The sequence below is a fragment of the Phyllobates terribilis genome, unplaced genomic scaffold, assembly GCF_046119375.1.
Source record: "Phyllobates terribilis strain yellow unplaced genomic scaffold, ASM4611937v1 Scaffold_1__5_contigs__length_1240528914, whole genome shotgun sequence".
NCBI classification, from domain to species: Eukaryota; Metazoa; Chordata; class Amphibia; order Anura; family Dendrobatidae; genus Phyllobates; species Phyllobates terribilis.
Window position 1 is genome coordinate 374,389,179 of NW_027362761.1, and position 1,153,433 is coordinate 375,542,611.

The 1,153,433-nt window shown below is 44.6% G+C and overlaps 2 protein-coding genes and 1 long non-coding RNA gene across 4 annotated transcripts; 1 reads left to right on the plus strand and 2 right to left on the minus strand.

The window, feature by feature from the left end:
- Positions 1-164,702: 164,702 nt before the first annotated feature.
- On the minus strand, positions 164,703-922,058 carry KSR2 (kinase suppressor of ras 2). Of its 2 annotated transcripts, XM_073676379.1 has the most exons (20): positions 921,845-922,058; positions 815,555-815,695; positions 739,357-739,507; positions 641,770-642,277; positions 522,351-522,529; positions 437,839-437,908; positions 432,357-432,440; positions 429,810-429,877; positions 427,079-427,197; positions 417,635-417,803; positions 413,881-413,967; positions 413,329-413,395; positions 405,283-405,331; positions 393,469-393,836; positions 280,870-280,966; positions 270,633-270,766; positions 191,133-191,264; positions 190,629-190,758; positions 168,598-168,731; positions 164,703-167,759 (listed from the first exon to the last, which is right to left on the minus strand). In XM_073676379.1, exons 1-20 carry the CDS (start codon positions 922,019-922,021, stop codon positions 167,753-167,755), a joined length of 2,871 nt encoding a protein of 956 aa, XP_073532480.1. In that variant the 5' UTR covers positions 922,022-922,058; the 3' UTR covers positions 164,703-167,752. The 2 variants fall into 2 exon arrangements, with proteins under 2 accessions (XP_073532480.1, XP_073532481.1); XM_073676380.1 differs by lacking the exon at positions 164,703-167,759 and having other exon boundaries at positions 168,594-168,731.
- Positions 922,059-1,008,163: 86,105 nt separating this feature from the next.
- Positions 1,008,164-1,123,692, minus strand: LOC141263542 (uncharacterized). The gene is made up of 4 exons (XR_012319801.1): positions 1,123,613-1,123,692; positions 1,083,779-1,083,833; positions 1,064,382-1,064,467; positions 1,008,164-1,008,375 (listed from the first exon to the last, which is right to left on the minus strand). It is a non-coding gene; the product is annotated as an uncharacterized lncRNA (long non-coding RNA).
- RFC5 (replication factor C subunit 5) lies at positions 1,085,823-1,129,184 on the plus strand. The gene is made up of 11 exons (XM_073676381.1): positions 1,085,823-1,086,014; positions 1,088,203-1,088,267; positions 1,099,211-1,099,347; positions 1,099,795-1,099,874; positions 1,103,173-1,103,246; positions 1,107,701-1,107,860; positions 1,107,954-1,108,035; positions 1,108,763-1,108,892; positions 1,115,764-1,115,841; positions 1,124,342-1,124,396; positions 1,128,875-1,129,184. The coding sequence occupies exons 1-11, from the start codon at positions 1,085,965-1,085,967 to the stop codon at positions 1,128,969-1,128,971; spliced, it is 1,008 nt and encodes a 335-aa protein (XP_073532482.1). The 5' UTR covers positions 1,085,823-1,085,964; the 3' UTR covers positions 1,128,972-1,129,184.
- Positions 1,129,185-1,153,433: the final 24,249 nt, after the last annotated feature.

The following is a 1,153,433-nucleotide window of genomic DNA, read 5'->3' on the forward strand; positions in this document are numbered from 1 at the left end:
AATTCTCTCTTCTCTAGTCTTCTGCAGCACATCTCAACACAGTGGCCTTAAACAGGAAAGGGCGATTGCCTCGATACACATAACATTGTGGGTTATAGTTAAATTAGACAAAATGTGCAATTGGGGGAGGAAGGTTGAACTTGATGGACCTAGGCCTTTATTTAACCTACGTAACTTAATTTTGTAATATAAAATAAATAACCACCCATGCTAAATAATCCCTACACTGTGCCCCAGAAAAAAATAATTGCCCCTCACTGTGCTTCCTGCACAAAAAATAACCCTTACGTTATCTCTCTTATTTTACATAGTATCCACACTTTCTTATCCTATGAAATATTCCCACCTTACCATCCCCCTTTTACCACTACCATACTGTATGTCCTGGTGAAATACAACTACCACACTGTCCTCCCTTATGAGTTATACCCAGCACACCTTCCTCCTTTCTGAGCTATGACCTCTACATAGTTATTCCCATGCTGACCCCCACTATTCCTCTACTGCATATTGAGTCCTCTTTTCAAACTGTCACCACTGCATATTGAGCTCCCTCTTCACACTGTCCGTCACCATTTTGCCCTTTCTTCATAGACAGCCCTTCATACTGCCCTTCTCCATTTACAGACCCATCTCCATAGAGAGTCCCTCCATACTGCCCCATCTCCACACCGAGTCCCCCCATACTGCCCCATCTGCACACTGAGACCTCAACACTGCCCCATCTCAATATATCCATATAGAGCCCCATCTATGCTGACCCCTCTCCATAAAGAGATCCACTATACTGCCCCATCTCCACAAAGTCCCCCTACATAGCGATCATCTCCATAGAGATCCCCTACTATTGCTTCATCTCCAGTCCCCCTATATAGCCCCCATCTGCACACAGCCCCCTATATTGCCCCTTTCTGCACACAGTCCCCCTATATAGCCCCCTCTGCACACTGTCCATTTATATAGCCCTTATCTGCACACAGTCACCCTATATAACCCCCACCTGCACACAGTCATAATATAGCGATCATCCTTATTTGGAGCCCCCCCATACTGCCACATCTCCATTGAGACCCCCTTATATTGCCCCATCTCAACACAGAGTCCCTCTATATAACCCCCATCTCCACATAGTCCCCCTATACAGTCCAAGGCAGAGCCCCACGCCTTCATTTACTGTCCCCCCTTAATAAAGAGTCTCCCCAAACCCAGCAAAATTGCCCAGCTGTGTACTTGACCACTTCCTCCATGAGGGCCATCTCCATATTAAGAACCTCCGTCTATAATATGCCGATATCTTCAGCTCGCCAACCACCTACCGTCTCCCGACTCCAGTTCCCGTGTCCTCCCATCCTCTGCGGCACTCTGATGACAGCTGTGTTACGCTCACGCCCGGACTGACTGGCGTGAGCGAGGTTAGTGGTCCCACTGGGCCACAAACCGAAGAGTGCCTGGAGGGGCGTGACTAGGGGCCTCGCCAGATCCGACCACGAACACACGGCAGCTTAATCGACTCTGTGGTCCGAGGAGGGATGTGGGAGGTGGCCCAGATGCTACTCCAGGTCAGACCCCGGTCACAGCTGTTGACCCACACCGGGGAATGCAGGAACTGGCAGGTTTGGCTGGTATGCAGACAGGCGGGTACTGGCAGGCATGGCTGGTATGCAGACAGGTGGGTACTGGCAGGCACGGCTGGTATGCAGGCAGGTGGGTACTGGCAGGCACGGCTGGTATGCAGACAGGTGGGTACTGGCAGGCATGGCTGGTATGCAGACAGGCCAATACTGTCAGGTAGGAAAACAGGCTGGATAGGGACCAGTACAGACTGGGATACAGGAACTGAACCGCAGGTGCGGTGGACAAGCAGAGCAGAGCCGCAGGCGCGGAGGACAATCGGAGTAGAGCAGAGCAGTACTGCAGGCGCGGAGGACAAGCAGAGCAGAGCAGGGCAGAACCGCAGGCGCAGAGGACAAGAGGAGCAGAGCAGAACCGCAGGCGCGGAGGACAAGCGGAGCAGAGCGGAACCGCAGGCGCGGAGGGCAAGCGGAGTAAAGCAGAGCAGAACCACAGGCGCGGAGGATAAGCGGAGCAGAGCGGAACCACAGGTGCGGAGGACAAGTGGAGCAGAGCAGAACCGCAGGCGTGGAGGACAAGCGGAGCAGAGCAGAACAGCAGGTGTGTAGGACAAGTGGAGCAGAGCGGAACCGCAGGCGCGGAGGACAAGCGGAGCAGAGCGGAACCGCAGGTGCAGATGACAAGCGGAGCAGAGCGGAACCGCTGGTGCGGAGGACAAGCAGAGCAGAACCGCAGGTGCAGGCAGACAGGACAGGGTTCTGTTCACATGGAACAGACTGGGAAACACAGGAAGATAGCTAGAACATAGGAGGTAGATACGGAGGCAGGGAAACGGGACAAGCAGAACCAGATACACACAAGGTACTTGCAATGAAGTAGCGAGTGGACACAAAACTCACAAACAGAAGTACAGAGACAACGAGTTGGAGTTAGGTACTGGTTCAGACACAGGAGGAAAAGGTAAGGGTCGGACAGAGAGACAAACAGGTAATGGACTAGGACACAGTTCAGACAGGAACTGACACTGGAACGAGATGCAGGAACGAGCCTAGGTACTAGCCCCCAGGGTGGCAGGAATAGACTAGAAGTCACAGATACAGGTAACGGGCCTGGGTACTCAGCCCCCAGGGTGGCGGAAACAGACAAGATACAGGACAGGACCTAGCAACTCAGATGCACAGAACACACTGAAAGAAAGTGTTGCTCAGGCACTTCTTACTGGGTGGAGGGGGTTTAAGTATCCAGTGACTCACAGCAATAGGCTGGGGACGCATTAGGACTGCACACACTGTAACTTTAAGAATCAGGAAGTAACAGCGCCGCCGCCCTAAGCAATCAGACAAGAGACATGCACACAGCAAGTAATGGAGCAAAGTGTGCAGCTTGGACTGATAGGTAAGTTGGCGGTCTTGCATGGTGGGAGATGGTAAGCCATGCCAACACGCCACCAGGGATGTTACAATCTGTAGTGTGATGAGATGACCTCATCACGCTGCACGTCGGGCAGTGAGAAAATCCCAGAAGTGCCAGGGCGCAAGCATCTACATTTGTATTCTCAGACACGAATACAAATGAATACCAGCAGACACTGCGCTGATCTGGTGCCATTAGATGAGATAGTATTATGTTTTGGATCCTGATACCCATCCTTAATCAGCATCCAAAACTTAATACTATCTTAACCTAACAGGCTTTTTTAAGTGCGGAGCCAATAAACGTAAAGCCTGCAATTATGTACAAAAAAACACAAACTTTTCTTCAAACACAAATAAACAAAGTTTTGTAATCCATGATTATATTAACTGCAATAGTACGTGTTATTTATATTGTTGAGAGCACCATTTGTAAAGTCCAGTATGGGGGGTTCACAACAGGACCTCTAAAAATACATATATGAAGGCACCTTTCTGATGCAGTTAGTCCTTTGGCTATTTCACCATCAGCAGTCTCCAGACATTTTGTCCAGGTACACAAAGGCAAGAAAGTATATACTGTTGACCACTGCGAGGGGGAGACCACAGACGCAAACTATTAAATAGGGAATCAAAGTGGATCTTTACCTTGGAAACCCTTGTGCCTTGTGGCCTTAATACTAGACAAGATCTCATCTTACAATATTCTTGTTTTTTATTTTGCTTTGATTCCAGATTGATGTGTAGCCTTTGCTATGTCACATTTTTGGTTGTTCATCGTGTATATCGTGATTGTGTTATTTTAATTGTCTTTTTAATTTAAGGTATCAGTCGATACCTTGATTAGCTCCCCCTCCACATATTAAATAGTAATGGGGAACGGTCTACTACGGGACAACTTTAGTATTTAATATGGGGATGCTAGCTACAACTGTTCAGACCATGAGTAAGGCTCTCTAGCCGAAACGCATAGGTCAGACTGGACACCTTTTATTATACTGGCTGTCACTGTGACTTTACCAGTTATTTTCCAGCTTTTAATTGAACCTAATAAAAGTCAAATTTTACTTATACAACCCCTGGCAAAAATTATGGAATCACCGGGCTCGGAGGATGTTCATTCAGTTGTTTAATGTTGTTGAAAAGCAGATCACAGACATGGCACAAAACTAAAGTCATTTCAAATGGCAACTTTATGGCTTTAAGAAACACTAAAAGAAATCAAGATAAAAAATGTGGTACTCAGTAAGGGTCATTTTTTCAGACCAAGCAGAGGAAAAAAATTATGGAATCACTCAATTCTGAGGAAAAAATTATGGAATCATGAAAAACAAACACACAAAAGAACACTCCAATACATCACTAGTATTTTGTTGCACCACCTCTGGCTTTAATAACAGCTTGCAGTCTCTGAGGCATGGACTTAATGAGTGACAAATAGTACTCTTCATTAGTGTTGAGCGAGCATGCTCGACACTGCTCGTTACTTGTCTGAGCATCTCACTACTCGGGAATTCGGCGAGCACCAAGCATTTCCGGGCTACTTGGGCGGGAGCTCAGGTCTCCGCCCTGCATGTTTGGCGCTCTTTACAGAGCCAATGAACATGCAGGGGTTGCCAGCCAGTCACTGTAATGCCGCAGCCATGTTGTTTGTGGGCATTACAGTGATTGGCTGGCCACACAGCGTCACCTTGAGTATTTAAAACCGGGCGCCGCCATCTTGGACACAGTCGCTCCGGATCAGACAGTGTAGGGTCTCTAAAGCCTGCCAAATCAAACAAGCAGTCCTTCTCAGGACTAATATCCATCCCAGATATCAGGCAGGCAGGCTGTATAGGAGACGCAGTGGTTATACCAGCAAAAGCTGCATTACAGTCCAGTGTACTCCTGTTGGTCAAATTGCTAGACTTATCCCCCGGTCTCAGGGGCCAGGAAAAATTCTTTTTTTTCCATCTAAATCCTGTATTTTTTTTTCCCTCAGTCAGACTGTACAAATACGCGTCTTATTAACCTTTTGGTATTTCCCCCCCCCCAACAAAAAAAAAATTGAGTGTGTCTGTGACTGTTCAAACACCAATATATCTGTTTAAAAGAGTCTGTTGTAGGCCAGAGAAATAGAACTGTGGTTTTGCAATTCCACGGGTCAAATCTCTGTATTATCCTGCTTTTGGCATTTTTTGCCGTAAAAAAAAACTGTAATAGTGTCTCCCTGACTGGTCAGACACCAATATATCTGTTTAAAAGAGTCTGGTGTAGGCCAGAGAAATAGAACTGTGGTTTTGCAGTTCCACGGGTCAAATCTCTGTATTATCCTGCTTTTGGCATTTTTTGCCATCAAAAAAAATTGTAATAGTGTCTCCCTGACTGGTCAGACAACGATATATCTGTTTAAAAATGTCTGGTGTAGGCCAGAGAAATAGAACTGTGGTTTTGCAGTTCCACGGGTAAAATCTCTGTATTATCCTGCTTTTTGCATTTTTTGCCATCAAAAAAAATTGTAATAGTGTTTCCCTGACTGGTCAGATACCAATATATCTGTTTAAAAGTGTCTGGTGTAGGCCAGAGAAATAGAACTGTGGTTTTGCAGTTCCACGGGTCAAGTCTCTGTATTATCCTGCTTTTGGCATTTTTGTGTCATAAAAAAACCTGTAATAGTGTCTCCCTGACTGGTCAGACACCAATATATCTGTTTAAAAGAGTCTGGTGTAGGCCAGAGAAATAGAACTGTGGTTTTTTAGTTCCACGGGTCAAATCTCTGTATTATCCTGCTTTTCGCATTTTTTGCTGTAAAAAAAGAACAATAATAGTGTCTCTCTGACTGGTCAGACACCAATATATCTGTTTAAAAGAGACTGGTGTAGGCCAAAGAAATAGAACTGTGGTTTTGCAGTTCCACTGGTCAAATCTCGGTATTGTTCTGCTTTTGGCATTTTTTGCCGTAAAAAAAACCTGTAATAGTGTCTCCCTGACTGGTCAGACACCAATATATCTGTTTAAAAGAGTCTGGTGTAGGCCAGAGAAATAGAACTGTGGTTTTTTAGTTCCACGGGTCAAATCTCTGTATTATCCTGCTTTTGGAATTTTTTGCCATCAAAAAAACCTGTAATAATGTCTCCCTGACTGGTCAGATATCAATATATCTGTTTAAAAGAGTCTGGTGTAGGCCAGAGAAATAGAACTGTGGTTTTGCAGTTCCACTGGTCAAATCTCGGTATTGTTCTGCTTTTGGCATTTTTTGCCGTAAAAAAAAACTGTAATAGTGTCTCCCTGACTGGTCAGACACCAATATATCTGTTTAAAAGAGTCTGGTGTAGGCCAGAGAAATAGAACTGTGGTTTTGCAGTTCCACGGGTCAAATCTCTGTATTATCCTGCTTTTGGCATTTTTTGCCATAAAAAAACCTGTAAGAGTGTCTCCCTGACTGGTCAGACACCAATATATCTGTTTAAAATAGTCTGGTGTAGGCCAGAGAACAAGAACTGTGGTTTTGCAGTTCCACGGGTCAAATCTCTGTATTATCCTGCTTTTGGCATTTTTTACGTAAAAAAACTGTAATAGTGTCTCCCTGACTGGTCAGACACCAATATATCTGTTTAAAAGAGTCTGGTGTAGGCCAGAGAAATAAAACTGTGGTTTTGCAGTTCCACGGGTCAAATCTCTGTATTATCCTGCTTTTGGCATTTTTTGTCTTAAAAAGAAATTGTAATAGTGTCTCCCTGACTGGTCAGACACCAATATATCTGTTTAAAAGAGTCTGGTGTAGGCCAGAGAAATAGAACTGTGGTTTTGAAGTTCCACGGGTCAAATCTCTGTATTATCCTGCTTTTGGCATTTTTTGCCATAAAAAAAAATTGTAATAGTGTTTCCCTGACTGGTCAGATACCAATATATCTGTTTAAAAGAGTCTGGTGTAGGCCAGAGAAATAGAACTGTGGTTTTGCAGTTCCACTGGTCAAGTCTCTGTATTATCCTACTTTTGGCATTTTTTGCCATAAAAAAAACCTGTAATAGTGTCTCCCTGACTGGTCAGACACCAATATATCTGTTTAAAAGAGTCTGGTGTAGGCCAGAGAAATAGAACTGTGTTTTTTTAGTTCCACGGGTCAAATCTCTGTATTATCCTGCTTTTGGCATTTTTTGCCGTAAAAAAAGAACAGTAATAGTGTCTCTCTGACTGGTCAGACACCAATATATCTGTTTAAAAGAGTCTGGTGTAGGCCAGAGAAATAGAGCTGTGGTTTTGCAGTTCCACGGGTCAAATGTCTGTATTATCCTGCTTTTGGCATTTTTTGCCGTAAAAAAAAACTGTAATAGTGTCTCCCTGACTGGTCAGACACCAATATATTTGTTTAAAAGAGACTGGTGTAGGCCAGAGAAATAGTACTGTGGTTTTGCAGTTCCACGGGTCAAATCTCTGTATTATCCTGCTTTTGGCATTTTTTGTCGTAAAAAAACTGTAATAGTGTCTCCCTGACTGGTCAGACAACAAACTGTCTGTTTAAAAGAGTCTGGTGTAGGCCAGAGAAATAGAACTGTGGTTTTGCAGTTCCACGGGTCAAATCTCTGTATTATCCTGCTTTTGGCATTTTTTGCCGTAAAAAAAACCTGTAATAGTGTCTCCCTGACTGGTCAGACACCAACATATCAGTTTAAAAGAGTCTGGTGTAGGCCAGAGAAATAGAACTGTGGTTTTGCAGTTCCACGGGTCAAATCTCTGTATTATCCTGCTTTTGGCATTTTTTGCCGTAAAAAAAACTGTAATAGTGTCTCCCTGACTGGTCAGACACCAATATATCTGTTTAAAAGAGTCTGGTGTAGGCCAGAGAAATAGAACTGTGGTTTTGCAGCTCCACGGGTCAAATCTCTGTATTATCCTGCTTTTGGCATTTTTTGCCGTAAAAAAAGAACAGTAATAGTGTCTCTCTGACTGGTCAGACACCAATATATCTGTTTAAAAGAGTCTGGTGTAGGCCAGAGAAATAGAGCTGTGGTTTTGCAGTTCCACGGGTCAAATGTCTGTATTATCCTGCTTTTGGCATTTTTTGCCATAAAAAAACCTGTAAGAGTGTCTCCCTGACTGGTCAGACACCAATATATCTGTTTAAAATAGTCTGGTGTAGGCCAGAGAACAAGAACTGTGGTTTTGCAGTTCCACGGGTCAAATCTCTGTATTATCCTGCTTTTGGCATTTTTTACGTAAAAAAACTGTAATAGTGTCTCCCTGACTGGTCAGACACCAATATATCTGTTTAAAAGAGTCTGGTGTAGGCCAGAGAAATAAAACTGTGGTTTTGCAGTTCCACGGGTCAAATCTCTGTATTATCCTGCTTTTGGCATTTTTTGTCTTAAAAAGAAATTGTAATAGTGTCTCCCTGACTGGTCAGACACCAATATATCTGTTTAAAAGAGTCTGGTGTAGGCCAGAGAAATAGAACTGTGGTTTTGAAGTTCCACGGGTCAAATCTCTGTATTATCCTGCTTTTGGCATTTTTTGCCATAAAAAAAAATTGTAATAGTGTTTCCCTGACTGGTCAGATACCAATATATCTGTTTAAAAGAGTCTGGTGTAGGCCAGAGAAATAGAACTGTGGTTTTGCAGTTCCACTGGTCAAGTCTCTGTATTATCCTACTTTTGGCATTTTTTGCCATAAAAAAAACCTGTAATAGTGTCTCCCTGACTGGTCAGACACCAATATATCTGTTTAAAAGAGTCTGGTGTAGGCCAGAGAAATAGAACTGTGTTTTTTTAGTTCCATGGGTCAAATCTCTGTATTATCCTGCTTTTGGCATTTTTTGCCGTAAAAAAAGAACAGTAATAGTGTCTCTCTGACTGGTCAGACACCAATATATCTGTTTAAAAGAGTCTGGTGTAGGCCAGAGAAATAGAGCTGTGGTTTTGCAGTTCCACGGGTCAAATGTCTGTATTATCCTGCTTTTGGCATTTTTTGCCGTAAAAAAAAACTGTAATAGTGTCTCCCTGACTGGTCAGACACCAATATATTTGTTTAAAAGAGACTGGTGTAGGCCAGAGAAATAGTACTGTGGTTTTGCAGTTCCACGGGTCAAATCTCTGTATTATCCTGCTTTTGGCATTTTTTGTCGTAAAAAAACTGTAATAGTGTCTCCCTGACTGGTCAGACAACAAACTGTCTGTTTAAAAGAGTCTGGTGTAGGCCAGAGAAATAGAACTGTGGTTTTGCAGTTCCACGGGTCAAATCTCTGTATTATCCTGCTTTTGGCATTTTTTGCCGTAAAAAAAACCTGTAATAGTGTCTCCCTGACTGGTCAGACACCAACATATCAGTTTAAAAGAGTCTGGTGTAGGCCAGAGAAATAGAACTGTGGTTTTGCAGTTCCACGGGTCAAATTTCTGTATTATCCTGCTTTTGGCATTTTTTGCCGTAAAAAAAACTGTAATAGTGTCTCCCTGACTGGTCAGACACCAATATATCTGTTTAAAAGAGTCTGGTGTAGGCCAGAGAAATAGAACTGTGGTTTTGCAGTTCCACGGGTCAAATCTCTGTATTGTTCTGCTTTTGGTATTTTTTGCCGTAAAAAAAAAACTGTAATAGTGTCTCCCTGACTGGTCAGACACAATATATCTGTTTAAAAGAGTCTGGTGTAGGCCAGAGAAATAGAACTGTGGTTTTGCAGCTCCACGGGTCAAATCTCTGTATTACCCTGCTTTTGGCATTTTTAGCCGTCAAAAAAAACTGTAATCGTATTTCCCTGACTGGCCAGATACCAATGTAGCACCCTGAGGATTCGGCTGCTACAGGGGTATTGCACCTCAACCCAGAGGTGTGATATTCCACTCCCGGGTAAGGATGGAGTGTGGAACTGAGCTCGGTAGGCTGCATGCACTACATACATCCCATTTCCGAGGAACAGGCCGACGGTACTCCCACTTAGAAATGTGCAGGTACGACCGAGTCTGTTCCTGGCTGGAGTGGGAGGGGGGTGGTACATCCCAAGTAGTGTAGGGGCAGATAGGGGGAGCAGCCTGGGTAAAGATAGGAGCTCATTGGGTGCTGGTCACCTGAGCTCACACATAGAGGGTGTATATAAGGTGGGCACCAACTAAGAACAGGGTCAGTCTGTCAGAGTAAGAAGCAGAGGAGCAGAGCAGCCCCAGAGAGAGAGAGAGGAGAAAGCAAGAGAGACCCAGAGGGGGAAACAGAAGAGAGGACTCTGAGACCCCAAATCCAATCCACGGGTGAAGAGTCGGCATCAGGGTACCGGAACCCAAGCTGGTGGGGGCAAAAACACACCCCAGCCAGAGACCGGAGGCCGTGGGCAGCGTCTGCCACGGCCACCCACCACATCCACCCCGAAGGCATACCACGTGGAGGGTCAGGGAACCCAAGGCCAAGGGTCTCCCAACAGAAGGCCCGAGGGAGCTGGACCTGGGTGGATCACTAGTGGGGACGGCCAGAGAAAGGACAGAAGGAGAGCTCAGGGTCACGCTCCGGACTCGCTTGGGGGTTGGCTGGATCCAGGACCTGGTGGATGCAGCACGGCTCGGGAGGTCACTTGAAGCTGGAGTGACCGGAACATCAGCAGTGAGTAAATACCCTTAACTGCATAACCCGACTCTGTCTTCCTTTAACATCTATGCTGCACCACCACAACCCCCATTCTCTGCACCTGACCCCCTGAGGCTATACCCCACCCGTTGGGGGTTATACCATCAAAAGCTGCACCTACACCATCAGCCTCAGCGGACCCTGCTGCAGCGGCGGCCATAGTGACCGCAATACAACGGGTGGCGTAGTCGACATTAAGAACTTATTAACATCTGTAGGACTGCCACATACAACTGAGTTTGACACCCTGGGCACGGACCGGGTCACAGCCACTCGGAAGACTACAACTCCCATCTGATCCGGCTCCGGATATTCCCCCTAAAGAATATGGCCCAGGGGGCACGTCAACTTTGGCGTAGTCGGCAGGATTACGTGCCCGCAACAACCGGGTACTGCGTGCCTGAAGAAAAGAATGAGTTTACCTCAAAAAGAAGTCTCCTGCCGGTTCCGGAGGGTCCCCGCCATCGGACCCCATCACCAGTCGATTCCAGCCGGTTGTCCGCCATTAACAGCGTTTTCCCGCCATCTGCAGAGTTTCCCGCCACTGGGAAGCGATTCCCGCCATTTCCAAAGGTTTCCCGCCTTGGAAGAGCGGACGCCATTATGGGCGTGCCAGAGGGTGGCGAGAGGCCACCTCCCATCGTGGGCCAGGACCGAAAATGGCGCCAAAAGTGGAAACCGCCCCCACCAACAGAGACTGTGATGCTAGAGGTGTCTGTCAGCGTGAAAGAACAGCCCCTGGAGCTGACAGTCACCAAGTGGCCCCGGGACCGCCCTCGAGGTGGGAGGAGACGAAAGGAGAGAACAGAGATGGGTGCCACCTGGAAGAGTCTAGAGCGAGCGCACCCGGAGGCAAGAAGCCTGGAGAAGAGTATCGGAGGAGCTTACCCGGAGATGGCGAGAAAGCAGAGCAGCACCGGCCCGCTGGCCAGGAGCCTGCTGGAGACGACTGTAGGAGAGCAGAGCAGCACCGACCCGTTGGTCAGGAGCCTGCTGGAAACAACGACCCCACTAGGCCTAGTGGAGGTCCTAGCACAGCTCCCCCGAGACCGGGAGTGTGCACAGACCGCTCTGGAGGGCCTCGCAAGGAGGATGGCCCGGGTGCAGCGAGAGACGTTGGCGGAGTGGAGCCGTGAGATGGCCCAGCAGACCGAGACCTGTCAGCGGAGCACGCCACCCGAGACGAGGAGACAGACCGCCTCTGAGGATGGCGCGGGAGGACTGAAGGCCGGAGACGGCGCCGAGAAGGGAGCCGAACGAGTGGAGGCAGGTAAAGGGGACGTCTATACCCCAGACCGGGAAACCGCGTACCTGCCCCAGCTCCCCGTCGCAGAGCCCGAAGTCTATCCTGCCGTGCCCGTCGCTGCAACGTCACCGCCGCAGACTAGGCCTCAAACGGGAGCCGCGACCCCTGTGACGTCACACGCCTCGACCCCGAGCGTGACTAAGCAGGAAGTACCACCAGCCTGGTCGCAAGGCCTAGTACCCCCGGGCGCCGCAATACCAACAGCGCCCCCTACCTCCGCGGAGCCCCCGGCCTGGTCGCAGGGCCAAGTAGCCCAGGGCGCCGCCGTCCTTACGGTGCCCTTTACCTTCCAGATACCCCAGGCCTGGCCGCAAGGCCCGGGCAACCCGGGCGCCACCACCACCGCGCCCATAAGACCAAGAGTGCCGCATCTGGGAGAGGACCTGTACGCCCAGCATACGTGCCCGGATGGGCAGCCATTTATATGGCCACCGGAGTTCCACCATCCCCGACTCCGGAGAGAGAGACCCCTGGATGAACCCCTGATCCCGGCTCCAAAGCCCGTAAAGAGGATCTCGCCCCCGCTAGCGGAAGCACAGTTTGAGTGGGACCCCACCGGAGAAGATCTTATGGGGTTCACTCAAGAGACTCGGGCAGCTGCAGCGGAGCGTGCTGAGTGCTGCCGCCAACAGCTCGAGGACTTCGAGAGGGAGCGGAGAGAGAGGCGGGTCCGGGAACAGCTAGCTCAAGTAAAGAGCGCGGAGCAGAAGAGCCGGGCCAGGAGAGACCCCCGTGCAGCGCATAGTCCCCGCACCACCGGGACTGTGATAAAGTTTAACCTGCAGCATGGGTGGGGCTTCATCCGAGACCACCACACCCTAGGCGACGTCTTCGTAACCAGGAGAGACGTTGAGTCCCACCTACCGGAGGGACACAGAGGTCGTGACCTTTACATCGGGGACGAGGTCACCTTCACCCGGCACAAGTGTGCCAAAGGTCCCTACGCCCTCCATGTGCATCGCCTGACGGAGGAAGAGCTGCGGTGTGAGGAGGAAGAGCAAGAGGACCCGGACGGGTCTGAAGCCAAAGGTAGCCATAAAGCAAGAGCAGGAGGACGCCGTCGCTAAGGACAGCGAAGCAGAAGCTGTATATAGTTGCCCGTCGGGGCACCGTGAACTGAAACCGTGAACTGGAACTGAAACTGAAACTGAAACTGTTGCTGTTGCTAATATAGTCCCCGTTGGGACCAGCATGTGTGAACTGTTACCCGTATTTCCCTTAATCCCACTGACCGAGGACTGAGAGCGGTCATTCCTCCCTAATACCTGGCCGAGGACTGAGAGCGGCCATATCCTTGTATATAGTTGCGCGTCCTAAAGCGCCCCCTACCGGTTTTATAGGAAAACCAGTTTTCTAGAGAGACTGTCGCACTTTACCCGGTCACACGTTGCACAGTGACCGGAGGAGGAGCCAGAGGCGACGAGAATGTTTTATATTGATATATATATATATAATGTTTTATATGTTTTATATGTTTATGCAAAAATTTGTATGTTTTTGGTGTTATGTCTTACAGCCCGAGGACGTGCTGTGATTTACCAGGGGGAATGTAGCACCCTGAGGATTCGGCTGCTACAGGGGTATTGCACCTCAACCCAGAGGTGTGATATTCCACTCCCGGGTAAGGATGGAGTGTGGAACTGAGCTCGGTAGGCTGCATGCACTACATACATCCCATTTCCGAGGAACAGGCCGACGGTACTCCCACTTAGAAATGTGCAGGTACGACCGAGTCTGTTCCTGGCTGGAGTGGGAGGGGGGTGGTACATCCCAAGTAGTGTAGGGGCAGATAGGGGGAGCAGCCTGGGTAAAGATAGGAGCTCATTGGGTGCTGGTCACCTGAGCTCACACATAGAGGGTGTATATAAGGTGGGCACCAACTAAGAACAGGGTCAGTCTGTCAGAGTAAGAAGCAGAGGAGCAGAGCAGCCCCAGAGAGAGAGAGAGGAGAAAGCAAGAGAGACCCAGAGGGGGAAACAGAAGAGAGGACTCTGAGACCCCAAATCCAATCCACGGGTGAAGAGTCGGCATCAGGGTACCGGAACCCAAGCTGGTGGGGGCAAAAACACACCCCAGCCAGAGACCGGAGGCCGTGGGCAGCGTCTGCCACGGCCACCCACCACATCCACCCCGAAGGCATACCACGTGGAGGGTCAGGGAACCCAAGGCCAAGGGTCTCCCAACAGAAGGCCCGAGGGAGCTGGACCTGGGTGGATCACTAGTGGGGACGGCCAGAGAAAGGACAGAAGGAGAGCTCAGGGTCACGCTCCGGACTCGCTTGGGGGTTGGCTGGATCCAGGACCTGGTGGATGCAGCACGGCTCGGGAGGTCACTTGAAGCTGGAGTGACCGGAACATCAGCAGTGAGTAAATACCCTTAACTGCATAACCCGACTCTGTCTTCCTTTAACATCTATGCTGCACCACCACAACCCCCATTCTCTGCACCTGACCCCCTGAGGCTATACCCCACCCGTTGGGGGTTATACCATCAAAAGCTGCACCTACACCATCAGCCTCAGCGGACCCTGCTGCAGCGGCGGCCATAGTGACCGCAATACAACGGGTGGCGTAGTCGACATTAAGAACTTATTAACATCTGTAGGACTGCCACATACAACTGAGTTTGACACCCTGGGCACGGACCGGGTCACAGCCACTCGGAAGACTACAACTCCCATCTGATCCGGCTCCGGATATTCCCCCTAAAGAATATGGCCCAGGGGGCGCGTCACCAATATATCTGTTTAAAAGAGTCTGGTGTAGGCCAGAGAAATAGAACTGTGGTTTTTTAGTTCCACGGGTCAAATCTCTGTATTATCCTGCTTTTCGCATTTTTTGCCGTAAAAAAAGAACAGTAATAGTGTCTCTCTGACTGGTCAGACACCAATATATCTGTTTAAAAGAGACTGGTGTAGGCCAAAGAAATAGAACTGTGGTTTTGCAGTTCCACGGGTCAAATCTCTGTATTATCCTCCTTTTGGCATTTTTTGTCATAAAAAAAACCTGTAATAGTGTCTCCCTGACTGGTCAGACACCAATATATCTGTTTAAAAGAGTCTGGTGTAGGCCAGAGAAATAGAACTGTGTTTTTTTACTTCCACGGGTCAAATCTCTGTATTATCCTGCTTTTCGCATTTTTTGCCATAAAAAAAGAACAGTAATAGTGTCTCTCTGACTGGTCAGACACCAATATATCTGTTTAAAAGAGACTGGTGTAGGCCAAAGAAATAGAACTGTGGTTTTGCAGTTCCAAGGGTCAAATCTCTGTATGATCCTGCTTTTGGAATTTTTTGCCGTCAAAAAAACCTGTAATAGTGTCTCCCTGACTGGTCAGATATCAATAAATCTGTTTAAAAGAGTCTGGTGTAGGCCAGAGAAATAGAGCTGTGGTTTTGCAGTTCCACGGGTCAAATCTCTGTATTATCCTGCTTTTGGCATTTTTTGCCGTAAAAAAAAACTGTAATAGTGTCTCCCTGACTGGTCAGACACCAATATATCTGTTTAAAAGAGACTGGTGTAGGCCAGAGAAATAGAACTGTGGTTTTGCAGTTCCACTGGTCAAATCTCGGCATTATCCTGCTTTTGGCATTTTTTGCTGTAAAAAAAAACTGTAATAGTGTTTCCCTGACTGGTCAGACACCAATATATTTGTTTAAAAGAGACTGGTGTAGGCCAGAGAAATAGAACTCTGGTTTTGCAGTTCCACAGGTCAAATCTTTGTATTATCCTGCTTTTGGCATTTTTTGCCGTCAAAAAAACCTGTAATAGTGTCTCCCTGACTGGCCAGACACCAATATATCTGTTTAAAAGAGTCTGGTGTAGGCCAGAGAAATAGAACTGTGGTTTTGCAGTTCCACGGGTCAAATCTCTGTATTATCCTGCTTTTGGCATTTTTTTGCTGTAAAAAAAACCTGTAATAGTGTCTCCCTGACTGGTCAGACACCAATATATCAGTTTAAAAGAGTCTGGTGTAGGCCAGAGAAATAGAACTGTGGTTTTGCAGTTCCACGGGTCAAATCTCTGTATTATCCTGCTTTTGGCATTTTTTGTCTTAAAAAAAAACTGTAATAGTGTCTCCCTGACTGGTCAGACACCAATATATCTGTTTAAAAGAGTCTGGTGTAGGCCAGAGAAATAGAACTGTGGTTTTGCAGTTCCACGGGTCAAATCTCTGTATTATCCTACTTTGACATTTTTTGTCGTAAAAAAAGACTGTAATAGTGTCTCCCTGACTGGTCAGACAACAATATATCTGTTTAAAAGAGTCTGGTGTAGGCCAGAGAAATAGAACTGTGGTTTTACAGTTCCACGTGTAAAATTTCTGTATTATCCTGCTTTTGGAATTTTTTGCCATCAAAAAAAACTTTAATAGTGTCTCCCTGACTGGTCAGACACCAATATATCAGTTTAAAAGAGTCTGGTGTAGACCAGAGAAATAGAACTGTGGTTTTGCAGTTCCACGGGTCAAGTCTCTGTATTATCCTGCTTTTGGCATTTTTTGCCGTAAAAAAGAACCTGTAATAGTGTCTCTCTGACAGGTCAGACACCAATATATCTGTTTAAAAGAGTCTGGTGTAGGCCAGAGAAATAGAACTGTGGTTTTGCAGTTCCACGGGTCAAATCTCTGTATTGTTCTGCTTTTGGCATTTTTTGCCGTACAAAAAACCTGTAATAGTGTCTCCCTGACTGGTCAGACACCAATATATCTGTTTAAAAGAGTCTGGTGTAGGCCAGAGAAATAGAACTGTGGTTTTGCAGTTCCACGGGTCAAATCTCTGTATTATCCTGCTTTTGGCATTTTTTGCCGTAAAAAAAACCTGTAATAGTGTCTCCCTGACTGGTCAGGCACCAATATATCTGTTTAAAATAGTCTGGTGTAGGCCAGAGAAATAGAACTGTGGTTTTGCAGTTCCACGGGTCAAATCTCTGTATTATCCTGCTTTTGGCATTTTTTGCCGTAAAAAAAAAACTGTAATAGTGTCTCCCTGACTGGTCAGACACCAATATATCTGTTTAAAAGAGTCTGGTGTAGGCCAGAGAAATAGAACTGTGGTTTTGCAGTTCCACGGGTCAAATCTCTGTATTATCCTGCTTTTGGCATTTTTTGTCTTAAAAAAAAACTGTAATAGTGTCTCCCTGATTGGTCAGACACCAATATATCTGTTTAAAAGAGTCTGGTGTAGGCCAGAGAAATAGAACTGTGGTTTTGCAGTTCCACGGGTCAAATCTCTGTATTATCCTGCTTTTGGTATTTTTTGCCATCAAAAAAAACTTTAATAGTGTCTCCCTGACTGGTCAGACACCAATATATCTGTTTAAAAGAGTCTGGTGTAGGCCAGAGAAATAGAACTGTGGTTTTGCAGTTCCACGGGTCAAATTTCTGTTTTGTTCTGCTTTTGGCAATTTTTGCCGTAAAAAAAAAACTGTAATAGTGTCTCCCTGACTGGTCAGACACCAATATATCTGTTTAAAAGAGTCTGGTGTAGGCCAGAGAAATAGAACTGTGGTTTTGCAGTTCCACGGGTCAAATTTCTGTTTTGTTCTGCTTTTGGCATTTTTTGCCGTAAAAAAAAAACTGTAATAGTGTCTCCCTGACTGGTCAGACACAATATATCTGTTTAAAAGAGTCTGGTGTAGGCCAGAGAAATAGAACTGTGGTTTTGCAGTTCCACGGGTCAAATCTCTGCATTACCCTGCTTTTGGCATTTTTTGCCGTAAAAAAAAACTGTAATAGTGTCTCCCTGACTGGTCAGACTCCAATATATCTGTTTAAAAGAGTCTGGTGTAGGCCAGAGAAATAGAACTGTGGTTTTGCAGTTCCACGGGTCAAATCTCTGTATTATCCTGCTTTTGGCATTTTTTGCCGTAAGAAAGAACAGTAACAGTGTCTCCCTGACTGGTCAGACACCAATATATCTGTTTAAAAGAGTCTGGTGTAGGCCAGAAAAATAGAACTGTGGTTTTCCTCTTCCACGGTTCTAATCTCCTTTCTATTACCCTTTTTCCATTGATAGTGTGAGTATAAGGTATTTTACTTCATTTACAATGGGCAAGGCGCGTGGCAAGGGACGTGGAACTGGACGTTCTGGTGATGGTGCGTGTAGAGGACTGGGCCGTGGCCAAGGTGAAAATGTGCCACAACCAACAGCAAAATCTTCTCGCTCCCACTTCTTGACCGAATTACTAGGCAAGCACACTGCAACACCAGTATTGCGTACTGATCAGTGTGAACAGGTTATTAATTGGATAGCAGATAACACTTCCACTTACCTGGGCACCACCACCTCCGGTCTGTCTTCCACACGGTCAAGTTTTAGTAGCCGTGAGTCTCGACCGCATACTCCTCCTCACCCTGATGCTCCTTCATCCCACCCTGCCGAGTGTCATCAGACAGCAACTGATCCCACACTTGGACACTCTGAAGAGCTGTTCACTGGTCCATTTCAAGATTTGTGCCCCTCGCCTGCTCCGCTTGAAGTGGTGGAAGAGGAGATCCCATGTAGCGATGCCCAAATATTTGAAAAGCCACGGCCACAGGAAGTTGACGCTGGCAATTTGTCACAAGAGGTGGACGATGATGAGACACAATTGCCACGAAGTGAGGAGGAGGATCGTGGTGCTCAAGTGGAAGAGGAGGAGGTGGTGGATGATCTAGTAACTGACCCAACGTGGCAGGAGAACACGCAGAGCGAAGCCAGCAGCACACAGGGGGAGGGAGGCAGAGTACCCCAACAGGCAGGACGAAGCAGTGTGGTGGCCGCACACAGAAGGTGGGCAACAGTTCCCCGTAACACCAACACGAGGGACGTTGCCAGTACAACCGGTAGGTCTTCCAGAGTCTGGAATTTTTTTAAAGAGTCTGCTGATAACCCCAAAAAGGCCATTTGTACCACCTGCCATGCCAGCATCAGCAGGGGTGACAAAACTACCAGCATGACCACCACCAGCATGATCAGGCACATGTCAGCAAAGCACCCGACTTTGTGGGGCGAACCCCAGGGTCCACGACCAGAGTCAGCGGGTGTCACCACTGCTTCTTCCGCTGTTGTGCGTGTAATAGAACCCCTGTCCATACTGCATGCAAAGATGCCGCCTCCTCTCAGTCTTCACTTGTTATGGCAGTTTCTCAAGAAACAGCATCAACGTCCACGTCCACGTCCCACCGCATATCCCAGAGCTTTGAATGAAAGCGCAAATTCACAGCCAACGCCCCACAGGCCACAGTCCTAAATTCGCACATTTCACGACTGCTTGCGTTGGAAATGCTGCCTTTTAGGCTGGTGGAGACGGAATCCTTCCGCAACCTTATGACGATGGCCGTCCTTCGGTACTCGGTCCCCAGCCGACACCATTTTGCCCGGTGTGCCATCCCCGCACTACACAAGCACGTGTCCCAAAACATCTGCCGTGCCCTGAAAAACGCAGTTACTGGGAGAGCTCACCTGACAATGGACACGTGGACAAGTGCTTGTGGCCAGGGACGGTACATCTCCCTGACGACACTCTGGGTAAACATAGTGGAAGCCGAGACCCAGTCGGACCTTGGGACGGAACACATCCTCCCCACACCGAGGATTGCGGGCCCTATGTCAGTCAGAGTTGCCCTCACAGTGTACAGCTTCTGCACATCATCCTCCTCCTCCTCCTCATGTTCAGCCTCCATCTCAGATATCACCACATCAGTTACAAGCTGGAAGCACTGCAGTACTGCCTCAGCCAAGCGGCAACAGGCTGTGCTGAAACTCATAAGCTTAGGTGATAAACCTCACACTGCTTGTGAGTTGTGGACAGCTGTGAAAGAGCAGGCAGATCTGTGGCAGAGACCGCTGAACCTACATCCAGGCATGGTCGTGTGTGACAATGGGCGTCACCTGGTGGCGGCTCTGAGGCAAGGCAAGATCACACATGTACCATGCCTGGCTCATGTGCTTAACCTCGTGGTTCAGCGGTTTCTTAAATCGTACCCCGAGTTGCCAGATCTGCTCGTCAAAGTTCGCCGCCTGTCAGCTCATTTTCGCAAGTCGGCTACAGCTTCCGCCGCCCTTGCTGTGTTGCAGCAGCGTTTGCAGCTTCCGGCACACCGACTGGTGTGTGATGTCCCCACACGTTGGAACTCTACCCTCCACATGCTGCAAAGGATTTGTGAGCAGAAAGAGCAGTTGTGGAGTACCAGCTGCAACAAGGCCGTCGATATTCAGGTTAGACTCCACACATAAGACCTCAGGAGTGGACCTGAATGTCTGACATATGTACCATCCTGATAAACTTTGAGGAGTCTACCAAGATGGTGAGTGGCGATGACGCCATCATTAGCGTCAGCATCCCACTTATCTGTCTTTTGCAACATTCTCTGCAGAGAACTAAAAAGGAGGCATTGCAGCCAGAGTGTGATGAGATGGATCAAGAAGCCGTAATGGGCGATTACACACAGCCCAGCCTCATCTCATCCCAAAGTGCATTGGGGGACAATGAGGGAGAGGAGGAGGAGGAAGAACAGGAGCTGGTATCATGCGCTGTAGACGGTAGTACCTGTACAACTGTCATACAGTCGGTTCAGCGTGGGTGGCCTGAGGACAGGGGGGAGGAGGAGGAGGAGAGCATGGTCAGTCGTCATCTTGGTGAGGACACGGAAGTCTTGCCCATTACCAGTCTGGCACGCATGGCTGACTTTATGTTATGCTACCTTAACCGTGACCCTCACGTTGTCAAAATGTTGGGTGACAGTCATTACTGGTTGGTGACACTTTTAGACCCCCGCTACAAGGAGATCTTTCACTCTCTTAGTCCTGAGGTGGAGAGGTCTACACAAATGGGGCAGTACCAGAAGGCCCTTGCTGCAGAACTGTTAAAAAAATTCGCATCTGAACACGCTAGCGGCAGAGGTCACAGTTCGTTGACCAACTAAGGCGTACAGGCGAGAGAAATGCATCTCCAATCCAGCAGAGGCAGGGGAACACTGTCAACATTCTGGGACAGTTTTCTGAGACCCGCCCAGCTTACAGGCCCTGAGGCGCGGGGTACTTTCACAAGGAGTGGAAAGTTTCAAAAGATGGTGAGGGAGTACCTTGCTGACCGTACCAGCGTCCTCTGTGATTCCTCTGTGCCTTTTAATTATTGGGTATCCAAGCTGGACACTTGGAATGAACTCGCTCTGTACGCCTTGGAGGTCCTGGCCTGCCCTGCCGCTAGCGTGTTATCGGAGCGTGTTTTTAGTGCCGCTGGGGGAATTATAGCTGATAAGCGCACTCGCCTGTCAACTGACAATGCTGACAAGCTGACCCTTATCAAAATGAACAAGGGCTGGTGTAACATCCCTGGTGGGGTGCTTGCATGGCTTACCATCTCCCACCAAGCAAGACCGCAATCTTACCTTTCAGGCCAGGCTGCACACTTTTGCTCCAGTACCTGCTGTTTGTATGTCTCTTGTCTGCTGGCTTAGGGCGTCAGCGCTGTTGCTTTCTGATTCTTAAAGCTACAGTGTGCGCAGTCCTAATGCGTCCCCAGCCTATTGCTGTGAGTCACTGGATACTTAACCCCCTCCACCCAGTAGCAGGTGCCTGAGCAACACTTTCTTACAGTCTGTTCTGTGCATCTGTGAGTTGCCAGGTCCTGTCCTGACTCTAGTCGGTCCGCCACCCTGGGGGCTGAGTACTCAGGGCCTCTACCTGTACCTGAGACTTCTAGTCTCTTTCCGCCACCTTGGGGGCTGAGTACCCAGGGCCGCTACCTGTATCTCTGACTTCTAGTCTGTTTCCGCCACCCTGGGGGCCGAGTACCTAGGGCCGCTACCTGTATCTCTGACTTCTAGTCTGTTTCCGCCACCCTGGGGGCTGAGTTCCCAGGCTCGTTCCTGTATCTTGTTGCCGGTTCAGTCCCTGTCTGAACAGTGTCCTAGCTCATTACCTGTTTGTCTCCATGTCCAAATCTTCCCTTTTCCTGCAGTGTCTGAACCTGCACCTAACTCCAACTCATTGTCTCTGTACTTCTGTTTGTGAGTTTTGTGTCCACTCGCTACTTCATTGTAAGACCCTTGTGTGTATCTGGTTCTGCTTGTCCCCTTTCCCTTCCTCTGTATCTACCTCCTGTGTTCTAACCATCTTCCTGTATTTTCCAGTCTGCTCCATGTGAACAGAGCCCTGTCCTGTCTGCCTGCACCTTCTGCTCTGTTCTGCTCTGCTTGTTCACCGCACCCACGGTTCCACTCTGCTCATTCACCGCACCTGCGGTTCCGCTCTGCTTGTTCACCGCACCTGCGGTTCCGCTCCGCTCTGCTTGTTCACCGCACCTGCGGTTTTGCTACGCTCTGCTTGTTCACTGCACCTGCGGTTTTGCTCCGCTCTGCTTGTTTACCGCATCTGCGGTTTCGCCCTGCTCTGTTTGCTCACCGCCCCGGCGGTTCTGCTCTGCTTGTTCACCGCATCTGCGGTTTCGCTCTGCTCTGCTGTCCACCGCACCTGCGGCTCCGTTCCTGTGTCCCAGTCAGTACTGGTCCCTATCCTGCCTGCGTTCCTACCTGCCAGTACCTGCCTGTCTGCATGTCAGCCGTGCCTGCCTGTGCCCACCTTGTAAAGAGAGGAGAGAACAAGGCGCAATGGGTGACTCAGTATTGCAATTGTTAGAGGGGTGTGAGGATGGCTACTAACCTTATGAAGTTGTGCACCTCTGCACAACCCCAGTGTAAAGCTCCACAAGCTCCGCTCTGTTGGTGGCTGTCATCTAATTCCAGCGGCGTTCACAGATCCTGATCTCTCGGTGGTGGATCACGTGGTCAGGTTAGCTGCATGTAACGCCGAGATGGACGCCCAGCTTCACCAACACCCCAGGCAGCGCTCCGGAGGGGTTAGGGCAGCGCAGCTTGGAAAACCTGGGTAGTGATTCTAATTAAATTCCTCCCACAGGTGAAAGAACAATAAATTAAAGACAGCTCTACAGCACCCCAACAGGGGGAAAGGGACAATCAGGAATATGAATAGCGGTACCAGAGCGCCAATAACAGGGCAAAAATATTAAAAGGACTGATTTATTAATATACACACAACGCGTTTCAGTGGACACAGCCACCTTCATCAGGTGTGACAAGCAGCAAACAATTGATCCTTATATACATTTGACTAGGTATACAATTACTTAAAAGGGGTGGGGCCAGATACAGAGTAATACCTCTATATTAACCCCTTGAGTTCATATATGCTCAATAAAGTAAAAAGGATTGTTATAAATTAATGCCTAATGAAGCATATAGGGTTCTTATAAAAAGGATTCGCTGTATAAAAACTTGTGAATCCTATAATCATAAATAATAATTTTTACATACAACTTTTTACATATAACTTTCATTCTTGAGAACAATGTATTTTCTTTTGAGGGGGTGATGTATCGGCAGCTGAGGGGCTGCGCGATGGGGACGAGGTTTGCCCCCAGTTATGCAAATCTATATATGGGGGCATTCGAGTCTATCCACATCGCGCAATCCCTCGGCGCCGATAAATCCATCATTATGTACCGCCGCTTTATAGATGATCTGTTTATCATATGGAGGGGAAATACTGTGGAGGCTGCCAAATTTATTGATGAATTAAAGTCTAACGACTGGGGTCTTTACTTTACCTCTACCATATCTGAAAGTAATATTCAATATCTTGACCTTCAGATAAATATAGACAATTCGGGTAAAATATCCACATCTACCCACTTTAAGGAAGTGGATGTAAATAGCTATCTTGAATTTGACAGTGGCCATCTACCCAGCTGGATTAGAAATATTCCATACGGTCAATATTGGCGTGTCAGAAAAAATTGTACACATGATTCGGATTTTTTTCTGGAATCTAAGGTTTTACAAAAACGTTTTAGAGCTAAGGGATACCCCCAGAAATTATTACAGGATGCTTTCTCCAAAACTAGATCCCTATCACAGAACCTGTGTATCAACAAATCCAAGAATACCAGCCAAGAGCCATACAACGATTTCAGTTTAAATCTGATTACTACTTATGGTAAACCTACGCAAGTGTTATCCAGTTTATTAAAAAAATACTGGTTCATTTTAAGTAATGATCCAATATTAACTGGTCATTTACCGGAATTTCCTCATGTCATATATCGGAGGAGTAAAAATCTAGGAAACTATATAGCCCCTAGCAATACAACAATTGGTAGAAGACCGAACCATTTAAATTCAGCTCCTACTAGCAATAATGGATGTTATAAATGCAACGTCCCTAAATGCTTATGCTGTCAATCCATTGATAACGGAGCTAAAACATTAGTCTCTGCGGTCACTGGAGAGATATATCCCATTCGCTTTAGACTTACATGTCAGTCCTCATATGTGATATATCTGCTCCAGTGCACCTGCGGCCTGCAATACATTGGCCGCACTATCCAGGAAATGCACTCCAGATTAAATAAACATCGCCAAAATATTAGAAACGGCTTTCCCCTACATAGTGTTTCTAATCATTTCTTAAAAGAACATCAAAAAAATCCTAATAACCTAAAACTAACTATCATTGATCATATAGTTGATACACACCCTGATAGACTAAATTGTCTCATTACACGTGAAAATTATTGGATTTTCAAAATGGGAACCTTGTCTCCTGAAGGTTTGAACCTTAATATAGAGAAGACAACTTTTTAAATAATTGTTTTTATATTTTAGCAAATTTATTATATATAAATCTTTTATATGGAGGAGCAGGGGGGAGGAGAGAGAGAAGGAGGGAAGAGGGGAAAGGAGAGAGGGAGGGGAGGAGGGAGGAGAGAGAGAAAGGAGAAAAAATAATATAAAAAAAAATAATAATAATAATAATTTTTTTTTTTTTTTTGGATAAATTTTTTTTTATTTTTTTATTATTTTTTAAAAAATTTATTTTTTTTTTTTTTGGGGGAATATTTTTTTTTAATTTTTTTTTTTTGTTTTTGTTTTTGTTTTTTTCTCTTTCCTTTCTTCGTCTACTTTTCCCTAATTATAATGATAGAAACTGATTGTAATTTTATAACTTTATATTTATACATTGTTTTATGTTGTATGTAAAAATTATTATTTATGATTATAGGATTCACAAGTTTTTATACAGCGAATCCTTTTTATAAGAACCCTATATGCTTCATTAGGCATTAATTTATAACAATCCTTTTTACTTTATTGAGCATATATGAACTCAAGGGGTTAATATAGAGGTATTACTCTGTATCTGGCCCCGCCCCTTTTAAGTAATTGTATACCTAGTCAAATGTATATAAGGATCAATTGTTTGCTGCTTGTCACACCTGATGAAGGTGGCTGTGTCCACCGAAACGCGTTGTGTGTATATTAATAAATCAGTCCTTTTAATATTTTTGCCCTGTTATTGGCGCTCTGGTACCGCTATTCATATTCCTGATTGCCTGTGCCCACCTGTGCTAATTTTTGGCAGCTTTTGCTTGGAAGGCATAAGCAAAGACTATGGGAGACCCACTCCCCAATAATGGGAATAATGTTTTTAATATGCTGTACTGCATGGCTCTTGTAAGGGGCATGAAAACCATCTTGTTAAGCTACTGTGACCTTCACCACTTTTCCAAGGGGCATTGATATTGTTTTTTTATTCCACTGCGACCTCCACCATTCTTCCAAGGGGCATTAAAACCGTCTTGTTAAGGTACTGCGACCTCCACCACTTTTCCAAGGGGCATTAAAACCATCTAGTTAAGCTACTGCGACCTCCACCACTTTTCCAAGGGACATTGATATTGTCTTTTTATTCCACTGCGACCTCCACAATTCTTCCAAGGGGCATTAAAACCGTCTTGTTAAGCTACTGCGACCTCCACCACTTTTCCAAGGGGCATTGATATTGTCTTTTTGTTCCACTGCGACCTCCACCATTCTTCCAAGGGGCATTAAAACCGTCTTGTTAAGCTACTGCGACCTCCACGTTTCTTCCAAGGGGCATTAAAACCGTCTTGTTAAGCTACTGCGACCTCCACGTCTCTTCCAAGGGAAATTAAAACCGTCTTGTTAAGCTACTGCGACCTCCACCAATTTTCCAAGGGGCATTGATATTGTCTTTTTGTTCCACTGCAACCTCCACCATTCTTCCAAGGGGCATTAAAACCGTCTTGTTAAGCTACTGCGACCTCCACGTCTCTTCCAAGGGGCATTAAAACCGTCTTGTTAAGCTACTGTGACCTCCACCACTTTTCCAAGGGGCATTGATATTGTCTTTTTATTCAACTGCGACCTCCACCATTCTTCCAAGGGGCATTAAAACCGTCTTGTTAAGCTACTGTGACCTCCACCACTTTTCCCAGGGGCATTGATATTGTCTTTTTATTCAACTGCGACCTCCACCACTTTTCCAAGGGGCATTGATATTGTCTTTTCGTTCCACTGGGACCTCCACCATGCTTCCAAGGGGCATTAAAACCATCTCGTTAAGCTACTGCGACTTCCACGTCTCTTCCAAGGGGCAATAAAACCGTCTTGTTAAGCTACTGTGACCTCAACGTCTCTTTCAAGGGGCATTAAAACCGTCTTGTTAAGCTACTGCGACCTCCACCACTTTTCCAAGGGGCATTGATATTGTCTTTTTGTTCCCTGCGACCTCCACCATTCTTACAAGGGGCATTAAAACCGTCTTGTTAAGCTACTGCGACCTCCACGTCTCTTCCAAGGGGCACTAAAACCGTCTTGTTAAGCTACTGCAACCTCCACGTCTCTTCCAAGGGGCACTAAAACAGTCTTGTTAAGCTACTGCGACCTCCACGTCTCTTCCAAGGGGCATTAAAACTGTCTTGTTAAGCTACTGCGACCTCCACCACTTTTCCAAGGGGCATTTATATTGTTTTTTTTATTTCACGGCAACCTCCACCATTCTTCCAATGGGCATTGCATTTCCTCCTAATTTTAGTCATCTTTTGCTTTTCAATGTATAGGTGAACACTAAGGGAGACCCATCCCCCAATAATGGGTAGAAGGTTTTTATTATGCTGTAATCCACGTCTGTTTCAAGGGGCATTGCAGTTCCTCATAATTTTTGGAAAGCCTTCCATTCACTGCTTAGGTCAACAGTGCACAGGAGACCCAGTTGCTATAAATGGAAAAAATGGTTTAGTTAAGGCCCTCTGACCTCCATGTCACTTCCAAGGGGCATTGGAGTGTCTCAAAATTTTTGGTAGGCATTGCACTCACTGCATGCCCTATAACTGTAATAAACACTTCGGCCAACATGATAGAGATCACGAGTACGGAGAGCGGAAGAACCGCAACTCACACCCCATAGTCGCAAGAAAAACTGCCTACTCGAGATAGGTGTAAAAACACAAAGAGAAACTGAGTGTACGGCATATAAGAAAAAACTTTATTAGTAAAAGTATAAATACATAATACCACATGTATAATAAATAGATGCAGATGGGGAACCAATGCGGATGCAAAAAAGCACCTGAAGAGTATCCACAGTTAACATATGTAGCAGGATAGTATGAAAAAGGGGGAGAAAGGAGCGACCCAGAGTAACATGTGCTAACTGATGACAGAGTAGGAGAGGTAAATATAGGGATATGAATAGTTCAAATATAATAATAGATAAATATCACACTTTTCCCACAATGGGGCAAGAGTGGGTATAGTCCATAGTAAAAAATACACTCACCAATATAATCACCAGGGGACGCTCAAGGGGGGGAAAGGGGACAAGGCAGGAGCAGACCAGTGTGGGACCTGCAGGCCTCTCCTACTCTGTCATCAGTTAGCACATGTTACTCTGGGTCGCTCCTTTCTCCCCCTTTTTCATACTATCCTGCTACATATGTTAGCTGTGGATACTCTTCAGGTGTTTTTTTGCATCCGCATTGGTTCTCCATCTGCATCTATTTATTATACATGTGGTATTATGTATTTATACTTTTACTAATAAAGTTTTTCCTTATATGCCGTACACTCAGTTTCTCTTTGTGTTTTTATGCCCTATAACTGTGCAGCCGAACCGCTACTTTTGGTACAGAAACATATCCTACAAGACATGTGTGGTTGACTGGCCTGATATTGATGTGAATGGTCCCTGTTCCTCCTGCTCTTTCTCCTTTGCCACCACCTCATCCATCATTCATCACCTGAATCTTTGTTTAACGGGAGTCATAGAACTGGGATAGTAACAGGAAAACATCCAGAAATCCTCAGAGAAGGTAGGATATGCGCCAAAACGCTGACCACCTCAGGCCTAGCCGCTACTACATACATGCGCTTGCATTCCAAGAAAACAAAGCAGATGCTAACTTCTATCATCATCATCATCATGCTCCTCACCTTGGCACTCTCAACTCCCCTGATGCAGAAGCCAGGGCCCACCAGAGGAGTCTGGTTCTCTGGTGGGCTCTTCCAATGCTGCCCTAAAGCAGGCCAGGCTAAGAAAAGTGTGGGGGAAGTTCCAAGGAGAAACAGGGGCGGCTGGGGACCGTTAATGGACACACAGACACCCCCAGGCGGCTGGGGACCGTGTGTGGACACCCGGCCGCGGGGCGGCTGGGGACCGAGTATGGACACCTGGCCGCCCGCCTGGTAGCTGGGGACCGAGCGTGGATACCCGGCCGCCGGGCGGCTGGGGACTGAGTATGGATACCTCGCTGCCGAAACAGCCATGAGGTAGTGGCCAGCTTCGGCCTCCTCCAAACTAAAAGACACCATTTCAAGTGCAAGCTAGCAGTATGGTATTGCAGCCTGGGGGTGGGTGGGTGGCAGGTTGCACACTTACGCTTGCATTCCAAGAAAACAAAGCAGATGCTAACTTCTATCATCATCATCATGCTCCTCACCTTGGCACTCTCAACTCCCCTGATGGAGAAGCCAGGGCCCACCGGAAGAGTTTGGTTCTCTGATGGGCTCGTCCAATGCTGCCCTAAAGCAGGCCAGGCTAAGAAAAGTGTGGGGGAAGTTCCAAGGAGAAATAGGGGTGGCTGTGGACCGTTTATGGACACCCGGCCACCCCAAGGCGGCTGGGGACAGTGAGGACACCCGGCCGTGGGGCGGCTGGTAACCGAGTATGGACACCTGGCCGCCCCCTGGTATGGATACCAGGCTGCCGACGCAGCCATTACATGGTGGCCGGCATCTGCCTCCACATGCCTAAAAGGCCCAATTTCAAGTGCAAGCAAGCTAGCAGTATGGTATTGCAGCCTGGGGGTGGGTGGGTGGTAGGTTGCACACTTACGCTTGCATTGCAAGCAATGGGGGAGGTACAATTGAACACTGCTGTGGGACAAGGACTTGCACGGGGATAGTTGCAAGTCTGCATCTTCTGATGTGGCAAGGATCACTTCTGATGGGCACACTTTTAGGCAGTGACCTGGGTGTCAGAGATGCTTTCAGGGGTCTTCCCCATGCTGTTCCCATGTCTTTTCAGCACTGTATGCATGTGTCACACAGCACATGGCCAGATAAGGTTGTAAAATGTTAAAATGACATTTCCCGGTGAATGCATTTGTCACGATTGAAAGCAATACAAAAGTGCAAAAATGCATAAAAAATTCTACTTGTGAACATAGCCCAAGGTGTGGAGGAGTATTTTTGTTTTTGGTTATTTATTTTACCTTATACACAAGTCTTTACCCTGGAAAGGAAGTTCTTTAACATATTTCACAGGAAAACCGTTTCAGTTTCGTTTTTGAACGTTTTATTGTGAGCCCGTAAAAGTGGCTTAATACCTCTGACCACGTTGTTGACAGCAGTGACCTGGGGGTCAGAAATGCTTCCTGGGGCGATGCCCATGCTGTCCCCATGTCTTTTGAGCACGGTCACTATTGTTTTGGGCACTTTTTAGGCTTTCTACAGACTGCCGGGGGTGCCGCCGCAAAAATGCTCGGGTCTCCCATAGAGTAACATTGGGCTCGGAGCTCGGGTCGAGCTCCCGAGTATCACGGTGAGCTCGGCCCGAGCTTCGAGCACCCGAGCATTTTAGTGCTCACTCAACACTACTCTTCATCAATCTGGCTCCAACTTTCTCTGATTGCTGTTGCCAGATCAGCTTTGCAGGTTGGAGCCTAGTCATGGACCATTTTCTTCAACATCCACCTTAGATTTTCAATTGGATTGAGATCCAGACTATTTGCAGTCCATGACATTGACCTTATGTGTCTTCTTTCAAGGAATATTTTCACAGTTTTTGCTCTATGGCAGGATGCATTATCATCTTGAAAAATGATGTCATCATCCCCAAACATCCTTTCAATTGATGGGATAAGAAAACTGTCCAAAATATCAATGTAAACTTGCGCATTTATTGAAGATGTAATGACAGCCATCTCCCCAGTGCCTTTACCTGACATGCAGCCCCATATCATCAATGACAGTGGAAATTTGCATGTTCTCTTCATGCAGTCATCTTTATAAATCTCATTGGAATGGCACCAAACAAAAGTTCCAGCATCATCACCTTACCCAATGCAGATTCGCGATTCATCACTGAATATGACTTTCATCCAGTCATCCACAGTCCACAATTGCTTTTCCTTAGCCCATTGTAACCTTGTTTTTTTCTATTTAGGTGTTAATGATGGCTTATGTTTAGCTTTTCTGTATGTAAATCCCATTTCCTATACGTGGTTTCTTACAGTTCAGTCACAGACATTGACTCCAGTTTCCTCCCATTCGTTCCTCATTTGTTTTGTTGTGCATTTCCTGTTTTGGAGACATATTGCTTTAAGTTTCCGGTCTTGACGCTTTGATGTCTTCCTTGGTCTACCAGTATGTTTGCCTTTAACAACCTTCCCATGTTGTTTGTATTTGGTCCAGATTTTAGACACAGCTGACTGTGAACAGCCAACATCTTTTGCAACATTGCGTGATGATTTAGCTTCTTTTAAGAGTTTGATAATCTTCTCCTTTGTTTCAACTGACATCTCTTGTGTTGGAGCCATGATTCATGTCAGTCCACTTGGTGCAACAGCTCTCCGAGGTGTGATCACTCCTTTTTAGATGCAGACTAATGAGCAGATCTAATTTGATGCAGGTGTTAGTTTTGGAAATGAAAATTTACAGGGTGATTCCATAATTTTATCCTCAGAATTGAGTGATTCCATAATTTTTTCCCTCTGATTGGTCTGAAAAAAATTACCCTTACTGAGTACCACATTTTTTATCTTGATTTCTTTTAGTGTTTCTTAAAGCCCTAAAGTTGCCATTTGAAATGACTTTACTTTTGTGCCATGTCTGTCATCTGCTTTTTTTCAACAACATTAAACAACTGAATGAACATCCTCCGAGCCCGGTGATTCCATAATTTTTGCCAGGGGTTGTATATATCAATCTCCTCAGCTACCTTTACTCTATATCATGATGCCTGCGGATTAGACTGCATTTATTTTTGAAGCGTAACTGCTGTTTTAATTCTTATTTCATAAATCAGTAGTACACATGAAAATAAGCAACTTTGTACTATATAGTATCAAAGAAATCTGTTTTTTTTCTTTTCCTGGATCAGATTTTTACTTTCAATTCAGGGGTAAAATCTGTATTTAGTGAAGACAGACTTTCACATTCCTGAGATAGGAGATGACAGTTGGTGCTTATAAGATCCTGTTGAGAGCTGGGGAGGAAGGAGCTAGGGGCAGACACAGACATTCTATTGCAACTTCTCCAGAAATGACAGTTCTTCATAGAACTTTATTAGCACCAACTGTCATCTCCTATCTTAATAATAAGAAACTCAGTATTCGCTGAAGACAGATTTTACCTGTGAATTGAGAATTTTGAGAATGAATGATCAATCCAGGAGGAGAAAAAAGCAGATTGTCTAATAAGACATATTACAAATCTTATTTTTACATGTACTATTGATTTATGAAAAAATATGAAAATGACAGTTATTCCTTGATGAAAACGTTATTGGCTGTCACCCAGGTTTTTTGGAAACAGATAGAGCTAGCCTTGATGGAGCCAAAAGGCGAAACCAATTTGCCTTTATCTGCTATCCACTTGCTATTTAATATGTTTGCAAGTATATTCAAGACAAATTAATATTCTTTTAAATCAGGTTCCATCTAGTATTTCTTCACCCATTGCTTCCTTAACAAGTGACGTTGAGGTCCGGGGAACTTAAAGGGGTTGTCCACTACTTTTACATTGATGCCCTATCCGTAGGATAGCGCATCAATGTATGATAGGCTGGGGTCCCGCACGCGGCACCCCGCCGATCAGCTGTCATCGATGTCGGCGGCTGCTGCCGGCCGGAAGTGCTCAACTGTGTGGCTCCATCGTCAAGTGGTAGTGGCTGCCGCGGTGTTCTACAGATCCACCTAGCATTCAATTGAATTTCAATTCTGGAGTTCCTGTCCCTGTCAATCATCTCTGCATTGGCACCACACCCTCCGCAGGGTGATTGATAAACCAGACTGTGCAGAGAGAACAGGGAGGAGGAGCAGGAGATCAATTGTTCTCTTTCTCTCTCTCCCTAAAGCTGCAGGTACATAGTGTTTTTACATGTGGATTACAGACAGATTGCATGCTATAGTAATACCCTCCTCCTCACACCTGTTTATCACATGAAAACTGTTTTGTTAAATGTTAAATGTATAAACCATATAAAAAATTTTTTATAACTTCTGATTTTAAAATAACATTCTACAAGGACATGTCCTACCATCTACAAGTTGGCAACTGCAGAAGTATGGCATGACATAGAAAAACATCCCCTGCTTCACTGATGGACGATCAAAAGCGTCACAATAGGAAGCCACTTGTAATTGGTTGGCAGTGAAAGTATGAAGAGCGTTAATAGTGCTCATTGTGAGTCACCAGCCTGTAATAAATCAGTTAATTAGCAATTGACAAGCATTGTAATTGCTCATTAACTTAAACTGCTATACATGATCACAACAGATTATTCCAACGTAGATTATAGATCTGCCATGAAATGCTATGCTTTGCCTATTCTTTATATCCTATATATATTTTTAATTAGTTATTTCATTAGTTTTCCCCTTGATTGCATAAAATGCAGAATTTCTCATCTTGTCTCTTGTAAAGTAATGCACTGCATATATATAATATAGTACTGTATAAATACACATATATTGCTAGAATTAGGTGTTAAAATTAATCCAGTGTATTTTAGGGTGTGATGTGATACAAACGGAGAGCATGATGGACCGAAATCAATGGAAATGATCATTCCTCAACATGTGTTTCCTGTATGTTTTGATTTAAATGTGAATGGCATTGTAGCGCCCCAGAGGGTTCAGTCACCACAGAGGTACTACAATTGGTGGTGCCTCACTCTCTGGTAAGGAAAGGGTATAGCCCGGGACCGCAACACCTGCATCCAACACTACACTGCTCCAGGCCGGCTGGAAGGGCAAGATGCACTGTGTTGTGCTGAGCCCTGTCCCTGGCAGGAGTGGGGGGAACCAGAGTGAGGGGGAACCAAGTAGTGGGTGTGGGTGGAGGAAGGAGTTTAGGGGAGCATTTTGTTAGGAGTATATATAAAGGGAAGCCATCTTAGGGTGGCAGTTCAGTGCAGTACTGTGCAGTGAAGTGAGTGGTGAGGAGTGGAGGGGAGCAGAGTCTCTTCAGGAGCTCTGCTCCACAGTGGTGCTTGGTGAGAGAGGCCCAGGAGGGGAGCAGAGGAGGAAGGCTCCGGTAACTGAAGGGGTCCCAGGGGTACAGAAGGAGCAGGAAGCCACCCGTACGCTCTAATCTGTCAAGTGACGGAGGGACCAGGCCGCAAGAAGGGAACCGGTCCCTGGGCTAGTCGTGTCACTTTAGGTCTCGGCTAGGAAACCGGAGGCTTCTGACCTTTATGGTACAGTTGCTACAGCCTCACCCTAGTCACCGAGGAGGGCCGCAAGTAGGTCCGGGAACTCCAGGTTGCCCAGAGGGACTTCAGAGCAACCTATCGGGACTTTGTGTGGGGAAGCGCATGGCAGGAGGGAGAAGACCCAACGCGGAACGTCGGCTGAGGAAAGGAACATATAGAAAGGGGGTCCCGATAAATACTCTCAAATTGCCGGAAGGACTGCTGAACCCCTGCTTGGTGAACACAGCGCGACGCGGGAAGCGGTAACCTGTACAGTGTACCAAGGAATCTAGAAAGAACTGTGAGTAAAGTCAGATGACTGCACTCCACTGTCTCTGTTGGTTATTGCCGCTGCGCCATCATCCCTCCTATGTTACAATGACCTGCATCCCTTCCATCAACCCTGCCCTGGGGTCCCGCTCCGCCTGTGGGAAGCAGAAATATCCCAGCTGCCATCCCATCACCACCGGAGGCCTGCAGCAGCTCTGGTACCTATTACCAGAAACCACAGGTGGCGTCACGAGACAAACTGTTAACAAACCCCCTTTTAAAGAGTGACCCCAGGGTACGGTCCCGGGAGCCGGCTGCCGTGACATTCCACAGAAGGTCAAGTGAGTTTCCCCCATACCCCCTCCCCCTTCCCCGGGCGAGTCAGCATTATTTTGTAAAAAGTGACATCCATATTCAATTATTGGCCCCAATTCATCAATTCATTTTCTCCCGGATCTAGATGTGCGGGCGTAGTGGAATCAGACGCTCGTGATTCATGAAGAGATGGCTTACCTCCTAAGCCAAAACAGTTGCTGGATTATAAAATTATTTTATGAGATACTCCAGGATAGCATCTACATGGTCTACCCAGGTAACCAAGGCTGCATCTAAAGGGAGTTCCAAGCTGGAGATAGCTACAGTATATCCACTAATGGGGTATACACCGCTTGCAGAATTATTAGGCAAATGAGTATTTTGATCACATGACACTTTTTATACATCTTGTCCTACTCCAAGCTGCATAGCCTTGAGAGCCAACTACCAATTAAGTAAATCTGGTGATGTGCATCTCTGTAATGAGGAGGGGTGTTGACTAATGACATCGACACCCTATATAAGGTGTGCTTAATTATTAGGCAACTTCCTTTCCCTTGGCAAAATGGGTCAGAAGAGAGATTTGACAGGCTCTGAAAAGTCCAAAATTGTGAGATGTCTTGCAGAGGGATGCAGCAGTCTTGAAATTTCCAAACTTTTGAAGCGTGATCACCGAACAATCAAGCGTTTCATGGCAAATAGCCAACAGGGTCGCAAGAAGCATGTTGGCCAAAAAAGGTGCAAAATAACTGCCCATGAATTGAGGAAAATCAAGCGTGAAGCTGCCAAGATGCCATTCGCCGCCAGTTTTGCCATATTTCAGAGCTGCAACGTTACTGGAGTATCAAAAAGCACAAGGTGTGCGATACTCAGGGACATGGCCAAGGTAAGGAAGGCTGAAAAACGACCACCTTTGAACAAGAAACATAAGATAAAACGTCAAGAATGGGTCAAGAAATATCTTAAGACTGATTTTTCAAAGGTTTTATGGACTGATGAAATGAGCGTGACTCTGATGGGCCAGATGGATGGGCCAGAGGCTGGATCAGTAAAGGGCAGAGGGCTCCACTCCGACTCAGATGCCAGCAAGGTGGAGGTGGGGTACGGGTATGGGCTGGTATCATCAAAGATGAACTTGTGGGACCTTTTCGGGTTGAGGATGGAGTGAAGCTCAACTCCCAGACCTACTGCCAGTTTCTGGAAGACAACTTCTTCAAGCAGTGGTACAGGAAGAAGTCTGTATCGTTCAAGAAAAACATGATTTTCATACAGGACAATGCTCCATCACATACATCCAACTACTCCACAGCGTGGCTGGCCAGGAAAGGTCTAAAAGAAGAAAAAATAATGACATGGCCCCCTTGTTCACCTGATCTGAACCCCATAGAGAACCTGTGGTCCATCATAAAATGTGAGATCTATAGGGAGGGAAAACAGTACACCTCTCGGAACAGTGTCTGGGAGGCTGTGGTGGCTGCTGCACGCAATGTTGATCGAAAACAGATCAAGCAACTGACAGAATCTATGGATGGAAGGCTGTTGAGTGTCATCATAAAGAAAGGTGGCTATATTGATCACTAATTTTTTGGGTTTTTGTTTTTGCATGTCAGAAATGTTTATTTTGTGCACTGATATTGGTTTACCTGGTGAAAATAAACAAGTGAGATGGGATTATATTTGGTTTTTATTAAGTTGCCTAATAATTCTGCACAGTAATAGTTACCTGCACAAACAGATATCCTCCTAAGATAGCCAAATCTAAAAAAAAACCACTCCAACTTCCAAAAATATTAAGCATGGATATTTATGAGTCTTTATGGTTGATTGAGAACATAGTTGTTGATCAATAATAAAAATAATCCTCTAAAATACAACTTGCCTAATAATTCTGCACACAGTGTATTAACGAAGCGCATCATAAACAAAGTCAAAGTCATTGATTGTGTCCAAAGATGATCAGCAGTAACTCATACTACTCGTGCCATTTACAAACAATATGCTCCACATAAAACTTTCCCATTTCATATAACAGTATGTTATGTGACATAGACTCATGGTACCTTCATCAATGCATTCTTTTTTTTGTTGTGATCATGTTTTTATCCCACATATTTTCCCGCTATTAGACTACTCATTAATATTATGCAGTTGTGAAATGTCTGGTGTATGTAGCTTATGGATATTTGCATGTAAAGGAAGATGACATCTAGTTTGTATGCACTTAAGTAGAATTATATATGTGCTATGAGACATACAATGACCTAAATTTTTTTTCCTGGTGTCTTAAAAATGTGTCTGTCCTGTCTTCTATATCACCTTCCACTAGAAAGTATCATAATAATCTTTGTGATTATTCTTCTCCTTTTTTTTTTTTAAACACAATCTTTGAAATGGTTCAAAAGTACCCAACATTGCAGGAGGATGCCGGTCTGAGAATCTCACAAATCCCTGTAGATGAGAGAAAAGAAATTGCTGAATTCTCTACTCACAAAAGTCATTTGTACGCAGAACATGTGCAGTTCAAGGACTCTACCAAAATGAAAAATTAACCTGTTTGACCCATACTGTCTATAAAGAACAGAAGAATTGTTTTGATGGGAAAAGCACTAATGAATCTGTACATAATTAATGACAAACACACATACATGGAGTGTCAACTGCAGGGTAATTTCATGTACTTAAAAGAAATTGAATACAATTTGTAAGTGCAACCTCAGTGAATAAAGCCAACAGAGATGAGTTTAGGAAATGTATGGGTTCAGCAAAATGCATTATGATTTAGTCAAACATAATTTGGGATCTGCTTAAACTACTAAGGTGTTAATTGCTATATACAGTAGAGAATCCAGAGTATTTAATAGTTTACACATAGTAATTATACCATTATCATTTCCCAAACAGTGTGATAACGCGCCAGTATGGCAGCCACTACTGCCTGGCCAAAGAGTTCCTTTACAGAAGTCTGCAGCCCTGCCAGAAGCTGAGATGGTGTACAAACCCTGCGGTAGTGCCTTTCCCATTAGCAGTGTCATGCAATGCTGAACTGGGCTTAAAAGGAGACAAAAGTACAGTAATACAATCAGGGATGGACATACCGCCAATGCAGTTGGTGCAAGTGCACTGGGGCAGGAGGTGGGGGGGACCTTGCAGGAAGGGGCGTACCTTAGCAGCAGACCACGCAGCACCGGGCCCCTCTCAAGCTGTGGAGAGAGCGGTGTGCAAGTGCAGGAGTTGAAAAAGGGGGTGTGTCATGCAGGAAGAGAGACCGCTGGCCAATGAACGCTTTCCCCATCAGACTAGTGAGAGCGCTCACTGGCTGCTGTCTCTGTCGTCCTGCATGGCGCATCCCAATGGTGAGTATGTATGTATAGCGTTACAGAGTCTCATAGAGGGCAGCGTGACTCTGCGACTCTTATGAGCGGTGTAGTTACTGACGTCACTGCTCATCACAGCCGCCGGGTCTCGCGGAGCGCAGCTGGAACCAGACTGGCTTCTGCTTCAGCCTATGGAGCCTCGTTCTCTGAATGAGACTCCATAGCACTTGGATGTCGGATTTGTCTTGGGAATGCCATGGACTACATCAAACCTGCATGGGAACTTTTTTCTAATAAATTTCTGAATGGGGGACAGTGTCTTGTCTTTATTTCTCTCTTTTTATGTTTTTCATGTTTTTGTCCATTTGTGGACTATGGCAGATTCAGTGGACTACGACGGATTCCCAGGACTACAACAGACCTGCATGTTTATTTTTGTTTGTTTTTATAAATTAGTGAACCAGAGAAGCAGTAGGGGAGTATTTTTTCATATAAACTTTTTTTTTTCTGCGTGTGTTTTTATTTTTGATTACTGGGTTAGTAATGGGAGTGTCTGTTACTCATTACTAACCCCGGGACTTGATGCCAGCTGTGATTTTTGACAAATTACAGCTGACATCAACCTCAATTACTATTATTCCAATTTCCACCGCACCAGGGCAATCGGGAAGAGCCGAGCAGAGCGCCAGAATTGGTGCATCTCATGAGATGCACCACTTCTGGGGCGGCTGTGAGCTGCTATTTTTAGGCTGGGAAGAGCATAATAACCATGGATTTTCCCAGCCGGATAATATCAGCCCAAAGCTGTCTGCTTTACCTTTGCTGGTTATCAAAAATCAAAAATAGGGGTGACCCTATGTAATTTTTTTTTAATTATTTATTCATTTAGTAGGTTAAACAAGTCTAAACACCCTTTAGTGCCACATGAAAAGCATCAAAGGGTGCAAGTTTATTATACAGTATTTAGGGGGCTTGTGAAATTATATATATACAGTACAGCCCAAAAGTTTGGACACACCTCATTTAAAGATTTTTCTGTATTTTCATGACTATGAAAATTGTACATTCACACTGAAGGCATCAAAACTATGAATTAACACATGTGGAATTATATACTTAACAAAAAAGTGTGAAGCGACTGAAAATATGTCTTATATTCTAGGTTCTTCAAAGTAGCCACCTTTTGCTTTGATGACTGCTTTGCACACGCTTGGCATTCTCTTGATGAGCTTCAAGTGGTAGTCACCAGAAATGGTCTTCCAACAATCTTGAAGGAGTTCCCAGAAATGCTTAGCACTTGTTGGCCCTTTTGCCTTCACTCTGCGGTCCAGCTCACCCCAAACCATCTCGATTGGGTTCAGATCTGGTGACTGTGGAGGCCAGGTCATCTGGCGTAGCACCCCATCACTCTCCTTCTTGGTCAAATAGCCTTTACACAGCCTGGAGGTGTGTTTGGGGTCATTGTCCTGGTGAAAAATAAATGATGATCCAACTAAATGCAAACCGGATGGAATAGCATGCCGCTGCAAGATGCTGTGGAAGCCATGCTGGTTCAGTATGCCTTCAATTTTGAATAAATCCCCAACAGTGTCACCAGCAAAGCACCCCCACACTATCACACCTCCTCCTCCATGCTTCACGGTGGGAACCAGGCATGTAGAGTCCATCCGTTCACCTTTTCTGCGTCGCACAAAGACACGGTGGTTGGAATCAAAGATCTCAAATTTGGACTCATCAGACCAAAGCACAGATTTCCACTGGTCTAATGTCCATTCCTTGTGTTCTTTAGCCCAAACAAGTCTCTTCTGCTTGTTGCCTGTCCTTAGCAGTGGTTTCCTAGCAGCTATTTTACCATGAAGGCCAGCTGCATAAAGTCTTCTCTTAACAGTTGTTGTAGAGATGTGTATGCTGCTAGAACTCTGTGTGGCATTGACCTGGTCTCTAATCTGAGCTGCTGTTAACCTGCGATTTCTGAGGCTGGTGACTCAGATAAACTTATCCTCAGAAGCAGAGGTGACTCTTGGTCTTCCTTTCCTGGGGCGGTCCTCATCTAAGCCAGTTTCTTTGTAGCGCTTGATGGTTTTTGCAACTGCACTTGGGGACACTTTCAAAGTTTTCCCAATTTTTCGGACTGACTGACCTTCATTTCTTAAAGTAATGATGACCTCTCGTTTTTCTTTACTGAGCTGCTTTTTTCTTGCCATAATACAAATTCTAACAGTCTATTCAGTAGGACTATCAGCTGTGCATCCACCTGACTTCTGCACAACCCAACTGATGGTCCCAATTCCATTTATAAGGCAAGAAATCCCACTTATTAAACCTGACAGGGCACACCTGTGAAGTGAAAACCATTTCCGATGACTACCTCTTGAAGCTCATCAAGAGAATGCCAAGAGTGTGCAAAGCAGTCATCAAAGCAAAAGGTGGCTACTTTGAAGAACCTTCAATATAAGACATATTTTCAGTTGTTTCACACTTTTTTGTTAAGTATATAATTCCACATGTGTTAATTCATAGTTTTGATGCCTTCAGTGTGAATGTACAATTTTCATAGACATGAAAATACAGAAAAAAAATTAAATGAGAAGGTGTGTCCAAACTTTTGGTCTGTACTGTACTGTACTGGAGCAAGTTCAGAGAAGAGCGACCAGAATGGTGACTGGTCTGCAAACCATGTCCTATGAGGAACGGTTGCAGGATTTGGGAATGTTTAGCTTGCAAAAAAGAAGACTGAGAGGAGACTTAATAGCTGTCTACAAATATGTCAAGGGCTGTCACATTGTAGAAGGATCATCTTTATTCTCATTTGCACAAGGAAAGACTAGAAGCAATGGGATGAAACTAAATGGGAGGAGACACAGATTAGATATTAGAAAAAACTTTTTGACAGTTAGGGTGATTAATGAGTGGAACAGGCTGCCACGAGAGGTGGTGAGTTCCCCTTCAATAGACGTCTTCAAACAGAGGCTGGACAGACATCTGTCTGAGATGATCTAGTGAATCCTGCTTTGAGCAGGGGGTTGGACCAGATGACCCAGGAGGTCCCTTCCAACTCTACCATTCTATGATTCTATTATATATATATGTATGTATTTATATGTACAGGACATCTATTTATTATCTATCTATTACATATCTAATATCTTTACATCATCTATCTATATCTGTATATAAGATTGTTTTATTAGATTTGTAATACATAGAGTATTACAGTATGTAAAGAATTATTGTTATGCACACGCCCGGGCTAAGCGGCGTGTGCGTGTGATTGGTAGTGATTCCACTGGACCGTGCCGGAGAGTGAATGCCTGGAGGGGCGTGACTAGGTATTCACCCGATCCGACCAGGGTCGCACGACGGCATACGACGCCAGTGCACCAAGGAGGAACCGAGCAGAGGGACCAGGTGCTACTCCAGGACAGACCCCGGACACGGCTGTTGACCCACACAGGGGAATACAGGAACAGGCTGGTAGGCTGGCACACAGACTGGTGGGTATAGGCAGGCACGACTGGTATGCAGGCAGGCGGGTATGCAGGCAGGGGGGTACTAGCAGGTAGGAACACAGGCGGGATAGGACCCAGTACACACCGGGACTCAGGAACAATACAGGCAGAGGGTTACAGGCAAGCACAGCTAGAGTGCAGACAGGGCTGAGCAGGGAGGACAGGGCTCTGTTCACACGGAACAGACAGGAAGGGAAAGACAGAGCCAGATACTCACACAGTACTTGCAGAGACAACAAGCAGGAGTTAGGTACGAGTTCAGACTCTGCAGAAAAAGGAAGGGAACGGACATAGAGGCAAAACAGGTAAAGGACAGGAGAGAGTTCAGACTGGAACTGAGTGTACGGAGGAGACCGACACTGCAGCGGAATACAGGAGCGGGTCTGGGAATACGGCCCCCAGAGAGGCGGAACGAACAGGCAAGGAGCGTGTTCAGACAGGACAGACCAGACACAGGAGCGGGTCTAGGAAATCGGCCACTAAAAGGCGGAACGAACAGGCAAGGAGCGTGTTCAGACAGGACAGACCAGACACAGGAGCGGGTCTAGGAAATCGGCCACTAGAAGGCGAGAACGAACAGGCAAGGAGCGTGTTCAGACAGGACAGACCAGACACAGGAAGGACTCAGTTCAGACACGGGAGCTGATACCGCAAAGCAGGAGACATACAGGACTCAGTTCAGACACGGGAGCTGATACCGCAAAGCTGGAGACATACAGGACACAGTTCAGACACGGGAGCTGATACCGCAAAGCAGGAGACATACAGGACTCAGTTCAGACACGGGAGCTGATACCGCAAAGCAGGAGACATACAGGACTCAGTTCAGACACGGGAACTGATACAAAAAGCAGGAGACAAGAGACGGGACCTGGCACCTTCAGAGTGCAAGCACACACTGAAGGAAACACTATGCTCAGGCAGGGATAGAAGGGAGCTGCTGAGCTATATACCAAGTGACAGACAGCAATAGGCTGAGGACGCACAAGGGGTGTGACCCACAGCAGGTACAAAAGGCAGGAAGTGATCGGGCGCCGCCCTTAAGCAGCAGAAACAGACACAAACAGACAGCATGGAGGGAAGCCAGAGAGACATTCTGGACAGGAGACCAAGTGCGCCCCCTTGCACAGTGGGAGATGGACCACCATGCAAGGACGCCGCCAGGTATGTTACAGTACCTCCCCCCTTACGCCCCCTCTTCTTCAGGCCTGCCAGAATCTTCCGCAGGGAATTCGAGGGCCAGTCGTTCACTGGGTTGGAGGGGGACAGAGACTTAAGGGTAATCTCTGCTTCGAGGTACATCTTGTCAAGCTCACAGGAAGAAATAGACGGGTTATCACGTACATAATGAGGAAAAGTCACTGTCTCTTTGTTATCTGGTGGTATCCCGGAGGATTCAGGAAACAACTGGAAGTCCTCCGCCGGGTCAGAAGAGTGCAGAGGCTCAGAGAAAACAACTGCTTCAGAGTACACTAGGTCGGACTCACTGGAGGAAGCAGGCGAGGTATCGGGTACCGAGTATAGGAAAGTCTCTGTCCATTCACCACCAGGTGGCACCCCGAAGGGTTCTGGAGACAGCTGGCGGTCCTCCGCCTGGTCAGAGGGGTGTAGAGACTCACGGGTAACCTCTGCTTCAGAGTACACTAGGTCGGACTCACTGGAGGAAGCAGGCGAGGTATCGGGTACCGAGTATAGGAGAATCTCTGTCCTTTCGCTACCAGGTAGCACCCCGAAGGGTTCAGGAGACAACTGGAGATCCTCCGCCTGGTCGGAGGGGTGTAGAGACTCGGAGGTAACTACCACTTTGGGGTACCCATTGTCAGGCTCACAGGACGAAGCGGACAAAGTATTGAGTACCGGGTGTAGAGAAGTCTCTCTCCATTTGTCATCGAGTGGTATCCCGGAGGGTTCAGGAGGCAACAGGGGATCCTCCGCCAGGTAGTAGAGGTGCACAGACTCTGAGGTAACCACAGCTTTGGAGCATCCTTGGACATGCACACCGGTTAAAGAGAAAGAAGCATCTGATGCCGGGTGCAGGAAGTTCTCCTGTGTGGAGTCTGGATGGGCAGAAGTCTCTTCGGCCAGGAGAACTGGTGCACTACCCACGCACATTACCCATTGGGGTTTCTCCGGGATACAGGGAGATGAAGCTTCAGTAGGGACTTCAAGGTTGGGGTCAGGAGGTCTCAGAGAGGACAGACCCTGGTGTGACGGCTTGCCTCTAAGTCTAGCACGTCTGGACTGCCTCTTGAGGTTGAGAGAAGTATTCCGGAAAGCGTAGTCACCCTGTGAGGATTCTGGGTGGGCAGTAGTCTCATTGGGCTGGAGGACTATTGCGCTACCCACACACATTACCCGTCGGGGCTGCTCCGGGATATTGGGAAGTGAAGCTTCAGCAGGGGCTTCAGAGTTAGGGTCCTCGAAGACCATACGAAAGGCCACCAGGAAGGCCTGCAGGTCAAGGATGACAGGATCCCATGCTTCCCATAGGGGGGTGACCCATTTCAAGGCATCACCCGCTAGGTAGTCAATCATAAAGGCCACTTTAGCCCAATCGGAAGGAAAATAGAGAGGGTAGGCCTTAAAGTGTAGCATGCATTGCTCCACAAATGCACGACACTGTCTTGGATCCCCATAGTAACGTGGCGGATCCGCAGGAACGAGGGCTGATAGATCCATCTGGACGGGTGCGTAATTCGCCTGGAACTCAGCTAAAGGGGGAAAAAAATTTATTTATTTATTTTAATGCATGTATTCGCTGGAAAAACTTCTCAAAGAGCGAAGGCCGTGGGGCTCAACGGGAACCATGGCCTGAGCATGTTGTTATGCACACGCCCGGGCTAAGCGGCGTGTGCGTGTGATTGGTAGTGATTCCACTGGACCGTGCCGGAGAGTGAATGCCTGGAGGGGCGTGACTAGGTATTCACCCGATCCGACCAGGGTCGCACGACGGCATACGACGCCAGTGCACCAAGGAGGAACCGAGCAGAGGGACCAGGTGCTACTCCAGGACAGACCCCGGACACGGCTGTTGACCCACACAGGGGAATACAGGAACAGGCTGGTAGGCTGGCACACAGACTGGTGGGTATAGGCAGGCACGACTGGTATGCAGGCAGGCGGGTATGCAGGCAGGGGGGTACTAGCAGGTAGGAACACAGGCGGGATAGGACCCAGTACACACCGGGACTCAGGAACAATACAGGCAGAGGGTTACAGGCAAGCACAGCTAGAGTGCAGACAGGGCTGAGCAGGGAGGACAGGGCTCTGTTCACACGGAACAGACAGGAAGGGAAAGACAGAGCCAGATACTCACACAGTACTTGCAGAGACAACAAGCAGGAGTTAGGTACGAGTTCAGACTCTGCAGAAAAAGGAAGGGAACGGACATAGAGGCAAAACAGGTAAAGGACAGGAGAGAGTTCAGACTGGAACTGAGTGTACGGAGGAGACCGACACTGCAGCGGAATACAGGAGCGGGTCTGGGAATACGGCCCCCAGAGAGGCGGAACGAACAGGCAAGGAGCGTGTTCAGACAGGACAGACCAGACACAGCAGCGGGTCTAGGAAATCGGCCACTAAAAGGCGGAACGAACAGGCAAGGAGCGTGTTCAGACAGGACAGACCAGACACAGGAGCGGGTCTAGGAAATCGGCCACTAGAAGGCGAGAACGAACAGGCAAGGAGCGTGTTCAGACAGGACAGACCAGACACAGGAAGGACTCAGTTCAGACACGGGAGCTGATACCGCAAAGCAGGAGACATACAGGACTCAGTTCAGACACGGGAGCTGATACCGCAAAGCTGGAGACATACAGGACACAGTTCAGACACGGGAGCTGATACCGCAAAGCAGGAGACATACAGGACTCAGTTCAGACACGGGAGCTGATACCGCAAAGCAGGAGACATACAGGACTCAGTTCAGACACGGGAACTGATACAAAAAGCAGGAGACAAGAGACGGGACCTGGCACCTTCAGAGTGCAAGCACACACTGAAGGAAACACTATGCTCAGGCAGGGATAGAAGGGAGCTGCTGAGCTATATACCAAGTGACAGACAGCAATAGGCTGAGGACGCACAAGGGGTGTGACCCACAGCAGGTACAAAAGGCAGGAAGTGATCGGGCGCCGCCCTTAAGCAGCAGAAACAGACACAAACAGACAGCATGGAGGGAAGCCAGAGAGACATTCTGGACAGGAGACCAAGTGCGCCTCCTTGCACAGTGGGAGATGGACCACCATGCAAGGACGCCGCCAGGTATGTTACAATTATATTAAAAATGTATTGCATACACATTGCATAAGCATGCCATACGGATGCTAGGCGAGAAAAAAATCACACACTCGCATAGCACTCTCATGACATTCGGAATGACATACTGATGACACCCGCCTGACACTAACCAACTTTTCTGGCTGAGAATATGAGTGATTTTATATATGTAGATGTCAGAAAATGCTAAAAGTTAGGCGGCTGTTCGATTTGTAAAAATGTCTTAGACATGGTAATCAGGATGCCCATATCATTGTTTACTGTAGCTTAAAGTACAAAGGTGCCTGAGACCTGAAGAATACCACCATTATATTACAACCATGAGGAGGTGATACCACATGGCCAACATGTCTTTGGGTAAATTAAATACAGTATGGGAACGAAGAAGAATGCCATTATACTTTGTAAGCATATTTTAGGGAAAGAACAGGTAGATGAAAAGCAGTTTTTTGTTCACAAGGTGAGATTTAGTATCTCCAGGTTGAAGTTGCAGGTGGTCAGCTGAAGTCCCAAAGTTCGATATAAACAACCCAAGTGTGGAACAGGAGATGGAGAGAGATTGAGAGACTGAAGGAACGTTGGTATTCAGTGATGTGTCCTGGCAGAGATTGGCGATTCCAAGGGCCACACCAATGTGGCATAACCAGGAGGCGCTATGTGAAGGGTTCCTTTCTGGGAACTATGACATTATGTGAATGACCGTAAGCTTAACGTATTAATGTTTCTTGCTTGTAATAATTTTGTTGCTATCTGTTTTTGTCAATTGTATACTGCACATTTGGTTCCAAACATAAAATAGTTTCTTTTTTATACATTTTTGTCAGTGCTTTCTTTGTTGACCGTCCCCAAAAATCTACATAGGGATATTGTTGTCATGCAATATTCTTATCATTTGATATTGATATTGTCATTAAGAATATTTCTTGATGTTATTATTGTTCAGTATCTTTGTCATTAGATATTGATATTGTTGGGGATAATGGTATTTCTTACATAAATAGCGAACCAGGGCAGGAGGGGAATAGGTGTGGTTGGAGAGTATATTGATAACTGAGTATATTTTGATATCCAGAACTATTTGTGAGGTGTTGGAGTTGATAAACTTTTAGCGGTGTTGGTTGAAGTTTTGTAGTCTACAATTCCAGTTGTGCAGTTGTGGAGTGCATTTTTGAGACGAACTTTGCTTTTATAGGTTGTGTTATTGTTGGTATTTGTTGTTCTGTAATCTTAAACATGGAATAATTCATGAAAAAGATTGCTAGAGTGAAGGATACTGAGGTGCTTGTAAGTGAAATGGAGGGATCTGGTGATCCATGGTTACAAGCCAAAAATGTTGTGATTTGGGCATTATCAGTGAACAAATTCTCAAAATCTGAAGGAAAATGTGCTTTAGTGTTCGCTGCTTCTTGGATAGCAGAACAGTATTCAAAGCTGTAGGTGCAGAATGAAATTTTACAGAGCAAAGTTGAATGTTTAGATGATTTATATGGAGGTGTGAAGGGACAAAAAGAAAATTCGGAATGTCAGATAAATGTTTTGAATGAGGAAATTCAGACATTAAAGGTATCTGATAAAAATGCAGAGTGAGTAGCTCAGTGACAGGCTGAAAGCAGCAGAAAGCCATATGGGTGTGCTATCTGCTTCCTCTATCACTAATCAGGCTGATCATTCTAAATCAGAAATGCGCATGAGAGCTGAAAAATGGGATAACAGTGATACAGAAAAGTGTGATAGCAGAGCTAATGTATGCTCTTTTAAAGTTGGTAAAGTAAGATGTAGATACATATCTTCAGAACATTTTATAAAGTGTTGACCAGTCAAGTGTTTTTCTTGTGGACGTCTGGGTCATATTGCAAAGTATTGTCCATTTTTAGGCAGTGAGACACAGAAAAGAGACAATAAGGTAAAGTGTTTTGCATGTGGTCATGTGGGTCATATTCCAAGATATTGCCCAGCACAAAAAGAAAGGCATGTCAAGACTTGTTATATGTTTGGTAAAACAGACCACTAGGAGCTGTTACAATAAAAAAAGAGTGGAGGAAGGGGCTTAAACCCCCTGCAAAATGATGGGCCCAAAATGGGAAGAAGAGAGATGGAAAATTCTTCCTCACAGTGGGGATTAGACATTGGCAAAGTGGCGTCTCTCTTTCTGTCTGACATTATTTAAGAGTTATTGCAAACAAACTGAAAAACCTACCCACACTTCTCTCTTGAGTGGTTGATGCTCCATAAAACTATGTGGACCTCCTAACTATCTACACGAAGAAAAAAGAAAAAACAATGATCAGCTCACCCATTCATGTAGAAGATAGGCTTCCTCGCACGGAAACTGGCAGTGCCACAGGAAAAGTATTCAAAAGACAAGGATTATCCAGCGTGGAAAAAATCACCATAAAAATAGAAAATTTATTAATGAAAAGAATTAAAAAAATGTAATTTTTTTTTAATTTTTCAGAGACATAAGATGACATCAAATCAGTACAGAGTACTTGGGCAGACGCGTTTCGGAATGAAACTTCCTTATTCATTGCTATCCATAACCATGTGCTTGTTGGTGTTTTTATGTCATATTCTGACTATGCACGTGGTTGGATATGGCCAATCCCATCTTGTGGGGAAATTTTTTAATACTTTTCATTAATAAATTTTCTATACTTTTCCTAACTATCTATGCTACATTAGCTATAAAATCTTTAACCGTTGGTATAAAACTCTTATTTGGCTACACAATGTTTTCGCTTCTTACTCCGATCTCTGATGGAAATGTTAGGGAGCATGAGGAATGATAGAATATATAGTGGAGATGTCCTCTCATTGAACCCTTATGGAAAGACTTTTATGCTTTGAGGGTTAAGCTTGGAAATGGCCCTATTGTCCATCTTGCCCAGTCCTATTAAAGTAATAAAAAATAATGTTTTAGATGCTTTTTCCAAGCCATGAAAATAACTATCCCAAATCCCTAACAGTTTTCAGTGGGTCATGGGAAGATATGAAAGCAGCTTAAAAAGCAACCCATCCTGACTTTGTTTCTCAATGGACTCCATGGTCACTCCTTGAAGAGTTCCTCCAAATTCCACTCTTGGTTAATTGAGTGCAGCCCCCTAGGCCTAATGGGAAAACTTATTTCATGGCTGGCTGCCCCTCACACCTACCAGCATAATAGATTTGAGATATTTAAAATCAAGAGTGTTAAAATATGTTCATCAAAGTGAACCCTACCCCATTTTCCCTCCTCAATGCCCATCGTTATTGTTTTTGTTATTTTATTTTTTTTAATCCCACAGGAAGGCTCATGTTGCATTCAACCCTTTTTTAGTGTTTATTAGAAATGGAACTTAAACCATTAATGCATGCCTGCTATTCTCTATAGTCCAAAGTTAAAAAAAAAACAGTATCTGCTTCTTCTTAATTGATGCTGAATGCTTCCATGTATGCTTTGAAACATGAACAATTATGCTGTACATCTATTTTTCCATAAGTTTTTAATAAACTTTGATTTGACTGAAAAATACCTTGTGTAACATAGTGAATAGCTCTGGAGCTTTAAGAAAGGGGGACTAAAGTAAGTTGAAGTTGGGCTCTGTGTTGTCTCACTATTTTGACAGCAGTAGCAAATGAAATAGAACGGAGAACACAGCAATCCACACAGCGGATATAAATACAAAAGTTTCTTCTTCATTCCATTAATATAAAACAGCAACGTTTCTCAAGATAATAAAAATAGTGAAATAACACTTATTTAGAGCTTGTTCACACAGTGTTTTGTTTTTTTTCCATCAGATTATTTTTATTGAGTTTTTCAACATTATAAAGTCAAACATTTAAATCAGGGATAATTAAACAAGGGAATTAACTGGGTAAAGGAAAAAGGGGTAGGGTAAATGTGAGGAGGGAAGGAAAGCTAGCAAATAGTGTTGAGCGAGCATGCTCGACACTGCTCGGTACTCGCCCGAGCATCTCACTACTCGGGATGTTCGGCGAGCACCGAGCTTTTCCGGGTTACTCAGGCGGGAGCTCGGGTCTCCGCCCTGCACATTTGGCGCTCTTTACAGTGCCAATGAACATGCAGGGATTGCCAGCCAGTCACTGTAATGCCGCAGCCATGTTGTTTGTGGGCATTACAGTGATTGGCTGGCTGCACAGCATCACCTCGAGTATTTAAAACCGGGCGCCGCCATCTTGGACACAGTCGCTCTGGATCAGACGGTGTGGGGAGAGTGCTGCTGAGTTAGGGAGAGATATATAGTGCGAAATAGGTAGTGTAGGGTCTCTAAAGCCTGCCAAATCAAACAAACAGTCCTTCTCAGGACTAATATCCATCCCAGATATCAGGCAGGCAGGTAGGCTGTATAAGAGACGCAGTGGTTATACCAGCAAACGCTGCATTACAGTCCTGTGTGCTCCTGTTGGTCAAATTGCTAGACTTATCACCCCGGTCTCAGGGGCCAGGAAAAATATTTTTTTTTTTCATCTAAATCCTGTATTTTTTTTTTCCTCAGTCAGACTGTCTAAATACACGTCTTATTAACCTTTTGGTATTCCACCCCCCCCCCCCCAAAAAAAAAATTGAGTGTGTCTGTGACTGTTCAGACACCAATATATCTGTTTAAAAGAGTCTTGTGTAGGCCAGAAAAATATAACTGTGGTTTTGCAGTTCCACGGGTCAAATCTCTGTATTATCCTGTTTTTGGCATTTTTTGCTTTAAAAAAAAACTGTATTAGTGTCTCCCTGACTGGTCAGACACAAATATATCTGTTTAAAAGAGTCTGGTGTAGACCAGAAAAATATTAATGTGGTTTTGCAGTTCCACGGGTCAAATCTCTGTATTATCCTGTTTTTGGCATTTTTTGCCGTAAAAAAAAACTGTAATAGTGTCTCCTTGACTGGTCAGACACCAATATATCTGTTTAAAAGAGTCTGGTGTAGGCCAGAAAAATATTGCTGTGGTTTTGCAGTTCCACGGGTCAAATCTCTGTATTATCCTGCTTTTTGCATTTTTTGCCATAAAAAAAAACTGTAATAGTGTCTCCCTGACTGGTCAGACACCAATATATCTGTTTAAAAGAGTCTGGTGTAGGCCAGAAAAATATTACTGTGGTTTTGCAGTTCCACGGGTCAAATCTCTGTATTATCCTGTTTTTGGCATTTTTTGCCGTAAAAAAAAACTGTAATAGTGTCTCCTTGACTGGTCAGACACCAATATATCTGTTTAAAAGAGTCTGGTGTAGGCCAGAAAAATATTACTGTGGTTTTGCAGTTCCACGGGTCAAATCTCTGTATTATCCTGCTTTTTGCATTTTTTGCCATGAAAAAAAACAGTAATAGTGTCTCCCTGACTGGTCAGACACCAATATATCTGTTTAAAAGAGTCTGGTGTAGGCCAGAAAAATATAACTGTGGTTTTGCAGTTCCACGGGTCAAATCTCTGTATTATCCAGCTTTTGGTATTTTTTCCTTAAAGAAAAACAGTAATAGTGTCTCACTGATTGTTCAGACACAAATATATCTGTTTGAAAGATTCTGGTGTATGCCACATAACTATAACTGTGGTTTTGCATTTCCACAGTTCAAATCTCTGTATTATCCACTTTTGGGCCTTTTTTACATAAAAAAAACAGTTTGAGTGTGTCGCTGACTGTTCAGCCCCAAATATATCTATTTAAAAAAGTCTGGTATACCCCAGTAAATTAGAACTGTGGTTTTGCAGTTCCACGGGTCAAATCTCTGTATTATCCAGCTTTTGGTATTTTTTCCTTAAAGAAAAACAGTAATAGTGTCTCACTGATTGTTCAGACACAAATATATCTGTTTGAAAGATTCTGGTGTATGCCACATAACTATAACTATGGTTTTGCATTTCCACAGTTCAAATCTCTGTATTATCCACTTTTGGGCCTTTTTTACATAAAAAAAACAGTTTGAGTGTGTCGCTGACTGTTCAGCCCCAAATATATCTATTTAAAAAAGTCTGGTATACCCCAGTAAATTAGAACTGTGGTTTTGCAGTTCCACGGGTCAAATCTCTGTATTATCCAGCTTTTGGTATTTTTTCCTTAAAGAAAAACAGTAATAGTGTCTCACTGATTGTTCAGACACAAATATATCTGTTTGAAAGATTCTGGTGTATGCCACATAACTATAACTATGGTTTTGCATTTCCACAGTTCAAATCTCTGTATTATCCACTTTTGGGCCTTTTTTACATAAAAAAAACAGTTTGAGTGTGTCGCTGACTGTTCAGCCCCAAATATATCTATTTAAAAAAGTCTGGTATACCCCAGTAAATTAGAACTGTGGTTTTGCAGTTCCACGGTTCAAATCTCTGTATTATCCAACTTTTGGTATTTTTTCCGTAAAGAAAAACAGTAATAGTGTCTCCCTGATTGTTCAGACACAAATATATCTATTTGAAAGATTCTGGTGTACGCCACATAACTATAACTGTGGTTTTGCAGTTCCACGGTTCATATCTCAGTATTATCCACTTTTGGGCCTTTTTTACATGAAAAAAAACAGTTTGAGTGTGTCGCTGACTGTTCAGCCCCAAATACAGTCATATGAAAAAGTTTGGGCACCCCTATTAATCTTAAGCTTAATGTTTTATAAAAATTGGTGTTTTTGCAACAGCTATTTCAGCTTGATATATGTAATAACTGTTGGACACAGTAATGTTTCTGCCTTGAAATGAGGTTTATTGTGCTAACAGAAAATGTGCAATCTGCATTCAAACAAAATTTGACCGGTGCATAAGTATGGGCACCCTTATCATTTTCTTGTTTTAAATACTCCTGCCTACTTTTTACTGACTTACTAAAGCACTTTTTTTGGTTTTGTAACCTCATTGAGCTTTGAACTTTATAGCCAGGTGTATGCAATCATGAGAAAAGCTACTTAAAGTGGCCACTTGCAAGTTGTTCTCCTGTTTGAATCTCCTCTGAAGAGTGGCATCATGGGCTCCTCAAAACAACTGTCAAATGATCTGAAAACAAAGATTATTCAACATAGTTGTTCAGGGGAAGGATACAAAAAGCTGTCTCAGAGATTTAACCTGTCAGTTTCCACTGTGAGGAACATAGTAAGGAAATGGAAGAACATAGGGACAGTTCTTGTTAAGGCCAGAAGTGTCAGGACAAGAAAAACATCAGAAAGGCAGAGAAGAAGAATGGTGAGTTCAGTCAAGGACAATCCTCAGACCACCTCCAGAGAGCTGCAGCATCAACTTGCTGCAGATGGTGTCACTGTGCATCGGTCAACTATACAACGCACTTTGCACAAGGAGAAGCTGTATGGGAGAGTGATGCGAAAGAAGCCGTTTCTGCAAGTAAGCACAAACAGAGTCGGCTGAGGTATGCAAAAGCACATTTGAAGAAGCCTATTTCTTTTTGGAAGAAGGTCCTGTGGACTGATGAAACCAAGATTGAGTTGTTTGGTCATACAAAAAGGCGTTATGCATGGTGGCAAAAAAACACAGCATTCCAAGAAAAACACTTGCTACCCACAGTAAAATTTGGTGGAGGTTCCATCATGCTTTGGGGCTGTGTGGTCAATGCCGGCACTGGGAATCTTGTTAAAGTTGAGGGACGCATGGATTCCACTCAGTATTAGCAGATTCTTGGCAATAGTGTTCAAGAATCAGTGATAAAGTTGAAGTTACGCAGTGGATGGATCTTTCAGCAAGACAATGATCCAAAACACCGCTCCAAATCTACTCAGGCATTCATGCAGAGGAACAATTACAATGTTCTGGAATGGCCATCCCAGTCCCCAGACCTGAATATCATTGAACATCTGTGGGATCATTTGAAGAGGCTGTCCATGCTCGGCGACCATCAAACTTAACTGAACTGGAATTGTTTTGTAAAGAGGAATGGTCAAAAATACCTCCATCCAGGATCCAGGAACTCATTAAAAGCTACAGGAAGCGACTAGAGGCTGTTATTTTTGCAAAAGGAGGATCTACTAAATATTAATGTCACTTTTCTGGTGAGGTGCCCATACTTATGCACCTGTCAAATTTTGTTTGAATGCAAATTGCACATTTTCTGTTAGTACAATAAACCTCATTTCAAGGCAGAAACATTACTGTATCCAACAGTTATTACATATATCAAACTGAAATAGCTGTTGCAAAAACACCAATTTTTATAAAACATTAAGCTTAAGATTAATAGGGGTGCCCAAACTTTTTCATATGACTGTATATCTATTTAAAAAAGTCTGGTATACACCAGTAAATCAGAACTGTGGTTTTGCAGTTCCACTGTTCAAATCTCTGTATTATCCAGCTTTTGGCCAGTTTTATGTAAAAAAAAAAAACTGTAATAGTGTCTCCCTGTCTGTTCAGTCGCAAATCTATCTGTTTAAAAGATTCTGGTGTAGGCCAGAGAAATAGAACTGTGGTTTTCCTCTTCCACGGTTCTAATCTCCTTTTTATTACCCTTTTTCCATTGATAGTGCGAGTGTAAGCTATTTTACTTCATTTACAATGGACAAGGCACGTGGCAAGGGACGTGGAACTGGACGTTCTGGTGATGGTGCGTGTAGAGGACGGGGTCGTGGCCAAGGTGAAAATGTTCCACAACCAACAGCCACATCTTCTCGCTCCCAGTTCTTGACCGAATTACTAGGCAAGCACACAACAACAATACAACTATTACGAACTGATCAGTGTGAACAGGTTATTAATTGGATAGCAGATAACACTTCCAGTCACCTGGGCACCACCACCTCCGGTCTGTCTTCCACACGGTCAAGTTTTAGTAGCCGTGAGTCTCGACCGCATACTCCTCCTCACCCTGATGCTCTTTCCTCCCACCATGCCGAGTGTCGTCAGACAGCAACTGATCCCACAGTTGGACACTCTGAAGAGCTGTTCACTGGTCCATTTCCATATTTTGGGCCCTCGCCTGCTCCGCTTGAAGTGGTGGAAGAGGAGATCCCATGTAGCGATGCCCAAGTATTTGAACAGCCACGGCCACAGGAAGTCGACGCTGGCAATTTGTCACAAGAGGTGGACGATGATGAGACACAATTGCCACGAAGTGAGGAGGAGGATAGTGGTGCGCAAGTGGAAAAGGAGGAGGTGGTGGATGATCTAGTAACTGACCCAACGTGGCAGGAGGACATGCAGAGCGAGGCCAGCAGCACACAGGGAGAGGAAGGCAGAGTACCCCAACATGCAGGAAGAAGCAGTGTGGTGGCTGCACACATAAGGTGGGCAACAGTTCCCCGTAATACACCAACACGAGGGACGTTGCCAGTACAACCGGTAGGTCTTCCAGAGTCTGGAATTTTTTTAAAGACTCTGCTAACCCCAAAAAGGCCATTTGTACCACCTGCCATGCCAGCATCAGCAGGGGTGACAAAACTACCAGCCTGACCAACACCAGCATGATCAGGCACATGTCAGCAAAGCACCCGACTTTGTGGGGCGAACCCCAGGGTCCACGACCAGTGTCAGCGGGTGTCACCACTGCTTCTTCTGCTGTTGTGTGTGTAATAGAACCCCCTGTTGTGCGTGCAAGGCAATCCCCTGTCCATACTGCATGCAAAGATGCCCCCTCCTCTCAGTCTTCACTTGTTATGGCAGTTTCTCAAGAAACAGCATCAACGTCCACGTCCACGTCCCACCGCAGCGTTCAATTGTCCATATCCCAGAGCTTTGAACGAAAGCGCAAATTCGCAGCCAACGCCTCACAGGCCACAGTCCTAAATTCGCACATTTCACGACTGCTTGCGTTGGAAATGCTGCCTTTTAGGCTGGTGGAGACGGAATCCTTCCGCAACCTTACGGCGGTGGCCGTCCCTCGGTACTCGGTCCCCAGCCGACACTATTTTGCCCGGTGTGTCATCCCCGCACTACACAAGCACGTGTCCCAAAACATCTGCTGTGCCCTCAACTGGGAGAGTGCACCTGACAATGGACACGTGGACAAGTGCTTGTGGTCAGGGACAGTACATCTCCCTGACGGCACACTGGGTAAACATAGTGGAAGCCGGGATCCAGTCGGACCTTGGGACGGAACACATCCTCCCCACAACGAGGATTGCGGGCCCTATGTCAGTCAGAGTTGCCCCCACAGTGTACAGCTCCTGCGCATCATCGTCCTCCTCCTCCTCCTGTTCAGCCTCCATCTCAGATATCACCACATCACTTACAAGCTGGAAGCACTGCAGTACTGCCTCAGCCAAGCGGCAACAGGCTGTGCTGAAACTCATAAGCTTAGGTGATAAACCTCACACTGCTTGTGAGTTGTGGACAGCTGTGAAAGAGCAGGCAGATCTGTGGCTGAGACCACTGAAGCTACATCCAGGCATGGTCGTGTGTGACAATGGCCGTAACCTGGTGGCGGCTCTGAGGCGAGGCGAGATCACACACGTACCATGCCTGGCTCATGTGCTTAACCTCGTGGTTCAGCGGTTTCTTAAATCGTACCCCGAGTTGCCAGATCTGCTCGTCAAAGTACGCCGCCTGTCAGCTCATTTTTGGAAGTCGGCTACAGCTTCCGCCGCCCTTGCTGTGTTGCAGCAGTCTTTGCAGCTTCCGGCACACCGACTGGTGTGTGATGTCCCCACACGTTGGAACTCTACCCTCCACATGTTGCAAAGGATTTGTGAGCAGAAGAGAGCAGTTGTGGAGTGCCAGCTGCAACAAGGCCGTCGATATTCAGGTCAGACTCCACACATAAGACCTCAGGAGTGGACCTGGATGTCTGACATATGTACCATCCTGACAAACTTTGAGGAGTCCACCAAGATGGTGAGTGGCGATGACGCCATCATTAGCGTCAGCATCCCACTTGTCTGTCTTTTGCAACACTCTCTGCAGAGAATTAAAGAGGAGGCATTGCAGCCAGAGTATGATGAGATGGATCAAGAATCCGTAATGGGCGATTACACACAGCCCAGCCTCATCTCATCCCAATGTGCATTGGGGGACAATGAGGGAGAGGAGGAGGAGGAAGAACAGGAGCTGGTATCATGCGCTGTAGACGGTAGTAACTGTACAACTGTCATACAGTCGGTTCAGCGTGGGTGGCCTGAGGACAGGGGGGAGGAGGAGGAGGAGGAGGAGAGCATGGTCAGTCGTCATCTTGGTGAGGACACGGAAGTCTTGACCGTTACCAGTCTTGTACGCATGGCTGACTTTATGTTAGGCTGCCTTAACCGTGACCCTCGCATTGCCAAAATGTTGGGTGACAGTCATTACTGGTTGGTGACACTTTTAGACCCCCGCAACAAAGAGAACTTTCACTCTCTTATTCCTGAGGTGGAGAGGTCTACAAAAATGGGGCAGTACCAGAAGGCCCTTGCTGCAGAACTGTTAAAAAAATTTCCATCTGAACACGCTAGCGGCAGAGGTCACAGTTTGTTGACCAACCAAGGCGTACAGGCGAGAGAGACGCAACTCCAATCCAGCAGAGACAGGGGAACACTGTCAACATTCTGGGACAGTTTTCTGAGACCCGCCCAGCTTACAGGCCCTGAGGCGCGGGGTACTCTCACAAGGAGTGGAAAGTTTCAAAAGATGGTGAGGGAGAACCTTGCCGACCGTACCAGCGTCCTCCGTGATTCCTCTGTGCCTTTTAATTATTGGGTATCCAAGATGGACACTTGGAATGAACTCGCTCTGTATGCCTTGGAGGTCCTGGCCTGCCCTGCCGCTAGCGTGTTATCGGAGCGTGTTTTTAGTGCCTCTGGGGAAATTATAGCTGGTAAGTGCACTCGCCTGTCAACTGACAATGCTGACAAGCTGACCCTTATCAAAATGAACAAGGGCTGAATTGGGCCAGACTTCTCATCACCACCAAATGACAGCAGAGTAACATAAAGTCAAATCCACTGTGTTATTTCGGGAGGTGTATTCCCATGCACCGCTTCACACCCACACATGGGTATACGCTTCCTCAATTCGGCTTTTTTTTGCTCGTCTCCTTATCCTCAGCCTCCACAACCACTATACCACCAGGGTGACCGTGGTCCGTGTTGTCAGCATTGCAAGTTCCTCCGTCCTAATTTTTGGCAGCTTTTGCTTGGAAGGCATAGGCAAAGACTATGGGAGACTCACTCCCCAATAATGGGAATAATGTTTTTAATATGCTGTACTGCATGGCTCTTGTAAAGGGCATTAAAACCGTCTTGTTAAGCTAATGCGACCTCCACCACTTTTCCAAGGAGCATTAAAACCGTCTTGTTAAGCTACTGCGACCTCCACGTCTCTTCCAAGGAGCATTTAAACCCTCTTGTTAAGCTACTGCGACCTGCACCACTTTTCCCAGGGGCATTGATATTGTCTTTTTATTCCACTGCGACCTCCACCACTTTTCCAAGGGGCATTTAAACCATCTTGTTAAGCTACTGCAACTTCCACGTCTCTTCCAAGGGGTCATTAAAACCGTCTTGTTAAGATACTGCGACCTCCACCACTTCTCCAAGGGGCATTAAAACCGTCTTGTTAAGCTACTGCGACCTCCACGTCTCTTTCAAGGGGCATTTAAACCATCTTGTTAAGCTACTGCGACATCCACCACTTTTCCCAGGGGCATTGATATTGTCATTTTATTCCACTGCGACCTCCACCACTTTTCCAAGGGGCATTGAAACCATCTTGTTAAGCTACTGTAACCTCCACATCTCTTCCAAGGGGCATTTAAACCGTCTTGTTAAGCTACTGCAACCTCCACGTCTCTTCCAAGGGGCATTTAAACTTTCTTGCTAAGCTACTGCAACCTCCACGTCTCTTCCAAGGGACATTTAAACAGTCTTGTTAAGTTACTGCGATCTCCACCACTTCTCCAAGTGGCATTAAAACCATCTTGTTAAGCTACTGCGACCTCCACGTCTCTTCCAAGGGACATTTAAACCGTCTTGTTAAGCTACTGCAACCTCCACGTCTCTTCCAAGGGACATTTAAACAGTCTTGTTAAGTTACTGCGATCTCCACCACTTCTCCAAGTGGCATTAAAACCATCTTGTTAAGCTACTGCGACCTCCACGTCTCTTCCAAGGGGCATTTAAACCGTCTTGTTAAGCTACTGCGACCTCCACCACTTTTTCCAGGGGCATTGATATTGTCTTTTTATTCCACTGCGACCTCCACCACTTTTCCAAGGGGCATTAAAACCGTCTTATTAAGCTACTGCGACCTCCACCACTTTTTCAAGGGACGTTTAAACCGTCTTGTTAAGCTACTGCATCCACCACGTCTCTTCCAAGGGGCATTAAAACCGTCTTGTTAAGCTACTGCGACCTCCACATCTCTTCCCAGGGGCATTTAAACCGTCTTGTTAAGCTACTGCAACCTCCATGTCTCTTCCAAGATGCATTTAAACCGTCTTGTTAAGCTACTGCAACCTCCACGTCTCTTCCAAAGGGCATTTAAACCATCTTGTTAAGCTACTGCAACATCCACGTCTCTTCCAAGGGGCATTAAAACCGTCTTGTTAAGCTAATGCGACCTCAACGTCTCTTCCAAGGGGCATTTAAACCGTTTTGTTAAGCTACTGCAAACTCCACGTCTCTTCCAAGGGGCAATTAAACCGTCTTGTTAAGCTACTGCGACCTCCACGTCTCTTCCAAGGGGCATTTAAACCGTCTTGTTATGCTACTGCGACCTCCGCCACTTTTCCCAGGGGTATTGATATTGTCCTTTTTTTCCACTGCAACCTCAACCACTTTTCCAAGGGGCATTAAAACCGTCTTGCTAAGCTACTGCAACCTCTACCACTTTTTCAAGGGGCATTTAAACCGTATTGTTAAGCTACTGCAACCTCCACGTCTCTTCCAGGGGGCATTTAAACCGTCTTGTTAAGCTACTGCAACCTCCACGTCTCTTCCAAGGGGCATTTAAACCGTCTTGTTAAGCTGCTGCAACCTCCACGTCTCTTCCAAGGGGCATTAAAACCGTCTTGTTAAGCTACTGCAACCTCCATGTCTCTTCCAAGGGGCATTTAACTGTCTTGTTTAGCTACTGCAACCTCCACGTCTCTTCCAAGGGGCATTTAAACCATCTTGTTAAGCTACTGCGACCTCCACCACTTCTCCAAGGGGCATTAAAACCGTCTTGTTAAGCTACTGCGACCTCCACGTCTCTTCCAAGGGGCATTTAAACCTTCTTGTTAAGCTACTGCGACCTCCACCACTTTTCCCAGGGGCATTGATATTGTCTTTTTATTCCACTGCGACCTCCACCACTTTTCCAAGGGGCATTAAAACCATCTTGTTAAGCTACTGCGACCTCCACCACTTTTTCAAGAGGCATATAAACCATCTTGTTAAGCTACTGCAACCTCCACGTCTCTTCCAAGGGGCATTAAAACCGTCTTGTTAAGCTACTCCGACCTCCACGTCTCTTCCAAGGGGCATTTAAACCGTCTTCTTAAGCTTCTGCAACCTCCACGTCTCTTCCAAGGGGTAATTAAACCGTCTTGTTAAGCTACTGCAACCTCCACGTCTCTTCCCAGGGGCAATTAAACCGTCTTGTTAAGCTACTGCGACCTCCACGTCTCTTCCAAGGGGCATTTAAACCGTCTTGTTATGCTACTGCGACCTCCACCACTTTTCCCAGGGGCATTGATATTGTCTTTTTATTCCACTGCGACCTCCACCACTTTTCCAAGGGGCATTGAAACCGTCTTGTTAAGGTACTGCGACCTCCACCACTTTTTCAGGGGGCATTAAAACCGTCTTGTTAACCTACTGCAACCTCCACGTCTCTTCCAAGGGGCATTAAAACCGTCTTGTTAAGCTACTGCGACCTCCACGTCTCTTCCAAGGGGCATTTAAACCATCTTGTTAAGCTACTGCAACCTCCACGTCTCTTCCAAGGGGCATTAAAACCGTCTTGTTAAGCTACTGCGACCTCCACGTCTCTTCCAAGGGGCATTTAAACCGTCTTGTTAAGCTACTGCAACCTCTACGTCTCTTCCAAGGGGCATTTAAACCGTCTTGTTAAGCTACTGCAACCTCCACATCTCTTCCAAGGGGCATTTAAACCGTCTTTTTAAGTTTCTGCAACCTCCACGTCTCTTCCAAGGGGCATTTAAATCATCTTGTTAAGCTACTGCAACCTCCACGTCTCTTCCAAGGGGCATTAAAACCGTCTTGTTAAGCTACTGCGACCTCCACGTCTCTTCCAAGGGGCATTTAAATCGTCTTGTTAAGCTACTGCAACCTCCATGTCTCTTCCAAGGGGCATTTAAACCGTCTTGTTAAGCTACTGCGTCCTTCACCACTTTTCCCAGGGGCATTGATATTGTCTTTTTATTCTACTGCGACCTCCACCACTTTTCCAAGGGGCATTAAAACCGTCTTGTTAAGCTATTGCGACCTCCAACACTTTTTCAAGGGCCATTGATATTGTCTTTTTATTGCACTGCGAACTCCACCATTCATCCAACGGGCATTGCATTTCCTCCTAATTTTAGTCAGCTTTTGCTTTTCAATGACAAGGCGAACACTAAGGGAGACCCACTCCCCAATAATGGGTGGAAGGTTTTTAGTATGCTGTAATCCACGTCTGTTTCAAGGGGCATTGCAGTTCCTTCCATTCACTGCTTAGGCCAACAATGCACAGGAGACCCAGTTGCTATAAATGGAAAAAACGGTTTAGTTAAGGCCCTCTGACCTCCATGTCACTTCCAAGGGGCATTGGAGTGCCTCGAAATTTTTGGTAGGCATTGCACTCACTGCATGCCCTATAACTGTGTAGCCGAACCTCTCCTTTTGGTACAGGAACATATCCTACTAGACATGTGTGGTTGACTGGCCTGACATTGATGTGAATGGTCCCTGTTCCTCCTGCTCTTTCTCCTTTGCCACCACGTCATCCATCATTCATCACCTGAAGCTTTGTTTTAACGGCAGTCATAGAACTTGGATAGTAGCAGGAAAACATCCAGCAATACTCGGGAGGAGGTAGGATATGCGCCGAAACGCTGACCACCTCAGGCTTAGCCGCTACTACATACATGCGCTTGCATTCCAAGAAAACAAAGCAGATGCTAACATCATCATTATGCTCCTCACCTTGGCACTCTCAACTCCCCTGATGGAGAAGCCAGGGCCCACCGGAGGAGTCTGGTTCTCTGATGGGCTCGTCCAATGCTGCCCTAAAACAGGCCGGGCTAAGAAAAGTGTGTGGGGGGGATGTTCCAAGGAGAAATAGGGGCGGCTGGGGACCGTTTATGGACACTCAGCCGCCCCCAGGCGGCTGGGGACCGTGTGTGGACACTCGGGCGCGAGACGGCTGGGGACCGAGTATGGACACCCGGCCGCCCCCTGGCGGCTGGGAAATGAGTATGGATACCTTGCTGCCGAAGCAGCCATGAGGTAGTGGCCAGCTTCGGCCTCCTCCAAACTAAAAGGCCCCATTTCAAGGGCAAGCAAGCTAGCAGTATAGTATTGCAGCCTGGGGGTGGGTGGGTGGCAGGCTGCATACTTGCGCTTGCATTGCAAGGAATGGGGGAGGTACAATTGAACACTGCCCTGCTACAAGGACTTGCACGGGGATAGTTGTAAGTCTGCATCTTCTGATGCGGAAAGGATCACTTCTGATAGGCACACTTTTAGGCAGTGACCTGGGTGTCAGAGATGCTTCCAGGGGTCTTCCCCATGCTGTTCCCATGTTTTTTCAGCACTGTATGCATGTGTCACACAGCACATGGCCAGATAAAATTGTAAAATGTTAAAATGACATTTCCCGGTGAATGCATTTGTCACGGTTAAAAGCAATACAAAAGTGCAAAAACGCATAAAAAATGCTACTTGTGAACATAGAACAAGGTGTGTAGGAGTATTTTTGTTTTTGGTTATTTATTTTATCTTATACACAAGTCTTTACCCTGGAAAGGGAGTTCCTTAACATATTTCAGAGGAAAACCGTTTCAGTTTAGTTTTTGAACGTTTTATTGTGAGCCCGTTAAAGTGGCTTAATACCTCTGACCACGTTGTTGACAGCAGTGACTTGGGGGTCAGAAATGCTTCCTGGGGCGATGCCCATGCTGTCCCCATGTCTGTTGAGCACTGTCACTATCGTTTTGGGCACTTTTTAGGCTTTCTACAGACTGCCGGGGGTGCCGCCACAAAAATGCTCGGGTCTCCCATAGACTAACATTGGGCTCGTTGCTCGGGTCGAGCACCCGAGTATCACGGCGAGCTCGGCCCGAGCTTCGAGCACCCGGACATTTTACTGCTCGCTCAACACTACTAACAAACTTTATTGGGCAGGAAAACAGGGATGGGAGATAAAAAGAGGGAAATAAAGAGGGAGGGGGCAGGTCTCCGAGCATTACTACATTATAGAAAAACATGAGTATTTGCTGTGAACTCAAATTATTGTTACAATGAAATAACTGAGAAAATAAAATCAACCAAAGTTTGGTATTCAAGATTCTGATTTTTACATTTTTTTTATATGAAAAATAATGGTTAGCTTTGAGAGATTGGAGCATTTGTCATATTCATCTATTAAAAGGGCTTTGAGTTCTGTTCTTAATTTTAAGATTTTTACGTGTGTCATAACCAAGGGTTTCTTTTTTTGTTTCAGTTCTTCAATAGTAATTATTTGTATAACTGTTTGAATCTCTTCTTTAGTACTTTTGTTATGTTGGGAAATTAACTGTATTAATTTAGCTCTGACAACCGCTTTGTGGTAGATGGAGTTAGTTCTTGTGATGAATTTTCTTTAAAATAAAATTTAATTGCTTCCTCAATATTTTGCTTATAATGTGGATTTTTTAAAAGGAAAGAGTTGCAGCTTCATAATGCTGAATTATTTATGCCATCAAAAGATTTTATCAAAAAGAGAACCGGTGCATAGTCAGACCATGATTTGTTGGCTATTGTTATGCTGCTAAATTTCTGTAGAGAATGTATGGTTGTTAATATCAGATCAATTCTGGTGGAAGTTTGATGCATATTAGAATAAAATGTAAACTCCGTAGAGGAAGAGCTGACGCACCTAAATACGTCATTTAGGTCATTCCTTATGAGCCAGTTCTTCAAAGAAAAGATTTTCTGTCTAGATGTTGATGTGGTGGCATATTCCGGACTGGAATGATATTAAAATCACCAAACATAATAAGATCTCCCTTCTGCACTTTAATTATTTTTAATAACTTATTTAAAAAAAGATATCTGTCCTATGTTTGGTGCTTAAATCTTGTTACCCGCACGCCACTAGGTTCAGATAGGGTGAGCCGGGTTTCATGAATTCTTTGGAATCGAGGGGGAGCCGTTACTCAGGGCGACCATAGGCTGCAGCTTCTCTCAGGCACACGATAGATTCAATTGCTGACCAGACACATCTGACAAGAGTCTTCATAAACAGTTGAACAGTGAAGTTTAATCAAGTACGGCCAGTATCATTTAACACCTTGAAGCAACAGGCTTCACCACAGTACAGTCTATTAAATCAGGCACAGTTATGTCAGTCTCTTCAGTAGCATAATTCAGCACAGATTAGATCTCTTTGCAGCACACTTCTATGCATACACAACCACAGGTTTTTCCTTCACAAGGACTCAATAGTACACAGCATCCTTTATCCTGCATGGAGATGGAGGTGGGGGGAGGGTTTGATGAGGGAGATGATCCCTGTGACACGATTCCTTTCAGTCCTTATCTTTCTGCCCAATAATACTCTGCATTGTTAGTTCAGGGAGTCTATCTGACCTGTGTTTAGCTTCCCTCCTGACTTTAATTCTGTTCACTTGCCTTCTGTGAGATACAGATCACACACACACCACCTTTCTCTTTGGCTCCAGCCAGACTAATAAACAAGATCCCCACAATCCCTCTGGGGATCTGCTAAACACTCCCTGTCTCCTGTGACTGTGTTAACCCCTCTAGTTGCTGGATGGTTCTGAAGCACAACACTTCCTGTCTGTTGTGACTGTGTTAACGGTTATAGTTGCTGGATTCTTTTGAAGCAACAGCACTACTTCTGCATGTCATAATCTTAAAAAGAGTACATTCCCTGTTATTAATTTTGCAGATCGGAATGTGATATCTGCCATTTATATCTTTATTTCTGAAATGAAGTGAAATATTACAGAATCTTTAATTATTGTTATAACTCCGGCTTTCCTTTTTTCGGCTGAGGCTTAAAGATGTGTGGTAAACATTTATGTTGAAATTTGGGTGGATTAGCTATACAAAATTTTAATTCCTGGAATCCTATAATGTCTGCCTTTGAATATTTAACTTCTTATTTGAATTTTGCTCCCGCCGAGCGCTGAAGTCCGTGTGGGGCGCTTGCGCAGTATGAGATTGCCAGGCAGTAAAGCTGCAGCGCTGGGAGCTGCATGCGCTATGACGAGCGGCTCCGGCCGCACACAGTGAAGCTGAGAACTTCACTGCGCATGTACGGGGAGCCGTTCTTCACAGTGCATGCGGCTCCCAGCCCTGCAAGCTTTACTGCCTGGCAATCTCATACTGCGCAAGCGCCCCACACTGACTTCAGTGCTCGCCGGGAGCAAAATTCAATTATGTGGGCGGCGCCAGCCCTGACTGAATGCGAGGATCAAACCCAATGACTGAACAAGTAGGTATGACATAAGTATAGAAAATGTTATGAACTCATTATATTTGCGCCAATTTTAATGAACAAAGTGTGTTAGTGATGCACACTGCATCACTAACAACGCTATCGGAGCAGTTTACATAATAGATAAGACATGAAAGGTACCTTTAATACTAGAGAAGAGAGAGAGAACATTCAAAAAGATATAAACAAACTGGAACTGTGGGCAGCAACTAACATAATGGTTTTTAACAAGGAGAAATGCAAAGTCCTACATCTGGGCAAGAAAAATTAAAAAAGCATATACAGAATGGGAGGAATAGGGCTAAGCAACAGCACATGTGAAAAAGACTTTGGTATACTAAGAGATGACAGATTGAACATGAGTCAACAGTGTGGTGCAGCAGCAAAAAAGGCAAACACAATTCTGGGTTGCACTAACAGAAGCATACAGTTTAGATCACGTGAAGTAATTATCCCCCTCTACTTCTCTTTGGTCAGACCTCACCTGGAATACTGTGTCCAGTTCTGGGTACCACATCTAAAAAAACACATGAAGGAACTGGAGCAAGTTCATAGAACAGCGACCAAAATGGTGACCGGTCTGCAAACAATGTCCTAGGAACGGTTAGAGGATGTGGGAATGTTCAGCTTGCAAAAGAGAAGACAGAGAGTAGACCTAATAGCTGTCTACAAATATCTCAAGGGCTGTCACACTGTAGAGGGATCAGCTTTATTCTCATTTGAACAAAGAAAGACTAGAAGTAATGGGATGAAACTGAATGGGAGAAGATACAGGTTAGATATTAGAAAAAACTTTTTGACAGTGAGGGTGATCAATGAGTGGAACAGGCTGCCACAAGAGGTGGTGAGTTCTTCTTCAATGGACGTCTTCAAACAGAGGCTGGACAGACATCTGTCTGAGATGGTTTAGTGAATCCTGAATTCAGAAGGGGGTTGGACCAGATGACCCTGGAGGTCCCCTCCAACTCTAACACGTCCCTGGGTAGTTCTTTGGCAATGAAGCTCTGCTTTTGGAGTCTGTGATGATCATGTCAATGTCATTCACTGATGGAAGGGTAGCCTTGAGAATTTGCTTTAAATATTGGGGTAGGATGTGTTGCTAGATATTTTCCGGGATCCTTCGTATTTTTAAATTATTTTGTCTGTTTATATCCTCCTGGTCTACTAATTTGGCTTTGAGTATTTCAATTTCCTCTTTAAGCATATTTTAGTTGTCCTTGTCTAATTGTGATGTTTTCGATCTTTGATTAATTTTCCTGAACCTTGCCTTTCACTTCCTGGAGGGAAAGCTGTAGAAAATCGTTTTTGAAGGAATTAAGTTACAGAGTAATATTTCTGAGGGGGAAAGGTTTAGTCCAGAGAAGTGGTGTCAGAGGTGGAGTAGACTTTTGATTGATATGAAAAGTCTAATGGATTGGTTGTCAGACTCATCCTCCAAGTTTTCATAGATAAAGGTGGCTGCTCCTATGATATTACTTGGGGTTTCTTCTATTTCCTTTCTTTTATTTCTACAGAATGACATCGCGATGTTCAGTATGTCTTGAATAAGGGGTTCTCTTGCAGGGGATGTTTCAAAGGTTGTTAGGTTGCTGCTAAAGTTCCCCTTAAAATCCTCATTGTTAGGCTTGGTAGGTGTGTCCATTTCCTGGATATAGGAATTATTTTATTGAATATTATGAGATGAAGGTGTTGTTGTTCACTCTCTGTGTTGAGAAGATATCGTTATTCCCTTATAACTGAACTGATCTTCTTTAGGAATGTTGGTATCAATATTCAAATCAGATGACTCAGACCTGTTCTCTTTTACATATTTAATAAATTCCTGTGGGAAGTTGTTTACTTGACTCGTGGAATGTCCTGGATTAGACAGCTTTGGGGGCCCATGAGTAAACCTAGGCTCCTTGATAAACTTGGCCCCTTCAACTGAAACTACATGCAGGGTCTCTGTTTTGATTGTAATTACCTTAGCCTCTGGCAATAGCTTGGCTCCTTGTCGGGAGTTCAGAGCCTAATTGAGCCTGCAGCATGTCTCCCCTGCACAGAGAATCCCTGTTAGTGCTTTGGAGATTGCTGTTATAATTTGCTACAGAGCCTGTGGGAGAAGCTCAGCTCTGTGCCCGGAGTTCAGTGCTTAGAATAAATTGTGGCACGGCTGTCTTAAGCAGGGACTCTTTCAGTTCATGCTGAGAGTCCCTGACTTGATTGGCATCCGAGCCTGTATCAGTGTTTCCCCTGGAGAGCGGCTGGGATAAGGGAATTGTATGGAGCTGTCCTGTGCTGACAGTGCTGCCGGTGTCTGCTATCATGAGCGCATATGTAATGCGTTCAACCTCGGGGTCTTCACTGTCCAGGTGTGCCTTTTGTGAATGGGTGACACTTCAGAAGAGGTCCGGGTCGCTGCGACCTTCTGGCTCTCGGTAGGTGTTGGCAGCTCTAGTCTTTCTCTGAGGTATGGGAAGCTTGCTGGGATTCGTGGGGTCTTCAGCATCTCTTCTGATCCCCTCTTTCTTAGCTGAGGGGACTTTTCTTCAGACTTCAGCTGGGAAGGGTGCTGTCAAAGGGTCCTGGGTCTGTAGAAGCAAGCTTGCATGAGTTAGCTTGTGCTTTCATTGAGGCTTTGGGAGAGACGGCAGTCTTGGTATGAGTCTCAATGCAGTAGCAGCTTCAGGCCACCCCCACCCCCACATAGTGTTTTTGATGCATTTTCTCTGTTGATTTTTATCCACATTTTTTGCAGGTGTCTGCATCAATAATAATTTTGTCTGATTACACTGTTCTACAGCCAAATTGGTTGAGAGACTAAAACAGTTGAACCTAACTAATTTTGTGGTGCTGAAAATGAATATGATGCTTAAATTTGCTGATTGGCTCTAATTGTCAAGATCCAGAGGAGGTTGTAATTACTTATGACACCTTTCATGCAGCCATATAGAACAATTGTGTCTTTATTATTTCATAATCATTGCATTGTTAGTAGCTAGTCTATATCATCATCTATTTAGTATATTGAGCTTTCAGTATTCTATCATCTTAGGGTGACCAATCAAAAAACGCCAACTCAGTTCCGATAATGTAATCCTTACTACAGTTGCATCACCTACTTTTATAAATGCTCTCTATGTAAGGTATACAGTTTTAGGATTTTTTTCAGCTTAGTTTCTTATCATAGTGACATGTTTCTATATGTTTTTTCAGATATGCCTCGTTCTTGCATTAAAAAGCGGATAGTTTTTGCTACATATGCGGAAAAGTTACTTTAGCTTCACAAAGGCAAAACTTGACTATCATGATAAGGAAAGCCTACAACCTGTATATTGGTGGCAGAATAGGAGATCAGGACAAGATTTGGGCCCAACACATATATTGCAATAGATGTGCATCACATCTTAACCCAGTGGTTGCATGGGAAGAGTCAATCTATGAATTTTGCAGTCCAAATGATCTGGAGAGAGCCAACCGATCACACTACCAATTGCTATTTCTGCATGATGCCCCTCATTAGGAAAGGAGTTTCAAGGAAGAACAAGTGGACTTTACAGTATCCAAACATTCCATCTGCAATACGCATAGTACAACATACAGAAGAACTGCTGGTTCCAAAAGCATCAGAAACATTTTCAGTTTATTCAGGTGAGGAAGAAGAGGGCACTTGGTGTCATGAAGCATCTTTCTCTTACGACCCAGACTTTCTGTCAGCAACCTCAACTGAACCACACCTTAGAACACAAAGTGAATTGAAAGATCTTGTTAGAGATTTGGATCTGCCCAACAGTAAGGCTGAGCTTTTAGGTCCCAGGCTATAGCAGTGGAATCCTAGCGGATGATGGTCTGATTTCTTTGATCTGCAAACGTGATAAAGATCTTACTCCAATACTTCTTCATGGAGGGCGAACTTGTGGCATGCAACAACATCAACAGTTTAATGGAAACTCTGAAAATAAGTCATAATCCAGAGGAATGGAGACTCTTCATCAATTTGTCCAAAACAGCTGCATAATGGCAATGTGCTAAATTCACTTCCAGTTGATTATGCAGTCCACATGAAGAAACTTATGACAACATGAAACAGTTGTTGAGGTGCCTAAACTAAGACCAACACTTGTGCCCCTTCTGTGGTGACCTAAATGTGGTTGCCGTCTTACTTAGTGTCCAAGGTTGATACACGAAGTACTGCTGCTTTCTGTGTGATTAGGATAGTCGTACAAGAGAATATCACTACAATAAAAGAGACTGGCCTCTCCGACATACACTTCAGCCAGGGAGTAAAGTGCATCCAGCACTTGTTAACCAACTTAAGATTTTGTTACCACCATCGCATATCAAGTTGAGCCTAATGAAGAACTTTGTAAAGAAAATGGATAAAAATGCAAAAGCATTCAAGTGTCTCATTGATAAATTTCCAAGGTTTAGTGAAGCAAAGATAAAGGAAGAAGTCTTTGTTGGACGTCAAATTCATAAGCTTCTTCAAGATGAGGAGTTTCTCAGTTGGTTGCTGGACAAGGAAAAGGCAGCATGAGTAGCATTCACATTAGTGGTAAATATTTTTTTGGGAAACTGAAGAGCAAATAACTATGAAGAGTTGGTGGAAAATCTCCTCAAAACATATATGGATCTTGGCTGTAAAATGTCCTTAAAGATTTATTCCTTACATTCCCATCTAAACTTTTTCCACCAGACTGCGGAGTAGTGAGCGACGAGCATGGTGAGAGTTTTCACCAAGATATGGAGAAAAGATATCAAGGAAAATGTAATCCATCAATGCTTGCAGATTAGTGATGGGAAATTGGAAGACATGGTCCGATGCAGGCGCACAAGAGACCAGCAAAGAAGAGTTGTCACTGAATAAGTACCAAATTTTGTGGTGCAATTTCTGTTTATTACTCACAATAGTGTTTAGACATGTTTTAGCTATTTGAATTGTTGCTAAGTTTCCTTTAATTAAATATCAGAAAATTGGCATAACAAAATATTCTGCATCTTTATATTTGCAAAAATAATAATGTTTCAAAGTACTGAAACTTTTATGCATTAATTATTTGTAGCAGTAAAAGGAAAACTCTTTGATATAGAAATAAGAGCCAACTAAACATTTTCATTATCAGATTTGAATTTAAGAGGTCAGAATCATTAAAAAATGGCTCATTTCATAACTGAACCTGACAACTTTTGAAAATATGTAGAACAGTGTTATAGTATTTTTTGCTTCATCTTTTTACATGTTTTTCCCTTTTTTGCGCTTTCGGTGAAGATTTAAACCTTTGTTTTTAATGCATTTTTTTAGTACAGAAAAGCTTTGATTCTTAACTTAAACATGCAACTATGTTTTTATATGCATATTTTCATAAATTTTTTAATGCTTTTTTTAACACTTTCTTTATGGCTCCCCATAGAAGCCTGCAGAGTTTAATAGTATCTTTGGATGTTTAGTGATCATGCATTTCCATTGAATCACATGCACTTTCCAAACATTTTATATGTTGTAAAGAACTGAAAATAGTCATTTGTTGAATTTTCAGTATTTCAGTAGGCCAACATTTCGGATTTTAAAAACATTTTTCAGGCTGGTGTTATAAAGTATTCTAATTTACTGAGATAATGAACATTAACAGAAATAAACACTTGAAATAGATCACTCTGTTTGTAATGACTCTATATAATATACGAGTTTCACTTTTTGGATTGAAGAACTGAAATAAATTAACTTTTTGATCATATTCTAATTTTGTGAGATGCACTAGTATGTTTTTTGCTTGAACATTTATGTATGTATGAGTTTAACTAGTGGAGTATATTCATTAGCATAAAATATGCTTAAAGCATTTGTTACTTCTCTTCCATAGCTGAGGATTCATTTGGCAGGCTCAGATAATGCTCCAACTAATCTCTACCCAGGGTGGGATCATTTCCAACAGTGGTTGAAAAATTAGATTATCATGGGATCTAATTAAAATGTAAAAGTAACATATTTAATTATTTATCCTACATTTTTTTTAGCCTTTACATCATTTTTAGTCATGAAAGATGTGATCAATTTAAAGCTGGACTTTATTGGAATGTTTCTTAGATTGCAAAGATGTGACATGCTTTTATATGCTATAGATTTGTAATATAAACTGTGCAAATGTGATTAAGCAATTAGACAGAATTGATGGGTCTGCGCTAATACTTAATGTGATACTGTAGAGAAAGATAACAAGTAATTGTGTCACCCAGGGGGAATATAGGGGACTCGGTACCCGGGCCTTTTACCTTGTTTAGGAGGTCATGGCAGTCGGCTCCCGGGCCCGTACTCTGGGTCTCTCTTTAAAAAGGGGTTTTAGTGTAAAGTTTGTCTCGTGACGCCACCTGTGGTTTCCGGTAATTGTTACCGGCGCTGCTGCAGACCTCCGGGGGGTGATGGGATGGCAGCAGGGATGTTTCTGCTCCCCACAGGCGGAGCAGGCCCCCGGGGCAGTGTAGGTGCAAATGGTGGTGATGCTGGGGCTTGCAGTGCAGGAGAGATGACGCAGCAGGAGTAACTGACAGAGACAGGGGATTCACTTCAGTACCTTTACTGGTGCGGATGTCAGGTACGGTCCAGGGTACTCGGTAGGAAGGGTGCACTTCAGGACTTCTCCCCAGTGAGCGGGTATAAGGCCTCCTGGTCCATGTCTCCCTCTCTCTAAGCTCCTGGCCAGCCTGCAACTGGGCCCAGCTTCTGTGTCGTGCTGTTCCTTCACCTGTTGCTTGGTAGTAGGACCTTTTTCTGGCAACCACTATCCCTGGATGCCGGGGCCTTCGTGGTTCCTAGTCCTGTCAAGGGTTTAGCTTCAGGTCGACCAGGGACTTGTAGTCCTCCTGGTATGCCGGTGATCCCTACTTGGTATAAAGGACCCTGTAGGCGCGGACCCGGTGTCCGGTTTGTGTCTTGGGGTGAGCCTATGATGCTCCTCTGCCCCCCTCAACTCCTCTCTCCTCTGCTCCTTGCCTCCGGCCACACTCGGGGCCCTCAATTCAGCAGCAGACGTGCTGCGTCTTCACTGCTCTCAGTGGCAGTGACTCGCCCCCTGGGCCGTGGGGCACCCGGAACCGGGCTTCAGTGCAATGTTGGGGGTAGTGGTGGCAACCCGATCCCATGGCTCAGGGTGGTCAGACCAAATGCTGTGGCAGTCTATTTGTATAGTTATGAATGCCCGACTACGCCACCCTTGGATTGCGGTCAGGGTGAACCGCCGCTGCGGGGCAGACCGCTAAGGCTGGTGTTGTGGGTGCAGCAGAGAATAATATAACTCCACACGGGAGGAGTGTAGCCTCAGGGCAGTGAGTCTAAATGGTGGGGGTTGTGGTGCAGGGCGTCCCAGTACCATTAGTGCTGGCACGGTAAGAAACACAGAGTCAACGTGTTGCAGTCCAGTGTCTATTACTCACAGTTGTTATCTGAGTCACTTCTGCCGGCAATGACTGCCCAAGCCGTGCTGCGTCCACCAGGTGCGGGGCTCGGTTAACCCCCAGGCAATTCAGGAGTATAGCCCAGAACTCCCTTCTATCCTTTCTCTGGCCGTGCCCCACCAGTGACCAAACTTCTGTCCAGCTGCCTCGGGCTTTCTCTGGGAGAACTTGGCACCAGCCTCCCTGACCCTATGTGGTGCCTTCCTAGTAGGTTTAGCGGGGGGTCGCACCAATAGATGATCACGACCTTCAGTTCTTGGCTGAGGGATGATTTACCTCCACCAATTTGGGATCCGGTACCCTTCTCTTGCCTGACCCGTCACCCAATATCACGCTGGTCCTTAGGATCCATTCTGCCTTCGTGTCTCTGAGCCTTTCTACTCCTTGGTTCCTTCTCTTTCTGTTCCGTTCCTTCTCCTCTTCTCCCTTCTGGCTCCGGCCTTCACCCTAGGCCTGCCTCGTGGAGCTGAGCTCAGGCTGAGCCACAGCTCCCTGTCAGCTCTCCTCTCAACTTCTCCTTCTTGTTCTCAACCCTGAACTAAGATGGTGCCCGCCTTATATACCTCCCCCTCTGTGTGTGAGCTCAGGTGACCAGCACCCAATGAGCTCCTACCTATGCTCAGAACCCAACCCCTATCTGCTCCTACACCACTGGGTTTTCCTCCCCCCTCCCCACTCCAGCCAGGGACATAGTCAGTTGTGCCCACATATATATATAAATGGGAGCACCGTCGAGCTGTCCCCCTATAAAATGGGGTGTGTGTGGTGTATGCAGCTAACTGAGCCTTGGTCCATACTCCATCCTTACCCGGGAGTGGAATATCACACCTCTGGTTGAGGTGCAATACCCCTGTAGTGACCGAACCCTCGGGGCACTACAGCAGCACACTCTCTGACTAAACAACTAACTTCTTACTGAACTGCCTGGCTCCACCCTCCTTATATAAATCCCTATCCGGGCTCCCTCTGGTGGTATGAGGTGGAAGGGTGGAGGTGTTTGTTTGTAGTGTGGGCCTCTTGTGGAGAAGTCCGTCCATGCACCCTTTTGGGTCCTGTGGTACCTGTGAACAGCAGGGTGCCACTTTCCCTCCTAGTACAGTTCAGTACTCCTGGACTGAAGCATTTTGTAACAGGTCACAACAATGACAATAATTATAATAACTATAACAAAGTTACAGTAAGTCCGGTAACCAGGTGTCCATTTCACCGGTGAAAGTGCTAAATGAGTAACCCTCAACGTAGGCCCTGGGCATGGCTACAGGGCATAAGTGATCCAGGTGTTGGACCACGTCTTCGGCCACGCCAAACGGGTTTTGGTTCAGTGGTCAAATAAGGGGGCACTTTTGATGAGTGCAACTATTTACAAGGACAGTTTTTGGCTGCTCACAGTCCTCAGCCTACAAGTCTCTGTACCCTTTCGGGTAACTACAGGCACACATTAATTTCAGTTTACACAATAAACAATAAGCAATACCCAACTGGGTAACTATTTATACTTTAGGCATTTTGTGTTTTAATCCCTAAACCTGGCAGGGATTTGGCCTTGTGTGCTGCGTGTGGACCTTCGTAGCACTGGGGTGATACTGGTGTCTGTGCATGCACTCTCTGCTAACCTATCAGGTGTACGTGCTGGTAGATTATAAAACTGCCTCAATCTCTCTATGGGACTGGCAAGTGCACTGATTACTGGGCCTTCAGGCTCTGCTTCAACGCGTGATCCTTCTCTGACTGGGGACTCATCCTGTTCCTGAGCAGGTTCCTCTAGGGCGCTCACAGGTTCTTCTTGTGGTTGATAGAAGTGTATTACGGGTATAATAACTGCTCCATCAAGTTGAGGCCAGTCCGCAGGGAAGTCTCCTAGAACTGTGTGAAGCACATCTTCCTTGGATTCTTCTTGTGCTATAGGAGGTACAGTACAGACCAAAAGTTTGGACACACCTTCTCATTTAAAGATTTTTCTGTATTTTCTTGACTATGCAAATTGTACATTCACACTGAAGGCATCAAAACTATGAATTAACACATATGGAATTATATACTTAACAAAAAAGTGTGAAACAACTGAAAATATTTCTTATATTCTAGGTTCTTCAAAGTAGCCACTTGGGGACACTTTCAAAGTTTTTCCAATTTTTCAGACTTACTGACCTTCATTTCTTAAAGTAATGATGGCCACTCGTTTTTCTTTACTTAGCTGCTTTTTTCTTGCCATAATACAAATTCTAACAGTCTTTCAGTAGGACTATCAGCTGTGTATCCACCAGACTTCTGCACAACACAACTGATGGTCCCAACCCCATTTATAAGGCAAGAAATCCCGCTTATTAAACCTGACAGGGCACACCTGTGAAGTGAAAACCATTTCCGGTGACTACCTCTTGAAGCTCATCAAGAGAATGCCAAGAGTGTGCAAAGCAGTCATCAAAGCAAAAGGTGGCTACTTTGAAGAACCTAGAATATAAGACATATTTTCAGTTGTTTCATACTTTTTTGTAAAATATATAATTCCACATGTGTTAATTCATAGTTTTGATGCCTTCAGTGTAAATGTACAATTTTCATAGTCAAGAAAATACAGAAAAATCTTTAAATGAGAAGGTGTGTCCAAACTTTTGGTCTGTACTGTACTTCTTCCTCCGTTGTCTTCAATAGACCTGGGCACACTTTCAAGTGGTCTCTTGAGACTGTTGCGGTTGTCTTACCTCCATCCTTTCTAATCAGGCAGGTTTTACTGTTGTCAAATCTGGAGTTTAGCACAGTGTAGGGCTCTCTATCCCACTGGTCATCGAGCTTGTGACCTCTTCTTTTCCGCTTCAGCACTATCTCTCCAGGTGCCAAGGGTTCTGCTGGTGCATGTTTATTGTACTACTCTTCCTGTCTTATCCTCACCTTGTTTAGACAGTCTTCGACACAGGCCTGTACCTTCCTGTACTGCTCTTGCCGACTTGTGTCCCAATCTTCAGTGGACGTATCTGCAGCAGGTTCTACCACTCCGAGTTCCAGGTCCATGGGCAATTTTCCAGGGCTTGCTCTCATAAGGTACGCTGGGGTACAATTTATAGAACTCACGGGTATGTGGTTATACAGGTCCACTAGGTCAGGTAGCTTTTCTGGCCACTGGTTCCTTTCTTCCAAGGGTAGGGTTTTCAACAGGTCTATAACGATGTTGTTCATTTTCTCGCACATACCGTTGGTCTGCGGATGATATGGCGTAGTCCGGATCTTCTTGCATCCATACAGGTGGCAGAATTCCTTGAAAAGCTCAGCTTCGAAAGCAGGACCTTGATCTGTGCGCACCTTTTCCGGATATCCATGGGGTCTGCAGAAGTAGGCTTGGAATGTTCTTGCCGCAGTTTCCGCTGTCAGGTCCTTGACAGGGGCTACCACCAGGAACCGGGAATAGTGATCCACCATGGTCAGGGCATAGGAGTAACCTGATCTGCTGGGTGACAGTTTGACATGATCCAGAGTGACAATCTCCAGGGGTTGGGTTATTTTGATGGACTGCAAGGGTGCTTTCTTGCTGCCGTAGTCTTTTCTTCTAAGGCTACAGGGACCACAATTCCGGCACCACCTTTCTATGGAGCTCCACATTCCAACTCAATAGAACCGGTCCTTCAGCAGGGTTTCCAGCTTCTACCAGCCAAAGTGACCTGCTTGGTCGTGGTAGGCCTTCAAGAGCATCTGGATATCCGTCCTGGGTACAACAATCTGCCACACCATTTCATGGGTCTTGGGGTTGACATGCCTTCTGCACAGCTTCTCTCTGTAGATGAACAGCCGGCTTCTCTCATTCCACAGGTGTTTGGCTTGTGGAGGAGCATCCTTCTCCAGGTGAGAACCTTCTTGGGTTATCAGTCTTTTGATGAGGCTGACAACCCGGTCACTGTCCTGGGTCTCCTTCCAGCTGTGATGAGGTAGAGGGTTTGGTGTCCTACCATGGCATCTTCTGGAGGCGTGCTGCTCGTGGACCATTCCATTTCTGTGGAAAGCAGGTAGTTCAATTTCTTCGAGATCATCCACTTCATCCTCGATGTCTGACTGGTGGGGCATCCTTGACAGGGCATCTGCATTGGTGTGCTTGTGACCTGCCCGGTACTTGATTGTGAACTGATAATTCGACAGTCTGGCCACCCAACGCTGTTCCATGGCTCCCAACCTGGCTGTCTCCAGGTGTGTCAAGGGATTATTGTCGGTAAAGGCTGTGAATTTAGTTGAGGCTAGGTAATGCTTGAATCTTTCAGTGATAGCCCAGACCAAGGCCAGGAACTCCAGCTTGAAGGAACTGTAATTCTCCGGGTTCCTCTCAGTAGGGCGAAGCTTCCTACTGGCATACGCAATTACCTTTTCTCTGCCATTTTGCTTCTGGGACAACACAGCTCCCACTCCCTCGTTGCTGGCGTCGGTGTACAACAGGAAAGGCTGGCTGTAGTCAGGGTAAGCCAGGATTTCTTCACCAGTTAGGACTTCCTTCATTGATGCAAAGGACTCAGTCTGCTCTTTGCCCCACTGAAATGGGGGACTTTTTCCTCTTTTGGACTGTCCTACCAGGAAATCTTGTAGATTGTGCTGCCTTTTTGGTATAGTCCTTTATGAACCTCCTGTAGTACCCGACCAGTCCCAGGAATTGCCGTACTTCTTTGATGTTTCTCGGTTCAGGCCACTTCTGGATGGCAGTGACCTTCTCCGGGTCTGGTGCTACTCCCTCTGAGCTGACTACGTGTCCCAGGTACTGAACCTTCTGCTTGAGCAAGTGGCATTTAGAAGGTTTTAGTTTCATCCCATACCGGGACAATGCTTCAAATACCTCCGCCAGGTGCTTCAGATGGTCTTCATACGTCTTCAAGTACACAATAACGTCATCCAGGTACAGCAGCACTGTCTCAAAGTTCCGGTGTCCTAAGCAACACTCCATCAGCCTCTGGAACGTTCCGGGGGCGTTGCAGTGCCCAAACGGCATGCTGTTGAACTCGCATAATCCCATCGGGGTGGTGAAGGCTGTCTTCTCCTGGTCTTCTTCAGCAACAGAGACTTGCCAGTACCCACTAGTGAGATCCAATGTGGAGAAGTAATTGGCAGATTTTAGTGCAGCCAGGGATTCCTCTATACGGGCAAAGGGTATGCATCTTTATGTGTTATTCGATTAATTTGTCTATAATCTACACACATCCTCATGCTACCGTCCTTCTTTCTGACCAGGACCAGGGGAGCTGCCCAGGGGCTACAGTTATCCCTTACTACCCCTGCCTTTTTCATGTCATGCAACATTTCCTTGGCTTTTTGCTAATGTGCTGGTGGTATGGGTCGGTAACGCTCCTTAATGGGTGGATGGTTACTGGTGGGTATGTGGTGTTGTACCCCTTTAACCCTTCCAAAATCAAGTGGGTGTTTACTAAACACTTGTTCATATTCCTGAACCACTCTGTAAACACCGTGTTTCTGATGGACAGGGGTGGCGTCAGTTCCAACATGGAGCTGTTGACACCAATCCTCCACCTGAGCTTCGGAGTCATTGTCCTCCACTGTGTGTATGGCATCATTATTCACAGTATACAATCTGGCAACAGTGGCGTATCTTGGCAATTTAACTTCCTCCTCCCCACAATTTAGGAGACGTACAGGTACCCTTCCATTGCGTACATCAACTACCCCTCTAGCAGTTAAAAGTGTAGGTCTGTGTTCTGAACTAATGGACTCCACTACCGCCTGGTAGTTCTGTCCCTTGAGACCTATTGCTACCCTACACCAAATCAGCATTTCACTTATTAGAGGAATCACAATGGGTATCGGGTCTGTCACCCGTACATTACCAATCTCACCACCTGTTAGTTTTACCTGTTGCTGGTACAGGAGGGCTCCAATTTCTTTCTGGAGCACCTTCCTCTGGCAGTGTCAGCCATCTGTTGGAGTAAGTACAACACTTCTCCCAAACAGTTACCAACTACATTTGGACCAAGTATCATATGCAAGTCTGTATCACCAGGGTTAAACTCCACTACAATCAGCCCTTGGTCCTTTAGTTCCGCTCTCCCCACCTTCACTGTCACGTCCTTAACCCCTACTAGGTTAAGAGGAAGGCCATTGGATGCATACACAGAGAGATTTGGGGCTGGCGGATGGAGTTCATCTAGGGACCAGTACCTTTTGTAGAGGATGTCAGGTGTGATGGTTACCTGTGACCCGGTGTCCAGTAGTGCAGGTGTTGCTATTCCGTCCAGCACGATGGACAGGAAAGGCCTTCCTCTTACAAACCGGTGGTACCAGCTTGATGGGCCTGGTTGGTCTACTCCTGGGTGTCGGCCCTCGGCCCCAGGGTTCGCCCGTTTAAAGGACTGTTCCGCGCGGTGTGGCCTGCCTTGTGGCAACGGCAGCAGATGAATTCTCCCGGAGGGCGACGTTGGTCGCTGGTCCTCCCACGGGGTGGCATTGTCCTCCTACAGGGTGGTGTTGTCCTCCTTCTTCTCGTCCTCCAGGGGACATCCTCAGGACTTTCGGCGAGTAGGATCTTTCCCTTCGGCTTGGGCTCCGCCTGTAGCTGCAGGGCGCTCAGGACAGTGGTCAGGCTTTTACTTAGCTGATGCACTTCAGAGTGCAGGCTGTCCAGCTCACTAGGGGGCACTGTTTGCATCTTTGTTTCAGCCGTTAATGAAGGAGCAGTGGGTGCTGCAGGCACTGGGGTGGCCCCACCCTGGTAACGCTGGATAGCAGTATCTGATGGTTCCAGGGGCTGCAGTTCCTTAATAGCCATGTCCTTCAGGGTGTCAAAGGTGGCATTTGGATGATCTAAGGACCACCACCGTACGGTTCTGCTCTCCTCCTGGGACCTCAACCCCTGGATGAACTGTTCTGTCAGCATTTTGTCCTCACCATGTATGCTGGCTGGACTAACCTGTTTCAGGGCCCACAGGGCTTCCTGTAAGCGCCAGGCATAGTCCCGGAAACTGTCCTCAGGTTTCTGGGCACACTGGTAGAACCTCATCCAGAGATCTGTCTCAGTGCAGTTTTCAAAGACAGTTTGCAGTCTCTTAAAGATAATGAATACAGATTCCTGGTCTGCGGCTGGCCAGGTTTCAACTTCCCGCTCTGGGGCACCAGTCAATTGTCCCAGCACAACAGCGGCTCTCTGCTTACCAGTCATTGAGTACATATCCAGTACACCGCATATTTTCCTTTTGAATCCAGACAGGGTGTCCAGTTTGCCATCATACTGGGGAAGCCACTTTGCTCCCTTGATATACGACAGGGCCATGGGTATTAACGGAGTCACGACCCCTGCTGGTGGGGCGGCCGCTTCGGCCTGAGCAGCACTGGGCGCAAGTTGAGCATCAGGTGCGTTAACCGGTGCTCCGGCGTTTTGCTGGTCGTCGGCCATGGTTGCGCCCCCCTAGTAAACCGTAGCCTACCTTCTTTTCCTTTTTCGGGTAGGCCGCAGCTCCGCAGACGACGGTCTCCTTCCAGGACCTGACGCTTCCTGGTGCTGCGTCAGAGCGCGAGGCGGGGCTTGAGGTTCCAACAGTCACGCCTCTCTGATTCCCACGGTTATGCCCCTCTTCTTCCCGCGTGGCGGCGCGGTTATGGCGGCGATGTTGTTCACCACAGTTCAAATACAGTTCAATACGTCACACAGTACCCGGTGGCAACGGGCACGAAATTCTGTTCGTGACGCCAGGAAAGGGAGATGTGTCACCCAGGGGGAATATAGGGGACTCGGTACCCGGGCCTCTTACCTTGTTTAGGAGGTCACGGCAGTCGGCTCCCGGGCCCGTACTCTGGGTCTCTCTTTAAAAAGGGGTTTTAGTGTAAAGTTTGTCCCGTGACGCCACCTGTGGTTTCCGGTAATGGTTACCGGTGCTGCTGCAGACCTCCGGGGGGTGATGGGATGGCAGCAGGGATGTTTCTGCTCCCCACAGGCGGAGCGGGCCCCCGGGGCAGTGTAGGTGCAAATGGTGGTGAATCTGGGGCTGGCAGTGCAGGAGAGATGACGCAGCAGGAGTAACTGACAGAGACAGGGGATTCACTTCAGTATCTTTACTGGTGTGGATGTCAGGTACGGTCCAGGGTACTTGGTAGGAAGGGTGCACTTCAGGACTTCTCCCCAGTGAGCGGGTATAAGGCCTCCTGGTCCGTGTCTCCCTCTCTCTAAGCTCCTGGCCAGCCTGCAACTGGGCCCAGCTTCTGTGTTGTGCTGTTCCTTCACCTGTCGCTTGGTAGTAGGACCTTTTTCTGGCAACCACTATCCCTGGATGCCGGGGCCTTCGTGGTTCCTAGTCCTGTCAAGGGTTTAGCTTCAGGTCGACCAGGGACTTGTAGTCCTCCTGGTATGCCGGTGATCCCTACTTGGTATAAAGGACCCTGAAGGCGCGGACCCGGTGTCCGGTTTGTGTCTTGGGGTGAGCCTATGATGCTCCTCTGCCCCCCTCAACTCCTCTCTCCTCTCCTCCTTGCCTCCGGTCACACTCGGGGCCCTCAATTCAGCAGCAGATGTGCTGCGTCTTCATTGCTCTCAGTGGCAGCACACTCTCTGACTAAACAACTAACTTCTTACTGAACTGCCTGGCTCCACCCTCCTTATATAAATCCCTATCCTGGCTCCCTCTGGTGGTATGAGGTGGAAGGGTGGAGGTGTTTGTTTGTAGTGAGGGCCTCTTGTGGAGAAGTCCGTCCACGCACCCTTTTGGGTCCTGTGGTACCTGTGAACAGCAGGGTGCCACATAATCAGTTGTTGAATACTAGAAGTAAACTAACTATAGTATATTTGTGTTTTATGGATGGCACACAAGTAGCTACAGCATGCATTCTGAAAAAACCAACCCCTGTCCAGCTTCACAGACCTGTGAATATTACCTGGAGAACGAAAAGCGTTCCTTTCCATGACTTGTCTTGTCATGCATCATTAAGCATCACAGTGGTATAATTTTAATATTTCACCTTAATACAAAATACCAGGGATTGTCTGTTTCTAACATCATGTCCTCCCACTATCTGAAACTGAAACTCTCCAAAACCGAATTTCTCATGTTTCCCCGCTCTACTAACCTACCAATACCTGATATTGTAATTGCCTTGGAGGGTTCAACCATGACTCCCAAGCAGCACGCCTGCTGTCTTTGGGTCATATTTGACACAGAACTTTCCTTTACTCCCTTTATCCAATCGCTCATTTGCTTATGTTACCAGCATCTTAAAAACATCTCCAGAATCCGACCTTTTCTCACCTTTGAAACTGCTAAAACTCTTACTGTCGCTCTTATTCACTCTCGTCTGGACTACTGTAACTCTCTTCTGATTGGTCTCCCTCTTATCAAACTATCTCCTCTCCAATCTATTCTGAATGCAATAGCCAGGCTCGTATTTCTGTCCAGCCGTTTCACCAATGTCTCCACCTTGTGCCAGTCATTACACTGGTTGTCCATTCGCTACAGAATACAATGCAAACTTATCTCTCACACACAAATTCACACACAAAGCTCTCCACAGTTCTGCACCACCCTATATCTCCTCCCTCATCTATATAACCCTACCCATGCCCTCCTTCTGCAATTGATCTAAGACTAACATCCTCCATAATCCGAACCTCACACCTCCATCTCCAAAACTTCTCTCGTGCTGCACCAGTTTTCTGGAATGCACTACCCCAGAAGATCTGACTAATGCCTAGCCCTCCCCATTTTAAAGTATGCTTTAAAAACACATCTCTTTATACAGGCCTATCACCTCACTTCACCAATCTAACTTTCCCTGTCCCCTCTTTCTAAATTTTCCTCACAATCTGGTCCCTCAAATTCATCAGTCTACACATCCTCCATGCACCTAACAGCACACAATAACTGCACTTAAACAGACACTGGCTGATGACTGGTGTAGCGTCGACGTCTCTGCCTCATGCTGGCAGAGACGCCATTCCCCGCACCGCCGTGGTCCCGGTTCGGCGTCCTCCAGCTGCCCTGCTGCTGTTGCGCGCACCGCGCTCAGCTTCCCGGGTACTGTGCGCGCTCCCTCCCTCTTAAAAGGGCCACGCAAACCATCATAAAGAGTCCCGAGCTAATGGCCAGAGGACCACTCCTATTTAAAGCACCTCCTCCAAAATGGAGGTGCCTGTGCAAGGTTGTTGTTTGTGTGCTAACACTCTCCTCAGCCCTCAGGTTCCAGTACCCGCCAGTCTGTCTACCTGCCGTGCCAGCTGGCTTGCCTACCCGGATCACCTGTCAGGTTACCTGCTGTGCCTGCCTGCTTTCCTACCCGGATCACCTGTCTGGCTACCTGCTGTGCCCGCCTGTTTGCCTACCTGGATCACCAGTCTGGCTACCTGCCGTGCCCGCCTTCTTGCCTACCCGGATCACCCATCAGGCTACCTGTCGTGCTCATCCGCTGTACCTGTCAGCTTCAGCCATCTGACCCATGGGAGTCGCCTGCTCTCATTCAAGGTCGGTCCCACAGTGTCACCTGGTCCACCTGTCCAGTCCCTCCCCGGTTCACAGAGTCAATTAAGTCGCCGTGTGGCCAGTTGGCACTTAGTTACGCCTCTCTGGTCCCTCCTTGCATCTCAGCACAGAGGTTCCACCACCCGGATCCGTAACAGTTTGCACAGGACATGGAACCCGGTGGCTCCCAGGCTCCTTCGCTCTCAGACCTGTACCAAAAGGTCTTTCGCCAGAGATCCGAACAGGATACTATCCTGTCCTATCTGCAGACAGTCAACTCCCGCTTGGACGCGCTGTCCACCCTAACTGTGTCCGCCTCTAATCAAGCAGCACCCGCTCCGGCGGCACCTCAACCCAGTGGCGCTGTGGCATCAGGCTTTGGACCCCGGCTTTCTGTGCCTCAATGTTTTGGTGGTGACCCTGTCCTATGTCGGGGCTTCATAAATCAGTGCACGCTGCACTTTGAACTCCTGGCACACCAACCTCCAACCGGGCCAAGGTGGCATTCATCATGTCTTACCTCAGCCACGGAGAGGCGTTGGTGTGGCTTAACCCTCTGTGGGAGAAAGGGGATCCTCTGGTGTCCGATCTCCAGACTTTGTTCGCGGCTTTCCGGAAGGTGTTCGATGAGCCCGGACGAAAATCTTCTACTGCCTCCTCTCTTCTCCGACTCCACCAAGGGAGTCTCTCTCTCTGGGCCAGTATGCTGTGCGTTTCCAAACCCTCGCATCTGAACTTGCCTGGAACAATGAGGCCCTGGTGTCCACCTTTTGTAAGAGCCTTTCCGGACGGATCAAGGATGAGCTAGCCGGTCGTGACATACCTCCCTCCCTGGACGACCTGGTGTCATTAGCTACCCGGATTGACATCCGTTTTCAGGAACGCGCTAAGGAGATGACCCGTGAGAGGAAACCTCTGTGCCTCGCTCCCGTCCTCCAAAGTCCTGTCTCGCAACCTGCACTCCCCCGGGTGTCATCCCCAGAGCCCATGCAAATTGACCAAGTTCAGATGGTCAAGTCCCGCCAAGAGACCCCACTTGGAGAAGATCTCCTTCTTAAGTATTGTCCGGTCTCTCTCACTCCCTCTTGTTTGGCCTGCCTTGGTTACAGAGACATGAACCTGTCCTGAACTGGAGCTCGGGTGAGGTGCTCCATTGGGGGCAGGAATGCCATAAGACCTGTCTGGTTCCGGTTCGTCCTGCTCGACCCCCATCTACTCCGGCTAACCTACCTGGCCTGCCAGCACCCTACTGGTCCTATGCGAACGTCTTTGACAAAAAGGAGGCAGAAACACTACCACCTCATAGGCCATATGATTGCCCCATCGACCTAATACCTGGTGCTTCACCTCCTCGCGGGCGAATGAACCCCTTGTCACTGGCCGAGACCCGTGCCATGTCTGAATACATTGAAGAAAATCTTGCTAGGAGATTTATCCAGAAATCCACCTCTCCGGCTGGAGCAGGATTCTTTTTCGTCAAAAAGAAAGACGGCTCTCTTCGTGCTTGTATCGACTATAGATGCCTAAACCAGATCACCATCAAAAATAAGTACCCCCTGCCTCTTATCTCGGAGCTGTTTGACCTCCTAAAAGGCGCTAAGATCTTCACTAAGCTCGATCTTCGTGGGGCATACAATCTGGTCCGGATTCGCCAGGGAGACGAGTGGAAGACGGCATTCAACATTCGGGATGGTCACTACCAATACCGCGTGATGCCCTTCGGTCTCTGTAATGCTCCGGCCGTCTTCCAGGAGTTAGTGAACGACATCATCCGAGATCTCCTGTATTCCTGGACGATATCTTGGTGTTCTCCCCTGATCTGCCTTCTCACCGGAGGGATGTTCGTCAGGTTCTGCTGAGGCTCCAGAGGAATCGCCTGTACGCTAATTATGAGAAATGCCTCTTTGAGCAGACCTCCCTACCATTTCTGGGGTATATAATCTCGGAGACCGGACTGCGGATGGATCCCGAGAAGGTGTCTGCCGTCTTAAAGTGGCCCTGACCTGAGGGGTTGAAGGCTATTCAACGGTTTCTGGGATTCGCTAACTATTACCGCCTCTTCATTCCTCATTTCTCCTTCCGGACAGCTCCCATCTCTGCCCTTACCCGTAAGGGAGCAAATGCCAGGGAGTGGTGTTCTGAGGCAGAGAATGCCTTTATCTCTCTTAAACAAGCCTTCTCCTCCGCTCCTGTGCTACACCGTCCGGACGGCAAACAGTTCTTCCTAGAGGTTGATGCCTTTTCCTCCAGAGCCGGAGCAGTGCTCACCCAGAAATCCTCGTCTGGGCGAATGGTGACCTGCGGCTTCTTCTCCAAACTCTTCTCTCCGGCCGAGCGCAAATCCATAGGAGATCGAGAAATGCTGGCCATCAAATTAGCGCTGAAGGAGTGGCGCTACTTGCTTGAGGGGGCTCTGCACCCAGTGGTCATCTACACTGACCATAAAAACCTTGCGTATTTACAGACTGCCCAAAGACTAAACCCGCGTCAGGCCAGATGGTCTTTGTTCTTTGCTCGATTCTGCTTCAATCTCCATTACCGCCCGACAGACAAGAACATTAAAGCCGACGCTCTATCCCGCTCTTTTCTGTCTTCCGACCTGGAGGAGGAGCCTCTACACATCATTAACCCCTCCAGAATTAATGACTGTTGCTCTGTTTGACCTGTCGCATCTACCTCCTGGTAAGACCTTTGTAGAGGCACAGGATCGGAAGAGGGTCTTACTCTGGGGCCATTCGTCCAAACTGGCTGACCATGCTGGCCAGAGGAAGACACTTCTGCTCATTGCCTGGCACTATTGGTGGCCCACCCTGCGCAAGGATGTTGTGGATTTTGTCGCGGCTTGTTCCTCTTGTGCCTAGGCGCCTTCCAGCCGGTCGTCTCCTTCCTCTTCCCATGCCTTCCGTTCCGTGGCAACATATTGCAATGGATTTCATCACGGATTGTACTGTCATTTGGGTGGTCGCCGACCGCTTCTCCAAGATGGCTCATTTCACTCCGTCTGCACCTGTGCTGGCTAAGGACTTCATCCGTCACATCTTCCGTCTCCACGGCTTACCCCTCCACATTGTCTCGGACCGAGGAGTTCAGTTCACTTCTCGCTTTTGGAAAGCCACATGCAAGATGCTGGATGTCTCTTTGGATTTTTCTTCGGCCTATCATCCTCAGTCCAATGGTCAAGTGGAACGTATCAATCAGATCCTTACCAGTTTTCTTCGGCACTTTGTCAACGCTCACCATAGCGATTGGGTTGAGCTCCTGCCCTGGACCGAATTTTCCTATAGCAACCATGTGAGTGAGTCTTCTGCTAAGTCTCCGTTTTTTGTGGTCTACGGTCAACACCCCCGGATTCTGTTTCCCGTCTCCGCTTCAGTGGACAATCCTGCCGCGGAGTCTCTCGTCAGTGAATTTTATGCGATTTGGGAAGACACTAGATCTGCTCTCCTTCAGTCCTCCGAGCGGATGAAGAAGCATGCTGATAAGAGACGTCTGGATGCACCTCAATTCCATCAGGGAAACAAGGTCTGACTTTCCTCTAAATACGTCCGTCTCAAGATACCATCATACAAGTTGGGTCTTCGGTTCCCTGGTCTGTTCGAGATTCTGAACCAAATAAATCCAGTAGCTTACAAGCTGAAACTCCCGGCCTCCTTACAGATCCCCAACTCCTTTCACGTGTCTCTCCTCAAACCTGTTGTCCTTAATTCTTTCTCTGACGATCCAGGTACCACTCAAGCTCCAGTCTCCGCTGAGGACGTCTTTGAGGTAGAGAACATTTTGGCCATCAAGAGGGTTAGAGGAAAGACTTTCTTTCTTGTGGATTGGAAGGGGTTTAGTCCCGAGGAGAGATCTTTGGAGCCCAGGGAGAACATTCATGCCACTCGTCTTCTTGAAAAATTTCTTGCGGGCCTAAAGAAGAGGGGACGTAAAGGGGGGGTACTGTAGCGTCAGTGTCTCTGCCTCCTGCCAGGCAGAGACGCCGTTCCCCTCACCGCCGCGGTCCCGGTCCGGCATCCTCCAGCTCCCATGATGCTGTTGCGCGCACAGCGCGCAGCTTCCTGGGTACTGTGCTTAGAGCGCGCGCTCCCTCTTAAAGGGGCCGCGCGCCATCCTAAATAGTCCCCGGCCAATGGCCGGAGGACCACTCCTGTTTAAAGCACCTCTTCCTGTGCAAGGTTGTTGTTTGTGTGCTAACACTCTCCTCAGCCCTCAGGTTCCACTACCCACCAGTCTGTCTATCAGCCGTGCCCGCCAGTCTGTCTATCAGCCGTGCCCACCAGCCTGTCTATCAGTCGTGCTCGCCTGCCTATCTATCAGCCGTACCCGCCAGCCTGTCTACCTGCCGTGCCCGCCGGCTTGCCTACTCGGATCACCTTTCAGGTTACCTGCTGTGCACACCTGCTTGCCTATCCAGATCACCTGTCTGGCTACCTGCTGTGCCCGCCTGTTTGCCTACCCGGATCACCTGCTGTGCACACCTGCTTGCCTATCCAGATCACCTGTCTGGCTACCTGCTGTGCCCGCCTGCTTGCCTACCCGGATCACCTGTCTGGCTACCTGCTGTGCCCGCCTGCTTGCCTACCCAGATCACCCGTCAGGCTACCTGTCGTGCTCATCCGCTGTACCTGTCAGTTTCAGCCACCTGATCCGTGGGAGTCGCCTGCTCTCACACAAGGTCGGTCCCAGAGTGTCACCTGGTCCATCTGCCCGGTCCCTCACTGGTTGATTAAGCCGCCGTGTGGCCAGGGTCGGTCGGTCCGAGTTGGCACTTAGTTACACACCTCTGGTCCCTCCTTGCATCTCAGCACAGAGGTCCCCCCACCTGGATCCATAACAACTGGATCAGGCAGCTTTATTTTAAATGCCCTATTTATTATAATGATAGCTGGATCATATCTGACATATCTTCCCTATTTCTTTATAGATGGTAAGCTTGCGAGCAGGGCCCTCACTCCTCCTGTAACTGTTGATCTATGTGTTACTTTGTATTGTTTTTATTGTCTGTATATGTCCCCGCTTAATTGTAAAGAACTGTGGAATATGTTGGCACTATATAAATAAAATTCTTATTGTTATTTATTATTATTATACTCTTTGTGATGTAAAATACACACAGTTGAAATTACATTTATTGCAGCAGTTATAAACACACATCACAGTTTTCTACCCAAGATATAAACATAAATTATATATTTGTTGTCATGAAAATCATAATCATCAAATAGAATGTAATCACACAAGCGCTATGATTTGTATTAAAATTATTATTATACCATTTATTGTATCCAGGCTGTTACTCTTCTACTATTTCTGCTTCATGTACAGTGAAAATTTCTTTTGTATTCTTGTCATTGATGAAATGATCTTACTAATAATCATAAACTACATTACTGAGCAAGTTCCAGTAAAGTGTATTATTCCTGAAGGTTCCCTATCCATAGGATTGTATCAGATTAAGCATCAAACACAACTTTGTCTAAAGTTCAATACATAACATATAATGCTCATGATTATTATAACTAGTGTTGAGCGAGCACTAAAATGCTCGAGTGCTCGAAGCTCGGGCCGAGCTCGCCGTGATACTCGGGTGCTCGACCCAAGCAACGAGCCCAATGTTAGTCTATGAGAGACTCGAGCATTTTTGCGGTGGCACCCCCGGCAGTCTTTTAAAAGCTTAACAAGTGCCCAAAACGATAGTGACAGTGCTCAAATGACATGGGGACAGCATGGGGATCGCCCCAGGAAGCATTTCTGACCCCCAGGTCACTGCTGTCAACAACGTGGTCAGAGGTATTAAGCCACTTTAACAGGCTCACAATAAAACGTTCAAAAGCGAAAGTGAAACTTTTTTCCTGTGAAATATGTTAAGGAACATCCTTTCCAGGGTAAAGACTTGTGTATAAGTTAAAATAAATAACCAAAAACCAAAATACTCCTCCACACCTTCGGCTATGTTCACAAGTAGCATTTTTTATGCGTTTTTGCACTTTTGTATTGCTTTCAACTATGACAAATGCATTCACCGTGAAATGTCATTTTAACATTTTACAACCTTATCTGGCCATGTGCTGTGTGACACATGCATAAAGTGCTGAAAAGACAAGGGAACAGCATGGGGAAGACCCCTGGAAGCATCTCTGACTCCCAGGTCACTGTCTAAAAGTGTGCCCATCATAAGTGATCCTTACCGCATCAGAAGATGCAGACTTGCAACTATCCCCATGCAAGTTCTAGTCCCAGGGCAGTGTTCAATTGTACCTACCCCATTCCTTGCAATACAAGCTCAAGTATGCAGCCTGCCACCCACCTACCCCCAGGCTGCAATACCATACTGCTTGCTTGCTTGAACTTGAAATTGGGCCCTTTAGGCATGTGGAGGCAGAATCTGGCCACCACGTCATGGCTGTGTTGGCGGCCTGGAATCCATACACGGTCCCCAGCCGCCCGGCGGCCGTGTGTCCATACTCGGTCCCCAGCCGCCCCGCGGCCGGGTGTCCACACACGGTCCCCAGCCGCCTGGGGGCAGCCGGGTGTCCATAAACGGTCCCCAGCCGCCCCTATTTCTCCTTGGAACATCCCCCCACACACTTTTCTTAGCCCGGCCTGCTTTAGGCAGCATTGGACGAGCCCACCAGAGAACCAGACTCCTCCGGTGGGCCCTGACTTCTCCATCGGTGGAGTTGAGAGTGCCAAGGTGAGGAGCATGATGATGATGACAGAAGTTAGCATCTGCTATGTTTTCTTTTAATGCAAGTGTAAGTGTGCAGCCTGCCACCCACCCACCCCCAGACTGCAATTCCATACTGCTAGCTTGCACTTGAAATGGGGCCTTTTAGTTTGGAGGAGGCCGAAGCTGGCCACTACCTCATGGCTGCTTCGGCAGCGAGGTATCCATACTCAGTCCCCAGCCGCCCATATTTGTCCTGGTGTGCCTTATACATAAGATTAAGCGCGTATACCAAAACATTACCTGTGCCCTCCCCAGTGCATTTAGTGGGAAGGAGAGCCTATTCCGCTGTAGTGTGTGCATGCCAAACCCCTGTTCATGGTACATGCGAAGATGCCTCCCACCTTGCACCTGTCATTGCAGACTTGCAACTATCCCCATTCAAGTCCTTGTCCCAGGGCAGTGTTCAATTGTACCTCTCCCATTCCTTGCAATGCAAGCGCAAGTATGCAGCCTGCCACCCACCCACCCCCAGGCTGCAATACCATACTGCTTGCTTGCACTTTAAATTGGGCCTTTTAGGCATGTGGAGGCGGAATCTGGCCACCACGCCATGGCTGTGTCGGCGGCCTGGTATCCATACTCAGTCCCCAGCCGCCTGGTGGCCGGGTGTCCCCGCTTGCTCCCCAGCCTCCAGGGGGTGGCCGGGTGTCCATACTCGGTCCCCAGCCACCCCTATTTGTCCCTATTTGCCGAGCTCACCAGACTATCAGACTCCTCCGGTGGGCCCTGGCTTCTCCATCAGGGGAGTTGAGAGTGCCAAGGTGAGGAGCATGATGAGGATGATAGAAGTTAGCATCTGCTTTGTTTTGTTGTAATGCAAGCGCATGTATGTAGTAGCGGCTAGGCCTGAGGTGGTCCAGCGTTCCTCCTCCGAGGATTGCTGGATGTTTTCCTGCTACTATCCAAGTTCAATGACTCCCGTTAAAACAAAGCTTCAGGTGATAAATGATGGATGAGGTAGTGGCAAAGGAGAAAGAGCAGGAGGAACAGGGACCATTCACATCAATATCAGGCCAGTCAACCAGATATGTCTTGTAGGATATGTTTCTGTAACAAAAGGAGCGGTTCGGCTGCACAGTTATAGGGCATACAGTGAGTGCAATGCCTACCAAAAATTTCGAGCCACTCCAATGCCCCTTGGAAATGACATGGAGGTCAGAGGGCGTTAACTAAACCTTTTTTTCCATTTATAGCAACTGGGTCTCCCATGCACTGTTGGCCTAAGCAGTGAATGGAAGGCTTTCCAAAAATTATGAGGAACTGCAATGCCCCTTACAAGAGCCATGTGTGGCACCCCAGGGGTCTGGTCACCACAGTAATAGAGATATTACGTCGGAGAGCAAGTGGGAGGTTTCCTGGTCAGGATCCCTTAAACATGCAACATCCTCCTGCCCCAATCCTGGGAGGGGAGAATTCAGCCCTTATAAACTGGATCTGGGACGGGGTTGAGTGAGTCAGAGAACAGTCAGAGTCAGAGTGAGAGCAAGGGAAAGTAACAGCAAGGAGCTCTGTAGGAGCTAGGAGCTAAAGACCAGGGGCTGGAAGCTGAGCAGAGCTCGCCCTGGCAGAAGACAATAGGAACCGGACACAGGAGTCCGAAGCTGTGAGGACTTATATATCCAGCAGCAGAAACCAGCCGGCAGGGGATTTCAGGTCCTCTGGCCATAGAATCCTGGAGGCTCAGTCACAAGCAAGGGACCAGCACCGCCGTCGTGGAGCGCAGGCTAACAGAAGGCCCCAAGTCACCAGCCATACGGGTGAGCACTACACGGTACACTCAGGGATGTGGGCTACTTCTACCCGCTTACAGCAAGGTAGCCAGGAAGAGTGCAGACAGACGGGGAGGCCTACAACTCCACCTGGCCAGGGGAACTCCTGCTTGCTCACAGACTGACCAGGCCTCTTATGCTAGCCAGTACTCCCGGGAGGGTCTACCTTATAATCATCAGTAAAGACCCTGAACTGCAGTGAAAAGACTCTGAGTCATTCCTGCTGCGCTCGTGCACCATCACCCCCATCATCCACACTCACTGCCCTGAGGCTATACTCCTTCTGAGGGGAGTTATGCCATTCTATGCTGCGCACACAACACCAGCCTCAGCGGTCTGCCTCGCAGCGGTGGTACTCCCTGACCGCAATCCACGGGTGGCGCAGTCGGACAATTAACCTCAAAACCTAAGAAAGACTGCCACTGGTTTGACCAGCCTGAGCCACGGGACCGGGTCACCGCCACGGAGACTACAGACCCCAGAGAGCCGGCACCGGGTATCCCACACACGTGTACACACGGCCCAGGGGGCGCGTCACATGCAGTACAGCATATTACAAACATAAGTCCCATTATTGGGGAGTGGGTGTCCCATGGTATTTGCTTATGCTTTCCAAGCAAAAGCTGCCAAAAATTAGGATGGAGCAACTTGCAATGCCCCTTACAAGAGCGATGCAGTACAGCATATTACAAACATAAGTCCCATTATTGGGGAGTGGGTGTCCCATAGTATTTGCTTATGCTTTCCCAGCAAAAGCTGCCAAAAATTAGGACGGAGCAACTTGCAATGTCCCTTACAAGAGCCATGCAGTACAGCATATTACAAACATAAGTCCCATTATTGGGGAGTGGGTGTCCCATGGTATTTGCTTATGCTTTCCCAGCAAAAGCTGCCAAAAATTAGGACGGAGCAACTTGCAATGCCCCTTACAAGAGCCATGCAGTACAGCATATTACAAACATAAGTCCCATTATTGGGGAGTGGGTGTCCCATAGTATTTGCTTATGCTTTCCCAGCAAAAGCTGCCAAAAATTAGGACGGAGCAACTTGCAATGCCCCTTACAAGAGCCATGCAGTACAGCATATTACAAACATAAGTCCCATTATTGGGGAGTGGGTGTCCCATAGTATTTGCTTATGCTTTCCCAGCAAAAGCTGCCAAAAATTAAGACGGAGCAACTTGCAATGCCCCTTACAAGAGCCATGCAGTACAGCATATTACAAACATAAGTCCCATTATTGGGGAGTGGGTGTCCCATAGTATTTGCTTATGCTTTCCCAGCAAAAGCTGCCAAAAATTAGGATGGAGCAACTTGCAATGCCCCTTACAAGAGCCATGCAGTACAGCATATTACAAACATAAGTCCCATTATTGGGGAGTGGGTGTCCCATAGTATTTGCTTATGCTTTCCCAGCAAAAGCTGCCAAAAATTAGGACAGAGCAACTTGCAATGCCCCTTACAAGAGCCATGCAGTACAGCATATTACAAACATAAGTCCCATTATTGGGGAGTGGGTGTCCCATAGTATTTGCTTATGCTTTCCCAGCAAAAGCTGCCAAAAATTAGGACGGAGCAACTTGCAATGCCCCTTACAAGAGCCATGCAGTACAGCATATTACAAACATAAGTCCCATTATTGGGGAGTGGGTGTCCCATAGTATTTGCTTATGCTTTCCCAGCAAAAGCTGCCAAAAATTAGGACGGAGCAACTTGCAATGCCCCTTACAAGAGCCATGCAGTACAGCATATTACAAACATAAGTCCCATTATTGGGGAGTGGGTGTCCCATAGTATTTGCTTATGCTTTCCCAGCAAAAGCTGCCAAAAATTAGGACGGAGCAACTTGCAATGCCCCTTACAAGAGCCATGCAGTACAGCATATTACAAACATAAGTCCCATTATTGGGGAGTGGGTGTCCCATAGTATTTGCTTATGCCTTGCAAGCAAAAGCTGCCAAAAATAAGGACGGAGGAACTTGCAATGCTGGCACCCTGGTGGTATAGTGGTGGTGGAGGCTGAGGATTAGGAGAAGAAGATTAAACAGCCGAAACGAGGAAGCGTATACCCATGTGTGGGTGTGTAGCGGTGCATGTGAATACACCTCCCGAAATAACACAGTGGATTTGACTTTATGTTACTCTGCTGTCATTTGGTGGTGATGAGAAGTCTGGCCCAATCCAGCCCTTGTTCATTTTGATAAGGGTCAGCTTGTCAGCATTGTCAGTTGACAGGCGAGTGCGCTTATCAGTTATAATTCCCCCAGCGGCACTAAAAACACGCTCCGATAACACGCTAGCGGCAGGGCAGGCCAGGACCTCCAAGGCGTACAGAGCGAGTTCATTCCAAGTGTCCAGCTTGGATACCCAATAATTAAAAGGCACAGAGGAATCACGGAGGACGCTGGTACGATCGGCAAGGTACTCCCTCACCATCTTTTGAAACTTTCCACTCCTTGTGAGAGTACCCCGCGCCTCAGGGCCTGTAAGCTGGGCGGGTGTCAGAAAACTGTCCCAGAACGTTGACAGTGTTCCCCTGCCTCTGCTGGATTGGAGTTGCATCTCTCTCGCCTGTACGCCTTGGTTGGGCAACGAACTGTGACCTCTGCCGCTAGCGTGTTCAGATGGGAATTTTTTTAAGAGTTCTGCAGCAAGGGCCTTCTGGTATTACCCCATTTTTGTAGACCTCTCCACCTCAGGAATAAGAGAGTGAAAGTTCTCCTTGTAGCGGGGGTCTACAAGTGTCACCAACCAGTAATGACTGTCACCCAACATTTTGACAACGCGAGGGTCACGGTTAAGGCAGCGTAACATAAAGTCAGCCATGCGTGCCAGACTGGTAACGGGCAAGATTTCCCTGTCCTCACCAAGATGACGACTGACCATGCTCTCCTCCTCCTCCTCCTCTTCCTCCTCCCCCCTGTCCTCAGGCCACCCATGCTGAACCGACGGTATGACACTTGTACAGGTACTACCGTCTACAACGCATGATAGCAGCTCTTGTTCTTCCTCCTCCTCCTCCTCCTCCTCTCCCTCATTGTCCCCCAATGCACGTTGGGATGAGATGAGGCTGGGCTGTGTGTAATCGCCCGCTACGGCTTCTTGATCCATCTCATCATACTCTGGCTGCAATGCCTCCTCTTTAATTCTCTGCAGAGAGCGTTGCAAAAGACAGACAAGTGGGATGCTGACACTAATGATGGCGTCATCGCCACTCACCATCTTGGTGGCCTCCTCAAAGTTTGTCAGGATGGTACATATGTCAGACATCCAGGTCCACTCCTGAGGTCTTATGTGTGGAGTCTGACCTGAATATCGACGGCCTTGTTGCAGCTGGTACTCCACAACTGCTCTCTTCTGCTCACAAATCCTTTGCAACATGTGGAGGGTAGAGTTCCAACGTGTGGGGACATCACACACCAGTCGGTGTGCCGGAAGCTGCAAACGCTGCTGCAACACAGCAAGGGCGGCGGAAGCTGTAGCCGACTTGCGAAAATGAGCTGACAGGCGGCGTACTTTCACGAGCAGATCTGGCAACTCGGGGTACGATTTAAGAAACCGCTGAACCACGAGGTTAAGCACATGAGCCAGGCATGGTACGTGTGTGATCTCACCTCGCCTCAGAGCCGCCACCAGGTTATGGCCATTGTCACACACGACCATGCCGGGATGTAGGTTCAGCGGTCTCAGCCACAGATCTGCCCGCTCTTTCACAGCTGTCCACAACTCACAAGCAGTGTGAGGTTTATCACCTAAGCTTATGAGTTTCAGCACAGCCTGTTGCCGCTTGGCGGAGGCAGTACTGCAATGCTTCCAGCTTGTAACTGATGTGGTGATATCTGAGATGGAGGCTGAACATGAGGAGGAGGAGGAGGAGGAGGATGCGCTGGAGCTGTACACTGTGGGGGCAACTCTGACTGACATAGGGCCCGCAATCCTCGGTGTGGGGAGGATGTGTTCCGTCCCAAGGTCCGACTGGGTCCTGGCTTCCACTATGTTTACCCAGTGTGCCGTCAGAGAGATGTACCGTCCCTGGCCACAAGCACTTGTCCACGTGTCCGTTGTCAGGTGGACTCTCCCAGTAACTGCGTTGTTGAGGGCACGGCAGATGCTTTGGGACACGTGCTTGTGTAGTGCGGGGATGACACACAGGGCAAAATAGTGTCGGCTGGGGACCGAGTACCGAGGGATGGCCACCGCCATAAGATTGCGGAAGGATTCCATCTCCACCAGCCTAAAAGGCAGCATTTCCAATGCAAGCAGTCGTGAAATGTGCGAATTTAGGACTGTGGCCTGTGGGGCGTTAGCTGCGAATTTCCGCTTTCGTTCAAAGGTCTGGGATATGGACAATTGAACGCTGCGGTGGGACGTGGACGTGGACGTTGATGCTGTTTCTTGGGAAACTGCCATAACAAGTGAAGACTGAGAGGAGGGGGCATCTTTACATGCAGTATGGACAGGAGATTGCCTTGCACACACAACAGGGGGTTCTATTGCATGCACAACAGTGGAAGAAGCAGTGGTGACACCCGCTGACACTGGTCGTGGACCCTGGGTTTCGCCCCACAAAGTCGGGTGCTTTGTTGCCATGTGCCTGATCATGCTGGTGGTGGTCAGGCTTGTACTTTTGTCACCCCTGCTGATGTTGGCATGGCAGGTGGAACATATGGCCTTTTTGGGGTTATCAGCAGAGTCTTTAAAAAAATTTCAGACTCTGGAAGACCTACCGCTTGTACTGGCAACGTCCCTCGTGTTGGTGTTACGGGGAACGGTTGCCTGCCTTCTGTCTGCGGCCACCACACTGCTTCTTCCTGCCTGTTGGGGTAGTCTGCCTCCCTCCCCCTGTGTGCTGCTGGCCTCACTCTGCATGTCCTCCTTCCACGTTGGGTCAGTTACTAGATCATCCACCACCTCCTCCTCTTCCACTTGCGCACCACGATCCTCCTCCTCACTTCCTGGCAATTGTGTCTCGTCATCGTCCACCTCTTGGGACAGATTGCCAACGTCGACTTCCTGTGGCCGTGGCTGTTCAAATATTTGGGCATCGCAACATGGGATCTCCTTTTCCACCACTTCAAGCGTATCAGGCGAGGGGCCCAAATATGGAAATGGACCAGTGAACAGCTCGGCATGGTGGGAGGAAGGAGCATCAGGGTAAGGAGGAGTATGCGGTCGAGACTCACGGCTACTAAGAGTTGACCGTGTGGAAGACAGACCGGAGGTGGTGGTGCCCAGGTAACTGGAAGTATTATCTGCTATCCAATTAATAACCTGTTCACACTGATCAGTTCTCAATACTGGTGTTGTTCTGTGCTTCCCTAGTAATTCGGTCAAGAAGTGGGAGCGAGAAGATGTGGCTGTTGGTTGTGGCACATTTTCACCTTGGCCACCGCCCCGTCCTCTGCACGAACCATCACCAGAACGTTCACTTCCACGTCCCTTGCCACGCGCCTTGCCCATTGTAAATGAAGTAAAATTGCTTACACTTGCACTATCAATGGAAAAAGGGTAATAAAGAGTAGATTAGAACCGTGGAAGAGGAAAACCACAGTTATTGTTTACTGGGGTATACCACACTTTTTTAAATAGAGATATTTGCGGCTGAACAGTGAGCGACACACTCAAACTGCTTTTTTTTTTAGATACCAAAGGCCCAAAACTGGATAGTACAGCGATTTGACCCATGGAACTAAGAAACCACACTGGGATGTCGGGCCTACACAAGACTATTTTCAACAGATATATTTTTGTGTCACAACAGTCAGGAGACACTACTGTTTTTCTTTACGGAAAAAACTACCAAAACCTGAATAATAGAGATTTTTTACCGTGGGATGGCAAAACCACAGTTATTGTTTACTGGGGTATACCACACTTTTTTAAATAGAGATATTTGCGGCTGAACAGTGAGCGACACACTCAAACTGCTTTTTTTTTAGATACCAAAGGCCCAAAACTGGATAGTACAGCGATTTGACCCGTGGAACTGCGAAACCACACTGGGATGCCAGGCCTACACAAGACTATTTTCAACAGATATATTTTTGTGTCACAACAGTCAGGAGACACTACTGTTTTTCTTTATGGAAAATCTACCAAAACCTGAATAATAGAGATTTTTTACCGTGGGATGGCAAAACCACAGTTATTGTTTACTGGGGTATACCACACTTTTTTAAATAGAGATATTTGCGGCTGAACAGTGAGCGACACACTCAAACTGCTTTTTTTTAAGATACCAAAGGCCCAAAACTGGATAGTACAGCGATTTGACCCGTGGAACTGCGAAACCACACTGGGATGCCGGGCCTACACAAGACTATTTTCAACAGATATATTTTTGTGTCACAACAGTCAGGAGACACTACTGTTTTTCTTTATGGAAAAAACTGCCAAAACTTGAATAATAGAGATTTTTTACCGTGGGATGGCAAAACCACAGTTATTGTTTACTGGGGTATACCACCCTTTTTAAATAGAGATATTTGCGGCTGAACAGTGAGCGACACACTCAAACTGCTTTTTTTTTTAGATACCAAAGGCCCAAAACTGGATAGTACAGCGATTTGACCCGTGGAACTGCAAAACCACACTGGGATGTCGGGCCTACACAAGATTATTTTCAACAGATATATTTTTGTGTCACAACAGTCAGGAGACACTACTGTTTTTCTTTACGGAAAAAAATACCAAAAGCTGAATAATAGAGATTTTTACCTTGGGATGGCAAAACCACAGTTATTGTTTACTGGGGTATACTACACTTTTTTAAATAGAGATATTTGCGGCTGAACATTGAGCGACACACTCAAACTGCTTTTTTTTTAGATACCAAAGGCTCAAAACTGGATAGTACAGTGATTTGACCCGTGGAACTGCGAAACCACACTGGGATGTCGGGCCTACACAAGACTATTTTCAACAGATATATTTTTGTGTCACAACAGTCAGGAGACACTACTGTTTTTCTTTACGGAAAAAACTACCAAAACCTGAATAATAGAGATTTTTTACCGTGGGATGGCAAAACCACAGTTATTGTTTACTGGGGTATACCACACTTTTTTAAATAGAGATATTTGCGGCTGAACAGTGAGCGACACACTCAAACTGCTTTTTTTTTAGATACCAAAGGCCCAAAACTGGATAGTACAGCGATTTGACCCGTGGAACTGCGAAACCACACTGGGATGTCGGGCCTACACAAGACTATTTTCAACAGATATATTTTTGTGTCACAACAGTCAGGAGACACTACTGTTTTTCTTTACGGAAAAAACTACCAAAACCTGAATAATAGAGATTTTTTACCGTGGGATGGCAAAACCACACTTATTGTTTACTGGTGTATACCACACTTTTTTAAATAGAGATATTTGCGGCTGAACAGTGAGTGACACACTCAAACTGTTTTTTTTTTTAGATACAAATGGCCCAAAATGGATAATACAGAGGTTTGAACCGTGGAAGTGCAAAACAACCCTTCTGTTTCTCTAGCCTACACCAGACTATTTTCAACAGTTATATTTGTGTCTGAAAAATCAGAGACACGCTTTTTTTTTGGGGTGGGGGGGACACACCAAAAGGTTAATAAGACGGATATTTGTACAGTGTGAAGGAGGAAAAAAAAAGGAGGATTTAGATGAAAAAAAAAGGATTGTTCCTGGCCCCCGACACCTGGTGCTAAGTCCAGCAATTTCAGCAACAGGAGCACACAGGATTGTAATGCAGCGTTTGCTGGTATAACCACTGTGTCTCCTATACAGCCTGCCTGCCTGGTATCTGGGATGGATATTAGTCCTGAAAAGGACTGTTTGTTTGTTCTGGCAGCCTTTACAGACCCTACACTAACTATTTTGCAGTTTATATCTCTCCCTAAATCAGCAGCGCTGTCCCTACACTGTCTAATCCGGAGCGACTGTGTCCAAGATGGCGGCGCCCCGTTTTAAATACTCGAGGTGACGCTGTGCGGCCAGCCAATCACTGTGATGCCCACAACCAACATGGCTGCAGCATTACAGTGACTGGCTGGCAATCCCTGCATGTTCATTGGCTCTGTAAAGAGCGCCAAACATGCAGGGCGGAGACCCGAGCTCCCGACCGAGTAACCCGGAAATGCTCGGTGCTCGCCGAACATCCCGAGTAGCGTGATGCTCGGGCGAGTACCGAGCAGTGTCGAGCATGTTCGCTCAACACTAATTATAACTAAAAAGCAATATTCACAACTTTATCATTGTAAGAGACAATTACAGTATTGGCACAGTACACTGATATTATCTAGCACCCTTACCACGCAGGATATGACTTGCAAATATATTTGTTTTTAGATGAAGCAGGGACAGTTCATTCTCACTATTGTAATCTGTGGTAGGTACAAAATTCTTTTTATTCTTTCTACTTATTTTATTCTTTGCTTTTTTTAGTTGCTAGGAAACCATTTCTTCATACTGAACCTTTAAGCATTGAAACGATGACGGCCTCCATACCACAAGGATAACCCAACTGCACACAACCACTGTGAAAATCATATGTTGCTAGCACATTCAAAGGAAACCTGTCTTGAGCTTTTACTGCACCCTCCTTCAAGGCACTTAGCTACAGGAACTTCATGCTACATGAAGAAGATGAAAAAATATATATAGTCATTGGCAACAGCTTACAAACAATGCACCTTTAAATATTATTTAACAAAACTGCATGTCAGATTCTTCACAGTTTTGGTCATTATGCTAGAGCTGAGGGGGGTATCATACTGTGTGTGAGTGCATCATACAATCATATGTGGGTGGCTGTAAGAGGCCAGTCGTGTATGAGGTGAGTGGTGGGGCAACATACTGTAGGGGAGCGTAATCGGGCATCATACTGTGTGGGGTGTTGTGGTGGTCATCATTAGTGTTGAGCGATACCTTCCGATATCAGGAAATATCGAATCGGATTGGATCGGGCCGATACCCAAAAAGTATCGGATATCGCCGATTCTGATACCGGAAACCAATGCAAGTCAATGGGACACAAATATCGGAATGAAAATAAACCCTTTCTTTCCTTGTAGGTTAATTCTACATGAAGGAAAACAACTAACAATAATGTAGAATGTATTGGGGGAGGTGGTTGCCCAAATCGATGGGAACAGTGCTCACAGTGAAACATGAAAAGCCGGCAATTCATCAGCGGCATATACCGGTACCCGACAATTTAGAACAGAAAGAATAGAGCTTCACACATAGATTAGATAGATAGAAACATGTCAGTCACATATATAATAAGTACAGTGACAGTGTTGCTTACTGTACTTGTCATTTAGTGTAAAGGATTTATTTAAAAAAATAATAGTGTTTTCATGCACCGTCTCTTTAAAAAAGCCGGCCGGCAATTCAGCATCGGTACCCGACCATTTAGAATAGAAAGAATAGAGCATCACACATAGATTAGATAGATAGAAACATGTCAGTCACATATATAAGAAGTACAGTGACAGTGTTGATTACTGTACTTGTCATTTAGTGTTAAAATAAAGGATTTATTTAAAAAAAAATTGGCGTGGGGTTCCCCGTAATTTTAGTCTCTAGCGGAGGTTAAGCAGACGGCTGGGGCAGATGTTTGAAGCCTGGGAAGGAGGTAATACCCACGGAGCTTCCCAGGCTACTAATATCAGCCCCCAGCTGAATACCTAGCCTTTACTAGCTATTAAAATGGGGGACCCCCAAAAAAATTATGTGGGGTCCCCCCTATTTTAATAGTTAGCAAAGGCTAGGCAGACAGCTGGGGGCTGATATTAATAGCCCAGGAAGGGTGTCATGAATATTGGCCCCCTCCCAGGCTAGAAACACCAGCCGTCAGCCGCCCCAGAAATGGCGCATCCATAGGATGTGCCAATTCTGGCACTTAGCCTCGCTCTTCCCACTGCCCTGTAGCGGTGGCAGTGGGGTAATAGGGCTGGGGTTGATGTCAGCTTATAATGCCCAGGTTAGTAATGGAGAGGCGTCTATAAGACATCCCCATTACTAACCCCATAGTGGAAGTTAAAAAAAACACTAACACCCAGAATAAAGTCCTTTAATTGAAATAAACACACAATTCTTTATTGTTCTAAATTAAACCATACTTACCATCACGCCCATTCCAGCTGAAGCCAACGATCTCCTGCAATAAAAGAAAAATAATAAAGCAACATCATCCTTACCTTTCGATGGTTCCCAGGTCAGCTCCAGCTCTGCTACATCGAGATGACAGGCTGGACCGCAGCAGAAAGCTGCCATCCAGCCTGTCATGCCGCAGGCAGACACTGAGAAGCGCAGGCATGCTTGCGCTCCTCAGTGTAAGGCTGTGACGGCATCCAGATGAGCCGACAATGAACTCAGCTCACCTCATGCACGTCACTGACAGCGTGGGAGCGTGAGAGACTCGGCTCATCTGGATGCCGTCACAGCCTGACACTGAGGAGTGCAAGCATGCCTGCGAAGCCCCAGGTCAATTTTTTTAAAATTATTTCATGAAATAATTTAAAAATAAAAGGGCTTCCCTATATTGTTGTGTCCGGCCAGGTACAAATAGGCAGCTGGTGGTTGGGGGCAGCCCGTTCCTGCCTGCTGTACCTGGCTGGACACAAATATAGTGCGAAGCCCCACGTCAATTTTTTTAAAATTATTTCATGAAATAATTTAAAAAAAAAAGGGCTTCCCTATATTGTTGTGTCCGGCCAGGTAAAAATAGGCTGCTGGTGGTTGGGGGCAGCCCGTTCCTGCCTGCTGTACCTGGCTGGACACAAATATAGTGCGAAGCCCCACATCAATTTTTTTTAAATTATTTCATGAAATAATTTTTTAAAAAAGGGCTTCCCTATATTGCTGTGTCCGGCCAGGTACAAATAGGCAGCTGGTGGTTGGGGGCACTATTATTTTTTTAAATAAATCCTTTAACACTAAATGACAAGTACAGTAACCTGTCACTGTACTTCTTATATATGTGACTGACATGTTTCTATCTATCTAATCTATGTGTGAAACTCTATTCTTTCTGTTCTAAATTGTCGGGTACCGGTATATGCCGCTGATGAATTGCCGGCTTTTCATGTTTCACTGTGAGCACTGTTCCCATCGATTTGGGCAACCACTGTAATGCCACAACCACCATGGCTGTGGCATTAACGTCTTAAAAAAATATTCATTCCTGCTATTCCATTTAATTGTAATGTAAGGGAGATAATGGAATGTCAGCGGTTGAGCAGGAGAATTCTCCCACGCTGGGATGGCATTCTGATGACAGGCTGGATCGCAGCTGAGCGCTGCCATCCAGCTTGTCATCCTTCAGAGACACTGCAGAGCGCAGGCATTATGTGAACTTCCGATTCCGGTATTCGATATTGTAAAAGTATCGGAACTCAGTATCGGAACTCCGATACAGCGAATATCGGTCGATACCCGATATTTCAGTTTCGGAATGCTCAACACTAGTCATCATACATTGTGTAAGGAAGCTGTGGGAGAATCATAATGAGTGTGAGGGTCTGTGGGGATATCATACTGTGTATCGGGGCAGTGGGGGTATCATACTGTGTTGGAAGCTGTAGGTACATCATACTGTATATTTTTTTGAGGATTGAAGGAAATGGCAAATCTACAAATTTCATTAAAAATCCATTACTTCTTTATTGATTATACATAAGAAATAAAAAAAGAATAAAATCAACATAGCATGATCTGAAAATTCACTAGTAGTGATTCATTTTTACACCATACCATGTGGATTTTAATCTTTTTTCTATTTCTTATGGATAATCAAAAAAGAAATAAATTATTTTTAATGAAATTTGTGGATGTGCTGCTTTCCTTCAATCCTTAAAAAAATTACCAAGTTAGAAGACTTTAAATAGTCTTTCAAGACTACACATGGTGGTTTTCCTAAATTGTCAAGTGGGCCAGGTACATTGATGACATTTTCATCTTGTGATCAAGCACAAGGGAGGAATTTAATTCATTTGTGGACAACCTAAATGTTAATGATAACAGCCTTTCACCTCAGAGATCAATCATATTGAACTTCCCTTCCTTGACTTAAGGCCCCGTCACACATAACGAGATCGCTAGCGAGATAGTTGATACGTCACGGTTTCTGTGACGCAATAGCGATCTTGCTAGCGATCTCGTTATGTCTGACAGGTAGCAACGATCAGGCCCCTGCTGTGAGATCGCTGATCGTTACAAAGCTTCCTGGACCATTCCTGGGTCGTTGCGCTCCCGCTGGGCAGTGTGCATCGCTGTATTTGACACCTTATCAACGACCTCGTTAGCGATTCAGAACTGAGACACATAGGCATGCATAAATTGGACTTTTCCGCGCCCCTCGTCCCCGATTGGTGGTCGCTACAGCGTTCTCATTTTCCGCCGTGCATAAAGAAGGCAACAGAATAGTGATTTCATCCTTTGTTTCTGACCTCGTGCTGGATTGCCGATCCTAGCAGAATTCTCCGGGCTGTTGATATTCGTTCATTCGACTGAGTCCAGATTTTGCGTAATTTTATGCACGCCTTTGTGACACAGTAGAGTCCCTATCAAGGTGTGGATCGTTGAAATAGCTGCTGTGTGAAAGCGTCCCAACGACCGCCGAGATCGTTAGTTAGATCGCTGGGCGGCCGAAATCGTTGGGAAGTTCTGCATGTTTGACAGCTCCCCAGCGATCACGAAACGACTCTCCAGCGATCCCAAAACCGTGACGTAATAACGATCTCGCTAGCGATCTCGTTATGTGTGACGGGGCCTTTAGTGCTAAAGAAGAAGGAACATGGGAGACTTACTACACGGACTTATCGAATGCTCACGGCCACAAATAATCTCCTTAAATGGGAGAGCCACCATCCTACTCCCTTAAAGAAGGGAATACACAAAGGACAGTACCTACGTTTAAGGAGGAACTGTTCTACTATCAGCGAATTCTGTACACACGCCCTGAATCTGAGAGATATAATTACACAGAGGATACTCTAGAAATGTTCTAGACTCTGCATTTTATCATGCATTAGGCCTGAATCGTCAGTCACTCTTACATCATAGTTGGGACATTTTTGACAATCAAAGAGATGAAGTATATTGTGTAGTTCGGAAACACTGGGGTATTCTGTGAGCAGACTCGGACCTCAATGATGTAGTCTTGCTCAAACCCAGTTTCACATTTAGAAAGGGCCAATCTATTAAAGACTGTTTGGTACATAGCCTATATAAGAAACCATCACAACCTAGCACTTGGCTGGAACGTAAAACCAATGGTACCTTTAGATGTGGCAATTGTAACTTTTGTGACTGGATCAGACCCTGTAAAAGTTTAACTGGTACGTCTCCATGGAAGGTCTTCCATATACATGATTTTGCCAACTGCAAGATTGCAGGGGCTGTATATATGACAAATTACATAGGGAAACTGCAGTAAGAGAGAGCAGAGGAGATGTATCAGTGAACATCTGGGGCCTGGGGGATATAAGAAATGGGAGAGATACCCCCATTGTCAGGCAAGCTAGGGAATATCACCAAGGGAACATCAAATTATTGACTTTTTGTGTTTTAGAGGTGGTTAAACAACATACACGAAAAGGTGATTGGAACAAACTAATACTCCAGATGGACTGTCAGTGGATCTTTCAGTTGAGGTCACTCACTCCTAATGGTCTAAACAAACAAATACCATACAACTGTTTCATTTAGTGTGTGTTTTCTTCCTTTTTCCCTTCTTTTTTTATACCAAATGCCACCCCCACCCCTTTTTGTTTATTTGTTTGCCATGCTATGTCTCCAAGGAAATGGGACATTATGTAATCTCATGGTGACTATTCCGTGACATATCATATATCATCCATATAGCTTTATAATTGAGCAACATTTAGTCCACCATACTTTAAAAACAACTACTTCCAAATCATTAAACCATACCATATCATGTGGAAAATTATAATGTTACAATAAGTGGACTAGCTTTGCTCTCATCATGATGATATTTGAAGTGCATTATAACATGTGGTTTATTATATCCTGGGGACATAGATGTGATGTAATGACAGCTCTGCGCATGCCGCATTGTTCCCTGTCCCGGCACTGCTATATATTCCTTTCCTCGCTCTACGTATGCTCATTCCAAAGCTGTATTCATTTCATGCATGGGACATAGTCCTCTTAGGAATCATGTTGTGCTGAATACTGGCGCATGTGCTACCTCTTTGTTTCCTGTTCAACTTGATATCCTTCTTGCACATGCAGTTTTTACTTGTATTCCAAGACATTGTGACACTCATCTTGTCACGGCGCATGTGTGAATCTAAGTACCCGCAGTTTCAGAGGGAATTATGTATCTACACCTCTAGCGTCTGGTATGGGGCAGATATTTAATCGGATGCATAACCGGTAAACTCCAGGGACACAAAAATTCTGGTAGGCTTCACTCCCTATCAACCCTAAACTATATGATGTCATCACGCTGGGATATATAAAGATGGTGGTTTTCAGCATATACAATTACTTCTATACATAATATCCTTCAATGTGACCTCATGATGAACCAGCACCACAAGGAGAAATGTATCGAAGCTCATCATGTGGACAGATCAGTTTTGTTGACACATGATCTATGTTTTTGGTTTTGAAGTAATGAGGATTGTCTATTTAACATGTGGACCTTAATATACAGTACAGACCAAAAGTTTTCTGCATTTTCATGACTATGAAAATTGTACATTCACACTGAAGGCATCAAAACGATGAATTAACACATGTGAAATTATATATATTAAAAAAAAAAGTGTGAAACAACTGAAAATATGTCTTATATTCTAGGTTCTTCAAAGTAGCCACCTTTTGCTTTGATGACGGCTTTGCACACTCTTGGCATTCTCTTGATGAGCTTCAAGAGGTAGTCACCTGAAATGGTCTTCCAACAATCTTGAAGGAGTTCCCAGAGATGCTTAGCGCTTGTTGGCCCTTTTGCCTTCACTCTGCGGTCCAGGTCACCCCAAACCATCTTGATTGGGTTCAGGTCTGGTGACTGTGGAGGCCAGGTCATCTGGCGTAGCACCCCATCACTCTCCTTTTTGGTCAAACAGCCCTTACACAGCCTGGAGGCGAGTTTGGGGTCATTGTCCTGTTGAAAAAAAAATGATGGTCCAACTAGACGCAAAACGTATGGAATAGCATTCCGCTGCAAGATGCTGTGGTAGCCATGCTGGTTCAGTATGCCTTCAGTTTTGAAAAAATGCCCAACAGTGTCACCAGCAAAGCACCCCCACACCATCACACCTCCTCCTCCATGCTTCACGGTGGGAACCAGGCATGTAGAGTCCATCCGTTCACCTTTTCTGCGTGGAACAAAGACACGGTGGTTGGAACCAAAGATCTCAAATTTGGACTCATCAGACCAAAGCACAGATTTCCACTGGTCTAATGTCCATTCCTTGTGTTCTTTAGCCCAAACAAGTCTCTTCTGCTTGTTGCCTGTCCTTAGCAATGGTTTCCTAGCAGCTATTTTACCATGAAGGCCTGCTGCACAAAGTCTCCTCTTAACAGTTGTTGAAGAGATGTGTCTGCTGCTAGAACTCTGTGTGGCATTGACCTGGTCTCTAATCTGAGCTGCTGTTAACCTGCGATTTCTAAGGCTGGTGACTCGGATAAACTTATCCTCAGAAGCAGAGGTGACTCTTGGTCTTCTTTCCTGGGGCGGTCCTCATGTGAGCCAGTTTCTTTGTAGCGCTTGATGGTTTTTGCAACTGCACTTGGGGACACTTTCAAAGTTTTCCCAAATTTTCGGACTGACTGACCTTCATTTCTTAAAGTAATGATGGCCACTCGTTTTTCTTTACTTAGCTGCTTTTTTCTTGCCATAATACAAATTCTAACAGTCTATTCAGTAGGACTATCAATTGTGTATCCACCAGACTTCTGCACAACACAACTGATGGTCCCAACCCCATTTATAAGGCAAGAAATCCCACTTATTAAACCTGACAAGGGTCACCTGTGAAGTGAAAACCATATCCGGTGACTACCTCTTGAAGCTCATCAAGAGAATGCCAACAGTGTGCAAAGCAGTCATCAAAGCAAAAGGTGGCTACTTTGAAGAACCTAGAATATAAGACATATTTTCAGTTTTTTCACACTTTTTTGTTAAGTATATAATTCCACGTGTGTTAATTCATAGTTTTGATGCCTTCAGTGTGAATGTACAATTTTCATAGTCATGGAAATACAGAAAAATCTTTGAATGAGAAGGTGTGTCCAAACTTTTGGTCTGTACTGTATATCCACATATCCAAGCCCTTTCCACTTCCTGCCGACTCCAACTCAAAAATATTTCCCAGATCCGCATATTCCTCAACCACGAATCTGCAAAAACACTAGTGCATGCCCACATCATATCCCACCTGGACTACTGCAACCTCCTGCTCAGTGGCCTCCATTCCAACACTCTCGCACCCCTCCAATCTATCCTAAACTCTGCTGCCTAACTAATCCATCTGTCCTCCCGCTATTCCTCAGCTTCTCCTCTCTGCCAATCCCTTCACTGGCTCCCCATTGCCCAGAGACTCCAGTTCAAAACCCTAACCACAGCATACAAAGCCATCCACAACCTGTCTCCTCCATATATCTGTGACCTAGTCTCCCTGTACATACCTGCACGCAACCTCTGATCCTCATAAGATCTCCTGCTCTACTCCCCTCTTGTCTCCTCTTCCCACAATCACATACAAGATTTCTCCCGTGCATCCCCCTTACTCTGGGACTCTCTACCCCAACATATCAGACTCTCGCCTACCGTGGAAACCTTCAAAAGGAACCTGAAGACCCACCTCTTCCGACAAGCCTACAACCTCCAGCAACCATCGCGCCACCATACCGCTGCATGACTAGCTCTACCCCCACCTACTGTATCCTCACCCATCCCTTGTAGACTCCGAGCCCTCGAGGGCAGGGTCCTTGCTCCTCCTGTACCAGTAGCTGTCAGGTTTTGTTAAAGATCATTGTAATTGTTTTCGTATGTATACTCCTTTTTCACATGTAAAGTGTCATGGAATAAATGGCGCTATAATAATAAATAATAGTATATATAGGACACAGTTTATGTGCATATTTTGCATTATTATAAGGAGTTATATTTGTTATCTGCCAGATATATCTAGTAAATATGTATAAGCGAATTTGGATACTAAGATTCATTACTCCTATAATATTTATATTCAGAGTCAAAAATGAGGATAACCCATATAGTTCAAATTAATTCTCATCCCTCATTTAAGGTTAAATAAAGAAGTCATATACTAGGTAAATGCACAATATCAAAAATATTTTTATTATAGACACAAAAACACACCCCTTACATAAAACTATTGCAAGCCCCTAGAAATTGAGAAGAAAAAACCCCATTAAAAATAGAGGCAGTGTGGTTTTCAATAGTAACTAGATATGACACCATAATAAATACAGAGTTGTAATACAGAAAAAATACAGGGGCACAAAAAGGTTATAATCAGATATAATTCACATAAGTCATATATAGCATGTAGACAAAATTGTGCAGACCCTCAATAAGATCTAGCAATAGCGAACAGACAGCTAAATAAATGCCATATATGCGAAGGTTCAGTACATATACAGTGAGTTATAGTTGGCATAAGTCCACATATAGTTAGAATTGACTTAGGATCCAAAGCTAGCAGTAAGCTTGTAAAAGGTAACCTCTAAGCGTCGCTTAGCATATGTAAACCACACCAACATGCATTGAGAGTTGATCAGCAATATAATAAATGTAGTACCCCAAGATCAGTAACAAATTTATACAAACCAAGTGCCATATTTGTAAAGAACCACACTGCCTCGTACCCCAACGCGCGATTCGCATACTGCTTCGTCGGGGGGTACAGAGGCAGTGCTATGTCTGGTTATTTATACCTGATTCATGGGTTCATCGCACCTGTATGACCCCGTGCTAGTGGGCGCGCGCGCGCCGCCCATCGCGCGTCGCCCTCTCCCGGTCGGCGTCCAGGAAGTCAGACTGCGCATGCGCGCGAGGTCTGATCCCTGATTGGACGCAGAACGGAGGAGGCGAGGCTGCGATGACGCGGCGCGCACGCGCACCACACGGGGGTGCGCTATCACCATTTTAAGTCAGGCAGAATGTAGCGCTGGCGTCCCTGCCCTCTGCTAGGCAGGGACGCTGCTCCCCTCACTGCTCTGTTCCGTGCCCGGCGTCCTCTCCCCGCTCTGCTGTCAGCGCGCGCTCCTTCCCGGCGTCCTCCTCCCGCTCTGCTCTCAGCGCGCGCTCCTTCCCGGCCCCTGTGCTTAGGGCGCGCGCGCGCACGCTCCCCTCCTCTTAAAGGGGCCGCGCGCGCCGTCCTAAGGAGTCCCCGGCCAATGGCCGGAGGACTTCATCATATATAAGGCACCTCCTCCAAAATGGAGGTGCCCGAGCAATGTTGTTTGCACCTGTGTCTCACCTGTGCTTCAGCCCTCAGGTCCCGTTGCCAGTTACCTGCCAGTTACCTGCCAGTTTCCTGCCAGTTTCCTGCTAGTTACCTGCCTGATACCTGCCTGAATACTTGTTACCTGCCTGCCTGCCTGAGGTCCGACGGTCTGCCTTACAACTCCGGTCAGTCTGTCTAAGGACCAACTTGTCCGCTCACCTGGGAGCGCACACCAGCTACCTGCCTGCTTGCCTGAGGTCCGACGGTCTGCCTTACAACTCCGGTCAGTCTGTCTATGGACCAGCTTGCCCGCTCACCTGGGAGCGCTTCTCCGCTACCTGCCTACTTGCCAGCCTGGAGGCTCCGTTGTCACGTGCTGTGACCACCAGCTATCTCAGAGACTCTTGCCCGCTCACCTGGGAGCGCTTCTCCGTTACCTACCTGCCTGCCAGCCCGGAGGTTCCGCCGTCACGTGCCGTGACCACCTGCTATTCCAGAGACTCTCGCTTGCTCACCTGGGAGCACACGTCTACCATCTGCCTGCTAGCCTACCCGGAGGTTCTGCCATCACAGGTCGTACCTACCCCTTACCCAGAGACTGCCCTGATCACTTGCCGTAACTCCCTGTCCGTTCACCCAGAGACTGCCACCCGCTCCCTTACAAGGGCCGCCCCCTTGTATAGTAGCTCAGAGGTTCCGCCTCCCGGACCCGTTACAGTTTGCTCGGGCCATGGAACCCGGTGGCACCCAAGCTCCCTCGCTCTCGGACCTCTGTCTTGAACTGTCCCGTCAGAGGTCCCAACAGGAGGCCATCCTGGGTCACCTGCGGAATGTTAATACTCGCCTGAACACTCTGTCTGATCCACCAACAACCTCCGCCAGTGCCATATCTTGCAAACCGGCAGCTCCGCTGCCCACTAATACTATGGTATCCTACCCCGGACCCCGGCTCTCTGCACCTCCTCGCTTCGGAGGCGACCCCGTCCAGGCTCGGGGCTTCATAAATCAGTGCACCCTGCACTTTGAACTTTTGTCCCATCAGTTTAATTCCGACCGGGCCAAAATTGCCTTTATCATGTCCCATCTCACCGGGGAGGCCCTGGCCTGGCTAAATCCTCTATGGGAGAGAGGAGACCCCCTGGTGTCCAACTTGCCTGCTTTTCTCTCGGCTTTCCGGAAAGTCTTCGACGAACCCGGACGGAAGACCTCATCCGCATCCTCTCTGCTACGCCTCCGTCAGGAGGGTCTCACCGTGGGCCAATATGCCATACGGTTCCGCACCCTTGCCTCGGAGCTGGCCTGGGATAACGACGCTCTGGTATCCGTCTTCTGGGAGGGTCTGTCCGGTCGTATTAAAGATGAACTTGCTGGTCGGGACATTCCTACCTCTCTCGATGATCTAATAACCCTTGCCACCCGGATTGACCTACGGTTCCAGGAGCGTGCCAAAGAGGTCACCCGTGAGAGAAGGATTCCACGTTTAGCTCCTACTCTCCAGAAACCCGTCATTCCCTCCATCTCTCCCCAGGTACACTCTCCTGAGCCTATGCAGGTCGACCAGACCAAGATGGTCAAAACCCGTCAGGACTCACGCCGTGCCGAGGGGAGCTGCTTCTACTGTGGCAGTAAGAAGCACCGGATCCGTGCCTGCCCGGAGAGGTCGGGAAACGCCTGTGTCTAGGTTCGCTCAGAGAGGTCCACCTAGACAAGAATAAATCCTCTCCATCCCTGCTGTTGTCAGTTTCGATCATCTACGGGGAGAACCGTTATTTCGAACTAGCCCAACTTGACTCTGGAGCAGCCGGGAACCTTATTTCACAGTCCCTGGTTGAGAAATACCGCATCCCCACCAAACCTCTGGCTGTACCCTTGTCTGTCGCTGCCGTGGGTGGGGGCCTCTTACCTCGCCCCATTCAACTCATCACCGAATCCATTACCCTGCAGGTGGGAATGCTGCATTCTGAAAGTATCTCCTTTCATGTTCTGCCTGGACTCTCTCACGCCCTCTTGCTAGGTCTGCCCTGGCTCCAGAGACATGCACCCGTGCTAGACTGGCAAACCGGAGAGGTCCTTCGCTGGGGACAAGACTGTCATAAAACCTGCCTGGTTCCCGTCCATCCCGTCCGTCCCTCTCCTACCCCAGCTAATCTACCTGGACTTCCGATTCCTTATTGGTCTTATGCAGATGTCTTTAATAAAAAGGAGGCAGAGACATTACCACCACATAGACCATACGACTGTCCCATCGATCTGCTACCCGGTACTACTCCTCCCCGTGGGCGTATCTATCCTTTATCCGCTGCTGAGACCCGGTCAATGTCCGAATATATTGAGGAGAATCTGGCCAGAGGATTCATCCGGAAATCTACCTCCCCGGCGGGAGCAGGCTTCTTTTTCGTCAAAAAGAAGGACGGCTCTCTCCGTCCCTGTATAGACTATAGAGGCCTAAACCTGATCACGGTGAAGAATAAGTACCCCCTTCCGCTCATTCCAGAATTATTTGATCGCCTGAGGGGGGCTAGGATCTTCACCAAACTGGACCTTCGTGGGGCGTACAACCTGGTTCGTATTCGTCAGGGGGATGAATGGAAGACGGCATTCAACACCCGGGACGGCCACTATGAATACCTGGTAATGCCCTTTGGTCTCTGTAACGCTCCTGCCGTCTTTCAAGAGTTGGTCAATGACATCTTCCGGGACCTTCTCTACTCCTGCGTAGTAGTGTACCTGGACGACATCTTGGTCTTCTCTCCGGATCTCCAGACTCACCGGAGGGACGTTCGTCAGGTCCTGCTCAGGCTAAGGCAGAACCATCTCTACGCTAAATTTGAGAAGTGCCTCTTTGAGCAGACCTCGCTTCCGTTTCTGGGCTACATTATCTCTCAGACCGGCCTACAAATGGATCCTGAGAAACTGTCTGCCATCGAGAAATGGCCCCGACCGGAGGGGTTGAAGGCCATTCAGCGATTCCTGGGCTTCGCCAACTACTACCGCCTCTTCATACCACACTTCTCTTCCCGGACGGCTCCAATTTCTGCGCTCACCCGTAAAGGTACTAATCCCAAAGAGTGGCCACCCGAAGCAGAGGAGGCCTTTCTTTCCCTTAAACAGGCCTTCTCTTCCGCCTCGGTGCTGCATCGCCCAGATGGCAACAAACAGTTCTTCCTGGAGGTTGACGCCTCCTCCTCTGGAGCCGGAGCGGTACTTACTCAAAAATCATCTTCCGGGAGAATGGTAACTTGTGGCTTCTTCTCTAAACTCTTCTCCTCCTCTGAGCGCAACTATTCCATAGGAGACCGAGAGTTATTGGCCATCAAACTGGCATTGGAGGAGTGGCGTTACCTGCTCGAGGGGGCTCTTCACCCGGTAATAATTTACACTGACCACAAGAACTTGGCTTACCTCCAGCATGCCCAGAGACTTAACCCGCGCCAAGCCCGGTGGTCCTTGTTTTTTGCTCGTTTTGATTTTGTCCTTCATTTTCGCCCGGCTGACAAAAACGTCAAGGCGGACGCCTTGTCTCGGTCCTTTCTGGTGTCTGATCTCGAGGAGGATCCGAAACATATCATCGATCCCGCCAGAGTAATGCAGGTGGCTCCCGTGAGTCTAAATCGTCTTCCTCCTGGTAAGACGTTCGTACCTGTACCTGATCGGGAGAAGATCCTACACTGGGGTCATTCGTCTAAACTAGCTGGCCACGCCGGTCAGAAAAAGACCCTCCAGCTTATTACCCGGCACTACTGGTGGCCTAACCTGCACAAGGATGTAATAGACTTTGTTTCTGCCTGTGTGTCCTGCGCCCGCAACAAAGTTCCTAGACACCTGCCGGCCGGCCGCCTCCTACCTCTGCCAGTACCTGCTGCCCCCTGGCAGCATATAGCGATGGACTTCATTACTGATCTACCCGTCTCTGCCGGTTGTACGGTCATTTGGGTGGTCGCTGACCGCTTCTCCAAGATGGCTCACTTCATTCCACTGCCAGGTCTTCCGTCTGCACCCGAGCTGGCTAAAGACTTTATCCGCCACATCTTCCGTCTTCATGGCCTGCCCCGTCACATCGTGTCGGATCGTGGGGTACAGTTCACTTCCCGTTTCTGGAGAGCCACTTGTAAATTGCTGGACGTCACCCTGGACTTCTCCTCCGCTTACCACCCACAGTCTAATGGTCAAGTGGAGCGGATCAATCAGAACCTGACCAGTTACCTTCGGCACTTCGTTAATGCCCACCATTCTGACTGGGTGGATCTCCTACCATGGGCCGAATTCTCGTACAACAATCACGAGAGCGAGTCTTCCTCCAAATCCCCGTTTTTTGTAGTCTACGGTCAGCATCCTCGGATCCCGTTTCCCGTCTCCACCTCGGCGGACAATCCGGCTGCGGAATCTCTTGTTAACAAATTTTCCTCCTTATGGGAGAGTACCCGGTCCGCACTCCTTCTGTCTTCCGAGCGTATGAAAAGACACGCTGACAAAAAACGTCTGGACCCTCCTCAATTCCGCCCTGGGGATAAAGTCTGGCTCTCGTCCAAATATGTCCGGCTCAAGATCCCTTCCTATAAGTTAGGGCCTCGGTTCATCGGCCCACTGGAGGTCATCAGTCAGATCAACCCGGTGGCCTATAAATTGAAACTCCCGGCCAACTTACGGATCCCTAACTCCTTCCATGTGTCTCTCCTCAAACCTGTGGTGCTTAACTCTTTTTCCAAGTCTACAGGTACGCCTCCTGCTCCGGTTTCTGCTGAGGACGAGTTTGAGGTAGAGAACATTCTTGCCACCAAAAGGGTAAGAGGAAAGACCTTTTTTCTAGTAGATTGGAAGGGGTTTGGTCCTGAGGAGAGAACGTGGGAGCCCCGGGAGAACATCCATGCCCCTCTCATCCTAGCTAAATTTCTGTCTGGCCTAAAAAAGGGGGGGCCTAAAGGGGGGGGTACTGTAGCGCTGGCGTCCCTGCCCTCTGCTAGGCAGGGACGCTGCTCCCCTCACCGCTCTGTTCCGTGCCCGGCGTCCTCTCCCCGCTCTGCTGTCAGCGCGCGCTCCTTCCCGGCGTCCTCCTCCCGCTCTGCTCTCAGCGCGCGCTCCTTCCCGGCCCCTGTGCTTAGGGCGCGCGCGCGCACGCTCCCCTCCTCTTAAAGGGGCCGCGCGCGCCGTCCTAAGGAGTCCCCGGCCAATGGCCGGAGGACTTCATCATATATAAGGCACCTCCTCCAAAATGGAGGTGCCCGAGCAATGTTGTTTGCACCTGTGTCTCACCTGTGCTTCAGCCCTCAGGTCCCGTTGCCAGTTACCTGCCAGTTACCTGCCAGTTTCCTGCCAGTTTCCTGCTAGTTACCTGCCTGATACCTGCCTGAATACTTGTTACCTGCCTGCCTGCCTGAGGTCCGACGGTCTGCCTTACAACTCCGGTCAGTCTGTCTAAGGACCAACTTGTCCGCTCACCTGGGAGCGCACACCAGCTACCTGCCTGCTTGCCTGAGGTCCGACGGTCTGCCTTACAACTCCGGTCAGTCTGTCTATGGACCAGCTTGCCCGCTCACCTGGGAGCGCTTCTCCGCTACCTGCCTACTTGCCAGCCTGGAGGCTCCGTTGTCACGTGCTGTGACCACCAGCTATCTCAGAGACTCTTGCCCGCTCACCTGGGAGCGCTTCTCCGTTACCTACCTGCCTGCCAGCCCGGAGGTTCCGCCGTCACGTGCCGTGACCACCTGCTATTCCAGAGACTCTCGCTTGCTCACCTGGGAGCACACGTCTACCATCTGCCTGCTAGCCTACCCGGAGGTTCTGCCATCACAGGTCGTACCTACCCCTTACCCAGAGACTGCCCTGATCACTTGCCGTAACTCCCTGTCCGTTCACCCAGAGACTGCCACCCGCTCCCTTACAAGGGCCGCCCCCTTGTATAGTAGCTCAGAGGTTCCGCCTCCCGGACCCGTTACACAGAATTGCCCATTGAACATAGAAAATCAAACAACATTATACGAGTCCAGTAATAAATACCGTTGCATTCTGCATTGAAGCAAGTGAAAGAGTCTTCTTGTTGAATAGTTCAATGTTCAGACCAAATTCAGATTCAGGATCTTGAAAAGGGAAAAACGCAGGTAATAAATATTCCAATCAGAAGACAATTATATGGATAGAATCTATGGGTCTTTAAAATACACATCAGGATTGCATCATAAATAATGGCATAATAGCCAATATCCAAAAGTGCACCTCCCAGTGCAATACAAATATACCATATGGATACTCACATAGGATCCATAGATCCATCCCATTTATCCCCTTTGCATCTTAACCAGATATGTAAATAAAGTGTACCAGAAATAGCACATAGTAGAATCATGGATATAGCCACAGCAATGTCATGAAGATACAGTCCAAAAATTGTCATACCAAAAATGGTGCAAAGCTCACTGCATCGTTTAGGCCATTTGGTTTAATAGTGTCAAGGATGGTGATCCATTTTGCTTCCGTTTTATATAGCAAATTTATTATATCTGATTATAACCTTTTTGTACCCCTGTTTTTTTTCTGTATTACAACTCTGTATTTATTATGGTGTCATATCTAGTTACTATTGAAAACCACACTGCCTCTATTTTTAATGGGGTTTTTTCTTCTCAATTTTTAGGGGCTTGCAATAGTTTTATGTAAGGGGTGTGTTTTTGTGTCTGTAATAAAAATATTTTTGATATTGTGCATTTACCTAGTATATGATATCTAGTAAATAGTCTGATATAGGATGGTTAGTCCACTATCAATTATCTATCTCACTGATTATATCCAGTAGTTACTCTTATTATCTAAATAGCAGCATTTTCCTGCGCCTAGAGAGATAGCCTGTATTCGAGTTTTTTGAGATGTTCAGAGGTCATATCAATGATTCTCTCGTAATCTCTCTCTCTTTCTCTCTCTATATATACAGTATATGTCATTCTCATCTGTTATAGATAAGCTAAGGTCCTTCTAGGGCCAGCAACCATTGAGCAGGGATGCCATCTTGCATTTATTTAGGGTGCCAACCTCCGCGGCACACGCAGGGATACTGTCTAGGGAAAGAAGTTACCGTATTCTTTGGACCATAAGATGCACTTTTTTCCCCCCAAATTTGGGAGGAAAATGGGTGGTGAGTCTTATGGTCCGAACGTAGCTTTCCGGATAGTTGCGGTGGTGGTGGAGCGGGATTGTAGGGGCCTCCGTTCCCTCCTTCCCTCAGCAGAAGAGGTGAGAAGCTGCGGGGCCGGTGTCTGGCTGTCGGCGGTGAGGCAGAGCGGCGTGCACTGCTTTCTAGTGGCTTCATCTTCCTGAAGCCATGATCTACAGGAAAATGGCCACCAGAGTCGGCGCATGTGCAGACTGGGAGCTTAGTCGGCCATTTTCCTGTAGATCACAGCTTTAGGAAGACAGCCGCAGCCACTTGAAAGCAGCGCTTGCCGCTCGGGCACACCGCCGACAGCCAGACACTGGCCCTGCAGCATCTCACCTCTTCTGCTGCCGCCGCCGAGTTCCTGAGGGAGGGAATGGAGGGCCCTGCGATCCTGCCCCACCACCAATGCAACTCCCTGCTGCTGGAGCACCGCCTTCTCGCATCCAGGGTCCGCAGCATTCCTCCACTTGTCGGCTTCCTGAAGGACCCTGCCTCCTGTGACACACGCTCCACCGCCCCCCAGGTAAGATACCATACCTATTCAGACTATAAGACGGACCCCCATCTTATAAAAAATATTTTTTTCCTATTTTCCACCCAAAAATTTGGGGTGTGTCTTATGATCCGGTGCGTCTTATAGTCCGAAAAATACGGTAATACAAGTTGATATTCACTGTATTTTGCCTATTTTTTATATGTCTATATGTAAGTGGACTTTCCATCATTAACATCCTGGTACATTAATCAGGGATCAAGACTAGGGTGGCATTTTTATCTAGAGTCTGATACACCTTTATGTTTGTTATATTAACATAATTAATAAATAAACATTGGGAAATCTATGTTAGCCCAAGTTGGAGGACCATAGCATGAGTTGCACCCACGGATATGGATAAGACATGTGTGAAAATACACATATGGTATGCTCATGTGACTTTCCAGCACAGTGGTTCAGTGGATATCACTGCAGCCTTGCAGCGCTGGGGTCCTGGGTTCCAATCCCACCAAGGACAACATCTGCAAGGCGTTTGTATGTTCTGCCCATGTTTGCGTGGGTTTCCTCCGGCTTCTCCAGTTTCCTCCCACACTAGAAAGACATACGGATAGGGAATTTAGATTGTGAGCCCCAATGGGGACAGCGATGATAATGTATGTAAAGAGCTGCGGAATATAAGATTATTATTATTATTATGTATACATCATACTATGTATGGGGAAACTGTGGGAGTATCATATTGTGTGAGGGGAGCTGTTGATCAAGGTATATCTACAGTATACTTATACAATTGTGCTCAAACGTTTAAATACACGGCAGAATTTTTACTTTCTTGGCCTTGTTTCAGAGAATATGAATGATAATAAAAAAACTTTTTCTTCACTCATGGTTATTGGTTGGGTGAAGCCATTTATTGTCAAACTTCTGTGTTTTCTCTTTTTAAATCTTAATGACAATCAAAAATATCCAAATGACCATGATCAAAAGTTCACATACCCTGGTGATTTTGGCCTGATAACATGCACAGAATTTGACACAAATGGGTTTGAATGGCTACTAAAGGTAACATCCTCACCTGTGACCTGTTTGATTGTAATCAAAGTGTGTGTGCATAAAAGCTGAGTGAGTTTCTGGCGTCCAGACAGACTATTGCATCTTTCATCCAGCCACTGACGTTTCTGGATTGTGAGTCATGGGGAAAGCAAAAGAATTGTCAACAGATCTACGAGAAAAGGTAGTCAAACTGTATAACACAGGAAAGGGATACAAAAAAATATCCAAGGAATTGATAATGCCAGTCAGCAGCGTTCAGGGGCTCTGTAAAAACCAAACCACAGTCAGGTAGACCAACAAAAATTTTGGCCACAACTGCTAGGAAAATTGTTCGGGATGCAAAGAAAAACCCACAAATAACATCAGCTGAAATTCAGGACTCTCTGAAAACTAGTGGTGTGGCTTTTTCAAGATGCACAATAAGGAGGCACTTAAAGAAAAATGGACTGCATGGTCGAGTCGCCAGAAGAAAGTCATTACTGCGCAAATGCCTGTAACGGGGCCGGGTGGTGAAACCTCTGTGCCCTGGAACAAGGAGGGACCCCGAGGGGCAGGTGTTATACTGAAGACGACCTTGTATTAGAGCAGGTGGCTCCTACGGGTCAGATAGCTGGGACTGACCGGAGTAGCGGGTGGACACAACAGGTAGGTAGCAGTCTCTGGGTGAGCAGGCGGGTGGTCACAGGAAGTGACGGAAGAGCAGGTAAGAGTCTCTTGGCTGGCAGGCAGGTGGTCACGGCAAGTGACGGCTGAGCGGGTAAGAGTCTCTTGGCTGGCAGGCAGGTGGTCACGGCAAGTGACGTCGGAGCCTCCAGGTAGGCTAGCAGGCGGGTAGCAGGTGAGCGCTCCCAGGTGAGCGGGTAAGAGTCTCTTGGCTAGCAGGCAGGTGGTCTCGGCAAGTGACGGCGGAGCCTCCAGGTAGGCTAGTAGGCGGGTAGCAGGTGAGCGCTCCCAGGTGAGCGGGTAAGAGACTCTTGGCTGGCAGGCAGGTGGTCACGGCAAGTGACGGCGGAGCCTCCAGGTAGGCTAGCAGGCGGGTAGCAGGTGAGCGCTCCCAGGTGAGCGGGTAAGAGTCTCTTGGCTGGCAGGCAGGTGGTCACGGCAAGTGACGGCGGAGCCTCCAGGTTGGCTAGCAGGCGGGTAGCAGGTGAGCGCTCCCAGGTGAGCGGGTAAGAGTCTCTTGGCTGGCAGGCAGGTGGTCACAGCAAGTGACGGCGGAGCCTCCAGGTAGGCTAGCAGGCGGGTAGCAGGTGAGCGCTCCCAGGTGAGCGGGTAACTGGCAGGTGCTTCCTGTTCCGCAGGTGGATTTGCCCATAGACAGACTGGCGGATGCAGGAGACAGACTGTCGGGCTGAAGGGAAGACAAGCAGGCAGACAGGACTGGAAGTCAGGCTGGCAACGGGACCTGAGGGCTGAAGCAGAGGTGAGTATGCTTTGCAACAACTTTGCTCGGGCACCTCCAATTTGGAGGAGGTGCCTTATATATGGGAAGTCCTCCGGCTATTGGCCGGGGACTCCTTAGGACGGTGCGTGCGGTCCCTTTAAGAGAGGGGGAGCGCGCGAGCGCCCTAAGCACAGTGCCCGGGAAGGAGCGCGCGCCGGCAGCAGCGAGGGAAGGAGCGCAGGAGGACGCCGCGTGCTGGGCAGGAAGGTGAGAGGGACGGCGTCTCTGCTTCGCAGGAGGCAGAGACGCCGATGCAACAGTACCCCCCCCCCTTTAGGCCCCCCCTTTTTTAGGCCAGAGAGAAATTTCTCAAGAAGAAGCGGAGCGTTGATGTTCTCCCTGGGTTCCCAAGTTCTTTCCTCAGGACCAAACCCCTTCCAATCCACCAGAAAAAAGGTTCTCCCTCTTACCCTCTTGGTGGCCAGGATACTCTCCACTTCAAAGACGTCCTCAGCAGAAACCGGAGTAGGAGGAGTACCTGGATTGTCGGAAAAAGTGTTAAGGACAACGGGTTTGAGGAGGGATACGTGGAAGGAGTTGGGAATGCGTAGGGTGGCCGGTAGTTTTAATTTGTAGGCCACTGGGTTAATTTGCCTGAGGACTTCGAAGGGTCCGATGAACCAAGGGCCCAACTTGTAGGAGGGTACTTTGAGCCGCACATGTTTGGAAGAGAGCCAAACCTTGTCTCCCGGACGGAATTGAGGTGGATCCAGACGTCTCTTATCAGCATATCTCTTCATCCGCTCGGAGGACAGAAGAAGAGCGGACCTGGTACTCTCCCAAATAGTAGAAAATTCGCTGACAAGAGACTCTGCGGCAGGGTTGTCCACGGAAGCGGAGACAGGTACTGGAATCCGGGGATGTTGGCCACCGACTATAAAGAACGGGGATTTGGAAGAGGATTCGCTCTCATGGTTATTATAAGAGAACTCGGCCCATGGTAGGAGATCCACCCAATCCGAATGGTGGGCATTAACAAAGTGCCAGAGGTAGCTGGTCAGGATCTGATTGATCCACTCCACTTGACCATTGGACTGTGGGTGGTAAGCGGAGGAGAAATCCAGGGTGACGTCTAGCAGCTTACATGTGGCTCTCCAGAAGCGTGAGGTGAACTGAACCCCACGATCCGACACGATGTGGAGGGGTAGGCCATGGAGACGGAAGACGTGGCGGATAAAGTCTTTAGCCAGCTCGGGTGCAGATGGGAGACCAGGCAGGGGAATGAAGTGGGCCACTTTAGAAAAGCGGTCAGCGGCCACCCAAATGACTGTACAACCGGCAGAAACAGGAAGATCGGTGATAAAGTCCATAGCAATATGCTGCCATGGAGCAGCAGGTACGGGCAGGGGCAGGAGATGGCCAGCTGGTAGATGTCTGGGAACTTTGTTACGGGCACAGGATGAACAGGCCGCGACGAAGTCTACAACGTCCTTACGCAGGGTAGGCCACCAGTAATGCCGAGAAATGAGCAGGAAGGTCTTCTTTTGGCCAGCATGGCCAGCTAGTTTAGAAGAATGTCCCCAGCGAAGAACCCTCTCCCGATCTGGTACTGCTACAAACGTTTTACCGGGTAGAAGACGAGTCAGATCCAAGGGGGCCACATTCATCACCTTGGAGGAGTCAATGATGTGCGTAGGCTCCTCCTCTTGATCGGAGGACAGGAAGGACCGGGACAATGCATCAGCTTTGACGTTCTTGTCCGCCAGGCGGAAAGGAAGAATGAAGTCGAAGCGGGCAAAAAACAACGACCATCGGGCCTGGCGAGGATTGAGTCTCTGGCCATTTTGGAGATATGCCAGGTTTTTGTGATCTGTGTAGGTGATTACCAGGTAAAGAGCCCCTTCAAGCAGATAGCGCCACTCCCCCAATGCCAATTTGACGGCTAGCAATTCACGGTCTCCTATGGAGTAGTTGCGCTCAGACGAGGAGAAGAGTTTGGAGAAGAAGCCGCAGGTTACCATTCTCCCGGTAGAAGATTTTTGGGTGAGTACTGCTCCGGTTCCGGAGGAGGAGGCATCAACCTCCAGGTAGAATTGCTTATTACAGTCCGGACGGTGCAGGACGGGGGCAGAGGCGAAGGCTCTCTTTAAGGAAAGGAAGGCCTCCTCGGCTTCAGGCGACCATACCTTGGGATTTGCCCCCTTACGGGTAAGCACAGATATGGGAGCAGTCCGGGACGAGAAGAGTGGGATGAAGAGACGATAGTAATTGGCGAAGCCCAGGAATCGCTGTATCGCCTTCAAACCTTCTGGACGGGGCCATTTAAGAACAGAAGAGAGCTTCTCAGGATCCATTTGCAGACCTGTCTGGGAGATAACGTAGCCCAAGAATGGAAGGGAGGTCTGGTCGAAGAGGCGCTTCTCGTATTTGGCATAGAGGTGGTTCTGCCGAAGCCTAAGCAGGACCTGACGAATATCCCTCTGGTGTGTGGGGAGATCCGGAGAGAAGACCAAGATATCGTCGAGGTATACCACTACGCAGGAGTACAGGAGGTCACGGAAGATGTCGTTGACCAGCTCTTGAAAGACAGCGGGGACGTTACAGAGACCAAAGGACATCACAAGGTACTCATAGTGACCATCCCGGGTATTGAATGCTGTCTTCCACTCGTCTCCTTGACGGATACGGACCAGGTTATATGCTCCACGTAAATCCAGCTTGGAGAAGATCCTGGCGCCCTTGAGACGGTCAAACAATTCGGAGATGAGCGGCAGGGGATATTTGTTTTTTACAGTGATTAGATTGAGTCCTCTGTAGTCTATACAGGGACGTAGCGAGCCATCTTTCTTTTTGACAAAGAAGAATCCGGCTCCAGCCGGGGAGGTAGATTTTCGGATAAATCCCCTAGCCAGATTTTCTTCAATGTATTCAGACATAGCCCGGGTTTCGGCCGCAGACAACAGGTAGATACTCCCACGGGGAGGAGTGGCGCCAGGTACCAGGTCGATCGGGCAGTCATATGGCCTATGGGGTTGCAACGTCTCTGCTTCCTTTTTACCGAAGACGTCCGCATAGGGCCAGTATGGAGCCGGGAGACCGGGTAGATTAGCTGGAGTAGGCGAAGGGCGAGCTGGACGGACCGGAACCAGGCAGGTTTTATGGCAGTCTGGACCCCACCGGAGTACTTCACCGGATCGCCAGTTCAATACGGGTTCATGTGTCTGGAGCCAAGGTAGACCTAGCAACAGGGCGTGAGAGAGTCCGGATAGCACATGGAAGGAGATCTTCTCAGAGTGCAGCATTCCCACCTGCAGAGTTAAGGGTTCAGTGACGAGCAGGATGGGCACTGGAAGGAGTTTACCATCCACGGAGGCAACTGACAAAGGTTCCGTGAGAGGCTTGGTGGGAATATGGTATCTCTCTACTAAGGACTGGGAGATGAGGTTCCCAGCAGCTCCAGAGTCCAGGTGGGCGATTTCAAAGTGCCGATCCTCTCCCCAGGAGAGAGAGACAGACAAAGTCAGGGAGGGAGAGGACTTACTTTTGTCTAGGACGACCTCTCCGAGCGATCCTAGACACCGGCGTTTCCCGGCCTCTCCGGGCAGGAACGGATCAGGTGCTCCTTGCTGCCACAATAGAAACAACTCCCCTTGGCCCGGCGTGACTCCTGGCCGGATTTGACCAACTTGGTCTGGTCGATCTGCATGGGCTCGGGTGAGTGTGCCCGGGGAGTGACTGAAGAAGAGACAGGTCTCTGGAAGTTAGGAGCAAGGCGGGGAAACCTTCTATCACGGGTGGTCTCCTTGGTACGTTCCTGGAACCGGATGTCAATCCGGGTAGCAAGTGATACCAGATCGTCTAGGATGGTAGGGATGTCCCGACCGGCAAGTTAATCTTTAATCCGACCGGAAAGGCCCTCCCAGAAGACGGACAGCAGGGCCTCGTTATCCCAGGCAAGCTCAGAAGTGAGGGTACGGAACCGTATGGCATATTGGCCTACGGTGAGGCTCCCTTGGCGGAGACGTAGCAGAGAGGAGGCTGACGAGGTCTTTCGTCCCGGTTCATCGAAGACTTTCCGGAAAGCAGTGAGGAAAGCTGACAAGTTGGATACCAGGGGATCCCCTCTCTCCCACAGGGGATTTAGCCAAGCCAGTGCTTCCCCAGTGAGATGGGACATGATGAAAGCCACTTTGGCCCGGTCGGTGGTAAAGTGATGTGCCAAGAGTTCAAAATGCAGGGTGCACTGGTTAATGAAGCCTTGAGCAAAGGCGGGATCTCCACCCAAACGAGGCGGTGCAGAGAGCCGGGGACCCGGACAGGGTACCATGGCATTGATGGGTAGCGGCGCTGCCGGGGCGCGAGTCGTATGACTGGAGGCAGGTCCAGGTGGAGCAGTCAGTGTGTCCAGGCGGGAGTTGACATTACGCAGGTGGTTCAGAATGGATTCCTGTTGGGATCGCTGACGGGAGACTTCGTGGAACAGGTCAGAGAGCGAGGGAGCTGGGGCGCCACCGGATTCCATGGCCCGAGCAAACTGTAACGGGGCCGGGTGGTGGAACCTCTGTGCCCTGGAACAAGGAGGGACCCCGAGAGGCAGGTGTTATACTGAAGACGACCTTGTATTAGAGCAGGTGGCTCCCACGGGTCAGATAGTTGGGACTGACCGGAATAGCGGGTGGACACAACAGGTAGGTAGCAGTCTCTGGGTGAGCAGGCGGGTGTTCACGGGAAGTGACGGAAGAGCAGGTAAGAGTCTCTTGGCTGGCAGGCAGGTGGTCACGGCAAGTGACGGCTGAGCGGGTAAGAGTCTCTTGGCTGGCAGGCAGGTGGTCACGGCAAGTGACGGCGGAGCCTCCAGGTAGGCTAGCAGGCGGGTAGCAGGTGAGCGCTCCCAGGTGAGCGGGTAACTGGCAGGTGCTTCCTGTTCCGCAGGTGGATTTGCCCATAGACAGACTGGCGGATGCAGGAGACAGACTGTCGGGCTGAAGGGAAGACAAGCAGGCAGACAGGACTGGAAGTCAGGCTGGCAACGGGACCTGAGGGCTGAAGCAGAGGTGAATATGCTTTGCAACAACTTTGCTCGGGCACCTCCAATTTGGAGGAGGTGCCTTATATATGGGAAGTCCTCCGGCTATTGGCCGGGGACTCCTTAGGACGGTGCGCGCGCTCCCCCTCTCTTAAAGGGACCGCGCGCGCCCTAAGCACAGTGCCCGGGAAGGAGCGCGCGCCGGCAGCAGCGAGGGAAGGAGCGCAGGAGGATGCCGCGCGCTGGGCAGGAAGGTGAGAGGGACGGTGTCTCTGCTTCGCAGGAGGCAGAGACGCCAATGCAACAATGCCACAAATTATCTTGCCTACAATACACCAAATAGCACAGAGACAAGCCTCAAAATTTCTGGTACAAGGTAATTTGGAGTGATGAGACAAAAATTGATCTTTTTGGCCACAACCATAAACATTACATTTGGAGAGAGGTCAACAAGGCCTATGATGAAAGGAACACCATTCCTACAGTAAAGCACGGAGGTGGATCGCTGATGTTTTGGGGATGTGTGAGCTACAAAGGCACAGGAAACTTTGTAAAAGTTGAAGGAAAGATGAATGCAGCATGTTATCAGCAAATACTGCAGGCAAATTTGCACTCATCAGTCCGGAAGCTGGGATGTACTTGGACGTTCCAACATGACAACGATCCAAAACAAAAGGACAAGTCGACCTGTCATTGGCTACAGCAGAACAAAGTGAAGGTTCAGGAGTGGCCAAATCAGTTTCCTGACCTAAATATCATTGAGCCACTCTGGGGAGATCTCAAGCGCGCAGTTCATGCTAGACAGCCCAGGAATTGATAGGAACTGGAGGCTTTTTGCCAAGAAGAATGGGCAGCTTTACCATCTGAGAAATTAAAGAACCTCATCCACAACTACCACAAAAGACTTCAAGCTGTCATTGATGTTAGAGGGGGCAATACACGGTATTAAGAACTGGGGAATGTGAACTTTTGATCAGGGTCATCTGGATGTTTTTGGCTATCATTAAGTTTTAAAAAAGAAAACACAGTAGTTTGACAATAAATGGCTTCACCCAACCAATAACTATGAGTGAAAAAAGTTTTTTCTTATCATTCATAATCTCTGAAACAAGGCCAAGAAAGCAAAAATTCTGCCGGGGTATGTAAACTTTTGAGCACAACTGTATATAAGGTGGATCTGCCACCAGATAAAGTAACCAGTTTTTTGTCCTTATTTTATTCCTGCTGCCAATCAAATAATTCTTTTTTTTAATTATTTATTTATTTAGTTTTAATCTGTCATTTGCTTTCAGAGATTTGGGCCTTTTCATTTACTGCTAATTTTTATGGTCTTTACCAAGGGGGCGTGGCTCCGAGGGTAATAATACAAAGCAGCTTAAAGACATGTCCCCAGAGAATTTTGTAAGCAACTCCCCCCATTGTAAACATCATAAAAATTAGCACTAAATAAAAAGGTTCAAATAATTGTAATGGATATGGCCTTTGACAACAGGTTTTTTTTCAGATTACTTTGTTCAGTAACAATACATATTATTCTGCTATGTGGTCAATCCTCAACCCTGTGTAATATCCTCTTTCAATAGTCTCATTTACCAAAAGCAAGTCTCAGGCTCTAGCCTTGCAATGTTTATGTTTTCCTTGGTATATTCTCGAGTTTGATACATTTAACTATTAGCATGAAAATACTTTTACTACAACAAAAATGTTTATCTGATTACAGTAGATCTGTCGCTATATTTCATAATACAAACTGCATACATTATTAAAGAAGAGGATAAAAACCCATCAAAGGTTTTTATCCTCTTAATATATTGCAATCATCATAATATATAGCACCATGTACTTATAATTGCTCATTTTGCCTTTCTACCCAGATAATTCTTCTCTTGTCTCTGCTCTATGTAGAAACAGGAAGTCTCTTGTCCCTGCATTTATCATCCCCCTCTTCAACTCCTGACCCAGATGCTCCCTCCTCCCCCCTGCCAAGGACTTTTACAGTGACTTATGACTCATACAAGGAAAACTGACCTCCTGTTTCTACACAGAGCTTAGAAGGACTCAGCTAGTCAGTTTTTAATCACGTGATGTCATAGACCTAATGGAAAAGAGAAGAGTTAGCTGGGTATATAGGAAAACCTCAGGGTCAGACAATTGGAAGTGCATCTGTACACTGGAAACAAGAATAGGCTTGTTGATTAGGGAAGTACCCTTGACTGGAGGCCAGAACAAGGAGAGAACACAGTGAGATGACCTATAGTTCTGTTGCCACTAGGGATTAGTATAATTTCGAAAGAGGGCACCTTGCAGAACTCTTTCATGACTCCGGCTGGAGCAGTGTGGGCTAAGTGCAGTGTCAGTTCTTGAGGGTCTGATGGGGCTGTGAGAGATGTTAACCTGATAGGGCACCAAGGCAGGTTAAGTGATGTTTGGCTAATATATAGGGAGACTACAGCTGAGTAGATGCTTGTCCTGCCACCCACATATTTTATTAACAGTTGAATTATATAAAGTAAAGTGACTTACAGCTGACATTCTCTCTGATTGAGGTCGTTTACTTTTCTCATCTTTTTCATCTGGCCATGATGAACATGACTACTTCTTCCAGTCACAAGTTGTATCAGCAACGTTTATAACAAAGAAACTGACTTCTCACATTTCCAGCACCGTCCCTACCTATTCCCAGCCAACACAAACTCCCCATCCTGGCTGCACCTGTAGCATAGAACAGTGATCCCAATACATAAAAAAAATTGTATCATTACTATAATTATTACCTCATTACTATAATTACCCCTTTCACCCCAAGAAAATGCTCCACAGTGTGCCAGATAGAGGGTGTCTCTAAAAATAATTGTGTAATTGTGTCCCATAGAAAGTGATAATGCCAACACTGTGCTACCTAGAAAGTGAAAAGGCCTCCTTTTTGCCCTCGGACACTAATAATGTCCCATATGCTTATTTGAAAATTATAATGCCCCATGTGCCGTTTTCAAGTAATATCGACTCTTGAGTGTCACCTTAAAGTAACAATGCTCCCAAAAAAAGTAATAATATCCAAGCTATCCCTTAAAATTTAGAAACTCACCTACTCTTGATTCCCCATCCACAGCAGCCTTCATCACCTCTTCTGACTGGTATAAATGCTTGTGCTGGGAAATTGACATCTTGTAAACTGCTGCCCTACAGGATGGAGACTAATAGGGCAGAGAGCTTGTGGCTCCTTATTCTATCATGGAATTAAACTGTATTGGCATCATGTCGATGCTATAACAGTTCAAAGTTGTGGTCGTTGAAGATCCACCAGCCAAGAGGTTGGGGGCTGGAGCCCTGTATCTTTGATGCTAGTGATGCCATGGAGTCATTGCATTCCGGAGACAATTCAATCAATAGCATCACATAGTATGAATTGTAACCAACAAACTATTGCGGTGAATAAGTCTTTCATATCAAGCGCATTGTGCCACTGTGTGTGAATGAAGACAAAATAAAGTTCTACTGTTTTTAGAAAGTTGGGTCTATGATCATTTCTTTAAAGGGGCCCTATTACATGTTGTCCAGATTCTGTAAAGGTGGTCATACACATAATAGAACTGGTGTCTACTGTTGGAAAGATTTGTCAAATAAAGTGTTTGGGCGTCTCCCAACTCTCCCAGCTCATGAAGATGTCAAGTTGAAAGAAAGATCGGGCATAATAAAATTTAAGATACCCCACCGTGAGTTCCAGCAGGATATAAAGTGCTATCAGTAAATTATTCCTCTCTCCCCACTGAAAAAAATGTGCTTATGGCTTCATGGAGTCATCAGGAATTGCTGTCTGCAGACAGGTATGTTGAGTACATGGCCAACTTAAACTATAATAGTGTTTCTCAAAGTGTAATACACTGGATGTTCATATTCTCAATATTTTTCACTATGACATACATGTAATCCAAGACAATTACACAGAAGTACCAAAGGGGAAGGTGATAAAAAATTAATGTTTTCATATATTGTAAATTGTCTGTTACAAAATGTCACAGCACAACAATGTGCTCCTAGAGACACATGCAGCTCCCTCCGTCTCACCATCCCCCTTCCCGTAACATGATCTTAGGTGCCGATGGGTTATTCATAGCAGGCAGTGAGCCCAATTAAGGCTCCACCAGGTCTTCCATTCTTGTGCACCTATTACATCTGCAATACAGTAGTATTTTCAATGAGAGATCAAACTCAAACATCATCAGGTCCCATAGAGGAGCTAAAATAAAGATGAAAATAGTTAAGTAAAATGTTTAGGAAAAGCAAAGAAAAGCACTCCATCTGTGTACCGATCAACCAAGTGAATTAGAGTAATGTGAGTGGTGCTCACTCAACGAGGTGTGAGCCTGTGAGGTGGAATGAGAGTGAGAGCTCCCCCGGATTGCTGCTGCACCAACCGCCCAAACGCAGGCTTCCACTGCTGAAAGCACAAAGCTGGATGAATGAAGGAAGGAAAAAAGGAAAAGCAGCATCTACTGGGCACTGCAAGGAGGAGACAAGCCTGATTCGGGTAGGATAAAAACCTTTTTTTCACTACACGTTTCAAGGACGGTCCATCTTCTTCATCAGGTGTATACAGGCCATAGATCACTATCAGCCTTAAAGAAAAATGTTTAAGAAGATTACAAAAATAAATATATATAAATATATAAGCAATTAGAGGGGTTGTCTGATGTTAAAAAAAATCATATATGTACAATTAAAGGCAATCAGTCAGGAAGACCAACCTCTTATCTCAAATTGCTTCTATGGTCATGTAACTCTTTGAAAGATAAGACAATTCTGTACCTTTATTTATAAAATTCACTGCTCTATGACCGAAAAATCAAAGTTTTAATCCATATGCAAGTGAGGCTACAGTGCTCTGGATAACGATCTGAGCACTATCCAAGCCTTTGTCTCCCCACCAACTGACAGCTCACTGGTCGGTCATGCAGCAGGAGATGGCACTAGGCTGGAAACAGAGGTTTGGGAACTGCTTTGATCATGCCCAGAAAATTCTAGCCTTATGTGCATGTGGGCAAAAGCATGTGTTTTTCAGTTATAGAGTGGCAGAGTAAATGAATAAAAGATATAGATTGTCTTATCTTTTAAAGGGCTTTATGACCAAATGACCATTTTAACGGTTTTGGGAAGGTTGTGACATGTGGTTAGTCGGCAATTGAAAAATTACCTTAAAAAAAATTAACAGAGGCGTGCTCACATGCTGTCGTCCCTGTGGAATCAACACAGGCTGCTTTAGTGGTCAGAGTTGGCATCGGAAGAGATGACTGCGCCATCCAGATATCATAGGTCTGCTGAAGCCTGTAATTGACGGCAGTGGTCAGGTGACTAGAACTGCTTTCATCGTATGTTTTTCTGATAATTCCATAAACATATTTTTTACTGTGTCACGCGGAGCGCAGATAACCCAGTACACTGGGCATGGGTCGGATCCTTCTTGTTGTCACATGGGGGGGAGGTGGCCATGCCTGGTTACATAGTTACATAGTTACATAGTTTATAAGGCCGAAAAAAGACAAGCATCCATCTAGTTCAGCCTATTTCTTGCGCACTGCAGCTATTCCGCAGCGTTGATCCAGGGGAAGGCAAAAAAAAACCTAGCGGTATAGGCCAATTTACATCATTGAGGAAAAATTCACTTCCAGACTCCAATCTGGCAGTCAGATTAAATCCCTGGATTAATTAACTATCACTAAGCATAAGATGTAATTTTATTGTTCTCAAGAAAGGCGTCCAGGCCTCTCTTGAACTCATTAAGTGAGTTGGACATCACCACTTCCTCTCCCAGAGAGTTCCAGAGTCTCACGGCTCTGACTGTAAAGAATCCCCTTCTATACTGGTGCAGGAACCTCCTTTCCTCCAGAAGCATAGTGTGCCCCCTCGTCTTTGTCACCATCCTTGGTATAAACAGGTCATGGGAGAGATCGCTGTACTGCCCCCTGATGTATTTATACATGTTTATGAGGTCTCCCCTAAGCCTTCTCTTTTCCAACGTAAATAGGCCTAATTTTGACAACCTCTCTGGGTATTCTAGTCCCTCCATTCCCTTTATTACCTTAGTCGCCCTCCTTTGTACCCTCTCTAGCTCCAATATGTCTTTCCTGAGCACCGGAGCCCAGAACTGTGCACAATATTCTAAGTGTGGCCTTACCAGCGCTTTATACAGAGGAAGAACAATGTTCTCATCATATGCCCCTATTCCTCTTCTGATGCATGCCATGACTCTATTTGCCTTCGCAGCTGCTGCCTGACACTGGGCACTCCAATTTAATTTGCTGTTAACCAAGACGCCCAGGTCCTTCTCCATGTCAGATTTCCCCAACGGTTTCCCATTTAATATGTATGGGTGACTGCTGTTTTTCTTTCCCATGTGCATGACCTTACATTTATCGGCATTGAACCCCATTTGCCATTTTTTGGCCCAACTCCCCAATTTATCTAAATCCTCCTGTAGCTGTGCCCTATCCTCATCTGTATTAACTACTTTACAAAGGTTAGTATCATCTGCAAATATTGCTATTTTACTATGCAACCCTTCCACTAGATCATTAATAAATATATTAAATAATATAGGGCCCAAGACAGACCCTTGAGGCACCCCGCTAGTAACCCTAACACACCCTGAGCTTACTCCATTGATAACCACCCTCTGCTTTCTATCACTCAGCCAGCTATTTACCCACTTGCACACATTATCCCCCAGACCAAGCATTCTCATTTTACATACCAACCTTTTGTGTGGCACGGTATCAAACGCTTTGGAGAAGTCAAGGTATACAACATCCACTGACTCTACCCGGTCCAGCTGTGAGCTCACCTCCTCGTAGAAGGCGATCAGGTTTGTTTGGCAGGAGCGATCTCTCATGAATCCATGTTGATATGGAGTTAGACAGTTATTATCATTAAGATATTCTACAATAGCATCTCTAAGAAATCCTTCAAACAATTTACCCACAACAGACGTTAAGCTTACTGGTCTATAGTTCCCAGGGTCACTTTTAGACCCCTTTTTGAATATTGGTGCCACATTTGCTTGGCGCCAGTCTAGTGGGACAGTCCCTGTCCATAAAGAGTGCTTGAATATAAGATACAGCGGTCTGTCTATCACATTACTTAATTCTTTTAGTACCCGGGGGTGTATGTCATCTGGGCCTTGTGACTTGTCTCTTTTGATATTATTTAGGCTTTTCTGAACTTCCTCCTGGGTTACGTGGGTGATATTTAGCGGAGGGTTTACTTTATCACTCTGCATTTCCTCCGATAAATTGTTTTCTTTTGTGAAAACAGTGGAGAAGAAGCTATTGAGTAGGTTTGCTTTACCCTCATCGCCCTCTATGATTTTACCCAGGTTATTTTTCAATGGGCCAACTCCATCAGTTTTAATCCTTTTACTGTTTATATAGTTAAAGAACAGTTTGGGATTCGTTTTACTTTCCTTGCTAATTAGTCTCTCTGTCTCCTCTTTTGCTATCCTTATTTGTTTCTTACAGATTTTGCTTTTTTCCCTATAAGATATTAGCGCTTCCTTGCTGCCTTCTTTTTTAAGTTTAACGAAAGCCCTTTTTTTGTTTTTCATTGCCCTTTTGACTTCCTTATTTAGCCACATTGGCTTCCTCCTATTCCTAGCCCTTTTATTCCCATAAGGTATGTACCTTCTACAGTGACTATGTAGGACTGTTTTGAAAATTTCCCATTTTCTATCCGTGCTCCTATTACTGAAGATACTATTCCAGTCTATAAGGTGAAGGGCATCTCTTAGCTGATCAAACTTTGCCCTCCTGAAGTTCAGTGTTTTTGTGACTCCCTTGCTGGGCACCCTACTGAAGCACATGTGGAATTGTATAATGTTGTGGTCACTATTTCCCAGGTGCCCCCCGACCTGCACCTCAGTTATTCTGTCTGGCCTGTTAGTTAATATTAAGTCTAAAAGGGCCGTCCCTCTAGTTGGTTCCTGCACAAGTTGTGACAAATAATTGTCTTTGATAATTGACAGAAACCTGTTTCCTTTCTGAGATCTACAGCTTTCGGTTTCCCAGTCTATATCGGGGAAGTTGAAGTCCCCCATAATAATCACCTCGTTATTTTTTGCTACTTCGTCTATTTGTCTCATTAATAGACTTTCCGTGGCTTCTGCTATATTTGGTGGTTTATAACAGACTCCTATGATAATTTTATTATTGTTTTTTGCCCCATGTATCTCCACCCATAAGGACTCGACCTCCTCATTTCCCTCCCATACATCCTCCCATATTGTAGGCTTTAGACACGTCTTTACATATAGACAGACTCCACCCCCTTTCCGATTTCTTCGATCCCTTCTAAACAGACTGTAACCCTGTAAGTTAACTGCCCAGTCATAGCTTTCATCTAACCATGTCTCGGTTATTCCCACTATGTCATAGTTTCCTGTAGATATTTCTGCTTCCAGTTCATCCATCTTGTTTGTCAGGCTTCTGGCATTTGCTAGCACGCAGTTTACACGATTTTGTTTTGTTCCAATCTTCTCCCTGTGGATTGTATTAGAAATTTTCTTACCTCCCTTCCAAGTATCTTGTCTTGGACCTTCTTTGTCGCACTTCATATCTTTCATTAGTATGTTCTCTGGTTTCATGTTCGTGTCCGGCGTTTTACTCCGCTGCAGTAAAATAGGCATATGACTGGGGGTGTGAAAGGGTTAATGCTGCCATTGTACTGTCTCCTCGTCTCTTTGGTGCTGTTCCCCGTGTAATTGGTGTGGTGGAGGAGATAGGAGAATCATCAGGCAGTAAAACAGATGAAACTTTACTAAGACAGCAGCCATAGATGGTATTACATGTTTCAGATGGCCAAAGTTCCAAAAGACAGGGACATAGCGTCAGATACAGGAAACGGCACATATGAGGCGTGATAAATAGCTAGTGCAGTCAGAGCCTATCCTGCTGTCCAGCATAGGACCCTAATATCCCAGCTCTCTCTAACCTTCATTGCTTTGTAAGACACCTGTATTCCCATCCACATTATGGGGGACTACCCTGCGGGCCAGTACTCATCCTGCATCCATGGCCTATGGGTTCCATTAAGCTATGTGCTTTCTAGAGGACTAGGGAATTCCTTCAACCCTTCGGGTACCAGTCCTTCATGTTTTCTTCAAGTTAGTCCGTCACAGTACGACGAACTGGAACGGGGGAATAATTCCCTTACATGTTTTTTGGCTGTACTCTGGCTTGGCTCTAGCTAATCTCTACCCTTTTCTAAGGTTGCAGCAGTTTTAGTACACCAAACTCTACCCATCAAACTAGTTTCTTAGTTACCAGCTCAGTGAGGAGTTTTAAAGGAATTGTCCAGTCCAAATCAGTAAGTCTGCAGTCACTCTATGCGACTGCAGACTTATGAATCCCCCTCAGTGCACGCACTGTGCGCTGTGGGGATCCGCCGGTTTCTGACCCGTATGAGTTATATATACTCCCGGCCAGTGGGTGCAGCCTCGCTTCCATACACTTGTATGGAGCGAGGCTGCACCTTCTAGTCAGTCACGCCCACTGAACGGCCACGCCTCTAGATGGGGCGCGGCCTCACTCAAATCAGGTGTATGGAGCGAGACCACACCAACTAAATGGGCTCTGTCCAAGAGTATCTATAACTCATACATACCCTCCAGTCCCGGATCAGAAACCGGTGAATCTCCGCAGCACACAGTGCCTGCGCTGGGGGGATTCATAACTCTGCAGTCACACAAAGTGACTGCAGACGTATCGATTTGAACTGGACAAATCTGTGGGTGTGTGCTGCATTCCACATAAAAATAGTATCAAACTTGAAGTATTTAAACGTACTGTACCTTATAAAAACATTATTGTAATCCCCAACTCTGGGGTATTACATTACTCAACAATAACTTCTAGACCTTTCCATTTCACTTGTTTTGACAAATCTTCTTCCACTATGTATAGTTAAACCTATTCTAAGCCTTCTGTTTCTTGGCATGTGCGCTATTATGATGTATTTTACTATTTCACTTGAGTATTCTGAATTGCTGAATCAGCAGAATATTGTTATGTTTTTATATCATTGACAAATTGGTTGGAAAACATTTGGTGCAGGCAGCAGAGTGTTTTACTTTAACTGTATTAATCATTGTATGTTGTACTCATATGCCAGAATGTTAGTCTGTAGCGGTAATAAACTTGGCATCCAGTTAAGATTTAGTGTAATACGATTTCTTATGACATCCGATTCACCATACACAAGGCAGATCTAGACTCAGTTATTTAAAACCAAGAGAGGTTATCTCAGCTTTCTCTAATCAATTATACCATTATAATTACACCATGGTCCGTTTTTCTTGTATGTATGTAGCACAGGTACTTTAGATGCAGTGACACAGAAACACAGAGCTGCCAGTACAGGGTTAATAAACAGGGGGGATTTATTGTAACAGGCTCAATCTCCACGCAGGGAGTAACAGGAGAAATATGGGGACAACAAAGGGAGTAGCAGGTAACAGACTATAACCGACAATCCACAGTTTGGCTAGATGTAGCAGAGTCAACACGGTTGTAATCGGCAGTTTTATACTTAGCTGACTCTTGTTCCCCACAAGGCAGTTGCCGGTTGATGCCGGTGTTGTTTTCTTCTGGCTTCCCCTCCTAAACAATGCTCCGTCTTCTGGTGGCAGAGGGCGGTCTCCGGTTTGACCCGCTGAGCCCCTAGTCCCTAACACTGCACCTCACTTGCTCAGCTCCACGTCTTCTGGCGGCAGCTTTCGGTCTCCGGTTTGACCCGCTGAGCCCCTAGTCCATAACACTGCACCTCACTTGCTCGGCTCCATGGACCCTGCGTCTCTTCTCCCTCTAGTGGGGCTTGACCCCAACTGTCAACTCTCTCCTTTCCCGCGCAAACCTCCTTTTTCTCCCTCTTCCTAGACACGCCCCCAGTTCCCTGGTCACCTGACCCCTGAGCTCTGGACACGCCCCCAGCTTCCGGGTCACCTGACTCCTGTGCTCGCAGTCTGTCTTCCCCCTGCAACCAGATGCACGGCCCCGGCAGTTCCGGATCCCTTGTTCTGAAAGTACTTACACCCCGGTGTTCCCCCTTACATGTAGAAAAATCGGACGTGTCAATGAGCCCTTTTTCGTGATCATATCTTTCTCGCTGGGGATGGAAAATAAATCAAATTCTAACTTGTTACTTTTATTCTTTGTGTGAGTAGTATTTCAGCTATATAAAATGTTTTATAGCTTTTGAACAATAATAGCACAAATCATGGAAAAAAAAAGTTATGTAGTTTGCTTAATTCAAAGAGCCATAACTTTTTTATTTTTTAGTTGGTGATGATTTCTTTTTTTGTGAGGCAGGCCATATTTCTTAATATAACCATTTTGATGTTGATTGAATTTTGTTTTAATTTAATTTTGCTTTTCATCTTTGCTCTTTTGTTTTTTCCTCCCTTTCATTCAAGAGACATAATTGTTTATTTTTCCATCAACATAACCATATGAGGGTTGTTTTTTTGTAGTTTTGAATTACACCATTCATTTTACCAAATAATGTGCTAAAAACTATAAATTATAAGTGGAATGAAATACAATACCACTACTGTTTTTGGGTTTTAAATTTTGCAGCGTTCATTGTGCTGTAAAAATGACCTAGTAATATGATTTTCCAGGTCAGTACTGTTATGGTGATACCTACCGTCTAAGGGTTTTTTTTGTATTTAAGCAGTTAAAAATAATTCAGAACTTTGTAAAAAAAAAAAAATGTGTCGCCATTTTCTGAAACTTGTAACTTTTTCACTTTTTTGCTGATGGAGCTGTCTGTGGGATTGTGTTCTTGCTCTCAGAGTTGTAGTTTTTATTTATACCATTTTGGGCTGCATACGTTTGATTGCTTTTCATTTGGGGACAGAAATAACAAGCAACTCTGGCATTTCAATTTTCCTTTCTTCTCAGTGTTTAATGTATGGTTAAAATAATTTTATATATTAGTAGATCAGACTTTTTAAGAACTCCAATAATAAATATGTTTATTTTTTCATTTCTTTATTTTTGAACAAGGAAAATGGGGTGATTTGGTAATTTAAAGGGGTAAGTGCAGTAATTAGTTAAACAGCATAAAAATAAGCACGTTTGCAATGGACTTGCTTTTTTTGTCTGCTGTTATTCTCCTGCAATTACAGCTTTTATCTTTTATAGTGTATAGCTCATTTCCATGGAACCAGGCCTCTAATGCCTGAGAGTGTGTAGTAGTTACATTCCAGGAGAGGTGGGAAAAAGTGCGGCCCGCGGGCCACATCCGGCCATCTGGCTGTTCCAATCCGGCCCGTAGATCAAGACAGCAGAAGAGCTAAACAATAGCCAAACTGGCCGCACAGTGCCCCCCTTCATAGGAGGCTATATGGGGCTCATACTGTATATAGGGCGGCTATGTGGGGTTAATGCTGTATATAGGGAGGCTATGTGGGGCTCATAGTGTATATAGGGAGGCTTTTTGGGGCTCACGCTGTGCATGGGAGGCTATATGGGGCTCATGTTGTATATAAGGAGGCGATGTGGGGCTCATGTTGTATATAGGGAGGCGATGTGGGGCTCATGTATATAGGGAGGCGATGTGGGGCTCATGCTGTATATAGGAAGGCTATGTGGGGCTCATGCTGTACATAGGGAGGCTATGTGGGGGATCATACTGTATATAGAAGGCTATGTGGAGCTCATGTATATAGGGAGGCTATGTGGGGGCTCATGCTGTATATAGGCAGCTATGTGGGGGCTAATGCTGTATATAGGGAGTCTATATGGGGCTCATACTGTATATGGGAGGCTCTGTGGGACTCATGCTGTATATAAGAGGCTATGTAGGGGCTCATGCTGTACATAGGAGGCTACGTGGGGGCTCCCCATCTCTACTCTCCCACTCATCTTCTGAAGAGATATAGTTATAAATCACCCGCCCTGCAGCTCTCAGAGCAGGTCTGCTAATCTCTGTTTTCTGCTCCTATTGCCTTGGGCTTGTTAAAATGCCTTGTTATCTCAATTTTAAAAAGCACCGATTGCAGTGTAGGCTCCAGAACAAACCACTGACAGCTGAATGTATTATAGCAGAACTTGTGCTAAGCCTTATAGTTCTATTAATACAACAGTTCTACTATTCACTAGAGCTGATGCTCAAGAATGAAAGCCCACCCTGCCAGAAATCAGAAAGTAAGAAAAACATGCCCCCACCATATCTTGGAGAAAGGTCAGTGTGGAGTAGTGGCAGTGCAGCTGAGTTTAACTGTGTCACATTACAAACCCTTCTATCAGCTCTCCTGGTTACTGAAAGTGTCAGTAATCACACTTATGTCTGCTGTGCTTCAGCAATGTGTACTTGCTCTGCAATGAGATCAGGGCTGTCATTAAATCTCACACAAGAGCAGCCTGCCTGTTCTGGACTACTTCTGTGTGAGATATAAAGACATCCTGCTTTGATCTCACTGCAGAGCGATTACAAGTTAAGCACAACAGACATTTGTGTGAAACTGACACTTTGAGCTCTCAGCTGCGGACAGACAGTGTGGAGGAGAGGCAATACAGCAGAGCTGACAGTGCTATCAGAAGAAGAGAGGTGATAGAAGTGTTTATAATGTGACACAGATAAATTAAGCTGTGCTTCCCCACCCCCTCCTCTAAGTTATGGTGTAGTGCATAAAAAGTTAACTCATTATGTGCCAAATACTTTGATTGCTAATATCTCCACAACAGAGAGAGGCGAAATTAAAAAGAAAAGTTTTACTTCGCTCTACAGCCACTATTTATCGCGTGTCTAGTTCAATATAAAAAATCTGGTGAAAGATCCTCTTTAACATCTCTGTGAATTTGATAAAAAAGCACAATAGTTTTAACTAGTGTTGTACTTCTGAGAACTGAAATAAAAGCTTCTTCTTCATCTCGCTGTGGAGTACTCTTCAGTCTGCTCTTCTGGTGAAGTTGCATCCTAAAATGTCCGTCTACTAGGATTGGTTTAACTAACTCCATTCATATATATAGAATTTATTTCAAGGTCTATTCTGAGCGTGTATTTTGGGCTGCTTTCTTGAGTCTGTTTGAGGGACTATGCTTTTTGGGTTGATTCTGTATTCTGGGGTTTGGCCGGAGATCATTTTGCTTTTTTGTTATTAATTTTGGGCTATGTTATAGCATATACACATTACTTGCAATAGGAATACAGTATCACACTCATTCACTTAAATATATCACCAGGTATTTTTCTGTTAACCTTTACAAATGGCCTAATCACTATAGTTTTCAATTAATTATATGGATTTGGGAGAGAGAGCACAATTTTGATTATACGCCTAAGGCACCAAAATACCTCTTGTCCAAGTCTTTCATAGAGTCCACAAGATCTCTGGAAATGTCCTGCAGTATTTAATTCCAAGGCATTAGCAGCAGGTCCTGTAACTTGCAAAGTAGGGAATCCAGTGATTGGACTTATTTTTCCAGCACATAACACAAATCAATTATATTGAGACTTGGGGAATTTGCATGCCTTGAACTCTTTATTATGTTATTTACTTTTTTCAGTGTTGCAGAGCACATTACCCAGCTAAAAGTGATCACTGTTCTTGGCATACAGTTGCCATGAAGAATTGTACAGTACTTGATCTGCAATAATGCTGATGCAGGTAGTTGTTACCTGGCAAAAGTGCTAGAATATGCACACAAATTCTAGGATCAAAGGTTTCTAAGGTGAACATAGCCCAGAGCACCACATTGCCTCCAGCAACTTGCCTTCCTCCCAGTTCGTGTCCAGGTTTCCATGTAGCATGCAACAGCACTTTAAGCACACTAATGTATATGCAAACATTGAATATAGGAATCGTATTGACGCGCCCCCTGGGCCATGGGGTTCTTGGTAGCGGGGCCAGTCGTTGCTGGGGGATGTCACGGTGGCAGTGACCCGGTCGTGACCTAGGGCGGTCAATTAAAGGGGAAAAGTAAAAGGGGAATAAAGTTTTTATAGAGATAATGTTTGTGACGCCACCTGTGGTATGCGGCTATATGGCGCCGCCGCTGCGGTGCAGATCCTCTGGAGCTGATGGTGACGCAGCAGAGTTGCTTCAGCTCTCCACAGGCAGAGCTTAGCTCCAGGGCAGGATATAGTGATGCTATGAGGTAGATGTTGTTGGTGCTGTGTAGTGCAGGGGTGGTGATGGCGCAGCAATTATTCAAGGACACAGTGGGGTGCAGTCTTCAGGTTTTACTCACAGTTGTTAAGTTCCTCAGGTTACACTTTGCGGATTATAACCACCCACGTCGTCCTGTGTTCACCAAGGAAGGGGTTCAACAGCTCTCAAGTATTTCAGGAGTACTTAAACGGGACCCCGTTCTATGTTCCTTTCTCGGTCGCCTTCCCTGCGCTGGCTCTCACCCTCCTGCCCTGCGCCTCACAATCAGTGTCCCAAGCCGGTAGCCTCGGCTCTTGTCGGGCTACGTGCAGTCCCCTGGACCCTCTGTGGCCACCTTTTCGGCGATGTAAATGTGGTGGTTGGCAGCTGCACCTTGCAAGTACAGTAGACTCTGGTTATCTAGCTGAGCCTGATTATTCTCCACTAGTTTAGGGGCCGGTCCCCTCTGCGGCCTGATCCCTCCACGTCAGTGTAGATTCAGGCGCACGGGTGGCTTCCTGCACTCTCCGTGCCCCTGGGATCCCCTCTGTCTCTGGAGCCTTCCCTCTGCTCCCGTCCTCTCTCCTGGGCCTCTCAGACTAAGCCCGCTCTCCTCTCTCCTGAGCAGAGCTCCTTCTGAGCTCCAACTCCCCACTTTTTCTCCTCTGCACTCATCTGTCTCAAGATGGTTCCCCTTCTTCTTATACTCCTACTGACGGTGCTCCCCTGATCTACTTCCCCTACCCATACCCACTACATGGTTCCCCCTCTCTTGGTTCCCCCCCTTCCAACCAGGGACAGGGCTCAGCAGTGGATTCGTGTATCTTGCCCCTCCTTCTGGTCTGGAGTGGTGTAGTGTTGGATGCAGGTGGGTGGGTCCCGGGTAGTACTCCCTCCTTACCTGAGAGTGGGGTACCACACCTCTGGGTGAGATGCAGTACCTCTGTGGCGACTGAACCCGCAGGAGCGCCACAGTATTATTGCTATAGATTCTATACTTAAATATTAGAGCTACTTAGCGCGCATTTTGATCAAATTGTGTGAACTTATCTGCCAAGTATGTGCTTTAGAACAGCAATGCTGTTAATAATTAATATATTCAATGTTTACAGAAGCCTTAACGCAATCAGAGTGCAGCGGCGTATGTTTGTTTGTATGCTACTCTAAAAGTCACAGCAACTTGCACCTGTACATTTATTTTATTTCACTAGGATGTGCTGATCAATTTATTTTGTTGCTTGGATCCAGAGATGGGCAGAACAATTAGTTTGAGAGTACTTAAAGGGAACCTATCTGCAGGATTTTGCTAAATAAACTACAGGCATTGTCATGTTGGGGCTGCTGCACTGATTAATATGATACCTGAGGTGAAGAAATCCGTCTTGTGGTTCTTGTGTAATCAGTGTTTGCAGTTTTGAGTTAATGATATGCCCGTGCTCCGGGGCGGGACTGTAGGCACAGTCTTATCCTGGTGCTCTAGGCCAGATCAGCAACATAAGACCTGCCCACAGGCCCACCCCGAAGCACAAGTATGTTCTTCATCATAGAGACAGCCAGACAGAGAGAGAGACAGAAAGACAGCCAGAGACAGAGACTCAGACAGCCAGAGACAGAGAGACTCTGGCTGGCTGTCTCTCTCTGGCTGTGTCTTTCTCTCTGGCTGGCTGTCTCTCGCTGTCTAGGAGTCTCTCTGTCTCTCACTGTCTATGAGTCACTCTGTCTGTCTAGGAGTCTCTCTGCCTCTGGCTGTGTCTGAGTCTCTGTCTATCTCTGAGTCTCTGGCTGTCTCTATGTCTCTGGCTGTCTATGAGTCTCTCTGTCTCTGTCTTTATGTCTGTCTGTCTCTGAGTCTCTGGCTGCCGCTCTGTCTCTGGATGTCTCAGGCTGTCTATGAGTCTCTATGTCTCTGGCTGTCTCTCATCTCTAGCTATCTCTTGGGTCAGCCCAAGACAGAGAGACAGTCAGAGACAGAGAGACAGCAAAAAACAGAGAATCTGGCTGTCTATCTCTTTCTGGCTGGCTGTGTCCTCTCTGGATGTCTCTCTCTCTGGCTGTCTCTGTGTCTCTCTGTTTCAGGCTGTCTATGAGTCTCTGTCTCTGAGTCTTTGGCTGTCTCTGAGTGAGTCTCTCCGTCTCTGGCCGTCTATGAGTGAGACTCTGCCTCTGGCTGTCTTTTGGTTTTTGGCTGTCTCTCCCTCTCTGGCTGTCTATGAGTTTGTCTCTGGCTGTCTCTCTCTCTCTGGCTGTCTCTCCCTCTCTGGCTGTCTATGAGTCTCTCTGTCTCTCTTCCTCTCTGGTTGTCTATCTGTCTCTCTCCCTCTCTAGCGGTCTGTCTCTCTCCCTCTCTGTCTCTCTCTCTATCTGGTTGTCTATCTGCTTCTCTCCCTCTCTGGCTGTCTCTTGGTCTCTGGCTGTCTCTTGGTTTTTGGCTGTCTCTCCCTCTCTGGCTGTCTATGAGTCTGTCTCTGGCTGTCTCTCCCTCTCTGGCTGTCTGTCTCTGGCTGTCTATGAGTCTACCTGTCTCTCTTCCTCTCTGGTTGTCTATCTGTCTCTCTACCTCTCTGTCTGCCTCTCTCCCTCTCTAACTGTCTGCCTCTCTCCCTATCTGGAGGTCTATCTGTTTCTCTCCCTCTCTGGTTGTCTATCCGTCTCTGGCTGTCTCTCTATCTGGTTGTCTATCTGTTTCTCTCCCTCTCTGGCTGTCTATCTGTCTCTGTCTGTGTCTATGATGAGAAACATACTTGTGCTTTGGGGCAGCCTGTGGGCAGGTCTTATCTTGCTGATCCAGCCTAGAGCACCAAGGAAAGACCCTGCCTACAGTCCCGCCCCGGAGCACAGGCATATCATGAACTCAAAACTGCAAACACTGATTACAAAGGAACCACAAGACGGATTTCTTCATCTCAGGTATCATATTAATCAGTGTAACAGTGCCAGCCTGACAATGCCACAATGCCTGTAGTTTATAGGCTTCCTTTGACTAGAAGTCACTTCTTTTAGAAGAGTAACCTGAAATGAATCAAAATATAAGAAAAAATGTAAAATAACAGACCTATTACCTATATAGTCAAGGAAGGTAGTAGATAATCTGTTCCCTAAGGCTATGTGCCCACGATGCAGAAATGCTCCGGATTTTTTCCTGAGCGTTTCTGCATCTCCCTGGCAGAAAAAACGCATGCGGATTGTACATGTGGATTGTACATGCGGATTGTACATGCGGATTGTACATGTGTTTTTCCTGCCAGGGACATGCAGATGTGAAGCGTTCTTCACATGCATTTTTGCATGCGGGTTGACAAGCGCTTTCCAAGTAATTTTAGCATTACTTGGAAAGTGCTTGACAACTTGATCACACTATATAAATCCATGCAAACGGCATGGATTTATATAGTGTGACCGAAAGAATGGTAAAAAATAAAAAAATAAATCTATACTTACCTTCTGATGGCCCTTGGAGTCTTGATTCGATCCGTCCTAGCTTGCCGGCAGCTCGCGGTACACTGAAGGACTGGCCGTCACATGACTAAATTACGTCAGCGCAGGTCCTTCAGTCCACCGCGATCTGCCGGCAAGCAAAGACAAGCGCACCGCGGGCCATCAGAAGGTAAATATAATATTTATTTTTTATTTTATTCTTTTTTTTACAGGTTCTATGGTACCCGGTTCCGGAGGAGAGTCTCCTCTCCTCCAGACCCGGTTACCATCCGCACATTGGAACGCTTGGATTCCGTATGTACAGATGCAGTGATGCGTAATCCATGCGATCTAATGCAAGTCAATGACGGCGAAAACGCAGCGCTTCCGCAAAATGATTGGTAGTGCTGCGTTTTTTTCCGCAATGATAACCCGCAGCGGAAATTTCCGCAGCATGTGCACAGCACATGTGGATTATCATTGGGGAACATGGCAGGCCTTCTACCATGCATTTTTTAAGCGTTTCTGCAGCACTTTTGCCGCTGCGGAAACGCTTAAAAAACGCATCGTGGGCACAGAGCCTAAGAGTTAAACAATTCATGACTAATTAGATGACAATACCTCAGTGACATCATAAAATAATATATTATAATTCAGGCTACAATATGTTCAAGGCCGATATTGATGGCTGCAATAAAAATCAAATTGCTCTCTCCCACCCTACAATACAACATATAAAAACAAGTAAATTCATCATTTGTGTAATGTATAAAGCTTAAAAAGCACACTAAAATTTACCAGAATGTGATGGTATAAGAAATGAATATACATAGAAAAAAAAAGGCCAGAGTCAGTCCAAGGTTTGATGCAATCCCTTTCAAATTCTTTATTGGCGTAAGTAATAGAAGACAGCGGCACTTTTTACGAAACACTGCATGAGAAAACACAGGTGGGTAGGAGGAAAAGAAACACATTTTAAGATCAATGCACTGGCGTAGCACAAGGCAGCTCTGTTGCAGGCCAGAGATACATTGAGCTTTGACCATATCTCTATATTTAACTAGCTCCCATCTGTAGAGCGTTTTCTGCAGTTTGACATTCAGCGTAAAATTATAAATACTTTTTGAAAGTGTAGAAAATGTTAGAAATGTTTTCTGTACAAAATTTACAGAACAAGACCCCTTTCCAACCTATCCTGCCCTCCTCCAATAGTTTGAGTTAGTATCACAGTCTATTTCATTGTTCTTTCATGACTGCACGGTTACTAATATTCAGCTTGCACCACAATATTGCAAACCAATTTATCTGGAAACTAAATAAACCACACCAAAATTCATCCAGCAGAAATCTGACACAAAATGGAGCAGCGTCACTCATAATGTAAAAATATGCAAAATGCTATTATACCTGTACATGCTGAAGAGGCAGTCATCCTGTGGATGGAAACCATTTTTTGCAAAACCTTAGTCCATGGATTCATGCACATGGCTGTATTATGACTCCAATTGGTTCGGAGCTGCAGTAAGGCTTCCACAGAGGTGCATGAGGACCCTACTGTACCTCCATATGCCGTCGGCATCAATCATATATTGAAGTTTTTTCTGTACAGGTTTGGTACCATGCCAACATTTGAAGTTTTGCTATGCTTCTTTGAATGCCAAATGTACTTTTAGGGCAGAATATTTCCATAAATATGACACCCGATGAGAACCTGTACACGGCACATGGAGGCCGGTGGAACATCTTACTAGGGAGCTGTATGGACTTTATTTATTGCCATACAGCCTCCATGCATTCTGCATTAGCAATTAGGCTGGGGCTACAAGAACATATTTTGAGCCACAGCTTTCACATTGTAACTGTTTAATGACAGCTGCAGTCCAAGGGGATGTACTAAGCTGCTTAAAGGGACTTTGTCAACACAGAATGACTGTTCAAACCAAGCACAGGTGCTTGGTGCATCATGGCGGGGCCAATCATTATAATACAACTTCACACCTGCTTGTTTTCTCTATGAAGTTAGAGCTGTCAATCAAAGAAGAGGGGGGTGGAGATAGAGGGAAAACAAGCAGGTGGGAAGGTGTATTTAAAGGAACATTCCCATCTCCAAAATCCTATCCCAATATGTAGTAGGTGTAATAATAATAATATTAGCAAATACCTCCAATTAAAAATGTAGTATAGTATTTTTGATTCGCTATGCCACTTACCTCATGTGCAGGCATTATAGGACCTTAGGTATCCATGGTTACGTCCACTGGTAAAGTGACAGCTAGCGGCTAGTGGTCATAACCATGGATACCTAAGGTCCTGTATTGCCTGCACATGAGGTAAGTGGCATAGCGAATCAGAAAAACTATACTACATTTTTAATTGGAGGTATTTGCTACTATTATTATTGTTACACCTACTACATATTAGGATAGGATCTTGGAGATGTGTGGCTCCGCCATGTTGCGCCGAGCGCCTAATTAACTTATGATTTGATCCTATTTGGTGAACCTATAGGCTTCAATCTATTTAAGAATTCTCATAATCTGATAATACGTTTGGATTTGAAGATATATTAGAATATTGGAACATTTAACTAAAAATCAAAATCCAGTTTCAAGACAATTTTAGGGTTTTCTTTAAAAAAATCAAAATCTCAGCTATTCATGGCACCATAAAAAAAGAGGACTGCCTCTGAAGTATAAGTGAGAGATACACATTAATTGGCATTTACAGTTTTCAGCAGAGGAACGAAAAGATTTATTTCATTTGAACAAACACCAATAAGCCACACGATGGGTAGTGTACCACTGTGTGAGAACGCTTCTTAGCTGGAGGAACAAATTAAGTTACTGAACTGATCCCCAGCTGAGATAATTCAAGTGAAAATAACGGTGAAAGTAACACAAGGCATAAAAACTACTGCGGATTGGATGGAGAAATCTGTCTTAATAATGTAGCATTTCGTGACTGCAAACCATCAGTGTTTTGGATTTCTGAAAAAATAAAAATCGAGTTTTATGTTGAGAATTCTAGTTTTATGCCTGGACAGCTGTACATGTCTATGTGTATAAAGAGGCTCCTCTCTATCGATGTACAACGATCACACAAATTAGAAGGGTCACTTCTGGAACTGTATTATTTTAGCTCATGGAAACTAAATATGTCATTTTTTCCAAATAATGTCTCCCTGAAACTGCCTCTAAATAATAAAACTGCAAAATCTTAATAATTTTGTTTTTATTCTCATATTCCCATTTTCAACATTCTTTAGTTTTCTTCAGTCTTTAGCTTCTTGACTTTGAAAACAAAAAAAAGGCTATGTAGCAAGGAGAGGCTGTCTACTGTATGGAGGAAAGTACTGTACTCCCATGAAGTTTTATTTTTTGCTAAAGCTGTGTGTGTGATATACTCACCTACTGCTGCCTTCTCCGGGATCCAACACTGTTCTGCTCCTCTTCATCACTCTTCAAAGTCTCCAGGTCACAGTGTGCTCTGCGTGACCCGGAAGTGTCATGAACGAACGCTACGGAGCGTCAGAGCAAGACTCTGTAGCCTTATATTGTAAAAGAGACTCCTGACTTACACATAGAGCCTAGAGTAAGCCGGAGTGTCTGAAGTCATGTGACGTCACTGAGAAAATGAACAGAACAGCACTGGATACCGGAGAAGATGGCGATAGGTGAGTATAGTAGTGAAAAACTTAATGGGAGTACTTCTATACGTAACAATACACAAAAGGGATAAACCAATTCTAGGTATGTCACCCTGCTAAGGATTTACATTAAACCTGTCAATAGAACGTGCTGTCCAATTTAAATACCAGCATATGGTATATGTATCTCCTCATCTTCTCCTGCTCTATGACAAGCTGCCCACTGATCAGAATGTGACAGATATGCTTCATTGCTGAAAACTATCAAACTATCCAGTTTATAAGTAATTATTCTTATTTCAGTCACGGTCAGTCAGTGTAACCAGTCAGAGCACGATTAAAAGGTATGTTTAATGGCCCTAACAATTGGTTTGGTCAATATCAGGGTTGTAGAATCCTCACTTATAGCATTTATAGATAATTATGCTTAAAACTGTAATGTCTTTCTAGGACTTACACTATTGAATTTTTACTTCTTTTGTGCTGTTGTGACGACCTTTCGTTTTCCATTCTCTCTTTTCTTTTTTTTCTTCAATAAACAGTGTATTAAAGAAATTACTTATAGGACAGAATTAAATAACATAATAATTCCACTTAAAGGGATTCTGTCACCAGGCTTTTGCTACCCCATGTGAGAGCAGCATAATATAAGATGCAATTGAATGAGGAATGTGGTGATTCAGAACCCGAGCTGCCAAAAATCCAAAGTATAATCAAAGACAAAGATGAGATATGAATGGGGTTTATTTTGTCAACACGTTGCAAGGTTTTCAAACCTCTTCATCAGGACAAAACCACAATAATCATAATAATGGTTTTGTCCTGATGAAGAGGTTTTAAAACCTTGAATCGTGTTGACTATATAAACCGCATTCATACTTCATCTTTAAATTGCATCAGATTCTATTGGTAGTCCTGCAGCAGCCTTCACATACTTTCAATAGGAGTTATGACTATCACAACCCTATCAGGTGAGCGCATTTCTTAATCCTTTTGTCACCAGATAAGATCCTATTTTGCACTTATTGTCTCTCCAGTTTCTCTATTTTATTTACAGCATAATGTAGGGGCACAGACCCTGATCCTAGGGATATATGATTTTTTGCTGCAGTTTTGATTAAAAAACGGTTTTATCTCTTGCAGATCTAGCATTTTTCTGAATACTGAGCTTTGTATAACCCCACTCACACCCCTGATTGGCAGCTTTCTGTGTAAGCTGTGCATAGGCAGGAACCTGCCAACCAATGGTGAGGGTGGGGTTGGATTACCTGGCAGCAGCCTAAATAGTCATCTAGTGAAAATCTCCTGTTGATAAAAGAATGAAAATTAAAAAAAAAAAACTACACTAAGCAGACCAGTAATACATTGCTAAAATCAGGATCTCTGTCCCAACATTATGCTACTCTCAGATTAGGTAGCAGAATTCCTGGTAACAGATTCCCTTTAAAGGTGGTTTGCCCTAAATCTACAGCATTTGGTTCTGCTAACTAAGCAGATATATTGCATTCATTTATAGCTGTATCAAACAGATCTGATGTTTTCATTTACAGCTGTTTCCAGTTGCCATAGTCTTGAAGTATGTTGTACTCAACACATACATATACCTATATCTAGTGGTGTTCAGGAAGGGCCATGTCACTGGCTGACTCAGGCAGAAAAATGGCTAGGCACACAACTGAGCTTATTAAGTAAATGCAAAGAAAAGGGCAGCTCATTTTCTTATGCTCTAGGCTACAAAGCGAAGTACATTTGTAACATATTTGCCAGCCTGCTGTCATCAAATCTTTTCGAGCACACCATCAAACACTCTTTCCACAAAGTACAACCTGCTCTGCTCCTATGTTCTCTGTTCAATTTAATATATCAACTACTTCAGGTACATAAACTAAATGATGGTCAAAAGCTTGTAGTCATCAGCTTATTTGTGCAACCTACGTAATTACCAAAGCAAATTAAGTGGGAAATTCAAGAGCAAAACATTTACCACTGGGTCATGTTAGAGAAAATTTATGACAGCCTAAAATGCTAATAAATCATGGGGAAGTAAATGAAGCAGGAACGTCTATAGTGCATTAACAGGCAGTCTAAAAAGTCTGTTATGTGGGTATTCTGAGAGAAGCAGTGTCTTCTCTACACCAGGGTCCCACCCTTCTTTACCTGCACCTCTACATCAACCTTATAGAGTGCCCTCCGGATCATCTCTATCTTCTGTAAACCAAGTGGTCACAGTTATCAGTTGACTGCCACGAACCCAGTTGCTAAAATAGTTGATAGTGTATAGTTGTCTACTCAGATTTTACCCAATTTTGGCCCAAAGTCCATGCCTAGGGTGAACACCGGGCAGGGAGCAGCGGGAGGGGATGGAGTGGTGGCGGAGTGGTTGAGTATAGATATTTTATTCAATTTTTACATTTTACATTTATAATGCTCTCGTGTCTGCAAAGACCTCAGAGCATAATAAGGGACATTAAATTCACGGAGAATGACTTCTTTCTGAATTGAATTTCCTGGGAAAATCCACGCTAACAGAGTAATTAGAATTATGGCATATTGATAGGAGTCAGTGTAGCACCCTGAGGATTCGGCTGCTACAGGGGTATTGCACCTCAACCCAGAGGTGTGATATTCCACTCCCGGGTAAGGATGGAGTGTGGACCTGAGCTCGGTAGGCTGCATGCACTACACACATCCCATTTCCGGGGAACAGACCAACGGTACTCCCACTTAGAAATGTGCAGGTACGACCGAGTCTGTTCCTGGCTGGAGTGGGAGGGGGGTGGTACATCCCAAGTAGTGTAGGGGCAGATAGGGGGAGCAGCCTGGGTAAAGTTAGGAGCTCATTGGGTGCTGGTCACCTGAGCTCACACATAGAGGGAGTATATAAGGTGGGCACCATCAAAGATCAGGGTCAGTCTGTCAGAGTCAGTAAGAAGCAGAGGTCCAGATGAGCCTGCAGAGAGAGAGTGGAGCAGAGAAGGAAAGACCCAGAGAGGGAAAAAGAAAGGACTCTGAGAACCCAAATTCAATCCCCGGGTGAAGAGTCGGCAATAGGGTACCGGATCCCAAACTGGTGGGGGCAAAAGCACACCCTAGCCAGAGACCGGAGGCCGTGGGCAGCGTCTGCCACGGCCACCCACCACATCCACCCCGAAGGCAAACCACGTGGAGGGTCAGGGAACCCAAGGCCAAGGGTCTCCCAACAGAAGGCCCGAGGGAGCTGGACCTAGGTGGATCACTAGTGGGGACGGCCAGAGGAAAGGACAGAAGGAGAGCTCAGGGTCACGCTCCGGACTTGTTTGGGGGTTTGCTGAATCCAGGACCTGGTGGACGCAGCACGGCTCGGGTGGTCACTTGAAGCTGGAGTGACCGGAACATCAGCAGTGAGTAAATACCCTAAACTGCACAACCCGACTCTGTCTTCACTTAACATCTACGCTGCACCACCACAACCCCCATCCTCTGCACCTGACCCCCTGAGGCTATACCCCACCCGTTGGGGGTTATACTACCAAAAGCTGCACCAACACCATCAGCCTCAGCGGACCCTGCTGCAGCGGCGGCCATAGTGACCGCAATACAACGGGTGGCGTAGTCGACAATAAAGAACTTAATAACATCTGTAGGACTGCCACATACAACTGAGCTTGACACCCTGGGCACGGACCGGGTCACAGCCACTCGGCGACTACAACTCCCATCTGATCCGGCTCCGGGTATTCCCCCTAAAGAATATGGCCCAGGGGGTGCGTCAACTTTGGCGTAGTCGGCAGGATTACGTGCCCACAACAACCGGGTACTGCGTGCCTGAAGAAAAGAACAAGTTTACCTCAAAAAGAAGTCTCCTGCCGGTTCCGGAGGGTCCCCGCCATCGGACTCCATCACAGATCGATTCCCGCCGGTTGTCCGCCATTAACAGCTTTTGCCCGCCATCTGCAGAGTTTCCCGCCACTGGGAAGCGGTTCCCGCCATTTCCAAAGGTTTCCCGCCTTGTCAGAGCGGACGCCATTATGGGCGTGCCAGAGGATGGCAAGAGGCCACCTCCCATCGTGGGCCAGGACCGAAAATGGCGCCAAAAGTGGAAACCGCCCCCACCAACAGAGACTGTGATGCTAGAGGTGTCTGTCAGCGTGAAAGAACAGCCCCTGGAGCTGACAGTCACCAAGTTGCCCCGGGACCGCCCTCGAAGTGGGAGGACTGAGAACAAGAGAACAAAGATGGGTGTCGCCTGGAGCAGTCTGGAGAGAGCGCACCCGGAGGCAAGAAGCCTGGAGAAGAGTATCGGAGGAGCTTACCCGGAGATGGCGAGAAAGCAGAGCAGCACCGGCCCGTTGGCCAGGAGCCTGCTAGAAACAGAGGAGGGAGAGCAGAGCAGCACCGGCCCGCTGGCCAGGAGCCTGCTGGAAACAGTGGAAGGAGAGCAGAGCAGCACCGACCCGTTGGTCAGGAGCCTGCTGGAAGCAACGACCCCACTAGGCCTAGTGGAGGTCCTAGCACAGCTCCCCCGAGACCGGGAGTGTGCACAGACCGCTCTGGAGGGCCTCGCAAGGAGGATGGCCCGGGTGCAGCGAGAGACGTTGGCGGCGTGAAGCCGTGAGATGGCCCAGCAGACCGAGACCTGTCAGCGGAGCACGCCACCCGAGACGAGGAGACAGACCGCCTCTGAGGATGGCGCGGGAGGACTGAAGGCCGGAGACGGCGCCGAGAAGGGAGCCGAACGAGTGGAGGCAGGTTAAGGGGACGTCTATACCCCAAACCGGGAAACCGCGTACCTGCCCCAGCTCCCCGTCGCAGAGCCCGAAGTATCCCCTGCCGTGCCCGTCGCTGCAACGTCACCGCCGCAGACTAGGCCTCAAACGGGAGCCGCGACCCCTGTGACATCACACGCCTCGACCCCGAGCGTGACCAAGCAGGAAGTACCATCGGCCTGGTCGCAAGGCCTAGTACCCCCGGGCGCCGCAACACCAACAGCGCCCCCTACCTCCGCGGAGCCACCGGCCTGGTCGCAGGGCCAAGTAGCCCAGGGCCCCGCCGTCCTTACGGTGCCCTTCACTTTCCAGGTGCCCCAGGCCTGGCCGCAAGGCCTGGGCAACCCGGGCGCTAACACCACCGCGCCCATAAGACCAAGAGTGCCGCATCTGGGAGAGGACCTGTTTACCCAACACACGTGCCCGGATGGGCAGCCTTTCATCTGGCCCCAGGAATATCATGAACTGGAACGGCAGAGGAAGGCTGGGGCCATGTGTGCACCCCTGATCCCGGCTCCACAGCCCGTAAAGAGGATCTCGCCCCCGCTAGAAGAGGCCCAATTTGAGTGGGACCCCACCGGAGAAGATCTCATGGGGTTCACTCAGGAGACTCGGGCAGCTGCAGCGGAGCGTGCTGAGTGCTGCCGCCAACAACTCGAGGTCTTTGAGAGGGAGCGGAGAGAGAGGCGGGTCCGGGAACAGCAAGCTCAAATAAGGAGCGCGGAGCAGAAGAGCCGGGCCAGGAGAGACCCCCGTGCAGCGCATAGTCCCCGCACCACCGGGACTGTGATCAAGTTTAACATGCAGCATGGGTGGGGCTTCATCCGAGACCACCGCACCCCAGGCGACGTCTTCGTAACCAGGAGAGACGTTGAATCCCACCTACCGGAGGGACACAGAGGTCGTGACCTTTACATCGGGGACGAGGTCACCTTTACCCGGCACAAGTGTGCCAAAGGACCCTACGCCCTCCATGTGCATCGCCTGACGGAGGAAGAGCTGCGGTGTGAGGAGGAAGAACAAGAGGACCCGGACGGGTCTGAAGCTAAAGGTAACCACAAAGAAAGAGCAGGAGGACGTCGTCGTTAAGTACGGCAGAGTAGAGGCTGTACATAGTTACCTGTCGGGGTACCAAAGAAACTGTTGCTGATAATATAGTCCCCGTTGGGACCAGCATGTGTGAACTGTTTACCCGTTTATCCCTTAAATCCCACTGACCGAGGACTGAGAGCGGTCATTCCTCCCTTATACCTGGCCGAGGACTGAGAGCGGCCATATCCCCTGTATATAGTTGCGCGTCCTAAAGCGCTCCCTACTGGTTTTACAGGAAAGCCACGAGTTTTTCAAGAAAAGACTGTCGCACTTTACCCGGTCACACGTTGCACAGTGACCGGAGGAGGAGCAGAGGCGACGAGAATGTTATTTATATGAAAAGTTTTCTGATATATATATGATATTTTATATGTTTTTACTATGTTGTTTATATGAAAAAAATTTGTATGTTTTGTGGTGTTTTGTTCTTACAGCCCGAGGACGTGCTGTGATTTACCAGGGGGGAATGTAGCACCCTGAGGATTCGGCTGCTACAGGGGTATTGCACCTCAACCCAGAGGTGTGATATTCCACTCCCGGGTAAGGATGGAGTGTGGACCTGAGCTCGGTAGGCTGCATGCACTACACACATCCCATTTCCGGGGAACAGACCAACGGTACTCCCACTTAGAAATGTGCAGGTACGACCGAGTCTGTTCCTGGCTGGAGTGGGAGGGGGGTGGTACATCCCAAGTAGTGTAGGGGCAGATAGGGGGAGCAGCCTGGGTAAAGTTAGGAGCTCATTGGGTGCTGGTCACCTGAGCTCACACATAGAGGGAGTATATAAGGTGGGCACCATCAAAGATCAGGGTCAGTCTGTCAGAGTCAGTAAGAAGCAGAGGTCCAGATGAGCCTGCAGAGAGAGAGTGGAGCAGAGAAGGAAAGACCCAGAGAGGGAAAAAGAAAGGACTCTGAGAACCCAAATTCAATCCCCGGGTGAAGAGTCGGCAATAGGGTACCGGATCCCAAACTGGTGGGGGCAAAAGCACACCCTAGCCAGAGACCGGAGGCCGTGGGCAGCGTCTGCCACGGCCACCCACCACATCCACCCCGAAGGCAAACCACGTGGAGGGTCAGGGAACCCAAGGCCAAGGGTCTCCCAACAGAAGGCCCGAGGGAGCTGGACCTAGGTGGATCACTAGTGGGGACGGCCAGAGGAAAGGACAGAAGGAGAGCTCAGGGTCACGCTCCGGACTTGTTTGGGGGTTTGCTGAATCCAGGACCTGGTGGACGCAGCACGGCTCGGGTGGTCACTTGAAGCTGGAGTGACCGGAACATCAGCAGTGAGTAAATACCCTAAACTGCACAACCCGACTCTGTCTTCACTTAACATCTACGCTGCACCACCACAACCCCCATCCTCTGCACCTGACCCCCTGAGGCTATACCCCACCCGTTGGGGGTTATACTACCAAAAGCTGCACCAACACCATCAGCCTCAGCGGACCCTGCTGCAGCGGCGGCCATAGTGACCGCAATACAACGGGTGGCGTAGTCGACAATAAAGAACTTAATAACATCTGTAGGACTGCCACATACAACTGAGCTTGACACCCTGGGCACGGACCGGGTCACAGCCACTCGGCGACTACAACTCCCATCTGATCCGGCTCCGGGTATTCCCCCTAAAGAATATGGCCCAGGGGGTGCGTCATCAGGACAACCCCTTTAATCAGAATTACCACCTACCAAGGCAACATCTGCATGAGGTTTGTATAATTTTCCATGATTACAGAAGTTGTTTCCCGTATTTTACTTTCCATTTAAAGAGAAGATTGACACTGTACATGGACTCTCTATGGTAGCTCATCAAATGGCTACAGTATTATCCCATGGAAACAAAAAATGCCTTGGCAAAATGCCAAGCAATACCACCAGACATAAAATCAGAGGCTACTACAGGTTAATTATGGACCCATACAAGGATAAAAGTCTCATATTCAAGATTCATGTAATACAGCTTCTATACGCATATGGTTAAATTAGGGCAAGTGTTCAACTCATGGCGTATACATGAGATATGGAATTTACATTGTGAGCCATGTAGGTACAGGGACCAATGAGCTTAAATATAGTTTTTACTATTGTGTCTAACATGTCAGCATTATGTGCATTAAAATCTATTATTAATTAATGGTTAGTTAATCATTCTAAAAAGGTATCTCTTTAGCTGGTCCCTGTTAAATTCACTTGTAAATGGAATCTTTTATCAGAAATTTCTTTTATTTTACCAATAGTTTGTGGCGATTTGAAATATATCAGCATTGGATTTTATGTAAGACTTTTCCAATGAATCAACACAAAATTTTTGAAACGAAGAGCTTTCATAAAGGCAAAAATTGCAGATTTTGAAGTATAAGGAAATAATAATTATTTTTTTATTCACAGGGCTGTGTTTAGTCCATTTGATCAATGAGTCTCCTTAGTCTAAACCTTTGTATATAATTAGCTCAGTTAGTAAAATGCTCTCTGCTCGAGCACGCCCAGGGTTTTTGTTGTACAAGATTAGATGTCAATGAAATTTGTCCTTGTATCAACAAAAATGCATGTATCCATAATATTATGAACAGGATCTATGATGTTGCGCCATTTAGTGCACAGTATCGTTCTAGATATACAGTGGGGAAAATAAGCATTTCATAGACTAACGATTTTGCAAGTTATCCCACCCACAAAGAATGGAGAGGTCTGTAATTTTTATTGTAGGTACACTTCAAATCTTTTATACAGGTAACAAGTTCAATTAATACAGGTAATGAGTGCGGAGTAGGAGGGCTTCTTAAAGAAAAACGCATCGTGGGCACACAGTCTAAAAATAAACTAAGGCTGTGTGCCCACGATGCGCTTTTCAAGCGTTTATGCTGCAGAATTTCCGCAGCGTAAAAGCTTGGGAAACGCTTGGTAAACCTTCCCCCATGGTTTCCAATGCAATTCCGCACTTTCAATGCCCATGCTGCGGATTTTTCCGCAGTGTTTGTGCTGCGCTCAAAAATCCGCAGCATGTCCATTAATTTTGCGGAAGCGCTGCGTTTTCGCCGCCATTGACTTGCATTAGAACGCGCCAATTAAGCAAGACTGCATCTGTGCTTGCGTAATTGCCGCGTTCTAATGTGCGGATGGTACCTGGGTGCGGAGGACAGGAGACTCTCCTCCACACCCAGGTACCATTAAAAGCTGTTAAAAAAAGAATAAAATAAAAAATAAAGATTATATTCACCTTCCGACGGCCCCCGAACTCCTTCTCTTCGCTTGCCGACAGATCGCGCAGGACTGAAGGACCTGCGCTGACGTCACAGTCATGTGCCGGCAGGTCTTTCAGTACAGCGTACCGCGATCTGCCGGCAGCCAGCACAGGAGCGCAGCAAGTCTCGGGGGCCATCGGAAGGTAAGTATAGGTTTATTTTTTTATTTTTAACCATTCTCTCGGGTCACACTATATAAATCCATGCCGTTTGCATGGATTTATATAGTGTGACCTAGTTGTCATAAGCACTTTCCAAGTGATGCTAAAATCGCTTGGAAAGCGCTTGTCAACCCGCATGCGGAAATGCCAGTGAAGAACGCTTCATTTCCGCATGTCCCTGGCAGGAAAAACGCATGTACAATCCGCATGTACAATCCGCATGGGTTTTTTTCTGCCAGGGAGATGCAGAAATGCTCAGGAAAAAATCCTGAGCATTTCTGCATCGTGGGCACATAGCCTAAAACCTCATTCAGAGGACTGTTTTTGTTTTTGTATGCAAAAAAATGGTAGGAGTGTCATCAGTATTTTGGATCAGTCTGTTATGAGTGTTTGGTCTGTGATTTTCATGTACACGTAAATAAATAAATTACAAAGCTTCTCCTCTCCCTTGCAATGTTAATCATGGAGGGCACACAGATTATACACTGAGGTCATCCATGTGCTGTCAGTATTTTTCACGGACCTATAGACTTGTATTGGTACTTTTCATCCGTAATGCTGGAAAAAAGGACATGTCTACATGAGTAAACATGAGAACAGCTCCATTTTTCCACACAAGATGTTTCCAGGTATATTAAATATAAATCTGTATATTTATTTCAGTATTAAATATGGTCCTGGTCTGGCTGTTTTTTTACACCCCTTGGTGTTTTCAATTGCTTTTAAATATGACTTTGCTTTGTGTAACATTATGCTCTTTTATTAATAAGATTTACTCTTCCTATATTCTTTGGATGTTCAGTTTCTTTTTTGCATGTACCCTTTTTTTTTTAAAAGTGAGTACAATGATGTAATTCAGCAATATCACATCTGTGGGGGTCTGACAGCTAGAACGCCCTACCGATCAGTTGTTAGCCTTGGGTGGTGAAAGCAGACAGTGTATGAAGTCAGAACACCACAGCTCCATAGACTGTATTCTTGTGTACAGCTCAGCTCTCTTTGAAATAATAGGTGCAGAAGTGGATTTCTTTGCCTCTTTAATTCTACAAATGGTGATGATCAGATTGTAAATATAAACTTAATATCGTAGCTAGAATGTTTAACATTGTTTTCTCTATATGTTCAGTATATATAGTATATATATAGGGATACACCAAAATTAAATGGGAATGGTTGGTGATATCAACTTCCTGTTTGTGGCACATTAGTATATGGGAGGGGAAAAACTTTTCCAGATGGGTGGTGACCATGGCGGCCATTTTGAAGTTGGCCATTTTGGATCCAACTTTATTTTTTTCAATGGGAAGAGGGTCATGTGACACAACAAACTTGTGACCTTCTTCCCATTGAAAAAAATAAAGTTGTATCCAAAATGGCCAATTTCAAAATGGCCGCCATGGTCACCACCCATCTGGAAAAGTTTTCCCCCTCCCATATACTAATGTGCCACAAACAGGAAGTTCATATCACCAACCATTCCCATTTAATTTAGGTGCATCAATATAAATGGCTCACCCTATATATATATATATATATATATATATATATATATATATATATATATATATATATACACATACACACACCACATATACACACACCACATCCTCAACACCATATTTCACAGCAGCAAACTAAGCGCATGTCTAGGGTGATCAATGCACTTCACTCTGCCATTTCAGTATTACAGTAGAATTCTTTACTAGATATTAAAACAAAGTATGGGAAGCTAATTAAAAGAAATTAAAGGGTATTCGATCCAATTTAAGGGTCTGTTCTACACATAGATACAATAGTAATTGCTCAAGTACACAATCAGTTCAGTATAGCCCCAAACTTTGGCACTACACTATGTTGTACTTGTTCTATGCTTCACTATTCTTCAGCTTCTATTAAATACCTTGTTGTTCACTTTTATGTCCTTTTATAGTTTGCCTATATCCCTTTTCTGTTTTCTTCCCCTAGTATAAGCAGCTGGCTTGATATAAACAGCTTTTTTTAAAGAATTGCAACAGAATGCAACAAAAGAATATTAGCATTTTTATCCCGATGAGAATTTGTCCTATTTCTGTGGTTAGAATTTTTTTTTGAGGAGATTATTTCAAATTTATAAACCTACATAAAGGTTTAACTTTACATTTAATATGATCCAATTTCTTTAATCATCACTTTTTTTCACCCCTAAATATCTCAAGAGACAATATACTTAAAGACGATATCAAACTCTCTATTTCAGCCATTCTCTGTGTTTTTATTTATACAGGTATGCAAAATTGAAGTTTATGAAATTTTTTTAAAATCCAATGACTGATTTTTATGTTTTCTTATGCCCTGATTTAAAAAACACTTCTATTTTTAACCATCGCGTATGGATTTTGCATACGATGCACGTGAAATTATGTACAAGTGAGATGAACAAGAAAAATCTTTATTGTTGCCAAAAATGTACACAATATTACAGTGCCTACAAGTAGTATTCAACCCCCTGCAGATTTAGCTGGTTGACACATGCGGAATTAACTTGGCATTGTGACATTTGTATTGTAGATCAGCCTGGAAGTGGGAAATGCACTGCAGCATATATTGTTGTTTTTTTTGTTGTTTTTTTTTTTTTAAAACGTTAAAAGTTAATTCAGAGTGTCATTTATTATTCAACCCCTCAAACCACAAGAATTCTGTTGGGTCCCCCTAAAGTATTAAGAAGTAGTTCAGGCATCAAGAATAATGAGCTTCACATGTGTGGATTAAAGATCTCTTTTGCCAGCCTTTTCTGACTATTTAAGACCCTCCCCAAACGTGTGAACAGCACTCAGACATGGTCAACATGGGAAAGACAAAGGAGCATTCCAAGGCCATCAGAGACAAGATCGTGGAGGGTCACAAGGCTGGCAAGGGGTACAAAACCCTTTCCAAGGAGTTGGGCCTACCTGTCTCCACTGTTGGGAACATCATCCGTAAGTGGAAGGCTTATGGAACTACTGTTAGCCTTCCACGGCCAGGACAGCCTTTGAAAGTGTCCTCCCGTGCCGAGGCCAGGCTTGTCCGAAGAGTCAAGGCTAACCCAAGGACAACAAGGAAGGAGCTCCGGGAAGATCTCATGGCAGTGGGGACATTGGTTTCAGTCAATACCATAAGTAACGTACTCCACCGCAATGGTCTCCGTTCCAGACGAGCCAGTAAAGTACCTTTACTTTCAAAGCGTCATGTCAAGGCTCGTCTACAGTTTGCTCATGATCACTTGGAGGACTCTGAGACAGACTGGTTCAAGGTTCTATGGTCTGATGAGACCAAGATCGAGATCTTTGGTGCCAACCACACACGTGACGTTTGGAGACTGGATGGCACTGCATACGACCCCAAGAATACCATCCCTACAGTCAAGCATGGTGGTGGCAGCATCATGCTGTGGGGCTGTTTCTCTGCCAAGGGGCCTGGCCATCTGGTCCGCATCCATGGGAAGATGGATAGCACGGCCTACCTGGAGATTTTGGCCAAGAACCTCCGCTCCTCCATCAAGGATCTTAAGATGGGTCGTAATTTCATCTTCCAACAAGACAACGACCCAAAGCACACAGCCAAGAAAACCAAGGCCTGGTTCAAGAGGGAAAAAGTCAAGGTGTTGGAGTGGCCTAGTCAGTCTCCTGACCTTAACCCAATTGAAAACTTGTGGAAGGAGCTCAAGAATAAAGTCCACATGAGACACCCAAAGAACCTAGATAACTTGGAGAAGATCGGCATGGAGGAGTGGGCCAAGATAACTCCACAGACCTGTGCCAGCCTGATCAGGTCAAATAAAAGACGATTATTAGCTGTAATTGCAAACAAGGGTTATTCCACAAAATATTAAACATAGGGGTTGTATAATAATTGACCCACACTTTTATGTTTAAAATTTAATAAAATTCAACTGAGCAACATAACTTTTTGGTTTGTAAGATAGAATCATAGAATCATAGAATGGTAGAGTTGGAAGGGACCTCCTGGGTCATCTGGTCCAACCCCCTGCTCAAAGCAGGATTCACTAGATCAACTCAGACAGATGTCTGTCCAGCCTCTGTTTAAAGACGTCCATTGAAGGGGAACTCACCACCTCTCGTGGCAGCCTGTTCCACTCATTAATCACCCTAACTGTCAAAAAGTTTTTTCTAATATCTAATCTGTGTCTCCTCCCATTTAGTTTCATCCCATTGCTTCTAGTCTTTCCTTGTGCAAATGAGAATAAAGATGATCCTTCTACAATGTGACAGCCCTTGACATATTTGTAGACAGCTATTAAGTCTCCTCTCAGTCTTCTTTTTTGCAAGCTAAACATTCCCAAATCCTGCAACCGTTCCTCATAGGACATGGTTTGCAGACCAGTCACCATTCTGGTCGCTCTTCTCTGAACTTGCTCCAGTTTGTCTATGTCTTTTTTAAAATGTGGTGCCCAAAACTGTACACAGTATTCCAGATGAGGTCTGACCAAAGAGGAGTAAAGACCGATAATGACTTCACGTGATCTAGACTGTATGCTTCTGTTAATACATCCCAGAATTGTATTTGCCTTTTTTGCTGCTGCATCACACTGTTGACTCATGTTCAGTCTATGATCTATTAGTATACCTAAGTCTTTTTCACATGTACTGTTGCTTAGCACTATTCCTCCCATTCTGTATATGCTTTTTTCATTTTTATTGCCCAGATGTAGTACTTTGCATTTTTCCCTGTTAAAAACCATTCTGTTGGTTGCTGCCCACTGCTCCAGTTTATTTAGGTCTTTTTGAATCCTCTCTCTCTCTTCTCTAGTATTAGCTATCCCTCCTAGCTTTGTGTCATCAGCAAATTTAATCAGTTTACCCTCAATTCCTTCATCTAAATCATTGATAAAGATGTTGAACAATACAGGTCCCAGGACGGAGCCCTGTGGTACCCCACTTGAGACATTCATCCAGCTGGATGTGAAGCCATTTACAACCACCCTTTGAGTCCGATCACTAAGCCAGTTATGAATCCACCTAACAGTTGCCTGGTCCATTGCATACTTGGTCATTTTTTCAATAAGGATGGTGTGAGATACTTTGTCAAATGCTTTGCTGAAGTCAAGATATACTATATCTACAGCATTTCCCTGATCCACCCAGTCAGTGATTCTGTCATAGAAGGAAATTAAGTTAGTCTGACATGACTTGTTAGTTACAAACCCATGCTGACTCTGGTTAATCACTTCATTCTTATCCATGTACTTACATACATGTTGTTTAATAATTTGTTCAAAGATCTTTCCTGGTATAGAAGTCAGACTCACCGGCCTATAGTTCCCTGGGTCCACCTTCTTCCCCTTTTTGAAGATAGGAACAACATTTGCTCTTCTCCAGTCTTCTGGGACTTCTCCTGTTCTCCAAGAATTTTCAAAGATTATGGAGAGTGGTTCTAAAATTTCTTCTACGATCTCCTTCAGTACTCTGGGGTGTAATTCATCTGGACCTGGAGACTTGAACTCATTTATGTTAGCTAAATATTCCCTCACAATCTTTCTGTTTACAGATAACTTGGATTCCTCTATTCCTTTAAAAGGACAGTGAAGATCAGTTGATGTTACATTTTGTTTCTGAGAGAAAACAGATGCAAAATAGGAATTAAAAAGTTCGGCCTTCTGCTTCTGTTCATAAATCCTACTCTCGTTTGCAGTTTGAAGGCTCTAACTTATTTGCATCTTATCAAACCAGCTAAATCTGCAGGGGGTTGAATACTACTTGTAGGCACTGTATATATAAAAATGTATTGAACATTCATTCTGCAACTTTATTGGAAATTAATTCTTGCACCTTTTCACTTTCTCTTCAAAGCTTCTCTTGATACCTTTTTTCTTATAGAAGGCCTGCGGATCTTCTTTGTGAAACATCCAGCAGTAGTCCTCCATCATCTTCACGTTCCATCTCTTTGATATCCTAATGAAATCTTTTTCCTCACTCTTCGCTAACAGCACCAAGGCTTTCAGAAGAGTAGTCCGAATGGAAATGTAAAAAATATAACTTCAAATTCATCAGACAACCATGCTTTGAAACATTTCAGCATGCTCTCTATGATGGACTTACATTTTGGATCTTTGTTGTTACCCAGAAATTTCTTCACGACTTTTTTAAAGGATCCCAAGCCCTTTTTTTCAATAGCTTTAATTTTTGTTTCGAACACGTCGTCCTTCATGAGTTTCTGAATATTCGGACCCACAAAAATGTCTTTCTTCAGTTTTGCTTCAGACAGTCCCAGAAACTTGGTACACAGGTACTTAAAAGTCTCTCCTTCTTTTGGTAAAGCTTTCACAAACTACTTCATCTGTCCAAGATTAATGTGGAGTGGTGGCAGGAGAACTTTAGTGGGATCAACTAAACTTTCTGCAATTATGTTCTTGAGTCCAGGTTGCAAAGATGTTGGCCAAATTTTTGGCTTCAGTGATGAGTCCTATCCAGTCTGTCCCATTCACATAATAAGCATGGGTACTTAGTGTATCATCATTGCTGCCCAAGAAGCAAAGAGAGAACTTTCAGATCACCACATATTGACCATCCTTGATCCTCGAAGTTAAGTTTCTTGAGAATAAAGTCTAAATTGTCATAGCTTTCCTTCAAGTGCACAGAATGCCCTACAGGCACTGAAGCATACTTGCTGCCATTGTGCAGTAGCACAGCTGCTGCCATTGTGCAGTAGCACAGCTTTCAGACTTTTTTTTGGATGAATCAATAAAGAGCCTCCACTCGCTTACATTGTACTCAATGTTACATTTTTCCATCAGCCTAGTAACATCACTGCAATACACTAGAGCACTGTCTTGAGAAAAGTATGGAAGGAATTCCTTTTCTCTGCTTCTGTTGCTTCTGTACCATGTATAACAGGTACCAGGAGTTAGCAGGTTCTTTTCCTTTAGTCTAGAGCCTAAAAGTTCAGCAGAATGTTTAGGAAGGTCCAAGTCTCTGACTAAATCATTTAATTTGCGCTGTGAAAAAAGCTGTTGCTTGTTGGGACTAGCGTGAAAGTCTTCGTCAGAATCCTGCTCTTCATGTTCTGAATCTTCTGAATTAGGTGCATCTTCAAGCTTCTCATGAGGTGATAAGACAGGTATTCCTGGACCATGAGGCAAAGGGTGAATCACTGACGGGAGGTCAGGGTATATAATTTCCTTCTTATTTTTAAGGTTGAATCTCTCCACATTGCACGTACAAAAGTAGCAGTCATCACTATGATTTTGCGGCTCCCTCCAGATCATAGGCACGCCAAAACGAAAGCTCTCTTTCTTCACTTTAGACTACTGTCGTAGTTCCTCTACACAAACAGAACAAACATGTGGAGCCCACGACTTGTGCCGATCACCTAGTGTTACACCAAGGTTCGCATAATACACTTTTCTAACAATGTCCATGATGTTCCTTTGTTGTTTCTTCACAACAAAACAACTGCAAATGTAGCAAAAGTTATCTGGTGAATTACGACACCCCATTGTAGCCATTTTGATCACGTTGTTAGAAGCAGAAGCTTAATCCACCACAACCACTAAATACTGAAAGAAATTGTGGTAAGCACACCACCACACTCTTATGAACTCTGTCTAAAAGAAAATCTGCCTTTGCGCCCCATAGCAACCAATCACAGTGCAGCTTTCAGTTTTTATACTGTGGAGGTAAAATGAAAGCTGTGCTCTGGTTGCTATGGACACCACCACACTGTTAGGAACTGTGACTAAAATTAAATCAGCCTTTGCTCCCCATAGCAATCAATCACAGTGCAGCTTTCAGGTCTTATACTGCTGATGTCAAATGAAAGATATGCTATGATTGGATGCTATGGACACCACCATACTCTTTGAATCTGGGTTAAGAAAATCTTCTCCTTTTTGGAGTGCTACACAAGGGTCAGATCAGTATTTCCCAAACTCCAGTCCTCACGGCCTCCAACAGATCATGTTTTAAGGATTTCATTAGCATTGCAGAGAGGAGAGAACCTGTGGCAATTTCTGATGCCTTGATAATAATTCCATCACCTGTACAATACTAAGGAAATCCTGAAATCATGATGTGTTGGAGTTTGGGAAACACTTGAGTAGATGATGTGGAGAGGTGCCATACATAATCAAGCTCTCTTCAATGTAATTTTACTGGATAAATGAAACACATTTTAGTAACTCACAATAACTACAGTAGAGAAAGCTTGTATGATCTCTTCCACTCTACAATGTAAGTAGGGGAGAAGGTGACTCCTTATTTTCGTGATGGATGAGAGTCTTGGAATTGTAGCTTGTACAAATTTGATATTTATGGCATTTAAATATAATATTCATAACATATCCCAGATTATAATACAAAATTAAGGTTTTATTAAAGGGCCTGACAACAACTGGACAACCCTAGCTTAATCATTTCAGGACCCCAATTATAGTAAAAACAGTGCACACTCACTTCCTTTAGCGGCGCTGTTCCAGTGATGTTGGTGCTACTATCCCTGGAGCGTGACGTGACTTGTGTCAGGCGTAGAGTGCAGTCAATGAGCGGACGCTCGTCAGCTGCAGCCTTTACTATTTCATCAGAGTGGGCGTCCGCCTTGACGGAATATTGATGAGCTGCAGCCAAAGAGCATCTGCTCATTGACTGCAGCCGGCACGTGACACAACAAGTCATGTCATATTTGGGGAACAGCAGCACCAACATCACTGCAATGGCACCACTGAAGGAGATGAGTATACACTGCTCTTAATTTAATTGGGGTCCTCAATTGATTAAGCTGTGGTTGTCCAGTAAACGACAACCCCTTAAAGGTCCTTGGAATTGATTCAGTTTGACAAAATGGCCCTCAGACCAGAAAAGGCTGTACTTTTCTTCTCTAGAGTAACAGCCTCAATCATTTAAACAAAAAGACAACTGGATGTATGATTGGTTACATACATATGTTTAAGTAGTTAGATAAAAAGGAGGAACTGTACACCAAACACAGGAAAATGCTTCAAACCCAATTTATTATTACTTCATCACACCGTAATAGGTATAGGGGTGGATAGCAATGTTTTGGGTATGACATCCTTCAACAGGAGTATAGCAATAGATCCTTGGATATGTTGTATAGGATTTCCCATATTCGGGATGTACTTCCCCAGGGGGGCAAACCAGAAAGCACTTCTGTGAATTTCACACACCGTATGTTAGATAAGCAGGTGTGTTTCTGTATTTGCAGTGTGAATACGGGTCATGAGAAATTAATAATAAATCATTTTTGAAATCTTTTCCTTCACCATTTGATGTGCACTTCCTCCCTTCACCTGTTCCATTTTTAGCATCCACCGCATCCCACCAAACAATCTATGGGAAATTATGCCAATCATATTTTTGAACTAAGTAACTAGCCTGATATGGGCAAATATGCTAACAAATTAAGTGCCTTCAAGTGCTGAAGTGGCAAGGATGATGGAGAAAAATCTCCACATGAATAAGTGGCTTCTAAAAGTGCTTCTAGTTCAAGATACTTAAACTAAACTTACCTGTTATAACTACATTTTTTAGCTTATTTTCCTGTTGCTTACATGGTGTCAACATATTCCCAAGTGCTGTACAGAGGTTATTATTACTCACATCAGGTCCTGGGACTTACTAGAGTGCTGTATCCAATTTTCATCCATTTTTGGTCCATATGACCTATGAGGTTGTAATTTCTTGTCAAGACATCCATGGTTAATCTGGACATTAAGGTCTTTATATGGATAGTGAAATATGGCCATCTGAATTGGCTCTCAGTCGGATTGATATCTAGGACCCTGAAACTGCCAGGGAATAGTGCTAACCACAAAGCAACCACACATCTTTAGGTTTTTTATCATCTAGCACTGGGAATATTCAAACCAGATGCATTGTGATTGCATGTAACAGTGTGACAGATATCGCCAACTCCTGATGGATACCAAACGTAGGAAATCAATTAGCTTCTTATGTAACTAAAGGCCACCATACATGTGTTAGCTGAACGATGGATCGGGCAATCGTTGTGCCAGCAGCTCTCTTGGCAGGCTCTCCCATACACAGGAGCTCCTGTGTTCACTATGAGAGAGCCGGCACCAGACATGTCTTATCTCCGAGAGAACAAAAGGATTGACAGTCCAAAATTGGACATGCTAGATTTTTTAACTCCCCTGACAATTATCCTGGGTCCCAATACACAATAGATTGTCGACTGAACCAGTCAATATCGGCGAGTTCTGTCAAAGTTAGTGTAATGTGTATGGAAGGCTTAACACTAGAGTTTAGCTGGGCATAAAATATGAACGTCCACTCAAGAGTAAGGACTGATGTAAATAATCACTTTGGTTTGGACTATCCCAAACAATCTAAAACATAGAAAGGGATTGTCTTCAATGCTATCACTATCCAGGATTATAATGGCTTATGTTTCAACGCAAAAAATATACATTAACAATTTAGCCAGAATATTTTGTGTTCAATCATGCAACACTAGCAAAAAAATGCCTTGTGAACTTTCACAACTTGAATTATGTCACATCTTAGAAGAAGTCAATACAAGGTGTGAACACGGCTCAATCATTAACAATAAGGTGGAGAAAATACAATGAATAACAAGGATCAATCTAAAATGATCAGCTTTTCTCTAAATGGTTTCAATTAGACGATTAAAACTGGTGTCTGTTTGGTTTGTATGGTTGGGTAAAATTGTACACATAAGTGTAATGTCATTAAAATGAACCCTGGGGAGGTCAAACGCAGTGTTCATGGATTCAGAATTGGAAGGTAATTTTCTCTGTAAACGTGCCCCCTATACTGTACGGGAGAAGCAGCATGCTGCCAGTAACCTAACAAAGAGTACAAATTAGACACAAATAAAGGACATCTATCTTTCAACCAATCCAGTCACTAATGTACAATCTCACATCAATCAGCCAGATTGATCAGTGTAAAACTGTAGAGGATCTTCATATTTCCCAATCAGTTTCGATCATCAAAAAACATCTTAAAAAAATAAAATTGGCGCTTCGTTTGCCTTCCTTAGAGTGGATAGGGCAAACGTGAGACAATTTATTCTAGGTAAAGTCAAGACATTTTCCCCAGCGTACATTAACTGCTAGAGAAGGCCACAGGACTGTGAAATCCCAGAGTTCTGCAGCAGTTTCTAGCATATTGGAGGTGCATATTCAGGGTCAGTTTAGAGTTATGTGCACAACTGGCCCCATCAACAATACAGCGCATATAATGACCACCAAGAATCTTAACAGCTCTGGCCAAAAACATATCTTCTAATCTCCTTCTAGCACTCCAGTCTCTGAGGAAGTTGGAACTTCTCATTGAAACAATCCAACCTACAGGCGGGCAAAATCAGTTGGGATAGCTCATGGCTTGTTGTCATGTAAGAGTGCAAGTTCCCACCTATCCTCAGTTTTCACTGTCTTTTCTACAGGTTCTTCCACCTTCAGATTTTCCAAAGCTTGAGGAGAAGAACAGTAGTGCTTGGGACAGGGAGAAGGCAGATGTATAAAAGGGGGAACTAAGATGCCAATGTACCACACAAGATAATTGTCACAGCCTAAAAAGAAAAAAAAGATAATGGAAAAAATATGCATTATACAGTAATAACAGGGGTGTACACCATTATAAAATCCTCCTATGTAATAACTAGTACAATAGTCTAAATATTTGGGACGAAGCATCATATTTAAAGGGGTTGTCCAGAACTTTATATTACCCCCCCCAATGTATCCCCCCGGGGCTCCTAAGACTTTTTGTAATTACCTTACGTAATGCCTGTGAGTGGCGCTATCACTGGCAGCTCACAGGCATCACGTGACCCCCGGCTGCAGCCGGCTCTGACATCCGCTGATGTCACGACAAGTGCTGGCAGCAGCCGGGGGTCTTTGTCTTCCGCGTTCCAGGTGGATGCCAGGCTGCGAGTAGGGTTACCCCCCCTCGTCACACCCGGCATCCACCGCGCGCTCTGCCTCTCCCCATTCATTAGGAAGCGCGTGGTGGATGCTGGGTGTGACGCAGGGCGTAACCCCACCCACAACCCAGCAGCCAACGTGGGGACCCAAGTGCTGAGTTACGCCTCACTTGTCGTGACGTCAACGTGGGGTTACGTGATGCCTGTGAGCGGCCACCAATAGCGCAGCTCACAAGCATTATCAGCAACATTAGGTAATTACAAAAAGTCTTAGGGACCCCGGGAGGATACATTAGGGGTGTAATATAAAGTACTGTACAACTTCTTTAATGAATGACTTTTCCATAACATACACTATTGTATTTAAAATGAATCCCTTATGACTATCACAGGTAAAACATCATACCATTATCTATTCAAATCATTTACATCTTCCTCAAACAAATTATTACACAGAAAGAAGTCACCAATTCGGTGTACTCACTCAGCTGACTTCCAAAAGTGACCTGGATGAGAGAGGCGTCTGTTCCGCTTTGGCAGTTTTTCCAGCATCTCCACCAGTTTGGTGAAACTTGGCCTTTCTTCCTGCTCATAGGCCCAGCAGAAAAGCAAAATGTCCTAAAATTATGAATATTTTTTATGTTTTTATTGAGAATAAGAACAACATGGAGTAATCAGCATTTATTAGTAATTTTGCAGACTTCATCTCTAATTTCCAGTTTTACCTGAACTCAGCTACAGAGGGGGCAGAGACTTGATCTGATTCTCCAACATACTTGTTAGGAATTGTGGTTCTGTGCTCCCACCTGGGAACGGATTGGGTCCGGTGCCACGCTACTCAGATCGCAGGCGCCGCCATTGTCCTGACCCTGGAGGCGGAGCTACTATGCACAATGTTATGGAGCATTGTGTTCTGGAGTAGTAGGATGTGTGGGGACGTGAGACGCCGTATCTCCCACGGATTTCACTGCCCGGGGAACATGAGAAGCTGCAGGATGCTGCTGTGTCTAGAACTAAGCAGTGGTGGAATTGTGTCCTTTCTGCTGTTCAAGTTAGCAGGGAGTGGTTGTCTGGGGATTATTGGGAGGTATTCAGCACCTGATCATTTCCAAGATCACTGCTGAAAACAACATGGACGGGAGAAAAAAGTTCGCCTTGCATTAAAGGTGATGTGCGCATTCCCTTTAAATGCTGGCTCAGACAGCCATGTGCTGTCTGAAAATTAAAATTGCATTGCTCTGAGCAACCGTGTGCTTGTGTTAAAAGTTACTTCATCTTCCACTAAGCTCAAACTCCAGCCTGGTGCCTAATTATCCCCTGCTACTTATGACTTCCATTCAACTACCAACATTTATTTCCTCATTCAGTCCTGTGAATCCTGGTGCTATTGCACTCATCTTTATTGCTACAGGTACCCATGAGTAGACTTAACTAATACCGATGCTGTTCAGACAAATGTCTTTTTAAGCTATGTATCTGATTATTATTTTCCTCTACTATTCCTGTGTGTAATCTCTTCACTGCAAGCAATAAACTGTTTGCCTATTCATCACTTCTTTCCTGTGGTTAACCATCTGTCTGCTGCAAGCATACGACTTTGCCATTAACCATCAGTCTGCTTTAAGCATAAAACTCTGCCATTAACAATCTGTTTACTGCTAGTCTCAGAATCTATATATCTACTGTTCCCTTGGGTAGGGGTGTATCCTCACAACTAGCTCTGTTTCATTCAATGCTTAGTGTTCTGCTTGTCAGTCTGTCAAATTGCATGCCCCCCTGTCCTGGTCCGTACTGATCCATGTACCATCTGGCAAAACCAGCTCTGCTACTCCATCGACCATGGTCCGTGCTGTTCAACTTGATCTATGGCTTAGAGAATACACCTCAACAGGCAAACCTGTAACTGTATCCCACTCACTAACTCATACAGATGCAGCAGCAGCATAGATGACATTGTACAGTAATAATGAGCTATGTTACTGGAACATTTCCTGGGATGAGGAGCCCTCTTGGCTCCACATCAGTTATTTTACTCTTTTTAAGTTGTATTTGATGCATGTAATTATGTATATGTGGCACCCCAGGGGTCTGGTTTCCACAGTAATGTAATGTTATGTCTGAGAGCAGGTGGGAGGTCCTTTGGTCAGGGATCCTGTGCATGCCACACCTCCTGCTCAGTCTTGGGAGGGGAAGAACTTCCCCTATATAAACCCGGGGCTGAGGCAGGGTTAGTCAGTCAAGGAGAGTAGAGACAAGAAACAGCAGAAGCTCAGTGGGAGCAATACTACTACGAGTCAGGGGCTGGCAGCTGCAGAGCTCACCCTGACTGAGAAGCTTTCTTACCGGACCCGGAGTCCGAGGCTGTGGGGACTAACTCTTACCCAGCAGCAGAAGCCGACCGGCAGGGGATTTCAGGTCCTCAGGCCCAGAAACCCGAAGGCACGGTCACACGCATGGGACCAGCACCGCCATCGTGGAGCGGAAGCCATTAGAAGGCCCCGAGTCACCGGCCATACGGGTGAGCACCACACGGTACACTCAGGGACGTGGGCTACTTATATCCGCTTCTAGCAAGGTAGCCAGAAGAGTACAGTCAGTTTGGGAGGCCTACAACTCCGCCTGGCCAGGGGAGATCCCATCTGCTCAAGGACTGACCAGGCCCCGTTCGCTAGCAAGTACTCCGGGAGGGTCTATCGTTGTTACCAGTAAAGACCCTGAACTACACCGTACCGTCTCCGAGTGGTTCCTGCTACCCCCATCATCCACATCTGCTGCCCTGAGGCCATACCCCTCCCGTTGGGGGTTATACCATCTACGCTGCACCATCCATCCACCGGCCTCAGCGGACTGTCCTGCAGCGGCAGCTCTATAGCTGCATTCAACGGATGGCGTAGTCGTACAACATCTACCGCTGATACATCGCCGCTCAGTTTGACTCCCTGGGCACGGACCAGGTCACCGCCACGAGACTACAACCCTCAAGAGATCCGGCTCCGGGTAAGCTCCCGCGTGCGCAACGCAGCGCGACACAGGCCCAGGGGCGCGTCAACTTTGGCGTAGTCGGCAGGATTTCGTGCCCGCAACCACCGGGTACTGCGTGCCTGAAAAAGAGACTTTTCAAACTTACCTGTGGTGAAGATTCCCGCCATCCGGCGCCATCTTCAGCCTTCTTCCCGCCATCGGTGAAGTTTCCCGCCATCCGGCGCCATCTTCTGCCATCTTCCCGCCATCCGTGGAGTTTTCCCGCCATTGGACGCCATCTTGAGGACGCCGCGCGGGAAGAAGAGGGGCGTGGACTCCGAAAGCGCGCGAGAACTGAAGTCCCGCCTCACGTCCGGACGTTGCGTAAGGTCCTGGAAGGAGCCCAGCAGACGCCGACGTCACAGGAGCGCGACGGAAGGTCCTCAACCCTGACGATCCACTGCGGAGCCGCGGCCTACGGAAGAGGATCATCGCAAGGTAGGCCACGGTCCACTAGGGGGGAGGAAGATGTCGGATACGGAGGAGAGCTTCACTGCCTCAACCCCCGCCAGCGCTACCGCTGCTGCAGTTATGCCCTTCACCATGCCCTATATCCCGGGAGCAGCTTGGCTACCCCAGTACTCAGGGAGTCACATACCCTGCATGACTTTAGAGAAAAGCTGGATAGCCTCTTCCAGGTGTACCCCCTCACAGAAGAGCAAAAAGTGAGCATCCTGGTGGCCCAACTAACCGGGGCAGCCAAAAGGGAAGTAAAATCCTGGCCACCTGGGAGGAAGACTGTCGCAGGGATACTAACCCGGCTGAAGGACACCTTTGATACCCGCACCTCAGCCGAGATTAAGCTTAGATTCTACGGGTGCAAGCAGCGAGCGCATGAGAGTATAAGGGACTATGCACTAAACCTACAAGAGGCCCTGAGGGCCATTAAGCAGACCGACCCTGATGGAGTGGGAAACGAGGACAGGCTGTTGACCGAACAGTTTATAGAGGGACTGTATTGTAATACCCACCGAACCCAGTTGCGGGCAATGGCCTTACAGGATCCCCATCTGGGCTTTGCACAGTTCAAGGACAGAGCCATCCGGGTGCTCCGAGAACCGGCACCGGGTGGCGTTGTGACCCACAAGCGCCCTGCTATCACTTACCACCAGGAGGCGGCGCCCTTGTCGGCAGGGCCTGTGGGAGCTGATGCGCAGGCTTTGGACAATGACCCGGCTCCAGACCTACACCATCAGGTCCAAGAGCTAGCTAAGAGCGTTGCTGCGCTAACCCGAACTGTGCAGTCTTTACAGGCTTCCACCCCAGGGAAGATCCAGCTGGCATCCGGACCGGAGGACATCCCGTGGCGTCGACCAAGGAGGACCCCACCGGCCAGAGGAAGACCCAGTGATCGATACAGCGAGGACGGACGACCCATCTGCCGCCGCTGCAATCAACCCGGACATATGGCAAGGTACTGTTCTTTAAACGGGCACAACCTGGGGTAGAGGGCCAACCCCCAGGAAAAAGATCACCAGGCCCATCGAACTGGCGCGACAGATATGTGGGAGGACGTCCAGTCTTGCCTGTGGTACTGGATGGCATTCCCATGAGTGCCCTACTGGACACCGGGTCACAGGTCACCACCATCCCGTACGTGCTCTTTAAGCAGTACTGGAATGACTCGGATATTACCCGCTACCCTGACGACGACTTGAGTATCATCGCCAGCAATGGCCAGCCCGTGCCACAGATCGGATTTAAAGAAGTGACCATCAAAATCGGTAGAGTCGAACTGGCAGCACAGGGACTGATCATTGTAGATATTGACAAACATGAGAGTCACCCAAAAATAACTCTAGGAACTAATGTAATTGAAAATTGTCTTGCAGAGGTGATTTTCCTTTTACAGCAGGTTGCCAAGAACGCCAGCTCCGGCGAGCAGCGGGTGCTCCAGAAAGAGATCCGGGCACTGATGCGACGGCAACAGGTGGAACTCTCCGGCGGTGAGATTGGTAGCGTAAGAATGTGTGACCCTTTTCCTATTGCCATGCCCCCAAAAAGTGAAATGATGATTTGGTGCCGGGCAGCTATTGGTCTGAGAGGTAGAGATTACCAGGCAATGGTAGAACCAGTTTACTCGGACAGTAGGCCCACCATTTTGACAGCACGGGGGGTGGTTGATGTACGCCATGGGAGGGTGCCCGTTCGCATAATAAATATTGGGGAGAGGGAAGTGTACCTGCCCCGGTATGCCACGCTAGCCAAATTATATACCATTAACCAAAATTCTATACAATCTGTGGAACCCTTGCCTCCATCTCACCCGGAGGAAGGTAACGGCTCTAAGAAAAACATGGAGGACTGGTGTCAGCAACTACATCTGGGTACTGACTCCACTCCCGCACACCAGAAACAAGGAGTCTATCGGGTGGTTCAGGAGTACGAGAGAGTGTTCAGTAAACACCCGTTAGACTTCGGGCGAGTCAAGGGGGTAGAACACCACATCCCCACGGGAGACCATCCTCCTATAAAAGAGAGGTATCGACCCGTACCCCCTGCCCACTACCAACACGCCAAGGGGATGCTTAGAGACATGAAGGAGGCTGGGGTGATCAGGGATAGCTGTAGCCCCTGGGCAGCTCCACTAGTCTTAGTCAGAAAAAAAGACAACACCATGAGGATGTGTGTAGATTACCGGAAAATCAACCGTATCACACACAAGGATGCGTACCCCTTACCAAGGATAGAGGAGTCTTTGGCTGCTTTAAGATCTGCTAACTTCTTCTCTACCTTGGATCTCACTAGCGGGTACTGGCAGGTTCCTGTAGCAGAGGCGGACCGGGAGAAGACCGCATTCACCACCCCGATGGGACTTAGTGAGTTTACCTGCATGCCGTTTGGACTTTGTAACGCACCGGGAACCTTCCAACGATTAATGGAGTGCTGTCTGGGACACAAAAACTTCGAGACGGTCCTGTTGTACCTGGACGATGTCATCGTATATTCCAAGACTTATGAGGACCACCTGAAACATCTGGCGGAAGTGTTCGAAGCCCTGGCAAGTTACGGCCTGAAGGTAAAGCCCTCTAAGTGTCACCTCCTGAAGCCAAAGGTGCAGTACCTGTGACACGTGGTGAGCGCTGACGGAGTGGCTCCCGACCCTGACAAGATCACTGCAATTAAGGAATGGCCAAGCCCCTCCAGCGTAAAAGAAGTGCGGCAGTTCCTCGGGTTGGTAGGCTACTACCGAAGGTTTATTCCCGGTTTCACCAAAAAGGCAGCACCTATGCAGGACCTCCTGATAGGCCAGTCCCGGAAGGCCAAGAACCAGAAGCCGCCCTTCAAATGGGAGGAGCTGGAAGAAGAGTCCTTCCGCCAGCTGAAAATGGCCCTCACGGGGGACGAAATCCTGGCGTACCCGGATTATGGCCAGCCCTTTATCCTCTACACCGACGCCAGTAACATCGGGCTAGGAGCCGTACTGTCCCAGATCCAGCAGGGGAAGGAACGAGTAATCGCCTACGCCAGCCGAAAACTGCGACCCACCGAAAGGAACCCCGAGAATTACAGCTCATTTAAGCTAGAGTTCCTGGCCGTAGTATGGGCAGTCACCGAGCGCTTTAAGCATTACCTCGCTTCTTCCCGGTTCACCGTGTACACGGACAACAACCCGTTGACACACCTGGACACGGCAAGACTCGGTGCCCTGGAGCAGAGGTGGATGGCCCGTCTGTCCAACTACGAGTTCACAATCAAATACCGGGCCGGACGCTCCAATACCAACGCGGATGCCCTGTCCAGGATGCCCAACCTGCCGGACGAAGGAGAAGATCCGGAGGGACTGGAAGAAGTTGAACTCCCTGCGTTCCACCGTCATGGGACTATCCAGTATTCCCACCGGGTAAGGAGTAAGCAGGCTGTTACGTTGAACCCCTTACCCCACTACAACTGGGCGGAAACGCAAGACAGCGACCCTGCCGTCCGACTGGTGAAGGAGATGCTGACTCGCCCGGAGGCTTGCCTTGAACCAGACGCTCCGGAGGAAGCCAAACAACTATGGGCAGAGAAGAGTCGACTGTTCCTTTACAAGGGGAAGTTATGCCGCAGAATGGTTAACTCCCGGACGCATGAAATACTCTGGCAAGTAGTGGTGCCACGAAGAGACGCAGCCATGGTGATGGAGGCATACCACGACGGAGCTGGACACTTCGGGTGGAAGAAGCTGGAGTTCCTGTTGCGCGAGCGATTCCACTGGGTAGGCATGAGGGGAACCATTGAGAAGTGGTGCAGAGACTGTGGCCCGTGCAACCTGAGAAGGAAGGACCGCGCCAGTCAGAAGACTCCCCTGCAGTCCATCGTCACCCGGCAACCGTTGGAACTGGTAGCCTTGGATCATGTAAAACTGACCCCAAGCAGAAGTGGCTACGTCTACGCGTTAACCATCGTGGATCATTACTCCCGGTTTCTGGTTGTCGTCCCCGTCAAGGACTTAACGGCTCAAACAGCAGCTAGAGCCTTCCAGCAGCACTTTTGCCGTCCACACGGGTACCCGGACCAAGTGCTGACGGACCAGGGACCTGCCTTTGAAGCGGAGGTCTTCCAGGAATTCTGCAATCTGTATGGCTGCCGGAAGATAAGGACGACACCCTACCATCCGCAAACTAATGGCCTTTGTGAGAAAATGAACCAGGTGGTAATGGATCTTCTAAAAACGTTGCCCCTGGAAGAACGCAGTCTGTGGCCTGAGAAGTTGCCCGATCTGGTGGACCTATACAACCATATCCCGGTAGGTTCCACCAACTGTACCCCGGCTTACCTAATGAGGGCAAGACCTGGTAAGTTACCTGTTGACCTGGAAATGGGAGTCCTGACACCCGAGGACACTTCACCAGAAACAGACTGGGACACAGAGAGGCAGCAGCAGTACCGGAGAGTACAGGAGAGCGTGGAGCGAAGTCTCTGTCAGGCTAGGGAAAGACAAGAGAAAACTTACAACCAGTATGCTCCCGCTGTTCCCCTGGTACCCGGAGAGCAGGTCTTGAAGAGGAAGAGACGGCTCCACAAGTTGGACGACCAGTGGGAGAAGGACCAGTACACCGTACTGCCCTCAAGCCACGAGAACCCGAAGGTTTGTACCATCAGTAAAGACGGAGGGGAAACCACAGCCATTGTATCCCGGGACCACCTGAAGAAGTGTCCCGAACAACTGAGGAACCCTGAAGAGGAACAAGAAGACCATCGACCCGTAGAGGAAAGGGAAGATATGGTTAGTACTGTGCTCGGGGACTTCCCTCGGTCTTGGACTCAAATCAATGGTGCAGTTGTGGTACCCGTACTTACCTTCCTCCAACCAGCATCCCAAGCACCTACGGAGCAACAGGTAGAGCTGGAAGAACAGCCGGTCCAGGAGGCAGAAGACCCCACACCCGCAGACCAGGAGGGTCAACCCTCTGTTTGCAGTGAGCCTGCCATATCCCTAGTGAGCCAGGGAACTCGTAGACAGCTGCCCAGTTTACCCTTGACAGCTCCTACACCCTGTAGTTCGGGGCCAGACAGTCAGCTCCGTAGGTCCACTAGAGCCACTAGAGGCCAGTTACCCGCACGCTGGAGGATTTGAAGTGTATAAATTGTTTTATTTATGTTTATCTGTGTATTGTTGCTTGTGTATAATTTTGTGTTTCCAGTTATTTTTAGGAATCCTTGGTGGATTTACCGGGAATCCTTGTACATAGTTGGAGCGTAACCCAGGATGGACTAGAGACTGTTAAGGACTCGGGGTAGGACAGACCCCTACCTGGTTACGTCTCCCTGTTTTGGTGAAATGGACACCTTGCTTTCTTCAAAGACTGCACCCGGTTACGGACATGCCGTGACCACCTTTATGTGTTTCTTATTGTATTATTATTGTTTATATCTTGTTATGTTTTTCTAAAATATGTTTAGTCCCGGAGTACTAAATTTTACTAGGGGGGAATGTGGCACCCCAGGGGTCTGGTTTCCACAGTAATGTAATGTTATGTCTGAGAGCAGGTGGGAGGTCCTTTGGTCAGGGATCCTGTGCATGCCACACCTCCTGCTCAGTCTTGGGAGGGGAAGAACTTCCCCTATATAAACCCGGGGCTGAAGCAGGGTTAGTCAGTCAAGGAGAGTAGAGACAAGAAACAGCAGAAGCTCAGTGGGAGCAATACTACTACGAGTCAGGGGCTGGCAGCTGCAGAGCTCGCCCTGACTGAGAAGCTTTCTTACCGGACCCGGCGTCCGAGGCTGTGGGGACTAACTCTTACCCAGCAGCAGAAGCCGACCGGCAGGGGATTTCAGGTCCTCAGGCCCAGAAACCCGAAGGCACGGTCACACGCATGGGACCAGCACCGCCATCGTGGAGCGGAAGCCATTAGAAGGCCCCGAGTCACCGGCCATACGGGTGAGCACCACACGGTACACTCAGGGACGTGGGCTACTTATATCCGCTTCTAGCAAGGTAGCCAGAAGAGTACAGTCAGTTTGGGAGGCCTACAACTCCGCCTGGCCAGGGGAGATCCCATCTGCTCAAGGACTGACCAGGCCCCGTTCGCTAGCAAGTACTCCGGGAGGGTCTATCGTTGTTACCAGTAAAGACCCTGAACTACACCGTACCGTCTCCGAGTGGTTCCTGCTACCCCCATCATCCACATCTGCTGCCCTGAGGCCATACCCCTCCCATTGGGGGTTATACCATCTACGCTGCACCATCCATCCACCGGCCTCAGCGGACTGTCCTGCAGCGGCAGCTCTATAGCTGCATTCAACGGGTGGCGTAGTCGTACAACATCTACCGCTGATACATCGCCGCTCAGTTTGACTCCCTGGGCACGGACCGGGTCACCGCCACGAGACTACAACCCTCAAGAGATCCGGCTCCGGGTAAGCTCCCGCGTGCGCAACGCAGCGCGACACAGGCCCAGGGGCGCGTCATATAGAGCTGCCAGAGTGCTACCATAAGTTAATGATAAGCATGTTATTATGAAAAATGCACTATTTATCTAGAGAGTAGGCATGTTTTATTTGTGTACGGTGCATTTTAATGTTGCTGTAATTATTGTGGTTTCATTTGGATGTACCTCAACAGCTGGAGACCACAGACTTGTGAATATTTCCAGTGGTTAGATTGTGGACCTGAACAGCTGGAAATGTGAGACTGTGGAGCTGGGGCTGACATTGTCAGGGAGGAGAGTCGGAATTAGCTCAAACTCAACACAAAGCAGTTTCTAAAGGAAAGGCTCAATTTGAGCGGTTATCATTTAATGTGCCACAGTTACTGTGTAATGCAGGTAACCAGATGCAACGCGAAGGTAGACACGAGGCAGGAGTAGCCAATGAACTATTTATTTCCCTCGCTATGGAGGGAGCTTGCAGTAGTTAAGAATCAGTTAAACAGTATAAACAGAGTAATCACAAGTAGTCTATACAATGCAGGCCCGTAAGTCCTCCTGATAAAGTCTACTAATGCACATTGAGCCTCTTTCGCTCCAACTGACCCCCACCCTGTCAGCTATTTTAGCCCAGGCCGACCTCTGTATCGTATGTCAGTGCTAGAAGCGAGGGCCCGGCTCACTCGTGCCTTCCTTCCACCATAGCAGGCATCCTCTTCCGCGCGGGGTCTCTTCAGGGATTTTCGGTGCTTGACCGACAACGGCTGTCTCCCAGATCTGGGGAAAAGGGGGCTAGGCTCTGGGTCTTGACTGGTGTCATCAGGGTTCGGTATTTTTACCGGCGCCGGTCTGGGATTTGGGTCTTGACCGGCGCAGTCTGGACTTTGAGTCTTGACCGGGGTACATCGGGTCCTCAGATTTTGACCGGCGTAGTCGGGGCTCTGGATCCGATTTGGTGCCGTCTGGGTCCCGTCTGCAAGTGGCTAGCATCCTGCTGTAACACGTTTACTACTGCGGCCTGTCACTCTGGCTGCAGCTTCTTCTCCTGTGCACGTCTGCATCTTTCTCTCGGCGACAAAACCCGCTCCGGTTTGGGGGGCAGACCCTTTCTATCCAGGAACACTGTCATCAGTGGCACCTGACTGGGTGTTGCATATGAACTCGTCCCCTATACAACTCTTCCTGTTCCGGTTAGTTCCGCATGGTCCCATCCGAACAGCAGGTGGCAGCCTTCTCGCACCAATGATACACAGAGTCGGGATTTCTCAGGAGCATTGTCGCCACCTCTTACAACTGCATCATCATGGAGTTTACTAAATGGTACTACTGCAAAACCATCTGATACATTACTGGATTCTGGAGTTAAGTGGTCAAAAGTAAAAAACTTTTGTAGCAACCTGTATTTGTCCCCATATATGTGCCTAAATGTCCAGCCACCTTCTCAAAAGAACTTGGTGTGTCCTATCACAATTAAACACTTGAACACTTTGTAGAATCAGGATGCCTGTGCCTCACACTCTTTCTGTAGCTCCTTCTTCCTCCTTCTCTTCAACTTTTCACAGACTTCTATGGGCAGCAGCTGCTACCTGATTTCTCAGTAAAATTGAAAATCAGTGTAATAGCTCCAATATGTGCACTTTTATGTGTAATGTCTGACTCAACAGAAAGAGGCATATATTACATTGTTTGTTATCAGCCAGTGTACTATTGATTATTATGAGACAAAACTGGAAGAATGGTTAGGCTGTAAGTGCTAGAAAACCCCTTTTAGACAAGTAACTACATAGAGTCATTTCAAGCTCATGTATTCATTTTGAAGATAAATCATATGCAATGTATTAACCATTTTTTATCTTGAAAGTAACTAATCAATTTAGCATGATAATTTGGGTTATTTAAGTCATAATTACTGGATGAGGTATACTTATTCATCTAAATATATTTACTAGATGTTCCTATTTTACAGAGGTTGGCCAGGACCTTTTTGTTTACTATAAACCTACAAATTAACAGGCAGGCAGTTCATAACTACCTGCCTGTTGTACCTGGTGCTGGCTCAGAGCAGTCAGCGACCACTCCTGCCGGCGATTCAGCTGCTACACGTCAAAAGAGCAGCTCTTCTGCTTCTGGCTGCTCTGTCGACAGGGTGTGACTGACGACCTCATGCTGATTGACAGCTGGGTTACTTCAATTAAGCAGAGGGGAGCCTACTGGCAATCAGCATGACAGCGGCAGTCACATAAAAGCGGCAGTCAAGCGCCATCAACAGAGCAGAGTGGAAGAGAAGCCGCTGCTCTGTCTATGTGACATCATCGGCCTGTGACTGCTCTCTGCCAGCAGAGATCAGCGCTGGGCACAACAGGGAGATTGTTAGCAACTACCTGTCTGTAAGTGCTTAGGTACATTGTAAAGAAAACAGTAGTGCTGGATAACGGCTTTAATAATCACCACTATCTATATGTACCTACAATGATGCCTCCTGGACTGTTGCATGAAACACTTAAGATTTTCCATCTTAAGAAAAGAGGGCGCAAACGCTTTTATGTACTGTACGTAGCAGAACAAAAATAGTAAGTACTCACACTCTCTGGTCCTGCAACGGCTCTCCATCGCTGCTCTGGTGAAAGTATTTTGGCTGCAGTGGTGACGTGAAGTCAACAGTTCACATCACTGCTCCAGCCAATCACTAAGCTCAGCGGCTTTGACAATGTGTAGTCAGCATGAGCCACTAAGCCCAGTGATTGGCTACAGTAGTGATGTGAGCTGTTGATGTGACATGTGATAACAGCTGCAGTCAAGTCCCTGAGATCAGAGCAGCATCAGAGAGGCAGTTCTGCACTCCGGGAGGATGAGTATCTATTGTGTTTATGTTACATATATAAAAGTATATAAAAGTATTTGGGGTCCACTATTTTAAAGTCGAAAACCCCTTTAAGAAAACTATGTCATAGGCAAGACATGCACAAGATTTCAGTCCTAAAGCATATTTTTCCATTAGTTCTATATTTTGAAGGTGCTGGATACAGACTCTTGTCCACTAATGAATAATGTTAGTGCAATCCAAGGACAGGAGTAGCATTGTTTGTGGAAGTAAGTAAACGTGTATTCTTTTCTTGATCTCATATAACAACTTAGCAGCTAGTCACACTGCAGATTTTTTACATCTATAATTCAAATACACGTTTTGTTGATATTGTCTTGCATTCTTCCATAGACCTCAGTGAAATCTAAATACTTCTATTATTTTTTGCCACATGTCTAAAATCAGTAATATCTTAATATATTGCAGTCATCATATTGTATAGCACTGTGTACTTACAATTGCTCATTTTGCCTTTCTACCCAGCTAAATCTTCTCTTTTCTCTGCTCTATCTAGAAACAGGAAATCTCTTGTCCCTGCATTTATCATTCCCCTCTTCAACTCCTGACCCAGCTGCTCCCCTTGCCCCTGCCAGGAACTTTTGCAGTGACTTATGAGTCATACAGGGAAAATTGACCTCCAGAAGGGGGCTGGAAGCAAGTGAAACTAGTAGGAAGCCCCACATGACCGGGGTTGGCCAGGAGGGTGTAATTTTTTGAACCCTAGAGATCCGGATTGGGTATAAGTGTGGAGGGGGCGGGCATTTGGGGGGGGGGTATAATAAGGAAAAAGTGCGGGAAATAGTCAGTCCAGCAAGGATATCATAGGGGAAAGTTGTGAGAGCACCCAAAAAAAATAAAAAAAAAATCTTACAACTTACCCATTGTTTTCGGGACACTGACCGGGCATTATGGAGACTGTGGACTCCCTGATCACCAGGCTGAGGGAGGCTGCGAGATCCAGGCGTGGAGGGTGGCTGGAGTCCCAGCTGTCTGGATTGCTGAGGAATGCCGGGTCAGAGGAATCGCCGTCGGGATCAGGAAGAAGAACCAGGAGGATGCGGCCCCCCGAGAGGCTTTCGCCGGAGATTGCCAGCATGTGCAGCAGGCGCAGGCTGCGGAGCCCCTCAGAGGACCCTGTGTCCGGTGAGCATGGCAGCGGAATCCCCCGCCGGTGCGCCCGCCACGGCAGGAATCCGCCCAGCCAGTCTGTGGGCGCCGCCAGCATTGTGTCACGGTCCGCGACTGAAGTTACCCCCCCTGGCTGTAGTGCGGCCTGCTCCGGCGGTACGCAGCAGTAACAGAGCCCGGTCCGCGCCGGAAGCAAGTCCCGCGCTACAGCCACGTCATCATCTGGGGGGCGGGGCCTCCCCGGAAGTGCGGCCTGCATCATCGACGGCGGCATGCGACAGGGCCGCACAGGAAGTGAGCAGTGGGAGCAGATACACGTCACCCGAGCCAGCGGCGATCCACTGCGCTGCATATTTAGAAAAAGGAGTGCTAGATCGGATGAGGGGACCGGAGGGACCACCAGCACGGTAGGCACACCTGGCGATGTACCAGTCGGGGTGCCTGCCAGACAGAGCAGCAGAGGAAGACAGCGTGGCAAATACACGGGCAGGCAGCAGCAATTTGAGGACCTGCTGCCTGGCTCAAGTCATCCTATCCAGTGTAGTGGAGCGGCGGGCAGCAGCACGGGGCTGCCTGGCAGTCACCCACAGACCAGCACGGACCGGACTTTGAAGTCCGGGTCCGGAAGTCGCGCAGTGCCACGGCCGGCAGGGAAGACCGGAGCAGTGATGGGCGGAGGACGATCCACGGGGATATTGGCACATGCTCAGGTCCCCCCTGGTGACGAGGAGGCCAGGGGCGTGGGCCTTGAGCAGCAGCAGGAGTCTGGTGGATCGGAATATGGAGAGGATCAGGGTGACTCAAGGAATCAACAGGACTCGGGACGTACGGCTGGCGGGGACACAGCACCTGCGCAGCTCAGTGAGTATGCGTCTATGTATGGTTTGTCGCCCGTGGGTTCATTAGTGAATGGGGCAGGTGATAGGCAGTTGGCAGGGCCCAGCGGAGTAAATGTTAGGGGGGGGGCGTGGGTCGGACGTCGTGGGGCTTAGGGATATTTTGGCAAGCATGTCGCAAATTTTGGCAAGAATAGACTGTGGTGGAGCCAATGAGGCAGGGTTATCTCCGGTGGGGGCTTGGTTACCTAGTCAACCGGTAGTGTCGCAGGTGGGGAGCGAATCGGCCAGGTCGGCGGTGTGCGCAGCGGGGGCACCTTCTGGGGTATTGGTTTGTGTGCAGACAGAAAAGGAAAAAGCGGATGCCGTGAAACTGGATGATAGGGCAAAAGGGGAGGTATATGTGTGCTTTGAGGGGCCATTGGGGGCACACTTGAAGAAAGAGGTTAAGGAAAAAATCTGGCGGGATGAGTATGTTGAAATTTTTTCCCTTCTTCCGCTGGAAAAGTTTAACTTGGACAAGGGAAAAAAGGACGACATTAAAAGAGAGGAGGAAGAGAAGCGTAGGTGGAGGTTGATTCCTCAGATGTTTGTCAATTGGTTGCAAGCTTTTGCAATAATGGCTAGCGTCATTGGAGAAAAAGCTCCCGATAATTGCTCAGGTTTATTTTGCTACCTTGATGATATTGGGGAGGCTCATCGTACTTATAGGGGTCAGACATGGCTACGATACGACGAGCAATTCCGGCAGTGGAAGGCAGTCCGCCCAGAGATTAGATGGGATCAGAAGGACATAGGTCTATGGCTGAAGGTTATGGCTCCGGTGAGGTATGGGCAGTCCTTTCACGGGAGCAGCAGTAGTGGGAACCAATCAGCAGGACACAGGGGAAGTAGTCAGTGGGCACAAAGCACTAAGAAGGAAGCGGGAACTTGCTGGCAATTTAATGACGGGCAATGCAAGTACGGGAACTCCTGCAAATTCAAACACGTGTGCTCCCATTGTAACGGAAGTTCACACGGAGCATCTAAATGATTTAAGAAGGGTAAGAGAAAACCGCCAGTGGGTACTGGTCAAGGGGGTGACTCCGGTGAGGCTTCACACGATGGCCCCCTTTCTAAGTAGGTATCTGGATCAGTTGAAGGCTAAGGTAATTTCAGATGTTTTTTTGGAGGGTTTTAGAATTCCTCCACCTGATCACGAGGTCCTCTTTTCTGTTATAAATTTGATGTCGGCTTCCCTTCATCTGGAGGTGGTTAGTTTGAAGTTGGCTAAGGAGGTTGAATTGGGTAGGATGGCTGGACCGTTTCAGTAATTACCTAGCAGCAAGGTGATTATTTTGCCATTGGGGGTTGTGCCCAAGAAAGAGATGAATAAGTTTCGTTTGATTCAGCATTTGTCATATCCAAAGGGGTTTTCGGTGAATGATGGCATTGCACAAGAATTGTGTTCGGTTGAGTATACATCATTCGATGCGGCGGTGCAATGGGTACGGAGATATGGGCCAGGATTGTTGCTAGCTAAGACTGGTATCGAGTCGGCTTTTAGGTTGCTGCCAGTTCACTCGGATAGCATCTCATTGTTAGGTTGTTTTTGGAAAGGGAAATACTACGTGGATAGGTGTTTGCCAATGGGTTGTGCAATTTCGTGTTCCTTGTTTGAAACGTTTAGTACCTTTTTGGAATGGGTGGTGAGGGACCTGGCATCAGTTCAGTCGGTCATTCATTATTTGGATGACTTTTTGTTTATAGGTCCTCCGCAATCGTTGTTGTGTAGGAATTTGTTAGGTACTATGGTGTGGGTAGCTGAACATTTTGGCGTACCATTGGCAAAGGAAAAAAGGGAAGGACCTTGCACCATCTTAAGTTTTTTGGGCATTTTAATTGATACAGAAAGGATGGAGTGTTGGCTGCCTGATGATAAATTGAGTTTGCTCAAGCAGGAGGTTGACAGAGTCAGGAGGTTGCATAAGGTGAGGCTGAAGGAGCTACAGTCACTGTTAGGTCGTTTGAATTTTGCATGCAGGATTATGCCAATGGGCAGAATATTTTGTTGCAGATTGTCAGGGGCAACAGTGGGAGCACGTGCGCCGCATCATTTCATCCGTTTAAATAAGGACCATATGAGGATTTGAAGGTTTGGAAGCTGTTTTTGGAAAATTATAACGGCAAGTCGTTAATTCAGCACGAGTTTTTGAGCAGTTTTGATTGTGAGATTTTTACGGATGCTGCGGGAGGTGATGGTTAGAGGGCCTACTGGAAGGGGCGTTGGAGTGTTGGAGAATAGCCGAATATGTGGAAGGAGAGGGGTCTTACGAGGAACCTGGCGTTTTTGGAATTGTTTCCTATTGTTGTTGCGGTTTCAATTTGGGGGGAGTGTTTTGCGAATAGGAGAATACGGTTTCATTGCAATAACATGGGAGTAGTGTCTGTCATCAACAGCTTGTCGGCCTCGTCTCCGCCGGTGATTAGGCTGCTGAGGGAACTGGTTCTTTGCTGTCTTAATTTGAACGCTTGGATTACAGCAGTCCATGTTCCAGGTGTACAAAATTCCATCGCAGATGCCTTGTCTCGTTTCCAGTGGGATCGTTTCCGGGCGCTAGCACCAGAGACAGAGGACATGGGACAGGAATGCCCTTCGCATCTGTGGCAGCTGGTTATGGAGGAGCGGGACGGTTAATACGGTAGTCCATTACAAGGCAGACCTGGTCATCATACGAGGCATCGTGGCGAGTATGTCAAAGTTGGATACTGCAGTGGGGTTTGGTGGAGAGTGACGGAGATAGAGAGATGGCGGTGTTGTTTCTCTTGGGAAGGGCAGCGGAGATTGGATGGTCTGTTTCAATAGTTTAACTTGGACAAGGGAAAAAAGGACGACATTAAAAGAGAGGAGGAAGAGAAGCGTAGGTGGAGGTTGATTCCTCAGATGTTTGTCAATTGGTTGCAAGCTTTTGCAATAATGGCTAGCGTCATTGGAGAAAAAGCTCCCGATAATTGCTCAGGTTTATTTTGCTACCTTGATGATATTGGGGAGGCTCATCGTACTTATAGGGGTCAGACATGGCTACGATACGACGAGCAATTCCGGCAGTGGAAGGCAGTCCGCCCAGAGATTAGATGGGATCAGAAGGACATAGGTCTATGGCTGAAGGTTATGGCTCCGGTGAGGTATGGGCAGTCCTTTCACAGGAGCAGCAGTAGCGGGAACCAATCAGCAGGACACAGGGGAAGTAGTCAGTGGGCACAAAGCACTAAGAAGGAAGCGGGAACTTGCTGGCAATTTAATGACGGGCAATGCAAGTACGGGAACTCCTGCAAATTCAAACACGTGTGCTCCCATTGTAACGGAAGTTCACACGGAGCATCTAAATGCTTTAAGAAGGGTAAGAGAAAACCGCCAGTGGGTACTGGTCAAGGGGGTGACTCCGGTGAGGCTTCACACGATGGCCCCCTTTCTAAGTAGGTATCTGGATCAGTTGAAGGCTAAGGTAATTTCAGATGTTTTTTTGGAGGGTTTTAGAATTCCTCCACCTGATCACGAGGTCCTCTTTTCTGTTATAAATTTGATGTCGGCTTCCCTTCATCTGGAGGTGGTTAGTTTGAAGTTGGCTAAGGAGGTTGAATTGGGTAGGATGGCTGGACCGTTTCAGTAATTACCTAGCAGCAAGGTGATTATTTCGCCATTGGGGGTTGTGCCCAAGAAAGAGATGAATAAGTTTCGTTTGATTCAGCATTTGTCATATCCAAAGGGGTTTTCGGTGAATGATGGCATTGCACAAGAATTGTGTTCGGTTGAGTATACATCATTCGATGCGGCGGTGCAATGGGTACGGAGATATGGGCCAGGATTGTTGCTAGCTAAGACTGGTATCGAGTCGGCTTTTAGGTTGCTGCCAGTTCACTCGGATAGCATCTCATTGTTAGGTTGTTTTTGGAAAGGGAAATACTACGTGGATAGGTGTTTGCCAATGGGTTGTGCAATTTCGTGTTCCTTGTTTGAAACGTTTAGTACCTTTTTGGAATGGGTGGTGAGGGACCTGGCATCAGTTCAGTCGGTCATTCATTATTTGGATGACTTTTTGTTTATAGGTCCTCCGCAATCGTTGTTGTGTAGGAATTTGTTAGGTACTATGGTGTGGGTAGCTGAACATTTTGGCGTACCATTGGCAAAGGAAAAAAGGGAAGGACCTTGCACCATCTTAAGTTTTTTGGGCATTTTAATTGATACAGAAAGGATGGAGTGTTGGCTGCCTGATGATAAATTGAGTTTGCTCAAGCAGGAGGTTGACAGAGTCAGGAGGTTGCATAAGGTGAGGCTGAAGGAGCTACAGTCACTGTTAGGTCGTTTGAATTTTGCATGCAGGATTATGCCAATGGGCAGAATATTTTGTTGCAGATTGTCAGGGGCAACAGTGGGAGCACGTGCGCCGCATCATTTCATCCGTTTAAATAAGGACCATATGAGGATTTGAAGGTTTGGAAGCTGTTTTTGGAAAATTATAACGGCAAGTCGTTAATTCAGCACGAGTTTTTGAGCAGTTTTGATTGTGAGATTTTTACGGATGCTGCGGGAGGTGATGGTTAGAGGGCCTACTGGAAGGGGCGTTGGAGTGTTGGAGAATAGCCGAATATGTGGAAGGAGAGGGGTCTTACGAGGAACCTGGCGTTTTTGGAATTGTTTCCTATTGTTGTTGCGGTTTCAATTTGGGGGGAGTGTTTTGCGAATAGGAGAATACGGTTTCATTGCAATAACATGGGAGTAGTGTCTGTCATCAACAGCTTGTCGGCCTCGTCTCCGCCGGTGATTAGGCTGCTGAGGGAACTGGTTCTTTGCTGTCTTAATTTGAACGCTTGGATTACAGCAGTCCATGTTCCAGGTGTACAAAATTCCATCGCAGATGCCTTGTCTCGTTTCCAGTGGGATCGTTTCCGGGCGCTAGCACCAGAGACAGAGGACATGGGACAGGAATGCCCTTCGCATCTGTGGCAGCTGGTTATGGAGGAGCGGGACGGTTAATACGGTAGTCCATTACAAGGCAGACCTGGTCATCATACGAGGCATCGTGGCGAGTATGGCAAAGTTGGATACTGCAGTGGGGTTTGGTGGAGAGTGACGGAGATAGAGAGATGGCGGTGTTGTTTCTCTTGGGAAGGGCAGCGGAGATTGGATGGTCTGTTTCAAAAGTTGGCAAATTCGTGGCAGGACTAGCGTTTGGTTTTAAATTGCAGGGGAAAAAGATGTTACGAAGTCCTTTTTAGTGAAGCAAGCACTTAGGGGCTTTATGAGAGGAGGTAAGGTGTTCGATAAACGAAGACCGGTGACTTTTAGCATCTTGGAACGGTTGGGTTTAGTGCTGGATAAGATTTGTTGTTCAGTTTTTGAAGCTACACTGTTTAGGTTGGCTTTTTCATTGGTGTTTTTTGGTGCGCTGAGATTAGGTGAATTGGTGGCACCAAGCAGGAATAAGATTGGGGTTTTTTATTTGCCGAGGATGTGAGCTGTTGGGCTAGGGGCATTGAATTTTGGATTAGGCATGGGAAGAAGGATCAATTGGGTAGAGGCAAGCGAGTAGTATTGGGTGAGGTTAATGGATCTTTCTTTTGCCCGAGGAGATGTTTAATGGCATACTGGCAGGTTTGGTTGGGGCGAGGGGGTCCCTTATTGTGTCATGAAAATTTAGAGTTTTTGTCACATTTTCAATTCATAGCGGTATTTAAGAAAGGTTTTCGGGAGTTGGGCCTTAGCCCTGAGGTGTACGGGTCACATTCTTTCAGAATTGGCGCGGCATCAGAAGCGGATGGTTTGGGTTTAGGCAAGGAAGTGATAAAACGTATTGGGAAGTGGAGTTCTGATCGTTATTTGTCCTATGTAAGGCATTAGGTATGCGGGCTTATGTGTTTTTATCTTGTTAAGAATTAAATACCTTGTGGTTGTCTTGTTGCAGGTGGCGTCCCGTTGTTAGCGTGGATTCTGGGACACTCTTTCGTTCACTGGCGGGCGCCGCGGGCGGACGTGAGGCCAGACGGTAGGCAATTGGGTTTTAGTAGAGAGCAAGTGGTGGTTCGGTGGCTCGGCTTTAGAGGGATGGTATGGAGAAGAGTGCTGCCTGAATTTCATAAGGCAGTCCGTTTGGACCGCACGCCGGATATTTTGGTGGTGCATATGGGGGGGGAATGATTTGGGGGCTCGCCCGGTTAGGGAATTGATGAGGGATATTCGATTTGATTTTTTAAGGTTATGGACATCCTTTACTGAGGTGTTGACGGTTTGGTCCGACATTGTGCCAAGGCAAAAATGGAGGGAGGCTAGATCATTGAAGGGAATTAATAGGGTGCGAGTGAAGTTGAACAGAGCCATATCAGCTTTTGTGTCCAGGAACGGGGGAGTAAGCGTTCGACATTTTGAGCTTGAAGTGGGGGTTGGAAATTTTTGGGCAAAGGATGGCGTGCATTTGAACGACATTGGTATCGATTTATGGGCATAAGCTATACAGGAGGGGATTGAGAGGGCTTTGGCGGTGTTGGGGCACTCACGAGCCTGAGGTGGTCAGGGCTGTTCGTTTGTGGCGGGGGGTGGGGTTCTTGGAGTTGGCACAGAAGTGTCGGTGGAAGGAATATTGTAAAATTACAGGCAGTTGGTTGATTAAGCGGGGTGATCTGACATTTGGTTTTGGGCTCTGGACGGGGTTTTACCCTGGGAGCTTTTGGTGCCCTTGAGCTGGTGATGGACGGCTGAGGGTAACATGGTGGTTCGAGTTCTGTTTATGCCAGATCTATTTTTAACTCCAAGAACCCTCCCTTCTTATTTAATTTATAACACTGTTTATATGTTAATGTTGTTTGTTAATAAAATGGCCGCTGTGGCCAAATGTATCCAAAAGAAATACAGGTGCAGTGTTTTTATTTGGTAAGGAAGGTGAGTGCTAGAAGATGGGAGGGGGCATGTTAAACGGTGGAACCCAGGTTGGCCATAAACGGTCATGTTTCTACACAAAGCTTAGTATTCTAATTTACTGAATTCCCCTCTTCAACTCCTGACCCAGCTGCTCCCCTTGCCCCTGCCAGGAACTTTTGCAGTGACTTATGAGTCATACAGGGAAAATTGACCTCCTGTTTCTACATAAAGCTTAGTATTCTAATTTACTGAGATAATGACTTCTGTGTTTTCATGGGCTGTAAGCCATAATCATCAACATTAACATAAATAAACACTTGAAATAAATCACTCTGTTTGTAATGACTTTATATAATATATGAGTTTCACTTTTTTTATTGAAGAACTGAAATAAATTAACTTTTTGATGATATTTTAATTTAGTGAGATGCACCTGTGCTATCCCAATATGTAGTAAGTATAATAATAATAATAATAGCAAATACCTAATTAGAATGCAGTATAGTTTTTCTGATTATAGCTATGCCGCCTACCCCATGTGCAGGACATTGCGGTATCTTAGGTATCTATGGTTACAACCACTCATATAGTGACAGTTAGTTAGTTGTTCATGGTCGTAACTATCGATACCTAAGCTACTGCAATGTCCTGCACATGGCGCAAGTGACATAGTTATAATCAGAAGAACTATACTACATTTCTAATTAGAGGAATTTGCTATTATTATTATTATTACTATTATTATTAAACCCACTACATATTGGGATAGGAGATGGGAATACCTCTCTAAGTAAAATAAGAACAAAACCTGCAAAGAGTGAATATGGCCAAAAAGAGAATTTACTTATAAATAGTAATCGACCTACAGAACAAGTCATAGAAAATATTTACCGGAGGTTGAAAGCTGTCAATAGTTTTACTTACCGATATCTCTTTTCCCATTCCAATTTGGCTAAGATTTGGCTTCATGCCTGTTCCCACTTGCCATATGATGGCCTCTGCAGGTTGGCTTTTGAATGGCCACTCTCGAGCATGCAACTCATACCAAATAGTTCTGTGGATATGTAATATAGTATTAATATACTTTGAGTATAAAGTTTTTGAAAATATTTGTGCGGTTTTTACAAAAAAAAAATCTCATTGAATTTATTTTATAATATTTTTTTTAGAAGGAACAGATCAAAATATTTCAAATTAGGTTCAGAGAGAATAATTTTTTATTATTCTTTAGATTTCCTTTTCACGTTACTAACTATGCCAGGAACTCATCTAATCAAGAGAGCTCCATTATCTTGCTATTCATGATAGAAAAATTATATGCTCAACTAAATGAACTAAGGTCCTATGTAATGTAAAATTCATTGGAATTACTATATTTTCTATAAAGCATTCTCCCACTACACTGAAATATTTCATTAATTTACTTACCCAAGTGCAAATACATCAGAGTGCTTTGAGAATGGAAGTTTATCCTCCTCCGTGTCAGGAGACAGCTGCCGTATTATTTCAGGAGCCAAATGACAAAGCCAACCATTAGGGATCCGCAGCTTGTCTTCTCGTCTGATCAATGGAGAAAAGAGTAGTCTATATAAATATTTGTGCCATGGATTAGATATATTCCATGTATTTAGACATGGCGATAAACCAATGTTATAACAGGAATAATGAAACATCTGCTGTCAAACAGTAGGAATGGAAGAAGCCTCTGCGGAGCTCTATGACCACAGACATGCCCAAGTTTACAGTATAAGAACTATTATCGAGGTTGAAGAACTTTCCTTTGATTCAAAACTTTCTTATGATTCTTATTTTGTTGTTTTTTATGAAGCACCTATCAGACTTGTTTATTGATCGATAGCTAGGATCTCCAGCAATACCAAGAAAAGAGCTCAAGATCCATAAACCAAGCTCTGCTCAACCTCAGCTCCATTTAAAATTATGCTCTGCAGAGCCCAGTTCTGGGAATTCATAGCCCCATTCTTGGGATTTCACAGGATTCCAATGGTCAGAACAACAGAAATCAGTAAGTTATCCCTTTGTCTTATCCCTCGAAAATTCTACTCATTCTTGGCTCAAAATTCTAGTGATGAGCCCTCTCTGTGACTGACAGCCTTCCCTGTATGTGTATGCATACAAAGATAGCCATCACTGGTAGGGCCGCCCCCTTGACTATATCCAAGAATGAGCACGTTTCAGTTATTAAAAGACAAGTTATGCTAGATTTTTCACGCAAACCTATACATTGTATATCAATTTTCTCAGCTCCTCTTGCTCTTTAACAAGCCACCAGTAGATTAGATTTATTGATTAATGTGACAGATTCACTTTAATCAAAAGAAGTGTATAAATAAATACAATGGAAGCTATTGACCAATTAAGGCTATGTAAACACAGCACTTGCTGAATTAGACTGCAGTATACGTCAGGAGCTTGTCCAAGCATGTACTATAATATTGCCATTGGTCCCCATTCACCAGACAGAGGCCAAAAGTATTTTCCTTCCTCCCTGGCTGCTATGCATCTGCGTACTGAACATTCTTATACAGAGGTACATAGGGCCACTGCAAAGAACTGTATACTATGAAATATACGTTTTTTTTCTAGTGCCTATTGTGGATAAGTGCCTTTGCATCCATCCTGACTATGACAACTGTCGGGCAAATACCTGCTGAGCGCATGCGCCTGAAATTGAGCATAGATCACACATGTCAAACTCCGGCCCGTGGGCCAAATCTGGCCTGCAGGGTGGTTTTATTTGGCCCTTGACACCAGAACTAGAACCCCTATGTGGGGCCATTATTCTGTATGGAGGACTATGTGGGGCCCAATATTCTGTATGGAGGACTATGGGGGGCAATTATTCTGTATGGAGGACTATGTGGGGCCATTATTCTGTATGGAGGACCATGTGGGGCCATTATTCTATATGGAGGACTATGAGGGGCCCATTATTCTGTATGGAGGACTATGTGGGGCCATTATACTGTATGGAGGACTATGTGGGGCCATTATACTGTATGGAGCACTATGTGGAGCCCATTATTCTGTATGGAGGACTATGTGGGGCCATTATTCTGTATGGAGGACCATGTGGGGCCATTATTCTGTATGTAGGACTATGAGGGGCCCATTATTCTGTATGGAGGACTATGTGGGGCCATTATTCTGTATGGAGGACCATGTGGGGCCATTATTCTGTATGGAGGACTATGTGGAGCCCATTATTCTGTATGGAGGACTATGTGGGGCCATTATTCTGTATGGATGACTATATTGGACCCATTATTCTGTATAGAGGACTATGTGGAGCCCATTATTCAGTATGGAGGACTACGTGGAGCCCATTATTCTGTACGGAGGACTATGTGGAGCCCATTATTCTGTACGGAGGACTATGTGGAGCCCATTATTCTGTATGGAGGACTATGTGGAGCCCATTATTCTGTATGGAGGACTTTGTGGGGCCCATTATACTAGATACTGGTTGGCCCGCAACTTTGTCCAAGTTTTTCATTTTGGCCCTCTGTGTGTTTGAGTTTGACATCCCTGGCATAGATGGAGTGTGTACCTAGTCTAATCTGAGGTGCAATATAGGCTTGTAGAGGTGTATTTTACTGAGATTACACAATTTTCAGATTTAAGGGAATTGGAAATCCGTCAAATACAAATCATTTCAGGCTCATGGGTGGTCCCTTCCAGAGGTGGTCTTTTGGAGAAGTTCCACTGTATCTCGCATTTATAGATGTAGCCTTTGTTAAAATGATGAAGATATCACAATACAGAAAGATATTCAGCAAATTGTAAATTAACATGTGACTATATAGAATCAACTGCTTTTGTTGTGTTAAAATGTAACTGGCACTTTATGAAATGTTTTTTATATACAGGGAGGTTCAAAAGTAGGTGGCCAGAAAATAATAACATTTATTTTGATTCATATATAAAATTATATTTACTAACACAAGCATAACATTGACAATTAAATTTTATTCTGAACAATACTACAAAAGCCCTTAAATTTTATCAACGCAGGTGCTCAAACTGTTTTCCATTACAATTTGCACAGCTTTGAAGTCTGCCTCTTACGCTTCAACAAACTTTTTTGCACAAGTCTCTTTGGGTATTAATTTCTTGAAATGCATCTGTTATGTAATTTTTCAAATCACTGACACTTTTTGGTTTTTGACTATAAACTTTGTCCTTGAGTACTCCCCAAAAGAAAAAATCCATTAGGGTCAAGTCTGGTAAACGTGCCGGCCAATCAAGTGGGCCTCTACGGCCAATCCATTTATTAGGAAATGTTTCATCAAGATACTCGTGGACTACTCTTGAATAATGTGGAGGGGCCCCATCTTGTTGGAAATAAAGGTCATTTGAATTAGGCTGTTGCTGTAACTGGGGAACAACTTGATTCATTAGAATTTCGAGATACTTATCTCCTGTGACTGTTCCATCAAAAAATATTGTTCCTAAAACACCAAAACTTGAAATACCACCCCAAACATTGACACCAGGCTCATTTAGTTGTTGCTCTAATGTTAAATGCATGTTCTCATTATACCAGTAAATACAATTATGTCTGTTAATATGGCCGGATAATTTGAAAGAAGCTTTATCACTCCACATAATGTTATCTAAAATTACTGGATTTTCTTCAATTTCGTTAAGCATAATCTCACTAAATTGCAGCTGCCTGTCTGGATCATCCTCCAATAAACCATGAATTAGACGTGGACGATAAGCTTTCCACCCAATAGATTTCAGGATTCGCATGATAGAAGCTCGTGAAATTCCCAATTCCAAAGAGGCTCTTCTGGGGGACTTGTGAGAAATGAAAAGTGGATTGGTTGCCAAGGGCAACTGAGCCAGTTTCACTTTACACTATGTTTGTTAAATCTCCCCCTTCATAACCTTATTACACTCTCTGTCCACCTACTTTTGGACCACCCTGTATATTACAGGCTCTGAAATAGCATTACTGATTAGTGGGGGTCTGGGTACAGAGACCCAGGCCGATCAGTTAAAACACTGATCTGAAGTGCACAGCTCCTCATAAATTTATGATTCCGCACATATATAGAGCTGTGTACGGACCCATAGACTTACTATTGAACCCGTACACCACTCATGCAAGAGCCGCACACTTCAGATTCGTATTTTGACCGATTGGTGGGGCTTTCAGAACACAGACCCCATCGACTTGCAACCTTATCCAGAGCCTGTAATATATAAAACGTCTTATAAAGTGAGAGATACACTTTAAGAGATAATTTTCCGCATGGTGAAATCTTAGTTTGAGAAAGGCTACTACATCTGTAGTAGGATGATATCGTTCTGGCTGTACAAGAACATTTAGGTTTTGACCTTTTTGCTTCCAGTTTAATTCAGCGGGTAGAATAGTGGATACGGCTTTGGATGCCATCTCTATGACTTCAGTGGCAGGTCATACTCCTAAACAAACACTACTGCTCAAGAACACAGCATGCCTATTACCCTGCTCTCTGCTTCTTAACTCCTAGCATGGGTTAGGTCACTATGTTCTAATTATTCCTTTATGTATCCAACGTAATAGGCAAAGCATGGCAGCAGCTTGCAGAACAGCTCTCATAAATAAGAAAACATTCTGATGACATTAAAGTGAAATTAGATTATGCATTTGGCAATAAAGACCACAAGACAAGAAATCAAACCACAAATTGGCCACTGAAAAGCAGTAATTACAGCAAGCCTGGCGAGATTAATTTCATCGAGTGAAATACCGATTGAATAGTGTTTTATGAATTAGAATGAAATGGTTTGGAGAATGAGAAAGCACCACTGACACTGCAGAGAAGAAAATAAAGCACACAGATGTCCAGCTACACAGAAGCCGAACAGAGAAAATACAGATCTTAAAAAAGGACTCCTATCAAAGTTTTATCCTTTTAATATAGTGCAACCATCATATTATATAGCACTGTCTACTTGCAATTGCTCATTTTGACCTTTTTTTACCCAGTTAATTCTTCTCTTTTCCATTAGCTCTATGACATCCCATGAATAAAAACTGACTAGCTGAATCCTTCTAAGCTCTATGTAGAAACAGGAGATCAATTTTCCCTGCATGAGTCATCCCCCTCTTCAATGCCTGACCCAGCTGCTCTGCTTCTCCCCCCTGCCAGGTACTTTGCAGTGATGACTCATGCATTGAAAAGAGACTTCCTATTTCTACATAGAGCTTAGCCGGATTCAGCTAGTCTGTTTTTAATCACATGATATCATAGACCTAATGGTAAAGAGTAAGGTAGAAAGGCAAAATGAGCAATTGTAAGTACACATTGCCATTTAATATGATGATTGCAATATATTAAGAGGATAAAATCTTGTGATGGGAGTAGTGTTTCTTTAATATGAATGCACTTAAATATATAAATAATAGTTTGCATCCCATTTCCAGAAATTTGAGCAAAATATTGTGATAGGCACAATGGGGGAAATTGTTAAATATTCAGAGTTCTTTTTATGAAAGTAAAAAGTCTCAAATTATAGCGCATGTCATGTTCGAGCAAGAATTGGAGACTTTTCTTCCCTCTCGTCTCTTTTGAAAAGTATAATGAAAAAAGGGTGTTTGGTTTCATTTAGAGGGCCATGGCTTTAGTAGGGTGCACACCCTTCATCAATTTGGTAAACTGTACTCAAAAAAAATTACGGATTAAGACTAGCATTAAAAAAAAACACAGATTTAATAAATGTGCACCAATAAGTATTTTGTCACTGATTCCAGCTCATGTTTTCCATCTACAGCAGTGTTTTCCCTGGCAAACTTCCATGATAGTCAAGGGTTCCCTGTTGGAAATACTCTTAAGACCCTTGAAAGCTGCTGGGAATGGGGTGGAAAGAAAATTCTACAAGTCTGAGCTGCTAAATGATGATCAGAAGATAAGCGTGATGTGCATTGCACTTCGGCTCTGGCAGACTAAAGGCCATTTCCAAAGAAAGCAGACTGCTTCATTTTTGTCCTCTTTCAAGATGCATACTGGGCTTTCTTTTTATTATTATTTTTATTACTATTATTTTTTAATAGTATAGGCATCAAGGTGCACGCTAACGTAGCAGTATATGCTGTTTGTTTGTTTTTTTGCAGTAGGCAGCAGAACTGTACACTGCAAGCATATGGAAAAAAATAGCACGAAACCAGTTTACTACAGATTTACTCAACAGAAAAGCCAGATTTATGCTATGGTTCTCAGTAGACAGATCAGCAGTTGTTAGATAACCGCTGGGGGAGTATCAGAATATTTATTTCAAAATAAACTCATAACATTTTATTTTACAATTTCTGTGATAACAGGAAGTGGAACCATATTGGATGTCATTCCTTATCGCAATTATTCTGTCAGCATATTCTAATAATGACAAAGTGACAGATGAAGGGGCACAAAAGTTTAACGGTGAAGTGCTAGGTGAAGGAGGACCAATGTAATCCAAATGCACCTTCAAAAATGTAGATAGATTTTTTTCTCTGAAAATCAAAATAGATAAAATTTCATATCAGCAAATCTCTTACAAGTTTCAGTTTTCTGATCTGAGTGGGTTGAGCATGGCATGAAAATTAGTACACAAAAAGGCCACAAGCAGCAGATACACTATATTCTTTAAAGGGAATATGTCAACAGAAAATTGTTTAAATCAGGTTTTTATTAAAGTGAACCTAATAGCTGATGCATGCTGCTAAAGCTACAGACAGCATGTATCCGGCACTGGCTAAATGATCTCAATTGGGTACATTTGGCTGCAGCGTTTCAAAGACAAACATGCTTTAAAAGCCACAGATCACCGAGACGCAAGGAAAATAGTCACTAGTCAGAAAAGGCAGATGCCCGGCAGCTTCTCTCCACCTGCTGCCAGTCACTGACAGATCTCTCCGTATACACGTACGCAAGGAGAGACCTGTCACTCAAGGGGATCAGGTGGGCACCCGCCTCTCCAGCTAGCCACTTATGAGATTGGTTCCAGACAGTTTTTAAAGTATAATAAAGTGTATATCTGTTGCACTTACTCACTAAGCCTATAAGATAGGAGCAGTCCCAATTGAAGTGTAACCCACTAACCTATCTATAACTAAATAATGGGAAAAATAATTAAAACATGGTAAATATAATGTTATAATAATTATATATGCTGTAGGAGTATTTTGTAATAATAAAAAAAAATATTTGTAGGTTTTACTCACTGAGCATGTGAGGTAGGAGCAGTCGTGATTGAAGGGTGGCCAGCTAATTTATCTAAGACCAAACATTGGTTGTCCAATATGCAAAGATTAAACATGCAGGAGTAGATATTGCAAATATATTTATATGACACCAAAAAAGTATATACAGATATATTCAAGGGGTATTTAGTTCATAGAAAAAAAGTTCCAATGATACAAAGGGGGAAACAAGTATTTAGTCAGCTACCAATTGTGCAAGTTCTCCCACTTAAAAAGGTGAGAGAGGCCTGTAATTGACATCAAAGGTAGACCTCAACTATGAGATACAAAATGAGAAAACAAATCCTAAAAATCACATTGTCTGATTTGGAAAGATTTTTTTTCAAATCTTGGTGGAAAATAAGTATTTGGTCAATTACAAACAAGCAAGATTTCTGGCTCTCACAGACCTGTAACTTCTTCTTTAAGAGGCTCCTCTGTCCTCCACTCATTACCTGTAGAACTGGCACCTGTTTGAACTTGTTATCAGTATAAAAGACACTGCAACCTCAAACAGTCACACTTCAAACTCCACTATGGTGAAGACCAAAGAGCTGTCGAAGGACACCAGAAACAAAATTGTAGCTCCGCACCAGGCTGGGAAGACTGAATCTGCAATAGGCAAGCAGCTTGGTGTGAAGAAATCAACTGTGGGTGCAATAATTAGAAATGGAAGACATACAAGACCACTGATAATCTCCCTCGATCCACACAAGATCTCACCCTGTGGGGTCAAAATGATCTCAAGAACGGTGAGCAAAAATCCCAGAACTACACGGGGGGACCTAGTGAATGACCTGCAGAGAGCTGGGACCAACGTTACACAGGCTACCATCAGTAAAACACTACGCCGCCAGGGACTCAGATCCTGCAGTGCCAGATGTGTCCCCCTGCTTAAGCCCCAGGCCCGTCTGAAGTTTGCTAAAGAGCATTTGGATGATCCAGAAGAGTATTGGGAGAATTTCCTATGGTCAGATGAAACCAAAGTAGAACTGTTTGGTAGAAACACAACTCGTTGCGTTTGGAGGAGAAAGAATACGGAGTTGCATCCAAAAAACACCATACCTACTGTGAAGCATGGGGGTGGCAACATCATGCTTTGGGGCTGTTTCTCTGCCAAGGGACCAGGATGACTGATCCATGTACATGAAAGAATGAATGGGGCCATGTATCATGAGAATTTGTGTGCAAACCTCCTTCCATCAGCAAGAGTATTGAAGATGAAACGTGGCTGGGTCTTTCAGCATGACAATGATCCCAAGCACGCCACCAGGGCAACGAAGGAGTGGCTTCGTAAGAAGCATTTCAAGGTCCTGGAGAGGCCTAGCCAGTCTCCAGATCTAAAGCCTATAGAAAACCTTTGGAGGGAGTTGAAAGTCCGTGTTGCCCAGCGACAGCCCCAAAACATCACTGCTGTAGAGGAGATCTGTATGGAGGAATGGGTCAACATACCAGCAACAGTGTGTGCCAACCTTGTGAAGACTTACAGAAAACGTTTGACCTCTGTCATTGCCAACAAAGGATATATAATATATTAAGAAGAACTTTTGTAATTGACCAAATACTTATTTTCCCCCAAAATTTGAAAAAAAATTCTTTCCAAATCAGACAATGTGATTTTCAGGATTTGTTTTCTCATTTTGTCTCTCATAGTTAAGGTCTACCTATGATGTCAATTATAGGCCTCTCTCATCTTTTTAAGTGGTAGAACTTGCACAATTGATGGCTGACTAAATACTTTTTTTCCCCACTGTAGGTTAGTGGGTTACATTTCAATTAGGACTGCTCCTACCTTATAGGCTTAGTGAGTAAGCGCGACAGAAAAACACTTTATTATTTCACCAGATTAGGGCGCTCTATCTAGTGCTCTGCTTACATATTCATCTGTATGCTCTTATGACAGCTCACTGATCCTTCACTGACCTGCCTCCTATTTTACCTAGCTCTGCACTACTAGAGGCATTATGTAAAATAGGAGGCAGGTCAGTGAAGGAACAGTGAGCTGTCATAAGAGCATACAGATGAATATGTAAGCAGAGCACCAGATAGAGCGCCCCCCACAGGCTGCCTCAGAGCACGAGCATATCATTATCTCCAAACTGAAAGTAAAGATTACACAAGAACCACAGGACGTATTTCATCAACCAAGGTATCATATTAATCAGTTTAATGGCGTCCACCTGACAGTGTATGTAGCTTACTGAGCACAATCCTGCTGACAGGTGTGCTTTAAAATAAATAATAAAAAACTATTCATGTTTGGTATCACTGTAATAGTGCAGACCAGCAGAGTCATATTTTCAGGTCATTTTTACAATATAATGAACACAGTAAAAAAATAAAATCCTAAAAACAATTGCAGAATTCTGCTTTTTTTGTAATGTTGTTTTCCCATTTCAGCTATATCACATAATAAAATGGATGGTGTCATTCAACTCATCCCACAAAAAAACCCCTCATATGTGTATGTCAATGAAAAAATAAAAAAGTTATAGGCTTTGGAAAAAGGGGAGGTAAAAACGAAAGTGAAAAAACAAAAGCACCAAAACAAAAAACATGCACAGTCACAGTTAAAAAATGTGTATATTTAACACAAAAACTTGATTTACACAATATAATTTTCTGATGACACATTCCATTTAAGAGCATGTAGGGTTAGAGCATCATTGTTGTCAGGGGGGATAGCTGTCCATTGTATTATGTCCATTGTATTATTAAAGTCTGCTATGCTCCATAGATTATACAAACCTACAAATACCCATGGGTGAGGAGAGAGTCATAAAGCGGAAACTGGAATAAGAGATCACACAGAATGAAGATAACATATTCAAGCTTTCTTATCTTCTGACTTTATTCTGTACATGCCCATATTTCTGGCAGTGAATCACAAAATACAAATGACCAAAAAAAAATTGTTAAGCATTTTCTTGACATCTTTCCTGTCTTAAAGCATCGCGGCAGTCTAAAAACTCATACTTGGGTTTATTCACAAACTGCAGGTATGTTTCGGAATCTTCTGCAACTGTCCCATTCATTTGAACAGAATTTGTAAATATTTTGTTTATTCCCATTTTTTTTCCCTTTTTTGTTTCAAAATACTACTAATAAAAACATAATAAATCCGTTTGACATATCAAGAGTTTAAAAGTTTAATTCATACCCAACCTGCCCCACTCCCCCCCTTTGGTGACACGAGAAAAACAAAAAAACACAAAGAAACTAGTATTATGCTAGAGCTCCAAATTTTATCGAAACATACAATCTTGCCACTTCAATCACAGTAAATCTTTAACTGCAATAGTTGTAAAGCAGATCCCTACATAAACCTTTTGACATAAAAACCAAGATGCCTTATTTACTTCCTGTTAAAATCACCTACGTTCTCAAGAATGGAGGGAATTTTAATTCTATAGTTTACAGCTCTTTGCCAACGTAAATGGCCACCCTGCAGTCTATCAAAGATGGAAGGTTTCCTAGTCATGTAGCTTGTTGCACTTGCAAGTGGTTTGCGATACAACTTCCAAGCGCTGCTCTGAAGCTGGAGGGATCGCTCGATCCAGGCACCTTCACAGTTTGGGCCAGAAGGGCAACCATGTTGTTGCTACGAACTGTCAATTATCAGAAGAGAACCACCCACTAGCAAGCAAGAAGTTGCAATGCATAGGAGTGGGGTGCTCCTGAAGATAGGACCCTGAGATAACCTCTTGAGAAGCTTAAAAGGGTAATTATAGGATTAGAAGAACTTCTACCACTAAGAGTGACACATCTGTTCATGGATTGTGCTGCTCAGCTCAAATTAAGCAAATGGGGCTGCAGGGCAAAACCACACAACCTTTGGACAAGTGTGGGACTGTTTTTTTAAAAAAACAGCTACTATTTTCTGATAATGCAAAACCACATTAAAGAGGGCATGTTACCACTCCTGACTCCATTTTTATTAATACTTGTACTCCCCATGAACTAACAATGCTGGACCTTCCTTTCTTTAAACTCTACATTGTGACATTCCTCTCTTGTTTTTATTGAATATTTAGGAATAAATTGACAACTGGGTGTTACAATAACTTGTCAAAGGGGTGTGCTTCTGCACAGCCCGACACTCTCAAGACAGATTAGACAGCGTCAAGCTGTGTAGGGACACACCTGTAACTGGTAACACCTCGTTATCACTTTATTCATAATGTTCTAGGAGGAATAACAAGGAGATGGCACCAAACATAGTAATACGAGAGGGTGCTCCACAATTGTTATTTAATGAAGGATACAAGTCTTTAATAACTTAGACATGTCTGGAAACTTGTCTGGTCCTCTTTATGTCATCATAAGGGTACGTTCACACGAGTGTAGAAATAAAACGCTTTTAATGTTTCGTCCAGAAAACTCAAGACGGTTTTTCCCTCACTTGTCACCCATGTGCAATCTGTATACAATCTGTTTTTTAACAGCAGCTATTAGTCGTTTACAGGACCATTCACAGTTTCCTATGTTACAGAATTGGAATGCATCAGTAAAAAACATGCAATTTTTTTTGCGCATCCATAGACTTGAATAGGTGAGTCTCATCTGATTTACAGAAGAAGCTAGTTAACCCCTTTAACCTCGAAGGCTGTTTAATAGAAAAAAATCTATTTTGTTTTACTTAAATTATATATATTTTTTAAATCCTTTTTAAATTTAGCCTTATATACAAGTAAATATACAGAAAAAAATGTTTAGCATTTATTTTCCTGTAAACTCCAAGTTAGATTCGATTTTGAGTGTTTTACTGACAGTCCTTAACCCCTTTACTCCCCAAGGCTGTTTGCACGTTAATGACCAGGCCAATTTATCCAATTCCGACCACTGTCACTTTATGAGGTAATACAAGTAATGCTGGAACACTTCCATGGATCCCACTGATTTTGAGATTGTTTTTTCGTGACATATTGTACTTCATGATAGTGGTAAAATTAATTTGATATCACTTGCGTTCATTTGTGAACAAATCGGAAATTTGGCAAAATTTAGAAAATGTCGCAATTTTCAAACTTTGAATTTTCATGCCCTTAAATCAGAGAGATATATCACACAAAATAGTTAATAAATAACATTTCCCATATGTCTACTTTACATCAGCACAATTTTGGAACCAAAATTTTTTTGGTCAATACATTTACAGCGATACTACATTTTTAGTTTTTTTTATGTTTTGGCTAGTGTTGAGCGAGTATGTTCTATTAACCCTTTCGCCGAGTATGCTCGGGCCGAGCTCCGAGTATTTATAGCTGCTCGGTGATATGGTTGAATCGCTCCCGTGTGCATGATTTGCGACTGTTTGACAGTTTTATTACATGGGAGGAATGTCTATTTCTTACACATTCCACCCATGTAATAAAGCTGTCAAACAGTTGCAAATCATGCACACGGGAGCGATTCAACCATATCACCGAGCAGCTGTAAATACTCGGAGCTCGGCCCGAGCATACTCGGACAGAACATACTCGCTCAACACTAGTTTTGGCGCTTTTACACAATAAAAACTATTTGATTCTGAGAGCTATAACTTTTTATTTTTCGGCTGATGGAGCTATATGGCGGTTTGTTTTTTGCAGGACAAGATGTTTTCAGCAGTACTGTTTTTATTTACATTTGTCTTTTTGATCGCATTTTATTCCACTTTTTGTTCAGCAGTATGATGTTAATGCACCGTTTTTTGTTTCATTTTTTTTTTTTACCGTGTTCACTAAAGGGGGTTAACTAGTGCAACAGTTTTATAGGTCTGGATCGTTCCAGACGCGGTGATAATATGTGTTCTTTTATTGTTTATTTTTTTCATAATAATATTTATTTATGGGGGCAATATACTGTATATATATATATATATATATATATATATATATATATATTTATTATTATTTTGTGATTTTTTTTTTAAATATTTTTACAATTTTTTTTTCCACTTTTTTATTTTGTCCCATTATGAGACTTTCACTTTCTGCAGTCTGATCGCAGTTTTAAGGTATAGCAGTGCAACATCAGTGCAGCATAGTGGATGGGATCTCTAGAGATCCCATGTCCACTATGCGTGCATCAGAGGCTGTGGATCACCCGTGGACACTGACATGCGGTGCGTCTTTCAGGACCGCAGCATGTCAAATTCTCTTGCAGAGTGGCTAGTCTCCGCAACAGAAATTTGACCACTAGAATGTATAGAATGCAATAAATCTGCATGTTTCAGTGAACATATGCGGAGTTACCTGCGTTCAATAGAATGCACCATGTTGGAAGCAGGAACATTATGCGCTGCTACATCCGGATCGTGGGCACAGAGCCTAAAATAAAAAAAAATGGCGTGGGCTCCCGTGTCATTTTTATAACCAGCAGAGAGAAAGCCGACCGCTGGGGGCTGATATTAGTAGCTGGGGAAGGGGCCATTAGCCAACAATATTCACTGGCTATTAATATCAGCCCACAGCTGTTTGTTTAGCCTTTACTGGCTAGATTACAGGGGGAACCCAGAAAAAAATTGACGTGGGGTCCCCCTATAAAATCTAACCAGCAAAGGCTAAACAGACAGCTGCGGGCTGATATTAATAGCCAGGGAAGGGGCCATGAATACTAGCCCCCTCAGCAGTCCCAGAAATGAGGCATCCATAAGATGCGCCAAATCTGGTGCTTAGCCTCCGTTCTTCCCACTGCCCTGTAGCGGTGGCGAGTGGGGTAATGGGTTTGGGGTTCATGTCAGCCTTGTATTGGCTTCTGACATGAAGCCCAGGTTAGTAATGGAGGGTGTCTATAAGACGCCCCCATTACTAACTGCGTAGTAAAATGGTCGCCGCTTTTTCAATAAAAGACACGGCCAGAATAAAGTATTTTAATGAAATAAATAAATAAAAAACACACAGTTCTACAATTTTTTTTATTACCCTCTGTCCGCGAAGCCATCGATCTTTTGAAAAAAAAAACGTAAAATAAACAACCATATCCCTCACCTGTCCGCCGTCAACGACGCAGTCCACGTACCGCCAACGATTGTCTCATGGGGATCTGGGTCACTTCTACAGCAGTGACATCAGCAATCACTGATGTCACTGCTGTAGAAGACACAGCAGTGTATATTGACAGGAGTGTAAAATCACTCATACCAGTATACATTGCTGTGCAGGAGGTCATTAGGGTTGATCAGCTGAAGATCAGCTGATCAGCCCTGGTGAACTTACCACCGTAGGAGTATTCTTAAGAATGCTACCACAGGGAGGTCACGTGAGCAACAGCTGATCAGTCACGTGACCGATCAGCTGATCACTGACGTCACCGCAGTGTACCGCTGGCCACTGGGAGCATCGCATCGCCGCTGAGGACCAGGAGGACACCGGGGGCCGCAGGACAGGAGAGTATAAGGTTTTGTTTGTTTTTTTTACTTTTTTTTTTATTATTTTTTTACCGCGGACACACGGGCTGAGCAGAGCAGACTACTGCTCCTCCCAGCCATGCCGCTCTCGCTGTTATCAGCGGGATCGGCGGTCGGATGAAAGGAGTTGTAGTTCTCCTCTCCCGACCCAGGTACCATCCGCACTGTGTTTCTGGCGAATTTGCACCCATTGGCTTTAATTGAAACGCAGCAAATTCGCAAGTATAGATATTATACCTGCGGGTTTGCTGCGGTTCAATGCAAGTCAATGGGCTCAAATTTGTGACGGAAAAGCCCAAACAATGATCATGCTGCGTTTTTTTCCGCAATGGTAATCCTGAGCAGAAATTTCCACATCATGTGCACAGAACATCAGGATTAGTGTTGAGCCACCCCCGTAGTGTTCGAGTTCGGTTCGGTTCGTCGAACACCCGTGTGTTCGCCGAACTGTTCGTCGAACTGTTCGTCGAACACCTTCGAACACCGTTAAAACCAATGGCAGGCAAACAAAAACACATAGAAACACATAGAAAACACCTTCAAAGGTGTCCAAAAGCTGACAAACTGCTCAGAAGACACAACTAACACATGGAAAAGTGACAAGTACATATAGGCATGCGAAAAGAAAAGAGGTGGAGGAGTAAAAGGAGGGGGAGACACAGATATAGGCATGTCATGCCCTTCTAAAATCCAAAAAGTGAGAAGCCGACACGTTCAGTCCGCTCCTGCCCGTGCCACCTCCGTGTCGCCGGGTTTGTGCCAGAGCCGCGGTGAACCCTGACGGCCAGCCCCCCTCTCCCAATACTGGTGCCTGTCCGCTGGTGGGTCGAGAGAGCCCCCCTGTGGTGGAGGCAGCTCTAAGCTTTTTAATTTAAATTGTCCCTCTAATTTGAATGAATACACTTTAAATCCATTTACAAGGATCTATTGGAGGGCAAGTCTCATGCCAGCAGCCGCGTAATTCCAGCTCCAGTAGCGTCCACTAAAGCTGCTGCAGTTAAAAAGCTTTTATAAGGATCGAGCTCGGCTGTCCACCGCAAGGCATCCTAGTGCCAGTCCCAGCCCCTATGCCTTGGGGTGCCTCCTGATGCTCTTCACTAAGTATCCCGTGGTCCCGAAGCATTTCCTTTGAAAAAATTAAGTGTCCAAACTACAGGTGGTGTAGCTTGCTTAACAGCCGGGATAATCCGCTGACTAGCAGACACTGCTACTAGGCACAAAGTATTTCCTGGGCTAGATGCAGTTAAAAATTTGTAAGTAGATACTCTCGTTGGATGCTGAGAAAGCATTCCATAGAGTCTCCTGGCACGCCATATATGATTCTCTTAAAAAGCTTGGGGTAGGGGTCTAGGAGACCCTTTTATAGCCAAAATCACGGCCCTGTATCACAATACGTCACCTAGGCTGAAGATAAATGGAACTGTAGCACCGAGGGCTCGGTTGCTACAGACGTATTGCACCTCACCCAGAGGTGTGATATCTCACTCTCAGATAAGGATGGAGTGTGGATCAGGACCCGACACCTGCATGCATTACACCACATTGCCGTGGGGCAGGGCGACCAATATGCCCCTGAGATGGGCACGACAGTCCCTGTCCCTGGCTGGAGTGGGGGGAGGGAACACTGAGGAAGGGGAACCCTGCAGTGCAGGAGCAGGGAGGAAGCAGTTCCTGGGTGCATTGAGAAGGGAGTATAAAAGGTGGGCACCATCTTAGTTCAGTGCAGAGAAGTCTGAGCAGAAGTGGCAGGGAGCAGGGGCTCTGCATGAGCTCTGCTCCGGAGGCGGGCCTAGTAACAGAGGCCCAGGCCTGCAAGAGGGAGAAGGAAGGAAGAGGAGCGGAGAAGGCTCCAGGAACGAGGAATGAAGGGATCCCAGGGGTGCGGACGGGCGAGTCGCCACCGCACGCCCGAATCCACCTGCGTGGAGGGGTCAGGCCAAAGGGGGAGACCGGTCCCCGAACTAGTGGAGGCAGGAAACGACCCTCAGCTAGAAACCGGAGGCTCTGACATTTTATGTGGCGCAGCCCCTTGCTCCACCCGCTAGGAAGGCACCACATAGGGTCAGGGAAACTGGCGCCAAGTTTACCAAGAGGAGGCCCGAGGCAGCCGGACAGAAGTGTTGGTAAGAAAGGCCAGACAAAGGACACACAAAGGGGGTCCTGTGAAGCGCTCCAAAGTTATCTGGGAGTTGTCTGAGCCCCTCACCTGGTGAGCACAGTACGACGTGGGCAGCCGTTACCTGCAGACGTGGTCTGGATAATAAGAACTGTGAGTAAAGGCCCTGAACTGCATCACTGACTCCGTGTCGTTACTGCTGCTGCCCTGCACCATCACCCCCATCCTCCGCATACACTGCCCTGAGGCTATACTCCTCCCGTGGGGAGTTATGCTACGCTCTGCTGCACCCACAACACCAGCCTTAGCGGTCTGCCCTGTAGCGGCGGTTCACTCTGACCGCAATCCACGGGTGGCGTAGTCGGACATTTAAACATCAAAACCACATAAATAGTTCCGCCACTGGTTTGACCGCCCTGAGCCACGGAACCGGATCGCCGCCACGAAGACTACAACCACCAGCATCCACCAAAAAGGGTCCGGCTCCGGGTGTCCCAAGGCCCAGGGGGTGCGTCAGAACATTTTCATCACCTTTCACAATCACCAATGGGACAAGGCAGGGATGTCCTCTGTCCCCTCTCTTATACATCCTAGTGACGGAGCACCTGCTCTCATCAATTCGCCATAACCCCAATATTAGGTGGATTGAGGTGGGAGGCACCGAGTACAAGTGCTCTCTATTTGCTGATGATGTCCTAGTATATATCACTCAATCACATATATCCATCCCTGCTGTTATGGCTGAAATAGATCACTTTGTTACATGGTAAAATTTTAAAATCAATGCAGCGAAGTCTGAGGCCCTCGATGTCTCCCTCCCTAAATCCATATAGGATTCCATCCAGTCCAACTTTCCCTTTGCCTGGCCCTCACAGGGTATCAAATACTTAGGAATTCCTATTCATAGAGACCTCTCCCATCTATGTTATCTTAATTTTGGGCCCTTTATTGAACAATTCCATACAGACCACGGTTGGCAAGTTAGAACTGTAAGATTCACTACGTGAACCACTGGTGTTTTGTGGAAAAGCACATGTACACCGCGTTCCAAATTATTATGCAAAAAGTGTTTAGGAGTGATAAGGGAAGAATTTGTTTGTTTGTCAGTTAAACTCATTGATGGTGATGTGTGTCAGGGCTCTTTATATCACTGTAAGCAATTGCAGACACCTGTGCTAATTAGTTTGGCAGGTGTGTCCAATGAAAGGCAAGACTACTTAAGAAGGCTCTCTCACATTATTAAGCAGCCTACATTTTCTGCCAAAATGGTAAAGAAAAAGGATGTGTCGGCTGCTGAGAAGCAACAAATTGTGGAGTGTTTAGGTCAAGGCATGACTACAATCAACATTGTGCGATGATCAGGATGAAGTGTCTTGGCAATCAAGAAGTATGTAGCTGATTCACAGTACACACGTGTGCGTGCTGATAAGGGCAAATTGAGGACTCTTTCCTACAGGCAATTACGTCAGGTTGAAAGAGCAGCGGCAAAAAAGCCTTGTCATAGCAGCAGACAAGTTTTTGAAGCTGCTTGTGCCTCCAACGTCCCCCGAACAACAAGATGCAGGGTCCTTCAGAGGTTTGCAGCTGTGCATACGCCATCCTGTCGACCTCCTCTATCCACTTCACACAAGCAGAAACGGCTCCAGTGGGCCAAACATTACATGAAGACTGATTTCAAAACTGTTTTGTTCACGGATGAGTGCCGTGCAGCGCTCGATGGTCCAGATGAATGGAGTGGAGGATGGCTGGTTGATGGACACCCCACGCAAACACGGCTACAGCGCCAACAAGGAGGAGGTGGAGTAATGTTTTGGGCTGGAATCATGGGGAGAGAGATTGTCGGCCCCTTTAGGATCCCTGAAGGCGCTAAAGATGAACTCCATAATGTATGTGGATTTTCTCAAACAGTACTTCCTGCCATGGTTCAAGAAGAAGAACCGTGTATTTCACAGCAAGATCATTTTTCTGCATGATAATGCACCATCTCATGCTGCACATAAAACATCTGCATCTCTGGCTGATATGGGCATAAAAGGGGACAAACTTATGGTGTGACCCCCATGCTCCCCTGACCTCTACCCCATTCAGAACCTTTGGAGCATCATTAAAAGGAGTGTCTATGATGGCGGGAGGCAGTTCACATCTAAGCAACAGCTCTGGGAGGGTATTCTGTCCTCATGCAAAACAATTGAAGCAGAAACCATCCAAAACCTGACAAATTCAATGGACGAGAGAGTTCAGAAGCTCCTTTCGAACAAGGGGTCCTATGTGAAAATGTAACATCACCTAGAATAAAGTTTTGAGTTGAAAACTGTTTGATTTCAGTTTCTAACAACCTGCTAATGCTTATAATTTCAAAAATGACCATTTTTTTGGTCTTTATTAAAATGAAAAGGTTGATCGAAAAGTTTGGGGGATCTAAGAGTGTGGCAACCCAGTAGTCATGATTACTTCGAATTCTGACAATATGAGGGTCATGCTGCAGGTAGTGCAGCAAGAAGGCACTTATGTGTCTTGCGCATCTCGGAGCCCCAAAATTATTTTCCGGGCTAGATGCAGCTAAAAATTATTTTTAATTTTAAATCTGGTGAAGCTTATTATAGATGGCCTAATAGGATCAGTGCTGCACACTGCTACAAAGCCCAAATTATTTTCCAGTCAAGATACAGATAAACATGATTAGTAATTTGAAAGCTTAAAACGGTTGGTAGGGTGATTTTAACCAATCATCAAGCTTTTACTCTCCCCAGGATGACACAGGGGTAGAAAAGTCGTTTCGGATCCATGATTTGTTCATCTTTATGAACGTGAGTCTGTCTACATTATCAGTGGAGAGCCGCGTGCGCTTATCTGTCAACACACCACCAGCAGCGCTGAACACACGTTCAGACAGAACGCTGGCTGCGGGGCATGACAAGATCTCCAAGGCGTAAGTGGCTAGCTCCGGCCATTTATCCAGATTGGAAGCCCAAAAAGAGCAAGGGTCCAGTGACACAGTCGTGGCTTCAATGTTTACTTGGAGATACTCCTGTACCATCGTCTCTAGGCGTTGACTATGTGTCAGACTTCTTGTCTCCTGTGGCCTTGCAAAGGATGGGCTAAAAAAGTGGTGAAATGATTCCGCAAAATTGATGTTACCAGCAGATACTGTGGTTCTGTTACGGTTTGAGTGCTGAACACTTGACGGTCCCACGGTTGGCAAGTTGGAACTGTGAGATTCACTACGTGCACCACTGGTATTTTGTGGAAAAGCACATGTAAGATTCTGCAACAGTCTCTGCTGATACTCCTGCATGCGTGCATCCCTTTCTATGGCAGGAATAATTTCTGCAAATTTACTTTTGTACCGGGGATCTAACAGTGTGGCAACCCAGTAGTCAGGATTATTTCTAATTCTCACAATTCGAGGGTCATGTTGCAGGTAGTGCAGCAAGAAGGCACTCATGTGTGTTGCGCATCCAGGAGCACCAAGTCCCTGTTGTGTTGGTGGCGAGGTAACAATCATGCTTCCTTCCTCTGTCCTCTTCCCCCAACCTCGCACAACAGAAATGTGATCAAGGTCTCCCTCATCTGATGAGTCTTCCATCAGTTCGTCCTCCACTTCTTCCTGGGCTCCTGCACCTTCCTCACTAGTTTGGCTGCTACCATGCGCCCTGGTAAAATCATCTCCCCCACCCTCACATGCCTGCCGCCCTGGTGCTGCCGACCGTCTGGACCTTGCAGATGTTAGCCCTTCCGCATACAACTCCTCCTCCTCTACTTCCTCCACCTCCTCTTGTGCCACCACCTGACTCCGAATTCTGTTTAACATGTGCTCCAGCATGTAAATCACCGGAATAGTCATGCTGATAATGGCATCGTCAGCACTAAACATCTTCGTCGCCATTTCAAAACTGTGCAGAAGGGTGCATAGGTCCCTGATCTGAGACCACTCCTTCAGCGTGATTTGCCCCACCTCTGAATCTCGTTGGCCCAGGCTATACGTCAGAACGTATTGCACCAGGGCTTGTCGGTGCTGCCACAGTCGCTGCAACATGTGCAGAGTTGAATTCCACCGGGTAGGCACATCGCATTTTAGCCGGTGAAGTGGCAGGCCCAACGACTTCTGTAGAGATGTAAGTCGCTGAGCTGCGGGATGCGAACGGCGGAAGTGAGCACACAGCGACCGTGCCCTCTGCAGAAGGCCATCTAGTCTGGGATAGTGGGCTAAAAATTGCTGGACAACCAGGTTCAACACGTGAGCCGTACAAGGCACGTGTGTGACATTGCCCCGGCGAAGGGCCGCACCCAGGTTTGCAGCATTGTCGCACACGGCCTTCCCTGGTTTCAGGTCCAGTGGAGACAACCATTCATGAAATTGGTTCTCCAGAGCTGACCACAACTCCTCAGCTGTGTGACTCACATTTCCCAGACATTTCAATGTAAAAACCGCCTGATGACGTTGAGCCCTACTGCCAGCATAGTAAGGAGGTGTGCAGGATCCCTTCTGCGCAGTTAGAAAGCTTGTGGCATGACCAGACAGGCTTTGGGTGCAGGTGGAAGACCGAGAGGAGGTTGAGGAGGCAGAAGCAGTGGAGGAAAAATGACATAAAGAGGATTGACGCACAACTCGTGGGGACGGCAAGACTTGGACAGCAGCCCCTTGTCCTGCTGTCACCATAGTTACCCAGTGCCCAGTCAGCGACATGTAACGCCCCTGTCCATGCCTACTCGTCCAAGTGTCTGTGGTGAAATGCACCCTGTCACACACAGAGTTTCTCAAAGAAGCGGTGATGTTGTGTGCGACATGCTGGTGGAGCGCAGGCACACCTTTCTTTGAGAAGTAGTGCCGACTGGGCATCTGGTACTGGGGCACTGCGACGGACATAAGGTCTCGAAAATCCTCTGTGTCCACCAGGCGGAAAGGCAGCATTTCTGTAGCCAAGAGCTTGCAGATGGTGAAATTCAACCTCTTAGCTTTCTCATGGCTAGGAGGAAATGGTCTTTTACTTGTCCACATCTGAGGGACCGAGGGCTGGCTATTGTGCTTAGACGGGGTTGATAAGGGTGTCCCCGGCAAACTGCCGGTCTGTGAGGAAGATGCAGGCGGACATGTTAGGTTGCCTTGATCCAAAGGTGGTGCTATCGATGTCGGACAGCGCTCAAGACCAGCTGGTGTTACCACCTCCAAAGAAAATGATGACCTGCCAATCACGCTGGCTGTTGCGGGTAAAGAGGTGGCAGGTCTGCGCCCCAAAACAGGTGTGACTGCTGTCCCCCCAGTCACAGAGGATGAAGAGGCCGCGGATGCACAAGATATGGCAGACGGTGGTTGGCCCGGCCGGCTAGACCGCATTGTAGCACACTGAGCTTCCCACTGCAACTTATGCTTCATGTCCATGTGCCGGTTCATGCATGAAGTACTCAAACTATGTATTTTTTGGCCTCTACTTAGCTTTTGCTGACAAATGTTACAGATAACACGAGTTGGGTCATCTTTATCGATCTGAAAAAATGCCCAGGCTATGCAAGGCTTAGCACCCATGCGACCTGAAGAGCCACCACGACTTGTGGTGAGAGGCAGAGTTGTGTTTGAGGATGCAGTTGTTGACGTGCTTCCAGTACTACGTCTCTGTCCAGGAAGGCGCAACCTGACCTCGTCGTCACTAGCATCTTCCTCCACCTCCTCTGCTGACCTCATCTCTTGGCTGACTGTGGGTTGACAGTAAGTGGGATCTCCGACCTCATCATCATCACCCTGTGCGTTATCACACCCGTCGTCCTCAGAGCCAACCTGTTCCTGCCCTGACAAAAAACTAAAGTTGTCGCTCCAATCAGGTATTTGAGTCTTATCATCGTCTTCCTCATTGTCTCCACCAACAGGAGTTACAGTTTGGGAATGAGGGTCTACATTATGGTCAGAACCTTCTGCGTCTGGTCCTGGATCCGACTCATAAAGATTCTGGGCATCAGTGCAGATCATTTCCTCGTCTGGATTCACAGAAGCGCTGGAGTCGACCTCTGATTCCCAGGCTATAGTATGAGTAAACAGCTCTGCAGACTCAACCATCTGTTCTACCTCATACTCAGACGGGCAGCTGGAGATTTGGGAGCTGTGAGGAAGCAAGTGCGATTTGGGTGACACCTTTGAGGACTGGAGTATTTGTGATGTTGAAGTTGATGTGGAGGAGAGCCCACTTAAAGGAGCACTTGATATCCGTTGAAGCACCTGCTGTTTTTGTGCCTCATCTGGAATTTGTAGCGATTGGCGTGGCCGTAAGAAAGGGATCTTATCACATTGTCCGCTAAAAGAAGTAGACATTTTAGTTTGGCTGGAAGATGGTCTTTCTTCTGCACCTACCCCACGGACACAACCTTTTTTCCCCTTCCCAACACGCCTATTCCCCTTTCCACCAGCAGCAGGCCTTTTTCCACTCATTTTGGTGGTTAACTAATTCACAACTCTGGAGTTGTTTGCACAAAAAAACAATGGATGGTAACCGAGCAGAGCTGAGTGGCCAAACTGTGGTATTAGGCCAAAACTATTGGCTGGGTTAGATGCAGAAAAAAATTATTTTTAATTTGCAACCTGATGGAGGTCAGTATAGATGGACTAATAGACCAAGTCCCACACACTGCTAGAAGCCCAAATATTTTTTCAGAGCTAGATGCAGAAAAAAATTATTTTTAATTTGCAACCTGATGGAGGTCAGTATAGATGGACTAATAGACCAAGTCCCACACACCGCTAGAAGCCCAAATATTTTTTCAGAGCTAGATGCAGAAAAAAATTATATTCAATTTGCAACCTGCTGGACGTCAGTATAGAAGGACTAATAGAACAAGTCCCACACACTGCTAGAAGCCCAAATATTTTTTCAGAGCTAAATGAAGAAAAAAATTATTTTTAATTTGCAACCTGATGGAGGTCAGTATAGATGGACTAATAGACCAAGTCCCACACACTGCTAGAAGCCCAAATATTTTTTCAGAGCTAGATGCAGAAAAAAATTATTTTTAATTTGCAACCTGATGGAGGTCAGTATAGATGGACTAATAGACCAAGTCCCACACACCGCTAGAAGCCCAAATATTTTTTCAGAGCTAGATGCAGAAATTTTTTTTATCCAATTTGCAACCTGATGGAGGTCAGTATAGATGGACTAATAGAACAAGTCCCACACGCTGCTAGAAGCCCAAATATTTTTTCAGAGATAAATGAAGAAAAAAATTATTTTTAATTTGCAACCTGATGGAGGTCAGTATAGATGGACTAATAGACCAAGTCCCACACACTGCTAGAAGCCCAAATATTTTTTCAGAGCTAGATGCAGAAAAAAATTATTTTTAATTTGCAACCTGATGGAGGTCAGTATAGATGGACTAATAGAACAAGTCCCACACACTGCTAGAAGCCCAAATATTTTTTCAGAGCTAGATGCAGAAAAAAATTATTTTTAATTTGCAACCTGATGGAGGTCAGTATAGATGGACTAATAGACCAAGTCCCACACACCGCTAGAAGCCCAAATATTTTTTCAGAGCTAGATGCAGAAAAAAAATATATTCAATTTGCAACCTGCTGGAGGTCAGTATAGAAGGACTAATAGAACAAGTCCCACACACTGCTAGAAGCCCAAATATTTTTTCAGAGCTAAATGAAGAAAAAAATTATTTTTAATTTGCAACCTGATGGAGGTCAGTATAGATGGACTAATAGACCAAGTCCCACACACTGCTAGAAGCCCAAATATTTTTTCAGAGCTAGATGCAGAAAAAAATTATATTCAGTTTGCAACCTGATGGAGGTCAGTATAGATGGACTAATAGAATGATGCTATGCCCAAAAGATTTTACTTCACTAGGTGCAGTAAAAAAATTGGTATTCTATACACAGGTGGTATATCTTGCAACACAGATAGGCTACTCCACTGACTAACACACTCTGCAATAGGCCAAAAAGGATTAGCTTTGCTAGATTCAGCCAAATGCTGTGAAAAAAACTTGCACAGCACTGGCACAGACCTGCCTGGCAAAAACTGATAGGAACTGATGTAACCTAGTCCTGAAAAGGACTCCAATTACAATTAGTCTTTACTCCCACAATCTATCTATTTAAGAGCACAGACCTGCCTGATAAAAGTCGTAGGAAATGCTGTAACCTAGTCCTTAAAAGGACTGAAATCACAACTATTCCCTACTCCCAAGCTATCTGTATATTTGTGCGAAAATTGGCTTGAAATTAACAAGGTATAGCGCACACAGCAACAGCGGTGCCGTCTAACACGCAGCTGCAGCAGTGAGAAAATGGTGGCGATGGGGAAAATGGCTTGGTCTTATAGGGCAAGGACATGTGACATACACTGCCAATCACACATGCCCTTGCTTGTGTGAAAAAAAGCACTTCGCTCCGTGTGTGCGCTGCTGATAGGCTGACAGATTGCACCTCCCCACTGCAAATGCGGGAAAGAGAAAAAAAAATGGAGATCTTCATTGTTCCTGCAGAGATCCATCCCCTGCCCCTCCCCCCGCCCCGCTGTACACTCAAACTGCGTATTAACATTAATTTTCATCATTACTGAGAAAAAATCCAGTTATGATTTTGGTGCACGAACAGTTATCGAACATAACCTCGAACAGCCGAATTTTTCTCAAATTGTTCGTGTTCGCCGACCGGCTCGAACACCGCCCAAAACAGCTCGAATTTGAGATTGGCGAACAGTTCGAGTAGAACAACGCTCATCTCTAATCAGGATTACTATTGCTACAGCTGGCAGACCTATTAACAAGCGAAAATGCATCAAAAACGCTTTGTGTGCACTTAACCTAAAACATTGTGGTCAACAAGAAATATATTACATTGTTAACAATAGCATTACACTGCAATGAAATGTGGGCTAAGAATTTTGCTGAAATGCCATTTGTAAGTTGTCATAGCCACAATATCAGATGGGATAAATTGTGTTTATACATGTCTGGAAGAGGCTATCAACCTCCACAGGACGCCTGCCCTAAGACCAAAGAACAACAAAGCTGGGTGTTTAAAGATAACCTTGAAACATATAATTAGAAGTATTTTTTTTCCGTTGTTGGAACTGATGTTTAATGCATCCCAAGCCTTCAAACCACAGCGAAGCCAACAGTAGACTGCGCCAGGTGTCCTCATTTCCTGACTGTGCAGCTCATCCTGACACATCATAAGAAAAATAATTGCCCAACATCATTTTTTGCTGTTTTAATTGCAAGTTATGTTACAATGAAACGCTCATAATAAAAGCCATAGAAGAAAGGATCTCCCACATAATAATGCAGAAACTTTACAGCTGCTAATAGGAGTTTTAACACGTTTACAGACTGATACACATTAACTAACAGTGAACCTTTGTGAGACACAGAGGGAAGTAAAAAGGCAAAATTCATCAACTAAGGTGATAGTGTCAAGTTGCACTGCAATGTGCATGTTATCTTATATACCATATGTCAAGAACCTAAAACATGTCTCCCTTAGATTTGCTGAATTCTGCATTCTAGACTGAAGATTACAATACACTATTTTGTAAATAGAGTGGCAAAGGAATTGTCTCTTCTTCCATTGCTATTTTTATTCATAGCAATTTACTTCACTGGGAACTTAGTGCTTCCCTCCTGCTGTCACTGTGGAAAGATTTATTTTAAAGAGAGATTTTGCACTTTGTACAAAACATCCAGATATCCCGTGTATTTTCTGTGTCCCAAAAACACACAGAGCTGTTAGCTATCATCATCTACATTATTTTCTAATTATAAACAAATAACAAACATATTTTGTGTGAAACTTTCATATTCCGCACATGGCGACAGCTTGGACCTGAGGTCTGTTACCAGTTTGCATGAAGTTATAAACATAGGCCCTGATTCATCAAGCCCAGCAATCTTCACAGCGATCTTGATGGCAGGGCAGGGTGGAGTGCGAGGCTCCTGATTAATTCAGAGTGCTCCGTGTGAAGCTCACCACAAATCTTATTCCAGTGCCTGCTGGAGTAAGATATGTGGCATAGCGAATGAAGCTGCTCAACATAAATCGGACAGGTAGCGGTCGCCACTCCCCTGTCCTGCCCCGGCTCTTCCTGTTTTGTCGGAGCCGGGTGAAAAGGGTGTGAGAACGCCAAAAGTTACGACATTTTGGTGCAGCCTTAACTTAAAACTAAATTTTATGACTCTTCAAGCCTTTTTTATGACAGAATTCTGGGGTAAAAGCTTTGATGAATCGGGTCCATTGAGTATACAGTACAGACCAAAAGTTTGGACACAACTTCTCATTTAAAGATTTTTCTGTATTGTCATGACTTTGAAAATTGTACATTCACACTGAAGGCATCAAAACTATGAATTAACACATGTGGAATTATATACTTAACAAAAAAGTGTGAAACAACTGAAAATATGTCTTATATTCTAGGTTCTTCAAAGTAGCCACCTTTTGCTTTGATGACTGCTTTGCACACTCTTGGCATTCTCTTGATGAGCTTCAAGAGGTAGTCACCGGAAATGGTTTTCACTTCACAGGTGTGCCCTGTCAGGTTTAATAAGTGGGATTTCTTGCCTTATAAATGGGGTTGGGACCATCAGTTGTGTTGTGCAGAAGTCAGGAGGATACACAGCTGATAGTCCTACTGAATAGACTGTTAGAATTTGTATTATGGCAATAAAAAAGCAATTAAGTAAAGAAAAACGTGTGGCCATCATTACTTTAAGAAATGAAGGTCAGTCAGTCCGAAAAATTGGGCAAACTTTGAAAGTGTCCCCAAGTGCAGTTGCAAAAACCATCAAGCGCTACAAAGAAACTGTCTCACAAGAGGACCGCCCCAAGAAAGGAAGACCAAGAGTCACCTCTGCTTCTGAGGTTAAGTTTATCCGAGTCACCAGCCTCAGAAATCGCAGGTTAACAGCAGCTCAGATTAGAGACCAGGTCAATGCCACACAGAGTTCTAGCAGCAGACACATCTCTACAACAACGTTTAAGAGGAGACTTTGTGCAGCAGGCCTTAATGGTAAAATAGCTGCTAGGAAACCACTGCTAAGGACAGGCAACAAGCAGAAGAGACTTTTTTTGGCCTAAAGAACACAAGGAATGGACATTAGACCAGTGGAAATCTCTGCTTTGGTCTGATGAGTCCAAATTTGAGATCTTTGGTTCCAACCACTGTGTCTTTGTGCGAAGCAGAAAAGGAGAACGGATGGACTCTACATGCCTGGTTCGCACGTGAAGCATGGAGGAGGAGGTGTGATGGTGTAGGGGTGCTTTGCTGGTGACACTGTTGGGGATTTATTCAAAATTGAAGGCATACTGAACCAGCATGGCTACCACAGCATCTTGCAGCGGCATGCTATTCCATCCGGTTTGCGTTCAGTTGGACCATCATTTATTTTTCAACAGGACAATGACCCCAAACACACCTCCAGGCTGTGTAAGGGCTTTTTGACCAAGAAGGAGAGTGATGGGGTGCTAAGCCAGATGACCTGGCCTCCACAGTCACCAGACCTGAACCCAATCGAGATGGTTTGGGGTGAGCTGGACCGCAGAGTGAAGGCAAAAGGGCCAACAAGTGCTAAGCATCTCTGGGAACTCCTTTAACATTGTTGGAAGACCATTTCCGGTGACTACCTCTTGAAGCTCCTCAAGAGTAGAGATGAGCGTTGTTCTACTCGAACTGTTCGCCAATCTCAAATTCGAGCTGTTTTGGGCGGTGTTCGAGCCGGTCGGCGAACACGAACAATTTGAGAAAAATTCGGCTGTTCGAGGTTATGTTCGATAACTGTTCGTGCACCAAAATCATAACTGGATTTTTTCTCAGTAATGATGAAAATTAATGTTAATACGCAGTTTGAGTGTACAGCGGGGCGGGGGGAGGGGCAGGGGATGGATCTCTGCAGGAACAATGAAGATCTCCATTTTTTTTTCTCTTTCCCGCATTTGCAGTGGGGAGGTGCAATCTGTCAGCCTATCAGCAGCGCACACACGGAGCGAAGTGCTTTTTTTCACACAAGCAAGGGCATGTGTGATTGGCAGTGTATGTCACATGTCCTTGCCCTATAAGACCAAGCCATTTTCCCCGTCGCCACCATTTTCTCACTGCTGCAGCTGCGTGTTAGACGGCACCGCTGTTGCTGTGTGCGCTATACCTTGTTAATTTCAAGCCAATTTTCGCACAAATATACAGATAGCTTGGGAGTAGGGAATAGTTGTGATTGCAGTCCTTTTAAGGACTAGGTTACAGCATTTCCTACGACTTTTATCAGGCAGGTCTGTGCTCTTAAATAGATAGATTGTGGGAGTAAAGACTAATTGTAATTGGAGTCCTTTTCAGGACTAGGTTACATCAGTTCCTATCAGTTTTTGCCAGGCAGGTCTGTGCCAGTGCTGTGCAAGTTTTTTTCACAGCATTTGGCTGAATCTAGCAAAGCTAATCCTTTTTGGCCTATTGCAGAGTGTGTTAGTCAGTGGAGTAGCATATCTGTGTTGCAAGATATACCACCTGTGTATAGAATACCAATTTTTTTACTGCACCTAGTGAAGTAAAATCTTTTGGGCATAGCATCATTCTATTAGTCCATCTATACTGACCTCCATCAGGTTGCAAACTGAATATAATTTTTTTCTGCATCTAGCTCTGAAAAAATATTTGGGCTTCTAGCAGTGTGTGGGACTTGGTCAATTAGTCCATCTATACTGACCTCCATCAGGTTGCAAATTAAAAATAATTTTTTTCTTCATTTAGCTCTGAAAAAATATTTGGGCTTCTAGCAGTGTGTGGGACTTGTTCTATTAGTCCTTCTATACTGACCTCCAGCAGGTTGCAAATTGAATATAATTTTTTTCTGCATCTAGCTCTGAAAAAATATTTGGGCTTCTAGCGGTGTGTGGGACTTGGTCTATTAGTCCATCTATACTGACCTCCATCAGGTTGCAAATTAAAAATAATTTTTTTCTGCATCTAGCTCTGAAAAAATATTTGGGCTTCTAGCAGTGTGTGGGACTTGGTCTATTAGTCCATCTATACTGACCTCCATCAGGTTGCAAATTAAAAATAATTTTTTTCTTCATTTATCTCTGAAAAAATATTTGGGCTTCTAGCAGCGTGTGGGACTTGTTCTATTAGTCCATCTATACTGACCTCCATCAGGTTGCAAATTAAAAATAATTTTTTTCTGCATCTAGCTCTGAAAAAATATTTGGGCTTCTAGCAGTGTGTGGGACTTGGTCTATTAGTCCATCTATACTGACCTCCATCAGGTTGCAAATTAAAAATAATTTTTTTCTGCATCTAGCTCTGAAAAAATATTTGGGCTTCTAGCAGTGTGTGGGACTTGGTCTATTAGTCCATCTATACTGACCTCCATCAGGTTGCAAATTGAATAAAAAATTTTCTGCATCTAGCTCTGAAAAAATATTTGGGCTTCTAGCGGTGTGTGGGACTTGGTCTATTAGTCCATCTATACTGACCTCCATCAGGTTGCAAATTAAAAATAATTTTTTTCTGCATCTAGCTCTGAAAAAATATTTGGGCTTCTAGCAGTGTGTGGGACTTGGTCTATTAGTCGATCTATACTGACCTCCATCAGGTTGCAAATTAAAAATAATTTTTTTCTTCATTTAGCTCTGAAAAAATATTTGGGCTTCTAGCAGTGTGTGGGACTTGTTCTATTAGTCCTTCTATACTGACGTCCAGCAGGTTGCAAATTGAATATAATTTTTTTCTGCATCTAGCTCTGAAAAAATATTTGGGCTTCTAGCGGTGTGTGGGACTTGGTCTATTAGTCCATCTATACTGACCTCCATCAGGTTGCAAATTAAAAATAATTTTTTTCTGCATCTAGCTCTGAAAAAATATTTGGGCTTCTAGCAGTGTGTGGGACTTGGTCTATTAGTCCATCTATACTGACCTCCATCAGGTTGCAAATTAAAAATAATTTTTTTCTGCATCTAACCCAGCCAATAGTTTTGGCCTAATACCACAGTTTGGCCACTCAGCTCTGCTCGGTTACCATCCATTGTTTTTTTGTGCAAACAACTCCAGAGTTGTGAATTAGTTAACCACCAAAATGAGTGGAAAAAGGCCTGCTGCTGGTGGAAAGGGGAATAGGCGTGTTGGGAAGGGGAAAAAAGGTTGTGTCCGTGGGGTAGGTGCAGAAGAAAGACCATCTTCCAGCCAAACTAAAATGTCTACTTCTTTTAGCGGACAATGTGATAAGATCCCTTTCTTACGGCCACGCCAATCGCTACAAATTCCAGATGAGGCACAAAAACAGCAGGTGCTTCAACGGATATCAAGTGCTCCTTTAAGTGGGCTCTCCTCCACATCAACTTCAACATCACAAATACTCCAGTCCTCAAAGGTGTCACCCAAATCGCACTTGCTTCCTCACAGCTCCCAAATCTCCAGCTGCCCGTCTGAGTATGAGGTAGAACAGATGGTTGAGTCTGCAGAGCTGTTTACTCATACTATAGCCTGGGAATCAGAGGTCGACTCCAGCGCTTCTGTGAATCCAGACGAGGAAATGATCTGCACTGATGCCCAGAATCTTTATGAGTCGGATCCAGGACCAGACGCAGAAGGTTCTGACCATAATGTAGACCCTCATTCCCAAACTGTAACTCCTGTTGGTGGAGACAATGAGGAAGACGATGATAAGACTCAAATACCTGATTGGAGCGACAACTTTAGTTTTTTGTCAGGGCAGGAACAGGTTGGCTCTGAGGACGACGGGTGTGATAACGCACAGGGTGATGATGATGAGGTCGGAGATCCCACTTACTGTCAACCCACAGTCAGCCAAGAGATGAGGTCAGCAGAGGAGGTGGAGGAAGATGCTAGTGACGACGAGGTCAGGTTGCGCCTTCCTGGACAGAGACGTAGTACTGGAAGCACGTCAACAACTGCATCCTCAAACACAACTCTGCCTCTCACCACAAGTCGTGGTGGCTCTTCAGGTCGCATGGGTGCTAAGCCTTGCATAGCCTGGGCATTTTTTCAGATCGATAAAGATGACCCAACTCGTGTTATCTGTAACATTTGTCAGCAAAAGCTAAGTAGAGGCCAAAAAATACATAGTTTGAGTACTTCATGCATGAACCGGCACATGGACATGAAGCATAAGTTGCAGTGGGAAGCTCAGTGTGCTACAATGCGGTCTAGCCGGCCGGGCCAACCACCGTCTGCCATATCTTGTGCATCCGCGGCCTCTTCATCCTCTGTGACTGGGGGGACAGCAGTCACACCTGTTTTGGGGCGCAGACCTGCCACCTCTTTACCCGCAACAGCCAGCGTGATTGGCAGGTCATCATTTTCTTTGGAGGTGGTAACACCAGCTGGTGTTGAGCGCTGTCCGACATCGATAGCACCACCTTTGGATCAAGGCAACCTAACATGTCCGCCTGCATCTTCCTCACAGACCGGCAGTTTGCCGGGGACACCCTTATCAACCCAGTCTAAGCACAACAGCCATCCCTCGGTCCCTCAGATGTGGACAAGTAAAAGACCATTTCCTCCTAGCCATGAGAAAGCTAAGAGGTTGAATTTCACCATCTGCAAGCTCTTGGCTACAGAAATGCTGCCTTTCCGCCTGGTGGACACAGAGGATTTTCGAGACCTTATGTCCGTCGCAGTGCCCCAGTACCAGATGCCCAGTCGGCACTACTTCTCAAAGAAAGGTGTGCCTGCGCTCCACCAGCATGTCGCACACAACATCACCGCTTCTTTGAGAAACTCTGTGTGTGACAGGGTGCATTTCACCACAGACACTTGGACGAGTAGGCATGGACAGGGGCGTTACATGTCGCTGACTGGGCACTGGGTAACTATGGTGACAGCAGGACAAGGGGCTGCTGTCCAAGTCTTGCCGTCCCCACGAGTTGTGCGTCAATCCTCTTTATGTCATTTTTCCTCCACTGCTTCTGCCTCCTCAACCTCCTCTCGGTCTTCCACCTGCACCCAAAGCCTGTCTGGTCATGCCACAAGCTTTCTAACTGCGCAGAAGGGATCCTGCACACCTCCTTACTATGCTGGCAGTAGGGCTCAACGTCATCAGGCGGTTTTTACATTGAAATGTCTGGGAAATGTGAGTCACACAGCTGAGGAGTTGTGGTCAGCTCTGGAGAACCAATTTCATGAATGGTTGTCTCCACTGGACCTGAAACCAGGGAAGGCCGTGTGCGACAATGCTGCAAACCTGGGTGCGGCCCTTCGCCGGGGCAATGTCACACATGTGCCTTGTACGGCTCACGTGTTGAACCTGGTTGTCCAGCAATTTTTAGCCCACTATCCCAGACTAGATGGCCTTCTGCAGAGGGCACGGTCGCTGTGTGCTCACTTCCGCCGTTCGCATCCCGCAGCTCAGCGACTTACATCTCTACAGAAGTCGTTGGGCCTGCCACTTCACCGGCTAAAATGCGATGTGCCTACCCGGTGGAATTCAACTCTGCACATGTTGCAGCGACTGTGGCAGCACCGACAAGCCCTGGTGCAATACGTTCTGACGTATAGCCTGGGCCAACGAGATTCAGAGGTGGGGCAAATCACGCTGGAGGAGTGGTCTCAGATCAGGGACCTATGCACCCTTCTGCACAGTTTTGAAATGGCGACGAAGATGTTTAGTGCTGACGATGCCATTATCAGCATGACTATTCCGGTGATTTACATGCTGGAGCACATGTTAAACAGAATTCGGAGTCAGGTGGTGGCACAAGAGGAGGTGGAGGAAGTAGAGGAGGAGGAGTTGTATGCGGAAGGGCTAACATCTGCAAGGTCCAGACGGTCGGCAGCACCAGGGCGGCAGGCATGTGAGGGTGGGGGAGATGATTTTACCAGGGCGCATGGTAGCAGCCAAACTAGTGAGGAAGGTGCAGGAGCCCAGGAAGAAGTGGAGGACGAACTGATGGAAGACTCATCAGATGAGGGAGACCTTGATCACATTTCTGTTGTGCGAGGTTGGGGGGAGAGGACAGAGGAAGGAAGCATGATTGTTACCTCGCCACCAACACAACAGGGACTTGGTGCTCCTGGATGCGCAACACACATGAGTGCCTTCTTGCTGCACTACCTGCAACATGACCCTCGAATTGTGAGAATTAGAAATAATCCTGACTACTGGGTTGCCACACTGTTAGATCCCCGGTACAAAAGTAAATTTGCAGAAATTATTCCTGCCATAGAAAGGGATGCACGCATGCAGGAGTATCAGCAGAGACTGTTGCAGAATCTTACATGTGCTTTTCCACAAAATACCAGTGGTGCACGTAGTGAATCTCACAGTTCCAACTTGCCAACCGTGGGACCGTCAAGTGTTCAGCACTCAAACCGTAACAGAACCACAGTATCTGCTGGTAACATCAATTTTGCGGAATCATTTCACCACTTTTTTAGCCCATCCTTTGCAAGGCCACAGGAGACAAGAAGTCTGACACATAGTCAACGCCTAGAGACGATGGTACAGGAGTATCTCCAAGTAAACATTGAAGCCACGACTGTGTCACTGGACCCTTGCTCTTTTTGGGCTTCCAATCTGGATAAATGGCCGGAGCTAGCCACTTACGCCTTGGAGATCTTGTCATGCCCCGCAGCCAGCGTTCTGTCTGAACGTGTGTTCAGCGCTGCTGGTGGTGTGCTGACAGATAAGCGCACGCGGCTCTCCACTGATAATGTAGACAGACTCACGTTCATAAAGATGAACAAATCATGGATCCGAAACGACTTTTCTACCCCTGTGTCATCCTGGGGAGAGTAAAAGCTTGATGATTGGTTAAAATCACCCTACCAACCGTTTTAAGCTTTCAAATTACTAATCATGTTTATCTGTATCTTGACTGGAAAATAATTTGGGCTTTGTAGCAGTGTGCAGCACTGATCCTATTAGGCCATCTATAATAAGCTTCACCAGATTTAAAATTAAAAATAATTTTTAGCTGCATCTAGCCCGGAAAATAATTTTGGGGCTCCGAGATGCGCAAGACACATAAGTGCCTTCTTGCTGCACTACCTGCAGCATGACCCTCATATTGTCAGAATTCGAAGTAATCATGACTACTGGGTTGCCACACTCTTAGATCCCCCAAACTTTTCGATCAACCTTTTCATTTTAATAAATACTAAAAAAATGGTCATTTTTGAAATTATAAGCATTAGCAGGTTGTTAGAAACTGAAATCAAACAGTTTTCAACTCAAAACTTTATTCTAGGTGATGTTACATTTTCACATAGGACCCCTTGTTCGAAAGGAGCTTCTGAACTCTCTCGTCCATTGAATTTGTCAGGTTTTGGATGGTTTCTGCTTCAATTGTTTTGCATGAGGACAGAATACCCTCCCAGAGCTGTTGCTTAGATGTGAACTGCCTCCCGCCATCATAGACACTCCTTTTAATGATGCTCCAAAGGTTCTGAATGGGGTAGAGGTCAGGGGAGCATGGGGGTCACACCATAAGTTTGTCCCCTTTTATGCCCATATCAGCCAGAGATGCAGATGTTTTATGTGCAGCATGAGATGGTGCATTATCATGCAGAAAAATGATCTTGCTGTGAAATACACGGTTCTTCTTCTTGAACCATGGCAGGAAGTGCTGTTTGAGAAAATCCACATACATTATGGAGTTCATCTTTAGCGCCTTCAGGGATCCTAAAGGGGCCGACAATCTCTCTCCCCATGATTCCAGCCCAAAACATTACTCCACCTCCTCCTTGTTGGCGCTGTAGCCGTGTTTGCGTGGGGTGTCCATCAACCAGCCATCCTCCACTCCATTCATCTGGACCATCGAGCGCTGCACGGCACTCATCCGTGAACAAAACAGTTTTGAAATCAGTCTTCATGTAATGTTTGGCCCACTGGAGCCGTTTCTGCTTGTGTGAAGTGGATAGAGGAGGTCGACAGGATGGCGTATGCACAGCTGCAAACCTCTGAAGGACCCTGCATCTTGTTGTTCGGGGGACGTTGGAGGCACAAGCAGCTTCAAAAACTTGTCTGCTGCTATGACAAGGCTTTTTTGCCGCTGCTCTTTCAACCTGACGTAATTGCCTGTAGGAAAGAGTCCTCAATTTGCCCTTATCAGCACGCACACGTGTGTACTGTGAATCAGCTACATACTTCTTGATTGCCAAGACACTTCATCCTGATCATCGCACAATGTTGATTGTAGTCATGCCTTGACCTAAACACTCCACAATTTGTTGCTTCTCAGCAGCCGACACATCCTTTTTCTTTCCCATTTTGGCAGAAAATGTAGGCTGCTTAATAATGTGAGAGAGCCTTCTTAAGTAGTCTTGCCTTTCATTGGACACACCTGCCAAACTAATTAGCACAGGTGTCTGCAATTGCTTACAGTGATATAAAGAGCCCTGACACACATCACCATCAATGAGTTTAACTGACAAACAAACAAATTCTTCCCTTATCACTCCTAAACACTTTTTGCATAATAATTTGGAACGCGGTGTACATGTGCTTTTCCACAAAACACCAGTGGTTCACGTAGTGAATCTTACAGTTCTAACTTGCCAACCGTGGTCTGTATGGAATTGTTCAATAAAGGGCCCAAAATTAAGATAACATAGATGGGAGAGGTCTCTATGAATAGGAATTCCTAAGTATTTGATACCCTGTGAGGGCCAGGCAAAGGGAAAGTTGGACTGGATGGAATCCTATATGGATTTAGGGAGGGAGACATCGAGGGCCTCAGACTTCGCTGCATTGATTTTAAAATTTTACCATGTAACAAAGTGATCTATTTCAGCCATAACAGCAGGGATGGATATATGTGATTGAGTGATATATACTAGGACATCATCAGCAAATAGAGAGCACTTGTACTCGGTGCCTCCCACCTCAATCCACCTAATATTGGGGTTATGGCGAATTGATGAGAGCAGGTGCTCCGTCACTAGGATGTATAAGAGAGGGGACAGAGGACATCCCTGCCTTGTCCCATTGGTGATTGTGAAAGGTGATGAAAATGTTCTGACGCACCCCCTGGGCCTTGGGACACCCGGAGCCGGACCCTTTTTGGTGGATGCTGGTGGTTGTAGTCTTCGTGGCGGCGATCCGGTTCCGTGGCTCAGGGCGGTCAAACCAGTGGCGGAACTATTTATGTGGTTTTGATGTTTAAATGTCCGACTACGCCACCCGTGGATTGCGGTCAGAGTGAACCGCCGCTACAGGGCAGACCGCTAAGGCTGGTGTTGTGGGTGCAGCAGAGCGTAGCATAACTCCCCACGGGAGGAGTATAGCCTCAGGGCAGTGTATGCGGAGGATGGGGGTGATGGTGCAGGGCAGCAGCAGTAACGACACGGAGTCAGTGATGCAGTTCAGGGCCTTTACTCACAGTTCTTATTATCCAGACCACGTCTGCAGGTAACGGCTGCCCACGTCGTACTGTGCTCACCAGGTGAGGGGCTCAGACAACTCCCAGATAACTTTGGAGCGCTTCACAGGACCCCCTTTGTGTGTCCTTTGTCTGGCCTTTCTTACCAACACTTCTGTCCGGCTGCCTCGGGCCTCCTCTTGGTAAACTTGGCGCCAGTTTCCCTGACCCTATGTGGTGCCTTCCTAGCGGGTGGAGCAAGGGGCTGCGCCACATAAAATGTCAGAGCCTCCGGTTTCTAGCTGAGGGTCGTTTCCTGCCTCCACTAGTTCGGGGACCGGTCTCCCCCTTTGGCCTGACCCCTCCACGCAGGTGGATTCGGGCGTGCGGTGGCGACTCGCCCGTCCGCACCCCTGGGATCCCTTCATTCCTCGTTCCTGGAGCCTTCTCCGCTCCTCTTCCTTCCTTCTCCCTCTTGCAGGCCTGGGCCTCTGTTACTAGGCCCGCCTCCGGAGCAGAGCTCATGCAGAGCCCCTGCTCCCTGCCACTTCTGCTCAGACTTCTCTGCACTGAACTAAGATGGTGCCCACCTTTTATACTCCCTTCTCAATGCACCCAGGAACTGCTTCCTCCCTGCTCCTGCACTGCAGGGTTCCCCTTCCTCAGTGTTCCCTCCCCCCACTCCAGCCAGGGACAGGGACTGTCGTGCCCATCTCAGGGGCATATTGGTCGCCCTGCCCCACGGCAATGTGGTGTAATGCATGCAGGTGTCGGGTCCTGATCCACACTCCATCCTTATCTGAGAGTGAGATATCACACCTCTGGGTGAGGTGCAATACGTCTGTAGCAACCGAGCCCTCGGTGCTACTGTTCCATTTATCTTCAGCCTAGGTGACGTATTGTGATACAGGGCCGTGATTTTGGCTATAAAAGGGTCCCCTAGACCCCTACCCCAAGCTTTTTAAGAGAATCATATATGGCGTGCCAGGAGACTCTATGGAATGCTTTCTCAGCATCCAACGAGAGTATCTACTTACAAATTTTTAACTGCATCTAGCCCAGGAAATACTTTGTGCCTAGTAGCAGTGTCTGCTAGTCAGCGGATTATCCCGGCTGTTAAGCAAGCTACACCACCTGTAGTTTGGACACTTAATTTTTTCAAAGGAAATGCTTCGGGACCACGGGATACTTAGTGAAGAGCATCAGGAGGCACCCCAAGGCATAGGGGCTGGGACTGGCACTAGGATGCCTTGCGGTGGACAGCCGAGCTCGATCCTTATAAAAGCTTTTTAACTGCAGCAGCTTTAGTGGACGCTACTGGAGCTGGAATTACGCGGCTGCTGGCATGAGACTTGCCCTCCAATAGATCCTTGTAAATGGATTTAAAGTGTATTCATTCAAATTAGAGGGACAATTTAAATTAAAAAGCTTAGAGCTGCCTCCACCACAGGGGGGCTCTCTCGACCCACCAGCGGACAGGCACCAGTATTGGGAGAGGGGGGCTGGCCGTCAGGGTTCACCGCGGCTCTGGCACAAACCCGGCGACACGGAGGTGGCACGGGCAGGAGCGGACTGAACGTGTCGGCTTCTCACTTTTTGGATTTTAGAAGGGCATGACATGCCTATATCTGTGTCTCCCCCTCCTTTTACTCCTCCACCTCTTTTCTTTTCGCATGCCTATATGTACTTGTCACTTTTCCATGTGTTAGTTGTGTCTTCTGAGCAGTTTGTCAGCTTTTGGACACCTTTGAAGGTGTTTTCTATGTGTTTCTATGTGTTTTTGTTTGCCTGCCATTGGTTTTAACGGTGTTCGAAGGTGTTCGACGAACAGTTCGACGAACAGTTCGGCGAACACACGGGTGTTCGACGAACCGAACCGAACTCGAACACTACGGGGGTGGCTCAACACTACTCAAGAGAATGCCAAGAGTGTGCAAAGCAGTCATCAAAGCAAAAGGTGGCTACTTTGAAGAACCTAGAATATAAGACATATTTTCAGTTGTTTCACACTTTTTTGTTAAGTATATAATTCCACATCTGTTAATTCATAGTTTTGATGCCTTCAGTGTGAATGTACAATTTTCAAAGTCATGAAAATACAGAAAAATCTTTAAATGAGAAGGTGTGTCCAAACTTTTGGTCTGTACTGTATATAAAAAATGGTAGAAAAATAAAAGATAGGGGATTTGCCCATAGCAAAAAAAAAGTTGTACTTACGTTCCATATACAACACTAGACACAAGATTTCTGAGCACATTCATTAAAGAAACTTAAAGGAGTTGCTGAGAACTTAGAAACCGATGACCCATCTTTGGAATAGGTTATCAATATCAGATTGGTGGGGGTCTCCTGCACCCCATAATCAGCTGTTATAAGGACTCATAGCAGCAGGAAGTAAATAGTGTATGTAGTCAGGACACAACAGCTATAAACACTGCAGCATGGCCATTGCCGGGTACAACGTCTCAATTCCAATCCACTTCAACGTAAGCTGAGCTGTAGTACTTGAGAATGGCCAATAAACAGTGGACAGAGCTCTGGTATTCTGGGTCAGTACAGAGATTACTTCCAGCCGCTGTACAATTTACAAACAGCTGATCGGTGAGGAGCTCAGTTGTTGGACCACATCCAATCTGTATATATGACAATTCTAAGTATAGGGCATCAACATACAGTACCACTGCATTAAGTGAAGAGAAATTACAGTCCAACATTACTTTAAGACATGATGGTCAGTCAAAGCAGGAAATTGGTTGAAACTTGAAGGTATTTCTCAAGTACATCAATTACTATGATGAAACTCAAATGAGGACAACCCCAGGAAAGGAAGACCAAGAATTACCTTTGCTGCAGAGGATAAGTTCCTCAGACTTACCAACCTCAGAAAAGGCAAATTGACAGCCCTCATAAATGATGCCCAGACATCAAATATCAGACACATCTCAACCTCAACTGTCCAATTGGGACTTATGAGAAGCAGACCTTTATGATGGAATTTCTGCAAAGAAGCCACTACTAAGGACAGCAAACAAGAAGATGATACTTGTTTGGGCCAAGCAACACAAGTACTTGAAATTAGATCAGTGGAAATATTGTATATACTGTGGTATGCTTAGACAAAATGTGAGATTTTTGGTAAAAACTACCGTGTCTTTGTTAGACGCAGAAAAGAAGAGCGAATGGTTTCTATATGTGTGGTGCCCGCCATGAAGCATGGAGAAGGTAGGTGGGAGCTGATGGTGTGGGGGATGCTTTCCTGGTGACATTATTGGTGATTTTTTCCAAATTTAAGGCACACTTACCCAGAAAGCCTACCACAGCATTCTGCCATCCAATCTGGTTTGCATTTAGTGGAAACATCATTTGTGTTGCAACAGTACAATGACCCAAAACACATCTACAGGCTAAATAAAGGCAATGTGACTGAACAGGAAAAAGTGCTGCATCAGATGACATGGCCCCCACAATCACCTGACTTCAACCCAATTAAGATGGTTTGGGATGAGTTGGACGCAGAGTGAACACAAAGTGCTGCGCGGACTATTACATCTTCTCAGTGAATTGGGTGAGATTGAAATATTTACTACTCTCACGTTTAATATATGCCACTTTATTACCCAGTACCTATGTGATGATGCTGTATACCCATACCATGCTCTGTTTTGTTTTTAGGATGTTTGCACCGGTTCTTCTTAGGGTGTGTTTGAAATTATTCCTAGGATTTTAGATCAACTCATTAAAAGTTATATTTTATTATTAGAGTCTCTCCTTGCTGCTAATCTGATGTTTCCTGAGACATTCATCCCTGATGATACAGGTTGGCTGATTATTGCTATAATCCGTATCAAAAGTATGAAAGTATGTACCGTAAATGTCTGATAAGTACGAATTCTACTTACAGGACTCTTACCTTCAAAGAACAGCATTCTACTGGTATGTTCACACCTAGTTTTTTGACGAGGATTTAGAAATAGATTCTGCTGCAAAATCCACATCAAAAACAGCATCAAATACTCTTTGAATAAGTTCCCGACTGATTTTATTGGGAAAAGCTCCTTTAGTGCACACAGTACTGTTTTTTTCACATTATTTTGAACATTTCACAGTAAAACTAATAGAAGGGCTATTCAAAGAGTATTTGAAGCATTTTTATGTGGATTTGCAGCTTCCAAATCCATTTTAAAAACTGTGTGAATAGGTCCTAAGGAGGAAGAGGTTATGTATGTACATGGTTCTACAATAGATCATGTTTTTTTTTACTAGCTGCCTAATGATTCAGAACTCACAAAACTACAGTAGAGCCGCAAACACAGAAGGCGAATTCTCTAATCCACATACTCCTTTCTGGAGTGCCAATCGGATTAAGAGACTCCATTCTCTTGATGTATGAGGCATCTAGAGATGTCTACACAGGGCACCATTAGGCCCTGCTCCTCAGCTGCTACCACTCCTCTTCTGTGTGTGGCTGCCAACATATACAGGTACTTCTCACAAAATTAGAATATCATCAAAAAGTTAATTTATTTCAGTTCTTCAATACAAAAAGTGAAACTCATCTATATATATAATAGTTTTATCCCGTCTGTCTGTCTGTCTGTCTTTCTGTCTGTCTGTCTGTCCAGGAAATCCCGCGTCGCTGATTGGTCCGGCCGCGGCCAATCAACGACGCGGGATTTCAGAAAAAGATGGCGGCCGTTAGCGGCTCATCTGCGGGACGGAGGTCAGCGGCGATGCAGCGGGGAGATGACCGGCGCGAGGCGCTCATCTCCCCGCTGCTGGCAGCACAAGTACCCCGACAGGCGGCGCCGCTCACCTCCATTCGGCTAACGTCGGGAGATCAGCGGCTTGGCCCGCTGATCTCCGGAGGGCAAATGTGAACGAGGACCGGGGAGCGGCGCCGCCGGTCGGGATGCTTCTGCTGCGAGTAGCCGCTCATCTCCCGGCTTCTCGCAGCGGAAGTAGCCGCACAAGCAGCGCCGCTCCCCGGTCCTCACTAATACGACGCTGATTGGTCGCGGTCGACGCCCGCGACCAATCAGTGATATGGGCGGAAAATTCAAACGCCGCTCTGCTGATTGGTCGCGGTGGCCGGCCCCGACCAATCAGCGATTTTGGTGCCAAATTTAAACACCACTCTGCTGATTGGTCGCGGCTGGCGGCCGTGACCAAACAGCAGTATTGGCGCCAAATTTAAACCCCGCTCTGCTGATTGGTCGCGGCCGCCAGCCGCAACCAATCAGCGAGACTGGCGCAAAATTTAAACAACGCTCTGCTGATTGGTCGCGGCCGCCAGCCGACCGCGACCAATCAGCGAGATTGGTGCCAAATTTAAACAACGCTCTGCTGATTGGTTGCGGCCGCCAGCCGACCGCGACCAATCAGCGAGATTGGCGCCAAATTTAAACAACGCTCTGCTGATTGGTTGTGGACGCCAGCCGACTGCGACCAATCAGCGAGATTGGCGCCAAATTTAAACAACACTCTGCTGATTGGTTGCGACCGCCAGCCGCGACCAATCAGCGAGATTGGCGCCAAATTTAAACAACGCTCTGCTGATTGGTTGCGGCCGCCAGCCGACCGCGACCAATCAGCGAGATTGGCGCCAAATTTAAACAACGCTCTGCTGATTGGTTGCGGACGCCAGCCGACTGCGACCAATCAGCGAGATTGGCGCCAAATTTAAACAACGCTCTGCTGATTGGTCGCGGCCGCCAGCCGACCGCGACCGAGCAGCGAGATTGGCGCCAAATTTAAACAACGCTCTGCTGATTGGTCGCGGCCACCAGCAAACCGCGACCAATCAACGAGATTGGCGCCAAATTTAAACAACGCTCTGCTGATTGGTCGGGGCCGCCAGCCGCGACCAATCAGCGATTTTGGCGCCAAATTTAAACAACGCTCTGCTAATTGGTCGCGGCCGCCAGCCAGCCGCGAGCAATCAGCGAGATTGGCGCCAAGTTTAAACACAGCTCTGCTGATTGGACCAATCAGCGAGATTGGCGCCAAATTTAAACAACGCTCTGCTGATTGGTCGCAGTCGCCGGCCGCGACCAATCAGCATTATTGGCGCCAAATTTAAACACCGCTCTGCTGATTGGTCGCGGTCGCCGGCCGCGAACAATCAGCGATATTGCCGCCAAATTTAAACACCGCTCTGCTGATTGGTGGCGGCCGCCAGCCGCGACCAATCAGCGAGATTGGCGCCAAGTTTAAACTCAGCTCTGCTGATTGGACCAATCAGCGAGATTGGCGCCAAATTTAAACAACGCTCTGCTGATTGGTCGCGGTCGCCGTTACTTTAGAATCGGCCACCATCTAGTATTATATAGAGTCATTACAAAGTGATCTATTCAAAGTGTTTATTTCTGTTAATGTTGATGATTATGGCTTACAGCCAATGAAAACACAAAAGTCATTATCTCATTAAATTACAATAGTTTATAACACCAGCTTGAAAAATGATTTTAAAATCCGAAATGTTGTCCTACTGAAATGTATGTTCAGTAAGTGCACTCAATACTTGGTCAGGGCTCCTTTTGCATCAATTACTGCATCAATGCAGCGTGGCATGGAGGCGATCAGCCTGTGGCACTGATGAGGTATTATGGAAGCCCAGCTTGCTTTGAGCCTTCAGCTCATCTGCATTGTTGGGTCTGGTGTCTCATCTTCCTCTTGACAATACCCCATAGATTCTCTATGGGGTTAAGGTCAGGAGAGTTTGCTGGCCAATCAAGCACAGTGATACTGTTGTTTTTAAACCAGGTATTGGTACTTTTGGCAGTGTGGACAGGTGCCAAGTCCTGCTGGAGAATGAAATTTCCATCTCCAAAAGTGCTCTAAAATTTCCTGATAGACGGCTGCACTGACTTTGGTCTTGATAAAACACAGTGGACCTACACCAGCAGATGACATGACTCCCCAAACCATTAATGATTGTGGAAACTTCACACTAGACCTCAAGCAGCTTGGATTGTGTGCCTCTCCACTCTTCCTCCAGACTCTGGGACATGGATTTCCAAATGAAATGCAATATTTACTTTCATCTGAAAACAACACCTTGGATCACTGAGCAACAGTCCAGGTCTTTTTTTCCTTGGCCCAGATAAGACGCTTCTGGCATTGTCTATTGGTCATGAGTAGCTTGACACAAGGAATGCGACACTTGTAGGCCATGTCCTGGATACGTCTGTGTGTGGTGGCTCTTGAAGCAATGACTCCAGCAGCAGTCCACTCCTTGTGAATGTCCCCCAAATTTTTTAATGGCCTTTTCTTAACAATCCTTTCAAGGCTGCGGTTATCCCGGTTACTTTTGCACCTTTTTCCACCACACTTTTCCCTTCCACTCAACTTTCCATTAATATGCTTGGATACAGCACTCCGTGAACAGCCAGCATCTTTAGCAATGATCTTTTGTGGCTTACCCTCCTTGTGGAGTGTGCCAATGACTGCCTTCTGGACATCTGTCAAGTCAACAGTCTTCCCCATGATTGTGGAGCTTACTGAAACAGAATAAGGGACCTTTTGAAACGCGTAGGAAGCCTTTGCAGGTGTTTTTTGTTAATTATTCTAATTTATAGAGATAATGACTTTTGTGTTTTCATTGGCTGTAAGCCATAATCATCAACATTAACAGAAATAAATACTTGAAATAGATTACTCTGTTTGTAATGACTATATAATATACACTGCTCAAAAAAATAAAGGGAACACTTAAACAATAGAATATAACTCCAAGTGAATCAAACTTCTGTGAAATCAAACTGTCCACTTAGGAAGCAACACTGATTGACAATCAATTTCACATGCTGTTGTGCAAATGGAATAGACAATAGATGGAAATTATTGGCAATTATCAAGACACACTCAATAAAGGAGTGGTTCCGCAGGTGGGGACCACAGTCCACATCTCAGTACCAATGCTTTCTGGCTGATGTTTTGGTCACTGTTGAATGTTGGTTGTGCTTTCACACTCGTGGTAGCATGAGACGGACCCTACAACCCACAGAAGTTGCTCAGGTAGTGCAGCTCATCCAGGATGGCATATCAATGCGAGCTGTGGCAAGAAGGTTTGCTGTGTCTGTCAGAGTAGTGTCCAGAAGCTGGAGGTGCTACCAGGAGACAGGCCAGTACACCAGGAGTCGTGGAGAGGGCCATAGGAGGGCAACAACCCAGCAGCAGGACCGCTACCTCCGCCTTTGTGCAAGGAGGAACAGGAGGAGCACTGCCAGAGCCCTGCAAAATGACCTCCAGCAGGCCACAAATGTGCATGTGTCTGCACAAACAGTTAGAAACCGACTCCATGAGGGTGGTATGAGGGCCCAACGTCCACAGATGGGGGTTGTGCTCACAGCCCAACACCGTGCAGGACGCTTGGCATTTGCCACAGAACACCAGGAGTGGCAAAGTCGCTACTGGCACCCTGTGCTCTTCACAGATGAAAGCAGGTTCACACTGAGCACATGTGACAGATGTGACAGAGTCTGGAGACGCCATGGAGAGCGATCTGCTGCCTGCAACATCCTTCAGCATGAGAGGTTTGGCAGTGGGTCAGTAATGGTGTTGGGTGGCATTTCTTTGGAGGGCAGCACAACCCTCCATGTGCTCGCCAGAGGTAGCCTGATTGCCATTAGGTACAGAGATGAGATCCTTAGACCCCTTGTGAAACCATATGCTGGTGCGGTTGGCCCTGGGTTTCTCCTAATGCAGGACAATGCCAGACCTCATGTGGCTGGAGTGTGTCAGCAGTTCCTGCAAGATGAAGGCATTGAAGCTATGGACTGGACCGCCCGTTCCCCAGACCTGAATCCGATTGAGCACATCACGTCACGTTGCACCACAGACTGTCCAGGAGTTGGCGGATGCTTTAGTCCAGGTCTGGGGGGAGATCCCACAGGAGACCATCTGCAACCTCATCAGGAGCATGCCCAGGCATTGTAGGGAGGTCATACAGGCACGTGGAGGCCACACACAATACTGAGCCTCATTCTGACTTGTTTTAAGCACATCAAAGTTGGATCAGCCTGTAGTGTGTTTTTCCACTTTAATTTTGGGGGTGACTCCAAATCCAGGCCTCCATTGGTTAAGAAATTTGATTTCCATTGATGATTTTTGTGTGATTTTGCTGTCAGCACATTCAACTTTGTACAGAACAAAGTATTCAATGAGAATATTTCATTCATTCAGATCTAGGATGTGTTATTTGAGTGTTCTCTTTATTTTTTTGAGCAGTGTATAAGAGTTTCACTTTTTGTATTGAAGAACTGAAATAAATTAACTCTTTATGATATTCTAATTTTGTGAGAAGTTCCTGTAGTTAACATATCAGACAAGCATTTTTCTTTCCATACGGTTGGGGGCCGCACAGAATGGTATCAGGGGGTGCAGGTTGTGCACCCCTGCTCTAGACAGATGCCTTAGTATTAAGATGTATTAATGTTATTCACTTCACTTGCCATTGGTTTCAATCCTATAGCTGATCTGTGTATTAACACCATTTTTTATTCCTTCTTTCTAGGGACTTTATTCCAATGCTAAAGCCTTTCAGATCCCCCCTCCCCCCTCCACCAATTAAACTCCTTAGTTTACCTACTCAGCTCATTCTAATATATTACTTAGGGAGTTTGGTTTTGTATATAAAGTACAACAGGTTTTTCTTAATAGACCTATGCAAGCCCCTGTAAAAAATAACGCAAGAATTAAAAATAAATCCAGCTGTTTAATTATTATGTGTAATGTTCTCGGTTAAATCTTCCATTTCCCTTACATCATTATTCTTATATAAAGTAATTATCATGAATAATAGCTGGGCTTGTTATGCATTTGGATGTTGTGTTTTTTTTAATGAACATAATATAACACGGTATGTGGTACTAAGAGCAAAAACATCCACTCTGAGAATTCATATATTTTACATAAGAAAATACAATGGCAAATATACATCGATAGGAAATCTCCAACTAAAAGGGTCATTTCAGCTATTTAATATTGTCCTTGTTTATTTATTTAATATTTATTGTATTTCATTTGTTCTTCTATCCTTAGCCTTATATTGTAGGTTTGTAATTAGTGGTTACCCATGAAACAACCATTCATAATAGTCAGAGGCACTATCTGAGGGCATAGTTATCTTCTTGATTTGTGCCCCCTCTTCTATGCTTTGTGAGCCATGGCATCAATATTTTCATTACCCACTGGATTCCACTCTAATAAGAGGAAACATTTCAATGAGACTCTTTAGGATTGTGAATTAGGGGGAGCATACCAAACAATGTTATTAGTACGACTCCAGTAATTCCAGGTCCATATGACACTAGCATCTCTACATTATAGTATAGTATTTTCCAATGTATATTGTAATTGTATCGCCCAAACATAGTGTGAACAGAGTCTATGATTTTTTTTTTTGAACACTGGTAGCAACATCTGGAAAATAGAAACAGCTTATGAATCCATGTTCGGCTACACTTGTCACATAAGGAGCTTTACTCCTTCACTTGCTTATTTTCAGGGCAGAGAACAAGGATTGTCAAAAGCATAAAAACACACAGGGCTTTTTAAGTAACATATTTAACCCTCACCTGGTTAGGTGGGGTTTGCCACACCCCAGGGAATTTTTGTTCAGCTGCCATTCATTGAAAAATGCTGGTATGAGGATACATGTCTCACTACCTTCCATCCATTTGTGGGTGTAAAAAATTTGTTATACTCATGAGTAATCAATCGCCAATAAGAAAACAATTAAAACAAACGTGATCTTTGCATTTTCTGTAAAAATAAGAGATTTCTAAACACTGGGGTATAGGAAACCCCACATCACCAGTTGCGTGACAAAAACCCCACCTCACCAGTTGAGGGTTAATCAGCAGAGACTCAATGATACAAAAAAGGTATATCATGCCCACTTCCCACGTAATTCCTCTACATGAGTGGGGGGCAATTCATTTTCTGGATGGGCCATGTGAGTGACAATGACTTTTTGTGGAGAGCCAAACCAATAGGCTGAACTTAATTCTGCTCAATATTAATTATTCTTATTAATATTGTCAATAATATGTTGTTATTATTATGTTCGATTAATATTAATGTATTAATATTCAGCTGAATGAAGTATGGTGTGTAGCTGGACTAATAATACAGTGAGGTCATGATTTGGGCTCTGCAGGCCACTAGTTTGTATTTAAAATGAAACAACTGAGATGCAAGGGGTGGAACAAAAATATCCTGTGAAATGTTTATGAACCATTTTACTGCAAAGCGTCCCCATTTCAGGGGCTTAAAAATAATTGGGCAAATTAACTTTACCTTAAATGAAATGTTTATTTTTAATACTTTGTAGAGAATCTTTTGCAAACATTGACTAGCTTCTCTATGCTTTCTTCTTCCCATCATTCATCTGTTCATAGAATGCTTTTCAGAACTGGACTGCGTTCTTTAGATTTTTTTTTGGCAAAGTCTAATCTGGCCTTTCTATTTTTAAGGCTGATTAATGGTTTGCACCTTGTGGTGAACCCTCTGTATTTGCTCTCATGAAGTATTCTCTTTATGGCAGACTTAGATACTGAAACACCAACTTCCTGGAGAGTGTTCTTCACTTGGGTGGATGTTGTGAAGGGGTTTTTCTTCACCATGGTAATCATTCTGTGATCATCCACCACTCTTGTATTCCATGTATGTCCAGGCTTTTTTGAGTTCCCAAGCTCACCAGTGTGATCTTTTTTTTTCAAAATGTACAAACTGTTGATTTGGCCACTCCTAACATTTCTGCTATCTCTCTGATAAATCTCTTTTTCTTTCAGCCAGATGGTCTGTTTCTCTTCCATTGAGAGCTCCTTTGTCCTCATTTTTTGGGTTCACAGCAACAGCTTCCAAATGCAAATGCCACTACTGGGTTCAGCTACAGACATTTTACCTGCTTAAAATGATGATGGGTTAACAAGGGCCCATGCAGCCCATTAAAGAACTTTTGAGATAATTGTCCAACTACTTTTGGTCCCTTTAAAAAGAGACAGCTACATATTAAAGAACTGTAATTCCTAAACATTTAGGCTGTGTGCCCACGACGCGTTTTTAAGCGTTTCCGCAGCAGCAAAAACGCTGCAGAAACGCTTAAAAAACGCATGGTAGAAGGCCTGCCATGTTTCCCAATGATAATCCACATGTGCTGTGCACATGCTGCGGAAATTTCCGCTGCGGATTATCATTGCGGAAAAAAACGCAGCACTACCAATTATTTTGCGGAAGTGCTGCGTTTTTGCCGCCATAGACTTGCATTGGAACGCATGGATTCCTCATCACTGCATCTGTAGGTGCGAAATTCATGCGTTCCAATGTGCGTATGGTACCCGGGTGTGCAGGAGAGGAGACTCTCCTCCGGACCCGGGTACCATAGAACCTGTGAAAAAAAGAATAAAATAAAAAATAAATGTTATATTTACCTTCTAACGGCCCCCGCTGCGCTCGTCCTCCCATGCCGGCAGCTCGCGGTGGACTGAAGGACCTGCGCTGACGTCATAGTCATGTGACAGCAGGTCCTTCAGTGTACCGCAAGCTGCCGACAGCAAGGACGGAGCGAAGCAAGACTGTGGGGGCCATCAGGAGGTAAGTATAGATTTTTTTTTTTTTTAACCATTCTTTGGGGTCACACTATATAAATCCATGCCGGTTGCATGGATTTATATAGTGTGACCAAGTTGACAAGCACTTTCCAAGTGATGCTAAAATCGCTTGGAAAGTGCTTGTCAACCCGCATGCGGAAATGCATGTGAAGAACGCTTCACATCCGCATGTCCCTGGCAGGAAAAACGCATGTACAATCCGCATGCGTTTTTTGCTGCCAGGGAGATGCAGAAACGCTCAGGAAAAATCCGGAGCATTTCTGCATCGTGGGCACATAGCCTTAGGCTGTGTGCCCACAATGCGGTTTTTAAGCGTTTCCGCAGCGGCAATTCCGCTGTGCACATGCTGTGGAAATTTCCGCTGCGGATTATCATTGCGGAAAAAAACGCAGCACTACCAATTATTTTGTGGAAGCGCTGCGTTTTCGCCGCCATTGACTTGCATTGGAACGCTTGGATTCTGCATCACTGCATCTGCAGATGCGGAATCCAAGCGTTTCAATGTGCGGATGGTACTCGGGTCTGGAGAGGAGGAGACTCTCCTCCGGACCCGGGTACGATAGAACCTGTAAAAAAAAGAATAAAATAAAAAATAAACATTATACTTACCTTCTGATGGCTCGCGGTGTCTTTGTCCTGGCTTGCCGGCAGATCGTGGTGGACTCAAGGACCTGCCATGACGTCATTTAGTCATGTGACGGGTCACGCAACCGCTGACGTCGGCAGGTTCTTTCAGTGTACCGCGAGCTGCCGGCAAGCAGACACAAGCACACCGCGGGCCATCAGAAGGTAAGTATATATTTATTTTTTATTTTTTAACATTCTTTGGGGTCACACTATATAAATCCATGCTGGTTGCATGGATTTATATAGTGTGACCAAGTTGACAAGCACTTTCCAAGTGACGCTAAAATCGCTTGGAAAGTGCTTGTCAACCCGCATGCGGAAATGCATGTGAAGAACGCTTCACATCCACTTGTCCCTGGCAGGAAAAAAAGCATGTACAATCCACATGCGTTTTTTCTGCCAGGGAGATGCAGAAACGCTCAGGAAAAAATCCGGAGCATTTCTGCATCGTGGGCACATAGCCATACTCCAATTAGGATGTGAATACCCTCGAATTAAAGCTGAGAGTCTACATGTTATTACTGCCAAAGAACATTCACACGGGTAATGTGCAAACAGGGAAGACAAATAACTAAACCTGACAGATCCCTGTTCAGACTACGAAAAACCCTCCTCTGACCATGGTCTGTCCCTGTCTGACCACGGAGGTTGGCACCCTAAGATAACATAATGGTGCCCCCACTTGACGGCGGTTTACCCTGAATGTCCTTAGCAGCTCTTAGGATCGCTAGAGTAGCAGTTTCCTAAGGAATAACACAGAAAACTAATGCAACCAACACAAAGAAAAGCAAAATGAATGCATCCAACAAAGTTGATCACCAGCAGGAAACACCAGCAGGGGAAGGTATTCAAAGCTGCACCCGTAAGGCGATGGGACAGAAAAACAGAGTAAATTACAAAAACCGACAGACACAAAGATAACAGAACTAAAACACCCAAGGAAAAGGTTCATCTGTTGTGGCTCAGCAGAGAGAGATGCCGACCACAGAATACAGAATCAAGGGTTTGAATCCAGAAGCATGAAACTACACTTAAAGCCCATATTGATTATAATACCGTATCTTGAATATGTTTTGGTAAACCGTTAAAATGTCAAAACTTGTGTCATTGTTCAAATATCTCTGGACTTAATTGTACATGTTACGATAGTACTTATTCGAACATGCATTCTTATTAGTAACAGCTAATTAAACCAATTTAATATACTGCTTTTAATAAAGTTTATAAATCCTACTGTTCCTGTTATTTAGCCTTAAAGGAGTTGTCCACTTTTCAGGCAACCCCTTATGAATTTTTATGTTTTCACCCCAGTAAAATAATAGCACTTTTGCTCACCTCCGGCGCTGACGTTGTTCCAGCAGTGTTGGCATTGGCAACCCCAGGGATCGCGTGACATAACAGTCAACAATCACTGTGGCCAATCACCGCTGGCTTCACTCTCCCCTCATTTGGGCAAATCAAGACATCCGCAAAAAGTGAGAGACCAGCAGCAGCTCTCACTTCCATAGGAGAGGATAGTGAAGCCAACACTGATTGGCCACAGGGATCGCGTGACATAGCAATGTCACTTGAGACCCAGGAGAACCAATGCCGACATCGCTGGAACGGCACCAGAGGTGAGTATAGGTGTTATTCTTTTACTGGGGGGAACATAGTGATTAAGAAGGGGTTTCCAAGTAGTGTACAACCACTTTAAGTACATATAATAAGAATAGATGTACCGTGATTGGCTGTGATCCTTACTATGATCTCTCCCATGGTCTCTATATGCCAATCTCTGTCTCTTCCTATCTGTCACAATCCCGCTATCTTACTTTCTCCTTCTCCCACTCTTTGGCCTTCCTGTACTTGATCTCTTCTCTTCTTCACATTCTTTCTTCCTTCCCCCTGATTTTCTAATGCCGCGTGCATACCTAACCTGCGTCTAAGGGTCACCTGCGCACTGCAATGTTGCTATTACTGCACTGCATTTGATTTCCAACCCTCTATCTACCCCGGTCCATGAACCAGACAGGAACAGCCAAAGGGCCGGATGTGGCTTGCAGGCCAGTTTGCCCCCGTCAGCCCTACATGAATCCTGTCCAAGGCATGTTGTGTAAAGTACAATGAATAACGAAGACAGTAAGGAGCCTAAAATAAATCTTATTAAAAATATTGCATTGATATACAGTACAGACCAAAAGTTTGGACACACCTTCTCATTTAAAGATTTTTCTGTATTTTCATGATTATGAAAATTGTACATTCACACTGAAGGCATCAAAACTATGAATTAACACATGTGGAATTATATACTTAACAAAAAAGTGTGAAACAACTGAAAATATGTCTTATATTCTACAGTCATGGCCAAAAGTATTGAGAATGAGACAAATAGTAATTTTTCCAAAGTTTACTGCTTCATTTTTTGTAATGGCAATTTGCATATACTCCTGAATGTCAAAGAGTGATCAGCTTAACAGCAATTACTGTACTTGCAAAGTCAATATTTGCCCAGAAATTGAACTTTAACCCCCAAAACACATTTCAACATCATTGCAGTCCTGCCTTAAAAGGAGCAGCTAACATCGTTTTAGTGATTGATCCATTAACACATGTGTGGGTGTTGATGAGGACAGGGCTGGCGATCAATCACTCATGATTAAGTAAGAATGACATCACTGGACACTTTAAAAGGAGGCTGGTTCTTGGTATCATTGTTTCTCTTCAGTTAACCATGGTTATCTCTAAAGAAACACGTGCAGCCATCATTGCACTGCACAAAAATGGCCTAACAGGGAAGAATATCGCAGCTACAAAGATTGCACCTCAGTCAACAATCTATCGCATCATCAAGAACTTTAAGGAGAGAGCTTCCATTGTTGTCAAAAAGGCTCCAGGGCGCCCAAGAAAGACCAGCAAGCACCAGGACTGTATCTTAAAACTGTTTCAGCTGCGGGAAAGGACTACCAGCAGTGCCGAGCTTGCTCAGGAATGGCAGCAGGCTGGTGTGAGTGCTTCTGCACGCACTGTGAGGCAGAGAGTCTTTGAGCAAGGGCTGGTTTCAAGGAGGGCAGCAAAGAAGCCACTTCTCTCCAGAAAAAACATCAGGGACCGACTGATATTCTGCAAAAGGTACAGGGAGTGGACTGCTGAGGACTGGGGCAAAGTCATTTTCTCTGATGAATCCCCTTTTCGATTGTTTGGGACATCTGGAAAACAGCTTATTCGGAGAAGAAGAGGTGAGCGCTACCACCAGTCTTGTCTCATGCCAACTGTAAAGCATCCTGAAACCATTCATGTGTGGGGTTGCTTCTCAGCCAAGGGAATCGGCTCACTCACAGTCTTGCCTAAAAACACAGCCATGAATAAAGAATGGTACCAGAATGTCCTCCAAGAGCAACTTCTCCCAACCGTCCAAGAGCAGTTTGGCGCCCAAAAATGCCTTTTCCAGCATGATGGAGCACCTTGCCATAAAGCAAAGGTGATAACAAAATGGCTCATTTAACAAAACATAGAGATTTTGGGTCCATGGCCTGGAAACTCCCAAGATCTTAATCCCATTGAGAACTTGTGGTCAATCATCAAGAGACGGGTGGACAAACAAAAACCAACAAATTCTGGCAAAATGCAAGCATTGAATATGCAAGAATGGACTGCTATCAGTCAGGATTTGGTCCAAAAGTTGATTGAGAGCATGCCAGGGAGAATTACAGAGGTCTTGAAGAAGAAGGGGCAACACTGCAAATATTGACTTGCTGCATTAACTCATTCTAACTGCCAATATAACCTATTGGTACTCATAATATGATTGCAATTATATTTCTGTATGTGATATAAACATCAGACAAACACTAATAAAAACCAGAGACCAGCAGATCATGTGAAAATATAATTTTGGTGTCATTCTCAAAACTTTTGGCCATGACTGTAGGTTCTTCAAAGTAGCCACCTTTTCCTTTGATGACTGCTTTGCACACTCTTGGCATTCTCTTGATGAGCTTCAAGAGGTAGTCACCAGAAATGGTCTTCCAACAATCTTGAAGGAGTTCCCAGAGATGCTTAGCACTTGTTGGCCCTTTTGCCTTCACTCTGCGGTCCAGCTCACCCCAAACCATCTCGATTGGGTTCAGGTCTGGAGACTGTGGAGGTCAGGTCATCTGGCGTAGCACCCCATCACTCTCCTTCTTGGTCAAATAGCCCTTAAACAGCCTGGAGGTGTGTTTGGGGTCATTGTCCTATTGAAAAATAAATGATGGTCCAACTAAACGCAAACCGGATGCAATAGCATGCCGCTGCAAGATGCTGTGGTAGCCATGCTGGTTCAGTATGCCTTCAACTTTGAATAAATCCCCAACAGTGTCACCAGCATAGTACCCCCACACCATCACACCTCCTTCTCCATGCTTCACGGTGGGAACCAGGCATGTAGAGTCCATCCATTCACCTTTTCTGGGTCGCACAAAGACACGGTGGGTGGAACCAAATATCTCAAATTTGGACTCATCAGACCAAAGCAGAGATTTCCACTGATCTAATGTCCATTCCTTGTGTTCTTTAGCCCAAACAAGTCTCTTCTGCTTGTTGCCTGTCCTTAGCAGTGGTTTCCTAGCAGCTATTTTACCATGAAGGCCTGCTGCACAAAGTCTCCTCTTAACAGTTGTTGTAGAGATGTGTCTGCTGCTAGAACTCTGTGTGGCATTGACCTGGTCTCTATTCTGAGCTGCTGTTAACCTGCGATTTCTGAGGCTGGTGACTCGGATAAACTTATCCTCAGAAGCAGAGGTGACTCTTGGTCTTCCTTTCCTGGGGCGGTCCTCATGTGAGCCAGTTTCTTTGTAGCGCTTGACGGTTTTTGCAACTGCACTTGGGGACACTTTCAAAGTTTTCCCAATTTTTCGGACTGGCTGACCTTCATTTCTTAAAGTAATGCTGGCCACTCGTTTTTCTTTACTTAGCTGCTTTTTTCTTTCCATAATACAAATTCTAACAGTCTATTCAGTAGGACTATCAGCTGTGTATCCACCACACTTCTGCACAACACAACTGATGGTCCCGACCCCATTTATAAGGCAAGAAATCCCACTTATTAAACCTGACAGGGCACACCTGTGAAGTGAAAACCATTTCCGGTGACTACTTTTTGAAGCTCATCAAGAGAATGCCAAGAGTGTGCAAAGCAGTCATCAAAGCAAAAGGTGGCTACTTTGAAGAACCTAGAATATAAGACATATTTTCAGTTGTTTCACACTTTTTTGTTAAGTATATAATTCCACATATGTTAATTCATAGTTTTGATGCCTTCAGTGTGAATGTACAATTTTCATAGTCATGAAAATACAGAAAAATCTTTAAATGAGAAGGTGTGTCCAAACTTTTGGTCTGTACTGTAGTTATTGACTCTATAATAAATGTATATAGTGTCATTGAACTGTTATATAATTACTGATTTTTCACAATAATGGTTAGATTTATAATAAAGCAGTAGATGGTCTAGCAACTATTTAACTAAAATAACAATGTTGTTGGCTGCCTGGATCATCTATGCTGGCATAAAAAATATTGTTGTCAGCAGCACATTGCCCCATGCAAAAAGGGGATATGCTGCCAACAATATAGATGCTGTATGGTGACTATAGGGTCATAAATTAGTGTTAATAAACTTGTGCAGTTAATCAGTGCTCATTAAAGGGCACATCCTATTGACAAGAGGACTAGGAACACATTGGGAAACATTTTTTTAGGACTATACACAGGATCAATGTGAAAGTGATGCATATAACTTCAAATTAAAGTAAAAGAAAAAACTTTAAATTAAAAACTTTTGAATTAAAAAGCTCAATATATCAGTTAATCAATAATTAATGAATCAATGGTACCACATGTTTAAGGTAAGTGGCTTTCATATACCTTTACAATAATTTAATAACTCATTTATAGGTTAATATTTCAGAAATAAATTTCTTCCAAAGCAATTCCTGCCTGATCAGATTAATTAGTAGACAATAATTTATTTTTTCATTATCTTTTTTCCTACTCACTTACTTTGATGAACCATAATTGCAAAAAGACAAGATCTAAAAAAAATAATCTTTCTTAATGACTGCTTCATAGCTTGGCTTGCTATGTAAAATGTGTAAAAGAGTGCAGCATAATATTCTAGAGACATTACTAATTATGAGGTGTGGGAGATCTGAGGCAGAACAGGGAATTTTGCTGATATTAAGATCATGCTAAAGAAATTCATAACTCTATTCAAGAGATGTATAATATGCCCACACAATATAGGTAGTGCACATATTTTTAGACAGGTTATGCAGAGCATACATATTGATATACAGAGATAATACTCGGTGGAGGGTGGCAGATTTCCATTTTCATGGTGACAGTTCATCAGGAGTGAGGGGAAGAATTTAGATAGCAGTGGGAGGTAAGTAAGTCAGGTCATTAAACTTAATAGCAATAAGTGACAAAGCGTCACACACATAGGAGTGTGTTTCATAGTCAATTCACTTCTAACTATCATTGGTTTATAATGGTGTGTTCTATATCAGCACAAGCACGGAGCGCAGCCAAGTTGGTTGAGATACAAAATGTGACTTTGAAAGTTAATTTTCCAACATCATCTTGGAATCGATTTTTTATTTGTATTAATTTTTTTCCAGTTAAAGGGAACCTGACATCTGGATCAACACCTTTAAACTATTTACATGGCTGCATCTGTCTTTTAAAGGTCCAGGTTTGGCATGAAAGTCTGCATTCACTCTATGCGACTGCTGACGTGAATAGTCACACTGCGCACAGCATGTGCTGTCAGGATTTTCCAGTTCAGGGAGCAGGGAGCAGGCGATCATGTTACAGCAAGTATGCGATATGCACACTAACGGCCACATTCCGACTAGAAGTGTGCTGCCTCACTCAATACATATGAATTGAGCGAGGCCATGCACGTCTAGTTGGAATCAGGACGGAAGTATACCGTTCGCATAGTTGTGGTCACTAGTGATGAGCAAACATGCTCGCCACTGCCCGGTACTTGCCCGAGCATCAATGTGCTCGACAAGCTCGACGAGTATATCCTGGTTGCTTGGGTGGGAACTCGGGTCCCCTCCCTGCATGTTTGGCACTCTTTAGAGAGCTAATGAACATGCAGGGATTGCCTGCCATGCACTGTAATGCCGTAGCCATGTTGGTTGTGGGCATTACAGTGATTGGCTGGCCGCACAGCATCATCAGGTCTATTTAAGACCTGGCGCCGCTATGCTCGCCACAGTCTACCCCGGAACAGGCAGAGTAGGGAGAGGTGATGCTGAATCAGGGAGAGATTTGCTTGCTAATAGTTAGTATAGGTATTCCACAACATATATATATATATATATATCCATCTGAACTAACAGTGCTAGGCTGGCAGGCAGTGTATATGGCAGACTGCAGTGCATATAACGCAAGAGGGTCAATTGAACGTCCTGTCTGCTGCTTCTGTAATAATTACAGATATTTGTAGACATAGCCCCAGATAACAGGGGCCAGGGCAAAATTTTTTTTATCTTAATTCTGGTTATTTTCTTAAAAAGCAATCCACAGTACATCATTTTCTGCTCCATTTGCTTGTTAGCACTGCAGAATACAGCCAGATCTGTTCCATATGTGTCGGTTAAGCTATTCACACTAAGTGTCTGTGAAGAATAGTATTAGTAAATTACAGGCCTGCTATTTAAAACCATGGTTCTCCGTCAGACATATCACCTATAACAGTGTTCCAAAATCAGCCATTTCTTCCATTTTCATTTTGTTGCAGTGTCGGTCAAGCTATTCACAGTAGGTCTCTGTGTAGAATAATATTAGTATATAACAGGCCTGCTATTAAAACCGTGGTTCTCTGTCAGACGTATCACATATAACTGCGTTCCAAAATCAGCCATTTCTCGTGAACATGGAAAATATTGTCCTCCATTTAAAATGGGCAAGGTGCGTGGCAAGAGACGGGGAAGTGGACGTGATGGTGATGGTGCATGCAGAGGCCGAGGAAGTGGCAAAGCTGAAATTGTGCCACAACAAACACCCACATCTTGTTGCTCAGCCTTCCTGTCCCAATTACTAGGAGACCGCAGTAGACCACTATTCAACCCAGAGCAGTGTCAAAAGGTTGTTGGTTGGATAGCAGATAAAGCTTCCAGTCACTTAGCCACCACCACCACCACCCTGTCTTCCACACGGTCAAATCTCAGTAGCCGTGAGGCTGGACCGCATATTCCTCACCCTGATCCTCCTTCCTCCCACCATGCCGAGTGCCCGGAGACAACTGATCCCAAACTTTGACACTTTTCCATTTGTAGATTCGGGCCTTTCGCCCAGCTAGCTTCAAGCGAGTCAAGAGGAGAACGCGTGTAGCGATGCCCAAATATTGTAGCAGCCATGGTCACACAAAGGCGAAGGTGGGAAAGTGCAATTACTGTCGCAAGAGGTGGATGATGATGATGATGATGAGACACAATTGCCAAAAAGTTAGGAGGAGGACCAGGGTGCAGAAGTGGAAGACAAGGTGGTGGATGATATAGTAACTGACCCAACTTGTCAGGGGGACATACAGAGCAAGGACAGCAGCATACAGGGGGAGGGAGGCGTAGCACCTCAACAGGCAGGAAGAAGCAGTGTGGTGGTCACAGACACAAGGCGGGAAAACGTTCCTCGTAACGCCAACATGACAGAAGTTGCCAGTACAACTGTTAGGTCTTCCCGAATCTGGTTGTTTTTTAAAGACTCTGCCGATAACCCCAAAAAGGCCATTTGCACCACCTGCCAGGCCAGCATCAACAGGGGTAGCAAAACTGGCAGCCTGACCACCACCTGTATGATCAGACACATGGCAGCAAAGCACCCGACTAAGTGGGCTGGACCCCAGGGTCCAGAAACAGTGTCTGTGGGTGACACCACTTCTTCTTCCACTGTTGTAAGTGCACGCCAATCCCCTGTCCATGGCGCATGCCAAGATGCCTCCCGCCCTGCACGTGACGGTGCACATTCTCAACTAGCACCATCAGCAAGCATGTCCACTTCCTTGTCCCAGCGCAGCATTCAGTTGTCCCGACCCCAGTCCTTGGAACGCAAGCGCAAATACGTAGCCCACACCCCACAGGCCACATTACTAAATTCACTCATTTCGCAACTGCTTGCGTACTAAATGTTGCCTTTTAGGCTTGTGGAGACGGAAGCTTTCCGCAACCTGATGGCGGTGGCCGTTCCTCGGTACTCGGTCCCCAGCCGCCACTATTTCTCCCAGTGTGCCGTCCCCGCATTACATGAGTATGTGTCCCACAACATTAGCCGTGCCCTCAACAACGCAGTTACTAGGAAAGTCCACCTAACCACGGACACGTGGACAAGTGCTGGTGGGTAGGGATGGTACATCTCACTGACGGCACACTGGGTTAATATAGTGGAAGCCGGGACTCAGTCGGGCCTTGGGACGGAACACGTCCTCCCGACACCGAGGATTGCGAGCCCTGGGTCAATCAGTTTTGCCCCCACATCCTACAGATCCTGCACCTCCTCCTCTTCAGCCTCCATCTCCGAAATTACCACATCAGTCGCAAGCTGGAAGCACTGCATCATTGCCTCAGCCAAGTGGCAACAGGCTGTGCTGAAGCTAATATGCTTAGGTAACAAACCGCACAATGCTGAAGAGTTGTGGACAGCTCTGATAGAGCAGGCAGATCTGTGGCTGACACCGCTGACCCTACAGCCAGGCATGATCGTGTGTGACAATGGCTGGAACCTGGTGGAGGCTCGGAGGCGAGGCGAGCTCACACACGTACCATGCCTGGCCAATGTGCTTAACCTCGTGGTTCAGCGGTTTCTGAAAACCTACCCGGATCCGCCGGATCTGCTTGTCAAAGTACGCCGCGTGTGTGCCCATTTTAGAAAGTCAGCCACAGCCCTTGCTGTGCTTCAGCAGCGTTTGCAGCTTCCAGATCACCGACTGATCTGCAATGTCCCGACACGTTGGAACTCTACATTGCAGATGTTGGGAAGGATTTGTGAGCAGAAGAGAGCAGTTGTTGACTACCAACATCAACAAGGCCGTCGGTATTCAGCTCAGATTCCACACATAAGACCTCAGGAGTGGACATGGATTTCAGACATATGTACCATCCGCCAAAACTTTGAGGACTCCACCAAGATGGTGAGCAGCGATGACGCCATAATTAGCGTCACCATCCCGCTTCTCTGTCTTCTGAAAAGCTCTCTGCTCACAATTAAAGAGGATGCATTGCAGACGGAGCACGATGAGATGGAGCAAGGAACCATACAGCGAGATTCCACTGTTATGATCTGCAACAAGTACTAAGGAAAGAAGGGGAAAGCTTTCCCTACAGTAAGACTAAACTGAATCCCTATGATGTAGCGGGCTGCCTGTTCCTAGTAAACAGACCTGCCTTAGTCCTAGGCTAGTCTGAACGAAGACCTATAGAATAAAGGGAAGGGGTCCCTAAAAGAACAAAGGAATGGAACAAATATGGGACACCTCCTGAACAGAGAGAGTTGTTGCAGAACACAAAAAGACCAAGCAAGGACCAAGCAAACTGACAGAGATAGGCACAGAAGCACCTGGCTAGCAAAACAGTCAAACAACACTGAAGTCCAGCACAGCCAAAAAGGCGGAGCTGGAATATAAAGGCAGATGGTCACATGACCGCAAAACACAAGATGGAAAAAACAAACAGGAGGGTTCTAACAACCACACAGCCCAGCCTCATCTCCTCCCAACGTGGATTGGGTGACAATGAGGAAGAGGATTCAAACGCCTGAGTTCTGCCTCAGCAGATGAGATTCAATCAGGATCGTCATATAACAGACCCACAGCAGAAAAAAACTCTTCTACCGACCTCAAACATGGATCATTAGGTTAAAGAGAAAAGGCCCACCCTTGTGGTTCATTGCGCAAAAGTGACATAATAAAACCAATAAGCTGTGATTCATTCCCAGAGGACCTTGGTCTAAAACGAAAATATAACAAACAAGCATTTTTAAAGGAAAAACAATCTTGCTGTTTACCATAAAAAACATCCAGAAGTCCTACCTTGGGTTCCACAAAATGCGGTCCGAAACAGCTACTCACGCGTTGCTGGAGCTCGGCCACCTCCAGAGTCAACCCCTGCAAGCGTCGAGCCAAATCCTGGACGGAAGCCATACTGATCCCCGTATAAATATTTTTAAGGCTGGACTTACTGTTATGATCTGCAACAAGTACTGAGGAAAGAAGGGGAAAGCTTTCCCTACAGTAAGACTAAGCTGAATGCCTATGATGTAGCGGGCTGCCTGTTCCTAGTAAACAGACCCGCCTTAGTCCTAGGCTAGTCTGAACGAAGACCTATAGAATAAAGGGAAGGGGTCCCTTAAAGAACTAAGGACTGGAACAAAAATGGGACACCTCCTGAACAGAGAGAGTTGTTGCAGAACACAAAAAGATAAACTGACAAAAAAATACTAGAGGTCCCAAAAGGACCAAGCAAACTGACAGAGATAGGCACAGAAGCACCTGGCTAGCAAAACAGTCAAACAACACTGAAGTCCAGCACAGCCAAAAAGGCGGAGCTGGAATATAAAGGCAGATGGTCATGTGACCGCAAAACACAAGATGGAAAAAACAAACAGGAGGGTTCTAACAGTACCCCCTCTTTTAAGAGGATCCTCCAGGCCCAGGCCTATCCGGAAACCTCTTGTGGAAAGCTCTAACAAGCCTAGGAGCAGAGACATCATCCGCCCTTACCAAGGAGTTATCTTCGGGACCGAAACCCTTCCAGGAGACGAGATACTGTAATCTCCCTCTATGCCATCTAGAATTCAAGATACGAGAAATTTCATATTCGCCGTCTTCCACCACAGGAGGAACTGTGACAGTGGCATCCCTATCTGATACATAAGCCTTTTTCAACAAGGAAACATGAAACACAGGATTAATCTTCCAGGAAGTAGGGACATCCAACCTAACCGCAGACCGGTTAACAACCTGAAGCACTTTAAATGGACCCACAAACTTAGGACCCAGTTTTTTAGAGGGAATCCTCAACCGCAGGTTCCTTGAGGACAACCAAACCATGTCATCCACAGTAAACAAAACCTCCTTAAGTTTCCTGTCAAAATACTTCTTGGACTTCTTGTTAGCCTCTTGAAGGTTGCAACGTACATTAGTCCAACCTCTCTCCAAATCACCGTAAAAATCCTCCCCCAATTTGGAGAACAAACCAAAAGATGGATGTCTCCCAGTACAACAAAAAAAAGGAGAACACCCAGCTGAGGAGGATGTATGACTGTTAAGAGCAAATTCTGCGAGAGGCAGAAACTCTGACCACTCCTCTTGATTGTCCGCCACAAAACATCGCAAAAACTGTTCTACATCCTGGTTCTTTCTTTCAGTCTGTCCATTAGACTCAGGATGATACCCAGACAAAAATGACAAATGGACTCCCAACCTGTCACAAAAAGCACACCAAAATTGAGCCACAAACTGAGGTCCTCTATCAGAAACAATATCCGTGGGAAAGCCATGAAGCTTGACAATCTCCTTAACAAACGCCTTAGCGAGTGTCTTGGCGCAGGGCAACTTAATGAATGGAACCAAATGACACATCTTATTAAACCGGCCCACGACCACCCAGATAACAGTAAAACCCTCGGACACAGGCAGATCAGTAATAAAATCCATTGTGAGATGCGTCCAAGGAGCACTAGGAACCTCCAGAGGGCAAAGCAACCCCGCAGCAGGAGTATGTGAAGCCTTTGACCTAGCACACACAGTACATTGACGCACTCACTTGATGACTTCTTTCTGCCAACAAGGCCCCCCAAAACTGCGACTGATAAGTCTCTTAGTCTCAGAAATTCCTGGATGACCTGCCAACTGAGACTCATGACACTCCACAAACAAGTCTCTCCTAAAGGTTCTAGGCATGAACAACCTCCCATGGGGAGTGTTAGATGGAGCATCATCTTGAGCTTTTAGAATTCCATTCTCCAAAACGGAGTCCAATGCAGCCACAACCACTCCTTTCTGTAAAATGCTCTCCTCCTCCTTGGCACCGACCGCAGGAGAGAAGCTGCGAGATAAAGCATCGGCTTTAACATTCTTAGTATCAGGGATATAGGTAACAGAAAAATTAAACCGAGAAAAAAAAGTGCCCACCTAGCTTGACGGGCATTTAAGCGCTGGGCAGCATCCAGATAGATCAAATTCTTATGATCTGTGAAAACCTGAATAGGAAATCTAGCGCCTTCCAAAAAATGACGCCAATGTTCAAACGCGAGTTTAATAGCCAGCAACTCCCGAATTCCAACATCATAATTCAATTCGGTTTCCGAAATTTTTTTCGAAAAGAAGGCAGAAGCATGTACTTCATCCATGTTCTCCTGAGACAAAACTGCTCCGACCCCCACCGATGAAGCATCGACCTCAACCAAAAAAGGCAAGGTCTCATCAGGCTGCATAAGGATAGGGGCTGAACTGAACCGCTCTTTGAGATAAACGCTTCAATGGCCTCAGTAGTCCATTGGACTGTATTCGCACATTTCCTGGTGAGATCGGTTAGAGGCTTAACAATCACAGAAAAATTCTTAATGAATTTCCTGTAATAACTGGCAAAACCCAAAAATCTCTGTATAGATTTCAAACCAATAGGCCTAGGCCATTCCTGCACAGCCTGAACCTTCACCGGGTCCATCTCAAAGCCCTCGCTGGAAACAATGTAGCCCAAAAAACTAATTTTCTGCACAGCGAACTCACATTTCTCTAGCTTAGCAAAGAGTGAATTATCACTCAATAACTGCAAAACTTCACGTACACTCTGCCAATGGGACTCCAGATCTGGCGAATAAATCAAATTGTCATCCAAATACACAACCACATTCTTACCAATCAAAGGTCTCAGGATGTCATTAATAAGGTTCTGAAAAAATGCAGGTGCATTGGTAAGACCAAAAGGCATCACCAGATTCTCAAAATGACCTACTGGAGTGTTAAAAGCAGTTTTCCTATGAGGAGGTAAAACTTGCGACTCCTCCGAAAAAACCCTCCAAAAATCTTGAATAGGTACAGGTAATTCCCCTTTTCCCACAGCTGCAATGCGACCATTACAACATTTATCATAGCATTTCGGACTCCATGACTTTATCATATAAGTAGACCAGTCCAGCAAAGGATTGTGCCGTTTTAACAAAGGCAATCCTAGAACGACCGGAGAGGGTAAATTATCTAATACAACCAAGTCCAAAACTTCTTGGTGAAGTCCATTGATAGTGAGGGGAAATGCAGCAACCTTGTGAGTAATACATTTCAAGGGAGTGTTATCAATAGCAATCACAGAAATAGGGGATGACAAAGGTTTGGATTTCAATTTAAGTTTTTCCAAAAACCATTTATCAATCACATTAAGTGTTGAACCACAATCCACAAATACCTGAAATTCAATCAAATTTTGCTGCAAAGTAGTACTTCCTGAAAGAAATACTCCTGCAGAGCGTAAACAAGCTATACGGGCGTACCTGACCTTTTTTTTCTTTACTTAAACGAAGCTCACAATACTTAATCAAATGGTCTGCTTTACCACAATAAAGACACAATCTCTTGGCAAACCTCCAGTCTCTTTCCTGAGAGGAAAGCGACATTGCCCCAACCTCCATCGGTTCTCCGCTGTCTGAGCAGATTTTCTGGGAACTAGGGCCTGGCATTACAGGAGTCTTTACCTCATTCTGCCTAGATCTCAGCCTCCTATCCACACAAACAGCTAATTGCATGGCAACCTGCAGAGTCTAAGGTGCGAGGAATGCAATTAGCAAATACTTAACCCTTTCAGACCAGCAAGAAATAGACATTTCAGAACAGGCTCATTCCATCTGACTTCAGATGCCCACCTTCTAAAGTGTGTGCAATAAATCTTAGCATCATCTGACCCCTGATTCAAACGCCTGAGTTCTGCCTCAGCAGATGAGATTCAATCAGGATCGTCATATAATAGACCCATAGCAGAAAAAAACTCTTCTACCGACCTCAAACATGGATCATTAGGTTGAAGAGAAAAGGCCCACCCTTGTGGTTCATTGCGCAAAAGTGACATAATAAAACCGATGCGCTGTGATTCATTCCCAGAGGACCTTGGTCTAAAACGAAAATATAACAAACAAGCATTTTTAAAGGAAAAACAATCTTGCTGTTTACCATAAAAAACATCCAGAAGTCCTACCTTGGGTTCCACAAAATGCGCTCAGGAACAGCAACTCACGCGTTGCTGGAGCTCGGCCACCTCCAGAGTCAACCCCTGCAAGCGTCGAGCCAAATCCTGGACGGAAGCCATACTGATCCCCGTATAAATATTTTTAAGGCTGGACTTACTGTTATGATCTGCAACAAGTACAGAGAAAAGAAGGGGAAAGCTTTCCCTACAGTAAGACTAAGCTGAATGCCTATGATGTAGCGGGCTGCCTGTTCCTAGTAAACAGACCCGCCTTAGTCCTAGGCTAGTCTGAACGAAGACCTATAGAATAAAGGGAAGGGGTCCCTAAAAGAACTAAGGACTGGAACAAAAATGGGACACCTCCTGAACAGAGAGAGTTGTTGCAGAACACAAAAAGATAAACTGACAAAAAGATACTAGAGGTCCCAAAAGGACCAAGCAAACTGACAGAGATAGGCACAGAAGCACCTGGCTAGCAAAACAGTCAAACAACACTGAAGTCCAGCACAGCCAAAAAGGCGGAGCTGGAATATAAAGGCAGATGGTCACGTGACCGCAAAAGACAAGATGGAAAAAACAAACAGGAGGGTTCTAACATCCACACAGCCCAGCCTCATCTCATCCCAACGTGGATTGGGTGACAATGAGGAAGAGGAGGAGGAGGAAGAACAGGATCTAGTTTCCTGCACTATAGACAGTACTACCTGCACAACTGTCATACCGTCTGTTCAGCGTGGATGGCCTGAGGACAGGGAGGAGGAGGAGAGCATGGTCATTCGTCCTCTTGGTGAGGACACGGAAGTCTTGCCTGTTAGCAGTCTGGCACACATGGCTGAGTTTATGTTACGCTGCCTTTCCCATGACCCTGACGTTGTCAAAATTTTGGGTGACAGTCATTACTGGTTGGTGACACTTCTAGACCCATGCTACAAGGAGAACTTTCAGTCTCTTATTCCCTTACAGGACAGGCTTAATAAAATGGTGCTGTACGAGAAGGCCCTTGTTGCGGAATTATTAAAAAAATTCCCATCTGAAGACGCTGGCGACAGAGGTCAAAGTTTGTTGGAAAGCCAAGGAGTAGAGGTGAGAGAGACACAAATGCAATCCAGCAGAGGCAGGGGAACGCTGTCAAAGTTCTGGGACAATTTTCTCAGACCCTCCCATCGAACAGGCCCTGAGGTGCGGGGTACTCTCCCAAGGAGGGAAAAGTTTTGGAGATGGAGAGGGAGTACCTTGCCGACCGTACCAACGTCCTTCGTGATTCCTCTGTGCCTTATAATTATTGGGTATCCAAGCTGGACACGTGGCATGAACTGGATCTCTACGCCTTGGAGGTCCTGGCCTGCCCTGCCGCTAGCGTTTTGTCAGAGCGGGTTTTTAGTGCTGCCGGTGGAATTATAACCGATAGGCGCATCCGCCTGTCAACTGAAAATGCTGACAGGCTGACTCTTATAAAAATGAACAAGGGCTGGATTGGGCCAGATTTCTCAACACCACTGAATGATAGCAGCGTAATAAACTCAAATACAGTGTTTTTTTTGGGAGATCTAACTCTATTCCCATGCACCTCTGTCTTCACACCCAGACATGGTATATGCTTCCTGATTTTGTCTATTTGCTCTTGTCCTTCTCCTCATCCTCCACATCCTACTCCATATCACCACCATATCTACCATATCTACGTCTCTTGCAAGGGGCATTGGAGTGCCTCCAAATTTTTGGCAGCCATTGCATTCACTGCATAGGCAAACAGTATGGGAAACCCACTTCCTAATAATGGGAACATTGTTTTCAGGAGGCCCTCCGACCTGTACGTCTCTTGCAAGGCACACTGGAGTTCCTCCACATTTTTGGCAACCGTTGCATTCACTCCATAGGCAAACCATATGGGAGATCCAGCCCTTTTTAATGGGAACATGTCGTTCTCGTTACTATAGCCCAACTCCATGTGTCTTTAAATTGTTAGTAGGGTTTTTCCTAAATTTTGGCAGCCGTTGGACTTACTTCATACCCTATAACTCGATAGCAGACCCTCTCCTTTCTAATGGAAACATGTTGCTACTGTGGCCCAGCTCTATGTGTGTTTAAATTGTTAGTGGGGTTTTTCCCAAATTTTGGCAGCCCTTGCAGTCACAGCATGGGCATTACCACTATAAGAGACCCGCTCCTTTATAATGGGAACTTTTTTTTAACTGAGACCCTCCTCTATGTCTCTTCAAAGGGGTATTGGGTTGCATCCATATTTTTGGCAGCCCTTGCAGTCACTGCATACGCAATAACAGTATAGGAGACCCACTCTTTAATAATGGAACAACAAAGCATAGCCGACTGCTGGCCCTTTAAGAATAGTAAGTCTGTAAAAATAGTGTTTGCGACTTTCACAATCCCTCCTTCATAAATGAAACAGGATGTGTCTGATGATGTTTCACCACATGGCCAGATAAGGTTGTAAAATGTTAAAACGACATTTCCCAGTGAATGCATTTGTAACAGTTGAAAGCAATCCAAAAGTGCAAAAATGCTACGTGTGAACATAGCCCAAGGTGTGGAGGAGCATTTTTGTTTTTGGTTATTTATTTTGCCTTATATACAAGTCATTACCCTGGAAAGGATGTTCCTTAACACATTTCCCAGGAAAATCCATTTTGGCTTTGTTTTTGTATGTTTTATTGTGAGTCCGTAAAAGTGGCGTTAATACCTCTGACAACATTGCTGACAGCATTGACCTGGGAGTCAAAATTGCTTCCAGGGGTCTGCCCCATACTGTTCCCATGTCATTTGAGCACTGTTTTCATCGATTTGGGCAATTTTTAGTCCACTTCAGTCCGCCGGGGGGACCGCCGGAAAAATGCTCGAGTTTCCCATAGACTTACATTGGAGCACTCGAGCATTCCAATTTTCTCGATCCGAGCAATGAGTACCCAAGCACTTTAGTGCTCGCTCATCACTAGTGGTCACATGACCTCCCAGTCTCGCCACTGGCACCAAAGAATCCAGACAGTGTGCGTTGTGCAAAATGTAATAATTTACAAGTTTGAAGTCACATAAAGTGAAATCAGACTTTTGTGCCAAACCTGGACAACTCCTTTAAGGCTGATTAAGGCAAACTCATTATATGGGGAAAATTTACAGTATATAGTCATACTCACCTTTCCAAACTTCTTCCGAATATCCAAAGGAACAGGACTAGTCAAAAGGCATGCATTTGTTACGATACTGACGTAGTACTGCTGGAAACCAGTGGCCAAAGGAGCACGAGCAGAAACAGCAAGTGTAAGTAGAAGTTCTTGGAGTTTAGCAAATGAGTTGTAGGAAACAATCCGTAGGTAGGTGATAACAGTCTGGGTAAGAATGTTCAGGAGCTGGAGACTGGAACTAGGTTAACAGCTAGACACAATACTCAAGCAATAAGTGAGAGATCCGTGCTGCTTTAAATAGACCCAAACAGGAAACAAGATGGATCCCACAGATTCAGAATCTGGCATCTTAGTAAAGGGCAATTGCAGAACACAACAGCAGCCTCCAGTGGTAAGGAGTGGGATTGCAACACTATTATTAAGGTAAACAATAGCAGCCACTATTTAATTATTATTAATAATTATTTCATGTGTGGGCACCCTTACTGAGCAAGTTTCTGGATGGGTAGAGTGTGTTCTTAAACCACTGGTAAAGAGTACACCCAGCTACATTCAGGACATGACAGACCTACTGAATAAACTAGCAACAATAGGTCCTCTACCAGAAGGAACCATCCTGGCCACCATGGATGTGGAATCTTTGTATTCTAATATCCCACACAAGGATGGATTAAATGCCTGCAAAATCTTCATAGAAAATACAGGAATTGTTGCTGATTCTGTGGTCAAACTTACAGAATTCATCCTCACCCACAATTAGTTTGAATTTGATAGCAACATATATCTACAGGAAACTGGTACAGCGATGGGAAGTAAAATGGCTCCAGAGTATGCAAATCTTTTCATGGACAAGCTTGAAAGTGACTTTTTGTCCTCATGTACCATCAGGCCTCTGGCCTACTATCGTTTCATTGACGATATTTTAATCATCTGGACGGGGTCTGAGCAACAGCTGAAGACGTTCCATGAACACTTTAATCGATTTCATCCCACCATCAACCTAACACTCAGCTACTCCTGTACTGAAATTAACTTTTTGGACACCATCATCAAGCTACAGAACAATGAAATAGAGACATCCTTGTACCGGAAACCAATCGACCATCCTACATACCTTAAATGGGACAGTTTCCATCCAAAAAGCATAAAAAACTCTATTGTTTACAGCCAAGCCATCAGATACAATCGGATATGTTCCATCCAGATGGATAGAGACAAACACCTTGATGGCCTCAGAAAGACCTTTTTGAAACAGGGCTACCATCCAAGAACAATTGAGAACCAGATTACAAGAGCCACCAGAATATCACGGAATCATCTCCTACATTACAAAACCAAACAAGAAAACAACCGAGTGCCTCTAGTAGTCATCTACAATCCAAATCTGGAGGCGCTAAGAAGAGCTGCACGGAAACTACAACCCTTACTACAAAAAAATGCCCGATTACAATCCATATTTCCAGACCCCCCACTTCTGTGTTTCAGGCAGCCCCCAAATCTAAGAAGCATCATTGTCAGAAGCTCCCTGTCATCTCCACCAGCTACAGGTACCTTTCCTTGCAACCAGAAAAAATGTAAAACCTGTCCGTTTATAATGACCACAGACAAGAAAAAGATTCCCAATTCACATCAGGACTATAAGATCCCAGGTACGTTCAGCTGTATCACATATAATGTAGTGTACTTAATTATATGTACCAAATGTCCAGCTGGGGGTCTTTATGTAGGGGAGACAGGGCAAAAACTTAGAACACGGATGAATCATCATCACCACACAATAAAAGAAAAAAGAATAGATCTGCCTGTAGCCAAGCATTTTTGTTACCCTGATCACAGCATGAAAGACATGAAATTACTGGTATTAAAAGGTAACTTCAAATCTCAAAGAGAAAGAAGAATCTCAGAATATAAACTGATGGTGACCTTTCACACTTTCAGAGCAGGAATGAATGTGTCGCATGGATTTATGTCATTCTACATCAACTAAGGAATGTGCTCCTCAGACTCTCAGACCTGTGAGGCCATCACAACACTGGACCTAGTCACAGGACAATAAAACCTTGACACTCCTTATCTATTAACTGCTAAAATATTTATAGCCAGAACTGTTTATCTCTTCCATAATGACTCTGCTTTTCATCACCTGTCTTACCTATTGCATTTTTTGTGTGTCTTATTGTGTATAAATATGTGACTCTTCAGATTTTGTGGTATACTATGCCTGATGAAGAGACCTGAGTAGTCTCGAAAGCTTGCAATTTGTTACCATCTTTTCAGTTAGCCATTAAAAGGTATCAACCACTGAGGACTCTCAAATCTAAATGTTTTGGGAAGAGAGAGTGAGGCAAGATCAAGGATCTCAGTCACGCCTCAGTGGGCATGCTATCAGCAGACGGGGCAAGACTATTCCGCCCATAGTGCACACTTTATATGCTGTACATTTTCCTCATACAATGGGGTTGCCTGTAATCAGGCTTAAAATACATATGTAGCCATACAATTATTCGAAGTGTAGATCCAGCTGTCAGGTTCCTTTAACCCCTTCACACCATGGCTATTTTCTGTTTTTTCCTCCCCTTTTTCCAAGAGCCATAACTTTTTTATTTTCAAGTCAAAATAGCCATATGAGGGCTTGTATTTTGTGGGACGATTTGTAATTTTGAATGGCACCAGTGATTTTACCATGTAGTGTACTGGAAACTGGGAAGAAAATTCCAAGTGCAATTAAATTGCAAAAAATGTGAAATTCCACAATTGTTTTTTGGGTTTTTTATTTACCATGTTCACTATTCAGTAAAATTGACCTGCCAATATGATTCCCCAGGTCAGTACGAGTACAGAGATACCAAACATCTATAATTTATTTTTTATTTTAGAAACAAATGGAGAGGTCCAGCGTGGGGTGTGCCATCCCAGGTAAGTATAAATAAAACTTGACTTCTATTAGGTTCAGTTAAAAGCTCCAGAGAAAATAACTGGCAAAGTCACAGGGAAAGGAAATATAATAAATGTGTCCAGTCGGACCTACGCGTTTCGGTTAGAGAGCCTTATTCATGGTCAGATTCACAATGACAGGCACAGGGGTCTTCTGAAGACCTCCGGCTGTCATGACAACCCATCGGCACCCCGCGATCATGTGACAGAGGCGCTGATGGGCAGGATTTATGACAGGCGCTGATGGACTGTCGTGTGCGAGGAAAGATGCTAGCTCAGCGCCGGAGCCTGCATCAAAGTTGGGGACACAACATATGACGTAAATCTTTAAACGGGAGTTCTGGTTTTAGTCACATAAAGCTTCATTATTAGGCCTCGGCCCCATTATCAGTATTTGGTCAGTATTCGGTCACTATTTTTTCTCAGGAGTGGGAGCCAAAACCAGGAGTGGGTGATAAATGCAGAATTGGTGACTTGTTTCTAATATACCTTTTCTCTGATTGTTCCTCACCTGGTTTTGGCTCCCCCTCCTGAGAAAAAATACTGACTGAATACTGACCAAATACTGATAGTGGGGCCGTGGCCTTATACAGATAAAAAAAACTCTACCTGTTTCATATATACTTTGGGCTCGATTCATTATTATACTTGCACCTTTTTTTTCCTAGTCTTTGGCGGTTTCCATTTTTGTTTTTTTCTTTTCTGTGCCATGTTAATGTTTCCATTTGAACCTTTTTAAAACCATTTTTTCATAGGTTTGTCTGTTTATTTTTTATTTTAGTTTGGCTCTATGGGTGGAGTGTAGGGTTTCCATATGTTTTTGCAAGAATAATCATTTGGAAATTTTTAAAAATCACAAAATTTGAAGCTAATATGCTCCAGTCACATGCGCCATTTTGATTCAAATGTTTGCAGCCTTTGTGTATAAACTCATCACCATTCACAAGATTCACAGCAACCAGTATTTACCTAACCCTGCTCTCAGGTTGGACAGTACTTTAGAACCAAATACATCATCAGCAGTTTCACAAAGTTCTCTAGAATTTTGCTACAATGTATCGATCTGGAGTCCAGGCAGTTAAGCTCTTAGAGTATTGCCAGGCCTAGATAGAAATGCATGCAATTGTCAGTTTAGACCAAGACTGGGTATGTGTGGATCTGCTGCTTCCTGAATCTGAAGAACTCTTAGGATATGTGCATATGAATTCTTTGTTAGACAGATTCCGTCTGGAAAACTGCTAAAAATACCAGCTACAAAGAATGAACATAATGCACAGCAATGTAAAAATGAATTGCTAAGCCTTTTGTAACTTGTTCCATCTCTTGTAGCATGATCATACACTTAGAAGCTGCGTTGGGTGTAAAGTTGAAACTATAAAATAAGCCATGACAAGTATGGTGTCTAAGAAGACGAGTCACAAAAAATACCACCATTGCGTTGGAAGTGAGTGCCAGAACAAGGTGCTCCTGTGGCGTGGGAATGGCATCGCATGCGCCACCCTATTAGCCCATATGTGAGCATTACTGGACATATAAAAGACACAGGAGAGGTTAGCAGACACACTCCCCTTGAGAAAGCACCTGTGCGAACAGGGCGTCGGGTGGTCGTGATAGTCCTTATACTACATTATGGATAAGCACTGACACTTTATTATCTCTACTAGTATGGTTTTGCTTGTTTTACTTGGGTCAATATTAGACTACGTGTATGAACGGCAGCCATCTTTTGTATGCTATAGAAGTGAATACTGATCCTATTTACTAGGATTTACCATTCTTTGTTACTTCCTCTTTGAGCCTCATGTTTGATAATTTAATAAAATGTATTTTATAAGTTATGTGTGAGTGGTGTAGTAAATACCTTGGTAATCATATGTAGGTAATTATATTGGAGTACCCCACTCCACTTATTATGTTTTTATATATTAATGGAGAGACTGATATTCATATGCCTCTAGCCAGTAAATATTTATATGTGCTTTTTGCATATTTTTATGGTGGTTCCATCTTTTGTAGCATCTTCATAAACTTAGAAGCTGTGTTTGGTGTAAAATTTAAGCTAAAAAAAAAAGTCAGGACAAGTATAGTGCTGAAGAAGACACCACATAAAACGCCACCATTGTTCTCTGAAGGGTCCTCACCATGGAAAACTCAGCGGCTATGTCTAAAAGACGCTGTGTGTACACAGACTTACTGCTTCAACTAGAGAACATCTGTGAAGTAGGAAACTGAGAACTACCATTCTATATTTCCAGACCTGTATGATAGCCTTACAACGCTACGGGAGTCTTTTCAGCCATTGAGATGCCTAACATTCATCATAAGTTGAAGTAGTTGGCAAGAAAATCATGAGAGTGGTTCTTCTGTTTTTACTTAAAGAACCACTCCAGTGTTTTGTTTTTTTATTTCATTGGTGCTGCTTCTAACCTAAGGTTCCTGACACTATGTTCATACTTAGCAGCTGCCATCTTTCCCTTTTATTGCTGCCACTGCCGTCATTCTATGGCACTTTGTGACCTGACAGCTGCTCCAGTGTTTCATGGAGCGAGCCAGCTGAGTCTTCCCGGTATTTGGTATTGGCTGCAGTGCTGACGCCATGTTGACAGCCAATCAGTGAGCTCAGCAATTCTGCCCATGTGGACTGAACGCCCTGCTCAAAGTCACTGAGTTCACTGATTGGCTGCTGTGCTGTCGAGGTGATGTCAGCATTGCAGTCCATATCAGATACCGGGAGTAGTGGCGGAGACTCTGCGCAGAACCCAGGGCAGTCTATAAATTACAGTTTGTTTTTCTCTAATAAACTATTCTCTGGGACTGGAATTTTCTGAAAAAGCACAATCCCTTTAATTCATGGAACATTTTATAGACCAGAAAACAAGCTTGTGATACAGTAAGAAAAGGTAAAGCAATTCTATCCAGCTGAGGCTTAAGAGGTATTAAGGTTTCAGGAAATACAGCTTATTCTTTGTATAATATAGAGTTTTCAATTTTCCAAAAGACTTGCTATATCAATTTTTGTGGTTTTTGAGTTCTTTGTTTGTAGTCATTCAATACGACCCTTACTTGTTTATTTCCATGGAATAAGAATCTGTCGTGTGATGGACAAACAAGCACGGCTCATTACAAGACATCGCCTTCTGCGTCCATTACAAGACCAAGACAGATTTTCATTTATTTTTTATTAATTACCGTACTTCTATAAGTCTCATGAAAATGTTATGTAAGCCCTGATTCTTTTTGAAGTAATCAGATAATGTAGCTTTTCTATGCACTCATGGTTCTTGGTACTAAAGTGAAGAGGCATTCACTTTTCCTGTGTGTGATATGGGTGATTAATATGTCTGTATAGTAAGGCCACATTCACACTTTCAATATTTGGTCATTATTTTGCATCAATATCTGTAAGCCAAATCCAGGACTGCAACAATCAAAGGAAAAGGATAAAACACGTCACCACTTCCGCATTTTTCATCTACTCGTGATTTTGACTTACATATATTGATGTGAAATACTAACCAAATACTGAACGTGTGAACGTGGTCTTATAGTCATAAATATGGTATGGATCATTTCAATGACCAAAAACGAATCAAAGAAGGTACCATCAAAATCAAGGGACCTCTTGGAAGGTGACATAGTATAGCAATCTTAGGCTTTATTCACACATCAGTATTTTTGATCAGCATTTCATCAGTATTTGTATGCCAAAACCAGGAGTGTCTCCAAAACACAGACAGATGTCAATCTTTCAATTATAGTCTTTCTCTGTATGTTCCACTGCTAGTTTTGGCTTACAAACTCTGATGAAAAATACTGAAAAAATACTGAAGTATGAATAAGCCCTTAGTGAATTACTCTGAATACTATTGTGTATAGGTGTATACAGGAAGGATGGGCCAAACAGCATGGTTTGAAAGTGTTGCTAAGCCACAATCTCTGTGACAACCATTTATAGTAAAAGAATAATAATAATAATGTGACAACATAGAGATGCTATACGGTCAAACTAGGAATCTGCTCTTTTCCCAGTGAGGCTGAGTTTAGGTTGCTACCACATAAATGATTAATAGCAAGTATAATAGTTATCTTATGGAAAGCTTGGGATTACCACATAAACACACACAGTACATTATGAAAGGTTTCCAAAGTATTTAGTACAATAGCTAAAGATATGACTGTACCGAGCGACGACACCGGAAGTCAATAGGAGACTAGCCATGGGCAAATCAACAATGAAGTCACTGAACAAGGTCTTCAGATCGAGGAACAAACATTTCACTAGCGACAAAGACTCAGCTCATACATAGTTTGGTCTTTTCTGTAGTAACATATGAATGCGGAACCTGGACAATAAAGAACCAGACAGAAGAAGAATCGACACCTTTGAAATGTGGTGCTGGAGAAGGATGTTATCAATACCATGGATGGTAAGAAGAACAAGCAAATCAATCTTGGAACAAATCAAGCCAGACATGTCACTCGAAGTGAGGATCAACAGGCTACGACTTGTCTACTTTGGACACGTCATACTTAGAGGGCAATCACTGGAGAAGGACATCATGGTCAGAAGAATAGAAGAAACAAGGTGAAGAGGAAGACCAGCAATCCGATGGCTTGAGATTGAGCCGGAGGCCATTAAATAATAATAATGACCATATTAAGCTCTGGCCACATCTAATAAGTTTGATATACTGCATGCAATACATATATTACAAGCATAAAATCATACACTTCAGAAAATGTTGTCAATTTCACATTTCTTACTATACTGATTTTATATCTACACGTTTTTGTAGTCATTTGCAAATGTGATTTCTGAATTACATGACAGTCATAGGAAAAAAATAAATTTCAAGTAGACCAGACATAACTTGGTGCTATATAAGGAGTACCTACATTTTATATAGTTTTTTTATATATCATATGTAGCTTTTTTATATTGTATGTGTTGACTGAAAGTTAATGTCTAATTGTTATCATCACTAATTTTTAGGTTTTAAAATTCTGTTCATTATAAATCAGAGCTCAATTTTTCTGATACAGGGCCCCCCAAAATATGGATGACCATAATAAATGGCCAAATCAACTCCAGCTAACAAAAGAAAGTCCTAAGTTGGGTACCCCATACCTAAAACAGTAAATGGGAAAGGGATGTTTATATGATACTGTGGCGCCCCTGAGGGTTCGGTCGCCACAGGGGTATTGCATCTCTTTAATGAGGTGTGGTATCTCTCCTTCGAGGTAAGGATGGTGCAGCTGCCAGGACCCCACCTATCCATCCAACACTACACCTCTCCCACCTGTAGGGGGGCTCATATGCACCAGGGTGCTGCCCCAGCCGGGATAAGAGGAGATGGTGGGGAACCAAAGTAAGGGGGAACCATATAGTGGGTGAGGGTGGAGGACGCACTTTTAGGTTACACTTAATAATTCATATTTAATAAATGGCCATCTTGGGCTTATGGTCCTTTCATTGTGATCTTCATCACTGAATGGGGCTTTCTGTGTGAAACTGCAGTTGATGGGGACATGGTCCTCGTACTCAGGCCTTGAGTCGAGGAGCGGGCAAGAGTTAACGGCTGTCTCTACCAGGTCAAGGTCCCTACCTAAGAAGGCCTGGAGGGGAGCAGAGGAGACAAGCTCTACAGGCAAAAGGATCCCAGGGGGATGCAGATGGAGCGGCATACGCCACTATCCTCACTATTCTCGCCTAGCCAGAGGGACTCCTGCTGCAAAAGGGGTACCGGACCCCGTTACCTGACTTTGTTACTTCACGTCCTAGTCAGGAAAGCCCGGAAGGCTCAGTGGATCCCACCGGGTAACGGATGGAGCGGAGTCGCCACCCTTACCCTTGTTCTGTGCATAGACCAGAGGGAGACCCAGCCTTACCACACGTACCACACACGGACAGGAGGGGACTTAGTGAGAAGTCTAGGAACACTCTGGTGCGGGGTCCTGACCAAAGCACCTGAACTACCCGGAGGTCGTTGGACCCCCGGTCCTGGTGGCCGCAGAGCGCCGTGAGGAGCAGGGAGAAGCCTTGGAGCTGCATGCTCTACCGTGAGTAAAACCTGGAAGACTACCCCTATGGCCTCCGGTCCTTTATTCCCGCGCCGCACAGCACTACACCAGAATTCACTACTACTCCCTCCATCCACGTCTCTGCCCTGAGGCCCTGCTCCGCCTGTGGGGAGTAGCACCATCCAAAGCTGCCACTACATCCCGCCTCAGAGGACTGCCGCAGGGCTGGTGGCCATCACCAGGCACCACAGGTGGCGTAGTCTTTCACACCACTCGAATCACTGTCACCGTCCCTCCTAGCCCTTAACTTTTTAATGTGACAACCCTGGGCACGGACCGGGTCTAGGCCGCGACTACATCCACCTTGCACAGTGGCCCGGCTCCGAGTACCCCAACTCTCAGGGTGGGCTAGCGAGCGGGGAAGGAGAGGCGTCCCCTAGTCCAACCAACTCGGACGTATTACTATCCTCCATCTCTCTCCTCCACCCGGGCGTCACAATACCACTCCTTTTACAAACAAAGCCCCCAAAAAAAACATTTTATACAAAATGAATCCATCGAGAATTAGAAATGTTGACCATCGCAAATTTAAACAGTAACCGTTTTAATTTTTATTTCATAAATCAATAGTACACATGAAAATATGCAACTTTGTATAATATATTAATCAGAAAAATATGCTTCTTTCTCTGCCAGAATTGATCAGTCATTATCAAGATTCTCAATTCTGAGGTAAAATCTGTATTCAGTGAAGACCGACTTTTCCATTACTGAGATAGGAGATGGCAGCTGCTATAGATAATATTTTAAGTATATAGGAGGAAAATGAGAAGGGTGGAGCTCGGCCACTAGCCCCTCCCTCTTCCCATCTACATAGAATCTACTATCTCAGTAATGGGAAAGTCAGTCTTCACTCCTCAGAATTGAGAATCTTGATAATGACTGATTAATTCAGAACACCCCCTCTTCCCAGCCCCGGGCCTGCAGCATCGCCCCACTCCTGAAGCTGCCGCCTGCTCTCTCCAGCAGCGACCCTGCTTCCTGGAACACGCTCCACCGCAGCAGTCCCCCCGGTAAACTACATTCAGATTATAAGGCGCGCCCCGATTTTCTCCCCAAATTTGTCCGGAAAAGTGCATCTTATAATCCAAAAAATACGGTATATTACAAAGTTTCTCATTTTCATGTGTACTATTCATTAATGAAATAAAAATTAAAACAAAGTTACTCTTTAAAAACTTAATTACAAGAGAAAAATATCTGGCATTCCTTGTGGTGTTGTGGAGAACAACCTTTAATGGTGCAGTCCTGAAAAATAGCGTTTTGGTCTACTTTAGACCTTCATCAGATGATTGCCATGTAGAAACATGGAGTATAGATCAAGCGCTGAATGAGACTGGCGTGCTCGGACACCCCAGGGAGGAGAGTGTTCTTAGGCAATTTGTCAGACACTAATGAACCCACGGCGCAGTTACTTTTATCCAATGCATGTACAGAACATGGAGCCTCTTATTGAAACAATAATTTTATTGATATCCCATTTAGTTTTCAATTCTTTTATCCATGGCATTTGGTTCATTATCAGTAAAAGCCATCGTTAGTTACATTACCTAACTCCTCTACCTGAGAGAAATCTCTTCTGATCTATCACTTGTCCTATTATCCAGATAATTTGGGAGGAATCTTACATCTACTACAGATTACTATAAATGATGAATCTTGTAGTATGTCCTTACAGATTTTTTGTTGTTGTTGTTATTTCTAATAACATGAAAAAGTAACCACTTAATTATATTACTATAAATCTTATAAAAGTAATGTAATATACATAGGATAATAAGAGGACCCATAAAAAATATCAAAATGGCCAAGCACTAAAGTGTCTGGTTTAGCCATCCAGAATACGTTGACATGGTGTTTGTCCCCTCTTCTTCCTCCAATAACCTATTCAGGACCATTAAGCAAATTCAACACATCCATATTTCCTAGCAATGTAGATGATCTGCAAACTAGAGGCTGGAGTCTGGAGTCTTGCCACCTAATAGCAAAGAGTGTGCAATAATCAGGGCTGGTCATCACTCTATACGTAATTCACTGCAGTCACATGGGGTGCTTCTATTGTACATACAGTATGCCCTTACTTACAATATTATAATACATATATATTTTACGTGTCCCAGTATTTACTGTAGTATCATTCCACATTTCCTCCGGTTAGGATTTACAACATTTAGTATTTTGAAACGTCTGACTCAAGACTAAAACTTTTCAGCATGATTAATGTGTTGAAAATGAAAATATAAAGACATTTGTCATATATAATATTAATGAAAGATATTACATCATACCTGCCAGCCTGCAGCACACCCGATATACTGAAAAGGCCAAAGTCAGTAATCACTACTTTTCCATTGTCATAGAAAACATTTTTTGATTTGAGGTCTTTATGTAGAATGCCCTTGGCATGGAGATATCCCATTCCCTAAAATAAAAGCAAACAAATGTAATTCATTAATTACTCCTGGTGTTTACCAAAGAAAAAAATTACAAATTCGCATTGTTGTTGTTAAATTCAACTTATTCTAAACAAAAATAATTGTAAACTGCGCAATCTGAGGTATAGGTCTTGGGTTGTAGCTAGCAGGTGCAAAGGTAGCTGTCACACCCTAAGAGTCCCAGAAATACCCTTTTCCACATATTTAGACATTGCTATTATAAATGGTACATCATACGTGATGTGATCAGAAGCTTGATATTAATGTATGCATTTGTGCAAATCAACTGCATACCCAAAATATGTTCTACAGTCCATGGAATGTACAGGGTGGGCCATTTATATGGATACACCTAAATTAAATGGGAATGGTTGGTGATATCAACTTCCTGTTTGTGGCACATTAGTATATCGGAGGGGAAAACTTTTCCAGATGGGTGGTGACCATGGCGGCCATTTTGAATTCGGCCATTTTGGATCCAACTTTATTTTTTTCAATGGGAAGAGGGTCATGTGACACATCAAACTTATTGAGAATTTCATAAGAAAAACAATGGTGTGCTTGGTTTTAATGTAACTTTATTCTTTCATGAGTTATTTACAAGTTTATGACCACTTATAAAATGTGTTCAAAGTGCTGCCCATTGTGTTGGATTGTCAATGCAACCCTCTTCTCCCACTCTTCACACTGATAGCAACACTGCAGAAGAAATGCTAGCACAGGCTTCCAGTATCCGTTGCTTCAGATGCTGCACATCTCGTATCTTCACAGCATAGACAATTGCCTTCAGATGACCCCAAAGATAAAAGTCTAACGGGGTCAGATCAGGAGACCTTGGTGGCCATTCAACTGGCCCACGACGACCAATCCACTTTCCAGGAAACTGTTCTTGTAGGAATGCTCGGACCTGACACCCATAATGTGGTCGTGCACCATCTTGTTGGAAAAACTCAGGGAACGTGCCATCTTCAGTGCATAAAGAGGGCAACGCATCATCACGTATCAATTTCAAATATAAAGTGGCATTGAGGTTTCCATTGATGAAGAATGGCCCCACTATCTTTGTACCCCATATACCACACCATACCATCAATTTTTGTGTTCCAACAGTCTTGGAGGGATCTATCCACTGTGGGTTAGTGTCAGACCAATAGCGGTGAATTTGTTTGTTAACTTCACCATTCACAAAAAAGTTTGCCTCATCACTGAACATAATGTTCTGTGTAAACTGGGGGTCCTGTTCAAATTTTTGTTTTGCCCATTCTGCAAATTCAGTGCGCCGATCTGGGTCATCCTCGTTGAGATGCTGCAGCAGCTGGATTTTGTAAGGGTGCCATTTGTGAGTAGCTAATATCTGCCAAAGGGATTTTCGACTGATGCCACTCTCCAGTGACATGCGGCGAGTGCTACGCTGTGGGCTCTTGCTGAATGAAGCTAGGACAGCCACTGATGTTTCTTCATTAGTGACAGTTTTCTTGCGTTCACATTTTGGCAAATCCAACACTGAACCTGTGTCAATTTGGCAAGCAGTTTGCTAACTGTAGCATGGGAGATGGGTGGTCTCGTAGGGTGACTTGCATTGAAATCTGCTGCAATGACCCGGGTACTGCGTTCACCAGACATCAACACAATTTCTATCCGCTCCTCACGTGTTAACCTCTGAGACATGTCAATGGCTGTAAACAAAGAGAAACTTGTAAATAACTCATGAAAGAATAAATTTACTTTAAAACTAAGCACACCATTGTTTTTCTTATGAAATTCTCAATAAGTTTGATGTGTCACATGACCCTCTTCCCATTGAAAAAATTAAAGTTGGATCCAAAATGGCTGACATCAAAGTGGTCGCCATGGTCACCACCCATCTGGAAAAGTTTCCCCCCTCCCATATACTAATGTGTCACAAACAGGAAGTTGATAACACCAACCATTCCCATTTTATTTAGGTGTATCCATATAAATGGCCCACCCCATACTGTAAGTCACACTACTATGATTATTTTCATCACTTAACCTGTGCTTTACACACATTTTTTTGTCACAACTTTATAACATGGCTACCTGTTCCCTTGGTCATGCTCCGACAAGAACTGCTGTCAGTTGCCACCAATCTATCTACTTAAGTGGCATTTACAGCAGGGCAGTCAGTGTTGGCTTCAGTGGTTGGTGGTGCACTTATTCCCAAGCACGCTCTGCTCTCAAGTCTCCTGGGGGAAATATGATTTAGTAATTATCTCTGTATCTCCGGTTCTGAACCAACATGTTGAAACTTGTTCCCTTAGGCCACGGCCTCACTATCAGTATTTGGTCAGTATTTTTTCTCAGGAGTGGGAGCCAAAACCAGGAGTGGGTGATAAATGCAGAATTGGTGACTCGTTTCTATTATACTTTTTCTCTGATTGTTCCTCACCTGGTTTTGGCTCCAACTCCTGAGAAAAAATACTGACCGAATACTGACCAAATACGGATAGTGGGGCCGTAGCCTTAAAAAGCTCAACTGGCCAGCAGCTGTTCTGTGGACACAACCCAATGGCCTCTGCTGCAAAGGATAGGATCCTAAGGGTGAAAATGAACACCAGGGAGCCTTTGGGACCTGCAAAATGGAATGGCTATAAAAGAGAATTAAAGAAGATCTGTGTTCTCTATGGACATGTCTGTTTTTGTAAGGCTATGTTGACAACTGTTTGGGAATTCTGCTTTATCTGTTCTGTTTTACGTTCAGATAAAGCAGAATGCATGTCCAAAATGAACCTGTTGCCTAAATAATTCAAAAGGAAGCAGAGGCGCTCCACTGGCTATTATAGGGTTACTCTAGATTTTGTCCTATGTATTTTTTCTTTCAATTTTATCATTTGGGAAGAATTCTTGCACTTGGTACAAGGCAAATGTCGAATGTACAATGGCCGATTTAGTATACGGGCTCGTCCCTTTATTCCACTTTATTACATACATGGTCAAAATTGTTGGTACCTCTCATTTAATGAAAGAAAAACCCACAATGGTCACAGAAACAACTTGAATCTTACAAAAGTAGTAAATTAAAAATCTCTGAAAATGAACAAATGAAAGTCAGACATTGCTTTTCAACCCTGCTTCCACAGAATTAAAAAAAAAATTAAACTCATGAAATAGGTCTGGACAGAAATGATGGTACTCTTAACTTAATATTTTGTTGAACAACCTTTTGAAGCAATCACTGCAATCAAACGATTCCTGTAACTGTCAATGAGACTTCTACACCTCTTGACAGGTATTTTTGCCCACTCCTCATGAGCAAACTGCTCCAGTTGTCTCGTGTTTGAAGGTTGCCTTTTCCAGACGGCATGTTTCAGCTCTTTGCAAAGATGCTCAATAGGATTTAGGTCAGGGCTCATAGAAGGCCACTTTAGAATAGTCCAATGTTTTCCCCTTAGCCATTCTTGGGTGTTTTTAGCTGTGTGTTTTGGGTCATTATCCTGTTGCAAGACCCATGACCTGCGACTGAGACCAAGTTTTCTGACACTGGGCAGCACGTTTCTCTCTAGCATCCCTTGATAGTCTTGAGATTTCATTGTACCCTGCACAGATTCAAGACACCCAGTGCCAGATGCGGCAAAGCAGCCCCAGAACATAACAGTGTTCTTTTCTTGATATGCTTCATTTTTCCGTCTGTGAACATAGAGCTGATGTGCCTTGCCAAAAACTTCCATTTTTGTCTCATCTGTCCATAGGACATTCTCCCAGAATCTTTGTGGCTTGTCAACATGTAGTTTGGCAAATTCCAGTCTAAATTTTTTATGTTCTTTTTTCAACAATGGTGTTCTCCTTGGTCGTCTCCCATGAAGTCCACTTTGGATCAAACAACGACGGATGGTGCAATATGACACTGATGTTCCTTGAGCTTGAAGTTCACCTTTAATCTCTTTAGAAGTTATCGTGGGCTCTTTCGTTACCATTCGTATTATATGTCTCTTTGATTTGTCATCAATTTTCCTCCAGCGGCCACATCCAGTGAGGTTAGCTACAGTCCCATGGATCTTACATTTCTGAATAATAAGCGCAACGGTAGTCACAGGAACATCAAGCTGCTTGGAGATGGTCTTATAACCTTTACCTTTAACATGCTTGTCTATAATTTTCTTTCTAATCTCCTGAGACAACTCTTTCCTTTGCTTCCTCTGGTCCATGTTGAGTGTGACACACACTATGTCACCAAACAGCACAGTGAGTATCTGTAGCCCTAAATACAGGCCCACTGACTGATTACAAGATTGTAGACACCTGTGATGCTAATTAGTGGACACAACTTGATTTAACATGTCTCTTTTGTCACATTATTTTCAGGGGTACCATCATTTCTGTCCAGGCCTATTTCATGAGTTTAATTTTAAAAATTCTGTGGAAGCAGGGTTAAAAAGCGATGTCTGAATTTCATTTGTTCATTTTCATAGATTTTTAATTTATTATTACTTTTGTCAGATTCAAGTTATTTCTGTGATCATTGTGGGTTTTTCTTTCATTAAACGAGGGGTACCAACAATTTTGACCATGTGTGTACTTCAAAGCATTTCATGAACACTATAAAATACTCATTGCTCCGTGACAGATATGCAAAAACGTAACAGGGCAATGATGGAAAACTTAAATTCCTTTATTCAAGACTGTTCTCAGCCTTAATAATGATGCTGTGTATTGTTGCTTCATTTTCAGGTTTCCTAGAAAGGAAAATCATAATTTGAAACTTCTTTGAAGATGAGAAAAATAGCTATTGTGTTCTTACTAGAAGTGACATGGCATAAATGTGCTGTAAATCATTGTGCAGATGACTGCAGGAAACTGACAGACTGCTTGCCAGTGAAGAGATATTATATAGTACAGAAACCTCAAATACCAGAGCACATTCAATGTAAGAAAAGATATGAATCAATTTCCAGTAATGTTACAACTAAAATATTTAAAACTCAAAATGAAATAAAAACAAACAAGTTATTCTATGTCAAAGGCGGCTACCTTCACATTTCCATAATTGCCCCCTTACAAAGTTATGCTGTTGTATGTTAAAGCACCACTCCAGCGTATTTTTTTTTCCACTGCTGGAGTGGTGTCTCTTAGAACGTAAATGTAACATCAACTGATCTTCACTGTACTATTGAAGGAATAGAAGAATCCACACTACAGGTATCTATAAACAGAGAGATAGTGAGGGAATACTTAGCTAATATAAATTAATTAAATTCTCCAGGTGCAGATGAATTACATCCTAGGGTACTGAAGAAGATAGGAGAGGAAATTATTGAACCACTCTCCATAATCTTTGAATCTATGAAGAGAAAATTTGCATATTTCCCAGAGTAGCATTGCGGCTTAAAATTCTCCTCACCTTAACATGCTTAACATGTCACTCTCTGCAAGGAGAAACGTTACCCCTTGGGTCCCGGTCAGACGCCTCTCACCCAGCCAAACCAGATCTCACACTTTGTACTGATGAGGGGCAGTACCCTGAAACACAGTGTCTGTAAATTGAGATTCTGGTTCTGGCTTTTATCTAAATCATGTGACAAGGCTCATTAGAGAGTCAATATTGACTGTTAGGATTGCTACTTCCTACAGGTGGCACTAGAGTTCTAGTCCTCTTCCTCTCTGAAGAGACGATTTCCATAATCTTTGAAAATTCTTGGAGAACAGGAGAAGTCCCAGACACTGGAGAAGAGCGAATGTTGTCCCTATCTTCAAAAAGGGGAAGAAGGTGGACACAGGGAACTATATTAAACAACATGTATGCAAGTACCTTTATGAGAATGAAGTGATTACCCAGAGCCAGCATGGATAAGTCATGTCAGAATAAACTAATTTCCTTCTATGATGGAATCACTGACTGGATGCATCAGGGAAACATCTGTCCTGGGCTCTGTGTTATTGAACATCTTTATCAATGATTTAGATGAAGGACTTGAGGGTAAACTGATTAAATTTACTGATGACGCAAAGCTAGGAGGGATAGCTAATACTAGAGAAGAGAGAGAGGATTCAAAAAGATCTAAACAAACTGGAACTGTGGGCAGCAACGAACAGATTGGTTTTTAACAGGGAGAAATGCAAAGTCCTACATCTGGGCAAGAAAAATTAAAAAAGCATATACAGAATGGGAGGAATAAGGCTAAGCAAAAGCACATGTGAAAAAGACTTGGGCATACTAATAGATCACAGACTGACCAACATGAGTAAACAGTGTGATGCAGCAGCAAAAAAGACAGACACAATTCTGGGTTGCATTAACAGAAGCATAGAGTCTAGATCACGTGAAGTAATTATCCCTCTCTACTCCTCTTTATTCAGACCTCATCTGGAATACTGTGTCCAGTTCTGGGCACCAGATTTAAAAAAAGACATGGAAAAACTGTAGCAAGTTCAGAGAAGAGCTACCAGGATGGTGAGCAGACTGCAAAGTATGTTCTATGAGGAACGGCTAGAGGATTTGGGAATGTTTGGCTTGAAAAAGAGAAGACTGAGAGGAGACTTTATAGCTGTCTACAAATATCTGAAGGGATTTCACACTGTAGAGGGATCAGCTTTATTCTCATTTGCACAAAGAAACACAAGAAGCAATGGGATGAAACTGAAAGGGAGAAGATACAGATTAGATATTAGAAAAAACATTTTGAAAGTGAGGGTGATCAATGAGTGGAACAGGCTGCCACAAGAGGTGGTGATTTCTCTTTCAATGGAAGTCTTCAAACAAAGGCTGGACAGACATCTGTCTGAGATGGTTTAGTGAATCCTGCATTGAGCAGGGGGTTGGACCAGATGACCCTGGAGGTCCCTTCCAATTCTACCTTTCTATGTTTCTATAGTGTAAGTTCCCTGTCTCTAGCCTTATACTTACAAACCGCCATCTTCATATTTCATCTGTGTTGCTCCGGTCGGCCTCACACAGGTTGTGACCTGCCAGATCGATCCAGTGTTTGCCAGAGAGATTTGGAAGTCATAACTCAATGTAAGTCAATGAGAGCCAGAACGAGGGTCTCATAGACTTACACTTAGAGCTTGTGACCATTACACCTAACTTCCGGTCAGTCAGAAGTTGTGGTCACAGGATGGCACCACAGGACCGGAGCGGTGACGGGAACAGCTGAAGACGGCAGATGTTAAGTATAAGACTAAGGTCAGGGAATTGAGATTAGTGGCACCATTCCAGGGCTGAAATATAAAAAAAGACTGGAGTGATGCTTTAAGCTGTGTAGTTATATGTAACCCTTATAGTCACACCCATGTGAAGGTGATGGAGAGGGATTTTTTTGACACTGTTCTAATCAGCTTCAATCTGCAATGATGTCTTTAAATTGGAGCTCTGAAACATAACTTCATGCTGGAAGATATGAAGTACATTATCTAAATAATTGCTGCCACACATCAGTGGTAGTGCAGGGGGACGGATGTGGGGGCATGAGTGCTGGATTTCACGGTACAGGGGGCAATAATAAACTATTCTGCTCAAGTGAGGCATTAAAATATAGGACGTGGACAGCAAACTAAACTAAATTTCAGGGCGAAAAACAAACTAGCCACGATTTATGACTTTGAGTAAGCTAAAAGTAACCAAAGTTTAGTAATACATAGATGAATGAAGATACAATTCATAAACAAACTGTTAGCACTGTAATATTATAAAAACTAGTTCATTATATCAGATCATCCAATTTTGCTGATGGTGATTAAGAATAATCTTCTATTATACAAAGGACACTAGTGATGAAATTAATTACATGAAAAACACACCTACACATACAATGGATTGTGATCTTTTTCACCTCTACATGCTCAGCGGAGCAGAAAATTAAGTCTTGTAATTTTTCTGGCTTTTGATGTGTGCTGCATAACATTTTGTGGAGAAATGATTTAGATCTATCATTGTCAGTTGTTTCACTGTACAATACTTGGTGGCACAATCTTGCTTACACTGCAAGAGTTCTCCGATCTAAACATTTTTAGCAGCACAGCACAAAGCAATTACTTTCTTGAAAAGCAGAATAAATTATGAACTGTGCATCAAAATGTTTAACTTTCTTGGTGATTTATCTTGTTTCCTTCTTCAGCAACAATATGGGGTTACGTATGGAAAAAATGAGTAATAATCTCTTCTTTGTTTTTTCCAGAACTGCTATTTTTCTGTGTATTACATAACAGCTGCTAATCAACAACTGCGGCAACATTAGTTAGATGAAAGGATATCGGATAAGCTGTTCATATTTACATCGCATGTTATCAGATACATATTTTTATTATAATACAAGTCAGGGTGTTTGGTCTTCACTAATTTATTAATCCTTCACAGTCAGCACTGTTATTGATGGTTATTGTACTGTGAAACTTACATAAAAATATATAACATTAGCTAAGATTACATACCAGTATTACTGCAATCAGTGGCGTAACTAGTGTGTGATGGGCCCCGTCTCAAATGTTGGAACTGGGCCCCCACCTCCGTGTTGGTCAGATGTATGGGCCCTTATATGGTTCTAGATCCTATAAAGACATGTATAGTCGCTCCCCCATCTAATAACATCCCTCCTCCTGACTGCTTCCTGTAATAATTTCCCCCCATCTTGGGGCCGTTCTGTAATAAAGTCACTCATCCTGGGCCCCTTCCAGGAATACTGTCCCCAATCCTGGGCCCCTTCCAGTAATAATGTCCCATATTCTGGGCCCCTTCCTGGTATAATGTTCACCATCATGTAATAATGTACCTCGTCCTGGGCCCTTTATTTAATAATGTCCCCCATCCTGGGCCCCATCCAATAATAATGTTTCATCCTAGCCCCTTTCACTAAAATGCTTAAAGGAGTATTCCCATCTCCAAGATCCTATCCCAATATTTAGCAGGTGTAATATTAATATTAGCAAATACTTTCAATTAGAAAAGTAGTATAGTTCTGATTCGCTATGTCTCTTTCCTCATGTGCAGGCATTGCAGGACCTTAGGTATCCATGGTTACGACCACTGATATAGTGACAGTTAGTTAGCTAGTTGCTAGTGGTCATGAGGAAAGAGACAGAGAATCAGAAAAAATATACTACATTTCTAATTGGAGGTATTTGCTAATATTATTATTATTACACTTACTACATATTGGGATAGGATCTTGGTGATGGGAATACCCCTTTAACTCTCCTCTACTTTTACGCTGCTCCACTTCTCACTCATGGTTTCAGAAAAAAGCGGGCAGGCAGACACCAGTGAGGAATCATCCGGCTGTGCTCACTACTCTATTATTCACTTACAGTAGGATTCCATTTTTTAGAGGTGACAGGATAGTGTAGGAAAGGGTTTCAGACTACAGATATTGCTACTGTCATTGCCACGATTTAGCCCTGATGTCATATGCAAATCAACTGTTTAATCATTTTTTTAATGAAGAGAACCAAATAAATTTACATTTAAGGTTCGATAGTGAAGACCTTCAACTTCAGTTCTCAGTGGTACATCTGCCAAGAACTGGCATGAATCTATACGATTTTGGTGTGCGCAGAATATATACAATATGTTGAAAAGCAATAAAAAACAGTGGTTCCTATGATGGTGTATGGCCCCATCCAGACGTTCATTTTTCATGAAGTTTGAACACATACTCATTAACGTTTATGGGCTGTTCATAAGTCCCGGAGGCATGTCCATTTTTATAGCTCAAAATCACTCATTCAAGTCTGGGTTTGGGAAAACCATGGACTGCACACGGATGCCATCTGTTTGCTATTCATTTTTAACATTGTAATAATGGCTAGGAGACCTCTGAATTTTTTTTCTGCCATATAAGAAAATCACTGATGGTAAAAACAAACATACCAACAACACTGACAAAAATTCTGATCCAGAGCACTGATAAAAATTGTCATCTGAATGAAGCCTAACAACTATTGATCCATGGCATAAGAAGGGGTGTGCGCACTAATGAACACTCTGGATCTGAGGGGCAGTGCCTAATAGCAAAATGACAATCCTGGTGTCATGCACTGCCTGCTTTTACCTGTAGTGCTCTTTTAATATTAATTTTGCTTTAACAATGCCAAAACATAAGGAATTGCCTGACATAGACAATGAAAATTAGTTACTTACTTTCACAATTTCTTGTGCTATCTGCCTGGTTTTGTTGACATCTAAGACAATTTTTGCATCCCGTACCACTGAGTATAGTGTTCGTCCCTTGCACAAGCTGAAACAAAAATAAATGTAGATTAAATCCAAATGCCGCAAATCCCCACAATGTGACATCTTAATAAGTTATAAAAAATAACAAACTGGGTTGACATATTTAAAACCCTTGTATCTGCTCTTTTCTTGCTAAGGAAAATGAAACAAATGAATTACCTGATATTTTTACAGAGATTAAAAAATATGTTTCAAATAGCAATGGTACCTTAAACATATGTAATTATTAGTGAGGAGTGAACACTAAAATGCTCGGGTGCTCGTTGCTCGGGTCGAGCAAATTGGAATGCTCAGGTGCTTGACCTGAGCAACGAGCCCAGTGTAAGTCTATGGGAAACTCAAGCATTTTTCCAGGGCCCTCACCGGAAGTCTGCAGGGGGCCTAAAAATTTCCTAAATCGATGGGAACAGTCCTCAAATGACATGGGAACAGCATAGGAAAGACCCCTAGAAGAATCTCTAACTCCCAGGTCACTGCTGTGAACAATGTTGTCAGAATATTACGCCACTTTTACGGACTCACAATAAAACATACAAAAACGAAACCAAAATGGATTTTCCTGGGAAATATGTTAAGGAACATCCTTTCCAGGGTAATGACTTGTATATAAGGCAAAATAAGTAACCAAAAACAAAAATACTCCTCCACACCTTGGGCTATGTTCACACGTAGCGTTTTTGATGCGTTTTTCCACTTTTGCATTGCTTTCAACCAAGACAAATGCATTCACCAGGAAATGTCATTTTAACATTTTACAACCTTATCGGGCCATATGGTGTGTGACACATCATCAGACACATGCATACAGTGCTGAAAAGACATGGGAACAGCATGGGGAAGACCTCTGGAAGCATCTCTGACTCCCAGGTTACTGCCTAAAAGTGTGCCCATCATAAGTGATCCTTGGCGCATGCGAAGATGCCTCCTGCCATGCACCTGTCGTTGCAGACTTGCAACAATCACTGTCCATGTCCTTGTCCCAGTGCAGCGTTCAGTTGTCCCTACCCCATTCCTTGGAATGCAAGCGCAAGTATGCAGCCAGCCACCCACCAACCCACAGGCTTCAATACTATACTGCCAAATTTGAAATGCGGCCTTTTAGGCTCGTGGAGGCGGAAGCTGTCCACAATCTTATGGTGGCGGCGACCGGGTATCCGTACTCGGTGCCCAGCCGCCACTATTTGTCCAGTGTCGTCTCCGCCTTCCTCAAGCACGGGTCCCACAACATTACCCGTGCCCTCCCAAGTGCACTTACTGGGAAGGACCGCCTAACCACAAACATGTGGATAGGTGAATGTGGCCAGGGATGGTACGGAGCCAGTCCACAGCTTTTTTTGCGGAGTTGTATTTCACCACGGCCATATTCTTTAGCTTGGTGAAAGGACTTGGGAAACCATATCTACCCAGCTGTCATTTCTCCCAGAAAGTCCTCTAAAGCTGCTTTCACTTGAAATGTGGCCTTTTAGGCTCGTGGAGGCGGAAGCTTTTCATAACCTCATGCCAGCTGTGGTCGTGTGGCCATATTCAGTCCCCAGCCGCCACTGTTTCTCCCGGTAACGTCTTCGCCTTCCACAAGCACGGGTCCCACAACATTACAAGTTGCTTTCACTTGAAATGTGGCCTTTTAGGCTCGTGGAGGCGAAAGCTTTTCATAACCTCATGCCGGCAGCGGCCGGGTGTCCATACTCGGTCCCCAGCCGCCACTGTTTCTCCCGGTATCGTCTCCGCCTTCCACAAGCACGGGTCCCAACACATTACCCGTGCCCTCCCCAGTGCACTTACTGGGAAGGAAAGCCTAACCACAAACACGTGGACAGGTGAATGTGGCCAGGGATGGTACGGAGCCAGTCCACAGCTTTTTTTGCTGAGTTGTATTTCACCACAGCCATATTCTTTAGCTTGGTGAAATGACTTGGGAAACCATATCTACCCAGCTGTCATTTCTCCCAGGAAGTCCTCTACAGCTGCTTTCACTTGAAATGTGGCCTTTTAGGCTCGTGGAGGCGGAAGCTTTTCATAACCTCATGCCAGAGGCAGCCGGGTGTCCATACTCGGTCCCCAGCCGCCACTGTTTCTCCCGGTATCGTCTCCGCCTTCCACAAGCACAGGTCCCACAGCATTACCCGTGCCGTCCCCAGTGCACTTACTGGGAAGGCCCTCCTAACCACAAACAAGTGGACAGGTGAATGTGGCCAGGGATGGTACGGAGCCAGTCCACAGCTTTTTTTGCTGAGAGTTGTATTTCACCACAGCCATATTCTTTAGCTCGGTGAAAGGAATGGCATAGAGGGAAGCCGTATCTAGTCTGGGTGTCATTTCTCCCAGGAAGTCCTCTAAAGCAGCTTTTTGCAGAAGCAATGGCAGCCCGTCCAACATCAACTTGCAGTTCTCGGTGGTGCTCTCACACACAAACATCTTTCTTTGCGCATTTCATTTCATGACTACAGAGTTGGGCAATGGTCTGATGTGCAATGCGGTTTGAGAAATAACATGCATAAGCAAATCCGATCCACATTAAAAAAACAGCCATAGAGTGTCCAGGAACCTTCCACCGCACTTCTCTTAGCCAGGGCTGCTTCTGGGCAGGATTGGACGGACCCACCAGAAAACCAGAGACTCCTCCGGTGGGCCCTGACTTCTCCTTCAGGAGAGTTCATAGTGCCGAGGTGAGGCCATGATTATGATAAAGGACACCATCTGCTTAGTTTTCTGTTACTTGGAATGCAAGCGCAAGTATGCAGCCAGCCACCCACCCACAGGCCGCAATACTAAACTGCCAGATTTCTGGGCAGCTGCTTGTACTTGAAATGTGGCCTTTTAGGCTCATGGAGGCAGAAGCTTTTCACAACTTCATGCTTCGTGTCCATACTCAGTCCCCAGCCGTCACTATTTCTCCCGGTGTTGTCTCCGCCTTCTACGGGTCCCTGAACATTACTGCTGGTACTTTTCTGTGGGAATTTGCTTGCCTCCTACCAGTCTGGAATATTTCCAGTAAAGTATGGTACGACGCTATGGTACTAGCACTGCCCCCAGTAACAGTAGCAAAGCCACTCCCAATTTCCTTCTCAGGAATTTTATTTGGTAGACTGAGTGGCTGCCCAAATACATTAGTTTCTCACAAAGGAGCAGAAGATAGAGTGGCAGTAGGTGCAAGTTTCTCCAGCCTGTTAGATATTAGAGGGTGAATGGCAGCACATTGGATCAGTGGTTAGCACTGAAACCTTGCAGTGCTGGGATCCTGGGTTAAATTCCCAGCAAGGACAACATCTGCAAGGACTTTGTATCTTCTCCCCGTTTGCGTGGGTTTCCACCTCAGTAAAAAAGCAGCCATAGAGTGTCCGGGAACGTTCCCACACACTTTTCTTAGCCAGGACTGCTTCTCAGCAGGGTTGGACGGTCCCACCAGAGAATCCTCTGGTGTGCCCTGGCTTCTACATCAGGAGAGTTCATGATAGCGCTAACTTTGCAGCTGCTATGGGGCTCTTGAGCGAGGGAGAAAAGTGAGCCCTCAGAATCAAATCCTCTGGTGGGCACAATGTTTTTCAATCTGAAACAGCTTCTCAGTGGGAGTTGTATTTCACCACAGCCATATTCTTTAGCTCAGTGAAAGGACTGGCATAGAGGGAAACCATATCTATTCCGGCTGTCATTTTTCCGTCAGCAGGTTCCGCCCATTGTCACACACGACCATGCCTGGCTGTATGTTCAGCGGTGAAAGCCACAGATCAAGCTGCTGTGTTACAGCTTTCAACAACTCTGCAGCGCTGGGCGGTTTGTCACCTAAGCATTAAGCATGTTATCTTCAGCACAGCCTGTTGCCGCTTGGCCAAGTGCTTTCAGCTTGTGACTGATGTGGTCATTTCGGAGATGGAGGAGGTGCAGGAGCTGAACAATGTGATTACATTGAGGTCACATTGGCGACTCTGTTTTTATACTAAAGAAAGATCCTACTGTTTTGTTTTTTTTTTTACGTCATTTTTTAAGGCAAATGCATTCACCGGGAAATGTCATTTTAACATTTTACAACCTTATCTGGCAATATGGTGTGTGACACATCATCAGACACATCCTGTTTCATTGATGATCGAGGGACTCTGAAAGACACATAGAGCAGGGCCACAGTAACGAGTACGACATGTTCCCATTAGAAAGGAGTGAGTCTGCTTTACAGTTATAGGGTATGCAGTGAGTCCAACGGCTGACCAAATTTAGAAAAAAAACCACTAAGAAATTAAAGAGACAGAGCAGGGCCACAGTAACGACAAATTCCCATTAGAAAGGAGAGAGTCTCCCATAGTGTTGGCCTATGCAGTGAATACAAGGGCTGCCAAAAATTTAGAGGCACTTCAATGCCCCTTGGAAGAGACATGGAGGTCAGAGGGCCTCCTGAAACAATGTTCCCATTATTAGGAAGTGGGTCCCCCATAGTGTTGGCCTATGCAGTGAATGCAAGGGTTGCCAAAAATTTGGAGGCACTCCAATGCCCCTTGAAAGAGACGTGGAGGAGGGCCTCATAAAAAAATGTTCCCATTAGAAAGGAGCGGGCCTCCTATACTTGTAATGCCCAGTGTATGGGCTGAGAAATATTTACCCCTGGGGGGTATACATGAACATACTGTATAAAAAAAAATTTTTACGGGCATCATAAACACCCTTTAAAAAAAATGATGTGGGTGTTGCATCACGGACCACGGTCACAGTGGTGATATGGTGTTGGAGGGTGAGGATGAGGAGAAGGAGGAGGACAAGAGCAAATAGCCAAAATCAGGAATGGTATGCCCATGCCTGGGTGTGAAAAGGTGTATGGGAATACACCTCCCAAGAAAAGACACTGGATTTGAGTTTATGTTATGCTGCTATCATTCAGTGGTGTTGAGAAGTCTGGCCCAATCCAGCCCTTGTTCATTTTTATAAGAGTCAGCCTGTCAGCATTTTCAGTTGACAGGCGGATGCGCTTATCAGTTATAATTCCACAAGCGACACTAAAACCTGCTCTGATAAAACGCTCGTGGCAGGACAGGCCAGGACCTCCAAGGCATAGAGAGCCAGTTCATTCCCCGTATCCAGCTTGGATACCAAATAATTATAAGGCACAGAGAATCACGGAGGATGTTGGTACGGTCGGAAAGGTACTCCCTCAGCATCTTCCCAAACTTTGCACTCCTTGTGAGAGTACCCCGCGCCTCAGGGCTTGTGCGATAGGAGGGGCTGAGAAAACTTTCCCAGGACTTTGACAGTCTTCCCCTGCCTCTGCTGGATTGAAGTTGTGTCTCTCTCGCCTGTACTCCTTGGTTGTCCAACGAAGTGTGCCCTCTGCAGTCAGCGTTTTCAGATGGGAATTTTTTTAATAGTTCCCGCAACAAGGGCCTTCTGGTACAGCCCCATTTTGTAGACCTGTCCGCCTCAGGAATAAGAGATATAAAGTTATCCTTGTAGCGTGGGTCTAGAAGTGTCACCAACCAGTAATGACTGTCACCCAAAATTTTGAGAACGCGAGGGTCATGGGAAAGGCAGCGTAACATAAACTCAGCCATGCGTGCCAGACTACTAAGAGGCAAGACTTCCGTGTCCTCACCAAGAGGATGACTGACCATGCTCTCCTCCTCCTCCTCTCTGTCCTCCTGCCATCCACGCTGAACAGACAGTATGACAGCTGTGCAGGTAGTACCGTCTATAGCACATGAAACTAGCTCCTGTCCTTCCTCCTCCTCCTCTTCCTCATTGTCACCCAATCCACGTTGGAATGAGATGAGGCTGGGCTGTGTGTAATCACCCTGTATGGTTCCTTGCTCCATCTCATCGTGCTCCACCTGCAATGCTTCCTCTTTGATTGCGAGCAGACAGAGTTTCAGAAGACAGAGAAATGGGATGGTGATGCTAATTATGGCGTTATCACCGCTCACCATCTTGGTGGAGTCCTCAAAGTTTTGGAGGATGTCTGACATCCATGTCAACTCCTGAGGTCTTATGTGTGGAGTCTGAACTGATTACCGACGGCCTTGTTGATGCTGGTACTCAACAACTGCCCTCTTCTGCTCACAAATCCTTCCCAACATCTGCAGTGTAGAGTTCCAACGCTTGGTTCACACCAGTCTGTGAGCCGGAAGCTGCAAACGCTGCTGAAACACGGCAAGGTCAGTGGAAGCTGTAGCTGACTTTCTAAAATGGGCACACAGGGGCGTACTTTAACAAGCAAATCCGGCAGTTCCGGGTAGGATTTGAGAAACCGCTGAACCACAAGGTTAAGCACATGTGCCAGGCATGGCACGTGTGTGAGCTCGCCTCGCCTCAGAGCCGCCACCAGGTTCCGGCCATTGTCACACACGACCATGCCTGGCTGTAGGTTCAGCGGTGTGAGCCACAGATCTGCCTGCTCTTTCAGAGGTGTCCACAACTCTTCAGCATTGTGCGGTTTGTCACCTAAGCATATTAGCTTCAGCACAGCCTGTTGCCGCTTGGCCGAGGCAGTGCTGCAGTGCTTCCAGCTTGTGACTGATGTGGTCATTTCGGAGATGGAGGCTGAAGAGGATGAGGTGCAGGAGCTGTAGACCGTGGGGGCAACCCTGATTGACCTAGGGCCCGCAATCCTTGGCGTCGGGAGGACTTGTTCCGTCCCAAAGTCCGACTGGGTCCCGGCTTCCACTATGTTAACCCAGTGTGCCGTCAGCAAGATGTACCTGTAACATACCTGGCGGCGTCCTTGCATAGTGGTCCATCTCCCACTGTGCAAGAGCGCGCACTTGATCTCCAGTCCTGTCTGCTAGCCTGGCTTCCCTCCTTGCTGTCTGCTTGCCTCTGTGTCTGCTGCTTAAGGGCGGCGCCCGATCACTTCCTGTTTCTTGTACCTGCTGCAGGCACACCCCTTGTGCGTCCTCAGCCTATTGCTGTCTGTCACCTGGTATTTAACCCAGCTGCTCCAATGAATCCCTGCCTGAGCATTGTGTTTCATTCAGTGTGCTCTTTCACTCTGAATGTGCCAGGTCCCTTTCTGTGTTTGCTTGCTTGCCTTTCTTGTAGGCTGTATTTCCAGTCCTGTCTGAACACGCTCCTTGCCTGTTCGTTCCGCCTTCTAGGGGCCGCATACCTAGACCCGCTCCCGTATCTTGTCTGTCCTGTCTGAACACGCTCCTAGCATGTTCCTCCCGCCTTCTAGGGGCTGCATACCTAGACCCACTCCTGTATCTTGCTACTGTGTCTGTTCTTTTCTGTATACTCTTGTAGCCTGTTTCTCTATGTCCGTACCTTTCCTTTTTCTGCAGAGTCTGAACACGTACCTACTCCTGCTCGTTGTCACTGTACTTCCGTTTGTGAGCTTGTGGTCCACTCGCTACTTCACTGTAAGTACCCTGTGGGTATCTGGTTCTGCCTTTCCCTTCCTGCCTGTTCCGTGTGTACAGAGCCCTGTCCCCCCTGCTCTGCCTTGCTCACCGCTCCGGCGGTTCTAGCCTGCTCTGCCTTGCTCACCGCTCCGGCAGTTCTAGCCTGCTCTGCCTTGCTCACCGCTCTGGCAGTTCTAGCCTGCTCTGCCTTGCTCACCGCTCCGGCGGTTCTAGCCTACTCTGCCTTGCTCACCGCTACGGCGGTTCTAGCCTGCTCTGCCTTGCTCACCGCTACGGCGGTTCTAGCCTGCTCTGCCTTGCTCACCGCTCCGGCGGTTCTAGCCTGCTCTGCCTTGCTCACCGCTCCGGCGGTTCTAGCCTGCTCTGCCTTGCTCACCGCTCCGGCGGTTCTAGCCTGCTCAGCCTTGCTCACCGCTCCGGCGGTTCTAGCCTGCTCAGCCTTGCTCACCGCTCCGGCGGTTCTAGCCTGCTCTGCCTTGCTCACCGCTCCGGCGGTTCTAGCCTGCTCTGCCTTTGCTCACCTCTCCGGCGGTTCTGGCCCACTCTTACCCTTTGCTCACTGCTCCGGCAGTCTTGCTCCGCTCTTACCCTTTGCTCACTGCTCCGGCAGTCTTGCTCTGCTCTGACTACTTTTGCTCACCGCTCCAGGCGGCCTCGTCCTGCTCTACTCTTGCTCACCGCTCCAGGCGGCCTCGTCCTGCTCTACTCTTGCTCACCGCTCCAGACGGCCTCGTCCTGCTCTACTCTTGCTCACCGCTCCAGGCGGCCTCGTCCTGCTCTACTCTTGCTCACCGCTCCAGGCGGCCTCGTCTTGCCCTGCTCTCGCTCACCTCTCTGGGCGGCCTCACTCTGCTGTGTTTGTCCGCCACATCTGTGGTTCTGTTCCTGAGTCCCAGTGTGTACTGGGTCCTATCCCGCCTGTGTTCCAACCTGCTAGTGCCTCCCTGTCTGCACTCTAGCCGTGCTTGCCTGTACCCCCCTGCCTGCATACCCGCCTGCCTGCATACCAGTCGTGCCTGCCTATACCCACCAGTCTGTGTGCCAGCCTAACCTGTCTGTTCCTGTATTCCCCTGTGTGGGTCAACAGCCGTGTCCGGGGTCTGTCCTGGAGTAGCACCTGGTCCCTCTGCTCGGTTCCTCCTTGGTGCACTGGCGTCGTATGCCGTCGTGCGACCCTGGTCGGATCGGGTGAATACCTAGTTACGCCCCTACAGGCATTCACTCTCCGACACGGTCCAGTGGAATCACACGCACACGCCGCTCAGCCCGGGCGTGTGCATTACAGCATGCTCAGGCCATGGTTCCCGTTGAGCCCCACGGCCTTCGCTCTCTGAGACATTTTCCAGCGAATACGTGCATTAAAAATAAATAAAAAATATATATATATATTTTTTTCTTTAGCTGAGTTCCAGGCGAATTACGCACCCGTCCAGATGGATCTTTCTGCACTCGTTCCTGCGGATCCGCCACGGTACTATGGGGATCCAAGACAGAGTCGTGCATTTGTGGAGCAATGCTTGCTACACTTCAAGTTCTACCCTCTTTGTTTTCCCACCAATCGGGTTAAGGTGGGATTCATTATGTCTAACCTAGCGGGTGATGCCTTGGAATGGATCAACCCCCTATGGGAAACACAGGATCCTATCCTCCTGGACCTTCAGGCCTTCCTGGTGGCCTTTCCAATGGTCTGCGATGACCCTAACCCGGAGACCCCTGCTGAAGCTTCACTTCCCAAAATCCCGGAGCAGCCCCGATGGGTAATGTGTGTGGGTAGCGCACTAGTCCTCCTGCCCGAAGAGACTACTGCCCATCCAGAATCCACACAGGATGACTACGCACTCCGGAATACTTCTCCCAACCTCAAGAGGCAGTCCAGACGTGCTAGGCGTAGAGGCAAGCCATCACGCCTGGGTCTGTCCTCCCAAAGACCTCCTGATCCCAACCTTGAAGTCCCTGCTGAAGCTTCATTTCCCGGTATCCCGGAGCAGCCCCTACGGGTAATATGCGTGGGTAGCGCACCTGTTCTCCTGCCGGAAGAGACTTCTGCCCACCTAGAATCCTCCGGGATACCACCTGATGACAAATGGAGAGAGACTTCCCTACACCCGGTACCCGATACTTCGGCCGTTCCGTCCTGTGAGCCTGACAATGGGTACCTCAAAGCGGTAGTTAACCCCGAGTCTCTACACCCCTCCGACCAGGCGGAGGACCTCCAGTTGTCTCCAGAACCCTTCGGGGGGCTACCTGGTAGCAAATGGACAGAGACTCTCCTATACTCGGTACCTGATACCTCGCCCGCTTCTTCCAGTGAGTCCAACCTAGTGTACCCCAAAGCAGAGGTTATCCCCAAGTCTCTACACCCCTCCGAGCAGGCGGAGGACCTCCAGTTGTCTCCTGAACCCTTCGGGGTGCTACCTGATAGCGAATGGACAGAGACTCTCCTATACTCGGTACCTGATACCTCGCCCGCTTCTTCCAGTGAGTCCGACCTAGTGTACTCCGAAGCAGAGGTTACCCCCGAGTCTCTGCACTCTTCCGACCCGGCGGAGGACCCCAAGTTGTTTCCTGAATCCTCCGGGGTACCACCTGATAACAAAGAGACAGTGACTTTTCTACACCTTGTACCTGATACCTCGCCCATTTCATCCTGTGAGCTTGACAAGATGTACCCCAAAGCAGAGGTTACCCCCGAGTCTCTGCACCCCTCCAACCCAGCAGAGGGCTTCCAGTTGTCTCCTGAACCCTCTGGGGTGCTACCTGATAATAAGTGGAGAGAGACTTCCTTGTGTGCTGTTCCTGGTACTCCACCCGTTTCGTCTGTTGCTGAGGATGGCTGGATAGGAGGTAGCATCCTAGCTACCCAGAGGAGACCAGTTTTTCCGGTGGACAGTGGAAGTGATCTCCTTGAAGTAAAGGATTGGCCCTCGAATTCCCTGCGGAACATTCTGGCAGGCCTGAAGAAGAGGGGGCGTAAGGGGGGGGGTACTGTAACATACCTGGCGGCGTCCTTGCATAGTGGTCCATCTCCCACTGTGCAAGAGCGCGCACTTGATCTTCAGTCCTGTCTGCTAGCCTGGCTTCCCTCCATGTTGTCTGCTTGCCTCTGTGTCTGCAGCTTAAGGGCGGCGCCCGATCACTTCCTGTTTCTTGTACCTGCTGCGGGCACACCCCTTGTGCGTCCTCAGCCTATTGCTGTCTGTCACCTGGTATTTAACCCAGCTGCTCCAATGAATCCCTGCCTGAGCATTGTGTTTCATTCAGTGTGCTCTTTCACTCTGAATGTGCCAGGTCCCTTTCTGTGTTTGCTTGCTTGCCTTTCTTGTAGGCTGTATTTCCAGTCCTGTTTGAACACGCTCCTTGCCTGTTCGTTCCGCCTTCTAGGGGCCGCATATCTAAATCCGCTCCCGTATCTTGTCTGTCCTGTCTGAAAACGCTCCTAGACTGTTCCTCCCGCCTTCTAGGGGCTGCATACCTAGACCCGCTCCTGTATCTTGCTACTGTGTCTGTTCTTGTCTGTTCTATCCTGTTTCTCTATGTCCGTACCTTTCCTTTTTCTGCAGAGTCTGAACTCGTACCTACTCCTGCTCGTTGTCACTGTACTTCCGTTTGTGAGTTTGTGGTCCACTCGCTACTTCACTGTAAGTACCCTGTGGGTATCTGGTTCTGCCTTTCCCTTCCTGCCTGTTCCGTGTGTACAGAGCCCTGTCCCCCCTGCTCTGCCTTGCTCACCGCTCTGGCGGTTCTAGCCTGCTCTGCCTTGCTCACCGCTCTGGCGGTTCTAGCCTGCTCTGCCTTGCTCACCGCTCCGGCGGTTCTAGCCTGCTCTGCCTTGCTCACCGCTCCGGCGGTTCTAGCCTGCTCTGCCTTGCTCACCGCTCCGGCGGTTCTAGCCTGCTCTGCCTTGCTCACCGCTCCGGCGGTTCTAGCCTGCTCTGCCTTGCTCACCGTTCCGGTGGTTCTAGCCTGCTCTGCCTTGCTCACCGCTCCGGCGGTTCTAGCCTGCTCAACCTTGCTCACCGCTCTGGCGGTTCTAGCCTGCTCTGCCTTTGCTCACCGCTCCGGCGGTTCTGGCCCACTCTTACCCTTTGCTCACTGCTCCGGCAGTCTTGCTCCGCTCTTACCTTTTGCTCACTGCTCCAGCAGTCTTGCTCTGCTCTGACTACTCTTGCTCACCGCTCCAGGCGGCCTCGTCCTGCTCTACTCTTGCTCACTGCTCCAGGCGGCCTCGTCATGCTCTACTCTTGCTCACCGCTCCAGGCGGCCTCGTCCTGCTCTACTCTTGCTCACCGCTCCAGGCGGCCTCGTCCTGCTCTACTCTTGCTCACCGCTACAGGCGGCCTCGTCCTGCTCTACTCTTGCTCACCACTACAGACGGCCTCGTCCTGCTCTACTCTTGCTCACCGCTCCAGGCGGCCTCGTCCTGCTCTACTCTTGCTCATCGCTCCAGGCGGCCTCGTCCTGCTCTACTCTTGCTCACAGCTCCAGGCGGCCTCGTCCTGCTCTACTCTTGCTCACCGCTCCAGGCGGCCTCGTCCTGCTCTACTCTTGCTCACCGCTCCAGGTGGCCTCGTCCTGCTCTACTCTTGCTCATCGCTCCAGGCGGCCTCGTCTCACCCTGCTCTCGCTCACCTCTCTGGGTGCCTCACTGCTGTGTTTGTCCGCCACATCTGTGGTTCTGTTCCCGAGTCCCAGTGTGTACTGGGTCCTATCCCGCCTGTGTTCCAACATGCTAGTGCCTCCCTGTCTGCACTCTAGCCGTGCTTGCCTGTACCCCCCTGCCTGCATACCCGCCTGCCTGCATACCAGTCGTGCCTGCCTATACCCACCAGTCTGTGTGCCAGCCTAACCTGTCTGTTCCTGTATTCCCCTGTGTGGGTCAACAGCCGTGTCCGGGGTCTGTCCTGGAGTAGCACCTGGTCCCTCTGCTCGGTTCCTCCTTGGTGCACTGGCGTCGTATGCCGTCGTCCGACCCTGGTCGGATCGGGTGAATACCTAGTTACGCCCCTCCAGGCATTCACTCTCCGGCACGGTCCAGTGGAATCACACGCACACGCCGCTCAGCCCGGGCGTGTGCATTACAGTACCGTCCCTGCCCACAAGCACTTGTCCACGTGTCCGTGGTTAGGTGGACTTTCCCGGTAACAGCGTTGTTGAGGGCACGGCTAATGTTTTGGGACACGTGCTTGTGTAATGCAGGGACGACACACCGGGAGAAATAGTGGCGGCTGGGGACCGAGTACCGAGGGACGGCCACCGGCATCAGGTTGCGGAATGCTTCCGTCTCCACAAGCCTAAAATGCAACATTTCGAGCGAAAGCAGTCGTGAAATATTAGAATTTAGAAGTGTGGCCTGTGGGGCGTTGTCTGCATATTTGCGCTTGCGTTCCAAGGACTGGGGTATGGACAACTGAACTCTGCGCTGGGACAAGGACACGGACATGCTTCCTGATGCTGCTACTTGAGAGTGTGCAATGACAGGTGCAGGGCAGGAGGCATCTTCGCATGCACCATGGACAGGGGATTGACTTGCATGCACAACAGCGGAAGAAGCAATGGTGCCACCCGCAGACACTGTTCCTGGACCCTGGGGTTTGGCCCACAAAGTCAGGTGCTTTGCTGCCAAGTGCCTGATCATGCTGGTGGTGGTCAAGCTGGTCGTTTTGCCACCCCTGCTGATGCTGGCATGGCAGGTGGTGCAAATGGCCTTTTTGGGGTTATCGGCAGAGTCTTTAAAAAACAACCAGACTCGGGAAGACCTAACAGTTGTACTGGCAACTTCCGTCGTGCTGGCGTTACGAGGACTGCTTTCCCACCTTGTGTTGCCTGCCTTCTGTCTGCGGTCACCTGCCTGTTGGGGTGCTCTGCATCCCTCCCCCTGTTTGCTGCTGTCCTCGCTCTGCATGTCCTCCTGCCAGGTTGGGTCAGTTACTATATCATCCACCACCTCGTCTTCCACTTCCGCACCCTGGTCCTCCTCCTGAATTTCTGGCAATTGTGTCTCATCATCGTCCACCTCTTGTGACACTTTCCCACCGTCGCCTTCGTGTGACCGTGGCTGCTCAAATATTTGGGCATCGCTACATGCGATCTCCTCTTGCCCCGCTTCAAGTGGACTGGGCGAGAGGCCCGAATCTATAAATGGAAAAGTGAACAGCTCTTCAGAGTGTCCAAGTGTGGGATCAGTTGTCTCCGTGCACTCGGCATGGTAGGAGGAAGGAGGATCAGGGTCAGGAATATGCGGTCCAGACTCACGGCTACTGAAACTTGACCGTGTGGAAGACAGGGTGGTGGTGATTGCTAAGTGACTGGAAGTATTATCCGATAACCAACCAACAACCTTTTGACACTGCTCTGGGGTCAATAAAGGTGTGCTGCGGTCTCCTAGGAATTGGGAGAGGAAGGTCGGGCGAGAAGATGTGGGTGTTTGTTGTGCCACAATTTCAGATTGCCCACGGGCTTGTCCTCGGCCTCTGCATGCACCATCACGTCCAGTTCCCCATCCCTTGCCACATGCCTTGCCCATTTTAAATGGAGGACAGTATCTTCCACGCTCACTACAAATGACTGAGTTTGGAGCGAACTTATATGTGATCCGTGTGACGGAGAAAACAGAGTTTTAAATACCTTGCCTGTAGGTAACTAGTTTGAACAGCAAACTGGTGTGAATTGCTTCACTGACACACTGATAGAAATTTTTAATGGAGGCCAGAAATGGCAGTATTTTCTGACAACATATATGTGATCCGTGTGACGGAGAAAACAGAGTTTTAAATATCTGGCCTGTAGGTAACTAGTTTGAACAGCAAACTGGAGTGAATTGCTTCACTGACAAGCTGAAGGAAATTTTTAATGGAGGCCAGAAATGGCAGTATTTTCTGACAACGTATATGTGATCCGTGTGACGGAGAAAACAGAGTTTTAAATCCCAGGCCTGTAGGTAACTGTTTGAACAGCAAACCATTGTCAAAAACTTTGCTGACACAGTGAAAAAAAATTGGAATGGAAGCCAAAAATGGCAGTATTTTCTGAAAACGTATATGTGATCCGTGTGACGGAGAAAACAGAGTTTAAATACCTGGCCTCTAGGTAACTAGTTTGAACAGCAAACAGGTGTCAAAATCTTCGCTGACACAGTGAAAAAAAATTGGAATGGAGGCCAAAAATGGCAGTATTTTCTGAAAACGTGTATGTGATCCGTGTGGCACAGTTTTAAATAGCTGGATTTCTAGCGCTGTAATATGGAAAGGACCTGGCTGTATTCTGCAGTGCCAACAAGCAAATGGCGCAGAAAAACGGTGTTCTCTGGATTGCTTTTTCAGCAAATAATGAGGATTAAGATCCCAAAAAAGTATTCCTGGCCCATGAGACCTTGGCCTTGGTATAGAAATATCTAACAACAGCAGCAGAAGGCAGAATTGGAATGGAGCCTCGTGCTATATGCACTGCAGTCTGCTATATACACTGCCTGCCTATATACCCAGCCTGCCTGGTATCTCTGCAGATGGATTAGTTAGTCCTCAAGAGGACTGTTTGTTAAGATGGATATGTGTAATGTACGGTTTTTCTCCCTACACTACCTAATACACAAGTAAATCTCTCCCTGATGCAGCCGCACCTCTCCCTACTCTGCCTGATTCCGGAGTGACTGTGACGAGGACGGCAGCGCCAGGTCTGATATAGACCTAATGACGCTGTGTGGCCATCCAATCACTGTAAAGTCACAACCACCATGGCTGCAGCATTACAATGAGTGGCAGGCAATCCCTGCATGTTGATTGGCGCTCTAAAGAGCGCCAAACATGCAGGGAGGGGACCCGAGCTCCCGCCGAGCAACCCCGGAAATATTCAGTGAGCGCCGAGCATCTCGAGCAGTGAGATGCTCGGACGAGCACTGAGCAGTAGCGAGCATGCTCGCTCATCACTAGAAGTTACATGTCTCTGCCGAAACCATTACACCGTGAAGTGGAAGAGTATTTACAGGAGCTAATCAACAGAGGTTGGGTCCAAAAGCCGAAGTTGTCTTATTCCTCTCCTATTGTTTGTGTTAGGAAGAAGGATGGTACATTGAGACTCTGCTGTGATTACCGGGAACTAAACCGAAAGTCAGTACCTAATCGGCACCCGATACCAAAGATTCAAGATATGCTGGATAGCCTATCAGGAAGTACCTGGTTCTCTGTCCTCGATCAGGGTAAAGCATACCATCAATATTTCGTTGAAGAATCCAGTAGACCTTTGACAGCATTCATCACACCGTGGGGGATATATGAGTGGATCCGCATACCGTTTGGGTTCACCTCAGCTCCAGCAGAATTCCAGAGGAGCATGGAGACAGGTTTAAAAGGATTGAGGGACGATATCTGCCAGCCGTACTTGGATGACAATGTGGTACACAGCAAAACCTTCCGGGAGCATGTTGAACACGTGAGGACCGTATTGCAGCGGTATCAACAATACGGAGTTAAGTTGACCCCAAAGAAGTGTGAACTGTTCAGAAGGCAAGTCCAATTTCTATGGAAAATTGTGTCCGGAGAAGGATATACCATGGACCCAGCAGAAATCGCTCTGGTACTGGCCTTAAAAGACAAGCGGCCCTCTACTGTCGGGGAGCTGAGGCAGATATTAGGATTCCTCTCCTACTATTGTACTTACGTTCGGAACTTCTCCAGGATTGCCGCCCTACTATACCTCCTCATGGGGGGGACGACAAAGTCAACAACACCCACGGAGAAAAAGAAGAACGCGGGTAGGACAGGGCTTAAAAGAAACAACGCCGTTTCGTCCCAACAGCCCATTCTCTGAACAGCAGACCACCAGGAGGTATTGGAAGAACTAGTAGACTACCTGGTAAAATCACCCATCTTGGGATATCCTAATTTCAACTTACCGTTTGTTCTTCATTGTGACGCTTCTCAAGTTGGACTAGGAGCTGCCCTGTATCAGCATCAAGATGGAAAATTGAGAGTCATCGGTTACTGTTCTAGAACGTTGACAGACGCCGAGAAGAATTACTATCAACATTCTGGAAAATAGGAGGTTTTGGCATTGAAATTGGCTATCTCTACTACAGCAAAGAGTTTCAGGTATACACTGACAACAAACCTTTGACCTATGTCGGCACTACAGTCAAACTGAATGCAACAGGTCAGAGATGGGTCGCTCAACTAGCTGGCTTCAATTTCAGCATCAAGTACAGGCCAGGATAATGCAATGCGGATACTGACGGATTGTCAAGAATGCCACTAGAGCCTGAGGAGTTCAAGCAAGGATGCTCGGAGGAAGTCAGTCTGGAAGCAATTGAGAGCACTACCCAAGCAGTACAAGCTTATCAAGAGGAAGACACACCGTTGTGGTGTCCGTTGGTGGTGGAAACCACCATAAAAGTGAGAGAACAAGATCACCCCCTGTTCATTCAACAACTACCAAAAGGAAAAATCCGTAGAGCACAACGGGAAGATCAGATAATTGGTAGAATACTACTTTATGGACCAAAATCGGTTTCCAAGTAAACGGGAGAGAGATAATGAGTCAGGAGCAGTATCTGTTTTAGTTAAAGAATGGACGAAGCTCTACCTCTGTGAAGACGGTATCCTGTATCGTAAAGGAGGACAAAACCAGCAGTTGGTAGTTCCCAGAGTATTCCGTACATTGGTCTTCAAAGAACTCCATGAAAACATGGGACACCTGGGAGTGGTAAGGACAACAAACTTGATCCGTGAACGTTTCTTCTGGCCGTACATGCAGAGAGATATTGAGAGGTACGTGACCAGGGAGTGTGGGTGTCTGAAAGATAAACGTCACAAAAAATCAACCCAGGCACCTATGGGCAACATCCAAACTACGTATCCGTTTGAGATGGTTTCAATAGACTTTCTACATCTCGAGACGTGCAAGAGTGGTTACGAAAACATCTTGGTGGTGATGGACCATTTTACTCAATTTGCTCAAGCATATGCCACCACCAATAAAGCGGGTCGAACAGCGGCAGAGAAGATCTTCAATGATTTTGCTTTGAGGTTTGGGTTCCCTACGAGGTTACACCATGACCAAGGAAGAGAATTTGAGAACCAGCTCTTTACCAAGCTAGGAAAGATCCCACACAAAGTCCTATAACCCAAAGGGTAATGGACAAGTGGAACGTTTTAACCGGACATTATTGTCGATGTTGCGCACTTTAACAGCTGACGAGAAGAAAGACTGGAAGAGTTCTCTGTCAAAAGTGGTACATGCCTATAACTGTACAAAGAGCGATGCAACGGTTTACTCACCCTTCTTCATATTATATGGACAATCACCAAGACTGCCAATTGACATCATGTTCGATACTCCGGTGTCAGACTTACAAAATGTATCCGGAGTACGTTCGGAAATGGAGGGAACGGATGGCAGAGGCATACAACATAGCGTCCAAAGTGGTTACGCAAGGACAGAGAAGGAGTACAGAGTACTATGATCGAAAATGTTATGTAGCAGAATTGGCACCGGGTGCTAGTCAAGAACGTACGTGAGAAAGGCAGTCCAGGAAAACGTTGTTTGTACTGGGAAGACAAGGTGTATGTGGTCGTAAGGAGGAAGGCCAATGACAGCCCAGTGTATGAAATCCAATTGGAAATGGGACAGAAGAAAACCAGAATAGTCAATCAAAATTTACTACTACCCTGTGATTATCTTCCACCACAACAAGACTTCCCAGAAGTAGACCGACATCGTCCGAGATAGACTAAGGGACCACCACAGACTGAAGCTCTGGAAGTGGATAGTAACCTTGAAAGTTCAGATGAAGAACACACCACTGTATTTCTTGGACCGGCAAGGAGAGGGATGTAACATCCTCAGGAGAGTGAGCTAAGTCCCGAGGCTCTAGAGTTTGCACCAAGGAGTACAAATGAAGTCCAATTCAGATCTGATGATTGAACACCGGTCCCTGAAGAGACTGATCGACACGCAGGAGGAGTGGAATTACCAGACCGTGCGGAAACAGGCGATTCACGAGAAGTACAGGAACTTACAGAGGCAGCTCCAAGAGCATCTGAGGAAGCACGGGAAATGGGTGCGGCGGAAGAAACTCCTGTGACCGAAGAACCCGTGGTATCTGAGGAACAACCCACCAGGAGGATGTCGACTCGACAAGTGCCAAGGACTGTCGACTGGAAACAGGTATCTCTGCTGTAAGATGGCGGTGTTCACACCGTGAGTAACTGAGGCAGTGACCCAAGCAAGTCCAACATAAGCAGCTTTTATTCAGCAACTCAAGGGTAAAACAGAAAAGTCCTCCGGTTCGCAGCCGGGTTAACATAAGTCCATAACAACGGTTGCCGTGGGCAACAGCCCGCCGGGCCACTCAGAGCCTGACAGGTGCACAGCCTCCCAGGGGTTCAGTTACACACAGGCCCGCCGAGCTTTCCTGCTATGCTCCTAGCAGGTCCCAACACTGAACAACACTAATCCTTAATGCAGGGTTTTTAAAGGACCTGTGGCAAGAGCCACTGGAAAACCAGGGTTGGAGGGAGGAGGCCGCCCCACTGCCTTCTTGTAGCCTCCTCCAGGAAATGAAGGCCCTGCTGGGTTTTACTTAATCTGCCTTAGCCAGATAGCCTGACCAGGTCAATGCTCACCTTCATTCCTGCATTGCAGCAGCAGCTGTGTCTGTGACTGCAATGCACACCAATGGGTTTAATAGGTCTCTGTACACATTCTGGGGGATATATAACGTCCCTTGTATACGATCCCAGTCAGTGCCTCACACTGCCTACGGACCAGGTGAGCCCACTGAAGTGGTATTCACCACCGAGAGGCAGTATGGAAGACGTTGCCTGGTGGAAAGACTTGTTTTCATGCTTTGATTTTCCTTAAAAGACTTTGTAGAAACAAAAAACTGTTAAAGCCTAGTGAGAGAGAGCTGGTTGAAGACGTACGAAAAGCTCCAGCTGAAGAGTTGCTGATTGTTTTAACTGTGTTAATTGTTTATTTCTTACAGGCGTCCTACAAGAAAAAGGTCGCAAGAATAGGTTGTTATCAATGTTTATGAATGTTATACCAATTTGACAATGCCAATTTGAATATAAAGTTATTCAACTTTCACCACTGTCTCAGAATTGGTCAGATTGACCAAGTAAGACGAATGTCGAGGACGACATTCAAAAAGGAGACAGGGAGTGTTTACCAGAGCCCCAGGGGGATTGTGGGGATCTTGTTTACGGTCTGGCTGGAGCTGAAGAAAAAGGTGGTGTGAGACCTGTATCTCACAGAAGGCAATGGAACAGAATTCAGGTCAGAAGGGAAGCTAAACAAAGGTCAGATAGACTCCCTGAGCTAACAGTGTGGAGTGTTATCGGGCAGAAATATAAGGACTGGAAGGAATCGTGTCATAGGGATGATCTCCCTCAACAAACCCACCCCGAATCAATCTCCATGCAGGATAAAGAATGCCGTTTATTATTGAGTCCTTGTGAAGGAAAAGCCTGTGGTTGTGTATGCATAGAAGTGTGTTGCTAAAAGATCTAATCTGTGCTGAATTATGCTACTGAAGAGACTGACGTTACTGTGCCTGCTTTAATAGGCTGTACTGTAATGAAGAGTGTTGCGGTAATATCCCTGAAATGCACTGGCCGTGCTTCAGATTAAATCCCACTGTTAATCTGTTGAAAAAGATTCTTGTCAGATATGTCTGGTCAGCAATTGAATTTATCGTGTGCCTGAGAGAAGCAGCAGCCTATGGTCGCCCTGAGTAGCGGTTCCCCCAGGATTCCAACGAATTCATGAAACCCGTCTCACCCTATCTGAACCTAGCAGTGTGCGTGTAACAAATACCCATGCAGTAAGTGCATAGGCTGAAAAAAATTTACCCCTGGGGGGCATACATGAACATACTGTATAACAAACATTTCCTACGGGCATCACAAACACCCTTAAAAAAAATTATGTGGGTGTTGCATCACGGTCACCCTGGTGATATGGTGGTGGAGGACGAGGAGAAGAAGGAGGACAACAGCAAATAGACAAAATCAGGAAGCGTATACCCATGTCTGCATGTGAAGAGGTGAATGGAAATAGACCTGCCAAAAAAAAGACATTTGAGTTTATGTTCCACTGCTATCATTTGGTGGTGTTGAGAAGTCTGGCCCAATCCAGCCCTTGTTCATGTGCCTATCAGTTGTAAGTCCCCCGGCAGCACTAAAAATCCGCTCTGGCAAAATGCTAGCAGCAGGTCAGGCCAGGACCCCCAAGGTGTGAGAGCTCGCCTCGCTTCAGAGCCGCCACCAGGTTCCGGCCATTGTCACACACGACCATGCCCGGCTGTAGGTTCAGCGGTGACAGCCACAGATCTGCCTGGTCTTTCAGAGCTGTCCACAACTCTTCAGCGGTGTGCGGTTTGTCACCTAAGCATATTAGCTTCAGCACAGCCTGTTGCCGCTTGGCCGAGGCAGTGCTGCAGTGCTTCCAGCTTCCGAATGATGTGGTCATTTCGGAGATGGAGGCTGAAGAGGAGGAGGAGGTGCAGGAGCTGTAGAATGTGGGGGCAACCCTGATTGACCCAGGGCCCACAATCCTCTGCTTCGTTCCGTTCCAAAGTCCGACTGGGTCCCGGCTTCCACTATATTAACCCAGTGTGCTGTCAGTGAGATGTACCGTCCCTGCCCACAAGCACTTGTCTACGTGTCCATGGTTAGGTGGACCTTCCCAGTAACTGCGTTGTTGAGGGCACGGCAAATGTTCTAGGACACCTGCTTGTGTAATGCGGGGACGGCACACCAGGAGAAATAGTGGCGGCTGGGGACCGAGTACCGAGGGACGGCCACCGCCATCAGGTTGCGGAAAGCTTCCATGTCCACAAGCCTAAAAGGCAACATTTTGAGCAGAAGCATTTGCGAAATGTGTGAGTTTAGTAGTGTGGCTTGTGGGGCGTTGACTGCGTATTTGCACTTGCGCTCCAAGGACTGGGGTAGGGACAAATGAACGCTGCAATAGGACAAGGACGTGGCCACTGATGGTGGTGGTTGCGAGTGTGCAACGACAGGTGCAGGGTGGGAGGCATCTTCGCATCTGCCATGGACAGGTGAGCAAGCAATTCCTGCATGTTCATTGGTTCTCTAAAGAGCGCCAAACATGCAGGGCGGGGACCCAAGCTCCGGCCCGAACATCCCAGAAATACTCGCCGAGCATCTCGAGCAGTGAGATGCTCGGGCGAGTACTGAGCAGTGCACGCTCGCTCATCACTAGTAATTATGTATTTGTGAATACAATAGGTGTCAATGTATAAATAAAATCTCTTATACTTACTTGAAGGCAATTTGAGAACAGAATGATGTAGGGGCAGGGACCCTGATTCCAGTGACATATGGTGTGGGTGGGGTTATACAGAGCTCAGAATTTAGAGAAACTGATTTTATCAAAATGACAGCATGCAGACCAGTAAGTGATACATTGCTGCAATCAGGGTCCCCTTCCCTGCAGCATGCTGCTTTCAGATTACATAACATAAATCTGCTGACATATTACCTTTAAAAAACTGTATGCGCTAAAGGCAACTCAAAAACCTGATCTAAACACTATGAGCAAATCACAGTATACGAACGAATAAAAAGATGAGTTGATAATCATACATCATTTACTACTAGTGATAACCTGGACTTTCAGTGTGTTTGAAGTTCTCATTAGTTGTACATCATACATAGTTCAATGGGACTTGTGAAATCTGTACTAATTGCTCTGAGAGTTCAGGAGCCTTTTAATCATCAGTTACAAAGAAGTTTTCTAAACAGAAGTTTTTTCCAAAGAGATCCTAATAAACAAAATATTTTTGCCTACTTGCCATGAACATGGGCCCAAGCACAAGCAGATAATGACAGCAAATACAATATCGACAATTAATGACAATCATTATTGATCGAAAAGGAAATGTAACACAGAGATTAATAATGAGAGAAGATACGGCACTCACCAAGCTGCATAAAAAAATAATTTCCAAAATATGTGCATATCACAAGAAAAAGTTCCATGGTATAGGACTGGGTAACAGCCGTTTCGCGTTCACTTACACTCCATCTGATGAAGGGTCAGATGAAGCGTAAGTGAACGCAAAACAGCAGTTACCCAGTCCTACGCCATGTAACTCCCTGTTTTTTATGCAGCTTGGTGAATGCCGTAAGTTCTTCTCTCTTATTATTATACTTTGTCTATTTCTATTTACTGAGCACCGCCTCTGCTTTTTCCTCTTAGCCCTGGCAGATCTTATTTTCTCACTCAGGTTAGTGTTTGGTGCTTAGCGCTTACTTCTATTTTGTGTACTAACATAAAAAGATTGTTCACCTATTTAAAACAAAACACCTAGAATACTATAAAATAATATAATAAATAATTCTTATCTTACCGATCCCCATCAGCTGAGGTTCTAATGCTTCCTCCTATCAGTCTGTTCTTTGTGAACATCTGACCACTGCAACCAATCACTGGCTGCACCGATGATGAATTAACTCGATTGAGGTAACCGCTGTGGCTAGTGATTGGCTGAAGTGCTGACATATCGGTGTTGTGACAAAGCAGGAAGTACAAAGACCGCCAGAAGTATCAGACTGGGTGCAGCGGGGGATTAGTAAGGCGAATATACTTCATTACAAACTGACCTCATTATATGCCATTTTTAAAGAAACATACAGTGCCTTGTGAAAGTATTTGGCCCCCTTGAACTTTTCTACCTTTTGCCACATTTCTGGCTTCAGTGCGACAAGAAGTCCCAAAGGCATATTGCCCTAGAGCACACAATAAAAGCCACTGACTGTGTGCAGCTATGGATATAAAACTCCAAAGACATGCATAACACAAAAAAAGGAATAGGGAGTTTTTATATGAAGATAAAAAAATTGTAGAAATTTTATTAACAGGACGTATAAGGCAAGACACGATACATCATAAAAGAAAGGACATGTGCAAAAGGGCTAGAATAGATAGCAGCAGCGCACAGGCTGTACTGGGAGAGGGTCTCAGGGAGTTATATGTTATAATTATAATCACACATAGATTAGTACAAATAGCACCCATGAATCCCAAAACGACATTGCTGTAGCAAATTAGCCCCACTGAGTTAAACTCTACAGGTTAAGTATTGAGTGTGGCAACGTTATAGTTATTCAGTAACTGACAGATGTATCAGCCATAATAAATTTAGTAATACACCAAGAAACCATTGGGGCATTTAATAGCCACAGCAAAAGGTTGATGGAAATTAACAGCGCTTACCCCAGGCCAATGTGCCAAAAGATTGAAGATGTGAGAAGCTTCCCAACGCGCGTTTCGCGTGTAATCTAATCGGCTTTCTCAAGGGAAGATTCTGGCTTCAAACATAAAGATATAAAATTATAATTTTTTGGGGAAGAATCAACAACAAGTGGGACACAATCGTGAAGTGGAACGAAATTTATTGGATATTTTAAACTTTTAAAAAAAAATAAAAAATGAAAAGTGGGGCGTGCAATATTATTCGGCCCCTTTACTTTCAGTGCAGCAAACTCACTCCAGAAGTTCAGTGAGGATCTCTGAATGATCCAATGTTGTCCTAAATGACTGGTAATGATAAATAGAATCCACCTGTGTGTAATCAAGTCTCGTTTAAATGCACCTGCTCTGTGATAGTCTCAGGGTTCTGTTTCAAGTGCAGAGAGCATCATGAAGACCAAGGAACACACCAGGCAGGTCCGAGATACTGTTGTGGCGAAGGTTAAAGCCGGATTTGGATACAAAAAGATTTCCCAAGTTTTAAACATCTCAAGGAGAACTGTACAAGCGATCATATTGAAATGGAAGGAGTATCAGACCACTGCAAATCTACCAAGACCCGGCTGTCCCTCTAAACTTTCATCTCGAACAAGGAGAAGTCTGATCAGAGATGCAGCCAAAAGGCCCATTATCACTCTGGATGAACTGCAGAGATCTACAGCTGAGGTGGGAGAGTCTGTCCATAGGACAGTCGTACACTGCACAAATCTGGCCTTTATGGAAGAGTGGCAAGAAGAAAGCCATCTCTCAAAGATATCCATAAAAAGTCTCGTTTAAAGTTTGCCACAAGCCACCTGGGAGACACACCAAACATGTGGAATAAGGTGCTCTGGTCAGATGAAACCAAAATCAAACTTTTTGGCCACAATGCAAAATTATATGTTTGGCGTAAAAGCAACACAGCTCATCACACTCAAAACACCATCCCCACTGTCAAACATGGCGGTGGCAGCATCATGGTTTGGGCCTGCTTTTCTTCAGCAGGAACAGGGAAGATGGTTAAAATTAATGGGAAGATGGACGGAGCCAAATACAGGACCATTCTGGAAGAAAACCTGTTGGAGTCTGCAAAAGACCTGAGACTGAGACGGAGATTTATCTTCCAACAAGACAATGATCCCAAACATAAAGCAAAATCTACAATGGAATGGTTCAAAGATAAATGTATCCTGGTGTTAGAATGGCCAAGTCAAAGTCCAGACCTGAATCCAAATCGAGAATCTGTGGAAAGAGCTGAAAACTGCTGTTAACAAACGCCCTCCATCCAACCTCACTGAGCTCGAGCTGTTTTGCAAGGAAGAATGGGCAAGAATATCAGCCTCTCGATGTGCAAAACTGATAGAGACATACCCCAAGCGACTTGCAGCTGTAATCGCAGCAAAAGGTGGCGCTGCAAAGAATTAACTCAAGAGGGCCGAATAATATTGCACGCCCCACCTTTCAGTTTTTAATTTTTTTAAAAAGTTGAAAATATCCAATAAATTTCATTCCGCTTCAAGATTGTGTCCCACTTGTTGTTGATTCTTCCCCCAAAAATTTGAATTTTATATCTTTATGTTTGAAGCCAGAAATGTGGCAAAAGGTAGAAAAGTTCAAGGGGGCCAAATACTTTCACAAGGCACTGTATAAACGGCCAGACAACCCCTTTAATAAGACTATATTACGCAATTGTTCTTGTTTGCTTCATATTCAGATACATTGTACAATAATTCTTTTTATGCTTCAACAAGCAAATATCAAAATGTCAATTATATTATAAATTATTCAACATCTATTATCTAATAAACATGACATGGGATTGTAAGGCTGTTATTACATTTGTACATTTGTATGGCACATCCGAGGCAACTTGATCAAAAACATGCAATGCTGTAACGTAGCTGCAAAATCATATCAGGTTGTGCCTTGCGCTGGCCTGATATAAATGGCTTACAGTATGTCATTGATGAGTGCTTTCTGTTATCAGACATCCTTCTGCACCAGACTAATGAAAAGCAACATGTCTATAAATCTGTCACCATCACATTAAAGTGAGGTAGCACACAATACAGCAGTGCTCTGCTCCAGAAACAGCCCTGCCCGATGATTCATTTACAGAGGAAGTTGTGTTTCCTTATCATACATCTAATTGATTTGTTAATCTTTCCAGTAAAAGTCAACTTCAAATAAAGGACATGGGTGGACTATGTACTGGTTCCTGTTCCCAAATAACTAATGAAATAGCCAGACTGTTATTGTGAAGTAGAGAGGCCAACCACTGACTTCTGTTCGTGATAACAGCTAGGAGGCTTTAGGCGACCATGCACATTGGATGAATGTCAGCCAAAATCGCCAGTTTTGGCAGTACTTTAATGTGTATGGTGGTCAGTTGACTCGATCCCAGTCGGCCCTCTTATACAGTAATACTGGATTTAGCATCGGATTGTATGATTATATCAAGGCACTAAACTACACTAAATTTGAGTAGTCAGAGGACTTTCTGTAATTCCAACCATATAGGATAACCATCACTTTAATTATTTTTTCATTAATCAATAGTACAAGGGAAAATAAAAAATTTTGCTACATCATATTAGAGAAATCAATCCTAGATTGAGGATTCATTCTCAAAAATCTCAATTTATGAGTTAAATCTGTCATCAGTGAAGACAGATGTTCCCATTACTAAGATAGGAGGTGACGAGCTGAGAGCCCTTCTTGCCAGGAGCAAATTAACTTTATTCCTTCCAGCAGCCTCAGGCTTTCAGTCATAGGAGTAGACCGGCGCGGCTTCAGGCACCGCTCAGTGCATATTGAGCAGCAGCTGTAAAAACGCACAGCTCTAATGCACATCTCTAAGACTGAAAGCAAGTAGCTCCCAAAAGGAATAAAGTTAATTTCCTACCGCCAACATGGCTCTCAGTGAGGTCGCCGGACAGCTTCAGAATGTTATTAACTTGCAGATTAACCCGATATGGGGCAGCACAGCGGCTCAGTGGTTAGCACTGCAGCCTTGCAGCGCTGGGGTCTTTGTTTCAAATCCCACCAAGAACAACATCTGCAGGGAGTTTGTATATTCTCCCAGTGTTTGCGTATATGCATGTTAATAGCATTTTTTTACATATGTGGTTCCCTTTAAGGTTGGGGTTCCACTAGCGTATCTCATCAGATGGAAGAGCGAGAGCATCGGATGCAATATGCTAATGACCCTCAGCTCTGCTGCGAGCGGGAGCCGAGTGTCAGTGCTCTGTGCTCCGATCCTCTCGCATTAGAGGATCGCAGCATAGCTGTGGAGGAGATGGAGAAATGAATTACTCTATCTCCTCCTTTGCCGGCGTCTGCGGGAATCGCACTACACTTGGGTGACACCGGATTCAGGGATGCAATCGCAGCATGCTGCGATTGTTTTCGCATGCCGCATTGGCATGAGAAAATAATCGCAGATGTGTACTGGACCACAGGGTAACACTGGGGCGAGTGCAATTGTGACGCCTCTTCTCGAAAAGCCCTTTAGTTTACCCTGGGAGATGGGGGACTCAGAGTCGGGTCCTGTGATGGAGAGATGGGATGCAGCCGTGGCCCGGACCCGACCCGTGCTCAGGGCCATCACATTAAAAAGGATGGTGTGGGCTTATCCGGGTTGAGTGGCTGATTTATGACTACGCCACCTGTGGCACCTGGTGAAGGCCACCAGCGCCGCTGCAGTCCGCTGAGGCATGGTGTTATGGCGGCCAAAGTTATTACTACTCCCCACAGGCGGAGCGAGGCCTCAGGGCAGAGGGACAAGATGGAGGGGGTAGTAGTAGAGGAAGACGGGCGCCGCGACGCGACGTGCAGAATAAACAGTCCGGAGGCCATAGGGGTGAACTTCCAAGGCTTTACTCACTTTAGAGATGGCAGAAGGAAGGCGACTCCCTGCTCCCCGCGGAGTCCTGCGGTCACCAGGGACAGGGGTCCAACAAACTCCGAGTAAGTCCAGCATTCAGTCGGGACCCTACACCAGAGTGTTCCTGAACTACAGACCGAATCCTTTCCTGTCCGTGTGTGCAAATAGGCCGGGTCTCCCTCTGAGCTCCTCTCAGAACAAGGGCACGGGTGGCAGCTCCGCTCCGTCCGATACCCGGTGGGATCCTCTGGGCCTACCGGGCTTTCCCAACCAGGACATGAAGTAGCAAGGTCGGGTGTCGGGGGCCGATACCCCTCTTGCAGCCGGACTCCCTCTGAATATATCAGCATGGCGAGGACAGGTGGCGTACACCGCTCCGTCTGCATCCTGCCTGGGATCCATTTGCTATGAAGCCACACTCTTAAGCTCCGGGCCTTCTTGGTCCTGGTTCTTTACCGGGTCGAGACATTCCTTGTCTACAACCTACCCCTCGTCCCAAGGCCGGGGCACGAGGGCTGTGTCTCCATCCGATGCGGGCCCACACAGGATCCGCGTTGGGGTGGAAAATCACAGTCCACTCAGCAATTGACAGCATAGAGACAGTCAAAGAGCGATTGAATACAGTCAAAAGAACCTGAGCCCAAGATGGCTTTTTATTAAATATGAAATTTAAAGTGTAACTAACTTGTAAGTCCTCCACCCTCACCCACTAACTGGTTCCCCTAACTCTTGGTTCCCCAGTCTCCCTGTAACCAGGGAGCAGCACCTAGTGCATACCAGCTCCCTCTGGTGGAGAAATGTGGTGTTGGATCACGACTATCACACTGTTCTTACCTCAGAGGAGGAACACTACACTCCATTAGAGAAGTGCAGCATCCCTGTGGCGGTCGAACCCTCAGGGGCGCCACACAATCTGATTTTTTATCGGATTACGCTTATCCAATTGCATTGCAAGTGGGAACGAGCCCTGCCCTAAGACTCATTCACTTCAAATGAATAGTTACTGGAAACATGGACAACAAGGTGCTATTAAACAAGGCTACACAATGAAATGTAGTTTAATATAATACTCAATAAACCACCAAAACTGGTAATGCATGTGCGTTTTACTTTCCACTGAATTAAGATAGTGGAATAATAGTTTGACCTGGATGATTGTCTTTTCTTTAACCTTAATCACCATGTTACTATAATTTAAAGTGAAAACAAAAGTTGATTACCCATAAAGTTATCGTAGGTAGTCTATCCTTTTCTGTGATCAGTAATATGGCAGCAAGTCTCCACCATAGGGTTCTACTGTTTAATGTTGCTAGTTCATTAAACCCACCACCAGTCTCGCATACAGGTGTAAAAGTGGACTTTTAGGTAAAAGGCCCCCAAACATATAATATTATTGCTGGCCGAACCTGCTGATATCAACAGGTGAGGTCGATGGTCTAATGTGTATGGAAGAGGAAGGGCTGGCTGACTAATGGTCGGGGAGATGTAAATTGCACATGTCCGATTTCAAACTACTGATCACATTGTTCTCCCATAGATAAGCCACTGACCACAATGTTAGCCAGCAGCTTTCTGATAGCGCACACAGGAGCGCTCGGCCGAATAGGTGCTGCTAGTCTGTATGGAGAGTCGGCTGAGATGGCTGTCGGGTGGCCAACATCCATGTAATGTGTATGGCTGGCTTGAGGCTGCATTTACAATGATCGATTATGGGCTGTTAAACAAACATCAATCTGATACATGTTTAGACAGGCAAACACACTTCCATGCACACACAACAATCATTAATAAGATCATTCAGTGCACATAGAATATGATTGTTTTTGCAGGAAGATTTGATGCTGAGAATGATGATTTTTAAACAAGTTTAAAAATAATTTTTCCTTCCGAACAAGCATTTTGCTTGTTCAACGAGTGATTGTCAGCCTGTATAGTCAGTCAGATAATTGGGAAACAAACATTCCTTGGAGCACTCATTCCCAATTGACGACCAGGGTAAAAACACCCCAAAGCTGCCAAAACATTGGTCGATCGCATCGATCATTTAATTGCCTTTTTAGACAGGTTAACCATATGTCCAAGCACACAGAACTATTGTCTATTGTTATGTGCACATAGAATATCATTGTTCTCAATGGCACATGTGCTGCTTACACAAGATTATGCGCTTCCAAGAGCCAAGATTTCTAAGTTTCAGTTAGTTGTGCCAAAATACTTACAGTATTAGTCGCGCCACCTCATTGTGGCACGTGTAGTTGACGACTCGTCTCACGATGCTCTGAGGAGGAACGGGCATCCGAGGTACAAAGCTACCGTAACGGATGGTTACCTACCTTCCATACTTAAGGAAGTATGACGAAAAAAAACTCGCTTGGGCAATGTAACTGCACCCTAAAAAATGCTGGTTGTTTAACATCCAAGATGGATGGCTGAGAAGCCAAATATAATGCAGCACAGCAGCAAGTTTCACAGATTGGAAGATTTATGAAATATAGTGTAACTAGTTACAAGAGTGCCATTTATGTAACTGTCTTAATTTATTCATAAGAATAGCATGGCTGTAACACTATGTTTAAAAATAATATTTCTATATTAGGCGTTGTAATATTTGTTGCAATTGCTGTTAACTCTTTTTCTGTTTTCCTTTTCAGCAACTACTTCTAGACCATTGTTGAGAATTACATACATTTCAAGACAGCATTTTGTATAACAAATATTGTATGTACCTTGATTATCATCTTACGCTGATTTCAATATACTAATTGTATATTTTAAGCATCTGTCTCATCTTTAGGGTTGTGCTCTGCTCCCTTCCCCCATTACTGTTGCCTCTTGTTGTGCTCCACATTGAGTCTTAAAAGTAGCATGGCATTTCAGTGACATTTCAGTGACATTTTCAGTCCAATTAGACACACCTATTTATCAAGAGTATTGATAAATCAGTCATTGATCATTTCCTATTTGCTACGAGCAAGTGTCTTCTTTAGACATCTCCCCAGACTCCTGTGATTGCCACAATTTGCACCTAATGCTCCACAAGACCTGCTGGCTAACCCATTGTTTGCTGTAGGCATCTCAAATTGCTTCTTAGAGACTGTTTAAATTACACTGCATTCATCTTTGCAAACTCTGTGATTTCTACAAACCCTAAGACACATGATGCACCAACAGCAAAAATCCAGCATGTAGTGTTCTTTGATCCCCCTTTAAAACTCAACCACAGATGTACCAGATAACAGAGAACAATCCCATTTAAATCTATGGCATCTGTTCTGGCACCAATTTCCCTCAAACATTTCTGTGCTATGCTGGATGACTTGATAAATAAAAATGAGAGTAAGTAAAAGAGGTCATAAAGATATTTTTTTCCTCAAAAAGATCCCAACCTAAGGTCTTATTTTTTACACTTGTTTTTTTATATTTTGGCTAATATTCAATTTTATACAAAAATTATGTGTATATAGAGGCTTTAAGGGTGAAGTATTTCACTTTGTAGCATACTGGACATAGTGGATTCTGATACTCTACACTGGGAAATACTTTTTTTTGTTAGTTTGGTCCCCCCAAAAATTAAGCAGTTTTTAACAGTGTTCAGCGGTAATCTGTAGGGCAAGCTACAACAGTGCCACCACAGGAGAGATAAAGTATTACACAGTTCTAATTGAAATTAATGACTGGTCTGTGTAATGTATAAGCATGCCAAGACTTGCAGAAGAATGGCTACTTTTTGTGATCCTCCTCAATTATGGCATAGCAGGCACTACCCACCATTTACAGTATATTGAGACCATACCAGGAAGCAGAGACCAGTGGGAGCTAGGTAATCATCAGAACAGAAGCTGCGGCGGATTAGTGAGAGAGAATATTTATTGTTTCTTACCTTATTGTACCAGTTTGAACCCCTTTAAAAATACTATTTATTGGTTGAACAACCTCTTTAACTCAGGATTTCCTATTTGAAAATTGGTTTTAAACCCAGATAACCCCTTGGGCAAAAAAGTTCAAAATAATGATTTCACTAGACAACTGAATTTTGTTAAATGATTCAAACAGTATCAGATTTTTGCTCCATTTTGAACCAAAGGTTGGAAAAAAAACAAGAAACCTATCCACCCACAGCATGTTAGAGAATTGACGAACATTCTGAATCGCTCTGAATAATGCATTGAGTTAAGACAATTTAAAGGGAACCGGTCATTAACAAAAATGGGATTTACGTGAGGTAAACACTGTTTTAAATATATGTGGCTGTATGACTGGAGTTTCGGCTGCAGGGAGAAAATTATGTTATATTCTCCTTGCAGCTGCTCGTTTTCAGTCATCTAGAAGGACTGAGAGCATTCTGAGTGCGCTCTAATCACTTCCCCTGCTCCTTGACTGACATTGTGCTCCTCAGAGTGTGTGCAAAGCAGAGTGTCAGTCAAGGACCAATGGCCACAATTAAAGTGCTCTCACTGTGAAAAGAGCACTGACTGCTCACTGTCCCCGGCGCAGGCCTGATGAGTGTAAGCCAGTGGCTGCAGGAAGAATATAACTTCATTTTCCTGAAGCTTAAGTCCTAGTTAAACAGCCATGTACACATTTAAAACACAATTTACTTGCATATTAGTACTATGGCTTTAGGTTAATAAAACTTTTTATGACAGCTTTGTTTTAACAGGTGATTACCATGAACAAATAAAAAAAAGTAGTGCAAATCATTCAGAGCAACTGAAGATAGTGGCTAATGTCTATAGCAGATGTGAGTTACCCACTATTCTCCTGTATATGAATAATATACCATATAGTGAATAGATTCACTAAAACAGCGGTGGTGAAGATATATGAAATGAGCAATAAAAATTACGTTGTGTAGGCGTTACACCTATTCGATCTCCTATGTCATCTAAAATGAGCAGGTTATTAGGAAGTAAATGTGTTTGCTGTCTACAGTGTTGCCCAAAACTGAACGGATTAAAGAAGTGTTTCTGATGCAGTATTTCAGATGACAAGGATTGATGGCGAAACCGCTTCAAGCCCGCAGGTTTCTATACCTACACTATGTCCCAAACCAACTCAGACAAGCAAAGAAATATAAACAAATGTAAGGCTCCATGTCAAATTGCCAAGATAACAAGAGGGGAAATGAAACAGAGAAAAAAAGCAGAGCAAGAAAATTGTACAAATTTATCAATGGTGTATTTTAGTGGACTACTAGAGGAGGAGATGAGGAGAGGGAGTAGACAGGTGAATGGGCAAAGGAGCATATGTCTGCCGCGTTATCTAATGTGCTGTCATTCATATAATGAGTTTCTTCTCCATTTCAACTCATCTATTAGTTTTTCTGACATGACAGTCAAGTACACACTGGTGTCATAATAAAGATTAACGACTGCTTTCACCATGCCAAGGTAATGAGAAAAAGAGTACAAGAACAACTAAACTAATGGACAGAAATTTGGAGTCCGTAGAGTCCAGAGTCAGACCTGTGTGCATAGTGCCCACAGGCAGTATAGATTCTAGGGACCCAACCTCCAGCTACATGGAAATATTACATTTTCCTTTTTAGCCTCATGTACATGTGCATTTCGAGAAGTAGTCTTTACAGAACATGTAGCCGTCCCCCTTACCGCCGCAGTCCTGGTCTGGCGTCTTCCGGCCTCTCTGCTGCTTCTGCTGCTGGTGCACACAGCTTCCTGAGTACTGCGCTTAGGGCGCGAGCGCGCTCCCTCCCTCTTAAAGGGGCCGCGCGCGCCGTCCTAAAATTCCCCGGACAATGGCCGGAGGACTTTCCCTATTTAAAGCACCTCCTCCAATATGGAGGTGCCTGTGTTCTTACTGTTGCTTCAGCCCTCAGGTCCCTCTTAAGTCAGTCCTGTCCTCCAGTCTGTTCTTCAGTCCAGCCCGCCAGTCTGACTATTATCCAGCCTGACAGTCTGTCTACAGTCCAGTCTGCCAGTCTGTCTATGGGCTCTGCTCGCCTGCTTACCTGGAAGCACCTGTCTGTTACCTGCCGTGCCCGCCAGCCTGCCTACCCACAGCACCCGTCTGGCTATCTGCCGAATCAGCCTGCTTATCCGCTGTACCGGTCTGTTCCTGCCATCTGACCTGTGGGAGTCACCTGCTCTCATACAAGGTCGGTCCCAGAGTGGCACCTGGTCCCCCTGCTCAGTTCCTCCCTGGTTCGCGGAGTCGACTGAGCCGCCTTACGACCTTGGTCAGGCCGAGTAGGCACTTAGTCATGCCCCTCTGGTCCCTCCTTGCACCGCAGCACAGAGGTTCCACTACCCGGACCCGTAACAGAACATATTTACAGAAATACAAAAGACTCTTAAAATCTAACTTTTAAAATGTCACCTTAAAAGATGGTCACCCTAATATACTCAGTTGTCAAATGCATACAATTAGGCTAGTTTCACACTAGCGTATTTATTCTCATCCGACAAAATCAGGCCGCTTATGCTAATCACACTTTTTTTCATCAGAGTGTGATTATAGCGTGATCCGATTCTCTCGGATGAGGAAAAGATGGATTCTCTATTGTGTCAGTCCGTGAAAATCATGTCATCCAAGTGTAGTCCAATTTTTTTCCACAGACACATTGGCTTGTATGGCCGAGTGTGATCCATTATAGGACATCTCCACAGTCCCAAAGACTAACAGTGGTCCGAGTGTGATCCAATGTTTTGTCGCATCGCACTCGGACCAAAAATACAGTCATGGGCACAAGACCTTACACTGATGAAGGTGATGGAAGGCAAAAATCTATAAGTTAGCAAAACAATACTAACCACTGGTATGAGCCTAATGCTCCAATCAATAACATAAATAATCCCGTCAATTATCTGTGATATTGCATGAAAAATCATATAATGCAAATCATTATAGAATGTAAATCAATACCATTCACACAGGCATATGTAGTAGTGTTGGATTAAGTTACAGATCTCTTCACCAGTCTTCTTTGACATTGGTTATCAGTCACCAATCAATCCAAGTGATAATTACAGTTAGGGTCACTGGGGCCATGCAGCTGACGAGTCATGCAGTCCAGTCTGCAAACCCTACTTCCATTCTTGATTGCAATCCCCCTGGCAGCTTGTCACTTCCAGCCCCCTTCTGCCAGCCTCCTTCCAAACTTACGGGAAAAACATTGTGTACACAGGGATGTGATATGGATATTTTTCACTAGTTCACTTTAACTGGTTATAAAAAATAACTGTAGTTAGAATGCAGGATGCTGCTTCAAGTTGCCTTACTTTCTTGTCAATACAACATCAGCACTGCTGGGAGCAGCGGAGCTCCACTTAGGTCCTGGACCCAGTATATGATACTTTCTCAGTGACACAGCAGCATGAGGATGTCAAAACATCACTTGCAGTGATCCACAGGAATGGAGAGCAGAGGACAAGCATTCCTTATTAGACACCGTGAGGTTACTTTTACCATGTGTGGGGGCAAAGTGACAAAAGAGGGGACAATTGTGTCTGTGTGGCCACCATAGGCGGATTATAATGAGAGCAATCCGGGCTACCGCCCGGGGCCCCGAGCCTGCAGGGGGCCCGCGGCTCCGGGCGGGGTGTCTAATGCCGGATTGCCCTCATTATATGTGCGGGCCGCCGCGGCACATACCGGTAGCAGTGGCGGGAGGGGGGGCCCCGGACCGCTCCCCCAGCAGCGGCGCACGGCCGCTACTTCTTCATCGGCCGGGCCAGCACTGCAGCAGTTAACTTCCCTGTGCTGGCCCGGCCGCGTCACTGCTAGGAGACACGGCCCTGTGCGCGGCCGTGTCTCCTAGCTGTGACGTCACGCAGTGCGCGCCCCGGCCTGCACTGCTGCAACGGAGAATTCAGAGCAGGCAGGAGGAATGGAGCCGGGGGATGGTGAGTCTGTGTGTGTGTGTGTATGTGTATGTATGTGTATGTGTGTATGTGTGCAGGCAGATATCATTGTGTGATGTCTGTTTATATGTATTTTTGTGTTTCAAATATGTTTATGCGTGTATGTATATGTCTGTATATGTTTGTGTGTGTGCGTGACTGCATGCGTGACTGCGTGCGGCCTCCAACTGAGTATAGTTGGCGCCGTGCGGCCTCCTGCTGTCTCTGGGGGGGGCGCCGCGTGCGGCCTCCCACTATGTATAGATGGCGCCGTGCGGCCTCCCGCTGTGTATAGATGGCGCCGTGCGGCCCCCTGCTGTGTATAGATGGCGCCGTGCGGCCCTCTGCTGTGTATAGATGGTGCCGTGCGGCCCCCTGCTGTGTATAGATGGCGCCGTGCGGCCTCCTGCTGTGCATAGATGGCGCCGTGCGGCCCCCTGCTGTGTATAGATGGTGCCGTGCGGCCCCCTGCTGTGTATAGATGGCGCCGTGCGGCCCCCTGCTGTGTATAGATGGCGCCGTGCGGCCCCCTGCTGTGTATAGATGGCGCCGTGCGGCCCCATGCTGTGTATAGATGGTGCTGTGCGGCCTCCTGCTGTGTATAGATGGCGCCGTGCGGCCCCCTGCTGTGTATAGATGGCGCCGTGCGGCCCCCTGCTGTGTATAGATGGTGCCGTGCGACCCCCTGCTGTGTATAGATGGCGCCGTGCGGCCTCCTGCTGTGTATAGATGGTGCCGTGCAACCCCCTGCTGTGTATAGATGGCACCGTGCGGCCTCCTGCTGTGTATAGATGGCGCCGTGCGGCCCCCTGCTGTGTATAGATGGCGCCGTGCGGCCTCCTGCTGTGTATAGATGGCGCCGTGCGGCCTCCTGCTGTGTATAGATGGCGCCATGCGGCCTCCTGCTGTGTATAGATGGCGCCGTGCGGCCTCCTGCTGTGTATAGATGGCTACGTGCGGCCTCCTGCTGTATATAGATGGCGCCGTGCGGCCTCCTGCTGTGTATAGATGGCGCCGTGCGGCCTCCCGCTGTGTATAGATGGCTACGTGCGGCCTCCCGTTGTGTATAGATGGCTACGTGCGGCCTCCTGCTGTGTATAGATGGCTACGTGCGGCCTCCCGCTGTGTATAGATGGCACCGTGCAGCCTCCCACTGTGTATAGATGGCTACGTGTGCTCAATATTGAGTCATACAATTAATGCAAGGCTATGTGCCCACGATACAGAAATGTTCCGGATTTTTTCTGAGCGTTTCTGCATCTCCCTGGCAGGAAAAACGCATGCGGATTTTACATGTGGATTTTACATGTGGATTGTACATGCGTTTTCCTGCCAGGGACATGCGGATGTGAAGTGTTCTTCACTTGAATTTCCACATGCGGGTTCACAAGCGCTTTCCAAGCGATTTTAGCATCACTTGGAAAGGGCTTGACAACTTGGTTACACTATATAAATCCATGCAACCAGCATGGATTTATATAGTGTGACCGTAAAAGAATGGTAAAAAATATATACTTACCTTCTGATGGCCTGCCGTCGTCAGCGGTCGAGTGACCCGTCACATGACTAAATGACGTCACGGCAAGTCCTTTTCAGACCATCGCGAGCTGCCGGCAAGCCAGGACGCATCGGATAAAGACACCGGGGGCCATCAGAAGGTAAGTATAATATTTATTTTTTATTTTATTCATTTTTTACAGGTTCTATGGTACCCAGGTCCGGAGGAGAGTCTCCTGTCCTCCACACCCGGGTACCATCCGCACATTGAAACGCAGGGATTCCGCATCTAATGATGCAGGGATGCGGATTCCATGCATTCTAATGCAAGTCAATGGCGGCGAAAACGCCGCGCTTCCGCAAAATAACTGGTAATGCTGCAGATTTTTCCGCAATGATAATCCGCAGCGGAAATTTCCGCAGCATGTACACAGCACATGCGGATTATCATTGGGGAACATGGCAGGCCTTCTACCAAGCGTTTTTTAAGCGTTTCTGCAGCTTAAAAACGCATAGTGGGCACACAGCCTAAAAAAAAAAATATAATTAATATTGTGCCAAATTAATTTCCCGTGAACTATCACATGATCTATCACAGGGGATCATGTGACATGTCACATGATAAAATCAGGTGTGTGTGTGGGGGTGGGGGGCCCGCGCCTTCTAAACTGCCCGGGGCCCTTGCTACTCTTAATCCACCCCTGGTGGCCACAGAGGGGCACTATTACCAGGAGTGGGCACAGGAAACACCATTACTTTGTGGAGGCACTATTACCATGTCGAGGCAAAGAGGGGCCACTATTTCTGTGTGAAGGGGCAAAGGGGGCACTATGACTGCGTGCAAATGACAGCAGCATTTAAGTGGCTCAGTACAAGTGATGTGTCGATTGAAGCACCCATCGCTACCCACCTCCCCCACTACCTTATTGCGGGAGGCCAACAGGCAGCCATAGCAGGCAGAGGTCAGCTGAAAGCCCCCATCACAGCAATACAGGCACTCCTGTGTATCCTAGCCGCAGGCTGGACTTCATAGGAGATGTCATTTTCACTATATACTGTCACTGCTCAAGTGTTCTATGGAAACTAAAAAAAATAAAGTAAGAAAAAAGTTTTTAAATGTATTATAAAAATATATGAAACATATTCTCATCACCTCACCATTTTTCTATTTAAATAAAAAAATTCAGAAAAAATAAAAATATAAACATATTTGGCATCACTACATTCAATCTACCAAAATATAAAAATATTTAATTCATACAGTAAATGCTGTACAACAAAAAGTAAATCGACACCCCAGATAGAATTTTTTTTGTTTCCACTTCTCCCCAAAACAACTCATTAAAAAGTAATCAACGCATAATATGTACCCCAAAATAAAAGCAATAAAAAGTACATATCATCACACAAAAAAACAAGCACTCGAACAGGTTCATTCACAAAAAAAAAATACAAAAGTTATCGGTCTCAGAAAGAGGCAACACAAACCAAAATTTTATGTACAAGTTTCAGAATTTTTTTCACCACTTAAGAAAAACTGCAAGTTTAGTATCGCCATAATTGTACTGACCTGGAGAATTATGCTGCCAGGTCACTACCGCACAATGAATGCCATACAAACAAAACTCCAAAAAATTCTGAAGTGGTGAAATTACAGTTTTCTTCACCACTGCACCATTTTTTTACTTTTTTCCTGCTTTCCAGTACATGCATTTTAAAATGAATGAAGTCAGACAAACTGCAAATCTTCCCATAGAAAATGTGAATGAAAAATAAAAAAACTTATGATTCTTTGAAGAGAAAGAGAAAAAAAAATCAAAGCTCAAATGTGAAAACTGGCCAGAGCAGGAAGCGGTTAAAGTTTAAAGTTGACAAATCAGCTGTAAGAAACAGGAATCAGGCGAAGGAGAGAGATTCAAAGGGCTGAATTCATATTGTATAGTGTTTAAACTTCTAAATATTTAAGTTTAGGATCTCCAAGTTGTTTTTTTAGTAGAAATACAAGCGCAACAAGACTTATATAAGTAGCCCTACAGGGTATCAAAAAAGACAAGCCCCACCATTAGAGGATTTACCTATCAAGTAACAAATCAAAGCAGATATTTTTTCAAAACAATAAAGTGCAATGTGCATCAAGGCTGCATTCATATAGTAAGAAAAAACGCTGCAAGCATAGTGAAAGTAGGGTTAACAATACCTTAACAGGGGGGCTGTCAGAAAGTGTAAGTGGACTGAGCCGGTTATCCCTCCACCCCTATTTAATCTGGAAGCAGGATGATGTAGGGGCAGAGAGCCTGATTCCAGAGATGTATCGCTTACTGAGCTGTTTGGTGCAGTTTTGATAAAATCCCTGTTATAGATGTAGCAGTGTTCACAATGCTTAGCTATGTATATCCCCTGATCGGCAGGCGTGGGGGAATGGCTATACAAATTAACTGGACTGCCTTGCACAAGAACTAGTCCTTTAAAATAATCTCCTGCTGATAAAACCCTGATTGTATTGAAACTAGAGCATACAGCTCTATAAATGACGCATCCCTGAAATCTGTCTTGCTGCCCCTACATTATACTGCACTCAGATTAAATAGAAAAACCTGCTCGCAGAATACCTTTAATGCAAACATCATTTACGTACAACACTGTGTCTGCCTGCCAATATAAGAAGTGTGTGTGTTAAGAAGAGTAAAAATAAGAAATTCTGGGGAGAATTAGCACCTGGTGGGATTATAACTTGTATAAAACATAGGTTCACTAAACCAGTTGCACCTTAGCATCTGGAAAAAAAGCCATTCTACTAGTAACATATGCGGAGGTCTGTCTTCATTTGAAACATCTGTTAGAATTTTAACTAAAATGTAGTAAGTTTCTTTTAAAAGGTAATTTAATGCTTCATATTTTTCTTTAGGGTTATTAGAAAATCCCTCAAGGAACCGGATTCTTTACAATTTTTTGCTAACTTATTTGGTTGTTTGCAAGTAGGGTCACATGACATTTCCATGTTCACAGATGCATTAGCTGAGATAAACTATTACCAGCTGGTGCTGAACATGCACTTATACTCAAGAGGATCCAGCTAGCAAAGCTGAGCAAATCTAAAGAGCAGTTTGTAAAAGATACATATGGGTTAGGACTCCTGCTATTTACAACCTGCCAGGAGTTAGTAATCTCAGTAGAAAAACAACTTTCTAATTGGCATCTACAATTAAAGTAGTTTTCTCTACCCTGGCAGATTTTATTTTTTCTCTTATAGATATTTGCTAAAGCAACCGAAAAAATACAAAATAGGTGCTTGCATTTCTGATTTAGTGTTTTTTAGTATAGTATTATTTATGACAGGCAGTATATTAAAGGGGTAGTCTCAAGTTATTAAATTGCTTTAATTACACAGTATGATACTAAGAATGTTTGCAACTCTGTTTGCTCTTTTGATCTGCTGTCATTCTTCAGCAATGAGAGCTGTTATCTGTCATAACAGTACAGCTGGTTTCCATAAAGCTCAATCACTAGTGCCTGCCCAGACAATGGCCAAGTGCACAATAGTTACATTCCAGGAGAGGAGTTAACTCCTAACATACCAGTCAGCTCTCTCCAGCCCATTGATTTCTATAGCAGTTAACTGCTCACTTCCCTCTTCCTCCCTCTCAGCTCATGGCTCTTATCAGTCCTGCATAATCACACTTTTTTTTGCTTGTATTGTGAGTGGAGTTTAGCTTTTCTTGATATTTTTGCCTGTTTCATCATTTGTGACCGTTCAAAAAGTAAACAAAAATTGTCGCAAATGTACCCCAGTCGTTTCCCCCAGGGTGATTTTATGTACGTCAGAAATTTTTGAGTACTTTTTACTATATGTTGAAAAAGATGCATCTTTTTGCTCTAAAAGTGGCAAAAAACAGAAAAAAAAGACAATTTCTTGACTTTGCACCAAATTCATGAACCCCTGGGTGAGACAAAACCACTTTTAACAAGTAAATACAAAACTGAACTAGATCAAAATAACATTTCTTAATACTGTAGTGCAGATCTAACAACTAAAAATGCACTAAACAAGGGAAGCATAGTAGAGCTACAAACCCATACTCCTAGTAGTCAAAGTAGCACAAAAATGTTGTGTCATTTATGGTAGCTACTAGAAGACTTAAAGAATACAAATCCTGCCTTGTCCTGGGCTAAATGTTGTGTCCAGTCTATTTTTTCAGCACTATGACTATCCAAAATGAACAACATTAACCCCATAGAGGTGGCCGTGCGCTATCAATAGATGGAGCAGGTTTAGGAGCTGAGCCCACTCCTTGCAGCATGGGTACTGACTGGGTAACATAGCCGGCAACTGACAGTAACTGATACGACCAAAGCTAGCTCCAATCGAATCAATTTAACCTCTTTAATGCCACTGTAAACAACTAAAAGAGATACCAAATGTCAGATACTTCTGAGGAAACCCTGGCAGAATCAGTGCCTTATTTATATTGAGTGAGCATATAATATAGTACTTCCCTACACAAGACCTGGGCAAACTGCAGCTCTCTGGCGACATCCGGCCCTGTGGCTGTTGCTGTCCAACCCATGGACCGGGATAGGCAAAGAACTGGAAAAAGTAGTGTAACACCTGTGAGCTTGGGAACACTGGTACTGAACAGCAACACCCCCAACTCCCAGCATCTCTATTTCAACTTTATTTTATGTTTTTAGGCAGTTACTGCTGTAGGAACGTCATAGTATGAGTAGGGGGAGGGAAGGACTGTGGGGACATCATACTGTGCGTGGGGGCTGGGAAGGGCCATTGGGGTATCATACTGTGTGGTGGATTGTGGGAGTATTATACTGTGTAAGGGGCTGTGGGGGAGTCATATTATGAGGGGGGTGAGACTATGGATCAAGGGCTGAATAACAGGAGCATTTCGATTTAGAAACTTTATAAAAACGTGTTCTCTATGATTCTCAACACAATTTACCAGATCAGAATACATCTCCTAAATTAAAAAGAGTTTTTTCCTAATCAAATAACATCAGGTAAGTAAATCGCATCACGTTAGAGATCAAAATCTGACTACTGACTGACATGTAACGCATATTTAATCGATCACGCGCCAGTTACTAAATACGTAAAGCTCCACACTGATGATATGCTTAACTAAAAGACTCTTATCCGACAATAAGTCAATAATTATTAATGACAGTCAAGCTATAATGCTCAATAATGGAATAAATACAACCTACATATTCAAAATGGTAAAAAGTCTAAAAAATGACATAAGATTTACTTATTTATTTAACTACTATAACAGACAAAAGCAAGGGTTAATATTTTGAAGTTTACGTTACGTGTAGATTTATAGCAGGAAGCAAAAAAAATATTTTGCTGATACACTGCATAGAAGATAGATATAAAGACCTATCATTTGCTTGTTTTGATTCATTACTAGGATTGATTCGGTCTTCTTGCCTTATATTGATGGAACGACAGCTTTTCTACCCCTGATCAATGCATCCTGCTATATCCCTTGACTGGACGCCAATATCTCTTTAACTTTAGATTAATGGCATTCATTACATTAAATACTGCAAAGAAATAGCCCTGGTATGAAGGAAGTGAAGACCTACAGTATGCAAGATCATTCAGTCCATCATGAGTACACCATGCAGTGTGAAGGCTATTATCCGATATAGGCAGAGTTCAACAAAACCCTATTAATTTAGGAAACAACATTTTCAAACATAGATTGGAATTTATTTGTCCTGTCTTCCCAATATACTTTTTTTCCATTTATTTTCCTAGTTTATTATTATTATTTTCTGCACACCAGAACATCATTGATTAAGGACACTTATTCATTAGAGATGCAAATGATTATAGAAGAGGAAAAGGAAGAATCTGGAACAATTGTCAAACGTTAAAATTCCAATTTATTCACAAACCATTAAAAACAGGGATCCAAGGAAACCACATTCAAACCTATGTTTCAACATGGTTTCCTTGGATCCCTGTTTTTAATGGTTTGTGAATAAACTGGAATTTTAACGTTGGATGGTCATGCCGGATTCCTTCCTTTTCCTCTTCTACACGAGTGTGCCTCACCAGGAGAAGCGGCACCCTCGACGTACATTTCAACCATGGACATTGATTACTTTGCAACATGGGGAGCTCCATTCATCCCCCCCCTCTCCTCCTTTCTTATTGTAAATGATTATAGCAAAATTTTGGCCTACACATTCCTTTGTCGATTAATGTCATGCTATAATAATTGTCAACCTCTTCAAGTTAATGAATTAATGCATTGTGGTGGTTGGAAGAACAAGCATCAAATTGTGCCCTTATAAGGAACCTGTCATGTCTCCAATCACTAATTACCTGCAGACATAGGGTTAATCTGCAGATTATTAGCATTACAATGCTGTCAGGCTGCAGATACAGGGAGAAAATTCACATTCAGTCATAGAGACTTCTACTGAGTGGCTTCGGTCACCACTCACAGCACTGCTCACTATTCTGTAAGGGGTGGCTGTAGCCCTTGCATTGTTGCTGTACAAGTCACTTTCCTTTTTTGTCTTGCGGTCTTAGTTGCTATTTTCGGTGCCAAATTCATCAAAATTGTGCACGCGATTAATTTATTAGGTGCAAACTTAAAATCGGGCTTTCTTCCTGTCTGGAACAGTTTTTGTGACTTTTGGTGCCAAAAGTCGCACGTTGGCGCCAAAGGGTCTCAAAAATTGCACAAAGAATTTGGCGTACTCAAAAATGCACCATGAGGGGACTGAAGTGAAGTTGCGCCAAATTTTGCAACTTTTTAAAAAGTTGCAATTGAGGAGTCAGCAAACATCTGGAATTGCAAGACTCTGCCCACAAAGTGAACACATATAAAATAGACTTCAAAAAATGCGCAAATTGAATAATGAATTGGGTGCAAACAAAAAAAGACACAAAACACGCAAAACTAGACAAAAAAACAGGTGCAAAGGCAATGATGAATCAGAACCATCATATGCTCTTTCAGTGTACCAACTTTATATTCTGCAGTTCAAGGTTTTCCCATTTCAAATTACTTTTCAATAAATTATATTAAAGGGTTGTCTGGCCTTAAGGTACAAGTCTGTGGTCACTCTATGTGACTGCAGACTTTAAATCCTAACAGTGCGTGCTGTCAGGATTATCCGGTGCCGGGTGCGGAGGGCGCGTGACCACAAGTATGCAATTTGCATATATGAGGTCATGTGCCAACTAGATGTGGCGGCCTTGCTCAATGTAAGTGAATTGATCAAGTACAGACACGTCTAGTCGGACTATGGCGGGAAGTATGCAAATCGCTTACTTGCAGTGACATAACCGCTTATTCCCAGCTCTGGAGAATCCTCACTGTGCATAGTGTATACGATGTGAGGATTCACACGCCTGCACAGCCACATCGAGTGACTGCAGACTTGCACCCCAAAGTCAGACAACCCCTTTACCTTCATAAAAGTTTATTAGAAACACTTCATAAAGCTCGGATACTAGTAATTATAATAGCACAAAATATCACCGCACTCACTTGGATGTTCGATTAAGATTTAAGTTCTATTGATAAGTCAGCATGTGGAAATACAAAGGACAGACGTTTCTGTCTACCCCAGACCTTGCTCACAGCATATGTTGTATGTGCAATAGTTCAGAGCAGATAAAGACACTAACTGCCTTGTAGCAGTCAGTCTCTGTAACTGCCATGATCCATAGTACATTGGAAACAGGCCATGAACAAGGTCTGCAGTAGCCCCAGACGATGGCTGTCCTTTTTATTTCTAAATGCTGACTTATCACTAAAACGTAAATCTTATTTACATATCCAAGCGAGTGCTGTGGTATTTTGTACTATTGTTTGGTGAGTCGTCCCCTATCGTGGAGCACCACTGTCTCCAAGGTCCAAGTGTCGATCAGAAGGTAAATGATTTCTTAAAAACGATAAAACATCATACAATTCCCCATATAGTAACAAGTTTCATCTATCCTGTGCAATTATTAAAAAGTAAAAAATTAACTATGGCAAAATTATATAATTTCTTTGTAAAGTAGAATATTGCACTGGTAGCATGTTTCATGTTTGTGAAGTTTTATTCTTTTTGCTATTTTGAAATTGGCTTATTTTTATACTTTTCTGGTTATTGCTGTCATCTGTACATTGTATGCTCCATTGGCACTGTACTGTCTTCAATTGCCATTTAGTAAGGCACTGTCTTTCTGATTGTGATATGCCTGCATAATTGATCCTCCCATTCTTGTCCATAGTTTTGCTACCGGTACTGTAATCTGTACCAGTTTTCAATATGACGAGTTAAAAAAATATATATACAGTACAGACCAAAAGTTTGGATACACTTTCTCATTTAAAGATTTTTCAGTATTTTCATGACTTTGAAAATTGTGCATTCACACTGAAGGCATCAAAACTATGAATTAACACATGTGGAATTATATACTTAACAAAAAAGTGTGAAACAACTGAAAATATGTCTTATATTCTAGGTTCTTCAAAGTAGCCACCTTTTGCTTTGATGACCGCTTTGCACACTCTTGGCATTCTCTTGATGAGCTTCAAGAGGTAGTCACCGGAAATGGTTTTCACTTCACAGGTGTGCCCTGTCAGGTTTAATAAGTTGGATTTCTTGCCTTATAAATGGGGTTGGGACTATCAGTTGTGTTGTGCAGAAGTCAGGTGGATACACAGCTGATAGTCCTACTGAATAGACTGTTAGAATTTGTATTATGGCAAGAAAAAAGCAGCTAAGTAAAGAAAAACAAGTGGCCATCATTACTTTAAGAAATTAAGGTCAGTCAGTCCAAAAAATTAAGCAAAACTTTGAAAGTGTCCCCAAGTGCAGTTGCAAAAACCATTAAGCGCTACAAAGAAACTGGCTCACATGAGGACCGCCCCAGGAAAGGAAGACCAAGAGTCACCTCTGCTTCTGAGGATAAGTTTATCCGAGTCGCCAGCCTCAGAAATCGCAGGTTAACAGCAGCTCAGATTAGAGACCAGGTCAATGCCACACAGAGTTCTAGCAGCAGACACATCTCTACAACAACTGTTAAGAGGAGACTTTGTGCAGCAGGCCTTCATGGTAAAATAGCTGCTAGTAAACCACTGCTAAGGACAGGCAACAAGCAGAAGAGACTTGTTTGGGCTAAAGAACACAAGGAATGGATATTAGACTAGTGGAAATCTGTGCTTTGGTTTGATGAGTCCAAATTTGAGATCTTTGGTTCCAACCACCGTGCATTTGTGCGACGCAGAAAAGGTGAACGGATGGACTCTACATGTCTGGTTCCCACCGTGAAGAATGGAGGAGGAGGTGTGATGGTGTGGGGGTGCTTTGCTGGTTACACTGTTGGGGATTTATTCAAAACTGAAGGCATACTGAACCAGCATGGCTACCACAGCATCTTGCAGCGGCATGCTATTCCATCCGGTTTGCGTTTAGTTGGACCATCATTTATTTTTCAACAGGACAATGACCCCAAACACACCTCCAGGCTGTGTAACGGCTATTTGACCAAGAAGGAGAGTGATGGGGTGCTACGCCAGATGACCTGGCCTCCATAGTCACCAGACCTGAACCCAATCGAGATGGTTTGGGGTGAGCTGGACTGCAGTGTGAAGGCAAAAGGGCCAACAAGTGCTAAGCATCTCTAGGAACTCCTTCAAGATTGTTGGAAGGCCATTTCAGGTGACTACCTCTTGAAGCTCATCAAGAGAATGCCAAGAGTGTGCAAAGCAGTCATCAAAGCAAAAGGTCGCTACTTTGAAGAACCTAGAATATAAGACATTTTCAGTTGTTTCACACTTTTTTGTTAAGTATATAATTCCACATGTGTTAATTCATAGTTTTGATGCCTTCAGTGTGAATGTACAATTTTCAAAGTCATGAAAATACAGAAAAATCTTTAAATGAGAAGGGGTGTCCAAACTTTTGGTCTGTACTGTATATACACATATACAGTGGGTACGGAAAGTATTCAGACCCCTTTACATTTTTCACTCTTTGTTTCAATGCAGCCATTTGGTAAATTCTAAAAGGTTCATTTTTTTTCTCATTAAAGTACACTCTGCACCCCATCTTGACTGAAAAAAACAGAAATGTAGAAATTTTTGCAAATTTATTAAAAAAGAAAAACTGAAATATCACATGGTTATAAGTATTCAGACCCTTTGCTCAAACACTCATATTTAAGTCACATGCTGTTCATTTCCTTGTGATCCTCCTTGAGATGGTTCTACTCCTTAATTGGAGTCCAGCTGTGTTTAATTAAACTGATAGCACTTGATTTGGAAAGGCACACCCCTGTCTATATAAGACCTCACAGCTCACAGTGCATGTCAGACCAAATGAGAATCATGAGCTCAAAGGAACTGCCCAAGGAGTTCAGAGACAGAATTGTGGCAAGGCACTGATCTGGCCAAGGTTACAAAAGAATTTCTGCATTACTCAAGGTTCCTAAGAGCACAGTGGCCTCCATAATCCTTAAATGGAAGAAGTTTGGGACCACCAGAAATCTTCCTAGACCTGGCCGTCCATCCAAACTGAGCAATCGTGAAAGAAGAGCCTTGGTGAGAGAGGTAAAGAAGAACCCCAAGAGGACTGTGACTGAGCTCCAGAGACGCATTAGGGAGATGGGAGAAAGTTCTACAAAGTCAACTATCACTGCAGCCCTCCACCAGTCGGGCATTTATGGCAGAGTGGCCCGACGGAAGCCTCTCCTCAGTGCAAAACATATGAAAGCCCGCATAGAGTTTACTCAGAAACACATGAAGGACTCCCAGACTATGAGAAATAAGATTCTCTGGTCTGATGAGACGAAGATAGAACTTTTTGGTGATAATTCTAAGCGGTAAAAACCAGGGGAGGAGTCCTGAGGAGATAATTTGCATATTCCCACTGCATTTTGGGGTAAGTGAAGAGTCTCCGCGAGCTCAAAGAACACTGGATTTTGGCTGTTGGAGCTGAAAAGAGGACATCGGTAAACCGCGCGCCGCATTTTGAAGCATTTTTCACTGTTTTCAGAACATTAACAGTAAGAACATGGAAGAGTCCAGGAGCCATTTGGTGAGCTGCATATCCTGCTACATGTTCACAGACTTGCCAGTGGAAAAGCCAAACTTCACATGCCAGAAATGCAAGCTTGTGTCCCTGTTGGAGGAAAAGTTGCGAAATCTAGAAGAGAGGTTAACTACCTTGAAAATCATTAAGGAAGGTGAAGAGTTCTTAGACAGAGCAGAATTATCTCTTCATGATTCAGAAAGAGAAGAAATTCGAACTGCACCTGAGGAAACAGAGGAATGGAAGCATGTGACCCACAGAAGCAGGAGGATCGAGAGGCAGTCAGCACCCATACTGCTCAGGAACCAGTACCAGGCTCTCACGCAGGAGAACCTTGAAGAAATACAGCAAGATAAGACTTTGCCAGCAATGAATAACCTTGTAAGCCCTCAGAATCCTCCTGGATGGAGAAAGAAGAATGTTGTGAAGAAAAAACGAAGAGTGGTGGTCATGGGGGATTCCCTGTTAAGAGGAACAGAGGCCGCTATCTGCAGACCAGACATAACCTCAAGAGAAATGTGCTGTCTTCCTGGAGCAAAAATTAAAGATGTGTCTGACAGGATATCAAGACTCTTCAGACCTACAGATCACTACCCATTCCTGCTAATACATGTGGGGACAAATGACACCGCAAGAAAGGACCTGGAAACCATCTGCAGTGACTTTGAAGACTTAGGCAAGAAAGTGAAAGAATTGGGAGCGCAGGTGGTCTTCTCATCCATCCTCCCAGTGGATGACCATGGAACAATGAGGTGGAATAAGATTCTACAGGTGAACAACTGGCTACGTCGATGGTGCCGTCAACAAGGATTTGGATTTCTGGATCACGGGATGAATTACCTATACGATGGACTACTTGCTAGAGATGGGGTGCATCTTACGAAGACTGGAAAACATGTATTTGGAAGTCGCCTTGCTACACTCATCAGGAGAGCTTTAAACTAGAACAATGTGGGAAGGGAAGCAAAAGGCCAGAAAAAGCCATACAGCTGACAAATACTATTGAGATCTCTGCTACTGGAAGTGGAAAGAAAGAACAAAGACAAAAAAATCTAAATAAAAATATGGGAGGAAGAGAAACCAATCAAAAACTAAAATGTTTTTATACAAATGCACAAAGCATGGGCAACAAACAAGGAGAATTGGAACTACTAATGCAGGAAAAGAAATATGATGTCATTGGAATCACTGAAACTTGGTGGGACGATACACATGATTGGAATAAAAGGCTAAAAGGATACAACTTATTTGCAAGAAACAGAATTGATAAACGAGGAGGAGGTGTCGCATTGTATGTTAGAAAAGCGTATATCTGCACAGAGATTGAAGCTTCAGAGACTGGGAGTTCTGTGGAAACTGTTTGGGTAAGAATACAAGGAGAGAACAACGGAAAGGACACCATTGTAGGCATTTACTACAGGCCACCTGGGCAAGCTGAAGATATGGATGAACTCTTTATGTATCAAATGACCAAGTTCTCCAAAAAATATGACGTAGTGGTCATGGGAGATTTCAACTATCCAGACATTTGTTGGGAATCTCTCTCAAGTAAAACTAACAGGTCAAGCAAATTCTTATCCTCTCTTGCTGACAACTTTATCTTCCAAAAGGTAGGGGAGAAAACAAGGGGATCTGCTACTTTGGATCTAATCCTTATAAACAGGGAGGAAATGGTTGAGGAGGTAAAGGTGGCTGGGACCCTAGGAGGCAGCGATCATGCTATTATAGAATTTTGGATAACTAGAGGAGGAAGACATGTGAAGACTCAAACTTCAAGGTTAGATTTTAGAAAGGCAGATTTTAAGAGACTCAGAAAGAGAATAGGAGGGATCCAATGGCTGGATGTCCTTAAGGACAAAAATGTCCAGGAAGGATGGGAAATTTTTAAAAATGAGATTCTCAAAGCACAATCGTTAACAATCCCGAAAAGTAGGAAGAATGGGAAGCATTTAAGGAAACCAGGATGGATGAACACAGAACTTAAACACATGCTAAAAAGAAAGAAAGAAATGTTTATTAAATGGAAAGAGGGAGGCATATCTAAAGAAGATTATAATGCAGTCTGCACATCCTGCAGGGCACGTATCAGGTTATCTAAAGCTGACAATGAATTAAGGCTTGCAAGAGATGTCAAAAGCAATAAAAAAGGATTTTGGGGGTATGTCAAAAGTAAAAGAAAAGTCAAAGATGCTATAGGATTTTTACAGGATGAAAATGGAGAAATGGTAAGAGAGGATGTTGAGAAGGCCGAACTTTTTAATTCCTATTTTGCATCTGTTTTCTCTCAGAAAGAAAATGTAACCTCAACTGATTTGCACTGTCCTTTTAAAGGAATAGAAGAATCCAAGTTATCTGTAAACAGAAAGATTGTGAGGGAATATTTAGCTAACATAAATGAGTTCAAGTCTCCAGGTCCAGATGAATTACACCCCAGAGTACTGAAGGAGATCGTAGAAGAAATTTTAGAACCACTCTCCATAATCTTTGAAAATTCTTGGAGAACAGGAGAAGTCCCAGAAGACTGGAGAAGAGCAAATGTTGTTCCTATCTTCAAAAAGGGGAAGAAGGTGGACCCAGGGAACTATAGGCCGGTGAGTCTGACTTCTATACCAGGAAAGATCTTTGAACAAATTATTAAACATCATGTATGTAAGTACCTGGATAAGAATGAAGTGATTAACCAGAGTCAGCATGGGTTTGTAACTAACAAGTCATGTCAGACTAACTTAATTTCCTTCTATGACAGAATCACTGACTGGGTGGATCAGGGAAATGCTGTAGATATAGTATATCTTGACTTCAGCAAAGCATTTGACAAAGTATCTCACACCATCCTTATTGAAAAAATGACCAAGTATGCAATGGACCAGGCAACTGTTAGGTGGATTCATAACTGGCTTAGTGATCGGACTCAAAGGGTGGTTGTAAATGGCTTCACATCCAGCTGGATGAATGTCTCAAGTGGGATACCACAGGGCTCTGTCCTGGGACCTGTATTGTTCAACATCTTCATCAATGATTTAGATGAAGGAATTGAGGGTAAACTGATTAAATTTGCTGATGACACAAAGCTAGGAGGGATAGCTAATACTAGAGAAGAGAGAGAGAGGATTCAAAAAGACCTAAATAAACTGGAGCTGTGGGCAGCAACCAACAGAATGGTTTTTAACAGGGAAAAATGCAAAGTACTACATCTGGGCAATAAAAATGAAAAAAGCATATACAGAATGGGAGGAATAGAGCTAAGCAACAGTACATGTGAAAAAGACTTAGGTATACTAATAGATCATAGACTGAACATGAGTCAACAGTGTGATGCAGCAGCAAAAAAGGCAAATACAATTCTGGGATGTATTAACAGAAGCATACAGTCTAGATCACGTGAAGTCATTATCGGTCTTTACTCCTCTTTGGTCAGACCTCATCTGGAATACTGTGTACAGTTTTGGGCACCACATTTTAAAAAAGATATAGACAAACTGGAACAAGTTCAGAGAAGAGCGACCAGAATGGTGACTGGTCTGCAAACCATGTCCTATGAGGAACGGTTGCAGGATTTGGGAATGTTTAGCTTGCAAAAAAGAAGACTGAGAGGAGACTTAATAGCTGTCTACAAATATGTCAAGGGCTGTCACATTGTAGAAGGATCATCTTTATTCTCATTTGCACAGGGAAAGACTAGAAGCAACGGGATGAAACTAAATGGGAGGAGACACAGATTAGATATTAGAAAAAACTTTTTGACAGTTAGGGTGATTAATGAGTGGAACAGGCTGCCACGAGAGGTGGTGAGTTCCCCTTCAATGGACGTCTTCAAACAGAGGCTGGACAGACATCTGTCTGAGATGATTTAGTGAATCCTGCTTTGAGCAGGGGGTTGGACCAGATGACCCAGGAGGTCCCTTCCAACTCTACCATTCTATGATTCTATGATTCTATGATTCTATGTGTGGAGAAAATCAGGCACTGCTCATCACCTGCCCAATACAATCCCAACAGTGAAACATAGTGGTGGCAGCATCATGCTATGACGGTGTTTTTCAGCTGCAGGGAGAGGACGACTGGTTGCAATTGAAGGAAACATGAATGCGGCCAAGTACAGAGATATCCAGGATGAAAACCTCTTCCAGAGTGCTCTGGACCTCAGACTTGGCTGAAGGTTCACCTTCCAACAAGACAATGACCCTAAGCACACAGCTAAAATAACAAAGGAGTGGCTTCAGAACAACTCCGTGACCATTCTTGACTGGCCCAGCCAGAGCCCTGACCTAAACCCAATTGAGCATCTCTTGAGAGACCTGAAAATGGCTGTCCACCAACATTCACCATCCAACCTGACGGAACAGGAGAGAATCTGCAAGGAAGAATGGCAGAGGATCCCCAAATCCTGGTGTGAAAAACTTGTTACATCATTTCCAAGAAGACTCATGGCTGTATTAGCTCAAAAGGGTGCTTCTACTCAATACTGAGGAAAGGGTCTGAATACTTATTTTTTTTCAGTCAGGATGGGGTGCAGAGTGTACTTTAATGAGAATTTACCAAATGGCTGCAATGAAACAAAGAGTCAAAAATTTAAAGCAGTCTGAATACTTTCCGTACCCACTGTATATAGTTTATTTTATTCCTTTCCAAAAGTGATTGCATTATTCCCTTCCATAATGACTGGGTGTATATTCTTCCAACCTTTAGGTCACTGTTTCCCAGCCTTGAATCACAGATATCCCGGAATTCCTAGTTAAGAATATAGATTTCTAAAATGTTTAACCACAACTACATGAAGTTTTTCTGAAATATAAATGGGAGCACATATTCCCCAAATATGGATACTTTTTAAGACATTCCAACATAATATGCAATATGGTTAGGAATCACTTTTCTAGGTCACCTACAAAAAAAACTTCCATAAAATGGTATCACTCAATGGCCATGCCTTAATCTATCAAGATTTATGGGGGTCTTCAGTGAAGCCAATCTAGTTTCATTAAGAAGCCTTCAATAAATATGAATGGGATTTCAAATTTGCCAAGAGCTGATGACTGAAAGGTGCTGTGATTTACGATACTATTTATAAATATTAGCTTTGGTGGAGCCATCAAATTTTCATATTTGGGATGTAAGTAGTTTACATATGTTAGTATATACCAGCCTATACACTTCGATACTGTAGATACACTGCATCCCATAATAGTTTAGCATCTAATGAGTCCTAGATGGTTTACATTAATCTCAATGAGGAAAAGCAGTGACACAGAAATAGACCCATGGTTTTTGATTAACTATATGTGTGCCTTGGACACCAGACGTAGGAAATTGTGTAATGGAAAATTGAGTGTATAATTCAGAAATTCTATTCAAAAAGTATTAAAAAGTATTTCTATTAGCTGAAATTGAGGCAACATTAAAATGTATGTCTACTGCTATTTTTCACTTAAAGTAAAACCCACACACTCCGTTTGCTTCTTCTTAGCAGTTGCTTTTGTTGCTATAAACCAGAAATAGCTAATAAACTGCAATTTTAAACTTTGTTAAACAGGTATTTCCTGGTTACACCACTCATATAGTAACAGTTAGTTAGCTGTTAGTGGTCATAACCATGGATACCTAAGCTACTGCAATGCCCTGCACATGGGGTAAACAACATAGCGAATCAGAAGAACTGTACTACATTCGTAATTGGAGGTATTTGCTATTATTATTATTATTATTATTATTATTAACACACCTACTACATATTGGGATAGGATCTTGGAGATGAGAATAACCCTTTAAAGATAAAAAAAAATAAATGCTTCGAATTGATGCTTTTTTAAAAGAGTTATTTCATTCTTTACAAATGCTATCAAGTCCCCTCGATCAGAGGGGCTCCACAGTTCAAATCCCCACTAATAATAAAGTGATACATTTCCTAGCAATATGCCATCACTTATATATCACTTTTAACCCTTTATGGCAAGGGTGCACAACCTTTTTAGTTTATATTCTATATAGGATAAAGCACTAGACATTGTCCAGCTCAACACAATTAGTATTGGACAGCTTCATGCTGGAGTTAGCGTGAATGCATCCTATTCCATTGTCCAATATAGTGTTCTGTGGCCGCTGGACTGGAGAGGGAGTACCGCCTTTTAACTGGTAGCATAAGTGGCTTTCCTTTTGATTAGCCAATAGTACCACATCTAATGTGTAACATACCTGGCGGCGTACTTGCATAGTGCACCATCTCCCACTATGCAAGATCGCAAACTTAATCTTCAGTCCAGTCTGCCAGCCTGGCTTCTGTTCTTGCTGTCTGCTTGTCCCTGTCCTGACTGTTTAGGGCGGCGGCCCGGTTACTTCCTGTTTCCTGTAGCTGCTGTGGGCACACCCCTAATGCGCCTATTGCTGTCCGTCACTGGATATTTAAACCAGCTCCACCCTGAAGCTGGTGCCTGAGCAACTCTTTCCTTCAGAGGGCTCCTTGCCTCTGATGTGCCAGGTCCCGTTCTGTTCTTGCCTGTCCGCCAACCTGGGGGCTGTATTCCCAGGCCTGTCTGAACTAACTCCTAGCCTGTTTGTCCGCCTCTCTGGGGGCCATATACCCAGACTCGCTCCTGTATCTTGTTGCAGTGTCAGTTCCTGTCTGAACACTCTCCTAGCCTGTTTGTCCGCCTCTCTGGGGGCCGTATACCCAGACTCGCTCCTGTATCTTGCTGCAGTGTCAGTTCCTGTCTGAACACTCTCCTAGCCTGTTTGTCTCTGTGTCCGTACCTTCCCTTTTCCTGAAGTCTCTGAACCTGCACCTTACTCCTACTCGATGTCTCTGTACTTCTGTTGTGAGTTTAGAGTCCACTCGCTACTTCATTGCAAGTACCTTGTGTGTATCTGGTTCCGCTTGTCCCTTCCAGTCTGTTCAGTGTGCACAGAGCCCTGTCCTCTCTGCTTTGCCTTGTTAAACGCTCCGGCGATTCCTCTCTGCTCTGCCTTGCTCACCGCTCCGGCGGTTCCTTCCTGCTCTGCCTTGCTCACCGCTCCGGCGGTTCCTTCCTGCTCTGCCTTGCTCACCGCTCCGGCGGTTCCTTCCTGCTCTGCCTTGCTCACCGCTCCGGCGGTTCCTCTCTGTTCTGCCTTGCTCACAGCTCCGGCGGTTCCTTCCTGCTCTGCCTTGCTCACCGCTCCGGCGGTTCCTTCCTGATCTGCCTTGCTCACCGCTCCGGCCGTTCCTCTCTACTCTGCCTTGCTCACCGCTCCGGCGGTTCCTGCCTGCTCTGCCTTGCTCACAGCTCCGGCGGTTCCTGCCTGCTCTGCCTTTCTCACCGCTCTGGCGGTTCCTGCCTGCTCTGCCTTGCTCACCGCTCCGGCGGTTCCTGCCTGCTCTGCCTTGCTCACCGCTCCGGCGGTTCCTGCCTGTTCTGCCTTGCTCACCGCTCCGGCGGTTCCTGCCTGCTCTGCCTTGCTCACCGCTCCGGCGGTTTCTCCCTGCTCTGCTTGCTCACCGCTCCGGGGGTACCTCTCTGCTCCGCCTTGCCCACCGCTCCAGCGGTTCCTCTCTGGTCTGCTTGTCTACCGCATCTGCGGTTCTGTTCCTGAATCCCAGTCTGTACTGGACCCTATCCAGCCTGTGCTCCAACCTGCTAGTACCTCCTCGTCTGCACGCCAGCCGTACTTGTCAGTACCCCCCTGTCTGCATACCAGCCGTGCCTGCCAGTATCCTCCTGTCTGCACTCCAGCCGTGCCTGCCAATACCCACCTGTCTGTTTGCCAGCCTAACCTGCCTGTTCCTGTATTCCCCGGTGTGGGTCAACAGCCGTGTCCGGGGTCTGGCCTGGAGTAGCACCTGGTCCCTCTGCTCGGTTCCTCCCTGGTGCACGGCATCGTTAGCCGTCGTGCGACCTTGGTCGGATTGGGTTGATACTTAGTTACGCCCCTCCAGGCACTCTCCGGTTCATGGCACAGTGGAATCACTAAATCACGCACACGCCAGTCGGCCCGGGCGTGTGCATAACATAATGCAATCCTCAGCAATCCTTTATAGCCCCATCTTTGCTCCTTTGATGAATGTGAAACAGGCATTTATCTTTAGCCACATGTAGTTTTTAGAGTGAGTTATTTCTTATTTTTGTCTGTTTGAGGGCATTTAATTTTTGAGTATGGTCTTGCCAGGGTGATGTAGGGGAGCGGGCGCGCGTTACCATGATCTAGTGTGACACTTGAAGAGACATATTAAGCCTAAATATCTTCTTGCTGATGCATAAATAAATATAACCTTTGCTGTCATTACATTAAACAAAATATAAATACATATATACACTGCACAAAAAAATAAAGGGAACACTCAAATAAGACATCCTAGATCTGAATGAATGAAATATTCTCATTGAATACTTTGTTCTGTACAAAGTTGAATGTGCTGACAACAAAATCACACAAAAATCATCAATGGAAATCAAATTTATTAACCAATGGAGGCCGGGATTTGGAGTCACCCTCAAAATTAAAGTGGAAAAACACACTACAGGCTGATCCAACTTTGATGTAATGTGCTTAAAACAAGTCAAAATGAGGCTCAGTAGTGTGTGTGTGGCCTCCACGTGCCTGTATGACCTCCCTACAACGCCTGGGTATGCTCCTGATGAGGTTGCGGATGGTCTCCTGTGGGATCTCCTCCCAGACCTGGACTAAAGCATCCGCCAACTCCTGGACAGTCTGTGGTGCAACGTGACGTCGGTGGATGGAGGGAGACATGATGTTCCAGATGTGCTCAATCGGATTCAGATCTGGGGAAGGGGCGGTCCAGTCCATAGCTTCAATGCCTTCATCTTGCAGGAACTGCTGACACACTCCAGCCGCATGAGGTCTGGCATTGTCCTGCATTAGGAGGAACCCAGGGCCAACCGCACCAGCATAAAGTCTCACAAGGGGTCTGAGGATCTCATCTCAGTACTTAATGGCAGTCAGGCTACCTCTGGCAAGCACATGGAGAAATGCCACCCCACACCATTACTGACCCACTGCCAAACCGCTCATGCTGTAGGATGTTGCAGGCAGCAAATCACTCTCCACGGCATCTCCATCTTCTGTCACGTCTGTCACATGTGCTCAGTGTGAACCTGCTTTTATCTGCTTTTATCTGTGAAGGGCACAGGCGCCAGTGGAGACTTTGCCAATCCTGGTGTTCTGTGGCAAATGCCAAGCGTCCTGCACGGTGTTGGGCTGTGAACACAACCCCCATCTGTGGATGTCGGGCCCTCATACCACCCTCATGGAGTCGGTTTCTAACTGTTTGTGCAGACACATGCACATTTTTGGCCTGCTGGAGGTCATTTTGCAGGGCTCTGACAGTACTCCTCCTGTTCCTCCTTGCACAAAGGCCAAGGTAGCGGTCCAGCTGCTGGGTTGTTGCCCTCCTACGGCCCCCTCCACATCTCCTGGTGTACGGGCCTGTCTCCTGGTAGCGCCTCCAGCCTCTGGACACTAAGCTGACACAGCAAACCTTCTTGCCACAGCTCGCATTGATGCGCCGTCCTGGATGAGCTGCACTACCTGAGCAACTTCTGTGGGTTGTAGAGTCCGTCTCATGCTACCACGAGTGTGAAAGCACAACCAACATTCAAAAGTGACCAAAACATCAGCCAGAAAGCATTGGTACTGAGATGTGGTCTGTGGTTCCCACCTGCAGAACCACTCTTTTATTGAGTGTGTCTTGATAATTGCCAATAATTTCCATCTATTGTCTATTCCATTTGCACAACAGCATGTGAAATTGATTGTCAATCAGTGTTGCTTCCTAAGTGGACAGTTTGATTTCACAGAAGTTTTATTTACTTCGAGTTATATTCTGTTGTTTAAGTGTTCCCTTTATTTTTTTGAGCAGTGTATATATATTGTGGGGTTTCTACTCACTTGAGTGCGACGGGAGGCAAACAGGAAGCATGTTCCTTTAAATGTCCTGGTCAATTTATTACTTCATAAACCAGGCAAAAGCAAAAGGAATACAAACATTCTTTAGTTCAGGCAAAAACAAAGTAAAGGCAAGGTCCTTAAGGCAAAGTCTCTGGTTAGCCATTCCTGTGGGCACACAGGCTGGAAAGCATCCCAGTCACTGACTCAGTCGGGAGACCACAACACACAGGAGGCCTTCTCCTTCCAAACACACAGACCATGTGCCAAACAACGGCCTCCATTTTATATCTTAACCACACCCACAGGTGAGGTATGTGGGTAGCTAGACCCACCCATCTCTCAAACTACCCATAACCCGGCCCCAGGTGCACCAAACAGTCCTCTTAGTGCTTATGTGCGCTAGAGCAGCCTTCCGGGTTACATCACAGAGGACAACCATCACTGTGATACATACCTCCCATCAACTATGTGTCCGTTAGCCACCTTACATACCTCTCCCCACTGCCTAAAGCCGTGGGGCTTGGCACCTTCTACTACTAGACAGGGGATTCTCGAAAGGGCATCTGCATTACCATGTAGGTTCCCTGCTCTATGTTCTACGTGGAAGTTGAAATCCCATAGGGATAAAAGCCAGCGGGTGACTCTAGCATTTTTTACCTTATCCATCTGAGTGGGACATGGTCGGATACCAATCTAGACTTTTGTCCTAACAGATAGTACCGTAATGTTTCCACTTTAGTCAGTTGGGGTTTGATCTCGCCTCTACCCACTACGTATCCAAGGTACTTGGCTTCTTCTCTCCCCGTGGCACATTTTTTCGGATTTATTGAAAACCCCGCCTTCCTTAGAGCATCAAACACCGCCTGGACCTTTTCCAGATGACTTTCCCAGTCTGGGCTGAAGATTACAATATCGCCCATGTATGCCGCGGTGTATTTCTTTGGGGCGCAAGGATTTGATCCATGGCTCTCTGGAAGGTGGCAGGGGCCTCCTGCAGTCCAAACGGCATCCGTCCGGCGTAGAAAACGCAGTCTTCGCCTTGGCTCCCTGTGACATGGGGATCTGCCAATATTTTCATCAAATCCAAGGTGGTTATGTACCTTGCTGGCCCAAGTCTCTTGATCAGCTCATCGACACGCGGCATCGGATATGCGTCGAATTTGGAGACCTCATTCAACTTCCGATAGTCATTACAGAATCTCCATTCGCCATCGGGTTTTTGGGACCAGGACAATCGGGCTCGACCAGCCGCTCTTGGATTCCTCAATGACCCCAAGTTTCATCATACGACTCACTTCCTTGGAGATCAACTCTCGTCGGGCCTCAGGAATTCGATAGGGCTTCAAGTTCACCCGCACATGTGGCTCCATCAGAACCTTGTGTTTTATGACCTTTGTGCACCCCGGCAATTCCAAGAACAGATCCCTGTTCTTCTGCAGCAATTCCTGAGACTGCTGTTTTTGGGCCTTCATCATCGTCTCCACTATTGTGACTCCTCCAACCTCATCTTCTGATTTGTCCAGCAAGCAACAGCCTCTCTATCTTGCCACAACTTGATGAGATTGATGTGGTAGATCTGGTATGGATTAAGTCGTCCTGGTTCATAATTCACTTCACCAACATTTTCCACCACGTCATACGGCTATTGCCACTTGGCTAAGAACTTACTTTCCACGGTAGGAATCAATACAAGAACTCACCAGGATTGAACTGCCGCACTCTGGCGGACCGGTTGTAGACCCTGGCCTGTGCCTGTTGTGCCTGGAGGAGATGTTCTTTCATGATGGGTATCACTTTTGCAATCCTCTCCTGCATCAGAGCGACCAGCTCAATGACGCTCCTGTGGGGCGTGACTTTGGCTTCCCAGGTTTCCATTGCAACATCCAGGAGACCCTGCGGATGTCAGCCATAAAGGAGTTCAAATGGCAAGAACCCAATAGAGGCCTGTGGAACCTCTCGGATAGAGAATAACAGATATGGCAGGAAACAGTTCCAGTCTCTGCCGTCCTTTTATATGTCCATCCTCAGCATATGGTTCAGAGTTTGTTGAAACTCTCCACGAGGCCTTCTGTCTGAGGATAGTATACTGATGTTCTCAGTTGGAAGATTTGCAGGACTCTACACAATTCCCTCATCACCTTACTCATAAAGGGTGTTCCCTGGTCGGTCAGGATCTCCCTTGGTAACCCTGTCTGGGAGAAAACATGGACCAATTCGCCAGGAGTTTCTCAAAGGGATTGTTTCAGGATAGCGGGTGGCATTGTCCAAGATGACCAATATATATTGATGCCTACGAGCAGATTTAACCAGGGGACCGACCAAGTCGATAGCAATTCTCTCGACCGGCACTTCAATGATGGGCAATGGCACGAGGGGACTTCGAAATTGAGAAATTGAGACGTGGGGGCGGTTAACAGGCACGTAGGGCAGGACCTGCAAAACTTTTATATTTCCCGGTGACATCCGAGTCAATAAAACCTCTGCACGATCCACTACTGCATTTTTTCCACTCCCAGATGTCCGCCCAAGACATGTAAATGGGCCATGTCCAACACCCTCCGTCTATAGGGCCCCGGCACCAATAACTGTTCCAGAAGCTCCTACCTCACTTTCATAACACGGTACAATAACTACTGCCTCAACATAAAATAGGGAAAACTTGTGTCAGCCCCCTGTGCAATCCCATATATGATTGTGACATTGTTAAAGGCTTCCCTCAGAATTAGGTTCCTATGTTGGGCAGACCCAAAATTCTCGCTGGTCACCCATAACTCAGGAATGTCAGACTCGGGGGACACTACCCCCTATTCCCCCACAAGAACACAAAAGGGAAACCCGTCTGACTCTGGGTGTGCTGATACTTCTTCAGGGTTAACTGGTTTCTTATCCGAAACAGCGAACCCTGAACCTTTCCCCACAGATTCCAAAATAAACAAAAGTCCCGGCCTTTAACAATAGGGTGCAACAAGTTCTGGACGACGCAGACCTCGTGGAACTCAGTACCGTGGGCCGTTTCAATGTCTACTCTGGCCATAGGGTAGTTTTTAGTATCACCATGAACGCATCGTATGCCAACCTTCTTTCCTGGGATCAGTTGGAGAGGAAGTGTGGCCCTCACAAGGGTCACCAGACAACCGAAGTCTAGCAGTCCCGTTACCTGCCAACCTTTTACCTTCATGGGACATGCTTGTGGCCTCTCGCTGGGTGGACAGTTCACAAAGCAGGCTGGATTTGCATAATATTAACAGCGGCGTCCTAGGCTGCAGTCCATCTGCTCGGGGGTCAGGGGACAAAGGGCTGCTATATGGCCTGGGCCGTGGCACTTCCAGCAAATTATATCACCCGTAGGGATCTTGGGCACTATCTCCCCCGCCCCTTTGGACCTTGGACGCCCCACCCCCTTTTAGGCCTCTGCCCTCTTTTGGGACCCCCAGTATGGAGTGGGCTGCCTTCCCATGGAACCCTGATATCTCTCGACCAGTCTGATCAGTTCATCAGGGAATCACTCTGGGCAACACAAGTCTGTATTGGCCTCGGCAGGGAATGCACAAACCGGTCCATCACCACTCGCTCTACCATCTGCGCAGGCATAGAGGACTCCGGCTGCAGCCATATTTGGACCAGGTGTAAAAGGTCAAACATTTGGGAGCGAGAGGGTTTGTCCCGGTAATATGCCCAGAGGTAGACCCGCTGTGCCCTGACAGTCATCATCACCCCCAAGTGCGCCAGAATTTCTGTTTTGAGTTTGCCATACTCCTTGGCGTCCTGCAAAACTAAGTCATACTAAGTCTTCTGGAGCCCCCCCGTCAAGTATGTCGCCAGCACCATTGCCCACTGCTTTGGCGGAGGTTTCTCCCTCTCAGCGACTCTTTCAAACACCATCAGTAAGGCCTCTATGTCATCCCCCGTAGTCATTTTCTGCAGAGCTCTCTCTCTTACCACCTTCCAGATGGAAAAATCATCCACTGACCTTGTCGGAGCCGTCGCCCTGCCACGGATCGTCTCTGCAAGTAACTCGGTCTGCTGCTGCTGTTGATGATGTTGATCCTCTTGCTGCTGCTTCTGGAGCTGGATCTGCTGCATCAGCAGCTTAGTGGTCTCTTGTTGCGCCATTTGTTGCTGCAGCAATAATTGCTGGTGCTGCTGGTGTTGTGCCTGCTGCGCCTGCACCAAATGTTTCAGCAGGTTCTCCATTTTGTCTGGCGTCACTTGCTGGCCTGTGGCAGACTTCACCCAGGACATGCAACCCAACTTGTAGCAGTCACACGTATCTGCTGGGAACGCTGCCCGCACTACTAACACCAATTGTAGGGTTTCTACTCACTTGAGTGCGACAGTAGGCAAACAGGAAGCATGTTTCTTTAAATGTCCATGTCGGTTTATTACTTCATAAACCAGGTAAAAGCAAAAGGAATACAAACAGCCTTTAGTTCAGAAAAAAACAAGGTAAAGAGTCCTTAAGGCAAAGTCTCTGGTTAGCCATTCCTGTGGGCACACAGACTGGATAGCATCCCTGGCTCAGTCGGAAGACCACAACACACAGGAGGCCTCTGTGATACATACCTCCCATCAACTATGTGTCCGTTAGCCACCTTATGTGTCACCCCAGGCCTGGATGCCACAAATATTAAAGGCTGTGTCTGAGAGCAGGAGGGAGGTTCCCTGGTCAGGGACCATTAGCATGCAGCACCTCCTGTCCCAGGCCAGTAGGGGGAGCAGGCTGCCCCTATAAAAGCTGGAACTGAGGGCAGGGTTAGAGAGACCAGAACCCACTTCTGAAGTGTCCAGAAGGGTTCTCAGAGACGAGGGACAGGTCAGCAGCAGCTGAGGAGTCCGTGAGGCAGAGGAGAAGCTGCGAGCCAGGGACAGAGGCGACGATAGCCAGTCCTGGCTGAGAGAACTACACTACCGGACATTGGGGTCCGAGGCTGTCAGGGTTGCAAGCCCAGCAGCAGAGAACCAACCCGCGAGGGATTTCAGGTCCCTTGGCCTAAGAAGCCTGGAGGCTCCGCCACACAGAGGGACCAGTACAGCACGAGGAAGCAAAAGGTACCTAAGGCCCGAGTCGCAAGCCATACAGGCGAAGTACACGGCCAGCTCAGGGACGTGGGCTATTACACCACAAAAAGGGGGATAGTCAGCAAGGGCAGAGAGAGAACGGTAGGCCTTCACACTCACCCTGACCAGTGGGGCTCGCCCGAGTGCTCTCAGACACCCAGGCCCATTCCTACCCGGAACTACTGTTGGGTCAGTAGTAATACCTACAATAAAGACCCTGGACTGTTTGAAGCGGACTCTGAACTCTTATTACTGCGGCCTGCACTATCACCCCCAGCATTCACATACGCTGCCTTGAGGCTACACTCTTCCCGTGGGGAGTTATCCTATCCCTGTGCTGCACACCAACATCAGCCTCAGCGGTCTGCCTTGCAGCGGCGGTCATCACTGAGCGCAATCCACGGGTGGCGTAGTCGGACATTCATAACTCTACAAATAGACCGCCACAGCATTTGGTCTGACCACCCTGAGCCACGGGATCGGGTTGCCACTACTACCCCCATCATCGCACTGAAGCCCGGTTCCGGGTACCCCACGGCCCAGGGGGCGAGTCAGCTTTGGCGTAGTCGGCAGGATTGTGACCAACCCGCCACAAACGGGTATTGCGTGCCTGAAAAAGACTTTATACTTACCTGATTGAAGTTTCCCGCCATTCGGGGCCATTTCCCGCTAATCGGAGCCGTTTCCCGCCATCTTCAGCCGTTTTCCCGCCATCAGGCGCCATCTTCGGGACGCCGCGCGGGAAGAAGAGGGGCATGGACGTCAAAAACGCGCAAGACTTGAAGCTCCGCCCTACGCTGAGACGCTGCGCAAGGTCCTGGAAGGAGAGAGAGCGACGCTGACGTCACCAGGACGCGACGCAAGGTCCTCACGCAGAGCAGCGCTAGTGGAACCGCGGCCTATGGAAGAGGATCAAGGGAAGGTAGGCCACAGTTAACTAGGGGGGAGGAAGATGACGGAAGCGGAGGGGCCCACTACCACCAGCGTGGCTACAGCAGCGGTGATGCCGTTTTCCATGCCCTATATCCCCGGAGCGGCCTGGCTGCCACAGTATGCTGGCGAGTCGCATACCTTGGCGACTTTAAAGAAAGGCTGTATAGCCTGTTCAAAGTTTATCCCCTGACAGAGGAACAGAAAGTAAGCATATTGATAGGGCAGTTAACTGGTGCGGCCCAGCAGGAGGTAAAGTCTTGGACAGCTGAGGAGAAAAGGACTGTAAAGGGGGTTCTGACCCGTCTGCGGGACACCTTTGACACCCGTACCTCAGCAGAAATCAAAATGCAGTTCTATGGCTGTAAGCAGCGAGCCCAAGATATCAGAGACTATGCCTTGAACCTGCAAGAAGCTCTGGGAGCAATCAAACAAGCTGACCCTGGCGTGATAAGTACGTAGGGGGACGCCCGGTTTTACCCGTAGTGCTGGACGGTATCCCCATGAGTGCACTGCTAGACACCGGGTCCCAAGTGACTACCATCCCCTATGTACTTTTCAAGCAATACTGGAGTGACACTGACATAACCCGCTATCCAGACAGTGACTTGAGCATCATCGCCAGCAATGGTCAGCCCGTGCCGCAGGTGGGGTTCAGAGAGATGACCATTAAGATTGGTAAAGTTGAACTGCCGGCACAGGGAGTGATCATTGTGGACATTGACCGTCAAAAAAGTCACCCTAAAATAACCTTGGGTACTAACGTGATTGAAAATTGTCTTTCAGAAGTGATTGTAATTTTGCAGCAGGTGGCGATGAATGCGAGCTCCAGCCAACAGAGGGTCCTCCAGAAGGAGATAAGAGCCCTGATGAGACGGCAACAGGTAGAACCGTTCCCCATTGCCATGCCTCCCAAAAGTGAAATGATGATCTGGTGTCGGACTGCAATCGGGTTAAGAGGGAGAGACTACTAAGCCATGGTAGAACCCGTGTACTCAGACAGCAGGCCCACCATTTTGACAGCCCAGGGGGTGGTTGATGTCCGCCATGGAAGGTGCCCGTCAGGATCTTAAACATCGGGGAAAGGGAAGTACACTTGGCCCGGTACGCTACACTAGCCAAATTGTTTGCCGTCGAACACAATGCTCTCAGGGTTGTGGAACCCTTGCCTCCATCTCCCCCGGTGGAGGGTAATGGCTCCCAGAAACCTAAGGAGGACTGGTGCCAGAAACTCCACGTGGGTGCTGACTCCACTCCCTTGCACCAAAAACAAGGAGTCTACCGGGTGGTTCAGGAGTATGAGAGAATCTTTAGTAAGCACCAGCTAGACTTCGGCAGGGTGAAAGGGGTAGAACACCACATCCCCACGGGAAGCCACCCACCAATAAAAGAGAGATACAGACCTGTACCCCCCGCACATTATCAGAACGCAAAGGGCATGCTGAGAGAAATGAAAGAAGCCGGGGTCATTAGAGACAGCTGTAGCCCCTGGGCAGCCCCCTTGGTTCTGGTAAAAAAGAAAGACGGTACCATGAGAATGTGCGTGGACTATAGACAAATCAATCGTATCACCCATAAAGACGCGTACCCGTCACCTAAGATAGAGAAGTCTTTAGCCGCACTAAAATCAGCTAATTTCTTCTCTACTTTGAACCTTACTAGCGGGTACTGGCAGGTAGTGTTGAGCCACCCCCGTAGTGTTCGAGTTCGGTTCGGTTCGTCGAACACCCGTGTGTTCGCCGAACTGTTCGTCGAACTGTTCGTCGAACACCTTCGAACACCGTTAAAACCAATGGCAGGCAAACAAAAACACATAGAAAACACCTTCAAAGGTGTCCAAAAGCTGACAAACTGCTCAGAAGACACAACTAACACATGGAAAAGTGACAAGTACATATAGTCATGCGAAAAGAAAAGAGGTGGAGGAGTAAAAGGAGGGGGAGACACAGATATAGGCATGTCATGCCCTTCTAAAATCCAAAAAGTGAGAAGCCGACACGTTCAGTCCGCTCCTGCCCGTGCCACCTCCGTGTCGCCGGGTTTGTGCCAGAGCCGCGGTGAACCCTGACGGCCAGCCCCCCTCTCCCAATACTGGTGCCTGTCCGCTGGTGGGTCGAGCGAGCCCCCCTGTGGTGGAGGCAGCTCTAAGCTTTTTAATTTAAATTGTCTCTCTAATTTGAATGAATACACTTTAAATCCATTTACAAGGATCTATTGGAGGGCAAGTCTCATGCCAGCAGCCGCGTAATTCCAGCTCCAGTAGCGTCCACTAAAGCTGCTGCAGTTAAAAAGCTTTTATAAGGATCGAGCTCGGCTGTCCACCGCAAGGCATCCTACTGCCAGTCCCAGCCCCTATGCCTTGGGGTGCCTCCTGATGCTCTTCACTGAGTATCCCGTGGTCCCGAAGCATTTCCTTTGAAAAAATTAAGTGTCCAAACTACAGGTGGTGTAGCTTGCTTAACAGCCGGGATAATCCGCTGACTAGCAGACACTGCTACTAGGCACAAAGTATTTCCTGGGCTAGATGCAGTTAAAAATTTGTAATTAGATACTCTCGTTGGATGCTGAGAAAGCATTCCATAGAGTCTCCTGGCACGCCATATATGATTCTCTTAAAAAGCTTGGGGTAGGGGTCTAGGGGACCCTTTTATATAAAATCACGGCCCTGTATCACAATACGTCACCTAGGCTAAAGATAAATGGAACTGTAGCACCCTGAGGGCTCGGTTGCTACAGAGGTATTGCACCTCACCCAGAGGTGTGATATCTCACTCTCAGGTAAGGATGGAGTGTGGATCAGGACCCGACACCTGCATGCATTACACCACATTGCCGTGGGGCAGGGCGACCAATATGCCTCTGAGATGGGCACGACAGTCCCTGTCCCTGGCTGGAGTGGGGGGAGGGAACACTGAGGAAGGGGAACCCTGTAGTGCAGGAGCAGGGAGGAAGCAGTTCCTGGGTGCATTGAGAAGGGAGTATAAAAGGTGGGCACCATCTTAGTTCAGTGCAGAGAAGTCTGAGCAGAAGTGGCAGGGAGCAGGGGCTCTGCATGAGCTCTGCTCCGGAGGCGGGCCTAGTAACAGAGGCCTAGGCCTGGAAGAGGGAGAAGGAAGGAAGAGGAGCGGAGAAGGCTCCAGGAACGAGGAATGAAGGGATCCCAGGGGTGCGGACGGGCGAGTCGCCACCGCACGCCCGAATCCACCTGCGTGGAGGGGTCAGGCCAAAGGGGGAGACCGGTCCCCGAAACTAGTGGAGGCAGGAAACGACCCTCAGCTAGAAACCGGAGGCTGTGACATTTTATGTGGCGCAGCACCTCGCTACACCCGCTAGGAAGGCAGCACATAGGGTCAGGGAAACTGGCGCCAAGTTTACCAAGAGGAGGCCCGAGGCAGCCGGACAGAAGGGTTGGTAAGAAAGGCCAGACAAAGGACACACAAAGGGGGTCCTGTGAAGCGCTCCAAAGTTATCTGGGAGTTGTCTGAGCCCCTCACCTGGTGAGCACAGTACGACGTGGGCAGCCGTTACCTGCAGACGTGGTCTGGATAATAAGAACTGTGAGTAAAGGCCCTGGACTGCATCACTGACTCCGTGTCGTTACTGCTGCTGCCCTGCACCATCACCCCCATCCTCCGCATACACTGCCCTGAGGCTATACTCCTCCCGTGGGGAGTTATGCTACGCTCTGCTGCACCCACAACACCAGCCTCAGCGGTCTGCCCTGCAGCGGCGGTTCACTCTGACCGCAATCCACGGGTGGCGTAGTCGGACATTTAAACATCAAAACCACATAAATAGTTCCGCCACTGGTTTGACCACCCTGAGCCACGGAACCGGGTCGCCGCCACGAAGACTACAACCACCAGCATCCACCAAAAAGGGTCCGGCTCCAGGTGTCCCAAGGCCCAGGGGGTGCATCAGAACATTTTCATCACCTTTCACAATCACCAATGGGACAAGGCAGGGATGTCCTCTGTCCCCTCTCTTATACATCCTAGTGACGGAGCACCTGCTCTCATCAATTCGCCATAACCCCAATATTAGGTGGATTGAGGTGGGAGGCACCGAGTACAAGTGCTCTCTATTTGCTGATGATGTCCTAGTATATATCACTCAATCACATATATCCATCCATGCTGTTATGGCTGAAATAGATCACTTTGTTACATGGTCAAATTTTAAAATCAATGCAGCGAAGTCTGAGGCCCTCGATGTCTCCCGCCCCAAATCCATATAGGATTCCATCCAGTCCAACTTTCCCTTTGCCTGGCCCTCACAGGGTATCAAATACTTAGGAATTCCTATTCATAGAGACCTCTCCCATCTATGTTATCTGAATTTTGGCCCTTTATTGAACAACTCCATACAGACCACGGTTGGCAAGTTAGAACTGTAAGATTCACTACGTGAACCACTGGTGTTTTGTGGAAAAGCACATGTACACTGTGTTCCAAATTATTATGCAAAAAGTGTTTAGGAGTGATAAGGGAAGAATTTGTTTGTTTGTCAGTTAAACTCATTGATGGTGATGTGTGTCAGGGCTCTTTATATCACTGTAAGCAATTGCAGACACCTGTGCTAATTAGTTTGGCAGGTGTGTCCAATGAAAGGCAAGACTACTTAAGAAGGCTGTCTCACATTATTAAGCAGCCTACATTTTCTGCCAAAATGGGAAAGAAAAAGGATGTGTCGGCTGCTGAGAAGCAACAAATTGTGGAGTGTTTAGGTCAAGGCATGACTACAATCAACATTGTGCGATGATCAGGATGAAGTGTCTTGGCAATCAAGAAGTATGTAGCTGATTCACAGTACACACGTGTGCGTGCTGATAAGGGCAAATTGAGGACTCTTTCCTACAGGCAATTACGTCAGGTTAAAAGAGCAGCGGCAAAAAAGCCTTGTCATAGCAGCAGACAAGTTTTTGAAGCTGCTGGTGCCTCCAACGTCCCCCGAACAACAAGATGCAGGGTCCTTCAGAGGTTTGCAGCTGTGTATACGCCATCCTGTCGACCTCCTCTATCCACTTCACACAAGCAGAAACGGCTCCAGTGGGCTAAACATTACATGAAGACTGATTTCAAAACTGTTTTGTTCACGGATGAGTGCCGTGCAGCGCTCGATGGTCCAGATGGATGGAGTGGAGGATGGCTGGTTGATGGACACCCCAAGCAAACACGGCTACAGCGCCAACAAGGAGGAGGTGGAGTAATGTTTTGGGCTGGAATAATGGGGAGAGAGATTGTCGGCCCCTTTAGGATCCCTGAAGGCGCCAAAGATGAACTCCATAATGTATGTGGATTTTCTCAAACAGCACTTCAAGAAGAAGAACCGTGTATTTCACAGCAAGATCATTTTTTTGCATTATAATGCACCATCTCATGCTGCACATAAAACATCTGCATCTCTGGCTGATATGGGCATAAAAGGGGACAAACTTATGGTGTGACCCCCATGCTCCCCTGACCTTTACCCCATTCAGAACCTCTGGAGCATCATCAAAAGGAGTGTCTATGATGGCGGGAGGCAGTTCACATCTAAGCAACAGCTCTGGGAGGGTATTCTGTCCTCATGCAAAACAATTGAAGCAGAAACCATCCAAAACCTGACAAATTCAATGGATGAGAGAGTTCAGAAGCTCCTTTCGAACAAGGGGTCCTATGTGAAAATGTAACATCACCTAGAATAAAGTTTTGAGTTGAAAACTGTTTGATTTCAGTTTCTAATAACCTGCTAATGCTTATAATTTCAAAAATGACAATTTTTTTGGTCTTTATTAAAATGAAAAGGTTGATCGAAAAGTTTGGGGGATCTAAGAGTGTGGCAACCCAGTAGTCATGATTACTTCGAATTCTGACAATATGAGGGTCATGTTGCAGGTAGTGCAGCAAGAAGGCACTTATGTGTCTTGCGCATCTCGGAGCCCCAAAATTATTTTCCGGGCTAGATGCAGCTAAAAATTATTATTAATTTTAAATCTGGTGGAGCTTAGTATAGATGGCCTAATAGGATCAGTGCTGCACACTGCTACAAAGCCCAAATTATTTTCCAGCCAAGATACAGATAAACATGATTAGTAATTTTAAATCTGGTGGAGCTTATTATAGATGGCCTAATAGAATCAGTGCTGCACACTGCTACAAAGCCCAAATTATTTTCCAGCCAAGATACAGAAAAACATGATTAGTAATTTGAAAGCTTAAAACGGTTGGTAGGGTGATTTTAACCAATCATCAAGCTTTTACTCTCCCCAGGATGACACAGGGGTAGAAAAGTCGTTTCGGATCCATGATTTGTTCATCTTTATGAACGTGAGTCTGTCTACATTATCAGTGGAGAGCCGCGTGCGCTTATCTGTCAGCACACCACCAGCAGCGCTGAACACACGTTCAGACAGAACGCTGGCTGCGGGGCATCACAAGATCTCCAAGGCGTAAGTGGCTAGCTCCGGGCATTTATCCAGATTGGAAGCCCAAAAAGAGCAAGGGTCCAGTGACACAGTCATGGCTTCAATGTTTACTTGGAGATACTCCTGTACCATCGTCTCTAGGCGTTGACTATGTGTCAGACTTCTTGTCTCCTGTGGCCTTGCAAAGGATGGGCTAAAAAAGTGGTGAAATGATTCCGCAAAATTGATGTTACCAGCAGATACTGTGGTTCTGTTACGGTTTGAGTGCTGAACACTTGACGGTCCCACGGTTGGCAAGTTGGAACTGTGAGATTCACTACGTGCACCACTGGTGTTTTGTGGAAAAGCACATGTAAGATTCTGCAACAGTCTCTGCTGATACTCCTGCAAGCGTGCATCCCTTTCTATGGCAGGAATAATTTCGACAAATTTACTTTTGTACCGGGGATCTAACAGTGTGGCAACCCAGTAGTCAGGATTATTTCTAATTCTCACAATTCGAGGGTCATGTTGCAGGTAGTGCAGCAAGAAGGCACTCATGTGTGTTGCGCATCCAGGAGCACCAAGTCCCTGTTGTGTTGGTGGCGAGGTAACAATCATGCTTCCTTCCTCTGTCCTCTCCCCCCAACCTCGCACAACAGAAATGTGATCAAGGTCTCCCTCATCTGATGAGTCTTCCATCAGTTCGTCCTCCACTTCTTCCTGGGCTCCTGCACCTTCCTCACTAGTTTGGCTGCTACCATGCGCCCTGGTAAAACCATCTCCCCCACCCTCACATGCCTGCCGCCTTGGTGCTGCCGACCGTCTGGACCTTGCAGATGTTAGCCCTTCCGCATACAACTCCTCCTCCTCTACTTCCTCCACCTCCTCTTGTGCCACCACCTGACTCCGAATTCTGTTTAACATGTGCTCCAGCATGTAAATCACCGGAATAGTCATGCTGATAATGGCATCGTCAGCACTAAACATCTTCGTCGCCATTTCAAAACTGTGCAGAAGGGTGCATAGGTCCCTGATCTGAGACCACTCCTCCAGCGTGATTTGCCCCACCTCTGGATCTCGTTGGCCCAGGCTATACGTCAGAACGTATTGCACCAGGGCTTGTCGGTGCTGCCACAGTCGCTGCAACATGTTGAATTCCACCGGGTAGGCACATCGCATTTTAGCCGGTGAAGTGGCAGGCCCAACGACTTCTGTAGAGATGTAAGTCGCTGAGCTGCGGGATGCGAACGGCGGAAGTGAGCACACAGCGACCGTGCCCTCTGCAGAAGGCCATCTAGTCTGGGATAGTGGGCTAAAAATTGCTGGACAACCAGGTTCAACACGTGAGCCATACAAGGCACGTGTGTGACATTGCCCCGGCGAAGGGCCGCACCCAGGTTTGCAGCATTGTCGCACACGGCCTTCCATGGTTTCAGGTCCAGTGGAGACAACCATTCATGAAATTTGTTCTCCAGAGCTGACCACAACTCCTCAGCTGTGTGACTCACATTTCCCAGACATTTCAAAGTAAAAACCGCCTGATGACGTTGAGCCCTACTGCCAGCATAGTAAGGAGGTGTGCAGGATCCCTTCTGCGCAGTTAGAAAGCTTGTGGCATGACCAGACAGGCTTTGGGTGCAGGTGGAAGACCGAGAGGAGGTTGAGGAGACAAAAGCAGTGGAGGAACTTTGACATAAAGAGGATTGACGCACAACTCGTGGGGACGGCAAGACTTGGACAGCAGCCCCTTGTCCTGCTGTCACCATAGTTACCCAGTGCCCAGTCAGCGACATGTAACGCCCCTGTCCATGCCTACTCGTCCAAGTGTCTGTGGTGAAATGCACCCTGTCACACACAGAGTTTCTCAAAGAAGCGGTGATGTTGTGTGCGACATGCTGGTGGAGCGCAGGCACACCTTTCTTTGAGAAGTAGTGCCGACTGGGCATCTGGTACTGGGGCACTGCGACGGACATAAGGTCTCGAAAATCCTCTGTGTCCACCAGGCGGAAAGGCAGCAATTCTGTAGCCAAGAGCTTGCAGATGGTGAAATTCAACCTCTTAGCTTTCTCATGGCTAGGAGGAAATGGTCTTTTACTTGTCCACATCTGAGGGACCGAGGGCTGGCTATTGTGCTTAGACGGGGTTGATAAGGGTGTCCCCGGCAAACTGCCGGTCTGTGAGGAAGATGCAGGCGGACATGTTAGGTTGCCTTGATCCAAAGGTGGTGCTATCGATGTCGGACAGCGCTCAACACCAGCTGGTGTTACCACCTCCAAAGAAAATGATGACCTGCCAATCACGCTGGCTGTTGCGGGTAAAGAGGTGGCAGGTTTGCGCCCCAAAACAGGTGTGACTGCTGTCCCCCCAGTCACAGAGGATGAAGAGGCCGCGGATGCACAAGATATGGCAGACGGTGGTTGGCCCGGCCGGCTAGGCCGCATTGTAGCACACTGAGCTTCCCACTGCAACTTATGCTTCATGTCCATGTGCCGGTTCATGCATGAAGTACTCAAACTATGTATTTTTTGGCCTCTACTTAGCTTTTGCTGACAAATGTTACAGATAACACGAGTTGGGTCATCTTCATCGATCTGAAAAAATGCCCAGGCTATGCAAGGCTTAGAACCCATGCGACCTAAAGAGCCACCACGACTTGTGGTGAGAGGCAGAGTTGTGTTTGAGGATGCAGTTGTTGACGTGCTTCCAGTACTACGTCTCTGTCCAGGAAGGCGCAACCTGACCTCGTCGTCACTAGCATCTTCCTCCACCTCCTCTGCTGACCTCATCTCTTGGCTGACTGTGGGTTGACAGTAAGTGGGATCTCCAACCTCATCATCATCACCCTGTGCGTTATCACACCCATCGTCCTCAGAGCCAACCTGTTCCTGCCCTGACAAAAAACTAAAGTTCGAGTAGAACAACGCTCATCTCTACTGGCAGGTTCCTGTGGCAGAGGCTGACAAGGAGAAGACCACCTTCACCACCCCAATGGGATTGAGTGAATTCAACTGTATGCCATTCGGGCTCTGCAATGCACCCGGGACTAGAGATGAGCGTTGTTCTACTCGAACTGTTCGCCAATCTCAAATTCGAGCTGTTTTGGGCGGTGTTCGAGCCGATCGGCGAACACGAACGATTTGAGAAAAATTCGGCTGTTTGAGGTTATGTTCGATAACTGTTCGTGCACCAAAATCATAACTGGATTTTTTCTCAGTAATGATGAAAATTAATGTTAATACGCAGTTTGAGTGTACAGCGGGGTGGGGGGAGGGGCAGGGGATGGATCTCTGCAGGAATAATGAAGATCTCCATTTTTTTTTCTCTTTCCCGCATTTGCAGTGGGGAGGTGCAGTCTGTCAGCCTATCAGCAGCGCACACACGGAGCGAACTGCTGTTTTTCACACAAGCAAGGGCATGTGTCATTGGCAGTGTATGTCACATGTCCTTGCCCTATAAGACCAAGCCATTTTCCCCGTCGCCACCATTTTCTCACTGCTGCAGCTGCGTGTTAGACGGCACCGCTGTTGCTGTGTGCGCTATACCTTGTTAATTTCAAGCCAATTTTCGCACAAATCTACAGATAGCTTGGGAGTAGGGAATAGTTGTGATTGCAGTCCTTTTAAGGACTAGGTTACAGCATTTCCTACGACTTTTATCAGGCAGGTCTGTGCTCTTAAATAGATAGATTGTGGGAGTAAAGACTAATTGTAATTGTAGTCCTTTTCAGGACTAGGTTACATCAGTTCCTATCAGTTTTTGCCAGGCAGGTCTGTGCCAGTGCTGTGCAAGTTTTTTTCACAGCATTTGGCTGAATCTAGCAAAGCTAATCCTTTTTGGCCTATTGCAGAGTGTGTTAGTCAGTGGAGTAGCCTATCTGTGTTGCAAGATATACCACCTGTGTATAGAATACCAATTTTTTTACTGCACCTAGTGAAGTAAAATCTTTTGGGCATAGCATCATTCTATTAGTCCATCTATACTGACCTCCATCAGGTTGCAAATTAAAAATAATTTTTATCTGCATCTACCTCTGAAAAAATATTTGGGCTTCTAGCAGTGTGTGGGACTTGTTCTATTAGTCCATCTATACTGACCTCCATCAGGTTGCAAACTGAATATAATTTTTTTCTGCATCTAGCTCTGAAAAAATATTTGGCCTTCTAGCAGTGTGTGGGACTTTCTCTATTAGTCCATCTATACTGACCTCCATCAGGTTGCAAATTAAAAATAATTTTTATCTGCATCTAGCTCTGAAAAAATATTGGGCTTCTAGCTGTGTGTGGGACTTGTTCTATTAATCCATCTATACAGACCTCCATCAGGTTGCAAACTGAATATAATTTTTTTCTGCATCTACCTCTGAAAAAATATTTGGGCTTCTAGCAGTGTGTGTGACTTTCTCTATTAGTCCATCTATACTGACCTCCATCAGGTTGCAAATTAAAAATAATTTTTATCTGCATCTAGCTCTGAAAAAATATTTGGCCTTCTAGCAGTGTGTGGGACTTTCTCTATTAGTCCATCTATACTGACCTCCATCAGGTTGCAAATTAAAAATAATTTTTATCTGCATCTACCTCTGAAAAAATATTTGGGCTTCTAGCTGTGTGTGGGACTTGTTCTATTAGTCCATCTATACTGACCTCCATCAGGTTGCAAACTGAATATAATTTTTTTCTGCATCTAGCTCTGAAAAAATATTTGGCCTTCTAGCAGTGTGTGGGACTTTCTCTATTAGTCCATCTATACTGACCTCCATCAGGTTGCAAATTAAAAATAATTTTTATCTGCATCTAGCTCTGAAAAAATATTTGGCCTTCTAGCAGTGTGTGGGACTTTCTCTATTAGTCCATCTATACTGACCTCCATCAGGTTGCAAATTAAAAATAATTTTTATCTGCACCTCTGAAAAAATATTTGGGCTTCTAGCTGTGTGTGGGACTTGTTCTATTAGTCCATCTATACTGACCTCCATCAAGTTGCAAACTGAATATAATTTTTTTCTGCATCTAGCTCTGAAAAAATATTTGGCCTTCTAGCAGTGTGTGGGACTTTCTCTATTAGTCCATCTATACTGACCTCCATCAGGTTGCAAATTAAAAATATTTTTTTTTCTGCATCTACCTCTGAAAAAATATTGGGCTTCTAGCTGTGTGTGGGACTTGTTCTATTAATCCATCTATACAGACCTCCATCAGGTTGCAAACTGAATATAATTTTTTTCTGCATCTAGTTCTGAAAAAATATTTGGCCTTCTAGCAGTGTGTGGGACTTTCTCTATTAGTCCATCTATACTGACCTCCATCAGGTTGCAAATTAAAAATAATTTTTATCTGCATCTACCTCTGAAAAAATATTTGGGCTTCTAGCTGTGTGTGGGACTTGTTCTATTAGTCCATCTATACTGACCCCCATCAGGTTGCAAACTGAATATAATTTTTTTCTGCATCTAGCTCTGAAAAAATATTTGGCCTTCTAGTCGTGTGTGGGACTTGTTCTATTAGTCCACCTATACTGACCTCCATCAGGTTGCAAATTCAAAATAATTTTTTGTCTGCATCTAGGTCTGAAAAAATATTTGGCCTTCTAGCAGTGTGTGGGACTTTCTCTATTAGTCCATCTATACTGACCTCCATCAGGTTGCAAATTGAATATATTTTTTTTCTGCATCTACCTCTGAAAAAATATTTGGGCTTCTAGCTGTGTGTGGGACTTGTTCTATTAGTCCATCTATACTGACCTCCATCAGGTTGCAAATCGAATATAATTTTTTTCTGCATCTAACCCAGCCAATAGTTTTGGCCTAATACCACAGTTTGGCCACTCAGCTCTGCTCGGTTCCCATCCATTGTTTTTTTGTGCAAACAACTCCAGAGTTGTGAATTAGTTAACCACCAAAATGAGTGGAAAAAGGCCTGCTACTGGTGGAAAGGGGAATAGGCGTGTTGGGAAGGGGAAAAAAGGTTGTGTCCGTGTGGTAAGTGTTAAAGCAACAGTAACATCTGCAGAAGAAAGACCATCTTCCAGCCAAACTAAAATGTCTACTTCTTTTAGCGGACAATGTGATAAGATCCCTTTCTTACGGCCACGCCAATCGCTACAAATTCCAGATGAGGCACAAAAAGAGCAGGTGCTTCAACGGATATCAAGTGCTCCTTTAAGTGGGCTCTCCTCCACATCAACTTCAACATCACAAATACTCCAGTCCTCAAAGGTGTCACCCCAATCGCACTTGCTTCCTCACAGCTCCCAAATCTCCAGCTGCCCGTCTGAGTATGAGGTAGAACAGATGGTTGAGTCTGCAGAGCTGTTTACTCATACTATAGCCTGGGAATCAGAGGTCGACTCCAGCGCTTCTGTGAATCCAGACGAGGAAATGATCTGCACTGATGCCCAGAATCTTTATGAGTCGGATCCAGGACCAGACGCAGAAGGTTCTGACCATAATGTAGACCCTCATTCCCAAACTGTAACTCCTGTTGGTGGAGACAATGAGGAAGACGATGATGAGACTCAAATACCTGATTGGAGCGACAACTTTAGTTTTTTGTCAGGGCAGGAACAGGTTGGCTCTGAGGACGACGGGTGTGATAACGCACAGGGTGATGATGATGAGGTTGGAGATCCCACTTACTGTCAACCCACAGTCAGCCAAGAGATGAGGTCAGCAGAGGAGGTGGAGGAAGATGCTAGTGACAACGAGGTCAGGTTGCGCCTTCCTGGACAGAGACGTAGTACTGGAAGCACGTCAACAACTGCATCCTCAAACACAACTCTGCCTCTCACCACAAGTCGTGGTGGCTCTTCAGGTCGCATGGGTGCTAAGCCTTGCATAGCCTGGGCATTTTTTCAGATCGATAAAGATGACCCAACTCGTGTTATCTGTAACATTTGTCAGCAAAAGCAAAGTAGAGGCCAAAAAATACATAGTTTGAGTACTTCATGCATGAACCGGCACATGGACATGAAGCATAAGTTGCAGTGGGAAGCTCAGTGTGCTACAATGCGGCCTAGCCGGCCGGGCCAACCACCGTCTGCCATATCTTGTGCATCCGCGGCCTCTTCATCCTCTGTGACTGGGGGGACAGCAGTCACACCTGTTTTGGGGCGCAGACCTGCCACCTCTTTACCCGCAACAGCCAGCGTGATTGGCAGGTCATCATTTTCTTTGGAGGTGGTAACACCAGCTGGTGTTGAGCGCTGTCCGACATCGATAGCACCACCTTTGGATCAAGGCAACCTAACATGTCCGCCTGCATCTTCCTCACAGACCGGCAGTTTGCCGGGGACACCCTTATCAACCCCGTCTAAGCACAATAGCCAGCCCTCGGTCCCTCAGATGTGGACAAGTAAAAGACCATTTCCTCCTAGCCATGAGAAAGCTAAGAGGTTGAATTTCACCATCTGCAAGCTCTTGGCTACAGAAATGCTGCCTTTCCGCCTGGTGGACACAGAGGATTTTCGAGACCTTATGTCCGTCGCAGTGCCCCAGTACCAGATGCCCAGTCGGCACTACTTCTCAAAGAAAGGTGTGCCTGCGCTCCACCAGCATGTCGCACACAACATCACCGCTTCTTTGAGAAACTCTGTGTGTGACAGGGTGCATTTCACCACAGACACTTGGACGAGTAGGCATGGACAGGGGCGTTACATGTCGCTGACTGGGCACTGGGTAACTATGGTGACAGCAGGACAAGGGGCTGCTGTCCAAGTCTTGCCGTCCCCACGAGTTGTGCGTCAATCCTCTTTATGTCAAAGTTCCTCCACTGCTTCTGCCTCCTCAACCTCCTCTCGGTCTTCCACCTGCACCCAAAGCCTGTCTGGTCATGCCACAAGCTTTCTAACTGCGCAGAAGGGATCCTGCACACCTCCTTACTATGCTGGCAGTAGGGCTCAACATCATCAGGCGGTTTTTACTTTGAAATGTCTGGGAAATGTGAGTCACACAGCTGAGGAGTTGTGGTCAGCTCTGGAGAACCAATTTCATGAATGGTTGTCTCCACTGGACCTGAAACCAGGGAAGGCCGTGTGCGACAATGCTGCAAACCTGGGTGCGGCCCTTCGCTGGGGCAATGTCACACACGTGCCTTGTATGGCTCACGTGTTGAACCTGGTTGTCCAGCAATTTTTAGCCCACTATCCCAGACTAGATGGCCTTCTGCAGAGGGCACGGTCGCTGTGTGCTCATTTCCGCCGTTCGCATCCCGCAGCTCAGCGACTTACATCTCTACAGAAGTCGTTGGGCCTGCCACTTCACCGGCTAAAATGCGATGTGCCTACCCGGTGGAATTCAACTCTGCACATGTTGCAGCGACTGTGGCAGCACCGACAATCCCTGGTGCAATACGTTCTGACATATAGCCTGGGCCAACGAGATCCAGAGGTGGGGCAAATCACGCTGGAGGAGTGGTCTCAGATCAGGGACCTATGCACCCTTCTGCACAGTTTTGAAATGGCGACGAAGATGTTTAGTGCTGACGATGCCATTATCAGCATGACTATTCCGGTGATTTACATGCTGGAGCACATGTTAAACAGAATTCGGAGTCAGGTGGTGGCACAAGAGGAGGTGGAGGAAGTAGAGGAGGAGGAGTTGTATGTGGAAGGGCTAACATCTGCAAGGTCCAGACGGTCGGCAGCACCAAGGCGGCAGGCATGTGAGGGTGGGGGAGATGGTTTTACCAGGGTGCATGGTAGCAGCCAAACTAGTGAGGAAGGTGCAGGAGCCCAGGAAGAAGTGGAGGACGAACTGATGGAAGACTCATCAGATGAGGGAGACCTTGATCACATTTCTGTTGTGCGAGGTTGTGGGGAGAGGACAGAGGAAGGAAGCATGATTGTTACCTCGCCACCAACACAACAGGGACTTGGTGCTCCTGGATGCGCAACACACATGAGTGCCTTCTTGCTGCACTACCTGCAACATGACCCTCGAATTGTGAGAATTAGAAATAATCCTGACTACTGGGTTGCCACACTGTTAGATCCCCGGTACAAAAGTAAATTTGCTGAAATTATTCCTGCCATAGAAAGGGATGCACGCATGCAGGAGTATCAGCAGAGACTGTTGCAGAATCTTACATGTGCTTTTCCACAAAACACCAGTGGTGCACGTAGTGAATCTCACAGTTCCAACTTGCCAACCGTGGGACCGTCAAGTGTTCAGCACTCAAACCGTAACAGAACCACAGTATCTGCTGGTAACATCAATTTTGCGGAATCATTTCACCACTTTTTTAGCCCATCCTTTGCAAGGCCACAGGAGACAAGAAGTCTGACACATAGTCAACGCCTAGAGACGATGGTACAGGAGTATCTCCAAGTAAACATTGAAGCCATGACTGTGTCACTGGACCCTTGCTCTTTTTGGGCTTCCAATCTGGATAAATGGCCGGAGCTAGCCACTTACGCCTTGGAGATCTTGTCATGCCCCGCAGCCAGCGTTCTGTCTGAACGTGTGTTCAGCGCTGCTGGTGGTGTGCTGACAGATAAGCGCACGCGGCTCTCCACTGATAATGTAGACAGACTCACGTTCATAAAGATGAACAAATCATGGATCTGAAACGACTTTTCTACCCCTGTGTCATCCTGGGGAGAGTAAAAGCTTGATGATTGGTTAAAATCACCCTACCAACCGTTTTAAGCTTTCAAATTACTAATCATGTTTATCTGTATCTTGGCTGGAAAATAATTTGGGCTTTGTAGCAGTGTGCAGCACTGATTCTATTAGGCCATCTATAATAAGCTCCACCAGATTTAAAATTACTAATCATGTTTATCTGTATCTTGGCTGGAAAATAATTTGGGCTTTGTAGCAGTGTGCAGCACTGATCCTATTAGGCCATCTATACTAAGCTCCACCAGATTTAAAATTAATAATAATTTTTAGCTGCATCTAGCCCGGAAAATAATTTTGGGGCTCCGAGATGCGCAAGACACATAAGTGCCTTCTTGCTGCACTACCTGCAACATGACCCTCATATTGTCAGAATTCGAAGTAATCATGACTACTGGGTTGCCACACTCTTAGATCCCCCAAACTTTTCGATCAACCTTTTCATTTTAATAAAGACCAAAAAAATTGTCATTTTTGAAATTATAAGCATTAGCAGGTTATTAGAAACTGAAATCAAACAGTTTTCAACTCAAAACTTTATTCTAGGTGATGTTACATTTTCACATAGGACCCCTTGTTCGAAAGGAGCTTCTGAACTCTCTCGTCCATTGAATTTGTCAGGTTTTGGATGGTTTCTGCTTCAATTGTTTTGCATGAGGACAGAATACCCTCCCAGAGCTGTTGGTTAGATGTGAACTGCCTCCTGCCATCATAGACACTCCTTTTGATGATGCTCCAGAGGTTCTGAATGGGGTAGAGGTCAGGGGAGCATGGGGGTCACACCATAAGTTTGTCCCCTTTTATGCCCATATCAGCCAGAGATGCAGATGTTTTATGTGCAGCATGAGATGGTGCATTATCATGCAAAAAAATGATCTTGCTGTGAAATACACGGTTCTTCTTCTTGAACCATGGCAAGAAGTGCTGTTTGAGAAAATCCACATACATTATGGAGTTCATCTTTAGCGCCTTCAGGGATCCTAAAGGGGCCGACAATCTCTCTCCCCATGATTCCAGCCCAAAACATTACTCCACCTCCTCCTTGTTGGCGCTGTAGCCGTGTTTGCGTGGGGTGTCCATCAACCAGCCATCCTCCACTCCATCCATCTGGACAATCGAGCGCTGCACGGCACTCATCCGTGAACAAAACAGTTTTGAAATCAGTCTTCATGTAATGTTTAGCCCACTGGAGCCGTTTCTGCTTGTGTGAAGTGGATAGAGGAGGTCGACAGGATGGCGTATGCACAGCTGCAAACCTCTGAAGGACCCTGCATCTTGTTGTTCGGGGGACGTTGGAGGCACCAGCAGCTTCAAAAACTTGTCTGCTGCTATGACAAGGCTTTTTTGCCGCTGCTCTTTTAACCTGACGTAATTGCCTGTAGGAAAGAGTCCTCAATTTGCCCTTATCAGCACGCACACGTGTGTACTGTGAATCAGCTACATACTTCTTGATTGCCAAGACACTTCATCCTGATCATCGCACAATGTTGATTGTAGTCATGCCTTGACCTAAACACTCCACAATTTGTTGCTTCTCAGCAGCCGACACATCCTTTTTCTTTCCCATTTTGGCAGAAAATGTAGGCTGCTTAATAATGTGAGACAGCCTTCTTAAGTAGTCTTGCCTTTCATTGGACACACCTGCCAAACTAATTAGCACAGGTGTCTGCAATTGCTTACAGTGATATAAAGAGCCCTGACACACATCACCATCAATGAGTTTAACTGACAAACAAACAAATTCTTCCCTTATCACTCCTAAACACTTTTTGCATAATAATTTGGAACACAGTGTACATGTGCTTTTCCACAAAACACCAGTGGTTCACGTAGTGAATCTTACAGTTCTAACTTGCCAACCGTGGTCTGTATGGAGTTGTTCAATAAAGGGCCCAAAATTAAGATAACATAGATGGGAGAGGTCTCTATGAATAGGAATTCCTAAGTATTTGATACCCTGTGAGGGCCAGGCAAAGGGAAAGTTGGACTGGATGGAATCCTATATGGATTTGGGGAGGGAGACATCGAGGGCCTCAGACTTCGCTGCATTGATTTTAAAATTTGACCATGTAACAAAGTGATCTATTTCAGCCATAACAGCATGGATGGATATATGTGATTGAGTGATATATACTAGGACATCATCAGCAAATAGAGAGCACTTGTACTCGTTGCCTCCCACCTCAATCCACCTAATATTGGGGTTATGGCGAATTGATGAGAGCAGGTGCTCCGTCACTAGGATGTATAAGAGAGGGGACAGAGGACATCCCTGCCTTGTCCCATTGGTGATTGTGAAAGGTGATGAAAATGTTCTGATGCACCCCCTGGGCCTTGGGACACCCGGAGCCGGACCCTTTTTGGTGGATGCTGGTGGTTGTAGTCTTCGTGGCGGCGACCCGGTTCCGTGGCTCAGGGTGGTCAAACCAGTGGCGGAACTATTTATGTGGTTTTGATGTTTAAATGTCCGACTACGCCACCCGTGGATTGCGGTCAGAGTGAACCGCCGCTGCAGGGCAGACCGCTGAGGCTGGTGTTGTGGGTGCAGCAGAGCGTAGCATAACTCCCCACGGGAGGAGTATAGCCTCAGGGCAGTGTATGCGGAGGATGGGGGTGATGGTGCAGGGCAGCAGCAGTAACGACACGGAGTCAGTGATGCAGTCCAGGGCCTTTACTCACAGTTCTTATTATCCAGACCACGTCTGCAGGTAACGGCTGCCCACGTCGTACTGTGCTCACCAGGTGAGGGGCTCAGACAACTCCCAGATAACTTTGGAGCGCTTCACAGGACCCCCTTTGTGTGTCCTTTGTCTGGCCTTTCTTACCAACCCTTCTGTCCGGCTGCCTCGGGCCTCCTCTTGGTAAACTTGGCGCCAGTTTCCCTGACCCTATGTGGTGCCTTCCTAGCGGGTGTAGCCAGGGGCTGCGCCACATAAAATGTCACAGCCTCCGGTTTCTAGCTGAGGGTCGTTTCCTGCCTCCACTAGTTTCGGGGACCGGTCTCCCCCTTTGGCCTGACCCCTCCACGCAGGTGGATTTGGGCGTGCGGTGGCGACTCGCCCGTCCGCACCCCTGGGATCCCTTCATTCCTCGTTCCTGGAGCCTTCTCCGCTCCTCTTCCTTCCTTCTCCCTCTTCCAGGCCTGGGCCTCTGTTACTAGGCCCGCCTCCGGAGCAGAGCTCATGCAGAGCCCCTGCTCCCTGCCACTTCTGCTCAGACTTCTCTGCACTGAACTAAGATGGTGCCCACCTTTTATACTCCCTTCTCAATGCACCCAGGAACTGCTTCCTCCCTGCTCCTGCACTACAGGGTTCCCCTTCCTCAGTGTTCCCTCCCCCCACTCCAGCCAGGGACAGGGACTGTCGTGCCCATCTCAGAGGCATATTGGTCGCCCTGCCCCACGGCAATGTGGTGTAATGCATGCAGGTGTCGGGTCCTGATCCACACTCCATCCTTACCTGAGAGTGAGATATCACACCTCTGGGTGAGGTGCAATACCTCTGTAGCAACCGAGCCCTCAGGGTGCTACAGTTCCATTTATCTTCAGCCTAGGTGACGTATTGTGATACAGGGCCGTGATTTTGGCTATAAAAGGGTCCCCTAGACCCCTACCCCAAGCTTTTTAAGAGAATCATATATGGCGTGCCAGGAGACTCTATGGAATGCTTTCTCAGCATCCAACGAGAGTATCTACTTACAAATTTTTAACTGCATCTAGCCCAGGAAATACTTTGTGCCTAGTAGCAGTGTCTGCTAGTCAGCGGATTATCCCGGCTGTTAAGCAAGCTACACCACCTGTAGTTTGGACACTTAATTTTTTCAAAGGAAATGCTTCGGGACCACGGGATACTCAGTGAAGAGCATTAGGAGGCACCCCAAGGCATAGGGGCTGGGACTGGCAGTAGGATGCCTTGCGGTGGACAGCCGAGCTCGATCCTTATAAAAGCTTTTTAACTGCAGCAGCTTTAGTGGACGCTACTGGAGCTGGAATTACGCGGCTGCTGGCATGAGACTTGCCCTCCAATAAATCCTTGTAAATGGATTTAAAGTGTATTCATTCAAATTAGAGAGACAATTTAAATTAAAAAGCTTAGAGCTGCCTCCACCACAGGGGGGCTCGCTCGACCCACCAGCGGACAGGCACCAGTATTGGGAGAGGGGGGCTGGCCGTCAGGGTTCACGGCGGCTCTGGCACAAACCCGGCGACACGGAGGTGGCACGGGCAGGAGCGGACTGAACGTGTCGGCTTCTCACTTTTTGGATTTTAGAAGGGCATGACATGCCTATATCTGTGTCTCCCCCTCCTTTTACTCCTCCACCTCTTTTCTTTTCGCATGACTATATGTACTTGTCACTTTTCCATGTGTTAGTTGTGTCTTCTGAGCAGTTTGTCAGCTTTTGGACACCTTTGAAGGTGTTTTCTATGTGTTTCTATGTGTTTTTGTTTGCCTGCCATTGGTTTTAACGGTGTTCGAAGGTGTTCGACGAACAGTTCGACGAACAGTTCGGCGAACACACGGGTGTTCGACGAACCGAACCGAACTCGAACACTACGGGGGTGGCTCAACACTACCCGGGACCTTCCAGAGGCTGATGGAATGCTGTCTAGGGCACCGAAACTTCGAGACGGTCCTACTTTACCTGGACGACGTGATCGTCTATTCGAAGACCTACGAGGACCATCTAAAACACCTGGCAGAGGTGTTCGAAGCCCTGGCAGGCTATGGCATGAAAGTGAAACCCTCCAAGTGCCATCTGTTAAAGCCGAAGGTACAGTACCTGGGGCACGTGATGAGTGCAGAAGGAGTAGACCCCGACAAGGTCACAGTAATCAAGAGCTGGCCAAGCCCCTCAAACATCAAAGAAGTGAGGCAGTTCTTCGGGTTGGTAGGCTACTACAGAAGGTTTATCCCCGGGTTCACAAAGATGGCGGCTCCAATGCAGGACCTTCTGATAGGTCAGTCTAAATCCAGAAGTCAAAAGCCACCCTTCAAGTGGGACAAGCCGGAAGAGGAGTCCTTCCGCCAGTTGAAGATGGCCCTCACAGGGGATGAGATCCTGGCCTACCCCAATTATGGCCAGCCTTTTATCCTCCACATAGACGCCAGTAATGTGGGGTTAGGAGCCGTACTGTCCCAAAACCAACAGGGCAGAGAAAGGGTGATCGCGTACGCCAGCCAGAAGCTGAGGCCCACTGAAAGGAACCCAGAGAATTACAGCTCCTTCAAGCTAGAATTCTTAGCAGTGGTGTGGGCCGTCACAGAACGGTTTAAACATTACCTGGCCTCCGCAAAGTTCACCGTGTACACGTACACGGACAACAACCCGTTGACACACCTGGACAATGCAAGACTTGGTGCCCTAGAACAGCGGTGGATAGCCCGGCTATCAAATTATGACTTCACAATCAAATACCGGGCAGGCAGAACCAACGCCAATGCAGACGCTCTATCACGAATGCCCCACCTACCCAAAGGAGAAGAAGACTCGGAAGAGCTGGGGGAAGTAGAGCTCCCTGCGTTCCACCGGTATGGGGCCACTCAGTATTCTCACCGGGTAAAAGACAAAGACCTAACCACCGTCATGTTCAACCCCTTACCCCACCACGGCTGGGCTGAAACGCAAGATAGTGACCCTGCAGTTCGCCTGGTGAAAGACCTGTTAACCCAGGCAGACGCTATGCCTGGCCCGGACGCTCCAGAGGAAGCCAAGCATTTATGGAAGGAGAAAAGCAGGCTATTCCTCTACGAAGGTAAGCTGTGCAGAAGGCTTTTCAACCACCGGACGCACGAGCTGACCTGGCAAGCAGTGGTCCCGAGACGGGATGCAGCAATGGTCCTGGAGGCCTACCATGACAGAGCAGGACACTTCGGGTGGAAGAAACTGGAGTTCCTACTGAGAGAGCGGTTCTACTGGGTCGGTATGAGAGGGGCCAGGGGCCATAGAGAAGTGGAGCAGGGACTGCGGCCCATGTCACCTCAGAAGAAAGGACTGTACTAGCCAGAAGACACCCTTGAGGCCCATCGTCACCAGGCAGCCTCTTGAGCTGGTAGCTCTGGACCATGTGAAGTTGGCTCCAAGCCGGTCCGGCAACATCTATGCCCTCACGATTGTGGACCATTACTCCCGGTTCTTGGTGGTGGTCCCGGTTAAAGACTTGACAGCCCAAACGGCGGCCAGAGCCTTCCAACAACACTTCTGCCGTCCACACGGGTATCCGGAACAGGTCTTGACAGATCAAGGTCCAGCGTTTGAGGCGGAAGTCTTCCAGGAGTTCTGCAACCTCTACGGCTGTAGGAAGATTTGGACAACGCCTTACCACCCGCAAACCAACGGGCTGTGTGAGAAAATGAACAATATCGTCATTGATCTCCTCAAGATGTTGCCCCTGGAACAACGCAGCCTGTGGCCGGAGAAGCAGCCAGACCTGATAGACTTGAACAACCATATCCCGGTGAATGCTACCAACTGCACCCCGGCTTACCTGATGCGAGCTAGACCAGGTAAGCTGCCTATGGACCTAGAGCTGGGAGTCCTGACACCCGAAGACACCTCCCCAGATGCGGATTGGGATACGGAACGGCGGCTACAGTACAAGAAGGTACAGGAGAGTGTGGAGAGTAGTCTGGCTCAAGCGAGAGAAAAACAAGAGAGGCTCTTCAACCAACACACCCCTGCTGGTCCCCTGGAACCTGGTGAGCAGGTCCTGAAGCGGAAGAGAAGGCTTCACAAGCTAGATGACCAGTGGGAGAGCGACCCGTAAACAGTACTGCTGTCCAACCACGACAACCCGAAGGTATGTGTAATTACCAAGGATGGAGGAGAAACCACTAGCACTGTCTCCAGAGACCACCTAAAACGGTGCCCCGAGCAGCTGCAGAGTCCAAGAGAAGATCAAGATGACCTTGAACCTGCAGAGGACAAGGAAGAAATGGTCAGCACCGCTCTCGGAGAGTTCCCCCGGTCCTGGACTCGGATAAACGATGCCATAGTGGTACCCGTCCTACACTTCCTTCAACCTACCCAGCAGGAGCCTACAGGAGAGCAGGAAGAACAAGCAGCCCCGGAGGCAGAAGAACCCATGCCAGCAGCCCAGGAGAGTCAACCCTCTGCTGACAGTGAGGCTGCCATGCCTGCAGTAAGCCAAAGGACCCGCAGACAGCTGCCTGCCCTGCCTGTAAACCCAGCTAGTAGCTGTACCCTAAATGATAGTGGGGAAAGCCAGGTTAGACCACTACCAGACAGTGGGTTACGCAGGTCAACCCGGAGCACTAGGGGTCAAATACCAGCTCGCTGGAAGATCTAAATGCAAAGTGTATATTAACCTGTATATTGCAATTGTTTTTATGTTTGATACCTGGTTATTAATAGTGTTTTTTCAGTTTTTCCTAGTACAATGGACTGACAGGTCATGGACGCTGAATAACCGGAACTACCATGTAGATAGTTGCACCTGGTGCCCTCTTGTGAAGTTGGCCACAGAAGAAAAACCTGTCCGGCATGGCCTCCTTGTGGTCCAAAGTAGGTAGCTCAGCCTTGCCGCCACGCCCAAGGCCAGGAACTTGGGGTTTATAGGGACAGGTCCCCACATCGCTCAAAAACTTCGCCTTATGGGGTGAAATGGACACCCGGTCACGGATCATACTGTGACCCTCTTCTTTTGTTGGTGATATGGACACCGGGTCACAGACCACACTGTGACCTAAAGAACTCAATATGTGGTGTTGTTTGTTATTTCCTTCCCTGTTGTGTTTATGGTTATGCATTTATACCCTGTATTTGTGTTTCTTGTTTAGTCCCGGAGTACTAAAATTTACTAAGGGGGAATGTGTCACCCCAGGCCTGGATGCCACAAATATTAAAGGCTGTGTCTGAGAGCAGGAGGGAGGTTCCCTGGTCAGGGACCATTAGCATGCAGCACCTCCTGTCCCAGGCCAGTAGGGGGAGCAGGCTGCCCCTATAAAAGCTGGAACTGAGGGCAGGGTTAGAGAGACCAGAACCCACTTCTGAAGTGTCCAGAAGGGTTCTCAGAGACGAGGGACAGGTCAGCAGCAGCTGAGGAGTCCGTGAGGCAGAGGAGAAGCTGCGAGCCAGGGACAGAGGCGACGATAGCCGGTCCTGGCTGAGAGAACTACACTACCAGACATTGGGGTCCGAGGCTGTCAGGGTTGCAAGCCCAGCAGCAGAGAACCAACCCGCGAGGGATTTCAGGTCCCTTGGCCTAAGAAGCCTGGAGGCTCCGCCACACAGAGGGACCAGTACAGCACGAGGAAGCAAAAGGTACCTAAGGCCCGAGTCGCAAGCCATACAGGCGAAGTACACGGCCAGCTCAGGGACGTGGGCTATTACACCACAAAAAGGGGGATAGTCAGCAAGGGCAGAGAGAGAATGGTAGGCCTTCACACTCACCCTGACCAGTGGGGCTCGCCAGAGTGCTCTCAGACACCCAGGCCCATTCCTACCCGGTACTCCTGTTGGGTCAGTAGTAATACCTACAATAAAGACCCTGGACTGTTTGAAGCGGACTCTGAACTCTTATTACTGCGGCCTGCACTATCACCCCCAGCATTCACATACGCTGACCTGAGGCTACACTCTTCCCGTGGGGAGTTATCCTATCCCTGTGCTGCACACCAACATCAGCCTCAGCGGTCTGCCTTGCAGCAGTGGTCATCCCTGAGCGCAATCCACGGGTGGCGTACTCGGACATTCATAACTCTACAAATAGACCGCCACAGCATTTGGTCTGACCACCCTGAGCCACGGGATCGGGTTGCCACTACTACCCCCATCATCGCACTGAAGCCCGGTTCCGGGTACCCCACGGCCCAGGGGGCGAGTCACTTACAATATAGTATATATACAGTGGGTACGGAAAGTATTCAGACCCCTTTAAATTTTTCACTCTGTTTCATTGCAGCCATTTGGTAAATTCTAAAAAGTTCATTTTTTTCTCTTTAAAGTACACTCTTCACCCCATCTTGACTGAAAAAAAAAGAAATTTTGATATTTTTGCAAATTTAATAAAAAAGAAAAACTGAAATATCACATGGTCATGAGTAAATTTGACCCTTTGCTCAGACACTCATATTTAAGTCACATGCTGTCCATTTCTTTGTGATCCTCCTTGAGATGGTTCTGCTCCTTTATTGGAGTTCAGCTGTGTCTAATTAAACTGATAGGACTTGATTTGGAAAGGCGCACACCTGTCTATATAAGACCTCACAGCTCACAATGCATGTCAGACCAAATGAGAATCATGAGCTCAAAGGCACAGATCTGGCCAAGGTTACAAAAGAATTTCTGCATTACTCAAGTTTCCTAAGAGCACAGTGGCCTTCATAATCCTTAAATGCAAGAAGTTTGGGACCACCAGAAGTCTTCCTAGACCTGGCCGTCCAGCCAAACTGAGCAATCGTGGGAGAAGAGCCTTGGTGAGAGAGGTTAAGAAGAACCCCAAGATCACTGTGGCTGAGCTCCAGAGATGCAGTAGAGAGATGGGAGAAAGTTCCACAAAGTCAACTATCATTGCAGGCCTCCACCAGTCTGGCCTTTATGGCAGAGAGGCCCGACGGAAGCCTCTCCTCAGTGCAAGACATGTGAAAGCTCGCATAGAGTTTGCTCAAAAACACATGAAGGACTCCCAGACTATGAGAAATATTCTCTGGTCTGATGAGACGAAGATAGAACTTTTGGTGATAATTCTAAGCGGTATGTGTGGAGAAAACGAGGCACTGCTCATCACCTGCCCAATACAATCCCAACAGTGAAACATGGTGGTGGCAGCATCATGCTATGGGGGTGTTTTTCAGCTGCGGCCAAGTACAGAGATATCCTGGATGAAAACCTCATGGCAGATGATCCCCAAATCCAGGTGTGAAAAAGTAATTCCCAAGAAGACTCATGGCTGTACTAGCTCAAAAGGGTGCTTCTACTCAATACTGAGCAAAGGGTCTGAATACTTATGACCATGTGATTTCAGTTTTTCTTTTTTAATTAATTTGCAAAAATGTCTACATTTTTGTTTTTTTTTAGTCAAGACGGGGTGCAGAGTATACTTTAATGGGAAAAAAAATGAACTTTTTAGAATTTACAAAATGGCTGCAATTAAACAAAGAGTGAAAAATTTAAAGGGGTCTGAATACTTTCCGTAACCACTGTATATGGTATATATCATACATCTATATATTATATCTAGATTTTTATTTTATGTACTGACAAAACAAGTTATATTTTAATATTTTTTTGCGTTTTTGGATAATATGGCCACACATAATATCTCCATTGTTGTATGTGAGAGTTACATAAGCAGCCAAGCATTTCACTTCATTCATAAACTACGATGGAGAGAGACACATTCATGCACAGACATATTTTCTTCTCTGTAGTAATAAGAAAGAAGTCCCAAATATGTGAGTGCTAAAGATGGCTGTGGGCTGCAAAGAAAGATGTTGTGGTCCGCATGTGGCCCGTGAGCACATGTACACCGGTGCTTTAAATAGTAACTCTTTTCACTTTTTTTTATCATAATGCAATAGTACACATAAATATAAAACTTTGTATTATATCTTATTAGAAAAATCTGTTTCTGTCTCTTCCTAAACTGATCATTCATTCTCAAAATTCTCAATTCTCGGGAAAAATGTGTCTTCAGTGAAATAGGAGATGACAGTTGGCACTCAAAGTTCTGTGGAGAATTGCAACTGTGGTTTCAGGAGAACTTATAGCAAAATGTTTGTGTCTGCCTCTAGCTCCTCCCCCTCAAAAGAATTTTAAAAGCACCAACTGTCATCTCCTATCTCAAGAATAAGAAAATCTGTCTTCAGTGAATACAGATTTTATCGATCAATTGAGAATGAAAGATCAGTCCAGGAGGAGAAAGAAGCAGATTTCTCCAAAAAGATATATTACAAAATTGCTTATTTTCAGGTGCACTTCTGATTTATGAAAAAATATATTAATATAATGGTCACCCTTTAAAAAGTCTTCTTCTATTCATTCATCTTCCTGATGTAATGCAGTATAGATTGGCATTGTTATGGTGAGTTACTTTAGAAAACTTGCTGTCTACATAAATAACTAGGTAGCTGTCTTTACTCATTACTTCATAAATCTTGAGTGTCATCATACTGGGAGAAGAATGAATATTATAATAAATTCCATTCTAAGGCTGGTGCTTAAAGGGGTGGTCCAGTATGTAAAGTGTTCTGCATTAATACCCATCATTACACCCTAACTACTTTTGCAATTATCTTTATTATAAAATTCCCTATACTTCCTATCTTGCTAATCCCTAAATGTCTTTTTTACTGCACTTCCTGTGATGTTTCATTTGAGATGAGTCTCAAACAGGATGTCACAGGAGGCTGGGGCTGCACTCACTTCCCTTGAGCCTCTATCTCCCCTCCTGGAACAGAACAGTACATCAGAGGGCAGCGCTGAAGTTACATACTAAAGTTTCTGGCATCTCTGCCCTCTAAAGGGCAGAGATGTCTTGGATCTATCGGGATGGAAGCTGCGAGTAAGTGTAGCATCAGCACTCTGCTTCTATCTTCACCGCCACATCTTCTAACGGTGAAACAAAAAGGTTGTCAAGGGCAGAGATAGAAGCAGTGAGTGACACCACCACTGCACCCGGGGATTAGCTAGATAGGGAGAAGTGTAGGATATTTTATAATAAAGTTAATTACAAAAGTGGTTAGAATGTAAAGATAGATATTAAGAAAGGACATTTTAGGTGCCAGCCAACTCTTTAATGGTATTACTTTAGGCTAATTGGTAATATGTGGCAAGAATGAGTCTGGATGAGGTATAAAGAGTAAGAGCTTTACTGGCACCATGAGCACAGAAGTTGGCATCAACAGGCAAACACAACGGCACCTTGATTGGCCAGTTGAGACTAATGAGTATGATATACAGGCAAAGTAACTGCAGCTGAACTCTATTAATTTGCGAGTCAGCAAGATTTATAACACTGTAAAGGTACATTCATTTGGATTACAGAAATACTCCAATGTTGTAGATACAGGGGCGGACACAGACTGTAGTGGGCCCCTGTGCAAGAATTTTTTTGGGGCCCCCCCCTGCCCTTCATAGGGGGCATGAAGGCCCCCCCCCCGTGCATCTCTCATCCCCCCGTGCATCTCTGATTCCCCCCACTCCTAGTTAATTAATTGTATTTAAAAAAACTAAAACTTGTTATACTTACCCCCAGGGCCGGCTCCAGGTTTCTGTGGGCCCTGGGCGACAGAGTTTCAGTGGGCCCCTTTAACACATACCACGATTCATGATGCACAGATACCACAGAGAAATATATATATATATATACAGTACAGACCAAAAGTTTGGACACACCTTCTCATTTAAAGTTTTTTCTGTATTTTCTTGACTATGGAAATTGTATATTCACACTGAAGGCATCAAAACTATGAATTAACACATGTGGAATTATATACTTAACAAAAAAGTGTGAAACAACTGAAAATATGTCTTATATTCTAGGTTTTTCAAAGTAGCCACCTTTTCCTGATGACTGCTTTGCACACTCTTGGCATTCTCTTGATGAGCTTCAAGAGGTAGTCACCGGAAATGGTCTTCCAACAATCTTGAAGGAGTTCCCAGAGATGTTTAGCACTTGTTGGCCCTTTTGCCTTCACTCTGCGGTCCAGCTCACCCCAAACCATCTTGATTGGGTTCAGGTCTGGTGACTGTGGAGGCCAGGTCATCTGGTGTAGCACCCCATCACTCTCCCTCTTGGTCAAATAGCCCTTACACAGCCTGGAGGTGTGTTTGGGGTCATTGTCCTGTTGAAAAATAAATGATGGTCCAACTAAACGCAAACCGGATGGAATAGCAATGCTCTGTAAGATACTGTGGTAGCCATGCTGGTTCAGTATGCCTTCAATTTTGAATAAATCCCCAACAGTGTCACCAGCAAAGCACCCCCACACCATCACACCTCCTCCTCCATGCTTCACGGTGGGAACCAGGCATGTAGAGTCCATCCGTTCACCTTTTCTGCGTCGCACAAAGACACGGTGGTTGGAACCAAAGATCTCAAATTTGGACTCATCAGGCCAAAGCACAGATTTCCACTAGTCTAATGTCCATTCCTTGTGTTCTTTAGCCCAAACAAGTCTCTTCTGCTTGTTGCCTGTCCTTAGCAGTGGTTTCCTAGCAGCTATTTTACCATGAAGGCCTGCTGCACAAAGTCTCCTCTTAACAGTTGTTGAAGAGATGTGTCTGCTGCTAGAACTCTGTGTGGCATTGACCTGGTCTCTAATCTGAGCTGCTGTTAACCTGCGATTTCTGAGGCTGGTGACTCGGATAAACTTATCCTCAGAAGCAGAGGTGACTCTTGGTCTTCCTTTCCAGGGGCGGTCCTCATGTGAGCCAGTTTCTTTGTAACGCTTGATGGTTCTTGCAACTGCACTTGGGGACACTTTCAAAGTTTGCCCAATTTTTCGGACTGACTGACCTTCATTTCTTAAAGTAATGATGGCCACTCGTTTTTCTTTACTTAGCTGCTTTTTTTCTTGCCATAATACAAATTCTAACAGTCTATTCAGTAGGACTATCAGCTGTGTATCCACCTAACTTCTGCACAACACAACTTATGGTCTCAACCCCATTTATAAGGCAAGAAATCCCACTTATTAAACCTGACAGGGCACACCTGTGAAGTGAAAACCATTTCCGGTGACTACCTCTTGAAGCTCATCAAGAGGAATGCCAAGAGTGTGCAAAGCAGTCATCAAAGCAAAAGGTGGCTACTTTGAAGAATCTAGAATATAAGACATATTTTCAGTTGTTTCACACTTTTTTGTTAAGAATATAATTCCACATGTGTTAATTCATAGTTTTGATGCCTTCAGTGTCAATGTACAATTTTCATAGTCATGAAAATACAGAAAAATCTTTAAATGCGAATGTGTGTCCAAACTTTTGGTCTGTACTGTATATATATATATATATATATATATATATATATATATATATATATATATATACAGTGCCTACAAGTAGTATTCAACCCCCTGCAGATTTAGCTGGTTTGATAAGATGCAAATAAGTTAGAGCCTTCAAACTGCAAACGAGAGTAGGTTTTATGAACAGAAGCATAAATCTTACAAACCAAAAAGTTATGTTGCTCAGTTGAATTTTATTAAATTTTAAACATAAAAGTGTGGGTCAATTATTATTCAACCCCTATGTTTAATATTTTGTGGAATAACCCTTGTTTGCAATTACAGCTAATAATCGTCTTTTATAAGACCTGATCAGGCCGGCACAGGTCTGTGGAGTTATCTTGGCCCACTCCTCCAAGCAGATCTTCTCCAAGTTATCTAGGTTCTTTGGGTGTCTCATGTGGACTTTATTCTTGAGCTCCTTCCACAAGTTTTCAATTGGGTTAAGGTCAGGAGACTGACTAGGCCACTCCAACACCTTGACTTTTTCCCTCTTGAACCAGGCCTTGGTTTTCTTGGCTGTGTGCTTTGGGTCGTTGTCTTGTTGGAAGATGAAATTACGACCCATCTTAAGATCCTTGATGGAGGAGCGGAGGTTCTTGGCCAAAATCTCCAGGTAGGCCGTGCTATCCATCTTCCCATGGATGCGGACCAGATGGCCAGGCCCCTTGGCTGAGAAACAGCCCCACAGCATGATGCTGCCACCACCATGCTTGACTGTAGGGATGGTATTCTTGGGGTCGTATGCAGTGCCATCCAGTCTCCAAACGTCACGTGTGTGGTTGGCACCAAAGATCTCGATCTTGGTCTCATCAGACCATAGAACCTTGAACCAGTCTGTCTCAGAGTCCTCCAAGTGATCATGAGCAAACTGTAGACGAGCCTTGACATGACGCTTTGAAAGTAAAGGTACCTTACGGGCTCGTCTGGAACGGAGACCATTGCGGTGGAGTACGTTACTTATGGTATTGACTGAAACCAATGTCCCCACTGCCATGAGATCTTCCCGGAGCTCCTTCCTTGTTGTCCTTGGGTTAGCCTTGACTCTTCGGACAAGCCTGGCCTCGGCACGGGAGGACACTTTCAAAGGCTGTCCAGGCCGTGGAAGGCTAACAGTAGTTCCATAAGCCTTCCACTTACGGATGATGCTCCCAACAGTGGAGACAGGTAGGCCCAACTCCTTGGAAAGGGTTTTGTACCCCTTGCCAGCCTTGTGACCCTCCACGATCTTGTCTCTGATGGCCTTGGAATGCTCCTTTGTCATTCCCATGTTGACCATGTCTGAGTGCTGTTCACAAGTTTGGGGAGGGTCTTAAATAGTCAGAAAAGGCTGGCAAAAGAGATCTTTAATCCACACATGTGAAGCTCATTATTCTTGGTGCCTGAACTACTTCTTAATACTTTAGGGGGACCAAACAGAATTCTTGTGGTTTGAGGGGTTGAATAATAAATGACACTCTGAATTAACTTTTAACGTTTAAAAAAAAAAAAAAAAAATTGCTGCAGTGCATTTCCCACTTCCAGGCTGATCTACAGTACAAATGTCACAATGCCAAGTTAATTCCGCATGTGTCAACCAGCAAAATCTGCAGGGGGTTGAATACTACTTGTAGGCACTGTATATATATATATACAGTACAGACCAAAAGTTTGGACACACCTTCTCATTTAAAAATTTTTCTGTATTTTCATGACTTTGAAAATTGTACATTCACATTGAAGGCATCAAAACTATGAATTAACACATGTGGAATTATATACTTAACAAAAAAGTGTGAAACAACTGAAAATATGTCTTATATTCTAGGTTCTTCAAAGTAGCCACCTTTTGCTTTGATGACTGCTTTGCACACTCTTGGCATTCTCTTGATGAGCTTCAAGAGGTAGTCACCAGAAATGGTTTTCACTTCACAGGTGTGCCCTGTCAGGTTTAATAAGTGGGATTTCTTGCCTTATAAATGGGGTTGGGACCATCAGTTGTGTTGTGCAGAAGTCTGGTGGATACACAGCTGATAGTCCTACTGAATAGACGGTTAGAATTTGTATTATGGCAAGAAAAAAGCAGCTAAGTTAAGAAAAACGAGTGCCCATCATAACTTTAAGAAATGAAGGTCAGTCAGTGCGAAAAATTGGGAAAACTTTGAAAGTATCCCCAAGTGCAGTTGCTAAAACCATCAAGCGCTACAAAGAAACTGTCTCACATGAGGACCGCCCCAGGAAAGGAAGACCAAGAATCACCTCTGCTTCTGAGGATAAGTTTATCCGAGTCACCAGCCTCAGAAATCGCAGGTTAACAGCAGCTCAGATTAGAGACCAGGTCAATGCCAAGCAGAGTTCTAGCAGCAGACACATCTCTACAACAACTGTTAAGAGGAGACTTTGTGCAGCAGGCCTTCATGGTAAATTAGCTGCTAGGAAACCACTGCTAAGGACAGGCAACAAGCAGAAGAGACTTGTTTGGGCTAAAGAACACAAGGAATGGACATTAGACCAGTGGAAATCTGTGCTTTGGTCTGATGAGTCCAAATTTGAGATCTTTGGTTCCAACCACCGTTGGAAAAGGTGAACGGATGGACTCTACATGCCTGGTTCCCACCGTGAAGCATGGAGGAGGAGGTATGATGGTGTGGGGGTGCTTTGCTGGTGACATTGTTGGGGATTTATTCAAAATTGAAGGCATACTGAACCAGCATGGCTACCACAGCATCTTGCAGCGGCATGCTATTCCATCCAGTTTGCGTTTAGTTGGACCATCATTTATTTTTCAACAGGACAATGACCCCAAACACACCTCCAGGCTGTGTAAGGGCTATTTGACCAAGAAGGAGAGTGATGGGGTGCTACGCCAGATGACCTGGCCTCCACAGTCACCAGACCTGAACCCAATCGAGATGGTTTGGGGTGAGCTGGACCGCAGAATGAAGGCAAAAGGGCCAACAAGTGCTAAGCATTTCTGGGAACTCCTTCAAGGTTGTTGGAAGACCATTTCCGGTGACTACCTCTTGAAGCTCATCAAGAGAATGCCAAGAGTGTACAAAGCAGTCATCAAAGCAAAAGGTGGCTACTTTGAAGAACCTAGAATATAAGACATATTTTCAGTTGTTTCACACTTTTTTGTTAAGTCTATAATTCCACATGTGTTAATTCATAGTTTTGATGCCTTCAGTGTGAATGTACAATCTTCATAGTCATGAAAATACAGAAAAATCTTTAAATGAGAACGTGTGTCCAAACTTTTGGTCTGTACTGTATATATATATATATATATATATATATATATATATATATATATATATATATAGTACAAGGCCAAGGATTTCACTTACTACATTACATGAGAGATATCTATTGTAAATTCTACAATAGCTCAGAATCCTCACAACGCACAGTGCAGACCGGACAATATAGTCTTCCATACAGTATTATGGGCACCATATAATGCTCCATACAGGATACTGACCCCTTATAATGCTCCATACAGGATACTCGTTCCCATATAATGCTCCATACTGGATACTGGTCCCCATATAACGCTCCATACAGGATACTGGTCCCCATATAACACTGCATACAGAATACTGGCCCCCATATAACGCTCCATACAGAATACTGGCCCCCATATAATGCTCCATACAGAATACTGTCCCCCATATAACGCTCCATACAGAATACTGACCCCCATATAACGCTCCATGCAGAATATGGCTCCCATATAACGCTCCATGCAGGCTGTTCCCCCCTTATAATGCCCCATTACACGAGCGATATCTATTGTAAATTCTACAATAGCTCAGAAACCGGCGAATCCTCACAGCGCACAGTGCAGACCGGACAGTATAGTCCTCCATACAGTATTTTGGGCACCATATAATGCTCCATACAGGATACTGACCCCCTTATAATGATCCATACAGGATACTTGTACCCATATAATGCTCCATACAGGATACTGGTCCCCATATAATGCTCCATACAGGATACTGGTCCCCATATAACACTGCATACAGAATACTGGCCCCCATATAACGCTCCATACAGAATACTGTCCCCCATATAATGCTCCATACAGAATACTGACCCCCATATAACGCTCCATACAGAATATTGGCCCCCATATAACGCTCCATGCAGGCTGTTCCCCCCTTATAATGCCCCATGCAGGATGTCACACTCCCCCCCGCCCCCATATAATGCCCCATTCAGGATGTCAATTCCCCCCCCCCAACCCCATATAATGCCCCATGCAGGATGTCAATTCCCCCCTCCCCCTCTTATAATGCCCCATGCAGGATGTCACACTCCTCCCCACCCCCATATAATGCCCCATGCAGGATGTCACTTCCCCCCTTCCCCTCTTATGCCCCATGCAGGATGTCACACCCCCCCACCCCCAAATAATGCCCCATGCAGGATGTCAAGTCCCCCCTCCCCCTCCCCCATATAAAGCCCCATGCAGGATGTCAATTCCCCCCTCCCTCTCTTATAATGCCCCATGCAGGATGTCACACCCCCTCCCTTATAATGCCCCATGCAGGATGTCACTTCCCCCCTTCCCCTCTTATAATGCCCCATGCAGGATGTCACCCCCCCCATATAATGCCCCATGCGGTATGTCACCCCCCCATATAATGCCCCATGCAGGATGTCACGCCCACTCTCCCCCCACCATATAATGCCCCATGCAGGATGTCACGCCCACTCTCCCCCCACGATATAATGCCCCATGCCCCCATACATAAAAAAAAATAATCAAATACTCACCTCGCTTCTCACCTGATGCTGATCCGGATTCCTCAGCATTGCCCGCGTCTTCACGCTGTGACAGCTCAGGAGAGATCGAGCGCGGTGTAAACATATCTCCGCGCCCTCTGACCTGAGACGTCACAGTCAGAGGATGCGGAAGACGCAGCGGAGGCATGGGGAGGGGTAAGTATTGTGCCGGCGCCGTCACATCACCGGAGATGTCCCTGCGCTCAGCTTGGGGCCGGGGGCCCATGCTGAGAGCAGGGACATCTCCGGTCATGTGACGGCGGAGGGTCATGTGACGGCGGGGGGTCCTGCAGGGGGGCCCCATGAGGAGACGCACAAGAGGGGGGCCCCAACGGGGCTCCGAGGGGGCCCTGACAGCCCGGGCCCCATGCTGGAGTCAGGGCAGTCATGCCCTGATGGCGGCCCTGCTGGAGGCTGGAGGGGCCCCCTCTCCCTCGGGGGCCCCCGTTCAATGAATCGGCTGCCCGGGCGGTAGGTCCTCCCCTGTGTAGATATAGTTGTAATGTAAAAATGATAAGATTTCTCCAGATGTCTCTCCTGGTGATCTGATCAATGATTAAACCCAAAAGAAAAAGTCGAGCAGGTAGAAAGATGTAACATTTGTGATCTATAATTCTCAGACCATGGTCATATATGTTTGCTCCTTGTATGACATAAAAAATCTGACATTTCTTTGAGGAACTGTCAGACTGGTTGTTTCTTTACAGATTTTGTGTCCAAAAAACAACTGCCATGGGAATGTCACTGCTGTGTTCAGCAGAATGAGAGCGACTCTTGATGTGCGCCTTTGATTAGGCCTTACTTTCTAAGGCATTACCCACAGGGAAAGCTTCAGAGGAAAGTCCCAGGCCAGCATACGTTCAACATTCACAAGGAGGAATTGGGACATTTTGCCAATTCATCAACTAATGTGATTATGGCTGTCAGATACAACCCCTTGGGTAAATCTCACACAAAGTTAACTGATATATATATGACACTACTAATTATTTTTCAAATATTAAGTGTACAATACTTTTTATGATCTCGTAACTCTTGCTGTACAATTACACATTATGAGTGAATAGAGCACAGTGTGCACAGCTCCCATGTCTACACTGAAGATGGACTCACAACTAGTGTTGAGCCACCCCCGTAGTGTTCGAGTTCGGTTCGGTTCGTCGAACACCCGTGTGTTCGCCGAACTGTTCGTCGAACTGTTCGTCGAACACCTTCGAACACCGTTAAAACCAATGGCAGGCAAACAAAAACACATAGAAACACATAGAAAACACCTTCAAAGGTGTCCAAAAGCTGACAAACTGCTCAGAAGACACAACTAACACATGGAAAAGTGACAAGTACATATAGTCATGCGAAAAGAAAAGAGGTGGAGGAGTAAAAGGAGGGGGAGACACAGATATAGGCATGTCATGCCCTTCTAAAATCCAAAAAGTGAGAAGCCGAGACGGCCAGTCCGCTCCTGCCCGTGCCACCTCCGTGTCGCCGGGTTTGTGCCAGAGCCGCGGTGAACCCTGACGGCCAGCCCCCCTCTCCCAATACTGGTGCCTGTCCGCTGGTGGGTCGAGAGAGCCCCCCTGTGGTGGAGGCAGCTCTAAGCTTTTTAATTTAAATTGTCCCTCTAATTTGAATGAATACACTTTAAATCCATTTACAAGGATCTATTGGAGGGCAAGTCTCATGCCAGCAGCCGCGTAATTCCAGCTCCAGTAGCGTCCACTAAAGCTGCTGCAGTTAAAAAGCTTTTATAAGGATCGAGCTCGGCTGTCCACCGCAAGGCATCCTAGTGCCAGTCCCAGCCCCTATGCCTTGGGGTGCCTCCTGATGCTCTTCACTAAGTATCCCGTGGTCCCGAAGCATTTCCTTTGAAAAAATTAAGTGTCCAAACTACAGGTGGTGTAGCTTGCTTAACAGCCGGGATAATCCGCTGACTAGCAGACACTGCTACTAGGCACAAAGTATTTCCTGGGCTAGATGCAGTTAAAAATTTGTAAGTAGATACTCTCGTTGGATGCTGAGAAAGCATTCCATAGAGTCTCCTGGCACGCCATATATGATTCTCTTAAAAAGCTTGGGGTAGGGGTCTAGGGGACCCTTTTATAGCCAAAATCACGGCCCTGTATCACAATACGTCACCTAGGCTGAAGATAAATGGAACTGTAGCACCGAGGGCTCGGTTGCTACAGACGTATTGCACCTCACCCAGAGGTGTGATATCTCACTCTCAGATAAGGATGGAGTGTGGATCAGGACCCGACACCTGCATGCATTACACCACATTGCCGTGGGGCAGGGCGACCAATATGCCCCTGAGATGGGCACGACAGTCCCTGTCCCTGGCTGGAGTGGGGGGAGGGAACACTGAGGAAGGGGAACCCTGCAGTGCAGGAGCAGGGAGGAAGCAGTTCCTGGGTGCATTGGGAAGGGAGTATAAAAGGTGGGCACCATCTTAGTTCAGTGCAGAGAAGTCTGAGCAGAAGTGGCAGGGAGCAGGGGCTCTGCATGAGCTCTGCTCCGGAGGCGGGCCTAGTAACAGAGGCCCAGGCCTGCAAGAGGGAGAAGGAAGGAAGAGGAGCGGAGAAGGCTCCAGGAACGAGGAATGAAGGGATCCCAGGGGTGCGGACGGGCGAGTCGCCACCGCACGCCCGAATCCACCTGCGTGGAGGGGTCAGGCCAAAGGGGGAGACCGGTCCCCGAACTAGTGGAGGCAGGAAACGACCCTCAGCTAGAAACCGGAGGCTCTGACATTTTATGTGGCGCAGCCCCTTGCTCCACCCGCTAGGAAGGCACCACATAGGGTCAGGGAAACTGGCACCAAGTTTACCAAGAGGAGGCCCGAGGCAGCCGGACAGAAGTGTTGGTAAGAAAGGCCAGACAAAGGACACACAAAGGGGGTCCTGTGAAGCGCTCCAAAGTTATCTGGGAGTTGTCTGAGCCCCTCACCTGGTGAGCACAGTACGACGTGGGCAGCCGTTACCTGCAGACGTGGTCTGGATAATAAGAACTGTGAGTAAAGGCCCTGAACTGCATCACTGACTCCGTGTCGTTACTGCTGCTGCCCTGCACCATCACCCCCATCCTCCGCATACACTGCCCTGAGGCTATACTCCTCCCGTGGGGAGTTATGCTACGCTCTGCTGCACCCACAACACCAGCCTTAGCGGTCTGCCCTGTAGCGGCGGTTCACTCTGACCGCAATCCACGGGTGGCGTAGTCGGACATTTAAACATCAAAACCACATAAATAGTTCCGCCACTGGTTTGACCGCCCTGAGCCACGGAACCGGATCGCCGCCACGAAGACTACAACCACCAGCATCCACCAAAAAGGGTCCGGCTCCGGGTGTCCCAAGGCCCAGGGGGTGCGTCAGAACATTTTCATCACCTTTCACAATCACCAATGGGACAAGGCAGGGATGTCCTCTGTCCCCTCTCTTAAACATCCTAGTGACGGAGCACCTGCTCTCATCAATTCGCCATAACCCCAATATTAGGTGGATTGAGGTGGGAGGCACCGAGTACAAGTGCTCTCTATTTGCTGATGATGTCCTAGTATATATCACTCAATCACATATATCCATCCCTGCTGTTATGGCTGAAATAGATCACTTTGTTACATGGTAAAATTTTAAAATCAATGCAGCTAAGTCTGAGGCCCTCGATGTCTCCCTCCCTAAATCCATATAGGATTCCATCCAGTCCAACTTTCCCTTTGCCTGGCCCTCACAGGGTATCAAATACTTAGGAATTCCTATTCATAGAGACCACTCCCATCTATGTTATCTTAATTTTGGGCCCTTTATTGAACAATTCCATACAGACCACGGTTGGCAAGTTAGAACTGTAAGATTCACTACGTGAACCACTGGTGTTTTGTGGAAAAGCACATGTACACCGCGTTCCAAATTATTATGCAAAAAGTGTTTAGGAGTGATAAGGGAAGAATTTGTTTGTTTGTCAGTTAAACTCATTGATGGTGATGTGTGTCAGGGCTCTTTATATCACTGTAAGCAATTGCAGACACCTGTGCTAATTAGTTTGGCAGGTGTGTCCAATGAAAGGCAAGACTACTTAAGAAGGCTCTCTCACATTATTAAGCAGCCTACATTTTCTGCCAAAATGGGAAAGAAAAAGGATGTGTCGGCTGCTGAGAAGCAACAAATTGTGGAGTGTTTAGGTCAAGGCATGACTACAATCAACATTGTGCGATGATCAGGATGAAGTGTCTTGGCAATCAAGAAGTATGTAGCTGATTCACAGTACACACGTGTGCGTGCTGATAAGGGCAAATTGAGGACTCTTTCCTACAGGCAATTACGTCAGGTTGAAAGAGCAGCGGCAAAAAAGCCTTGTCATAGCAGCAGACAAGTTTTTGAAGCTGCTTGTGCCTCCAACGTCCCCCGAACAACAAGATGCAGGGTCCTTCAGAGGTTTGCAGCTGTGCATACGCCATCCTGTCGACCTCCTCTATCCACTTCACACAAGCAGAAACGGCTCCAGTGGGCCAAACATTACATGAAGACTGATTTCAAAACTGTTTTGTTCACGGATGAGTGCCGTGCAGCGCTCGATGGTCCAGATGAATGGAGTGGAGGATGGCTGGTTGATGGACACCCCACGCAAACACGGCTACAGCGCCAACAAGGAGGAGGTGGAGTAATGTTTTGGGCTGGAATCATGGGGAGAGAGATTGTCGGCCCCTTTAGGATCCCTGAAGGCGCTAAAGATGAATTCCATAATGTATGTGGATTTTCTCAAACAGCACTTCCTGCCATGGTTCAAGAAGAAGAACCGTGTATTTCACAGCAAGATCATTTTTCTGCATGATAATGCACCATCTCATGCTGCACATAAAACATCTGCATCTCTGGCTGATATGGGCATAAAAGGGGACAAACTTATGGTGTGACCCCCATGCTCCCCTGACCTCTACCCCATTCAGAACCTTTGGAGCATCATTAAAAGGAGTGTCTATGATGGCGGGAGGCAGTTCACATCTAAGCAACAGCTCTGGGAGGGTATTCTGTCCTCATGCAAAACAATTGAAGCAGAAACCATCCAAAACCTGACAAATTCAATGGACGAGAGAGTTCAGAAGCTCCTTTCGAACAAGGGGTCCTATGTGAAAATGTAACATCACCTAGAATAAAGTTTTGAGTTGAAAACTGTTTGATTTCAGTTTCTAACAACCTGCTAATGCTTATAATTTCAAAAATGACCATTTTTTTGGTCTTTATTAAAATGAAAAGGTTGATCGAAAAGTTTGGGGGATCTAAGAGTGTGGCAACCCAGTAGTCATGATTACTTCGAATTCTGACAATATGAGGGTCATGCTGCAGGTAGTGCAGCAAGAAGGCACTTATGTGTCTTGCGCATCTCGGAGCCCCAAAATTATTTTCCGGGCTAGATGCAGCTAAAAATTATTTTTAATTTTAAATCTGGTGAAGCTTATTATAGATGGCCTAATAGGATCAGTGCTGCACACTGCTACAAAGCCCAAATTATTTTCCAGTCAAGATACAGATAAACATGATTAGTAATTTGAAAGCTTAAAACGGTTGGTAGGGTGATTTTAACCAATCATCAAGCTTTTACTCTCCCCAGGATGACACAGGGGTAGAAAAGTCGTTTCGGATCCATGATTTGTTCATCTTTATGAACGTGAGTCTGTCTACATTATCAGTGGAGAGCCGCGTGCGCTTATCTGTCAGCACACCACCAGCAGCGCTGAACACACGTTCAGACAGAACGCTGGCTGCGGGGCATGACAAGATCTCCAAGGCGTAAGTGGCTAGCTCCGGCCATTTATCCAGATTGGAAGCCCAAAAAGAGCAAGTGTCCAGTGACACAGTCGTGGCTTCAATGTTTACTTGGAGATACTCCTGTACCATCGTCTCTAGGCGTTGACTATGTGTCAGACTTCTTGTCTCCTGTAGCCTTGCAAAGGATGGGCTAAAAAAGTGGTGAAATGATTCCGCAAAATTGATGTTACCAGCAGATACTGTGGTTCTGTTACGGTTTGAGTGCTGAACACTTGACGGTCCCACGGTTGGCAAGTTGGAACTGTGAGATTCACTACGTGCACCACTGGTATTTTGTGGAAAAGCACATGTAAGATTCTGCAACAGTCTCTGCTGATACTCCTGCATGCGTGCATCCCTTTCTATGGCAGGAATAATTTCTGCAAATTTACTTTTGTACCGGGGATCTAACAGTGTGGCAACCCAGTAGTCAGGATTATTTCTAATTCTCACAATTCGAGGGTCATGTTGCAGGTAGTGCAGCAAGAAGGCACTCATGTGTGTTGCGCATCCAGGAGCACCAAGTCCCTGTTGTGTTGGTGGCGAGGTAACAATCATGCTTCCTTCCTCTGTCCTCTCCCCCCAACCTCGCACAACATAAATGTGATCAAGGTCTCCCTCATCTGATGAGTCTTCCATCAGTTCGTCCTCCACTTCTTCCTGGGCTCCTGCACCTTCCTCACTAGTTTGGCTGCTACCATGCGCCCTGGTAAAACCATCTCCCCCACCCTCACATGCCTGCCGCCTTGGTGCTGCCGACCGTCTGGACCTTGCAGATGTTAGCCCTTCCGCATACAACTCCTCCTCCTCTACTTCCTCCACCTCCTCTTGTGCCACCACCTGACTCCGAATTCTGTTTAACATGTGCTCCAGCATGTAAATCACCGGAATAGTCATGCTGATAATGGCATCGTCAGCACTAAACATCTTCGTCGCCATTTCAAAACTGTGCAGAAGGGTGCATAGGTCCCTGATCTGAGACCACTCCTCCAGCGTGATTTGCCCCACCTCTGAATCTCGTTGGCCCAGGCTATACGTCAGAACGTATTGCACCAGGGCTTGTCGGTGCTGCCACAGTCGCTGCAACATGTGCAGAGTTGAATTCCACCGGGTAGGCACATCGCATTTTAGCCGGTGAAGTGGCAGGCCCAACGACTTCTGTAGAGATGTAAGTCGCTGAGCTGCGGGATGCGAACGGCGGAAGTGAGCACACAGCGACCGTGCCCTCTGCAGAAGGCCATCTAGTCTGGGATAGTGGGCTAAAAATTGCTGGACAACCAGGTTCAACACGTGAGCCATACAAGGCACGTGTGTGACATTGCCCCGGCGAAGGGCCGCACCCAGGTTTGCAGCATTGTCGCACACGGCCTTCCCTAGTTTCAGGTCCAGTGGAGACAACCATTCATGAAATTGGTTCTCCAGAGCTGACCACAACTCCTCAGCTGTGTGACTCACATTTCCCAGACATTTCAATGTAAAAACCGCCTGATGACGTTGAGCCCTACTGCCAGCATAGTAAGGAGGTGTGCAGGATCCCTTCTGCGCAGTTAGAAAGCTTGTGGCATGACCAGACAGGCTTTGGGTGCAGGTGGAAGACCGAGAGGAGGTTGAGGAGGCAGAAGCAGTGGAGGAAAAATGACATAAAGAGGATTGACGCACAACTCGTGGGGACGGCAAGACTTGGACAGCAGCCCCTTGTCCTGCTGTCACCATAGTTACCCAGTGCCCAGTCAGCGACATGTAACGCCCCTGTCCATGCCTACTCGTCCAAGTGTCTGTGGTGAAATGCACCCTGTCACACACAGAGTTTCTCAAAGAAGCGGTGATGTTGTGTGCGACATGCTGGTGGAGCGCAGGCACACCTTTCTTTGAGAAGTAGTGCCGACTGGGCATCTGGTACTGGGGCACTGCGACGGACATAAGGTCTCGAAAATCCTCTGTGTCCACCAGGCGGAAAGGCAGCATTTCTGTAGCCAAGAGCTTGCAGATGGTGAAATTCAACCTCTTAGCTTTCTCATGGCTAGGAGGAAATGGTCTTTTACTTGTCCACATCTGAGGGACCGAGGGCTGGCTATTGTGCTTAGACGGGGTTGATAAGGGTGTCCCCGGCAAACTGCCGGTCTGTGAGGAAGATGCAGGCGGACATGTTAGGTTGCCTTGATCCAAAGGTGGTGCTATCGATGTCGGACAGCGCTCAAGACCAGCTGGTGTTACCACCTCCAAAGAAAATGATGACCTGCCAATCACGCTGGCTGTTGCGGGTAAAGAGGTGGCAGGTCTGCGCCCCAAAACAGGTGTGACTGCTGTCCCCCCAGTCACAGAGGATGAAGAGGCCGCGGATGCACAAGATATGGCAGACGGTGGTTGGCCCGGCCGGCTAGACCGCATTGTAGCACACTGAGCTTCCCACTGCAACTTATGCTTCATGTCCATGTGCCGGTTCATGCATGAAGTACTCAAACTATGTATTTTTTGGCCTCTACTTAGCTTTTGCTGACAAATGTTACAGATAACACGAGTTGGGTCATCTTTATCGATCTGAAAAAATGCCCAGGCTATGCAAGGCTTAGCACCCATGCGACCTGAAGAGCCACCACGACTTGTGGTGAGAGGCAGAGTTGTGTTTGAGGATGCAGTTGATGACGTGCTTCCAGTACTACGTCTCTGTCCAGGAAGGCGCAACCTGACCTCGTCGTCACTAGCATCTTCCTCCACCTCCTCTGCTGACCTCATCTCTTGGCTGACTGTGGGTTGACAGTAAGTGGGATCTCCAACCTCATCATCATCACCCTGTGCGTTATCACACCCGTCGTCCTCAGAGCCAACCTGTTCCTGCCCTGACAAAAAACTAAAGTTGTCGCTCCAATCAGGTATTTGAGTCTTATCATCGTCTTCCTCATTGTCTCCACCAACAGGAGTTACAGTTTGGGAATGAGGGTCTACATTATGGTCAGAACCTTCTGCGTCTGGTCCTGGATCCGACTCATAAAGATTCTGGGCATCAGTGCAGATCATTTCCTCGTCTGGATTCACAGAAGCGCAGAGTCGACCTCTGATTCCCAGGCTATAGTATGAGTAAACAGCTCTGCAGACTCAACCATCTGTTCTACCTCATACTCAGACGGGCAGCTGGAGATTTGGGAGCTGTGAGGAAGCAAGTGCGATTTGGGTGACACCTTTGAGGACTGGAGTATTTGTGATGTTGAAGTTGATGTGGAGGAGAGCCCACTTAAAGGAGCACTTGATATCCGTTGAAGCACCTGCTGTTTTTGTGCCTCATCTGGAATTTGTAGCGATTGGCGTGGCCGTAAGAAAGGGATCTTATCACATTGTCCGCTAAAAGAAGTAGACATTTTAGTTTGGCTGGAAGATGGTCTTTCTTCTGCACCTACCCCACGGACACAACCTTTTTTCCCCTTCCCAACACGCCTATTCCCCTTTCCACCAGCAGCAGGCCTTTTTCCACTCATTTTGGTGGTTAACTAATTCACAACTCTGGAGTTGTTTGCACAAAAAAACAATGGATGGTAACCGAGCAGAGCTGAGTGGCCAAACTGTGGTATTAGGCCAAAACTATTGGCTGGGTTAGATGCAGAAAAAAATTATTTTGAATTTGCAACCTGATGGAGGTCAGTATATATGGACTAATAGACCAAGTCCCACACACCGCTAGAAGCCCAAATATTTTTTCAGAGCTAGATGCAGAAATTTTTTTTATTCAATTTGCAACCTGATGGAGGTCAGTATAGATGGACTAATAGACCAAGTCCCACACACCGCTAGAAGCCCAAATATTTTTTCAGAGCTAGATGCAGAAAAAAATTATTTTGAATTTGCAACCTGATGGAGGTCAGTATAGATGGACTAATAGACCAAGTCCCACACACCGCTAGAAGCCCAAATATTTTTTCAGAGCTAGATGCAGAAAAAAATTATATTCAATTTGCAACCTGCTGGAGGTCAGTATAGAAGGACTAATAGAACAAGTCCCACACACTGCTAGAAGCCCAAATATTTTTTCAGAGCTAAATGAAGAAAAAAATTATTTTTAATTTGCAACCTGATGGAGGTCAGTATAGATGGACTAATAGACCAAGTCCCACACACTGCTAGAAGCCCAAATATTTTTTCAGAGCTAGATGCAGAAAAAAATTATTTTTAATTTGCAACCTGATGGAGGTCAGTATAGATGGACTAATAGACCAAGTCCCACACACTGCTAGAAGCCCAAATATTTTTTCAGAGCTAGATGCAGAAAAAAATTATTTTTAATTTGCAACCTGATGGAGGTCAGTATAGATGGACTAATAGACCAAGTCCCACACACCGCTAGAAGCCCAAATATTTTTTCAGAGCTAGATGCAGAAAAAAATTATATTCAATTTGCAACCTGCTGGACGTCAGTATAGAAGGACTAATAGAACAAGTCCCACACACTGCTAGAAGCCCAAATATTTTTTCAGAGCTAAATGAAGAAAAAAATTATTTTTAATTTGCAACCTGATGGAGGTCAGTATAGATGGACTAATAGACCAAGTCCCACACACCGCTAGAAGCCCAAATATTTTTTCAGAGCTAGATGCAGAAAAAAATTATATTCAATTTGCAACCTGCTGGACGTCAGTATAGAAGGACTAATAGAACAAGTCCCACACACTGCTAGAAGCCCAAATATTTTTTCAGAGCTAAATGAAGAAAAAAATTATTTTTAATTTGCAACCTGATGGAGGTCAGTATAGATGGACTAATAGACCAAGTCCCACACACTGCTAGAAGCCCAAATATTTTTTCAGAGCTAGATGCAGAAAAAAATTATTTTTAATTTGCAACCTGATGGAGGTCAGTATAGATGGACTAACAGACCAAGTCCCACACACCGCTAGAAGCCCAAATATTTTTTCAGCGCTAGATGCAGAAAATTTTTTTATTCAATTTGCAACCTGATGGAGGTCAGTATAGATGGACTAATAGACCAAGTCCCACACACTGCTAGAAGCCCAAATATTTTTTCAGAGCTAGATGCAGAAAAAAATTATTTTTAATTTGCAACCTGATGGAGGTCAGTATAGATGGACTAATAGACCAAGTCCCACACACTGCTAGAAGCCCAAATATTTTTTCAGAGCTAGATGCAGAAAAAAATTATTTTTAATTTGCAACCTGATGGAGGTCAGTATAGATGGACTAATAGAACAAGTCCCACACGCTGCTAGAAGCCCAAATATTTTTTCAGAGATAAATGAAGAAAAAAATTATTTTTAATTTGCAACCTGATGGAGGTCAGTATAGATGGACTAATAGACCAAGTCCCACACACTGCTAGAAGCCCAAATATTTTTTCAGAGCTAGATGCAGAAAAAAATTATTTTTAATTTGCAACCTGATGGAGGTCAGTATAGATGGACTAATAGACCAAGTCCCACACACCGCTAGAAGCCCAAATATTTTTTCAGAGCTAGATGCAGAAAAAAATTATATTCAATTTGCAACCTGCTGGAGGTCAGTATAGAAGGACTAATAGAACAAGTCCCACACACTGCTAGAAGCCCAAATATTTTTTCAGAGCTAAATGAAGAAAACAATTATTTTTAATTTGCAACCTGATGGAGGTCAGTATAGATGGTCTAATAGACCAAGTCCCACACACTGCTAGAAGCCCAAATATTTTTTCAGAGCTAGATGCAGAAAAAAATTATATTCAGTTTGCAACCTGATGGAGGTCAGTATAGATGGACTAATAGAATGATGCTATGCCCAAAAGATTTTACTTCACTAGGTGCAGTAAAAAAATTGGTATTCTATACACAGGTGGTATATCTTGCAACACAGATAGGCTACTCCACTGACTAACACACTCTGCAATAGGCCAAAAAGGATTAGCTTTGCTAGATTCAGCCAAATGCTGTGAAAAAAACTTGCACAGCACTGGCACAGACCTGCCTGGCAAAAACTGATAGGAACTGATGTAACCTAGTCCTGAAAAGGACTCCAATTACAATTAGTCTTTACTCCCACAATCTATCTATTTAAGAGCACAGACCTGCCTGATAAAAGTCGTAGGAAATGCTGTAACCTAGTCCTTAAAAGGACTGCAATCACAACTATTCCCTACTCCCAAGCTATCTGTATATTTGTGCGAAAATTGGCTTGAAATTAACAAGGTATAGCGCACACAGCAACAGCGGTGCCGTCTAACACGCAGCTGCAGCAGTGAGAAAATGGTGGCGACGGGGAAAATGGCTTGGTCTTATAGGGCAAGGACATGTGACATACACTGCCAATCACACATGCCCTTGCTTGTGTGAAAAAAAGCACTTCGCTCCGTGTGTGCGCTGCTGATAGGCTGACAGATTGCACCTCCCCACTGCAAATGCGGGAAAGAGAAAAAAAAATGGAGATCTTCATTGTTCCTGCAGAGATCCATCCCCTGCCCCTCCCCCCGCCCCGCTGTACACTCAAACTGCGTATTAACATTAATTTTCATCATTACTGAGAAAAAATCCAGTTATGATTTTGGTGCACGAACAGTTATCGAACATAACCTCGAACAGCCGAATTTTTCTCAAATTGTTCGTGTTCGCCGACCGGCTCGAACACCGCCCAAAACAGCTCGAATTTGAGATTGGCGAACAGTTCGAGTAGAACAACGCTCATCTCTACTCACAACCGCACTGAACTCCACTTTGGGCATTCAGACAGGTTGTCCCTTCATTTCCCCCATACAGAAGTTATGAGAAGCTCTGACATTCATGGCGACGATAAAGCACTTTCCGGTGCTTTGCATTTGTGTAATTGCCCCTAGTGATGTATTTCTGCTAACTACTGTCCTGTATAAATATCTCCTGTACAAAAACGCTTCATAAATTATAGACAAGAATTCCCGATCCTATTATAATGATCCATCTGAACCACTGTTATCTCTTAAACATATTTGCTCGAAAATGCATAAAAATTAACTTTAGTAACAAAATGAAGTCCATAAAGTTAACACAGCATACTTACTATAATTGTGCCTTAATCATAAAAAGACACGAGGTTATGAATACAGTAATTATCATTATATTCCGCTCTCAGGAGAACATCATCAAAGGCAATGTGTGGGTCACTCGGTGGGTATTTGTATACATACCACGATAATTACGATACAAGTTAGGATAGAAAGACAATTTTAACTCAAAGCTAATAGAGGACTGGCAGTCCTCTTTAGGGGTTTAAAGCATTAACGCCAATCACTGAAATTATAGATAAATGTAGGTAAACTATAGCGCTATTTACCTACTAAAATGCCTAACTCATTCACTGTGACAGAGCAACTCTCAAGGGAAAGGGTTTATCCAACATGTATCTACGCAGAACAGCTGTCTGGTTAGCAAGGGAAAGTTAGATGAAATGCTTAGTGAATTAACAGGAGAGACCACTTGAATCCCCAAGGGACTGATTTTAAAAAAGATAAAATTATATATTACAGCCATGGTCCAATGCAAATGGAGAATAAAAATGAACTTTGGAAATTAACTTGACTCAAAGGTGTTTTCTCTACAAAGCTCCTATGCAAACCTATATTCTTCCATCTGCTTCTCTTAAATAATATGTGGTCAGAAAATGAGAGGGGCAGAACTTCGGAAAGGAACAATACAAAATAGATCAGCATAGAAACAAAATAGTAAGATAGGCAAGTGCATATACTGCATTGGAGCAATAAAAAGTCTTTGCAAAGGTGGCCATAGCTTTTAAAGAGTATTCTCATCAATGGAATATGAACAGGACTTGCCATAAATATTTGATTATTCCATGAGACCCTCGTGATGGAATATTATGACATCTGATCACCATTTTTTCTAAACCAGTTATTTAAGGAGTGGTTGTGCTTGTACACTCCACTCTCTATCAAGTCTATGAAAATTACTGAATGTGCAAAGCCATGGCAATCATAGGAAAGATTGTTGGGTTAAATGAATAAGGCCATAATTCTAGGAAGGCCACTGATATATCGCCCCTTCTATAGTGTAGTCATTGATTTAAGCATGTACTAGACATTGTCTAGATTAGTACCACATGAATTCGTGGATCCGTGTGTAATCTGTATTTGTGGCAGCAATATTGGCTAAAATACAATATGAATAGTAAATGTGGATAAAACAAGCTGTGTCACAAGACCAAACACTTTATCAGCATTTGTAAGCATGGCATGGGAATATTACCTGGTGATGATTGCTAAGTGTGGAGGGCTCATGCAGGCTCCCATGAAGAGTACCACATTCTCATGTCGTGTTTGTCGGTAAGCCATTACCTCCCGTTTAAATGCCTTTAATTGGTCCTCATTATCCCGCTCGATGTCAATGAGCCTAATTGCCACTTCACCGTGCCAACGTCCATGATACACTAAACCAAAGCGTCCTTTGCCGATCATCTCCCCAATTTCCAGCTGCTCAAATGGAATGTCCCATTCTTGCAAAAATATGCTGGTTTGGCTGGCTTTGCGGGGAAAGTTCCTGGCCGAAAGCAACAAGTGGTTCATCTCCTCAAAGTCATCTTCAGACTCCTCTGCTTTCTCATTGCTTTCTTCATTCTAAGAATAATTAACAATCATCAAAGGACCTTTCTAACAAAAAAGGCATCCAAAGCAAACAACTTTTAAAGGGGTTTTCCAAAAGCAAAAAATTGTCAAAAGGCAGACAGTGTGATAAATTAATAAAATAGCTCACCTATTACTTTCTTCGCCACTCCAGCATCACCAGTACAGTATGCCCTGTTGGTCTCTGCTTTCTTGGTTGCAGGAATGATGTGCCATTTAGTCATGTGACAGTAGCAGCAAATAACCAGCCTCATCGGTCTCATGCGATACACTACTGGGGTCAGTGATTGGCTGCAGCAGTCATATGTGTAGATAGCACATCATTGCTGCGGCCAAGCGGACAAAGATCAGAGGACAGCACTAGAAAGGCGGTGATGAAGCTTCCATGAAAATATCCTTAAAAGACGACATTCTCGGTATAGTGTGGAATTGTTTACTTTATTTGCACATTTACATCCACATCATTTTAAATTCTGCCTTTGGATTTAAATATTTGTCACTAAATACATCTGTGCTCCTTTCAGTTCCCATCATAATCTTGGGCTCCTCGGGCATTAGGAGTTAATATTTCTGGAATTAAATTGTTCAAATAAAGAAAAACAAAAATAAATATTTCATTTTAGAACAATGATCAGCATAGTGCCCTGCTGGGACGTCTGGCAGCACTTCAAAGGATTTTGGAGGTCATGTCTAAAAATGAATAGAAATAAAACCACAGAATTGCCCTCAGCAGCCAGATTCCAATTGTATTGTTTTAAATCGGAGGGTACAAAATAAAAGTATTTGAGTTTGCAAACTTTGAAAATAATATTAAAAAAAATAAAATAAAGAACAAAGCACTACACAATTGCTGAGGCAGGTAAAATATTGTCTGCCATGGAATAAACAAGCCAGAAGCTAATTGGTGAAAAAGAAAGTGTAGAAGGTAGCACTGAGATACAGTAGCTACTTCATTGTTTATACAGTGCAAAAGAAGTCTGATTCATCAAGACTGGCGTTGTTCCTGCAGGACTTGATGCGGAGATGTGCTGGAGTTAGACACTCCTGGTTCATGAAAAGGACAAGTGGTGTGCACCTCGTCACACATCCTACTCCAGCTCCTGCTGGAGTAAGATTTGTGGTGTTGCGAACGTCATCGCTCGCCATGAATTTGACAAGTAGCAGTTAAACATACCAAAAGATGCAAACTGTAGGCTCAACTCCGAGTTGAGCCCAAATTTTGCGACTTTTCAAAGCTTTTACACCAGAATTCTGGCATGAAAGCTTTGATGAATCAGGCCTTTGAAGTTTCAGAATCTGGAATCCCTGGAGGGACCATTCATTGTCTGGTAGTCCAACCACACTTTGCTCTTTATATTCTTGTATTCTGCAGTTACTAACATTTAATTTTTTTCCTCTGACATTATAAATGCTACGTGAATCCAAGTTTTAATGCTGGGCTGTCACCTGAATATGGGCAGCATATTAGAGAGAAAGATCCACTCTACTATGAAACAGATCCGACTCAACTCTATTAGGCCAAGCATGATTCTGGACTGTTGCAGAGCTATCTCTGGCCTTTTTGCTTTGTAACAGGCACTTTCTGCATTAAAAGGTTTGTTCCTTTTGGACATTTATGACATATCGACTGGTTGTTATTGCCAGCAATTGTTGGCGCTCGTGTAGAATTTTTAGAGAGTTGTGAGGATACTTCTCCATTCCTGACAGAGCATAGTGAGGTCCTGTTCTCGAGACAGATGCAGGTTCCAGCAGTAAGACTTTTATGGTATTTTTTGCTAATATGTCATAAATATCCCAGATTGAAACACCACTTTAAAGCACCACTCCAAAAATTTTTTTTATTTCCCCACTGGAGTGGTATCACTAATGCATGTTTCCCGTCTCTAGTAATATACTCACATGCTGTCGTCTTCAGCGGTTCTCAGTGCCACTCTGATCATCTTCTGCAGGTTGTGACCTGCCGGATCTCTCCAGTGTTTTCTAGGCGAGCTGGAAGTCACTTCCAAATGTAAGTCTCTTGTTACGCACATGGTTGTGGAACCACTGTGCCATGGTCCGAGGAGAGCCGGGAGGGGCATAACTAAGCACTCACCTGGTTCTTCACTAGAGCCCCTGATGGTGTGGGTAGACTTGAATGTGGACATCAGGTGCTACTCCAGGACAGACCCTGGAGTCACGGCAGCTGACCCCCAAAGGGGCAGGGAAGCAAGACTGGCCAGGAATTGGTTAACAGGTGGACGTGCGGCAGGAAGACAAAACAGGTCAGGAATAGACAGGATAAGTTTAGGAACATAGAATGGACAGGATCACATGTGCAGGTTCAGACTTAACTGGTGAGGGTAGCAGTACAGGTGCCGACAAGATGGATCAAGGTCTGGACTTAGTAGAGGCAGGACGGCCTCAGGAACAGGCTATAGCAAGACCAACAGGTTTAAGTTCAGACTAGGCAGGCAGAGGGGAATGGATAAAGTTCAGACAGGGTAGGCAGAAGGGACAGGATCAGGTTCAGGAAGCACAGGTACAGGGACCTTACAACTAGGTAGCAGCAAACATACTGATTACTAGAGTTGCTAAGGCACCTCCCAATAGGGGAGGGTGCCTTAAATATCAAATGTCTCCCAGCTATTGGCTGGGGATGTTTTCAGAAGCATGCGCGCTGCCCCTTTCAGAGGCAGGGAGCGCACGCGCCCTAAGCACACTCCCAGGCGGCCTGGGTGCCGTTCGCAAGTCCTGGGAGGAAACAGACGCCGAGGGAGCACGGGCAGGTAAGTGAAAACACCGGACGCCCTGCTGGGAGGAGGAAGGAGACTCAAGCAGCGGCGCCGACACTGTTCTAACATCTATGGGAGCCAGAACAACGTTTTCATATACTTGTGTTGAATTCTGGTGACTATTACCTCTGACATCTGGTCACTCAGGAGCTGGGGTCACTAGATGGTGAAACAAGACTGAAGTGGCACCGAGAAGAGCTGAAAACGGCGGCTGTAAAGTATAAAACTAGGTGCAGGGAACATGCATTAGTGATACCGCTCAGGAGGTTAAAAAATATACAGTGCAGACCAAAAGTTTGGACACACCTTCTCATTTAAAGATTTTTCTGTATTTTCATGACTATGAAAATTGTACATTCACACTGAAGGCATCAAAACTATGAATTAACACATGTGGAATTATATACTTAACAAAAAAGTGTGAAACAACTGAAAATATGTCTTATATTCTATGTTCTTCAAAGAAGCCACCTTTTGCTTTGATGACTGCTTTGCACACTCTTGGCATTCTCTTGATGAGCTTCAAGAGGTAGTCACCGGAAATGGTCTTCCAACAATCTTGAAGGAGTTCCCAGAGATGCTTAGCATTTGTTGGTCCTTTTGCCTTCACTCCGCGGTCTAGCTCACCCCAAACCATCTCGATTGGGTTCAGGTCTGGTGACTGGGGAGGCCAGGTCATCTGGCGTAGCACCCCATCACTCTTGTTCTTGGTCAAATAGCCCTTAGACAGCCTGGAGGTGTGTTTGGGGTCATTGTCCTGTTGAAAAATAAATGATGGTCCAACTAAAAGAAAACCGGATGGAATAGCATGCTGCTGCAAGATTCTGTGGTAGCCATGCTGGTTCAGTATGCCTTCAATTTTGAATAAATCCCCAACAGTGTCACCAGCAAAGCACCCCCACACCATCACACCTCCTCCTCCATGCTTCACGGTGGGAACCAGGCATGTAGAGTCCATCCGTTCACCTTTTCTGCGTCGCACAAAGACAAAGTGGTTGGAACCAAAGATCTCAAATTTGGACTCATCAGACCAAAGCACAGATTTTCACTGGTCTAATGTCCATTCCTTGTGCTCTTTAGCCCAAACAAGTCTCTTCTGCTTGTTGCCTGTCCTTAGCAGTGGTTTCCTAGCAGCTATTTTACCATGAAGGCCTGCTGCACAAAGTCTCCTCTTAACAGTTGTTGTAGAGATGTGTCTGCTGCTAGAACTCTGTGTGGCATTGACCTGGTCTCTAATCTGAGCTGCTGTTAACCTGCGATTTCTGAGGCTGGTGACTCGGATAAACTTATCCTCAGAAGCAGAGGTGACTCTTGGTCTTCCTTTCCTGGGGCGGTCCTCATGTGAGCCAGTTTCTTTGTAGCGCTTGATGGGTTTTGCAACTGCACTTGGGGACACTTTCAAAGTTTTCCCAATTTCTCGGACTGACTGACCTTCATTTCTTAAAGTAATGATGGCCACTTGTTTTTCTTTACTTAGCTGCTTTTTTCTTGCCATAATACAAATTCTAACAGTCTATTCAGTAGGACTATCAGCTGTGTATCCACCTGACTTCTGCACAGCACAACTGATGGTCCCAACCCCATTTATAAGGCAAGAAATCCCACTTATTAAACCTGACAGGGCACACCTGTGAAGTGAAAACCATTTCCGGTGACTACCTCTTGAAGCTCATTGTAGCGCCGGCGTCCCTGCCCTCTGCTAGGCAGGGACGCTGTTCCCCTCACCTCCCTGCTCCGTGCCCGGCGTCCTCCTCCCGCTCTGCTGGCAGCGCGCGCTCCTTCCCGTCCACTGTGCTTAGGGCGCGCGCGCTCTCCCTCCCTCTTAAAGGGGCCGCGCGCGCCGTCCTAAGGAGTCCCCGGCCAATGGCCGGAGGACTTCACCATATATAAGGCACCTCCTCCAAAATGGAGGTGCCCGAGCAATGTTGTTGCACTGTTCACTACTCTGCTTCAGCCCTCAGGTCCCGTTGCCAGTTACCTGCCAGTTACCTGCCAGTTACCTGCCAGATTCCTGCCTGATTATCTGCTACCTGCCTGCTAGTCTGAGGTCCGACGGTCTGCCTTACTACTCCTGTCAGTCTGTCTAAGGACCAGTCTGCCCGCTCACCTGGGAGCGCACATCAGCCACCTGCCTGCTTGCCTGAGGTCCGACGGTCTGCCTTCCAACTCCTGTCAGTCTGTCTATGGACCAGCTTGCCCGCTCACCTGGGAGCACACACCTGCTACCTGCCTGCTAGTCTACCTGGAGGCTCCGCCGTCACGTGCTGTGACCACCTGCCTGTCCAGTGACTCCTGCTCGCTCACCTGGGAGCGCTCATCTGCTGCCTGTCTGCTAGCCTACCTGGAGGCTCTGCCGTCACGTGCTGTGACCACCCGCCTGTCCAGAGACTTCTGCCCGCTCACCTGGGAGCGCTCATCTGCCGCCTGTCTGTTGGTCTTCCTGGAGGCTCCGCCGTCACATGCTGTGACCACCCGTTCATCCAGAGACTCTCGCCTGCTCACCTGGGAGCTCACGTCTATCATCAGCCGCCACAGGTCGTACCAACCCTTTACCTAGAGACTGCCCCGGTCACTTGCCGTGACCATCTGCCCGTTCATCCAGAGACTGCCCCGGTCACTTGCCGTGACCATCTGCCCGTTCATTCAGAGACTGCCCCGGTCACTTGCCGTGACCATCAGCCCGTTCATCCAGAAACTGCCCCGGTCACTTGCCGTGACCTCCAGCCCGTTCACTCAGAGACTGTCCCGGTCACCTGCTGTGACTTCCTGCCCGTCTTCCCTGGTCGTCACCCGCTCCCTTACAAGGACTGCCCCTTTGTATAGTAGCTCAGAGGTTCCGCCTCCCAGACCCGTTACAGTTTGCTCGGGCCATGGAACCCGGTGGCACCCAAGCTCCCTCGCTCTCGGACCTGTGTCATGAACTGTCCCGTCAAAGGTCCCAACAGGAGTCCATCCTGGGTCACCTGCGGAATGTCAATACTCGCCTGGACACTCTGACTGCTCCACCAGCAACCTCCGCCAGTGCCATGTCTCGCAATCCGGCAGCTCCGCTGCCCACTAATACCATGGTATCCTACCCCGGACCCCGGCTTTCTGCACCTCCTCGCTTCGGAGGCGACTCCGCCCAGGCTCGGGGCTTCATAAATCAGTGCACCCTGCACTTTGAACTATTGTCCCACCAGTTTAACGCCGACCGGGCCAAAATTGCATTCATCATGTCCCATCTCACCGGGGAGGCCCTGGCCTGGCTAAATCCTCTATGGGAGAGAGGAGACCCCCTGGTGTCCAACTTGCCTGCTTTTCTCATGGCTTTCCGGAAAGTCTTCGACGAACCCGGACGGAAGACCTCATCCGCATCATCACTGCTACGCCTCCGTCAGGGAAGTCTCACCGTGGGCCAATATGCCATACGGTTCCGTACCCTTGCCTCGGAGCTGGCCTGGGATAACGACGCTCTGGTATCCGTCTTCTGGGAGGGTCTGTCCGGCCGTATTAAAGATGAACTTGCCGGTCGGGACATTCCTACCACTCTCGATGACCTAATAACTCTTGCCACCCGGATTGACCTACGGTTCCAGGAGCGTGCCAAAGAGGTCACCCGTGAGAGGAGGTTACCATGTCTAGCTCCTACTTTTCAGAAACCCATCACTCCCTCCGTCTCTACCCAGGTACACTCTCCTGAGTCTATGCAGGTTGACCAGACCAAGATGGTCAAAACCCGTCAGGACTTACACCGTGCCGAAGGGAGCTGCTTCTACTGTGGCAGTAAGGAGCACCGGATCCGTGCCTGCCCGGAGAGGTCGGGAAACGCCTGTGTCTAGGTTCGCTCAGAGAGGTCAACCTAGACAAGAATAAATCCTCTCCATCTCTGCTGCTGTCAGTCTCAATCGTCTGCGGGGAGAACCGTTATTTCGAACTAGCCCAACTTGACTCTGGAGCAGCCGGGAATCTTATTTCACAGTCCCTGGTAGAGAAATACCGCATCCCCACCAAACCTCTGGCTGTACCCTTGTCTGTTGCTGCCGTGGATGGGGGCCTCTTACCACGCCCCATCCAACTCATCACCGAATCCATTACTCTGCAGGTGGGAATGCTGCATTCTGAGAGTATCTCCTTTCATGTTCTGCCTGGACTCTCTCACGCCCTCTTGCTAGGCCTACCTTGGCTCCAGAGACATGCACCCGTGCTTGACTGGCAGACCGGAGAAGTCCTTCGCTGGGGACAGGACTGCCATAATACCTGTCTGGTTCCCGTCCATCCCGTCCGTCCTTCTCCTACCCCAGCTAATCTACCTGGACTTCCGATTCCTTATTGGTCTTATGCTGATGTCTTTAATAAAAAGGAAGCAGAGACACTACCTCCTCATAGACCATACGACTGCCCTATCGACCTGTTACCTGGTACTACTCCTCCCCGTGGGCGTATTTATCCTTTATCCGCTGCTGAGACCCGGTCGATGTCCGAATATATTGAGGAGAATCTGGCCAGGGGATTCATCCGGAAATCTACCTCCCCGGCGGGAGCAGGCTTCTTTTTCGTCAAAAAGAAGGACGGCTCTCTCCGTCCCTGTATAGACTATAGAGGCCTTAACCAGATCACGGTGAAGAATAAGTACCCCCTTCCGCTCATTCCGGAGTTATTTGATCGTCTGAGGGGGGCTAGAATCTTCACCAAACTGGACCTCCGTGGGGCGTACAACCTGGTTCGTATCCGTCAGGGGGATGAATGGAAGACGGCATTCAACACCCGGGACGGCCACTATGAATATCTGGTAATGCCCTTTGGTCTCTGTAACGCTCCTGCCGTCTTTCAAGAGTTGGTCAATGACATCTTCCGGGACCTTCTCTACTCCTGCGTAGTGGTGTACCTGGACGACATCTTGGTCTTCTCTCCGGATCTCCAGACTCACCGGAGGGACGTTCGTCAGGTCCTGCTCAGGCTCAGGCAGAATCACCTCTTCGCTAAATACGAGAAATGCCTCTTTGAGCAGACCTCGCTTCCGTTTTTAGGCTACATTATTTCTCAGACCGGCCTACGAATGGATCCAGAGAAACTGTCTGCCATCGAGAAATGGCCTCGACCGGAGGGGTTGAAGGCCATTCAGCGATTCCTGGGCTTCGCCAACTACTACCGCCTCTTCATACCACACTTCTCTTCCCGGACTGCCCCAATTTCCGCGCTCACCCGTAAGGGTACTAATCCCAAAGAGTGGCCGCCCGAAGCAGAGGAGGCCTTTCTTTCCCTAAAACAGGCCTTCTCTTCCGCCCCGGTGCTGCATCGCCCGGACGGCAACAAGCAGTTCTTCCTGGAAGTTGACGCCTCCTCCTCTGGAGCCGGAGCGGTACTTACTCAAAAATCATCTTCCGGGAGAATGGTAACTTGTGGCTTCTTCTCCAAACTCTTCTCCTCTTCTGAGCGCAACTATTCCATAGGAGACCGAGAGTTATTGGCCATCAAACTGGCATTGGAGGAGTGGCGTTACCTACTCGAGGGGGCTCTTCACCCGGTAATAATTTACACTGACCGCAAGAACTTGGCTTACCTCCAGCATGCCCAGAGACTTAACCCGCGCCAAGCCCAGTGGTCCTTGTTTTTTGCTCGCTTTGATTTTGTTCTTCATTTTCGCCCGGCTGACAAAAACGTCAAAGCAGATGCCTTGTCCCAATCCTTTCTGGTGTCCGATCTCGAGGAAGAACCTAAACATATCATCGATCCCGCCAGAGTAATGCAGGTGGCTCCCGTGAGCCTAAATCGTCTCCCTCCCGGTAAGACGTTCGTATCAGTACCTGATCGGGAGAAGATCCTACACTGGGGTCACTCGTCTAAACTAGCTGGCCACGCCGGTCAGAAAAAGACCCTCCAGCTTATTGCCCGGCACTACTGGTGGCCTACCCTGCACAAGGACGTAATAGACTTTGTTTCTGCCTGTGTGTCCTGCGCCCGCAACAAAGTCCCGAGACACCTGCCAGCCGGTCGCCTTCTTCCGCTTCCTGTGCCTGCTGCCCCCTGGCAGCATATTGCTATGGACTTCATAACTGATCTCCCCGTCTCTGCCGGTTGTACGGTCATTTGGGTGGTCGCTGACCGCTTTTCCAAGATGGCTCACTTTATTCCCCTGCCTGGTCTCCCGTCTGCACCCGAGCTGGCTAAAGACTTTATCCGCCACATCTTCCGTCTTCATGGCCTGCCCCTCCACATCGTGTCGGATCGTGGGGTACAGTTCACCTCACGTTTCTGGAGAGCCACTTGTAAACTGCTAGACGTCACCCTGGACTTCTCTTCCGCTTACCACCCACAGTCTAATGGTCAAGTGGAGCGGATCAATCAGAACCTGACCAGTTACCTCCGGCACTTCGTTAATGCCCATCATTCTGACTGGGTGGATCTCCTACCATGGGCCGAGTTCTCCTATAACAATCACGAGAGCGAATCCTCTTCCAAATCCCCGTTTTTTGTAGTCTTCGGTCAGCATCCTCGGATTCCTTTTCCTGTCTCCACCTCTGTGGACAACCCGGCTGCGGAATCTCTCGTTAGCAAATTTTCCTCCATTTGGGAGAGTACCCGATCCGCACTCCTCCAGTCGTCCGAACGGATGAAAAGACACGCTGACAAAAAACGCCTGGATCCTCCACAATTTCGTCCTGGAGATAAAGTCTGGCTCTCGTCTAAATATGTCCGACTCAAGATACCTTCTTACAAGTTAGGGCCTCGGTTCATCGGTCCTCTGGAGGTCATCAGTCAGATCAACCCGGTGGCCTATAAATTAAAACTCCCGGCCAACTTACGGATCCCTAACTCCTTCCATGTATCTCTCCTCAAACCTGTGGTACTTAACTCTTTTTCCAAGTCTACAGGTACGCCTCCTGCTCCGGTTTCTGCTGAGGACGAGTTTGAGGTAGAGAACATTCTTGCCACCAAAAGGGTAAGAGGAAAGACCTTTTTTCTAGTAGATTGGAGGGGGTTTGGTCCTGAGGAGAGAACGTGGGAGCCCCGGGAGAACATCCATGCCCCTCTTATCCTAGCTAAATTTCTGTCTGGCCTAAAAAAGGGGGGGCCTAAAGGGGGGGGTACTGTAGCGCCGGCGTCCCTGCCCTCTGCTAGGCAGGGACGCTGTTCCCCTCACCTCCCTGCTCCGTGCCTGGCGTCCTCCTCCCGCTCTGCTGGCAGCGCGCGCTCCTTCCCGTCCACTGTGCTTAGGGCACGCGCGCGCGCTCTCCCTCCCTCTTAAAGGGGCCGCGCGCGCCGTCCTAAGGAGTCCCCGGCCAATGGACGGAGGACTTCACCATATATAAGGCACCTCCTCCAAAATGGAGGTGCCCGAGCAATGTTGTTGCACTGTTCACTACTCTGCTTCAGCCCTCAGGTCCCATTGCCAGTTACCTGCCAGTTACCTGCCAGTTACCTGCCAGATTCCTGCCTGATTATCTGCTACCTGCCTGCTAGTCTGAGGTCCGACGGTCTGCCTTACTACTCCTGTCAGTCTGTCTAAGGACCAGCCTGCCCGCTCACCTGGGAGCGCACATCAGCCACCTGCCTGCTTGCCTGAGTTCCGACGGTCTGCCTTCCAACTCCTGTCAGTCTGTCTATGGACCAGCTTGCCCGCTCACCTGGGAGCACACACCTGCTACCTGCCTGCTAGTCTACCTGGAGGCTCCGCCGTCACGTGCTGTGACCACCTGCCTGTCCAGTGACTCCTGCTCGCTCACCTGGGAGCGCTCATCTGCTGCCTGTCTGCTAGCCTACCTGGAGGCTCTGCCGTCACGTGCTGTGACCACCCGCCTGTCCAGAGACTTCTGCCCGCTCACCTGGGAGCGCTCATCTGCCGCCTGTCTGTTGGTCTTCCTGGAGGCTCCGCCGTCACATGCTGTGACCACCCGTTCATCCAGAGACTCTCGCCTGCTCACCTGGGAGCTCACGTCTATCATCAGCCGCCACAGGTCGTACCAACCCTTTACCTAGAGACTGCCCCGGTCACTTGCCGTGACCATCTGCCCGTTCATCCAGAGACTGCCCCGGTCACTTGCCGTGACCTCCAGCCCGTTCACTCAGAGACTGTCCCGGTCACCTGCTGTGACCTCCTGCCCGTCTTCCCTGGTCGTCACCCGCTCCCTTACAAGGACTGCCCCTTTGTATAGTAGCTCAGAGGTTCCGCCTCCCAGACCCGTTACACTCATCAAGAGAATGCCAAGAGTGTGCAAAGCAGTCATCAAAGCAAAAGGTGGCTACTTTGAAGAACCTAGAATATAAGACATATTTTCAGGTGCTTCACACTTTTTTGTTAAGTATATAATTCCACATGTGTTAATTCATAGTTTTGATACCTTCAGTGTGAATGTACAATTTTCATAGTCATGAAAATACAGAAAAATCTTTAAATGAGAAGGTGTGTCCAAACTTTTGCTCTGTACTGTATATTTAAATAGTGCTTTAAATAATTTGACCCAAGGTAATTTACAAGCAAGAATATTGCAGCTACCACTGATCCAGTACTCCAAAAGAAACATTTAACAAGGACCAAACTTATCGGTGGCAGTTTTATAGTGCTTACATCTTTCAAAAAACCTATAATATAATATATATCCTATAATATGGCAATTTGCAGCATATAGGAAGAAAAACAATCTTAAACTTTGCCATCCCACAAAACATGAACCAGTGCAATTATTTACCTCAGATGTTGGCTCCACTTCAATTTGAAGTAATGGATTTCCTTCATTACTGGAACAGATAATAAAAAATTCAGTTGTAATTACTGATATTTGGATAATGTCACGGGAACAGGATAATTAACATAATAGAATTTGTGATTTTCTAAATTTGTTTATTAAAGTCATAACATAAGCATTAGCAGGAACATATCAGTAGATTAAGGTGTAAGCTTTTCGTACATTTTCCAAAGTGTACTCTCAAAGGTAGAACTTAAAGCTCCTGAACCCAGTTGTGAAATTTGTAACAAGCTCACCTACCATTGGGACATCTCTGCTTGTAATCATTTTTATGCAGCTTTGTCAAGTGAATAAAACTTTTCAGGACAAATTGCAGAGTAAATTATCCATTTATCTGTGTGCTATGTTGTCTATTGCGGTCTCCTAAGGAAATTGTTAATCCCTTAGCCCCTCAGTCGAGGGCCTCTCAATCAGCCAACCAGTCTCCTACTTTGCACGGCCGAGGAGCAAGAACCCCTGAAAAGGTGGTTTACAAATAAAGTCTTTTCCTTTCAGAGAAGATCCTGGTTTGACTTTATATCCCAAGTCATGTGGCAAGCCTCACTAAAGAGTCAACATTGACTTCTAGGATCACTACCCCCAATGGATGGCACGAGAGACCAGCTCTCTTCCTCTGTAAAATGGCTATTTGTATATCTCTATGTAGTGACAATACTCTGTGAATGTTCCCTGTGCTGTGACATGACTGCAATTTAGCTGTCACTAAATACATTGTCCATCTAATATGACATATTGCTCTATTTGCATTATAGAAAGTCATGGGGTAGAGACAAATGGCGCATGTCAAGGGGTAGAGACAAATGGCGCATGTCAAGGGGTAGAGACAAATGGCGCATGTCAAGTGGTAGAGACAAATGGCACATGGCGCATGTCAAGGGGTAGAGACAAAAAAAATCCTAATTTATTCATATTTCAAATTGATTAAACTGGTTTTGGTGGAATGGGGCTGCAGTTTTAACTTGGGTCTCAGTTTCTTCCTACAGACATGAAAAAGGAGGGGTGAAGATTATTTGTTCCAAACTGTATCATCTGTAGAAGAATTATAGACTGAGATCATACTCCAGGTTTCCACACACTTCCTGTGAAATGAGTGTTTTTCTTTCTTTTCGTCTTAGCACAGCTGATGGACGTTTTCTGAATAAATGCAGTGTAAATATCAACCAAATAGTCCAATAGTAACCTCAGTGGCTTCCTGACATTTTTGTCTGTTTTTACAAAATGGTTTGGCAGATGTGAAAAAAGCTGTTTCTGAAATGGCTTTAGTGCAGAGACCTGTTCTCATAGTATTGGAAGCTACATTTATATAAGACGACCATCAGTTCAAATCATAAACTACTGTGAACAGTTACCGTACACAGCCCTTCCAATCAGCTGCCATCCTAAATTAATGTTCAGATTCCTAGCTCTCTCTCGCCATCTCTGATAGTTTTTGATTAAAATTGATTCGTGTTTTGTTCTTTATTTTTTTAATCTTTATTTTTGATTACTTTTCAGATATTTTTTCATTTCTGGTAGGCTCTGGTAGTCTCCACACGAGTGTATAAAAAATCTGTCCAATTTTCATCCAGAAAAAATGGACGTTAATTCATCTGTACGGTCATCCATTTTTATACAGCAGCGGTTATTAAAATTTACAAGAACGTATATAGTATCCTACGCATAAGACTTGCAATGTATCTGTGAACCTCAGACGCTTTATGACTAATTAGGTCGTACAGAGTTGGATTGGCGAGTCTCAGAAGACTAGCACATGCTGCAATTTTTTTCAAGCAGACATTAGATCCATATTAACAAACGCTCATCTAAACAGCCCAATGGAATAACATTGGTCCGACTGCTGTCAGTTTTTTATCACGGATTGAACTCAGACTGAAAATATAGTTGTGTGAACGTAGCCTTAGCAGCACAGCTTTTACAACATACTAAATCTCCCTCGCACACACACTGCATGTATTTATGGTGATTGGTAATATAGTGTATTTATAATGATAGGTAAAGTCAAACATTAGCTATGAGAAGTGAAGCTGATCAGCAGCTATAATCCACGTAAAAGGTCTATTTGTTCCTCTGACGCATTCTTTCCATTGCAGTGAGAAATGTCCTCATTCTATACATTCCTGTAAACTTATGTGATGCCTCTTGTATTCATCATAAATGCATGCTCTGTAATGAGCCAATCTGCAGCTATTTAACCTTTACAATATCTGGACCTGGAGACCTAAACTGCCGGCTTATTCTTGGTGATGACGATGACATTTCTAGTAATAAACGTGGATCTGTCAAGAATTGTCAAGTGACACATGGAACAAGCAGTTTTCTGTTTTCACCTTGTCGCTATACCATACTTTTTACTATAATGGCAAAGACAAATTAACTGACTGGTGGGAAGGAAAATATAATTTATCTGCCAACATGGCAGATCTGGCTCTCAAGATCTTTGTTAAAAAGCATATTGTGGAAGTTAGTATGGGCTATTTTCACCAGCAAGACTGCTAAAAGGTCCTGTTCATACTGCTTTTATCCAGGAAGACTGGGGTTTACGTGTGAATCATCTTTTCAGAGTCCATATGAACTGTAATTGTGTCATTGCAGTCTATAGTTCTATTGGGGTTTCCATCTGAATCCCATTTCTAAAGATTCAGACGGAACCCCAGGACGCGCAACATAAACACAGTGTGAACAATGCCTAAGGGAAAATGTAGTAGAGGAGGGGAACGTCATGTTGAATGGGTTTTGCTGCAGTGAATGAGAAGTTTGTGTTCCAAAATAGTTCTTTATCATTCCAACGCGTTTTGGCACCTTTCACAAGGTAGAAAAAGCAAATATAAAGATATTTGTATTTTTACCTTGAGAAAGGCTCTGTAATAAAGATCTGTAACAAAATGCTCTTTAATACAGCATATGGACAGTGGTTATCTAAAAATATACTATACAACTCATACATACTATAATATACTATAAAAATAGACTAGAGTTGAATAAGTACTCAAACAAAACCTTCCTGAAATTTCCTGAAATCGCTTCGTCACAATTTCTCAATTTTCCTTTTAAAATCTAGAATAGTTAAACCTTAGGGTTTGAGATAAAGAGACTCATCCTCGGAGATCCTGCTAAGGCTTAGTGCACACGATGCAGAAATGAAGCAGAAATTTTCCTGAGCATTTCTGCATCTCCTTGGCAGAAAAACGAACGCGGTTTTTACATGCGTTTTTGACGCATTTTTGCATGCGTATTTGCCATGCGTTTTTCCAATGCATTGTATAGGAAAATACACATGCAGAAACGCACAAGAATTGGTCATGTCCGTATTTTTTCTGCAAGTAAAATCAGTGCAGAAAAAATCCTGTGCACAGAACTTGCAGAATGTCATAGGAAGTCATGGGATAAGGTATGCAATGCGTTTCTGGAGCGTTTCCACGCTGCAAATCCGCGCCAAAAAACTCACCAAAAAAACATTGTGGGCACACAGCCTAAGGTGTAAACACTGGAAGTGATTTAGTTGAATGAGGACAAGTATTCCAGAGCCTGCACATAGATGGATTCACACATTGCATATTCGTAGAATTTTACTTGCTAAAGCTACCCTAAAATTCTGCAACAAAGAACAGTACAATGTTAGTGAATGGGGTTTTAATAAATCATTTTCCTTTATTGCATAAAAAATCAGCTGCACTTGCACACTGGGTCATATTGGTCTATGTGCTTTCCATGTCCGTAGAGCACAGCCACCTAAACGAATCTGTATGTTGTCTTAATACTTTCCTTTGCAGTTCGTTCAGCTCAGAGGAAACACTGTCTGTCCTCACAGCCCTCGGTGACAATACTTGATTAATAATTTATAAAATTGTTGATTTACAGATTACATGTATATCAGTAATCTATTTTGGGCAGAAATTTTACAAACACAGACTGTAGCTTTGGTACAGTGCAATGGTAAAGCATGAGTTGTGACTGAGCACCAAGGGAAGTCAAGTATTGCATTCTCTAACCCAGTAATAATACCCATTGAATCCCCTTTAAAGCAAATGATGACACCTGAGTGCTCCATCAAGAAAGTATTAATGCCCCCTTAAAAAGAAATGATGTTCTATAAGTGCCTCCTCAAAAATGATAAATAAAGTTTATAGTCACATAATCCGGGTGGCTGAGTCCTCTTCTCCCCTGTACACAAGGCAGGACGGCACAGGTGGTACAGTGCAGTGATGTCATTGCCCCACCAGTGTAGAGACAATGCCACTGGCCTACTAGCAGCCGTTTGCCTGCAGCATAGGGAGTGGTGGGGCCTAAGGCTTCCTGCTCCACCACGGTCAAACTGTATCAACGTCGTGTAGACACCAATACAGTTCAAAGTGGTGCTTGACTGGAAATCTAAAAAAATTGCATTGTCGAGGACCTTAAGCACTAGAGACACCACAACTATTTTCAGTTTTTTTTTTGTTTGTACTTTTTCTTTGGAAATTTTGCATCACTAAGAATTTTGCACCCAAGGCAGCCGCACCCTATGCCTTTCTCCACGCTACCCCACTGGTACAGTGTTAATAACATTTTCTTATTACAGAAAAATATGTTTTACTATATGTGCTTACAATAGAGTTCATGAAAATGAGTGTTCATATACTGTAGATATATGAACAAACACTATGCACCAGCACTCTGCAAACATCATATATCTGAATTCCACTATTGCCGCACCGGTAAAAAAGTGAAATTCTTTCCACACATTTGAACAAATTATGTGATATCTGCTAATGTCAAGGCGAACTCTTAAGATGGGACCTCAATCTACAGGCTCACAAATTAATATAATGTTTTGTGATTTTTCTTTTCTATCTTTAAAATGAAAAATTGTGCTAAAATGTGAATGACCTCTGTTGAGATGGGTCCCCAATCTACAGGGTCACACATGAATAGAAAAGAAAATTAAAAAACTTTATATCTTTAAAACGAAAATTATGCTAAAATGTGAATGTTCATCTGTTGCAAAATAAAAAAACAACAACATAGCAATGTGAATATCCGTATCAGTACTTCAAATATGCGCCCAGAATGTATGCCAAAGTAAAGAAGATATCAATATTCACAAATAGGATTGGAGAGCACAGGATATTTATCAAACCTGTGCAGCTCCTAAACCCGCTAAGATGAACATATTTGCATTCAGCTTTTGGTTACCTTATTAAATAAACCTGCACATTTTAAATCCTGGCAAGATCAGGTAATGGCACTGCGAATAAAATGTAAATGCAGAAAAAAGTCAGAAGTAGGAGCCCTAATGATTGCCAATTCATTTTATTTTCTCTGTTTATACAGCTGCCCACACTGCACCCTGCCGGAGGATTAATTTATATCTTATTTTATTTGGTCTCTTAAACTAAATACTAAATCTCTTTTTATGTTTTAGTTTTTAGTTGAAAAGATAGACAAGCAGCTCTAAAGCATATTTATGTAATCCAGACATTCAAGATGCCAAAATGAGAAAATTACTTTAGAACCTCACATAGAGGAATAGAAAATGGTCAAAGTGAGAACAAACATCTTGAAAGGATCAAGAAATGAAAAAGTTACGTATCTGTACCTGGGATTAGGTATATTGAAAATAAGGCTAAAAACCCCTGCAGTTTGGGCACATTGTTCCTTGGCAGCCAGTTTGTCTGACTTTAGATTTTGTGCATTTTAGACTCATCTTGGGTCTCACAATGTATTAAAACCTGGGGCTCTAGTAAGCACATAATAATACTATCACCCCTTTATACTGCCTTTTATTATTATCCATATAAAGAACTGGAATCCATAAGGCTTAAAACAAGCTTACCTACCGAAACAATAAGACGTACTCAAAACTGAATTCCTATGTAACCCATTAAAGGTGTTCTAGTATATTTTTTAATCATTAAAGGAGTTCTCTGGTCATATCACGATGATGAAATTATCCATAGGATAGAGAGTTTAACCCCGAATTTTGCTGCAGCTTACACATACACCTATTGGGTAATTTTCATAAGTTTTGCATAAAAGCAATCATTGCTTTTCTTTGACTATCCGTAGGATAGGTCTTCAATATCAGATCACACCCTCAATATCACACCGTGCACCCTCACCGATTAGCTGCTACTAGCCCCAGCAGTAGCCAGATGTAACCAATGAACAAAGCTACGCTGCATAACTCTATCCTATGTGTAGCGGATGCTGCTGAGTACTGCACATCAGCATTTTATTTTTTGCCACCCGTTTTTGTGTCAAAAACATTGCTGCCAAATGTTAGTTAGCAGTCAAATGGGAATTATGAAATGCAATACCAACATTGGCCCTGATTCATCAAACAATTTTCACTAGATTTCTGACATAAAACCATTTGAAATGACGCAAAATTGTCTAAAACATGTGTAACATTTGGCATTTTTAAGCCAGTGCCAGTCAGTTCCACAACGTTCTTGACAAGTTAGTGAAGCTTCACAGAAGGGGCCGAGAATGTGTGGCAAAATCTTCCAATTTCCTTAAGTGCCAGTTTTGTAAATGTATGTAAGCATAACATTTGTGTTAAAGGGTTATTCTGAACTTGTGTGTTCGGCTGCACATAGATTTCCAGTCTTTTTCCCTTCCTGGTTTCTGGTGGGACGGTCACTCCTCCTTCAGTGACAATTATGGTAATAACAGAGCGGCAGTATTAGTAGAACTATCAAGTTCTGCTGTCACACATTCTGCTATAAGTGTTCTGTTCTGGGATTCTGCACTGCTTCACTAAATTTACAGTGCATTTGAACAAGGACACAGCTCCGGACAGTGAGAGCCTAGATTAGGGGAACTGCCTTGCAAGCTTCTGATTGTGGTGGCTGGTGATTTTGCAAGATTTATAAAAGCAGCTTGTCAGGAGGTATGAGAGGGGGAGAGGGGAGCAATTAACTTCTGTATAGAAATCAAATGGCTGTAGAGAGGTGGCTGGGGTGCTGGGAGTTAACTCCTTTCCAAGAATGTAAATACTATGCATACTCCATGGAAACAAGCTGTGCAATATTTTAGATAAAAGCTCTAATATTAGGAGAACTATGGCAGAAAGAAAACGTAAGTAAATTGTAGCCTTGCTTATTTTCATGCTAACTAACTAAAGCAGTTTAATAACATGAGAATCCCCCTTTACCATTTTTTTAATGAAGAAGAAAAAAAAACATTTTTTTCACCACCATTTTCCGATCACTGTAAATATTCTTTACACTGTATTGTATGGTTTATTACAGTGATACAAAATATGTTCATGTTATTTAGTGATTTGTGATGTTTATTAAAAAAAATGTGATTATCATAACTATTTTCCTTTTTTTTTTTAAATAATTTAAATAATTTTTCAGGAAAAAAATATTAAATATTAGAGGTATATAATAATATACCTTAAATACAGGTATATAGAGATGTACTGGTATTAAAAGATGTATCTCTTTGTACCAGTACAATATGACTGTAGAGAAGATAAATACTATTTCTTTAAGCAGAAAAAATCCTCTTATACTTAGTAGTGCAGGCAGTAACTTACTGCTAAAGTAATTGTCTACCATGCTAAAAGTAGACCAGGAAAGACCAGATTTCAAAAAAAGCAAATAATTAATTGACCAGATATGAAGGAATTTATTGAGCACAGAGAAATGCTTGGAGCACATTCTGCAACGTCCTGGAAGACGACAGTGTACAATAGGAGATGAAAGCACAATCACAGCAGCATTCTGATTGGGATACATGGAATGTGACTGGACCCCCTTCACCCATGGGCCCCTGTGCAGCTTACCCACCTGCACATGCGGTATGTCAGTCCCTGGAAGAATAGTTAAATGTACTTTCACTGCTGAGGTGCATTAATATAGACTATAAAAACGGTTAATATAATATTGTGTAAATTACAAGCAGCAGATTACTCTTTTTACTATGATGGACAAAAAAAGAAATTCCAAAACTGTTCTTAACACCATGAAAATTAGAATGGAAGCTGCAGGGAGCACTTACATTGGATTAGAGTTTACAGGATGAAGGATTACTTGAGGTGCTCGGGGAGGGACTTCAGGCACAACATCTATAGGAAATAATAGGCAGGATTAGAAGAACGCTTCTAAAAACGTAGTATTCAACAAGGATGACAATATTGACAGGATGCAAACATTGTAATGACATTATATTTAGTAATATTTATTAAATACCAGTTCTTAATCTACAACTACTGTATATCTCTGCCATAACAGATATTATAAGATATAAACCAACCAATCAAGCCATATAATAACACTGTGGAATGAGTGTCTAGAGACACATCAAACATTGTCTGAAGGCTGGGCGTCCGAAGCATAGAGCTTTATTCTGTATCACACAGGTACGCTGTAATGTTAAAATATTTATCAAAAGCAACACCAAGATGAAGGAATTAGACAAGAAACTCTGTAGCTCAGCTCCATAGGTCTCCATAAATTAACATTATCAATTCTCCTAGTGATGTCACCATAATGGTTATTTCTTTCTGAAAAAGGATTTGCACAAGAAACGTGAATAGAGTAAGGACATTACCGGGAAATATGAACTGCTGTTTGTACTTGTAGTAATGAGAACCTTGCAGCAAAGATGAGGTACATGGATGAGAGGCGTTATTCGACCCTACAAGAAAAGAAACATCTCAGGCCAACGTTATCTATAACGGTTATCTGATTGGGCTTTACAGACATTTCTATAACCCTCAAGGATTTGGTAATGCTCAGGATTGTACTCAATTAGATATATAAACAAGCATTATGCAACAGCACCCTGCAAACATTATATATGCACAGTAGATTCCACTATTGCTACATATGTAAAAATGTGAGGTTCTTTCAACAAATTTCATCAAAGTAAGTGAGCCCATCTGCCAATCACCAAGTGATCTCTGTTTAGATGGGACACTGATCTATAGACTCACATCTTGCTTTGCTTAGGCCTTAAATGAATAGGATAGGACTTAGTTAAGCTTTGAGCTAATTAAGCATTTCTCGAACGTACAACATAAGAGTACATCCAACGTCGGGTCCCCAATTTTTAAAAATAACATATCGCTTTATCTATAAAAGTCTGATATATCAAAATATAAAATTAACCGCTTGGTAAATACTGTAAATAGCTATGCGTACACAAAGTCTTTTTCTTGCGTTTTTGAGAGGAAACTGAGCAGAAACTCCATGTTCTTGAGGGGTTTTGAGTTTTTGTTGAGGATTTTGAGAGTTTCTACTCAGTTTCCGCTCCAATGCAGTTTTTCTGTTGTCATATCCCCTAAAAAAATGCAATAAAAAGCTTACAAAAAGTCATATGTAAACCTGAATGGTACAACTTCATCACATTACAAGTCCTAGAACATGGCAACACAAATGTCCACATTTTTTTCACCACTTAAATAAAAAAAAACTATATAGGTTTGGTATTCCACTTGAAATGTTCCTGTTCCTGTTCTAGTACATTACATGTTAAAGTGAATGGTGTCATACAAAACTATAACTTGTTCTGCAAAAAACAAGCACTCATATGGCTATGGTGATGGAAAAGTAAAAAAGTTATGGCTTTTAAAGGAAGGTGAGGAAAAAATAAAAGCTGAAAATGAAAATTGCCTATCAAGAAGGAGTTAAACAGTCTTGGAAAGATGGATAAATAGAGTGCAAGGCTAAGGCCATGTTCACATGTTCAGTATTTGGTCATAATTTTACATCAGTATTTGTAAGCAAAACCAGGAGTGGGTGATAAATACAGAAGTGGTGACGTGTTTCTATTATACTTTTCCTCTGATTGTTCCACTCCTGGTTTTGGCTTACAAATACTGATGTAAAATTATGACCAAATACTGAATATGTGACTGTAGCCTAATGAAACATTTGACAGACGGATATCAGCACAACTCAGCTACGCTATGCCAAAGATCCAAAGATTGATACAAGCTGCATTTGCACCTAATGACCCTGTCTAATTCATGAAAAACAGATGCACCTATCCTTCCGACCCTGATTGTATCCACATTGCTTTGAGATGCATGTTATAGCAATTAGTGTGTCACAGTCACTACATTAAAAAATATCAATGGTCATCTCATTCATATAAATAAAATTAATAAAATAAAAATTGCCTATATTGAGCTCTATATATCTCTATCAGGAGTCAAACAAGAGAGCAGAGGGAGGGGACTGCAGCACTAAGAAGAAGCAGGGTGCTCCTGGAGATTGTAGTTTTAGCAGATAACAAGAGAATCACTCATTCAGTTATATGGGGCAGAATGTATAGAGGTGCAAAAGGGGATGAAAAAAAAGACAAAAAGGCAGAAACTGTGCTTTATAAAAAAAATGCCATTGTGGGAACAGCTCATTAAATACTATAGATAGATTCATATTTACAGACATGGTTGTGAAAAAGTATTCAATGTAACAATTTGTCAACCCCTAGCACACAGATATTACACTGGGAAATAATATTTATGAAGCTGAAGAATAAATTTGCCATTGTGTTAGTAAACAGATAAAATCTACATAAAAAGTTGAATGACTTTCTTAAAACAGGTCTTTACTTATTTCTTTACTCACTCTCAGTTGTAGCTTCCCTATAAGCAGGATTGCTAACAAAATCAGTCAACCCAGAAATAAAGCTTCTATGAGCGCCTATGCTGCAGTGTTACCTAGTTATCCAGCAGTTTTCTATATGCACAGTGCCTAATTTAATTACTATATTTCCAGAATGCAGGTTATCACAGCAAGATCAGGAATTAAGCTGGAAGGTAATGTTGGGGAAAAAATGAAACTTAAAAAGACTTAAGGAGAATATAAATTATAACTATTTTTTTAACTGCAAAACTTTAGCAACAGAAATTTACAGACGAAATATTGAATAATTGGCTGAAAGGTTATTAAGTGTGGCAATAAAAGCTTGGACTGCTGGCCAGATCAAATGTTATTATAAATATATAAAATCAATGGATATTACTAAAAATAAACTCTTTATTTTGAATGCGTATTAGTTACAATTAGTAATACAAACCAGTAAGTTTCAGAGTGATTATTTCTTCTCGTTAAATTTGGCAAAAATGGAAACTGTCATGTTTAGGCTGGCTGCACTGCTGGAATGAACAGCCTTGGGATTACAAATTGGTTTTCATTAATACCAGCGTCTTTCTCAAGGTATAAAAGCCAGTTGTTTTACCCTGCACACTTGGTTTTTATACCTTGAGAAAGGCGCCAGTCCGGTGCAGAAACGCGTTGGTATTAATAAAAATAATATTTGGAATACCATGGCTCTTCATTCCCGCTGCGCTGCCAACCTAAACGTGACAGTTTCCATTTTTGCCATTATACATCTGGAAGAACCATTTCCTTCAGCCACGGGACTACGCTTCTATAGCTGTTGTGCCTGTACATGATACCGTCAGGCAAGCGATAACATTGCTTATACTTATCCTTTACCAGATGGTATTGCCCTATATTGTGTGCACTTCTATCTCTCCCCAGACCCCAGAGCTTCTCATTAAATTTGACAGTTTTAGGCAATGACCATAGTGCCTCCAACGCTAATGTGAACAGCACCTAACCTGACAGTTCAATGGAAATGCACAAGACACCCACATTTTTGACTGATATCAGCTTGGTCCAGTTAGTTGCTATTTCTTCTCCTGAGCTGCTCACATTGAAGATTTGACCTGACATTTTGGCTATTTCCTACATTATGCAGCAGGATACGAAAAGTACAGGAGTCACAATAAGGTAGTATCTATGAATTTGCAAATATGTGATATATGATTACATTTTCACAATCTTGATATTAATAATAATGATATTAATAATACAATCGTTTGCAAATAGAGTTATTTGATACCATTTAAAAAAAATAATAAAATACATAAATTTAAAGGCTAATAATCTATAGTGACCAATTTTGATGTAGCTTTAACTTTTACAAAGTATTACCAGACATATACAAGCAGACTGGCTAATAATCTGTTGGTTATTGGGGCATTCTTAGCTTCTTGCTTTAAACCAAAACGTCTAATATTCATATATACAGTCACACAGGCTGAGCTGTGAGGAGGATATGAGGGATACATGCATACATCATTACGTAGGTATCATGTCCATAGAGCAACCTATAGGGTTGTATAAAGACAATCTGCCCTCCAATGCTCCAGCCAACGTTTATTGATATTTACTGAGCACACCAGAACCCCCTGATATGTGACATAACTAATGTAACCTTTCCTGTGTCAGTAATGCAGCACAGAATTAGGTTGTGAAGCTCTTTGTCTGTCCCAGGTGGGCTTTGGTACCTGGTAAGTTGAACGGCTTCTGCTGGCGGGTGCATTGTGGGGATGGGTGGAGAGGAGAGGGTGGGGTGGCGCTGGGGGGAAGCGGAGGAGCAGGTGAGGACGGTGTGGAGGATGTTGTAGAGGAAGGGTTGCTGCTGGAATCTGGCTGGTAGGGCACTGGAATGTGGTCCTGGGAAAACAAAAGAGATAATACATTTGGAAGCAGATGAGAGGAGAGCAGACGCACAGTGACACATTGGACAAAACTCATTTTCAGAAATTTATAAGTATAGGTTAACATGACCGCGTAGTCATCATCACAGTACTGTAATAAATGCAAACCAGCAAAGTCAGGGTGGATCATAGGTATATATTGATCTGTATAGGGTATAGTGTGGTCTAACACCACTATTTCCATTTCCATCTGGAAAACTCTGTTGGGCTGGTGGTTAACAGAATCCTAATCAAGCTTTTTTTTTACACTCACAGACATTAGGAAACTTAGCTATAAGGAGTTGTTTGACAAATTTCTCACAGTAATTAACTAATCGCCACCAGTATGCACCATAGATTATACCTCTACTCTGTCTGCATGGCTAAACTCAGAAACATTTGGGCTCTTTACTAGAGATGAGCGGATCATTTGAAATTCAAATTTGCAGTCTCTGCCGGACTTATCCCCAAAATTTGATTCAAATCAAAGAAATTTGCCGGGAATCGCATTACTGGAATGTTTGTAATTGCTCAGATATAGAGAAAGAGAGAGAGACATTTTGCTTCAATATGATCTGTATAGCCAGTCTATAGAACATAAGCACTCCAGCACCACACCACCACACCTAATAACCAGTGCATGCAGACCAACACATAAAAAACTCCCCCGCATTTTCCGGTCCTGCTAATAATCCACTGTGTGTGAAAGGAGTATTTGAGGATGTGGTTGCTATTGGATTGTCCACATTTTCCATTGCTGGTTTAGGGTGTATCTGCTTTAAAGTTCAAGTGAAAGCAAGTCTATAGAAAAAAACACTCCGGCACCACACCACCACACCTAATAACCAGTGCATGCAGAACCCCACATAAAAACTGCAACTGAGATGAAGTCCAACACCTCCCTCACCGCCTTTTCCTGTTCCTACACACCGCTCATATGTCCTATATGCAACAATAAAAAACAATGCTATCTTTTGGATTTGGTGAGTGCTGCCTTTCTTCTTTCCTCATCCGTTGATGATCTGTATAGCCTACTTACCCGGTGATTCTGCCATACAAGCTGCCAGTCCTGACCCTACTGTGCTCCACTGACAACCCAGGTATTGGCCAACACCAAACAAGCCATCATAGTCCTCTCGATAAATGGGGTAGACCATGTGCCATGTAATATCAGAGCTGTAGAGTAGTAGGGAGTAGCCACGCAAAACCTCATTACCCCATTCTCTGATGCAGTGTGGGAAATGGTGCCAGACTAGGTTTTTTTGTGATCCTTTCAAAATGAATCTCAAAGAGTTTAAGTTTGCGTGGAATTGCGAATTTCAGAAAATTTGACTAAAAGTTGATCCTCCACAGATTGATCTGAACTTTACCCTTATATAATAACCAATACTGTATTATTTAGGGTAGGGCAATCAATAACCATAAAGCATGAAAACACTGTCAAACAAATCCCTATATCTTAGCTGCTTGGACTCCTCTAGGCGTTACATGGAGGTGTTAAAGAATACTGCAGTTTTATCTGAATTATTGGAGCCTCAGTGGTTCTGTAGCTATGTCAGGATGGGCAACAGTCATAAGCCCCTCATAAAAAACAGCAAGCAAAGTACAAGTGAAGTCAATGAGTTAAGGCAGCAACTTATAGTGACTTGGTGAAATGCATTGTCAAAAACCAAAGCTTAGCCCCAACATAGCCCACGTGTTCTGTGGGAATGACTATAAGATAAGTCTGGATGCAAAAGGTACAAGTTGATTTTTTGCTATCACTGAGCCTGATTTTTTTCCCACACAGTTTCTCAGTCCTCCTCCTCACCAGTGTTTGTTTGTTTTTTCATTATCTTATTTTATTTATATGTAAAGACACAATGCCTAAAATCCCTACATACCATCTGGAAGAGGCTGGAAGCAGATGGCTCCACAGCCATCCAGTCACTTCTACAAAGGAACAAGTGAACATTGTGCCCTCAGCATAACCCCTCTGTCACTCGCCCACTGCTCCTGTAGTAACTCAAGCATGATCTTCAGCGCATTCATCAAGAACCTTGTGACGTTAATCAATGAATGGCCTTATAACATTAAAGTCAATAAACAATAAATCAGGTTAAGATAATATAACATCAAAAATTCAATAATATATACAATATATACACAAATTATTCTTCTAATATTCTATTGGGAATTGTCACTGAAGTGTAAGCTCTGTGGTAAGGAAGCATTTACTTCTGAACGTATCATATACGTTACATGCAGAGGACTGTCATTTTCTATTATACGCCCAATATATTTCAAGTCAAATGAGGAAACGATCTTCACACGGCAACTTATTAAAGCATTTTTAATTTTTTTCATGTAAATGTCTCGGCTCTGTTCTATATATAAAGCCATTTGTTCTAAAAAGAAAATAAAGCGCCTTTGGAAATATTTGTCATTGTCTAGATTCGCCCAAATGAATTGTTCAGGGATGGCAGGGAAACATATATGTCTGAAGACGAAAGCAGGAACCTATGTAATAATCTCAGATAAAATTGCCATTTTGCTCTCTATTTCAAGCGTCACTGTTATTTCTGGTCCGTCTGTTCAATCCTAGTTTAGTGTTATGTTTATCCCAAACATTTCACCATTTTATTATATTTTATTGCTTAAGCTGTTTGCTTGGGGCACTGCATTTTCTACATTGATATCATAATCTCAGAGGGAGAAAAAAAAAGAGGAAAACTTACAGTAGAAACCCCTAGTGTTCAGGAAAAAACATATTTAAAATTATAATAAATATCAACCTCCCTCCAAACATCCCCCCTCCAACATATATATATATATATATATATATATATATATATATATATATATATAAATAATGAAATATTTGTTGCAATAATCATAACTTCTTAATTTGTTCTGTGCTTAAAATTTACCATAATTATATTCTATATCATTGTATATAGTGCACATGTTTCATTTTGGATTTTCCAGGCAAAACAGGGTGCCCACTATTGGCATATTGGTTGTCACCTAACTTTCTCAAAAACAGACTTAATTATAGGGAACTTGTCAGGTTCTCCGACTGTCCCAAACTGCTACTATACTGGTATAGAAACGGATTTGCTTATTCTCATAAGGCGTCTTATTTTGCACACTAACGTTCCTATTTTGTAGAAATGAACTTTGATCTTGCAGTGTCACCTATGATAATGAGGCAGGACTAGTCCGGTGAGGGTCTTTTCCCCTGGACTAGTCCTGCCTCAGATCCTCTATTCACACCTCCCTGGACATGATTGACAGCCTGTATGCACAACTCGTTAAGTTAAAATCATTAGACAGGCTGTTATCAAGCCTAGGGAGAAAATCCAAGGCAGTACTAGTCTAGGGGAAGAGACTCTCTGCCAGATTAGTCCTGCCTCATTTGTATACAGAGAATGGTAAAAACTCAACTTTACAAGATAAGAACATAAATGTGCCACATAAAACAATTTATCAGAATACATAATCCCCATCCAGACTGTTATAGTGACGATCAAGGAACCTGTCCACTTCCCTTTAATCATAGAGGTTTCTGTAGTATGAATTCCCCTCCAACCCCATTAAAGGGGTTGTATCAAGATTGTTAATTATGTCCTATCCACTGGAACCCATATTAGTCCTGAGAACCAGGGGTGTGAAGAGACCCCCATGTGAATGGTGTGGAGGTCATCTATGTGCACCTCCATTCCATTAATGGGAGTGCTGAAGACCACAAACGCTTGGCTATCTCTGGCAGTACCATTAAGAATGAATGGAGCAGAGGTGCACATGATTGACAACCACTCCATTCACAAGGGGGTCTCTTCAGAGTCTTGGTTCTCAGGATCGATAGAGGTACCAGCAGTCAAACCGCCAGCGATTGGGAAGTCGTACCCTATCCTATGGATAAGAGAACTTCAAGATTTGGTATAATCTACTTATCACAATAATAGAAAAACTATTTTTATAGTGACGCGCCCCTGGGCCTTCTGTGTCGTGCGGCATCGCGCGCATGGGGGCTTACCCGGAGCCGGATCAGATGGGGGTAGTAGTCTCGTGGCGGTGACCCGGTCCGTGCCCAGGGAGTCAAACTAAGTGGCGGTCTATTAGCAGTGGATGTTGGATGACTACGCCACCCGTTGAATGCAGCTTTGGAGCTGCCGCTGCAGGGCAGACCGCTGAGGCCGGTGGAAGGATGGTGCAGCGGGGATGGTATAACCCCCAACGGGAGGGGTATGGCCTCAGGGCAGCAGGTGTAGATGATGGAGGTTGTGATGGTGCAGCAAGGAGAGTCAGAAACGTATGGTGCAGTTTCAGGGTTTTTACTCACAGATGGTACTTCAGTCACTTCGGCCGGGAGTGACCACCCGAGCCGTACTGCGTTCACCAGGTGCGGGACTCGGCTAACCCCCAGGCAGTTCCGGAGCGTGGTCCTGAGCTCCCCTCTCTCTCTCTTTCTGCTGGCCGTCCCCACCAGGGATCCACCTTTGTCCGGCTCCCTCGGGCCTCTTGGTGGTTAAACCTTCTCTGGCTTTCCTGACCCTACTCGTGGTGTGCCTTCCTGGTGGATATGGTGAGGGTCGTGGCAAAACTTGACCACGACCTCCGGTTCCTGGCTGAGGATCATTAGCCTCCACCAGTTTGGGTTCCGGTACCCGTTTCCGCCAACCCTTCACCCGGTAACTTGTGGGATCTCAGGGTTCCCTCTGGCTCTGCATCTCTGGGCCTTTCTTCCTCCTCTCCACTACAAGCCTGGCCCCGGAGCTGGGCCCAGCCGGAGCCACAGCTCCCTGTCAGCCCTCCTGGCTGAGCTCCTCTGCTCTGCTCCTCCTCAGACTGACTGACCCTGTCATAAGATGGTGCCCACCATATATACTCCCTCTATGTGTGAGCCCAGGTGACTAGCACCCAATGGGCTCCTATCTCTATGCCCAGAGCCCCTCCCCTATCTGCCCCTACACTACTGGGATGTTCCACCCCCCCCTCCCACTCCAGCCAGGGACAGACACTGTCGTACCTGCACATTCACCTAGTGGGAGTACCATTGATCTGTCCCCCGGAAATGGGATGAGTGTAGTGCATGCAGCTAGCTGAGCACAGTCCCACACTCCATCCTTACCCGGGAGTGGAATACCACACCTCTGGCTCGAGGTGCACTACCCCTGTAGCAGCCGAGTCCTCGGGGTGCTACAATAGCACCAATATATTCCGCAGCACTTTACAATTCAGAGGGGACATGTACAGACAAGATAAGACATTGTAGAATAACACATAGTTTAACACATACCAAAAGGAGTGAGGGCCCTGCTCACAAGCTTACAATCTATGAGGAAATGGGGGGGGAGGGCACAAAATGAAAAAATAAAAGTGTTTGTCGTGTAAGGTCCAGCCGTCAGTATGATAAATAGGGGAGTTCAATAACACTGCATTAATCCCTATAAATCTAGATGCAACTAGACTTCAGTGCAAGATCAATTCATTTATTGTACACAAGTCTTGCCTTTGTAATCTATTATCTGTAATGATAAATGTGCGGTCATTTACACATATGTATGCCAGCACTATATTTTCTGTATATTTTATGCGGAAAGTAAGGCCTTAGAATACTGGAGTCTATATCCCAAAGAGACGACACCCTCAAATAACCAGCAATACCACTGAAGGGCCGGCATCAGCACCCGGCGCACCCGGGAAAGTGCCGGGACTCTGAGCAGGCGGGGGGCCCACTCATCGTCGGGCACCCCGGCGCGCTATGGGACCCGTGAGCGGTCCGGTACCGGTGTCAGCAGCCGCTCAGGTCAGAGGGCGCGGTGATGTATTTACACCACGCTCTCTCCTAAGCCGTCACACGCAGAGCAGAGCGGGAAGACGCTGGAGTCCGGAGCAGCGGCAGCAGGTGAGAAGTGAGGTGAATATTTGATTTTTTTTTTCATATGTACAGTGCTGGCCAAAAGTATTGCACCCCTGCAATTCTGTCAGATAATACTCAGTTTCTTCCTGAAAATGATTGCAATCACAAATTCTTTGGTATTATTCTCTTCATTTAATTTGCTTGCAAGGAAAAAACACAAAAGAGAATGAAGCAAAAAATCAAATCATTGATCATTTCACACAAAACTCCAAAAAAGAGTCGGACAAAAGTATTGGCACCCTCAGCCTAATACTTGGTTGCACAACCTTTAGCTAAAATAACTGCGAACAACCGCTTCCGGTAACCATCAATGAGTTTCTTACAATGCTCTGCTGGAATTGTAGACCATTCTTCTTTGGCAAACTGCTCCAGGTCCCTGATATTTGAAGGGTGCCTTCTCCAAACTGCCATTTTGAGATCTCTCCACAGGTGTTCTATGGGATTCAGGTCTGGACTCATTGCTGGCCACCTTAGAAGTCTCCAGTGCTTTCTCTCAAACCATTTTATAGTGCTTTTGGAAGTGTGTTTTGGGTCATTGTCCTGCTGGAAGACCCATGACCTCTGAGGGAGACCCAGCTTTCTCACACTGGGCCCTACATTAGGCTGCAAAATTTGTTGGTAGTCTTCAGACTTCATAATGCCATGCACACGGTCAAGCAGTCCAGTGCCAGAGGCAGCAAAGCAACCCCAAAACATCAAGGAACCTCCGCCATGTTTGACTGAGGGACCATGCTCTTTTCTTTGAATGCCTCTTTTTTTTTCCTGTACACTCTATGTTGATGCTTTTTCCCAAAAAGCTCTACTTTTGTCTCATCTGACCAGAGAACATTCTTCCAAAACATTTTAGGCTTTCTCAGGTAAGTTTTGGCAAACTCCAGTCTGGCTTTTTTATGTCTCGGGGTAAGAAGTGGGGTCTTCCTGGGTATCCTACCATACAGTCCCTTTTCATTCAGACGCCGACGGATAGTACGGGTTGACACTTGTACCCTCGGACTGAAGGGCAGCTTGAACTTGTTTGGATGTTAGTCGAGGTTCTTTATTCATCATCCGCACAATCTTGCGTTGAAATCTCTCGTCAATTTTTCTTTTCCGTCCACATCTAGGGAGGTTAGCCACAGTGCCATGGGCTTTAAACTTCTTGATGACACTGCGCACGGAAGACACAGGAACATTCAGGTCTTTGGAGATGGACTTGTAGCCTTGAGATTGCTCATGCTTCCTCACAATTTGGTTTCTCAAGTCCTCAGACAGTTCTTTGGTCTTCTTTCTTTTCTCCATGCTCAATGTGATACACACAAGGACACAGGACAGAGGTTGAGTCAACTTTAATCCATGTTAACTGGCTGCAAGTGTGATTTAGTTATTGCCAACACCTGTTAGGTGCCACAGGTAAGTTACAGGTGCTGTTAATTACACGAATTAGAGAAGCATCACATGATTTTTCAAAGGGTGCCAATACTTTTGTCCACCCCCTTTTTTAGGTTTGGTGTGGAATTATATCCAATTTGGCTTTAGGACAATTCTTTTTGTGTTTTTTTCATTGAAGACAAATTAAATGAAGAGAATAATACCAAAGAATTTGTGATTGCAATCATTTTCAGGAAGAAACTGAGTATTATCTGACAGAATTGCAGGGGTGCCAATACTTTTGGCCAGCACTGTATGGAGGCATGGGGCATTATATGGTGGGGGGGGACAAGGGAAATCCTGCATGGGGCATCATATGGGGGGGGGGGACAAGTGACATCCTGCATGGGGCATTATGTGGGGGGACGACAAGTGACATTCTGCATGGGGCATTATATGGGGGGGGTGACATCCGGCATGGAGCACTATATGGTGGGGGGGGACAAGTGACATCCTGCAAGGGGCATTATATGGGGGGGTGACATGCTGCATGGGGCATCATATGGGGGAAGAAGTGACATCCTGAATGGGTCATTATATGGGGGGGAGGTGACATCCTGAATGGGGCATTATGTGGGGGGGAGAGGTGACATCCTGCATGGGGCATTATATGGGGGGAGGATAGGTGACATCCTGCATGGGGTATTATATGGGGGGGTGGGTGACATCCTGCATGGGTCATTATATGGGGGGGGAGAGGTGACATCCTGCATGGGGCATTACATGGGGGGGGTGACATCCTGCATGGGGCATTATATGGGGGGGGTGACATCCTGCATGAGGCATTATAGGGGGGGGGAGATGACATCCTGCATGGGGCAATATAAGGGGGGAGGGTGACATCCTGCATGGGGCATTATGTGGGGGCCAGTATCCTGTATGGAGCGTTATATGGGGACCAGTATCCTGTATGGAGCGTTATATGGGGACCAGTATCCTGTATGGAGCGTTATATGGGGACCAGTATCCTGTATGGGGACCAGAATCCTGTATGGAGCGTTAAATGGGGACCAGTATCCTGTATGGAGCATTATATGGGGACCAGTATCCTGTATGGAGCGTTATATGGGGACCAGTATTCTGCATGGAGCAATATATGGGGCCCATAATACTGTATGGAGGACTATACTGTCCGGTCTGCACTGTGCGTTGAGAGAATTCACCGGTTTCTGAGCTATTGTAGAATTTACAATAGATATCACTCATGTAATGTAAGAAGTGATATTTTTGGCCTTGTACTATATATATATTTCTATGCGGTATCTGTGCATCATGAATCATGGTATGTGTTAAAGGGGCCCACTGAGACTCTTTCAACCTGGGCCCACAAAAACCTGGAGCCGGTCCTGACTGAAGGCAATGGGAAGTTCAATGTTTCCGATCGAGGAGTAACTCTGAGTTATATCTTACATTATAAATGAGAAGAACATGCTGTAATTGCAATGACTGGCATAAAACAAATCAATGTAATGCAATCAGGTCTGTGTTTCCTGTTATCTGTTGTGTAGTGTAGACGTGTGTATCTATCATTTGTCCCTGACTCTATTCATCTGTACAGATGCATTATCATCCATGCCAGGCCTGTAAATTCTCCGTTACATATATCCATATGTCTCAGCTATTGATACTGACAACATGAATAAATCAGATTTGAGGAACATAGCTTCCTACATTGTCCCTTTATAACAATCCTCCATCTAAACCAGAACTAGATGATTGTATGCTGGTAGTAAGCAATAAGGTCTGTCTGACGCTTGCAGTAAACCAGACGCCATGTCTTAAAAGTAATGGGGGAATTTCGCTATGATTATTTATGAGGCACATGCAGAATTCATGTATGGCATTTTTCTGTTTGCTTATTTCTCTAGTCTGGTCATCTTCTGTGTTTTATCCCATCATGGACAGATAATATGTAGATAAACTGGTCAATATTGACTTACCTTGTTAATCTTGTTGGTTTTAGGAAGGGTTTGGCTAATATGGAGGTCTGAGTATCGTGGAGGTTTTCTTAAAGGATTGTTGATGTCGCATGGAACGGATTCAGTCCTAACTAGTCGTGCTAAAATTAAAATAAATCGCCTGTTAGTAATAATCAACTTTAGGCAGGTAGAATTTTTTTTAACCATTTAGAAGTAACCAATAAATATGCTTAATTTAACCCTTTTGTCACAGCAGCACATTCTATACAAGAAACTGTACGCTACGACAGCTACTCCAAGAGTATAGTATTACACTATATCAACAGTGGTTAATGGCGTTCATCAAGGCAAACAGATTCTATTGAACTGGGAATACAAGGATCTTAAGTCTTTGGCCACAGCCCCATTATCAGTATTTGGTCAGTATTCGGTCAGTATTTTTCTCAGGAGTGGGAGCCAAAACCAGGAGTGGGTGATAAATGCAGAATTGGTGACTTGTTTCTATTATACCTTTTCTCTGATTGTTCCTCTCCTGGTTTTAGCTCCCACTCCTGAGAAAAAATACTGACCGAATACTGATAGTGGGGCCGTGGCCTTTAAAGGAAATCTGCCAGCAGTTTTTTCTACATAATCTAAAGGTGGTGTGAAGTAGGGACTGAGAAACTGATTTCAGTGATGTGTCACTTACTAGGCTGTGTTGTAGTTTCATTACAATGAGTGTTTTATCAGCAAAAGATTATCATTGCCGGATGTTTTGCCAACTTGCCAACGAGTCCAACCCCACTCCAGCACTTATTAGCAGCTTACTGTAAATTAATAATGTACACAAAAATGCCATGGTGTGAACAGGGTCAGATTTCTGAGCACTTCTAGATCTACAGCAAAGAAAACCCTGATGCATCACCACTACTGCACCCAGTATAGTAAAGGACACATCACTGGAATCAGGGCCTCTGTCTCTACATTATTCTGCTCTCAGATCAGGCAGCAAAAACCTGGTGACAGATTCCCTTCAATGTAATATAGTGCCTTGATTCTGGAAAGCATAGACTTCTCAAAGACTAGAAAATACATGTAATCTGTCATTAGCTACATAAGTTTTTACAGAAGTATTTCACGTACTCTATTTATGCAAAATGCAGTGGTCTCTAAAATCTGCTATTGACGGCTGAACTAAAACATAGAATATATTGCAAAATGCATGCACTTTTGATAGTATCAGAGTGTTTCTTACTCATGTAATATGACCTTATTGTTTTCGTTATTCCTGTTTTGTTACATAATGTTCTGCATTATACCTCTGCAGTCATACAAGTAATGAATAGAATTGTACTGTGACTGTATTCTAGGCATCATTCCAGTACTGCTCTGACTACAATTTCTCTGTTAATACTCCTGTGCTGTGGCATTATTACCTTTATATTGCCTGTGCAGAGATTGTATTGTTTGTTTTTCCTGTCCTGTGGCTTTACTGTTTATTATCTCCGTGGTAGACAACCCGCACATATGACTGGTGCAGAATCCTGCTTCTTTGAAATACTTGTGATGGTGGCCATTCACTTTGGAGACTGATAAAAAGGGCCGACAGCTATTCCCTTCAACCCCAACTCCCCCACACCATAAGGGCAGGTGCAGATGGCCGTAGAGTCCCTCATCCAAGAGAATTAGGCCAATACACAAATGACACTCCGATCAAACTCTGATCAGAGTGTGAGCCGATTACTTCATATGAAAGAATAGGGGCACACTGGCAGAAGATGAAGGACAAAGTTTCCCCATTGTGTCAGTGCATGGAAAACTGACTGGACTGCACTCAGATGTCATCCGAGAGCAGTCCGATGTTTTCCATGCACTTATTGACTTGCACGGCCGAGTGCGATCCAAATATCAGATCAAACTCGGATATGCAACGATTTTTTTCCTCGGACATGTGTACGGGCCTATAGACTAACATTGGTCCGGGGGTGCATTCCGATGTTTTGTCAGATTGCACTCGGACCGATAATACGGTCGTCTGCACAAGCTCTTATACAGAGGCACAATGAAGAGAGGAGAGTGAGCTGCTACCACATATTTTTGGAGGTGACTTATCTCCCTTGGGTTGTTCATAACAACTTGGCATGTTTAAACCCAACATGCCTGACCCTTCTGTCCTCCAACTTATGCCGATGAAGAAAAGTCAGAGCAACCTTATACACATTGGATGCACAGCTGATCGCGCCAGAATCAGCAGGTTTGGTCCACAAATATCTATGACTTTGCAGTGGAGTGATAGCACTTTGTGCATTTTTGGGAAGTGAGTATATGAAATGCAGAGAATGTAGTTGCACCTTGGAACTGGTGTCTATGGTTTTCCAATCCTCCAGTTTTACAAGTTTCCCTTCTACGTAGCTTAGCTCGTAACTATACGCAGGGTTATATTTTTACTACAAAAACCTGCATATAATACATTTTATTTCAAAATGAGTTTCTGGCAGATACAGTTTTCTTTTCCCTTTTTTTGTGGTAGCATAGATAGATTAACATAACAGTAAAATATCACCAGCGCACATAGTGACCTGCTTAACACTGTACACAATGGTCTTATTTCCCCTGAATATTAAGAAAGGTACAGTAAATCTGCTGGTGACACGCAATACACAATGCTGAATGAATTCTCTTTATTTCACTTTGATTATATTTACAATACCTAATAAACATGCTGACTGCTGAAATCTTATAACTGAAGTCTTTGTCCCTACGGGATACATACCTCCCCGATGTATAATTAATAAATGACACGGAGGGGCCTCTTTGGTGCATTTGTTGTGGCACTTTAGCCTATAAAGCAAAAAAGAAAGAACATAATGAACTAGTTAGTGTAACAAATCAATTAGTAATAAATAAACTAATATGGAAGCAAGAGACATAGTTACAGAATTAGATTTCAGTGGTGAAATCAGAACTATAATGAAAGCATATCAGTGTCGCCCATTCACCAAAAAAATGTATCAGACACAAACTAAAAATAGAAAAAAAAAGAAATTGCAGAATTCACTTTTTTATGAAAGTAGAAAGCTTTAGTTTGGATCACTGGTCATGGTATGAGCACTAATTGTCAACTAATTAAAAGGTAATTAGCCTAACAACTGGTACAGAAGAAAAAAAATCTTGCATAAAGTAGAGATTACACACCACGCTGCTAAGTTTGGATGAGTTTTCCTGCCCACCCCTTAGTAAATATAACTGCGCTGAAGTTTGGGCAGTATATGATCAAATACCAATCGTTTTCTAGATTGATTTTGTACTCGTTTTCATTTTTATGTTGGAGATTGAGTTCCCTCTATTATAGTCAGAGCTGCTGAGAACTTTGTGAAGGTTATTTCCAAATACAAAACAGAGTCAAGCATGTGACTGATGTCTCTGCAGTTCATAGTGAAAAAAGACCTGTTATTTAGTGGTGTGCTCCTGACTGTTCTTGGCCATTAGATTTATTTGGTAAATCTAAAGTGTGAAGGTGAAAATAAAAGGCACAAGGAAGACATAAGAGGCCACACATGGTAAAGATGGCTGTGCGCTGCTGCTGAAAATAGCAGGGTGTGCTGATAAACCTTCTGCGTGCATTCATAAGATTCACTCCTATATGTTAATGACCCAAATATATTAAAATGTATATATAAAATCTTCCTTATATTTGACTTCTAGAGGCAAAAGTAAATATTTCACAGTAACCATGCATATATAAAAATTAAGGAAAAAGTAAACACATAATTTAAAGATCTGTATTAAAGGGAATCTGTCACCAGGTTTTTGCATAGTCCTTGATTCTAGCACTGTATCACTTACTACTTAGGGAGCTGCTGGCTGTAGTTTTAATAAAATCATTGTTTTATCAGCTTAGATCTACTAGTTCTCTGGTTGCTGAGCTCTGTATAACCCGCACACACCATTGATTGGCAGCTTTCTGGCTAAAAAGAAAGAAAGCTGCCAATCAGAGCTGTGGGTGGGGTTATACAGAGCTCATGACTATGGAGGAATACATAGCTGAAGGTTCACTAGTCCGCTAGTGATAATCTCCAGCTGATAAAACATTGATTTTATCAAAACTACAGCAAGCAGAAGTAAGTGACACATAGCTGGAATCAGGGTCTCTGCCTGTACATTGTGCTGCTCTCAGATTAGGTGTCAAAACAAGTTGACAGATTCCCTTTAAGGCCCATCTAGCCAGGCCAATAATTGGGGAATGAGCATTCCAAGGAACATTTGTCCTGACTATTAGACCGCCTAAACAGTCCGGAAAACACTCGATTGTTGAGTGCAACTATTTTTAAGCTTTCTTAAAAATGATCATGTTCGGCGGCAATTTGTTCTGTGTAAACAGATGATGTGCTGCTGATAACATGATATTGTATGTGCACAGAACAATCATATTAATCATTATTCTTTGTGCATAGAATTCTGATTGGCTGTTGTCTAAATTCATCATATTTGAGCCAAGCTAAGCAAGCACATATATATGTGCATGTATATGGGTTGTTGCAATGCATGTATATGGGTCTTAAAGAAGCACTCCTATTAAGTTTTTTTATTCATTAAATGTTTGTATATGCATGTAATGTAGTGTGAGTGTATTAATATCCTCACCTACCGCTGCTCTCTCTGGTATCCAGCACCGGTCTTCTCCTCTTCTCAGTGACGTCACCGCTCCGCAGACTCTCCGGGTCACGCTGCGCTCCGTGTGGCACGGAAGTGTCTTTTACAATGTAAGCCTATGCAGTGTAAAATGACGCCCTATAGGCTTACATTGTAAAAGAGACTTCCGGCTCACGCATAGAGTATAGAGTGAGTTGGCTAGTCGCAATTGCAGTGATGTCACTGAGAAGAGGAGAAGAACAGCGCTGGACACCGGAGAGATCAGCGGTAGGTGAGTATATTAATACACACACTACATTACATGCACATACACACACATTTGATGAATAAAAAACTTAATGGGAGGGCTTCTTTAAGAAATACCTGTCTGCTGACAAGCTAAAGTGGTACAATTCCTAGGGAAACCATTGCCAGGATGATGAATTAAACATTATCAGACTATCCGTAAATATGGAATGACAATATCTGAGCTAAAGTGTACAGTTTGTATTGAAAATGCCCATTTCCTTTAGAGTGCTAATACTAGGACAGTGGAGGAAATTATTTCTATTATTAAACTGTATAGCAATAATCTGCACTGAAAAGGAGCAAATTTTATCCATCGTCAAACCTTAAATACATTTTTACATCTCAGTCATTGAACAATTGTATAAAGTGAATCACACACTTGCAGTTTTTACATTTGAGTCCAAATAGCATCCCTTTCCCGCAGACAGTACAGGTCTGAGACATCCAGTACTTGGTTGAGAACCTGAGATACAAGGAAAGTGCATTAAGTTCACCCGCAGACAAAGCTGTGCTAGATATTAGTCATTCCTTAATAGAGATGCCCTTTGCTGGCCTACAGTCAAGAATATCTAGCCCTCATACCCCAAACAAATAGTTTTTCAAACCTTCCCATTTCCGCCAGATATAAACATTAATTTAGTTTTTGCCTTTTAAGGTTGTGGAGGAGAAAGATTATATTGTGACAAAGTCAACAAAAGTTCACTAGTCTGACATTTAACTTTTTTTTTTCCCTTTCATCCACCATAGCATTTTAAAGATTTAGTGGAAATTTCTATGGAGAACCAACAGAGTCCTAAAAAAATAAATGGGATCTGTTACAATATTTCACAGGACAAACTAAATACATTGTTAGATCCCTTAGACACGATGAGGCTGGTATAAAATGCTTTAGAAAAAAATTCTGATTAATATTAAAATAAACATTTTACAAGTCCAACTCATTTTCATTATAGTATGGAAACTTTCACATAGGATTATACAGCCATTTTGATATGGAATTTCAAAGTAAGTACACCAGCCACATCAGGTCTAGGATATTGCTTTAGCAATGTATGCAGTTTGAAATGTGAATTCTGGTAACAGGGAATCTGTCAACAGGTTTTTGCTATGCAATCTGATAGAACCATAATGTCGGAGAAAGACCCTTATTACACAGATGTGTCTTTTACTAGGCTGTGTTTTGATGTTTCAATACAATCAGTGTTTTATCAGAAGGAGATTATCACTACAGGACTAGTGGCCTTGTCCATCCTAGTCCAGCCAAGCCCCCTCCACTGATTAGCGGCTCTCTGTCACTCTGTCACTATACAATGTACACGGAAAGCTGTAGTGTGGCCGGGGTTATACAGAGCTCAGCATTTAGAGCTCTGCTAGATCTGCAGTAGAGAAAACTGTGATTCTATCATAACTTCTGCACCCAGTAAGTGACACATTGCTGTAAACAGGGTCTCTGTCCTTACCTCATGCTGCTGACAGATTACAATACACAACATTAAAACTATAGGAGATAAAAAAGGGAATCTTTTTTCCTTACTCTTGTCTATAGGCTGCATCTAGTATGAAAGCTCGGCTGCATTCACTTGAATGAGGCTGAGCTGCAACACCAAACACAAACTATGAACAAGAGTGGCACTCTTTCTGGAAATGGAAGACCCTAAGATTAAATAACATCTTTAATTCGCCATTCATTTGCTGTATTATGAATTAGTGTTATCTATTCTGAATTAATATGCTGCATAAAGTGGAAAATGGTTAGATTTTTTTGTTGCATTCTATCTTTATGTCAGTATGGTAGTGCATTGAGTTCTGAAGATCTGGGCAGGTAAACACTGCTGACCTTTTTTGCTGAGTTTTTTTCTTGAATCTTGGGGGAATTTTAATTCTTCTTAGTGTGGCTTTGCTTTTTGTATTTAGCTGATGTATCCAAGTAAGAAATATGAATTATTTCAATTATATTTACATTTTTAAGTTAACTCGGCTTTCATCAGTAGTTTACATGTGAAGTCTTGCACTTTGTAGGCAGCTCTTGTACTTCCCCAAGAGATATATTTGATTGTCATTTTCATTTTAACATGAAGTTGCTGTCGTCCTGGTTTTATTTTCCACCAACAATCAACAATGCCTTTTAAATTTTGCAACATGAAGGATTTACCAGAATGTGCAGAATGGACATCATTATGTCTGACTGATATCAAACTTCATACACCAAGTATTAACCTAGTCCAATATTCACACGAGAACATGTCTTATCGATGCCAGGATGGGGAGGAAGGATTGGGCTCTATCTCCAATGCACATACAAAATACTTCCATTTTAACAGCATTGAGTTTATTGCACTACTGCCAGGCCTCAAGTTAATTTGATTTCTTTTTATCATCCTTGCTGAGTTTTATCTCATCTTAATAGTTCAGTTGCTGAAATGGGATTCAAATTCAGGCCAGATCCTCCTTCTTGGGAGATGAGTGAGGGAGCGAGAGAGAGAAGATGAGATTGCTCTCAAGTAGGATGCGAACGGCTCAGTCTTTACTCGTCTTAAACAGGATAATCAATCACCCTGTATTAAGCAAGAGGAAAATATTACTATCCCGGAATACTATGGTTAACTCTTACAGACAAATATACTGAGCGGCAGGGCAGGTGAAGGGCTTTGAACTTTATCCGTATGAGACACGACATTTCTACTACATTTATTCCCATTTTTCCATACAACTGTTTAATTATGTTATTATGATACAATGTGATACTTTATCTAACAATGGTTTTGCATTTCTTTTAATATTCACTTAGGTATTTTTACGCTATACAACGGTGAAGGCATTACCACTCCATAACCTACTTTAAAGTTAGTTGCTTTACCGTCTAGTAAAGTTTTTATGAGAAAGCCCCATAAAAATGCCCCATAAAATGCACATAGTGCACAGCTATGGCAAAATGATATTGCTTTACAAATGTTTTTTCTTCTGTCATTTCTTTTAACTGTTTCAATAAATAAAGTGAAATGCTCATTCTTCATTGAAAGACGCCCACTCTCTATACTTAATAGTATGGAGTGAAAGCTGCCGATGCTGCAAGAACGACGACAGAGCCAGGAAAACTCGGCGTCTGCACAGGCGTCTGAATGACACCGTATGCACACACCCTTATTTTGCCATACCTATAAGAAAAAAAAATTGGGAACCCTTGATCAAAGTCCAAGGAACTTTAGACTGCCTGGGAACCCTAAATAAAAGACACTTTAAAACATGATCACTATATGTATTTATACTGGCATTTATTTTCTGCTGCATACACATAATGAAATGCATTTGTATGTTATTCAATGCTGATAAGCTGCGGTAGATATGACATGGTGTTCTCTTACTGCATATAAAGACTAGAAGAAATTAATTTACGGTTCAGAGAAACATAAATAAATAGTTTATAGCAATTTATTAAGTTATATTTATTATTTGTTAAATTGGGAAGTTCATTTTTTTAATAATAATTTACTATGCAAAAAGATGACTGATATGAAGGTGGGGGAGGGGATGAGAATATTGATAATGGACTACCTGTCAGACAGGCCACAGTTTGTACAGATGGGAGCTGTGTCTGGCAGATTATTGAGCAGTGCAGGTGCGCCTCAGGGAACGGTGCTGTTGCCCTTTCTTTTCACATTGTATACAGCAGATTTTCAGAATAAATCTGATTTTTGCCGCTTCCAAAAATTCTCGGATGACTCTGTTGTAGTCAGATGCCTTAGGGGAAGCCGGGGTGAGGAGGAATATAGGAGGATGGTATCGGGTTTTGTGGACTGGTGTTAGGGCAAAGTATTAACAACTAAACATAAAGAAAACTAAGGAGCTGGCGGTGAACTATAGCAGGAGAAAGATGGACCGTTCACCTGTCACCATTGCTGGTCAGGAAGTGGAGCAGGTCGAGAGTTACAGATATTTGGGGGTCTACTTGGGGGTCTACTTGGACAGCAAACTGGACTGGAGGTGCCATACGGAGATGATTTACAAGAAGGTGATGAGCAAACTGTACTTCCTATGGAAACAAAGGTCGTTCAATTTGTGCAGCAAAATGTTAGAAATGTTCTACCAGTCTAAAGTGGCAAGTGCCATCTTTTTCGCAATCATATGCTGGGGAAGTAGTGTGCGGGTGTCTGATGCTAATAAGCTAAATAAGCTTATCAAGAAGGTAAGCTCCGCTGTTGGCCGCCATCTTGCCACCTTTGAGGAGGTAGTGGAGGAAAGAATTCAGAAGTGTTTGGCAATAATGAGCAATAATGCACCCCCATTATATGAGCTGTTCATGAGACAGAGGATCAACTTCAGTAACCGTCTAATCCTACTAAGGTGTAAGAAGGAAAGATACAGGAAATCATTCATGCCGACTGCTATGAGAATGTACAACAACTACCTAAGTGTAAAATTCTCCAAGTGACTGGTGTATTATTGGCGTTCTAATTGTATATTGTACTGACCGGTCATGAAAAGGAATGTATGAGATTATACCTGAAAAATTCTACTGTCATGTTGTAATTCATGTCTATGTTCTGCTGCTGTGATACTGTAATTTCCCTCAGGATCAATAAAGTGTATTGTATCGTAATAGTATTTCCACTTTGATTAGTGCGGTGGTTTGCATATTTGAATCGTATTTACCACTGGCAATTCTGTACGTCCATAGACTGAGCGCATGGTCTGAAAAAAACAGAGCGGCGAGGGTAAATCACGACTGTTCTGATCATATTTCTGACTTTGAAATCCATTTATGATTGAGCCTACTGACACTAAAGGGAATAACTTTACTGTCCCAATATTCATGTTATTGCATATCACAGCAGTAGTGGTCCAACAATGAACTACACATATGCAAAAGTAAAATAATTCGTACACATATGTGAACATATATGTATTTTAAAATTATTCATGTAGTCTGAGCAAATGAATCTCAGAAGGTGGGCATATAATACATTATTTTAATTAATGGGTTGGTTACATTTCTATGCAATCATATAATTCTACCATGTTTATAGAACATGGCATCAAAGTAAAGACACTAATCACCTTTAATCTGCCAACCTGTAATTTATAATATTCTACAACACATGCTATTAGCACTGAACCATGAGCGCAAACCAGAGAGCTATCCATTAATAATAATTATAAGAAGAAGAAGAAGATACCTAGGTGCTTATTATCTTTTTCTGCACAACACGTAGGTCCCTCAAACTGGCTTATCAATGCAGATCAGGCTAAGAATCGGACCTCTTCAACATTAACATTTTGTTAATAATTTCTTGTAGAACTAAGCTGAATGATTTGCTAGATACACTATGTGGAGAAAAGTATTTGGACACCAATTCTAAATCCATGGGCATTAATCTAGAGTTGTACCCACTTTTCAGCTAAAATAGTTAAAAAATCCACAGCTTGTAAAAAAAAACTTTCCCAGAAGAGTGGACTTCTGGGAAAGCTTTTTTACAAGGTGAGTATTTTTTTCTTCATTCATCCAGAAGATGTTGGTGGAGAAGCCGTGGTTCACAATCTCCATTCTAGTTCACAATAAAGCTGTTTGACGGGGTTAAGGTCAGGACTGGACAGTCAAGTTCCTCCACACCAAACATGCCTTTATGGACCTTGCTTTGTGCACTGGGCACAGTTATAGTGGAACAGAAAAGGGCCTTCCCCAAACTATTCTCACAAAGTTCAAAGTACATAACTGTCCAAAATGCCTTTGTATGCTGAAGTATCAAGATTTTCCTTGATTGCAATTAAGGGGCCTTGGTTATAAAATCACTGTAGTATGATTTAAATAGAGTTTTGGAATCAGTGTGCCAACTTCCATTGTTTTTCATAGGTTATGATTATACCTGTGTTTGATGGAGTTTCCCAGATCTCTGCGTGGAATCTGTGGGGACCAGCGAGGCACTGACAGTGTGTCTAAAAGTAAAAAACAACAACTTAACATTAAGAGCATAAGCAACCAGCAACCTAATTCAAAGCTTACAAATTACAAAATGTAAGAATTTGTTACCAATGACTGTATGTTATCAATGAACACAATGTAAGCATAAGCTCCTATGACATTCAGGAAAACAAAGCAGCAATATCAGCTTAAAGGGGTTGTCCGGCCAAAACCGATAAGTCTGCAGTCACTCTGTGTGACTGCAGACTTATGAATCCCACCAGAGAAAGCACTGTGCGCTGCGAGGATTCGCCGGTTTCAGACCCAGTAGCGGATGGTATGTATATGTTATACATACCCCGGCCAGTGGGCGCAGCCTCGTCCTCCATACACTTGTATTGAGTGAGGCCACGCCCTCTAGTTGGACATGCCCACTGGTCATCCACATCACTACACAGGGTGTGGCCTCTTTCAATACACTTGTATGAAGTGAGGCCGCGCCCACTGGCCGGGGGTATGTATAACTCATACATACCCTCCATTACCGGGTCTGAAACCGGTGAATCCCCGCAGTGCACAATGCATGCGCTCGGGGATTCATATTAGTCTGCAGTCACACAGATTGACTGCAGACTTATCGGTTTTGACAGGACAATCCCTTTAATACAAGTATTGATAACCACAACATAACCTGTAAGAGTATCACAGTTTGAAGGTACTATATGGAATTTTAAAATGAGTAAATCCACATATTGTTACTGAAAATCTTGGCAAAAGTTAGATCTGAAAAAGAACTAGGGCAGCTGGGAAATTCGGATTTCTGTCCGCTTACCTGACAATCAATCACAGACTATGAACTATTGAACAGAAGTCTGTATTTTTTCTCATTTGTCTTGTAACTACAGGCTGTCAGAAACTGCAAAATTCAGTCTATTGACGGGATCTGAAAGAAATCAGCTCTGATATTCCACCCCCAGACTGAATGCTTGCTACCCTGCTCTACTGTGAAATCACTCATACTACAAGATCCCATTAGGATGAATACATTTAATATACTTGCTAATGCTGGAGTTCATTCAAATAACCCCAAACCGCAGGCTTCATGTCTCAAATGTATCTGAAAAGGGACAAATTAAATACAAGCAAAACAAGAATCGTGATACGAAAAATTGTCTTGCTTTGACATCCAAGTGTTCATTTAATGATTTGTCCTTTTCAGTCACATTTGCATCCCCGAAATGAGTAAGAATATATCAAGAGCATGAAGTCAAGCACCAGTTGAACCTATAGTTCAATTTTTCCTCAACACCTTAGAAATCGGGATCATTTATCATATTTAAGCAACAATTACAAAAAGCACTGAAACTATAAAGCAGGATACAGTTATCTGGAACAAAGCATCGGTATGGCTGATATACATAACACTGATGTCTGCCAAATGCTCCTTAGGCGTCAACTCTCTCCCGATTCCCCCTAATACATGACCAAACTAGGCCAAGTGGTCATGCACTCTAAGAAAGCCCAGTATACGTAAGTCAAAATAAATTTGGCAGGTTGGGATGAATTTAACCTCCTGTGTATATGGAGTCATGTAGAATAGAAGTCTCATGATTAGAGTTGGGCGGAGCCATTTTCATGGCATCGACAATGTCAGTAGTCTCTGGCCGCTGGAAGTGAGGCTTGTGAATCTTTTACTTTCTGGGATCCCATGGAAGGCTTTTAATTAACCAGACAGGTATGATATGACCATTGTAGAGCGACACACAGATGACGTTGTGGCAGCCCTGCTAACCAAAAGTCATGTCGGGTATCCCAGAAGGTAAGAGATTCACAAGCCTCCAATACAGTGCCAGAGGCTACTGAACTGGCAGATGGACCAGAGTCCAGCTAATCCATCCACCCAACTCTACTCATGGATATAATGTCTTGTATGCGATTGTGGCAAGAGGAAATAAGAGGGGAGTAGAGCAGGAGATCTGGTGAGGATCGGAGGTTGCGTGCAGGTAGGTACCGGGAGACTAGATCACAGATGTATGGAGAAGACAGGTTGTATGCCATGGTTAGGGTTTTGAACTTGAGTCTCTAGGCAATGGGGAGCCAGTGAAGGGATTGACAGAGGGGAGAGGCTGGGGAATAGCGGGGGGACAGGTGGATTAGTCGGGCAGTAGAGTTTAGGAAAGATTGGAGGGGCGCGAGAGTGTTGGAAGGGAGGCCACAGAGCAGGAGGTTGCAGTAGTCGAGGCGGGTCTGCTCCATGCTCTTGAGAAAGTGATGGAAAAAAGCAATCCTGTGTTGTCATGCTGTCAGTGACATCCTTAGACTGAATGGTGCCCTGTGCACAATTTCACAATTTCCCTTTGGTGTCTCAACTCCATTTTTTTTTTTTTACTCAAGAGACATACATGGGCATGTTTGCTGTTTGTAACCCATGCATGGCACCTGCACAGTTTTTAGTGTGGCCGGATAACCTCTTTATAAGAGGTTTCCAGTACTTATGTATTGATGACCTATCCTTAGTGGGGTTCCAATATGACACCCCACCATCAGCTATTTCAGCAATGGTTGGATGTAGACAGTGTATGAAGCTGAAACAACGCAGCTCAATACACTATGTAGTGGCTTCTCAGGTGCTGCAACTTGGCTACCAATAGAGTGAATCTGACCTTCAGTGCCCAAGAATGTCCACTATGCAGTGAAGAGCACTGTGGTGTCCTAGCTCAAAATACTTTGCTGGCCATGCTGCCACATGACGTGAGGATTGCTGAACATCGGGGTGGCAGGTGTTACACCTCAAACGGTCTAATACGGATGACCGACAGGGAGAGGACATCAATATCTAAATATTGGAAAACCCCTTTAAAGGGGTTGTCTCAACATAAGAAATGGCTACATTTGGAAGGTGCAACTTTGCAATTTACCTCCAATTTGTCTCCATTCTCAAAAAGAAAGAGATTTTTAATTCTATAGTTTATTGCTTGTTATTCAGGTTACCAGTCACCACTACAGGATATCAGAGGTGGGAGGTTTCCTAGTCAAGGATTGCAGCACTTGCAAGCCTTTTGCTGTTCCGATGCTGGACAGATCGCTGTAAAGTCTTACCCATCCACCAGAACTGGAACACACATGTACAATGCATGTATAGGAAGGTATCAGTATTTTATTCTGATCCTTACATGTAGCCAAAAATGGACCTCAGACTTTTGTGCTTGCGAGGAAGAGGTAATACCTGTCCATGTCCAGCTGGTTGAGCTATGTATATCATTCTTCCATCCACAGGGAAATTTGAACACAATTTCTCAGTCTGCAGCTGAATCAGATCAGTGGAGAGTGACCGCAGAATATAACCTGCACAGCACGGAGGATTGTTTTGGCTTTAATTATAGATCTTTCTTCTGAGCATTTCAGAGAAAGCGCTGGGACAGAGGTAATTGACTGCGCTTTGCCATTGAGGTCTCTATGCTTCTTTTTGATATTTATCAGTCTGAGCTTTAGAGGCCGACAGAGATCATTGAAACTGCTCTCACCGTTTGACTTCTTATCAATCACTGTTAATTACCAAGTGTCTCAATCACTTTGTAACAAAAATGGTCAATTGATTTGATTTCTATACGTTCATTTATGAAATTAACAAAATATTGTAGAGGGGTTGCGGAGGGATTCTCTGCTGTTATCTCAGGTGGCCGCTAAAGGAATGTGAAATGCCAGTTATACATTTAAGTGGGCAGATATACTATTTATGTGCACTTATTATACCAGAACAGAGGGATTTTTAATTTTATAGTGTACAGCTTGTTGCCCAAGTTACCTGCCACCCTGCAGTCCCAGCATTGCCAGTTACCTAGGCAGGGTCTACACTTTACAGCCTGCTTGTACTACTCTCAATCAATCCGGATTGCTGGATCTGACCAGCCTCAGTCCCCCTGCACTTCTCCCATGCCACTGGCCTGAGCAGTCAATGTTCAGGAGCGCAGCAACCCTAGCAAAGCAGAAAGAAAGGGGCTGGGAGCGATGTGCTCCTGAAGATTCAGCCTGATACATCTTTCCCTTAGGAAATATCAGTGAAAAAATGTCACAGTTACTTTTAATGACAGTTTGTCCAGAGAGGAATGCTCTAATTTATTTATATATGTTTTGTGTAGATGAATTTTCATACACAGCCTACTTGTGAGAAGGATCTCTTCATAAAAAAGCTTGTCACAATTAACATATTGTAGACTATCCGTCAACTCAAAAGGGCTTCCATGGACAGACTTGTTACATACCTCTTTGTTTAGCTGGTCCCAAGGCACTCTGGTTTGCACCCAATTCAGTAATTAGCGAACCAAAAGCCTAAATACGATGCAATAATTGCCAACTGAAAAGGGATTTAAATGGGTTTTCCCAAGAACAAAAGTTCATTTTAATCAATAGCTGTGTCTGACTGTGTACGGAACATGGTCTGATCATACCATATCTCCTGGGCAGGGGAGGAAGCAAAAAACTATACCGACATTACAGCAGGGGATCGCAGAGGAATAATTTTGTGAGGTAAAATATTGTTTAAAAACAGGCAGTAAAATATTTTACCTCACAAAATGAATCCTCTGCGATCCCCTGCTGTAATGTCTGTATTGTCTTAGGCTTCGTCCCCTGCCCAGGAGTTGTGGTATGTTTCATACACGGTCAGACACAGCTATTGATTTTAATGAACTTCTGTTCGTGGAAAAACCCCTTTAAGGAAGGAGCTGTGCACTCCCATTGGCCACCAATCTGCCCTGCCATAGATACAATGAGCGGAGGCTGCAGGCACAGGAGGGGTAACCTCATTCATTTATCTGTAACAGGTGTAAGGTTGCAGCCGGATTGGGAGGTATGTGTCCCCAGGGTGCCAAGCCTTGGTGATGGAGGACTCGGAAAAGCAGGCTCCAGCACACAAAGTGCTGAGAGGCGTTTAATGGGCCAGGATTATAGGGCCGGGTTTTACGAGCAGCTGAAAGAGCTGGGGGGGAACAGCTGCTCACTTACCGCGAGTCCAGGTCTTGCAAGGCCTGATTTAAGACAGGTGCGCCTGTCTCAGTCGGTCTGTGTGTTATGCATGGTGAGCAGGACCTTGCATGTGCTGCTCAGACCTGCTGAAGGGAAGGAAAAGCACTTAGTTTAAACGACTGAGGCCGTGCTGTACATGGACTTGCTATTTTGAGTTTGGTTCTGTTCTATCTTTTCTGTGCCGGAAAAGGCTGTTTTTTGTTTGCTTAATGAGCGGTTTATGCTGTCAAAATAAACCAGCCTGGATTCTCTGACGAAAACGTTTCGTGTGCCTACCTCAACCGCAGCCGAGTGAGTACAAAACCCTACACAGGGTATATGAAAATTAGTTTTCGATACTAAAATTTTTTTTTACATTTATCCACCTTTTTACTCTTCATACACACCGATGTATTACGGCCTAATCATATGTCATATGAATATATTCCTATTTATAATAGAGGGAGAGAACACGATAGTCGTAATCCCTATTTCATAGACTGAAATATCTGAGTATATAAATATTTATGCATCACATAAGCCCCATCTTTTAAGAAGGTATGGCAAAAATGAAAAAAGTGGACCAGTAAAAACATTACAAATGCCTAGTCAGTGGGAACACCTGGAAGGTGGTAAGGGACTTTCACCAGACTGTATATTATGGTACTAGGGATCCCAATGTTATTTACAATATCATTGGTAGAATATTAATGGTATGAGCTGAATCCAATATAAAACACATGAAGTATTCAAACTACAAGTCACTCAAGAGTCATATAAAACATTTACATATCAGAGATAACAATAGTGCCACATCAAAAGATTCCAAGGAAAACACAACTTTAGCCAGGTGCCCTAAAAATGTCAGGATGTAGAACCTCATTTTCTGTCTGCCCAGTGGTAATACAGCTTAGAAGACCTGGAAACAAGAACTAGAGGCGAATGCACAATGTAAGTATTTCCATGTTCATGTCATTGGACTATATACAGTACAGACCAAAAGTTTGGACACACCGTTTCATTTAAAGATTTTTCTGTATTTTCATTACTATGAAAATAGTACATTCACACTGAAGGCATCAAAACTATGAATTAACACATGTGGAATTATATACTTAACAAAAAAGTGTGAAACAACTGAAAATATGTCTTATATTCTAGGTTCTTCAAAGTAGCCAACTTTTGCTTTGATGACTGCTTTGCACACTCTTGGCATTCTCTTGATGAGCTTCAAGAGGTAGTCACCGGAAATGGTCTTCCAACAATCTTGAAGGAGTTCCCAGAGATGCTTAGCACTTGTTGGCCCTTTCGCCTTCACTCTGCGGTCCAGCTCACCCCAAACCATCTCGATTGGGTTCAGGTCTGGTGACTGTGGAGGCCAGGTCATCTGGCATAGCACCCCATCACTCTCCTTCTTGGTCAAACAGCCCTTACACAGCCTGGAGGTGTGTTTGGGGTCATTGTCCTGTTAAAAAATAAATGATGGTCCAACTAAACGCAAACCGGATGGAATAGCATGCCGCTGCAAGATGCTGTGGAAGCCATGCTGGTTCAGTATGCCTTCAATTTTGATTAAATCCCCAACAGTGTCACCAGCAAAGCACCCCCACACCATCAGACCTCCTCCTCCATGCTTCACGGTGGGAACCAGGCATGTAGAATCCATCCGTTCACCTTTTTTGCGTCGCACAAAGACACGGTGGTTGGAACCAAAGATCTCAAATTTGGACTCATCAGACCACAGCACAGATTTCCACTGGTCTAATGTCCATTCCTTGTGTTCTTTAGCACAAACAAGTCTCTTCTGCTTGTTGCCTGTCCTTAGCAGTGGTTTTCTAGCAGCTATTTTAGCATGAAGGCCTGCTGCACAAAGTCTCTTCTTAACAGTTGTTGAAGAGATGTGTCTGCTGCTAGAACTCTGTGTGGCATTGACCTGGTCTCTAATCTGAGCTGCTGTTAACCTGCGATTTCTGAGGCTGGTGACTCGGATAAACTTATCCTCAGAAGCAGAGGTGACTCTTGGTCTTCCTTTCCTGGGGCGGTCCTCATGTGAGCCAGTTTCTTTGTAGCGCTTGATGGATTTTGCAACTGCACTTGGGGACACTTTCAAAGTTTTCCCAATTTTTCGGACTGACTGACCTTCATTTCTTAAAGTAATGATGGCCACTCGTTTTTCTTTACTTAGCTGCTTTTTTCTTGCCATAATACAAATTCTAACAGTCTATTCAGTAGGACTATCAGCTGTGTATCCACCTGACTTCTGCACAACACAACTGATGGTCCCAACCCCATTTATAAGGCAAGAAATCCCACTTATTAAACCTGACAGGGCACACCTGTGAAGTGAAAACCATTTCTGGTGACTACCTCTTGAAGCTCATCAAGAGAATGCCAAGAGTGTGCAAAGTAGTCATCAAAGCAAAAGGTGGCTACTTTGAAGAACCTAGAATGTAAGACATATTTTCAGTTGTTTCACACTTTTTTGTTAAGTATATAATTCCACATGTGTTAATTCATAGTTTTGATGCCTTCAGTGTGAATGTACAATTTTCATAGTCATGAAAATACAGAAAAATCTTTAAATGAAAAGGTATGTCCAAACAAACTTTTGGTCTGTACTGTATATATATATATATGTATATATATATATATATATATATATATATATTTACACTGCTCAAAAAAATAAAGGGAACACTTAAAACAACAGAATATAACTCCAAGTAAATTAAACTTCTGTGAAATCAAACTGTCCACTTAGGAAGCAACACTGATTGACAATCAATTTCACATGCTGTTGTGCAAATGGAATAGACAATAGATGGAAATTATTGGCAATTATCAAGACACTCTCAAAAAAGGAGTGGTTCTGCAGGCGGGGACCACAGACCACATCTCAGTACCAATGCTTTCTGGCTGATGTTTTGGTCACTTTTGAATGTTGGTTGTGCTTTCACACTCGTGGTAGCATGAGACGGACTCTACAACCCACAGAAGTTGCTCAGGTAGTGCAGTTCATCCAGAATGGCACATCAATGCGAGCTATGGTAAGAAGGTTTGCTGTGTCTGTCAGCGCAGTGTCCAGAGGCTGGAGGCGCTACCAGGAGACAGGCCAGTACACCAGGAGACATGGAGGGGGAGACATGGAGGGGGCCACAAGAGGGCAACAACCCAGCAGCAGGACCGCTACCTCCGCCTTTGTGCAAGGAGGAACAGGAGGAGCACTGCCAGAGCCCAGCAAAATGACCTCCAGCAGGCCACAAATGTGCATGTGTCTGCACAAACGGTTAGAAACCGACTCCATGAGGGTGGTATGAGGGCCCGACGTCCACAGATGGGGGTTGTGCTCACAGCCCAACACCGTGCAGGACGCTTGGCATTTGTCACAGAACACCAGGATTGGCAAAGTCGCCACTGGCGCCCTGTGCTCTTCACAGATGAAAGCAGGTTCACACTGAGCACATGTGACAGATGTGACAGAGTCTGGAGACGCCGTCGAGAGCGATCTGCTGCCTGCAACATCTTTCAGCATGACCGGTTTGGCAGTGGGTCAGTAATGGTGTAGGGTGGCATTTCTTTGGAGGGCCGCACAGCCCTCCATGCACTCGCCAGAGGCAGCCTGACTGCCATTAGGAACCGAGATGAGATCCTCAGACCCCTTGTGAGACCATATGCTGGTGCGGTTGGCCCTGGGTTCCTCCTAATGCAGGACAATGCCAGACCTCATGTGGCTGGAGTGTGTAAGCAATTCCTGCAAGATGAAGGCATTGAAGCTATGGACTGGCCCGCCCGTTCCCCAGACCAGAATCTGATTGAGCACATCTGGGATATCATGTATCGCTCCATCCACCAACGTCACGTTGCACCACAGACTGTCCCGGAGTTGGTGGATGCTTTAGTCCAGGTCTGGGAGGAGATCCCACAGGAGACCATCCGCAACCTCATCAGGAGCATGCCCAGGCGTTGTAGGGAGGTCATACAGGCACGTGGAGGTCACACACTATACTGAGCCTCATTTTAACTTGTTTTAAGGACATTACATCAAAGTTGGATCAGCCTGTAGTGAGTTTTCCACTTTCATTTTGGGGGTGGCTCCAAATCCAGTCCTCCATTCGTTAATAAATTTGATTTCCATTGATGATCTTTGCGTGATTTTGTTGTCAGCACATTCAACTTTGTACAGAACAAAGTATTCAATGAGAATATTTCATTCATTCAGATCTATGATGCGTTATTTGAGTACTCCCTTTATTTTTTTGAGCAGTGTATATATATATATATATATATATATATATATATATATATATACCGTGTATATATATATATATATATATATATATATATATATATATATATATATATATATATATATATATATATATATGGCCTCATTCAGACGTCAGTATTTTCCACGTATGAGAAAAAAGGACCGATATTTTGGGTCACACTTTGATCTGTATTTGATCAGAATGTGGTCCAAATGTAGTTTTTCTAGTACATAGAGAAAAAAAAAAGTTTCTAAGCCTTCTCCATTCAGACATTCGGAAAAAATCAGACCACATTAGGATGTTATCAGAGATCCGATTTTTTTTTTTTAGACTTGCACTGTCGATTTTGATCCAAATCAGACATAAATCCAATATTTTCTGCGAACCACTTGGTCTGAAGAAAAATATCAGATATGTGAACAGCTCCATACAATATCATAGGCACAAGTGCCATCAGTGAAAAAAACAGATAGCACTTGTACGAGAAAAACTGGCTTGTGAACGAGCCCTAAAACAGTCCATATTCTCCATGGTCCATTGTAAAGATAAGAGATTTTTTTTAAATCTTTTTAATTTGATACTTTGCCAAAATACTTTAAGGTAATTTCACAAATATTGTAAAATTACTGTGAGCAGTAAACAAACACTAAACACTTTTAATATAAATTAAATTATAATTGTATTGAGTCTACACAAGCAGAGGTAGTGCATAATAGGGTAGTGTAGAACATCATAATACAAGCCTATTATAGTGCCATCCGCTGAACCGTAGTTTAACTTGTATTGATTTGCAAATATGGCTCACAACTTGCAGCCTATAGGTTTGTTCACACACTGCATTTTTCCACATATTTTCAAGTGTAAAAACACTGCATTTTACAGTATCAGCAAAGTGAATGAGACTTCTGCACATGATGCTTCTTTTTTCACTGTGGAGTTGAGCCATCAAAGTGTTTTTTTTTTTTCAAATCTGCAGCATGTCAATTCTTTCAGTGTTTTTGTAGCCTTTTTTTACCCGTTCAAATTAATGGGAAAAAATGCATGAGTTTTTAAAGTCATCGAAAACGCGCATAAAAACGCAGCAAAATTGCATGAATTTTACATTGAGTTTTTCCTGCCAACATGCTGATTTTTGCTGAAGAAAAATTTGCTTCAAATACTCAACGAAGACCATGGACTGCACTGATTTTCCCAACAGTGATAACCAATAAAAGTACAATTTTGGTTATCTCATAAATATGCGGAGGAATTACTTGAAGTACCTAGGCTACAATGTGAAATCTGTAACAGGCACCCCTGTGGCACCTGTCCTGGCTTCTATTATTGCTCTACCTACTCTATTACAGCTTCTACCACAGTAAATGAGCTAATACTGTAGACGATGAAACTAAAATGATGCAGTTCGGGCCACTCTCTCACTCTGCTATACCCAGTCGGGTTACCTTAGTTTCCTTTTTAAACAGAACATGTAGTCACAGAAGTCATCACATCCTAAATTCTGCTTGTTAAAACTGCGGCATATTGTGCTTCAGGTGTAAGTGTATACAGCAAACTAGGTAAAATTTACAGCATAAGTGTAAAAGGAAGGAGGAGGGTGACAGCACTATTATCATAGGTGACAGCTATGTAAGACCTCTCCATGACAGGTGACAAGTCCACTTTTACCTTCCTTGCATAAGGAGGTAAGAATTGAGAGACAGCAGCAGCCATCAACCTGATCCTCTTGTTATGGTTATCAGCCTAGGGCAGAGGGGACACACATTATGCAAAAATACAATGTAGATATAGGAAGATGGTTTTCTATATGACACCACGTTGCCCAGCAAGTGACAGGTGACAATTATGCAGTGCACACTTGATGACCTATATATGGCAGCTACAAAGCAATAAAATACTATTTTCATCAATGCAAATGGGATTTCTGTGACAGTGAAAATAAATATCCTCTGCTTACCTGGAAGTGTTCAAACCTCAGTGCTATAAAGTAGCTGTATACAATGATGAACAAAAGAATTAACGCTGAAACCTAAAGAGCCAATATATAAAAGTAGAAATGCTATTGCACTTCCAGTATGTTCCATTGACTTATATGGCAATACTGTAGACTTGAGCTGCACAGAATGAACAATGGCTCTGCAGCCTGCCATTTTAAACCAAGGGATATGTTCCATTAGCTTTAAAAAAAAATGGAACCATCGTACGAGGTGACTCTCTCAAACCTTAATATTAGTTAGCTATTGATGAAAGATTGTACAGTTTTTACCTGTAAGTATCTGGTTTATCACTTTTCTGTGTGGGAAATGTATTTATAGAACAGGAAACGGCTTTTAGAAATATTAGAGTGGCTGACCTTAAAGGGGTTTCCTCTTTTTAAAGAGGACCTGTCAACAGGTTTCCCAGGTTCATTGTAATGACGGTGCCTAAGCAGTGCGCTCCTAATGACAATGAAAGAGCCGTACACTGATATCACGTCGTCATCAGGAGCTCACAGTACCAGCGCTTCTGATGAAGCCAACCCAGGCAATGACAGTGCCTGCACAGGAGGAACAGGTCACTGAGAGAAAAGTGACCTGTCAATCAACAACTGGTCACAGAGCGTGTGAACAGGATCCATACTAGCAAAAAAGACAAAAGCATGGCAAGTTGTAATGTGACGTTAGTCACTACTTATGGACATACTGTGAGGTGGGGAAGTTAGGGAGTCCGAGTTAAAAGTCAGGAAGGTATGTCATGAACAGAGGGGTGAAGCAAAGGCATAGTCAGGTTACAGTCCGGGGTCAGAATTCCAAGAGTGTAGTGGATCAAGACAAAGGGGCTAGGCAAACAGATGGTCATAGGCAAATCCAAGGTCGGTCAACTCAAAGCACAGAGCAACACATACTAAACTGAACAGAGCTACAACTGACAGAGATAAGAGGCAAACAGCCAGCTAAATACCCTGCTCAAAAAAATAAAGGGAATACTTAAACAACAGAATATAACTCCAAGTGAATCAAACTTCTGTGAAATCAAACTGTCCACTTAGGAAGCAACACTGATTGACAATCAATTTCACATGCTGTTGTGCAAATGGAATAGACAATAGATGGAAATTATTGGCAATTATCAAGACACCCTCAAAAAAGGAGTGGTTCTGCAGGTGGGGACCACAGACCACATCTCAGTACCAATGCTTTCTGGCTGATGTTTTGGTCACTTTTGAATGTTGGTTGTGCTTTCACACTCGTGGTAGCATGAGACGGACTCTACAACCCACAGACGTTGCTCACGTAGTGCAGCTCATCCAGGATGGCACATCAATGTGAGCTGTGGCAAGAAGGTTTGCTGTGTCTGTCAGCATAGTGTCCAGAGGCTGGAGGCACTACCAGGAGACAGGCCAGTACACCAGGAGATGTGGAGGGGGCCGTAGGAGGGCAACAACCCAGCAGCAGAACCGCTACCTCCGCCTTTGTGCAAGGAGGAACAGGAGGAGCACTGCCAGAGCCCTGCAAAATGACCTCCAGCAGACCACAAATGTAGATGTGTCAACACAAACTGTTAGAAACCGACTCCATGAGGGTGGTATGAGGGCCCGAAGTCCACTGATGGGGGTTGTGCTCACAGCCCAACACCGTGCAGGATGCTTGGCATTTGCCACAGAACACCAGGATTGGCAAAGTCGCCACTGGCGCCCTGTGCTCTTCACAGATGAAAGCAGGTTCACACTGAACACATGTGACAGACGTGACAGAGTCTGGAGACGTCGTGGAGAGCGATCTGCTGCCTGCAACAACCTTCAGCATGACGGTTTGGCAGTGAGTCAGTAATCGTGTGGAGTGGCATTTCTTTGGGGGGCCGCACAGCCCTCTGTGTGCTCGCCAGAGGTAGCCTGACTGCCATTAGGTACCGAGATGAGAACCTCAGACCCCTTGTGAGACCATATGCTGGTGCGGTTGGCCCTGGGTTCCTCCTAATGCAGGACAATGCCAGACCTCATGTGGCTGGAGTGTGTCAGCAGTTCCTGCAAGATGAAGGCATTGAAGCTATGGACTGGCCCGCCCGTTCCCCAGACCTGAATCCGATTGAGCACATCTGGGACATCATGACTGTCCAGGAGTTGGCGGATGCTTTAGTCCAGGTCTGGTAGGAGATCCCACAGGAGACCATCCGCAACCTCATCAGGAGCATGCCCAGGCGTTGTAGGGAGACCATACAGGCACGTGGAGGCCACGCACAATACTGAGCCTCATTTTGACTTGTTTTAAGGACATTACATCAAAGTTGGATCAGCCTGCAGTGTGTTTTTCCACTTTAATTTTGGGGGTGACTCCAAATCTAGGCCTGCATTGTTTAATAAATTTGATTTCCATTGATGATTTTTGTGTGATTTTGTTGTCAGCACATTCAACTTTGTACAGAACAAAGTATTCAATGAGAATATTTCATTCATCCAGATCTAGGATGTGTTATTTGAGTGTTCCCTTTATTTTTTTGAGCAGTGTATAATGGGAATCATTCCAAACAGGAGACACCTGTAGGAAACCCAGCACGCCCTCGCCGACTAAGGAAATCTCGAAAACATGACCTGTTGGTGGGCCTTGAGGACTGGAGTTGGCGAACACTGATCTAGACTACATACTATGGTGGAACTTCCCTGACAGTAAAGATTGTTTTATCTATATGACAGCCATTTCATCAGCTTTGATGCTGAGAATGTTATGCACTTTGACTACGATGCTCTGCCAATTCTACCAATTATTGCCAATTAGCCTGTAGCTGCTTGATTGCTTTCATTGAAATGTAGTGAACCTTATTCTTATCACTAAAGCTCCGTTCCAACAATGAGCTGCTGGCGAGTTTTTGATGTTTCCAGATTTTCTGCACCTACGGTATTAAGTAAATTAAGGTTACTTGCATTTCCTTCATACATTTTTAGTGCGTTTTTGACGGTGCGTTTTTTTTTCTTGTTGGTATTTGGCTCTGACAAAACTTTGATAATATATTCATGTGCAAATTACATGCATTTGTTATGTGTTTCTGCAGCGGAAATGCACTAAAAACCCATGCACTTTTTTCTACCTGCGGATTTTCCACATCTAATGCAAGTCTCAGGGGAAAATCTGAACATAAAACTAAGCGTAACCCGCAGTAGAAATTGACATGTTGCAGATAGGAAACATGCACCACAGGTCAGTTTACACTGAATAAAAAAAAAAGCACAGTGGGCATGAGATTTCTATAAATCCCATCCACTTTGCTGGAACTGTAAGATGCTGCATTTTTTTTTTGAGGATTAGGGTATATTGACACTTGGCATTTTTTTCTGCAGCAAAACCTGATCTCTTTGCAGGAAAGAAGCAGCGTCAAAAACGCAAGTTTTGGTGCGTTTTTGGTGTGTTTTTCAGGGTCCCAAAGTTCAGCTTCCACCACAGAAGCATGAACACAGGTCACCAATGCAAGACATATGTGAAACCATATTAACTAGAATTACAAGTGGGGGAAGGTGAATTGTTCAGGAATAGCTTGCATAAGACACTGGCAGTGCACTGAGTTTGTAGGACACTATTTATTTTCACACTATGGTCTGCCATTGAGTTGTTCAGTCATTGTTCAATTTCACACCTCCATGAGCCACAGGTATTGTTCAATCTCACACCTAGCTCAGCCAATGTTTACATTGTACACATCCAAAAAGGAGGAGTATAACTCAGCAAAGATTTACAAAAAATATTCAATGCTTTATTAAATATAAAACACAAAAAAGGTAAAAATGAAATACAGACATAGAGGTAGTGTCAGATGGTAAAGTGCTTTCAGGTAGGATAAATATAATAATGCATTCACAACAATTCCGTGATAAGGCACAATTGCACATTGCCCACAAAGTGGCCTAGCTGTAAATATTTATATTCCAAAAAGAGTCAGTGAAAAAGGGCAGAAATCACAGAAATACCATGAATCACCCAAACGTAGTGGGAATCATAACCTCACTAAATGCTATATAGAGGGAAAAGGAAGAAAAGACATGACAGTATAAGTAATCATGGCATATAGCCTATATATATCTCCATGAAGCCATAACATATAGCAGAAAAAGAGGTAATTACCTACCGAGGGAGCACAACGGGGGGTATGGGAGTGGTGAAGGTGATGGCCCGACGCACGTTTCGCGGCGTCCCAACCGCTTTCTCAAGGGCAGAGAGTCACTTATTTAATTAAACTGCCCTAATCCAAACTGCCATGTCAAGTGACCAAGACAAGATGTTAAAATCACAAAAATAAATGAGATTCACAGACTGCTGTACTTGCTTTTTTCCTTAAAAATGCAGCAAAACCTGATAGCTATGTTCACACTAGGCATTTTTTCAGAGTTTTTTCACCACCCATTACTTTCAATGGGTGAAAAACGCTGAAAAAAAGCTGAAAAGGGATATGCTTTATTGTGCAAATAAACATGCAAAACACGAAATACTGATGACACAAAAAACAATATGTGCGCATGAGATTTCTGAAATCTCATAGACTTTGCTGATACTGTAAAATGCAGGTGAAAATTTACATAAAAAAACGCTGAAAAAATGCCTAATGTGAACATACCCTTATAGAAAAAAAGAAATATAGCAATAAACAAAACTGTCCAGGCCACCAGGTCAATAACACCTATGATATGCCAACGTGCAGGTTATCAAATTGTTATTGACTTATGTACCTGAACAATGGTCAAGAAACATTGTTATTAAACAACTTGAACAGAGACGAAAGAAAAGAATGTGGGAGGAAGGACGTTACTAGCATTTTAGGACAAAGATATGCAGCAAGAAGGGCACACGTAGAAAGAGGATGTGGAGGAGAGAGATGAGAAGTTATGTCAGATTAATATGGGTCGACCATGGGGAGGAGGACCAGATATTTCAATTACTCAGTGCTTTATTTTTAGACTGGAGATTGGAAGCTAGGAAGTAGAGATGAGCGAACATTTCAAGGTTTGAATCGGCGAATGCCCTAACGTTCGCAGAACAGTTCGCCGAACATATCTGAACCCCATTGAATTCAATGGAAGGCAAAACCAAATGCATAGACAAAACCTTCAGGGGTGCCCAAAAGCTGCTAAAACAGCTCAAATTAGGGGCAGACAGCATGAAAAGTGGCATCAATTGACCCACAGTAGAAACTTTATAATGGCACAGCAGCAGTCAGGCATGGGCCATGCATGAGGTATCAGGGTCTGGGCCAGTATTTACAGCTTTGAATTTAATTTCAAATTAAGACAAGGTGGGTGAGGGACCGCTGTAGGCCTGCTGTGCTGGGAGCCCTGACACCTCATGCAACAGCTCAAGCTGCTTTTCTGCTCAGCCACACTCAGGTGGCACAAACATCAATTTTGTACACTACTATTGTTCAAAAAATTTAAGGATAGTAACACAAGAAGTTGACTGAAAGTAAGTGCAGGTCTGCCAGTCTAGGAGCCCTACTGCTACAGGCAACACACATGAAGGAGACCCAACTACAAGTCTCCACATTTCTAAAAGTTATTGCCACACACCACTAAAGTGGCATCAATTTCCCCAGAGTAGAAATAGCATAATGGGGCTCTGACAACCCTTCCACTACAGGCAACCCACCAGATGGAGACCCAACTTGGTGTCTCCACATTTCAAAAAATTGTTAGTAACATCAGCAGCAGTAGCAACAGCAGGCACAGAAGCCACCACAAAGGTGTCATAGACTGCAATCAAGTGAGATCAATGCAGCACACTAAAAACTACACCATCACCTAGTCTTACCATTCTGCCACTGGGGTGCAGAAGTCATTGGAGATCCAGGACTTGTTCATCTTGATGAAAGTTAGGCAGTCTACACTTTAAGGGAGAGCCCGATGCGCTTATCCGTCAGAATACCACCAGCACCGCTAAAGACATGTTCTGGGAGAATGCTGGCTGCCGGGCACGACAAAACCTCCAAGGCGTGACAGGCGAGCTCAGGCCACTCTTGCATTTTTGAAGACCAAAATGCAAAAGGGTCCAAATCCCCACTGATGGCATTGATATTGAGCTCCAGATACTCCTGCACCATTTTCTCCAGTCATTCACTACGTGTCGGACTTGTACTCTGTTCTGCTGGTGCACGGGCTGATCTAAAAAATGTTTGAAACGACTAACAGAAATTGCTTCTGCCACTTACACTGCTGCTGCTACTAATGTTTTTGTGTTGACGACTCAACGTTCCCAGAATTGGAAGTCTAGAACTGCGATGCATACTGCGTGTCTCACTGCTATCTTGAGGAAAACGACTATTAAGGTTGTCTACAAGGGTGTTTCGATACTCCAGCATGCGAACGTCCCTTTCCAGGTCGGGAAGCATCTGGCAAAATTTACTCTTGTACTGTGGATCTAACAGAGTGACAACCTAGTAGTCAGCACTATTTCTAATCCTAACAATACGGCATCATGTTGCAGAGACTGCAGCAAGAAGGTGCTCATATGTCGTGCACTTCCATGAGGTCCAAGTCCATGGTGTGTTGCTAGCAGGGTAACACTCAAGCTTGCTTCCTCCTTCCCCTCCCGCCAACTACGGACAATAGAGAGGGGATCATTATCCTCTTCATCTCCTGACTGTTGCGCGCCCATCACCTCTTCCTCTTCCTCCATTTGTTCCTCGGCTACTGCACCTTCACTAACAGTTTGTCTGGTACCATGAGCCCCCTTCCATCGCTCTAATACATCCTCCCATGACACCCGCCTGTGCGACAACAGTTCGGAACTTAGAGAGTGTTATCCCTTCCGCATCGTCCTCTGCTTCCTCCTCTTCCTCTGGGACCACCACCTCCTCCTGCAGACTATTCAAAGTGTGCTCCAGCATGTAGATGACCGTTATAGTGATGCTGATGATGGCATCGTCAGCACTAACCATTTTAGTAGTCATTTCAAAACTGTGCAGAAAGGTGCAGAGCTCCTTCATCTGTGCCCACTCAAGTGTGATTTGTACCACGTCCGTACTGTGTTGGTCAAGGCTATGCAAAATGACATACTGCATCAGGGCTCGTCGCTGCTGCCACAGTCGCTGCAACATGTGCAGAGTGGAATTCCACCGTGCCGGCACATCGCATATTAACCGGTTAACTGGTAGGCCGAAAGACCTCTGTAGCGATGTGACGCGCCCACTGGGGCCGTGGGGTACTCGGTAGCCGGGCCGGTCCTTTTCTGGGGTAGTCACGGTGGCAGTGACCCAGTCCGTGGCCCCGGGTGGTCAAATAATTAACGAAAAAGGGGAATACAGTTTTTGGGATAATGTTCGTGACGCCACCCATGGTATGCGGCGATATGGGGTCGCCGCTGCGGTGCAGATCCACTGGAGCTGATGGTGACGCAGCAGAGTTGGTTCAGCTCTCCACGGGCAGAGCTAAGCTCCAGGGCAGTCTAGATGATTTTTAGAGGTAGATGTTGTCGGTGCAGTGTAGTGCAGGGCTGGTGACGCAGTAATGAGTCAAGGACACAGTGGGGTGCAGTCTTCAGGTTTTACTCACGGTTGTTCAATTCTCCAGGTTACAATGGCCAGTGTGTAACCTCCCACGTCGTCCTGTGTCCTCCGGGGTAGGGGTTCAGCAATCTCTCAAGTATCTCAGGAGTACTTAAACGGGACCCCATTCTATGTACCTTTCCCGGTCGCCTCACTGCGCTGGCTCTCGCCCTCCTGCCCTGCGCCTCACAATCAGTGTCCCAAGCCAGTGGCCTCGGGCCTTGTCGGGCGACGTGCAGTCCCCTGGACCCTATGTGTCCACCTTCTCAGCGATATAATTGTGGGTTTTGGCTGCAACACCTTGAAAATGCAGCAGCCTCCGGTAGTCTAGCTGAGCCTGGTTGTTCTCCACTAGTTAGGGGCCGGTCCCCTTCTGCGGCCTGATCCCTCCACTTCAGCGTGAATTCGGGCGCACGGGTGGCATCTTCACTCGCCGTGCCCCTGGGATCCCCTCTGTTCCTCCTGGAGCCCTCCTCACTGCTCCTCTCTTCACTCTTTCTCCTGGGCCTCTTTGACTGGGCCCTGCTCCTTTCTCCACTCCTCCTGAGCAGAGCTCCTCCTGAGCTCCTGCTCCCAGCTCTCCCTCTGAACTCTAACTCCTGAGAACTCTCTCCAGAACCTTCCACCCTCTCTTTTATACTCCTACCCTCTGTGCTCCACTGAACTTCTTCCTTCACCCACCTCCTCTACCAAGTTCCACCCTCCACCTAGGGACCAGGGACTGTGCTCTCCCTTAGGAGCAATCCCGCCCTTCCCTACTGAAGTGGAGTGTATTGGATATGGGTGTGTGGGTCCTGGGTAGTACTCCCTCCTTACCTGAGAGTGGGGTACAATACCTCTGGGTGAGATGCAGTACCTCTGTGGCGACTGAACCCGCAGGGGTGCCACAGATGCAAGTCGATGACCCGCGGGTTGCAAACGGCGGAAGTGAGCAAACAGCGACCATGCTTTCTGCAGCAGCGCTTACAGGCCAGGATAGTGCAGAGAAATTGCTGTACCACCAGGTTGAGGACGGGAGCCATGCAAGGCACATGTGTGAGGTTGCCCCGGCGTAGGGCTGCCATCAGGTTCGCATCGTTATCACACACGGCCTTCCCTGGCTCCAGGTCCAGTGGAGACAGCCATTGCTCAATCTCGGCCTGGGTAGTTGTCTACAATCTGTGTGACTGCTATCTCCAATATTAATTTAAACACTGCCTGATTGCGCTGAGCCCTAGCTGTGCAGTACAGAAGTGGGGGGATTCTCTTTGCACTGCTGGAATGCATGTCTCATGAGGGCAGAGATTGAGGGCACAGGTGGAGTCCCTAAAGGAGGTGGAGGTGGAGGAGGCAGAAGCAGTGGAGGAAGTGTTAGATACAGAGGTTTTCAAGACTTGTGGAGCAGCCTCCTCTCCGCCTTTCCCCCACAGCTACAAGAGTCACTCAGTGCACAGTCAGCGGGATGTAATGCCCCTGGCCATGCTTGCTCGTCCAGATGTCAGTGGTGGAATGCACCATGGCAGACATTGATTGTGGTGTAGCGCAGGCACAGCTTTCCTAGAGAAGTAATGGCGACTGGGAAACTGGTACTGGGGGACTGCGACTGCCATCAGCTTTTGGAAACAGTCTGTATCCACCAGGTGGAAAGGCACCATTTCCATATCCAACAGAATGGAGATGGTGACATTCAATCTCTTAGCTTTGGCATGTGTAGGAGGAAACACTTTGACCACAACTGCGAGACCGAGAGCTGGCTGCTGTGCTGAGAGAGGAAACCAAAGTCAGAAACACAATACACAAATACCTTGCAATAAATAAATAAACTGCAATAGTGAATAAAAATAATAAAGGGTACTTAGTTAACATATCCACATGTATGTCACTTGACAAAAGGTAAGGTTTTAAATATTAGAGTTAGGACTGTCCCATAAAAGTCGCCTTGACGAGGCGGGATGGCTTTCGCATTATTTTGATCAAATTATGTTAACTAAGTACCATTTATTATTTTCATGCACTATTGCGATTTATTTATTGCAGGGTATTTGTGTATTGTGTTTCTGTCTTTGTTTTTTTCTGTTTAATGGCCATGTGTAAACATGCTCTTACATGCTGCATGCACACCAATTCACATTCCAGTTCAGTTCTTCAGGTTTGTGCTGAGAGAGGGTGGAGTAGGGTGAACATGACAAACTGATGGACTGTGAGTGAGATGCAGGCGGAGATGTTATGGTGGATTTAGAAAGATGTGGTGTGCTGGGTGAAACAAAATGTCCACTTCCGTAACGCTGATGGGCTCTCACTCACCCCGACTGTAGCGGGTAAACAAGTGGAGGTTCTGCGCCTGGAGATTTTATGAGAACACTTGCCACAGTGACGGAAGAGGAAAAAGCAGCAGATGTGGTTGGTGAGGCCTGCTAGTCTGCATTTTAGAGCAATGAGATTCCCAGACTAACGCATGTTGATCGTGCATGTGCCGGTTCATGCATGTAGTAGTCAAATTAGTGCAATTTTTGCCTCTACTGAGTTATTTTTTACAAAGTTGGCAGACAATGTGAGTTTGGTCATCCTTTGCGGTCTCAAAAAAGGCCCAGGCTAGGCAACCCTTGCTACCCCTGCGAACTGCAGACTGCGATTGCTGCTGGCCACAGTTGTGGATGAGGATGCAGTGCTTGTCATGGTTGCATCACTCAGTTTGTGCAGGAAGCTGCAATGTAACCTCCTCGTTTTTCTCCACCTCCACCTCCACGACTGAGCTACTCAGCTGCGTGCCTCTGGGTTCACACCAAGTGGGATCTACAACCTCACCGTAATCCTTTCTGTTCTCCCACTCCTTGCCCTGCCCTAACAGCACAGTACAGTCAGCATGCTCCTCTGGTATCTGAGTCTGATCAAGATCACCTCCACCCCCAGGGGTTAACATTTGGTGACGAGAGTCTGGACTCTGCTCGGAACCTACTTCTTCCGGCCCCAGATCCAACTGAGAAAAAATTGGGAATCTGTGCAGAAGCTTTCTTCCTCTTGAGTCTGTGAATCTTTGGAGCAGACCTCTGATGCCCATTGAATAGAATGTGTGAACAGCTCTGCAGACTCGCCCATCTGTGGTTCCCTACAGTCAGGTAGTTGGAGAGTTGTAAAGCGGGGGAAAGAAAGGGTAATTGATGTGGCACCTCTGATTACTGTACTGTGTGTGATGTTCAGGTGGAGGAAGAGAAGGAGGAGAGACCACTTGATTCAACGCTTGCCATCCAATGGAGCACATGCTCTTTCTGCCCCTCATCTACAAGGTTCTGAAATGTAGACTCCTGGCTGTAGCACAATATTAGCACAAAAGATTTATATGCTGAAATGTGGCATGGTGTCTGGACCACACAATTAGCACAAAGGATCCTATCTGAACTAGCTGACTGACAATCAACCGCCTATCTGACTATCTGACTATCCTGTAGCAGCAGCAAGAGCAGCCTCTCTGACTGACAAAAACAGCGCCAAAACAACATGTCCGCTCTTTATATGGATAGGAACATGTGACTTTGGTAGCCAATGACACAAGCCCTTGTGTCTGGACGTTGTGGATGGTTTCTGCACCCTGATTGGCTGCCGGAATCTCCACACATTAAGTTAATAAAAAAAAAAAGAATAACATTCCGCTGCTCCTCTGATCTCGGCTCAACCCCTCCCCTCATCAAACACGCAACCCCCTCCCCCCCCCCTCCGCTCATCATACAGCACCACTATCCTAGCCAAAGTCCTAACAAAAGCATTAGTGGAAACTCGATCATTTACCGAACTTTGGGCAAATTTTGCAGATTTTGAGGAAATTGCACTAAACTGAATGTGCAATGTTCGTACCGACTTTGATATTGGCGAACATTTTCCGAACAAGTTTGCTCATCTCTACTAGGAAGTATTCATGATGAAAATGGGAATTAACCTTCTCACAGAGGTCTTTTATTGAAGGAGTTTGAGGAGATTTCCATTTTGCAGCCAAGCATTGTCTAGCCGAGGTGAGTTTATGTGCAACTGTCCATCTGAGTTCACATGGAACTTCAGCAATTCCAATATTCAACACGGCCAGAGCTGAAAGCAACCTTTACAACAAAGCAACATTTCCAACAAAGAGGGGAATAATTTAGGATACAATGGGCTAATTTAGAGGGAGAAAGGTACCATCTCATCTCAAGGATTTTCTTCAGCTATTCAAGGTGGTTAATTCAGGAGGAGGTTTCCTGAGACCATGAAGTGAAGGGATTAGAGATAGTTCAGACTCCCATTTGGCCATGTAAAGCAGCTTCATTTCTACTGGGGAGCTATCTAAGAACTTGTAGATAATGGACAGGCCCTTCATAGAGGAGTTATTTTTAAATAAAAAATGTTGAAAGTGGGTTGATGAGGGAGAGTGTTTGAAAGAGGAGAATGAAACCAGAAAAGTGTGTCTGCACTAAACCGCAAACTGTATCAAGAAAGGGGCTGGAGGCAGGGCAACCTAGAAGGAAGCCCCACATGACCGGGATGGGCCAGCAGGGTGTAATTTGAATCCCAATGATCGGGATTGGGTAGAGGTCAGGAAGGGCGGGCATTGGGACGGGGGTGGAGATGGGGGAAGAGAGGTATAAGAAGGAAAAGTGCGGGAAACGGGTAGTCCAGAGGAGAAGAGCATAGGAAAAAGTAATAGAGGAACACATTTAAAAAAAAAAAAAAATCTTACCTTAATTCCAAATCGTTTGGGACGTTTCTCTGGCTGTCATGGAGTCTGTGGAGTCCCTTGTCGCTAGGTTGAGGGAGGCAGCAAGATCCAGGCGAGGAGGATGGCTCGAGGCCCAGCTGTCCGGTCTGCTGGGGAATGCAGGCGAAGAAGAATCCACGTCGGGATCAGGAAGAACCGCCAGGAGGACACGGCCACCTGAGAGGCTCTCCCCGGAGATGGTGGGTACGGGCAGCAGGCGCAGGCTGCGGAGCCCCTCAGGGGACCCTGCGTCCGGTGACCATGCCGGCGGAACCCCCCGACAGCGTGCACGCCGAGGCAGGAATCCGCCCAGCCGGCCTGCTGGCTCTCCAAGTGTCGGGTTGCGGTCCAGGAAGGAGGTGCCCCGCTCCGTTGTGGTGCGGCCTACTCCGGCGGCGCGCCGCAGTACCAGAGCGCAGGCCGCGCCGGAAGCAAGGCCCATGCTGCAGACGCGTCATCCAGGGGGCGGGGCCTCACCGGAAGGGCGGCCAACGTCACTTCCGCCCCCGGAAACAGACGGCAGGAACGACAGGCCTATCAACGGCGGGTGCGCGGACACGCCCCCCGCTCCAAGATCCCACGGCAATGTACGGAGCGGGAAATTCAAAAGACGGAGCACAAGAGCTACTGCAGAGGTGAATAACGGAGGGAACACTCGCGCGGCAGGCACACCTGGCGAGGTACCTGTCGGGGTGCCTGCCAGACAGACCAGCAGGAGAAGGATGCAGCAGAGGCGCACGGGCAGGCAGCAATTCCAGGACCTCCTGCCTGGCCCAAGTCACACCAGGCAGAGGGATGAGGCGGCAGGCAGCAGCATAGGGTTGCCTGGTAGTTTTTCTCTGACTGACACGGATCGGGCCAGGGAGTCCGGATCTGTTAATCAAGGCCGTACATGGATGGCGGTGAGGACCGGAGCAGAGATGAGTGGAGGACGAGCGGCTGGGACATCAACACGGGCTCGGGTCCCCCCTGGTGACGTGGAGGCCAGGGGCGCGGGCCCTGAGTGCATGGAGGCGAGCGGATTGGACTTCGGTGGAGATCAAGGCGAAGCAAGGAATCGTCAGGACTCGGGGCGTACGGCTGGCGGGGACACAGCACCCGTGCAGCTCGGTGAGTATGTATCTATGTATGGTTTGTCGCCCGCGGGGTCATTAGCGGACGGGGTGGGGGATAGGCAGTTGGCAGGGGGAAATGTTAGAGGAGGTAGTGGGTCGGATGTATGCGGGATTACGGATATGTTGGTTAACATGTCGCGCATTCTGGCCAGATTAGAAGGCGGTGGGGCTAATCAAGTGGGGTCGTCACCAGCGGGGGCTTGGGTACATAGTCAAGCGGCGCTGTCACAGGAGGGGAGCGAATCAGCCAGGTCAGCGGCGTTGGCAGCAGGGATACCATCTGGGGTGTCGGTGTGTGTGCAGACGGAAAAGGAGAAAGGGGATAGTGTAAAACTGGATGATAGGGCGAAAGGGGAGGTATATGTGTGTTTTGAGGGGCCGTTGGGGCGCATTTAAAAAAAGAGGTTAAGGAAAAAATTTGGCGGGATGAGTATGTGGAAATTTTTTCCCCTTCTTCCGTTGGAAAAGTTTAACCTGGATAAGGGAAAAAAGGACGACAGTAGAAAGAGGAGGAAGAAAACAAAAAAAAAAAAAAAAAAAAAACATAAAAAAAAAGAAAAAAAAAAAAAAAAAAAAAAAAAGGCTAGCGTTATTGGGGAAAAGGCTCCTGATAATTGCTCGGGGCTGTTTTGCTACTTGGACGCCATTGGGGAGGCTCATAGGACTTATGGGGGTCAGGCATGGTTACGGTATGACGAGCAATTTCGTCAGAGGAAGGCAGTTCGCCCGGAGATTAGATGGGATCAAAAGGACATTGGATTGTGGCTGAAGGTTATGGCCCCAGTGAGGTATGGGCAGTCCTTTCACGGGAGCAACAGTGGCGGGAACCAATGAGCAAGACTTGGGGGAAACAGTCAGGGGGCACAAAGCACTAATAAAGAAGCGGGAACTTGCTGGCAATTCAACGATGGCCATTGCAAATATGGGAGCTCCTGTAAAGTTAAACATGTGTGCTCCCATTGTAGTGGAGGCTCACACGGAGCATCAAAATGTTTTAAAAAGGGTAAGGGAAAGCTGACAGTGGGTACCGGTCAAGGGGGTGACTCCAGTGAGGGTGCACGCGATGGCCCCCTTTCTAAGTAGGTATCCGGATCAGTTGAAGGCTAAGGTTATTTCGGACGTTTTTTTGGAAGGTTTTAGAATACCTCTTCCTGAGCACGAGGTCCCCGTTTCAGTAAAAAATTTGATGTCGGTTTCCCTTCATCCTGATGTGGTCAGTGTGAAATTGGATAAGGAAGTGGAGTTGGGCAGGATGGCGGGACCGTTTCAGGACTTACCTAGTAGCAAAGTGATTATCTCGCCACTGGGGGTTGTGCCCAAAAAAGAGCGGAATAAGTTTCGGTTAATTCAGCATTTGTCGTACCCGAAGGGGCTCTCGGTGAACGATGGCATTGCACAAGAATTGTGTTCAGTTGAATATACTTCATTTGATGCTGCGGTGCAATGGGTACAGCGATATGGGTCAGGATCGTTGCTAGCAAAAACGGATATCGAGTCGGCTTTTCGGTTGCTGCCAGTTCACCCGGATAGTATCCCGTTGTTAGGTTGTTTTTGGAATGGGGCATATTACGTGGATAGGTGTTTGCCAATGGGTTGTGCAATTTCGTGTTCTTTGTTTGAAATGTTTAGTACATTTTTGGAATGGGTTGTGAAGGACTTGGCATCAGTTAAGTCAGTCATTCATTATTTGGATGATTTCTTGTTTATAGGCCCTCCGCAATCGTTGTTGTGTAGGAATTTATTAGGCACTATGGTGTGGGTGGCAGAGCATTTTGGCGTACCATTGGCTGAAGAAAAGACAGAAGGCCCTTGCACAACCTATACGTTTTTTGGGCATTGTAATTGATACAGAAAGGATGGAGTGTCGGTTACCGGAGGACAAATTGATTTTGCTCAAGCAGGAGGTTGATAGAGTCGGGAGGCTGCGCAAGGTGCCCCTGAGGGAGTTGCAATCGCTGTTAGGGCGACTGAATTTTGCATGCAGGATTATGCCAATGGGCAGAATATTTTGTCGCAGGTTGTCAGGCGCGACAGCAGGAGTGCGGGCCCCCCATCATTTTATTCGGCTAAATAGGGAACACAAGGAGGATCTAAAGGTTTGGAAGCTGTTTTTGGAAAGTTATAACGGCAGGTCATTAATCCAGCAGGAGTTCTTAAGCAGCTTTGATTGCGAGATATTTACGGATGCGGCGGGAGGTGCTGGTTATGGGGCCTATTGGAAAGGGAGGTGAAGTGTTGGAGTATGGCCGGGCGAGTGGACAGAGAAGGGTCTTACGAAGAATTTGGCTGTTTTGGAATTGTTTCCCATCGTTGTTGCGGTTACTATTTGGGGTGAGTGTTTTGCCAACAGGAGAATTCGGTTTCATTGCGACAACATGGGAGTGGTGTCTGTCATCAACAGCTTGTCTGCCTCGTCCCCGCCTGTGATTAGGCTGCTGAGGGAACTAGTTCTTTGTTGCCTTAACTTGAACGCTTGGATTACAGCGGTACATGTTCCAGGTGTGCAAAATACCATAGCAGATGCCTTGTCTCGTTTTCAGTGGGACCGTTTTCGGCCGCTAGCACCAGAGGCCAAGGACGCGGGACAGGAATGCCCTTCGCATTTGTGGCAGCTGGTTATGGAAGAGCAGGACGTTTAATACAGGAGTCCATTACAAGGCAGACTTGGGCATCATACGAGGCATCATGGCGAGTATGGCAAAGCTGGATTTTGCAGTGGGGTGGCGTGGAGAGTGAGGGAGATAGAGAGATGGCGGTGTTGTTTCTTGTGGGAAAAGCAGCGGACAGCGGATGGTCTGTTTCAAAAGTTAGTAAATTTGTTGCAGGATTGGCATTCGGTTTTAGATTACAGGGGTTAAAAGATGTTACAAAATCGTTTTTAGTGAAACAAGCAATTAAGGGCTTTAGGAGGGGAAGTAAAGTGTTAGATAAACGAAGACCGGTGACTTTTAGTATTTTAGAGCAGTTGGGTTTTGCGTTGGATAAGATCTGTTGTTCGGTTTTTGAAGCCACACTGTTTAGGTTGGCTTTTTCATGGGCGTTTTTCGGCGCACTAAGATTAGGTGAGTTGGTGGCACCAAGTAGGAATAAGGCTGGGGGTTTGTTTGCCGAGGACGTGAGCGGTCGGGACAGGTGCATTGAATTCTGGATCAGGAGGGGGAAGACGGATCAATTGGGAAGAGGCAAGCGAGTGGTATTGGGGGAAGTTGATGGATCGTTTATGTGTCCTAGGAGATATTTAATGGCTTATTGGCAAGTCTGGTCGGGATGTAAGGGCCCATTATTGTGTCATAAAAATGGTGAGTTTTTGTCTCGTTTTCAATTTATTGCAGTGTTTAAGAAAGGGATCATAGAATTGGGCCTTAGCCCTGAGGTTTACGGGTCGCATTCGTTCAGAATCGGTGCGGCGTCAGAAGCGGATGGTTTGGGTTTAAGCAAGGAGGCGATAAAGCGCATCGGGAGGTGGAGTTCAGATCGTTATCTGTCCTATGTACGGCATTAGGTGTGCAGGCTTATGTTTTATCTGGTCAGAAGTGAATACAATTCTTTGTTGTCTTTTTGCAGGTGGCGTCCCGTTATTAGTCTGGATTCTCAGACACTCTTTCGTTCATTAGGGGGCGCTGCGGGCGGACGTGAGGCCGAACGGTAGGCAATTGGGTTTTAGCAGAGAGCAAGCGGTGGTTCGGTGGCTGGGTTTTCGAGGGAAGGTATGGAGAAGGATGCTGTCTGAATTCCATAAGGCGGCTCGTTGGGACCGGGCGCCGGATATTTTGGTAGTGCATTTGGAGGGGAATGATCTGGGGTCTCGGCCGGTTAGGGAATTGATGAGGGATATTCGGATTGATTTTTTAAGGTTGTAGACATCTTTTCCGGGGTGTTAACGGTTTGGTCTGACATTGTACCGAGGAAAAAATGGAGGGAGGCTAGATCAGTGAAGGGCATTAACAGGGCACGAGTTAAGTTAAATAGAGCCATAGCAGCGTTTGTCGGTAGGAACGGGGGAGTAAGTGTTCGGCATCTTGATCTTGAGGCAGGGGTTGGAGAATTTTGGGCAAAGGATGGCGTACATCTGAACGATGTTGGAATTGATTTGTGGACATTGGCTATACAGGAGGGGATTGAGAGGGCCATGGCAGTGTTGGGGCGCTCACAAGCCTGAGGTCGTCAGGGCTGTTCGTTTGTGGCGGGGGGTGGGGTTCTTGGAGTTGGCACAGAAGTGTCGGTGGCAAATTATTTGAATTTTACAGGCAGTGGTTTGATTAAGCGGGGTGATCTGGCATCTGGTTTTTTGGGGCTCTGGACGGGGTTTTACCCTGGGAGCTTTTGGTGCCCTCGAGCTGGTGATGGATGGCTGAGGGTAACACGGTGGTTCGACTTCGGTTTAGTTTTGCCAGATCAATTTTTAACTCCAAGAACCCTCCCTTTTTATTTATTTCATAATAATGTATATATGTTAATGTTGTTTGTTAATAAAATGGCCGCTGTGGCCAAATTTATCCAAAGAAAATTACAGGTGCAGTGTTTTTATTTGTTAAAGTATGTAAGTGTGGTAAGATGGGGGCGGAGGCATATGAACGGTGGAACCCGGGTTGGCGGTATACGGTCATTTCATCCACTTTTATTGTCCACAGAGCTATGTGGTGTAAGCATTGGTTTTGGTGCTCAGTTAAAACGTTATGAAATCAAGCACAAAAAAGAAGAGGAATAGCGGCACTCACCAAATGAAAAAATTAAAAGTCCTTTATTCCATTCTTCGGGACATAGACAAGGTATGCAGGCAAGCAGAGGTATGCAGGCAAGCAGAGGAATGCAGGGAGAGAATAAGACCGGATGATGGCCATTTCATGCTAGAACGCTTGTATGGGTCCAGGCGCTTTCAGTTTTTCATTTATTTGGTGAGTGATGCTGTTCCTCTTCTTTTTATGAAAGAGGAGCATGTGGCAAGGAAGTGTCCAATTTGTAAGTATTTTCGTATTGAAAGATATTTATTGGTGAGAATACTAAAAGGTGAGGAGAAGTGAATCTTTGAAAATGTCCGCTAATTTACGAATCCCACTTTCTTTCCAAAGGGCTAAGTTAAGGTATGGGATGTGAGATTCTAAAGCTCTGATTAATATTTCAGAAAGACATGATGGATAAATTTCCAGAAGCCAATTGTTTCAAAGGTATAAGGTGGCTGACATAGTTGGCAAACAGGGATTTACAGAATTAATTTGCATTTTAGTGCATGAAATAAGTATTTAATACAATAGAAAAACAGAACTTAATATTTGGTGCAAAAACATTTGTTTGCAATTACAGAGGTCAGACATTTCCTGTAGTTCTTGACCAAGTTTCCACACACTGCAGCAGGGATTTTGGCCCACTCCTCCATAAAGATCTTCTCCAGATCTTTCAGGTTTCGGGACTGTTGCTGGGCAACATTGAGTTTCAGCTCCCCCAAAAATTTTCTATTGGGTTCTGGTCTGGAAATTAGCTACGCCTCTCCAGGACCTTGAAATGCTTCTTAGTTGCCCTGACTGTGTGTTTCGGGTCATTGTCATGCTGGAAGACCCAGCCATGACTCATCTTCAATGCACTTACTGAGGGAAGGATGTTGTTGACCAAAGTCCTGTCCCCTTTGCAGAAAAGCACCCCCAAAGTATGATGTTTCCCCCACCATGCTTAATGGTTGGGACGGTGATCTTGGGATTGTACTCATCCTTCTTCCTCCAAACACGGCAAGTAGAGTTGATACTGTAGCCCATCCAAGCCTTGTGCAGGTCTACAATATTGTCCCTGATGTCCTTAGAAAGCTCTTTGGTCTTGGCCATGGTGGAGAGGTTGGAGTGTGATGTGAGTGTGTGGACAAGAGTCTTTTATATAGGTAATGAGTAGTGTTGAGCCACCCCCGTAGTGTTCGAGTTCGGTTCGGTTCGTCGAACACCCTTGTGTTCGCCGAACTGTTCGTCGAACTGTTCGTCGAACACCTTCGAACACCGTTAAAACCAATGGCAGGCAAACAAAAACACATATAAACACATAGAAAATACCTTCAAAAGGTGTCCAAAAGCTGACAAACTGCTCAGAAGATATAACTAACACATGGAAAAGTGACAAGTACATATAGTCATGCGAAAAGAAAAGAGGTGGAGGAGTAAAAGGAGGGGGAGACACAGATATAGGCATGTCATGCCCTTCTAAAATCCAAAAAGTGAGAAGCCGACACGGCCAGTCCGTTCCTGCCCGTGCCACCTCCGTTTGTGCCAGAGCCGCGGTAGACCCTGACGGCCAGCCCCCCTCTCCCAATACTGGTGCCTGTCCGCTGGTGGGTCGAGCGAGCCCCCCTGTGGTGGAGGCAGCTCTAAGCTTTTTAATTTAAATTGTCTCTCTAATTTGAATGAATACACTTTAAATCCTTTTACAAGGATCTATTGAAGGGCAAGTCTCATGCCAGCAGCCGCGTAATTCCAGCTCCAGTAGCGTCCACTAAAGCTGCTGCAGTTAAAAAGCTTTTATAAGGATCGAGCTCGGCTGTCCACCGCAAGGCGTCCTACCGCCAGTCCCAGCCCCTATGCCTTGTGGTGCCTCCTGATGCTCTTCACTGAGTATCCCGTGGTCCCGAAACATTTCCTTTGAAAAAATTAAGTGTCCAAACTACAGGTGGTGTAGCTTGCTTAACAGCCGGGATAATCCGCTGACTAGCAGACACTGCTACTAGGCACAAAGTATTTCCTGGGCTAGATGCAGTTAAAAATTTGTAATTAGATACTCTCGTTGGATGCTGAGAAAGCATTCCATAGAGTCTCCTGGCACGCCATATATTATTCTCTTAAAAAGCTTGGGGTAGGGGTCTAGGGGACCCTTTTATAGCCAAAATCACGACCCTGTATCGCAATGCGTCACCTAGGCTGAAGATAAATGGAACTGTAGCACCCCGAGGGCTCGGTTGCTGCAGAGGTATTGCACCTCACCCAGAGGTGTGATATCTCACTCTCAGGTAAGGATGGAGTGTGGATCAGGACCCCGACACCTGCATGCATTACACCACATTGCCATGGGGCAGGGCGACCAATATGCCCCTGAGATGGGCACGACAGTCCCTGTCCCTGGCTGGAGTGGGGGGAGGGAACACTGAGGAAGGGGAACCCTGTAGTGCAGGAGCAGGGAGGAAGCAGTTCCTGGGTGCATTGAGAAGGGAGTATAAAAGGTGGGCACCATCTTAGTTCAGTGCAGAGAAGTCTGAGCAGAAGTGACAGGGAGCAGGGGCTCTGCATGAGCTCTGCTCCGGAGGCGGGCCTAGTAACAGAGGCCCAGGCCTGGAAGAGGGAGAAGGAAGGAAGAGGAGCGGAGAAGGCTCCAGGAACGAGGAACGAAGGGATCCCAGGGGTGTGGACGGGCGAGTCGCCACTGCACGCCCGAATCCACCTGCGTGGAGGGGTCAGGCCAAAGGGGGAGACCGGTCCCCGAAACTAGTGGAGGCGGGAAACGAAACTCAGCTAGAAACCGGAGGCTGTGACATTTTATGTGGCGCAGCCCCTCGCTACACCCGCTAGGAGGGCAGCACATAGGGTCAGGGAAACTGGCGCCAAGTTTATCAAGAGGAGGCCCGAGGCAGCCGGACAGAAGGGTTGGTAAGAAAGGCCAGACAAAGGGGGTCCTGTGAAGCGCTCCAAAGTTATCTGGGAGTTGTCTGAGCCCCTCACCTGGTGAGCACAGTACGACGTGGGCAGCCGTTACCTGCAGAAGTGGTCTGCATAATAAGAACTGTGAGTAAAGGCCCTGGACTGCATCACTGACTCCGTGTCGCTACTGCTGCTGCCCTGCACCATCACCCCCATCCTCCGCATACACTGCCCTGAGGCTATACTCCTCCCGTGGGGAGTTATGCTACGCTCTGCTGCACCCACAACACCAGCCTCAGCGGTCTGCCCTGCAGCGGCGGTTCACTCTGACCGCAATCCACGGGTGGCGTTGTCGGACATTTAAACATCAAAACCACATAAATAGTTCCGCCACTGGTTTGACCGCCCTGAGCCACGGAACCGGGTCGCCGCCACGGAGACTACAACTACCAGCATCCACCAAAAAGGGTCCGGCTCCGGATGTCCCAAGGCCCAGGGGGCGCGTCAGAACATTTTCATCACCTTTCATAATCACCAATGGGACAAGGCAGGGATGTCCTCTGTCCCCTCTCTTATACATCCTAGTGACGGAGCACCTGCTCTCATCAATTCGCAATAACCCCAATATTAGGTGGATTGAGGTGGGAGGCACCGAGTACAAGTGCTCTCTATTTGCTGATGATGTCCTAGTATATATCACTCAATCACATATATCCATCCCTGCTGTTATGGCTGAAATAGATCACTTTGTTACATGGCCAAATTTTAAAATCAATACAGCGAAGTCCGAGGCCCTCGATGTCTCCCTCCCCAAATCCATACAGGATTCCATCCAGTCCAACTTTCCCTTTGCCTGGCCCTCACAGGGTATCAAATTCTTAGGAATTCCTATTCATAGAGACCTCTCCCATCTATGTTATCTTAATTTTGGGCCCTTTATTGAACAACTCCATACAGACCACGTTTGGCAAGTTAGAACTGTAAGATTCACTACGTGAACCACTGGTGTTTTGTGGAAAAGCACATGTACACTGTGTTCCAAACTATTATGCAAAAAGTGTTTAGGAGTGATAAGGGAAGAATTTGTTTGTTTGTCAGTTAAACTCATTGATGGTGATGTGTGTCAGGGCTCTTTATATCACTGTAAGCAATTGCAGACACCTGTGCTAATTAGTTTGGCAGGTGTGTCCAATGAAAGGCAAGACTACTTAAGAAGGCTGTCTCACATTATTAAGCAGCCTACATTTTCTGCCAAAATGGGAAAGAAAAAGGATGTGTCGGCTGCTGAGAAGCAACAAATTGTGGAGTGTTTAGGTCAAGGCATGACTACAATCAACATTGTGCGATGATCAGGATGAAGTGTCTTGGCAATCAAGAAGTATGTAGCTGATTCACAGTACACACGTGTGCGTGCTGATAAGGGCAAATTGAGGACTCTTTCCTACAGGCAATTACGTCAGGTTAAAAGAGCAGCGGCAAAAAAGCCTTGTCATAGCAGCAGACAAGTTTTTGAAGCTGCTGGTGCCTCCAATGTCCCCCGAACAACAAGATGCAGGGTCCTTCAGAAGTTTGCAGCTGTGCGTATGCCATCCTGTCGACCTCCTCTATCCACTGCACACAAGCAGAAACGGCTCCAGTGGGCCAAACATTACATGAAGACTGATTTCAAAACTGTTTTGTTCACGGATGAGTGCCGTCCAACGCTCGATGGTCCAGATGGATGGAGTGGAGGATGGCTGGTTGATGGACACCCCACGCAAACACGGCTACAGCGCCAACAAGGAGGAGGTGGAGTAAAGTTTTGGGCTGGAATCATGGGGAGAGAGATTGTCAGCCCCTTTAGGATCCCTGAAGGGGTAAAGATGAACTCCATAATGTATGTGGAGTTTCTCAAACAGCACTTCCTGCCATGGTTCAAGAAGAAGAACCGTGTATTCCGCAGCAAGATCATTTTCATGCATGATAATGCACCGTCTCATGCTGCACATAACACATCTGCATCTCTGGCTGATATGGGCATAAAAGGTAACAAACTTATGGTGTGACCCCCATGCTCCCCTGACCTCTACCCCATTCAGAACCTCTGGAGCATCATCAAAAGGAGTGTCTATGATGGCGGGAGGCAGTTCACATCTAAGCAACAGCTCTGGGAGGGTATTCTGTCCTCATGCAAAACAATTGAAGCAGAAACCATCCAAAACCTGACAAATTCAATGGACGAGAGAGTTCAGAAGTTCCTTTCGAACAAGGGGTCCTATGTGCAAATGTAACATCACCTAGAATAAAGTTTTGAGTTGAAAACTGTTTGATTTCAGTTTCTAATAACCTGCTAATGCTTATAATTTCAAAAATGACCATTTTTTTGGTCTTTATTAAAATGAAAAGGTTGATCGAAGAGTGTGGGGGATCTAAGAGTGTGGCAACCCAGTAGTCAGGATTACTTTGAATTCTGACAATCTGAGGGTCATGTTGCAGGTTGTGCAGCAAGAAGGCACTTATGTGTCTTGCGCATCTCGGAGCCCCAAAATTATTTTCCGGGCTAGATGCAGCTAAAAATTATTATTAATTTTAAATCTGGTGGAGCTTAGTATAGATGGCCTAATAGAATCAGTACTGCACACTGCTACAAAGCCCAAATTATTTTCCAGCCAAGATACAGATAAACATGATTAGTAATTTGAAAGCTTAAAACGGTTGGTGAGGTGATTTTAACCAATCAAGCTTTTACTCTCCCCAGGATGACACAGGGGTACAAAAGTCGTTTCGGATCCATGATTTTTTCATCTTTATGAAAGTGAGTCTGTCTACATTATCAGTGGAGAGCCGCGTGCGCTTATCTGTCAGCACACCACCATCAGTGCTGAACACACGTTCAGACAGAACGCTGGCTACGGGGCATGACAAGATCTCCAAGGCGTAAGTGGCGAGCTCCGGCCATTTATCCAGATTGGAAGCCCAAAAATAGCAAGGGTCCAGTGACACAGTCATGGCTTCAATGTTTACTTGGAGATACTCCTGTACCATCGTCTCTAGGCGTTGACTATGTGTCAGACTTCTTGTCTCCTGTGGCCTTGCAAAGGATGAGCTAAAAAAGTGGTGAAATGATTCCGCAAAATTGATGTTACCAGCAGATACTGTGTTTCTGTTACGGTTTGAGTGCTGAACACTAGACGGTCCCACGGTTGGCAAGTTGGAACTGTGAGATTCACTACGTGCACCACTGGTGTTTTGTGGAAAAGCACATGTAAGATTCTGCAACAGTCTCTGCTGATACTCCTGCATGCGTGCATCCCTTTCTATGGCAGGAATTATTTCTGCAAATTTACTTTTGCACCGGGGATCTAACAGTGTGGCAACCCAGTAGTCAGGATTATTTCTAATTCTCACAATTCGAGGGTCATGTTGCAGGTAGTGCAGCAAGAAGGCACTCATGTGTCTTGCGCATCCAGGAGCACCAAGTCCCTGTTGTGTTGGTGGCGAGGTAACAATCATGCTTTCTTTCTCTGTCCTCTCCCCCCAACCTCGCACAACAGAAATGTGATCAAGGTCTCCCTCATCTGATGAGTCTTCCATCAGTTCGTCCTCCACTTCTTCCTGGGCTCTTGCACCTTTCTCACTAGTTTGGCTGCTACCATGCGCCCTGGTAAAACCATCTCCCCCACCCTCACATGCTTGCCGCCTTGGTGCTGCCGACCGTCTGGACTTTGCAGATGTTAGCCCTTCCACATACAACTCCTACTCCTCTACTTCCTCCACCTCCTCTTGTGCCACCACCTGACTCCGAATTCTGTTTAACATGTGCTCCAGCATGTAAATCACCGGAATAGTCATGCTGATAATGGCATCATCACCACTAAACATCTTCGTCGCCATTTCAAAACTGTGCAGAAGGGTGCATAGGTCCCTGATCTGAGACCACTCCTCCAGCGTGATTTGCTTCACCTCTGGATCCGGTTGGCCCAGGCTATACGTCAGAACGTATTGCACCAGGGCTTGTCGGTGCTGCCACAGTCGCTGCAACATGTGCAGAGTTGAATTCCACTGGGTAGGCACATCGCATTTTAGCCGGTGAAGTGGCAGGCCCAACGACTTCTGTAGAGATGTAAGTCGCTGAGCTGCGGGATGCGAACGGCGGAAGTGAGCACACAGCGACCGTGCCCTCTGCAGAAGGCCATCTAGTCCGGGATAGTGGGCTAAAAATTGCTGGACAACCAGGTTCAACACGTGAGCCATACAAGGCACGTGTGTGACATTGCCCCGGCGAAGGGCCGCACCCAGGTTTGCAGAATTGTCGCACACGGCCTTCCCTGGTTTCAGGTCCAGTGGAGACAACCATTCATGAAATTGGTTCTCCAGAGCTGACCACAACTCCTCAGCTGTGTGACTCACATTTCCCAGACATTTCAAAGTAAAAACTGCCTGATGACGTTGAGCCCTACTGCCAGAATAGTAAGGAGGTGTGCAGAATCCCTTCTGCGCAGTTAGAAAGCTTGTGGCATGACCAGACAGGCTTTGGGTGCAGGTGGAGGACCGAGAGGAGGTTGAGGAGGCAGAAGCAGTGGAGGAACTTTGACATAAAGAGGATTGACGCACAACTCGTGGAGACGGCAAGACTTGGACAGCAGCCCCTTGTCCTGCTGTCACCATAGTTAACCAGTGCCCAGTCAGCGACATGTAACGCCCCTGTCCATGCCTACTCGTCCAAGTGTCTGTGGTGAAATGCACCCTGTCACACAGAGAGTTTCTCAAAGAAGCGGTGATGTTGTGTGCGACATGCTGGTGGAGCGCAGGCACACATTTCTTTGAGAAGTAGTGCCGACTAGGCATCTGGTACTGGGGCACTGCGACGGTCTCGAAAATCCTCTGTGTCCACCAGGCAGAAAGGCAGCATTTCTGTAGCCAAGAGCTTGCAGATGGTGAAATTCAACCTCTTAGCTTTCTCATGGCTAGGAGGAAATGGTCTTTTACTTGTCCACAGCTGAGGGACTGAGGGCTGGCTGTTGTGCTTAGACGGGGTTGATAAGGGTGTCCCCGGCAAACTGCCGGTCTGTGAGGAAGATGCAGGCGGACATGTTAGGTTGCCTTGATCCAAAGGTGGTGCTATCGATGTCGGACAGCGCTCACCACCAGCTGGTGTTACCACCTCCAAAGAAAATGATGACCTGCCAATCACGCTGGCTGTTGCGGGTAAAGAGCTGGCAGGTCTGCATCCCAAAACAGGTGTGACTGCTGTCCCCCCAGTTACAGAGGATGAAGAGGCCGCAGATGCACAAGATGGGGCAGACGGTGGTTGGCCTGGCCAGCTAGGCCGCATTGTAGCACAGTGAGCTTCCCACTGCAACTTATGCTTCATGTCCATGTGCCAGTTCATGCATGAAGTACTCAAACTATGTATTTTTTGGCCTCTACTTAGCTTTTGTTGACAAATGTTACAGATAACACGAGTTGGGTCATCTTTATCGATCTGAAAAAATGCCCAGGCTATGCAAGGCTTAGCACCCATGCGACCTGAAGAGCCACCACGACTTGTGGTCAGAGGCAGAGTTGTGTTTGAGGATGCAGTTGTTGACGTGCTTCCAGTACTACGTCTCTGTCCAGGAAGGCGCAACCTGACCTCGTCGTCACTAGCATTCTCCTCCACCTCCTCTGCTGACCTCATCTCTTGGCTGACTGTGGGTTGACAGTAAGTGGGATCTCCAACCTCATCATCATCACCCTGTGTGTTATCACACCCGTCGTCCTCAGAGCCAACCTGTTCCTGCCCTGACAAAAAACTAAAGTTGTCGCTCCAATCAGGTATTTGAGTCTCATCATCGTCTTCCTCATTGTCTCCACCAACAGGAGTTACAGTTTGGGAATGAGGGTCTACATTATGGTCAGAACCTTCTGCGTCTGGTCCTGGATCCGACTCATAAAGATTCTGGGCATCAGTGCAGATCATTTCCTTGTCTGGATTCACAGAAGCGCTGGAGCCGAGCTCTGATTCCCAGGCTATAGTATGAGTAAACAGCTCTGCAGACTCAACCATCTGTTCTACCTCATACTCAGACGGGCAGCTGGAGATTTGGGAGCTGTGAGGAAGCAAGTGCGATTTGGGTGACACCTTTGAGGACTGGAGTATTTGTGATGTTGAAGTTGATGTGGAGGAGAGCCCACTTAAAGGAGCACTTGATATCCGTTGAAGCACCTGCTGTTTTTGTGCCTCATCTGGAATTTGTAGCGATTGGCGTGGCCGTAAGAAAGGGATCTTATCACATTTTCCGCTAAAAGAAGTAGACATTTTAGTTTTGCTGGAAGATGGTCTTTCTTCTGCAGATGTTACTGTTGCTTTAACACCTACTCCACGGACACAACCTTTTTTCCCCTTCCCAACACGCCTATTCCCCTTTCCACCAGCAGCAGGCCTTTTTCCACTCATTTTGGTGGTTAACTAATTCACAACTCTGGAGTTGTTTGCACAAAAAAACAATGGATGGGAACCGAGCAGAGCTGAGTGGCCAAACTGTGGTATTAGGCCAAAACTATTGTCTGGGTTAGATGCAGAAAAAAATTATATTCAGTTTGCAACCTGATGGAGGTCAGTATAGATGGACTAATAGAACAAGTCCCACACACTGCTAGAAGGCCAAATATTTTTTCAGAGCTAGATGCAGAAAAATATTATATTCAATTTGCAACCTGATGGAGGTCAGTATAGATGGACTAATAGAACAAGTCCCACACACTGCTAGAAGGCCAAATATTTTTTCAGAGCTAGATGCAGAAAAATATTATATTCAATTTGCAACCTGATGGAGGTCAGTATAGATGGACTAATAGAACAAGTCCCACACACAGCTAGAAGCCCAAATATTGTTTCAGAGGTAGATGCAGAAAAATATTATATTCAATTTGCAACCTGATGGAGGTCAGTATAGATGGACTAATAGAACAAGTCCCACTAACTGCTAGAAGACGAAATATTTTTTTAAAGCTAGATGCAGAAAAATATTATATTCAATTTGCAACCTGATGGAGGTCAGTATAGATGGACTAATAGAACAAGTCCCACACACTGCTAGAAGGCCAAATATTTTTTCAGAGTTAGATGCAGAAAAATATTATATTCAATTTGCAACCTGATGGAGGTCAGTATAGATGGACTAATAGAACAAGTCCCACACACTGCTAGAAGGCCAAATATTTTTTCAGAGCTAGATGCAGAAAAATATTATATTCAATTTGCAACCTGATGGAGGTCAGTATAGATCGACTAATAGAACAAGTCCCACACACTGCTAGAAGGCCAAATATTTTTTCAGAGCTAGATGCAGAAAAATATTATATTCAATTTGCAACCTGATGGAGGTCAGTATAGATAGACTCAGGGGTGGATTAAGAGTAGCAAGGGCCCCGGGCAGTTTAGACGGCATGGGCCCCCCCACACACACCTGATGTATCACATGACTTGTCACATGATCCCCCTTTGATAGATCATGTGATAGTTCACGTGAAATTAATTCTGCACAATATTAAAGTATTAATTATAATTATTTTTTTATATTAATTGTATGATGTAATATTGAGCACAATTAAGTATGCGGACATCCCCCTATGTATGTAGGGTCTCATACTGCATAATATGAGCTTTCACATAATCCTCCTATACACAGCCGGAGGACGCACGGCGCCGCCCCCCCCAGATACAGCCGGAGGACACACGGGGCCCCCCCCCCAGATACAGCCGGAGGATGCACAGTGCCCCCCCCCCGATACAGCCAGAGGACGCACGGTGCCCCCCCCCCAGATACAGCGGGAGGACGCACGGTGCCCCCCCAGATACAGCCGGAGGATGCACGGTGCCCCCCCCCCAGATACAGCCGGAGGATGCACGGCGCCCCCCCCCAGATACAGCAGGAGGCCGCACACACACAAACAAACATATACAAAGACAAATTCATACACGCATAGGCTGCGTGCCCACTGTGCGTTTTTCAAGCGTTTTTGCCGCGGAATTTCCGCAGCGAAAACGCTTTAAAAACGCTTGGCAATACGTGCCCCATGTTCCCCAATGATAATCCGCATGTGCTTTGCACATGCTGCGGAAATTTCCAATGCGCATTATCATTGCAGAAAAATACGCAGCATGTCCATTAATTTTGCGGACACGCAGCGTAATTGCCGCCATTGACTTGCATTGAATCGCTTAATATCCGCATGACTACATGTGCACACGCGGATATGAAGCGTTTCAATGTGCGGATGGTACCCGGGTTTTGAGAAGAGGAGGCTCTCATCCAGACTCGGGTACCATAGTACCTGTAAAAAAAAGAATTTAAAATAAAAAAAATAAAGATTATACTCACCTTCCGATGGCCCCTGGTCTCCTCAGCGATACGTCCGGTCTGTTGTATGCGTTGCGGTGGTATGAAAGCACCTGCCATGACGTCATTTAGTCATGTGACAGGTCACACGACAGCTGATATCGACTGTCGCATGACCTGTCACATGACTAAATGACGTCATGAAAGGTCCTTTCACACCAACGTGAGCCGCTCAACACACCGGACGCATTGCTGAGGAGACCGGGGGCCATCAGAAGGTGAGTATAATCTTTACTTTTTACCATTCTTATTCTTTTTTTTAACTATTACTTGGTCACACTATATATGCCTGTTGCATGGATTTATATAGTGTGACCAAGTTGTCAAGCATTTTTCCAAGTGATGCTAAAATCGCTTGGAAAAGTGCTTGATAACCCGCATGCGGAAATGCATGTGAAGAACGCTTCACAAACGCTTCTACCAGGTGGGAAAAACGCATGTAAAATCTGCATGCGTTTTTCCTGCCAGGGAGAAGCGGAAAAAATATGCAGCATTTCTGCATCGTGGGCACATAGCCATAAACACATTTGAAACACAAAAATACATATAAACAGACATATCACACAATGATATCTGCACACATTGACACATCACTCACCGTCCCCCTGCTCGGCTCCAGTCGTCCAGCTCCTCTATGGTGGTAAGAAGCAGTGCAGGGCACACTGCATGACGTCACGCTAGCAGACACTGCCGCACACAGGGCCGTGTCTTCTAGCTGTGATGCGGCCAGGCCAGCACACGTGCGCACGCACGATATGCAGATATGCGCACACATGCACACCATACGCAGATATGCGCACAGACACATGCATACGTACATATCTTATAAACACATAAAACTGTCCTGTCCAGCAGCTCCTCATGCATGTCTCAGTGCAGGGCCGCCGGCATGTCACAGACATGGCCCTTGACCATCAGAGGGGCCCACTCGCCGTTGGGGCCTGGGCTTCTTCTACAGCATCTGTGTAGGAACTCTGGCGCTGCTTGATTGCCGGCACTTCACCTGACATGGCCGTGCGCTGTGCGGTTGTGTCTGGTAGTAATGGCGCGGCAGGGGCAATACACAAGCACAATTATAGGCGCAGTGTCGCCCCTGCCGTGTCATTAATACCAGACACAGCCGCACAGCTCATGGCCATGTCAGGTGAAGTGCCAGCAGTCCTGCACAGGGGAAGCAGCCTGGGCCACGACAGCGAGTGAGCCCCTCTTATGGTCCACAAATACATAGATATAGATACATACACACACACACACATATACATACACTATATATATATATATATATATATATATATATATATATTTATATATATATATATATATATATATATATATATATATATATATATATATATATATAAAACGCACACACACTGCACATGGACTTACCCTTTCTGTACATGATGCAGGTTCTTCCATCTTCTCTGTGGGGCAGCCTCCCCTCCTCTTGAGGCCCGACTGCAGAGCTCTGGTGTAATTGCAGGGCAGGAGGGGGAGAGCGGAGAGGTAACATTCAGACCCGGGTAGCGGGCAGGGAGAGCAGTGGCCATGCTGTAAGATGGCTCTGTGCTCTGCTGGAGGCCGGAGCAGGTGGGCGGAGCCTCCTCTCCTGCACTTACACAGTCAGCAGCTGGTGAGTCATCCTCGCAGCGTCGCCGGACACAGCAGAGCAGATTCCATCTTCCGACTCCCGGGCCCTCCTGTCACACATTATAATGAGGTCAATCCGGCCACAGGCCCCTGGGAGCCCCGGGCCCCATGGCAGCCCAGGGCCCCGGGCGGTAGCCCGGATTGACCTCATTATAATCCGCCTATGGATGGACTAATAGAACAAGTCCCACACACTGCTAGAAGGCCAAATATTTTTTCAGAGCTAGATGCAGAAAAATATTATATTCAATTTGCAACCTGATGGAGGTCAGTATAGATGGATTAATAGAACAAGTCCCACACACAGCTAGAAGCCCACATATTTTTTCAGAGGTAGATGCAGAAAAATATTATATTCAATTTGCAACCTGATGGAGGTCAGTATAGATGGACTAATAGAACAAGTCCCATACACAGCTAGAAGCCCAAAGATTTTTTCAGAGGTAGATGCAGAAAAAAATTATATTCAATTTGCAACCTGATGGAGGTCAGTATAGATGGACTAATAGAACAAGTCCCACACACTGCTAGAAGGCCAAATATTTTTTCAGAGCTAGATGCAGAAAAATATTATATTCAATTTGCAACCTGATGGAGGTCAGTATAGATGGACTAATAGAACAAGTCCCACACACTGCTAGAAGGCCAAATATTTTTTCAGAGCTAGATGCAGAAAAATATTATATTCAATTTGCAACCTGATGGAGGTCAGTATAGATGGACTAATAGAACAAGTCCCACACACTGCTAGAAGGCCAAATATTTTTTCAGAGCTAGATGCAGAAAAATATTATATTCAATTTGCAACCTGATGGAGGTCAGTATAGATGGACTAATAGAACAAGTCCCACACACTGCTAGAAGGCCAAATATTTTTTCAGAGCTAGATGCAGAAAAATATTATATTCAATTTGCAACCTAATGGAGGTCAGTATAGATGGACTAATAGAACAAGTCCCACACACTGCTAGAAGGCCAAATATTTTTTCAGAGCTAGATGCAGAAAAATATTATATTCAATTTGCAACCTGATGGAGGTCAGTATAGATGGACTAATAGAACAAGTCCCACACACAGCTAGAAGCCCAAATATTTTTTCAGAGGTAGATGCAGAAAAAAACGATATTCAATTTGCAACCTGATGCAGGTCAGTATAGATGGACTAATAGAACAAGTCCCACACACTGCTAGAAGGCCAAATATTTTTTCAGAGCTAGATGCAGAAAAATATTATATTCAATTTGCAACCTGATGGAGGTCAGTATAGATGGACTAATAGAACACGTCCCACACACTGCTAGAAGGCCAAATATTTTTTCAGAGCTAGATGCAGAAAAATATTATATTCAATTTGCAACCTGATGGAGGTCAGTATAGATGGACTAAGAGAACAAATCCCACACACAGCTAGAAGCCCAAATATTTTTTCAGAGGTAGATGCAGAAAAAAATTATATTCAGTTTGCAACCTGATGGAGGTCAGTATAGATGGACTAATAGACCAAGTCCCACACACTGCTAGAAGCCCAAATATTTTTTCAGAGCTAGATGCAGAAAAAAATTATATTCAATTTGCAACCTGATGGAGGTCAGTATAGATGGACTAGTAGAACAAGTCCCACACACTGCTAGAAGGCCAAATATTTTTTCAGAGCTAGATGCAGAAAAATATTATATTCAATTTGCAACCTGATGGAGGTCAGTATAGATGGACTAATAGAACAAGTCCCACACACTGCTAGAAGGCCAAATATTTTTTCAGAGCTAGATGCAGAAAAAAATTATATTCAATTTGCAACCTGATGGAGGTCAGTATAGATGGACTAATAGAACAAGTCCCACACACAGCTGGAAGCCCAAATATTTTTTCAGAGGTAGATGCAGAAAAAATATATATTCAATTTGCAACCTTATGGAGGTCAGTATAGCTGGACTAATAGAATGATGCTATGCCCAAAAGGTTTTACTTCACTAGGTGCAGTAAAAAAATTGGTATTCTATACACAGTTGGTATATCTTGCAACACAGATAGGCTACTCCACTGACTAACACACTCTGCAATAGGCCAAAAAGGATTAGCTTTGCTAGATTTAGCCAAATGCTGTGAAAAAAACTTGCACAGCACTGGCACAGACCTGCCTGGCAAAAACTGATAGGAACTTATCTAACTTAGTCCTGAAAAGGACTGCAATTACAATTAGTCTTTACTCCCAACCTATCTATTTAAGAGCACAGACCTGCCTGATAAAAGTCGTAGGAAATGCTGTAACCTAGTCCTTAAAAGGACTGCAATCACAACTATTCCCTACTCCCAAGCTATCTGTAGATTTGTGCGAAAATTGGCTTGAAATTAACAAGGTATAGCGCACACAGCAACAGCGGTGCCGTCTAACACGCAGCAGCAGCAGTGAGAAAATGGTGGCGACGGGGAAAATGGCTGGGTCTTATAGGGCAAGGACATGTGACATACACTGCCAATGACACATGCCCTTGCTTGTGTGAAAAAAAGCAGTTCACTCCGTGTGTGCGCTGCTGATAGGCTGACAGATTGCACCTCCTCACTGTAAATGTGGGAAAGAGAAAAAAAAAATGGAGATCTTCATTATTCCTGCAGAGATCCATCCCCTGCCCCTCCCCCCACCCCGCTGTACACTCAAACTGCATATTAACATTAATTTTCATCATTACTGAGAAAAAATCCAGTTATGATTTTGGTGCACGAACAGTTATCGAACATAACTTCGAACAGCCGAATTTTTTTCAAATCGTTCGTGTTCACCGAACGGCTCGAACACCGCCCAAAACAGCTCGAATTTGAGATTGGCGAACAGTTCAAGTCGAACACCGCTCATCTCTAGTAATGAGTTCAAACAGTTGCAATTAATACAAGTAATGAGTGCAAAGTAGGAGGAATTCTTTAAAAATAAAAACTAACAGGTATGTGAAAGCCAGAATTCTTGCTGGTTGGTAGGTGATCAAATACTTATTTCATGCATTAATTAAAAAAATGAATTAATTATTTAAAAATCATACAATGTGATTTTCAGGTTTTTATTTGTAGACTGTCTCTCACCGCTGAAGTGTACCTACGATAAAAATTACAGACCTCTCCATTCTTTGTAGGTGGGAAAACTTGCAAAATCGGCAGTGTATCAAATACTTATTTTCCCCACTGTACGAGAATTATTAGGACCTTCAAAAAATGCAATTTTGACTTGGCCTTCTTTTTCCTCACCCTACTGGACAATATGGCTACAGCCCTGTCTCCCATAGCATAAAATTTAGTCTTAGATTTCCTTAGGCTATTTCTGACTGCAGTCTAATACTGCATCTTTTCACACTATATGTCAATTTCCCGGTCCTCCTGAACTACAAGCTTCACCATGCATACCATAATATTACTTGTATATTTTCCTCTACTACTTTCCATGTTAGGGCTTGTTCATATGCTGCACACAGCTTTCTACAGTAGCAGCGATTTATGTAATCTCATGCACATGTTGCTTACTTTTTTCTTGCACATTTGAATCATCAAAGCATTTTTTTCAAATCTGCAGCATGTAAATTCTCTAAGTGTTGTTGCAGCGTTTTTCATCCATTTAAATGAATGGGGAAAAAAACACAACGTGAAAAAAAAATTGACAAAAATGTGCTTCTTTTACACAGCATTCTTCCTGCTAAAATTCTAGTCTTTTTTTGCAGAAAAATCTACTGCAAATACTCAACGTGCACATAGCCTTTGGGTTCCAGACATTTTTATCTAAGATATACAACATATGTACAGAGCCATAATGTAGCCATATGCACGAGGCTTACATTTTTGTCTATCTGTTCAAAGGTAACTCTAGGGAGATCCTTGCAGACCTCTTCCTTCCATTTTTTATGTAGAAGCTTCAGGCTATGTGCCCACGTTGCAGAAATGAAGCAGAACATTTCTGCTTCATTTCTGTATGTTCCTTCCCGGAAAAACGCTTGCGGAATTTGGCAAGCGTTTTTCGCGCGTTTGGGACATGCGGAATTGCCCTGCGTTTTTTATTGCATTGACAAGGCAATTCCGCATGCGTAAACACAAAATTAATAGACATGCTGCGGATTTTTGAGCGCATCAAAAACGCTGCGCTGCGGGCATTGAAATTGCGGATTCTCATTGGGGACCATGGGGTGCGGATTACCAAGCGTTTAACAAACGTTTACGCTGTGGAAATTCCGCAGCATATACGCTTGTAAAATGCTACGTGGGCACATATCCTTAGGCTATGGGCCCACGATGCAGAAATGAAGCAGAAATTTTCCGGAGCATTTCTGCATGTCCTTGGCAGAAAAAATGCGTGCGGATTTTACACGCGTTTTTGAAGTATTTTTACTTGCGTATTTGCCATGTGTTTTTCACTGCATTGTATAGGCAAATCCGCATGCAGAAACGCACAAGAAATGGTCATGCTGCGTTTTTTTCCGCACCTAAAATCCACGCAGAAAAAATCCTGACCATGTGCACAGAACTTGCAAAATGTCATAGGAAGTCATTGGATAAGATGTGCAATGCGTTTCTGCTGCATTTCCGTGTGGAAAAAAACGCACAAAAAACGCACCAAATACGCATCGTGTGCACATAGCCTAAGGCTGAGTGCCCATGATGAGTTTTTGGTGAGTTTTTGACACAGTGAAAATACACAGTCACAAATGCAGCTTCTGAGGGGGAGCATGACCTGTACACTTATGGCGCCAGCTGCTTGAGAATGGGGCCAATTATGCTAATGACACTTGGCTCAAACTCTGCCAGTTTGATCTGAGTGTCATCTTAGTGTGATCCGATTCTTTTGCATGAAAGAATCACAGCACAGGTGCGGAGAAGACGGAGGACTTAATTTCTCCATCTTTTCCATTGTCTGTGTCCATGTAAATCGGATTGTACTCGGATGACATGTTTCACACGCACCCATTGTCTTGTATGGGTGCGCGTGATCAGAGCCACTCACAGCATACTCCAATTTTTTCGGCATGAGAAAAAGTGGCAGATCTGCACTGCCCCATGATACTGATAAAACATCGGATAGCACTCGGACGCTGTTGTGAGCATGCCCATACTTATATTTTATACACAAAGTTCCTGATCTTTCAATGTTTAAGTGTCCAGTGGATGGTACAAGTTAGTGATTGACAGCTATCTCTGTATCATACAAAGAAGGCTAAGGCTGTGAATCACTTATTAGAACTACCCACTATACAGTTATATGAAAAAGTTTGGGCACCCCTATTAATCTTAAGCTTATTGTTTTATAAAAATTGGCGTTTTTGCAACAGCTATTTCAGTTTGATATATGTAATAACTGTTGGACACAGTAATGTTTCTGCCTTGAAATGAGGTTTATTGTACAAACAGAAAATGTGCAATCTGCATTCAAACAAAATTTGACAGGTGCATAAGTATGGGTACCTCACCAGAAAAGTGACATTAATATTTAGTAGATCCTCCTTTTGCAAAAATAACAGCCTCTAGTCGCTTCCTGTAGCTTTTAATGAGTTCCTGGATCCTCGATGAAGGTATTTTTGACCATTCCTCTTTACAAAACAATTCCAGTTCAGTTAAGTTTGATGGTCACCGAGCATGGACAGCCCTCTTCAAATGATCCCACAGATGTTCAATGATATTCAGGTCTGGGGACTGGGATGGCCATTCCAGAACATTGTAATTGTTCCTCTGCATGAATGCCTGAGTAGATTTAGAGCGGTGTTTTGGATCATTGTCTTGCTGAAAGATCCATCCCCTGCGTAACTTCTACTTTATCACTTATTCTTGAACATTATTGTCAAGAATCTGCTGATACTGAGAGAAATCCATGCGTCCCTCAACTTTAACAAGATTCCCGGTGCCGGCATTGGCCACACAGCCCCAAAGCATGATGGAACTTCCACCAAATTTTACTGTGGGTAGCAAGTGTTTTTCTTGAAATGCTGTGCTTTTTTGCCACCATGCATAACGCCTTTTAGTATGACCAAACAACTCAATTTTGGTTTCATCAGTCCACAGGACCTTCTTCCAAAAAGAAATTGGCTTCTCCAAATGTGCTTTTGCATAACTCAGCCAACTCTGTTTGTGGCGTGCTTGCAGAAACGGCTTTTTTCGCATCACTCTCCCATACAGCTTCTCCTTGTGCAAAGTGCGTTGTATAGTTGGTCGATGCACAGTGACACCATCTGCAGCAAGTTGATGCTACAGCTCTCTGGAGGTGGTCTGAGGATTGTCCTTGACTGATCTCACCATTCTTCTTCTTTGCCTTTCTGATGTTTTTCTTAGCCTGCCACTTCTGGCCTTAACAAGAACTGCCCCTGTGTTCTTCCATTTCCTTACTATGTTCCTCACAGTGGAAACTGACAGGTTAAATCTCTGAGACAGCTTTTTGTATCCTTCCCCTGAACAACTATGTTGAATAATCTTTGTTTGCAGATCATTTGACAGTTGTTTTGAGGAGCCCATGATGCCACTCTTCAGAGGAGATTCAAACAGGAGAACAACTTGCAAGTGGCCTCTTTAAGTAGCTTTTTTCATGATTGCATACACCTGGCTATGAAGTTCAAAGCTCATTGAGGTTACAAAACCAAAAAAAGTGCTTTAGTAAGTCAGTAAAAAGTAGGTAGGAGTATTTAAAACAAGAAAATGATAAGGGTGCCCATACTTATGCACCTGTCAAATTTTGTTTGAATGCAGATTGCACATTTTCTGTTAGTACAATAAACCTCATTTCAAGGCAGAAACATTACTGTGTCCAACAGTTATTACATATATCAAACTGAAATAGCTGTTGCAAAACCACCAATTTTTATAAAACATTAAGCTTAAGATTAATAGGGGTGCCCAAACTTTTTCATATAACTGTACTTCTAGGAAGAGCAGTAATGTAAGGAAATAAAAAATGCAAGTTGTATGGAATATTTTACCCTAAAAATTACAGCTCCTTTTTCTCTGTAACATACTCCTCACAGATTAGACTCATTTTTCAATGCGACACATTGCCTTTAATGATTTTGCAGTGAAGTAACAAGTCACTTTTAGGGTGTGTACTTAAAAATTCATGATTATTTTTTAAATTAATTTTCTTAGCAGCAGTAGAACTCTGCGAAACAAATTGTGTGGACAGTGTTCTTATGTAGCTCAGCACCAAGCAATGTACATTACTATCACTAGGCAATAATACAGTACATGCAAGTAATATATAATGTTTAATATAAGCCAAACTTGACAAATCATTTCTAATAAAGAGATAAATGATCCAAAAATGTTGGGCATTTTCAGAACTCAAAGAAAGTTGTGATCCATGATTTTAAAAGATTTTCTGGGAAACAATGTCATTGTAGGGCACATAGGTAGCCTCATGATAGGACACTACAAGATAGTCCAATTAAAGTAAAAATGTCCACCTTTAGGTATGTATCAAAGACAGACATCTCATTGTTGCAGAAATAATAAGAATCTGACACTGTACAAGCTTTGTGTTATAATACTTTTTTCCTCTGCCTTGGAATGCTTTTAACTATACTGCATTTTACCTTCACATAATATTATGTTGTGGGTATATCCTGAGCAACTGGAACTTCAAAAAGAATCCAGTAGCGAATTTAGTCTTTTCTTTCATTCTCAAGGTAAAAAAAACAATGATATTAAGATAGCAATATGATAGACTTGTGTACTGGAATATAAAGCTTTTTTATGTATTTTCTAATCTTTCAAGTAAAAATAAAAAAGCAGAGCCTAGTTCAAAAATTTTAAAAAAGGTAACAGGGTGTCTCAGCAGCAAATAAATTCTCTCATCTCTACTCTGTACCAATATCTATATTCAATGCAAAAGCAGTTGTTTTAGTGCCATTTTCTTTATCATTTAAATTTTGGGCATACAAAATTAACAGTTAAAATATTATTTATTTTAAAGTCTCCATATATGTTTTCTACATACATAACAAGCTTAGCAATTGTTATGGAACCCGCTAATGGCACACTCAGGAGAAGAAATGTTCTTTCTTTTTGTAGTGGTTTTCAATGATCCGGCATTACTATGTGGATCCTCCTTTGTAAGAAAGATTCAGTAAATTCCATAAGGCCTCTGTTCATATCTATATTGTAGGCTTCATTGGGAGCCTCTGTTACTGATTAATTATAAACATGCTGGAACTGGATAGACTCAAATATAGTCAGTGGGACGAAGTTGTTGTCCGTCACGTCAGGTTCTGACACATATTATTTTATATTATTTTTGCTATTCTCCTTCTGTGATGGAGTAAAACAAAGAAAACACACAACACATATGTGAACAGAGCCTTATCTCCATCTTTTATTTAGTACTCAAATATGAGTTATGTCATGAACACCGCCCACTTGCTACACATGTGACTCAGATATGACTTTAAAGAGGTACTCTGCTTCTCACACTCACTCGTCCACTCACCTATAACAATGAGCAAAGTGCAGCCCGCAGTCAGTTCACACAACACTTCTCGCTGCCAACACTTGCAAATTTGTTCAATGGAACCTGTCACCAGTTTTTTCATGTCTGAACTAAGACAAGCACCTTAATCAGCGCCTGTGCTGCATTCCATAAAGGGGTATATAAACCCCCTGACTCCACTTGTATACCCCCTCAAAAACCTTTTGAAATTCTCCCATGCTCTATGTAAATTCTGCCGGTCCGCTCTGATAGGCGACCTTGCTGAGGCATCTAGCCCTCCTCCAGGAGGGGGCAGGAGACGGGCGTAGCTAGTAGGAAGCCCCCCATGACTGAGATTGGCTGGGAGGAGCCAAGTTTGTAAGATACTGGGGGGTTAGGATTGGGTGAGGACGTGTAAGGGGGCGGACATTAAAAGAGGTGGGGGGTGGACTGTAGGAATAGTGTGGGAAGCTGCCATTCTGTGGGGAAAAGAGAACTGTGAAGACCCCATATTGTGCAATCCATTAACTGCATGGAATCCTTAATGGCCCAGCTGCGGGACACGGCCCGTCATCTGAGGTATTTGCGGGCAGCAGACGGCGGCTGCGGAGCCACCCACGGGAACCTGCGAGGAGTGAGCTGCACAGTGCGGTGCCACGCCGCCGTGCTCGCACAGGCAGGAATCCGCACAGACGTCCTGCGGGCTCAGGATGGCAAGGAACGAGGGCTGGGGCGGATGTGCTGGCCGCACAGGAAGTGCGGCCAGCTGCAGCAGCGCAGCCCGAACCGGATGTCAGGGCAGCGCCTAGCAGGGACATCCCTGCATCAGGCAGATCTGTCTGCACCCGGCGCGACATCGTGGATCGGAGACGTGCAGCGGAGGAGCCGGCGGGACATGCGGCTGGAGCGGCAGATATTCCTGGCGATGCTCCGGTTGGGGTACCTGCCAGACAGAGCGGGAGATGTACTACACGGCAGCGATCTGTGGGCAGGCAGCAACAGGGAGAAGAAACACTCCCAGGCCCAGCTGTTCAGTCTGTGTCCGGCGGCAAAATGGAGCTGCCTGGCAGTCCCAATCCATCCAGCACGGGCCGGGCCAGTCGGTCCGGGTCAGTCGGTCCGGGTGCGATCGTGGTCACAGATCCGTAAAATGGAGCAGAGCGAGGACAAGCGGGAGGCGAGCTTCAGGTATGGGAGCACCAATGGCTGCGGCAGACGCTCGGGTCCCCCCTGGTGACGAGGAGGCCGGGGGCGCGGGCCTGGAGCATTGCAGCCAATCGGAAGGATCAGACTTGGAGCAAGGAACCGACAACTCACAGGATCAGCAGGACTCAGGATTGTCGGCTGGCGGGGACACAGCACCTGCGCAGCTACGTAAGTATGATTATATGTCTGGTTTGTTGCCCACAGGGGCGGTATCACAAGGAGTAGCAAGTAGTCAATTAGTGTGGTACGATGGGAGGAATGTATGTGGGCCGAGTGGGGCACAGGTACCGGGGCTTAGTGATATTTTACACACTATGCCGCAATTCTTGCTGAGGTTAGACGGTGGGGTATCAGGAAAGACGGGGGTTTCGCTCATGAGAGCTTGGTTGCCTGGGCAGGCGGCAGCGGGCTGGGCCTGAAGCGGTCAGATCAGTAGTTGGTAGCGAGGATGTGTCCTCCAGAGTTTTGGTATCAGTGCAAACCGAAAAAGAAAAAGGTGATACGGTAAAGCTGGATGACAAGGCAAGGGGTGAAGTGTATGTGTGTTTCGAGGGGCCTTTGGGGGCACATTTAAAAAGAGGTAAGGGAAAAAATTTGGTGGGATGAGTATGTGGAAATTTTCTCCCTCCTCCCCTTGGAAAAGTTCAATTTAGACAAGGGAAAGAAGGACTATAGCAAGAAGGAGGAGGAAGAAAAGCGGAGGTGGCGATTGATTCCCCAGACGTTTGTGAATTGGTTGCAAGCGTTCGCAATATTGGCTAGCATTATTGGGGAGAAGTTTCAGGAAAAATGGTCCGGTTTATTTTGTTATTTGGATTCTATAGGGGAAGCCCATCGTACATATGGGGGGCAGACATGGTTACGTTACGATGAGCAGTTCAGGCAGAGGAAGGATGTGAGGCCAGAAATTAAGTGGGATCAGAAGGACATAGGGTTATGGCTGAAGGTAATGGCTCCGGCTAGGTACGGGCAGTCCTTTCACGGGAGCGGAGGCAGCAGTAGTCAATCGTCTGGACACGGGGGGGGGGGGAGGGACACTGGGGCGCAGGGTGGAAAAGAAAAATCGGGACTGTTGGCAGTTTAATGACGGCCAATGTAAATACGGCAACAGCTGTAAGTTTACACATGTGGGTTCCTATTGTTACAGGAGTTCTCACGACGCCTCTAAATGTTTCAAAAAAGGAGAAGGGAAGCCTTCAGTGGGTCCCGGTCAAGGGGGAGACCCAGTGAAACTTCCCGGGAGGGCCCCCTAAGTAGTTATCCAGATCAGGCAAAAGCAGATGTTATTATGAATGTTTTTTTAGAAGGGTTTAGGATTCCTCCACCCGCTCATAGTGTTCCTTTTTCACTTAAGAATATGATGTTGGCCCTGTTGCATCCGGATGTGGTTAGTGAAAAGTTGCCTAAAGAGGTGGAGTTGGGTCGTATGGCGGGTCCTTTTCAGTGTTTGTTGGGTGAGGGTGTGATTATTTCTCCTTTGGGAGTCATGCCAAAGAAGGAACCAAATAAATTTCGATTGATCCAGCACTTGTCATATCCTAAAGGGCTTTCGGTGAATGATGGTATCGATCAAGAACTATGTTTGGTGGAGTATACATAATTTGAGGCGGCAGTAAAATGGGTGAGTAGGTATGGGCCTTGGTTGTTGCTGGCAAAGATCAACATTGAGTCAGCGTTCAGATTGATTCCGGTGCACCCGGATAGCATTCCGTTGTTAGGGTGTTTTTGGTGCGAGGAGTACTACCTAGATAGATGTTTGCCCAAGGGTTGTGCAATTTCTTGTTCGTTGTTTGAAACTTTTAGCACTTTTTTGAAATGGGTGATACGGGACGTTGGAGGCGTGCAGTCGGTCATTCATTACTTGGATGATTTTTTGTTTATAGGTCCTCCAGAATCGTTAGTTTGTGGGAACTTGTTAGCGGCTATGTGTTGGGTGGCTGAGCGTTTTGGCGTTCCGTTGGCAAAACAAAAAACAGATTGGCCTTGTACTGTTTTGAGTTTTTTAGGTATTCTGATTGACTCAGAAAAGATGGAGTGTCGCTTACCGGAGGATAAATTGTTCATGCTTAGGCAAGAGGTGGACAGGGTGGAAAGCTTGTGTAAGGTAACGCTGAAGGAGTTGCAGTCCCTGTTGGGGAGGTTGAATTTCGCTTGCAGAATTATGCCAATGGGCAGGATTTTCTGTCGCAGGTTGTCCGGGGCGACAGAAGGTGTGAGGCAGGTGTGAGGGCACCGCATCATTTCATTCGGTTGAACAGGGACCACAGAGATGACTTGGAAGTGTGGAAATGTTTTTTGGAAGGTTGTTAATTCAGCAGGATTTCGTGGACAGTTTTGACTGCGAAATTTATACGGATGCAGCCGGCGGGGCAAGCTTCGGAGCGTATTGCAAGGGGAAGTGGAGTGTTGGAGAGTGGCCAAAATTGTGGAAACAGTTGGGTTACACAAAACAATTGGCCTTGTTGGAGTTGTTCCCAATAGTGGTGGCGGTTTCGATTTGAGGGGAATTTTTCTTGAATAGGAGAATACGCTATCATTGTGACAATATGGCAGTGGTGGCGGTGATTAACAGTTTGTCGGCCTCATCCCCTCCGGTCATTAAGCTGCTCAGGGAACTCGTGCTCAGGTGTCTTGAATTGAATGCTTGGATTTCGGCTGTACATGTTCCGGGTGTTCAGAATTCTATAGCGGATGCATTGTCTCGTTTTCAGTGGGACCGTTTCCGAGCACTGGCGCCAGAGGCGGAGGTCGTGGGAGACTAATGCCCTTCGCATTTGTGGCGACTGATTACGGAGGAGCAGGAAGGTTAATTCGGGAGTCTATCGCGAGTAAAACCTGGTCCACTTACGAGGCATCATGGCGAGTATAGCAAAGTTGGGTAGCTGAATGGGGGCCAATTGTAAGCGACGAGGACAGAAGTATGGCAGTTTTGTTTTTGATCGGGAAGGCATCAGCGGTGGGTGGTCCGGGTCAAGGGTTAGTAAGTTCATGGCAGGGCTGGCGTTCAGTTTTAAATTGCAGGGAGTAGGGGACGCCACAAAATCTTTTCTGGTCAGGCAGGCACTAAAGGGTTTCAGGAGGAGCAGACACATTCCGGACAAACGTAGACCAGTGTCGTTTACTACGTTAGAGGGTTTGGGAGCAGTTTTAAGTAGGATTTGTAATTCTAGTTTTGAGTTGGCATTGTTTAGGTTAGCGTTCTCGTTAGCCTTCTTCGGCGCAATGCAAGTTGGGGAATTGGTGGCGCCAAGTAAAGGCATGGCGGGGGGACTGCGGGCCGAAGATGTGGGATATTGGGTTGGGGGCATGGATTTTTGGATAAGACACTCAAAGACGGATCAGGCGGGAAAAGGCAGGCGTGTGGTGTTGGGTAAGGTGGACGGGGCAATGATGTGCCCAAGGAAGTGTTTGGAAGACTATTGGCAAGTATGGTCGGGTAGCGTTGGTCCGCTTCTATGCCATGAGGACGGAACGTTTTTGTCCCGTTTTCAGTTTACAGCAGTACTTTAAGGGATTCACGAGTTTGGGCTTAGCCCAGAATTATATATATGGCTCACATTCATTTAGGATTGGCGCAGCGTCAGAGGCAGACAGGTGCGGTTTGGGTTCTGAGGTGATAAAGCGCATTGGCAGGTGGAATTGTGACCGATATCTTACGTATGTGAGGTATTAATTATGATAAGGTGAAGGCGAACATAGTTCATCAAGTTAGTTAATATGTTTCTCGTTAATCATTTTTTAGGTGCTGCTCCATTGTTAGCCTGGATTTTTGGACATTCGTTCGTGCATTGGGGGGCACTGCGGACCGACGTAAGGCCAGACGGTAGGCAACTGGGCTTTAATAGGGAGCAGATTGTTGTCCGCGGGCTGGGTTTTAGAGGGATGGTGTGGAGTCGATTTTTGTCAGAATTCCACAAGGCTGCCCGGTTGGATAGAGCGCCTGACATCTTGGTGGTGCACATAGGTGGGAATGATTTGGGAACAAGGCCCATTAGGGAATTAATTTGGGATATTCGCTTCGATTTTTTGAGGTTATGGACAACATTTCTGGGCTTGCAGATCGTGTGGTCAGACATCGTGCCTAGACAGAAGTGGAGGACGGCGAGATCGTTAAAAGGGATTAATAGAGCAAGGGTGAAGTTGAACAGGGCCATAGCGGCCTTTGTATCCAGGAACGGAGGCGTAAGCATCAGACATTTAGATTTAGAGTCCGGAACGGGGAATTTTTGGCTGGCGGATGGTGTTCATTTGAATGCCATTGGAATTAATCTTTGGGTTTTGGCAATACAGGATGGCATTGAAAGGGCATTGTTGGGGTTGGGGCACTCATGAGCCTGAGGTGTCAGGGCCATGCATGGTTAGCAGGGGTGGGGTTCTTGGATTTGGTACTGATTTGTCGGTACAAGGAATTTGCGAGAATTGGGGTGAAAATGGGGGGTGGTCTGGCAATTTCTTGGTTCGGGGCTCTGGACGGGGTTTTACCCTGGGAGCTCTTCGGTGATTAACCTTTCACGTATTGTGGAAGTATGGTGCCCTCGAGCTGGTGGTGCATGGCTGAGGGTAAGATGGCGGCTGGATTTCTTTCGTGTTATAAAAAGCCAGACCTATTAGCTCCAAGAACCCTCCCCTCTTATTTAATCTGGTATTATTGTTAATATGTTAATGTTTGTGTGTTAATAAAATGACCGCTGTGGCCAAATTTATCCAAAGAATCCATTGGTGAAGTGTTTTATTTGGGGGAGTAAGGTGTAGCATTTGGAGAAGACGGAACAAGGTAAAATACGGGAAGAAGCCGCACTGGCCGTACACGGTCATGGCTGCTGATCGATGTCCTCCTGCTCTAATTGACATAGATGACGCGTCCTGAGTCATCCACATAGCTGGGCGAAATTTTGCACCTGGCACTCACTTACGCACTTTGCGCTGCCCTACTGCGGGCAGAGCCTTAAACATAAGGGTGCATGTTGCTGACACCGGAGAATCCTGGCAGTATGTGATGCATGTGCTTTGAAGATTCAAAAAAAAACTGGACAACCCCTTTTTATTGGAAAGCCAGTGCAATATACTCCTGCCAGTTTGAAAAATGAATTTTAAAGATGGATCTGTCCATCCTTTAACCCCTATACTACCTTTGACTAACTTGTACGTCTAAAGTAGTGCCCCTGCCTTGGATGCGGGCCTACACACTCCACCCGTGACTGTTAACCAGCTAAGTGCCGTTGTCAATCACTGACAGAGGCATTTAACACGCACCAGCCGGAAGAGCATCATTCATCCCATCCATCGGCGCCCGCGTCACGTGATCGCAGGGCATCAATGGGTTTGTCATGCTGATGACCCCCATGCCTGTCATTATGAACCTACTGTGAACGCCAGCCTGTGGCTGGCATTTATACGAGATTGTGATTTCTGCTATACACAGCAGTGCTGAAGCAGATGATCGCACCTTCAAGACCCCCACGAGGAATAGTAATTATAGTATAAAGTAAAAAATAAAAAAAACACAAAAGTTCAAATCCCTCTTTTTTTGCCCCATTAAAAAAAATACACATATTTGGTATCGCTGAATTCACAAATGTCCAATCTATCAAAATATAAAATTAATCTGATAGGTAAATGGTACAATTAAAAACGCCAGCTCAAGGAGCAAAAAAATAAGTCATCACCCAGCCCCAAATCCACCCCAAAGTTCGGAATTTTTTTTCACCACCTAAGTAAAAAAAACTACACGTTTGGTATCTGCGTAATGGCACTGATCTGGGGAATCACATTACCATGTCAGTTTTACCATATAGTGAACATGGTAAATAAAGTACTCAAAAAACTATTGTGGAATTGCAAGTTTTTTTGCAATTTCAACGCAATAGGAATTTTTTTCCCCTATTCCAGTACACTATGTGGTAAAACGAATGCTGTAATTCAAAAGTACAGTTCGTCCCACAAAAAACAAGCCCTCATACGGTTGTTTTGCCAGAATATTAAAAATGATTATGGCCACATTGCTCCATTGTTGCAGTATCCAAATAAAATGGTGATGTCATTAGAAAGTCAGAAAAAATGTTTACACTCAGAATTTCTATATGTACATCGGTAGATAGTAAACAAACCACCTAAATTGTCATTTTAAATGCGCATATAGTCACTAAAATAAAGAAAATAGTAGTATAGATAGTGTTTGTCCTGATGCCTTTTGATTCACAAATTATCCTTCACCTTGTCAGGGGCAGAGATCAAACATGTCATTAATTCCTGACAGGAAAATAAAATGCCAATCCAAGCAATTTTGACTGTGACCATGGAATTAAATGATCTGTTCTAGGTGCCAAGTTTTTATGTCAAGGGTTGCAAACATCAATCTCAGGATTGCATGAAGCACCTGTCATTACACGAGCGAAGAAGATCCAAAGATGAAGGATTTCAATTACATACAATAGTAGGTTCAAGTACTGCATATGCCATTCAAATATTATATACAATTGCTATTATAACTGAAAATGTGCAAAATAAATATGAGATATGGGCAAAGCTGAATTTTATGGAAATTCTAATAACTAAAACCAGATATAAATTCTTATTCTTTATTTTCTAATGTTTTTATTTACTGATTGAAGATTTTTAATGTATTTTCTTTACATGATTATGAGGGCTGTCATATTGATAAAACCTTCTGTTAACAGGATTAAGGGTGCTTTCACCAACTGATCTGTGTCCCCGTTGGGGAATACGTTCGAAATTCCCTGCAAAACGGGGTCCAGGCGTACGCGCTGACGGGGCCATAGACTGTAATGATGCAAAACAGTCCTACATAGTCACTGTAGAAGGTACATACCTTATGGGAATAAAAGGGCTAGGAATAGGAGGAAGCCAATGTGGCTAAATAAGGAAGTCAAGAGGGCAATGAAAAACAAAAAAAGGGCTTTCGGTAAACTTAAACAAGAAGGCAGCGAGGAAGCGCTAATATCTTATAGGGAAAAAAACAAAATCTGTAAGAAACAAATAAGAATAGCAAAAGAGGAGACAGAGAGACTAATTGCCAAGGAAAGTAAAACGAATCCCAAACTGTTCTTTAACTATATAAACAGTAAAAGGATTAAAACTGATGGAGTTGGCCCATTGAAAAATAACCTGGGTAAAATCATAGAGGGCGATGAGGGTAAAGCAAACCTACTCAATAGCTTCTTCTCCACTGTTTTCACAAAAGAAAACAATTTATCAGAGGAAATGCAGAGTGATAAAGTAAACCCTCCACTAAATATCACCCACCTAACCCAGGAGGAAGTTCAGAAACGCCTAAATAATATCAAAATAGACAAGTCACCAGGCCCAGATGACATACACCCCCGGGTACTAAAAGAATTAAGTAATGTGATAGACAGACCGCTGTATCTTATATTCAAGCACTCTTTATGGACAGGGACTGTCCCACTTGACTGGCGCCAAGCAAATGTGGTACCAATATTCAAAAAGGGGTCTAAAAGTGACCCTGGGAACTATAGACCAGTCAGCTTAACGTCTGTTGTGGGTAAATTGTTTGAAGGATTTCTTAGAGATGCTATTGTAGAATATCTTAATGATAATAACTGTCTAACTCCATATCAACATGGATTCATGAGGGATCGCTCCTGCCAAACAAACCTGATGGCCTTCTACGAGGAGGTGAGCTCACAGCTGGACCGAGGAGAGTCAGTGGATGTTGTATACCTTGACTTCTCCAAAGCGTTTGATACCGTGCCACACAAAAGGTTGGTATATAAAATGAGAATGCTTGGTCTGGGGGATAATGTGTGCAAGTGGGTAAATAGCTGGCTGAGTGATAGAAAGCAGAGGGTGGTTATCAATGGAGTAAGCTCAGGGTGTGTCAGGGTTACTAGCGGGGTGCCTCAAGGGTCTGTCTTGGGCCCTATATTATTTAATATATTTATTAATGATCTAGTGGAAGGGTTGCATAGTAAAATAGCAATATTTGCAGATGATACTAAACTTTGTAAAGTAGTTAATACAGATGAGGATAGGGCACAGCTACAGGAGGATTTAGATAAATTGGGGAGTTGGGCCAAAAAATGGCAAATGGGGTTCAATGCCGATAAATGTAAGGTCATGCACATGGGAAAGAAAAACAGCAGTCACCCATACATATTAAATGGGAAACCATTGGGGAAATCTGACATGGAGAAGGACCTGGGCGTCTTGGTTAACAGCAAATTAAATTGGAGTGCCCAGTGTCAGGCAGCAGCTGCGAAGGCAAATAGAGTCATGGCATGCATCAGAAGAGGAATAGGGGCATATGATGAGAACATTGTTCTTCCTCTGTATAAAGCGCTGGTAAGGCCACACTTAGAATATTGTGCACAGTTCTGGGCTCCGGTGCTCAGGAAAGACATATTGGAGCTAGAGAGGGTACAAAGGAGGGCGACTAAGGTAATAAAGGGAATGGAGGGACTAGAATACCCAGAGAGGTTGTCAAAATTAGGCCTATTTACGTTGGAAAAGAGAAGGCTTAGGGGAGATCTCATAAACATGTATAAATACATCAGGGGGCAGTACAGCGATCTCTCCCATGACCTGTTTATACCAAGGATGGTGACAAAGACGAGGGGGCACACTATGCGTCTGGAGGAAAGGAGGTTCCTGCACCAGCATAGAAGGGGTTTCTTTACGGTCAGAGCCGTGAGACTGGAACTCTCTGGGAGAGGAAGTGGTGATGTCCAACTCACTTAATGAGTTCAAGAGAGGCCTGGACGCCTTTCTTGAGAACAATAAAATTACATCTTATGCTTAGTGATAGTTAATTAATCCAGGGATTTAATCTGACTGCCAGATTGGAGTCGGGAAGTGAATTTTTCCTCAATGATGTAAATTGGCCTATACCGCATGGGTTTTTTTCCCTTCCCCTGGATCAACGCTGCGGAATAGCTGCAGTGCACAAGAAATAGGCTGAACTCGATGGACGCTGGTCTTTTTTCGGCCTTATAAACTATGTAACTATGTAACTATAGCAAATGTGTGCTCTGACCTGCATCATTTTGGAATGTCTGCCTACTAGAGGCAAACACTCAGATGTAGTAGACTGCAAGTGGTGACGTCAGTAAGGTTACCGTAGTTCATAGCCGATGAACTCTGGTCACCTTACTAATGTCACTGCAGGCACGTTATCACGCTACTGTCAGTGTGTTCCGGCTGGTGGGCTGTGGTCACTTATGACACTGCTCAAAACACTATCCGGATGTAGCAGAGTTGGAGATCGTTATGAGACGTGGGATGGATTTACTGCAGAACCCTTTGTTTTTTGGGGGTTTCGTTTTAGGGTGCTCAGTGTGCTAAAAATGACCCAGCAATGTGATTAAGGCTATGTGCCCACGTTGCGGAACTGAAGCATATTTTTTTCGCCTCTCCCTGGCGGGAAAATCGCATGCGGATTTTACATGCGGCTTTCCCACCAGGTAGAAGCGTTTGTGAGGCGTCTTTGCAGCGTCTTTGCATGCATTTCTGCATGCGGGTTATCAAGCACTTCTCCAAGTGATTTAAGCATCACTTGGAAAAGTGCTTACCAACTTGTTCACACTATATAAATCCATGCAACCGGCATGGATTTATATAGTGTGACCAAGTAATAGTTAAAAAAAAGAATCAGAATGGTAAAAAATAAAAAAATAAAGTTTATACTCACCTTCCGATGCATTCTCTGCCCCGTCCGGAGTCTTGAGCGGCTCATGCTGTTGTGTGCAGGACCTGCGGTGACGTCATTGAGTCATGTGATGGGTCACATGACTCAATGACGTGGCAGGTCCTTCAGACAACAGCGCGACGGAGGAAAAACATCAGAAGATAAGTATAAACTTTATTTTTTCTTTTTTTTACAGGTTCTTTGGTACCCAGGTCTGGAGGAGAGTCTCCTCTCCTCCAGACTTGGGTACCATCCGCACATTGATTCCGCATGCGGAAACGCAAAATTAATGAACATGCTGCGGATTTTTGACCGCAGCATATACGCTGTGGAAAAATCCGCAGCATGGGCATTGACATTGCGGAATGCCATTGGGGACCATGGGGTGCGGATATACATGCGTTTTACAAGCGTTTACGCTGCGTAAATTCCGCAGCATATACGCTTATAATATGCAATGTGGGCACGCAGCCTTAAGGTCAGTACCTTGAATGCTTTAAAAAAAAAGATTCTGGCTGGCGCTGTGGATTACATGAGGGCACAATGACCCACATCTGGTGGTCCTGCCGCATTCTTGCTCCATTTTGGGAGGGAGTTCTAAAGGTTATCGAAGAGGTTACAGGAGTTGTAGTTCCTCGGAAAACCAGAAGCTGTTTAATTGTTCATGTTTCAAATATCAACCTCCAGATTTAAAAAGTCGCTATTGAGACATCTACTCCAAGCTGCTAAAACAATAATTCCACGACATTGGAAATCATCCAATACCCCAACTATGGAGGAATGGTTCTCAGAGGTTGCAATGACCCAATGTATGGAGTCACTGCTTACCTTCCCCTGCGAGGAAAAGGATAAACTGGCAAGAAAATGGCTTCACTGGGACACATTTTTGACATCCTCCCTCTATAGGTCTATTTTAGGCTAGCATTATGTCAACCATGCCTGACAGATTATTTCGCAAGGCCCCTCATTATGTGACCTTATGTCCATTATTTGTTTCTCTACAAATATCCTCCTACCCCCTTTGGTCTCTGTCCCGTGTCTGGTCCACTTGTATACAAATCTTCATGTTGATTGTTCAGTTTATTTTGTTTTTGAATTCTATATGTTATGTTATGAAAATTTCATTAATAAAAGCCTTGAATGAGGAAAAAGATTCTGAACGTTGTAAAAAAAAAAAAAAGATTGGTTTAAATTACACCCTAAACTTTTTTTTACTTTTCCATTGATGGAACTGTATGAAAGCTTACTTTTTGTGTGGTTAGCTGTAGCTTTTATTAGTACAAATTTAGAATACATACAATGTTTTTTGATTTCTTTTTACTACCTTTGAGGGGAGGTGGGGTGCGGTGATCAAAAAAGGCAATTTTCACGTTTTTTTTTCTTTATGGTGTTTATTGTATGGGTTAAATAATTCTATATTTTGATAAGGTATATTTTTATGAATGTACTGCTCTCAGATATGCTTACTCCTTAACACTTTAAAATTTATTTATTTTAATTTTGGGAAGAGGGATTTGTTTTGAATTTTTTAAAACTTTAATATCTTAAAAAAAAAAAAAAAAATTCCAACTACTTTTTACTTTTTCATTTTTTTAGTGTCTCTAGGGAACTTGAGGAACCACTCAGCACAATCACTGGCAAGGCAAGATGTCAATCAAGTGATCAGGGGGCATAATTAGAAGAACAGCAGTGACTGCTCAGTGCTGTACCCCGCCCAAATGAACAGGTTAAGTGTAGTGCACTTAGAACATTGTATTCTTCTTTCACTGCTACCTGCAAACTACACCATGGACATCATTGAAAAGGTCACAAGCATAAGCAGCCCTAACTTCACTTAGGTTCTGAGGTGAAAGGTTCCCTTTAAATGTTATATATTAAAAATTATTTTGCGATCAATAAGTCATAGCACATTGCAAACAGTGCTCTAAACACCCTTGTGCTCAACAGGCCTCTATAGATGACCATAAATTTGGAATTTCCGTATCATTCAGATAGAAGATTCACTATGGTTTTCAGAATAAAATTAATTTCGACTTTTAGCTTTAATAAAGACATCTCGCTTTGTTCATCAACTCCATTATCCATAATCCAAATGAGAAAAGTCACAGTAAATCCAAAAATGTGAGTGTTTTTCAAGATTCATCTCCTCAAACATTCAGCTGAACGTGTAAAAACTTATTGATACATCAATAAGTGACTGATAATTAAATGCAGGGCCGGCTCCAGGTTTTTGTGGGCCCTGGGCAAAAGAGTTTCAGTGGGCCCCTCTAACTCACACACGATTCATGATGAATAGATACGGCAGAGAAATATATATATAGTACAATGCCAAAGATTTCACTTCTTACATTACATGAGTGATATCTATTGTAAATTCTACAATAGCTCAGAAACCGGCGAATCCTCACAGCGCACAGTGCAGACCGGACAGTATAGTCCTCCATACAGTATTATGGGCACCACTATGTCCTCCATACAGTATTATGGGCCCCATATATTGCTCCATACAGAATAATGGACCCCATAAAATGCATCATGCAGAATACTAGTCCCCATATAACTCTCCATACAGGATACTGGCCCCCATATAACGCTCCATACAGGATACTAGCCCCCATATAACACTCCATACAGAGTACTGGCCCCCATATAACACTCCATACAGAGTACTGGCCCCCATATAACGCGCCATACAAAATACTGGCCCCAATATATTGCCCCATGCAGGCTGTGCCCCCATATATTGCCCCATGCAGGCTGTGCCCCCATATATTGCCCCATGCAGGCTGTGCCCCCATATATTGCCCCATGCAGGCTGTGCCCCCGTATATTGTCTCATGCAGACTGTGCCCCCATATAATGCCCCATGCCTCCTGGGCCCCCACATAATGCCCCATGCCTCCTGGGCCCCCACATAATGCCCCATGCCTCCTGGGCCCCCACATAATGCCCCATGCCTCCTGGGCCCCATATAATGCCCCATGCAGGTGCCCCATGCCTCCTGGGCCCTCATATAATGCCCTATGCAGGTGCCCCATCCCTCCATACATAAAAAAAACAAAAAAAATCAAAATACTCACCTCACCTGCTGCCGCTGCTCTGCTCTGGACTCCTCAGCCGTGCCGCCGTCTTCCCGCTCTGCGCTGTGACTGCTCAGGAGAGGGCAAGCTGGAAAGATATCATCGCGCTCTCTGACCTGAGACATCACAGTGCAGCAGCCGCAGAAGACATCGGACCTGATGCAGAGGCATGTCGAGAAGTAAGTATTGTGCCAGGGCCCTGAGCAAGCGGGGGGGGGGGGGCAGCCACAGGCACCGCTCTCCTTAGCTTATGGTGCGCCGGGGTGCCCGACGGCGAGTGGGCCCCCCCCGCCTGCTCAGGGCCCCAGCACTTGCCCAGGTGCTGGCGCCTGGCCTGATTAAATAGCAAAGTCTTTGCCTACAGATTATAAACCATATCAATTATATTTCAGTGAGACAAAACAAACTGCTGCGTTTTTCATACAGATGAAAACCATGATCAGAGGAATGCATAATATTTCTAAGTCTTTGAGTTTGTCAGAAGTGCAAGATGAAACAGTTTTGTTTTTCTTCTCCTTGCAAACACTCTGTTAAAAAAGTCACTTTGGCAAGAGGTCAAGAATCTTTTCCCTGTGCGTTGGTACCTGAGGAACATGTGTGCTGCGGTGTTGAAGGTCATGGCATGAATAATGCTCATCAAGTGTCTAGAGTCCTTTGAATTTAATAGGGTGATCAGATCATTTATATTTATTACTGAATAAATTACCATATGAAATGCCCATGAACAATAGTAATAGGCAAGACTGAGAAAAACACTGCATTGTCCAGAGGGTAAGAGTAACAAAGGCAATGTAATACAGCCAATATCATTTACGAGATCTGGGTCTATAGTGGTCATTGCCCCAAGTTCCCCCAACACTAAAACTAAGTCTGTCCTAGTAGAACAATACTGTTCTGCAGTAATCAAGTAGTAGCACTGAGAAATCAAGTTTTAAAGCGCACCTGTCAGAAGTATTGCACTCAGTAATCTACATACACTGTCAGGTGGGCGACATTACACTGAGTAAAATGAAAGCTTGATTGATGAAATCCGTGCTGTGGTTCTTGAGTAATTTGTGCTTTCAGTTTGGAGATAATGATATGCCTGTGCTTTGGGGCGGCCTGTGGGGGCGCACTGTCTGTTGCTCTGCTTACATATTCATCTGTATGCTCTTATGACAGCTCACTGTGCCTTCATTGACCTGCCTCCTATGTTACCTAGCCCCGCACTACTAGATGCATTATGTAAAATAGGAGGCAGGTCAATGAACGATCAGTGAGCTGCCATAAGAGCAAAATCCTTATACTCACCTGTCATACGTGTCCCCGCTGTAATCCAACTGACCGCTGATGCAGAGGAGCTGGGGAGAATGACTGTCTGCAGCGAGTGGGCCCCTGCACTGTGCTGCGCTCACTGAGTGACAGGACACTGCTCGCTGAGCGCAGCTCCAGAGCCTCTCACTGCAGAAGTTATTCTTCCCGGCTTCTCGGCATCAGAGGTCAGATGGATTACAGAAGGGGACATCTTCGGACAGGTGAGTATAAGGATTTTTTTATTTTATTCTTATTTTTCCGCCAGTACACGGCAGGAGCAGAATACTACTCTCAACATTGTCCCTTGCTAGCGCTAATCGCAGCGCAAGCAGGGGACAATGATGAAAGCAGAGTTCAGCACCAGGCGCCTGGGAACAGCGCTAACCATACGTTGATTCGCAGGCGCAGGTACGTGTCACACAGATGACACATGGATGTCATCCGTGTGTCATCAATGTGGAACGTTTTGCAGCCCGTGCTGCGAGAAAAAAATGGAAATGTCAGCGTGTTTTGCCCACAGACACACAGTTCGTGGAAACACACTGACATGTGCACAGACCCATTGATTTGAAAGGGTCTACGTGTGTCAGTGTCTCCAGTACGTGTGGAAACTGTCACCACACGTACTCGAAACACTGACGTGTGAAAGACTCCTAACACTGTCATCAAGAGCTGGACAATTTTAGAGTAAAAAAATCCTCAACCAGTAACACCCAGGTGTCACCTGATTCATACATTTCTAGAAGGAATAATAGAGATACATTGTAGAGGTCTAAGAAAATATGCTTCAAAATTGGTATTGCATAAAGCAGGGGTCCCCAACCTGTAGCTGAAAAGACACATGCGGCTCACGGGCCCTTGATGTGTGGCTCGCGGCTGTGCATTAGCACCAGGTGTAGCGAACAGCTATTAAGAGCAGATCTCTAGATGGTGACTTGTGTATCGCCCTGCACAGAAGAGCAGATGTGAATGGGGGTAAGATAGAAACCCTGGAGCTTGGTATACTGCCTTGGTGTGATTTCAGTGGAAAAGCTTTGGCTGTCATTATACCGGTAATGGGGGCTCTGGTCATCACTACTGTGAGGGGGGCAGGAGCTGCATGTGGCTCGTGACCTTCTCTCAGAGCTGAATGTGGCTCTCAAGGTCAGAAAGGTTGGGGACCTCTGGCATAAAGAATAAAAGTATTTACTGAAGACAAGAGCCGACAGGTCCTCTTTAAACTCCTCATAAACGATGAATACACAACTGTAGGTAAGGAGAGAGTACATTTGTTTTTATATTTTTCACCATTTTAGACTGCTTAAAAATTAATAAAAAAATCTGAGTTTGGTTTAGATGGCCAATAAATGTTAACGATATATCTCCTAAAAGATATTTAATCGAATGTTTTGTTCTTAGCAAATCTTATCTCTTCAAAAGAACAGGCAACGGAATATCAGTAGATGACTTTGATACTTTAAGAGAAACAGGATAGAAAAGTGATCTGTTTTGTTTAGTGCATGTATTTTTTTTTTTGCAGAATTAAAAATCAAAATATTAAAAAATGACCAGGCTAATGTAGGCAGATAAGCTTTGTTAATGCAATGCACCAGAATCACTTAGATAAGTCTTGACAGATGCTTTGTTTTCCATCATCTTTCATTGTATCAAAGCTCTGTATTTTGTGTTATATATGGTTATTACAACTCTCTGTGATGTAGCAAGTTGAGACTTCTAATTCAGGGAGACATAAGTAAACAAGGCCTGGGTTCCGGTCTGTATGGTGATTTCATTTAGAAAAAGTCACCAGATGCACATAGTCATACTGAAAAATGTATTAACCTTTTATCTTCCAGAAACCTGAATAAACTAACAGATACAGATTTACAGCTTACACTACTATGAATGTGACTGATCAGAGCAATACCCTTATGAAAAAAATAAACTGCAGGTGAGCACCACTAATAGTGTAGATTCCTAAAATATATCTAGATCTAGAAAATCTTTATAGACTAGCCGCCAATAGTTTATAGCCAGGCTGTTACATTTTTCCTATGGAGATATACTGTATCAAACAAAAGAAAGGGTGCAACAAAACTCACTGAACAGTGGAAGTGGAAGATGTAAATACTTTTATGCCAAAAATGACAAAACATTTGAGAGATGTTACAAGACATTTGTTCATGAGGTGTAAGTTGTGATGCCTCCTACTCATAAATTAGGGACATCAAATTAGTTTTTTTGTTGCAAAATGAGAGGCCTTGGGAATGTTTAATTAATCTGGAGTGTGAATTGTGTCCATGTAGTGAGTCATAAACCCAGGTGTTATATTTAGTCCTGTTGTCAGTGAATTGAACATCCTTATCAGTTTGAATTCCCAAATTTTTCTTTCTCTGTTGCCCTTGAAGTGACCTTTTAGTATTAAAAGTGTCCCCGGCCAGAGAAATGTTTTCCCACAGGCGTGTCCAGTTCATTCTTAATTGTGTGTCTGTGTAAATTCATTCTCGTTTGCAGTTTTTGCATCGTTTCTCCAATATAAACTTCTTCCGGGCACCTTGTACATTTTATCATGTACACCACATTGGAGGATGTACATGAAAAAACATCCATGATTCAACAAAGAAAAATTTGGGAATTCAAATTGCCTGAAGAAGGAGCCTCTGTGCTCTGAAAAAAAAAAAAATATATATATATATATACACACATATACATATACATACACACACACACCTTTGTTGGCTAACCAGAAAAATATCACTCCGAGAATACTTTTGTCATTTTTGGCATAAAAGTATTTACATCGATTTTTCTGGCTAACACGGTACCACAATATAACTTTGTTTTTGTACACTGAACAGTGGAAATAATTCAACAACAAGGCTGAACGTGACATAATTATTTGCTGTTAATAAAAATCATCTGGTAGTCCTAATCTGAGAAACCCATGGAGCAGATTATTGTGACCTCCTATGAGAATAGAAGAAATGAGCATACTTTTTCAATTTTCAGGATGTGAATGTGATATCAGTTTACTTATATTTCTCTTGCTTAGAAATCTTGTGGCTTAATTCATATGACTCAGAAATTTTTTTCTTTCGGCAAGCAGTTTGCTCCTTGAACTAAGTATGAGAAGCATGCATTTGCATCTCAGTTGGAAGGTGTCATATGAGCAATTTGATTGCAATGTTTGTTTTATATTTTCAGAAAAAGATGTCAGCTCCTTAAGATTTCTATTTAAAAACTTGCTTGACCTAAAGAAACCGTTACTTGCCTATTCAATTCCCTGCTACCCCAAAGCCGCCATTCTGCTGGCCCTCACCGGTCATGTCCATCATCCATGTGACTATTGCAGCCAATTAGTCATGTGAATGAGAGAATGGGAAGAGTGAATAGGTAAGTAAAGCTTATTTTACTATGTTAACACATTTTCATTTATTCGTGTGGTTTTTAAAAATTAAAATAGAGGAACATCGGATAAGTTTTTATCTAGCACTTATAATATATTAGTATCTACTGTAAAAATAAAAATGGATCTCACAATGGTTTAAGAGAACCTGATAGCTGATGTATGTGGCCCAATGTATGAACACAGCTAGGTTCAGAAGCTGCGGGAGACCGAGCTGCTGCAATAGTCTAGTCAGACAGGTGGGTCCCCACAGGCTTCTCCCCACCCACTGGCCTGGAATGAGAGGTCTCGGTTTACATGCACGTATAGGCAGAGACTAGTCACTCCAGGCCATCAGGTGGAGAGAAACCACCAGGTACCCATCAAAGAAACTTCCTTGACCACATTTAATATGCTTGACTTTATTGGAAGCGAATGTTTTGTTTTTGCACTTTGTACAACTATTCACAGAAATGTTGCTTTTCTGTCTGCTTCAGGGGCTACTTGTAAAGAGAATGTCACTTAAAGGAGCAGGGATATTAATCTGTTCTTTTATGGCTCATTACCTATCTCAGGAAACTGCTGAAATCACTGTGCACATATATGCCATCAGCTCAGTATATGTTATGCATAGATCATACTGTGAGACATTTCATGGCTCAGCACATCTAACACTGCAGATTGTATTCAGAAGTGTAAACTATCCATAATTGTCGTCGGTCAAACAGCACACGTTCCTATGGCATTGTGAGATAATGTGCTATTAAAGTTAGATCAGATATACTGTAGGGATTCACTCTCTCAAATAGGCATTAGGTAGCGTTCACACAGGCAATGCGGTTTGGTCCAAACATATGCAATTTTATTGACTTCATAAAACTCCAAGGGATTCAAAACCAAAAACAGCCTCTTCTGGGCACAAAGGTATCACAGCAAACAAAGAGTTCATACAGCGGGGCACATATGTCAATGCGGGCTCACCCAAACAGATTACAGTCCTTTCTCGGAGAGCAGACTTCATACACAGAAGAGGCACGATCCTCCCATGTCTCGGCATCCCCTTCAGCATCAGCTCCCAGCAGCTTCTAGTGCCAAACAGAAGTCTTCAACTCTGTGCACAGTTCACACTGAACAGGCTGCAGCTTCCACACAGTTCTCTGCAGATCCAATGCAGACTGCTCAGCTTTCATAGCTGACACATGCAGTTTCCATTCAGACAGAGACCCTGGCATGTCTCTCTCCCAAATACAGCTCACATTTTGGCCGGACACACCCCAGCAGCACTCTGTGCTCAGTCTGTGCTTCATCCAGCAGACGGTCTCACCTAATGAACACAGGCCCTGGTTCTTAGTTAAAGCAAGTCAGATGCATCTAATCAAGTGCTATGATTTAATCTTCCCACCTGTTGTTTTCCCTCAGTCTCCACCCCCCTCTTCTCTGATGGACAGCTCTGGCTTCATAGAGCCAGAAAAAGGCAAAGATAGATGGAAACCAAGCATGTGGGAAGGTGTATATAAACGATTGTCCCCGCCGTGAAGCTCAGAGCGCCAGTATTTGGATCGAACAGTCATACTATTAATGTTAGTATAGGGACTCGCAAGAAAATGAGGAATCTTGATGTGGGTTTAGAGCTTGCATATTCTGACCAAAATATCCAATAGATCATGCATTTTGTAAATCTATTTCATCTTTTTTGTTGCACATTTTTCATGTTTGCAGGATGCCTTAGTGTTGGCTTGGGGAACTGGGGTGTCTGTCCTTGTGGGGTGCACTTAATAGCATGGGCGTCACTAATACGCTGTAAGCTATATACATACACAAAATGCACAAGCTTGCAACCCAGATCAAGGGTCCTCATTGTCTTGTGATTCCCGTCACTAAAAGGCAGTAAGCTGGATACTGGGCACTACACTGTGTGACTGGTGGCCCATACAAGCTTATCCATGTGCGTTTATATAATACTAGGCAATCACCCTCTATGAATGGTAGGTGTGTGAATGGATGTTTCATTGGTATTTTGCACCTGCGCTACCCCCGCCTTTCTATTAGTACGGATGAGCTAATCACAAAATTATCTTTACTGGAGATTCCATAGGATGTAAATCAGTCTGATTCACAGTGAATCCCAGACCGATCTGAACAATTTTGTAAACTATTATTATTATCATTATTATATTATTATTATTATTATATCTGTCTGACACTATAGTATTGTATCAATTATGTGTCTTTAAAGTCTTATGTATTTATTTCTTCTTGCTCTCAGGCTGAGGGAAAAAGCAAATACAAGAAGTGTCAATTCACTTGTGACTAATATCACATAATAATCCATTAATGCTGCCTTCAGCAATCAAAGGGTCCTAGAAAATTCTGTTTTGTTTCTGCCTTTTTGGGTATTTTTCTTTTTAACTAAATGGCCTGACGACCGATAGCACAAAAGAGAACCTACCAGTGACACAAGTGACAACAGTGATGCTGATTATATTAAATTGCTGATGGAGATTTAGTCTGGCAGTGCCACAGGCAGCTGGATATATGCTTTTTGGGGCTATATATATTACTTCTATCATAATTACATAGCGGAATACGGATGAAAAGCAAAATGTTTTCAACAGTATTTTTACTGAGGAAGAAAGAATGTCTGTTTAAAATGGATAAAACTGTTTATATATGCCGGGAGGAATGAACCTGTTGAATTTAGGGGTTACTGTGCTCATAAAATAATACTCCAGTCCTCAGAGTAATGAGGATTAGGCGGCATTCCTATGATGAGAATTTGGTGTTGCAAAATTTCTGCCCCTATTATATCATTTAGATTACTTATATTTTTTTCATTGCTTTTTTAAGTGCATTTTTTGCATGCATTTTTGACACTGCAAATTTTATCTCTTTTGGGTGTGTCGTGTTTTTAATAAAGTTGTTTTGCTTTTGATACTTGATGTGCAGATTACATGTGCTTTTTGTATGTTTTTGCATATGGGCTTACATAAAAACCTCAAAAAAGATAATTTTATTACAATATATTCCTAAAGGCGGACACAAACATACAAATATCCCATGTGAAACCACCACTCAGGATATTGACTGTTGGTGATATGTACAAGCAAAGGCCATTCATTTACCAATGATGTCTCAGTGGACCTAATAGGGGAATTACCCCTATAATAAATCAGATCCCAGACCTTTTCTTATCGGTCAGTATACTGACAGAAAAAAATTAACAAACATATAGAAAGATACAATATTGCATATATAAAAACAATAAGTTAGATGAGTCCCCCCCAGGTCACTGCTCTCTGATATAAGGCTATCCAGGCCCTAGGACTAAATCTATACACTGATATCTACCTTTCAGCGGAGGTTGGCACCCTAGTTTAAAGTTGGTGATATGACGCCCTCGCTCCACAGCAGTTCTCCCTCACTAGCCCTGGAAAACCCTCAATCAATACACTATATTATGTCACAATCCGACACAGCCTACAGCAGGGGTCTCAAACACGCGGCCCGCGGGCCGCATGCGGCCCCTGAGGCTGCTTTATGCGGCCCGCAGGCACAGACCCCTTGACGATCCCGACCTGGTCCAGGAGGAGCCGCCGACAGCAGCGCTGAATTGCCACACAGAGACTGTTTCCCAGCACTGCATTTCCAATGCCAGCCACTGGCCAATCAGAGGCCAGCAGCTGATATCTGCGTGTCGGCGCAGCGAGTATGACGTCATTGCCATATGCAGATGTCAGCTGCTGGCCTCTGATTGGCCGGCGGCTGACATTGAAAATGCTGTGCTGGGAGACAGTCTCTGTGCGGCAATGCAGCGCTGCTGTCGGCGGCTCCTCCAGGACCAGGTCGGGATCGTCAAGGGGTCGGACTCTGTGGTGCCTGCGGGCCACATCTGCAGGAAGGCCGCCGAGGGAACGGAGGACAGGTGAGAATCATCTTTTTTTTTTTCTATTTTATGTGTGTGAAGAACAGCACAGGGGGCACATAGCCACAAGAGGGGACCTGGATGGGGCACATAGCCACAAGAGGGGACCTGGATGGGGCACATAGCCACAAGATGGGGACCTGGATGGGGCACATAGCCACAAGATGGGGACCTGGATGGGGCACATAGCCACAAGAGGGGACCTGGATGGGGCACATAGCCACAAGATGGGGACCTGGATGGGGCACAGAGCCACAAGATGGGGACCTGGATGGGGCACAGAGCCACAAGATGGGGACCTGGATGGGGCACATAGCCACAAGAGGGGACCTGGATGGGGTACAGAGCCACAAGATGGGGACCTGGATGGGGCACAGAGCCACAAGATGGGGACCTGGATGGGGCACATAGCCTCAAGATGGGGACCTGGATGGGGCACATAGCCACAAGATGGGGACCTGGATGGGGCACAGAGCCACAAGATGGGGACCTGGATGGGGCACATAGCCTCAAGATGGGGACCTGGATGGGGCACATAGCCACAAGATGGGGACCTGGATGGGGCACATTAGTACAAGATGGGCGCCAGGATGGGGCACGTTGCCACAGGATGGGGACCTGGATGGGGCACATAGCCACAAGATGGGGACCTGGATGGGGCACAGAGCCACAAGATGGGGACCTGGATGGGGCACAGAGCCACAAGATGGGGACCTGGATGGGGCACATTAGTACAAGATGGGCGCCAGGATGGGGCACGTTGCCACAGGATGGGGACCTGGATGGGGCACATAGCCACAAGATGGGGACCTGGATGGGGCACATAGCCACAAGATGGGGACCTGGATGGGGCACAGAGCCACAAGATGGGGACCTGGATGGGGCACAGAGCCACAAGATGGGGACCTGGATGGGGCACAGAGCCACAAGATGGGGACCTGGATGGGGCACATTGCCACAGGATGGGGACCTGGATGGGGCACATAGCCCCAAGATGGGGACCTGGATGGGGCACATTAGTACAAGATGGGCGCCAGGATAGGGCACGTTGCCACAGGATGGGGACCTGGATGGGGCACATTAGTACAAGATGGGCGCCAGGATGGGGCACGTTGCCACAGGATGGGGACCTGGATGGGGCACATAGCCACAAGATGGGGACCTGGATGGGGCACAGAGCCACAAGATGGGGACCTGGATGGGGCACAGAGCCACAAGATGGGGACCTGGATGGGGCACAGAGCCACAAGATGGGGACCTGGATGGGGCACAGAGCCACAAGATGGGGACCAGAGCCACAAGATGGGGACCTGGATGGGGAACATTGCCACAGGATGGGGACCTGGATGGGGCACATAGCCCCAAGATGGGGACCTGGATGAGGCACATTAGTACAAGATGGGCGCCAGGATGGGGAACGTTGCCACAGGATGGGGACCTGGATGGGGCACATAGCCACAGGATGGGGACCTGGATGGGGCACATTAGTACAAAATGGGGACTTGGATGGGGAACATTACTACAAGATGTTTTCCATTATTACTATATGATGCTAATTGTAAGACAATATTACTGTATGTGGCCAATTGGGGGAAATAAAATTGTAAAAAAAATAAAAAATAAAATAAAGCATGAAAAAATATTGGGCACTAAAAATGCTGTTTTATATGTAAACTAAAGTAAACACAAAAAAGTGCACGTTTATTATCACCACATCCATAACGACCCAAGCCATAAAAAAATAAACACGGCAAAAATGTTCAAAAGGTGTATACAAAAAAGAGAGGGGAGTGATGCTAAATAACCCCAAAGTTTTATCTTGCATGCTGACCAACGCAAGAAGCCTGACCAATAAGGCGGATGAGCTGCAGGCGCTTATATCGGAGGAGAGGTATGACATCGTAGGTATAACAGAGACTTGGCTAGACGATAGCTACGACTGGGCGGTAAATTTATTAGATTATAGTTTATTTAGAAGGGACCGGAAACAGGGGAAAGGCGGAGGAGTCTGCTTATATGTAAAGTCATGTCTAAAACCCAGACTAAGGGAAGATATAGGAGAGGGAGAAGAGGGGGTCGAGTCCATGTGGGTAGAGATAGAGGGAACTAAAAATAATAATAAAATATTACTGGGGGTCTGCTATAAGCCACCCAATATAACAGAGGAGAATGAGAATCTGCTATTAGGACAAATAGACAAAGTAGAAAAACATAATGAAGTGATTGTAATGGGGGATTTCAACTACCCGGATATTGACTGGGAAACAGAAACCTGTAGATCTCAGAAAGGTAAAAGGTTCTTGACAAATATTAAGGATAATTATCTCTCCCAACTAGTGCAGGAACCAACGAGAGGGAAGGCCGTGTTGGACTTAATATTGACTAATAGGCCTGATAGAATAACTGAGGTACAGATAGGGGGGCACCTAGGTAATAGCGACCATAATATTATCGACTTCAAAATGCCCTTCAGTAGGGTTATCAATAAGGGAACAACAAAAACATTAAACTTTAGGAGGGCGAAGTTTGATCAGCTGAAAGAAAGCCTTCAACTTATAGACTGGGACAAAGTTCTTAATCAAAGGAATACGAATAGTAAATGGGAAACCTTCAAAAGAATTCTGAATACTCAGTGCGAGAGGTATATACCGTATGGGAATAAAAGGGCCAGAAATAAGAGGAAACCAATATGGTTGAACAAGAACGTAAAAGGGGCGTTAAATAGCAAAAAAGAGGCATTCAAGAGATTAAAACAGGAAAACAGTAAGGAGGCACTAATGTGTTACAAGGAAAAAACGAGAACCTGTAAAAAACAAATAAAAATAGCGAAGGAGGAAACAGAGAGACGTATTGCTAGGGAAAGTAGATCAAATCCCAAACTGTTCTTTACGTATATAAATAGTAAAAGGATTAAATCGGATAATATTGGACCGATAAAAAGTGAGGAAGGCAAAATCATAGAGAAAGATGAGGATAAAGCTAATCTATTAAATAATTTTTTTTCGACAACTTTCACAAAGGAAATCGAACTAACAGGAGAAATGAGAAGTGACAAACTTAATCCTCCACTAAGTATGACAAATCTAACCCAAGCTGGGGTACAGAAACGCCTCAGTAACATTAAAATAAACAAATCACCAGGACCTGATGGCATACACCCACGGGTACTAAGGGAACTAAGTAATGTGATAGACAGACCGTTATATCTTATATTTAAGGACTCTGTTGAGACTGGGTCTGTGCCACTTGATTGGCGACAGGCGAATGTAGTGCCAATATTCAAAAAGGGAGCGAAAAGTGACGCCGGAAACTATCGGCCGGTGAGTCTGACGTCCGTTGTGGGCAAAATTTTTGAAAGCTTCATTAAAGAGGCAATTACGGAGCATCTTGATGCTAATAATCTTTTAATCCCGAACCAACATGGATTCATGAGGAATCGCTCCTGCCAAACAAACCTGATTGACTTCTACGAGGAGGTTAGCTCTCGAGTAGATCAGGGGGAACCAGTGGATGTCGTGTATCTCGACTTCTCAAAAGCGTTCGATAGCGTGCCACATAATAGGTTGGTATACAAAATGAGAATGATGGGGCTGGGGGAAAATGTCTGCAAGTGGGTAGCTAACTGGCTAAAGGATAGAAGGCAGAGGGTGGTTATAAATGGAATATACTCAGATTGGGTAAGTGTCACTAGTGGGGTACCACAGGGGTCTGTACTAGGCCCAATGTTATTTAATATCTTTATTAACGACATAGTCAACGGGATAAATAGTAAAATATCAATATTTGTAGATGACACAAAGTTATGTAAAACAATTAATACAAAAGAGGACAGTGCAGACCTACAGAGGGATTTGGATAAGCTGGGTAGGTGGAGCATTAAATGGCAAATGAGGTTTAATGAGGAGAAATGTAAGGTCATACATATGGGAAGGAAAAATGGAAGTCACCAGTACTCACTGAATGGGAAATCATTGGGGAATTCAGAGATGGAGAAGGACTTGGGCATCTTGATTGATAGCAAACTAAATTGGAGTGCCCAAAGTCAGGCCGCTGCTGTAAGGGCAAACAGGGTAATGGGATGTATCAGAAGAGGTATAGCTGCAAAGGATGAGAACATTGTTATTCCACTGTACAAAGCACTGGTCAGACCACACTTGGAATACTGTGCTCAGTTATGGGCCCCAATATATAGAAAGGATATAAATGAGCTTGAAAAGGTACAAAGGAGGGCAACAAAATTAATAAAGGGAATGGAGGGACTGCAATACCCAGAGAGGTTGGCAAAACTAGGACTATTCAGCTTGGAAAAGAGAAGGTTGAGGGGGGACATAATAAATGTGTACAAATATGTTAGGGGACAGTATAGAGATCTTGCCCGAGATTTGTTCAAAAGGAGGGATATTACGGTAACAAGAGGGCACTCACTAAGACTGGAAGAGAAAAGGTTTCAGCACCAGCATAGGAAGGGGTTCTTTACGGTAAGAGCAGTGAGAATATGGAATTCACTGAGTGAGGAGACGGTAATGTCGGATTCACTACACCAGTTCAAGCGGGGACTGGATGCATTTCTAGATACCAGGCAGATTTCAGCATATACTTAAAAATAAAATAAAATAGTAGGTTGATACAGGGATTTATTCTGACTGCTGGTTTCAGAGTCGGGAGGGAATTTTTCCTCAGGTGAAGATTGGCCAAATCATTTGGGGTTTTTGCCCTCCTCTGGATCAACTTTAGCAATTACAGAACTAACAGGTCGAACTTGATGGACGCAAGTCTTTATTCGGCTCTACAAACTATGTTACTATGTCCCCCAAGTGCTCACCCACCCTACGTCTAAACCCCCTACATGTCTTTCCGACGTAGTCAAGCGGGCAGGTACAGGTTGCCTTGTAAATTACACTTTCTGTTTTGCAGTTAGAGATAGAAAGTCCTTCCCGTTAATTGACCTATGTGTGAGATTGAACAACACCTGTGGCCCAGTGAGGTGTGAAATTGAACAATGCTTGTGCAAACTGAATGGAATACCCCATAGTGTAAAAGCAAATAGTGTCATACAAACTCAATGCATTGCCAGTTGCCATTATTCCTGAACAATTCACCTACCCCACTATGCCAAAACCAGAATATTTTTTTTTCACAGAACTTTATGTACATGCACAAATAGAGACAGAAGGACAATGAAAAAAACGCATAAAAAACGCAGGAAAAAAATGCGTTTTTGACTCAGCTGTTTTTCTGCCAGAGAAAAGTTGTCAGCAAATTTGCAGCAATTTGAGGCATAAAAAAACACAACCTGTGTGAACATAGCCTTTCTGCTCTTTTTATGTAAATTAGGTTACTTGAGTGTGTGGTTTTTTTACATGCATTTTTATCACGTTTTTGACGTTGTCATGTTTTAAATAAAGCTGCTTTGTTTTTGATCATACGAATTACATGCGTTTTTGATACATTTCAGCAGCGGAAATGCACTAAAACCGCGTGTGCTTTTTCCACACCTAATGCAAATCTATGGGAAAAATCTGCACAGAAAACTCAGCGTACTTTCAAGAGAAATTGACATGTTGCGGATTTTAAACACGCACCGCAGGTCAGTTTACGTTGAGTAAAAAATAAGAACAGTGGGCATGATATTTGTATAAATCCCATCCAATTCCCTGGAACTGTAAGACACTGCTTTTTGAACCAGTGAAAATACAATGTCAAAAACACACCAAAATCTCATTGTGGGCACACAGCCTTAGGGTTCCCTAATATAGAGCTTCACAGCCTCCTAGGTATATTTCTATGGGAGCAATATTGTATCTCTATATAACTTATAACGTTTCAAAGAGACATAATTACAGCTCATGACAATAAAATAAATCCTTAAAGGGGTTGTCCACTACTTGGACAACCCCTTCTTGATCTAAATGTTTGGCCCCAATAAAATAAAAAAGCTTATACTTCTCTCCCATGCTGCCGCCGTTCCAGCGGTGTCAGAACTCGCTCTCCCCGGGGCTCTCGTGCTGTTATGACAAGTGAGCCCGGCACCCAATCAGTGCTGGCATCACTGTCTCCGCCTTCTGTCCAATAGAATATTAAGAGGACATCGGGGCGGCCGCTGATCTCTGACTTCCTCTTCATGTTCAACAGAAGGCGGGGACAGTGATGCCAGTGCTGATTGGACGCCGGTGTCACAACAACAGGACGAGAGCCCCAGGGAGAGCGAGTGCCGACACCGCGGGAATTGTGCTGGCATGGGAGGTGAGTATAAGCTTTTCTATTTTATCGGGGCCAAGCGTGGGGTATGACAAGGAGTTGTCCAAGTAGTGGACAATTTCTTTTCACCTCTCAAATCTTGGAAGCTGACAGACAACAAAAAAGCTAATTTCCAAATGCTTGGTGTTTCAGCTCCAAAAAAACTGCTGTGATTACTTAGGCCAAAACCAGGAGTGGGTGAAAAATGCAGAAGAGGTGCACATGTTTTCTCTATTGTTCTACTCCCGATTTTGACTTAAAAATACTGATATAAAATACTGAACATGTGAACGTGGCCTTAGGCTACGTTCACACGATGAGCTTTTGGTGCGTTTTTGCGGCATCAAAAATGAGCATCTTACAGTTCCAGCAAAGTGGATGGGATTTATTGAGATCTTATGCCCACTGGGTTTTTTAACGCAGTTTAAACTGACCTGCAGTGCATGTTTCACGTCCGCAGCATGTTAATTTCTCTTGCAGGTACGCTGAGTTTTTTTGTGGAACTTCCCCATAGACTTGCATTAGGAGCGGAATTTCTACAAGTAAAAAACGCACATGGATTTTAAGTGCGTTTTTGCAGCAGAAACACATCAAAAACGCATGTAATCAGCTCCTAAGTATGTCAATAAAGTTTTGTCAAAGCCAAATACCAGGAAGTATCAAAAACAAAGCAGCTTAAAAAACGCACATTGAAATGCAATAAAAAAACACAAGTAACCCAATTTAAATAATAGGAGCAAAAATGGTGCAGATATTCTCCAATATCAAAAACTCATTGTGGGATTGTAGCTTTAGGCTTTGTTGCCATGTTGAGTAATTGGTTTTTAATACTGGATAGTTTCTGCAGCATTTTTGCAGCAAACAGTTTAAATTAGGTTACTTGATTGTTAAGTGCATTTTTTTACATGTTTTTAAAACATTACATACTTTTTTATATGTCATGTTTTAACCTCTTCACGACCTTGCGATTTTCCGTTTTTGCGCTTTCATCTTTCGTCCCCTTATTCCAAAAGTCATGACATTTTTTTATTTTTCTGCCCCAAAACTGTATGAGGGCTTTGGACAGTTGTACTTTTGAATGACACTACCTATTTTATTATTTGATGAACTGGAAAGAGAGGAAAAAAATTCCAAGTGCGCGGATGAAATAAAAATTAAAACGTCAGTTACTCTTTAAGTCAGGTTTCTGTCACATGCATTTTCGAAAAAAAATGTTGGCAATTTTTTTTTACAAGCATTTTTTTTCATTTAATAGCATTTTTGTGTTTGAACCTTTTTAATTAAGAACAGGCAGTATGTGGCCTTTTTTTCTCCAGATCTCAATTTTTTTTCTTCTGTCAAAAAACCATGTCTTAATGTGTATTGAATAATTTGGCGGCACTTTTTGTTGCTTTTTTGACACAATAAGTTGTGAAGTTCTAAGAAAAATATTGGAATCAAATGAGTTATGAATCATAATGGAACAACACAATTAATGAAACCAAGCAAAAACTTGCAGGTACTGAAGAATATTAATTAAAAAACTGTTGAAAAAAAGACACTAAAAAGAATGTAAAGTCATCTGAAAGAAGAGAAGAGAATTAGCTTTCAACATAGGGCTGCTGTTATCTCTTGTACTAAAATAATGACTTGTCTAACCAGTGGCATTGACTTGTAACTCCACCTCATTTAGTTCATTTTTTACTTAGTGTGAGATTTTTAGCAGGCATAAAAGACTGAATTGAGCATAAGGACATATAAGATTTAACTCCATCTAATGTTTGAGTGTTAGGCTATGTTCCCACGATGAGCTTTTGGAGAGTTTATTGATGTTGCAGATTTTCTGCACCTTTTAATTAAAATAAGTTACTTGCGTTTTTTCAAAAATATGCAGCGTAAAAAACTCGACATGTGACTGTAGCATAACTGAGCCATCAATAAAACACACCATAATCATTGCATTAAATTTATACTTCTTCATTTATTGTTGGGGCGAGGGTTGGCCACTGCGTTGGTCATCTTATAAAAACCCAGCAAATATTCGGTTAATTCTTAAACTGTTTTAGCTCTTAAAGCAAAACTGTGAGTGGGATCAAGTTTTCTTTTATTAAAAATAATCTCTGGAGGCAGTTTCTCACGCGGATCAGAGTCCGGCCCATAGTCCTGAACAGCTCATTTACATATAAGAAAAACATGGAAATAAGACATTGGATCAAGGTATCATGTTATTCAGCTTCATATGACCTGCACACCCATATAGACAGCTCAGGAGGTTGATGCTACTGACAGATTCCCTTTAAAGTCCTGCCTTCAGCGGATCGTTAGGCCTGTCTACGGACTCCTGGAGGGCAAGTCCAGCTTCAGTAAAAGTTATTTAGTGATACAAAAATTGGAAATGTATTTAATATTTTTATTTCCTGTAGCTTGATAAAGGGCTCATATTGGAGTTGGTCACTTGGTTGTCTTTTAGCAATTCCTGGGAAAAATATTTTTTTAGTTATTTTAGATGAAAATGTCCATGAGCTTCTGAAGATGTTCAAAACATTGTGCTGGGAGCCAATGATTCCTAGATGGAGGGTATGCTTCTATTAGGTTTAATATTAAAGTTTTGTACTTTATAGTCTCCTTGAACCCTGTGTACTGTATATTTGTTTCTGATGTGGGAGTTAAGACTACACTTAAGACTCTAGGTAGCAAAACCATTTAATTGTATGGCGCCAACATGTCAATCTCATTATGAATCACTGTTAGAGTGGGAGCACATCAAAGTCCTGTATTGCCAGTCATAATAGGTATTACATGAATACACACTTCCCACACACCTCTAATTGCACAAGCCAAGATCTGTTTTCAGACACTGTGCAGGTGCAAATCCAACAGTCACATTTAAAGTGTTCCTTTCAATCATCCGATCTGTTAGTGCCAGATCTGCTATGCATTTTGTTAAGATGCTTTACATAAACCAATAAAGCAAAGTAGTTGCAGATGTCCTCTTGACATTAAATAGGATCATTCAGCTTGAACCTTTTCTTCTCTGTTCAGAGGTTTTTATTCAGACACTTTTTTTTTCACCCTACTTCTTATCATTTTATACGTAGACAAAGAGGTCCAAATATATCTAATTAATGATGCCTTAAAAAATAACTGCATTTAAGAAGGAAGAGAAGCATAGTATTCATTCAGAAAGAATAAAATAAGGGTATAATTATTCATTTTTGGTTGTATTAAATGTTGGTGTATAGCTGGCATTAATTGAAATATTTATGTATTTGTTTTACTCACTTATAGCACCATTAATTCCACAGCACTTTACAGACATTATTGGCACTGTCCCCATTGAGGCTCACAATCTAGATTCCCTATCAGTATGTCTTTGGAGTTTGGGGAGAACCTGGAGGAAACCCACACAAACACAGGGAGAACATACAAACACCTTGCAGATGTTGTCCTTGGTGGGATTTAAACCCAAATTTCCATGTAATAATGCAATTAAAAGCTGCAGTATCCCTTGTCAGAACTTCCCTAGTAATAGCAGAGGTATTGCCTTACCACTATAGAAAAATGACAACACTTCCGACTATTATTTCTGCACGATGCATATTGCTGGAAGTGGTAGTCAGAGGTCTCTCCCATTGATTCCTAGTATAAAACAACATACATATGAGGAAATCTACATGCATGTGCACTCTCTGCACTCTCAGCTCCATACAATTAAGCCTTGTATGAAGAAAGACAATGAGTTAAGAAGAAGTTCAGCCAAGGGGGTACATTCTAAAATCACTGGGTACGCTGAAAATCTTGAATTAAAAATAAGTGCAAAGTCTTAGAGACCTGTGATCTTCAGACACTTCAATACGCGAAGCTTCACTACAGACCTCCTAGGGCCTTTCACACATGCAATGTCACAAGTTAGAATTTTATTAGCTCTGGGATATAACAGTCACAAGCACACTTCCTGTGATTGTATAGCAAATGACTGAACACTGAATAAAAAGTCTACATTTATTGATTACACATGATTCAGGAGCCCTGGCGATTTTTTTTTTTACTGAGATGTGTTTTATTTTTTTATGCTGCTGTATGTTGCATCCTAAAGGCAAATTAAATGTTGAATTCTGGAGACTTAAAGAGGTATTTCTATCTCCAAGATATATCCCGATATGTACATGGTATTATTATCATTAGCAAATACCTCTACTTAAAAATGTAGTATAGTTCTTTTGATTCGCTGTGTCGCTTACCCCATGTAGGGCATTGCAGTAGCTTAGGTATCCATGGTTACGACCACTCATATATTGACAGTCAGTTAGCTGTTAGTGGTCGTAACCATGGATACCTAAGCTACTGCAATGCCCTGCAAATGGGGTAAGCGACATAGCGAATCACAAGAAATACATACTATGTTTCTAATTGGAGGTATTTGCTAATGTAATAATATCTACTACATATTGGGATAGGCTCTTGGAAATGGGAATACTCCTTTTAAATGGGTTGTCCAATTTTCCAAAACTTTTTATTATTTTAAATATGGGCCTCTGTTAATCCTAAAATAAAAAAAAATACTCACCTACCAGACTCCTGGTATCTCCTTTTCTGGTGGAGATGTCATGTGAGTGCTGCAACCAATCAGTGGGCACTGACTGGCTTCAGCGGTCACGTGATGTTCCTGCTGGAAAAGGAAGAGTATCAAAAGGCGTAAACAGGCAGTAATGCCAAGGAATAGCGGGACTCCGGTAGGTAAGGGACTGTATTTTTTTAAGATCCTATTTTAAAAACAGAAGAAAATTGTGAACAACCATTTTATAATATGTCACAATTCTGCATATAAAATTAATCAATCATTCAGTAAATTTTAAGCCACCACTATCATGCATATCCACATATATTTGTTATGTGCCTTAGAAAACCAAGTACAAAATTACCAATTGTACCAGAACACCAATTGTATTTCTTGATGATTATTCAATTCCAGAGGAATTTTACACAACAACCCATTTGTCTGAAATGCTATATTTACATTAAACTAATAGTAAACCAACAGTCTATGTAGTAAAAACATTTTCTGGCTTTCGTAAAGTTTCGCTTGCCCACTTAAAATGGGAGATGGAGACTTACTTGCAGAAGAAGGTTCAGTGTGAACAGGGGGAGTAGAAGGAAGAAAAGATGGGTAACCCACAAAGAAAGAACGTAGGGATCGCTCGGAGAGAAGAGGTGAGCGCTGAGATGGGATATTCTCACAGCTGCCCACACTGTTGTGAATCTTGAGGTTCAGAGGCTTGTTCTTTTTCTTTGTTCTAAGAGAAAGACAGAGAGAAAATATTGGGGGGAAGAGGGACATAAGACATTTAATATTAGTTGAAATATTAAAAGAAAACTAGAAGGAAAATGTTAACTGGACGAAGATTAAGACTAATAAAATGACACCAAGCTGGATTACACTCATATGTATAATTTACAAAATGAAAACATTTCAATGTGGAGCAGAAATATTTTGAAAATTCTCTCATGTTAATCATCAATTGATGTGGACAGTTGAAGTTAATATGATACCTTTAGTTGTCTCTTGGAGATTTTTCAAAGCCATTTTAATATAATGGGTCTGATATCTTAAATGATTAAAGGGGTTGTTCAACGAACAAACTACATTTTAATTATTAGATCTTGGGATAATAATAAATTCCACAATTGGATGCGTTAAATAAAAATGTTCCTGTGCTGAGATAATCTTATAAATGTGCTCCTGCTATGTACTGTCTTATTTGCCAAGTACGATCATGCAGAGAGGTCTAGTTCATGGTCTGTACATACTACAGCTCCTGGCCTGGAGAGAAGCATAAGTCACTTATGATAAGTAAGTATACAGAAAAAACAGCATGAGCTCATAGCTAATGCTTTCTGAGGTAACACATTTCCCTGCCTGTTTTATCACAGGAGCGAGTGTTTTTGCCACATCTCCAACCCTCTGAGCTCATCATAAATCAAGTCTGTAACGTCAGAGCTGCAGTCACTATTGAACTCCTGGTGTCACATCCGACCGCTGCAATTCAAAAATTAAACTGTTGCAGTCACAGCAGTTACTTTTGGATGCCAGCTGTGTAAAAGAGCTGGTACCCATGCTGTATGAATAAGGATAAGCAGATAGCGCACTTCCACCATATATGTACATCAGCATTTTCCCATATAGTAACTCATTAATAAATTCTTAAAAAACAATATTTAAAAAACAGTCAAAGTGCCATCAGCTAAGCAGCAGATCTCACCGGGTGACCATTTTGAATACAACACTCATGTGAAGTCAAACATGATCACCTTCTATTCTGCAGAAGCACTGGTAGCGCATATTGCTGATGTGTCAACTGCAATGCCGGCTACTGCAGATTGCAATAAGGGTAAACATTGGTTTTCAGGCCTGGTATAGATGGCGTAAGGAAAGTATATTCTATTTAATTATTTACTTTATTTATGGTATGGTGGTCCAAGAGGCTGAAGTGGCAGCAAACAAGGTTTCTCTATCTGAGGTTTGTTTTTTTACGATTTCTATTTGAGAAATAGATAAGGATTTTTCTAACCCACAAGTCTATATTATGTATGACAAATACAATTAATGTGATTCAAAAACTTGCATTTCATTTTTTTGGAGTTCTTTAAAGTAAATCTGTCACTAGATTCATACTGTCCTAACCACGGGCAGCATGAAACCGAGTCTGCCTGCTCAATTGCAACCAGGAATATTTTACTCCGAAATGCCGTGTCTTTTCAGAGAAAACAGTTTTACAAGATTATGGGCTCAATTCATAAAAGCTTTTACGACAGAATTCTGGAGTAAAAGCTTTGAAAAGTCACATTGAGTTGCACCTATGTTTTGCGACTTTTGGTGTCTTGATGCCAGTTTCAAGTTCATAAATGGAGTATATTATTGACGCTGGCACAAGCCTCTTAATGAATTTTGTGCACCCATGGTACAAAATGACAGTCTTGGTGAATTTTTATTCACACGTATTGCAGAAATTTCTGCAATTGTCATAGCCATCTGAATAGGGTTTTAAGAACTCCATGTGCTTGCTCCAAAACAACTTTATTCAGATGAACAATTTTCAGTCCTTCGGAGTTTATAAAGTTTGTTATGCACAAATAATGAATAAAGGGAATGTTTCACTTATTTTTTTATTGTTAACAAATGACAGCTAGTGATATACAGTACATTATTTTTGTAATCCATTTTTATGTTTTAATTGAAAATAGGTCACGGGTTTACCGCGACAGAGAGGAACCAGAAGGCCGCGCCGTCTGATTTCTCCTACTTCTGCACTGAGCAGAAGCACTTCTCCTTCATATTAAATAGTGCAGGTTTCTTCTAGCAGTGCAGGGGTTAATCTGCTCAGTTGTGAGCTCCTGGAAGCTTACCTGCATTAAGGCTCTCAGCTGTTCACTGTTGGCCACTTCCCTCTCCTATATATACTGGATTCTGGCAAGCAGGAAGTGCCAGAGTTAGCTTCATTGCTGCATGGTTCAGGAGTTGGTGGATAGTTGTTGTTTGAGAAGGCGTTTGGTGGATTTATCTGAGATGCTGCATGGTTTTGGTTGGTCCTTCTCCTACATTGGTTTTTCCCCCATCCTCCACTCACTGATGTTTTCCACTGTTGTTTATGCGCACATATTTGTATGATTGGTATTTACCTTTATCCCTGTTCTTATTACCTTGTTAGTCTGGTTGGAGTATTGTCATACACCACTACTCCCCTCTTCCCTGGGTAGGGGGAGGGAACAAACTGAGGGTGGATTCAGGAGCTCAGCAAGGTATGTGGCCCCAGCGTCTTCACCTTCAGAAGTAATTCGGGCAACAGGGATAGCTAGGGCACCTTCTAACGTTACGGACAGGAAAGGAGCTCCTGGTCCCAAGATACCCGACAACAGAGTCATGACAAAATGTTTTTTCTCTTATGTTCATTTATTGTACATTATCAGTGCAGCAATCTTGCCTGAGTGTCTTTATTCATAAATATTAGTGTTGAGCGAGCACTAAAATGCTCGGGTGCTCGAAGCTCGGCCCGAGCTCGCCGTGATACTCGGGTGCTCGACCCGAGCAACGAGCCCAATGTTAGTCTATGGGAGACCCGAGCATTTTCGCGGCGGCACCCCCGGCAGTCTGTAGAAAGCCTAAAAAGTGCCCAAAACGATAGTGACAGTGCTCAAATAGCATGGGGACAGCATGGGGATCGCCCCAGGAAGCATTTCTGACTCCCAGGTCACTGTTGTCAACAACGTGTTCAGAGGTATTAAGCCACTTTTACAGGCTCATAATAAAACATTCAAAAACGAAAGTGAAACTTTTTTCCTGTGAAATATGTGAAGGAATTTCTTTTCCAGGGTAAATACTTGTGTATAAGGTAAAATAAATAACCAAAAACAAAAATACTTCTCCACTCCTTGGGCTATGTTCACAAGTAGCATTTTTTATGCGTTTTTGCACTTTTGTATTGCTTTCAACTGTGACAAATGCATTCACCGAGAAATGTAATTTTAACATTTTACAACCTTATCTGGCAATGTGCTTTGTGACACATGCATACAGTGCTGAAAAGACATGGGGACAGCATGGGGAAGACCCCTGGAAGCATCTCTGACTCCCAGGTCACTGCCTAAAAGTGTGCCCATCAGAAGTGATCCTTGCCACATCAGAAGATGCAGACTTGCAACTATCCCAGAGCAATTCCTTGTCCCAGGGCAGTGTTAAATTGTACCTCCCCCATTCCTTGCAATGCAAGCGCAAATATACAGCCAACCACCCACCCACCCCCAGGCTGCAATACCATACTGCTAGCTTACACTTGAAATGGGGCCTTTTAGTTTTGAGGAGGCCGAAGCTGGCCACTACCTCATGGCTGCTTTGGCAGCGAGGTATCCATACTCAGTCCCCAGCCGCCCGGCGGCCGGGTGTCCAAGCTCGGTCCCCAGCCGCCAGTGGGCGGCCGGGTGTCCACACTCGGTCCCCAGCCGCCCCGCGGCCGTGTGTCCATAAACGATCCCCAGCCGCCCCGATTTCTCCGCGGAACATCCCCACACACTTTTCTTAGACTGGCCTGCTTTAGGGCAGCATTGGACGAGCCCATGACGAGCCTGATGATGATAGAAGTTAGCATTTGCTTTGTTTTCTTGGAATGCAAGCGTAAGTGTGCAACCTGCCACCCACCCACCCCCAGGCTGCAATACCATACTGCTAGCTTGCTTGCACTTGAAATTGAGCCTTTTAGGCAAGTGGAGGCAGACGCCGGCCACCATGTCATGGCTGCGTCGGCGGCCCTTTCATCTATACTCAGTCCCCAGCCGCCCGGCGGCCGGATGTCCACTCTCGGTTCCCAGCCGCCAGGGGGCGGCCGTGTGTCCATAAACAATACCCAGCCGCCCCGAGGCTGCAATACCATACTACTAGCTTGCACTTGAAATGGGGCCTTTTTGCTTTGAGGAAGCCGAAGCTGGCCACTACCTCATGGCTGCTTCGGCAGCGAGGTATCCATACTCAGTCCCCAGCCGCCCGGCGGCCGGGTGTCCACGCGCGATCCCCAGCCGCCTTTGGGCGACAGGGTGTCCATAAACGGTCCCCAGCAGCCCCGATTTCTCCACGGAACATCCACACACACTTTTCTTAGACTGGCCTGCTTTAGGGCAGCATTGGACGAGCCCACCAGAGAACCCGACTCCTCCGGTGGGCCCTGGCTTCTCCATCAGGGGAGTTGTTTGTGCCAAGGTGACGAGCATGATGATGATAGAAGTTAGAATCTGCTTTGTTTTCTTGGAATGCAAGCGTAAGTGTGCAACCTGCCACCCACCCACCCCAGGCTCCAATACCATACTGCTAGCTTGCTTGCACTTGAAATTGGGCCTTTTAGGCATGTGGAGGCAGATGCCGGCCACCATGTCATGGCTGCGTCGGCGGCCCTTTTATCCATACTCAGTCCCCAGCCGCCCAGCGGCCGGGTGACCACGCTCGGTCCCCAGCCGCCAGGGGGCGGCCGGGTGTCCACACTCGGTCCCCAGCGGCCGGGTGACCACGCTCGGTCCCCAGCCGCCAGGGGGCGGCCGGGTGTCCACACTCGGTCCCCAGCCGCCCCGCGGCCGGGTGTCTACACACGGTCCCCAGCCGCCTGGGGGCGGCCAGGTGTCAGTAAACGGTCCCCAGCCGCCCAGATTTCTCCGCGGAACATCCCCACACACTTTTCTTAGACTGGCCTGCTTTTGGGCAGCATTGGATGAGCCCACCAGAGAACCCGACTCCTCCAGTGGGCCCTGGCTTCTCCATCAGGGGAGTTGTTTGTGCCAAGGTGAGGAGCATGATGATGATAGAAGTTAGCATCTGCTTTGTTTTCTTGGAATGCAAGCGCATGTATGTAGTAGCGGCTAGGCCTGAGGTGGTCAGCGTTTTGGCGCATATCCTACCTCCTCCGAGGATTGCTGGATGTTTTCCTGCTACTATCCAAGTTCTATGACTACCGTTAAAACAAAGCTTCAGGTGATAAATGATGGATGAGGTAGTGGCAAAGGAGAAAGAGCAGGAGGAACAGGGACCATTCACATCAATATCAGGCCAGTCAACCACATATGTCTTGTAGGATATGTTTCTGTAACAAAAGGAGCGGTTCGGCTACACAGTTGAGGCACTCCAATGCCCCTTAGAAATGACATGGAGGTCAGAGGGCCATAACTAAACCTTTGTTTCCATTTATAGCAACTGGGTCTCCTGTGCACTGTTGGCCTAAGCAGTGAATGGAAGGCTTTCCAAAAATTATGAGGAACTGCAATGCCCCTTGAAACAGACGTGGATTACAGCGTACTAAAAACCTTCTACCCATTAGTGGGGAGAGTGTCTCCCTTAGTTTTCACCTTTGCATTGAAAAGTAAAAGCTGACTAAAATTAGGAGGAAATGCAATGCCCGTTGCAAGAGTCGTGGAGATTAGAGGTAAGGTAATTAAAAACAACATTTCAATGCCCCTTGGAAGAGACGTGGAGGTCACAGTAGCTTAACAAGACGGTTTTAATGCCCCTTGGAAGAGTGGTGGAAGTTACAGTGGAATAAAAAGACAATATCAATGCGCCGTGGAATAGACGTTGAGGTCACAGTAGCTTAACAAGACGGTTTTAATGCCCCTTGGAAGAGTGGTGGAAGTTACAGTGGAATAAAAAGACAATATCAATGCGCCGTGGAATAGACGTTGAGGTCACAGTAGCTTAACAAGACGGTTTTAATGCCCCTTGGAAGAGTGGTGGAAGTTACAGTGGAATAAAAAGACAATATCAATGCCCCGTGGCATAGACGTTGAGGTCACAGTAGCTTAACAAGACAGTTTTAATGCCCTTGGAAGAGTGGTGGAAGTTACAGTGGAATAAAAAGACAATATCAATGCCCCATGGAATAGACGTTGAGGTCACAGTAGCTTAACAAGATGGTTTTAATGCCCCTCGGAAGAGAAGTGGAGGTCACAGTAGCTTAACAAGACGGATTTAATGCCCCTTACAAGAGCCATGCAGTACAGCATATTACAAACATAAGTCCCATTATTGGGGAGTGTGTCTCCCATAGTATTTGCTTATGCCTTCCAAGCAAAAGCTTCCAAAAATTAGGACGGAGCAACTTGCAATGCCTCTTACAAGAGCCATGCAGTACAGCATATTACAAACATTAGTCCCATTATTGGGGAGTGGGTCTCCCATAGTATTTGCTTATGCCTTCCAAGCAAAAGCTTCCAAAAATTAGGACGGAGCAACTTGCAATGCCTCTTACAAGAGCCATGCAGTACAGCATATTACAAACATTAGTCCCATTATTGGGGAGTGGGTCTCCCATAGTATTTGCTTATGCCTTCCAAGCAAAAGCTTTCAAAAATTAGGACGGAGCAACTTGCAATGCCTCTTACAAGAGCCATGCATTACAGCATATTACAAACATTAGTCCCATTATTGGGGAGTGGGTCTCCCATAGTATTTGCTTATGCCTTCCAAGCAAAAGCTTCCAAAAATTAGGACAGATTAACTTGCAATGCCTCTTACAAGAGCCATGCAGTACAGCATATTACAAACATAAGTCCCATTATTGGGGAGTGGGTCTCCCATAGCATTTGCTTATGCCTTCCAAGCAAAAGCTTCCAAAAATTAGGACGGAGCAACTTGCAATGCCTCTTACAAGAGCCATGCAGTACAGCATATTACAAACATTAGTCCCATTATTGGGGAGTGGGTCTCCCATAGTATTTGCTTATGCCTTCCAAGCAAAAGCTTCCAAAAATTATGAGGAAATGCAATGCCCGTTCGAAGAGTCGTGGAGGTCCCAGTAGCTTAACAAGATGCTTTTAATGCCCCTTACAAGAGACGTGGAGGTCAGAGTGGTATAACAAGACGCTTTTAATGCCCCTTACAAGAGACGTGGAGGTCAGAGTGGTATAACAAGACGCTTTTAATGCCCGTCAGAAGAGACGTGGAGGTCAGAGTGGTATAACAAGACGCTTTTAATGCCCCTCAGAAGAGATGTGGAGGTCAGAGTGTTATAACAAGACACTTTTAATGTCCCTCAGAAGAGACGTGGAGGTCAGAGTGTTATAACAAGACCCTTTTAATGCCCCTCGGAAGAGACGTGGAGGTCAGAGTGGTATAACAAGACGCTTTTAATGCCCCTTACAAGAGACGTGGAAGTCAGAGTGGTATAACAAGACGCTTTTAATGCCCCTTACAAGAGAAGTGGCGGTCAGAGTGGTATAACAAGATGCTTTTAATGCCCCTCAGAAGAGACGTGGAGGTCAGAGTGGTATAACAAGACGCTTTTAATGCCCCTCAGAAGAGACGTGGAGGTCAGAGTGGTATAACAAGATGCTTTTAATGCCCCTTACAAGAGACGTGGAGGTCAGAGTGGTATAACAAGATGCTTTTAATGCCCCTTACAAGAGACGTGGAGGTCAGAGTGGTATAACAAGACGCTTTTAATGCCCCTTACAAGAGACGTGGAGGTCAGAGTATTATAACAAGACGCTTTTAATGCCCCTCAGAAGAGACGTGGAGGTCAGAGTGGTATAACAAGACGCTTTTAATGCCCCTTACAAGAGACATGGAGGTCAGAGTGTTATAACAAGACACTTTTAATGCCCCTCAGAAGAGACGTGAAGGTCAGAGAGGTATAACAAGATGCTTTTAATGCCCCTTGGAAGAGCCATACAGTACAGCATCTTAAAAATATTATTCCCATTATTGGGGAGTGGGTCTCCCACAGTCTTTGCTTATGCCTTCCAAGCAAAAGCTGACAAAAATCATAATGGAGGAACATTCAATAATGGCAACACGGACCACGGTCACCCTGGTGGTATAGTGGTGGTGGAGGCTGAGGATAAGGAGAAGAACATAAAACAGCGGAAATGAGGAAGCGTATACCCATGTGTGGGTGTGAAGCGGTGCATGCGAATACACCTCCCGAAATAACACAGTGGATTTGACTTTATGTTACTCTGCTGTCATTTGGTGGTGATGAGAAGTCTGGCCCAATCCAGCCCTTGTTCATTTTGATAAGGGTCAGCTTGTCAGCATTGTCAGTTGACAGGCGAGTGCGCTTATCAGTTATAATTCCCCCAGCAGCACTAAAAACACGCTCCGATAACACGCTAGCGGCAGGGCAGGCCAGGAATTCCAAGGCGTACAGAGCGAGTTCATTCCAAGTGTCCAGCTTGGATACCCAATAATTAAAAGGCACAGAGGAATCACGGAGGACGCTGGTACGGTCGGCAAGGTACTCCCTCACCATCTTTTGAAACTTTCCACTCCTTGTGAGAGTACCCCACGCCTCAGGGTCTGTCCGAAGGGAGGGTGTGAGAAAACTGTCCCAGAACGTTGACAGTGGTCCCCTGCCTCTGCTGGATTGGAGTTGCGTCTCTCTCGCATGTACGCCTTGGTTGGTCAACAACGAACTGTGACCTCTGCCGCTAGCGTGTTCAGATGCAGCAAGGGCCTTCTGGTACTGCCCCATTTTTGTAGACCTCTCCACCTCAGGAATAACACAGTGAAAGTTCTCCTTGTAGCGGGGGTCTACAAGTGTTGTGGCACCCCTGGGGGTTCGACCGCCACAGGGATGCTGCACCTCTCTAATGTGGTGTGGTATCTCTCCTTCGAGGTAAGGATGGTGCAATCGTCAGGACCCCACCTCTACATCCAACACCACACTTCTCCCACCTGCAGAGGGGGCTAATAGGCATTACAGTGCTGCCCCTTCCAGGATAAGTGAAGATTGGGGAACCGAAAGATAGGGGGAACCATGTAGTGGGTGAGGGTGGAGGATGCACATATAGGTTACACTTAATAATTCATATTTAATAAACAGCCATCTTGGGCTTATGGTCTTTTGATTGTGATCTCCATGACTGAACGTGGCTTTCTGTGTGAACCTGCAGTTGATGGGGACATGGTCCTCGTTCTCTGGCCTTGAGGCGAGGAGCGGGCAAGAGTTAACGGCTGTCTCTACCCGGTCAAAGTCACTACCCCAGAAGGCCAGGAGCTTAGGAGTTTAGCTGCATCGCAAAAGAATCCCAGGGGGATGCAGACAGAGCGGTGTACGCCACCTGTCCTCACTATTCTGGCCTAGTCAGAGGGATTCTGGCTGCAAGAGGGGTACCGGCCCCCGATACCTGACTTTGCTACTCTACGTCCAAGTCAGGGAAGTACGGAAGGCTCAGTGGATCCCACCGGGTAACGGACGGAGCGGAATTGCCACCCGTACCCTTGTTCTTTGCATAGTCCAGAAGGAGACCCGGCCTTTCTACACACACACACACGGACAGGAGAGGACTTAGTTTGAAGTCTAGGAACACTCTGGTGCGGGGTCCTGACCAAAGCACCTGAATTACTCGGAGGTTGTCGGACCCCCGGTCCTGGTGGACACAGAGCCCCGTGAGGAGCAGGGAGAAGCCTTGCAGCTGCATGCTCTACTGTGAGTAAAAACCCTGGAAGTCAACCCCTATGGCCTCCGGACTCTTTATTTCTGCATCGCACAGCACCAGAACTTCTGACTATCACTCCCTCCATCCGCTTCTCTGCCCTGAGGCCCTGCTCCGCCTGTGGGGAGTAGTATCATCGTCGGCTGCCACAACATCCCGCCTGAGTGGACTGCGGCAGCGCTGGTGGCCTTCACCAGGTACCACAGGTGGTGTAGTCGATAGCAACCACTCAACCCTGATAGCCCATTACAACCTTTTTATTGTGACGACCCTGGGCACGGAACGGGTCCTGGCCACAACTGCCTCTCCAACATCTGACCCGGCTCCGAGTACCCCATTTCCCAGGGAGGGCTGTGAGCGTCACATTGTCACCAACCAGTAATGACTGTCACCCAACATTTTGACAATGCGAGGGTCACGGTTAAGGCAGCCTAACATAAAGTCAGCCATGCGTGCCAGACTGGTAACGGGCAAGATTTCCGTGTCCTCACCAAGATGACGACTGACCATGCTCTCCTCCTCCCCCCACCTGTCCTCAGGCCACCCACGCTGAACCGACAGTATGACAGTTGTAGAGGTACTACCGTCTACAGCGCATGATACCAGCTCCTGCTCTTCCTCCTCCTCCTCCTCCTCTCCCTCATTGTCCCCCAATGCACATTGAGATGAGATGAGGCTGGGCTGTGTGTAATCGCCCACTACGGCTTCTTGATCCATCTCATCATACTCTGGCTGCAATGCCTCCTCTTTAATTCTCTGCAGAGAGCGTTGCAAAAGACAGACAAGTGGGATGCTGACACTAATGATGGCGTCATTGCCACTCACCATCTTGGTGGCCTCCTCAAAGTTTGTCAGGATGGTACATATGTCAGACATCCAGGTCCACTCCTGAGGTCTTATGTGTGGAGTCTGACCTGAATATCAACGGCCTTGTTGCAGCTGGTACTCCACAACTGCTCTCTTCTGCTCACAAATCCTTAGCAACATGTGGAGGGTAGAGTTCCAACGTGTGGGGACATCACACACCAGTCGGTGTGCCGGAAGCTGCAAACGCTGCTGCAACACAGCAAGGGCGGCGGAAGCTGTAGCCGACTTGCGAAAATGAGCTGACAGGCGGCGTACTTTCACAAGCAGATCTGGCAACTCGGGGTACGATTTAAGAAACCGCTGAACCACGAGGTTAAGCACATGAGCCAGGCATGGTACGTGTGTGATCTCGCCTCGCCTCAGAGCCGCCACCAGGTTACGTCCATTGTCACACATGACCATGCCTGGATAGAGGTTCAGCGTTCTCAGCCACAGATCTGCCTGCTCTTTCACAGCTGTCCACAACTCACAAGCAGTGAGAGGTTTATCACCTAAGCTTATGAGTTTCAGCACAGCCTGTTGCCGCTTGGCGGAGGCAGTACTGCAGTGCTTCCAGCTTGTAACTGATGTGGTGATATCTGAGATGGAGGCTGAACATGAGGAGGAGGAGGAGGAGGATGATGCGCAGGAGCTGTACACTGTGGGGGCAACTCTGACTGACATAGGGCCCGCAATCCTCGGTGTGGGGAGGATGTGTTCCGTCCAAGGTCCGACTGGGTCCCGACTTCCACTATGTTTACCCAGTGTGCCGTCAGGGAGATGTACCGTCCCTGGCCACAAGCACTTGTCCACGTGTCCGTTGTCAGGTGGACTCTCACAGTAACTGCGTTGTTGAGGGCACGGCAGATGTTTTGGGACACGTGCTTGTGTAGTGCGGGGATGGCAAAATAGTGTCGGCTGATGACCCAGTACCGAGGGACGGCCACCGCCATAAGGTTGCGGAAGGATTCCGTCTCCACCAGCCTAAAAGGCAGCATTTCCAATGCAAGCAGTCGTGAAATGTGCGAATTTAGGACTGTCGCCTGTGGGGCGTTAGCTGCGAATTTCCGCTTTCGTTCAAAGGTCTGGGATATGGACAATTGAACGCTGCGGTGGGACGTGGACGTGGACGTTGATGCTGTTTCTTGAGAAACTGCCATAACAAGTGAAGACTGAGAGGAGGGGGCATCTTTACATGCAGTATGGACAGGGGATTGCCTTGCACACACAACAGGGGGTTCTATTGCACGCACAACAGCGGAAGAAGCAGTGGTGACACCCGGTGACACTGGTCGTGGACCCTGGGGTTCGCCCCACAAAGTCGGGTGCTTTGCTGCCATGTGCCTGATCATGCTGGTGGTGGTCAGGCTGGTAGTTTTGTCACCCCTGCTGATGCTGGCATGGCAGGTGGTACAAATGGCCTTTTTGGGGTTATCAGCAGAGTCTTTAAAAAAAATTCCAGACTCTGGAAGACCTACCGCTTGTACTGGCAACGTCCCTCATGTTGGTGTTACGGGGAACGGTTGCCCGCCTTCTGTCTGCGGCCACCACACTGCTTCTTCCTGCCTGTTGGGGTACTCTTCCTCCCGGCCCCTGTGTGCCGCTGGCCTCACTCTGCATGTTCTCCTGCCACGTTGGGTCAGTTACTAGATCATCCACCACTTCCTCCTCTTCCACTTGCGCACCACGATCCTCCTCCTCACTTCCTGGCAATTGTGTCTCGTCATCGTGCACCTCTTGTGACAAATTGCCAGCGTTGACTTCCTGTGGCCGTGGCTGTTCAAATATTTGAGCATCGCTACATGGGATCTCCTCTTCCACCACTTCAAGCGGAGCAGGCGAGGGGCACAAATCTGGAAATGGACCAGTGAACAGCTCTTCAGAGTGTCCAAGTGTGGGATCAGTTGCTGCCTGACGACACTCGGCATGGTGGGAGGAAGGAGCATCAGGGTGAGGAGGAGCATGCGGTCAAGACTCACGGCTACTAACATTTGACCGTGTGGAAGGCAGACCGGAGGTAACTGGAAGTATTATCTGCTATCCAATTAATAACCTGTTCACACTGATCAGTTCGCTATACTGGTGTTGTTCTGTGCTTCCCTAGTAATTCGGTCAAGAAGTGGGAGCGAGAAGATGTGGTTGTTGGTTGTGGCACATTTTCACCTTTGCCACGGCCCTGTCCTCTGCACGCACCATCACCAGAACGTCCACTTCCACGTCCCTTGCCACGCGCCTTGCCCATTGTAAAGGAAGTAAAATAGCTTACACTCGCACTATCAATGGAAAAAGGGTAATAAAAAGGAGATTAGAACCGTGGAAGAGGAAAACCACAGTTCTATTTTTCTGGCCTACACCTTACTCTTTTAAACAATCAGAACAATCAGGGATAAACTATTACTGTTTTTCTTTACGGAAAAAATACCAAAACCTGAATAATAGAGATTTTTTACCGTGGAATGGCAAAACCACAGTTATTGTTTACTAGGGTATACCATAAAATTTTAAATATATATATTTGCGGAAAAACAGTGAACGACACACTCAAACTGTTTTTTTTTAGATACAAAAGGCCCATAACTGGATACTACAGAGATTTGACCCGTAGAAATGCAAACAGATATATTTTTGTGTCAGAACAGTCAGGAGACACTACTGTTTTTTTTTTTAAGGCCAAAAAAGCGAAAAGCAGGATAATAGAGATTTTTTACCGTGGAACAGCAAACCCACAGTTACAATTTACTGGTGTATACCAGACTTTTTTAAATGTATATATTTGCGGCTGAACAGTGATCGACACACTCAAACTGTTTTTTTTTCGATACAAAAGTCCCAAAAATGGATACTACAGAGATTTGACCCGTGGAAATGCAAAACCACACTGGGATTTGTCGGGCCTACAACAGACTATTTTCAACAGATATATTTTTGTGTCAGAACAGTCAGGAGACACTACTGTTTTTCTTTAAGACAAAAAAAGCCAAAAGCTGGATAATAGAGATTTTTTTACCGTGGAACAGCAAACCCACAGTTATAATTTACTGGTGTATACCAGACTTTTTTAAATGTATATATTTGCGGCTGAACAGTGAGCGACACACTCAAACTGGTTTTTTTTTAGATACAAAAGGCCCACAACTGGATACTACAGGGATTTGACCCGTGGAAATGCAAAACCACACTGGGATTCATCGGGCCTACAACAGACTATTTTCAACAGATATATTTTTGTGTCAGAACAGTCAGGAGACACTACTGGTTTTTTTTAAGGCCAAAAAAGCGAAAAGCAGGATAATAGAGACCAGTTATAATTTACTGGTGTATACCATAAAATTTTAAATATATAGATTTTCGGAAAAACAGTGAGCGACACACTCAAACTGTTTTTTTTAGATACAAAAGGCCCAAAACAGGATACTACAGAGATTTGACCCGTGGAAATGCAAAACCACACTTCTGTTTCTGTGGCCTATACCAGACTCTTTTAAACAGATATATTTGTGTCTGAAAAATCAGAGACACACTTTTTTTTTGGTGGGGGGCAGGGGGGGACCGCAATAGGTTAATAAGACGGGTATTTGTACAGTGTGAAGGAGGAAAAAAAAAAGAGGATTTAGATGAGAAAAAGGGATTTTTACTGGCCCTCGAGACCTGGAGCTAAGTCCAGCAATTTCAGAAACAGGAGCACACAGGACTGTAATGCAGCGTTTGCTGGTATAACCACTGCGTCTCCTATACAGCCGGCCTGCCTGCCTGCCTGATATCTGGGATGGATATTAGTCCTGAGAAGGACTGTTTGTTCTGGCAGCCTTTACAGACCCTACACTAACTATTTCGCAGGAAAAATCTCTCCCTAGCTCAGCAGCGCTGTCCCTACACTGTCTAATCCGGAGCGACTGTGTCCAAGATGGCGGTGCCCGGTTTTAAATACTCGAGGTGACGCTGTGCGGCCAGCCAATCACTGTAATGCCCACAAACAACATGGCTGTGGCATTACAGTGACTGGCTGGCAATTCCTGCATGTTCATTGGCTCTGTAAAGAGCGCCAAACATGCAGGGCGGAGACCCGAGCTCCCGCCCGAGTAACCCGGAAATGCTCGGTGCTCGCCGAACATCCCGAGTAGCGTGATGCTCGGGCGAGTACCGAGCAGTGTCAAGCATGCTCGCTCAACACTAATAAATATGCATTAAAGCAGCTACATTGCCTATATGAAAAACTTTAGATGTTCATTAACATCCACGAGAGAGTTCTCTGGGCATGCTCCTGACCTGTGCAGAAGTCATTGTGCAGGGGATGAGTTGTGTCCATCACCCATTGTCTGGACCCAGATTTTTTAATTTATTTTAGAGATGTTAATTGTCATTGTAATCCTGCCTTATATAAAGAGATGACTGAAAAGTGATCCAAAGACAAGAATGTGTCAGCCCATTATAATTCCAGTGCACTGAGGAAAAACTGTAATATTTCATCGATTTTTTTTTTAAACAACAAGATGGAAAAAATCTGTAAACTTTTCTTTAAATCAAGTTTTGTGTAATTTTTTATATTTTAGCAAAAAGTAAATTCTGGGTGAGACATTCCTTTTAAAATGCATAAAGGAGGATTGATATATGGTGAACGTACCTCTTAAACCCTGCTCATAAGTAATCTCTCTGAACCTGTTTAATTTCCAGGTGTTACTTATAACGCATGTTTGTATCTCCGTAGAATACAATAGAAGCCTGATATAATCACAATGTAATTTGCCAGGAGCAAAGCATATTAGAGGGTTTTCACTACTCATAAATGTGTAAATTACTATTGTTTCATCCGAGAATTCAACAAACTAAGTAGGAAGCCGGGGATTAAGGATACAGTATGAAAGTGACAAGTGCTTAGTTCATATTTAGTTTCAACTATCAGAACACAGTGAAGCAATTGCCTTTAGGGGCAATTCCCTGTGTGCCTTGGTATCCAGAAATTATGATTGTATAGACAAATTATTGGAACAATCATTACCTGAAACATGGTGCATACATCACATATCTGCATAAAAGGATGAAGCCCCCCATACACATTAGACCAACTCCAGTCCTCAAGGACCACAAACAGGTCATGTTTTCAGGATTCCCTTAGTATTGCACAGGTGATGGAATTATTGCCTGTGCAGGTGATGCAATTATCACCTGGGCAATACTAAGGAAATCCTGAAAACATGGCCTGTTGGTGGGCCTTGAGGACAGGAGTTGGGGAACCCTGCATTAGACTAATGTTGCCTGAATCCGCCGATATGACAGCTTTGGCTGACAGTCTAATGTGTATGGGAGGCCCCAGGCAACAATTATTGAGAGAGATAAGGATCCGGCATGCCCGATTTCGGAATGACAATCTTTTTGTGCTCAGCTGAGCAAGCACTCCTGTATAAGGAGAACACAGCAGAGATAGCTGTTGGCAAACGATCGGCAGAACTATCGATTTTGCTAACAGTCTTCTAATATGTATGGGGGATCTTTACACATTAGATGCATAAAGGCATTAGATCATCACAACGACCGCTATTTATATTGAAGACAGCACAATCTTGAAGATGTACCATCCACAGCTGACATTCTGACACAGAGGCTGGGAACTCAGATCCATTTAAACCATCAGATGCTACAATCAATAGTGTCCACACCAAGTGTTTTGACAGAGGGAGGAAGCTTCCTCTCAAATTCCTTGTGTAATAAAAGGGTGTATCCTTTGGAAATTGAAAATAAACAATTTTTTTTTGCTCAGACATGAAAAAATGCATCTGATTGCTGCTTACAAGACACTGATTGAATTTGTAGTAGTTTTGTCCCTTGTATCCACCCACAGTCATGATGACCCAATCCTTTTGCGCTACCTCTTGCCATCCAATCCCTGGGGAGTGAACACATTTTGAGAGCTCTGATACTGCTATGAGTACTGATATTACATTTTGCTGCCTTTCCAATACATCTACCTGGAAAGTGAGAGCTATGGAAAGTAGAGACAGAAGATCAGAGTAGTTCTTGTGTATTTAATGACAACCAGTACAGTTTGTTGTGGGAAAAGGAGTTACACAGGACTTTATATGAGCTGAGAGAGCAAAAAAATGATGGACCAATTTGCATCAGCGTACTGAAAAAAATATGTAAAATTTTCAGCCCCTATTAGTCAAGGTTTCCATTTTTACTGTGTGTCACTTTTTTTTGTAAGAAAAAAACGGATTGAGGCTTCCCAAGCTTCACCTAGCAAGCAGTCACTGGAAAACAGACAACACATGGACGCAGCATTAAGGGTACCTGTGTGCTGTCTGCTGTTTTCGCAGACCCATTTACTTGAATTGGCAAGTATGGTTGCAAATTAGGTCAAACTTGGACAGTTATCAAAAAGGTCAAAGATTATGTGTTCATGTGATATATATCCACTGAAAAAAGGATCGTACATGTACATGAAAATTAGACATGTGAAGGGGCTTTATATAATTAATGTAAAGCATATTTTCAGTGTTTGCAAATATATTTGCAAGTATCTTGTATTTAAGTGAATGAATACAGTTCTGTTGTGATCCTCAGTGGTCTTGTGGCTATTATCCAGCGATAACAGGCAGCTTTTTAAACAGATTTCTTGTGGAATTATTATTATTTATCATTATAGTGCCATTAATTCCATGACGCTTTACATGTTTAAAAGGGGTATGCATAGCAAACAACAAGTACAATAATTTGAACAAAAATGAGTCGGCGACTGGTACAGGAGGAGAGAGGACATTGCCCCCAAGGGCTCACAATCTACAAAGGATGGGTGAGGATACAGTAGGTGAGGGTAGAGCTGGTCGTTAAGCAGTGTGGTGGAGCGAGAGTTACTGCAGGTTGTAGGCTTGTCGGAAGAGCTGGGTCTTCAGGTTCCGTTTGAAGGTTTCCATGGTAGGCGAGAGTCTGATATGCTTGGGTAGAGAGTTCCAAAGTAGGGGGAATGCACGGGAGAAATCTTGTATGCGATTGTGTGAAGAGGAGATAAGAGGGGAGTAGAGAAGGAGTTCTTGTGAGGATCGGAGGTTGCGAGCAGGTAAGTATGGTGAGACTTGGTTACAGATGTATGGAGGAGACAGGTTGTGGATGGCTTTATATGCCATGGGTAGGGTTTTGAACTGGAGTCTCTGTGCAATGGGGAGCCAGTGAAGGGATTGACAAAGGGGAGAGGCAGGATAATAGCAGGGGGACAGGTGGATTAGTCGGGCAGCAGAGTTTAGGATAGATTGAAGGGGTGCGAGAGTGTTAGAAGGGAGGCCACAGAGTAGGAGGTTGCAGTAGTCGAGGCGAGAGATGATGAGGGAGTGCACTAGGGTTTTAGCAGATTCATGGTTGAGGAATGTGCAGATCCGCGAAATATTTTTGAGCAGTAGTCGGCAGGAAGTGGAAAGGGCTTGGATATGAGGTTTGAAGGAGAGATCTGAGTAAAGGGTTGCCCCGAGGCAGCGAGCTTGCGGGACTGCGGAGAGTGGACAGCCATTGACTTTGATGGATAGGTCAGATGGGGGGGTTGATAGAGATGGGGGAAAGATGATGAATTCAGTTTTATCCATATTAAGTTTTAGGAATCTAACAGAGAAGAAAGATGAAATAGCGGACAGGCAGTGTGGGATTCTGGTTAGTAAGGAGGTGATATCAGGTCCAGAGAGGTAGAGCTGTGTGTCATCAGCATAGAGGTGATACGGAAAGCCATGAGACTCTATGAGTTGTCCCAGGCTGAAGGTGTAGATGGTGAACAGTAGGGGTCCTAGAACTGAGCCTTGGGGGACACCGACAGATAGGGGGCGAGATGACGAGGTGGTGTGTAAATGGAAGACACTGAATGTCCGGTCTGTTAGGTATGAGGAGATCCAAGATAGGGCCAAGTTGGTGATGCAGAGAGATGAGAGAGTCAGTAGTAAGAGGGAATGGTCCACTGTGTAAAAGGCAGATGACAGGTCCAGAAGGAGAAGGACAGAGTAGTGTCACTTGGATTTGGCGGTCAGTAGGTCGTTGGTAACTTTAGTCAGTGCAGTTTCAGTAGAATGGTGCGGTCGGAAGCCAGATTGTAGGCGGTCAAAGAGGGAGCAGGAGGAGAGGTGGGCGGACAGCTCAAAATGGACGTGTTGTTCCAGTAGTTTTGAGGCAAAGGGGAGAAGTGATATGGGGTGATAGCTAGACAGAGAGGATGAGTCAAGGGATGGCTTTTTGAGGATGGGTGTGATCGAGGCATGTTTGAAGCATGAGGGGAAGACACCATTTGTTAGTGACAGATTGAAGAGGTGGGTTATGGCTGGGATGAAGATTGCGGTAAAATGTGGGATGAGGTGAGATGGGATTGTGTTTAGTTCCCAGGTGGTGAGATGTGACTTTGAGAGTAAGGAGGAAAGGTGATCTTGTGTGATGGCGGAGAAGCTGGTTTTGGAGGAGGAGAGTTGAGTAGATATGAGGAGGGACTGTGGGGACTTATGGCAAAAGCTTTGTCTGATGGTATCAGTCTTCTGCTTGAAGAGTGAGGCAAAGTCTTCAGCTGAGATGACTGGAGAGGGAGGGGGTGCTGGGGGACGGAGGAGAGAATTAAAAGTACTGAATAGCTGTTTAGGGTTGTGAGACAGGGAGGATATGAGAGATGAGAAGTATGTTTGTGTTATGATCTGCAACAAGAACTAAGGAAAGAAGGGGAAAGCTTTCGCTACAGTAAGACTAAGCTGAATCCCTATGATGTAGCGGGCTGCCTGTTCCTAGCGAACAGACCCGCCTTAGTCCTAGGCTAGTCTGAACGAACACATATAGGGAGAAGGGGTCCCTAAAAGAACTAAGGACTGGAACAAAAAGGGACACCTCCTGAACAGAGAAAGTTGTTGCAGAAAACAAAAGAAAAACTGACAAAAAGGTACTAGAGGTCCCAAAGGACCAAGCGAACTGAGAGATAGGCACCGAAGCACCTGGCTAGCAAAACACTCAAACAATACTGAAGTCCAGCACAGCTAAAAAGGCGGAGCTAGAATATAAAGGCAGATGGTCACGTGACTGCAAAACACAAGATGGAAAAAACAAACAGGAGGGTTCTAACAGTACCCCCTCTTTTAAGAGGATCCTCCGGATCCTCCAGGCCCAGGCCTATCTGGAAAACTCTTGTGGAAGGCTCTAACAAGCCTAGGAGCAGAGACATCATCCGCCCTTACCCAGGAGTTATCTTCGGGACCGAAACCCTTCCAGGAGACGAGCTACTGTACTCTCCCTCTATGCTATCTAAAATTCAAGATACATGAAATTTCATGTTCGCCGTCTTCCACCACAGGAGGAACTGAGATTGTGGCATCCCTATCAGATACATCCGCCTTTTTCAACAAGGAAACATGAAACATAGGATTAACCTTCCAGGAAGTAGGAACATCCAACCTAACCGCAGACCGGTTAACAACCTGAAGCACTTTAAATGAACCCACAAACTTAGGACCCAGTTTTTTAGAGGGAATCCTCAACCGCAGGTTCCTTGAGGACAACCAAACCATGTCACCCACAGTAAACAAAACCTCCTTACGTTTCCTGTCAAAATACTTCTTGGACTTCTTGTTAGCTTCTTGAAGGTTGCAACGTTCATTAGTCCAAACTCTCTTCAAATCATGGGAAAAATTCTCCTCCTCCGGCACTGCCGACCCCAATTTGGAAAACAAACCAAAAGACGGATGTCTCCCAGTACAACAAAAAAAAAGGAGAACACCCAGCTGAGGAGGATGTATGATTGTTAAGAGCAAATTCTGCGAGAGGCAGAAACTCAGACCACACCTCTTGATTGTCCACCACAAAACATCGCAAAAACTGTTCTACATCCTGGTTCTTTCTTTCTCTCTGTCCATTAGACTCAGGATGATACCCAGACGAAAATGACAAATGGACTCCCAACCTGTCACAAAAAGGACGCCAAAAGTGAGCCACAAACTGAGGTCCTCTATCAGAAACAATATCCGTGGGAACGCCATGAAGCTAGACAATCTCCTTAACAAACACCTTAGCAAGTGTCTTGGCGCAGGGCAACTTAATGAATGGAACAAAACGACACATTTTACTAAAACGGTCCATGACCACCCAGATGACAGTAAAACCCTCGGACACGGGCAGATCAGTAATAAAATCCATTGTGAGATGCGTCCAAGGCGCACTAGGAACCTCCAGAGGGCAAAGCAACCCCGCAGCAGGAGTATGTGAAGCCTTTGACCTAGCACACACCGTACATTGACGCACCCACTTGATGACTTCTTTCTGCCACCCAGGCCACCAAAAACTGCGACTGATAAGTCTCTTAGTCTCAGAAATTCCTGGATGACCTGCAAACCGAGGCTCATGACACTCCACAAACAAGTCTCTCTTAAAGGTTCTAGGCACGAACAACCTCCCATGGGGAGTGTTGGATGGAGCATCATCTTGAGCTTTTAGAATCCCATTCTCTAAAATGGAGTCCATTCTTAGTACCAGGGATATAAGTAACAGAAAAATGAAACAGAGAAAAAAAAACGGCATTGACGGCATTCAAGCGCTTGGCAGCATCCAGATAGATCAAATTCTTATGATCTGTGAAAACCTGAATAGGAAATCCTCCAAAAAATGACGCCAATGTTCAAACGTGAGTTTGATAGCCAGAAACTCCCGATTTCCTACATCATAATTAAATTCGGTTTCCGAAAATTTTCGTGAAAAGAAGGTACAAGGATGTACTCCATCCCTGTTCTCCTAAGACCAAACTGCTCCGACCCCCACCGATGAAGCATCGACCTCGACCAAAAAAGGCTTGGTCTCATCAGGCTGAATAAGGATAGGGGCAGAACTAAACCTCTCTTTGAGATACTTAAACGCTTCAATGGCCTCAGTAATCCATTGGACCGTATTCGCACCTTTCCTGGTGAGATCGGTTAGAGGCTTAACAATTACAGAAAAATTCTTAATGAATTTCCTGTAATAATTGGCAAAACCCAAAAATCTCTGTATAGATTTCAAACCAATAGGCCTAGGCCATTCCTGCACAGCGTGAACCTTCACCGGGTCCATCTCAAAGCCCTCGCTGGAGACAATGTAGCCCAAAAAACTAATTTTCTGCACAGCGAACTCACATTTCTCCAGCATAGCAAAGAGTGAATTATCACTCAATAACTGCAAAACTTTACGTACACTCTGACAATGGGACTCTAGATCTGGTGAATAAATCAAAATGTTATCCAAAACACAACCACATTCTTACCAATCAAAGGTCTCAAGATGTCATTAATAAGGTTCTGAAAAAATGCAGGTGCATTGATAAGACCGAAAGGCATCACCAGATTCTCAAAATGACCTGTGGAGTGTTAAAAGCAGTTTTCCACTCATCACCCTCCTTCACAAATTATATGCCCCCCGAAGATCAATCTTAGAGAACCACTTGGCCCCCACTAACTGGTTAAACAAGTCAGGGATTAACGGCAATGGGTAGGAATTGCGTATGGTAATTTTATTAATTTCACGAAAATCCAGACACGGACGCAAACCCCCATCCTTTTTTTTAACAAAGAAAAATCCAACTGCCACAGGCAACTTTGAAGGTCTAATGTGACCAGCAGCCAGGCTAGTCTGTATGTACTCCTCCAAGGCCTTTCTTTCAGGGATAGTTAGATTAAACAAGCGACTCTTGGGAAGAGTAGCTTCCGGAATAAACTCAATGGCGCAATCATAATCTCTATGAGGAGGTAAAACTTGCGACTCCTCCTCCGAAAAAAAACTCCAAAAATCTTGAATAGGTACAGGTAGTTCCCCTTTTCCCACAACCGCAATGCGACCATTACAACATTTATCATAGCATTTCAGACTCCAAGACTTAATCATATTAGTAGACCAGTCCAGCAAAGGATTGTGCAGTTTTAACCAAGGCAATCCTAGAACGACCAGAGAGGGTAAATTATCTAATACAATCAAGTCCAAAATTTCTTGGTGAAGACCATTGATAGTGAGGGGAAATGCAGCAACCTTGTGAGTAATACATTTCAAGGGAGTGTTATCAATTGCAATCACAGAAATAGGTGATGACAAAGGTTTGGATTTCAATTTAAGTTTTTCCAAAAACCCTTTATCAAACACATTAAGTGTTGAACCACAATCCACAAATACCTGAAATTCAATCAAATTTTCCTGCAAAGTAGTACTCCCTGAAAGAAATACTCCTGCAGAGCGTAAACAAGCTATACGGGTGTACCTGACCTTTTTTTTTTCTTTACTTAAACGAAGCTCACAATACTTAATCAAATGGTCAGCTTTACCACAATAAAGACACAATCCCTCGGCGAACCTCCGGTCTCTTTCCTGAGAGCGGAGCGACATCGCCCCAACCTCCATCGGTTCTCCGCCGTCTGAGCAGATTTTCTGGGGTCTAGGACCTGGCATTACAGGAGTCTTTACCTCATTCTGCCTAGATCTCAGCCTCCTATCCACACGAACAGCTAATTGCATGGCATCCTGCAGAGTCTCAGGTGCAGGGAATGCAATTAGCAAATTCTTAAACCTTTCACTCAGACCAGCAAGGAATAGACATTTTAGAGCAGGATCATTCCATCTGACTTCAGAAGCCCACCTTCTAAAGTGTGTGCAGAAAATTTCAGCATCATCTGACCCCTGATTCAAACGCCTGAGTTCTGCCTCAGCACATGAGATTCAATCAGGATCGTCATATATTAGACCCATAGCAGAAAAAGACTCTTCTACCGATCTCAAACATGGATCATTAGGTTGAAGAGAAAAGGCCCACCCTTGTGGTTCATTGCACAAAAGTGACATAATAAAACCAATGCGCTGTGATTCATTCCCAGAGGACCTTGGTCTCAAACAAAAATATAACAAACAAGCATTTTTAAAGGAAAAAAAAATCTTGCTGTTTATCATAAAAATCATCCGGCAGTCCTACCTTGGGTTCCACAAAATGCACTACGGAACAGCTACTCACGTGTTGCTGGAGCTCGGCCACCTCCAGAGTCAACCCCTGCAAGTGTTGAGCCAAATCCTGGACGGAAGCCATACTGATCCCAGTATTAATATTTCCTTAATTTTTTTTTTTTTTTGGGCTGGAGTTACTGTTATGATTTTCAACAAGAACTAAGGAAAGAAGGGGAAAGCTTTCCCTACAGTAAGACTAAGCTGAATCCCTACGATGTAGTGGGCTGCCTGTTCCTAGCGAACAGACCCGTCTTAGTCCTAGGCTAGTCTGAATGAAGACCTATAGAATAAAGGGAAGGAGTCCCTAAAAGAACTAAGGACTGGAACAAAAAGAGACACCTCCTGAACAGAGAAAGTTGTTGCAGAAAACAAAAGATAAACTGACAAAAAGGTACTAGAGGTCCCAAAGAACCAAGCGAACTGAGAGATAGGCACAGAAGCACCTGGCTAGCTAAACAGTCAAACAACACTGAAGTCTAGCACAGCCAAAAAGGCGGAACTGGAATATAAAGGCAGATGGTCACGTGACCGCAAAACACAAGATGGAAAAAAACAAACAGGAGGGTTCTAACAGTTTTGTTTTGCTGCAGTGAGTGTGGACCTGAAAGTAATGAGGGCTTGTTTGAATGCGATGAAGTGCTCCTTGGCGTGGGACCCTTTCCATCTCCACTCAGCAACCCTGGAAGACTGTCTCAGTTCTTTAGTCAGGCTGGTTTGCCAGGGTTGCCTGTTGATTGTGTGAGCTTTGGTATGTATGAGGGGGGAAACCGATACAAGAGCTGCAGCTACTGTGGTGTTATATAAGGTGGCAACAGCATCATGTAGGGAATTCATGTCTGTAAGAGGGAGGAGGGATTCAGAGAGTAAGTGTAGGTTGAGGTGTTTGAGATCTCTGTGATGGTGTGCAAGTTTCTGGATGGGGGATTATGGACCTGGAGAGGGGAGAGAATGTGAGAAAGTTGTGGTCAGAAAGAGGGAGAGGAGAGTTAGAGAGGTTGGATAGGGAACAGAGGCGGGTGAAGATGAGGTCCAGTGTGTGTCCATCTTTGTGAGTGGCTGCGGAAGACCATTGACTAAGGCCGAAGGAGGAAGTGAGAGATAGAAGCTTGGAGACAGATGAGTGGGAAGTGTCAATGGGGATGTTGAAGTCGCCCAGGATGATAGTGGGGATGTCAGTGGAAAGAAAGTGAAGTAGGCAGTTGGTGAAGTGGTCTAAGAAGGTGGTGGCTTGCCCTGGGGGGCAGTAGATGACAGCCAGTTGGAGGTTGGAGGGGGAGTAAATGAGCATGCAGTGCACTTCAAAAGAGGGGAGAGTAATGGAGGGTGGCAGTTGGATATGTGAAAAGGAGTTGTCTGACACCAGTCATCATATTATATAGCACTGTGAACTTACAATTGCTCATTTTGCCCTTCTACCCAGTTAATTCTTCTGTTTTCCATTAAGCCTATGACATCACATGATTAAAAGCTAACTAGCTGAATCCTTCTAAGATCTATGTAGAAACAGGAGTAGTGTTGAGCCACCCCCGTAGTGTTCGAGTTCGGTTCGGTTCGTCGAACACCCGTGCGTTCGCCGAACTGTTCGTCGAACTGTTCGTCGAACACCTTCGAACACCGTTAAAACCAATGGCAGGCAAACAAAAACACATAGAAACACATAGAAAACACCTTCAAAGGTGTCCAAAAGCTGACAAACTGCTCAGAAGACACAACTAACACATGGAAAAGTGACAAGTACATATAGTCATGCGAAAAGAAAAGAGGTGGAGGAGTAAAAGGAGGGGGACACACAAATATAGGCATGTCATGCCCTTCTAAAATCCAAAAAGTGAGAAGCCGACACGTTCAGTCCGCTCCTGCCCGTGCCACCTCCGTGTCGCCGGGTTTGTGCCAGAGCCGCGGTGAACCCTGACGGCCAGCCCCCCTCTCCCAATACTGGTGCCTGTCCGCTGGTGGGTCGAGCGAGCCCCCCTGTGGTGGAGGCAGCTCTAAGCTTTTTAATTTAAATTGTCTCTCTAATTTGAATGAATACACTTTAAATCCATTTACAAGGATCTATTGGAGGGCAAGTCTCATGCCAGCAGCCGCGTAATTCCAGCTCCAGTAGCGTCGACGAAAGCTGCTGCAGTTAAAAAGCTTTTATAAGGATCGAGCTCGGCTGTCCATCGCAAGGCATCCTACTGCCAGTCCCAGCCCCTATGCCTTGGGGTGCCTCCTGATGCTCTTCACTGAGTATCCCGTGGTCCCGAAGCATTTCCTTTGAAAAAATTAAGTGTCCAAACTACAGGTGGTGTAGCTTGCTTAACAGCCAGGATAATCCGCTGACTAGCAGACACTGCTACTAGGCACAAAGTATTTCCTGGGCTAGATGCAGTTAAAAATTTGTAATTAGATACTCTCGTTGGATGCTGAGAAAGCATTCCATAGAGTCTCCTGGCACGCCATATATGATTCTCTTAAAAAGCTTGGGGTAGGGGTCTAGGGGACCCTTTTATAGCCAAAATCACGGCCCTGTATCACAATACGTCACCTAGGCTGAAGATAAATGGAACTGTAGCACCCTGAGGGCTCGGTTGCTACAGAGGTATTGCACCTCACCCAGAGGTGTGATATCTCACTCTCAGGTAAGGATGGAGTGTGGATCAGGACCCGACACCTGCATGCATTACACCACATTGCCGTGGGGCAGGGCGACCAATATGCCTCTGAGATGGGCACGACAGTCCCTGTCCCTGGCTGGAGTGGGGGGAGGGAACACTGAGGAAGGGGAACCCTGTAGTGCAGGAGCAGGGAGGAAGCAGTTCCTGGGTGCATTGAGAAGGGAGTATAAAAGGTGGGCACCATCTTAGTTCAGTGCAGAGAAGTCTGAGCAGAAGTGGCAGGGAGCAGGGGCTCTGCATGAGCTCTGCTCCGGAGGCGGGCCTAGTAACAGAGGCCCAGGCCTGGAAGAGGGAGAAGGAAGGAAGAGGAGCGGAGAAGGCTCCAGGAACGAGGAATGAAGGGATCCCAGGGGTGCGGACGGGCGAGTCGCCACCGCACGCCCGAATCCACCTGCGTGGAGGGGTCAGGCCAAAGGGGGAGACAGGTCCCCGAAACTAGTGGAGGCAGGAAACGACCCTCAGCTAGAAACCGGAGGCTCTGACATTTTATGTGGCGCAGCCCCTCGCTACACCCGCTAGGAAGGCACCACATAGGGTCAGGGAAACTGGCGCCAAGTTTACCAAGAGGAAGCCCGAGGCAGCCGGACAGAAGGGTTGGTAAGAAAGGCCAGACAAAGGACACACAAAGGAGGTCCTGTGAAGCGCTTCAAAGTTATCTGGGAGTTGTCTGAGCCCCTCACCTGGTGAGCACAGTACGACGTGGGCAGCCGTTACCTGCAGACGTGGTCTGGATAATAAGAACTGTGAGTAAAGGCCCTGGACTGCATCACTAACTCCGTGTCGTTACTGCTGCTGCCCTGCACCATCACCCCCATCCTCCGCATACACTGCCCTGAGGCTATACTCCTCCCGTGGGGAGTTATGCTACGCTCTGCTGCACCCACAACACCAGCCTCAGCGGTCTGCCCTGCAGCGGCAATTCACTCTGAACGCAATCCACGGGTGGCGTAGTCGGACATTTAAACATCAAAACCACATAAATAGTTCCGCCACTGGTTTGACCACCCTGAGCCACGGAACCGGGTCACCGCCACGAAGACTACAACCACCAGCATCCACAAAAAAGGGTCCGGCTCCGGGTGTCCCAAGGCCCAGGGGGTGCATCAGAACATTTTCATCACCTCTCACAATCACCAATGGGACAAGGCAGGGATGTCCTCTGTCCCCTCTCTTATACATCCTAGTGACGGAGCACCTGCTCTCATCAATTCGCCATAACCCCAATATTAGGTGGATTGAGGTGGGAGGCACCGAGTACAAGTGCTCTCTATTTGCTGATGATGTCCTAGTATATATCACTCAATCACATATATCCATCCATGCTGTTATGGCTGAAATAGATCACTTTGTTACATGGTCAAATTTTAAAATCAATGCAGCGAAGTCTGAGGCCCTCGATGTCTCCCTCCCCAAATCCATATAGGATTCCATCCAGTCCAACTTTCCCTTTGCCTGGCCCTCACAGGGTATCAAATACTTAGGAATTCCTATTCATAGAGACCTCTCCCATCTATGTTATCTTAATTTTGGGCCCTTTATTGAACAACTCCATACAGACCACGGTTGGCAAGTTAGAACTGTAAGATTCACTACGTGAACCACTGGTGTTTTGTGGAAAAGCACATGTACACTGTGTTCCAAATTATTATGCAAAAAGTGTTTAGGAGTGATAAGGGAAGAATTTGTTTGTTTGTCAGTTAAACTCATTGATGGTGATGTGTGTCAGGGCTCTTTATATCACTGTAAGCAATTGCAGACACCTGTGCTAATTAGTTTGGCAGGTGTGTCCAATGAAAGGCAAGACTACTTAAGAAGGCTGTCTCACATTATTAAGCAGCCTACATTTTCTGCCAAAATGGGAAAGAAAAAGGATGTGTCGGCTGCTGAGAAGCAACAAATTGTGGAGTGTTTAGGTCAAGGCATGACTACAATCAACATTGTGCGATGATCAGGATGAAGTGTCTTGGCAATCAAGAAGTATGTAGCTGATTCACAGTACACACGTGTGCGTGCTGATAAGGGCAAATTGAGGACTCTTTCCTACAGGCAATTACGTCAGGTTAAAAGAGCAGCGGCAAAAAAGCCTTGTCATAGCAGCAGACAAGTTTTTGAAGCTGCTGGTGCCTCCAACGTCCCCCGAACAACAAGATGCAGGGTCCTTCAGAGGTTTGCAGCTGTGCATACGCCATCCTGTCGACCTCCTCTATCCACTTCACACAAGCAGAAACGGCTCCAGTGGGCTAAACTTTACATGAAGACTGATTTCAAAACTGTTTTGTTCACGGATGAGTGCCGTGCAGCGCTCGATGGTCCAGATGGATGGAGTGGAGGATGGCTGGTTGATGGACACCCCACGCAAACACGGCTACAGCGCCAACAAGGAGGAGGTGGAGTAATGTTTTGGGCTGGAATCATGGGGAGAGAGATTGTCGGCCCCTTTAGGATCCCTGAAGGCGCTAAAGATGAACTCCATAATGTATGTGGATTTTCTCAAACAGCACTTCCTGCCATGGTTCAAGAAGAAGAACCGTGTATTTCACAGCAAGATCATTTTTTTGCATGACAATGCACCATCTCATGCTGCACATAAAACATCTGCATCTCTGGCTGATATGGGCATAAAAGGGGACAAACTTATGGTGTGACCCCCATGCTCCTCTGACCTCTACCCCATTCAGAACCTCTGGAGCATCATCAAAAGGAGTGTCTATGATGGCGGGAGGCAGTTCACATCTAAGCAACACCTCTGGGAGGGTATTCTGTCCTCATGCAAAACAATTGAAGCAGAAACCATCCAAAACCTGACAAATTCAATGGACGAGAGAGTTCAGAAGCTCTTTTCGAACAAGGGGTCCTATGTGAAAATGTAACATCACCTAGAATAAAGTTTTGAGTTGAAAACTGTTTGATTTCAGTTTCTAATAACCTGCTAATGCTTATAATTTCAAAAATGACCATTTTTTTGGTCTTTATTAAAATGAAAAGGTTGATCGAAAAGTTTGGGGGATCTAAGAGTGTGGCAACCCAGTAGTCATGATTACTTCGAATTCTGACAATATGAGGGTCATGTTGCAGGTAGTGCAGCAAGAAGGCACTTATGTGTCTTGCGCATCTCGGAGCCCCAAAATTATTTTCCGGGCTAGATGCAGCTAAAAATTATTATTAATTTTAAATCTGGTGGAGCTTAGTATAGATGGCCTAATAGGATCAGTGCTGCACACTGCTACAAAGCCCAAATTATTTTCCAGCCAAGATACAGATAAACATGATTAGTAATTTTAAATCTGGTGGAGCTTATTATAGATGGCCTAATAGAATCAGTGCTGCACACTGCTACAAAGCCCAAATTATTTTCCAGCCAAGATACAGATAAACATGATTAGCAATTTGAAAGCTTAAAACGGTTGGTAGGGTGATTTTAACCAATCATCAAGCTTTTACTCTCCCCAGGATGACACAGGAGTAGAAAAGTCATTTCGGATCCATGATTTGTTCATCTTTATGAACGTGAGTCTGTCTACATTATCAGTGGAGAGCCGCGTGCGCTTATCTGTCAGCACACCACCAGCAGCGCTGAACACACGTTCAGACAGAACGCTGGCTGTGGGGCATGACAAGATCTCCAAGGCGTAAGTGGCTAGCTCCGGCCATTTATCCAGATTGGAAGCCCAAAAAGAGCAAGGGTCCAGTGACACAGTCATGGCTTCAATGTTTACTTGGAGATACTCCTGTACCATCGTCTCTAGGCGTTGACTATGTGTCAGACTTCTTGTCTCCTGTGGCCTTGCAAAGGATGGGCTAAAAAAGTGGTGAAATGATTCCGCAAAATTGATGTTACCAGCAGATACTGTGGTTCTGTTACGGTTTGAGTGCTGAACACTTGACGGTCCCACGGTTGGCAAGTTGGAACTGTGAGATTCACTACGCGCACGACTGGTGTTTTGTGGAAAAGCACATGTAAGATTCTGCAACAGTCTCTGCTGATACTCCTGCATGCGTGCATCCCTTTCTATGGCAGGAATAATTTCTGCAAATTTACTTTTGTACCGGGGATCTAACAGTGTGGCAACCCAGTAGTCAGGATTATTTCTAATTCTCACAATTCGAGGGTCATGTTGCAGGTAGTGCAGCAAGAAGGCACTCATGTGTCTTGCGCATCCAGGAGCACCAAGTCCCTGTTGTGTTGGTGGCGAGGTAACAATCATGCTTCCTTCCTCTGTCCTCTCCCCCCAACCTCGCACAACAGAAATGTGATCAAGGTCTCCCTCATCTGATGAGTCTTCCATCAGTTCGTCCTCCACTTCTTCCTGGGCTCCTGCACCTTCCTCACTAGTTTGGCTGCTACCATGCGCCCTGGTAAAACCATCTCCCCCACCCTCACATGCCTGCCGCCTTGGTGCTGCCGACCGTCTGGACCTTGCAGATGTTAGCCCTTCCGCATACAACTCCTCCTCCTCTACTTCCTCCACCTCCTCTTGTGCCACTACCTGACTCCGAATTCAGTTTAACATGTGCTCCAGCATGTAAATCACCGGAATAGTCATGCTGATAATGGCATCGTCAGCACTAAACATCTTCGTCGCCATTTCAAAACTGTGCAGAAGGGTGCATAGGTCCCTGATCTGAGACCACTCCTGCAGCGTGATTTGCCCCACCTCTGGATCTCGTTGGCCCAGGCTATACGTCAGAACGTATTGCACCAGGGCTTGTCGGTGCTGCCACAGTCGCTGCAACATGTGCAGAGTTGAATTCCACCGGGTAGGCACATCGCATTTTAGCCGGTGAAGTGGCAGGCCCAACGACTTCTGTAGAGATGTAAGTCGCTGAGCTGCGGGATGCGAACGGCGGAAGTGAGCACACAGCGACCGTGCCCTCTGCAGAAGGCCATCTAGTCTGGGATAGTGGGCTAAAAATTGCTGGACAACCAGGTTCAACACGTGAGCCATACAAGGCACGTGTGTGACATTGCCCCGGCGAAGGGCCGCACCCAGGTTTGCAGCATTGTCGCACACGGCCTTCCCTGGTTTCAGGTCCAGTGGAGACAACCATTCATGAAATTGGTTCTCCAGAGCTGACCACAACTCCTCAGCTGTGTGACTCACATTTCCCAGACATTTCAAAGTAAAAACCGCCTGATGACATTGAGCCCTACTGCCAGCATAGTAAGGAGGTGTGCAGGATCCCTTCTGCGCAGTTAGAAAGCTTGTGGCATGACCAGACAGGCTTTGGGTGCAGGTGGAAGACCGAGAGGAGGTTGAGGAGGCAGAAGCAGTGGAGGAACTTTGACATAAAGAGGATTGAAGCACAACTCGTGGGGACGGCAAGACTTGGACAGCAGCCCCTTGTCCTGCTGTCACCATAGTTACCCAGTGCCCAGTCAGCGACATGTAACGCCCCTGTCCATGCCTACTCGTCCAAGTGTCTGTGGTGAAATGCACCCTGTCACACACAGAGTTTCTCAAAGAAGCGGTGATGTTGTGTGCGACATGCTGGTGGAGCGCAGGCACACCTTTCTTTGAGAAGTAGTGCCGACTGGGCATCTGGTACTGGGGCACTGCGACGGACATAAGGTCTCGAAAATCCTCTGTGTCCACCAGGCGGAAAGGCAGCATTTCTGTAGCCAAGAGCTTGCAGATGGTGAAATTCAACCTCTTAGCTTTCTCATGGCTAGGAGGAAATGGTCTTTTACTTGTCCACATCTGAGGGACCGAGGGCTGGCTATTGTGCTTAGACGGGGTTGATAAGGGTGTCCCCGGCAAACTGCCGGTCTGTGAGGAAGATGCAGGCGGACATGTTAGGTTGCCTTGATCCAAAGGTGGTGCTATCGATGTCGGACAGCGCTCAACACCAGCTGGTGTTACCACCTCCAAAGAAAATGATGACCTGCCAATCACGTTGGCTGTTGCGGGTAAAGAGGTGGCAGGTCTGCGCCCCAAAACAGGTGTGACTGCTGTCCCCCCAGTCACAGAGGATGAAGAGGCCGCGGATGCACAAGATATGGCAGACGGTGGTTGGCCCGGCCGGCTAGGCCGCATTGTAGCACACTGAGCTTCCCACTGCAACTTATGCTTCATGTCCATGTGCCGGTTCATGCATGAAGTACTCAAACTATGTATTTTTTGGCCTCTACTTAGCTTTTGCTGACAAATGTTACAGATAACACGAGTTGGGTCATCTTTATCGATCTGAAAAAATGCCCAGGCTATGCAAGGCTTAGCACCCATGCGACCTGAAGAGCCACCACGACTTGTGGTGAGAGGCAGAGTTGTGTTTGAGGATGCAGTTGTTGACGTGCTTCCAGTACTACGTCTCTGTCCAGGAAGGCGCAACCTGACCTCGTCGTCACTAGCATCTTCCTCCACCTCCTCTGCTGACCTCATCTCTTGGCTGACTGTGGGTTGACAGTAAGTGGGATCTCCAACCTCATCATCATCACCCTGTGCGTTATCACACCCGTCGTCCTCAGAGCCAACCTGTTCCTGCCCTGACAAAAAACTAAAGTTGTCGCTCCAATCAGGTATTTGAGTCTCATCATCGTCTTCCTCATTGTCTCCACCAACAGGAGTTACAGTTTGGGAATGAGGGTCTACATTATGGTCAGAACCTTCTGCGTCTGGTCCTGGATCCGACTCATAAAGATTCTGGGCATCAGTGCAGATCATTTCCTCGTCTGGATTCACAGAAGCGCTGGAGTCGACCTCTGATTCCCAGGCTATAGTATGAGTAAAAAGCTCTGCAGACTCAACCATCTGTTCTACCTCATACTCAGACGGGCAGCTGGAGATTTGGGAGCTGTGAGGAAGCAAGTGCGATTGGGGTGACACCTTTGAGGACTGGAGTATTTGTGATGTTGAAGTTGATGTGGAGGAGAGCCCACTTAAAGGAGCACTTGATATCCATTGAAGCACCCGCTGTTTTTGTGCCTCATCTGGAATTTGTAGCGATTGGCGTGGCCGTAAGAAAGGGATCTTATCACATTGTCCGCTAAAAGAAGTAGACATTTTAGTTTGGCTGGAAGATGGTCTTTCTTCTGCAGATGTTACTGTTGCTTTAACACCTACCCCACGGACACAACCTTTTTTCCCCTTCCCAACATGCCTATTCCCCTTTCCACCAGCAGCAGGCCTTTTTCCACTCATTTTGGTGGTTAACTAATTCACAACTCTGGAGTTGTTTGCACAATGGATGGGAACCGAGCAGAGCTGAGTGGCCAAACTGTGGTATTAGGCCAAAACTATTGGCTGGGTTAGATGGAGAAAAAAATTATATTCGATTTGCAACCTGATGGAGGTCTGTATAGATGGACTAATAGAACAAGTCCCACACACAGCTAGAAGCCCAAATATTTTTTCAGAGGTAGATGCAGAAAAAAAATATATTCAGTTTGCAACCTGATGGAGGTCTGTATAGATGGATTAATAGAACAAGTCCCACACACAGCTAGAAGCCCAATATTTTTTCAGAGGTAGATGCAGAAAAAAAATATATTCAGTTTGCAACCTGATGGAGGTCAGTATAAATGGACTAATAGAGAAAGTCCCACACACTGCTATAAGGCCAAATATTTTTTCAGAGGTAGATGCAGATAAAAATTATTTTTAATTTGCAACCTGATGGAGGTCAGTATAGATGGACTAATAGAGAAAGTCCCACACACTGCTAGAAGGCCAAATATTTTTTCAGATCTAGATGCAGATAAAAATTATTTTTAATTTGCAACCTGATGGAGGTCAGTATAGATGGACTAATAGAGAAAGTCCCACACACTGCTAGAAGGCCAAATATTTTTTCAGAGCTAGATGCAGAAAAAAATTATATTCAGTTTGCAACCTGATGGAGGTCAGTATAGATGGACTAATAGAACAAGTCCCACACACTGCTAGAAGCCCAAATATTTTTTCAGAGCTAGATGCAGAAAAAAATTATATTCAATTTGCAACCTGATGGAGGTCAGTATAGATGGACTAATAGAATGATGCTATGCCCAAAAGATTTTACTTCACTAGGTGCAGTAAAAAAACTGGTATTCTATACACAGGTGGTATATCTTGCAACACAGATAGGCTACTCCACTGACTAACACACTCTGCAATAGGCCAAAAAGGATTAGCTTTGCTAGATTCAGCCAAATGCTGTGAAAAAAACTTGCACAGCACTGGCACAGACCTGCCTGGCAAAAACTGATAGGAACTGATGTAACCTAGTCCTGAAAAGGACTGCAATTACAATTAGTCTTTACTCCCACAATCTATCTATTTAAGAGCACAGACCTGCCTGATAAAAGTCGTAGGAAATGCTGTAACCTAGTCCTTAAAAGGACTGCAATCACAACTATTCCCTACTCCCAAGCTATCTGTAGATTTGTGCGAAAATTGGCTTGAAATTAACAAGGTATAGCGCACACAGCAACAGCGGTGCCGTCTAACACGCCGCTGCAGCAGTGAGAAAATGGTGGCGACGGGGAAAATGGCTTGGTCTTATAGGGCAAGGACATGTGACATACACTGCCAATGACACATGCCCTTGCTTGTGTGAAAAACAGCAGTTCGCTCCGTGTGTGCGCTGCTGATAGGCTGACAGACTGCACCTCACCACTGCAAATGCGGGAAAGAGAAAAAAAAATGGAGATCTTCATTATTCCTGCAGAGATCCATCCCCTGCCCCTCCCCCCACCCCGCTGTACACTCAAACTGCGTATTAACATTAATTTTCATCATTACTGAGAAAAAATCCAGTTATGATTTTGGTGCACGAACAGTTATCGAACATAACCTCGAACAGCCGAATTTTTCTCAAATCGTTCGTGTTCGCCGAACGGCTCGAACACCGCCCAAAACAGCTCGAATTTGAGATTGGCGAACAGTTCGAGTAGAACAACGCTCATCTCTAAACAGGAGGTCAATTTTCTCTGCACAAGTCATGAGTCACTGCAGAAGTCTATGGCAGGGGGGAGAAGGCAGTTAGGTCAGGAGATGAAGAGGGGAATGATAAATGCAGGGAGAAGAGACTTCCTGATTCTATATAGAGCAGAGAAAAGAGAAGAATTAACTGGGCAGAAAGGTGAAATTAGCAATTGTAAGTACACAGTGCTATATAATATGATGATTGCAATATATTAAGAGGATATACACTTTAGAAACCTATAAATAGACCATATAATAGAAGACTCTCCTAAATAAATAAATCACACAACAAGATAACCAAAATTAATAAAAATATGATTTTATTAAACAACACATCATGCAAATTATACAAAAATGGTTAAAAGGAGATGTTAAAACAAGTGAACTCCAAACTGTGCGCCTACCCAATTAAATAATTGTTGCCAATCCAAAAATGTATATATGAAACCATGCCCCATTTTATGTATGATAAACATATGCACAATGAAGTAACACAACTATGGTGAAATAAATCTTAAGGAGAAAACCTTTAGATGATAAATAGTGTTGAGCATTCCGATACTGAAATATCGGGTATCGACCGATACTCGCGGTATCGGAGTTCCGATACTGAGTTCCGATACTTTTAGAATATCGAATACCGGAATCGGAAGTTCCCATAATGTCTGCGCTCTGCAGTGTCTCTGAAGGATGACAAGCTGGATGGCAGCGCTCAGCTTACTGTACTTGTCATTTAGTGTTAAAGGATTTATTAAAAAAAAATAATAGTGTTTTCATGCACCGTCTCTTTAAAAAAGCTGGCCGGCAATTCAGCATCGGTACCCGACAATTTAGAATAGAAAGAATAGAGCATCACACATACATTAGATAGATAGAAACATGTCAGTCACATATATAATAAAAAAAAAATTGGCGTGGGGTACCCGGTAATTTTAGTCTCTAGCGGAGGTTAAGCAGACGGCTGGGGCAGATGTTTGAAGCCTGGGAAGGGAGTAATACCCAGGGAGCTTCCCAGGCTACTAATATCAGCCCCCAGCTGAATACCTAGCCTTTACTAGCTATTAAAATGGGGGACCCCCAAAAAAATGACGTGGGGTCCCCCCTATTTTAATAGCTAGCAAAGGCTAGGCAGACAGCTGGGGGCTGATATTAATAGCCCAGGAAGGGTGCCATGAATATTGGCCCCCTCCCAGGCTAGAAACACCAGCCGTCAGCCGTCCCCAGAAATGGCGCATCCATAGGATGCGCCAATTCTGGCACTTAGCCTCACTCTTCCCACTGCCCTTTAGCGGTGGCAGTGGGGTAATAGGGCTGGGGTTGATGTCAGCTTATAATGCCAGCTGACATCAAGCCCAGGTTAGTAATGGAGAGGCGTCTATAAGACACCCCCATTACTAACCCCATAGTCAAAGTTAAAAAAAAACACAAACACCCAGAATAAAGTCCTTTAATTGAAATAAACACACAATTCTTTATTGTTCTAAATTAAACCATACTTACCATCACGCCCATTCCAGCTGAAGCCAATGTCTTCTGCAATAAAAGTAAAACAATAAACCAACATCATCCTTACCTTTCCATGGTTCCCACACGACGGCTCCAGCTCTGCTACATTCACATGACAGGCTGGATCGCAGCCGAAAGCTGCCATCCAGCTTGCCATGCCACAGACACTGAGAAGCGCAGGCATGCTTGCGCTCCTCAGTGTCTGGCTGTGACGGCATCCAGATGAGCCGAGGTCATGTCCAATGAACTCAGCTCACCTCATGCACGTCACTGACAGCGTGGGAAAATTCTCCTGCGCTTGCAGTGAGCGTGAGAGAATTCTCCTGCTGAAGCGCTGAGCGCAGGAGAATTTTCCCACGCTGTCAGTGACGTGCATGAGGTGAGCTGAGTTCATTGGACATGAGCTCACCTCATGCACGTCACTGACAGCATGGGAAAATTCTCCTGCGCTCAGCGCTTCAGCAGGAGAATTCTCCCACGCTGGGATGACATTGAGATGACAGGCTGGATCACATCTGAGCGCTGCCATCCAGCATGCCATCCTTCATAGACACTGCAGAGCGCAGGCATGCTTGCGCTCTGCAGTGTCTCTGAAGGATGACAAGCTGGATGGCAGCGTTCAGCTGCGATCCAGCCTGTCATCTCAATGCCATCCCAGCGTGGGACAATTCTCCTGCTGAAGCGCTGAGCGCAGGAGAATTCTCCCACGCTGTCAGTGACGTGCATGAGGTGAGCTGATTTCATTGGACATGACCTCGGCTCATCTTTATGCCGTCACAGCCAGACACTGAGGAGCGCAAGCATGCCTGCGCTTCTCAGTGTCTGCGGCATGGCAAGCTGGATGGCAGCTTTCGGCTGCGATCCAGCCTGTCATGTGAATGTAGCAGAGCTGGAGCCGTCGTGGGAACCATGGAAAGGTAAGGATGAGGTTGCTTTATTATTTTACTTTTATTGCAGGAGATCGTTGGCTTCAGCTGGAATGGGCGTGATGGTAAGTATGGTTTAATTTAGAACAATAAAGAATTGTGTGTTTATTTCAATTAAAGGACTTTATTCTGGGTGTTTGTGTTTTTTTTTTAACTTTTACTATGGGGTTAGTAATGGGCGTGTCTTATAGACGCCTCTCCATTACTAACCTGGGCTTGATGTCAGCTGGCATTATAAGCTGACATCAACCCCAGCCCTATTACCCCACTGCCACCGCTACAGGGCAGTGGGAAGAGCGAGGCTAAGTGCCAGAATTGGCACATCCTATGGATGCACCATTTCTGGGATGGCTGGTGTTTCTAGCCTGGGAGGGGGCCAATATTCATGGCATCCTTCCTGGGATATTAATATCAGCCCCCTGCTGTCTGCCTAGCCTTTGCTAGCTATTAAAATAGGGGGGGACCCCACATCAGTTTTTTGGGGGTCCCCCATTTTAATAGCTAACAAAGGCTAGGTATTCAGCTGGGGGCTGATATTAGTAGCCTGGGAAGCTCCGTGGGTATTACCCCCTTCCCAGGCTTCAAACATCTGCCCCAGCCGTCTGCTTAACCTCCGCTAGAGACTAAAATTACGGGGAACCCCACGCCAATTTTTTTTTTAATAAATTCTTTATTTTAACACTAAATGACAAGTACAGTAATCAACACTATCACTGTACTTATTATATATGTTACACACAGAAAAAAGAACGAAAAAAGAGCCTGAAGTATTGCAAAACATATATAATATTTATTAGAATAAATAGTTAATCAGACTTATATAGGAGCACAAAGAGAGGTATGAGGCAGAAAAACCACAACAACCCTCACCGCATGGCTGCCACCAAGGAAGGACTAGCAATAAAAGAAGTAACAGCTAACTATCAAAACATAATGTGTGTACACCAACATTATCAAAGTTATTATCGTATCCCCATACCAAATATGATAGATACATCTGGATAAATAGTATATCTAATAATATTGTTATTGATGTACGTTATCACAGCCCTACTGTCTATATCATAGATATAAAATCCCCATTCATATATAGTGTATAGAAACTGATCACCACTGTATTCATACCAGGAATGTGGTTAGAAACTATAGGCAGAGGTAATAGGAGGGCAGAAGTCCGTCCAGGGGGCAGCACACGCCCCCTGACGAAGGGAAGACCGAAACGCGCGTCGGGGCATCCCTGCTCCACGTGTGCTGCCCCCTGGACGGACTTCTGCCCTCCTATTACCTCTGTCTATAGTTTCTAACCACATTCCTGGTATGTATACAGTGGTGATCAGCTTCTATACACTATATATGAATGGGGATTTTATATCTATGATATAGACAGTAGGGCTGTGATAACGTACATTAATAACAATATTATTAGATATACTATTTATCCAGATGTATCTATCATATTTGGTATGGGGATACGATAATAACTTTGATAATGTTGGTGTACACACATTATGCTTTGATAGTTAGCTGTTACTTCTTTTATTGCTAGTCCTTCCTTGGTGGCAGCCATGCGGTGAGGGTTGTTGTGGTTTTTCTGCCTCATACCTCTCTTTGTGCTCCTATATATGTCTGATTAACTATTTATTCTAATAAATATTATATATGTTTTGCAATACTTCAGGCTCTTTTTTCGTTCTTTTTTCTGTGTGTATCTTATGGTTTGACGATGGAGCACTATTGGTCCAATATAGGATAGTATAATCACCTTTGGAATAAGTATGTATGATATACAGTGCTATTTATACTATCCGCTCATGAAGTGTGTTATTTATTATTATATATGTGACTGACATGTTTCTATCTATCTAATCTATGTGTGATGCTCTATTCTTTCTATTCTAAATTGTCGGGTACAGATGCTGAATTGCCGGCCGGCTTTTTTAAAGAGACGGTGCATGAAAACACTATTATTTTTTTAATAAATCCTTTAACCCTAAATGACAAGTACAGTAAGCAACACTGCCACTGTACTTCTTATATATGTGACTGACATGTTTCTATCTATCTAATCTATGTGTGATGGTCTATTCTTTCTGTTATAAATTGTCGGGTACCGGTGTATGGCGCTGCTGAATTGCCGGCTTTTCATGTAATACATTCTACATTATTCTTAGTTGTTTTCCTTCATGTAGAATTAACCTACAAGGAAAGAAAGGGTTTATTTTCATTCCGATATTTGTGTCCCATTGACTTGCATTGGTTTCCGGTATCGGAATCAGCGATATCCGATATTTTTTGGGTATCGGTCCGATCCAATCCGATCCGATATTTCCCGATATCGGAAGGTATCGCTCAACACTAGTGATAAATAATAGAATTCTGTAAATTTTACTCCATACTGATAGATTTAAACACACTGAAGTAACACACAACTATGGTGAAAATAAATCTCGGGGTGAAACTTTTGAATGGCAAATAGGAAAATTCTGTCAAATTCATTTACACTTAGTACTAGTGTCCTCTAGATCAGAATATAGTATAGTACACCCAGTGGTAAAATACAAATGCCTCCAGAGCGAATTCAGTGGGATCAATGCATACAAGATTATATAAGCATTGTAGCTAGGTCATGCATTATATATTTATATATATATATATATATATATATATATATATATATATATATATATATATATTTACTGATAAAGGGTTTATGCACAAGTGAGCACAGGGGTGAATCCCTATGGTGTGCAAAGAGCCCACAGGAGGCACTCTGTAGACATGGAGGACATAAATACAAGTAAATATTTAAATGATGTTGGCAGCATTATATGGAGAGGTAAGACTAAAAGAGGCAAACCAATATGGATGTCCAAGGTTTCACCTCGAGATTTATTTTCAACATAGTTGTCTTACTTCAATGTGTTTAAATCTATCAGTAAGGAGTAAAATTGACAAATTCTCTTATTTATCATCTAAAGATTTCACTATAGCTGTGTTACTTCATTGTGTATGTATGTTTATCATACATAAAATGGTTTCATATATACATTTTTGGATTGGCAGCAATTATTTAATTGAGTGGGCGCGCAGTGTGCAGTTCCTCTGTTTTAACATCTTTGAACCATTTTTGTATAATTTGTATCATGTGTTGTTTAATAAAGTTAAGTATTTGGTACAGAAGTTTCTGCACCATTTCTGCATCTCTTAGCAGAAAAAATGCAACAGCAAAAACGTGCGTTTTTGCTGCTGTGTTCTTTTACTTGCGTTTTTGGTGCAGATATTTCCCAACTCATTAGTATGTGTGAAATAAAAAAAAAAACGCTGAATTGACATGCTGTAGATTTAAATCTGAACCACATCGGCAAGTCACAAATAAGCATTGTGTGCTTGAGACTTCAGGATTCTCATTCACTTTGCTGGCATCAGGAAACCCTTCAGGTTTTGCGACAAATCTGCACTGAAAAAAGGCAGACAAAAACACAGCAAAAACGCAAGGTGTGCACACAGCGTAGGAGATAAGCTGCCACCAGAGATGTCTGGCAATGGGTTACATACGGTCAGTAGAGTGAGCGCTCCTGTGTATGGGAGACAAGAACTATCTAAAGTGTATGGGGGGCTTAAGCTATTTCAGAAGATAAATAAATCTGCTCATTTGTTCCTGAAAATTACCTAATGAGGTGACATATAGTGCAGGATTATGCTATACATTTAAAGTAAATGGCAGGCTTATTTCTTTAATAAAGAAAACTGTACATACAAAACTACTCCGTGCATACAGATATACTGTATATATTTATTAAATTTTTTTTGCAAGATCTTCATATAGTGGTAAAAATAATGGTCTATGCTTTTCATAAAATCTCTTTTAATCAGCAGGAGATTATTACTAGATGACTAGTAAACCTGTTGCCATGTAATCCTACATATTCATGAGCTCTGTATAACCCCGCTCCCACCAATGATTGACAGCTTTCTGCCTATGCACAGTGTACACAGAAAACTGCCAATCAATGGTGTGGGTGGGGTTATACAGCACTCAGCAATCAAAGAACTGGTAGATCTGCAGCAGATAAAACACACCACAAAGCCCAGTAAGTGATACATCACTGGAATCAGGGTCTTGGCCCCTACATTGTGCTTCTCTCAGAAGGAGTAGCAAAAACCTGGTAAAGATAATGCATCAGCATCGTTCAATTTTCATTACATTTTTGGCAATTTTTTGTTTCACAATACAACCTGTATTGAAGCAAAACGTTAGAAATCTTGCACTTTTCACACAGGCCACTGGGGCCATTTTAGACTCCTGTTCTTTCAGGGAGAGTTTTCCTTATTATCAGAGGCAGAATTACAATAACAGGTAACATAAAAAAAAATTAAATAAATACATTTAACATAAAAACCTGATTTAAACATTAGGTAATTTTACGATGACACATTCCATTTAACCTGATGTCCGGCTTAAACGATCTATCAACCTCCATTATGATGTGCAAATTGACTTTTATTATCATTATTATTTATTATATTAATCATTTTACGAATATCATCTTTATATATTTTCACGTGCAGGTTTTTTAATCCCAGGAATTTATTCAAGGCTGCCAACGGACATTTAATCTAAATAATCTAAATAAAGTGAATAAAGTGTACTTGTATTGTACAATGCAAAACATGTTGCATTAGTAAAAACATCAGCAAAGTAACTATGAAACAACCCAAGCGTTAAAAGAAAAGTCAATGCTTCACCAGCTGACAATGTGCACCATGCATCAATATGCTTCTTCACAGAAGTTTATTCAACAGCTTGTTTTACTGTGATTAATACTGTACATTTTTCTATCCATCAAAATAACAGGTAATTGGCAAGTCTTCTAAGAATATCCATCATATTAGGAAATTCCAGAAATAGGAAAGCCGGCGCTATCATTCAGATCTCCAGCCAGAAAGTCTTCTAGCGTAGAAATCATTGCGGGGCAAACTACCGGCAGCTGTTCTGCTCTTTTCATCTCTACTCTTGTTTAAAAGAGTAAAACAAAATTATCCCTATATAATGTGGAAAAGAATTACTTAAGGGTCATAATATATAATCAGCAACAAATATCTACATATTATTAATTTATTTGTATTAATATTTATATTTTCCTAGTGTGCTGATCATTTCTTACTGTAGAACTGTATGCAAATGCAATGCTATGGTGTGCTGCATCCCTACGTCACATACCAGCATCGTTCCTCCATTAGACTCATGTTCTCCCTAATTTCAGTATTCTTCCAATTTATGCCATTTGGAAACATAACTATGATACTCGTGTATCATGAATATTGCACTGAGATACAAAATAAGTTATGCGTATAAATTCCATGTACAGACAGGATAGTCGCTAGTAGCACAGAAAAGTCTATAGGAGCATGTGGATCAACTAATCAGAGCCCGGACCACAGTTACTTCCCTGTGGACACACTATCTATATGTAATAACTCACCTTTAAATGGGTAAAAGTACCTGTTTCCAATGAAATGCTAGCCATGTTCTACAGATTTAAAGGGAATTTATCATTTCTATTTTTTTTAATTATAACTGAAGCATTATCTTTTTCTTCTAGTGTGTTTTTATTTTCTGATAGTATTTTTTTATTCTGCTTTCTTTACAGATTTTTGGAACGGCCATCTTGCCAGAGCTCCATTGATATATAGAATTTCCAGGCGCTACATGTACAATAGGAACCTGTAGACTGGAGATGAATAATCGACTTCCATAGGAGAGTTTCTAAGCATATTTTGAAACTTAACCTGAGGTCATTGTGAAATGAGGTGTAATTGTTATCTATCTATCTATCTATCTATCTATCTATCTATCTATCGTGAAGCAGTGACTGGGATCGTATACGAGGGACGTTATATATCCCCAGAAAATGTACAGAGACCTATTAAATCCATTGGAGTGCATTGCAGTCACAGACACAGCTGCGGCTGCAATGCAGGAATGAAGGTGAGCATTGACCTAGTAACGCTATCTGGCTAAGGCAGATTAGCAAAACCCGGCAGGGCCTTCATTTCTTGGAGGAAGCTACAGGAAGGCAGTGGGGCGGCCTCCTCCCTCCAACCCTGGTTTTCCAGTGGCTCTTGCCACAGGTCCTTTAAAAACCCTGCATTAAGGATTAGTGTTGTTCAGTGTTGGGACCTGCTAGGAGTATAGCAGGAAAGTTCGGCGGGCCTGTGTGTAGCTGAACCCACGCCTGGGAAGGCTTCGCACCCGTCAGGCTCTGAGTGGCCCGGCATGGCCGTTGCCCAAGGCAACCGTTATTTATGGACTTATGTTAACCCGGCTGCGAACCGGAGGACTTTGTTTACCCGTAAATTGCTGAATAAAAGCTGTTTATGTTGGACTTGCTTGGGTCACTGCCTCAGTTACTGCACGGTGTGAACACCGCCACCTTACAGCTTGGTGGAGAATGTGGACATTGTGACTGAGGCATACCCCACCGGCAGCTGCATGACCACAATCTGGCCTGCCACCTTTCAGTCCCACTCCGTGGACAAAATGGAGGAGCTGTTAAAGCAGCTGCTACTCACCCAGCAGCAGCAGCTGCGGTCTCAGCGGCAACAGCAGGAGCAGCACCAGAGTCTCCAATGGCAACAGCAGGAGCAGCACCTGAGTCTCCAGTGGCAACAGCAGGAGCGGGAGCAGCAGCATAATCAGCAGCAGCAGCTACTGTACCAGCAGCAGCAAAAAACAAATCAACTGTTGCTGCAACAGATTGCTGTCCTGCGGGAAACGGCCACAACACCGATTCCGGAACGTCGAGAGGCCCGTGACAAGGTTCGCTCAGCGTTGAGGAAGATGGGATCGGAGGACGACGTGGAAGCCTTCCTGTCCATCTACGAACGTACTGCAGAGCGGGAAAACCTACCAGCCGGCCAGTGGGTGGAAGTAGTGGCTCCGTTTTTGGTCGGCGATGCCCAGAAGGCCTACTTCGACCTCAGTCGGGAGGACGCCCAGGACTACCAGAGGCTCAAAGGTGAGATCCTTGCCCGACTGGGGGTCAATACATACGTGAGGGCTCAGCGTGTATTTTCATGGGCCTATGTGGAGACCCGACCTGCCCGGTCTCAGGCTTATGACCTTTTGCAGCTGGTCAAGAGGTGGCTCCAGCCTGAGTCTTTGACTCCAGCCCAGATGGTGGAGAGGGTGTTGGTCGACCGGCTGGTCAGGACTCTGCTGGCCGCTATCCAATGTTGGGTGGGGCAAGGGGACCACGGCACCCTCGATCAGGTGGTCAGCCTGATCGAGCGGTACTCGGCCACTCAGGACTTTATACGGGACTCTGCCCCCTCGCGGCTGTCACGCCGGACCCTGCCAGACAAGGAACCGGGTCGTGTCTCTCTGCTGAGGACAGACAGCACCGTATCCGTGCTAAAGGGGAACCCCGGAGTGAGAGTGGCAGGAGACCGGTTCCCTCCCACAAGGTCACAAGATCTAACAGTACCTCCGCCATTAGGTGCTGGCGGTGTCAGGGGCCGGGACACGTGGTTGCTAACTGCCCCCTGACTACAGAGCCCATGGACTGCGGGTATAACCGCCGGGTCTCACTGTACACCCAGACCATCTGCTCTGCGAGTGCCGACCCCCCCAGACAGTGAACCCCAACTGTGCCAGGTACTGGTTAATGGGTACCCAACGGAGGCCCTCTTAGACTCGGGGAGCCTAGTGACTTTGGTACATGAGTCGTTGGTGGCAGGAGACAACCCCAGAGGATGGACCGTCGGGGTTGTATGTATCCATGGAGACCTCCGAGAATACCCAACCCTTGTAGTGTTGTCCACGCCATGTGGGGACACAAAACATGTGGTGGGGGTGGTAAAAACTCTTCTCTATGGGACTGTGTTGGGAAGAGACTTGTCCCTGTTCTGGACTCTGTGGAAAAACAAAAATCACTCTTCCCCGGTAAAATTTATTACGGGCGCTGTACCCGAAGAACCCGAGTCAGAGGTACCTGCCGTAGGGGTGTCCAATCTAGGGACAGAGTGTAACCCCGATAGGTTTCCCCTAGAGGTACTGGCAGGAGAGGTCGAGGAGACCCCATTGATCCCTGAGCTGGAGGTGTCCCGGGGCACGTTTGGGACAGCTCAGCTACAGGATCCCACCCTGACTCGGGCACGGAAAAGGGTGTTAGAGGTAAATGGTGTAGCTCAACAGCCCGGTGTAGATATTGTGATTCCACGCATGATGGTCAACGGTGAGTTGCTCTATAGGGTAGACAAAATCAGGCACGAAGTCGTGGAACAGTTAGTGGTACCTCAGTCGTACCATCGAGCGGTTCTGGAGATGGCACACACACACCGGCTGGGTGGACACTTAGAGGTTAAAAAGACGCAAGAGCATATCTTGCAGCAGTTCTTTTGGCTGGGGATTTACGCAGAGGTTCAAAAGTACTGCGAATCCAGCCCCAAGTGTCAGCTGACCACACCCACCGACAGCTTCCGTAGCCCATTGGTATCTCTGCCAGTGATAGAGGTACCTTTTGAACGGATTGCAATAGACTTGGTAGCGCCCATTGTAAAATCCGCTCATGGCCACCAACATATACTTGTGGTCGTCGACTGTGCCACCCGGTACCCGGAGGCTATACCGCTGCACCACACCTCGGCGAAACTGATTGCACGGGAGCTGTTTACCATGTTCTCTCGCCTTGGACTATCTAAGGAGATCCTGACGGATCAAGGGACCCCTTTTATGTTCAAGGTGACGAGAGAACTGTGCAAACTGCTAAAAATAACACACCTCGGCGTACCAGCCTCAAACCTAGGCTAGTAGAACGGTTCAATAAAACCCTCAAGTCCATGTTAAAAAGGGTTGTTTCTAAGGACGGAAGGGATTGGGACATGTTACTACCCTATTTGATGTTCGCTGTCCGTGAGGTACCCCAGGCTTCCACAGGGTTCTCTCCTTTTGAGTTATTGTACGGCAGACACCCTAGGGGTCTGTTGGACGTAGGAACAAGAGCCGACTCCACATAGGAGTATAATTGAACACGTGGCTAGTATGCAGGACCGGATCGCGGCGGTCATGCCTATCATGAAAGAACATCTGTTAGTGCACAGGCAGCACGGAGGCGCACATATAATAAAAGCGCCCGGGACAGGTCTTTTAACAAGGGCGATAGGGTGGTAGTACGCGTACCCTAAGCCAGGGGTGAGTCTAGGGCAGAGGTCAGGATGAGTGATGCTCTCACTAAACAGCAGCGACGGGAGGCTCGCTCGCTGGTGCAGCAGAATACCGACGTGCTCCCAGAGCTACCAGGTAGGACTGCGGTTCTCCAACATGACATTGTTACCGAACCTGGGGTAAGGGTACGAATGAGACCGTACTGGGTGCCCGAAGCCCGAAGGCAAGCTGAGAGCACAGCAGTAGAACAGATTTCCAAAGAACACAACCGCAGGCAATTGTTAGCTGCCATTAATGTAAAAATGGATGAGCTGGGGGAGAAAGAAGCTGAAGACGTCATGGGGACATTCCTCCAGGAACTAACACAGTTTCTAACCAGGTTGAAGTTGGAGGATGGACGGGCGGCACCAATTACCAAAAGCGTGAATCTCCATCCACAGACTGAACTACAGGAATTGAAAGAACAATTCAAAGGCCTAACAACAGCCCTACTAGAATCGACCAAAACCTCTGAACAGGTGATAGACTCAGACAGGACCTTTAACCTGATCGGGTTAGATAAATCAGGGAGACAGTCCTCTCTAACACCACAAATCACCATAAGGAAATAATTCAAGATTCTGAGACTGATTGGAGAGTGTGAACAGAAAGAGAGACTGTCTTATAGTAACTTGTTGCACCAGATCAATGCAGGCTTACAGAAAGGCTACCAGCCAGATGAGATCATTGAGGGGGTGGTGAAAGCGATCAGCCCAGTACTGAACCTCCGTAGTATGCTAGAAATGAAAAGTCAATTAACCTTGCAACAGCTGAAGATGATTTTAAAAGGGCAATATAAAGAAGAGAGTACTTCAGAATTGTTACACCGACTCACAGAAAAATAATGAATCACCCCAAAGTTTCTTGTTCAGAGCAATTGAACTGAAGGATAGACTGTTGTTTGCATCCAGAGATGTAGAAGCAGAGGAGAAGTTTGATGCTGGACTAGTCCAGAAGAAGTTCTTGAGATCGTTGGGAACGGGGTTAATCAGCAAAGATATCAAGATGCAGCTGAAACAGCCTAGAATATTCTAGCATTCTGGACAAAGTCCTAATTGAAAAAATGAATGAGGCCGTTAGTTTGGAGTCAGAGAGAGAAGAGAAGTTAAAGAAAGGCTGTGCTCCTAAAATCACCAAAATGAGTCAGCTGAAGTTGGAGACCCACAGTGGTCAGTCCGAAGATCATCATAGAGACCCTCCAGTGACACCTCCAAAAGGGAACCTTGAATCATCAACAAAAGAGAGGCCTACCAGCGCTGACTGTGAGGAAGTAATAGGAGAACTGCGAGCCAAGTTGATTGAGGTGAAAAAGTTGATTCGTTCCAGACCAGAACCGGTATCCCTAAGACCCCGGAGTGGGTTCCAAAACAAAAGATACCCGGCTTGTGAAGCGTGCCGTTCATCAAATCAGAGTACGGTGTGTGTCCACTGTCTAAGATGTGATGAGGAAGGACATTATGCCAAGGAATGCCAATGGTCACGACCGTTTGGGTTAAAAGACAGGAGGTTACCAGTGCGGGGTGACTGGTAACTGCGACACGGAGGAGGTCCCAGAAGCAAATTGAAATCTCACCAATCCCCAGAACGGCGCATGAGGTAAAACAGCTGCGTCAGTACTATCCCCAAGTGTGCTCCCATCTACAGCAGCTGCAAGGGAGACAGTGGCATCAGTTACGTAATGCCCAGTGGGGAGGTCAAACGATGTACTCCTGGGAGGAGGATTCCTCGGAGGCTAAAGATAGCCTTATCAGCCTAATCGGTGAAAGGTGCTTTATACAATGCCAGCTAGATGTACTCCTAGTAAAAGCACTGTGGGACAGAGGAGCCCAAGTGAGCCTTTTAAATGAAGAATGGAGAAGGCGCTACCTGCCACACACTTGCCTTCAGTCACTAAAAGAACTCTTGGGACCAGTGGAATTCCATGTCAAAGCCATCAACCAGACCAAAATCCCTTTCATAGGCTGGGTGGAAGTGACTTTCCAACTCAGGGTCACGAAGAACAGCAACACCATCAAGCTTTTGGTACCTTTTCTCGTGACCAGTGATCAGAACGTGGCAGAGGATCCGATCCTGGGTTATAATGTAATCAGTGAGGTCATCACGAAACACAAGTCAGGGACGCTGGTGGTGGATGCAGTCTCCATATCGCTCACTATACCCAATGCCGTGGTGGAAAACGTGATCCATAGAGTAAAGAAAGCACAGAATACAATGGAACTAAAAGAAGTCAAGGTAGGCTTGCGCCCAACCATAATCCCTGCAAACCAAATGGTGGGGGGTGAGGTGTCGAATCCGGGTAGAACCGGGAAGAATAGTCTAGAAAAGACTGTTCGTGCCAAAAGACTCCTCAGAACTTCCGGAAGGCCTAGTTCAAGGTGAGACTGTACTTACGACTCCTACTGGTGGGTTTGCTCGAGTGACAGTACCGGTGATGAATACTAAGAAACACAAAATTAGACTGGATCCAAAGACTGTGTTAGGTCACATCGAAACCGTTAAAACGATATATCCAGCCAGTGTGAGACCAGTCCAAGGGTCTACAGTGAATTCAGCCTCCCCACCAAGCAACAGGAGTTGCCCAGGGGAGGAAATTGCGCAACCTACCTCGGGGTCCTGGGATCCCCCAGTACCCCTGGAACACTTGTGTGCTGAAGATCTAGCAGTAGCAAAAGAGATACTGAGAGAAGAGTGTCATGCGTTCTCCAAAGATGACTCTGATATAGGCTGTATCCCGTTGTTGCATTTGAAAATCAATTTGAAAGACACAACCCCAGTAACCAGAAGTTACATGTCTGTGCCATTACATCGTGAAGTGAAAGAATATTTACAAGATCTCATCAACAGAGGTTGGGTCCAAAAGTCGAAGTTGTCTTAATCCTCTTCTATTGTCTGTGTTAGGAAGAAGGACGGTACGTTGAAACTCTGTTGTGATTACCAGGAACTAAACTGAAAGTCAGTAACTGATCGACACCCATTACCAAAGATCCAAGATATGCTGGATAGGCTATCAGGAAGCACCTGGTTCTCTGTCCTCGATCAGGGAAAGGCATACCACCAAGGGTTTGTCGAAGAGTCCAGTAGACCCTTGACAGCATTCATCACACCGTGGGGATTATATGAGTGGATACGCATACCGTTTGGGCTCAGTAAAAACAAGCAAAACCTTCCTGGAGCATGTTAAACACTTGAGGACTGTATTACAACGGTATCAACAACACGGAGTTAAGTTGACCGCAAAGAAGTGTGAACTGTTCAAAAGACAAGTCCGATTTCTAGGGAAAATTGTGTCCGGAGAAGGATATACCATGGACCTAGCAGAAATCGCTCCGGTACTGGCCTTAAAAGACAAGCAGCCCTCTACCGTCGGGGAGTTGAGGCAGATATTAGGATTTCTCTCCTACTATTGTACTTACGTTCGGAACTTCTCCAGGATTGCCGCCCCACTATACCTCCTCTTGGACAGGACGACAGAGACAACAACACCCACGGAGAAAAAGAAGAACGCGGGCAGGACCGGGCTTAAAAGAAACAACGCCGTTTCGTCCCAACAGCCCATTCTCTGGACAGCAGACGACCAGGAGGTATTGGAAGAACTAGTAGACTACCTGGTAAAATCACCCATCTTGGGATATCCTAATTTCAATTAACCATTTGTTCTTCATTGTGATGCTTCTCAAGTTGGACTGGGAGCTGCCCTGTATCAGCATCAAGATGGAAAAATGAGAGTCATCGGTTACGGTTCTAGAATGTTGACAGACGCCGAGAAGAATTACCATCTACATTCAGGAAAATTGAAGTTCCTGGCATTGAAATGGGCTATCTGTGAACGATTTAGAAATTATCTCTACTACAGCAAAGAGTTTGAGGTATACACTGACAACAACCCTTTGCCCTATGTCCTTACTACAGCCAAACTGAATGCAACAGGTCAGAGATGGGTTGCTGAACTAGCTGACTTCAATTTCAGCATCAAGTACAGGCCAGGAAAATGCAATGCGGATGCTGACGGATTGTCAAGAATGCCACTAGAGCCTGAGGAGTTCATGCAAGAATGCTCGGAGGAAGTCAGTCTGGAAGCAATTGAGAGCACTACCCAAGCAGTACAAGCTTATCAGGAGGAAGACACACCATTGTGGTGTCCGTTGATGGTGGAAACCACCATAAAAGCATGAGATCACCCCTGGTCTATTCAACAACTACCAAAAGGGAAAATCCATAGAGCACAACGGGAAGATCAGATAATTGGTAGAATACTACTTTATATGGACCAAAATCAGTTTCCAAGTAAACGGGAGAGAGACAATGAGTCACCAGCAGTATCTGTTTTAATTAAAGAATGAACAAAGGTCTACCTCAGTGAAGACGGTATCCTGTATCGTAAAGGAGGACAAAACAGGCAGTTGGTACTACCCAGAGTATTCCGAAGGTTGGTCTTCAAAGAACTCCATGAAAACATGGGACACCTAGGAGTGGAAAGGACAACAAATTTGATCCGTGAACGTTTCTTCTGGCCATACATGCAGAGAGATATTGAGAGGTACGTGACCAGGGATTGTGGGTGTCTGAAAGATAAACGTCCCAACACATTAACCCGGGCACCTATGGGCAAAATCCAAACTACGTATCCGTTTGAGATGGTCTCAATAGACTTGCTACATCTAGAGACGTGCAAGGGTGGTTACGAATACATCTTGGTGGTGATGGACCATTTTACTCGATTTGTTCAAGCATATACCACCACCAATAAATTGGGTCGAACAGCAGCAGAGAAGATCTTCAATGATTTTGCTTTGAGGTTTGGGTTCCCTATGAGGTTAGACCACGGCCAAGAAAGAGAATTTGAGAACCAGCTCTTTGCCAAGCTAGGAAAGTACTGCAGAATTCAGAGATTCCACACAATGCCCTATCACCCATAGGGTAATGGACAAGTGGAACGTTTTAACCGAACATTATTGCTGATGTTGCGCACTTTAACAGATGATGAGAAAAAAGACTGGAAGAGTTCTCTGTCAAAAGTGGTACATGCCTATAACTGTACAAAGAGCGATGCAACACGTTACTCACCCTTTTTCCTATTATATGGACGATCGCCAAGACTGCCAATCGACATCATGTTCAATACTCCAGTGTCAGAGACTTACAGTGTAAAGGACATATTGATACTCATGCTAGAGAAACTCCATTTTGTCTGCTCGCTTTAAAATCATGTTATTATCACTCCTTGCATAACATACATTCTTTCTTTCTCTTCCCATAGAACTTATCTCACACTAACCTTTTCTCAAGAGAACATTTTGTCAGACACTCTTATCTAACTTGTTTAGGCCAGGTTTGACCTTGTAAAATTTCCATAGTGCTTCAAACTAACAATGATAATATGACCATATATGTGTTTCCGTAATAATTGTACTCACATCAGTTAGCCTATAGTATTGTAGTATGGCTGTAGAGTTGATTGGCTATTTGATATACTCAAAACAATATAAAATGCTAAGCAAAATAAACGGGATCAGAGATTCTTTGAATCCTCACAATACAGAACATTGTTTCTGTTTGGTTTTCTGTGGATTGCAATCAACATAATAATTTGACACTCACTTGGTCAACCGTGAAGGGTTATTGCCCTCCCTTAACAACAGAACGTATCCGGAGTACGTTCGGAAATGGAAGGAACGGATGGCAGTGGCATACAACATAGCGTCCATAGTGGTTACACAAGAACTGAGCAAGAGTAAGGAGTACTATGATCGAAAATGTTATGGAGCAGAATTGGCACCGGGAAGCCAGGTGCTAGTCAAGAATGTACGTGAGAAAGGCGGACCAGGAAAACTTTGTTCATACTGGGAAGACAAGGTGTATGTGGCCGGAATGGAGGAAAGCTGATGACAGCCCAGTGTATGAAATCTGATTGGAAACGGGAGACAAGAAAACCAGAATAGTCCATCGGAATTTACTACTACCCTGTGATTATCTCCCACCACAACAAGACTTTCCAGAATTAGACTGACATCATCCGAGATCGACTCAGGGACCACCACAGACAAGCTCCAGAGGTGGATAGTGACCTTGAAAGTTCCGATGGAGAAGACAACACCATTGTATTTCTCGGACCAGCTGTTAGAACCCTCCTGTTAGTTTTTGCTATCTTGTGTTTTGCGGTCACGTGACCAGCTGCCTATATATTCCAGCTCTGCCCTTCTGGCTTTGCTGGACTTCAGTGTTTTTTGCCTGTCTCTCTAGCCAGGTGCTTCGGTGCCTATCTCTGTCTAGTTTGCTTGGTCCTTTGGGACCTCTAGTACTTTTTGTCAGTTTGTCTTTTTGTTCTGCAACAACTTCTGTTAGGAGGTGTCCCATTTTTTTCCCAGTCCTTAGTTCTTTTAGGGACCCTCCCTCTATTCTATAGGTCTCCGTTCAGACTAGCCGAGGAAAAAGGCGGGTCTGTTCACAAGGAACAGGCTGCCCGCTACATCGTAGGGATTCAGCTTAGTCTTCCTGTAGGGACAGCTTTTCCCATTCTTTCCTTAGTTTATGTTGCAGACCATAACACCAGCAAGGAGAGGGATGTACCATCCTCAGGAAAGTGAACTTAGTCCGGAGGCTCCGGAGTTCGTACCAAGGACAGGAGTGCAGATGAAGTCCAATTCAGATCTGATGATCGAACACCGACCCTTGAAGAGTCCAATCGACACTCAGGAGGATTGGAATTACCAGACCGTGCACAAACAAGTGACTCAGAAGTACAGGAACTTACAGCGGCAGCTCCAAGAGCATCTGAGGAAGCACGGGAAATGAGGAACAACCCACCAGGAGGAGAAGTGAGGAGGCCTATGAAGTTGACGTATGAGACACTTGGTGAACCGAGTCAAGTGCCAAGGACTGTCGACTGGAAACGGGTATCGCTGCCTGCGGACCAGGTAAGCCCACTTGAGTGGTATTCACAACTGAGAGGCAGTATGGAAGATGTTGCCTGGTGGAAAGACTTGCTTTCATGCTTTGATTTTCCTTAAAAGATTTTGTAGAAACAAAGAACTGTTAAAGCATAGAGAGAGAGCTGGTTGAAGACGTACGAAAATCTTCAGCTGAAGAGATGCTGATTGTTTTAATTGTGTTAATTGTTTATTTCTTACAGGCATGCTACAAGAAAAAGGTTGTAAGATTAAGTTGTTATCAATGTTTATGAACGTTATACCAATTTCACAATGCTAATTTGTATATAAAGTCATCCAACTTTCACCACTGTCTCAGAATTGGTCAGATTGACCAATTAAGACAAATGTCGAGGACGACATTCAAAAAGGAGGGAAGAGTGTGACATGCAGAAGTAGTGCTGTTGCAGAGTGTGACATGCAGAAGTAGTGCTGTTGCTTTAAAAGCATCCAGCAACTATTAGAAGTAACACAAGCACAGGAGACAGGAAGTGTTGTGCTCCAGAAGCATCCAGCAACTAGAGGGGTTAACACAGTCACAGGAGAAGGGGAGTGTTTTAGCAGAACCCAAGGGGGATTGTAGGGAAGTTGTTTACTGTCTGGCCAGAGGCGAAGAGAAAGGTGGCTTATGATCTGTAACTCACAGAAGTCAAGGGAACAGAACTCAGGTCAGGAGGGAAGCTAAACAAAGGTTAGTTAGACTCCCTGAGCTAACAGTGTGAAGTATTATAGGCCAAGAAGATAAGGACGGGAAGGAAGCCTGTCATAGAGATCATCTCTCTCATCACACCCCCCCCCCCTCCATCTCCATGCAGTATAAAAAATGCTGTCTACTATTGAGTCCTTGTGAAAGAAAAACCTGTGTTTGTGTATGCATTAAAACTGTGCTGTACTGTGCTACCGGATAATAGACTGTCTACTGCTGTGCTGCAAAGGAGACTGTACAGTAATTACTGGAGCCTGTTGCTCAAAGAGACATTTGCATTGCACTGGACATGCCTCATTAAATGTTGCTGTTCTACCATTTATGAAGACTCTTGTCAGATGTGTCTGGTCAGAAACTGAATCTATCGTGTGCCTGAGAGAAGCTGCAGCCTATGGTCGCCCTGAGTAACGGTTCCCCCAGGATTCCAACGAATTCATGTAACCGGTCTCGCCCCTATCTGAACTTAGGCGGCATGCGTGTAACAACATGATTAAAAAAATATCAACTTAAAAATATAGCGCTTTTCAGTGGCATGCACATCTGACGTGTTTCGAACTAAGTGTTCTTATTTTTTTAATCATGTCTACAATAAACTTTTGTTTTTAAATTAACTTCCCTGGAATTGGTGCTGGATACACCTCTTTTTTCTCCTTGCATCAGAGCCAGCTTATTACTATTCAGCTAAGCAGACAACAAACCGGACATTGGGATCATTGCACAGGGTCCTGGGAGAGACACACTGCATAAAGAAGGAGACACTGCACAAAGCAGGAGACACTGCACAAAGGAGACACCGCAGGAACCAGCCCCTGAAAGGAGAGTCACTCATGTCACTTCGTTTCAGGGTGGCAAACAAAGCACGGGGAGTGTCGGGATGTCCCAGCCTACTACCCTTCGATACGCTTCGTTTCTGGTCAGAAAGGGGAGTGACAGCAGTTTCAGTCAGCAGATAACGATTCGTTTCAGTATCCCATCATGCACTGAGGATTCTCAAATGAATCGTCATAGGAAGTAGGTAATATAAACAGAACCCTAAGCTGCAGTACAGAGTGAATGGTAGAAAATTTTTCCATGGAAATGCTTTTCAAAATTTCGCATTTGAGTCCGCATGGGTAAAATATTAAAAATATTAACAAAGATATTCTTGTGACATATCGGGTGAAAGCCTGTACAGTTCTGAGTGTAATTGTGTTTTTTTCCATTTCTCTATCTTAGTTCTGGCCTGAGTTATGAGGATAAACGTAAAGGCATGCAACACAGAAACTTGCATTTTTTCAAAACTTTGAAAATTAATTTTAAAAAAAATAAAATATATAGAATTTTTTTTCTTCACATTTTGCATTCCCTAACACATAATTATCAAAAATACAAAATCTCAAACGAATTAAAAATAGAAGAAAATTCATTGGTTCACTTGACATGGAATTGTTAGAACTCTCCTGTTAGTTTTTTTTTAGTTTGCTGGTCACATGACCATTTTTGCCTATTTAATCCGGCTCCGCCCTCCTGGTCTTGCTGGACTTCATTGTATTTACTACTCTTGAGCTAGCTTGGTGCTCTGTTGCCGTTCTCTGTTAGTTTTGCTAGGTCTTCTGACCTCTATGCTTTTTGTTGTGTGTTTGTCTTTGACTGCTACTATTTATGCTAGGAGGTGTCCAACTTATCCCAGTCCCTAGTTCTTGTAGGGATCCCTCCCTCACATCTATAGGTCTTCGTTCAGACTAGCCGAGGACTTTAGCGGGTCTGATCGCAGGATCAGGTTCTCCGTTACATCGTAGGGATCTAGTTTAGTTTTATTGTAGGGACAGTTCTCCTGTCTTTCCTTAGTCCCTGTAGCAGATCATAACAGTAAGTCCAGCCCTAAAAGAAAAAAAAAAAAAATTTCTCTAAGGAAAGACCTCCAGTTTTCCATCATGGTCTCGGTTCAAGATTTGGCTCAACGCTTGCAGGGACTCTCTCTGGAGGTGGCCAAGCTCCAACAACACGTGAGTAGCTGTTCTGGAGCACATTTTGTGGAACCAAAGGTACGTCTGCCTGATTTATTTTTTGGCGAACAACAAGATTTTTTTTCTTTTAAAAATGCTTTTTTATTGTATTTTCGTTTGAGACCCGGATCCTCTGGTGATGAATCACAGCGCATAGGGTTCATAATGTCACTTTTGCGCAAAGATCCTCAGGGATGGGCCTTCTCTCTCCAACCTAGTGATCCGTGCTTTAGATCAGTGGATAGTTTTTTTTCTGCTTTGGGTTTGTTGTATGATGATCCTGATCGTGTCTCATCTGCTGAGTCTGAATTGAGACGTTTGAGGCAGGGATCAGGTAATGTGGAAAAATATTGTTCTCACTTCCGTCGGTGGTCTGCCCAGGTGGGGTGGAACGATTCAGCTTTGAAAAGCTTGTTTCTTGCAGGGCTAGGTGAAAGGGTTAAGGATTTACTGATTGCTTATCCCACACCTGGAAACTTGCAGGAGGCTATGCAATTAGCTATACGAGTGGACAGGAGACTGCGTGCAAGGGTTAATGAGAGCAAATCCTCTGCTATGTCAGCTCCGAGTCTTGAGAGGGTCTGTGCTGACAATGGAGAGCCGATGGAGATTGGAGCGATGACACCCCGCTCTCAGGAAAAAGATCGCAGGCTTTCTGAAGGCTTGTGCTTCTATTGCGGAAATTCTGGTCATTTTATTAAGAACTGTGTGCTTCGTTTGAAGAAAGAAAAAAAAATGGTCAGTTATGCCCGTATTGCCTGTTTAAATTCTAAGGGAGTATTCCTATCTGCCACTACTGCTGCTCAGGATGAATTAATTGAATTTCGGGTATTTGTGGATTGTGGTTCTACTCTGAATGTGATTGATGGGGGATTCTTGGAAAAACTTAGATTAGAACCTAAAACTTTGTCATCCCCTATTGCTGTGGTTTCTGTTGATGGCTCTCCCTTGAAGAGTGTTACTCATACGGTCTGTGAATTTCCCCTCACTATTAATGGTATTCACCAAGAAAATTTGGATTTGGTGGTATTGGATAATTTGCCTTCTCCAGTAATATTGGGGTTACTCTGGTTAAAATTGCACAATCCTGTACTGGATTGGTCTACCAATGAAATTAAGTCCTGGAGCCCTAAGTGTTATGACAAGTGTTGTAACGGACGTATTGCTGCTGTGGATAAAGGGGAATTGCCTGTACCTATTCAGGATTTTTGGAGAGTTTTTTCTGAGGAGGAGTCACAAATTTTGCCTCCCCATAGAGACTATGATTGTACCATTGAATTTGTCCCTGGAGCGACTCTTCCTAAAAGTCGTTTATTTAATCTTACTATTCCTGAGAGAAAGGCTTTGGAGGAATACATACAGACAAGCTTGGCCGCCGGTCACATTAGGCCTTCCAAGTCTCCTGTGGCTGTTGGATTTTTTTTTGTAAAAAAAAAAGATGGCGGTTTACGTCCTTGTCTGGACTTTCGTGAGATTAATAAAATTACTGTACGTAATCCTTACCCACTGCCATTGATTCCTGATTTATTTAACCAGTTAGTGGGGGCCAAGTGGTTCTCTAAAATTGATCTCCGGGGGGCATACAATTTGTTGCGCATGAAGGAGGGTGATGAATGGAAGACTGCTTTTAACACTCCTGTGGGTCATTTTGAGAATCTGGTTATGCCTTTTGGTCTTACCAATGCTCCAGCATTTTTTCAGAATCTTATTAATGACATCCTTAGACCTTTAATCGGCAAAAATGTGGTTGTGTATTTGGATGACATTCTGATTTATTCGCCTGATCTGGAGTCTCATTGGCGGAGCGTACGTGAGGTATTACAGTTATTAATGGACAATTCGCTTTTTGCTAAGCTGGAGAAATGTGAGTTCGCTGTACAGAGAATTAGTTTTTTGGGCTACATTATCTCCAGTGAAGGTTTTGAGATGGACCCAGTTAAAGTTCAAGCTGTGCAGGAATGGCCTAGGCCTATTGGTTTGAAATCGATAAAGAGGTTTTTGGGTTTCGCCAATTATTACAGAAAATTCATAAAAAAATTTTCTATTATTGTCAAACCGCTGACCGATCTCACCAGGAAAGGTGCTAATGTGGTTCAGTGGACTTCTGAGGCCATTGAAGCTTTTGTGTTTCTAAAGGAGAGGTTCACCTCTGCTCCCATCCTTATGCAGCCTGATGTGACTAAGCCGTTTTTGGTTGAGGTTGATGCTTCTTCGGTGGGGGTCGGTGCGGTGTTGTCTCAGGAAAACAAGGATGGAGTACATCCCTGTGCCTTTTTTTCAAAAAAATTTTCTGAGACTGAACTTAATTACGATATTGGTAATCGGGAATTGCTGGCGATTAAACTGGCATTTGAACACTGGCGTCACCTCATGGAAGGTGCTGAATTTCCCATTCAGGTTTTCACTGATCATAAAAATCTGACCTATCTTGATGCTGCCAAGCGCTTGAATGCCCGTCAGGCTAGGTGGGCACTTTTTTTCTCGCGGTTTAATTTTTCCGTTACTTACATCCCGGGTACAAAGAATGTTAAAGCGGATGCTTTGTCTCACAGCTTTTCTCCCATGGTCGGTGTTGAGGAGGAAGAAGAGAGCATTTTACAAGAAGGTGTTGTGATTGCTGCTTTGGACTCCGTTTTGGAGGATGAGATTCTTAAAGCTCAGGAGAATGCCCCATCTAACACTCCCCATGGGAGGTTGTTTGTGCCTAGGACCTTTAGGAGAGATTTGTTTGTTGAGTGTCATGAGTCTCGGTTGGCAGGTCATCCAGGAAGTTCTGAGACCAAGAGACTTGTGGGTCGCAGTTTTTGGTGGCCTGGATGGCAGAAGGAAGTCATTACGTGGGTGCGCCAATGTACTGTGTGTGCTAGATCCAAGTCTTCGCATGCTCCTGCTGCGGGGTTGCTTTGCCCTCTGGAGGTTCCTAGTGCACTTTGGACACATCTGGCTATGGACTTTATTACTGACCTTCCCCCCTCTGAAGGTTTCACGGTCATCTGGGTGGTCGTGGACCGTTTTAGCAAGATGTGTCACTTGGTTCCCTTCATCAAACTGCCTTGCGCTAAGACACTCGCTAAGGCCTTTGTCAAGGAAATTGTCAGACTACATGGTGTTCCTACTGACATTGTTTCTGATAGGGGACCTCAGTTCGTGGCTCGTTTTTGGCGTGCCTTTTGTGACAGGTTGGGAGTTCATTTGTCGTTTTCATCTGGATATCATCCTGAGTCTAATGGCCAGACAGAAAGGAAGAACCAGGATGTTGAGCAGTTCTTGCATTGTTTTGTGGCAGACAATCAGGAGGGGTGGTCTGAGTTTCTGCCACTTGCTGAATTTGCTCTTAACAACCATACATCCTCTTCTGCTGGGTGTTCGCCTTTTTTTTGTTGTTCTGGGAGACATCCGTCTTTTGGGTCATTCTCCAAATTGGTTTCGGCTGTGCCTGAGGAGGAGAGTTTTTCCGGTGATTTGGAGAGAGTTTGGACGGATGTGCGTGGTAATCTTCAGGAGGCTAACAAAAAATCTAAGAGGTACTTTGATAGGAAACGGCAAGAGGTTTTGTTTGCTGTTGGTGACATGGTTTGGTTGTCCTCTAAGAATCTGCGATTGAGGATTCCTTCTAAAAAATTGGGTCCCAAGTTCGTAGGGCCCTTTAAGGTGCTTCAGATAGTTAACCAATCTGCTGTTAGGTTGGAGGTTCCTACGTCCTGGAAGATTAACCCGGTGTTTCATGTTTCTCTGTTGAAAAAAGCTGATGTGTCTGATGGTGACGCCTCTGCCACTGTTCCTCCGGTGGTGGAGGACGGGGAATATGAAATTTCCCGCATCCTAAATTCTAGACGGTATAGAGGGAGTTTGCAGTATCTCGTCGCTTGGAAGGGTTTCGGACCTGAGGATAACTCATGGGTGAGGGCGGATGATGTTTCTGCTTCCAGACTTATCAGAGCGTTTCACAGGAGGTTTCCTGGTAAGCCTGGGCCTAGGGGATCCGGAGGATCCTCTTAGAAGAGGGGGTACTGTTAGAACTCTCCTGTTAGTTTTTTTTTTGTTTGCTGGTCACATGACCATTTTTGCCTATTTAATCTGGCTCCGCCCTCCTGGTCTTGCTGGACTTCATTGTATTTACTACTCTTGAGCTAGCTTGGTGCTCTGTTGCCGTTCTCTGTTAGTTTTGCTAGGTCTTCTGACCTCTATGCTTTTTGTTGTGTGTTTGTCTTTGACTGCTACTATTTCTGCTAGGAGGTGTCCAACTTATCCCAGTCCCTAGTTCTTGTAGGGATCCCTCCCTCACATCTATAGGTCTTCGTTCAGACTAGCCGAGGACTTTAGCGGGTCTGATCGCAGGATCAGGTTCCCCGTTACATCGTAGGGATCTAGTTTAGTTCTATTGTAGGGACAGTTCTCCTGTCTTTCCTTAGTCCCTGTAGCAGATCATAACAGGAATGACTCTCCAGCAACTCTAGGTTGCTTAGGAGGTTTTTAATGGAAACGGATTTTGGGTCCAGGATTTAGAAGCGATCCAAGAGCCTGGATGGGAATGGTCGCTCCCATGCCTTCAATCCAGACTTTGCAGCTCCTACAAAAAGCAGCTGAATTGGCTTAGGTGTGTCTGTGGTAGTGGAGCTGGAGAGAAGCCAGTGTTGATTTACAGACTGTGCCTGAGACAAATAATGCTGTGGTGTGTGTACGTCCATGTTAATGTACTGTGTCTACCCTGGCTAAAATGACTATTTAGTTTATTATACTTTGGAGTTGAAGAAAAGCTGTTATGTTTTTGAAAGTTTATGAAGAAAAAATAAACTTTAACTGTTTGACATTATAAACAGCCTGTGCCTGTGTGGATTTAGCAGAGCGTCAACTCGCTACAATGGTCAGACCAGACCACAGACCCGTGAGTATCAATATATTAAAAAAATATAAAATATTTTAAAAAATCTCTAGTGGTTAGTTTACGACTATTCACTAGATTACTACATATACCCAATATTAAAAAATGACCCCTGTATTCCTGTAGCTGACAGGTTTTTAAAGTTGTTCATTCGGCACATACAAACATTTTGCCAAATTTGCATAACCTAATTTATGAAAATCTGAATTTAATATAAGTTGCAGATTGCAAAAAAACTTTTAATAGTCTCCTGTCCCTGGCCAGATGCTCATTATGCATAATTGCCAGAACCAGTATTGCCCACCGTCTGAAACTTTGCCTAACCCTCTGTGAAGGAGCAATGGCCTCGGGGACCTTTAAAAACCTCACACCTCGTGGTGCATTTAGACAGTAACCCCATAATTAATTTCTGGATAATTAAAACTTCCAATGTGAATGGATAGCGCCCCGTGAGAGCTGTTGTTTTATGTGCATCTATATTTAATTTTAACAGTTAACATAAACACAGCAAGTGTAAAGTGGATAATCATTAAGCTAAAGCTTCTCCTTAAATATGGTGCAGGAATCACAGCTGCACATCTATAGACACAAACAGAAAAGCTCATTAGTTTCCAATTTTTACCCAGAGAATCCTCATGGGTCTAGCTATTCATTTTCCAAAACGCATCAGGTTTAGTGATAACTCAGGTACTGAAATACACCAGTCTTAAGATTCGCTTCCTTTTTAAAATCATCCTTCCCCCAAAAAAACGTTGATAAGAAGAAAAGAAGAAAAAGTTTCAAGACATCAAAAATAAGCCTATTTTAATAGGTATGTATGACCAATTTTATAGATAATGCTAAACTTGTTAAATGTTCAGAAATTAGGAAAATCCGAGATATGGCATTAGTTAAGTCTTTAGGGCTCCTCGTAATGCCTCTCTCAATTCAGTAGCCATTTTTGACCAGTGTCACTAACAATGTTCATGTGACATGCTGTGTGGCCCTGACAATACTGCTGCGAGGGACTCTGAAAACTCAATAATGCAGGCGATCCGTGAAGCTCAACTTCATGAGCCATTTATTGGGTACTTTTTCACTTGCTAATGTAGCATTCCCTGGAGTAAGATTTCCTTTAGGAATGTTCAGAATGTTGCATTTTTTTTCAATGTTAGAATTAATATATAAAGTTTCTTTAAAAAAAAAATCTAATTTTGTTTATGCCTCGTGGGACTCTAACTCTAACTGGGCATTCTAACTTTATCACTAAATGCTTTTTTGCTAATGAGGTTGTCATCATATTGTTTGAGTAGGTGACACTGCCCTTATCTAGGACCACTACTACTTTGCTGTGGAGGTCTGGGGCTATCACATTGATCAGAAACATTTTGTAGATAATATATATAATTGACTAGAAACATGCCTGATGGTCTTCCACCAATGTCATTGTTAAAGGGGTTATCCAAGACTAAATTTTTTTTTACTATGAGCTAAAAAAACTAAAAGGCAGGTAGCTGTTAACTAGTTAGTAACTACCTGGCTGTTTTAACTGGCGCCGGCTCAAAGCAGTCACTGACCGTACCTGTCAGCTGCTCCATGTCAACAGAGCAGCTCTTCCTCTTATGGGCTGCCCTGTCGACAGGGCGTGACTGTCGGCATCCTGCTGACTGGCAGCCTCTTTCCTGCAGTTATGCAGTGGAGAGCTGGCTGTCAATCAGTATGAAGTCGGCAGTCACACCTGTCAACAGAGCAGAGCATAAGAGAAGCCACTGCTCTGTCAATGTGGAGTCAGCGGAAGCCGCAGAATCGTTGGCACAAGTGGTCAGTGGTCTATGTTGGCAGAGATTTTCACAGAACAGACATGTAGTTAGCAACTAGCTAATTCTTAGGTCCACAGTAAAAAAAATAATATAGCCCTGGATAACAATTTTAAGTGCCACTGTCTCTTTATTCAGGAGAACATTGGGTGCTGGAATTTGGACCCAAGCTTGACAGATAGTACTTATCAAGTGCATTAATCTTTATCATGCAATTTTTTTTTGTCAAATTAGGACAATAGTTTATTGGAAATAGATTGATACTTACATGGACAATCAGAATTTTCAGTAACAGAAGACACTTAAAGAGGTTGTCCACTTTCATCAAACTGTCTATAGACTCAGTTATGTGTAAATACATCCAATAGTCTTTATTATAAATCTAACAATACAATTTACCGTAACTATATATAAATCCAAGCTGAGCTTCACTTACTCTCCCCGGGTCCAGAGCTAAGTCTCCGCCACTGCAATTGTCACTTTTGTTTGGTTGCCGCGGTGACATCGCGTCAACAGTGATGCAAGCCAATCACTGATCTCAGCGACCACATTAACAGAGCCACTGAGCTCAGTGATTGGATGAATCACTGTCAGCGTGGTCTCACCGCTGCAGTCAATCAACATAAAACCGGAGCAGCAGAAGACAGGCAGCACTGGATCCATGGAGGATAAGTAATACTTAGTTTGTTTTTTATATATATACATAATAGAGCTTTTGGGAAAAAGTTTGATGAAAGTGGTCGACCTCTTTAGTTTATTCTAAGAAATGAAAAGTGCACTAAGTAATATATTTCAGTATAAGCTGATATTTTCTGTGAAAGTAAATGCCAAAGTATTATAAGTCAGTTACACCCAAAAATCTTGCTACAGAAATCTACAATAACTTTTAGAGGATATTGAGGCATTCTAACAGATATTAATTCAGCACTCATAATGGATGCCACCAACGTGCGAAGGTTAGAAGTGCATGATAAATGGAGAAAGCCTTACTCGTAAAGTACGCTCAAGCAGTACACCTACCAATTTTACCTGTTAATTTGAAGGTAATAACAAAAAATGACACGTTGTTTAAAGCATCACTTTGAATTAATCACATAGACACAAGTCTGAATGAAGCATAATATGAAAGGTCTGGACAAGAAAGCATTTGGGACATATTTTATAAGATATATTAGAATTTCTATAGTTCTAAGACACATACTGTAAGATGCATGTTCCAAGGGCTTGTGTGGAAGAAAAGTCTAAATCCTCTGTGTGCGGTAACCTCTTACCTTAATGATCTATTACCTACATTGCCCAGTATGTCTATCTGCCAGGAAGGTCAACACAACACAAGTTTCTACACATCTATCCATTATTTATGGTGTGCATTCTGTGAATACATGGATGATTTATGTGCCTTCTAAATATTTATTGCGTATGGTTCGGCATCTTTATCAATGGACTGCAAAATGCAAACATATGATGACACTCTCTGCTTTCCATGGCTTGTTGGGGTCTGTTAATTACTAACAGTTAGGTAGTCAAAAAGTCGCAGGCAGTTGATCTAGAGGATACATGTCAAACTCTGGCCCATGGGCCAAATCTGGCCCGCAGGGTGATTATATTTGGCCCGTGACACGAGAACAGCCACCCCTATGTGGGGCCATTATTCTGTATGGAGGACTTTAGGGGCCCATTATACTGTATAGAAGGCAATGTGGGGCCCATAATACTATAAGGAAGACTATGTGGGGCCCATTGTACTGTATGGAAAGCAATGTGGGGCCCATTATACTGTATACTGGTTGGCCTGCGACTTTGTCCAAGTTTTTCTTTTTGGCCCTCTGTGTATTTTGACATCCCTAATCTAGATGTATAAGACAAAGGACTGGAAATAATCACAAAGCAGAGAGAGAGTTACATTTGGTAAAGGGGTTGTCCTGTGAAACAATTTATCACCTATCTACAGGATAGGTGACTTAATGATTGGGGGCTGACTGTTGGGACACATCCCAATATGCAGAACAGTGAGCTTTTCTCCTAGTTAGGATGGAGCAGTAGTGTGCATGTTTGACCGCCTCTCCATTCATTCCCTATGGGGCAGCCAAGCGCTATGCTCGGCTTTTTTGGCAACACCATAGAGAATGTATAGAACAGTGGCCAAGCATGCGCACTCTATTCTAACAGGGTCAGAAGTGCCTCGTTGATAGAACTAGAGAGTTGAAAAGCTGATGGTGATAACATACAGGCTTGTAGGCTCCGGCAGACAAACAAATAGCACTGTGTTCACATATGGTTGTTAAAGGGAATCTGTCAGGAGTTTTAGGCTTTGGGAACAAAGTGAATTTTTGATGTTGCAGATTTTCTACACTATTTCTGCACGTATTAGGTTACTTTCGTTTTTGAGTCTGTTGTTTATGGCGTTTTGACACTGATTTTTTTTCTCTTTTTGGTAATTCACGTTTAAAATAAATGAACAAATGTAACTTAGCGTATCCGCAAAAGAAATTGACATGCTGTGGATTTGAAACGCATACCACAGGTCAGTTTACTTTGAGTAAAAAAAAGCCCAGTGGGCATGAGATGTATGTAAATCCTATCCACGTTCAGTATTTGGTCAGTATTTTACCTCAGTATTTGTAAGCCAAAATCAGGAGTGGAGCAATCAGAGGAAACGTATAATAGAAACACGTCATCACTTCTGCATTTGTAAGAATATGGACATGCTGCCCACGTTTGTTTTAAAGAAACAAGTTTTAGTGATAAAATGTCATGTATAATGTAATATATAATGTTATGTGAATTGTGATGTACGTCAGTAATATGCGCAGCTTGACTATAAGGATAGTTAGAGTTAATGTTTGGAATTAACGCAGAGTAGGAGGGGCAGAGTTACAAGGAAAGTGACAATTGCCTGTCAGACAGTCATATAGGGCCTAGAGTGCATAGTGAGGGGATCAAAAGGTCCAAGGTGAGAAGTGCCGCATTCTGGGGTGACTAAGTGAGAGGAGACTGGAGAAAAGCGATAGCAAGATCCGAAGCATAAGTGACCGAGAGACAGAGTGACCTTCCAGAGACAGGTCCTAGGAGAGGACGCCTGTCACAAATCATTTTGGGATCCGTGGCAGCTGTGGTTATGCTGGAATTTAAATGTAGTTTTTTTTCCTTTGGTCCATCAAGGGTTAATGTAAGTCTGTTGCTGGCAGCTTTTTAGGACGTCAGCTGATGTTGGTTGGTACCACTCCCACATCCGTTTAAATAGCCACATGACCCATCAGCTGACCGTCGGTTCTAGAGTTCATTCTATTGCAGACCAGTGAGGTGTGTGAAGCCGCTGTTGGGAGTTCTCTACCCTGGTGCCGTTATTGGAGCTTCTGCTGCAGATTCGGAGCTTTGCTACAGTTTATAAGTTAAGTTGTTTTTTTCTTGCTGCCAGTCCCTTATTTATCTTCTTACCCTTTGTTACATTACCCGTAGTAATAAGGCTAGCGTCCTTGTCGGCCAGTTCACTAGCTAGGGTAAGTTGAGGTGACAGTCAGGGATTAGGCACAGGACGGTGGCGGGGGGGGAAGGACCCGCATAGGGTGTTAGGGGAGCATAGGGACTGACACAGGTTGGCATCAGGAGGTGTCCCATCCTTAGCTCCCAACCGTTTGGGCCTTCCTCCCCCCTATATCATCCTCTTGTATCCGTGTGTTGTGCCGTTCGCCGGGCCTAAAACAGGACTGAGTACGTGTACTGAGTAAACTGTCCCGGGGGGTAGTTCCAGAGTGTCAGGATTACCGGAAAAAGGACGCGGAATCGCAGAGCAAGTAAATGACACTTGTTAATCAAGACTGTAATGTTAAGTGGCAGGTTGTGGTGAAGTAGTGAAAATCATTGGCCATAGAGGGCACTATAGACTACGACTGAAGGAAACTGTATGGCAAATGCTTCGAGTTGTAAAGGAAATGTTCATAAGACTGTGTACCTGCTATCTTCTGTATATATTCTCTACCAAGTTGCCTTTCAGTGAAGAGTTTATTTTTGAACGGTGGTCTTCCTCATTGAACTGTGAAACATCTGGTCTTGGCAAACCAGCAACAGCAGTTAAAAGAGGCCTGCACCGGTGTAGCGCCCTCACAACACAAGTCCACACACCTAGCTAAGACTTCCACTTTCATGTAATGTGCCGGGGCACCCCAGACGAGTGCCTAGCCCACGGCTACCGCCCAGCGCCACGTTACACATTTTTCACCCACTCCTGGTTTTGGTTTACAAATACTGGAGGTAAAAAACTCACCAAATATTCAACATGTGCACGTGGCCTAGGATGCTTCGCTTCTGAAAAGTTTCAAAACTTAACCATAGGGTCTCCAAAGTAATTACTGTACATTACTGGGTACGGTAGTAAATGACAAGTTCAAACATATCTTCCTGGCTGAAAATAGATATTACATTGCTCAAATAGACTTTGAATATTTATGTAAATGAGACATCATGAGCAATGAGAGGTGCCGAGCCAATGCATCGATTCTCTGCATAATTTGCTGAATAGCATCATAACCCCATTAATTGACGCCTGTTTAGAGCTGTGATCTCGCTGATGTTTTGGGTTTTTTTTTACAGGTAGATTCATTAACATGACATCACCTGGAGACAGATGTAAGAGGGTCAGTTTTGGATGGTCAGTTATGGATGGATCGCCACACAAGTGCAGTACTAGACACAGACAGAGCAGCCTTAAAGTGGAACTGCTTTACTAGAATTCAGGCAGGTAAAAGCAACAAACACAATTTCCCATATAGGAGTATTAGCTTAATGGCTATACAGCAGCGCAGACACAAGTCTTGTTGGTTACACTTCAGGACTGAGGCACTGAGCTTGGCGCTTAAACATTGTGCCAGCCCAGTTCCCAAAAAGTTCTAATTTTCAACAGAAATAGAACACAGATCAGAAGCTGAAAGTCAGAAATTTTTCCATCACAAGAGTCCACAGTCGCTTTCCGACAGTGACAGTCCTCAATATTTACTCACTTTTGAAGGGCAAAATAGAAATTGGAGACACACACACACTCCCAGCAGATCTCACCATGCAGTAAACAATCTTTCTCGCTGCCTCTCTCCTAAGTTCAGACCACTACTGGACTTTAACAGGCCCCAAAAAAGGGAGTGTAATAAAACATGGAAAAATAAAAATGTTACAGGTCTCAGAAAATAATAACACAAAACAAATTTATTTATTTTTTTTAAAAAAGTTGCAAGTTTTTTTGACCACCAAAATAAAAAAAATCTATACAGTAGATATAAAAAGTCTTCATGCTCTTGTTAAAATGTCAGGTTTTTGTCATGAAAAAAAATCATACCAAGAAGAATAATTTCAGAGCTTTTTTCAGCTTTACTGTCACCCATATCTGTACAATTCAATAGAAAAATGAACTAAAATAATGTAGTTGCATATATATGCACAGCGATAAACTAATCTTTGTTGCAGTACCTTTTGAATTCATGACCGCATTGTCTTTTTGGGTAGGAGTCTATCAGCATGGCACATCTAGAATTGGCAAACTTTACCCACTCTTCCTTGCAGTAGTGTTCCACATCTGTCAGACAGTTGGCATTTCCTGTGTACAACGCCCTCTTCAGGTCAATTAACAGATTTTCAATGTGATTTAGGTCTGGGCTCTGGCTAGGCCATTCCAAAATTTTGAAACTTTTCTGGAGAAGGCATTCTTTTGTTGATTTGGAGGTATACGTAGGGTTACTGTAGTGCTCAAAAGGTGAAATTCCTCTTCATCTTCAGCTTTTTTAGCAGAGGACTGAAGGTTTTGTTGCAAAATTGACCGATATTTGGAACAGTTCACAATTCTCTCCGCCTTGACTAAATTGTGTGGGTTAGTGAATGGTGCCATTTAATTCTACATATTTTACTCACTTATATAGCTCCATTAATTCCACAGCACTTTACAGACATTGTTGGTACTGTCCCCATTGGGGCTCATAATCTACATTCCCTATCAGTATGTCTTTAGAGTGTGGGAGAAAACCGGAGAACTGAGAGGAAACCTGCGCAAATACAGGGAGAACATACAAACTCCTTATAGATGTTGTCCTTGGTGTGAGTTCAACCCAGGACTCCAGCGTTGCAAAATAAGAGTGCTAACAACTGAGCCACTGTGCTGCCCATATGGAAGTGCCATTCAAAATTACAATTCGTCCTGCAATAATCAGACCCCATATGATTGTGTTGGTGGAAAAAAAAAAATAAATAAAGGCTCTTAGAAGAAGGGGAAGAAAATATGGAAGTGCAAAAGCGAAAAATCACTTGGGCGTGAAGAGGTTAACAATGCTGTAACAACCTAGGTTTGCCGGTTCCTTCACTGTTTGAATACTAGAACCCAGATAAAGGACACATCATTATTATAAGGGGCTGTGGTGGTAGTTGTGTTCAAATGGCCCTTCGGATCTCCTCCTTAGTTGGTTGTGTTTTTTTACAGCTCACTTTGTTGATATAATAATCACGATAAAGATCATTACTTAACCATTCCTCCTATCTGGTTTCCCATGGGTGTGTCCAGTGGGTTGACCATGTTTAGTCCAATTCAGAGAGTCCATGAATTAGAAAACTATATGATTCCTTACACTGTAAACAAATAAATAAAAAAATAAAACAAAAAAGGAATACTCCTTTAACACAGGCTTAAGCAATGGCAGTAAATAAGTATTTAACTGGTGCAGATTTTGTGTCCAGAGAAGTGTATAACCATAGTGACAATAAAGTAAAAAGGGTACGAAATTCTGACACTCAACTGTCGATTTGAGTGGCACTTCAATTCCCTGCTTGTTGTGGCAATCCAGGAGATAAAATGACTTCCTATGGCCCCTGTAACATTTCGACATGAGGCGTCTACTTGAATATCCAGTGAGGCTGTCCCTCAAGATGGTCTTGACACTGGATCTCAGGAATGGATTAAGCTGCCTATAACAAACCACCTCTTAACATGGAAGGAAAAGACCTATTCATTACTAACATTGTTGTTCCCGTTTATCCGCTCTGCCACAGAATTTAATAGAGTTCAGAGAAGACGGAGACAAACAGATACCTGGACCAGTCCCAAATCTCTGAACTCATCCTCCTGCTCCTCCAAGCAACATCGGGAGCTGCCAGCAACCAAAACCGCTTCCTGTACAACTAATCTTATTGTTCCCCACCCATAAATCAAGTTACTGACCAAAATATTTACGCAAAAGGACAATTTCCTTCTGAAGCTGGTTTCATGACAGAGTTCATTATTTACAGGAAGGTTGATTCTGGACAGATATTTTCTGCTGCTTTCTTTTTAAGTTTATTTAATTAAGACTTAAAAAAGAAAAGAATGTTATAAAAGACAGATTATTATAACTGCCCCGTTATTCTACAAGGAGAGCTCTAGTAATCCAGCTCCCAGATGTTATGTTAAGGAGGATTTATTATTATCAATAATGAGTGCATTATAAGTTTCCTTCTGATACAAAGCTGCTTTTAACATAATTTCCACTGCCCCCAACAATATGAGATGTCCATTAAGATGTCAGAAAAGTTTGCTGGCAGGACTGCTATGGAGGTCAAATTTTTGTTCGGCTTCTCTAACCACCGGCAACCAGCTGTTATAGCTGGGGGATGCTGCCAGGAAGCAGACTTGTTGAATATGTTGACACAGGACATAAGTTGAGTGAGGAAAAAATAGGAGATGAATGTGAAGGAAAAATTTGCATGAGTAAGAGAAGATTTGTTGTGGATCTAGCCGCAGATTTCAGCATTTGCATTGCAAAGAGTGAAATCCATGGTGAAAAGCTACAACATAGATAGAATGCTACAGATTTCAAATTTAGAAAGTCGATTTTATGTAGCATGCAGAGTAGATTTTGAAAAATCTCATATTCCTGGCAGTACAATATGCAGCATATTTTCTGCTTGGAAAATCTAGAATAATATTTTTTAACAAACAAAAAACTCAAGAGAAAATAATACACATGTGGGTGGTATAAATATTTTAAATAGATAAATCCTGGGAAGATACCCTAGTACCACCATATGTGTACCTCAGGCTATTTAGAGACTCATCGGTGAAGATACTGAAGAAAACGGACGAAAAAAGAACTGACGGAAGGAGTCCATGGTAGGTATGATTAAAAATACAACTTTTATTAGTCAAAATTTTTTAAAATAATAATAACAGGGTGGGAACAAATAGCCAAGTAGACTAGCGGACACAATTCTAGTATGGCAGTAAATGCAAGTAATAAATATATAAAAATACTATATTTAGTGATTACTACTGGCAAGTGAAAAGATATAAAAAATACTAAAATAATATATATATCCAAAAGAGAAGAAAGTGTAGCCAGGCATAGATGTATAGCAAAGAATAAATATTAGGACCAGTAATATTAAACAGACAATGGAGGTTATATACGATCATCAGTATCAAGATAGATATATGTAGATTAAATAAAGAAACTGGTCAATAAGGTGCAGGTGCATCAATAACAGGAGTCCCTATTGTGGCCATGTTAATCTGACATATAAAAAGAAATAATAGCTATATGGTGTGTCATAAGCTGGGCCAGAGATGTTAATATATGTACAGTATATATTATATATGGTCTATACCTGAAGGAAGTGGATAGTGTCCTGACACTGAAAAGCGTCCACGCCGACGCGCGTTTCAGCATCTGCCTTCGAATTGTATTTTTAATCATACCTGCCATGGACTCTTTCTGTCGGTTCTTTTTTCGTCTGTTTTCTTTAATAATGTTTTTTGCCCAGTACAAACAAATCTTTAAAGGTGATCTTTCACCAGGTATATGCTTCCCAATCTGAGGGCAGCATGAAATAGTGACAGAAACTCAGATTCCAGCAGGGTATCATTTGCTAGGCTCTCTGCTGTAGTTTTGATAAAATTACTGTTTTCTGCTCAGTCTAATCGCTGCACCACAGATTGATATCTGGGTATAACCAGACCTCATGAATATGGAGGACTACATAGCAGGAGGTTATTATTGAGAAGACTTCACATTAGACAGCCAGGACAGTGGTCAGTGGCCACTGCGTAAGATGATGGGAAATATGCTGCACCATTTCCATTAACAATCTGTTTACAGCTGCTGTTATGTCTCCATACTGCTTGGATATTGAGAACATTATTGCCTGCAGTACTAATCACCGTCACAAGACGTCACTGTTTTCCTTTCGATCTTTACATGGACTCTCGTCAGAAACTTACGTACAGGAAAGATTTTAGATATACTCAAATATCTGGATTAATTGTTGACAGAAACTTGTGTCATGGAAAATGGACTCTGTTGTTATGCTGATTTAGACTGTATTTTGACAGCACCAGAAGGGGCTCAGTCAGGAGGAAGTGCCCAAGAGTCATCTTAGGAGAGGAAAGTGAGAGCTGCAAAAGAGAGGACGTGTGGATCTTCATCCAGCACCATCCTTGGGGGCCGTGTGACCTAGTGAGGCAGAAACTACTCCAGTAACGGAGGACATTGCCCCGATCCAGTTACTCCGGCAAGGAAGAAGGTTGTCTCAGAGACGTTTACAGTAATTAGAGGTGACGAAAGCCCTGGGAGCCGGTATCAGTGATACATCTAGAGGGTTCTCCCGCAAGTTGGCGGTGGTATCACACATTGGTTGATGAATCGCTACTTTCCTCTCAACCACGCAGCTGTCAGCTATACGGATGTAATTTCGCATTATTTCAGAGACTAATTCCAGGTAGGTAAGTCCTGAGCTCAGGCCCCACCACAGTGATCACGGTGGGAGTATTGGCTAGCATACATAGTTAGTTTGGCGCCAAACTTAGTCAGGCAATTATAGGCACCGGATTGTGTCAGTGTCCATCAGACTTAGCTCTTAGAGCTAATAGTAGCTGTGGAAACATGTACACAATGCCAAATTGAACATTTCTTAGCTGGATTACCTACGGGGTGGAAGCAAAGGGAGATTTAAAATGTTATTTTGTTAAGTTTGTGAACTTCTGTACTGCACCACCAATAGGTAACCCTTGACAGTCATTTGATTACTCCTGTATCCTAGATAAACTTCTCAGCTACTGTAGGCGTGGGTACTGTTAGGAAAATTATAGCAACATAGTAACTACACCTGAGTCTACTGAGTTGTGCAGCACAGTGGTCCTAGTCAGTATTTACTGGGTGTTATGTCCCATGATTGGGAAATTCACAGACTATAATGCACTTCTTACAGTTGCTATATATTATAGTTTCATTGCTATGCAGTAATGTTTGCTTTCCTTAGAAGTTTGTCTTATCCCTCTCCCTGTCTCCCTCTCATGTGGCTGTGATGTAACTAACCCCTCCCTTCTTCCCCATGTTCCTTCTCATTCTCTATCTTAACCACTATAGAAGCTCATGTGCTCTCAGCCTGTGTATGAGTAAAGTCTTTTTACCTGCTGCTGTATGCACTATAACAAGATTTTTGCAAAGAAAATAAAGTTTCTTCTGAATCTTCATTAACGTGCCATCCTGCAGTCGAGTTAAAGCTATCTATGGACATCGCCCTTGTAAGTAAGGTGAAGAGGCAGTCTGGAAACAGTGCCTCACAGCGCCCTATACTTGCAGCACAGCCATGGAGACAGAATACTGGGTGTATGTGAATCTATTTGGGATCCTTCTCTTGTTATTGGAAAAGCATTTATATAAGTTCGTTAATAAAAAAAAAAGTTCCCCTGGCAAGCTTGGTGTGTAGCCACTTTCCTTGTTCACGGTGTCACTGTATCCTGGGTACATGGTCTACAGCTGCACAGGAGAGGGAGTACCACCTCTTACCTGCTGACGATTATGGCTCTTTTCACTAGCCATCCTGCTGTAACGTCACCATTGCGGTGTGACACACGTGACATTACACCAGATTGGCTACTCAAAAAAGAAGAGCCGCAGACATCAGCAGATAATACACGGTAGAACCTCTCCCATGCAGTAGCCACAGACCACTCTCGTGGACGATGGAATGGGATGTACAAATAAATTCGCACCAACTCTTCTTTACATCCCTCTTCATTCCTATGTCATAATACAAATCGCATACATTATTAAATAAAAATCTCTCAAACCTAGTGATGCTCATGTACTTATGTGAAAGTTAATATTAGAATGGCTGTATAATGCTTTTTGAAGGTTAATCTCAATCTCCTCCAATTTATCCTGATTGGCAGCTCCACAATGGCCTTCTTCCCTATTGCTGCTGAGATCTCACACTGCTCAGTACAAGCTGCAGCTGCCAGTCAGGTTGGGTGGGTATGATCTAGCCCTCAGCTCATCTCTTCTCAACTATAAATTTAAGCTCCTCCATGTCTCAAGGTCATTTCCTACCTTCTCCATTCCCCGTGCCGCAGAATGACAATTGTGCTTTATGGTAATGGAACATTTGACTGCTTTCCCAACTAGTTACCAGTCTTTTTATTGTCTTCTTATACATATAGGAGTAAAAAAACAAACTGCTGTGATCAATACAATCTACTGTAGGCCAAGATATATATTAGGCGTGTAAAATGTATTTATAGAATATAAATCCGAATGTGGAAGAGTGTAATATGCATACAAGCTTGGCCATATCAGCACTTTTGTTAACAGAGATTAATTACCAAAATCAGCATTCTTGTGGGGAAAATCCTACTCATGTAATTGGGAATTAGATCTAGCAATTTAGCAGGGAATGACTTTTCATTACTGTTTACTTACACCAAGGACAGCCCAGTTCTGCATCACTACCTCCGCTAGGTTATGTCACAAGGTTCCAGGTTTAAATGAAGAATAGATGAAGCACAGAGAGGAGTGTAAACTAGTCTAGTGGAAACATAATAAGAGGTGGCAAATTGCAAAGGACAATGGTTATCTATCCTACACAGAAAACTAATTATTCCTTTCAATAGTAGAGAAAGTAGTGGGTAAAAAGTTGATGGAAATAACCATTTGTCCTAGTTAGACTACATTTAATCTTCATGGGTTGCAATCCACAATAACTAAACAGCAGAAAAGTATGATATGATACTTTTGTATGTAGTCTTTTAATATTCTACCCAGGTCCATAATGACCATTTGTCCTACCTAGATGATCCCCCATGGGCGGCGTTTCTTGACCTCATAGTGGCCACCCAGTCCATCCCTTTAAATTCTATTATAGACGTGACTGTGACCAAATGCCTGCCTGATCTATTGGACAACAAGGAACCAATGGCAGGACGTTATGTGTGTGGAGCTCCACATGTGTGGCTATATGCGACTTGCACCGTGGCTTGACTCCACCTCTTTCTTAGTCTATTACCATATTTTGGCAGAATTTTACTATTTCCTAGAAAGTCTTACTGATCAAAAAAAGCACCACAGTCCCTTATTGATTTCAACATGCTCAGTTTTACTTCTGTGCAGGCACTGTGTCTCGTATTCCAACTAACTCACATTCATCATATTTGGTAGGACATGGTATTTCACAAGTCCAATTCTAGAGTTTCTGAGATAAGTGGAATTCTACGATGTCTGACAGTCAATCAATTTCTCTCGTCTTTAAAAAGCCAACATACAATACATGTTCAGCCAACCAAAAGAGCTTTTTCACAGCTGATATCTACACGAACACATTAAAATGATCCTTCAGGTGAGCAATAAACTAATAAGCATAGGTGTGCTTAAGAAAGATGTTTAATTGACTACTAAATCTCAATTTTTTAATAAATCTAACCACAGTAAACTTGCACAGTAGAACATTCAAAAATATCTGCATATAAGTAGTGTTCATTCATAGACCAATCCTTTATTAATAGAACTTCACATAATGAAGCATAATAAATCTGGTATGGGAGATGTCATATGGTTGAGTGCTTCAATAAACTGGATATGTAAAATACTCACCTCATGTTACAAATGACAATTGCAATTTCCTACGCTGTGAATGACAACTGTTATCTAGTAACAGCCTACAGCACAATTCATGTCAGCAAGTATAAAGCCCACTCTTCATGTCTCTCTGTAACTGCAGAAATCAAAGGGTTTTAGAGGTAACTTGCTTGGTTGGAGATAAGGATCACGATCAGGAGCCCCATATCTTTTATCGCAATTTGTAAATTATCCGTGAACTTGTAATTTGTAACCAACTTAGAAAAATATTTAGATTTGAGAGTCCTCAGTGGTTGATACCTTTTAATGGCTAACTGAAAAGATGGTAACAAATTGCAAGATTTCGATACTACCTTGGTCTCTTCATCAGGTTGGAGTATACCACAAAATCTGAAAAGTCACATATTTATACACAATAAGACATAAAAATAATGCAATAGATAAGACAGGTGATGAAAAGCAGAGTTATTATGGAAGAGATAAACAGTTCTGGCTATAAATATTTTAGCAGTTAATAGATAAGGAGTGTGAAGGTTTTATTGTCCTAGTGACTAGGTCCAGTGTTGTGATGGCCTCACAAGTCTGAGGGGCACATTCCTTAGTTGATGTAGAATGACATAAATCCATGCGACACATTCATTCCTGCTCTGAAAGTGTTAAAGGTCATCATCAGTTTATATTCTGAGATTCTTATTTCTCTTTGAAATTTGAAGTTACCTTTTAATACCAGTAATTTCATGTATTTTATGCTGTGATCAGGGGAACAAAAATGCTTGGCTACAGGTAGATCTATTCTTTTTTCTTTAATTGTGTGGCGATGATGATTCATCCTTGACCTAAGTTTTTGCCCTGTCTCCCCTACGTAAAGACCCCCAGCTGGACATTTGGTACATATAATTAAGTACATTACATTAGATGTGATACTGCTGAAAGTACCTGGGATCTTATAGTCCTGATGTGAATTGGGGATCTTTATCTTGTCTGTGGTCATTATAAATGGACAGGTTTTACATTTTTTCTGTTTGCAAGGAAAGGTACCTGTAGCTGGAGGAGATGACAGGGAGCTTCTGACAATGATGCTTCTTAGATTTGGGGGCTACCTAAAACACAGAAGTGAGGGATTTGGAAATATTGATAGTAATCGGGCATATTGTGTATAAATATGTGACTCTTCAGATTTTGTGGTATACTAGCCTGATGAAGAGACCAAGGTAGTCTCAAAAGGTTGCAATTTGTTACCATCTTTTCATTTAGCCATTAAAAGGTATCAAGCACTGAGGACTCTCAAATCTAAACATTTTTCTATCTACTGGCTAACACAGTACAAGAATATATATATTTTCCCTGTGACCAACTTATAAAGCTAAGAGTATAAAGTGCTATGAATAAAGAATAGTGCAGACCTCCAATAAAAGCCTAACATGTCACAAGAGTAATATTGTTTTAGTTTGTGTGTTTTTCCACTATTTGTGTGAATATGCATAATCATATTACGGTATATATTGCTCACACTACATGGGTAAACCTCTGTCTACCATAGTGTATAGATACTTATCACAAAAGCCACTCACATTAATGAAAACCAATCCAAAAATATGCTGACGAAATAGATATTAGATTTGGTTAGTTACTCGGTTCACATTAGGTCAAGACCAAGACAGAAGATAGTGTGAACCTAGCTTATTCCTTTTATAAAGAATCCATCAGAAAAAAAAACATACACCTCCATATGAAACGGGCTGCATATGGAGGTAAAGTACAACTCCCATACACTTTATTGGGAGTCATATTATAGACTCATATAACACACAAACAATAATACAATTATAGGCATTAGATGTAAGACTAGGTTGACACAAGTTGGCAAAAGTATTTTCCCATACCTATTAAAAACTATGAAGAGTGGAAAATTTTGTGGATCAGTCATCCAATTGATTTTCCATTGACCTTTGGGTTAAAAAATGTTTCTGCTAATGGATCAGTTTGGGCAAATGGAACTTTAAAGCACCACCCCAGCGTTTTTTTTTTTTTATTACAGCGCTGGAGTGGTGCAACTAATCCAAGTTCCCTGACTCTAGTATTATGCTCACCAGCCATCGTCTTCAGCTGCTAGGGTCCCGCGCCGTCATCTTGTAACCGCAACTTTTGACTGACTGGAAATCAGAGGTAACAGTCACAAACTCTGTGTAAGTCTATGAGAACCTTGTTCTGGCTCTCATAGACTTACATTGAGTTGTGACTTCCAGATCACCCAGCAAACACTGGAGCAGTCCGACAGGTCACAATCTGCAGAAGACCAGCCGAAGCAACACTGGGAACAGAAGAAGACAGCAGCTGGTAAGTATGATACTAGAAGCAGGGAACTTAGATTAGGTGCACCACTCAAGCGCTGTAATATAAAAAAAATGCTGGCATGGTGCTTTAAAGAGTAACTAAATGTACTCAAGAGATCGCTCGGAAGTGCTCAGCTCAGGAGGCAGAAGCACACGGCTACTACGTGAGAGTGTGCATAGAGGGGACTGTGGATTCAATAGAAAGTTTATAGATTCAGTAGAAGGTCTATAGACTTTCTAGGTATAGACTTTCTATTGAATCTGCACTTTGCATTGTGTCTATAGATTTTCTATGGAATCCCTACTCCGCTGTGTATGTGCTCAGGCAGGAGCTGTGTGCTTCTGCCTCACGCACAATTTTGAGCAGTCTTTTGGGCGATCAGTGGAGGTCTCAGTACCTAGACCCCTACTGATTTTGTTCCTTCTTGAGGAGTTGAGAAATTATAGAGCTCTGATTGATCTTTATGCTTAGCATTAAGTTATTGTGAAAGCTATAAGGCATAACTTACTAATGAACATTGTAATATTTAACTTTTTTGGTTCTAAATGAAATACACTACTTGCAATGATTTTAATGCAAATACTGTACAAACACCTGTCAGGACATGCTTTATGTTAGGTTACAAAGATAAATATCATGACTTACTTCAGGTAGAAGGCATTTCATAACTATAAAATAAATGAAGTAGACAGATTGTAAATGATTTGTTGCTCGTTACCTTTTAGATATTGCTAATTTAATATAATAAGGAATTTGAAACTACATGCCATTAGCTTCAAGGATAAACTGTTCATAAGAGATTGGAAATATTTAATCAGCAGCATCCCAATTTCCTATTTGAAAACCAATTGCTTCTTGCTTGATCCCCTTACTGCCTCAATATTGGACTCGGAGGTCCATTCTTTCCAACAAGACACAGAGCAATTGACTATACTGTCATTTAACCGTCCCTCAGGAGCACATCATTAACATATTAGTGAGGGTAGAGAAATCCTATGTGCCTGGAGGAGGCACAGAATGAGACGTCTTCAAATCACCAGTTATTGCCATATTTTTCCTAATATTACCACTCATAAAAGATGTGCTGCATAAGCTGTTAAGTGCAGAGACCATGTGAAAATGTGAGGTTGAGCTATTCCAGAAATGTAACATATTGCCGTATACTGTTTCCTATGAAAAGTTATACTAACAGGAAAGAAAATTTTACATTGTATTTTTAATGTCAGGGACCTTAATATTATGTGATTAAAATGATGCTAAACTACTATTAAAAAGCTCAGGTGCACAAGAATTATATGACAGACAAGTAATATATTAACAGCACGATTGTCGCAAAACACAAGGCTGTGGAAAAAACTAAAACAGAAGGACGACTATTTCACTATCATGAGGGCAAAAACATAAATTCTACTATTTATTACTTTTTTTTCTGTTCACTATGGCCCTGATTCATAAAGACCAATGTGTGTAATGCCGGTGTATATGAAGGGACAGGTTGAAGTCAGATGCTCCTGATTCATTAAGACGCGCACACCTTTTAATAAATCAGGCACATCTGAAAAGTGTTGTGTGTCTCTGTGTGCTTTGTCACAAAATCTTACTCCAGTCACAAATCTTATTCCAGTCTCTGACATAAAGTAAGCCACAGCTTATCGTGAATTAAACGAGCTGTGGCGTAACGCCACCGTTCCGTCCTCATCCCGCTCAAGCTCAGCCCATTTTGGTTGGTTGGTTGACGCTAGTGTACAAACACCATAATTTGCTAAATTTTTGAGTAAATATATGCCAGACAAATAATTGATCTTTATATTAAAGACTGGAACAAAAATCATGACAGGTCAATTTAAGGCACTTTTACCACATAGGACATACCCTACAATTTGGGATTGCGGCAGCTTCCACCTCAATGTTTGGTCATGTCAAAAGTTTTCTATTACCTTGTTCCCACAGCACATAAACACTGCATTTTTCTGCTGCTTTTGTGAAAATCATTTGCGTTTAACATTGCAAACTAAGTGGATGTGATTTCATGAAAACTCATGTCTGCTGTATGTTTAAAGACCCTGTTGAACTATGCGCTCTTTATTTCGTTTTGTTCCTATAGGCTTCTATGAGGAGCCTAAAAATGGCATGTAAAAAACACAAATGTTTCTGCAAAAAAAAATAATAAAAAAAAACTGTGTGCCAAATCTGCACAAAAACTTAGTTAAAAATGGAAATTGCAGCTAAGATGCAATAATAGACTTACATTGTGTATTTTGGTGTGGACACCAAAGTGCTTTTTTTCCTATTGATAACTAGGCAATTTACATATTTACATATTACCCTGCTACTTATTGCCTGAACAGTCGGGCCTCGGTCCTGCTCTGTCACGATCTACATTGAGGTCGGCTGACACAAGGTGAGGTTTTAATACTAGAATACAGGACAGTCCCGACTGGGTACACCTTGTCGTGGTAGAATGGCTTTTACGTTTTTTTAATCAAAATAGTGTTACCTAAGTACCTTATGTTATTTACATGTACTATTACCATTTACTCACTTACTTACTACAGGGTATGTTTTGTGTCTATCTTGGGTTTTATTGCCTATTTAACAAAACAGCTGTTTTAATTTTTCTTATACAAAGAGGTTTTGTAACAAATAGGAGTTTTTTAACATACTCTGTTTCATAATAATAAATTGTTTTTGACGATTAAAAAAACAACACTCATTTACTTTATTATTTAACCCTAGGGGATCAGTACATCAATCCAAGGTAACTTTATATAATGACTGCGGATTGTTATTTGCACTTGTGCATTTTTGATTTTATTAGCCAGGAATGTTTTTCTCTGTGCTTATTTATACAGTAAGCAATGAATGTTGTCAGGTGTACATTTGAAAAAAGGGCATTTATGTAATGATTTTGGATGCATGTGAAATAATATATATTAATCTTTCTTAAACAGCAGTTGTTACTTTAAAAATAACATTTCCGGAACCAGAATTATTTTCTTGCTCTAGTTTCCATGGCGCCAGACCTTTTCATTATTCTGCCATCTGTACCTATAATTAAATGCATGTGTAAGGTAAGAAGGTAGAATGATGAAGTCCTTTTACATTAGAGTATTCCAATGTATTTGCCAATATCAGAACAATTCAATGGAATACTATAATCTTATTGCTAAGTTATATGGCAACAATACCTGAATCGTATTACTGCCAGGGATGCAATTCTAAAAAATTACAGTGAATGGAACATCTGCTAGGTTAACATATTTTGAAAGTCTTCCTTGCTTATTTAAGAATCTTAGGGATGGTTGGAAGATTACATTTCTGTGTATTGGAGAGGTTTTTTTTTTCTTAAAACTGCTGGTAGGAAACATTGGTAAGTTTCTAGAACACTTCCCATCACACTTCTCATCTTCACCTTCTCACAGATATTTGTGTAAGTTACATCACAGTCTCAAGGTTTTTAATCTAAGACTGGCCATACATATTAAATGTCTCTCGGCAGAACGATGCTTCGAGGAATAGAATATCACTACAATAAAAGACTGGCCTCTCCGACATTCATTTCAGCCAGAGAGTAAAAATTTCCTGCATCCAGCACTTGTTGACCAACTTGAGATTTTGTTACCACCATTACATATCAAGTTGGGCCTAATGAAGAACTTTGTAAAGGCAATGGATAAAAATGCAAAAGCATTCAAGTATGTTATTGATACATTTCTAAGGTTGAGTGAAGCAAAGATAAAGGAAGGAGTCTTTATTGGACCTCAGATTCATAAGCTTCTTCAAGACGAGAAGTTTCTCAGTTTGTTGCAGTTCAAGGTAAAGACTGCATGAGTAGCATTTGCATTAGTGGTAACTAATTTTTTGGGAAACTTGAGCAGATAACTATTATTATTATTTATTATTATAGCGCCATTTATTCCATGGCGCTTTACATGTGATAGGGATATACATAGCAAAAACATTTACATAATCTTAACAAAACGAGTCAGCGACTGGTACAGGAGGAGCAAGGACCCTGCCCGCGAGGGCTCACATTCTACAAGGGATGGGTGAGGATACAGTAGGTGAGGGCAGAGGAGGTCATGCAGTAATGTGGTGGAGCGGTGCTTACTGCAGGTTGTAGGCTTGTCGGAAGAGGTAGGTCTTCAGGTTTCTTTTGAAGGCTTCCATGGTAGGCGAGAGTCTGATGTGTTGGGGTACAGAGTTCCAGAGTAGGGGGGATGCACGGGAGAAATCTTGTATGCGATTGTGGGAAGAGGAGATAAGAGGGGAGTAGAGAAGGAGATCTTGTGAGGATCGGAGGTTGCGTGCAGGTAAGTTCCGGGAGACTAGGTCACAGATGTATGGAGGAGACAGGTTGTGGATGGCTTTGTATGCCATAGTTAGGGTTTTGAACTGGATTCTCTGGGCAATGGGGAGCCAGTGAAGGGATTGACAGAGGGGGGAGGTCGGGGAATAGCGGGGGGACAGGTGGATTAGTCGAGCAGCAGAGTTTAGGATAGACTGGAGGGGCGCAAGAGTGTTGGAAGGAAGGCCACAGAGCAGGAGGTTGCAGTAGTCGAGGCTGGAGATGATGAGGGCATGCACTAGTGTTTTTGCAGAGTCTTTGCTGAGGAATGCATGGATCTGGGAGATATTTTTGAGTTGGAGTCGGCAGGAAGTGGAAAGGGCTACCCCAAGGCAGCAAGCTTGTGGGACTGGGGAGAGTGAACAGCCATTGACGTTGATGGATAGGTCAGATGGGGAATATGAATGAGAGGGTGGAAAGATGATGAACTCTGTTTTATCCATGTTGAGTTTTAGAAATCTGGCAGACAAGAAGGATGAGATGGCGGACAGACAATGTGGGATTTTGGTTAGTAGGGAGGAGATATCAGGTCCAGAGAGGTAGATCTGTGTGTCATCAGCATAGAGGTGATACTGAAAGCCGTGAGACTCTATGAGCTGTCCCAGGCCAAAGGTGTAGATGGAGAAGAGCAGAGGTCCTAGAACTGAACCTTGGGGGACACCGACAGGTAGGGGGCGAGATGAGGAGGTGGTGCGTGAGTGGGAGACGCTGAATGTCCTGTCTGTTAAGTATGAGGAGATCCAAGATAGGGCCAAGTCCGTGATGCCAAGACATGAGAGAATCTGTAGTAAGAGGGAATGGTCCACTGTGTCAAAGGCAGATGACAGGTCCAGAAGGAGGAGGATGGAGTAGTGTTGCTTGGATTTGGCGTTTAGTAGGTCGATGGTGACTTTGGTCAGGGCAGTTTCAGTCGAGTGATGCGGTCGGAAGCCAGATTGCAGGTGGTCGAAGAGGGAACAGGAGGAGAGGTGGGAGGACAGTTCAAGGTGGACATGTTGTTCTAGCAGTTTTGAGGCAAAGGGGAGAAGTGATATGGGGCGGTAGCTAGTCAGAGAGGATGGGTCAAGGGAGGGCTTTTTGAGGATGGGTGTGATTGCGGCATGTTTGAAACATGAGGGGAAGACACCAGTTGTTAGTGACAGGTTGAAGAGGTGGGTTAGGGTTGGGATGAAGACTGTGGTAAAGTTAGGGATGAGGTGGGATGGGATCGGGTCAAGTTCGCAGGTGGTGAGGTATGATTTGGAGAGTAAAGAAGAGACTTGACCTTCTGTAATGGTGGAGAAGTGGGGTTTGGAGGAGGAAGGTTGAGTAGATATGAGAAGGGGTTGTGCGGACTTTAGGCAAAAGCTTTGTCTGATGGTGTCAATCTTCTGCTTGAAGAATGAGGCAAAGTCTTCGGCTGAGATGAGAGAAGAGGGAGGGGGTGCTGGGGGACGAAGGAGAGAATTGAAAGTGTTAAATAGCTGTTTAGGGTTGTGAGACAGGGAGGATATGAGAGATGAGAAGTAGGTTTGTTTTGCTGTAGTGAGTGCGGACTTGAAAATAGTGAGGGATTGTTTGAATGCGATGAAGTGCTCGATGGAGTGAGACCTTTTCCATCTCCGCTCCGCAACCCTGGAGGCCCATCGCAGTTCTTTAGTAAGTTTGGTGTGCCAGGGTTGCCTGTTGATTGTGCGAGATTTGGTATGTGTGAGAGGGGCGATCGAGTCGAGAGCTGCAGCTATTGTGGTGTTATATGAAGCGGCAGCAACATCTGCATTGTGTAAGGAATTTATGTCTGTAAGAGGGAGGAGGGATTCAGAGAGTGAGTGTAGGTCAAGGTGTTTGAGGTTTCTGCGAGCGTGTGTAAGTTTGTGGAGTAGGGATTGTGCACTTGGAGAGGAGAGGGTAGAGAATGTGAGGAGGTTATGGTCAGAGAGAGGGAGGGGTGAGTTAGAGAGGTTAGATAGGGAACAGAGGCGGGTGAAGATGAGGTGCAGTGTGTGGCCATCTTTATGAGTAGCTGCCGAAGACCATTGAGCAAGGCCGAAGGAGGAAATGAGGGATAGGATCTTAGAGACAGATGAGTGGGAAGTGTCAATGGGGATGTTGAAGTCACCCATTATGATAGTGGGGATGTCAGTGGAAAGGAAGTGAAGCAACCAGGTGGTGAAGTGGTCTAAGAAAGTGGTGGCTAGCCCTGGGGATCAGTAAATGACGGCCAGTTGGAGGTCAGAGGGGGAATAGATGCACACACAGTGCACCTCAAAAGAGGGGAGTGTAACAGAGGGTGGCAGTGATATTTGGGTGAAAGCGCAGGTATCTGACAGGAGAAAACCTACGCCTCCGCCATGTTTGCCGCTGGGGCGGGGGGTGTGGGAAAGGTGGAATCCGCCATATGAAAGTGCAGCTGGGGAGGCTGTGTCAGAGGGGGTGAGCCATGTTTCGGTGATGGCGAGGAAGGAAAGTTTGTTAGTAATGAAAAGGTCGTGGATGTAGGAAAGTTTGTTGCAGGCGGAGCGAGCGTTCCATAGAGCTCCTGTTAGAGCAACTAAGGAAGTGGGGATTAGTTGGATGGGTATGAGGTTAGAAGGGTTGCGACAGTTTGTGGAATGTCGTGGATAGGAGGTAGAAGTAACTGTGGGGATATGGCGAGGAGGACCAGGATTTGGAGAGATATCTCCAGCAGTGAGGAGGAGCAGAGAAAGTGTTAGCAAGTGGGAGCAAGAGAGAGCATGAGGTGGCTGTCTGTGTTTGGAGATGCAGGATTGAATGTTGAGGAATAATTCGGAGAAGGAGGTGAGATGAATGGGGAGGATGGAGGGAGAGATGAAGAGTTGCTAACAAATCTCCTCAAAACATACAAGGATCTTGGCTGTAACATGTCCTTAAACATTCATTTCTTACATTCGAAACTAGACTTTCTTCCACCAAACTACACAGCAGCAGTGAGCGACGAGCACGGTGAGAGATTTCACCAAGATATTGCGGCTATGAAGAAAAGATATCAAGGAACATGGAATCCATTAAAGCTTGCAGATTACTTTTGGACAATTGTAAGAGATGATCCGATGTAGGAATACAAGAGACAAGCAAAAAAGAGTGTTCGCTGAATGAGGACTAAATTTTGTAGTGCACTTTCTGTGACTGTTTATAATTCACTATATTGTTTAGACATGGTTTAGTTATTTGAATTATTGCTAAGCTTCCTCTAAATAAATATTAGAAAATTAGCATAACAAAAACATTCTGCATCTTAACCCCTTCCCGACCTGTGTCACACCGTTTGTGACATGGAAAACAGTTCGTTCCCGACCCATGTCACAGCGTCTGTGACATGGAGGGAAAGACCCCCTGCAGCGCCTGCGAGCGGGGTCGCTCAGGTGTCACAGTTGCTACTGCAACTGGACATCCTGAAGTCGACCCCCCGGGGGGTGGATTAACCCCCCCGTGCCTGGGACCCCTCCGATTGGCTGTTTCATTTTCACTTTTAATGAAACTGCCAATCGGTATGAATTAAATATTTCACCAATGAAAATTGGTGTAATATTTAAATCTGGGCATGGCCTGATGCTTACAGCATCAGCCATTGGCTGGGGGGAGTGTCACCTCTGTCCCCCCCTCCCCCCAGATCTGATTGGGGGGCTAGCGTCACATGGATACTAGCCCCAATCAGATGTGGAGGGAGTTTTTAATGATGGCCGCAACTGCCCGTCCATGGATCGGGTGCCGGCCGTTGTGGACCCTCTGCTGCTGCCTCCTGTGGACCCTCTGCTGCTGCCCCCCCGTGGACCCTCTGCAGCTGCCCCCCCGTGGATCGCCTGCTGCCGCCGCTGATCGCCTGCTGCCGCCGCTGATCGCCTGCTGCCGCCGCTGATCTGCATCAGGTAGTATTGCCCCCGCTCCCCCCCGACCCCCCCTCCACTCCACCCTGCCCCCCCCTCCACCCCCGACCCCCCCTCCACTTTCATACCTGCACCCCGACCTCCGCTCCCTCTGCTCCCTCTCCCACGTCTTCATCCACCGGCTGCTGCTCTCCTTCTGACAGCCGGTGGACTGTGATCACAGCAGCAGCAGGCTCAGTGTAAATGCCCTGCTCCTGTGATCAAACCCACCATCCCCCAGTCCCAGTGATATCACCCCCCACCTCCCAATAATCACCCCTCCCCCAGTGTTCACCCCCCCTGTCCCCAGTGTTCACCCCCCCTGTCCCCAGTGTTCACCCCCCCTGTCCCCAGTGTTCACCCCCCTGTCCCCAGTGTTCACCCCCCCTGACCCCAGTGTTCACCCCCCCAGTGTTCACCCCCCCTGTCCCCAGTGTTCACTCCCCATCCCCAGTGTGCACCCCCCCATCCCAGTGATCATCCCCCCCCCCTGCAAACCCAGTGATCACCCCCCTTGCTGCTGCCGGCTCCTGCCCCAGTGATCACCCCCCTTGCTGCTGCCGGCTCCTGCCCCAGTGATCACCCCCCTTGCTACTGCCGGCTCCTGCCCCAGTGATCACCCCCCTTGCTGCAGCTGCTGGCTCCTCCATCTCTTCAGCCCCCCCCCTACGCCTGACAGCCCCGTACGCCTGACAGCCCCCGTACACCTGACAGCCCCCGTACGCCTGACAGCCCCCCTACGCCTGACAGCCCCCCTACGCCTGACAGCCCCCCTACGCCTGACAGCCCCCCTACGCCTGACAGCCCCCTACGCCTGACAGCCCCCTACGCCTGACAGCCCCCTACGCCTGACAGCCCCCACACGTGACTGCAGAAGGTTACACCAAGCACACACACACACACACGTACACTCACACTATAATAAAGTTTCGATTTTTTTTTTTTTTTTTTACACACGCACACAGCACACAAAATGTCCCGCCCGTCCCACTCATCCCAGTCTAGGGCGTACTCAGCTTAGTAGGCTATGTCAGGTTGGTGTGTGTGTTGTAGTGTGTGTGTGTGTGTGTGGTGTATACACTACAATATACCACACCGCACACCAACCTGACATACACTACACAATGGTGTCCACTAACAAATTGGAACCATGTTGCGTTTGGAGAGTCCCTGTGTGCCCAAACATTGGAGCTCCCCAACAAGTGACCCCATTTTGGAAACTAGACCCCCCAAGGCACCTATCTAGATGCATAGTGAGCACTTGAAACCCCCAGGTGCTTCACAAATTGATTCATAAAAATGAAAAAGTGGAAAAAAAAACACTTTTTTATTTTTACGGATTAATTTGTGAAGGACCTGGGGGTTCCAAGTGCTCACTATGCATCTAGATAGGTGCCTTGGGGGGTCTAGTTTCCAAAATGGGGTCACTTGTGGGGGAGCTCCAATGTTTGGCCACACAGCGGCTCTCCAAACGCAACATGGTGTCTTCTAACAATTTGAGCCGACAATTTGTTAGCGGACACCATGTTGCTTTTGGAGAGCCGCTGTGTGCCCAAACATTGGAGCTCCCCAACAAGTGACCCCATTTTGGAAACTAGACCCCCCAAGGCACCTATCTAGATGCATAGTGAGCACTTGGAACCCCCAGGTGCTTCACAAATTGATTCATAAAAATGAAAAAGTGGAAAAAAAAACACTTTTTTATTTTTACGGATTAATTTGTGAATGACCTGGGGGTTCCAAGTGCTCACTGTGCATCTAGATAGGTGCCTTGGGGGGTCTAGTTTCCAAAATGGGGTCACTTGTGGGGGAGCTCCAATGTTTGGCCACACAGCGGCTCTCCAAACGCGACATGGTGTCCGCTAACAAATTGAATGGAAAATCGGCTCAAATTGTTAGCGGACACCATGTTGCGTTTGGAGAGCCCCTAATGTGCCTAAACAGTGGAGCTCCCCCACAAGTGACCCCACTTTGGAAACTAGACCCCCCAAGGCACCTATCTAGATGCATAGTGAGCACTTGGAACCCCCAGGTGCTTCACAAAATGATCTGTGAAAACAAAAAAGTACTTTTTTTTTCACAAAAATTTTCTTTTAGCCTAAATTTTTTAATTTTCACATGGGTAACAGGATAAAATGCATCCTAAAATGTATTGGTCAATTTCTCCTGAGTACACTGATACCTCATATGTGGTCGTAAACCACTGTTTGGGCACATGACAGGGCTCAGAAGAGAAGGAGCGCAATTTGACTTTTGGAGCTAATTTTCCATTCAAAAAGTAAAATGGCGCTCCTTCCCTTCTGAGCCCTGCCGTGTGCCCAAACAGTGGTTTATGACCACATATGAGGTATCAGTGTACTAAGGAGAAATTGACCAACAAATTTTAGGATGCATTTTATCCTGTTACCCATGTGAAAATTAAAAAATTTAGGCTAAAAGAAAATTTTTGTTAGAAAAATAAAAATGTTCATTTTTTTCTTCCATGTGGCTTTAGTTCCTGTGATGCACCTGAAGGGTTAATAATCTTCTTGAATGTAGTTTTGAGTAGCTTGAGGGGTGCAGTTTTTGGAATGGTGTCACTTTTGGGTGTTTTCTGTCATGTACACCCCTCAAAGGGACTTCAAATGTGATGTGGTCACTAAAAAAAATGGCTTTGCAAATTTTGCTGGAAAAAAGAAAATTTGCTGATGAACTTTGAACCCTTCTAACTTCCTACCAAAAATTTTTTTTTTTTCAAAAATTGTGCTGATGTAAAGTAGACATGTGGGAAATGTTATTTATTAACTATTTTGTGTCACATCACTCTCTAGTTTAGCAGAATAAAAATTCAAAATTTGAAAATTGCAAAATTTTCAAAATTTTTCCCATATTTTTGATTTTTTCACAAATAAACGCAAATATTATCGACCTAAATTTAATACTAACATGAAGCCCAATATGTCACGAAAAAACAATCTCAGAATCGCTAGGATCCGTTGAAGTGTTCCAGAGTTTTTACTTCGTAAAGGGACACTGGTCAGAATTGACAAAAATGCCAAGGTCTTTAGGGTCAAAATAGGCTGGGTCCTGAAGGGGTTAATTAACCATGCTGCCTCTCTGCTGCCGCCCAATTTACAAGGCATAATACCACTGAGCCCAGTGATTGGCTGTAGTAATGATGTAAAAAACAGACTGGGACAGCAGCGAATAGGGAGCACTGTAGCGACAGGGGGTAAGTAAAGCTGATGTTGTTATGTTTACACAGAGCAAGTCTATGGAATAAAATAAGTAATAAAAATAAGATAAATGAAGAAACTTGATGATTACGATTATCTCCCCACTGTATAAGAGATGTTATTGCCGCTAGTAGAACTCTATGGAGAACCATGATACCGAATGTCCACATGTTATTTGCAAACCCACAATTTCAGATCTAAAATGACATGATGCTGATGAAAAAATTTTGTAACATAAAGGAGTTGTCCAGTTTTTTTTTTACTCTGTTGGCTTCCTGAACTGAAAAATAACAATGACAGCTGTACGCACCCACTGCTACTTCGGTCTTTGTTGATATGGCTGCAATGGTAACATGACATCAATATCACAACCGGGGCCATCTTCATTCATGGCAGACATATCAACAGAGACCGGCGGAGGTGAGCCAGCATTGGAGCGGTGGTGCTACAGCGGTACAGCTCTCTAATATTTTAAAGCTCAGGAAAACAATGGAGCAAAAAAAAAATGAAACTATACAACCTTTTTAGAATTATATGGAAAAACTATGACTGCTTTGTTCTTAGTGTTAGACAAAAGCCGTGCTTTAATGATGCCATCTGTGAGATTATATGCCATTTTAATTTCTCCTTTATTACAATTTCACCTGTTAACTGCAGATCCTCTCCCCACTGACTCCGCATCTCTCCTTCATCAGAGACAGAGTAAACTTTATTAGTGTGATTGAATTTTCCTCATTGTTTCTTACTGTAAATGCCTATTAAAATTCACTAACATGTTTTCTATTTTTCTAAATTTATACATGTACTTCATGATTCTCATGAAAGCGAGATCTAGGGAAAAATGAAGGATGGAGGGTGTCACAACCATTACTGTGTCTTTAAATAAAACATAGGCTAGGTTCATATCAAATTTTTGCATACTGCTGAAGGGTACTGGATTTTTTCAGGACATATCAGTTACAGCTAGTGGAAAGTTAACAGCAACAAGATATAATTGAAAGTGTTTTTCTTCTTTTCTAGGCTCATTTTTCATTTTTAGTATAAAACAATATAATAGCAGAACTCTGTAATACAGTAACAGCTGAAAACAAATGTATTGGGGCAACCTATCACCAGTTCGGCCATGACAAATAGTTATATGGCCACCAGTGTACTTTACTATAATGCTACATTGTTTAAAATATACTTGTCTAATGTTAATATTCAACAACTAACTTCACAACTTTGACTTGTAATTGTGACACTGAGTCACTTCTCAGGGACAAGCCGTGAGTCAGGATAGTTGAGGAGTTTGACATCAAAAGCCAGAAGGGTACATCATAAACAGAGAAAAGAGACAAAGGCTTAGTCAGGTAACGGTCCAAGGTCAAAATACCAGGAGGATAGCAGATCAGAGCAAAGGGGTTAAACAGACGGATGGTCAGAACAAGGTCCAAGGTCAGGCAATGAAAGATCATCAAGCAAAATACTAGGCACAGAGAAAACCAACCACACTTACACACGTGGTCAAAATTGTTGGCACCCCTTGTTTGACGAAAGAAAAACCCACAATGGTCACAGAAATAACTTGAATCTGACAAAAGTAATAAAGTAAAAATCTATGAAAATGAACAAATGGAAGATAGACATTGCTTTTCAACCCTGCTTCCACAGAATTAAAAAAAAAATTAAACTGATGAAATAGGCCTGGACAGAAATGATGGTACCCCTGAAAATAATGTGACAAAAGGGACATGTTAAATCAAGTTGTGTCCACTAATTAGCATCACAGGTGTCTACAATCTTGTAATCAGTCAGTGGGCTCTCAAAATATGGCGATGCAAAAGCTAGATTTTGCAAAAAAAAAAATGCGTCTTTTAGTGTGTGACAGCTGTCAATCATAAAACCCGATATGATTCTGGTATCGCTGTAATCGCACCGACCCTAAGAATAAAGTCGTCTAATCACTTATACCGCACGAGGAACAGCGTAAAAAATAAACTCTAGGGCTAGGGTTTTGCTAGGGTTAGGGTTGTGCTAGGGTTAAGGTTGTGCTAGGGTTAAGGTTAGGGTTGTGCTAGGGTTGGGATTTTTTTCAAAAGTAAAAAAAAAAAAAGATGATGATATGGCGACTAGTGTTGAGCGCAAGTGCTCGCTACTTGAGTTTGCATCGGGAGCTCGGGTATGCACAGAGTATGGCGGGTCCTTAAGTGACATGCTTGAGTCTCCGCCCCATATGCTTCGCGGCAAAAAAAAACCTTGCGGGGATTGCCTGCTATGCACGAGTGATTCCCGCATGTTTTTTTGGGGTGTCTAATATCCGTGAAACATGCGAGCGGGGACTCGAGCATGTCACTCGAGCACGCGCGATACATGGTGCATACCTGAGTACCCGATGCAAACTCCAGTAGAGAGCACTTGCGCTCAAGACTAATGACAACTTATTATTACCTCTGGGTTCAAAATGTTCACTATACCCCTTGATAAAATCCTTGAGGGGTGTAGTTTCCAAAATGGGGTCAATTGTGGGGAGTTTCCACCATTTAGGCACATCAGGGGCTCTCCAAACGCGACATGGCGCCCACTCTCAATTCCAGCCAATTTTGCGTTAAAAAAGTCACTGTATTTTCCCCACATATGGCGTATTGGCGTACTCAGGAGAAATTGTATAAAAGTTCGGGGTCCATTTTCTCCTCTTGCCCTTGTGAAAATAAAAAAATTGGGGCTAAAAGATCATTTTAGTGGAAAAAGTTTGATTTTTTTTATTTTCACGGCTCCATGTTATAAACTTCTGTAAAGCACTTGGGGATTCAGGGTGCTCACCACACATCTAGATAAGTTACCTGAGGGGTCTAGTTTCCAAAATGGTGTCACTTGTGGGGGGTTTCCACTGTTTAGGCACATCAGGGGCTCCCCAAATGCAACATGGCGTCCGCTAATTATTCAAGCAAATTTTACAATCAAAAAGTCAAATGGCGCTCCTTCCCTTCCGAACCCTGTCGTGCACCCAAACAGTGGTTTTCCCCCCACATATGGGGTATCAGCGTGCTCAGGGGAAATTGCAGAACAAATTTTGGGTTCCATTTTTTCCTGTTACCCCTGAGAAAATAAAAAAAATTGGGTCTAAAGTAACATTTTTGTGAAAAAAGTTAAATGTAAATTTTTTTCTTCCACATTCCAAAATTTCCTGTGAAGCACCTGAAGGGTTAATAAACTTCTTGAATGTGGTTTTGAGCACCTTGAGGGTGCAGTTTTTAGAATGGTGTCACTGTTGGGTATTTTCTGTCATAAAGACCCCTCAAAGTGACTTCAAATTTGATGAGGTCCCTAAAAAAAGGCTTTGTAAATTTTGCTTGATAAATGACAAATCGCTGATAACCCTTATAGCTCACTAATAAAAAAAAATTTTGGTTCCAAAATTGTGCTGATGTAAAGTAAACATGTGGGAAATGTTATTTATTAACTATTTTGTGTGACATCTCTCTCTGATTTAAGGGCATAAAAATTCAAATTTTGAAAATTGCAAAATTTTTTGCCAAATTTGCATTTTTTTCACAAATAAACGCAAGTGATATCGAAGAAATTTTACCACAATCATGAAGTACAATATGTCACGAAAACACAATCTCAGAATTAGGGGGATCCGTTGAAGTGTTCCAGAGTAATTACCTCATAAAGTGACAGTGGTCTGAATTGTAAAAATTGGCCCGGTCATTAACGTGCAAACCATCTTGGGTGGTAAAGGGTTTAAAGAAGCACTCCCATCAAACTTTTTATTCTCTCAATATATTGCAATCATCATAAATCATCATATTATATGACTGTGTAGTTACAATTGCTCATTTTACCTTTCTACCCAGTTAATTCTACTCTTTTCTCTGCTCAATGTAGAAATAGGAAGTTTAGTGTCCCTGCATTTATCATTTCCCTTTTCAACTCCTGACCCAGCTGCCCCGCTTCTCCCCCCCTCCAGGGACTTTGCAGTGACTCATGACTCATACAGGGAAAATTTACTTCCTGTTTCTACATAGAGATTAGAGGGATTCAGCTAGTCAGTTTTTAATCACATGATGTCATATACCTAATGGAAAAAAGAATAATTAACTGAGTAGAAAGGCAAAATGAGCAATTGTAAGTACACAGTGCCATATAATATGATGATTGCAATAAGAGGATAAAAACTTTGATTGTTTCTTTAATAGCATTGTGCTGACACTTAATCTATGTATCTGTTAGGAATCGTGGTTCTGTGCTTCCACTTGGGAATGGAGCAGGTCCAGTGCTACGCTACGCTGGTCACAGGCGCTCCCATTGTCCTGACCCTGGAGGCAGAGCTACTACGCGTGCAGGGAAACTGTCCCTATCTTATTGAGCATCGAGTTCTGGTGTTATAGGATGCGTGAGGAAGCATTACGCCGTGTCTCTCACTTTTTTTTTTGCCCAAGGAACATGGGACGCTGTCTTCCCCAGGTGCCAGGCAATGCGGGATGCTGCTGTGTCTGGCACTAGGCAAAGGTGGGATTGTGTCCAGTCTGCTGCTGAAGCTAGCAGGGAGTGGCTGCCTGGGGATGATTGGGAGGTATTCAGCACCTGATCATTAGACAGGCTATATAATTCTGTTCCCTACTCAATGTTTATTGCAGTTCCTATGTGCTGTTGTGGTGAGAAGTGCTAGCATTAGTGTTGCTATCTTTTCAGGGGTTTTCTCATTTTCTCTTCTGCTACACTTCCTGGGGTTCTTGCAGAGGTACTCACCTGATTCATGACTAGGCACCAGCAACGTCACCAGACACCAGCTGTCCGGTGACAGTGGGCCTGGGAAGGGCTCTGTTAAAGTCCCCCTTCCATTTTTTTTTCAGGAATAGTTACAAAAATGCAAACACGTTTAAAATGTATAGCAAAGACATGATTTAATAAGTAATATTTTATTTTCTGATAACAGAATGCATTTAAAGGCCCATGATATATTTACTAATTGTTTGCAGTTATAAACACATTAAAACTACTACAAAGATATTGTATAGTAGTTTGGCAATTCTATCTTATCACACTAATTAATAACTAACTGATTAGACATTCATTTATGAATTGCATTCCTAGGTCACAATGTATGACATCATATAGACACTAAATGTGGTTTATAATTTTATCTATTTTTCCAGGAAGTATTGCATACTATTGACCTCCTGCTATCCAGGCAATGCTTGCAAAATGTCATAATGGTCTGTGTATTTGCTCTTTATGAAAACTGATTCACAGACTAAAAGGTCTTTAGCAAAGCAGTTCTTCTAGCCATTTGTATCTAACAACCATCTAAACCGATGAAAACAAATCACTCGAAGCTAAATATGTCATTATCAGGGGTAAATTACAAAAGGAATTAGAAAAACATCTATTTTGAGTGTTCCCATTATAAACCAAACAGTAAAGTACTACAATAGAGCATCTTTTGATCAACGTATGCTCCTTCAGTCATAATTATCATAAAGAGATATAACCCTGGGTGCCATAGGGGCTATTTCCCCTGCAGATATTAGCTTTATGTAATAGATGATTTTCATCAGCATCAAACAGCAGATGGCCTCTGTGGGGTTTAGATGATCACTTTTCATTCTCCCACTGTGGAATACTTATATTATTGTAATGTCAGCCAGTTAATTATTTTTTTTATCTGAATACTTTTATAGTTTTACAATTATGCTGTGTATACAACTTAGTTTACTTTCTTCAAAAACACCTGAAGGTTGATATGTTTGCTAAATTTTGCTATTTTGCTACATGTCAGAGAAGCACCGTTAACTCCTTAACACTTCATGATGTATATATTTCTCACAAGCATTGGTAATATGTCATGAGGGTTGGATGCACAGTGAATGTGTTATGATAGTGTAGCAACTCACTCGGGAAAATATGTAACACACTACAAAATGCAACTGACCCTGCCAGTTCCTGTACAGACTAGAGATCCTGACCCCGCAGTCCCTAGTGGTTCCTGTGTGACCTGAGATAGCCCTAACCACAGAGTAGACGATGGCAACTCAGACCTATGCTGAAAGAAAGTCGAGCAGTTCACGTTCCTCCTAAAGAACCGGAGGGTGTGCTGAAATAGAAAGAGATCCCAGAGTGAGTAAAACAAACCACGAAATAAAAAATAAAGGATTAAGTACGAACTGTTAGAGGATATGCCGCATACTTACTAAAAAGAGACAGATGATAGGTGGCAGGGTAAAGAACATAAACGGCAGAGAGATAAACCCTAACTGGTCTTTCACTGACTGGCTTAAACTACAGTAGTATGGCTGGACATCCAAATGAGACTATCACCAGCAGGAAATACCAGCAGGAGGAAAGTATATAAAGCCACACCCAAAAAGTGATAGGGCAGACAAATGAGTAAAGGAAAACACCTGTTACCCGAAAGACTGAAGCAAGGATAACAGAAACTAATCACCCGGAGAAAAGGTGTATCTGCTGTGGCTCGGCGGACAGAGAAGCCGACCACAAAGCACAGGCTCAAGGATTCGAACTCAGACGCATGACAGAATGTCATGCTGATCAGGCAGGTGAAGCTTTTGCACCTGTACTAGAAACTGCAGAAACTTGACTGTCATACATAGCCAAGCGCCTGCTGAAACTGATACCCACAGATGAACCTCTTGGAGGTCACTTTTAGCTGTAAAGTAAAACTCCTCTTTATCGGTTGAAATTACTTTTTGGGCTCCACAAAAGTAAACAGGACTAGCACTGTCATGAACAAAGGCAGCATATGCATCTTAAGCGTAGTGAAATGTAGTAAATGCCATGAAAAAAAACCTCTTGATTACGGTTTTTCATTTGTATGCCTTAAAAAAATAAGTAAATAAATCAAAGACAAATAAATAATAATAATAATCATCATCATCATATATATCGAAAAATTGTACCAATAAATACATCAACTCATCCTGCAAAAAATCAAGCCGTCATGGATACTGCACACTACCACACCATTCATTCTTAATGGGAGCGCCAGAGTTTGCAGAGCGCTGCTCTTGACTTTTCTTTGGTGCTCCTATTAGAATGAATGGAGAGGTAGTGCGCATGATCAACCTACTCCATTAATTCAGGGATCTTAAAAGTCACAGTTCTCAGGATAAGTGGGGCCACAGCAATCGGACCCCCAGTGATCAGCAAGTTATCGCCTATATTATGGATAGAATATATCACTCCGTTAGGAGGTTAATAGATGTTATGTGGCAACTTATACATATCCTACCCCCTGACCATCACATTACACTAAAGGCCAATCACAATAAGGTGACCAACATCTCTGTCAATTGAACAGCTGCTAGTCAATGGCCCAAAGTTATAGTTAGTCATATTTGCCAATTTGTGGAAAGTGACATCAGCACTGTGAACATTTTTTGGATAATGAATACTGACCCAGATCAGATCCACAAATAGGACGGTCTAAACAAAATCCAACTCTCAGACCAAAGAGCAGATTCACCTATTCTCGGTCCTGCAGCTTGTAGTCCCTATCACCTCTAGTTATTTGGGTCCATGTTTTTTCATTCATATAATGTTAGAATGTGTCCTGTAGTGTTAACACTCCTAGACAATGGCAGACAGGCGTGGTGGCTGAGAGCGAAGAAGACTTCAGGAACGAGGAGTATTTAGTCAGGATGTGGTGTCCAAGAGATCTGACAGCACTTTCTGGCTTTTTGAGTGGTCTCCCAGGTTTCTAAATACCTCCCGGAAATTCCTATAGACTTGGCATTGACTTCAACTTCTACTGATATTTGGGGGACTTAAAAGTAGAACCCCCAACTATCAGACATGTGGATATTGCTAAAAATGTCTGTAGTTGAAAAATTCCTTAAAAAAAATGCAATCCTTTACAGGTACATCATAGTAAAGTAATAATGATATAGAGAACACGTCTTCGGATAGTAAAATATTACTACTAGTACTAATTTCTAATAAAAATAATATATGGTACTTCAGATACTTGAGTAATATATAAAATGGATCACTTAGTGCCTATTAATAAACTGGAATGAAGTAATAATATTAAGCCGCTTGCCAGATAGGTTTAAATAATACAATTGCTGGCTTTCGTCATGCAGAAAATAGAGTATCTCTAAAGCATCATAATCAAAGCAGTATCATGCTGCTCTGGTAAGTAGGAGTTCACAGCTGGAGTTTTTGCAAATCTCTTTATTTCCACCTCATTCACCCTGTGGCTGCTATTTTATACTCACACAATGTTATTTTCTAAATTCTTCCCAAGAGCTCTAGTTAGTATGCTGCAAATATTAAAAATAACTAACTGTCCAGTCCAACAAAGACCCAAAGCAAAGATTGTTCACAAGTGAATTGTCACAAACAAATGAATGTGTATGAGTAATATGATTATTCAGTTCCAAAAGTGTGCCTTAGGCTATGTGCCCACGATGCAGAAATGCTCAGGATTTTTTCCTGAGCGTTTCTGCATCTCCCTGGCAGAAAAAAACGCATGCGGATTGTACATGCGGATTGTACATGTGTTTTCCTGCCAGGTACATGTGGAAGTGAAGAGTTCTTCACATGCATTTCCGCATGCGGGTTGACAAGCGCTTTCCAGGCAATTTTAGCATCACTTGGAAAGTGCTTGACAACTTGGTCACACTATATAAATCCATGCAACCGGCATGGATTTATATAGTGTGACCGAAAGAATGGTAAAAAATAAAAAATAAAAATATACTTACCTTCCGATGGCCTGCGCTGTCTTGCTTCACCGTCCCGGCTGCCGGCAGCGGTAGACTGAAGGACTTGCCGACGTCAGCTTCGCGTGACCCGTCACATGACTCTGACGTCAGCGCAGGTCCTTCATTCCATCGCCGCGAACTGCCGGCATGCGAGGAGGAGCACACAGCGGGCCGCCAGAAGGTAAGAATATATTTATTTTTTATTTTATTCTTTTTTTACAGTTTTCTATGGTACCCGGGTCCGGAGGAGAGTCTCCTCTCCTCTAGACCCGGGTACCATGACTAAATGTGCACATGCGGATATTAAAGCGATTCATTGTGCTGATGGTACCCAGGCCTGGAGAAGAGGAGACTCTCATCTAGACTCGGGTACCATAGTACCTGTTTAAAAAAAGAATTTAAAATAAAAAATATACATTATACTCACCTTCCGATGTCCCCCGGTCTCCTCTGTGGTGCGTCCTGGCTCCCCGGTGGCTCGCGATGGAGTAAAAGGACCTTCCATGACGTCATTTAGTCATGTGACAGGTCACGTGACCGATGACATCGGCGCTCGCGTGACCAGTCACATGACTAAATGACGTCATGGAAGGTCCTTTTACACCACCATGAGCCGTACAAGAGACCGGATGCACCGGAGAGAAGACCGCGGGCCATCAGAAGGTGAGTATAAGGTTGTTGTTTTTTTTCATTTTTTACCATTTTTATTCTTTTTTTTAACTATTAACTTGGTCACACTATATAAATCCATGCAGGTTGCATGGATTTATACAGTGTGAACAAGTTGTCAAGCACTTTTCGAAGTGATGCTAAAATCGCTTGGGAAAGCGCTTGATAACCCGCATGCAGAAATGCATGCAAAGACGCTTGACAAACGCTTCTACCTGGCAGGAAAAACGCATGTAAATACCGCATGCGTTTTTCCTGCCAGGGAGATGCAGAAAAAATAAGCAGCATTTCTGCATCGTGGGCACTTAGCCTTAAGTCTAGAAGATATGGCATTTAAGAACATATATCTTGAGACATAATAACATTATCTACCTACTACTTCCTGGGGAAATGTGATATTCTGCCAATATGCATTTCTTTTTTCATGTTAGTAAGGCTATGTGCCCAGGATGCAGAAATGCTGCTGATTTTTTCTGCATCTTCCTGGCAGGAAAAATGCATGCGGATTTTACATGCATTTTTCCTGCCAGGTAGAAGCGTTTGTCAAGTGTTTTTGCATGCATTTTCGCATGCGGGTTATCAAGTGCTTTTCCAAGCGATTTTAGCATCACTTGGAAAAGTGCTTGACAACTTGGTCACACTATATAAATCCATGCAACCGCGTGACCTGTCACATGACTAAATGATGTCATGGAAGGTCCTTTTACACCATCGCGGGCCTTCAGAAGGTGAGTATATGTTTATTTTGTATTTTAAATTCTTTTTTTAACAGGTACTATGGTACCCGGGTCTGGAGGAGAGTCTCCTCTTCTCCAGACCCGGGTACCATTCACACATTGAATCGCTTAATATCCGCATATGCACATGTAGTCATGCGGATATTATGTGATTCAATGCTAGTCAATGGCGTTTCCGCAAAAATAATGGACATGCTGCGGATTTTTCCGCAATGATAATCCGCAGCGGAAATTTCCGCAGCATGTGCACAGCACATGCGGATGGATTATCATTGGGGACCATGGGGCACGTATTACCAAGCGTTTTTTAAGCGTTTTTCCTGCGTAAATTCTGCAGAAAAAACACTTGAAATACGCATAGTAGGCTTGCAGCCTTAGGGTATTAATTCACAAGAGCTGGTCATATCAGAGTTGATGTCTCCAAAACCAGGCTTACACTGTGTGCAGAATTATTATGCAAGTTGTATTTTAGAGGATTATTTTTATTATTGATCAACAACTATGTTATCAATCAACCCAAAAGACTCATAAATATCCAAGATTAATATTTTTGGAAGTTGGAGTGGGTTTTTTTTAGATTTGGCTATCTTAGGAGGATATCTGTTTGTGCAGGTAACTATTACTGTGCAGAATTATTAAGCAACTTAATAAAAACCAAATATAATCCCATCTTACTTGTTTATTTTCACCAGGTAAACCAATATCAGCGCACAAAATTTAGAAATAAACATTTCTGACATGCAAAAACAAAAAAATTAGTGATCAATATAGCCACCTTTCTTTATGATGACACTCAGCCTTCCATCCATAGATTCTGTCAGTTGCTTGATATGTTTTCGATCAACATTGCGCGCAGCAGCCACCACAGCCTCCCAGACACTGTTCCAAGAGGTGTACTGTTTTCCCTCCCTGTAGATCTCAAATTTTATGATAGACCACAGGTTCTCTATGGGGTTCAGATCAGGTGAACAAGGGGGCCATGTCATTATTTTTTCTTCTTTTAGACCTTTACTGGCCAGCCACGCTGTGGAGTAGTTGGATGTAGGCGATGGAGCATTGTCCTGCATGAAAATCATGTTTTTCTTGAACGATACAGACTTCTTCCTGTACCACTGCTTGAAGAAGTTGTCTTCCAGAAACTGGCAGTAGGTCTGGGAGTTGAGCTTCACTCCATCCTCAACCCGAAAAGGTCCCACAAGTTCATCTTTGATGATACCAGCCCATACCAGTACCCCACCTCCACCTTGCTGGCGTCTGAGTCGGAGTGGAGCTCTCTGCCCTTTACTGATCCAGCCTCTGGCCCATCCATCTGGCCCATCAAGAGTCACTCTCATTTCATCAGTCCATAAAACCTTTGAAAAAATCAGTCTTAAGATATTTCTTGGCCCATTCTTGGCTTTTTATCTTATGTTTCTTGTTCAAAGGTGGTAGTTTTTCAGCCTTCCTTACCTTGGCCAGGTCCCTGAGTATCGCACACCTTGTGCTTTTTGATACTCCAGTAACGTTGCAGCTCTGAAATATGGCAAAACTGGTGGCGAATGGCATCTTGGCAGCTTCACGCTTGATTTTCCTCAATTCATGGGCAGTTATTTTGCGCCTTTTTTGGCCAACACGCTTCTTGCGACCCTGTTAGCTATTTGCCATGAAACGCTTGATTGTCCGGTGATCATGTGACGCTCACAGCCCTCCCTGGGAAATGGGGTTACTCGGAGCCGGGTCAGTGTAGGTGTCTCGGGGTTGCAGTCGTGGCCCGGATCCGGTCCGTGCCCAGGGCGGTCACATAAAAGATTTAATGGGCGTTCAGGGTTGAGTGGTATTTTCCGACTACGCCACCTACGGTTTCCGGTGATAGACACCAGCGCTGCTTCAGTCCACTGAGGCCGGTGTTAAAGGCAGCTTAGATGGGACAGCTCCCTGCAGGCGGAGCAGGCCTCAGGGCAGTGTGAAGAGGAATTGTGGGTGCAGTGCCGCGCAGGAAATAACAGGCTGAATAGGGGTGTGAAGTCATCCAGGGTTTTTACTCACATTCAGATGAACTTTAGCAGCAAAGCTTCCCTCTGCTCCTCGCGGCGTACTGCGGCCACCGGGAAGGGGGTCCAGCACTTTCCAGGTAGATCAGGAGCACTAGTCGAGACCCCTCTGGTGTGTGTTCCTCTCCTTGGTGAATTCTCCCACTAAGTCTTCTCCTGACTGTATGTGTGGTTAGAACTAGGTGTAAGGCCGGGTCCCACTGGATAAACGCAGGTAGAGAGGTACAGGTGGCGTATGCCGCTCCGTCTGTATCACTCCTGGGATCCACTAAGCCTCCGGGCTTTTCTGACTGAGACGTGAAGTAACAAAGTCAGATATCGGGGGCCGATCACCCCTCTTGCAGCAGGAGTCCCTCTGACTAGGCCAGAGTAAGAAATACAGGTGGCGTATGCCGCTCCGTCCGTATTCCCCTGGGATCCTTTTGCCTGTGGAACTTGTCTCCTCTGCTCCCCTCCAGGCCTTCTTGGGTAGGGACCTTGACCGGGTAGAGACAGTCGTTAACTCTGACCCGCTCCTCGCCTCAAGGCCAGAGAACAAGGATCGTGTATCTTCAGTCGGATGAGGCCTATTACTGAACTCTGGTGGGTGACCACAATCAGAGACGGAGACCACAATCACTGATGAAGATCACAATCAAAGACCATGAACCCAAGATGGCCATAGATTAAATATGAATTAGTAAGTGTACCCTAAAAGTGTGTCCTCCACCCTCACCCACTACATGGTTCCCCCTATCTTTGGTTCCCCCCATCTCCTATATCCCGGGCGGGGCAGCACCCTGGTGCATTTAGGCCCCCTACAGGACAGGAGTGGTGTAGTGTTGAGTGGTGAAGTAGGGTCCCGAGAAGTGCTCCATCCTTACCTGGAAGAGGAGATACCACACCTCAAGCTGAGGTGCAGTACCACTGTGGCGACTGAACCCTCAGGGGCGCCACAATCACACTTCATAGAATCATAGAATCATAGAATCATAGAATGGTAGAGTTGGAAGGGACCTCCTGGGTCATCTGGTCCAACCCCCTGCTCAAAGCAGGATTCACTAGATCATCTCAGACAGATGTCTGTCCAGCCTCTGTTTGAAGACGTCCATTGAAGGGGAACTCACCACCTCTCGTGGCAGCCTGTTCCACTCATTAATCACCCTAACTGTCAAAAAGTTTTTTCTAATATCTAATCTGTGTCTCCTCCCATTTAGTTTCATCCCATTGCTTCTAGTCTTTCCTTGTGCAAATGAGAATAAAGATGATCCTTCTACAATGTGACAGCCCTTGACATATTTGTAGACAGCTATTAAGTCTCCTCTCAGTCTTCTTTTTTGCAAGCTAAACATTCCCAAATCCTGCAACCGTTCCTCATAGGACATGGTTTGCAGACCAGTCACCATTCTGGTCGCTCTTCTCTGAACTTGCTCCAGTTTGTCGATGTCTTTTTTAAAATGTGGTGCCCAAAACTGTACACAGTATTCCAGATGAGGTCTGACCAAAGAGGAGTAAAGACCGATAATGACTTCACGTGATCTAGACTGTATGCTTCTGTTAATACATCCCAGAATTGTATTTGCCTTTTTTGCTGCTGCATCACACTGTTGACTCATGTTCAGTCTATGATCTATTAGTATACCTAAGTCTTTTTCACATGTACTGTTGCTTAGCTCTATTCCTCCCATTCTGTATATGCTTTTTTCATTTTTATTGCCCAGATGTAGTACTTTGCATTTTTCCCTGTTAAAAACCATTCTGTTGGTTGCTGCCCACTGCTCCAGTTTATTTAGGTCTTTTTGAATCCTCTCTCTCTCTTCTCTAGTATTAGCTATCCCTCCTAGCTTTGTGTCATCAGCAAATTTAATCAGTTTACCCTCAATTCCTTCATCTAAATCATTGATAAAGATGTTGAACAATACAGGTCCCAGGACGGAGCCCTGTGGTACCCCACTTGAGACATTCATCCAGCTGGATGTGAAGCCATTTACAACCACCCTTTGAGTCCGATCACTAAGCCAGTTATGAATCCACCTAACAGTTGCCTGGTCCATTGCATACTTGGTCATTTTTTCAATAAGGATGATGTGAGATACTTTGTCAAATGCTTTGCTGAAGTCAAGATATACTATATCTACAGCATTTCCCTGATCCACCCAGTCAGTGATTCTGTCATAGAAGGAAATTAAGTTAGTATGACATGACTTGTTAGTTACAAACCCATGCTGACTCTGGTTAATCACTTCATTCTTATCCATGTACTTACATACATGTTGTTTAATAATTTGTTCAAAGATCTTTCCTGGTATAGAAGTCAGACTCACCGGCCTATAGTTCCCTGGGTCCACCTTCTTCCCCTTTTTGAAGATAGGAACAACATTTGCTCTTCTCCAGTCTTCTGGGACTTCTCCTGTTCTCCAAGAATTTTCAAAGATTATGGAGAGTGGTTCTAAAATTTCTTCTACAATCTCCTTCAGTACTCTGGGGTGTAATTCATCTGGACCTGGAGACTTGAACTCATTTATGTTAGCTAAATATTCCCTCACAATCTTTCTGTTTACTGATAACTTGGATTCCTCTATTCCTTTAAAAGGACAGTGAAGATCAGTTGATGTTACATTTTCTTTCTGAGAGAAAACAGATGCAAAATAGGAATTAAAAAGTTCGGCCTTCTCAACATCCTCTCTTACCATTTCTCCATTTTCATCCTGTAAAAATCCAATAGCATCTTTGACTTTTCTTTTACTTTTGACATACCCCCAAAATCCTTTTTTATTGCTTTTGACATCTCTTGCAAGCCTTAATTCATTGTCAGCTTTAGCTAACCTGATACGTGCCGTGCAGGATCTGCAGACTGCATTATAATCTTCTTTAGATATGCCTCCCTCTTTCCATTTAATAAACATTTCTTTCTTTCTTTTTAGCATGTGTTTAAGTTCTGTGTTCATCCATCCTGGTTTCCTTAAATGCTTCCCATTCTTCCTACTTTTCGGGATTGTTAACGATTGTGCTTTGAGAATCTCATTTTTAAAAATTTCCCATCCTTCCTGGACATTTTTGTCCTTAAGGACATCCAGCCATTGGATCCCTCCTATTCTCTTTCTGAGTCTCTTAAAATCTGCCTTTCTAAAATCTAACCTTGAAGTTTGAGTCTTCACATGTCTTCCTCCTCTAGTTATCCAAAATTCTATAATAGCATGATCGCTGCCTCCTAGGGTCCCAGCCACCTTTACCTCCTCAACCATTTCCTCCCTGTTTATAAGGATTAGATCCAAAGTAGCAGATCCCCTTGTTTTCTCCCCTACCTTTTGGAAGATAAAGTTGTCAGCAAGAGAGGATAAGAATTTGCTTGACCTGTTAGTTTTACTTGAGAGAGATTCCCAACAAATGTCTGGATAGTTGAAATCTCCCATGACCACTACGTCATATTTTTTGGAGAACTTGGTCATTTGATACATAAAGAGTTCATCCATATCTTCAGCTTGCCCAGGTGGCCTGTAGTAAATGCCTACAATGGTGTCCTTTCCGTTGTTCTCTCCTTGTATTCTTACCCAAACAGTTTCCACAGAACTCCCAGTCTCTGAAGCTTCAATCTCTGTGCAGATATACGCTTTTCTAACATACAATGCAACACCTCCTCCTCGTTTATCAAGTCTGTTTCTTGCAAATAAGTTGTATCCTTTTAGCCTTTTATTCCAATCATGTGTATCGTCCCACCAAGTTTCAGTGATTCCAATGACATCATATTCCTTTTCCTGCATTAGTAGTTCCAATTCTCCTTGTTTGTTGCCCATGCTTTGTGCATTTGTATAAAAACATTTTAGTTTGTGATTGGTTTCTCTTCCTCCCATATTTTTATTATTTAGATTTTTTTGTCTTTGTTCTTCTTTTCCACTTCCAGTAGCAGAGATCTCAATAGTATTTGTCAGCTGTATGGCTTTTTCTGGCCTTTTGCTTCCCTTCCCACATTGTTCTAGTTTAAAGCTCTTCTGATGAGTGTAGCAAGGCGACTTCCAAATACATGTTTTCCAGTCTTCGTAAGGTGCACCCCATCTCTAGCAAGTAGTCCATCGTATAGGTAATTCATTCCGTGATCCAGAAATCCAAATCCTTGTTGACGGCACCATCGACGTAGCCAGTTGTTCACCTGTAGAATCTTATTCCACCTCATTGTTCCATGGCCATCCACTGGGAGGATGGATGAGAAGACCACCTGCGCTCCCAATTCTTTCACTTTCTTGCCTAAGTCTTCAAAGTCACTGCAGATGGTTTCCAGGTCCTTTCTTGCGGTGTCATTTGTCCCCACATGTATTAGCAGGAATGGGTAGTGATCTGTAGGTCTGAAGAGTCTTGATATCCTGTCAGACACATCTTTAATTTTTGCTCCTGGAAGACAGCACATTTCTCTTGAGGTTATGTCTGGTCTGCAGATAGCGGCCTCTGTTCCTCTTAACAGGGAATCCCCCATGACCACCACTCTCCGTTTTTTCTTCACAACATTCTTCTTTCTCCATCCAGGAGGATTCTGAGGGCTTACAAGGTTATTCATTGCTGGCAAAGTCTTATCTTGCTGTATTTCTTCATGGTTCTCCTGTGTGAGAGCCTGGTACTGGTTCCTGAGCAGTATGGGTGCTGACTGCCTCTCGATCCTCCTGCTTCTGTGGGTCACATGCTTCCATTCCTCTGTTTCGTCAGGTGCAGTTCGAATTTCTTCTCTTTCTGAATCATGAAGAGATAATTCTGCTCTGTCTAAAGTTTGGAAATTTCAAGACTGCTGCATCCCTCTGCAAGACATCTCACAATTTTGGACTTTTCATAGCCCGTCAAATCTCTCTTCTGACCCATTTTGCCAAAGGAAAGGAAGTTACCTAATAATTAAGCACACCTTATATAGGGTGTTGATGTCATTAGTCAACACCCCTCCTCATAACAGAGATGCACATCACCAGATTTACTTAATTGGTAGGTAGCTCTCAAGCCTATGCAGCTGTCACGCTGTCTCTGTATACTGGAGGTAGGGGGCCTAAGCTGACCCTAAGCTGGGGCCCTGGCTAATCCCTCAACCTGGAGGTACTGTTAAAGGTACAGAGGTCCAGGCCGCCAGCGTAACCCCTACCTCCTGAGGATCCCTGCACCTAAGTAATCTAGTCCTGAGAAGGACCCCGATCACAACAAAAGGGGACAAGTAATAATATGCCCACACACAGTACTTAGACGAACGAGACAGTACAAGGGAAAAACCAAAACCACCTTGCATACAAAAACTACACAACTACAACAGAGGGAACACCAACGGGAAAGGAGATAAATGATAAAGCGAGGAAGGGAAAAAACTCTCCGAATACACTTATCTCTGAAACTCCAAATACCACGATCCGCTCTGTTAGTCTGCATGAAATGCTTTCACCGACAACTTCCCTAACAGACCAGCAGGCATTTGAAGGAGTCTCACTACAGCAGCATTGATTGCAGCTGGGCGAGGCTGGACCTCGTCTAGCACAGAGAGAGAGAGAATTAACTCCCTCACTGCCGAAAAACACAAAGCACCAAAAAGTCAGCTGCGAGAAGTCAGGCTGTGGAATCGTGACGATCTTCGTGGCGACACACCCGTGACAGCAGCTTGGAGTAGGACAACATGTATAAAAAGTATCACGTGATCAAAATACTTATTTGCCTAATAATTGTGCACAGAGTGTAGAATAAAACACATTATCACTTATGTGAATGTATAGGATTCATATTTTGAATTTGAATGTTGTGGCAGTCAGACTGCCACTTGGGATCCAGAGGAGAATTTTTTTTTTACGAAAGGTAGTCTCATTCCTTATACACATGTGGTCAAAATTAACTTAATATTTTGTTGAACAACCTTTTGAAGCAATCACTGCAATCAAACGATTTCTGTAGCTGTCAATGAGACTTCTGCACCTCTCGACAGGTATTTTGGCCCACTCTTCATGAGCAAACTGCTCCAGTTGTCTCGTGTTTGAAGGTTGCCTTTTCCAGACGGCATGTTTCAGCTCTTTCCAAAGATGCTCAATAGGATTTAGGTCAGGGCTCATAGAAGGCCACTTTAGAATAGTCCAATGTTTTCCTCTTAGCCATTCTTGGGTGTTTTTAGCTGTGTGTTTTGGGTCATTATCCTGTTGCAAGACCCATGACCTGCGACTGAGACCAAAATTTCTGACACTTGGCAGCACATTTCTCTCTAGAATCCCTTGATAGTCTTGAGATTTCATTGTACCCTGCACAGATTCAAGACACCCAGTGCCAGATGCAGCAAAGCAGCCCCAGAACATAACAGAGCCTCCTCCATGTTTCACAGTAGGATAGTGTTCTTTTCTTGATATGCTTCATTTTTCCATCTGTGAACATAGAGCTGATGTGCCTTGCCAAAAACTTCCATTTTTGTCTCATCTGTCCATAGGACATTCTCCCAGAAGCTTTGTGGCTTGTCAACATGTAGTTTGGCAAATTCCAGAATGGCTTTTTTATGATTTTTTTTCAACAATGGTGTTCTCCTTAGTCGTCTCCCATGAAGTCCACTTTGGATCAAACAACGACGGATGGTGCGATCTGACACTGATGTTCCTTGAGCTTGAAGTTCACCTTTAATCTCTTTAGAAGTTATCCTGGGCTCTTTTTTTTACCATTCGTATTATCCGTCTCTTTGATTTATCATCAATTTTCCTCCTGCTGCCACGTCCAGGGAGATTGGCTACAGTCCCATGGATCTTAAATTTCTGAATAATATATGCAACTGTAGTCACAGGAACATCAAGCTGCTTGGAGATTGTCTTATAACCTTTACCTTTAACATACTTGTCTATAATTTTCTTTCTAATCTCCTGAGACAACTCTTCCCTTTGCTTCCTCTGGTCCATGCTGAGTGTGGTACACAGCATGTCACCAAACAGCACAGTGAGTATCTGTAGCCCTATATACAAGCCCACTGACAGATTGTAGACACCTGTGATGCTAATTAGTGGACACAACTTGATTGGCCTATTTCATGAGTTTAATTTTTTTTTAAATTCTGTGGAAGCAGGGTTGAAAAGCAATGACTGACTTTCATTTGTTCATTTTCATAGAGTTTTAATTTATTAGTACTTTTGTCAGATTCAAGTTATTTCTGTGACCATTGTGGGTTTTTCTTTCATTTAACGAGGGGTACCAACAATTTTGACCATGTGTGTGTATATATACAGTACAGACCAAAAGTTTGGACACACCTTCTCATTTAAAGATTTTTCTGTATTTTCATGACTTTGAAAATTGTACTTTCACACTGAAGGCATCAAAACTATGAATTAACACATGTGGAATTATATACTTAACAAAAAAACGTGAAACAACTGAAAATATGTCTTATATTCTAGGTTCTTCAAAGTAGCCACCTTTTGCTTTGATGACTGCTTTGCACACTCTTAGCATTCTCTTGATGAGCTTCAAGAGGTAGTCACCAGAAATGGTTTTCACTTCACAGGTGTGCCCTGTCAGATTTAATAAGTGGGATTTCTTGCCTTATAAATAGGGTTGGGACCATCAGTAGTGTTGTGCAGAAGTCTGGTCGATACACAGCTGATAGTCCTACAGAATAGACTGTTAGAATTTGTATTATGGCAAGAAAAAAGCAGCTAAGTAAAGAAAAAGGAGTGGCCATCGTTACTTTAAGAAATGAAGGTCAGTCAGTCCGAAAAATTTTGCAAACTATGAAAGAGTCCCCAAGTGCAGTTGCAAAAACCATCAAGCGCTACAAAGAAACTGGCTCACATGAGGACCGCCCCAGGAAAGGAAGACCAAGAGTCACCTCTGCTTCTGAGGATAAGTTTATCCGAGTCACCAGCCTCAGAAATCGCAGGTTAACAGCAGCTCAGATTAGAGACCAGGTCAATGCCACACAGAGTTCTAGCAGCAGACACATCTCTACAACAACTGTTAAGAGGAGACTTTGTGCACCAGGCCTTCATGGTAAAATAGCTGCTAGGAAACCACTGCTAAGGACAGGCAACAAGCAGAAGAGACTTGTTTGGGCTAAAGAACACAAGGAATGGACATTAGACCAGTGGAAATCTGTGCTTTGGTCTGATGAGTCCAAATTTGAGATCTTTGCTTCCAACCACCGAGTCTTTGTGTGATGCAGAAAAGGTGAACAGATGGACTCTACATGCCTGGTTCCCACCGTGAAGCATGGAGGAGGAGGTGTGATGGTGTGGGGGTGCTTTGCTCGTGACACTGTTGGGGATTTATTCAAAATTAAAGGCATACTGAACCAGCATGGCTACCACAGCATCTTTCAGCGGCATGCTATTCCATCCGGTTTGCGTTTAGTTGGACCCTATTTTATTTTTCAACAGGACAATGACCCCAAACACACCTCCAGGCTGTGTAAGGGCTATTTGACCAAGCAGGAGAGTGATGGGGTGCTACGCCAGATGACCTGGCCTCCACAGTCACCAGACCTGAACCCAATCGAGATGGTTTGGGGTGAGCTGGACCGCAGAGTGAAGGCAAAAGGGCCAACAAGTGCTAAGCATCTCTGGAAACTTCTTCAAGATTGTTGGAAGACCATTTCCGGTGACTACCTCTTGAAGCTCATCAAGAGAATGCCAAGAGTGTGCAAAGCAGTCATCAAAGCAAAAGGTGGCTACTTTGAAGAACCTAGAATATAAGACACATTTTCAGTTGTTTCACACTTTTTTGTTAATTCATAGTTTTGATGCCTTCAGTGTGAATGTACAATTTTCATAGTCATGAAAATACAGAAAAATCATTAAATGAGAGAGTGTGTGCAAACTTTTGGTCTGTACTGTATATATATATATATATATATATATATATATATATATTATTCTTTTTTAAACTTTCTTCTGGATCAATAGTGTGAACCAAGGTTCTAACAAAAATGAGTCACAAAAAGATTGAACTGATGATCTTTTAAGGCTTTGATCTCCAACTAAAGGCAACAGGTACATGTGCACAACAGTGGAGAAGTACATAAAATATACAACAAGTAATGTAGAAATACACTACTCAAAAAAATAAAGGGAACACTTAAACAACAGAATATAACTTCAAGTAAATCAAACTTCTGTGAAATCAAACTGTCCACTTACGAAGCAACACTGATTGACAATCGATTTCACAAGCTGTTGTGCAAATGGAATAGACAATAGATGGAAATTATTGGCAATTATCAAGACACCCTCAATAAAGGAGTGGTTCTGCAGTTGGGGACCACAGACCACATCTCAGTACCAATGCTTTCTGGCTGATGTTTTGGTCACTTTTGAATGCTGGTTGTGCTTTCACACCTGTTGTAGCATGAGACTGTAGCATCGGTGTCTCTGCCCTCTGCCAGGCAGAGACGCCGTCCCTCTCACCGCCGAGCTCCCTGCCCGGCGTCCTCCAGCGCTCCTCTTCCTGCTTCTGCTGCCAGCGCGCGCAGCTTCCCGGGCACTGTGCTTAGGGCGCGCGCGCGCTCCCTTCCTCTTATAGGGGCCGCGCGCGGCGTCCTAAGGAGTCCCCGGTCCTCCCATATATAAGGCACCTCCTCCAAAATGGAGGTGCCCGAGTAATAGTTGATGCACAGTGTACTTTCCTCTGCTTCAGCCCTCAGGTCCCACTGATAGCTTGACTACTAGTCCTGCCCGCCAGCCTGACTACCAGTCCAGTCCGCCAGCCTGACTACTCTCCAGCCCGACAGTCTGTCTTCCGTTCAGTCCGCCAGTCTGTCTATGGGCTTCGTCCGCCTGCTTACCTGGGAGCACCTGCCTGTTACCCGTCAGCCTACCTGGAGGCTCCCGCCTGTCACTTGCCGTGACCACCTGACAGCCTACCTAGAGGCTTCTGCCTGTCACTTGCTGTGACCACCTGTCTGCCTACTCGGAGGCTCCTGCCCGTCACTTGCCGTGACCACCTGACAGCCTACCTAGAGGCTTCCGCCTGTCACTTGCCATGACCACTTGACAGCCTACCTAGAGACTTCCGCCTGTCGCCTGCTGTCTCTGCCAGTTCATCCACCCGGACCTCTCGTTAGCCTGCCTGCTGTGCCCATCTGCAGTATAGGTCAGTCTCAGCCATCTGACCCGTGGGAGTCACCTGCTCTCTTACAAGGTTGTCCCCAGAGTAGCACCTGGTCCCTCTGCTCGGTCCCTCCCTGGTCAGGGAGTCATTAGCCGCCGTACGACCAGGGTCGGTCCGAGTTGATACTTAGTTACGCCCCTCTAGGTCCCTCCTTGCACCGCAGCACAGAGGTTCCACCACCCGGATCCATAACAGAGACGGACTCTACAATCCACAGAAGTTGCTCAGGTCGTGCAGCTCATCCAGGATGGCACATCAAAGTGAGCTGTGGCATGAAGATTTGCTGTGTCTATCAGCGTAGTGTCCAGAGGCAGGAGACGCTACCAGGAGACAGGCCAGTACACCAGGAGACGTGAAGGGGGCCGTAGGAGGGCAACAACCCAGCAGCAGGACCGCTACCTCCGCATTTGTGCAAGGAAGAACAGGAGAAGCACTGCCAGAGCCCTGCAAAATGACCTCCAGCAGGCCACAAATGTGCATGTGTCTGCATAAACGCTTAGAAACCGACTCCATGAGGGTGGTATGAGGGCCCGAAGTCCACTGATGGGGGTTGTGCTCCTAGCCCAACACCGTGCAGGACGCTTCGCATTTGCCACAGAACACCAGGATTGGCAAAGTCGCCACTGGCGCCCTGTGCTCTTCACAGATGAAAGCAGGTTCACACTGAGCACATGTGACAGACGTGACAGAGTCTGGAGACGCCGTGGAGAGCGATCTGCTGCCTGCAACATCCTTCAGCATGACCGGTTTGGCAGTGGGTCAGTAATGGTATGGGGTGGCATTTCTTTGGAGGGCCGCATGGCCCTCCATGTGCTCGCCAGGGGTGGCCTGACTGCCATTAGGTACCGAGGTGAGATCCTCAGACCCCTTGTGAGACTATATGCTGGTGCGGTTGGCCCTGGGTTCCTCTTAATGCAGGACAATGCCAAACCTCATGTGGCTGGAGTGTGTCAGCAGTTCCTGCAAGATGAAGGCATTGAAGCTATGGACTGGCCCGCCCGTTCCCCAGACCTGAATCCGATTGAGCACATCTGGGACATCATGTTTCTGTCCAGGAGTTGGCGGATGCTCTAGTCCAGGTCTTGGAGGAGATCCCACAAGAGACCATCTGCAACCTCCCAGGCGCTGTAGGGAGGTCATACAGGCACGTGGAGGCCACATACAATACTGAGCCTCATTTAGACTTGTTTTAAGGACATGACATCAAAGTTGGATCAGCCTGTAGTGTGTTTTTCCACTTTAATTTTGGGGGTGACTCTAAATCCAGGCCTCCATTGGTTAATAAATTTGATTTCCATTGATGATTTTTGTTGTCAGCACATTCAACTTTGTACAGAACAAAGTGTTCAATCAGAATATTTCATTCATTCAGATCTAGGATTTGTTATTTGAGTGTTCCCTTTATTTTTTTGAGCAGTGTATATTCAAATAACTCAAGTATTACTATTAGAAATTGGTAACTATTTAGAATTTTATAACGTTTACTGCATTTTATAATTTCAGTCTTGCTCTACCACATTATTTACCATAATGTATTTGTGGGAAATGGACATACCCCAGCATTCGCATCCTCTCCCATCACCTGGTTGGATTTGATGCACATTTTTTTCAACCCTACTAACTATGCAACTTTGTAGTGAACATATGCAAAGTGGTAAAGTAAGGCTTAATGGTGCACTGTGGCAATTAAATGTAATTTTGAATGTCAGAAAAATAAAGTTAGAGATTTAAGAAGGATAAGAGCATCTCCTTATTTTAGAAGCTGTTAAGGGTTAATGAATAGAAAGACGAATCTCTGGTCCAAAACAGCTGCAAATTAGTATATGAAATGAAGGATCCAGGAAGCAGCTTGTGCATTAAACTGCAGTATGGGGCCCTGCTTCCCGCACCCATCTCCGCTGATCATTTTTGCAGTAATTAATTCTTGATTCAGAATCCCATCTGGGGTATTTGGGCCTCCAGTTTGCATGCAATGATCATTTACAGTCCTACAGTGAATGTTATGTCACTTACGTAAGTCTGTCTTGGCCATTAGTAAACAACATAGGCCGGATATCTGCATCCTTACACATGGCCATGTATCTGAGACTGGAGAAGCATACGTGTACATGTGCACGTATTAAGTGACAAGTAGTTCTTACATAGCCAGACACAATAATAGCTGATAATACTGACTAATCTACTGTTCATTACACTATTGAGTTTTTATTCCAAGGAAAACAAATAAATATTTGCCTAAATATTATTTGAATAAAACCTGTCCAAAATGTATCCAGGCAGCAAATACTGTTAAGACTTGTCAAGCTGCACAAAACAAACTCAATGAATATATAAATCCACGTAGATGTAATTCTAGTGACCTCATTATATACCTTTTAGGCTAGAGTCACAAGAGCGTATTTTCTCTTATCGGGAACAATTATGCTAATCACACTTTGATCAAACTGTTCAGAGTTTGATCAGTGTATGATCCGATTTTCTCGGATGAGGGGAAGATGGAAAGCAAAAATTTCTTCATCTTCTCCATTCTGTCAGTCTGTGAAAATCAGACTGCACTCAGATGTCATCTGAGTGCAGTCTGATTTTTTTGACAGACCCAGTGACTTGCAAGGCAAATCGTACATGCTGCGATTTTTTCCTCAGACTCGAAAAAATCAGACATGTGCACAGCCCCACAGAACAACATTGGTGCCAGTGCTGTCCGATGTTTTGTCGGATCGCACTCAGACCGAAAATACGGTTGTCTGCACGAGCCCTAATATTGTGTAATCAGGAAGAGAAGATTTATAAGAAGAGAAAAATAAGTCACAAAGAGAGAGTTAGTTGGTGATCTACTAAGGCTTTGGTCTCCACCTAAAGACAACATATACATGATTGTGCAAAATAGTGAAAAAGTACAAAAAAAGTAATATAGGAACATAGCAAAAAAAGGGGGGGGGGTTGTCCACCACTGAAAATGCCTGCTAAAAGGTAATCTATCAGGTTTTTGCTACCTAATCTGAGAGCAGGATAATGTAATCGTAGGGACCTTGATTCCAGTGATATTTCACTTACTGGTGTTATGAATGTGTACAAACTCACACATACTGCTAACAAGGGGAAAGGAAATTATGAAGTAAGATACAAAAACCATGGGTGAGAAACTAAAACACATTCATATAGGGTAGAGAGGAAAGTTAAAGAGAACCAAAAATAAAAGGAACAATTATAATCTCCCAGAAACCCAACAGTGGTAAAAGGAAAATGGGCTTTGAGGAAAGATAAAGACTCACTGCAATAATGCACATGGAGTTTACCAAGCAAGGTAAACCTCTTAGCTGAAGGGCTATAACTCCTGAACATACAAGCACCAAGAGGTATAGCCAGCAAGGAAGTGCAGAGAAGGGTGAACATATTAACCTCATCCAGAATGTGATAGGGCAAACCAAAATGGGAAAACAAGAAACACCTGAAGAGGAGCAAACCAAGAACGGAAAACAAAGACAATAGAAACCATCAGCACATAAACAGGGAAGAAAGGGCAATAGCTCAGCAGACAGGGGAACCGACCACACAGCAACAGGTCACCAGATCAAATCCCCAAGCTGAGCAATAACAACTGGGCTGCTTGCTGTAGTTTTAATAATCTGCTTATAAAACAGTGATTTTATCACTAGACTACTAGAATACCTACAGTTATGTAATACTTTTCTCGGGGGCCTTGAATTAATTAAGCAGGGGTTGTCTAGCAGTGGACAACCCCTTTAAAGTATTACTATTAGAAATTAATAATTATTTAGATTTTTGCAGTTTACTGTAGTCTATAAATGCAGTTCTTGCTCTACCCATTGAGACGTGCTCTTTTATTAGGTATATATCAGTACCATGATGTATTTGTGGGGAATAGACACTTGTTTAGGCAGGCATATACAGTGCACGAAGACAGAAAACAGAACAGGTTCTGATATATACCACAGATGTTCATAGCACTGCAGAAAAAGCAACACTGACACTAGACACCTCTGCAATTTCTAAAAACCTTAGGCTCGTAAAAAAAAAAGTCAAGTATCTGCTGTAAAATAGCATCATAAAAATAAGTAGCTAATGTCATCAGAATTTCTGAAGTTCCCATCCACTTCTCCTGAAGTACACACCATACAAAATCCTGATAAAATGAAGGGCACATCGCTGCTATTTCCTTGCTCATTTCTTAGGTAAAGCCCCAAGGAGCCATAATGTCTATTTTATGACGATACGGTATATATAAAGTGCTTATTAGAAAAAGCAATAATTCAGACAACAGGAAGTCAGGATTGGAGAAAAATATTTGTAAAATATGAAAACTTACAAACAAGTGTTGGTCTGACATTGAGATGAACACATTTGGGTGCGCAGCAAAGCAACAAAAATATAAATACTCGTCTAAATAGAGAAACTGTGGGCCTGCTTCATTATTGCTTTTGCACCTTTTATTGGTGTATTTTTGACTATTTTTCATTTGAGCCTAATTCTTCCTTCAATTTGTACCTTTTTTAAAATATATTTTAAATGTATTTGCCTGTTTTTCTTATGTTCGTTATTGAGGAGGGGTTCAAGGTTCCCTGATAGTTTTGGCAGATTCATTAATTGCAATTTTTTTAAAAAGTCACAATTTATTTTTGTGTAAATGTATTACAGTTCCCCCTGAAGTGATTTTATGTACTCCTGAAATTATTTTTGCAAATTTTGCAACACTTCCGTGGAACATGTAACTTTATGCAGTAATATGTCACAAAAAAGAGCACAATTTTATTTTCATACCAAGTACAGGTGTTCAGTGCACCCTTGGTGTGACCAAACGTGTAAGTGCACCTTCCCACCTACTTATTTTCCCTCTATCTACAACCTCACACTGCACCTACAGCTTTGGCTTTATAGAGCCAGAGAAGGGAGAAAATAGATGGGAAGCAAGTAGGTGGGAAGGCACACTAAAATGTTTGGCCACACAAAGGGTACACTGAGCACCTGTACTGGGTTTGAACAGTCATTCTGTGCTGACATAGCTTTCCTCTATATTCAGTACATGTTGTACAACTGGGTCCCTTCTCCTCTGGGCAATAGTCATTTCCACGCCCTCTTAGGATCTCTAGACAGCCCAGTGATTCCATCCCTTCATATACTGGCGGACTTTTGCACTTTTTCATCCAGGAAAGACATTCCACACATGCCCTATTCACAGCCTGACGAATGGTACATTACCCAAAACCTTACAATACTCCACTGGTGTAATAATGTTTTTGGATATGAGGATAGAAAATTAAAAGCATTCAAAAAACATTCCTTTTTGGGTCTATTCTTGGTGTGCCATTCCTTTATTCAATATTAATTTTCTGACGAAGTAGGAAGTACTGTGGCCTGCTCTATTGGAATAAGTACTTATTCTCTTCCCAGTTTCCCTTTAGGGCTATTACTCTCAATAAAAGCTTGTCTGGGTTGGATGCACACCTCACAATGAGGGATCGCGCATACGACCATCTAAATCGGATGAGGGCTATCTGTGGTTTTGAGAGACAGCTCTCTTACCCATGTTAATCTATGGGGTTGTGTACATGTCTGATTTTTTTCTTTGGATAGAGTGGTCTGATGAAAAAATCTTTGACATGCCCAATTTTGATCTCAGTATTGGATCAAAATTGGCAATGCAAGTCTATGGGTCCGTGAAAAACATCGGGCCGCTCTCAGATGACACTGATTTTCACAGACTGACTGAATGAATGGAGAAGGTGGAATTGAGAAACTTTTTTTTTTCTCTCCACTTTCGAGAAAAGCGGATCCCACTCTGATCAAAGTCTGATTAGCATAATTAAATGTTTTTTCTTGGATGGAGCAAAAACCAACCGGTCACCCTAGTCTGAGAAATATTAGGTTTGTAAGTTCTCCTTAATTCACTGGCAGCAAGCAGAAATATTGAAAAAAAAAATACATTATCGCCCACTGTTTTTTTTCCATATGACAAAAATAGCACTGATCCCAAAAACTATCAGACTATTGAGAAACAATCAGGCATGTTGTGAATGCAATTCCAATTTATAGGGTTGTGTCGGGACTACAATACTGATCCTAAGGGCTCGTGCACATGACCATATTATCGTTCTGAGTACGATCCGACAAAACATTGGATTCAACTCGGCCAATGTTATGCTATGGCGCCGTGAACATGTCCGATTAAAATACTGACCAAATACAGAACATGTGAACGTGGCCTAATGCTATTAAATTAAATAAGGCAATGTAAACAATGAAGACACTGCAGAATCAGCATAAGTGCCATGATGAGGGGCCAAGAGATGGACAACCATCCATTCAATATTTATTTTTCCCAAAAAACATTTTTTTTCATTCTGCAGTAGATCTAAATTGAATTTAAAAAAAAGGTATAAACGTCCATACATTTTTACAGTTCATCTCTAATATACCTAAATGAAGAAAACCAGGTTTTCCAAACAGTGTGATTATGACGTTTTTCAGTGGTAATGCTCTCATGTTTGATAACCACCATTTAGACCATAAATGTATGATCCTAATGGTCCGACCACTATGACCCCATCAATCATGAGAACTGGAGATACCAAATTCCCCTGTGAGAATGAAACAGTGGTGTCCACAGCTGAACACCGCTCTATTCACTTCATAGGGGACTAACAGAACCCAGAAGATAATGTGGTGGTAGTTATATAGTATTGTTCTATGTACATAATATGTAGGTGTGCTAATATCTGAGAATACAGATAATGAAGTCTACAAGAAAAGTAAAACAGAGTGAATAAAATAGTGTCACAAACGTAGCAATATAGAGAATATAAACTTCAAAGTGACTTCTGCTTCACCTTGAATAATGAGAAAAAAAAAGTGAAACACTTCGCAACATTTACATACAACCTAAAAAAGTCACAAAAGCGATATAGCTATCATTCCAGTGAAGCATATTGTAAAGGGAATCCATCACCAGGTTTTGCTACCCCATCTGAGTGCAGCATAAGAAGGGGCAGAGACCCTGATTCCAGCTATGTGTCACTTACTGAGCTGTTTGCTGTCATTTTGATAAAATCACAGTTTTCTCTGCAGCAGATCTACCAGTTTTCTGAATGCTGAGCTCTTTATAAACCAGCCCACACCACTGATTGGCAGCTGTCTGTGTATGCTGCGCATAGGTAGAAAGCTGCCAATCACTGGTGAGGGTGGGGTCATACACAACTCATAGATTTGGAGGACTACATGGCAGTGGGTTTACTAGTCCTCTAGTGATAACCTCCTGCTAAAATAGTGATTTTATAAAAAATACAGCAAGCAGCCCAGTAAGTGACACATCGCTGAAATCAGGTTCTCTGCCTCTAGACTATGCTGCCATTAGATTAGGTGGCAAAAACCTTGTGGCAGATTCCCTTTAAAGCATTGAGAAACAGGTTTCCCATAACAACTTATCTAAGTACTTACTTGGGGGTGTGAGACTCATCCACACGGTGACCAACTTGGAACTCATGAGATTTGCTTCGGTGCAAGGAGGTGAATCCAGGGATAAGGTGGATGAGCTTCCTGGAAGAAGGAGGCGGGGTACCTGGTGGTTTCAGCTTGTTCCTTCTTCTTACAGGGGGGGTGCCAGGAGGGGTCATAGTGGTTACTATATTAGGTGTCCTTGGTGCATTATTGTGAGCTGTATGTCGCTGACGCGGAGATGGCGGTAATGAGCGGTGCCCAGTCTCTGAAGGTTGGCATGAGCCTGGATATGCTTCAACAGTCAACCTGTCTACATTAGTGTACAGGGATCCATGAGCTACAGGCAAATGGCAGTAGTGCTGGATGCATTTAGACTGTAGTTTTGGACTCTGTGAAAGATGTGTTCGGATCCACTGAGCTGTCTCTTGCTGGGTGACAGGGCTGTTCTCCTTCCCTGTTTCTGTAGCGGGCCACTGAATGGCCCAGTCTTGCTTAGACAGACTGCTTCCTATAAAATAAACAAGCAAAGGTTAGTAATAGAAGCAAAAATAGTCAAATTTATCAAACAACACATGAAAATGATCCATGATACTTTATATGCCGAACATACCATCTATAACAAAGTCACTGGACTATAAGGGTATTGGTCCTATAATGCTCCAATAGAAGCGCAGCCTTCATAGACCAAACTTCTCAACCATAAATATGTGTACAACAATCGGCCATTCCTTTCTATATCAGGTGCCTTCGTCTGTATTGGGACAGCTAGATTATTACTAATGAAATGTTGATTTTTTTGTGTGCTAGAGATCAAATAAAGAAATAAACTTGTTTTGTAGAGAAGTAATTTTTCTTTTGTGGTTTTGCAGTTTACAGTACAACTAGTAACTATAACCCCTAACCGATCAGGGACTGGAGTTTATTACAGCCTTGTGGTGTCTAGCACTCTGCTCCAAATCCTTTACTCAGCAAATAAAAAATGTCAATTTATAGTGACAGCAACAGAGACCCCCAGAAGGCAGAGTAATAAAGCAGCATGTTTCTAAGCATGGTCCATTCAATATCACCCTACTACCTTGAAGCATCCGATGGAAGATGAATTTCAACTGTATCTCCATAAAGTAAGAAGATGTCTAAATCAATGGCCACAAAGCCTGATTCTGTTCTTCTACATGAAGTTATGGCGAGACAATTATAGATCAATTAACATACAAAAGTCAGACATAAACCATGAAAGTCTAAGTAATACCATGGGTATCCTTAGTGATCTCAATATTGCTATGCCACTCATCCATACATAATAATCCTGGCTACTGAATAACTTGACATTGTACATCCCATTGCTCCAATGTGTGGCCCCATACTGGATTATTAAGGGATTCTACCCTTTTATACAAGTAATAGAAGGAGAACATGTGATAATTATATTCCGTAATGTAACATCTGGATAGAACGGCAGAGTTCGTTCACCAGTCCATGCTCACGGCTGTATGGATGTGTGGCACCCCAGGGGTCTGGTTTTCCACAGTAATGTAATGTTATGTCTGAGAGCAGGTGGGAGGTCCTTTGGTCAGGGATCCTGTGCATGCCACACCTCCTGCCCAGTCTTGGGAGGGGAAGAACTTCCCCTGTATAAACCCTGGGCTAAGGCAGGGTTAGTCAGTCAAGGAGAGTAGAGACAAGAAACAGCAGAAGCAATACTACTACGAGTCAGGGGCTGGCAGCTGCAGAGCTCGCCCTGACTGAGAAGCTTTCTTACCGGACCCGGCGTCCGAGGCTGTGGGGACTAACTCTTACCCAGCAGCAGAAGCCGACCGGCAGGGGATTTCAGGTCCTCAGGCCCAGAAACCCGAAGGCACGGTCACACGCGTGGGACCAGCACCGCCATCGTGGAGCGGAAGCCATCAGAAGGCCCCGAGTCACCGGCCATACGGGTGAGCACCACACGGTACACTCAGGGACGTGGGCTACTTATATCCGCTTCTAGCAAGGTAGCCAGAAGAGTACAGTCAGTTTGGGAGGCCTACAACTCCGCCTGGCCAGGGGAGATCCCATCTGCTCAAGGACTGACCAGGCCCCGTTCACTAGCAAGTACTCCGGGAGGGTCTACCGTTGTTACCAGTAAAAACCCTGAATTACACCGCACCGTCTCTGAGTGGTTCCTGCTACCCCCATCATCCACATCTGCTGCCCTGAGGCCATACCCCTCCCGTTGGGGGTTATACCATCTACGCTGCACCATCCATCCACCGGCCTCAGCGGACTGTCCTGCAGCGGCAGCTCCATAGCTGCATTCAACGGGTGGCGTAGTCGTCCTGCATCTACCGCTGTTACATCGCCGCTCAGTTTGACTCCCTGGGCACGGACCGGGTCACCGCCACGAGACTACAACCCTCAAGAGATCCGGCTCCGGGTAAGCTCCCGCGTGCGCAACGCAGCGCGACACAGGCCCAGGGGCGCGTCAGATGGAGCTTCTGAATATCAGCCATGGCCCCTCAAGAGCCAATATCATCAATTTTTCACAAATGTTATGCTAAAAATTCAGATTTCTGTATGTGCTCACAATATTGATTTATTAGAATGGTTTATAATTGTCAATGCTGATACTGAATAGGTGCAGCTCCTGGGGGTGTAGATGTCGAAGCCGCGCCCAGGACATAATGCTTGTAGGGACAAACCATCTTCTGCCATACACAACGCTACCAGTATATAGTACATGTGGTGGCATAAAAAATAGTCCCCTCTTTTCTCTGTGTGGTTTGTACATGATAAAGCTCTTTATCAAAAAAGCCTTACAGTAAGACTGCCTTCCTTGTAGATACTTATTTTATCAGCGTAAACCTACCCTGCCAGTCTAGAGTACCCAACAATCAATTCAATGAAAAACTGTGATAGTGGAGCCCAATGTACACCAGGCTCAAACATAGGACTGTTCTGCTGCTGCTCAGTTTCTGGACTTTCTTATCGCAGGAAACTCTTCGCTGAACCAGAGCTGCATTAAAAATTAGCTATAGCATGGCACTTAGTGAAATCCATCACATGACCCCATATGTAGTTAATATCAGCCTAATATAACAGCTATGAGCCTAATATAACTTAACAGTGTGTTTACAGAGGGGATATCCTAAACACATAACCTCTTTAAAGGCGTTCTCAGATGTCATCAAATTTGCATACTTAGACAGTAAGAAAATAAGCAAGTTTGCAATTGACTTGCTTTTTCTATCTGCTGTTGTTCTCCTGCTATGAGGGTTCTTTGTCTTACACTGTTAATTGCTTGTTGCCAATGAAACTGACCACCAAAGAGTGGCCGAACATGTGCAGTAGCTACATTCAAAGCTGAGATCTAACAGTTAACTCTTCAGATCCCAGCCATCTCTATCCAGATCATTAATTTCTATAAGCAGTTTGAAAGTGCTGTTTACATTCCCCTCACTGTTGGCTACTGACCCCGAGTTGCTGTTATTAGTCCTGTAAAATCACAACCCCGTCCCCACATTGTAAGTAGTACTCATAATCACTGCTCACCTTCCCAATGTGCTCCTAAGCCCTGGGCTTGTTCAAAGGCGGTGGTATCTTTCTATTTATGCAAATGTACAGATAACAGTGCAGAGTTTTGAACAAGTGCTTACATCCCCCAGTAACAATGAAGTCTGGAAGCTGGGGGGCAATGTACTCCTGAAGACTCAGACTGGGTTTACATTGCGTTTGACACCAAGTTCAGGGGTCCCGTTGGGCATTATGTTCGAACCCCCGCAAAATGGGATTCGGATGTATGCACTGATGAAGCCATTGACTGTAATAATGCAGAGGAGTCACAGTGCTCTGTCGTGCATAATTTTCAGCCGTTTATGCCTCTTAGCCCACGGCCCCACTATCAGTATTTGATCAGTATTCGGTCAGGAGTGGGTGATAAATGCAGAATTGGTGACTTGTTTCTATTATAGCTTTTCTCTGATTGTTCCTCTCCTGGTTTTGGCTTACAAATACTGAGGAAAAATACTGACTGAATACTGAAAGTGGGGCCGTGGCCTTATTGTAAAAAAAACATGCATACCTGAAAAAATGTACAGCAGCAGACAACCCCTTTAAGTTCTGTATTTGCCTCAATCAATTAAAGGGAATTGCTTCATCAGAACATGACCTACTGTTCAAATCAGGTTTTTATGCTAAATGTAATTTTGTTAAGGAATCCTCACGTGTTGAGGCTGTATAACAGCCATAAATAATGCAGACAAGGGGACTCATACATGATATACGAGCACGCCAAAGATACTTGGAAAGCACCCGAGCGTGCTCGACGAAAGGGTTAAACGAGCACGCTCGCTCATCACTAATGTACATTATCAAAAATGAACATACTCTGACCCCATTTTTTTTATTGAAGCATATAATGAGCATATGCAAAGGTCATTGTGGAGAGAGGCGGAGAGGGGTCAGCTGTGATATCGTCTATTTTGAATGGTGGATCCTGTGATAGCAGCTGTGTATAGAGGTCATTGTAATCCTGCCTCTGCTGATAAGGAGTCTGCTGAAAATTCCTCCTGAAAGGACAGGATGTACTAGTTTAATGTGGCCACAATGGCCACTGTGGAAATTACAGGATTATGCATTTTGTTTAGTTTTTAATGAAGACTGTAATATGAAAAAAAGAATTTTGAAACATTTTTAAATAATACATGCAACACAAAAACCTGATTTAAGCAATATGTCATTTTCTGATGACACATTCACATTAAGCCTTATTTCTGGACCTGGAATCTTATGCATAGCTTTTATTGTTGAGAAGAACTTTATGAGCCACAACACCTGCACAATTTAACATAAATTCATCAAATGTATTACCTAAGAAGCTCTTCTTTAATGATGTCATAGTGAGACCATTAAGATTTTATGGCTACAAACTTATCAAGTGTTACATATTATTTTGTACCTTATGGATATTTAGGTTTGGCAGAGTCCTTACCATAGGGAGTTTATTGCCCGTAAGAAAGCACCAAGCATTTTGCCTACAATTAGACACACATCAGTGCAGAGATAATGATGAAACACATCTGTCTCTCGACTGTAAAAGTTATTTTACACTGCGTCCATTTTAAAATTCATTGAAACACAATAAAGAGAAATTTTTATAGAGTGTTCTTATGTAAATGTCGTGCTCACTGGCGGACACAGACAGAAATGGGCCCCTGTTCAAGAACAGTATATGGGCCCTCCGCAGTCCAATAGCTCATCACAGTGCAAAATTCCACCTGCTTTGGAGGTAGAAGTGGCCCCCTTACCTCTAGGGTCCCTGTGCACCACTGGTATGTCCGCCACTGGTCGTGCTTGCAACACGCTATTATACTGTACCATCAGACTACAGTGCTGTGTATACCAGAGATACAGGTAATAAGGACTGATAATGTTATATATTATTAGTCTCTTATATGCTACTGTGGCGCCCCTGCGGTTTCAGTCGCTACAGAGGTACTGCATCTCACCCAGAGGTGTGGTACCCCACTCTCAGGTAAGGAGGGTGTACTGACCGGGACCCACCCACCTGCATCCAACACTACACCACTCCAGAGCAGCAGGCAGGGCAAGATGCACGTGTACAATGCTGAGCCCTGTCCCTGGTTGGAAGGAGGGGAACCAAGAGAGGGGGAACCATGTAGTGGTAGTGGGTGGAGGAAGCAGCTCAGGGGAGCACCGTCAGGAAGAGTATAAGAAGAAAGGGAAACATCTTGAAACAGCCAATCCTGCTCAGGAAAGCAGTGTAGGCAGGCCAGTCTCCTGCTCCAGTGCTTGGAGCAGGAGTGCAGTGTCAGTACAGAGGAGAAACAGTGGGGAGTGGGAGCTCAGAAGGAGCTCTGCTCTGGAGAGAGGAGAGCGGGCCTAGTCTGAGAGGCCCAGGAGAGAGAGTGAGAGAAGACGGGAGCAGAGGGAAGGCTCCAGAGAACAGAGGGGATCCCAGGGGCACGGCGAGTGCGGATGCCACACGTGAGCTCGAATCTACATGGACGTGGAGGGATCAGGCCCCAGAGAGGGGATCGGCCCCTAACTAGTGGAGAACAACCAGGCTCAGCTAGACAACCTGAGGCTACTGTACTTGCATGGTGCAGCTGCCAACCACCACAATTACATCGCCGAAAAAGTGGCCGCGTAGGGTCCAGTAGACTGCACGTCGAGGCTACCGGCTCGGGACACTGATTGTGAGGCACAGGGCAGGAGGGTGAGAGCGAGCCCAGGGAAGACGACTGAGAAAGGAACATAGAAAGGGGTCCCGTTTAAGTGCTCCTGAAATACTTGAGTGCTGTTGAACCCCTTGCTTGGTGAACACAGGACGACGTGGGCGGTTATAATCCGGAAAGTGTAACCTGAGGAACTTAACAACTGTGTGTAAAATCTGAAGACTGCACCCCACTGTGTCCTTGAATAATTGCTGCGCCATCACTAGCCCTGCACTACACAGCACCAGCAACATCTACCTCATAGCATCACTATATCCTGCCCTGGAGCTAAGCTCTGCCTGTGGAGAGCTGAACCAACTCTGCTGCGTCACCATCAGCTCCAGAGGATCTGCACCGCAGCGGCGGCCCCATATAGCCACATACCACAGGTGGCGTCACAAACATTATCTCTATAAAAACTTTATTTCCCTTTTCTTTACTCCCCTTTAATTGACCGGGTCACGGACTGGGTCACCGCCACCGTCACATCCCCCAGCACCGACCGGCCCAGCTAGCGAGTACCCCACGGCCCAGGGGGCGCGTCAATACACATATTACGGAGCACATCTTAATGAATCAGAAGCGTCTGACCCCACTGCCCCCTGACATAGACATAGATTAAAAACAGAGGCCTTCGATTTTCTCACCAGTCTTGATGAATCAGGGCGATTGTTTTTAATCTATGTGTATGCATGGGATTAAAAGTTATGTATTAAAACAATAAATAAACCTCAAATCTCTATAAATATATAAATCAACACAGAATTTTGGATGTAAAAAAAGACTAGATGATGTAAGGTGGGAATTCGCTTTAAGGGCTTGTGCAGACGACCATATTATTGGTCCGAGTGCGATCTGACAAAACATTGGGTCACACTCAGACCAATGTTATTCTATGGGACTGTGCACATGTCCGATTTTTTCCTTGGACTGGATCAGTCCGAGGAAAAAATTGCAGCATGTCGAGTTTGATCTGATATTCGGATCACACTCGGCCATGCAAGTCAATGGGTGCTTGGAAAACATCGGCCTTCACTCGGATGACATCTAAGTGCAATCCAATTTCCACGGACTGACAAAATGGAGACGATGGAGACATTTTTTTCTCCATCTTCTCTTCAACCAAGAGAATCTGGTCAGAATTTGATCATAGTGTGATTCTCTTGGATGAGAGAATATATGTTCGTGTGACCCTAGCCTAAGAAAAAGTCATGATCTAAGCAATTACATGCCTTACCCATGAAATCATAAAACAGTGATGTCAGTGTTATGTAGTGAAAAAGTAGAACAAATTGTTATGTGACGCAGTGCAAGATAGGCTCTGTTCACACATCCTTTTGGGAGTTCCAGTTGTATGTTCCATTTGTTAAGTGATGCCATCTGAAGCAGAGGGGCCCCAGTGAGTATTGTACTGGCTTCCGTTTGGTGTCAGTTTTTAGAATGGAAGAAAAAGCGCAGCATGCAGAACTTTTTCTTCTATTCTAAAAAGCTGACAAAGCGGAAACCAGGCGGTTCCAAAAATAAACAATGGACCCTCCACCTTGCATCAGTTAGCAAATGGGGTCATTTTTGGCATGAATTTTATTGCTTTTTTCTGAATAAATTGGTAAACTGCAGTGTTTTTTAGACCTGCAGCATGTCAATTCTTACAGGATTTTGAAGCATTTTTTAACCCTTTGAAAGTAATGAAAAAGTGCAAAACAGCTGTAAAAAAATGCAACCATGCATTATTACAACATTTTTGGTTAATAGAACTAGCTTTATAAAACATTTACTGCAGACAAATGATACATATAGACAAAAAGTGGGTTGATCAACCTCTAACTTATGTTGTAAAGGAGCAGGCCACATTACTCCTTAGTTCGTCAGAAAATGAATATTAGTATAGCACACCAAGAATAGGCACAAAACAGAATGTTTTTGAATACTTTTAATTTTTAGCCTCATGTGCAAAAAAAGTTATTACACTGCAAAGTGAAGTATAGCAAACGCTTTGGGTAATGTACCCTTCTTCAGGCTGAGAGTAGGGTATGTGTGGAATATCTTTCTTGGATGAAAAAAATGCAGAATATCCACTGTACCAGTACATGAAGAGATGGAATCACTGGGCTGACTAAGGATCCACAGAGGGAGAGAGGGAAATGACTTTTGTCCATAGGAGATGGGACCCAGTGGTACAACATGCAATGGATATAGATGAAGGAGGTGTCAGCACAGAAGATCAGAGATAGATGGAAACCAAGTAGGTGGGAAGGCACATTTAAATGTTTAGTCACACCAAGGGTGCACTGAGCACCTGTACTTGGTTTAAACTGTCATTCTGTGCTAACACCGCATTCCTCTATATCCATTGCATGTTATTATACTACTGGGTCCCTTCTACTATGGACAATAGTCATTTCCACTCTCCCTCTCTGGATCCTTAGACAGTCCAGTGATTCCATCTCTTCATAAACTGGTGCAAGTGGACATTCTGCATTTTTTTCATCCAAGAAAAACATTCCCAACATATCCTATTCTCAGCCTGACGAAGGGTACATTACCCGGAACATTGCTATACTTCACTTTGAGGTGTGATAACTTTTTTGGATATGGGGGGAACACACTAAAAAGTATTCAAATACATTCCGTTTTGTGCCTTTTCTTGGTGTGCTATTCCCTTATACAATATTAATTTTCTGACTAATGATACATATAAGCCGCACTAAAAAGGTAGCAAAAATCGCAGCAAACCTGTTTTTTGCAAGTATATTTTTTTTACTGCCAAGAGAGCAGGTTTTGCCTGCAGAAAAAAAAGTTCTGCAAAAATGCAACAAATGAACACTGCCTTATAAAGTGTCAAAATGCACCAAATTTAACATAGTCATTCATACTGTTTGATAAATCTGGCACAATTTTAGACTGTCTAGTCTAAGTTTTCACCTTCTATTAGTTTCCTTACTTTGTGCTAAACCATGTTGTTTTCAATAAAGCCAAACCCCTTGTCAGGCAATATGTAGCATGTGTCTTAGGCCTCATTCACACATCTGTGTTGCACATATGCATTCTATCAGTTTTTTTAATTGATACAAGTACCCATTATAACCTATTGTACTATTCACATGTCCCGTGTTTTTTCACGGATCGTGTGTCTGGGCAAAACGAACGGAGATATGTCCATTTTTCTCTGGCAGCACGGATGAAAAGCATCAATACAAGTCTATGGGCTCATAAAAATGGCGTACATCACATGGATGGTATCAGTGTGCCATCCGTGTGCCGTCCGTATTTAACATTGCAAAGTATAGGAGAACATTTGTAATTCATTTATCCACCGTAAAAAACACTGATGAAAACTGATGGTAAAAACGATCACACGGACCAAGCAATGATGGTAAAAACGGACACACAGACAAATGATGGAACACTGATGGTAATAATGCTAATGACACCAGTACCATTTTTTACATGTACATGTCTAAACACGGACGTGTGAATTAGGCCTAAAATACATAACAAATATGGAATAAGTCATGAAAAACACCTATTTGGAACAAATTGCTTCTGTGTTTGCGGCATTGTAGATGTATCGATTTTTGTTTTCTGTTTTTTCTAGATTGGTATTTGTGTAAGAAGAAATACAATATTTCTCTTAAAATTTTTAGTTTCCCATTTAGTCCTGGTTTTTACTCCATATTTACACTGGAGCCAGGTGTACATCGAGTGCAGTTTGAGTATGAGCATTAAATCTAGCATTTGCTTTAGGAAATTGACATAGAAATCGTAAAATAAACTTTTTTAGGTTCTGGCCAACGGAGATACAATAATCTACGGGGTTTCTACAGTAATGTAATGCTATCAGTGAAACAATAATGAGGAATATTCCAAAAATATACATTTATATCCCAGCACAGCGGCAGTATTCATCAACACTTTAGCAGCAAAATGTCAAAAAAGCATTTCTCAGTCTTTTCCGCTAATGCTTCAACTGCATTATAAAATATAAAATGTAATAATGGCCTAACCAAACATAGAAATAAATACTTTTTTTATTCTTATGGTTGTCAGTTTCAGATAGAGACAGAGAAATGGGAGTGAGGAATACATTCAATCTCCAGGGCGACTCCATAGAAGATAACAGAATTGTCTGCTGCTTTCTGTGTGATATTCTCCTCTCATCTCCTTCTGGGGATTGCAGTTATCAAAAGGAACCGCGATTAATTACCAGAAGTGCCTCCTGCAGGCAAGATCCTCCTTATTGCAGTCAGAAACCTTTAGAAATGGCCAACTGCTGGACTGTGTTAAAGATATCATTTTCTGGGGCTTTTGATCATCGCCCTTAATTATATTGAAGCGGAATAGACATGCAAATCTAGTAATAGGATTTAAAAGAGAAAACTTGTTTTTTTTCTGTTTAATGATTTTCTTTCCCTTTTTATTTTGGTTAATAAGAGTGAATCTCCTTAATCTCTGCCTTTTCTTTGTGCTTGAACCATGTGATCCTATTCCTTATAATGGAGTCCTCTTTTATTAAATGGGATAAGAACAAGTTCAATTTAAAATAAGGAGTAAAATATTTTTTTTTTTGCAGAACTTTATAGATTCCTTTTCATTTTTAGCTTCCTGATCTATGGGTACATGTTCAACATTATGATTAATTAAAGAAGCCCTCTCGTTAAATTTCTTATTTGCTATACCTGTGTAAATAAGTCTATGGAGCATAAGAACAAGGATCCATAGACTTACCTTGATTTTTCCACATATGGGAAAAACGGACCAATTATTCTGATAAGAATTTCATCAGAGCTTAATCAGAGTGTGATCCAAGTGTCCTCTGTTTTTCTTGTATGTGGAAAAATTTTAAAAAAAAGTTTCTCCACCTTCTTCACTCTAACACTTCATGAAAAGCATACCACACTTGGATGTCTTCCGAGTGCGGTCCAATTTTTTTTTACGAACCTATTGACTTGCATGGTCAATTTTGATTTGGCCCATGTATCAAAATTTGACATGTTTCTGCAATTTTATTTCGGGCTCGAAAAATCACATATATGTGAATGGTCCCATAAACTATCACAGGTACCAGTGCTATCTGTGAAAAACACAAAATACCAATTGTATGTGAAAATTGGAATGAACCCTAAGGCCACGGCCCCACTATCAGTATTTGGTCTGTTTTTTTTCTCAGGAGTGGGCGCCAAAACCACTAGTGGGTGATAAATGCAGAATTGGTGACTTGTTTCTATTATACCTTTTCTCTGATTTTTCCTCACCTGGTTTTGGCTCCCACTCCTGAGAAATAATACTGACCGAATACTGACCAAATACTGATAGTGGGGCTGTGGCCTAATAGCGACTTCTGGGTTACAGATAAACTCCAATGTGATCTGGCTGGCCGGTATTGAAGGTACGTGAGTGAGAAGAGGACTGGAGCGGGGCTGGAAACTGGGCAAAATGCTATTTTGATGACTAAAGCCATTAACGTGAAAAAGACCTGCATGGACTTTTATCTATCTGCACAAATGGCAGATGTGTTTCACAACCCTCTGAGAGTATTTTATTAATCTCAATGGGGTGTGCAGAAATCGATGTAATAATCGAAACTTTCAGGGTATGATAACACATTGTATACTTGATTTTGTTGTGGATAGTTCTGCAAATGTTCCCTTCACCTAAAATAACCCCATGAAGATGAACAGAGATAATTTTCAGTCCCAGAAATTACAGCAATAAAATTTGCAGCATGGTTTCATACATCTGTGAAACATGACCTGTTTCTTGCATCAGAATACACGCCCAACTACCGGATCTACTCACCTGAGTTAAAGGGGTTTTCCCACGAACAAAAGTTCATTTTAAAAATTGTCTGTGTCTGACCGTGTACGGAACATACCACATCTCCTAGGCAGGGGAGGACGCAAAAGACAATACAAAAAGAACTTCGGCACTCCATACATGAAAATATTTTCATGTATGGAGTGCCGAAGTTCTTTTTGCAATTGAGATTACTCTTTTCTTCAGAGCACCCGAATAGACCAGTGAGCGACCCCTCTCTTTTTTTCTAGCAAAAGACAATACAGACATTACAACAGGGGATCACAGAGGATTTTGTTCGTGCCAAAACCCCTTTAACTACTTCATAAACATGTATGAAACAATTAGCTCAGGTCAAAAGACTCAGAGGTTGGTCCAGATCTTTCAATCTAAGCATGGTCCATGTACACAAACCATGTGAAACTGGCCTTAAATGACACCTTGCAGATTGGGATGAATCTACAATGTATATATAGGCTTATAGGGCTATAATTTCTTCTTACATTATAGTTATATGTAGGAAATCTATGAGTGTAATACAAAGAGCAGTGCAGATACCAGTAACACTTCTTGAGCTTACCCTACAAATAGTGATGATCATAAACACCAGACCAGGTGGAAGGCCCAGTTCTGTTTCAGGATTTCTCACTCTCAGTGTTTAGCCATTGGAGGATGCTATGGTATACAAAATGAAGATGCAAGTGTCATACCTGGTCATGTGAAAAAAATGTAACCCGGCCCTGTGACAATCTGAAATTATTGTACTCCTCCAGAGTACTGAAGGAGATTGTAGAAGAAATTTTAGAACCACTCTCCATAATCTTTGAAATTTCTTGGAGAACAGGAGAAGTCCCAGAAGACTGGAGAAGAGCAAATGTTGTTCCTATCTTCAAAAAGGGGAAGAAGGTGGACCCAGGGAACTATAGGCCGGTGAGTCTGACTTCTATACCAGGAAAGATCTTTGAACAAATTATTAAACAACATGTATGTAAGTACATGGATAAGAATGAAGTGATTAACCAGAGTCAGCATGGGTTTGTAACTAACAAGTCATGTCAGACTAACTTAATTTCCTTCTATGACAGAATCACTGACTGGGTGGATCAGGGAAATGCTGTAGATATAGTATATCTTGACTTCAGCAAAGCATTTGACAAAGTATCTCACACCATCCTTATTGAAAAAATGACCAAGTATGCAATGGACCAGGCAACTGTTAGGTGGATTCATAACTGGCTTAGTGATCGGACTCAAAGGGTGGTTGTAAATGGCTTCACATCCAGCTGGACGAATGTCTCAAGTGGGGTACCACAGGGCTCCGTCCTGGGACCTGTATTGTTCAACATCTTTATCAATGATTTAGATGAAGGAATTGAGGGTAAACTGATTAAATTTGCTGATGACACAAAGCTAGGAGGGATAGCTAATACTAGAGAAGAGAGAGAGAGGATTCAAAAAGACCTAAATAAACTGGAGCAGTGGGCAGCAACCAACAGAATGGTTTTTAACAGGGAAAAATGCAAAGTACTACATCTGGGCAATAAAAATGAAAAAAGCATATACAGAATGGGAGGAATAGAGCTAAGCAACAGTACATGTGAAAAAGACTTAGGTATACTAATAGATCATAGACTGAACATGAGTCAACAGTGTGATGCAGCAGCAAAAAAGGCAAATACAATTCTGGGATGTATTAACAGAAGCATACAGTCTAGATCACGTGAAGTCATTATCGGTCTTTACTCCTCTTTGGTCAGACCTCATCTGGAATACTGTGTACAGTTTTGGGCACCACATTTTAAAAAAGACATAGACAAACTGGAGCAAGTTCAGAGAAGAGCGACCAGAATGGTGACTGGTCTGCAAACCATGTCCTATGAGGAACGGTTGCAGGATTTGGGAATGTTTAGCTTGCAAAAAAGAAGACTGAGAGGAGACTTAATAGCTGTCTACAAATATGTCAAGGGCTGTCACATTGTAGAAGGATCATCTTTATTCTCATTTGCACAAGGAAAGACTAGAAGCAATGGGATGAAACTAAATGGGAGGAGACACAGATTAGATATTAGAAAAAACTTTTTGACAGTTAGGGTGATTAATGAGTGGAACAGGCTGCCACGAGAGGTGGTGAGTTCCCCTTCAATGGACGTCTTCAAACAGAGGCTGGACAGACATCTGTCTGAGATGATCTAGTGAATCCTGCTTTGAGCAGGGGGTTGGACCAGATGACCCAGGAGGTCCCTTCCAACTCTACCATTCTATGATTCTATGAAATCCCACAAATTGTGGACAACTGTTACATATACATATCCTACAACTACAAAACCATTAGACTGCTGAAATGAAGGCAAATAGTATTGACTTAAACATACCATGACAAAGTTGGGGAATATAAATAATTTAAATCAAAACACAAAGTTAGACATAGTATCAGTATAACAGTGGAACCTGTGCAGCCACACAGGGGCCCAAGCAATAAGGGGGCCCAATTCTACTTCTAATTCTACTTCACAGGCACATTATTGGGCTGTACAGGGCCTATATACTGTTCTTACACAGAGGCCCTCTTCTGTCTTTGTCTACGATAGCCAAAAGGTATCCATTTTGCATATTATGATATTAAGGTGAATCAATTAATGGTAATAGAAAAATATATCATATAAAATATTTCATCCAAGCTACAGTAACTCCAAAGGAAACAGGATAAAAGAGAGATATGGCTCAAAGCCACTTTATATAGGAGACATATAATAATTATAACTGTCCAGGTTAAAAAAGAATCTAAGTGCACTGGGATAAGAAAAGCCCTGAGCGGTAAGGCACAATTTCATTGTATCCTGACATGACTTTTCTCATATCTGGTCCTCTAAACAATAGTACTCCAACCTATAAGACCAAAAGATAAAACTACAAATGAACAGTTCTCAGGATCGACAGACTGAAAAGGGCTAAATATACCAATAACAATAAGATGTGTAAATGTATCACTGTCTTTAAAAGTGTTTAAGATACACAATAGATATTATGAATTTGTTTGGCTTTTTGAACTATTGCAACATATTTTTGAATGTTTTAGACCTTATGTTTAGTATAAAATCTGTCAGAAGCCATCAGCCCAAAAAGGCTACCTTGGACAGACTTAGTTAAAGCCATTGTGACTAGAAGATCACAGAAGAACTTTTGGTCCAGGTTTGTCAGGAATTTGGTAGGAATTAAATTTCCTAATTAGTTTCTTGACATTGATGTAACTAGCGAGAACTCAGGAACTCTCCTCTGAACCATAAGGCTATGTGCCCACGATGCAGAAATGAAGCGGAAAATTTCTGCAGCGTTTCTGCATGTTCTTGGCAGCTGCGGATTTTACACGCGTTTTTGACGCATTTTTGCAGCATTTTTACATGCGGATTTGACTTGCGTTTTTCAAATGCATTGGGACCTCAAATCCGCATGCAGAAACGCACAAATAATGGACATGCTGCGGATTTTTCTGCACGGAAAATCCGCAGAGAAAAATTCCGCAGCATGGGCACAGAACATGCAGATTTTCATTGGGGATCATGGGGCACGTATTACCAAGCGTTTTGCAAGCGTTTACGCTGCGGAAATTCCGCATCAAAAACGTTTGAAAAACGCATAGTGGGCACACAGCCTAACACCTCCAGAACACCAGATATTCTAAGGATCCTCACACGTTACAAGATATTTTTTTTACTTCATACTCTTAAGTTATCTCTGATCATTACAGGTGGAGGAAGATCTCAAATGGGGTGAACATGAGGGGAAGTCTCAGGTGAAAAGCTACAGGATTAATGACCAAGTTTTTCCTATGGATTCATAAATTTGGGCCCCAACTTGGTATAAGGAACTTTGAGTTTGATGTTTTTAATGGATAACTACACCTTGTCCCCATCACCAAAGCCTGGCCAAACCATGCGTCTCTTATTAACAGATGAGATATGGATAATAGTGCTTTTTTTAAAGTTTTCTCTTACTTCAAACAAGATAAGCTTTATCCCGTCCACAGATTTTTCAGCCTCTGGATTGACCATCTCAGAAGCCCAAAAAAACCCAATGATAATACACAAGATAACTGATAAATGGAGAAGTTTAATGGACTCTTGATACTGATTAAAAGCAAACTCAGCTAATGGAAGATGTTCCACAACAGTCAGGCTGATGATCATACACATTACACTTAAGATATTGTTCGGGTGACTGATTAACACGGTAAGTCTAACCATTGGTTTCTGGGAGGTTGGCAGAATAAAAGACAATTCAATATTCGCCTTATTACAGAATGCCTTCCAAAATTTGGAAATGAACTGAGTACCCCGATTGGAAACAATATTTTCTGGAATATCATACAGACGGACAATGCGATGAATAACTTACATAAGGTTTGGGGGGTAATTTGGACAGAGGGACAAAATGATATTGTTTACAAACCCTTTTAATAACTACAAAAATAACTTTTTTCTCCAAATTATGGCAGATCAGATATGAAGTGCATAGAGAGACAGAGGACTCTATCGAATGGGCAAGGGTCAGAGTAGTCGGGCAAGCACATATTCTCTGCAGCCTATCTTCGCTGATTCTAAATAAGTCAGATTTCTGTGGTTAGCGATGACAGTGATTTATGTTTAGCACCTTCTATGAAATGACGCCATTCTTTGAAGACACACTTGATTGCCAACAATTCGCGATTACTGATATTGTAATTTCCCTTTGCAGAGGAAAATTTTCATGAAAAGCCGAGAAAAAGATGGCATACCTTGTGGCAACACATCTCCAACTTTAACCTTTGAGGTATTAACCTCCACAACAAAATAACGCTTTAGGTCTGGGTGAAGGAAAAGACTATGTCAGGTTTCCAATTGACAACATCAGCCCCTTTTTTATTTAAATTAGTCTTTAGTTTGGCTTTACGGTAGTAGTCAGCAAACCCTAAAAAAAACACTGCAAATGCTGGAAGGGAGTGTTGTCATACCCCATTTGCCAATGCAGGGAACTAATTACAGCTAATAGGCTACTGGACAGCACAGACACCCATGAGCCTGACTGGGTGGCACCAAAGGCCCAAGCCACGTTAATCCATGGTTGGACAGAGTTTGTTCTGCCCAGATTTACCAGCCATGATGGTTCCTCCATCACCGGTGTTGCCTGCAGAGTGAATACGGCAAAGCCAGGCGCCAGAAGCAGATGTTGTTGGAGCAGGTCCAGGTACAGATGTGACATTTGGTTTCCTTTTTTACCTTCCATTCTTACACTAATTTTCAAAAGATAACATAACAAAAACACTTGGCACATTTACAGAAATTAGGTTACAAATGTGTGTTTGTCTAACATTAAATACGCTGGTATGAGGATCATCAAAGTAATACTTACATATAAATCTCCTAAAAACGGATTTTATTAGATATACATTAAAAATCTGTACCTTAACTAAAACCAAAACAAGACAGACACAAAAAAACCATATACAGGGCAAATAGAGAACTTGGATAATGAAGCCCTATCTGATACCAGGCAAAAAAGGGGTACTACCAACACCCTATAAATGAAGCCTATAATAAATACTATCTAGCAGTGGAGGTTGGCAACCTACATGATAGACGGATCTATCATGTGAACAGAAGCATGTAGAGAACATGATATGCCTAGAGCACTTCCCTTCTTAGCTGCCATTTTCATGTTTGTTACTTATTATACTGGAATAGTATTTCCCATATTGTATTTAAAGAATACCTATCACCAGTCTGAGACTGTAATTTTTAATGAAATGAAGAGGGTTAAAAGTTAACACTTATTAACAAAAAAAAGTCCCAAGTGTCCCTAATATGTCTTTAAAGAACCCAACTTTCTAGCAAAATTCGGTTTCAAACTTCTAGGTTGGGAGAACCTGGCAGAATTCCACAAACCTCCATGGTCTTCCTCACTGAGAAACGCTAGATCTTGCTCTACCTACCGCATACTTTATTAAGCTGTTACCTGCTCTAATAATGTTACCATTTGGTAATGACTTAGTAAACTATGAGGCAGTGCTTAGTTAATGCAAGGAGTGAACTGTTGTAGGCTCTTGCTCTTTCACAGCGAGGAGGGACACAAAGTTGTGGAATCCCGCTCTGCATGCTGGAATCTCACAACCACCACAATCCCTTTAGTGGGACATTAGGAACACTGGGGACCTTTAGGGTTAATGTGTTATTTAGAAAATTCACTAGTCTGAGGCTACCCACTCTTTTCCTAAATTTAAAGATAGCCCCTGACTTGTGATAGGTACTCTTTAGGGATGGTCTTACATGTATTTAAAATGTTGCACCAGATATGGAAGACTCTGTAGGCTCAAATGGTAATTTTTTCATGGTCATGACAGAGACACATATAGAAGCCTTTTTACTCTCATAATAAAATATTAGAATCATTGTATATCTTACCTGTACGTCCATGTCTAACACATATACGAACGAGAAAATCAAAATGAAAAATTGACCAACCCATGTGATTTAAAAGTAATAAAATGCATAATAAACTATTTTTCCTTAGAACCTCAATTCACATGCTGGTGCTACTTTTTTTTTTTACAGTTTATGTCATAGCCGAGTGCTGGAAAAACGTTAGATTCAATAGTTAATATGTTTCAAAGAACAACGCGACAAAAGACTATTAGTAATTGAATCAAATGAAGAAGCAGAAAGGAATAGGTGACCTTCATCAGAAATGACATTATAGCAAATGAATGGAAGGAAAGAGGCATACACAAATGTCTTGCAGGAACAGAATATTGCTTACATGGTTATTACAAATGAGTTTTTTAATACCTCCAGAAATTAAGCAGCCTCTGCAAGTATAATGGGATTGTCAATATGATCTAGAGCAGGGGTCTCAAACTCGGCTGGGTATATGGGCCGCACATGGAAAAAATTTTAATTTGGGGGGCCGCATTCTTTGTTCAATGTGACATTTTTAGTGATACCATTTTTTTTTGTATACACCTTTTGAACATTTTTGCCGTGTTTATTTTTTTATGGCTTGGGTCGTTATGGATGTGGCGATAATAAACGTGCACTTTTTTGTGTTTACTTTAGTTTACATATAAAACAGCATTTTTAGTGCCCAATATTTTTTCATGCTTTATTTTTATTTTTTTGATTTTTACAATTTTGTTTCCCCCAATTGGCCACATTCAGTAATATTGTCTTACAATTAGCATCATATAGTAATAATGGCAAACATCTTGTAGTAATGTTCCCCATCCAAGTCCCCATCTTGTACTAATGTGCCCCATCCAGGTCCCCATCCTGTGGCTATGTGCCTCATCCAGGTCCCCATCTTGTGGCTATGTGCCCCATCCAGGTCTCCATCTTGTGGCTATGTGCCCCATCCAGATCCCCATCTTGTGGCTATGTGCCCCATCCAGGTCCCCATCTTGTGGCTATGTGCCCCATCCAGGTCCCCATCTTGTGGCTATGTGCCCCATCCAGGTCCCCATCTTGTGGCTATGTGCCCCATCCAGGTCCCCATCCTGTGGCTATGTGCCCCATCCAGGTCCCCATCTTGTGGCTATGTGCCCCATCCAGGTCCCCATCTTGTGGCTATGTGCCCCATCCAGATCCCCATCTTGTGGCTATGTGCCCCATCCAGGTCCCCATCTTGTGGCTATGTGCCCCATCCAGGTCCCCATCTTGTGGCTATGTGCCCCATCCAGGACCCCATCCTGTGGCTATGTTCCCCATCCAGGTCCCCATCTTGTGGCTATGTGCCCCATCCAGGTCCCCATCTTGAGGCTATGTGCCCCATCCAGGTCCCCTCTTGTGGCTATGTGCCCCATCCAGGTCCCCTCTTGTGGCTATGTGCCCCATCCAGGTCCCCTCTTGTGGCTATGTGCCCCATCCAGGTCCCCATCCTGTGGCTATGTGCCCCATCCAGGTCCCCTCTTGTGGCTATGTGCCCCATCCAGGTCCCCATCTTGTGGCTATGTGCCCCATCCAGGACCCCATCTTGTGGCTCTGGTCCCCATCTTGTGGCTCTGTGCCCCATCCAGGTCCCCATCTTGTGGCTCTGTGCCCCATCCAGGTCCCCATCTTGTGGCTCTGTGCCCCATCCAGGTCCCCATCTTGTGGCTCTGTGCCCCATCCAGGTCCCCATCTTGTGGCTCTGGTCCCCATCTTGTGGCTCTGTGCCCCATCCAGGTCCCCATCTTGTGGCTCTGTACCCCATCCAGGTCCCCTCTTGTGGCTATGTGCCCCATCCAGGTCCCCATCTTGTGGCTCTGTGCCCCATCCAGGTCCCCATCTTTTGGCTATGTGCCCCATCCAGGTCCCCATCTTTTGGCTATGTGCCCCATCCAGGTCCCCTCTTGTGGCTATGTGCCCCCTGTGCTGTTCTTCACACACATAAAAAAAAAAAAAGATGATTCTCACCTGTCCTCCGTTCCCTCGGCGTCCTTCCTGCAGATGTGGTCCGCAGGCACCACAGAGTCCGACCCCTTGACGATCCCGACCTGGTCCAGGAGGAGCCGCCGACAGCAGCGCTGCATTGCCGCACAGAGACTGTCTCCCAGCACAGCATTTTCAATGTCAGCCGCCGGCCAATCAGAGGCCAGCAGCTGACATCTGCATATGGCAATGACGTCATACTCGCTGCGCCGACACGCAGATATCAGCTGCTGGCCTCTGATTGGCCAGCGGCTGTCATTGGAAATGCAGTGCTGGGAAACAGTCTCTGTGTGGCAATGCAGCGCTGCTGTCGGCGGCTCCTCCTGGACCTGGTCGGGATCATCAAGGGGTCTGTGCCTGCGGGCCGCGTGTTTGAGACCCCTGATCTAGAGCATTCATTTCGTAGTTTGGCCGTGGAGGATAGCATACACTTTCACCCAAAAAGTTAAACACTATCATACACATATATATTAGCTGGGACACTTCAGTATGCACATAGCGCAGACACACAAAGTCCTAGCAGCTCCATAGTACAGAGATGGCGGTATTCTGTATACCGCTGTCCAATGCCTCTGTATGGCACTGCATTATGAAGGTACTCTCCTCTAGAAGCATTGCTTCCTTATAGTATTTCAGTTATACATTACATGATAGCAATGATGGAACATAGAAAGAAAAAATATAATTCGTACCCAAAATGTAAAGAAGCTGAGAAAACCTATTGACCAAACAGTGCTATTTAGTTAATGAAACTTTTTAGCTTTTTTATATATTGGATACACTGTAAGTACTGTGGTTTCTTCTTTCTATGCTGTTGGGATTCACAAGATTCCATTTAAGTTGTTCTGGAAATTTGCAATCCATCATTGTGAGAAGAATCACACTATGTCAATCAGCATTGAGCCTGGCCATTGACTGTGTCTAGTTGGTTGATTTGTTACTATATAGTAAGTGAGAAAGGAATCAGATGCAAAGAAAGAAGAAAAGGATCGGGTAAAAGGAAAACATATAATAGATGCTACCGTAGCTTTATATCTGCTGACTGTATAGGAAAAGGTGAAGCTTCATTTTAAAAAAAGGAAAATTTGTAAGACAATTGTGCTTACAATGTTATAAGCTATGAATGTGAGCTTCTACATTCGATGAAGGGTGGATTCACACAATGAATAATTATTACCGAATTTCTGTTGTAAAATCCACAGTGAAATTCTGCAACAAAGTACAGTACAACATTACTTAAAGGGAATCTATCAGCAGCTTTATGCTATGTATTCAGAGAGTAGCATGATGCAGGAGCAGAGACCCTGATTCCTGGATGTGTCAGTTAATGGGAAGCTTGGTGTAATTTCAATAAAATCAGTGTATTACCAACAGAAAATTATCATATGGATATGTGCAGACGGTCAGGAGCCGCTGGGGGTTTGACGCTGCGTGTTATGCCGTGTCAAACCCGCAGCGGCCAGCTTTTACAGCATAGTGGATGGGATTTGTAGAATCCCATGCCCACTATGCGTCTCTGTGCACCTGTGGATCATCCACGGACACGGACATGCGGCGCGTCTTTCCAGACTGCAGCATGTCAATTGCTCTTGTGGAATCGCTAGTCTTCGCAAGAGAAATTAGATCACTACAATGTATAGGATGCGGTGAATCCGCATGGTTCAATGAACACATGCGGATTCACCTGCGTGCAGCGCTTTGGACGCAGCATAAAGTATCTTATCTTGCGTTCAAATCACTGACAGTACGGATAGTGTGCACATACCCTAAGAGGACAAGTTGTCTCACGCCATGTAGTGCTCCTGCTCTGTGTAACCCGAAAAAAACATCACAGAAAAAAGGCAGCCATATTTATCAAGCCAAAATACAAAGGCACTAAAGGATGCAGCAGCTCTTATAATAAAGGCAAAGGCAGCACAGGTACAAAATGCTGAAGAAATAACCAATAACAAAACCCTTGCAGGAACAGACTATTGCTTACATGGTTATTAAAAATGACATTTTTAATACCTCCAGAATGTCTACCATTCATGAAGGGCATAGTTGTCTAGTATTATAAATGCAAATGGATTGTGAGGGTCGTGATGACATTCCACTCGTCCTCCAGTCACTCCAAATTCAAACTATGAGCATGGGTCAACCATTCAAAGAATGAGTCAGACAACAAGCTGGTTCAAACTCAGAGCACGCTCAAAAGACTACTACAGACAACGTTCTCAGCAATGTTCTGTGTTTATTCCTACATACACAAACCTAAATACACTACATAATGGGAGGGGATAGGGGTTGTCCGGAGAGGGTAAGCCATGAAAGTCCAGTGTCTGGCCACTCCTGATTGGTCCACATCTCCTTATCTCAGTCTCTGGGCAGATATTGCAGCCGTCAGCTTATAATCTTGTTTCGTTTCTCTGAAATAAGTCTTGGCAACACTGGAACTGTCTTAGTTTAAGTTTCGATTTGAGTAATATGTAGCAAGGAAAGCTTATTGTTATAAGACCCAAAATGGTGGTTAGTACATTAGCAAAAAAGCGTATAAAAGTTACAAAAGTATAAAAGTTACAAATATATATATTCTCTTTTACCCCGACATTCCCCCCTAAACACTAAGCTTTCCCTTGCTTCGGGGCCTTTGAGACTGTCCATGTGTGGGGAGAGGGGAGGTGGATTTCTTCACCCAATCATCTTAGAAGCTGCCCCCTTATGGGACGCCCCCAGACAATCGAGCCCTATCCTGGATGACACATGGAGTTCTCCCAACTGTCCCTAAACTAAATCTCTCAATTGAACTTTGTCATGGGGGGGGGCTGGTCAGGCTTGTTCAAAGGAGTGTATTTCTCCATATCTTCTCTTGATTCAGAAAGGTCCCGGAGGTTGGGACAGCATTGGTTATAACTTTCCTGTATAAGGGGACTATGCAGCACAGGACCACCAGGCCCAATACTAGTAGACCTCCCATTACTAGACAAACTTGTTGGAGGAATCCCTTGAGCCCTCCCAACTAACCTGAGAAGAAGGAGGTATCTACCCCTGTGTGGTAGCTGTCCACCCTGGGACAGACAGTAAACATATGGAAAGGATATAGAAGAAGGTAGTCATCTTTTATAGACTCGTTCTGTCTCTCTTGCAGTGGGAGGCGTGAATCCAGGTGCTCTTGCCCTCAAGCTTCAGAGCCGTCGGGGTGGTGAGAAGCACAGTGTACGGTCCCTCGAACCGCGGCTGGAGGCAGTCTTTCCGGACAAACTTCTTCACATACACTAGATCGCCTGGGATGAAATCATGTACTGCATCACCTGTAGATTCTGGGAGAGAAGCAGATACTGGAGAGCGGGTGTTAGTCAATTCTCTAGACAAGGCAATCACAAATTTTACCACTCTATCATGTGTTTCAGACAACTCTTGGGGCCTAATCTCTCCTATCTTGGGTGGGGTCCCAAACAAAATTTTATAGGGAGTCAGCCCATGCTTGGCCTGAGGAGTGTGTGTGATATGATACAATACTATGGGGAGTAGGTCGGGCCAGGGGAGGGGATGATCTTAGGTCATTTTCAAGAGCTGGGTCTTGAGTGTGGAATTCATTCTCTCCACTTTGCCTGAACTGGCAGGATGGTATGGAGTGTGGAGGCCCAAATCTGTTCCCAACATGTTCCAGAGTTCTTCGTAGATATTTGCTGTGAAAGCTGGTCCTTGATCCGATTCTATGACTTGGGGAACTCCAAATCTGCAGGCAATTTCGGTGATCAGTTTCCTGGCTGTGACTTTAGCAGTCATGTTGACAACCGGGTAGGCCTCGGGCCAGGCTGAGAACATATCCACGGCTACCAAAACGTACTCGTATTTTCCTGCTTTAGGCATTTGGATATGGTCGACTTGTATTCTCTGCCAAGGGTAGTCTGGTTTAGCCAGGTGTTGGAGAGGGACCCGTGCCGTACACGTTGGGTTGCAGGTAGCGCTGACAGAGCAGGATTTTGAGTACGCAGTCACAGTGGAAGAGATTCCAGGTCCAAAGTACAGTTTCTTGATACATGCCAAGGCTTGATTCTTTCCTCTGTGTGTAGGCCCGTGAGCCCATGCTGCCACGGCTGAGTACATGCGTCTAGGCAAGCAAGGCTTCCCATCCACTTGGTAAAGAGTCGAGTTGACCTTTGAATCTTTGCGACCTGCCAGCACGGCTCCTGCCGCTTTCCATTGCTTGACTTCAGTGGGGGTCTTCCTTTGTTCCTCACACAATTTTTCTTCAGGCATCCTGACCCCCCTGGATTCCACTCGTGTCTCCGCTGGACTTGTATGGTCTTCCGCCGGCTGTTCTTTGGCTCTTGCTCTAGTGAGCGCCACAGCTACGGTTTGCAGGGTCTCCCCCATCTCTTCTTCCTTTTCCTGCCACTTTGATGACACATTCTCTACTGCTGCAGTCTTGGCTGCTTGGTCAGCTAGGTGGTTGCCCCTGGCTTCTCTGGATTCTAGTCTTCCATGAGCCTTGACCTTGATAACAGCAACCTGAATGGGTAGTTCCAGGGCCTTCATTAGGGCCTTAATCCATGAGACATGTTCCACTGGTGTACCTGCAGCTGTGATGAATCCTCTAGACTTCCACAAGAGTCCAGAATCATTGCAAATTCCATGTCCATACCTGGAATCGGTATATATATTCGCCGTTGTTCCTGCTGCCAGGTGGCAGGCCTCTGTGAGAGCCACAAGTTCAGCTTCTTGTGCAGACATGTATGGTGGTAGAGCTTCAGCCTTGAGGACTGTTAGGTCCGTTGTGACAGCATATCCCATGTGGAACTTCCCTTGAGGGTCTGCGAGCGGATGTGCCACCATATTCTCTGGAGCAGAAGTCTCTTCCTGCAAAATTTTTATACAATCATGAGGTTCCACCAATGGACCTTCACCCTCTTCACCTTCCCCCCTAGAAGGTGGAAGCAAAGTGGCAGGATTGATAGTCAGACATCTGGTAAATGTTATATTGGAGGGCAACAATAGGGAACACTGCAGCCGCAGGTGTCTTTGGTTGGTAAGGAGATGTTTGTTGCAGAACAGCTGAGAGATCATGGCCGGCCTGTATAACTAGATCATGTCCAAGGACGATATCAGCTGACTTGTCAAGGAGGATGTGAGCAGCGTGGACCGCCTTAATGCACGTGGGGGCAGTTCGGGCGACAGGGTCCAGGCGGGCTGAGTAGTAGCCCAAAGGCCGATACTTATGATCATAGCGTTGTGCTAGAACTCCAGAGGCATGACCTTCCGATTCCGAGACAAAAAAGGTGAAATGGCTGAGTATAGTCTGGTAAGCCCAAAGCCGGGGCAGAGACAACAGCCTGTTTAAGGCGGTCAAAACATAGTCTGTGTTGATGAGAAACACGTGGATTTTCAGCATGAAACCAAACTGAGCCTTCATTCTTGAGACAGTCGTACAGAGGTTGCATGAGCTTTGAGGCATCAGGGATCCATTGCCTGCAGTAAGTGATGAGACCAAGGAAAGTCTGCATAGCGGAGTAGGTGGTTGGGAAGGTGATATCCATGATGGCTTGTTTTCTTTCTTCAGTCAGATGTCTAGCACCTTGTGATATACAATGTCCGAGGAAAATGACCTTGGGCAGACACCATTGGACTTCGCCTTTCGAGACTTTACAGTTAGCTGAGTGAAGAAACCAGAATAGGGATGCTGACATCTCTGGCAAATTTTCTTCAGTGCCACAGAGTAAAAGATCATCCACATACTGTAGAAGGATGACCTGAGGGTTCTCTTGAACCCATGGCTCCAGAATAGACTTCATAGAATGAGTGAATTGGTTAGGAGAGTTCTGGGCTTTTTGCGGAGTCCTGTTCCATGTAAGCTGTGCTCCTTGAAAGGTGAAGGCAAAAAGAAACCACGAATCTTCATGTAAGGGTATACTGAAGAAGGCGTTGGCCAGATCTAACACCGTAAACAAGGTGGCCGTTGGAGGCACCTGAGACAAGAGGGTGTTTGGGTTGGGTACCACTGGAGTTTATAAAATGGTAGCTGCATTGACGGCTCTGAGATCCTGAACCAACCGGTATCTTGGAGGCTCTCCCGGAACGGTTTTCTTTTTTACAGGAAAGAGGGGTGTATTGCATGGAGATACACATCTGACAAGGACTCCTGATTCCAGGAGCGAAGCGATTTGGGTACCCAAGCTTTGTTCTTGTGCAGCCTTGAGGGGGTATTGTGGCAACCGTGGGTACCTATGTCCAGGCTTGAGGTGTACTCGGACCGGGGGAACCTGCAGGAGGCCGACGTCCTCTGGCCCACTGGACCACAGAGAGTGAGGTTGTATGGTCATCATCATGAGAGGGAAGGCTTTAAGAACACAGCGGTCTTCAGTCCCTTGTTCGGAATGAGGGTCCCGCAAAAGAAGCTCCATACCATGGTTTCCGAAGGTAATTGTTGCCTTCATCCGCTCTAAGAGATCGGCTCCCAACAGATTGACAGAGCAAGTTTCAGAGACCAAGAATCTTGTGAGTACTCCGGTGAACGGTCCTGCAGACACAGGGACTGTGAGTGGAGAAGAAATATGTTGGCCTTCCACCCCAACACAGGTGAGGGTATCCGATGATAGGGATACAGAAGGAGGGAGCTGTGCAGAGGAAATGACAGATGTGGCCGCCCCAGTGTCCACCAGGAACTCCAGTGGTTGATGGTCCCCCTGTAAAGTGACAGTCCCACAGGCGGCCGTGAGATGCGTAGCCGGGAAAGTGGACACTGGTTGACCGAGCCGTCATTGGCGTGGATGAGATGGTTCACGGGAAGGTCCATGGTTGTGTGGACCGTCATGAAATGAGCGGTCATGGTACTGTCTGCGGGTTGGACAGTCTCTGAGAATGTGATTAGGGTTACCACACTCCCAACACAACATTCGTCCTTCAGAATCACGAGGTTGTCTTCTGTTTCTAGATGGTCCCTTGTCATCTCTTCTGTCTCGTCTTCTATATGTGGGAGGAGTATCATCACCTGTGCCTTTAACCATTACCCACTTGATTCCATGTTGGTTGACAGGGGGTGGGTAGCTTTCTTGAGCTTGATATACCATGGCAGGAGCGGCTTTCTTCCTTGGCTTAGTATCCTTTTTCATTTTTAGCATTGATTTTTGGAAAGCTTTAACGATGTCCACCGCGTCGTTGAAGGAAGAAGAACGAATCTCGGGCCGTACTCTCAGGACTTCATCTCTGAGAGCGTCTTGTAGGCCATCTACTAGGGCCTGAACCAACAGGGCGGCCTGCGTCTTGACGTGAGGACTGTATCCGAGATCCTCAAAATGCATGCTGAGTCTTGCAGCATATCTTTCCACAGATTCATCAGGGTCTTGTTGAACATCTTGTACAGACCCAGCTTGATCTGACAAGCGATTCTGAGCCCAGGATTTTAACTGTTTCATGTATTCTAGGCCGGATTCATACGTACTAAGGGATCCTGCTTTTGTGGAATCCATGGCCTTCTGAAAACTCTCCGTTTTCGGCTAAGTGAGCCTGGCATTCTGCAGCCAGAGTAGAACCAGCAGCAAGGGAAATTTTGCGAGCCAATCCTCCAACATGGCTCATACAGGTGTTTGCAGGGTTGACTATGGCCCCCACCCGATGTGTAAGGATGTCACCATAGCCTATTGACAGAGTGACAGGGCGTCCTGATGGGTCTACTAGATTACGGGAGCGCCAGGGGTCCCAAACTTCTGAGAGGCTGGGGGGTGGTGTCCTTTCAGCAGTTGCTTGGAGCAAGGGCCGGAGTACGGGTAATGGATGTGGGGTGGAGGATGCCATAGGAGACGTATGGGGTAAAGGAGGGGGGGCTGGAGTATCTTGAGCCCATCCCTCATCTGGCTCCGTATCGTCTTGAGTAACAGTATGTTGGCGGAGGGAGAGCAGTCTGGCCTGAAATTCTGGGGAGTTGAGGAGGATATCCCCAGGGTTGTGGGTGACTCCCATAGGAAACAGGGGAAGCGTTGTCACATTAGTTTCAGATGGGTGCTCTGGGACTGCGGGCTTTTCCACCTGTGCTGGTGGCTGGTAATATGCACCGGACGGATCTAGTAGTGGATATAGGCCGGATTGGGGCTTTCCGGGCCTCCCACAACAAGTAAGAGGTGTAGCAAGATGGCCGTGGGAGGGAGGAGTTAGAGTGGGAGTGGGAATGTTCTTGGAGGCAGGCTGGGCATCGTGCCATGGGCGGCCCCCCCCCCCACAGACACAGCAGAACTTCGCCCAGGGCGGGTTCTGCTGTCAGCACATACGACACGTCCATCCTTCCGGTGATTTGTTGTTGGCACCATTATAGGGCGGTGGCTGAGGGCTCAGTGTAGTGACAGGCATCAAAGGTGCAACGGCCATTTTGGGGGCACATAACAAATCACAGTCTGCAGCTTTCATGTATCCGAACAAAGGCTCGGCATTCTCTGTTCCCCCCTGCACCATCTACTCTAAAATGTGTCTGAGCCTGGTGCAGGAGTCCTAAATCACTCAACTTTCCCTTTCTCTGTGTAACACATTCTTTCTACACTGAAAACTAAAGCCTGCCTGTACTGGATAAGCTTATCATGTTATACAAATTCCTAACATTCTTCTTGCCTTCTTGCCTTCCCGTAACTCCACTAATTGGCTTAACTCCTACAGCAGCATTCCACAACTTACGAGATCTTTCAAATTTGAATATACACAACATTTTCTTATAGAATGCAATGATCTGTCGCGACTCAGATCACTGGTGCAGTCTACAGGTCGCCACTCGTCAGTGTAGAGTACTCCTCAATACACTGATAAGATAGAGAGTACCTCTCAATCTATCCCTTCCCTAACCTTGAATGGCGACTTTACAGTACGACTCACCACGGCACCCTGACTGACAGCAGAACCCCTCCTTATGAGGTTTCTCTGTATAAGACGAAGAGTACCCCTCAATCCGTCTTCTTTCCTACTACGGCACCACCCGTCAGTGTAGAGTACACCTCAATACACTGATGAGATAGAGAGTACCTCTCAATCTATCTCCTTTCCTACCACGGCACCACCCGTCAGTGTAGAGTACACCTCAATACACTGATGAGATAGAGAGTACCTCTCAATCTATCTCCTTTGCTAACCTTGAATTTAGAGCAGTCTCTGTGTTAGACGAAGAGCACTCCTCAATTCGTCACAGATTCTTTCTCCCTTACACTACAATTCAGGAATGCTTTGAAACCTCGACTATCAGTTACGGGAGGCAGCTATCTAAGAAAAGTACAGTGACCGGGGGAGGAGGAGGTGGTGTGCACACGAGCACGCGCAGGCATGCGACGTCACTCGTTTTAACACTTGCTGGTTCAGGACGTGGTGCGGGACGCCTGAGGTCTCACCACTCGACCGATCACCCACCCAGATCCAACCTGACAACCCAACAGGAACCGCTGCGGCTGACACACAGGCAAGTGAGACATATAAAATGCATCTCAACTTACCGTGTTCGATGGAGGTTGATCAGGCCTCAAATTCAGCCACCGCGGTCACCACCAGGGAAGTCAGCAATATGGGTCCGGGAGGGCGGCGTACCGCTAGCCACGCCGCACGTTGAGCGCCATTTGTGAGGGTCGTGATGACATTCCACTCGTCCTCCAGTCACTCCAAATTCAAACTATGAGCATGGGTCAACCATTCAAAGAATGAGTCAGACAACAAGCTGGTTCAAACTCAGAGCATGCTCAAAAGACTACTACAGACAACGTTCTCAGCAATGTTCTGTGTTTATTCCTACATACACAAACCTAAATACACTACATAATGGGAGGGGATAGGGGTTGTCCGGAGCGGGGTAAGCCATGAAAGTCCAGTGTCTGGCCACTCCTGATTGGTCCACATCTCCTTATCTCAGTCTCTGGGCAGATATTGCAGCCGTCAGCTTATAATCTTGTTTCGTTTCTCTGAAATAAGTCTTGGCAACACTGGAACTGTCTTAGTTTAAGTTTCGATTTGAGTAATATGTAGCAAGGAAAGCTTATTGTTATAAGACACAAAATGGTGGTTAGTACATTAGCAAAAAAGCGTATAAAAGTTACAAAAGTATAAAAGTTACAAATATATATATTCTCTTTTACCCCGACAGGATAAGGCCTGCAAAAGGCACCAGTCACACATATGTATTATGCACTACGCACAGTGTCTGGCTTACAGGCTGTTAGTGACGCCCATACTATTAGATGAGGCGGGCTACCTAGCACTATATGAATGTACGCCATGAGGACAGACAATTCGATTCCCCAAATCAACACTAATGGGCCTGACCGTGCCTTCCAAAAAATGAAAAATATGTAATAAAAAGGTGAAAAAGATGTATAAAGTGCATGAGGTATTGGTCGATATCTTGGCCAAAATACACAGCTCGCAATCCACGTCCAAGGTCCTCATTGTCATGTGAGTCCCTACACCTACATGTTTTATACATTTTATGTCCTTTTTGGTGAGTTACTTTGAATTTTAATGCAGGAAGTCATAAGGGGATGAGGTTCCTTGATGTGGGTTGCAAGTTTGTGTATTTTGGCCAAAATACAAACCAAAACCTCATGTATTTCATACATCTTTTTCATCTTGAATGGTGAGGTCAGGAGGTAGGGAAAATAGTGGCTTGTAAGTGGAGAAAGAAGGATATATTGCAAAGTTTCTTTTATTCGCTTATACTACTGATTTCTGCAATGTTTGTTGAAAGTACAGTTCCCAATTAAAACAATTCCAGAAGTAAGATTTATTTCTTAAATTCTCAGCCACCCCTTTTATGTATTTTAGATTAAAATGTCAATAAAGGACCCCTTACTGACTAACATTCAATAAAAATCTGATATTTCTTAGGTTACATTACAACAGACTTGGACCTAATACTGAGTATAAGGAAACTGTTATGATCTGCAACATAAACTAAGGAAAGATAGGGGAAAGCTGTCCCTACAGTAAGACTAAGCTGAAACCCTACGATGTAGCGGGCTGCCTGTTCCTTGTGAACAGACCCACCTTAGTCCTCGGCTAGTCTGAACGAAGACCTATAGAATTAAGGAAGGGGTCCCTAAAAGTACTAAGGACTGGGACAAAAACGGGACACCTCCTAAACAGAAGTTGTTGCAGAGCACAAAAGACAAACTGACAAAAAGTACTAGAGGTCCCAAAGGACCAAGCGAACTAGACAGAGAAAGGCACCGAAGCACCTGACTAGAGAGACAGTCAAACAACACTGAAGTCCAGCAAGGCCAGAAGGGCAGAGCTGGAATATATAGGCAGCTGATCACGTGACCGCAAAACACAAGATGGAAAAAACTAACAGGAGGGTTCTAACAGAAACGACATGAATAGGAAAAGAGAGACTGCAACTGTCCATAAAAGAAAAATAGTACTTCCCACATATTAAAATCCTACAAAATGCTGTCGCACTTACTATATGCTTACTTATCGAAGCAAAGCAAATCTACAGGCTTAGAAATGTTAGGAATATATCTTTGTACTTTTGTTGAATGCATAGAAAGAAGTATAAGAGGATTTTACTATGACATATATTATCCATTTTAAAAGGCAGGGCAAATCCATGGATCTTTGCAAGTTGTAGAGTATAGAAAGCCTTTTATATTACCATACCATTCTCTCCAATTAAAGAACATGTACACACAGACTCTCGGCTAACAGTCTAGCTTCCGTGAGTATCACAGACTACACATAACAAAAGCCAATGTGTTTTTCTACATGCCCAAGCATATTTTATTGGCCTCATCTAACAGACGTGGCAATGAATTCTTTATGCCACAAATGGATTATAGCACACTGTAGTGTGACGTGTAAAGGAGTTTTGGCATTCGCAGAAAGTAGACCCGGACCTTCCTCTCAAATATTCCTAGAATCTAAACTACAGAATAGTTTCTGTTCTGTGGGTGCATGGGCCATAACTGGACGTGAAACCGTAGTCAGTCTAAACCCAATTCAGGTAGCACAGCTATAACTGAGAAACATATCCATGGTAATATAGTTCATTCAATCCAGAAGTAGAAGACTGAAAAACCAAAGCAAAAACCAGGACTGAAGTCATGTCTGCAGAACTATACAGGGCCAGGAGTTAAACAAACACAAAATGCAAAAGTGCGAAAACTGAGTAGCTTTAAAGGCTTTTTCCATCACTGATTACATAGATGTAGAATAAGCCAACAATCTTCAAAGGGAAGTAAGTCCTGACCCCAATGACTCTGACGGCCAATCACTAGAATCAAGTGGTGGCTGCATTAATTGATTCTAGCTGGTTTCCTATATATCATGTCCATTATAGTCAATGGTCGAACATCACTCAGAATTCCATAAAAGTGTTGGTCTGTAGTGATTTTCAAAAGGCTTTCAAGTGACTTAAAGGGAATCTGTCAGTAAGCTTGAACCCCAAAACTGTTTATATGTGTGTAATAGCGAGGAAGGGTGTAACCTTCCCCTGGCACTTGAAGTAGTTAAAATAAGACGTTCCCATAGTAAGATCTCTCTGAACTGCTGTTAGGTCAAGTTAAGGGGTTAGCTTCAGTCGTACAGTCAGTAGAGTAGCGGGGGGAATGCAGTGTCTCGGTCAGGCGTGGAGTATATCTGGGGTTTAGTTTGACATATTTCCTTGTGGGGCTGTAGTATTTTTAATCGGCCACAAGATGCCACTGTCGGGCGCAGCTGTTAGTGAGAGCCTGCTACCAGAATGACTGAGGAATTAACTGCTACAGGGGGCGGGGCATCCTAGGTAACATCTGGAGAATTTTCCAGAAAGTGTCAGTTGGAGTCCTGTCAGAGTTGTGACAGGAAGCCTTACGGGCGGATAGCCAGGGAAATTGGCTGCTAGGGTAGACGGGGGTGCCCTACCCTCAGACAGTGGATAAGCAGTGAAACTATCTCCTCACGCAGGAGTGAGTCCCATTAGAAACTCAACGGCGGTATTGAGGACCCGGGGCACGTCTAGTCTGCAGGTAGCAGACGAAGATAGGACTCCAGGCTAAGCCGTAAGGGAGATATAAGATCCAGACACACTGTTGCTGGTGAGGAAACGTCTCTTGGGACAGAGAATAGAATTAGAGAGATGCTTCACCTAAAGAGGGCACCAGGGCTGAAGATGTTTCTAGCACCTGTATGGGAGATGAAAACCTGTTGGGCCTTATCCAACGTACCTGACTGTAAATACTGTAATTACTCCTTTCCCCCAAGTAAAATCCCAGTTATGGTTAAGAACTTTGTGTCCTCTGAATTTATTGCTGCCCTGGTCCCAGAAGAGAAATGCCTGGAGACAGCCGGGATCGAATGGTTTAAAGTAAGTGAAGAATGTCACATACCCAGCCACACATCAGAGGGAGGACAAAAATTGTCTGTAGCGTGTCAAAGCGAGCAGGGGCTACAACTCACCCACGACTACCTCGCTGGGGCACCTTACATGTGCATGTAACCCAGTGAAGGATGAAATCATTGGTAGCTTTATATTGTGAATACGTTGCCTGAATATTGAGAAATCCATGTTATTAGAGGTATGCAAATGAGGCATTAGTGCTATGGGCAGCAGAATGCACTTAATGAAACTCAGCCGCCTCGAGTTATTAACATACTTGGTGCCTCCCTCCCTCTGTTGATCAATAGCTGATGTGCATCTGACATAAGGGCTATCCAGTACACTGCGTATCTGCGCAGATCAGGTGTCCTCACACTAACTTGACCTTCTCAGAGCACAGGCTCAAGGGCTCTACTGCACATGCACAGCAGAATGCTGAAGATGTGTGCACATGGGAATCTGTCAGCAGGTTTTTGCTACCTCATCTGTGAACAGTATGATGTAGGGAAAGAGACCCTGAATCCAACTGATCCAACTATGTATCATTTAGTTTACTGGGTAAAGAGGTTCTGACACAATCATAGTTTTTAGATGTAGAATGTAGCAGAGCTGGGAAAGTTTCCCCCGCCCATACCAAGCTCTGTAGACAGTGTGTGTCTATAGACAGTGAGCTGCCTATCACATGAGGGGATGGAGTCAGATAATCTCATAGTAATAAAACCTTCACTACAAGTAAACAACAGCACACAGCCTGATAAGTGACACATTCTTCAATTTAGTGTTTCAACCCTTACCTCATGTTGTCCTCAGATTACATAGCAAAAAACTGCTGACAAATTCTGTTTAACGCCTCATTTACATGCCACCAATAATGTGGATTTCTCAAAGGTTCAGGCAACAAATTGACAATATAAAGTTACCAATGATTTCATCTTACACTAGGCTACATGTATATATAAATGGTTTGGGGGGTTAAACTTACTGACAGATTTCCTTTAATGCATTGCTCGGGATAGCAATTTTTGATCCCTTTCTGTAGTTGAGCCAATAAAGGTCCCATTCTAGACATGACTTAATCACAGATGAGATGGATGTAAATCATGCATTTTCTGTGTTTGATGAAATTCTACTTACACGCTTTTGCTGCCTAAACCATTTCTGAAAATAGTACTATTTATCTGTAAAATATTTGGTGTCCCCAAGTTACAACTTGATGCAATCCGCTTCAATTATGAACACAAAAAAATGTCAAATTCTTCATGTTTTTTTAATAGTTGCTTAATACTAAGACAAAACATGGGCAAGCTCACAAAAGCCTTCAAATCTTGACAATTTTTTGATGTCATCTTCAAACATAAAAAAAAATGTGTTGACATAGCAATGGTCATTTTGATTGACAACTTAGCTGACAGGTACTCTAACCTAGCACCTTTAGCTCCTAAGATGGCACTCACAATGACAATCCTGACAGCATTTACCTGTCATCCAACTGGTGATCTCCTTTCTTCTACCAAACTCTTCCCGAGTCAATGACCCAGAAACCAATTCGCTTTTTCATACAGTTTAAAAGGTCATCTTAAACACTTGGCTGGATTTACATCAGTATGAAAAGAATGGGAAAATAATACTTTTACATCTGTAATCTAAAAATCTAAGAATTCTTTTTTTATGACTTTTTAATTGGCTTCTTATTTTTAGCTATGTCGTTAGTTTTTGCAGAGAGGAAGAGAATCTCCAGAAAACTTTCATTTGTTTAAAAAAAATCTAATCTCGATCACATTAAATAATTTGGCTGTTACCTAATGAACTGTTATCAGTGAAGAAGTGCAAGGAAGGGTGCATGCAGGTAAAATTGTCCACGGCTTTCAAACTCCAGCAGTGTTTAAGAAATAGGAAGGAAGGATTAAAAAGATGGTGAGATTCCAGATTTTTCTTGTAAGGTATTTATTTTAAGAGCTAAACTAGATACTTAAGTGGCATTAATTCAGGCAGCTGATAGTAAGGGCTTGTATAAATGAAAATGAAAGCAATTTGGTATGATGGACTTTTTATTCAATTATACTGCTATATTTAGAGCTGATTCTCACCAGTGATGGGTGGAAGCTACTGAAGGGGTTCAAAACGTTTCTATTGATAGGGCTTCTGTCCCGAGTTACTCAAGATCAGTGGAGGTTCCAAAGATCAGAGATCCCAGCAATCAAGAGGTTATGGCGTTTTAACAGGAGTATGTAAGCAACTCAATTTTGGGAAAAATTTTAAGAAAAGGTGTCAGCCAATTTTATAGTCAAAATGGTCCTGATATTGCATCAGTCAATATCTGGATAACTGCTTTCTTATATTTTAATTTGTATGTTTGAAAATAAATGTAGTTATGGTAAGAACAGTTTTGAGCGTGTCATTTTTCAATAATTTTGCAGCAAAAAAAAGTGTGATTTGATCCATAGTGGTCAAATTACACTTTTTTTTTGCTGCAAAATTGTTGTAAAATTGTGCATTTCTGTGCTAAAAAAAACTTACATTGACCATTATATGTGAATTAGCCCTAAAAGGTATTCATCAACATCGGAGGCAACGTTAAAATAGAGATCAGCCAGACATTCTGTTGAAACCAGTATCAGCAGTTTGTCAGGGAGAGTTGTGTTTGGTCCCAAATTTCCCAGCAACAGTCACTACAGGAGATCTTAAAAAGCATCTGTATTCATTCAAATAGAGTGCAGCTATTCTCTAATAGTGGCTCTGCACGCAGGCTAATAAAGGAGGGATCTAATCAGTTGAACCCCCACCTTACACTATAAAGTCCATACTAGGGCACAAGGAAAAGGGGTTTTCATTGCAAGAAAATGCCTTTGACAGCAGGATTAAAAAGGACAGCATAAAAAAATCTAGAGTCTAACCATTAGCAATTTCAGCTAACCAGTAAATATGGCAACAGTACGATGCCCTACAAGTATGTGTGCATCCTACTAAACTCTAGAAGATGCAACTATATTTGACTTGAGGACATTTTTTTTCTTGTTGCAACACTATTTTCTGAAAGCCATCACTTTTTAATTTTTCTGTCAATGCAGCCGCTTGTTTTCCTGCGGACTGAATTGTGTAATGGGCAATTTTGGGGTGAGGGGGTGTCGTTTTTATGGAATTCACCATGTGGTGTATATAGCATAGTTGACTTCATTCTGAGGGTTAACATGATTATTGCAATACCAAATTTAATTGATTTATGTTTTACTGCTTTTACATTTTTTTTTAAATTGTTTTCAAATGAAATCTAGGAAATAGCCATAGAGATTTTCTGGATTGTTCAAATTATTTTTTTTTACAAAAAGCAATGTAAAATATATTCTAAGCCATACAACTTTCATCCAAAAGTAGCCTCAAAGACACTCAAAATTTGGCGCTAAAGTTGTATAACAGGAAAGTTGGGATGAACAAGAATGACGCAAGTAAAATCCTATAGTCTAAGCATTATCTTTTACAGATAGAGTAACTATGTATCCTTGAAGGGATTATACAGAATTAGAAAACATTGCAGGCTAGACCCTTTTTCTTCAACTGGGCTAAATTGCAATACCAGCCGTAAAGGAAACCAGTAATTAGATTCATGCTGCCTGGCCTATAGACAGCATGAATCAGAGCCTGACTATGCGATTGCAGCCAGGTATATTTTATTCTGCAAGATGATGTGCTCTGACATCCCTTGTTGTCTTCTCCCTGCCTCCACTCCAGTTGATTGACAGGTCTTTCCCTATGTACACACATGGGAGAGACCTGACAATCAACTCGAGCGGGATGGTGTGAAGCCAGTCGGGGGCTGCAGGACTAGTCAAGTCTTTCCTAGAGATGAGCAGATGTTTTGAAATTAAAATTCAGCGACTTTTCCCCAAAAATTTGATTTGCAGAGAATAAATGTGCGCAAATCTTTTTAATGAAAAGCTTGTAATTTATCATGAAATACACATGGGGGAGAGGAGAGAAAGTGAGAGAGAGAACACCACTGACCATAAGAGCTTACACTCTACAGGAGAGAAAGGGCCCACTGATCAGAAGAGCTTACACTTTACTGGAGAGAAAGAGAGAGAGGACCCTGTTTTCCATAAGAGCTCACACTCTACAGGAGAGAACCCCACTGACCATAAGAGCTTACATTTTACAGGGGAGAGAGAGAGAAAGGACATCGCTGACTTTAAAAGCTTACACATTACAAGCGAGAGAAAGAGAGGATCCCATTGACCATAAGAGCTTAAACACTACAGAACCACTTTACCTTCCTTGTGCCTTGTGCCAACACCCTTTTTTTTTTTTTTCTTTCTTCTCTTTCTCCTCGCTTCCCCCCCCTCCCCTTTTAGGGGCGTTCCTTATGCTTTTTGGAGCCATTTTCTCCTACTTAAAGTCCTCAGTTGTTGTGTCCTGTTCATTTGGTTTTTATACCTTGAGAAAGGCGCCGGTCCAGCGCAGAAACGCGTTGGTATTAATAAAAACCATCTTGGAATCCCAAGCCTCTTCATTCCCACAGCGCAGCCCGCCTAAACGTACTAGCTTCCAATTTTTGCCATTACCTCTGGAAGAACCATTTCCTCCAGCCACGGGGCAGCAGCGGCTTTTGATGCATTTATAGGTGTTGTGCCTGCACACAACACCTTTAGGTGAGTGCTACCATTGATTATACCTACCCCTTGCCAGACGGTATTGCCCTATTTTGTTGGCGGTTTTGTCCCTCTCCAGAGCTTCTAAACACTACAGAAAACAGAGTTTTACCCAGTGACTCTGGAGATGGAAAATGACTCTGCCATACAATCTGTGCTCCACTGGGAACTACTAACCTATGATGGCCCAGGTCCTGACCACCACTGTACAAGGTATGATAATCCGCTAGATGTCAGAGTTGCAGGATATTATGGGGAGACCTGCTCAGCAATGCAAAGTGACATTAGCCTGCTCTCTGATGCTTCAGCAGTGTGGGAAATGGTGCTGGGGTTGTTTTTGAAAATCAAAGCTTAAAATGTTCGAAATCATGAATTTCAAATCTCAGGAAATTTGACTCAAACTCGATCCTCCATGGATGGATCCATTCATCCCTAATCTCTCGCTATGGTTCCCCGATGCTTTTTCAAACTATGTTTTTCATACTAAAACATATCTGGCTACAATTATGCAGCCAGGCTCTAATTCATCCTTGCTGTGGTTTGGGCAGCATGAATCTAATGACAGGTTCTCTTTAACCCATGGATGTATTGCATTCTTTCTGAAAGAAAGAAGCCATGATATTATAAACCTGTACAGTCTATTTAACTGTCTTGTCCAAATAACTGAAAACACATTATGTATGACGTGAAATGACAATATACACCTTCCTACCTTTCCTTACACAAGTTATATAAGAAAAAAAAGATTCCATTTGCAGGTTATTGGGATCTTTAGCCACTTGGGCATATAAAGCTGCTGCATCACTTTGTTCTTGAAGCACACTAAAGACTTGACTGCTTAGAAAACAATATGGAAATATTTTTCTATTTTTTTTGTTTTTCAATGGGTCACATTGTCAGGCATCCTTTTTTTCCTCAAGATAAAAGCATAGGCATACAGCATTACTGAAGGGAATAGGAATCCCTTTCATTCCAAGATACAGCACATATTCAATATTAATAATACTGAGTTGCAATGTTAATATTTATGTTCACATGTCAAAGTAAGGCTTTATCTGCACGGTGAATTCACAGTGAGATGAAATACACACTGAAGTGACAATTAACAGTGATAAGGTAACAATACAAAGTTTACAAGAGCTGGATCCTATTTTCAGCAAAAAGTAATTAAAATTAGATGATTAAACTACAAATTTAAAATGGCTAAAATATGACTGTGCAAGATAAACGTATGTATATGTACATATAGGAAAACGACTGAAATTAACAAGAAAATATAACTCTTCCAAACATGTCTGCATACATATTCATGTTATCCATACTCATATAATCCAGATATTGCATCCTCGAGATAAATTCTGATTAATTAAAGATTGGGTATCATTTGGAAACTTTGAGCCACTAGCTACTATAATAAAGTTCGATAGTGAAAAAACAAAATCCCTGCAGAATAAAATGCCAAAATGAAAGTGTACCTCCAGTTGTACTTTCCTGCCTGATCCGACATTGGGTGTGGAGATGTAACTACTCAATAGGTGGCATAATCGCCGTCTATCAACCAACAGGCAACAGTGCGATGCCTTGTGAGCATGTGCGGGTCCTAATAAAACCTAGAGGATGCAGCTATTTAGAATCTTAAGAAGTCAGCAATTTTTTTTTTTGCATCACTTTTCTGAGAGCCATACGTTCTTAATTTTTCTGTCAACCTAGCGGCTTGTTTTCTTGCATTTTTGCATTTTGGAATGGGTCATTTTGGGTTAAATATAATGTATTGTTCAAAAAAAGGAATGCTAAAAAAAGAGGAATTAAATAATTGTGTTATTGTTTGCAGCATTCACCATGCATTGTACCATTCCAAACAGATTCTTAAGGACGCTCTTAAAGGGAATCTGTTAGCATGTTTTTGCTATGTAATCTGAGAACAGCATGAGGTAGGGGTTAAAACACTGAATTCAGTGATGTGTTATTTAACAAGCTGTGTGCTCTTGTTTACTTACAGTGAATGTTTTATCACTAGGACATTATCACTGCCAGGTCTGATGTGCAGGTGACTACTAATCCAACCACGCCCCTCCTGTGATGAGCAGCTCACTGTCAATAGACAATGTACATAGAGAACCTGGTGTGGGGGCGGGGGAAGCATTCTCAGACCTGCTTCATGTTACATCTAAAACCTCTGATTGTGGCACAACTGCAGTACCCAGTAAACTAAGTGATACATCGTTGGAATCAGGGTCTCTTTTCTTACATTATGCTGCTCTCAGATGAGGTAGTAAAAAGCTGGTGACAACGCCTCACAGCTTTTCATTAGCAATGGACATGATGGATATTATTCAGTGAGGGGAATTACCTGGCAATCTGGTTGTCAGAAAATAATACTTAAAAAAGAATACTGTGGTAGATGTGGTCTCCTCTAAAGTGCTAGTTTCAATAAGTCGTGTTTTTTTTTTTTTTTGTCCCTCCCCACCTCCTTTTCCTTCCCATTCTTTCCCTTTCTGCCCTCCTTTCTTCTTTACATACACACACACACACACACATAATTTGGTTCATGTAAGAGCTTATATTAATACCTCATCAAGCTGGTTACGCTTATAATGTTTAACGATAACTTAATATTAACAACCGTCAACTTTTTTTATTGTTATTATTGAACGTAATTGGAATGTTGTGTTTGCATATCAATGATGTTAAAACCCAATAAAAATATTTAAAGTAAAAAAACAACCTGGTGACAGATTCCCTTTAAAATGTGGTGCTACAGTTGCTTGATAGAAAATATGTAATTTCAGAAAGTAAGAAAAATATATAAAATGCAATTAGAAAAAGCATAAAATTGAAAAGTTTTAGTTCTCTCGTGAGATGAACGTATTCTTTTATGAATGATCTTCATCAGGCTGCCTAGAAAAACTTGAAATGAAAGGAGGGATTTAGAAGTCATTTCTTGGCTCTACACAAAATATCACATCTGTTGCCTGGAAAAATGTAGTCAATTCTAAACAAAGAAGGTCATGTCATGTGTAATACATATCTCATATTAATAAATCCTAAGACAACAAGAGAACTGAAATTAAAAGCAGTTCAGACCCTTTCACAAACACAGCATTACATTTTCAGTTGTGAATTCTTTATTTCCATTTGGCATTTAACTAAAGGAATAAACTTGAAGGAAAGCTTGATAGGGCAAGTCACAGGATGCTTTATGTCCACATGAAACAAGAAGCTAACAGGTACATTTAATCTTGTCTTCTAAGTGAGCAGCACATGGCCAAATAAAGGATTCAAGAACGTCTTGCTCTTTGCAACCACATCATCCTTCTCTCTTCCCTCTGAGCATTTAGAATTTGCCAAGCCTTAGCTAAATACTCCATTGACAAATCTGTAATGGCAGACCATATTTTTCTCTCCACTTGAAATGGCTAATTACTCATCACTCCATAGTCACAGGCCATTAGCTCCCAAGTCTCTGGCTGCACATCTGAGAGACCATATCACATTAATCCTGCATGAAGTTCAAAGACAGTTTCCTCACTTGCTGCCTCACAATGGATTCGTAGGTGTTAAATCTGCTGCAGCCAAATATTACCGTTACCACTTTCGGGTATTATTTCACTGTGAATAATGTATGCGAACATATGATTATATCACTTTAATACTAAAACGGGACAAGATAAGTGGAGGACTGGTAGACATCAAGAAAACAGATATATATTTCAGAAATACTGACTCGAGTTTCGAATGTAAAACCAAAAGAGAATATATTAATCATCTGATTATACAAAGCAATCGGCATCAAAATTGTAACATACTGTAGCGATATGTTTTTAGGTAATCACTTGCTTCGGACTGGCCCACAACAGTACCAGAGGATCCCCTGGTGGGCCAACGCACTGACATTATAGTGAGTGGATTATCCCTTTTATGGGGGGATAATGTACAAATATTCTATTAATCCTTATTGCTGGCCTGGGTGCAGTGAATAAAAACTATGTGAAGCACCCTAAAAAAGGAAAATATGTGTAATATTTATTTATTTATTTATTTATTTTACACAATTATATAGCATTAATTCCACAGGGCTTTACAGTCATTATTGGCACTGTCCCCATTGGGGCTCACAATCTAGATTCCCTATCAGTATGTCTTTGGAGTGTGGGAGGAAACCAGAGAACCTGCAAACACTTATCTTCCACATATTCTTTATTCCCATTTTCCTCTACTTTTGTAGATTCACTATGTTACAATCTTGGGGCGGCATGGTGACTCAGTGGTTAGCACTGCAGCCTTGCAGCGCTGGGGTCCAGGGATCAAATCCCACCAAAGACAACATCTGCAAGGAGTTTGTATGTTCTCCCCGTGTTTGTGTGGGTTTCCTCCGGGTTCTCCGGTTTCCTCCCACACTCCAAAGACATAGTGATAGGGAATCTAGATTGTGAGCCCCAATAGGGACAGTGCCAATAATGTCTGTAAATTGTCTGAATTGTAAAGTTCTGAGGAATATTGATTATTATTGATGTGAGGAGCTACATGTAGCAGATCATTGCAGAATTTCTTGTAGTTTATATGTTTTACCTTTAGAGGTGATAAATATTTAATATTTCAGGGCTCTTTACCAGGTCAAGACCAGGCCTCAGCTTCAGAGGAAATACAGCCTACTCACTGGCATTGTATACCAACCTGGTTTGCAAAGACTCATCAGCTCCTCGAGAGTCCAGCTACCTTGCGATCACATGAGTGCTGGAGCAGGAGGAAATAGTGTCATGACCACTTCCTGAAGAGCATACACAGCTCTCCTTGAGCGCTGTCTATACAGTGATCAGGAAGGCAGTGATGGCAAACTATCTCTGCTTTCTCTATGGCGAACCTGGCTGTCTCTGATAGTGGCTCCCCGCGATTGCAGCCACACAATCTCATTGCTGCTGCTTAGAAGAGCATTCAGAAACTTCCTTGCAGACTCATATTTAGACTGATGGTATAAGACATTAGACGGTCCACAAAAAGAGCCTTTTTGATTGATTTTGATTGCTAAGAATTGTAATATTTCAGAGTACATCTATTCATGTAAATCCGTGCATGAACAGAAAACTGAGGATAGCTTTTGCTACAGTGAAATAATAACGCACCCTAAATTTGTGATAAGGGCTGTGCATCCTTTTCTTTAGTTTTTGAATTTACACAGTTAAATAATATTCACCATATTTGGCAAAGTCTTTTAATTACCCAGATCGTCTAATATAAAGAAACCTGTCTAGTGATAAATCCTTTATTTTCATATCAATCTGTAACACAAAGCGTCTGCAAATAAAGTTCTGTAATGAATATGAACATTTAGAAACAAGTGAAGGAAACTTGTGCTAAAATTAATTTGCTAAAAGTGACATCAAATTATTTTTAATTAGTAAATCTCAATTCATAATCCTAATTTTTTTCTCTAAATTGAAGACACATTTGCCCTGTCGTGTAAATGCTAGGGCTGCTCTATAGAGAATCAGAGATTTATCCTAATAAGCTAGTCTTCGATACAATGTTAACCTTTTTAATTCATCTCTATTTATTGAAGCGTTAATTACCTTGACTTAATTTCCCTTGCTATTTCTTCACTGGAACAATTCAGAATGGGGGGTATGAAAGGAGTAAAAAGGCAGCTTATCACTTATAATATTCCTAAACTATAATTAAGCTTTAGCGGAATGATTTAGATATATGGATGCCATCAGTCCATGCTCCAAATTAAGATTAAAAATCACACATTTAATAAATAGTGTGTCCTCCCTCTCTACAGCTAATTTAGTCGAAAATTATATCTTCCCCCAGTTATTATATTGAAAATGTACCCCATTAGTGTTTAACCCTGACCGCACAAGAATAAAAATCGAAACACAAAATGACATGTGAAGGTACTGATAAATGGAGCATGCATCTGGCAGAAAGAATGGTGTATAAAACTGCGAGAAAGTCAAGAATGGTGCGCATATAAACTGGAAGTCATTAATAAAATCGAGCAGATTTACTAATTCTAAAATTTAGACATCGTTAATTTATGACAGGCAGCCAGAACATGAACCAAATTTATTGCAGTGGCGAAAGTTATGTTACAAAGTTGGTGCATCTTGCTAAAAATTAAACTATTTTTTTTATTCCAGGGAACCTGTCATATTGAAAATAGTCTCTGATCTGTAGGTAAGATGTTATAGAGCAGGAGGAGCTGATCAGATTGATAAACATTTTTGTGGGAAAAGTTTCAGCATAACTTACAATTTATTTATTGAAATCCCTGGTGCTTGTATGCATGAGTCCAGTGGGCAGTCCTAATCAGTGATTGACAGTCTTCCCTGAATGATTGCATACAGAGATAGCTGTCAATCACTAGTAGAACGGCCCACTGTTCTCCTATGCATACAAGCACCAGGGATTTCAATTAATAAAATACAAGTTATACTGAATATCTTCCAACAAACCTATATATCGTTCTGCTCAGCTTCTCCTTCTCTATACCATGATGTCCACAGATCTGAACTTGTGAACAACATGACAGATTTTCTTTAAGATATATATTACAGCCTGTCAAAGGGTTTGCTAGAATATTGCAATAATGTATTCAATTTTTATTGTGAGGAATTGAAGTCCTCAAAAGGACTGTCACAATTTAGTAAGTTATCTCCTATGCACAGAAGGGGTGATAACTTACTTATAACTTGATTTTCCACTACTGGGATCTCCAGGGATTTAGAGAAAAGGGAATTAGAGGGGTTTTCCCATGAACAAAGTTAATTTTAATCAATAGATCTTGGAATAATAATAATATGTTACACAATTGGATGTGTTTAAAAAAAATGTTCCTGTGCTGAGATAATCTTATAAATGTGTCCCTGCTGTGTACTGTGTAATGGCTGTGTCTGACCGTGCTGGACATGGTCTAATCATACCACATCTCCTGGGCAGGGGAGGAAGAAAAAGAGTATACAGACATTACAGTATAGGATCACAGCTGATTCTTTCTTTCAGGAAAAACTTTTTACTGCCTGTTTTTAAACCCTTTACCCCAAAGCCTGTTTTCATCTTCCTGACCAAGCCAATTTTTTTAATTCTGACCAGTGTCACTTTATGAGGTAATAACCAGGGCCGTGGAGTCAGAGTCAGTATAAAATGTACCAAGTCCGACTCCTAAAATATATAATAAATTGGGTACAGTAGTTCAATGCAGTTTGTGGGGAATATTTTGTCATAAGAATTTGGAAAAGTTATAAAATGTCCTATAAATGTCTGTCCTATTCCTGATCTAAGGGTCTAGACTTTTAGCTGAGATGAATCTGTGATACGGTAAATTTATCACTTAAACATGAGCCATGTATGAGGGAGTCGAAGTCGTGGAGTCGAAGTTGGAGTCGGTGTCATGGAAACTGAGGAGTTGGAGGTGTTGCTTACCGACTCCACAGCCCTAGTAATAACTTTGGAATGCCTCAACAGATTGCACTGATTCTGAGAATGTTTTTTCATTACATATTGTAATTCATAATAGTGGTAAAATTTATTTGATATAATTTGCGTTTATTTGTGAAAAAAATCGGAAATTTGGCAAAAATGTAAAAAATTTTGTAATTTTCAAACTTTTAATTTTTATGCCATTAAATCAGAGAGTTATGTCACACAAAATAATTAATTTCCCACATGGTTACTTTAAATCAGCACAATTTTTGAAACATCAGTTTTTTTGTTAGGAAGTTAGAAGGGTTAAAAGTTGACCAGCGATTTCTCATTTTTACAACAAAATTTACAAAACCATTTTATTTTTAGGGACCACATCACATTTGAAGTGACTTTGAGGGGTCTATATGACAGAATATACTAAAAAAATGACACCATTCTAAAAACTGCACCCCTCAAGGTGCTCAAAACCACATTCAAGAAGTTTATTAAGCCTTCAGGTGCTTCATGGGAATTAATGGAATGTGGAAGGAAAAAATAAACATTTAACTTTTTTTCACACAAGTTTTCCTTTAGGCCCAATTTTTTTACTTTCACAAGGGTAACAGGAGAAAATGGACCCCAAAATTTGTTTTGCAATTTCTCCTGAGCACAGCGATACTCCATATGTGGGGGAAAACCACTGTTTGGGTGCACGGCAGTGCTCGGATGGGAAGGAGCGCCATTTGACCATTTGAATGTAAAATTTGCTGGAATAATTAGCGGACGCCATGTCTCGTTTTGAAAGCCCCTGATATGCCTAAACAGTGGAAACTGCCCGCAAGTAACACCATTTTGGAAACTATCTTGATGTGTGGTGAGCACTTTGAACCCCCAGGTGATTCACAGAAGTTTATAACGTTGAGCCATGAAAATGAAGAAATCACATTTTTCAATAAAAATGTTTTTTTTAGCCCAAAATTTTGCATTTTCAATAGGGTAACAGGAGAAATTGCACCACAAAATTTGTTGTGCAATTTCTCCTGAGTACACAGATACCCAATATGTGGAGGAAAACTACTGTTTGGGTGCACAGCAGGGCTCAGAAACGAAAGAGTGACGTTTTGGAATGCAGATTTTGATGGAATGGTCTGCGGGTGTGCTAGCACCAATCGTAAGCATTGCTGCAGGGTGTCAGCTCTCACAGAGCTGACACCAGCATGTGAAAGCGGCGGCATTCAGCGTGAGCCAGAGCAATCACTGCACCGTATTTATACTGCTCTTTGCGGGAATGCAGCTCCAACAGAGCAGTAGATATGCGGCGCGTTTGGTAAGGGGTAAAAAATGTTTTACCTCATAGAAAGTTTTAGCTATGATCCCATGCTGTAATATCTGTACACTCTTTTGCTTACACCCCTGCCCAGGAGATGTGGTATGATCAGACCATGTTCCTGCATGGTCAGACACAGCCATTACACAGTACATAGCAAAGGCACGTTTATAAGATTATCTCTGGCCAGAAACTTTATTTTTTAACACATCCAGTTGTGAAACATATTTTTCTTCTAAAATCTATTAATTAAAATGTACTTTGTTCGTGGGAAACTCCTTTAACCCCTTAACTACTGGTGCCGTATTAGTACGGATATTTGCGTACTGCCCGTTCAGTGAGGGCTCCGGCACTGAGCCCTCACTGAACCGAGCACATGTCAGCTGATTATTACAGCTGACATGTGCCCGCAACAGCCGCGGGTGGAATCGCGATCCACCCGCGGCTGTTAACATGTTGAATGCCGCTGTCAATCTCCGACAGCGGCATTTAACGCGCGCTTCCGGGTAGCGCGTCATAAGCCCCGCCCACCGGCGACCCCGTCACGTGATCGCGGGTCACCGATGGGTGGGCATGACAACCCAGGGTCTGCAGCAGACGCCTGTGGTTGTCATGATCTTGTCGCTATGAGCGCCACCTAGTGGTCGGCGCTCATAGCACAGGATCATTTCTGCTGCATGCAGGGGACCTGCTCGTCCCCTGTATGTAGCAGAGGCGATCGGACAGTTGCTGCTTCTAGTCTCCTATGGAGACTATTGAAGCATGCAAAAAGTAAAAAAAAAAGTTTTTAAAAATATAAAAAAAAATAAAAAAATATAAAAGTTTAAATCACCCCCCTTTCACCCCATTCAAAATAAAATATATATAAAAAAAAAACCTACATACACATATTTGGTATCGCCGCGTTCAGAATAGCCCGATCTATCAATATAAAAAAAGAATCAATCCGATCGGTAAACGGCGTAACGAGAAAAAAATTCTAAACGCCAGAATTACGTTTTTTGGTCGCTGCAAAATTGCAATAAAATGCAATAACGGGCGATCAAAACATCAGATGTACCCCAAATGTTATCAATAAAAACGTCAGCCCGGTGTGCAAAAGATAAGCCATCAACCAGCCCCAGATCACGAAAAATGGAGACGCTACGGGTCTTAGAAAATGGTGCTTTTTTTTTTTAACAAATTTTGGAATTTTTTTTCACCACTTAAATATAAAAGAACCTATACATGTTTGGTGTCTATGAATTCGTAATGACCTGTAGAATAAGAAGGGAAGGTCAGTTTTAGCATTCAGTGAACGTGGTAAAAAAAATAAATAAAAAACAACTGTGGTATTGCACTTTTTTTGCAATTTTACCTCACTTGGAATTTTTTTCCCGTTTTCCCGTACAGGATATGGTAAAACTAGTAATGGCGTTGAAAAGTACAACTCGTCCCGCAAAAAATAAGCCCTCACATGGCCATATTGACCAAAAAATAAAAACGCTATGGCTCTGGGAACAAGGGGAGCAAAAACAAAAATGCAAAAACGGAAAATGCTCCGGGGCTTAAGGGGTTAAGTCCCTCTTTGAATGGAGCAATGGTCTCACATCATATATGCATCATCGCTCCATTTATTCACTATGGGACTGCCAAAGTTAGCTGAGGACAGCGCTCATAAATCGCAAGTAGTCCCAATAACTGTGAATGAAACAGCATTGTGCTTTTGCGGCCAACACCACGTGTTCATGTATATAGTGACATCTTCCAAAAATAGTCAAAGGAGTTTTCATTACACTAGCTTGCTTTAGTGTTACAACTGGAAAATATAAAAAATAGAATTTCCCAAGATGGAATATAATAGTTTTAAAATCACACAAATTTACTAAAAATGTAATCTGGTTAACCTGGTATTCAAGTCTGGTGGACATGTGTTCCAAGAAATAAATCCCGAGCTGCATTTCACTAAGATGACGCTCATTATAGGGATGAAACTTTATTAAAATGAAACCAGTTGGTAGAAGATCAAAACGAAACGCCACACTGGCACGGAAATGTGAGTATATTTGTCATGTAAGGTCACCCATCCTGGTGCCCTCCATTTACTTCCTGCTTCGTCCTCCAACAAGACTTGTATTCCGGCTAGCCTGCGATATAGTTAAGTGAGTGAGTGTTTGTGTGTTGATTGCCAATAATGGAGTTGTCTCCCATTTTTATGATAAAAGCTCCTTTTTAAATTAAAAATTTCCCGGCAATCAATTCTAAGAAATGACTGAACAAGATACTTGACATCAAAGGGATGGGTCCATCAAGCCAATTCTTTTCATTGGGTTTTTAATAGTTTTAAGGTAACATACAAACCAAGCAAAATGCCAAATGCTTATTACAGGTTACAAAATATTGAACTATGAAACAAAACTGCAACAAATTACAGGAGCTGGAAGTTTAGCTATTTAACAATATTACATTAAATACATGGGTATATGGAGATTGCTGGAATATATCACCCAGATGATTTAGTATGTTAGGAGCACCTGTCTTGCACATGGTAACCCTGTAGGAACATCAAACACATCTCCCAATGCCTTCCATTATGAAACCTAAATGATATACCTTCATCGTAGTCCTGTTCAGGTCTTGAAGACACCCAAAGACCCTCACTAGTCTTCTGTACAGTACTATTCAGTGCACCGAAATGGGTGGGCTAAATCTTGTATCTTGTATCTCATAGTGTAGTGGATTTAAAAAAAAAAAGTCCACTTTTCAAAGAATTTATTTGCATTTCGTTCTTTATGTCTCTTTCGGGCATGCTGTAAGCCACTCTGGGAAGTTAGGAGGTGAACATATATTATTACCATACAAGGCATCATTCATCAGTTTAAAGTAGGTCTCCCTCCAATGTCTCTGATCCAAGTGTCCAGTATATATTCTATAACGTCTTGATCACCTGAGGAATAGAGGGGGTGTGCTGAGTGGGGAACCCTCTTTATGAAGTTCATTTACCCTTGTGAAGAATATGGAAAGTGATTGTCTTCATGAGACAACCTCTCCACTTACAAAACTGTTTAAAAGGTTATTTTTTCTGCCATCTTTACACCTGGGGAATATGGTAGAATAATGAGGTTTCTCTAAATATTTATGCTATGTGATTACTCAAGGAACTGCTAGAGATAACCAAAGTCCAGAAATATGCAAGACATAGAATTTAGCATTTCTAACACAGCCGACTACAGGGTTAAATTCAGCACTTGTGGTTCAAATAGTTTTGGAGGTGATATCCCTATGTCCTTATGGGCCTAATTATGGTTGTGTGATAGAAAGTTGTTAATCCAATTAGTGCTTGCAATAGAAGAGGGAACACGGCTATAAATGAGAAAAAAATCCCTTGCTTTGGCCAATTAAGTGTTAGCACTTGTAATAGAATTGGGTTTTCCGCAGAGTAGCCGTTGTGTAATTCTGTCAATGGATCATCCCTTTTCTCATTTCTTGTCTTAATCAACACTGACATGAAATATTTAATTTCCCTCAAGTAATCAGTCTTTATCATTGTCAACATATCTTGCTCATATACTGTTCAGTGTCATATAGTTTTAACAATTCCCTATTTTCGGAAATGAAGTGGTAACTTGTATGACTAGTTAAGAAAACATGGATGTTACTAGTTCAAGGAAACTTAAACCTAGATATGAAGGATACAAATAATCAGGAAACATACTTGCCCACACTGTGTGTCAGTCTGTAGTATTTATTGAAATCACTAAAAAAATCAGTTTAATTTAAATCCTGCAGAAAAACTTAGGTTCATTACCTGCTGATTTTTTCCATTACAGTTTAGGGTGGTCTCGGTCAGGGGGTGGGGCTTAACATTCTATTGTCCTATTGCAGACAGATAAGTAGAGGGGAGTCTTGCTGCAGCCAGTTGCCTTACAATTATTCTGAATTATGAGTAGGAGGATGAGGGAACAATATGGAAGATTTCTACACGTATACTGTATATACAGTAACAGTCAAAATTTTCACCTGTTTATCAAATGGTTTTCTTTATTTTTATTGGATGGTGCACCCTATATTCTTTAACCCCTTTACAACCTATGACGTACTAATACGCGTTTGTGCACTGGGCTTTAAAAGCCTGTGCCATATTAGTACGTCATCGCGATCGCGCCCGCACACAAGCTGTGCGGGCGCGATCGCCGCCGGGTGTCAGCTGATTGTCACAGCTGACACCCGGTGCTATGTGCAGGGAGCAGTCCCGCACCGCTCCCAGCATATTAACCCCCGCAATGCTGCGATAGAAGTCGATCGCAGCATTGCGGTGGCTAAGGGGAGGTGATCGGTATACTCACCTCCTCTTCCGGCCTCCAGCGCTGTCTGCCGCGGCTTCCAGGATGTTGCCATGATGACCCGATGTCGTCATGACAACATCCGGGTCACCAGACAGCAGGAAGATTTTTTGGACATGCGCAGTGCATTTCCAAATTATCTTCTCCCTGTCCAGCGCTGACAGCCTGCACAGCACAGGGATGGTGCTTCATTCCTGTGCCATGCAGGCGATCAGAGTAAAAAAAGTTAAAGTCCCAGAGTGGGACAAAGTAAACAAGTTAAAAAAATGTCAGAAAGTGAAAAAAAAATAAAAAAAAAATTGTAAAAATATTTAAAAAAAAAATAAAACAAATAATCCACCAAAAATAAAAATATAATGTACCCATCAATAAATATTATGAAAAAAAAAACCAAAAAAACAATAAAAGTACACATATTTGGTATCGCCGCGTCCGGAATGACCTGACCTATAAAACTGTCCCACTAGTTAACCCCTTCAGTGAACACGGTAAAAAAAAAAAAAAACGAAGCAAAAAACAATGCTTTATCACCATACTGCCAAACAAAAAATGGAATAACACGTGATCAAAAAGACGAATATAAATAAAAATACTACCGCTGAAAACGTCATCTCGTCCCGCAAAAAACAAGCTGCCATAGAGCTCCATCAGCCGAAAAATAAAAAAGTTATAGCTCTCAGAATAAAGCGATGCAAAAAAATAATTTTTTCTATAAAATAGCTTTTATTGTGTAAAAGCGCCAAAACATAGAAAAACGATATAAATGTGGTGCCGCTGTAAACGTACTGACCCGAAGAATAAAGCTCCCTTATCAATTTTACCACACGCGGAACAGAATAAAAAAATTAAAAAAAAAACAGTTCCTGAATTGTTGGTTTTTGTTTATTCTGCCTCCCAAAAATCGGAATAAAAAGCGATCAAAAAATGTCACGTGCCTGAAAATGGCACCAATAAAAACATCAACTCATCCCGCAAAAAAACAAGTCATCACATGACTGTCAGCCAAAATCTGGAAAAATTATAGCTCTCAAAATATGGCGATGCAAAAACTAGATTTTACAAAAAAATGCGTCTTTTAGTGTGTGACAGCTGTCAGTCATAAAAAACCCATATGATTCTGGTATCGCTGTAAACGCACCAACCCGAAGAATAAAGTCGTCTAATCACTTATACCGCACGAGGAACGGCGTAAAAAATAAACTCTCGGGTTAGGGCTAGGGTTAGGGTTGGGCTGGGGTTAGGGTTGGGGTTGGGGTTAGGGTTGGGGTTAGGGTTGTCATGGGGTTGGGATTTTTTTCAAAAGTAAGAAAAAAAGATGGCGATATGGCGACTAGTGTTGAGCGCAAGTGCTCGCTACTTGAGTTTGCATCGGGTGCTCTGGTATGCATTGAGTATCGTGGGTATTTGAGTGACATGCTCGAGTCTCCGCCCCATATGCTTCGCGGCCAAAAAAACTTTGCGGGGATTGCCTGCCATGCAAGAGCGATCCCTGCATGTTTTTTTTGGGTGTCTAACAACCGTGAAACATGCGGGGCAGGGACTCGAGCATGTCACTCGAGCACACGCAGTACATGGTGCATACCCAAGTACCCGATGCAAACTCAAGTAGCGAGTACTTGCGCTCAAGACTAATGACAACTTATTCAATATGATGACCTAATGTTATCAAATTCTGTGTCGTACCTCTGGGTTTAAAATGTTCACTATACCCCTTGATAAAATCCTTGAGGGGTCTAGTTTCCAAAATGGGGTCACTTATGGGGGAGCTCCAATGTTTAGGCACACAGGGGCTCTCCAAACGCAACATGGTGTCCGCTAACAATTTGAGCGGATTTTCCATTCAATTTGTTAGCGGACACCATGTTGCGTTTGGAGAGCCCCTGTGTGTCTAAACATTGGAGCTCCCCCACAAGTGACCCCATTTTGGAAACTAGACCCCCCAAGGCACCTATCTAGATGCATAGTGAGCACTTGGAAATCCCAGGTGCTTCACAAATTGATTCGTAAAAATGAAAAATTATTTTTTTTTCCACTTTTTCATTTTTACGAATCAATTTGTGAAGCACCTGGGGATTACAAGTGCTCACTATGCATCTAGATAGGTGCCTTGGGGGGTCTAGTTTCCAAAATGGGGTCACTTGTGGGGGAGCTCCAATGTTTAGGCACACAGGGGCTCTCCAAACGCGACATGGTGTCAGCTAACAAATTGGAACCATGTCGAGTTTGGAGAGCCCCTGTGTGTCTAAACATTGAAGCTCCCCCACAAGTGACCCCATTTTGGAAACTAGACCCCCCAAGGCACCTATCTAGATGCATAGTGAGCACTTGGAACCCCCAGGTGCTTCACAAATTGATTCGTAAAAATGAAAAAAAAAAATTTTTTCCACTTTTTCATTTTTACGAATCAATTTGTGAAGCACTTGGGGATTCCAAGTGCTCACTATGCATCTAGATAGGTGCCTTGGGGGGTCTAGTTTCCAAAATGGGGTCACTTGTGGGGGAGCTCCAATGTTTAGGCACACAGGGGCTCTCCAAACGCAACATGGTGTCTGCTAACAATTTGAGCGGATTTTCCATTCAATTTGTTAGCGGACACCATGTTGCGTTTGGAGAGCCTCTGTGTGCCTAAACATTGGATCTCCCCCACAAGTGACCCCATTTTGGAAACTAGACCCCCCAAGGCACCTATCTAGATGCATAGTGAGCACTTGGAACCCCCAGGTGCGTCACAAATTGATTCGTAAAAATGAAAAAGTGAAAAAAAAAATACTTTTTCATTTTTACGGATTAATTTGTGAAGCATCTGGGGGTTCAAAATGCTCACCACCCATCTAGATAAGTTCCCAGGGGGGTCTAGTTTCCAAAATGGGGTCACTTGTGGGGGTTTCCACTGTTTAGGCATATCAGGGGCTCTCCAAACACAACATGGCGTCCGCTAATTATTCAAGCAAATTTTACAATCAAAAAGTCAAATGGTGCTCCTTCCCTTCCGAGCCCTGCTGTGCACCCAAACAGTGGTTTTTCCCCACATATGGGGTATCTGCGTGCCCAGGGGAAATTGCACAACAAATTTTGGGGTCCATTTTTTCCTGTTACCCCTGCAAAAATAAAAAAAATTGGGTCTAAAGTAACATTTTTGTGAAAAAAGTTAAATGTTCATTTTTTTCTTCCACATTCCAAAAATTCCTGTGAAGCACCTGAAGGGTTAATAAAGTTCTTGAATGTGGTTTTGAGCACCTTGAGGGGTGCAGTTTTTAGAATGGTGTCACTTTTGGGTATTTTCTGTCATAAAGACCCCTCAAAGTGACTTCAAATATGATGTGGTCCCTAAAAAAATGTTTTTGTAAATTTTGTTGGAAAAATGAGAAATCGCTGGTCAACTTTTAACCCTTATAGCTCCCTAACAAAAAAAAATTTTGTTTCCAAAATTGTGCTGATGTAAAGTAGACATGTGGGAAATGTTATTTATTAAGTATTTTGTGTGATATATCTCTCTGATTTAAGGGCATAAAAATTAAAATTTTGAAAATTGCAAAATTTTCTAAATTTTCGCCAAATTTCTGTTTTTTTCACAAATAAACGCAAGTGATATCGAAGAAATCTTACCACTATCATGAAGTACAATATGTCACGAAAAAACAATCTCAGAATCAGGGGGATCCGTTGAAGCGTTCCAGAGTAATTACCTCATAAAGTGACAGTGGTCAGAATTGTAAAAATTGGCCCGGTCATTAACGTGCAAACCACCCTCGGGGGTAAAGGGGTTAAAGTACCCCCTTCTACTCTGATGACAGTTTCCCCTTCTCCCTGCCCCTTGGCATTCTCTCAAGCAGCTTCATCAGGAAGTTACCAGGAATGACTTGAAGGAGTTCCCAAAGGTGCTGAGCACTTGTTGCTTTCAGTGCCTTCAATCTGCGGTCCAACTCATCCCCAAAGCATCTCAATTGGGTTGAGTTTGGGTAATTGTTGAGCTCATGTCATCTAATGCAGCACTTATCCCTCTCCTTCCTGGTCTCATAGTCCTAACATGGGGTGACATGTCATTGCAGAATGCTGTGATAGCTCTGCTGGGTAAGTGCGCCCTGAATTTGGAATAAATCACCAATGTTTTAACCCCCTCACACTTTTCTTCCAACCCTCCTTGCTTCACAATGGACATCACACATGTAGAAATCATCTGCTCACCTTTTCTGTGTCTCACAAAAACAGGGAGGATGATACTAAAAATCTCTAAATTTTACTCATCACACCACAGTACAGATTTCCACTGATCTAATGTCTAGTCCTTGTGTTGCTTTGCTTCAAATAAGTCTCTTCTAGTTTGGGGTCCTCTGCAGTGTCTTCTTTATAACAATGTGACCTAAAAGTGTTTTGCATATTCTGTTAAGTTTTCTTTTATTGGATCCAATATACTGGGGGTTACATTTTGTCCACGATCCACATAAAATACCTGATAAATTATATAATTATAGTGAATTTACCACAAATATATATATATACAGTGCAGACCAAAAGTTTGGACACACCTTCTCATTTAAAGATTTTTCTGTATTTTCATGACTATGAAAATTGTACATTCACACTGAAGGCATCAAAACTATGAATTAACACATGTGGAATTATATACTTAACAAAAAAGTGTGAAACAACTGAAAATATGTCTTATATTCTAGGTTCTTCAAAGTAGCCACCTTTTGCTTTGATGGCTGCTTTGCACACTCTTGGCATTCTCTTGATGAGCTTCAAGAGGTAGTCACCGGAAATGGTTTTCACGTCACAGGTGTGCCCTGTCAGGTTTAATAAGTGGAATTTCTTGCCTTATAAATGGGGTTGGGATCATCAGTTTTGTTGTGCAGAAGTCTGGTGGATACACAGCTGATAGTCCTACTGAATAAACTGTTAGAATTTGTATTATGGCAAGAAAAAAGCAGCTAAGTAAAGAAAAACGAGTGGCCATCATTTCTTTAAGAAATGAAGGTCAGTCAGTCCGAAAAATTGGGAAAACTTTGAAAGTGTCCCCAAGAGCAGTTGCAAAAACCATCAAGCGCTACAAAGAAACTGGCTCACATGAGGACCGCCCCAGGAAAGGAAGACCAAGAGTCACCTCTGCTTCTGAGGATAAGTTTATGCGAGTCACCAGCTTCACAAATCGCAGGTTCACAGCAACTCAGATTAGAGACCAGGTCAATGCCACACAGAGTTCTAGCAGCAGACACATCTCTTCAACAACTGTTAAGAGGAGACTTTGTGCAGCAGGCCTTCATGGTAAAATAGCTGCTAGGAAACCACTGCTAAGGACAGGCAACAAACAGAAGAGACTTGTTTGGGCTAAAGAACACAAGGAATGGACATTAGACCAGTGGAAATCTGTGCTTTGGTCTGATGAGTCCAAATTTGAGATCTTTGGTTCCAACCACCGTGTCTTTGTGCGACGCAGAAAAGGTGAACGGATGGACTCTACATGCCTGGTTCCCACCGTGAAGCATGGAGGAGGAGGTGAGATGGTGTGGGGGTGCTTTGCTGGTGACACTGTTGGGGATTTATTCAAAATTGAAGGCATACTGAACCAGCATGGCTACCACAGCATCTTGCAGCGGCATGCTATTCCATCCGGTTTGCGTTTAGTTGGACCATATTTTATTTTTCAACAGGACAATGACCCCAAACACACCTCCAGACTGTGTAAGGGCTATTTGACCAAGGGGGAGAGTGATGGGGTGCTACGCCAGATGACCTGGCCTCCACAGTCACCAGACCTGAACCCAATCGAGATGGTTTGGGGTTAGCTGGACCACAGAGTGAAGGCAAAAGGGCCAACAAGTGCTAAGCATCTCTGGGAACTCCTTCAATATTGTTGGAAGACCATTTCCGGTGACTACCTCTTGAAGCTCATCAAGAGAATGCCAAGAGTGTGCAAAGCAGTCATCAAAGCAAAAGGTGGCTACTTTGAAGAACCTAGAATATAAGACATATTTTCAGTTGTTTCACACTTTTTTGTTAAGTATATAATTCCACATGTGTTAATTCATAGTTTTGATGCCTTCAGTGTGAATGTACAATTTTCATAGTCATGAAAATACAGAAAAATCTTTAAATGAGAAGGTGTGTCCAAACTTTTGGTCTGTACTGTATATATATTAAAAAACATGAACTGGGGTATAATTTCTGTGTAAAAGCTTAAGGTTCCTTCCAACACCACATATTAACTAACCATCACCACATTCACTACATTTGTGGCCATGCCCACAAACTCCAAAAGTACCCATTTCTAATATACTCACATCCAAGAGGATATATTCACATGTGGCTTATTTGTTAAAGATATTTGTCATTTTTTTTTTCAATAGGGCTTGCAGAAATCCATGCACGTAATGCAGAAATAACCCCATTGAGATTTATGGAACTATTCTGGCAGAAGTCATCAAGCTTCCCAAACTACTTTGGAAAAATGAATTGAAAATAAATCTAATGTCTGATCTCTCTGTTACCTCCTTCTACCTACCCATCCCCAAACCAAGATTATTAACATTCATCATCCCATATTAAAGAAGAACTTTCACCAATTTAAGAATGTTACAATGTTCACATCATGGAATAGTGGCTGCAGAGCTGAATACAACATAGTTTTTATTTTTTTAGTTTCTCGTCTCTGTTACAGAGATGTTACATTGTAAATTTTGGTTATAAATAAAAGTCCAAGTGGGCATTAACAGAGATTATTCTCTGTAGAGGGGGGTAACTTCTTCCTCTGTATGACATTAACCAATCACAAACAGGCAACAACACACATGGTAAAGTAGAACTCACCCCCACAATAGTTTAGCGCAGGTTTTTTCCTCTGTTAGACAGCCTACTCTCCTAACTGATCTCACTGCAGAGCTGTGTGTGATTACACAGGTGGGAGCAAAGCTGAGTGTTTTTACATACACCTTTCAGCTTTCATATGACAGTAGTCAGTATGGGGAGAGGGGCAATACAGCAAAGGAGAGCACTGTGAGAGGAGAGCTGCTAGAATTGTTTGTAATCAGACAGTAATCTGCGGTATACACACAGCTGTGATCTCATAACTGATTTCACTGCAGACTGTCTGTCAGTACATGGCTCACACTGAAAAACCTGCTCTAAATAATTGTGGGGGCAAGTTTTTCATTCCTCTGTATATTGCTGCCTGTTTATGATTGGTCAACGTCATGTAGGGAAAAAGACCACTCCCCCAGAGAAGAATCTTTGGTAACGCCCACTTGCACTAACATAAATTATAACCTAAACTTTAGAAGCTAATTTCTGTGCAATGTAGAGAAGAAATGAAAAAAATAAAGAGAAAATGTTGGCTGTAGATACAATTGCATTGGTTGACCATCTGCTTCAGAATAAATGTATCGCTCTCACACAGAAAGCTTTCCACAGTGCTGCACCACCCTTCATCTACTCCTTCATCGCTATGTACCTACCTATGCTCTCCATTCTCCTAATGATCAAAAACTAACGTCCTCTATAATTCAAACCTTCCATTCCAATCTCCAGGAATTGTTTGTGCTGCACCAGTTCTTTGGGATGGACTACCTCAGTCAATAAGATTAATTTCCCACAGTTTTAGGAGCCCCTAAAAATACACTTGTTAAGGCAGCTCAACCACACTACTTCAGTAACATAACTTTTCTTAGTTTCTCCCATTTTACATTTCTCCTCAGAATCTGATTTGCTTTTTAATCTGTTTCGTACATTCCAAACACTCAGTAGCACTTTGTATCTGGACATATACAAATAAATGGTTCATACAGCCTTACATGTATATCCTTATTTATTAGAATGATGACTTGACCATACAAGACAAGCACTTTTTAACTTTTATCCCAACCACACCCCTACTTCATTATAGATTGTAAACTCTTGTGTAAATTGCTAAATTGTTTTTAAATGTCATATCTGATTTTGTTAGTAAATGTACCTTCTAATTGTGTGGCAGAATATGTTGCCACTATTTAAATAAAAAATATTATTATTATTTGAATTAAAACCTTGCTGCTAGCACAGCATTTCACTCTGTGAATGGGGAAAATTCCAATTTAGGCAGGCAGCTTTTTAGAGAGCAAGCACTGTAACATGCAAAGATTCAGAGAGAAGGTGAGACACGGATCAACTCTCTCCCTATTTTCTTCTTGCTTGTGTTAACCAGCGATGACATGAAATATTTCATTTCCCGAGAGCAATTAGTCTTTATCATTGTCATCAGATTTTGCACTAACTCACTGGTGTGTCACCAACATCAAAATGTACTGAAGGTTTTGTTACTGTCTGTTTTCCCTGCATGAGAGAGTAACATGAAGAAAAGGATTTCTACTGAGGACTATTAACACTATATCACAATATTAAACTTGATGGAGCAGCGCCTTATTTCATCCTATTTAACTATATAAAAATAGAACTATAGTGTGGCATTCCCTATATTAATAATTACACGTGATTTAATATCAAAGCAGTTTTCACAATCATGATCACTTCCAATCTTGTATGCCAACATCTATATCATAATTAATCTACCTGCTTATTTTTCTTTGAGGAAATGCAATTTTAGGCCTCTTCACACGTCCTGATATTTTTGGTACTGGAAAAAACAGTACTGGTGTGTACATATGTGTCATCCATGTACGTGTGTGTCGTCCGTGAGCACCATCCACGTGACACGTACTGGAATAAAATGCAGCATAGAAATCACAGATGTTTATTGTTAAAGATGTGCAAAAATAGAGATGGATATAGATATGGGGTAGATAGATAGCTAGATAAATATCTGTGAGATCTTTAAACAGTGCTTTGCATATTTAGTTTACTGTACATCTTTTAAGCTAATAAATAAATCAATGAAAAAAATTATTTGGGGTCCCCACTATTTTTGATAACCAGCAAAGCAGACAGCTGCGGGCTGATATTATCAGGCTGGGAAGGTCCATAGTTACTGGGCCCTTCCCAGTCTAAAAATACTTGATCTCTTCTTCTAACATCTTTTTCATGTCATTACAGTGGCTGTAAAAAACTAAATTCTGGAGTTGTGATTTTTTTCCTTGTGACGAAGTTTACAAATTGGATTAATTTATTTTATATTTTGACAGAACAGATATTTACAAATGCAGCGATATCAAATGTGTATTTTTTTTTTTTTTTTTTTAAATCTTAATTTTTAATGGGGGAAAAGGGGGATGATTTGAACTTTTATATTTTTTTCATTTTTTTTAAAATATTTTTTTTACTTTTCATTGTATTTGTTTGCCCCCATAGGGGACTTGAACGTGCGATCATCTGATTGCTTGAATTATACGACCCTGCATCAAAAGGCAGGGAGCCGGCATTTGACGTACTCTGTACATCATATTTCGTTCAGGGGATAAAACATAAGTTGTCCACTACTTGGTCATGCCTTTTGAATGCTAAAGTGCCCTATATAAAATAAAAACAAAATAAAACATTTACTCACTTCCCAGACCTGTGCTATTCCAGCAATGTCCGCTCTGTGTCTCTCAATGGACATGTGCAATTGTATGTCATTTGACAGCTGCAGCCCTTTGTGATTTTGTCAGATGAAACTATCCTAATGGAAGTTTAAAGGCTGCACCCGATCATCAGTTGCAATGGCTGCAGCGGTCACGTAACATAACAATGCCACGTGACTATTGATGAGCAACTGTGCTCGTTTAACCCTTTCACCGAACATGTTCAAGTGCTTACCGAGTATCTTCTGAGTGCTCATATATTATGTTCGAGTCCCTCCGTCTGCATGATTTACAGCTGTAAGATAGCCAGAACACATGTGAGGATTCTCTAACAAATATGCAATCCCTGCATGTGATGAGGCTGTCTTACAGCTGTATATCATGAAGACGCAGGGACTTGAACATAATATACGAGCATGCTGAAGATACTCGGTAAGCACCCGAGCTTGCTCGGTGAAAGGGTTGAATGAGCACACTCGCTCATCACTACTGGTGATGATCGAGTATGTTCTGTTAACCCTTTCGGCGAGCATGCTCGGGCGAACACCGAGTATCTTCAGCGTGCTCAGGTGTTATGTTTCAGTCTCTCTGTGTGCATGATTTGCGACTGTTTGACAGCTTTAATACATGTGAGGAATGTCTGTTTCTTAGGCATTCCTCACATGTATTAAAGCTGTCAAACAGTCGCAAATCATGCACACGGAGTGAGTGAAACATAACACCCGAGCATGCTGAAGATACTCGGTGTTCGCCAGAGCATGCTCGCCGAAAGGGTTAACAGAACATACTCGCTCATCACTAATCACTACACGTGACTGCCCAGGAGACATAGCTCTGACATTGCTGGAATGGCACTGACCCAGGATTTTTGCATTTTTTAATTATATCTGGGGCATTTTAGCATTAAAGAAAGAAATGTCCAGTAGATGACAACCCCTATAAGTGAGGAGCCATAGTGATCTCCTACAATCCTATCAGTTAGTCACTCCTTAAGATAATGTCATCTGTATGGTATAGGTAATAAAATCCTCTATTTAGAAGAAAAGTTGAAGAAGGCCCAGTTCTTCCAGAATTCTTGTTTAGTACTGCAGAAAAATTGAATCATCTTAACCCTTTGGGATAAGATTTATGGCTGAAAGAATTCATAGATGGGACACAGATTATCATATGAGGAAAAAACCTAAGACAGAAACAAAATGAACACATACCCTGCTGTATCATATGAGGAAGGCTTTTTTCTACCCTTCAGATGAGCATAAGGTCTAATTTAGTGGAAGTAATTGCAGCCTATAGTTCAGCAGTATTATAGCATACATACAATCCCATGGACTCTCTGTGATTGCCTTATTGCCTGATGTGGATATTGGCTTAGGAGTTATTTTATGCTCATTTACACCTCGTCACATGACAACTACATCATTTCTGGGTCGTAATATGAAGAGATTAAAAGCCTAGTATACATAAGTAAATGACAGATTTTTTTCTCCAGTTCCATTATGTCCAGACACGATAACACTAAATGTTTTAATTATTGTGCTCATTACAGATTTATTTTTAGGGCACACCTAAATCTATAGAGAATATCTGCTGACAACAAAACAAACTATGTGAAATGTCTGTAGTCATCCGCAGTCTGTCTTTATCGACAGGGCTGACTGCCTGTGCCGGGGAGTAAGCTGCTTTAATCTTTCTGATCTGTGCAAGCAGGAGGTCTCATCTAGAACATGGTATACGGCAATAAGGATGAAACAAGTAACTCTCCCTTGGAATTCTTTTTGCAGAATCCAAGTTTAATTTGGTGCTCATCATTAGGTTACAGAGTAAAATTGGTTTTACTAATTGGCCTTGGAGATTTAAAGAGCGGTTTGGGGAATATGATACTAAGATTCAGTTTTTAATTATATCTCAAAACACATATTATTGTATCCATTTAGGAAACTTCATATCTGTATAAATGCCTCCACTGTGTCATGATCTCCACCATGACAGTCTCACCATATCCCAATAATGAAATCTGAATTTTTAAATAAAAAAACAGTGGTCAAAACCCTGCTGGAACCCAATTATATTAAAACATAATAAGGCTATGATTCATCAAGCAGTTTTTGCCAGTTTTCTGGCCAGCTCTGGAAACTTTTTAAAAATAGGACAGAAATTAGCCTGAAGGTAGTGTGGCTTAGCGGGGTCAACAAATGTATCATGATTTGCGACAGAAGTATACCCTAGTCACTGATCTGTGTACATATCTTGCAGTGGTGCCAAACAGCTGAAAGATCCACCAAATTCATAAAGAGACGCACGACTCTTGATGAATTTGGCGCATCCTACTTCAGCAGACCAATTTATCAAGACTGGCATATAAAACACGAGTCTTGTTTTACCTCGCTACCCTTAGAAATCAAGAAATTAGTGATCTTTAGAGATACTATCTCTACATGGAAAACAGTCAGGAAAAAATATGGCCTTTCTTTCAGAATCTCAAAACACCTTCCGTTGTGGCACAACGGTGTTGTGAATATATCTCACCTTCTTCAACCAATTGAACAGAGATGGCTAACATGTGCAGAAACTTTAGGAAAATATGAACTACCCCCACAGCACTATTTCCAATATGAATAGATCAAACTCTCCGTCACGGCTAACTTAAGGGATGTTACCTTTGAAACTTTCCGAACCGAGCCGGATAATATCCTGTCATCTCCAATGGGTACCCCCTCAATATCTACACTATACTCATCAATGAAACCTAACCTTGTGGAAACACACCCAGATACCTTTTTCAAGTACTGGAAACAACAATTTGATGACGTAGATATCCCCGAGAAGATTAGAACGGGTGGGAGGTTATTCAGGAAACATATTATAAATGAATCGTGGAGAGAAACTCAGTTCAAAATCATGCATGGTGCGATACACGCCTTTTATCTACCTAAAAAAGACCCACTTTCTAATAGACTAATTGCGTGTCCCAAATGCCAACATCCACACTCTGACCTCCTACACGGCCTTTGGTCCTGTCCTGCATAAGTTTCCTATTGGGACCAGGTAGCTGACATGATTAACACCACATAGGGACCAGGATATGTCCTTTCTCCATGTTTAGCCCTGCTGCATATTTGGACTAACATAAACAACCCTAACAAATTAATAGGGAGTCCCCCCAAGCTACTACATACCTGGCTTATATTGGTGAAAAAACAGCTCCTAAAACATTGTCTAGATCCCAATATCCCCCCCATTACGGAACTAATAGCACAAATGAAGCATTATATGGAGGTAGAACAACAAGATGCCCTACGTAATAAAGAGAAGCAAGCTGGCAAATACCTTCTAAAATGGAAACAGTTTATTATAAATTGCTGTTCAATAGAGGACAAAAGGAAAATGGTAGAAGCCTTTACATCTACAGCATGGTATATACTAAAAGATCTCAAAAATAACTTAGGTCCACTTCGTTTAACTTAAAATGGAGAAGAGAAAGGTGAGGAGAAAAATCAATGGACCAGGACTTATGGCATAGATACAAATGCATTAATTTTCCATGACGGCTTCAATGAGATATAAGACATACTGTCAACTAATTCATTTTGTTGGTTTTATTTAATTTTTTTTTGTATGTACTAGCTTTGATTTTGATCTGTGAAGAAAGATATTTCTGTTATACCAATTAAATATGTGAATAGAGGTGTTATAGACCCAGTCTGTGTACGGGCACCCTTACCTCTCTATGTAACAGATTAGATGCATGTTATGTATTTGTGTCATGAAAATGCAAATAAAAATGATGTTGGAAAAAAAAAACACGAGTCTTGATGAATCGGCGCCTAACTCATATTTTTGGGGTTTAAAGTGTACACTTAGTAGGCACAACAGGAGAAACACTACTACTGTTCTAAATTGTGTTTAACCCCTTCCTCTCACTGGCAATTTTCGGCTTTGATTTTTTCTTTCCCTTCTTCTAAGAGCCTTAACTTTTTTTTTTTTGTCGACATAGCCATATGATGCCTTCATTTTTGCAAGACAATTTATAGTTTTGAATTATACCATTCGTTTTAACTTATAATGTTCTTGAAAACAGGGGGAAAAAAAGTGTTGTGAAATGTTGAAAAAATTTATTTTATGGATTCGGTTTTATGGTGTTTATTGTGCAATAAAAATTACATGGCAATATGATTTTCCAGGTCAGTATGATGACAGCAATATCAAACTTTTACAGATGAGGTGATACCAAATACATTTATTTATTATTAATAAAGAGTAAAAGGTGGGAGGTGAGGTCAGACTTTTATATTGTTTTATACAGTTAGGTCCATATATATTTGGACAGAGACAACATTTTTCTAATTTTGGTTCTAGACATTACCACAATGAATTTTAAACAAAACAATTCAGATACAGTTGAAGTTCAGACTTTCAGCTTTCATTTGAGGGTATCCACATTAAAATTGGATGAAGGGTTTAGGAGTTTCAGCTCCATAACATGTGCCACCCTGTTTTTAAAGGGATCAAAAGTAATTGGACAATTGACTCCAAGGCTATTTCATGGACAGGTGTGGGCAATCCCTTCATTATGTCATTCTCAATTAAGCAGATAAAAGGCCTGGAGTTGATTTGAGGTGTGGTGCTTGCATTTGGAAGGTTTGGCTGTGAAGTAAACATGCAGTCAAAGGAGCTCTCCATGCAGGTGAAACAAGCCATCCTTAAGCTGCAAAAACAGAAAAAACCCATCCGAGAAAGTACTACAATATTAGGAGTGGCAAAATCTACAGTTTGGTACATCCTGAGGAAGAAAGAAAGCACTGGTGAACTCATCAATGCAAAAAGACCTGGGCGCCCACGGAAGACAACAGTGGTGGATGATCGCAGAATAATCTCCATGGTGAAGAGAAACTCCTTCACAGCAGCCAACCAAGTGAACAACACTCTCCAGGAGGTAGGCGTATCAATATCCAAATCTACCATACAGAGAAGACTGCATGAAAGTAAATACAGAGGGTTCACTGCACGGTGCAAGCCACTCATAAGCGTCAAGAATAAAAAGGCTAGACTGGACTTTGCTAAAAAAAATCTAAAAAAGCCAGCACAGTTCTGGAAGAACATTCTTTGGACAGATGAAACCAAGATCAACCTCTACCAGAATGATGGAAAGAGAAAAGTATGGCGAAGGAGTGGTACAGCTCATGATCTAAAGCATACCACATCATCTGTAAAACACGGCGGAGGCAGTGTGATGGCTTGGGCATGCATGGCTGCCAGTGGCACTGGGTCACTAGTGTTTATTGATGATGTGACACAGGACAGAAGCAGCCGAATGAATTCTGATGTATTCAGAGCCATACTGTGTGCTCAGATCCAGCCAAATGCAACCAAACTGATTGGTCATCGTTTCATACTACAGATGGACAATGACCCAAAACATAAAGCCAAAGCAACCCAGGAGTTTATTAAAGCAAAGAAGTGGAATATTCTTGAACGGCCAAGTCAGTCACCTGATCTCAACCCAATTGAGCATGCATTTCACTTGTTAAAGACTAAACTTCAGACAGAAAGGCCCACAAACAAACAGCAACTGAAAACCACCGCAGTGAAGGCCTGGCAGAGCATCAAAAAGGAGGAAACACAGCGTCTGGTGATGTCCATGAGTTCAAGACTTCAGTCAGTCATTGCCAACAAAGGGTTTTCAACCAAGTACTAGAAATGAACATTTTATTTACAATTATTTAATCTGTCCAATTACTTTTGGTCCCTTTAAAAACAGGGTGGCACATGTTAAGGTGCTGAAACTCCTAAACCCTTCATCCAATTTTAATGTGGATACCCTCAAATGAAAGATGAAAGTCTGAACTTCAACTGCATCTGAATTGTTTTGTTTAAAATTCATTGTGGTAATGTCTAGAACCAAAATTAGAAAAATGTTGTCTCTGTCCAAATATATATGGACCTAACTGTATATTAAAAAAATATTTTTTTATATTTTACTTAATTTTTCAGTCCCATTTAGAAATTTGAACCAGTGATCATATGAAAGCTTGTTCCCTATACTGAACTACTACAATAGTGCAGTTTATAAACAACACAATGTTTAATCACTAGCGATCAGTTAGCTCCATCACTATGGTTACAGGCAGATGTTGTCTGTGTAACACAGTCGGCATCTGCTGAAAGTGGTGCATGCTCAGCTCTCGAGTATACTGTATATACTCGAGTATAAGCCAACTCGAATGTAAGCCGAGGAACCTAATTTTACCACAAAAAAACTGGGAAAACATATAGACTCGAGTATAAGCCTAGGGTGGGAAATCCAGCAGCTTCTGGTAAATTTTCCCATCTTGGTAAGCATTGCCCACTCATCACTAATCCCTGTAAGCATTGCCCACTCATCATCAATCCTGTTATGCATGGCCCCCTCATCCCCAATCCTGGTATGTATGGCCCCCTCATCCCCAATCCTGGTATATATGGCCCTCTCATCCCCAATCCTGGTATGCACGGCCCCCTCATCCCCAATCCTGGTATGCACGGCCCCCTCATCTCCAATCCTGGTATGCACGGCCCCCTCATCCACAATCCTGGTTCCTGGTATGCACAGCCCCCTCATTCCCAATCCTGGTATGCATGAACCCCTCATCCGCAATCCTGGTATGTATGGTCCCCTCATCTCCAATCCTGGTATACATGGCCCCCTCATCCCCATCCTGGTATACCTGGCTCCCCATCCCTCTCCTGGCATGCATGGCCCCCTCATCCCCAATCCTGGCATGCATGGCCCCCTCAACCCCATCCTGGTATACCTGGCTCCCCATCCCTCTCCTGGTATGAATGGCCCCCTCATCCCCAATCCTGGAATGCATGGCCCCCTCAATCCCATCCTGGTAAGCATTGCCCCCTCATCCCCAAACCTGGCATGCATGGCCCCCACATCCCCAATCCTGGTATGCATGGCCCCCTCAACCCCATCCTGGTAAGCATTGCCCCCTCATCCCCAAACCTGGTATGCATGGCCCCCTCATCCCCATCCTGTGTCATGCAAGGTGTAGGAAAGACAAAGTGCAACACAAAGGGAAGGGGGAAAAGAGGGCCCACACACTAGGGAAAGGGGGTAGTGGAGACCTCCTAGGCTGACCTTATATCACCCTGTCTCCCCTAACGTCCCTATATTGGTTCCGCACAAATCGCCGCACAGGAACCTCGCCCTGTTTTTCTCTGGCGTTTGACCCTGGCTAGGTAAGGGAGAGGATGAGCACTAGTCAATCCCCACTGACAACTAAAGACAACAAGGGGGAACAAACAAGGGAAGATAGCTTAGCTTTAGTTGACTTCAGAGAATGAACACACATCCTCTTAGCACCAGAGAGGAAGTAATAATGCACTTGTTCCAAGCCTTCACAAAGGGTCATGTGAGTGTCGCCGGAATCTCCCACTAGCAAACAGCAGGTATTTATACACCCAAGCCAGGGTGTTAATTAGCAAGAGGAAGGTAGCCGCTGGATCCTAGAGAGACAGCTTGTAAGAAGGTGTCTGTAATGCCAAATGAAGGGATTTCCTACAACCAACCGCAGGGCGACTGTCTGTCGCTTCTGACACACCCATGACATCCTGGTAAGCATTGCCCTCTCATCCCCATCCTGGTATGCATGGCCCCCCATCACTGCACACATGAAAAAAATAAACAATTCTACTCACCTTCCTTCCCTCTGCTCCAGCGCTGCGTCCTGTTCTGCCAGCAGCTGATCTCAGCATGCGAGCAGCGCATGACATCACTGCCATGCGCTCTCACACTCTGATATCAGCTGCGGGGATATCACTCCGGGACTATGGGCGTGGAGAGGAGTGAATATTCATTCTCCTTAATAGCACACACTGTCAATCGCAGTTGCCGACTTCCTGCTGCGTCTAAGCGATCCTGTGTGCCCCCTACTAAAGAGAATGAATATTTACTCCTCTCCACTCCCATGGGCGTAGAGATGAGTGAATATTCATTCTCTTTAGTAGCGGGCACATGTGATCGCTGCAGCAGCCGGCTACCACTACTGCCTGTGCCCCGCTCTTCCGCCGCCCCCCTCCCACCTCACCATCCACAGCCGCAATGTAAATGGGACCCTCACTCGAGTATAAGCTGAGGGTGGCTTTTTCAGCATAAAAAATGTGCTGAAAAAGTCAGCTTATACACAAGTATGTACGGTACATCGTACATGAGGAGCTAATATAGGACATACTATTATGTCCTATGCCAGGAAGTAGCATCACTATACTATACTAAAAATCCCCATGAAGAGCCAAAACAACATTTCCACATAGAGCTTAAACACGACCACTATGCATTACATAACAATATTACCATACCCTTGCCATTATAATGCCATGAATTGGTAACCAATATTACTATATACAGTAAATAAATTATAGTGTCACAAGTGACATACATAATACAGTAGTCCCTCTCTATATCGTGGTTCACTTATTGTGGCTTCACTGTATCGCGAGATTATACTTAATTATTTATCACAGATTTTTCCCTATATCGAGGGATTTTGCGTTACTGCACATGGCACACAAATGGCTGATTGATGGAAGGCGACCAACCAGAGCATTGTTTTGTGTATCCTGAGCGCTTGGTGTATCCTGGAAACGATTAATAAGGGACTGGGAACGGTAAATAAGTGTGTGGGAAGGGTTTATAGAGCCTTAAAATATATATAAATACTAAAATAAATGTAAGGTTCCTACTTCACGGATTTGTACCTATCGCGGGGTGGTCTAGAACGTAATACCCGCGATAACTGAGGGATCACTGTACTGCAAAACACAATACAAAATCAAAGTGCTCAGTTTCTGAGTTCCCAAGTCTGTCGATGATGCAGGATAGAACTCTCTACGTTTCATAGTTGTTAGGATTGTTAAGGCAAAAACCCCATGAGGCTGATAGGAAGTTTTTCCCTAATATGGGGCACAAACTTCCTATGGCAATCAAGCTGCTCCAATTAATCAAAGTCCTATTGCCGAAAACTAGATCCCGTAACCTGTAATATTATATTTTTCAAGAAAAGCCCTCCTTGAATCAGAGGTTGTAGAGATCATTTGGACTTTTTGGCCTTCTCTATTATCTACCCATATTATTATGCAAATAGATAAACCCATAATATGAATACTAATATAAATATATTTTTCGAAAAAATAACTATTCAGTATCACACTGATGACTAATAAGATTTTATTATTCACAGTTGCAGTAGTCCAGCACTACTAACAGCAAAAGTTAGAAAATGATATTATGGCAGAATTTATCCCTGCAAAAGTTGAGAAACCTTAAATTTAATGAGCCTTTAAACTCTAGTTCTCCAGGGTTATTAAAGCACCTGAACAAGTACCCAAGAAGGGAGAAGATCCTTCAGCAAACAACAAAAATTTGCATATGTACTAGATCATGTTTAATGACATGCAAAGTACATAAGAGGGAGGAAGCATCAGCTGAGCGGCAGAAGATTCATTCAGCACAATCTCCTCCCACCTCCTGGCTGCTGTCTACTCTCAGACAAATTGAATCCATAAATAAAAGGAATTTTCCTTTTTTAATGAAAAACCTGAGGTGAAAATTAGTTCCCTAAACTGTTCAACAGAAAAGTTTTTCTCTCATAACACAATCCACTGGGTTTTAAGCATCGCATGCAATATAAAATATAGTACGGCTGTTTAAAACATCAATTAATCTGTACTAATTATAGACAGACAATGCTATAAATAAATAAAAACAGATCAATAAAATGTCCTGTATTATTTAGGATGACCATAACAACATAGCCTGTCCTATTCTCTTTGGAACAAAAGCATCATCCATTTTCTATTAACCCCTTTACCCCCCAAGGTGGTCTGCACGTTAATGACCGGGTCAATTTTTACAATTCTGACCAGTGTCACTTTGAGGTAATTACTCTGAAACGCTTCAACGGATCCCCCTGATTCTGAAACTGTTTTTTCGTGACATATTGTACTTCATGATTGTGGTAAAATTTCTTTGATATAACTTGCGTTTATTTGTGAAAAAAATGGAAATTTGGTGAAAATTTTTAAAATTTTAATTTTTATGCCCTTAAATCAGAGAGATACAGTACAGACCAAAAGTTTGTACACACCTTCTCATTTCTGTATTTTCATGACTATGAAAATTGTACATTCACACTGAAGGCATCAAAACTATGAATTAACACATGTGGAATTATATACTTAACAAAAAAGTGTGAAACAACTGAAAATATGTCTTATATTCTAGGTTCTTCAAAGTAGCCACCTTTTGCTTTGATGACTGCTTTGCACACTCTTGGCATTCTCTTGATGAGCTTCAAGTGGTAGTCACCGGAAATGGTTTTCACTTCACAGGTCTGCCCTGTCAGGTTTAATAAGTGCGATTTCTTGCCTTATGAATGGGGTTGGGACCATCAGTTGTGTTGTGCAGAAGTCTGGTGGAAACACAGCTGATAGTTCTACTGAATAGACTGTTAGAATTTGTATTATGGCAAGAAAAAAGCAGCTAAGTAAAGAAAAACGAGTGGCCATCATTACTTTAAGAAATGAAGGTCAGTCAGTTCGAAAAATCGGGAATATTTTGAAAGTGTCCCCAAGTGCAGTTGTAAAAACCATCAAGCGCTACAAAGAAACTGGCTCACATGAGGACCGCCCCAGGAAAGGAAAACCAAGAGTCACCTCTGCTTCTGAGGATAAGTTTATGCGAGTCACCAGCCTCAGAAATCGCAGGTTAACAGCAGCTCAGATTAGAGACCAGGTCAATGCCACACAGAGTTCTAGCAGCACACACATCTCTACAACAACTGTTAAGAGGAGACTTTGTGCAGCAGGCCTTCATGGTAAAATAGCTGCTAGGAAACCACTGCTAAGGACAGGCAACAAGCAGAAGAGACTTGTTTGGGCTAAAGAAAACAAGGAATGGACATTAGACCAGTGGAAATCTGTGCTTTGGTCTGATGAGTCCAAATTTGAGATCTTTGGTTCCAACCACCGTGTCTTTGTGCGACGCACAAAAGGAGAACGGATGGACTCTACATGCCTGGTTCCCACCGTGAAGCATGGAGGAGGAGGTGTGATGGTGTGGGGGTGCTTTGCTGGTGACACTGTTGGGGATTTATTAAAAATTGAAGGCATACTGAACCGGTTTGCGTTTAGTTGGACCATCATTTATTTTTCAACAGGACAATGACCCCAAACACACCTCCAGGCTGTGTAAGGGCTATTTCACCAAGAAGGAGAGTGATGGGGTGCTACGCCAGATGACTTGGCCTCCACAGTCACCAGACCTGAACCCAGTCAAGATGGTTTGGGGTGAGCTGGACCGCAGAGTGAAGGCAAAATGGCCAACAAGTGCTAAGCATCTCTGGGAACTCCTTCAAGATTGTTGGAAGGCCATTTCTGGTGACTACCACTTGAAGCTCATCAAGAGAATGCCAAGAGTGTGCAAAGCAGTCATCAAAGTAAAAGGTGGCTACTTTCAAGAACCTAGAATATAAGACATATTTTCAGCTGTTTCACACTTTTTTGTTAAGTATATAATTCCACATTAACGCTAACGCTTTCAGAACCAGGTTTAGGTTCCATGGAATGAAATTAGTTTTGGTAACCGGCCTGGATCTACCTACAGCTTTTATAAAGCGGGAAATCCAATAGTCTTCTGTGAGGACACAGTTATAGAGAGCACCTAGTGCCGACACTTGGACCTTCAAGGTGCTCGTTGCTAACCCCAGCTCGAAGCCCCTTTGTAGGAACTCTAAAATCTTCCTAATTGTCGCTCCCTTATCCACTGAAGATTTAGAAAAAGATAAAAACTTGTTCCAAATTTTTGCATAAATTTTGGTAGTGACAGGCTTTCTACTACGTAATAAAGTAGATACTAGACTCTGGGAAAACCCCTTTAGTTCTAGCAGGGACCTCTCAAATTCCACGCCGTCAAGTGGAGGCCCGGAGCTCGCGGATGGAGCACTGGACCCTGGCTGAGGAGATCCGGAACTTCGGGCAGGACCCAAGGGTCCGAGATGGACATGTTCCTCAGGCATGAGAACCAGGGTCTTTTGGGCCAAAAGGGGGCGATCAAGAGGACCCTTGCCTTGTCATCTTTGATCTTTCTTAGCACCATAGGCAGTAGGTTTAACGGTGGGAAGGCATAGGCCAGACTGAAGTTCCAAGGGATCTGGAGAGGGTCTACTGTCAGGGACCTTTCTCTCGGATCTAGGGAGCAAAAAACCTTTGTCTTCCGGTTTTGCTTTGTGGCGAAGAGATCCACCACCGGAAGACCCCATTTCCGGACTAACAGGGAAAAAATGTCCTGTTTTAGTTCCCATTCGCCTTGCCTTAAAAAATGACGGCTTAAGAAGTCTGCCTTTGAATTTTCTTTCCCTTTGATGTGGAGAGCTGTTAAAGAGAGGAGATGGTGTTCCGAGATCTGAAAGAGATGATCCGCCACTCTCATTAGCGATCCAGCACGAGTACCCCCCTGATTGTTAATATAAGCTACTGCTATAATATTATCGGACAGGATCCTAATGTTCTTATTGTGAAGGAATGGTAAAAAATGATCAACAGCCCTATCAACTGCCAGTAGTTCCCTAGTATTAGAGGAAAGAGCTCTCTCAGCGTCCGACCAGAACCCCTGGGCAATCATATCCCACAAGTGAGCTCCCCATCCATGTAGACTTGCGTCAGTTGTAATTATTTCAGATACTCTGACCACCCAGGGAACTCCTCGAGACAAGTTTTCTAAATTCACCCACCACTGTAGAGAGTCAATAGACCGAGGAGATAAGAACATCCGTCTCTCCAAGTGCCCACGTAACGAGACCTCATTCTGTAGGACGTCCCACTGTAAAACTCTGGAGTGGTACTGTGCCCACATTACCCCCGGCAGACAAGATATTAGGGTACCAAGCAAGGACATTGCAGCCCTAAGGGACATGACCGGGTTCGCAAGAGCTCCTTCCACCAGCCTTTTAACCTTCTGTTTTTTGGCTTCTGGAAGGAAACACATCTGGAGGTCTGAGTCTAGCATGATACCTAGGAACTGCTGTACTCTCGAAGGGACTACCCTGGATTTCTCCAGATTTAGGATCCAGCCCAGACCTTCCAGAATAGAGGAGACCAAGTTAAGATGGGAGACACATTGAGAGGCTGAGTCTCCAACAATCAAAAAATCATCTAAGTAAGGGATAATTAACACATTATGTTCCCGTACATGAGCCATCACCTCCGCTACCACCTTCGTAAATTCTCTAGGGGCTATAGCGAGACCGAATGGCAAGGCCGCAAATTGGAAATGTTTGATTTCATCCTCTATGACCAAGGCTACTCTAAGGTATTTTTGGAAGCTTCTGTGTATAGGTATATGGTAATATGCGTCCTTTAGATCCAATACTACCATGTGACAGCCTGAAAACAATAGTTTTATAGTAGACTTAATGGACTCCATTTTAAAGGTGGGAATTAACAAAAATTTATTCAGGGCCTTAAGGTTAATAATACACCTAAAGGATCCGTCAGGTTTAGTGACCAAAAATAACGGTGAGTAGAACCCCAGTCCCTTCTCTGCTCCACTAAGACGGCCTTATGGACCAGATTCAAGACCTCCACTTGTAGGGCCATCTGCTCCCGTGTTGAGGACCGGTTTGGGGTCAGGACGAACCACCCACGAGGGACTCGCTGAAAGTCAAGTCTCAGGCCGGAACCTACCAGACCAAGGATCAAATTATTAGACGAGATATTTGTCCAGGCAGATAAGAAGCCCAATAACCTTCCCCCTACCTTGGCCGCGAGTCATTGGCACGGTTTTCGGGGGCCTTGGCTAGTAGAAGAGGATCCGAACAGGAGCCTTTTACCTTTCGGTCTATGGTCTTCCCATTTATCCTGACCCTTCTGGCGCTTATTATGTAGAAATCTTCTTTTCTGAAAAGGACGTTTGTACGTGGGGGAAGATAGGCTAGGAAAGCCCCTTTTTGTGTCACTTGCTCTATCCAGTAGTTCATTCAGAACCGACCCAAAAAGATGTTCCCCTTCACAAGGGATAGCGCAGAGTCTTGTCCTCGCATGAATGTCCCCCGGCCAACATTTTAGCCACAAGGCTCTCCGGGCCGAGTTAGACATGGCGGCCGACCTTGCTGCTAATCTGACAGAATCTGCCGATGCGTCCGCCAGAAAGGCTGCCGCCCCCTGAAGAAGAGACATGTCCGCCAAGATTTCCTTCCTGAGGGTATTGTTTTTAAGATGGGCTTCAAGCTGGTCCAGCCAGATCATTAGGGACCTGGCGGTACAAGTAGCTGCTACCGCGGGTTTTAGGGCTCCCGCCGAAATCTCCCAGGTCCCTCTAAGGAAAGAATCAGCCTTCCTATCCAGGGGGTCTTTAAGAGCTCCCATATCATCAAACGGAAGGGAAGAACTATTAGAGGCTTTGGAAATGGCCACGTCTATCTTGGGGGCTTTTTCCCAGGAGGAAGAGGCCGATTCCTCAAAGGGGTACTTCCTTTTGAAGAATGGAGGTAGAGCGCCCTTCCTTTCCGTTTTTTTCCATTCACTAAGGATTAAGCCCTGAATTTTTTCGTTCAACGGAAAACTCCTTCTCTTCCTTTGACCCAGCCCCCCGAACATAACATCCTGGACTGACTTCTCCTGCCTGGCCTCTGTGATGCCCATAGTGGACCGAACCATTTTAATCAATCCGTCCACTTCACCAAGGGGGGAGCAATTTTGTCCCACACCACTATCAGAGGAGGAAGCAGAGGAAAAAGCTGCACCATCTGAATCCGACTCATAGGGAGAGGATAGGGGGTCATCCAGGACTAAGGGGATCTCACAGTCCGAGTTCACTTTCTCTTTAACTCTCTTGGAGAGGACCTTGTGAATCTCTGTTTTAACTAAGGTTTTTAAACCAGAAGTTAGAGCAGGACCCTCTTCTGCCAGTGTCTGGTTTATGCATAACTGACATAGCTTTTTAGGGTATCCGTTAGGAAGAAGAGACTTGCATAGAGCACACTGTATATGCCTTGCCTTGGAGGTACATTTCTTCCCCTGTTAAAATTTGGAAGGGGAGAAGGGATACCATATTACTAAGTGAACTTAGTCGAAGATCACTTACCCAGGCGGCTCAGGAAGAAAAAACAGCTGGTACCGGATTGGAGGAAGGACCCTTCTCAGCCGGGGGACCTTCCTTAGAGGCTGCAGATTCGTCCGTTTTACCAGAGGTATGGTGACCAGACCCAGACCCCGAGCTCCGTTTTCCTGAGGACCGGCTACCAGAATCACGTGCGCGATGCGTTTTTTGGGGCTCCCCAGACAGCCGCTGAGATGGTGAGGATGGCGGCTGCTCAACCTGCTGCTGCTGCTGCAACTGGACACCTTCAGACTCCATAATGAAAGAATGAAGCTTTGGGAAGCTCTGAGCCATGTTACCTGATAGGTTAAATAGGTATTGGCTCCTCCCCTCTAGCAGCGCATCAGCACACTTTTTCCATTTTTTTTTTTTTTTAATTTCGCGCTCTTTTGACACCGGCACATGATCGCCGAGTCGCAGTGACGTCATGGGGCCGCGACTTACCGAAACCCGGAAGTGTGCGCCGCACGACCCTCGCGCGAGGACGCATGCCGTCAGTGCTCCCTCAGGTAAGCCACGCTTTAGCAATGCACCGCGCTGCGTTCACCCAGGGCAGGGCGGGGGACACAATCACCTTGGCCCTCGCCCCCCCTCCCCATACTTACGGAGGGTGATGGTGCGCTGTCACCCCCAGTCGGAATGCAGACCCCACCGCACTTTTGGGGCTCAGCCAGGACCTACACTCCCATGGGAGGCGCACCTGGCTGAGGCAGAAAAGGGGATGCCACCCCAGACAGGGGCGCAGCCCCACTGCAGAAGGAATCCCCAGTGCCTCAGGATGCTGTGCCTCTCCCATATAGGGGCGCACGAGCATAGGCCAAACGCTGGAGCTGCTGTCCCCAGACAGGGGCACAGGATCGACAGCCGTCGCCATCCACGTTTTTCGCCTGCGACCGGCTTCCTCCATCAAGGACAGGAAACCAAACTGAGGCGAGAGGGAGGGCCGCCCCCTTTTAAGCCTGTAGGTTTCCTGTCCTTGGTGGGGGGATTCCCTTTCTCGTGGTGCTGTCATGGTCGACCGATAAAAAAAACTGTTTGGGCGCACGGCAGGGTTCGGAAAGGAAGGAGCGGCAATTGACTTTTTGAATATAAAATTTGCTTGAATAATTAGCGGACGCCATGTTGCGTTTGGAGAGCCCCTGATGTGCCTAAACAGTGGAAACCCCCCCACAAGTGACACCATTTTGGAAACTAGACCCCTCAGGGAACTTATCTAGATGTGCGGTGAGCACCTTGAGCCCCCAGGTGCTTCACAGAAGTTTATAACATTGAGCCGAAAAAATAAAATTTTCACATTTTTCCCACAAAAATGTTTTTCAGCTCCCAATTTTGCACTTTCATAAGGGTTACAGGAGAAATTGCACCATGCAGTTTGTTGTGCAATTTCTCCTGAGTAAGCAGATACCCCATATGTGGGGGAAGACCACTGCTTGGGAATACAGCAGGGTTCAGAAGGGAAGGAGCACCATTTGACTTTTTGAATGTAAAATTTGCTTGAATAATTAGCGGATGTGCCCCTGATGTGCCTAAACAGTGGAAACCCCCCAGAAGTGACACCATTTTGGAAACTAGACCCACCCCTCAGGGAACTTATCTAGATGTGTGGTGAGCACCCTGAACCCCCAAGTGCTTTACAGAAGTTTATAACATGGAGCCGTGAAAATAAAAAAATCAAACTTTTTCCACAAAAATTATGTTTTAGCCCCAATTTTTTTATTTTCACAAGGGTAAGAGGAGAAAATGGACCCCAAAAACTTTTGTGCAATTTCTCCTGAGTACGCCAATACCGCACATGTGGGGAAAATACAGTGTTTGGGCGCACGGCAGAGTTCAGAAGGGAAGGAGCACTGTGTGACTTTTTGAACGCAAAACAGGATGGAATTGAGAGCGGATGCCATGTTGCGTTTGGAGAGCCCCTGATGTGCCTAAATAGTGGAAACCCCCAACAAGTGACCCCATTTTGGAAACTACACCCCTCAAGGATTTTATCAAGGGGTATAGTGAACATTTTGAGCCCAGAGGTACAACACAGAATTTAATAACATTAGGTCATCATATTGAATAAGTTGTCATTAGTCTTGAGCGCAAGTGCTCGCTACTTGAGTTTGCATCGGGTACACAGGTATGCACCATGTATCGCTCGTGCTCGAGTCCCCGCCCGCATGTTTCACGGTTATTAGACACTCAAAAAAAACATGCGGGGATCGCTTGTGCATGGCAGGCAATCCCCGCAAGTTTTTTTTGGCCGCGAAGCATATGGGGCGGAGACTTGAGCATGTCACTTGAGCACCCGCGATACTCAGTGCATGCCCGAGCACCCGATGTAAACTCAAGTAGCTAGCACTTGCGCTCAACACTAGTCAGTATATCGTCATCTTTTTTTTTTTACTTTTGAAAAAAATCCCAACCCTAGCCCCAACCCTAACCCTAGCCCCAACCCTAACCCTAGCCCTACCCTAACCCTAGCCCAAACCTAACCCCAACCCCAACCATAACCCTAGAACAATATAATTATTCCATATTTTGGCAGACAGAGTCATGTGACAGTTTTTTTTTTTTTTGCGGGATGAGTTGACATTTTTATTGGTGCCATTTTCAGGCACGTGACATTTTTTGATCGCTTTCTATTTTGAATTTTGGGAGGCAGAATAAACAAAAAACAACAATTAAGGAACTGGGTTTTTTAAAAAAAAATTTATGACGTTCCGCTTGTGGTAAAATTGATAAGGTCGCTTTATTCTTCGGGTCAGTACGTTTACAGCAATACCACATTTATATTGTTTTTCTATGTTTTGGCGCTTTTACACAATAAAAGCTATTTTATAAAAATATATATTTTTTACATTGCTTTATAACTTTTTTATTTTTCGGCTGATGGAGCTGTACGGTGGCTTATTCTTTGCGGGACAAGATAACGTTTTCAGCGGTACCATTTTTATTTATATTCGTCTTTTAGATCGCGTGTTATTCCATTTTTTGTTTGGCGGTATGATGATAAAGAATTGTTTTTTGCTTCGTTTTGTTTTTTTTTACCGTGTTCACTAAAGGGGTTAACTAGTGGGACAGTTTTATAGGTCAGGTCGTTCCAGATGCGGCAATACCAAATATGTGTACTTTTATTGTTTTTTTTTCATAATAATATTTATTAATGATCAACCACCACTTTCTTTGACCACTTCACCACTTGGCTACTTCATTTCCTCTCCGTTGACATCCCCACTATCCTCATGGGCGACTTTAACATCCCCATTGACACTTCCCTCTCAGCTGCCTCTAAGCTACTATCCCTCACTTCCTCCTTTGGTCTTACTCAGTGGTCTTCCACACCCACCCACAAAGATGGCCACACACTGGACCTCATCTTCACCCGCCTCTGTTCCCTATGTAACCTCTCTAACTCACCTCTCCCTCTTTCTGACCACAACCTACTCACATTCTCTTCTCTCTCCTCCCTGGGGCAACAATCCCCACTCCACAAACTTGCATAACCTCGCAGAAATCTCAAACACCTTGACCTACACTCACTCTCTGAATCCCTCCTCCCTCTTACAGACATTAGTTCCTTACATGATGCAGATGTTGCTGCCACTTTATACAACACCACAACCGCTGCAGCTCTCGATTCGGTCGCCCCCCTCACACATATCAAGGCTCGCACAATCAACAGACAACCCTGGCACACCAGCCTAACTAAAGAACTGCGACGGGCCTCCAGGGTTGCTAAGCATAGATGGAAAAGGTCCCACTCCCATGAGCACTTCATCGCATTCAAACAGTCCCTCACTACCTTCAAGTCCACACTCACTGCAGCAAAACAAACATACTTCACATCTCTCATATCCTCCCTGTCTCACAACCCCAAACAACTATTCAACACCTTCAATTCTCTCCTCCGTCCCCCAGTGCCTCCTCCCTCTCCTCTTATTTCAGCCGAAGACTTTGCCTCATTCTTCAAGCAGAAGATTGACACCATCAGACAAAGCTTTTGCCTAAAGCCCCCACAGCCCCTCCCCACACCTACTCAACCCTCTTCCTCCAAAACCACCTTCTCCACCATTTCTGAAGATCAACTTTCCTCCTTACTCTCCAAATCACACCTCACCACCTGTAAACTTGACCCAATCCTGTCCCACCTCATCCCAAACCTTACCACTATCTTCATCCCAGCCCTAGCCCACCTCTTCAACCTGTCACTAACAACTGGTGTCTTCCCCTCATGCTTCAAACATGCCTCAATCACACCCATCCTCAAAAAGCCCTCCCTTGACCCATCATCGGTGTCTAGCTATCGCCCCATATCACTTCTCCCCTTTGCCTCAAAACTACTGGAACAACATGTCCATTCTGAACTGTCCTCCCACCTCTCCTCCTGCTCCCTCTTTGACCGCCTACAATCTGGTTTCCGACCGCACCATTCTACTGAAACTGCACTGACTAAAGTCACCAACGACCTACTAACCGCCAAATGTAAGTGACACTACTCTGTCCTCCTTCTCCTAGACCTGTCATCTGCCTTTGACACAGTGGACCATTCCCTCTTACTACAGATTCTCTCATCTATCAGCGTCACAGACTTGGCCCTATCCTGGTTCTCCTCATACCTAACAGACCGGACAGTCAGTGTCTCCCACTCACACACCACCTCCTCATCTCGCCCCCTATCTGTCGGTGTCCCCTAAGGTTCAGTTCTAGGACCCCTGCTCTTCTCCATCTACACCTTCGGCCTGGGACAGCTCATAGAGTCTCATGGCTTTCATTATCACCTCTATGCTGATGACACACAGATCTACCTCTCTGGACCCGATATCACCTCCTTACTAACCAAAATCCCACAATGTCTGTCTGCTATTTCATCCTTCTTCTCTGCCAGATTTCTAAACCTTAACATGGACAAAACAGAATTCATCATCTTTCCGCCATCTCATTCAACACCCCCAACTGACCTATCTATCAGCGTCAATGGCTGCCCACTCTCCCCAGTCCCTCAAGCTCGCTGCCTTGGGGTAACCCTGGACTCGGAACTCTCCTTCAAACCACATATCCAAGCCCTTTCCACTTCCTGCCGACTCCAACTCAAAAATATCTCCCGGATCCGCACATTCCTCAACCATGAATCTGCAAAAACACTAGTGTACGCCCTCATCATCTCCCGCCTTGACTACTGCAACCTCCTGCTCTGTGGCTTCCCCTCTAACACTCTCGCACCCCTCCAATCTATCCTAAACTCTGCTGCTCGACTAATCAACCTGTCCCCCCGCTATTCCCCGGCCTCTCCTCTCTGTCAATCTCTTCACTGGCTCCCCATTGCTCAGAGACTCCAGTTCAAAACCCTACCCATGACATACAAAGCCATTCACAACCTGTCTCCTCCATATATCTCTGACCTAGTCTCCCGTTACATACCCGCACACAACCTCCGATCCTCACAAGATCTCCTTCTCTACTCCCCTCTTATCTCCTCCTCCCACAATCACATACAAGATTTCTCCCGTGCTTCCCCCCTACTCTGGAACTCTCTACCCCAACTTTTCAGACTCTCGCCTACCGTGGAAACCTTCAAAAGGAACCTGAAGACCCACCTCTTCCGACAAGCCTACAACCTGCAGTAACCACCGCTCCACCATACCGCTGCACGACCAGCTCTACCCTCACCTACTGTATCCTCACCCATCCCTTGTAGATTGTGAGCCCTCGCGGGCAGGGTCCTCGCTCCTCCTGTACCAGTCGCTGTCACATTGTGTTCAAGATTATTGTAACTGTTCTTGTATTATACCCCTTTTCACATGTAAAGTGTCATGGAATAAATGGTGCTATAATAATAAATAATAATAATAATAATAATTAATGGGTACATTATATTTTTATTTTTGGTGATTTTTTTTTTCTTTTTTTTTTTTACATATTTTAACACTTTTTTTTACTTTTATTCTTTGTCCCACTATGGGAGTTTCACTTTTTTTTATTCTGATGGCCTGTATAGCATAGGGATGGAGCACCATCCATGTGCTATACGCTCCAAAGACAGAAGATACTTTGGTCATGCACTGCGCATGACCTAAGTATCTTCCTGCTGTCTGGTGACCCGGATGTTGTCATGACGACATCGGGTCGTCATGGCAACATCCGGGAAACCGCGGGAGACAGCGCTGGAGGCCAGCAGGAGAGGTGAGTATCGCGATCACCTCCCCCTGCCTCCGCAATGCTGCGATCAACTTCGATCGCAGCATTGCGGGGATTAATGTGCCAAAAGCGGTGCGTGACCGCTCCCAGCACATAGCACCGGGTGTCGCAAAGGCGTACTACTACGTACCAGGCTCTTAAGTCCCAGGGCGCAGGTACGTATTAGTACGCCTTGGGCTTTTAAGGGGTTAAAGGTGTTTTCCCATGAACAAGTACATTTTAATCAATAGATCTTGGAATAAATGTAATTAGACGTGTTGAAAAAAATGTCCCTGTGCTGAGATAATCTTATAAATGTGCCCCTGCTGTGTACTGTGTAATGGCCGTGTCTGACCATACAGGAACATGGTCTGATCATGCCACAGCTCCAGGACAGGGGAGGAAGCAAAAGATTATACAGATATTACAGCATGGGATCACAGGTGTGGCAACCGAAAAAATGCAATTATTGCACTTTTTTCTCTTTAACCGGTTCAGGACCGCCCACTGTACATAAACGTCGGCGCTGCCCGGGCTATGTGCAGCGCCGACGTTTAAAAACGGTGGGTGGTCCCGCAGCACTCAGGACCCCCAGGGTCCTGCTAGCGCTGCGGTACCGGTTCAGAGCGATAGCTCTGACATGTGGCATCATGGGGACCTGAATGGATCAGGTCCCCATGATGTTAACCTGTTCCTATCTTCTAGATGCCGCGATCCATAGCGATCGCGCCATTTAAAAGATAGTGACAGCTGGTGGTCGGCGATCGGGACCCCCCACATACCTCAGGAGCGGCGGGGATCCCGGTGCTGTGACCTCTGACATCATCGAGACCTGATTGGCTCAGGTCTCGATGATGTCAGCGTCACACCAGCCAATCAGAGAGATCACCAGGGAAGTCTGTTTTAGCAACAAACTTTCCCGGGCGATCTGCCTGATAAATACACTGTTTCTCCTCCGATCTCAGTGAGAGAGCAGAGGAGAAACAGTGTGACAAGAGCTGTGTCAGCCTTGCCACTGTGAAAGTAAAAAAAAAAAATAAAAAAGAAAGTAAGAGTTAGGCTGAGTTCACACGATGCGTATTTCATGCGTTTCCGCGGCGTTTTTGCAGTTGCGTAAACGCCGCGGAAACGCATGAAAAACGCATGGTAGAAGGGAAGCAATGTTCCCCAATTGAAATCCGCATGTGCTGTGCCCATGATGCGGATTTTTCCGCAGCGTAAACGCTGCGCTCAAAAATCCGCAGCATGTCATTTCATTTTGCAGAAACGCGGCGTTTTCGCCGCCATTGACTTGCATTAGAACGCACCAATTCCGCAAGACTGCATCTGTACTTGCGTAATTGGTGCGTTCTAATGTGCGGATGGTACCCGAGTGTGGAGGAGAGGAGAGTCTCATCCACACCCAGGTACCATTAAAAAAGCTGTAAAAACAAGAATAAAATAAAAAATATATATATACTTACCATCTGTCGGCCCGCGCAGCGCTCCTGCTTGCTTCCCGGCACTTGCAGTGAGTTGTAGGACCTGCGGTGACGTCAGAGTCATGTGACGGTGACGTCAGCAGGTCTTTCAATTCAAAGTTGCCGGCAGCCAGGAAAACGGAGTGAGCAGGACAGCGCGGGCCATCGTAGGTAAGTATATACACTCTCTCGGGTCACACTATATAAATCCATGCTGTTTGCATGGATTTATATAGTGTGACCTAGTTGTCAAGCACTTTCCAGGTGATGCTAAAATCGCCTGGAAAGCGCTTGTCAATCTGCATGCGGAAACGCATGTGAATCTGCATGTGGATCCGCATGTATTCTGCAGGAAAAACGCATGCACAATCTGCATGCATTTTTTCTGCCAGGGAGATGCAGAAATGATGCAGAAATTTTCTGCTTCATTTCTGCATCGTGTGCACATAGCCTTAGGGTTAGTCAGTCCTGTCAGATCAGTCCAGTCAGTCAGTCCTGTCAGATCAGTCCAGTCAGTCAGTCCTGTCAGATCTGTCAGTCAGTCAGTCCTGTCAGATCTGTCAGTCAGTCAGTCCTGTCAGATCAGTCAGTCCTGTCAGATCAGTCCTGTCAGATCTGTCAGTCAGTCAGTCCTGTCAGATCAGTCAGTCAGTCCTGTCAGATCAGTCAGTCCTGTCAGGTCAGTCAGTCCTGTCAGATCAGTCCGGTCAGTCCAGTCCGGTCAGTCCAGTCCGGTCAGTCCGGTCCGTTCAGTCCGGTCCGTTCAGTCCGGTCCGTTCAGTCCAGTCAAAAAATCTAAAAATAAAATGGCCCGTCAGACTTATACCGCAGAAGAGGTGTATGCTGTGTTCTGACACTGATGACAGCGCAATCTCAGATGGAGATATGGATTTTGAGGGCTTTAGTAGCGGCGACACTGAGAGCTCAGAAATGAGCAGTGATTCTGTTCCATCCTCAAGCCCAAGGACCAGTACAGCAATAGGTGCAAATAGCGCTACTGGAGAAACGTCTCCAAATCAGGGAACACTGCCCAGTACAAGCGCTGTCCCTGCTACTAGTGAATTGGCGCACCCCAGTGTACAAGGGGCTTTGCCACATGATCTAGCATTTCCCAGATGGGAGGCTTCGGATTCGGCTGCTCCATTCAGCCCTGATTTCAACGCCACTCCTGGTATAAATGTGGAGGTGGAAGATTTTGGACCAATTCATTTTTTTAATTTGTTTTTTACAGACAGCTTGCTAGAGCATATTGTCGTGCAAACAAATTTATATGCATCCCAATTCATAAGCCAGAATCCCCGATCTTACTATGCTAGGGCAAATTTATGGACACCAACTAATGTCCCGGAAATAAAAAAAATTTTAGGACTTACATTTGCCATGGGGCTTGTTAAAAAACCGAGCATTCGATTCTACTGGTCCAACCACCCTGTTCAAGCCACCCCTATGTTTTCAGTCATTCTGCCTAGGACCCGTTATGAAATGCTCATGCGGTTTTGGCATTTTAACGACAATAGTCAATGCCTGCCCAGAAATGCCCCAGAACATGACAGGTTATATAAAATTAGATCCATCATTGAAAATTTGTCAGAAAAATTCTTAAGCCTCTACACCCCAACACAAAGTATTTCTATAGATGAGTCCCTTGTAAAATTCAAAGGAAGACTGCACCTCAAGCAATTTATCCCATCTAAAAGGGCAAGGTTTGGAATAAAGCTCTATAAAATGTGCGAAAGTTCAACCGGATACACATCCGCTTTTCGCATATATGAGGGGAAAGACAGCCAACTAAACCCACCAGGATGCCCTACTTATCTGGGGACATCTGGAAAAATTGTTTGGGAGCTGATAAGTCCATTTTTTCAAAAAGGCTACAATCTATATGTGGACAATTATTACACCAGCATACCCCTATTTAAAAGTCTGGTTGAACACAACATCGGGGCTTGTGGGACCATCCGTAAAAACCGTTAGGGGTTTTCACAACCATTGGTCAACCAAAAGTTTCAAAAGGGGCAGTCAGGGGCTGTACGCAACGGAGAGCTGCTTGCCCTGAAATATAGGGATAAGAGGGATATTTTTGTCCTCAGCTCGATCCACACAGATGCCACAAGGGCCACTGTAGAACTAGGATCCACCACTCCGAAGCAAAAACCTGTGTCAGTCATTGACTACAACAAACACATGGGGGGTGTGGACCTTGCAGACCAGGTTCTACAGCCATACCAGGTATCAAGAAAGTCCTATACCTGGTATAAAAAGTTGGTTATTTATTTGTTTCAGGTGGCCACATACAATTCTTTTGTGTTGTACAAAAAAGCAGGAAATTCAGATCCTTTTCTTGATTATCAAGAAAAGGTAATTGAAAATCTTGTCTTTCAAAGTGTTAGCCCCGCTCATCCATTAGAATCTGAGGATGTGAAAAGACTCACTGAGCGACATTTTATTGCACTTATTCCAGCAACGGAAACAAGAAGGAACCCCCAGAAAAGATGTCGTGTATGTACTAAGAGAGGAATGAGGCGTGATACCCGCTACTATTGCCCACAATGCCCATCATTGCCAGCCTTATGCGTCACTGACTGCTTTAAAATCTACCACACAGAACCACGTTTTTAAACTGTAAAAATGTATCCCAATTTGTCATTCAAACATTTGGTTCATTTAGTGAATGACATATTCGAGTAGAGCTCACTTAATTTCCAGGGGGGGTTCTCCAGAATCTAAACCTTCCATTGCGTGCTTGTTTCTGGAAATCATCCATCGAGTTAAAATGGTCACTAAACCCATAGATGAATTCCCAGAGGGGTGTCATTTCCAAAATGGGGTCACTTCAGGGGGGATTCTTTAGCTCTGGTACTCTGAAAAGTGCCAGAACAGCATAATCCCCCCTGAAGTGACCCCATTATGGAAATGACACCTCTGTGGGAATTCATCTATGGGTTTAGTGACCATTTACCTATCTACTTATTTTCCCACCACTAGATTAATTTATACAGAGGAGTAGATTGTAAAATTCGGTCACTTGTTGTGGGTTTCCTCTGTTTAGGCACCTCAGGGGCTCTCCAAATGCAACATGGCGTCCGCTATCCATTCCAGTCAAATTTCCATTCCAAAAGTCAAATGGTGCTCCTTACCTTCCGAGCCATGCCGTGCGCCCAAACAGTGGCTTTGCACCACATATGGGGTATCAGCGTGCTCAGGAGAAATTGCACAACACATTTTGGGGTCCATTTTTTCTGGCTGCCCTTGTGAAAATTAAAAATTTGAGGCTAAAGTAGCAGTTTTGTGTTAAAAATGTGTTTTTTTATTTTCACCCTTCAACATTATAAAATTCTGTGAAGCCCCTGGGGGTTCAAGGTGCTCACCACACATCTAGATAAGTTCCTTGAGGGGTCTAGTTTCCAAAATGGAGTGACTTGTTGGGGGTTTCCTCTGTTTAGGCACCTCAGGGGCTCTCCAAATGCAACATGGCGTCCGCTATCCATTCCAGTCAAATTTCCATTCCAAAAGTCAAATGGCGCTCCTTACCTTCCGAGCCATGCCGTGCGCCCAAACAGTGGCTTTGCACCACATATGGGGTATCAGCGTGCTCAGGAGAAATTGCACAACACATTTTGGGGTCCATTTTTTCTGGCTGCCCTTGTGAAAATTAAAAATTTGAGGCTAAAGTAGCAGTTTTGTGAAAAAAAGTTAAATGTTCATTGTTTTCTTCCACATTCCAAAAATTCCTGTGAAGCACCTGAAGGGTTAATAAACTTCTTGAATGTGATTTTGAGCACCTTGAGGGGTGCAGTTTTTAGAATGGTATCACTTTTGGGTATTTTCTGTCATAAAGGCTCCTCAAAGTCACTTCAAATAAGATGTGGTCCCTAAAAAAATGTTTTTGTAAATTTTGTTGTAAAAATGAGAAATCGCTGGTCAACTTTTAACCCTTATAGCTTCCTAACAGAAAAAAATTTTGGTTTCAAAATTGTGCTGATGTGAAGTAGACATGTGGGAAATGTTATTCATTAACTATTTTGTGTGATATATCTCTCTGATTAAAGGGCATGAAAATTCAAAGTTTGAAAATTGCAAAATTTTCAAAATTTTCGCCAAATTTCCGATTTTTTCACAAATAAACGCAAGTGATATCGAAGAAATTTTACCACTAGCATGAAGTACAATATGTCACAAAAAAACAATCTCAGAATCAGGGGGATCCGTTGAAGTGTTCCAGAGTAATTACCTCATAAAGTGACAGTGGTCAGAATTGAAAAAATTGGCCCGGTCACAAAGGCAAAAACAGGCTCTGGCGCGAAGTGGTTAAGGCTTTAACCATAAAGGTTAACTAATCTAATATTTTCATAGACCAAACTTTTATGGACGTAGCGATATGATTTCTGTAATTTTTTTTCTAGTTCTTTATTTTTAAACGGGGGATAGAGTGTGATTATTTTTTTTAACCTTTTTATTTTAACAAAATGTTTTTTTTACTTTAGGCCACAGCCCCACTATCAGTATTTGGTCAGTATTTGGTCAGTATTTTTTCTCAGGAGTGGGAGCTAAAACCAGGTGAGGAATAATCAGAGAAAAGGTATAATAGAAACAAGTCACCAATTCTGCATTTATCACCCACTCCTGGTTTTGGCTCCCACTCCTGAGAAAAAATACTGACGGAATACTGATAGTGGGGCCATGGCCTTAGTTTTAGTCCTCATAGCGACCTTGAACCTGTGATAGTTTGATCGCTTGTTCTATATGGTGGTATAGATATACTGCAATATCTAGTGAAAATTAAGATGTCCAATGAGGAGGACTAAGATGGCAGCTATGGTGGGCCCAACTGCCATAACAACACATCAGAATCCCATAACTGTTTAAATACCTCTGTTAGTGATTGACAATGGTATTTAAATGGTTAAACAGCAGCAATCTAAGCAACCTCCAGTCACTGACACTGGACACTGGAGGCAGACACTGAGTGTGTGACACAGCAGGTATTTGTTGGGTAAGGTGCGGACTTAACTCCCACGGGACCCAACGTAGTAAACACTAATATATTCTTGTGTTCCATGTGTCTGTTCTATTTAACTCTTTGCATAATCTATTCTCATCTATATTTGTAGATCAAATTTAGCCATTCAAAACTATGAGGATTATCAAAAACAGAAGATAAAAGGAAGTAGTTTTACATGCATTTTTGAATGATCCATTGTTAAGTTTCAATGAAAAAAAGTTCAAACAGTTTATGACCTTCAGTTATAAAAAAATCTGATAAAAAATGCATGCAAAATGAATGACAAAGGTGAGAAAATTAGGAGAATGAATGGTTCAAATTCAAGAGGAAGCAGCTAAATGGAATTGAGAGCTTTCAGAATTCTGAGTTATTATGTACATAGAGCATGGAGGGGACAGGTGAGCTGGAAGTGTGTGGTGCAGTGTCAGTCAATGGCTGCATAGCGGGATGTATGTGTGGTGCAGCGTCAGCCAATGGTTGCAGAGCAGAAATGCAGTCATGGCCAAAAGTTTTGAGCATGACACCAAAATTATATTTTCACATGATCTGCTGGCCTCTGGTTTTTATTAGTGTTTGTCTGATGTTTATATCACATACAGAAATATAATTGCAATCATATTATGAGTACCAATAGGTTATATTGACAGTTAGAATGAGTTAATTCAGCAAGTCAATATTTGCAGTGTTGCCCCTTCTTCTTCAAGACCTCTGTAATTCTCCCTGGCATGCTCTCAATCAACTTTTGGACCAAATCCTGACTGATAGCAGTCCATTCTTGCAAAATCAATGCTTGCATTTTGCCAGAATTTGTTGGTTTTTGTTTGTCCACCCGTCTCTTGATGATTGACCACAAGTTCTCAATGGGATTAAGATCTGGGGAGTTTCCAGGCCATGGACCCAAAATCTCTATGTTTTGTTCCATGAGCCATTTAGTTATCACCTTTGCTTTATGGCAAGGTGCTCCATCATGCTGGAAAAGGCATTGTTGGGCGCCAAACTGCTCTTGGACGGTTGGGAGAAGTTGCTCTTGGAGGACATTCTGGTACCATTCTTTATTCGTGGCTGTGTTTTTAGGCAAGACTGTGAGTGAGCCGATTCCCTTGGCTGAGAAGAAACCCCACACATGAATGGTTTCAGGATGCTTTACAGTTGGCATGAGACAAGACTGGTGGTAGCGCTCACCTCTTCTTCTCCAAATAAGCTGTTTTCCAGATGTCCCAAACAATCGAAAAGGGGATTCATCAGAGAAAATGACTTTGCCCCAGTCCTCAGCAGTCCACTCCCTGTACCTTTTGCAGAATATCAGTCGGTCCCTGATGTTTTTTCTGGAGAGAAGTGGCTTCTTTGCTGCCCTCCTTGAAACCAGCCCTTGCTCAAAGAGTCTCCGCCTCACAGTGCGTGCAGAAGCACTCACACCAGCCTGCTGCCATTCCTGAGCAAGCTCGGCACTGCTGGTAGTCCGATCCCGCAGCTAAAACAGTTTAGAGATACGGTCCTGGCACTTGCTGGTCTTTCTTGGGCGCCCTGGAGCCTTTTTGACAACAATGGAAGCTCTCTCCTTGAAGTTCTTGATGATGCGATAGATTGTTGACTGAGGTGCAATCTTTGTAGCTGCGATACTCTTCCCTGTTAGGCCATTTTTGTGCAGTGCAATGATGGCTGCACATGTTTCTTTAGAGATAACCATGGTTAACTGAAGAGAAACAATGATACCAAGAACCAGCCTCCTTTTAAAGTGTCCAGTGATGTCATTCTTACTTAATCATGACTGATTGATCGCCAGCCCTGTCCTCATCAACACCCACACCTGTGTTAATGGATCAATCACTAAAACGATGTTAGCTGCTCCTTTTAAGGCAGGACTGCAATGATGTTGAAATGTGTTTTGGGGGTTAAAGTTCATTTTCTGGGCAAATATTGACTTTGCAAGTACAGTAATTGCTGTTAAGCTGATCACTCTTTGACATTCAGGAGTATATGCAAATTGCCATTACAAAAAATGAAGCAGTAAACTTTGGAAAAATTACTATTTGTCTCATTCTCAATACTTTTGGCCATGACTGTATGTGGGGTGCAGTGTCGGCCAATGGCTGCATAGCAGGATGTGTGCACATTGCATTGTCAGCTAATGGCTGCAAATCAGGAAGTGCAAGTGCTTCTCACTAAATTAGAATATCATCAAAAAGTTAATTTATTTCAGTTTTTCAATATAAAAAGTGAAACTCATATTATACAGAGTCGTTACAAACAGAGTGATCTATTTCAAGTGTTTATTTCTGTTAATGTTGATGATTATGGCTTACAGCCAATGAAAACACAAAAGTCATTATCTCAGTAAATTAGAATAATTAACAAAAAACACCTGCAAAGGATTATGATGCGTTTAAAAAGGTCCCTTAGTCTATTTCAGTAGGCTGGGGGAAGACTGCTGACTAGACAGATGTCTAGAATGCAGTCATTGACATACTCAACATACAGGGTAAGCCACAACAGGTCATTGCTAAAGAAGCTGGCTGTTCACAGAGTGCTGTATCCAAGCATATTAATGGAAAGTTGAGTGGAAGGAAAAAGTGTGGTAGAAAAAGGTGCACAAGCAACTGGGATAACCGCAGCCTTGAAAGGATTGTTAAGAAAAGGCCATTCAAAAATTTGGGGGAGATTCACAAGGAGTGGACTGCTGCTGTAGTCACTGCTTCAAGAGCCACATCACACAAACGTATCCAGGACATGGGCTACAAGTGTCACATTCCTTGTGTCAAGACACTCATGACCAATAGACAACGCCAGAAGTGTCTTACCTGGGCAAAGGAGAAAAAGACCTGGACTGTTGCCAGATGAAAGTAAATTTTGCATTTCATTTGGAAATCAAGGTCCCAGAGTCTGGAGGAAGAGTGGAGAGGCCACAATCCAAGCTGCTTGAGGTCTAGTGTGAAGTTTCCACAATCAGTGATGGTTTGGGGAGCCATGTCATATGCTGGTGTAGGTCCACTGTTTTATCAAGACCAAAGTCAGCGCAGCCGTCTACCAGGAAATTTTAGAGCACTTTTGGAGATGGAAATTTAATTCTCCAGCAGGACTTGGCACCTGTCTACACTGCCAAAAGTACCAATACATGGTTTAAAAACAACAGTACCACTGTGCTTGATTGGCCAGCAAACTCGCCTGACCTTAACCCCATAGAGAATCTATGGGGTAATGTCAAGAGGAAGATGAGAGACACCAGACCCAACAATGCAGACGAGCTGAAGGCTGCTATCAAAGCCACCAGGACTTCCATAACACCTCAGCAGTGCCACAGGCTGATCGCCTCCATGCCACCCCGCATTGATGCAGTAATTGATGCAAAAGGAGCCCCGACCAAGTATTGAGAGCATTTACTGAACATACATTTCAGTAGGATAAAATTTCAGATTTTAAAAACATTTTTTCAAGCTGTTGTTATAAAGTATTCTAATTTACTAAGATAATGACTTTTGTGTTTTCATTGGCTGTAAGCCATAATCATCAACATTAACAGAAATAAACACTTGAAATAGATCACTCTGTTTGTAAGGCTATGTGCCCACGATGCAGAAATGAAGCAGAAAATTTCTGCAGCATTTCTGCATCTCCCTGGCAGAAAAAACGCATGCAGATTGTGCATGCGTTTTTCCTGCAGAATACGTTTCCGCATGCAGATTGACAAGCGCTTTCCATGCGATAGCATCACTTGGAAAGTGCTTGACAACTAGGTCACACTGTGTAAATCCATGCAAACAGCATGGATTTATACAGTGTGAACCGTAAAAATTAAAACAAATAAAGCTATACTCACCCCCGAGGCCCCGGCGTGTGCTGCAGCGGTCGTCCTGGCTTCTTCCGGGTTGCCGGCACATCGCGAGACAGAGCGGTGAAGGGCCTGCGGGGCCTGTGACGTCACCGCAGGTCCTCAAGCGATGCCGGCATTCAGAGAGAAGCCGCCGGACAGGTGAATATAACTTTATTTGTTATTTTATTCTTTTTTTACAGGTAGAATGGTACCCAGGTCTGGATGAGAGTCTCCTCTCCTCCAGAACTGGGTACCATCCGCACATAGAGACGCATAGAAGCCGCTTGTAAAAATGTACAGTTGCGGTTTCTATGCGTCTCAATGCAAGTCAATGGCGGGAGTTCCGCTGCGCTTCCGCAAAATTAAATGACATGCTGCGGATTTTTGAACGCAGCATAAATGCTGCGGAAAAATCCGCAGCATGTGCATAGAACATGCGGAATCCCCTTGGGGACCATGGGGTGCGGATTACCTAGCGTTTCACAAGCGTTTATGCTGCGGAAATTCCGCAGCATAAACGCTTAAAAAACGCTACGGAAATTCCGCAGCATAAACGCTTGAAAAACGCTACGTGGGCACTCAGCCTAATGACTCTATATAATATATGAGTTTCACTTTTTGTATTGAAGAACTGAAATAAATTAACTTTTTGATGATATTCTAATTTAGTGAGAAGCATTTGTATGTGGGGTGCAGCCAATGGCTGCAAAGCAGGATGTATGCACGGTACATTGTCAGCTGATGGCTGCAGAGCAGGAAGTATGTGTGGTGTAGTATCAGTCAATGGCTACAGAGCAGGTAGTATGTGTGGTGCAGCGCCAGCCAATAGCTGTAGGGCAATGAGTGATGTCAAAGTGTGGTGTCATTTTGGCAATTTCTGCCAGCCTCATAACGTGCAGCAGGTGTATTATTACCTGGGGTCTCCAAGAACTATAGTGAACAGAGAACATTGGAAATGTTTGTGGGAGCAGAGTGAACTAATTAAAAGGAGATGCCAAAAATGTCTAATAGATCTAGGGTCTCCATTGGGACCTGCTTCGGTCTCAAGAATGGAGCCCTGTCTTACACCGTCAGGAATGGAGAGGTGGCAGCGAATATGGGAGTTTCGAAAATTGCTTAACAAGCAATATTACATGATTCTAGGATGTCCAAATTACTAGTCAGGAGATTTATCTGGACTTTTACTTTAAATATCATTGGGCCAAGTTCTATCTTTACTTATATGGATAACATGAACAGTTTTCTATTTAATTGAACAGAAGTGTGGAAACATACTACTTTATTCTTACAATGCTTACATGACCTTGTAACCTATTCAATCTGGTTTCAAAGGATTACCCAGAGTCCTGGTGATATAATATACACAGCGCTGGAGGCGTCTACAGATGCTTATTAAATCTTAAGACGACATTAACAAGGTGTAAAGATTAAATTATTCTTTTTCTTCATCACATCGTTTATTTCACATTTTAAAGAGAAAAGAAGAAATCCACACAGGCACCACAGTCATTAGTCATTACCGTGAATCACATAGCATGGATGAGTACAATGGCCTTGTTTTGTACAGTTATAAACTTCTATGGACCCTGATGCAGGTGTCTGTGCATGACAAAGAAGGGGATAAACTACCACAAATATAAATGTAATTACTATGCAAAGGTTCAATGGGATCTATACAGGACTTCAATATCACATACAAAATTCTGAGGATCCAGCCTGGTAACATGATTTAGTTTGCTGCATTATACCATTAAATGGATCAGATTAGTTCCTACATTAATATAACAAATATTTATTGTCTGTGTTTAGATGCCATCCTTTATAATAGTCGGTAAGTTGCAGGTAATAACATCAGGTGTTCTTCAGGAATACAATATACATTGTTTAACTCAGATCACAACTATATAAAAAAACAACAATAAAGAAAACATAGTCAATGTGTATATACAGGAGTCGGATCCTTCCTCTGGATGACATTGTGTACAAGCTGTGTGTCACTAGAGCCCTCTGCAGGAATATAGGCTGCACTACAAGCAGAAATAATGTACACCCTGCAATATTGGGAAAAACATTGCAGGGGCTGCTGTCATGTGTAAAAGGGGTTAATGAAAAATGTTTCTTTTTAACTTGTTGTAAAGTGTAATATCTACAGTATAGTTATATTTTTTATTTAAGTTATCAAGGAAAATATACATATAATGACAAAAAAGGCTCTGATTTTAAGCAAGTGCCATTCAGTGCATCTCCTAGGTGCCATCACCAGGACAGGTGGTCAAACTGATTAGCTGCAGATCCTCTCTATACATTCAAATAGGGGCGGATGTGCAGTACCCGGCTGCTGCAACTGATCACATCTGGCCGCCAGCAGCATCAGAAACAGCTAATCACTGGCGGTGCCAGGTGTCTCATCACCACCAGTCTGAAACTGAGGATAAGGCCATCAATAAAAAAAAAAAGTACTGGAAAACCCCTTTAAGGCTATGTGCCCACGATCCGGATGTAGCAGCGCTTTGGACGCAGCATATTTTTGCTGCATCCAAAACGCTGCGTTCTATTGAACGCAGGTAAATCTGCATGTGTTCACTGGACCATCCGGATTTACAGCATTTAATACATTGTAGTGGTCAAATTTCTGTTGTGGAGACTAGCAACTAGCAAGAGAAAGTGAAATGCTGCAGTCCTGAAAAAAGCGCCACACGTCAGTGTCCACGCGTGAGCCGCAGCCTCAGATGCACGCATAGTGGACATGGGATGTCTAGAAATCCAATCCACTATGCTGTAACATCTAGACGCTGCAGGTTTGACTCCGCATAAATACTCAGCGTCAAACCCGCAGCGGTTCCTGACTGTGGGCACGTACCCTAAGTGTATAGCCACCCTGCAAGAATGGCTTCACCTAACTATTTAGAGCTTAATTTTATAGTGAATCTCTTATTCCAGATGACTTTTCCCCATTATTCAGCTGTAATTTGGTATATTAGAGCTATAACAGTATTTCTGACTATACTGTGACTGGTATTATGTATTGTCAATCAACAATCAAGCACTTTCTGTGGCATTGTATGGTATATATTATACTTAGACTTATACTAGACTACCTGTTCAGGGAAAAGAAAAAAAGATTGCTCACCGTACATAGGAAACATACTGTATGACTAAGGCCGCGGCCCCACTATCAGTATTTGGTCAGTATTTTTTCTCAGGAGTGGGAGCCAAAACCAGGAGTGGGTGATAAATGCAGAATTGGTGACTTGTTTCTATTATACCTTTTCTCTGATTGTTCCTCACCTGGTTTTGGCTCCCACTCCTGAGAGAAAATACTGACCGAATACTGACCAAATACTGATAGTGTGGCTATGGGCAAATACTGATAATGGGGCTGTGGCCTAAAAGTGCAGCTGGCGCTAGAAATGCGTCAGAGTGGGGTTTTTTTTCAAAGCCATCATGTGGATTTTAGTCTGATGAATATGTAATAAAGTTTGAAGCTTTTTTATTGAACGTGGATGTGCCATTCCTCCCCTGTGGCTGTGGACTTATATAATTATACTTAGGGCTCGTACACATGGCTGTATTTTAGGTCCAAGTGCGATTCGATAAAACATTACATCGCACTCGGATCAATGTTATTCTATGGGGCCGTGTGCACATGCTCGATTTTTTTCCTATGACGAGCCAGTCCACTGAAAAAATCGCTGCATGCATAAGTTTGATCCGATATTTGGATCGCACTCATTCCTGCAAGTCAATGGGAACCACTGGTCTGCATTCGGATGTCATCTGAGTGCAGTCCAAATACCACAGACTGAGAGATTTGGATCACACTCTGATCAAACTCCGCTCAGAGTTTGATCAGATTGTGATATTCATAATTGATCTGAGTCTCTCTCCTAGTTGCATAGTACAATAACTGATGTTATTTTTCAATGAGTACAGAGTTTTTAAATGGTTATGATTTCTGAAATAGGCAGGCACATGGAGAAAGATGTATTTTTCCTTATGAAGATACATTACAATGTTTGCATACACTATTGATGGATGAAAGTCAGAAATAAACATAATAAAACTATGCATGGTCTAAAAAGAATCTGTCCTGTGCTATGGCTGTATAAGCCCAAGTATAACAATAAAAATGACACCTTTTCTGTAACTGATGTGCCATTGCAGGTCACACAATATTAACATATATATATATATATATATATATATATATATATATATATATATATATATATATATGTATATAATTCTGTATAATCTATTTTACAGTAAGCCTACAAAAATACAAAAATAATAACAAATAGCAAAAGAACACAAAATCAGTATTGTCATTTCTGGGAAAACAATGACTGCAGCTGGTTATAACCCCGGAAACCAGTTCCTGAATACCCCAAGATTTATTGTTATGGGCGAGGAAAGCATTTTTCCAGTTGGTTGGATATTTTGGGCCAGATTCACGATTGTATTTTTGCCAGTTTGGCACAAATGCCTCTAAATAAGTGACTTTTTCATTTGTGACAAATTCATCGAACACCTTTTTATAGGTTGTTTTTTGGGGTTTAGTTATTTTTCAGATTTTTATGTAGCTTTTTCATATGTTTTAGACTGAATTATCAAATGCAACTTACTAAAAAAGTTGCCAAATTTGGTGCAAATGCACTCTAGTCCCCTCCTGGAGTGATTTTATGTACGCCACTCGCAAAACAACTTTGTTGAATGCAAGGAAATAGAGCATTTTTTATTTTCCACTAAATTTATGAAGCACGTGCATCGTTTTAAAAAATATGGTGCAAAAAGTGGCAACGAAAACCAGACAAAAAAAAGAAAAGTGATGCAAATTTGTAATTTAACATACGTATGGAGGAGTATTCTCACACAGTACATCATGTCTATAGGAACTGTGGTTATCTTTCTATATTTGACATACTCTACACTTGAAGCTGCTGTGCTTTTGCACACACCCTTCCAAAAAAAGAAATTGGGTCTATGTTCACGTGGAGGTTTTTGACATGAATTTTTAAATGGATCTGCTTCAAAATCAATATGAAAAACCCTCTGTGTGAACGTACCCTGATGCATTCACAATCCATATAAGTGCCCTCACCTGACTTGTGCACACTCCGGAGACAGGAGAGGGAGGCATTTAACCGGTCACATTCTTCACTGCTGGCACCAAACTTTCCCAATGTTTCACAGACCAGTTCATCATTCATTTCCATCAGCTCCTCCAAAGTCAGCTGCCCGGGGTCGATTTCCTGCAACAATAGTGGAATAGTACAATTGTATTAGCATGGACTTTGTAGAGAGTAAGAACATTTTCACTACCAGAATTACACCTCCATTGTGCCCCCACCATTGAAAATATATAAAAGGCAAACTAAAATTACTATTAAGGTCTCAAGTAAAAATAATAATTGAAAGGTAAACATTTGGCATTAATCTTCTAGTCGGAATATTAACATTGAAATGTAGTAAATATTGGTTTAGTATATAATGTCCCCTAATCAATTTGCCAGTGCTGCTCCTTATCTACAAAACAAAGTAAGAACATAACCAAGAGTTGTAATAGGGCCATGCATGGGATCATATGAAAATAGGATGGTATACACAGATTTTCATTTCTGCATAGTCTGCATAAATTGCTTTTTGATGGCTAATTTTAAAGGTTTTCCTCTAGGACTCTGTTCCCTCAGTGAGCTTTTTGATGCTGCAGAATTTCTGCACTTATTATTTCAATTACAGTAGGCAACTTGCGGTTTTTCATTGCATTTTGTGTGCGTTTATTTAACATGCGTTTTTAACACTGCATTTTTTGTCTCTTTTTGGTGTATCATGCTTTAAATAAAGCTGCTTTGTTTTTGATACTTTCTGATATTTGGCTTTGACAAAACTTTATTGACATACTTCGGTGCGGATCACATGCATTTTTGATGTGCTTCCACTGCGGAAACACACTAAATACGCATGTGCGTTTATCTGCGGATTTTCCACATCTAATGCAAATCTAAGGGGAAAATCCGCACAGAAAACTCAGTATACCCACAAGAGAAATTGACGTGATGCAGATTTGATACATTGCAGGTCAGTTTACGCCGAGTAAAATAAAAGAACAGTGGGCAGGATATTTCTATAAATCACATCTACTGTGAGGGAATTGTTAAGATGCTACGTTTTTTGTCGCAGCAAAAATATACAGCATCAAAAACGCACCAAAAACTGATTGTGGGAACGTAGCCACCAGGGCTGTGGAGTCGGTAGCCAAACCTCCGACTTCAACTCCGACTCCTCAATTTCTACGACTCCGACTCCCTTGTACATGGCTCATGTTTAAGTGGTAAATTTACTGTAGCATAGATTCATCTCAGTCTAGACCCTTAGATCAGGAATAGGACAGACATTTATAGGACATTTCATAACTTTCCCAAATTCTTCTAAAAAAATATTCCCCACAAACTGCATTGAACTACTGTACCCAATTTGTTAAATATTTTAGGAGTTGGAGTCGGTCCATTTTATACCGACTCTGATTCCACAGCCCTAATAGCCACGGACTCCTTTCAGATAAAAGCCATGCTGGCTTATGCTGATTAGTTGACATTGTCTCTCAGTTTATACGTTTGTTGGGGGGAATTGTGGTATTATCCTTGTGAGTTACACTTACATAGTGCTGGGCAGCCCGCCTGATCTAATAAGTTGGCAGTAACAAATAGGCTGTAAAATTGCATGGTGCACTACACGTATCTGTGCCTTATACAGGATTTGTGCATCTATAATACCAGGCAACCACCTCCTCTTGGGTGACAGGTGTGTTATAGCAGAAGATGAGGCCCCTCAAATTCAAAGACCCCATCTATGCTATATAAGTCTGAAAGTTACTTTAGGTCAAAATAACACCAGCCGTGAATGTTCCTTCTTGAATCAATAATGCGTCCTTGCTAGTCATCAGAATGTATCTGATTAAATGTGTCCGAATAAATGTTTCAACACAAGCATAGACATCACAAGAATAGAAACTAGTCTTTGTGTGCTAAAATTGTATAATCAAACCATATATGGTAAATCCGTTTCCTGCCTTCAGAGTGGATATAAACCCATGCTTTGTAATAAAGTTTAGAGCTTGTTTGACACACATCCTGTCCTGTGTCTCAGTCTCTCCGAGCTCGTAATCCAAAAGATAGAAGACTCAGAATGCAGTGACCACAGCTGGCGCCCGAACAGGGACCTTGAGTTAATCTACCCAGGGGTGCTCGACCGGTCCGAGACGTGGGACGAGTGAGGCTCTCTGTTGGTGATATATACAGCGCTGAGGTAAGAATAACTGTTATATTCTACCTAATTATATCACTGCATAGAAGAGACTTCCTCACCCCCGAGCGGTCGGCTCCCCAGGTAATTCACAGATTGTTGTCTGGCTCAGGTCCCATTGAACCAGTAGAATTCCCTCAGATAAATTGACAGTCCTGCCTTCTATCCTTTGGAAAAACTTAAGATTGAAAGTATGGATCCGATGATTGTGTTGTGGGTGTGTCTCGGGATTGGTGTTTTTGGTCTGTTTTTCTGGTTGGCGTATAAGTCCTGGAAGGCAAGTAGTGGAATGGTTCAGAAACCTTTGTGGCCCATTGTCTAAGTGACCATTGTCTAAGTCAGGGTTCCCCAACTCCAGTCCTCAAGGCCCACCAACAGGTCATGTTTTCAGGATTTCCTTAGTATTACACAGGTGATAATTGCATCACCTGCACAGGCAATAATTCCATCACCTGTGCAATACTAAGGAAATCCTGAAAACATGACCTGTTGGTGGGCCTTGAGGACTGGAGTTGGGGAACCCTGGTCTAAGTGACTGAGGAGTCTACTCTAAGTGAGAACCAAAAAAAATGGGGAACCAAAATGCCAAGGAAGGCATTATAGCCAAAGACTTAGTAGTACGCAGAGAAGGGAAACAGGCACTGATTGGAATTGACAAAATATTGTGTAAAGGGGGAATGAATGAGAATGGAGAGATGAATGGAGAGAAATGGAAATCCTTCTTTAACTCCTATCATGGATGGCTGAAAGATAAGGGTCTGTTGAAGACAGTGGATGTATGGATGAATGCATGTGCTCATTTTAAAGGAAAAATTGAAGAATTAGGAGACGGATGTTACAGACTGACAAAAACCGGAATGACAGATTTTTCTCTCTGTCCGCTCCCGACGTCACGCAGCTCACCCCCACCCCAGAACCAGAATTCTCAGGAACCCAATTGTTGGGTTTGCCCCAGGTGTGGACAGCAGAACCCCTTGACAGTAGACATCTGTGTGGCATGTGGAGGACCGAGACCCCACCCAGCTAGTCTATTCCCAATGAGGACGGTAGTTGTGCCAGGAGCACCGGGAGCAGCAGCAGCAGCAGCGGGGGGGGGACGCAGTTGTTCCAGGTCAGGAAGCTCGCTCAATGTTAATGTATAGACCATGGAGTCCTTCAGAGCAGTTGGCGTTGATCTCCCAGCTGCCAGACCCATCCCAGTCTCCTATGGGTTTCGCTAGAATGATCACCACCATACAGGATACGTACCATGCCACTAGAATAGATCTGCAAGGGGTAATTAAGGGGAAATTGGCAGATGAAGCTCGGTATGACAGACTGACGGACGAAACTTATAAACAATATGACAGTAGAACGGGCCCTGATGTAGCGGAGGCTAATGATGCAGCAGCCGGGGTTCTGTACGTAAAAGCGTTGGTAAAAGCATGCAAAGACAGGCAAGCAGAAAAGCAAGTTACACTAGAAGATAGAGTGCAGGGGAAGGAGGAAGATCCTAAGGATTATTTCTATGCATTAAAGAAAACCTGGTCAGAAATGGGGTTCAACCCCGGAAATAAGACTAGTGAGAGGGTATTAGCAAGTGCTTTCATGAATGGACTAAAGAAGGAGATTGCAGAGAAGGTAAAAGCAAGTAGACCGGACAGGAGATCAGTGAAGGCAGAAGATTTAGCTAGAATAGCTCAGGGGGCACAGCATGACATAGCGCAGGCAAAAAGAGCTGCCAAAATACACATAGTAGAGACGACCCCCAGAAACAACAGAGGCAGAGGACGGACTGAAGGAGGAGGACAGAAACTGTGTTACGGATGTAAAAAGCCAGGACATTTTAGAAAGGACTGTAGGACCAACCCGTATCCAAATGCTCAGAGTACTGGTCCTCCAGCCAAACAAACAACGCCCCCATAAGATAAGGGTAGCTTGCACATGAACCCCCTCATCTCCTTACCCCCAACTCCCAGCTGTATAGTGCAGGTGAACCTACCAGGGGGACATGAAATCGATTTCCAAGTAGATATGGGGGCCGACAATTCAGTAATTACACAAGGTGATTGGCCATACACTGACATTGATTTTTCACATCATGACATTGCCACCCCCTTCAATTCCCCGTCTATAGTGCTCCCTGTCACTAAGAGAATTCCCCTGCAAATTCAAGGAGCTACTGTATATAGCCAGCTCATGGTATCGCCCCGAGGCCAATGTAATCTTTTGGGAAATGATGTGTTGTCCCAATTACAAGCACATATTGAATATCATCCCGATGGCACTGTCACCATGACCCCAGGTTTAAAACCAAGTACCCTTTGCAAAATTATGTCACTAGATATTGCCAGCATAGAAGAGAAAAATGAGTTTCCCCCGATATTGGAGCATGCTGTACCACATGATTTTTGGGCCTCAGACAAAACAGATGTTGGTAGGTTAAGAGTTCAACCAGTAATGGTAAAAATTAAAACCAGGAGCAATCTTGCCTCAACAGAAGCAGTATCCCCTTAGCTCGGCTCAGGAGAATGCCATAGCCCAGCAAGTCCAAAAATTACTACAGAGGGGAGTCCTAGTCAAAACCCAGTCCCCTTGCAACACTCCCCTGTTCCCAGTAAAGAAAAAGAGCGTGCCAGGACAACCAGCTGCATATAGAATGGTCCATGACCTCTGGTTGGTTAACAAAGCCACAGAATTTCTAACACCAGTTGTGCCCAACACGCATACTCTTCTGTCACAGATACCTTCTAACTCTCTTTGTTTTTCAGTGGTCGATTTGGCAAATGCATTTTTCAGTGTACCATTACATCCTGACAGCCAGTACTTGTTTGCTTTCACATTCCAGGGTAGTCAATATACATGGGCAGTGTTGCCACAGGGTGCCAAGAATTCACCCACAATGTACACTGCAAGTCTGCAGGAAATACTGGAGGGATGGTCTGAAACACATATCGTTGTTTTGCAATATGTCGATGACCTGCTCATTTGTGCCCCTTCTAGGAAACAATGTCATAATGCAACTATATCGCTTATGTTGTTTCTCTATCACGCTGGCTGCAAGGCATCGAAAGATAAGCTTCTATTTTGTAAATCTTCAGTCACCTTTTTGGGACATTGCATTACACCAGGAGCTCGTCATTTAACAAATGCACGCAAACAAGCAGTACAGGCATTCACCGTCCCCATTAATGTTGCAGCCCTCAGAACTTTTCTTGGACTTGTCTCCTATTGCAGACAGTGGATGGATTCAAGCCGTCTCTATTTTGATGCAGCCCCTCTATGACTGTCTTACTCCAACACCTTTTGTACTAACACCAGAGGCAATAGACTGTTTTTATTCTCTCAAAAACCGTATTTTGGCTGCTCCAGCTTTGGGTACCCCTAATTATGAGCTCCCATTTACTCTGTATCTTCATGAACAAGCCGGACATGCAGCAGGAGTTTTAACTCAAACACACGGTGATAATCAGAGACCTGTTGCCTATTTTAGTGGCAGATTAGGCGCGGTAGCCAGAGGTGCACCATCCTGTGTACGTGCTCTGCATGCTGTTGGACTATTACTCCATAAATCCGCAGACATTGTTCTTGACCACCCGCTCACCGTGCTAACACCTCATGATGTCTACACTATATTGAACCAAGTGCAACCCGCTCACCTCTCAGCAGTACGTCATCTTAGGTTACAATGTGCACTGTTAATGCCTCCCAATGTTTCTTTACAGAGGTGTACTACCCTGAATCCAGCAACTTTGTTACCTCTCTTGGATCTAATGGAGGGGTCAGGTACTGTGCTTTATAAGGAAGATCCAAGAGAGGAAGTTCCTCATGACTGTGTACAAATAATGGCACAAGAAACGGCAGGTTTACCTACTGTATTTGAACATGAATTACAAAATGCAGATTTTGAATTTTTTGTAGATGGATCCCGTCATCAGGACGATTCAGGTACTTTCCATACTGGATATGCAGTTGTCTCCCTCAATGCAGTAATCAAGGCAGAACCAATTCTCCCGCACCAGTCGGCTCAAGAAGCTGAACTTAGGGCCCTAACCGAGGCCTGTAAACTAGCGGAAGGTAGTATTATTAACATTTACACGGATTCTAGGTACGCATTCGGTATATCGCATGATTTTGGTCCCATATGGAAGTCAAGAGGTTTCCTGACGGCAGCAGGACACCCCATTAAGAATGCTGATGCGGTCCAGCAGTTAATTGATGCACTACAACTACCCAAAAAGGTAGCTGTCATAAAGGTAAGAGCACATACCAGACGCACCGACCAGGTAAGCAGAGGTAACGCGATGGCAGATGCAGCGGCAAAAACAGCAGCCTGTAAGCCGCAACAAGGGTCAACAGTACGTCAGTTGAGTGCCCCTAAAAACCCCTTTGTGTCGGAGGACATCTTATCCCAAATGCAGGCTCAGGCTCAAAAGGAGGAGGTTGATAAGTGGTTAAAGGAAGGTGCATGCCTGAATGAAGCAAATGGGGTATGGGGGAAATGGACACGACGATGCCTTCCAAGGGCACTGTACCCAGCAGCTGCCCAGATGCTACATGGGCCGACACACCAATCTAAAACGGCTGTGATGAGTGTGATGCAGAAACATTAGGTGGCACCAGGATTCTACACCTGTATAGAAAATCTGCTACAAGGGTGCATGATATGTGCTACACATAATCAGGGTAGAGTAGTTAAAACACCACCCAAACACACACCCCGGCCCCTCTATCCATTCCAGAGACTGCAAATTGATTATATTCAGCTGCCAAAGTCAGGATCATGGGAATATGTGTTGGTCTGTATTGATTTGTTCTCAGGATGGCCAGAGGCTTTCCCGATTGCCAAAGCCACGGCTGCGGCAACCGCAAAGAAACTGCTTGCGGAGGTGGTCTGCAGGTATGGGGTACCAGAGGTAATTGAGAGTGACAGAGGTACCCACTTCACAGGTGAAATAATGAATGAAGTCATGTCAGCTCTTGGAATTCAACAAGCATTCCACACCCCATATCACCCGCAAAGTAGTGGTAAAGTGGAAAGACTGAATGGGACATTGAAATTAAAAATTCAGAAAGCCATGGCTGAGACAGGAAAACCATGGCCGGACTGTTTACCGCTTGCTCTGTTTTCAGTAAGATATACGCCTAATAGAAAGACTGGACTCTCTCCATATGAGATATTGTTTGGCAACGTACTCAGCCTAGGGTGTTTCTATCCGCAAGCATTAGAAATGAATAACCATGTGCTAAGTTCCTACGTGAGGGCTTTACACAAAAAGATTAAGCAAGTACATGATAATGTCTTCAGTTCTCTTCCAGATCCAGATCAAGACTCTAGCAGCCATACGCTGCAACCTGGAGACTGGGTGGTTATAAAAAGACACGTGAGGAAAAGCCTAGATCCACGGTTTGACAGACCCTTTCAAGTTCTGCTGACCACAAGCACAGCCGTTAAGCTAGAGGGAAAAGAGACCTGGATCCACGCGTCCCATTGCAAAAAGATACTAGGAGAACCAGCGGACAAAGAATGAAGACATTGTTTATACTTACCTGCATCCTTGCGACCACAGGTTGATGGACTAGGTTGAGCACCACAAATGGAGACGACAATAGATTCATTAAACACCATCTTGCTCTAATCGATGGACTAAAGGAGCAAAACCAGACCATTGCTAATTGTTGGATATGTACACATGCCCCTGTGACATCCACTAGCTTACCCTTTCTCGCTGTCCCAGTCTCATGGGAAGAGATAAACTTTTGGGTGAACTGTTCAGATAATAGGGCTCGCATGCTGCCATTACATAGACAATTCTAGTGTATTGACGCTGAAACATAAGTTAGAGGACGTTGTAAAACTAAGGAAGCTTTATGATGAGGCCAACCTCAAGAATCAGGATTCCTGGTGGGCAAACACCTTTTCCTTTCTAAATCCTGCTAATTGGTTTAAAGGTATCAGGGGGGTGGTTGGCTGGTATAGTGCAAGCTATTTTACAGGTTTTGCTAATGTGTCTTGCGGTTTATTTGGTTTTTAAGCTTTTTCTAAAGTGTATTCAGCGGTGTACTAAAAGAAAATATAGAGAAACATATTGATAAATGAAGGAGCAAAAGGATGGAATGTTATAGCAGAAGATGAGGCCCCTCAAATTCAAAGACCCCATCTATGCTATATAAGTCTGAAAGTTACTTTAGGTCAAAATAACACCAGCCGTGAATGTTCCTTCTTGAATCAATAATGCGTCCTTGCTAGTCATCAGAATGTATCTGATTAAATGTGTCCGAATAAAAGTTTCAACACAAGCATAGACATCACAAGAATAGAAACAAGTCTTTGTGTGCTAAAATTGTATAATCAAACCATATATGGTAAATCCGTTTCCTGCCTTCAGAGTGGATGCTTTGTAATAAAGTTTAGAGCTTGTTTGACACACATCCTGTCCTGTGTCTCAGTCTCTCCGAGCTCGTAATCCAAAGGATAGAAGACTCAGAATGCAGTGACCACAGGTGTGTGAGAGGTTGTTCATCAGTATTTTGCCCCAGTGTTACCTCCACCATATATCACTAGGGCCCGCCTGCATCCTGCCATATATTGGTTTTGTAACCAGGTATTGATAAGAGGGTCTGTTTATTCTGTGTCTTTTGGATTTAGTAATGCCCTCTCCTGTTCACACATCCAGTAGTTATTTCTGTTTTGGGATCATAAAACTGAAAATAAATCAAATCAATACAAGACCCCTTCATTTAAATTGGAACGGAAGTGTTATATATTGTTTTCTGTTGCCTTCTCGCCTGCTGCTATCTGTTTTTAGCTGGATCGAAAAAAGTCTTTTCAGAAAATATATAGATTTTTTTATTTTTTTAACATTTAAGTCTATAAGAAATGTATCACAATGTGTAGTTATGTGATCCGTTAATGGATCCATTTTATTTTATTTTTTTTAGCACTAATATACCAAAAACATTAGAGCTGTTCAGAGACACCTACAGTAAAATGAATCTCTAACAAACGGCGACCAATGTGTTCACTTTAAAATAGAGCTATGTTTTTTTTCCTTTTAGACAAATCTATTAAAATATGGAAACTTTAAAACACCACTGCAATAATTTTATTTAAACACTGGAGTGGTGCAACTAATATAATGTCCCGGACCCTAGTATTATTCTTACCAGCCGACGTCTTCAGCTCTTCTCGGCACCGCTCCGGTCCTGCACCGCCATCCTGTGCCCACAACTTCTGACTGACGAAAGTCAGAGGTACACACATGAATAGAGCTCCATGGGAGCCTCATTCTGACCTCGTACTCGTTCTCATAGACTTACAGTGAGTTGTGACTTCCGGATCACCCAGCAATCACTGGAGCGATTGGGCAGGTCACAATCTGCAAAAGTCGACAGGAGCGACGCCGATAAAAGATGAAGATGGCAGCTGGTAAGTATAATACTAGGTGCAGGGAACTTAAAATAGTGGCACCACTCCAACGCTGCTATAAAAAAAAATGGTAGAGTGGTGCTTTCATTTTCATTTTACACCCGTTTTTGCTTCATTTGTAAAAGATCTGTGTTTTTTTATTTAATACCGGATGCTTTACAAATAAATGACAACTGGACATTTGAACAGAGCATAAAGGATCCAATTCAGGTCATAACATAGGAAAGTGTATTCAGCCTTGTGTTATTTGTTTCATTTTTGATGCATAAAACAGATATCAAACTATACAGATAAAAAAATTGTCTTCTGTTTTTAGTAGAAAAACGACAATATGTGATTTGCTAATCTGCTAATTTGATTTCCCTTAAGGGTATATGATAGTATATGATTATATATATATATATATATATATATATATATATATATATATATATATATATACAGTGCATTGTGAAAGTATTTGGCCCCCTTGAACTTTTCTACCTTTTGCCACATTTCTGGCTTCAAACATAAAGATACAAAATTCAAATTTTTTGGGGAAGAATCAACAACAAGTGGGACACAATCGTGAAGTGGAACGAAATTTCTTGGATATTTTAAACTTTTTTAACAAATTAAAAACTGAAAAGTGGGGCGTGCAATATTATTCGGCCCCCTTGAGTTAATACTTTGTAGCGCCACCCTTTGCTGCGATTACAGCAGCAAGTCGCTTGGGGTATGTCTCTATCAGTTTTGCACATCGAGAGGCTGAAATTCTTGCCCATTCTTCCTTGCAAAACAGCTCGAGCTCATTGAGGTTGGATGAGGGCATTTGTGAACAGCAGTTTTCAGCTCTTTCCACAGATTGGATTCAGGTCTGGACTTTGCCTTGGCCATTCTAACACCTGGATACGTTTATTTTTTAACCATTCCATTGTAGATTTTGCTTTATGTTTGGGATCATTGTCTTGTTGGAAGATAAATCTCCGTCCCAGTCTCAGGTCTTTTGCAGACTCCAACAGGTTTTCTTCCAGAATGGTACTGTATTTGGCTCGGTCCATCTTCCCATCAATTTTACCCATCTTCCCTGTCCCTGTTGAAGAAAAGCAGGCCCAAACCATGATGCTGCCACCACCACGTTTGACAGTGGGGATGGTGTTTTGAGGGTGATGAGCTGTGTTGCTTTTACGCCAAACATATAGTTTTGCATTGTGGCCAAAAAGTTCGATTTTGGTTTCATCTGACCAGAGCACCTTATTCCACATGTTTGGTGTGTCTCCCAGGTGGCTTGTGGCAAACTTCAAACGAGACTTTTTATGGATATCTTTGAGAAATGGCTTTTCTCTTGCCACTCTTCCATAAAGGCCAGATTTGTGCAGTGTACGACTGATTGTTGTCCTATGGACAGACTCTCCCACCTCAGCTGTAGATCTCTGCAGTTCATCCAGAGTGATCATGGGCCTTTTGGCTGCATCTCTGATCAGTCTTCTCCTTGTTCGAGATTAAAGTTTAGAGGGACGGCCGGGTCTTGGTAGATTTGCAGTGTTCTGATATTCCTTCCATTTCAATATGATCGCTTGCACAGTGCTCCTTGAGATGTTTAAAACTTGGGAAATCTTTTTGTATCCAAATCCGGCTTTAAACTTCGCCACAACAGTATCTCGGACCTGCCTGGTGTGTTCCTTGGTCTTCATGATGCTCTCAGCACTTGAAACAGAACCCTGAGACTATCACAGAGCAGGTGCATTTATACGGAGACTTGATTACACACAGGTGGATTCTATTTATCATTACCAGTCATTTAGGACAACATTGGATCATTCAGAGATCCTCACTGAACTTCTGGAGTGAGTTTGCTGCACTGAAAGTAAAGGGGCCGAAAAATATTGCATGCCCCACTTTTCAGTTTTTAATTTGCTAAAAAAGTTTAAAATATCCAAGAAATTTCGTTCCACTTCACGATTGTGTCCCACTTGTAGTTGATTCTTCCCCAAAAAATTTGAATTTTACATCTTTATGTTAGAAGCCAGAAATGTGGCAAAAGGTAGAAAAGTTCAAGGGGGCCAAATACTTTCACAATGCACTGTATATATATATACAGGGTGGTCCAAAAGTAGGTGGACAGAAAGTGTAATAAGGTTCAAAAACACATGAAGGACTCCCAGACTATGAGAAATAAGATTCTCTGGTCTGATGAGACGAATATAGAACTTTTTGGTGATAATTCTAAGCGGTATGCGTGTAGAAAACCAGGCAAAGCTCATCACAGTGAAACATGGTGGTGGCAGCATCATGCTATGGGGGTGTTTTTCATCTGCAGGGACAGGACGACTGGTTGAATTGAAGGAAACATGAATGCGGCCAAGTACAGAGATATCCTGGATGAAAACCTCTTCCAGAGTGCTCTGGACCTCAGACTTGGCTGAAGGTTCACCTTCCAACAAGACAATGACCCTAGGCACACAGCTCAACTAACAAAGGAGTGGCTTCAGAACAACTCTGTGACCATTCTTGACTGGCCCAGCCAGAGCCCTGACCTAAACCCAATTGAGCATCTCAGGAGAGACCTGAAAATGGCTGTCCACCAACGTTTACGATTCATCCTGACGGAACTCGAGAGGATCTGCAAGGAAGAATGGCAGAGGATCCCCAAATCCAGGTGCGAAAAACTTGTTGCATCATTCCCAGAAGACTCAGTGCTGTACTAGCTCAAAAGGGTGCTTCTACTCAAAACTGAGCAAAGGGTCTGAATACTTATGACCATGTGATATTTCAGTTTTCCTTTTTTAATAAATTTTCAAAAATGTCTACATTTGTTTTTTTCAGTCAAGATGGGGTGCAGAGTGTACTTTAATGAGAAAAAAAATTAACTTTTTAGAATTTACCAAATGGCTGCAATGAAACAAAGAGTGAAACAAATTTAAAGGGGTCTGAATACTTTCCGTACCCACTGTATGTGTATATATATATCTACAGTGCTGGCCAAAAGTATTGGCACCCCTGCAATTCTGTCAGATAATACTCAGTTTCTTCCTGAAAATGATTGCAATCACAAATTCTTTGGTATTATTATCTTCATTTAATTTGTCTTCAATGAAAAAGCACAAAAAGAATTGTCCTAAAGCCAAATTGGATATAATTCCACACCAAACCTAAAAAAGGGGGTGGACAAAAGTAATGGCACTGTTTGAAAAATCATGTGATGCTTCTCTAATTCGTGTAATTAACAGCACCTTTAACTTACCTGTGGTACTTAACAGGTGTTGGCAATAACTAAATCACACTTGCAGCCAGTTAACATGGATTAAAGTTGACTCAACCTCTGTCCTGTGTCCTTGTGTGTACCACATTGAGCATGGAGAAAAGAAAGAAAACCAAAGAACTGTCTGAGGACTTGAGAAACCATATTGTGAGGAAGCATGAGCAATCTCAAGGCTACAAGTCCATCTCCAAAGACCTGAATGTTCCTGTGTCTTCCGTGCGCAGTGTCATCAAGAAGTTTAAAGCCAATGGCACTGTGGCTAACCTCCCTAGATGTGGATGGAAAAGAAAAATTGACGAGAGATTTCAACGCAAGATTGTGCGGATGGTGGATAAAGAACCTCGACTAACATCCAAACAAGTTCAAGCTGCCCTGCAGTCCGAGGGTACAACAGTGTCAACCCGTACTATCCGTCGGTGTCTGAGTGAAAAGGGACTGTATGGTAGGATACCCAGGAAGACCCCACTTCTTACCCCGAGACATAAAAAAGCCAGGCTGGAGTTTGCCAAAACTTACCTGAGAAAGCCTAAAACGTTTTGGAAGAATGTTCTCTGGTCAGATGAGACAAAGGTAGAGCTTTTTGGGAAAAAGCATCAACATAGAGTGTACAGGAAAAAAAAAGAGGCATTCAAAGAAAAGAACACGGTCCCTACAGTCAAACATGGCGGAGGTTCCCTGATGTTTTGGGGTTGCTTTGCTGCCTCTGGCACTGGACTGCTTGACCGTGTGCATGGCATTATGAAGTCTGAAGACTACCAACAAATTTTGCAGCATAATGTAGGGCCCAGTGTGAGAAAGCTGGGTCTCCCTCAGAGGTCATGGGTCTTCCAGCAGGACAATGACCCAAAACACACTTCCAAAAGCACTATAAAATGGTTTGAGAGAAAGCACTGGAGACTTCTAAGGTGGCCAGCAATGAGTCCAGACCTGAATCCCATAGAACACCTGTGGAGAGATCTCAAAATGGCAGTTTGGAGAAGGCACCCTTCAAATATCAGGGACCTGGAGCAGTTTGCCAAAGCAGAATGGTCTACAATTCCAGCAGAGCATTGTAAGAAACTCATCGATGGTTACCGGAAACGGTTGTTCGCAGTTATTTTGGCTAAAGGTTGTGCAACCAAGTATTAGGCTGAGGGTGCCAATACTTTTGTCTGGCCCATTTTTGGAGTTTTGTGTGAAATGATCAATGATTTGATTTTTGCTTCATTCTCTTTTGTGTAAATGAAGATAATAAGACCAAAGAATTTGTGATTGCAATCATTTTCAGGAAAAAAATGAGTATTATCTGACAGAATTGCAGGGGTGCCAATACTTTTGGCCACCACTGTATATATATCTATATATAGATATATATCTATATCTCTATCTATACATACATATATACACATACATACAGTACACAGTTAGGTCCATATATATTTGGACAGAGACAACATTTTTCTAATTTTGGTTCTAGACATTACCACAATGAATTTTAAACAAAACAATTCAGATGCAGTTGAAGTTCAGACTTTCAGCTTTCATTTGAGGGTATCCACATCAAAATTGGATGAAGGGTTTAGGAGTTTCAGCTCCTAAACATGTGCCACCCTGTTTTTAAAGGGACCAAAAGTAATTGGACAGATTAAATAATTGTAAATAAAATGTTCATTTCTAGTACTTGGTTGAAAACCCTTTGTTGGTAATGACTGCCTGAAGTCTTGAACTCATGGACATCACCAGACGCTGTGTTTCCTCCTTTTTGATGCTCTGCCAGGCCTTCACTGCGGTGGTTTTCAGTTGCTGTTTGTTTGTGGGCCTTTCTGTCTGAAGTTTAGTCTTTAACAAGTGAAATGCATGCTCAATTGGGTTGAGATCAGGTGACTGACTTGGCCATTCAAGAATATTCCACTTCTTTGCTTTAATAAACTCCTGGGTTGCTTTGGCTTTATGTTTTGGGTCATTGTCCATCGGTAGTATGAAACGACGACCAATCAGTTTGGCAGCATTTGGCTGGATCTGAGCACAGTATGGCTCTGAATACATCAGAATTCATTCGGCTGCTTCTGTCCTGTGTCACATCATCAATAAACACTAGTGACCCAGTGCCACTGGCAGCCATGCATGCCCAAGCCATCACACTGCCTCCGCCGTGTTTTACAGATGATGTGGTATGCTTTGGATCATGAGCTGTACCACGCCTTCACCATACTTTTCTCTTTCCATCATTCTGGTAGAGGTTGATCTTGGTTTCATCTGTCCAAAGAATCTTCTTCCAGAAATGTGCTGGCTTTTTTAGATGTTTTTTAGCAAAGTCCAGTCTAGCCTTTTTATTCTTGATGCTTATGAGTGGCTTGCACCGTGCAGTGAACCCTCTGTATTTACTTTCATGCAGTCTTCTCTTTATGGTAGATTTGGATATTGATACGCCTACCTCCTGGAGAGTGTTGTTCACTTGGTTGGCTGTTGTGAAGGGGTTTCTCTTCACCATGGAGATTATTCTGCGATCATCCACCACTGTTGTCTTCCGTGGGTGCCCAGGTCTTTTTGCATTGATGACTTCACCAGTGCTTTCTTTCTTTCTCAGGATGTACTAAATTTTGTCACTCCTAATCTTGTAGCAATTTCTCGGATGGGTTTTTTCTGTTTTTGCAGCTTAAGGATGGCTTGTTTCACCTGCATGGAGAGCTCCTTTGACCGTATGTTTACTTCACAGCAAAACCTTCCAAATGCAAGCACCACAGCTCACATCAACTCCAGGCCTTTTATCTGCTTAATTGAGAATGACATAACGAAGGGATTGCCCACACGTTTCCATGAAATAGCCTTGGAGTCAATTGTCCAATTACTTTTGGTCCCTTTAAAAACAGGGTGGCATATGTTAAGGAGCTGAAACTCTTAAACCCTTCATCCAATTTTAGTGTGGATACCCTCAAATGAAAGCTGAAAGTCTGAACTTCAACTGCATCTGAATTGTTTTGTTTAAAATTCATTGTGGTAATGTCTAGAACCAAAATTAGAAAAATGTTGTCTCTGTCCAAATATATATGGACCTAACTGTATATTGATGCAACTTTGCGATTCCGTCAGTAGCTCCGATTTTAAATACTTTTTAAAGTTTTTAATTTCAGTCTACGCTATAAACAATATTTTGCTTCACTTTTCTTGCACTGATCCTGATTTACAACTTATAACAATTGTTATAGCTCATTTCCACCACTTCATCCACAATCCTCAGAATCACGAGCACTGCTGGCTCTGCGTACATAAAGTGTTTGTTTTGGTTATTTGTATTCTGAGAGGTAAAAGCAATATTTTATTTTAATACAATAATAATTGTATGTATATTTTATATATATATAATATATACATACAATTATTATTGTATTAAAATAAAAAATTGCTTTTACCTCCCAGAATACAAGTGGTGTAGGCAGGGATACACAGAGCTCATAAATATGGTGTAAATATTGTGGACTACATGGCAGCAGGTTTACTAGTCCTCTAGTGATAATTTCCTGCTGATAAAACAGTGATTTTATAAAAACTGTAAGTAAGTGATACATCGCTGGAATCAATGTCTATGTCTCTATCTTATGCTTCTCTCAGATTAGGTGGCAAAAACCTGGTGACAGATTCACTTTAAAGAGAATGCTATCTCCCCGATTCATTATTGTTTTTGCACTTGATTTTTTTTTTCTTGTCTAGTTTTATGTGTTTTGCCCTTTATTATGTATTTTTTGCACCCAATTCATCATTCTATTGGCATATTTTCTGAAGTCTATTTCATATGTTCTCGCCAGTTTGTTTTGTTCTATTCTTTGTGGGTGGAGTTTAGCGATTCCAGATGTTTTAGCCTGGTTCATCAATTGTGACTTTTTAAAAAGTTGCAAAATTTGACGCAACTCCACTCCAGTCCTCCTGAGTGTATTTTTGAGCACACCAAATTTTTGACTTTACACCAAATGAATGAATTTGATGCCAAAACCAACAACTTATACCGCAAGATGTAAAACGGAAAGTGACTTAAAACCCCCCACAAATGATGAATTGGGGCATATGTATATATTTTATTCTTCACAAGTGAGAAATTATAGGAGGGCCATTGAGAAACGAAGGAGTTTTTTTTTTTAGTGCTGTGGCACTGGTGAGATTGGTGATAAAGCAGATGCTTTCAGAAATGCAATTAGCGCGGAGTGCGAGATTTTGCAGTGATGACGGGAACCTTCATGCGACCCCTATGTAACACAGGACATTTATAATACAATTAGAGATAGTTATTGACTTAATTGGGCTTCACACTGATGACTAGGTGATTATATATAAGTTTTTATAAAAAAAAAAACCCTGCAAGCTAGCACGGGGTACCGCTGAACAAGAAAACTGTCTTATATTCTGACAAATGTTTGCAGATCTGTGGGCGTCAGCCATGGAAATGTCCAAGAGTCCAGGCAGTTTCTATTAATCGTGGTTATCTTAAGTGTGTGTAGGCAGTGGAGGTGTGCGCAGGTCACACTTGTGTGTGGGCAGAGTCCTCGTTGCTGAATACAAAATGTACAATCTTAACATGTTTTATTTTTAGATGCTAATGTAATATTGTGGAAAATGAATATTTGCTGAATATGTGGTTGTACAGGTCTGTTCTCCCGAACTTTATTATACCCTGCCTTTTTGTTTGGTCGGTCTGTTTGAAAACTTTTAGTTAATGCAGTTTATGTTGAGGCAGAAAAATGACACGGCTCGTATCTTCAGTTCACGGTTGGTAAACTATGTGAACATTCAGATAATGTACTAAGCTGGCTCTGGAAATCAAATATTCCTTGTTTGTTTGCTCCCTCACCCACGTGTATCCCTCACCCCTTCTATCGCATTATTGCGAAGAAGTGCTTGCTGCTAAGTGCATGAAATCTGATTGCTGTAATGTTCTGCTATGCTGACACTTTATATTTCCTATATAAGCATATTTTTTTTAAAGTATTTCCAAACATAAATTATCTTAATGAATATCTACGCTATTGTATAACACATGTTCCGACCAGATATTCAGGAAGGCAGCCCACTTCAAGGGAACTCGTCAAGTCCCCAAACGCTATTAACCTGAATTTATGGGGCTAACCTGCAGAGTAATAGCGGTAGGCCATGGCCCCATTATCAGTATTTGGTCAGTATTATTTCTCAGGAGTTGGAGCCAAAACCAGGTGAGGAACAATCAGAGAAAAGGTATAATAGAAACAAGTCACCAATTTTGCATTTATCACCCACTCCTGGTTTTGGCTCCCACTCCTGAGAAAAAATAGTGCCCGAATACTGACCAAATACTGATAGTGGGGCCGTGGCCTTACAGTGCTGTCTAGCTGCCATACTGAAAGCACGGCTACTGGGAGAAAATGAACTTTCTTTATACCGGGAGCTGCCAGTCATAGAGGCATGCCCGGTGCGGCTTCAGTCACCACTCAGTATACTGTGAGAAGGGCTGCAGAGCCGGCTGTCAGTCAGTGTTGAGGTGTGCTCACATTCGCCACTCACTGTGTACTCAGCGGTGACTGAAGCCGCTCTGAGCACTCCGCTATGAATGAAAAGTGGCAGCTCCTGTGAGGAATAGTTCATTTTCACCCAGGAGCCGTGTTTTCAGTAAGGCACTCTAAGGCCACGTTCACACTTTCAGTATATAGTCAGTATTTTACATTTATATTTGTAAGCCAAAACCAGGAGTGGGTGATAAATGCAGAAGTGGTGACGTGTTTCTATTATACTTTTCCTCTGATTGTTCCTCTCCTGGTTTTGGGTTACAGATACTGAGGTAAAAAACTCACCAAATGCTCCATTAATGCTGTTAACCTGCAGATACTTAGTGTAAGGCCACAGTCACACGTTCAGTATTTGGTCAGTTTTTTTACCTCAGTATTTGTAAGCCAAAAGAGGAACAATCAGAGGAAAAGTATAATAGAAACACGTCACCACTTCTGTATTTATCACCCACTCCTGGTTTTAGGAGCGACTGGAGTACATTTCCTTTGTAGTTTATGGCACTTTGTGGTGTAAATTATGAAGAATTGGTCGGCTGCGCTCGGCTTCACTCCTCCTTGCTTTGCCCAGTGTACAAATATCTTCCAAAATTGTTATGAAATTGGAAAGTTTCACAAAACTTTAGCAATGTTTTAAGCTATTTTACGGCACAGATTTCTGGCACACACCAGTTAATATAGGAGGCCTATGGGTTACTGAAAAAGAAAAGGGACAAATTGTAAAGACAATAATAATGCAGAAATTGATAAACTTTATAACAACTGTGGAAATTATTTAATGGAATAGCAGTCTTCTGATAAAGTGGTGGGCATACAAAGGACCGTTATTCAAAACAGTGGATTAGACTAAAACATGTACAACCAGCTTTAATATTTTGTAACACGGCAAAAAAAAGTACATTATAAAAACTTGTCCGTATACTCTAACTATACATAAGTCAAATAGTATCACAGTAAGACTTTCCACATGACTTCCTTTTCTCTGTGGCTGTCAGCACTATAGATTCTATAAACTGCATTCACATTTTTTTTTTGCCACAATCGTAGTAGATTTGCAATGTTTTTGACGCAATATTAAAAAATTTCAGCAAAAGAAAGCATTTTTCTTTTGGCATTACGGCAAAAAAAATGTAATGCAGACACGTGAATGCAGTCATATAGTACAATAAAAAATATCACCATTATCAGACTTTCATGAGGACCATAAAGAAATCTCATGACAGAAGTAAATTTCCAACTCACTACCAACATTCCTGCCACTACGTAAAAATCCAGACCCAGAAATAAGTGTACCGAAAATGCCTCAGACCAGCAATGTTTGTAAACCCAGATTTCCTGGATTTCACCTTTCCTGGGTGAGATATACCTTCCTGCCAGTACTATTCCTGCTTCTGGAGATCAGGAGATGTGGTCTGTGTATGAGAATTGTTTTCTGGCTTCAGTATCGCCTTAATCTCCCAGGATCATTTATCTACACTATGTTATTGAAAAAGATCCATTGCCAGGAACCTGGTACTTAACACAGGACGCAGTGTTTACATGTCCCTCTGGAGTAGTTAATTATGCATTTGCTAATTATTCACTAGTATGCTATCATGCAATGAGCCCTGCGGGACATGGACTTACTGTACTTTCTCTTATAGCTGCAGGCACGTGTAGGCTCTTTTTTTTTAACAAGCTTTTTTTTTTTTTTTACAAAAATTCTATATATAAGACAGTTTTCTTGTTCAGCGGTACCCCGTGCTAGCTTGCAGGCTTTTTTTTTTTATAAAAACTTATATATAATCACCTAGTCATCAGTGTGAAGCCCAATTAAGTCAATAACTATCTCTAATTGTATTATAAATGTCCTGTGTTACATAGGGGTCTCATGAAGGTTCCCGTCATCACTGCAAAATCTCGCCCTCCGCGCTAATTGCTTACTGAAAGCATCTGCTTTATCACCAATCTCACCAGTGCCACAGCACTAAAAAAAAAAACTCCTTCGTTTCTCAATGGTCCTCCTATAATTTCTCACCTGTGAAGAATAAAATATATACATATGCCCCAATTCATCATTTGTTGGTTTTGGCATCAAATTCATTCATTTGGTGTAAAGTCAAAAATTTGGTGTGCTCAAAAATACACTCAGGAGGACTGGAGTGGAGTTGCGTCAAATTTTGCAACTTTTTAAAAAGTCACAATTGATGAACCAGGCTAAAACATCTGGAATCGCTAAACTCCACCCACAAAGAATAGAACAAAACAAACTGGCGAGAACATATGAAATAGACTTCAGAAAAGATGCCACTAGAATGATGAATTGGGTGCAAAAGATACATAATAAAGGGCAAAACACATAAAACTAGACAAGAAAAAAAAAATCAAGTGCAAAAACAATAATGAATCGGGGAGATAGCATTCTCTTTAAAGTGAATCTGTCACCAGGTTTTTGCCACCTAATCTGAGAGAAGCATAAGATAGAGACATAGACATTGATTCCAGCGATGTATCACTTACTTACAGTTTTTATAAAATCACTGTTTTATCAGCAGGAAATTATCACTAGAGGACTAGTAAACCTGCTGCCATGTAGTCCACAATATTTACACCATATTTATGAGCTCTGTGTATCCCTGCCTACACCACTGATTGGCAACTTTTTGCCTATGCACAGTGCACACAGAAAATTGCCAATCAGTGGTGTGGGTGAGGTTATACAGAGCTCAGCATTTAGAGAACTGGTAGATCTGTGCAGATAAAACAGTGATCTTATCAAAACTGCAGCAAGCAGCCCAGTAAGTGATACATTGCTGGACTCTGCTCCTTCATTAGGCTGTGTGCCCACGATGCAGTTTTGGTGCGTATTTGCAGCGCGTAAACGCTCCAGAAACGCATTGCATACCTTATCCCATGACTTCCTAAGACATTCTGCAAGTTCTGTGCACATGGTCCGTATTTTTTCTGCGCAGATTTTACTCGCAGAAAAAATACGGACATGACCAATTCTTGTGCGTTTCCGCATGCGTATTTGCCTATACAATGCATGGCAAATACGCATGGCAAATCCGCATCAAATACGCGTCAAAAACACATGTAAAAACCGCATGCGTTTTTCTGCCAAGGAGATGCAGAAATGCTCAGGAAAATTTCTGCTTCATTTCTGCATCGTGGGCACTAAGCCTAAGCCTTAGGCTGCTCTTTGATGGGGTAGCAAAAACCAGTGGTGACAGATTCTCTTTAAATTGTCATCTCATTCCATCAGTGTGGAGGTAACTCATATTTAGATCATCAAATTAATATCTTTCAACAGCATTACAGCTCCCTACCACTTTGCACTTTGTTTATGGTAGTAAATCATACTGAGTTGCAATACCAAAAAGATATACTGTGCATTAAGACACTACAGAACTCACTTCTCCAATCCAATACCATGGCTGCAGCCAATCACTGAGCTCAGCAGCTCTGCTGATGTAGACGGAAGAAGGCTGATTTTAGTGATTTGCGGCAGCAATGGCACTGGGTTGAAATGTTAAAGAAGCACTCCCATTAAAGTTTTTATCCTCTTGATACATTGCAGTCATCATATTATATAGCACTGTGTACTTACAATTGCTCATTTTGCCTTTCTACCCAGCTAATTCTTCTGTTTTCTCTGCTCTATGTAGAAGTAGGAAGTATCTGGTCCTTGCATTTATCATTCCCCTCCTCAACTTCTGACCCAGCTGCTCCCTCCTCGCCTCTGCCATACACTTTTGCAGTGGCTCATGACTTGTGCAGAGAAAATTGACCTCCTGTTTCTAGATAGAGCTGAGAAGGATTCAGCTAGTCAGTTTTTAATCACGTGATGTCATAGATCTAATGGAAAACAGAAGAATTAACTAGATAGATAGGCAAAATGAGCAGTTGTCAGTACACAGTGCTACAGTGGGTACAGAAAGTATTCAGACCCCTTTAAATTTTTCACTCTTTGTTTCATTGCAGCCATTTGGTAAATTCTAAAAAGTTCATTTTTTCTCATTAAAGTACACTCTGCACCCCATCTTGACTGAAAAAAACAGAAATGTAGAATTTTTTGCAAATTTATTAAAAAATAAAAACTGAAATATCACATGGTCATAAGTATTCAGACCCTTTGCTCAGTATTGAGTAGAAGCACCCTTTTGAGCTAGTAGAGCCATGAGTCTTCTGGGAATGATGCAACAAGTTTTTCACACCTGGAGTTGGGGATCCTCTGCCATTCTTCTTTGCAGATCCTCTCCAGTTCCGTCAGGTTGGATTGTGAACATTGGTGGACAGTCATTTTCAGGTCTCTCCAGAGATGCTCAATTGGCTTTAGGTCAGGGCTCTGGCTGGGCCAGTCAAGAATGGTCACAGAGTTGTCCTGACGCCACTCCTTTGTTATTTTAGCTGTGTGCTTAGGGTCATTGTCTTGCTGGAAGGTGAACCTTAGGCCAAGTCTGAGGTCCAGAGCACTTTGGAAGAGGTTTTCATCCAGGATATCTCTGTACTTGGCCGCATTCATGTTTCCTTCAATTGCAACCAGTCGTCCTGTCCCTGCAGCTGAAAAACACCCCCATAGCATGATGCTGCCACCACGATGTTCACTGTTGAGATTGTATTGGGCAGGTGATGAGCAGTGCCTGGTTTTCTCCACACATAACGCTTAGAATTATCACCAAAAAGCACTATCTTTGTCTCATCAGACCAGAGAATCTTATTTCTCATAGTCTGGGAGTCCTTCATGTGTTTTTGAGCAAACTATGCGGGCTTTCATATGTCTTGCACTGAGGAGAGGCTTCCGTTGGGCCACTCTGCCATAAAGGCCCGACTGGTGGAGGGCTGCAGTGATAGTTGACTTTGTGGAACTTTCTCCCATCTCCCTACTGCATCTCTGGAGCTCAGCCACAGTGATCTTGGGGTTCTTCTTTACCTCTCTCACCAAGGCTCTTCTCCCACGATTTCTCAGTTTGGCTGGATGGCCTGGTCTAGGAAGACTTCTGGTTGTCCCAAACTTCTTCCATTTAAGGATTATGGAGTCCACTGTGCTCTTAGGAACCTTGAGTAATGCAGAAATTCTTTTGCAACCTTGGCCAGATCTGTGACTTGCCACAATTCTGTCTCTGAGCTCCTTGGGCAGTTCCTTTGAGCTCATGATTCTCATTTAGTCTGACATGCACTGTGAGCTGTGAGGTCTTATACAGACAGGTGTGTGCCTTTCCAAATCAAGTCCTATCAGTTTAATTAAACACAGCTGGACTCCAATGAAGGAGTAGAACCATCTCAAGGAGGATCACAAGGAAATGGACAGCATGTGACTTAAATATGAGTGTCTGAGCAAAGGGTCTGAATACTTATGACCATGTGATATTTCAGTTTTTCTTTTTTTAAAAATTTGCAAAAATTTCTACATTTCTGTTTTTTCAGTCAAGATGGGGTGCAGAGTGTACTTTAATGAGAAAAAAAAATAACTTTTTAGAATTTACCAAATGGCTGCAATGAAACATTTAATGAAAAATTTAAAGGGGACTGAATACTTTCTGTACCCACTGTATATAGTATGATGATGGCAATATATTAAGAGGATAAAAATTTTGATGGGAGTGCTTTTTTTTTTAATAAAGAATTGAAAGAAGAAGAGAATTCTGGCAGCACAGAGATACATACACAATATAAAATAAGTAATTGATGGTATATATTGAGGTGGTCAATAGCTATAGCAAAACACTGCATACGTGTATCAAGTCCCTCACTCTCAGGCCACAGGAGGATGAACATAGTACATAATAAGTCATGGAGCTTTAGCATGAATACACGTTAGACAACAAAGCAAAGGATTAGGAATAAGAAATATTTTAAATATGGCTGGTGCATGTGTGCTGTGAAGAAAGAAGCTTGTGTCAGTAGGATCAACTCTATGTTGTCTATATGGGTATCTAGGTAATAGGAATCTGAATAAAATGATACCTTTATATCTGCGATCCGATACCTTATTCCAGAGAAATCTTTGCTTTTCTTATATGTAAATGAGCTGCTCCTCGCTATGGGCCGGACATGATCTCCCTGAGAATCTGCCTCAAGAGATTATTTTTAATAAAAGGAGGGGGAGTTACCAGTGTGACATGTAAGTAACACAGAAAAGGAGAACTGAACATTGTCTCCTTACAAACACGTTAGCAGCTGCAGCTCTCACAGCTCTGCTGTACTGCAACCCTGTCTGCCTGTGAGATGGAAGCTGGAGCTGAGAAAAACCTGCAGATGTGTCAGGTATAATCACACACAGCTCTGCAGTGAGATCAGGAGAGCAGAGAGCGGCCATTACACATCACACTGGTAACTCCTCCTATTTATAATAATTTCTGGAAGCAGATTCTCATGCAGATCAGTGTGTGACCCTATAGCCTGGAATAGCTCATTTACATATAAGAAAAACATGGATTTCTCTGTAAAAAGAAATCGGATCGCAAATATCAAGGTGATATTTTATTCAGCTTCCTATGACCAGCATGTCCATATAGACGTCGTAGGAGGGTTGATCCTTCTGACAGATTCCTTTTAGACTAATTTTGTCCTTCGAAGTAACGACGACTATGAATCATGAATCTTATTTTAAGAATGATCTGGGAATTGTATAAATGTGCCATTTTCCTTAGTTTCTGGTCTAAGAAAATATTCCTGGTTCTTTTACAAAATGGCAACATAGACAATCCAAACCTGCACCAAAGTTTTTAAGCTAATTCCTAATTGTCCTCCTAATTGTATTGTAGCCTTTCAAATGGACATATGATGCCACGTATCATGTCTATTTTACTGAATAATTGCATTCCTGATTAAATAACATTTTTGGAGCATCCTTTCTTCATTGTGCTGTTGCACTCCTAGAATTTTCTGCTCAGAAATAAGGGTGGTTTCTCAAACCTGAGAGAGTAATTGTGGATGGGCACTCAACATCCATTCCAGAGCTGAAGCTCCAGAGTAGTGTTGAGCCACCCCCGTAGTGTTCGAGTTCGGTTCGGTTCGTCGAACACCCGTGTGTTCGCCGAACTGTTCGTCGAACTGTTCGTCGAACACCTTCGAACACCGTTAAAACCAATGGCAGGCAAACAAAAACACATAGAAACACATAGAAAACACCTTCAAAGGTGTCCAAAAGCTGACAAACTGCTCAGAAGAGACAACTAACACATGGAAAAGTGACAAGTACATATAGTCATGCGAAAAGAAAAGAGGTGGAGGAGTAAAAGGAGGGGGAGACACAGATATAGGCATGTCATGCCCTTCTAAAATCCAAAAAGTGAGAAGCCGAGACGGCCAGTCCGCTCCTGCCCGTGCCACCTCCGTGTCGCCGGGTTTGTGCCAGAGCCGCGGTGAACCCTGACGGCCAGCCCCCCTCTCCCAATACTGGTGCCTGTCCGCTGGTGGGTCGAGAGAGCCCCCCTGTGGTGGAGGCAGCTCTAAGCTTTTTAATTTAAATTGTCCCTCTAATTTGAATGAATACACTTTAAATCCATTTACAAGGATCTATTGGAGGGCAAGTCTCATGCCAGCAGCCGCGTAATTCCAGCTCCAGTAGCGTCCACTAAAGCTGCTGCAGTTAAAAAGCTTTTATAAGGATCGAGCTCGGCTGTCCACCGCAAGGCATCCTAGTGCCAGTCCCAGCCCCTATGCCTTGGGGTGCCTCCTGATGCTCTTCACTGAGTATCCCGTGGTCCCGAAGCATTTCCTTTGAAAAAATTAAGTGTCCAAACTACAGGTGGTGTAGCTTGCTTAACAGCCGGGATAATCCGCTGACTAGCAGACACTGCTACTAGGCACAAAGTATTTCCTGGGCTAGATGCAGTTAAAAATTTGTAAGTAGATACTCTCGTTGGATGCTGAGAAAGCATTCCATAGAGTCTCCTGGCACGCCATATATGATTCTCTTAAAAAGCTTGGGGTAGGGGTCTAGGGGACCCTTTTATAGCCAAAATCACGGCCCTGTATCACAATACGTCACCTAGGCTGAAGATAAATGGAACTGTAGCACCGAGGGCTCGGTTGCTACAGACGTATTGCACCTCACCCAGAGGTGTGATATCTCACTCTCAGATAAGGATGGAGTGTGGATCAGGACCCGACACCTGCATGCATTACACCACATTGCCGTGGGGCAGGGCGACCAATATGCCCCTGAGATGGGCACGACAGTCCCTGTCCCTGGCTGGAGTGGGGGGAGGGAACACTGAGGAAGGGGAACCCTGCAGTGCAGGAGCAGGGAGGAAGCAGTTCCTGGGTGCATTGAGAAGGGAGTATAAAAGGTGGGCACCATCTTAGTTCAGTGCAGAGAAGTCTGAGCAGAAGTGGCAGGGAGCAGGGGCTCTGCATGAGCTCTGCTCCGGAGGCGGGCCTAGTAACAGAGGCCCAGGCCTGCAAGAGGGAGAAGGAAGGAAGAGGAGCGGAGAAGGCTCCAGGAACGAGGAATGAAGGGATCCCAGGGGTGCGGACGGGCGAGTCGCCACCGCACGCCCGAATCCACCTGCGTGGAGGGGTCAGGCCAAAGGGGGAGACCGGTCCCCGAACTAGTGGAGGCAGGAAACGACCCTCAGCTAGAAACCGGAGGCTCTGACATTTTATGTGGCGCAGCCCCTTGCTCCACCCGCTAGGAAGGCACCACATAGGGTCAGGGAAACTGGCGCCAAGTTTACCAAGAGGAGGCCCGAGGCAGCCGGACAGAAGTGTTGGTAAGAAAGGCCAGACAAAGGACACACAAAGGGGGTCCTGTGAAGCGCTCCAAAGTTATCTGGGAGTTGTCTGAGCCCCTCACCTGGTGAGCACAGTACGACGTGGGCAGCCGTTACCTGCAGACGTGGTCTGGATAATAAGAACTGTGAGTAAAGGCCCTGAACTGCATCACTGACTCCGTGTCGTTACTGCTGCTGCCCTGCACCATCACCCCCATCCTCCGCATACACTGCCCTGAGGCTATACTCCTCCCGTGGGGAGTTATGCTACGCTCTGCTGCACCCACAACACCAGCCTTAGCGGTCTGCCCTGTAGCGGCGGTTCACTCTGACCGCAATCCACGGGTGGCGTAGTCGGACATTTAAACATCAAAACCACATAAATAGTTCCGCCACTGGTTTGACCGCCCTGAGCCACGGAACCGGATCGCCGCCACGAAGACTACAACCACCAGCATCCACCAAAAAGTGTCCGGCTCCGGGTGTCCCAAGGCCCAGGGGGTGCGTCAGAACATTTTCATCACCTTTCACAATCACCAATGGGACAAGGCAGGGATGTCCTCTGTCCCCTCTCTTATACATCCTAGTGACGGAGCACCTGCTCTCATCAATTCGCCATAACCCCAATATTAGGTGGATTGAGGTGGGAGGCACCGAGTACAAGTGCTCTCTATTTGCTGATGATGTCCTAGTATATATCACTCAATCACATATATCCATCCCTGCTGTTATGGCTGAAATAGATCACTTTGTTACATGGTAAAATTTTAAAATCAATGCAGCGAAGTCTGAGGCCCTCGATGTCTCCCTCCCTAAATCCATATAGGATTCCATCCAGTCCAACTTTCCCTTTGCCTGGCCCTCACAGGGTATCAAATACTTAGGAATTCCTATTCATAGAGACCTCTCCCATCTATGTTATCTTAATTTTGGGCCCTTTATTGAACAATTCCATACAGACCACGGTTGGCAAGTTAGAACTGTAAGATTCACTACGTGAACCACTGGTGTTTTGTGGAAAAGCACATGTACACCGCGTTCCAAATTATTATGCAAAAAGTGTTTAGGAGTGATAAGGGAAGAATTTGTTTGTTTGTCAGTTAAACTCATTGATGGTGATGTGTGTCAGGGCTCTTTATATCACTGTAAGCAATTGCAGACACCTGTGCTAATTAGTTTGGCAGGTGTGTCCAATGAAAGGCAAGACTACTTAAGAAGGCTCTCTCACATTATTAAGCAGCCTACATTTTCTGCCAAAATGGGAAAGAAAAAGGATGTGTCGGCTGCTGAGAAGCAACAAATTGTGGAGTGTTTAGGTCAAGGCATGACTACAATCAACATTGTGCGATGATCAGGATGAAGTGTCTTGGCAATCAAGAAGTATGTAGCTGATTCACAGTACACACGTGTGCGTGCTGATAAGGGCAAATTGAGGACTCTTTCCTACAGGCAATTACGTCAGGTTGAAACAGCAGCGGCAAAAAAGCCTTGTCATAGCAGCAGACAAGTTTTTGAAGCTGCTTGTGCCTCCAACGTCCCCCGAACAACAAGATGCAGGGTCCTTCAGAGGTTTGCAGCTGTGCATATGCCATCCTGTCGACCTCCTCTATCCACTTCACACAAGCAGAAACGGCTCCAGTGGGCCAAACATTACATGAAGACTGATTTCAAAACTGTTTTGTTCACGGATGAGTGCCGTGCAGCGCTCGATGGTCCAAATGAATGGAGTGGAGGATGGCTGGTTGATGGACACCCCACGCAAACACGGCTACAGCGCCAACAAGGAGGAGGTGGAGTAATGTTTTGGGCTGGAATCATGGGGAGAGAGATTGTCGGCCCCTTTAGGATCCCTGAAGGCGCTAAAGATGAACTCCATAATGTATGTGGATTTTCTCAAACAGCACTTCCTGCCATGGTTCAAGAAGAAGAACCGTGTATTTCACAGCAAGATCATTTTTCTGCATGATAATGCACCATCTCATGCTGCACATAAAACATCTGCATCTCTGGCTGATATGGGCATAAAAGGGGACAAACTTATGGTGTGACCCCCATGCTCCCCTGACCTCTACCCCATTCAGAACCTTTGGAGCATCATTAAAAGGAGTGTCTATGATGGCGGGAGGCAGTTCACATCTAAGCAACAGCTCTGGGAGGGTATTCTGTCCTCATGCAAAACAATTGAAGCAGAAACCATCCAAAACCTGACAAATTCAATGGACGAGAGAGTTCAGAAGCTCCTTTCGAACAAGGGGTCCTATGTGAAAATGTAACATCACCTAGAATAAAGTTTTGAGTTGAACACTGTTTGATTTCAGTTTCTAACAACCTGCTAATGCTTATAATTTCAAAAATGACCATTTTTTTGGTCTTTATTAAAATGAAAAGGTTGATCGAAAAGTTTGGGGGATCTAAGAGTGTGGCAACCCAGTAGTCATGATTACTTCGAATTCTGACAATGTGAGGGTCATGCTGCAGGTAGTGCAGCAAGAAGGCACTTATGTGTTTTGCGCATCTCGGAGCCCCAAAATTATTTTCCGGGCTAGATGCAGCTAAAAATTATTTTTAATTTTAAATCTGGTGAAGCTTATTATAGATGGCCTAATAGGATCAGTGCTGCACACTGCTACAAAGCCCAAATTATTTTCCAGTCAAGATACAGATAAACATGATTAGTAATTTGAAAGCTTAAAACGGTTGGTAGGGTGATTTTAACCAATCATCAAGCTTTTACTCTCCCCAGGATGACACAGGGGTAGAAAAGTCGTTTCGGATCCATGATTTGTTCATCTTTATGAACGTGAGTCTGTCTACATTATCAGTGGAGAGCCGCGTGCGCTTATCTGTCAGCACACCACCAGCAGCGCTGAACACACGTTCAGACAGAACGCTGGCTGCGGGGCATGACAAGATCTCCAAGGCGTAAGTGGCTAGCTCCGGCCATTTATCCAGATTGGAAGCCCAAAAAGAGCAAGGGTCCAGTGACACAGTCGTGGCTTCAATGTTTACTTGGAGATACTCCTGTACCATCGTCTCTAGGCGTTGACTATGTGTCAGACTTCTTGTCTCCTGTGGCCTTGCAAAGGATGGGCTAAAAAAGTGGTGAAATGATTCCGCAAAATTGATGTTACCAGCAGATACTGTGGTTCTGTTACGGTTTGAGTGCTGAACACTTGACGGTCCCACGGTTGGCAAGTTGGAACTGTGAGATTCACTACGTGCACCACTGGTATTTTGTGGAAAAGCACATGTAAGATTCTGCAACAGTCTCTGCTGATACTCCTGCATGCGTGCATCCCTTTCTATGGCAGGAATAATTTCTGCAAATTTACTTTTGTACCGGGGATCTAACAGTGTGGCAACCCAGTAGTCAGGATTATTTCTAATTCTCACAATTCGAGGGTCATGTTGCAGGTAGTGCAGCAAGAAGGCACTCATGTGTGTTGCGCATCCAGGAGCACCAAGTCCCTGTTGTGTTGGTGGCGAGGTAACAATCATGCTTCCTTCCTCTGTCCTCTCCCCCCAACCTCGCACAACAGAAATGTGATCAAGGTCTCCCTCATCTGATGAGTCTTCCATCAGTTCGTCCTCCACTTCTTCCTGGGCTCCTGCACCTTCCTCACTAGTTTGGCTGCTACCATGCGCCCTGGTAAAACCATCTCCCCCACCCTCACATGCCTGCCGCCTTGGTGCTGCCGACCGTCTGGACCTTGCAGATGTTAGCCCTTCCGCATACAACTCCTCCTCCTCTACTTCCTCCACCTCCTCTTGTGCCACCACCTGACTCCGAATTCTGTTTAACATGTGCTCCAGCATGTAAATCACCGGAATAGTCATGCTGATAATGGCATCGTCAGCACTAAACATCTTCGTCGCCATTTCAAAACTGTGCAGAAGGGTGCATAGGTTCCTGATCTGAGACCACTCCTCCAGCGTGATTTGCCCCACCTCTGAATCTCGTTGGCCCAGGTTATACGTCAGAACGTATTGCACCAGGGCTTGTCGGTGCTGCCACAGTCGCTGCAACATGTGCAGAGTTGAATTCCACCGGGTAGGCACATCGCATTTTAGCCGGTGAAGTGGCAGGCCCAACGACTTCTGTAGAGATGTAAGTCGCTGAGCTGCGGGATGCGAACGGCGGAAGTGAGCACACAGCGACCGTGCCCTCTGCAGAAGGCCATCTAGTCTGGGATAGTGGGCTAAAAATTGCTGGACAACCAGGTTCAACACGTGAGCCATACAAGGCACGTGTGTGACATTGCCCCGGCGAAGGGCCGCACCCAGGTTTGCAGCATTGTCGCACACGGCCTTCCCTGGTTTCAGGTCCAGTGGAGACAACCATTCATGAAATTGGTTCTCCAGAGCTGACCACAACTCCTCAGCTGTGTGACTCACATTTCCCAGACATTTCAATGTAAAAACCGCCTGATGACGTTGAGCCCTACTGCCAGCATAGTAAGGAGGTGTGCAGGATCCCTTCTGCGCAGTTAGAAAGCTTGTGGCATGACCAGACAGGCTTTGGGTGCAGGTGGAAGACCGAGAGGAGGTTGAGGAGGCAGAAGCAGTGGAGGAACTTTGACATAAAGAGGATTGACGCACAACTCGTGGGGACGGCAAGACTTGGACAGCAGCCCCTTGTCCTGCTGTCACCATAGTTACCCAGTGCCCAGTCAGCGACATGTAACGCCCCTGTCCATGCCTACTCGTCCAAGTGTCTGTGGTGAAATGCACCCTGTCACACACAGAGTTTCTCAAAGAAGCAGTGATGTTGTGTGCGACATGCTGGTGGAGCGCAGGCACACCTTTCTTTGAGAAGTAGTGCCGACTGGGCATCTGGTACTGGGGCACTGCGACGGACATAAGGTCTCGAAAATCCTCTGTGTCCACCAGGCGGAAAGGCAGCATTTCTGTAGCCAAGAGCTTGCAGATGGTGAAATTCAACCTCTTAGCTTTCTCATGGCTAGGAGGAAATGGTCTTTTACTTGTCCACATCTGAGGGACCGAGGGCTGGCTATTGTGCTTAGACGGGGTTGATAAGGGTGTCCCCGGCAAACTGCCGGTCTGTGAGGAAGATGCAGGCGGACATGTTAGGTTGCCTTGATCCAAAGGTGGTGCTATCGATGTCGGACAGCGCTCAACACCAGCTGGTGTTACCACCTCCAAAGAAAATGATGACCTGCCAATCACGCTGGCTGTTGCGGGTAAAGAGGTGGCAGGTCTGCGCCCCAAAACAGGTGTGACTGCTGTCCCCCCAGTCACAGAGGATGAAGAGGCCGCGGATGCACAAGATATGGCAGACGGTGATTGGCCCGGCCGGCTAGGCCGCATTGTAGCACACTGAGCTTCCCACTGCAACTTATGCTTCATGTCCATGTGCCGGTTCATGCATGAAGTACTCAAACTATGTATTTTTTGGCCTCTACTTAGCTTTTGCTGACAAATGTTACAGATAACACGAGTTGGGTCATCTTTATCGATCTGAAAAAATGCCCAGGCTATGCAAGGCTTAGCACCCATGCGACCTGAAGAGCCACCACGACTTGTGGTGAGAGGCAGAGTTGTGTTTGAGGATGCAGTTGTTGACGTGCTTCCAGTACTACGTCTCTGTCCAGGAAGGCGCAACCTGACCTCGTCGTCACTAGCATCTTCCTCCACCTCCTCTGCTGACCTCATCTCTTGGCTGACTGTGGGTTGACAGTAAGTGGGATCTCCGACCTCATCATCATCACCCTGTGCGTTATCACACCCGTCGTCCTCAGAGCCAACCTGTTCCTGCCCTGACAAAAAACTAAAGTTGTCGCTCCAATCAGGTATTTGAGTCTTATCATCGTCTTCCTCATTGTCTCCACCAACAGGAGTTACAGTTTGGGAATGAGGGTCTACATTATGGTCAGAACCTTCTGCGTCTGGTCCTGGATCCGACTCATAAAGATTCTGGGCATCAGTGCAGATCATTTCCTCGTCTGGATTCACAGAAGCGCTGGAGTCGACCTCTGATTCCCAGGCTATAGTATGAGTAAACAGCTCTGCAGACTCAACCATCTGTTCTACCTCATACTCAGACGGGCAGCTGGAGATTTGGGAGCTGTGAGGAAGCAAGTGCGATTTGGGTGACACCTTTGAGGACTGGAGTATTTGTGATGTTGAAGTTGATGTGGAGGAGAGCCCACTTAAAGGAGCACTTGATATCCGTTGAAGCACCTGCTGTTTTTGTGCCTCATCTGGAATTTGTAGCGATTGGCGTGGCCGTAAGAAAGGGATCTTATCACATTGTCCGCTAAAAGAAGTAGACATTTTAGTTTGGCTGGAAGATGGTCTTTCTTCTGCACCTACCCCACGGACACAACCTTTTTTCCCCTTCCCAACACGCCTATTCCCCTTTCCACCAGCAGCAGGCCTTTTTCCACTCATTTTGGTGGTTAACTAATTCACAACTCTGGAGTTGTTTGCACAAAAAAACAATGGATGGTAACCGAGCAGAGCTGAGTGGCCAAACTGTGGTATTAGGCCAAAACTATTGGCTGGGCTAGATGCAGAAAAAAATTATTTTTAATTTGCAACCTGATGGAGGTCAGTATAGATGGACTAATAGAACAAGTCCCACACGCTGCTAGAAGCCCAAATATTTTTTCAGAGATAAATGAAGAAAAAAATTATTTTTAATTTGCAACCTGATGGAGGTCAGTATAGATGGACTAATAGACCAAGTCCCACACACTGCTAGAAGCCCAAATATTTTTTCAGAGCTAGATGCAGAAAAAAATTATTTTTAATTTGCAACCTGATGGAGGTCAGTATAGATGGACTAATAGACCAAGTCCCACACACCGCTAGAAGCCCAAATATTTTTTCAGAGCTAGATGCAGAAAAAAATTATTTTTAATTTGCAACCTGATGGAGGTCAGTATAGATGGACTAATAGACCAAGTCCCACACACTGCTAGAAGCCCAAATATTTTTTCAGAGCTAGATGCAGAAAAAAATTATTTTTAATTTGCAACCTGATGGAGGTCAGTATAGATGGACTAATAGACCAAGTCCCACACACTGCTAGAAGCCCAAATATTTTTTCAGAGCTAGATGCAGAAAAAAATTATTTTTAATTTGCAACCTGATGGAGGTCAGTATAGATGGACTAATAGACCAAGTCCCACACACCGCTAGAAGCCCAAATATTTTTTCAAAGCTAGATGCAGAAAAAAATTATATTCAGTTTGCAACCTGATGGAGGTCAGTATAGATGGACTAATAGAATGATGCTATGCCCAAAAGATTTTACTTCACTAGGTGCAGTAAAAAAATTGGTATTCTATACACAGGTGGTATATCTTGCAACACAGATAGGCTACTCCACTGACTAACACACTCTGCAATAGGCCAAAAAGGATTAGCTTTGCTAGATTCAGCCAAATGCTGTGAAAAAAACTTGCACAGCACTGGCACAGACCTGCCTGGCAAAAACTGATAGGAACTGATGTAACCTAGTCCTGAAAAGGACTCCAATTACAATTAGTCTTTACTCCCACAATCTATCTATTTAAGAGCACAGACCTGCCTGATAAAAGTCGTAGGAAATGCTGTAACCTAGTCCTTAAAAGGACTGCAATCACAACTATTCCCTACTCCCAAGCTATCTGTATATTTGTGCGAAAATTGGCTTGAAATTAACAAGGTATAGCGCACACAGCAACAGCGGTGCCGTCTAACACGCAGCTGCAGCAGTGAGAAAATGGTGGCGACGGGGAAAATGGCTTGGTCTTATAGGGCAGGGACATGTGACATACACTGCCAATCACACATGCCCTTGCTTGTGTGAAAAAAAGCACTTCGCTCCGTGTGTGCGCTGCTGATAGGCTGACAGATTGCACCTCCCCACTGCAAATGCGGGAAAGAGAAAAAAAAATGGAGATCTTCATTGTTCCTGCAGAGATCCATCCCCTGCCCCTCCCCCCGCCCCGCTGTACACTCAAACTGCGTATTAACATTAATTTTCATCATTACTGAGAAAAAATCCAGTTATGATTTTGGTGCACGAACAGTTATCGAACATATCGAATTTGAGATTGGCGAACAGTTCGAGTAGAACAACGCTCATCTCTACTCCAGCTCGAATTTGAGATTGGCGAACAGTTCGAGTAGAACAACGCTCATCTCTACTCCAGAGTAGAGATGAGCGTTGTTCTACTCGAACTGTTCGCCAATCTCAAATTCGAGCTGTTTTGGGCGGTGTTCGAGCCGGTCGGCGAACACGAACAATTTGAGAAAAATTCGGCTGTTCGAGGTTATGTTCGATAACTGTTCGTGCACCAAAATCATAACTGGATTTTTTCTCAGTAATGATGAAAATTAATGTTAATACGCAGTTTGAGTGTACAGCGGGGCGGGGGGAGGGGCAGGGGATGGATCTCTGCAGGAACAATGAAGATCTCCATTTTTTTTTCTCTTTCCCGCATTTGCAGTGGGGAGGTGCAATCTGTCAGCCTATCAGCAGCGCACACACGGAGCGAAGTGCTTTTTTTCACACAAGCAAGGGCATGTGTGATTGGCAGTGTATGTCACATGTCCTTGCCCTATAAGACCAAGCCATTTTCCCCGTCGCCACCATTTTCTCACTGCTGCAGCTGCGTGTTAGACGGCACCGCTGTTGCTGTGTGCGCTATACCTTGTTAATTTCAAGCCAATTTTCGCACAAATATACAGATAGCTTGGGAGTAGGGAATAGTTGTGATTGCAGTCCTTTTAAGGACTAGGTTACAGCATTTCCTACGACTTTTATCAGGCAGGTCTGTGCTCTTAAATAGATAGATTGTGGGAGTAAAGACTAATTGTAATTGGAGTCCTTTTCAGGACTAGGTTACATCAGTTCCTATCAGTTTTTGCCAGGCAGGTCTGTGCCAGTGCTGTGCAAGTTTTTTTCACAGCATTTGGCTGAATCTAGCAAAGCTAATCCTTTTTGGCCTATTGCAGAGTGTGTTAGTCAGTGGAGTAGCCTATCTGTGTTGCAAGATATACCACCTGTGTATAGAATACCAATTTTTTTACTGCACCTAGTGAAGTAAAATCTTTTGGGCATAGCATCATTCTATTAGTCCATCTATACTGACCTCCATCAGGTTGCAAACTGAATATAATTTTTTTCTGCATCTAGCTCTGAAAAAATATTTGGGCTTCTAGCGGTGTGTGGGACTTGGTCTATTAGTCCATCTATACTGACCTCCATCAGGTTGCAAATTAAAAATAATTTTTTTCTGCATCTAGCTCTGAAAAAATATTTGGGCTTCTAGCAGTGTGTGGGACTTGGTCTATTAGTCCATCTATACTGACCTCCATCAGGTTGCAAATTAAAAATATTTTTTTTCTGCATCTAGCTCTGAAAAAATATTTGGGCTTCTAGCAGTGTGTGGGACTTGGTCTATTAGTCCATCTATACTGACCTCCATCAGGTTGCAAATTAAAAATAATTTTTTTCTTCATTTATCTCTGAAAAAATATTTGGGCTTCTAGCAGCGTGTGGGACTTGTTCTATTAGTCCATCTATACTGACCTCCATCAGGTTGCAAATTAAAAATAATTCTTTTCTGCATCTAGCTCTGAAAAAATATTTGGGCTTCTAGCAGTGTGTGGGACTTGGTCTATTAGTCCATCTATACTGACCTCCATCAGGTTGCAAATTAAAAATTATTTTTTTCTTCATTTATCTCTGAAAAAATATTTGGGCTTCTAGCAGCGTGTGGGACTTGTTCTATTAGTCCATCTATACTGACCTCCATCAGGTTGCAAATTAAAAATAATTTTTTTCTGCATCTAGCTCTGAAAAAATATTTGGGCTTCTAGCAGTGTGTGGGACTTGGTCTATTAGTCCATCTATACTGACCTCCATCAGGTTGCAAATTAAAAATAATTTTTTTCTGCATCTAGCTCTGAAAAAATATTTGGGCTTCTAGCGGTGTGTGGGACTTGGTCTATTAGTCCATCTATACTGACCTCCATCAGGTTGCAAATTAAAAATAATTTTTTTCTGCATCTAGCTCTGAAAAAATATTTGGGCTTCTAGCAGTGTGTGGGACTTGGTCTATTAGTCCATCTATACTGACCTCCATCAGGTTGCAAATTAAAAATAATTTTTTTCTGCATCTAGCTCTGAAAAAATATTTGGGCTTCTAGCAGTGTGTGGGACTTGGTCTATTAGTCCATCTATACTGACCTCCATCAGGTTGCAAATTAAAAATAATTTTTTTCTTCATTTATCTCTGAAAAAATATTTGGGCTTCTAGCAGCGTGTGGGACTTGTTCTATTAGTCCATCTATACTGACCTCCATCAGGTTGCAAATTAAAAATAATTTTTTTCTGCATCTAGCCCAGCCAATAGTTTTGGCCTAATACCACAGTTTGGCCACTCAGCTCTGCTCGGTTACCATCCATTGTTTTTTTGTGCAAACAACTCCAGAGTTGTGAATTAGTTAACCACCAAAATGAGTGGAAAAAGGCCTGCTGCTGGTGGAAAGGGGAATAGGTGTGTTGGGAAGGGGAAAAAAGGTTGTGTCCGTGGGGTAGGTGCAGAAGAAAGACCATCTTCCAGCCAAACTAAAATGTCTACTTCTTTTAGCGGACAATGTGATAAGATCCCTTTCTTACGGCCACGCCAATCGCTACAAATTCCAGATGAGGCACAAAAACAGCAGGTGCTTCAACGGATATCAAGTGCTCCTTTAAGTGGGCTCTCCTCCACATCAACTTCAACATCACAAATACTCCAGTCCTCAAAGGTGTCACCCAAATCGCACTTGCTTCCTCACAGCTCCCAAATCTCCAGCTGCCCGTCTGAGTATGAGGTAGAACAGATGGTTGAGTCTGCAGAGCTGTTTACTCATACTATAGCCTGGGAATCAGAGGTCGACTCCAGCGCTTCTGTGAATCCAGACGAGGAAATGATCTGCACTGATGCCCAGAATCTTTATGAGTCGGATCCAGGACCAGACGCAGAAGGTTCTGACCATAATGTAGACCCTCATTCCCAAACTGTAACTCCTGTTGGTGGAGACAATGAGGAAGACGATGATAAGACTCAAATACCTGATTGGAGCGACAACTTTAGTTTTTTGTCAGGGCAGGAACAGGTTGGCTCTGAGGACGACGGGTGTGATAACGCACAGGGTGATGATGATGAGGTCGGAGATCCCACTTACTGTCAACCCACAGTCAGCCAAGAGATGAGGTCAGCAGAGGAGGTGGAGGAAGATGCTAGTGACGACGAGGTCAGGTTGCGCCTTCCTGGACAGAGACGTAGTACTGGAAGCACGTCAACAACTGCATCCTCAAACACAACTCTGCCTCTCACCACAAGTCGTGGTGGCTCTTCAGGTCGCATGGGTGCTAAGCCTTGCATAGCCTGGGCATTTTTTCAGATCGATAAAGATGACCCAACTCGTGTTATCTGTAACATTTGTCAGCAAAAGCTAAGTAGAGGCCAAAAAATACATAGTTTGAGTACTTCATGCATGAACCGGCACATGGACATGAAGCATAAGTTGCAGTGGGAAGCTCAGTGTGCTACAATGCGGCCTAGCCGGCCAGGCCAATCACCGTCTGCCATATCTTGTGCATCCGCGGCCTCTTCATCCTCTGTGACTGGGGGGACAGCAGTCACACCTGTTTTGGGGCGCAGACCTGCCACCTCTTTACCCGCAACAGCCAGCGTGATTGGCAGGTCATCATTTTCTTTGGAGGTGGTAACACCAGCTGGTGTTGAGCGCTGTCCGACATCGATAGCACCACCTTTGGATCAAGGCAACCTAACATGTCCGCCTGCATCTTCCTCACAGACCGGCAGTTTGCCGGGGACACCCTTATCAACCCCGTCTAAGCACAATAGCCAGCCCTCGGTCCCTCAGATGTGGACAAGTAAAAGACCATTTCCTCCTAGCCATGAGAAAGCTAAGAGGTTGAATTTCACCATCTGCAAGCTCTTGGCTACAGAAATGCTGCCTTTCCGCCTGGTGGACACAGAGGATTTTCGAGACCTTATGTCCGTCGCAGTGCCCCAGTACCAGATGCCCAGTCGGCACTACTTCTCAAAGAAAGGTGTGCCTGCGCTCCACCAGCATGTCGCACACAACATCACCGCTTCTTTGAGAAACTCTGTGTGTGACAGGGTGCATTTCACCACAGACACTTGGACGAGTAGGCATGGACAGGGGCGTTACATGTCGCTGACTGGGCACTGGGTAACTATGGTGACAGCAGGACAAGGGGCTGCTGTCCAAGTCTTGCCGTCCCCACGAGTTGTGCGTCAATCCTCTTTATGTCAAAGTTCCTCCACTGCTTCTGCCTCCTCAACCTCCTCTCGGTCTTCCACCTGCACCCAAAGCCTGTCTGGTCATGCCACAAGCTTTCTAACTGCGCAGAAGGGATCCTGCACACCTCCTTACTATGCTGGCAGTAGGGCTCAACGTCATCAGGCGGTTTTTACATTGAAATGTCTGGGAAATGTGAGTCACACAGCTGAGGAGTTGTGGTCAGCTCTGGAGAACCAATTTCATGAATGGTTGTCTCCACTGGACCTGAAACCAGGGAAGGCCGTGTGCGACAATGCTGCAAACCTGGGTGCGGCCCTTCGCCGGGGCAATGTCACACACGTGCCTTGTATGGCTCACGTGTTGAACCTGGTTGTCCAGCAATTTTTAGCCCACTATCCCAGACTAGATGGCCTTCTGCAGAGGGCACGGTCGCTGTGTGCTCACTTCCGCCGTTCGCATCCCGCAGCTCAGCGACTTACATCTCTACAGAAGTCGTTGGGCCTGCCACTTCACCGGCTAAAATGCGATGTGCCTACCCGGTGGAATTCAACTCTGCACATGTTGCAGCGACTGTGGCAGCACCGACAAGCCCTGGTGCAATACGTTCTGACGTATAGCCTGGGCCAACGAGATTCAGAGGTGGGGCAAATCACGCTGGAGGAGTGGTCTCAGATCAGGAACCTATGCACCCTTCTGCACAGTTTTGAAATGGCGACGAAGATGTTTAGTGCTGACGATGCCATTATCAGCATGACTATTCCGGTGATTTACATGCTGGAGCACATGTTAAACAGAATTCGGAGTCAGGTGGTGGCACAAGAGGAGGTGGAGGAAGTAGAGGAGGAGGAGTTGTATGCGGAAGGGCTAACATCTGCAAGGTCCAGACGGTCGGCAGCACCAAGGCGGCAGGCATGTGAGGGTGGGGGAGATGGTTTTACCAGGGCGCATGGTAGCAGCCAAACTAGTGAGGAAGGTGCAGGAGCCCAGGAAGAAGTGGAGGACGAACTGATGGAAGACTCATCAGATGAGGGAGACCTTGATCACATTTCTGTTGTGCGAGGTTGGGGGGAGAGGACAGAGGAAGGAAGCATGATTGTTACCTCGCCACCAACACAACAGGGACTTGGTGCTCCTGGATGCGCAACACACATGAGTGCCTTCTTGCTGCACTACCTGCAACATGACCCTCGAATTGTGAGAATTAGAAATAATCCTGACTACTGGGTTGCCACACTGTTAGATCCCCGGTACAAAAGTAAATTTGCAGAAATTATTCCTGCCATAGAAAGGGATGCACGCATGCAGGAGTATCAGCAGAGACTGTTGCAGAATCTTACATGTGCTTTTCCACAAAATACCAGTGGTGCACGTAGTGAATCTCACAGTTCCAACTTGCCAACCGTGGGACCGTCAAGTGTTCAGCACTCAAACCGTAACAGAACCACAGTATCTGCTGGTAACATCAATTTTGCGGAATCATTTCACCACTTTTTTAGCCCATCCTTTGCAAGGCCACAGGAGACAAGAAGTCTGACACATAGTCAACGCCTAGAGACGATGGTACAGGAGTATCTCCAAGTAAACATTGAAGCCACGACTGTGTCACTGGACCCTTGCTCTTTTTGGGCTTCCAATCTGGATAAATGGCCGGAGCTAGCCACTTACGCCTTGGAGATCTTGTCATGCCCCGCAGCCAGCGTTCTGTCTGAACGTGTGTTCAGCGCTGCTGGTGGTGTGCTGACAGATAAGCGCACGCGGCTCTCCACTGATAATGTAGACAGACTCACGTTCATAAAGATGAACAAATCATGGATCCGAAACGACTTTTCTACCCCTGTGTCATCCTGGGGAGAGTAAAAGCTTGATGATTGGTTAAAATCACCCTACCAACCGTTTTAAGCTTTCAAATTACTAATCATGTTTATCTGTATCTTGACTGGAAAATAATTTGGGCTTTGTAGCAGTGTGCAGCACTGATCCTATTAGGCCATCTATAATAAGCTTCACCAGATTTAAAATTAAAAATAATTTTTAGCTGCATCTAGCCCGGAAAATAATTTTGGGGCTCCGAGATGCGCAAGACACATAAGTGCCTTCTTGCTGCACTACCTGCAGCATGACCCTCATATTGTCAGAATTCGAAGTAATCATGACTACTGGGTTGCCACACTCTTAGATCCCCCAAACTTTTCGATCAACCTTTTCATTTTAATAAAGACCAAAAAAATGGTCATTTTTGAAATTATAAGCATTAGCAGGTTGTTAGAAACTGAAATCAAACAGTTTTCAACTCAAAACTTTATTCTAGGTGATGTTACATTTTCACATAGGACCCCTTGTTCGAAAGGAGCTTCTGAACTCTCTCGTCCATTGAATTTGTCAGGTTTTGGATGGTTTCTGCTTCAATTGTTTTGCATGAGGACAGAATACCCTCCCAGAGCTGTTGCTTAGATGTGAACTGCCTCCCGCCATCATAGACACTCCTTTTAATGATGCTCCAAAGGTTCTGAATGGGGTAGAGGTCAGGGGAGCATGGGGGTCACACCATAAGTTTGTCCCCTTTTATGCCCATATCAGCCAGAGATGCAGATGTTTTATGTGCAGCATGAGATGGTGCATTATCATGCAGAAAAATGATCTTGCTGTGAAATACACGGTTCTTCTTCTTGAACCATGGCAGGAAGTGCTGTTTGAGAAAATCCACATACATTATGGAGTTCATCTTTAGCGCCTTCAGGGATCCTAAAGGGGCCGACAATCTCTCTCCCCATGATTCCAGCCCAAAACATTACTCCACCTCCTCCTTGTTGGCGCTGTAGCCGTGTTTGCGTGGGGTGTCCATCAACCAGCCATCCTCCACTCCATTCATCTGGACCATCGAGCGCTGCACGGCACTCATCCGTGAACAAAACAGTTTTGAAATCAGTCTTCATGTAATGTTTGGCCCACTGGAGCCGTTTCTGCTTGTGTGAAGTGGATAGAGGAGGTCGACAGGATGGCATATGCACAGCTGCAAACCTCTGAAGGACCCTGCATCTTGTTGTTCGGGGGACGTTGGAGGCACAAGCAGTTTCAAAAACTTGTCTGCTGCTATGACAAGGCTTTTTTGCCGCTGCTGTTTCAACCTGACGTAATTGCCTGTAGGAAAGAGTCCTCAATTTGCCCTTATCAGCACGCACACGTGTGTACTGTGAATCAGCTACATACTTCTTGATTGCCAAGACACTTCATCCTGATCATCGCACAATGTTGATTGTAGTCATGCCTTGACCTAAACACTCCACAATTTGTTGCTTCTCAGCAGCCGACACATCCTTTTTCTTTCCCATTTTGGCAGAAAATGTAGGCTGCTTAATAATGTGAGAGAGCCTTCTTAAGTAGTCTTGCCTTTCATTGGACACACCTGCCAAACTAATTAGCACAGGTGTCTGCAATTGCTTACAGTGATATAAAGAGCCCTGACACACATCACCATCAATGAGTTTAACTGACAAACAAACAAATTCTTCCCTTATCACTCCTAAACACTTTTTGCATAATAATTTGGAACGCGGTGTACATGTGCTTTTCCACAAAACACCAGTGGTTCACGTAGTGAATCTTACAGTTCTAACTTGCCAACCGTGGTCTGTATGGAATTGTTCAATAAAGGGCCCAAAATTAAGATAACATAGATGGGAGAGGTCTCTATGAATAGGAATTCCTAAGTATTTGATACCCTGTGAGGGCCAGGCAAAGGGAAAGTTGGACTGGATGGAATCCTATATGGATTTAGGGAGGGAGACATCGAGGGCCTCAGACTTCGCTGCATTGATTTTAAAATTTTACCATGTAACAAAGTGATCTATTTCAGCCATAACAGCAGGGATGGATATATGTGATTGAGTGATATATACTAGGACATCATCAGCAAATAGAGAGCACTTGTACTCGGTGCCTCCCACCTCAATCCACCTAATATTGGGGTAATGGCGAATTGATGAGAGCAGGTGCTCCGTCACTAGGATGTATAAGAGAGGGGACAGAGGACATCCCTGCCTTGTCCCATTGGTGATTGTGAAAGGTGATGAAAATGTTCTGACGCACCCCCTGGGCCTTGGGACACCCGGAGCCGGACACTTTTTGGTGGATGCTGGTGGTTGTAGTCTTCGTGGCGGCGATCCGGTTCCGTGGCTCAGGGCGGTCAAACCAGTGGCGGAACTATTTATGTGGTTTTGATGTTTAAATGTCCGACTACGCCACCCGTGGATTGCGGTCAGAGTGAACCGCCGCTACAGGGCAGACCGCTAAGGCTGGTGTTGTGGGTGCAGCAGAGCGTAGCATAACTCCCCACGGGAGGAGTATAGCCTCAGGGCAGTGTATGCGGAGGATGGGGGTGATGGTGCAGGGCAGCAGCAGTAACGACACGGAGTCAGTGATGCAGTTCAGGGCCTTTACTCACAGTTCTTATTATCCAGACCACGTCTGCAGGTAACGGCTGCCCACGTCGTACTGTGCTCACCAGGTGAGGGGCTCAGACAACTCCCAGATAACTTTGGAGCACTTCACAGGACCCCCTTTGTGTGTCCTTTGTCTGGCCTTTCTTACCAACACTTCTGTCCGGCTGCCTCGGGCCTCCTCTTGGTAAACTTGGCGCCAGTTTCCCTGACCCTATGTGGTGCCTTCCTAGCGGGTGGAGCAAGGGGCTGCGCCACATAAAATGTCAGAGCCTCCGGTTTCTAGCTGAGGGTCGTTTCCTGCCTCCACTAGTTCGGGGACCGGTCTCCCCCTTTGGCCTGACCCCTCCACGCAGGTGGATTCGGGCGTGCGGTGGCGACTCGCCCGTCCGCACCCCTGGGATCCCTTCATTCCTCGTTCCTGGAGCCTTCTCCGCTCCTCTTCCTTCCTTCTCCCTCTTGCAGGCCTGGGCCTCTGTTACTAGGCCCGCCTCCGGAGCAGAGCTCATGCAGAGCCCCTGCTCCCTGCCACTTCTGCTCAGACTTCTCTGCACTGAACTAAGATGGTGCCCACCTTTTATACTCCCTTCTCAATGCACCCAGGAACTGCTTCCTCCCTGCTCCTGCACTGCAGGGTTCCCCTTCCTCAGTGTTCCCTCCCCCCACTCCAGCCAGGGACAGGGACTGTCGTGCCCATCTCAGGGGCATATTGGTCGCCCTGCCCCACGGCAATGTGGTGTAATGCATGCAGGTGTCGGGTCCTGATCCACACTCCATCCTTATCTGAGAGTGAGATATCACACCTCTGGGTGAGGTGCAATACGTCTGTAGCAACCGAGCCCTCGGTGCTACAGTTCCATTTATCTTCAGCCTAGGTGACGTATTGTGATACAGGGCCGTGATTTTGGCTATAAAAGGGTCCCCTAGACCCCTACCCCAAGCTTTTTAAGAGAATCATATATGGCGTGCCAGGAGACTCTATGGAATGCTTTCTCAGCATCCAACGAGAGTATCTACTTACAAATTTTTAACTGCATCTAGCCCAGGAAATACTTTGTGCCTAGTAGCAGTGTCTGCTAGTCAGCGGATTATCCCGGCTGTTAAGCAAGCTACACCACCTGTAGTTTGGACACTTAATTTTTTCAAAGGAAATGCTTCGGGACCACGGGATACTTAGTGAAGAGCATCAGGAGGCACCCCAAGGCATAGGGGCTGGGACTGGCACTAGGATGCCTTGCGGTGGACAGCCGAGCTCGATCCTTATAAAAGCTTTTTAACTGCAGCAGCTTTAGTGGACGCTACTGGAGCTGGAATTACGCGGCTGCTGGCATGAGACTTGCCCTCCAATAGATCCTTGTAAATGGATTTAAAGTGTATTCATTCAAATTAGAGGGACAATTTAAATTAAAAAGCTTAGAGCTGCCTCCACCACAGGGGGGCTCTCTCGACCCACCAGCGGACAGGCACCAGTATTGGGAGAGGGGGGCTGGCCGTCAGGGTTCACCGCGGCTCTGGCACAAACCCGGCGACACGGAGGTGGCACGGGCAGGAGCGGACTGGCCGTCTCGGCTTCTCACTTTTTGGATTTTAGAAGGGCATGACATGCCTATATCTGTGTCTCCCCCTCCTTTTACTCCTCCACCTCTTTTCTTTTCGCATGACTATATGTACTTGTCACTTTTCCATGTGTTAGTTGTGTCTTCTGAGCAGTTTGTCAGCTTTTGGACACCTTTGAAGGTGTTTTCTATGTGTTTCTATGTGTTTTTGTTTGCCTGCCATTGTTTTTAACGGTGTTCGAAGGTGTTCGACGAACAGTTCGACGAACAGTTCGGCGAACACACGGGTGTTCGACGAACCGAACCGAACTCGAACACTACGGGGGTGGCTCAACACTACTCCAGAGCAGCCTTTTCCGTTGCACGCTGTTGTTGTGGAAGGAGCCAAGTAGGCAGTGGATATGCCTTAAGTGTTAAGAATGCGAATATCCTTTTAAGTTACTGGGCTGGACAACCAGCAGTGTTATTTTCAGCCATAATCGCAAAATGAATATTTTTACCATTGCACCATTTTCATTTTAGCTGGCAATAATCTTTGATTCATTTTATCAGAGTAATTATGAAACTAGCCTTTATTCCATGAGGGATAATCATTCATGTTGTGGTAAAGATATTTTGGTGACTGTAAGGCAATATGCACACGTTAAGTATTTGGTGCAGAAATTTCGGCATCTCTTGGCGGGAAAAACGCAGCAGCAAAAACGGACGTTTTTGCTGCGTTTTTTACTTGTGTTTTTGGTGCAGATTTTTCCTCACTCGTTAGTATGGGTGAAATCTGCTACAAAAACGGTGAAAGAATTGACATGCGGCAGATTTAGAAGTGCACCAAATCTGCAAGTCACAAATAAGTAACATGTGCATGAGATCCCAGGGTTCTCATTCACTTTGCTGGCATCAGGAAACAGTAAAGGTTTTGTGAGAAATCTGCACTGGAAAAAATGTAACAAAAATGCAACGTGTGCACACAGCCTAACACTTGTGCTTCTATGAGAGACGTTACATCTACAGACTTCCAGTCAGTATGAACAGACCTGTAAAATGCTTTGTGGACCTTCTTAATGCTAAGTAGCAAAGCTTTCTAAATATACAAAAAACTGCAGCTGCTATTTTAGTAACTGTCAGAAGCTATAAAATGCGCGCTGACAACTTGCTTAAATAGTCTTCTACCATCTTCACCAAATTAGAGCCGCTTAATGACTGCGCTAATAGGTGGAAGAGGAAACGGCTGTCGACCTCCCGCTTGCTTTGTGTATGCTAAATAGTAGCTGGTTTTACGAGCAGCCATTTTCATGGAATTCTTGTATAAAAAAGGGTTTGGACTATGAGTAAAGCAAAACTGCAAAAATGTCGCTGCCACATCTAAGCTATGTGAAACCATCAAACAAGCAAAATAATATATTTTTTCCTTTTAAGAGCACTATCGCAGGCATGCTGTGCCCTTTGGTCATTGCGTCTTGGCCAAGCGGTGATGTCTTGGTTTCAGCATGTCTGCAATGTATCTTTGTACAGAAGGGAAAAACCTTGAATCTGAAATCTAATAATTTGGGAGCCAGGATAACTTGGATGCCTGCTTTACTTTCTCTGCTACAACATTGCCACCATGTGGGTATTATAAGGCAATGGTGACACACTTGGTCTAGCTTTGTCATGGGCATATACAAAACTGGAAGCTGCTGAAAAATGCCATAGGAGGAACAAAGGGAAACAGAAATAACAGGAATCCTATAACCTAATGGCCCTTATCTCTTGTCTGTACATCAATGAAGCAGCAAAGAGTCACTTTACTCTACACTAATGTAGGGAATTGACTTCTGACTCTCCAAACTGGGGAAGGGTATTACCGATTTACCGATGTGCAGTCACTACTGGGATCAACAGAGCAGTGTTGGCACATGAAGCATGTATATGTTAAGAATGTGCTCAGTTCTCTGCAGAATGTAAAATGTGACTTTTGTACTTCAGAAGCAATCGAGAAGAATATTTGTGCCATATGTTATATATTTTGCACAAAAGAAAATCCACATCAAAGTATTAGATATCAGAAAGTTAAAGGGGTTGTCCGGCATTGTAAAGCCTTTTTAAAGAGCCATCTTGGCAGCATTTTACATATATTTTCATGTCTAGTTTGCCTAGTACGGATTTTTGGCTGAAGTCACATTCAGCTAACCAAGAAGTCTCTGTGATATCCACATGCAACTTCAGAAATGATGCCATTACTGACATGACGTTCTATGGCTGCACAGATTTATAGGGCATCCAATATTCAATTCTGTGGAAGTTCCGAAGATCTACATAGTGGAGGTAAGAGATCTCTAAGCAAACAAGACACTGCAGCTAATGAAAATAAAATGGGAAAATAAAAGGGCAGATAAGATAGCTTATTAGAAAGGAACTTTATAGTGTTGGACAACATGTCATTGTTGTTTGTTTTTCATTTAAACAGAGTATCTCCTTCAATTGCAGCTGTTCCATTTATTTTTTTTCTGTACCCCTTTGTTCTAAAAGTTATGCCCTCTAGTAATAAAGATGCAAACTCGCCTTCAACCAACTGGACATATACCACAGAACTTGTGAATGGAGAAAAAGGCCCACAGAGACGTTCTGTAGTATACACCCATTTGATTGAAGTGACAATTTGCAACTACATTACCAAGGGGCATAACTATCAAACGAAGGTTGCACAGGAATAAAAATCTGTTCCAGAATCAGTGGATCAGCGGCAATTAGAGGAGGCAGTCAGGTAAATTAAAAAATCCAGTGCCAAGTCCTCTTTAATTTAGCCTCCTTATTGCACTCCTACAACTATGGTTTCTTCTGGAAGGTTTTTAGGAGTGAAGTTGTCACATGGGAACGTGATGTGTAGTTTATAATAAATATACAGGGAACTGGCATGGACACTGATGGATCACACATGCAACTAGAACATGTAAGATAACATGACATACTAATAAATGTTAAAAGCCTTGTGACATTATTCCATAGTTTTCCAGGGCCAAGACAATTACCGACCTGTACTGGGCTATCATTTCTATCATGGGACAGTCTCTCCTTGAGTTTGTCACATTCCTGTCCCATGTATTTGAAGGGGTTGTGAATACTGTTCTCACTTGTGCTGTTACTGAAGCTGTGAACTACTGTATCACATATACATGGTTAATGAGCAGAGCAAATTGTTCAGTCCATTGACCATAACAGCAGAACTTCTTCTGGCTAACTGCTGGTGACACCAGAGGCTGAAGGGAAACGAAGGCTGTTAGTGGATTAATTATGCAATGAAGCCCAAACAGGAGCACTGGGCCAATTGCCTTATGTACATACATTTTTTACAGCTGACATGTTGCAGAATTGAATTTGTCATTGAAACCACATCTCGAATTAGGATAATGTAGTGGGAAAAAACATTCAAAATATGATTATAACATAATAAACTATACCAAGCCCAGCTCTGCTACACCTAATTACATGGAAAGAAATGCAACTTATAATATTAGGCAACAACTTCTGATTTTAGTCCTAACAATCTTATAATAAAGCAGTTCTTTTCATTTATGACAACTTTAAAAGAAAAGAAAAAACTGGTCTAGACCTGCCATGGTACTAAAATCCATGGAGCCACAATGCCGATGTGAACATCCAAAGTAATGCAGTCCTAAAATTCAATGGAAGAAAGTAAAGGCAGATCCTGGTCAAACATCGCCATCTAGTGGAGACCAAAACTAATTCTCCAATTGCTACAGCTGCAGCACAGATGCTTGATGTCTGCAATGTGCTTGTTTCATAATCATTAGGATAAAACATTTTACAGTCCATAAACTTCCATGGCCCATTATCTAAAACAAACAACATTTTCATATTTCCTAAAAAATGATTTTCCAGCATGAACTTGTTTTGCTATTACAAGGTTGGAAACACAACATTCCACTGTTATTACGTCTTCTGTTCCCAATAATGATATTGTTTTGTCACTCAGATATGAAGCTACTTGCCCATGAAATATGAGCAGTGAATATAAAATGTAATCTACCTATCTGCAGCCATTCAATTGTCTTTGTCCTCTATGTCATTGTACCTTTATGTGGAAAAGAGATAACAGTTTTCTGAGTTCATCTCCAATGTTTTAAGTTTTCAAGCTGACACATCATTTCTGAAAAAATTAACAAGCTATTAATGAGATATTATATTTATTCATGGGCAAAATATTTCAACAGATATAGAAATACAAAGTTTATCTCAAGTAGGAAACTGTCAGCTGCGGCGTTACTGAGAAAATATACTTTAAAGATCTAGCCAGGGACCATAGGCAGAGACGAGACTGGTCCAGCTGCCTCTTCCAGTGCTGCTACAGGTGATTAATAGGTCTGTCACCATGGGAGAATCCTGTCAATCACTTCCAGTGGGGCTGGGAAGAGCCAGCCAGGTGCTGAGCAGGACTAGTCTAGATTAAGGCTATGGTCCCTAGCAGGATCTTCATACTATATTTTTGCTGGAGCATTTCAGAGAAAAATATACTTGGTTGCAATGGTGCCAAGTCAAGCTCTGATTATGTAACCACAGTTTGCACAGTATGAACAACTAACAGGTTCCTTTTAACATACAAAATGTTTCTGTTAAAGCTGGTGGGTATGGGCCCACTGCGCCATGGGCCGGGCTTACCCTGGAGCGGCGTAACTAGGTGTCTACCGGGTCTTCACTAGGGCCTCAGATGGTGAGGATAGGCTGGGCTTCCGGTAGACACCAGGCAACACTCCAGGGTAGTCCCCGGGACTGAAACAGCTGCCCAGAAGGTCAGAGGTGCGGGTACGAGGTACAGGAGGGCGAGACAGAGGCATAGTCAGACAGTCCAACGTTGGGGCAGGCAGCACCGGTCCATGATACGTAGCCTAGGTAAGGAGTGGAGAGGTCAGACAGGATCAATATATGAATTGGGTCAATTACGGGCGAATTAACAAATGCACAAATAGTACTCTAGCAGATGAGCTGACTAGAAACCAATGTTCGGGCCAGGAGTGGTAGGAGGAGCTGCCTAATAAAGAGCCTGCTGGCACGACATAGGCTGAGAAACCTGATCTCTGCAGGACACAGCAAGGTTAAATTCCTACAGAGACCGGCCACGCCCCCTAAAGCCAAATGGAAACACATCAGATGCAGCAGTGCCGAGTAGTGATGAGCTTGGGTGCTCGTTGCTCGGGTCGAGCAAATCGTAATGCTCGGGTGCTCAATGGGAAACTCGGGTGTAAGTCAATGGGAAATTCGAGCATTTTTCCGGCGGCCCCCCCGAAGGTCTGCAGGGGGCCTAAAAATTGCCCAAATCGATGGGAACAGTGCTCAAATGACATGGGAACAGCATTAGGAAGACCCTTGGAAACATCTGACTCCCAGATCACGGCTGTCAGCAACGTGGTCAGAGTATTACACCACTTTTACGGACTCACAATAAAACAAACAAAAACGAAACCAAAATGGATTTTCCTGGAAAAAAATGTTAAGGAACTTTCTTTCCAGGGTAATGACTTGTATATAAGGCAAAATAAATAACCAAAGCCAAAAATGCTCCTCCACACGTTGGGCTATGTTCACACGTAGCGTTTTTAATGCATTTTTGCACTTTTGTATTGCTTTCAACCGTGAAAAATACATTCAATAAATGAAATTTTAACATTTTACTACCTTATCTGCCCATGTGGTGTGTGAGACATGATGAGACACATCCTGTTCCCATTATTAAGGAGCGGGTTACCTATACTGTTATTGCGTATGCAGTGACGGAAAAACCTGCCCAAAATTTGGAAAAAAAAAACAATACACCTTTGAAGAGACATAGAGGAGGGCCTCAGTTTAAAAAATATTCCCATTATTAAGGAGTGGGTCTCCTATATTGCTATTGAGTATGCAGTGACTGCAAAGGCTGCCAAAAATTTGGACGCACCCCAATACCCCTTTGAAGAGACAGAGGAGAGGCTCAGTAAAAAAATGTTCCCATTATAAAGGAGTGGGTCTCCTATACTGATAATGCCCATGCACTAAGTGCATTTATCCCTGGGGGGTATACATGAACATACTGTGTAACATACAGAATGTTAGAGGTGGGCCACCAAAAAAATTTCCTACAGGCATCATAAACAAACACCCTTAAAAAAATTATATAGGTGTTGCATCACAGTCACCCTGGTGATATGGTGGCGGAGGGTAAGGAGAAGGAGGAGGACAACAGAAAATAGACAAAATCAGGAAGCATATACCCATGTCTGGATGTGAAGAGGTGTATGGGAATAGACCCCCCAAAAAAGCCACTGGATTTGACTTTATGTTCTGCTGCTATCATCCGGTGGTGTTGAGAAGTCTGGCCCAATCCAGCCCTAGTTCATTATTATAAGAGTCAGCCTGTCAGCATTTTCAGTTGACAGGCGGATGCGCCTATCAGTTATAATGCCCCTGGCGGCACTAAAATCCCGCTCTGACAAAGCGCTAGCGGCAGGGCAGGCCAGGACCTCCAAGGCGTAGAGAGCCAGTTCTTGCCACGTGTCCAGCTGGGATACCCAATTATTATGAGGCAAAGAGGAATCACGGAGGACGCTGGTATGGTCGGCAAAGTACTCCTTCAGCATTTTCCAAAACTTTTCCCTTTTTGTCAGAGTACCCCGCGCATTAGGGCCTGGGCGCTGGGAGAGCCTGAGAAAACTGTCCCACTCCTTTGACAGTATTCCCCTGCCTCTGCTGCGTCGTATTTGTGTCTCCTTCGCCTGTACTTCTTGGTTGTCCAAGGAACTGTGACCTCTGCCGCCAGCGTTTTCAGATGGGATTTTTTTTTAATAATTCCACAACAAGGGCCTTCTGGTACTGCAACATTTTACCAGACCTCTCCTCCACGGGAAGGAGAGATAGAGAGTTCTCCTTGTAGCGTGGGTCTAGAAGTGTGACCAACCAGTAATTACTGTTGGCCAAAATGCGTACAACACGAGGGTCATGAGAAAGGCAGAGGAACATAAAGTCAGCTATGTGAGTCAGACTGGTAACAGCCAAGTCTTCCCTGTCCTGACCAAGAGGACAACTGTCCATGCTCTCCTCCTCATCCTCCTTGTTCTCCCTTTCCTCAGGCCATCCACACTGAACAGATGGTATGACAGTTGTGTGGGTAGTACCATCTGTAGCGCAGGAAAACAGCTCCTGTTCCTCCTCCTCCTCATTATCACCCAATCCGCGTTGGGATGAGATGAGGCTGGGCTGTGTGGCATCACCCTGTATGGTTCCTTGCTACATCTCATCGTGCTGCACCTGCAATACCTCCTCTTTGTGAGCAGCGAGCATTTCAGAAGAAAGAGAAGCGGGATGGTGATGCTAATTATGGCGTCATCGCCACTCACCATCTTGGTGGAGTCCTCAAAGATGTCTGACATCCATGCCCACTCATCAGTTCTTACAGTATGTGCGGAGGCTGACCTCAATAATGATGGGCATGTTGAAGCTAGTACTCAACAACTGCCCTCTGCTGTTCACAAATCCTTCCCACTATCTGCAACGTTGAGTTCCAATGCGTGGGGACATTGCACACCGGTCAGTGAGCTGGAAGCTGCAAACGCTGCTGATGCACAGCGAGGGCGGTGGAAGCTGTAGGTGACTTTCAAAAATGGGCACACACGCGGCGTACTTTGACAAGCAGCTCAGGCAGATCCGGGTAGGTTATGAGAAACCACTGAACCACTAGGTTGATCACATGGGCCAGGCATGGTATGTGTGTGAGGTTGCCTAGCTTCAGGGCCGCCACCAGGTTCCGGCCATTCTCACACATGACCATGCCTGGCTGTAGGTTCAGCAGTGACAGCCACAGATCTGCCTGCTCATTTACAGCTGTCAACAACTCTTCAGAGGTGTGCGGTTTGTCCCCTAAGCATATTAGCTTCAGCAGTGCCTGTTGACGCTTGGCCGAGGCAGTGCTGCAGTGCTTCCAGCTTCCGACTGATGTGGTAATTTTGGAGATGGAGGCTGAGGAGGAGGTGCAGGGGCTGTAGAATGTGGGGGCAACCCTGATTTAACCCAGGGCCCGCAATCCTCGGTGTCGGGAGGAAGTGTTCCGTCCCAGGGTCCGACTGGGTCCCGGCTTCCACTGTATTAACCCAGTGTGTCGTCAGCGAGATGTACTGTCCCTGACCATAAGCACTTGTCCACGTGTCCATGGTTAGTTGGACCTTTCCAGTAACTGTGACACGTGCTTGTGTAATGCGGGTATTGCACACCAGGAGAAATAGTGGCGGCTGGAGACTGAGGGATGGCCGCCGCCATCAGGTTGCGGAAAGATTCCATCTCCATGAGCATAAAAGGCAACATTTCAAGTGCAAGCATTCAAGAAATGTGTAAGTTTAGTACTGTGGCTTGTGGGTAGTTGGCTGAGTATTTGTGCTTGCGTTCAAAGAACTGGGGTAGGGACAACTGAATGCTGCGCTGGGACAAGGACGTGGATGCTGACGGTGATGGTTGCAAGTGTGCAATGACAGGTGCAGGGCGGGAGGCATCTTCGCCTGCGCCATGGAAAGAGGAATGCACAACAGCGTTAGAGGCATCGGTGTGACCCACAGACACTATTTCTGGACCCTAGCATTCGGCCCAAATAGTCGGATGCTTTGCTGTCATGTGCCTGAGCATGTGTGGCACCCTGCTGTTCACAGGTACCACAGGACCCAAAAGGGTGCATGGATGGACTTCTCCACAAGAGACCCTCGTTACAAACAAACACCTTCCACCTCATACCACCAGAGGGAGCCTGTTAGGGATATATATATGGAGGGTGGAGCCAGGCAGTGAAGTCTCAGTCAGTCAGAGAGTGTGCTGCCACTGAGAGCAGTGAAGACGCAGCACGTCTGCTGCTGTATTGAGGACCCCGAGTGTGGCCGGAGGCAAAGAGGAGAGGAGAAAGGAGTTGAGGGGGCAGAGGAGCATCATAGGCTCACCCCAAGACACGAACCGGACACCGGGTCCACGCCTACAGGGTCCTTTATACCCAGTAGGGATCACCGGCATACCAGGAGGACTACAAGTCCCTGGTCGACCTGAAGCTAAACCCTTGACAGGACTAGGAATCACGAAGGCCCCGGCGTCCAGGGATAGTGGTTGCCAGAAAAAGGTCCTACTACCAAGCGACAGGTGAAGGAACAGCATGACACAGAAGCTAGGCCCAGTTGCAGGCTGGCCAGGAGCTTAGAGAGAGGGAGACACGGACCAGGAGGCCTTATACCCGCTCACTGGGGAGAAGTCCTGAAGTGCACCATTCCTACCAAGTACCCTGGACTGTACCTAAATGAGAGGAGATAAGAAGCCGGGCAGCCCTGAGGAAGTGGCAGTGTAGCCACGAAATGCGTAGGTCATGGAATAAAGAAAGTTTTGGTTCATCATTTATCCTTGTGTGTCTCTGGACCAGTGCGGAGGATCAGCCCGGCTTCTTATCTTTACTCATTTGTTTACTGATCAGCGGGGTCTCCTGCAGCGGCCATCTGACAGGTGCTTCACAGTTGGTTGTGACTCACACAACCTCAGAAGGTGAGTCAGACTGATTGTGGGACCTGGTATTTACTTTTATACAGATAAAGCCCTATGTGCGCTGTCTTTCTTATCTTCTGGACCGTACCTGACATCCACACCAGTAAAGGTACTGAAGTGAATCCCCTCTCTCTGTCAGTTACTCCTGCTGCGCCATCTCTCCTGCACTACAAGCCCCAGCATCACCACCATCTGCACCTACACTGCCCCGGGGGCCCGCACCGCCAGTGGGGAGCAAGAACATCCCAGCTGCCATCCCATCACCCCGGAGGTCTGCAGCAGCGCCGGTAACCATTACCGGAAACCACAGGTGGCGTCACGAGACAAACTGTATACTAAAACCCCTTTTTAAAGAGAGACCCAGAGTACGGGCCCGGGAGCCGACTGCCGTGACCTCCTAAACAAGGTAAAGGCCCGGGTACCGAGTCCCCTATATTCCCCCTGGGTGACACATCTCTCTTTCCTGGCGTCACGAACAGGATTTCGTGCCCATTGCCACCGGGTACTGTGTGCCGTATTGAACTGTGTTTTTACTGTAGTGAACATCGCCGCCATTACCGCGTCGCCGTGTGGGAAGAAGAGGGGCGTAACCACGGGAATCTGAGAGGCGTGACTGCTAGTAGCGCGTGAAGCTCAAGACCAGCAAAACGCGGGAGCACCGGTTAACGCTCCTGATGCTCAACTTGCGCCTGGCGCTGCTCAGGCCGGAGCGGCCGCCCCACCGGCAGGGGTCGTGACTCCGTTAATACCCATGGCCCTGCCGTATATCCCTGGAGCAAAATGGCTTCCCCAGTATGATGGCAAGCCAGACACCCTGTCTAGATTCAAGAGAAAGATATGCGGTGTATTGGACATGCATTCAATGACTGGTAAGCAGAGAGCCGCTGTTGTGCCGGAACAATTGACTGGTGCCGCAGAGTGGGAAGTTGAAACCTGGCCAGCCGCAGACCAGGAATCAGTATCCATTATCTTTAAGAGACTGCAAACTATCTTTGAAAACCGCACTGAGACAGATCTCCGGATGAGGTTCTACCACTGTGCCCAGAAACCTGAGGACAGTATCCGGGACTATGCCTGGCGCTTACAGGAAGCCCTGCGGGCCCTGAAACAGGTTAGTCCAGCCAGCATACATGGTGAGGACAAAATGCTGACAGAACAGTTCATCCAGGGGTTGAGGTCCCAGGAGGAGAGCAGAACAGTACGGTGGTGGGCCTTAGATCATCCAAATGCCACCTTTGACGCCCTGAAGGACATGGCTATTAAGGGTCTGCAGCACCTGGAACCATCAGATGCTGCTATCCAGCGTTACCAGTGCCCGCAGCACCCACTGCTCCTTCATTAGCGGCTGAAACAAAGATGCAAACAGTGCCCCCTAGCGAGCTGGACAGCCTGCGCTCTGAAGTGCATCAGCTAAGTAAAACCCTGACCACTGTCCTGAGCAACCTGCAGCTACAGGAGGAGCCCGAGCCGGAGGGAAGGATCCTACTCGCCGACAGTCCTGAGGATGTCCCCTGGATGAGGAGAAGAAGGACAACGCCACCCCGTAGGAGGACAGCGCCACCTCGTGGGAGGACCAACGACCAACGTCGCCCTCCAGGAGACTTCATCTGCTACCGTTGTCACAAGGCAGGCCACACCGCGCGGAACTGTCCTTTAAACGGGCAAACCCAGGAGTAGACCAACCAGGCCCATCAAGCTGGTTCCACCGGTTTGTAGGAGGAAGGCCTTTCCTGTCCATCGTGCTGGACGGAATAGCAACACCAGCATTACGGGACACCGGCTCACAGGTAACCATCATACTTGATGTCCTCTACAAAAGGTACTGGTCCATAGATGAACTCCACCCGCCAGCCCCGAACCTCTCTGTGTATGCCTCTAACGGCCTTCCTCTTAACCTAGTAGGGGTTAAGGACGTGACAAGTGAAGGTGGGGAGAGTGGAACTAAAGGACCAAGGACTATTGTCATAGAATCTAACCCTGGTGATACCAATCCGTATATGATACTAGGTACAAATATTGTTGGTAACTGTTTGGGAGAAGTGTTGATTTTACTCCCACAGATTGCTGACACTGCCAAACCAGGGCAGAGGAAGGTGCTCCAGAAAGAAATTTGAGCCCTCCTGTACCAGCAACAGGTAAAGCTAACAGGTGGTGAGATTGGTAATGTACCCGTGACAGACCCGATACCCATTGTGATTCCCCCAATGAGTGAAATGCTGATTTGGTGTAGGGCAGCAATAGGTCACAAGGGACAGAACTACCAGGCGGTAGTGGAGCCCATCAGTTCAGAACACAGACCTACACTCCTAACTGCTAGAGGGGTAGTTGATGTACACAATGGAAGGATACCTGTACGTCTCCTAAATTGTGGGGAGGAGGAAGTCAAATTGCTATGATACGCCACTCTTGCCAGATTGTATACTGAGAATAATGATGCCATACACACAGTGGAATCCTTGACCCCACCAGATACAGTGGAGGACAATGACTCCAAAGCTCAGCTAGAAGATTGGTGTCAACAGATCCATGTTGGAATTGACGCCACTCCTGTCCATCAGAAACACGGTGTTTACAGAGTGGTTCAGGAATATGAACAAGTGTTTAGTAAACACCCACTTGATTTTGGAAGGGTTAAAGGGGTACAACACCACATACCCACCGGTAACCATCCACCCATTAAAGAGCGCTACAGACCAATACCACCAGCACATTACCAAAAAGCCAAGGAAATGTTGCATGATATGAAAAAGGCAGGGGTAATAAGGGATAGCGGTAGCCCCTGGGCAGCTCTCCTGGTCCTGGTCAGGAAAAAGAACGGTAGCATGAGGATGTGTGTAGATTATAGGCAAATTAATCGAATAACACATAAAGATACATACCCTTTGCCCTGTATAGAGGAATCCCTGGCTGCACTAAAATCTGCCAATTACTTCTCTACATTGGATCTCACTAGTGGGTACTGGCAAGTCTCTGCTGCTGAGGAAGACCGGGAGAAGACAGCCTTCACCACCTCGATAGGACCGTGCGAATTCAACAGCATGCCGTTTGGACTCTGCAACGCACCCGGAACGTTCCAGAGGTTGATGGAGTGTTGCTTGGGACACCGGAACTTTGAGACAGTGCTGCTGTACCTGGGTGACGTTATAGTGTACTCGAGGACGCATGAAGACCATCTGAAGCACCTGGCGGAGGTATTTGAAGCATTGTCCCGGTATGGGATGAAACTAAAAGCTTCTAAGTGCCACCTGCTCAAGCAGAAGGTTCAGTACCTGGGACACGTAGTCAGCTCAGAGGGAGTAGCACCAGACCCGGAGAAGGTCACTGCCATCTAGAAGTGGCCTGAACCGAGAAGCATCAAAGAAGTACGGCAATTCCTGGGACTGGTCGGGTACTACAGGAGGTTCATAAAGGACTATACCAAAAAGGTAGCACCTCTACCAGATCTCCTGGTAGGACAGTCCAAAAGAGGAAAAAGTCCCCCATTCCAGTGGGGCAAAGAGCAGACTGAGTCCTTTGCATCAATGAAGGAAGTCCTAACTGAAGAAATCCTGGCTTACTCTGACTACAGCCAGCCTTTCCTGTTCTATACCGACGCCAGCAACGAGGGACTGGGAGCTGTGTTGTCCCAGAAGCAAAATGGCAGAGAAAAGGTAATTGCGTATGCCAGTACGAAGCTTCGCCCTACTGAGAGGAACCCGGAGAATTACAGTTCCTTCAAGCTGGAGTTCCTGGCCTTGGTCTGGGCTATCACTGAAAGATTCAAGCATTACCTAGCCTCAACCAAATTCACAGCCTTTACCGACAATAATCCCTTGACACACCTGGAGACAGCCAGGTTGGGAGCCATGGGACAGCGTTGGGTGGCCAGACTGTCGAATTATCAGTTCACAATCAAGTACCGGGCAGGTCACAAGAATACCAATGCTGATGCCTTGTCAAGGATGCCTCACCAGTCGGACACCGAGGATGAAGTGGATGATTTCGAAGAAATTGAACTACCTGCTTTCCACAGAAATGGAATGGTCCACAAGCAGCACGCCTCCAGAAGATGTCATGGTAGGACGCCAAACCCTCTACCTCATCACAGCTAGAAGTAGACCCAGGACAGTGACCCGGTTGTCAGCCTCATCAAAAGACTGATAACCCAAGAAGGTTCTCACCTGGAGAAGGATGCTCCCCCACAAGCCAAGCACCTGTGGAATGAGAGAAGCCGGCTGTTTATCTACAGAGAGAAGCTGTGCAGAAGGTACGTCAACCCCAAGACCCATGAAATGGTGTGGCAGATTGTTGCACCTAGCACAGATATCCAGATGGTGATAGAGGCCTACCACAACCAAGCAGGTCACTTTGGCTGGAAGAAGCTGGAAACCCTGCTGAAGGACTGGTTCTATTGGGTTAGAATGCGGAGTTCCATAGGAAGGTGGTGCCGGAATTGTGGACCCTGTAGCCTCAGAAGGAAAGATTACGGCAGCCAGAAAGCACCCTTGCAGTCCATCAAAACAACCCAACCCCTGGAGATTGTCGCTCTGGATCACGTCAAACTGTCACCCAGCAGATCAGGCTACTCCTATGCCCTGACCATGGTGGATCACTATTTCCAGTTCCTGGTGGTAGCCCCTGTCAAGGACCTGACAGCAGAAACTGCAGCAAGAACGTTCCAAGCCTACTTCTGCAGACCCCATGGATATCCGGAAAAGGTGCTCACAGATCAAGGCCCTGCTTTCGAAGCTGAGCTATTCAAGGAATTCTGCCACCTGTATGGATGCAAGAAGATCCGGACTACGCCATATCATCCGCAAACCAACGGTATGTGCGAGAAAATGAACAACATAGTTATAGACCTGTTGAAAACCCTACATTTGGAAGAAAGGAACCAGCGGCCAGAAAAGCTACCTGACCTAGTGGACCTGTATAACCACATACCGTGAGTTCTACTAATTGTACCCCAGCGTACCTTATGAGAGCAAGACCTGGAAAGTTGCCCATGGACCTGGAGCTCGGAGTGGTAGAACCTGCTGCAGATATGTCCACTGAAGACTGGGACACAAGTCGGCAAGAGCAGTACAGGAAGGTACAGGCCTGTGTTGAAGACAGTCTAAACAAGGTGAGGGAAAGACAGGAAGAGCAGTATAACAAACATGCACCAGCAGAATCCTTGGCTCCTGGAGAGATAGTGCTAAAGCGGAAAAGAAGAGGTCACAAGCTCGATGACCAGTGTGAAAGAGAGCCCTACACTGTGCTAAACTCCAGATTTGACAACAGTAAAACCTGCCTGATTAGTAAGGATGGAGGTAAGACAACCGCAACAGTCTCAAGAGACCACTTGAAGGTGTGCCCAGGTCTACTGAAGACAACGGAGGAAGAAGTACCTCCTATAGCACCGGAAGAACCCAAGGAAGATGTGCTTCACACAGTTCTAGGAGATTTCCCTGTGGACTGGCCTCAACTTGATGGAGCAGTTATTATACCACGCTTCTATCAACCACAAGAAGAACCTGTGAGCGCCCTAGAGGAACCTGCTCAGGAACAGGAAAAGTCCCCACTCAGAGGAGGATCACCCGTTGAAGCAGAGCCTGAAGGCCTAGTAATCAGTTCACTTGCCAATCCCATAGAGAGATTGAGGCAGTTTTATAATCTACCAGCACGTACACCTGATAGGTTAGCAGAGAGTGCATGCACAGACACCAGTATCACCCCAGTGCTACGAAGGTCCACACGCAGCACACAAGGCCAAATCCCTGCCAGGTTTAGGGATTAAAATACAAAATGCCTAAAGTATAAATAGGTACCCAGTTGGGTATTGCCTATTGTTTATTGTGTAAACTGAAATTAATGTGTGCCTGTAGTTACCCGTCAGGGTACAGAGACTTGTAGGCTGAGGACTGTGAGCAGCCAAAAACTGTCCTTGTAAATAGTTGCACTCATCAAAAGTGCCCCCCTTGTTTGACCACTGAACAAAAACCCGTTTGGCGTGGCCGAAGACGTGGTCCAGCACCTGGATCACTTATGCCCTGTAGCCACACCCAGGGCCTACGTTGAGGGTTCTCGGACGGGTCCCTCATGTTACTCATGTTATACCATCTTCGGTGAAATGGACACCTGGTTACGGGACATATTGTAACTTTATTATTGTTATTGTTGTAACCTGTTACAAAATGCTTCAGTCCAGGAGTACTGAATTGTACTAGGGGGGAATGTTGCACCCTGCTGTTCATAGGTGCCACAGGACCCAAATGGGTGCATGGATGGACTTCTCCACAAGAGACCCTCATTACAAACAAACACCTCCACCCTTCCACCTCATACCACCAGAGGGAGCCCATTAGGGATATATATATGGAGGGTGGAGCCAGGCAGTGAAGTCTCAGTCAGTCAGAGAGTGTGCTGCCACTGAGAGCAGTGAAGACGCAGCACGTCTGCTGCTGTATTGAGGACCCCGAGTGTGGCCGGAGGCAAAGAGGAGAGGAGAAAGGAGTTGAGGGGGCAGAGGAGCATCATAGGCTTACCCCCAAGACATGAACCGGACACCGGGTCCGCGCCTACAGGGTCCTTTATACCCAGTAGGGATCACCGGCATACCAGGAGGACTACAAGTCTCTGGTCGACCTGAAGCTAAACCCTTGACAGGACTAGGAACCACGAAGGCCCCGGCGTTCAGGGATAGTGGTTGCCAGAAAAAGGTCCTACTACCAAGCGACAGGTGAAGGAACAGCATGACACAGAGGCTAGGCCCAGTTGCAGGCTGGCCAGGAGCTTAGAGAGAGGGAGACATGGACCAGGAGGCCTTATACCCGCTCACTGGGGAGAAATCCTGAAGTGCACCCTTCCTACCGAGCACCCTGGACTGTACCTGACATCCGCACCAGTAAAGATACTGAAGTGAATCCCCTGTCTCTGTCAGTTACTCCTGCTGCGCCATCTCTCCTGCACTACAAGCCCCAGCATCACCACCATCTGCACCTACACTGCCCCGGGGGCAAGCTCCGCCTGTGGGGAGCAAGAACATCCGAGCTGCCATCCCATCACCCCCGGAGGTCTGCAGCAGCGCCGGTAACCATTACCGGAAACCACAGGTGGCGTCGTGAGACAAACTGTATACTAAAACCCCTTTTTAAAGAGAGACCCAGAGTACGGGCCCGGGAGCCGACTGCCGTGACCTCCTAAACAAGGTAAAAGGCCCGGGTACCGAGTCCCCTATATTCCCCCTGGGTGACACACATGCTGGTGGTGAGCATGCTGGTGGTGGTCAGGCTGGTAGTTCTACTGCCCCTGCTGATGCTGGCATGTCAGAGGGTGCAAATTGCCTCTTTGGGGGTTATCTGGACAGTCTTTAAAAAAGAGCCAGACTCTGGAAGATCTAACAGCTGGACTGGCAACTTCCCTCGTGTTGGTGTTCCGGGGACCAGGGCCTTCTGTCAGTGGCCACCCCACTGCTTGTTCCTGGCTGTTGTGGTGCTATGCCTCCCTCTCCCTGTGTGCTGCTGTCCTCGCTATGCATGTCACTTTGCCAGGTTCGGTCAGTGACTTGGTGGCAATTGTGTCTCATCATCATCATCAACATCCACCTCTTGCGACGGTAATTGCAGTTTCTCACCGTCACCATCGTGTGACCGTGGCTGCTCAAATATTTGGGCATCGCTACATGCGATCTCCTCTTGCCCCGATTGAAGTGGGCTGGACGAGAGGCCCGAATCTATAAATGGGAAAATGAGCAGCTCTTTGGAGTGTCCAAGTGTGGGATCAGTTGTCTCCTCGCACTCGGCATGGTGGGGGAAGGAGGATCAGGGTGAGGAATATGTGGTCCAAACTCACGGCTAATGAGACTTGACCGTGTGGAAGACAGGGTGGTGGTGGTGGCAAACTGACTGGAAGCATTGTCTGCTATCCAACCAACAATCTTTTCACACTGCTCTGGCTTCAAGAGTGGTGTTCTGCGGCCCTCTAGTAATTGGGACAGGAAGGTAGTTCGACATGATGTGAGTGTTTGTTATGCTCCATCAGCACAATTTCATCTTGCCCACAGCCTCGGCCACTGCGTGCACCATCACCATCATGTCCACTTCCCCGTTCCTTGCCACGCGCCTTTTTTACCATTTTAATGTAATGTGATATTTGGCCCGCTCCACAAAATGTCTGTATTATTACCGCACTAATATGGGATCACTTCTGATGATGACGGTTTTAGGAAGTGGCCTTATAGATATGGTACTGGTCAGCGACCAAGTGTGAATAGGTTCAACAAAACACAGCTGGCTTACTTTAAATGGAGGGTAATATTTGGCACGCTCCAAAAAATGTCACAATTATTACCGCAGTAATATGGGATCACGTGTGATGACCAAGGTTTTAGGAAGTGGCCTTATAGAAGTAGTATTGGTTGGCGACCAAGTGTGAATAGGTTCAACAAAACACAGCTGGCTGACTTTAAATGGAGAGTAATATTGGTACGCTCCGTAAAATGTCTGTATTATTACGGCAGTAATATGGGATCACGTCTGCTGATGCAAAAGTTTCTCTGCTTCCACAATACAGCAATGCAAATAAAATAAAAAAAATCTGCCTGTATTCTGTTAAGAGGCAAATGGAGCAGTAAATGGAGTACTGTACTGCTTTTTAAGCAAATAATCAGGATTAAGAGCAAAAGAAAAAATAGCCCTGATACTGTATGTAGGGCTATGGATATCTGTAACAGCAGCAGATAGAACGTGCAATGGACCCTATTGTGCGGTATACAAAATCCCTGCCTGCCTAACTCTTGCTATCACCAATAACATATGCAACTGGTTTAGTCCTCAGAAGAACTGTTAGTTTACATGCATATATACAGTTGTGCTCAAAAGTTTACATACCCCGGCAGAATTATTCCTTTCCTGTCCTTGTTTCAAAGAATATGAATGATAACAAAAGAACTTCTTCTCCACTCATGGTTATTGGTTGGGTGAAGCCATTTATTGTCAAACTACTGTGTTTTCTCTTTTTAAATCTTAATGACAACCAAAAATATCCAAATGACCCTGATCAAAATTTCATATACCGCCGTTCTTAATACCGTGTATTGCCCCCTCTAACATCAATGACAGCTTGAAGTCTTTTGTGGTAGTTGAGGAGAAGGTTCTTTAATTTTTCAGATGGTAAAGCTGTTCATTCTTCTTGGCAAAAAGCCTCCAGTTCCTGTAAATTCCTGGGTTGTCGAGCATGAACTGCGTGCTTGAGATCTCCCCAGAGTGGCTCAGTGATATTGAGGTCAGGAGACTAAGATCGCCACTCCAGAACCTTCACTTTGTTCTGCTGTAGCCAATGACAGGTCGACTTGGCCTTGAGTTTTGGATCGTTGTCATGTTGGAACGTCCAAGTACATCCCATGCGCAGCTTCCGGGCTGATGAGTGCAAATTTGTCTCCAGTATTTGCTGATAACGTGCTGCATTCATCTTTCCTTCAACTTTTACCAAGTTTCCTGTGCCTTTGTAGCTCACACATCCCCAAAACATCAGCGATCCACCTCCGTGGTTTACTGTAGGAATGGTGTTCCTTTCATCATAGGCCTTGTTGACCTTTCTCCAAATGTAACGTTTATGGTTGTGGCCAAAAAGTTCAATTTTGGTCTCATCACTCCAAATTACCTTGTTCCAGAAGTTTTGAGGCTTGTCTCTGTGCTGTTTGGTGTATTGTAGGCGAGATACTTTGTGGCATTTGCACAGTAACAGCTTTCTTCTGGCGACCCGACCATGCAGCCTTTTTTTCTTCAAGTGCCTCCTTATTGTGCATCTTGAAACAGCCACACCGCTAGTTTTCAGAGAGTCCTGAATTTCATCTGATGTTATTTGTGGGTTTTTCTTTGCATCCTGAACACTTTTCCTGGCAGTTGTGGCCGAAATTTTTGTTGGTCTACTTGACCGTGGTTTGGTTTTTACAGAGCCCTTGATTTTCCATTTGTTAATCACAGTTTGAGCGCTGCTTACTGGCATTATCAATTCCTTGGATATTTTTTGTATCCCTTTCCTGTGTTATACAGTTCAACTACCTTTTCCCGTAGATCCATTGACCATTCTTTCGCTTTCCCCATGACTCACAATCCAGAAACGTCAGTGGCTGGATGAAAGATGCAAGAGTCTGCCTGGATCCCAGAAACTCACTCAGCTTTTATTCACACACACTGATTACAAGCAAACAGGTCACAGGTGAGGATGCTACCTTTAGTAGACAATCAAATCCATTTGTGACAAATTCTGTGCATGTTATCACGCCAAAATCACCAGGGTATGTGTATTTTTGATCAGGGTCAATTGGAGGTTTTTGGTTGTCATTAAGATTTAAAAAGAGAAAACACAGTAGTTTGACTCGTATAACTTGTATGTTACAGTTTAAGCAATTTTGTCCTCTGCAGGTGCTCCTTCTTAATTTACAATTGACTCTGAGCTGGTGGAAGGAGACTAGCTGCTATGATGTCTCTGATGCACAGCACACAGAAGGATTCCTGATTTTCATTACTTAGCAAACAGAAAGAAGCAGCAGCACGGACAATATACTGCAATCCCGAGCTGTGTGGATGTGAATTCTGTTCTGGGATGAGGTAAACTTGGTAGAAAGCTCAGCACGATCTTTCTGTGTCTTCTTCTGCTTCTTCTCACACTGCCCCTTAATCCTATTTCTCCCCCCTTCCCTCTCCATAGAATATAATAGGAAGTATAACCTGACACCACACAGTGCTGGCAGTCCCTCTTGTATTGGGCAAGATGAAGTTGAGTTGTTTTTTTCAGAGTGGATCAAAAGTTCAGGATGCAGGGGAGAGGGTAAGAAGTGGCTCATTAGTGGACAATAAAGTAGAATTGTCTGATAATATATAAAAGTTTCTTATAATCACTAGTACTATTGAGTTATGCAAAGCTTGTTGAAAGTCCAGCTCTTTTAAAAAAGAGGACTAAATAAAAACTTGTTCAAGCTTAAACATCAGATCCAAAAAGAACTTTACATGGCACACACTGTATTCTCAGACATGTCCCTCTCTGATAATAAGAAAATTGTCTTATACCAGATTCTCTTTAATGGTTTTGGAATGTCTTTTTTTTCCTAAGCATGTATCGTTCCCATAACGTAGCATTTAAAGGTTTTTCCATGACTATGACATCATACCTATCATTAGCACAGGTCATCAATATAAGATCAGTGGTGGTCCAACACCTGGCACCTTCCCTGATCAGCAGCTCTGTGCAGCAGCCTGACGTAAACAATATAGGGGAACACTGCAGCTTTGTCATACTGCTGGGTATTGCAGATCTGTTCCTATTCATTTCATTCTGTACCAGTATATCCTGCCTTGGCAATTTTTGTGGGGTTGCAGTACCTTGTAAAATGATGTTCTGGCACCTCTGGAGGTAGCTGGCACACTATGAACTGTGTGTTTAATAGAAAGCCATCATTTTTTAACTCAGTTAAGACCCAGTTTTCATAAGCTGGGACCCACAGTTCAGCATGAGAATAACTTCACTACTTACATGTAGTATATCTTGGGCAGTAATGCGGTAAATTACTGATTGTATATTGTTACAATATTATACCTCTTATGATACAGCGTGCTGGATGTAGCTCAGTCCGTGTATTGCAGAGCTGGAAAATAAAATAAGCTGCCTGAAATCTGGGGCAGATAGCCTGTATTCATAAACAACATTACACTCTTTCGACTCTAGTGCCACTTGAACAATTACTTACTTGCAGGAAGAGGATAATTGCAGATGCTGATCCTGTGTCAGTGTCTTCCTGATGTGGTCATCTGTTGGTCTGACCCCCAGCTTCTATCACTTACAGCATACGTTTGGATCTGTAAGTGACTTCAGACCAGGTGAGTAGGAAAACCGGTCCCAATACCATACAGAACTTGTAGGAGCAAACAATGCTCCGGGATAATACACAGCCACCGGCTCGCTTGTAAACAGTCTCTCAGTATAATTAGACTTCGTAGTTCTAGGCAGGTATTCAATCACTACCTGGACTGGCAGCAGAGACCAGTAACACAGGAACAACAAGAATCTAAGCGGGGGGGGTTGTGACGGGAATCATGCTGTACAGTGCTGGCCAAAAGTATTGGCACCCCTGCAATTCTGTCAGATAATACTCAGTTTCTTCCTGAAAATGATTGCAATCACAAATTCTTTGGTATTATTATCTTCATTTAACTTGCTTGCAAGGAAAATACACAAAAGAAAATGAAGCAAAAATCAAATCATTGATCATTTCACACAAAACTCCAAAAAAGGGCCGGACAAAAGTATTGGCACCCTCAGCCTAATACTTGGTTGCACAACCTTTAGCCAAAATAACTGCGAACAACCGCTTCCGGTAACCATCAATGGGTTTCTTACAATGCTCTGCTGGAATTGTAGACCATTCTTCTTTGGCAAACTGCTCCAGGTCCCTGATATTTGAAGGGTGCCTTCTCCAAACTGCCATTTTGAGATCTCTCCACAGGTGTTCTATGGGATTCAGGTCTGGACTCATTGCTGGCCACCTTAGAAGTCTCCAGTGCTTTCTCTCAAACCATTTTATAGTGTTTTTGGAAGTGTGTTTTGGGTCATTGTCCTGCTGGAAGACCCATGACCTCTGAGGGAGACCCAGCTTTCTCACACTGGGCCCTACATTATGCTGCAAAATTTGTTGGTAGTCTTCAGACTTCATAATGCCATGCACACGGTCAAGCAGTCCAGTTCCAGAGGCAGCAAAGCAACCCCAAAACATCAGGGAACCTCCGCCATGTTTGACTGTAGGGACCGTGTTCTTTTCTTTGAATGCCTCTTTTTTTTTCCTGTACAATCTATGTTGATGCTTTTTCCCAAAAAGCTGTAATTTTGTCTCATCTGACCAGAGAACATTCTTCCAAAATGTTTTAGGCTTTCTCGGGTAAGTTTTGGCAAACTCCAGCCTGGCTTTTTTATGTCTCGGGGTAGGAAGTGGGGTCTTCCTGGGTATCCTACCATACATTCCCTTTTCATTCAGACGCCGACGGATAGTACGGGTCGACACTGTTGCACCCTCAGACTGCAGGGCAGCTTGAACTTGTTTGGATGTTAGTCGAGGTTCTTCATCCACCATCCGCACAATCTTGAGTTGAAATCTCTCGTCAATTTTTCTTTTCTGTCCACATCTAGGGAGGTTAGCCACAGTGCCATGGGCTTTAAACTTCTTGATGACACTGCGCACGGAAGACACTGGAACATTCAGGTCTTTGGAGATGGACTTGTAGCCTTGAGATTGCTCATGCTTCCTCACAATTTGGTTTCTCAAGTCCTCAGACAGTTCTTTGGTCTTCTTTCTTTTCTCCATGTTCAATGTGGTACACACAAGGACACAGGACAGAGGTTGAGTCAACTTTAATCCATGTTAACTGGCTGCAAGTGTGATTTAGTTATTGCCAACACCTGTTAGGTGCCACAGGTAAGTTACAGGTGCTGTTAATTACACGTATTAGAGAAGCATCACATGATTTTTCAAACAGTGCCAATACTTTTGTCCACCCCCTTTTTTAGGTTTGGTGTGGAATTATATCCAATTTGGCTTTAGGACAATTCTTTTTGTGTTTTTTTCATTGAAGACAAATTAAATAAAGAGAATAATACCAAAGAATTTGTGATTGCAATCATTTTCAGGAAGAAACTGAGTATTATCTGACAGAATTGCAGGGGTGCCAATACTTTTGGCCAGCACTGTATGTGGGAGAATTTACTGCGGGGGTTTTATACTGTGTGTGGGGGGAATGTATTTTGGAGGTATCATACTGTGTGTATGGGAATATACTTTGGGGGGCATCATACTTTGTGTGTGTGTGGGAGGAGTGGGCTGTAGGGGCTTTATACTGTGGGGTTGGGGTGCCGCAGCATTGTGGTAGGCTATGAAAGCAGTACCATACTATGTGGGAACACCAATGGGCTTCACTAGAAAAATATTTCTTTGTGGGCACATAGAAATCGCTGGGTAAGGTATAGAAAGTGGCTTAGCATACAATAGTAAGTGCAGCATTGTGTTACAAGCGCTATAGTGTGTCCCTCTCCACTCCTCCCCAGTATTTAGTCAATCTTCTGGCCTTTCTGCCAGTCCAGCTATGTACTTCTTAATGGCTAACTAAACTAGGACCTCCACTCAGTCCCACAGTAGGCCTCGCTGTCTCTCATGTGCTTACGGCACCACACCCTTGTTTGGATCACCTGATTCCAACTTACACACATTGAGGCACAATGCTTCTAGCGCCGTAATGTCCACCATTTAAGTCAATGGCCTGTTTTGGCTGATACAGATGAGTTAAAGCTTATTTTCAGAGGATGTCTTTTTTTCCTATGAACAATAATCCACATTTATTCTTGAACAAAAAAAATCAACATTTATTCAAATATAATCATGTCATCACAAATATATACACACACACACACATATACACACAAATACATACACACTGAGCTCACACACAAATAATGCACATACATACACATGTATATACACACACTGCACATGCAGTACATACCAACCTAGTTCCTCTAGACTCCCGCAGTTAAAGTTGGGGAAGTCAAGGAGTCTGAGGTCAAAAGTCAGGAAGATACGTCATAAACAGAGGGAATAGACAGAGGCATAGTCAGGTAACGGTCTGAGGTCCGAATTCCAGGAAGATAGCGGATCAGAGCAAAGTGGCTAAGCAAACAGATGGTCAGCACAACGCACAAAGAAACTAACCACACTGACCTAAGATACGACTGACAGCTATCTGGGACTGTCAGCCAAGTTAAGTAGCTGAGTAATAATTAGGAACACGGAACACAAGATGAAAGTTCAGCACCTCCCATTCTCAGATTAGATGGCTGTGCTGTCAAAGCACAGACAGCTCAGCACGCTCCTGCACCAGACTGAATGACTGAGCTGTCAATCACTGCGTTCAAGACACACTAAGAGGTGGAGTCATGACATTTGGTGACATCATGGTCACATGACCGTGATATCACCAGAGGTTCTTAAGCAGTCATAACCTCGGAATAAAAACGCTGGGGGCCCCTCAGAGAGTGGGGACCCTGGGCAACTGCCAAGTTTTCCCTCCCCAACCTCCAACACCGGCCCTGACTGTAAGGATTATTTTTGGAGTAGGGCTTATATTTCAAGCATAAATAAAATCATGTAAAATTATGCTAGGTCTTATTTTCAGGGGAAACATGGTAACAGAAAATGGCACAGTGCTATAAGATGCCTGGACTATGGAGTGTTACCCTAGTGTACGGCACAATGTCATCTACACACTTTTAGGGTAGGATGCTCTCACACCACAAACATTTCACCATTCATTTTCAGGCTGGGGTTATTTCAGTCTGCACATTAGGGCCTGCAGCCTCTTGATATAACTATATAAATTCATTACACAGGGCATTCAATCACTCTGCATGGCTGCTGCCTCTATAACACAGAAATGTGTATAGACTGGCCCCAAAGCTAAAGTTCTTTTTGTCCTTAAGACAAGAGAATGTGAGACAATGCTCATGTACTTTCTTTTTATGTTCTTTTATGTCATGCTCTCCATTTGTCTCAGTGTAATCGATAAAATCAGCATTGGCTAGGTTGGTCATGTGTGTCGACGGAACATCATCACTGCAACCAAGTAAAAAAAAAGACCGGTTGCAAGTTATGTTGAAACTGCAGGAGTTTAACCCCTTAATGACCATGCATGTAAAGATCTTAAAGGGGTTTTTCACTCTAATGAAATTGATGACATATCCTTTTGGATTATTCATCAATATCAGATTGTTTTGGGCTCAACAGCCAGCATTCCAATCAATTTGATGTTCTTGGCTCCGCTGGTGGCCAGATATAAACAGTAGCGGAGTTGAGCAGAACATCTCCATCAACTTTTCAGTGGCTACTGTCGGGTACGGTAAACCCGCTCCTATTCGTTTGCAGAGAACACTGCTGCCCCGATTCATTAAGAATGGCACTTTATACGCCAGTCTCGATGAAGTGTGAACAAAAGTTCTGCAACATTTCAACCAGTTTACACCAGAAAACTACTTGATGAATAGGTGCCTACTGTATGTCTAATAACACTAAAAGGATTGCTTGCCACATTTCTTTGACTGTAGCCAGGCTTTGGCATAACTCCTGTTCCTTACAGGAAAGAACATGACTAAAGCAGATCTGCAGAGTGTGCATGCAGTGTGGGTGTGTATTTACATGTATATGTACTTATGAGAGATCCGGCTGCCACATCTTTTCTGTTTACAGCCTCGCTTAGCAAAACATGTGCCATATGAGTTGTTTGCAAACGACATAAATATTGATGCACATTCATGCTGTGTGGCTCTCATTCTCTGAGCATTATTATTATGCTTATATAGCGCCAATATATTCCGCAATACTTTACAGACGTTGCATCAGTCACTGGCTACAGTGAGGCTCACATCTAAATTCCCATTACCTGGAGTTAACGCCCCCAAAAATTGAGAAAACATACAAACTCCTTGACGATGTTGATCTTGGACAGATGTGAACCTAGATCCCCCAGTGATGCAAGACAACAGTGCTAACCAGGAGCCACCATGCTGCTTTCTTAAATCATTTGTTTCTTAAACACCAGTACAGTCAATTTCACAAATGTTATTTTTCAGGAGGTATACATCAGGAGTATTTATCCATTTATACTAAGACATATTCACAGACAGCCCGATAAGCAACATATGGCAAAAAGAGTCTTTGTGGCATACAATGGACTAGTATATACCCAAATTAATTTTTTTCCATTACTTAGAAATGCATGATATAACATGTGTTTCTATCTAGTTGACACAGAAAGAAAACCTATAATGCGCTGTATATTTTTTTTATAATGGGACTGAATAATAAGTAAGATGTGCATGAAAACCAAGATTTCAACAGAGTGTAAAATGTCAGTTTACTACTAGTTTTGGGTCAACAGAAAATTGTGTAGATTTAAAAGTAAGTGCACAATTATTGCACGCATCATTTTGGGCTGTACATATTTGAATTTAATCTCTAAAAATATAATTTAGTCACTGAATTGTCTTCTGAAAATATGCCATTGACTGATCGCCCCAGCATGGTGATGTCAGCGCAGACGTCTTTGACATCATGCACAGTGAGCTTCATGAGGCTGAAGTCTATGCACCTCGGCTTGCTGCCCATTACAAAGGCGTTCTCAGCCCAGACCCAACAAGAGTATGAGCTGGATTTCAAAGACTTCTGCGGTGTTGTCACCAGACTGGAGCGATCAATCAAAGGGAATGGCCATGTTTTCAAAACATAACAGTCACCGGTCACTATAATGTGAGCGTGCTGTAACCATTCCTAGCAGGGTCAGACTGAAGAACATTGGGCCCACCAGAGTATTTGATTCTGAAGGCCCACTTTTCTCCCCCACTCAAGCGCCCCATAGCAGCTGCAAGGTTTGCACTATGAACTCTCCTGAAGGAGAAGCCAGGGCCCACCGGAGGATTCTCCAATTCTCTGGTGGGCCAGTCCAACCCAAGCACTTTGACAGCCTGCTCTACACTCACACACACACATCAATGTGCCTGGGAGTGATTACACACTGTGTACAAAACTATTAGGCAAGTGAGTATTTTGACCATGTCATCATTTTTATGCAGATTTTACAACTCCAAGCTGTATAAACATGAATGCTTATTGGATGAAGCAGATCAGGTGACGTGTATTTGTGTAAGAAGGGAGGGTGAGGCCTAAGGATACAATATCAAGGTGTGCAAAATTATAAGGCAGCTTGTTTTCCTCTGGCAAAATGGGCCAAAAAAGAAATTTAACTGACTCTGAAAAGTTAAAAAATAGTTAAAATCTTACAGAGGGATGCAGCACTTTTGAAACTGTTAAGATATTGGGGTGTGATCACAGAACCATCAAAACGTTTGTTGCAAAGTTGGCAGATGAGGGAGGTGTCAGTACGGGGGTAGCACTGCTGCAGCAAGGCATGTCCTCTGAAAGCCGGAGGAGTGTCAGCTCCAGTAAGGGGGGAAATAGGAGAGCAGGGCAGGCCAGGCAGGTGCTGATAGTGGGGGACTCAATTATTAGGGGAAAAGATAGGGCAATCTGTCACAAAGACAGGGATCGTCGAATAGTGCGCTGCCTACCTGGCGCTTGAGTCCGGCACATCGCTGATCGGGTTGACAGATTACTGGGAGGGGCTGGTGAGGACCCAGCAGTCATGGTGCACATTGGCACAAATGACAAAGTTAGAGGTAGCTGGAAGGTCCTTAAAGATGATTTCAGGGAATTAGACTGCAAGCTTAAAGCAAGGACCTCCAAGGTGGTATTCTCTGAAATACTGCCTGCACCACGTGCCACGCCAGAGAGGCAACGGGAGATTAGGGAGATTAATAAGTGGCTCAGGAATTGGTGTAGGAAGGAGGGGTTTGGGTTCCAGGAGAACTGGGCCAACTTCTCAGTTGGCTACAGGTTCTACGCTAGGGACGAGCTGCACCTCAATGGGGAGGGTGCAGCTGTGCTGGGGAAGAAAATGGTTAGAAGGTTGGATGAGTGTTTAAACTAGGGATTGGGGGGAGGGTATTCATTTTATAGGTGGGGAAGATTGTGCAGATAGTGTGACCTGTCACATGACTAAATGACGTCATGGAAAGTCCTTTTACACCACCACGAGACATTGGGAAGACCGGAGAAGGAGACCGGGGACCATCGGAAGGTGAGTACAATGGGCTTTTTTTATTTTTTACCATTTTTATTCTTTTTTTTTAACTAAATTGGTCACACTATATAAAATCCATGCTGGTTGCATGGATTTATATAGTGTGACCAAGTTGTCAAGCACTTTCCAAGTGATGCTAAAATCGCTTGGAAAGCGCTTGGCAACCCGCATGCGAAATCGCATGCTAAAAACGCTTCACAAACGCTTCTCCCTGGCTGAAAAAACGCATGTAAAATCCGCATGCGTTTTTTCTGCCAGGGAGATGCAGAAACGCTCAGGAAAAATCCGGAGCTTTTCTGCATCGTGGGCACATAGCCTAAATCTGGATGGATTTGGCCAGCATTACTTTCCCTGCGTACCTGCTTGCAGCCTCAGAAAGTGCACAGTTTAGGCTAGCGGTGCAACCATGCTACTAGTTCGAACTGTCAATCATCAGGAGTGCATCTTCCCCAGCAGGCGAGGAAGCTGAGGTGCAGTGTGCTTCTGCAGGCAAGATAAAAAAAAAACTTTAATTTTTACTGTAGCGGCACTATAGGGAAAGTGAACACTTACTGCCAAGTGTCCGTAGCCGGGGGCACCAGCAAAGAAGGGGGGAATTTTATAATCAGCTTACACTTTTAACAGAAAGGAATTCTCCAAATAAGAGAAAATTTTTAACTGTACATTTCAAAATTTGTGTTGAGCTCAGTAGTTACAGTGCAGATTATATTCTAGCGAAGCTCCACTGGTGCCAATACCATTGACATTGTCCTATAAGCGGTAAATGGAACCAAAGTAAATGGAGGCCCTAATGTTCACAGGTCTTCTTTGAGAAATGATGGGACAGGACTTCCCATACAGCTCAGGTTTTAAATTATTATTATTTTTTTACATTTTCATTTTACAAAGTAAACAGATAAGAAACTGTAATCCAACTCCATTCCATCAATAATCTATATATCATACTGCATAACTGTCTAAGCTCCATGCACCCCTCGTGCCATTTTTATGGTGACACAACAGGGCTGAGATGTTTTTAGGAATCACTTCCCATTGTATAAAGTATATATTTTACAATGCTCTACCATCACAGTTTCAAGTAAATTATTATACAGTCGCAGGTCAACAATCATCGCAAAGCTTTTCATTGAGCCAGAAGGGAAGGAGATGGAGGAAACGTGTATAGAGCAGTCAAAGTACAGTTTTTATTGTACCCATGTACATAGGAAAAGTTGACAGCCATCTGGACATCACATCCAAGTCAGATTAGGCTATCAGTGTGACCCTCCTCTCCTCCGTCAGTTCTTGCAGTTTACTAATGGGCAGCTAGGTTCTGTTAATCCATTTATGAATCTATAGATGTACAAATATAGCCATTGTTGGGATGACATGCATGGCGCGCTACGTTGTTACTCTGTAACTATGAATTGGAGCAGCCACAATACTCACATTGCAATTGTATGATAGTGACATAACGACTGGTTGAAAAACTTTAACCCCTTCACCATCTTGTATTTTTCTGTTTTTGTGTTTCTGTTTTTTGTTCCCCTTCTTCCCAGAGTCATCATTTTTTTTATTTTTCTATGTGAGGGCTTGTTTTTTGCAGGACGAGTTGGACTTTTGAAACACACCATTTTACTATATCGTGTACTGAAAAACGGGAAAAAAATTCCAAGTGCGGTGAAATTGCAAAAAAAGGGCAATTCCACAATTGTTTTATGGGTTGTTTTTTTTTACAATGTTCACTCAATGCTAAAACTGCCATTATGATTCTCCAGGTCATTACTGGTTCGCAGATACCAAACATGTATAGGTTCTTTTTTATTTAATGGTGAAATAAAAATCCAAAGTTTGCAAAAAAAAAAAAAATGCCGCCATTTTACAAGACCCGTAGCGTCTCTATTTTTCGGGATCTGGGGTCGAGTGAGAGCTTAATTCTTTTTATATATTGATAGATCGGGCGACTCTCAACACAGTGATATCAAATATGTGTATATTTGAATTTTTTTTATTGTTTTATTTTGAATGGGCTGAAAGGGGGGTGATTTAAACTTTTATATTTTTTTAATTTCTTTAAATATTTTTAAAAACATTTTTTTTACTCTTCACATGCTTCAATAGTCTCCATGGGAGACTAGAAGTTGCGATCATCCAATCGCCTGTGCTACACACAGCAGGGCTTCAGCCCTGCTATGTGTAACAAAAATGCTCACCTGCTATGAACACCGACCACTTGGCAGTGCTCATAGCAGATTGGCTATGACAACCACAGGGGTCTCCTGCAGATCCTGAGTTGTCATGCCAACCCATTGGCGACCCGCGATCATGTGACGGGTGTGCTGATGGGTGGATCTTAAGACATCTTTACATCGGAGTTTGACAGCTGCATTTAACATGTGAACTGCCGTGGGTGGATCGCGATTCCACCTGCGGCTGTTAGGGGCACATGACAGCTGATCAGATCAGCTGTCATGTGCCGGGAAAGATGCGGGCTCCAGCGTGGGGGAGATGACCTTGGAAGTACATATATTTTTAAGGCTGCACCAATGTATGCCAACCTGGCAGATGCCAAAAGGGTGCGCAGAATGAATAAAGCCTGATCTGTTCGCACACAGACATCATAGACATTTACCACCTAAGCTGAAATCTGCCGTTACCTCCATAACTTCTTTGCGGATGTTGACAATCCTGAACCAGTGCATAAGTTGAGGAAATCCTTCTAGCTCCGCATTACGTTCCTGTAGTGCCACTTTTCTCTTGCAGGACAGCTGTCGACTGAAGTACTTCACTAGCTTGCTCTGAAAAGAAAAGAGAGGCAATTCAGTAAAGGACATGGGATGTGTAGCATTCCTAATATTATTTGATCACACTCTATACTTGAGGAAAAAAGAGTATCCGATTTGCAAAAAAACATAAACCAATTTTATTAAAGGTATAGACAATACAAAATGTAGAAGGAAGCTCGATTAAAAATAGGACAGAGTATGAGGGAATGAAATGCCCTGCACACATATGTAAAGTGCCAAGAGTGCTTACAAATAGTCAATAACATGTACATATCTGTCCAGAATTATTAAGTAAAAGACAAGCGTGTCTGCAAACTGAGATTCTGATTTGTCTTTTATCCTAAGTCATATTGCACGACTCGTGAAAGGGTTGATTGTGACTTGTAGGATTGCTGCTCCCAATAGGTGGCGCTATAGAGTACAAGTCCTCTTCTTCTCTGAAGAGGCAATGTGCATATTAAATTTCCCAGAGGAGCATTGCATGGCGAATAAGCCTCCTTACCTTGACATGCCAGAGCTGGTGTGTCACTCTCCATAAGGAGAAACGCTACCCCTTAGACCTTAAGTAAAAGATACACTCGGCAAATCTGTCACAAGATTTAGGGTGGGCAAGAGGGTAAAGGGAGCCAACTATTGGAAATTGTGATCAAGGCTAATAGCCAGTAAGGCTTGTGGCACCTTAAATCTCTATTAAGCCCTAATTAATAAAATTGGTTTATGTTTTTTTGCAAATCGGATACTCCTTTTTTACTCAAGTATGTAAATTTCAATGGAGTGATTTCTTAATGAACCCTGGTGCCTGATGTGGCAATGTGAGCTCATTTCTTTGATAGACACCTACAGTATATGGACAAAAGTATTGGGACAAACCTTAATTATTGAATTTAGGTTTCCTTACAGTCCCATTGCCACAGGCATATAACATCCAGCCCCAGCCATGCAGTCTGCCTTTAGAGACATTTGTATAAGAATGGGTCATTCTAAAGAGATCACTGAATATGAGGATGGTCCTGTAAAAAGATGGCCTCATTGGAACAAGTCAGATCATGAAATTTCTTTCCTCCTAAATATTCCGCAATCAATTGGGAGTTGTATTATTGAAAACTGCAAGCGTTTAGGACCCACAACATATATGTTGCCAACGCTCTGCTTACTCAATATCTGCAGAGTCCAAACCTTCACTGGCATTAAAGAGAGCCTGTCAGTAGGATTTTGTTTTGTAAAGTAAAGGCATGGCTGTAATACTGATTACATTGATACCTTTGGTGAAAAAATCTGCTTTATTGTTCTTCTTTAATTTGAAGTTTTCTGTTAATTAGATTTCGGTGCACAGTGGCCGGACTGTGCACTGGGTCTTCTCCTCCCTGCCTGATTCCTTGACCCCTACACCTGCCTCCGGTCTGTGAATGACCTGCCTCCTTAGTTTAAAATCTCAGCAGTGACCGGTCATTCAAAAACTGGAGGCAGCGGAGGGGTCATGGAATCACAGACAGGGAGGAGAAGACCCAGTGCACAGTCCGGCCCATGTGCACCGAAATCTAATTAACAGAAAACTTCAAATGGAGATTAAAGCAGAACAAAGCAGATTTTTTTCACCAAAGGTATCAATGTCTTCTGTATTACAGCGCCATTACAGCCATGTCTTTCCATTACAAAATCGTGCTGACAAGTTCTCTTTAACATCAGAACCAAAACTGCTACATGGGTTTCCATGGCAGAGCAGCAGCATGCAGCCTTACATCGGATGTAGACATGTAAAGCACATCGCCAGTGGACTCTGAACCAGTGGAAACATGTTCTGTAGAGTGACAATGCATATTTCTCTATCTAGTAGTCTACAAAAAACTCAACAGTACTTCCAAACAGAATAAAGCAAGTGTGAACAGGTACAAGCTGCTATGACTGCATAATGTACAAATAAAAGAATACAGCAGCACTCTGTAAGCGCTAAGATGCATGCAAACATTGAATATATGAAATTTGAACTGTATTACTGCTATATGGAATATACTCATAAAAATAAAGGTACTTAGCACATAAATTGGCCAATTCATGTGAGCACACAGAGGCTGCTGCATTCTTTTATTTGTATATTTAATTAATGCTAAATCCTACATGCCCTTTAAATTTGCAGGTTTTTAGAACGGAGAGATGCATGTTTAATAAATATTCGGTTTAGGATCCTACCAAAGAAAGGTCACTTTGCTGTGGTTAATGGGCTCACATGAATTGGCCAATTTATGCGCTAAGTACCTTCATTTCTATAAGTATATTCCATGTAGAAGTAATGCAGTTCAAAATTCATACATTCAGGGTTTACATATATCTTACTGCCTACAGAGTGCTGCTGTATTCTTTTATTTTTGTTTGTATATCTACCGTAATAGTCTGATTGATGAGCATGGGCTTGGTGAACGTCGGGAGAATGATAAAGTTTGGTGGAAAGAGGGATTATGTTATGGGATTCTTTTTTAGGGGTTAGCTTAGGCCCCCTAGTTCCAGTGAAGGGAAATCTTAAAGGGAATCTGTAAGAAGGTTTTTGCTATGTAATCTGGGGACAGCATGAAGTAGATGTTAAAACTTGGCTGGCCAAACAGAGTCCTGACCTCGGCTCCATTGAACACCTTTGGACTTTACAAGGACAGAGATTACAAGCCAGGTCCTCTCATTCAACATCAGTGTCTGACCTCACAAATGCTTTTCAGGATGACTTTGGCTAAAAAAAATCCCACAGATATTCCAAGATATTGCTCAAAGCCTTCCCAGAAGAGTGGAAGCTGTTATAGCTGCAAAGTAGGGACAAACTCCATATTAAGGTATACCAATTTATAATGGGATAGCATAGAAGCTCTTGTAGGTGTAATGTGCAGGTGTCCCAATACTTTTATATCCATTCCGCATAAGAAATACAGGTTAATGAAAAATAAGCAAAATACTCCAAACACTTCAACTTTTACAGATAGAGCACAAAAAATGTGAAACAAATTGACTGGCTTACAAATCCCATATTAAATACACAATTATGGAATTCTGTGATAATAGAGCTGGACCCCTCATATTCTAGAGGACACTGAACATCTGTGCAGTAAACTGGCAGCCGATTAGCAGAATGAAGGACCTGTTTATCCAGGCACAGTAGCACATCCATAGACAACCTGCTGTGAATGGACACATTGGGGCATATTTATCCTGGCGTATTTTGCACCAAAAACTGTTTTTCAAGACTTGCATCATATTATGTTGTGTTTTAGACACTTTTTACAACTTGACCAAACAATGGGAGACAAATTTGCACTTAAAAAATACATACATTAGAAATGCAAAGTCAAATATTATTTACTATGATCATAATATCAAATAGATCAGTTAACTTCCCATTTAAGAAAAAAATGGATCCATCAGCCAACACAAAATTTTATGTAACTGTGATCAAATTGTATAATCTAATTAAAAAATCAAAACACATACATCTAATGTCTGTGCACCTAGCCTTATGTTATTAGATGTGCTACTTCAATTTGTCCACAGGATGGCACTGTTGCATTAACTGATGAACAACAACTAATGTAATGCACAACAGAATAGAACATATCACTAATAGTGTAGTTTGGTTATACATATATAGCCTAAGCATAAATATAATTATACAATCACCCGCAAAGATTGATACTTTGAAGAAAATTAGAAATAATTGTATTACTAAATCCAGTAACTCATTGGAGGGATGGAAGGATGGATGGATGGATATGATCTTGGTCACAGCCCTCCATTTTCAAGTTAAAACCAGGTCTAAACTAGGCTGTGGAGCCTTTGAAGACTCCTTGAAGCCCTAAAGTACAACTTTATTTACTAGTATAATCTGGTCGTTACTGAATGATTTCTTTTATTTTCCTACACCTCCCAGAGACCTGAAATCAGCAAAATCTATGTAAAAACCACTTTACATAAAATGTCCTTCAGCTCTTAAAAAACTGCTTACAAATGGACATTAAACTCTAATTAAAGCAACTAAGATTAAATGTTATAATACAGAATAAAATATGCAGATGATACAGAGAATATACATTTTTAAATGCACTGTCTGATATAACAGAATCTATAATGTAAGAGGAGGCGTCACTCCAACAGGTATTATCTCTGATGTAAGGAAGGGCCTCTTTTGTGCTTTCTTAGTGATGTTTCACTTTTCATCACCATAACAATTTTTTCTTTTCCCAGCAGCTATTTTTTGGAGGCAAGTTGTATGTTTCAATGCCCCAATTGTGGGGCTCATATAATGAATTTTCTTTGATTTGCTATTTTGCAGGGAAAAAGGAGTAATTCTTTTTGGTGATCTTTTTTTTTTTTTGCTATTAAAGGGTTGTCCACCGCTGGTGAAATCTGTGACAATCCTCGCAGCTTGCAGAATGCGAGTGGTGTGTAATGCACACACTGTTAGGATTGGGGTCCACTTGCCTGTTCCAGCGGTTGTCAGGTGACTGCAATTATTTGTCAGCTGTGTATCAGCTGCATCTTGCAATGTTCTCAAGAAACAAGACTGAGACTCTAATCAGCACGTGACCTCAAGAATGCAAATTACATACTTGCAGTCACATGATAACTGCTGGGACAGGCAAGCAGAGCCTGTTGTCTTGCTGCTTATGTAGCATATGCTAGCAAATGTAGAGAGATTGTCATCATGCACATCAGTCCTTGTCCCCCAAAAGGGCTCAGCGTCTACATCTTAGGGCAGAGACAGACCGCTGTATTTCTCGTGCGAGGATCGCATCGTAAACCTCGTGTTAGCCGGGACCTCTCCTGACCTGAGCTTGACAGCTGTATTTAGAAATCCATAATGCTGTCATGTACAGGTCAGGAAAGGTGCCGGCCAGTCCGTTCAGTGCGATGGGATCATAGCACGACTTATATGGCAGTCTGTCTCTGCCCTTAAAGGCACTTTCATACCCCAAAACCAATTTCATAGAAGATAATGAAACGGGGATTTAAACATTCATTAGATTATGCCATAAACTTTTGATCGGTGGGGTAACTGAATGGACTTAAACTGCAGTACCAGGCACAGTCACATGGAAAACCCGCACTGCCAGTGCCAGGCACTCAGCAGCCATGACGCCTATTGAAACCTGGATGTTAAAATTGCAGTTGCAATATAGTGTCCTCTAGTAGCAATTTCTAGGGCTGTTCCTTTTCAATAGTATGCTTTCTTTACTATGGCTATTCAGATTTTCCTGAATTTTCTGCCCCAAAATCTGCAGTGTGTGAATAAATCTACCCTAATGTTGTATAACCAACATGTGTAGGCATCCAGATATTCCCAGCTTCCATATACCACAATTGTATCTGTTTACTGGTTATCCTGTTTTCACATGTATGGTAAAGCCAAAAGCTTAAATCCAGTAATTTATTTTACCAAAGACGAAGGCACTGGATGAGAGGTAATTGCATATTCCTGTACTTAGCGTGTTTCCATGGGTGTACACTGGTTTCTCATACGGTACGACGTTTCATGAGTGCATAAATATCTATGTAAGACAACAACTGCAGCTGTGACACATACTAAACTCAATACTGTCTGTATGATTCAGATAAGGAACCGAGGACAGTGGATTAGGAAAGAAATATTTTAAAATGGTATCTGCATTTTCTTTAGTCTCTTCTATAGTGGGGCTCCACATAGTAGACATAATCTACCCTGTTTATATCCAGTGACTACACAATAGTGCATATGTTGGACTCACCGTAAGTTTTCTTGCTCTTTATTCAATATTCCATAGAAGTTTAAATAATTTAAAACAGAAATATAATTGAAGGGAATCTCTCACAAAGACTTTGCTACCTATTCTTAGAGCAGCTTAATGTAGGGGCAGAGACCCTGATTCCAATTATGTATCACTTACGCAGGGCTGTGGAGTCGGAGTCGGTGTCCATTTTGGTGGAGTTGGAGTTGGTATATAATGGACCACGCCGGACTAGTCAGGTCTCTCCTTATAGCCCTTATTCGGCTTACATGCTATGTTTATGCCATAGCATTTCAGAGAAAGACATACCAAGCTGCAACTGCTGCATATGACACACCCCCTGGGCCGCGTGGGGAACCCGGAACCGGGCCCTTTTTGTGGACGCTGGGGGTTGTAGTCACCGTGGCGGCGACCCGATCCCGTGGCTCAGGGTGGTCAAACCAGTGGCAGTCTATTTATGTGGTTTTATGGTTTAATGTCCAACTACGCCACCCGTGGATTGCGGTCAGTGCGAACCGCCGCTGCAAGGCAGACCGCTGGGGCTGGTGGTGTATGCAGCTGAGGTCGTGTAACTCCCCACGGGAGGAGTGCAGCCCCAGGGCAGTGTAGTAGATGGTGGGGGTGATGGTGCGGGCGTCCCAGTACTAGTAGTGCTGACGCGGTGAGAAAGCATAGAGACAAGGTGTTGCAGTTCAGGTTCTTTACTCACAGTTCTCATCCAGGTCACTTGTGCACAGATAGGACCGCCCGAGCCGTGCTGCGTCCACCAGGCAGGGGGCTCGGTCAACCCCCAGCTAATTCCGGAGTGTGGCACAGGACTCCCTTCTATCCTTTCGTCAGCCGTGCCCCACCAGTGACACTACTTCTGTCCTGCTGCCTCGGGTCTTCTCTTGGGAGGCTGAGTGTCCACTTCCCTGACCCTATGTGGTGTGCCTTTCTAGTAGGTGTAGTGAGGGGTCGCACCAGTAAATGGTCACGACCGCCGGTCCTTGGCTGAGGATTAGTCGCCTCCACCAACTTGGGATCCGGTACCCTGTTCTGCCAACCCGTCACCCGCAATCTCCTGGGTCCTTAGGGTTCCTTCTGCTTTCGTGTCTCTGGGCCCTTCTACACTTTGGGTACTTCCCTTTCTTTGCTGTTCCTTTCTGTTTCTGTTCCTTTCTGTTTCTGTTCCTTTCTGCTGGCTCTGGCCTTCACTCCAGGCCTGCCTTGTGGAGCTGGGCCCAGACTGAGCCACAGCTCCCTGTCAGCCCTCTCTGGCTGAACTCCTCTTCTCTTCTCCTCCTGACTGAACTTCTCTTCTCTTCCAGTACTGGCTGGGCCTCACAGGCTAGGCCCGCCTCCGGAGCAGAGCTCCACAGAGGCCCTGCTCTGTCACTTCCTCTCTCAGACTGAACACTGATCTAAGATGGTGCCCACCTTATATACCTCCCTCTTTGTGTATGAGCCCAGGTGACTTGCAACCAATGGGCTCCTACCTATGCCCAGAAACCGTCCCCTCCGGCTCCTACATCACTGGGTTTTCCTCCCCCCTCCCCACTCCAGCCAGGGACATGTTCTGTCGTGCCTGCATTGCTGTACTAATGGGAGCACCGTTGAGCTGTCCCCCGGAAATGGGGTGTGTGTGATGCATGCAGCTAACTGAGTCCCGGTCCACACACCATTCTTACCCGGGAGTGGGATATCACACCTCGGGTTGAGGTGCAATACCTCTGTAGCGACCGAACCCACGGGGCGCTACATTCCCCCCTGGTAAAGCACAGCACGTCCTCGGGCTGGAACAAAGCAAAAGACAATTCAAGAACATGCAATACTTTTTCAAAACTTTTCACATTAGAAACCGGCCGGCATTATTCAACTTCCCCTTATGGGAAACACTTTCTCTTTACTAGACATTATACTGCACTTTTAATATTACTGGAACTCTTTTGTCATATAACATTTTCTAGCAGCATATAAAATTATTCAGTATATCAAACTTTTTCAGGTAAAACATTTTTTTTTTTTTGAGATTCTCTTCTTCACTGGCCACTGTGCAACTTGCGACCAGGTGTCCATTTTTCTATTAGGGGAATGGCTGCTCTCAGTCCTCAGCCAGGTAGGGAAGAGGGATGGCTGCTCTCAGTCCTCAGCCAGGTAACAGTTCAATCGGGATCAACTTTGTATCAGACAAACAGTTCCTTTTACCCTGACGGGCAACTATGTACACAGGTACTCTGCCACTCACTAGTAGCGGTATCCTCCTGATGCTCCTTCCTCATATTGATCTTCAGACCCGTCTGGGTCCTCTGAAGTGTGACTCTCTGCGCTCACCCGGTGGATGTTGAGGGCATACTAGCCCCTTGCACCGCGGTGCAGTGGGCCTTGCGGAGGGGCCTGGAGAGGGCCGCTGTTGATGACGCCCGGGGTCAGAGGGCGCGGGCTGGTGGTGGCAGCGCCCAGGGCTGGAGGGCTCGGCTGCAGGGCTTGTTGCGGGGTCTGGAGCAGGTCGGTGTCTGCAGCGCCCGGGATCGGCGGCTCCACCAGGGGGCCCGGGAGCAGGCTGACGCTGGCAGCGTCCGGGACAGGGAGACTCCTCTTACCTGCTCCCGCGACCGCTCCTGCGTCACGCGTCTTCTCCTGGCGCTGGTCGGGACATGCGACGGCTGGGGCACTGCCGATGCTGGGCAGCTTAGTCTACTGCCGGTCCGCCATCTTGCTCTCTGTTCCTGATGTCTTCCTCCCCCCCGGTTAATCGTGGCCTACCTTCCGGCGATCCTCTTCTGTAGGCCGCGGCTCCGCTCGCGATGGTCTGCGTTGAGGACCTGGCGTCGCGCGCTGCTGACGTCAGCGCTCGCTGGACTCCTTCCATGACCATGTGCGGCGTCAGCGCGTGGGGCGGGGCTTCGGACGTCACGCGTTTTTGACGTCCACGTCCCTCTTCTTCCCGCGCGGCGTCCTGAAGATGGCGTCCGATGGCGGGAAAACGGCTGAAGATGGCGGGAAACGACTGAAGATGGCGGGAGACGACTGAAGATGGCGGGAAACTGCTCCGGATGGCGGGAAACTTCACTCAGGTAAGTGCAAAGTCTTTTTCAGGCACGCAATACCCGTTTGTGACGGGTTGGTCACGATCCTGCCGACTACGCCAAAGTTGACGCACCCCCTGGGCCGTGTGGGGAACCTGGAACCGGGCCCTTTTTGTGGACGCTGGGGGTTGTAGTCACCGTGGCGGCGACCCGGTCCCATGGCTCAGGGTGGTCAAACCAGTGGCAGTCTATTTATGTGGTTTTTATGGTTTAATGTCCGACTACGCCACCCGTGGATTGCGGTCAGTGCGAACCGCCGCTGCAAGGCAGACCGCTGGGGCTGATGGTGTATGCAGCTGAGGTCGTGTAACTCCCCACGGGAGGAGTGCAGCCCCAGGGCAGTGTAGTAGATGGTGGGGGTGATGGTGCGGGCGTCCCAGTACTAGTAGTGCTGACGCGGTGAGAAAGCACAGAGACAAGGTGTTGCAGTTCAGGTTCTTTACTCACAGTTCTCATCCAGGTCACTTGTGCACAGATAGGACCGCCCGAGCCGTGCTGCGTCCACCAGGCAGGGGGCTCGGTCAACCCCCAGCTAATTCCGGAGTGTGGCACAGGACTCCCTTCTATCCTTTCGTCAGCCGTGCCCCACCAGTGACACTACTTCTGTCCAGCTGCCTCGGGTCTTTTCTTGGGAGGCTGGGTGTCCACTTCCCTGACCCTATGTGGTGTGCCTTTCTAGTAGGTGTAGTGAGGGGTCGCACCAGTAAATGGTCACGACCGCCAGTCCTTGGCTGAGGATTAGTCGCCTCCACCAACTTGGGATCCGGTACCCTGTTCTGCCAACCCGTCACCCGCAATCTCCTGGGTCCTTAGGGTTCCTTCTGCTTTCGTGTCTCTGGGACCTTCTACACTTTGGGTACTTCCCTTTCTTTGCAGTTCCTTTCTGTTTCTGTTCCTTTCTGTTTCTGTGCCTTTCTGCTGGCTCTGGCCTTCACTCCAGGCCTGCCTTGTGGAGCTGGGCCCAGACTGAGCCACAGCTCCCTGTCAGCCCTCTCTGGCTGAACTCCTCTTCTCTTCTCCTCCTGACTGAACTTCTCTTCTCTTCCAGTGCGGGCTGGGCCTCACAGGCTAGGCCCGCCTCCGGAGCAGAGCTCCACAGAGGCCCTGCTCTGTCACTTCCTCTCTCAGACTGAACACTGATCTAAGATGGTGCCCACCTTATATACCTCCCTCTTTGTGTATGAGCCCAGGTGACTTGCAACCAATGGGCTCCTACCTATGCCCAGAAACCGTCCCCTCCTGCTCCTACGTCACTGGGTTTTCCTCCCCCCTCCCCACTCCAGCCAGGGACATGTTCTGTCGTGCCTGCATTGCTGTACTAATGGGAGCACCGTTGAGCTGTCCCCCGGAAATGGGGTGTGTGTGATGCATGCAGCTAACTGAGTCCCGGTCCACACACCATCCTTACCCGGGAGTGGGATATCACCTTTGTAGCGACCGAACCCACGGGGCGCTACACATACATGCTGCCAATGTAAACTTATACATAAAGTTACTAAAGAACTTTTAATTTCCATTGTTGCTTGAATATATTTTAAATATTGGTGGCCTTCTGTATATATACCAATAATCTGAAAAGCATTGTAACCAGAAATGTTCTCAAGATTTTCAAAATGTGCAGTATATATACAGTGACTATAAAAAGTCTACACACCCCTATTAAAATGCCAGGTTTATGAAATGCAAAAACAAAGATCATACCGAGGAATATTGTTTCACAACTTTTCCACCTTTAATCCCTTACCACCGAAGCCTGTTTGAACCTTCCTGACCGGGCCAAATTTTTCAATTCTGACCAGTGTCACTTTATGTGGTAATAACTCTGGAACGCTTCAACGGATCCCACTGATTCTGAGACTGTTTTTTGTTACACATTATACTTCATGAAAATATACAAAATTTGACAAATTTTTAAATATTTGTAATTTTTGAACTTTGAATTTTTATGTTGTCAAAAACTAATCATACCGCACAAAGTAATTAATAAATAATATTAGCTACAGGTCTACTTTATGTCAGCATATTTTTTAAACATATTTTTTTTCGTTAGGAAGTTAGAAGAGTTAAAAAATTAGCAGTCATTTTTCTTACAAACTTTACAAATCCAATTTTTTTAAGGACCACTTCACTTTTAATTAGACTTTTGGGGTCCTATATGTCAGAAAACCCACAAATAAGACCCCACTGTCAAAATGGCACCTGTCACTGTATTCAAAACTGCATTCAGGAAGTTTGTTAACCCTTCAGTTGCTTAACAAAAATAATAGTAAAGTGGATAAAAAAATTTGAAAAATTACGTATTTTTTATTAAAATGTTGCTTTAGCCCTAAATTTTTCATTATCACAGGTGTAACAGGAGAAAATAGACCACCCAATTTGTTGTCGAATCTCTCCTGAGTACGCCGAACCCCATATGTGGGTGAAACTACTGTTTGGCACACGGGAGGGCTCGGAAAGAGCGCTATTTGACTGGAATTAACTGCGGATGCCATGTCGTGTTTGAAGAGCCCCCAAGATGCCAAAACAGCAGAAACTGTGTATGAGCTGTGGTACGATCAGACCATGTCCTTGTACAGTGAGACACAGCCATTACACAGTACACAGCAGGGGTACATTTATAATATTATCTCAGCACAGGAACATTCTATTTAACCCCTTTACCCCCGAGGGTGGTTTGCACGTTAATGATCGGGCCAATTTTTACAAATCTGACCACTGTCACTTTATGAGGTATTTATGATTCTGAGACTGTTTTTTCGTGACATATTGTACTTCATGATAGTGGTAAAATTTAATCGATATCACTTGCGTTTATTTGTGAAAAAATCTGAAATTTGGCGAAAATTTTGAAAATTTTGCAATTTTTGAAATTTGAATTTTTATGCTCTTAAATCAGAGAGATATGTCACACAAAATAATTAATAAATAACATTTTTCACATGTCTACTTTACATCAGCACAATTTGGGAACCAAAATTTTTTTTTATTAGGGAGCTATAAGGGTTAAAAGTTGACCAGCGATTTCTCATTTTTACAACAAAATCTACAAAACCATTTTTTTAGGGACCACATCACATTTGAAGTGACTTTGAGGGGCCTTTATGACAGAAAATACCCAAAAGTGACACCATTCTAAAAACTGCACCCCTCAAGGTGCTCAAAACCACATTCAAGAAGTTTATTAACCCTTCAGGTGCTTCACAGGAATTTTTGGAATGGGGAAGGAAAAAATGAACATTTAACTTTTTTCACAAAAATGTTACTTTAGACCCCAATTTTTTTTTATTTTTGCAGGGTTAACAGGAAAAAATGGACCCCAAAATTTGTTGTGCAATTTCCCCTGAGCATGTAGATACCACATACGTGGGTAAAAAACACTGTTTGGGTGCACGGCTGGGCTCAGAAGGGAAGGAGCGCCATTTGACTTTTTGAATGTAAAATTTGCTTGAATAATTAGCAGACGCCATGTTCCGTTTGGAGAGCCCCTGATGTGCCTAAACAGTGGAAACCCCCCACAAGTGACACCATTTTGGAAACTAAACCCCTCAGGGAACTTATCTAGATGTGTGGTGAGCACCTTAAACCCCCAGGTGGAGCTGTGAAAATAAAATTTTCATATTTTTCCCACAAAAATGTTTTTCAGCCCCCAGTTTTGCATTTTCATAAGGGTAACAGGAGAAATTGCAACCTGCAACTTGTTGTGCAATCTCTCCTGAGTAAGCAGATACTCCATATGTGGGGGAAAACCATTGCTTGGGAGCACGGCAGGGTTCGGAAGGGAAGGAGCGCCATTTGACTTTTTGAATGTAAAATTTGCTTGAATAATTAGCGGATGCCATGTTGCGCTTGTGCCTAAACAGTGGAAACCCCTCACAAGTGACACCATTTTGGAAACTAGACCCCTCAGGGAACTTATCTAGATGTGTGGTGAGCACCCTTAATCCCCAAGTGCTTCACAGAAGTTTATAACATGGAGCCGTGAAGATAAAAAAATCTAACTTTTTCCACAAAAATGATCTTTTATCCCCAAATTTTTTATTTTCACAAAGGTAAGAGGAGAAAATGGACCCCAAAAACTTTTGTGCAATTTCTCCTGAGTATGCCGATACCCCATATGTGGGGAAAATACACTGTTTGGGGGCTTGTCAGGGTTCAGAAGGGAAGGAGCAGTGTGACTTTTTGAATGCAAAATTGGCTTTAATCAAGAGCGGACGCCATGTCGCATTTCAGGTGCCCCTGATGTGCCGAAATAGTGGAAACCCCCCACAATTGACTCCATTTTGGAAACTAGACCCCTCAAGGATTTTATCAAGGGGTATAGTGTACATTTTGAACCCAGAGGTACGACAGAATTTGATAACATTAGGTCATCATATTTAATAACTTGTCATTAGTCTTGAGCGCAAGTGCTCGCTACTTGAGTTTGCATCGGGTACTCGAGTATGCCCCATGTATCACGAGTGCTCGAGTGACATGTTCGAGTCCCCGCCCCGCATGTTTCACGGTTGTTAGAAACCCCCCAAAAACCACGTGGGATCGCTCATGCATGGCAAGCAATCCCAGCAACGTTTTTTTTGGCCGCGAAGCATATATTGCGGAGACTCGAGCATGTCACTCGACCACCCACGATACTCAGTGCATACCCGAGCACCCGATGCAAACTCAAGTAGCGAGCACTTGCGCTCAACACTAGTCGCCATATCTTCATCATTTTTTTTTCTTTTCTTTTGAAAAAATCCCAACCCTGATACAACCCCAACCCTAACACTACCCCAACCCTAACTCTAGCCCAACCCTAATACAACCCCAACCCAACCCTAACCCTAGCCCAACCCTAACCCTAGCCCAACCCTAATACAACCCCAACCCTAACCCAACCCTAATGCTAGCTCAATCCTAACCCTAGCCCAACCCTAACCCTAGCCCACCCTAGCCCTAGCACAACCCTAACTCCAACCCTAACCCTAGCCCAACCCTAACCCTAGCACAACCCTAACCCTAGCATAACCCTAACCATAGAGTTTATTTTTTTACGCCGTTCCTCGTGTGGTATAAGTGATTAGACGACTTTATTCTTCGGGTCAGTGCGATTACAGCGATACCAGATTCATATCGTGTTTTTATGATTGACAGCTGTCACACACTAAAAGACGCTTTTTTTGCAAAGACTAGTTTTTGCATCGCCATATTTTGAGAGCTATAATTTTTCCATATTTTGGCCGACAGAGTCATGTAAGGGCTTGTTTTTTGCGGGACAAGTTGACGTTTTTATTGGTACCATTTTCGGGCACGTGATATTTTTTGATCGCTTTCTATTCCGATTTTTGGGAGGCAGAATGAACAAAAACCAGCAATTCCTGAATTGTTTTTTGTTTTGTTTTTATGCCGTTCCACGTGTGGTAAAATTGATAAGGCAGCTTTATTCTTTGGGACAGTACGTTTACAGCGGTGCCACATTTATATAGTTTTTTATGTTTTGGCGCTTTTACACAATAAAAACTATTTTCTAGAATTTTTTGTATCGCTTTATTCTGAGAGCTATAACTTTTTTATTTTTCAGAACATGGAGCTGTATGGCGTTTTTTTTTTTTTGCGGGACAAGATGACGTTTTCAGCGGCACCATTTTTATTTACATTCGTCCTTTTGATCGCATGTTATTCCATTTTTTGTTTGGCGGTATGATGATAAAGCATTGTTTTTTGCTTCGTTTTTTATTATTTTTTTTTACCGTGTTCACTAAAGGGGTTAAGTAGTGGGACAGTTTTATAGGTCAGGTCGTTTTGGATGCGGAGATACCAAATATGAGTACTTTTATTGTTTTTTTTCCATAATAAATAAATATTATGGGTACAATATATTTTTACTTTTTGGGGATAATTTTTTCATTTTTTTTTCATATTTTTACAATTTTTTTTTTTCACTTTCCTACACTTTTTTTTACTTTTACCACTATGGGACTTTCACTTTTTGCAGCCTGATTAGCTGTATAGCATAGAGAGCAGCAGCTCACTGTGCCATGTAGCCTGTCAGCGCTGCACACAGGGAGACATTTCTTTGGTCATGCACTGCGCATGACCAAAGTAACTTCCTGCCTCCTTGTGACCCGGATGTTGTCATGACGACATCGGGTCACCATGACAACATCCAGGAGCCGCCGCAGACATCGCTGGACGCCGGAGAGGAGGTGAGTACTGGCGCTTACCTCACCCCTTGACCCACACAATGCTGCAATCAACTTCTATTGCAGGGGTTAATGTGCTGGGAGCGGTGCAGGACTGGCACATAGCACCGGGTATCAGCTGTGACAATCAGCTGACACCCGGCGGTGATTGCCCCGCACCACAATGTGACTTGGTCGTAAAGGGGTTAAACACATCCAATTGTGGAAATTATTATTATTCCAAAATCTATTGATTAAAATTAACTTTTGTTCGTGGGAAAACCCATTTAAGGAAGATTACTGAATTTACATGTGGTGATTATTCAATGTCGTAATGAAGATGAGAATCATAGAGGCCGATAAATCAAAGTGTTTACTCCAGAGAACTGACATAAAACACTTAGAATAACTGCATCAATTTTTGCGCAATGTGAAGTTGTGCCAAAATTGTATGACTTTTGATGTTTTTACAACAGTTTCAAGCAGAGCAAAATGGGCAAATTCACGGAAAATGAAGTTTTTTAAGCCAGAGATGTTACTTCAATTACTGACTGAAGTAACATTTCTGGTGAGTAGGGATTGGTGAACCCGAACGGTAAAGTGCAGGGTCCGTACCGAACACCTAGTGTCCGTCCGCGGACCCCGAATACGGACTTCTCCAGGAAGTCCGTGCTACTGTTCAGGTTTGGCAGCCTGAACAAAGTTCGTTGAAAGGCACTGAGCAGAGTGTGAGATCCGCTGCGTGTGACCGGCAGTAACCTCAATGACATCACCGCCGGTCACAAGCAGAGCTTCTCACGCTCTGCTCAGTGTGAGCCGGCTGGAGTGGAGAGCGGTCGCATCACTGATGTCGTGGGACATGGCCATTAATGGATTATCGGCAGGAAGGTGAGTATAACTTTGCTTTTTTATTTTTGTGGAATAAATGGGTAAAAGAGGGTGGGGAGTTTTTATTTCAAATAAAGGAATCTGTGTGTTTATTTCAATTATAGGACTTTACTCTTTCTCCGTCTTTATTACATTTGACTTCGGGGTTAGTAATGGAGGCCTCTGATACATGCCTCTCCATTATTAACCTGTGGGCTTGATGTCAGCGGCCATAAAACAGCTGACATATATCCCACAACTATTACCCCACTTTCCACCACACCAGGGCAAGTGGGAAGAGCCGGGCAAAGCGCCAGCATTGGCGCATCTAGATGTACCTTTCCTGGGGCGGCCTCAGGCTGCTATTTTTAGGCTGGGGAGGGCCAATATCCATGGCCCCTTCTCAGTCTGAGAGTACCAGCCCCCATCTTTCTGCTTTAGCTTGGCTGGTTGTCAAAAATGGGGAGAGATCATATGCTGTTTTTTAAAATTATTTGTTTAAATACACTGGAACTGTGCTCTGCGAGACCCGGGGAACTGAGGTGACATCAGTAAAGTTAACTCAGTCTACAGCGCCCGGTTCTAATGAGGGAAGGGCCGCTGTGAACTGAAATAACCTTTCTGTACAGTCACCTGAGTTCATAGCAGCTGGTTCTCATGCTGTGCAGCGCCAGTGCCGCACTGATGAGCAACCGCAAGTCCGGCTTTTGGCACTCCGCCACTCATCAGTCTGGCACTTGAGCTACTGTGAGACCCAGTGGCTATGAAATCCGGTAACCTTTCATGTTACCAAACTTTATAGCCACCAGGTCCTCCGGCAGCTACAAGGCCTGGAAACCCCATGGGAAAATTTGATGGACACTTTAAGGTTACTTGTGTTTCTAGCTGCTGGAACACCTGGAAGCTGTGAACTAAGGTTATCTTGGGTGTGAATTTTACTGCACTTGTTAATAAATAAAATAATTGAAAAAAACGGCATGGGGTCCACCATAACTTTCATAACCAGCTGAGGGAAATCCGACAGCTGGGGGCTGATGTTAATATTCTGGGAAGGTTTCAATAGCCAAAAAGGGGAGACCCAAAAAGAATTACGTGTGGCCTCCCCTATATTTACCAACCAGCAAAGGCTATGCAGAAAGCAGTGGGCTGATATTAATAGCCTAGAAAGGGACCATGATATTGGCCCCCTCCCAGACTAAGAACATAATCCCTCAGCCGCCCTAGAAATGGCACATCGATAAGATGTGCCAATTCTGGCACTTAGCCGCGCTCTTCCCACTTGCCCTGGTGCGGTGGCAAGTTGGGTAATAGTTGTGATGTTGAAGTCAGCATTGTAATGACAGCTGACATCAAGCCTACAGGTTAGTAATGGAGAGGCAGCTATAAGACACCCCCATTATAACCCCATAGTCAAATGTAATAAAAACACATACAGAGTAAAGTCCTTTAATTGAAATAAAAACACAGAATCATTTATTATAAAGAAACACTCCTCACCCTCTTTCCCATATTACTGTAAAATTGAATATAATAAAACACCATAATCCTCACTTGTCCGCGGACAGTCCATTTGTCCCATGAAGGGGCCAGCTCTGCTTCATCTGGATTGCATTGCTGAGCGATGGCATGATGCGATCACTCAGTCGTGAATCCAGGAGACACTCAGCTGAACCTGAGAACCGATGCTTGTGACCGGCAGTAACCTCAATGACGTCACCGCAAGTCACTGAAGCTGTCATCTGTGTGACAGCGTGGGAACCGCAGTGCTCTGACCAGCGGTAACAAAGTTACCACTGATCAGAGCCGGTGTTTCTCGTGCTGTCACACAGATGACAGCATGGGAAACACCGGATGTTCGGGCACCCCATTCATTTGAATGGGGTCCGAGTTCATGTTCAGGTTCGGGTACCGTTCTGTTACCCGAACCAAATTTTTTTTTTAATGTTCAGCCGAACTTGACGGACCCAAACATACAAGTGTCCACCCATCACTACCGGTGAGGCACAAGATACTGATAAAATGCTCCAAATTCATTAAGTGGCATGTGCCTCTTAAAGAGTTTGGCACATCTTATTACAGCATGCCTGAAATGCCAGTTTTAATTAATCAGGGTCATAATCTTGTGCGGTGTCGGGAAAAGTCAGAATGTTGCATACTAGTACTGTAGATGTGTTTTGCAGTGTAATGTATAGTAAATGCAAGACCCTTGTTTGATTATATTTACAGACAGTGATTATTTTGTGCTTGGACTATCTAGCAGTCTTGACAATTTCCAATTGTGACTTTGACTAAGTAGTCATCTGACGAATTCAAATTAAGAAAGAATTTAAAGCCAAGTTTATAATAGGTCACCCTCCCGTAACTTATTGTGTACAGTTTTTGAGAGCAGTTAACAATGTTTTTTCTTACATAATGCAGTCTTGTATTTAGTTATCACTCAGTATTGGGTCAGCACACATCCCCTGCAGTGTTCTGCTTACATAATGTACGTGTGGGATCTTCTGTCGATACTGTGCCAGCGAAAAATATTGCCGAAGTGACTGTTGAACGTTTTAAATGTAATATTGTAAAGAAAGCCTCGTTAGGCAGTAGTGGGAGACTGAATTATCACTGTTATATTAATACATCAGTCCAGAAAATACATCCCAGTAATGCATCATCTTTTATTATGATGATATACTTTATGGCTAAAGTAAATTGCTTCCAAATATATCTATGTATATTATTTTCTTATATTACTATGTCTACTGTATAGACTGCTCTGTTCATTCAAGTACAAACTGCTCCAGATATGCTGTATGTTTTAGACATTTGTTATACCATCTATGTTTCTATCCCTATCCCTAATGATGAGCTGTTCACTCTGACCTCCTAGCCATGGGCAGCAAAATCCTAAAATGGCCACTATTTTCCCTGCCTCATCTTTTAAAGTGGCTATGACAGTCTCCCTTGATTGGCTACATCAGACCATGTGATGCAATAGCTGAAAGGCATTATTGGAAGCTTGTGGGGCAGTGCCTATATGTGAGCTTGGTTTCTGGCTGAAGTTGAATTTCAAACAATAAGAAATAAGATTTGCACAAATCACACAAATTAAAGGGGTTTTCATACGAACAAAGTACATTTTAATTAATAGATCTTGGAATAAAAATAAGTTACACAATTGGAAGTGTTAAAATAAAATGTTCCTGTGCTGAGATAATCTTATTAATGTGCCCCTGCTGTGTACTGTGTAATGGCTGTGTCTGACCGTACAGGAACATGGTCTGATCATACCACATCTCCTGGGCAGAGGAGGATGGAAAAGACTATACAGACATTACAGCAGGAGATCACAAATGATTCCTTTTGTGAGGCAAAACAATTTACTGCCTATTTTTAAGCAATATTTTACCTCAAAGAAATCAGCTGTGATCCCCTGCTTTCCTGTCTGTATACTCTTTTGCTTCCTCCCCTGCCCAGGAGATGTGGTATGATCAGACCATGTTCCTGTACGGTCAGACACAGACATTACACAGTACACAGCAGGGGCACAGTTATAAGATTATCTCTGCACAGGGACATTTTATTTAAACACATCCAATTGTGGAACTTATTAATATTCAAAGATCTATTGACTAAAATGTTGATTAAAATTAACTTTGCTCATGGCAAAACCCCTTTAATGCGCTGTGCATCCATTTGATCATATCTACAAAGGACGAAAGGTATTCCATAGTAGGCAAGCATAAGAACATCATTTTGAAGCAAAAATGTATTTGTTAGGGTAACTTTTCTGGGGTCTGTACTAAGGAAATCTGGGTTTTGTAGTTATTTTAAGGATCTACGGTATTTATCCTGGTGCACGCATCCTGGTGCATCCAGAGGGGGCACGCAGAACCCTCCCGGTGGGCACACGCGCCATCCCCTCAGCACTAGCACCGTCACCATTCTCCTCATCCCGCGCACCATCCCCCTCATCTGCACGTGCGCCCTCTCATCAGGCCGCATGCCCTCCCATCAGTCTGTGCGTTTGCTGAGGAGGGTGAGGGTGACGGTGCTAGTGCTGAAGAGATGGCGCGCGTGCCCAAAGGTAGGTCTGTGATATGTGAGAGACAAGATCAGATCAGTGTTGGAACGGGCAGTGCTGATAAGTTTTTTTTTTTTTTTATTTGTGTCCAGTATACTGTATGGAGCACTATGTGGGCACATTATAAAGTATGGAGCATCATGTGGGGCCATTATAAAGTATGGAGCATCATGTGGGGCCATTATACAGTATGGAGCACTATGTGGGGCCATTATACAGTATGGAGCACTATGTTGGGCCATTTTACAGTATGGAGCACTATGTGGGGCCATTATACTGTATGGAGCACTATGTGGGGCCATTACAAAGTATGGAGCATCATGTGGGGCCATTATACAGTATGGAGCACTATGCGGGGCCATTATACAGTATGGAGCACTATGTGGGGCCATTTTACAGTATGGAGCACTATGTGGGGCCATTATACTGTATGGAGCACTATGTGGGGCCATTATACTGTATGGAGCACTATGTGGGGCCATTATACTGCATGGAGCACTATGTGGGGCCATTATATCGTATGGAGCACTATGTTGGGCCATTATACCGTATGGAGCACTATGTGGGGCCATTATACCGTATGGAGCACTATATGACGCCATTATACTGTATGGAGCACTATGTGGGGCCATTATACTGTATGGAGCACTATGTGGGGCCATTTTACAGTATGGAGCACTATGTGGGGCCTATTATACTGTATGGAGCACTCTATGGGGCCATTATACTCTATGGAGCACTCTATGGGGCCATTATACAGTATGAAGCACTATGTGGGGCCATTATAAAGTATGTAGCACTATGTGGGGCCATTATACAGTATGGAGCACTATGTGGGGCCATTAAACTTTATGGAAGACTATGTGGGGCCATTATACTGTATGGAGCACTATGGGGGGCCATTTTACAGTATGGAGCACTATGTGGGGCCTATTATACTGTATGGAGCACTCTATGGGGCCATTATACAGTATGTAGCACTATGTGTGGCCATTATACAGTATGGAGCACTATGTGGGGCCATTAAAGTTTATGGAGGACTATGTGGGGCCATTATACTGTATGGAGCACTATGTGGGGCACATTATATTGTATGGAGCACTATGTGGGGCACATTATATTGTATGGAGGACTTTTTGTGCCCATTATACTGCATGAAGGGCTGTGTGGGGATTACAGTTGGAGAATCATACTGTGATGGGGTCACCATTCTTTGTTGGGGGAGGGGAGTACAATAGGGTCATCATACTCATCATTTGTTTGCATCATACTTTATTATTTGTTTTATTCAAGTTTTTTTAGCTTTTGTTATTACATATTTAAATTAGGCCATATGCTTTTTACTGCTCTTACATAACATTATATTATTTCACTATAATTCCAAAATTTAATCGTTTTATTTGATAAGGAAAACTTCCTCACTTGTAGACATTTTTTTTAACAAATATCAGTGTTGGCCCGAGACTTTGTCCAAGCTTTTAATTTTGGCCCTCTGTGCATTTGAGTTTGACATTCCTGGCTTAAAGAGTTATACTTAAAAGGTTACAATTGCAAAGAGATTGTAAAAACAAACAACTTTGCAATTTTACTTTTGATTAAAAATCCTGTCCATTCTCAAAAACAGACCGCCTCTGAAATCCGTGGCTAGTATCTTGGGCTTGGACTGCAGTGCTTACAAGCTCTTTGCTATAGACTCTATAGTGCGCTAATGTAGGAGTTGTTTTTCTAAACTAAAACCTCAGTATTCAGGATACATTACTGGCACTTTGCGATAAATAAGTGGGTTTTGGATTGCAGTTTGGGCACTCGGTCTCTAAAGGGTTTGCTGTTCTAGGGTATGTATTTTTTCAGACATCTGTACTCAAGGGCCGGGGGTGAGGTATGTATCTATACATGGGTCTGCTCTCTGGACTGAGATCTGTTTTTATTCTGGGGTCTGTATTTATTTTGGGTATCTGGTTGGGTGGTATTGGTTTTGGAGTCTGGTCTGGGATCTGTATTTGTTTAGGCATTCTGTATTTTACAGGGAGTTTGTTCTGGGAAGTGTAGTAATTTCTGAGGTTTATATTTATTTAAGCATTAAATCTGGAGTATGTTTTTGTTCTGTGATTCAGATTTATTCACTGGGGTGTATTCTGAGCTCAAGTCTAAGGTATAGATTTATTCTGTGGTTTTTAATTCTTAGTGGAGTACGAAGGTCTATAAACATTTTGGGGGATTGTATTTGTTGCTACTGGCTCACCCGTTGATTTGGATTTTAAAAGCTGTAGATCTGAGTGAGCATAACAGACCGGAGGTGATGGTGCAGAAAAGCTACTATTGATGAAAGACCGGTGGATCAGCGAGAACCAGGACAGTAGAGTATGCAGGAGGGCAGAGGAACAAGTGGAACAGGTAGCGCAGATGAAGCAGGGCCATTTGTACGGATACACAAATTTAGGGCAACTGGAAATGTAACAATAAATAGGCAAATATGTGTTGCTAGTTATAGATGTCAACTCACACATTGACACTATACAATTATTGCTGACAGTGCCAGACTTTGTAGAGATGTATTTCTTTTGACAAGGCGAATAGTAACTTAAATATTCATGAAAAATAAAAGGAAAGGCACAATGGAGATTACTCCAAAATTGTTATTCCACATGGAATACAAGCCTGTTTATGAAAACACACATGTCAGGAAAGGTGACAGGTACTTTTAAAACTGCTAGTCCTGTCAAACTCTATCATGGGGGGTGATTTTCATTTTGCAAAGAAACCTCCCCACTTATGATTCCACAGTTTAGAATGATTGCAGCATCAGGGTCTTAACATCCGTTTTGGGCGTCTTCTCTGATCCTGGCTGTTATCAATGTGGTTGTGCACATTTATGGAACTTTGTGCAAACTATGACAAAACAGACCCATGCTTGATAAAGAAAAAAATTGGTATACTGGTTCAGTTTTATTTGATGGCTAAGGCTCCCTACTATCTGAATATACTGTCTGTAGAGACCAGGGAACCTATACCTATCAATAATCTAGCATGTTGCAGGTTTTCTTGTTTTATTCTTGTTTTTAAAAAGTTACATTTATTTTTTAGAAAAATAAGAGATTTTTTTGTTTTATCAGTAACACTTAGTGAACTCTTCAACTGCAGAAGCAAGCACAGAGCCTGGCATGAAGAGTGAATCTCCACCCTGACATCTGCTGTTTTCCATTGATCTCCCAGCCTCCTACTTTGATCGTAGGCAGATGAACAAGACTACACTAGTCTGTATCTGTGTCTAACAACTCGTGAAGAATTGTATCTGCAGTTTTACACTATAATTCCACTTGTGTGCCTAAATAAAATAATATTAGAAGATAAGCATTATTACTATGTTGATAATGATTTCACAAACAAATCTATTGCATGCTGTTACTCTGATATCTCACTTAGTGGTTACACTGTTTGTTTGAAGAACATTGAAAACTTTACCATTGATTTGATCCCACAATTTCTACGCTGGTTTGTAAACGGTCTAGTGCCGTCCCTCTGGCCCGCTCTTCCCAGCGCAGATGCAGGTGATTGACATGTCTCTCCCTAATGTGTACATAGGAAGGGATCTATCAATCACCAGGACCGGCGCTGGGAAGAGCAGGCCGGGAGCAGCGCTGGACTACTCTCATCTCCAGCTATGATCTCCAGTCGGACCCTCTTAACTGTACTTCCTCTGAAACTCCGGAATGTTTCAGAGAAATATATACTTGGCCGCAATCATGCAGCCAGGCTCTAATTCATGCTGAATCACATGACAGGTTTCTCTTAAAAGGATAACTATTTTTATATATTTTTTTTTCATTTTCCCTATCACTATCTATGATAAAAATGTCATAGGCAGCAAAAGATTAGCTCCAACTCATTGACTCAATTCACACATGTTCAGAGAAGCCGAAAGTGTCTATTTGGCATGTGAACACTAGTAGGCAAATCGCATACATGAGGTCACGGGACCACTTGCTCACACCAGGAACACCGGGGTATTCTTCACACCAGAAATACCGGGGTATTCTTCACACCAGAAATACCAGGGTATTCTTCACACCAGAAATACCGGGGTATTCTTCACACCAGAAATACCGGGGTATTCTTCACACCAGAAATACCGGGGTATTCTTCACACCAGAAATACCGGGGTATTCTTCACACCAGAAATACCGGGGTATTCTTCACACCAGAAATACCGGAGTATTCTTCACACCAGAAATACCGGAGTATTCTTCACACCAGAAATACCGGGGTATTCTTCACACCAGAAATACCGGGGTTTTCTTCACACCAGAAATACCGGGGTATTCTTCACACCAGAAATACCGGAGTATTCTTCACACCAGAAATACCGGGGTATTCTTCACACCAGAAATACCGGGGTATTCTTCACACCAGAAATACCGGAGTATTCTTCACACCAGAAATACCGGGGTATTCTTCACACCAGAAATACCGGAGTATTCTTCACACCAGAAATACCGGGGTATTCTTCACACCAGAAATACCGGGGTATTCTTCACACCAGAAATACCGGGGTATTCTTCACACCAGAAATACCGGGGTATTCTTCACAACAGAAATACCGGGGTATTCTTCACACCAGAAATACCGGGGTATTCTTCACACCAAGAATACCGGGGAATCCAGATTCTACAGTCACATAGAAAACTGCATACATTGTGGTATTGTCAGCTGAAGGTTTACAAAAAGGGGATGTAATAATAGAGTCAGTTTGAATACTGCCCATAAAATTAAGATATAAAAAATTAATTTCAGTGACATTATGGGAAAATGTAAATTACAGATTAAGGCAGTTCAAATGTAAAAAATTATTTAAGTTTTGTATAACCGCCACATCACCAGACCAAATAATAAGCAAGTCATCTATATAACGGCCTTACCCAACAATATTGGTCAGAAAAGAAAAATTAGGCCAATGTAAATATTTTAACACCCCCCACGCCATATAGATGTTAGCTATAGAGGGGGGGATTTATATCCATTAAAGCACCAGATCTCTGCAAATGAAATTGAGAATCAAATGGGAAAGATTGTGTTTTAATAAAACTTAAATAGCACAAATCAAAAAACCCTGTAAAATCAGTTGTATATTCACTACAGGTATGTAGAAAACATTGTATCGACAGTATGGCTAAATAATGGGGTATGGACATGTATAAGGAATGTACATCTGCCATGATCCACGTAAAATCATTCCTCCATTTCAATTGGTTTAAAATTAACAGAATGTGGGTAGTATCCTTAAGATGGCCAGAATAAAGTTTGATTAAGGGCTGTAGTAGACTATCCATCCATTCACACAGATTTTCGTTTAAAGATTCTACTTCAGCAACTATGGGATGAAATGGAGAAGGAAAACCCTCTTTATGAATCTTGGTGAAAGAATGAAATATAGTGGTAGTGGGATGTTGAACTGTTATGTACTCTACTTCTTTTTTATTCAATATATCCAGTGTTGGTCCTTCCTGCATACGTTTAGTAAGGTCTTGTTTGTAAAGCGAGGTAGGATCAGACTTTAAGTTGGTATAGACCATGTTGTCTGATAACATTGTAATATTTTGCTGTTTACATATATCCCTAGCCAATATAACTACCATGCCTCCTTTGTCAGCCTGACGGAGACAATGTGATCCATCAATTTAAGATCTTCAAGAGCTCTTTTTTTGTTATAGTTAAATTCTGTGGTCCAAATATATTGTTGTATTTATTATGAGTATGTAGGGACACCAAATGTTCCTCTATTAACCACTGAAATTCCTGAGTTCATACAGCCAGTACCTGATACATATTGCCTGTGGATCGGAAATATGTATTTTCTCGGGCAAGCTGTCAGGTTCTTTTTAAAGGGGTGATTGGAAACTAAAATTTATTTTAGTCCTAAATCCCTAAATCTTTCATTATTTAATGTCATAATCTAATCTATTTTCCAATACATTGATGAGCAAAGGGTAACAATGTTTTGAACTTTTGACTTTCAAGCTCCATATCTCACCATACACTACTGCTTCGAATGTGAGACTACCATCATTTTATAGACAATCTATCTCATGCATAAATTTGACTTGCAACTATTTAGCATATTATTAGTTATGCAGATTCTTGTCATGTCACTGCATTGTTACTGTTTTGGTTCTAGTGGTGGAAAAATCTTTTTCTTCCTGTATACTACAAAATACACCCTGTTCTCACATTCCCTAATAGCTCAGTGTGTTATTAGGTTGATTCCCAAACGAAAGGTCACTGGTTCGAATCGAAGAGCAACCATGAAGAAGATTTACCAAGAAAAGAGAAACAGCATCCAGCTCATCAATAGCGGTCTCTCAGCCAAGAACATTGCCAAACTGCATCATGTGAGTGCCATAGCAGCTGGAAGAATAAGAAATGAAGTCCGTCCATCCATTCAAAAGCCAAGAGGTGGACGTCCAGGCAAAATATCGGAGTTAACAAGCTGGCTCATCACAAGGTCTATCAGTTCTGGGGCGACAATCATAACAGTGGAGGTGGCTTGTATGCTTCGTAATAGTGAGATCACAGACGTCCATGCAAGCACCGTGCAACGCATGTTACAAAAGTCTGGAATCGTGGCTCAAAAAAAGGTGAAGAAGCCTCGACTTCAATATCGTTATAAGAAGCATCAGCTCGAGTTTGAAAAAAAGTACAAAAAGTGGACAGTAAAATAATGGAAACAGGTGATTTGGATGAGACGAAAGTCAATAGACTAGGCTCTGAGGGGTGCAAATGGGTCTGGAAGAAACAAGGGAAAGAGGGGCTAATGGATCGAGAAAATGAAAGAACTGTCAAGTTCGCTGGAGGAAGCCAGATCATATGGGGTTGTTTCACAGCCAAAGGCGTTGGATACTTAACCAGGAACAATGGTGGTCTCAATGCTGAGCTATATCTGAGTATCCTACAAGAGGAGTTACTTCGCACACTCGAGTACTATGGGTATGAAAAGGAAGCCATAGTGTTCCAGCAGGACGACAACCCAAAGCATACGTCGAGATTGGCGAAGAAATGGTTCAATGACACTGAAGTAGAGGTGCTGGATTGGCCCCCACAGTCCCCAGACCTCAACCCAATCAAACACTTGTGGGTAGAGTTGAAGAAAAAACTGTATACATACCCAAGTGAGTCGACCAGTATGCACCAACTTTGGGAGCAAGTAGAAGAGACCTGGGATCAAATTTCGATTGAGACACGTTTGAATCTGATCAAGAGCATACCCAGAAGGATTCAGGCAGTGTTGAAAGTCAAAGGTAGATTTACAAAATACTAAAAAAATAATTAAAATTTAGATTTTTAGGAGCAAAACAGTAACAATGCAGTGACATGTCAAGAATATGCATAACTAATCATATGCAAAATAGTTGCAAGTCTATAAAATGATGGTAGTCTCGCGTTCGAAGCAGTAGTGAATGGTGAGATATAGAGCCTGAAAGTCGAAATTTCAAAACATTGTTACCCTTTTGCTAGTCAGTGTATACATGAATTAAAAAGTCCCTATCATTCGCTCATTACACTTTCTAACTGGTTTATTTTTTCACTTTCTCTTTGATGATGCTTCGTTTGGGAATCCCAGTACATGCTGAGAAACTCAAATGAGTCGTCAACAAGTGGCAGAGGCTACGGCCACTACTGCAGCCACTGCCCCCTCCCTGAAACGAAGCGTCACAATGACATCTGTTTCAGGGGCTAGGCTAGTCCCTACTGTATTGAGCATGCATCGGTTGTCAATTTCGACATATGCTCAGTAGTAGCAGTATGCACAGTGACAGTACGCTCTCTCACCAGCTCTGATTGAGACATAACAAGCCTGCAAGAGAGTGCACTGCCAGTGTACATTGTAAGGAGTTAACTCGGTGTGCAGGAAAAGCAGAGACCAGTGCCGCCCCACAAGTGACATCACTCATTTGAGTATCCTAGCATGCACTGAGATTCTCAAACGAAGCGACTTCAAAGGGGAAGTAGTAAAAAATAAATAAATCAATTCGATAGTGCAGTGAGGAAGCAGTAGGGACTTTTTAATTAAAGTATAATAGAAACGAGATTAGATTATTACATTATATAGATAGGCATTTAGGATTAAAATAAATGTTAGTTTCGGACCACTCCTTTAAGGCCGGGGTCAGAGAAGTTTATGAAAAATCGTCTGATTTTCATCCATGTGTTATCCATGTGTCTGTATTTTACGACTGTTTGACATCTGTGTGGCATTCATTTTTATGCATCAGCAGTAGTGTTGAGCGAGTATGTTCAATTAACCCTTTCGCCGAGTATGCTCGGGCCGAGCTCCGAGTATTTATAGCTGCTCGGTGATATGGTTGAATCGCTCCCGTGTGCATGATTTGCAACTGTTTGACAGTTTTATTACATGTGAGGAATGTCTATTTCCTACACATTCCTCACATGTAATAAAGCTGTCAAACAGTTGCAAATCATGCACACGGGAGCGATTTAACCTTACCACCGAGCAGCTGTAAATACTCAGAGCTCGGTCCAAGCATACTCGGACAGAACATACTCGCTCAACCCTAGTATCTTTCAGTTAGTGGTGTATGAGTACTGGTTGCCAGGTCCAGACTTCCGATTGCTTGCTTTATGTTGTTAATGTATGCATTAATGTTTAATGGGTAGGAGTAGCTTGAAATTTTGTTTTGCCTACAGAAAAACTGATGTCACAATGGTGGTAAAACCATAAAGCACAGTTCCACCTGCTTTGGAGGCAGAAGAGGCATCGTTACCTCTTGTGCCCATGTGAGGTGGCACAGGTTGCACCACTGGTATGTCCAACCTTGTCTCTCTGGCTCCCTTGAAGCTCATGTTGCAGCAGGCCTTTCTAGCTTTTGTATGTCAGCAAATGCTAGACTTAGTGACTGGACCAATTTTTGGAAATCTGACCAGTGTCACTTTATGTAGTAATAACTCTGAAATGCTTCAACATATCCCATTGATTTAAGATAATTTATAATAATGGTAAATTTAGGTTGATATTTTTTGCGTTTATTTATAAAAATATCAGAAATTTTACAAAAAAAATTTAAAAATTGCAATTTTCAAACTTTGAATGACTATCCCTATAATCTCAATAGTCATACCACACAAAAACATTAATAAATAACATTTCCCACATGTCTGCTTTACATCAGCACCATTTGTAAAGTGTTGTTTTATTTTGTTAGCATTTAGAAGGTTTAAAAATGTGTCAGTAATTTTTCATTTTTTCAAGGAAAATTACAAAACTTATTTTTATAGGGACCTGTTCAGTTTTGAAGTGACTTTGGGGGTCATATATGTTGGAAACCACCCAAAAGTGATACCATTTTAAAAACCGCACCCCTCAACGTATTTAAAATTGCTTTCAGGTAGTTCATTAACCCTTCTGGTTCTTTTTAGAAAGTAATGGAAAGTGACATGACAAGAATTAAAAAGTTAATTTTTACCACCTAAATTTTGATAACTTCTGTACAGACTCTAAGGCCGCTATTTGGCCATGAACAGCCAAGGCAAAAATCAGGACCACACAATCAAGATCTCAAAGTGCTGATGGGGTTAAAAAGGGAGCCCCCACACTCTGTTAACTATTTCGATTCTGTAGTCACTATGGACAGCAGAATCTAAGGGGTTAAACGTGCATGGTCAGTGCCAACACTGATTGTGGCTGATTCCAGAAAGTTGTCAGCTATAATGTACAGCTGATAGTTACAGAATTGTCATCTGTTGGGGAACGCTAGTCTCTTATGTCGCAGGTCAGTAAAAAGACGTCTATTGGTCACTAAGGTGGTAGATGCGTATTGCAATGCTAGGCTAAGTCTTTGTGCCTATGAGTTAATACCTTAGTAATACACTATGCCATACTGCATGGCACAATTTGCTTCCTATGGATTTACATGCCTTAAAGGGAACCTGTCATCAGAATCATGCTGCCCTGAACTACGGGCAGCATGTATAAGACACTGGCTGTGTTATTGCAGCCCTGTGTGTTTTATTCTGAAATGCTAGCACCATGCCAACTAATCAAAAGCAGGTCCAATGCCAGCTTCTCCACTTCTTGCTCCAGTTGACTGACAGGTGTCTCTCTATAAGTCTATGTAAAGAGAGACCTCTCGATCAAAGGGATCGGGGCATGGAGAAGCCACTGGAGACCTACTTTGGACTAGTCACTTGAGCGGGATGGTCTTTTCCAGCTTTTCGAAGTTAGTTTTCTCTGAAACAAAGCAGCATTTCAGAATAAAACATACCTGGCTGTGACAACTCAGCCAGTGCCTTATTCATGTTGCCCGTAGTTCAGGGCGGCATGAACCTGATGACAGGTTCTCTTTAGGAAAGACCCCCTGTGTGCTTCATGTGGAGGGTGTAGGCAGTGTATTTGGGTAGCAGGTCCTATGAATGGGCATGGGCATGAGGCTGGCAGTCCCCAGGTTACATACTTGTGTATAAAGCACTTGCATTCTCTGAATTTACACATCTCTTATTAAGCAGCAGATATAATCGCCTGCATGGGCTCTGATTAACTATCAATGACCTTTGGCCAATAAGTCAATCATGATGTTTTTCATGTTGTTGAAATATAGATTCAGCACATTGGAGCTGGCAGTTAACCTCTTACCCACCAAGCATAGAGATTAAGCATTGCAGCCATGCCAATAGCAGGTCAAATGCAGCAGGGAACCTCAGACATAACCCTGGAGACCGGGCACTGACGTACATCTCACACATATAACGCTACAGCACTGCCTCCTGCGGGAATTACAGACTACTGTATATCTAATAGATGCCGAATACAAAATAGCCAAACAATTATGGAGTTCATATTGCATCATGCATAAGCCAGACTGTAGTGACGTCATTAAAGACTCTGAACTGCTATCAGAATATTTCTCACAACTGAAGCCTCAGCTCAATTCCAGGCACTGAAAATTCACTTTAAGATTAAATAATACCTACATGAATGATTCTTTGATGGTAATGTATCTGTAGTCGCTTTAAATAAGGATCAGTTTTAATAAGGGCTCATTCAGTGTCTACATCCGTGTTTTGTTCATCTTTTCCACAGAAAAGTATTCATTATTGTCTATGGTGTTGCTCACATGTACAGTACAGACCAAAAGTTTGGACACACCTTCTCATTTAAAGATTTTTCTGTATTTTCATGACTATGAAAATTGTACATTCACACTGAAGGCATCAAAACTATGAATTAACACATGTGGAATTATATACTTAACAAAAAAGTGTGAAACAACTGAAAATATGTCTTATATTCTAGGTTCTTCAAAGTAGCCACCTTTTGCTTTGATGACTGCTTTGCACACTCTTGGCATTCTCTTGATGAGCTTCAAGAGGTAGTCACCGGAAATGGTTTTCACTTCACAGGTCTGCCCTGTCAGGTTTAATAAGTGGGATTTCTTGCCTTATAAATGGGGTTGGGACCATCAGTTGTGTTGTGCAGAAGTCGGGTGGATACACAGCTGATAGTCCTACTGAATAGACTGTTAGAATTTGTATTATGGCAAGAAAAAAGCAGCTAAGTAAAGAAAAACGAGTGGCCATCATTACTTTAAGAAATGAAGGTCAGTCAGTGCGAAAAATTGGGCAAACTTTGAAAGTGTTCCCAAGTGCAGTTGCAAAAACCATCAAGTGCTACAAAGAAACTGGCTCACATGAGGACCGCCCCAGGAAAGGAAGACCAAGAGTCACTTCTGCTTCTGAGGATAAGTTTATCCGAGTCACCAGCCTCAGAAATCGCAGGTTAACAGCAGCTCAGATTAGAGACCAGGTCAATGCCACACAGAGTTCTAGCAGCACACACATCTCTACAACAACTGTTAAGAGGAGACTTTGTGCAGCAGGCCTTCATGGTAAAATAGCTGCTAGGAAACCACTGCTAAGGACAGGCAACAAGCAGAAGAGACTTGTTTGGGCTAAAGAACACAAGGAATGGACATTAGACCAGTGGAAATCTGTGCTTTGGTCTGATGAGTCCAAATTTGAGATCTTTGGTCCCAACCACCGTGTCTTTGTGCGACGCAGAAAAGATGAACGGATCCGTGAAGCATGGAGGAGGAGGTGTGATGGTGTGGGGGTGCTTTGCTGGTGACACTGTTGGGGATTTATTCAAAATTGAAGGCATACTGAACCAGCATGGCTACCACAGCATCTTGCAGCGGCATGCTATTCCATCCGGTTTGCGTTTAGTTGGACCATCATTTATTTTTCAACAGGACAATGACCCCAAACACACCTCCAGGCTGTGTAAGAGCTATTTGACCAACAAGGAGAGTGATGGGGTGCTACGCCAGATGACCTGGCTTCCACAGTCACCAGACCTGAACCCAATCGAGATGGTTTGGGGTGAGCTGGACCACAGAGTGAAGGCAAAAGGGCCAACAAGTGCTAAGCATCTCTGGGAACTCCTTCAAGATTGTTGGAAGACCATTTCCGGTGACTACCTCTTGAAGCTCATCAAGAGAATATAAGACATATTTTCAGTTGTTTCACACTTTTTTGTTCAGTATATAATTCCACATGTGTTAATTCATAGTTTTGATGCCTTCAGTGTGAATGTACAATTTTCAAAGTCATGAAAATACATAAAAATCTTTAAATGAGAAGGTGTGTCCAAACTTTTGGTCTGTACTGTACGTGTTTTTTTTGTGGACCGAGTGGTCTGCACCAAAACACGGAGTTAAAGAAGTATTCCCATTTCCAAGATCCTATTGTAATAGTAATATTAGTAAATACCTCCAACTAGAAATGTAGTATAGTTCTTCTGATTCGCTATGTATATTTACTTCAGGTACAGGGAATTGCAGTAGCTATGGTATCCATGGTTAAGACCAATAGCAGCTAACTAACTGTCACTATGAATGGTCGTAACCATGACTACCTAAGATACAGCTATGCCCTGCACATGGGGTAAGTAACATAGCCAATCAGAACTATACTACATTTCTAATTGGAGGTATTTGCTAATATAATTATTATTACACCTACTACATATTGGCAGGGGCATACATAGAAATCATAGGGCCCCATAGCAGAAGTTCTAATTGGGCCCCCTCCCCCAAAATAAATAAATAATTGTCGAGGTCACAGAAGAGAGCATATCTCACAACTTTCCAGCCTTTACATAGTCATTTTCCTCCTGCTGAAGTCCTAGATTCCTCTTTCATTGCCCCCATAGAGTATGATGCCAACAAAAGTGTCCCCCAAACACAGTATGATACCCCCATGGTGAATTTCTCCACATGTACCCCACCTCAACTCCAAAGGCAAAGTATGGTGACTCCAACACAGTATGATCCCCCAACTGTGACCCCCACACAGCTCTCCATGCACATCAATGGGCCTACATACAGTATAATGGCCCCCACATAGTATTATGGACCCACAGAAACCATCACACTGTATAATTGCTTGCATACAGTATAATGGACCCCCACATGTTATAATGGCCCCACATAGCCTTCCATATAGCAACAACAAAATTAGCTAGAACAGCAAATTAATAACATTTGTGTGTCTCTCAAAAATCAAAACCTAGAAACGGACACATCAACTACATAATTGGATCATTAAATATCACAATTTATTGAATCATAGAATTGAAAACAAGATAAAGGGTGTAAGGGGAACAGGGATCCAAAAAGGGGGGAGGGGGCATACATAGGGGGTATATAAGTAAATAACAATAATAAATAGCAATGGTAAAATAGCTCAATATGACCACACAACAGTTACGACTGCAACAGGGAAAAATTATATTTATGCTAGTTACAGATCACCATAGTTATAATAGGGGCAAACAAAGTGCACAGTGCCATAATGATAACACCCCTGTCTAAATTCTCAGGAGAACAGTAGACAGCAAAATGTACTACTGTTAAATGCATGAGATGGAAATAATAGTGGAGCAGACATAAGCTGAAGGTTCAATAGGCATGATACTAACCCCCTGGACGCCACACTTCGCACCCGACGCGCGTTTCGCCACTGCTTTGTCAAGAATGACACCCCATGGTCCTCCATACAATATAATGCACCCCCCATTATCCTCCATACAGTATAATGCACCCCCATGGTCCCCCTTCATCATCATTGCTCTCACTGGGTCACCACTCCAGCCGTCAGCGCGAACAATGATGATGGAGGAGGGAGTGTCAGCAGGCGCCTCCAGCCCTCCACGCCCATCATTCTGTGCATGTGCTAACGGGCAGGGCCCGATGCGGGGAGGGCTCTGTGCGGTGAGGGCCTGGTGCGGGCCCCATAGCAGTGGCGTGGCCTGACGCCATTGGCGGTACGACACTACATATTGACATAGGATCTTGGAGATGGGAATACTCCTTTAAGTCTGATTTTGATCCTAGTCACAGATCACACTCAGCATTGCAAGTCTATGGCTCTGTTAAAAAAAAATTAAAAGTCGAACAGCACTTGGGTGCCATCCAGATGGAATCTGTGTAATGTTTGATTTTAATGTTTGATAAGAGGGACTAGAGAAAAATTAAAGGGAACCTACCACCAGAAAAAATGGTATTAAGCTGCAGATATATAGTTAATCTGCAGGTTAATAGCGTTATTAACCTGCCCGGCGCCTGCACTTAGCAAAACGCTGCCGGGACAAAATTAACTTATATGTCTGTGAATGGCCCCATAGACTATCAGTCAGCCGAAAATCGTGGAGATGTGTTCGATTTTGATCTGAGCGTCAGCCTAAAATCAGCAATGCAAGTCTATTTATTGGTCCATGAAAAAAAATAAGACAGCACTCTGACGACATATGATTGCAGTCCAATTTTCACGGGCTGTCAGAAAGGAGAAGGTGGAGAAACTTTTTTTTATGCACGAGAAAAACTGATGACACTCGGACCACACTCTGATCAGAGTCTGATCAAAATAACTGGTCCGTTTTCTTGTATGTGACAAAATCAGACGTGTGAATGAGGCAGTAGCCAGAATTGCCCTAATTTGTTAGTCACTTTTCACTTGTATTGAATGGAAATTGTACAGGTTCAAGTTGCATATAAAATTTTGCCAAATTTCTCCATAAATTTGTGACATTTGTTTTGTTACTCTAATACCAATTCCTTATTAACCCCTTAACTCCCGAGTCTGTTTTCACCTTCATGACGGGCCAATTTTTACAATTTTGACCAGTGTCAATTTATGAAGTAATAACTCTGGAATGCTTCAACAAATCCCAGTTGTTCTGAGACTATTTTTTCATGACATATTGTAATTCATGATGGTGGTAAAATTTATTTGATATGACTGGTGTTTATTTGTGAAAAAAATGGAAATTTGGCAAAAACTTTGAAAATTTCCCAATTTTCAAACTTTGAATTTTTATGCCCTTAAATCAGAGAGATATGTCACACAAAAGAGTTAATAAATAACATTTCCCACATGTCTACTCAGCACAATTTTGGGACCCAAATTTATTTTCGTTAGGAATTATAAGGGTTAAAAGTTGACCAGCGATTTTTGATTTTTCCAACCAAATTTATAAAACATTTTTTAGGGACCACATCACATATGAAGTGACTTTGAGGGGCCTTTATTACAGAAAATACCCAAAAGTGACACCATTCTAAAAACTGCACCCCTCGAGGTGTTTAAAACCACATTCAAGAAGTTTATTAACTGTTCAGGTGCTTCACAGGAATTTTTGAAATGTGGAAGAAAATAATGAACATTTAACTTTTCTTCACAAAAATTTTAATTTAGGTAACAGGAAAAAATGGACCCTAAAATTTGTTGTGCAATTTTTCCTGAGCACGCCAATACCCCATTTGTGGGGGAAAACCACTGTTTGGGCGCATGGCTCAGAAAGGAAGGAGCGCCATTTGACTTTTTGAATGTAAAGTTTCCTGGAATAATTAGCAGACACCATGTCGCGTTTGGAGAGCCCCTGATGTGTCTAAACAGTGGAAACCCCCCACAGGTGACACCATTTTGGAAACTAGACCCCTTAGGGAACTTATCTAGATGTGTGGTGGGCACCTTGAACCCCCAGGTGCTTCAAAAAAGTTTCTAACATTGAGCTGTAAAAATAAAATTTTCACATTTTTCCCACAAAAATGTTTTTCAGTCCTAAATTTTGTATTTTCATAAGGGTAACAGGAAAAATTGCATCATAAAATTTGTTGTGCTATTTCTCCTGAGTACGCCGATATCAAATATGTGAAGAAAAACTACTGGTTGGGTGCACAGCAGAGCTCGGAAAGTAAGTAGCACCATTTGACTTTTTGAATGTAAAATTTGGAATAATTAGCGGACGCCATGTCTCGTTTGGAGAGCCCCTGATGTGCCTAAACAGTGGAAATCCCCCACAAGTGACACCATTTTGAAAACTAGACCCCTCAGGGAACTTATCTGGATGTGTGGTGAGCACCTTGAACCCCCAAGTGCTTCACAGAAGTTTATAATGTTGAGCTGTGAAAATAAAAAAAATCCCTTTTTTCCCACAAAAATGTTTTTAACCCCTTTTTTATTTTCAAAGGGGTAACAGGAGAAAATGGACCCCAAAATTTGTTGTGCAATTTCTCCTGAGCATGCATATACCCCATATGTGGGGGAAAACTATTGTTTAGGTGCATGGCAGAGCTCAGTGAAGGAGTGACATTTTGGAATGCAGACTTTGATGGAATGGTCTGCAGGTGTCATATCGGGTTTGGAGAGTCTCTGCCTAAACAGTGGAAAAACCCCACAAGTGACACCATTTTGGGAACTAGTCCCCTCAAGGAATTTATTTAGATGTGTGGTGAGCACCTTCTGCTTCACAGAATTTTACGTGGATCTGTAAAAATGAAAAATATATATTTTTACCACAAAAATGTTTTTAGCCCCAATTTTTTTCATTTTCACAAGGAAAGCAGGAGAAAATGGACCCCAAAATTTGTTGTGCAATTTTTCCTGTGTACGCCAATACCCCCCTATGTGGTCAAAAACTACTTTTGATGCACAGTGCAAAGCTCAGAAGGGAGGAAGCACCATACTGAACTTCAGATTTTGCTGGTCTGGTTTGAGGGTGCCATGTCACATTGACAGAGCCCCTGAGGTGCCAGAACAGCAGACCCCCCATAAGAGATCCCATTTTACAAACTACACATCTCAATGAGTTAATCTAGGGGTGTAGTGATCATATTGATACCACAGGTTGGTCACAGAATTTTATACCATTGGGCAATGAAGAGAAAAATTATTACATTTTTACCCAAAAAATTTTTAGCCCCAGATTTTACATTTTTTACACTGGGAATGGGTAAAAATGCCACCAAAATTTTTTCACAATTTCTGCTGAATGTAGAAATACCCCATATGTGGCTGTGTAGTACTGCTTAGCCACACTACGGAACTCGGGAGGGACACAGCGCTATTTGCCTCCTGGAGTGCAGATTTTTCTAGAATAGTATGCAGACTTCATATACACAGCTTCTAAGTGCTAGAATAGCAGAATCCCCCCTCAAGTGACCCTATTTTTTGGAAATTATACCCCTTTGGGAATTTATCTACAGGTATAGTGATGATTTTGACTCCATGGGTGTTCTCCAGAAACAAGCATGTTGCTGAATGAAAATTGCAAACTGCCGTTGTAGTGACCAGTATGTTGTGCCCAGCTCATGCTTCTGGAGACATGTACCCTGTAAATTAGACGGGCTCTCATCGCTACAGAAATGCCAAACATGTGGACACTAAATGTGGTTTAGGCACACTGGGGCTCAGAAGGGATGGGCGGCATTTGGATTTGGGAGTGCAGAATTTGCTGAATTTCTTTTGGGAGGTGAGGAACCATAGCGCTTTTCCAGAGCCTTCGTGCTACCAGTAATGAGAAAGCCCCTAAATTTCCATTGACAAATGACAGACATGAGTGGGGAGGATTTTATTTATATTTATAAGTCTGCAGTCACATCGATTTGGACCAGAAAACCCCTTTAATATTAGATGTGCTCGCTATCACTCAGACATGGCTGTCATATTTACATAATGGCCGCTGTGACTGACTTTAACCCCTCCCCATCCGGGCAATTTTTCATTTTTGTGTTCTTGTTTCATTTACTTCACCTTCTGTCGAAAAGTCATTTATTTTTCATTTTTCAATCAACATAACCAAACAACGTGTTTTTTTGCAGGATGAGTTGAGACATGATTAATTTTCTCAATGTCATGGAAGACAAAAAAAAATCCAAGTGCGGTGAAAGTTGGAAAGTCTCCTACAATTTAACAATTGTTCTTTGGGATTTTTTCACAGTGTTTATTGTGTGGTAAAAATGATCTGGACACATAATCCTCCACCAAACTTCATCATCATTTTTTTTTATTTATTTATACGGAACCTGTCCAATCTGCAGGCCCCATGTTATACAGCAGGGGGAGCTGAGCAGTCTGACATATAGTTTATGAGAAAAGACTGAGTATAACTTGTGATTTATTAATTTAAACCTCTGCTCTTTCTGGGATTTTCGGTCCATCAGCTTGATGCAATCGCATCACAGGGTGGTGAGGGTGGGCGACTGGCACGTGGAACGGCGTAAATCAAAACTGCACGCTTTAAATACGATGTCAGAAATTGGCAGAGGCATTTCAGGGGTTAACAACAGCAGGAGGTGCTGCTGTTAGAGGCAGATGCTAGCTGTGTAACAGTATTTTCCGGGTATGATGCAGGTTCAGCTCCTGTGCTCGTATCATACACAGAGACCTGACATTGGATTTACCAGTATGTCTGTTGTTGGGAAAGGATCACAGGCTATATACACAGTCAGAGATTTTTTTATTATTGTTCATTTGTTTCCTAAATGCAAAGTTAAAGTGAATCGGTCAGCAGGTTTTAGCTATGTAATCTGACTTTAGCATGATGTAGTGACAGAGACCCTGATTCCAGTGATATATCACTTAGTTTACTGGGTGCAGCAGTTATGATAGAATCACAGTTTTCTCTGCTGTAGATCTAGCAGAGCTCAAATGTTGAGCTCTGTATAAGGCTAGTGTCACACTACAGTATAAAAAGACGGATTTTGGTAAGACCTTACCTGTAAAATCCTTTTCAGCGAAGGAAGGAAGGGAGACACAGTCATTACTAGTGGGTAGGCGGAGCCCACATAGGATAGAACACCTCAGATTAAAAAAGAGTGTTGTCCGGCCCCTCCAGCTTGGGCTCCTCCTACTCCAGCTCTCCAGTCCGTACACAAGCTAAGGAAGAGCAAATATCACCAGCGGAGCAACATAACAGTCCCAGGTACTACTTACTGGACCTGACCACTGCGATGAGCTGGCAATGCTGGAACAGAGCCTTAGCGCGCCGACCTCAGCCCAGATAATCGCTATCAGAGAAGGGTCACGCTGCATCTGAAAACACAACAACACACTTCTGTCATGGGAGGGTGCTGTGTCTCCCTTCCTTCCTTCGCTGAAAAGGATTTTACAGGTAAGGTCTTACCAAAATCCGTCTTTCAGCAGCAGATGGAAGGAAGGGAGACACAGTCATTACTAGTGGGACGTCCCAAAGCAGTCCAAAAATTAAGGGTGGGAAAAAACCAACAGAGGCAGAATCCCAACAACCTAGAAAAATGCGCAACTAGCGCTAAATACAAGTTAACGATAACTTAAACTACAGCCGCCTGCAGGACCCTACGTCCTAAGGCTGCATCAGCGGAAGCACTGACGTCCACCTTATAAAACTTTGTAAAAGTGTGGACGGAGCGCCAGGTAGCCGCCCGGCAGAGTTGAGCTGCCGAGGCCCCTTGATGAAAAGCCCACGATGAACCCACAGCTCTCGTGGAGTGAGCTCGAATCTTAATTGGACAAGATTCGCCCTTGAGTCGGTAAGCCTCTAAAATGGCCGACCGAATCCATCGAGCTATAGTGTCCTTGGAAGCTCGTTGACCACGCCGACGACCTGCTGGAATCACAAACAGAGAGTCCAATTTCCGAAAACCTTGAGTAATAGACAAATAGAACTTCAAAGCCCGCACTAAATCCAATGAGTGCAAGGCCCGTTCCTTCGCATTCCTCGGTTCCAGACAGAGCGAGGGCAACACAATATCCTGGTTAACATGAAATTGTGACACCACCTTAGGTAGAAAGTCGCCCCGTGTGCGAAGCACCACGCGATCCGGGAGAAACTCCAGAAAAGAAGGCGAGCAAGAAAGAGCCGCCAGTTCAGAAACCCTTCTCAAAGAGGTGACTGCCACTAAAAAGGCAACCTTCCAAGAAAGCAAAGAAAGGCTAACGGAGTCCATAGGCTCAAAAGGCCCATGTTGAAGAGCCTCCAAGACCAGATTGAGCCGCCAAGGGGACACAAGCGCCTTCCACGGCGGAAACTGACGGGTTACCCCGCGAAAAAAGGAACGAACGTCCCTACGCGAGGCGATAGCCTTCCGAAACAGCAAGGACAAAGCAGAAACCTGACCCCTCAGAGTGCTAACTGCCAAACCCTTGTCCAGGCCATACTGCAAAAAGGCCAACAAATTGGGAATGGAAAAAATCCTCGGGTTCCTTGAAGAACCCGAACACCATGAAAAGAAGGCCTCCCAAGTCTTGTGATAGATCCTAGTAGTGGCAGGACCCCTGGCAGCTCGCAGAGTGGCAATGACTTCGGCTGAAAAACCTTGACGAGTCAAGATTTCGGTCTCAAGAGCCACGCCGTCAAACGCAGAGACTTCAGGTCCGGATGACGAACGGGCCCTTGGGTTAACAGGTCCGGGCGAAGAGGGAGAGGAAGTGGAGGCGCAGCCAGAAGCGACACCAGCGTCGAGAACCACGTCCTCCTTGGCCAGTCTGGGGCTACTAACATAGCCGGGACTCTTTCCAGTCTGATCCGACGCAACACCAGAGGAAGTAAGGATATCGGCGGGAACACATAGATTAGCTTGAATTGGTCCCACGGAGCCACCAGAGCATCCACCGCCACAGCCTTCGGGTCCTTGTACCTGGACATGAACGTCGGTAACTTGGTGTTGAACCTTGATGCCATCAAATCCACTTGAGGAGTTCCCCAACGGGAGCATAGCTGTGCAAAAATTTCTGGGTGAAGACTCCATTCTCCGGGATCCACCTTCTCGCGACTGAGGAAGTCCGCCGTGATATTCTGAACTCCCGGAATGTGAATCGCAGAGATGGCTGGCACCTTGGCCTCGGCCCATACCAGGATCCGAGACACTTCCATCATGAGCCTGGAGCTCCTCGTTCCACCTTGATGGTTGATATACGCGACCGCCGTCGCGTTGTCTGTCTGCACTCGGACTGGCAGACCGTTTAAAGGGACCGTCCAGTGTTGGAGGCAAAGGAAAATCGCCCTCAATTCCAGGATGTTGATCGGCAGGACAGACTCTTACGACGACCATACTCCCTGAATCCAGAGATCGTTCCAGACACCCCCCCAGCCTGACAGGCTGGCATCGGTGGTTATGACCGACCACCTCGGAAGGAGGAAGGACTTCCCCAGGGATAACGCTTCCGGACGTAACCACCATTCTAGAGACTCTCGCACCCTGTGGGAGATGATGACACTGCGATCCAGCGAAGCCTGTGATCGATCCCAACGGTTCAGAATGAGCATTTGGAGAGTCCTGGAATGAAATTGGGCAAACGGAAGTGCCTCCATTGACGCCACCATCAAACCCAAAAGGCGCATACACCTTCGAAGGGACATTGCTGTCGAAATGCGTCCCCAAAAACAGGATTGACTGCGACGGTTCCAGAGACGACTTCTTCCAATTGACCAGCAACCCGAAGTCCTCCAGGAGATGAAGGGATAGATTGCGAGCCGTCACCGCCTCCTCCTTTGAGGACGCCACAATTAAAAGGTCGTCCAGGTAGGGAAGAACCGTAACCCCCTGTCTTCGAAGGATCGCCATGAGAGGTGCCAGAATTTTTGTAAAAACTCTGGGCGCCGAGGCCAACCCGAATGGTAGGGCCACAAACTGGAAATGGTCCTGATGTATGGCAAAACGAAGGAAGCGTTGGTGGGCCCCGACGGGAACATGCAAATAAGCGTCGCGAATGTCGATTGACACCAAAAAGTCGTTCTGCGACAGGGCCGCCACAACCGAGCGAAGCGAGTCCATGCGGAATTTCCGGGTGCGGACATGCCGATTCAATCTTTTGAGATCCAGAATGGGGCGAAATTTGTCCTCCTTTTTGGGGACCACAAAGAGGTTTGAATAAAACCCTCTTCCCCGGTCCTCCGGCGGAACCGGTACCACCACACCCTTCTGCAGAAGGGAATCGACCTCCTGCCGTAGAGCGGCAACTAGCTCGGGCTCTGACGGAAAGCGAGATCGGCAAAACCTGTCCGGGGGTCGAGAAAGAAACTCTATGAAGTAGCCTGCTGACACAACCCGCGTCACCCAGGCGTCCGAAACGCGGGACGCCCAAGTCGATTCGAATTGGAGCAGGCGACCCCCCACTCGAGAGCCCTCGAGTGAAAACCTGGCGTCAGTCCGCCTTAGTGGGCTTTTTGTCAGCTTCCCGCTTGTCTTGACGGAAGCTCTGTTTCCAGGGAGTGCGGGATTTCTGAGAAGCCTTTTTTCCTGAAAAAGAGGGACGACCCGATCCCCAAGAGGCCTGACCGGACCGTCCCCTGGACCGAAAGGGCCGCCGACTACTACCGGCACTAGGCCTGCCCGACGCAGAAGCCACAGTTCTTCGCTGTGGTAAGACCGCTTCTTTTGCCTTTGCCTTGACAATCAGCTCCGTGAGGTCAGATCCAAATAACTGACCACCCTTGTAAGCTAAAGATAGCAAACCTTGCTTGGAAACCGCGTCCCCGGTCCACTGTCTGAGCCACAGTGCTCTTCTGACTGCCGCCGAGGATTGCGCCCTGGACAGCAGTGACGCGGTATCCAAACCTGCATCACTGCCATATCGGGCCGCATCCTCTAACAACTTGAAAAGCCCATCTACCTCGGATAGCGGGGATCCATCCTGCCACGCCGTCCGTAGATGGTCCAACCAGCTTAGGGAAGCTTTACAAGCACACATGGATCCTAGCACCGCTCTGAATCCATGACCCGCGGCCTCGTAGATGGATTTCGCCGCCATCTCCGTTTTTCTGTCCAGCGGATCCTGCAGACTCGCCTTCCCTTTAACAGGCAGTAATGAGGATTTGCTAAGCTGGGATAAAGGGACATCCACTTCAGGAGAAGGAATCCAATTATCAATCAACTCCGTGGAACACGGATACAGTACCTCAAAAAAACCGTGTCCCCTGAAAACGTTTATCTGGACACAGGCGTTCCTTCTCCACTGCCCCATTAAGCTCATCCAGAGATGGTAATGCCAAGCGCGACCTATGCGACTCCTGAAACATCCGGGCCGACTTACCAGGACGTCTAGTTACCTCCTCCGGAAACTGTAACGCCTCCCTCATGGCTCCAATAAAAGCCTCTGCATGGCCCAAAAAAGAGGCAGAGTGCCCCTGCCGATCCTCCTTATCCGAATCGGACATCTCCCCATCTGAGCTTGAAGGGGAACCCTCCATAACAGAGATCTCAGAGTCGCTGCGCGGGGAGGGCAGCACCGGCCTGTGGCGCTTCCTGCCATGAGAGGATCTAGCTGACACCCAATAACCTAGAAGGTCAGACAGGCCATCAATAGAACGAGTGAGGGCCTCCATTTTGACCACTGCCCCATCACCGAAACCCCCGACCGCTGCGCTTGACGCCGTCGAGGACTCCTGCATGTCAGACACGCGAGACTGATCCTGTAGAGGACCTGGGAGACGGTCCGCACCTCCTGGACCCTGATCTGACATGCCCTCACACAGTATATGGCAGGTTAAACCTGTCAGTAAGTAGGACAGTGTGGTTTCTTAAAAGAAAGCTGAAGGGTTAAAGCTCTTAAAGAGAGAGCTACCCCAGCTGACCCCCAATTAAGGGATGACCGCCTAATAAGGGGTTAATGTCGCAGACTCCCCACAACCTCTGTGAAATGAAAAGGATGTGCGAGCCCCAGACAAAAAAAGGAACCTCTATATGAAGTAATAGCTGCAGGACAGCACAGTCTGCCACCTTATTGTGCCTCAGAAAGGTGCCCTGCGCTGAGGGGGTGAGGGGTTAAGCTTCTGCCCTGACAAGCAGAAGCGACTCACCCAGCTGGCCGCGGTGCAGTGTTCCTTCGGTCTGTCGGGAGGAGAGGAGAGTGAGGAGCCCGATGGAAGCCGTTCAGTAATGGCCGCCGCGCTGTGAGGAGAGAGAAACCGGAAGAGGAGGGGCAGGAGAAAGCGCGCGCTCAGAGCGCTTCCTGCCCGCGAAAGACCGGGAAGGCGCGAAGCCACGCCCCCCGCCGGCTTCAAAAAAAGCGCGCGCGACTCCTCCGCTCTCCGCTCCTGCCCCGCTTCCATGTCCTGCAGGCATCCACCTGCGGACAAAAAAACACAAGTCACCACGTGAATACATGTAGCAGCGGCTGCCGCAGCAGCCGCTGAAGCACTCAAAACACATTAACATGCTGAGTACTCACCCAGCTGAGCGCCACAGGGACCCCCAGGGATTTGTGGCGCTGTGCCCAAGCTTCCCCCCAGGGCGGAGAACGCAGTGACCCCAGATGCGCGGTTTGCGTCCCCGCCAGGGAAGCATCCCTCATCCCCCGGGGCCGGCAGGGTTCTGCAGGGACCTCTCTCAAAGGGTAATGCAGATCCGCCAAGGGAGGGGTGGGGGTCCAGCAGCGCTGAGACCCCTGAGACCTCAAGACCACGGGGGTCCAAGTCTCTGTCCGATAAAAATAAAAAAAATTTCTGAGGAGCTGCTTCCAGCAGCGACCATCCTCTGTGACCTCAAATTTTAGACTGGAGAGCTGGAGTAGGAGGAGCCCAAGCTGGAGGGACCGGACAACACTCTTTTTTAATCTGAGGTGTTCTATCCTATGTGGGCTCCGCCTACCCACTAGTAATGACTGTGTCTCCCTTCCTTCCATCTGCTGCTGAAATCAGTAAAATTTTCATCCAGAAAAGTGGGACAATTTTTTCTCACTTGTCATCTGTGTGCAGTCTGTATACAATCCATTTTTTTTACAGCAGTAGCTATTAATCATTTACAGGACCATTTATAGTTTGCCATGTTATAGAATTGCAATGTATCCGTAAAAATCGTATGCCATACTGTGGCATCCGATTTTTTCTTGTACCCATAGATTTGAATGGGTGAGTCTCATCCGATTTCAGAGTCAAATCGCAGCACGCTGCGATTTTTTTTCACAGAATGATTGCGTCAGTGAAGAAAATTGGTCATCTCAACGGCCTCATTGAATAACATGGGTCAGTGTGCTATCCGATAAAAAGTATGACTACCAGGCAGGAGGCCATTTGTCCTCTAGAGATAATCTCCTGCTGACAAAACATTTATTGTGTTGAAACGGGAAAACACAGCCCAGTAAGTGACACATCACTGTAATCATGGTCTCTGCTCCTGTATTATGGTGCTGCCAGATTACATAGCAATAGCCTGGTGACAGACTCCCTTTAAGCAAAATGAAACATAGTCTTCATTAAAAATGTTGAACTATTTTGCTGTTGCTTTATCTAAATAGTTTGCAGAATTGTTACAAATTGTCCAAGCTGCTCCTGTCGGCTCACTGCTCTTCCCCTCCCTTCTCTCAGTTAATGCTCATCTAGATGTCAGTGGATTTCGGTCCGATCTTTGACCACAAATGCACGGACTGGCCGCGGCTCTCCCGACCCAAAGGTGACAGCTTCATGCATTTCTATGAGGCTGTCACACTCGGGTCGGGAGACCCAAGCCCAGTCTGTGCAATGAGGTCTAAGATCAGACCAAAATCTACAAAAAACTGTATGAGCCTTTAGTTTAGCAGGATGGATGAGGAGCGGACGTGCACAGATAGTAGTAGACAGGGAAGAGAGTATCTCGGATTGCACAGAAAAAAAAATTTGTAAACAAGGAGGAAAGCACATGGAGAGGAAAGTACGATATTGGAACTGTGCCCATACATGAAAGCAAGTGAAGACAGCAACACCCTAGATACACAGTCTTCACATCCAGCCTCTGAAACCAGTTCAGGCTTCAAACTGCATATCCCAGGGTCAAAAAAATTGATGACCGAAACCTAGTGCAATTTTACTATCTTCAGGGAACTACTAAGGCTATGTTCACATATTGCGTTTTTGCTGTGTTTTTACACAAAATTTTAAGCTGCATTTTACAGTACCAGCAAAGTCTGTGAGATTTAAGGTGCAGCAGTATGTGAAACCCATTTATTTTTGCGATTTTCCCAAATTTAAACCATAATATCTTGTTGTTTATGGCAGTTGAGAATGGCAGTCAGGATTAGTACAGTTTAATTAAATTAGTAATGTGAGCAAATATAAACATTAGCCTATCAAGGTGTAGATTGAACAATACCTATGGCCGAATAAGGTGTGAAATTGAACAATGTCTGTCGCTGACTAAAGTGTGAAAGTAAATAGTGTCCTACAAACTCAATGCTCTGCCAATGTCTTAGGTAAACTATTCCCTAAAACTAAATAAACTAAATAATTTGATCAAATTGTTCCTTTTCGAAGAATGTTTTTATGGTTCCACATATGTCTTGCAATGGTGACCTGTGTTCATGCTTCTGTGGTGGAAGTAAAGCTGAATTTTGGGATCCTGAAAAACAAAGCAAAAATGAAACAACAAAAAGCAGCAAAAGTGCAGCAAAACATGCTGTTTTTAAGCAGCTTCTTACTGCCAAGAGAGCAGGTTTTGCTATAGAAAAAAAACACAGCAAAAATGCAACATGTGAACATAGCCACAGAGGTAAAAATTTATTTTATCCATGTAAAAATTCGCCTTTAATAATGTGTACTTTGAAACTTCAAGGAAGAATTTGGGTGATTTGAAAGAAAAAAAAATAGGCTCTCGTCGGTAGTGATATCCATACAGAATTCGGGAATCTGTTTCTAATGATAGAATATAAAGCACAGAAATGGCATTACATATTCTGTTGTAACATTTCCGGTAAGGTATGTGTTAATTATTATTGCACATGCAAACCTGGTCCAGACATGATGTAAGTCTGATTAATTGCATATGTAATATCACAACAGGGGAGCTTTCTCTCCCACAGGAGTTTACAAATTATGAAGAGATATCTCGAAAAGGTATTTTTTCCACCAAAGTGAAAATTGTGACGGTTGAAAATGTATTTTATCTATGCAATTTTCATAGTGCAGGTCACCTGTAGTAAAACAAAACTAACACTACACTCAAAATGAAGCTCTTGAATATAGTACTTCCCTACCTCAGTAACTGATGTTTTACTTTCCTGGCTTCTTGCAAGACTAATTTTCTTCTCGGCTGTTGAATATACCAATAAACGACTACTTGGGCATTTATATAAAAATGCTCCCTCCGCTGGACAGTCCATGAATCAGATACACTTCTGGTAATCATGCATCAGAGGGGAGGAAAGCTCAGACTAATCTACATCAAAGAACCCAGATGAGTGGCAGCCACATTTTAAATTGGCTTAAAAAGTAAATTTACGGCCTCACCCAGATGTAAGTGTTGCACATACGTGTTGTATCTGTTTTTTTCACGGGTAGAGCATAAACCCATTTATAATCTGCGTGCTATTCACATGTCCATATTTTATCATGGACCGTACGTCTGGGCAAAACAAGTGTCCGTTTTTTTCCAACAGCACAGATGAAAAAGGCCAATGTAAGTTTATGGGTCCATGATGGCATCCATGTTCTGTATGTGTATAACCATGAAAAGTATATAATTATACTAGCAGTTATTATATATTAGCAGTTTAATACAAAATGGAAACACTCTAAATGCAAAGCATAAGAGATGGTGGATACCAAACAGAAATTCATCCCTAGCTGCCAATATATTTTGTAAATAATACAATATTTTGCATTAATGGGTGGCATTTATACATTTTGCCTCTGTCCTATGTTATAATTATACATGTAGATGTACAGTTTAAATGGGTAATCCCATCTCCAAGATCCTATCCCAATATGTAGTAGGTGTAATAATAATAATATTAGCAAATACCTCCAATTAGAAATGTAGCATAGTTCTTCTAATACACTATGTCGCTTGCCCCATGTGCAGGGCAATAAAGTAGGTATCCATGGTTATGACCACTAAGTGCTAACTAACTGTCACTATAAGAGTGGTCATAACTATGGATACCTAAACTACTCCAATACCCTGCACATGGGGTAAGCGACATAGTGAATCAGAAAAACTATACTACATTTCTAATTGGAGGTATATGCTAATATTATTATTATTATTATTATTACACCTACCACATATTGAGATCGGATCTTGGAGATGGGAATATCCCTTTAAGTTGTATGGTTGTTAAAAAGGCTGTGTGCCCTCTATGCGTTTTTCAAGTGTTTTTGCCGCGGAATTTCAGCAGCGAAAACGCTTAAAAAACGCTTGGTAATACGTGCCCCATGGTCCCCAATGATAATCCGCATGTGCTGCGCACATGCTGCGGAAGTTTCCGCTGTGGATTATCATTGCGGAAAAATACGCAGCATGTCCATTAATTTTGCTGACACGCAGCATAATTGCCACCATTGACTTGCATTGAAATGCTTGATATCCACATCACTACACGTGCACAGGCGGACATTAAGCGATTCAATGTGCGGATGGTACCCAGGTTTGGAGAAGAGGAGACTCTCCTCCAGACCCGGGTACCATAGTACCTGTGAAAAAAAGAATTTAAAATAAAAAATAAAGATTATACTTACCTTCTGATGGCCCCCGGTCTCCTCAGCGATGCGTGCGGTGTGTTGGGCAGCTCGCGGTGCTGTGAGGATCTGACATGACGTCATTTAGTCATGTGACAGGTCACGCGACCGCTGATGTCGGCGGTCGAGTGACAGGTCACATGACTAAATGACGTCATGGCAGGTCCTTTTACACAACCGCGAGACACTGGGGAGACCGGATGCATCGGAGAAGGAGACCGGGGGCCATCGGAGAAGGAGACCGGGGGCCATCGGAAGGAAAGTATAATCTTTATTTTTTATTTTTTACCATTCTTACTCTTTTTTTTTAACTATTACTTGGTCACACTATATAAATCAATGCCGGTTGCATGGATTTATATAGTGTGACCAAGTGGTCAAGCACTTTTCCAAGTGATGCTAAAATCGCTTGGAAAAGCGCTTAACCACTTCGCACCAGAGCCTGTTTTTGCCTTCGTGACCGGGCCAATTTTTTCAATTCTGACCACTGTCACTTTATGAAGCAATTACTCTGGAACGCTTCAACGTATTCCCCTGATTCTGAGACTGTTTTTTCGTGACATATTGTAATTCATGATAGTGGTAAAATTTCTTTGATATCACTTGCGTTTATTTGTGAAAAAATCGGAAATTTGGCGAAAATTTAGAAAATTTTGCAATTTTCAAACTTTGAATTTTCATGCCCTTAAATCAGAGAGATATGTCACACAAAATACTTAATAAATAACATTTCCCACATGTCTACTTTACATCAGCACAATTTTGGAAACAAAATTTTTTTTTGTTAGGGAGCTATAAGGGTTAAAAGTTGACCAGTGATTTCTCATTTTTCCAACAAAATTTACAAAAACATTTTTTTAGGGACCACATCATATTTGAAGTCACTTTGAGGGGTCTTTATGACAGAAAATACCCAAAAGTGACACCGTTCTAAAAACTGCACCCCTCAAGGTGCTCAAAACCACATTGAAGAACTTTATTAACCCTTCAGGTGCTTCACAGGAATTTTTGGAATGTGGAAGAAAAAAATTAACATTTAACTTTTTTCACAAAAATGTTACTTTAGACCCAATTTTTTTTATTTTCACAGGGGTAACAGGAAAAAATGGACCCCAAAATTTTTTGTGCAATTTCTCTTGAGCGTGCTGATACCCCATATGTGAGGGAAAACCACTGTTTGGGCGCACGGCAGGGCTCGGAAAGGAAGGAGCGCCATTAGACTTTTTGAATGTAAAATTTGTCTGAATAATTAGCAGACACCATGTTGCGTTTGGAGAGCTCCTGATGTGACTAAACAGTGGAAACCCCCCACAAGTGACACCATTTTGGAAACTAGACCCCTTAGGGAACTTATCTAGATGTGTGGTGAGCACCTTGAACCCCAAGGTGCTTCACAGAAGTTTATAATATTGAGCTGTAAAAATAAAATTTTCACATTTTTCCCACAAAAACGTTTTTCATCCCTTAATTTTCCATTATCATAATGGTAATAGGATAAATTGCACCATGAAATTTGTTGTGCAATTTCTCCTGAACACGCCGATACCCCATATGTGGAGGCAAACCACTGTTTGGGTGCACGGCAGGGCTCGGAAGGGAAGGAGCGCCATTTGACTTTTTGAATGCAAAATTTGTTTGAATAATTAGCGGACGCCATGTTGCATTTGGGGAGCCCCTGATGTGCCTAAACAGTGGAAACCCCCCACAAGTGACACCATTTTGGAAACTAGACCCCTTAGGGAACTTATCTAGATGTGTGGTGAGCACCTTGAACCCCAAGGTGCTTCACAGAAGTTTATAATAATCAGCTATAAAAATAAAATTTTCACATTTTTCCCGCAAAAACTTTTTTCATCCCTTAATTTTGCATTATCATAAGGGTAATAGGATAAAGTGCACCCTGAAGTTTGTTGTGCAATTTCTCCTAAACACGCCGATACCCCATATGTGGAGGCAAACCACTGTTTGGGCGCACGGCAGGGCTCGGAAGGGAAGGAGCGCCATTTGACTTTTTGAATGTAAAATTTGTTTGAATAATTAGCGGACGCCATGTTGCATTTGGGGAGCCCCTGATGTGCCTAAACAGTGGAAACCCCATACAAGTGACACCATTTTGGAAACTAGACCCCTTAGGGAACTTATCTAGATATGTGGTGAGCACCTTGCACCCCCAGCTGCTTCACAGAAGTTTATAATATTGAGCCATAAAAATAAAATTTTCACATTTTTCCCACAAAAAATGTTTTCCTTTCCCTAATTTTGTACTATCATAAGGGTAACAGGATAAATTGCACCATGAAATTTGTTGTACAATTTCTCCTGAACACGCCGATACCCCATATGTGGGGGAAAACCACTGCTTTGGTGTACGGCAGGGTTCGGAAGAGAAAGGAGCACTATGTTGGCTGGGATAGGCAGCAGACACCGTGTCACATTTGAAGAGTCGCTGACATGCAGAAACAGCAGAAACCCCCACAAGTGTCCCCATTTTGTAAACTACACCTCTCAAGGAATTCATCTAGGGAAGTAGTGAGTATTTTTTAATTTTTAAATTTATACCATCGGGCAGTGAAAAAAGCATAATTATATTTTTACCACAAAAAAATGTTTTACCCTCAGATTTTACATTTTCACACAGGACAATATGTAAAAATGGTGCCGAAATGTGTCACACAATTTCTTCTAAAAGTGCCAATACCCCATATGTGGCTGTATCGTACCGCTCAGCCATATGGCGAGATCTGGGGGGGACAGAGTGCTATTTGACAATTGGAGAACAAATTATTGTAGAATAGGCATTTGGATTTGGGAGCACAAAATTTTTTGAATTTCTTTTGGGGGGCAAGGGCCATTTCGCTTTTCCAGAGCCTTTCTGCTACCAGTAACTTGGAAGTCCCTTATATTTTTAACAGATGACGGACCTGAGTGGGGACTAGCTTTTTTTGAGGACTGAGTTGAAGCTTTTATTGGGAACATTTTACGTAACATTTATCCGGCGCTCTAGGCTGAGCACTTACATCGGGGTTTCCATCTAAATTTCCAAGTGATGTAATTCAGATGAAACCCCTGCGGCATCCATTCACTGTAATGAGGCAGCAGAGTTACTCTGGACTCCGTCTGGCCTCTGTTTAGAGGTGTCCTTTTTTTCAGAAGTGCACAAAACTGTGGCCAACCGCACTTTTATGCACACCTAAAACAAATGACACCGTGGGATCACAGGCCAGACGGCATCCACAGTGGCCTATATCTGCCTCATTACAGGGAATCTTCCGTCATGGGTTCCGGCTGAATCACATATTTCAGAGATTTACATGGAAACTCTGGCGTAAGTGCTCAGCGCAGAGCGCAGGATAAATGTGTGCCGAGCCATACTGCGATCTTTGGGAGACATAATAAACAAATCAGTAGCAGGTGAAGAATTGCTTTTATTTATTTTTTTACGCCGTTCCTAGTGTGATATAACTGATTAGATTACTTTATTCTTCGGGTCGGTGCGATTACAGAGATACCAGATTTATATCGGGTTTTTATGACTGACAGCTGTCACACACTAAGAGACGCTTTTTTTTTGCAAAATCTAGTTTTTGCATCGCCATATTTTGAGAGCTATAATTTTTCCATATTTCGGCCGACAGAGTCATGTGATGGCTTGTTTTTTGCGGGACGAGTTGACATTTTTATTGGTACCATTTGTGGGTACGTGACATTTTTTGATCGCTTTCCATTCCGTTTTTTTGGGAGGTAAAATTAACAAAAACCAACAATTCAGGAATTGTTTTTTGAGGTTTTTTTTATGCCGTTCTGCGTGTGGTAAAAGTGATCAGGCAGCATTATTCTTCGGGTCAGTACATTTACAGCGATACTACACTTACTGTATATTTTTTTATGTTTTGGCGCTTTTACACAATAAAACAATTTTCTAGAAAAAATATTTTTTTTGCATTGCTTTATTCTGAGAGGTATAACTTTTTTATTTTTTGACTGATGGAGCTGTATAGCGGCTTGATTTTTGCGGAACAAGATGACGTTTTCAGCGGTACCATTTCTATTTCCATTTTGCTTTTTGATCGCATTTTTTTCCACTTTTTGTTTGGCGATAAGAGGAAAAAGCATAGTTTTTTGCTCCGTTTTTTTATTTATTTTTATTAGGGTGTACACATAAGGAGTTAATTAGTGTGACAGTTTTATAGCTCGGGTTGTTTCGGACACGGCAATACCAAATATGTGTACTTTTTTTATTTTTGCATAACTATATGGATTTATCGGTTTAATATTTTATTTATTTATTTTGTATTTTTTTTTAACAGTTTCAAAACATTTTTTTTTACTTTTTTTTACATTTTTACTTAGTCCCTGTATGGGACATTAATTTTTATTTTTCTGATCCCTGATCTCATGTAATGTAATAGACATATATTACATTATATGAGATCTTCACTGACTGTTTCACAGTCTCTTGTCTGGCATCAGCTACAGGCTGAAGCCAGACAGGAAGGACACCATATATGGCAGAGCTGGAGGCGGTCATGTGACCTCCAGCTGCCATAGCAACGCCAGGTCCTGAAAGCAATCAAGGGGTCGTCAGAGAGGTAAGTGGACGACTCCCTCTCCTCCTGCTGTCTCCTATATGCCGCGATCACTATAGATCGCAGCATATAGAAGACAGCAAAGGGTTAACATCACTGGGACCTAATCTAATCAGGTCCCGATGATGTTCCCTGTCAGAGCTAACGCTCTGCACCGCTCTCACAGCGCTTGAAGGACCCAGGGGGTCCTGAGCACTGCGAGACCACCCACCGTTTTTAAACGTCCGCGCTGCACAGAGCCCAGGCAGCGCGGACGTTTATCTACAGTGGGCGGTCGGGAAGCGGTTAATAACCCGCATGCAGAAATTCATGCAAAAACGCTTGACAAACACTTCTACCTGGCGGGAAAAACGCATGTAAAATCCGCATGCGTTTTTCCTGCCAGGGAGAAGCGGAAAAAATATGCAGCATTTCTGCATCATGGGCACATAGCCTAAAGGTCATATTTAAAGGGGTTGTCCAAAATATAACTTTATTTTCATCCTAAATCTCTATCTATTTAATGCCATAATCTAAACTATTTTCTAATATACTTGAATTTAAAAAATTCCCCACAGTGTCCAACTGTAAAAATAAGAATAAAATTTAAAAAATCCTTATACTCACCTGTCGTAAGTGTTCCCCACTGTAATTCATGAGACCGCTCAGCAGAGTAGCCGGGGAGATTGACTCCAGCAGTGAGCGGGCCCCGGAGCTGCGCTTAGCGAGCTGTGTCCTATCACCCATTGAGCTCAGCGGAGTTCCGAAGCCGCTCGCTGCAGGAGTCATTCTCCCCGGCTCCTCTGCTGAGCGATCGCATGGATTACAGCGGGGGACACTTAGGACAGGTGAGTATAAGGATTTTTTTATTTTATTCTTATTTTTACAGTTGGACACTGTGGAAGCAGACTACTACTCTCAGTATTGTCCCTGCTGGTGCTGATCGCAGCGCGGGCAGGGAACAATGATGAGGGCAGCGTTCAGCACCCGACGCTTGAGAACAGCGCTAACTGCACACTGATTCCCAAGCGCTGGTATGTGTCACACGGATGACACCCGTGTGTCATCAGTGTGGGATGTTTTGCAGTGTTTTTCCGTGCAGTGGGTTAAAAACGGACATGTCAACGTGTTTTGCCCACGGACTAACGGTCCGTGAAAGCACACTGACATGTGCACAGACCCATTCATTTGAATGGGTCTACATGTGTCAGTCTCTCCGGTACGTGTGGAAACTGTCACCACACGTACCGGAGACACTGACGTGTGATAGAGCCCTAACTTATACAAGGAACCTGCCTCTTTATGAGAAGCAGACAAGAAAAGTTAGGCTACGTTCCCATGATGAGCTTTTGGTGAGTTTTTGACGCTGCAGAATTTCCGCACCTTTTCTGCTCTTATTATTTAAATGAGGTTGTTTGCGTTCTTTCATTATGTTTTTTAACATGTGTTTATATGGTGTTTTTGACACTATTTTTTGTCTCTTTTTGGTTTGTCATGAGTTAAATAAAGCTGCTTCGTTTTTGATACTTCCTGGTATTTGGCTTTGACAAAACTTTATTGATATACTTAGGTGCAGATTACATGCATTTTTGATGCGTTTTTGCATAAAAAAAAAGCATGAGGGTTTCTTACCTGATGTTCCTTATCTAATGCAAGGGAAAATCTACACATAAAACTCAGTGTACCCACAAGAGAAATTGACATGTTGCGGATTTGAAACACGCACCGCAGGTCAGTATATACGGAGTAAAAAAAGCACAGCAGACATGAGATTTCTGTAAATTACATCCACTTTGCTGGAACTGTAAGACACTGCATTTTTGATGCAGCAAAAATATGAAGCGTCAAAAACGCACCAAAAGCTCATCATGGGAACATAGCCTTAGGGTTCCAGCTTACAGCAACATGAAGAGAAGTAGGGGATGCATCTGCAAGAGAACTAAAGAAAATTGCCCTATGCAAGCAATCAAAACAGATAAATCCACAAGAGGTAGATTTTGCTGGATATTTCTGCAGTGAAAAAGTCATCCATGTATGAATATGTGCCTAAGTGCAAGTTCACATGTGTATTTCCACAGTAGCAAGGAAGCAGCAAAATGTGCAGTGGTGAAATAGAAACTCATATCTGCAGCATAAATTCACATGGTGCAGATATCATGTCCAGAGTGCTTGTCAGTTTATGATATTTTGGGAATGTGTACATGAGAAATCTTGAAATCTCATCTACAGCACTGCTACTGTACAAGACACCGGAGCAGTCCTTTCTCCATGCTCTAGTAGGGATAGCAATTGCGTAAATGTGTTCCAAAGTTGTCAGAAACAGCCGGACCACAGGCATTCACAGAAGGAGCTGTTCGTCCTCGTGGTGGCTGGGGGGGGGGTTCTTGGAGTTCGTTTAAATTGAGTGGGGGTGATCTGTCAGTCGGTTATGGGCTCTGGACGGGGTTTTACCTCTGGAGCAATTTGTTGGTTGGGCTTCCACGGAATGTGGAAGTTTTGGTGCCCTTGAGCTGGTGCTGAACGGCTGAGGGTAAAATTGCGGTTTAATTTTGAGTTATTTAAAGCCAGATCTATTAGCTCCAAGAACCCTCCCTCCATTTATTCATATATATATATTTATGTTATTGTTATTTGTTGTTTGTTAATAAACGGCCGCTGTGGCCAAAATATTTCCAACAGATAACTTGTGGTGGAGTTTTTATTTCAGGGAAGGGATCAGGGGGATCTCTGGTTATGTTGGATTGAGGAAAAAAAAAAAGGTATCAGTTAAGAAACCGTATTGGCCGTAACAGGTCAGGAGATTTATAGCAATGGCAAGGTCACATAGCTTTATTTATTGCTTCATTTCAACTCATGATGAAGGAGATCTCCAAGAAGAGGGGACTCCTCCTCCTTGCAACTACCTAATCTTAAAGTCAGCAGCAATCTAGCATAAATTAAAGGTAATCTGGTCATCAGATTCATGCTGCCCAAACTCAGACCCGTATTTGCAACAAGGCACAGAATGTCGGGTTTTTCATCCTGTCCAAATAATAAACTGGCATCTTTGCGGAGGAACGGGAGATGCGATTGAAGATTATAAACATTCATTTGTATTTGCACCTTCAAGAAGCTAATATAAATGAAGATGCGAGTGTATTGATGCTTCCGGGCTCAGAGGATACTATTCTGTTCCCGGCCAAGAATAAACAGGAATGGGTTTCAGTATTAAGAGTGAGAGATAGTGTCAGTGCACAGTATGGAGAGGGGGCAGCATAGGTGTACAATATAAATAGGAGGGCACAATATAAAGACGGGTCAGCGTGAGGGGACAGTATAAATAGTAAGCAGAATGGCAGGAGACAGTGTAAAGAGAGGATACAGTATGGAGAAGGGGAGCTGGGGGGGACAGTGTGAATAAGGATGGAGAGGAGGCAGCAAGGGGAGGCAGTGTGAAGAGAGGGAAAAGTATGAAGAGGGGGCGGCGTTGCGTGGATAGTGTGGAGATAAAGACATTGTAATGTGTGAATAGTGTGAAGGCCATAGTTTATAAGGGAGGACATTTAGCTGGGTATAATTCATTAGGGGGGAAAGTGTGATGGATATAATTTATAAATGGGGTGATACAATGGTTATAGTTTATATGGAGGGTAGTGTGGCAATTAGAATAAGTGGCAGTGTTGCAATTATAATTCATGATGGGAGCGGTATGGCGGTTATAGTTCACAAGGGGGGCAGTTTGGCGGTCATAATCCATAGGGGGTGATAGTATATAAGGAGAGACCGAGTGGAGGAAATGTTGTATAGGACAGGACAGTGTGGAGGCCATATAGCATAAGAGGGATAGTGTGGGGGTCATTTTTTGTGCAGAGAGCATAGTGAAGGGCAATTATTTATTTCGGGGCACATCATGGGCAGATATTTTGATTGAAGGGTATTATAATGACCTTGTTATTTGTAAGGGCATTGTGTTGTGATGTGCTGTAGAAGACTGGAGAAAATGGAAGTCGGCATGGACGACCTGTGGCTGTGAATAGTAATCAGGACCAGATGAAGAAGTAGATAAGAACAACTCCAATTAGAGAATAAGTCATATGTAAAGTACCTGGATCTAAGAGAGCATTTAGACTGGCTGACGTCACATTCATGTGCATAAAACGATAGTTAACATGATTCTTCTGTGCACATAGAATAGCATTGTTCTTGGCAGCACATGATCTGTTTATACAGAATGATGATATTTAAGGAGCTTTAAAAGTAATTTCATCCAATGAGTGAACATTTTGCTCGTGCAACAGGTAAATTGACAGCCTGAATAGATAGGAAGATAATCGGTTCACGATTATCAACTAGTATAAACGCACCTTAATTGGTAATTACGCTTTTGGAAGATTTTTTTTTATATGTTTTATGCCCTTTAATTCTAAGCTGCTCACTGGAAGTCCAGGTCCTAAGACCTACAGTGATCGCTCAAAAAATCTCTTAGAAATGTGCAACTCAGAAGACAGAAAAGCACACACAGCAGGATAAGGATGCAGAAGAAAGTCATAGGCTTTCTGTGTGCGCCTGTCTCTTGAGCTGTGCACTTTTAAGAGGTCTTCTAAGTGATCAGCAGTGGTCTCAACACTCAGACCTCCATCAATCTGCTCAGAATTAAAGGACCTAAAACATACAAGATATCTCCCAAACATTAATTTATTCTTTAAATGTAAAATATTTAGATTTGAGAGTCCTCAGTGGTTGATACCTTTTAATGGCTATCTGAAAAGATGGTAACAAGTTGCCAAGTTGCAAACTTTCGAGACTACTCAGGTATCTTCATCAGGCTAGTATAACACAAAATCTGAAGAGTCACATATTTATACACAATAAGACACAGAAATAATGCAATAGATGAGTCAGTTAGTCATTAAACGGTATCCACCACTGAGGACTCTCAAATCTAAATCTTTTTCTATCTACTGGCTAACATGGTACAAAAATATATATTCTTCTTTAAATATTTAACAGTGTTACTGCTTGCGTAATCAATACTTTGGTTCTTATATGGTCTGCAGTCTGATGTTGGCTGGTAACAAGAACTCCCATCACCGCCTTACCATTGTTAAGGGCATACTGGGAGTTGCAGGCTCATGTGATACAATTGCAATGTCGGGAACTTACATGGCATTACAACTGATCGCTGTCCTAAGTGTGGTGTTGCATTTATGTGCTTATGATGGCTCTGGTGCTGTCTTCATGTACTGATGGTAGTCCTGGTGCAATATTTCAGTATTGGTGGTATTCCTGATGGTCCATTTGACTGACAGGTCTCTGGTTATACACTCACATAAGGAGGCAACTGTCCGACAACTGGAGTAGGGTGGAAAGAAGAAACAGGGAACCGCCTTGGACAATAGTTCCAGGCCGGTTTTTCAAAGTATGCTTTGTTTTGAAATATTGCAACATTTCAGTGTAAAACATACCTGGCTGTACTAACACAACCAAAGTCTGACTCATTTTGCCCATGGATAAAGCAGCATGAATCTGATGACAAGTTTCCTTTAATTCTATTGTTAAAAAGATTATCCAGTTTAAAAAAATGGAGAAAACATTTTCAGGAAAATTTTTATTATAACCACTGAGGTCTAAGATAAATCTAGGGGGAAGAACCTTGGTGGCAATCAAGTTAATACATGGTCCCTTTCTACTTTCTATAATGTTGAAGCCATTAGCGTTCAAAATGGGATCTGAATGTAATATAAGAGACTTTCCCATGGAGGCGGAGAGGACAAGGTCTCACTGTATTCAGATGATATGTCCCATCCCCCTTTTGGGTGACATTCACTCAGTGGAGCACGTCATTCAAATGTGAATGAATTTAGAGGCCTTAAAGGGCTAAAAATCATCTAGGAGACATCAAGCATGGTATTGTTGGATCCTTTAATGTATTGAAAGGAACCACATGGGTTTTGGATGGAGTTGGTTCTTGGACTATACTGGGTCTGTTTTTAAAATAAAAAAAAAAAGATTCACAACTCCTTTGAATACCTCATATTAAAAAACAAAAAACAATATTGTGAAAAGGATCCCCCCTCTACTTCCAAAATCTCCCTGGCATTCTGCTTAAAGTGTGACTATCATTTAATCATTTTTTATACATTATAGTGACTGCTATGTACAGTCGATCAGTGGGCCCCCCCCCCCTTCCTCCAACCTGGGTAAACAGTGCTCTGAAGTGTGCAGCTCATGCAAGCCATATTCACAATATAGTCTATGAGCCGTATACCTCACTCACAGAACAGTGTAGGGCCTCAAAGACTTAACATTGAGTCTGTGCACTGCTATGCAGCTCATGCAGAAATTGTGCACCTCAAAGCAGTGTTTTTGTTTTAACTGATGAAAATACTATAACATATAAAAAATTGTATGACATGATAGGTACCTGTCACGCTGTCTCCGTATACTGGAGGTAGGGGGCCTAAGCTGACCCTAAGCTGGGGCCCTGACTAATCCCTCAACCTGGAGGTACTGTTAAAGGTACAGAGGTCCAGGCCGCCAGCGTAACCCCTACCTCCTGAAGATCCCTGCACCACAGTAATCTAGTCCTGAGAAGGACCCCGATCACAACCAAAGGGAACAAGACATAATATGCCCAAACACAATACTTAGACGAACGAGACAGTACAAGGGAAAAACCAAAACCACCTTGCATACAAACAACTACTCAACTACAACAGAGGGAAAACCAACGGGAAAGGAGATAAATGATAAAGCGAGGAAAGGGAAAAACACTTCCAAATACACTTATCTCAGCAACTCCAAACACCACGATCCGCTCTGTCAGTCTGAATGAAATGCTTTCACCGACACCTCCCAAACAGACCAGCAGGTATATGAAGGAGTCTCACTACAGAAGTATTGATTGCAGCTGGGCGAGGCTGGACCTCATCTAGCCCAGAGAGAGAGAGAATTAACTCCCTCACTGCCGAGAGACACAAAGCACCAACAAGTCAGCTGCGAGAAGTCAGGCTGTGTACTCGTGACGATCTTCGTGGCAACACACCCGTGACAGTACCCCCCCTTCTACGAGGGGCCTCCGGACCCTCAGGGCCAGGTTTATCCGGGTGAGTCGTGTGGAAGGCCCGAACTAATCGGTCTGCGTTAATATCCGACGCAGGAACCCACATCCTCTCCTCAGGACCATACCCCTTCCAATGAACCAGGTACTGAAGGGACCGGCGATTAAAGCGTGAATCAATGACCCTCGATACCTGGAACTCCAAGTTACCATTGACAACCACTGGAGGGGGAGGTAAAGGTGACGGTACCACCGGCGCCACATACCTCTTAAGCAATGATCTGTGAAACACGTTGTGAATTTTAAACGTAGGGGGGAGATCAAGACGGAATGCCACCGGATTAATAATAGAACTGATTCTGTACGGCCCAATGAACCTGGGACCCAATTTCCAGGAGGGAACCTTAAGTTTAATATTCCTGGTAGACAACCATACCCGATCGTTCACACTTAGGTCCGGACCAGACACTCTCCTCCTATCAGCCATACGTTTGTATCGGTTCCCCATAGTATTCAGATTCTTCAGCACCCCTCTCCATACTGAAGCGAGTGATGAGGAAAATCGTTCCTCCTCAGGAACCCCTGAAGAGCCCCCCCTACTGAAAGTACAAAACTGGGGGTGAAAACCATATGCCCCAAAAAACGGGGACTTACCAGTGGACTCGCTCCGCCTATTATTAAGAGCAAACTCTGCCAGAGGTAAGAAAGAAGCCCAGTCCTCCTGGTTCTCTGACACAAAACACCGGAGATATGTCTCCAAGCTCTGGTTCATACGTTCCGTCTGACCATTGGTCTGAGGATGAAAAGCCGAAGAGAATGACAACTGCATCCCCCGCCGTGCACAAAACGCCTTCCAGAACTTAGACACAAACTGAGACCCCCGATCAGACACCACCTCGGAGGGTACCCCGTGAAGCCTCACAATCTCCCCAATGAACACCTGCGCAAGAGTTTTAGCATTAGGGAGAGCCGGAAGAGCGATAAAATGTGCCATCTTGCTGAACCTGTCCACTACAACGAGTATGACTGTTTTACCCGAAGACGGAGGGAGGTCCGTAATAAAGTCCATAGACAGATGAGTCCAAGGACGCTCCGGGATCTTCAAAGGTAAGAGGGCCCCAGACGGACGGGTATGTGAGGTCTTAGAGCGCGCACAAACCCCACAGGACGCGACAAAAGTTACCACCTCCTTATGTAAGTTGGGCCACCAAAACCGACGCGAGAGGAGATCCACAGTTGCTTTACTCCCCGGGTGTCCTGCAAAAACAGAGTTATGGTGTGCCTCGATCACCTTTTGTCGCAACTGATCTGGAACAAACAGTCTCCCTGGAGGTCCAACAGGGGCGTCCCCCTGAGCCTCCAATACCTCCTCCTCCAGCTCAGAGCATACTGCCGAAACCACCACCCCCTCCTGAAGGATAGGAATCGGGTCGTCCGTATTCCCGGCCCCCGGGAAACTACGAGATAAGGCATCCGCCTTTACATTTTTTGACCCAGGACGATATGTAACGACAAAATTAAACCTGGTAAAAAACAATGACCACCTAGCTTGTCTGGGATTCAGACGTTTCGCGGACTCCAGATATAGCAGGTTCTTGTGATCGGTGATGACGGTGACCGGATGAACTGCCCCCTCCAAAAAATGGCGCCACTCCTCAAAAGCTAACTTAATGGCCAAGAGTTCCCTATTGCCGACATCGTAATTCCTCTCAGCGGACGACAATTTTTTAGAGAAAAAGGCGCACGGATGCCACTTACCAGGGGACGAACCCTGTGACAATACTGCTCCCACCCCTACCTCGGAAGCGTCTACCTCTACAATGAATGGCTGAGACGCATCAGGTTGAATGAGTATGGGCGCCGAGGCAAAACATTTTTTCAAAGAGGAGAATGCTTGACAAGCCTTGTCAGACCACCTAGAAAAATCCGTCCCCTTTTTAGTCATGTCTGTGAGAGGCTTAACCATGGACGAGAAATTACGAATGAACTTCCGGTAATAATTAGCAAACCCCAGGAAACGTTGTAGTGCCTTAAGGTTCTCTGGCCGATCCCACTCAAGAACTGCCCGCACTTTCCCAGGGTCCATACGAAAACCGGACGCTGAAACCAGGAAGCCTAAAAACTGGAGTTCCTGTACGGCGAACACACACTTTTCCCACTTGGCATACAGTTTATTATCCCGCAAGATCTGTAACACCTGCCTAACGTGCTCCTGATGAGACACCAGATCCGGCGAGTAAATTAAGATATCATCCAGATATATGACAACAAACTGTCCCACCAGGCGGCGAAAGATGTCATTAACAAAGTGTTGAAACACCGCCGGGGCATTAGTCAGACCGAATGGCATGACAAGGTTCTCATAATGCCCCTCCGGAGTGTTAAACGCCGTCTTCCACTCATCCCCCTCTTTCATCCTAATCAGATTGTACGCCCCCCTGAGATCCAACTTAGAGAACCATTTGGCGCCCACGATCTGATTAAAGAGATCGGGAATAAGTGGGAGCGGATACGGATCTCGGACCGTAATCCGATTAAGTTCACGGAAATCCAGGCAAGGGCGTAGGCCTCCATCTTTCTTCTTAACAAAGAAGAACCCCGCAGCCACCGGTGAAGATGAAGGTCTAATATGCCCCTTAGCCAGACTTTCTGAGATATAATCCTTCATGGCCTGCCTCTCAGGACCAGAAAGGTTATACAACCTAGCTTTAGGTAACTTGGCCTCAGGGAGCAGTTTTACAGAACAGTCATACACGCGATGAGAAGGTAGTTCCTGACACCCTTTCTCCGAGAATACATCCTCAAAGTCCGCCAGAAATGGAGGTAAGACCCAAGGAGTAACCGCACCAATGACCGTGTTCATGCAGTTTTTATTACAGAATTTACTCCATTGGCTTATCTCCCTGGTTTGCCAATTAATAACCGGGTTATGCTTAGCTAACCAAGGAAGGCCCAACACAATAGGAGTGGGAAGACCCTCCAACACGTAGCAAGACAACAGTTCTTTATGTATTGCCCCCACTTGAAGTTTTACGTCATGCACAGCTTGCAAAAAACTTCCCTGACCGAGAGGCCTGGCATCGATCGAGAATATGGGGATGGGTTTAGCCAACTCACTCAACCGCATACCTTGGACCCGGGCAAACCGAGCATCAACCAGATTAGCCCCGGCCCCACTATCCAGAAGAACAGATATCCTCTCAGTTCTCGTACCCACCACCACCTCCGCCGGTACGAGAAACTGAGACGAACCTAGGGACGAAATACCTACTCCCAGATTGCCGTCCACCACACAACCTGGGATTAACAGTTTTCCGACGACTCTTCACTCTGCAAGGGACGGGATGGACACCCCCCAATAAAATGTCCCTTTCTCCCGCAGAAGAAACACCTTCCTGCCTTATGGCGCACCACCGGTCCCCTCCCCCGAAATGATGTCCCTCCTAATTGCATAGGCTCCTCTGGACTGACCAGGGGAACCACCATATGAGGGGACCTTGTAGGAGGTGGAGTAATCACAGGGGGTAGAATTATCCCGCACCTCTCCCGAAGCCGTCTGTCCACGCGAATAGCAAGGGCCATAGCGGCTTCCAGTGACACGGGAGAGTCATACTGTGCCAACACATCCTGTAATTTGTCGGATAAACCATGACAAAACTGGCTCCTAAGAGCCGGGTCATTCCACTGGGTGTCCGTGGCCCACCTACGGAACTCCGAACAGAATTCCTCCGCCGGACGATCTCCCTGCTGGATCCTACGTAACTTAGACTCAGCAAGGGAGATCCGATCTGGGTCATCATATACGAGTCCCAGAGCAGCGAAAAACCTATCCACTGACTGGAGAGCCGGGGAACCCGGGGAAAGAGAGAACGCCCAGGATTGTGGGTCCCCTTGTAGGAGCGAGATGACAATTCCCACCCTTTGTTCTTCACTCCCCGATGACCGAGGCCGCAGCCGAAAGTACAATTTGCATGCCTCCCGGAAAACAAAAAACTTGTCCCGCCCCCCAGTGAACCTATCAGGGAGAGCTACTTTAGGTTCTGGTCCGGCTTGATCCTGAGGATGCCAAACCTTGGACCTAACGTCCGCCAGCTCCATGGACAAACTCTGCAATTGCCGAGCTAGACCGGCTACTGGATCCATGGTAGCTGGAGAAAAACTAAGTTGGGTCGGTGAAAATGTCACGCTGTCTCCGTATACTGGAGGTAGGGGGCCTAAGCTGACCCTAAGCTGGGGCCCTGACTAATCCCTCAACCTGGAGGTACTGTTAAAGGTACAGAGGTCCAGGCCGCCAGCGTAACCCCTACCTCCTGAAGATCCCTGCACCACAGTAATCTAGTCCTGAGAAGGACCCCGATCACAACCAAAGGGAACAAGACATAATATGCCCAAACACAATACTTAGACGAACGAGACAGTACAAGGGAAAAACCAAAACCACCTTGCATACAAACAACTACTCAACTACAACAGAGGGAAAACCAACGGGAAAGGAGATAAATGATAAAGCGAGGAAAGGGAAAAACACTTCCAAATACACTTATCTCAGCAACTCCAAACACCACGATCCGCTCTGTCAGTCTGAATGAAATGCTTTCACCGACACCTCCCAAACAGACCAGCAGGTATATGAAGGAGTCTCACTACAGAAGTATTGATTGCAGCTGGGCGAGGCTGGACCTCATCTAGCCCAGAGAGAGAGAGAATTAACTCCCTCACTGCCGAGAGACACAAAGCACCAACAAGTCAGCTGCGAGAAGTCAGGCTGTGTACTCGTGACGATCTTCGTGGCAACACACCCGTGACAGTACCTTTATTACAGTTTTCATAAATGCACTAGGATGAATTCAACAATTCACACTGAGAACCCAAGAATTTACATTATTTACACTGGATCTCTTAATTTGGCATGAGAAGTGTATAGGCATAAAAAAAGTGTGGAAGGTTTTTAAGTATGGACTGTTTTTTTTTAAAAAGTATACTTATATTATTCAAGTCAACACTAACAATTGTTTGGTTGGGGGAAGATTGCAAAAAATAGAAATATGCCATCCAAAGTAAGAAGATTGAAAGTTGTCAATGCTTTCGGTCTCTTTGATTGTTTTTTGTGGGGAGATGTCATACTTCCAAAGATACATGAATATATAGGAGGCCTCGTCCATGGAGGTTGGCTATAGTCCCACTGAACTTAAAATTCTGAATAATATGTGCAACTATAGTAAAGGAAACATCAAGCTGTTTGGAGATCTTATAGCCTTTACCTTAAGGCTAAGAGATCACGATGCAGAAATGCTGCTAATTTTTTCTGCATCTCTCCCTGGCAGGAAAAACGCATGCGGTTTTTACATGCGTTTTTCCTGCCAGGTAGAATCGTTTGTCAAGTGTTTTTGCATGCATTTCTGCATGCGGGTTATCAAGTGCTTTTCCACCGATTTTAGCATCACTTGGAAAAGTGCTTGACAACTTGGTCACACTATATAAATCCATGCAACAGGCATGGATTTATATAGTGTGACCAAGTTAATAGTTAAAAAGAATAAAAATGGTAAAAAATAAAAAAAAACATTATACTCACCTTCTGATGGCCCCCGGTCTTCTCTCCCCGGTGGCTCGCGATGGTGTAAAAGGACCTTCCATGACGTCATTTAGTCATGTGATAGGTAACGCGACCGCTGATAGCTGATAGCCAGGACGCACGTATACGGGCCATCAGAAGGTGAGTATAATGTTTATTTTTTATTTTAAATTCTTTTTTTTTAACAGGTACTATTTGGTCTGACATGCACTGTGAGCTGTGAGGTCTTATATAGACAGGTGTGTGCCTTTCCAAATCAAGTCCTATCAGTTTAATTAAACACAGCTGGACTCCAATGAAGGAGTAGAATCATCTCAAGGAGGATCACAAGGAAATGGTCAGCATGTGACTTAAATATGACTGTCTGAGCAAAGGGTCTGAATACTTATGACCATGTGATATTTCAGTTTTTCTTTTTTTAATAAATTTACAAACATTTCTACATTTTTGTTTTTTTTCAGTCAAGATGGGGTGCAGAGTGTACTTTAATGAGAAAAAAAATGAACTTTTTAGAATTTACCAAATGGCTGCAATGAAACAAAGAGTGAACAATTTTAAGGGATCTGAATACTTTCCGTACCCACTGTAGGTACTATATGTCACCGAATTTTGCACAAAGGCAGTCAAATGATACATTATAGATAACACTATGTAATATTTGAACAGATGTATACAGATGACACTTTCAGTTTTTTTACATTTTTTTCCTAAATAAGCACTCCCATTAAGTTTTTTTTTCATTAAATCTGTGCATATGTGCATGTAGTGTAGTGTGTGTTTAACCCTTTCACGACATGCGCCGTACATGTACGGGGCATGTCATGTCTCCCCCTTTGATGCAGGCTCCAGCGCTGAGCTGGCATTTTTCCTGGCACATGATATCTGATTTCATTAGCTGTCATGTGCCCCTAACAGCCGCGGGTGGAATCGCGATCCACCCATGGCTGTTAACATGTTAAATACCGCGGTTGATCTCCGACAGCGGCATTTAACATGGCCGCGCCGGAAGCGCTTCACAACCCACATACATCAGTGCGCCTGTCACATGATCGCGGGCTGCTGATTGATTGGCATGACAACCCGGGGTCTGCTGGAGACCCCTATGGTGTCATATCTTATTTGCTATAAGCGCTGCCCAGCGGTCGGCGTTCATAGCAGATGAACACTTTTGTTAGGATATGTGCCCACGTAGCGTTTTACAAGCGTATTTGCTGCGGCGGAAACGCTTGTAAAACGCTTGTCAATCCGCACCCCATGGTCCCCAATGAGAATCCGCAAGTTCTATGCCCATGCTGCGAATTTTTCCGCAGCGTTTTTGATGCGCACAAAAATCCGCATCATGTCATTTAATTTTGCGTTTCCGCAAGCGGAATTGCCTGTTCAATGCAATAAAAAACGCAAGGCAATTCCGCATGTGGAAAACGCGCGAAAAACACGCGATAAACGCTTGCGTAATTCCGCATGTGTTTTTCCGGGAGAGGACATGTGGAAATGAAGCAGAAATTTTCTGCTTCATTTCCGCAACGTGGGCACATAGCATTACACATAACAGGGCTGAAGCCCTGCTAAGTGTAACACAGGCAATCGGATGATCGCAGCTTCTAGTCTCCCATGGAGACTATTGAAGCAAGTAAAAAGAAGAAAAACATTTTTTTTTTAAAAATATAAAAAAAAATTAAAAAAAGATAAAATCACCCCCCTTTCGCCCCATTCAAAATAAATCAATAAAAAAATAAAAAATAAATATATTTGGTATCGCTGCATTCAGAATCGCCCAGTCTATCAATATATAAAAAGAATTAATCCGATCGGTAAACAGCGTTAGGAGAGAAAACTTTGGTTGCCGCAACATTGCAATAAAATGCAATAACAGGAGAGTACAACATCCTATCTACACCAAAATGGTATCAATTAAAACATCAGCTCAGCACGCAAAAAATAAGCCTTCACCCAGCCCTAGATTCTGAAAAAAATGAGACGCTACGGGTCTTGGAAAATAGCGCCATTTTTTTATTTTTTTTTATTTTTTAACAAACTTTGGATTTTTTTCACTACCTAAATAAAAAAGAACCTATACATGTTTGGTATCTGCAAACTCGTAATGACCTGGAGAATCATAATGGCAGATCAGTTGTAACATTTAGTGAACATGGTAAAAAAAATTGTGACATTGCACTTTTTTTTGCAAATTCACTGCACTATGAATTTTTTCCCCGTTCTTCAGTAGAAGATAAGGTAAAACCAATGGTGTTAGTCAAAAGTACAACTTGTCCTGCAAAAAACAAGTTCTCACACGTCCATATTGACCAAAAAATAGAAAAGTTATGGCTCTGGGAAGAAGGGGAGCAAAAAATGAAAGTGCAAAAACGGAAAATGGCCCAGGGGTGAAGGGGATAATATCCTCACTTACTGCCGGGTTCTGGTCTGTCTTCAAGTGTTCACTGTCCCAGGTAATTGCACTGCTACTTATCTGGGGTGTAAGTCTCAGATCTCTGCCAGACGTACTTTCAGCTCTGTGTGGTTTGTCTCTCTGTGCCTTGTTTTCTGCTTGTGGATCTTTTTGTTTCCTGACCTTGGACCTTGTTCTGACCATCCGTTTTGCCTGCTCGCTTTGCTCTAATCCGCTTTAGGGTATGTGCACACGATGCAGAAATGAAGCAGAAAATTTCTGCATCATTTCTGCATCTCCCTGGCAGAAAAAACGCATGCAGATTGTGCATGCGTTTTTCCTGCAGAATACATGCGGATCCACATGCAGATTCACATGCGTTTCCGCATGCAGATTGACAAGTGCTTTCCAGGCGATGTTAGCATCACCTGGAAAGTGCTTGATAACTAGGTCACACTGTATAAATCCATGCAAACAGCATGGATTTATACAGTGTGAACCGAGAGAGTGTATATACTTACCTCCGATGGCCCGCGCTGTCCTGCTCACTCCGTTCTCCCGGCTGCCGACAACTTTGAATTGAAAGACCTGCCGACGTCAGCGTCACGTGACCCGTCACATGACTCTGACGTCACCGCAGGTCCTACAACTCACTGCAAGTGCCGGGAACCAAGCGGGAGCGCTGCGCGGGCCGACAGATGGTAAGAATACATTTATTTTTTTCTTCTTTTTACAGCTTTTTCAATGGTACCTGGGTGTGGATGAGACTCTCCTCTCCTCCACACCCGGGTACCATCCGCACATTAGAACGCACCAATTACGCAAGTACAAATGCTGTCTTGCGGAATTGGCGCGTTCTAATGCAAGTCAATGGCGGCGAAATCGCCGCGTTTCCGCAAAATTAATTGACATGCTGCGGATTTTTGACCGCAGCGTTAACGCTGCGGAAAAATCCGCATCATGGGCACAGCACATGCGGATTTCCATTGGGGAACATTGCTGCCCTTCTACCATGCGTTTTTCATGCGTTTCCGCGGCGTTTACGCAACTGCAAAAACGCCGCGGAAACGCATGAAATACGCATCGTGTGAACACAGCCTTAGTCCTGGTATTCTGAGCTCGGACCTTTACCTGATTACGCCTTTGTCTCTTACCTCTGTTTATGATGTACCCTCCTGGCTTTTGACCTCGGACTCCTTGACTACCCTGACCATCGGTTTGTCTTTGAGAAGTGACTCAGTGTCACTATATTAATACACTCACACTACATTACCTGTACTGATTTAATGAAAAGAAAACTTAATGGGAGTGCTTCTTTAAGTGTACACCTATTTTGATAATCTCTTAAACTATATAGGTATTGTATGGTAATACTAATATGGATTGGAAAAATTTTGGATACAGTATATCATCATAACAGCTCAATGGATCATTGAAACAAGTGAGATGAGTAGTATTTCTTTTTTATTTAACAATATTTTTAGTTTACGTTTGTATTTTTTCTTTCAGAATCTGTATAATCACATTAACACTTAAAATTAACACATTAACATTAGCACTACAGACAATACTATATACAGAGAGCAATAGCAGAGACTCAGCCAGGAACTCAAGGAGGCTGAGGAATGCACAGTTTGTTTGTTATTAAAAAACTGCAGCCAGGAAAAGGGGTTTTCCAAAACCAGAAAATCCATTTAAATATACGATAATGGGCATGATACTTTACTTGTACTATTTATTGCTCATGTTACTAGCCAATTATTGATAGCACCCAGTCGCATTTTCAGATTTGTCATTTAACCCCTTTACCCCCGAGGGTGGTTTGCACGTTAATGACCAGGCCAATTTTTACAATTCTGACCACTGTCACTTTATGAGGTAATAACCGTGGAACACTTCAACGGATCCCACTGATTCTGTGATTGTTTTTTTTCGTGACATATTGTACTTCATGATAGTGGTTAACCGGTTCCCGACCGCCCACTGTACATAAACGTCGGCGCTGCTGGGCTCTATGCAGCGCCGACGTTTAAAAACGGTGGGTGGTCCCGCAGCACTCAGGACCCCCAGGGTCCTGCAAGCGCTACGGTTCCGGTGCAGAGCGATAGCTCTGATAGGGGACATCATCGGGACCTGATTGGATCAGGTCCCAATGATGTTAACCCTTTGCTATCTTCTATATGCTGCGATCTATAGTGATCGCGGCATTTAGAAGATAGTGAGAGGAGAGGGGGTCGTCAACTTACCTCTCCGACGGCCCCCTAATAGCTTCCAGGACCTTCTGTTGTTATGGCAGCTGGAGGTCACATGACCGCCCCCAGACCTGCCATATATGGTGTCCTGCTAGGCTCAGCCTGCAGCTGAAGCCTGGCAGGACACACTGACTGTGAAACAGTTAGCAAAGATGTCATGTAATGTAATACATGTCTATTACATTGCATGACATCAGTGATTAGAAAAATAAAAATTAATGTCCCATACAGGGACTAAGTAAAAATGAAAAAAAAAAGTAAAAAAAATGTTTTCAAACTGTTAAAAAAAATCACTAAATAAATAAAAATAAATAAATAAAATATTAAACCAATAAATCCGTATATTTATGCAAAAACAAAAAGAGTACACATATTTGGTATCGCCGCGTCCGAAACAACCCGATCTATAAAACTAATTAACTCCTTCTGTGCACACCGTAATAAAAATAAATAAAAAACGGAGCAAAAAACTATGCTTTTTCATCATATCGCCAAACAAAAAAAATGCGATCAAAAAGCAAAATGGAAATAAAAATGGTACCGCTGAAAACGTCATCTTGTTCCGCAAAAAAAAAGCTGCCATACAGCTCCATCAGCCGAAAAATAAAAAAGTTATAGCGCTCAGAATAAAGTGATGCAAAAAAATATTTTTTCTATAAAATTGTTTTATTGTGTAAAAGCGCCAAAACATAAAAAAAATATACAGTAAGTGTAGTATCGCTGTAAACGTACTGACCCGAAGAATAATGCTGCCTTATCACTTTTACCACACGCAGAACGGCATAAAAAAAAACTCAAAAAACAATTCCTGAATAGTTGGTTTTTGTTAATTTGCCTCCCAAAAAACGGAGTAGAAAGCGATCAAAAAATGTCACGTACCCAAAAATGGTACCAATAAAAATTTCAACTCGTCCCGCAGAAAACAAGCCATCACATGACTCTGTCGGCCGAAATATGGAAAAATTATAGCTCTTAAAATATGGCGATGCAAAAACTAGATTTTGCAGAAAAAAGCGTCTCCTAGTGTGTGACAGCTGTCAGTCATAAAAACCCGATATCTCTGTAATCGACCCGAAGAATAAAGTAATCTAATCAGTTATATCACACGAGGAACGGCGTAAAAAATAAATAAAACCAATTCTTCACCTGCTACTGATTTGTTTATTATGTCTCCCAAAGATCGCAGTAAGGCTCTGCTCACATTTATCCTGCGCTCTGCGCTGAGCACTTACACCAGAGTTTCCGTGTAAATCTCTGAAATACGTGATTCAGACAGAACCCATGACGGAAGATTCCCTGTAATGAGGCAGATATAGGCCACTGTGGATGCCATCTGGCCTGTGATCCCACGGTGTCATTTGTTTTAGGCGTGCATAAAAGTACGGTTGGCCACAGTTTTGTGCACTTCTGAAAAAAAGGACACCGCTAAACAGAGGCCAGGCGGAGTCCAGAGTAACCCTGCTGCCTCATTACAGTGAATGGATCCCGCAGGGGTTTCATCTGGATTACATCACTTGGAAATTTAGATGGAAACCCCGATGTAAGTGCTCAGCCTAGAGCGCCGGATAAATGTTACGTAAAATGTTCCCAATAAAAGCTTCAACTCAGTCCTCAAAAAAAGCTAGTCCCCACTCAGGTCCGTCATCAGTTAAAAATATAAGGGACTTCCAAGTTACTGGTAGCAGAAAGGCTCTGGAAAAGCGAAATGGCCCTTGCCCCCCAAAAGAAATTCAGAAAATTTTGTGCTCCCAAATCCAAATGCCTATTCTACAATAATTTGTTCTCCAATTGTCAAATAGCGCTCCGTCCCCCCCAGATCTCGCCGTATGGCTAAGCGGCACGATACAGCCACATATGGGGTATTGCCACTTTTAGAAGAAATTGTGTGACACATTTCGGCACCATTTTTACCCATTGCCCTGTGTGAAAATGTAAAATCTGAGGGTAAAACATTTTTTTGTGGTAAAAATATAATTATGCTTTTTTCACTGCCCAATGATATAAATTTAAAAATTAAAAAATACTCACTACTTCCCTAGATGAATTTCTTGAGAGGTGTAGTTTACAAAATGGGGTCACTTGTGGGGGTTTCTGCTGTTTCGGCATGTCAGCGACTCTTCAAATGTGACATGGTGTCTGCAACCTATCCCAGCCAACATAGCGTTCCTTTCTCTTCCGAACCCTGCCGTCCACCAAAGCAGTGGTTTTCCCCAACATATGGGGTATCGGCATACTCAGAAGAAATTGCACAACAAATTTCAAGGTGCAATTTCTCCTGTTACCCTTATGATAATGCAAAATTAGGGAATTAAAAACATTTTTTGTGGGAAAAATGTGAAAATTTTATTTTTACGGCTCAATATTATAAACTTCTGTGAAGCACCTGGGGGTGCAAGGTGCTCACCACACATCTAGATAAGTTCCCTAAGGGGTCTAGTTTCCAAAATGGTGTCACTTGTAGGGGGTTTCCACTGTTTAGGCACATTAGGGGCTCCCCAAATGCGACATGGCGTCTGCTAATTATTCAAACAAATTTTACATTCAAAAAGTCAAATGGCGCTCCTTCCCTTTCAAACCCTGCCGTGCGCCCAAACAGTGGTTTGCCTCCACACATGGGGTATCGGCGTGTTCAGGAGAAATGGCACAACAAATTTCATGGTGCAATTTATCCTATTACCCTTATGATAATGCAAAATTAAGGGATGAAAAACGTTTTTGTGGGAAAAATGTGAAAATTTTATTTTTACAGCTCAATATTATAAACTTCTGTGAAGCACCTTGGGGTTCAAGGTGCTCACCACACATCTATATAAGTTCCCTAAGGGGTCTAGTTTCCAAAATGGTGTCACTTGTGGGGGGTTTCCACTGTTTAGGCACATCAGGGGCTCTCCAAACGCAACATGGCGTCTGCTAATTATTCAAACAAATTTTACATTCAAAAAGCCTAATGGCGCTTCTTCCCTTCCGAACCCTGCAGTGCGCCCAAACAGTGGTTTTCCCTCACATATGGGGTATCCGCGCGCTCATGAGAAATTGCACTACAAATTGTGTATTCCATTTTTTCCTGTTACCCTTGTGAAAATAAAAAAATTGGGTCTAAAGTAACATTTTTGTGAAAAAAAGTTAAATGTTCATTGTTTTCTTCCACGTTCCAAAAATTCCCGTGAAACACCTGAAGGATTAATAAACTTCTTGAATGTGGTTTTGAGCACCTTGAGGGGTGCAGTTTTTAGAATGGTGTCACTTTGGGGTATTTTCTGTCATAAAGGCCCCTCAAAGTCACTTCAAATAAGATGTGGTCCCTAAAAAAATGTTTTTGTAAATTTTGTTGGAAAAATGAGAAATCGCTGGTCAACTTTTAACCCTTATAGCTTCCTAACAAAAAAAAATTTTGGTTCCAAAATTGTGCTGATGTAAAGTAGACATGTGGGAAATGTTATTAATTAATTATTTTGTGTGACATATCTCTCTGATTTAAGGGCATGAAAATTCAAAGTTTGAAAATTGAAAAATTTTCAAAATTTTTGCCAAATTTCCGATTTTTTCACAAATAAATGCAAGTGATATCGAAGAAATTTTACCACTATTATGAAGTAAAATATGTCACGAAAAAACAATCTCAGAATCAGGGGAATACGTTGAAGAGTTCCAGAGTAATTACTTCATAAAGTGACAGTGGTCAGAATTGAAAAAATTGGCCCAGTCACGAAGGCAAAAACAGGCTCTGGCGTGAAGTGGTTAAATTTCTTCAATATCACTTGCGTTTATTTTTAAAAAAATTGGAAATTTTATGAAAATTTTGAAAATTTCACAACTTTCAAACTTTGAATTTTCATGCCCTTAAATCAGAGAGATATGTCACACAAAATAGTTAATAAATAACATTTGCCACATGTCTACTTTACATCAGCACAATTTTGGAACCAAAAATATTTTTGTTAGGAAGTTAGAAGGGTTAAAAGTTGACCAGAGATTTCTCATTTTTCCAACAAAATTTACAAAACCATTTTTTTAGGGACCACATCACATTTGAAGTGACTTTGAGGGGCCTTTAAGACAGAAAATACCCAAAAGTGAAACCATTATAAAAATTCCACCCCTCAAGGTGCTCAAATCCACATTCAAGAAGTTTATTAACCCTTTAGGAATTTTTGGAATGTGTAAGAAAAAAATGAACATTTAACTTTTTTCACAAAAATGTTTAGACCCCAATTGTTTTTATTTTCACAAGGATATCAGGAAAAAATGGACCCCAAAATTTGTTGCGCAATTCCTTCTGAGTACGCCAATACCCCATATGTGGGGGAAAACCACTGTTTGGGCACACGGTAGGGTTCAGAAGGGAAGGAGTACCATTTGACTTTTTGATTGTAAAATTTGCATGAATAATTAGCGGACGCCATGTTGCATTTGGGGAGCCCCTGATGTGGCTAAACACCATTTTGGAAACTAGACCCCTCAGGAAACGTATCTAGGTATGTAGTGAGCACCTTGAACCCCCAGGTGCTTCACAGAAGTTTATAACATTGAGCCGTAAAAATAAAATGTTCACATTTTTCTCACAAAAATGTTTTCAGCCTCCAATTTTGCATTTTCATAAGGGTAACAGGAGAAATTGCACCACACTATTTGTTGGGCAATTTCTCCTGAGAAAGCTGATACCCCATATGTAGGAGAAAACCACTGTTTGAGAAAACGGCAGGGTTCGGAAGGAGCGCCATTTGACTTTTTGAATGTAACTTTTACTTGAATAATTAGCGGACATCATGTTGCGTTTGGAGAGCCCCTGATGTGCCTAAACAGTGGAAACTCCCCACAAGTGACACCATTTTAGAAACTAGACCCCTCACGGAACTTATCTAGATGTGTGGTGAGCACCCTGAACCCCCATGTGCTTCACAGAAGTTTATAACATGGAGCAGTGAAAATAAAAAAATCAAACTTTTTCCACAAAAATGATCTTTTATCCCCAATTTTTTTATTTTCAGAAGGGTAAGAGGAGAAAATGGACCCCAACAACTGTTGTGCAATTTCACCTGAGTACTCCGATACCCCATATCTGGGGAAAATACACTGTTTGGGCGCACGGCAGGGTTCAGAAGGGAAGGAGCACTGTGTGACTTTTTGAATGCAAAATTGGCGGGAATCGAGAGAGGGGTTCAAATGTGGCGTTTGGAGAGCCACCTGATGAGCCTAAATAGTGGAAGCTCCCCACAAGTGACCACATTTTGGAAACTACATCCCTCAAGGATTTTGTCAAGGGGTATAGTGAAAATTTTGAACCCAGAGGTACGACACAGAATCTGATAACATTAGGTCATCATACTGAATAAGCTGTCATTAGTCTTCAGAGCAAGTGCTCGCTACTTGAGTTTGCATCGGGTACTCAGGTATGCACCACGTATCGCGGGTGCTCGAGTGACAAGCTCGAGTCCCCGCACCACATGTTTCACGGTTGTTAGACACCCAAAAAAGAACATGTGGGGATCGCTTGTGCATGGCAGGCAATCTATGCAAGTTTTTTTTTCCATATGGGGCGGAGACTCGAGCATGTCACTTGAGCACCTCTGATACTCGGTGCATACCCGAGCACCTGATGCAAACTCAAGTAGCGAGCACTTGCACTCAACACTAGTCGCCATATCGTCATTATTTTTTTCTTTACTTTAGAAAAAATCCCAACCCCAACACGACCCTAACCCTAGCACAACCTTAACCCTAACCCTAGCACAACCCTAACCTAGCACAACCCTAACCCTAACATCGCCATACTTTGAGAGCTATAATTTTTCCATATTTCGGCCGACAGTCAAGTCAGGCTTGTTTTTTGTGGGACGAGTTGACGTTTTTATAGGTACCATTTTCGGGCATGTGACATTTTTTGATCGCTTTCTATTCCGATTTTTGGGAGGCAGAATAAACAAAAAAAAACAATTCAGGAATTGTTTTTTGGGGGTTTTTTTTATGCCGCTCCGCGTGTGGTAAGATTGATGAGATAGCTTTATTCTTCAGGTCAGTACGTTTACAGCGGTACCACATTTATATTGTTTTTTTTATTTTTTGTTGCTATTACACAATAAAAATTATTTTATAGAAAAAAAACTTTTTTTGTATCACTTTATTCTGAGAGCTTTAACTTTTTTATTTTTTGGCTGATGGAGCTGTATGGCAGCTTGTTTTTTTTGCCATTTTCAACTGTACTATTTTTATTTACATTCGTCTTTTTGATCACGTTTTATTCCATTTTTTGCATTTTTTGTTTGGCGGTATGATGATGAAGCATCGTTTTTTGCTTATTTTTTTGTTTGTTTGTTTTTACCGTGTTCACTAGTTAACTAGTGGGACAGTTTTATAGGTCAGGTCATTCCGGACGCGGAAATACCAAATATGTGTACTTTTATTGTTTTTTTTGTTTTTTTCATAATAATATTTATTTATGGGTACAATATATTTTTATTTTTTGGGGGATTATTTTTTTAATTTTTTTTCTATAATTTTAATGAAAAAAAAAATTCAATTTCTGACACTTTATTAACTTTTACACTTTGTCCCACTATGGGACTTTTGTTTTTTAGCAGGCTGATCACTTGTATAGCATCTCTATGCTATACAGGCTCTCAGCCTGCATGCAGAAGTTACTTTGATCGCGCACTGCGCATGATCAAAGTAACTTCCTGCTGTCTGGTGACCCAGATGTCGTCATGACAACATTGGGTCACCATGACAACTACCGGGACCCAGCACAGACAGTGCGGGACGCCGGTGAGTAGATAAGTAAGAGGCGCTTATTTCCTTTTGCTCCCGAAATGCTGCGCTCAACTTCAATTGCAGCATTTCGGGGGTTAATGTGCTTGGACTGGTGCGGGACCGCTCCTAGCACATAGCACAGGGTGTCAGCTGTGACAAACAGCTGACACCCGGCGGCAATCGCACCTGCACAGCTTCTGTGCTGGCGCAATCGCCCAGTCGTAATAATACGTATCTGGTCCAATAGGCCCAGGGCGCAGATACAGTGGGTACGGAAAGTATTCAGACCCCTTTAAATTTTTCACTCTTTGTTTCATTGCAGCCATTTGGTAAATTCTAAAAAGTTCATTTTCTTTTCTCTTTAAAGTATACTCTGCACCCCATCTTGACTGAAAAAAAAACCATAAATGTAGAAAATTTTGCAAATTTATTAAAAAACAAAAAACTGAAATATCACATGGTCACAAGTATTCAGACCCTTTGCTCAGTATTGAGTAGAAGCACCCTTTTGAGCTAGTACAGCCATGAGTCTTCTTGGGAATGATGCAACAAGTTTTTCACACCTGGATTTGGGGATCCTCTACCATTCTTCCTTGCAGATCCTCTCCAGTTCCATCAGGTTGGATGGTGAAAGTTGGTGGATAGCCATTTTCAGATCTCTCCAGAGATGCTCAATTGGGTTTAGGTCAGGGCTCTGGCTGGGCCAGTCAAGAATGGTCACGGAGTTGTTCTGAAGCCACTCCTTTGTTATTTTAACTGTGTGCTTAGGGTCATTGTCTTGTTGGAAGGTGAACCTTCGGCCAAGTCTGAGGTCCAGAGCACTCTGGAAGAGGTTTTCATTCAGGATATCTCTGTACTTGGCTGCATTCATGTTTCCTTCAATTGCAACCAGTCGTCCTGTCCCTGCAGCTGAAAAACACCCCCATAGCATGATGTTGCCACCACCACGTTTGATTTTTACAGAGCCCCTGATTCTCCATTTGTTAATCACAGTTTGAACGCTGCTGACTGGCATTATCAATTCCTTGGATATTTTTTCGCATCCTTTTCCTGTGTTATACAGTTCAATTACCTTTTCCCATAGATCCGTTGACAATTCTTATGCTTTCCCCATGACTCACAATCCAGAAACGTATGTGGCTGGATGAAAGATGCAAGAGTCTGTCTGGATCCCAGAAACTCACTCAGCTTTTATGCACACACACTGATTACAAGCAAACAGGTCACAGGTGAGGATGTTACCTTTAGTAGCCATTCAAACCCATTTGTGTCACATTCTGTGCATGTTATCTGGCCAAAATCACCAGGGTATGTGAACTTTTGATCAGGGTCATTTGGATGTTTTTGGTTGTCATTAAGATTTAACAAGAGAAAACACAGTAGTTTGACAATAAATGGCTTCACCCAACCAATAACCATGAGTGGAGAAAAAGTTTTTTTGCTATCATTCATATTCTCTGAAACAAGGCCAAGAAAGGAAAAATTCTGCCAGGGTATGTAAACTTTTGAGCACAACTGTAGGTGACCTATTGCTGTTCCCAACAGATAAGCTTCTACAAGTATGTACTAGTCTAAGCAATTCTATCTGAATTAGGGTTTGTTCACATTTGCAATGTAGTTTCAGTTACGCACATAGCTACAAATGCTGAAAAAAGACGTTAAAAAAGCTCAACCGTTCTCTATCAACTATACATAATTTATGAGATTATTTTAATTCTAAATATCATTTGTTATGAGAAAAGCATCAAGCTATTTTTTTATATGTGGATATAGTATTTGCTGTTAATGTAGTAGGGCATTCCATTGTATGACTACTGTAACTGTAAAGAACCCATTGTCATGTAGATGACTAAATCACTTTTCTCAATAAGTAATGACTGTACCCTGGCTCTTTGTACAGTCCTTGGAAGGAATAAATCATGTGTCAGACCAAACATGAATTTATACATATGAAGGAGATCGCCTCTGAGGCACTTTGTTCTAAGCTGAACAAGTCCAACTTTTTCTAACCCTGTGTGGAAAAATGGGCCAAAATCCCACCTGTGCAATGCATGCAACTAGTTCCTCCATACAGGAGACATCTTGAAGCTGTCATCACCAACAAAGGCTTTTGTACAAAGTATTAAATAAATTTCAGTAAGTGTGTGAAATACTTTTTCCATGTGTCATTTCTCATTATTACACATAACTTAATTTATGGACATCTATGGTTTGATTTCTTTGCCTGTGTGGATTGGATGGGTTGTTACCAACATCTGGTAAGAATTTCATGTCAATAGCACCTTTAGAAATATATTTACTTAGAGATTTGGTGACATGTTCAATATGTATTTCACCCACTATGTGTGTATATATATATATATATATATATATATATATTTTTACACTCAAATATAAGACCCAATCTTTTTGGAAATAACGTGACCTTTTGTTCCCGTTTCTGTCAAATTTCCAATAGATATGCTCTGGATATCATTCTGTTGAATATTGATTTTTTACAACAGGAAATATTGAAAATGACAACCTGCATTGCTTACACTGAGGAAAAATTGAAATCATTGCTCAAAATTGAGGAATGGGATTCCTTCAAGGATTTAATAGTGACTAAGGTACAGGGTTTGCGCATGGAATTGGAGGATGTAAAATGTCACAAATGGAATCCAGATATGGAGGATTATCAAACTGGTCACATTTATAACTGGCAGAAGGGTGGATCTAATTCATCATGGAGTAAAAGAGGTTATTTAAGGGCTGACAAAAGGCCTAACAAATATGATATAAAAGGACATTTACAATTGTGTGATAATTTCTCCTTTAGATCTAGATCAGGAACAACAGAGAGGATCCAACGGAAAAGAAGAGGGGGCCAACGGCACCGAAGACAACAGAAAAAAACAAGACAAAACCAAACCACGACAGCAGAGACAAATGATGACACGGAAAAAAGAAATGAACTCGTGGTAAATATCTCTAAAAAAAATTTGACTCCATCACAGATGACTGTCTTAAATAAGGGTCTGTCATTTAATATGAGCAAACATGTGGACTGGTTTCAGCTGGAGCTAGATCTCCAAAAAATTTTTAGAAATGTCAAATTGAAAAATTGGTTCTCTGGTAGTGTGACTGTTCCTAAAAGTATAACTAGTGAACTTAATCTACAACAGGTTCAGGTGGCTAAAAGGAGTACCTTTACGCCACCTGTGAGCCCTCCGGTAATTAATGCATTTATGGAAGCGGTACAGAGGGATGTGAAAGCATTGAAGGTGAACTCAAATAAAGGGTTGAAATCTCCAAATTTAAGTACAGAGGAGATACGGGCTTTGAAGGACCTTGTCCATGACGACGACATTATTATAAAACCTGCTGATAAAGGTGGGGCTGTCGTCGTCATGGACAAGGTCATGTACAGTACAGACCAAAAGTTTGGCCACACCTTCTCATTTAAAGATTTTTCTGTATTTTCATGACTTTGAAAATTGTACATTCACACTGAAGGCATCAAAACTATGAATTAACACATGTGGAATTATATACTTAACAAATAAATGTGAAACAGCTGAAAATATGTCTTATAGTCTAGGTTCTTCAAAGTAGCCACATTTTGCTTTGATGACTGCTTTGCACACTCTTGGCATTCTCTTGATGAACTTCAAGAGGTAGTCACCGGAAATGGTCTTCCAACAATCTTGAAGGAGTTCCCAGAGATGCTTAGCACTTGTTGGCCCTTTTGCCTTCACTCTGCGGTCCAGCTCACCCCAAACCATCTCGATTGGGTTCAAGTCAGGTGACTCTCCATCTTGGTTAAATAGCCCTTACACAGCCTGGAGGTGTGTTTGGGGTCATTGTCCTGTTGAAAAATAAATGATGGTCCAACTAAACGCAAACCGGATGGAATAGCATGCCGCTGCAAGATGCTGTGGTAGCCATGCTGGTTCAGTATGCCTTCAATTTTGAATAAATCCCCAACAGTGTCACCAGCAAAGCACCCCCACACCATCACACCTCCTCCTCCATGCTTCACGGTGGGAACCAGGCATGTAGAGTACATCCGTTCACCTTTTCTGCGTCGCACAAAGACACGGTGATTGCAACCAAAGATCTCAAATTTGGACTCATCAGACCAAAGCACAGATTTCCACTGGTCTAATGTCCATTCCTTGTGTTCTTTAGCCCAAACAAGTCTCTTCTGCTTGTTGCTTGTCCTTAGCAGTGGTTTCCTAGCAGCTATTTTATCATGAAGGCCTGCTGCACAAAGTCTCCTCTTAACAGTTGTTGAAGAGATGTGTCTGCTGCTAGAACTCTGTGTGGCATTGACCTGGTGTCTAATCTCAGCTGCTGTTAACCTGCGATTTCTGAGGCTGGTGACTCGGATAAACTTATCCTCAGAAGCAGAGGTGACTCTTGGTCTTCCTTTCCTGGGGCGGTCCTCATGTGAGCCAGTTTCTTTGTAGCGCTTGATGGTTTTTGCAACTGCACTTGGGAACACTTTCAAAGTTTGCCCAATTTTTCGCACTGACTGACCTTCATTTCTTAAAGTAATGATGGCCACTCGTTTTTCTTTACTTAGCTGCTTTTTTCTTGCCATAATACAAATTCTAACAGTCTATTCAGTAGGACTATCAGCTGTGTATCCACCAGACTTCTGCAGAACACAACTGATGATCCCAACCCCATTTATAAGGCAAGAAATCCCACTTATTAAACCAGACAGGGCACACCTGTGAAGTGAAAACCATTTCCGGTGACTACCTCTTGAAGCTCATCAAGAGAATGCCAAGAGTGTGCAAAGCAGTCATCAAAGCAAAAGGTGGCTACTTTGAAGAACCTAGAGTATAAGACAGAATTTCAGTTGTTTCACACTTTTTTGTTAAGTATATAATTCCACATGTGTTAATTCATAGTTTTCATGCCTTCAGTGTGAATGTACAATTTTCAAAGTCATGAAAATACAGAAAAATCTTTAAATGAGGTGTGTCCAAACTTTTGGTCTGTACTGTATATTGAAGAGATTAGAAGACAGTTGAGTGACAGTGAAGTTTATGCCAAGTTGGAAAGGGATCCAAGATTTCTATTTTTATACTCTTTAAAAGTCATTTTGGATGGGGCTTTGGAAAATAATATAATTGATAAAGATCTTTATGATTATCTATATGTGGAGAATCCCACTACCCCTGTAATATATGTACTTCCTAAAATACATAAAAATCTTGATCATCCCCCGGGACGACCCATAGGCTCCGGGGTTCATTTATTAACGAATAAAATCGGAATCTACTTGGATAGAATATTAAATCCATTGGCGAAAAATACTAAATCTTTCATGAGAGATACCACGGATTTTCTACTAAAAATAAGTGGAAGTTGAATTAAAAAATGAGGTCATTTTGGCCTCATTTGATGTGGTGTCTCTATACACCTCCATAGATAATGGTAGGGGGATAGAGGCGATTAAACGGAGACTGTCTTACACGGATCTTGATGAAAATAGTAGGAAATTTATTATTGAATTATTAGAGTTCGTATTATATCATAATTATTTCCTATTTGGCGATGAATATTTCCTTCAGAAACGTGGAACCACGATGGGGGCCAATATGGCGCCTGCTTATGCAAATATTGTTATGGCTACATTGGAGGAGGACTTTATCTATGTGTCCCACCACTTTAGACATGTTATGGCGTGGTGGCGATACATAGATGACGTCTTCCTCCTCTGGACAGGAACACAAGGGGAACTGGAGGATTTCTATGGATATTTGAATCAGGTCAATAGGACTATCAAATTTACATTGGTGAGTTCATGTAACTCTATTCAGTTTTTGGATGTTTTTGTTACACAGGAGAATGGAAAATTATTGACCTCCCTCTTCATTAAACCGACGGATCGAAATGACTTCCTGATGTATAATAGCCACCACCCAAAACGCATGATAGAATCATTACCTTTCAGCCAATATTTAAGAATTAAGAGAATAGAGAGTAGTGAGGAGGGCCTGCATAAGAGTACACAGAAACTTACGAAAAAACTTAGGTCAAGAGGTTATCCTCAGAGACTGTTAAATAAACAGGAGAAAAAAGTTAGTGGATTAAATAGGGATATTTTGAATAAAATGATCAAAAATAATAAAGATGATAGAATACCTATGGTGTCGACATTTGGTGAAGAGAGTGAACAGGTGGAAAATATAGTTAGGAGTCGTTGGAAAATGTTAAATAGGCGTTTACCGGATGTGCCAGAATCTAAAAATCCCCCTCTTTTTTCTTATAGAAGAAATAAAAATATTAAGGATGTATTAGTGCACTCAGATACTGGCCCCTCTAAAACTGTGACTCAGACATTCATTACGGGTAGAGGTAGAAAAGGTTGCTATCCATGTTTGTCATGTGTTAACTGCCGGTTTATGTTAAAAGGTGATCAGTTTGTCCATCCAAAAACTCAAAAAGTATATAACATAAATTTTTTTTTTACATGCGATTCCGATTATATAATATACCTGTTGGAGTGCCCTTGCTCACTTTGGTACATAGGAGAAACCACGTGCGATTTTAAAACTCGCATGAATAATCATAGACATTCCATTAGAAAAAAGAGGATGGATTTACCTGTATCAAAGCATTTTGTGGAGGCGGGACATACTGTGACACAATTAAGATTTAGAATTATAGATGCGGTCCCTTTGCAAAGACGGGGTGGTGATAGAATACGATTATTGAAAAGAAAGGAACTTGAGTGGATTCATAACTTGAATACGTTGAAGCCAAATGGATTGAATGTTGAATTTAATATAGCAAGTATCACCTGAGGAGTATGTTCAGACATTAGCAGTATATGAAATTTTGGAGTATTTTAAAAATTTTAATATATTTATATATGGATTTTTCTGGTTTCTTGCAGATCAATCACTCTCACTATGGTGGTTTGTGGAGGCGATTCGACCTGCAGCAACATGCGTATAAAGAAAGAGAGACTTCCTCTGGGAAAGGATTTTTTTTTTTTTTAAATTGTTCTTCTATACATACAGTATATAATAATTGAAAATATTCAAGTCTCCATCTAATGAAGTTATAAAAATATATTTCTACATTATGAAGCGGTATTCCTACTTATGGAGGGAATTGGATTATAGTGTATTCCCAATTAACGCCTGAGATTGGGAAGGGGGTGGGGACCTGATGAAGGTTCCTCCTCTGACCTATTAATCTCACTCCATGGATGAACCTAGGAATAGGTAATTCCATGGAAGAGTGTTTGGGTTATGTAATAATATATTATCTCTCCGTTCACTTATGGACACAGGAATTACCATATGGATACTGTTATTGTAATATAAATGAATTGAGAAACTGTTAACAGGATGGTGTCCCTGATAATGAGAAGTAGGCACGTTTTTATTATTAATAGAGGATAGAAGAAATCATTGAAGTACATACTTTGTTTATATTTGAAGAATATTTTCTGGTGGGGCTTGCCAATTCAAAAGATGTTGACCGTAGCATTAGAAGTGTAATGCACATGCCCGGTGACGTCACAATGTGGGCGGACTAGGTTTGCCCCAGTCAGGTGACGAGATAATGTGGGTCTCCTGGGAGACATGCGCAGATGGGATTCTGAGACGCCGAGGACAGCGTGGAGAAAGTAGAAAGTGTGGCTATGCATGATTGCTGCAGGGTGAGTCGCACCCTCAAATATATTATTTATAATGTACACCTGGCACTAATGAATATCAATCAAAGCGCTTGTCACTTTATGAGAGTTATGGATCATGATATTGATGATAATAATATATTTGTCTAAAATCTTATCACTATGTATGTAACTGAATAGTATTTTGTGATATGCACCACTGCACTTTTTTTGTGAAATCATGTTTTTGTATAAATTATTGGTAATTATGAAATCACTGTAGCTATACTGTATATATTGCACCATATGCATTTGAACTCTGCTTGAGAAAGGTTCTGTGAACCGAAACGTTGCCTTTTGGGCTCATTAAAGTCCATTTTTTCTAAAGAATTTTTGGAGTGCTGCCTTTTGATATACTACCTCTTGAAGCTCATCAAGAGAATGCCAAGAGTGTGCAAAGCAGTCATCAAAGCAAAAGGTGGCTACTTTGAAGAACCTAGAATATAAGACATATTTTCCATTGTTTCACACTTTTTTGTTAAGTATATAATTCCACGTGTTAATTCATAGTTTTGATGCCCTCAGTGTGAATGTACAATTTTCATAGTCATGAAAATACAGAAAAATCTTTAAATCAGAAGGTGTGTCCAAACTTTTGGTCTGTACTATATATATAGATAGATAGATAGATATAGATATACAGTGACAAGCAAAAGGGTAACAATGTTTTGAACTTTTGACTTTCAGGCTCTATATCTCACCATCCACTAGTGCTTTGATCGTGAGACTGCCATCATTTCATAGACAATCATCTTGGCCATCTCATACATAAATTTGACTTGCGACTATTTAGCATATGTTTTGTTATGCATATTCTTGTCATGTCACTGCATTGTTACTGTTTTGGGCCTAAATATCAAAATTTTAATTTTTATTATTGTGTTAGTATTTCAGAAATCCACCTTTGGCTTTCAACACTGCCTGAATCCTTCTGGGCATGCTCTCGATCAGATTGAAACATGTCTCAATCAAAATCTGATCCCAGGTCTCTTCTATATTGTTACGGATCCGGGTGGTGGAACCTATGTGCTGCGGTGCAAGGAGGGACCAGAGGGGCGTAACTAGGTATCAACTCGGACTGACCAAGGTCGCACGGCGGCTTAATCGACTCCGTGAACAAGGGAAGGACCGAGCAGAGGGACCAGGTGCTACTCTGGGCCTGTCCTTGTATGAGAGCAGGTGACTCCCACGGGTAACTGACAGGAGCCTCCAGGTAAGCTGACAGATAGGCAAGGCAGGTAAATGGCAGGAGCCTCCAGGTAGGCTGACAGATAGGCACGGCAGGTAACTGGTACGTTCTCCGGGTAGGCAGGCAAGCCAGGCCCTTAGACAGATTGGCGGGTTTGGATCGTAGGCAGACCGTCGGGCTGGAGAGTACACTTGGTTGGCGGAGACAGGTAGTCAGGCTGGCGGACAGGACAGGTAGTCAGGCTGGCGGACTGGACTGGTAGTCAGGCTGGCGGACTGGACTGGCAGTCGGGCTGGCGGACTGGTAGTCAGGCTGGCGGACTGGATTGGTAGTCAGACTAGCAGCAGGACCTGAGGGCTGAAGCAGAGTTTACGACACAAAGCTACAACCTTGCACGGGCACCTCCATTTTGGAGGAGGTGCCTTTTATAAGAGAGGTCCTCCGGCCATTGGCCGGGGACTCCTTAGGACGGCATGCGCGGCCCCTTTAAGAGGGAGCGCACGCGCGTCCTAAGCACAGTGCCCGGGAAGCTGCGCACGCTGGCAGCAGCAGAAGCGCCGGGGAAAGCCGGGCGGGGAGCGCGGCGGTAAGAGGGACAGCATCACTGCCTGTCAGGGGGCAGAGACGCCGATACTACATATATGTTCCCAATGTTGGTGCATACTGGTCGACTCACTTGGGTATGTATACAGTTCTTCCTTCAAATCTACCCATACGTGTTCAATTTTGTTGAGGTCTGGGGACTGTGGGGGCCAATCTAGCACCTCTACTTCATTGTCCTTGAACCATTACTGATTACGTGATTACTTCATCAATCACGAAGTATGCTTCAGGTCATTGTCCTGCTGGAACACTGTCGTCCTTTTCATAACCACAGTACTTGAGTGTACGAAGTAACTCATCTTGTAGGATACTCAAATATAACTCATCATTGAGACCACCATCGATTCTGGTCAAATATCCAACGCCTTTGGCTGAAAAACAACCCCATATCATCAGGCTTCCTCCACTGAACTTGACAGTTCCTTAAATTTCTCGATCAGCTAGCCCCTTTTTCCCTTGTTTCTTCCAGACACATTTGCACCCATCAGAGCCTAGTCTATTGACTTTCGTCTCATAGCTCAAAATCACCCGTTTCCAATTTTCTACTGCTCACTTTTCGTACTTTTTTGCAAACTCGAGCCGACGCTTCTTATGACGATATTGAAGTCGAGGCTTCTTCACCTTTTTTTGAGTCACCATTCCAGTTTTGTGTAAATGCATTGCAAGGTCCTTGCATGGATGTCTGTGATCCTGCTATTACGAAGCATATGACTCACCTCCATGCCGTATTTGTCACATCAGAACTAACAGACCTTGTGATGAGCCAACTTGTTGACTCCTAGACGTCCACCTCTTGGCTTTTGAATGGATGGATGGGCTTCATTTTGTATTCTTTCAACTGTCATGGAACTCACATGATGCAGTTTGGCAATTTTCTTGGCCGAGATACAGATAATGATGAGCTGGATGATGCTGTTTCGCTTTTCTTGGGAAATCTTCATGGATGCTCCTCAATTCGAACCAGTGACCTTTCGCTTGGGAATCAACTATTAGGGAGCTATTAGGGAATGTGAGAACAGGTTGTATTTTGTAGTGTACAGGAAGAACAAGATTGTTCCACCACCAGGAGCAAAACAGTAACAATGCAGTGACATGAAAAGAATCTGCATAAATAATCATATGCTACGGTTCCACCACTCCTGTTACAGGAGTCAGCCATGGCCTGTGATGAGGCTTCCTTACTTATGACCTGACTGTCATTAACTGATTATCAGGCGGTACCGCTTTCCCCCACAATTCCCAAAACAGAGGAAAATATCGACCGACAATTAGAGGATACAAGTTTTTGACCACTCCCACTTTGTGGGACACGGAACCTGTCTGTGTCAATGTCGACCTGGGCCACAGGTATGTTCTTGGTGTACACATGGATACACCTGACGCCCACCAGCTTCCCAGGGACCGATACACATGGAAGTGTGGCCCCTACCAGGGTAACCAAACTCCATGAGTCCAGAAGTCCTGTCACTAGGACACCGTTCACAGTCATTCAGCATACCTGAGGCTCCTCACCAGGATGAGGAACAGCGATGCAGGCAGGGCAGGCAAAGTAGGAGCAGTGCCGGCTCATGCTGCAGCTCAACTGCTCCAATATCTGCTGATATATGACCCAGGGCACGACACCTCTAACAGACAATGTGACGAGGTGTACCCCTTGAATCGGTTTTGAACCTTCCTGGGACCATTGTTATGTCACGCGTTCCCTGCAGTCTATCAGCGCTAGCTTCATTCTCCCCAACTTCAGACGTTTCCCATACATCCGAAGGAAATGAGAGAGCAGCAGCTCTTACTTCCTCTGGCTGTATGTGATTTGAACGAAGCCGGGGAGAGTGAAGCCAGTGCTGATTGGTCACAGGGATCGCGTGACATAACAATGCTATACGATCCCGGGAGAGCTAGTGCTGACACCGCTGGAACGATTCTGGTGACACGCCCCCTGGGCCGTGGGGTACCCGGTGCCGGGCCAGTAGATGCTGGGGGAATGTCACAGTGGCGATGACTCGGTCCGTGACCCAGGGCGGTCAATAAAAGGGGTTATGTATAGGGGATTTATAGAGTTTTTATAGAGTTCGTGACGCCACCTGTGGAATGCGGCTAAAGGGAGCCGCCGCTGCTGAGCAGTCCTCTGAAGCTGATGTTACTGCAGCAGGGATGGTGTAGCTCTCCACAGGAAGAGCTAGCTCCAGGACAGTGTGGATGATGTTGGTTGTGCTGGGCGTTGTAGTGCAGGGAGTGATGGCGCCGCAAGAAACACAGAGACAAGGCGGTGCAGTCCTCAGGGTCTTTACTCACGGTTATTGCAGTCCAAGTTACAGACGTCAAAGTAACTTCCCGTGCCGTGCTGCGTTTACTCAGTGAGGGGCTCAGTCCACCCCCAGGTAACTCCGGAGTACATAGCAGGACCCCCTTCTGTGTCTTCTCTCTGGCTGTCTCCCTGAACCTCATACCAAGTGTCCCAGTCCAGTACCTGCGGGCCTTGGCGGGCGACATCTGTTCCGTCCCCTGGGTCCTATATAGTTACCTTCCTGGGGAGACAGGTATGGAATGTTGGCTACAGGACATGAAATACTGCAGCCTCCGGTTTCTAGTTAAGACGTACAGTCTTCTGCTAGCTGAGGGACCCGGTTCCCTGTATGCAGCCTGACCCCTCCACCTCCCGGTAGATGAGGGCGTATGGGTGGCCTTCTGCACCGCCCGTACCCCTAGGGTCCTTTCTTCTGGTTCCTGGAGCCTTCCTGCTCCCTCTCCTCTCTTCTCTCCTTCCTCTCCTCTCGGAGTTGGGCCTCACTGTCTAGGCCCACTAATCTGGCATTCTAAAATGGCTTCCCATTTTATATCTTCCTCTCATGTGCTCCCCTTAACTACTTCCTCCTCCCACACCCACTATGTGCTTCCCCTTACCAGCTAGGTTCCCCCCACTCCAGCCAGGAAAGGGGCTCAGCAAGTACGTGGGAGGCATCTTGCCCCTCCTGCTGGCCTGGAGTGGTGTGTTGGATGCAGGTGTTAGGGTCCTGAGCTGTACTCCTTCCATACCTGAGAGTGAGATGCCACATCTCTGGCTGAGATGCAACATCCCTGTGGTGACCGAACCCTCAGGGGCGCCACACTGGCACCAGAGGTGAGTTGTGTTGTTGTTTTACAATGGAGCAACATGAGGATTGAGAACTTAAAGGGGTTGTCCACTACTTCTAGGACAACCCCTTTAAGTTTGTCATTAAAATACATTGAAAAAGCTACAAATAAGACCTAATTTTTTAAAGCTCTCGGGTCTCAGTGCCAAGTATGGACAAGAGCCTTTACCTACCATGTGCAAATTATTATACTGATATCTTCTTAAGTATCTACTTTGAGCTCTCTCAGGTACCAGGGTCTGAAAGCATCTGCTATTTTCGCAGCACTATAGCTACAACCCTGTTAATAAGATGTAAAGTGAACTCAGAGGTATTACTATTAATATTAATTTCCTGTTTTTACTGTTACTATTCTGTTCGTTTTATGGTGAATTGTGATGTAATGCTTTGTTCACATTGGCATCACAATTCACTTTCATCATGGCTATTTTGCTCTGATGAATAGAATATTCCGCTGCACCATTTTTACTGCTGCACTATTTATTATATAAAATGGAAAACGTTTTAGGTCAATGAGATCTACAGAAAAACAGTTCAAAATAGAATGTTCAACATTAAAATTGCAACACCAAGAAGGTAAAGTCGTGGAATTATGGAAATTACAGGATTGATAGACAAATTATTGATATGCAAATAATGAAAAAATGGAAACAAAATTTCAAAACATCTCAATTTATACAGTATTGAGTGCAGAAACACATACGCTCCCACGTCTTTGCATTTATCAATGAAGTTATTATTGGTTGTCTGAGGAATGTTCTGCCACGCTGAATGCACTTGGGCAAGCGAATCAAGATCCACTGCTAGCAGCTCTCTTTGCAATTGCCAACCAATGATAGATCAGATGTGCTCAATGATAGACAAGTCAAAGGACGCTGCAAGCAATGGTAGTGCCACACAGAAAATTCTCACGGTGCCCCCAATGATCTCACTGAGGTCACTGCAGTCTTGGTTCGCAGTGAACTGCCCATGGGAACGCACCTTCAGTGACCGGCGGTAACCTCTATGAAGTCACCACTTGTCAATAAAGCTGCATTCGCAGCACCTCATTGTGTCCTGGCTTACAGACTGGACGGTCGCATCCTGGCACCGTTCAGGTTGTAAACCGGTTATCGTAGACATGGATTACGGTGTGGGACAGTATGTTGGACAGGTGAGTATTATGGTTGTTTTTTATTTTAGTTTTTTTTACAGGGGACATGGGCTTCAGGGAATTAGGTGCAAGATGAGTATTTCATATTTTTCAGACTATAAGACGCCCGGGACCCTAAGACGCACCTAGGTTTTAATGGAGGAAAATAGCAAAAAATGAAGCAAAAAATGTGGTCATGATGCACTGTTATGGGGGAGGACGTCTGCTGCTGACACTGTTATAGAGGTAATGCCCCCAATTCTGTACTAATATCCACCATCCTGGTGTATATGCCCCCCTTTCCTGTTATACGTGGCCCCCATCATGGCATGCATGGCCCTCCATCCTGGTATGCATGGCACCCCCATTCTGGTATGCATGGCACTCCCATCCTGGCATGCATGGCCTTCCATCCTGGTATGCATGGCACCCCTATCCCCATCCTGGTATGCATGGCACCCCCATCCCCATTCTGGTATGCATGGCACCCCGATCCTGGTATGCGTGGCACCCCCATCCTGGTATGACACTCCCATCACCATCCTAGTATACATGGCACCCCATCCTGGTATGCATGGCACCCCCATCCTGGTATGCATGGCACCCCCATCCCCATCACGCTGTACACATGAAAAAAAATTAAGGATTCTACACACCTTCCTTCTGCTCCAGCGCTGCGTCCTATTCTGCTGCCAGCAGCTGATCTCACCATGTGAGCAGCGCATGACATCACTGCCATGTGCCCTCAAACTCTGAGGTCAGCTGCCGGAATATTCACTGCTCCCCGGACTATGGGCGTGGGGAGTAGTGAATATTCATTCTTCTTAATAGAGTGCACAATGTCAGGCGGCGATCATGTGTGCCCGCTATTAAAGAGAATGAATATTCACTACTCCCCACTCCCCTGGGCATGGGGAGCAGTGAATATTCATTCTCTTTAATAGTGGGCACACAGGATCACCAAGCAGCTGCAGGAAGCCGGCGGCTGCATCAGACACTGAGCGCTATTAAGGAGAATGAATATTCATTGCTCTCCAATTTCATGGGTGTGGGGAGCAGGGAATATTCATTTTCTTTAGCAGCGGACACAGTGTCAGCTGCAGCAGGCGGCTCCTGCCTCCTGTGCTCCGCTCCTCTGCCGCTCCCCCCCCCCTCGCCACCCACCATCCACAGCCGACCGAACATCCAGACTATAAGACGCACCCCCCTCTTTTCTCCAAAATTTTGGAGGAAAAAAGTGTGTCTTATAGTCCGAAAAATACGGTAAGTGTTTTTTTTATTTTATTCTTAATTTTACACCTGTTGTAGACAGCTGGGGCTGCCTACAGCTCTCAACATTGTCCCTTGCTCGCGATGATCTCAACGCGAGCAGGGGACAATGATGACAGCTGTCACCAGGGATCAGCACGAACTGTACAGATGATTTCCAGGAGCCAGTATGTGTCACGCTGATAACACACAGATGTGAGTCATCAGTCTGCACATGTGCAGCATGCATTTTGTGCATGCTGCGCAAAAAAAATGACAAGGTCCATGTGAAAAACCTGACATACAATGGGTGTGCGTATGTCCATACTTGCGGCCCTTTTAAAATGGGCTGCATACGGACATGGAAAACGGACGTGTGAAGGGGGCCTAAGACTGCAAAAGAGGCTGGAATGGTGGTCTGTCCTCTAAAGCAATGAGTCAGTTTTTGACTTACAATGATAGCCAGAGTTTGGTCTGGACACCACATGAACAACGCTATGAAAAGGCTGTCACGAGGGAGTGTGAAAGTGACTCAGGAGCTGTTTTTCAACATGACAACACCAGGCCGCATGTTGCTTGTGCTACTGTGAACAGGCTGCGTGGCCTAAATGTACTACCAGAGCAGGCATTGTCTCCAAAATTGTCTCCCATCGAGCACATCTGGATCGTCACCGGTCGGCAATTGCAAAGGGAGCTGGCATCAGTGGACCTTGATCATTTGTGCGCTTAAGTACATTTACTGTGGCAGAACATTCCTCAGACAACCATTGATAACCTCATTAATAGCATGCCAAGGCTTGAAAATTTTGCTTCCATTATTTCATCATTGCATTATCATCAATATGTCTATCCATCCTATGATATCAAGATCAAGATATCTGAGAGAGGTATATAACTTTAGCACCTCACAAAACCTATAAACATTAGGGAACAGTTCCTCCTAACTGCGTTGGTAAGTTGATGCCTTGCAGGCAGGAACAGTTATTTTACAGTTTCCTATTCACAATATAGCATGGAACTTTATATTTTCAGTTCCAGAGAAAGTAATACTAGGATGCAGCGTGCTTGAAATGTACTATGTTTAAAAGACATCATGCTTTCTGCAACCCCAATATCATTCAATGGACAGCAACTGCGTATGCATGCCCTTCCCTGACCCAGCAGCTAAGACTAAAACAGCCCATTCTTCTACTGAAAATGAAACAAGTTTAATTACTTTCTTACAGTCAATTTATGTTGTATTGGCTTGCCTTAGAAAAGCATTGTGCACAAGATACTACATAAAATATGGTTGTGTAGATTTCAATAAGAAATTCTCTCAAAATATTGTTGTACTATGCAGTAGCCACCACAAATATTAACAGCAATTAAACATCATTTATTAGTGGAAATTTCAGAATCTATAATGCAGTTTTTCCCAAACATGGATACATTTATTCAAAATTAGGTAATAGTGTTTTATGCAATGAAACAGGAAAAAATCACAACAGACACATTCAAACTGAGTGATTTTTCAACATATTTCAGAGTATCCTTTGCGAGACTAAAATTGATTATTTACCATAGTTGTTTTCTATAAAAACATGATAATTATTCAGTGATTGTTTTTACAATATTTTTACAATATGATTAGCAGCCATCAACACTATTGATGTGATGACCCTAGGACCAATCTCTAGACCTGGCCATAAACAAAATACAATCATGGCCGAAAGTGTTGGCAGCCTTGAAATTGTTCCAGAAAATGAAGTATTTCTCCTGGAAAATTATTTCAAGTATAGATGTTTAGTTATACACATGTTTATTTCCTTTGTGTGTATTGGACAACACACTAAACACAGATAAAAAGGCAAATTGGACATAATTACACATAAAAACCCCCAAAACATATATCTTTGTACCATGTTAGCCAATAGATAGAAAAATATTAAGATTTGAGAGTCCCCTGTGGTTGATACCTTTTAATGGCTAACTGAAAAGAAGGTAACAAATTGCTAGCTTTCGAGACTACCAGGGTCTCTTCATCAGGCATAGAATAACACAAAATCTGAAGTCACGTATTTATAAACAAGACACAGAAATAATGCAATAGATGAGACAAGTAATGTGAAGCAGAACTATCGTTATGGGAGAGGGATAAACAGTTGTGGCCATAGATAAGGAGTGTTAAAGTGTCATTGTCCTGTGATTGAGGTCTGGTCCATGATTGTGATGCCCCAACGTGGTCTAAGCACATTCCTTAGTTGATATAGAAAGACATAAATCCATGCAACACATTCATTCCTGCACTGAGATTTGTATTACTTTAATACTAGTAATTTCATGTCCATAGTGCTGTGATCAGAAATACAAAAATGTTCGGCCACAGGTCCATCTATTCTTTTTTCTTTTATTGTGTGGCGATGAGAATTCATCCTTGTTCTAAGTTTTTGCCCTGTCTCCCCAACATACAGACCCCCAGCTGGACATTTGGTACAAATAATTAAGTACACCACATTAGATGTGATGCAGCCGAAAGTACCTGGGATCTTGTAGTCCTGATGTGAGTTGGGGAGCTTTATCTTATCCATGGTCATTATAAATGGACAGATTTTAATTTTTTCCTGCTTGCAGGGAAAGGTTCCTGTAGCGGTTGGAGAGGAAAGGGAGCTTCAGACATCTGGTATTAGGTCATCGGATTGTAGTCACCTACAATCCAAATCTGGAGGTGCTAAGGGGAGCTGCTCGGAAACTACAACCTTTACTACAAAAAGATGCCCGATTACAATCCATATTTCCAAACCCCTCACTTCTGTGTTTTAGGTAGCCCCCAAATCTAAGAAGCATCATTGTCAGAAACTCCCTTTCCTCTCCAACAGCTACAAGAACCTTTCCTTGCAAGCAGAAAAAAATGTAAAACCTGTCCATTTATACTGAGCATGGATAAGATAAAGATCCCCAACTCACATCAGGACTACAAGATTCCAGGTCCTTTCAACTGCATCACATCTAATGTGGTGTACTTAATTATATGGACCAAATGTCCAACTGGTGGTCTGTATGTTGGGGAGACAGGGCAAAAACTTGGAACAAGGATGAATTTGCATCGCCACACAATAAAATAAAAAAGAATAGATGTACCTGTGGCCAAACATTTTTCTATCCCTGATCACAGAACCATGGACATTGAAATTACTAGTATTAAAAGGTCATTTCAAATCTCAGAGAGACGGAAGAGTCTGGGAATACAAACTCATGACAACCTTTGACACTCTCAGTGCAGGAATAAATGTGTCGCATGGATTTATGTCATTCTACATCAACTAAGGAATGTGCTCCTCAGACCTGTGAGGTCATCACAATCATGGACCAGACCTCAATAACAGGACATTAAAACTGTCACACTCCTTATCTATGAACTGGTCATATATTTATGGCCACAACTGTTTATCCCTCTCCTATAATGATAGTTCTGCTTCACGTCACTTGTCTCATCTATTGCATTATTTCTTCGTCTTGTTGTGTATAAATATGTGACTTCAGATTTTGTGTTATTCTATGCCTGATGAAGAGACCCTAGTAGTCTCGAAAGCTTGCAATTTGTTACCATCTTTTCAGTTAGCCATTAAAAGGTATCGACGACTGAGGACTCTCAAATCTTAACATAAAACCCCAAAAATGGGCCGGACAAAATTGTTGGCACCCTCAACTTAATATTTGGTTGCACACCCTTTGGAATAAAAAACTGTAATCAATTGCTTCTTATCACCATCAACAAGCTACTTACACCTTTCAACTGGAATTTTGGACCACTCTTCTTTCACAACAACAATTTCAAGATCTCTTCACAGGTGTTCAATGGGATTTTTATCCGGACTCATTGCTGGCCACTTCAGAACTCTTTAGCGCTTTGTTTCCTTCCATTTCTGGGTGCTTCTTGATGTATGTTTGGGTTTATTCTCCTGCTGGAAGACCCATGACCTAGGACTCAAACCCAGCTTTCAAGAAAAAGATGTTTTATTATACTCACCTGCAGGGAGGTCCGGTCCGAGGGGTGTTGCTCATCCTGGTCCGGCGCCTCCCTTTTTCTTGCGATGCCGTCCTCCTTCTTGCTTTGTGTGGATGACGCGTCCCGTACGTCATCCACACAGTCTCCCTGGCATCGCCCTCCTGCACAGGCGTACTTCTCTGCCCTGACTAGGGCAGAGTAAAGTACTGAAGTGCACATGCGCCGGGGCTCTTTGACCTATTCCGACACATGATCACTGCAGTACTTTGCTCTGCCCTCGACAGAGAAGTACGCCTGTGCAGGAGCGCGATGCCGGGGAGACTGTGTGGATGACGTACGGAACACGTCGCCCACACAAAGCAAGAAACAGGACGGCATCGCAAGAAGAAGGGAGGTGCCGGACCATGACGAGTGACGCCCCTCGGACCGGACCGCCCCGCAGGTGAATATATTAAAACGTCTTTTTCTTGTTTTGCAGGCCAGGTTGGGGCCATATATACAGCATTATAGAATGCTGTATATCAGGGCCGAAAGCTGGTGGCCATATCTCATATGGGACAAACCTGGTGACAGGTTCTCTTTAAAACTCCTCTTTGTTCTCAAGACTGTAGGGATCTTTAAGTCTATAGTTTATGTCTTGTTGCCTAGGTTGCCAGCCACCTCTACAGTACATAAGAGGTGCCCCGTCTCCTAGGCAAGGAGCACAGTGTTTGGAAGCTCTTTGCTATAGAGCTTGCAAGAGCTTTTCTGAAGATAGCTGGACCGTTGGATGCGAGAGCATACAATTTGGGCTAACGGCTCAACCACCCAGACGGCCTGATCTGTTAATCATTAAGGATCTCACAGCCCCACCCCCATCTCTCTGCAAGCAGGAAAACAGGAGACTGGGAAGAGGTGCATTCCTAAAGACTGATCTTGAGAATAATCCTTTAAGTAAATAATTGTATTTTTCATAATAATAACTATTCTGGAGCATTTTTTCCTCAGAAATCTTGCGGCTTATCAAGCGCTTTTCCAAGCGATTTTAGCATCACTTGGAAAGCGCTTGACAACTTGTTCATACTATATAAATCCATGCAACCGGCATGGATTTATAGTAGTGTGACCAAGGTAGTTAAAAAAAAAGAATAAGAATGGTAAAAAATAAAGATTATACTCACCTTCTGATGTCCTCCCGGTGTTTTCTCCTCAGCGTCCGGTGTCTTGGGCAGCCCGCGGTGATGTGAAGGACCTGCGGTGACGTCATTGAGTCATGTGACAGGTCACATGACTCAATGACGTCATGGCAGGTCCTTCACAACACGGCGCCCCATACAGCAGACCAGACGGAGGGGAGAAAACACCGGGAGGATATCGGAAGGTGAGTATAATCTTTATTTTTTATTTTAAATTATTTTTTTTAACAGGTTCTATGGTACCCAGGTCTGGAGGAGAGTCTTCTCTCCTCCAGACCTGGGTACCATCCGCACATTGAACCGTGTGATATCCGCATGTGCAGATGCAGTGATGTGGATGTCACGCGGTCCAATGCAAGTCAATGGCGGCGATTACGCTGCGTGTCCGCAAAGTTAATGGACGTGCTGCGTATTTTTCCGCAATGATAATCCGCAGCGGATTATCATTGGGGACCATGGGGCACGCATTACCAAGCATTTTTAAGCGTTTTCGATGCGGAAATTCCACGGCAAAAACGCTTGAAAAACGCATAGTGGGCACGCAGCCTAACACTAGGGGGCGCCCTTATCTCGCCCTATACCTCTGAAGGTGAGGATGCTGAGGCCTCCGTCCTCGCCCTCGACCTCCGCTTGATCTCCTCCCTTACCCGGGAAAGAGGGGCGCTACTGTGCACCGAAGTACACCCACCCGACAAACAAGGCAACACGGACAGGGATAAACAGAAAACTCCAGGCACACAAAATATTTTCTCACATATAACAGAGGAAAGCACCGGGGTGTGTAGGTAGGGGGAATAAACCAAAATGGAGAAGGATAAGGAATAACCTCGCATACAAAACAGTCACAAGTTATTCCTCCCAAACTCCTTCTCATAGAGCTCCTCACTCTCCTTAGCCATGCAGCAAATGCTAGCTCTGACAAGGACTTAGTATCAGAGCCCAGGTTATAAAGGGAAAGGTAGTGGCTAACCGAGCTCAGCTGTGAGCACAGGAAAATCCAACAAGGCCGCTTAACCCCTGTTCTGCTGGAAGAAATAAATACATTTAAAATGACGGAGAAGTGCTTCTTCTCGGAGTTGGAGCAGGAGCCCTCCGGCGCTGAGGTCTCCTTGCTCCAACCTGTCGCGGTAACCCCATGACACCTGTCTTTTTAGCCTGAACTTTGTGGGATCCAGGCATGGCGGACAGATACCACAACCCTCCGCAGCCCTTCTTGCGGTGAAAGAGTGAGACCTTGCGAGATCTTACTTTATGCATTAACCTAGTGCTGCCATATACTTTCTAAGCTGTTACTGAATGGTAACCTCTCTAATGATGTTACCCTTAGGTAAAAGCCTAGTAAAGTACGCGTAAGCGCGAGTTCTCACTCTTTCACTGCGCCAGGGGCCGCAGAGGATTGTGGTATCCTGCTCTGCATGTCGACTTTTGCTAGAAAGCAAGGACCTTTAGGGTTACTTCTTGCCACTTTTGTTAATAGGTGATAAGTAGAAAAATCACCAATCTGGGACTGCACACTCCTTTATTAAATAAAAGGGCAGCCCCAGAGTGGTGATCGGTTCTCTATAAAGGGTTTGTCCAAGACTAACATATTGATGACTTATCCATAGGATAGATTATTAGTATCAGATTCTTAGGGTCTAACACTCCGTACTCTCACTGTTAAAGCACGACTCCAGCATTTTGTTTTTTTTCAGCGCCGGAGCGGCACTTAAAATCTAAGCCCTGTGTCCCCGGTTACATACTCACCCTCCAGCGTCTTCAAAGTTTTTTCGGTATTGCTCCGGTTCCCCCGCGCCATCTTGTGAGCGTAGTGTCTGACTGGCCAGAAGTCAGAAGCTACGTCACAAGAGTGCAATGTAAGTCTATGAGAGCCAGAACGAGGCCAGAATGAGGCTGTCATAGAAATGTATTGTAAAGTGACCTCCGTGCAGCTCCATGAAACACGGGAGCTGCGAGCAGGTTACTTTTCGCCGGAGACCATCGGGAGCAGCGGCAAAATCAGATGAAAACGCCGGAAGGTGAGTATGAGACAGGGGGGCAGGGGACTTATATTTAAAGTACCACTCCAGTGATGCAATAAAAAAAACGTGAGAGTGGTGCTTTAAGCAGTGTATGGAACAGAACAACATGGTTCCGTACATTACTGAGTACTGCAGTTTATCTTCCATTCAATCCTGTTGGCAGGTCTTCAATATGTTAGTCCTAAACAAGTCCTTTAATACTGGGAGTCTAGAGCATGCTCTGACCAGTCGTTCACCAGCCCTCTAGACAATTTAAAACTAAGGATTACCTGCCCATTTTAGATTATACTGTTTCGTAACTCATGAAGCTTAAAGCACCACTCCAGCATTTTGGTTTTTGTTTCATTTCAGCACTGGAGTGGTGCAACTAATCTAAGTTCCCTGACCCTAGTAATATACTTACCAGCCGCCATATTCCCGGCACCGCTCCGGTCCTACTCAGCCATCTTGTGAATGACCGGAAGTCAGAGGTACACACACAAGCTCTCAGTGTAAGTCTATGAGATCCTCGTTCTGGCCTCATACTTGCTCTCATAGACTTACCTAGAATTGTGCTGATAACAGATGAAGAAGGCAGCAGGTAAGTATAAGACTAGGGGCAGGGAACTTAGATTAGTGGCACCACTCCTGCAATAAAATAAAACATTGGAGTGGTGCTTTAAAAAAGGTAAATGACTAAGTAAAGAGCCTCTTTATCTTTTAGATGTATTTGTATGCACAGACTTTCCATTTCTCCTGTGCCCAGCTATTGCATATTGAGCACAATGTTAACATCTGCCATGGAGGACAGTTAGAAAGCATTCATACACTTTACAAGACTAAAGTTGTGACTACTCAGGACCCACCATTGTACAAAAAAAACAACCACACAGCTTCACTGTTTCTATCTGCAAAGTGCAACCCCAGCCCCCATTTTTGTAGGGAACTACAGAATAGCGCTGTGCAAGTAATTGAGGCACAATAAGGTGCCCGGGAGGGCCGCTGTACAAAGGAGGAAATAAGAGGACAACTAGGCTGATAATACTGGGAACTCTACAGTTAATAATCGTCCATGTTTCATGTTTTCTAGACCAAAATCTGTCTGTCTCTTATCACTCTCTCAAAGTCTTTGGACCTCGTTTATCAAAACTGCCCAAAAGAAAAACTGTCTTTGTTGCTCATAGAAACCAATCAGAGCTCAGCTTTAATTTCATAAACAGGTCTGGTTCATTGAAAGCTGCTATGTGATTGGTTGCTATGGGAAAAAATAGACAGTTTTTCTTCTAAACAGTTTTAATAAATCTCCCCTTATGTTTTTACAGCCAAAAAAACTTTTATCTATTGAAAAATGTTCACAAACTTAAAAAGAGTAAAAGGGCTTTAATATTTTGTTACAGTTTACTGAGATAAGCATTGCATGTGATTACATCTCGCATATCAGTAAAAGACGTTTCTACTGACTGTGGCAAGAATATCCTCCTTTTTAGTATACAGGGTGGTCCAAAAGTAGGTGGACAGAAAGTGTAATAAGGTTATGAAGGAGGAGATTTATCAAACACTAACTTGCAGTCGCCTGTCTGGATCATCCTCCAATAAACCATGAATTAGACGTGGACGTTAAGCTTTCCACCCAATAGATTTCAGGATTCGCATGATAGAAGCTCGTGAAATTCCCAATTCCAAAGAGGCTCTTCTGGGGGACTTTTTTGGACTCTGAACAAATGTTTCAGCAACAAGTTGTTTATTATCTTCTGTATAGACTGTTTTGGGTCGACCAGTTTTTGGAGCATTAAGGATTGAGCCCGTGGCATTGAATTTGTCACGAATGCGGTAAATGGTTTGTCTCTTTGGGGCTTGAGTACCAAATGTTTCAACCCAATTTGCTCTAACGGTTTCAGCATTTTGAGATTTCCAATACTCTGTTAAAATCCATTTTCTTTGATCTGTATTTAAATTATTTGCCATTATGTGTTATCTGAATTATCTGAAAAGAAAACAGATTTGGGGGAGATCTATCTGCGAAAACTAGATCTGTGAAACTGGCTCAGTTGCCCTTAGCAACCAATCAGACTCCACCTTTCATTTTCCAAAGAGTCTGTGAGGAATGAAAAGTGGAATCTGATTGGTTGCTAAGGGCAACTGAGCCAGTCTCACTTTACACCATGTTTGATAAATCTCCCCCTTCATAACCTTATTACACTTTCTGTCCACCTACTTTTGGACAACCCTGTATAACCAGCGTACTCAAGATGGTGCACACATATACAGGTCTGGTAAAGGTGCTAGACTGCTGTTTGTGTAGCTGCAGTCCCAGAAACAGTTCTGGTGGACCAAAGACATTTTACCGGAAAGTGTTAATACATCCAATACAAGGCAGTCAGGTAGATCAGGGTTCCCCAACTCCAGTCCTCAAGGCCCACCAACAGGTCATGTTTTCAGGATTTCTTTAGTATTGCACAGGTGATGGAATTATTGCCTGTGCAGGTGATGCAATTATCACCTGTGTAATGCTAAGGAAATACTGAAAACATGACCTGTTGGTGGGCCTTGAGGACTGGAGTTGGGGAACCCTGAGGTAGATGGTTGTCTGTGATGAGGATTTAGATTGAAGCAGCTACACCAAATCTACCCCTATTTTCTCTGAAATCGGCTGATTTTCTGCAATTAGCTACACATTTCCCATATAATATTACATGGGGGCCAGTCAGGTGAATGACTAGTCATGCTCAAATTTGCCAGAGGGACACTTATTGTTAGGTCTGTGCCCAAGATGAGTTTTTGGTGAGTTTCATGTCAAAATTTTTCCCACAGCATTAGATGCAGAAAATCTGCAGGTAAAAAATATATACCGGTATGTGTTTTAGTAAATTTAAACTGTGGAAATGCACTAATTGCATGAGAATCGCAGCACAGGTGCAAAGAAGATGGAGAACATAATTTCTCCATCTTCTCCATTGTCTTTGTGCGCGTACATTGTACTGCACTCGGATGACATCCGAGTGCAGTCCGATATTTCATACGCACCCATAGACTTGTATGGGTGCACGTGATCTGAATATTGGATGCACTCGCAGCATGCTGGGATTGTTTTCTCATACCGAATCGGCATGAGGAAATAATAACAGATCCGTACTGCCACTTAGTATAACTTTGGGCTGAGTGATATCCGATAAAACATCGGATAGCACTCGGCCATGTTTTATGGCAGTGTGAGCAAGCCCTTAAAGAGAGCCTAATGTATGTTACCCATATTCCGTAACACGGCAAATGGACAGGAGTTATCGTCATGAGACAATAACGTAACCTTATTACATATGTTTATTACATTACAAAAAATAGAAGAAAAGATGCCTCGAAATTCATTTTATAGTTTTTATACAAATCGACAATCCATAATTGAATGTTATCTTTTTCCAATCACTGGCTCGCCAGTGGACACAAAGATTCTCTGGTGGGTCCTAACTCAGCACCAGTGGACACAAAGATTCTCTAGTGGGTCCTAGCTCAGCACCAGTGGACAGAGAGATTCTCTGGTGGGTCCTAACTCAGCACCAGTGGACACAAAGATTCTCTGGTGGTTCCTAGCTCAGCACCAGTGGACAGAGAGATTCTCTGGTGGGTCCTAGCTCAGCACCAGTGGACAGAGAGATTCTCTGGTGGGTCCTAGCTCAGCACCAGTGGACAGAGAGATTCTCTGGTGGGTCCTAGCTCAGCACCAGTGGACATAGAGATTCTCTGGTGGGTCCTAGCTCAGCACCAGTGGACAGAGAGATTCTCTGGTGGGTCCTAACTCAGCACCAGTGGACACAAAGATTCTGTGGTGGGTCCTAGCTCAGCACCAGTGGACAGAGTGATGCTCTGGTGGGTCCTAGCTCAGCACCAGTGGACAGAGAGATTCTCTAGTGGGTCCTAGCTCAGCACCAGTGGACAGAGAGATTCTCTGGTGGGTCCTAGCTCAGCACCACTGGACAGAGAGATTCTCTGGTGGGTCCTAGCTCAGCACCAGTGGACAGAAACATTCTCTGGTGGGTCCTAGCTCAGCACCAGTGGACAGAGAGATTATCTGGGGGGTCCTAGCTCAACACCACTGGACAGAGAGATTCTCTGGTGGGTCCTAGCTCAGTATCAATGGACAGAGAGATTCTCTGGTGGTCCTAGCTCAGCACCAGTGGACATAGAGATTCTCTGGTGGGCCCTAGGTCAGCATCAGTGGACATAGAGATTCTCTGGTGTGTCCTAACTCAGCACCAGTGGACACAAAGATTCTGTGGTGGGTCCTAGCTCAGCACCAGTGGAAAGAGAGATTCTCTGGTGGGTCCTAGCTCAGCACCAGTGGACAGAGAGATTCTCTGGTGGGTCCTAGCTCAGCACCAGTGGACAGAGAGATTCTCTGGTCGGTCCTAGCTCAGCACCAGTGGACAGAGAGATTCTCTGGTGGGTCCTAGCTCAGCACCAGTGGACAGAGAGATTCTCTGGTGGGTCCTAACTCAGCACCAGTGGACAGAGAGATTTTCTGGTGGGTCCTAGCTCAGCACCAGTGGACAGAGAGATTTTCTGGTGGGTCCTAGCTCAGCACCAGTGGACAGAGAGATTTTCTGGTGGGTCCTAGCTCAGCACCAGTGGACAGACAGATTCTCTGGTGGGTCCTAACTCAGCACCACTGGAGAGAGATTATCTGGGGAGTTCTAGCATAACACCACTGGACAGAGAGATTCTCTGGTGGGTCCTAGCTCAGTATCAATGGACAGAGAGATTCTCTGGTGGTCCTAGCTCAGCACCAGTGGACATAGAGATTGTCTGGTGGGCCCTAGGTCAGCATCAGTGGACATAGAGATTCTCTGGTGTGTCCTAACTCAGCACCAGTGGACACAAAGATTCTGTGGTGGGTCCTAGCTCAGCACCAGTGGAAAGAGAGATTCTCTGGTGGGTCCTAGCTCAGCACCAGTGGACAGAGAGATTCTCTGGTCGGTCCTAGCTCAGCACCAGTGGACAGAGAGATTCTCTGGTGGGTCCTAGCTCAGCACCAGTGGACAGAGAGATTCTCTGGTGGGTCCTAACTCAGCACCAGTGGACAGAGAGATTCTCTGGTGGATCCTAGCTCAGCACCAGTGGACAGAGAGATTCTCTGGTGGGTCCTAACTCAGCACCACTGGACAGAGAGATTCTCTGGTGGGTCCTAGCTCAGCACCAGTGGACAGAGAGATTATCTGGTGTATCCTAGCTCAGTATCAATGGACAGAGAGATTCTCTGGTGGTCCTAGCTCAGCACCAGTGGACAGAGAGATTCTCTGGTGGGTCCTAGCTCAGTATCAGTGGACATAGAGATTCTCTGGTGGGTCCTAGCTCAGCACCAATGGACAGAGAGATTTTCTGGTGAGTCCTAGCTCAGCACCAGTGGACAGAGAAATTCTCTGGTGGGTACTAGCTCAGCACCAGTAGACAAAGAGATTTTCTGGTGGTCCTACCTCAGACATAATATCAGTTTTCTGCCACAACAGGATCCAGGAGGTCCAGCAGTTAATGATAGATTGAGGGAATCCAGGAAGAGAATAGATCAAGTCAGTCCATTCCCTGAATAAATTCTGCCCTCAACTTTTTATTTCCCAAAACACAAACTTCTATACACAATACTTTACACCTGAAACAAATGTCCATGTTTTTTTGGACATGAAATTATAAAACATGACTTAGAACAAAATCTCATATTCAAGAGTTTCAGTGCAATTTTTCTTCTAAAAAGCAGAACTTATAACCATAGAATCTACAATGCATGGGGCAAATAATCACATAAAAAAATCCTGCTCGTAAGAATTGCAAATGTTACGTCATTTTTATTAGAATAAATGCATACACATTGCGCACTGGGCCTCTAATCCATTGAAGATGCCATACCAAAGCAGAAACCATGCTTTACATCTAGGTGTAAGGCAATACAACTAATCCAAAGACAAAGTACATGTACCCTTTATTTCTATTGTAAAAGTCTATTTAAGAGACACCTTCCTAACTGAGGCCACCATTATGTCATATAAAGTCCACTGTATTTAACTCTTAGATTGACAGGTATTTTATCCCAATGATTAATAACAGAATTCTTTCATCTTGACCTAAATATCACCTTTGAATCGAGATCCTGAGAATGAGCTGAGACTGAACTCAAAGGCATTTAGGTGGACAGGGGTTCTTGGAGAATCCATTGTTCTAAACAGTAACAATTGTAGGAACCAATTATAATATTCTGCTTACTAGAGTCGATGTATGAAAACAAATAAATAATATGAAAGCCAAATAAAGGGCCTGGTTGGGCCAAGTGTGCATGGCATGGTGTGCAGCGCATATATGCCTGCTGAAGTACCCCTTGTGATATAGTGATTGGCAGCAGTGTGAAATAACACATGCATGGCATTAGAACCATTGTACACTGCAGAATAGCATCCTTATGGCAGATAAGTGGAATAATTCATGTGTAAGGTGTGGGTTGGGGAAGATGAAGGAGGCTGGGGGTGTACAGGAGCACTGCACAGTCTGTTACAGAGAAGCACCTTTGCGACCACCTGCAGAATGCGCAGGCTCACTCCATTTCACTGCAGCTGCTTAATTTATGGCACTGCACACCAAGCTGGGGATATAAACAAACCCACTGGCAGCATGAAAGAAGGGGGATGGGTGCAAATAAAAGAGAAACTCTGCTAATAGCAGCACCCTGCAAGTGATCCCATTGTCACAGCAAAGCGCTGACCAGACATGACAGGGGCACCGGCGCTGAGCACACGATGCTGATCTCCTACCTCCAGGGTCCTGATCTCCTTCTGTGTCAAGTCGTTGGAGGTGGCACACTTGGTCCGGAGCCCCTCCAGGTTGGAGATGCTGATGTCTATCATGTTCTGGACCAACTCGCACTGCTGCAGGGCTTTCTGCAAACTCAGGGGCTGATCGTCGCTGCCGGGCACATTTTCTTCATCCATCTCTCTCCCCTTTGCTCTGCGATCACCCTCTTCTTCCCACCCTCCCTCCCCCCCGAAATAATCTTAATAAAGAGAAAACTGAGCCTTGTATTCTTCCTGCTCTGTAACCTTCTCCCACTGGTGCACCCCACCCTCCCCTGTTCTGCCTCCCACTACCCCAGGCTCTGCTCAGCACAGGTGCATGGAGAGGGCAGCATCCACTGCCTCCATTAGAGTGGCTGCTCCTCGCTTCAGCCTCCAGCCCAGAGATGCTGGATCACAGGAGCACCAGGCAGCGGTGCTGATGCTGCCAGCAGGCAAGAAAGAAAGCGAGAAATGTGGAGTGCGTGGTGCACAGGCTCAGTGTGCACAGGCTCAGTGTGCACAGGCTCAGTGTGCACAGGCTCAGTGTGCGAGGCTCCAGGCAGCGACAAACCCGGAGAATAGGAATCTGAGCCGCAGGCAGCTGCATCTAGTCGGCTTTATGATCAGGAGCCTTTTATTACGGGCACACTACTCAAGGTGGCATGTGCGCGCCCTCAGGGTGATTGCTGCATGAAGCTGCCGCCGGTGCCTGCTGCTGCATCCCCTCCTGCCTCCCTCTGCACCGACATCTTGCCTGTCAATCAAGTGCCTTGGACGCGGATGGGAGGAGGGGGCGGAGTCCGGGGAGAGGAGCAGGCACGCGCACCTGACAGGAGCAGCCTCACTGCTGTGTAGGTGAGAGCCGTCACCCCGAGTGTCTGCCAGCTGCACCCCGGCTCCATACACTGCCCCATACACTGATGACCTGTGCTACCGACCACAGAGAGTGAGCAGGAAGAGGAGTGAGCAATCTGGGGGAAAACATAAGGAAAGGCTCTACAGAACATCAGGCAGAGCTGAGCAGTCTGGTGGCACAGATGTAGTTATTCTCTCTAAAGTGGTGCTCTTCTTTTTTTTTTTTCAAAAACTGCATCATTATTAATTTTTTTACCAGTAGTCTCCTTCACACATCCATATAAAACACATATATGAAAAAAAACGGTACCGGTGTCATCAGTGTTCTGCATCAGTGTGCCATCCATGTGTCCGCTATTACCATCAGTGTGTCATCCATGTGTCCGCTCTTACCATCAGTGTGTCATCCATGTGTCCGCTCTTACCATCAGTGTGTCATCCACGTGTCCGCTCTTACCATCAGTGTGTCATCCATGTGTCCGTATTTACCATCAGTGTGTCATCCATGTGTCTGCTCTTACCATCAGTGTGTCATCCATGTGTCCGCTCTTACCATCAGTGTGTCATCCATGTGTCCGCTCTTACCATCAGTGTGTCATCCATGTGTCCGCTCTTACCATCAGTGTGTCATCCATGTGTCCGCTCTTACCATCAGTGTGTCATCCACGTGTCCGCTCTTACCATCAGTGTGTCATCCATGTGTCCGCTCTTACCATCAGTGTGTCATCCATATGTCCGCTCTTACCATCAGTCTGTCATCCATGTGTCCGCTCTTACCATCAGTGTGTCATCAATGTGTCCACTCTTACCATCAGTGTGTCATCAATGTGTCCACTCTTACCATCAGTGTGTCATCCATGTGTCCGCTCTTACCATCAGTATGTCATCCATGTGTCCGTATTTACCATCAGTGTGTCATCCATGTGTCCACTCTTACCATCAGTGTGCCATCCATGTGTCCACTCTTACCATCAGTGTGCCATCCATTTGTCCACTCTTACCATCAGTGTGCCATCCATGTGTCCGCTATTACCATCAGTGTGTCATCCATGTGTCCGTATTTACCATCAGTGTGTCATCCATGTGTCCACTCTTACCATCAGTGTGCCATCCATGTGTCCACTCTTACCATCAGTGTGCCATCCATTTGTCCACTCTTACCATCAGTGTGCCATCCATGTGTCCGCTATTACCATCAGTGTGTCATCCATGTGTCCGTATTTACCATCAGTGTGCCATCCATGTGTCCACTCTTACCATAAGTGTGCCATCCATGTGTCCGTATTTACCATCAGTGTGCCATCCATATGTCCACTCTTACCATCAGTATGTCATCCATGTGTCCGTATTTACCATCAGTGTGCCATCCATGTGTCCGCTATTACCATCAGTGTGTCATCCATGTGTCCGTATTTACCATCAGTGTGTCATCCATGTGTCCGCTCTTACCATCAGTGTGTCATCCATGTGTCCGCTCTTACCATCAGTGTGTCATCCATGTGTCCGCTCTTACCATCAGTGTGTCATCCACGTGTCCGCTCTTACCATCAGTATGTCATCCATGTGTCCGCTCTTACCATCAGTGTGTCATCCATGTGTCCACTCTTACTATCAGTGTGTCATCCATGTGTCCGCTCTTACCATCAGTGTGTCATCCACGTGTCCGCTCTTACCATCAGTGTGTCATCCATGTGTCCGTATTTACCATCAGTGTGTCATCCATGTGTCCGCTCTTACCATCAGTGTGTCATCCATGTGTCCGCTCTTACCATCAGTGTGTCATCCATGTGTCCGCTCTTACCATCAGTGTGTCATCCATGTGTCCGCTCTTACCATCAGTGTGTCATCCATGTGTCCGCTCTTACCATCAGTGTGTCATCCACGTGTCCGCTCTTACCATCAGTGTGTCATCCACGTGTCCGCTCTTACCATCAGTATGTCATCCATGTGTCCGCTCTTACCATCAGTGTGTCATCCATATGTCCGCTCTTACCATCAGTGTGTCATCCATGTGTCCGCTCTTACCATCAGTGTGTCATCAATGTGTCCACTCTTACCATCAGTGTGTCATCAATGTGTCCACTCTTACCATCAGTGTGTCATCCATGTGTCCGCTCTTACCATCAGTATGTCATCCATGTGTCCGTATTTACCATCAGTGTGTCATCCATGTGTCCACTCTTACCATCAGTGTGCCATCCATGTGTCCACTCTTACCATCAATGTGCCATCCATTTGTCCACTCTTACCATCAGTGTGCCATCCATGTGTCCGCTATTACCATCAGTGTGTCATCCATGTGTCCGTATTTACCATCAGTGTGTCATCCATGTGTCCACTCTTACCATCAGTGTGCCATCCATGTGTCCACTCTTACCATCAGTGTGCCATCCATTTGTCCACTCTTACCATCAGTGTGCCATCCATGTGTCCGCTATTACCATCAGTGTGTCATCCATGTGTCCGTATTTACCATCAGTGTGCCATCCATGTGTCCACTCTTACCATAAGTGTGCCATCCATGTGTCCGTATTTACCATCAGTGTGCCATCCATATGTCCACTCTTACCATCAGTATGTCATCCATGTGTCCGTATTTACCATCAGTGTGCCATCCATGTGTCCGCTATTACCATCAGTGTGTCATCCATGTGTCCGTATTTACCATCAGTGTGTCATCCATGTGTCCGCTCTTACCATCAGTGTGTCATCCATGTGTCCGCTCTTACCATCAGTGTGTCATCCATGTGTCCGCTCTTACCATCAGTGTGTCATCCACGTGTCCGCTCTTACCATCAGTGTGTCATCCACGTGTCCGCTCTTACCATCAGTGTGTCATCCATGTGTCCACTCTTACCATCAGTGTGCCATCCATATGTCCACTCTTACCATCAGTGTGTCATCCATGTGTCCGTATTTACCATCAGTGTGTCATCCATGTGTCCGCTATTACCATCAGTGTGTCATCCATGTGTCCGTATTTACCATCAGTGTGTCATCCATGTGTCCGCTCTTACCATCAGTGTGTCATCCATGTGTCCGCTCTTACCATCAGTGTGTCATCCATGTGTCCGCTCTTACCATCAGTGTGTCATCCACGTGTCCGCTCTTACCATCAGTGTGTCATCCACGTGTCCGCTCTTACCATCAGTGTGTCATCCATGTGTCCGCTCTTACCATCAGTATGTCATCCATGTGTCCGCTCTTACCATCAGTGTGTCATCCACGTGTCCGCTCTTACCATCAGTGTGTCATCCACGTGTCCGCTCTTACCATCAGTGTGTCATCCACGTGTCCGCTCTTACCATCAGTGTGTCATCCACGTGTCCGCTCTTACCATCAGTGTGTCATCCATGTGTCCGCTCTTACCATCAGTGTGTCATCCATGTGTCCGCTCTTACCATCAGTATGTCATCCATGTGTCCGCTCGTACCATCAGTATGTCATCCATGTGTCTGCTCTTACCATCAGTATGTCATCCATGTGTCCGCTCTTACCATCAGTGTGTCATCCATGTGTCCACTCTTACTATCAGTGTGTCATCCATGTGTCCGCTCTTACCATCAGTGTGTCATCCACGTGTCCGCTCTTACCATCAGTGTGTCATCCATGTGTCCGTATTTACCATCAGTGTGTCATCCATGTGTCTGCTCTTACCATCAGTGTGTCATCCATGTGTCCGCTCTTACCATCAGTGTGTCATCCATGTGTCCGCTCTTACCATCAGTGTGTCATCCATGTGTCCGCTCTTACCATCAGTGTGTCATCCACGTGTCCGCTCTTACCATCAGTGTGTCATCCACGTGTCCGCTCTTACCATCAGTATGTCATCCATGTGTCCGCTCTTACCATCAGTGTGTCATCCATATGTCCGCTCTTACCATCAGTGTGTCATCCATGTGTCCGCTCTTACCATCAGTGTGTCATCAATGTGTCCACTCTTACCATCAGTGTGTCATCAATGTGTCCACTCTTACCATCAGTGTGTCATCCATGTGTCCGCTCTTACCATCAGTATGTCATCCATGTGTCCGTATTTACCATCAGTGTGTCATCCATGTGTCCACTCTTACCATCAGTGTGCCATCCATGTGTCCACTCTTACCATCAGTGTGCCATCCATTTGTCCACTCTTACCATCAGTGTGCCATCCATGTGTCCGCTATTACCATCAGTGTGTCATCCATGTGTCCGTATTTACCATCAGTGTGTCATCCATGTGTCCACTCTTACCATCAGTGTGCCATCCATGTGTCCACTCTTACCATCAGTGTGCCATCCATTTGTCCACTCTTACCATCAGTGTGCCATCCATGTGTCCGCTATTACCATCAGTGTGTCATCCATGTGTCCGTATTTACCATCAGTGTGCCATCCATGTGTCCACTCTTACCATAAGTGTGCCATCCATGTGTCCGTATTTACCATCAGTGTGCCATCCATATGTCCACTCTTACCATCAGTATGTCATCCATGTGTCCGTATTTACCATCAGTGTGCCATCCATGTGTCCGCTATTACCATCAGTGTGTCATCCATGTGTCCGTATTTACCATCAGTGTGTCATCCATGTGTCCGCTCTTACCATCAGTGTGTCATCCATGTGTCCGCTCTTGCCATCAGTGTGTCATCCATGTGTCCGCTCTTACCATTAGTGTGTCATCCACGTGTCCGCTCTTACCATCAGTGTGTCATCCACGTGTCCGCTCTTACCATCAGTGTGTCATCCATGTGTCCGCTCTTACCATCAGTATGTCATCCATGTGTCCGCTCTTACCATCAGTGTGTCATCCATGTGTCCGCTCTTACCATCAGTGTGTCATCCACGTGTCCACTCTTACCATCAGTGTGTCATCCACGTGTCCGCTCTTACCATCAGTGTGTCATCCACGTGTCCGCTCTTACCATCAGTGTGTCATCCATGTGTCCGCTCTTACCATCAGTGTGTCATCCATGTGTCCGCTCTTACCATCAGTATGTCATCCATGTGTCCGCTCGTACCATCAGTATGTCATCCATGTGTCTGCTCTTACCATCAGTATGTCATCCATGTGTCCGCTCTTACCATCAGTGTGTCATCCATGTGTCCACTCTTACTATCAGTGTGTCATCCACGTGTCCGCTCTTACCATCAGTGTGTCATCCACGTGTCCGCTCTTACCATCAGTGTGTCATCCATGTGTCCGCTCTTACCATCAGTGTGTCATCCATGTGTCCGCACTTACCATCAGTGTGTCATCCATGTGTCCGCTCTTACCATCAGTATGTCATCCATGTGTCCGCTCGTATCATCAGTATGTCATCCATGTGTCCGCTCTTACCATCAGTATTTCATCCATGTGTCTGTTTTTACCATCAGTGTGTCATCCATGTGTCCGCTCTTACCATCAGTATGTCATCCATGTGTCCGCTGTTACCATCAGTATGTCATCCGTGTGTCTGTTTTTACCATCAGTGTGTCATCCATGTGTCTGCTCTTACCATCAGTGTGTCATCCGTGTGTCTGTTTTTACCATCAGTGTGTCATCCATATGTCCGCTCTTACCATCAGTGTGTCATCCATGTGTCTGCTCTTACCATCAGTATGTCATCCATGTGTCCGCTCTTACCATCAGTGTGTCATCCATGTGTCCGCTCTTACCATCAGTGTGTCATCCATGTGTCTGTTTTTACCATCAGTGTGTCATCCATGTGTCCGCTCTTACCATCAGTGTGTCATCCATGTGTCCGCTCTTACCATCAGTGTGTCATCCACGTGTCCGCTCTTACCATCAGTGTGTCATCCACGTGTCCGCTCTTACCATCAGTGTGTCATCCACGTGTCCACTCTTACCATCAGTGTGTCATCCACGTGTCCACTCTTACCATCAGTGTGTCATCCACGTGTCCGCTCTTACCATCAGTGTGTCATCCATGTGTCCGCTCTTACCATCAGTGTGTCATCCATGTGTCCGCTCTTACCATCAGTGTGTCATCCACGTGTCCGCTCTTACCATCAGTGTGTCATCCACGTGTCCGCTCTTACCATCAGTGTGTCATCCATGTGTCCGCTCTTACCATCAGTGTGTCATCCATGTGTCCGCTCTTACCATCAGTGTGTCATCCACGTGTCCGCTCTTACCATCAGTGTGTCATCCATGTGTCCGCTCTTACCATCAGTGTGTCATCCACGTGTCCACTCTTAACATCAGTGTGTCATCCATGTGTCCACTCTTACCATCAGTGTGTCATCCATGTGTTCACTTACCATCAGTGTGTCATCCATGTGTCCACTCTTACCATCAGTGTGTCATCCACGTGTCCGCTCTTACCATCAGTGTGTCATCCACGTGTCCGCTCTTACCATCAGTGTGTCATCCATGTGTCCGCTCTTACCATCAGTGTGTCATCCATGTGTCCACTCTTGCCATCAGTGTATGGTCCGTGTATCCATTTTTACCATCAGTATTTTTCTGGTATGTATAAAGAAAGATATAAATTACAAAGCTTCTCCTATACACTGTTTGCAGAATTTTTAGGCAAGTTGTATTTTAGAGGATCATTTTTATTATTGATCAACAACTACAGTGGTGGCCAAAAGTATTGGCACCCCTGCAATTCTGTCAGATAATACTCAGTTTCTTCCTGAAAATGATTGCAATCACAAATTCTTTGGTATTATTATCTTCATTTAATTTGCTTGCAAGGAAAAAACACAAAAGAGAATGAAGCAAAAATCAAATCATTGATCATTTCACACAAAACTCCAAAAATGGGCCAGACAAAAGTATTGGCACCCTCAGCCTAATACTTGGTTGCACAACCTTTAGCCAAAATAACTGCGAACAACCGCTTCCGGTAACTATCAATGAGTTTCTTACAATGCTCTGCTGGAATTGTAGACCATTCTTCTTTGGCAAACTGCTCCAGGTCCCTGATATTTGAAGGGTACCTTCTCCAAACTGCCATTTTGAGATCTCTCCACAGGTGTTCTATGGGATTCAGGTCTGGACTCATTGCTGGCCACCTTAGAAGTCTCCAGTGCTTTCTCTCAAACCATTTTATAGTGCTTTTGGAAGTGTGTTTTGGGTCATTGTCCTGCTGGAAGACCCATGACCTCTGAGGGAGACCCAGCTTTCTCACACTGGGCCCTACATTATGCTGCAAAATTTGTTGGTAGTCTTCAGACTTCATAATGCCATGCACACGGTCAAGCAGTCCAGTGCCAGAGGCAGCAAAGCAACCCCAAAACATCAGGGAACCTCCGCCATTTTTGACTGTAGGGACCGTGTTCTTTTCTTTGAATGCCTCTTTTTTTTCCTGTACACTCTATGTTGATGCTTTTTCCCAAAAAGCTCTACTTTTGTCTCATCTGACCAGAGAACATTCTTCCAAAACGTTTTAGGCTTTCTCAGGTAAGTTTTGGCAAACTCCAGCCTGGCTTTTTTATGTCTCGGGGTAAGAAGTGGGGTCTTCCTGGGTATCCTACCATACAGTCCCTTTTCATTCAGACGCCGACGGATAGTACGGGTTGACACTTGTACCCTCGGACTGCAGGGCAGCTTGAACTTGTTTGGATGTTAGTCGAGGTTCTTTATCCACCATCCGCACAATCTTGCGTTGAAATCTCTCGTCAATTTTTCTTTTCCGTCCACATCTAGGGAGGTTAGCCACAGTGCCATGGGCTTTAAACTTCTTGATGACACTGCGCACAGAAGACACAGGAACATTCAGGTCTTTGGAGATGGACTTGTAGCCTTGAGATTGCTCATGCTTCCTCACAATTTGGTTTCTCAAGTCCTCAGACAGTTCTTTGGTCTTTTTTCTTTTCTCCATGCTCAATGTGGTACACACAAGGACACAGGACAGAGGTTGAGTCAACTTTAATCCATGTTAACTGGCTTCAAGTGTGATTTAGTTATTGCCAACACCTGTTAGGTGCCACAGGTAAGTTACAGGTGCTGTTAACTGCAAGAATTAGAGAAGCATCACATGATTTTTCAAACAGTGCCAATACTTTTGTCCAGGTTTGGTGTGGAATTATATCCAATTTGGCTTTAGGACAATTCTTTGTGTTTTTTCATTGAAGACAAATTAAATGAAGATAATAATACCAAAGAATTTGTGATTGCAATCATTTTGAGGAAGTACTGAGTATTATCAGACAAAATTGCAAGGGTGTCAATACTTTTGGACACCACTGTATGTTCTCAATCAACCGAAAAGACTCATAAATATCCAAGCTTAATATTTTTGGAAGTTGGAGTGGGTTTTTTTTACACTTGGCTATCTTAGGAGGATATCTGTTTGTGCAGGTAACTATTACTGTGCAGAATTATTAGGCAACTTAATAAAAACCAAATATAATTCCATCTCACTTGTTTATTTTCACCAGGTAAACCAATATCAGTGCACAAAATTTGGAAATAAACATTTCTGACATGCAAAAACAAAAAGAATTAGTGATCAATATAGCCACCTTTCTTTATGATGACACTCAACAGCCTTCCATCCATAGATTCTGTCTGTTGCTTGATTTGTTTTCGATCAACATTGCGTGCAGCAGTCACCACAGCCTCCCAGACACTGTTCCGAGAGGTGTACTGTTTTCCCTCCCTGTAGATCTCACATTTTATGATGGACCATAAGTTCTCTATGGGGTTCAGATCAGGTGAACAAGGGAGCCATGTCATTATTCTTTCTTCTTTTAGACCTTTACTGGCCAGCCATGCTGTGGAGTAGTTGGATGCATGTGATGGAGCATTGTCCTGCATGAAAATCATGTTTTTCTTGAAAGGTACCGACTTCTTCCTGTACCACTGCTTGAAGAAGTTGTCTTCCAGGAACTGGCAGTAGGTCTGGGAGTTGAGCTTCACTCCATCCTCAACCCGAAAAGGTCCCACAAGTTCATCTTTGATGATACCAGCCCATACCAGTACCCCACCTCCACCTTGCTGGCATCTGAGTCGGAGTGGAGCTCTCTGCCCTTTACTGATCCAGCCTCTGGCCCATCCATCTGGCCCATCAAGAGTCACGCTCATTTCATCAGTCGATAAAACCTTTGAAAAATCAGTCTTAAGATATTTCTTGGCCCATTCTTGACATTTTATCTTATGTTTCTTGTTCAAAGGTGGTCGTTTTTCAGCCTTCCTTACCTTGGCCATGTCCCTGAGTATCGCACACCTTGTCCTTTTTGATACTCCAGTAACGTTGCAGCTCTGAAATATGGCAAAACTGGTGGCGAATGGCATCTTGGCAGCTTCACGCTTGATTTTCCTCAATTCATGGGAAGTTATTTTGCGCCTTTTTGGCCAACACGCTTCTTTCGACCCTCTTAGCTATTTGCCATGAAACGCTTGATCTGGTGATCACACTTCAAAAGTTTGGAAATTTTAAGACTGCTGCATTCCTCTGCAAGACATCTCACAATTTTGGACTTTTCAGAGCCCGTCAAATCTCTCTTCTGACCCATTTTGCCAAAGGAAAGGAAGTTGCCTAATAATTAAGCACACCTTATATAGGGTGTTGATGTCATTAGTCAACACCCCTCCTCATTACAGAGATGCACATCACCAGATTTACTTAATTGGTAGGTGGCTCTCAAGCCTATGCAGCTTGGAGTAGGACAACATGTATAAAAAGTATCATGTGATCAAAATATTCATTTGCCTAATAATTCTGCACACAGTGTACTTTGCAATATTAAACACGCACATGTGGCACCCCAGGGGTCTGGTTTTCCACAGTAATGTAATGTTATGTCTGAGAGCAGGTGGGAGGTCCTTTGGTCAGGGATCCTGTGCATGCCACACCTCCTGCCCAGTCTTGGGAGGGGAAGAAATTCCCCTGTAAAAACCCTGGGCTGAGGCAGGGTTAGTCAGTCAAGGAGAGTAGAGACAGAGAAGCAGCATAGGAAGAAACAGCAGAAGCTCAGTGGGAGCAATATTACTACGAGTCAGGGGCTGGCAGCTGCAGAGCTCGCCCTGACTGAGAAGCTTTCTTACCGGACCCGGCGTCCGAGGCTGTGGGGACTAACTCTTACCCAGCAGCAGAAGCCGACCGGCAGGGGATTTCAGGTCCTCAGGCCCAGAAACCCGAAGGCACGGTCACACGCGTGGGACCAGCACCGCCATCGTGGAGCGGAAGCCATTAGAAGGCCCCGAGTCACCGGCCATACGGGTGAGCACCACACGGTACACTCAGGGACGTGGGCTACTTATATCCGCTTCTAGCAAGGTAGCCAGAAGAGTACAGTCAGTTTGGGAGGCCTACAACTCCGCCTGGCCAGGGGAGATCCCATCTGCTCAAGGACTGACCAGGCCCCGTTCACTAGCAAGTACTCCGGGAGGGTCTATCGTTGTTACCAGTAAAGACCCTGAATTACACCGCACCGTCTCTGAGTGGTTCCTGCTACCCCCATCATCCACATCTGCTGCCCTGAGGCCATACCCCTCCCGTTGGGGGTTATACCATCTACGCTGCACCATCCATCCACCGGCCTCAGCGGACTGTCCTGCAGCGGCAGCTCCATAGCTGCATTCAACGGGTGGCGTAGTCGTCCTACATCTACCGCTGTTACATCGCCGCTCAGTTTGACTCCCTGGGCACGGACCGGGTCACCGCCATGAGACTACAACCCTCAAGAGATCCGGCTCCGGGTAAGCTCCCGCGTGCGCAACGCAGCGCGACACAGGCCCAGGGGCGCGTCAACTTTTGGCGTAGTCGGCAGGACCTGTGGGAGCTGATGCGCAGGCTTTGGACAATGACCCGGCTCCAGACCTACACCATCAGGTCCAAGAGCTAGCTAAGAGCGTTGCTGCGCTAACCCGAACTGTGCAGTCTTTACAGGTTTCCACCCCAGGGAAGATCCAGCTGGCATCCGGACCGGAGGACATCCCGTGGCGTCGACCAAGGAGGACCCCACCGGCCAGAGGAAGACCCAGTGACCGATACAGCGAAGACGGACGACCCATCTGCCGCCGCTGCAATCAACCCGGACATATGGCAAGGTACTGTTCTTTAAACGGGCACAACCTGGGGTAGAGGGCCAACCCCCAGGAAAAAGATCACCAGGCCCATCGAACTGGCGCGACAGATATGTGGGAGGACGTCCAGTCTTGCCTGTGGTACTGGATGGCATTCCCATGAGTGCCCTACTGGACACCAGGTCACAGGTCACCACCATCCCGTACGTGCTCTTTAAGCAGTACTGGAATGACTCGGATATTACCCGCTACCCTGACGACGACTTGAGTATCATCGCCAGCAATGGCCAGCCCGTGCCACAGATCGGATTTAAAGAGGTGACCATCAAAATCGGTAGAGTCGAATTGGCAGCACAGGGACTGATCATTGTAGATATTGACAAACATGAGAGTCACCCAAAAATAACTCTAGGAACTAATGTAATTGAAAATTGTCTTGCAGAGGTGATTTTCCTTTTACAGCAGGTTGCCAAGAACGCCAGCTCCGGCGAGCAGCGGGTGCTCCAGAAAGAGATCCGGGCACTGATGCGACGGCAACAGGTGGAACTCTCCGGCGGTGAGATTGGTAGCGTAAGAATGTGTGACCCTTTTCCTATTGCCATGCCCCCAAAAAGTGAAATGATGATTTGGTGCCGGGCAGCTATTGGTCTGAGAGGTAGAGATTACCAGGCAATGGTAGAACCAGTTTACTCAGACAGTAGGCCCACCATCTTGACAGCACGGGGGGTGGTTAATGTACGCCATGGGAGGGTGCCCGTTCGCATAATCAATATCGGGAAGAGGGAAGTGTACCTGCCCCGGTATGCCACGCTAGCCAAATTATATACCATTAACCAAAATTCTATACAATCTGTGGAACCCTTGCCTCCATCTCACCCGGAGGAAGGTAACGGCTCTAAGAAAAACATGGAGGACTGGTGTCAGCAACTACATCTGGGTACTGACTCCACTCCCGCACACCAGAAACAAGGAGTCTATCGGGTGGTTCAGGAGTATGAGAGAGTGTTCAGTAAACACCCGTTAGACTTCGGGCGAGTCAAGGGGGTAGAACACCACATCCCCACGGGAGACCATCCTCCTATAAAAGAGAGGTATCGACCCGTACCCCCTGCCCACTACCAACACGCCAAGGGGATGCTTAGAGACATGAAGGAGGCTGGGGTGATCAGGGATAGCTGTAGCCCCTGGGCAGCTCCACTAGTCTTAGTCCGAAAGAAAGACAACACCATGAGGATGTGTGTAGATTACCGGAAAATCAATCGTATCACACACAAGGATGCGTACCCCTTACCAAGGATAGAGGAGTCATTGGCTGCTTTAAGATCTGCTAACTTCTTCTCTACCTTGGATCTCACTAGCGGGTACTGGCAGGTTCCTGTAGCAGAGGCGGACCGGGAGAAGACCGCATTCACCACCCCGATGGGACTTAGCGAGTTCACCTGCATGCCGTTCGGACTCTGCAACGCACCGGGAACCTTCCAACGACTAATGGAGTGTTGTCTGGGCCACAGAAACTTCGAGACGGTCCTGTTGTACCTGGACGATGTTATCGTATATTCCAAGACGTATGAGGACCACCTGAAACACCTGGCGGAAGTGTTCGAAGCTCTGGCAAGTTACGGCCTAAAGGTGAAACCCTCCAAGTGTCACCTCCTGAAACCAAAGGTGCAGTACCTGGGACACGTGGTGAGCGCTGACGGAGTGGCTCCCGACCCTGATAAGATCACCGCAATTAAGGAATGGCCAAGCCCCTCCAGCGTAAAAGAAGTGCGGCAGTTCCTCGGGTTGGTAGGCTACTACCGAAGGTTTATTCCCGGTTTCACCAAAAAGGCAGCACCTATGCAGGACCTCCTAATAGGCCAGTCCCGGAAGGCCAAGAACCAGAAGCCGCCCTTCAAATGGGAGAAGCTGGAAGAAGAGTCCTTCCGCCAGCTGAAGATGGCCCTCACGGGGGCCGAAATCCTGGCGTACCCGGATTATAGCCAGCCCTTTATCCTCTACACCGACGCCAGTAACATCGGGCTAGGAGCCGTACTGTCCCAGATCCAGCAGGGGAAGGAACGAGTAATTGCCTACGCCAGCCGAAAACTGCGACCCACCGAAAGGAACCCCGAGAATTACAGCTCATTTAAGTTAGAGTTCCTGGCCGTAGTATGGGCAGTCACCGAGCGCTTTAAGCATTACCTCGCTTCTTCCCGGTTCACCGTGTACACGGATAACAACCCGTTGACACACCTGGACACGGCAAGACTCGGTGCCCTGGAGCAGAGGTGGATGGCCCGTCTGTCCAACTACGAGTTCACAATCAAATACCGGGCAGGACGCTCCAATACCAACGCGGACGCCCTGTCCAGGATGCCCAACCTGCCGGACGGAGGAGAAGATCCGGAGGGACTGGAAGAAGTTGAACTCCCTGCATTCCACCGTCATGGGACTATCCAGTATTCCCACCGGGTAAGGAGTAAGCAGGCTGCTACGTTGAACCCCTTACCCCACTACAACTGGGCGGAAACGCAAGACAGCGACCCTGCCGTCCGACTGGTGAAGGAGATGCTGACTCGGCCGGAGGCTCGCCTTGAACCAGACGCTCCGGAGGAAGCCAAACAACTATGGGCAGAGAAGAGTCGACTGTTCCTTTACAAAGGGAAGTTGTGCCGCAGAATGGTTAACTCCCGGACGCATGAATTACTCTGGCAAGTAGTGGTGCCACGAAGAGACGCAGCCATGGTGATGGAGGCATACCACGACGGAGCTGGACACTTCGGGTGGAAGAAGCTGGAGTTCCTGCTGCGCGAGCGGTTCCACTGGGTAGGCATGAGGGGAACCATCGAGAAGTGGTGCAGAGACTGTGGCCCGTGCAACCTGAGAAGGAAGGACCGTGCCAGCCAGAAGACTCCCCTGCAGTCCATCGTCACCCGGCAACCGTTGGAACTGGTAGCCTTGGATCATGTAAAACTGACCCCAAGCAGAAGTGGCTACGTCTACGCGTTAACCATCGTGGATCATTACTCCCGGTTTCTGGTTGTCGTCCCCGTCAAGGACTTAACGGCTCAAACAGCAGCTAGAGCCTTCCAGCAGCACTTTTGCCGTCCACACGGGTACCCGGACCAAGTGCTGACGGACCAGGGACCTGCCTTTGAAGCGGAGGTCTTCCAGGAATTCTGCAATCTGTATGGCTGCCGGAAGATAAGGACGACACCCTACCATCCGCAAACTAATGGACTTTGTGAGAAAATGAACCAGGTGGTAATGGATCTTCTAAAAACGTTGCCCCTGGAAGAACGCAGTCTGTGGCCTGAGAAGTTGCCCGATCTGGTGGACCTATACAACCACATCCCGGTAGGTTCCACCAACTGTACCCCGGCTTACCTAATGAGGGCAAGACCTGGTAAGTTACCTGTTGACCTGGAAATGGGAGTCCTGACACCCGAGGACACTTCACCAGAAACAGACTGGGACACAGAGAGGCAGCAGCAGTACCGGAGAGTACAGGAGAGCGTGGAGCGAAGTCTCTGTCAGGCTAGGGAAAGACAAGAGAAAACTTACAACCAGTATGCTCCCGCTGTTCCCCTGGTACCCGGAGAGCAGGTCTTGAAGAGGAAGAGACGGCTCCACAAGTTGGATGACCAGTGGGAGAAGGACCCGTACACCGTACTGCCCTCAAGCCACGAGAACCCGAAGGTTTGTACCATCAGTAAAGACGGAGGGGAAACCACAGCCATTGTATCCCGGGACCACCTGAAGAAGTGTCCCGAACAACTGAGGAACCCTGAAGAGGAACAAGAAGACCATCGACCCGTAGAGGAAAGGGAAGATATGGTTAGTACTGTGCTCGGGGACTTCCCTCGGTCTTGGACTCAAGTCAATGGTGCAGTTGTGGTACCCGTACTCACCTTCCTCCAACCAGCATCCCAAGCACCTACGGAGCAACAGGTAGAGCTGGAAGAACAGCCGGTCCAGGAGGCAGAAGACTCCACACAAGCAGAACAGGAGGATCAACCCTCTGCTTATAGTGAGCCTGCCGTACCCCTAGTGAAACAAATAGCCGGTAGACAGCTGCCCAGTTTACCCTTGACAGCTCCTACACCCTGTAGTTCAGGGCCAGACAGTCAGCTCCGTAGGTCCACTAGGGCCACTAGAGGCCAGTTACCCGCACGCTGGAGGATTTGAAGTGTATAAATTGTTTTATTTATGTTTATCTGTGTATTGTTGCTTGTGTATAATTTTGTGTTTCCAGTTATTTTTAGGAATCCTTGGTGGATTTACCGGGAAACCCTTGTACATAGTTGGAGCGTAACCCAGGATGGACTAAAGACTGTTAAGGACTCGGGGCAGGACAAACCCCTACCTGGTTACGTCTCCCTGTTTTGGTGAAATGGACACCTTGCTTTTCTTCAAAGACTGCACCCGGTTACGGACATGCCGTGACCACCTTTATGTGTTTCTTCTTATTGTACTGTTATTGTTGTTATATCTTGTTATGTTTTTCTAAAATATTTTTAGTCCCGGAGTACTAAATTTCACTAGGGGGGAATGTGGCACCCCAGGGGTCTGGTTTTCCACAGTAATGTAATGTTATGTCTGAGAGCAGGTGGGAGGTCCTTTGGTCAGGGATCCTGTGCATGCCACACCTCCTGCCCAGTCTTGGGAGGGGAAGAACTTCCCCTGTAAAAACCCTGGGCTGAGGCAGGGTTAGTCAGTCAAGGAGAGTAGAGACAGAGAAGCAGCATAGGAAGAAACAGCAGAAGCTCAGTGGGAGCAATATTACTACGAGTCAGGGGCTGGCAGCTGCAGAGCTCGCCCTGACTGAGAAGCTTTCTTACCGGACCCGGCGTCCGAGGCTGTGGGGACTAACTCTTACCCAGCAGCAGAAGCCGACCGGCAGGGGATTTCAGGTCCTCAGGCCCAGAAACCCGAAGGCACGGTCACACGCGTGGGACCAGCACCGCCATCGTGGAGCGGAAGCCATTAGAAGGCCCCGAGTCACCGGCCATACGGGTGAGCACCACACGGTACACTCAGGGACGTGGGCTACTTATATCCGCTTCTAGCAAGGTAGCCAGAAGAGTACAGTCAGTTTGGGAGGCCTACAACTCCGCCTGGCCAGGGGAGATCCCATCTGCTCAAGGACTGACCAGGCCCCGTTCACTAGCAAGTACTCCGGGAGGGTCTATCGTTGTTACCAGTAAAGACCCTGAATTACACCGCACCGTCTCTGAGTGGTTCCTTTTACCCTCATCATCCACATCTGCTGCCCTGAGGCCATACCCCTCCCGTTGGGGGTTATACCATCTACGCTGCACCATCCATCCACCGGCCTCAGCGGACTGTCCTGCAGCGGCAGCTCCATAGCTGCATTCAACGGGTGGCGTAGTCGTCCTACATCTACCGCTGTTACATCGCCGCTCAGTTTGACTCCCTGGGCACGGACCGGGTCACCGCCACGAGACTACAACCCTCAAGAGATCCGGCTCCGGGTAAGCTCCCGCGTGTGCAACGCAGCGCGACACAGGCCCAGGGGCGCGTCACACACTGATGCCATAGATATGCTGTATGTGTTTTCCACGGAACCATAGACTTGTATTGGCCCTTGTCATCGGTGCTGCTGGAAAAACACGGACATTTCTCCTTGAGTTTTTCACAGACACATGGTCCGTATAAAAACATAGACATGCGAGCAGCCCCATAAGTTATAATGAGTACGTGTGGGATCTGTAAGAAGAAAACGGATACAACACATACTGGAAACCCGGCTGTGTGACAGAGGCCTTACATACACACATTTTCTACGTGATTGGCGGTAACGATCAGGGTCAGCATCCTGAGGACAGCTGATTTTGCCAGGAAGCAGAGGCCAGCCTGACATTTCCCCTCTAATACATAAATGGTCAAAATCTGTCAGAGATGCTGTTTGTTAGTTAATGGGCAATGGATGAGTAACACATATGAGAGAAAGAGAATGATCGGGTTTAAATTCTGGGAACCCTACTTGTCCACCTTTTATAGGGGCTGTGTCACAATACCAACTTATCACCTATCCACAGGGAACATAAGTTTCTGATCACTGGGACCCCCAATGATCACAAAAAAGGGGACTTAGGCTTTTGAGCATCTGCACGATTTGTATATAGTGAGAGACCTGTTAATCAAGCTGAGCCAGGCAGGGAGAAGCTGGTGAGGAGCTGCCTATATAACTTAGGATCTGCCCAGATCTACATGGACCTTCACATACTGATTGTTGCACTTTACTCCCAATAAAGATACCTATACTTATTAGATGAAAGATAGCTGAACCCGCTGATTTTGAAGGGACAGGACAACCATTTGTGTATGGGGGAGTCCCGACTCTCACTGACAGAAGATACTTTTATTTTCCTAGGAGTCTGGCAGCAGCTTTCCCCTCTCTCCACGTCAGAGCCGAGCGCTCATGTTTATGTGGAAGTCTGAGGAGATAACTTTCATCCATTTAGCCAATTGAATGAAAGCTATCACGTGTATTACCATCTTTACCTACAGGAGCTGGCAAGTAAAACATAAGATCCAATAATTTCACCCCAATCTCTTTAGACAATACTCCTTTTATTCAGATTGGATAATCCTAGAATGCTTCAGATGTGACTCCTCTAACATTAATTAATGGAACAGTAATTCCACTAATAGTGATACCACCCCAGATGGTGTCTACTCATATATAGGGCTCATTCAGACGTCCGATTTTGACATTCGAGTGCTATCCCTGTTTTTTACGGATAGCACTCATACTTGTGATAGTCTATGGGGCCATTCACATCTTGCAGAGACATTTTCAATTTGGATCCACGGGTCAGATCAAAATCTACAATGCAAGTAAGTGGGTCCGTGAAAAATGAGACCGCTCTCAGATGACATCCAAGTGTAGTCTGATTTTCACAGACTGGCAGAATGGGGAAGGTGGAGAAACTTTTTTTTTTTTATTTCTCCTAGTATGAGAAAAATGGATGAAACTCGGACCACACGCTAATAAAACTCTGATCAAAGTCTGATCAGAATAATTGGTCTGTTTTTCTCATATGCGGAAAAATCAGAAGTGTGAATAAGCCCTTAGGGTAGCACTGCACATGTAATGTTAAGGCAAGGAGTTTTAAACTGTACTCATAAGATTAACACTTTAAAAACAGCAAATCATGTAAGATAAAAGCCACATGCAGTACTCCAGTCTCTTGCCTGAACCTGGGTTTCACCTTTTTGGCATTTTCAGTGGCTTTTATGTTTTGTTATATGATGTTTAAAAAGTTTTTTTTAATCTTTTGAGTAGAATAAAAAAAACTCATACATTTGCAGTGCTGACCTATACAGTATGTGAACTTCTTTCAAGAGATAAGGTTTGCGAATAGATGCCGGTTGGTGCGATATCACTCCAAAGCGCAGCTGAGTGGAGTTGCATCTAAACCATTCTATGCTTATGACATAGCGTGAGTGAGAGAAATATCATTCAAGCTGAGACTGGTGTCAAACTATTAATAGTCAATAGGCCTATAAATTAACTCTGATTTGTTTTTGTTCAGATCAGAGTTCTCCTTGTTCTTGGCTCATTTGCAAACTATGTTTTCCTTCAAAATGCTACAGTGTTTCAGAATAAAACATAGATGTTTGTAAATTGTTACCACTTAGCTTATCTGTGTTTCTTGCTGTATTTGGTTCAGGCAGCAAGAATCTTGTGACAGGTTCCCTTTAAACCGTGATATTCTACTTCCTAGGCTAGGGTCATGTAAGGGGTACAGGGTGGTAGTAGTGGCGAGGAACTGCAGTTGTCGTGTTCCTACACCCTGACCGCCCACAAATAAAAGATAATGTCCTGGTGGTCTGCTGATTTGCATGTAGTGTACAACATTTACAGTTTTCTGTTGCTCCTCCATCTTCTTTAGGAGTCCAGAAGTTGAATGCAAACAATCACTTTCAGACTCTGTTCTTTTTATATAAAAAACAACTTTACTTAACCCCGTTTGTTCAGTTTTGGTCACAGATAGTCTTTTAAGCATCTCCGTTACAGTTTTCATCCTCTCTTCTGTCCCTTCCTGTCCTGTCCTCAGAGTTAGTTTCTCCGGTACCGCAGCTTCCCAGAACACGGTCCTACTCTCCTCAGGTATGTCCCCGTCCGTTCTCCCCTCCTTGGGAGTAGTGAAGGCTGGCTCCATTAGTCCTTCTACAGGCCCAGTGACCTCGGACGCTTAGGGAATTTTCCTCAGAGTTGTCCACTTTATCGTTCCCCAAGCTGCCTAACTCCCCCCAGGGCCCTGAACTTCTCCTCAGTCTTCCTCCAGCACAGACTTTAACGTTACCAACAGCAACAACTGCTCTGACTGACCTGATTCCTGACAGGAATAACCGTTGCTCCACTCTGGCGCAAACTCCTCCCCCTTTTTCAACTGGACCAATCATCAACCGTCTCCGTCGGTTGCGGGGCAAACTACTCCATTACTACCCCGTCTCCTTCTACACTGGAGCTATTACTAAATATATTAACTATTTCTATCCTAAACTATTGTGCCCACCACTGCACTGTACCCAATTCCTAATCTATTATACCATCCACTCCTAACATATACTGTCCCTCTAACTAACATTAGACAATAGACATTTACATATTCATATATAAACACAGAGTAGAACAATAGACTCAAAATAGGGAAAGAGGCGCATGACCGTCCCGGTCACCCTCTAACAGTCACACAACCGTAGGGTCATCCAAGAGAATTGTGGCAATTATGCTAATCACACTCTGATCAAACTCTGATCAGAATCTGAACATAGTGTGATCTGATTCTCTCGGATGAGGAGAAGATGGAGAAAAAAATATCACCATTTTCTCCAGCGTGTCAGTCTGTGGAAATTGGACTGCACTCAGATATCATCCGAGTGCAGTCCGATGTTTTCCATAGTAACATAGTCTGTAAGGCAAAGTCATACTGTCGCTTGGATATGTCATTAATTTATGTTTTTTTGTGGACCATCTGCCAGGACTCCCACTGTTCCTCAAAAAGAAAGGTCTGCTACACTAGTGTTATGCTACATCTGCTCAACTATATTTTTCTGCTGTGGGGCACTATCGGTCACTCGTTATTCAGGAAACTGCATCACAATTCAAGTTAGTAGAAATGCGCTCCATATCCCTATCACACATGTCATAGGCTGGTTAATGGTAAAACGCTGGCTACAGCTCCCCTCCTTTTGTCTCACTTGAATTATGTGAGAGGAGAGACATAGACTCAGTGGTGTATCTAGAGTCCCAAGGGAACCAGGACAAAGTCAGGACCTGGGCTTCCACCACTAGCATGTCACTCAAATGCGTGGACTCCAGTGGTGTTGCTAGGATCTATAAAGAGAATATTACCAATGTGGCTACCATCCTGTTACTGACTAGAACCCAATATACCAACAATACCCAATGCAAGGGACAAATATCTCCACACTATGACCACATACTAACAGTATATACAATTGTCCCTAAATAATACCACCATACTGATCATTAACAAAAACTACTGTACTAATATTAATGTTACCACCAGTGACCATCTAATGGCAGATCCCAGTTATACACAAGTGATCTATATGACGCGCCCCCGGGGCAATGGTATACTCGGCAGCCGGGCCTATGGATGCTGGGGGGATATGTCACAGTGGCTGGCCCGGCCCGTGGCTCAGGGCAGTCAACCAAAAAGGGGGATTGTAACTTGGATAAAAAATAAAAATAAAGTAAATAGTTTGTGACACCACCTGTGGTACCTGGTAAGGTTTACCAGCGCTGCTGCAGACCTCCGGGGGGTGATGGGATGGCAGCTGAGGTGTTTCTGCTCCTCACAGGTGAAGCGGGCCCCCGGGGCAGTGTGGAGTCTGATGGTGGTGATGCTGGGACTTGTAGTGCTGGCGGATGGCGCAGCAGGAGTAACTGACAGAGACAGGGGATTCGCTTCAATACTTTTACTGGTGCGGATGTCAGGTACGGTCCAGGGTACTCAGTAGGATGGGTGCACCAGTGAGCGGGTATAAGGCCTCCTGGTCCGTGTCTGCCTCTCTGTATGCTCCTGGCCAGCCTGCAACTGGGCCTAGCTTCTGTGTCGTGCTGTTCCTTCACCTGTCGCTCGGTAGTAGGACCGTCTGCTGGTAACCACTCTCCCTGGACGCTGAGGCCTTGTGGTTCCTGGTCCTGTAATGGGTCTAGCTTCAGGTCTGCCAGGGACTTGTAGACCTCATGGAATGCTGGGGGTCCCTACTGGGTATAAAGGGACCCTGTAGGCGCAGACCCGGTGTCCGGTTTGTATATCGGGGTGAGCCTATGATGCTCCTCTGCCCCAACTCCTCTCTCCTTTCTCCTCTTGCCTTCGGCCACACACGTCTTCGCTGCTCTCAGTGTCAGCACGCTCTCAGTCTGACTAACAACTAACAACTAAACTGAGCTGCCTGGCTCCACCCTCCATATATATATATATATATATATATATCCCTAACGGGCTCCCTCTGGTGGTATGAGGTGGAAGGGTGGAGGTGTTTGTTTGTAATGAGGGCCTCTTGTGGAGAAGTCCGTCCATGCACCCTGGGTCCTGTGGTACCTGTGCGCAGCAGGGTGCCACATTCCTCCCTAGTACAATTCAGTACTCCTGGACTGAAGCATTTTATTTTTTTTTTAAACCGGTTACAACAATAACAACTATAATAATAACATTAATAAAGTTACAGTAAGTCCCGTAGCTTGGTGTCCATTTCACCGATGAAAGAACATGAGGGACCCGCCTGAAAACCCTCAACATAGGCTCTGGGCGTGGCTACAGGGCATAAGTGATCCTGGTGCTGGTCCACGTCTTCGGCCACGCCAAACGGGTTTTTGTTCAGTGGTCAAATAAAGGGGGCACTTTTGATGAGTGCAACTATTTACAAATAAAGTTTATGGCTGCTCACAGTCCTCAGCCTACAAGTCTTTGTATACCCTGACGGGTAACTAAATACACATATTATTTCAGTTTACACAATAAACAAATACGCAATACCCAACTGGGTAACTATTTATAGTGTAGGCACCTTGTGCTTATTCCCTAAACCTGTCCTTGTGTGCTGTGTGTGGACCTTCGTAGCACTGGGGTGTCGCTAGTGTCTATGCATGCCCTCTCTGTTAATCTAGCAGGTGTACGTGCTGGTAGATTATAGAACTGCCTTAATCTCTCTATGGGACTGGCAAGTACACTGTCCACTGGGCCTTCAGGCTCTGCTTCAACGGGTGATTCTCCTCTTACTGGGGACTCTTCCTGTTCCTGAGCAGGCTCTTCCAGGGCGCTTACAGGTTCTTTTGGTTGTTGATAGAAGTGTATCACGTGTATAATCACTGCTCCATCAAGTTGAGGCCAGTCCACAGGGAAATCTCCTAGAACTGTGTGAAGCACTTCTTCCTTGGGTTCTTTTGGTGCTATAGGAGGCACTTCTTCTTCCGTTGTCTTCAGTAGACTTGGGCACACTTTCAGATGGTCTCTTGAGACTGTTGCAGTTGTTTTACCTCCATCTTTGCTAATCAGGCAAGTTTTACTGTTGTCAAATCTGGAGTTCAGCACTGTGTAGGGCTCTCTCTCTGGTCATCGAGCTTGTAACTTCTTCTCTTCCGCTTTTTCACTATCCCTCCAGGTGCCAAGGGTTCTGCTGGTGCATGTTTATTGTACTGTTCTTCCTGTCTTTCCATTACTCTGTTTAGACTGTCTTCGACACAGGCCTGTACTCTCCTGTACTGCTCTTGCCGATTTGTATCCCAGTCATCAGTGGACATATCTGCTTCAGGTTCTACCACTCCGAGTTCCAGGTCCATGGGCAACTTTCCGGGTCTTGCTCTCATGAGATACGCTGGAGTACAATTAGTAGAACTCACAGGTATGTGATTGTACAGATCTACCAGGTCAGGTAGTCTGTCTGGCCACTGGTTCCTTTCTTCCAAGGTTAAGGCTTTCAACAGGTCTATGACGATGTTGTTCATTTTCTCACACAAACCATTGGCTGATACGGCGTAGTCCGGATCTTCTTTCACCCATACAGATGACAGAATTCTTTAAACAGCTCGGCTTCAAAGGCAGGGCCTTGATCCGTCAGCACTTTGTCCGGGTATCCATGGGGCCTGCAGAAGTATGCTTGGAACGTTCTTGCTGCTGTTTCTGCTGTCAGATCCTTGACAGGGGCTACCACCAGAAACCGGGAATAGTGATCCACCATGGTCAGGGCATAGGAGTAGCCTGACCTGCTGGGTGACAGCTTGACGTGATCCAGAGCGACGATCTCCAGGGGCTGGGTTGTCTTGATGGACTGCAAGGGTGCTTTCTGGCTGCCGTAGTCTTTTCTTCTGATGCTACAGGGCCCACAATTCCGGCACCACCTCTCTATGGAGCTCCGCATTCCAACCCAGTAGAACCGGTCCTTCAGCAGGGTTTCCAGCTTCTTCCAGCTAAAGTGACCTGCTTGATCGTGGTAGGCTTCCAACACCATCTGGATATCTGTCCTGGGTACAACAATCTGCCACACCATTTCATGGGTCTTGGGGTTGACATATCTTCTGCACAGCTTCTCTCTATAGATGAACAGCTGGCTTCTCTCATTCCACAGTTGCTTGGCTTGTGGAGGAGCATCCTTCTCCAGGTGAGAACCTTACTGGGTGATCAGTCTTTTGATGAGGCTGACAACCGGGTCACTGTCTTGAGTCTCCTTCCAACTGTGATGGGGTAGAGGATTCAGCGTCCTTCCCTGACGTCTTCTGGTGACGTGTTGCTCATGGACCACTCCGCTTCGGTGGAAAGCAGGTTATTCAACTTCCTCTAAATCATCCACTTCATCCTCGGTGTCTGACTGGTGGGGCATCCTTGACAGGGCATCAGCATTGGCGTTCTTGTGACCTGCCCGGTACTTAATGGTGAACTGATAATTTGACAGTCTGGCCACCCAACGCTGTTCCATGGCTCCCAACCTGGCTGTCTCCAGGTGTGTTAAGGGATTGTTGTCAGTAAAAGCTGTAAACTTGGTTGAGGCTAGGTAATGCTTGAACCTTTCAGTGATAGCCCAGACCAAGGCCAGGAACTCCAGCTTGAAGGAACTGTAGTTCTCCGGGTTCCTCTCGGTAGGGCGTAGCTTCCTGCTGGCATATGCAATTAACTTCTCTCTTCCATTCTGCTTCTGGGACAACACAGCTCCCAGTCCCTCGTTGCTGGCGTCGGTGTACAGGAAGAAAGGCTGGCTGTAGTCAGGGTAAGCCAGGATTTCTTCACCAGTCAGGATTTCCTTCATTACTGCAAAGGATTCAGCCTGTTCTTTGCCCCACTGGAATGGGGGACTCTTTCCTCTTTTGGACTGTCCTACCAGGAGGTCTTGTAGAGGTGCTACCTTTTTGGTATAGTCCTTTATGAACCTCCTGTAGTACCCGACCAGTCCCAGGAATTGCCGTACTTCTTTGATACTTCTCGGTTAAAGCCACTTCTGGATGGCAGTGACCTTCTCCGCGTCTGGTGCTACTCCCTTCGAGCTGACTACGTGCCCCAGGTACTGAACCTTCTGCTTAAGCAAGTGGCATTTAGAAGGCTTTAGTTTCATCCCATACCGGGACAATGCTTCAAATACCTCCGCCAGGTGCTTCAGATGGTCCTCATACGTCCTCGAGTACACGATAACGTCATCCAGGTACAACAGCACTGTCTCGAAGTTCTGGTGTCCCAAGCAACACTCCATCAACCTCTGGAACGTTCCGGGTGCATTGCAGAGTCCAAACGGCATACTGTTGTGTGAAGGCCGTCTTCTCCTGGTCTTCCTCAGCAACAGAGACTTGCCAGTACCCGCTAGTGAGATCCAGTGTAGAGAAGTAATTGGCAGATTTGAGTGCAGCCAGGGATTCCTCTATACGGGGCAAAGGGTATGCATCTTTATGTGTTATGCGATTAATTTGTCTATAATCTACACACATCCTCATGCTACCATCCTTTTTCCTGACCAGGACCAGGGGAGCTTCCCAGGGGCTATAGCTATCCCTTACTACCCCTGCCTTTTTCATGTCACCCAACATTTCCTTGGCTTTCTGATAATGTGCTGGTGGTATGGGTCGGTAACGCTCCTTAATGGGTGGATGGTTACCGGTGGGTATGTGGTGTTGTACCCCTTTAATCCTTCCAAAATCAAGTGGGTGCTTACTAAACACTTCTTCATATTCCTCAACCACTCTGTAAACACCGTGTTTCTGATGGACAGGAGTGGCGTCAGTCCCAACATGGAGCTGTTGACACCAATCCTCCAGCTGAGCTTTGGAGTCATTGTCCTCCACTGTATCTGGTGGGGTCAAGGATTCCACTTTCTGTATGGTATCATTATTTACAGTATACAATCTGGCAACAGTGGCGTTTCGTGGCAAGTTAACTTCCTCCTCCCCACAATTTAGGAGTCGTACGGGCACCCTCCCATTGCGTACGTCAACTACCCCTCTAGCAGTTAAGAGTGTAGGTCTGTGTTCTGAGCTAATGGGCTCCACTACCGCCTGGTAGTTCTGTCCCTTGAGACCTATTGCTGCCCTACACCAAATCAGCATCTCACTCATTGAGGGAATCACAATGAGTATCGGGTCTGTCACCCGTACATTACCAATCTCCCCACCTGTTAGCTTTACTTGTTGCTGGTACAGGAGGGCTCGAATCTCTCTCTGGAGCACCTTCCTCTGCCCTGGTTTGGCAGTGTCAGCAATCTGTTGGAGCAAAAACAACACTTCTTCCAAACAGTTACCAACAATATTTGTACCAAGTATCATATACAAGTGTGTATCACCAGGGTTAGATTCTATGACAATTAGTCCTTGGTCCTTTAGTTCCACTCTCCCCACCTTCACTGTCACGTCCTTAACCCCTACTAGGTTAAGAGGAAGGCCGTTAGAGGCATACACAGAGAGGTTCGGGGCTGGCGGCTGGAGTTCATCTACGGACCAGTACCTTTTGTAGAGGACATCAGGTATGATGGTTACCTGTGAGCCGGTGTCCAGTAATGCAGGTGTTGCTATACCGTCCAGCACGATGGACAGGAAAGGCCTTCCTCCTACAAACCGATGGTACCAGCTTGATGGGCCTGGTTGATTTACTCCTGGGTGTCGGCCCTCGGCCCCAGGGTTTGCCCGTTTAAAGGACAGTTCCGCGCTGTGTGGCCTGCCTTGTGGCAACGGTAGCAGATGAAGTCTCCTGGAGGGCGACATTGGTCGTTGGTCCTCCCACGGGGTGGCGTTGTCCTCCTCCGGGGTGGCGTTGTCCTCCTCCGGGGTGGCGTTGTCCTCCTACGGGGTGGCGTTGTCCTCCTTCTTCTCCTCATCCAGGGGACATCCTCAGGGCTGTCGGCGAGTAGGATCCTTTCTTCCGGCTCGGGCTTCGTCTGTAGCTGCAGGGTGCTCAGGACAGTGGCCAGGGTTTTACTTAGCTAACGCACTTCAGAGCGCAGGCTGTCCAGCTCGCTAAGGGGCACTGTTTGTGTAGCGCCCCGAGGGTTCGGCCGCTACAGGGGTATTGCACCTCTACCAGAGGTGTGGTATTCCACTCCCGGGTAAGGATGGAGTATGGACCAGGGCTCAGTTAGCTGCATACAGCACACACACCCCATTTCCGAGGGACAGCTCAACGGTGCTCCCACTAGACAGAAGTGCAGGCACGACCGACTATGTCCCTGTCTGGAGTGGGGAGGGGGGTGGAACACCCAGTGCTGTAGGGGCAGATAGGGGTTGGTTCCTGAGCGTAGGAAGGAGCCCATTGGTTGCTGGTCACCTGGGCTCATGTTTCTAGAGGGAGGTATAAAAGGTGGGCACCATCTTAGTTCTGGGTCAGTTCAAGCAGGAGGAGGAGAGAGAGGAGTTCGGCCAGAGAGGGCTGACAGGGAGCTGTGGCTCAGTCTGGGCCCAGCTCCATGAGGCAGGCCTGAGGAGAGGGCCAGGAACAGAAAGGAACAAGAACAGAAAGGAACAGAAACAGAAAGGAACAGCAAAGAAAGAGAGGAAGAAACAGAAGGGCTCAGGAACAAGAAGGTGGAAGGGACCCTAAGAACCCACGAGAATCCAGGGTGCAGGGTCAGGCAGATTAAGGGTACCGGATCCCAAGTTGGTGGAGAAACAACCCTCAGCCAAAGACCGGAGGTCGTGATCATTTATTGGTGCGACACCTCATCAAACCTGCTAGGAAGGCACCATATAGGACAGCGGAGGACGGGGCCCACGTTTAACCGCACAAGTCCGCGGTAGCTGGACAAAAGTGGGTCACTGGTGAGGCAGGCCAGAGAAAGGACAAAAGGGGGTCTTGAGCCATACTCCTGAGCTGTCTGGGAGTTGACCGAGCCCCTCACCTGGTGGACGCAGCACGGCTCGGGCAGTCATTCCCTGCAGAAGTGACTTGGATATTAACCGTGAGTAAAGACCCTGGACTGCAGTACGTTGTCTGTGTGCTTTTTCGCTCCTCCGGCATTACCGGTACTGGGACTCTCACCACCATCACTCCCACCATCCACTACACTGCCCTGGGGCCGCACTCTTCCCGTGGGGAGTCACACCATCCCAGCTGCATACATCATCGGCCCCAGCGGTCTGCCTTGCAGCGGCGGTTCCTAATAATCGCAATCCACGGGTGGCGTAGTCGGACATCTCTTAAAACATCTAAAAGACTGCCACTGGTCTGACCACCCTGAGCCACGGGACCGGGTCGCCACAACTACCCCCATGGTCTCCCTATTGCCCGGTTCCGAGTGCCCCACGGCCCAGGGGGCGAGTCATTTGCATTTTTGTTTCAGCCGTTAATGAAGGAGCAGTGGGTGCTGCGGGCACTGGGGTGGCCCCACCCTGGTAACGCTGGATAGCAGTCCCTGATGTTTCCAGGGGCTGTAGACCCTTAATAGCCATGTCCATCAGGGTGTCAAAGGTGGCGTCTGGATGATCTAAAGCCCACCACCGTACAGTTCTGCTCTCCTCCTGGGACCTCAACCCCCGGATGAACTGCTCTGTCAGCATTTTATTCTCATCTTGTATGCTGGCTGGACTAACCTGTTTCAGGGCCCGCAGGGCTTCCTGTAAGCTCCAGTCGTAGTCCCGGATACAGTCCTCAGGTTTCTGGATACAGTGGTAGAACCTCATCCGAAGATCTGTCTCAGTACCGTTTTCCAAGACAGTTTGCAGTCTCTTAAAGATAATGGATACTGATTCCTGGTCTGCGGCTGGCCAGGTTTCAACTTCCCGCTCTGCGGCACCAGTCAATTGTCCCAGCACAACAGCGGCTCTCTGCTTACCAGTCATAGAATACATGTCCAGTACACTGCATATTTTTCTCTTGAACCCAGACAGGGTGTCTGGTTTGCCATCATACTGGGGAAGCCATTTCGCTCCAGGGATATACGGCAGGGCCATGGGTATCAACGGAGTCACGACCCCTGCTGGTGGGGCGGCCGCTACGGCCTGGGCAGCGCCGGTCGCAAGTTGGGCATCAGGAGCGGCGGTTGCTCCCCCCCAAGTAAACCGTAGCCTACCTTCTTTACTTGGATCGGGTAGGCCGCAGCTCCGCAGGCGACGGTCTCCTTCCAGGACCTTGCATCTCCCTCGCGGCTGACGTCAGAGCGTGCGCTTGACAACGGTCTCCTTCTAGGACCTGATGCTTCCTGGTTCGGCGTCAAGGCGCGAGGCGGGGCCTGGGCTTCGCGCGCTTCCAGTGGTTACGCCTCTCCGATTCTCCTGGTTACGCCCCTCTTCTTCCCACACGGCGTCAGGAAAATGGCGGATAATGGCGGGAAACCTCGGGAATGGCGGGAAATCTTCACCACAGTAAGTGTTACAGTCTTTTAAGGCGCACAGTACCCGGTGACAACGGGCACGCAATCCTGTTTGTGACACCAGAAGTTGACGCGCCCCCGGGGCAATGGGGTACTCGGCAGCCGGGCCTATGGATGCTGGGGGGATATGTCACAGTGGCTGGCCGGGGCCGTGGCCCAGGGCAGTCAACCAAAAAAGGGGATTGTAACTTGGATAAAAAATAAAAATAAAGTAAATAGTTTGTGACGCCACCTGTGGTACCTGGTAAGGTTTACCAGCGCTGCTGCAGACCTCCGGGGGGTGATGGGATGGCAGCTGAGGTGTTTCTGCTCCCCACAGGTGAAGCGGGCCCCCGGGGCAGTGTGGAGTTTGATGGTGGTGATGCTGGGACTTGTAGTGCAGGCGGATGGCGCAGCAGGAGTAACTGACAGAGACAGGGGATTCGCTTCAATATCTTTACTGGTGCGGATGTCAGGTACAGTCCAGGGTACTCAGTAGGATGGGTGCTCTTCAGGACTTCTCCCCAGTGAGCGGGTATAAGGCCTCCTGGTCTGTGTCTGCCTCTCTGTATGCTCCTGGCCAGCCTGCAACTGGGCCTAGCTTCTGTGTCGTGCTGTTCCTTCACCTGTCGCTCGGTAGTAGGACCTTCTGCTGGTTACCACTCTCCCTGGACGCTGGGGCCTTGTGGTTCCTGGTCCTGTAATGGGTCTAGCTTCAGGTCTGCCAGGGACTTGTAGTCCTCCTGGAATGCCGGTGGTCCCTACTGGGTATAAAGGGACCCTGTAGGCGCGGACCCGGTGTCCGGTTTGTATATCGGGGTGAGCCTATGATGCTCCTCTGCCCCCTCAACTCCTCTCTTCTTTCTCCTCTTGCCTTCAGCCACACTCGGGGCCCTCAGAACTCAGCAGCAGACGCGCTGCGTCTTCGCTGCTCTCAGCGTCAGCAGGCTCTCAGACTCTCTCTCAGTCTGACTAACAACTAAACTGAGCTGCCTGGCTCCACCCTCCATATATATATATATCCCTAACGGGCTCCCTCTGGTGGTATGAGGTGGAAGGGTGGAGGTGTTTGTTTGTAATGAGGGCCTCTTGTGGAGAAGTCCGTCCATGCACCCTGGGTCCTGTGGTACCTGTGCGCAGCAGGGTCCCACATATAGACACTATGTGAATACTGTTATCATACTCCATGGACTCACCAGTGACGTCCCCAATTAAAGGAATTCTTCTTCACGTTTCTTCAACCGGCCCAGACCTCTATGACTTCTTGCAGCCATGATTTGTCTCTGCAGAATGTCACACATGGACATCTATGGCTGATTTCTTTTAGAGCACCCCCCCCCCCCCATTATTTCCACAAACTCCATAGTACCCCAGTGTTTTACATAATAATAGTACCTCCCTTTTGCTCCCCCCACAGTAATAGTATACCCTAAAATAAAATTACAGTATTGATATACAGATGTGTGCCTCCATAGAGTAGAAATGCCCACCTCTGCATCCCTTATACAGAATAAGGCCACGGCCCCACTATCAGTATTTGGTCAGTATTCAGTCAGCATATTTTCTCAGGAGTGGGAGCCATAACCAGGAGTGGGTGATAAATGCAGAATTGGTGACTTGTTTCTATTATACCTTTTCTCTGATTGTTCCTCACCTGGTTTTGTCTCCCACTACTGAGAAAAAATACTGACCAAATACTGATAGTGGGGCCATGGCCTTAAAGGGGTTTTCCGATTCTGTAAAACGCTGTCAACCCAGTTCCAGTTTGTTTTATTAAAAGAAAAAAAAAACTATGCTTTACTCATCCTTCCCCAGATCCAATGTTGAGTCTCCACAACTGCTCCTGGTATCTGTTATTGTCTGCACTGCTGACATCACGTGGACACCGCTGCAGCCAATAACTGAGCTGTGGAGCTATGTGCAACTTAATTGGCTGCAGCATTGTCTGCCTGTCATCAGTACTGCAGACAATAACAGACACTAAGATCAGGAGCGGATGCAAAACTTTGGACCCAGGGAGGGTGAGTAAAGCTTTTTTTTTTTTCAAAATCAAAAAACCCCTTTAATGCTGATGTCTCCTTTTGCAGCTCCCATACAATTTTTAAATTCCTCAAAAAGCTTAAAGGACAAACTGTATACCGATGTGTGTACATTAAGGTGTGTAGTACATTTATGTGTTGTCCATTTGTGCTATGGTCTACAGCAGGGGTCCTCAAACTTTTTAAACACGGGGCCAGTTCACTGTCCCTCAGACCACTGGAGGGCTGGAATATAGTTTTTTTTTAAAAACTATGAACAAATTCCTATGCACACTGCACATATCTTATTTTGACGTAAAAAAAAAATACAGGAACAAATACAATATTTAAAATGAAGAACAAGTAAAGTTAGATAAACCGGTATTTCAATAGGCAGGTAAATGTCCCCAATAGGCAGCATAGGTCCCCAATAGGCAGGTAAATATCCCCAATAGGCAGCATAGGTCCCCAATAGGCAGCATAGATCCCCAATAGGCAGGTAAATGTCCCCAATAGGCAGGTAAATATCCCCAATAGGCAGCATAGGTCCCCAATAGGCAGCATAGGACCCCAATAGGCAGGTAAATGTCCCCAATAGGCAGGTAAATATCCCCAATAGGCAGCATAGATCCCCAATAGGCAGGTAAATGTCCCCAATATGCAGGTAAATATCCCCAATAGGCAGCATAGGTCCCCAATAGGCAGGTAAATATCCCCAATAGGCAGCATAGGTCCCCAATAGGCAGGTAAATGTCCCCAATAGGCAGCATAGTTCCTCAATGGGTAGGTAAATGTCCCCAATAGGCAGCATAGGTCCTCAATAGGCAGGCTATTTCCCCCTTATAATGCCCCATGCAGGCTGTTCCCCCCTTATAATGCCCCATGCAGGATGTCACCCCCCATATAATGCCCCATGCAGGATGTCCCTTTCTCCCACCATATAATTCCCCATACAAGAAATCACTCCCCTGTCTTTATAATGCCCCATGCAGGATGTCACCCCCCCCCCATATAATGCCCCATGCAGGATGTCACTCTCCTGTCGTTATAATGCCCCATTCAGGATGTCACCCCCCTCCCCCATATAATGCACCACACAGGATATCACTCCCCTGTCGTTATAATGCCCCTTTCAGGATGTCACCCCCCCATATAATGCGCCACGCAGGATATCACTCCCCTGTCGTTATAATGCCCCTTTCAGGATGTCACCCCCCCATATAATGCCCCATGCAGCATGTCACTCCCCCATATAATGCTCCATGCAGGATATCACTCCCCAGTCGTTATAATGCCCCATTCAGGATGTCATCCCCCCCCCATATAATGCCCAATGCAGCATGTCACCCCCCCATATAATGCCCCATGCAGCACGTCACCCCTAATATTATGTCCCATGCCTCCATACATTAAAAAAAAAAATGCAATACTCACCTCCCTCCTCCTCACCTGCTGCCGCTGCTCAGGTCTGTACTCCAGCGTCGCCCCGCTATGCGCTGCCTGTGACGGCTCAGGGGAGGGTGCGGTGTAAAGATGTCACCGCACCGTCTGACCTGACACGTCACAGGGAGCGCGCACCAGGAAGACAGCGGATCTGCGGAGGCACGGGGAGAGGTAAGTATCCGGCTGCCGGGGCCCTGAGCGAGCGGGGGGGGAGGGCGGGCGCTGGCACCGCTCTCCTCTGCCCACAGCCTGGCGGGCCGGATAAAAATCCTCCGCGGGCCGCATGTGGCCCGCGGGCCGTAGTTTGAGGACCCCTGGTCTACAGGGTAATGTTAGGCCATATCCAATTTTCTTTAATACAATTTCCTTAAATTTAAAATATATTGATGTATTTTAAATCATATGCTAGTCTAAAAATACATAATCAGTATATTATCGAGTATGTAAAGTTTTATTTATTTAAAAAATATAGTTACATATCACATTGCAGAAAACATTTTTTTTCTTATTTTTTCCTGTTTTTTTGTAAGATAGAAAAAAAAAGACAAAGAATAAAAAATAAAGAAAAAAATAATTAAAAAATGTATGAGGATACATACAATTTCTACAAAATTATACCCTAGGTGGACATTGCAATATTGCTGAATTTGCTTTGGTCATTAAAGGGAACCAGTCACCAGGTTTTCCCAATATAATAGTACGGCCACCACCTTTATGTCTTCCTTATAGCATTCTAGTATGCTGTATATAAGTCCCCAATCCTCTATGCATAATAAAAAATACCTTTTATTATACCCCCATACAGTGCAGTCCGGTCCGATGGGCGTCACTGGTCTTGATCTGCCGCCTTCTCTCTTGTTGAAAGCGCCATCCTCCTGTCCTGCTTCATGTGGATGATAATTTCTACGTCATCCACACAGTGTCCCCCCGATCGCCCCCTGCGCAGGTGCAATTAGCTCTGCCTTGCTGATATCAGAGCAAAGTACTGTGATGCGCATGCACTAGGAGAGGTGAAAGAGCGCCGATGACCGGGAAGTAAAGCTGGGGCATGCGCATTACAGTACACTGCTCTGCCCTCAGCAGGACAAAGCGAGGTACACTTGTGGAGAAGCACGATTGGGGGACACTGTGTAGGTGAGGCCCAGAACGGAGGCAGGATGAGAGAATGCAGTACTACGCTAACACTAGTGGGAGTCTTAACAGTTTGATCTCTGCCAATCAGGAACTAATTGCTGGCATATCTTCACAATATGCCCTCACTTTTTGAGATATGAAAATCCATTTAAGCACCAAAAGGGTGATAAAAAATACAAAACACATGAATCAAATAAAAAAAAAATCCAAAAAAAAGGTCAAATAATCATGCAACCCCATGTATATTAAGGTAAAAAAGAAACCCAAATTTTCAACTTCATAGTTTAGTTGAAAGTTAAGATTTTCACATTTCAGAATCTGCTGTCAGATGCCACCTTTGTGACCAGAAGCAATTCGGAAGAGTTCATTATTGAAAGAAGCCTTTTCTAAGAGCAAAAAATAAACTCTACTCCACTGTCCCCCAACTCTGGTCCTCAAGGCCCACCAACAGGTCATGTTTTCAGGATTTCCTTAGTATTGCTCAGGTGATAATTACATCACCTGGACAGGAAAGAATTCCATCACCTGTGCAATACTAAGGAAATCCTGAAAACATGACCTGTTGGTGGCTCTTGAGGACCAGAGTTGGGGAACACTGTTCTACAAAATATTTTTGAACTACAAATCTACCTTCCTCTTCCAGAAAATTAATACTTGCTTGGTCAGAACTACCAGCAAGATAATGACCAAAAACATGATTCAAACTCCACAAACAATGGGTTCTGAGAACACAAAAAACAAGTTTTAGGCCACGTGCACAGATTGAGTATTTGGTGAGTTTTTACCTCAGTATTTCTAAGCCAAAACCAGTAGTGGGTGATAAATACAGAAGTGGTGACGTGTTTCTATTATACTTTCCCTCTGATTGTTCCACTTCTGGTTTTGGCTTACAAATACTGAGGTAAAAAATTCACCAAATACTTAACGTGTGCATGTGGCCTAACACTGACCTTTCAGTCTCTGGAATTTAATTCAGATGAAAGCCTGCAGTGCAGAATCAAAGCCCTAGCTGCCTAAATTAGGGGGTGAAACCACATTTTCTGAAGTTTTTTCTTGGTATAGCTAGAAAGCGCACATTTAAGTGTAAGGACTCATTCAGACGTCTGTGCAATTTGGTCCGAGCACAGACCGCACTGCATGGACTGGCCGCACGTCTCCTGACTCAAATGTGACAGCCTCAGAAATACATGAAACTGTCCGGTCGGGAGACTCGCGGCCAGCCCGTATATTGTGGTCTGCGCTCAGATGGATTTGCATGAACCTCTGTATGAGCCCTTATTGTTGAGCTGGCGATGATATGAAAATCAGTAGCGTAGCTACTAGAGAGACAGAGGGGACCGCTGCCCCAGGCCCTGTCACATGAAGAGGCCCACTTTGACTCACGGCTGCTTCTGGCATTAGGCAGAAGGGGGCGCTTTAATGTGCCTTTGACTCGCCCACGGGGAATATGGGGGAAACTCGGTACCCCGGCCTTTACCTTCTTGGGATGTCACAGCGGTTGGCTCCCGGGCCCGTACCCTGGGGTCACTCTTTAAAAGGGGTTTGTTAACAATTTTTGTGACGCCACCTGCGGTTCCCGGTAATGGGTACCGGCGCTCCTGCAGACCTCTGGAGCAGATGTTAGGGCAGCTGGGTTGGTGCGGCTCTCCACAGGCAGAGCACAGCTCCAGGGCAGTGTAGATGCAGATGGTGATGCTGGGCATTGTAGTGCAGGAGCGATAGCGTGGTAGAAATAACTGGCAGAAACAGTGGGGTGCAGTTGTGACACCCCAGGGGTCTGGTTGCCACAGTGATAGAGATATTACGTCTGAGAGCAGGTGGGAGGTCTCTTGGTCAGGGATCCTATGCATGCCACACCTCCTGCCCAGTCCTGGGAGGGGAAGAACTTCCCCTATATAAACCTAGGGCTGAGGCAGGGTTAGTGAGTAGAGAAGAAGTAGAGAAGAGAAGCAGCATAGGAAGAAACAACAGGAGCTCTGTGGGAGCAGTGCTACAAGGAGTCAGGGGCTGGCAGCTGCAGAGCTCGCCCTGACTGAGAAGTTATCACCGGACCCGGAGTCCGAGGCTGTGGGGACTAACTCTTATCCAGTAGCAGAAACCGACCGGCAGGGGATTGCAGGTTCTCTGGCCCAGAAACCCGAAGGCACGGTCACATGCGTGGGACCAGTACCGCCGTCGTGGAGCGAAAGCTACTAGAAGGCCCCGAGTCACCGGCCATACGGGTGAGCACCACACGGTACACTCAGGGACGTGGGCTACTTATACCCGCCTCTAGCAAGGTAGCCAGAAGAGTATCGTTAGTTTGGGAGGCCTACAACTCCGCCTGGCCAGGGGAGATCCCATCTGCTCAAGGACTGACCAGGCCCCAATCGCTAGCCAGTACTCCGGGAGGGTCTATCTTTGTCACCAGTAAAGACCCTGAACTACACCGTACCATCTCCGAGTGGTTCCTGCTACCCCCATCATCCACGTCGGCTGCCCTGAGGCCATACCCCTCCCGTTGGGGGTTATACTATCACGCTGCACAATCCTACCACCGGCCTCAGCGGTCTGCCCTGCAGCAGCAGCTCCTTAGCTGTACTCAACGGGTGGCGTAGTCGTCCAACATCTACCGCTGATACAGCGCCACTTAGTCTGACTCCCTGGGCACGGACCGGATCACCGCCACGAGACTACAACCCTCAACAGATCCGGCTCCGGGTAAGCTCCCGCGTGCGCAACGCTGCGCGACACAGGCCCAGGGGCGCGTCACAGTCATCCGAGTTTACTCACAATTATTTAGGTTCCTCAGGTGGCACTTTACAGGTGACCGTTTCCCACATCGCGCTGTGTTTACCAGGCAGGGGTTCAGCACTCCCTCAAATATTTTAAGAGCACTTAACGGGACCCCCTTTCTGTATGTTCCTCTCTTAGCCGACTTCCCGCGCTGGGTCTTCTCCCTCCTGCCCTGCGCCCCGCCACACAAAGTCCCGATCGGGTACCTTGAGATCCCTCTGGGCAACTTGAAGTTCCCGGACCTGGCTTGGTGCCCCTTTCGGCGGCTTAGGTGCGATTGTGGCAACTGCACCTTGAAAGTGCAGAAGCCTCCGGTTTTCCAGCCGAGACTTGAAGTAACTCTGCTAGTTCAGGGACCGGTTCCCTTTTTGTGGCCTGATCCCTCTGACACCTGGTAGATTAGGGCGTACGGGTGCTGTCCTGCACTCACCGTACCCCCTGGGATCCCTTCTGTTACTGGAGCCTTCCTCCCTTGCTCCCACTCCTCTCTCAGCCTTGGGCATGACAGGCCGAGCCTGCCTCCCGAGCAGAGCTCCTGCAGAGCCCCTGCTCCTCTCACTTCTCCTCCTTTGACTCTCCACCGACTGACTGACTACCTAACATGGCTCCCTAAATATATATATATATATATATATATATATATATATATATATCTTCAAGTTCTCCCCTGTTCTGCGTCCTCCACCCACACCCACTACTGGTTCCCCCTCACTTTTGGTTCCCCCCACTCCAGCCAGGGACGGGGCAGCAAAAGAAGTGCATAATGCCCTTCCAGCCGGCCTGGAGTAGTGTAGTGTTGAGTGCAGGTGTTGGGGTCCCGGGCATTACTCCATCCTTACCTGAGAGAAGGAGATGCCACACCTCTGGGTGAGGTGCAGTACCTCTGTGGCGACTGAACCCTCAGGGGCGCCACATTCCCCCCCGGTAAAACAAAGCACGTCTGCGGGCTGGAACAGAGTAAAAACACGGTATATTACAGACATGCAATTTTTAGATGCATCACATATAAGATTATAAACAAACGCTTTCTTCCCTTTATGGGAGGCACTTTTTCTTAAACGTTACTGGTTACTTGTATCAAAACATTATAAAACTTTCTTCAAATATATAAAACATTTTTCATTTAAGACATTCTTCTTAAAGTTACAGTGAATCCCATAACCAGGTGTCCATCTCACTGGTGAAGGTGCAACATGAGCAGCATGAGGGACCCGTCTGAAAACCCTCAACGTAGGCCCTGGGCGTGGCTACAGGGCATAAGTGATCCAGGTGTTGGACCACGTCTTCGGCCACGCCAAACAGTTTTTTGTTCAGTGGTCTTTTAATATAAAACCAATAGGGGGCACTTTAATAAGTGCAACTATTTACAGTGGACAGTTTTTGGCTGCTCACAGTCCTCAGCCTGCAAGTCTCTATACCCTCACGGGTAACTAAAGGCACACATATAAATTTTTCAGTTCACACACAAATTTTACATTTTCCTTCTGTACCCTTACGGGTAACTATTTACAATGTTCAATCCCACTTACTGTTACTTAGTAGTGGTATCCCCGCCGGGGGTATGCTTGGTTCTTGCAGGCTGACCCGGCCGGGTCAGCCGCCTCTGACTGCGGGGGCATGTCCTCTTCCTCCTCAACCACGCGGTTCACCTGGAGGGCATACCACCCGCGTTCCCCATGGTGCCTGGTGTAAGTGACACGGTCACTGGGGTAAAGGTTCCTGTCGGGATGGCCCTGATCGAGGTGGGGCTCGACATCTCGCCAATTGACGAAAATATCCCGATCAAATTGTGGATCCTGGATAAAGCCCCATCCAGCCTCCAGGTCAAATTTAACTATTAGTCCCTCCACACGGAGACTGGGCCCTGGGCCGGACGGATTCTGACTGGCGGACTTGAGCTTTGACGGCCTTGTTCCGGGCCTACATTTGCTCCCAGCGGGTGCGCCGTTCCTTCGCCAGCTGCAGGAGTTCTTGTTTGCAGAATTCCTCCCTCTGAAGAGCTTGGGCCTGAGTCTCCTGCGGGAACCCCATGAGGTCCCCCTCCTGGTTGTCCCACCTAAATTCTTTTCCTTCTTGGCGGGCAGCCGGGGGTGCTAGTGCAGGGATTAGAGGGGGTTCTTACTGGTCCTCATATTTGGCGGACCAGTCAAAGGAAGGGGCTCCGTACACCCACTCGGGTGCCGGGGCTGGTGGTTCTGGGAGGGAGCCGAGCAGCAGGTCCGCGGAGTCGGCGCCCGGGGTTAGAGGTTCCGGGCTCAGGAGCTGCTATAGGGCGTACGCGCCTGGGGACGGAGGGTTTTGCAGGAGGCCCAGGAGCAGGTCAGCGCTTTCAGCGCCCGGGACAGGGGAACTTCTCCTACCTGCTCCTGTGCTGCACGCGGATTCCTGGCGCTCATCAGGCTCCACCGGGGCTGGGGTGCCGTTGGTGACATGCAGCGCTGGCTGCCGCCGGGCCGCGATCTTCGCCAGCAGCTCTTCTTTCCACTTTGCAACTGCTGCCTGCTGGGTCTTCTCCACTTGCTGGCTCAGCTCCTGCACTTCGGCTTGGAGGAACTCGGCATCCTCCGGGGACAGTTTGGTTATCGCTCCCTCCAGGGTGAGGGGGGTCGCTTGTTGCTGCAGGCCAGGGGCGGAGGTTCGGTCCTGGCTTCCATCCATGCTGGCTGCCGGGTGCGGTCTGTCTAGACTGGTTAAGACCACACCCTGTCTCCACTGCTTCTCTCCTCCTCCTCTCCCCTTTCGGGGGCGGTTCCATGGCAGCCTGTTGTCGGTCACTCCTAGGAGCGGCCCCCCACTTTGATAGACACATCTACATACATGGTCACTGTTGCTTGGGGCGGGCCTCGCTTTTGGCGCCATTCTGGGAGCCGGCCCACGATGGGAGGTGATTCATTGTTGTCTTTGAGTACGCACATAATGGCACCCGTTCTTCTGGGGCGGGCGCCACATTCAGTGACGAAAAACAGTCTCTGGGTGCACAATACCCGGTGATAACGGGTCTGTTTGAATCCTGTTCGGGGACGCCAGGAAGAGTTGACTCGCCCACGGGGAATATGGGGGAAACTCGGTACCCGGGCCTTTACCTTCTTGGGATGTCACGGCGGTCGGCTCCCGGGCCCGTACCCTGGGGTTACTCTTTAAAAGGGGTTTGGTAACAATTTTGTCTCGTGATGCCACCTGTGGTACCGGCGCTGCTGCAGACCTCTGGAGCAGATGTTAGGGCAGCTGGGTTGATGCGGCTCTCCACAGGCAGAGCACAGCTCCAGGGCAGTGTAGGTGCAGATGGTGATGCTGGGCGTTGTAGTGCAGCAGCGATAGCGTGGTAGAAATAACTGGCAGAAACAGTGGGGTGCAGTCATCCAAGTTTACTCACAATTATTTAGGTTCCTCAGGTGGCACTTTACAGGTGACCGTTTCCCACGTAGCGCTGCGTTTACCAGGCAGGGGTTCAGCACTCCCTCAAGTATTTCAAGAGCACTTAACGGGACCCCCTTTCTGTATGTTCCTCTCTTAGCCCACTTCCCGCGCTGCGTCTTCTCCCTCCTACCCTGCGCCCCGCCACACAAAGTCCCGATCGGGTACCTTGAGATCCCTCTGGGCAACTTGAAGTTCCCGGACCTGGCTTAGTGCCCCTTTCGGCGGCTTAGGTGCGATTGTGGCAACTGCACCTTGAAAGTGCAGAAGCCTCCGGTTTTCCAGCCGAGACTTGAAGTAACTCGGCTAGTCCAGGGACCGGTTCCCTTCTTGCGGCCTGATCCCTCTGACACCTGGCAGATTAGGGAGTACGGGTGCCGTCCTGCACTCACCGTACCCCCTGGGATCCCTTCTGTTACTGGAGCCTTCCTCCCTTGCCTCCCTATATCTTCAAGTGCTCCCCTGTTCTGCGTCCTCCACACACACCCACTACTGGTTCCCCCTCACTTTTGGTTCCCCCCACTCCAGCCAGGGACGGGGCAGCAAAAGAAGTGCATAATGCCCTTCCAGCCGGCCTGGAGTAGTGTAGTATTGAGTGCAGGTGTTGGGGTCCTGGGCAGTACTCCATCCTTACCTGAGAGAAGGAGATGCCACACCTCTGGGTGAGGTGCAGTAACTCTGTGGCAACTGAACCCTCAGGGGCGCCACACCTTCTCCCTTGACTGAGTGAGATGCCGCACACTGCAGAACGGACAATCGCAGCATTTCAGTGCTGTGTGGGCTGGAGCTGACCTGACAAGCTTCTTCCTATAGGCTTGCAGCGCTGCGGTTAGCTCCACCTCATGCGCACACTGTGATTGGTCCACACACTCTGGACTTCCTCTGGGTCCTAGTGCCCATCTTGGGTTGAATGAAGACACTTCCTGGCCCTGACCATATTTTATAGGATTCGTCACCACCGCCCACCATGCGTAACAGTGGCATGTAAAAGTTTGGGCATCTCTAGTCAAAATTACTGTTATTGTGAACAGTTAAACAAGTTGAAGATGAAATGTTCTCTAAAAGGCCTAAACTTAAAGATGGCACATTTTCTTTGTATTTTAGCCCAAAAAAATATTGTTGTGTTTTACATTTTAAAAATTGCAAAAAGGAAAATCGACCAGTGCAAAAGTTTAGGCACCCTGCATGGTTAGTACCTAGTAGAACCTCCGTTTGCAAGTATCACAGCTTGTAAACACTTTTTGTAGCCAGACAAGAGTTTTTCAATTCTTGTTTAAGGGATTTTCATCCATTCTTGCTTGGAAAATTCTTCCAGTTCTGTGAGATTCCTAGGTCATCTTGCATGCACTGTTATTTTGAGATCTAGCTACAGATTGTCAATGATGTTCAGATCAGGGGACTGTGAGGGCCAAAGTAAAGCCTTCAGCTTGCGCATTTTAAGGTAGTCTATTGTGGACTTTGACGTGTGTTTAGGATCATTATCCATTTGTAGAAGCCATCCTCTTTTCAACTTCAGCTTTTTTACAGATGGTATTCTGTTGGCATCAAGAATTTGTTGAAATTTCATTGATTCCATTCTTCCCTCTACCCGTGAAATGTTCCCCATGCCTTTGGCTGCAACACAACACCAAAGCATGACTCTTCTATGAAAGCCATATTTGAGCAGGTGTCTCTGAACAGTAGAACAATGTACCACAACTCCAGAGTCTGCTAAATCATTCTGAAGGTCTTTTACAGTCAAGTGATTTGCCTCTCTAGCAATCCTACGTGCAGCTCTCACTGAAATTTTGCTTGGTCTTCCAGACCTTATCTTGATCTCCACTGTTCCTGTTAACTGCCATTTCTTAATTACTTTTCAAACTGAGGAGCAACTTGAAAACGCTTTGCTATCTTTGTCAGGATCTAGGCCTGGAACCTGTTGTTTCTTTTGCCCTTAGTTAACATGGATCTTTATGTTTCACATCGGCCATCTTGCTTCCTGCCAAAGCTATATATAAAGTCAGCACCTGTTCTGTTTCCTTGCTTGTGTATTATGTTTTGGACCTTGTTCCTCTGCAGTCTCAAGCCTGGACTTACGATCCCTATTGGTCCTTTCCTAACGGCGGAGTCCTCTGCCGACCTGCACGTCTGGATCCCCGCCTGGTGACCAAGTGATTGCTAACACCCGACTTCAGAAATCTCCGACCTGACTACACCTGCGGTTATGTAAGAACTCACGCCAGCTTGTGTTCCTCTGCTCTGCAAGAGAGTCTGTCAGTGCCGGACATCTTGGTGCTCTTATTGCTCAGTGACTTTGCATGCTATATTGCCGAGTGTAAGCTCTGCCGCTATTGTCTGTTGGATTGGCTAAAGACTCGTCTGAACTTCTATGCTGTATTGCATTCAAATCATCAATACAATATCGCTTGTTTAACCCTTGTGTCTGCAGTCTCTTTGACCTAGCTACTGGTGTCCAGTTGTATCCACTAGTATCGTGACAATCTTCTTATAGCCTTCTCCTGCTTTGTGGGCCTCTACCATTTTCATTTTCAGAGCGCTAGGCAGCTGTTTAGAAGAACCCATGACTGCAGTTCTTTGGCACAAGTTAGAGGAGGCTGGATTTTTATAAGGCTAGGAAATTTGCATCATCTGGCCTTTCCTAACGATGATAGTGAACAAGCCATAACCCTAACAGGCTAATTAAGGTCTGAAACCTTAGTCAAAGTTATCTGAGCAAACAAATCTCCAAGGGTGCCCAAACTTTTGCATCAGCCCATTTTCATTTTTGTAAATTTTAAAATGGAAAAAAAAAGACAATATATTTTTTTTCCTTAAAATACAAAGGAAATGTGTCATCTTTAACTCTTTTAGAGATGATTTCATCTTCAAGTTGCTTAACTGTTCACAATAACAGTAATTTTGACTAGGAGTGCCCAAACTTTTACATGCCATTGTACAGTATATGGGAAATTGCCATCCATTAGGCCTGCCTACAAACTTCATCTGTAAGGACTGCAGGAATTCTTGTCATATTTATTAAATTCAGGCATGGTTACTAGAAGGAATGGGGAGAATGTGAACGGAGAAGGAAGAGGAGGAGCTGAAAAGGGTAGTTGGGGTGGGGCTGGGGGCCTTATTACTATGATGCTTAGCGTTATTAGATTAGATGCAATCTCATATCATAGTTGCTGTCCGGGGAGGGTGGAGAAGGGGAGGTAGGAAGCTTATTATAATCCCCAGCCTGTTAGTATTAGAAGCCCCCATACAGTAACTATGGCCTGAGCGGCACTGTATGTAAAGAGGTTATCCTGTCTAAAACTACAAGTCTACAACTCACTCTATAAACAAAAAAAACTGACCATCACATCCAAAACAGAAAACTGGTGTGTGCAGGTGCTTAATTTTTGCCCTAAGATTTCTCAATTATTTATATTTTCTAGAGCAGTAATGCTATTCAAATTTCATATATTTCATATTTGCATACTTAGCGTTACAGAGTGCTACTTTATTTGTTAGTTGCAAGTCACTCTATGACAGTCTATGTGACTGCAGACTTGTGAATCCTCACATTGTGCGTCCTGCGTTCTGTGAGGATTCGCCATTACTGGGAGTGGGCACTACAAGTATGTACTGTGCACACTCTCGGTAACGTGCTGACTAGATGAGCAAGGCCTTGCTCACTGCAAGTGTGTTGAGTGAGGCTGGAAACTGTTGTAATGTCGCTGTGAGTATGCATATCATATACTTGTAGTCACGTGCCTGCCCGCTCACGGCACCAGCACTATGCGCGATGTGAGGATTCACAAGTAAGTCTGCAGTCACATAGACTGCCATTGAGCGACTTGTAGACTTGTAGTTTTAGACTGGACAACCACTTTAATAATTTCATAATAACCAGCTAATTTTTGTATAAAGTACTTAAGGGGAACCTGTCATCAGCTTTTCCTCATATAAAGTACAGCCAACACCTGTAAGCTCTATGTTACAACATTCTGTAACGGGTCTGGGAGGTGGAACCTCTGAGCAACGATACAAAGGGGCAGTCCTTGTAAGGAAGCGGGTGGCTCCCAGGGTAGGCGGGCAGGTAGTCACGGCAAGTGACGGGGACAGTCTCTGGGTAGAAGGGCAGGAGGTCATGGCAAGTGACGGGGACAGTCTCTGGGTAGAAGGGCAGGAGGTCACGGCAAGTGACGGGGACAGTCTCTGGGTAGAAGGGCAGGAGGTCACGGCAAGTGACGGGAACAGTCTCTTGACAGGCAGGTGGTCACAGCAAGTGATGGCTAAGCCTCCAGGTAGACTAGCAGGCAGGTAGCAGGTGGACGCTCCCAGGTGAGCGGGCAAGAGTCTCTGGACAGGCAGGTGGTCACAGCTGGTGACCGCAGAGCCTCCAGGTAGGCTAGCAGGCAGGTAGCAGGCGGACGCTCCCAGGTGAGCGGGTAAGAGTCTCTGGACAGGCAGGAGGTCACAGCACATGACGGCAGAGCCTCCAGGTAGGCTAGCAGGCAGGTAGCAGGCGGACGCTCCCAGGTGAGCGGGTAAGAGTCTCTGGACAGGCAGGTGGTCACAGCATGAGACGGCAGAGCCTCCAGGTAGGCTAGCAGGCAGGTAGCAGATGAGCGCTCCCAGGTGAGCGGGTAAGAGTCTCTGGACAGGCAGGTGGTCACAGCACGTGACGGCAGAGCCTCCAGGTAGGCTAGCAGGCAGGTAGCAGAAGAGCGCTCCCAGGTGAGCGGGCAATCAGATCCATAGACAGACTGGCAGGGCTGGTAGGCAGACTGTCGGACCGCAGGAATGCAAGTAGATAGACAAGTATCAGGCAGGTATCAAGCAGGAATCTGGCAGGTAACTGGTAGGTAACTGGCAGGTATCTGGTAACGGGACCTGAGGGCTGAAGCAGAGTGATAGGCTATGCAACAACATTGCTCGGGCACCTCCATTTTGGAGGAGGTGCCTTATATATGGTGAGGTCCTCCGGCCATTGGCTGGGGACTCCTTAGGACGGCGCGCGCGGCCCCTTTAAGAGAGGGGGAGCGCGCGCGCGCCCTAAGCACAGTGGCCGGGAAGCAGCGCGCGCTGCCAGCAGAGCGGGAGGAGGATGCCGGGCACGGAGCGGAGAGGTGAGGGGAACAGCGTCCCTGCCTAGCAGGAGGCAGGGACGCCGACGCTACACATTCTAGTATGTTATATGTAAGTCTCCAAACCTCTATGCAAGGCATAAAAAGGACCTTTTATTATACCCCCATATGGTGCGGTCCGGTCAGATGGGCATCTCTGGTCTTGATCCGGCGCCTCCTCTCTTCTTTCGATTGCCGTGCCGACGCTACAGTACCCCCCCTTTAGGCCCCCCCTTTTTTAGGCCAGACAGAAATTTATCAAGGATGAGAGGGGCATGGATGTTCTCCCGGGGCTCCCACGTTCTCTCCTCAGGACCAAACCCCTTCCAATCCACTAGAAAAAAGGTCTTTCCTCTTACCCTTTTGGTGGCCAGAATGTTCTCTACCTCAAACTCGTTTTCAGCGGAAACCGGAGCAGGAGTCGTACCTGTAGACTTGGAAAAAGAGTTAAGTACCACGGGTTGGAGGAGAGATACATGGAAGGAGTTAGGGATCCGCAAGTTGGCCGGGAGTTTCAATTTATAGGCCACTGGGTTGATTTGTTTGATAACTTCCAGTGGGCCGATGAACCGAGGCCTTAACTTGTAGGAAGGAATCTTGAGCCGGACATACTTGGACGAGAGACAGACTTTATCTCCAGGACGGAATTGTGGAGGATCCAGGCGTTTTTTGTCAGCGTGTCTTTTCATCCGCTCGGACGACTGAAGGAGTGCGGATCGGGTACTCTCCCAAATGGAGGAGAATTCGCTAACGAGAGATTCCGCAGCCGGATTGTCCACCGAGGTGGAGATGGGAAATGGGATCCGAGGATGCTGACCGAAGACTACAAAAAACGGGGATTTGGAGGAAGATTCGCTCTCGTGATTATTGTAAGAGAACTCGGCCCATGGTAGGAGATCCACCCAGTCCGAATGGTGGGCATTAACGAAGTGCCGGAGGTAACTGGTCAGGATCTGATTGATCCGCTCCACTTGACCATTGGACTGTGGGTGGTAGGCGGAGGAGAAGTCCAGGGTGACGTCCAGCAGCTTACATGTGGCTCTCCAGAAGCGTGAGGTGAACTGAACCCCACGATCTGACACGATGTGGAGGGGCAGGCCATGGAGACGGAAGATGTGGCGGATAAAGTCTTTAGCCAGCTCGGGTGCAGACGGGAGGCCCGGCAGGGGAATGAAGTGAGCCATCTTGGAAAAGCGGTCAGCGACCACCCAAATAACCGTACAACCGGCAGAGACAGGGAGATCCGTTATAAAGTCCATAGCTATATGCTGCCACGGGGCAGCAGGTACTGGAAGAGGAAGGAGGCGACCGGCTGGCAGATGTCTCGGAACCTTGTTGCGGGCGCAGGACACACAGGCTGAAACAAAGTCTATTACGTCCTTGTGCAGGGTAGGCCACCAGTAATGCCGGGCAATAAGCTGGAGGGTCTTTTTCTGACCGGCGTGGCCAGCTAGCTTAGACGAGTGACCCCAGTGTAGGATCTTCTTCCGATCAGGTACTGTTATGAACGTCTTACCGGGAGGGAGACGATTTAGATTCACGGGGGCCACCTGCATTACTCTGGCGGGATCAATGATGTGCTTAGGCTCCTCCTCTAGATCAGACACCAGGAAGGATCGGGACAAGGCGTCAGCTTTGATGTTTTTGTCTGCCGGGCGAAAATGAAGAACGAAATCAAAGCGGGCAAAAAACAAGGACCACCGGGCTTGGCGCGGGTTAAGTCTCTGGGCGCTCTGGAGGTAAGCCAAGTTCTTGTGGTCCGTGTAAATAATTACCGGGTGAAGAGCCCCCTCGAGCAGGTAACGCCACTCCTCCAGTGCCAGCTTAATGGCCAATAACTCTCGGTCTCCTATAGAATAATTGCGCTCAGAAGGGGAGAAGAGTTTGGAGAAGAAGCCGCAAGTTACCATTCTTCCGGAAGACGACTTTTGGGTAAGTACCGCTCCGGCTCCAGAGGAGGAGGCGTCCACTTCCAGGAAGAATTGTTTGTTGCCGTCCGGACGATGCAGCACCGGGGCGGAAGAGAAAGCCTGTTTTAAGGAAAGAAAGGCTTCCTCTGCTTCGGGCGGCCATTCTCTGGGATTAGTGCCCTTACGGGTGAGCGCAGAGATTGGGGCAGTCCGGGAAGAGAAGTGCGGTATGAAAAGGCGGTAGTAGTTGGCAAAGCCCAGGAACCGCTGAATAGCCTTCAACCCCTCTGGTCGGGGCCACTTCTGGATGGCAGACAGTTTCTCAGGATCCATTCGTAGGCCGGTCTGAGAGATTATGTAGCCCAGAAACGGAAGCGAGGTCTGCTCAAAGAGGCACTTCTCATATTTAGCGTAGAGGTGGTTCTGCCTGAGCCTAAGCAGGACCTGACGAACGTCCCTCCGGTGAGTGAGAAGATCCGGAGAGAAGACCAAGATGTCGTCCAGGTACACCACCACGCAGGAGTAGAGAAGGTCACGGAAGATGTCATTGACCGACTCTTGAAAGACGGCGGGAGCGTTACAGAGACCGAAGGGCATTACCAGGTATTCATAGTGGCCGTCCCGGGTGTTGAATGCCGTCTTCCATTCATCCCCCTGACGGATACGGACCAGGTTATACGCCCCACGGAGGTCCAGCTTGGTGAAGATTCTAGCCCCCCTCAGACGGTCAAATAATTCCGGAATGAGCGGAAGGGGGTATTTATTCTTCACCGTGATCTGGTTAAGGCCTCTATAGTCTATACAGGGACGGAGTGAGCCGTCCTTCTTTTTGACGAAGAAGAAGCCTGCTCCCGCCGGGGAGGTCGATTTCCGGATAAATCCCCGGGCCAGATTCTCCTCAATATATTCAGACATGGACCGGGTCTCAGCAGCGGACAAAGGGTAAATACGCCCACGGGGAGGAGTAGCGCCGGGCATCAGGTCGATTGGGCAGTCGTATGGTCTATGAGGGGGTAATGTCTCTGCCTCCTTTTTATTAAAGACGTCCGCATAAGACCAATAGGGAACCGGAAGACCAGGTAGATTGGCTGGGGTAGGAGAAGGACGGACAGGATGGATGGGAACTAAACAAGTCTTATGGCAGTCCTGTCCCCAGCGAAGTACTTCTCCGGTCTGCCAATCAAGCACAGGTGCATGTTTCTGAAGCCAAGGTAGGCCTAGCAAGAGGGCGTGAGAGAGTCCAGGTAGAACATGAAAGAAGATGCTCTCTGAGTGCAGCATTCCCACCTGCAGGGTTATGGATTCGGTGATGAGTTGGATGGGATGTGGTAAGAGGCCCCCATTTACGGCAGCGACAGACTAGGGTACATCTAGAGGTTTGGTGGGAATGCGGTATTTCTCTACCAGGGACTGAGAAATGAGATTTCCGGCAGCTCCAGAGTCAAGTTGGGCTAGTTCAAAATAACGGTTCTCTCCGCAGATGATAGAGACCGACAGCAACAGAGATGGAGAGGGTTTACTCTTGTCTAGGACGACCTCTCTGAGCGATCCTAGACACAGGCGTTTCCCGACCTCTCCGGGCAGGAACGGATCTGGTGCTCCTTACTGCCACAGTAGAAGCAGCTCCCCTCGGCTCGGCGTAACTCTTGATGGGTCTTGACCATCTTGGTCTGGTCGACCTGCATAGGCTCGGGTGAGTGCGCCTGGGGAGTAGCGGGAGAAGTGACGGATTTCAGAAAGGTAGGGGCAAGACGTGGAAACCTCCTCTCACGGGTGACCTCTTTGGCGCGTTCCTGGAACCGGATGTCAATCCGGGTGGCAAGAGTTATTAAGTCGTCGAGAGTGGTAGGAATGTCCCGACCGGCGAGTTCATCTTTAATACGGCCGGACAGACCCTCCCAAAAGACAGACACCAGGGCGTCGTTATCCCAGGCCAGCTCTGAAGCAAGGGTACGGAACCGTATGGTATTAGCCCACGGTGAGATTTCCTTGATGGAGGCGTAGCAGAGATGATGGGGAAGAGGTCTTCCGTCCGGGTTCGTCGAAGACTTTCCGGAAAGCCGTGAAAAAGGCTGGCAGGTTGGACACCAGGGGGTCTCCTCTTTCCCATAGAGGATTTAGCCAAGCCAGTGCCTCCCCCGTGAGATGGGACATGATGAAGGCTACTTTGGCCCGGTCGGAGATAAACTGGTGGGACAGGAGTTCAAAGTGCAGGGTGCACTGGTTTATGAAGCCCCGAGCTTGAGCGGGGTCGCCTCCGAAGCGAGGAGGTGCAGAAAGCCGGGGTCCGGGGCAGGATGCCATGGTATTGGTGGGCAGCGGCGCTGCCGGGCTGCGAGTCATGACACTAGCGGTGGTTGCTGGTGGAGCAGTCAGAGTGTCCAGGCGAGAGTTGACATTCCGCAGATGACTCAGGATGGACTCCTGTTGGGACCTCTGACGGGACAGTTCATGACATAGGTCCGAGAGCGAGGGAGCTTGGGTGTCACTGGGTTCCATGGCCCGAGCAAACTGCAACGGGTCTGGGAGGTGGAGCCTCTGAGCAACGATACAAAGGGGCAGTCCTTGTAAGGAAGCGGGTGGCTCCCAGGGTAGGCGGGCAGGTAGTCACGGCAAGTGACGGGGACAGTCTCTGGGTAGAAGGGCAGGAGGTCACGGCAAGTGACGGGGACAGTCTCTGGGTAGAAGGGCAGGAGGTCACGGCAAGTGACGGGGACAGTCTCTGGGTAGAAGGGCAGGAGGTCACGGCAAGTGATGGGAACAGTCTCTTGACAGGCGGGTGGTCACGGCAAGTGACGGCTAAGCCTCCAGATAGGCTAGCAGGCGGGTAGCAGGTGGACGCTCCCAGGTGAGCGGGCAAGAGTCTCTGGACAGGCAGGTGGTCACAGCAAGTGATGGCTAAGCCTCCAGGTAGACTAGCAGGCAGGTAGCAGGTGGACGCTCCCAGGTGAGCGGGCAAGAGTCTCTGGACAGGCAGGTGGTCACAGCTGGTGACGGCAGAGCCTCCAGGTAGGCTAGCAGGCAGGTAGCAGGCGGACGCTCCCAGGTGAGCGGGTAAGAGTCTCTGGACAGGCAGGTGGTCACAGCACGTGACGGCAGAGCCTCCAGGTAGGCTAGCAGGCAGGTAGCAGGCGGACGCTCCCAGGTGAGCGGGTAAGAGTCTCTGGACAGGCAGGTGGTCACAGTACAAGACGGCAGAGCCTCCAGGTAGGCTAGTAGGCAGGTAGCAGATGAGCGCTCCCAGGTGAGCGGGTAAGAGTCTCTGGACAGGCAGGTGGTCACAGCACGTGACGGCAGAGCCTCCAGGTAGGCTAGCAGGCAGGTAGCAGAAGAGCGCTCCCAGGTGAGCAGGCAATCAGATCCATAGACAGACTGGCAGGGCTGGTAGGCAGACTGTCGGACCGCAGGAATGCAAGTAGATAGACAAGTATCAGGCAGGTATCAAGCAGGAATCTGGCAGGTAACTGGCAGGTAACTGGCAGGTATCTGGTAACGGGACCTGAGGGCTGAAGCAGAGTGATAGGCTATGCAACAACATTGCTCGGGCACCTCCATTTTGGAGGAGGTGCCTTATATATGGTGAGGTCCTCCGGCCATTGGCTGGGGACTCCTTAGGACGGCGCGCGCGGCCCCTTTAAGAGAGGGGGAGCGCGCGCGCGCCCTAAGCACAGTTGCCGGGAAGCAGCGCGCGCTGCCAGCAGAGCGGGAGGAGGACGCCGGACACGGAGCGGAGAGGTGAGGGGAACAGCGTCCCTGCCTAGCAGGAGGCAGGGACGCCGACGCTACACATTCTAGTATGTTATATGTAAGTCTCCAAACCTCTATGCAAGGCATAAAAAGGACCTTTTATTATACCCCCATATGGTGCGGTCCGGTCAGATGGGCATCTCTGGTCTTGATCCGGCGCCTCCTCTCTTCTTTCGATCGCCGTGCTCCTTCCCTGCTTCATGTGGATGACACGTCCTACGTCATCCACACAGTGTCCCCATCGCGCTCCTATGCATTTCTTTCTGCCTTGCTGAGGTCAGAGCTAAGTCCTGTAATGCGCATGCACTGGCTTTACCTACCTGTCATCAGCGCTCTTTGGCCTTTCCCAGCACATGCGCACTACAGTACTGTGCTCTACCCTTGGCAGGGCAGAGAGAAAACTGCCTACGCAGGAACGTGATGGAGGACACTGGGTGGGTGACGTTTATTCTTTGTGGGGACTGTTTTCTAGGGTACTTGCACAGGGCATTAATTGTTTCTAGGGGTCAGTTTTACCATCTAGGGGGCACAAAGGAGGCATTATAATTTGTAAGGGGCACAGTGGTGGGCATTACTATGTGGGTCAATGAGGAGCACTGTTTTTGTGCCAAACACCAGGTGCAGTAATAGAGACACATAAAGCAGACTGGAAGTTGTCATGTCGGTCTGGGCCAGATGAAAAAGACGGGAAAAGTGAACGACTTCATCAGAAAGAATGTCATCTGTAAGTCACCATCAATAACTGTACTGTAATCTCTCTGCAGCACTGGTATCTACCACTGTATGTCACCATATGGCGGTAATATCAGTGTTGGCCTTTGTGTAAACATTTGTTTTCAGTAATTGTGAGGTTCCCCTATACTCACAAATAGGGTGCGCCACCATAGTCACCGTAAATGTAATTAGGGTTTTACGGTGAGGAGCCCACTCAGATGTTTCACATCCTCCTGAGCTGAACCCCTAGCTACGCCTCTGGTGAAATTATTTTATGAATATAAGTCATGACTAGTGTTGAGCATTCCGATACTGAAATATCGGGTATCGGCCGATATTCGCGGTATCGGAATTCCGATACTTAATTCCGATACTTTTACAATATCGAATACCGGAATCGGAAGTTCCCATAATGCCTGCGCTCTGCAGTGTCTCTGAAATATGACAAGCTGGATGGCAGCGCTCAGTTGAGATCCAGCCTGTCATCAGAATGCCATCCCAGCGTGGGAGAATTCTCCTGATCGTTTAAAAGCCGGCGGGCGGTAAAAAGCCGCCGGCTTTTAAACAATCACACAGCCCCATACTGCTTCCCCGCAGCCTCCCACCCCGATCCTCCGCTCCCCTCGCCACCTCCCATCCCGATCGTAAGTTAGGACCGGGCGGGAAGCGCAGCACCAAGGAGCGGGGAGCGAAGGACCCGGGCGGGGAAGCCGGCAGTGAAAAGACTTCACCGCCGGCTTTCCCGTTCTGTGCTGCGCTTTCCCGCCGGTTATTTCAAATGAACAGCTGAGGTATCAGGTGATGCCGATCAGCTGTTCATTTGAAGTAGCGCGGTGCCCTCAGAGGGTTCACGTGAGTTCATGCTTGACTGCATTGCATGAACTCACATGAACTTTCCCACGGCCGCACAGGTCAGCCTCACCTCCCAGACGATCAGCCCGTCATGATTGGTGTGTGTGGGTGTCTGTGCATGTGTCTGCGAGTGTGTGCGGGGTGTCTGTGCGTGTGTCTGCGAGTGTGTGCGGGGTGTCTGTGCGATGTCTGCGGGTGTGTGCGATGTCGGCGGGTGTGTGTGGTGTCTGTGCGATGTGTGCGGGTGTGCGCGGTGTCTGTGCGATGTCTGCGAGTGTGTGCGGTGTCAGTGCGATGTCTGCGAGTGTGTGCGGTATCTGCGGGTGTGTGCGGTGTCTGTGCGATGTCTGCGAGTGTGTGCGATGTCTGTGCGATGTCTGCGGGGTGCAGGCAGACATAGGCCGATGTGACACTACTACTCCCATCGGCCTATGTCTGTCCCCCGTCCACTCATGCCAGCAGGATCAGCTCGATGGGAGCAGTAGTTCCCATCAGCCTGATCCTGCTATTTAAATTGCCCTACTGTGTCCCCAATAAATTTTAAATACATGTCATTGGTGGCCAGTGGTTGCCTACAATAAATTAGTTCATACATTACCTGTCCCCGCCGATCGCCACCTAAAATAAAGTAAAAAATAAAAAACTACACCTATACTCACCTAGACACCTAATTCCTCGAAGCCATCGATCTCCTGTAATAAAATATAAAATAATTAACCACAACCTTATCCTTACCCCTCCGTAGTAGTCCACGAGTGTCCCACGATGATCTCCAGTTTAGAGCAGCCACATAGAATGTGACCGCTCTGAACCGCTGCCGCCGCTAGAATGATGGGGCCGTAAAGCAGCGCCGTCATTGCATAAGCGGGTTCGCCGGAGTTCAGGCAGCGCTGCTCCGGTTAGCTCCTTTACGGCCCTGCTGTATCGTGAGAAATTCCCACGTTACAGCAGTGCCGTAAAGGAGGTCTCCGGAGCTGCGCTGCCTGAATGCACTCCGGTGACCTCAGTCAGGGGCTCCCGCTGCCGGGAGCGGACGTGTTCCCGGCAGTGTGAGCTTACAGCAGCCATGCACAGCTGTCACCATCTCCAGATGTGACAGCTGTGCATGGGAGATCAGCGCAGGAACGTGGACAGGTAACTATTTTTTTTTAGTAAACTAAGAATTAAATAAAATGGTGTGTTTTATTTCAAATAAATTATTTTTTTCTGGGTGTAGTGTGTTTTTTCTTTTTAACACTTTGTAGGTTAGTAATGGGGGTGTCTTATAGACGCCCATCATTACTAACCTGGGCTTCATGGCAGCTGGCGCTGGCATGAACCCCAACCCTATTACCCCCTGCCACCGCACCAGGGCAGCGTGGAAGAGCGAGGCTAAGTGCCAGAGTTGGCGCATCCTATGGATGCGCCATTTCTGGGGCGGATGACGGCTGGTGTTTCTAGCCTGGGAGGGGGCCAATATTCATGCCACCCTTCCTGGGCTGTTAATATCAGCCCCCAGCTGTCTGCCTAGCCTTTGCTAGCTATTAAATAGGGGGTACCCCACGTCATTTTTTGGGGGGGGTCCCCCATTTTAATAGCTAGTAAAGGCTAGGTATTCAGCTGGGGGCTGATATTAGTAGTCTGGGAAGCTCCGTGGGTATTACCCACTTCCAAGGCTTCAAACATCTGCCCCAGCCGTCTGCTTAACCTCCGCTAGAGCCTAAAATTATGGGGGATCCCACGCCAATTTTTTTTTAAATAAATCCTTTATTTTAACACAAAATGACATTTGAGGAGTTAATAAAGATGCAGTCCCTAAATTATTATTTATTTTTTAATTAATTTTTCCCAAAAATTTTGACGTGGGCTTTGCCATATTTTTGTATGCCAGCCAGGTACAGCATCCAGCTTCTATGAACGCGCCATTTTCCGGGGTGGCTGCGGACTGCAATTTGCACCGGGGGGGGGGGCAGAAAGCTTGGGCCTCCCTGCGCTGCAGATTCCATCCCCCAGCTGCCTAGTTGTACCTGGCTGGACACAAAAATAGGGAGAAGCCCCACGTATTTTTTTTTTAAATTATTTCATGAAATTCATGAAATAATAAAGAAAAAAAGGGCTTCCCTATATTGTTGTGTCCGGCCAGGTACAAATAGGCAGCTGGTGGTTGGGCGCAGCCCGTTCCTGCCTGCTGTACCTGGCTGGACACAAATATAGTGCGAAGCCCCACGTCAATTTTTTTTTAATTATTTCAGGAAATTCATGAAATAATTAAAAAAAAATTGATGTGGGGCTTTGCCCTATATTTGTGTCCAGCCAGGTACAGCAGGCAGGAACGGGCTGCGCCCAACCACCAGCTGCCTATTTGTACCTGGCCGGACACAACAATATAGGGAAGCCCTTTTTTTTAAAAATTATTTCATGAAATAATTAAAAAAAAATTGACGTGAGGCTTCGCACTATATTTGTGTCCAGCCAGGTACAGCAGGCAGGAACGGGCTGCCCCCAACCACCAGCTGCCTATTTGTACCTGGCCGGATACAACAATATAGGGAAGCCCTTTTTTTCTTAATTATTTCATGAATTTCATGAAATAATTAAAAAAAAAAAATACGTGGGGCTTCGCCCTATTTTTGTGTCCAGCCAGGTACAACTAGGCAGCTGGGGGCTGGAATCCGCAGCGCAGGGAGGCCCAAGCTTTCTGGGCCCCACCCGCTGCAAATTGCAGTCCGCAGCCACCCCGGAAAATGGCGCGTTCATAGAAGCAACATCTTCTGGCGCTGTACCCAACTCATCCAGGGCCCTGGTGCGGTGGCTCACTGGGTAATAAAGGGGTTAAGGCCAGCTTGGCATTATCAGCTGGCCCTAAGCCCGAAATTCATGGGGTCACGCCAATATTAGACATGACCACCATGAATTTCTAGTAAAGTATTTTAAAAAAACACAACACCCAGAAAAAAGTCCTTTAATTGAAATAAACACACAATTCTTTATTGTTCTAAATTAAACTCTACTTACCATCACGCCCATTCCAGCTGAAGCCAACGATCTCCTGCAATAAAAGAAAAATAATAAAGCAACCTCATCCTTACCTCTCCATGGTTCCCACGACAGCTTCAGCTCTGCTACATCGAGATGACAGGCTGGACCGCAGCAGAACGCTGCCATCCAGCCTGTCATCCCGCAGACACTGAGAAGCGCAGGCATGCTTGCGCTCCTCAGTGTCTCTCTGTGACGGCATAAAGATGAGCCGAGGTCATGTCCAATGAACTCGGCTCACCTCATGCACGTCACTGACAGCGTGGGAAAATTCTCCTGCACTCAGCGCTTCAGCGTGAGAATTTTCCCACGCTGTCAGTGACGTGAATGAGGTGAGGTCATGTCCAATTGTGGCACCCCAGGGTTCTGGTTACCACAGTAATAGCAATATTACGTCTGTGAGCAGGTGGGAGGTCTCCTGGTCAGGAACCCTAAGCATGCCACACCTCCTGCCCAGTCCTGGGAGGGGAAGAACTTCCCCTATATAAACTGGGGCTGAGGTGGGGTTAGAAAAAGAAGAGAAGAAGAGGAGTCCCAGACAGAGACACAGTCTGGTCTGGAGGGGAGCTGATACAGGGAGAGCAAGATCAGGAGCTCTGTGGGAGCAGTGATAAAAGGGGTCAGAGACTGGAAGCTGTAGAGCTCGTCCTGACTGAAGAGATCTCACCGGACACGGAGTCCGAGGCTGTGGGGACTGTTCCATACCCAGCAGCAGAAACCGACCGGCAGGGGATTTCAGGTCCTCTGGCCAAGAAACCCGAAGGCACGGTCACACGCAAGGGACCAGCACCGCTGTCGTGGAGCGGAGGCTACCAGAAGGCCCCGAGTCACCGGCCATACGGGTGAGCACCACACGGTACACTCAGGGACGTGGGCTACTTTTACCCGCTTCTAGCAAGGTAGCCAGGAAGAGTACAATTAGTGGGGAGGCCTACAACTCCGCCTGGCCAGGGGAGATCCTATCTGCTCACGGACTGACCAGGCCCCGATCGCTAGCCAGTACTCCCGGGAGGGTCTACCTTTGCCACCAGTAAAGACCCTGAACTACACCGCACCGTCTCTGAGTGGTTCCTGGTGCCTGCGAGCAATTCTACTATCCCCATCATCCACGTCCGCTGCCCTGAGGCCATACCCCTCCCGTTGGGGGTTATACTATCCACGCTGCACAACCGTACCACCGGCCTCAGCGGTCTGCCCTGCAGCGGCGGTTTCATAACCGCATTCAACGGGTGGCGTAGTCGAACACTATAACATCTTATACTAAACTCCGCCGCTTAGTTTGACACCCTGGGCACGGACCGGGTCACCGCCACAAGGACTACTATCCCCAGCAGATCCGGCTCCGGGTATCCCCCTGCGCAGCAGAAGCAGCACAGGCCCAGGGGGCGCGTCACAATGAACTCAGCTCACCTCATGCACGTCACTGACAGTGTGGGAAAATTCTCACGCTGAAGCGCTGAGTGCAGGAGAATTCTCCCACGCTGTCAGTGACGTGCATGAGGTGAGCTGAGTTCATTGAACATGAACTCGGCTCATCTGGATGCCGTCACAGAGAGACACTGAGGAGCGCAAGCATGCCTGCGCTTCTCAGTGTCTGCGGGATGACAGGCTGGATGGCAGCGTTCTGCTGCGGTCCAGCCTGTCATCTTGATGTAGCAGAGCTGAAGCTGTCCTGGGAACCATGGAAAGGTAAGGATGAGGTTGCTTTATTATTTTTCTTTTATTGCAGGAGATCGTTGGCTTCAGCTGGAATGGGCGTGATGGTAAGTAGAGTTTAATTTAGAACAATAAAGAATTGTGTGTTTATTTCAATTAAAGGACTTTATTCTGGGTGTTTGTGTTTTTTTTTAACTTTGACTATGGGGTTAGTAATGGGGGTGTCTTATAGACGCCTCTCCATTACTAACCTGGGCTTGATGTCAGCTTGCATTATAAGCTGACATCAACCCCAACCCTATTACTCCACTGCCACCGCTACAGGGCAGTGGGAAGAGCGAGGCTAAGTGCCAGAATTGGCGCATCCTATGGATGCGCCATTTCTGGGGCGGCTGACAGCTGGTGTTTCTAGCCTGGGAGGGGGCCAATATTCATGGCACCCTTCCTGGGCTATTAATATCAGCCCCCAGCTGTCTGCCTAGCCTTTGCTAGCTATTAAATTAGGGGGGACCCCACGTCATTTTTTTGAGGGGGTCCCCCATTTTAATAGCTAGTAAAGGCTAGGTATTCAGCTGGGGGCTGATATTAGTAGCCTGGGAAGCTCCGTGGGTATTACCCCCTTCCCAGGCTTCAAACATCTGCTCCAGCCGTCTGCTCTACCTCCGCTAGAGACTAAAATTAAGGGGAACCCCACGCCAATTTTTTTTTAAATAAATCCTTTATTTTAACACTAAATGACAAGTACAGTAATCAACACTGTCACTGTACTTCATATATATGTGACTGACATGTTTCTATCTATCTAATCTATGTATGATTCTCTATTCCTTCTATTCTAAATTGTCGGGTACAGATGCTGAATTGCTGGCCGGCTTTTTTAAAGAGACGGTGCATGAAAACACTATTATATTTTTAAATAAATCCTTTACACTAAATGACAAGTACAGTAAGCAACACTGTCACTGTACTTCATATATATGTGACTGACATGTTTCTATCTATCTAATCTATGTGTGAAGCTCTATTCTGTCTGTTATAAATTGTCGGGTACCGCTGCTGAATTGCCGGCCGGCTTTTTTAAAGAGACAGTGCATGAAAACACAATTATTTTTTTAAATAAATCCTTTACACTAAATGACAAGTACAGTAAGCAACACTGTCACTGTACTTCATATATATGTGACTGACATGTTTCTATCTATCTAATCTATGTGTGAAGCTCTATTCTGTCTGTTATAAATTGTCGGGTACCGCTGCTGAATTGCCGGCCGGCTTTTTTAAAGAGACAGTGCATGAAAACACAATTATTTTTTTAAATAAATCCTTTACACTAAATGACAAGTACAGTAAGCAACATTGTCACTGTACTTCATATATATGTGACTGACATGTTTATATCTATCTAATCTATGTGTGAAGCTCTATTCTTTCTGTTGTAAATTGTCGGGTACAGATGCTGAATTGCCGGCCGGCTTTTTTAAAGAGACAGTGCATGAAAACACAATTATTTTTTTAAATAAATCCTTTACACTAAATGACAAGTACAGTAAGCAACACTGTCACTGTACTTCATATATATGTGACTGACATGTTTATATCTATCTAATCTATGTGTGAAGCTCTATTCTTTCTGTTGTAAATTGTCGGGTACCGGTGTAAGCCGCTGATGAATTGCCGGCTTTTCGCGTAATACATTCTACATTATTCTTAGTTGTTTTACTTCATGTAGAATTAACCTACAAGGAAAGAAAGGGTTTATTTTCATTCCGATATTTGTGCCCATTGACTTGCATTGGTTTCCGGTATCGGATTCGGCGATATCCGATACTTTTTGGGTATCGGTCCGATCCAATCCGATACGATATTTCCTGATATCGGAAGGTATCGCTCAACACTAGTCATGACTAAAAAGGTATAATTCTAGGACACAGCCACCACATGTGAAGATAGATTCTGGTAGGTAACTTCAGCAATTTTCTGAGATTATTCTCTTCTGGAACAAGGCACCATCTCAACATTAGCTTGCATAAATTCCTTTGCCCAATGGCAAGGTATGGTGACCTATTCAAATCCCTGTTTGTCACCATCTCTTTGCCAGGTATTGCACTATATACTGCTCCTTGTGTAACTTATCCTATTTCGATATCTTGATAACTTACCTGGCTCATTACTTTTTACTCTGCTGTTTAACCCCTTTGGATGTATACTTTGATTTGACGGGACCTGAACTATTACCTGCCAATTCCGTCACGCCCCACTGGTTTCGACCCCAGCTATCCTCCTGACCTGGTTCCTGCAAGCCAGTTTTGTAATTGATTCCGTCCCTCTATTTTTTACTCAGCTTATGCTCCCAGATGGTGGGTATTAACTTCCTAAGGCTATGTGCACACGATGCAGAAATGCTCAGGATTTTTCCCTGAGCGTTTCTGCATCTCCCTGGCAGAAAAAAACGCATGCGGATTGTACATGCATTTTCCTGCCAGGGACATGCGGAAACGAAGCAGTTACCCACTGACATTTCCGCATGCGGATTGACAAGCGCTTTCCAAGCGATTAGCATCACTTGGAAAGTGCTTGTGACAACTAGGTCACACTATATAAATCCATGCAAACAGCATGGATTTATATAGTGTGACCCGAGAGAGTGGTAAAAATAAAAAAATATAATGTATACTTACCCTCCGATGGCCCCCGGTGTCCTGCTCACTCCGTTCTCCCTTGTCGGCATCGGTGGATTGAAAGACTCGCCGACGTCAGCGTCGCGTGACCCGTCACATGACTCTGAAGTCAGCGCAGGTCCTTCAACTCACTGCAAAGTGCCGGGAACCAAGCAGGAGCGGTGCGCGGGCTGACAGAAGGTAAGTATACATTTATTTTTTATTTTATTCTTTTTTTACAGCTTTTTTATGGTAACTGGGTGTGGAGGAGAGTCTCATCTTCTCCACACTCGGGTACCATCCGCACATTAGAACGCGCCAATAACGCAAGTACAAATGCAGTCTTGCGGTATTGGCGCGTTCTAATGCAAGTCAATGGCGGCGAAAATGCCGCGTTTCCGCAAAATTAATGGACATGCTGCGGATTTTTGAGCGCAGCATAAACGCTGCGGAAAAATCCGCAGCATGGGCACAGCACATGCGGATTATCATTGAGGAACATTGCTGCCCTTCTACCATGCGTTTTTAATGCGTTTCCGCAGCTGCAAAAACGCTACGGAAACGCATTAAAAACGCATCATGTGCACACAGCCTAATAGTGGTCACCAGAAACTGCCTTAGCAGTGTATGGCAGGAGACTGCTGCAAGGAAGTATAGAAAGACCTTAATACTCCAGTGGCAGTGCTGAAGTGACCATCCAATACCAGGTAAATAACAAAATAAAAATTATTTTACTCATTCACTGCCTTCAGCATAATTTTTGTAAATCTTGCAAAACCTATATCAGCAATAGTACAAGACATTTAGCACTGTTATTTTCGGCAGGAGATACATCATTAAACACCATAAAAATCCACCTTAAATGATGCAGATGAGGAAAAAACTGGCCACCGCAGGTTTGGTTTCTAAAACCCCTGGCAATTAGCTTTTCCCACCAGAGGGAACTTGCGTCCCAGCTATTTGATTAAATGGCCTTTTTATTTAACAGATGGATGGCCTAGGTCTGCCATAGCGGTAGCTACTCATACTCAGTGGCTCATAGAGACATTCCTAACTAAGACAACCATGGAGGTGACAAAAGTAAGCTTGTGTATGAAACACATTACTGAAAAAAACAGCCTTTTTGGTTTTGTGCAAAATCACATATTGAAATAAACATTCAGAATACCGCTTTGTTTGCAATATTGGGTATTTAATATGTTTTATTTCATCTATATATATAATTGTCTTATCCCGTCTGTCTGTCTGTCTGTCTGTCTGTCTGTCCAGGAAATCCCGCGTCGCTCATTGGTCCGGCAGCGGCCAATCAGTGCCGCGGGATTTCTGAAAAAAGATGGCGGCCGTTAGCTGCTCATCTGCCGGACGGAGGTCAGCGGCGATGCAGCGGGGAGATGAGCGGCGCTAGCAGCACAACTACCCTGACCGGCGCCGCTGACCTCCATGCGGCTAACGTCGGAAGATCAGCGGCTTGGCCCGCTGATCTCCCGACAGCAAGTGTGAACGGAGGACCGGGGAGCGGCGCCGCCGGTCGGGATGCTTCTGCTGCGAGTAGCCGCTCATCTTCCGGCTTCTCGCAGCAGAAGGAGCCGCACAGGCAGCGCCGCTCCCCGGTCCTCGCTAATACGGAGCCGCACAAGCAGCGCCACTCCCGGGCCCACACTAACACGACGCTGATTGGTCGCGGTGGCCGGCCGCGACCAATCAGCGAGATGGGCGGCAAATTTAAATGCCGCTCTGCTGATTGGTCGCGGTGGCCGACCGCGACCAATCAGCGAGATGGGCGGCAAATTTAAACGCCGCTGTGCTGATTGGTCGCGGTGGCCGACCGCGACCAATCAGCGAGATGGGCGGCAAATTTAAACGCCGCTCTGCTGATTGGTCGTGGTGGCCGGCCGCGACCAATCAGCGAGATGGGCGTCAAATTTAAACGCCGCTCTGCTGATTGGTCGCGGTGGCCGGCCGCGACCAATCAGCGAGATGGGCGGCAAATTTAAACACCGCTGTGCTGATTGGTCGCGGTGGCCGGCCGCGACCAATCAGCGAGATGGGCGGCAAATTTAAACGCCGCTCTGCTGATTGGTCACGGCCGGCCACCGCGACCAATCAGCAAGATGGGCGGCAAATTTAAACGCCGCTCTGCTGATTGGTCGCGGCCGGCCACCGCGACCAATCAGCGAGATGTCCGGTAAATTTAAACGCCGCTCTGCTAATTGGTCGCGGCCGGCCACCGCGACCAATCAGCGAGATGGGCGGCAAATTTAAAAGCCGCTCTGCTCATTGGTCGCGGTGGCCGGCCGCGACCAATCAGCGAGATTGGCGCTAAATTTAAACACCGCTGTGCTGATTGGTCGCGGCCACCGGCGACCGCGACCAATCAGCGAGATTGACGCCAAATTTAAACAACGCTCTGCTGATTGGTCGCGGACGGCAGACGCGACCAATCAGCGAGATTGGCGCCAAATTTAAACAACGCTCTGCTGATTGGTTGCGGTCGCCGGCCACGACCAATGAGCAGTATTGGCGCCGGCCGCGACCAATCAGCGATTTTGGTGCCAAATTTAAACAACGCTCTGCTGATTGCTCGCGGTGGCCGGCCGCGACCAATCAGCAATTTTGGTGACAAATTTAAACAACGCTCTGCTGATTGCTCGCGGTCGCCGGCCGCGACCAATCAGCAGAGCGGTGTTTAAATTTGGCGCCAATACTGCTGATTGGTCGTGGCCGGCGACCAATCAGCAGTATTGGCGCCAAATTTAAACCTCGCTCTGCTGATTAGTCGCAACCACCGGCCGTGACCAATCAGCGATATTGGCGCCAAATTTAAACACCGCTTCGCTGATTGGTCGTGGTGGCCGGCCGCGACCAATCAGCGATATTGGCGCCATATTTAAACACCGCTCTGCTGATTGCGCCCGGTCGGCCGCATACCTATTCTAGAATACCCGATGCGTTAGAATCGGGCCACCATCTAGTATCCAATAAAGAGGCTAATCTGGAAATTCTGTATTTCATTAATTTTGCTAATACTCTAAAAGCAAGTCCTTTTCCCAATCTACTTCTTTATTTTCCAGAATTTATATCTATTGGAAGCCAAATAAAACAGCATGCCAAGCCCAATTCTTTGATTTTACAGACAGATGATAATATTATATTTGAAAACCATTTCTTTAAAGCGGTTGTCCACCACTGAACAACCCCTTCTTAATTGCTTAAGTCCCTCATATTAAACATAAACTCACCTCCTGGAATGACTGCAGCAATCACATAACATAACAATGTGTAGCATCGGCGTCTCTGCCCCTTGCTAGGCAGAGACGCGGTCCCTCTAACCTCCCCCCTCCTGGCGCGGCGTCCTCTAGCGCTTCTCTCCCCGCTGCTTCCGACACGCGCTCCTTCCCCGGCTGTGTGCTTAGGGCGCATGCGCTCCCCCTCTCTTAAAGGGACCGCGCGCGCCGTCCTAAGGAGTCCGCGGCCAATTGCCGGAGGACCTCCCATATATAAGGCACCTCCTCCAAAATGGAGGTGCCCGAGCAAAGTTGTTTGCACTGTGTCTGATCTGTGCTTCAGCCCTCAGGTCCCGCTGCTAGCCTGACTTCTCGTCCTGCCTGCCAGCCTATTATCTGTCCGTTACCTGCCAGCCTGCTCACCTGGAGCGCTCACCTGTTACCTGCCGGTTACCTGCCTTGGCTATCTGTCCGCTCACCTGGGAGCATCCGCCCGACTTGTCTGTCAGACCGCTCACCTGGGAGTGCCCACCAGTTACCTGCCAGTTACCTGCCTCGTCTGTCTGGCCGCTCACCTGGGAGCACCCGCCTGTTACCTGCCTCATCTGTCTGCCCGCTCACCTGGGAGCACCCACCTGTTACCTGCCAATTACCAGCCTCGTCTGTCTGCCCGCTCACCTGGGAGCGCCCACCTGTTACCTGCCAGTTACCTGCCTCGTCTGTCTGCCGGCTCACCTGGGAGCACCCACCAGTTACCTGCCAGTTACCCGCCTCGTCTGTCTGCCCGCTCACCTGGGAGCACCTGCCTGTTTCCTGCCAGCCTGCCTGGAGACCCTGCCGTCACTTGCTGTGACGACCTTCCTGGTAAACCTAAAGACTGCTACTTGCCCTGCTTTCTCGAACTGTGACCACCTGTCTGCTACCAGAGACTTCCGCCTGCTTGCCGTGTCCATCCGCCATACCGGTCAGTCCCAGCCATCTGACCCGTGGGAGCCACCTGCTCTCTTACAAGGTCGTCCCCAGAGTAGCACCTGGTCCCTCAGCCCGGATCCTCCCTGGTCACGGTGTCGTTTGCTGCCGTACGACCAGGGTCGGTTCGGGTGGATACTTAGTCACGCCCCTCTGGGTCCCTCATTGCACCTCAGAACAGAGGTTCCACCACCCAGACCCGTAACACAATGTCACTGACCACCAGGAATCACAGCGCTGACATCCATGGAATGGCGCCGGCCAAAGAGGTGAATATATGGCATTTCTATTTTATGAGTCACTTAAGAAATTAAGAAGGGTTGTCCAGTAGTTGTTGAATCCCTTCAAGTTCAGATTACATCAAATATAAAAGAAAGTATTGTGTTGCAATGTACAAATCAACCAGGAACAACTCTTTCTTCTGATCCATGAGTAGAGTTGATGATTCATACCAGCCGATTCCAGTATTAGGGCTTACTCACACTACAGTGTAAATTGGTCGAGTGCTATCCAATTTTTTCAGATAGCACTTGGATCAATGTTATTCAATGGGGCAGCGCCGATGACCAAATTTTTTAATCAGATAAACGTAACATTCAGCACTCATAAAGATACAAAAATTGATGCATAAAGTGAAGAATTTTTATTCACAGCTGACACAAAAGTAAACAGATCAAATCCAACGTTTCGGCATATTATTGCCTTTATCAAGGTTATCTGAAGTTGTAAGAGTCGGCACAGAAGATGTGAAAGGTGCGTCCGTATAGAGAGGATGACTTTTGTGTCGGCTGTGAATAAAAATTCTTCACTTTATGCATCAATTTTTGCATCTTTATGAGTGCTGAAGGTTAGGTTTATCTGAGTATTACTTGTTCCTTCGTAGCACCCACTTTTGAGTGCTGACACTTGACTTTTGGTATATACAGATTTTTACTTGACAGAATCTGTCTGTGAAAAAAATAGCAGCATGCTGTGATTTCACTCTGAAATTGGGTGGGTACGAGAAGAAAATCGTATGTCACAGTATGGCATCCGATTTTTACAGATACATTACAATTGTGTAACATAGGAAACTATTAATTGCTGTGTAAAAGATAGATTACATACAGATTGCACAAGGATGGCACATGGATGACAAGTGAGAAAAAAATCGTCCCGCTTTTCTGGATCAAAATCAGACCAATTTTTTATACTCTTGTATGACCCTAGCCTTATTGAAGTCCAATCTAACTAGGCACTTGGTGCACCCTTGGCATGGTAAAAAACTTTAATGCCTGTTCCCACCTACTTGTTTTGCATCTATCTCAATTCCCCACTTCTCCCACACTTCTTTGATTGCAGATAAGAGTGCAGATAGAAAGAAAATAGTGTTACTGCACTGTTGTAGGATATCCCAGGGCTAAGGGTGCCCTAGCTATCCCTGCTCCCCGGGTTACATCTGATGGTGAAGACGACGGGGCCACTTTCTTTGCTGATCTCCTAAATCAGCCCTTGTCTGTCCCCTCCTCCACCCAGGGAAGTGGTGAGTTGTAGTGCATAAAAATACACAAAACAGACTAACAAGGGAAGACATACAGAGATAAATGAAAATACCAATCATACAAATATGCACTCACAAACAACAGAGTGGAACACCGGGAAGTAAAGGAAGGAAAAACCAAATAGGAGAGGATCAGGATATGCACACAGATAACTCACCAAACAATAGTCTTCAGAACAACACTTCAAATGCCTCCTTAAACAACCAACACCTCAAACTGCAGAAGCAGGCAGTATGAAAGTAACACTGGTAATCTCTGATTGCCAGAGGCGAGTATATATAGCAAACGGGAGTGGCCAACACTGAACAGCTGAGACCATCAAAGCAGGAATGCTCCATAAGCTCTCAACTGAATAGATTAACCTCTGCACTGCTAGCAGAAACCTGCACTGTTTAATATGATGGTGAAGTGCTTCTAATCAGTGTGGGAGTACGTGAAATCGGACACCGAGGTCTTCTGGCCCCTCTCGGTCACAGTAAATCCGTGACAGTATTCCCCCTTCTAAGAGGGACCACCAGAACCTCAGGGCCGGGTCTATCAGGGTGTGCCGAGTAAAAAGACCATATCAACCTGACCGCATGGACATCAGATGCTGGTACCCACATTCTCTCTTCAGGACCGTAACCCTTCCAGTGTACCAGATACTGAAGCGACCAACGAACTAAGTGAGAATCAGCGATCTTAGATATCTAAAATTCCAAATTTTCCTTAAACAGTGACCGGAGATGGAGGTGGTGGTGATGGTTCAGAGGATGCAATGTATCTTTTCAGTAGAGACCGGTGAAACACATTATGAATCCTAAAAGTGCATAGCAAATCAAGGCGGAATGCTACAGGACTGACGACGGCCACAATCTTATCAGGACCGATGAACCTGGGTCCCAGTTTCCAAGAAGGAACCTTCAACTTAATGTTCCTCGAGAACAACCACACCAAACATCTACGATCAGCCACACACTTATATTTGGACCCCATCTTCTCCCAATTATTAAGAACCCCTTGTCACACAGGAGTAATAGATGGTGAAAACTGAAAACTGCTCCTCTTCAGGTATTCCTGACGAATGATTTCTATTAAAAAAGCTGAACTGAGGATGAAACCCATATGCCCCAAAGAACGAGGACTTACCAGTAGACTCATGACAAAGGTTATTCACCACGAATTCAGCAAGCAACCCAATCCTCCTGATTCTCAGACACAAAACACCTAAGATAAGTCTCAAGATTGTGGTTAATACGTTCAGTTTGCCCATTAGACTGTCGATGAAAGGCTGAGGAAAACGACAGATGGATCCCCAAACGAGTGCAAAATGCTTTCCAAAATTTTAAAATAAATTGCAGAAACAATATCGATAGGAATCCTATGTGATTTCAAGATTTCTTTGATGAAAATTTGCGCCAAGGTCTTGGGGTTGGTTAAAGCGGATAAGCCAATGAAATGAGACATCTTTATGAATCTGTCCACCGCCACCAAAATAACTGTATTACCTGCAGATACAGGTAGATCAGTGATGCAATCCACCAAAGAATTAGTTCAAGGTCTACGGGGAATTGCCAGCGGTTGGAGAGACCTAGTCAGACGAGTATGAGGGATCTTACAACCCCTGGCAAAATTATGGAATCACCGGGCTCCGAGGATGTTCATTCAGTTGTTTAGTGTTGTTGAAAAAAAGCAGATCACAGACATGGCACAAAACTAAAGTCATTTCAAATGGCAACTTTAGGGCTTTAAAAAACACTAAAAGAAATAAAGATTAAAAATGTGGTACTCAGTAAGGGTAGTTTTTTTCAGACCAAACTGAGGGAAAAACTTATGGAATCACTCAATTCTGAGGAAAAAATTATGGAATCATGAAAAACAAACACACAAAAGAACACTCCAATACATCACTAGTATTTTGTTGCACCACCTCTGGGTTTAATAACAGCTTGCAGTCTCTGAGGCATGGATTTAATGAGTGACAAACAGTACTCTTCATCAATCTGGCTCCAACTTTCTCTGATTGCTGTTGCCAGATCAGCTTTTGCAGGTTGGAGCCTTGTCATGGACCATTTTCTTCAACTTCCACCAAAGATTTTCAATTGGATTGAGATCCGGACTATTTGCAGGCCATGACATTGACCTTATGTGTCTTCTTTCAAGGAATGTTTTCACAGTTTTTGCTCTATGGCTAGGAGATGCACCCTGCGACAATACAGTCCCCACCGCCACTTCAGACGCATGAACTTATACAATAAATGGCTGAGTGACGTCAGGATGTATAAGAATCATTGCAGATGCAAAGCATTTCTTCAAGGTATCAAAAGCCTCCCTAGCCAGACAGGACCATTTGGAAAAGTCTGTCCCTTTCCTTGTCATATCCATAAGAGGTTTGACCACTACCAAAATGTTTTTGATTAACTTACCGTAGTAGTTGGCGAAACTCAAAAACCTTTGTAACACCTTTAAGTCCTTACGACGATCCCAAGCCAATACTGCCTGGACTTTCACTGGATCCATGCGAAATCCGGTGGACAATAAGAAATAACCCAGAAAAGCAATCTCCTGAACTGAGAACATACATTTTTCTGGTTTGACATATAATTTATTGTCCCTGAGTATTTGTAAGACCTGCCTGACATGTACCTGATGTGACTCGAGGTCAGGTGAATAAATCAATGTCATTAAGATAGATAACGACAAATCTACCTGCCAGGTGACTAAAAAGTCATTAACAAAGTGCTGAAAGATGACGAGAGCATTAGTCAACCCAAATGGCATCATGAGGTTTTCATAGTGACCGTCAGGTGTATTGATGGCTGTCTTCCACTTATCCCCTCCTTAATTCGAGTGAGATTATATGCCTCCCTGAGATCCAGTTTAGAAAACCATTTTGCTCCTACGATCTGATTCGAGAGGTCCAGGGAGAGCATATGGATCCAGGACCGTGATCTGATTAAGTTCATGAAAATCTAGGCAGTAAGGCGTAACCTCCCATCTTTTTTCTTGACAAAGAAGCGGGAGATGAGGAAGGTCTGATATGGCCCTTTGCCAGACTTTCAGCGATATAGTCCTTCGTGGCCTGCCTCTCTGGACCAGAGATATTATATAACCTGCTCTTTGGCAGCTTGGCCCAGGAAAAGGATGATGGGGAGGAAGTTCTTGACACCCCTGTTCTGAAAATAGGATCCCGAAGTCAGACAGGTATTCAGGCAGAGATTGGGTAGGTACCCACCATGGCTAGCTGGGTGCCCAAGCAGTGTCCTTGACAATACTAGCTCCACTTTATCACCTCCTGAGTTTGCCAGTCTACCACAGGATTGTGCAGCATAAGTCAAGGCAGTCCAAGAACCACAGGAGAGGGCAAGCCCTCTAGCACATAACAGTCAATAAATTCTGAGTGCATAGCCCCTACCTGTAGAAGTAACACATGAATGACCTGAGTAAAATTCCCCTGGCTGAAGGGTGCAGAGTCAATGCTGATTATGGGTATTAGACAGTTTATGTGGTTTGAGGCCCCTGACCTGGACAAACCTAGCTTCGATAAAATTAAACCCTGACCCACTGTCCAGAAAGGTTGAAATAATCACCTTATTTTTGCCAAGATAAATCTTGACTGGTAAAAAAAAAAAGTTGTGCCCTACCCACAGAGGAAATAAGTACACCTAGGTTGCCTACCACCCCGCAACCCGGGCTCCTTAGTCTTCTGGCTGCTGTTTACGGTGTGCTATGGAAGGACAAGGACCCATAAAATAAAAGAAACACACTCCCTCTTTACGCCGAACTACAGTTGGACGAGTAGAACGAGTCACCCCACCCAACTGCATGGGTTCCTCATTTGACTCAGCCCTAGGTTCCCTTGACCCCGGGACCCCGCAAATTGGAGTGTCTCTTTATGTCCCTGGCAAACACGGAGGTCCACAAGGATAGCCAAAGACATGGCCGCCTCAAGGGAAACCGGAGTCTCATAGAGGGCAAAGGCATCCTTTACCCTTCCAGATAGCCCTTGACTAAACCCTCTACGAAACGTGGGGTCATTCCACTATCTGTGGACCACCTCCGAAACTCAGATCAATTTTCCTCTGCTGAGCCGGTCTCCCTGCTGAAGCTGACTTGGCGTAGACTCGGCCAGGGAGACACGGTTGTGTGACTCAGTGCCTGAAAAAATTCCTCACCTGTCCAAAGCGGCTAAGAGTCTGCTGGGAGAGAAAATATCTAGGCTTGGGGGTCACCCTGAAGGAGCGAAATTATAATTCCTACCCGTTGATCTTCGGTTTCTGAGGAGTGAGGACGTAATTTAAAGTAAAGCTTACAGACCTCCCTGAAAATAACAAACTTATCTCACCACCCAGAGAACCTGTCAGGCAAAGCGATCTTGGGCTCCACCAGGGGTTACCTGGGAGTGGCGGTCCCAAAACCAGATGTGCTTGGGTGCTGCAAAACAACAGTGCGTAGATTTGCCACCTTCAGACTAGGTTGCTGCAGTTGCCCAGCCAGAGCAGTCATTGGATCCATGATAAAAAAAAAATGGTATGGGCTAGTGTTAATGTCACAGCACTGTTGTAGGGTATTCCGGAGCTAGAGGCTCCTTCTTATCCTAAAGCTAGAGGTGCCCTAGCTATCCCTGCTCTCTGAATTACTTCTGATGTTGAAGACGCCAGGGCCACGTGACTTGCTGAGCTCCTAAATCACCCCTTATCTGTCCCCTCCCCCAGCCATGGAAGTGGGGAGTTGTACTGTATAAGAATACACAAACAAGACTACTAAGGGAAGACATACAGGGATAAATTAAAATACCAATCATACAAATATGCAATCACAAATAACAGAATGGAACACCGGGAAGTAAAGGAAGGAAAAAAACAAATAGGAGACGATCAGGATATGCACACAGATAAATCATCAAGCAACAATCTTCAGAACAACAGTCTAAATGCCTCCTTATACAACCAACACCTCCAACTCCAGAACCAGGCAGTATGAAACTGACACTGGCAATCTCTGATTGCCAGATGTGAATATATATAGCAGAGGGAGTGGCCTACACTGAACAGCTGAGACCATCAAAGCAGGAAAGCTCCAGAAGCTCTCAGCTGAACAGATTAACCCCTGCACTGCTAGCAGAAACCTGCACTGTTTAATATGATGGTGAAGTACTTCTAATCAGTGCAGGAGTACATGAAATCAGACACCACAGTCTTCTGTCGCGGTAGACCTGTGACAAATAGGTGGGAAGGTTCTCTGACATGTTAGGCAAGCCCAGGATGCACTGAGCACTTGTTCTAGGTTTGAATAATCATTTTGTGCCTGCTGAGTCCCTTTAAGCTGCATACCTCACAATAACACCATATTTTACTGTTTAGGAAAAAGACAAGAAAGCGGACATAAGCATAACGCAATAAACACCCAAATAGTTAAACTGTTCTGTAAATTAATTTATTCTTACTGAGATAAAATTAATCAACAAAACAATCTAATCAAGATATTTTTGACTTCACCTTCCATCACCTGAACTTTTGCCTTTAGTCTGCCTTCTTCCGGGGCACAACCTCCAGCGCTTCAAAAGTCAATATGTAAGGCATATTTACTGTATATTCACCATTCTAACAACACTGTATCAGGTTTATTACCTCTCATGAGTAGATATGGCAACAACCATCTTTTTTCATGGAAATGTATGAGGTTGTCATGCCCAATGTCTGTTACTATAACGAAATGGTGATATAATTCATGTAACTTCAAGTTTAGTGGATTTTATACTTTCAAACTTTATTTGATTAGTTGAGAACACATGTCTATTAGCGTTTCTGTCTGGTTGCAGGTAAACACTATACATCCTCTTAACAGAACGCATAAAACACACACCTCTAGCAATTGTAAAATTAACCTCCATTCTCTTACAAGTGCCAGTAAATTCTAGCAGACGTGACCACTCTAATTTTAGCGTTGGCACATGCAGTATTGCAGGATAATCATTTTAGATGCTGGGCTGCCCAGTCAACCTACCTGACAGATCTACTAGGTTAGTGATGGCCCTGCAAGCTGTCCAGTTAGCAAACCAATACTAGGGCAGATTCGCTGGCAAATAGGCACCCAGTTTTTAATTTGTGATTACCTACACTGATTGTAGGTTATTGTACTCTATATTACCCTGATGTACAGTCATTAACATTACTACATGTTTTTGACCCAACTTTGCCACTGACAATTTTTCTGTTTCACCCTTAGATGCCCTTTTGGATCAACCTCTCTCTTTGTCCTTATCTGGACTATCTGGATATCGTTGACTAGATTTTGGGCTCTGATTTTGTCCTTGCCCTTATCCCTCTGGGACTCTCACATTTTTTCTCTGATACATCCTGCCAGCAGGTATTTGACTATCGCAACCCAGGGATCAACAGTGAAGGCCAGATCCCTGCACATTAGTGAACACCAGTGTGCTTCTGGGTCTTACTAAGTAGAGTGGCCTGCTCACTTTGTTCATGGATGTGCATTTTTGAATAGATGGGTTTCTGACAACAATCTACGACCTATATTTTGTATAATGTTCTACTCTCATGTTTTAAGTGCTGTTATTATCCTATGATCGACATAAGATTTTCCACTTTGAAATGCATAGGAGTAAATCAACAGCAAAATCCGCAACAAATCTGCATGCAAATATTACTGCAGATATTGACAAGGATTTTCAGAAAAATATGTAGTGGATTATTTGAGCACAATGCATCTGCAGAGTTTCCACATAGTACGTCTGACGTGGAAATACCCTACGGATACAACATACCCATTTCTATCATTCTATTTACGCACATACTAACAAAAAGCATAAAAATGTGACTAGTATTGATACATGAGTATATTCTAACATTTACCATGTTAGTATTTTTTAATTTCCCTGTGACAGATTTACCATTCGTTAAGTCAGAAAATACCTTCACTAGAATATGAATGCAATTATCTAGCAAATATAAAGAAGAATGTGCAGGTTGTCTGTTATTGTTACGAATCATGTTTCTGCGCGCCCACCTGGGAATGGAGCAGGTCCACTGCTGTGCTGCTCCTGTCGCAAGCCGCCATTGTCCTGACCCTGGAGGCAGAGCTACTACGCGTGCAGGGAAACTGTCCCAATCTTGTGGAGCGTCGCTTTCTGGTGTTGTGGGATGTGTGAGGACGTGGGATTCCATGCATCTCACTGATTTCTCTGCCCGGGGAAGATGGGACGCTGTCTTCCTCAGTTGCGAGGCAACGCAGGACACTGTTGTGTCTGGCTCGGAGCAGTGGTGGGATTATGTCCAGTCTGCTGTTGAAGCTAGCAGGGAGTGGCTGTCTGGGGATGATTGGGAGGTAATCAACGCCTGATCATTAGGCGGGCTATTTAACCCTGCTCCCTGCTCAGTGCTTTGCTGTTTATTACAGTTCATATGTGCTTGCTGGTGAGTGGTGCTAGCATTTGTTTTGTTATCTTTTCAGGGGTTTTCTCATTTTCTCTTCTGGTTTCACTCCCTGGGGTTCTTGCAGATGGAACTCACGTGGTTCTTGACTAAGCACCAGCCTCGTCACCAGACGCCAGCTGTCCGGTGACATTGGGCTTGTGAAGGGCTCTGCCAAAGTCCCCCTTCCATTTACTGGGAGCTGTGTGAAGATGTGAAGAGTATTCCTGTCCCTCAAGGGATGGCCTAGCTGCGCAGCTTGTGCCAAGTGAGTCTGTGGCTGTGCCTTTGCAGGCTTGCTACCAGTGTTGCTGGGTTCCTCTGCGAAGCGCATAACAGAATAAACAGCCACATATATATATATATATAAATATATATTATTATTATTATTATTATTTATTTTTTTTTAAATGGATCCGGTCAAGCAGCTTACTGACCAGATGCAGGGTCTTTTGGGAATGTTCCAAGATTTGGCGGGCACCGTGAACCAGCATAGCCAGACCCTGGCTCAGGGCGTCCCCCCGACACAGGCAAGTTCTAACCCCAGTACTGCAGCAGGGGTCACTCCCATAGAACCTAAGGTGCCCCTTCCTGATTTTTTGGGGGGAGATCGGAAACAGTTTAATAATTTTAAGGAGGTGTGCAAATTATATTTCCAACTTCACCTTGTTTCCTCCAGGAATAAAGGTACTCGGGTGGGTCTTGTTATTTCCCTTCTTAGAGGGGATCCCCAGTCTTGGGCATTTTTATTACCCTCAGTTCCACCCATACTCTCGTCAGTGGATGAATTTTTTAAGTCTATGGGGCAGATTTATGATGAACCGGACCGCGTGGCTTTAGCTGAATCCCATCTTAAGGCATTATGTGAGCGGGACCTCACTGCGGAGGACTACTGCTCCCAGTTTCGAAGGTGGGCCATACAGACTGGGTGGAACGATACCGCTCTTCATAGTATTTTCCTGTCCGAGCTTAATGAACACTGTAATGCAGCAGGTTGCTAGCATTACTGTAAATGGTCCAGGATGTGCTTACTGGACCATGTACCTTCCCCTTTATCTGACTGGTCACATGACTGTGACATCACCCAGGTCCTGCATGCACAGTAAAGCTCTGTATACATGACTGGGACAGCACACAGGACCTATACACACAGCTGACTGATCACATGACTGTGACATCAGCAAGGTCCTGTCAGTATGAGGCTGTCTGTGCACAGCATATATAAACCTGCTTAATTTGAGACAGGTGTGTTCGGTGTGAGAGGCGTGAGGCCTGTTCCCCATGTGTCTGGGATACCGTGATACCGTGAAGCCTGGCAGCCTGAAGGCAAAGACTAGATCCTGTGCGGATGCTAGTGGCCTTGGAAGGCAGCGGCTTTGAAGTGAAGCCTGGTACCTGAAAGGTCGAGCCTGGATCCTGTGCGGATGTCAGTGGCCTTTGAGGGAGAGCCGGCTTGAGTAAGAGTCCTGGAAGGCAGAGCCTGGATCCTGTGTGGATGTCAGTGGCCTTTGAGGGAACGACCGCTGGAGACCCCTACCTGGGAAGCCGCAGAGCCACAGTGGTGGCAGAGTAACGGACTGAGACAGCTATACCCGGCAAAGGTAATACCCGGTGCTATATGGACATTGTGATATGAACATTGCTACTTTATTACCTTGCCGTAAGCTGTACCCTGGAGCAAGTGGGCCGGTGTGCCACTTGGCTCATGAATTGTTTATGTGTGTAAACCTGCCGGTGGCGGACTAAGATGAACTGTGTGTGAACAGCGGTTTATGAAGTGCCATAATAAACTGCAACACTGTGTGAAAAACGTAAAGACATTGCACGTGTGCATTGATTGACGCAGCGAAGCGAGTTACCCCCAGTATGATGACGAGCGCTGCCTTACATATGGTTCGAGAGTGCGGGCAACGGCAGCCCGGTTGCTAGTGGCAACGACAACCCCGGTTGCTAGGGGCAACGGCACAGGACGACGAGTGTGGATAAAGCATCTTGCGGCAACTCGGCGGGGTTGCGAAGATTGGCGTCGCACTCAAACCTGGTTTGCTGTGGCTCGGCGGGGCTCACGAAGTATAAAGCATCTTGCGGCAACTCGGCGGGGTTGCGAAGATTCTCATCGCACTCAAATCCGGTTTTGCGGTGGCTTGGTGGGGCCACGAAAATTTTTCCGGGAGAGCGATGAAGTGCTAGTGTGAACAGTGTACCGCGATGGCTGTGAGCAAAGTAGCAGATCTGTCTGGAGCTATTGAGCGGTTGAAGGACCGGTTGGGACCGGAGCAGGTATTTGGGAAACTTTTTCTGGACATGGTGCAGGAACCGCAGGAGCTGTGGGCACCATATGGAATGGCTGCAGTGGACCATTCTATGGACTCTCCGGGGGCACCAGTGTTGTCCCAGAGTGCCCGGGGAGGTGGTAAGAGATGTTGTGAACTGAGTCCTAAGACTACTGCAGATTTTTTGTGTAAAAATTACCCTGCCGGTGTGGTTGTTAAAAAGGGGGCGGAGTCTAACAAAGGGGCGGATTTTCACAAGAGTGTGGAGTGTAGAAAACTGAAAATTGTTACTGTTGGTGGGTTGATGCCTCCTAAAAATGACAATGTGACCGTTGATAACGGGGTAACTCCAGTAGAAGGGGGTGACGTCAAAGTGGGAGGTGACCTGTTAGTCCACAACACCATGGGTAGTGACACAGACCCCGTAGCTGACTGTGACACTATGAAAGTAAAAAGTGAGTTCAGTCAGGAGGGGCTAGACGTGGTGAGAGAGTCCCCATCTCGTAGACGGCGCAAGGGCCACAAAAAGGTTGCTCCTGTAGACTTGGCTGAAAATAAAAATAAAGAGAGGGTAATACTGTGTGCCTTTGCTTCAAGTGTGGATCCTCCATTAGAGGTAGAAGAGGAGGTGACGTTGCCAGTAGCAACCTCCGGTACGGTACCGAGTAAGAAGGATCTGACAGCCCTGGAAGGGGAGGCGGCCAGTCGTGACCAAGAGCTGGAACCTATCGGCCAGCAGGGTCAGAGTGATGGGCAGCAATTATGTGGAAACCTGGGGAACTTGTCCTCAGACCAGCTGAACCTGGAGTCTGTACAGCAGAAAATACTCCAGCTTGTGAAGGACTTACAGCGAGATCTAAAGGGAAGCAACGAGGAAATTAACCAGTGGAAGGAAATGTTCTACGCAATTAAGGAGGACCGCCGCAAAATCCAGGAAGAGGTTTTGCAGTTGAAGCTTGAGAAGGAGGCGCGGCAGAATGGTGTTTCTGGACGCGAACAAATCCTAGAACGACTGCGCAAACAGCTCAACCAGGAGCTGTGTGACTCCAAGAAGGTGTGTGGTGAACGCAGTAGGGAACTGCAACAGAGTAAGAGAGATTATGAGGATCTCCTCAAGGTGAAGGAGAAACTAGAGGAGGATAAGGTGGGTGCAGAGCAAGTGCACCAAGCGGTTGAGACCACTCTGCAAGACACCCGTGAGGAGAATGATGGTCTCCGGGGAAAGACCCTAGATCTGGAAGCTCAGGTGAAGGATCTACAGATGTCCTGTGATGCTCTCCAGAAGGCGGAGACGTACCTTAAAGAAACCGTCAGCAAGATGGAAGCTGAGCGGAAAAAGATGGAGGAGTCTGTCGGAGAATCCACAGACCAGGGCCAGGAGTTGGCCGCTGGTGAGGGGAGGTGTGAAGCAGATACCTCCTCGAGTGATGCGAGCTTGGATGATTCGGTGGAAGTAAGAGCCGAGATCAGGGAGCTCAAGGAGTTGCTACAAACCCAGTGGACGCAAGAGAAGCGTGAGAGACTGGCTATTGAGAGCCGAGTGGGCACATTGGAGACGGAGAGGTCTGAGAGAGCTCTGCTGCTGGAAGAGCAGTTGAAGCAGGAAGAGCTTCAGAGACGGGCCGCTGAGAGGCGAGTAACTGAGCTGGAAGGAGAAGTTTTAGAGCTCAAAGGTCGCCTAGCAAAGTGTCACGTGGTGAACGAGGTCTCCTTGGAGAAGGGAAAAGGCAAACAAGTTGCACTTACTCCCTTAGACCCTGAGAAGGAGGACCTGAGGAGAGCTAAAAGTATGGTGTTGGAAGATAAAGGTGAAGTGGAGGTGGTCAAGACGAAAAGTTGTGAAGTGGTAGCTGTGAGTCAGCTCAGGGGAAGCATCCAGGGTGAAGAAGCTGGAAGTCAGTTGTTCCTGAAACCTGAGCTGGTTGATCGTCTGGAAACCACTGGTGAGACCGAAACGTCTCGGTACAAGTGCCTCGTAGAAGTACCCGAGGACTTGAGGGAAGAATGCACCCGTGAGTCCGTGCATGAAGAGTTTAAGAAGGCTCTGGGAGCCTGTAAGGTCTACTTGACCTCAGAAACTAAACAGCTGGTGGTCCTGTCCACGACCAAAGTCACAGTGAAGAGGGTGGCTATCCTAAGTGACATGCACTGGCGATGTGTTCGCACAAAGCGGTTTCTCCGTTTGATGACGGAACAAGCCGTTAGACAACTGGAGCTTAGGAGAAAAGCTCACAGTATGCGTGAAGAGGTCATCCGGGTGCCTCATGTTCTGGTGAGAAAGCTCATTGGGAGAAGCGGTCGAGCCATGCAGATGATGGTCAAGAAGTCTGGTGTGGTGAAAGTAAGCAGTCCACGTGATCAACAGGACTGGATACCAGACAAAGACGGCATGGTGTCCTTTTCCGCTGTAGGAACAGAAGAAAGCCTAGAATATATACGCATGCTGATTGAGTACCGAGTGACCTGCCTGCAGGAGGTAGAACAATTGAATCTCGCTAGACTGCGAGTAGATAGACAGCATCATCTGAGCAGCAGAAGATGGAAGCCGTCTAGAAATAGTGAGACCTGACAGAGAAAGGGCCCCCTAAATAACAGAACAGCTACAGCTGAAGTTAGGGACCTTTTAGGATGTCCTGAGAGTAGTGGGCGTGGGTTTAGAGGTAGTGAGACCTCCAGTAACTCCGGTTTGAGCAGCCCATACAAACGACCCAATAGAGGACGGGACAGTACGGAGTCGAACCGGACCTTAGATACCGGGGCATGCGAGTTGCGCTGCTGTATTGACCGCTGGGAGCGGGGAAGATCTGACAGGGTTTTGATTGACCGCTGGGAGCGGGGGAGACCTGACAAAGTTACGACCCGGAAAGGTGACCTGACGAAGTCAGTGACAGTGACAAATGGTAGGTCCCTAAGGAATGGGCTAATGTCATTGACTAAGGTTCCAGGGGCTGAGTAGCACAATTGTAAAGTTCATGGTCTATATGTGAGCTGGGGGTTATAATGTTATTGTGTATATTATGTGTTCAACCCCACAAGTTTGAACAGAGAGGGGGGATATGTAATGCAGCAGGTTGCTAGCATTACTGTAAATGGTCCAGGATGTGCTTACTGGACCATGTACCTTCCCCTTTATCTGACTGGTCACATGACTGTGACATCACCCAGGTCCTGCATGCACAGTAAAGCTCTGTATACATGACTGGGACAGCACACAGGACCTATACACACAGCTGACTGATCACATGACTGTGACATCAGCAAGGTCCTGTCAGTATGAGGCTGTCTGTGCACAGCATATATAAACCTGCTTAATTTGAGACAGGTGTGTTCGGTGTGAGAGGCATGAGGCCTGTTCCCCATGTGTCTGGGATACCGTGATACCGTGAAGCCTGGCAGCCTGAAGGCAAAGACTAGATCCTGTGCGGATGCTAGTGGCCTTGGAAGGCAGCGGCTTTGAAGTGAAGCCTGGTACCTGAAAGGTCGAGCCTGGATCCTGTGCGGATGTCAGTGGCCTTTGAGGGAGAGCCGGCTTGAGTAAGAGTCCTGGAAGGCAGAGCCTGGATCCTGTGTGGATGTCAGTGGCCTTTGAGGGAACGACCGCTGGAGACCCCTACCTGGGAAGCCGCAGAGCCACAGTGGTGGCAGAGTAACGGACTGAGACAGCTATACCCGGCAAAGGTAATACCCGGTGCTATATGGACATTGTGATATGAACATTGCTACTTTATTACCTTGCCGTAAGCTGTACCCTGGAGCAAGTGGGCCGGTGTGCCACTTGGCTCATGAATTGTTTATGTGTGTAAACCTGCCGGTGGCGGACTAAGATGAACTGTGTGTGAACAGCGGTTTATGAAGTGCCATAATAAACTGCAACACTGTGTGAAAAACGTAAAGACATTGCACGTGTGCATTGATTGACGCAGCGAAGCGAGTTACCCCCAGTATGATGACGAGCGCTGCCTTACAACACATTAAAGATATGCTAGTACACCATTCTCCAACCTGGTCGTTGGAGGCTGCCATGACTTTAGTTGTGCGACTTGATCGGAGAAGACAAGAGAGATGTAGAGAAAAATTGTCCCTCGGGCAGAGTTCATCTATACCCTCTGCCGGTCTTGATGCTGAGGTAGAACCCATACAGCTTGGTGGAGTTGGTACCTCTTGGGATCAAAGGCAGCAAAGATGGCGTCGGCGACAGTGTCTTTTATGCGGTTCCTCGCGCCATCTGGTTCATGTCCACATCTGGAGCTGGTGGGAAACGACCATGCCTAGCTGGTTTCGGGAATTCCCAGATAGGTTCTCAGGTATCCCTAGCAAAGAAATTACTTTTACCTATTGTTATCACGTTTAGCGGTAAGAGAGTGGAGGGTTATGCTTTTGTTGATTGCGGGGCTGACCTAAGTTTTTTAAATTCTGCCGTGGCCAAGGAGTTGGAGGTTCCTCTTATCTCCTTGGATGCTTCAATAACTACCTTCCTACTGCTGTGATGTTAGGTCTCCCTTGGCTTCGCACTCATAACCCTATTATGACTGGCAAATGGGGGATATTGTTAACTGATCCTCATATTGCCAATCCCTTTGTATTATGAAGCCTCCTAAGATAGTAGACTCCAACTCCCAGGTGCCGTGGTATGTAGCAGAGTTCCCACAGGTGTTCTCCGAAGTGGCCTCCCAGAAATTACCTCCACATAGAACTTATGACTGTTCCATCCAGCTCATTGAGGGGGCAAAGTTACCTAAGGGCAGAATTTTTAACCTGTCAGAACTTGAGAGGCAAGCCATGTGGGAATATATTCAGGAAAATTTGAAAAAATGGGTTTATCCGCCCATCTAAATCCCAGATTGGAGTAGGGTTCTTTTTCATGGCCAAAAAGGATGGCGGTTTGAGACCGTGTATTGACTATCGTGAGCTCATTCGCATAACTGTACATAATCAGTACCTTCTCCCACTCATCCCTGACCTATTTAACCAACTGGTGGGGTCATTTGGTTTACCAAGCTGGATCTTATCGCATCGCCCAGCTAGTGAAACTTCTCCCTTAGCCCATTCCTGTACGTCCTTAGTCCCAAATATCCATGGACTTCATTACGGATCTTCCTGACTTCAAGGGTGTGACTACAATGTGGGTTATTGTGGACTGATTTTCTAAACAATGCCATTTGGTTCTTTTGGCTCAGTTGCCCAGTGCACAGGACTTGGTAGATTTGTTCTTTGTTCAGGTGGTAAGATTACATGGGGTTCCCATAAATATTGTCTCTGATCATGGGTCCCAGTTTATCTCCAGATTCTAGAGGGCTTTCTGTAAACGCCTAGGGTCGGAACTCTAATTTTCTTCTGTATACCATCTTCTACCTAACGGCTAAACAGAGTGAACCAACCAGTGTCTTGAGTGCTATCTAAGATGTTTTTGCTCCCATACTCAGCATGACTGGGGATCATACTTACCCTTGGCAGAGTTCGCCTTAGACATTAGACACCACGAGGGTTTGGGGATGTGTCCCTTCTTCTGTAATCTAGGATTCCATCCTAGGTCCTTTTGTTTTGAGAGAGGGGACAATGTTTTTCCGGCGGTCTCTGCTACCATCCACTGCCTCCGGAAGGTTTGGGGTGAAGCCCGAATCCATCTCAAGAAAGCAGGGGAGAGCTTGAAAAGGCAGGCCGATAAGAATCGTCAGCATGGTTGCAAACTCAGGGTAGGGGACAGAATTTGGGTGTCTACTAAGAATTTCAAGATTAAGGTACCAACTCGTAATCTCGCACCTAGGTTTATAGGACCATTTCCCATTATTGAGGTTGTCAAAGTGTCTTTTCTGGTAGGTCTGCCTTTCTCTATGTGGGTTTCCAATGTTTTTCACAAAACATTATTAAAGAAGGTGGTTACTCCGCTTGTGACCCAGGATCCTCCTCCTCCTATTCTGGTTGATAATACTGAAGAATTTGAGATACAAAGTATTGTGGACTCTCATAGAGTTCGGAACTCCATTCAGTACTTGATTCATTGAAAGGGGTACGGTCCTGAAGAGAGGTCCTGAGTCTCGAGAGGTAATATACAGTGCATTGTGAAAGTATTTGGCCCCCTTGAACTTTTCTTTCCTTTTGCCACATTTCTGGCTTCAAACATAAAGATATAAAATTCTAATTTTTTTGGGGAAGAATCAAGTGGGACACAATCGTGAAGTGGAACGAAATTTATTGGATATTTTAAACTTTTTTAACATATTAAAAACTGAAAAGTGGGGCGTGCAATATTATTCGGCCCCTTTACTTTCAGTGCAGCAAACTCACTCCAGAGGTTCAGTGAGGCTCTCTGAATGATCCAATGTTTTCCTAAATGACTGGTAATGATAAGTAGAATCCACCTGTGTGTAATCAAGTCTCCGTATAAATGCACCTGCTCTGTGATAGTCTCAGGGTTCTGTTTCAAGTGCTGAGAGCATCATGAAGACCAAGGAACACACCAGGCAGGTCCGAGATACTGTTGTGGCGAAGTTTAAAGCTGGATTTGGATACAAAAATATTTCCCAAGTTTTAAACATCTCAAGGAACACTGTGCAAGCGATCATATTGAAATGGAAGGAGTATCAGAACACTGCAAATCTACCAAGACCCGGCCGTCCCTCTAAACTTTCATCTCGAACAAGGAGAAGACTGATCAGATGTAGCATACCTGGCGGCGTTCTTGCATGGTGTTCCATCTCTCATCATGCAAGATCGCAAACTTCATCTCCCGCCCAGCTTCCTGGTCTGGCTTCTTTCCTTGTGCTCTGCTCTGCTCCACTTTGGCTGCATAGGGCGACGCCCGCTGAACTTCCTGTTTCTTGTACCTGCTGCGGACACGCCCCTGTTGCACCTTCAGCCTATTGCTGTCCATCTTTGGGTATTTATACCACCTTCTTCCTCAAGATGGCGCCTGAGCATTGTTTCTTGTCAGTTGGCTTTTTGTCTCTGACATGCCAGGTCCTATCCTGTTTTCCTGCCTGTTTTCCAGTTCTGTGTCTGAACTGTGGTCTGTTCTTGTGAACACGCTTCTTGCCTGTTCTTTCGCCTTCTAGGGGCCGTATTCCTAGATCTGCCTGTCTGTGCCTTGCGGTATCTGTTCCCGTCTGAACAGAGTCCTGTTTGTGTCCCTGCCTTGCGGTATCTGTTCCCGTCTGAACAGAGTCCTGTTTGTGTTCCTGCCTTGCTGTCTCTGTTCCCGTTCCTCTGTTCCCTGTTGTCTGTGCCTCGTTTCTACTTTAACCTTGTCTCCCTTTTCCCTCTATGTCTGTTTTCTGCGTCTTTCTGCAGAGTCTGAACCCGCTCCTAAATTCCTTCTCGTCGTCTCTGTACCTCTGTTGTGAATTTAGTGTACGCTTGCTACTTCTATGTAAGTACTGTGCGTGCTTCTGGTTCTGCCTTTCCTTCTCCGTCTGTTCTTTGTGAACAGAGTCCTATCCCCTTGCCTTGTTTACCGCTCTGCGGTGTCCGCTCTGCTCCTGCTTAGCTTGCCGCTCTTGCGGTTTCTGCTCTGCTCCTGCCTTGTTTACCGCTCTGCGGTGTCCGCTCTGCTCCTGCTTAGCTTGCCGCTCTTGCGGTTTCTGCTCTGCTCCTGCCTTGTTTACCACTCTGCTCCTGCTTAGCTTGCCGCTCTTGCGGTTTCTACTCTGCTCCTGCCTTGTTTACCGCTCTGCGGTGTCCGCTCTGCTCCTGCTTAGCTTGCCGCTCTTGCGGTTTCTGTTCTGCTCCTGCCTTGTTTACCGCTCTGCGGTGTCCGCTCTGCTCCTGCTTAGCTTGCCGCTCTTGCGGTTTTCACTCTGCTCTTGCCTTGCTTGCCGCTCCTGCGGTTTCTGCTCTGCTCTTATCCTGCTTACTGCTTCTGCGGTTTCCGCCCTGCCCTGCTTCTGCCCGCTGCTCCGGCAGTCCTGTCCTGCCCTGCTTGTGCTCGCTGCTCCTGCAGCCCCGTCCTGCTCTGTTCTTGCCCACTGCTTCGGGCGTTCCCTCTCTGCTGTGGTTGTCTACCGCATCTGCGGTTCTGTGACCCAGTCTGTACTGGGTCTTAACCTCTCTGTGCTCCAGCCCGTCCTTTCGGCCAGTACCTCCCTGCCTGCATACTCGCCTGTATCCACCCATCTGCATACCTGCCGTGTTTGCTTACATCCACCAGTCTGTGCCAGCCTAACCTGCCTGTTCCAGTAATCCCAGTGTGGGTCAACCCCCGTGTCCGGAGTTTGACCTGGAGTAGCACCTGGTCCCTCTGCCCGGTTTCTCCCTGGTGCACTGGCGTCGTATGCCGTCGTGCCACCTTGGTCGGATCGGCCAGATACTTAGTCACGCCCCTCCAGGCACTCTCCGGTCCATGGTCCAGTGGAACCACAACACCCGCACACGCCAGTTAGTCCGGGCGTCTGCATAACATCAGAGATGCAGCCAAAAGGCCCATGATCACTCTGGATGAACTGCAGAGATCTACAGCTGAGGTGGGAGAGTCTGTCCATAGGACAACAATCAGTTGTACACTGCACAAATCTGGCCTTTATGGAAGAGTGGCAAGAAGAAAGCCATTTCTCAAAGATATCCATAAAAAGTCTCGTTTGAAGTTTGCCACAAGACACCTGGGAGACACACCAAACATGTGGAATAAGGTGCTCTGGTCAGATTAAACCAAAATCGAACTTTTTGGCCACAATGCAAAACGATATGTTTGGCGTAAAAGCAACACAGCTCATCACCCTCAAAACACAATCCCTTACTGTCAAACATGGTGGTGGCAGCATCATGGTTTGGGCCTGCTTTTCTTCAGCAGGAACAGGGAAGATGGTTAAAATTGATGGGAAGATGGACGGAGTCAAATACAGGACCATTCTGGAAGAAAATCTGTTGCAGTCTGCAAAAGACCTGAGACTGGGATGGAGATTTATCTTCCAACAAGACAATGATACCAAACATAAAGCAAAATCTACAATGGAATGGTTCAAAAATAAACGTATCCAGGTGTTAGAATGGTCAAGTCAAAGTCCAGACCTGAATCCAATCGAGAATCTGTGGAAAGAGAGTAAAACTGCTGTTCACAAATGCCCTCCATCCAACCTCAATGAGCTCGAACTGTTTTGCAAGGAAGAATGGGCAAGAATTTCAGCCTCTCAATGTGCAAAACCGATAGAGACATACCCCAAGCGACTTGCAGCTGTAATCGCAGCAAAAGGTGGAGCTACAAAGTATTAACTCAAGGGGGCCAAATAATATTGCACGCCCCACTTTTCAGTTTTTAATTTGTTAAAAAAGTTTAAAATATCCAATACATTCCGTTCCACTTCACGATTGTGTCCCACTTGTTGTTGATCCTTCCTAAAAAAATTTGAATTTTTTATCTTTATGTTTGAAGCCAGAAATGTGGCAAAAGGTAGAAAAGTTCAAGGGGGCCAAATACTTTCACAATGCACTGTACATGCCAATCATCTCATCGCTGAGTGCCATAAGAGGTTTCCGGACAAGGGTGGTGAGAGCCCAGAGGTCTCTCCTAGGGTGAGGTGTACTGTTACAAATCGTGGTTCTGTGCTACCACCTGGAAATGTAGCAGCTCTAGTGCTGCGCATCTCTGGTCTCAAGAGCCGCCATAGTCCTGACCCTGGAGACAGAGCTACTACGCGTGCAGGGAATCTGTCCCAATTTTGTGGGGCATCACGTTCTGGTGTTGAGGGATGTGTGAGAATGTGGGATGCTGTGTCTCTCACTGATTTCTCTGTCTGGGGAAGATGGGATGCTGTCTTCTCCTGTTGCCAGGCAATGCAGGACACTGTTGTGTCTGGCACTGAGCAGTGGTGGGATTATGTCCAGTCTGCTGCTGAAGCTAGCAGGGAATGGCTGTCTGGGGATGATTGGGAGTTAATCAACAACCTGCTCCCTGCTCAGTCCTTTGCTGTTTATTGCAGTTTCTATGTGCTTGATAGTGAATGGTGCTAGCATTAGTTTTGCGATCTTTTCAGGGGTTTTCTCTTCTGGTTTCACTCCATGGGGTTCTTGCAGAGGAACTCACCTGGTTCTTGACTAGGCACCAGCCGCGTCACCAGACGCCAGCTGTCCAGCGACAGTGGACCTAGGAAGGGCTCTGCCAAAGTCCCCCTTCCATTTACTGGGAGCTAGGTGAAGAGTATTCCCGGCCCTCAAGGGCTCACCTAACTGGGCAGATTGTGCCAAGTGCGTCTGCGGCAGCGCCTTTGCAAGTTTGATGCCAGTCTTGCTGGGTTCCTCTGCGAAGCGCATAACTGTTATCTTCTCTTCTTTAAGATAGTAAAAGGATGAACAGTAAACACCATAAAAGTACTCTAGAAAGTGGTCAATATTTAAAAAGGGCTGTTAATGATTGTATAAGGTCCCTTTAACAGTAATACAGACACAGTATTAATAGTTGTCAGAGTTGAAGCAAGCAGTGTCAACCAGGGTAAGAATATAGGAAGCGCAATGCTTATATTATTGCAGGAGAGCCACTGGCCTCCTAAGGATGATTTATAGCATTTTCTAATAAGTCTTTAAATTATTAAATCCAAAATCTAGCTACTACTTTCTGGGAACTGCACATCAGTGTTATTAAGACATTGTTTGATGGTATTATTATTTAGGCATTATTTGGTTGTTATTTTATTAGTATTATTCAGTGCTTGTGTGGAGGATTCACCAATTTAAAATACACTAGGTAACTGCTCTCCTCCAAATTAAAGATGTCCGAGTGCATGCAAAGAAGCCAATTAACCAGATCTGCTAATCTGGTTGAAAAACTTCACTCAGAGACTGAACCACGCAAAATGGCATACTTTATTAAGTAGACATGGGGTTAAATAATATTCTCCTTCTAGGTGTGATTCGTAAAATTCATTGCTCTTTCTGATAACTCGGCACACTGCAATTTGCTCATCTATGTATCTCTTGGTCTGAGTAACGGCTTAGGAATTCCGATGGGAGGGGGTGAGTTCATCTCTCAGCGCCATCTTTGCCAACGCGACATGAATCTCTCTGTTATCAGCCATGCACATGCATACGTCATTCTCAGGAAATCTTTTAGTTGGTCGTGTCTACAATAAGAATAGAAACTGTTAGTTATACAGTACAGACCAAAAGTTTGGACACACCTTTCCATTTAAAGATTTTTCTGTATTTTCATGACTTTGAAAATTGTACATTCACAGTGAAGGCATCAAAACTATGAATTAACACATGTGGAATTATATACTTAACAAAAAAAGTGTGAAACAACTGAAAATATGTCTTATATTCTAGGTTCTTCAAAGTAGCCACCTTTTGCTTTGATGACTGCTTTGCACACTCTTGGCATTCTCTTGATGAGCTTCAAGAGGTAGTCACCGGAAATGGTTTTCACTTCACAGGCGTGCCCTGTCAGGTTTAGTAAGTGGGATTCCTTGCCTTATAAATGGGGTTGGGACCATCAGTTGTGTTGTGCAGAAGTCAGATGGATACACAGCTAATAGTCCTACTGAATAGACTGTTAGAATTTGTATTATGGCAAGAAAAAAGCAGCTAAGTAAAGAAAAACGAGTGGCCATCATTACTTTAAGAAATGAAGGTCAGTCAGTGCGAAAAATTGGGAAAACTTTGAAAGTGTCCCCAAGTGCAGTTGCAAAAACCATCAAGCGCTACAAAGAAACTGGCTCACATGAGGACCGCCCCAGGAAAGGAAGACCAAGAGTCACCTCTGCTTCTGAGGATAAGTTTATCCGAGTCACCAGCCTTAGAAATCGCAGGTTAACAGCAGCTCAGATTAGAGACCAGGTCAATGCCACACAGTTCTAGCAGCAGACACATCTCTACAACAACTGTTAAGAGGAGACTTTGTGCAGCAGGCCTTCATGGTAGAATAGCTGCTAGGAAACCACTGCTAAGGACAGGAAAGAAGCAGAAGAGACTTGTTTGGGCTAAAGAACACAAAGAATGGACATTAGACCAGTGGAAATCTATGCTTTGGTCTGATGAGTCTAAATTTGAGATCTTTGGTTCCAACCACCGTGTCTTTGTGCGACGCAGAAAAGGTGAACGGATGGACTCTACATGCCTGGTTCCCACCGTGAAGCATGGAGGAGGAGGTGTGATGGTGTGGGGGTGCTTTGCTGGTGACACTGTTGGGGATTTATTCAAAATTGAAGGCATAATGAACTAGCATGGCTACCACAGCATCTTGCAGCGGCAAGCTATTCCATCTGGTTTGCGTTTAGTTGGACCATCATTTATTTTTCAACAGGACAATGACCCCAAACACACCTCTAGGCTGTGTAAGGGCTATTTGACCAAGAAGGAGAGTGATGGGGTGCTACGCCAGATGACCTGGCCTCCACAGTCACCAGACCTGAACCCAATCGAGATGGTTTGGGGTGAGCTGGACCGCAGAGTGAAGGCAAAAGGGCCAACAAGTGCTAAGCATCTTTGGGAACTCCTTCAAGAATGTTGGAAGACCATTTCCGGTGACTACCTCTTGAAGCTCATCAAGAGAATGCCAAGAGTATGCAAAGCAGTCATCAAAGCAAAAGGTGGCTACTTTGAAGAACCTAGAATATAAGACATATTTTCAGTTGTTTTACACTTTTTTGTTACGTATATAATTCCACACGTGTTAATTCATAGTTTTGATGCCTTCAGTGTGAATGTACAATTTTCATAGTCATGAAAATACAGAAGAATCTTTAAATGAGAAGGTGTGTCCAAACTTTTGGTCTGTACTGTATATTCATTAACTATTAACATAATCCATGTGCATATACACATTTGCATACATACATACACATAGATTATTCCACCATCGCTATACTGATTCACACTGATTAGGTAATCTATTAAAAGAAACTAATTGATTTTCTATAATATATATATTTTACATTGACACTTGTATAATGGTATTATTGGCCACTTCATAGTACTGTTATTTGTGCACTTTTATTATATGTTTTAAAAGGCTATTTTACATTGTGTAAATTATTTTAGTAGTAAGTTTCTTATATTTCACCTTTAGCTCCGTTTTATCTCTCTCTTGTAATTTTCTTCCAAAAAAATGGTCCAAGAGGCATTGATCTGGATATGCTGTCAACATTTTAGAAATCCACTTGCATATCACTTAAATTTAAAGAAACACTTCCACTTTCAATAATATGGAACACATAAGTGCAGTGTTGCTGAAATAGTGGTCTCTCAGCATCCAGTATTAGGCCTCATTCAGAAGTCTGTGTTTTTTCACATACAGTTGAAACCAATAGTTTACATATACTATATAAAAAGACATGTATACATGTTTTTCTCAATATCAGACTTGAAATCAGAATAAACCTTTCCTGTTTTAGGTTAATTAGGATTACCATAACTTTTAATATTTGCCAAATGCCAGAATAATGAGAGAGAGAGAATGTTTTAAGGCATTTTTATTACTTACTGCAAAGTCAAAAGTTTATATACACTAAGATTACTATGCCTTTAAACAATTCTGGACTGCCCATATCAGGGGCGTACATAGGAATCATGGGGCCCCATAGCAGAAGCTCTAATTGCCCCCCCCCCAAAAAAAAAAAAATTTAAATAATTGTCAGGGTCACAGAAGAGCAGATCTCACAACTTTCCATCCTTTACATAGTAATTTTCCTCCTGCTGACGTCCTAGATCTCTCTTTTATTGCCCCATAAAGTGTGATGCCAATAAAAGGGCCCCCCAAACACAGTATGAAACCCCCATGGTGAATTCCTCCACATGCACAGTATAATGACCCTATTGTACCCCACCTCAACTCCCAGGGTAAAGTATGCTGACCCCAACACAGTATGATCCCCCAACTGTGAGCCGCTAGAGAGTATGGTACATAATAAGGGAGGGTGTTATACATAATAAAAGAGGAAACTATATAACTAAGGATGGCGCTATACATAATAAGTGAGTACACTATATACTAAGGGACTGTGCTATATATAATAAGGCTACATTCCTGCATCTGTGTTCAGTGTTGGTGTGCTGCCCTGTTTTACTGACGCATTGAGCATGTCCTATTCTAATCCTCAAAATCAGATCAGAACAGGACATTCTCTGACCCTCTTAGATCTCATTCTCAGATCCGTGATTTTCATGGATGTGTGAATGGATCTATAAAACTGTACGAGTCCGTGGACCATCCGATAAAAAGATCTGGCAGCACACGGACATTTCACACAAATGTGAGAATGTGGCCTAAGGGATTTTACAGATAACATTATCACTTCAAGTCACACAGTGCAGATATAGAATAATATTTACATCCAGGCACTTACCGCTGATGTCTCATCTGATCAGAGCCGGTTTCTGCTGCTTCTTCTCCATCTGGTCAGACCTTCATGTCGACATCTCCCAGCCACGACTCGTCTTGTCACGATGATCTCCAGCCTAGAAAATAACAAGGTCACATATTGTATGTATACATGTCTCCCCCGCTCTGCGTCCTCGAATACAGATATGTAACCCCCCCCATTAATATACTATTAGCCACTTGGTAATCAAAATATAAAGTGATAAGCAGCACTGTGCCCCCCATTAACTATAATCTGCACCGGCCAATAATATAAATTATTCAGACTCTGTGACTCTCCCCAATTAACTGTAAGGCTATGTGCACACGGAAAACATACAAGGCTTCACAGTACAAGCAAAGTGAAACCCCCATAATTTCTCTCTCCCAGCACCCCCATCATTGCTCTCTCCCAGCACCCTCGTCATTGCTCTCTCCCAGCACCCCCGTCATTGCTCTGTCCCAGCACCCTCATCGTTGCTCTCTCCCAGCACCCCCATCATTGCTCTCTCCCAGCACCCCCATCATTGCTATCTCTCAGCACCCGCATCATTGCTCTGTCCCACCACCCCCATCATTGCTCTCTCCCAGCCCCCATTATTGCTCTGTCCCAGCACCCCATCATTGCTCTGTCCCAGCACCTCCATCATTGCTCTCTCCCAGCCCCCCATCATTGCTCTGTCCCAGCACCTCCATCATTGCTCTCTCCCAGCACCACCATCATTGCGCTCTCCCAGCACCCCCATAATTTCCTCTCAGCACCCCCATCATTACTCTGTCCCAGCACCTCCATCATTGCTCTCTCCCAGCCCCACATCATTGCTCTGTCCCAGCACCCCCATCATTGCTCTGTCCCAGCACCCCCATCATTGCTCTCTCCCAGCAACACGTCATTGCTCTCCCCTTCCCCACCATCCCCATCATCGCTCTCTCCAGCCCTATCAGCCCCATTATTGCTCTTCCCAGCCTCATCATTCCTCTCCCCAGCCCCATTATTGCTCTTCCCAGCCCCATCAGCCCCATTATTGCTCTTCCCAGCTCCATCATTCCTCTCCCCAGTCCCATCATTCCTCTCCCCTGCCCCATTATTGCTCTTCCCAGCCCCATTAGTCCCATTATTCCTATCCCCAGCCCCATCAGCCCCATTATTGCTTTCCCCAGCCCCATCAACCCCATTATTCCTCTCCCCAGCCCCATCAGCCCCATCAACCCCATTATTCCTCTCCCCAGCCCCATCAGCCCTCTCTCCAGCCCCAATATTTCTCTCCCCAGCCCCATCGTTGCTCTCCCCAGTCCTATCAGCCCCATTATTGCTCTTCCCAGCCCCATCATTCCTCTCCCCAGCCCCACCATCCCACCATTGCTCTCCCCCCACCTCCCCTCCCCAGCATTTCAGTAAAAAAAAAAAAAAAACTTACCTCAGCTCACTCCCCTCCCTCCTGGTTGCCGGCAACTTTCTTCCTGACCAAGGCACACGCTGCATGAAGACATCATCAAGCTGCGCACGCCTGGGTCAGGGAGGAAGCAGAGGACGAACCCTCCAGCTCCACTGCTATTCTCCTCCTGACAGCAGCGGAGCTGCAGGGATCGCTCCCTGACCGCTGCGTGCAGGGAGCAGCTGCACCTTGCGGGCCCCTTGGTGCAGCTGCATGGTGGGGACCCGGCGCAGCTGCACCAGCAGCGGTATGTCCACCCCTGGACTGCTATGGGGCCCCCCCGGCTCACGGGCCCCATAGCAGTCGCATGGTCTGCCGCCATTGGCGGTACGCCACTGGCCCATATGATGATGTCACGTATTTGGAAGTTTCTGATAAGTTTTTTTGGAAACATCTGAGTTAGAGACAAACCTGTAGATGTATTTTCATGCACACCTGAAACACACTGCTTCTTTGTGTAGCATCATGGGAAAGTCTAAAGAGATCAGGAAGAGAATTGTGGACTTGCACAAATCTGGCTCATCCTTGGGTACAATTTCAAGATACTTGAAGGTGCCTTGTTCGTTTGTACAAACAATTATATGCAAGTAAAAACAAGATAAGAATGTCCAGCCATCATACCGCTCAGAAAGGAGAGGGGTTCTGTGTCACAGAGATGAACGCGCTTTGTTCCGACATGTGCATATCAACGCAAGAACAAAAGCAAAAGACCTTGTGAAGATGATGGCGGAAGTTGGTAAGATTGTGTCAATATCCACAGTGAAATGAGTACTATATCAACATGGGCTGAAAGGCCGCTCTTCCAGGAAGAAGCCATTACTTCAAAAGAAACATAAAAAAGCCAGATTAATGTTTGCAAATGCACACAGGAAAAAAAGATATTAATTTTTGGAGACATGTCTGATGAAACTAAAATTGACATTTTTGGGCATAATGACCATCGTTACGTTTGGAGGAAAAAGGGAGAAGCTTGGAAGCCTAAGAACACCATCCCAACTGTGAAACACCAGGATGGCAGCATCATGTTGTGGGGTCGTTTTGCTGCAGGAGGGACAGGTGCACTTCACAAAATAGATGGCTTCATGAGAACAGAAGATTATGTGGCAATACTGAATCAACATGTCAAGACATCAGCCAGGAAGTTAAAGCTTGGGAGGAAATGGGTCTTCCAAAGGGACAATGACCTGAAGCATACTGCCAAAATGTTAACAAAGTGGCTTAAGGATAACAAAGCTTAAGGATAACAAAGTCAATGTTTTGGAGTGGCCATCACAAAGCCCTGATCTCAAGCCTATTGAAAATTTATGGGCAAAGCTGAAAAGGCTGCGAGCAAGGCGACCTACAAACCTGGATCATTACACAAGTTTTGTCAGTAGGAATGGGCCCGAATTCCGACCAGCTATTGTGAGAAGCTTGTGGAAGGATATCCCAAACATCTGATCCAAGTCATTCAGTTTAAGGGCAATGGTACCAAATACTAATGAAATGTATGTAAACTTTTTACTTTACAGTAAGTAATAAAAATGCCTTAAATCATTCTCTCTCTCTCATTATTCTGGCATTTGGCAAATATTACAAATTATGGTAATCCTAATTGACCTAAAACGAGAAAGGTTTATTCTGATTTCATGTCAGATATTGAGAAAAAACATACATGTGTCTTTTTATATAGTGTATGTAAACTTCTGGTTTCAACGGTATGCATAATAGTGTTATGTGTGTCATCAATGTTTTGAATCCGATTTTCATCAGAGTTTGGTCCATGTGTCAGTTTTTACCATCAGTGTTACATCAGTGATTTTCACATGGATAAATAAATAAATGACATTACTTCTATATATTACAATATTAATCACGGATACCACACAGACGGTACTCGGATGCCATCTGTGTGCTATCTGTGATTTTCACAGACCTCTAGACTTGATTGGTATTTTTCATCCATAATGCCAGTTAAAAGATTGTATGTTGAAACTATAACTCAATGGAAAGCTCGCTAATTGGTTCAGGATACTATGAAATCGTAATCATTACCCCCCCATATAAAATAGAAAAATAATCACAAATGGCCGAAAGTGTTAGCACCCTTGAAATTGTTCCATAAAATGAAGTATTTCTCCCAGAAAATGATTGTAATTACAAATGTTTTTAATACATGTTTATTTCCTTTGTGTGTATCGGAGCAGCACAAAATAACTGAAAAAAAAAGGCAAATTGGACATAATTTCACACACAACCCCAAAAATGGGCCTGACAAAATTGTTGGCACCTTTCCAAAATTGTGGAAAAACAACTTTGTTTCAAGCATGTAAACTCACCTGTAGCAAGTAACAGGTGTGAGCAATATAAAAATCACACCTAAAACCAGAGAAAAGGGGGAGAAGTTGACTCAATGCTTGCATTGTTTGTCTGTGTGCCACACTAAGCATGGAGAACAGAAAGAGAAGAGAAATGTCTGAGGACTTGAGAACCAAAATTGTTGAAAAATATCAACAATCTCAAACTTACAAGTCCATCACCAGAGATCTTGATGTTCCTTTGTCCAAGGTGCACAACATAACCAAGAAGTTTACAACCCATGGCACTGTAGCTAATCTCCATGGATGTGGACAGCAGAGAATAAGTGATGAAAGGTTGCAATGCAGGATAGTCCGGATTGTGGATAAGAAGCCCCAGTCAAGGTCCAAAGAAATTCAAGCTGTCCTGCGGGCTCAAGGTGCATCAGTGTCAGCACAAACTGTCGACATTTGAGTAAAATTAAATGCTAAAGCAGGAGACCCAGGAGCAGGGCCGGCATCAGCACCCGGAGCACCCGGGCAAGTCCCGAGACCCTGAGCAGGCTGGGGGGCCCACTCGCGGTCGGGCACCCCGCCAGGCTATGGGCGGAGGAGAGCGGTGCCAGCACCCGCCCTTCTCCCCAGCTTGCTCAGAGCCCCGGCAGCCGGATACTTACCTCTCCTTGTGCCTCCGCAGATCCGCTGTCTTCCCACTCTGCGCTCCCTGTGACGTTTCAGGTCAGAGGGTGAGGTGACGTCTTTCCACTCTCCCCTGAGCCGTCATAGGCAGCGCAGAGCGGGATGACGCCGGCGACGCTGGAGTCCGGACCTGAGCAACGGCAGCAGATGAGGAGGAGTGAGGTATTTGATTTTTTTTTTAATGTATGGAGGCATGTGGCATTATATGGGGGGGGGTATGACATCCTGCATGGGGCATTATAAAGAGGGGGGGTAACATCCTGCAAGGGGCATTATAAAGAGGGGGGGTGACATCCTGCATAGGGCATTATATGAGGGGGTGACATCCTGCATGGGGCATTATAAAGAGGGGGGGTAACATCCTGCAAGGGGCTTTATAAGGGGGGAGGTGAAATCCTGCATGGGGCATTATATGGGGGGTGACATCCTGCATGGGACATTATAAGGGGGGGGGATAGCCTGCATGGGGAATTATAAGGGGGGAACAGCCTGCATGGGGCATTATGTGGGGGGGAACAGCCTGCATGGAGCATTATGTGGGGGCCAGTATCCTGTATGGAGCGTTATAAGGGGACCAGTATCCTGTACGGAACATTATATGGGGGCCAGTATCCTGTACGGAGCGTTATATGGGGGCCAGTATCCTGTATGGAGTGTTACATGGGGGCCAGTATTCTGTATGGAGCGTTATATGGGGGCCAATATTCCGTATGGAGCGTTATATGGGGGCCAGTATTCCATATGGAGCGTTATATGGGGACCAGTATTCCGTATGGAGCATTTTATGGGGGCCAGTATTCTGTATGGAGCATTTTATGTGGGCCAGTATACTGTGTGGAGCGATTCGCCGGTTTCTGAGCTATTGTGGAATTTACAATAGATATCGGTCATGTAATGTAAGAACTGAAATCTTCGGCATTGTACTATATATATTCAGTATTTCTCTTCGGTATCTGTGCATCATGAATCATGGTATGTGTTAAAGGGACCCACTGAGACTCTTTCGCCCAGGGCCCAGAAAAACCTGGTGCCGGCCCTGCCCAGGAGGACTCCACTATTGACACAGACATAAAAAAGCTAGACTGCAGTTTGCCAAAATGTACGTGAGTAAGCCAAAATCCTTCTGGGAAAGCATCTTGTAGACAAACGAGACCAAGATAGAGATTTTTGGTAAAGCACATCATTATAATGTTTACCGAAAACAGAACGTGCCATAAAACGTACAATTTCTGAAAATTGAAAAAAAGGGCCTCATACTGCATTGCCCTAGTATTAGAAAAAAATCATTACAGTCAGAATGTGAGCAAAAGCCAGAATAAAAATATTACTTGGGTCCTAAAGGCCAAAAGTATTTGGGTTATAACGGTGGTTACACAGGCTGAGTTTGATTACTTATCAAAGTAGTTATCCAGTGGTCTGCACATTCAAGGCAATATGGCTACTGTTTGTCTTGGTGAGGAACTCTTCTGCCTGAATTTCAGGATTGGCTTTAAAACCCATTCACATGTCCATTTTTTTTCATGTATTTTGGGTTGCTTTTTTTGCTGGTAGAACAAGTACTTAATATACAGTAAGGCTCTTTTTACATTTTGAGCACCTTCAGTCCGCAAAATACAAGGAGACATGTCTGATTTTGATTTGCGAATCTAAGTCATCAATTCAGGTAAATGGGTCAGCAAAATAAGTGGACAGCACATGGATGTCATCCATATTTCATCTGTGTGCAGTCCATTTTCACTGATTGGTGGGTAGGAGAAGCTTAGGAAACCACTGTAATTGTTTTTTCCTTATACGAGAAAAACAGATCACACACAGAACAAAAATGGATGAAAATGATGATTGCTTACCGGTAATCAGATTTTCCAGAACCCACGACAGCACCATAGGAGAGAAGGATCCTCCCCAAGGACAGGAAACCCTACAGGCTTAAAAAGATGAAGCGCTCTATCATGTCTCAGTGGTTTGCAGAGCATCAGAGGAACTCCGTTTGGTTACTTTAGACAGACATACATACATACACATAGTTTACGAAATCATGAAATTGACATGGTGCTATATCATAGTTAATATGTGGCTACACGTGTGAAAAGGTATATATATGCTTTTTTTTTGTTTATATGCCACATCATGTGATTCAAACGTGCACCATTCACCAAGGAAAGGTGAGAAGGGAGGGAATAAGTAAGGGTGCTGTCGTGGGTTCTGGAAAATCCGATTACTGGTAACGAATCATTTTTTCTATTCCCCATGACAGCACCATAGGATAGAGATTTCAAAGAAATCCCCTAGGGAGGGACCACCGCTTGCAAGACTTTTCGTCCAAAAGACAAGTCCCCAGGACCCAAATCTAACCTGTAGTGCTTGAAAAAAGTGGAGGGTGAAGAACACGTGGCAGCCCCACAGATTTCCTCCAGAGAAGCATTAGCCCTCTCTTCCCATGAAGTAGATACCACCCTTGTAAAGTGTGCTTTAATGTTATCGGTAGGGGAAAATCCCCCCGAAGTGTAGGCTAAGGCAATCCCTGTCCTGACCCATCTTGCTATGGATCCTTTGGTCGCGGCCTGGCCTTTCCTGGGACCCTGGAAGAGAACAAACAGGGAGGTAGATTTCCTGAATTCCCTGGTTAACTCTAAGTATTGTAGTAGACATCTTTTGACATCCAAAGTGTGGAACTCCCTTTCTCCATCATCTTTAGGGTTCTCGCAGAAGAATGGTAACACTGTTTCCTGGGATCTATGGAAGGTGGAAACTACCTTTGGAAGAAAAGCAGGGTCAGGGGTAAGAATAACTATCTGGCAGGAACCAAGTAAAGGGCTGGTTTATTGACTGTGACTGAATCTCCCCCACCCTTCTAGCTGATGTGAGGGCCACCAGAAGGGCTGTTTTTAAGGTCAGATTCCTTAACAAACAACCTGATATGGGTTTGAAAGGGGATTTAGTTAGCGCCTTAAGAACTAGGTTTAGGTCCCAAGACGTGGCTCTTGTCTGAGGAATAGATTCCGATTGACTGACTGCCCTAAAGAATTTAACTATCAAGGGATGATCTTTTCCCCAAAAAGAGCTCCTAAAGCCGCCCTGTGAACCTTAAAGGTGTTCTTTCTCAGCCCCATTTCTCACCCTTTTTGCAGAAATTCCAGGGCAGAGATACATGGAACCTCAAAACTTTTTAGCGGGTCTATCCATGAAAACTCCAGGAACTTTTCCCATATCCTAGAATAGATAGCTGATGTAGTTTTTTTCCTCCATTTAACAAGGGTGGAGACTAATCTTTCCGAACACCCCTTAGCTTTCAACAGTTCCCACTCAAGTGCCAAGCCGTTAAATTAAGTTTTCTTATGTCGGGATGAGATATGGGACCCTGGAACAGAAGGGTTGGGATTTCTGGAAGCACCCACGGTGTTTCTATCGTCAGTCAACGAAGCCAGGTGAACCACGTTCTTCTGGGCCATAAAGGTGCTATTAGAATGATCTGTTCGTATTTTCCTAAGAACTGTTGGAATCAACTGTATAGACATAGCATAGACTAGAACCCTTGGCCAACGGAATGGTCTTTTGGATTTAAGGAAAAGAATTTTTGAACTTTCCTGTTTAATTCGTTTGCGAATAAGTCTATTTTGGGAACCCCCTCAACTGTTAGAACCCTCCTATTTGTTTTTTCCATCTTGTGTTTTGCGGTCACTTGACCATCTGCTTTTATATTCCAGCTCCGCCCTTTTGGCTGTGCTGGACTTCAGTGTTGTTTGACTGTTTTTCTAGCCAGGTGCTTCTGTGCCTATCTCTGTCAGTTCTCTTGGTCCTTCTGGGACCTCTAGTACCTTTTTGTCAGTTTGTCTTTTTGTGTTCTGCAACAACTTCTCTGTTTAGGAGGTGTCCCATTTTTGTTCCAGTCCTTAGTTCTTTTAGGGACCCCTCCCCTTATGCTATAGGTCTTCGTTCAGACTAGCCGAGGACTAAGGCGGGTCTGTTTGCTAGGAACAGGCAGCCCGCTACATCGTAGGGATTCAGCTTAGTCTTACTGTAGGGACAGCTTTCCCCTATCTTTCCTTAGTTCATGTTGCAGATCATAACACCAACAATATACTATCTTTTGAAAGATTTCTGAGTTTTGGGACCATTCGTCCTGATCTACCCTGTGACGGCTGAGGTAATCTGCTTCGGTGTTTTCTATCCCTTTCAGGTAACCTGTTGAAATGTATCTTAGATTATCCTCTGCTAGGGTCATTATTGTTACAAAAATGCAACTTCACACTAGGGCAGAAGAGGGTAAAGCTGTCCCTGCACTAGGTCTAGACTGAAGCCCTACGGTGGAGTGGGCAACCTATTCCTAGAGAATAGAGCCACCGATGTTTCCTAGACTAAACTCAAAAGAAGACCTAAAGGAAGAGGGGAAGGAGACCCTGAAAGAACTAAGGACTGGGAAAAAACAAACAGGTGACCTCCTAACAGGAAACTAGAGGAAGCTGCAGAAACGAAAAAGGGAATAAAGGAATGGTCAGCAGGCAGAACTAGAGGATCCTAGAACTGCACAAAACTAAACACAGAAAGTACTACTACCAAACCTCCTAGCCAGAACTCTCGCGATTAACACTGTTGTCCAGCAAGGACTAGGAGGCAGGTGCTGGGTAATAAATGGTGATACAATCACCTGACCTTAGTCAAAACCAACACCAGGGGGAAAAGAGCAACAGCCAGAAAACCACAACAAAATTGCGGATGGTCCCAAAGAAACAGATTCCAACAGTACCTCTCCTTTTATGAGGATCCTCCAGATCCTCTCGGCCGAGCCTTGTTCGGGAATCTCCTGTGAAAAGCTTTAATCAGCCTTGAGGCCGAGACCTCCTCAGCTTTCACCCAAGATTTATCCAAAGGACCGAATCCTTTCCAGGACACGGGATACTGTAACCCTCCTCTGAGCCACCTAGAATCTAAAATGCGTGAAAATTTGCTGTCCTCATCAACTGGAGGGACAGTTGCCATCGCCTCCTTATCTGGCGTGTCCGCTTTCTTCAGTAACGATACATGAAAAACTGAATTAATTCTCCAGGATGAGGGAATGTCTAATCTCACCGCTGCCGAGTTGACCACCTGAACCACTTTGAAGGGTCCTACAAACTTAGGCCCCAGTTTTTTAGAAGGGATCTTCAAACACAGGTTCTGAGAGGACAACCAGACCATGTCCCCAAATGCAAACCATGTCTCCCTTCTTTTCTTGTCAAAAATTTTTTAGACCTCCTATTCGCCTCTTTAAGATTATGGCGTACCCTGGTCCAAACCCTTTCCAAATTTTCCGAGAAACTCTCCTCATCAGGCACCGCCGCCCTAATTTTAGAAAATAGGCCGAAAGATGGATGCATCCCTGCACAGCAAAAAAAAGGAGAACACCCAGCCGAGGAAGACGTATGGTTATTAAGAGAAAACTCAGCTAGTGGTAGATATTCCGACCACATCTCCTGATTATCTGCTACAGAACGTCTTAAAAACTGCTCGACGTCTTGGATCTTCCTTTCGGTCTGTCCATTGGACTCCCGATGATACCCAGGCGAGAATGACAAATGAACCTTTAATCTGCCACAGAAAGCACGCCAAAAGCGAGCCACAAACTGAGGTTGTCTATCGGAAACAACGTCTGTGGGAACACCATGGAGCGTGACAATCTCTTTCACAAACGCCTTAGCTAGAGTCTTGGCGCAGGGTAGTTTATAGAACGGGACCAGATGGCACATCTTACTAAACCGATCCACAACAACCCAGATGACAGAAAACCCCTCAGAGAACAATGTGTCCATGGCGAACTAGGGACTCCAAAGGACACAGCAACCCCGCAGCTGGGGCATGTGAGGCCTTCGACCTAGCGCACACAGTATACTGAAGCGCCCACTTGATGATTTCTCTTTGCCACCCTGGCCACCAGAACCTTCTACCAATCGACCTTCTAGCTTCCGAAATCCCTGGTTGACCCGCCAACCGAGACTCATGATATTCAGCAAACAAAGCTCTCCTCTAGGCTCTAGGCACAAATAATACGGAGTGTTTGTTGGTGCAGCATTCTGGGCCCCCAGGATGCTATTCGCCAACTCAGAACCCAATGCTGTTACCACCACCCCCCTCTGCAAAATACATTCTTCCTTCTCTGCATTAACTGCTGGAGTGAAACTACTAGACAGGGCATCTGCTTTAACATTTTTTGTCCTAGGAATATATGTTACGGAGAAATGGAACCGGGCAAAAAACAGTGCCCACCTAGCTTGACGGGCATTCAAACATTTAGCAGCATCCAGATATATCAGATTTTTATGATCAGTAAAAACCTGTATCGGATGTCTAGCCCCCTCCAAAAAATGTCGCCAATGCTCGAACGCGAGTTTAATTGACAGCAGTTCTCGGTTCCCTACATCATAGTTGAGCTCCATCTCCGAGAATTTTTTAGAAAATAAAGCACAGGGATGCACCCCATCCTTTCTCTCCTGGGACATAACTGCCCCCACCCGTACTGATGAGGCATCAACCTCTACCAGAAATGGCTTGGTCTCATCTGGCTGGATCAAAACAGGGGCAGAGCTAAACCTTTCTTTGAGATGCTCAAAAGCCTTAACTGGCTCAGTGGACCATTGGACCGTATTAGCACCCTTCTTGGTGAGATCAGTTATAGATTTAGCAATAACAGAAAAATTCTTAATGAACTTTCTGTAATAATTAGCAAACCCTTAAAATCTCTGAATGGACTTTAAACATTCAGGCCTAGGCCACTCCAGCACTGCCTGAACCTACACCGGGTCCATCTCAAACCCATCACTGGAGACAAAGTACCCCAAAAAACAAATTTTCTGTATCCCAAACTCGCACTTCTCTAGCTTAGCAAAGAGAGTGCTTTCACTCAAAATCTGTAGAACTTCGCGGACTCTCTGCCAATGCGACACCAGATCGGGTGAATAGATCAAAATATCATCCAAATAAACAATAACGCTCCTACCAATCAACGGCCTCAGAATGTCATTAATGAAATTTTGAAAAAATGCAGGTGCATTAGTAAGGCCAAAAGGCATCACCAGACACTCAAAATGACCCTCCGGGGTATTAAAAGCTGTCTTCCATTCATCGCCCTCCTTCACCCGCAACAAATTATATGCCCCTCGAAGGTCAATCTTAGAAAACCACTTCGCTCCGGTTAGTTGATTAAAAAAATCCTGAATCAGCGGCAACGGGTAGGGATTGGCATAGTGATCTTATTAATCTCCTGAAAATTCAAACATGGCCTAAGACCCCCATCCTTCTTTTTAACAAAAAAGAATCCTACAGCCACAGGGGACTTAGAGGGTCATATATGACCTGCAGCTAAACTAGTCTGTAGGTACTCCTTTAAAGCCTCCCTCTCGGAAAGCGTCAGATTAAATAAACGACTCTTAGGGAGTGTAGTACCTGGGACGAACTCAATAGCGTAATCGTACTCTCTATGGGGCAGTAGAGCTTGTGACTCAACATCTGAAAATACTCTCCAGAAATCCTGAATGGCTTCAGGTAGCTCCCTCTTCAAAACCGCAGCAATGTGAACATTACAGCATTTACCATAACACCCCTGCCCCAGGACCTTATACAGTAGTACAAGACGACCAGTCCAACAATGGATTGTGCACCCTTAACCAGAGTAAACCCAGGACCACTGGAGCCGGCAAATTAGTAAGTACAAATAAGTCTATATGCTCTTTATGTTCCATATTCATAACTAGTGGGAACCCGGTGACCTTCCGAGAAATGCGCTCATGCTCCAGGGGAGTGTTATCAATCGCCACAACAGGGAAAGGAGACAACAAAGGTTCAGAAACAAACTTATACTTGACTAGAAATTGTTGATCAATCAAATTAAGAGCAATGCCACAATCAACCATTACCTGAAAATCAATGGAATGACCATGATAGGTGGTATTACCAGATAAAAACACTCCTGCGGAATGTAAAAATGCTATACGAACAGGAGAGTTGCTCCTGCTGACCCTTTTTTTTTCCCTTCCTTATGCGAGCCTCACATTGCTTAATAAAATGGTCAGCCTTACCACAATACAAACATAGCCTCCCAGAGAACCTCCTCTCCTTCTCCTGGGAACGGGAGGACATCGCCACAACTTGCATTGGTTCCCCGCTGACGGCGTGACTAGCCTGAGAGACAGGGTCCAACATTAAAAGAGCCTCTCTTCACTCTGCCTGGCTCTCAATCTTCGATCCACACGAATAGCTAGCTGCATAGCTGTTTCCAAAGTGGCAGGTGCAGGATATGCAATGAGCAAATCTTTAACCCTTTCATTCAAACCTGCCAGAAACTGACTCTTGAGTGCTGGGTCATTCCATCTGACCTTTGCGGACCATCGTCTGAACAGGGTGCAATACTTCTCAGCCTCACCAGAACCCTGTTTAAACCATCTGAGCTCTGCCTCAGCTGATATGACCCGATCAGGATCATCATATAACAACACAATGCAGTAAAAAATGCTTCTACTGACGTCAAACAAGAATCATTAGGATGTAAAGAAAATGCCCAGATTTGGGGTTCGCCTCGCAATAAAGACATAATAATCCCCACACGCTGTAATTCACTCCCTGAGGACCCAGATCTAAGCCGAAAATATAGTAAACATGCACTTTTAAAAGTAAAAAATTCCTGCCTTTTACCAGAAAAAAACTCAGGTAATCCTACCTTTGGTTCATCAGGGCATGCTCCAGGGCAAATACTCACGTGCTGTTGCAGACAGGCTACTTTGAGAGTTAACCCTTGCAGGCCATGAGCAAGCTCCTGGACGCTGTTCATACTGAAGGAATCTGGATGAGGATTTTTTTTTAATATATATATATATATATATTCGGGCCGGACAAACTGTTACGGAACTGCAACTCCACACTAGGGCAGAAGAGGGAAAAGCTGTCCCTGCACTAGGTCTAGACTGAAGCCCTACGGTGGAGTGGGCAACCTATTCCTAGCGAATAGACCCACCAACGTTTCCTAGACTAAACTCAAAAGAAGACCTATAGGAAGTGGGGTAGGAGACCCTGAAAGAACTAAGGACTAGGAAAAAAACAAGCAGGTGACCTCCTAACAGGAAGTTAAAGGAAGCTGCAGAAACGAAAAAGGGAATAAAGGAATCTTTAGCAGGCAGAACTAGAGGATCCTAGAACTGCACAAAACTAAACACAGAAGGTACTACTACCAAACCTCCTAGCCAGAACTCTCGCGGATTAACACTGTTATCTGGCAAGGACTAGGAGGCAGGTGCTGGGTAATAAAGGGTGATACAATCACCTGACCTTAGTCAAAACCAACACCAGGGGAAAAAGACTAATAGCCAGAAAACCACAACAAAATGGCGGATGGTCCCAAAGAAACAGATTCTAACAATTATTTTGTGTGTCTTTGTCATAAGACCACCTGACCTTGTGCCTCCCTGCTTGTTTATGCAGGCTACCGCCGTCCTGTTGTCTGACAGTACTCTTAGGTGCTGATCTTTTACGCCTGGCAGGATTCCCTGTAATGCCAACCCAATGGCTGCTAACTCCTTTCAGTTGGAGGACACATCTAACAACTCTTGTGGCTATCCCCCTTGTAGAATTTTCCCTTCTATGTGAGCCCCCCACCCCAAGGGACTTGCGTCTGTGGTGTTATTGGGTCTCTGATCTCCCATGGAACTCGTTTATCCACTACCTTAAGGATTATTGAGCATTTTTTTATATAACCATCCTTGTATTTGGATTCCCTTCTGCTTTTTCTTCTTCTTGTAGGATTTCCAACTGGAGAGATCTGAAGTGGAATCGCTCTCGGATTACAGCTGAGATGCGTGAAGTCAGGGACCCCAGGATGGACATAGCCTTTCTTAGGGTAGTCTCTGGGTCATTTATTATCTCTGAAACCAGTCTTTATTTTACCCTTTTTTCCTTCTGGAAGGAAAGACATCTGTTTCCTCGAATCTAGCAAGATTTCTAAGATGATCTTTGTCTTGGTTTCAGTTGAGATTTTTTTAGATTTATCAGCCATCCCAAGGAGGCTAAAATTCTTGAAATCTGTGTAACCGCTAGATTGCATTCGGACTCTGACCCTCCCATGATGAGAAAGTCATCCATGGAATGAACAGCACATCTATCTCTCTTATGTGCGCTGACATTTCCGCCAGTATTTTTGTAAAAGCCCTTGGGGCCATGGATACACCAAAAGAAAGGACCTGAAATTGCAGGTGTGTTAAATGTCCCTTGATGTTGACTGCTACTCTTAGGTATTTTTGATGACTTTGAAAAATAGGTACATGATAATAGGCATCTTTGAGGTCTATAGTTACCATGAAACACCCTGGAAACAAAAGCTTTATTATTGATTTGATCGTCTCCATCTTGAATTGCTTTGATACCAGAAACTTGTTCAGTCCTTTTAGGTTTATGATAGCCCTGAATGACTGGTCTGGTTTCCTTCTTAGGAATAGGGGACTGTAAAAACCTTTGCTTTCCTCTCCTTTTGGAACATAAGCTAAAGCTCCTTTTTGAATTAGGGACAGGATTTCCTGTTCTAAGGCATTCTGACCTAATCCCGAAAGTTGTTTTTTGGTGATAATATAGGTGTCGGGGGAGGGAGAGGAAGAAATTCTAGCTTTAACCCCTCTCGAATGCTGTCTAGTACCCAGGGACTTAGGGAAATATTTTCCCAGGCAGGGAAGAATTGTTTTAACCTTCCACCTACCTGGGACCTGGTGTCATTGTCTCCCTGATCTTAATGGAAACCCGGACAAAAAACTATCTCCTTGGGAGGCTTTCCCTTTATTCCTGGGTTCTTTCCATTTTGAGTTTTTCTGTTTTGCAGCCCCTTTTCTGAAAGGATGGAAGGGCCTCTTGAATTTTGGCGTGTTAGTCTGGGGGAAACCTTTTTTAGAGTCCTCAGCTTTATCCAGGATCTCATCAAGAGAAGGTCCAAAAAGATATTCTCCTTCAAAAGGGATACCGCAGAGTCTGGATTTTGAATTAAAGGGGTTTTCCCATGAACGAAAGTTCATTTTAAAATTGTCTGTGTCTGACCGTGTAAGGATCATACCACAGCTCCTGGGCAGGGGAGGAAGCAAAAGACATTACATTAGGGGATCACAGCTGATTCTGTGAGGTAAAACATTTCACTGCCTGTTTTTAAACAATATTTTACCTCACAAAATGAATCCTCTGCAACCCCCTGCTGTAATGTCTATATTGTCTTTTGATGATGATTCAGATGTAACCTGTAAAAGTATGCATAATTCTGCACCATAGAAACCTTCGGTACGTTACAATATACAACTGTAGAAAGTGACAACCATTACTGCACCATATATAAACAGATATATTTTTAAGGCTATGTGCCCACAATGCAGAAATGCTCAGGATTTTTCCTGAGCGTTTCTGCATCTCCCTGGCAGAAAAAAACGCATGCGGATTGTACATGCGGATTGTACATGCGTTTTTCCTGCCAGGGACAAGCGGATGTGAAGCGTTATTCACATGCATTTCCGCATGCGGGTTGTCAAGCGCTTTTAGCATCACTTGGAAAGTGCTTGTCAACTTCGTCACACTATATAAATCCATGCAGCCGGCATGGATTTATATAGTGTGACCTTAAAGAATGGTAAAAAAATAAAAAATAAATCTATACTTACCTTCCGATGGCCCCCGCAGTCTTGCTTCACTCCGTCCTGGAAGCCGGCAGATCGCGGTACACTGAAGGACCTGCCAACGTCAGCGACTTCCAGTCCATCGTGAGCTGCCGGCAAGCAGAGACAAGGAGACAGGGGGCTATCAGAAGGTAAATATAATATTTATTTTTTATTTTATTCTTTTTTTTACAGTTTCTATGGTACCTGGGCCCGGAGGAGACTCTCCTCTCCTCTAGACCTGGGTACCATTCGCACATTGAACGCATGGGTTCCGCATGTGCTTATGTAGTGATGCGTAATCCATGTGGTCTAATGCAAGTCAATGGCGGCGAAAACGCAGCGCTTCCGCAAAATAATTGGTAGTGCTGCGTTTTTTTCTGCATTGATAATCCGCAGCGGAAATTTCCACAGCATGTGCACAGCACATGCGGATTATCATTGGGGACCATGGCAGGCATTCAACCATGCGTTTTTTAAGCGTTTCTGCAGCGATTTTGCCGCTGCGGAAATGCTTAAAAAACGCATCGTGGGCACACAGCCTTAATGTATTTCATTTTTTTATGGTCTATCATATAATGTGAACGTGCCTTATTTGTTATCACTTTAATCCACTGGGGAGCGTCTGACTTGATTTCTGTTACAGACTGAAATGTTCCTCCCTCCTAAACTCCAATTATTTAGCTCTTCGGCAATTGGGGCATTTTGCTCCAATCTAGAGAAATTATTTCCAGGATTACAATGTCTATTGGGATATAGGTATGTTTACATAATGAAACTAGAATATAAAAATACTTTATCACTTTTGATAGAAATCCTTATTTACACAAAACAATGTATTAAAAATGTGTTTAAAATATAAGCAAGGTTACATCAAAACACTGGAGGCACTAATGCCTGATCACTAGGAAAGCAATGTACCACTTCATTCGCTCCTCCTTGGCCTTTTTAGGGTGGCTCCATGGGCAGCCATAGACTGTAATGACTGTTCATGCAGACACCTGGAAAAGCTGTTGAGTTTTTAAGACAAATTTGTCACAATTGGTCTTTGCTTTATTAAAAAAAATCCTCAGAGCTCATGACATGCATATATGTATATTGGTTAATAAGAAGATGAAAGTTGTCTTATAAAATACAAGGAATTCACAATTAATTGTATATAAAACATGTAAAACGGGGATTATAATAATCTTTATTTTTATATAGCGCTAACATATTCCGCAGCGCTTTACATACATTATCATCGCTGTCCCCATCGGGGCTCACAATCTAGATTCCCTATCAGCATGTCTTTAGAGTGTGGGAGGAAACCGTAGAACCTGGAGGAAACCCACGCAAACACAGGGAAAACATACAAACTCCTTGCAGATGTTGTCCTTGGTGGGATTTGAACCCAGGACCCCAGCACTGCAAGGCTGCAGTGCTGACCACTGCGCCACTGTGCTGCCCATACAAGTTTCTTTCAGACAAGTGAACTTAGTGGAATTCTGTAAACATACAGAAGCTCACAGGGGTTTCTCCACTACATGGACAATGCCATCCTAAATGCAACAATGCCCTATATGAAGTAAAAACACTATATACTCACCTCACAGATAGCCATTGTCTCTACCAGTGCTCACAGGAAAAATATATCACATGAGCGCACCAGCCTATCAGTGGGCTAAAGTGCTTACACTTCTCTTGTCTAAAACAGTTTTGTCCAAGGGAAGTATGAGAACTGCAATACATCAGCAGCCTCCGATAGGTTGCAGCGTTCACTGCCAGTAGACAGCGCCAACATAGCTGGAATGGCAGTGGTCCAGAAGGTACCGTATTTTTCGGACCATAAAACGCACTTTTTTCCCCCAATATTTGGGAGGAAAATGTGGAGTGCATCTTACGGTCCGAACGTTACCTGCGGTGGTGGTGAAGTGGGATCGCAGGGTCCTCCAGGAACACAGTGGTGGTAGTGGCGGCGGCGTCAGATGCAGCAGAGGTGAGGCAGAGCGGCTGGGGCCGGGACCTGTGCATGGCTGGTACTGGTGTCGGGCTGTGAGCGGCATCGGGTGGCGAAGCAGTGCAGCCTGCGCAGGTTTCCGGTGTGCGCGGCAATCTTCCTAGAGCTGTGATCTACAGGAAAATGGCCGCCCGAGCTGGCGCATGCGCAGACCGGTAGCTCCAGACAGAGACAGCTATCTGCTGGGCCCCTGTCTTGCTCTACCCTTATTCACAAAGAGGTCGGCTGACATAAGGTAAGGTTTTAATACTTAGCAAAATAGTGTTAACTAAATACCCTGTGTTGTTTACTATTACTATTTACTTACTATAGGGTATATGCTCATTTTGTGTTTTTTCTTGCTTGGGTTTTATAAGTTCACACGAGTGTATAAAAAAAAAAATGGGTGATTTTCATCTCAATTGTCATCTGTATGGCTTCTGTTTTTATTCATCAGCAGTTATTAAAAATGCAAGGCCAAATACAGTTTCCTACTGTATGTTAGAGAATTTCAATGTATCTGTAAAAATCTGATGCTATATCTTTTAATGTTACAGTTCAAAGAGACCTCTAGGGTCATAATGTCCAACCTCCTGCTTAATGCAGGATTCACTAATCCATCTCAGACAGATGTCTGTCCAGCTTCTGTTTTGAAGACTTCCATTGAAGGAGAACTCGCCACCTCTCGTGGGAGCCTCTTCCACTCATTGATCACCCTCATTGTCACAAAGTTTTTTCTAATATCTAATCTGTATCTTCTCCCTTTCAGTTTCATTCAATTGTTTCTCGCATTTCCATGTGCAAATGAGAAGGATGATCCCTCTACACTGTGACATCCCTTCAGATATTTGTAGACAGCTATTAAGTCTCCTCTTAGCCTTCTTTTTGCAAGCTAAACATTCCCAGATCCTTTAGTCATTCCTCGTAGGACATACAGTACAGACCAAAAGTTTGGACACACCTTCTCATTTAAAGATTTTTCTGTATTTTCATGACTATGAAAATTGTACATTCACACTGAAGGCATCAAAACTATGAATTAACACATGTGGAATTATATACTTAACAAAAAAGTGTGAAACAACTGAAAATATGTCTTATATTCTAGGTTCTTCAAAGTAGCCACCTTTTGCTTTGATGACTGCTTTGTACACTCTTGGCATTCTCTTGATGAGCTTCAAGAGGTAGTCTCCGGAAATGGTCTTCCAACAATCTTGAAGGAGTTCCCAGAGATGCTTAGCACTTGTTGGCCCTTTTGCCTTCACTCTGCGGTCCAGCTCACCCCAAACCATCTTGATTGGGTTGAGGTCTGGTGACTGTGGAGGCCAAGTCATCTGGCGTAGCACTCCATCACTCTCCTGCTTGGTCAAATAGACCTTACACAGCCTAGAGGTGTGTTTGGGGTCATTGTCCTGTTGAAAAATAAATGATGGTCCAACTAAACGCAAACTGGATGGAATAGCATGCCGCTGCAAGATGCTGCGGTAGCCATGCTGGTTCACTATGCCTTCAACTTTGAATAAATCCCCAACAGTGTCACCAGCAAAGCACCCCCACACCATCACACCTCCTCCTCCATGCTTCACGGTGGGAACCAGGCATGTAGAGTCCATCCGTTCACCTTTTCTACGTCGCACAAAGACACGGTGGTTGGAACCAAAGATCTCAAATTTGGACTCATCAGACCAAAGCACAGATTTCCACTGGTCTAATGTCCATTCTTTGTGTTCTTTAGCCCAAACAAGTCTCTTCTGCTTGTTTCCTGTCCTTAGCAGTGGTTTCCTAGCAGCTATTTTACCATGAAGGCCTGCTGCACAAAGTCTCCTCTTAACAGTTGTTGTAGAGATGTGTCTGCTGCTAGAACTCTGTGTGGCATTGACCTGGTCTCTAATCTGAGCTGCTGTTAACCTGCGATTTCTGAGGCTGGTGACTCGGATAAACTTATCCTCAGAAGCAGAGGTGACTCTTGGTCTTCCTTTCCTGGGGCGGTCCTCATGTGAGCCAGTTTCTTTGTAGCGCTTGATGGTTTTTGCAACTGCACTTGGGGACACTTTCAAAGTCTGCCCAATTTTTCGGACTGACTGACCTTCATTTCTTAAAGTAATGATGGCCACTCGTTTTTCTTTACTTAGAATTTGTATTATGGCAAGAAAAAGCAGCTAACAGTCTATTCATTAGGACTATCAGCTGTGTATCCACCAGACTTCTGCACAACACAACTGATGGTCCCGACCCCATTTATAAGGCAAGAAATCCCACTTATTAAACCTGACAGGGCACACCTGTGAAGTGAAAACCATTTCCGGTGACTACCTCTTGAAGCTCATCAAGAGAATGCCAAGAGTGTGCAAAGCAGTCATCAAAGCAAAAGGTGGCTACTTTGAAGAACCTAGAATATAAGACATATTTTCAGTTGTTTCACACTTTTTTGTTAAGTATATAATTCCACATGTGTTAATTCATAGTTTTGATGCCTTCAGTGTGAATGTACAACTTTCAAAGTCATGAAAATACAGAAAAATCTTTAAATGAGAAGTTATGTCCAAACTTTTGGTCTGTACTGTACTTTGCAGTCCGCTCACCATCCTTGTAGCTCTTCTCTGAACTTGCTCCAGTTTTTCTATGTCTTTTTAACATGTGGTACCCAGAACTGGGCACAGTATTCCAGATGAGGTCTGACCAAGGATGAGTATAGGGGGATAATTACTTCATGTGGTCTAGATTATATGCTTCTCTTAATACATCCCTGAACTGTTTGCCTTTTTTGCTGCTGAATCACACTGTTGACTTGTGTGCAGCTGTGATATATTAGTATACCCAAGTGTTTTTCACACGTGCTGTTGCTTAGCTCTATTCCACCCATTCTGTAGATGTAATTTTCGGTTTGCTTGCCCAGATGTAGAATCCTGCATTTCTCTCTTTTAAATACCATTCTATTAGTCGCTGCCCATTGTTCAAGCTTATCTAGATCCTTCTGAATCCTTTCTCTGTCTTCTCTAGTGTTAGCTATCCCTTCTAGCTTTGCATTGTCCAAATTTGATTAGTTTACCTTCAGTTCCCTTATCTAGATCATTTATAAAAATGTTGAACAACACTGGGGCCAGGACAGAGCCTTGCTGTACCCCACTTGAAACATTCTCCCAATTGGATGTGCAACCATTTATTACCACCCTTTTTTTTGTACGATAACTGAGCCAGTTTTGAATCCACCTAAGTGTAGTCTTGTAAATTCCATACTTGTTCATTTTTTCAATAAGAAATTCTTTATCAAATGCTTTGCTGAAGTCGAGATATACTATATCTACCCAATTTCCCTTATCCACCCAGTCAGTGATTTCATCATAAAAAGAATTTAGATTAGTCTGACATGACATGTTTGCTATAAACCCATGCTGGCGCTGGTGAATTACTGTATTCGTATCCTAGTACTTACATAGATGCTGTTTAATAATTTGTTCAAAGATCTTTCCTGGTATAGAAGTAAGGCTCACTGGCCTGTAATTTCCTGGCTCCATCTTCTTTCCTTTTTCAAGATAGGGACATTTGCCCTTCTCCAATCTTTTGGGACTTCTCCTGTTCTCAAGGAATTTTCAAAGATTCTGGCTAGTGGTTCTGCAGTTTATTCTGCAATATATGGTCTGTATGGGATCTCATTTTTTTACACACCTATGAACTTAAATAGGTGAGTTTCATCCGACATGTGGAATAAACTAGTGAATGCTGTGATTTTTTCACATGCCAATTCATTACGTAAGACAGCACATCTGAACAGCCCAACTGAATAACATTTGGGTGAGTGCTGTCAGTTGTTTCATTGATGGCTCTTTGACCATAAACAAGGTCGTGTGAACTTCGCTTTAGGAAAAAGATTCGGTATATTGGTATAGACCATAAAAAAATTGATGTGGTAGTGTCGAGGGTATCTAAAAAAAAATCTGTGCTTCTTTTTGAAGACATGAGCCTGTTAAAGAACCTCTGGACAGGAAGACCGTTTCCTGAACAATACTGAAAAGCCTCTGCAGGTTACTTTAATGCAGTTTTTGCATCCTCATGTACAGCCAGATCTTTTATCGCTTGGTTTCAACATCTAGAAGCTCAAATTAAGGGGAAAAAACTCAACATCTCTCCCTATTATTCAAAAGGCAGCAGCTTACTATTTGGCAGGGCTTATGGGTGAAATGTTAGGCATATTCAATCAAAATCCAGATTTTGTTTTATTCCATTTAATTAGGAATATCTCTTTGGTCCTGTACTGGATGACATTTTGGAGTAAACAATCTTGTTTATTCAAGTTTCAGACTTTAATTAAATATTCATCTGTAATGAAAGTAAGAGAAATCGACCAAAGATAGAAAGTAAATTGAAAAAAATTGAAGGGAAAAATGGGGGATTTATGTTCTCTAGTCCCTCCTCTGAAAAGAAAAAATCTGACCCTCAATGGCAACATCTTCCAGGTGAAAGACAGAATTTTTTTCTCCTTGCCTGGACAGAAACTTATTTTGGTGATTGGATTCTGGACATAATAGGTCATCTCATCTCATGATTGGGTCTAACCAGTGAGCGGTCTCAAGACCTTCGCAACCTTATTGTTGCAAAACATACTGATGGCATTGGTTACAGAATAATTTCTAAACTACTGAAGATTCCAGTAAGCACTTCCATAATCCAGAAGTAAAAAAATCATTATTTCACCATAAACCGGCTACAACCAGGTGCTTCCCGCAAGACAGAGAAGTGAAAATAATTATCAAAAGAGTTGTCCAGGAGCCAAGGACCACCTGTGGAGAGCTACAGAAAGACCTGGAATCAGCAGGCATAATAGTTTCAAAGAAAACTAAGTTATGCACTCAACCTCCATGGCCTGTATGCACGATCACCATCCATTGTCACCATGCTGAACAAAAAGCATGTTCAAGCGCATTTAAAGTTTTCTCAACATTAGACAAGCCTGTGAAATACTGGGAGAATATACTCTTTTTAGATGAGACCAAAATTGATCTCCTTGGATGCTATAATAAACACCATGTTTGGAGGCCAAAAATGTACCGAGACATTCTTAATAAAACTCTGCTGCCATCTACCAAGATGAAGAAGATGAAACAAGGGTGGACATTTCAGCAAGACAGTGATTCCAAACACACAGCCAAGGAAACTCAATTGGTTTCAAAGAAAGAAAATAAAGCTGCTGGTTAGCCCCAGCCAATCACCTGACCTGAATCCAATAGAAAATTTATGTAAGAACTAAAGCTCAAAGTTCATTGAAGGAGCCCACAGAACCTTCAGGATCTGAAGAGTGTGTGTGTGGAAGAATGAGCCAAAATCATAGAATCATAGAATCATAGAATGGTAGAGTTGGAAGGGACCTCCTGGGTCATCTGGTCCAACCCCCTGCTCAAAGCAGGATTCACTAGATCATCTCAGACAGATGTCTGTCCAGCCTCTGTTTGAAGACGTCCATTGAAGGGGAACTCACCACCTCTCGTGGCAGCCTGTTCCACTCATTAATCACCCTAACTGTCAAAAAGTTTTTTCTAATATCTAATCTGTGTCTCCTCCCATTTAGTTTCATCCCATTGCTTCTAGTCTTTCCTTGTGCAAATGAGAATAAAGATGATCCTTCTACAATGTGACAGCCCTTGACATATTTGTAGACAGCTATTAAGTCTCCTCTCAGTCTTCTTTTTTGCAAGCTAAACATTCCCAAATCCTGCAACCGTTTCTCATAGGACATGGTTTGCAGACCAGTCACCATTCTGGTCGCTCTTCTCTGAACTTGCTCCAGTTTGTCTATGTCTTTTTTAAAATGTGGTGCCCAAAACTGTACACAGTATTCCAGATGAGGTCTGACCAAAGAGGAGTAAAGACCGATAATGACTTCACGTGATCTAGACTGCATGCTTCTGTTAATACATCCCAGAATTGTATTTGCCTTTTTTGCTGCTGCATCACACTGTTGACTCATGTTCAGTCTATGATCTATTAGTATACCTAAGTCTTTTTCACATGTACTGTTGCTTAGCTCTATTCCTCCCATTCTGTATATGCTTTTTTCATTTTTATTGCCCAGATGTACTACTTTGCATTTTTCCCTGTTAAAAACCATTCTGTTGGTTGCAGCCCACTGCTCCAGTTTATTTAGGTCTTTTTGAATCCTCTCTCTCTCTTCTCTAGTATTAGCTATCCCTCCTAGCTTTGTGTCATCAGCAAATTTAATCAGTTTACCCTCAATTCCTTCATCTAAATCATTGATAAAGATGTTGAACAATACAGGTCCCAGGACGGAGCCCTGTGGTACCCCACTTGAGACATTCATCCAGCTGGATGTGAAGCCATTTACAACCACCCTTTGAGTCCGATCACTAAGCCAGTTATGAATCCACCTAACAGTTGCCTGGTCCATTGCATACTTGGTCATTTTTTCAATAAGGATGGTGTGAGATACTTTGTCAAATGCTTTGCTGAAGTCAAGATATACTATATCTACAGCATTTCCCTGATCCACCCAGTCAGTGATTCTGTCATAGAAGGAAATTAAGTTAGTCTGACATGACTTGTTAGTTACAAACCCATGCTGACTCTGGTTAATCACTTCATTCTTATCCATGTACTTACATACATGTTGTTTAATAATTTGTTCAAAGATCTTTCCTGGTATAGAAGTCAGACTCACCGGCCTATAGTTCCCTGGGTCCACCTTCTTCCCCTTTTTGAAGATAGGAACAACATTTGCTCTTCTCCAGTCTTCTGGGACTTCTCCTGTTCTCCAAGAATTTTCAAAGATTATGGAGAGTGGTTCTAAAATTTCTTCTACGATCTCCTTCAGTACTCTGGGGTGTAATTCATCTGGACCTGGAGACTTGAACTCATTTATGTTAGCTAAATATTCCCTCACAATCTTTCTGTTTACAGATAACTTGGATTCCTCTATTCCTTTAAAAGGACAGTGAATATCAGTTGATGTTACATTTTCTTTCTGAGAGAAAACAGATGCAAAATAGGAATTAAAAAGTTCGGCCTTCTCAACATCCTCTCTTACCATTTCTCCATTTTCATCCTGTAAAAATCCTATAGCATCTTTGACTTTTCTTTTACTTTTGACATACCCCCAAAATCCTTTTTTATTGCTTTTGACATCTCTTGCAAGCCTTAATTCATTGTCAGCTTTAGCTAACCTGATACGTGCCCTGCAGGATCTGCAGACTGCATTATAATCTTCTTTAGATATGCCTCCCTCTTTCCATTTAATAAACATTTCTTTCTTTCTTTTTAGCATGTGTTTAAGTTCTGTGTTCATCCATCCTGGTTTCCTTAAATGCTTCCCATTCTTCGTACTTTTCGGGATTGTTAACGATTGTGCTTTGAGAATCTCATTTTTAAAAATTTCCCATCCTTCCTGGACATTTTTGTCCTTAAGGACATCCAGCCATTGGATCCCTCCTATTCTCTTTCTGAGTCTCTTAAAATCTGCCTTTCTAAAATCTAACCTTGAAGTTTGAGTCTTCACATGTCTTCCTCCTCTAGTTATCCAAAATTCTATAATAGCATGATCGCTGCCTCCTAGGGTCCCAGCCACCTTTACCTCCTCAACCATTTCCTCCCTGTTTATAAGGATTAGATCCAAAGTAGCAGATGCCCTTGTTTTCTCCCCTACCTTTTGGAAGATAAAGTTGTCACACCTGAGCAATGCATGCGACTAGTTTCACCAACTAAGGCTTTTGTACAAAGTATTAATTCAATTTCAGCAATTTTGTTCAATACTTTTTTTTTGTCATTTCTCATTATTACACAACATAATTTATGGATTTCTATGATTTGAATTATTTGCCTGTGTGGATTGGGGACGTGCTCATTACTTATTTCACCCACTGTATATGGGAATCTCTTCCTTTCTCATCTCTCCGTTCCAGTGATGAGATTCGCGCTAATAAAAGTTTGGGCAAAAATTCAGCAAAGCTGGAAAATTTTAATTACAGACGATCCGCTTGCCTCTAGATCACTCCTTCTGTACCATCATGAACGTAAAGCACCTGAACAAATGCCTAAAATTCAAGTAATTCAAGATGGAATCCATAACATTTACAGGAAACCTCTTATACCCAGATTGTTTCATGGCAGCTATAGACCTAAAAGATACCTATTATATACAGTGCTGGCCAAAAGTATTGGCACCCCTGCAACTCTGTCAGATAATACTAAGTTTCTTCCTGAAAATGATTGCAATCACAAATTCTTTGGTATTATTCTCTTCATTTAATTTGTCTTCAATGAAAAAAACACAAAAAGAATTGTCCTAAAGACAAATTGGATATAATTCCACACCAAACCTAAAAAATGGGGTGGACAAAAGTATTGGCACCCTTTGAAAAATCATGTGATGCTTCTCTAATTCGTGTACTTAACAGCACCTGTAACTTACCTGTGGCACCTAACAGGTGTTGGCAATAGCTAAATCACACTTGCCGCCAGTTAACATGGATTAAAGTTGACTCAACCTCTGTCCTGTGTCCTTGTGTGTACCACATTGAGCATGGAGAAAAGAAAGAAGACCAAAGAACTGTCTGAGGACTTGAGAAACCAAATTGTGAGGAAGCATGAGCAATCTCAAGGCTACAAGTCCATCTCCAAAGACCTGAATGTTCCTGCGTCTTCCGTGCGCAGTGTCATCAAGAAGTTTAAAGCCCATGGCACTGCGGCTAACCTCCCTAGATGTGGACGGAAAAGAAAAATTGACGAGAGATTTCAACGCAAGATTGTGTGGATGGTGGAAAAAGAACCTCGACTAACATCCAAACAAGTTCAAGCTGCCCTGCAGTCCGAGGGTACAACAGTGTCAACCCATACTATCCGTCGGCGTCTGAATGAAAAGGGACCGTATGGTAGGATACCCAGGAAGACCCCACTTCTTACCCCGAGACATTAAAAAGCCAGGCTGGAGTTTGCCAAAACTTACCTGAGAAAGCCTAAAATGGAAGAATGTTCTCTGGTCTGATGAGACAAAAGTAGAGCTTTTTGGGAAAAAGCATCAGCATACAGTGTACAGGAAAAAAAAAGAGGCATTAAAAGAAAAGAACACGGTCCCTACAGTCAAACATGGCGGAGGTTCCCTGATGTTTTGGGGTTGCTTTGCTGCCTCTGGCACTGGACTGCTTGAGCGTGTGCATGGCATTATGAAGTCTGAAGACTACCAACAAATTTTGTAGCATAATGTAGGGCCCAGTGTGAGAAAGCTGGGTCTCCCTCAGAGGTCATGGGTCTTCCAGCAGGGCAATGACCCAAACACACACTTCCAAAAGCACTATAAAATGGTTTTAGAGAAAGCACTGGAGACTTCTAAGGTGGCCAGCAATGAGTCCAGACCTGAATCCCATAGAACACCTGTGGAGAGATCTCAAAATGGCAGTTTGGAGAAGGTACCCTTCAAATATCAGGGACCTGGAGCAGTTTGCCAAAGAAGAATGATCTACAATTCCAGCAGATCATTGTAAGAAACTCATTGATGGTTACCGGAAGCGGTTGTTCGCAGTTATTTTGGCTAAAGGTTGTGCAACCAAGTATTAGGCTGAGGGTGCCAATACTTTTGTCCGGCCCTTTTTTAGAGTTTTTTGTGAAATGATCAATGATTTGATTTTTGCTTCATTCTCTTTTGTGTTTTTTCCTTGCAAGCAAATTAAATGAAGATAATAATACCAAAGAATTTGTGATTGCAATCATTTTCAGGAAGAAACTGAGTATTATCTGACAGTATTGCAGGGGTGCCAATACTTTTGGCCAGCACTGTATATTCCATATTTGAAGAGCATACATTTTTTTTCTATGAGGATAGCTACCAGTTTGGAAGGGGTGATTAGCCCTAACTTTTGTAATTTCTATGGTACCTCAGGTTTTTACAAAAACTATATGAAATATCGGCTCACGTGAGAGAAAGAAGTAGGTTTTATTCTCTATTTCATCAACTTTTTAATGATGGGAAAGTTAAGTCTGAATTGTCAGCCCAAACAGATTCAGTCATGACAGTTCCATTCACGCTGGGTTGGATTGTCAATCTAAAAAAAAATCCAGACCTTTTTGGGAATTATGGTAGACACTTGAACTAATAAACGTTTTTTTGTTGCCAAAATAAAAATAGGAAGTGTTATTGCAAATTCTGAATGTCATGACAATTCTAGCTATCCTGACGTCTTGCATCCTAGCTGTCTTATAGGGCCAAAGCTTTTTCTTCAATTGGAAATTCCAGTGGCCTAGAAAAGACTTTAGAGTCAATTGGAAAAACAAAATGGCGGCTGGTGGAAGAAAATCTGTTCAAAATTCTTGGAAGAATTCCTTTGCCCTGGTGGTAAATACAAATCCGCACAGATGGGAAGTGCATATGTATGGGGAGATTGTTTAGTTCAGAGTACTTGGCATGCTTCACAGCTATCGGTTTCATGAAAATCAAAAAGAGCTTTCAACTGTAAGAATTGCTTCCATTCATAGGGAAAAATCATGTAAAAATTGTTAGTCAACAGAATCAGTGAATGGCCCTTATGTTGGAGATGGAGAGGATTCAACCCTTTGGAGAAGAAAATCTTCTCTCCCTTACAGATTTCCAAATAAAGGGAGTGAATAGGAAAGCAGACTTTCTAAGCTGCGATCAGTAAAATTGGGAGCAATTGTTTTTAAAACAGTCTGTGTTCACTCAGATTGTGTCCATATGGGGACTTCAATACATAGATATATTTGCAAACAAGATAAAGAGGAAAGTCAAGAAGTTTTGCTCTGTAGATCACAGAGAGTCTCCTTACATGGTGGATGCTTTTCACCTCAGATGGGACTTTCAGTTGACTAATGCATTTTCTCCAAGATCTCTAATTTTGGCTTTCTAAGGAAAATCAGGGAAGGTCAACTGTAAGCGATTCTGATACCTCTTTTCTGGCCAAAGAGAACTTGGTTTTCCTGCGTGAGAATTATTTCTGTCTCCAACCCACAGGTGCTCCAGAACTCCTGGAACTCGTAACTCAGAGTCCAATCCTTCATACTCAAATACCCAGCCAGCATTTCACAGCTAAGAAAATGAAAGGGAAATCTTAGTTGTGAAAGGTTTTTCTGACTTACTCATATCTACCCTCCAAAAAAAGCAGAAAAATGGTAACCACAATATCTATAGTAAAATTTGGAAGAAATGTATGTTTTTCCAAAATAAAATGTAGAAAAGTACAGTATATTCCCCTGAAGCTCATAGTATAATGTCTTGAATATGGGTACAATAAGACTAGAAAAATAGTGTTTAATGATCTGTATATTTCCCTTAGTTTGATGTATTATACTGTGTGAATAAAATAGCCAGGCAGTTTGGTAGCAGGGCCGCTCAAGGTGTTTGTGATGACCCTGACTAATCACCTGCAGTACACAGGTATGGTGTAAAAGGGCTGATGGTTCTTTCTGCTCCTGAGAAAACTGCTATGAGTACAGCAATTGTTTTGTTAGGAGTAGTGTTGAGCGAGCATGCTCGACACTGCTCGGTACTCGCCCGAGCATCTCACTACTCGGGATGTTCGGCGAGCACCGAGCATTTCCGGGTTACTCGGGCGGGAGCTCGGGTCTCCGCCCTGCACGTTTGGCGCTCTTTACAGAGCCAATGAACATGCAGGGATTGCCAGCCAGTCACTGTAATGCCGCAGCCATGTTGTTTGTGGGCATTACAATGATTGGCTGGCCGCACAGCGTCACCTCGAGTATTTAAAACCGGGCGCCACCATCTTGGACACAGTCGCTCTGGATCAGACAGTGTAGGGAGAGTGCTGCTGAGTTAGGGAGAGATATATAGTGCGAAATAGGTAGTGTAGGGTCTCTAAAGCCTGCCAAATCAAACAAACAGTCCTTCTCAGGACTAATATCCATCCCAGATATCAGGCAGGCAGGCAGGCAGGCTGTATAGGAGACGCAGTGGTTATACCAGCAAACGCTGCATTACAGTCCTGTGTGCTCCTGTTGGTCAAATTGCTAGACTTATCCCCCGATCTCAGGGGCCAGGAAAAATCCTTTTTTTTTTCATCTAAATCCTGTATTTATTTATTTTTCCTCAGTCAGACTGTACAAATACGCGTCTTGTTAACCTTTTGGTATTCCCCCCCCCCCAAAAAAAAAATTGAGTGTGTCTGTGACTGTTCAGACACCAATATATCTGTTTAAAAGAGTCTGGTGTAGGCCAGATAACTAGAACTGTGGTTTTGCAGTTCCACGGGTCAAATCTCTGTATTATCCTGCTTTTGGCATTTTTTCCGTTAAAAAAAACTGTAATAGTGTCTCCCTGACTATTCAGACACAAATATATCTGTTTAAAAGAGTCTGGTGTAGGCCAGAGAAATAGAACTGTGGTTTTGCAGTTCCACGGGTCAAATCTCTGTATTATCCTGCTTTTGGCATTTTTTCCGTAAAAAAAAACAGTAATAGTGTCTCCCTGACTGTTCAGACACAAATATATCTGTTTAAAAGAGTCTGGTGTAGGACAGATAACTAGAACTATGGTTTTGCAGTTCCACGGGTCAAATCTCTGTATTATCCTGCTTTTGGCATTTTTTCCGTAAAAAAAAACAGTAATAGTGTCTCCCTGACTGTTCAGACACAAATATATCGGTTTAAAAGAGTCTGGTGTAGGCCAGATAACTAGAACTGTGGTTTTGCAGTTCCACGGGTCAAATCTCTGTATTATCCTACTTTTGGCATTTTTTCCGTAAAAAAACCCAGTAATAGTGTCTCCCTGACTGTTCAGACACAAATATATCTGTTTAAAAGAGTCTGGTGTAGGCCAGAGAAATAGAACTGTGGTTTTCCTCTTCCACGGTTCTAATCTCCTTTTTATTACCCCTTTTCCATTGATAGTGCGAGTGTAAGCTATTTTACTTCATTTACAATGGGCAAGGCGCGTGGCAAGGGACGTGGAACTGGACGTTCTGGTGATGGTGCATGTAGAGGAAGGGGGCGTGGCCAAGGTGAAAATGTGCCACAACCAACAGCCACATCTTCTCGCTCCCACTTCTTGACCGAATTACACTACAACACCAGTATTGCGAACTGATCAGTGTGAACAGGTTATTAATTGGATAGCAGATAATACTTCCAGTTACCTGGGAACCACCACCTCCGGTCTGTCTTCCACACGGTCAAGTTTTAGTAGCCGTGAGTCTCAACCGCATATTCCTCCTCACCCTGATGCTTCTTCCTCCCACCATGCCGAGTGTCGTCAGACAGCAACTGATCCCACACTTGGACACTCTGAAGAGCTGTTCACTGGTCTATTTCCATATTTGTGCCCCTCGCCTGCTCCGCTTGAAGTGGTGGAAGAGGAGATCCCATGTAGCGATGCCCAAATATTTGAACAGCCACGGCCACAGGAAGTCGACGCTGGCAATTTGTCACAAGAGGTGGACGATGACGAGACACAATTGCCACGAAGTGAGGAGGAGGATTGTGGTGCGCAAGTGGAAGAGGAGGAGCTGGTGGATGATCTAGTAAATGACCCAACGTGGCACGAGAACACGCAGTGCGAGGCCAGCAGCACACAGGGGGAGGGAGGCAGAGTACCCCAACAGGCAGGAAGAAGCAGTATAGTGGCCGCACACAGAAGGCGGGCAACAGTTCCCCGTAACACCAACACGAGGGACGTTGCCAGTACAACCAGTAGGTCTTTGAGAGTCTGGAATCTTTTTAAAGACTCTGCTGATAACCCCAAAAAGGCCATTTGTACCACCTGCCAGGCCAGCATCAGCAGGGGTGACAAAACTACCAGCCTGACCACCACCAGCATGATCAGGCACATGGCAGCAAAGCACCCGACTTTGTGGGGCGAACCCCAGGGTCCACGACCAGTGTCAGCGGGTGTCACCGCTGCTTCTTCCGCTGTTGTGCGTGTAATAGAACCCCCTGTTGTGCGTGCAAGGCAATCCCCTGTCCATACTGCATGCAAAGATGCCCCCTCCTCTCAGTCTTCACTTGTTATGGCAGTTTCTCAAGAAACAGCATCAACATCCACGTCCCACCTCAGCGTTCAATTATCCATATCCCAGAGCTTTGAACGAAAGCGCAAATTCGCAGCCAACGCCCCACAGGCCACAGTCCTAAATTCGCACATTTCACAACTGCTTACGTTGGAAATGCTGCCTTTTAGGCTGGTGGAGATGGAATCCTTCCGCAACCTTATGGCGGTTGCTGTCCCTCGGTACTCGGTCCCCAGCCGACACAATTTTGCCCGGTGTGTCATCCCCGCACTACACAAGCACGTGTCCCAAAACATCTGCCGTGCCCTCAACAACGCAGTTACTGGGAGAGTCCACACGTGGACAAGTGCTTGAGGCCAGGGACGGTACATCTCCCTGACGGCACACTGGGTAAACATAGTGGAAGCCGGGACCCAGTCGGACCTTGGGACGGAACACATCCTCCCCACACCGAGGATTGCGGGCCCTATGTCAGTCAGTACATAGTGTACAGCTCCTGCGCATCATCCTCCTCCTCCTCCTCATGTTCAGCCTCCATCTCAGATATCACCACATCAGTTACAAGCTGGCAGAACTGCAGTAGTGCCTCAGCCAAGCGGTAACAGGCTGTGCTGAAACTCATAAGATTAGGTGATAAACCTCACACTGCTTGTGAGTTGTGGACAGCTGTGAAAGAGCAGGCAGATCTGTGGTTGAGACCGCTGAACCTACATCCAGGCATGGTCGTGTGTGACAATGGCCGTAATCTGGTGGTGGCTCTGAGGCGAGGCGAGATCACACATGTACCATGCCTGGCTCATGTGCTTAACCTCGTAGTTCAGCGGTTTCTTAAATCGTACACTGAGTTGCAAGATCTGCTCTTCAAAGTACGCCGCCTGTCAGCTCATTTTCGGAAGTCGGCTACAGCTTCCGCCGCCTTTGCTGTGTTGCAGCAGCGTTTGCAGCTTCCGGCACACTGAAAGGTGTGTGATGTCCCCACACGTTGGAACTCTACCCTCCACATGTTGAAAAGGATTTGTGAGCAGAAGAGAGCAGTTGTGGAGTACCAGCTGCAACAAGGCCTTCGATATTCAGGTCAGACTCCACACATAAGACCTCAGGAGTGGACCTGGATGTCTGACATGTGTACCATCCTGACAAACTTTGAGGAGTCCACCAAGATGGTGAGTGGCGATGACGCCATCATTAGCGTCAGCATCCCACTTGTCTGTCTTTTGCAACGCTCTCTGCAGAGAATTAAAGAGGAGGCATTGCAGCCAGAGTATGATGAGATGGATCAAGAAGCCGTAATGGGCGATTACACACAGCCCAGCCTCATCTCATCCCAACGTGCATAGGGGAAAATGAGGGAGAGGAGGAGGAGGAGGAGGAAGAACAAGAGCTGGTATCATGCGATGTAGACGGTAGTACCTGAACAACTGTCATACAGTCGGTTCAGCGTGGGTGGCCTGAGGACAGGGGGAAGGAGGAGGAGGAGGAGAGCATGGTCTGACGTCATCTTGGTGAGGACACAGAAGTCTTGCCCGTTACCAGTCTGGCACGCATGGCTGACTTTATGTTACGCTGCCTTAACCATGACCCTCGCTTTGTCAAAATGTTGGGTGACAGTCATTACTGGTTGGTGACACTTTTCGACACCCGCTACAAGGAGAACTTTCACTCTCTTATTCCTGAGGTGGAGAGGTCTACAAAAATGTGGCAGTACCAGAAGGCCCTTGCTGCAGAACTGGTAAAAAAATTCCCATCTGAACACGATAGTGGCAAAGGTCACAGTTCGTTGACCAACCAAGGCATACAGGTGAGAGAGACGCAACTCCAATCCAGCAGAGGCAGGGGAACACTGTCAACATTCTGGGACAATTTTCTGAGACCCGCCCAGCTTACAGGCCCTGAGGCGCGGGGTACTCTCACAAGGAGTGGAAAGTTTCAAAAGATGGTGAGGGAGTACCTTGCCAACCGTACCAGCGTCCGCCGTGACTCCTCTGTGCCTTTTAATTATTGGGTATCCAAGCTGGACACTTGGAATGAACTCGCTCTGTACGCCTTGGAGGTCCTGGCCTGCCCTGCCGCTAGCGTGTTATCGGAGCGTGTTTTTAGTGCCGGTGGGGGAATTATAACTGATAAGTGCACTCGCCTGTCAACTGACAACGCTGACAAGCTGACCCTTATCAAAATGAACAAGGGCTGGATTGGGCCAGACTTCTCATCACCACCAAATGACAGCAGAGTAACATAAAGTCAATTCCACTGTGTTATTTCGAGAGGTGTATTCCCATGCAACGCTTCACACCCACACATGGGTATACGATTCCTCATTTCGGCTGTTTTTTGCTCTTCTCCTTATCCTCAGCCTCCACCACCACTATATCACCAGGGTGACCGTGGTCCGTGTTGCCAGCATTGCAAGTTCCTCCGTCCTAATTTTTGGCAGCTTTTGCTTGGAAGGCATAGGCAAAGACTATGGGAGACCCACTCCCCAATAATGGGAATAATGTTTTTAATATGCTGTACTGCATGGCTCTTGCAAGGGGCATTAAAATCGTCTTGTTAAGCTACTGTGACCTCCACGTCTCTTCCAAGTGGCATTAAAACCGTCTTGTTAAGCTACTGCGACCTCCACCACTTTTCCAAGGGGCATTAAAATCGTCTTGTTAAGCTACTGCGACCTCCACCACTCTTCCGAAGGGCATTGATATTGTCTTTTTATTCCACTGCGACCTCCACCATTCTTCCAAGTGGCATTAAAACAGTCTTGTTAAGCTACTGCGACCTCCAAAACTTTTCCAAGGGGCATTGATATTGTCTTTTTATTCCACTGCGACCTCCACCATTCTTCCAAGGGGCATTAAAACAGTCTTGTTAAGCTACTGCGACCTCCAAGTCTCTTCCAAGGGGCATTAAAAACGTCTTGTTAAGCTACTGCGACCTCCACCACTCTTCCAAGGGGCATTGATATTGTCTTTTTATTCCACTGTGACCTCCACCACTTTTGCAAGGGGCATTAAAACCGTCTTGTTAAGCTACTGCGACCTCCACCACTCTTCCAAGGGGCACTGATATTGTCTTTTTATTCCACTGCGACCTCCACCATTCTTCCAAGGGGCATTAAAACCGTCTTGTTAAGCTACTGCGACCTCCACGTCTCTTCCAAGGGGCATTAAAACCATCTTGTTGAGCTACTGCGACCTCCACCACTTTTCCAAGGGGCATTAAAACTATCTTGTTAACCTACTGCGACCTCCACGTCTCTTCCAAGGGGCATTAAAACCATCTTGTTAAGCTATTGCGACCTCCACGTCTCTTCCAAGGGGCATTAAAACCGTCTTGTTAAGCTACTGCGACCTCCACGTCTATTCCAAGGGGCATTAAAATCGTCTTGTTAAGCTACTGCGACCTCCACCACTTTTCCAAGGGGCATTAAAACCGTCTTGTTAAGCTACTGCGACCTCCACCACTCTTCCAAGGGGCATTGATATTGTCTTTTTATTCCACTGCAACATCCACCATTTTTCCAAGGGCCATTAAAACCGTCTTGTTAAGCTACTGCGACCTCCACATCTCTTCCAAGGGGCATTAAAACCGTCTTGTTAAGCTACTGCGACCTCCACCACTTTTCCAAGGGGCAATAAAAGCGTCTTGTTAAGCTACTGCGACCTCCACCACTTTTCCAAGGGGCATTAAAACCATCTTGTTAAGCTACTGCGACCTCCACCATTCTTCCAAGGGGCATTAAAACCGTCTTGTTAAGCTACTGCGACCTCCACGTCTCTTCCAAGGGGCATTAAAACCATTTTGTTAAGCTACTGTAACCTCCAACATTCTTCCACGGGGCATTAAAACCGTCTTGTTAAGCTACTGCGACCTCCACGTCTCTTCCAAGGGGCATTAAAACCATCTTGTTAAGCTACTGCGACCTCCACCACTTTTCCAAGGGCCATTAAAACAGTCTTGTTAAGCTACTGCGACCTCCACCACTCTTCCAAGGGCATTAATATTGTCTTTTTATTGCACTGAAACCTCCACCATTCTTCCAAGGGGCATTAAAACAGTCTTGTTAAGCTACTGCGACCTCCACCACTTTTCCAAGGGGCATTGATATTGTCTTTCTAATCCACTGCGACCTCCACCATTCTTCCAAGGGGCATTAAAACCGTCTTGTTAAGCTACTGCGATCTCCACGTCTCTTCCAAGGGGCATTAAAACCATCTTGTTAAGCTACTGCGACCTCCACCACTCTTCCAACAGGCATTGATATTGTCTTTTTATTCCACTGCAACCTCCACCATTCTTCCAAGGGGCATTAAAACCATCTTGTTAAGCAACTGCGACCTCCACGTCTCTTCCAAGGGGCATTAAAACCGTCTTGTTAAGCTACTGCGACCTCCACCACTTTTCCAAGGGGTATTAAAACCGTCTTGTTAAGCTACTGCGACCTACACCACTCTTCCAAGGGGCATTGATATTGACTTTTTATTCCACTGCGACCTCCACCATTCTTCCAAGGGGCATTAAAACCGTCTTGTTAAGCTACTGCAACCTCCACGTCTCTTCCAAGTGGCATTAAAACAGTCTTGCTAAGCTACTGCGACCTCCTCCACTTTTCCAAGGGGCATTAAAACAGTCTTGTTAAGCTACTGCCACCTCCACGTCTCTTCCAAAGGGCATTAAAACAGTCTTGTTAAGCTACTGCGACCTCCACCACTTTTCCAAGGGGCATTAAAACCATCTTGTTCAGCTACTGCGACCTCCACCACTCTTCCAAGGGGCATTGATATTGTCATTTTATTCCACTGCGACCTCCACCATTCTTTCAAGGGGCATTAAAACCGTCTTGTTAAGCTACTGCGATCTCCACCATTCTTCCAAGGGGCATTCATATTGTCTTTTTATTCCACTGAGACCTCCACCATTCTTCCAAGGGGCATTAAAACCGTCTTGTTAAGCTACTGCGACCTCCACCACTTTTCCAAAGGGCATTAAAACCGTCTTGTTAAGCTACTGCGACCTCCACGTCTCTTCCAAGGGGCATTAAAACCGTCTTGCTAAGCTACTGCGACCTCCACAATTCTTCCAAGGGGCATTAAAACCGTCTTGTTAAGCTACTGCGACCTCCACGTCTCTTCCTAAGGGCATTAAAACGGTCTTGTTAAGCTACTGCGACCTCCACCCCTTTTCCAAGGGGCATTAAAACCGTCTTGTTAAGCTACTGCGACCTCCACCACTCTTCCAAGGGGCATTGATATTGTCTTTTTATTCCACTGCGACCACCACCATTCTTCCAAGGGGCATTAAAACCGTCTTGTTAAGCTACTGCGACCTCCACCACTTTTCTAAGGGGCATTGATATTGTCTTTTTATTCCACTGCGACCTCCACCATTCTTCCAAGGGGTATTAAAACCGTCTTGTTAAGCTACTGCGACCTCCACCACTCTTCCAAGGGGTTTGATATTGTCTTTTTATTCCACTGCGACCTCCAGCACTTTTCCAAGGGGCATTAAAACCGTCTTGTTAAGATACTGCAACCTCCACTATTCTTCCAAGGGGCATTAAAACAGTCTTGTTAAGCTACTGTGACATCCACGTCTCTTCCAAGGGGCATTAAAACTGTCTTGTTAAGCTACTGTGACCTCCACCACTTTTCCAAGGGGCATTAAAATCGTCTTGTTAAGCTACTGCGACCTCCACCACTCTTTCAAGGGGCATTGATATTGTCTTTTTATTCCAATGTGACCTCCAGCACTTTTCCAAGGGGCATTAAAACCGTCTTGTTAAGCTACTGCGACCTCCACCACTCTTCCAAGGTGCATTGATATTGTCTTTTATTCCACTGCGACCTCCACCATTCTTCCAAGGGGCATTAAAACCGTCTTGATAAGTTACTGCGACCTCCACGTCTCTTCCAAGGGGCATTAAAACCGTCTTGTTAAGATACTGCCACCTCCACCACTTTTCCAAGGGGCATTAAAACTGTCTTGTTAAGCTACTGCGACCTCCACCACTTTTCCAAGGGGCATTAAAACCGTCTTGTTAAGCTACTGCGACCTCCACGTCTCTTCCAAGGGGCATTAAAACCGTCTTTTTAAGCTACTGCGAACTCCACGTCTCTACCAAGGGGCATTAAAACCGTCTTGCTAAGCTACTGCGACCTCCACAATTCTTCCAAGGGGCATTAAAACCGTCTTGTTAAGCTACTGCAACCTTCACGTCTCTTCCAAGGGGCATTAAAACCGTCTTGTTAAGCTACTGTGAACTCCACCATTCTTCCAAGGGGCGTTAAAACCGTCTTGTTAAGCTACTGCGACCTCCACGTCTCTTCCTAAGGGCATTAAAACGGTCTTGTTAAGCTACTGCGACCTCCACCCCTTTTCCAAGGGGCATTAAAACCGTCTTGTTAAGCTACTGCGACCTCCACCACTCTTCCAAGGGGCATTGATATTGTCTTTTTATTCCACTGCGACCACCACCATTCTTCCAAGGGGCATTAAAACCGTCTTGTTAAGCTACTGCGACCTCCACCACTTTTCTAAGGGGCATTGATATTGTCTTTTTATTCCACTGCGACCTCCACCATTCTTCCAAGGGGTGTTAAAACCGTCTTGTTAAGCTACTGCGACCTCCACCACTCTTCCAAGGGGTTTGATATTGTCTTTTTATTCCACTGCGACCTCCAGCACTTTTCCAAGGGGCATTAAAACCGTCTTGTTAAGATACTGCAACCTCCACTATTCTTCCAAGGGGCATTAAAACAGTCTTGTTAAGCTACTGTGACATCCACGTCTCTTCCAAGGGGCATTAAAACCGTCTTGTTAAGCTACTGTGACCTCCACCACTTTTCCAAGGGGCATTAAAATCGTCTTGTTAAGCTACTGTGACCTCCACCACTCTTTCAAGGGGCATTGTTATTGTCTTTTTATTCCAATGTGACCTCCAGCACTTTTCCAAGGGGCATTAAAACCGTCTTGTTAAGCTACTGCGACCTCCACCACTCTTCCAAGGGGCATTGATATTGTCTTTTTATTCCACTGCGACCTCCACCATTCTTCCAAGGGGCATTAAAACCGTCTTGATAAGTTACTGCGACCTCCACGTCTCTTCCAAGGGGCATTAAAACCGTCTTGTTAAGATACTGCGACCTCCACCACTTTTCCAAGGGGCATTAAAACTGTCTTGTTAAGCTACTGCGACCTCCACCACTTTTCCAAGGGGCATTAAAACCGTCTTGTTAAGCTACTGCGACCTCCACGTCTCTTCCAAGGGGCATTAAAACCGTCTTTTTAAGCTACTGCGAACTCCACGTCTCTACCAAGGGGCATTAAAACCGTCTTGTTAAGCTACTGTGACCTCCACCATTCTTCCAAGGGGCATTAAAACCGTGTTGTTAAGCTACTGCGACCTCCACGTCTCTTCCAAGGGGCATTGATATTGTCTTTTGATTCCACTGCGACCTCCACCATTCTTCCAAGGGGCATTAAAACCATGCTGTTAAGCTACTGTGACCTCCACCACTCTTCCAAGGGGCATTGATATTGTCTTTTTATTCCACTGCGACCTCCACCATTCTTCCAAGGGGCATTAAAACCGTCATGTTAAGCTACTGCGACCTCCACCAGTCTTCCAAGGGGCATTAAAACCGTCTTGTTAAGCTACTGCAACCTCCACGTCTCTTCGTCTCTTCCAAAGGGCATTAAAACCGTCTTGTTAAGCTACTGCGACCTCCACCACTTTTCCATGGGGCATTAAAACCGTCTTGTTATGCTACTGCGACCTCCACGTCTCTTCCAAGGGGCATTAAAACCGTCTTGTTAAGCTACTACGACCTCCACCATTCTTCCAAGGGGCTTTAAAACAGTCTTGTTAAGCTACTGCGACCTCCACGTGTCTTCCAAGGGGCATTAACACCATCTTATTAAGCTACTGCGACCTCCACCACTTTTCCAAGGGGCATTAAAACCGTCTTGTTAAGCTACTGCGACCTCCACCACTCTTCCAAGGGGCATTGATATTGTCTTTTTATTCCACTGCGACCTCCACCATTCTTCCAAGGGGCATTAAAACCGTCTTGTTAAGCTACTGCGACCTCCACCACTTTTCCAAGGGGCATTGATATTGTCTTTTTATTCCACTGCGACCTCCACATTCTTCCAAGGGGCATTAAAACCGTCTTGTTAAGCTACTGCGACCTCCACGTCTTTTCCAAGGGGCATTAAAACCGTCTTGTTAAGCTACTGTGACCTCCACCACCTTTCCAAGGGGCATTAAAACCGTCTTGATAAGTTACTGTGACCTCCACGTCTCTTCCAAGGGGCATTAAAACCGTCTTGTTAAGATACTGCGACCTCCACCACTTTTCCAAGGGGCATTAAAACCGTCTTGTTAAGCTACTGCGACCTCCACCACTTTTCCAAGGATCATTAAAACCGTCTTGTTAAGCTACTGTGACCTCCACGTGTCTACCAAGGGGCATTAAAACCGTCTTGTTAAGCTACTGTGACCTCCACCATTCTTCCAAGGGGCATTAAAATCGTGTTGTTAAGCTACTGCGACCTCCACGTCTCTTCCAAGGGGCATTAAAACCGTCTTGTTAAGCTACTGCGACCTCCACCATTTTTCCAAGGGACATTAAAACCGTCTTGTTAAGCTACTGCGACCGCCACCACTCTTCCAAGGGGCATTGATATTGTCTTTTTATTCCACTGCGACCTCCACCATTCTTCCAAGGGGCATTAAAACCGTCATGTTAAGCTACTGCGACCTCCACCATTCTTCCAAGGGGCATTAAAACCGTCTTGTTAAGCTACTGCGACCTCCACGTCTCTTCCAAAGGGCATTAAAACCGTCTTGTTAAGCTACTGCGACCTCCACGACTCTTCCAAGGGGCATTAAAACCGTCTTGTTAAGCTACTGCGACCTCCACCACTTTTCCAAGGGGCATTGATATTGTCTTTTTATTCCACTGCGACCTCCACCATTCTTCCAAGGGGCATTAAAACCATCTTGTTAAGCTACTGCGACCTCCACGTCTCTTCCAAGGGGCACTAAAACCGTCTTGTTAAGCTACTGCAACCTCCACCACTTTTCCAAGGGGCATTAAAACCATCTTGTTAAGCTACTGCGACCTCCACCACTCTTCAAAGGGGCATTGATATTGTCTTTTTATTCCACTGCGACCTCCACCATTCTTCCAAGGGGCATTAAAACTGTCTTGTTAAGCTACTGCGATCTCCACCATTCTTCCAAGGGGCATTGATATTGTCTTTTTATTCCACTGCGACCTCCACCATTCTTCCAAGGGGCATTAAAACCGTCTTGTTAAGCTACTGCGACCTCCACCTCTTTTCCAAGGGGCATTAAAACCATTTTTGTTAAGCTACTGCGACCTCAATCACTCTTCCAAGGGGCATTGATATTGTCTTTTTATTCCACTGCGACCTCCACCATTCTTCCAAGGGGCATTAAAACCGTCTTGTTAAGCTACTGCGACCTCCACGTCTCTTCCAAGGGGCATTAAAACTGTCTTGTTAAGCTACTGCGACCTCCACCACTTTTCCAAGGGGCATTGATTTTGTCTTTTTATTCCACTGCGACCTCCACCATTCTTCCAAGGGGCATTAAAACCGTCTTGTTAAGCTACTGCGACCTCCACCACTTTTCCAAGGGGCATTAAAACCATCTTGTTAAGCTACTGTGACCTCCATGTCTCTTCCAAGGGCCATTAAAACAGTCTTGTTAAGCTACTGCGACCTCCACCATTCTTCCAAGGGGCATTAAAACCGTCTTGTTAAGCTACTGCGACCTCCATGTCTCTTCCAAGGGGCATTAAAACCGTCTTGTTAAGCTACTGCGACCTCCACCACTTTTTCAAGGGGCATTAAAACCGTCTTGTTAAGCTACTGCGACCTCCACCACTCTTCCAAGGGTCATTGATATTGTCTTTTTATTCCACTGTGACCTCCACCATTCTTCCAAGGGGCATTAAAACCGTCTTGTTAAGCTACTGTGACCTCCACGTCTCTTCCAAGGGGCATTAAAACCATCTTGTTAAGCTACTGCGACCTCCACCACTTTTCCAAGGGGCATTAAAACCGTCTTGTTAAGCTACTGCGACCTCCACATCTCTTCCAAGGGGCATTAAAACCGTCTTGTTAAGCTACTGCGACCTCCACCATTCTTCCAAGGGGCATTAAAACCGTCTTGTTAAGCTACTGCGACCTCCACGTCTCTTCCAAGTGGCATTAAAACCGTCTTGTTAAGCTACTGCGACCTCCACCACTTTTCCAAGGGGCATTAAAACCGTCTTGTTAAGCTACTGCGACCTCCACCACTCTTCCAAGGGGCATTGATATTGTCTTTTTATTCCACTGCGACCTCCACCATTCTTCCAAGGGGCATTAAAACTGTCTTGTTAAGCTACTGCGACCTCCACGTCTCTTGCAAGGGGCATTAAAACCGTTTTGTTAAACCACTCTGAACTCTACAGCTCTTCCAAGGGGCATTGAAATGTTGTTTTTAATTACCTCTAAACTCCACGACTCTTCCAACGGGCATTGCATTTCCTCCTAATTTTAGTCAGCTTTTGCTTTTCAATGCATAGGCGAACACTAAGGGAGACCCATTCCCCAATAATGGGTAGAAGGTTTTTAGTATGCTGTAATTCACGTCTGTTTCAAAGGGCATTGCAGTTCCTCATAATTTTTGGAAAGCCTTCCATTCACTCCTTAGGCCAACATTGTACAGTAGACCCAGTTGCTATAAATGGAAAAAACGGTTTAGTTAAGGCCCTCTGACCTCCATGTCACTTCCAAGGGGCATTGGAGTGCCTCGAAATTTTTGGTAGGCATTGCACTCACTGTATGCCCTATAACTGTGTAGCCGAACCGCTCCTTTTGGTACAGAAACATATCCTACAAGACATGTGTGGTTGACTGGCCTGATATTGATGTGAATGGTCCCTGTTCCTCCTGCTCTTTCTCCTTTGCCACCACCTCATCCATCATTCATCACTTGAAGCTTTGTTTTAACGGGAGTCATAGAACTGGGATAGTATCAGGAAAACATCCAGCAATCATCGGAGGAGGTAGGATATGCGCCAAACTGCTGATCACCTCAGGCCTAGCCGCTACTACATACATGCGCTTGCATTCCAAGGAACAGAAAGCTAAGGAGATGGATGGCCTCATGATCATGAATAATTTACTCGTTGTGTAGGAGGCTGACCACTGCTGCAGTCTACCTTCTGAACTTCGTGTTGAAGCCTGATTGACCCAGCACCCGCAATCCTCTATGTCTGGAGGACGTGTTGCATCTCAGTGTCCAACTGTGTCCCGGCTTCCACAATATTAACCCAGTGTGAAGGAGTCAGTCAGATGGACCATCCCTGGCCACATTCACTTGTCCACGTGTTTGTGGTTAGGCTGTCCTTCAAATAGGGGCGGCTGGGGACCGTTTATGGACACCCGGCCGCCCCCTGGCGGCTGGGGACCGAGCGTGGACACCCGGCCACCGGGCGGCTGTGGACTGAGTATGGATACCAGGCTGCCAACGCAGCCATGACAAGGTGGCCGGCGTCTGCCTCCACATGCCTAAAAGGCCCAATTTCAAGTGCAGTTAGCTAGCAGTATGGTATTGCAGCCTGGGGGTGGGTGGGTGGCAGGCTGCATACTTGCGCTTGCATTGCAAGGAATGGGGGAGGTACAATTGAACACTGCCCTGGGACAGGGACTTGCATGGGGATAGTTGCAAGTCTGCATCTTCTGATGCGGCAAGGATCACTTCTGATGGGCACACTTTTAGGCAGTGACCTGGGTGTCAGAGATGCTTCCAGGGGTCTTCCCCATGCTGTTCCCATGTCTTTTCAGCACTGTATATATGTGTCACACAGCACATGGCCAGATAAGATTGTAAAATTTTAAAATGACATTTCCCGGTGAATGCATTTGTCACGGTTGAAAGCAATACAAAAGTGCAAAAACACATAAAAAATGCTACTTGTGGACATAGCCCAAAGTGTGGAGGAGTATTTTTGTTTTGGGTTCTTTATTTTACCTTATACACAAGTCTTTACCCTGGAAAGGAAGTTTCACAGGAAAACAGTTTCAGTTTAGTTTTTGAACGTTTTATTGTGAGCCCGTAAAAGTGGCTTAATACCTCTGACCACGTTGTTGACAGCAGTGACCTGGGGGTCAGAAATGCTTCCTGGGGCGATGCCCATGCTGTCCCCATGTCTTTTGAGCACTGTCACTATCGTTTTGGGCACTTTTTAGGCTTTCTACAGACTACCGGGGGTGCCGCCGCAAAAATGCTGGGGTCTCCCATAGACTAACATTGGGCTCGTTGCTCGGGTCAAGCACCCGAGTATCACGGTGAGCTCGGCCCGAGCTTCAAGCACCCGAGCACTAAACCTAGATCTGGGGAGACAGAATTTTGCCTGTTTAGTTAGCGACCAGCCAACCTAGGACATATTTTGCAACCTTTGTGTTTTGTTTTGCAGTTGTACGTAACCAATCAGACTGGGTGCGTCTAGTTGTATCAAACCTACCTCGTGTAATCTCAGCCTTTAGAATGCCGGAAACGCCCATCAAGTCCAGGAGACGATGGTCCAGTGCGCTAATTCCCTAATCTTGTCACACGTTAAAGTGCAGATTTTGTCCTGGGTGCATTATTTAACAATAATCAGGCAGATAATTACAAGCTAATAAGGTAAAGGCATGTTTTATAAATATATATAGACTGCTACCCAGTCCAAAAGGTTCCTTGAGGGACTGAGGGTATATACATCAAAGGTGGGGCTGGGTTGGGGGCATATACATCACAGGTGGGGATGGGAGCATATACATCAAAGGGCTGGGGACACAGACATCACAGGAGAGGCTAGGGGCATATACATCACAGGAGGTGCTAGGGGCATATACATCACAAGAGGGGTTAGGGGCAGATACATCACAAGAGGGGCTGGGGGTATATACATCACAAGAGGGGCTGGGGGTATATACATCACAAGAGGGGCTGGGGCTTCCGCTGCGGTTGGTGGGACTGGAGTGCAGAGCACACTGACTCCACCCACATAGGATGTACTCCTTCATTTCATGCACTGCAGCTTTCAGTAGTGAACGCTGCATGCGCGTGCTCGCAGTGTCAGGAGAAATTAAACCACTGCCATCCCTGGCCTGAGCACTGCGGTCCTCGTGAATCTGCATGGATAGCACTGAAATCCCCGGCCAAGCACTGCAGTCCCTGGGAATTTTAGGGTGACTGCAGGCCCTCTTCCCAATATGTATATACTAGCTATTGAACCCATTCTACGCCCGGGTGGCGAGCATTTTTATTGGTATATGGTCTCCCATGCTGGTATGTGCTGCCCCCCTCCTTGTATTTGTGCTGCCCCCATCCTGTCTCCACCATCCTATCCTGGTATGCATGGCACCCCTCACCCCCTATCCTGGTATGCATGGCACCCCTCACCCCCTATCCTGGTATGCGTGGCACCCCTCACCCCCAATCCTGGTATGTGTGGCACTCCTCATCCCTATCCTGGTATGCATGGTACCCCATCCCTCATCCCTATCCTGGTATGTATGATATCCCTCATCCTGGTATGCATGGCACCCCATCCCTCATCCCCAATCCCGGTATGCATGGTACCCCTCACCCCCAATCCCGGTATGCATGGCACCCCATATCCCCAATCGCTGTATGCATGGCACCACTCATCCCCAATCCCGGTATGCGTGGCACCCCTCATCCCCAATCCTGATATGCGTGGCACCCCTCATTCCCAATCCTGGTATGCGTGGCACCCCTCATCCCCAATCCTGGTATGCGTGGTACCCCATCCTTCATCCCTGTCCTGGTATGTATGGTATCCCTCATTCTGGTATGCATGGTACCCCATCCCTAATCCCTATCCTGGAGTGTATGGTATCCCTCATCCTGGTATGCATGGCACCCCATCCCTCATCCCCAATCCCGGTATGCGTGGCACCCCTCATTCCCAATCCCGTTATGCGTGGCACCCCTCATTCCCAATCCCGTTATGCGTGGCACCCCTCGTCCTCAATCCCAGTATGCGTGGCACTCCTCGTCCCCAATCCCGGTATGCGTGGCACCCCTCGTCCCCAATCCCGGTATGCGTGGCACCCCTCGTCCCCAATCCCGGTATGCGTGGCACCCCTCATCCCCAATCCCGGTATGCGTGGCACCCCTCATCCCCAATTCCGGTATGCGTGGCACCCCTCATCCACAATCCCGGAATGTGTGGCACCCCTCAACCCCAATCCCGGAATGCGTCGCACTCCTCATTCCCAATCCCGGTATGCGTGGCACCCCTCATCCCCATTCCCGGTATGCGTGGCACCCCTCATCCCCAATCTCGGTATGCGTGGCACCCCTCATCCCCAATCCCGGTATGCGTGGCACCCCTCATCCCCAATCCCGATATGCGTGGCACCCCTCATCCCCAATCCCGGTATGCGTGGCACCCCTCATCCCCAATCCCGGTATGCGTGGCACCCCTCATCCCCAATCTCGGTATGCGTGGCACCCCTCATCCCCAATCCCGGTATGTGTGGCACCCCTCATCCCCAATCCCGATATGCATGGCACCCCTCACCCCCAATCCTGGTATGTGTGGCACCCTTCACCCCCAATCCCGATATGCGTGGCACCCCTCGTCCCCAATCCTGGTATGCGTGGTACCCCTCACCCCCCAATCCTGGTATGCGTGGTACCCCTCACCCCCCAATCCTGGTATGTGTGGTACCCCTCACTCCACAATCCTGGTATGTGTGGCCCCCTCATCCCTTTCACACTGTACACACATACAAAAAAAATAAACACTTATACTCACCTTTCTTCTCTGTACTCCAGCGCTGCTGCGTCCTGTTCTGCCGGATGCCGCGGGAGGAATGCGGCGCCGGAGCACCGCACTGTCCGGCGCCATTTTGCTGAAGACACACTGTAAATGTGTCTTCAGTAAAATGGCGCCGGATAGCGCTATGCGCACACGCCGATTTGACGCCTCACTCCTGCCCCGGTCTCCTGCGAAGAGAGGCGCCGCGGCAACGCTCCTCCCGGTCAGGTAAGTATGCAAGCATGGCACATACCATGATCTCCGGCGCCATACGCCTCCTCTTACCTGTAACGGCTGGATACCTGCTTCTGTCTGGAGCCAGACTGCGCGTCACGCATGCGCAGTCTATCGAGGCTTCAGACAGAGGGACGCATCCCCGGTTATATTAAAGATATATAGAATCTTATTAATGGTTAATGTAAGACAGACACTGCACTACACATCTGTTCAATTGGTGCCATATACAAGCCTTTTCCGTGTGTATTTATAATACTAGGCAACCACCCCATCCATGAAGGCTAGGTGTGCGAGTGGCTGTTTCATCAGTATTTTGCACCTGTTCTGCCACTGTGTTTATCATAGAGGCTGCTGCATCCTGTCGTGCCTTAGAGAAATGGTGTTGATAAATACTGCTGCATTTTTTCTGTGATTTTTTTTAATCTTGTCTTTTTCGGAGAGTTAGATATATACTACATAACCGCATTATCGCAGTTTATAGTAAAAATCACAGTCTCCTTTGAAGTCCAGAATGTAACTGAGCTTCAGAGGAGTACCAAGATGGCAGCTATGGCGGTACCTTCAGCAGATCCCAGCTGTCATGGTAACCCATAAACGCCCTGCGAGCATGTCACAGAGCACCGATGGGAGCTAGTACGCACGTTTCATTAAATGATGCTATCAGAGATTGACAGTGGGGTTTAAATGGTTAACACACAGCTCAGGGTGTTAAGACACAAATGCCGGCTATTTAACAAGGCTGGTATCTGCCACACGCTGAGAAAGCTCCCGAGACCCCTATCTACACACGATCGGGGTCTCGCGAGGGGTCTTGCTAGTATAGCAATTGTCTCCTAATTTGGAGATAGTGTCTTTTCCCACTTGGGATTTATTCTTGTGTCAGCATTGCCATTTCCTTACAGACACATAATTGTGTCTTCACAAGTCACACATTTTAGGTGCTGGCTACCATTATACTTACATCATAGACTTGCTGTTTCCGTCACACATTTGTGTGTTTCATCAAATTACCACATATACTTGTTTGGATATTTTGTCTTTTTTTAATAGTGTTTAATAAAATGTATCTATATTTTATATTCATTATACTCTCGTTTACTTCTTTTGGGGTATTCCGCTCCCTGTTTTTCTCTACTGTTGCTCTTATTCTGGGAGATTCCCCGTATGGACTATGGTCCGTGTACATCATTTTTGCTCTAGCAAGTGTTTCACATGAAGGAAAGAAGCCATTATACATTATAGACATACATTTTACTGAAAGTAATATTTTTAACCCCTTACTGCCTACCTCACTTAAATTAATGGGCTAATTGCACATTGTTTTTTGAACTCATCAGCTGCTTTGGCTGTCATTACAGATCAACCCTCTATTGTGACAGTCAAGAGAAATACAATTTTATAGTCTGCAAAATTTCTGAAGGCAGCACTCATACATTAAAATGGTGTCATACGTTACAGGCTATACACTTATTTGGCATTACTATGCAGGGGAGCTTTAGGGGATTTATTTTTTAGCAAATATTATAGTTTGCAGAAAATAGGTCTATTTGACCCCCTTAAAAAAAAACAAAAAACATATTGAGTACATTAAGACACAAAAATTAAAAAAACAACTATTTTATAATGCAGTTTTCTGTGTGAAACTCATCTCTGACCATCAAGGCCCAAGACAGCCCTGGACATGAAGGGATACTACATGTCTGTGACGAATACCACACCGTGCCATCATTCACCCATCTAGGTATTCCAATTCAGTTTAGTATACACACTCCATCACCCCAATGCTCGGATGTCTTTAACCCTTTTATGACCTATGGCATATACAGTACAGACCAAAAGTTTGGACACACCTTCTCATTTAAAGATTTTTCTGCATTTTCATGACTATGAAAATTGTACATTCTCACTGAACCATAAAAACTATGAATTAACACATGTGGAATTATATACTTAACAAAAAAGTGTGAAACAACTGAAAATATGTCTTATATTCTAGGTTCTTCAAAGTAGCCACCTTTTGCTTTGATGACTGCTTTGCGCACTCTTGGCATTCTCTTGATGAGCTTCAAGAGGTAGTCACCGGAAATGGTCTTCCAACAATCTTGAAGGAGTTCCCAGAGATGTTTAGCACTTGTTGGCCCTTTTGCCTTCACTCTGCGGTCCAGCTCACCCCAAACCATCTCGATTGGGTTCATGTCTGGTGACTGTGGAGGCCAGGTCATCTGGCGTAGCACCCCATCACTCTCCTTCTTGGTCAAATAGCCTTTACACAGCCTGGAGGTGTGTTTGGGGGTCATTGTCCTGTTGAAAAATAAATGATGGTCCAACTAAACGCAAACCGGATGGAATAGCATGCCGCTGCAAGATGCTGTGGTAGCCATGCTGGTTCAGTATGCCTTCAATTTTGAATAAATCCCCAACAGTGTCACCAGCAAAGCACCCCCACACCATCACACCTTCTCCTCCATGCTTCACGGTGGGAACCAGGCATGCAGAGTCCATCCGTTCACCTTTTCTGCGTTGCACAAAGACACGGTGGTTGGAACCAAAGATCTCAAATTCGGACTCATCAGACCAAAGCACAGATTTCCACTGGTCTAATGTCCATTCCTTGTGTTCTTTAGCCCAAACTTGTCTCTTCTGTTTTTTGCCTGTCCTTAGCAGTGGTTTCCTAGCAGCTATTTTACCATGGAGGCCTGCTGCACAAAGTCTCCTCTTAACAGTTGTTGAAGAGATGTGTCTGCTGCTAGAACTCTGTGTGGCATTGACCTGGTCTCTAATCTGAGCTGCTGTTAACCTGCGATTTCTGAGGCTGGTGACTCGGATAAACTTATCCTCAGAAGCAGAGGTGACTCTTGGTCTTCCTTTCCTGGGGCTGTCCTCATGGGAACCAGTTTCTTTGTAGCGCTTGATGGTTTTTGCAACTGCACTTGGGGACACTTTCAAAGTTTTCCCAATTTTTCGCACTGACTGACCTTCATTTCTTGTTTTTCTTTACTTAGCTGCTTTTTTCTTGCCATAATACAAATTCTAACAGTCTATTCAGGACTATCAGCTGTGTAACCACCAGACTTCTGCACAACACAACTGATGGTCCCAACCCCATTTATAAGGCAAGAAATCCCACTTATTAAACCTGACAGGGCACACCTGTGAAGTGAAAACCATTTCCGGTGACTACCTCTTGAAGCTCATCAAGAGAATGCCAAGAGTGTGCAAAGCAGTCATCAAAGCAAAAGGTGGCTACTTTGAAGAACCTAGAATATAAGACATGTTTTCAGTTGTTTCACACTTTTTTGTTAAGTATATAATTTCACATGTTTTAATTCACAGTTTTGATGCCTTCAGTGTGAATGTACACTTTTCATAGTCATGAAAATACAGAAAAATCATTAAATGAGAAGGTGTGTCAAAACTTTTGGTCTGTACTGTAGGTACGTCATAGGTCGCCTCCCTCCCTATGATGTGGGCTCCGGCACTGAGCCTGCATCTTTTGAGGCACATGACAGTTGATTTGATCAGCTGACATGTGCCACTAACAGCCGCGTGTGGAATCGCAATCCACCCGCGGCTGTGAACATGTTAAATGCTGCTGTCAATCTCTGACAGTGACATTAAACTCAGGCTTACAGGAAACGTGTCATAAGACCCGCCCATCGGTTCCCCGTCACTTGACTGCGGGATGCCGATGGGTTGTTATGACAGCCGAGGGTCTGCAGAAGACCCCCATGCCTGTCACTGCAGATCTCCTACAGGAGATGATAATTTCACATTGACTCCTATGTGATGGCATATACACTCCTGCCCCATTGTATCCTATGTGAATTATATACAGCAGTGTCTCCTATGTGATGTTTATAGCATTATAGCAGACCTTCCTCTGCTTGAGTTCTATGATATGTGAGCAGTGATGAATTTCACATTGTGAGGAGAAATGTAGTGTAATTTACATGTGTTCAGAACAACTTACTGCTGTGGGTTCTTAACAATCTGCAATAAGTTTTGTAACTGTGCTCCAGACTATGACAAAGCAGTTTGAGTATCATCATCATCAATCCCACCGAACATCACTTGTCTCACCAATCAGAAGCAGCTCCAGCCAGTGACTGCAAACTTTTCATTTTAGACCGGACAACCCTTTTAAATGTTTGACCGAATATAGAAGGATCATTTTTAAGTTGATCATTTTGTGTGGCTCCTGAATGATGTTATAAATATCAAAATAGCATTTGGCAAAAAAAATAAAACAAAAAAAAACTGTTCCCCACTCCTGGTATAGACAATCAAGCAATCCCATATTCAAGTCACCTAAGGGGGCTAATTAAAATCATAAAAGAAATTTAAAATACACTGCTCAAAAAATAAAGGGAACACTAAAATATCACATCCTAGATATCACTGAATTAAATATTCCAGTTGCAAGTCTTTATTCATTACATAGTGGAAAGCGTTGAGAACAATAAAACATAAAAATAATCAATGTAAATCAAAATGAAAGGGGTTGTCCGGTCAAAAGTGACAAGTCTGCAGTCACTCTGAGTGACTTATGAATTCCCACAGCGCAGACACTGTGCGCTGCGGGGATTCGCCGTTATGATACCCGGGACCGGAGGCTATGTATACAAGTGTATGGAAAGCGAGGCCGCGTCCACTTGCCGGGGGTATGTACACTGCTCAAAGAAATAAAGGGTATACTTAAACAACAGAATATAACTCCAAGTGAATCAAACTTCTGTGAAATCAAACTGTCCACTTAGGAAGCAACACTGATTGACAATCAATTTCGCATGCTAAATGGAATAGACAATAGATGGAAATTATTAAACACCACTTATTAGGAGGGCACCATCTAATATTCGGGATCTACCCCCAGCATATCACAACATAGTGCACATGACAATCAAAGAAAAAAGAAGATATGCTTTCTAGCGGTGATCACCCAAATAATCAACAATAAATAATTTACCATAAATATACATCAGTTTATTCAAAACATATAGATCCTGACACACTTATACAGAAGAACATACCGACCGACAATTAAAACACCATTAAAAATAGTGGAAAAAAGTGGAAAAAAACACTACTGGAAGAGCCAGCTATAACAAAAACCTTCCTATATTCTTGTGAGATATAATGCATGGTAATACACGTAAATGAATAAGAAATAGAATATAAATTGCACAGACTGAAATGGGGTATCTGTGGTGGTCAATATTCCCCAGACTCTATATTGCACATACCCAATAGAAAATCTCATGAGGCATACAAAACACATAAATGATTAGATAGAAATATATAAATGTGTGTACACAGCCTCAGGTACCTGTCAGCAGATTGAGATTAGAATCACCATATGTAGGGAGCCAAACCAATATGAATAAAGGTGTAAATAAGAGTATATGTATAGCCTATACCCCACCTTTTACCCCACAACAGCAATCATATAGGCAATATCAGTGGCCTGATCTGCCCCTGAGGCTTATAGAACATCCAAATCTGCACTAGGACCTAAGGCGGGTAAGTGCTACAAGGATACAGCTTGTACATAGGAAGGTATAGCTGGGACTCCCGTGCCCAACGCGTGTCGCCACTCAAGGTGGCTTCATCAGGGGCATATGAGGTATAGTTCCTCGTGTCAGTTTATATAGCAGCCACTTAATTGCATAATTGTGAAATTTACCAGGAGACAGCTGTGTATTTGCAGACACCGGGGCTCCATTCATCGTAAGGCGGAAGTCCACACTGCAAAGCCGGAAGCACGTGACTCTAAAATTAAAATCATAAAAGAAATTTAAAATACACTGCTCAAAAAATAAAGGGAACACTAAAATATCACATCCTAGATATCACTGAATTAAATATTCCAGTTGCAAGTCTTTATTCATTACATAGTGGAATGCGTTGAGAACAATAAAACATAAAAATAATCAATGTAAATCAAAATGAAAGGGGTTGTCCAGTCAAAAGTGACAAGTCTGCAGTCACTCTGAGTGACTTATGAATTCCCACAGCGCAGACACTGTGCGCTGCGGGGATTCGCCGTTATGATACCCGGGACCGGAGGCTATGTATACAAGTGTATGGAAAGCGAGGCCGCGTCCACTTGCCGGGGGTATGTACACTGCTCAAAGAAATAAAGGGTATACTTAAACAACAGAATATAACTCCAAGTGAATCAAACTTCTGTGAAATCAAACTGTCCACTTAGGAAGCAACACTGATTGACAATCAATTTCGCATGCTGTTGTGCAAATGGAATAGACAATAGATGGAAATTATTGGCAATTATCAAGACACCCTCAATAAAGGAGTGGTTCTGCAGGTGGGGACCACAGACCACATCTCAGTACCAATGCTTTCTGGCTGATGTTTGGTCACTTTTGAATGTTGGTTGTGCTTTCACACTCGTGGTAGCATGAGACGGACTCTACAACCCACAGAAGTTGCTCAGGTAGTGCAGCTCATCCAGGATGGCACATCAATGCGAGCTGTGGCAAGAAGGTTTGCTGTGTCTGTCAGCGTAGTGTCCAGAGGCTGGAGGCGCTACCAGGAGACAGGCCAGTACACCAGGAGACGTGGAGGGGGCCGTAGGAAGGCAACAACTCAGCAGCCTTGTGTACCTCCCCCTTTGGAGGAGCACTGCCAGAGCCCTGCAAAATGACCTCCAGCAGGCCACAAATGTGCATGTGTCTGCACAAATGGTTAGAAACCAACTCCATGAGGGTGGTATGAGGGCCCGACATCCACAGATGGGGGTTGTGCTCACGGCTCAACACCGTGCAGGACGCTTGGCATTTGCCACAGAACACCAGGATTGGCAAAGTTTCCACTGGCGCCCTGTGCTCTTCACAGATGAAAGCAGGTTCATACTGAGCACATGAGACAGACGTGACAGAGTCTGGAGACGCCGTGGAGAGCGATCTGCTGCCTGCAACATCCTTCAGCATGACCGGTTTGGCAGTGGGTCAGTAATAATGTGGGGTGGCATTTCTTTGGAGGGCCGCACAGTCCTCCATGTGGTCGCCAGAGGTAGCCTGACTGTCATTAGGTACAGATATGAGATCCTCAGACCCTTGTGAGACCATATGCTGGTGCGGTTGGCCCTGGGTTCCTCCTAATGCAGGACAATGCCTGACCTCATGTGGCTGGAGTGTGTCAGCAGTTCCTGCAAGATGAAGGCATTGAAGCTATGGACTGGCCCGTCCATTCACCAGACCTGAATCTGATTGAGCACATCTGGGACATCATGTCTCGCTCCATCCATCAACGTCACGTTGCACGACAGACTGTCCAGGAGTTGGCGGATGCTTTAGTCCAGGTCTGGGAGGAGATCCCATAGGAGACCATCCGCAACCTCATCAGGAGCATGCCCAGGCGTTGCAGGGAGGTCATACAGGCACGTGGGGGCCACACACAATACTGAGCCTCATTTTGACTTGTTTTAAGGACATTACATCAAAGTTGGATCAGCCTGTAGTGTGTTTTTCCACTTTAATTTTGGGGGTGACTCCAAATCCAGACCTCCATTGGTTAATAAATTTGATTTCCATTGATAATTTTTGTGTGATTTTGTTGTCAGCACATTCAACTTTGTACAGAACAAAGTTTTCAATGAGAATATTTCATTCATTCAGATCTAAGATGTGTTATATGAGTGTTCCCTTTATTTGTTTGAGCAGTGTATAACACATACATACCCTCTGTAACCGGGTCTCATACCGGCGAATCCCTGCAGAGCACAGTGTCTGCGCTGGGGGGATTAATAAATCTATAGCCACACAGAATGACTGCAGACTTATCACTTTTGACCGGACAATCCCTTTAACCCCTTAAGCCCCGCGGGTGGTTTGCACGTTAATGACCGGGCCAATTTTTACAATTCTGACCACTGTCACTTTATGAGGTAATTACTCTCGAACGCTTCAACGGATCCCCCTGATTCTGAGATTGTTTTTTCGTGACATATTGTACTTCATGATTGTGGAAAAATTTCTTCGATATCACTTGCGTTTATTTGTGAAAAAAACGGAAATTTGGCGAAAATTTTGCAATTTTCAAAATTTGAATTTTTAAGCCCTGAAATCAGAGCGATATGTCACACAAAAGAGTTAATAAATAACATTTCCCACATGTCTACTTTACATCAGCACAATTTTGGAACCAAAATTTTTTTTGTTATAGGAGCTATAAGGGTTAAAAGTTGACCAGCGATTTCTCATTTTTCCAACAAAATTTACAAAACCATTTTTTTAGGGACCACATCACATTTGAAGTCACTTTGAGAGGTCTTTATGACAGAAAATACCCAAAAGTGACACCATTCTAAAAACTGCACCCCTCAAGGTGCTCAAAACCACATTCAAGAACTTTATTAACCCTTCAGGTGCTTCACAGGCATTTTTTGAATGTGGAAGAAAAAAATGAACATTTAACTTTTTTCACAAAAATGTTAATTTAGACCCAATTTTTTTTATTTTCACAGGGGTAACAAGAAAAAATGGACCCCAAAATTTGTTGTGCAATTTCCCCTGGGCACGCAGATACCCAATATTTGGGGAAAAAATACTGTTTGGGCGCACGGCAGGGCTCAGAAGGGAAGGAGCGCTATTTGACTTTTTGATTGTAAAATTTGCTTGAATAATTAGCGGACGCCATGTTGTGTTTGGAGAGCCCATGTGTGCCCAAACTTTGGAGCTCCCCCACAAGTGACCCCATTTTGGAAACTAGACCCCCCAAGGCACCTTTCTAGATGCATAGTGAGCACTTGGAACCCCCAGGTGCTTCACAAATTGATTCGTAACAATGAAAAAGTGAAAAAAAAAAACACTTTTTCATTTTTATGAATCAATTTGTGAAGCACCTGAGGGTTCCAAGTGCTCACAATGCATCTAGATAGGTGCCTTGGGGGGTCTAGTTTCCAAAATGGGGTTACTTGTGGGGGAGCCCCAATGTTTGGGCACACAGCGGCTCTCCAAACGCAACATGGTGTCGCTAACAATTTGAGCCGATTTTCCGTTAAATTTGTTAGAGGACACCATGTTGCATTTAGAGAGTCCCTGTGTGCCCAAACATTGGAGCTCCCCCACAAGTGACCCCATTTTGGAAACTAGACCCCCCAAGGCACCTATCTAGATGCATAGTGAGCACTTGGAACCCCCAGGTGCTTCACAAATTGATTCGTAACAATGAAAAAGTGAAAAAAAAAACACTTTTTCATTTGTATGAATCAATTTGTGAAGCACCTGAGGGTTCCAAGTGCTCACTATGCATCTAGATAGGTGCCTTGGGTGGTCTAGTTTCCAAAATGGGGTCACTTGTGGGGGAGCTCCAATATTTGGGCACACAGCGGCTCTCTAAATGCAACATGGTGTCCGCTAACAAATTTAACGCAAAATTGGCTCAAATTGTTAGAGGACACCATGTTGCGTTTGGAGAGCTGCTGTGTGCCCAAACATTGGAGCTCCCCCACAAGTGACCCCATTTTGGAAACTAGACCCCCCAAGGCACCTATCTAGATGCATAGTGAGCACTTGGAACCCCCAGGTGCTTCACAAATTGATTCGTAACAATGAAAAAGTGAAAAAAAAAACACTTTTTCATTTTTATGAATCAATTTGTGAAGCACCTGGGGGTTCCAACTGCTCACTATGCATCTAGATAGGTGCCTTGGGGGGTCTAGTTTCCAAAATGGGGTCACTTGTGGGAGAGCTCCAATGTTTGGGCACACAGGGACTCTCTAAATGCAACATGGTATCCGCTAACAAATTGAATGGAAAATCGGCTCAAATTGTTAGCGGACACCACATTGCGTTTGGAGAGCTTCTCTGTGCCCAAACTTTGGAGCTCCCCCACAAGTGACCCCATTTTGGAAACTAGACCCCCCAAGGCACCTTTCTAGATGCATAGTGAGCACTTGGAACCCCCAGGTGCTTCACAAATTGATTCGTAATAATGAAAAAGTGAAAAAAAAAACACTTTTTCATTTTTACGAATCAATTTGTGAAGCACCTAGGGGTTCCAAGTGCTCACTATGCATCTAGATAGGTGCCTTGGGGGGTCTAGTTTCCAAAATGGGGTCACTTGTGGGGGAGCTCCAATGTTTGGGCACACAGGGACTCTCTAAATGCAACATGGTATCCGCTAACAAATTGAATGGAAAATCGGCTCAAATTGTTAGCGGACGCCACATTGCGTTTGGAGAGTCCCTGTGTGCCCAAACATTGGAGCTCCCCCACAAGTGACCCCATTTTGGAAACTAGACCCCCCAAGGCACCTATCTAGATTCATAGTGAGCACTTGGAACCCCAGGTGCTTCACAAATTGATTTATAAAAATGAAAAAGTGTTTTTTTTTTTCACTTTTTCATTTTTACGAATCAATTTGTGAAGCACCTGGGGGTTCCAAGTGCTCACTATGCATCTAGAAAGGTGCCTTGGGGGGTCTAGTTTCCAAAATGGGGTCACTTGTGGGGGAGCTCCAAAGTTTGGGCACAGAGGGGCTCTCCAAACGCAATGTGGTGTCCGCTAACAATTTGAGCCGATTTTCCATTCAATTTGTTAGCGGATACCATGTTGCATTTAGAGAGTCCCTGTGTGCCCAAACATTGGAGCTCCCCCACAAGTGACCCCATTTTGGAAACTAGACCCCCCAAGGCACCTATCTAGATTCATAGTGAGCACTTGGAACCCCAGGTGCTTCACAAATTGATTCATAAAAATGAAAAAGTGTTTTATTTTCACTTTTTCATTTTTACGAATCAATTTGTGAAGCACCTGGGGGTTCTAAGTGCTCACTATGCATCTAGATAGGTGCCTTGGGGGGTCTAGTTTCCAAAATGGGGTCAGTTGTGGGGGAGCTCCAATGTTTGGACACACAGGGGCTCTCCAAACGCAACATGGCGTCCGCTAACAATTTGAGCCGATTTTCCATTCAATTTGTTAGCGGACACCATGTCGCGTTTGGAGAGCCCGTGATGTGCCTAAACAGTGGAGCTCCACCACAAGTGTCCCCATTTTGGAAACTATACCCCTCAAAGATTTTATTAAGGTGTATAGTGAACACTTTGAACCCAGAGGTACGGCACATTATTTGTTTACGTTAGGTCATCATATTGAATAAGTTTTCATTATTCTTGAGCGCAAGTGCTCGCTACTTGAGTTTGCATCGGGTACTCAGGTATGCACCATGTACAGCGTGTGCTCGAGTGACATGCTCGAGTCCCTGCTCCGCATGTTTCACGGTTATTAGACACCCAAAAAAAAACATGCGGGGATCGCTCGTGCATGGCAGGCAATCCCCGTAAAGTTTTTTGGCCGCGAAGCATATGGGGCAGAGACTCGAGCATGTCACTCAAAAACCCACGATACTAAATGCATACCAGAGCACCCGATGCAAACTCAAGTAGCGAGCACTTGCTCTCAACACTAGTCGCCATATCGTCATCTTTTTTTCTTACTTTTGAAAAAAATCCCAACCCCAGCCCTAACCCTAGCACAACCCTAGCCCCAGCACAACCCTAGCCCCAGCACAACCCTAGCCCCAGCACAACCCTAGCCCCAAACCCAGCCCTAACCCTAGCCCAATCCTAACTCAAGAGTTTATTTTTGACGCAGATCCTTGTGCGGTATAAGTGATTAGACGACTTTATTCTTCGGGTCGGTGTGATTACAGCAATGCCAGAATCATATGGGGTTTTTATGACTGACAGCTGTCACACACTAAAAGACGCATTTTTTGTAAAATCTAGTTTTTGCATCGCCATATTTTGAGAGCTATAATTTTTCCAGATTTTGGCAGACAGTCATGTGACGGCTCGTTTTTTGCGGGATGACTTGACGTTGTTATTGGTGCCATTTTCAGGCACGTGACATTTTTTGATCGCTTTCTATTCCGATTTTTGGGAGGCAGAATAAACAAAAACCAACAATTCAGGAATTGTTTTTTTTTTTTTTATTTATTCTGTTCCGCGTGTGGTAAAATTGATGAGGCAGCTTTACTCTTCGGGTCAGTACGTTTACAGCGGTACCACATTTGTATCATTTTTCTATGTTTTGGCGCTTATACACAATAAAAGCTATTTTATAGAAAAAAATATTTTTTAGTATCGCTTTATTCTGAGAGCTATAACTTTTTTATTTTTCGGCTGATGGAGCTATATGGCGGCTTGTTTTTTGCGGGACGAGATGACGTTTTCAGCGGTATCATTTTTATTTATATGCGTCTTTTTGATCGCGTGTTATTCCACTTTTTGTTTGGCGGTATGGTGATAAAGCATTGTTTTTTGCTTGGTTTTTTTTTTTTTTTTTTTTACCGTGTTCACTGAAGGGGTTAACTAGTGGGACAGTTTTATAGGTCAGGTTGTTCCGGACGCGGCGATACCAAATATGTGTACTTTTATTGTTTTTTTTTTATTTTTTTTATAATAATATTTATTGATGGGTACATTATATTTTTATTTTTGGTGTATTATTTTTTTTATTTTTTTATAATATTTTTGCACATTTTTTTTTTTTTTTTTTTTCCACTTTCACACAGTTTATACACTTTATTACTCTGTCCCACTCTGGGACTTTCACTTTTTTTTTTCTGATCGCCTGCATGGCACAGGAATGGAGCACCATCCCTATGCCATGAAGGCTGTCAGAAGTGCACAGTGTGAAGATTGCTTGGAGATGCACTGCGCATGTCCAAGCAATCTTCCTGCTCTCTGGTGACCCGGATGTTGTCATGACGACATCGGGTCGTCATGGCAACACCCGGGAAGCCTTTGCAGACTGCGCTGGAAGCCGGAAGAGGAGGTGAGTATCGCCGATCACCTCCCCTTGCCCCCGCAATGCCGCGATCGACTTCGATCGCAGCATCGCGGGGGTTAATGTGCTGGGAGCGGTGCGTGACCGCTCCCTGCACATAGTACCGGGTGTCAGCTGTGACAATCAGCTGACACCCGGCGGCGATCGCGCCCGCACAGCCTGTGTGCGCGCGCGATCGCGATGACGTACTAATACAGGTCTGGCTCTTAAGTCCCAGGGCACAGACGCGTATTAGTACGTCAGATGTTATTAAGGGGTTAATATCCGATGGAGGTCTGGATTTGGAATGAAACCCAAAATGAAAGTGTAAAATTAAATTACAGGCTGATCCAACTTCAGTGGAAATGTCTCAAGACAAGGAAATGATGCTCATGAGTGTGTGTAGCCTCCAAGTGCCTGTATGACCTCCCTACAACGCCTGGGCATGCTCCTGATGAGGTGGCAGATGTTTCCCTGAGTGATCTCATCCCAGACCTGGATTAAAGCATCAGTCAACTCCTGGACAGTCTGTGGTGCAACATGGCGTTGGTGGATGGAATGAGACATTATGTCCAGGGGCGGACTGGCCCACCGGAGGATCGGGAAAACCCCCGGGTCCCGTTGGCCACGCCCCCAAGCCACGCCCCCTAACTCCTTGGGCCCTGTACAGAGAACAGAGGGTCCCCCCGGTTCGCTCATCATATCGGCAGCACTGCCGATATGATTAGTGATGGGCCCTCTGCAGCGGCAAAGCAGGGAGAGCGATCTCCCTGCTCTGCCTGCTGCCGCAGTGCCCCTCTGCCTCCTCTGCGCAGCGCGACACTGCCGGCGCGTGCACAGGAAGTCAGTCTCAGGGCGATGACGTCATCGCCCTGGGACTGCTTCCTGTGCGCGCTGTGAAGGACGGACCCGGCGTCGCCCCAGGCAGCGGCAGCAGAATCCATGGGCTCCTGTCAGGTATGTATTATTGGAGGTAGCAGAATCCATGGGCTCCTGTAAGGTATGCATTATTGGAGGCAGCAGAATCCATGGGCTCCTGTCGGGTATATATTATTGGGGGCATCAGAATCCATGGGCTCCTGTCAGGTATATATTATTGGAGGCAGCAGAATCTATGGGCTCCTGTCAGGTATATATTATTGGAGGCAGCAGAATCTATGGGCTCCTGTCAGGTATATATTATTGGAGGCAGCAGAATCTATGGGCTCCTACCAGGTATATATTATTGGAGGCAGCAGAATCCATGGGCTCCTGTCAGGTATATATTATTGGAGGCAGCAGAATCTATGGGCTCCTACCAGGTATATATTATTGGAGGCAGCAGAATGTATGGGCTCCTGTCAGGTACATATTATTGGAGCCAGCAGAATCTATGGGCTCCTGTCAGGTATACATTATTTCATAATCATGCCCATTGCCCAGCTCCCGCCATATGTTGATCGCCAGCCAGATAAAACAAGGCAGCTGGGGGCTGGGATTCTCAGCATGGTAAGGCCCAAGCGTTCTTGGCCCCCCAAGCTGAAAATTGCAGCCCGCAGCCACCCCTGAAAATGGCATTCATCATAGCACCATTTCCAGGTGCTTTACCCGGCTCTTCCAGTGGCCCTGGTGGTGAGTGGCACCCTGGGTAATAATAGGGTTAGTACCAGGCCAGCTTTGTATTATCAGCTGGTACTAAGCCCGAGATTCATGGTGTCACGCCAAATTAGACATAGCAACCATGAATTTCTAGTAAACAGAAAAAAAAAGACAGAATTTTTTTTTTTATTAAAAATAAAACACATTTAGGGACTCCATCTTTAATAAAGAAAAATCCTCACTCCAACGTAATCCATAGGTCTTCTGTCTTCAGCTCTGCTACATCTTTGCCATCAGACAAATATGTCTGCTGACAGAGATGAACAGGCACAGAATGACACTGGAGCACTGTTACTGTGTAGTGCGGCACTATGTTTCTTTTTTTGTCATTTCATGCAGTGTAGAAATCTTGGGAAAAGTGTGGGTTGTGCTCTGGAAGTGATCAGTTATAGCTAACTATGTTATTTTCTGCAGAGATAAGTCCTGCATAGAAGATGTGATATATCGGTCTGCGGCAGATAAAGAACTTCACCTAGAGACATCACTGGTGAGTATGTGTATTACCTATACACACACACTGACACTATATACAGAGCTCCTGTGCATAATGTCACTGGTGATCACTGTATTACCTCTACACTGACACTATATACAGAGCTCCTGTGCATAATGTCACTGATAATCTCTACATTATCTATACACTGACTCTATATACAGAGCTTTTTTACATTTTCATTATCAGTCACTATCTGGTGTCATTATGTGCCATGGTCATGGCGTGGCGGAATTTGTCCCTTGTATGTGGTATTATTCGGACAGTCACTATGTGGTGGTAATATGTGGTCTTCTCATGGTGTGGCAGTATATATACCTTGTACTTGTCTTGTTTGCATTCTGTGCAAATTAGGGGTGTGGCATCCCCCTTGTTGAGCTGGTTAGTATATACAGTACAGACCAAAAGTTTGGACACACGTTCTTATTTAAAGATCTTTCTGTATTTTCATGACTTTGAAAATTGTACATTCACACTGAAGGCATCAAAACTATGAATTAACACATGTGGAATTATATACTTAACAAAAAAGTGTGAAACAACTGAAAATATGTCTTATATTCTTGGTTCTTCAAAGTAGCCACCTTTTGCTTTGATGACTGCTTTGCATACTCTTGGCATTCTCTTGATGAGTTTCAAGAGATAGTCACCGGAAATGGTCTTCCAACAATCTCGAAGGAGTTTGGCTACTTTGAAGAACCTAGAATATAAGACATATTTTCAGTTGTTTCAAACTTCTTTGTTAAGTATATAATTCCACATGTGTTAATTCATAGTTTTGATGCCTTCAGTGTGAATGTACAATTTTCAAAGTCATGAAAACACAGAAAAATCTTTAAATGAGAAGGTGTGTCCAAACTTTTGCTCTGTACTGTATGTAGCTTACCACGGGCTTAGGTGGTCTGATATTGGGACCCGGTTCTATTTGTCTACCCTTTATATGCATTACTTCAACTTTGATATACAGTAAGGTTTTTAATATAGACAGTGTAGGACCGTCCCAATTAGGGTCACCTTGTCGCTGGTGGGACGGCTTGTATACTTTTTTTGATCAAAAATAGTTCACTAAGTACCCTATATTTCATATGCAACTTTGCTTTACATTTATATATAATGATGGTAGGGTATGAGATGTTTTTTGTCTTTTGTAGGTTTTGGATCTTTTTGCTAGTGTGAACATGCTCCTATTTATTGCATGTGTACCATCTTAGACCTCAGTTCACATTGCTTGTTTTTTTGTCTTGTTTGCATTCTGTGCAAATTAGGGGTGTGGCATCCCCCTTGTTGAGCTGGTTAGTATATATGTAGCTTACCACAGGCTTAGGTGGTCTGATATTGGGACCCGGTTCTATTTGTCTACCCTTTATATGCATTACTTCAACTTTGATATACAGTAAGGTTTTTAATATAGACAGTGTAAGACCGTCCCAATTAGGGTCACCTTGTCGCTGGTGTGACAGCTTGTATACTTTTTTTGATCAAAAATAGTTCACTAAGTACCCTATATTTCATATACAACTTTGCTTTACATTTATATATAATGATGGCAGGGTATGAGATATTTTTTGTCTTTTGTAGGTTTTGTATCTTTTTGCTAGTGTGAACATGCTCCTATTTATTGCATGTGTACCATCTTAGACCTCAGTTCACATTGCTTGGTTTTTATACCTTGTACTTGGTAGTATTTGATCACTATGTGGTGGTATGTGTTCTGGTCATGGTGTGGCGGTATTTCTCTCTTCTATATGGTATTATTAGTCTAGGATGCTTGTCAGTCATTTGTTTTTACGGATATTAAGAATGGGAACATTCTTTATTTGCAATACATATTAAATACTTGGATGTTTAACCTCTCCCTGTGTTGTGACTACTACACAGAAGTAGAGATGCAGCTAAAGACGCAAAAAATAAGCCGTCACACAGCCCCAGGTCCAAAAAAAAATGAGAACACTACGGTGCGCAGAACATGGCGTGAAAAATGTGATTTTTTTTTTTTCAAACTTATGAATTTGTTTTCACCACTTATATACCAGTAAAGGTATACATGTTTGGTATCTACAAACTCGTACTGACCCGAGGCATCACCCTGTCACGTCGGTTTTTCCATATAGTGAACATGGTGACTAAAACACCCAATAAACAAACGTCTAATTGCACTTTTTTTGCAATTTTACTGCACTTGGAATTTTTGTTGCCATTTCCCTGTACACTATATGGTAAAATAAATGATTGCATCTGAAAGTACAACTCGTCTCGCAAAAAAACTGTCTTTCCTACTGCTACAGACTTTTATATGACTACAATTTACTTTCTGCTGCTTATGCAAACATTTTTGCAGTTTACAAGACACTTCTTACACTTGCTTGCACCCAGGTTTCATGTGAAAGAGTGTTCTCAAAGCTGAAAATTGTAAAAAATCATCTGAGGTCTTTGATTGGACAGGAGCTTTTAGAGTCACTCCTTCTGTTGAACATTGAGTATGACATTTCAAGGAACTTAGACTATGATGACATTATTAATAAGTATGCAATGTCATCTTCTGTTCTGAAAAAAAAAACTTTTGTAATTTTGCTGCTGAAGGACTGTAGGTGTGTGTTTATTTGTTGTTTTGGGCCTTTCACTAACAATTGAATGGTATTGTATTATAGAGGAGAGGAAAACGTGCAATACAAACTTCCAAAATGCTTACAGAATTCTTTAAGTTTTCCCAGTGGGCCAAGTTTTGTGCTGCTACAATGATGCCGGCTGCTGGGATGCTAGATAGATGCAGGTTCAATTTGTGGCACTTATACTTTAAGAGAATGTACCTTGAAAGTATTTATTGTTATTGTTCTGTTATGGCACTTTATCACACACTGGTGTGAATAAGATAACAGTGTTCCTCTTTTGCCAGGAGTGTTTCTTTAGTTTGTTATTTATTCATTATATTGGTTATTTATTGGTTAATAAAGTTGATTCATTTTGAGTTTGTGGACTTATGTTATTCCTATATAAGGTAACTGCACGGTGCTGGTCGGCCCCAAGATTGAATTTTTCCTGGTGGGCCCCAGGTACTCCAGTCCAGCGCTGATTATGTCCCAGATGTTCTCGATTGGATTCGGGTCTGGGGAACGGGCAGGCCATTCCAAGGCATCAATGCCTTCATCAGGAACTGCTGACACATTTCAGCCACAAGGCCTAGCATTGTCATGCATCATCAGGAACCCAGGGCACACTGCACCTGCATATCGTCTCACAAAGTGTCTAAGGATCTCATCCCGGTACCTAATGGCAGTCAGGGAACCTCTGGCTAGCACATGGAGGGCTGTGCAGTAGTGATGAGCAAGCGTGCTCGTTTAACCCTTTAAACGAGCATGCTCAAATACTCACCGAGTAATTTCAGCGTGCTCGGTATTTCAGTAACAGCAGCCGCGGCTGCATGTGTCACATCTGTTAGACAGCTGTGACACATGCAGGGATAGCCTGTATCGAGCACGCTCGCTCATCACTTCTGTGCAGCCCTCCAAAGAAATGCCTCCCCACACCATTACTGACCCACTGCCAAACTGGTCATGCTGGAGGATGTTGCAGGCAGAACGCTCTCCACGGCATCTCCAGACTCTCTCACATGTGCTCAGTGTGAACCTGCTCTCACCCATGAAGAGCACAGGGCGCCAATGTCGAATCTGACAATGTTGGTGTTCTCCGGCAAATGCCAATTGCCCTGCACGGTGTTGGGCCCAACACCCACTTGCAAATGGGCTTTCATGGAGTTTGTTTCTGATAGCTGGAGGTCATTTTGCAGGGCTCTGGCATTGCTCCTCCTGCTGCTGGATTGTTACCCTCCTATGGTCCCCTCCACATCTCCTGGTATCTGCTCCATGCTCTGGACACTGTGCTGACAAACTCAGCTACCCTTCTTGTCACAGCTCGCATTGATGTGCCATCCTGGATGAGCTGCACTACCCTTAGCAACTTCTGTGGGGGCTAGTACTGTAAACAATGCCTCATGCTACTGTACCTCTAGGGGTGAGAGCAATGACAAAATGCAAAAGTGACCAAAACAGCCAAAAATGATAACAGAGAAATGGTCTGTGGTCACCACCTGCAGAACCCTCCTTTATAGGGGATGTCTTGATAACCAGGGCTGTGGAGTCGGTAAGCCAAACCTGCGACTCTGACTCCACGACTCCCACATATATTGCTTATATTTAAGTGAAAAATGTATTGTAGTACAATGTCAACATCAGACATTTAATCATTTTTATGATACAATAATCAAGATATTTAGATAGAACATAATATATATTTATTGGAATACAACTTTAGAACACAAAAAACTGTAATAAATTGTAAATATGTAATACACTATGTAATATCGATTACATACTGTATATATATATATATATACACTGCTCAAAAAAATAAAGGGAACACTTAAACAACAGAATATAACTCCAAGTAAATCAAACTTCTGTGAAATCAAACTGTCCACTTAGGAAGCAACACTGATTGACAATCAATTTCACATGCTGTTGTGCAAGTGGAATAAACTATAGATGGAAATTATTGGCAATTATCAAGACACCCTCAATAAAGGAGTGGTTCTGCAGGTGGGGACAACAGACCACATGTCAGTACCAATGCTTTCTGGCTGATGTTTTGGTCACTTTTGAATGTTGGTTGTGCTTTCACACTCGTGGTACCATGAAACGGACTCTACAACCCACAGAAGTTGCTCAGATAGTGCAGCTCATGCAGGATAGCACATCAATGCGAGCTGTGGCAAGAAGGTTTGCTTTGTCTGTCAGCGTAGTGTCCAGAGACTGGAGGTGCTACCAGGAGACAGGCCAGTACACCAGGAGACGTGGAGGGGGCAGTAGGAGGGCAACAACCCAGCAGTAGGACCGCTACCTCCACCTTTGTGCAAGGGGGAACAGGAGGAACACTGCTAGAGCCCTGCAAAATGACCTCCAGAAGCCACAAATGTGCATGTGTCTGCACAAACGGTTAGAAACCGACTCCATGAGGGTGGTATGAGGTCCCGACGTCCACAGATGGGGGTTGTGCTCACAGCCCAACACCGTGCAGGACGCTTGGCATTTGCCACAGAACACCAGGATTGGCAAAGTCGCCACTGGACCCTGTGCTCTTCACAGATGAAAGCAGGTTCACACTGAGCACATGTGACAGACGTGACACAGTTTGGAGACGCCGTGGAGAGCGATCTGCTGCCTGCAACATCCTTCAGTATGACAGGTTTGGCAGTGGGTCAGTAATGGTGTGGGGTGGCATTTCTTTGGAGGGCCGCACAGTCCTCCATGTGCTCGCCAAAGGTAGCCTGACTGCCATTAGGTACAGAGAAGAGATCCTCAGACCCCTTGTGAGACCATATGATGGTGTGGCTGGCCCTGGGTTCCTCCTAATGCAGGACAATGCCAGACCTCATGTGGCTGTAGTGTGTCCGCAATTCCTGCAAGATGAAGGCATTGAAGCTAAGGACTGGCCCGCCCATTCCCCAGACCTGAATACGATTGAGCACATCTGGGACATCATGTCTCGCTCCATCCACCAACGTCACGTTGCACCACAGACTGTCCAGAAGTTGGCGGATGCTTTAGTCCAGATCTGGGAGGAGATCCCACAGGAGACCATCCGCAACCTCATCAGGAGCATGCCCAGGCATTGTAGGGAGGTTATACAGGCACGTGGAGGCCACACACAATACTGAGCCTCATTTTGACTTGTTTTAAGGACATTACATCAAAGTTGGATCAGCCTGTAGTGTGTTTTTCCACTTTAATTTTGGGGGTGACTCCAAATCCAGGCCTCCATTGGTTAATAAATTTGAGTTCCATTGATGATTTTTGTGTGATTTTGTTGTCAGCACGTTCAACTTTGTACAGAACAAAGCATTCAATGAGAACATTTCATTCATTCAGATCTAGGATGTGTTATTTGAGTGTCCCCTTTATTTTTTTGAGCAGTGTTTTATATATATACAGTACAGACCAAAAGTTTGGACACACCTTCTCATTTAAAGATTTTTCTGTATTTTCATGACTATGAAAATTGTACATTCACGCTGAAGGCATCAAAACTATGAATTAACACATGTGGAATTATATAGTTAACAAAAAAGTGTGAAACAACTGAAAATATGTCTTATATTCTAGGTTCTTCAAGGTAGCCACCTTTTGCTTTGATGACTGCTTTGCACACTCTTGGCATTCTCTTGATGAGCTTCAAGAGGTAGTCACCAGAAATGGTTTTCACTTCACAGGTGTGCCCTGTCAGGTTTAATAAGTGGGATTCCTTGCCTTATAAATGGGGTTGGGACCATCAGTTGTGTTGTGCAGAAGTCAGGTGGATACACAGCTGATAGTCCTACTGAATAGACTGTTAGAATTTGTATTATGGCAAGAAAAAAGCAGCTAAGTAAAGAAAAACGAGTGGCCATCATTACTTTAAGAAATGAAGGTCAGTCAGTCAGAAAAATTGGGCAAACTTTGAAAGTGTCCCTAAGTGCAGTTGCAAAAACCATCAAGCGCTACAAAGAAACTGGCTCACATGAGGACCGCCCCAGCAAAGGAAGACCAAGTGTCACCTCTGCTTCTGAGGATAAGTTTATCCGAGTCTCCAGCCTCAGAAATCGCGGGTTAACAGCAGCTCAGATTAGAGACCAGGTCAATGCCACACAGAGTTCTAGCAGCAGACACATCTCTACAACAACTGTTAAGAGGAGACTTTGTGCAGCAGGCCTTCATGGTAAAATAGCTGCTAGGAAACCACTGCTAAGGACAGGAAACAAGCAGATGAGACTTGTTTGGGCTAAAGAACACAAGGAATGGACATTAGACCAGTGGAAATCTGAGCTTGGGTCTGATGAGTCCAAATTTGAGATCTTTGGTTCCAACCACCGTGTCTTTGTGCGATGCAGAAAAGGTGAACGGATGGACTCTACATGCATGGTTCCCACCGTGAAGCATGGAGGAGGAGGTGTGATGGTGCTTTGCTGGTGACACTGTTGGGGATTTATTCAAAATTGAAGGCATACTGAACCAGCATGGCTACCACAGCATCTTGCAGCAGCATGCTATTCCATCCGGTTTGCATTTAGTTGGACCATCATTTATTTTTCAACAGGACAATGACCCCAAACACACCTCCAGGCTGTGTAAGGGCTATTTGACCAAGAAGGAGAGTGATGGGGTGCTACGCCACATGACCTGGCCTCCACAGTCACCAGACCTGAACCCAATCGAGATGGTTTGGGGTGAGCTGGACCGCAGAGTGAACAAGTGCTAAGCATCTCTGGGAACTCCTTCAAGATTGTTGGAAGACCATTTCCGGTGACTACCTCTTGAAGCTCATCAAGAGAATGCCAAGAGTGAGCAAAGCAGTCATCAAAGCAAAAGGTGGCTACTTTGAAGAACCTAGAATATAAGACATATCTTCAGTTGTTTCACACTTTTTTGTTAAGTATATAATTCCACATGTGTTAATTCATAGTTTTGATGCCTTCAGTGTGAATGTACAATTTTCATAGTCATGAAAATACAGAAAAATCTTTAAATGAGAAGGTGTGTCCAAACTTTTGGTCTGTACTGTACATATATATATACACATATATATACATACATACATACATACATACACACACACAACACTATGTAATAAACTATGTAAGTGGCAAAAAACAGTTTTCAACAAAAACATACTAAACATTTGTGCAGTCTATGAATTTGTTCTAAGAAATAGAATTGCCTCCATCAGATCCTCCTTCATAGATGACCTCAAATCTCACCTAATAATTTTAAGGCTAGAGAACAACCTCTCTACACTAACTTGGGTTGGAGGCAAAGCCATTGCCACATGGGCAACATCTCTAACAATTTCCGGGTATAAAGGAATTGCCTCATGCACAGTCAGTTTTGATGAACGGTTGAAGTTTTCTATTTCTTTGAGAGCAAGTGAAATATTTTGCTGAAATATGGTCAATCTGCTTGCTATAGGAGACGGAGTGAAATCTTTTTCCTTGCGGCAACGCTTTGCCTGCTCCATGTCATCCAAATACTTGTCAAAGTCAAACTCCTCATCTGATGAGGATGAAGATATGGCAGCAGTAGCACTGTCAGGACCCAAGTCCTCTTGCAGGCCACTCATCCTAACTGCTACCTCAATCAGAGCTTCTTTTCATTTAGTAAGCAGTTGATCATCAAGCAGTATACGATGACTTGGGTCCACATAAACAGCTGCCAGAAAAAATTTATTTTCCAATAGCTGTGTCTCTCTCCGTTTCATTGAAGCAGAAATGCCATCTGCGATTAAACCTCCTCTTTGGGACAGGCAAAATAGCAAGTTCTTCCACTCCCTTATGAAAATGCCAGGAGTTAAATCCTCAGCTTGTAATTTTTTAGTCACGGTAAATGGGTGATTAAGCGATAGATAGATGGAGGGATGGATAGATAGTGGGATAGAAGGAGGAATAGACAGATTAATAGAGGGATGGATAGGTAAACAGAGGGATGGATAGATAGATAGATAAATATATGGATAGATAGATGATAGATAGCCATATGGACGGATAGATGAAAGGATAGATAGATAGAGGGATAAATGAAAGGATAGATGAACGGATAGATGGAGGGATAGATAGATGAATACATGGAGGGATAGAGTGTGATAGACAGATGACAGCTACGGACAGCAAATAGTACATTGCACATATAGTTCACACATTGTTCAGAGAGCACATAATAATCACCTATAATATTAGCATTAGTTACCTTCCTGTGACAGAGATGAGCAGTAGTACTTTCACTTTCTCCAGCTCCGGGCCCAGGAATTGGATCCTGTGCAGGGCAGGCACCCCTCCCCCTCCTCTCTCTGGTGAAGACGGCAGAAGACAGGACAGAGGAGGGGAGATTGCCCCCTGCAGTCTGGAGCCGATGCAGGACGGGAGCACTGCAGCATACAAGTGAGCTTTGATAGGTGCATGCCCCCGCTTCTACGGCCATGATTCACACACAGTGTTTTTGCGGATCTGTTTTCTTGCAGTAAAATGCAGTGACTCTGGGCATCCCAGCAAAGTCAATGGGTTTCAAGATATGACATTCAGACACATCGTTTTGTGAGGATCCGTTTTTGGGCTCAAAAACGGATCCTCACAAAGAATGAGCATGTCAGTTTGCGCGGCGTTTTTCTAATCTGCTTTTTCTATTGAAAACATTATCTATGAGCTCAAAAACCTTTCAGGTGATGCGTTTTTTTAAAAAGCTAATCTGCTTTTGCAGCTAAAAAACGTATCCTAAAAAAACGCAGCAAAAACGCTGTGTGTGAATGTAGCCTTAGATCAGGAACAGAACAGCCATTTATAGGACATTTCATAACTTTCCCAAATTCCAATGAAAAAATATTCAGTACATTCTGCATTAAACTACTGTACCCAATTTATTATATATTTTAGGAATCGGAGTCGGTCCATTTTATACCGACTCTGACTCCACCAAAATGAGCACCGACTGCACGACTCCGACTCCACAGCCCTGTTGCTAATTGCCTATCATTTCTACCTGTTGTCTGTTCCATTTGCACAACAGCAGGAGAAATTGATTGTCAATCAGAGTTGCTTCTTAACTGGACAAGTTGATTTCACAGAAGTTTGATTCACTTGGAGTTACATTGTGTTCTTTAAGAGTTCCCTTTATTTTTTTGAGCAGTGTATTAAAAAAAAACAAAATTAAAACTTTAAGTCACATTTTTTTCTCCAAACATAGCAAAATGTAAATAAAAATTAATATTATTTGGTATTGCTGTGTGCAGAATTGCACAAACTAATAAAGTATTGAAATATTTATCTCATAAGGGGGAACTACAAAAACTAAATGTCAGAACTGCAGTTCTTCGGCGGCTGAAATTCCCACCAAAAAAGCCAAGAAAAAGTGATCAAAATGTCGTATGCACAAAACTGTATCAATAATAACAAAGCTTCACACGGCTCCATCAATGGAAAAGATAAAAAAGGTAAAGAAAATGGCAACAAAAGCGTCAGCTACTAAAGCATAAAAAAAATCTTGGTATTGCCATAATCGTACCGACCTGAACTATTATGCTTTCAGGCCATTTTTAACACTATGAATGCTGTAAAAATAAAATCTATTTAAAAAAATAATTTACTTGTGGGTTTTTTTTCTTCGCATTTTGAATTCTTCCATCTTTCTGGACACAACATCTATAACCACAGAAAAAAAGAACATGTTAAAGGGAAAAATACGCGGTCCTCAAGGGGTAATATGTGACGCTCGCGCTATAATATATATATATATATATATATATATATATATATATATACACAGTACAGACCAAAAGTTTGGACATGCCTTCTCATTTAAAGATTTTTCTGTATTTTCATGACTTTGAAAATTGTACATTCACACTGAAGGCATCAAAACTATGAATTAACACATGTGGAATTATATACTTAACAAAAAAGTGTGAAACAACTGAAAATATGTCTTATATTCTAGGTTCTTCAAAGTAGCCACCTTTTGCTTTGATGGCTGCTTTGCACACTCTTGGCATTCTCTTGATGATCTTCAAGAGGTAGTCACCGGAAATGGTCTTCCAACAATCTTGAAGGAGTTTCCAGAGATGCTTAGCACTTGTTGGCCCTTTTGCCTTCACTCTGCGGTCCAGCTCACCCCAAACCATCTCGATTGGGTTCAGGTCTGGTGACTGTGGAGGCCAGGTCATCTGGCGTAGCACCCCATCACTCTCCTTCTTGGTCAAATAGCCCTTACACAGCCTGGAGGTGTGTTTGGGGTCATTGTCCTGTTGAAAAATAAATGATGGTCCAACTAAATGCAAACCGGATGGAATAGCATGCCACTGCAAGATGATGTGGTAGCCATGCTGGTTCAGTATGCCTTCAATTTTGAATAAATCCCCAACAGTGTCACCAGCAAAGCACCCCCACACCATCACATCTCCTCCTCCATGCTTCACGGTGGGAACCAGGCATGTAGAGTCCATCCGTTCACCTTTTCTGCGTCGCACAAAGACACGGTGGTTGGAATCAAAGATCTCAAATTTGGACTCATCAGACCAAAGCACAGATTTCCACTGGTCTAATGTCCATTCCTTGTGTTCTTTAGCCCAAACAAGTCTCTTCTGCTTGTTGCCTGTCCTTAGCAGTGGTTTCCTAGCAGCTATTTTACCATGAAGGCCTGCTGCACAAAGTCTCCCCTTAACAGTTGTTGTAGAGATGTGTCTGCTGCTAGAACTCTGTGTGGCATTGACCTGGTCTCTAATCTGAGCTGCTGTTAACCTGCGATTTCTGAGGCTGGTGACTCAGATAAACTTATCCTCAGAAGCAGAGGTGACTCTTGGTCTTCCTTTCATGGGGCGGTCCTCATGTGAGCCAGTTTCTTTGTAGCGCTTGATGGTTTTTGCAACTGCACTTGGGGACCCTTTCAAACTTTGCCCAATTTTTCGGACTGACTGACCTTCACTTCTTAAAGTAATGATGGCCACTCGTTTTTCTTTACTTAGCTGCTTTTTTCTTGCCATAATACAAATTCTAACAGTCTATTCAGTAGGACTATCAGCTGTGTATCCACCAGACTTCTGCACAACACAACTGATGATCCCAACCCCATTTTTAAGGCAATAAATCCCACTTATTAAATCTGACAGGGCACACCTGTGAAGTGAAAACCATTTCCGGTGACTACCTCTTGAAGCTCATCAAGAGAATGCCAAGAGTGTGCAAAGCAGTCATCAAAGCAAAAGGTGGCTACTTTGAAGAACCTAGAATATAAGACATATTTTCTGTTGTTTAACACTTTTTTGTTAAGTATATAATTCCACGTGTTAATTCATAGTACAATTTTCAGTCATGAAAATACTGAAAAATGTTTAAATGAGAAGGTGTGTCCAAACTTTTGGTCGGTACTGTATATATATATATATATATATATATATATATATACACACACATTTGAACAATCTGAGTGAACGATGGTGCAGCTGCTGCGGGGAGGCCACAGACGTGAAGCCGGGAGCGCTCCCCCTATCACTGCCCTGGCAATACACGGCGAGTCGACTACTGCGCAGTCACACTACTTCCTCCGCCGCCTCCCTCACAGCAGTCACCGAGCAACGGGCGCCAGCAGCACTCATGTCAGGTAAGAACACCGCGTAGTCACCGCCTCTCACACACCGGAAGTCTCGCGAGATGAGTCAGCCGCGAAATCTAGGCCACGCCCCTGAATTAAGCGCGCCACTCAATCCCCGCAGCCTGCGTCGTGTATACTGCCAGTTCCTCGGTGATTCCGGGGTCAGCTCGCTGCTGTACAGATAACATGGTATCCGACGGCAAAAGTCAGCCCGGACAGAGCAGAAACCTGCCATGGTATGGAGTGTGGTGTTACCGGACAACACTGCTGTGTATGCTGGGATAACGTACCGCAACCGGTGCTGGGGGCAGGGTCACGTGTCACATACCGCTGTATGTCGGCGGCTGTGTCTCATTCCTGTCCATGGAGCGGGTGTTCCCTGCTCAGGCCTTGTCCTGGTGGTAGTGCCGGGGGAGGTGGGCAGCCATGGGTATCCTCCTGTGTGACCCCTTCAGACCAGTCAGTTGTGCTTTTGGTTATAACACTTGGTTGCTGGGTTCAGTTGTAGTTTTTTTTCTATAAAAGTGGTTTTAATATGGTTTTTTTTCTGTCATTAATTGGCCCCTGAGGTTATTTCATTCCTAGTGAAACGCTGACAGTAAAAATTGATAGTCTGATGAACAACACAGATGAAGCTGGGACCATTTTGTTGCTGAGGTGTGAAGGAGCCCTCATGCTTTTCCAGAATCCCCCTTGAGACCTGGTGGAAAGATATTTGGGCTTCATGCACTTGAGGAATGAATAGAAGACTTGCTTAATATGCACGAATCCACATGTGCATGAGGCCCAAATATCTTTTAGAAGTTGCATAGTCATACTGAGTAAATCCATCCTTAAATGCCTCCAGACCTCTACATTATGAGGCAAGTGTAGGGTTTTTATTTAATGATGCTTTCCAGTTATAGCTCTCTGGCCTCCAATGGTCTGCACTGGGCTATCAGATTTTACTCCCCCCTCCTTCATTCTAGCACTGCCTCTCCACCGTTGCTACATCTCTATATACTGCCCGCTGTGGGGACATCATGACTACAGCACATATTCTCTCTGCTGCCAATCACTGACCTCAGTGGTTTTGCTGATGTAGACAACATGAGCTGCTGAGCTCATTAATTGGCAGCAGCGGCGCTGTGTACCGAAGTCGTCATGTCATTGGTGCAGCACTGGACTTGAGTAGGATAAAGAACATCCAATTTTATTATTTTTACCCACCATTAGGAGCCAGAAACTTATGTGGCTTTTTGAGGGCATTTTACAAGAAGTTGTCCAGTAGTGGACAAGCCCTTTAAAAGGGTTTTCCACCCATACTTTTTTTGTGTGCCATGGATTGTGTTGCATGAAAATAACAAATTAAGCAATTGCTCGCCTTCCAGTGCCCCAGTTAAGCATCTCCTGCTGCAGTGCTGACTTACCAAGTACGACTAGGCCCTGCGCAATAGTCCCACTTTCTCATGTGACTTCTTGGGAAAATGAATTGTCCACCTCTGGTCTAGATGTACTGAAGATGCACACAATGTTGCAATAACTTTAATATTGATCAAAGTATGTATAGTGACTGTTCCTAAGCTGATGACAGGGCGTCATATGATAAATGCCGTGCATGGTCCCATTTAGTTATCCCATGGATGCATTATTTAGGACTGATCCTTTAGGTTTTATCAGCTTGGAAGAATTTTATGCACTTGCATATTAAAAAATTTAAGGCTATGTGCCCACGATGCAGAAATGCTGCATATTTTTTCCTCTTCTCCCTGGCAGGAAAAACGCATGCGGATTTTACATGCGTCTTTCCTGCCAGGTAGAAGCGTTTGTCAAGCGTTTTTGCATGCATTTCCGCATGCGGGTTATCAAGCACTTTTCCAAGCGATTTTAGCATCACTTGGAAAAGTGCTTGACAACTTGATCACACTATATAAATCTATGCAGCCGGCATGGATTTATATAGTGTGACCATGTAATAGTTAAAAAAAAGAATGGTAAAAAATAAAGATTATACTTGCCTTCTGATGGCCCCCGGTCTCCTTCTCCGGTGCGTCCGCGGTTGTGTAAAAGGACCTGCCATGACGTTATTTAGTCATGTGACAGGTCACGGCACTGCCGACATCAGGGGTCATGTGACCTGTCACATGACTAAATGACATCATGGAAGGTCTTTTCACACCACCGCGAGCCGTACAAGAGACCGGACGCGGTGGAGGCCGGGGGTCATCGGAAGGTCTCCGCAGCATGTGCAGAGCACATGCGGCTTATCATTGGGGACCATGGGGCACGTATTACCAAGCGTTTAAGCTTTTTTGCTGTGGTGATTCCGCGGCTTGAAAAACGCATAGTGGGCACTCAGCCTAATGGTTTCCTATTCTATAATCCCCAGTGGATTGACCATATACAGCATCTATCTAACATGGTAAAATATGTATCCTCACACAGGGTGGAAAAGTATCGACCCCACACACTTGATGATTTGATCTCCCATCAGGATATCCTCAACACAAGTAAGTTGTATGTATTGGATCAGGTTATGTTTATAGTTTTTCTCACAAATTTTCCTGTGTACAAAATACCTCCTACTGTTTTTAATGGAAAATCTGCATTGCTGTTCATATAGCTGCAGATTTATTGCACAGATTTGAATACTGCCTTCGTTTTTCCAGAGGAAAAACGTTTGGGAAGACTCCTAAGGAAAACAACCACCAGGGAGAAAATCAGTCTAAATCGCTGAACGGCTTACCATGTCACTTGCATGGGGCCTCCTGATTCTCTCAGATGTTGGGGGGAGAGAAAGATCTGGTCTGTTGAATTTCAAAGACCGAGCCTTTTTTTTTGGCATGAAGATAAGCCGTTGCTTTAGGTGCTTGGCACCCGCTATTATAGAGTACACAGGAGCTTTTGGGTAAGTTGTGCATTCATGTGTATGAGGGAGTTGAGAAAGGTCAGCCAATAGTGATCTAATATGCATGGCCCCTCCACCTTTAGAGTTCATGCTACTTTTGCTTAAGACATACTTGCACTTACTTAGTGTGTTGCAAATTGTTTTTTTTTCCTATGGGTTTTATTTTTCACAAACAGAAATGTCTACAAAAATGATGTGAATAAATGGATTAGGATTGTATCCTCATGGGAGACTTATCAAGCTAAATGCGACTGGACTCTTTCATGATTTGGAGCATATTTGTGTTTTAAACACTTTTTGCGCCTTGTCCGATGAACGTGTTGTGGCCTAGTGTGCAACACTGCACTGAAAATTCTGCCAAAATTTGTGGCACAAAGTAAGCTCACTTATAGGTGGTAGATAATTAGACTGGACAGTCTAAAGATGCTCGAACTTTATTAAATATCATAAACTACTATGATAAATGTTATTAACCCCTTTACAACCCAAGGTGGCTTGCACATTAATGACCAGGCCAGTTTTTAAAATTCTGACCACTGTCACTTTATGAGGTAATTACTCTGGAACGCTTCAACGGATCCCCCTGATTCTGAGATTTTTTTCATGACATATTGTGGTAAAATTTCTCCAATATCACTTGCGTTTATTTGTGAAAAAAATGGAAATTTGGCGAACATTTTGCAATTTTCAAAATTTGAATTTTTATGCCCTTAAATCAGAGAGATATGTCACACAAAAAAGTTAATAACTAACCTTTCCCACATGTCTACTTTACATCAGCACAATTTTGGAACCAATTTTTTTTTTTTATTAGGGAGCTATAAGGATTAAAAGTTGACCAGCGATTTCTAATTTTTCCAACAAAATTTACAAAACCATTTTTTTTTTAGGGACCACATCACATTTGAAGTCACTTTGAGGGGTCTTTATGACAGAAAATACCCAAAAGTGACACCATTCTAAAAACTGCACCCCTCAAGGTGCTCAAAACCACATTCAAGAACTTTATTAACCCTTCAGGTGCTTCACAGGAATTTTTGGAGTGTGGAAGAAAAAAATGAACATTTAACTTTTTTTTTTATTTTCACAGGGGTAACAGGAAAAAATGGACCCCAAAATTTGTTGTGCAATTTCCCCTGAGCACGCAGATACCCCATATGTGGGGAAAAAACACTGTTTGGGTGCACGGCAGGGTTCGGAAAGGAAGGAGCACCATTTGACTTTTTGAATGTAAAATTTGCTTGAATAATTAGCGGACGCCATGTTGCGTTTGGAGAGCCCCTGATGTGCCTAAACAGTGGAAATCCCCCACAAGTGACACCATTTTGGAAGCTAGACCCCTTAGGGAACTTATCTAGATGTGTGGTGAGCACCGTGAACCCCCAAGTGCTTTACAGAAGTTTATAACATGGAGCTGTGAAAATAAAAAAAATCAAACTTTTTCTATCACCCATGACGGCACAACGAGAGAGGGGATCCGCCCTTCAAGGACAGGAAACCTTCAAGATAAAAAGGGCAGCGCCTCTCCCCGCTTCAGTGGTTTCCTGTCCTTGATGGGGGACCTTCCTTCTCGTCGGGCGCAAGAATGACAGCAGGAATCAGGATCGTCTTACCTGGGCCGGGGTCGGTCGGATTTGGCAGGGCACAGTCTCTGCTGCGGCCGGTCCCGTGAATCCTGGAAGCGCCGCGGGGGGCGCCAACATGTGGTTTTGCGGCACCTGCACAGCATGGTGGTCGGCAGTCCCGCGTCCCGGATGTGGCGCGACGGGAGATGACGAAACCGGATGACGCGCGCCGGGACATCCTGACCCCCGTGCGGGGGCGGTACCGGAAGCTGCGGGGACGCCGGCGGTGATCTCCCTGGCACAATGGAGGTACTTAAGGGTAGATCACCGGCCAGGCAGCGGCGCAGTGTAGTAATGGCCTCACAGCAGCCCTCCCCACCGTATCGGCAGCAAGAGCAGCAGTCCATGCTGCAGCTGCAGCAGCCCAGGGAGATGGAGCAGCCACAGCAGCCTTGGCTCCAGAGGCGTACCCAGGGGCAGCGTCCAGCGCAGAGTAGGAGCAGTGGACGTTCTGGGACACGCAGCGCCAAGGATTCCAGATCCAGCCGGCATAGCTCAAGCAGGGTTGATGATTCCACGGTCTCCAGAGGAGAAGTATCAGATACCGTCCTGCCTCCCGTTCCGGTACCCTGTCTTTGTTTACTGGGTGGTGAGTGAGCTACGTGAAAGTCGACGTATTAATGTAGACTTTTTCTGTTTAGTCTCTCTCTCTCCCTCTCCTTCCTCCGGTAATGGTCAGGATGTCCCTAAGAAGTGTAAAGAGAAGTCCAAGCATAGAGTATGTGCCCTGTGTGAACGTGGCCTAACGAATGATTGGCCCAAAAGATTATGCCAGCCCTGTATTGAAGAGACAATTGCGGAGGAAGCCCCAACTTTTTCTTCAAACTTAAGGACTCTGGTTAGGTCTGAGGTAGAGAGTGCGTTAAAATCCCTTTCCCAACCATCCCAGGCCCATAGAGCAAAAACTCCACCCCCACTTTCAGGCTCTGAGTCCGACGAGGGAATGTTGGATGACTCCACTGACTCTTCCTCCTCGGATAGCGGGGCAGGGCCAGGTCATTGTTTTCCCCTGGAATTGTGGATGGCTTAGTAAAAGCCGTCAGGTCCACAATGGGGTTGGTTGACCAGACAACAAGTCAGTGCAGGATATTATGTTTGGCACCTTGGATCGCAAGAGACAACGAGTTTTTCCTGTTAATGATAAGGTGCAGGGTCTTATCAGGAAAGAGTGAGATAGGCCGGATAAAAAGGGCCCCCTTCCATCCTCCTTCAAAAGCGGCGGGGGCATTGAAGCCAGCCATAGCGGCAACTTGTACAGCGAGGTCCCTTATGGTATGGTTGGACAGGTTAGAGGACCAGATTAAAAACAATGAGTCACAGGACTCCATTCTGGCCTCTCTGCCGGTATTGAAGGGAGCGGCGGCCTTCTTATCAGACGCCTCGGCAGATTCCGCCAGACTAGCGGCAAGATCTGCGGCCCTGTCTAACGCCGGCCGTAGAGCGGTCTGGCTGAAGTGTTGCCCAGGGGACATACAGGCAAAAGGAAAACTATGCTCTCTTCCATGTGTGGGGGATTTTCTGTTTGGTACCTCTCTGGACTCCATTCTAGAGAATGCGGGTGACAGTAAGAAAGCGTTCCCTAAGCCTTCCATCCCATCCTTCAAGCAGTCCTTTCGGAGGAAGAAATTTGGCCGCAGGAGGGCATCCGGGGAACAATCTAGATGGGAGGATCGTTCCAGGAAAGTGAAAGGATTTTTGTTCGGCGGGCCCTCCCAGGATGGTCGCAAGCCGCCGAAGTGACACTCTATCCCAGGTGGGGGGGGGGGGGGGCTTTCTCTCTTCCTTCCAGCCTGGGAAAAGATCTCTTCCAGCAGGTGCATCCTCAATTTAGTGAAATCAGGGCTAAAGCTAGAGTTTCGGAGGAATCCACCAGATAAGTTTATTCTGACTGCCCTAAGATCCTCTCTACTAGAACAACGGGCACTGGAGGAAGAAATATCAGTTCTCATACAAAAGGATGTCCTGCTAGAGGTGTCACCACAAGAGGAAAGAGGGGGGTTTTATTCCCCCTTATTCCTTATAAAAAAGCCGGACAATTCATACAGAGTCATCCTCAATCTGAGAAGGCTAAATGTGTTCCTGAACATTCCGTCATTCAAAATGGAGACAATAAAATCAGCTATAACCCTTCTATTTCCCGGCTGCTACATGGCAGTATTGGACCTAAAGGACGCATACTATCATGTGCCGATCCATCGCAATTTTCAGAAATACCTCAGGGTAGCCGTAAATATGCAGGGAATTGTCAAGCACTTCCAATACAGAGCGCTTCCCTTCGGACTGGCAGTGGCGCCCCGCATATTCACAAAACTGATAGCGGAGGTTACAGCCCATCTCAGGGAGGAAGACAGACTGGTCATTCCGTATCTGGACGACTTCCTGATAGTGGGCAAAACATACTCTCACTGCCTGGGTCAGGTCGATCAGGTATGCACCATCTTAGAAGACTTAGGATGGTGTTTAAACCTAGAAAAATCCAGATTGATCCCTCTCACTACTCAGATCTTTTTAGGCCTTACGCAAGAATGCCGCCTCCCCGACCAAAAGAGGGAGAAAATAAAGAATCTAGTTTCAGCAGCAATAGCGGACCCAGTCATGACTCTCAGGGGGGCAATGTCTCTGTTGGGATCCCTCACCTCCTGCATCCCCGCAGTACCCTGGGCCCAATATCATTCAAGAGAGTTCCAAAGGGACGTACTAAGAAACAGTGATCCTGAGGGGACATCTAGAAAGCAGGCTAATTCTCCCCCAGAATGTGATTCAGTCTCTATATTGGTGGTTGGAGACAAGCACGTTCCAGACAGGCGTTTCTTGGGTTCCCCAATTCACCAGGGTGATTACTACAGACGCCAGCCCCAGGGGGTGGGGGGCGCACTTGAACAACCACCCGATACAGGGGACTTGGTCACAGGAGGAGAGTCTGGAGTCCTCCAATTTCTGGAAGTTACTGGCGGTAGAGAGAGCACTGATCAGCTTCTTGCCCCTACTAGGAGGTCATCACGTGAAGATTCTGTCCGACAACCAGGTTGCGGTGGCTTATGTGAACCACCAGGGGGGAACCCGTTCAAGGTCACTAATGCAGGTTGCGGGGAGAATATTTTCGCTGGTGGAGGGAAAAGTTCTCTCGTTAAGGGCCCTTCATATCAGAGGAGAGGACAACATGAAGGCAGACTTTCTAAGTCGCAGGCCATTATTGCAGGGAGAATGGGCTTTAAATCTCTCGATCTTCCGCCAGCTAGTGGCCATGTGGGGGTCTCCAGAGGTCGACCTGTTTGCATCCCGTCAGAACAGCAAGGCAAAGAAGTTCTGCTCACTAAATCCCTTAGAGAACCCGCTAGTAGTAGACGCCTTCCAGTGCAGGTGGGATTTCAGTCTGGTCTATGCCTTTCCCCCAACGTGCCTAATTCCAGCGGTGTTGAGGAAAATTCGGGAGGATCAGGCTCGAGTGGTCCTCATAGCCCCCTTCTGGCCCAAGAGGCCGTGTTTTTTCTGGCTGAGAAGCATGTCCATCACGAACCCCTGGATTCTTCCAGAGATTCCCGACCTTCTTGCTCAAGGGCCTATATTCCATCAGGTGAAAGGATTGCACTTGGCGGCCTGGAACTTGAGAGGTCGTTGCTAGAGGGTCGGGGTTTCTCATCAAATCTAGTCACTACTCTTCTAAAGAGTAGGAAGCCAATCCCTACTAAGATCTACAGTAGAGTCTGGAAGAAGTTTTTGTTGTCATCTCAGGGAGTTTCCCTGGGGGGGGGGGGTTCCCATTACAGCCATTTTAGAATTTCTTCAAAAGGGGCTAGAAAAGGGTCTAGCAGTGAGCACTTTAAAGGTCCAAATCTCTGCCTTGGGAGCCTTATACAGTTATAATCTGGCCGGTAACGAGTGGGTTTCCAGGTTCGTGAGGGCATGTAGTAGAGCCAATCCAGTCCCTACAGTAAGGGTCCCTTCTTGGGATTTAAACTTGGTGCTAAACGCATTAACAGGTTCTCCCTTTGAGCCCCTTAGCTCAGGGTCCATAAAACTACTTACCCTAAAAACAATACTTCTGGTGGCCTTAACATCAGCACGGAGGGTTAGTGAGTTACAGGCTTTATCGGCAGATCCACCTTTTACCCTAGTACTAGACGATAGGGTAGTTTTGAGACCAGATCCTGCTTTCCTACCTTAAGTGGTTTCTAGGTTTTATATGTCTCAGGAGATAGCCCTACCATCCTTCTCTCCTGAACCCAAAAATAGCAAGGAGGAAAGGTTTCATACCTTGGGTGTCAGGAGATGCCTTATACATTATTTAGCATCCACAAGCTCATGGAGGAAGGATAGGTCTCTCTTTATCTCCTTCCAGGGCTCCCGAAAGGGATTGAGGGTCTCAAAAGGCACTCTGTCAAAGTGGATCCGGGAAGCCATTGCGAGGGCCTACACGGGGTCAGGCAGAGATCCCCCTGACAATTTGAAAGCCCACTCTACTCGGGGCATGGCTGCTTCCTGGGTAGAAAGGGCAGACGTGCCCATTGAGCAAATATGTAAGGCGGCCACATGGTCATCTCCGTCCACTTTCTATAACCACTATAGACTTGACCTTTCTGCCTCCTCTGATCTCACGTTTGGGAGAAGGGTTCTGCAGGCTGTGGTCCCTACCTCACACACTTAGTTCTCTGTAATTCTCTCGTTGTGCCGTCATGGGTGACAGAAAAACACGTATATTACTTACCGGTAATGTGTTTTTTCGGAACCCATGACGGCACCTTTATATTCCCTCCCTGTCACTGTGGTGTACACCTTCCGGTGGGTGGGTGTTGAGTGTTCACATGGGTGAAATCCGTTATAGTTATTAAAATTATGTGCTCTAACCGGAGAGTCCTCTCATGCTCTGTAATCCACTGAAGCGGGGAGAGGCGCCGCCCTTTTTATCCTGAAGGTTTCCTGTCCTTGAAGGGCGGATCCCCTCTCTCGTTGTGCCGTCATGGGTTCCGAAAAAACACATTACCAGTAAGTAATATACGTGTTTTTCCACAAAAATTATGTTTTAGCCCCAATTTTTTTATTTTCACAAGGGTAAGAGGAGAAAATGGACCCCAAAAACTGTTGTGCAATTTCTCCTGAGTACGCCAATACCCCATATGTAGGGAAAATACAGTGTTTGGGCGCACGGCAGAGTTAAGAAGGGAAGGAGCACTGTGTGACTTTTTGAACGCAAAATTGGCTGGAATCGAGAGCGGACGCCATGTCTCGTTTGCAGAGCCCCTGATGTGCCTAAATAGTGGAAACCCCCCACAAGTGACCCCATTTTGGAAACTACACCCCTCAAGGATTTTATCAAGGGGTATAGTGAACATTTTGAACCCATAGGTACGACACAGAATTTGATAACGTTAGGTCATCATATTGAATACGTTGTCATTTAATCTTGAGCGCAAGTGCTCACTACTTGAGTTTGCATCGGATACTCAGGTATGCACCATGTATCTTGGGTGCTCGAGCCCCCGCCCGCATGTTTCACAGTTATTAGACACCCAAAAAAAACATGCGGGGATCGCTCGTGTATGGCAGGCAATCCCCGTGAGTTTTTTTTGGCATCGAAGCATATGGGGCGGAGACTCGAGCATGTCACTCGAGCACCCGCAATACTCACTCAGTGCATACCCGAGCACCCGATGCAAACTCAAGTAGCGAGCACTTGTGCTCAACACTAGTCGCCATATCGTCATCCTTTTTTTTTTTTTTTTTTTACTTTTGAAAAAATCCTAACCCGAGAGTTTATTTTTTACGCTGTTCCTAGTGCAGTATAAGTGATTAGACGACTTTATTCTTCGGGTCGGTGCGATTACAGCGATACCAGAATCATATCGGGTTTTTATGATTGACAGCTGTCACACACTAAAAGACGCATTTTTTTTGTAAAATCTAGTTTTTGCATTGCCTTATTTTGAGACCTATAATTTTTCCATATTTTGGCTGACAGTCATGTGACGGCTTGCTTTTTGCGGGATGAGTTGACGTTTTTATTGGTGCCATTTTCAGGCACGTGACATTTTTTTTGATCGCTTTCTATTTCGATTTTTGGGAGGCAGCATAAACAAAAACCAACAATTCAGGAATTTTTTTTTTTAATAAAATTTTTTATGCTGTTCCGCGTGTGGTAAAGTTTATAAGGTAGCTTTATTCTTCGGGTCAGTACGTTTACAGCGGTACCACATTTATATCGTTTTTCTATGTTTTGGCGCTTTTACACAATAAAAGCTATTTTATAGGAAAAAAATATTTTTTTGCATCGCTTTATTCTGAGAGCTATAACTTTTTCATTTTTTGGCTGATGGAGCTGTATGTCGGCTTGTTTTTTGCGGGACAAGATGACGTTTTCAGTGGTACCATTTTTATTTATATTCGTCTTTCTGATCGCGTGTTATTCCATTTTTTGTTAGGCGGTTTGATAAAGCATTGTTTTTTGCTTCGTTTTTTTTTTTTTTTTTTTTTTACTGTGTTCACTAAAGGGGTTAACTAGTGGGACAGTTTTATAGGTCAGGTCGTTCTGGACGCAGCGATACCAAATGTGTACTTTTGTGTTTGTTTTCATAATATTTATTGATGAGTACATAATATTTTTATTTTTGGTGGATTTTTTTTTTTTATATTTGTAATAAAAAATATATATATTTTATTTATTTTTACTTTCTGACACATTGGGCCGTCGCGATAGCGACATCAGGGGGCCGCGGCAGACAGCGCTGGAGGTCGGCAGGAGAGGTGAGTATCCCGATCACCTCTCCTTGCCACCGCAATGCTGCAATCGACTTAGATCGCAGCATTGCGGGGGTTAAACTGCCAGGAGCGGTGTGGGATAGCTCCCAGCACATAGCACCGGGTGTCAGCTGTGACAGTCAGCTGACACCCGGCGGTGATCGCGCCCCCACAGCCTATGTGCGCACGATCGCAAAGACGTGTTAATACGCGTCAGGCTCTTAAAGCCCAAGGCGCAGACACGTATTAATACGTCTTGGGCTTTAAAGGGGTTAAAGTCTGGTCTAAGTTTGTCCTTTTACCCCCACCGATATGTAAAGCAAAAGCACGGAAGTGCTTAGTTGAGCGCGGTGCTTCTTTCACTGTGATATTTCTTAAAAATGCATTATATGAACTAGTATACTTTCAGTGAGTCCATACTGCCTCTGAGGCAAATGGGCAAGGTCTTAAATTGATGGCTCCTTTCTTTTATTTCAGCCATCAGGAGGCATCTTAGAAGTTTTGATCGCTTAACCCTCAACTGGTTAGGTGGGGTTTGCCACACCGCAGGGAATTTTTGTTAGGCTGCCATTCATTGAAAAATGCTGGTATGAGGATACGTGTCGCACTAGCTTCCATCCATTTGTGGGTGTCAAAAATTTATACTCGTGTGTAATCAATCGCCAATAAGAAAACGATTAAAACTAACGTGATCTTTGCATTTTCTGTTAAAATAAGAGATTTCTAAACACTGGGGTATAGGAAACCCCACCTCACCAGTCGCGTGACAAAAACCCCACCTCACCAGTTGACGGTTAAGTTCCGGGTTGACAGCCGCAATAACAGTTCAAGTTTAATGAAATTGGAGGAATAATATGCTTTCAGTGGTACCTGTTTTTGGCTCACTTTTTTACATTTTTGCTTGTGTAATAAAAAAAGCTACATTTTTTGCATGGTTTTTTTTTTTTTCATTGTGTTTATCATATGGTACAATTTTATAGCTTGGGTGATTCCAGATGCATCGATGCCAAACGTTTTCTTTTGTTTTTACGTAAAAGGCTTTATTGTCAAATGTTTTTCCGTTGTTTTTTATTACATTTTTTTTATTTCACTTTTTTTCTAGTTAGTCTCTATATAAGGTTTTAACTTTTATTTACCTGAGCGCTGATCTAATGATCTATGTTACAAACTGACACTTCACTTTTACACTTTGCTTATTGCAAACCTGTAGCTACCTGACCTGAAGGCCGTCACTAGATGGTTATTTGAGGGGGTGCCGGGCTCTCTTTGAAACGGTTGTCCGGTCCAAATCGATGTCTGCCGTCACTCTGTGTGACTACAGACTTGTGAATCTCCCCAGCGCAGGCACTGTGCACTGCGAGGATTCGCCGGTTTCTGAGCTGGGACCAGAGGGTATTTATGCGTTATACCTACTCCTGGACAGAGCCTGTCCAGTGAGTGCGGCCTCGCTTCCATACACTTGTATAGAGTGAGGCTGCGCCCTCTAGTCGGTGACGGCCGCATCCCTTGTCGGGGCGAGGCCTCGCTCCATACAACTATATAGAGTGAGGCTCTGGCCGGGAGTATGTATAACGCATACATACCCTGCGGTCCCGGCTCAGAAACTGGCAAATTCTCGCATTGAACAGTGCGTGCACTGGGGAGGATTTAGACAGGCTTAAATGTTTTTTCCTATCGGCACCTGGCAACCGCGGAGTGCCGATAGGCTTAAAGGGAGTGACCCTTCCCTAAATTAACAATCGAAATACTGCTGTCGCTATTGATGAAAGTATCTAAGGGGTTAGTGTGAATACCGATCATGGCCATTGTGTAGGGTATCAGCTATGACACCCACTGATGATGGTGCCAGCTCTGATTGTGAGCCAGTACTATCGTCGCTCCCTACATATAAGGTAGATTGTAAGAAGTCCCCTTCCGTTGTGACGTATTTATACGGCGGACGTCAGGAAGCAGTTAAAAAAAAAAAATAATAATAATCTTCCTCCCCATTTTCACCTACCAGCAGCAATCTAGGAACTGCGTTTTTGTGACTCCTGCTATAGTGTAGTAGTATTGTGACCTGGTGTTGGTAAATGGAGCTGCCTTTTTTCTGTGATATTTTTGGAATTTGTCCTTTTCGCTGAGTTTGTGCTTACTGTACTTGATAAGCAACATCTGCTGAGTATATTTTTTTTATATCCACCTTTAGTTCAAAGGTTTATAAGTGAAGACAAGCTGCCTCACCTTTTATTCTATGGACCTCCTGGAACTGGCAAAACTTCCACAATACTAGCTTGTGCAAAGCAGCTTTATAAAGATAAAGAGTTCAACTCTATGGTGTTAGAGGTAAGAATATATCATTGAACTCTAGAGAGGATCAGGCTTACAGCGCCTCTTTCCCTAGAAATGCGCAACCAACGTGTCCCTCTGTCTAGTGCTGATGGCGCATCATTGTACTATTATGCAGATGAATTAAAAGAAAAGTTTGCTACTGTAGGAATGTAGATAAAGGAAAGCTAATAACATAACTATGGTAAATTACAATGACCCCTTTGTCTGAATACACAATATTATATTATGTAGAAGTGAATTATGATTGGTGAGCAGCATGGATTTTCCAAACTTTTCAAATAAATTGTTTAAGGTTACAGAACTTGTCTCTTGCTGTACTGGACGTGAAGATGCTGAGCTTTGTTTGGTGCACCGGTATTGCTAAATATCTTCCTCTTTTGTTTCATTCTGAAAGTTTCCTTGTGTACTTTATTTAACTTTGCATTTTTTTTTCATTACCAGCTTAATGCATCTGATGATCGTGGTATAGATATTGTCAGAGGCCCAATATTGAGTTTTGCCAGCACAAGAACAATATTTAAGTAAGAGGATTTTCAATTGGTTACATCCCTGGCTCCCCCCTCCCCCTTACTGATGTGCCTAGTAAACTGACAACTCCCTTTCCGCCTCTTTATTTTTTAACTCTTGTCTCATACTTGGGCCAGGCACTTGCTGTAATTGACGGTTGATCTTCCAGGAGTGCCCACCCTTTTGCGAGACCGGGCCACAAAAAAGCTGCCCCTTGTGAGCTAGAGTGGTCTACCTGCATAGTTATTGTCAGCTACTTTTTTTCTTTGCAACAGAACACGGTTGACGTCTGGAGCACATATACAGATGAACCCTCAATGGAAATGGCGCAAGCTTTACTAGGCCATGAGACTCTATGTAACTTTTTTCATAGGTGGTACACTTTAATGTGCTTTGCAGAAAGATCAAACTACTTGATATAAACCCATAAAAAGATCACGGCTTGTATGTAATGTATTTAGTATGGCAATATTTCTGCATTCATGATCTAACTGCAGAGGATACAGTGCCACTTTTGTGAGTAGCACCATGTTTAGTTGTTAAAAAGCTTTGCCAGCCCTGGGGAGAATTTCGTCTAGCACTGTGTAGTGTACACACTGTTGGCCTATGTGCACACTGTGCATTTGTGGTGCGTTTTCGATGCGTGTTTTCCTCATGGAAATGGGCCAAAAAACGCTAGGGAATCCTTGTGCCAGCTACTGCAATGACAATCCTGAAGTGCTGTGCATATGATTAGGAATTTTCCTGTCAGGATTGTCATTGCGTTTAAATCTGCAGCATGTCAATTCTTTGTGCGTTTTTGCTTCAGCTTTCACCCATTGACTTCAATTGAGTCAGTCAAATCCGCAGCAAAAACGCAGGTATAAAAATATTTGCGGATTTGACTAACTCAATTCAAAGTCAATGATTCAAAAGTGTGACAAAAACACACAAAAAATTGCCCGCGGGAGACTACTCCTCACATCAGCCTCCGGCCGATAACAGTGGGAGCATCCGCATCTGAGGGGAGAAGTAGTCTTCTCAGCTGGCGTCTGCGCGCAGCGTATTAAAATAAATTGCTATTAAAATAAAAAACACCTTATACTCTCCTACTGCCGTACCCCGAGTGTCCCACGGCGATCCGATCACCCGACAGCACTCTATAAACTGACGTGAGCGTGTATAGCGCTGTGCTGCCAGGACGGAAGTCACTGGAGTTCAATCAGCTGAGGGCTCCGATGACTTCATTTACGGCATCTGTGCAACACTGGTGCAGTAAGTGAGTTCATCGGAGCTCGTCAGCTGATGAACTCGTGTAACCTTACTCCCAGGCAGCTCAGCGCTATACACTGACAGGAGTGATCACACTCCTGTCAGTGTATACAGTGCTGTTCTCTAGATCAGTCACACCAGTGATTGCTGATGTGACTGCTCTAGAAGTGACCCAGATCGTCGTGGGACACTGGATTTTATGTCATCACGGCGGCCAGGTGAGTGATATGGTTTTTTATTTTTTTTACAGGTGATAATGGCTGCAGTGGAATGGGCGTTAGGTGAGTATAACAGTGGTTTTTATTTTTAAATAAATGATTAAAGTGTAACTCTATTTAAAATAAAAGACTTTATTCTGAACGTGTCTTTATTTAGCAAAAACTTTGCTACGGGGTTAATAATGGGGGAGTCTTATAGTCGCCCTCCATTATTAACCTGGGCTTCATGTAAGCTTCCGATACAAGGTTGATATGAACCCCAACCCTATTACCCCACTTGCCACTGCACCAGAGTAAGTGGGAAGAGCAGAGGCTAAGCGTCAGATTTGGCGCATCTTATGGATGTGCCATTTCTGAGGCCGCTGAGAGCTGATATTGTTAACCTTGGAGGGGGCCAAGATCCATGGCCCCTTCCCTGGCTATTAATATCAGCCCGCAGCTGTCTACCTTGCCTTTGCTGGTTATATTTTATAGGTTGACCCTACGTCAATTTTTTTCTGGGGTCCCCCTGTAATCTAGCCAGTAAAGGCTAAGCAAACAGCTGTGGGCTGTTATTAATTGCCAGGGAACATTTTTGGCTAATGGCCCCTTCCCCGGCTAGTAATATCAGCCCCCAGTTGTTTGGCTTTCCCTCTGGTTAAAAAAATTGCTCTTGAGCCCACGCCATTTTTTTAATTTAAGGGTATGTGCTCACGATCCGGATATAGCAGTTTTACTGCGTCCAAAACGATGCGTTCTATTGAACATGGGTATATCCGCATGTGCTCACTGAACCATGCGGATTTACCACATTCAATACATTCTAGTGGTCAAATTTCTGTTGCGGAGACTAGCGACTCCGCAAGAGAAATTGACGCACTGCGGTCCTGAAAGACGCGCCACATGTCAGTGTCCGTGGGTGATCCCCGGCCTCAGATGCACACATAGTGGACATGGGATTTCTAGAAATCCCACCCACTATGCTGTAACATCTGGCCGCTGCGGGTTTGACGCTGCATAAATACGCAGTGTCAAACCCCCAGCATTTCCGCATGTACTGACAACACAAGTGCGGCATTAGGAGTAATGGGACTAGGTGTTGCTGACACCTAACCCTACCTTTAGTAATGAAGGGAGGTGTCAGCCAGACAATTTTAAGACACCCTCATTACTAAGTAAAGAGTTAAACACACACTGAGAATAAAAGACTTTATTTGAAATAAAACAAACATTCTTTAATCATTTAAATTAACCAATATACTCACACCAGGTCCGGCGGTAATCCAAGGGTTAAAGCGATGTCCCACGTTTCTTTTTTAAAATATCTTTATTTAGCTCCAAAAAGCATTCATTGCTGTACTTGGTGCAGGAATTGCTGCATCTCTTCGCAGGAAAAACGCTGTGTAAAATAAATGCATCTGTGTTTTTTTACATGTTTTTTTGGGGCATATTTTTCCCCACTCATTAGTATGAGTGAAATCTGCAGCAAAAACCCTGAAAGAATTGACATGCCGCAGATTTAAATCTGCACCAATCTGCAAGTCAAAAATAAGCAATGTGTGCACGAGACATCAGGATTCTAATTCGCTTTGCTGGCATCAGGATACCCTTCAGGTTTTGTGACAAATCTGCTCAGAAAAAAAACGCAACAAATCTGAAGTTTGTGCACAAGTCCTAACAGGGTGCTGTGTTTTTTTTTTTAATACTTGCCAAGTTTGCTTGTCTGTTAAAACCTTACACTGTTACTTTAGTTGACATCTTGGCCTGTGCAGTGTCCGGATATTTTTCTGTATTTTGTTGCACTAGTGCCCAATTTAAGCCATGTGTGTTATTTTGGTGTGACATCTGCCTATTTATGTTGCAGAAAAGGTTTTAAACTTGTGATCTTGGATGAAGCAGATGCAATGACTCAAGATGCACAGAATGCTTTGAGGCGAGGTAAAGTGGCACACTACTCATCTGCCATATGCCTGGAAGCGTTACGAAATTACCAGGTCTTCTGAAAATCCTAGATAGACATAACAATCTGCCATGTCTTTATGCTACAGCATCTGAATTTATGCAGGCAACTTGTCTGTCGTGCTTATTTCCACTGCTGTCTGCTGGGTATGATTAATGTAGCTTGGGTTTAGAAAAGAGATCTTGTCATTGCTTGTATAGGTTTTAATGTTGGGTTGGCATTGCTGATTTTGGAAGAGGATAGATTTGACATATTGTGCCATGTGGATTCTCTGAAAAATAATATAGTAATAATGGGAGTCCCTGTAAAGGTATAAGTGCTACATATGACACTACAGCTGTTGGGCATCTATCATTTTTATGTAGTGAAAATTACAACAGAATTCTTGGTAGTGCCCCACTGCTGAATGTCCAAGTGTGGAAGCCCGAGAATGATAAAGGAAAGATGCAGGCGACAACTTCATGCCCCTATACCTGCTTACTCATCTTTTACTGAAGTGTAAATGTAGCTGAGTTATCACCATTAACTACCGTATATCTTTTGATATGTAATATTTTTCAGAATATTCATTTAGCAAATGAAAAAAACAAATCAAAGCTGCTTTCAACTTAACATTAGCCACACAGTTTTGCAGGTGCCATTGCAGAATTGCACAGGTATTCACAAGCCATTTGAAAAAAATTGCTGTAGACCTGTATGTTGACACTGTTTTCGGCTGTACCTCAGCTGCCAGCTAAGTGTGCGACTTTATCTTCTTGTTGAAATTGATTGATTGGCTTCGGGCAGCCGAATGTCAGACAGGTCCTTGATCACAATTTCTTCCTAAATGTGCTTTCATCTGGAGTTCAGGCACGGTAGATCTCTCCCAATCCCTGGTCTTGCGACCTTTTTAGTGCACACTAGTTTTATCAAGATGCCCACAATCTTTGCAATTTACTTTAGAACAGTAGGGATTATTATTTTAATGTTTAATGCTCATTGCCTTCATTTCTGGTAATGCTGCAATCTATCAGAAGTGGCCAATCCCCTTGGCAAGGAGCTTAGCGCTTACATGCTCTTTTCTGTAGAGATTGCAATCACTGCTCTGAGGATGACCAGTGATTTCAATCTTCAATGCCCCTGCACCTCTGTAATGTCGCAGAGGCAAAGCTGCCTCTAAGTGCAGCATTTGAGAGCGCAGTTTGGGCCAATAGCACATCTATGCTGCTGGTCTAAACTGTCAGTCAGAAAATTGAAAGTGTTACGGCTCTCAGAAAATATAGACACAAGCAAAGTTGTTTTTTTTTTTTTTTTACAAATTATTTTTTGTTCACTTAAGAAAAAAAAACAAAAAACCTCTTCATGATTGGTATCTGTGTAATCGTACTGACCTGGAGAATCCTATTACAAGGTCAGTTTTACTGTATAGTGAACATGGTAAATAAAATAAAAAAATGTGAAATTGCACTTTTTTTGCAACTTCAATGCACTTGGGATTTTTTTTCCTGCTTTCCAGTGCATCAGATGATAAAATTAATTATGTAATTCAAAAGTACAACTTGTTTTGCAAAAAAACAAGCCCTAATATGGCTATGTGGACCTAGAAATAGAGTTATGGCTCTTGGGAAAAGGGGAGGGGAAAAAACATGGAAAATCGCCTGAGGGTGAAGGGGTTAAACCCCTTGCAACCAATCAAAACTGTACATATCCATCAATAAATATAATTCTTATAGCAAACATGTCATAGGTCCATAATATAAGCTATCGCAAGGTGCGTCACTCTCATACCCGTGGCAAAAATGATTATAATGTTCTGTGAGGCTTTCAGGGATGGGAGTGGGTACTGCCATACCATCCCTGTATCCTTGCTGCCTATATGGGAAGTGTATGCACACCGGCATTGTGCGCTGCACCAATGCTAATATTCCAATCTATAATCAGGATATTGTAATGTGCATCAGCACCATTACCCACCCTTTGTAACCTTGCCATCTGGTAATTGGGGTATGTGAAAGTTAGCCATACTGAGCTGCGTTATAATAACTGCACATTGTAGCAGAAAAGAGAGGAAATTATAAAAAAAAAATCAGACAATCATCTTCTCTACCGGTCCATATAACGAATGTCATCTATATACCTCAGCCAGCAGTATGTGTGCACCAAAAAATGAGATGAATGCACAAAAGTCTATTCCACAGCCACCATGTATATATTTGTGTAAGTGAGCACTACATTAGAGCCCATTGCGGTCCCACAACACTGTAAATAAAAATCATCAACAAACAAAATAATTATTGAACTGATCAGACCTTAATAGTTCCAAAAGAAATTGTCTCTCTGTTGCACATCCAGTGCTGGCTGAAGAGAAATTAAAGAAAATCTTTAAGCTCACTGCAGCTATTAAAGAATCACTCCTCCCATCAAAGTTTTTAGCCTCTTAATCAGGGCTGTAGAGTCGGAGCCCATTTTGGTGGAGTCGGTATAAAATGTTCCGACTCCTAAAATATATAATAAATTGGGTACAGTAGTTCAATGCAGTTTGTGGGAAATATTTTTTCATAAGATTATGGATATATCCTATAAATGTCTGTCCTATTCCTGATCTAAGGGTCTAGACTTTTAGCTGAGATAAATCCGTGCTTCAGTAAATTTATCACTTAAACATTAGCCATGTATGAGGGAGTCGGATGTTTGGCTTACCGACTGCACAGCCCTGCTTTTAATATATTGCAGTCATCATATTATATAGCTCTGTGTACTTACAATTGATTATTTTTCCTTTCTACCCAGATAATTCTTCTGTTTTTTTCTTCTGCTCTATGTGGAAACAGGAAGTATCTTGTCCCTGCAGAATTCTTTCCCCTCTTCAACTCCTCCCCCCTGACATTTTTTTGCAGTGACGTGTTAATCTTGCAGGGAGAATTGACCTCCTGTTTCTACATACAGCTTAGAAAGGATTCAGCTAATCAGTTTTTAATCACATGATGTCATAGACCTAATGGAAAAGAGAAGAATTAATTGGGTAGAAGGGCAAAATTAACAATTGTAAGCAGGGCTGTGGCGTTGGAGTCTGTATCCATTTTGATGGAGTTGAAGTCGGTATAAAATGGACGGACTCCTAAAATATATAATAAATTGGGTTCAGTATTTGAGTGCAGTATGTGCTTTAAATGTTTTCATAAGAATTTGGAGTTGGTAGTCAGCGAAATTGAGTAGTCTGAGTCCGGTAGTTTGGCTTACCTACTCCACAACCCTGATTATAAGTACTCAGTGCTATATAAAATGACGATTGCACTATATATTAAGAGGAAATACAATTTTGATGGGAGTGCTTCTTTAAATAATGTGCAGTTGAACACTTTTCTGTTAACTGATCTTATATGACGACTTATTTTCTTGCGGACTTTTTCAATAGTCCCAATTGTAAGTACAAACCGCTTTTTGATCAGTTTTTACCCCATTTTGTTGCAGGAGGGATAAGCAAAAAAACCCAGTAATTCTGGAATTTTTTTATTACAGTGATAACCAATTTAAATAGTTAGTTTTACTGCTTTTGCATTAGAAAACAACTTTTCAGACTTTTTTTTTGCTCATCTTGGTCTGAGAGCCATAACTGTTTAATTTTGATTTGTTCACATAGCTGTGCGAGGAGTTGTTTTTTTTTTATGTAACGAGCTGCTAGTTTTATTGGTACCATTTGATGACTCGTTCAACTTTTTATAGATAGATATTATGTGATACAGAACAAACAAAAATGACGATTCTGGTGTTTTTTTTCTCTTATTCACTACACAGGATAATCGATAACTTTTATTATGCTGATTTAAGGGTTTGGTGTTTTTTTTTGGGGGGGGGGGGTGTTTGGCATTGAATGACTTTTTATTCCAAAAATTAGGATTTTTTTTTTTGTCTTTTTAAACACTGAACACCAAAACATTTTTAAATGTTTGTTTTTCAATATTTACTAGTGCCAAGAGGACTTGGCTATATGATTCTTTGATTGCGTAGATAATGCACTGCACTACTTACCATATGTAGTGCATTAGCCTGTAGCAACATCTATTAGACTTTGCCTCTGGTGTGACAGAACAATTTTTAAGCTTCGGAATGCCTTTGCAACCATTGGTTTCCTGCAATTGTGCTGTTGGAAGCCAATGTAGTGATGGTGGGATTGATCTCCTTCAGCTATTAAGGGGGTAAATAAACCGCTGCAGAGGGCTCATTCCCTGTTGTTGTGTCCATTATAGCAGTGGGGAGTGGGTACTATAAGGCTTGATTGACACATTCATGAGTGTTACCATTTGAGAGAAATGGGCCAAGAGTTTTTTTGTATGCATGTCTGACAGATTTTTAGTTCTCATAAGCAGTTTTGTTTTACTAATATATAATCTGTGCATATTAATGTAACTTATGGAATATAAAATCCTGTTAAATTTTTTTTCTCCCTTTTTAGTGATTGAGAAGTTCACAGAAAATACTAGATTTTGCATGATTTGCAATTACTTGTCAAAGATCATCCCAGCTTTACAGTCCCGATGCACAAGGTTTCGCTTTGGTCCCTTGAGTCAAGAAATGATGGTGCCCAGGCTGGAATACGTAGTTCAGCAAGAAAAGTATATAATTTAATGTATTGCTCCAGTGTCCTCGGAACTTCTATAAGCACATTACACTATTTGCAAAATGTACCTTTTTTCCTTTTCAAATAGTGTTGATATTGCTCCAGATGGGATGAAGGCTTTAGTGACTCTGTCTAGTGGAGATATGCGTAGAGCTCTGAATATATTACAGGTAAGATATAAATTGTTATATTTGTTAGTTCTGTCAAATACGCATACATGTTTGTTTTCTTTGTACTTTTACATGGGTTAAAAATTCACTGTTGGTTAATATTCAGATCTTTTTAAGGCCTGGTTCAGATAACTATCTTACATTCCGTAAATGGACCATTATGCCGGACTGACCATGGGTCTCCTGACCAAAACATAGTGTCAAAGGCATATATGAGGTTATAAGTTTGCGTGAGGAGACTCGTAAACATTCGGGACATTGTGGTCCGTATAGGGACCCTGAAATCCAACCTTGGTAAAGGAGAAGATTCATCCAAGGTGACAACTTCGGCAGTCTTTGCCAAACTGACAAAGACCACTGAGGTTGAAATGTTGTATGTCTGGTGAATAAATGCCTTGGATGAAGCTGAAGTGCTGTCCATTCAGTCTATCTATGAAAATTAATGTTTTCCACGGACCCATAGACTTGAATAACATGAGGATGAGTGCTCTGTCAGAACGACAGATAGCACTTGTTCAATTTTGTACAGTCTTGTGCACAAGCCATTAGTTAGATTTTGGTGCGTCTCTGGACCGGGATACTGTGCTGCTTGGACCCATACTGTGTATATGTAATTGGGGAGTATGCTGCTTCTTGCTCATATGGACTCCAGCACAGGTGATGTTATGTAATCATACAGGGTATAACTTTGCATGTTTGCTTTAATATGTTTGCCTGTGTTTTTCAGAGTACAAATATGGCTTATGGAAAAGTGACAGAAGATACAGTATATACATGTACCGGTCATCCGCTGAAAGTGGACATTGCCAATATTCTGGATTGGATGCTAAACAAGGATTTCACCACTGCATACAAACGTATCCTTTCTCCTAAATGTATTCACATAAGGACAAATGTTGTCCTGATGGTAATTACTGGCTGGATCCTCTTCCTCCAGTAAAAAACACCTGCTTCCCTGAGATCTCTGAATCCCCTAGGATTTTACTGTAGCAGTCCCTGTATTAATGCCATTTATTTCATACAAGCCCTTTTACAGGAATTGTCCCGTTAAAAAGAAATGTCCTGAAATATTCTTTACTTAGTAATTTAGACAAGTTACTAATAGACTTCAATTATCCAAGGTGCCCCAATCAGATTTCTGCTTCAGTCTGGGTAACTCTACTTCCGGATTTGATTTGACAAAGGATAACGTTTCCTGTGGCAGTATGTAATCATTCCTCTGGCTGGCTGACTAATTTATTTTTTTAAATCAGATACTTTTTATTAAGACTTTTTTAACATTACACATAAACAACATTGAGGCATCACCCAACTGGCAATGCCCTTCAAAACCCGCCCATTACACCCCTAAAAACCATATGGCAAAGACAAATTTAATTACAGACCGCATATTATCATATAGCTTATCTAACTGTTAAAGCATTGATAATTTGATCCATGGATACAGAGCATAATATCTAATAGGCAGTGATTAGTTAAGTAGAACCTGAGAGACCACAATATTTCAAACTCAATTGATATTTAAAATGGACACAATATGATAACCATGAAACGTGCTCCATTTACCCCAGATTTTATCAAATTTACATATAGCCTTCCGCTTTTTGTACACTCCCTCTTCTAATCTTAATAAAAGACGCATTCTATCCAAGAATTCCTGGAACCTGAGAGGGGAGGGATCCAGCCAATATGCAGCTATAAGCTTTCTGATCTGATATAGAGTCCTCTTAACGGCTATTATTTCATCCTCTTCACATCCTATTGTTTCTACATGGCCCAACACACACACTTTTTAGGATATAAGGGTAGATTACACTCAAACACATTACTAATGTACTTCACACACTCATTCCAGAATACCGTGTCCCTCCTACATGTCCACATCATATGCATAAGATCTGCACCTTCCTCTCCACATTTTGGACACAGTCATTCCTTGCCCCAATGCACTGTAGAAATTTGGGAGTTCTATATACCCTATGCAGTAAGTACAACTGTGATAGTCTTATGTGCCTCACATGTAGATAGTATCGGAACGCTCCCCACCACATCTTCCCATTCTTCCGAGGTTAGGCTGACTAATTTTAAGAGCTAGACCTGTCCTTTTTTTGTTTGTATGCATCGACTGATTCTATATTTGGCTTCTATGCTAGATTTCTAATTTCTTGGTCCCTGCATCTTCCTCCCAATATATAATCAAAGCATCATATGTGCCACAAAATTATACCTAAAAACATTACAGCTTATCACTCAAAAAACAAGGTTCCACAAATCAAATTTTATGGAAGTTTGGTATTTCTGTAATTGTACTAACCTGAATAATGCTGCTTGATGATTTATACTGTTCACCAAATGTCGTATAAACAAAACCTAAAGAACAATGGCGGAATTTATTTTTGTCCCCTCACCCATGACAGCACACCTTGATGGAGGGATCCGCCCCACCAAGGACAGGAAACCGTCTGAAATAAAAGGGCGGTACCTCTCCCTCGCTTCAGTTCGTTTCCTGTCCTTGATGGGAACCTGTCTGAAGAAAGGTGTCTTTCTTACCTGGGCCCGTTCCGGTGTGGAAGAGCGGGCACCTGCCTGTGCACCGGTTTCTGGGTCCCAGAATCGCCGTCCGCGGTTCCCTGGAGCCGTGTCCGAGCGGGCGCAGGCGGTGAGGAGGGCTCCGGCTCCCCGCAGACCGCTGCGTTGTCCTCTCCCTGCCGCAGGCTCCTGGCTGGTCGCACGCTGGGAACAGCGTCTTCCGGGTATGACGTGCCTGACGTCACGGCGCGGTGCACGCTGGGAGAGGCGTGCCTGATGACGTCGGGGGCGGCACCCGGAACCAAGATGGCGGCGCCCTGTAAGCGCTTGCCGGCCGGCTTTTTTCAGAAATCGGCTGGTGGGTGTCAGGAGGGGGGAGGACACCTGGACCGGAGGAGGTCCGGATGTGCTCTATTTAAGGTGTGTGGGGGGAGGGGGGGGGGTTTCTCCTGACAAGCGCTGCTTATGCTCAAGCTCGGGTGTAGCAGCTATGGCAGACCAGGACAGCCAGGAGCAGCAGCAGCTGACCCCTCCACCTCATCAACGCCAGCGGAAGAAGCAGTCGGACACCTCGCACACGGACGGCCGCTCCAGCAACCGCAGCGGCAGCAGGAGGAGTAAGGTGTCTGGCGCTTCAGGGCCATCCAGAAGGGATTCATCTTGTGTCCCGCCACAGCCTCCAAATCTGGTACCCTTTTGTGACTTCAGGGGTGAGTGATCTTCGTGAATGTCACTTAATAGTAATGGAGAGTTATGTGCTTCATTCCTTAGGAACCTAAGAAGAGTAGCGCCAAAAAGCACAGGGTTTGCGTCTTATGCCAGGCCCCCCTTTCCATAGATTGGCAGAAACTGCTTTGTGCAAGCTGTATTAACCAAACGATAGCAGAGAGCACCCCAGATTTCGCTTCTAATTTGAGGTCCGTAATCCGTTCAGAGGTGCAGGATTCCTTGAAAGGCTTACTAAAGGGGAAAAAGAGATCCCATAAAGATATCTCCTCCGACTATGATTTATCCTCCCAGTCCGAGGATCTTTGCCCCAGTGATTCGGCATCCTCCTCTTCATCAGACAGTGGTAGGCCCTGTTTCCCTATTGAGGATACTGACAAGTTGGTCAGAGCGGTCAGATCTACCATGGGGTTGACGGAGGAGAAGGCAGCCAGGTCCCTGGAAGATATTATGTTCGCAGGCCTGGAGGAAAAAGACGCTCCTTTCCAGTGAATCCCCAAATTCAGACCCTTATAGACCGGGAGTGGAGGAAGTCTGAGAAATCAGGAGTATTGCCCTCATCCTCTAAAAGGAGGTACCCCTTCAAGGATAGTGTCTCTGACTCCTGGGACAAAATTCCTAAAGTTGACAGGTCTGTCGCCCGATCATCCAAAAGATCATCCCTACCCCTGGAAGATTCGGGCAGTCTAAAGGATGCTCTGGATAAGAAGGCAGATTCCTTCCTGCGTCACACCTGGGAAGCAGCAGCAGGGGGCCTGAAGCCAGCGGTAGCAGGCACTTGTGTCGCTAGGTCACTTATGGTGTGGCTTCCGCAATTAGGAGACCAGCTCAAGGATAAAAAGATGTCCAAAGATAAAATCCTCTGCAATCTGCCTTTGCTACAAGCAGCATCTGCTTTTTTGGCAGACTCCTCAGCGGATTCAGTTAAACTCGCTGCCAGGTCTGCAAATTTGTCTAATGCTGCCAGGCGAGCCCTGTGGCTCAAGGGTTGCCCAGGAGACCTACAATCTAATTTGTTCTCTTCCTTGTGATGGTAAACTTTTGTTTGGCCAAAAACTGGACGAGCTTTTGGAGAAGGCTGGCGACAGAAAGAGAGGTTTCACGGGGGAAACAAAAAGGTCCCATTTTCGGAGGAAGAGCTTTAACCGGGGTCGCCCTCCGGGAGAAAGGAAAAGATGGGAGCCCAGATCTAAAAAGGACTCTGGTTACATGTTTGGAGGATCATCCTCCAGTACCAAAAAATCTCCCCAATGACACGAGGCTAGAGGTCGGGGGAAGGCTTTCCCATATTATCCCAGCTTGGGAAGCCATCACTTCAAATCCCTGGGTGTTGAGTATCATAAAGAACGGCCTAAAGATACGCTTCTGTCAGGTCCCTCACCGAACCTTCATGATCACCTCCAGGAGGAAGTCCAGGGAGGAGCAGATGGCTCTAGAATCGGAAGTGTTGGATTTAGTCAACAAGCAGGTCCTTCACGAAGTTCCAGTTTCACAATGGGGACGGGGATTTTATTCCCCCCTGTTCGTGATAAAAAAAACAAATGGGTCCTTAAGGACCATTATCAACCTCAAAAGTATAAATCGGCTGATAATCAACCAGACTTTCAAGATGGAATCGGTGAACTCTGCAGTGAAACTCCTACTTCACAATTGTTTCATGGCCGTTATCGACCTAAAAGATGCCTACTATCACGTCCCAATCCATCCAGACTGACGGAAGTACCTAAGGGTAGCCCTGTTCATCCAAGGGCAATTGAGACATTTCCAATTCACTGCCCTACCTTTTGGACTCTCGATAGCACCGAGAGTGTTTACAAAGGTTATAGCGCAGGTGACAGCTTTTCTCTGAATCAAGAACGTGGTGATTGTTCCCTATCTGGACGACTTTCTGATAATAGGGAAATCGGAGGACCACTGTTCCTCTCAACTTTTAGAGGTCAGGACAGCTTTACATCACCTGGGGTGGTTAATAAATATTCAAAAATCAAAACTATCCCCCTCAAGGACTCAGATCTTTCTGGGCTTGACCCTAGATTCCCAACACCAATCCTGTTTCCTCCCGGAAGACAAGGTTTGCAAAATAATCAGCCTGGTCTCAAGGGCCATAAGGTCTCTCGTGATGTCCTTGAGGGAAGCATATGAGGCTTCTTCAGTGGGAGGTCCTGTCAGCTCAGAAATCCTTCAACGGACATTTAGGAAAAAGACTATCTCTATCTTTGGAGACAGTAAACTCTCTCTCCTGGTGGACAAACAGGGAGAATCTGACCGCAGGCTTACAGTGGTCCAAACCAGTCGACCACACAATTACCACAGATGCAAATGGCTCTGGCTGGGGGGGGTCATCTGGCAGATCTCTCAGTTCAGGGGCTCTGGCTACGTCACGAAAAAGTAGCGTCCTCAAACCTAAAAGAGCTTTTGGCAGTGGAGAAATCCCTGATGGGCTACCTTCACCACATACAGGGTCGCCATGTCCAGATCAGGTCCGACAATCGGACGACAGTGGCGTATATAAATCACCAGGGAGGAACAAGATCTCGCTCCCTTATGGTAGTGGCAAACAGGATCCTGCATCTAGCAGAACAGCATCTCACATCCCTCGGTGCTCTTCTCATCTGGGGGGTAGAAAATTCAAGGGCAGATTTCCTCAGTCGCCACACTTTAAAACAAGGAGAGTGGGCTCTAAACCCGATAGTCTTCCAACAGATTATCCAGCTATGGGGGTCACCTCCCTGGTGGCGAGCAAATCTATGTCCGAACAGGAAGGTGGAGAGATTCTGTTCGCTAAATCCAACTGAGAATCCCTATGCTGTAGACGCTCTCCAGATACCCTGGAAGTTTGGGAAGGCCTACGCGTTTCCACCGATGGTGATGATCCCGGCAGTTGTGAGGAAAATTCGGGAGGAAGGGGCAAGGATAATTCTAACAGCCCCCTTTTGGCCCAAAAGACCCTGGTTCTCCCTGCTTCGCCTAATGTCTCTCTCTGATCCCTGGGTCCTGCCGGACAGGCCGGACCTTCTCATCCAGGGGCCAATATTCCATGCACAAGCCAAAGGTTTCCATCTGGCGGCTTGGAATTTGAGAGGTTGTTACTGAGCAATAGGGGGTTTTCACCAGGCCTAGTTTCTACCCTGTTGGGTAGTAGAAAGCCCATAACTAAATTTATTCCTGAGTCTGGGTAAAATTCCTGGATTTTATAGACTCCCCATTGTCGGATAAACCTCCAGTTAGAGAAGTCCTAGAGTTTTTACAAAAGGGACGTGACCTGGGGTTGGCTACGGTAACACTTAAAGTTCAGGTGTCCGCCCTAGGGGCGCTCTATAATTGTAACCTGGCAGGGAACAGATGGGTCTCTAGATTCATTAAATCCTGTTCCAGAGCTAAGCCAGTTCGGGCTCTGAGTTCCTCCCTGGGACCTGAATTTGGTTTTAAATGCACTCTCTGGTGACCCATTTGAACCCCTGCAGGTTATCTCTCCAAAGATCCTCACCCTCAAAACCATCCTCTTAGTGGCCCTAACGTCGGCCCGTAGGGTGAGTGATCTGCAGGCCCTTTCTGTTGATTCCCCCCTCCCCCCATACACCCAAATTCATGAGGAGCGGGTCGTCCTGCGTACAGATCCGGCGTACCTTCCAAAAGTAGTATCCAGATTCCACTGTAATCAGGAGATTGTACTTCCCTTTTTCTGCAGTAGCCCTAAAAACCCCGGGGAGGTTAGGTTCCACAATCTAGATGTTAGAAGGGCATTACTACAGTACATAGACATGGCTAGTCAGTGGAGGAAGGACAAGTCCTTGTTTCTGGCCTTTCAGGGGAGTAGGAAAGGTCACGGGGTATCAAAGGGAACTATTGCTAGGTGGCTTAGGGAGGCCATTTGTCTAGCTTATACATCTACAGGTGTTCCGGCACCGAATGGTATTAAAGCTCATTCCACCAGAGCTGTAGTAACCTCCTGGGCAGAGAGCAGACGTCTCGATTGACCAGATATGTAAAGCTGCTACTTGGTCTGCACCATCCACCTTCTACAAGTACTATCGGTTGGATCTATCCTCCTCTGACCTTACCTTTGGGAGAAGGGTACTTCAGGCGGTGGTCCCTCCCTAGGGTGCTCATATTCTCCAAAATTCTCTCAAGGTATGCTGTCATGGGTGAGGGGAAAACCGGCTACCGGTAAGTAACCTTGGTGTTTTTTCACCATTCAGCTGTACTTGGAACTTTATTTTTTGCCACTTAGGCACCATGCTCATTAAATGCCTTGCGCCTGTTAATGAATCTGGCGCCGTTTATTTTGTCAAGACTGGCTTAGTGCGAGCTTGAGCTATGCCAGTCTTGATGACTCTGCCCCCTATATATTGTAGAAAAATGTGAGGGGAAAAAAAAGACAGCCTTATAACATGTTTGCTATCATAGTAGCATAACCGTTTACTGATTATTTTTACCTTTTGAAAATGAGACTCCTTAAAGTATTTTATGCAGATATCATGGAACTGAAAACCCTCAAAGGCCTGGCGCTTCACGACATTCTCACTGAAGTGCATGTCTATGTACACAGAGGTAAAAAAAAATTAAAAATGCTATATGATTTGGTACTACTTAAAAGTTGTCGGTCTTATGTCATGATCATGAAATAAGCCTGTAATAAGTTGTAATTGAAATATATATTTACTATTAATGTATTAATAATTAAAAAAATAAATGTATAGTGAAATTTTAGATCCTACCCTTTTATGTATACAGCTCTTTTGCAGACCAGTGCATGTCCTGTGAACAACTCCCTTTTGGAAAAGACCATAAAAATTAGCATATTGGGCAAACTAAATAAAAAGGCCCATATCTCTAAAACCATATGGTGGATTAAATAAAAATAAAAATACTCAGGAGAGTAGCAGTAATCAAATAAAAGCTAAAACCTCACCATTTTAGATCTGGTGACGCTTTTTCCTGTAGACCCAAAACTGTGCAGCTTCCTCGTGACCAAAGTTTAAGAATCATTAGTCTAAAGTAGTTCAAATTTAGAGATATTTCATACAGTACCAGTAAAAAGGTTTTACACACCTGATCATGCAATGGTGTTCTTTTCTTATTTAAATGTGCACATTGTAGATTCAGACTGAACACCCAGGGCAACAAGATTCCTCAAAATACCCCTCTTTTACTCTGGTGACCCCCTTTACACCCCCTTGGCATTCTCTCAAGCAGCTTCATTGGAAGCCATTCCAGGTGACTACCTGATGAACAGGTAAGCCTCCTCATGACTTACTTTGTAGAATCACTGGCCTTCAGAAAGTGTTTGCGACCATCAGGTGTGTTTTGCAGAGTCAGTGCTCTTACACAGTTCCATACAGTGCTAAGCCCTATTCCATATCTGTTCTAAGCCAAAATATGGCAAGAGCCCCATAACTAAGTGGAGAGAAATAACATTCCATCATTACTTTAAGATGTGAAGGTCAGTAAATCCTGCAAATTGCTAGAACCTTCAAGGTATCCTCAAATGCAGTCATGAAAAACATTAATTGATATGATGAAGCTGGCTGTCATGAGTAGTGTTGAGCGAATTTGTTCAGCATTTCAAATTCGGGTTCACGCAGCTTGGCAAATCAGGGATGTTCGTGGGTGGAGCCGATTTTTTTGGCGCGAACAAGCTGGAACCCTGAACACAAACTCGAATTTGAAATACCGAACAAATTCGTTCAACACTAGTCATGAGGCCTGCCCCAGGAAAGAAAGACCAAGAATTACTTCTGCTGCAAAGGATTAGTTTATCAGTTACTAGCCTCACAAAGTGCAAATTACAGCACCTCGGGTAACAGACACATCTCCACATCAAATGTCCAGCGCAGACGGTGAGGAGTAGGTCTTTATGGTCAAATTGCTGCAAGGAAGTTACTACTGAAGACCAGGGCTGTGGAGTCGGAGTGTGTGTCCATTTTGTTGGCAGTCTGTATAAAAAGGACCGACTCGGATCCCTAAGATATATAATAAATTGGGTACATTAGTGCAACACAGTATGTGCTGTAAATATATTCCTAAGAGTTTGGGAAAGGTATGAATTGTCCTATAAATGTCTGTTTTGCTCCTGATCTAAGGATCTCTGCTTTTAATTGAGATGAATCTGTGCTGTACTTTATGTACATGCTCAGTAGTGAGGCAGGGCTGTGGAGTTGGAGTCAGTCGGGAGTCTGAGACGGAGGTTTGGCTTACCGACTCCACAGCCCTGCTGAAGACCACAAACAAGGAGAGACTTGCTTGGTCCAAGCAACACAGGGACTGACATTACATAAGTGGAAATCTATTGTGGTCTGATTCAAGGCGCTTTTATCCAGTATAACTGCCACATTATTTTGCAACGACATGCTACCCTATCTAGTTTTCACTTGGTAGGACCATCATTTGTGCTGCAACAGAACAATGACCTAAAACACATCTACAAACTGTGACCAAGAAGGAGAGGGATGGAGTGCTGTGTTAGATGATAAGGCCTCCACAATCGGCTGACATCAACCCAATTGAGATGGTTTGGGATGAGCTGGACCTCAAAAGTGAAAACAAAACCGCCAACAAGTGCTCAGCACCTCTGGGAACTCCTTCAAGACAGTTGAAGAAGCCATTCCAGGTGACTACCTGATGAAACTTCTTGAGAGACTGACAAAGGTGTCCAGCAGTCAACAGAGTAAGAGAGAGGGGGATATTGTGAGGAATCTAAGGTGTAACACATGTTCTGGCTTGTTGCACAAGTGTTTCTTCAGTCCCTGTTTCCATATATGTTCCTTTGTGGTTTTGATGCATTTAGTCTGAATGTACAATGTGCACATTCCAAAAAGAACAAGGAAAACTTTTGCATGAACAGGTGTATCCAAACTTTTGACTGGTACTGTACATATTGTATCTGAGAACGTGTTTGCCACTGAAGGTTCACAGGTAGTGTTTTGTCAGTTTTGAGGAGCACTTTTTGACCGACAATCAATACTGCAAAAGACCTGTTTCATGCTGATGTGTATAAACAAAAAATCCCTCTAGTGTAATGTGAATGTCTTGCTTTGTTCCTCCAGAATGGTTATCCTCAAAATCCTTATGCTTCTCCTGTAACATATTTAGTGATACAGCCAGTCTGATATTTATGTGGGGAGTGTAAGTGAATGGCATAAATGTCTGGAAGGTGGAGGTCTCACCTCCTCGACTTGCACTTGTGTGGAGAACCAGGGCCCCTTAACCCACCATCCTTCTGGTTTCATAACCTCCTTAGAAGTGACTAGAAAGAGCTGCACACACAATTCTGTTCCATTATTTCATACATATACAGGTGCATCTCACAAAATTAAAATATCTTCAAAAAGTTTATTTCAGTTCTTCAATACAAAAAGTGAAACTCATATGTTAGTCATTACAAACAAACACGTGAAATAGATCACTCTATTTCTGTTAATGTTGATGATTATGGCTTACAGCCAATGAAAACACAAGTCATTATCTCAGTAAATTAGAATACTTTATAACAGCATGAAAAATGATTTTAACCCCTTAATAACATCTGACGTACTAATACGCGTCTGTGCCCTGGGACTTAAGAGCCAGACCCGTATTAGTACGTCATCGCGATCGCGCGCGCACACAGGCTGTGCGGGCGCGATCGCCGCCGGGTGTCAGCTGATTGTCACAGCTGACACCCGGTACTATGTGCAGGGAGCGGTCCTGCACCGCTCCCAGCACATTAACCCCCGCGATGCTGCGATCGAAGTCGATCGCGGCATTGCGGGGGCAAGGGGAGGTGATCGGCGATACTCACCTCCTCTTCCGGCTTCCAGCGCAGTCTGCAAAGGCTTCCCGGGTGTTACCATGACGACCCGATGTCGTCATGACAACATCCGGGTCACCAGAGAGCAGGAAGATTGCTTGGACATGCGCAGTGCATCTCCAAGCAATCTTCACACTGTGCACTTCTGACAGCCTTCATGGCATAGGGATGGTGCTCCATTCCTGTGCCATGCAGGCGATCAGAAAAAAAAAAGTGAAAGTCCCAGAGTGGGACAAAGTAATAAAGTGTATAAACTGTGTGAAAGTGGAAAAAAAAAAAATGTGCAAAAATATTATAAAAAAAATGAAAAAAATAATACACCAAAAATAAAAATATAATGTACCCATCAATAAATATTATTATAAAAAAAAAACAATAAAAGTACACATATTTGGTATCGCCGCGTCCGGAACAACCTGACCTATAAAACTGTCCCACCAGTTAACCCCTTAAGTGAACACGGTAAAAAAAAAAAAAAAAAAAAACGAAGCAAAAAACAATGCTTTATCACCATACCGCCAAACAAAAAGTGGAATAACACGCGATCAAAAAGACGCATATAAATAAAAATGATACCGCTGAAAACGTCATCTCGTCCCGCAAAAAACAAGCCGCCATACAGCTCCATCAGCCGAAAAATAAAAAATTTATAGCTCTCAGAATAAAGCGATACTAAAAAATATTTTTTTCTATAAAATAGCTTTTATTGTGTATAAGCGCCAAAACATAGAAAAATGATACAAATGTGGTACCGCTGTAAACGTACTGACCCGAAGAATAAAGCTACCTCATCAATTTTACCACACGCGGAACAGAATAAAAAAAAAAAAAAAATCCTGAATTGTTGGTTTTTGTTTATTCTGCCTCCCAAAAATCGGAATAGAAAGCGATCAAAAAATGTCACGTGCCTGAAAATGGCGCCAATAACAACGTCAAGTCATCCCGCAAAAAACGAGCCGTCACATGACTGTCTGCCAAAATCTGGAAAAATTATAGCTCTCAAAATATGGCGATGCAAAAACTAGATTTTACAAAAAATGCGTCTTTTAGTGTGTGACAGCTGTCAGTCATAAAAACCCCATATGATTCTGGCATTGCTGTAATCACACCAACCCGAAGAATAAAGTCGTCTAATCACTTATACCGCACAAGGAACGGCGTCAAAAATAAACTCTTGGGTTAGGATTGGGCTAGGGTTAGGGCTGGGTTTGGGGCTAGGGTTGTGCTGGGGCTAGGGTTGGGATTTTTTTCAAAAGTAAGAAAAAAAGATGACGATATGGCGACTAGTGTTGAGAGCAAGTGCTCGCTACTTGAGTTTGCATCGGGTGCTCTGGTATGCATGGAGTATCGTGGGTATTTGAGTGACATGCTCGAGTCTCTGCCCCATATGCTTCGCGGCCAAAAAACTTTACGGGGATTGCCTGCCATGCACGAGCGATCCCCGCATGTTTTTTTTTGGGTGTCTAATAACCGTGAAACATGCGGAGCAGGGACTCGAGCATGTCACTCGAGCACACGCTGTACATGGTGCATACCTGAGTACCCGATGCAAACTCAAGTAGCGAGCACTTGCGCTCAAGAATAATGACAACTTATTCAATATGATGACCTAATGTAAACAAATTCTGTGCCGTACCTCTGGGTTCAAAATGTTCACTATACACCTTAATAAAATCCTTGAGGGGTATAGTTTCCAAAATGGGGACACTTGTGGGGGAGCTCCACTGTTTAGGCACATCACGGGCTCTCCAAACGCGACATGGTGTCCGCTAAAAAATTGAATGGAAAATCGGCTCAAATTGTTAGCGGACGCCATGTTGCGTTTGGAGAGCCCCTGTGTGCCCAAGCATTGGAGCTCCCCCACAAGTGACCCCATTTTGGAAACTAGACCCCCCAAGGCACCTATCTAGATGCATAGTGAGCACTTGGAACCCCCAGGTGCTTCACAAATTGATTCGTAAAAATGAAAAAGTGAAAAAAAAAACACTTTCATTTTTATGAATCAATTTGTGAAGCACCTGGGGTTCCAAGTGCTCACTATGCATCTAGATAGGTGCCTTGGGGGGTCTAGTTTCCAAAATGGGGTCACTTGTGGGGGAGCTCCAATGTTTGGGCACACAGGGACTCTCTAAATGCAACATGGTATCCGCTAACAAATTGAATGGAAAATCGGCTCAAATTGTTAGCGGGACACCACATTGCATTTGGAGAGCCCCTCTGTGCCCAAACTTTGGAGCTCCCCCACAAGTGACCCCATTTTGGAAACTAGACCCCCCAAGGCACCTATCTAGATGCATAGTGAGCACTTGGAACCCCAGGTGCTTCACAAATTGATTCATAAAAATGAAAGTTTTTTTTTTTCACTTTTTCATTATTACGAATCAATTTGTGAAGCACCTGGGGGTTGCAACTGCTCACTATGCATCTAGATAGGTGCCTTGGGGGGTCTAGTTTCCAAAATGGGGTCACTTGTGGGGGAGCTCCAATGCTTGGGCACACAGGGGCTCTCTAAACGCTACATGGTGTCCGCTAATTATTCAAGCAAATTTTACAATCAAAAAGTCAAATGGCGCTCCTTCCCTTCCGAGCCCTACAGTGCGCCCAAACAGTGTTTTTTCCCCAAATATTGGGTATTTGCGTGCCCAGGGGAAATTGCACAACAAATTTTGCGGTCCATTTTTTCTTGTTACCCCTGTGAAAATAAAAAAAATTGGGTCTAAAGTAACATTTTTGTGAAAAAAGTTAAATGTTCATTTTTTTCTTCCACATTCAAAAAATTCCTATGAAGCACCTGAAGGGTTAATAAAGTTCTTGAATGTGGTTTTGAGCACCTTGAGGGGTGCAGTTTTTAGAATGGTGTCACTTTTGGGTATTTTCTGTCATAAAGACCTCTCAAAGTGACTTCAAATGTGATGTGGTCCCTAAAAAAATGGTTTTGTAAATTTTGTTGGAAAAATGAGAAATCGCTGGTCAACTTTTAACCCTTATAGCTCCCTAACAAAAAAAAATTTTGGTTCCAAAATTGTGCTGATGTAAAGTAGACATGTGGGAAATGTTATTTATTAACTCTTTTGTGTGACATATCGCTCTGATTTCAGGGCTTAAAAATTCAAATTTTGAAAATTGCAAAATTTGCAAAATTTTCGCCAAATTTCCGTTTTTTTCACAAATAAACGCAAGTGATATCGAAGAAATTTTTCCACAATCATGAAGTACAATATGTCACGAAAAAACAATCTCAGAATCAGGGGGATCCGTTGAAGCGTTCCAGAGTAATTACCTCATAAAGTGACAGTGGTCAGAATTGTAAAAATTGGCCCGGTCATTAACGTGCAAACCACCCGCGGGGCTTAAGGGGTTAAAATCCGAAATGTTGGCCTACTGAAATGTATGTTCAGTAAATGCACTCAATACTTGGTTGGGGCTCCTTTTGCATCAATTACTGCATCAATGCGGCGTGGCATGGAGGCGATCAGCCTGTGGCACTGCTGAGGTGTTATGGAAGCCCAGGTTGCTTTGATAGCAGCCTTCAGCTCTTCTGCATTGTTGGGTCTGGTGTCTCATCTTCCTCTTGACAATACCCCATAGATTCTCTATGGGGTTAAGGTCAGGCGAGTTTGCTGGCCAATCAAGCACAGTGATACTGTTGTTTGTAAACCAGGTATTGGTACTTTTGGCAGTGTGGACAGGTGCCAAGTCCTGCTGGAGAATGAAATTTCTATCTCCAAAAAGCTTGTCAGCAGAGGGAAGCATGAAGTGCTCTAAAATTTCCCGGTAAACGGCTGCGCTGACTTTGGTGTTGATAAAACAGTGTATCTACACCAGCAGATGACATGGCTCCCCAAACCATCACTGATTGTGGGAACTTTACACTAGACCTCAAGCAGCTTGGATTGTGTGCCTCTCCACTCTTCCTCCAGACTCTGGGACCTTGATTTCCAAATGAAAATTGGAACTCTGGGACCTTGTGAAGTGTGTCAATGTCTTCCTTCTGGACATCTGTCAAGTCAGCAGTCTTCCCCGTGATTGTGGATCCTACTGAAACAGACTAAAGGGACCATTTTAAATGCTTAAGAAGCCTTTGCAGGTGTTTTTTGTTAATTATTCTAATTTACTGAGATAATGACTTTTGTGTTTTCATTGGCTGTAAGCCATAATCATCAACATTAACAGAAATAAACACTTGAAATAGATCACTGTGCTTGTAATGACTCTATATAATGAGCTTAACTTTTTGATGATATTCTAATTTAGTGAGATGCTCCTGTAGTTAGTTGACAGTCTTGGAGCTTATTGATTTCAGATGTTGCATTTTGAGCATGTGGTGTTTTTTTTTTTTTTTTTGGTTACGGTATCGCCCCCTGGGTATACTACTTCTGGGGCTTGTGTGTATGTGTTGTATTTTCAAGATTATCACTACAATAGTACCTCTTTGATATTAGCTTTGCCAAGGTGAGTTGTTTTTCCTCTCCCATGAGTCAAAGAATGACGTCTGTGTGTGTCTCCTGGGTCCAGCTGGTGCAAAGTGCATACCTGATATCCTTGTTGTGCTGTGCTGAAGAGGGGAAATAAGCAGTGGGGACTCGGTCCTCAGTCAAATGCCATCTGTTTGTGACTGGTTTCTCTGGTGATTTTCCCCTATCTCAGAATGGTTCCCACAGCAACTGTATAAAGTTAATTATCTACCTGAATGGTGTAAGAAATCATTAGTTGTCAACCAGGGGGCGCTAAACACAAAGCTCTGTTATCTGGTGAACTAGTCCTATGTGCACATCAAGCCCTCCGTCCTCTACTCTTGTATAATATCTGCAATAAAAAGTACGTTACCTGTTGTACTATACTGTATAATCATATGTTGCTACACCGCCTCTGAGATGAACCAATATTGCAAAGAGTCTTGATTTACAAATTACTAATTCTTTTCTGACTGTGTCCATGATAATATAAACACTGATTCTGCAGTTTAATTATTTCTGTCCTTATGTATTTTGTAAGTTAGAAAGATTTTATTTGGCGGGATTCACACATCTTGTGTGGTCCATACTCAGACCGTGTATCACGGATGTGGGAATCTGGCCATAGCCAAAAGGAGGGAACACGTGAAAAGGAGTGTGAGTACAGGATGTGCTATCCTGCACCTGGAAGCTGAAAAGATGCGTGGAGTGAATTGAACGAAGATAGTTCTTAGAAAACGTTCTATAAAGTTCTAAGTGAGCTAAAACGACCCTTTCTTACTTTTATTTTTTTTTCTATTTTCCCCAGTGGATTTTCCTCCATCTGTTCGAATGCATTTGTTAACAAAGATGGCTGATATAGAGTAAGTACTGTGAACCTTTTTAGAGATAATTACACATTTCAGGTGAATATTTACAGAGAATTGTGTGTACACACACACACGCCTGTGGAGAGATCTTAGGCTGTGTGCCCACGATGCGGTTTTTATGCGTACCGCCGCGGAAACGCATTAAAAACGTTTGGTCAGGCTTACCAACGATAATCCGTTGCGGATATTTCAGCATGATGTGCACAGTACATGCGGATTATCATTGCGGAAAAATCCGCAGCACAACCAATTTAGGCTCGATTTCGCCGTGAAATCGCTCCCATTGAATCGCAGCAAACCCACATGTATAATATCTATACATGTGCATTTGCTGCTTTTCAATGTAAATCAATAGGTGCAAAATCGCGCCACAACTGGTACCGGGGTCGGGAGAGGAGGCTGCTACTCCTCTCATCCGACCGCTGGTCTGGTTGATAACAGCGGGAGCAGCGTGGATGGGAGGCGTAGCAGCCTGCTTCTCCCAGCCCGCGTGCCAGCGGCAGTGTAAAAGGAGAATCAAAAAATAAACCTTCATACTCACCTGTCTGGGGGCTCCCGGTGTCCTCCTGGGTGATGCTGTCCCGTCGGCGGCTCGCTGAACACTGCGGGGCGTGGGCTCGCGCCCCGCAGTGTGCTTCCAGGACCTGCGGTGACGTCACTGATCTGATGGTCATGCGACCGTCAGGTGATCAGTTACGTCACCTGATGGTCACGTGACCATCAGGTGATCAGTGCCGCAGTAATCAGCTGATGGTCACGTGACAATCAGCTGATTGCTAAAGCTGGTAATCAGCTGATTGGGCTCATTACCGATCAGCTGATGCTGAGCGTGGGAAGATTGACAGGAATTTTCCCACGCGCTCTCTCTCACCAGGGCTCATCAGCTGATCTTCAGCTGATAAACCCAGGTGACCCTCCTGCAGCACTGTATATGGCGGGGTGATTTTACACCCCTGTCAGTATACAGTGCTGTATGCTACAGCTGTAACATCAGTGATTGGGCTGACGTGAACCCCAACCCCATTAACACCTGCTACCGCTACAGGGCAGTGTGGAAGAGCGAGGCTAAGCGCCAGATTTGGCGCATCTTATGGATGCGCCATTTCTGGGACTGCTGAGGGGTGGTATTTATGGCCGTGGAGGGGGCTAGTATTCATGGCCCATGGCTATTACTATCAGCCTGCAGCTTTCTAGTTTAGCCTTTGCTGGCTTGATTTTATAGGGGGGACTCGACGTCAACTTTTTTTTTCTGGGGTCCCCATGTAATCTAGTCAGTAAAGGCTAAAAAAACAGCTGTGGGCTGATATTAATAGCCATGGAGCATTGTTGAGTATTGGCCCCTTCCTCGGCTTCTAATATCAGCCCCCAGCGGTCGGCTTTCCCTCTGCTGATTTATAAAAATGACGTGGGAGCCCACACCTTTTTTTTTTTTTTTTTTTTTTTTTTTTTTTTTTTATATAGGCTTTGTGCCCATGATTTTTATAAGCTTTGTACGCCCATTTTTTTGCTGCTTCCAAAATGTTGCAGTTTATTGAATGCAGGTAAATCCACATGTGTTCACTGAACCATGCATATTTACCTCATTTAATACTTTCTAGTGGTCAAATTTCTGTTGTGGAGACTAGCGACTCCACAAGAGAATTTAACATGCTGCCATCCTGAAAGACACACAGCGGGTGATTCGCAGCCTCAGAAGCACCACTATGCTGTAACATCTGGACACTGCGGGTTTGACGCTGTATAAACACGCAGCGTCAAACCTGCAGTGGCTCCTGACCGTGGCCACGTACCCAAACTGACCTGCAGTATGTCAACTTCTGTAGCGGACACGCTAGTCTCCGCTGCAGATTTTGACCGATTGAAGTGTCATTATATGTGGTGGATTCACATTTACCGACAACAAGTGTGGCATTATAACTAGTGTTGAGCGAGTATGCTCGGGCTGAGCTCCGAGTATTTATAGCTGCTCGGTGATATGGTTGAATCGCTCCCGTGTGCATGATTTGCAACTGCTTGACAGTTTTATTACATGTGAGGAATGTGTAAGAAATAGACATTCCTCACATGTAATAATACTGTCAAACAGTTGCAAATCATGCACACGGGAGCGATTCAACCATATCACCGAGCAGCTATAAATACTCGGAGATCAGCCCGAGCATACTCTGACAGAACATACTCGCTCTACACTCATAGCCCCGCGTTTTGGACACAACATAAATGCGTTGTGTCCAAAGCGCTGCGGAGTGCTGATCGGGGAGGAGGGATGTAGGGGCTAACAAACCAGCTGTGAGATGTTAATTATGGCCAGGGAAAATGTTTGCCTAGTGGCACATTCCCCAGCTAGAAACTCACAGCACTCGCATAAATTACGTGAATAGAAATACTAATGAAGGTTGGATGTTTGGTGCTGTCATCGTGTCAATCAGACCTTTTCATGACCAAACAAAGTAAAGAAACACACAGTGTAAACACTTTATTTGACATAGAACAGACCCATTCTTTAAAGGGAGTCTGTCACCCCCCCGGGGCGATATCAGACATCTACTAACGCCGTACTGGTGATAGAAAAGTAAATCTATACTTACCAGTATGGCCCATAGCAGAGGTCTGATTGCAGAGAAATCTGGTTTTATAAAGTATGCTTTCCAGTGGCTTGTCGTCCGGGGGACGCCAATCAAGCAAACCCCTCCTATCTGCTTACTGTTCCCCTAAATCAGGTGACAGCCTCTGTGACGTGCCATGCTCTGCCTCCCCACCCGCGCATGCGCAAAGCAAACAGACTTTATAAAACCAGATTTCTCTGCAATCAGACCTCTGCTATGGGCGATACAGATAAGTATAGATTTACTTTTCTATCACCTGTAGGCCCATAGAAAAGGTCTGATATCGCCCAGGGGGGTGACAGATTCCCTTTAATCATTTAAATGAACCAGTATACTCACCCCAGTTGTTGTTATGGTAATCCCAGGGCTTAAAGGGGTATTCCCATCTCCAAGATCCTATCCCAATATGTAGTAGGTGTATTAATAGTAATATTAGCAAATACCTCCAATTAGAAATGTTGTGTATTTTTTCTGATTCGCTATGTCTTTCCTCATGTGCAGGCATTGCAGGACCTTAGTTATCCATGGTTACAACCATTGATAGTCACAGTTACCTAGTTGCTAGTGGTCGTAACCATGGATACCTAAGGTCCTGCAATGCCTGCACATGAGGTAAGAGAGATAACTAATCAAAAATACTATACTACATTTCTAATTGAAGATATTTGCTATTATTATTATTACTACACCTACTACATATTGGGATAGGAATTTGGAGATGGGAATACCCCTTTAAGCGATGTCCCACCAACTTTATTTAGCTCCAAAAATCATTCATTGATGCTCAAACGCTTCAAAAAACGCATATGAAAAACGCATGTAAAAACCGCATGTGTGTTTTTTTTCTGGCAAGGAGAGACAAAAGCGCTAAGGAAATTTCTGCATCGTGGGCACTTAGCCTTAAAATTGCTGTGGGTAGAAGGTGCCTTCAAATAGTAGAAATCTGAATCACTTTGCAAGAGTGGTCCAAAATTCCAGTTGAGAGGTGTAAAGCTTGTTGATTGTTATAGGAAGCAATTGATTTGCAGTTATTTATTCCAAAGGGTGTGCAACCAAATATTAAGTTGAGGGTGCCAACAATTTTTTGTCTGGCCCATTTTTGGGGTTTAATGTGAAATTATGTCCAATTTATGTCCTTTTTTTCAGTTTGTGTGTTCCAATACACAAAGGAAATAAACGTATATAACAAAACATGTGGCAGCAATAATTTACTCACTCACACTACTCCTCTGGAGATATCTTTTTTTTTTTCTTCAAATAACCTGGTAGTGCCTATATTTGAGACACCTTTAGTAAGCCCAGCAGTGTGTACAGTTTATCGCAGTAGCAAGCATGGCCGCAATCTATTGTTGCTATAGTCGTAGTTTTATAGTGGCTGCTTTTTGTAACAAAAACCACAACACTCGGATTTTCGGGTGCTTGTCAGACCTCATTAACTTATGGATTCTTCAGGATCTGTTGAGGTTGGTGGATGTGGCTGAGAAATGATGGAGCACTATAGTGTTGGTAGTATCATGGAAGAAGTACTTTTTCCCATTTTAATACATTGAAGGCTTATTTCAGGTTAATATTTGACACATATTTCAAGTGAACATTCCCTTTAGAGAACTGTCAATTACACACCTATAAGCTAATGCTAATTCTGAAAATTAAGCTAAAGAAAATGTTGGCTTACTGTATGTTTTGCTCCAGCTGTTTGTGTGAGTCCTGAGTATTTTATTAATGAGTCATCTAAAAAATGTAAATTATATAAAACTTTATGTATTTTGATAATGATGAAATATTCCCTTCCAATGGTAACTTCAGCTATTATAAGATTGATGCCAACAGTTCACTGCTTCCTTCTAAATAGTTTTTCTCTTTCAGGTACAGATTGGCTTCTGGGACTAGTGAAAAGATTCAGCTTAGCTCCCTGATAGCTGCATTCCAGGTCACTCGAGATGTGATTGCTGCTGAATCTTAGAGTGGGATGTGCAACTTGATAGACGTGTGGTCAAGGTTATTCAAGGACAGAGCAAAAACTATTTGGCAAGAACATGCATGAGTTCTATTTTTGGAACAGAGACTGTATGATTGCATTTGGAAGAAAATTTGGGTACAACACTGGTATCAGACAACCTAACATTCATTCTACCGGGGACTAACAGGTTTACTGCAGAAATAAACATACTGAATATTTCTTGTGGTTTCTGTTTTTAGGATTGATATGGGTATTCTAAAGTAACACCGTAATGGGACTCCTATGGTACCTGAAGTATAGGGGCAGAAGATGCTAAACATTGTGGGTCGTATGTGGAGTTCTGTCATGAGAATTCTCTAAAACTATTTCATGGCTGTAACCCTTTACCGAAATGACGTACTAGTACGTCGTATGCTGGCTCAATGCTTTTGGTGCAAGCTTGCTTATGCCCATGATGTCGATGGGTTGCCATGACAACCAGGGGTCTGCTGAAGAACCCTGTGCCTATCATCATGGCAATCCTGGGAATACCAGCCCATGGCGTTCATAGGAGACCATGATTTTCGCTATACATAGCAGTGCACACGCAATGCTATGTATAGTACAAGTGATCAGATGATTGCAGATTCAAATCCCCTAAGGGGACTGTATAATACAGTAAAAAGTAAATATAGAAGTTTTTTTAAAACATTATTTTTAATGGGGTGATTTGAACTTAAGAAATTTTTATTTTATTTTTTAGAAGATATATATTTGGTATCAGTGCTTTAGTAAAAGTCCCATCTATCAAAATATAAAAGAAATTAATCCAATCGGTAAACGGCGTAACATGAGAAAAACATCAATTGGCCACCACAACAACACAAATGTAATGGGCAATCAAAACATTGGAGTAGATACAAAGTGACCTCAATAAAAACATTGACTTGGGGTGCAAAAAAACAAGCCCTTACACAGTTCCGTATCCCAATAATTGAAAACGGTTGTCCAAATTTGTTTTGTTCACCACTTAAAATAAAAAATTATGCAAGTTTGGTATCTTCATAATCGGACGTACTTGGAGAATCATATTGGCAGGTCATCTTTACTGTAAAATTAACTCTGTAAATAACCCAAAAAATAATTGCGGAATTCCACTTTTTTTTTTTTTTCTAGATATTTCACAGCACATGGAATATTTTTCCTGCTTTCCAGCGCATCACATGATAAAATGGATGGTGTCATTCAAAAGTATAACTCATCCTGCAAAAAAAAACAAAACAAGCTCACACGGCTATATCAACGGAAAAATACAAACGTTATGGTTACTGGAAAAGTGAGGAAAGAACAAAAGTGCAAAAACGGAAAAGCACCTTGTTGGGAAGGGGTTAATGATCTTTCAAGTGTTTGTTGATTATGGCTTACAGCCAATGAAAACCCAAATGTCATTATCTCAGTAAATTAAAATAATTAACAAAAAACACCTTCAAAGGCTTCCTAAACGTTTAAAAAGGTCCCTTAGTCTTTCAGTAGGCTCCACAATCATGGGGAAGACTGCTGACTTGACAGATGTTCAGAAGGCAGTCCACTCCACAAGGTCCCAAAGTTCCAATTTTCATTTGGAAATCAAGGTCCCAGAGTCTGGAGGGAGAGTGGAGAGACACACAATCCAAGCTGCTTGAGGTCTAGTGTGAAGTTTCCACAATCAGTGATGGTTTGGGGAGCCATGTCATCTGCTGGTGTAGGTCCACTGTGTTTTATCAAGACCAAAGTCAGCGCAGCCGTATATCCGGAAATTTTAGAGCACTTCATGCTTCCCTCTGCCGACAAGCTTTTTGGAGATGGAAATTTCATTTCTCCAGCAGGACTTGGCACCTATCCACACTGTCAAAAGTACCAATACCAGGTTTACAAACAAGAGTATCACTGTGCTTGATTGGCCAGCAAACTCGCCCGACCTTAACCACATAGAGAATCTATGGGTTATTGTCAAGAGGAAGATGAGACACCCGACCCAACAATGCAGACGAGCTGACGGCTGCTATCAAAGCAATCTGGGCTTCCATAACACCTCAGCAGTGCCACAGGCTGATCGCCTCCATGCCACGCCACATTGATGCAGTAATTGATGCAAAAGGAGCCCCAACCAAGTATTGAGTGCCTTTACTGAACATACATTTCAGTAGCCCAACAATTTGGATCTTAACCCCTTTACCCCCGAGGGTGGTTTGCACGTTAATGACCAGGCCAATTTTTACAATTCTGACCAGTGTCACTTTGAGGTAATTACTCTGGAACGCTTCAACAGATCCCGCTGATTCTGAGATTGTTTTTTCGTGACATATTGTACTTCATGATTGTGGTAAAATTTCTTCGATATCACTTGCGTTTATTTGTGAAAAAAATGGAAATTTGGTGAAAATTTAGCAATTTTCAAAATTTTTATTTTTATGCCCTTTAAATCAGAGATATGTCACACAAAATAGTTAATGCATAGCATTTCCCACATGTCTACTTTATATCAGCACAATTTTGGAACCAAAATTTTTTTAGTAGGGAGCTATAAGGGTTAAAAGAGGCCCAGCGATTTCTCATTTTTACAACAAAATTTACAAAATCATTTTTTTAGGGACCACCTCACATTTGAAGTCACTTTGAGGGGTCTTTATGACAGAAAATACCCAAAAGTGACACCATTCTAAAACCTGCACTCCTCAAGGTGCTCAAAACCACATTCAAGAACTTTATTAACCCTTCAGGTGCTTCACAGGAATTTTTGGAATGTGGAAGAAAAAAAATGAACATTTTAACTTTTATTCACAAAAATGTTACTTTAGACCCCAATTTTTTTTATTTTCGCAGGGGTAACAGGAAAAAATGGACCCCAAAATTTGTTGTGCAATTTCCCCTGAGCACACAGACACCCCATACGTGGGGAAAAAATACTGTTTGGGCGCACGGCAGAGCTCTGAAGAGAAGGAGCGCCATTTGACTTTTTTGAATATAAAATTTGCTTGAATAATTAGCGGGCGCCATGTTGCATTTGGAGAGCCCCTGATGTGCCCAAACAGTGGAAACCCCCCCACAAGTGACACCGTTTTGGAAACTAGACCCCTCAGGGAACTTATCTAGATATGTGGTGAGCACCCTGAACCCCCAAGTGCTTTGCAGAAGTTTAGAACATTGAGCCGTAAAAATAAAATTTTCACATTTTTCCCCACAAAAATGTTTTTCAGCCCCCAATTTTGCATTTTCATAAGGGTAACAGGAGAAATTGCACCATGCAGTTTCTTGTGCAATTTCTCCTGAGTAAGCAGATACCCCATATGTGGGGGGAAACCACTGTTTGGGTGCACGGAAGGGAAGGAGCGCCATTTGACTTTTTGAATGTAAAATTTACTTGAATACTTAGCGGATGTGCCCCTGATGTGCCTAAACCGTGGAAAAACCCCACAAGTGACACCATTTTGGAAACTATACCCCTCAGGGAACTTATCTAGATGTGTGGTGAGCACCCTGAACCCCCAAGTGCTTTGCAGAAGTTTAAAACATGGAGCCGTGAAAATAAAAAAATCTAACTTTTTCCACAAAAATAATGTTTTAGCCTCAATTTTTTTTATTTTCACAAGGGTAAGAGGAGAAAATGGACCCCAAAAACTGTTGTGCAATTTCTCCTGAATACGCCAATACCCCATATGTGGGGAAAATACATTGTTTGGGCGCACGGCAGAGTTCAGAAGGGAAGGAGCATTGTGTGACTTTTTAAACGCAAAATTGGCTGGAATTGAGAGTGGACGCCATGTCGCGTTTGGAGAGCCCCTGATATGACTAAACAGTGGAACCCCCCCCCCACAAGTGACCCCATTTTGGAAACTACACCCCTCAAGGATTTTATCAAGGGGTATAGTGAACATTTTGAATCCAGAGGTACGACACAGAATTTGATAACATTAGGTCATCATATTGAATAAGTTGTCATTAGTCTTGAGCGCAAGTGCTCGCTACTTGAGTTTGCATCAGGTACACGGGTATGCACCATGTATTGCGGGTGCTCGAGTCCCGGCTCGCATGTTTCATGGTTATTAGACACCCAAAAAAAACATGCGGGGATCGCTCGTGCATGGCAGGCAATCCCCGCGAGGTTTTTTTGGCCACGAAGCATATGGGGCAGAGACTCAAGCATGTCACTTGAGCACCCGCAACACTCAGTGCATTCCTGAGCACCCGATGCAAACTCAAGTAGCGAGCACTTGCGCTCAACACTAGTCGCCATATCCTCTTCTCTTTTTTTTTTTTTTTATGCTGTTCCGCATGTGGTAAAATTGATAAGGCAGCGTTATTCTTCGGGTCAGTACATTTACAGCGGTACCACATTCATATTATTTTTCTTTGTTTTGGCGCTTTTACACAATGAAAGCTATTTTATAGAAAAAAATATTTTTTTGCATCGCTTTATTCTGAGAGCTATAACTTTTTTTATTTTTCGGCTGATGGAGCTGTATGGTGGCTTATTTTTTGCGGGACAAGAGGTCGTTTTCAGCGGTACCATTTTTATTTATATTCGTCTTTTTAATCGCGTGTTATTTCATTTTTGTTTGGCGGTATGATGATAAAGCATTGTTTTTTGCTTAGTTTTTTATTTATTTTTTTACAGTGTTCACTAAAGGGGTTAACTAGTGGGACTGTTTTATAGGTCAGATTGTTCCGGACGCGGTGATACCAAATATGTGTACTTTTATTGTGTTTTTTTTTCATAATATTTATTGATGGGTACATTATATTTTTATTTTTGGTGGATTTTTAATATTTTTACTTTTTTTTTTTTTTTTTTTCATTTTTTAACACTTTTTGGACTTTTATTCTGTGTCCCACTCTCGGACTTTCACTTTTTTTTATTCTGATCGCCTGTTAAGCACAGGAATGCAGCACCATCCCTGTGCGGCACAGGGAGAAGATAGTTTGGTCATGCACTGCGCATGACCAAAGAATCTTCCTGGTGACCCGGATGTTGTCATGACGACATCGGGTCGTCATGGCAACATCCAGGAAGCCGCGGCAGACAGCACTGGAGGCCGGAAGAGGAGGTGAGTATTCCGATCACCTCCCCTTGCCACCGCAATGCTGCGATTGACTTCGATAGCAGCATTGAGGGGGTTAATGTGCTGGGAGCGGTGTGGGACCGCTCCCTGCACATAGTCACAGCTGACACCCGGTGGCGATCGCTCCGCACCGCTTGTGTGAGGGCGCGATTGCCATATGAACTAATAGTACGTTACTGGTCCAAACAGCCCAGGTCACCAAGACGTACTATTAAGTCATACGTCAGAAAGGGGTTAAAATCGTTTTTCAAGCTGTTATAAAGTATTCTAATTTACGGAGATAATTACTTTTGTGTTTTCATTTGCTGTAAGCCATAATCAACATTAACAGAAATAAACACTTGAAATAGATCACTGTTTGTAATGACTATATGAGTTTCACTTTTTGTATTGAAGAGCTGAAATTAACTTTTTCATATTCTAATTTTGTGAGATGCACCTGTAAATATATTATATCTATGAATTTTGCTTTCCTTGTTTGTACCTCAGTTGAGAAATCTGGCTTGATGGAGACTTTGTCCGTCAATGGCAGGATTTCGATGTTTGCTTTGCGAGGGGTACACTTGTCTTGTTTATTGATTTAAAAAAAAAAAATAAAATATTGCTCACCTCAACAGAACAATTGGTGATCAAAAGAATATTGTACATCACATATCAATGAAATAATAAAAAACATACAAAATTTCACTTGAGTATTTGAGCAGTTTACATTTTCTACCCCCCAAACAGATCCCAACTCACCTGTCTGGTGTGCTACAAACTGAATATACTACCAGAACAACTTGCACATATTCATTAAAGTACCAATAAATTAAATATTGTATCGTTCACCAGTTTCTCAAACTACCACTGGGTTTCTAATCCAGTTGCCCCCCCCCATTGTTTCCCAAATTCAGGAATTGCACCCCCTTTCTACTATATATTTATTTACACTGCTCAAAAAAATAAAGGGAACACTTAAACAACATAATGCAACACCAAGTCAATAACACTTCTGTGAAATCTACCTGTCCAGTTATGAAGCAACACTGATTGTGAATGAATTTCTCCTGCTGTTGTGCAAATGGAACAGACAACTGGTAGAAATGATAGGCAATTAGCAAGATACCCCCTATGAAGGAGTGGTTCTGCAGGTGCTGACCACAGACCATTTCTCTGTTCTTATCTTTTTGGCTGTTGTTTTGATCACTTTTTCATTTTGCCATTGCTCTCAACCCTAGAGGTACAGTAGCATCCGGCGGTGTCTACAGTACAACCCACAGAAGTTGCTCAGGTAGTGCAGTTCATCCAGGATGGCACATCAGTGCAAGCTGTGGCAAGAAGGGTAGCTGTGTCTGTCAGCACAGTGTCCAGAGCATGGAGCAGATACCAGGAGACGTGGCGGGAGCCATAGGCGGCAACAGCCCAGCAGCAGGACCGTTACCTCCTCCTTTGTGCAAGGAGGAACAGGAGGAGCGCTGCCAGAGCCCTGCAAAATGACCTCCAGCAGACCACAAATGTGCATGTGTCTGTACAAACGGTTAGAAACCGACAACATGAGGGCCCGACTTCCACAGATGGGGGGTTGTGCTCACAGCCCAACACCGTGCAGGACGCTTGGCATTTGCCACAGAACACCAGGATTGGCAAAAGTTGCCACTGGTGCCCTATGCTCTTCACAGATGAAAGCAGGTTCACACTGAGCATGTGACAGAGTGGAGACGCTGTGGAGAGTAATCTGCTGCCTGCAACATCCTTCAGCATGACCGGTTTGGCAGTGGGTCAGTAATGGTGTAGGCTGGCATTTCTTTGGAGGGCTGCACAGCCCTCCATGTGCTTGCCAGAGGTAGCTTGACTGCCATTAGGTACCGAGATGAGATCCTCAGACCCCTTGTGAAACCATATGCTGGTGCAGTTGGCCCTGGGTTCCTCCCTAATGCAGGACAATGCCAGACCTCATGTGGCTGGAGTGTGTAAGCAGTTCCTGCAAGATGAAGGCATTGAAGCTATGGACTGGCCCGCCCGTTCCCCAGACCTGAATCCGATTGAGCTCATCTGGGACATCATGTCTTGCTCCATCCACCAACGTCACGTTGCATCACAGACTGTCCAGGAGTTGGCGGATGCTTTAGTCCAGGTCTGGGAGGAGATCCCACAGGAGACCATCTGCAACCTCATCAGGAGCATGCCCAGGCGTTGTAGGGAGGTCATACAGGCACGTGGAGGCCACACACAATACTGAGCCTCATTTTGATTTGTTTTAAGGCCATTACATCAAAGTTAAATAATCCTGCAGTGTGTTTTTCCACTTTAATTTTGGGGGTGACTCCAAATCCAGGCCTCCAGTGGTTAATAAATTTGATTTCCATTGATTATTTTTGTGTGATTTTGTTGTCAGCACATTCAACTTTGTACAGAACAAAGTATTCAATGAGAATATTTCATTCATTCAGATCTAGGATGTGTTATTTGAGTGTTCCCTTTATTTTTTTGAGCAGTGTATTTTTTCCAGAAGGATTGTATCATTCAGACATATCACTTCATCCATGGATGGAGGAACATTTGCCAGTTAACATTTGGCAATAGATTTCCTTGTTTGGTAGAATATTTTGGCAATAGCAAACTGTACTGGAGAAGAGCCTCACAACAATCCCGCTCAGGACCCAAAACACAGGACTTAGGACTTGAATGTTATAGACCTGCATGACTAGTCTACCAACCCTTTAACACAGCTCGGTTAGCTGGGAGCTTGACAAGAACATATGAATTAAGTCTGCCCCCTCCACCCCACAACGTACAGTGGGTACAGAAAGTATTCAGACCCCTTTAAATTTTTCACTCTTTGTTTCATTGCAGCCATTGGGTAAATTCTAAAAAGTTCATTTTTTTTCTCATTAAAGTACACTCTGCACCCCATCTTGACTGAAAAAAAACCAATGTAGAAATTTTTGAAAATTTATTAAAGAAAAACTGAAATATTGCATGGTCATAAGTATTCAGACCCTTTGCTAAGACACTCATATTTAAGTCACATGCTGTTCCATTTCCCAGTGATCCTCCTTGAGATGGTTCTACTCCTTCATTGGAGTCCAGCTGTGTTTAATTAAACTGATAGGTGTGTGCCTTTCCAAATCAAGTCCTGTCTATATAAGACCTCACATTGTATGTCAGACCAAATGAGAATCATGAGCTCAAAAGGAACTGCTCAAGGAGCTCAGAGACAGAATTGTGGCAAGGCACAGATCTGGCCAAGGGTATAAAAGAATTTCTGCATTTCTCAAGGTTCCTAAGAGCACAGTAGCCTCCATAATCCTTAAATGGAAGAAGTTTGGGACCACCAGAAGTCTTTCTAGACCTGGCCGTCCAGCCAAACTGAGCAATCGTGGGAGAAGAGCCTTGGTGAGAGAGGTAAAGAAGAACCCCAAGATCACTGTGGCTGAGCTCCAGAGATGCAGTAGGGTGCTGGGAGATAGTTCCACAAAGTCAACTATCACTGCAGCCATCCACCATTCGGGCCCTTATGGCAAAGTGGCCGGATGGAAGCCTCTCCTCAGTGCAAGACATATGAAAGTCCGCATAGAGTTTACTCAGAAACACATGAAGGACTCCCAGACTATGAGAAATAAGATTCTCTGGTCTGATGAGACAAAGATAGAACTTTTTGGTGATAATTCTAAGCAGAATGTGTGGAGAAAACCAGGCACTGCTCATCACCTGCCAAATACAATCCCAACAGTGAAACGTGGTGGTGGCAGCAGCATGCTATGGGGGTGTTTTTGAGCTGCAGGGACAGGACGATTGGTTGCAATTAAAGGAAACATGAATGTGGCCAAGCACAGAGATATCCTGGATGAAAACCTCTTCCAGAGTGTTCTAGACCTCATACTTGGCCGAAGGTTCGCCTTCCAACAAGACAATGACCCTAAGCACACAGCTAAAATAACAAAGGAGTGGCTTCAGAACAACTCTGTGACCATTCTTGACTGGCCTAACCAGAGCCCTGGCTTAAACCCAATTGAGCATCTCTGGAGAGACCTGAAAATGGCTGTCCACCAACGTCCACCATCCAACCTGATGGAACTGGAGAGGATCTGCAAGGAAGAATGGCAGAGGATCCCCAGATCCAGGTGTGAAAAACTTGTTGCATCATTCCCAAGAAGACTCATGGCTGTACTAGCTCAAAAGGGTGCGCCTACTCAATACGGAGCAAAGGGTCTGGATACTTATGATCATGTGATATTTCTGTTTTTCTTTAATAAATTAGCAAAAATTTCTACATTTCTGTTTTTTTCAGTCAAGATGGGGTGCAGAGTGTACTTTAATGAGAAAAAAATTAACTTTTTAGAATTTACCAAAATGGCTGCAATGAAACAAAGAGTGAAAAATTTAAAGGGGTCTGAATACTTTCTGTACCCACTATAGACAGCAATCATCAATTCTAAGACCCATCTTGCATAGTACTTTTGGAGCTCTATAGATTCCATCAATAGAAAACAATTGAGATCTTCTGTTAATTGAGACCTTTTACATCATTCCAGAATATTATCCTATTCCTCCAAAGAAATGTAACCCACATCTCTCTCCCAATTTACTTTAACCAGGGCCATAGGATCTCCCGATATTTTTAGTGACTGTGAATTATATAATAAGGAAATTATGCCCTTAGTCGCTTTAGCGTGTAACACAAAGTCTAATAACCCATTAGATGAAGTAGTAAGGTCAGATATTCTTTCCTCTGATTTTTTTTGTGTCTCTCAGTTGTAGGTACTTGAAGAAATCAGAATTAATTAAGTTTAAACTCCTTTTTCAAATGAACAGAAATGACCACCCAGATATAAGGACACGTTCAGTATTTGGTGAGTTTTTTTACCTCCGTATTTGTAAGCCAAAACCAGGAGTGGAACAATCAGAGGAAAAGTATAATAGAAACACGTCACCACTTCTGGATTTATCACCCACTCCTGGTTTTGGCTTACAAATACTGAGGTAAAACACTGACAAAACACTCAACGTGTGAACGTGACCTAATTGGTACAGAGATTTCAAAAACAAACCCTGCCTTTTCCACTCCCCAAACCCTTCCAAATGTTGCAATTCTCTTAAAGGAGGATTGTTACAGATAGGGGTATATTTAGAGCAATCCTGCATTCCCAGTCAGTTCTTGCAGACCCACCACATTTTATGTATAAGGAGTAAGGTAAGGTAACATCTTAAAGGACGCTGTCAGCACTGGATAACTTTTCAAACTATGTACTGCCGCTTGGTGCCTCACGGCGGAATCAATCATTTAAATACACCTTCCCACTTGCTTGTTTTCCATTTGCTTGTTCCACACACACACCTTATCACAAATATTTCAACACTAGCGCACCCGCCTCATTAGTCCCCCCTCCCCCTCAAAGCCTATTCTTTAAAAGGCTGAAATTGGGAGGCTAAGAAAAACATGCAGTAGCGGTAATCCACCCTGATATTGAGGCAGTTGTAATTTTTCTAATTTTATTCTAGGAATTCCCCTTTTCCACACCAAATCTCCAATATGTACATTTTCCTGAACCAATATTTAGTAATCCAGATGGGAGAAATATGGAGCACATAGAGAATACAAGGCATTAGGTACATTTTAATGAGAGGTGTTCTACCCAGAGCGGACAGGAATAGTTTCCCCCCAAGCACTGACTTTATGTCTTTGCTTGATCACCAAAAGATTTAGATTTAGAGATATATACAGTAGTTCTGTGTCTTTCCTGTAATATAAATACCGAAGTATTTAAATTTCTAGACCACCGCGATATTTGATATACTATCCAAAACCAACTTGTATCTATTATCTATAAGGGAGTAAAGTGGATTTTAACCAGTTTATAGTTGAGCCTGAAAAGGACCTAAATTTCTTTATTGTTTCCATTATAAATGGAACCACTGTGCCGAGGACAGACTAGGGAGGCGGACCAGGTGCTACTCCAGGACTGACCTCTGGTGGATGGCAGCTGACCCCCAAGGGACAGGAGGCAGACACAGCCAGAGATGGTACTGGCGTGATACAAGCAGGCTGGTGCTGACAGGCACAACTGACAGGCGTGCACAGCAGATGGGCAGGCTGGCATGGCAGGTGGACAGGCAGGTATACAGGGTACAAGCACTAGGACCTGAGAACAAGCAAGTGTGTTAGGGAAAACAGACTAACGACGTTGCACAGGTACCTCTCCTCAGGTGAAGGTGCCTTAAATAATAAGTGTCTCACAGTCATTGGCTGGGGACACTTTGGGACGGCGCTCACTGTCCCTGTTAAGAAGTACGGACAGCATGATCCTTAAGCACAGTGCCCTGGGATCTGCTTGCTGTGTGCACACCCCGGGCAATTGCAGAGCAGGAAGGAGGAGAGGGACAGGGGCCACGGCGGTGAATGAGTCAGTGTCTCGGCCGGGGAAGGGAAGCAGAAGGCAGAGACACTGGCACTACAGACTTATAAACATAACAGGTCATCTGCAGACAAAGCAATTCTTTCCCCTTATTACGATATTTAAAACCTATCACTGGATGGTTTCTAATAATACAAGCGGAAGGTTCTGTTGCAAGAGCAAAAAGCAACGATGAGAAAGGGCAACCCTGCCTTAATGGCCCTATTTAACTCAGGACTGTCAGAGATATCCCCATTAGCCCTTACTCTAGCAGGGGTGCCTTGTATACTAACATAGTACACTTAATAAAGTTGAAGCCAAATCCCATCTCTTTCAACATTTCATCACAGCCCAAATATACCCCCACTGCACACTATCAAAGGCCTTCGTGCAGTGGCGTACCGTCAATGGCGGCAGGCCACGCCACTGCTATGGGGCCCGTGAGCCGGGGGGCCCCGAAGCAGCTGGGGAACGAGGAGGATAGGTGAGTATTGTATTTACGGAGGTGAGGTTTTGGCAGCGGAGGAGCGGGGCACACGCAGAAGCTGGCTGCTAAAGGGAAATGAATATTCCCTCTTCTCCACTCCCATGGGCGTGGAGAAGAATGAATATTCATTCTCCTTAGCAGCGGGCACTGAGGAGCGCTACTAAAGAGAATGCATATTCACTATTCTCCACGCCCATAGTGCCGGCGTGGAGAGGAGTGAATATGCTGGCAGCTCACATCAGCTTCTGAGAGCACGTGCAGCTTAGATGCTGACATAAGCTGCTGGCAGACATGAGGCAGCGCTGGAGCAGAGGTAAGGAAGGAAGGCGAGTATAAGTGTTTATTTGTTTTATGTGTGCAGTGTTTGGGGTTGAGGAGGCCACACATACCAGGATTGGGGGAGGAGGGGTGCCACGCATACAGGATTGGGGGATGAGGGATGCCACGTATACCAGGATTGGGGGATGCGGGGTGCCATACATACCAGGATTGGAGATGAGGGAGCCAAGCATACCAGGATGGGGAAATTTACCAGTAGCTGCTGCATTTCCCACCCTAGGCTTATACTCGAGTCATTACATTTTCCCATTGTTATGTTGTAAAATTAGGGGCCTCGGCTTATACTCGGGTCAGCTTATTTAAAATATTTTAAAATCAGTGAGTACGTAGTGCACATAATACTGCATGACTGTGGGGTGTATTATACTGTATGGGGGCTGCATTTTACCCTATGGGGTGTGTAATATACTGTATGGAGGACTATGGGGAGTGCATTATATTCTATGGAGGACCATGGGAAGTTCATAATCCTATATGGAGGATTATGGGTGGCATATTATACTATATGGAAGGCTATGTGGGGCCATTATAATAATTTGAGGGCCATGTGGGGGGCCATTATACTGTATGAAAGCAATTATACGGTGTGAAGGTTTGTGTGGGGTCCAACATACTGTTTGGAGGGCTAGTGTGGGCCATTATACTGTATGTAGGCCCATTATACTGTATGGAGGGCTGTGTGGGAGTGACAGTTGGGGGATCATACTGTGCTGGGGTCACCATACTTTGCCTTGGGAGTTGAGATGAGGCACAGTAGGGTCATTATACTGTGCATGTGGAGGCTAATGTGGAGGAATGCACCATGGGGGTATCATACTGTGTGTGGGAGGCACTTTTATTGGCATCATACTTTATGGGGGCAATGAAAGAGGGATCTAGGACTTCAGCAGGAGGAAAATTACTATGTAAAGGCTGGAAAGTTGTGAGATCTCTTCTGTGACACAGACAAATATTTATTTTTTGTGGGGGGAGGGGGAGCAATTAGAGCTTCTGCTATGGGGCCCCATGATATCTATGTATGCCCCTGCCTTTGTGGCATCTAAGGAGAGAATAGACCTATTTTTACGGTCACCTTGTAAAGCCTGTAAATTTAGGAACAACTTACGCAAATTAACAGCTGTTGATTTTGAGGGCATGAAACCAGCCGGGGTGTATTACAGAAGTAATGACTGTGCTCAGCCGTATTGCAAGGATTTTTGCCAGAATAGTAGCAATATGGGCATACGAGTCTGGTAATTCCTTGTCCTTTCCCTCTTTAGGTAAAACCACAATTATTGCTTCATATCTTAGAAGTTCCCCAAAGTTAGAAGTTTCCCAAATGCATTAATAATAATTTCTGAGTATTGCTGCAATAGTTCCCCTCAAACAGTTTATAATCTATTGGAAGGCTATCTGACCCAGGGGCCTAATCCTTTGACATCTCTTCCCTCCCCCAGCCTGTTGAATTGCCTCTTATATCGGCTTATCTAAAAATTCCCTATCGCTATTCCCCAGAGAAGGAAGGCCAATGCCAGCTAAATACCCCAAGAGATCCTCCTGTGCGTAATGAACCCTAGAAGAATATAAATCAGAAAAAAAACCTATGTAAAATCTGTAATATTTCTGGGGTTCGGGTATTAAAGTTTCTCTCCATATCCCTTAATTGGTATATAAAGGCACTCTCTTTCTGGGCCTGAGCCAGTTTGGCTATTAAACAACCTGTGGTCTCCTTCTCCTCATAGAACTGCCATTTTAGGAACATACGTTTATTGTCCGCTTGCTCAAGTTGGAATGAACGTAATTGCTTTTGGGCCTCTTTCCACTTCGTCGTATTTTTAGGGCATTTATTTTGAATAAATGTTACTTTGGTCACCAGCACCCTTTTGTGAAGATATGGAAGAGAGACTCCACAAAATCCCACCGCTGACACCACTTGTGATGGATCCTCCCCCGCCTGACGTCACTATTACGTCAGACGGATCACGTGATACGGATCTGCCCTTTACACCAACATAACGTTCCGCACCCCCTCGAAGACACGCAAGGTCAGACTGGTACCTTTTTGGCGATGAAGCACATGAGAAAATCCTTGCGGTAGAAGACCTTTCCCTTTAGATATCTACCAGGCCCAGTTCATTTATCAGACAACCTAAGGGAAATAGTGTAATCACCTCCAGGGATGTTATCTGTAATCCTTTTAAAGATATTGTTAAAGACACTGAGAATTATTTGAGGGACATCTGGCCAATCTGCAAGTTTCAGTAGAATTTTTTTTCTTTTTTAAAGCGTAATTTTAGAATATAGAGGGGGACATATATCAATACTCATTCAAAATGAGAGCTTGTACAATGAACTCCAACACACCTGCACTCTTAACCTTTCTAAAGGAGTTTATGCATTTAAAGGGGATACTCTTGTGCATAGTTATAATTGGAATAAACGGAGTGTAAGCTATATCCCATCCAGGACCTATATGCATATGGATGGAATCTTTTGTTATGTGTCTCCTGTAGTCCTATAATCGTAGTGTTGGCTTTTCTAATAAGTTAAAAAAATTCATGTCTTTTAGAGCTTTCTCTCAAGCCACAAATGTTCCATGATAGAAATTTGGCTGTTAACCCCATTTTTTCAAACCAGAAATAAGATGCCAGAATTATTAACTATGCTGCATATACCAGATGCATCTCCCCTTAGGTATAGCCAGAAAATTTATTCCCATCATCCCACCCCAAAAACAAACCTTCCAACCTGAATGATGTAAACTTACCCTTAGACATAGGGATGGGGGTCGAAAGCACATTCATGTCCCCCCAGTGGAACTAGGTGAAAAAAAAAAAAAAAAAAAAAAAATCACAAAAAGACGTGACTAAAAATTCACGAAGCGTACTATAAAACTAATGTTATTTATTCCATGCAACAAATACCGTTAAATATTAATAAGACACGCCAAATATGTAGCTTTTTCATCGTACTGGCAAAAAATTTGATAAGCGATCAAAATATTACATGTAAAAAAATAAATAAATAAATGGTGCGCTCTCAGAATACGGTGATGTAAAATCAAAATTAATTTTTGTAAACGCACCGACCCGAAAAATAAATCAGTCTCATCACTTTTACCGCACGGTGAACTGTGCAAAATAAATAAATAAGTGAATTGCTGTTTTTTGTTCACTCTGTGACTGAGGAATCTGAATAAAAAGCGATCAATAAATGTTATTTACCACTAAAGTGGTATATAAAAAAATCTTCATCTCGTCCCACAAAAAATACGCCCTCACACAGCTCTGTTCACCAAAAAAACATAAAGCTCTCAGAATATGGCGACTTTTTTTTTTTTTTTTATAAAAAAAGCATTTCTACTGTGTGTTAGTAGCAAAAAAAAAAAAAAAAAACCACTATAAATCTGGGTAATCGCACCAACTTGAAGAATAAAGTTGTCTCATCTCTAATACTGCACAGTGAACCCCACAAAAATATAAATAAGAACTATTCTTGTACGGATATTTGTTCATTGTACCTCCAAAATTCAGAATAAGGCTTGGCTTACAAGTGTGGACGTCCACATCTGTGTGACAGCTTCCTTAAAAGATGGATACTACCAAACCAAACAGACACCAAACAGAGTCCAAAGTGTCTCCATCTGCCTCATTATAGTAAGTGGCTCTGTCAGGGAGGGGTTGTGTGAATCACATTTTTGTGGAATTTACATGGAAACCCTGATATAAGTGTTCAGCGCAGAACACAAGAATGTGATCCCAGCCATAGACTGAAAGCAATCAAAAAAATATTACAAAAAAACCCCTAACTTACCCTGCACAAAACCAGCCCCCACTCACATCTGTCACTGGAAATACAGGGGATTCCTGTGTTACTGGTAGAACAAAGACTCTGGAACAGCGACTGCTCCCACTCCCTCAAATAAAATCCAGTGGAATCTGCGCTCCTAAATTCAATTACCTCCCTCTTTCTGAGCCCCACTCTGCCTGAACCACAGTAAGCGGCCACATGTTTGGCACTTCTGTAGTGGGTACAGACCAATTAATTTATGTGGTGTGTGTCGCACGAAGCACAAGTTGGGCACAATGTATGGGCACTAAACTCATTTGCAATTCTATGGAAAAGGCATGGCTTGCATGTTACAAAGTGATAACACCTATGGGACCAAAATAGTCACTGCAGTCATAGGTGAATTAATTGTGAGGTGCAAATTCTAAAATGGGGTCACTTTTGGGGGTTTTCTGCTGTTCTGGCACCTTTGGAGCCCCGCAAAGATCAACCGCAAACTATTCAAGCAAAATCTGTGCTCCAAAAGCCAAATCCTTCCTTCTCAGCCCTGACGTGTGGCCTAACATTCAGACCACATATGAGAAATCAACGCGTTCGGGAGAAATTGTGCAGCAAATTGTGGGGTCCAATTTCACCTATTAACCCTTGTGTAACTGAAAAATTTGCAGCTAATAAAACATTTACATTTTTGCCACTAAAATGTCATACTTTCACGTCCCAATTTTATAAAATTCTGTGATGCACATGTGGGTTCAAAGTACTCACTACACCCCTAGATGAAATCCTTAAGCAGTGAAGCTTCCAATATGGGGTCACTTCTAGGGGTTTCTGCTGTTTTGGCACCTTGGGGGCTCCACAAATGGCACCCACAATCTATTCAAACGAAATCTGCATTCTAAATGCCAATAAGCGCTTCTTTCCATCCAAGTCCTGCCATGTGCCCAATAATCATTTTTTGACCGCATATGGGGTATCACTGCATTTGGGAGAAATTGCACACAAATTATGGTGCACATTTTCTCCTATTACCCCTAGTGGAAATTATAAATTTGGTGCTAAAACAGTATTGTGGAAAAACTGTAATATTTTGTTTTCACATCTAAATGTTATAAAATGTCATGAATCACCTGTGGGTTACAAATGCTTAACTCACCCCTAGATGAACTCCTTGAGGGCCCTAATTTCCAAAATGGGGTCACTTGTTGGGGGGGGGATTTCTACTGTTTTGGTATGTTGGCTTTGCAAATGCGACATGGCATTCACAATCTATTCCAGCCAAATTTATGTTCCAACAATCAAATTGTGCGCCTTCGGAGCCCTGCCATGTGCTCAAACAGCAGTTTTTAGCCACATATGAGGCATTATCACGTTTGGTAGAAATTGTGTAAAATTATCGGGTCTGTTTTCTCCTGTTATCCATTGTGAAAATTACAAATTTGGAGCTAAAACAACATTTTAGAGGGAAAAAAAATGTAATTTCGACATCCTCATTTTTAAAACGTTTTGTGAAGTACCTAAGAATTCTAATGCTCAACACATCCCTAGATTAATTCCTTGATGGGTTTAGTTTCCAAAATGGGGACAGTTGTGGGGATTTTTGCTGTTTTGGTACCTCAGGGACTCTGCAAATGAGACATGGTGTCTGCAATCTATTCTAGCCAAATTTACGCTCTAAATTTCAAGGCCATAATAGGGCCAAGGAGGGAAAGCCGATGAGGAGCAGGGGTGCGACATTGCAATATTAGCGTGCCAACCCCCGCTGGAAGGCAGGGATAATATAGGAGACCATGGTAGGGCAAGGCCCAGTATTTCCCCTTCTCTGTGACCCTAACTTTTCTGTCAAGCCCCTCCTTTTTACTAAAGTTTAAATATAATGTTATATATAGTAGGTGGGTCTTTTTTTAGTTTATGATTGATGTCAGTTTTGGGACCCTTATTTATCCAGTCTAGTTTACATACTTTAAATCAACTCTGATTACAACAAGATATTGGGACCTCACAAGTTCAGAGCCATATTAGAAATGTTTTGAAAAGATTAACAGAAAGACTGGGATGATCCTTTTTATCGTTAACGCCATTATGCCAACTTCAAACAAAACAGATAGCATTTTATTACAGACTATTAATGAAAAATATAAATACTCCAAGTCCAAATCAGGTATTGCCTTTTAAGAGTCGCTCACACGAGCGTATACGTCAGATGAGTGCTATCCGTTTTGTTTTTGGACAGCACTCGGACCAATGTTATTCTATAGGGCAGTGGTGATCAGCATTTTTTTTTCTCATGCCGATTCGGAATGAAGAAAGATTGCAGCATGCTGTGAGTTGCTGCGCAAATTAGATGGCACTCACCCATTCAAGTCTATGGGTGCTTGAGAAAACATTGGACTGCACCCAAATGGAATATAAAATGGTCCAGAGCTTCTATATCATAGGGATTTTCTAATAGGTAATACATGTCCAAAATGGCAGGCACCTCATGCAGGCCATCTACATTGTATCTGGTCCTGCCCTGCAATCGAGATGTTCTGGAAACAGGATAGAACCTTCGTAAATATAATCTTAGAATAAACACAATACATTGGGCCCTGTTGAGATTTCTCCCACAAAAGATGGAAAATAAATAAAAAAAAAAAAAAAAGAAATGACTGCTTTATATCTCTGCAGCGGCCCCGTAAATCAATATTGTTAGATAGCATCTTCATCCACCACAGCGGACCACTGAAGACTGTTCCTAGAAAACATCTCATTTCTTTTTTTTTGTAGTGCCTGGATTGAATGCTCTCTTAAAAGAAAGAAGAGTTACCGGTAAATCGTTTTTTGGGGATTTGAAACAAATTTATACAACTACTTCCAGAACATGTTAAAACCAAACAAAAGTAATGGTTTGGACAAACGACATGGTATCTTGAACAAATTAAAAATGGTACCAACTTACTTGTATTTTTTTTTTTTATATAACTTTTTATTTTTTATAATATAAATGTAACAAAGAAAAAAGTGAAACATAGATATGAACAACCTACAAAAGGTGCATTTGTCATTTTAACAGTTTGGTAATGGGAACTCAACCTTCTCAACAAGATATAGACAAATGGAATAAATATACATGAAGAAGACACGAAGGCCATCCTTCAGAGGTGGATATCAAAGTTATCCAGGAATAAAGGAGGATTCACAGCTACCACAAACAGACCAGCCATGTACACCCACTCACTCCTCTGCTTCCCACCCCGAGAGAAGCAGTACAATAAGATACCAGCTGTAATGATCCTCATTAGCTTAAAATCTAGGGGGATGCCTCAGCAGAGAACCTGAAGCCTCAAACTCAAAACAGAGTGACCTGACCCTCTCACATTTATTTGGACATTTCCTGGACATATAAAGCACTTTGTTGAAGCTAATCTATTTCTTAACTAGGTTAAACCAATGAGACAGGGATGGATTATCGGTCAACTTCCACATCATTATAACCACTTTCCTGGGACAGAAAAGAAGAATGTGTATAAGAGTCGTTTGTTGGCATTCTGGATCAAATCATCCAAAACCTCTAGGAGACACTTGTGGGGAGAGGACCCTAGGGAACTGAAAATGGATATGCATGAAGAGGATCATCGCCAACCAGAATAGTGAGAGCTTGGGACAATACTAGACTACATTTATAAACGTGCCTTAAGCCACATCTAATGCAAAATATCTGAATCAAACATGTCTATTTTATGCCGTATAGTGGGGGTGGAGTAAACTTTATGTAGTCATCTATATTGTTCAAGAATTTGTTTTGAGCTCACAACTGAAGACAAAAAGGAGTCCTACACTTCTCCCCAATCATCATCCTCATGCTCCGGTATATGACCCCTCCACTTAAACAGGGCTTTTGCAAAAGGGTTTAAGCGAAGATATAGGATAAAGAATATATACATGGCAAAGGTTTAGCCACGTCTGACGACCTCAACATCAACTCTAGCTTAGTATAACCTAATTGTATTTGATAGAAGCCAAATTGTGTGGTAAAGGCATGGCTAAGATGAAGATATTAACTAAAGAATGAGGTCATAGCAAGAGTTTACAGATTCAAAGGTTGGGAAGGTGGACAAGTCAAGCTTTTACGCTTACTACTATTTACTTACTTTTACTTATTACAGCGTATATACTCATTTTGTTTTTTTTATGCATGGAAATAGTAGACAGCTCATGCATTTGTTTGCTATTTAGATGAGCACACAAAACCCGTCACGTCTGCAATTTTTATTATTTTTTTTTAGTATGTCCATCTGAATCCAGCCTTATAGACAGAAGGTGTAATTTGTAGACAGATGTAAACAGTTTTTGAGAGGAAATAATCAGTCCAGGGAGATGAGTGATGAATGGAAAAATAAACCATTTTCTGTGAGAAGAAACTTTGTAATATATTTTAGGATCGCTTGTACTATTGATTTCTGTAAAAAAATGTTTAGTTACTATTTAGCTGAAAGGAAATGTGAATACTAGGATAGAAATATGTGCTATATACCAGAGGCTTTTATTCATGTGTGATTCTTTCTGAAGAAAAATACCAAACAATACAGATCTCCTTCTTTATAGTGCAAAATACAAGCTACAAAATGATCACATTGGATGGGTACAGGAATGGTCAATCATTTAATGTGTATACCTGACTATTCAAACAGAAAATGACAGCTGATATTTTTCCCCTCTATTAAGGAGTTTAGCTAACAAATTTCTTTCCAATTTCTCTTTGTTATTTGAAATGTGATAAATCGGAAGTAGTGTAATTAAGACAACCCTTTTAAGAATGTAGTCCATAGGGTAATCTACTTAATGCCAGGGTTCTGCTTCTGGCAGTGAAAGCTGCGATCGCTGCAGGGGAAATTAGTATTACGTGGTAGCCTTTCAGACAAATGTTAGTTGGTGTAATACAGGGATGACTTGGACTACCAGACTGGGAGACACTTGTAAATAGTGGCCCATATGGACTTACCTCGTATTGGGCATATGGACAGAGGCTGCAAGCAAGCACCGGCTCTTACCTGCTGATAAAACACTGTTCACAACCATGAAGGCTACAAAGTTGTTTTCTCTTCACGCAGATTTAAAATAGATCTGAGATCACACATGCCATTTGTGACAGTTTTTGATCCGTACCTTTCCCTCCTACTGGGTCCTTTACTAGTTTTGACTAGTTTTTATACAGTTTTTTTTGAAACGTAATGGAAATAACTTCGCTGTGAGTCCAAAACTTAAGAGAAAGTAAATACAGAGAGGTGACCACTTTAACATAGGATTCCTTGAAATCCCTTAAAAACATTGCAACCAATTCAGAATTTTTTTTTTATAACGCCAAAAAAATTCCTCAATCCATAATCAAAATAGCCAGAAAAGAAGCACAAACATACATCACTAAAAAAAAAAGGAGCATCTTAAGTGCTAAAAATATCTTTATTTATGAATCATACAAAATGATTCAATCAGTATAACAAAGAATATCACAAGATGGGGGGGGGGGTAGAGATGGAAAAAAAGGTTGGTACACCTAGTAAAATAAATATATGGCACACTGGGTCACCCCTGGACGAAGCATTTCCTTGTGAAACGAGCGTTGGGTGTGGTGCACTACAGGTAATGTTACCTCTATTCCCCTTATCATTGTATGTTTAACCCCTTTATGGCTTGACATCTTATATGCAGCTCTGGTGTCACTTTTCATTATATAAGTGATTGTTATCTATTTTATGTGATGAGTCATTCCACATCAAGTGGACCAGTTTTAAAAATCGTTCCCACTCAACCTTCTCCGATTTTGTTGAAAATTTATAAGGATGTACATGTATGTTTGAAAAGAGGTTCTGTAAATTTTTAGGGCCAGATCTCAAATACATTGGGCACTGTTGACCTTTCACTGGAGGTTTCACCAAGCCTGCGGCTTCAGCTAAGAGGATTTTGCAAACTTTGGCACATAGCCATTAGAGTTCTATACTGGCTATGATGCTGAAATTTGGCATACTAGCTCAACTTTTGCTGCTAAACACGATAAAATTATTACCGGCTATGACAAAACAATATTTCGGCCGCAATTTTGTGTCAAAGTAGCTTGTAAAACGCGTCGCATAAAATTTATGCCAAACTTTGCCCATATATAACTCAAGACCAAAAACCAATAGTAACTGGTGCTTTGCCCTGTACACCAAACATCTACATGACTTTGCATTGCTGCAATATCACGGTCAAACCATATGTATTTGTGGAAATATTCACACCCACATATGATGAAAAACTTAAAAAAAAACGAATTTTACCTATCTTTAGGTCAAATTTCTCAAAAAGGGTACCCCTAAAATATATTAATTCTGATATCATTAGAAAGAGCACATTTTTCTCTACAAGGATCATTGTTTTTTTTTTTTGGAGTCTCTCAGTTTAAGAAAAGAAAAATGCCACTGAACATGGTGTTATTTATGCGCGTAATGCATTGATTTTGTGTTTGATTTTCAGATTCTTATCACATGTTACAGAGTTGTATTGTTGCTAGCAATGTCTATTATAATCAAAAACCTATAAACCTTTTTGTTTATGAAAAGTTATTGACTATTGTTACATTTTAATGCATATATTATTTATTTTTTAGCGATGGAGAATGAAATTGATGAAGAATCGGCCCAGTGCTCTATCGGCCTTGCGAACAATTCGAAGTGCCACCTTAAGACATTCACCCATAGCAAGGATGAGTTGAAATTGTTTACAAGCTTTGGATTGGATGAACAGAAATTGCTGCGTCGACGAGTGGGACTAAATTTTGACGAACATTCACAAATCTGTTTACACCATGAAGCTTCATTCTTGACCAAATATGAGCATTTTCAAAAATCGTGTTGCAATCCTTTTGGGAAGAAAGGTCATAACACCAAAAAGAATTTGCGAGCTATCAATTTGTTTGCAGCTGACCAGTTGAACGAATTTACAAAGAATGATGTGAAGCCTGGCCAGAAGATGTGTGCATCATGTCGAAAAGAATTTGCTAACAGGAAAAAATCAGCTGATCCAGTTTCCTCTGAATCAGATCCAGATGGAATGGAATGTTCTCCTGAAAGTCTAAATTCAAGCTTAACATCCATTGGCATCTCTCCTCTGAAATATCCACGGGTAAGCCAGCGGGATTCACTTGGATATACAAGGAGAAAGATAAGCCAGGTACAAAATGCATTTTCTAGCAAGATTGCTTCAATTGGAGGGCTTGAGTCGAAAGACATTGAGCAAACAAAAACAGCACAGTGCAAAATGTGTCTGGATTACAATCACCTTTTGGCAGATTTGAAGCAAAAGCTGCAGGTGTCCAGTCAGGCAGAAAAGGTCCAAATCTTGATATTGGCACCTAAAAGTTGGTCCATTAAGGCTATATCAGATGAATTCGGTGTCTCTGAACGAATGGTCAAACAAGCTCGAAAGCTTAAATGTGAACATGGGATCTTAGCCTTACCTAGAATCAAGTGTGGCAAGAAAGCTTCTGAGGAAGTGAAGAAAAAGGTGCAGGCATTTTTTTGAGGATGATGAATTCAGTCGAATGTGCCCTGGTAAAAAAGACTATGTATCAGTGCGAATAGCAGGAGAAAAAAAGCAGATGCAAAAGCGACTATTACTGAGCTATATGAGGGAAATGTTTGTTGCCTATCGGGATCGGAATGGCCCTGAAATTGGATTTTCCAAGTTTTGTGAGCTTCGGCCAAAGTGGTGCGTAACCGTTGGATCTGCTGGAACACAGTCCACACTTTCTTAACAGTAATTGTGAAGTATCTCAAGACTCTCATCTATGGGATTCGTCATATCCACTACTTCAGCGATGGATCTGCAGCCCAGTACAAAAATTTCAAAAATTTTCTCAACTTGTGCCACCACAATGCTGATTTCAATATCAGCGCTGAATGGAATTTTTTTGGTACCAGTCATGGAAAGTCGCCCTGTGATGGGATTGGAGGGACAGCAAAGAGGTTGGCAGCTCGTGCCAGTCTTCAACACCCAACTGAAAACCAAATACTGACCCCGGTGGATTTATTCAACTTTTGCAACGAGCAACTGCATGGAATCAATTTTTTTTTTGTTCCAAGAGAAAAAATTGACGAAATACGGGTAGTTCAAGAGGAAAGGTTCAAAGATGGACATACAATTGCTGGAACAAGAGAAAATCACCAGTTTGTGCCAATTGATGACAAAAAGATTCGCATTTCAAGGGTGTCAAATGACCCATCATCTTTCATTGCCCATGTAGATAGATCGGTCAGATCAGAAATGCCTTTTGTGCCAATTGCAAACCTCCAGCCAGGGCAATACATTGCCTGCATTTACGATAGGAACTGGTGGATTGGAAATATTTCTGAAATTTCAGTCGACGACCATGATGCATTAATAAATTTTATGCATCCTC

Excerpts from the sequence above, each read along its gene's own strand:
- KSR2 (XM_073676379.1), bottom strand. The coding sequence starts at position 922,021 with ATGGATGAAGAAAATGTGCCCGGCAGCGACGATCAGCCCCTGAGTTTG. Across the intron at positions 427,198-429,809 it reads ATTAATTATACATCGGGGAG|CACGACTAGTTAGGACTGAA; the intron begins GTATGTATCCCG and ends TTTTAATTTTAG. Across the intron at positions 190,759-191,132 it reads TCTGATGTATTTGCACTTGG|AACTATTTGGTATGAGTTGC; the intron begins GTAAGTAAATTA and ends ACATATCCACAG.
- RFC5 (XM_073676381.1), top strand. The coding sequence starts at position 1,085,965 with ATGGTATCCGACGGCAAAAGTCAGCCCGGACAGAGCAGAAACCTGCCA. Across the intron at positions 1,099,875-1,103,172 it reads AGCACAAGAACAATATTTAA|AAAAGGTTTTAAACTTGTGA; the intron begins GTAAGAGGATTT and ends TTTATGTTGCAG. Across the intron at positions 1,124,397-1,128,874 it reads ACAAAGATGGCTGATATAGA|GTACAGATTGGCTTCTGGGA; the intron begins GTAAGTACTGTG and ends TTTCTCTTTCAG.